Source organism: Canis lupus, chromosome 3 (genome assembly GCF_011100685.1).
Source record: "Canis lupus familiaris isolate Mischka breed German Shepherd chromosome 3, alternate assembly UU_Cfam_GSD_1.0, whole genome shotgun sequence".
Taxonomy (NCBI): domain Eukaryota; kingdom Metazoa; phylum Chordata; class Mammalia; order Carnivora; family Canidae; genus Canis; species Canis lupus.
The window spans coordinates 38545980-39699412 of NC_049224.1; the positions used below are offsets into that span (position 1 = coordinate 38545980).

The 1153433-nt window shown below is 41.8% G+C and overlaps 3 protein-coding genes, 4 long non-coding RNA genes and 3 pseudogenes across 15 annotated transcripts; 5 read left to right on the forward strand and 5 right to left on the reverse strand.

The window, feature by feature from the left end:
- Positions 1-67104: 67104 nt before the first annotated feature.
- On the forward strand, positions 67105-255104 carry APBA2 (amyloid beta precursor protein binding family A member 2). Of its 5 annotated transcripts, XM_038532620.1 has the most exons (14): positions 67164-67214; positions 141480-141533; positions 193288-194292; positions 215180-215260; positions 216312-216348; positions 230556-230701; positions 231717-231752; positions 234838-234924; positions 237319-237504; positions 240942-241121; positions 242071-242283; positions 243754-243873; positions 251265-251405; positions 253818-255104. In XM_038532620.1, exons 3-14 carry the CDS (start codon positions 193327-193329, stop codon positions 253887-253889), a joined length of 2265 nt encoding a protein of 754 aa, XP_038388548.1. In that variant the 5' UTR covers positions 67164-67214; positions 141480-141533; positions 193288-193326; the 3' UTR covers positions 253890-255104. The 5 variants fall into 5 exon arrangements, with proteins under 5 accessions (XP_038388547.1, XP_038388548.1, XP_038388544.1 ...); XM_038532619.1 differs by lacking the exon at positions 141480-141533 and having other exon boundaries at positions 67105-67214; XM_038532616.1 differs by lacking the exons at positions 67164-67214; positions 253818-255104 and adding an exon at positions 252936-253797 and having other exon boundaries at positions 141503-141533.
- Positions 152961-153256, reverse strand: LOC102155383 (annotated as a pseudogene).
- A 1071-nt stretch (positions 255105-256175) lies between the features above and the next one.
- Positions 256176-708711, reverse strand: FAM189A1 (family with sequence similarity 189 member A1). Of its 5 annotated transcripts, none has more exons than XM_038532623.1 (11): positions 708493-708711; positions 513868-513924; positions 386188-386298; positions 330091-330225; positions 286604-286711; positions 277622-277782; positions 276866-277001; positions 268917-268992; positions 262787-262993; positions 261047-261121; positions 256176-259621 (listed from the first exon to the last, which is right to left on the reverse strand). In XM_038532623.1, the coding sequence occupies exons 1-11, from the start codon at positions 708709-708711 to the stop codon at positions 259299-259301; spliced, it is 1608 nt and encodes a 535-aa protein (XP_038388551.1). In that variant the 3' UTR covers positions 256176-259298. The 5 variants fall into 5 exon arrangements, with proteins under 5 accessions (XP_038388551.1, XP_038388553.1, XP_038388552.1 ...); XM_038532625.1 differs by lacking the exons at positions 513868-513924; positions 708493-708711 and adding exons at positions 432656-432773; positions 454064-454164; XM_038532624.1 differs by lacking the exon at positions 330091-330225.
- LOC111095188 lies at positions 402038-405379 on the forward strand. The gene is made up of 2 exons (XR_005356911.1): positions 402038-402232; positions 405231-405379. It is a non-coding gene; the product is annotated as an uncharacterized LOC111095188 (long non-coding RNA).
- Positions 500504-506984, reverse strand: LOC111095189. The gene is made up of 3 exons (XR_005356912.1): positions 506809-506984; positions 500669-500738; positions 500504-500542 (listed from the first exon to the last, which is right to left on the reverse strand). It is a non-coding gene; the product is annotated as an uncharacterized LOC111095189 (long non-coding RNA).
- A 79992-nt stretch (positions 708712-788703) lies between the features above and the next one.
- Positions 788704-789475, forward strand: LOC100684846 (annotated as a pseudogene).
- An 8995-nt stretch (positions 789476-798470) lies between these two features.
- LOC111095358 lies at positions 798471-800504 on the forward strand. Its single transcript, XR_005356336.1, has 3 exons — positions 798471-798525; positions 798993-799177; positions 800010-800504. It is a non-coding gene; the product is annotated as an uncharacterized LOC111095358 (long non-coding RNA).
- A 17420-nt stretch (positions 800505-817924) lies between these two features.
- On the reverse strand, positions 817925-928186 carry TJP1 (tight junction protein 1). Its single transcript, NM_001003140.1, is given in 28 exon segments — positions 817925-819466; positions 822083-822226; positions 823983-824200; positions 825813-826290; positions 828544-828719; positions 833841-834068; positions 835976-836073; positions 836228-837100; positions 837754-837993; positions 838326-838676; positions 841880-841980; positions 842293-842503; positions 843059-843141; positions 846511-846606; positions 846710-846894; positions 847377-847596; positions 848525-848633; positions 854113-854263; positions 856908-857013; positions 857805-857944; positions 871334-871481; positions 872436-872604; positions 873193-873296; positions 876314-876587; positions 883270-883372; positions 884067-884191; positions 901534-901590; positions 928148-928186. Coding segments are annotated over 28 exon segments (5310 nt in total). The 5' UTR covers positions 928175-928186; the 3' UTR covers positions 817925-819371.
- A 251-nt stretch (positions 928187-928437) lies between these two features.
- LOC119871191 lies at positions 928438-929712 on the forward strand. The gene is made up of 2 exons (XR_005356913.1): positions 928438-928588; positions 928972-929712. It is a non-coding gene; the product is annotated as an uncharacterized LOC119871191 (long non-coding RNA).
- Positions 929713-1096350: 166638 nt separating this feature from the next.
- Positions 1096351-1097349, reverse strand: LOC100687263 (annotated as a pseudogene).
- Between the last annotated feature and the right edge of the window lie 56084 nt (positions 1097350-1153433).

Here is a 1153433-nt window from a genome sequence, read left to right on the forward strand (position 1 = left end):
GTGAGGTACTGTGGTCTTTGCTAGAAGAACATGGCCAGTTCATGGAGATCTGGAAGGAAAAGAGGTGGGGGAGATCCACCATCACCCATTTTACTTCCTCCAGTGTCCTGCCAGTATCTCCCATTGAGCAAGCCCACTGGAAGCTAGGAGACCAGGGACCCCATAGACACAGTCTACAGAGGTCAGGTTCCTGGGCATAGAGCAGGGGAGGAAGGGTAAGAGTGCATCTGGAGGGGCAAGCAAGGAGCTTTCCCATGCATCCCACTGTTTACCCTCCTGTACTTTGCCTGGATGAAGTTTCATCAGCCACATATGATTGTAGGATCATGTCAACTCAGTCACATGCTCAGTTAGAACCTAAAATGTTAACCAGTTTAGGTTCACTTGAGGAAGTGGGGTGGGGGGAAGAGGAAAGAAACAGCCAGATAGCAGAAAACATACCAGGTGCCAGGCACTATGTTTTGCACCAGTCAGGACACACATCTGGAATATTTCCAGACCACCTCTGGAATGGCAGCTGCAGTTGGGAGTCACCACCAGATTCAATTTATGGCAATCCCTTGTCATTTTCCAAGATCCATATGCCATTGACACAGGCTAAAGAGGCAAATCAGATGGGGCTGTGACAGACCTCTCACTCTGCCCCTTCCTGTCTCTGATGGTGATCATGATCTCTGCAGCTTCTCAGGATGCAATCCTACTTCTGCTTTGTTATCCCAGCAGGGAAGACTAGTTCTTTACCCCTTCCTCCTACAATGGCCCTCATCCCATGGGTCCAGGGAGCCGATCTGGGGACTCCATAAGGGGCCACGTCTGTCTATTCCAATGATCTATTCTGGACCGGGGGAATAACTATGTGGTAGGTCTACAAGCCTGTTAGGCCCACTCTGAGTCAGATTTGGGCCTGAACTCCATTTACCCGACCACCACGAGCCTCCACTTTAACTGGAAGAATACAGTGGCATTTTTGATTTTCTAAAAATTGTTGGGATGCCTGGGTGGCTCAGTGGTTGAGCATCTGCCTTTGGTTCAGGGCATGATCCTGGAGTTCCCACATTGGGGTCCCCACATGGAGCCTGCTTCTCCCTCTGCCTGTGTTTCTGCCTCTCTCTGTGTGTCTCATGAACAAATAAATAAAATCTTTAAAAAAATAAAAATAAAAATTGTTATACCGTGTCCTAAGAATTAATGTCACTTTAGAGCCAGTGTCCAGAAATCTCCAAAAGGTCCACATTTCCCTTTATCCACCATATACATGACCCTAGTAAACAGCCAAAAAGTCCAATAGGGAAGAATTTAAGAGAGATTTACAGCATGTATTTGTGCCAATGTTGCAGGGTCTCTTCTCTGGATGCTAGGTCTCCCCTTTAATGAAGGAGACTCTGGGTCTGCAAACTGGCTTCAGTCTGGAAATTTGGCTGCTAATAATTTCATTCTCTAGGGTTCCATTAGCCACTGTCAAAAGTCATGTGGGTCAAAGCATTCTGGTCACCTCTATCTTACTGCTCATTATAATAAACACTCTCTCTTGTCTTTGGTAGTTAAGTACTGCCATTGGTTTCTGCCACTGTGGAATCCCACCATTACCAAGGACACTGCATGGATCATCTCTACAGTGATATTTCCCACTGTCAGACCTGGTCTATAGGAGGCCAAGCACCAGGTCTTTAAGCAAGAGAAGGCAAGTCTCCTTAGACACAAGAGAGCAGGCCCGTTCCATGAGCTGGGAACAGACTCAGATTCAGACAGACTTATGGTTCACGATTCTCAGCTTCATCTGAATCTACTGATATATTGCATTCCAAACCTCAGGGCCATACTGCCTTCCATGCTCACTTGGGTACCTGTCAAGTCTTTGAATTCAACTGACATTGTGATTCTGCAATATTCACACAGTCTCTATCTGACTGTAGGCAAAGGTAACTCTATGGCTATAGCACAGAAAATGACAAAAGTTTCTGGTTTCCTGACTGTGACTTGAGCTGAAGTTTCAACCATAAGTTTGTCATATTCTTTCTGTAGGGTGTCTGGTGTAGTAAGAAGAGTAATCCAGTCCCACAGTCCTTGAAGCCATTCTTACTGCAGTTAAGGGCAGCAGTCACCTGGGCTCTGGCTTTAGTAGGGCTCCACTCAAAGCAACTGCAGGTAGGAATTTAGCTAATGGTGACGCCCAGGATGGCATAGATTGCTAGGACCATATTTTCCACTGTCAAGGAGCTTATCACTGTGCTCCAGGCCTGGGACATGACCAGATTAACCCCAGAATCTATCTTGGAGTGTCTGTTTCTGAAGAACATGCCTAGTACTGTATCAGGATCCAGGCTGGGAAATAAAACCCATGCTGGCTATTTTAAAAGAAAGATTTTAACATTTAGAATCATTTAAACAGGTATTGGAGGAGTCAATTAGCCACCTTAGCTGACTCTGATGTCACTTTGAACTACAACAGCCAAATCTTAGATGAAGTCTTCAGTGCTAGCACATTCTGCCTGGCCAAGCCTTGTGGTCCATCTTTCCCAGTCTGTAGCCTGAGCATCCGTGCCCATGCATGCTGCCCTGCTGTCTGCTCCCACTTATTATCAATGTGCCAGTGGCAGGGCTCAAACCAGTTTGCTATTGCTACAGTCCAGGCCCCAGGTCAGTGTGTGGCATGAGACTATTTTTAATATACATGATTAACAATTAACTAGATTCTCACAACAATTTTCTAAAGAAGAAACAATGACCCCATTTTTCAGTTGAGGAATCTCAGCCCTGCCTGGAACCCCATGAACCTGAAATTTCGGGTGGGACTTTAAAAAAAAAAATGTCAGGTAGGCAAAAGCCCATCCTAGGAGGATGTCTCTATTCTACCACAGTAATGATTATGATAATGACTGACATGAATTGGCACTTTTTACATGCTAGGCTCTAGGTTAAGAGATATACATGTGCCATCTATTTGAACTCTTACAAAAAACCCCTAAGGCAAATAATATTTCCCCCATTTTACAGCTGAGAAACCTGGAGCTGTATAGAAGAGAGACACTTACCCAGGGTCACAGCCCATGCTTAATCGTGGTTGCTTAAACATGATGCACACTGCTTCCTTTGTACAGACCTTTTGTGTTTTGTGCTGTGGTAGGAAAAACAATGCCCCCCCCAAAGATACCCACATCCTAATTTCTGGAACCTCTGAATATTTGCTTTACAGGAAAAAGAGATTTTGCTCATGTGGTTAAGGACCTCGAGATGGAAGGACACTTGGGTGGCTCAGGGGTTGAGTGTCTGCCTTCAGCTCAGGTCATGATCCCGGGGTCCTGGGATTGAGTCCTGCATTGGGCTCCCACAGGGAGCCTGCTTCTCCCTCTGTCTGTGCCTCTCCCTCTCTCTGTGCATCTTTCATGAATAAATAAATAAAATCTTAAAAAAAAAAAAAAGGACCTCGAGATGGGGAGATTATCCTGGATTACCTGGAGAGGCAGAAGCTAATCCCTTGATTCCCTAAAACTTGTGGTCAGTGGGAGACAAAAGCAGGACTAGAGAAATACGATTTTCTTGGTTGTGAAAATGGAAGAAGGAGGCTATGATTCTAGTGTGTGAGTGGTCTCTAGAAGCTGCAAAAGGCAAGGCATTTCCCCTGGAGCCTCCGGAAGGAAAGCCCTGTGAATACCTTGAATGTTAGCCTAGTGAGATCCATGAAGGACTTCTAACCTACAGATCTGTTAAAATACTCAGTTGTGTTGTTTTAAGCCACTAAGTGTGTGGTCATTTGTTACCACAGCAATACAAACTGATAGACACACCCTCTCCTGAAAGCAAGCAGATGACTCCAGGGAGCTTTGCTTCGACGGCTCCATAGGAATCTTGTCTTCCTCAGCTGCCACCTGCCCAGAAATGGCGCCCTGGGTACAAGTCTTGAGCAGCTTTTCTCTAGAAATGGCTCAGATCATTTCCCCAAATTAGCTCAGATGTTCTGCAACATACAACCATAGATGTCCAGTGATTAAGCAGAGAAGACACCCACCTTAAGCCAATTAATATTGTTGCTATTATTATGATTTTATTTTACCCTTGTATACAACAGTCATTGTCTTCAGGCTGTTCTGAGGGTCTATAAGTCCAGACATGCCCAGCTCTCCACCCACAGCAAGCTCAGTAGCCCAGGGGCAGATCTCTAGAGAGGTGTGGTGCCAGCTGCAGCCAGGAGCGCACGATGGCGAAAAGAGTCCTCATGACCCAACAGGAACTCCCACGGTGCCTCCTAAGCCCAGCCCTTGTATTTCTCAGGGCTGCTTGCTTCTCATAGTAAATTTACATAATCTTGTCCTGGCTTCTTCAGGAGCATGGTTGGTCACATTATCCAAGGGAGATCTTGCCAGGGAGGGTCAACGGGATGAGCTTCAGATCCATAGCTGTAGTTGGTCCTGAGGCCTAAAATGATATTCAATATCTCCCTCCATGTTATAGGCTGCATTGTGTTCCCCTCCCCCCAGCACCCTCATCCCCTGCTACAAATTCACATATTGTATCCTAGTCCTTAGTATCTCAGACTGTGACTGTGTTTGGAGACGGGGTCTTTACAGAGGTGCTCAAGCTAAAATGAAGCTGTTAGATTGGCCCTAACCCAATATGGCTGGTGTCGTTGTAAAAGGGGGCAACTTGGACAGAGGGACAGATGTGGGTAAGTGGAAGACGATGTGAAGACACAGACAGAAGACGGCCTTTGACAAGCTAAGGAGAGCAGCTTGGAACAGTTTCTCCCTCATGGCCCTCAGAAAGAGCCCACCCTACTTAAATCCCTTGAGTTTGGACTTCTGGCTTCCAGGGCTGTGAGACATTTTGGTGTTTAAGCTGTCCAGTCTGTGGTAGTTTGCTATGGGCTCCCCAGGAAACTATATATACTGCTACCATGTGTCCTAAACTCCCCTCACGCTTGGCCAGCACTGCTGGCTGGGTGGTGTGCCCAGTGGGATCACCTCCAGCTCTTGGGGGTTGAGCCCCTGGTTACCACACACTTACCAGGTTATGGCTGTAGTGCTGTCTAGTCAGGATTCAAATCGGGCATGGGAGCACCCCGAGGTGCCACAATGGGTCCCCAATTCAAGTATGGTTCTCGTGGTTCTTCTCTCTACATGGCAATTAGAGTCAATTTCCTTACAGAATGGTAACCCATTCTGGTGTCCATTGTCTCCTGGCACAAGGAACTCCAAATTACCAGGTAGCACCTGTTGCTGTAAGTCCAGCAGGACTCCTTCTGCGTCTCCAGTGGAAGATCTCTTCCCCTCTGGCAACGAGGCCCTCTAGACCCTCAGGAGACCCACAGAACCTAAAATTGTGGTGGTGGGAAGCACCAATCCCCTGTGCAGGTCACTAGGAACGATGATGAGCAGGGTCATTCCAGCAGCAGGGACTGCTGCTGGCTCCAAGGCTTGTGCATCCAGTCATTCTGCACCTCTGGTTGAAGGCCTGTGCCAGCAGGAAGAGCAGGGCCCAACCTTGTACAATGTATCCCTAAGCTGACAACTTAGCTGCAATTTCAGGAGGCTCTTTCCATATTCCCCAGGCCAAAAGCTTCCGGTTGGTGCAAAATCTTGGAGGAACATGGATCTGATGATCATGTGGTCATTGCTCTCTATACCTCCCTTGCTATTAAGTGGGCCTTTTGGTCCGAGGTAACGTTGTGCAGGATCCCGTGTCAGTAAATCAGATAACGTGAGTCCTCCAAGAGTGGGGCTGACAGGAAATGCTGAACCATCCCTGGAATATGTGACAGCCCCAGTCAGAATGAACTATTGGAATTTGCAGAACAGAAGGGGTAATCGATTTGCCACCAGGTAGTTGTTTGGGCTCTCGGAGGGGTGGTGGCATATCTGGGGCTCAGCATAGTCCATGTTGCTGGCAGGTGGGATGTTCAGCAATGGCAGTAGCTGGATCAGTCTCGGTGGGAAGAAGTCCAGGCTGTTGGGACATGCACAGCCTCCTTCTCTGCCACCATGGCTACTCTTCATGAGCCCCTTGTGCAAACCCTGCACTGGCTGAGGACAGACACTGGTGGACACCTCTTGGAGGAATCCCCTTGTCCACCTGCTTATGTCACACTTCCTCTGCACTGGGCACTGTGAGGTGGGCGTTAATGTGCAACACCAAGGTCCTCCTACAGTGTGCCTGCTCCCATGGGCCCATCCACATGTGGCCACCACAGCACAGAGCTCCCACTTCTGCTCCTCAGGCCCTGATCAGCCGGCCATGCCACTTACGACTGTGCGTCAAGATTTCCAACCTTAGGCCACTTCTCCCTCCAATCAAGGCAGGTGACCAGGTACGCTGCCTGCAGTCTGTCTAGGGGAGGATTTTCCCTCACCGCTGTCTCTCCGGGACCCTCTAGAATAGGGCTTCTCTCTTTTGCTAACAGGGATGTACCTCTGCTCCAGGAGAACTGCTGGAGGCTCTGCGTGCGGCCATCTCTGCAGTTCTGCTTCTCTGAAAGTGACCTGGGCCAAGCCGTCTCCAATGCAGGACAGGAGGATTTTTTTTTAATTTATTTTTTATTGGTGTTCAATTTACTAACATACAGAATAACCCCCAGTGCCCGTCACCCATTCACTCCCACCCCCCGCCCTCCTCCCCTTCTACCACCCCTAGTTCGTTTCCCAGAGTTAGGAGTCTTCACGTTCTGTCTCCCTTTCTGATATTTCCCACACATTTCTTCTCCCTTCCCTTATATTCCCTTTCACTATTATTTATATTCCCCAAATGAATGAGAACATATAATGTTAGGACAGGAGGATTTGCTCAAAGGCTGCCACATGCCCTGAAGTGGGCTGGGCTGATCGTCTTCCCTCCTTTTCCTCTTCCCTTCCATCACTGGGAGTTCTGCACAATCAGGGAAGCACCTTCCACTTGGCTTCCACTTTTTTTCAACACAGGACTGCACTGCCCCAGGAGTGGAGCTGGTGGGATGCTCGGCACTCCACTCACCTCTGCCTGGTGAGTCAGCTGTCTCCAGAGTCCCAGCCTCAGGGTCTGTCTCCTGAGGCCACTTCTATACCCTCGTTCTTTGGTCTGAGCCCTGAAAATGGGGGCTAAGATCAAGGTGCTTGTGGAGGTGGCTTGTAGGGAACTGCTCCCAGGAGAGCCCAGTGAGGGGGCTCTGGAAGAAGCTGAGGAAGGGTGCATTTTCAAGCTGAATTCCCAGATCAGCTGGATCCCATGTGGGGCTGGAGGAGTCAATTACCCCTCTAGGTTTGTCTCACTTAGAGGTAAGAGAGCTTCCATACTTCTGTACCAGGACCTTGCCCTGGAGGATGTTTTGTTTCTGGCAGTTCCAGCTCGCCGGTGGTGGTTCTCCAAGGAGAGCAGAGGGACCAGTGGAGGAGAGAACCGCATCAAGGCTGGAGAGGGGTGTACATGGGACCACATGGGCACAGCTGTTGTTGGCTGCAACATGCCGCGGAAGCATCCAAGTTTCGAAGAGGCATTGGTTCTCCGGGGCTGCTGTAAACAAGCCCAACGACCTGGGTGGCTTCCACAACAGGACTGTATTATCTTATGGTTCCAGAAGCTGGCAGTCCAAAATGCAGATGTTGGCAGGATTGGTTCCCTTTGAGGGCCACAAGGGAGAATCTGTTCCCGGCCTCTGTCTTGGCTGCTGGCGGCTTCAGGCGTTCCTTGGCTTGTAGATGATCTTCTTCCAGCGTCTGCGCCTCATCTTCCATCCATGTGTGACAATCTGTCCAGATCCCCCCTTTCTATATGGACATCCGTCATAGTGGATTAGGACCCACCCTACTGAACTCATCTGCACTAGATCATCTGCTAAGATCCTATTTCCAAATATGTCATGTTCACAGGTACTGGGGATTAGGACCTTAACACCTTTGGGGGGGGTCACAATTCAGCCCGTAACAACTGCTAACATGTAAAGTCCTAACGTTGATGTGCTACAGTGGCATGCCCTGGGTTCTCCTGAACTGAGTAGCCGCGGGCATGTATCTTTACCTACCTTGCTGTCCAAAAAGTGGCCTCCTAAACTCATGAAATATTCCCAAACATGATATAGCCCTGGGGTTATCCATTTGGCTGAAATGGCCACAGCTCGGGCACAGAAGTGGATTTGGAGCAGCCTTATGCATCAGTTGAATGTACAACCTCCAGTGTCAGAGAGAACTGCTAACTGAATGATCATGCAAATAAATAAAGACCTGCAAGCAGCAACCAAAGCCACGTAGGAAAATACAGGCTGGCCGAGCACCCAGCCCCCACAGGTTGGCTCTAGGGGGGTAGGAGACTCTCTGGGACAGCACAGGAAAGAGGCTCCAGGAAGCAGTGGCGTTGCCAGGGTCCCTGGCGGGAGGAAGGTAACTGAGAAAATGGACCAGTCGTCAGGCAGGGGTGTGGGGTGGCTCGCCTCTGCTGCCTGCCAGGCTCCAGCCTGTGGGACTTGGGATGGGATGCTGCCAGGCCCACTCGGGGACCCCTGCACTGCCCGGAAGGCTGGACTTTCTGCCTGGGGTCTCTATAACAAGAGCTTCCCTGACAATGCAACAAAGATCCCACTCCAGAGAGAAAGGAACCCTGCTGCAAGGGAACAATACCTCAAAGTCCTCTCTCTGGAAGCTATAAGGAGGCTTCCTGGGGTCAGTGCATTCAGTGTAAAGGGTTCTAGGACTATTTCCAAGACAGGCAGCCAGACCCAAGGAAATAGCTGGGATCCAGCCCAGCGATTGGTGCAGAGTGTGGGGGAGGATAGGGAGTTAGGGGGAAGGGCAGGGAGGGAAGAGGGGTGGCAAGGCAACCCCAAGGAGAAGGAGGGAAGGCTTGATGCACTCCTTCCAGGAAGCCCTGCCCACAGCACTTCTCCTTGCCAGGGAACCATCTATCTGTCACCTTGCCCCCTAAGGCAGGTGTCAAGGTTGTCATCAGGCCTTGCCTGACCAAGGCCCTGAGAACTCAACCAGCAGTGTTATGCTTGTGGATGGGGAGCCAGTGAACACACCTTGAGCCAGTCCCTCCCTCTGGTACAGGGCCTGCATTTGTACCTAGATGTGGGATGGGGGCTCTAAGCCTCTGCCTGGGGGTGAGGGACAGGGAACAGGTCATTTTTACATATTTACAAGATCTTTTTTTCATGTAAATAAATGGACACATTAGAAGATAATACAACAGAGTTTCTAGTCTCCGCACCATTGACAGCTGGGCTTGGGACAAATCAGTCATTCCTTCTGTAGGCAGCTGCCCTGTACATCTGTAGTCTGGTTAGCAGCATCCCTGGTCTGTATCCACCAGATGCCCGTAGCATCAGCCCCACCCGCGACAGCTCAAAATGTCTCGGGACACTGCCAGACGTTGCAAAGTCGCCTGGGTTAGGCTGCCAGTTCTGATGTAGGACGGGGAAATGTGGTTAATCTTGTATAAACCAAGTAGAGCAGGTTCCAAGACAAGGTGAATCCTGATCCTGGAGTGAGGTCATTCAGCCTAGGGTTCTGCCCCGGGAAAAGCCACATAGTACAGTCGTCCTTAGAGCCCATGCAAAGTTGAAGGTCCCTGCAGAGCCTAGCACTAATGATTATAAAGGCATTCCTTACAGCAACACTCCCACGGTTGACCCCATCGTGACCCAGCATGGCCTGAGCTTCTCCAGCTGACAGGCAGTCCAGCCACAGAGGCAGCTCTCTGAAACCCTCCCCAGAGCTCTCCTTCTGCAAGCTTTATGTATCCAGTTTTTAAAGTTCCCATTAAGAAGTGGTTCCAAGGTTCCAGAGGTGCTCAAATGAGATTGAAGATTGTTTTTGGAACTGTGACAATGAATGCTGCTGTTCTTTCTGGAATCTCGTGGCTCTGTTTCTTCCTAGTACTTACTGGTACTAGCTACAACAAATAGCCCTCATGATTCTCATTATATCAGACCAGACTCTTAAAGGTTACAGGGGACAGGAACTCAACTCAAACTGACTTTATATAACTGAAAAAGTCTAGTGGCAGGGAGATCAGGCATGGCTGGATCCAGTGTTTCCATGATGTCATTGTGGCCTACTGCCTCCTGCAGCCCGGCTTTCCTCTGTCTTAGTCTCAGTCTCCAGCAGGCCTCTTCAAAGGGGGGCCTGGCAGCTCTAGGCTTGCGTTATCCTCACTGCTTACAAACTCAGTGGAGAAGGTGTCTCTTTCACAGTATTTCCAGCAAAGGTCTTGAGACCAAATCTTAGGAACTTGCTTGGGTCACACATCCACCCCTGAGCTAAGTCCTAGAGTCAGGGGGATAGAATGTAGAGATTTGGCTTGGCCCAACTCATGTGCTCATCCCGTGGGAAGGGAAAGGGGGGCAGAGGGGCCCCTTCTCCTAAGAGGAGGATGAGGGAAGTATGGTTCCACAGAGGAACATCTGGGTGGCCATTAACAAGAAGGACAACTCAAAGCTACACCAAACATCTGATACCCTCTGTGCTCCGGGAAGAGCAGAAGGGTGAGCTCTGTGGTTCGGAGCCAAGGAAGGATATGCCGCCTTATCACACTACCCACCTCACAAATACCAGTCACAAATCTGGGTACTGCTGATTTGCCTTTTCTTGTTAATTGCTGGTGCTCAGTCTGCCTATCGGTATCCTGTTTAAAAGTATCCCTTGTGGAGAGGGTTCAGATCCCTCCCTTCCAAATGCTCAGCATCTCCAGAACAGATGCAGTCAAGCCTCAAAGGCAGAAGCTTCTTGATGTCAACAGTGAGCCTTCAAGATGGGTCCTGCAGGGGCTCTTGGCCCCTCTGGGCCCCTACCATGATGAAGTTCCACAGTGAGCTCTGCCCCCAGTCTGTGACTGTGCCTGGCCACTGGTCCCCAAACACATGCCCTCTGGACATGCCCAAAGCAGACCTTTCTAGAACTGTTACATGGGGTCCTGGATTACTGTCTGGATACCCCTCCAGGCTTTGATCTGGGTTACCCTATCCCTCTGTGGCTTCCTTCATGATGCATCTCAGAGAACAGCAGAGTTGGAGTCACAGTCCTTCCCCCTCAAGAGGGCTCACCTTCTTGTGAAGACTGAGCCACCTCTAGCACCCTGTCCCCTTGACCAAAATCATATAATAAAGGGTGTCAGAGTAGCCTTGTGCCCTCCACAATCCAGTCCATCCTCTCCACCCCACTGAGATTGTTGGTGCTGATGCATTCTATTCCTTGGGACTAGGCATGCTCAAGTGGCTGACTACACTGAACCATACTTCGCCCACTCTGCGCTCTTTGCTGCATTACCTACCTACCTACCATCTGTGTGATACAGACTATCTACTTCCATACCTCATGGTCTTTACTACCTCCCTGCCATTATCTACACTAGAGGGTCTCTAGGGTAAAGAAGGTCTGCCTTGTAGGTATCACCCGAAATGCAGTGGGTAACTTCTCTTGTGAAAACAACAGACCTCTGCTTTTCCCAGACCTATGTCAGCACCCACAGAAGGGGTCCCTCCTCAACGGTCCTACTTGAGGATAAAGGCTCTACCGCATGTTCCTGCAGACTCTTTTGTGTGGTTCCTGAGGCCAGAATCTGGAGGGTCAGGAGCCAGGGGTTTCATTATTTATAATCATCCATTTATTGCTATAAAGCCTGGATTTTATAGCAATAGAATCTGTGTCCTGAAATAAGTAAAAAAAAAAAAATCAATCATATTTACTTTTTAGGAAGGTACTTTGCTTCCATGGTTATTAAAGGCATTTTCATAATATGTGTCTCTGTATCTTTGAAAGTAAAACGTGGGGTCTTGAAAATCCAGAGTGTGACGCTGGTTGAAGTCAGAGTCTTCACACTGACTTAAATCCTGAACAAAGAGAATCAAGAGATTCTCATGGGGGTGGTTTAGATGACATTTCTTATCATACGCCCTGGACTTTGGGGATTTTGGAGGTCAGCTTTCTCATCTGAACAGAGGAGGAAACTCTACTACTATGGAGGCTTCAGGTGATCTACCTGAGGCCTTGTCCTGGCTGGTATCTTAGCTGGAGGAGACACCTGGCTCCCCAGTTCAAGGTACCCTGACTACACAAGGATGAAGGCGTGAAGAGGTAAGGAAGAAAAGCTCAAGTGCTTGGAATTAGTAAGAGACATGAGACCCAACGCGGCCCGGCGGTAACTTTATCGGAGATGAGTTGTTCTGCTATCCCCACAGACAGGGAACATGTCTTTGTGAGACAAATCCATTCATATACTAAGCTTAGGAATAAAAATTAATATTCCATCATGCAAGAGTTTTATAAAGGAATGTCTTCCGCAGCCAATAAGGCAGAGCGTTAATCTTCTGCCCTATATAAGGAAGGCGTGTGTTATTTTTAAAAACTAAGTTATGGTGAAAGCTGAAGAATTGGCAAGCTTTAGACTCCACTTATAAATGCCCTGTAAGAAATCTGTTCTGGTGGGGAGGGGAGCTCCTCTGGGCTAAACAGGATTGGCACCAAACCTGTAATTCATGAATACTACCACTAAGTGGTGGTAGGTCCCATGACCGTGTGGCCCCTCCTCCAGGTCATGGCAGTATTCATCTTAGTTTCTGGATCCGAGTGTCTATTGTTTTCTTCTCCTCCGGAGAAAGGAACAGAGATTTCAGAAGGTGTTATTCTGTATGTTGGCAAATTGAACACCAATAAAAAATAAATTTATTATTAAAATAAATAAATAAATAAATAAATAAAATAAACATATAAATAAAATAAAAAGGGGGAAAAAAGAAGTCTGTTACCCTTTAGAGGGTTAAGAACCAGGGTTATCTGTTACCCTTTAGAGGGTTAAGAACCAGGGTTATGAATGATAATTTAAAATTTTGTTTTGGGATAACTAATAATATTATATACTTCAAAAAAATAGGATCAGTGAAAAGTCATCCATCCTGTCACTCCCCCTCGAGCCACCAGTTTCCTTTCCACAGACGACCAACATTTATTTGTTTCTGATGATCCTTCAAGAGAGGCTTTATGATTGCCTGCAGGCATGTGTACACTCCCTCTTTCTCCTTGTCCTCTGTCTTACACACATTGGAACATTACACACACCTTTTTCTCTTCTTTCTTTTAACAGCGTGTCTTGAACATTCCATATAGTCCATCATTTTTCTTTCTTTTCTCCTTTTATGGCTGCACGTTACTTGAGTGGATATGCGCTTGTGTTTTTAATGGTCCGCTGTTCACGAGATACCAAGACCAAGGCTGTTTGTAGGCACCGACCACATAAATGACACAGAGGTAACTCTACTCATGGCTGCTTTGCAAGACTGTAGTATATTCGTATAAAAACCCCTAGAGGGGCACCTGGGTGGCTCAGTGGTTGAGCATCTGCCTTTGGTTCAGGGCATGATCCCGGGGTCCTGGGATCAAGTTCCGCATTGGTCCTCCCCGCAGGGAGCCTGCTTCTCCCTCTGCCTGTGCCTCTGCCTCTCTTTGTATCTCTCTCATGAAGGAATAAGTCTTTAATAGAAAAGGGAAAATCTCCTAGAAACTGAATTTTTAGGTCAAGTGGCTTGTGCATTTATAATTTCGATAGAAGTGATCTAATCTTCCTCAACAGGAGTTGTACCAATTTCCAATCCCACAAGCAGTGCAGGAGTCTGCAAGTGTCCCCTCACCCTTGGGACATAATGTGTTAATGCACTCCTGGGTCTCTGAGAGATAAAAACTGTGGTGTCTAAGTGTAGTTTCAACTTGCATTTCTTTTTTTTTTAATTTAATTTATTTATGATAGCCACACAGTGAGAGAGACAGAGACATAGGCAGAGGGAGAAGCAGGCTCCATGCACCGGGAGCCCGACATGGGATTTGATCCCGGGTCTCCAGGATCATGCCCTGGGCCAAAGGCAGGCGCCAAACCGCTGCGCCACCCAGGGATCCCTCAACTTGCATTTCTAATTATGAATAAGAAGCATATCTTTTCAGATGTTTAAAAGTCATTCGTGTTTCTTTCCAGGTGAACTGTTTGCTCCATATCTTGGTCTGCTTTTTTTTCTTTCTTTCTACTGAGTTGTTCTTTTTTCTTATTTATTTATTTATTTTTAAAATTTTTATTTATTTATGATAGTCACAGAGAGAGAGAGAGAGAGAGAGAGGCAGAGACACAGGCAGAGGGAGAAGCAGGCTCCATGCGCCGGGAGCCCAACGTGGGATTCGATCCCGGGTCTCCAGGATCGCGCCCCGGGCCAAAGGCAGGCGCCAAACCACTGCGCCACCCAGGGATCCCTATTTTTGATGGTATGTGTATATTAGGGAAATGAAGGGTTATTGGTCCTGAGTTTCAAATATTTCGTTCCTGATTTGTTATTGACTTTGCTTATGGTGAAGATTGGCATGCAGGAAGTTTTCTGAAATCAGATTTAGCAATCTTTTATGTTCTGGATTTTTAAGTTTCATGGAAGACTTATGTCTTTCTTGCTCCAACGCTCTTTCAAAATTCTCTGAACAGTGACAGTTGGCTAGAGCTCACCAGATTTAGGAGCCCCAAGTGAGGCAGAGGCAGGGCCTGTGCCTTTGACCCTGTGGACCGTGGGCATCAGCCACCACTGCTCCTATGTGCAGGGACAAGGTCTAAACCCAGTGGTTGGCCCAGAGCTGGCCCATGGGAAGAGCTCTAGGAGAATTGTTGGAGGGAACAGTGCAGAATTAGCTACCCACCCATATTCACAGACACACAGGGCTGTCTGGATCATCTCCAGGCATAGGTGTCTGCTTTCCTGAGGAATTTGACCACATTGGAACAAGGCAAGGTGAATGTACTTGGATTCATACTTGACATTTAAGGCTATGGAATTATTACTTCCCAATTGTTTCTATCCAGTCTTTGGCATTTGGGGGGAAAAGCTAGGCCCCTTGCAAGGCTAGATAAACAGAATGCTTAAGTAGGTGGAACACAAACAGTAGAGAGATAAGCTCATCTCAGAGGCAAGAGGGGCAAGAGGCAGGAGGTCAGGAATCCGCCCCTGGTTGGCTTTTGGACTCTGCCTTTGGCGCTTGGGCTATGAAGCTGCCCTACCAGGACCAGTTCCTCCCTGACTCCAGGCTCTGGCCCTCGGGGTATTGTGAGTGTTCACTGGGCTGGCAGAGGGGAGATGGGAATGGGAGGGAGATCAAGGCCCCAAGAAGTCCATACCAAGTCAGCAGCCTGTGCTAGCCTGGCTCAGGATTTAGCTTCCCCGCCCTTCTGCTTTTCCTCAGGGTCTCAGCTCTGGCCCTCAGAGTAGCTGCAGAAGGGGCTGCCCTCCCCCCAGCCAGGCCTTCTCTTCCTCCTGCGGCACTCCTCTTCAGAAATGCCCCCATCACATTGGCACCCTAATCCAGCCAAAGGACAGAAGAAAACAGAAAGCAAATAATCAGGATATGGGGGAGGAGGCACCTGAGCCCTTGTCCTGGACATCGAGGCACCCCGTGCATCTATCCCGGCAGAGCCCACAGGTTACTACATCTGCCCTAGGGCGGAATGAAAGGGCCAGAGGGGTCTAACGTGACAACAGCATCCTCGGGACAACCTTCGCGGGCTTTAAAGAGGCTCATTCACGCTGGAGGGGTGCATCGGCGACGCTCCGTGGGTGGGGTGCGTGGGCATCTGGACGCGGACCAGGTTAGGGTCGTCTCCATTCGGGACGACGAGGAGAGAGAGCTCGGGGAGGTCCCAGGTGGGGGAGGTCCGCAGAGGAGGGCTCAGGTAGCACAGGGAACGGGACGCCAGAGGCTGGAGAGGACCGGGAGGCAGCCCGCGACCGGGGGGCTGCGATCCCCGCGGGCTTCGCAGTCGGGGCCTCCGCCCGCAGCCCGCAGCCCGCAGCCCGCAGCCCGCAGCCGCGCGGGGCCCAGCAGGGCGCGGTCGCCGCGGCCCCTCCGCGCCGCACGCGCCCCCGAGCCCGCCAGGGGGCAGCGCGGCGCCCGGGGCAGAGTGCGGACCCTCGCGGTGGCGCTCGCCGTCGCCTGTTGCAGCCGCCGGAGGGCCGGGCCCCTGCGGCCGCCCACCCCGCAGGTCCGGGGCGCGCCTGGGCATCCGGACATCCCCGGGGCCCGGGCAGTCGGGGCAGCCGCGGCTGCAGAGCCCGGGCTTCGCTCCCGGGGCCCGAGCGCAGCCCCAGAGGCCCGGGCCCCAGGTGCGCCCCCGACCGTCCGGCGCCGGGCGGAGGGGACCGGGCCCCCGGCCTCCCTGCGCTCCGGGGCCGCCCGCCGCGCCGTCCCGTCCCGCCCGCGGGCGTGTCCGGGGCGGGGGCGGGGGCGGGGGCGGGGCGGCCGCCGCAGGCCGGTGCGGGGAGCCGGGCGGCCGCGCCGCGTGCGCCGGGCAGAGGCGGCCCTGCGTGCCGTACGCCGCGTCCGGGGCGCGCCCGCCGCTATTCAGCTTCCCGGGCTCATTAGCAGTCTCGGTGCGCGGCTCGGCGCGGGCTCACAAAGAGCTGCGGCGGCGGCCCGGCGCTCGGCCTCGCGGACGGAGCCGGCGGCGGCGGGGCGGGGGCGCCCGGGCCAGGTGAGCGGGGCCGGGGCGGGGGCGGGGCGGGGCGGGGGGCCCGGGGCGCGGAGGCTGCGGTCGGAGCGCTGCCCCCGGCCGGGCGGCGCGGCGGGGTCCGGGGCGGGGGGCGGGCGCGGCGAGGCCGAGCGCGAGGCTCGCGCATCCCCGGCGAGGGGCGGCCGTGCGCGACGGGGGCGCTGGCCGGGGGGGCTGCCCGCTCGGGTCCCGCGGGGCTGGCGGGGCGGCGGGTGCCTTCCGCGGCCCCCCGTCTCCGTGCGGGGCAAGCCCCGAGTTTGGGGTCGCTCCTGGGTTCCCTGCCTCCCGGGAAGGCGCGTCCCGGTCTTCGCCGCCTCCCACATCCGTTCATAATGAGACCCGGAGAGACCCGGTCCTCAATTAAAAATGCCAGCCCCGGCCCTCCTGGCGGCCCGCTCGGAGCTGGGGTGCGGGTGCGGCGACCCGCCACTCGCCTCGGCCCCTGCCCGCGGCCGGCGCCGCCTGGCCTGGCCTGGCCGGGGGCGGGGGGGCCCTGGGAGGTCGGGCCCGAGGATCCAGGCGCGCGCGAGCCCCAGCCCCCAGGCTGGGCGGCGGGCCTCGGGGTGCCGGGGCTGGGGGCCAGGCGAGGGTCCGGAGGGCGCCCAAGGGGGGCCGCCCTGGCTGAGCCTCGCCGCGGGTGCAGGCAGAGATGGAGCCTGCTTGTCTGAACTTAGTATTTACTTGCAGAAGGAGGACTTAATTTTTTTTCCGCAGATCTGTTGATTTACTGCCTGACCGGGGCCAGACTCCAGTCTGTGGTTAACAGCCCACAAATGGCCTTGCAGTTGGTGGAGGCCCCCAGATCGGGACTTCCATCCCAGCACCTCTTCCTGTGGGCTCAGTTGTCCCCGGCCTCGTCAACCTCTGTCTTTCTTCCTGGGGTTCCCCCTTCCCTCTTTGAGAAACAGCAGCCGTTTTAGAAATAATGACCTGAAAGCTTCGAGAGTAGAAGCAGCACTTTTCCTGAGGCGAACATTCGAGGTTCTCTGTGATGTGTTTCTCAGTCCAGAGCCGCCAGGACGTCCTGCCCTGTGTGGTCGCTCCAGGGTGGCCGTCTGTGCTGCTCGCATCTGCAGCCGGGGCCAGAGAGGGTCTCCCGAGTGAAGAACCACTGGGACCTGGAAGCCGCCGGGATTCTGGGTGGTGTCCAGGGAGTTAGCGGACTAGGTGGGGCTTGCTGCTGCTCATCCTGACGCGCCGGGAGCCTCTCCAGCGGATGCCAGCAGCCCTGGTGGGGAGCCCCTTGGAGTGGTCTCCCGAGCTGCGTTGGGTCTGGGGGGTGGCGCTAGCGATGGGGCCCTGCCAGGGTCTTCTGTGGGAGCAGGGGTCTCGAGACCCCTCCTCACTGGGTCATTGGTTAGGGATCAGTGGTCGTGCCCCTCCCCCCAACGGCCTGCCTTTCCATCTCCAGAGTACTGGCTTCTGTGCCTGGGAGAAGTGCGGGCTGAACCAGATGGTGTGTGTGTGCGCGTGGTGAGAGAGAGAGAGAGAGAGAGAGAGAGAGAGAGAGAGTAGGCGCTATCAAGAGAGTGAAGCAGGCAATGGTCAACTTGTTACCCTTTTCTGCTCCCCATGGGTCTTTCCTCTGGCACCCAAGGATGGCTCATTAACTTGTTTGCATAACTATCCCCTGAGTAGTTATAACTCCCTCCTTTGCCTTTTTAAAAATATAAAATATTAGTTTCACAGGAATAATTGGTGGGGATGGATTGTGAAATGGAGGTGCACAAATAATTCCATTTGCCAAGCAAGCTAAGAAATGCTGGATAAAAATAAAAGCTAATTGTAAAAGACACCAGTCACATCCCTGGAAGCTGAGAGGGAGCGCTAAAACACCTTGATTTTTCCTAGACTACAACTGAGGAACTCAGAGGAAAAACACATTGGACGGGGAGGTTAGCCTCCGGCTGGGCTTTGTTTGGATTGGGCGGCCATGTGCGCCTGTCTTGAGGGAGAGACACACGAGGCCTGGCTCCTTCTTGTCCTGGCTCCGCATGCTGGACCTGGTGACTCCACTGGTGAGGGCCTCTGGGGACAGCACAGGCTGAACTCTTGGGGAGACCTTTATTGTCACCGAAGTCAGAGAGGGCTAGGGGCAGCTGTGTACAGAGGCCCTGAACATCTATATCCCCAGCTGGCCTCAAGGGCCTTCTGGAACAAGGGGCAGAAACCAGCGTGCCTGCCTTGCAGCTTGGCCTTAGAGAGAAATGGAGAGAGTGAGAGAGAGAGCCTGGGGTGGTAGTAGGTCCCACCGTGCCCGGTGGCCGTGAGGAATGGAGATGTTTGGGTCCTGGCTGTCAAAGGGCTCAGTCCCCAGTATAGGTCCCATTTGATGATTGCTCACCAAAGGCAGCCCAGGTGTCTGTTGGTGTTTGGACCATGTGCCCACAGGGAGGATTCTGTGGCTCCATCCTCCCTCTGTGTCCCCCGCCCACCACCTGGGTTGGGTCCAGTTCAGGCCTCCGAGGAGGCTGCTGGCACAGGCTGAGTCAGCTGGCGTGGGCGGTCTTCCATCGCCTTTCCCAAACTCAGTTCATTCCCTCCCTGTCCTCTCTCGGGCACATGAGGGAGCCCAGGGAGGACAGTAACCACAAGGTCACAAGCCAGGCTCTCTCCATGGGGTTCACGGTTCCCCAGTGTGCTTGGGAGCGCTACATGTGGGTAGGGTACCATTGCTATGTGAATTGGGATTTTGTGCTGGCTGTGGGGTTTTGTAAGTTGGGCTGTGAGGTTGCCTCTTGGAAAGGTAGGGCCCAGGCCAGGTCTGGTGTTCCTTGCTTGAGCCCTCTGTGGCTTCCCAGTGCTCACTCCACACCCACATTCCTTGGTCTGGTTTTCTCAAGCTCCGTTCCTTGCGCCCAACCATGGTCCCTCCAGGCAGACAGGATCACTGCCCAGGCTTGCCATGGGTTGTTCCCATCCTGTCTCTGCCTGCCCCTTTGGCCTGGGGTGTCTTTGATGATCCCAGCTAAATATGGACTCTTTCCTTTTCATCAGCTGGTCCTCAGATTTGCCATGCGCATGTGTACCTCAGGGCCTTTGCACCTGCTGTTCCTGCTCCTTGGTGTGGCTTCCTCCAGATGTCCACCTGCCTCGCTCCCTCACTTTCTTCAGTTCTCTGGTTCTGTGCCAGCTTTTTGACGCCCCCCCCCCCAGCATAAATGAACATCACTTCCCTCTTTTTTGTTCACCCTGCTTTATGTTTATTCTTAGTACTTAATGTTCAATTTATTATTTATATACCTGTTTTTTTTTTTTTAATTTATTGACTCTTACCACTCCAGTGTAAAACCTCATTCTCCTCTGTATTCCTGACAGCTAGAGCAGTGCCAGGCACCTGCTAGACTAGACCCTCAGTGCTCCTCAGTGGATGCATGAATGAGTGAGACCCCAGGAGAGGCCTTCTTCCTTTCAGCCTGGCCCCCTAGCTCCTCCTTTTCCCAAGCCCCATGGCTGGAACTGAGCTGTATTCACATTTGTATTCACGGTTGGTTGGATCCTTCCTAGAAATCAGCACAGAACCTCGTGCACAGTGGGCAGACTGGAAGGAGCTGTGGGATTATACCGTGCAGGCGCATTTTCGTATAGGCTGGGAGACAGCAGGTTCGGGAAGGCAGTCCGGCCCAAAGAATGGGTGAATGCGGTTCTTCACAGAAGCTCCTTTTTGGATTTTTGGTTGTTTGGATAGTGGGCGGCCAGGCTGTCCCTGCTGCTGGGGCCAGTTCTGTGTTGTTTGCCTGGGACATTGAGGCGCCGGGAACGAGGCCCCCTCTCGCCCAGGTTCCCTTCTTCCTCCATCTGGATGTTTCTAAACTTGTCTTGTACCTTATGTCAGACCCGGCATCTCAAGGCTCCCAGCCGTTCTGCCCGCCCCGTGTTTGCCAGCCTTCCGCTCCTGAAGCCTCCTCCCACTGATTCTCTTGCCTGTGCTGTGCTCTTGCCCAGGGAAGGTGCACCCATGTTATTAGGACGAAGGCAGCGTGAGGTTGGGAAGGACTGTGGGGTTTGGAGTAATGAGAGCTCCATTCAAAGAACCTGGCTTTGCTACTCATCCCTGGGGCCTTGGCCAAGTCATTGGCCTTGGGAGTCTTTCTGCTTCTCTCATGCTTACCTTATATGTGTTGCCTGCAGTTGTCTTGGGGCACATTTGAATATATGTGTGTGTGTATATATATATATATATTTTTTTCTAGTATTGAAATAATGTGCACTATCGTTGCCATGCCTCAGGCTTTTTTGGGGAGGGGGCCTCTGTGGCTTCTGGGCCTGTTGTGGTTTTTGCCTTTGTACTGAGAGCCTGAGGGGTCAGGTTGGGTAGTTTCCACTCCAGTCGTGTAAGAGAATGCAGTGTGGGGGCTTCATACTCTCAGGAGCTGTTCTCATATCAGGTGCTACATCTGTTGTTTTGTGTCTGAAGAATCAAAATCCAGAAGGAAAAAAAAACATGTGGTTGAGTTTCTTGCATCTAATGACTGAGAAAATATTTTTATCCCATAGTGTTCTGAAAACCAAAGAGCCCAGCATTTGAAGATGTTTTTGATGGGGACACCAACCCAGTTAAACACACATTGGTGGGGGCTTTTGCTAGTTGAGTTCTGTTCCCCTGTGTTTGCCCTTTTAAATAATGTCCCGCTGATCCCGAGACTCAGATCTGTTTTCTCATCTTGGCAACAAGGAGGCTGTGTACCAGGCGGCTGTGACTTGTCCAGGAGCACATTACAGGGCAGTGCTGGGATTCCGGCCTGAGTCGGAGAGAGCCTGAGGCCTGTGTTCCGCACCCCCATCCCCATCCCACCTCGGCTTAGTTGGTATCATACTTATTTTTCACCTGGGTGGGCATGAGTAGGATTGGTGACCACCCAAGTGATCCACAGAGTGGTTAATTTTCAGCATATGTGAGGATCCCTGGGAGGCTCAGCGGTTTGGTGCCTGCCTTTGGCCCGGGGCACAATCCTGGAGTCCCAGGATCGAGTCCCATGTCAGGCTCCTGGCATGGAGCCTGCTTCTCCCTTCTCCTGTGTCTCTGCCTCTCTCTTTGTGTATCATAAATAAGTAAATAAATCTTTTTTTTTTTTTTTTAAAAAAAGGAATTTTCAACGTATGTGTCTAGAGAATCTGATAGCCGGTGACCAGTGGACTTGAGCACTGGTTGGAGAGTAATGGATATGTCACGGATGACCTGGGGGCCCTTCACGGGGACAGTGAGAGGGTTGGGAGCACACCACCCCGCAAAACAGCTAGTATTCTTGGTGGGTCTGTAAAGGGAAATACACTTGGAGCTGGCACTTGGAGCTACCATGGATTCTTTTCTCCTCCTGTCCCAGGCATCAACTGTGCAGAGAGACACTTGGGTGTGAAATGCTCAGGCCTTAGTTCTCAACAAATTTGAATACGTAGATCATCAGGGGAACAGTATTTGTATTTAGAATTCACCATTGGGTTGTATAATATATACCTATTTCTGTATGTATAGGTGTGTGTAATACATCTGTATCTGATTTTTTATTTGATTGGTTTTATATTCCTGGAGTTGATTCCCTAGCAAGGCAGCTCTAAATAGGAATTTTTCTGAATTGTTGTATGCATCGTTAATTTAATAAAAAATATATAGTGTATTGTTTTTCCCAGTTGGTTTGATTATCGCTTGTCTTGGAAAAATCCATTGTTTCAATAACAGGAGACCCATTAACTGAGCGAACGCATGCATTTAGGGATGATGGATTTCTCTGGTCCCTCTGGCAGCAAGTGTGTGCATTGTTCAAATAAAACACAGTTTACATTTCTCCGTCTTTTGGTGCAATAAGTGAGCCATGTGCTCTAACATCTGTCCATATTATCCAGAGCTGGTGACAGCTGTCCTGGGTGGGGTGGAGTAGGAGTAGGGCCTGTGTTAGGAATCCGAAGCTCTAGAAAGCCCGGCTCTGACTGCAAACAGCCAGTGAATGCCACTGCTCAGAGTTTGACTTAGATCTTCCTAAAAGGGCACACGCAGGTCTGTGTTTCCTTCCTCACCAGCCACTGAGTTACAGTGAGTTATGAAGATGAAGTGAGATAAGATGTGGGCGAGCATTTTGTTACAATAGAGTTCTCATTTAACCTGATCATCAGAGGAGGGGGTAGAGAGAGAGAGAGAGAGAGAGAGAGAGAGAGAATTAGTTTCTTCCCAGCTTGTCCCATGGGCCTCAGACACCAGGCACACCTTGGATCCCTAGCTGGTACTGCCTGGTAACCGTGAAGGCTGGAAGATGACTGATGGATAATTGATCTTGACCAGGGGTCCCAGTGCTACCCACTTGGCCTGACTGCTAGATCACGGGCCCCCGAGGCAGGCCTTGGTCGTGTCGAGGCTGTGTTCTCCAGGGAATGGTAGTGGGACAAGCCCGACCCTTGGCCGTTACTAGATGTGACTTTGTGTCCATGGACTGTGAAGATTCTGCTTGTGGCCTTTCTCTGTTCTTGGGGTGCTGGAGAGGTACATGCCAACGTATGGTGATGGATGTGCCATCTGCCTCTGGTTCTTGTGGGGATGTCCCTGAGCTGTTTCTTGGGTTGGAAGCTCTGAGAGCAGCAGCCCCTCCAGACCAAGAACTCCTGACTGTCTCTCCTTTGGGCTTTAATAGATTTCGGCTTCTAAATTAATTGCATTTCATTAAGTAATGGTTTTCCTCTTGATCCCGGGCTACTCTGTGCTTAAATCAGCAGTGGTGACTGGTGCTGCTAGACTTGATGTGCTGCCCCCAGAGGCAGAGGCACCTCTGACTCACATCGACTTCATGTGGGGAGCTGCCTTGGGGGCCCCTGGATGTGACAGCCTTCTCCCTGCCTGCTTGCTCTGGGAACCCCTGCCTTAACTCTGTATATGTTGCTCTTTTTATCTCTCATGTAGGGTGGATATGTACTACCACTTAAATAGCAGCCCCTTACTCTGCCTGTGTCATTCACCTCCTGGTCGCTTGATGAATGGGGCCTCTGTGGTATAGGCACTGCGGGCTGGCGCCTCCACTTTAGATACCCCAAGCCCTGGGGCACCTGGTGGCTCAGCGGTTGATTGTCTACCTTCAGCTCAGGTCGTGATCCCGGGGTCCTGGGATCGAGTTCCACATCGGGCTCCTTGCATGGAGCCTGCTTCTCCCTCTGCCTGCCTGTACCTGTGCCTCTCTCTCTGTGTCTCAGGAATAAATAAATAAAATCTTAAAAAAAAAAAAAAAAGGTACCCCCAGCCCTTTGTTGGGAGCTGTATCCATCCACCCATTCCTTCATCCGCTCCACAGATAATGTCTGAACGCCTCTGTTCTGCCTTTCCCCAGCCTTGTCTAGAGCCGGGTGAGGTCAGGAGAGAAGGAGCAGAGAGGGGCTGCTGTAGACTGTGGAATGTCGTCAGAGTCCCTGACTCTGGCTCTGGGGCCACCACCCTCCTAGAGAAGCACAGACTGGCAGGTGTGAGAGCCTCAGCATGGGTGGGGGTGGTCATGGAGCCCATCCTGGAGGAGTGGGCGGGTGTGCCCCCCCACCCCCCCCAATTCAGGCCAGAAGAAGCCTCCAGGCAGGAGGACCAGCCTGGAGTGGGGCATGCAGGGAGGCAGAGTGTGTGTTTGGCAGCAGATGCATGCCGTGTGCGGATCAGAGCCGGAGTTGGGGGAGGGGGTGTCCTGACTACCAGGGGCTTGGGCGGCCCTTGGGAGCCCTGGGGCGTCCTTGCTTGCGGTGGGCACACAAGGGGATTGGATACAAATGACGTGCACTTTGCTGAGAGATCTTTAGGGCAGTGTTTTCCATAGGCAGGCTTCACCACCAGTTGGAACATGAGAGGCCCATTGAGGGCTCACAGAGAGGCCAGGGGAGGGGTGTATGGGGAGGTATATGAGGGGGTGTGGGAGCCCATGCATGGCTGAAGAAGGGCAGGGCCCCGCCTTGCACCCCTCAGAGCCATGTGGCTCCAGGGACTTGATTCCCTCCCATCTCGTGTAGGAGGAGGCTGCCGCTGCCAAGACCCAGTCTTGCTGGCACGGATGTTTAATTTTACCCTTTAGAGATTTACAGGCTTTCTAGATTAAATTGCCACTGTTCTTCTACAAAAACGACAAAATCCATGACAAACCATAAATCACGTTATTAATTTGCTTACATGGAGTTAACCTCTGCAGCTATTCTGACTTACTGGAAGGACAGTTGTGCAAACAGAGAAGCCCTATTTCCAGTTGCCAGAGAGCCCTGAAAGATAAAGGGCCCACAGGTCACAGAGGCAGGTGCCACCTCAGCCTGGTTGCCCTGCCCACCCTGCCTTCCACATGGCCATCTTTGCACTGCCTGGGAGGCCTGGTGGTCCTTGCGAGGGCTCCTGGTGGTGTCTTTCTGGTCCTCTATATCGAGGGGGGCTGACTCCTCATGCAGAGGTAGAGGGAACAGGGACTGGGTGGGGAGCTGCAGCTGCTGGACAGATGTGCTGTGGCCAGGAAGCTGGGTTCCAGAGGCCTCTGCAGGCTGGTCAGCTCTGAAGAGATACTCAGATGCCTCCTGTCTGTGGCCCTGACTCCCCAGGGTGCCCACAACCCCATGTTCTCTCTTCCCCTTTCTAGGCTTGAATTGACTGCAGGGGCTGCTCATCCTCTGGGTTATGGTGGCTCAGAAACCATCTATTATGGAGTGCCTTCCTTTTCAGAGAGTGGTCAGCCTGTTTTCTGCTTTGGCCCAGGGTAGGGGTGAGGAGCATTCCCTCCCACGAGGAGGTCCTCGGCCTGGCCCTTGTCACCACCCGCTGGCCAGGCTTGGGTGTTGGCTGACGCTTCCTTTATCACTTACTGTCAAGTGCCTCGTCTGGCTTGCTAGTTAGTTGTTGGGCCAGTTAGGCACTGTGATTTGTTGAGAGACAGCTTCATCTGATGAGGGGGTGGTGTGTGCCCGCTGACCTCTGTCACGGGCCCCACAGCCAGGAGGCAGGAAGGAGTGGTGAGGCGGCATGGGCAGGGGGGTCTCAGGGCTCACTCTCCTGCTGGTTTGATCAAGCACCTAATTCCACACAGCAGTTCACTTCGATGGATTCCCAGAGCTGCTTTCTTCCTTCTCCATGATAGAGAAGTCAGCCGGTGGTGTATTTACTATCTGATGCTTCATAGCAGAAATCAAGTGGTTGTGTCGGTGGTGTGGCAGCCTGTCCATGCTCGTGCATGGTATCCTCAGTGAGGAGTAAATGAGTGCCTTGCTTGAGGGACTGGCTATCACTGCCTTCAGAGCCAGAAGAGAGCTGTAAAATCCACACTTAATTGTACAAGTACAAATAGGGTTTACTTTCTTAATGGCCATCCTTAAGGTGAAACTAGCTTTGGTTTCAGGGAAGTAAATGGAGACAATAAGTCATCAATTTGGTTTATTTTTTAAATCTCACCTACCCCAGTTCCGGACAGTGGTCCTCAGGCTCTCACGTGCATTCTTTATGGAACTGGCCACGCTGACAGAGACCTGGAGTCCACGATGAGTGTTCGTTGTCCAGAATTAATGTCAGCTGATCATTTGAACACAGCGAGACCTCACATCTCGGGCCCTGATGCTAAAAACTTTTTCCCCCTCCAAACACATGTGCTTAGCAAAGTATATTTTAACAAATTACTCATCTTAAAATAATGTGCTATGTTATTAATAAGAAAAAGGCAGGCAACTGAGTAGGGAAAGGGGACAAAAGATACTTCACCTGAAACAGGTCCAATAAACCTATGAAAAGATGCTTGACTCCATTAGTCATTAGGGAGATATGGAATAAATGATAAACGTGCGCATTAGTCAGGGTCCTCCAGAGAAACAGAATCAATAGGGTAGGGATGTGCGTGCGTGCGTGTGTGTGTGTGTGTATGTGTGTGTGTTTATTATGAAGAATTGGCTCATGTGATTGTGGAGGCTGAGAAGTCCCATGATCTGCAAGTCAGAGCCCCCAGTAAAGCTGGTGGTATAATCCAGTCTGAATCTAAAAGCCTGAGAACCAGGAGAGCCAGTGGTGTGAACCCCAGTCCAAGGGTGGGAAAGAAATGAGCTGTCCCAGGAGACAGGACTAAAGGAGTGAATTCCACCTTCCTCTATCTTTCATTTTTGTTCAGGCCCTCCATGGATTGGATGATGTCCACCCACGTTGGGGAAGACGGTCTGCTTTACTGAGTCCACTGACTCAGAGGCTGATCTCATCCAGAAACACCTCCCTCCCTCCCTGACCAACATATACACCTAGAGACACTGTTCGGTCTGGGCACCCTGTGGCCTTGTCAGTGTGACACATCAAGCTAACCATCATTATGTGATATCAGTACACACCTACCAGAATGGCTGAAGTTAACAATATAGCAGGTGTTGGGAGGATGTGGAGCAGCTGGAATTGTTGCTATTGATTGGGGCATAAGTTTGTACAGCAGGTTTGGGAAGCTGTTACCAACTGAAGCAAAAAATACATATATACCTCTGACCAGGAATGCCCCTCTGGATGCAGCTGCATGCAATGTATGTAGTGCACATGGCCACTGGGCTGATAGGTGGCTCCAAAAGAAATCAGGTCCTAATTGCTGGAACCCATGAATGTAACTTATATGGTAACCTCTCTGTGATTAAGGATTTTGAGATGAGATAATCCTGGGTCTTCTGGTGGGCCCTAATGCTGGCAGAAGGGTTGTTGTTGTTGTTGTTGTTGCTGCTGCTGCTGCTGTTGTTGTTGTTGTTGTTCTTCTCCTTCTTTTCTTCTTCTCCTTCTTCTTCTTCTTCTTCTTCTCCTTCTCCTTCTCCTTCTTCTTTCTTCTTCTTCAAGATTTTATTTATTTATTCATGAGAGACAGAGAGGCAGAGACACAGGCAGAGGGAGAAGCAGGCTCCCTGCATGGAGCCCAATGCGGGACTCAATCCCTGGACCCTGGGATCACGCCCTGAGCTGAAGGCAGATGTTCAGCCTCTAAGCCACCCAGGTGTCAAGGGTCCTTCTAAGAGAGAGGTAGGGGGAGGTTTGGGCAGAGGAGGAGGCTGTGGAACCATTGAGGCAGAAACTGGAGCAGTGTGGCCACGTGTCAAGGAATGCTGACAGCCCCCAAAAAGTGGGAGAGGAGAGGAATGAGTTTTCCCTTAGAGCCCCTGGAGGGAGCGCGGCCCTGCTAATGCCTTGAATTCAGCCCAGGGAAACTGCCTTCAGCCTTCAACCTTCAGCCTTCAGCCTACAACCATGAGGGAATAAATGTGTGTTTTAAGTCACCCAGTTTTGTAGTGATTTGTTATAGCGGCAGCAGGATGTTAATACAGCCATTATGAGGCATGCACAAGAGTGGTGGTCATTGCCAAACTGCAGACAGCCCACATACATCAACAGCAGACTCGCCCAGCAGGCTGGGGTTGCCATAGAGCAAGCTGAGAGCAGACCTTCTATGAGTGTGTGCAACTGTATGGATAAGTCTTGCCATATACTGTTGAGTGAAAAACACCCCGGGCCCTAGAGTCCGTTGATAGGAAGGTCAATAGGGAACTTTTATCTGCGGGACTGGAAGTCAGGTTGACCTTGGGAAGTGGTGATTGGAGAGAGCATAGTAGGGCCGGGCCAGGCTTTTGGAGGTGCTTAATCTGGGTGGTGGTTTGCATAGGTGAGTTCGAATTCCTGATACAAAACTTTTCAGTACATCTACTTCAATACAAGCTGAAAAAAAAAAAAGTAGTACATCATCTTGAAGTTTTCAAGGAGAACTTTCAATAGACTGACTCATGTCTTATTTTACTGCTGGAACAATAATATCAAAATCAAGATTGCATTTAATGTGACATAATGAAATTTTACCATTCCAACAAGTGCTTATTAATATTTAGACTCAAGCTGTATTTTTTTAAAGATTTTATTTATGTATTCATGAGAGGTGCAGAAAGAGGCAGAGACACTGGCAGAGAGAGAAGCAGACTCCATGCAGGGAGCCCCACGTGGGACTCAATAGCGGGTCTCCAGGATCATGCACCGGGCTAAAGCTAGGTGCCCAACTGCTCAGTCCACCCAGGCATCCCGAACATGTTGTCAAACCGTTATTTTCTAAATACGGTTTCATTTCTAAATGAAATGAAATCAGAGAACGTAAACCCAAGTGAGATGCTAAGATCTGTACACATGTAATTGATAATGGATAAGTTATCTAGATGAAGTGAGTTTTTATTCCTGCATGTGAAGGGAGCTGTGCTCTTAAAACTGGACACAAACAACCTGAGTATGTTGGGATCACATGCTATTTACTTTCAGGTGAGTGAGAGGGAAACCAAAGAGCTTTAGAAAGCAAGAGTGGAGGGAAAGGCTATGTATGAACTCTGGGTCAGCCCAGAAATCTGGGTGGAGGTCCCATGATGTTGTCTGTCCATACAACCCTCCAGGCCACCTTCCACATCACACAGAGGCTCCCAGAGATCTTAGTTTTGCATGTTGCATAGAGCTTTGCTCTATGTGCAACTCCCAGAGTCTTTGCACACATGTCTCCCTGGCCTGCTTTTCCTACCCCTTCCACCTGAGAGTTCTTTCTCATTCCTTCCAATACTATTTGGGCAGCCTCTCTGCTGTGCTGATGCTCACGTTGAGACAACTAGCCCTGTCTCAGTGGTCTTTTCCATGGTTGCTCTTTAGAGATACACGGGAGGCAGGTGGTGACACAAGGCAGGTGTAACTCTACAGCCCTGGAGGTTCCATGTGTGTCCCTGGCTTCATTCTGGTTAACTGTCAGCCTTGACCTGGTGCAGGAAAGGCATGGTGGCTTCTTCCACATGGTCTCAGGGCCAGAAGGGAGTCTGTGGGGACCCAAGCCCATTGGGAGCCAGCCTGGCACAGCTGTGAGAGCACATCTGCTTGTTGTGGGGGCATCACAGAGATTTTAGGAGCAGGTTCTGTGTATGTGGTGGTGTAGTTCAGAAGTCTAGAGGCTTGGATTCTCAGAGCCCCCAGCGAGCACTCTCTAGCTGTGTTTCCTTCATGCCGGGTGTGGAAGCTTTGTTTATGAAGCTGGTGAGGGAGCTGGGTGGCCCTGAACCCAGAACCTTCACCCCCTCATGTCCCCGTCCCCTCTCTCCTGGACTAGATGGAACTTCTTAACTATTTCTTCCTTTGCCTCAGTGCTGCAGCTGAGACATGTTCTCAGCAAAGAGGCCTCCCTAGTATCCCTGGCTAAAACGCATCTCCCCTGCTCCCCTCTTGGCATTCACCATCACCTGGCCTCATACTATGAGTTTGTCTGTTGTCCTGCTGCATGGAGACTCCCTAAAGATGGGGATGCTCCAGTGTGGGGGCAGTGTGGGGGTGGGGTGGATGGAGTTGGCGGTGGGCCTGGGCCAGCATCAGCTTTTGCCTTAGGCAGTTAGCTAGGGAGCTGGACTCTTGCCGGAAGCACGCCCTGCCTGTGTCGGCTTGCGGATGACTCTTGGTGGCCTAGCCACCCTGGGGACCTTGGCACAGCTCCGGGGTGAGCATTTATGTGTGCATTGTGCAAAGCATCATTCTGGGTCCTGGCACACACACACAAAGGAAACAGTGTGGTGAAGACCAGACCCTGCCCTCAGGGGGCTTTGGATTTGATGAGTTTGTTGGAAGGGGACAGGTCATCGTCAACGGATATAAGAATCTTTATTCTTATATAAAAGGGATCTCCTGCAGGGTGAGACAGCAGGGCAAAGATGCACGCCTGAATGAGGTGGTCATTCTGATGGTGGCTAATAAAAATCAGAGGGTGCTAAGGGGGCGTGTACGGCCTGGTCCCCAAGAGTAGACTATACTGGGAGATGTCCTTCCAGAGAGCACAGATGGAAAGGGAACAGTAACTTGGCAGTGGAGAAACCTGACAATCACTGCCTTGGCTAGGTGGTCAAGGTTAACACCAACAGTGATGAGTCATGTTGAGTGTCTGTGCCCTTGATAGGACGTGATGGAAACGGCACCTTACCTCTGTGGTCTGTCTCCCCCAAACCCATGACTTCAATCTAATCATAAGGAAAATGGTAAATTCCAGTACGTTCTATAAAATACCTGCCTGGCAGTCCTTAACGCTGATGAATCAATAGTCTCATAAAAAACGGAGACGCTCTCACAGCCAAGAGGAACCTAAGGAGGCATGATGACAAACTGTAGTGTGTTCAGGTTGGGATCCTGGAACAGAAGAAAGACATTAGAGAAAAGCTAAGGGAGTATCAGTAAAGTGTGGACTTTAGCAGCAGTGTGTTGATGCTGGTTCATTAACTGTAACAAATGTAGGACATTAACATTAGATGTTAATCTTACGTTAACAGGAAACGGGATGTAGGGGTCTATGGAAAATCTGCCTTCTGCTCAGATTTTCTGTGTGTCTCATACTGTTCTAGAAAGCGAAGTCTGAGCCTCGCTGTTGCTCCTCATCCAGCTCCAGACCCCCTTGGCTTTGTGATGCCTGGTGGCCCTCTTTCTTTACTATCTGCTGGAAAACTGGAGGAAAGTTCAGTTAAAAATCTGGAATATATATTTTTGTGTGCCTCACATTTCTGGGTGCTTGAAAATAACAAGTTTCTCAGGTGTGGTCTGCCCAGGTGCTGGGGACCACCCCCAGGTGAGCTGAGCCCAGCCAGGATACTCACGGGCTGGACAGCAGAGCTTCCTTCTCATGTGTGCAGAAAAAGAAAGCATTGACACCAAAGCTTCAATGTCCTGAGCTCCACATGGACTCCCCTGATCAGCCCCTGGGTCACTTACAGCTAGTGACCAGAGGCCGTTTTGTAGGGGTTAGCATTTGTCACAAAAGGCATCGCAGACCAAAGCTGATGTGTGTGCGATTGAGGGTTCATTGAGGAGGCACAAGGGAGCCAAGTGTCTGTGGGCTGAGCTGGTGCTAAGGCTTCATGGCCAACCCCGAGTAGGTGGTAGGAATGGCTTTGTTCCCATAGGAAGGGCTGGCTGGCTGCTGAACCCCTGGTTTTTGGGTAATTTTGTAGTCTTTATATAAGCACAACTTCCTATATTTTTTGGAGGAGGCACAGCAGAAAGCGAAAGGTGGAGCCCCACAAGGGAGGGAGAAACCTGATTAGGATCCCTGCTGCCCTGTAAATGGGTGCCCAGCAAGGGTGCCTGTGGTTTGTGCAGAACTGGAGAAGCCTGCCTGGGGCTCAGCCCACTTGCTGAAGCCCAGTGCAGCTTCCAGCTCCTCCACTTGTAGCCGGAGATGACACCTGCTTTGCAAGATGGCATGAGTCATGAATGAGAAGATGTGTGCCCCGAGTCACTGTGGGATCTGGCGCTTGAGTCCCTGCAGGATCAGGAGGCCCTTGGTGGGGGACTGGTGAGGCTTGGTGCTGTGGCTGGTGGTGGGAAGGGTACCTACACCGCTGGGGACCTCGCGTAAGTAATGGCCCCTCACAGGTCCCCCAGCCAGTTAGAGGAAATGATTCCCGCAGGTCTTACAACTCCTCTGGATTTTATGGCAAAATCAAGTTGAACCACATGAACCTGCTATTTTTGTTAAGTCAGAAGTGGCCAAATGCAGGCGGTTTCCTATGGTTCAGTTCAATAGTGCTAAAGCCATTTTTGGCAAGAGAGAATACTTTTTATCTTAAAAATGTTATTTTTAGTTATTCCGCACCTACAGATTCACTGTGTTAGAAAGTAGATAAGCAGACAGAAGAAACTGAAATGCCCAGGTCTCCCTGCCAGGGGACCATGGTTCAGGTGGGCATCTTCCTGGCTGGCTGCTTGGGCATGGTGCTCGGCTGCCCACACGCGTGCTCCTTTGTGTCAGGATCCCCTTCCCTGGCCGTTGTGCCTTTGCATGGCATCCGTTGATCTGGGCCCCCAGGCTTGGACATCAGAGTTGTTGAGAATGTTTTTCTGCTGTGAATGATGCTGTAATAAATATTCTTGCAGCTTCTTTTCCATTATTATTATTAGTATTTATTATTATTATTACTATATTATTATTATTATTATTATTATTATTATTATTATTTTGGCAGATACCATGTTTCTCTCCTTACAAGAATTTCTGGTAGAATTGCTGGACCACACATGAAAGCTTCACACTGACCACCAGAAAGTTCAGTGCCCACTGGCAGCGAGAAAGAGAGGGGGCTGCCTTCCCTCCCTCCCGTCTGCCCATCCTCTCCCCTTCCTATCTCCTTCTCATCCAGTCCTCCCCCCTCCCTCTCCCTCCCTCTCCTTCCTTCCTTCTCTCTCTCTTTCTCCCTCCTCCTCCTTTCCCTCCCCCCATTTGATGGCACCCCATAGCACAGCAGCCCTTCGGATAGGATAGCATTCTAGCTGCCCCCCACTCCCCAGTGTCTTACAACACACAGGCTCCCTGTGGCCCATCTTCCAGGGTTTGATTTCGGTGTTTTGAGAGGAAACCAATAACGTGTAGGGGAGCCTGTATGGAGACTTTCAGAGACTTCCCGGTGACATGCCCGTGGCCAGTCAGGGTGGGGTGATGGTTCAGGTGTGGTACCATTTCTTCCAGGGAGCCATCCCTTTCCTGATGGCCCCCAGCCCTGCACCATGCTGGCAGCACTAGGGTGCTGACCTCATGGGCCGGACCCCAACCCTGGGCTCACAAGCTATTATTATTTTTAAAGTATCTTATTTTTCTGGTGATCTGGCAAGTGGAGCGATACCAAGTCCTCTCTTCCTGAACTGTCCTGAGCTGCCCTGCTGCATGTCAGTCAGATGGCTGGTTGCCACTGTGGGACACTTGGCCTGGTGTCCTGTCCTGGAGCCATTGGCTGCCCTGAGAAGCCAAGGAAAGGCTGCTGAATCCTGGGGCCCCAGGAGGATCTTTGTCCTCCTTTTGCAGAAGCAATTGACTTGTGGATTCGCTCTGTTGAGCTGGAAGGAAGAATTTTTAAATTTCCTCTGGTTGAAGAACCTAAAATGGGGCAATCTGTATCAGTTTCCTCAAATTGGACTTTTAAGCAAGTTCTTAGGAAAATGGACTATTTTCTCCGTGTGGGAGCAAATTCTTTGGGAACCTTCCGTAATGAATTATAAGTACTTGTTTATTTCTCAAACACTGAGAATCTTGAAAACCAGGAGCTGCTGCATCAAGACCTGGGAGGCAGTACTCCCCCACCCCGAGGAGGGGCCGGCTGGAGAAGCCTCCCTTTCTCTGCCCCAGTTCCTGTCTCCCCAGGGCAGCAGCATTGTTGGCCACCAGGGGTAAACACTCCTTCTGCCACCTCCTGGAGATCCTAAAGACATCAAAAAGGGATGCAGTACTGGGGTGATCCTGAACTTTTTTGGGGGTCACATAGTGTCTGGTGGAATGCAGAATTTGCATGTAGTTTCATTAGCTAATGGCTAAAGAGCTAATAATTAAAATAAGTAGATATGACATCTCTGTTTTTAAGATAGTGCTTTCTAACAGTAATCTTGTATCTCTAGAGGAAGAGAGACATTCTTCTGGCAACAGAGGTTGGGGTTGAGATGGATCCTGGCCTCCTTTGCAAGGAAGGTGTCTGACATACTCTAGATCTGGGATTCCTTCCTTTGCCGTTGGTTTTGCCTGGGTACGTTTTTTTTTTTTTTTTACTTAATTTTAATTTCTGGTTATAAAGCTAATATGCATTCATTATAAAGATTCAAGCTTTAGAGAAATACGTAATGTAGAAAATAAAAGTCACCCCGCCTCCTCCTCCACCCCCTGCAAAGACAAATTCCTCCTTTTTTTTTTGTTTTTTTGTTGTTGTTGTTGTTGATTTGTTTAGAGAAATGTTTTACTTACATTTTACACAAGTACATGTATGTTTAATATTTTTCAGTAAACTGAGATTATATTATCAATATGATTTGTACTTAGATTTCTTCCCCCTAGCAATGCATTTTAGACATTGTGGCTTATCAGTTGTGCATAGTAACATTATTCTAACATTGTACAGTACTTGACTGTTTACTTATTTTTTAAAATATTTATTTATTTATTAGAGACAGAGTGTGTGCAGGGAGGAGCAGAGGGGAAGGGAGAGAGAACCTTTAGCCAACTCCTCGCTGAGCATGGAGCCTGATGTGGAGCTCGATCCCACAACCCTGAGATCATGACCTGAGCAGAAATCAGGAGTCGGACGCTTAACCAACTGAGCCACCCAGGGGCTCCTTGACTCTTTACTTATTGACGAACTTCTGGGTCGTTTCCATTGCCCATATATTGGTTACACTAGAACGTAGAATCTCACACATATATCCTTGTACATGCATGGGGATATCTTTGTAGTGCGGGTTCCAGAAGCAGACTTTCGGGGCCAGATGGTTTGAGCATTTCCAGCATGACTAGATATCACCAAGGTGCTCTCTGGAGCAGTCCTGGCCATTTTTTTTTAATTTAAATTTTTAATTTTTAAAATATTTTATTTGAGAGAGTGAAAGGCCATGGGTGGGGCCAAGTAGGGGGAGGGGGCAGAGGGGGGAGGGAGAAGCAGATCCCCTCCCTGAACAGGGAACTTGATGCGGAACTCAATCCCAGGACCCTTGGGATCATGACCTGAGCCAAAGGCAAACACTTAACTGACCAAGCCACCCAGGCGCCCCAGTCCTGAGCATTTTAAAGGATGCTAGTTGTGTGGGACAACTGTTTCCCCATGTCCTCATCAACAGATGAGGTCTTTTGTTTTGCTTGGTCATATGGGCATAAAGTTATCACTTATATAAACTTATGAACAAAAACAAGCTTTCCCTCAGGTGCTTCATGATAATCTGAATTGCTTCTCTTCATTTTCTTTTTTGCATCCTTGCCTGCACTTCTGTTGACTTTTCATTTTTTTCTTTCTGGATTTATAGGCATTCTTCCTACAGGAGGGTCATTTCCCCTTTGCTCTCTACATTTGCAATATTGTCTCCCCAGTGTCTTTTATTCTTCACCTTCATTTAAAGCATCCTTGATGGCACAAAAATGTGGAAATTTTATGTTGTCAAATCTATCAAGCTTTTCTGTGATAGCTCCCGAATTTCATTTTAGTTAGAGAATGGAGTTCTCCTCCCTAAGTGTATATACTTACCTCCTATGTAGATTTTCTTCCAATATTGATAGTTCAGATTTTTTGACATTTATATTTTATTCATCTGGAATTTATTTTTAGGTATGGAGTGAGGTGGAGATGGAAGTTTTTTCATATGCACATACAGTTTTCTGACGAGATCTATTAATAGACCATCGTCATCTCTGTTTTGGGATGCATGTTTGTCATGTGTGAAGTTGTTGCTGTGTCCTGGATATTGGGGCTGTCCCGTATCTCTGGATTGCCTGTTCTGATTTATTGGTGTATTCTTCTGCCGACAACTGTTTAAGTTACTGTGGCTGGGGTACCTGGGTGACTCAGTGGTTGAGCGTCTGCCTCTGGATCAGGTTGTGTCCCAGGGTCCTGGGATCGAGTCCCACATCATCTCCCCATGAGGAGCCTGCTTTTCCCTCTGCCTATGTTTCTGCCTCTCTGTGTTTCTCATGAATAAATACATTTTTTTTAATGGTTAAGTTCTATCTTTTTTTTTTTAATTTTTATTTATTTATGATAGTGAGAGAGAGAGGCAGAGACACAGGCAGAGGGAGAAGCAGGCTCCATGCACCGGGAGCCCGATGTGGGACTCGATCCCGGGTCTCCAGGATCGCGCCCTGGGCCAAAGGCAGGCGCCAAACCGCTGCACCACCCAGGGATCCCGAATAAATACATTTTTAAAGATACTAAAAAAAAAGTTACTGTGGCTTGTTGTTATGCTTTGTTGCCTTAAAGGGCTACTGCCTGTTCATTGATTCTCCTTTTTCCATGTTTTTCTAACCTTCCTTATACATTTCTTTGACTAGATAAGCTTTAGAATAAGCCAAGTTCATCCCAGAATCTGATGGGATTTTGATTGGGATTGCTCTAGATGTTTATTTGAGGGAGAAGAGATAGATGTCTTTGTATTTTCTTCTCATCTGGATATTTGGGTTTATTCAGAAGGCCTTTTATATCCTTTACTCGTGTTTCATTGCTTTGTTCCTATACATTTGATAAGTTTCCTGTTAGATGTATTCATAGGTATTTCCTGGCCCCTGTGGGCATGTCAGTGGGGTTATTCCCCACTCCCCTGGCCTCATTCCCCAGCTATTATGGCTGGTATACAGGAAAGCTGGCCTGTCTGCCCACCTGGTTTAATTCTGTCAGTTAGCTTACATAGTTGGTTGGTTCTTTCTCTTGGATTTTCTCATTGGGGGATCATTTGCCAATGTTGACCTCTCCTTCCGGATAGATGCCTTTTTATTACTGGCTCATTGTTGTGGGGGGCGGGGCTTGATTAGGCAGCTCTGTGAGCACCTGGGGTCTCATGACCCCCTCAGGACCACCGTCTGCTTCATGTTGTGGGGTCAGCCCTTTCACGGGGCCCACATGGGTTCGCAACCCCTCAGGCCACTTGCTCTGCCCTGAAGTGGGGGCAGGCTAATGGGCGATGTTGTGGGCTCCCATGCCAGCCTGGCATCTGCTCCCCTCCAGAATTGGTGGGGCCCCCCAGGCAATAGTGGTGGCCCTGTGTGTGCACAGGTTAAGGGGTTGGGAGGTGGGGTGGGAAGTGTAGGATACAGCCTGGGTTCTTGAAGCTCCCTTTTGCAGGTAGTGGGCCAGCATATGGGAGTCAGAGGCTGGGGGATCCCAGTGAGGTGGCTCCCAGCAGGGGAGCATGGGCACTGATCAAGCCTGAACCAAGGAATACCCTATCCCAGCTGTGCCAAGAGGTGGTGTCTATGTCACAGAATTCCCACACAGACCCTCAGGGAAGGCCCTGGAATTTGTGGTGATGGTCACTCAGTGTCATCCTTAGGAAGTGAGTCCAGGCGGTGGGGATCTGGGAGGATGGATACTGCGAGGGGGTAGAGGGGATGAGTTGACTGCAGGTTTCCCCTTGATCAAATCCCTTTGCTCAAGCCATTAAACAAAAACATTGCTTCCTCTTTTTTACACTGTAGCCTGGGCTCTGGGGCATCACATTGTCCATTTCTAGATGCTTCTTTCTGACAAATGGTAGAGAGCTGCTTTTGCAAGTTAAGATTCCTAGGTTTCTTGTGCACATCATGGAATTTTTGCATTATTTTACCCCATTTTCATGTAGAACGTTCCTTGAGGGTACCATAGCTATCAGTAGTTGTTCATGATATGTTTGGGATGTTATTTCCTCCTTCTCTGAGGTAAACCTACCTAGTGCCTCTAGGAGGTGGTGCTGGTGCTCTTTGCACTTTGCACTTTGGAGATTTGTGGGCACTGTGCCAGGTTAAGCCTGGAGGGGACTGAGCTGCAGGGTGCATGGGGTGACCCATGCTGCCCTCTGGTGGAGGGCCAGGGTGGTCTCTGAGACTCCCTGGATTGGGGGGGTGGGGTGGGTCCAGGCCCTCGAGGGCAGAAGTCTGAGAGGAGAGGTGGCCTGCTTGCATAGATGGGCTCCAAACTAGTGTTTTGTTTTATTACCGTCCCATCTGCCAGGAATCTGTTCCTCTTTCAGGCCCCTAGACACCCCATTTCCAGCCTCTTTCTGGCTCATTTCCTCCCCTCACAGGAGGATGCGCAGCAGGAGGAGGCTGCGTGGTTTTCCGTGCTGTCTTCAGAGCTGATGGAAGCAAAAGTAGGCCAGCCCTGTCACAACCCAATGGAAGAGCAGCTACCACTCTGCCTGTGGTATTGTAGAAAGTCTGGTTAGAGGGATGGCCAGCAGTAGGGATGGGAGGTCCACTGTGCACAGGAGGTAGCTCTTAGGATGTGCGATATGGAGACAGAGGAGAGAGGGCAAGTCCAAGGGCCCTGGGTGTGTGACATCTGACACAAGGGCTTGGTGAATCTCCATTATTTGGGAAGGATGCATTCCTTGCTTAGCCGGACATGAGTTCTCTTTTGTTTGAGTCCTTCCTTGAAGTTGTGGATGGGTTCTGGAATTTGTATTCTAAGTGATGGAAAATGGACAGGCAGCCTTTCTCGATGGTGGTATTAGCTTTGTCAGGTACCCCTAAACTGGAGAGGTGGTGGTGTTCTAATCCAGTAACTCAATCCATGCAATATTAGTTAGGGACTTAGGTACCTGATTATGTCTCGCTTGAAAGTTGGAAATCTGTAAGGTAACTTTTAGGATGGTGGGTGGAGGTCAGGAGCAGCAGTGTGTGTGGACGGGTTTAATATCTGCTTGTGTGCACCTCAAGTCCTGGGAATCACTGAGGAACAGCTCTTTGATTTTCGATTTTAAACCCAATCTCCCAACAGTTGGCCTTGTAGAGCAGAATGTTGAAATGGGCTGCAATCACGGTGTTCCTAATCAGGTGGGTTTTATTTAGAAAGCGTGGACTGTGACAGCATTTCACTGTGTTCACATGCCTGCTTGCAATAGCCCATTTTTTTTCTTTCTTTTAATGGAAAATGTGTAGCCAAGGCCTGCTTCACAGTTCTGTCCCCCATGGTGCCTTGGGCAGGTCCTGGCTCATCTCTGAGGCCACCTGCATGTGTGGTTGCATGGGCCAGCCTCAGCCAGGAGAGGCCCCAGATTCATCTCAAGGACCCATGTGGCTTTTATTTTGCTGCATCTTGTCTGGAAGCATTTGTATTTAGGGCAGAACTGTTTTGCTGTTGGCCTTCAGCAGGAGCAAGGCAGAGCAGTAGTACGTGGCCTTAGGTGATACCCGGGGACATTGGCCGGATGAAGAGGGGGCAGGAGCCCAGGTGAGATGGAAGGTCAGGTCCCTAGGAGCCTGGCAGGGCCTGGCCATTCTTCGCACCAAAACTGTTTGCTTTTGTAGACATTAGGTCATGTTCTAAAGAGTAGAGCTCCTTCCTTGTCATTCACTTAACTGCTCACTACCTCTCCCCATAGCTGCCTTTCAAATGATCTGGAGTGAGTGACTGACTGGGCTGCTCCTCCTGTTGCTTAAACCCTGCGAGGCTCTGTGACCCTTTAGGCCATAAAGTCTGCCTTTCCCTGGAGGAGCAGGTGCTGAGGATGTGTCTTCCATGTGAACCAACCCTGCCGAGGCCTGATGGAGTGTCAGAAAGGAAATCTCATTCTTGACATGTGTAGAGGGGAGCCCTTTCATTTCTAAAGTCTGTTGAAAACTTAATATTCTTTAAAAAAATTGACTTTGCCAGTGGTAAAACAAAACAAAACAACAAAAACCAAAAAAAACACAACCTCTTCTGGGGTTTGCAAACTATACCTCTGGCCTCTCTCATGGCTAAGCACGTGGCTGTGCTTGTTGTGTGGCTGGACAACCCCCCCCCCCCCCAACCCCCAATCTTCCGTATTTTCACTGGCCCAGTGTCTTGCCATGAACTGCCTGTGCTGTAGAAAAGGCAACTCTCCCCAGTTTTTTTTTAATTTTTATTTTTTTATGATAGTCACACACAGAGAGAGAGAGAGAGAGAGAGAGGCAGAGACATAGGCAGAGGGAGAAGCAGGCTCCATGCACCAGGAGCCCGATGTGGGATTCGATCCCGGGTCTCCAGGATTGCACCCTGGGCCAAAGGCAGGCGCTAAACCGCTGCACCACCCAGGGATCCACCTCTTCCCAGTTTTTTAATAAAGATTTAATCTATTTATTCATGAGAGACACACACAGAGAGAGGCAGAGACAGAGGCAGAGGGAGAAGCAGGCTCCGTGCAGACAGCCCAATGTGGGACCTGATCCCAGAACCCCGGGATCACACCCTGGGCCAAAGGCAGGCACTAAACCGCTGAGCCACCCAGGTGTCCCTCAATTTCCTGGATATTATAATATTTTTTCCTTTTTAGTTTTCTTATGGTAAAATATATGTGACAATATTTACCATTTGAACCATTTTTAACTCTATAGTTCAGTGACATTAAGGACATCCACATTGCTGTGCAACCATCACCACCATCCATCTCTAGAACATTTTCATCTCCCCAAACCGAAATTCTGTACCCATCAGACAGTAACTCTGCTTTCTCTTCCCTTCCCCACGAGTCCCTGACAACCACCATTCTACTGTCTCTACGAATGTGACAGCACTAGGAACCTCATGTAAGAGGAATCATACAGTGTTTGTTCTTTTGCGACTGGTTTGTTCACGTCACATAATGTCCTCATGGTTCATCTATGATGTAGCATGATGATGTGGCACGATTTCCTTCCTGTATTTTTCCAGCTTTATCAAAGTATGATTAATAAATAAAAATTCTGTATATTTGTGTTGCACAGTGTGATGTGTTTTTGACAGTGTACAACATGATGATTTAATATATGTATGTTGGGACACCGGGGTGCCTTAGCTGTTGAAGCTTGCCTTTGGCTCAGGTCATGATTCCAGGGCCTGGGATCGAGTCCCACATTGGGCTCCTTTTGGTTGTGAGAACACTTAAAGATCTACTGTCTTAGCAAATTTCAAATAAATAATATGGTATTATTAACTGTAGTCATAATGCTGCACCTGAGGTCCCTAGAATTTATTCATCTTTTTTTTTTTTTTTTTAAGAAAGAGGGTGGGGAGGGGAATGAGGGACAGAGAGAGAGTAAGAGAGAGAATCCCAAGCAGGCTTCATGCCCAGCATGGAGCCCGACATGGGGCTCAATCTCATGACCCTGAGAGCATGACCTGAGCCAACACCAAAAGTTGGATGCTTAGCTGACTCAGCCACCCAGGCACCCCCAGAATTTATTTATCTTATAACTAAAAGTCTGTTCCCTTTGACCACTATCTTTACCATTTCCTCATCCTCCACCACTGGTAACCACCGTTCTGTTCTCCGGTTCTGTTTCAACTTTTTTCAATTCTTTGTGTAAGATCACATAGTGTTTGTTTTTCTATGTCTGGCTTACTTCACTTAGCATAATATCCTCAAGATTCATCCAGGTTGTTGCAAATGGCAGGATTTTCTTCTTTTGTATGGCTGAATATTTCATCGTGTGTGTGTGTGTGTGTGTATGTGTATCCATTCATCCCTTGATAAACACTTAGGTTGTTGTTATGGATTGGCTGTTGTGAATAGTGCTGTAATGAACATATGAGTGTAGATATCTCTTTGAGATACAGATTTCATTTCCTTTGGTTGTATGCCTGGAAGTGGGACTGTTGGATCATATGGTAGTTCTATTTTAAATATTTTGAGGAACTTCTGTACAGTTTTCCATAGTGGCTGCACCAATTTACATTCCTACCAATAGTACACAAGTGTTCTCTTTTCATCACACCCTCACCAACACTTAGCTCTCATCTTTTTGGCATTAGCCATTCTAACAGGTATGAAGTGATAGCTCATTGTGGTTTTGATTTGCGTTTCCCTGATGATGAGTGATATTGAGCACCTTTTCGTGTGTCTGTTGGTCGTCTGGGTGTCTTCATTAGAAAAATGTCTGTCCAAGTCCTCTGCCCATTTTAAAATCAGTTTGTTTATTTTTTTGCTGGGTTTTATGGGTTTCTTATATATTTAGGATTGTATTCCTTTCTAAGGCTGAGTAATATTCCACTGTAAGTATGTATCATATTTTAAAATCCATTTATCCATCGGACATTGACAGTACCTCATGTAGTAGAAAGAACCAAAGCAACAAGCAAGGATTTGGTACTTGACTGGACTCAGCCACTCACAGAGTGTTACTAGGAGCTGGCTTGGCTGAAGTGGTACTTGCTCACTCCTGCATCAGGCAAACATGTGTCCCCATGGGCATCTGAGCCTGGTTCTGAGTGCAGAGGATGCAGATGCGAGCAGGAGACAATTCCTTTCTAAATGATTAGCAGAGACATACCAAATTAATGCCACCTCATATCTAGAGCTTTAAAATTCTTTCTTTCTTTAATTTTTTTTTTTTTTAAGAAAAGAGCCTATATTCATCTTGAAGGCTCCATGGTTATAGGCCATCTGAAGGATGCTTATCTGTTCCCAGAGTTGGGTGGGAACTTCTTGGAAGGATGTGTTTCTCCCAGAGCTCCTGCTGCAGATGGAAACTCCCATCATGTGTTCTGTGATCATAGTCAATTGTATAAGAGGCTGGGATGTCCTACAAATGTCACCTCTCATACAAGGATGTCAAATATTATCTGAAGTCAATAATATATTCAGAAATAGAGTTTATTTTTTTAAAGATTTTATTTATTTATTCGAGAGAGAGAGAGAGAGAGAGAGAGAGGCAGAGACATAGACAGAGGGAGAAGCAGGCTCCCTGAAGGAAGCCTGATGCAGGACTTGATCCCAGGACCTCAGGATCAAGACCTGAGCCAAAGAGAGATGCTCAACCACTGAGCCACCCAGGCGCCCCTAGAAACAGAGTTTAAAACTATTATTTAGATGGGTAGGAATAGCTACTGGAAGAATTAGAATAAGAGATGATGAAAAAGGTTGACAGTCGAGTGGGGAAGCTTGGATCAGGGAATGCAGCTTTTCAATAAGCCCTTTCTTCATTTAATTATTTAGTCTGAGTGAAAGAATTATGTCCTTTTTTTAGAGCCTTGCAGCAGCCAATGACCAAAACTCTCTGTCCACTTACCTGGTAAGGCTGAGACAGAGGTGTTTATCCTCAGGAAGGTAGGGCAGGGATGGCAGCCACAGCAGCCCGAGGCAGGAAACAAGAAGTGCTCAGTGATTGGTGGGGTCAAAGTCCTGGCGCAGTCATTCCTGATGAAATCTTAATAGTGAGCAATAGATTAAAGTGCTGTGCTAGCCAAATGTTACTGCCTCTTGACAGCAGCCTTCATTGTCTTGTGTCAAAGGCATGAGGATTGAGGCATTTCTAGTCTATAGACGGGGCTGCTGAAGGAGTTTTCAATCTGGGGCACCTGGACTTTGCTTAAAGCCTTCAGATCACAATGCTGGAATTAGTTGGAAAAGACAATTCCTACTATTTTCTTTGTTTTAATAGACCATTTGGGGAAGGGTTTCTAAGTTCCCAGCAAAACTGAGCAGAAGGTACAGAGATTTCCTATATACCTTCTGTTCCTGGCACCTGCACAGCCTCTCTCATTGTCAGCATCCCCACCAAAGTGGTGCATTAGTTAACAACTGGTGAACCTACATTGTCACATCATTATCTCCCACAGTCCAGAGTTCACATTAGGAGTCACTTGGTGTTGTCCATTCTGTAGGTTTGGATAAATATATAATGATGTGTGTCTACCATTAGAGTATCATACAGCCCAACAGAATTTATTTTGCCACCCTAAAAATCGGTGTTCCTATTCATTCATCCCCATACCTCTATGATTCGTGGCAACCCCTGATCTTTCTGCTGTCTCCATAATTTTGCCTTTTATACAATGTCTTGCAAGTGGAGTCATACATTATATAGCCTTTTCAGCTTGGCTTCTTTCACTTAGCAGTATGTATTGAAAGTTCTTCTCTGTCTTCGCATGGCTTGATAGCTCAGTTCTTTTTTGTGTTGAATAATACTCCATCACCAGTCTATCTGTTCACCTACTGAAGGACATCTTGGTTGCTTCCAAGTCTGGCTGTTGTGAAGAACACTGCTGTAAATATGCATGTGCAGGTTTTTGTGTAGTCATGAATTTCCAACTCCTTTGGGTAAAATACCAAAGAATGCAATTGCTAGACCACATGGTAAGAGTAGTCTGTTTATTTGTCTTAAGAAACTGTCAAAAAAGAAAAAGAAACTGTCACTCTGTCTTCCAAAGTGGCTTGTCCCATTTTGGAATCTCACCAGTAAATGAATGAGAGTTCCTTGTCTTGACATTCTTGTGAGCATTTGGCAGTGTTCCAGATTTTGGCCATTCAAATAGGTATGTAGTGGTATCTCATTGTTGTTTTAATTTGCATTTCTCTGGTGACATATGATGTGGAGGATCTTTTCATATGCTTATTGACCATCTGTATGTCTCCTTTGGTGAGGTGTCTGTTCACATGTTTGGCCCATTTTATAATTGGCTTGTTTGTTTTCTTATTGTTGAATTTTAAGAGTTCTTTTATATTTCGGATAACAGGCTTTTATCAGATATGTCTTTTGTAAATATTTTCTCTCAGTCTGTGGCTCGTCTTTTCATTCTCTTGACGGTGTCTTTCATACAGCAGAAACTTAATTGTAATGAAGTCCAGCTTATTTATTCTTTCTTTTGTGGATTTTGCCTTTGGTGTTAAATATTTTTAAAAAAGGTCATTGCCAAACACAAGGTCATCTAGATCTAGATTTTTCTCCCATGTTGACTTCTTAGGCTCTTATACTTTTGTGTTTGTCAGTTAGGTCTGTGAGACATTTTGAATTAGTTTTTTTTTCTTTTAAGATTTAATTTATTCATGAGAGACAGAGGGAGAGCGAGAGGCAGAGACACAGGCAGAGAGAGAAGTAGGCTCCATGTAGGGAGCCCGACATGGGACTCGATCCCTGGTCTCCAGGATCACTCTCTGGGTTGAAGGCGGTGCTAAATTGCTGAGCCACTTGGGCTGCCCTTGAATTAGTTTTTATGAAGGATGTGAAGTCTGTGTTTGGATTCACTTTTTTTGCAAGTGGATGTCCAGTTCTAGTGCCATTCATTGAAAAGACTCTATTATATTTGCCTTTGCTTTTTTGTCAAAAATCAATTGATAATTATTATGTGGGCCTATTTCTGGGCTCTCCAGTCTATTTCATTGATTTATTTGTCTATTCTTTTCACCAATACTGTACTGTCTTGATTACTATAGCTTTATAGTAAGTCATGAAGTCTGGTAGTGTCAATCCTCAAATTTTGTTCTTATTTCATACTATATATGTGCATCATTTTCTCATAACACTTATCCCATTGCACTACAGCGATTTGCTTTTATAGATGCCAAAACCATGGCTGGTTTGAGAATATCATCTTTGGAAATCCTATTAGCAATGAAGCAATTTTTCTCTCTTCATTTTTGTTATGTCACTGCATCTATTTGAAATTTTAGTTTTATATCAGTTCTGAGAGTGTATCTGCTTCAGAGATAGTTTGCATTCTATTAACTGGGCTTGATATGACATTATTTAAAAATTAGAATATTTAGAGCTTCAAGGATCGTAAGTCTTGATTCGGGGGAATATCCCAATTTCATAAATGTGGTGCTTTTCTAAAACAGGAGGATCACTATATGAATAACTTATATTTTCTGGTTTTCCAATAAGAAGCAGTGTTTCTGGTTATAAATGTTAAACATCTTCTAGGTTTTGCAGTAAGGCACACTGATTAACTGTGTTTAAAAAAAAAAACAACCATTAGATGTGATTTTTTAAAAGATTTTATTTATTTATTCATGAGAGGCACACAGAGAGAGCCAGAGACACAGGCAGAGGGAGGAGCAGGCTCCCTGCAAGGAGCCAGATGCAGGACTTGATCCTGGACCCCAGGATCACGCCCTGAGCTGAAGGCAGAGCCTCAATGGCTGAGCCACCCAGACATCCCCATAAGATGTGATTCTGATTCTGACTTCATATAAATATCTTCTGGAACAGAAGGTTCTCTGTTCATGGGTTCTACGTTTTTGATTTGGAAACTATGCACTGAGGTCTGATCTACAAGGGAAGAGCTTACGAGGGAGCAGTTTGAGTTCTGCTGGCTGTCTTCCCACTCTTTATCTAGGGAGACTGGATCCCAGAGAAGGACAATAGCAGTTAGGTCTTGTTGGGAAGAAAGAACACAGCCACCAGCACTGGACCATTTTGCTTCCCCTGAACAAATAAGATAATGTGCTGCTGGTGTTTGGGGCTTGCACAGGACTGTGTGGCTGCGGCTTGCCTCCTGGCCTGCTTGGTGGAGATAAGAGCTGGGGTCAGGGAGGGGGTTTAATTCAATGCACTGCCCTCCATTTCATTTACAGTTTTTGGGCTAATGATATTCACTTCTTCTGTCAGGAACCGTTTATGGATTCTTTCTCTTTCTTCAATTTAATAGAGCTTTTAAATCAACATACATCTTGCTCAGCCATCCAGACATGTTTCATGTTTAAAAAGACAGTTGCCATGATGCTTCCCCTACCCCTGCCCACCTCACCCACCCCACACCGTGGCCTTGTGGACAGTCCCCTAGACTGCTCTGAGCCCAGCTGAAAATGGTTTCTGATTCTCATTCAGAAAGGGAGCTGTAACAGTGCAGATTATGGATTCATGTTAGCTTTAGTGATGGAAGGGTGGTAAGAGATGCTTCCTTGTTATTGCCGTTCTAAGTACAATAATGAGGCTGCATATTTGCAGCTAGCTGCTGAAGCCAGACGTCACCAGAGTCATTTGGATTAGTAGGAGGTTGGAACATATTGTTTCAAATGAGATTTCAAGACCATCATCTCTGGATCCTATATAGCAATGAAGGGATTTTTTTCTTTTTTCAATTTTATGTAGCCGTTATCTGTTTGAATTTTTCATTACACATCCATTCTCTCAAATAGTGTATTTGCCTGAGCTATTTTGAATTGTATTAAATGGGCTTGATATTAAGTTTTTTTAAATACTTTTATTGCCATTCAGAAGACATGGAAGTATTTCTAGTGTTTGTATTTGGGTCATGGAGATGCCACTTTGCATCATTTTGTCACATGTAAGAGCCAGGCTATTTCAAGGAAGGGCCATAGACTTTCTATTTCTGAGAATATACTATAGATTAGGAAGCATGGGTTATTCAAAGATTTGTCCTTTTATGCTTTGAAATCTGAAACGGAGAAACTGGGGCTTCAGAAACACAGAGATTTGGAATTTATGATGGGGCTGGTTATGCTTTTGCCTTCATTCAGGACTGGCTTTTTTTCCTCCTGGAATCATATCCAGCCCTAGACAGTAGTGTTAAGAGGAAGATCACACTCTCTCGTCTCTCAAATAAATAAAATCTTAAAAAAAAAAAAAAAAACAAAAAAAGAGGTACCTGGGGGACTCAATTGGTTAGGTATCTGCCTTTGGCTCAGATCATGATCTCAGGGTCCTGGGTTCAAGCCTTGCATCTCATTGGGCTCTCTGTTCAGTGGGAAGTCTGCTTCTTTCTCTGCTTCCTACCCCTGCTTGTGTGGTTGCTTTCTCTCTCTCTCTCAAATTAAAAAAAAAAAAAAAAATGAAGACCTCATGCAAAGCCCTGAATTCCAAGCTGCTAGCCACTTAACTGGGCAAGAGTGGGGTGAAGTGGGGCCATGGCTGGTTGGTGGAAGGGCTTTTACTCTTTGCATTCCCTGGAGATGAGAGTAGAGCTGGCCTCATTTCTTCTAGGCACTCTCATCCAATTATCGGGAATTCCTCCCAAGCTTCGGGGATGTCAGAGGACAGGCCCCTGGTCTTAAAGCCTCCTGATTTTTATTCCTTTGTTCCCTGGCCATTTTACTTGAAGGTATCTTGTGTGTGTATTTTCTTTAAAAATACACATTAAATACTTGTAAGGCAATGATTTCAAAGACACATCACATCTGTCCATCTTTCCACTTATTCAGGATTTGGCAAGTACTTGCTGAAACCTCCTGCTAGGCATTGTGGTGGGCGAGCCAGGGGCTTCCTTGCTCCATGGAGTCTGTGTGCTAGTATTTAACACATTAGCACTGTCTGGGGCAGCGGCTACTGAGTTTTGTTGTGTATCAAGCAGATTGTATCTGCACCACAGTATGTGTGTGTTACATGGCCTGGATAGAAGAACTTCTGGACGGTCAGAGGTGGGCTTGGGTCAGCCTGCTCAATAACTGAATTTAAAGCATGAGGATTCACCCCTCCAAATACAGCCATCCCTGCTGTTTTTGTGTGATACCAGCACCTTCACATCTGTCAGCTGCTTTGTCTTCACAGTGACCCGACGGGGTGAGCAGAACAGCAGGTTGAGGCTGAGGCCTCAGCAGTGGCCCTTCCCATCATGGGCTGGGTCAGGTGATGGAGTTACGAAGCAGATAGCATGAGGCAGCTCCCACCATGAGGGGCTCCTAGTCTTTAGAATTTTAGCAGTTCTGAAAATTTTAGAAAAAATGCTACAAGTTGTGACATAAAGTCACTTAGCTTCCTTCAGTATGTTTTGAGGCTTTGGAACCATTTCTGCAGATTTTAGTCTGGGTGTGACATCCAGGTAAATGAGTGGCTGTGCCCATTAGCTTTGGCCTCTTTTGTGGGGAGCCTCCCCTGCCAGGCTTCAGTGAGGAGCTGCAGGACAAAGGGGTACACTTGGACCCTCCTAGAACACACATCTGTGTGCCCTTGTCTGCATAATTATGTCTGCATAATTAGCTACATAATATTCCTTCAGGTCCTTGAGGAGACACTTTAGGAGAAACTTTTGGTTTTTAGAATACATTTTAGGTTTCCATTGTGTCTAGTCTGTGAATTACATACAGGCTTTTTTTTTTTTTTTTTTTTAAGATTTTATTTGTTCATGAGAGAGGCAGAGAGAGAGGCAGAGATACAGGCAGAGGGAGAAGCAGGCTCCATGCAGGGAGCCCGATGTGGGACTCGATCCTGGGTCCCCAGGATCATGCCCTGGGCTGAAGGCAGATGCCCAACTGCTGAGCCACCCAGGTGTCCCAGGTACAGGTTTTTTAGTGATGTGAGAGTGCCTCCTATCACAGGGGTTGGAAGATAGCTTCCTTGCTTCCCTGCTGGGTAGCAGCATCTGACATCTTGCAGATGAGACACAAATGGGGCTGGTAGTCTGCATCGCTGCATCCAAGGCCTCTGTACTTGTTTCATTGTCCCACACCCCGTGAAGGCAGCTCACTACCATGCATGGTTTGTATGAGACTTTTATTTTTATTAAATTGCTTTAAAAGGGAAGCAGGCTTTGAAAGGTCTGTCACATGGGAAGATATGTATGTTTGCTTTTTTTATCTAGGAAGGATTTGACATTGTAGCTGAAGTTTTAAGCAGGTTGGGGTTTGGGGGGCCATCTTTCCGCAGAGTCTCTTTTTGGAGTGCTTTTTTTCTGTGGACTCCCATGGCCTACACGGCACCGGAGGATTCGATATTCTGCCCAGATTTCAGAAAGGTGGCTGTTTGGACAAGCTGCTTCTGTTCCCCAGGGCACTTTCACTCAGGGACTCTGCATGTCTGGCAGCTGCTCCCCCTCCTGGTACAGCGCCACTGCAGGGCTCTTGCTCTGAGCTTTTCCCCTTACCTCCCCCTCCCCAGGGAAGGGTAAAGAGAAAGATGTTCAGAGCACTTGGGGCCTGCCCTGACCCTTGCAAACCCCTTGGTGAGTGCTATTTTGGGAGGAGGAGCCGCCTAGAAACTTAGCACCCCACGATGCCTGAGAGGCCCAAGCTGCTGGGTGGGGGCTGCCTCTGAGTACCCCTTGCCAGGGCTGAATTGGTCCCTGCTGCATGTTCCAGACTGCCGGCCTGCCTGCCTTCCCTGGTCCTGCACACACAGACGAGCCACACTACCCACCACACATATCCACACACACATCACTTGTACACCACGTCCGTACACAAACATCCACACCACCCATGCACACTGCACATACCATTCACCACACTTACATCCACCCGGCGCATATGTTGGCACGTCCACCACACAGGGAATGGTGAATTCTCTGCTTCATCCCCCACCCCAGATTAATGCCCCATCATATCCCACTGTTTTGGCCTAGAACATCTTGGTCCCCGAGATCCCCGAGCCCCTGTGTTCTTTCTCTCTTGGACCTTGGCCCCCCCACTCCCTTGTGGTTTTGTTACCTACGGGCTTCCCTGTGCTGTGTGTGGATGTCCTGATCATCCGGGAGGTTTGCATCTTTGCTCCAGTGGCTGTTTCCCACAGAGACTCAGACTCTCCTCTGCTTTCCTGATGTTCAGGAGCAGGGGCTTCTGGGGGAAGTTCTGCCCCCAATCTTCCTACCCATCCTTTCCCATCCCCTTGCTCACTTCTCTTCCTGCAGACAGCTTCCTAAAGATAGCGTGAAACCATGGAAGGCACAGATTGAGGGTTTCATTATGGTGCTGGTGAATAATAAATGTATTTGGGTAAAAGACTCAACCCAGGACATATGTATTTAATAAATTAAAAGTGAGCACCCTCTCAGCCTCTCTCCCCCTGCTTGCACTCCCTTCCCCAGAGGAAACTGCTAACAAGCATTTGGCCCTTTTGGTCTGTTTTGCATTCCTTTGCATCCATACATGAACTTGCAGATATGTATATGTTTGCTAGCTAGCTTGATGGATCTGTAGCTGGGATCTGTACCCATACGCCCAGCCCTCTAGCTGTCTTCCCTCAACAAGAGGCCCTAAGATTTCTCTCTGTCCGTACATATTAGTTTACCTCTTTTAGAAAAAAATGCCTTGGAGTATTCCAGCGTGTGAACTCTGCCATCATTTATTTAATGGTTCTCCTATTTATGGGCACTTGGGTTGTTTCCAGTTTTTAAAAAGATGGCTGCAATGAAAAACCCTTCTAACAGACATCATTTCAGATCTATGTGAGGCCTCCTGGTAATGGCATTGTTGGATAAAAGGATATGCATATTTAAATTTTTGATAGGGAACGCTGAATTGCTTTTCTGAAAGGCTTCAGTGGGACTTGTCCTAAAGAAATACATTTTTTAAAAAAGAGAAATCCAGAAAAAAAAAAAAGAGAATTTACCACCAACAGCCAAATACAAGGAGAGAACACTCCCTCAGTCCTTGAACTGGGAAATGCAGCAGCCAGAAGAGGCCAAGGAAGCAGGCTAAGGTTGGCAGGTTTTCTGAGGTTCCTTTCCTGTACTCATACTCCCTGCCCACCATGTCTTCCCCTGCCCCCCTGCAAGGAAAAAAAAAAAAGCAATCAAGGGGGAAAGAAGGTGAACATTGGAAACCCTGAAAACATACTACCATTCCTCAGTTTGGAGGCTTTGGGGAAGATGCTCCTAGGGTCTAGTCCACTAAGTCAGGAGTGAGTTGGCCTCCTGCAGGGCTGCTTCCCAGGTCTGTTTGCTTTGCATTCTGGGGGAATCCTGAAGCTTTGTCTTCCACATTGCCCAGTAGCTCCTCAGTGGCATCCAGGCTTACATTTAGCCTTCTAAGTACCAACCATTATATTTGAAAAAAAAAAAAAAATCAACAGGCTTAATGCTTCTCAGCAGTTTCAGACTTACGGAAAAATCGAGCAAAAGTTCAGTTTCCATTTGACGCCCTCACTCCCAAACCCCGCTTCCCCCTGTTATTCCCATATAGTGGCAGTAGGTATGCTAGTTAGAATTGGTGAGCCAATACCGCTGTATTATTGTTAGTATTTACTATTACCTAAATTCAGGTAAGGCTCACTCTTCAGATTATGGATTCCCGGGATTTTGACAAATGTTTTGACTCAGCTACTTGTGTTCTTGTTAGCTTCCCCTTTCAAGACTGTCCTTTTGGGATCGCCTTTTGAAGCCTGGCTTCGTGTGGCATGAGGGAGGGCCTGGGTACAGAGGTGCTGGCTCGTCTCCAGAGACTGGCATCCCCTTGGTGGCCTGGTCCTCCCGGTGGCCCCATCCTGAGCCTGCTCTGGTCCCAGTATCCAAACTGCCCCTTGCACCCACTCCTCCCAGCACAGCTGCCCACTGCTTTGGGGCCACTGTGGGGCAAAGGGGCTGGCAGACTTCGCTGCCCTGATCCTCCACGCCCCATTACTCCGTCCAGGTAATAATCATAATCCCTGGGAGCCTCTGCGAGATTCCAACCTGGCAGTGAGGTGAGGCAGGGTGACCTCCCTGCCCGAAAGGAAGCCACCAGTTTCCTCCCCTCATACCCTCTTGGATTCTATGTTGCTTTTTAATGATCCTGCAAGATGTGGTGTCTTAAAGGAATACCTGGGTGGGGATGGGTGTGTGGCCTGGTGCGGGATCCAGGCTTTGCTAGCAGGAGGCAGGGAGGGCACTGCCTGGCCCCATTGGCCCTGTGAGGCTGGGGAGTGGGTGGCAGTGGGCGTTCCCTAGGGGCCAAGGCCATGGTGCAGTGGCAGGACACACGGGCCACTTTGCTGCCATGGCCTCCTGTGCACCCAGCAAAGGCAGCCTCCCTGTCTCCCCTGGCACATGGTGAGGACGTGAATAGCGAGGAAGGTGGGCAGGGACTTGAAGTCTCTTCCAGATGAGAACCAGCACCATTTTTGGCTGCAACAGGAAGTAGCCTGGATGTGGGTGTCTCAGTGGGAACAAACTGTTTCCCACAGCTCTACCAGGGAGGCTATCCTGATGGCCTTCTTCCAACTGTGGCCGTCCAGAAGGTAGAGCCCTTGCCCTCCTCTGTGTGTTTGGCCAGGATGTGACTGTCCTCCTCAGTGGGCTGGGCCCCCTGGGTCTTAGAGGCCCGTGTAGCTGGAGGCCTGGGTGGGGAAGGCCGTTTCCTCTCGACTCACAAATGGGAGTGGGGATTCCAGGGCCCACCACTCACCCCAGCCTATGCCCGGCACAGGGGAGGTATTGATGAGTGAGCTGGTCCCAAACATGGTGTGGGGCTGGTGGGGGAGCTGCAGCTGAAGTCCTCAGACCCGGCTTGATGGGACCCCTCTGCCCACCTGGCCATGGGTTTCCCTGAGCATCGGTCTGTGTGTGTGTCCTGGGGACAGTCCTGTCATGGAACCAACATTCAAGGGGTTGCCACTGGGTGTTGTTGTAGGTAGGGAACTATTTTATGGACCACAGCAGGTGGGAATTCTAGGGCTTCCACCCTAGTAGGTGTGGTGGATCATGATGGGCACAGGGCAGGATGGTGGATGGGGCCTCGGGGGGAGTGGGACACCATGGAGCTTGGGCCTGGCTTGTCCAAGGAACAGCAAAGAGCCTGTGAGGCAGGGGCAGAGCACATGACCGGGAGGGAGGCTAGAGGGCCTGGAGGCCAGGAGGGAGGCCAGAGCACTGGGAGGTGGAGAGTGGAGGCTTTTCCTGCCATTGAGAGAACTTTTACTCTGAATGGCAGTGAGCTGTTGGAGGAAGAGGTTGAGGAGAGGAGGACATGACTTAAAAAATTATGTAACAGCTTCACTGCCATAAAATTCACCCCTTTAAAGTGTACAATATAGGGGTTTTTAAACATGCTCACCATGTTATGCAACTGTCACCACCATGTAATCCCAGAACATTTCCATTACTCATACCCCTCAGTGGGCATCTCCCATTTCCCGTCTTCCCCTTCTTACCCCAGCCACTTTTATTTCTTTAAGCAAACATTTTATTGAGGTATAATCATTACACGGGCCTAGGCCCACATCCTGTATTAAATTTTTGTGTCTCCCCAAATTCATAGTTGAACTTATTGCCCTTATAAGACGAGGCCAGACAGCTCTGTGAGGGTGTCCACCACTTGATATAGTACAAATTGGCAGTCTGCAACCTAGAAAGGGGGGTCTCACTAGGACCTGAAAGCACTGGCAATGTGATCTTGGACTTCTCACCTCCAAAACAGAAATAAATTTCTGTGGAAGTGCCACCCAGTCCATGGTGGTTCCCAAGCTAACTGAGACTCTGAGTGTCTAGCTCTTCTGCATCGCATTGAGGACCCAACAGTGCAATTGCCGGGTCGTAGGACAGGTCTGTTTTTAACTCTTTGAGGAAACCTCCACACAGTTTTCCAGAGTGGCTGCACCAGTTCACATTTACACCAACAGTGCAAGAGGGTTCCCCTTTCTCCACATCCTCTCCAACATTTGTGGTTTCCTGCCTTGTTAATTTTCCCCATTCTCACTGGTGGGAGGTGGTATCTCATTGTGGTTTTGATTTGTATTTCCCTGATGGCCAGTGATGCAGAGCATTTTCTCATGTGCATGTTGGCCATGTCTATGTCTTCCTCTGTGAGATTTCTGTTCATGTCTTTTGCCCATTTCATGATTGGATTGTTTGTTTCTTTGGTGTTGAGTTTAAGAAGTTCTTTATAGATCTTGGAAACTAGCCCTTTATCTGATACGTCATTTGCAAATATCTTCTCCCATTCTGCAGGTTGTCTTTTAGTTTTGTTGACTGTATCCTTTGCTATGCAAAAGCTTCTTATCTTGATGAAGTCCCAATAGTTCATTTTTGCTTTTGTTTCTTTTGCCTTCGTGGATGTATCTTGCAAGAAGTTACTATGGCCGAGTTCAAAACGGGTGTTGCCTGTGTTCTCCTCTAGGATTTTGATGGAATCTTGTCTCACATTTAGATCTTTCATCCATTTTGAGTTTATTTTTGTGTATGGTGCAAGAGAATGGTCTAGTTTCATTCTTCTGCATGTGGATGTCCATTTTTCCCAGCACCATTGACTGAAGAGACTGTCTTTCTTCCAGTGGATAGTCTTTTCCTCCTTTATTGAATATTAGTTGACCATAAAGTTGAGGGTCCACTTCTGGATTCTCTATTCTGTTCCATTGATCTATGTGTCTGTTTTTGTGCAGTACCACACTGTCTGGATGACCACAGCTTTGTAGTACAACCTGAAATCTGGCATTGTGATGCCCCCAGCTATGGTTTTCTTTTTTAAAATTCCCCTGACTATTCGGGGTCTTTTCTGATTCCACACAGATCTTAAAATAATTTGTTCTAACTCTCTGAAGAAAGTCCATGGTATTTTGATAGGGATTGCATTAAACGTGTAAATTGCCCTGGGTAACATTGACATTTTCACAATATTAATTCTGCCAATCCATGAGCATGGAATATTTTTCCATCTCTTTGTGTCTTCCTCAATTTCTTTCAGAAGTGTTGTATAGTTTTTAGGGTATAAATCCTTTACCTCTTTGGTGAGTTTTATTCCTAGTTATCTTATGCTTTTGGGTGCAATTGTAAATGGGATTGACTCCTTAATTTCTCTTTCTTCAGTCTCATTGTTAGTGTATAGAAATGCCACTGACTTCTGGGCATTGATTTTGTATCCTGCCACGCTACCGAATTGCTGTATGAGTTCTAGCAATCTTGGGGTGGAGGCTTTTGGGTTTTCTATGTAGAGTATCATGTCATCGGCGAAGAGGGAGAGTTTGACATCTTCTTTGCCACTTTGAATGCCTTTAATGTCTTTTTGTTGTCTGATTGCTGAGGCTAGGACTTACAATACTATGTTGAATAGCAGTGGTGAGAGTGGACATCCCTGTCTTGTTCCTGATCTTAGGGGAAAGGCTCCCAGTGCTTCCCCATTGAGAATTATATTTGCTGTGGGCTTTTCGTAGATGGCTTTAGAGATGCTAAGGAATGTTCCCTCTGTCCCTACACTCTGAAGAGTTTTGATCAGGAATGGATGCTGTATTTTGTCAAATGCTTTCTCTGCATCTAATGAGAGGATCATATGGTTCTTGGTTTTCCTCTTGCTGATATGATGAATCACATTGATTGTTTTACGGGTGTTGAACCAGCCTTGTGTCCCGGGGATAAATCCTACTTGGTCATGGTGAATAATTTTCTTAATGTACTGTTGGATCCTATTGGCTATATCTTGTTGAGAATTTTTGCATCCATGTTCATTAGGGATATTGGTCTATAATTCTCCTTTTTGGTGGGGTCTTTGGTTTTGGAATTAAGGTGATGCTGGCCTCATAGAACAAATTTGGAAGTACTCCATCTCTTTCTATCTTTCCAAACAGCTTTAGTAGAATAGGTATGGTTTCTTCTTTAAACGTTTGATAGAATTCCCCTGGGAAGCCATCTGGCCCTGGACTTTTGTGTCTTGGGAGGTGTTTGATGACTGCTTCAATTCCTTCCCTGGTTATTGGCCTGTTCAGGTTTTCTATTTCTTCCTGTTCCAGTTTTGGTAGTTTGTGGCTTTCAGGGAATGCATCCATTTCTTCTAGATTGCCTAATTTATTGGCATATAGCTGTTCATAATGTTTTTAAAATCGTTTGTATTTCCTTGGTGTTGGTAGTGATCTCTCCTTTCTCATTCATGATTTTATTAATTTGAGTCTTCTCTCTCTTCTTTTTAATAAGGCTGGTTAATGATGTATCTATCTTATTAATTCTTTCAAAGAACCAACTCCTGGTTCTGTTGATCTGTTCCACAGTTCTTCTGGTCTCAATTTCATTGAGTTCTGCTCAAATCTTTATTAACTCTCTTCTTCTGCTGGGTGTAGGATCTATTTGCTGTTTTTTCTCTAGCTCCTTTAGGTGTAAGGTTAGCTTTGTATTTGAGTTCTTTCCAGTTTTTGAATAGATGCTTGTATTGCGATGTATTTCCCCCTTAGGACTGCTTTTGCTGCATCCCAAAGATTTTGAACTGTTGTATCTTCATTCTCATTAGTTTCCATGAATCTTTTTAATTCGTTCCTTAATTTCCTGGTTGACCCTTTCATCTTTTATTAGGATGGTCCTTAACCTCCACGTGTTTGAGGTCCTTCCAAACTTCTTGTTGTGATTTAGTTCTAATTTCAAGGCATTATGGTCTGAGAATATGCAGGGGACGATCCCAATCTTTTAGTATTGGTTCAGACCCGATTTGTGACCCAGTATGTGGTCTATTCTGGAGAAAGTTCCATGTGCACTTGAGAAGAATGTGTATTCAGTTGAGTTTAGATGTAAAGTTCTGTAGATATCTGTGAAATCCATCTGGTCCAGTGTATCATTTAAAGCTCTTGTTTTTTTGGATATGTTGTGTTTGGAAGACCTATCGAGTGTAGAAAGCGCTAGATTGAAGTCACCAAGTATAAGTGTATTATTCTCTAAGTATGTCTTAACTTTGGTTATTAATTGATTGATATATTTGGCAGCTCCCACATTCGGGGCACATATATTGAGGATTGTTAAGTCCTCTTGTTGGATAGATCCTTTAAGTATGATATAGTGTCCCTCTTCATCACTCAGTACAGTCTTCGGGGTAAATTTTAGTTTATCTGATATAAGGATGGCTACCCCTGCTTTCTTTTGAGGACCATTCGAATGGTAAATGGTTCTCCAACCTTTTATTTTCAGGTTGTAGTGTCCTTCGGTCTGAAATGAGTCTCTTGTAGACAGCAAATAGATGGGTCCTGCTTTTTTATCCAGTCTGAAACCCTGCGCCTTTTGATGGGGTCATTAAGCCCGTTCATGTTCAGAGTTACTATTGAAAGATATGAGTTTAGTGTCATCATGATACCTATTCAGTCCTTGTTTTTGTGGATTGTTCCACTGGACTTCTTCTTAAAGGGGAATTTTAAGAGTCCCCCTTAAAATTTCTGGCAGAGCTGGTTTGGAGGTCACATATTCTTTCAGTTCCTGCCTCTCTTGGAAGCTCTTTATCTCTCCTTCCATTCTGAATGCGAGCCTTGCTGGATAAAGTACTCTTGGTTGCATGTTTTTCTCATTTAGGACCCTGAATATATCCTGCCAGCCCTTTCTGGCCTGCCAGGTCTCTGTGGAGAGTTCTGCTGTTACCCTAATACTCCTCCCCATAAAAGTCAGGGATTTCTTGTCTCTTGCTGCTTTAAGGATCTTCTCTTTATCTTTGGAATTTGCTAGCTTAACTTTTAAATGTCGAGGTGTTGAGCGGTTTTTATTGATTTTAGGGGGGGGGGGGAATCTCTCTATCTCCTGGATCTGAATGCCTGTTTCCCTTCCCAGATTAGGAAAGTTCTCAGCTATGATTTGTTCAAATACATATTCTGGCCCTCTGTCCCTTTCGGCTCCCTCGGGAACCCCAATTAAACGTAGGTTTTTCTTCCTCAGGCTGTCATTTATTTCCCTTAATCTATCCTCATGGTCTTTTAATTGTCTGTCTCTTTTTTCCTCAGTTTCCCTCCTTGCCATCAACTTGTCTTCTATGTCACTCACTCGTTCTTCCACCTCGTTAACCCTCGTCGTTAGGACTTCTAGTTTGGATTGCATCTCATTCAATTGATTTTTAATTTCTGCCTGATTAGATCTAAATTCTGCAGTCATGAAGTCTCTTGAGTCCTTTATGCTAGAGCCACCAGTAGCTTTATAATAGTGCTTCTGAATTGGCTTTCTGACATTGAATTGTAATCCAAATCTTGTAACTCTGTAGGAGAGAGGACTGTTTCTGATTCTTTCTTTTGAGGTGAGGTTTTCCTTCTAGTCATTTTGCTCAGTGCAGAGTGGCCAAAAACAAGTTGTATTGGGAAAAGGAGAAACAGAAAGGAGAGAAAGAAGGAAAGAAAAGAGAAAAAGAAAAAAGAAAAAAGGAAGAAAAAAAAGAAAAAAAGAAGAAAAACAGAAAGGAAAAAAAAGCGTGGGGGATGCAAACAGAATTCAAAAAGCAAAAAAAAAAAAAAAAAACACACACACACAAAACAACAACAACAAAAAAAAAACACAAAAACACGGGGGAGTATCTTCTGATTCTGTGTACTTTAAGTCCCTTGACTTCCCCTGGAACTGGTCCGTCTAGCTGGTCTTCTGGGGGAGGGGCCTGTTGTGCTGATTTTCAGGTGTTAGCACTTGGGGGAGCTGCTCTGCCCCCTGCCTGGTGCAGGGCTCAGTGGGGGTTGTTTACCCCGTGAGGCCCCAGGAGGAACAACCGCAGTGGCGGGGCCAGCTCTGGAGCCCTGGAGTCAGCTCCCCCAGTAACTCCGGAGCTCTCCGTCTGCAGGGCCTGGAGGCTCCGGGGCGGGGCCGCTGATCTGCTCAGCTGGGGCAGGAGCGTCCTTGCTGTCCTGGGCCCTCCCGGCCTCTGCCTGTCCCGGGGGGAGGCCGGATCCTGGGCTGTGTCCCGGCGCCCAGTGCTCCCGGGCCTGCGCTGTTGGATTAGCGCTCCCGCCCCGCAGCCCCCTCCGCGGAGCTACTCGAGCCCCTCCGAGCTGCTCCCGGGTCCAGCCGTGAGGTCCAGCCGTGTGCGCTGCAGCCCTTAGGGAGCTCGGCGCACTCTCCCGGGGCGCAGGTGTCTGTTAGTGTCCCAGGGAGCCCGAGGGCATCCCCGCCCTCCTGGGTCCTGCTCTAACTCCCTGCGAGCCCCTTTCCACCCAGGAAGATTGGTGCAGCTCCTGCTCCTCCTGGACGGGGCTTTCCTGTCCTGGGGACACTCGCCCTGGCCTTAGCCCCTCCCCCTTGGATGCCTTTTGTTTCTTTATTTCTTTCTTCCCCGTCTTCCTACCTTGACAGAAGCTGAACTCTTCTCACTGTAGTGTTCCAGCTGTTCTCTCTTTAAATCTCAGGCCGAATTTGTAGATATTCAGGATGATTTGAAGGTTATCTAGGTAATTTGGTGGGGCAGGTGACTTGGGGACCCTACTCTTCCGCCATCTCGCCCCTCCTTCTGGAGCTGGATCTTTTGCAGGGAGAACTTGGCACTGCTTGGACATGCTGAGCTTGAGGTGCCCGTCAGACGTGCATTGGAGGTACTGAAAGGTGGGCAGGGAGTGTGGACTTCCATTGAGCTCAGAAAGAGTTACACTCTAGGGAGCAGTCAGCTTAGATGGATCCCAGTCCGTGGTCCTGTACTAGGTGTCTGGCACATCGAAGGATAGCCCACCCAGCCATAGCTGGAAGCTACTGAGACTATGATAGGCCTGGGGTGGGGTTTAGGGGCCTCTGCTTCCTGTGTGGGCATGGTGACCCTGCCAGAAGACAAGGGAGCATTTTGGGGGTTTAGTACCTATTTCTAGTATTCTCTTGTCTGAGGACCTAGTCAGATGCCAGATTCCTCCCAAATTTCCCCCAAATTTGTATCCATTAATTAAGAATACTTCACATAGTATGCAAAAATTTTAATCCATTTGGAGCATTTTTACATAATTAGTGGCGTTTCCATCATCATACCCCCTGCTCGATCATATGGAGGAAATTTTTGTGGTAGCTGAAGAGCAATGTCCTTTTGGCATAAAGCAAAATGGTAACACTCTAGAAGTTGGCAAAGTACAAAAATATACCTTAAAGTGCTTAAATGTGGCCCCATCATCACATCCTGCATTGGATGCTACACATGTCCAGTGTTCAGAGAGCAAGACAGTGGGCAGGAGAATAGGGAAGGGTTTCTGAATGTGCTCACCCCAGGGCGTGGGCCTTGGCTTCTGCTGGGACTCTGCTCTCCCTCCCTGAGCAAATAACCTGCCCTTCCTGAGCCTGTCTGCTGGGCTGGGAGGGCAGGATAACAATAGAATTCCCTCAGGCTGTTGTGCTAACTCCCCAGGGTCAGCATTCCCTCCTGCTGGGTGGAAGAGCCTGGTCATTCCTGGAGGGAGTGTCCTTCCAGGCTCTAGTTTGTAGGACAAGGACCGTCTACCCTGGGCCACTGGGTCGGATTTGTGCTGATCCCTCTGCCCTAAACCATTGTGTGCTCCTCTGCTCTCTCTGCTGGGGTCTGGGTGTTGCTTCCCCTCTGCCCCCCCCCCCCCCCCCAGCACCACTCTCTGAGGCACATGGAGCCTTGTGGTCACCATTTTGCTGCCTTTCACAGTTGATCTTGATATTTTTAATCCAGACACTTGACCAGGTGGCTCTGCTGCCTCCAGAGCCTGCAGAAGCACTTAATATGGCCTCTGTCACACACACCAGACCAGAGCACCTTCCCAGGGACAGAGGTTCTTGGAACACACCTCGATTCCCAGGACCATGTGAAAGAGGTGGGGCCATCGAGGTGGGGTGTGCCTGTGGGTTTGAGTTTTTGTGAAGGAGGTGGGTCCCCTTCTGCCTTTGTCTGGTCACAGACTCCACCTGAGAGCACAGCCACATGCCACGCCTCTACATCTGGTCTTGCAGAAGTGACCATCCTAGACTTTGCTTCAAGCCAGGGCCAACCATGGTCATCCAAAGCTAGGGAGTGCCCCTCTACCCATCAGCCGTCAGCTGGGGTGGGCTCCTTCCCTCAAGACTTGTTTCCTCATCTGTGCCCTGAGAGGCCCGGCTCTGCAGAGGATTGGACCATGAGGGCACAGGCTGGTGCTCATTTCTCAATGCACCTTGCCATTCCTGGGAAAAGCAGAAGAAAGAGGGGCCCGTCTTTGACTGGGTTTATCTTGGGTTCCATCAGGGAGCTGTAAGTGTTGCTTTAGAGGTGTCACAGTGCTTACTCATCCCTGGCTGGCCCCATTCTAGGCAGCTGGGTACATATTGGTGCTCCTTCTCCTCCCAGAAGCCTGTGGAGATTTCTGAGCCCCACCCCCCTCTGTGTTCTGGGCAGGACGGGAGAAGCCAGGGGACTTAAGTAGTTTGGTGGGGTTCTCAGGAAGCAAGCCCAGGCAGTCTGGCTCAAGATGGGCTCCTGACCACTGCACAATTGCCTCTGGGGATGCTTGTGGCCAGCCTTGGGTCCACACCCTGTACCCGCTGCTATTGGAGGTGTGGTCAAGGCTGCAGACTATGGCAAGGCCTGGGATGTGGTGTGGAGGGTCTGTGTGGCCCTCTGAGCTTGGCTCCTCACCCACAAGAGGAGAGGCTGGACCTGGTGCTTCCAGCTCTGGGCTCTCAGTAGCACTCTTTGGGGGCTTAATCGGAGGAGACACAAATTTAGACTCAAGAAAGGCTTCCTCTTCTTCCTTCTGGGCAGCTTGGAAATGCTGGAGTCTCATCATCATCGTTGTGTGAGGTGGAGAGCAGCGCTGTGTCACCCTCAGCTTCCTGGGCTGCTGGTGCTGGCTCTGTCATGCACATGTCCTGCTTTCCTCCCAGGTGGAGGATGACTCATTCATTCATTCCACACATTTTTGTTGAATATTGATTGAGAATCTCTGTTCTTATAGACCTTGCTTTCCTGTGAGGGAAGGCAGGAGATAACCAAGGTAAATAAAAGAAATATTTCACACATTATGTGGTGGCAATTGCTATGGAGAAGCATAAAGCAGGGGAGGAGGCCAAGAAGGGCCAGGTGAGTGGTATTATGCTTTTAAGTAGAGTGGTCAGGGAGGATGATGTATGAGCAGCAGCATGGAGGAGGGGAAGGAGGGTGCTATGTGGATGGCTAGGGGAATGGCTTATGCAAAGGGCCTGGGGTGACATCTGTCTGGTATGTTTGAGGAAGAGCAAGGTGGCCAGGGGGCTGGTGCTGAGGGAGGGAGGGCAGAGGTATAGAGGGAGGGGTTCTGAGAGGTGGTGGGAGAGATGCATGCCAGATTGTGTAGGGCCTCAGAGACTGTGGTGAGGACACCATTGGGAAGGATCATTTGGGCTGGTGCACCAAGACTAGATTGGAAGGGGCCAACATAGAGGTAATGAGCTGTTAGGAGCCATTGTGGTCATACAGGGGATGGAGTCTCAGCCCAGGCATCAGTGGTCATGGGAGACCAGAGCTGAAGTCTGTGTTAACTTCACAGATGGAGCCAGCATGATTTTCTGGTGAGTATGAGGATGGGGGAAGGAGAAGGGCCCAGGATGGCTCTGAGGCTTTGGCCTGAGCATCCTGAAGGAAGTAGCCATCCACTGAGATGGGAATGCTTTGGGGGACGATAAGAGCAAGTTCCCCATGTTCCATGGATCAGGAGATCAATGCTTGGCTTCCTAGGCAGACACTTAGAGCAGTTCCTGATTCTCTGGCCCTTGGAGGTAGAGGAAATACGAAGGGTTTTTTGGACACTGACTTTGCTGTTTCAGGAGACCTACCAGGGCCATGTGCCATTTTCTTGAATGCTGAGAGGATATGGCTGCCCCAGAGGCTGGACTGTGTCTGTGGGGTGAAGCCTCAAGGCAGGACCTTTTGGCCTACCTGTTTGGGGGCAGCCCCTGGTCTGTATGTTCTCATTTCTGTCTTCTCAAACCTAGGTTTTACCTTTTTGCCTTCTCAGATTCTTTTCCTTTTTTAAGCTGAGGTACAATTAACATATTATATTAGTTTTGGGTGTACAGAACAGTAATTTGTGTCTGTTGCAAAATGATCACCACATTAAGTGAAGTTACCAGCCATCACCCCATGTAATTAGAAAATTCTTTTTTTTTTTTGGAAAGATTTTATTTACTTATTCATGAGAGACACACAGAGAGAGGCAGAGACACAAGAGGCAGAGGCAGAGGGAGAAGCAGGCTTCATGCAGGGAGCCTGATACAGGACTTGATCCTGGGTTTCCAGGATCACGCCCTGGGCTGAAGGCAGATGCTCTACTGCTGAGCCACCCAGGTGCCCCAGAAAATTATTTTTCTTATGATGAGAGCTTTTAAGATCTACTCTTTTAGCAACTTTCAAATATGCAATACAGTGTTATTAACTGTGGTCACCATCCTGTTTATTCCATCTCCAGGACTTATTTTATAAAAGGGGATTTGTACCTTTTGATCTACTTCATGCATTTCACCCACTCCTGCACCCCCCACCTCTGGCATTCTGTTTTCTTCCAGTCTGTTTTCTGTATCTATGAGCTCAGGGTTTTTGTTTGCTTCTTTTTGTTTTTCTTAGATTCCATGTATAAGTAAGATCATATGGTTTTTGTCTTTCTCTGTTTGATTTATTTCACCTAACATGCCATTAGAGTCTACCCATGTTGTTATAAATGGCAGGATTTGTTTTTTTTTTATAGCTGAATAATATTCTACTGTGTATATATATGTGTGTTTTTTTTACCACATTTTCTTTATCCATTCATCTGTCAGTGGGCACTTGGGTGGTCTCCATATCTTGGCTATTGTAAATAATGCTACAATGACAGGGGAGTGCAATGACAGGGGAGTGCACGAACTTTTGGAGTTCGTGTTTCCATTTTTGTCAGATAAATACCCAGAAGTGGAATTGCCGGATTGAATGGTAGTTCTATTTTTAATTTTTTGAAGAACTCCCTCACTGTTTTCCACAGTGGCTGCACCACTGTACTTCCCACCAGCAGTACACAAGGGTTCTCTTTCTTCCACATCCTTGCCAACACTTGTTATTTCTTATATTTTGGATTCTAGCCCTTTTGACAGGTGTGAGGTGATACCTCATTGTGGTTCTGAGCTGTTTCCCTGATGATGAGGGCTGTTGAGCATTTCATGTACCTGTGGCCATCTGGATGTTTTTCGTCTAAGATACTTTAGGGACCAGGTAGAGAAAGGCCTCTATCACACTTGGAGCTCACTAGCGTTGAGCCTGGGTGAGCAGATGTGGTGGGATCTTCCCCTGACTGGAGAAGATAGGGCTGTGTGTGTGCTGGCCTGTGGGAGTGTGAGCAGGGGGCAGCGCAGGGCCAGACAGCACAGTCACAGCACACAGAGGGCCTCAGGCAAGAAGAGATGCCAGCAGGTTACAAAAGTTGGGGCTGCCTCTGACCCTGGGGACAGGCCTGACCCTGTGAGCTCTGCCTTTAGAACGTGGCCATATTTCTGCTGTGCAGGGGCCCAGTGTCCGTGCGGACCTGCTGGAGGTGGGTGTGACATTGCCAGCACCATGTCACCATGCCCCCCCAACAGGCCAGGCTGTCCTCTGGCAGTGTCTCTGTGCCAGCCCAGCCCTAGGTCATGTCTTCCTGCCACTCACCATTTGTTGTGAGGTGGACAAGGTGGCTAGTTATCAGGACCAGGCCATACCAGCATTGGCCTAGCATGCCAGTGCCCACCCCCATGCCTCCCCACATTCTTTCTGGGGTTGGCAATGAGTGGTGGTGGGCAGTTGCTGGGAGCTATGCGTTATTCCTGGTCAGTTCATGACTGTGGGGATTTATGGGCTGCTAGAGTGTTTACCATTTCCTTGTGAACCTTTCTGGGTGAGCCTTGTGAGTGGCTGAGGGCAGGGAAAGGGTGTGGGGAGGGACATAGTGTCACCTGCTTCCTGCTAGAGAGGGCCATGGCAGCAGATAGAGAGCTGAGGATCCGAGCCTGACACATGGTAGGTTGACTTTTGAATGGAGGGTGCCTGGTTCCCTGGCAGCCACACCTCTGCCCCTGTGGAAGGCCCCTGGGGGAGGTGTGTTGCCAAGAAACTGGCTGTGTTTTTAGCCTCAGGGATGCGCTGTATGTGGCAGCCTGTGGCCCGTAGCAGTTAGTGGGCAGATTGGTTCAAAGCAGTGTTGCAGAGTGATTATGCAGCTTTGGGGACTGGCAGGAGGCTTTCCATACAGAATGCAGAGCCAGGGGTCATGGGGAGTGGGGAGGAGCTAGGGAGGAGCTTTGCTATGCATCCTCTTCTGAATAGCTTCATCAATGTACCCTTTGGGGGGCTCAGTGAATGCCAGTGCCTCTTTCTTCTCCCTAAGGGGCTTAGCAAGTTGGACCCCTTTGACGACCTCTACATTCCTTCTGGGGGCTCCTGGATGAGCCCTGCCCCTCCTGGGCTGTCCTGCACCAAACCCATATGGTAACCCCTGTCCACAGTCAGAAACTTATGGTGGCCCTGTTTGCCTGTGAGGTCACAGTTGCCCCGGAGCCTGGCATTCAGGGCTCAGCATAGTTTTAGTAGTACATTTCATTACTTCCCTTCTGCTGTGGCTGGCGTCTATGGCCCCAACTCAGTGCTCCCATTCAGAGTTCTCTCCCAGTCTGTGTTTACCCTCTTTCTTTAAGGCTCTGTTTGAAGCCCGTGTTCTTGGTTTGCTGGCAGTGGTGGCATCTGTAGTCTGTGGAATGCTGCCTTCCAGAGGCCAGGTGGGCTCCCAGAGGGAGCAGGGGATACGGTTGGTAATTAAAATGGCAGAAACAGGACAGGCTGAGAAGACACTGAAGCTCAGGGATGTGTTTTCCGGTTGGGTTTTGAAGGATGAATAGGAGTTCATCAGTATGTTTCTGGAGGAACAAAAAAGGGAATGATTTGAACACTGGCATGAAAGGGGTGAGGCATGTGGGGCTTGGGGTGTGATGGCGGGGAGACTGAAGCAATGGGTAGAGCTCAGGCCTGGGTGCTCCACTGCTTTGCATACCGTGGTCCAGAGTTGGTGACCGTGTCATGTAATATCATGCGTCTGTGCCCCCCATTGGCGTCCTTGGCTGTAGGTGGGGGCAGGCACAGGTGTGGTTTGGCCTTCATGTTATCTGCACAGACAGTGATGCACTTGTCCATCGGTATCAGAGTGGGCCCATGGGAGGGGGCATAGGGCCCATGCTTGGATTTAGGAGGCCTTCAGCTGGGTGGCCTGTTTCGTGGACGGGGAGCAGGGCAGGAGCCATTGACATTAAACTCGAGGAACTTTCTAAGTCATGGTGTGGTGGGGGGGGTGGTCAGTGTCCTCCATTTGACCAAGGTGGGGATGGGGCCTGACACCCACTATCTCAGTGCTCCCATCCTCCTCTGAAGTAGGGAAACTGAAGCATGGGTAGGTTCCTTAGTCCTCCCAGGCTGTAAGGGGCAGAGTTAGGGTGTAAGCCAAGATGTCTCTCTGTAGTGCCAGCTCCGCACAAAGATCTCAGGTGACACTGCTGTGCAGGCCGCGGGTTGAACCCTAGGTCCCCATGTGTCAGGGAGGAAATGACGTCACTTGCACAGGGGTTGGCTTGCACTGTGCACCCACATGTGCGTATGGTTGCCCTTTCTTTGAAAAGGCTCAGTTTAGTCTATTTTGTAGAATTGCCCCCAACGTATGTCACACATGACATTAAGATGAATGACGCAGATGACACCAAGCTCTGTATCTTGTGTTGCATTTTGCGTCTTAGAAAACAAATTGGGAACAGAACCTTAAAAAACGTCCTTCTTTTCGGGTGAGAGTAAGTGAAACCTGCAAACGTGAATGCCACCGGCGTATCTTCCTTCCAAAAGGATCAGAGAAAATTACATTCCTGGCTCTCTTCAGCTGGGGCCTGGCTGCTGGTGGCCTCGAATTGTTAGCTCTCTGTGCTTGCTGACCTTGGGGAATGAATAGGAGGGATCACTTGAAAACTCGGAGAGACTCATGATCTACTTGCAACTCTTTGATTCTGAGAATGTTGGGCTGCTCTGCAGACCCCCAGAGTTCTGATCCCACAGTGTGAGCCGCTTTTAACGTTTTGGTGCAGAGAGCTGTTAGCCTCTTTTTTTTTTTTTTTTTTCTTTTTAATGATCGTTCTGTCACCGATCTAGAATACCCATGTGTTCCTAAATGAGAGGCCTGCCTGCAGCCCCTTGACGCCCTGTTTGTGTCTCTCTCGTTTCAGTCTCCGGAAGCCTCAAGCATTGCTGGAGTCCATCTGGGTGCATCCACTTCTGAGGCCACGACAATCCTGCGGATGGCCAAGAGTCCCCTGGGGCCTGGCGACTCTGAGTGAGTAGGACCTGTGGTTGTCACCATTTGTGTGGGCACCTCAGCTCATGTGCTGTGTGGGAGCTGAGACAACATGTCTCTCTCACTAAAGCTCCAGTGCAACACACTAAATGGTTTTCATTGTTTTCCTTTTACTTTTTTTTCAAATTTACCTTCATTTTGTGGAGAAAGATGGGAAGGAGGGCAGGACACCACTAGGGGACAGGTGGCCACACAGACTGTGTTTGCTGGGTTCCTGTCCACTTCCCTGTCAGGCCCGCCAGGTGCCTTTCTGCTGCCCTGGTGTTTTCAGTGGCTCTGTGTTGTCTCCCCAGGTAGCTCCCCTTCCTGTCAGCGTGCGGGTGCGTGGGGGGCATCCAGGTGAGTGGCTCTCTCTGGGAGTCCAGCGGTCAGCACTGGCAGAATGTGGGCAGGATCTCCCCTCCAGACCTATCAATAATAATTACTAAATTGTTCTGCACTCCAGGCCTTTGTTCTGACCCAGCTGGCTGGCCTGAGATGCTGCTCTTATGGGCCGGACCCTCCCCGGGTCAGCAGGTAGGGCAGGGCAGCCTGAGGCTTGGGGACCACTGAGGAAAGTCCTCCTTCCCATCCCTCCCTCTAGTGGATGGGCTGTGACTGAGGCATCATGTGAATCTGCGTCTGAGGGTATGTCACCTCTGCCATGTCACCCAGTAGAGAGAGTCACCAGGGCTGCTGTGGCAAAGTACCACAGCCGGGGTTGGGGGGGGGGGGGATTTACACACCAGAGGCTTATTCTCTCACAGTCTGGAGGCCGGAGTCCAAAGTCAAGGTGGCGGCAGGATGGGCTCCTCCTGGTGACCGTGAGGGGCTCTGTTCCAGGCCCTGATCCTGTGTCTTTGTCTCTGAATCCAAATTTCCCTTTTTGACAAGGACACTGGTCCTATTGGATGAGGGCCGCTGCCGATGACCCTATCTTAGGACTTGGAAGTTATCTGGGGGGCCATAATTCAACCCGTAGTAAGTCCCCTTCCAGGGCAGGGCCTGTCTCCCAGCTGCCTGTGGGGTCTGGTCAGCAGGAGCAGCCCAGCACTCTTGCCAAGGAGTGGGGGCATCGTCAACAGCCTTGTGATCATCCCACACGAGCCCTTTCCCTAGCGGATACCTGAGTGCAGCACACGGCAGGCCATGGCTGAGCTCCCTGCCCACGTCCAGTCCCTCAGTAGCCAGCCTGCCAGGCCTTCCAGCTCCCTGTTCTTATACAGCATCCCCCAAAACCCCCGTTGGCTCCCTCACTGCCCTCCCCCAGAAGCCTTGCTCTGACTAACTTCTCCACCTGATGGTCACTCATCCAGACCCTGTTCCCACTGAGCTGCTCGATGCCAACCCCACTTTATACTGTCTTTCAGGAAACATCGTGACCCACCCCATTCTGTCTCCCTCCTCCTGTCAACCCTGCAGTGCTGCAGCTTCTTCAAGTACTTGTTGAAAACTTAAAAGCCCAAAGAGAACCATTTATTCTGCACATACCTGGATGTGGCACCATGCTGGGGGAGTGGCACAGATCGACTCCCTGAATGAAGTTCTTACACGCACAGAGCTGGGAAGTGGCAAAGCTGGGGTTTAAAACCACTGGTGCTGCTCCAGAGCCTCAGCCACACCTCCATCACATGCCAGGCTCTGTCCTGGGTGCTGGAGAAACTGAGGCAGCTAGGACCCAGCCCTCTGCACAGGTGTGCTTACATAGCATTCTTGGCCAGGTCCTTTCTGGCTGTGACATGACATATACCACTGCCCTCAGCCCCCTTCACAGCCTTTGGTTCACTTTTTCTTTTTGTTCTTTTTGTTTTTAATTTTTATTTATTTATGATAGTCACACAGAGAGAGAGAGAGAGAGAGAGAGAGAGAGAGAGAGGCAGAGACACAGGCAGAGGGAGAAGCAGGCTCCATGCACCGGGAGCCCAACGTGAGACTCGATCCCGGGTCTCCAGGATTGCGCCCTAGGCCAAAGGCAGGCGCCAAACCGCTGCGCCACCCAGGGATCCCACTTTTTTTTTTAATTTTTTTTTATTTATGATAGTCACACACACACACACACACACACAGAGAGAGAGAGACAGAGTGGTTCACTTTTTCAAGTACTATGTTTATTTTATCAATATAAGTTATATACATATTTTGGGGCACCTGAGGTGGCTCAGTGGCTGAGCGTCTACCTTGGGCTCAGGTCGTGGTCCTGGGGTCCCAGGATCGAGTTCCTCATTAGGCTCCCTGCGAGGAGCCTGCTTCTCCCTCTGCTTGTGTCTCTGCCTCTCTGTCTGTGTCTTTCATGAATAAATAAATAAAACCTCAAAAAAAAGGCATATTTTTAAGAAGTCAGAAGTTCTATAAGTTTTATGAGAAAAATGGCAGACTCTTGGCTACCACCTTACTGACCTTGTGCAACTCTTGCCCTCTCCTGCTCCCCATAGACCACCACTTGCAGCTTTTAGGTGTTTCTTCTGGGATTTATTGCCATATTTGTAAAGGTTATGTATGTGCTGTTATTTCTGGATTTCCTATTGTGGTAAATATGATTTTACTCAGAGTTTTCATTCTGTAGGGCTGCTCTATTTAACCAGTATAGTTATTTCATAATTTTGATTTAAATCCTTATAAAATATGTATCAGTCAGGATAGACTAGATCAGGAGATAGTAACAAATATCCCTTAGATGTGAGAAAATTCAGTTTTCTAATTAGCAGGTATAATGTTTATTTGTGTTTCCTCTTCTTTTGTTTTTGAACAATTTCAGGAGAAGATGCAGAGGGGATCCTTGGGTGGCTCAGCGGTTTGGCACCTGCCTTCAGCCCAGGGTGTGATCCTGGGGTCCTGGGATGGAGTCCCACATCAGGCTCCCTGTATGGAGCCTACTTCTCCCTCTACCTATGTCTCTGCCTCTTTCTCTTTCTCTCTCTCTCTCTCTCTCTGTCTCTCATGAATAAAGTTTTTTATTTTTTTATTTTTTTAATTTTTTAAAGAGAAGATGCAGAAATGTGACCCTGTTTCCTAACAACTAGAAGTCAGCCTGGCAATTCTTCAGCTTACTCTGGCTGGCTTCCTACACTCTCTCCCACCAAGATGAGGTCCAGGTCGCCAACACCCAGTGTTGACAAATCCAACACATGATTTTTTGTCATCATCTTGAGTGCCCCACAGCATTTGGATGTTATTTCTCTCTCTTTCTCTCTCTGCCTCTCTCCCCCTCTCAATCTGAGGGGGAAAGCCTCCGGTTTTCACTATTAAGTATGATGTTATCTGCATTTTTAAAAATTGAGGTAAAATTCCCAGAACATGAAGTTAACCATTAATGGTTAATTAACCATTAACCATAAATTACATACTTTATCTTAAAGATGTCTTTACGATAAAGTATGCAATTTAGTAACATTTTTTACCTTCCCAGTGTCATGCATCCATCATTTCTATTGCATTCTGGGACATTTTTGTCATCCCAGAAGGCAACATTCATGCTCAGTAAGCAGTCTCTCCCCATTCCTTGTCATCCATCCCCCGACAGCCATCACTCTGCTTTTAGTCACTATGAGTTTACTTATAGTGAATGTTTCCTACAAAATTAGAAATCATACAATATGTGATCTTCTGTGTCACAGCCTAACTGTATGAAATAACTATCGTTTATAAGCCACACAGTCTGTGGTATTTGTTATAATAGCCCAAAGGACCTTTGATTTGGTATAATGTTTATGAGGCTCATCCAAGTTGTAGCAGGTATTAGAACATCATTCCTTTTTACGACTGAGTACTATTCCATCGCATATTTATATACCATATCACGTCTGTCCACTTGTCCATCTGTGGACGTTTAGGTTGTTTTAGTCATTTAGCTATTGTGAATAATGCTGTTTTAAATGTGTACATATAGATATTTGTCTGAATACTTGTTTCCAGTTATTTTGTGAATATACCTAGGAGTGGAATTGCTGGATCATGTGGTAATTTTTAAGGAACCACCAAACTGTTTTCCACAACTGCTATATTATTTTACATTCTCACAAGCAGTATTTGAGAGTTCCAGTATTTGAGGGGTCTGTGACCAGACCCCACAGGCAGCTCATCCTTACCAACATCTTATCTTTTCTTTTCTTTCTTTTCTTTTCTTTTCTTTTTTCTTTTTTCTTTTCTTTTCTTTTCCTTTCTTTTCTTTTTTCTTTTTCTCTTCTCTTCTTTCTTTCTTTCTTTTTCTTTCTTTCTCTTTTTTTAAAGTTATAGTCAACTATATGAGTGTGAAATGGTATCTTGTGGTTTTGATTTGCATTTCCCTTTGTTAAGCTAAGGATATTCTCCTTGATAACTAATTTGGTGAGTGTTTTTTAAAATTTTTTAAATTAAATTAAAATGTATTATTATTTTTTAAAGTCTTTAAAAATTTTTTCTTAATTCATGAGAAACACAGAGAGAGAGGCAGAGACATAGGCAGAGGGAGAAGCAGGCTCCCTGTGGGGACCCTGGTGTGGGACTTGATCCCAGGACTCTGGGATCATGCCCTGGGCCAAAGGCAGATGCTCAACCACTGAGTCACCCAGGCACCCAGTAGTTTTTTGTTTTTTTTGTTTTTTTAATCAGGAATTGGTGTTGGATTTTATCGGATGCTTTTTCTGCATCAATTAATATGATCATATGTTTTTTCTTCTTTAGTCTGTGTGTGAAGGCTTACAGTAATTGCTTTTTCTTATGTTGAACCAACATTGCATCCCTGGAAGACATCATTTCGTTGTGACATATAATTTTCATACGTTGTTGGATTCTGTTTCCTAATATTTTGCTGAGGATTTTTAAGTGTATGTTCATGAGAGATACTGGTCTTAGTTTTCTTGTAATTATCTGATTTTGGAATTAGGGTCATATTGGCTTCATAAAATAAGTTAGGAAATGTTCCTTTCCTTTCTTTTCCTTTTTTTTTTTCTTTTGAGAGAGAGAGACACAGAGCATGCACACATGTGCATGTGGAAGTGGGGGTGGGGGCAGAGGGAGAGGGAAGGAATCTGAAACAGACTCCTCACTCCAGCACGGAGCCTGATGTGGGGCTCGATCTTATGACCCTGAGATCGTGACCTGAGCCAAAATCAAGAGTTGGACACTAACTGATTGAGCCACCCAGGCACCCCATTCCTTCCTTTTTTAATTTCTGAAATAGATTATAGACAATTGGTATCCTGTCTTCCTTAAACATTTGATAGAATTCATGAGAGAAGTCATCTGGACCTGGTGATTTTTTGGGAAGGCTATTAAGCATTTCTTTTAATTTTAATTTCTTTTTAATTTCTTTTCTTTAAAAGATTTTATTTATTCATGAGATATACAGAGAGAGAGGCAGAGATACAGGTAGAGGGAAAAGCAGGCTCCCTACAGGGAGCCCAATGTGGGACTCGATCCCAGGACCCCAGGCTCACACCCTGAGCCGAAGGGAGATGCTTAACCACTGAGCCACCCAGGCATCCTGATTTATTTTCTTTACAACAGATATTCAGTTTGTTTTTCTCCTGTGTGAGCTTGGTAGTGTATATCTTTTAAGAAATTGGTACATTTTAGCTTAATTATTGAATTTGGGGGCATAGAGTTCTTGGTAGTATTCTTTTATTATCCCTTTAATGTCCATGGGATCAGTATTTTTTTAAAGGATTTTTTTTAAAGATTTTTATTTATTTATTCATGAGAGACAAACAGAGAGAGAGAGGCAGAGACACAGGTAGAGGGAGAAGCAGGCTCCAGGCAGGGAGCCCGACGTGGGACTCAATCCTGAGTCTCCAGGATCAAGCTCTGGGCTGAAGGCGGCGCTAAACTGCTGAGCCACCTGGGCTGCCCGGGATCAGTATTTTTTTATTTCTGCTATGAGTTAATTTGTGTCTTCTCTCCCCCTGCAAGTTCCTTTGTTGAAGTGCTGCCCCCCAAGGTGATGGTACTGGAGATGGGACCATTGGGAGGTGGTTAGAGCCCTCATGATGGTATTAGTACCCTTCTTAAAGGGGCCTCACAGAGATCTGCCACATGGGGGTACACCAAGAAGTCTGAGCCCCAGAAGGGGACCTGCCCTTGGCCTTGCTGGCATCCTGATCTTGGAGGTGCCCCTAGAACTGGGAGAAATAAAAGTCTGGTTTATGAGCCTGCTAGTTTGTGGCATTTTGTTACAGCTGCCCACAGACTGAGATACTTGGGTGAATGGTCCATGTGAGCTTGAGAAGACTGTGTGTTTTGCTGTAATTAGATAGAATATTCTATAAATGTCAATTAGATGCTGTTGATTGATAGTGCTGTTCAAGTGAACTATCCTTGTTAATTTTCTGCCTCCTTATTATATCGGTTATTGACCGATAACCATTTAGTTGGGAGGATGGTGTAGTCTCCAATTATAATGGTGGATTCATCTCTCTTTTCATTTCTATTGGTTTTTGCCTCCTGTGTTTGAATACTCTGTTATTAGGTACATAGCTGTTTAGGATTATAATACCTTCCTTGTAAAATTTAAATTCAAGTTAGTTAACACATAATGTGGTATTGGTTTTAGGAATAGAATTTAGTGATTCATCACTTACATATAACACTCAGTGCTCATCATAACAAGTGCCCTCCTTATCCCCATCACTAATCTGGTCCATCCCCCACCCACCCTCCTCCAGCAGTCCTCAGTTTGTTCTTTGTAGTTAAGAGTCTCTTATGTTTGCCTCCCTCTCTGTTTTTATCTTATTTTATTTTAGGATTGTAATATCTCCCTAAAGAATTGAATAAAATTATATATCATTATGTAATTGACCCCTCTCTATCCATGATGATTTTCCTTGTTCTAAAGTCTGCTGTGTCTGAAATTAGTATCAGTACTCCAGTTTTCTTTCGATTGGCAGTAGAATGGTGTATCTCTCTCCATTTCTTTACTTTTAATCTGGCAGAGTCTTTGTATTTAAAATGGGTTTCTTGTAGACAGCATTTAGTTGGGTCTGATGTTTTTATCTACTCTGACATAGTTTTTTTTTTTTAAATTTTTTTAAATTTATTTATGATAGTCACACACACAGAGAGAGAGAGGCAGAGACATAGGCAGAGGGAGAAGCAGGCTCCATGCACCAGGAGCCTGATGTGGGATTCGATCCTGGGTCTCCAGGATCACGCCCTGGGCCAAAGGCAGGCGCTTAACCGCTGCGCCACCCAGGGATCCCTCTGACATAGTTTCATGAGGAGTCTGCTGTTACTCTATACTCTTTTCCTCTTTATTTTATTTTTTTAAAATTTTTTATTTATTTATGATAGTCACACACAGAGAGAGAGAGAGGTAGAGACACAGGCAGAGGGAGAAGCAGGCTCCATGCACCGGGAGCCTGACGTGGGACTCGATCCCGGGTCTCCAGGATCGCGCCCTGGGCCAATCGCGCCAAGGCAGGCGCCAAACTGCTACGCTACCCAGGGATCCCTCTTTTCCTCTTTAGATAAAATATTTTCCCACCTCCTTCTTGTTTCCTTCATGATTTTCATTTTCTCTTTGGTTTTCTTCAGCTTGAGTAGATATTTTTTGGTTTTGTGTCAGTTTTTGTTCTCTTTGTTTTCTTTTCTTTTTTTTTTTTTTTTTAGTATTTATTCTGTTTGGTGTTTTTTGAGCCTCCTGGATCTCTGGTTTGCTGTTAGCAATTTTGGAAAAATTTTGGCCATTATTACCAGAAATATTTTTCCTTCTCCATTATTTATTTTGACTCCTTTTGATATTCCAATTACTTGTATATTACCTCACTTGATACTGTCCCACAATTTTTAGATGCTATACCCAACCCCCATTCTTTTTTTTTTCCTCTTTTGCATTTCAGTTGGTAAAGTTTCTTTCTTTCTTTCTTTCTTTCTTTCTTCTTTCTTTCTTTCTTTCTTTCTTTCTTTCTTTCTTTCTTCCTTTCTTTCTTTCTTTCTTTCTTTCTTTCTTTCTTTCTTTCTTTCTTTCTTTCTTTCTTTCTTCCTTTTTTAAGATTTATTTATTTATTTATTCATGAGAGACAGAGAGAGAGAGAGAGGCAGAGACACAGGCAGAGGCAGGCTCCATGCAGGGAGCCCGATGTGGGACTTGATCTCAGGACTCCAGGATCATGCCCTGGGCCGAAGGCAGGCTCTAAACTGCTAAGCCACCCAGGTGTCCCCAGTTGGTAAAGTTTCTAATGATCTATCTTCAAGCTCACCAGTTTGGTCCTCAGCTATTTTGAATCGAATATTCTTCATTTTCAAAGGCATTCTTCATTTCTATTACAGGTTCTTTTTTTTTTCTTTAAGATTTTATTCTAGGGAGAGAGGGAGTGTGAGAGTGAGAGCGAACCAGGGGGAGGAGGAGAGGGAGAAGGACAAGTAGACTACCAACTGAACAAGGAACCCAGTGTAAGGGCTTGATCTCAGGAATTCTGAGACCATGACCTGAGCCAAAACCAAGACACTCAACTGACTGAGCCACCCAGGCATTCCTATAGATTCTTTTTTTAAAGAAAATTTCTAGCATCAGGGTGCCTGGGTGGCTTAGTTGGTTAAGTGTCCAACTGTTGATTTTGGCTCACGTCATGACCTCAGGGTTGTGATATCAAGCCCCTCATCGGGCTCTGCTCTGGGCATGGAGCCTGCTTAAGATTCTCTTTCTCCTTTCTCCTTTCCCCTTCTCTCTCTCTCTCTCTTTCTCTTTTTCCCCCTCCCTCTTTTTTAGAAAAGAAATTCTGGCATCTCTTTTTGATTCTTAGACTTTCCATCCTTCTGTTTATATTACTTGTGTTTTTCTCTGTTGTCTATTTTTCCCATTAGAACCCTTAACATATTAATCATTATTATTTTAATTTCCCAGTGTGGTAATTCCAAAATCTGTGTTATATCTGAATCTAGCTATAATGCTTGATTTATCTTTTTTAAATGTGGGTTTTAAAATATATATATTTATATTTATTTATTTATTTAATCTTCAATATGCCTTATAATTTGTTGAAAGCCAGACATATCCTGTTGGAAAAATAACTGAGGTAACAAGCCTTTCATGTGAGGGTTTATGCAAACTTCATTAGGGGCTGGGCCTTATGTCATGTCTCCTGTAGCTGTAGGTGCTGGAGGTGTCAGAATCCTCCTTGGTTTTATCTCCCCATCCTTGACTTTGGTCTTCCCTTGGCACTTCTGGGCAGAGAATCTGCAGTTCTTTTAGCCATCACCCACTGGTGTCCTACTGGAATCTTGTGATGTGGTGGAGAGTGTCAGGTTTAATCCGGTTGGTGGTGAAATGAAATAGAGGGGTCAGGCAAAAGTTGGTTGAGGCAGGCTTTTAATGGACGCGCTCTTGGGCGAGGTTCCACAGCCCCATAAGGCAGTGAAGTGGGGAAGTTGTGCCCAAAGGGAGTACATGCGAGCTTTTTAAGGGGGGAAGGGTAAGGGGTTGTGTCTGTATGCGGTGGTAGGTATTAGGGCATATTACTGGTGGAATCGGTATGGGGCAATAACTGCTTACGTCCTTATATGGGGTTTGGATAAGGTGCGGTTCAGGTTTCCTGCATAGGCCCTGTCCCCCTGATGACGCGTCCTTGGGCCGGTCTGCTGGTGGCGGGAAAGTCCTAAGGCGAGGGTAACAAGACGGAGGGTCTGCCGCCGTTTTGTTGGTGCTTCCCGGCCCAACAGAGAGGTGTGGGGGCAGGGAGGCATTCTGTCATTCTAGGATGAAATTTCCATCTTTAGGTGGACCCATGCTCCCAGACCGTGGCCTTCACCAGAGTTTCTTCTCACTTCGCTCCTCTAGCCCCCTCAGGTGAAACAGGGAAGCCAGAGGGGCTGTAGTGAGTGGACTGCCCTTCCCAGGAGGCTCTGAGACAAGGTTCTGGCTAAGTCCTTCACCCTGGACACAAACCTTTGTTAGGGAGAAGGTTCTGGGTGTGTTTCACCATGGTTCTTTCCTCTTTCCTCTGCCAGAGCCAAGAGATATTCCTTTGTCCTTCAGGTTTCAGGGGAACAGTCTGCAAACTGAATTCACTGATGGGTCCAGGAAAAGTCATTCATGTTCAGTTTGTCCAGCTCTTTCTTATTCTAAGGATGCTAGGACAGCCTCCAAGCTCTGTACACGTTGGACCTGAAACCCAGCCCATCTCTGGCTTCAGTTTTCCTCATGATCTTGTCACTACCTGGAATTATAGACTTTATTTGATAGTTCACTAATCTTTTGCCTGTTTTCATTATTAGCATATAAAACCCGGAAGAGTAGAACTATGTCTGTCCTTTTCCCCTAATCCCCACACCTAAAAGAATGCCTGGCACAGTCTGAATGAATAAAAGTGATAAGTCATGCCACCAAGCCACCTGGTCACGGGTGGCTGATAATTTATACTTTCGTCTTGTGTGCTGCGGTTTTGGTAGATTTGAAGCACAGATGAATGAGACTGCATGGAGGAGGTGTCCAGATGTCCTCACTGGACAGAGGAAAAAGCCCGGTGTTACCACCTGAAATGCATGAGGATATTGCTTGCTGCTAACAGGTGCCGATGGTCTGTCCTTCCAGCAGTGCTCATGGTGGCGCTGGGAGCAGGGCTCGCTGGGCAGCAGGGTAGGCCCGGCCAGCACAGAAGCAGGTGGCTTTTCTGTGGCCACTTCTGAATGGCCAGCTGTTTTGCCCTCTTGCTGTGGGTGAATCTTGCATCCCACCCTTTCCCCCACATTCCCAATACTTTGTTTTGGGGATTGCAACTGCGAGCCTCCTGCACATCAAAAAAAACAAATTTGTCCCCGTTCTCCACATCTTGCTGATGATCGTGCCGCCAGCATCAGTTCTCATGAACAGATTTTTAAACCATTGCCATCTGTTCTGCTCTTTGTTATGAGTGTAAGAAATATTGTTTTCCTAATTCCATCGGGGAAGGGGGGAAAATATGTACTCCTGAAGACCGCGGATCTTGTAGAGGAAGTGTGGATCTGCCACCCACTCACTAGAGATAGGTTGCTTCTGCCCCCATTTGAGGCATTCACAGTAAAGTTAGCTTACTGAAAGGATAATATTGGCCTACTGACTAACATATAAAAGGAATTTAAGGGAAAGGTAGAGGTAGTCAAGTTGGTGCTGTTAAAAAACAAAAACCCAGCTGAATACCTTTGAAAATCTAATTGTATTCTTGAAATGATTCTTGAATCAGCTAGCATGCACCCACTCTGGCAAGTAGAGGGGAGCTCAGAGGAGTTGTATGAAATTCAAGGTTTTTATAGGAAGGAGGGGGGCAAGGAAGTTATTAGCAAAAGAAATGAAGGGATCATCTCAGGCCTGGTCACATTCCCTTTAGGTGAGGAGCAGGAGGCCTTACCATGCAGATCACCTCATTTTCTTTTGGGGGAAGGAGGGGGTCCTGTGACGGATGACCTCACTGATGCTGATCAGAACATTCCTCACTGACTGGGTAAGACTCCATTTCTAGGGGAGGTTGCAACCCTGGTTAGGTTCAATATGAAGACTCTGTTGGGTGACTTGGCCTAAGTGACGCCAGTTTGGGACTGTGATTTTCTTTATAACAATGCAGAGGCCCAAAGGCCATGTGCCTCCATACCTCTGAGGCCTCAGTCCCCTAGGGTGTTGGGTGGAAAGGGGCTGGCAGTGATACAGTGTGGTCCATGCTGTTGCCGGAGATGTTTCCAGAAGAGGGCCAAGTCTGGGGACTGTTTTCTGCCCTCAAAAGCTTATGAGGTTGGCCTAGACTGATGCCAAGCCAGGTAGGGCTCACCACCAAGCTGTGGGACTGGTTGGGCAGCTTCTGTGGTCGTGGCAGACCTGTGTATCCACCTCACATATGGATGTACGCAACATTTTCTGTGGTTCTAAATGAGGTTTGGGCCAAACACTTCAAACAAATGCACATGCATACAGCCCACGTTGAGTTTTGCATCTGGAGGACGACAGGAGAGTTTTATTGCAGAAGGGTCCATCAAGTCTCATACCCAGTGTGTGGTCATGCTGGTGTCCACTGGAGACACCAGAGCCTGATGCCACTTTACCCACTACATTGAATCACCTGTGTTGTATAAGAAACAAGTAAAAAAAAAAAAAGCTTTATTTTTACACCACTGTCCCTCCGAACCTCCCTGACTGAACATTCAGGGACATCCTGGAGCTTTCTGTTGTTGTAAGGCAAGAAAATGTTCTCATTTCAGTAATATGATAAGTAATCATAGACTCTCTGGAGCTTCTTCTGTGTGGCTGAAGCCTGACCAGTCTCCGAAGGCGGCAGTAGGTGGAGGGTTTTGTGTGTGTGTGTGTGTGTGTGTGTGTACTCTGCTCTCGTCCCTTGTCTCCATCTCTGCTTCCTGGCTTGGGCCATGAGACATGGAGTATCTGGGCAGTCTTACCTAAAAGGCGCTGCTTGGCATTTTCAGAGCCCAGCAGATGTTGACCTCTGAATGTCCTCTGGAGGGGCACTCTTGTGGGTTTCTCAGAGATGCTCCTGCTGGGAACTTGTAACTCATGCCCACCACCTGAGGGAAGCCTTGCTGGGCTGGTGCCTTGCAGCTGGTGACTGCTCCACTTGTCCCTTGCATTGGGCATCCTCTGGGGCTGGCTGTGCCCCACACCCAAGAGCAGCTGGCTGCTCCTCCCTGGGCAGCTCCTCTTGTGAATTTTCACAAGACCTGTGTGCCAGCCCCCAGATGCCAGGGACTCAGGTCACTCATCGCAGGGGTCTAGGTGCCCTGCTCCAGGGGTAGACAGAACCACCTGCCCCTCTTGATGAAGCACAGCCCTCCAGTAAAAGCCACCCCCCTTTCTCCTGGTTTCCTGTGGCCCAGAACATTGGAAGAATTGGCTTGGGGATGTGGTGAGGGGGCACATGTCAATGGTGGATGTCGGCGTGCTTACCACCTCTGCAGGCGCTAGCAGGGAACAGGAAGGATGACACAGCGTGCTCGCCCATAGCTGGTGGCCTCCCAGAACACACAGCCCCAAGGTGGTCACTCTGGAACTCCAGCACTTTGGAGGGGAGTCCCCCAGTGGAAGTTTATAGTGAGGACAGAGAACTAAAGGCGCCGTGACTCAGAAGGAGTCTCTTGCTTCCAGCCAGTAAAGCAGGAGTGATTGTGTCCTTGTCCCCTGCCCCTGAGGCCTGGTGCTGCAGCTGTGAGTCCGTGTCAGTGCTGTGCTTCCAACGGGGAGCACTACCTGCTCTCTTAGTAGGTAGCTGGAGAAATGCTCTCATTTTGCAAAGCTGACCGAATGACTGTTTCTAGAGTTGGTGGAGTGGCCTCCACGTGTGTCAGGAGCGGTTTGACTCTGTGAGGGGTCTGGAGTGGTGGTTTCCAGGAGTATAGTGGTGTCTAAGGGTTAATTGGGATGTTGTCTGCATTTGGCATGGAGATGGGAAAGCTTTATGTTTATTCAAATAGCAGTTAATTTAAAATTACAATTTTAGTCTTAATTGTATGTATTTGGGGATCCCATTTAAGTCTCTGGAAATAATTGCAGAGTAATATTTTGGGAAGTTATATTAAAATGCACAGATGTTTGAGGAAAGAAAGGTTCCTGTTGGGTGAGGCTCAGCCACGATGGAGAGCCCCTCCTCCTCCAATTTGGTGGCTATCAGGTTCCAGGAAACAAAGGCTGTACTCTCACCATGGCTCGGCCAGAACTGGTGTTGGTCAGTGTCTCTGCATCTGCTGAGGCATCCGTGGGAAGAGAAGGGAGCACCCAAGGCGAGGAGAGCAGGAGGGGTCAGAGGGCGAGGCAGACCCTTAAAACTCTGAGACAGTATGTGAAGCCAGGCTTCAGAGGCGGTGTTGGCAGAAGGACCATCAGGTTCACCGGGACCTTACCTAAACCCTGGAGCTCCCAGGTGGGCCTGGTTGTAGGCCTGCACAGGTCATAGCATGGGGTTACCGGCTCCTGGTGTTTAGGTGACCCCTTGTAGAGGGGTTTGAAATCTGGGGACAGCCTTCCCCAGAGGATCTCAGAGGAGCTCCGAGGACCTCTCCCCTGCTCTTGAGCAGGGTGTGGGTGCTTGCTGGCTGCTGGCAGTCAGGGGAGGGAGCCGGGCCCCTCCCGGTGTCGTTGATGATTTCCTGCGGTGGTCCCTGTGCTCCCCCTTCCCTCCTGCATTCCTGTAGGGCAGCTGGGTGGGGGCAGAATGGGAAAAGCGAGCCCCTCAGCACCCTCTCCAGATGACCTGCTGGGTACTTCTCGTGTCTTCCGTGTCCCCTCTTCTATGAGAGCTTTGGGCTTGACTTGCAGTGACACTGGCAAATGCTTGTTTGTGGCACTTCTTGGCATGGAGGATCTTACTCAGCACAGTAATAACCATACCCTGAGGTCCCGTTCAGAGCACGGCTGCTTGAAGCACACACGTTTCTCCAGCCCCGCAGGAGCTTCTAAGCCTGAGCCTGGGCTGGGCGAGGCCATGGTACCGGGGTTTTACCTGGCATGTGGAGCCCAGTGAGCCTAGCAGAGCGTGGGGATGAGCAGTGACCGCCTTCGGGCGGGAGGCTGCGCTTCTGCTGGCAAGGGCGTGGGGAGACCCAGCCTTCCTACCCAGCCTCCCTGCCTCCGGCCGGCCGTTGGGAGAGCAGGAAGCCCCTGTGATGGCAGAGAGCGGGTCTGTGAGGGGAGGCCAGGGGGTGGACCGTGCAGCCGGGAGGGAAGCCTGTCCGCACGCCATGTGGAGGGGCTTTGGGTCAGGGTGTGTTCTTCACATTTAGTCTGCCACTGTGACCACTAAGGTGCATGCTTGAATTTTACCACACGCTCGTTATCCGTCAGGGCGGTGAAAGAAATGCCTCGGCTTCTTGCAGGGGCCTCTGGCAGGATGACCAGGGCTTTCTGGCAGTGGAGATGGAGGGCCCCCTGAAGGGGGTCGGTCCTGTCTTGCCAGCAGAAGGGACCACCGCCTCAGTGGTCAGCCCACGAATTTCAGTACTGGGCAGATTAAAGCCAGGTCTCTCCCAGCCTGTGAAGGGAATGAAAACCAAGACCCTTCCAACCATTGTCCTGCCCCTTGAAAGAGACGTGGGGAGTGACTGGGGAGGCCCTGTCTGCTGGTTAACAGGCACTGAAGCAAGTGCAAGCCCTGAGTGCAACCTCAGATGTTAACAATCTTATTGTTGATGGAAAGCAAAGTCTGCAAGCCCACAGCTTACCTGTCTGAAGTCAGGGCCTGTTGTGGAGCCTGACAGGCTGTGTAGTCAGCCCATGGAGCCACTTCCCAGAGGACATAGCGTTGTCCTCTGTGCCGTGTGCCTGTTCGGCTCTGTGTGGAAGGGGGAATAGTGACAGACACAGGACCTGTGTCCTGCCCCCAAGGAGCCTACAGGCCGGGGTATGATCCTGGAGTCCACGGAAGGGCGGCCCATGGTGGCTAGAGCAAAGGGCACCAGGGAAGTTTCCAGAAAGATGCGGTTATTAGCTGAGGCTGGCAAGAGTAGATCAGCCCAGGAGAAAGAAAGATGGGGGCTGGCTTCCAGGCAGAGAGAGTTGCCCATATGTGCTGAGACACCTGTGCTGGGACAAGGCCAGGAGTGGGAGTGCAGGGCTGTTTACTACTGGTCTGTAAATTCAAGGAAAGATAGTCCTGGATAGAAGAGACTAGGGCAGAGGTGAGTGGAATAGGTAGGTAGCCAGACCCCTGCAGCCTTGGGAATGGCGTTAAGGAGTTTGGACTGCGTCCTGGGGCCGGGGGCCATTGCAAGGTTTTGAGCAGGGGTTGGAGGAGACCAGAAGGAGCTTGCCCTTTGTGATTCTGAGTGTGGGAATGGCCGTGGGGGTGGCAGGTGTCACTAGCGCTGTGCACACCTTTCCACAGGGGAGGACCAGAGATCACTAATTAGTCTTGATTGTGCAAAACAGGTGCCTGTCTGCTTGGTCCAGTCATCCCTGTCTGCTGTGTAGACCTTGTAGTTGAGGGTTGGCAGCTAAAATGCTAGTCTTTGTGAGATAACAAAGAGGGAAAAAGGTTGGAGGCAGAATAAAGGCTGACCAGTGACCGGTGAAGTCCCCCCGGCCCCAGTTGGGTATGGTTTCTTGATGGCTTACACTGATTCGGCCTTGACTGTGGGCCTCTTTATTGCTGGGGCTGCTGGTGGCTCAGGACTCTCACTTGCAGCCTCAGTGCTTTATCCTCAGAGGCATCCTCAGAGCCATGGATGTTCATAGTTCTGGAAAGACTATCTATGCTGCTACCTGGTAGCTCAGCTGCCCAGGGCTGTCGGGTAGGGCTTTACTGTCAGAGTGAGGCCAGAAAAAAGAAAAAGGAAAAAAAAAGCAACCCGATGTTTAAGCAAAGTCCACATGACTTTAACTGCAAAGCATCTTATGGTCCAAGGTGGTTGCAGGAGTTCCAGCCATCAGGTTTGTGTTCCAAGCAGCAGAAGGAGGAAGGGTGAGCAAAAGAGGTCCACCTCCAAGCTGAGTAAAGCTGCCTTTAAGAAGCTTTCCTGGGAGTCCCTGTTGCATTTGTTTATCTTTTTGGCCAGATGCTAGTTACATGGCCTCAACTAGCTAAATGGGAGGCTCTGCAGCTCAACTTAAAATCCGAGTTTTGTTCCAAAGGAAGAGAGTGGAGATGGCTGTTGAATAGACAGTTCCCACAGTCCCAGCCCCTCCCAGAAGCCTCTGCCCTATGACATTGTTCTGCTCTGAAGCCAGCCAGCCTGGCTTCCTTCTTTCTACCTTTCCTTTATTCACCTCCTGTTTCCCAAGTGTTTGCTGGTACCTGCCATGTGCTAGGCACTGGTGGTCAAAGAGGAACATGACAGAGAGGAATCAGCACCTTGTAGGCTCAGTTTTTGCCTGCCCTGCTGCCTGCCTGCTGCTGTGGTGGTTTCTGCATTGTGTTCCCAAAAGAAGAGCAGGTGGTAGGGCCCAAAGATCTGGGTGGAATCCACTCTAGAACTGACCAGCTGGATGCTCACAAAGTGAGGGCAAGATCCCCACAGGGCATGGTGAGCATCTAGTGGATCACAGTGAACTGCGTCCCACACCAGGTACCTGGCACACTTAATATAGCACACTTTTTTTCTAAAAGACAAAACAGGGATTTTCCATTTTTTTCACCCTGTAGGCTGACCTGGAAGTAGGAGAGGCAGTTCTCCTATACCATATTTCTTTGAAATTTTATTTGGTTGACACATCTCTAAATCACAGGTCTCTAGGCAGAGCAAGAGCCTTGCACAGTGGCATGAACCCTGCCTTGTCTTGAGGCCCTGCTGTCCCTCCTTTGCCTACCTGCTGAGGTTGAGGACAGAGTACAGCTCTGTCTGTTGGTTTTGTCTTGGCTAACCTGTGCAGGCAGGGTGGGAAGGGGGGAGTTGGAACCCACAGTGTAGGGTTCAGGGAAGTGGCTTTTAAAGCATCCCGGGATTCAAAGGCCAGCAGAGCTGAGGGCCACTGCATTAGCCCCTCTGGGCACAGGCAGAGGCCATTTGGGGGGTTAGTGGCAGAGGGTCAGCAGTGGGGGCTGAAGTCCAAGGTTGAAGTGCAGATCCTGGTAGGATGGAGCTCTGGCTGTGGTAGGATGGGAGGAGTCAGCTGGGCCTTTGCCTCAGCCTCTGAAGTCTGTCTGGCTCAGGATAGACATGGGGTGTGCATGAGGGCAGCCTGCAGAGCAGGACTCAGCTGGTCTCACTGAGTGCACCTGTTCCCAGTTAGGGACCTCTACTTACCCAACAGAAGACAAGGGCTGTTAATTTCCGTTTGGCTTAGTGTTGTGTTAGTTCACATTCTTTAACTGATGCAGAGCACATCCCTGTCAACCAGAACACGTGACCGAGCAGAACTGCTGTTCCCAAACCTGGATGCAAAACAGAGTGTGCATTCAGATGAGTTTCTGAGGTCCTGATTTTGTCTTGTTGCTTGTTGATTTGATTCCTTGTAGAGGAAGGAAGGTTTTTGGCCCACTGGAAATTTTTTCCTCCCAAGAGATGTTTCAGTCTGGTTGGAAATAGATACAGAATTTGGTTTTGCAGCGCTCCCGGCATCTCCAATAGCTGCACTGGTGGGTCTGTCAGAGGTGTTGGGAGCCTCCCTGTGTATGTGATGCTTGATCATTTTGCATTTGCTCCTCCAGCTTTGCCTCATGGCTCTCTTTCTGCCAGCCCTCTTTTACCCTGTAGTTTTTGAGGAGGATGTTTTGAGTGGAAGCTGTTGGGCTCCCAGGCTTTCTTCTGCTGTCCTGTGACCTCCCAAACCAGCTTCTGGGAGCTGTGAGCCCTCTGCCCACCCCAGGATGCAAAACCATTGCCATGAAATCAGCCTTGCAGAGCTGGGCATGGAGTGCCTGGGCCCCGATCATGTGTGGACCTGGTGAGTGGCCAGCTCTGTGCAGAAGGCCAGCTTATCCCCAGGAGTACTAACAGTTTGGGCACCTGATTTATCCTTCTTCCTCTCCACGGCCCAGCTCCCCCACAGAGGAGAGGGAGTGCTCAGAAAACAGGTTAGGAATGGTCAGAGTTCAGAGGGTCCCTGGATGGAGCCCCTGGCTCTCCCACGAGACTGTGGTCACCCAGGGATGGGCAGATGGACCGTGAGGAAAGCCAGAGGGAAACAGAGGGACCTAGATGGGGTGCATATCAGTGACCTGGTGAAGATGGGCAAGAGCAGACATGAGGGGATACAGAGGCCCCAAGGGAGCGGAGAGAGGTCAGTGGGGCCAGAGGCAGAGATAGGCCCTGACTCATCCTTTTGGTAACTATGGCACCTCCGGGGAGTCCCATACTTCTCTGAGCCTCAGTGTCCCCGTCTTCCAGCCTGTGAAATGAGTGCCATGGACGTCTGTTTAATGCAGAAAGAGAAAGCAGTTGACAAAAAGGCAAAGCACTATTCAGATCTTACTGGCTCTCCCTCCACAAGAGCATACCCCTGTTATTGCATGAGACACAGGGCTGCCCTGCCCAGGGGTGGGGTTGGGGGGGGCAGTTTCCTGCCAGAAAGGGTGGCAGAGACATTGTTGCAGTGAGGGACGTGGGTGTGGGCTGGGAGGCAGGGCATCTCCTGTCTCCTTCCCCATCTGCATGGGGTTGGGGGTGTCTAGGGACGTGCCGAGAAGGTCATGTTGAGGGGTGCCATCCTCCGTGGGAGGGCAGCCCTTCCTGGTGATTTTGCCGTGGCTGAAGTCACACATCACTGAATGTGTTTGGTGTGTGGCCGTGAGCACAGTTCGCAGGGTCAGATGGAGCATGACTGCTCTGGGAGGGCAGGGCCCAGAGGTCAGAGGCAGGGGTGAGGGTGGAGAGGGCCTCCCGGGTCCTGCTCCCTCTCCGCCCCTGCTTGGTCCTGGCAGTGTGAAATATCCTGTCACTGAATCCCTGTTGCCCCTTCCTACAGCACACACAGCTAACTGCTGTCATCTCTAGTACTTTCTTTCTTAGATCTTTTATTGTGAATTACCCAGAAATATGTTTGTTGTCTGTGGTTCTGTGCTTTACACAAGGTGTTTTGGATGTTATTTTTTTCTGTGATTTTTATTCCCTTTTCTTTCTTGTAAGGAGCTGTGTTAGGTCAGGTCCTCTGAGAAGTAGATGCCAAGGCAGGATTGAATATGTGTGGATTTTATGGGGGGAACTGCCTGTGGGAGCCTGGGAGGGCAGGGGGAACCATGAGACATTAAAGAGGCGTGGGTGGAAGCTTCTAGGCTTCCAAGGAAGGCAGAGCTACCTGTTTACTCTTTTCACCAAGAGTGATGATGTGGGTGTGCCTCCCAGGGCAGGGTCCCCATTAGCGTCCCCATGGTGCTCAGTCCCTGGGAGGAGGGGGGCCCTGTGCAGACATTCAGAGTGAGCCACTGAAATGCTGATTCTGATGGACAGCCATTCTGCTTTGCAGTCGAGTTTTACAAATACTTCCTGTGGGAGGTAGTGTGGTTGCAGTGGTGGTTAGGAGCGGGGCTCTGAAGCCACATGGCTGGGGTTGGAATCCAGGCAGTATACCCCCTACTGGCTGCGTGGCCCTCTCACAAGTAATGGGGCCTCAGTTTCTTCATCCATAAAATAGATGTGGGGCTGGGACCTGCTGTGCAGGATGGGGAGGAACACATGCCTAATCACACAGCACTGCAATGAGGTGAGTTCCAGAGCTGGGCCCAGCCTGCTGGCATCCTGGGGAGCCCAGGAGACCTTCATCTGAGGCTTTGGTTCTAATGCCTTTTGGCCTTCCTTACAAGGATTCATGGAGGGAGCATGGGTAAACTGGTATTTCCTGGGGTGGTACTCAGTGCAGGTTCTTGCCAGCCACCCTAGTCCTGGAGCCAGTCCAGGGTGTCCCACTGTCTTTGTCTATCTCTCTCCTGCACTTGGTCAGACCCTGTGACTTGTGTGGCTCCTCCTCCCATAAGTGACCTGTGAGGTATCCTCACCCGCAAGACTTGAGGGATCTTCTGTTGAACAGACACAGGTGTGCAGACCGGAAGGATACGTCTGGATGTGTGGCCACTCCCTCTTCCCACTGAGCTTTCCCTCCAAGGAGAGAGTGAATGCCAGGCTTGGGACCTCTCAGCCCAGCCTTCATCATACATGGAGCTGTCCTGGGGCAGCCCCTAAATGACCTCAGTGGCAACTGGGGCTTCGGTTGGAGCCTCTCTGTAATGTTTTCAACTGTCTAATTTGTAAATACTGTGACTCACCCAAAATTACAGAGCCAAACTAATATGGAATCAAGAATTTATAGATTGCATTTTCCCTCATGCAGTTTCTTTGAGTCTTGGGAAATCTCAGTTCGTAACGAGAGGGTCCTCTAACCAAGGCCTCGGGCGTGTCTGAGGCCTTGCCAATTTCTACCCGGTTGGGTGGGTGAACCCTTGGGGGCCTTATACTGAAGACCTATCTCCTGCCTCCGAGCCTCAGGTTCCAGGCCCGGAAGCCCCTCCATCCATCTTCTAGGTGGAGAGGGTCCAAGTGCCATGGTGGTGGGAGTGGTGGGCAAGCCTTCTGGGGCTTACTTGGCTCAGTCAGGAGAGACACAGGCCCCTCTGCTCACACTCGCTGGCAGAAACGGGCCTGACCTCAGGAGGTTTGGAAAGATGGGGCCACATGAACTACTTGATGGGCACAGCTATCCATGCCAGCCCTGTTGGTGCCTAGCACCTTCGGATTTCCAGAGAGCACTGGTCTTGCAGACCTTCACAGGTGAGACTTTCTTGGCACAATTGGTCTAGTTGGATGAGTTAGGAAGCTGAGGCTCAGAGCCAGGCTTTCAGTGCCACCTTGGGAAGTGAGAGCTCAGAGCTGCAAACATCCCAAGAGCGTCCATTGGGACAGGGGTCAGCTTGTCTCTTGGGATTCGTGTGAGACCTTCTCTGACCTGAGACTGACCTGGGGGTGGGGGCGCCTTCTCTGCAGGGTGCTCAGTTGACTGCCCTGTCTCCTTCCTCACCCCCCTTGGGTGGTGGCTCCACCCTGCACCCACCCCTCACTTCCCATTCTAGACCCAAACCCCCATAGGCCTTTTATGGATCTTAGATGGAACCCTTCTCCTGGCCTCACGTGCCTGCTTGGGGAGGCTGGGGTGGTCCCTCATGGTGTGCCTGCTGGCTCTGATGCATGCTCCCTTAGCTGCCTTGTCTGCAGCCAGGACTCCTCCTCCCCCAGCCTCCACTGCTTCTCCGGGACATCCAGGCCAGCCTCCTCTCCTAGCCTTTGCATGCCACCACCTCCGACCTACTCTCCACCCTGCAGCCAAGCTATCTTTTCAAGAAGCACAGCTGACTGGGGCTCTCAGGATCAAGTGCAAACCCTTTGTCAAGTGTGCAGAAGCCTGGCTCCCCTCTTTCCTCTCCCTCTTGTAAGCCTCTTCCCCCTAGACTTCAGCCACTGTGGAACATTTTCTCCGGTCCTCCTCAAATTTCCATGTAGGCATCTTGGCTATGCTGTGCCTTCTGCTTGAGATGCCTCCCCACATCCTTGTCACCTAATTGGTCTTCTGCATTCTTCTACTCCTCTTCTCCCTTGGAGGCCTTCCCAGGCTGGGTGAGGGTCACCCTGCGTACCACCCTTCCCACTGCTGGTCGCACACCTTCCAGGCCATCTGTTCCCTGCATTTGATGACAAATGCAGGGTGAAAACTCCTGGCAGGCAGGGCCAGGGCCTGCACCTCTTGTAACCTGGTGTAGTGTTTAGCATGTAGAAGGAGCTTAGTGTCTGAGCGATGACTGCAGAAGCTCTGATGTGTGTGGACATGTGCAGAGATGGGGCAGGAAAGAGCTGCTGCCTCCAGTCTCAGTTGTGAAAAAAGATGCTGGGGAAGAATATGGCAAGTGGTCATCAGAAGTCCCTTCTTGCTTTGGGATGGTGCTGTGGAGAAAGGTGTAGGCGGAGGCTGCAGCCCTGGCATGCTGGTTGCCCTGTGGGGGTTCTAAAGTCTTGGGGAGCCTGGAATAGCAGCTGGAAGGGAGGATGGCAGGATGATTGGAGTGTGCGGCCCCTGGGCTGGGGCAGAGAACCCTTCCTACCTCTCCTGGGGAAGCCATGGGCTTTGTCTCTTATTCATACTTTGCCCTGAAGAATGGAGCCTTGTTCTTAGAGGCATCTTGGGGAGCAGCAGCTTTCCAAGCACAGCACAGCCACACAGACAACATGCAGGCCCGCGTGGGTATCTTGCCATGGTGCGATTGTTGGGACTTCATTAAAAATGAAATCTTGTTCAGGATGGAGAGGGCCCAAGGTAAGGAGACTAGCAGAGCCTCAGTGTTTATCTCAATAATTAAGAAGTTAAAGTGGGAAGCAACGTAAGTAATAATGCAGAAGGTGACCTTGGGGTGATCGTGGTTGCTGACGATTAATGTTTTAACATCATATCGATTCTTGCAACTTCCCATGGTGCCGGAGACCTCCATGCTGGGTGGTGCTGTCGGGATCGCTTTGTCAGCATTGAGGATTTGGGGGTGCAATATGAAAATTTCACTTTGCAAAATAAAGAGGGTAATGAAACTCTTTCCATGTGTATTCAGGTCGCCAGTGGCTAGAAATTTTAAAGTAATGATCTGTACTCATTTATTTTTGTTGTGTTGCTTTCCCAAGAAGACTGGTGGAGGCAGCAAGTGTGCTCAACTTTATTTGCAGCCCGTTATAAATGGAGCTGTGAGAAAGAGAAGGATTCTGGGCCTTCAGTGTGAGAGGTTTTCACCTAACGTGGTCACACTTGGTGTGATTTGTTGAAGAAGGTGGATAATGAGCGGATCACTGTTAGGCAAATGAAGGACACAGTTTGCACTCTCCCTGCCTATTTCTGCCTATTGAACTTTGCTTGTTTAAAAAAAGCCACTGAGGATGGTTTTGTTGCAGATAGGATTCCAATTTGAAGGGAGTGTGCTGGTCCCCCAAAGATGTCTACACCTTGTCTGGGGAGCCCGCCTGGCCGTCAGATTACATGCAGAAGGGACTTTGCAGATGTGACTCTGTCATGGGAGGAGACGGGGAGATGTCCTGGCTTATTGGGGGAGGGGGGCTGGTGCAGTGCAGTCTTGGGGTCCTTATAAGAGAGACTAGAAGAGTCATAGGAGAGGTGACGGGATCACGGGATGATGGAAGCAGAGATTGCGGTGGTGGGGTTTGGAGATGAAAGGAGATAGAAGAAGGGGCGGCAAGCCAAGGAATGTGGTAGACAGCTTCTAGAAGCTGGAAAAGGCAAGGGAACAGATTCTCCCTCAGAGCTTCCAGAAGGGACCAACCCAGTTGACACCTGGGCTTTAAACTGGGGAGACCTGTGGGAAACCGTAGATTCGCCTTGCTTTAAGTCACTAAATTTGCGATACTTTGCTACAGCAGCCATGGGAAACTAAGACCTACTGGCTGAGCTTTAAAAGGGTATCAAGGTTGGCCAGTTGTTCTGTCCCTGCAGTGGGGATCTCATTTTGCTAAAGTCTTTGCAACGTTGTCCTGTCTTTTTCTTTTTTTTTTTTTTTTTTTTAAGATTTTATTTATTTATTCATGAGAGACATAGAGAAGCAGAGACACAAACGGAGGGAGAAGCTCACAGGGAGCCTGATGTGGGACTTGATCCCAGGACCCAGGATCATGCCCTGAGCCAAAGGCAGACTCTCAACCACTGAGCCACCCAGTCCTGCCTTTCATAAGTAGCAAGAGCATATTTGGGGTGCCAAATCTTCTTTACCTTGCCTAGCGTACTTGCACCTTTTGGGAGGTGAAAGTTCCGCCTGCTGCTCTTCTGGAATGATACATGCCGGGCTGTTAGTGGGAAACATCTGGTGAAATGAAAGGCAGCTCCCTGGGGGTGGTGATGAGCAAGGACCAATGGGGGCGTCCCTCAGAGCTGGCACCTGAGCTGTGCTCACCTCTGGGTATTTGAGGCTTGTGTATTGGTTGCATGCCAGCTGCGTTTACCTGTCCATGCTCGTGGGTGTGGCCAGGTACCTGTGCAGGTGGACACGGAGAACCAAACTGTTCTTGAGGGACAGTGCCTTCTCCCTGCTTATTCTGGAGCCAGAGCTGTCAGGAAGTGATCACTCTCCTGTCCTGCCACCAGCACTAGGTCCCTTGAGCTGCCTCTCAGCCTTGGGAATGAGGTGGCTGCCCTCAGCCTGGGCTCTGTAGGCCTCTTAATTTCTTCTGACCAGCTCCATAACCGTGGCTGGGGAGCGAGGGGCCTGGAAGCCTGGCCCCCGCTATCCAGGATGGAAAGGCTTGGCTGCACAGCTGCTGTGGGACCAGACCTCCTGTCCCGTGACATCATAAAACGAGCCTTAAAATCAGAGCTGCTTTAGCTGCCAAAATGCGCCTCCAGAGATTTAGAAAGCTCCGTGGTAAATACAGCTCAGAGCTAATGATGGATTTATTATTTAGTGCTGGGATCATACTCTGGTCTGTTTATGGGTTTTTCTTCTAAATTGCTGATGTTTGAAGTGGAAATGTTCGATGCTGATTAATGCTTCTGCTTCAAGATTTGCTTTCAGGCAACTTCTTTATAAATAACATAGCTTTTTTTTTTTTTAAAGATTTTATTTATTTATTCATCAGAGACGCACATAGAGAGAGGCAGAGACACAGGCAGAGGGAGAAGCAGGCTCCCTACAAGGAGCCCGATGTGGGACTCGATCCCGGATCCCCAGGATCACACCCCAGGCTGCAGGCGGAGCCAAACCGCTGCGCCACCGGGCTGCCCAATAACATAGCTTTAAACGCAAATTTAAAGGATAACTAGCATGATGAGATGGAGAGCCCAGTTCTCCATGCGGGGGCACGGAAATTTGGGTGCTTGCACCATTGGGAAAAGGTGTATTTGCATATGTGGATTCATTTGATTTTTCAGAACAGCCCATGAGGGATTCATGTGCACCAGAGGAGGAGTCCTAGGCTCGCAGAGTTCCGAGTTTGGCCTTGGGACCACGCTCAAAAGAGGGGGCGCTGGTACTTGTACAGGGGCTGGTCCTCCTTCTGTGTTCCCAGCTCTTCCAATATGTGTGTCCCACTTCTTTGCCATAGTGACTACTTCTCTTTCCTCTTGTCTCCCTGATCCCCCTGCTTCCTTTGACCCCTGAGGATTCTGAGAAGTTTTGAGAAAAGCATTAATGTTCTTGGACTCTGAGATTGAAGAAAAGTCTTCTCTCTTTCTTTTCTAAGAGTTTTGGTGTGGATTTGGAGCTTCCTGCCCTGTGTAACTTCAGAATTGAGCACATGGGGGGCATCTGTTTGAGAGCGGTGGAGGGGGGAAGGGGGTTCCTAGTTTTGTCTTTCCAGGCTCATAACTGCCAGCAGCCCTGCTTGTTCCTGTTTATCAGGGGCTGCTTCTGCCTATACCTGTGCCCAGTGGAAATGATTAACAGTTTCCCTTTTCTCCTTTTTGTGCCATGTCACTGTGCTATGGTCATATCGTGGCTGTTCTCTTATTAGTGGTAGGATGTTATAAAGGCGGAGACAAGGCATAACATGGAATCTTGGTTCTCAGGGGGGTTCACGGCACCTTTGGAGGATGCTCACTTCAAACTGCAGTGGATGGGACAATCGGGGGATGACCCAAGTTGTGTGGAGTATCTTGAGTTCCCTCTGTGTTGTGCAATACCAGGCACATAGTAGGTGCTTTGTGAATACTGCTCAGTGAGCAGCTGGATGGGTAGCCTTTGAAATTGGCAAGAGCTGGGGGTGATAAGATTCCAGGCTTCAGAGAGCAAGTGTCACCTGGGGGTAGCCAGCAAATCTTTTTTTTTTTTTTTTTTTTAAGATTTTATTTATTTACTCATGAGAGACACAGAGAGAGGCAGAGACACAGGCAGAGGGAGAAGCAGGCTCCCCATGGGGAGCTCGATGGGGGACTTGATCCCAGGACCCTGGGATCACGTCCTGAGCCGAGGGCAGATAGAGCCACCCAGGTCCCCCGAAGTCTGCTTTTAAGTCTCAGGGCCTCTACCTGAGAAATTTGGTTTTAGTCTGTTGGCTAGTTTGTTTGGTTTCTTGTTCAAGTGAAGAGAACAGAGGGAGAAGGGAGGACAGGGAGTGGAGGTTGAGCAACAGGTGGGGTAGTCAAGCTGCCGTGGTTTGCATGGCTGTGTACAGACTGCCATGTCCCGGACCCCTCAGGAGGGCTGCTGCACCCAGAAAGTAGCGTGGGCATGGCAGATGTGTGCCTATGTGTGCAGATGTGTGCATCAGGCGTGGAGGAGAGAGAAAGGAATGCATGAAGGCGTCAAGTTTCTAGAATACTAGAATTCAGTGGAGGCAGCAGGTCAGAGCCAGGGCAGCTTCAGGAAGCCTGTGAATTTCCACAGAAGTCTTGGAGGGTTTTGCACGGTGAGTGGAGAGGTGTATGTGTCAACCACAGTCCAGCTGGATTGTGCAGGGGAGGTGCCTGTCTTTCTTGTTGCTCTCTGGTGGTGTTAACAAGCTTTGGATTTTAGAATAGTTTTCGTTTTATAGAAACATTGCCCAGGTAGTATAGAGTGAACCCAAGTACCCCTTGCCTCACTTTCATTCTTTTATTTTATTTATAAGTTTATTTGTTTGGTTTTTTTTATTTGTTTGGTTTTTAAAAATGTTTTTAATTTTTAAAATTTAATTTCAATTAGCCAACATAGAGTGCATCACTAGTTTCAGACGTAGTATTCAAGAATTCCTCAGTTGCGTAGAATACCCAGTTTTGTTGTTGTTATTAAGTTAGTTCTGGGGCTTGAACTCTCAACTCTGAGATCAAGAGTCAAACACTCTACTGACTGAGCCGGCCATGTGCCCCACAGCTTCCCTTCTGGTTAATATCTTGCATCAATGTGATATATTTGGCACAACTAAGGAACTCACACTGGCACATCACTACTAACTCAACTGCATAGTTTATTCTGATTGCATTAGTTTTTTTTTTTAAGATTTTATTCATTTATTTGACAGAGAAAGAGAGAGAGGGAGAGAGAGACAGCAAGCACAAGGAAGGGGAGAAGCAGGGAGCCTGACGTGGGACTTGATCCTAGGACCCCAGGATCATGACCTGAGCCAAAGGTGGATGCTTAACCAACTGAGATGCCAGGCACTTCTGATTTCCTCATGTGCTGTTTGTTTGTTTTTACCTAATGTCTTCTTTTTATTCCAGGGTCCCATGCAGGATTCTACGTTATATTTAGTTAACATGTTTCTGTAGCCTCCTCTGATCTGTGGCAGTTTTTGGACAGTTTTAGGAAGTACTGGTCTGGCATTCTGTAGAATGTCTCAATTTGGGTTTATCTGATGTTTTTCTCATGGTTAGACTGCAATACGGGTTTTTGGAAGGAAGACCAGAGGTCAGGTGCCATTCTTAAGAAATCATCTCTGAGGTGCTTCTGTCAACATGATTTATCACGATTGATGTTGATTGACCTTGCTCACTGGTCTGAGTTGGTCTTTGCTGGGTTTCTCTGCTGTAAAGCACCCCCTCCCCCTTTCCATATTTCTCTTGGGAAGGACACCACCTTGCATAGGCCACATATACAGAGTGGGGAGTTAGGTTCCACCTCCTTGACAGGAGACTGTCTACATAAATTATTTGGAATTTTTCTGTGTCAGAAACTTATCTGTTTTGCCCCATTTATTTATTTAAATATTTCTTTATATCAGTATGGACTCCTGGGTTTTTATAATACAGTCCTACACTATTCCACCTTTGACCAGTGGTGGCTTTTCCACGTTGGCTCTTGTCTCTCTTTGACATGTCCCTAGCCTCTCATTTTATGAGTGCTTCTTTACTGTCTCAACAAGATGCTGCAGGCTCATCTTGAGGTTTCTATGCCCTGGCCCTAGAATCAGCTGTTTCTCCAAGGGTCCCTGGTTCCTTTAATTTGTTCCCTTTTTTAAAAGATTTTATTTATTTATTCATGAGAGACACACAGAGAGAGGCAGAGATATAGGCAGAGGGAGAAGTAGGCTCCCTGTGGGGAACCTGATGTGGGACTTGATCCTGGAACTCCGGGATCACACCCTGAGCTGAAGGCAGACGCTCAACCGCAGAGCCACCCAGGCATCCCTATTAGTTCCTTTTATTGGAGGATGGCTTTTATAAAACAAGGTCTGAGTGTTGAGAGAGCTTGTTGCTACCGAGGTGCCATTGCACCTACCTGTCTTATTGGACAGAGGTAGGAAATAGAGTGTGTATACTACCCCGTGTGGCCCTCTGTATCTCTGCTTGCTTTTTGAATGCATGGCCCTATCTGATAGCCAAGCCCTGGACACAGCATCCTGATTGCTCATGAGAGCCATTCCTACCTGTCCCAGAGGGGAAAGGAAATACCACACAGATGGCTGAATAGAACAGGAGCAAAAAGACTTGGAAGGCCACAAGAATACATTCAAGGTATATATAAAAAATACAGAGAATAATAAGAGGAACATCTGGATACTTTCCACCCTTTATTAAGAAATAAGGTATGTGCAGTTCATGATGCAATGGATGCCTTTCCTCAGTCACCCCCCTGAGAAATCTAAAATGAAGCTGCTGTTTAGTATTTTGGGGCACATGTTTATGTTTTTACTCTGTGTGTGCCTAAATGATATCTCTTATTGTTATGTAGGTTGTCAAACTCTATAAAGGTGATATTTTACTATATTCCTGCATCTTGAATTTTCATTAACTGAGACCTTTTATATGTATTTATCTTCTCAGCAGTCCTGGGAAACACAAGAGTATTTGTCTCTCCATGGTTCTGATAGAGAAATAGAACTTAGAGCAATGATACAATTTTTTTGCCAACTCCAAGCAGCTAATAAAAATGGGCTCAAATTTTTATCTTCAGAGGCCAAAAGTCTGTTCTTTGTCCTCTGTAAATGTTGAGGCTCATTGGGGAAGGGAAGATGAAACTCGTCTCTGTGGTCACTTGATGACCTAGTTGCTCCCTTTGGCCCAGAGGACCTAACATCTCCCTTTACTGGAATCCCAGCCTACCTCCAGGTTTTGCAGGCTCCAGAATTTCTGATGTAATGAGGATTTGAATGGTTGGTTCAGACCCCCACCCCCTCATCACATTCTTCCCTGCCAGCATCTGTGCCCATATCTTTTGCGCCCCTCCTGAGACTGGAAATAATGTATCCGGCTCAAAGCCACCCCCTCTTTATGTTAGCGCCAGATGCCGCCCCTGGAACTTCTCTCTGCCCCCCCAGCACCATTCCCTGCTCTCTATTGGATCCTTTCCTGTGCATTCACACATGCCACTTTTCTCTCCCATTTGAGAAAAGAGAAAAACATCTCTTGCTCTCACTTCCTCCTCCTGCTACTGTCCTATTTTTCTGCTTTGTTTGGCTGTAGAACTTCTGGAAAGAGTTGTCTCCACTGTCTTTCTGCAGTTCCTTCTCTCCCATTCTCTGTTAAACCTGCTCTGGTCAGATGTTTGCCCCTTCTGCTGATCCTTTTACCAGCCCTACCCAAAACTGTGCCCCATCAAGGTCACTAAGCACCTCCAAGTTGCCACGTCCGGTGGTCACTTTTCCGTCCTCCTTTTACTTGTCCTGTCACAGCATTTGTTCTCTCCCTTCCCCCAGGAAATGCTTCTTCCCTTGCTTTTCATGGTACCCTATGCCTGGGATTCTTCATCACTCAGTCCCTTTGCCGACCTCTGAGTTTTGGGTGTCCCCAGGACCAATCCAAGGACTCCTTCCCTGTTTGATCCATAGTCACACCCTGTTGGTCTCATCCAACCGTGTCACATTAAATTCACCCATATGCTGAAGAATTCCTAATTTATGTCTCAGTTCAGACTTCTCTCCTGAGCACCAGACTCATACCCAAGCCCACGCAGTGCTTCCTCCTGGAGGTCTAATGGGACATCCCAGCAGAACAGGTTCCATCTCTTCCCCCATCGTCCCTCCCAACACAAGTTTCCCATCTCAGTAAATGGCTTCTCCATCCTTCCAGATACTTGGACCCTCGACTCTGAGTCAACCTTGACTCCCATTTTCCTCTCAAGTGCTCCATCTAAGCTGTTCCAGAATCCCTTCCCCTGCCATCACCTGGACTGCCCCAGTAATCTTCTGGCTGGATGGTTTCCTGTTTCTACCCTTACGGCACATCTCCCTAGTGAGGTCTGCCTCCTTACCGCAGCTTTAAAACTTTAAATTGGGGTTATTGCTTTAAAACTGAGATCATGACCCTCCTCTATCCAGAAACCTCCAAATGCCTGGCCTCACTCAGAATGAAAGCTGGTGCCCGCCTCCCCCCCCCCCCGCCCCCGCAACTATTTCCTTTCTGACTTATTTTCTAAAACCTTTCCCTACGGAAATGTAGCTGGTTGGCTTTATCATCATCTTCACGTGCTGGGTCAATTGTTTTCTTCTCCATGAGACCTCTGCAGACCACCCTATATAGTCCTGGTCGCCCCCTCACCAGGCATGAGCACCTTCTGTGTTAACTCTGTAACTTATTGATTATTACCTGTACCCCCTCCAGAGTGGAAGTCTGGAAGCTCAGGACCTTGGCTGGCCTCGTTTCACCGTGGGTTCCCAGACCTGACACACGATGCAGGGAGGTACTCACTGGCAAGCTGCTACAGTGACAGTCTACACTCAAGAGCAAGAGTGCTTAATTTTATAGTCCGGGCCCCTCACTTGCCACACTCTAGTCCTGACCCTGCTTGGAGCAAAGTCAGGTAACTTCATGCCCCACCTGCCCCATCTGTCCTCAAAACCCCAGAACCAACTTGTCTTGGCTGCTTGGCCTTTGTGAGTATCTATCCAGGGAGGGCTCATCACCCTGTCCACCAGAGTAGCATCCATGTAGACACTGACCAATGGGCTTAGTTTCCTCTAGAGAGGGGCCAGGCCAGAGGCACAGTCACCTTACCCATCATGCCATCCATCCGTGGTGTGACTCCGTTCTTGGGCCTTCCCAACAATACTTCTCTGTGAGTATTTGTTGCACTGAACTAGAATTGTAGGTCTTTTCCAGACAATTTAATTTAATTTATTTATTTTTATTTTTATTTTTAAAGGTTTTATTATTTATTCATGAGAGAGAGGCACAGACACAGGCAGAGGGAGAAACAGGCTCCATGCAGGGAGCCCGACATGGGACTCAATCCCAGGTCTCCAGGATCATACCCTGGGCTGAAGGCAGCGCAAAAATGAGCTGAGCCACCCGGGCTGCCCTTAATTTTAAATCACAATAAAAAATACACTTTATTTCACCACCTAGAACATATACATTATAGATCTAAAACAAGTTTCAGGAAACAATCTTTTACGTTCATTAGAGGTGATGTATTCTATATAGTATTCTACTTTGTTTTGAAAATTCCAGTTACTGCCCAATAAATGGACTTTGTGATCTGCCTGTGGGTCCCCAGCAGTCAGTAAGCCATGGCTCTTTCCACCATGCTCATCATCTTACGGATGACATGTCTCCACCCTAAAGAGCTATAGGTCTACACATCCTTTCATTTGCCAAAGAGCCAAGACTAGAACCCCATTCTCAGATTCCCATCCTGTGACTTTTTTAAGCTCTTATAATTAATTTTAATGATTGTGCCATTGTGGCTTATTTAAATTACTCCAGGAGGAACATCAGTTCTATTAAAGAAATTTTACTGTAGCTGCCCACCTGCTCTATTCACGGAAATGGCATCTATTGTGGGATTTCTTCTGGGTAATTAAGAGAGTCTAAGAAGCTGGTTTTTATAGTCATTGATTTAACTGTAGATAACAATGAAGTTAAATAAGAAAGTTGGTTTCATCTACAGGAGCATATGAGTGATTTGAATTAGAAAGGGTATTCAACAAAGCTCTGCTCAGGTGCCTAGGGAGGCATGCTAGCCCTTCAGGACTCTGGACCAGCTCCCACATGGTGTCCTGGGGCAGGGCTGTGATGTTGGGTAGGAGTCATGGTCCCATTCCACTAGGTGTCCTTGGGACAGAAACTGTCCTGGTCCCTGATGATCAGCAATGTGGAGCTTTCTCTTACATGTTGGAGCACTGGGGGAACTTTGAGCAGTTCTGTGGTGGGGAAGTGTAGGGCAGGTGGCACTACCTCCTTGAGGATCCTTGCCCCTGTGGATCAAGCTTCCTACATGCTTTGGTGGCTTCTGTGGGAACATGGTGTGTCCAGGATGCTGTCCCCAAGCCATGAGGGAGCATTGTTTGTTTGTTTATCTATGTATTTATTTTAAAGATTTATTTATTTGAGAGAGAGAGAGCACTCAAGTAGGTGTGGAGAGGCAGAGGGAGAAAGAGAAGCTCAAGCAGAGTCCACGTTGAACATGGAACCTGATCTTGCCACCCTGAGATCATGCTGAAACCAAGAGTCAGACCCTAAGCGACTCTGCCATCCAGGCACTTCAGGAGCATTGTTTATTTTGACAGATGGCCTATCTGCACCAAACCCACTACGTCTGCCCCAGGACTGTGTTCTTATTATTCCTGGGATGAAGGCAGAGGAGCTGAGACACGTGGGGGAGGGAGCATTTGCAGTCCATATCCATTGCTGTGGGTGTCTTTGTGGGAGCAGTGGGTTTCAGTGCCCACTACCACCTAGTGTTTTTGCTCATCCTCCTCCTGAGTGCAGAGGAGGATTGTGCTTCTCCACTTCCTCAGAGTTAGACCTGACCATGTGACTTGCTTTGGCCAATGAAATTGGAGCAGAAGTGATGGGCAGGTAGGAACTTTAAGAGGCTTTCCATGCTCTCTCTCCCTCAATCTCTTCTGTGTTTTCTGCTGCTCAGCAAATTCAGAGCCAATTTAGATTTTAGGAGACAACCCCAAACTCTGTGGACCTCATTATATTTTCAAAGCAGGAGGGTCATTCTTTTTAGTAATATTCCTGACTGTTTTTGAAAATGGAAATGTCTTTTTAATATCAAAGCATTTCCTACACCTTTCCTACTTGGTCGTAGTCATGTTCTAGTACTATTTTGGTCATTCAGTAACTATTCATTGAATGAATCTTTTTAAGTTTAACTTTCCATTATAGGATTTTTCAAATATACACAATAGCAGAGAGAATTATATCATCAGGTCCTGTTATGAGATGAATTGTGTCTCCCTACCCTTCAAATTATATGTTGAAGCCTGGTACTCTGGTACAGAATATGACTGTATTTGGAGACAGGGTCTTTAAAGAAGTAAGTTAGCTACTATGAGGTTTTTTTTAAAAAAAATATTTTATTTATTTATTCATGAGAGATACAGAGAAAGAGAGAGAGAGAGAGAGGCAGAGACACAGGCAGAGGGAGAAGCAGGCTCCATGCAGGGAGCCTGATGTGGGACTCAATCCTGGGACTCCAGGATCGCACCCTGAGCCAAAGGCAGACACTCAACTGCTGAGCCACCCAGGTGTCCCTGTTACTATGAGGTTATTAGAGTGGGCCCCAATTAAATCTAACTGGTGTCCTTATAAGAAGAGGAGATAAAGATACAGACAGGCACAGAGAGAAGATGATAACAAGACACAGGGAGAAGGTGGCCATCCACAAACTGAAGAGAGAGGTCTCAGAAGAAACAAGCGTTGCGAACACCTTGATCTTAAACTTCTAGCCTCCAAAATTGTGAGAAAGTAAATTTCTGTTGTCTACGCCACCTAGACTGTGATACTTTGTTATGGCAGCCTTAGCTGACTGATACAGTCTCTATGTAACATCAGCATTTAAAAAAAATTTTTATTTATTTATGATAGTCACAGAGAGAGAGAGAGAGAGAGGCAGAGACACAGGCAGAGGGAGAAGCAGGCTCCATGCACCGGGAGCCCGACGTGGGATTCGATCCCGGGTCTCCAGGATCGCGCCCTGGGCCAAAGGCAGGCGCCAAACCACTGCGCCACCCAGGGATCCCAACATCAGCATTTTTTATATATAAATTATCTTCCTGGGCTACCTCTGATGAGACAGGAGTGTGGGGCATGCAGCAGAGAGTTTGAAATAGTGCCTGCTCCTGTGAAGCTTACCATCTCTATGAACTGGAAAAATTCACAAGGAAAAGTTGAAATTAAGAGCAGTTAGAATTTTCATAATTTTACAACATCTGTATACCTCAGAAACCATTGCCAGAACACAGAGTACAGCTAATCTTCTAGCAGTGCAGTCTAGCAGTGCAGGGGATGCAGATGAATTCTCAGAGCCCTTCAGAAGTTGCACACTCTGGGGGTCAACATTTAGGGACCAAGGCTTCAGATAGTAGATGGGTTTATGGTGTAAGTTGGGTGAAAATGGAGGAAGTATGGCCCAAACAGCTTTGCTCCCGTCAGTCCAAACCTGTCATATGGATGGGAACTCAGGCCACCTCCGGAGGTAAGCTGGCCCCTGAAGGAGCCAAGATGCCAACACCATTCTTATACAATAAAATGAGAGAAGGAGGAGTCACATTGAGAAGTGATTCATTTGCTTATGGATGGATTCATCCAGCATTCCTTTAAATACCAACTCCCCTTGTACATTTAAAAATACCCAAGTTCACTCAAAAACATTATGCTGAGTGAAAGATGCCAGACATAAAAGTCTATGTATTGCAGAGTTCCATTTATACAACGCTTCTAGAAAAGGCCTAATTATAGGAGAGAGAAAGATTGGTGGTTGCCTTGGCCAGGGGATGTAGGTGGGGATTGGCTGTAATCAGACATGGGGGTGACGGAAACATTCCAAAACTGCATTGTGGTGATAGTTGAGCAACTGAATACATTCAAAAATTATTACCACTTATAATAGGTAGGTTATGTGGTATATAAATGATACGCCCATGAAGCTGTAAGACATACTCAGTACAGCTCTGTAGAAAACCAAGGGGGTCTTCTCAGAGGAAATAGGCTCTGAGCTGGATGTGAAGAATTGAGTGTCTTTGGGTGAGAAAGGATGGCTGGAGGGGATTCCAGATGGAGGAAAACCATCCTGGGGGAGATGAGGCAGATGATTGGACTGGAAGGAAGGAGAAGCTTGTCACAGGTGAGAACATCAGGGAATTGAAGAGATACACAGAAATCTCAACTCTGGTTGCACATTCCAGCTATACTCCAGGCATCTGGAAAGCACAGATGCCTGGGCCCATTCCTGGGGATTTGGGTCTAATTGGTCTGGGATAGATCTTATATTTTTTTCTCCCAGATGTTAGTATCTAAAAAAATGTTTTTGAATGAAATAATATTCTAATTATATCATTTCTGTTTTACATGTTAGCCAGAATGATTCTGTAGACACTTCTCTCTCACCTCTGTGCTTACCCAGGGAGACAATTCATAGAGAAAAGGCAGGGTGAACACATGATTCTTTATCACTTCATTTACCAGTTTCAAAGATAATGGTGTTTCCCATAATCTTCCAAAGGTGATCAATTAGTTTTTTTAAAACTATCATTATGAACTCATGGACTTGAACATATTTGTAGGTTTCAAATCATTGCACTTATTAATCCTTATTGAAATTCAAATTGTTCTAACTTTGACCAATGGAACATCATCAACTTGGCCCTTGAGACCTTTTGATACAATCCCAATCCTCTTTGATAGCATCTTCGCCTTTTTAAACGAAGTAGTTTTATTTTTCCATCCTCTCCCACCAGCTTTTTTTTTATTATTATTATTCATGAGAGACACACACAGAGAATGAGAGAGAGAGAGAGAGAGAGAGAGAGAGAGGGGCAGGGAGAGACACAGGCAGAGGGAGAAGCAGGCTCCATGCAGGGAGCCTGACCTGGGACTCCATCCCTGGTCTCCAGGATCAGGCCCTGGGCTGAAGGTGGCGCTAAACCGCTGAGCCACCCGGGCTGCCCTCCCACCAGCTTCTTAGGTATGCATTTTTTTTAAATGTTTTTTTATTGATTGTCCTAGAGATTATGATGTGCAGCCTTACTTCTAGAATCTAGTGATTATGGAGTCTTCTTTAAATCAGTACTTTATTTCCTGGACAATACAAAAACTTTTCATACAGACATCAGTATTTTTTGAGAACTGTGCAGATCTCTGTGGCATCTGGGGTTAAATGAGTGGGGTATTAGAAGGTTAGTGGATATATTGAAGAAGTCAACAGCATGTAGGGATAGAGAAGAAGATAGGACCAAAAGTCTTTGGTGAATAAGTACGAGTGTGAATTTCATAGTTGGTTATCAGGTTCATATATTATGTAAGAAATGTTTTTCTATTTTGTTTGTTTGGTGTGGCCTGATATGATGATGTGGTATTGTCAATGTATAAATCCTTTTAGGGCTGAGAAAGAGGAATACCCTATTGTCAAGATGCTCCTGTCATTTGGGTGCTATAGGAAGTGAAATTAAAATTATATAATCCAGGGCTGGCAGGGGGATGCATTTAAGATTCTCAGCATGAGAGTTTGTTGAACAATCACAGGCACCAACTCTTCCCTAGATGAGGGACCTTCCCTGTGCCTGACACATTATTGAGGGCCTTACTGTGAGGTCAGTTAGTTCTTTTCAGATCTGACAGATGAGGATGTGGAGGCTTCACAAGAGCTTCCCAGACACTTACTCAGAGCCTCACAGCTGAGATGTGAACTTAGGTTTGTTCAACTTCTGTTTCCAGATGAAACGGGTAAGAAAGCCTGCTTCTACTTCCACGGGGCTGGTTGAGACCAAGTTCTCACTGACAGCACAATCCGACCAAATTAGGCTTCTTTTAGAATATAAATTGGAAGGAAGCATTGTCTTTACTGTTATATTTTTGGGGTAAATTGACATACTCTTTTAAATTTACTTTTTTGGGCAGTCCCGGTGGCGCAGCGGTTTAGCGCCGCCTGCAGCCCAGGGCGTGATCCTGGAGGCCCGGGATCGAGTCCCACATCAGGCTCTCTGTATGGTGCCTGCTTCTCCCTCTGCCTGTCTCTGCCTCTCTCTCTCTCTCTCTGTCTCTATGAATAAATAAATAAAATCTTTAAAAAAAATAAATTTCCTTTTTTATTTTGAAATAATTTTGGATTTATAGGAAGGCACAAAGAAGTGTTCAGGGAGGTCCCACACACTCTTCACCTTCATCTTCTCCAGTGTTAACATCTTGTATAACTTAGCACAATAATAATAAAACTAGGAAATTGACATTGGTCTAAGCAATAGAACTTACTGAGATTTCACCAGTTATCCAAGTGCAAATGTATGTATGTGTGCACCTGTGTAGTTTTTTTTTGTTTTTTTTTTTTAATATTTTATTTATTTATTCATGAGTGACACACACAGAGAGAGAGGCAGAGTCACAGGCCAAGGGAGAAGCAGTCTCCATGCAGGGAGCCTGATGTGGGACTTGATCCCGGGTCTCCAGGATCACGCCCGGGGCCGAAGGCCGCGCTAAACTGCTGAGCCACCCGGGCTGCCCGCACCTGTGTAGTTTGATGCACTCACATGTGTAGCTAATTTCTTGTGACTGCCACCACAAACAAGTTATTTAACTGCATCATCATTCAAGGACTCCATCCTGCAACCCCTTTGTAGCCATTAACATACCACACACACACTCTTGTATCAGTCATATCCCCTGGCAACTCCTCATCTGCTCTGTCCTTCCTATCTGTATTGTTTCATGAATGTCATACAAAAGGAGGCTTGAAGTATGTATATATTTTTGAGATTGACTTTTAGCCCTCAGCATAATTTCTTTGAGGTTTATCCTTTTTGTTGCATATGTCAATAGTTCATTCCTTTTTATTGCTGAGTAATGTTCTATGGTATGGATGTATCATAGTTTAACTGTTCATCCATCAAAGGACATTTGGGAAGTTGACTTTTTTTTTAATATGAGTTTTCCAATCGATGAGCATAGTATATCTCTCCAAGTATTTAGATCTTCCTTGATTTCTTTCACCAGTATTTTGTAATTTTCATCATACACATTGTATACATTTTAAAACATTTATTAATAGGTATCTCATTATTTCTGGAGCAATTGTAAATGATATTGCATTTAAAAATTTTGATTTCTATTTGTTTGTTGTCATTGTATAGATATGCAGTTGATTTTCATGTATTGATTCATCTTGCAGTCTTCTTAGTGAACTGTATGTTTTTCTCTGAGCAGTGTGAGCTGTGTCCCACAAATTTGGTATGTTGTGGGTTTTAAAAATCCATTTCTATGTATTTTAAGTTTTCCTTTGATATTTCCACTTGGGCCTGTGGATTATTTAGAAGTGTGTCATTTAGTTTCGAAGTATTTGGAAATTTTTCTGTAGTCTGATATTTTCTGTAGTCTGTAGTCTGCTACTGATTTCTGCTTAATTTCAGAGAAGATATTTTGCTTAATTTCAATTCTTTTGAATTAATTAAGGTTTATTTTGTGACCCAGGATATGGTCCATCTTAGTGCATGTTTCACAGCATTTGAAAAGAATGTGTTCCATACTGTTGTTGGGTTAAGTGGTCAATGTATGTCATTAAGACCCTAATGGTTGATGGTGTTCAGTTCTTCTGTGTCCTTGCTGATTTTCTGTCTAGTAGCTCTTTCAGTTTCTGAGAATTGGGATACTAAAGTTCCCAAATACCATCATAAATTTATCTTTTTTCCTTTTAGCTAGATCATTTTTTTTCCTGCATATATTTTGAGGCTCTGCTGTTTGGTCAGTATACACTTAGGATTGTTTTCTGTTCTTGATAGGTTGATAATTTTATAATTATCTTATATGCTTCTTTGTCTTTATTAATTTTCTTTACTCTGAAGTCTATTTTTGTGTATCCCCTCTTTTCATTCCTTTATTTCATTTTACTTACCTTCTTGTGGGTTGCTTAAACATATTTTAGCATTCCATTAGCCATATTTATAACATGTCTGAGTATACCACTTTTTATGTTTTCTTTGTGGTTGCTCTAGATATTTTCACAACATTCCACTATCAGAGTTTTACCATTTTGAGCAAAGTGGTGAAACGTTACTTTTTACTTCTGCTTAGGTCCCTTTACCCTCATGATTTTTTAATATAACTGTCTTAAGTATTTCCTCTGTATTCACTGTGTACCACATAAGATGAAGCTACGATCTTTGCTTCAGCTTTAAAATAAGACAAAAGAAACTCATTAGAGCTTGGGGATAGTTCTAGTGTTCTTCTGTTACCATTTTCTTTCTGTTCAGAGAGCTTCCATTAGCCATTCTTAAAAAGTCTAATAACGAATTCTCTTAGTTTTTATTTTTATTTTTTGAGTATGTCTTTATTTCCCCTTTATCCTTTTCTTGGGGGAGGAGGAATGGCTTTATGGAGATGTAATTCACATACCATGTAATTCATCCTTTTAAAATGTACAACTCATTGCTTTATAGTATATTCACAGAGTTGTGATCCATCACTTGCAATCTAATTTTAGAACATATAATAAATTTTTAAGTCTGAATTTTTGCATAGCATGAAGGGGGAGGAGAAGGAAAAGTAGTTTACATGATCTTATTTCTGAACTAAAAGTTAATATATCTTTTTAAGTCTTTTGTAAAAAGAAATTCCTCTCTTTATTTTTTTCTTTACTTTTTAATTTATTTTAATTAAAAAATTTAAAATTGTTGTAAAATATTGGTAACCTAAATTTATTATCTTAACCATTAAGTATATAGCTCAGTAGTGTTAAGTACATTCACATTGTTGTGCAACCAATTTCCAGAACTCTTCTCTTGTAAGACTGAAACTCTGTACCTGTTAAACAACAACTCCCTTGTCCCTGCCTCTGCAGCCTCTGGCAACCACTATTCTACTTTATGACTGCAAATTTGACTACTCCATGTACCTCATATAAGTAGAATCATTGTACTATTTGTCCTTTGGTAACTGGCTTATTTTCCTTGGCTTTATGTCTTTATAATGTTGTAGCAGTGTCAAAATTTCCTTTTTAAAGCTGAATAATATTTCATCCTATGGATACATCACTACCAGTAATGCTTTTGTTAATGGACATGTGGGTTATTTTCATCTTTGGGCTATAGTCAATACTGCTGCTATGAGCATGGGTGTACAAATATTTCTTTGAGACCCTACTTTCAATTCTCTTGGGTATATACTCAGGGGGAATTGCTGGATCATAGGGTAATTCTATTTTTAATATTTTGAGGAGCTGCCATATTATCTGCTCTTTTCTTTTCCTTATAAAATAATTGCTAAAGATTCTGGGATATTTGACCTATAGAATGTCCTGCAGTCTTATTTTGGATGGTTACACTCAGGCAATTCTCTATGTCCCTTCCTCTTCTTTCTTCCACACATTGGCATTGATTTAGTGCCTGTGTCAGACTTAGATTAACTCTTTGACAAAGTTAGAGGAAGCACATAATGTCTGTGAGTGTAGCAACTGTTGATGCCCAGCACCACTGTTATTGGTTGATTTATATCCCCCCAAAATCCATATGTTGAAGTCCTAACTCCCAGTTTCTCAGAATGTGTCCCTGTTTGGATGAACAGTCTTTACAGAGGTGATCAAGGGTGGGCTCAAATTTAATACAACCATATTCTTACGAGAAGAGGAAATTTGGATACATATATACACAGAAAGAAGATGATAGGAAGATATGAGAATGCCATATGAAGATGAAGATGGCCATATCCTAGCCAAGGAGAGAGGCCTGGAGCAGATCTTTCCCTCATGGCCTTCAGAGGGAACCAGCCCTGCCAGCATCTTGATCTCAGACTTTTAGCCTCCAGAACTATGAGGCCATACACTTCTGTGGCTTAAGCCACCTAGTTTTGATACTTTGTTATGGAAGCTCTAGCAATTGAGCTAGAGCTCAACCAATTTAGTAACTGGTTCTTTTTTTTTTTTTTTTAAGATTTTATTTATTTATTCATGAGAGACACAGAGAGAGAGGCAGAGACACAGGTAGAGGGAGGAGAAGCAGGCTCCTGCAAGGAGCCCGATGTGGGACTTGATCCTGGGACTCCAGGATCATGCCCTGGGCCAAAGGCAGGAGCTCAACCGCTGAGCCACTCAGGCCTCCCTAGTCAATGGTTCTTATGTCACTGCCTTGCTGGTCATTTTTGTTCTCTGATGCTTGCCTTCCAGTAGGTCAGGAAGACCTCGTGGGATGGAAATCCTCATGTCTTTGCATTTTGTTATCAGTTTGCTTATGCCCTTCACACTTAAAAGGCAGTTTTTCCTGGATAGTAGATTCTTGAGTGTCTTAAATATTCTGGAGTTAGTCATAGCTGTCAAAAAATCTGTTATCTAATTTTCTTTCTATTATGTGCCCTTTTTTATTTTTGTATGTTCAGTGTCTATTTTTTTCCATGCGTATGTATATGTATGTGTGTGTAGTAATTTTATTAGTATGTCTTGATGTTGGTGATGCTGGGTCACCATTCTCAAGTACATGGTGGGCTTTTTCAATATATAATTTCACCTTTTTTATTTTTTAAAGATTTTATTTATTCATAAGAGACATGGGTGGGGGGCACGGAGAGAGGCAGAGGGAGAAGCAGGCTCCATGCAGAGAGCCTAATGGCCTAATGTGGGACTCGATCCAAGGACCCCAGGATCACTCCCTGAGCCAAAGGCAGATGCTCAACTACTGAGCCATTCAGGCATCCTCACCTTGTTTTTAAAAGATATTTTTGTTATTTTATTTTATTTTATTTTATTTTTATAAATTTATTTTTTATTGGTGTTCAATTTGCCAACATATAGAATAACACCCAGTGCTCATCCCGTCAAGTGCCCTCCTCAGTGCCTGTCACCCAGTCACCCCCACCCTCCACCCTCCTCCCCTTCCCTCACCCCTAGTTCGTTTCCCAGAGTTAGGAGTCTTTCATGTTCTGTCTCCCTTTCTGATATTTCCCACTCATTTTTTCTCCTTTCCCCTTTATTCCCATTCACTATTTTTTATATTCCCCAAATGAATGAGACCATATAATGTTTGTCCTTCTCTGATTGACTTATTTCACTCGGCATAATACCCTCCAGTTCCATCCACGTCGAAGCAAATGGTGGGTATTTGTCGTTTCTAATGGCTGAGTAATATTCCATTGTATACATAAACCACATCTTCTTTATCCATTCATCTTTTGATGGACACCGAGGCTCCTTCCACAGTTTGGCTATTGTGGACATTGCTGCTAGAAACATTGGGGTGCAGGTGTCCCGGCGTTTCATTGCATCTGTATCTTTGGGGTAAATCCCCAGGAGTGCAATTGCTGGGTCGTAGGGCAGGTCTATTTTTAACTCTTTGAGGAACCTCCACACAGTTTTCCAGAGTGGCTGCACCAGTTCACATTCCCACCAACAGTGCGGGAGGGTTCCCCTTTCTCCACATCCTCTCCAACATTTGTGGTTTCCTACCTTGTTAATTTTCCCCATTCTCACTGGGGTGAGGTGGTATCTCATTGTGGTTTTGATTTGTGCTTCCCTGATGGCCAGTGATGCGGAGCATTTCCTCATGTGCTTGTTGGCCATGTCTATGTCTTCCTCTGTGAGATTTTTCCCATATATATGTCTTTTGCCCATTTCATGATTGGATTGTTTGTTTTTTTGCTGTTGAGTTTAATAAGTTCTTAGATCTTGGAAACTAGCCCTTTATCTGATATGTCATTTGCAAATATCTTCTCCCATTCTGTAGGTTGTCTTTTAGTTTTGTTGACTGTTTCTTTTGCTGTGCAAAAGCTTCTTATCTTGATGAAGTCCCAATAATTCATTTTTGCTTTTGTTTCTCTTGCCTTCATGGATGAATCTTGCAAGAAGTTACTGTGGCCAAGTTCAAAAATGGTGTTGCCTGTGTTCTTCTCTAGGATTTTGATGGAATCTTGTCTCACATTTAGATCTTTCATCCATTTTGAGTTTATCTTTGTGTATGGTGCAAGAGAATGGTCTAGTTTCATTCTTCTGCATGTGGATGTCCAATTTTCCCAGCACCATTTATTGAAGAGACTGTCTTTTTTCCAATGGATAGTCTTTCCTCCTTTGTCGAATATTAGTTGACCATAAAGTTGAGGGTCAACTTCTGGATTACTCAAGAACCATATGATCCTCTCAATAGATGCAGAGAAAGCATTTGACAAAATACAGCATCCATTCCTGATCCAAACTCTTCAGAGTGTAGGGACAGAGGGAACATTCCTCAACATCTTAAAAGCCATCTACGAAAAGCCCACAGCAAATATCCTTCTCAGTGGGGAAGCACTGGGAGCCTTTCCCCTAAGATAAGGAACATGACAGGGATGTCCACTCTCACCACTGCTATTCAACATAGTACTAGAAGTCCTAGCCTCAGCAATCAGACAACAAAAAGAAATAAAAGGCATTTAAGTTGGCAAAGAAGTCAAACTCCCTCTTCGCCGATGACATGATACTCTACATAGAAAACCCAAAAGACTCCACCCCAAGATTGCTAGAACTTATACAGCAATTTGGCAGTGTGGCAGGATACAAAATCAATGCCCAGAAGTCAGTGGCATTTCTATACACTAACAATGAGACTGAAGATATTTTTGTTTTTGAGAGAGATTACAGAACGAAAGAGAGCACAATCAGTGGGGAGGAGCAGAGGGAGAAGGAGAAGCAGTCTCCCTGCTGAGCTAGGAGCCCCACTTGGGGCTTGATCCCAGGACCCTGAGATCACGATCTGAGTCAAAGGCAGAGGCTTAATGAACTGAGCCACCCAGGTACCCCACATTTCTGTTTTAAATTTTAAGAAAGTTTCTTAAAGTTTTCAATATGTGTTTTTTCCCCCTTTCTTTCTTTTTCTTTTTTTTTTTTTTCCTGTATGAACTCTGGATTTTCTTTGCTCACCTTCAGTAGCTGTCATATGCTCTAGAATTCTTTCTTACTTCACTTTTGGCTTTCAACACGTTCCCTCTCTTCATCTTTTATTTTGTAATAGAATTTTCCATTCTGTTTATTTGCTCTGGCATCCCTTCTAGCTTAGTCTTAATTTCTGAAATAATTGCTTCCTTTTAACAAAAACATGTCTGATTCTTTCCTGAGCCCTGTCATCTGGTTTCTGAGTATTTCTAATTTGTATTCATATTGTTTCGTGTTTTCTCTTAATTTCTTTTAGTTCTTTTAGTCGTTCTTTTTAATGTGAAGTTAGTTTTCCTGAACTTTGGAAGGAGAAGTGGTTCAGGAGAGCTTTTCTATGCACATACAGCTTTGTCTCCTGTTATTTATATGCAGTGTTGCATAGAAGTATGACTTCCAGGGCACCTGGGTGTCTCAGTAAAATGTCTGCCTTCCCCTCAGTTCATGATCCTCAGGGTCCTGGGATCAAGGCCCATACAGGCTCCCAACTCAGTGGGGAGTCTGTTTCTCCCTCTCCCTCTGTGTACTCATTCACTTTCTCTTCAATCAGTCAATCAATCAACTTTTTGATTTATGGCTTCCTGAGATTCACTCTTTCCTTTCCCTACTTGTACCTGGACCTTCTCTTTCATTCATCTCTGCAGTCTCTGTCCTGTTCAGTTTTGATGCCACTCTTAGTGGGCATTCACAGTGTGGGTCCTGAATTAGAAGGGAGCCCTGATTTCCTTTTTGAGAACTTAAAGCACCTTGGTGGAACTACTGTGAACACTTTATCCATTATAGCACCCTTCCTGGATTGTCTGTTGGGTTTCCCTGTGAATGTCTGTTAGCTATTCTGGGGTTCCCCTGTTGTTAGGTTTCTTAGACACCCTGCTACTTCCCTGGTTTCTTCTGCTATGTCAAGACCCACACAGGTCTTGGATTGTTGGTAATCTGTTCCCACCTGCTTGTATTTTTGGGTCTGTGGGGAAACACCGTCACCTGGTTTTGTGTAAATGTTGTCTATGGTTTGGGGTTTTAATCTACAGTTGCTATATTTGTTTTGTGTGGGCATTATAGGAGATTTAAAAACCATGCCGCTGACAACACTGCCATCTCCCCGCGCCCTGCCTCTAGGTTTTGCTTATTGCCTATGTTGTTGATGTGATGCTGCTGAATATCTGAGCCCATGGAGCACATCTGTTCTTTTCTGTGTTTCTGCCAAGTCTCTAGTTCAGATCCAAACAGCATCAGAAGGTAGATTTGAAAGTGAAGGGTGGCCTCTTGTCAGTTGCTGGTGGGAGAACACCTTGTGTGTTGGGGTGGGGATGGGGGCAAGATCTTGCAACATTCCCTTATTTGTGTCACATAGAAATGTACTTTGTGCAAAAAATGAAAAGGGATGATGAGTATGCAACATTTATGTCTACACAGAATGTACTGTGCAGATGCCAAGTGGCCAGTTTAGACACCATAACAAAGAAGAGGCTGTGATGGGATGCTGAGGGACATAGGCCCTGGGTATCTGGTCTACCCTTGTTCTAGCCAAATCCATGAATTCCTAGAGGTTAACTGTGAGGAGTGGTGGTGTGGACTCCTCTGTCACCAGGCTCTGCCGTATGGCTCTGGGCAATGCTGAGTGTCTTCTTCAGCAGGTTGGTCGGGGATGAGGGGTGTGAATGACCCACCTGAGACCCCCACTGTCCTGGTGGTGGCCATCCTCAGGACTGTTATTTTCTGGTTGTGCCTTTTATTGTCTTTATCTCTAATAGGCTTCTTCATATATGAGACAGAAATAGATACAGAGAGCTGTAGAATGGCACCATATTAGTTTGCCAAGGCTGCTGGAACAAAGTACCATAGACTTGGGGGCTTAAGCCACAGAAATGTATTGTTGCACATTTCTGGAGGTAGACATCTAAGAGCCTCATCTAGAACACAGGGGAGGTCTGCACGGGATGGAGTTTGGTCAATGTGGGTGCTGTGGGGTGAACTCCTGGCAGTTCCTCACAGACCTCGGGGGTAATTATAATCCCTCATGAGTCATGAGTTAGACCAGGTATGAAGCATGAATGAAGAGTCGTCACTGGGACCAGGGAGTGTCTGCTGGTAGAGGAAGTGGGCAACTATCACCTGTGTGGGTCTGAGCCAAGCTGTGGGTGACTCCATGTTGGCCATGGAACACCAGTAGCCTCACATGGCAGTGACCAAGGATGAATGTGTATCTGTGTGCACGTGGATGCATGTATTCACACACACATGTCATGGTGAGAGGCAAAAGCAGTAAGCCAAGGTCATTTGAGGTTGGGTTCTGTCCTCCTGGAGAATGGGAAAACTCAGAAGGGTTGTGTGCCTGGGCCTCGTATGGTAAGATTGTTGTGGTATTCATATCAAATCTACTCAGGGTTTGATTAGTTCTGATGAGGCCTGCCTGGATAGATCATCCCGTGGTGCTCTATAGATGGTTCTGATTATACCACATCAGTCCTGACTGGCAAGCTGGACCAGACAGAAGTGAGGCAGGTTTTGGGGCAGAAAAGCAATTTTGACTTCACTTAAAAAATAAAAAGGAAATAACTGAATATTCTGTGTGGGCTCTGTGTGTAGAGACAGAAGGAAACCCAGAGTAGGGTTTGAAACACATACATCACAAATCAGCCTACATTCTGGCAAGCAAAATTCCAGTCATTAGTCTCCTGAGTCCTGGGTTGTCCTGGAAGAGATTTGAGGGGGGGCATCCAGAGAAGGAAGGTGACTCCTAGTTTACACGTCACCCAGTGAGTGGATTTCCCATGTGACTGAAATGAAAAGACTAAAAATGGAAAGGAATGAACAGAACCAAAGCTTACAAAATTCCAGGTGGGGATGGTGACGAACTCCTGTTTGAATCATTTTGTAGTTCCTGGAATGTTCCCACGTAGGTGTCTAAGCCAGAGTCGGAGGTTGCACAGCATTTCCTCACGAAGTCTTATCTGAGGTGCTGTCTGCCAAGGAAACACCAGCATCTCTCAAGTGAGACAGGAGTTGAGGAACCCCCTCACAGCCTGGCTTGCTTCATACATCTGTGTGTCTCAGGAATGCACGAGAGCTTTTTACTGCTTGTTCAAGTTGAAATGTGATTTTTGAGACTGAGTGATGACTTCTCATGTCTTCCTTCATGCTTCATACCTGGTCTAACTCCTCCTTCCTTCTGAATAATATTAAACCCTTCCCATTATTCTGCAAAAATCAAAATCATACAGCAGCGCACATTACTCAGCCTTGTGTGAAACAGCCGCGGACACACATGCCAGTGGTTTGGAGAGTAACCCACCGATTTCTCTTATTATTGGTACTACTACTATTTTTATGGGAATGTTTTGGAAGCACACTTCACTTTTTCTGTGTAGCAATGTCCAGGCCTCCCTCCCACTTGTCATCTTTGAGGTATTGTGTAAAATCCATCCTCATGGTTTGTAATCTTCAGTTGTGAGAAAGCTTACTTTCATACTTTCAGAAAACTTAACACAGGAGGAGGGAGAGAGAGGACACCCTACCCTCAGTGAGGAAATGCTGAGAGTGGGTCTGAGGTGAGGTAACTTGACTCTTGGCTGTTGAGGGAGTGCAAAAGAAAGGCTTGGGAAGTGCATGGGGCCTGAGGAAAGGGAACTACATCTTGGGAAGCAGAATAGCTCCCTGAGGTGTGGTGTAAAAGGAAGAAGGGATCAGCTGGAGGTTAAGGAATTTAGTGAAACAACAAAGCATCAAGGCAGAAGAAGGAGAAAGACCCAAAATCTGGGTAGGGAGGAGAGAAACATGGGGGAGAGGAGAGGGAGGGGAGGAAGGGGAGGAAAGGAAGAAGGAAAATTAGAGGGAGAAAGAGAAAGAGGAAAAGAGGGAGAGGAGGGGTGAAGAGAGGGGAGAAGAATGCAGGGGGAGAGGAGGGAGAGAAGGAAAATCTCTATTATTATTATTTTTTAATAAATTTATTTTTTATTGGTGTTCAATTTACCAACATACAGAATAACACCCAGTGCTCATCCCGTCAAGTGCCCCCCTCAGTGCCCGTCACCCATTCACCCCCACCCCCTGCCCTCCTCCCCTTCCACCACCCCTAGTTCGTTTCCCAGAGTTAGGAGTCTTTATGTTTTGTCTCCCTTTCTGATATTTCCCACACATTTCCCCTCCCTTCCCTTATATTCCCTTTCACTATTATTTATATTCCCCAAATGAATGAGAACATACAATGTTTGTCCCTCTCTGATTGACTTACTTCATTCAGCATAATACCCTCCAGTTCCATCCACGTTGAAGCAAATGGTGGGTATTTGTCATTTCTAATGGCTGAGTAATATTCCATTGTATACATAAACCACATCTTCTTTATCCATTCATCTTTCGATGGACACCGAGGCTCCTTCCACAGTTTGGCTCTTGTGGCCATTGCTGCTATAAACATCGGGGTGCAGGTGTCCCGGCGTTTCATTGCATCTGAATCTTTGGGGTAAATCCCCAGCAGTGCAATTGCTGGGTCGTAGGGCAGGTCTATTTTTAACTCTTTGAGGAACCTCCACACAGTTTTCCAGAGTGGCTGCACCAGTTCACATTCCCACCAACAGTGCGGGAGGGTTCCTCTTTCTCCACATCCTCTCCAACATTTGTGGTTTCCTGCCTTGTTAATTTTCCCCATTCTCCCTGGTGTGAGGTGGTATCTCATTGTGGTTTTGATTTGTATTTCCCTGATGGCAAGTGATGCAGAGCATTTTCTCATGTGCTTGTTGGCCATGTCTATATCTTCCTCTGTTAGATTTCTGTTCATGTCTTTTGCCCATTTCATGATTGGATTGTTTGTTTTATTAAAGAAACTATACATCAGAGTTGTAAGAAAGGAGAACATGAGTGTTCCAAGTTCGTTCGTTCTTTCCTTCCTTCCTTCCTTCCTTCCTTCCTTCCTTCCTTCCTTCCTTCCTTCCTTCCTTCCTTCCTTCCTTCCTTCCTTCCTTCCTTCCTTCCTTTCGACATAGAGAGAGAGCGAGAGGCAGAGTGTGTCATAGGCAGAGGGAGAAGCAGGCTCCATGCCAGGAGCCCGACGTGAGACTCGATCCCGGGTGTCCAGGATCGCGCCCTGGGCCAAAGGCAGGCGTTAAACCACTGCGCCACCCAGGGATCCCCGAGTGTTCCAAGTTCTGAAGCAAGTCACACACATCCCTCTTACCTCCTGCACTCCTCCCCACCATCTCCTGGTGTTCCTGGTCCAGGCAAACTGCAGAGTCTAACTAAAAGAAATATAAATTTAAATAAGCCTAGAATCCATACAGTGTTACTGTAAGAAGAACAAGGAAATGAGTCACAAAATATTTAGGCATTTGACGAGTCAAGAAATAAAGAAAAACAAATGCAGTGTAATTAAAAGCAATTGCAAATGTGAAGAAAACACTGTGATTCAAGAGATTAAAAAGTTGGACTGGAAATGGATAAAAACCAGGGGATATGAAATGGGAGTTTATTAAACTAAGGAAAGGAATTTTTTTTTTTAAGGAAAGGAATGGAAGAAAAAAATAAAATTATCTCTGAAATTAGTGGCAAATTATGAAGTGTCCAAGGGGATAGTAGTTGCCACTGAAAGCACACTAAGGATAGAGATGCATAAAATCAAGAAAATGAAACAGAAATAAGAGAGATGGAAAAGCCCCAAACATACTGACAGAAAAAGATCCAATGTACCTAGAGTTGGAGACCTTGAAGAAAATAAGAGAAGCAGTGGAACAGAACTAAAATTAAAACTGTAATTCAAGAAAAAATTCTTGAAACAAAATATCTGAATCTGTCTGGCAATACAGCTGGCCCTTGAATAGCATGGATTTGAACTGCATGAGCCTACTGCTTTGTGTGTGTTTTTTTTTTTTTTTTAGAGAAACACTGTACTATACATTTTCTTTCTTAATTTTTTTTAAGATTTTATCTATTTATTGATGAGAGACACAGAGAGAGGCAAAGACATAGGCAGAGGGAAAAGCAGGCTCCATGCAGGAATCCCGATGTGGGACTCGATCCCAGGACCTTGGGATCATGCCCTGAGCCAAAGGCAGATAGATGCTCAACCACTGAACCACCCAGGGGTCCCCTTAAAATTTTCTTAATAACATATTCTTTTCTCTAGCCTGCTTTATTGTAAGAATGCAGTTTATAATACATAGAGAATATGTGTCAATCTAAAATGTTTATGTTATCGGTAAGACTTCCAATCAGCAGTAGTCTGTTAGTAGTTTAATTTTGGGGGAGTCAGAAGTTACATGTGGATCTTTAGCTGTGTGGTGATCGGTACCCCTAATCTCTGCATTTTTCAGGTACCAACTCTAGTCCACTATCATCCTGGGAATGGTCAACTCAAAATTATGCTCTAAAGCTACTAGACTTTAAAAATAAATGTGCCATAAATTTACATAAAGATAAATGCACCATCAGAGGAAGGAAAACCAGGTAGGCATCAGACTTTGTGATAAAGATATCCAAAGAAAGACAACAGTGCTACAACATTTTCAAGAAACTCAAGAAAGTGTGAGCTAAGGATTTTATATCCAGTCAATTGTCTGTGAAGGGTCAAGATTTTAGAAAAACAGTTAAAAGATGTGAGGAGTAAAAGACCATTGTACCCACCAGCCCTATTTAAAGAGCTATCAGAATTTGTGGTGTGCTGGGGGCAGCAGAAATGGTCTGCCCTGGAAGTAGGCAATAAGGAATTGCTTCATCTACAGGTAATTGAAAAGCGGTGATAAACTGAGTAAAGGTGGGTCTGATTTGTATTATCACTTTGTTCCAGCACTGTTAAAGAATGTCAGTTGAGAAATGCCCCTCCTGAGAAAAATAATCTTTCTGGTCCAATTTCTAAGCAATTTTTCCTGTTACTGGCATTTTTGTGGTGTGTGCAGGCTTCACATGAGCACATCTGTATTACTTATGGTTTAATAAACATTGCTTTCTCCACAGCAGTGAATTTGGAAAACTCCCCATTAGTCATCCTCTGACATACGTAGACTCAGGTACACATGGGTATTTTGAGAGTTAAGGTCATACCCATTCAGAATCACTCAAGATCCTTTCATGTACTGGCTTCTTCTGTGGACTACATATTCCTGCATTTTGGCAGTAGACTTAGAAATAAACAATGCTAACACAGTAATTGTGAAGACAAAGAAACAGAGTATGAGTTTCTTCAGTACTGTCTTGTGTGACCACGTGGCATTTTTATATTTAAAGTTGAAACAGGAAAACAGCATAAACTGTGAGGTGTAATACTTTTGCTTGTTTTTTTTTTTTAAGATTTTATTTATTCATGAGAGACACACACACACACACAGGCAGAGACACAGGCAGAGGGAGAAGCAGGCTCCATGCAGGGAGCCTGATGTGGGACTCGATCCTGGGACTCCAGGATCAGGCCCTGGGCCGAAGGCAGGCACTAAACCACTGAGCCACCCAGGGATCCCTACTTTTGCTTGTTAACAAAATACTTAACACAGGCAATTCTGTACTGAATTTGAATTGTATCATTAAAATGGAATCTTCTTTTTAAAAAATTGTTATAGATCAAGTCAGGCAAATAATGACAATTACTAGTTATGATAACTACAGCAAATATTTTTGTCGTATAGAGGATGGAGGTGTTAAAAATGACCCCACTCTGGGTGTCAGATATATATATATGCCATGCAGTAGAGGACAAATTTTGAGTGAAAAGTTGGTCAGGGGAACTTTGGCAAAAGGACTGGTAATGAGTATTATATGGTTTTTAATTGCATATGTAAGGCCTAAAACAAAGGTAGGGGTAGATGTGGAAGAGTAGATATAAATGTATGCAAATTGACAAAACGGAAATAATAACAGTAATAAGTGGACTAGCGAGAAAGAAAAAGGAAAGTAGAATAAGCTCGTGGATTGCCCTGCAGGTAGGAAAATCAGGTCAAGGATAACTCTGAAAGCTAAAAGATCAAGTAGTAAGAAATATTGGTCAAAGAAATAATGCCCCAAACAAAAATGTACACCTTCCCAAATACCCAAAGTGGAGAAAAATCTACAGGAATGAAGAAAACAGACTACAAAGTGAAATACACATGGTAACTACAATACAAAAGAATGTGATTGAGCTGAAATCAAACACACCAATCACACTGAGAAATTGAAGGGGATTTATTTTTTATAATCTATTTAAAGAATATGTATTTATTTAGTTTTGTTTCTACTTATGAGTTTAGTAACATCTTTTTTTTAAGTTTTAATTTAAATTCCAGTTAGTTAACATACAGTGTAATATTAGTTTCAGGTGTGCAATATTCATCACAAGTGCCCTCCTTAATTCCCATCCCCTATTTCACACATGCCCCCACCCACCTACTATTTGGTAACTATAGTTTGTTTTCTGTAGTTAAGAGTCTCTTTTTTGATTTGCCTCTCTCTTTTTCCCTTTGTTCATATGTTTTGTTCTTTAAATTCCACATATGAGTGAAATCAGATGGTATCTGCCTTTATCTGACTTATTTCACTTAGCATAATACTCTAGCTCCATCCACATTGCAAATAGCAAGAGTTCATTCTTTTTTATGGCTAATATTCCATTATATATATATATATATGGCTCTTTCCATAATTTGGCTTTTGTTGATAATGCTGCTATAAACATTGGGGTGTATGTATCCTTTTAAATCAGTATTTTTGTATCTTTTGGATAAATACCTACTAGTGCAATTGCTGGATCATAGGGTAGTTCTATTTTTAGCTTTTTGAGGAACTGCCATGCTGTTTTACAGAGTGGCTGCACCAGTTTGCATTCCCACCAGCAGTACAAGAGGGTTCCCCTTTCTCCACATCCTTGTCAACACCTGTTATTTCTTGTGTTTTTTGTTTAGCCATTCTGACTTGTGTGAGGTGGTATCTCATTGTAGTTTTGATTGGCATTTCCCTGATGGTGCGTGATGATGTGCATCTTTTCGTGTGTCTGTTGGCCATCTGGATGTCTTCTTCGGAGAAATCTTTTCATGTCTGCTGCCCATTTTTTAACTGGATTATTATTAATATTATTATTTTACTATTTTATTATCTGTTGAGTTTTAGAAGTTCTTTATATATTTTGGATACTAACCCTTTATCAGATATGTCATTTGCAAATATCTTCATTCAGTAGGGTGCCTTTTATTTTTGTTGTTTCCTTTGCTGTGTAAATGGATTTAATCTGATTTAATCTGAATAGAAGACTTTCAGATTAGTTCATGCAGTGATACCCAACTCTGCTGTTTAAGAAAGTCATACCTAAAACAAAGTAATTATAAACACTTTATGTGTTTATATATATATATATAAGGATGGAAGAGTGTACAAAAATGAAGCCAACAGAAAGAAAAGAAATTAGGGGTTTTAATCCTGATTTCAACTGTGAAAATAAAGGAGACCTCATAAAAACAAAGTCAGGAAGCCCCGAAGGGAGAGATCTGATGCAGTACTGCCCAGACCCCTGCCAGAGAAGGCTTACTTTCCATTTCTCAGCAGGAGGAATGAAGAATTTCTCCTTGCACAACAATAGCCCAGCCAATGAGAAACTGCTACCCTTAGCCAATAAGAAGCTGTTGCCACCCAGAACTCTGTGAAACAGCCCCTTCCAACTTGCTTCTTTCCTTTAAAATGTAAGTCCCTCTCTGTTCTCTGGACTTGCCTATGGTTTGCCATAGTTTGCTTGTCTTGAATTGAAATTCCTCTGCTCTTCCTAAGTAAACTAATTTTGCTGGTAAAATGGTTGGCTTTTTGTTTTGTTTTGTTTTGTTTTGTTTTTGTTTCTGTTTGTTTTTGCTTTTAAGGTCAACCTTACCAAGGTAGACTTCATGCCAAAAACATGAAGTGAAATAAAGAGGGATACTGTATGACACAAAAGGCTGCAATTCACAGAGCAGATATTATAATTGTGGCTACAAATGCTGCGCTGAACATCAAGGAAACTCTATGAAGTAGAGATTACCTGTGGGGTGGGAGATGCGGAGAGAAGCATATTCATTCTGGAGACCATGGCAGCCACTCTCCATCCAAGATATGTGAAGAAGACAAGGGACCAAGCCCCCAATATACCAGACTTTGTACCATAATAAAGAATTCAACTTTGTTTCCAGAATAAGTGGGACATTTGTGAAAGTTGGCATCTATTAGGTTACAAAGAAAACTTCAATAAGTTCTTGTAACATAGAAATGATAAAATGTTTTCTGTCATCACAACACAGTAAAACTAGAAGTTAATCATTAGGTAAAAAAATCAAAAAGGCCTTTCATTGTGGAAAAACACAAGATCAAATTCTATAAATACATCAGTTTATAGGATGCACATAAATTTGTGCCTTAAAATAAAAAATGAATGAATTAAATGTCCAACTCAGAATGTTAGATAAAGCAACCAAATAAACCGAGTGAGAGCAGAATGGCAAATAAGAGTAAAGTTGGAAACTAATGAATTAGAACACAGAAAAACAAGTAATAACCAACAAAATGGTAATTTTTAGGGGAAAAAAATCAAGTGGACAAACCACTGTCTAACCTAATTATAGGAGTACAAAGACACAAAATAAGAAATGATGTTAGGGAAATTATCAACAAAATAGAGCATGCTAAAAAAATCATTAGAAGTTATTTTTTACAATACTGTGCAAATAAAATGAAGACCCTGATAAAAAGAGTACTTCTCTAGGAAAATGGAATTACCCAAATGAACTCCAGGAGACACATACCGTTTAAACAGATCAATTTTCATTGAAAAAAAAACAAAAAAAACTCCAAACCTATATAGCTTCACAGGAAATTGTATCAAATCTTCAAATAATGGATAATCTCAATGCTACTTAAATCATTCTAGAGCATAGAGCATGGAAAAAATGGAAACTTCAAGATTATTTGATAAAAGAAGCCAACATACCAATCTCACTTAGGAATATTGATGTACAAGTCCTAAATAAAATGTTAGCAGAGCAAACCTTTTTTAAAAAATGTTTTTGGGACGACTGGGTCACTGAGTGGGGAAAATTCAGTCTTTATTCCTGAGTAGGAAAAAAACCCGCCCTCCCTGCGCCCCCCACCCCCAGTGTGTCTCTTTTACACTTGCAACACTTCTGACACCAAATGTGTGGGGTTTTTCACACACAAAGCAATTCTCTGTAGCACCAGCTGTGTGTCCTACACTTTAACACAGTTCTGACACTGCCTTCCTAGAGATAGTGTCAGATCCCACAGGTTAAGAGCCCAGTCCCATGAGACTGTTCCCACTGCACTTTAGATGCCGGTTGCAAGTCCAGGTTGTCACCTGTGCTTCTGACCGATCGACTATAAATCTGAGGTTCTGCTGAACTCCTTTTTGGATTAATTCATTAATCAGTTTGCTAGAGCGGCTCACAGAACTCAGGGAAACACTTATGTTTACTAGTTTATTACAAAGTATGGTAAAGGATACAGATGAACAGCCAGATGAAGAGATACATAGGGCAAGGTCTGGCAGGGTCCTGAGTGCAGGAACTTACATCTCTGTGGAGTTGGGGTGCATCACCCTACTGGTGTAGATGTGTTTACTAACGTGGAGGCTCTCTGAACTGCATACTTTGGCGTATTTAACGAGGCTTCCTCTTGTGGACAGAATCCTTAACTTCATTTCTAGTCCCTCTCCCTTCTCAAGAGAATGAGAATCATGCCTTGTACTTTGTGGTGACCTGACCCCCTCCCCATCCAAGAACCATCCAGAAGCAGAAGCCTCCAAGAGTTCCCTCATTTGAGGGAAACAAAGACACTCCCATCACCCAGGAAATAATAAGTGTTTCAGGAGCCATGTTTCAGGAACTGAGGTCAGAGATCAAATGAGAACAATAGATGCTCCTAGTGTTCCGATCACTTAGGAAATGAGAAATTTTTAGGAGCCCCTGGGCCAGGAACAGGGGTGGAGACCAAAATATGTTTTCATTATCTAACAATAGCTATTTGGATAAAGATAAAAACTAAATTGACATCTTTTATCATCTACAACATATATTTCAAATGACTCTAGATAGATAGTTACCACAAGTACTGGAAGAAAATGCAGATAAATTCTTTTATACATGAGGGAGGTTATGAGGGAGATTATGATCCAAAATCCAAAACAACATAAAAAAAAGATTGATAAATTCAGTATCATTAGGGGAAAAAGTCCCTTTCCTGTGAGGAGGAGAAACATCATGAGCAAAGAATAAGAACCAAAGAATAAGCCAGGAAAAAATAATGGCAGCTTAGATCATATTAATTCCTAAAATTTAAGGAATTAATAAAAATTAAAAGGAGTAGACCAAAAATCCAAATAGAAAATAGGTAAAAGCATGTGAACAGATGGTTTACAGAGAAATAAATGCAAATGGCCTTTTCAGTGTATGAAAAGATATTCAACTTCCCATGTAAAGAGAAATGTAAATTGAAATTAGCCTGAGATACTATTTCTCACTGCTAAAATTGGCAAAAATCCAAGTTTGAGAGCATTCTCTGTTGGTGAGATTATGGAGAAGGACAAAGTACTCCAGCCCCAGAAGCGTTGGACAGCCTGGACCCCAGTGGATCTGCCTTGGTGCTGGCTCAGCAATCCCCTTTCATAAATTTACTTGGAAGACAACACTGCAAATGAAAATACATACTCATAGCATATGGAGACCCGATTTTAATAGGCCTTTTTTAATGTATTTCAGTAAATTAAGAGGTATTTTTCTATAAAGGTCTTGTATATTTACATCTGATTGCTTCCTAGGTATCTATTTTTGGCTACTGTCCAGGTGGCATCTCTTTGGAAATGACCTTTTGTGATAGTTGTTGAGTTGGTTTGTTGATCTGCTATTTAGCAACCTTGCAGAGTCGTTTGTAGACTCTTGGATTTTCTCTGAGGATGGCATCCCCCTCCACTCCCCCCAGAAATCATTCCAGGTGGTTCTCATCCAATCCATCCTCGTTCTTTGATTTTTTTCTCTTATTTTTTTGGTTAGGAGTGGCAGGACATTGTCAGGTTAGATGCAGTGAATTTTTAAAGAATTTTATTTGATACAGAGAGAGAGTGTGCATGAACAAGCAGGGAAGTGGCAGAGGGAGAAGCAAGATCCCTGCTGAGCAGGGAGCCCAAAGAGATGCGGGGCTTGATCCAGAACCATGGGATCATGACCTGAGCTGAAGTCAGATACTCAACCAGCTGAGCCACCCAGGTGCCCCCGGTGCTGTGAATTCTTGTCTTATTCCTTATTTACGTGGAGCCATATCTAGTGATCCACCTGTTAAATAGGGTGTTTACTGTGGGCTAGGTTCACAGTCTCTATTCAAGAACACCCCTTCTGCTCATTTGCTAAGAGCTTTTCTTTCCTCCTTAATTATGAATGCATATTGAATTTTATGAAATGGTTTTTCTGCATGACTGAGATGATCTTTTCATGTGATGACTTACGTGATTGCATTAACAGCCTTTCTAATATTACACCAACTTGGCATTCCTGGGATAAACCTGTATTTTATAATGATGTGTTTATTTGCTTAGCAATTGCTGGGTGCACTCAGCTAATGTTTCATTTCAGAGTTTTGCATCTATGTTTAGCCAAAATTTGCCATTCTTATTCTGTCTTCCTTTGGCAGTACAGAGGTTAGTACAGAGGTTATTCGGACTAATAATGTTCAGTTTTCTGGAAAGTGGTTCATGTAAGACAGCTGACCTATTCTTTGATGGTCTTGTTAAAGCTCGTCTGTAACACCTTGTAGCCCTGGTGGGTGACTAGTGGGTGGGTTTCTTTTTTTAATATATTTTGTTTATTTATTCATGAGAGACATAGGCAGAGGAAGAAGCAGGCTCCATGCAGGGAGCCCAATGTGGGACTTGATCCCAGGACCACAGCATCACGCCCTGAGCCAAAGGCAGATGCTTAACCACTGAGCCACTCAGGCATCCCGAGTTTCTGACTTTAATAAATATCCAGAATGCAGAAGTAAACCTCACCTCACTGGTCGGTTTCTTCTGACATTACTGTTTTTCTCTTTGTTAGTGTGTGAAATCACCCCAGGATTCTCTCTAACTGAATGAAGAGTCCTCTGCTCTGGCTCCCTGTGTTGGATGCTCAAACTGGGAGCTTCCTGATTCTATCCACTGGGGTCCAGCCTCCTGCTCTCCTGTGAAGGAGGGGAATGCCATGTGCAAGAGACAAGCATTTCATTAAGAAAACAAGTATAGGGCACGCTTGGCTACCAGCGTGTTGAGGGCTGCCTCCAACTTCTCTGGGTGACTTCTCTCCAGCACATCAGCCCCCTGGGCTGTTCTGGAACTGCGGAAAGTGAGGCATCTTCTAGATATGCTCATGTTTCAGCTTCCTTTTCTGCTCTTGTACATGTCAGGCACATACCCTTTCTAGAAGATAGATGCCTTGATGCCTCACACATAAGTGCTGAGCGGCACTCAGAAAGGAGAATATTACTGACTGGCTGCCACATGTCTCTCAAACAATAGAAAGTTGGGGTGGTTGGACCCACTTACCTGTCTTTCCCCATCCTTAGTCAAGAGGCAGTAAGAACAGCTCAGGCTGTGGTCTTAGGCAGACCTCAGTTCACATCCCAGCTCTTTCCTTTAGGGGCTAGGCTACTGGTCTGAGCTGCATGGTAAAAAACTGACACAAAAGGAAAACAAAACAAAACGGGTCTGTCTCAAAGGAATGTAGTGAGGCCAAGCTGTGGGGGCTTTTGTGAAGGGCTGGTGTGCCCTGGCTTGTGGGGTTAGCATTTCTCTCTCCCTGGGTCCCCTTCCCTCTCACTCAAGGTGAGAGCCCTGTCCCTCTTGAGTATTTGCCAAGAGAAAGTACAGATCTGCTACTGGCTTGCTCATGTCTCTGACCCAGCTTGTGTCTGCCATGCTGCAGTGTGGGAGCTGTAAGCAGCACTTACTTTCACTGTCACAAAGAAGAAGACATCTGTGGCTGCCTTTGTTCAGGCTGGCCCTGGATTCATTGCTCTGGAGTTTTCAGAAACACGGCTGAGTATCTGAACTGTGGGGAAGGGGTTGCCACTCAAAGTTCATAGGGCCAGGGACAGCTATGGGGCTTCCTGCACCCCCTGGGTGTGTGCTTGGAGTATTTTAGTGATGGGCCCCTCCAGTCCAGCTGTTGAGCCTTGAAGGCCATCCTGAGCCCACACAAGGGAGCCATGATTGCTAATGTTCTTTAATGGAGATTCTTTCTTCCCACCTCCCTTTAAATAATAAAAGCAATTTTGGCAGCTTGTGAGATGTACCAGCCTCAGCTGTGAGGATCTTTGTACTCCCTGTGTGAGGTTTGTATCACTTTGTGAGAGTCAGCAGGCCTGTCCCATGGAATGGAGAAGTCTGTGGTTTTCTTCTCTACAACCTGAAGTGCAGCAAGTGATCGAGAAGTTTCTGCTCCTAGCCAGAGTTAGATGGCATCTTCCCAAACACCTTGAGCCTCGAGCCTGAACTACCTAAGGGTCCAAAGCATTTGAGGAGAGCAAAGGGCTCTTTGCCAAATCAGGGGACAGGAAGATCTTAAAATCCTAAAGATCTGACCCCCTCCAGCCACTGTGACTTCACTGTTCCCTGGGGTGGCAGCAATGGATGCAGCCTGCTTACCTTTCCAGAAGTTTGAGAGCTCTGAGCCCCTGCCAGGGTGCCACACCTCTTTACTTCTTCTCAGATCCTCCTGACACCCCCTCCCTTCCCTGTGGACAGATGACTGTGTCAAGTGTAGGGCCTCCCTTGGCACTTTTGGGCACAATCTCGCCTTACCATGTGAGCCCTTCCCTGGATGTTAGTTCTGGGAGCAGGTCTTGTGTTGATCTATCCATTTATTCACCCAACACTAGTGGGTGGTCATATGCTCTGTGTGTTGGGGTGGCCGATCCCCGGTGCCCAGAGCCGTGCTGCCTGAGGACCACTGGGCCACAATTGAACAAAAGCAGTTGCTCTGCAGCCTTTGGTGTCTGGGAGGCGCCAGCTGGGCTCAGATGCTAACACAAGCAGGAGAGACTGTGGCAGGGCTCAGCTCTGCTTCTCAGGGTGCTGAGATGCTTGCTCTTCGTTTTGGGGGAACCACCCTCTGCTCTTCAGCAGCCAGCATCACCTTCTGACACAGCCAAGACAGAAAACAAGTGGCCTGTTTGTATCAGAAATAGGACCAGCATCCCCTAAGGCCTCACCAGGGAAAAGCTAGGACACGGAAGGGGGAGACATCCCTCTCCTTAAGCTCCTCAGCTCAGCATTTGGAGGAGCTAACGTGCTGCAGAGCCATGGGAGGGGTGACTGTACTGGGTGATGCAGGAGGGGTGCACTGACATCCAGGCAGGGGAGGGGTGAGGCTAAGGTGGCGGGGTAGGTGGGGAGGTGGCCAGAGGTGGGCCAGACCCCACCAGCCAGTTTGGACATGTGGGAGGGCTAGTGAGGTATGGGGGCAGAGAGCAGGAGGACAGGTAGACTCCAGAGACTTCTGGGCACAGCACCCTGGGATTGCTTGTGACTCTTGTGGGTTTCCAGAATCTACAGCATTGCTGCTGGTAGGCTTTTCCTTTGGGGCTACTGTGAAGCAGAAAACTCTTCTGGAGCACCTTCCTCTTCCCCTGGCATTGTACGTGGCCCCAGTGTGGGCTCCTCTCCATGCGGATGGCTGCCCCATGCAGGCCTGCAGGGGCTGTGGGCAGCTGGATGCTCCTGCTTCCCTGATGTCATCTGCGTCCTGGGCAGAGCCCAGACTTGCCTCTGGTCACCGGGCTTGGGTGAACACATGGTGTTCTCTGTGACCCAGTTTCTTGGGAGGTAGGCTCAGTGCAGGGTGAAATGAACCCTGGGTCCTCTGAACTTGTAGATTCAGCCCTGGGCTGTGACTCTGAGAAAGTCACCTACCTCTGGACTCTCAGGTCTAAAACACACAAACACTGGAATTAAGACATGATTTTGCTAGTCCTTCCTTGGGCCCTGGTATCAGGAAAAAAAGGGGGTGGGGTGGGGAGAGAGAGACAGAGACAAGAGAAAAGGAAGAAGAAAAAGGAAGGAAAAAGGCAAGCAAGCAAGCAAGCCAACACACCCTTAGCCAGGTGATCACCAGAGCAGTGCCTATTTATGAGGCTAGTTAAGAGAACATTTCTGTCTGAGAGCTGCCTTGAAGTTTTCTAAAGCACACAAGTGTGAGCCAGTCAGAGCTATCTTTGAGAGAGGGAGATGGTGCAGAAATGTTAGATGTAAATTGTACTGTTTATCTTGTATGTTGGGTACAGTCCCCACTGACCAATTAGGCTTGCCCTGTTGCTTTTGGAGAAACTCAAAAGATCTGGTTGAATTAAATGTAGTTTCTGCTAGATTTTGATTATGTACGGCTGGGATATCTGACCTGTCTTCACACAGGTAATGAATTAAGGATTTTATGTAAATCACAGTTGAACACAGCCTAGGATTTTGACACAAGGCAGGACTTAATGCAACATAACTGAGCTTTCATTCTGTTGTTCTTTGGGCTGGCAAAATCATGTTCCCTCCCTGGGCCTCAGTTTCCTCATCCATGAAGACACTTGATCTAACAGAAAACCTATCTCATGATACCATAAACTTTCTTGTGTAATGGAACACATGGTTTCAGGCAAGGCTTGATCTAGCTGCTTGACCTTGTCCAGTTTTTCTTTCTCTCAGCCCTCTCTTCTATTATATCAGCTTCATCTCAAGACAGGTTTAGTAAGAATATTCTGATTGTGTATATTTCTGCTTTGGCAGTAGAGGATTTATAGTTGATTCTCCCAGAACTCCTGTCTTATTTAAAGAATAGTCTTAGGAAAATAAATTGATAAGGTTGGACCTAAAAAAACAGCAGATGACTGTGATAAAGTGAGACTAGCAAGAGGCAATTGACAACCAGTACCATCTGAAGGACACATTGATGATATATTGAGAGTATGCTTCTCTACCGGCCACCTGGGAACATTGCATGTCTGCCTGTACAGCCAGCCTCCAACCTGCCTCATAGAATGAGAATGAGAGACCTCGGTAGTTGACCGGCCTCAGTGATGGGTCTAGGTTGCAGTAATCTTTAGGTAAAAATGAAATGGTAATGAAATGCATCATTAAACCAAAGGTGGCTTTGCATGTGGGTAAAGGTCCTGGCACCTAAAGGCCATGCGTTTTTGAAGTTGGTGGGAAGTTGGTGAAAATGGAAGTCACTGCATATTGCCTACTCATGTCCCCACCATGCAAGCTGACTGTGGGATTCCCTGGTATGGACCCTGGTATGGCCACACTGTTCCCTCTTCCAGTGGGCTTGGATTGCCTGCCGTAAGTCTGAGATTTGGTGGGTGTAAACATTTCTGCAGACATTTCCAGCCCAGCCACCATCTCCCTGTGTGCTTCCCTCAGCTCTTGTGCGCAGTGGAATACACGGGGTGATCCTTGCTTGAGGAGAGCCCTGTTTTGAAAGTGAAATTCATTGCCTTGCCTTTCTTTTCTAGATGAGAGGCTGTGTATTGGTGGTGTATGTGTGGTGAGTAATTGGTTTCAGTGTTGACATGGATGACAATGCTAAGGATCCTGTCTGAATAATTCAGTTTGATGACCATGCATGGCAATTTTATTTCTTTCAGCTTTTACTGATATATTATTTTCGAGAGTCTCTTCTAGCATACTTTAAAAACTCAACCTCAACTTTGACTTCTGTCATAGAGGCTGGTGTGTCATAGATGCAGAAGCCCCCTGGGTATGTGGTACCATGAACAGGTGACCTCCAGGAGGAGTGTCGCCTCATGGACTCCCTCCCCAGCAGCAGCATGTGAAGGAATGACCCAGATGGGTTGGAGGGTCCTGGCCTGGGGACAGCTCTGGGGCAGCTGCGCTCCTTTACCTACTAGATGGAGGACCCCCTCTAGTTCCTGCAACACAGAGTTCTGTCTTCTCAGAAACTCATTAGTGGGGAAGGTAGGGACCCAGGGAATGTGTAGGAGGAGGTTTCAGAGTAGTTTAGTGGGACTTTGTGATCCAAAGCACCCAGGCGACTCTGCAGCCGCCACCCCTGGGCCAGGGTCCTGCTGAGGTATAAGTGGTGCTGGGAGCCCCCTGACCTATCCCAGAATCTGCCTCCTTCTGGGTTAATGAACTTCCTTCTGAAAATGCCGCATCCCAAGAGGGCACCCGGGCTCTCAAGCTCTGGTGTGAGGTGAGCTGGTAGATTTAAGAGAATGTCTACTGAGGGCTGCAGAGGCAGCATTGGTGGGTGTTCTGGAATCAGGTCATGGGACCTTTCCTAGGTGCCAGATGCTGTGCTGGGTGCTGTGAATGCTGACTTGGGTATGGGGTCCTCCTTCTGAGAGACTTACTGTGGGCAGTAAACAAGTACCTGATGCCTTCCTTCTTGGGGTGCTGGGGCATGGGGAATGGATGGGAGAGAGAGTGGTCTGGCTCCAGGGCCACAGGAATTGGGTGGCTTTGTAATAAGAGGCAGCATGTATTTTTCACCAAGTACCTGCTGGTACCTCATGTGAGCTGCATGACAATCCTGTGATGTCAGTTTTTAGGAGACTCGGATTATCCCCATTTCACAGTGGAGGCCACTGAGACTTCTGATCACAGAGCTCCTGAGTCCTATGCCAGCACTAACCACCAGGCCCCCTGATTGGCCTGTCTTGCTTTCCTCCCAAGGAGGGCTGACTATTGTTCTGAAGGCCAAGGAGGGACCGAGGGAGCTTCAGGATCCTGTGAGGTGGAATCCCGAGGCTCCAAGGGGTGGGAGGAACATGCTGCGGTCACAGCTCGGAAGCAGAGGTGGGCGCTGATATTGGGCCTGGGACTCAGAAGCCTGGCCATCGCCCTGCCTCTTGCCATCTCTTAGGGGTGCAACACAGCTTGGGCTGCCAGGCTGCTCTGACGCCTTGGTAGTGGGGCTGCTAGGGCCTCAGGCCTGGGGATGGTGGTGGCAGGGAAGCTCAGGGGCATCACAATGTGGGGGTTTGTGTCTGAGCTGGGCCTCCACTGGCTGGGAGGTTGTCCTGAGTGGCCGAGCCTGGGCTGTCCAATCTGTGCCTGCTCTGCAAGGGGACAGCTGAGTGTCCCAGGCACGGGGACGACTTTCCTCTCTGGGGCCACCTCTGATGCTCTCCCCTGGGACTCCAACACTGCCCTGTTTCCCCTCACTCATCCTGGCTCTCCCCACGTCTTCTCCTTCCCTTTGTCCCCCGGGGCCAGCTACAGATGGTGAGGAAGGAGAGCAAGCACAGACAGGTCTGAACTCTCAGTGGCCCTTTCCCAACAAGTCAGCCTCAAAAAGACAGCCCTGAGAGCATAGCTTGGACTTTTCTGTTACCTCCACAGTGTTGTTCGTTTGCTTTTTAAAAGGAAAGCAAACATGGAGTATATTAAGCATTACTGTTGCTTCAGCTGCCACTTCCTAGGGAGAAAAGTGGTTGTTTCAATTAAAATGGGTTTTGGACACAGTTCTTTGAATGAGTAGATTGCACAACACAGCACCAATTATGAGATAGTGGATTTAGGCGCTTAGGGAGGATTTCAGATAAGTGGTCTGGAAGTTATGGTGGTTCTTTGAGATTAATATACACTGGGTCTGCCAGATTGAACTGGTTCTGACTGCTTTTACTGGATTGGTTGACTCTCTCCCTCTCAACTGCTTCTAAGAAATGTATGTTTGTTTTTTCTGGAATCGGAAGGAGAGAAGGAGACATATGCAGAGAGAGACATGTGATGGTGCCCAGATCCTGGCTTCTGGGCAACCTTGCCCTTCTCTGATGGCCTCAAGACCTTGGAGGAGCAGCTGAGGGTGGGCCACCCCAGCCACTGCCAGACATCCCCCTGTCCCTGCTGGCCTACCTCTCAGGCTCAGACACACACTCTCTTAGCCTAGAAAGACTCCTTATTTTAATATGTTAATGAAGCAAATCATTCTGCTTCCTCCTCCCCTGCCTGCAACTTCCCATGACTTTCCAGCTTAGATGGGGACTTTTCTGGGAGAAACCATTCCCTGATCACCTGGAATGATGAAGCGCCTGTCTCTCATGCTTCCCTGTCTTTTACTATCCACTCTTTCTGTTAATTCATGTTGCCCTAACTCAAGTCTTTTGGATTAAATTTTTATTTTTATTTATTTATTTTTAAAAATATTTTATTTATTCATGAGAGACACACAGAGAGAGGCAGAGACACAGGCAGAGGGAGAAGCAGGGTCCATGCAGGGAACCTGACGTGGGACTCGATCCCTGGTCTCCAGGATCACACTCTGGGCTGAAGGCAGCACTAAACTGCTGACCACCCTGGCTGCCCTGAATTAAATTTTTATTATAAGATATTTGACATACAAAAATATTTGACATATTTATTTTAAAGATTTTATTAATTTATTTGAGAGAAAGAGAGATCACAAGCAGGGGGAAGGGCAGAGGGAGAGGGAGAAGCAGGCTCCACACTGAGCAGGGAGCTTGACACAGGATGAGATCCCAGGACCCCAGGATCATGACCTCAGGTGAAGACAGATGCTTAAGCGACTGAACCACCCAGGTGCCCGACATATTTATTATAAAATATTTGACACACATAAAAAGAATTATGTGGTAAATACCTGTGTACCCACAACCCACTTAAAGTAGAGAATATTACTGTATCAGTTATCTACTTCCATGTAACTAATTATACCCAAACTCAGTGGCATAAAACAGTAAACATTACCTCACACGCAGAGTCTATGGGTCAGAATCTGGGAGCAGCCCGGTTGATGGCTGTGTCTCAGGGTCAAGATGTGGGCAAGGGCCATAGTAATCTGAAAGCTTGACTGGGGCTGGAGGACTCACTTCTGAGATTACTTGCTGTGGCTCTTGGTGAGAGCCTGAGTTCTTCCGCATGGGGCTTCTCCACAGCGCTGCTTGAGCATCCTTACAACATGGTAGGCAGTTTACTGCAGGAATGAGGTGATCCAAGAGTCTCGAGAACACAGCAGTGACTTTTCTGACCTAGTCTCCTTAGCCACATGTTGTCACCTCTCCTTTATTCTGTTCACTAGACAGACCCAAGTTACTAAACCCAGCCCACATTGAAGGAGAGGGGAATTAGGCTCCACCTTTTGAAGGGAGTGGAAAAGAATTAGTAGACACGGGGCTCTTGGGTGGCTCAGTTGGTTAAGCATCTGCCTTCAGCTCAGGTCATGATCCTGGGGTCCTGTGTTTAAGCCCCAAGTTGTGCCCCCTAGCGGGAAGCCTGCTCCTCCCTCTGCCATTCCCCACTGCTTGTGCTCTGTGGCTGTCACTCTCTGTCAAACAAACAAACAAATCTTAAAAAAAAGAAAAAAAACAAGAATTAGTGGACATGTTTTAAACTATCATAATTAACCAGTATAACTGGAGCCCCTCCCTGACTGTGTCTCCTTGTTTCTCACACAGAGGTAACTACTATTGGAGTTTGGAGTATGTTTTAATTTACTACATTAGTCATTATACCTAGGCCTATGATTTCTGTATGTCTTTAAGCCTTGTGCAAATGATATCTAATGATACGGTTTTTATTCCTGTAGCTTGCCTTTTCTTTAACTCACATTATAACTGCAAGTTTCATCCATGTGAAAACGTGCAGCTGTCCTTTATACCTTTCCGCTATGTGGCATTTCATTTGTAGGAATGTAATACACTGTGTTCCTCATTGGTGGATGTTTTTAGATGGTTTCCAGTTCCTTGCTGCTACAAACAAGGCTGTTTTGAATACTCATGTATGTCTCTATGTGACCATGAGCTAGATTTTGTTTAGAATACTTAGCAATTGGAATTGCTGCGGGATAAATGTATGAATCTTCACATTTTCCAGAAGTCATTTTCCCAAGTGGGTCTACTAATGAATGTTTCCACCAACAGCATGTAGGTTTCCCCTTCCCTTTTTCCCAGATACCACTTGGTATCATCGGATGTTTTTAAGTTCTGTTAGTCTGATGGGCAAAAGTGGTCTCTACAGAGAAGTCTTCATTTGCATTTCTCTGCCTGCCAGTGAGGTTGAATATCTTTTCATATATTTATTGTCATGTATTTATGTATATTTATTTCATGTATTGATTATTCTGTGAATTACTGGTTCATACCTTTGGCTTCTTTGAATTTTCTTATTGATCATTTAATCCTTCATTTGATTTTATATATTATAAACATCTTTTTCTCATTTCTTCCTACCAACAAAACAGGAGCTCAGAGCATGGATTTTTGGGCCACACTGCCAGGATTAAGTCCCAGCTCTAGAATTTTTTTTTAAAAGATTTTATTTATTTTTTAGAGAGAGAAAAGAGAGAGAGGGAGAACATGAGTGGGAGCAGGGAGGGGCAAAGGGAGAGGGAGAAACAGACTCCCTGCTGAGCAGGGAGCCGACCCAGGTCTTGAACCCAGGATCTGGGGATAGTGCCCTGAGCCGAAGGTAGATGCTTAATGGACTGAGCCACCTAGGTGCCCCTCAGCTCCAGAACTTCTTGTGTGGCTTTAGGCATGCCCTTACTAACTTTTGTGTGCCTCAGTTTACTCATCTGTAAAACAGGGGTGACAACAACCTTGCTACCTCATGGCAGTGCTCTAAGGATTCAGAGGTGCACATCGGTGCCTGTCGCAGTAAGTGTGACATGGGCCAGAGAAGCCGATGTGCCGTGCATGGTCATATCAGACGGTGTCCATGCATCATCACCTCGCCCAGAGCTTTCTTGAGCACCGTGTCCTCATTTGATAAGGTTGGCAGGCACTGCCTCGCTCTGGCTCTCAGCCTGCTGGATGACCCTCCCTTCAGCATCGCTGAGCTACCTGAAGAGAACACAAAATCCCAGCCTATCTCCAGGGGACCCATGGTGGTAGGGGGAAGGGGATGGGATTGGAAGGCATCAGATTCCTCAAGGCAAAAATACAAGCCTCATTTGCATGGGAGAGAATAATAATGAAGTGAGCCTGGCAGATGCAGGCTTGGAAGGCACCTCTGAACACTCCGCTCCATCCCTAGGGTCCACTCAGACCTGCCTGAGCCCACCCTGCCAGCCCTCCTTTTGCCCTTCACCCTCGCCTCTTAAGACACCACTTCTGGCTGCAAAGTAGACAGTCCTGGCACCGTTTTCTGATCTTCATACCTCAGGGTTGCACTGTCTTCTCTGTCCCCAGAGCCAGGTGAGAACTCCAAACACAAGCCTGATTTCATACTGAGAATCATCAGAGAAATATGTCAGGTATTACAGTGTAAACACTCTGCTAAGAAGAGCCCTGGGAGCAGTGTTTATGTCCACAGAGCATCACTGGCTGCTCAAGGACAGATTTATTGAGGACACCTTTAGTTTCAATCTCAACATTAATAAGTCAGCTCAACATGCTGTAAGGAGCTCTCAGGTTTATTTGGTAGAGTCTCAGATGAGTTTACATAAAAGCAGACACAGAAAATATTGGATATTGGACATTAGAGCCAGTTTGGGTTTAGAGCCAATTTTTAGATTTTGAACTGGATCAAAATGACCTGTGTCTTTTCCCCCATTCTGCCACCTGGGTGGCCTCACAGGCTCCATGGAGAGGAAACAATCACCTTGAAAGAACAGTCCCTGTTTGGGAAACTAATCACGGATAAAGAGTCTCTGTGTTGGAATCTGGTGCAGGGAGGAAAGAAAGATCTTTCGCAACCAAGAAATCTGGTGGCAGAATATGACACATCCCCCATGACCGGTCACTTTGAGACTTAAAAAGATAAGCTTGCTTCTAAGAATGGAGAGTTTTGACCATTTCATTGGTAGTGACTTGTGTGTTACTCCTAATAAATGTAGTATTTTTAATAGTGGTTTTTAGAAGTCCCCCTTCTCCAACAAAACAATTGTTTTTGAAACTTTGTGACCTTTGAAGATGATTTTTAAATCCATTTTACTCCCAAACATTTGCTCAAATGAGAGTCTTATGGTTTGAGCTCCTTATTCTGCAGATGCAGCTTCCTGCCCAGAGGAGACAAATAATGCATTCTAGTTTTTATAAGTAAAATTATTAGCATCTGAAGACTTTGCCTTGCAGCTGTCTAGGAGACTGAGTTATTTAGAATTTTAAGATTTTTAGTTGTGTAAAACAGCCCATTGGTGTCCACTCAAGCTGGAACATTCCCCAACTCTACCATCACTGCTCCCCCAGCTCCCAGCCCACCATAACCTGGGCTGCATCATTTCTGTTCATCTGGTTCTGAAGACCTAGAGCTGCTCTCTGAGCCCAGCCCCTGTTTCCCCACTAGAATCATCTGTGGCCAGTACTTGAAATGGTTCCTTAGGGACATTTTAACTTTCCCTTGGAGTGATCCTGCTGTGCCCAACTGAGCACTGTTCTGGTGAGTCCTTCCCATCAGGAAGCAACAGACCCCCTGCCTTAGACCCACAATAAACCGGAGGAGCATCCACATCCTCACAATATTCTGTCCTTCCAGCCATACCTGTGGGCTATGTGCATCCCCCGGGGGCAGCTTAGTGGAGCTGTAATGCTAGATCCCAGGAGGCCTCCTCATGCAACAGTTTCTCTGCCAGATGCTGACCTCTGCCGGTTGCCTATTCCCCTCTGGAGACAGTCCAGTGCAGATGAGCCCTGTGGTCACATGAGCTGACCCACTAAGGCCACATGCGTGTGAACTCCTATTCTAAGCTCTCCACCATGCAGGGGTGCTGAGAGTCCCATGGACACCTGGCTTTCGGTGCTGGCTGCAGCCAGCAGGCTGGTACTAGAAAGAACCACATCCATGCTGGCCATAGTGTGCAGCTGATGTGCCCTGCCTTCGACGCTCCCTGACCTTTCCCCCATCATTCTGGCCACAGTGCTCTGTGCAGACCCTTCCCAGCCCTGTCCCAGGGCCTCTGCTCAGTGTGACCAGAGTCTTCCATCAGCAAGGATTTCACTGAATCTGGGTTATTATTGCTTATCACATTCTTGTACTTGCTCTACAATCCAATGATAACGTACCAGTTGGCCCCAAACCCCTGTGCCCAGAGCCCTGCCTCTATAAAGCACAGGGTTGCCCATTTGGTTCCAGGAAATGTGCTTCCATGGTGCACGTCCCCAGCCACTTTGTAAGGCTGTAAGATCAGCCTCCTGGTCTCCAGGCAGACTTCCTGCCTCTGTGCTGGGCATTCTCCCAGGACAGGGTCCGAGTATGGGATTCCATCAAACTGTGAGTGGTGCCTTAACTTTGCCAAGAAGATGCCTATGAAGTTTGGTTGTGACACCCACTTGCCCCAGCACAGCATGGTCTGTTTCAGGGCTGGCTTGTATCTCTTGCTTTGGGTGGAAGCTTGCTTGAGCGGCTCTAGCTGGGCCCATTGAGGTATGAGGCTTCCCATCTCGGGAACCCCCTCCCCAACCATGTGGGCTGCAGCTGGGCCCTGAGGGTGGCTTGTGGATTTGGGGCCTCCCATTGCCTCCCCTGACCTAATATCAAAGGAAATCAGCACATTTATGAACCGTCTGCTTGAAGCCACGGTTAGGATTTATGTTTACCTCCCAAGTGTCTGGAAACGCGGCATTTCAAAGGCTGTGTTTGATCAGAGCTCCAATTGATTGCCAGAAATGTGCATGTCGAATAATAGAGAACCTACAATGGCAGTTGCAGTGGGCATCCTGTGAGAGAGTTAATTAATCCTGACACCAAATACCAACTGCCTCAGCAACAGTAGTCATAAGATACTGTTGGTTGTAATAACCTCGTGGTACTTGAAGTCAGGCAGCTGGAGGGCTGTTTATTGGAAGTATTCTCTGTGTTTGAATTCTGCTGTAGATTCAGTACCCCAGGCGAGGGCCTGCCTTTCCTTCTGGACTAGTTCCAAGAACGAGGGTCTCCAGACCTCAGAGAATCCAGTCAGCATGCAGACAGAAGGAGCCTTTGTGGAATCTTCCAGGCTCCTATGGCTTTGTATGTCACGCCTCCCCTGGGAAGCAGGAATACAAGATAAGCTACCCTCCCCCTCTCCCAAATAACTTGTGGGTAGGCCAACAATTGGATAAGTGAAGTGTTTTAAATCTTATGGGAAGGCCTGTGTGCTTCATTTCCAGCCTGGGGCTTGGTAAGGATTGGGAGATTATTCCAAAAATGATTGTATGTTGCCGGGAGGAGAGCAGGCTCTCAGATTTCTGTCTAATCACAAATGGCCAGGAAGACCAAGGGGAAGTGACCTGGCCCTTGGTGCTTCCAGAGAGGGTAGAAAGAGGCTGGGACATGTGTTTGGCAGAAGTAGGAACAGCCAGACCATACATGGCTGAGAAGAAAAGCCATGGCAGGTGTAGGTGACTCTGTGTTCATTCCAGCTGCTGGAATTGCTGGAATGGGAAAAGGCCCTCCCTGATTGTGTCTAGCCAGGTCGGGGGACTCAGAGCCAGCAGGGACCAGCTGACACCCCCCCCCCCCGCCCCCCGCCAGGGCCTTCCTGGGTCTCTGCACTCATGACTTTGTTGGTTTTTTTTAAAGGTGAGCTGTCTGTCTAGAGACACAGTTCATTGAAGATAACACAACCCCACTTTAGCCAATGCAAGCCAGGGAGCCCCAAGAGAGTGGGCACAAGAAAATTCATATTTTTCTTTTGAGGAGATGGGAAGTAATGCTCGGTCCAAGTGATAGGTGACCTTGCTGTTGAATTAAAATGTTGCTGGGGAATTTAGAGAAGACAAACATGAAAAGAATGCTAATGAAGAGTTGGGGACCAGAGCTCAGAGCCCCAATTCCTCTGCCATCCACAAGGGATACTTGTGTGATGCCTATAAATAGACACTTAAAAACCTGATTCTAAATTGAGTTAAGATGTGGGCCTGTTTCCTCCTATGGAAAAGCGTTATGTAAGGTGCAGAGCTCTGCCATTTTTCCAAGGCAGCCTGACAACTCTGTGCCTCTGTTGGGAATCTCTGTGGCACAGGCGGGGGCTGCTCAGGCGACAGATGAATGAGACTCTTGTCCTTTTGAGACTTGCAGACTAAGGGCAGGCAGAGGGAGAGCTGTGGCTCCTGCCTTCAGGTAGAGCAATAGGACAGGCTTCATCTCCAGGGCAGGGAAGCCCAGCTGAGCCTGCAGACTAGCTCTGAGTTTCCCCATGGTGCTTCTGGGCTGGGAGGAAGTGGGAGAGGCTGGATCCATGGGCACATGGTCATTTCCATAGGCCCACCATGGCTCTGGGCATTGTGGGTGGCTCTGGACCTGAGAGGGGAGGTGAGACATGGCAGACATGTGCGGAGAATTCTAGCCTCTGCTGGTAGACTAGAGCTTCTGGGCTCTTCCCTGTAGCCCTCTTGGTCAAAATGGCCCAGAGCTAGAGTAGGGGATTCTGGGAGAGGAGAGAGGTCTTTCTTGGTGAACTGCTTGAGTTCAAAGAGCCAACTTGTAACAGAGTGAGGAATTGAGGCCCTGTCTAATGACCTCCAGTGAAGTGCTCTTGCCTCTGGACATGGCATTTAGTATGTGCACTGACCCTGGCATCACTTCTTTTTTGGAGGTCCTGGGATGGTGAGGTTTGGGGGTAAAGAAGGAAATCTGTTTGATGCTAATGTGTTTCCAGGCAGTGTTTTGGGTGCTTTGTTGCATTCACCTTGCCAACCATCTTTAAGATCGATCTTACTGTCCATGCTTTACATGTGCTGAAATTGAGGCTGATGATGTAAAGGGTTTTGAAAGGCAATAGAAGGACCAGACCTTTGGAAAAAATTGAGCAACTCTGTGGATGTTAAGTTCCCCCTGAGCGGAGCAAGCAGATTACAGATATATACACGGCTTGGTCAGAATGGAAGCATCTTCAGCCTTCTAAGGGATAACCAATCCATTTTTTAAAAAATATCTGGACCAGAGGCATCTATGGGACAGTTTGGAGTGGCAGGGGCCTCCCCCAAATTCCCTGATTAAAATCCACTGCTAGAAATGTCTGTCTGGGGAAATGAGAGTGGCTGTCAGGTTTCATTAAAAAAAAAAAAGTCAACACAGGGTCCAGGTTTTAGACCTTTGTGAGAAAGTAGAATCCATGTCTGCCTGTGCCAATAGCAAGACCCTATTACCTCCCCCGCCCCAAGAATGGTGTCATCCCTAGTGACTTCTGAGCCCAGAACCAGACTGGAGGTGAACTATCCTACCAGCATAGTTATTCATGAAATGCTCTTAGACCTTCTGTTGCCAGCAGATGAGGCCCCACGGAGGAGGCTGCCATTGGTGTGGTTTTGAAAGGAACAAAGACTTTCCTTTATAATGCCCTGTCTTTAGCCAAATCAGAGGGAGAAGAGGAATTTTTTAAAAAAATTTAATTCGGGCAGCCCGGGTAGCTCAGTGGTTTAGCACCGCCATCAGCCCAGGGTGCAATCCTGGAGACCCGGGATCGAAGTCCCACATCAGGCTCCCTGCATGGAGCCTGCTTTTCCCTCTGCCTGTGTCTGTTCCTCTCTCTCTCTCTCTCTGTCTCCCATGAATAAATAAATAAAATTAAAAAAATATTTTTTAAAAAAGAGTTTTAATTCTAATATAGTTAACATACAGTTTTATATTGAGGAAAACAAAAAGAATTTGGATGTGATGTTTATGACCAACAAATCCCTCTCCTCTTTACTATTCCAGGTTTCTATTTCTCTGGCCATCTTCTGCCCCTCACCTTGAGTTCCTGATCCAAACCAGGGCCTCTCCTTGAGCCCCAGGAACATTGAACCTCTCAGACTTCTGCTTTCAAAGCTTTGCAAATCTCTCACTATCCAAGAGGAGTGTGAAACCTGATGGCCTCTTTTCTGTTCTCTTTAAGAAACCTCCTTGCCCAAGAGGAAGGGTGGGCTGTGGACTTGAGCAGAGGAAAGGAGCCGTGCCCTGCTTTTCTTTCTGTTGCTTTAATCTCTCTTCACTGCCCCCCTCCAGCCTCCACAGGCACACCTACCTCCCTCTGAAAGTGTCCCAGAATACCGGTTCTGCACACTAGTGGGGTCAGGCTTTGTTGTGGGGATATACATATTCATGAGCGCTTTGAGGAGCTTCATTAAAATGCAGATAGTCTCTCCTCCCAGAGTGATACACAAGCCATTGCTTTATTGGCCCAACTTGATGTCCTTAAGGGCAATAATTATGTGAGGAATGGCTAAAGAAACATTTAGATTATTTGTTTCTGGTAATTTGTGATCATCTTATTAGAATTATAATCAGTTCACTTTTATAGGTAATTCAAAACCTCTCACTCATTACAATGTCTATACTTCTTGAAGGGGCTCTATATGAACACCCATGTCTTTTCTGAAACCCAAGTAATTTCCTCTATTTCCTTCTGTTTTATTCCAGAAAGATTTCATCATCAGGAGGTTTTGGGGAACATTACCAAACCACTTGTTTTTGGTAAGAAATACGAGGTCACCTTGTGTGGAGTGAGGTTTTGTTTCTGACAGGTGTGAAATGGAATTGTTTTACTCAAGAGATGCTACATTTCAAGTGGAACTGGGCATTTGTCACAGTTCTTTATTTCCTGGGAGGCTGTGGATGTGTAACTCAGCGCTAGTCTGCACACAGGGAGTCTGAGGGTAGGGCTGGATGCAGCTAAGGAGCCCGTGAGCACTGGGCTCTCTGCGGGGCATTAATTGCTGCCTGGGATGGATGCCTCTCCCAGCCACCCCCAAGACAACAGCAACACACCTTCCTCCCCAACCCCTCCTCACTAGACTGGTATTTCTGAAAACCATAGTCCTCACCAGATTCAGTGACTTATTTCTGTAACTCCTTTTTTTTTTTTTTTTTAATTTTTATTATTATTATTTTTTTTATTTCTGTAACTCCTACCTTGATTCCTATCTATATCAAAAATAGATAGATATCACTAACAAACACCACGTACAGCCTTTCACTATCAAGTTTGGGCAATGTTGCTAGTCTAACTAGATGTGTACCACCATTCCATGGGAGTACACATCTAGGATGCTGGGAGGAAGAATCTAGCTTTAATCAGAAAGAGCCCTCCTAAGCTTCTCAGGGATGAAGAATGGCCCTGTGTTGTGTTGCCATGTGGGTGAAGCTGGGTTGTGGTCCAAACCCACTGACTCATGGTCGGCACTTGGCTTGCACTTGCCTGGTAGGACCTATAGTATCAGATTTGCCCAAGTGTTTGTAGACCAGGGGCCACCTGAGCGCCTGGTCCAGGGGGACACTTGCAGGAGATGTGTTCTGGCTAAAAATATGTAGGTGTTCTTTTTCCTAGGCCAGAGACCCCCAGTGGCTTGGTTGTGGGGGAGCTGGTGTAGGAGATGGGTATGTTTGGAGAGCGGGGTAGAAGGCAGACTGTTGTTGGAGGTGAGGAAGCCCACCCAGGAATGAGCTTTTTGTCTTGATGCCAGAGCAGGTCTGAGCTTCAGATGGATTCCATGGGTTCTCATGCATCCATGGGAGGGAGCATCGCAGGGTTGGGATTGGGCAATGCCAGTGGTTAGCAGTCCCAGGTGTCATTTATAGGGAAGTATAGTGGGTTGGGGACTTCTGAAGGAGAGGGAAAATTTGGAGTTTCCCAGTGGGGAAGATCTTTGCCAATTCTGAGGATAGAAATGAAGACCAGCAGGAGCAGGGTTGGGATACTGCAGAGCATCAAGACCTGGGTCTCAGACCACTGTTTGGCCTCTGGTGTAGTAGAAGGACACAGGGACTGCTGTTTAGAGCTACTGAAAGAGCTAGTTTCTGTCTAGTTTTTTTTGTAAATTAAGGCAGCTGCATTTATTTCAGTTTCTAATCCAGCCTCTGTTGTATGGTAGTCACCCAAGAGCCCTGTGCTCTACACAGGCAGGAACTTGCCTCCCATCGTACTAGGGGGTGTTCTGGTCACGGATGTCCTGGATGGATTCTGTGGTGGCTTTTGGGAGTACGGAGGGTAGCACATTCGTAAGATATCTTTTTTAAGATTTTATTTATTCATGAGAGGCACAGAGAGAGGCAGAGACATAGGCAGAGGGAGAAGCAGGCTCCATGTAGGGAGCCCGATGTAGAACTTGATCCCAGGACCCCAGGATCACGCCCTGAGCCAAAGCAGACGCTCAACCACTGAGCCACCCAGGGGTCCCCATTCATAAGATATTTAAGAATAATCAGCCCCTATCCAAAGGAATCAGAGAGTGAAACGTCAGAGGAGCTGTGTGACTTTTGATGTGTTTGGGCAGAAGAATAAATGAGCATTTTTCTGAACTTTTCCTCAGTTGTTGGTCTTTAAAGTTTACCAATTTACTTCTGTGCTCTCAACGAGGCTTTTTCCATCCTGTTTGATTTTAGACGCATTTGTCTAAACATTTGTCAGCCTCACATGTAGGAGGTGTGTCAGCCACCCTCAGCTGTGACAGTGTTGAAGCGTTTTGGGGGATTCTGGGAAGGAGGAGATTTTGTTTATAACTGGCAGCAAGGATAGCTTGTAAAGAGATGTTCTTATGGGGAAGGGGTCTCACAGACTGCAGTGAAATTCCGTTCTGGGAATCCCAGGTCAAACAGCCAGTACAGTGTGTTCATCCTGTGGAAACTGTCCTCTCTGAAATTGGCTTCTTCAAGTTTAACTAAATGAAATTGGGGTTGTCATTGCTTTCTGATGGAGCCTCAGAGCAATTCTGTTTGTGCCTCCAAGGGATAAGGTATTTTTTTCTTCTGAGCTCAAAAAAGACCTAGTGGGATCTTTATGTATCCTGAAATACTCTAATAGTATCAAAATCAGCTGCAGTAGACAAGTCGTCTCGCTCTCTCTCTGATCTCACTCACCCATCTGTGGTGTAATGGGACTGCCATTTAAGTGAATATACTCATCACAATTCTCTACAGCTTCCCTGCAGAAAAGTATATTTCTTCCATGAGAGAAAAGTGGCAATGAGATGGATATTTTTAAATGTCAATTATGCTAGAATGAATCGCTGTGAGGAGAGCTGCAGAGAAAAGGGACCCGGGTTTATTTATTTTTTTCTACTGCAAATGACCCATACTGTAACATCAGAATACTAATACGCAGAGTCTGTGCCTTACATCTCCTCGTAGAATAACTTGGTGAATATGCTTCTGCTTACAATAAAAGTTTGGGGCTGTGTTCTATTTTTTTTTAACCCTGGGAGAATTAAATCCTTGACCTCACTGTCCTCTGATATCAATCCTACAGACTGTTGATCTCTAGAATATATGTCTTGTAATTACAGTTAACCCTTGAACAATGTGGGGTTAGGGACACCCTTGTATTGTTGAAAATCTGCATATAACTTTTGACTCCCCAGAAATTTTAACTACTAATCACCTACTGTTGACTGGAAGCCTTACTGGTAACATAAACATTTGATTAACACGTATTTTTTGTTATATGTGCTATATACAGATCTTATAATAAGCTAGATAACAGAAAATGCTATTAAGAACATCATAAGGAAGAGAAAGTACATTTACAGTACGATAGAGTATTTATTAAAAAAAATCTGCATATAAGTGGACCCACACAGTTCAAACCCACGTTGTTTAAGGGCCAACTGCATATAAATTTAGTGATTTCCTGGAGGAATGGTGGGAGAATTAATAAGCTATGTTTAAATCATAAGCAGTCTCAGAGAATATGTTAAGTTAGAAGATGTTGCATTTGTGAAAATGATTCCCTGAAATGATGTCAGCATGCTCTTGCCAAAGTGTAAACACATAAAAGTGCTGTGTAAAATCTGACCAGGAATGATTTTAAAGTATAAGACTCGGGATCCCTGGGTGGCGCAGCGGTTTGGCGCCTGCCTTTGGCCTGGGGCACGATACTGGAGACCCGGGATTGAGTCCCACGTCGGGCTCCCGGTGCATGGAGCCTGCTTCTCCCTCTGCCTATGTCTCTGCCTCTCTCTCTCTCTCTCTCTCTCTCTCTCTCTCTCTCTCTGTGACTATCATAAATAAATAAAAAATAAATAAATAAAAAATAATTAAAGTATAAGACTCAATGAAATTCCCAGCTACTAGACCTTAAAAGAAAACACAAACCTAGAATGTTAAGGGGAAGCTGGCATAAGGGCGAGGCAGTGAGATTCCTGATGGAAAGTTACAGTTAAGATTGTGTGATGTTTGTATAGGGAGGACAGAGGGATGGCAAGACAGGATAGTGAGCCTAATAACAAACTCTCACACGCGCAGAAACTCAGGAAGTGGCAGAGATATGTTATTGATCAGGTGGGAAGTGATGCAGGCCAACTGGCTGTCCTCATGGGAAATGATAAAATGAGATCCCTACCTCATATCATACATACAAGTAAATACCAACAGAATTAATGGCAATGAAGCGCAAGATACTAAAATGTATAGAAGAGAGTTTCTTTCTTTATGCCCTTGAGGCAGAAAAGGGTAAGATGCACACACAGGCACAGAAAAGACTGATTAATTAAACACCAATATTAGCAACTTCTTTAAGAGCAGAGACACTATATAAAACTCAAGGAAACTGCCACCTGGAATAAATATCTGAGATGCATTTACTGGAAGGGATTAGCATACTGTCTGTATAGGAAATGCTTCCAAATCAATTAGAAAAAGACAATGTAATTGAAAAAATGAACAAGTAATATGAAAAAGGAGGAGGTGAGGATGGTAATGTTGGGGAAACCTGAACAGTGTATTCATGGATGTTTGTTACGTTGCTCTCTACCCTGATTCTGTGTATTTGAGAAAGTTGATAAGAGATGAGGTTCTATTACACACCTCAATGTATGCCCACACAAACATCTCTGCTCTTGTGTTGTGTTTCCTTCTCAGCAGGGGGATCTTGCTCCTATTTACTAGCTAATCCTCTAAACTCAACTGGAATTCTTAGCTTCCTAGGCTTACTTTTTTATAGGTAGTGCTGCATTCATCTCATCATTGAAATGGTTAGGATTTCTTTTTTATTTTCTTCCTAGCTTTATTGAGGTATAACTGGTAAACAAAAAAATTCACATAATGTGTATAGTTTGGGAGGTTTGGCCATATGCATACACTCATGTGACTATCACCATGATTCAGATAAAGAACTTATTCATCACCTCCAAAACTTCCCTTGTGTCCCTTTGTTTTTTGTTTTTTTTCATAGGAAGAACACCTAACACGAGATCTACCTTATTAAAATTTTTTAAGGTACTAACCTTCCTGTTAACTGTAGACATTATGGTTAATAGCAGTTCTCTAGAACTTAGTTGTCTTGCACAATTGAGACTTTATACCTATTCAGCAGCTCCCCATTTCCCATTCCCCTCCTGGCAACCATAATTCTACTGTCTACTTCTATACCTTTGAGGAGTTTAGAAATAAGACGAATCATCTAGTATTTGTCCTTTAGTGCTGCCTTATTTCACTTAGCATCATGTCCTCCACGTCCATCTCTGTGTTGCAAATGGCAGGACTTCCTTCATTTTATTTTATTTTATTTTATTTTATTTATTTTATTTTTTTTAATTTAATTTAATTTTATTTTATTTTATTTTATTTTTTAAATTTATGATAGTCACAGAGAGAGAGAGAGAGAGTCAGAGACACAGGCAGAGGGAGAAGCAGGCTCCATGCACTGGGAGCCCTGACGTGGGATTCGATCCCGGGTCTCCAGGATCACGCCCTGGGCCAAAGTCAGGCGCCAAACCGCTGCGCCACCCAGGGATCCCCGACTTCCTTCATTTTAAAGGCTGAAATAATATTTTGTTGTACATATATACCTCATTTTCTTTACCTGTTCATCTGTTGATGAACACATGAGTTGTTTCTGTATCTTGGCTGAATGAGCCCAGCTTTGCACACTCATTTGCCCTGTTGTGTCAACAGTAGTGTCTCCATGAGAACTTTTTTTTTTGGCCCTGTGTGGCTGATTCCTCTTCTGTGTGCTTCTCCCCATCTTGACAGACAGGACTCATGGGCCACCCTCTTGGGGCGCTGGTTGAACATTAAGTCCCGTGTGAGCCTGCTCTGTGCTTTCCTGCATCACCATTGATCTCTCTGTGGACTTACATGCCTGCTTATTCTGCATTGTTCCCAATGTCCAGCCTAGTGCCTTGTGTATAGTAGATGCTCCAGAAGGTCTGGAGCTCTAGTCTTTTAAACTTCCAGAAGCTCATTAACTTCCTCTGTAAATGGGGACTTGTGGTTTTAGGGGGTGGTTGTGATAATGAACCACATCATAAATGGAGAGGACATGGCATCTTATAGCTCCCCAGTATTATTGGTATCCTTCCTGGGAGGAGGCAAAGAGACAGTCTTGAGCTGGCCATTAAGATATGCTTTCAGGCTTGGTTTGTGTATTCTCAAATACCTGAAAATGCCTGCTCTGACACCTAACTTTTTTTTTTAAGTTGCACTTATTAAGAGAGAAAAAATTTCATCAACACCTTCTTTTTTAAAAGATGAAAAATGTGCTAAGAAAATAGCACGATGAGCTGCTACTAGGTTGAGCCCAACATAATTAGTGTGATTAAATTGAAGGAAGTTAACCATTACTGTATGTAACTTTTTATTAATAATATTCAGATCCAATTAATTACACCCAGTTCTCATTAATTACATGAGTGTGTCAGCTGGCATTCTCAAACGTTATTCTGTGGAGTCTCATGAGATGTTCCTGAAAATAGTAATTTGCATTCAGATCAGGCTGGGACACACTGTACCGCCCCCTCTTGGAGAATCCCAAAGCACCCTGTTAAAGGCCTTTTGCAATCCTGCAAGAAAATAACTTATTTAATTCTGTTTAACTCATCATCTTCCAAACTGATTTTGACAACGTGTACTTCTAGATACACAAGGAAGTGATAATTGAAGTCAGAACAATTTTTATACCACAGCCTGTGCTTGGACTAGTTGATAAACAACATATATGTTTATGGAAACATTTCTTAAGTCTTCCAGAGTAGCACGACTGGGCTTTCCTCTGTTGTAGCAGAGCATACTGCCACAGTTCTGCTTTCAGAGAGCCTGGAGCCACTACAGATTATACACCTTTCTTGGACAAGTCACTTAATTTCCTTTGGTCAGTCTGCAAGGGAAAATGGAGGTGGCCTGCCGGCCCTTCAGGGTGGCTGTCAAAGTGAAAGTACTTAGAAGTGCCCAGCTCTGCTCCTGGACTGTGGAAGGGCTCCTGTGGTTGTTACCAGCTTTGGCAGAGGCCCTCCTTTACAAGGAAGGCCATGTCATTGACCATATCCTGGCCTCAGGGGTCAGGGAGAGAGCACCACTCACCTCCTGGCAAGGTCTTTATAGGAGGTTTGAAAGTGAACAGCTGACCTCCACTTTATTAGCCAGTGTAGGAATTGTCAAGTGTTTTGGTGGTCATACATACTGTCAAGTGGATTTTGGGGAGAGGTAACTCATCAGTCCTGTAGGTTATGCAGAAGGAGTGAAGTTTAACCTTTCATCTTGAAGGGGGAGTATACCTTTCTGGGAGAGAGGGAGAGGAAGGCAGAGTGTTCCAGGTAAACAGAAATACGTGTATGACAAGTGTGGAGACATGAAGCGGCCTGGCGGTTCCTGGGGAATGCAGCTGACCTTTGAACAATGTGGGAGTTAGGAGTGCCAACCCCCCTTGCCCCATGAGGTTAAAAATTTGTGTATAACTTTTGACTCCCCCAAAACTTAACTACTAATAGCCTACTGTTGACTAGAAGCCTTACCAGTAACATAAACAGTTGATTAACACATATTCTGTAAATGTATTATATACTGTGTTCTTATAATAAAGGAGGCTAGAGAAAAGAAAATGCTGTTAAGAAAATCATAAAGAAGAGAAAGTACATTTACACTACTATACTGTATTTATTGGGGGGAAAAAAACTATGTATAAATGGACCCATTCAGTTCAAACCTGTGTTGTTCCAGGGCCAGCAGTAGCTTGACGTGGCTTGTCAGAGGAGCCAGAGGATGAGGCAGCAGAGGCCAGACTGTCCTGTTCAGATGGCCACAGAGAACCCTGACAGGGCTTCACCAGAGGGCTGACACCATAGGTGTCTGTGGAAGGCAGGCAGAAGGAACAAAGGCCCAGATACCAGAGGCTCCTCATATGGTTCCCGGGGAGAGACGGTATGTCTTGAGTAAAGGCTGGTAGGATGTGGAAGAAAAGTTGACAACCATGTGGAGGGAGCAGAAGGTGGGAACTCAGAGGGTGTAGAGACCATATTTGAGGTGGAAAAAGAATTGTTGAATTCCTGCTTCATGAAGGACACCATGGAGCTTTTGAGGGGGTAGGAGTGAGGCTGAGCAGTCAGGCCCTTAGCCAGGCTGGCTGAGACCATGGGTGGGGGTGATCTCCATGAGAGGTGGAGGACTGTATAGGGAAGCCAGGAGCCTGAAGAGAATGGTGGGAAAGTGGGCAGGAACCAGGAGGGAAGGAGGCTGAGGATTTTCAGTAAGCAGGTGGGAGTCGCTAGAATTAAAAGCTTTTTCAAAGGCAGAGAAAGTGGCTTGTGGGATTTTTCTTTTTCATGAACATGGACTAAGAATGGGAGAAGAGAAAGGGGTGGAAACAGAAGGGAACAAGGTATTTTTCTGTGGAGGTGGAAAATTAATTTTTTAACTGTAGTTTGCGGCTGAGGAGAGAACAGATGCAGTGTGTAACAGACACAATGAGGAGGGAAAGTAGGAGGCTGGGGCACAATGAAGAGAGCTGCTAGTTTTCTGGAGGGAGCGATGGAGGAGAAGATTCTGAGACCTTTCTGGCCATGACCTCTGTTCTCTCTGGGAGGTGGGAGTCAAGTCTGTGAAGAGCAGGAAAGAGTCACCAGGATGGAAGTACGTTCAGTCTCTGCATTAATCTTTCGTAAAAATGTCTCCAGGAGTGGCAGGTGTACTTTGGGAGGGTGGGTTTGACTCATCCTGATTCTCGAAGTAGTTCCCAGAGACGACCGACCTCTACCTCTCTTTTGAGCCTTCAAAACAGAGAATATCTATGTGGCCTCCCAGGTCGTGGCTGAGGAAGACGACCCTCACTGGGGTGTTTGTTTTTTTCATGCTAGGCCTTGACAGTCCCACTTTGATGTCCTGCAGCAGAGTGGGGACATCATTGTATGGCAGGAGCATTAGGATGTTATTCCAGGCCGAGAGACTTGTCAGTTGCTGAAGAAAATTAGCTCCTGCGTGTGACAAAGTGAGATTTCACTTGGGAAAAAAAATCAATCAGCTTTGGGGAGCCAGTAGCTCAGAGATAAATCATAGCTTCCTCCCTTTCCTCAGGCCCCTGTGGAGATGGGGTGGGGTGCAGACTGGAGTTCATAGTACCCTGGCTGTGCCCACGTTCATTGCTCTGTGGCTAACTTAATGAAACCAAGGATTCTTTTCAGCTCTGCAAGCACCCGGTTGCCTCTGTTTTTCCGTGAGGTCCTATATTTACACAGGGCAGCTCCCTGGGTGGAAGGTACCTTGCAGATGATTTCACTTCTTCTATCAGCATACTCCTCTCCCCTATACCTCAGATCCAGAGGCAACAGTAGCCTTTTGTTATGGAGCACAGTCTTGTGCCAGACATAGGTATAATCAGGCTTCATCAGAGCTCTTTCAGAGACAGAGAGAGAGAGGCAGAGACACAGGCAGAGAGAGAAGCAGGCTCCCTATAGGGAGCCCGATGCAGGACTCGATCCCAGGACCCCAGGATCATGACCTGAGCCAAAGGCAGACGCTCAACCACTGAGCCACCCAGGTGCCCCGCAGCCCTGCTTTGTTGGGAAGGTTGCTTTGGGACCTGATGCCTCTTTGTTTTCTCATCCAACAAAGGAATTGGGAGGGTTAAGGAGGGAGTTTAATGGGCAGAGAGTTTGGTTTTGCCAGAGTAAAGAGTTCTGGGGATGGCTAGTCTCACAGTCATGTGAATATGCTTAATGTCACTGAGCTGTACAGTGAAGAATGGTCTAGATGGCAAATTTTATGTTATGTTTATTTTACCACATCTCGAAAAACAGAAGGAACACAGCACCATATTCTTGAATGTTATTAAAAGCATGGGGCCAGTCTCAGGGACACTTAACACATGTAGGTTCTACCTACAATTATTCTTCACACCCCTGAGTTTCTGCCTTTCCATCATCCTGGGACTTGGTTTCCCTCTCTGCTCTCTCCTGTTACTCTGCTTCACATGTCATTGTGACTATGTCTCTGTCTTTCTTCCAGTCTGCTCCAGGTGGGAAACTGTTCTCTATGATGGTTTTATCAGGAGGGAGTGTGTGTGAGAGTGTGTGAGTGTATATGTGTCTCTGTGTGTATGTATATATGCGTCTTGTGTGTGTGTTTATGTGAATGAGTCCCTGTAAGTGTGTGTGTGTATGAGTCTGAGTATGTGTGTGTGTGAGCGTGTATGAGTCTTTGTGTTAATGTTTGTGTCTGTGCATAAGTGTCTATAAGTGTATGCATCTATATGTTTGAGAATGTGTGAGTCTGTGAATGTGAATCTCTTGTACATACAAGTCTCTGTGAGTGTGTGTGTTCAAGTAAATGAGACTAAGTATGTATAAGTGTGTATGAGTCTGATTATGTGTCTGTATGTGAGTGTGAGTCTCTGTGTGTATGTATGTGTGTGTGCACACATTCATGTGAGTGTGAGTCTCTGAGTGTGTGTGTGTGTGTGTGTGTGTGTACCAGTGTGTGTAGGGGAAGCAGGCTTGATCCTTCTTCCAAATGCTGGACTGTTGAAAGTGAGCCTCGCCCGGGTACTGTCCCCAGATGGCCTTAACCCAGAGCACTGGGGCATCATAGAAAGCCTGGCTCACAGAAATGAGGGCAGTGTTTATCGTGCCGTGACAGCAGACAGAGCCCTTGGCTCAGAATGGAATCTGAAGAAAACTTTTAAAACTGAGCCGCTGCCCATAATCTGGTGGCTTCTCCAGTCTCCTGTGAGTTGCATTCCCCTTCCTTCCCACTAACAGTCCACACCCCATCATGACCACTAGGACTTACTAACAACGTTGTGACCGGAAAAGCAAGAAGGCTCTGGAGACCCACCTGTTCAAAGCCTATGTTGTTAATTGCATAATGCGCAAGACCAGCACTGTAGACTACCATATTATTTTTTTCAAATAACTTTTTTTAAAAAAGATTTTATTTATTGGGCAGCCCGGGTGGCTCAGCGGTTTAGCGCAGCCTTCAGCCCAGGGTGTGATCCTGGAGACCCGGGATCGAGTCCTGTGTCGGGCTTCCTGCATGGAGCCTGCTTCTCCCTCTGCCTGTTTCTCCTTCTGCCTGTGTCTCTGCCTCTCTCTCTCTCATGAATAAATAAAAATAAAAAATCTTAAAAAAAAAGATTTTATTTATTTATTCATGAGAGACACACACAGAGAGAGAGGCAGAGACACAGGCAGAGGGAGAAGCAGGCTCCATGGGAGCCACCGGGGCTGCCTTCAAATAACTTTTTTAACTTGAAGTATAGCATGAACAGAAAAGCATAGAAATCCTAAGTGTTTGTTGCCATGAATTTTCTCAAAGTGAACACATCCATGAAACTATCACCCCATGAAGAAATAAAGTGTCTCTAGAACCCAAGAATCCCCCTCGCCTTCTCTCCCAGCTACATCCCCTCTTAACCCCAAAGGAACAAGAATCTTATCACCAAATACTTTTTTTGCTAATTTTCGGATTGATTGATTATTTATTTATTTATTTATTTATTTATTTATTTATTTATTTTTCCGGCATAGATGAACTATCTACTGATGATTAAAACCCTTTCCAGTCCTGCCTGGCTGCCCGCGTGTCTGTGCAGCGCCCCGCCCCCAGGCCCCTCCCGGCGAGCCCGGGCCAGCACAGGACCCCGAGCTTCCGAGAAGGCTTTATTATTGGGGGTGGGGGGGTGGGGGGGGGGGAGGGAGGTCAGTGTTTCTTGGCAGCCCCTTTCCGCATGGCGCCAGCACGTTGCTCAGCTCCTCTGTCTTCCTGTTGGCGCGGATGTGTGTCCGACCCGCTTCTTGATGAGCTGGAGGGCGCGCGTGCCCTCGGCCACCTGGAGCAGCTCCGGGGCTCCCGCTCGCGCACCTCCCGGATCCTGTCCCGCACCAACTTGGTGCGCTTGGCGAGGCGCCCGCGGCAGCTGGGCCTCGGCTTGCTGACGCTCTCCATCACCTTGTAGGCTCGTTGAGGCCCAGGGCCATGGGGTAGCGCAGGGCCATGGCTGCAGACGGCTGCTGCTGCCCGATGCTCCGGCGGCGGAAGGGCTAATTTTTGGATTTTTTTAAATGAATGAATCTATATAGCATGTACTCTTTTGTTGTAGCTTCTTTTACTCAATGAGAATCATTCATGGTGTTGCACTGGTTTTCAGTCAGGTAGTTGTGTATTGTGTAAATATACTAGAATTTACCCATTCTACTTTTGATGGAAGTTTGGATCTTCTCCAGTTTTTGGTCATTATTGCTGCTGTGAACGTTCTTATATGTGCACACACGATCACATTTCTATTGACTTACTTAGGGATGGAATGGGTGGATCGTAGGGGACGGGTATGTTTATATTTTAGTGAACACTACCAACCAGTTTTCTGAAGTGGTTATAACAAATTCCACCCCCACCTATAAGTGTAAGAGTTTTAGTTGTTCTGTATCCCAACAGGTTGCCAGTCATTTTGATTTGGGTGGATACAGAGTGGGATCCTGTGGTTCTGATTTGCATTTCACTGAAAACTGATCAGTGAGTTTCAGCCTTTTTGGGGCCCCTGGATGACTCAGTGGTTGAGCGGCCTTTGGCTCAGGAGGTGATCTCAGGGTCCTGGGATGGAGTCCCCCATCAGGCTCCCCTGAAGGAGCCTGCTTCTCTCTCTGCCTATGTCTGCCTCTCTCTCTCTCTCTCTCTGTTTCTCATGAATAAATAAGTAAAATCTTAAAAAAATAAAAATTAAATTAAAAAAGTATTTTCACTGCCCTTTTGGGTATCTTCTCTTGTGAAGTTCTTGTGTGAGTCTTTTGATCATTTTTCTGTTGGGCTTTCTTTCTCTTTGTGTGCTTTGTAGGATTTCTCTACACGTTCGGTACCTGATCACTTTGTTGGATGCCAGCATTCCACAAATTTTCTTATTCTTCCTTTCTCACTTTCAGTGGTATCTTTTGGTGAAGCAAAGCCTAGTTTATTAATCTTTCCCTTTAAGATAATTGCTTCTTGTGCCCTGTTTAGGAAATTTATAATACCCAATAATATGAGAACATTCTCCTCCTCCTCCTTCTAGAAGCTTTATTGTTTGAACTTTCACTTTTAGATCTATAATCCACTTGGAGTTGATTTGTTTATATGGCATGAGGTAGATTTCAAGATTCATTTTTCTTCCAGTGGGAATTTAGTTGAATCAGCACCATTTATTAGCCCCAGTGCTCTCTGTAATAAAGGTCTGATTCTATTTTTTGATGTTTGACTGCTGGCAGCTTTCAGACTCCACCTCCTGCTTTTCTTTCTGCCCTGTATCTGGAAAAGCTGTTAAGAAAGCCTGCATGTAGGATGCCTGGGTGGCTCAGTGTTTGAGCATCTGGCTTTGGCTCAGGGTAAGATCCTGGAGTCCTAGGATTGAGTCTCCTATTGGGCTCCCTGTGGGGAGACTGCTTCTCCCTTTACCTATGTCTCTGCCTCTCTCTGTATCCCTCATGAATAAATAAATAAAAATCTTTAAAAAAAAGAAAGCTCGCTTATAACCTAGAGAGGTGGTGGTGGTAAAGTTTAGACCTCATAAGCCCCAGCCACTGCTTGCACACTCCTCTGTGGCCCCACCCCCTAACCACCACGGCCTGGGTTTTGTGCCTGCCATGTTCCCCCAGAAAGACCAATATGTGAGTAGTTAATTTCTTCATACCCTTTTGATAATTGGTGTTACCAGTCTCAACATTCAAACCAGTTTTGTGTGGGGAGGTAGATAACCACCCTCTGTGACATGATCACAACACACTACAACATTAAAAGTACTGTACATGTATGAGTCTCTTCAGTTCTGCAGGTCTGCTATTCTTGATCCAGTACCACCAATATCACAATATCTTAATTACTGTGATTTTATAATAAGCATTTACTTCTGCTAGTTTTAAGTCCTTTCATTTTATTCTTTAAGATTATCTTGCTGTGTTTGGCCCTTTGCATTTCTGTATAAAATTTAGAATCATTCTCTCAATTTCTGTATAGAAATTTGCTTATAAAATCCTACTGAGATTTTGATGAGAGTCCTGTGAATTATAGATCCATTGAAAGGGAGCTGATATCTTTATAATACTGTCTTCCAATCCACGAACATGTAACTTCTTTCTTTTTGGGTTTAATTTTCTCGATACATTTTGTAGTTGTATATATAACATTTTCTATTAGATTTTTATTTTAAAGTATTTTCTTTGAAGATTTTATTTATTTGACAGAGAGAGTGAGAGAGTGAGAGAGAGCACCAGCAGGGGGAAGGGCAGAGTGAGAAGCAGACTCCTTGCTGAGCAGGGAGCCATACTCTGGGCTCAGTTCCAGTACCCTGGGATCATGATCTGAGCTGAAGGCAGATGCGTAACTGACTGAACCACCCAGGAGCCCCTGTATTAGATTTCTTCCAAGGTATTTGGGTATTGTTTTGTTTGCTGTTGTTATTGTTGCTGTGTGCTTTTTAAAATTCTGTATTATAGTTACTTTTATCTGGTATTTATAAATGTGACTGTTTCTTGTTTCCCTTGTGTTTAGCTACTTTGTTAAATTATTTTATTAGTTGTAATATTTTTTTTTGTTTTTTTGTTTTTGTTTTTGTTTTTTCCTTTTTGCACTGATGGCAAGCCCCAGTTCAATGAGTGCCCTCTTGAGGAAAAAAGGTTTCAGTATTTCACTTTGAATTAAGCTGGTTGCTCTCAGTTTTTTTTTTTTTTTTGAATAGTATTTATAAGAATAAGAAAGTTCCCTTTTATTTTAGTTTACTACAGATTTGTCATGAATGGAGGTTGAATTTTATCAAATACTTTTTGTGTACCTAATAAAATAATCATTGAATATTTTCCCTTTAATTAATGTGGTGAATTATATGATTGAGTTTGAATATTAAACCAACCTTGCATTTCTGGACTAAATCCAACTGATTTCTGATATGATATGATTTTTGTGTAACTCCTTTTGATTTAATAATTTTTAAAATTTTTTTGCAACTGTGTTTAACAATGATTTGCCTGTAATATTTTCATATAATGTCAAGGTCAGGTTTTGGAATCAAGGCAGCGATGACTTTATAAAACGTATGGGGCTGTGTTTCTTCTTTTTATGTTCCCTGGAAGATTTGGAGCAATGTTGCTATTTCTTTCCTCCTTCTTTCTCTTTTTTTCTTTTCTTTCTTTCTTTCTTTCTCTTTCTTTTTGGAAGATTTCAATTGGGAAGCCACTGGGTTTGGAAATTGTTTCAGAAGTTTAATTACAGATTCAATTTCTTTGGTGGATACAGGACCATTTGAATTTTTTGTTTCTTCAGTTGTCAGTTTTGCTAAGTTGTGTTTTGGGCAGCTGTGTATTTCATAAAAATTGTCACAATTATTTGTATTATTTATGTCCATCATTATATTTTACAAGTGATACCTTCCTTTTCATTTCCAATATTATGATTTGTACATGCTCCCTCTTCTACCTCCTACTTCTACTTTTATCAGTCTTGCTAGGTTTTTATAAATTGAAGATTCCCATGTGGTGCATGGGTGGTTCAGTTGGTTGAACATCCAACTCTTGGTCTCAGTTCAGGCTTTGATCTCAGGGTCATGATATCAAACCCCATGTCAGGCTCAACTCTCAGTGAGGAGACTTCTTGAGATTCTCTCTCTCTCCCTCATCCTCTGTCCCTCTCCCCACTCAGGCTTGCTCGGCTCTTAAATAAATAAATAAATAAATAAATAAATAAATAAATAAATAAATAAATAAATAAAACAAATACACAAATAAGTAAATGGGTATCTAAATTATTTATTTTTGTAGCCTTTTTCATTTTCTAATAAAGCAATTTAAAGTTATACATTTCCCTGTAAACCTGCTTTAGCTGTAATCTACTTTTAATTATTACGATTAAAAGCACATAACCTAGAATTTGTCATTTTTAAGTGTATAGTTCAGTAGTGTTAACAATGTTCACATTGTTGTGAAACATCCCCAGGGCTTTTTATATTCCCTCAAATCTGAAATTCTGTACCCATTAAACAGTAACTTCTCTTTTCCCCATTCCCCCAGCTCCTGGCAACTCCCCTTCTAATTTCTCTCTATATAAATTTGACTATTCCTAGATGCCCCATATAAGTGAAATCATACAGTATTTGTCTTTGTGACTGGCTTGTTTTAGCTTAGCATAACGTCTTCACGTTTCATTTATGCTGTAGCATATGTCAGAATTTCCTTCCACTTTAACACTGAATAATATTCCACTGTATCTATTTGCCACATTTTCTTTATCCACTCATCCATTGATGGACATTTGGGCTGCTTCCACCTTTTGGCTCTTGTGAATAGTGCAGCTGTGAATATGAGTATGTAACACTATTTTTTAATAGGTTGTATTTTTTAAAAAGATTTTATTTACTTATTCATGAGAGACAGAGAGAGAGAGAGGCAGAGATATAGGCAGAGGGAGAAGCAGGTTTCCTGTGGGAAGCCTGATGTGGGACTTGATCCCAGCACATCACGCCCTGAGCTGAAGACAGACGCTCAACCACTGAGCCACTGAGGGATCCCTGTTCAAATGTTTTTAATTTTTATAATGATTTTCTTCTTTGATATGTGAGTTCTTTCAAAGTGGTTGGTTTCCAAGTACCTGCATGTTTTCTAGTCACATTTTTATTGTTTATCTCTTGTTTAATTATAGTAGTCAGAAACACATTATTTATCTCTTGTTTAATTATAGTAGTCAGAAACACATTATTTATCTCTTGTTTAATTGTTGTAGTCAGAAACACATCCTTTGTGATTTTTAACATTTAAAAATTTATTGGAGTCATTTTAAGATTTGCTCACTATACGATTAATTTTGTAAAACTTTCCATGTGCACTCATATGTAGTTTCTTGGTGCAGTAATTTACATATATCAACAAGGAAAATTTTGGTAATTATGGTGTTCATATCTATTTCCATTCTGACTCTATTCTGCTTGTTATCATTTACTGAGAGAAGTGTGTTAAAGTGTCCCACTGTGATTTTAGATTTGTCTTTTTATAGTTCTGTCAACTTTCCCCTTTATGCATTTTGAGAGCATATGACATTTATATGTATAAATTTGAAATTTAGAATTTATTCCTAGTGGTTGTCCCTGTGTTTTATTATGAATTACTTCTTTTTTCCCCTTAGAAATGCCTCTTTTCCTAAAGTCTACTTTATCTATCACTATAGCTACACCAACTTTCTTTAGACGATTTTTTTTTTTTTTTTACTTTGGAGCAGTTTTAGATTTATAGAGAAGTTGAATAGATAGTAGAGCAGAGTTCATGTATTCTACATCCACTGTTCCCTATTATTAACATCCTACATTAGAATGGTACATTGCAAGTAATAAACCAGTATTAATACATTGTTATTAACTACAGTCTGTCCTTCATTCAAGTTTTCTTAGTTTTTACCTAATGTCCTTTTTCCCCCCTTTCTCTCTCCCCCTCTCTCTCCCTCTCTCTCCCTCTCTCTCTCTTGGTTCCAGCTATTCTATTTAGGATACCACATTGAATTTAATCTTTATGTCTCTTCAGGCACTTTTAGATTGGGATAGCTTCTTAGACTTTTCTTGTTTCTGATGACCTTGACAACATTAAGGAGTACTAGTGAGGTATTTTATAGAATATATTGCAGTTTAGGTGTGTCTGATACTTTTCTAATGGTTATAAAAGAGTTGTGGGCTCTTGATCCAAAGCCTGCCTAAGGAAAAATACCATTCTCATCATATCAAATCAAGGATACGTAACGTATCACTGTTGATATTAACCTTGATCACTTGGAAGTTATGTTTCATCTCCATGAGGGGACAGGAGCCAACCAATTATATGGAATTCTTGTACACAGATTTGTCTTCTCTCTCTTATCTATTGATATACTCATTCATATAATTTTATGTCTGTATGGACTTCTGGATATTTATTTTATACTTAGGGTTGTAAGCCAAATACTATGTTACTTATTTTCTTGTTCACATTCTTCCACCTTTCACTCTTTCCTATCCATATCCAAATATCAGACTCATTTTTCTTTTCCCTCTTCCTTCCAGGAGTTGATTTCTCAGGTTCTCACTGCTTTAGTAGCCCTAAACTACGATTTCTGGTATCCCCAACCTCGTAAGACTGCCAAAAGTTCTGTTTAGTACTGTCCCGTCTTAACTACCACTTTCTGCTTGTTTTTTAAGCCTCTTGGCTCCTACCAGTTATGAATCCACAAAAGCCCTGGAGAGAAAAGCTGCACAAAATGCTGAGCTTATTTCAGTTATATTTTCTTACTTGTCATGGGGCTCATTTAATTAAGCAGTTGACTCTTGATCTCAGCTCAGGGCTTGATCTCTCAGGACTGTGAGTTCAAGCCGCACATTGGATTCCACACTGGTCATGGATCCTATTTAAAAAAAAAAATTTTTTTTTTCTTTTCTTGCTTGTCAGGATTTTAGCCCCTCGAGTCCTAGTTGCATTGGCAGCTCTCTAATGTTTCCATAGAGATTCTTAAAAATGCCATTAAGAGTTTTTGGTTGTTCTTGGTGAGAGCATTAGTCTGGCACAAACTGGTACATCATAGCCAGAATTAGGACTTATCAAGCATAATGTTGTTTGTTTTCTCCACTATGTCATGGTTAATGGTGCCTCATAAAATTTGAAGACTTGGGGCTTTGCTTCCAGTCATCAGATATCCTAAGTAATACAGATTTTAGACATCATATAAGAAAACAGATCATTCTTTACACATCCTTTATTTATACTCTTAGTCACAAGGGCTATAAAGAATTGTCTACTGACTTCTCTTCGAGGTAAGGAAAAAAATAATGATCTTGGAAGAAGATAACCTTCATCATAAACACTTTTGATGGAAGGAACAGATGGGGAGTGCTACATGAACTGAGCTTTTCAGTCTTGGAGACCTAGAAATAGTGCAATTACTGATACAAATTTTTGGTTAGACCTTAAAGATATTAAGCTTCTCTATATGGTTAAGAATGGTTTTGTGAAAGGACATCACTTTAGGGATCGAGTTGGTGACTCACGTTAGGGTATCTGGCAGTGAAAGCATACCTTTACCTAGATGGAGCACAACATGTAGGATCTTCCATGTGAGCTCTTGCTAAACCTTGCCTCTGCTATCCCTGCACTTGGGCTGGATATCTTCCCACCCTAGTTTTTGTGTATTCTGTGGTTCTGAAGAGCAGCTGTCTTCTGTATTATTACTCATGATGGAACATGAGTTGTTGTTACAACACCCAAGTTGTTGTAAAAGTCCTCACAGATCGAGTTATCCACGAATTGATGCCATTTTAGTATGATCATTTAATCAGGCACTAATCGATCTCATTTTGTCACATCCAATTTAATGTATTTCAGTTTGACCTACAAAACTGTTGGGCGGGACCTGTCATGTATCTTGTTAAAATCCAGGTGCATTCTCTTTTCAGAGTCTCCTTTGTGTACCTCTCTACATATCCTATCAGAGAGAGAAATGGGAGTCATTTTCACAGGCAAGTGGTTAGCTGTCACAATGGCTATTTTTCTTAAAGGTGATGGTGTTGGTTTTTCTTAAACCAGCCCTTTCAAAAGTACAGTTTAGAACTTCTCTGTCCAGTATGGCAGCCACTAGCCACATGTGGCTATTCATATTTAATTTAAATTAATTAAAATTAAGCAAGTTAAAACATTAGTTTCTCGTTGAACTAGCCACCTTTCAAATGCTCAAACCCTACTGCTTTATTGGGCAATGCACCAATAAAACACTTGTATCATTGCAAAAATTTTTATTGAACAGTCATTCTAAAATCTTGATTCTAGAATCAGTTAAGCTCACCAGTCTGCAGATTGCCCTTTCATCGTTTACAGACATCTACATGGTGCTTTCCTATAGACAGTCTCTCTCACCTGTCTCTTTCCTACATTTTCTCCCAAATCACTATCAAAAGTGACTCTGCTCCTCTGTTGCTGAGAACAGTTTATAAGAAGGGTCTTGGATAGCTGTGGACTACCTTTTTAGCTTTGAAGGAAGTTGCATTAAAAAAATGAAACTGAGTCACATCTGGTATTTGAGGATTTGTGCCTGAAAAAGAGCAGTCTCTTGCTGGTGTTTATGTGACTGTCATTCCTATTAAGATCTACATGTTGCTTGTCCAGAATGCCTGTTTTTAAACAAAGAGAGAGGAAAGGCATGCTCTTGGAGAATCAGCCAAGTCGTCTTGGTCCTTAAGTAGATGTCATTGAGGGTAGTTACAGTGAGTGAGGACCCTGTAAAATGAGTGTCTGGGGTCCCTCATTTATTTCTCTCACAGCATCTTCAGTGGAAGAAATTTTCCTGCTTTAAAAGACAAAAATGTCCCCAGCTAGTCCTGGGGTGATGACCTCAGCTGCTAGTGGGTAGCACCTCTCCTGTCCAGTTCATGGCTGCCATACCAGGATCTGCACTCACCAGTCTAGTTTGCTGGTGGATGGTAAGGAGAGAGGGGTGGATAGAAATATTTTAGGACCTAGATTCTGGACAGCGCTGTTAGTGGTAGAGCTTATTATCATATCAGGAAGAAGAAAAAGAACTTTTTTAGTTGAGAGAATATATATATATTTTAAAGGAGTCATCAGGCAAGCTCAGGAAGATCCATCCACTATTTGGAATACTTGCTTGCTCGGCATGTTTGCACCCAAGTAGCAGATCGTGAGTCAAGGATGTGAGGGGACAAGGGTGTAGGAAGAACTGGAAGGACGAGCTCTGGGCTGGGAGGCAGAGACACCATGGTGTGACCTTAGGCAGGTCGTTGCAGTGCAGAGACTCAGTCTCCTTCCCTGCCCCTTCCACCTTCACAGACTTATTATGATGACCAGAAGCATTTATGTGTCAGGAGCTGTGTTAGACATTTTGTACGTATCTCTGATCCTCAGAGTACAGAGTCAGCTTGTATTAGCCTTCATTCTAGATGAGGCATCCAGAGCCTGAAGAGTATGACTGTCAGCATGGATGCTTAGTAAACATTCAGGCCTATTCTTTTTCATGGGGAGATCCCTTGGTTCTTAAGGAATCCAGACTTCTCCATAGGATCTTAGACAGGAAGGTCTCTTAGCCTGTAGCACCTCCTAGTGATGTGGGGATGGCAATACCAGCTTCTAACCTGAAGGCCCTGTGTGAGAATGTGCTGCCAGGGGCAGTGTGCCCTGCAAAGCACCGGTTGGATTATTATGATCGATGATTAAAGAAAAGTGTCAGTGGAAAATCAGGAACCACTGAAATGCATTTTAGAAGGCAGTGATCCTATGGTCACACTATAGCTCAGGTGATAGGCTTGGTGAGCAGAGAGGAGCAGCTCTTCTCTCTGTCCGTGGGGTGCCCATCCCTATGTGTGGTTGGATTTCAGGGTCTTTTCTTACTCTCTGAGATTCTCTTTCCTCCCTTTCCTCTTTGCCTGTTTCTCCTTGGTCTCTGCCTCAGTTTCTCTTTCCCTGCATTCCATCTCCTGTTCTTTCTCCCTTCTCCTTCACCCTTCAGACTTTAAACAGCTTCCTTCTTCCAGATCATGCTTATTAAATAAAGCCGGCGATCATTATGCTTAGGTTTCTTTCCAAGAAAACCAGTAAAAAGGATTATAAATTCTGAGTACAAGTAGACAATAATGATGCAAGACATACATCACTTTTGAGGAAGGAGGGTTGGGTCCTGGGGCAAATGGTTTCAGTGGTGAGTTTGCACAGCACAGTGCCTTGCCTGCATACAAATGAGAAACTTTGGAGTTTGATGTTCTGGCTCCCTGAGCTGGTGCATCTTGGTGGCCATGCTGGAAAGAGAATCAGAACTCAGAGCAGATTCACCTAGCACTCTGGCTCTGAGAAATTTCCTTTTATTTTCTCGTTGATGCTTTCCTTCTCTTTTCTCTCTTTCCAGAATTCCCATTTAGCTGATGTTGGACCTCCTAATTTCATCCTATACATCTTTCTTGTCTTTTATAGTTTTCTATCTCCTTTCTGTTCTGCTTTTGGGGATATTCCTGACTTTATCTTTAAATTCCTATAATGAGGTTTTTTATACTTTCTACTACTATTAATTTCTAAGAGCTCATTCTGTTCTGTCATCATTTCTTTTTTGGAGCACTCTGCTTTTTGTTTGGGGAGCAGTATCTTCTTCCATTTGTTGATGGCACTACTATTTTGTTGGGTTTTTTTTTTTCTTTTTTCTTTAGAGAAAAGTGGGGAGGAGAGGCAGAGGGAGAGAAGAATCTCAAGCAGACTCCCTGCTGAGCATGGAGCCTGAAGCGAGGCTCAATCTTATGACCCTGAGATCATGACCTGAGCTGAAATCAAGATATGGATGCTCCAACCGACTGTGCTACCCACGTACTCCTATTATGTATTTTTGGCAGTTTCTCCTGTTTCTTGCCTTATCAGTTTCATTTGGTTTCCTTGTACTCACTAATCTGGATTTTTCTTTTCTGTATGAGGCCTTCCTCCCAAATCTGTGATCCTTGATTGTTCATTCACATTGAGGAGTAAAGCCCCAAAAGTGGATTGGAATTTCTGTTTGCAGTTGTGGCTACACACTCATGACCCAGGGAGCATTAAAAAGTGCCAATCCTGGGTGTCTGTCCCAGGCCAATTGGATCAAGATTTCTTAGAGTGGGGTCTGGGTGTTGATAGATTGATAGATAGAGATATACAGATGGAGACATAGATTTTAATTCACCAGTGATTACAATGTTCAACCAGAGCTGAGAACCACTACTTAGCTGGGTACCATTTGGGGTGACAGTGCTCATTCTTTTGAGAGTTTGCATACTTACTGTGTGTTGAAACTGCTCTAGAGCTTTTCAATGCACCCAGATGCCTAGGAGACTCTGATAGCCTCCATCTGATTTTCCATCTTTCTGCACCTTTGGCAGATTGCAGAGTGGGACTGTTTAGTGCTTTAAGTTTTAGCAACCTATGGACAGGAAGGATAAGCTCACATCTCAGGGGGGCCAGGCAGTCCATCTGCCAAAGGCATCTGTACAGCTGCAATAGGAAATATGGGAAGAAGCAGGTCAGTCCAGCTGTGAAGAGGGGGATCCAGGAGGGATGATCTGAAGCAGACGTAGCCAGTGAGCAGCCTCTGGCTGGGAAATGAACTGGGATCTGTGAGGGAATCTTTGACTGAGGCCAGAGAGTTTGGCCTTTGGGCTCTGGTAAAGCCAATCCTCCCTTTCCTTACCACTGGGAGAAGAGTGGAGGCTGAGAATGGCAGGATATGGTGTATCAATGCCAATATATCTACACCAATAGTAAAAAGAAGCCATGGTTTGAGAGTGGAGAGACAGTGGGAAAGACTGGACAGCACAGGAATGGTGAGACAAGTGTCCAGGGTTTGGGCCACCATCCTTCACTGCTATGTGACCTTGTCTCAGCCACAGCTTCTCTTGGAGCCTTGGCTTCTTCAACTGGAAAAGGAGGATCATGACATCCCTGCCTAGCAAGAGAGTAAATGGGCTGGTGCATGTTGGGGACTAGGGCTGTGAAGGCAGGAGCACAAGAGGCCAGTTTGGTGTTTTTTGGTATTGTAGTGTTTATGGTATAACCTTCTCCCATGTAGTAGAGATCAAGTTTGCTCTTGAACTTGCAGACTGGATAAAGCATGACGATAGAGGGGAGAGGGAATAAGCAAAAGACCAGGGTACTATCCAGGCTGCCCTCTTACTCACAGTGAATTGGGCAGAAGGGTGCCAGGCTCTTGGCAGGAGGGCCCCAGGTTATCCCCCACCTTATCCTTATCTCTCCTTTTACTCATCCTATTCCCCTGGGGGTGGGGGCTGTGTCTAACAGTGTCAGTTCTCTAAGGAGGAAGCTGGCCTTCTGCACTCCCCTATGGCTCAGGACAGTTTATTTTTGGTTAAGGATATTATAGAAAGGCCAAAATTGTTTATATTTTCTTTGTAAAACATTTGAAGATCTGCACAACACAGATGTACATTCTCTAACAAAATTGAGATGTCACAGATAAAGCCTGGCGCTCCATTGATCACCAACTGTAGTGTTCTTCCTCTCCCTGGAGAGAACTACTCCTAAGGGTTTACAGTGTTTCCCTCTGGATCTGTTACTGCACTCTAACATAAGCATATGTGCATTTGTGTAAGTATGTGGCTGTATTTTGTTTTTACGCAAATGGAGGGTATCTCAGAGTCTATGCATTGTTCTGCTACTTGAATGTCCAACTGCACGATATTTCAGAGAATTCACATACAGTACTGCCTAGTACTGCTGCTTTGTTTTAACTTTGTCGGCTTCCAGTGACTACGTGTACTGTGTAGTGTTGCATGAACACTCTTCTGTAAAGAATGTTTGGGTTGTTTTCTGATGTTTGCTGTACAAGCAGTAATGTTCATGGGCTCATGTTTCTCTAGAGTACATAGCAAGAAGTGGGATTGCAGGGTAATAGGTATGATTAGGTTTCTTTCCAAAGTGGCTACAGAGTCCTTTAGTCCCTACAGGACAATTAGCTCTTGATATTGTAATTTTGCTGATATCATGGGAGGAAGATTATGGTATTACTTTGTATTTCCCTGATGATTTATAAGGGTAAGAATATTTGTATTGTCTCTTGGGTCAATTTCTATTAGTTATTTTTACTCTTTGTCTCGTACTGGCTTGTCTTTTTCCTATTGATATGTAGGATAAGTTTTGGTATTGGTGTGAATGTTTGGGTCTCTTGTGTACAAGCAAATGTTGTAACTCCTCCTATATGTGAATCCTTTGTCTTATATACTCTTCACTGTTTTCTTCCAGTCTGTTAATTTTTCTTCCTTTTCTAGGTGTTTTTTTTTTATGCAGGTTTAAAATTTTGATATAGGAAATTTATTAGATTTATTTATTCATTCATTCATTCATTCATTCATTCATTCATTCATGAGAGACACACAGAGAGAGGCAGAGATGTAGACAGAGGGAGAAGCAGACTCCCTATGGGGAGCCTGATGCAGGGCTCGATCCCAGGACCCCAGGATCACGACTTGAGCCAAAGGCAGATGCTCAACCACTGAGCCACCCAGGTGCCCCAGGAAATTTATTAGTCTTAATGATTTTTCTTTGTCTTATTTAAGAAAGTCTTTCCTACATAGACTGCTATTTTTTTTAAAGATTTTATTTATTTATGATAGACATAGAGAGAGAGAGAGAGGCAGAGACACAGAGGCAGAGGGAGAGGCAGGCTCCATGCCGGGAGCCTGATGCGGGACTCGATCCCCGGGCTCCAGGATCACACCCCGGGCCAAAGGCAGGCGCCAAACTGCTGAGCCACCCAAGGATCCCATAGACTGTCTACTGTTATAGAGTAATTTCCTTTATACTGAGATCATGAGTCCATCCAGAAGTTATTTTCAAAAGGGGTATGAGGCAGGGATATCTTTTTTTTTTTTAAAGATTTATTTATTTATGATAGACATAGAGAGAGAGAGGCAGAGACACAGGAGGAGGGAGAAGCAGGCTCCATGCCAGGAGCCTGATGTGGGACTCGATCCCAGGACTCCAGGATCACGCCCTGGGCCAAAGGCAGGCGCCAAACCACTGAGCCACCCAGGGATCCCTGAGGCAGGGATATCTTTTTTCCTAAATGGGTTGTAATAATTACAGCCCATTTTCCCCCCAGTGATTTTAAATATTGCCTTCATTGCATATTATATTATCATAGATGTTGGGCTGTTCCAGATACTCACCACTCTATTGGTTCATTTGTATATTCCTATATCAACAACAAAAAAATCATTTTTATTTTTATATCTTTTGTTGTTCTACAGTGTTTCTGCAGTTGCTTCCTCTGTCACCTGGATTTTGTTATTGTTACTGAGATTCTACTGGAATTGAGATTTTATAAATTGATTTGGACCAAATAAAAGTATTTGTAATAGTATTATAATGATTATATATTATTATATTATAATTTTGTGTATGCATATAGTTTTATACTTATATGTTTATACTATATATATAATTATATGTAATTATATTATGTTTACAATATTATCTGTTGTCTCCACAATGTATGTTTTTTGTTAAAGTTTTATATTTTTGTTACATTCTTTTCCTAGATGCTTCAGTTTTGTTGCTTTTTGTCTGAAATCTTTTTCATTATTATAATTTCTCAGCAGTAATTGCTAATGGTTAGGAAAGCCATTGAGTTTTATAGGTGGAACTTGTGCCTAGCCACCTCACTAAGCTTTCTTCTTACTTCTAGTAATTGGTCAGTTGATTCTCTTGCTTTTCTCCAGAGCTAACCAGCAAAAATGCCTCTTCTCAGCTTCCCACCTCGTAAGATTTTTCCTTGTGTTTGTAGCTCTGCCTGGGATTATTAGTATAAGATAGAATAGTGACAGTGATAATAGATATCCTAATCTTGTTCCTTAGGTGAAAGGGAATGCTTTTGTTGTTTTGTCATAAAATGTTTGCTGCTAAACATCCTTTATCAAGTTAAGGAAGTTTGCTTCTTGATCTGCTTCTTAAGGTGATTTTCAATCAAGAATTACTCATTGGATTTCATCAAGCTTTTTTTTTTTTTTTTTTTTTTTTGTCATGATCATATGGCATCATCTGGCATTGATGGATTTGGGGAAGAGGTGTCAGTAGTGGTGATAAGTTTTAGCTAACTGTCATGATACTTTTGTTTTCTGAGCTAAAGATTTTCTAATTCACAGGAAAAGAGAACATAATAAACAAGCATATCCATTGCCATATTTGCTTAGTTTCTGTTGTTGAGAATTTGTCACATTTGGTCTCTCTTCCTTTTTTGCTAAAGGTTATAAAGTACAGCCATCATTATTTGCTCATAAAAAGTCAGTCTGCACTTTAAAAGTAAGCAAATCTTCCTACATCTAGAATACCATTGTCATACTAACAAAGTCAGCATTAATTCATTAATATCACCTCATACCCTATCTATATTAAACATTTAGCCATCTCCAGAACATCTTCTACAGCTGATCTCTTTACCAGGACCCAGTCAAGAACCAGACAGTGCTTTGTTGTAGTCTCTTAAATCTTCTCTTTTTAACTAGGATACCCCCTCTTTTTTTCCCCCATTGCTTTTTTTCCCCCATTATATTTACTGATTGTAAAGACTGAACCGGACCAATTGTTGTGTATCAAGTCCAATTTTCAGCCTTTGATTGCTTTCTTGTAGTATCATTTTACTTTCTCTCCATCTCTTGTGGTTCTTATAAACTGGAATTTAGGTCCAATGACTTGTGTATTAGTCAGTTCATGCTGTATAAGACAGCAACAGAATCTGACACAATAATCAGCATTTCTCTTTATATTCACAGATTGTGGAGCAGTGAGGGCGGGTTTGTATAGGTTGCAGATCTGCTGAGATAGCTCTGTCTTTCACATGCTTATTCTGAAACCAGGGCTGGTCTGAAGCAGCCTGGTTATTCTGAGACCCAGCCCCAGGGGCTGTCTAGGGCATACATAGTTCATGGTGGATCGTAAGAATACAAGAGTAGTAAGTGGAAAGATGAGATGGCCCTCAAGGCATAGTCTTGGAACTTGAATATTGTCACTTTGTCCATATTCCATTGGCAAGTCACATCGCCAAACCCAATATAAATAGAGTGGGGGGGAAGGTATCCATGGAGGAAGGGATATATGTTGAGTGATAAATCTAATCTACCAAAGCATGTTTAGATTGAGATGAAAATTTCTTGGCAAGAATATTTTATAAGTTATGTTGTATGTTTCATATTGCAACATACCACAATTCACACATGGTATGTGGTTATCTCACTATTGCCATTTGATCTGACTAGTTATAATTAATCACTGGGTTAAGATAATGACAGCTTCATCATCTGTTGCAAGTTGTTTATTCCTCTTGGGACTTAGAAGTGATCTACAAATAGCTCCTTGGTACCATATATATTGGTTGCTCAGTTAACCTTGCATGATGCATGGATGATCCTGGCCTAAATCAGCTAACCTGCTAGTTGTTTTAAATTGGATTTCATATTTATCTCATATAATTTGCATTTATTACCTGGCATTGTTCTGTGAAAAATAGGCTTCTCCCATCAACTGGACCACCCTATAATATAATTTCTATTATTTTTATAATTTTTATTTTTTTTATTTAGAGAGAGAGCATGCATGCTAGCAGGGGAGAGGGGCAGAAGGAGAGAGAGAGAGAGAGAGAGAGAGAGAGAGAATCTTAAACAGGTTCCATGCCAGCATAGAGCCTGACACGGGTCTTGATCTCACGACCACAAGATCATAACATGAGCCCAAACCAAGAGTCAGTTGCTTAACTGACTGAGCCACCCAGGTGCCCCTAATTTTTATGGTTAAAATAGAATAAATGCTTATTTCCCTTTGATTATTAATTTTCAGAATAAGAAGTTGGTGTAATAGCCAATTTTAATCATATGGTAGATTTTCTGTGGTTGAACCATCTTCCCTTTTATGATATAAACCATTTTTGTTCATAGTATATTGGTCTTTTAATACTCATACTGAACCTATTTGTTAAACTTTATTTAGAGTTTTTCTGTCTCTGTTCATATTGGAGACTGGATTGGTTTTCATAAAACAAGTTGCTTTAGCTTTCTATCTTTTTCTGAGATATGACATGATGATCTGGTCCTTAAAAATTTAATAAATCTGGATAAACTTATCTGGATCTGGTGCCTTTTTAAAATTACACCTATTACTTATTTTTAAATATTTTCTATGGTTATTCACGTTTTGTACTTATTCAGATACTTGTAATTTTTGTTTTTAAGAAAATCTTCCTTTTCATTCAGTTAGATTTGTAAGTTTATCAATAAAAATTCCATTTTATATATTTATTTTTTAAGATTTTATTTATTTATTCATGAGACACACACACACACACACACACACACACACACACACATAGGCAGAGGTAGAAGCAGGCTCCATGCAAGGAACCTGATGCGGGACTTGATCCCGGGACTTCAGGGACATGACCTGAGCTAAAATGCTCAACTGCTGAGCAATCCAGGCATCCCTCAATATAAAATTCTAAAAACCATTTCCTTGTAATTTAAAAATTTTTAAAGGTGGCCATTTGTAATTATGGCCACCTTTTTCAATTATATTTATTCCTTTTTTTTTTTTTCTTGGTCATGTTTGCTTTAGTGTATATGTTCTTTTTATATTAAGCCAACTTAAAAAAATTTTAAAGAATTTATTTATTTATTCATGAGAGACAGAGAGAGAGAGAGAGGCAGAGATATAGGCAGAGGGAGAAGCAGTCTCCATGCAAGGAGCCTGATGTAGGACTCAATTCCTGAACTCCAGGATCATATCCTGGGCTGAAGGCAGGCGCTGAACTGTTGAGCCACCCAGGTTTCCCTATATTAAGCCAACTTTTGATGAACTTTGTCATTTAATTTTTTTTCTCATATTTTACTAATTTCTGCTTTGTATCTTAAATTTTCACTTTTCCTTTCTTTAGGCTTCTTTTATACTTTTGACCATCTTTTCTACTTAAAAAAAAAGCAACTCTCTAGGAAATGTATATATTTCCTAGAGAGTACTAATGTGGCCACATTCTTTAGTTGTGATATCCAATTTTTTGTTCATTTCTAAAAATTTATAATTTACATTTTGGATATGTTTTAAATCTAAGCCATAACAGTAGTTGTTTTTATTGTTTTTAACTGTCTTGCAGTAGCCTGAATCCATTCAGGAGATAAAATCATGGCATAGGTTAAATAGGGGGAGCTTACTATAAAGAATTATTAAGTCTTCTGAGGCGCCTGGGTGGGTCATTTGATTAAGTGTCTGCCTTTGGCTTGGGCCATGATCTCAGGGTCCTGGGATTGAGCCCCACTTGTGCTCTCCCTCTCACTCGCTCACTCTCTCTCTCTCTAATAAATAATAATTCTTTTTAAAGAAGAATTATTAAGTCTTTTAAAAGAGCAATTCTAAGATACGGGAAACCCTCTCTGGTACCCTAGGTATGAGGGAGAGTACGCACAGAAGAATAAACCTGGAAGAGATCCAAGGAAGGACATGCTCTTGTTGGAGAAGGTATAGATTAGCCACCAGGGAGCAAGGAAGTTTGTGTTGTAACAATAGGCCACCCTTGATGGAGGTGCAGGCAGGAGCAGGTGATCCGCAACTGGTGGTATGGGCCTGCAGTGTGAACTCAGATGCTGGCAAGGGCAGAAGACATGTGGGGCATGCAGAAGTGTAATGACTGTTTGGGGTGTGACCCTCCTGGCTACAGGTGGCTGTACACCGTCTGTTGGGGCTTGCCAGCAAAGCAGCCCTGAACACAACCTTCGTGATATGTGTGAATGATATATGTCACTCTATGTCGTGTGATGGACAACAGAATTCCACTTAATCCCCAAAGTGATGGTGGGGCATTTGGCAAGTGATTAAATCCTGAGGGTGGAGCCCTCATGAATGGGATTAGTGCCTTTAGAAAGGAGATGCCAGGGCTCCCTCACCCCATCCGCTAGGTGAGGACACAGTGAGAAAAGCACCTGGTTCACAGGTGGAGGGTTCTAATCAGATACCAGAGCTGCAGGTACCCTGATCTTCAACTTCCCAGCCTCCAGACCTGTAAGAAATAAATGTTTATTGTTTAAAAGCCACCAGGCTATTGTATTTATGTTATAGCAGCCTGAATGGATTAAGGCATCATAGTTGGATTTTCTAAGATTATCTGAAAAATCTATCTTTTTGAAACAGACTAAAAGAGTTCTTTATACTCTTCCCAGTTCCCAGTTTTATTATGACAGTTCCCAGGGCTGTCATAATAAAATACCATGGAAGTCCAAGATAAAGGGGCCGGCAGGGTTGAGTTTTTTTCTGAGAGCTCGCTCTTTGGTTTGTAGATGGCTGTCCCCTTCTGTCTTGTCATGTGGCTGTCCTTCTCTACCTGTGCTACCCTTGTGTCTTCTGTGTGTCCAGATTTATCTTATGAGGACACCAGTCACATTGGATCAGGGCCCACCCTAATAGCCCCATTTTGACTTAATTATTACCTCTTTAAATGCCTTATCTCCAAATAAGATCATATTCTAGGTGCTGAGGATTAGAACGTCAACATATGAATTTGGGGGGCACATGATTCACTCCATACAAGCACATAACTAAACTTTATGTTGCTTTTGTAGATTAATATGAAAATATTTTTTATTAGGTGAATTTAATCTGAGGATACTGACATGTTCGGACTATTCTTGACATTGTAGTTTGTTAATATTTTCCTGTTGCTTCTCTTTTGTTTCTTTTCTACTTTTGGTTGAGTGGATTGAGCTTTCTGAGTTCCCTTTGTTTTCCTCTAATGGTTTAGAAATTAGGCATTTTGTTCTTCTTAAAGATCAAAGAGAAACTTGCATTTTTGTGTTGTCATCCAGACTTAAGGAATATGTTCTCTTATAAAAATGATGTGGATGGAGCTAAGAGGGCATTACGCTAAATGAAATAAGTCAGTCAGAGAAAGGTAATTCTCATATAATTTCACTCATATGTGGAGTTTAAGAAACAAAACAGAGGAGAATAGAGGAAGGGAGGGAAAAATAAAATAAAATGGAATCAGAGAGGGGGACAAACCATAGGAGACATTTCATCATAGGATTGGAAACAAACTGAGGGTTGCTGGAGGGGAGGTGGGTGGGGGATGGGGTAACTGGGTGATGGGCATTAAGGAGGGCAGGTGATATGATGAACACTGGGTGTTATATGCAACTGATGAATCACTAAATTCTACATATGAAACTAATAATACACTATATGTTAATTAATTGAATTTACATAAAATAAATTTAAAAAATACATTGGCATCCTTCTACCTCCCTCTGCTTGCCCCCTGCCCTCTGCTCTTGTTGTGGATATAATTTATGATTTTAGTTCTAGAATACCAGATTACTGAACTATTTCACCGCCATCAGTTACGTATGATTAGTAATGCTTCACTGTCCTCCCTCCCCATCACTGTGGCTCCTCTTGTACTCTCTTTCCTCTTTGTGACAGTACTGTCAGGAATTCATGTTCTATTTGCATGGCTGGAAATGTCTACATCTTAACCTCTCACGTGAATGATAGTTTGGCTGGATATAAATTCTGACAATTTTCTGTTACACCTTTAGAGATAGTTTACCATTGTCTTCTTACATTCCGTGTTGCTGATGAAAAATCTGATATCAATCCCATAAGCTGGTTTTGGCTTTTTTTTTTTTTAATATAATCGCCACTGCTACCTTTCGAGGCCTTTAGGATTTCTTCTCCATGCTGCCCTGAAGGTTCACTATGATGTGGGCAGCAGAACTGCTGGTTGGTTCTTAACATCTTTTCCCCCCACCCTTTTCCTTCCTTGCTGACAAAACCCTAATACTATAAGGCTGCCTGGCTCTAGAGATGGAGGCATGGGTAGGGTTGACTACCAGTTGATCTTACTCTAGAAACTCCACCTAATCACCTGTTTGCTCAGGGCCCCTGCTACCCTGCAGTCTGCCACATCAGGGCAACTTTGCAGTCTTGTTCACTTTCCCCAGAACTTCCTCTTTTATGCATATATTTTAGCATGCATTTCTGCCTACTTCTGAGTTATTTTCAGAAAAAGTAGCTTTAGTTGCTATGGGAAGGTGGAGAACTCCAGAGGGCTTAGGATAGATAGAAAAGACCCAGAGATGTATGTCCAAAAGTCAAATTATGATACATACTACAATTTTCATTTTATGAGACCCAACTCCCAAATTATATAGAAGGTGGTCCTTTGGATTTTCTGGCGATTTAGTCCTAATGTATGGATGGCAAACATTTCTGAGTATACTTGAACATTTATTCCTCCTTCTTCTCCTCCTCCTCTTCTTCTTCTTCTTCTTCTTCTTCTTCTTCTTCTTCTTCTTCTTCTTCTTCTTCTTCTTCTTCTTCTTCTTCTTCTTTTTTAAGATTTCATTTATTTATTTGAGAGAGAGAGTGTATGCATGAGTGGGGTAGGGCACAGGGAGAAACAGTCTTCCCGCTAAGCAGGGAGTCCAACATGAGGCTTGATCCCAGGACCCCGGGATCATGACCTGAGCTGATGGCAGATGCTTAACTGATGGAGCCGCCCAGCACCCCATGGATGCTTCTTCCTTGAGAAAAGGAAGTAGCATTAACAGGAGGAGATCATGGGTAGGGGCCATAAGTATGTGCCAAACCAGAGTCTCCTTGGAAGGGCCATAGAGAGGAAGAATGTTCAATTCCTCCAAAACAGGAACAAGTGACACCTCCATGAGAAAAGGGACCTTGCCTTGTTTACTTCTGTTTCTCTAGTACCAGTGGCTGATGTGTTGAAGGAAGACTAATACTTGCGCAGTTGTGATAGTTAATTTTTTTTCAAAAAAGATTTTATCTGATGTGTCAACTTGGCGGGGCTATGGTGCTCAGTTGCTTGGTCAAACACCCATCTCTTGCGGTGAAAGTTTTTTGTTTTTTGTTTTTTCTTTTTTAACTTGTAATTAACATTTAAATCAGTAGCCTTTGGAGGCAGATTATTCTCCACCATGTGGGTGGGCCCCCTCCAATCAGTAGAAGGCCTTAAGGGAAAAGACTGACTTCCCCTGAAGAGGAGATAATTCTGCCTCCAAACTGCCTGCAGGCTCATGACTGCAGCAGCAACTCCTGTTTTTTTTTTGTTGTTGTTGTTTTTTAATTTATTTATTTATGATAGTCAGAGAGAGAGAGAGGCAGAGACACAGGCAGAGGGAGAAGCAGGCTCCATGTACCGGGAGCCCGATGTGGGATTCGATCCCGGATCTCCAGGATCGCGCCCTGGGCCAAAGGCAGGCGCCAAACCGCTGCGCCACCCAGGGATCCCTGCAGCAGCAACTCCTATCAGAATTTCCAGTCTGCTGGCCTGCCCTGTAAATCTCAGACTTACCAGAATTCTGTGAGCCAATTCCTTGAAATAAATTTCTCTCTCTCTTTCTCTCTCTATATATATCATATTGGTTCTCTTTTTCTGGAGAACCCTGACTGATGTAGTAGTCTTTTTCATCTGGGGATCCATCTGGCTCTCTCACTAACTTCTAACTCGGGACAACCTCAGAGTCAGAAACAAGCCATCTGTCTCTTGGACTCTTAATCCCTAGTGGTGATGCTGTATTGCCCGCCCCCCAATTCTGCATTCCAGTTAGTAGCACTGACTAGCCCTGTTCTGGCTTCTTTGCTCAGTTCATAGAGGACCAGGGTTCAGCACTTGACGTCATATGGTGCTGGGCAGTGTTCTATTTCATTTCTATGAATCTTCCCTCTGACACAGGATCCTGAGCCCTGAGATCAGGGAGCCTTTCTCCGTAGCCTGCTCCACCCTGCTGTGGGAATCACACAGAAGGTGGACAATACTTACAGACCAGTCAGAAAGACAGATGCGGTCTGGTCATAGTGTGGGCATCATCACTTTATGGGCTGCTAGGACAAGATGGGTCAGCAAGAAGTCTGGCCTTCTGGTTGGTCCACTGTGGATTGGGAGCCTTTTCCATCCTTATCTAAACTGTACCACTTGGGGCTGGTCCCTCCTCCGAGACCATGCTGTGGGTCCCACCCTAATCTCTCAGAGTCAGCAAAGCAGCACAATGCCCAGGTTTTTGGTGTGCTTTAAAGGTTGAGAAGCTCTGCACTGGACAACCTGCAGAAGGATGATCCATGAGGTGCATGGGTGGCTCAGTCAGTTAAGTGTCTGCCTTTGGCTCAGGTTATAATCCCAGAGTCCTGGGATCCAGCCCCACATCAGGCTCCCCACTCAGTGGGGAGTCTGCTTCTTCCTCGCCCCTGCTCGTGTTCTCTCTCTCTAATTAATTAATTAATTAATTTTAAAAAGGTTTTTTAGAAAGAGAAAAGGATGATCTATGTCCAAGGGCTTGACAAGACCTGCATCTGCTGTTTGGCTTTCTCCTGTTTCACCGCTTTCTTGACCTGATGTTGCTTCTTGATGCTCTCTTTCCTTGTTTTTTGTAGTAAGACCTCTCTCCCAGGATCAGGAATGGTCTTATCAGTCTTCTTCACCAACCACCTCTTTCCCTGCCCCTAAATCCATTTTTGTCAACCTGGATGAGCTTTAGATGATGTGGATGCTGGAACTTTCTAATAAATTGAAGTGTTTAGGGCCAGTGATATATATCCCAACTGGATATATGATCTCAGTGCCTAGCCATGATCCAGAACTGTCCTCCTCATTGTTGGTGTCATAGGCAAACCAGCTCAGCCTTCTTGCCTCTTGCTGCCTGTGTGGGTTCCCTGCAAAGTCTCATGCACTTTTTCTTTCAAGTGCCACCTCTTTGGGGAGGGCTCTCACGTCAGTAGTGCTGTGCCTGGGACACCTGTCTTTCTGGGAACATCAGTGCCCGTGGGGTTTGTTTCAGACCCATTACTGCCCATGGACCCCTCAGAGTGGGTGTTCCTAAGGGCAAGGACTCAATCTCCAGAGCAGTTGGTCTGGGTGCTTGGCTCAGGAAGTGCTGAAGCTGACTTAGCAAAAGAATCAGTGAATGGTTCAAGAAACCCTTTCCATCCTTGCTTTAGGAGGTTCATTTTGTCCTGATTACATAAATATTAGGGTTCTCCAGAGAAACAGCTACTAGGACACACACACACACACACACACACACACACACACACACACATGCTGACAAGTTCCGTGACCCTCCATCTGCAAGCTGGAGGCCCAGGAAGGCCAGTCGTGTAGCTGGAAGGTCTGAGAGCCAGAGACACGATAGTACAGATTCCAGCCCAAGTCTGAAGGTTTGAAGGCTTGAGAGTCAGGAGCACTGAGGGCAGAGAAAGATCAGTGTCCTGGTTCAGCTGTCAGGCAGAGTCAGTCTAACCTTCCTCTACTTTTTGTTTCTATTCAGACCTTCAATGAATTGACTGGTGGCCCACCCACACTGGGGAGAGCAGTTTACTCAATTCACCAGTTCAGATGCTAATCTCTTCTGGAAATATCCTCACAGACATACTCAGAGATAATGTGTAACCAGACATCCAGGGTCTCTTGGCCAGTTAAGTTGACACATAAAATTAACCATCACAGTGTATTTGTTGTCAAACATTTGGAAGATGCAGAAAAGCACAAAGGAAAGAATAGACTCAGTGATCATCCCAAGCTTCTTTGGAGAGAGGGTGGTGTGGAGATCCTGGAGGTGAGAGAGAGAGAGAGAAAGAGGAAACATATAAATATAGTGAAAACTATATATAGTGTTCCTCCATCTCCCCATCCTTTTTTTTCTAGTTGATATTTAAATCGGGTGCTCTGACTGTGGGGCCCTGGGTATCGGCCCATTTTAAAAATGGACCACTAACGTGTCCCTGGGGCTGAGATCATCTACCACTTTCAGTGGCTGCAGGTGATCCATTACATAGATATAATTGTTTACTGAACCAATTTGCAGATGTTCAGGGTTTTTGGATGTTGTGTTTTTGTTGCTTGTTTTGCCTTCTATCTACCTTTGTCCTATTCTGAGGCTAAGCTAGAAGCTACTTGGCCTTGGTCTAGCCTGAAGCCTGTTTCTGTTTTGTGCATGCTCTGCTTAAACAGGTTAACCAGGAGGAGCTGTTTTAACCAGCCAGCCCAGGCTAGCCACATCCTGTGCCCTCAGGTGCCCATGACCGCTCTCATGTCTTAGCAGTTGACCACCGTTTTGGAGAGTTCCCAGGACCACCGTTAGGTTTGGGAAGTTGCTAAAATGACTCCCACAACTCAGGAAAGCGCTGTGTTTAACAATGAGCATTTTTATTGTATTATAGCAAAAGGATACAAATCTAAAAGAACCAAGAGACACAGGGCAAAGTCTGGGAGGGTTCCAAAACAGGAAGCTTCTGTAGTCCTCAGGGACATGTTCTCCCACCATGGAAGTGTGGTAGTAATTGAATAGTACTGCCAACAGGGGAAGCTCACCTGATAAGACAGATGTTCCTATCACTTAGGAATCCTAAATGTTTACAGGCTGCTTCCCAGGAACCAGGGATGTGGGCCAGCCAGGTTCTTTATTACACAGCCACTGATTGCTGTCATGTTTAGCAGTTAATGAAGAATGGCTCAGGGTCCCTTTAGAGTTCAGGTCAGACCCAACCACCGTGATGAAGACTTTATGAAAAAAAAAAAAAAAAGTACTCGGAAGAATGTATAGAGACGCCTGGGTGGCTCAACAGTTGAGTGTCTGGCTTTGGCTTGGTGTGATTCCAGGTCCTGGGATCGAGTCCCACGTTGGGCTCCCTGCATGGAGCTTGCTTCTCCCTTTTCCTGTGTCTCTGCCTCTCTCTGTCTCTCTGCATCTCTCATGAATGAATAAATAAAAATCTTAAAAAAAAAAATGTATATATGTCATTTGTTTACCTTGAAGAGTGAAGCCTAATTGGAACCGATGCCACTTTTATAGGCCGCCCACAATCACAGGATTGAGGGGTGGTAGTTCTCAAACTTGAGGTTGCATCAGAATCCCCTGGAGGGCTTGTGAAGACACAGATTCTTGGGCCCCACCCTGAGTCTGTCTGGGGCCAAGAGTTTTCATCTCTGGCAAATTCCTAGGTGATGCCAACAGTGCTGGTCCAGGAGCCATGCTTAGAGAGCCACTGAGCCACTGAGGTGAACCCTCTGCTGGGTTTTCATTTTGGATCTTTGGGCATTGTTTTTTTTTTTTTTTTTTTAAATTGTATTTATTCTTTTGAGAGAGAGAGAGAGTAAAAGAGAACGTGAGAGAGCACAAGCCAGGGGGAGGAGCAGAGGGAGAGGGAGAAGCACCCTCTCCACTGAGCAGGGCGCCTGACACGGGGCTCGATCCTGGGATTGTGACCTGAGCCAAAGGCAGATGCTTAACTGACTGAGCCACCCAGGCGCCTGCCCCCTTGGCCATCATTTTTAAACTGCAGTGACAGAATGGACAGTTTGGCTGGAATAGAGATCACTATGCACGCAGGCTCCCAAGGAGGTTCTTCCTGCCCCAGCGCCTCTGCCCAGCTGTGCTCAATCATTGGCTTTTAGGACTGGGTTGACTGTAATGGAAATAGCTGGCCTCAGGAAGAAGTTCCTGTATGGACTGTGGCCTCAGATTGCTGGGGGCGGGTGGGGGGGGTAGTGAGTGTTCAGCTCTGGATGTGGGTGTCAGTAAAGCTTGGTCCTGGAGCCCCCGACTTCCAGGGGGCATCTGACCTCCATCCTGCTCTTAAAGCTTATTACGAGGCCACAGGCTGACGCAACTTGGTTGTTGGGCCTCGTCACCTGGGGACACTGGCCTTCCCTCATTGGTAGGAACCAGTGAGCCAGACAAGCAGAGCCTCGAGGACTTGCCAATGAACTAGCATTTTAATGTGTTGCAGTTGAGGACTAATTAGAATAATTGTAGTAAATAGGCATCAGTGTTGAAAAATAGGTTTATCAACAGCCTGGGAGAGTAGTTAGGTGTATTTGCCCAGATTTTGGCAGGAAAGGGTGAATCTGCTATTCTCTCCAGCAGGGGCTCCTTTGAGCTCTGGACTCTGCCCAGGCTAGTTAAATGAGTAAGTGTGGCTGTGAAATCCTGTTTTTCTTTTTCATGCTTAGTGAGGAAGGTGGGATGGGGGAGGTACCCCGAGGGGAGAGGCATACTGTGCATTAGCCTGTCTCAGATCTGGAACTTGTTATGCTGTTTTTTCCTGGAAGTAATCGTGGGATCTTTACTATTGATTCCAAAGAGGTGGCTGCTGGAGGGTTGGCAGGGGGCCTGACATCTCAGTAAATGTGGTGCCCCACACTTGGTCCTAGCGCAGCAGCGTCACCCTCACCTAGCACCTGCTAGAAATGCACATTCTTAGGCCTACTCCCAGGCCTCCTGAGTCAGAAGCATTAAGAGTGGGGCCTAGCACTCTGCATTTTAACAAACCCCACAGGTAACCCTAATGAGGCCCACTGTGTGAAGGGGCTGCTGGGAAGCAAAGCAGGCCAGAGATACCATAAGGAGACAAAAGATGCAGGGCTCTGGAGACCTCCAACCCATGGCAGCACTGGGTTGTTTGTCCCTAGCTGGAGGCCAGGGCCCAGAGGCTGCTGGTGGCAGGCAGCCTTCCCCTGCCCATTGGCTCGGGCCTAGGCTGGAGGAGTGCCGAGGGTCACCTACCCCTCACTACCAGGTACTGGCAGGTGAGCCTCTGCCCCCAGACTTCTGCATTCCCTGCCCACCACACATCTCTGCTTGGCCTCAGCCTCATGGCCACTAGATATAGTTTTTATTTTTGTCTTGAAAAGCCACAGCCAGGGCCCTAATTTGAGAGTACCCACTGTCTCTCCCCTTATCACCCTTTCCTTGGGGAAGAAAACCTTATTTAGGAGAAAAAGGCCATCCAGGTCTCCTGTCGTAAGGATCAAAATTGACGTGCAGACTTCAGCTAGGAGGGCAGATAATAGTTGAGCCCAGGGGTGGTGGGGGGCAGCTCTGGAGAAATCTAGTGGGCTGTCAGCAGACCCCAAGAACTGGGGTTTGGGATAGAGTTGCCTTTTCCCCAGCAAAAGGTGAGGGGCCTGCTCACTCTGAGAGAGCCTACTGCGGGGGTGGTTTGGGGGCATGGAGACCGCGCATCTTCTTTTACGACACCTTCCTGCTCCTGCCAAGTTCCCCAGGGAACCCAGAGTTCCCTGCTTCCCACAGTGGAAACATTTGTAGAAGAGTTACACATAAATAAATTTAAGTCATTTTAAACCACCCAGAAGAAGCTGGCTATTTAAGGAAATCCTGTGGGAGATCTTTTATTCAGAAGATAATTATTTGACAAAGTGATTGAATAGCCAACAATTTGTATCAATTTCTGGATCTTCATCTCTACAGCGGAGTTTCATTTACACTTTCAGCCAGTCTCATTGAGCCCCTTTTTCTGGGCACTGCAGGATCCCTAAACATGAGACCCATCCCCGCCTCCACTGGTTTATGAACCAGGCGTGTGTGTGTGTGTGTAGGCACCATCTGTAGAGAGTTAAAGAATGTTCCAGAAGACCAAGCAGATGGCTTGGGGTGACTTGCTGGAAGGATGAAGCAAATAAATGATTGTGTGAGATCACAGGTTGGCCATCACCGTGACCCAGTGGCTCCAGGGGGTTTGTTGGGACTAGGGTGGGAGCTTCAAAGGAGAGGAGTGTCTATAGGCATGTCCTGTGGGTGAGGAGGCCCCAAGCCAGGCAGGGAGAGGTACCTCTCTGGCCTGGTTATTTCCTGCCTGAGTTAGGAGAAATCAGAGCCAGAGTGAGTGGGACCCTTGATTCTCCCTGTTGGAGGGGCTGTCCTTCCAGAAGGATCCTGGGCTGCTATGTCCTGGGCCGGTCCATGCTCCAGCTGCCATCTCTGGGCCAGCCATTGAGACTCTGTGCTCTGGCCTGGGCTGCTGGCCCTGTGGTGGCTGGCTCTGTGCTGACAGCCTCTGCTCACTGCTTTCCTAATTCAAGGACCCCCTTCGTTTTGGTAGTGGTGAACCGTGGCTTCCCGCAGAGCTGTTCTTGCTCTGTTCCCGCAGAGCTGTTCTTGCACTGCCCTCCTCCGTAGCCCTGGGGAACAACCTTTTCCAGCTCCAAGTGACCAAAGCCTCAGAGGGATACTTGAAAACTAACAGGACCCCAGCTGTGGAGGAGTGCAGAGGTACAGAAATTTAAGCCATGGGGTCATCATCGGATCGTTAGCTTTGGAAAATGACCATGTCTCTCTGTGATACAGTTTGGTTTCATATGCTGTTTACACAAGGCTGAACCAGATCAGCCGATCTGGTTACTTTGCAAACTCTCAGTCCTGCTATTAGAGACCACAAGTCAGTACTAAAACATTATGTCAAATGCCCAGGGAAGGAAGCCCTGGACCCCCATCTGGACCCCCATCTGGACCTCCCTCCCGGCCCCTGTCTGTCTCCCTGTCTGTCTGCACTTCCTAGAAAGACCTGGAGATGATCATACAATTCTTGATCACGACAGAGGGAGGAGGCAGGGGCATGCCCAGTCTTAAAAGCGTCCTTTGAACGTATCACCTTATTTCAGCTTCATGCCAGGCTGTAAAAGAAGGGAAAGACACTCTGTGTGTGTTGGGGCCTGTGCTGAAGGGAAGCACTGCTTTCCTGAGACCCAAGGGGAAAATAGCTATGAAGGACCAGGATCTAGAGAGCCCTAGAGGTTTTATGTGTTACTAGAAAAAGACACCAAAGACATGTAATGCCTGCAGGGGTGGGTAGTGGAAGAGAGGCTGCTTGGCCAACCTTCAGCAATGCAATTGCCCCCTTTTCTCCTGGCCAGAGCTACTTATCTGGAGACTGTAAACCTTGGGGGATTATAGGGTCTTCCTTGACAAGTCATAAACCATATTTTCATTATACTCAATTCAGTGGCTTCCAGTCTTGCTGTATTTCAGAATCACTGGACTGTCCAAATGCTGGTATTAGGGCCCCACCCAGAAATGTTGACTTTATGGGACTGGGACCGGCTGACTGTAACATGCAGCCAGGACTGAGGACTCTGGGACTGGCAGAAATGTTCACTTTGCCTTCCAGCATAGCTTCTCTGCTGGTGCAATGGCTGCAGCTGATAGCAGAGTGAGCCAGAATCATCAATTGCAGTTACATGTGTTTGATGAATTGAAGAAAATAAAAATAACTAGGTTTTTCATTAATGTACCTTTCAAAATGTATGAACAGATCAATGGAGGACATTTAGTGCTGGCCAGGATTAAATAAGCCCCCTAGAGCCCCTCTCTCTCATTCATTAAAACTAAAAACTCTGGACAGATAAAATGCAACACCATTAGGAGGGAGGTCAAAGCTTGAGTGCCAAGTAATTTGACATAATTATGAACATAGAGGTAAAATAAAAGGCCTCAGTAATATATTAGCAAAGCAAATCCAGTAACACCTAAAGACAAGACATTATGGCCAAGTAGGGTTATCCCAGGAATACAAGGTTGCTTCAAAAGGCAAACAATGTATTACACAGCGTACAGAAGAAAAACCACATAGGGGTAGAAAAAGCATTTGGCGAAATTCAACATTCATTCATGACTTAAAAAGAACACTCAGCACACAGGAATAGAGACTATCTTCAGTCTGAAAGAGGATATCTACAAAATAGGTACAGCTAAGATTATATTGAAAAACTGAGTGTTTCGCACCTAAGATCAAGAGCAAGGCAAGGGCTGGTAGCTCTTGTCACTCCTATTCAGCATTATAGAGTACATCCTCAGCAGTGTGGTAAGGCATAGAAAAGAAAGGCATATAGATTGCAAAAGAGTACATAAAACCAACTCTTTTTAAAAAAGATTTATTTAAAAGAGAAAGAGGGTGAGCAGGGAGAGGCACAGAGGGAAAGGGAAAGAGAGAGAAGCAGACTGCCCACTGACCTTGAGATCATGACCTGAGCTGAAATCAAGAGTTGGACACTTAACCAACTGATCCACTCAGGTGCTCCTAAAACCAACTCTTATTTGCAGACTTCATCATTGTCTGCAAAATCCAATGGCATCTACAAAAAGCCCTAGCATTAATAAATGAATTTAGCAAGGTCACTATATAGCAGTTACATTTCTAGACTATATTAATTAAAGCAGTTGTCAGGAGAAAAGAACATTCCTTTTTTTTTTTTTTAAAGATTTTATTTATTTACTCATAAGACACACACACACACAGAGAGAGAGAGAGAGAGAGAGAGAGGCAGAGAAACACAGGCAGAGGGAGAAGCAGGCTCCATGTAGGGAGCCCAATGTGGGACTCGATCCCTGAACTCCAGGATCACTACCTGAGCCAAAGGCAGACGCTCAACCTCTGAGCCACCCAGGCATCCCAAAAAAGAACATTCCAAATGCACCAAAAAAAAGAGAGAAAAGAAATATATATAATTCTGACAAAGCATGTGCAAGATCTATACACTGAAAATTACAAGTACTCATAAGAGAAATCAAAGATGACCTAAATAAATGGAAAGATATATCATATTCATGCATTGGAAAATTCAGCATAGTTTAGATGTTAATTCTTCCTAAATTAACCTGTAGATTAGATGCACTCCCAAATTCTCAGCAAGATTTTTAAAAATAGGTATTGGTATTGACAAAGTGATTCTAAAATGTATAGGGGATGCCTGAGTGGCTCAGCGGTTGGGGTCTGCCTTTGGCTCAGGGTGTGATCCTCGTCCCAGGGATCGAGTCCCACAAGGGGCTCCTTGCAAGGAGACTACTTCTCCCTCTGCCTATGTCTCTGCCTCTCTCTGTGTGTCTCTCATGAATAAGTAAAATCTTTAAAAATAAGTAAAATAAAATGTGTAGGGCGGAAAGGCAAGGAAACTTATGAATAACTGACAAAATGGGCAGACTCAAGGTGGTAACACATCCCTGATTACATGCTGGAGAATTCTGCAGAAGATTAAAAAAAAAAAACACAAGATCTCCCTTGAGTAATGTACATATAATCCTTAGGATTGTATTAGTTTGCTAGGGCTGCTGTAGCGATGTAGCCCAAAGTGGGTGGCACAAACAACAGAAAAGTATTGTTTCAGGGGCACCTGGTGGTCGGTCAGGTAAGCATCTGTCTCTTGGTTTTGGTTCAGGTCATGATCTCAGGATTGTGAAATCTGTGCTCAGTGGGATGTCTGTTTCTGTCCCTCCCCTTCCCTCTCTGTCCCTCCCCCACTCACATGTGCTACCCCCCCTTTCTCTCAAATAAATAAATAAATCTTTAATTAAAAAAAAAGAACTGTATTGTATCATAGTTCTGGAGGCCAAAAGTCTGAGTTCGAGGTGTTAATAGGATGGGTTCCTTTTGGGGGCTGTGAGGGAGAATCTGTTCCATGCTTCTCTGGTAGCTCTTCATGCTCACCATTTTAGCATTCCATACCTTGTAGAGCCCTGCTTTCATCTCTCATCTTCACCACGTGGTGGTTTCCCTGTGTGTGTCTTCAAATTTCTTCTATATAAGGATATCAGTCATATTGAATAGGGCCCACCCTAATGACCTTATTTTAATTGATTACATCTGCAATGCCCATTTCCAAGCAAGGCCACATTCTGACCTACTGGGGTGAGGACATCAACATATAAATTTGAAGGGGGAGGGGACCCAATGCAGCCCATAATGGTTTATTTGATAGCTGGAGAGTAAGTGATACATTTCTTTGGAAGCGATTAAAAAAATATGGAAAAAGCTGGACCACCAGCATGAATGAATCTGTTTTTCCCTCTTGTCCTGTGGTTGCTTCCTCTGGGGTGACCAATTCCTTTGTCTCAGGGGATGGATTTGGTAAAGAATGTGTTTAGAATGTCCTTCCTGGCCCAAGGCCTTGGGAAATGCAGATGTTATACCTTTTTCTCAAGCGTGTTGAGAAAAAGGTCAGTGCTGATAATATTTGTGTTGTTTAATTGCCTTCTTACCTGGATCCTGGATTTCCTCCTGAAGGCAAGTAGGAACAGATGCAGACTTTAGTAAGCCCCCACTGGTTCCAGGAGTTCTTGCAGGAGAAAGTTCGTTTCTTACAGTTAGGGGTAGCTAGTAAGAATTGCAGGTGTCTACTGGCCCAAGGATACGATGTTGCCATTCATTACAGCATGAATGCTGGTTTCAGGTGTAGATGACGTTGTGGGATGCAGGTACCAGCTCCTGGGGACTTGCTTTTGGTGAGGGGCTGACGGCATTTTTAAATTGTATGTAAGGGTCAGATCATTCCCTTTTGTTCATTCTGAGATGAAGATGTGGTGGGGCAGATATGCTGGCGTATTGAAAGCCCAGATGGAACAAGTTGTGTCCCAGGATCCTTTCAGGGGATGCTGAGACCTACGTCCCTTCTGTGCAGCAGTGTCACCCGGCAGGTATGGCTGCAGCAGGCTTACCCTCTGCGGCATTTGTCTTTTTATATGTTATATGTCTATAGAAGTACCATACTCAGAAAGGAAGAAGGAAGGAAAGTAAATGCCATAATTGTCACTCAGAGGAAATCCTTGCTGGTGTTTTAATGTATTTCTTCACAGTTTACTGTGTTTATTTGGATGTGAAGACATTATAGCAATGCATTGTATGTGATAAACTCTTAGTAAATATTTTAATCGCTGTGTGATTGTCTTGTGGATGTGCTGACACTGGCATAAGTAAGATCCTGTTATTGAAGGTTTTTTTTTTTTAAAGATTTTATTTATTAAGGTTTGGAGTGTGCTCAACATTGTTGCCCTTTTGTTTTCTGCCATTTTTCAAAGAGAAGCATAGCTCTCGGTTGTGAACTAAGTTAGGTTGTAGTGTCTTGTGTGATCATGTTGGAACTCAGCCTGGTATCTGGAAGATTATTAATGTCCCTTCAGAGCTCATGGTTGTCTGATCTTGTAGCAAGATACTTAATGACTTTTGTCTGAGATGCTCGAGTGGAGTGTACAGGTGTACTCGAGGAGTGTGTAAGCCCAGGTTGTGTGCAGTCAAAGCACATAAGTTATATATGGGAGGGAAAAAAAAGAGTGTTATCTCTACAACATGTGAGACCAAACTGAGGAACAAGTTTGTGGGCAGCAGCAATTTGCTTGAGTACCCATCTCATTTGTATGATGATGTTTTTACCTAGCCTGCGCTATGGCCACAGAGTCTCTCTTTCCATCTTGGTAGGCTATATGACTAGTGCTTCTGAGAGCTGGCCAATGCTATTTTTCCATGTCAAAGAGAAATGTGGTTTAGAATAAGACTCTGGGACTTTTTATTGTTGACAATGAGCCTTTATTTCCGACATCTCATTAGGATGTTTCAGGAGGAGAGTGGTGAGCACCGAGTCAGGGGCTGCATTTTCTATTGATTTATGTGCTGTTCTAGAATTAATTGAGTCTGGACATAGGGCCTCATTTTCATTTTCTTGGATGCATAGCAGGTAATTGTGTTTCTTCTGTACATTTGAATTGCTTTCCAGATGGTCTGTTGTGAAGGATTTATCTTTAATATGATTAATCAGAAGCAGAGGACCTCAATATGTTTGCTTGCAGGCTCATATGCAAAGCCTCCCAGGGTGCAGGCAGGAGTGGTTAACTCTCTCCTGGCCACAGGCCTCCTGGGGCTTTTCTGAGCACCTGGACCTTGGATTGAAAGAAACTGTAGAGGGTACTGGATAAAAGCCCTGGAAGCAGGTAAAAGGCCTAGAGTAGGTCCTCAGGGAAGCACCAGAACAATTTTTTATCATACAAAAATAGGATACAATCCATGTGTCAATAGGGAACAGTTAGATTATGTCTTTTGGGCCAGGAAATGCTGTATAGCCATTAAAATCATAATTATAGAGAGTCCCTACTGCTTATGTTAAGAGAAGAGAGGAGAACATGGCACCGTGTTTATACAGTAAGACCTCTATCATACAAAAGAGATGTTTAGAAGATAAGGGAGAGAAACATACCACAAAATAACAGTAGCCATCTGTGGACAGAACAGCTATGAGGGGGTGTCTCTTCCTTTCTGTGTTCTCTGTTAAATACGCAGCAAAACAAATCGTAATCTGTATCCCTGGGAAGTACTGTGCCCTCAGAAGCAGTCACCTCCTGGGTACAAAAATCTGCCCACAGTTGCTTAACAAATGATGTGTTAAGATTAGTCATGTGTCCTGCCCTCTCCAAAGGCAGGGAGTGAAGCTCTTCACAGCCTCCTACAGGGCAGCTGTCCCCCTTGTAACAGCTGCACCTCCAGAAGGAGGATGCGCTGAAGTCATTGCAGATCTTCCCAGGAGATGCTGACTGTGAGCTTGCAGAGAGCCTTGCAGCCCAGGAAGGTGAGATTTGGCTGCTCTGTGGGACCTTCCTGCAGACACGAAGGGTGCTGAAAAAGCTGCTCGTAAGTGACGTATCCTAAGTGGAATCCTTGATCATCAAGCTGCAAGTGCCTCTGAAGCAAAGGCTATGTGTTAGGACTTTGTGCTTTCAGATGCACCTTTCTTGAGCCCCACTGGATATTATAAACTCAGAGCTCTTTCTTTGCAGGAACCACTTCGCTCCATCAGCGTTTCTTCCCACCTCTCCTTCTCCCTAGCCTTTGGCCTCACCACACCTTCCCGGTCTGGGAAGTGTCTGCTGTTCTTGAATAGCCCTTGTGTTGCCCAGGCCACCCACCTTTGTCCTGTTGGCAAGGAGTATAGGTGACCCAGGAGATGGATCTTGAAAAGGGTTAGGGAGAGAAGGCATGAAACATGATGGAGAATCTAGGGAAGAGTCTTATGTTTCTTGAGCAAGGATGTCACTTCCATTTTGTAGTTAGCGGGAAGCCCCCGGAGACCCCCAAGCATCTGTTTAGGGCAGGGTTTCAAGTAGAGTCCTAGAGCCTCTGACATCAGAATCACCTGCAGCTCTAAGCCTGGCTTTTGGCTCACCTCCTCAGCATCTCACTCCCGTGAACCTGCACACTCCGCAGGTAGGCCTTGTACCCATCAATATGAGTGAACCGCTGCTATGGGGGAACAACTCTTGGCTTTCCTCAAGACCACTCCCTTTACAGCAGTCCCACCTGGATGCACCTGTATCCCATCGCAGAGATGCACATTATGTCCCTGGCCAAGGTCACTGTCACCTGACAGTAGCGGTGCCCATCTACCTATGTTGGCAAGTTCCCATCCAAGGGAGCATAGGCTCTGCATCTAGGACATGCACCTAGTCAAGCATTCTCTGCCTTCAGATTTCATTTAAAAATTTCCTTGACTCCATGTATATAGTATAAAGAGACAACCATTACAGAGTTGAGGCCTGTGTGGGTTATTCTCCTATTTAACCCACGTCAAGCCCTGAAGGCAGGTGCTATCATTTCCAATTTACCAAGGGCAGAAGGTTAAATCCCTCTGTTAAATATCTTGCCCGAGGTCTGACTGTAAATGGAGGTCTGAATTTAAACAGGACCTTCTGTCTTCATCTTTAATAGGAGGTTTCTTTTTCTTATACCCAAGGTGAAATGTAATTCTGCAAACCTTCAAAGATACGGCTGCCTGCTGTCTAGGGTTCTGCCGTGGGTCCCTTTCCATCTGTATCTATGGAAAAGAGAACCAGATTAGAAGGTCCATACTACTAAGCTCTAGAAGAGCCAACAACTAGCATGGTATTTAATGGTGAAAACTTAAAACAAAACATCATTTACAATGTCCTGCCAGAGCCCTATGGGAAGCTGAGACAGAAAGAAAAATCAGTAATACTGATCTCATCTTTATTTAAAACTTCGATATTTTATTTATCATCTATTCTTACATTAATTTTTATTTTTAAAGTATTGCATTAAAATATTCACTGTGGGGGGCACCTGGGTGGCTCAGTCAGTTAAGTGTCTGACTCTTGCTTTTGTCTCAGGTCACGATCTTGGGGTCGTGAGATTGAGCCCCATGTTGGGCTCTGTGCTGGGCATGGAACCTGCTTAGGATTCTCTCTCTCCCTCTGCGTCTGCCCCTCCTGCTTCTCTCTTAAAAAAAAAATTCTCTGTTTTAATTCCTGAGGTTTTTGGTGCTCTATTAAATTGTGTGAGTGAGGTAAGTGCCATCCATGCTTCACCCTGGATCAGCCCTATTAAGAAGTAAAGAAGTTTTCATTGCAATTAGGAATAAGTCAAGGATGCCTGTTTCATCCCTTAGCTGTGTAGTGGAAGTCCAGAGCAGTGCAGCCAGACAAGGTGATCAAATGCTGGAAATGAGAAGAGTAAAATTTACCAACTGAAAATTATTAGAATTTAAAAATGGACTTTTACAATATCAGTATAGATTTTTTTCTATGTACTAACAATAGCCAGGTAAATATATACTGGGAGACACACAGCCACACACACAAAATATATATAATTTAAGAATAAACTAACTATGAAGAATACTGCAGTGCTGTTGAGAAATATTTAAGACTTGAATAAATGGGAAGATATTTCTTGGGTGAAAAGGCCCAGTGTTGTACATACAAAAATTTCTCATTTTAGGGGGCTAGAGGTACAGGGGGAGGATGATTTTTCTCGTGAGTTGGCAGTAATTAGGTTGACCATCTAGACCTTGTGGTTGACATGTGAGAAGGGAGACTCCTCTGAGATTTTCAAAGTCTGGACAAAAGTGGGCTGTCCTCTGCTGAATCTGCTGCTTCAAGGGAAGATGTCCACACCTTTTAAAGCCACAGGACACAAGTGCTTCCTCTGACCTGCCTTGTGTCTGTGAGCTGCACTCCCTCTCTGGCACCTTGATTTCTAGATTTCCCATAGGAGGGGCCATTTCCCCTTGAAGCCAGCAAACCTAGCCATCATCTGGAAACCTTGATTCTTTACATTTAAAAATTTACTCCATCTGAAAAGTATGTACCTATAACATAGGAAGCAGCATTGTTTTCTCTGAAATGGTTATCCCGGTGGGGTTCAAATTTTGCTACATGTTAAAAATCTTGATGCCAGGTCATACCTCATACCAATGAACTTGGAATGCCAGACATCAGCACTTGTAAAGATCTTCCAGGTGATTCCAACGTGCAGCAAAGTTTAAAAACCACCAAAGTTTGGGATGCCTGGGTGGCTCAGCAGTTGACCATATCTGCCTTTGGCTCAGGGTATGATCCCGGGGTCCTGGGATGGAGTCCTACATCAGGCTCCCCACAGGGAGCCTGCTTCTCCCTCTGCCTCTGTCTCTGCCTTTCTCTGTGTGTCTCTCATGAATAAATAAGATCTTAAAAAAAAATAAAATCACCAAAATTTAGAATCCCCATGCCTGCCACTGAATAGAATCTTTTTTCCCCACCTGCCTTAGGGTGACCACCTATTCTGGTTTTAGCACTGGAAGCTCTGTGTCTTGGGAAACTCCTCAGTCCCAGGCAAACTACATTTTATAGATAAAACTGTATAAATGTAGATCTGTTCCTGGGCTTTCTAGTCTATACCATTGCTGTTTGTCCAGTCATGATACCAGGCCATTTTAATTACTGTGACTTCAGAGTAATGTTCTTTTCATTACTCACATTTTTAGGTCTTTCTCAGCTATTTTCACATGTTTATTATTCCAAATGAACTTGAGAATTATCGAGTCAAAGTTTCCCCAGTATTCCACTGAGATTTTTGCCTGGGATTGCCTTACATGATAGCCTGCTTATTTAGAAGGTCAGGGACTGATCCATGTTATTGTCATCATGTTGTGACTGGCCATCTGATAAACCCAGTGTCATAGCAAAACGTGTCTTAGGCTCTACTACAAGCAAAATACTGTGTGGGTGCCCTGGGAAATACAGAATGCAAAGGGTCTTTAGTTTAGGACTTTTCTGGGAGGTAAAGTAGAAGAAAGAGAATGTATAGCCCAGCAAGCTCGAGCCTGAGCCAGAAGTGCTATGAGAGCCCCTGTCTCCATTCTTTACTCTCTATTCCTGCTGATTCCAGATCCCATTGCTTCTGCTGCCCAAATATTCCCTGAGTCATGTCTTCTCTCTCCTTTCCACTGGTTTAGTTTAAGCTCACATTTCTTAAAAAAAAAAAAAAAAAAAAAAAAAGTTTTAAAATGGTGATAAAAACTACATATCATGAAACTTACCATTGTAATCATTTTCATGGGTACAGGCTCTCATTTCTTCTCTCTGGACATGGGAAGAAATGAATCTTGAATAAATTTATTTATTTATTTATTTATTTATTTATTTATTTATTTATTTAAAAATATATGAACTGTGGGGTACCTGGTGGCTCAGTTGGTTAAGCATCAGCCTTTGGCTCAGGTCACGATATTGGGGTCCTGGGATTGGGCCCTGTGTTGGGCTCCCTACTCAGTGGGGGTAGGGAGGGGTGGTCTGCTTCTCCTTCTCTCTCTGCCCCTTCCCCCACTTGTGTGCACATGCTCTTTCTGTCAAATAAATAAATCTTAAAAAAATTTTTTTAAATGAACTATGATGCAAACAAAAACAAGGCATATGTAATGTAAAAGCACAATTTAAGGAATAAAGCAAACATCTTGAGAAGTACTCAGTTGAAGAAATAAAGCATTAACCATCTGTTTGAATATCCTCTGTGCCTTTCCCCTGATGTTAGCCCCTTGCTTGCCCTAGAGCATGGGAATCGACTTGTCAGTGGTCTCCCTTCCACAGCTTTCTCATCCCTAGTGTCTCTTCTATGCCAGGCTCAGAGAAGTGAGGCTAAAAGAGAAATCCCGCATGTCATGCACCTGCTGAAAGTTGCCTGATGACTCTGCAGGGTTCATGAGATGAAATGCAGAGTCCTGGGTGGTAGGACAAGGACCTCCTTGGTTTGGATACATAGGACCTTTGAGGCGCCCTGCAGTAACCATGACCCACCCTCGGCCCCCTCCTGTGGGTTCCCCTTCTCTCCGTGGCTGGGCAGTGCTGTCCTCCCTGCAGGGTCACCCTCTTCTGGGCTCTCCCCCTGCTGCTGCTACATGCATGAGGCCAGGGTTTGGGGTTCAGTGTCCCTGTGCAGTTGGCCTGGACAGTTCCCAGCACTTCTGGACACTGGGGGATGCTGTCTGAGCAGGAGGAGGAAGGAGAGGCCTCTGTGTGCCAAGGAGGGAATATGAGGGTACCTTTGAAGAACAGCAGATTTAGACTTGAGAGGTAGGATCCCTCCTCATCAGACCTCATCATGTCTTCCGAATGCAAGCTTCTCTTTTTCTTTTTGGGAGCAAATGACTTGATCTGATGACTCTGTGTCTTGTCACCTTGGCTACCTAAGCTGGGCGAGCAATTCTTTTTTAAAGATTTATTTATTCATTCATGAGAGACCCAGAGAGAGGCAGAGGCACAGGCAGAGGGAGAAGCAGGCTCCCTGCAGGGAGCCCGGTGCGAGACTCGATCCCGGGACCCTGGGAGCATGACCCGAGCGGAAGGCAGACGCGCAACCGCTGAGCACCCCGGCGGCCCACCGTGTGCATTTTTGGGAAGTCCTGAGTGAGCCGGTGGGATGCAGGGAGGGAGGCGCCCTCCCCTCCGGGTGAACGGCAGGTGCCTGGCCTCCGGCCCCTCGGCGCCCTTCCGCGTGACGTGGGCGCGGGGCTCTGGCCGGGAGTGCGCGGCAGCTGCCGTCTGCCCTGCTGCTAGGCTGTGCGAGGACGAGCGTGGTGGCCACAGCCCGCGGGCCGGGGCGGCTGTGCTCGGTGGGGTTCTGACTGTCCTCTCCCACGTTCCTCCCCACAGCGGCTGCCCGGGGGTGACGATGGCCGCGTGAGCATCGCCATGGCCAGCCGGAAGCGCCAGAGCACGGCGAGCGGCACGCTGGAGCACCGGGCGAGGCCGGGCCCTGCTCCCCACGGCCCCGAGCCCGGCGGCGGGGAGGCGGAGCTGCCCCCCGAGGAGTACGTGCCCGAGCGCCTGGAGCTGGCCGCCCTGCGGCCCGAGAGCCCCGCGCCCCCGGACCAGGGCTGTCACGACCACAGCCCCGATGGGGACTCCAGCTCCGACTACGTGAACAACACCTCCGAGGAGGAGGACTACGACGAGGGCCTCCCCGAGGAGGAGGAGGGCATCACCTACTACATCCGCTACTGCCCCGAGGATGACAGCTACCTGGAGGGCATGGACTGCAACGGGGAGGGCTACCTGGCCCACGGCCCCCGCCACCTGGAGACGGACGAGTGCCAGGAGGCGGTGGAGGAGTGGACAGACTCAGCGGGCCCCCACCCCCACGGCCCCGCCGACGGAGGCAGCCCAGACTACCGGGATGGCCACCTCCCCGTCCCGGAGGATGAGGCCTCCGCCCTAGAGGCCCAGGACCAGGAAGAAGGCGTCCACTACTGTCCCAGTGAAGAGGGCTACCAGGACTACTACCCCACGGAGGCCAACGGGAATGCGGGTGGTGCCTCCCCCTATCGCCCAAGGCGTGGGGACGGGGACCTGGAGGATCAGGAGGAGGACATCGACCAGATTGTGGCTGAGATCAAAATGAGCCTGAGCATGACCAGCATCACCAGTGCCGGTGAGGCCAGCCCTGAACACACATTGGTGCGGGGGCCTGAGCCGGGCCCCGGGGGCTCTACAGAAACCTGCCCACCCTGCGAGGCCAGCCATGGCCCTAGCAGACACGAGGGAAGGCCCAAGTCACTGAACCTCCCTCCTGAGGCCAAGCACTCCGGAGACCCCCAGAGAGGCTTCAAGACCAAGTCCAGGACTCCAGAGGAGAGGGCAAAGTGGCCCCAAGAGCAGGTAGGACTCTGGCTGTCCCCAGGGAAGAGGAGGTGGAGGGGTCCGGAGAGCAAAGGATGCTCTGGTGTCACCCACATGGATGCCAAAGCCCATAGTTGAAATGCTCATGTAGTTCCTCATTCGTTCAGTTAGTTACATAGCAGGTGTATGGATGTTCTAGTGCCATCCAGAAGACACCTCCCTCCCACCTAATAGAGATTTGGTTTCTAGCCCACTTGCCTGGGATCTGTTCCTGGTTTGGATGGTCTGTGCAAGTACCATCCCCCCACAAACTGGTCTCTTCAGGCCAACAGGACATTGGCAAGGATGTGGAATGGCTGGCTTGTGCAGTCTGCAGACAGTGGTTCGATGCCCCAGTGACAAGGGAGAGCGACTTAAGCACATTTCACAGGGGCCATTGTATCCTGGTGACACTTTTCTGAAAGCTTGGGGGCTTGGCATTCTGTGCAATTAGCTGTAAATAACTATTCTGAAAATAATTATTTGAAGGTTTGACAAAGTGTTGGAGAAAAATGCATGTTAATGAGGCCAATGGATTTAAGCATAACTATATAATATAAGTGAACATGTATTCTAATAGCTATATTTGAAAAGCTGCTTTTCAAAAGAAAAGAAAAGAAAAGAAAAGAATAACACCCCTCTGTGAATACATAAAGAAGATGTGATTGTTACACTTGTGTAAAGTAACTTCTATTTGGCCAATGCCATGGGCATGAGAACAAAATGCTTTTATATTTTTCAAAGCCTTAATTATTATCCCCCCCCCCACCGAGAAGAGGCCATGAGTTTAAAACAGATATACATATGCTAAGAACATGTCTTTGAGTTATAAGTCATATTTGCTTGCTGCTAGATTTCTAGCACTTGCATGTTGATGCCTTTTGTTCTTTTTAAAGGTTTTTAAATATAAGTTGACTTCACTTTCAGGGTGTTTCTGTCATTCAGGGCAGTTGTGCACACACCAGGGGTTTGAGGCTGTAGAGAGACTGCTGTTGAACCAGTGGACGTGGGGAGCTCCCCCGCCAAGGGCAGGTGGCTCTGGGCCTAAGGTCTGAGCTTTAGGCCAAAACACTGCTGGTCCACTTCACTCTGGTGGAGTTGAACTCATGGCCTAACAGTGGCTATGGCACCCCAGGGACAGGTGTGGGCTGCATAGGGCGGGTGCACATATTCTGCCTTGCACAAATGACTTCCCTGACAAAGTTCTTGTCAAGAGGACATTACCTTTAGAGCATGACAGGGAGTGGACAATGTCAGATGCTTTGCTGTTTTTGCACTTTCTTGGAACCTCTAGATGCTAATTTGAGAACAGATGCAGACTTTGGGTTGGAGAGACTAAAGGATGAATGCACGGGTGGTGGTGCTGGTTTCAAAGGGCTGTGGAGGTGGTGGAGGTGGGGTAGCCCAAGCCATGAAGACCCCACAGGGGCGCCCTTCCTCAGAGACGTGGCACTGATTGGAAGAGCAGGGTACTTCTCTTCCTAAATACAGTGTCTCCTTGAAGCTAACACTCTTATCCCAGACACTGGAAAAGCTCCTTCACACTGGTTAATCATCGCAGAGCTTTTTTTTGGTTTCCTCTCTCATTCATTCTCACAAATGAATTCCATCAAGGGGAAAGCCTGGTGGTTCCCAGCTCAGGGCCAATAAGGGTCGTGGATGAAAACGGGGCCCGAGGACTCCTGAGGTGCTGTGCCCTGTCTGAATGAATGTGACTTAGGTCTTTACATCTCAAAAATCCAAGTGACCCATTCTCCAGATGAGGAACCCTTTGAAATTGGACCAAAAGAGCCACTGTGATAGGATCATCTTTTTTTTTTTTTTAAGATTTTATTTATTTATTCATGAGAGACACAGAGAGAGAGAGAGAGAGAGAGAGGGAGGGAGAGAGACAGGCAGAGGGAGAAGCAGGCTCCATGCAGGGACCCCGATATGGGACTCGATCCCAGGACCCTGAGGATCACAACCTGAGGCAAAGGCCGACGCTCAACCACTGAGCCACCCAGGCGTCCCTCTGACACTCATTTTAAAGCTGGAGAAGTTACGTCATGGCCTCTTTGAACAGTATTGCCTAGCATTTTATTTTGTCCTTGCATGGACAACAGTATCACAATGGAATTAGAAATGGGAATATGGAGGAAGTATCCACCATGTCTCCTACCGCCCTAGCAGATGAGCTCTTGGTTTTTCTGTGTTCCTCTTCAGACTCTAGCATTGAACATGAATAATGTATGTGGCTGTCATTGAAGTCCAGATGTAATTTTGCCATCCACCTTTTAGAACATGACATATTGCAAATGTTTCTCTGTGTTGTCATGTAGTTTTTGGAATCATTTTTACTGACCTTTGAATGTTCCATTCAGGCCACGTGACATCTAATTCATTCATCCCCACATACCCTGACACTGAGCCTGCCGGTTGAAGGTGGCATTGTCTTTTACCAGTCAAACTGGCATAGACATCTCTTACAATTTTCCCTTCTTCTGGTTTATTATGTGAAAATAAATTCCCATAGTGGACATGAACGTTGAACATCTCCCCAAGTTTATGTTGCCTACTTGTTTCTCCTTTTCTATGAATTGCTTGATGTGTGCTGTTTATCTTGTGGTATCTGGATGCTTTTCTATTTCCTAGGAGCACTTTGTATGCTCCAGATGCTACTTAATTGCTACAGATGTTTCCTTTGGTGTGTCTCCTTTGGAAAAGGCTCCAGTTTGCAGGTGGACCTCTCACCTGTGTGATCCTGGTGAGACCAAGAGGTCTGCACTAGGAGGTGGAGGTGGGATGGGGAGGGCAGGATGTGAGAGAACCCAGAGGAGATAGGCTCAAGTTGTTTTCAAGACAGAATGGAATTGTGGGGAACAGAGATTTGTGTTGAGTGTTCCTAGAGAAGAAAGAACTATTTCAAAGCAGTGCAGGTTTGTTGAGGGGAATTTGGAAAGCAGAAGCAAAGAAAACCCCAAAATCTTGCTATGTGGCAGTGCCTGATTCTGTCACTGAATTTTCAAATCAAAGAGGCAAACTACCTGATAGCATTTCCCAAAGCATCCTGTTAGATGTGTTCTGTAAACACAGCCTGGCTGGTCCTAGTCATTCATGGATTCCATTATCTGTGAATCAGCGTACTCACTAACATTTATGGGTAAGCTTAAAATCAATACTTGTGGCACCTTTGCAAGCATTCGTGGGCCATGCACAGAGAGGCAGAAACACGTGCATGATCCCAGTTGAGTTTGAACAAGGAGACACTGCCTTCTTGTTGCAGCTCTCACACTGCAAACAGGTGTCCTTTTCATGATCTTTTTTGTGATCTTTTTTTTTTTTTTTGCATTTTTGTGCTTTTTTTGTGGGATGGTAAAATGACCCCCAAGTGCAGTGGTGGTGTGCTGTCTGATGTTTCTAAGCATGAGAAAGCTGTGATGTGCATTATGGATACGTTGTGTTAGATATTTTCTGTAGGTGTGAGTTATGGAGCTGTTGGCCATGAGTCAACAATATGGCACAGCCAGAAAGAGGAAGAGAGAATTTGCCAATCTGTACACAAGGTTGCTCTGCAAAGTGCTAAAGTAATATGTATAGTATATGAGGAAGCATTGGGAAAGGGGCTAACTTTGTGAATTCGTGAGATGACCCACTAATCAAAAGAGCATAAGGAAGGCACTGTGATGAGGCTGAGAGCAAAAGAAATTTATGGTCTCATTATCCAAGGTCAGGGAAATGTTAGACTCCTATCGACTTGTTTTATTATAAAGAAATACTAGATATGATTATTTGTGGGAATACACACTAAATAAGGTGTCTAAATAGAAACACATAAAACACGGTTATGTATTGATTGATCAACAAAAATGATGACCACAGATTTTACAGGAACCACATCCGGGTTCTTTCTCCTAGGAGGTGGGTCAGTACTCACACACGGGGAGTTCACAGAAGGCTTATGGAATATAACTCTCACAGACAAGGAGCATTAACTGCATCTGGTTGACGTTTGAGAAACTTTACTGCAGAGGTTTCCCATCTCAGAGATTTGCTCCTTGATTGTATGTGTGCTGTGCGAAGTCCCAGACTCAGTGCTAATCAAGATACCTCCAGCCCTGCTTGGCCAGTGTTTCCCAAAAAAACTTGATTATTAGACCCTTTTCTCTCCATGCAGAGCCTGTCAGAAAAATACTGACCATAGTTGCCCATCCTAGGGGACGGGGAGCCAGACTTCCCTAGATCTCTCCCTTCATGGCTCTATTCCAGGATGGTTCAACATCAACCCAAAATGCTGATGATAGAAAAGGTGTCACCTCTGTTGCCATAGGGACCCTTGGCTTCTGAGGAGTTCATGTTTCTTGCTTTGCTATTTGTGGGAAATCCCAGGTGATGATGGAGGTGAGGCTGCTGTTTGGTGGTTGCAAGCCAGCACTGTGCCCAGGGCTTCCTGTGTCCAATCTAAGTGAATCCTAGAACAGTTGGAAGAGATAGGAACTAGGATTATTCCCATTTTACAGATGAGACAGTTGAGGCTTACGTGGGAAAAGCACCACACCCATGGTCAAACAGCTCGAGGGGTAAACAGTCTGTGTTGCACCAAGATTCATGCCTCTCACCACTGCACCATGCAGCTCTTGAAGGGCTTCTTTCTAGAAGAGCTAATGCTGACTTCTGTGGCAGGGGTGTTTGAGTCCGCCTGCTGGTGAATGAGGCAGTGTGGATGAATTGGGCAGTATTCCTCCCCGACAGCAGTATCTCTCCCATTGTGTCCTTATTTACTGGGTAGCTGCAAGGCCTGATGTGCTCCATGGTTCATGATATGTGTGTCATGATACCAGTGAGGTACCCAGAGTCCTCAAAACCTTTGGTCTGTAAAATTGTCCTAACATCCTGGCTTCATGAGGTCTCAGGCTACAGATCAAAGTAGTCAAATAGAGATTATCTGTGAACTACTTTCCTTAATTTTATCCAGCTTTTTTAATCCAGGTTGATATGAAATATTGATATATTTATATATATTATAAAAAATATTTATATATATTATATATATAATTATGAAATAATGATTAAAGAATACGTGAGCTGCATCCAGCCTAGTTAGTATTGAATAACCAGACTGAATTGCCATTTCTGCACCTGTCTCTGTTGAGTAGAGGGAGGACTCTGGTCTCACAGCCCAGGAATGAGCTTTGGGAATTTGGCAAGGCATCCACACACTGCCTATGAAGAGGGGCTTGCTGATCAGTGCTCTCCTGGGGCTGCTCCTCCATGTTCCTATAAGAGCATATTTGGCACCAAAGATCATAGTTCCATAGATCTTCAGATCTATGGATCTTCAGATCTTCAAGCTGTGTGACCACGGGTGTGGTGCTTTTCCCACGTAAGCCTCAGCTGCCTCATTTGGAGCATTCCATCCAAACCTAATCTGAAGTGACGGGTTCTTGCAGTCTCTGGGTGATGCGTAGTGCATCTGGGTTTGATGAGGACTGGGTTCGATTTGGACTGATTCTTTTGGAATCCCATCTTTTTCATGTGTTACCTTGGGACATCTAGCTAGAGAAGAGGTACTCTGAAAATATCTGCTCTGTGCCTGAGACTCCCCCCTTAATAGACTTCCTCCTTTGGGCTCTGAGAGATGTCTTGAGCTGCACGCATTCCCTGTCCTGTTATGTGTCCTCTGTGGGCTGGGTGCACATCAGGACTTCAATGACCATCTAGTTCAAAGAGTTTGATTTCTGTGGCAACTGCCCAGAATTGCCTTGCATGCTGAGATTGCACTCTAAATGCATGTTTGGATTTTTGGGGATTTTCAAGATTTCTGTTTATCACTGGTCCAGCCAGCGCTTTCTGAAAAGAACCCTCTGACAATAGAAAAAAAAGGAAAATCAATACATCATAGCCAGCTTAATACAACAGTTAAATTGAGGCATGATGCAGAGCTTCGAGACCACATCAGATGTACAAGTGTTTATCATTGCTCCTGTGGGGATGGCTTTGCTGTGCTTTGGCATTCAGTTGAGGCTGGCTTTTTGAAGGACTTTTTGAATTGTGGTAGGAATGCTGGCACCAAATACAGAGGGAAGATGCTAAGTACATGGGTGACCTCAGCCTGCCTGGGGGTAGGGTGGACAGTGGTGCTGTGGGCACTTCCTCTGGGCTGGTGCTTCTCATGCGTGCCCTGTTCAGCGGCATAGGGCATAGGAAGTTGGTATGGGCACCTGTTTAGCAGTAAAGGGCACCATGCCCTGAGAGGCTTAAAGGGGTATCCCAGGATTATTGGCTCCCGGGTAACCTCTCTTGGCATGCTATGGGGCAGCAGGTGCTCAAAGGGATCTGGTGATTGCACTGTGCCCTGGAGGGAGCATTCCCTCCAAAGCTTGCCATAAGTGAAACAGAGCTGGAGAAAACCTGGGGGCAGGCTCTGAGGGCAGGAATTCTTGGGGAGACAAAGGCATGGCCCAGTCGGGGAAGGTCCTCCCCCACCCCCTGTGTTTCTATGTAGTGTAGGTGGCCTCTTTCTTCCCACAGCCCTGCCCCCCGATTCTGAAGGCACCCCTGCTCCTCTTCCCACCCATAGCATTGGGTCCTGTCTTTCTTGTGCACATGAGGAAGTGGCACGGGAGAGTCCTGGGGGCTCCTGTGCCCCTCTCCAGCCTCCTCTGCTCCTCTGGATGATGGGTAGCTGTGGCACCTGCCATAACTAGTTCCTGGGGCCACCCTGAGAAACAACAGGCTGGTATGGTCTTGGCGTTGATCTGCTTAGGTTTCCAAATTTGATATCTCTGGGCCTATTTGTTAAGTCAGCACAATGGCCTTATTTGATTTTTATGAAGCCTCTTGAGGACATGTGACCAGAGGTGGCTGTTGTTGTCACAGAGCAGCTTATTTATCAGGAATCTGGGATTGCTTAGGTGATTTTAAAATCTCATTAAAGCCAGGGTCTCTAAAATACTGTTTTATTGTCCAAGAAAATTGTGTAGAGCCCTTCCACTAGCAATAATCTAGAAAGAAATGTTCCCGCCTCTAGCCCTTGATGACAGAGTAAGGTGCAGTGGTAAAGAGAGTAGATGCCAGAGCCAGGAAGCCTGGACCTCATCCTGCTGCCCTAGCTTCCAGTTCTGGAACATTCTGGACGCATTACATGCACCAACTATGTATACCCTGGGGCTGCGGGGAGCAGAGTTGGTATGGATCAGAGTCTGCAGTGGATATGAGGGGTGTGGAGCACCCCCCTGGATGGTGATAGTGATAATTTCAAGTCCAGGGGAGCCTCTTTCAGGATGTGGTGGGAGGTAGTTGGGTGAGGCTCTGCAAACAGTTTGGGTCCAGGGCCAAGCTGTGCAGGACTGGGCACATCTCTAAGCAGGTGGGCATCACTGCCTTCTGGAGTGCCATCACAGGAGGGCTGAAGCCAACACTATGAGGCAAGGTGGGAGGAGGACCAGGACTGGCCAGGGATACCGCAGACAGGTGGGATATATATATGGTCAGGGTAATACCTGGCAGGACAGAGGTACCTGGCTGACAGAGGTGTCCTTGGGCTCTCCCCTCTCTGCAGGCCTTCCTCAGGTGGGCCCTGTCTTCTGCAGAGACGTCAGGAGTAGGCAGTTCTCACGTGCCCACCTGGGGACATCCTCAGTTTCTTTCTGCTCTGGAGTCTGATTTTGGGGAACAGAGTGACACCTACACATCTCCAAGGGTTGCCCTCATTTCCCCACACCACATTCCTAATAGGAAATTAACAGAGAACTCCACTTTCTGGGCAGATGAGCTGGGCTCTGGACCACCATCTCTCACTAATTCCAAGTGGCTGTCTGAGGCACTCTCCTTAACCTGGAGTATCTGCACATAAGTCCCGCTCTCCTTCAAAGCCAAGTGTCTCCACCAGGCTTCCCAGATTCCCTGGGCTGCTGGCATCTGCATTCCTTCCCCAGAAGCCCTTGCATATTGGCACCTGTGATGTGCTAGGTACTGGGGATGCAAAGATTAAAAGTGACATAAGCCCACATTGCAAGCCTTGTTCTAGAGGGAGATAGAGACTCCCCAGCCCAGATGGGGCCAGGTGGTTAGGAGAGGGACTGACTGCAGCAGAGGTGAGAAGCCAAGAAGCTGTGGGACTTCACGGAGGGCGGGGGGGGGGGGGGGAGACTTGGGAAGCAAACTAACCAGGTGATGCTGAAGGTGGAGGTGCGTGGGGGCTGGCATTGTGATGGGGGCTGGAAGAGGGAGGAACCTCTTAGGAGAGATCATGCTGGGGAGCCCCCTGCAACTCTGATGGATTATGAGGGCAGAGGTTCACATTTGGGAACCGAAGCCAGTAAATGAGCCGTGTCTATAAGGACAAGAAGGGAGGGGCCTGAGGAGGTGCCAGCAGGGAGAGGATGCCCAGCACGTGTGGATCTTGAATCGACCTGAGTAGCCTGCAGTGTGTATGTCTGGAGCAGGTCTGGGGAGTGGGAGGAGTGGGTGGGAAGGGGACTGAGGCAGGGAGTTGGCCCACAGGCAGCTCCCCGCCTCAGCCCCTGCAGCACCTCCCACAGTCCCTCACATATTCCAGGGGCTTGCAACTACACAGCCTGCTGACAAAACTGCTGAGTCACATGACAGTCCCTAGGAAGTGCAAGGCTCCATGGAATAATTTTTAGAAACATCTTCTGTTCAGGAAGAAAGGCCACTTTGCTGAACACAAGACTCAGAGATGTGTGATGTCACACATGGTGCCCTCTCCCAAGGTGTGACAGTGTGGGGGTGGCAGTCATGGAGTTGTCAACCCAAAGCATTTTGATTGCAGCCAAGGCTAATCCATTACTTAAAGCGTCATGGGACTGTGATAACAGGAGGCAAATAGAGAATACCTCCCAACCCTATATGGCTAACACCACAGACAATTCAGGAAGCCTGAGCACATCTTAGAAACTTCGAGAAAGGTGTGGGGCAGCATGGCGCCTCCAGGGATGTGGATGGACTCCCCAGACCCTGTCAGGTCCAGATCTGTTTGCTCATTCCACCATCAGCCTTCATAGCAGAGAAGCCGGCATCTCTCCAAGCCAAGGCCCAAACTGTTAGAGCTGAAGGATATTTGGAACTGTGCTTACAGAATCTCATTGTTTGGCTCCTCTGGTTTCAACAGGGAGCATGTGGTCCAGGCCTGCATCTGTCTGGTTCCCGTCTCCTTTTAAGATACATTGACTGAGATGGCCATGTAGTGTCTTGGGTGCTGATGCACTGCAGGATCTGTCCCCAGAGTTGGCCACCTTACCCTGCTGTGAGAGCACACAGGCCATACAGGTCAGTGAACCTGAACTTGACTCTGGATGAGGGTTGTTGCTCAGGAGAGAAGCTTGGGCATGTTATAAAGGTTGGAGGGGTGTTGCTGTTTGGGGAGGTTGCTCATTCATCCTCTCTGGTCAGCCCTCCTCTTCACTGGCCTGGACACTTGCAAGTGGCCTCTCATTCTGCCTCTGAGACCTGTTTGCCCACTCTGATTTCTGATGTAGCCTGACCCCTACCCTAACACTCCCCACCCAGCCTTTGAGGCTCTTGCTTCCCTTCAGATCAGCCCTTGGTGCCAGAGAGGAGACAGCTGTTCCTAACTTTCCTTCCCAGCACCCCTGGGTCTGCTGACTTTGACCATTATGCACACTGACACAGACTCAACTGCCCCACTGTCTTCAGCAGACAAGCTTAGACCTGGACTATGCCACACTCAGGCCAGGTGCCTGGGTGCTTCTGGGATCTTGGGACCACTCCTGCTGCTACTTTCTTTTTTCTCTCCTCTCCTCTCCTCTCCTCTCCTCTCCTCTCCTCTCCTCTCCTCTCCTCTCCTCTCCTCTCCTCTCCTCTCCTCTCCTCTCCTCTCCTCTCCTCTTCTCTTCTCTCTCAATTTATTTACCTTAGAGAAAGAAAGCTGGTGGGTACAGAGGGGCAGAGGAAGAGAGAGAATCCTAAGCATACTCTCCACAGAGCATGGAGCCTGATGTGGGGCTTAACTCACAAACCTGAGATCACGACCTGAGCCAAAATCAAGAGTTGGATGCTCAACTGACTGAACCACCCAGGTGCCCCTGCTTCCTCTTTTTCCTGGTCTATTGAAAATAGAAGCTCCTCCTTCTCATAATCTGTCCCCTCCCCCTCCCTCCCTCCCGTTCTCCCTCCCTTTCCTCCTTCCTTCCATCCCTTCTTGGAACCCAAGTATATAAAGGTAGCATATTAGTTACTTTGAGAAATAAGAATGTTAATCTTTAAGAGAAGAGGAGTGATCTAGCCACTCATCAGTCCTCAAAACCTGCTCCAGAAAACAAAACCAATGGCAGATCAGGGCTCTTTTTGCTGCATCAAATTTGCAATTATGGGAGATGTTGTGGCATGAAATTGCTGCCCAAGGTTTTTCTTGCCTAATATCTCATTAATATTTAATCCCCAACTCTTTTTTTATATGTATTTAGTGGGTTTCAATTGACTGGATTCATTATTCTTGTTTTTTTTTAAAGAAAAAATATTTATTTATTCATGAGAGAGAGAGAGAGAGAGGCAGAGACACAGGCAGAGGGACAAGCAGGCTCCATGTAGGGAGCCCAACGTAGAACTCGATCCCGGGTCCCCAGGATCAGGCCCTGAGCAGAAGGTGGCGCCAAACCGCTGAGCCACCCAGGCTACCCTCCAACTCTCTTTTAAATGCCAAGAAGAATGAAACATAATGAATTAACAACCCAAAGAACCATAGTTGTGATAAAGTACAAAAGAAAAGACTTAGGGCACCTGGTTGGCTCAGTTGGTTAAGCATCTGCCTTCAGCTCAGGTCATGATCCCAGGGTCTTAGAATTGAGCCCCACATCAGGCTTCCTGCTCAGTGGGGAAGTCTCCATCCCCCTCTGCCTCTGCCCCCTCCCTCCAACCCCCCCACTGTCTCTATCTCTCAAATAAATAAATGGAATCTTTTTATAAAGTTAAAAAAAAAAAGACCTTTATATGCAGTGGAATATTATTCAGCCAGAAAAGGGAAGGGAATCCTGCACCTGCTGCGACATGGACGGACCTTGAGGATACTACACTTAGTGAAATGAGCCAGTCACAAAAAAGACAAATCCTGTATGATTCCACGTATGTGAGGTTCCCAGAGTAATCAAATTCATAGAGACACAGAGTGGATGATGGCTCCCAGAGGCTGGAGAGGGGCAATGGGAAGTTCATGTTTAATGGGTGCAGAGTTTCTGTTAGAGAAGATGAAAAGTTCTGTGGATGGGTGGTGATAATGGTTGCACAACAGTGTCAGTGCATTTCATGCCACTTTAACTGTCCACTTAAAAATGACTGAAATGATAAATTTTATTTTATGTATATTTACCACAATAAAAAAATAAAGAAGGAAAGAAAAAAAAGAAAAGAAGGAAAGAAAAAGAAAGAAAGAAGAAAGAAAGAAAGAAAGAAAGAAAGAAAGAAAGAAAGAAAGAAAGAAAGAAAGAAAAGAAAAGAAAAAAGAAAAAAAAGGGAAGAAAGGCTCTTGGCTCATTTATTAGCTTGAGCCAATTTGAATCATCTAAAACTAAGTTGAGCCAATCTGAAACCATGTAACCAGTATCAGACAAACATACGTGCGCGCACACACACACACACACACACACACATTTTGGGCCAATTAAAACCAGTTTGGCGTAGTTGCAGTCAAGATGAACTGACCTCATTCATTTGGGCCTGTGGACAATGATATGTGTGGCCACAAGGCAGTGGGTCTGATCATTTTTAAGTAAGATAATTGAGGTCCTACTTTGTTGATATCATTCAAATAAATCATTAAAATAACAGCTAGTTCTGGGGCATCTGGGTGGCTCAGTGGATGAACATCTGACTCTTGATTTCAGCTCAGGTCACAATCTTGGGGTCTTGAGATCAAGCCCCGTGTCAGGCTCCTTGCTCAGTGAGGAGTCTGCTTGTCCCTCTGCCCTTCTCCCTACTTTTGCACAATCTCTCCTTCTCTCTCTCTCTCTCAAATAATAAACAAAAATCTTAAAAAGAATAACAGCTAGTTCTCTTCTCCCTCCTTATCCTCAGTGTTAGGAAAACCGAATATTCTATGTTGTATAATCACAGAAGTTGAGCAGGTAGATTTAGTAGAAGTTAACTGGGTGGGTCATTGGAATACTCTTTCCAAATTAGCTGGTTAAACTTATTTTTCAAATTATGAATCATAAGACTTTGTTTTAGTCTGTTTTAGTGTTTGCAGGCCTAGTCGTTTATTACTTAGGACTAATAATAATGACTGAAACATAGAAGTCCTGGTGTGAGAGGAACGTGGTCATGGCAGTTCCATGTAGGGAACAGTGGTGTGTTTAGATGAGTAGAAGTCCAATATAGAATTCCAACATTGACTTAGTATTGCTCATTTGATTTCCTTTTGACTTATGCACCTTTGTTTCCTTCCTCAGATGTCAAGCTAGCTTTTGCAGAATGGGAGCATGGGGCTCTTGACTGGGTATGGGAAGAAGCTTCAGTTTCCTGGGAGAATGCAAGCACCTGCCAGAAGGGCCAAGAGAACTATTCTTCTGTCCTGGAGGGCTGCTGTCATTAAACTGCTCACACAGGGCTTCCCACCTTTAAATTAGCAGGATGGGAAGATACACCAGTGTTTCCAGCCAGCTTGTAGAACCTATGGGAGAAGCAGCCCCCATGGCCCCCCAGCCACAGTTTTAGAAAGGGGTGGTGTAGGTTTTCTCCTTTGAGAATTGAATGAAACCAAATGGAAGGCTCCCAAGTTCCATAGCACACTTTGCGCCTTCCTTTCCACAAATGAGTCCAAATGTGACCCGGTATGTGAGGCAGGTGACCAGGAGAGATGAGTCTCTGTGACATCTGGACAGCTCACCTCCTTCTTTTGGCCTTCGTATCCAAGGAGAGAGTCAGTCCTGCACAAGCTGGTGGGTGACCTTCAGCTAAACTAAAGTGAATAACACAGTCAAGGGTGGTACATCTTTGATCCTTAAAGGGCTCTGGTTAGTTTTCCTTTCCACAATATTTAAAAATAATTTTTAAAGATTTAGAGAGAGAGAGAGTGAGCCAGGGGAAGGGCAAAGAAAGAGGGAGAGAAATCCCTAAGGAGACTCCCTGCTGAGTGCAAAGCCCAACACAGAGCTTGATCCCAGTACTCTGAGATCATTGACCCAAGCCAGAGTCAAGAGTCAGACACTTAACCCACTGAGCCACCCAGGAGCCCCATCCACATTATTTTTAAATTGTACTGATACACACATAAAATTTACTATTTTGATCATTTTAAAGGGTATGGTTTGGTGGCATTTAGTGCAGTGTTGTGCAATCACCACTATTTGGCCAGGACATTCTCATCACCCTAAAAGGAGAGCCCATACTTATGTCAGTCACTATGCATTTCCCCCTCACCACAGCCTCTGCCAATGATAAATCTACTTTCTCCATATATAGATTTGCCTGTTTCTAGACATTTCCATCTAAGTGGAATCATACAGTATGTGACCTTGTGTGTCTGGCTTCTTTCACTGAGCATGTTGTTTTCAGGGTTCCCTCATGTTATATAGCATATGTCAGGAACTCGTTCCTTTCTATGATTCAGTGATATTCCATTGAAGGGATATACCATATTTGTTTATCCATTCATTTGTGGACAGACATTCACGTTGTTTCTGCCTTCTGACTGTTGTGAGTAATGCTGCCATGAATATTTGGGTACGAGATTTTGTGTAGATCGCTGTTTTCTGCTCTTTTGGGAGTGAAATTCCTGGATCATATAGGCATTCAGTGTGCACCTTTCTGAGGATTCATACTGTTTTCTACAACAGCTCAACATTTTACGTTTCCACCAACAATGCACCAGGGTCCTGGTTGCACTCAAATGAAAAAGATTTAATAGCCCCTAAGGCTTTGATGGTTCAGCCTTTGGGCTCCCCCTTCAGCCTTTCAGGCCAGATCACACAGGAACTTTTGTTGTTTATTTGTGCATTTGTTCAATGTCTGGCTTGCCCCACAGAGGGTCTGTAGCTAGCAGGACTACTGAGCTGTGCCATGCTGGATGGGGAGCTACCCCAGGTCAAGATCTTCATTGCATTTGTCTTCTGATCCTCAATGTGAGGCACTCGGCACCATGCAGGATACCTAGCTGGTGCTTGCTTGGGACTGGCTCTATGGACATAGCCTTCGGACAGTGCTTCATGAAGGAGTAATTTGCTTCTACTTTGAAATGCTGGGCTAAGCACCCCAGGCACCAGTGAAGGACAGAGTCAAGGACATGCGAGGTGGTCCTGGTGGTCAGTAGAAGTTTTAGCAGACCAGGTATAGAGAACAAGACCAGGCCCTGAGTGTGCCAGGTGGGGGTTGGTGGAGGTGGCAGCCTGCCAGGCCCCAGGTAGGGCTGGCAGATCTAGTAAATAATCAGACACTCAGTTAAGCTTGAACATTGGACAGATGATGCATAATTTTTTTTAGTATAGGTATATTCCATAAAATATCTAGATAGGGGTGGGTGGAGGGCAAGTGGGGAGAGACTCTCATTCCTCCTCCTGTTCCCAGGTCCACTTGGAGATGTTAAAAGATAGACCCACTGGCTGGTTTTCCTAATGGACTTTGGCATAATTCTTTTAAGCTGCAGATTGGCTTCAAAAAGATATGATCACCCCCATGGGGCTGACTGTTATAAGAATAAGTACTCCATCCAGGCACTCATTCTTCTCTAGACAAATGTCATGGGAGTGATCAGAATCATAAGAGGAATGGAAGGAAAAGAACAATATTGTCATTTTTCTGAGCCACCTGCCTGTCAGGAGAAGGGCTCGTGAAATCTGTTCAGGTGCAAAGTCAGACCTTCATGTGGACCGTGGTGGCTGATGCTCTCAGATCAGCCACCTCTGAGCACCCGACATGCAGCAGGTCCTGGCTGACCCCTGCTGAATGGGACAGAGGAAGGCATCTTTGCTGGGTGGCCAGTGCCTTTGGAAACAGGGAGCATGAAGTGATTTCCAGAGAAGGCTGCCACCTCCTGAGTCATTCATAAGCTTGTTTTCTCTAACAAGGAGTCATGTGGGAGGGGAGACAGCACAGTTTTGTGGGAAGGTTGTGGCTTGCCTGGCTTTGAGCTGACACTCTGTCCCTCCATGTGTCACTAATATGCTTGTCATTCAGGAGACTGCTTGGGAATGTTTGGTTTTTATTATAGATGGCATGAGTGTGGGTATACTTGTTTGCTGTTGTTTCATGTCAAGCCATGTGGGTGACATTGCTGTATTTTCTGTTTAATCAAGCAGACAAAATCAGAATTGGCACTTGAAAAAAGTCCTAGTTTTAGTTGCACCAACTGGAGCCAAGATACTTATTAGAACAATTTATTCGAATTAATATATTTTTATTGCAGGCAAATCATCCCTGCCCTGAGCAGCTGTCTCTGGTCCTGGCATGTCATAACTTGTCTGTGCCACACATTCATGTTCTGTGCTCTCAGAGCTCTAGGGAGGGGGTCCCACCACATACCATATCGCCAGATTTTACTTCACATGTTTCACTTACCATCCTTCTCTCAGTGAATGGTTGGCAAGGCTTCTAGCCCATGGCAACAAGAACACCCCACTGCTCTCACCTGGTGAGGGACATGGCCCTGCTTCCCTGTTGGCCATGAAGAACTGAGGTGTCTCTGGCTGGCATCTCTTTTTTGAAGGCTGGCTAGCTGCTGTACTTTGGGGAGTGCACAAAAGGATTCATCTCAGATGCCGGGAGCCCCCCAAATCCACGTGGGCCTCTACGATGTTAATTTCAGATGCTGCACCCCATGCTGCCAAGCGCAACCCCCGCCTTGCCCTCAAGATGAAAATTAGAGCGCCAGATGGGCTCTCCCAGGCCACCTCTCTGAAAACAACCCTGGCAGTTTATTAGGAGATGTGGTTGTCATGGTGATGAGTGGAGAAAATGCTGACACAGAGGAAAGGTTTGGGCTTTGGGGGGGGGCAGGGAATTGCCATCATAAGTGAATCTGAGACCCTGTATTGCCCATGGTCACCACATGCTATAGCCCTGTGCCTGGTGTTCTAAGGACAGATGGGGAGGGGGGTGCAGCATCCAGCCTATGCTCCCCCGACCAAGCCCTAATCCCATGGGGGCTGTGCCCGCAGAGGGTCACCTCTTCCATTTGCCAAAGCCACCCAGTGTAAGACAAGCAGCAGTCCTGACATTGCCTTTTTCCATAATGGATCTGGCACCCTGACGACAGTCTGTTGCCCTATATCCATGGCAGAAAATTTAGATCCCATCCCAAGCTGTAATGTTTGTAGAAGCAGTGTTATCTTAGTCCGTTTGGGCTGCTATTACAAAAATACCATAGACTGGGTGGCTTATAAACAACAGACATTTATTTCTCACAGTTGTGGAGGCAAGCAGTCCAGATCAAGTCGCCAGCAGATCTGGTGTCTGGTGGGGGCCACTTCCTGGTTCATAGCCAGAGTCTTCTCGCTGTGTCCTCACATGGCGGAAGGGGTGAGGGAGCTCTCTGGGGTCTCTTTTGTAAGGACAGTAATCCTATTCATGAGGGCTGCATCCTTACAGGCTCATCTAATCCCAGTTATATCCCAAAGGCCCCATCTCCTTGGAGATTAAGTTTCAATATATGAAATTGATGGGGACATATTCAGTGTACACTAGGTGTGGTTGGCCTGTTTTCGCTTGTCAATTGTTTGTTTCGTTTCCTTAGGGGTTTTTGAAATGTCCGTTTAGCTTCTAGTAAGGCAATGCAGCGCCTTTAGGAAATGGAATCTGTGAACGCAGCCTAGGGAAAGTCACCAGGTTAGAGATCTTTCAAACAAAAGGGAAAACACAGATGTGCTATATTTCAAGTGGACCTTGAAATAGCTAGGGGTACAAGACAACAAAGTTTTCTGGGAGGATGTTGCAAATTTGAGTTTTACTTAAGGTGGATGGGAATAGCATTTCAGATGAGAGCTCCCACTGTACCCTTTGGGAGAGTTTGCCTGGCATACCTTGGCAACAAAGGGAGGTGCAGAACCAGTGAGGCAGAGGGAAGACCTAACTCTGACTTTGGGATACAAACCTGGCTCCAGTAGGAACCTGGAAAGAGTAGTATCAGGCTTGGCCCTATAGGAAGGGGTACTGTCAGCTTGGCTTGGTCAGCATGGGGTCTACTGAGGTGGAGACCCTGGGTGGATCACAGCTCTCTCATCTAGGGAAGGATGGGTTCAGCTCCCAGAAGAAGGGCTAGGAAGGGCAGAGGAGCATGCCAGTGATCTCAGACTTGCCCAAGCCCCAGAGCCCTACCTTAGGACGGTACTAGGGCAGCAGGGTGAAGCCAGGGCCCATGTGCATTATCTGAGAGCTCATGGGGCTTGGGGTAAGGATGGTTCTTTGGGCTTCCAGCAAAGGAAGCAAGGACCAACAAGATATATTTAATATCTTCTGGGCCCCAGCTGAACCTCTGCATTCCCTTCATTCTTGGAAAGCCTCGTTTCTTCCTGTAGCTTGAGTTCTGATTTCTTTCGGAATATGGTGATGCCCTACTTTCTTCCTCTGTGCAAAATCTTCCCCATGCTTGAAGTCCAGCCCCACTTTTCCCACCTCCCAACTGAGACATTCTTGTCCTCCCTACTGTCCCTGCCCCACTGCTGCTGAAACATAGTGGTGGGTCCTCAACTAGGAACCCTTGAGCTGCTTGGTGCCATCAGTGCCAGGAGGGTGAGCCCATGTCTCTTCATTTTTTTTTCTTTTTCTTTTTTACTTCTTCATTTTTCTTTAGCCCTCCCAGACAGATTGAATGATATTAAGGAACACAACAGTGACAGTCTAGACAGGGAAGAAGACCAACAGTGACATTGTGCTATGCCACCTAGACCTGTGGGCACCTAGCCCTTAGTGCCAACATGCACTCAGTAAGTGAGTGAGAACCTCAGTCTTGTCAATTGTAAAGCAAGCGTAGGAATAGTATAACATAGTTATTTTCTAAATAAGCATGAGTATAGTATATATTTATATTTATAATATAAATATAAATGTACTTATTTATAAGTATGACTTATTAATGTCATTGTATCATCATCATCATTATATTGTTAATGCTTGACAATTTATTTCCAGAAAGTTCTGGAACTTCACGTGATGGCTTACTAAAACCTTCCTTTGTGGTTTGGACAGTGATTTTGGTACGATGGATCTGGCCACTTATCTTCTGGATGGTACAAGGCACTAAATAGAGATACCTAAACTTTAAATTTTGTTAATTGAAATTCTGGTTGGATGCTCTCTTTAAGAGAAGACTTTTGACGTAGGCTTGGGGCATTTTGTTTTTTCTAGTAGTAGATTGATTACTTTGCAGTAATTAATGAATTTAGATTTTAGAGTTTAGAATTTGCATTAAATTAAGAATTTGGGTTTTTGAGAAGTATGATTTTAACTCTTGGACACTATTGTTGGGAATGTAAAATGGTATAGTTGCTATGGAAAACAATATGTGGTCTCCTAAAAAAATTAAAAATAAAATCACAGTGTAATCCTGCAATTTCACTTAAAGGTGTATACCCAGAGAACTTAAACAAGAACTCTAAGAGTTCTCGTACCCATGTTCAGAGCAGCATTATTCACAATAGCCAAAAAGAGGAAGCAACCCAGTGTCCATCGACAGATGAATGGATAAATAAAATGCGGTATATATAAATGGTGGAATATTATTCAGCCTTAAAAAGGCAGGAAATTATGACAAATGTTACAACATGAGGGAACCCCATGAAAACATGATGCTGAGTGAAATAAACAAGTCACTGAAAGAGAAATCCTGTAAGATTCCACCTAGAGTAGTTAAATTGATAGAGACCACCAGGGACTGGAGGGAGAGAGGGTAATGTGAGAATTTGTATTTAATGCATACATAGTTTCAGATATGCAAGATGAAAAGAATTCTGAAAATGGATGGTGGTGATACTTGCACAATGTTAATGCCCTTAATGCCACCGAACCATATACTTAAAGTGGGTAGGATGGCAAATTTAATGTTATGTGTATATTACCACAATTTTAATAAATAATAAAATTAGAAAACCTGATTCAAAATATGAGGAAGACAAAAACAAATAGAAAGGCATATCATGCTCATAGAATGGAAATTAACATTGTTAAAATGCCCATCCTACACAAAGCAATCTACAGATTCAGTGCAATCCCATTCAAAATACCAATAGCATTTTTCATAGAACTAGAACAGATAATCCTAAAATTTGTACATAAACACAAAAAACCCCAAATAGCCAAAGCAATGTTGAGAAAGAAGAATGAAGCTTAAAAGTATCACAATCCCAGGTTTCAAGATATACTACAAGGTGCCAGTAATCAAAACAGTATGGTACTGACACAGAAATAGACACAGCAGATCAATGAAGCAGAATAGAAAGTCAAGAAATAAACCCACACATATATGGTCAAATAACCTCAACATAGGAGGCAAGAATACACAGCGGGAGAAAGATGGTCTCCCAGTAATGGTGCTGGGAATCCTGGACAGCTGGCTACATGCCGATGAGTGAAACTGGAAATTTTCTTATACCATAAACAAACTCCAAATGAATTTAAGACCTAAATGTGAGATCTGAAACCATGAAAATCCTCAAAGAGATAACCAAGGCACTACTTTCTCTGGCATTGTCCATAGCAACATTTTTCTAGATATGTCTTCTGAGGCAAGGGAAACAAAAGCAAAATAAACTTGGGACTTCATTAAAATAAAAAGCTTTTGCATAGCAAAGAAACCATCAACAAAACAAGAGACAACCACTGAAGAGCAGAAGATGTTTACAAATGATATATCCAGTTAGGAGTTAATATTTATGCAACTCAATCCCAATACAAAAACCCATTAAAAAATGAGCAGAGACATGAATACTTTTTCAAAGAAGACATACAGACGACCAACACACCCATGAAAAGACGTTCAACATCACTCAGTGTCAGGGAAATGCAAATCAAAACTATAATGGGGTATCACCTCATATATGCCAGAATAGCTAAAATAAAAAAAAAGAAAAAATAGCAAGTATTAGTGAGGATGTGGAGAAAAGGAAATTATTTTGTACTGCTAGTGGAAATGTAAGTTGGAGCAACCACTGTGGAAGACAGTATGGAGGTTCCTCAAAAAATTAAAAATAGAACTACCCTACAATTCAGTAATTCCACTGCTGGTGGAATTTATCCAAAGAAAAGAAAAAAACTAATTCAAAACGATATATACACCCCCATGTTTATTGTAGCATTATTTACAATAGTCAAAATATGGAAGCAGCCCAAGTGCCCATCAATAGATAAATGGATAAAGAAGATGTGTATATAAATACAATGGAATATTGCTGAGCCATTAAAATGAATGAGATCTTGCCATTTATAACAACATGGATGGACCTGGAGGGTATTATGCTCAGTGAAATAAACCAGGTAGAGAAAGACAAATACCATATAGTTTCACTTATATGTGGAATCTGAAAGACTGGACAAACCAACAAAAAACAGAAACAGAGTCATAAGTACAGAGAACGAACTGGTGGTTTCCAGAGGGTAATGAGTTGGGGAATGGGCACAATAGGGGAAGGCTATTAAGGGGCACAAACATCCAGTTTTAAAATAAGTCACAGAGATGAAAAGTACAGCATAGATGTGTAGTCAATAATATTGTAATAATCCTGTGTGGTGACGGTAAAAAAAGAGAAAATATGATTCAAAACATTTTATAAATACAATAGAATACATGTTAATTGTAGAAAAGTTTAAACTGTATGTGTGCACACACATATATACACACACATACTTACATACACATACATTTCACAGAATTGTATTAGATTGTATCTTGGTTCACTTCTCTAACATATAAAAGCACCATCTTCATCTTTAACTTCTGGGTTTCTAGGTTTGCAATGGCTTGGAGCAGCCAAGGAAGCAGCAGCGCTCTGATCTCAATGGACCTGTGGACAATAACAACATCCCAGAGGTAATTGTTTCCAAGGATAAGAGTTGTGGTCTAAGTCCTAATATTGAAGCTACCCATGCCATCATGGTCTGCTCACCCTCTCTACCATGTACTTATCCCACCCAATGCCTTGGAAAAGGGGATTCAGTGCATTTAAGCAAAGTGGGTGTCCCTGTAGAAGAAAGGAAAGGTTCTTTCCTGCCAATTCAGGCTCACACCACTGTGTATTTATGTTTTCCAATGACCTGTGTGTGGGGGGCTGGGGTGGAGGGTTCATTTGTGCTCCATTCTTTGACAAGAACTCATTCTATCCCATTATCTGACAGCTGTGTTGGACCAGAACATTCTTTGTCATGAAGGACTGTCCTTTCTACTATAGGATTTTTAGAAGCATCTTTGACCTCTACCCACTAGATGCTAGTAGCACACAACCTCCTCCCCAAGCTGTGACATCCAAAAATGTCTACAGACATTGCCAAATGTCCCCTTGGGAACAAATATCATTCTGGTTGAGAACCATTGTTCTAAACCAACAGCAAGGTTTTAAAAAACAATCCTATACAAACTAATACTGCCTTGATGGATGTTGTTAAAATGAGGCCTTATGCAAGCAATTTCCCTTTTCTGGATGACATTGTTTAGATGAGATTTTCTAGCTTTGATGAAATAAGTCTGGCCATCCATAGAGTGGTGTCCAGTCTCCTTTATCTTGCTTTAAAATATGGGCCCTGGTAATTCTCATGCCCACCAGTTGAAGAACCATTGGCTATACGGTCTCTAGGCTCCCTTCTAGCAGTGACATGCTAATCTGAGAGTCCCTAAGTTTTAGATGATGGCCTTTAGTACCTCAGGTTTTCCCATGGAATGGATTCCATGTGTCCTGCCTAAACACCATGGTGCCTGAATGATGTTGGTTTGCTTTATGAAGCTGACTTTTTGGAAACATCAGATGCTCATTGGGGGTTAGCTTTTCATACATGGTACTCATCATAGCCTAGATCTTTCAGACCATCTACTTAGAACTGTCATGTGTTTCTTTTCTTTTCTTTCTTTTTTTCATATTTCCTAACAGACAAAGAAGGTGGCATCATTTCCAAGTTTTGTGGCTGGTAAGTGACCTTGAATTTTCTCTTAGAGAACAGTTGCATTTTTATCTCAAAGCAAATGGTATTTTTACTTTTGGTTTCCTCCTGTAAAAAAGCTTGTGTAGAAAGCACACCTTCAAGGTAAAAACAAGCAAAGGTGCTCAGGCATTTGGTTGTTTGTGCACTTTGTAAGCCCATATTTACAGGGGCGTGGTTCCATTGATTAGGGAACTGTAGGCCATCCCTAATGGCCTCCCCTGTGACACTGTTTGTTGAATTTAATAGATTGAAATGTGTCATGCAGCTCACTTTGAGCTGGTCATTATGATCTAATAATTTTGAATAGGTTGGATATAATTGCATCCAAATTCAGCCTGTTACTCCTTTATCAGACTCTTCATTTCCCTCCATTCTCCTGTCTTTTTTTGAGGGGGGTAATACTGGATTTAAGCATTCAGCGTTGAGTCAATTTTGGATTGTCTGGATGGCTTCAGAGAACCTTGGGCCACTCCTTTCTGAGGTCCTCCAACAACACCATAGGATCTTTCTTCAGCCAAAGGGTGTTTCCTGCTCTTGCTAGAGTTACAATAAAATGTGTGAATTTTATTAATTATTTCAGTAAGCTGGTAATTAATTTTTATGAATATTTATGGGAGTAAGGTAAATCAATCTTCAGAGATAAATAATTTTAAAACCTTTCCTACCCCTGATTTTCTTTTTTAATAAAGAAATGACATCTGGTAAACTAAGGCCCCCAAATTCCCTTTCAAGGGATTAGTTTGAACCAGGCTAACCCCATTCAAACTGGCTGAAAATGAATTGATTGGCTCAATCTCATTTCGGCGGGTTCAACATTATATTGGCTCAGTGTTGCTCAAACTGGATTAAAAACAGTTTCAAACTATTGGAATCATTGTTATACTGTTCATATAAACTTGATTCCATTTTAACCAACTCAAGTAGGCTCAAATGGGTTTTGCCCAGCTTTTGACATGTGGTGCTGGTTAAAACTGGATTACTGTTTTTTTTTCACATAGTGGACACTTATGATCTGATCTCTTAAAATGAACAGTTGGGGTGAACCTGTTCAGATGAGACTCCTAAACTGAAGGCCACTCACATCTCTTCCTCTTCAGCTTGTTAGAGGGGCCAGGCTCCTGAGGCACAGAGCAGGCACACCTGAAGGGACTGGTGGGCGTGGGTCTGGGTGCTTTTGGCAGGAGAACTGGAGTAAGTTAGATAAATGCTTGGGACTAGGGAGACCCAGAGCATTCTAAAGAGAGGTTATGAAAACCAAAATGACTTTCCCTTTTTTTTTTTTTTTTTTACAATGTTTGATCTTGTCCAAATGGAGTCGTGAATAGGGATTAGACAAATGTTAAAATAGAAACCTTTATTCAGTAGAGATTTGTTAAGATATTTCTGAACAGTGCTTAGAACAAGCCAGAGGCCATAATAATTAAAAATTTATTCTACCCTGGAAATCCTTTCTCTATCTGCACATCCCTGTACTTTTCACACTTTTCTCTCTGTATATCCCAGACCCCTAAGCCCTCTTCTACAATAGAAGCTACTCTTAAGTCTCTTATGAATCCTTCCAGAAATCTCTTGGACATATACAAAACTATAGATCCTCTTCTTAAGATAGGTATTACACTTAGACACGTGGGTGTGCACTTTGCTTTTTCATTTCTTGGTACCTCTTAGAGATAAGCTTACTATAGGACCACTGAATTATTAAGTGGCTCCCCAGGATTCAGGTTCATGGCCATATGATGGGTATTAGTGAGTCCCCTATGGACTACTTGATTGCTTCTAGTCAGTGCAGCAGTAAGGAGCCTCATGGATGTGTTTCCGTGTTCATGTGTGTGTGCCTTCACAGAAGCTGGTCCTAGATAGAGCAGGGTTACAGGCCAGCAACACACCGACTTGGATAGAAACAGCCCAAGAGGGAGACGGGTACGCCACCTTCAGTTGTGTGTGAGAGTGCTGCTTCACCAACACTGTATGCCATCCAACTGTTTGATCTTAGCTAGGCTCATGGATGGAAAGTGGTGTGTTGTTGATTTTACACACATATCTTCCATCAGAAGTGAAGCCAAATGCTGTTTCACATGTTTATAGGCATTTGTGTTTATTTTCCTATGCATTGTCTGTTTCCTTTGCCCACTCTTCTCTCGGAGTTTTGGTGTTTCTTATCGATTTGCACTGTTCTTTACATATAAAGGAAATTTGCCTTTTGATTTATATTGTAAAAGTTTTCTCCAAGCTACCGTCATCTTTTGACATTTTTGCATTTTTTACAGGTTTTAATTTAAACTCCAGTTAACATACAGTGTAATATTAATTTCAGGTGTACAGTATAGTGACTCAACACCTCCATACAATACCTGGTGCTTATCATAACATGTGCCCTCCCTGTCCCCATCACCTATTTTCCCTATCCCCCCACCCATTTCCCCTCTAGCAACCATCAGTTTGTTCTCTACAGTTTAGAATCTGTTTCTTGGTTTACCTCTCTTTTTCCCTTTGCTGAATCTGTTTTTTTTTTCTTAAATTCCACATATGAATGAAATCATATGGTATTTGCCTTTCTCTGATTTATTTCACTTAGCAATGTACTCTCTAGCTCCATCCATGTCATTGCAAATGGCAAGATTTCATTTTTTATGGCTGAATAATATTCAATTATATATATCATCTATATACACATACATAAATATACATCCACCTCTACTTTATCCCTTCATCTGTTGATGGACACTTGGGCTGCTTCCATAGTTAGGCTATTGTAGATAATGCTACTATAAACATTAGGGTATGTATATCCCATTGAATTAGTATTTTTGTATTCTTTCCATAAATACCTGGTACTGCAATCATTGGGTTGTAGACTGGTTCCATTTTTAACTTTTAAGGAGCCTCCATATTTTTATGTTTTTAAAAAATGCATGTTATTTTATTATTATTTTTTAGACAGAGAGTGCAAGAGTGGGCATGAGCAGGGAACGGGGAAGGGGCAGAAGGAGAGAGAGAAAGAGAGAGAGAGAAAGAATTTTAAGCAGGCTCCATGCTCAGCACGGATCCCCACAAGGATCTTGATCCCACAGCTCTGAGATCATGACCTGAGCTGAAATCAAGAGTCAGTTGCTCAGCCCAGTTGCTTTGAGCCACTCAGAAATCCCTCCATATTTTTACTTTGCTGAACATTTTATGGAATACACTATATTAATATTTTTCCTTTGAAATTACTAAGTTTTTGAGATTAGTATGACCTTGACACTCTTTTTAAAAAAGACTATTTATTTGGGACAGGGGGAGGAAGTGTGCATGGGAATGGAGGGAGGGGCAGAGGCAGAGAGAGAGCCAGTACTTCATAGTCTGTGCTGAGCATGGAGCTACACAGGACTTGATCCCACAACCTGAACCAAAATCAAGAGTCTGATGTTCAACAACTGAGCCACCCTGGCACCCCAGCACTCTTACCATTATGTTTTTCCTTCTAGAACTTTTATGAACTGCTGCATTTATCATATAACAAATTAGCATATATACCTAGGTTTGTTTCTGGATCTTCACTGAGGTTCCAGGACCAAGCGGCTTTATTTAACTGGGGATTTATAGTGCATTTTATTACCTGCAAGGCTAATTTCTGCCTTCTGTCACCATTATTTCTGTTCAGAACTTCCCCAGGTCCTCTTGTGTATTTATTTTTCCATAGAACATTTAGAATTAGTTTTTCTAGTTACACAGTAATAATTCCTACTGGAATTTTTATTTGGCACGCATTAAATTTACCTTTATGTTAGTATATGAAATATCAGAAGCCTCCATTTGAAACCCGGTTGGGAAATCTAGGTCCCATTGACCTCTCTTACTCTGGCTAACAGCCTCATCAGTGAACTTGGAAATGGAACCTCCCTTGTTCTAAATGGCTGCAGCCCTAGGAGAGCCCCCGAGCCAGAAACGTTCTGCCCACAGGAACTAAGATAGTAAATATTTGTTGTTTTAAGCTGTTAAGTTTTGGGATAATTTGCTATGCATGCACATAGGTAACTAATATCCTCTATGTTTTTAGGATAGACTGTGTCATGGTTCAAACTGATTTTAAGATAAAATGGATCAGAATTCATATTGTCGGGACCATAGGGTTTTTATTCCTATGCCCCAAATACCTGGTCTCAAGGACACCAACAGCATTCTGCATTTGTTTTATTTCATCAGTCATACAATAGTCTCAGAATAACAAGACCAACATCACCAAGGACATATGTTTATAGATACAATTCAAGATTCATTTGCATTGACTTTGGTCTTCAGAGAATAGTCCAGGAGGGATGTACTGTAAAATTACTGTCTTAAAATCTTTCAGAATAGTTCTCTTCATTACCATGTCACCACTGCATACACATTTAGATGCATTTTTTCCCCTTAGGAATTTGCTTTTTTCATTGAGTTTTGTTTTATAATTATAGAAAATACTCACATGATTCTAAAGTCAAGTGTACAGAACAAGGTGTATATCAAGGTGTCTAGTTTCCCACCCTATTACCCCACCTCCCAAATCCTTTCCTCCCTCTAGTGATAACCAGTTTTAACATTTTCCATACTTTTATTATCTTAGTTAAATCTTCCCCTTTCTTAGGTGAATGTTAATGAGTTAACACCCTTTTGTCCATCTTGCTTTTTACACTTCACACTAAACCCTGGAGATTGTGCCAGAGTTCCACGCAATGCAGGGCAGTACCTAGAGGTACTTTGTGATGTTTGGATGCCCATTGTGAGGATGGATGTCCCCTATGCGGGAACATTTGGGTGGTTGCCAGGGTTTGGGTCTTATAAATAGTGCTGCTGTGAGCAGCTTTATGCCTGTGCCTTTCCCTGTTTTGGGCCAGTTTTTATATTCATTCTGCTTTTACTGGGATGAAATTCTCCCAGGTACAAACTTATATTTAGGATCTGCCTTGGACACATCTGTCCACTGCAAGGAGCTTGACTTTGACCTTGCGTGACTCTTTCTCTTCCTCTTGGCAGCCAGTGACTTCATCTCGCTTGTTGGGTGTCTAATGTTCCACATGGTAGAACTTTCAGATCCTTTCCTTCAGTGATGACCCAACCTGTCCTGTAGCCCCAGGCAGGCCTTCTCCCTGGTGAATGTTCTAGGACTCTGGTTTCTAGACAGTGTCTTCTCCTTTGTATCAGCCTTTCTTATAGGATCACCTTTAACTTCTTGGAGGCTTCTTGGAGGTATAGCTCAGCTCACGGCAGTGTTGGGTGTCTGGCTCTGACACAGGCTGGTGCCGAGGTGGCAGGGATGGTATTCAGGGCAGGTGGAGCCATGCCAGAGCTGTGAGACCACACCCCAGGTCTGTGGGTAGAAGGTCTGATCTGAGGTCTAATTTCACAACTCTGAGATTCATCTCCTCCTGCCTCCTCACCCACTCTTGCCACACCTCCCCTGGGCCAGCTCTTGCGCTAATTTCGGTGGCTCGCCCGACACATGGCCTCGGCACTTGGCCTGCTCCTAGCACTTGCTCCCTGTCCTGTTCCCTCAGAGCTGTGAACCCTCCTTCCAGCTGAGACTAGGTCCCTCTCTGTGCTTTTGAACCTCACCTAATTTGATGTCTTCCACTCTCCCCTCTGCTGGCTTCTGAGTGCATCTGTGCCAGCCTGCATGTATCCATAGCCACTACTCTGCTTTCCTCTTCTTCTTTGGTAATGGTGGCATCATTCTGCACATCTCCCCTACACTCTGCAACCCTCTGGCTGGCTCCTGCCCTGCTGTGCTCTGAAGCTCCTCTCCGAGGTCACTGCTGGCTTCCTGGTCACTGTGCACCTCTGCAGAAGCACGAGGCCTCCTTTCTCCTCCTGCCAGCATAGGCACAGCATGCCCCCTAGGGAACAGAGTGCTGCCCCCTAGGGAACAGAGTGCTGGAGCTCGGCAGAGCTGGGTCCTGGTACCTCTCCCCACTCAGCCCCCTCTCTCCCTGCTGATTCTTCTGTGTCTGCAGCTTTACCTGGTAGTCACAGGAAGTTTATCAGGACCTCTGAGCCCACCTGCCTCCTGAGCTTCTTTGGATGACTCTCAGGTTCTTGCATCTAGACTCTCCCAGAATCCCCATCCCCAAGTCACCCAGGTGTCCCTCCAATAGACGTTTCAAATGGAGGCTTCCTCCAGGAGGAAGGAGGTTGGTGCACCCTGTTCTTCATGTCCAAACCATGCAGATTCATTCTGCATACACTTATGTTTGTATGATATATGTCACAACAAGAAAACAAAAAGGAGAAATCAGTCTCTTGGGGAGGTAGGATTGCCATTAAACTTCTCTTTCTTCTTTTATCGTTCTGTCTCCCTCTGGTGGTCTTGGCATAGGGTTAGTTCAAGGGTTGAGCCAAGTAAGAACAATTTATGCTGATATGTAGGGTGAGCTGCTTTTGTATTGTAATGAAGCTGTTTGATTTTTGGTTCTGCATTTCATGATTGGAGTTGAGAGCTTTGTCTGTGATACTTGCCTCCCCACACGGGCTACTCTTCTCTGCTTCATAATAAGTGTGCAAGTGGGAGTGGGTCTGACAGGCAGAATGCTGGAGGCACCGTTTTGTATTGTTTCCTTTTTGAAAAAAAGACCAAGGCAGAAATGACAAGAACCTCTGGCAGATGGGCAGCGGAGGTGGGTGTCTTTTGGAGTTGTAACAAAGACCTGAATCTTCCATTGGCCTCTTCCCAGGGAGCAGGTGTCCATGGGTGCTGGTGCTGGATCCCGCTGCCCAGGATGGGGTGGCCTTTGCACACAGGGGGTCTGTTCCCCCAGACTTGGTGGGGCTCACTCAAGGAGAGGGAGATGGAGCCAGCTTTTAATATATCAACTCAGGGATGGAAGCTGAAACAGGATATGAACTTTAGAAAGGTCTGGCAAGCTGTGCAAGGTCATCCTGGGAACTGGCAAGGGGAAAGTCAAAGGACAGTGGCCTCAGAGGTGGGAGTCTGTTCAAAAGGCAAGGCCTGACTCCTACTCTCAGGGATGGGTTCCACGGAATGCTGTTCGACTCCCAGCCTACACACAGGGCGTGAGGACCCTGGCCCCTGCCCTGGCCCTGGGTGCTGCTGTGGGTGTGGGCTGCTGGCACCACCCAGACTTCCCCGCAGAATGCAGTGCCACCATCTACTGGTCATTCACGGTCACTGCAGGCAAGACAGTGGCTTGGGTCCTGCTGTGGGGTGACCCTCAGTAATTGACAGGCACTTGGCACTACACTCCCTGGAGAGGATGAGGCCGGAGGAGAAGATCGCATAAGACAATAAAAATGGACATACTTTAGTAAGATGCCCTGAGGGGCAGGGAGGAGGGTGTGATTGGCAGTCCCCTTTTCCTCTGGGGCAGGGGGTGACACGGGCCTTTGCCTCGGTGACAAGTGCCATTGCATCTGCAGTGCACACACCAAGGCGGCTGATGGATGGACAGGGAGAGATTCCTCCTTCCACTCCCTTCCCCATTCTGCAGCCGTCCCCTGCCCCCCTCCTCTCCTTTGGTGATTCCAGCCCTGGCTAGCTGGAGGGGGTCCTACAGAGCAAGGACCAAGAGAGGAAGATGGAAGGAGCAGTCAGGTGCCTTGCCCTTGGCAAGACCTCTGACCTCTCAAAGGACTTTGCTTCTAAGATGGCAGGGAAGAGGGGAGTGCTTGTGTGCTAGAGATCAGGATATGAACTTTAGAAAGGTCTGGCGAGCTGTCCAAGGTGCTCAAGGTGAGCATCCAAAGGTGAGCATCCCTTCAGTGTGACCTGAGGGATGTGTGTAGTACACATTCCCAGACCCCACTCCAGGTCCATTGAGGCAGAATGACTCAGATGAGGTTGGGGACTCTGCAGGCTTCTCAGGCTCTGAACATGATTCCAGGAACAGAGGAGCTGCTTGGGATCTTCTTCTGTCACTCCTTCCATCCTCACATGACTTCGGCTTTGGATGTTTTAAATGACCTGCCACCTCCCACTACTCCTTTGGGTACAGGGTTTGGAAGAGGCTTGCACCACTTTGTACCTGCAGCCAGGGGGTTCCCCATGTTGATGATGGCGGAGGCCACCTAGAATTGGTCTGGTCCTACTTTGTCCCTTAATATCAGTGTGACCGTGGCATCCCTTTGTCCTCTGAGCCTCAGTGTGCTGTCATGCAGCATGCCCACAAGGCCATGTAAGCACATCTGCCAGCCTTGGACTCTGCCACTTGTCACTGCCACTGCCTCCCTCATCTGGTGCCTGAGGCCCTGCCTCCGTGAAGTGCTATGATGTGTCCTTTGAGTTAGGTGCAAATAAAAGCTAAGAATTCATTAACTTATGCCTTGTACTTTATATGCTTTTAGCATTTATGAACCTCATCCTTTTACTCTTACCTTTGCAAAACCCCTAAGAGGAGTTCCCCCTCATCCCATTTTGCTGGTGAGTAAATTGAGGCCAGAAAGAGAGAGACTGAGAGACTGAGAGAGAGAGAGGAAGAGAGAGAGAGACAGACAGACAGAGAGAGATGACTGTCCCAAGGGCACAAAGCCTTTTTGAGCAGGGCAGGTGGAAGGACTCAGACTTCGGCATGTGTCTGGATCCCTGGGCAGACTCTGTCTGACCCCGGAAGGCTGTTCCTGCCTCCCTTCATACATCTGGGACCCTGTGAGGCTGTTATTTTCACAGAACTCCCCAGAAAACACATTCCTTTTCAAGTATCTCTATCTTCCTTTGTGTCATTCGGGTCTCTGTTCACCTTGGCTTCCCCTTCCTCATCAGATCCGGACTGTGTCCCTGTCACCTCACACTGGGTTTTGCTTCCTGCCTCCTATTTCGCATTGTCTGAGAAGCCCTTGTTTTTTTTGTTTGCTTTGTTGACCCAACTCTCTGAGAGAGGGCACCCCCTTGCCTTAGTCCCCATCCTTGCCATGGCTGTTCCGGCCTTCAGGATGTGGCCTGGCCCTCCGCAGTGACAGGTGGAGGGGGAGGGGCAGGTGCCTTCCCTCTATAGAATTGGGAGGGACAGTTGGTTCCCCACTCCGCCCCGCACAGATCCCCCGAGTTCTTGTTGCAATATTGAAATACTCCTCATGGCAGCATGACTTGGTGAGCTCTGCTCTGTGCCTGGTCCCCTGCGAAGCCCTGACCCTGCCTTACTGCATCATGCATGGGCTCTGGAGCGAGTGGGCCTGGGGTCAGAGCCCTGGGGAGTTGCAGGCTCAGAAGTGGGGCCTTTCTCCTGGGTGGCACTTCTTGTCTTTGGTTCTGTGAGAGGCCTGCCTGCAGCGGTGGGCTCCCCTGTTGCTCCCCGCATGAGGGTGAAGAAGCTGGTCATAGGGCAGGGCCACACTCTGGGAATGTAGGGTGCCGGGCTACCTACTGCCGGGATCACCTTCCCCTCAGATCTCAACATTGTCTGCAGGACTCATCATTCTCTTGTATTTGGGCCTGTAGTAATATAGGTGCTTTATTACCTTGGCAATTTAAAGTGCCGGCCTGCAGAAGGCACCTCATTGTATGTTCAGGCCCTGGTGCCGTGGTGGGCACTTCATCTGGAATCCCCAGTAGGTGCATCAGTGCAGTTAGGAGGTGTGGCCCTGGGGGGTCACAGCCACAGCCACGGCCCCTGTGTGAGAAGTTTTGCAGACATCACGTGTGCATGCATGAGTGTGTGTGCTCGTGTATGGGTTCATGTGTGTGTGTTGGGGCAGCAGGGACGTGTTGACCCTTGATGGACTTTGGTGAGGTGGGAGAGCCTGGGAGGAGCCCTCAGAGGACCTTGGCCCTGAGGTCCCACTGCCCAGATACCTGCGGCAGGAGGGTTCTCCCACCAAAGCCAGAGGGGGTACCCCGAGAGGAATGTGGGTGGGCTGTGCTAGGAGAGAAGGCACGAGCCCATGTGGCTACTTGCCCTAATAATGGGATGAGAAATGCTTGATTTGAACATGTGTTGGGGGTTCTTGTGCTTTTCTTGGGTATCTCTTAAACACAGAAAGGGTGAGCCTATAAAGCTGCCAGGAAGCTAGGGTGCCCCATGGGCCCTCCAGTGTACCTTGCCCCAACCCCTGCCTCCCACCCCCCCACATCCCTCCCACCCCCAGCCCTCAGGCCCAAAGTTCGCTCCCCACTCAGGCCCTCAGACCCCCTTCTCGGATTCCTGTACCCAACCCTCCTTGACCTTTGCTGACTCCTAACCCTAGGCCATGGAGCACTTCATCTCTGCTATCACAGGCAACCTCCCCCAGGCCCAGCAATGTCAGCTGGGTGGGAAGAGCTTTCCCAGAGAAATGGATGCGGTGGGGAGACCATGGGGAGGGGCAGCTGTCCACTCCTCAGACACAGGCTCAATGTGGCTACCAAAGGAAAGGGGCCCTGCTTTCTCATGTCTCTCTGACCCAACCCACGGCTCTCGAAAGGACCCCTTCACTCACTTCTGTAGCAGGAGATGCTTCTTTCCTCCAGACACAGATATCGGAGTTGGGGCTGGGGGAGGGGCTTCAGGCTTGGGGAGAGGCTTTGCCAGCAGACTGTGGAGGTCACCAGGGTATCCATTGAGAGGGAATCAGTGGCTTCTGCAGACAGGGCTGGTATGCCGAGAGAGGAGGCCTGGGCCGTGGTTCCCTGAGGCTTTGGTAGAGGCTTCCAGAAGCATCATCCAAGATCCCTGGAGTAAATCACTGGAGCACCCAGGAGGAAGGGGTGCATCCTCTGAGTGCTGCTGGGGAGGCTGCCAGGGTCAGTGGGGAGAAAGGGAGGGCGTCTCCAGGGCAGCAGTTTCATGATGGGAGGCCCCCCACAGTTCTGTGGGGCAGGGCATGAGGCATCCTAAGTTGGGACCTGCCGGGGCCTGTTATTACTAACAGATTCCTTTCCAAAGTCAGAATATTTCGCCTTGTTCTAAAGCACTTTATAAAATTGGCTTTAGCGGGAGCTGTGGTGCAGGTGAGAAAGACACAGGAGTAGTTCCCCGTGCATGAGTCTGATGTGCGTGCCCCCGGGTACGGGTCTTGAGGCTGGCAGCTGAGGCCAGTGGCCACATACTAGGACCAGCTTTGGAGCTCTAACAGCAAGTCCACAGAGCTGGACTTGGTTGCGGTGAAAGCCTAATGCACAGGTTTCCTCTAGGCACCTCCCCTCATGCCATTTACTCCTGTGGCTTGAAGAGAACTAAGGTTTCAGAGAGCCATTTAGGAGGCTTGCCCTGAATCTAGTGTCATCGGCCTGGCATCAGGGAAGCTGCGGGGTCGCTTCTTGGGGTGACAGCCTGCTCACTGCAGGCCACTCACTAGGCTCCCAGTGCCCAAGCTGCCTGTGGGCCAGAGCCAGGGGCCCAGGCTTGGGGGGTCTGATGATGTGGGTGACAGAGACCAGCGAAACTTTCCTTGTGCCCTCACACACATACCACTGAACAGGGATGCTGTGTCCTGAGAGAATGAGAGGCCCCGTGAAGTTTGCAGCAGGGGAGGAAAAAAGATCAAATCTCCCATCTAGAAGGACCCTCTCATGGCAGCAGGGGGAGTGGTCTGTGGGTAGAAGATTCCCGTCTTAGTCCAGCCGCTATAACAAAGCACCAGAGACTGGGGAGTTGATAAACAACATACAGTTATTTCTCATACTTGTGGAGGACAGAGTCCCAGGCCGGGGCACCCACATGGTTGGATTCCGGTGACAGCCCCCCTCGGGGTTACAGACGGCCTTCTCTCTGTGTCCACATGTGGCAGGAAGCAGGCAGGGGGTGCCTGCTATAAGCAGGCAGAGGGTCCCTGCTGTAAGGGCACTGATCCCATTCCTGAGAGTCCCACCCTCCCGGCCTCCCAGATCACCTCCCAGAGGTCATACGTCTCATACCATCGCAGTGGAAGTTAGAGCTTTGACACAGGACTTTAGGAGGAACATGAACAGTCTGTTGCAGCTCACATGGGCCAATTGAAGGCTGTCCTCATGTCCAGGGTGGAGTGAGAGTGTGGTGGCTGAACCCGAGGAAGGTAGACACAGGATTGGTGTGGTAGCAAAGTGGACAGCACTTGGGGATGGGTTGGATTGGGGGGTGAAGACCTGTGTAGCTGGGAAGGTGGTGGTGTCTGAGATGAGGAGCCAGCTTCAGTGCCCAGATTGAGGTGGAGGAGGATCCAGGCTTTGCTTTGGGCTGTTGAGTATGTGGGTTTGGGGTTCAGAGAACTAAGTACCCATCACCAGCACCAAGTTCCCAGATTGTGAGCATTCAGTGGCCCCGTGGGGGAGGCCAAGCCTGCAGGGAACCAAGAAGGAACAGCCAGAGAGGGAGGAAGAGACCGAGTGACTGACCAGCTAGGAAGATGTATCTCAGGAAGGGGGGGCCATGGTGACCCGGTGACCACCAGGCGCCATGGACATGAGGGCACTGAGGTGATAACACATGGTGTTATCATTGGCGGCATGGGAGCAGGGAGCTAACAGCGAGGTGGGGATGTGCTGGGGAAGGGGTGACAGCCAAATAGGCAGTTCTTTCTGGACATTTGCCTTCTGGAAGGAGGAGGCAGGGGGCCCCACTGGAGTCAGGGATGTGGTGAAGGAGGGTTTTGAACCTGCCTGGAGATGCTGGAGGATATTTTAAAGCCATGGGAAGACCTAACTGATAGGACTTGGTCCAGAGAGGGATGGGATAGCAGGTGATCCTTGGTCCCTAGGGGGGACCCACCACTGCACAGAACAGTAGGATGGAGGCCTGCTCAGACAGACACCTGCCACATGGGGTGTGAAGGTGATGCTCTGCAGGTACAGCCAAGGGAGGGGCAGCTGGAAGTTCAAGAAAATGAGGAAAAATATGACATGGTGCTTGCACAGAGGGAGAGGGGGCACCTCTCAGAAGAACCTTTCAGGGTGGCCAACAAGTTTTGAGGACATCCTGGCCCATGAATTTGTAATGGAATCAACCTGCCTTGTTGGGTGACTCCAGCTCTTTCTAGCTGCAGGTACCTGGTAACAGGTGGTTGGTGTCGCACCACTTCCCTGGGGCTGACAGGTGGGGCATGGGGCAGGGAGTTGAGGGTGCTGGGCTCATGTTATGGAACTGGTAGACAGCAGCATCCAAGCTAGGCAAGTTGATGCTTTTAGAAGCAGAATGAGTCAGAGGTGAGAATATAGAACATCTGGCTGGGGGGAGGGATCAGGAGGGGACTGCTGGCCGTGGGGACCAGGGAGCCACAGGACCATTAGCCCTGTGGACACTGGACAGAGGAGGAGCCTGAGAGCCTGAGCCAAGGTCTCTCAGACGGAGGGTCTGGCCAGAGGTGGGCCGGGAGAGGGAAGAAGCAGTGACATGGTAGGGGGAGGTGGTGGGTCTCAGAGGAAGGCCGAGTGATGGTCCACAGGTTACAGATGATGGACCCTGGCCCAAATTCTCCAGCCACCCAGTTTCGTGTATAAAGTTTTACTGGAGCACAGTGGTGCCTACTCATAGAACAGATTGCTTGTGCCTGCTCTTGTCCTGTGGATGCAGAGGTGACTAATTGCACACAGACCCAAAGCCCAAGAGATTTTCCATCTAGCCCCTCGCAGAAAAGATTCGCTCATCTTCCCTACTGCTGCCTGCCCAGGCCAGGAGCCACTAGCCATGTGCGACTATTTCCATGTAGATTAATTTGATTTCATAAGATTTAAAAACTCATTTCCTCTTGCGAGAGCCACAGTTCAAGCACTCAAAAACCACATGTGGCTAGTGGTTCCCCTACTAAACGGCACCAAGATAGAACATTCTATATTCTGGCAGAGAGTCCCATCAACAGCACTGATCTAGAGGCAGCAGGTGGAGGTGTGTGGGATGGAGGGGGGACCCCACCTAGGTGTGTGATGGGGCCAGACCCCTGCAGCAGAGCAGTGGAGGAAGAGGCCCCAGAAGAACTGGAGTGTAGCGGGTCCTGAGTTTGGAGGGCTCTGGGGCGGCATGGGACTGGTGCCTAGTTTGGGAAAGTGCATCCCTGGGGTTGCAACACATGGTTGTCACCTTGGAGACTGAGGTGCCCCAAGTGACAGCTGCCCGAGGTCCAGGAGGTGTCCTCCTGAGCCATGCATGTGGACTTTTCTGGCCTGGATGTTGGTTTTGTGTAGGTACTTGCACCATGCACCGCTGTGCAGCAAGGAGGGAAGCAGACCGGCCTCCCTCTGCAGGCTGCAGGTGGGCGGTGGGTCAGCCCTCGTCTTACGTTCCCCTGAGGCCGTGTTCCTTTGTCCTCTGGGAAGATCCCAACTGTGCCCTCTTTAGTTCCAGGGCCCTGTGAACCAGAAGACCTCATTGATGGGATCATCTTTGCTGCCAACTATCTGGGGTCCACGCAGCTGCTCTCGGAACGTAACCCTTCCAAAAACATCAGAATGATGCAGGCACAGGAGGCCGTCAGCCGGGTCAAGGTACTGGTGGGCTCAGTGGAGCCCTGGTTCACTTTGTTGGGGGTGGCGGGATGCTGGAGTGGGAGAGAGGGACCCCAAAGCCCTCCACACAGAGCAGGAAGGCCTGGGGTGTCTGGCGAGGCCAAGGGCAGCATTGGCTTGTCTGGAAGAAATGCCGTGGCAGGGCTGGGGGGCAGATGCAGCTGGCTCCTTCATGAGGAAACACCACTCGGCCCCTGGAAACAGTTTTTAAAGGATGACTGTTCCACAGCATTCCACTCATAAAACATGTTGGGATGCATTCCCCAGGCACATTTTGATGATATGTGTATCGTTGGCACCACGGTGCTCTCAGAAAGTGGAAACAAAGAAATCTCATGTCATTTGAATTCATGACCTCGAGGAAAACTCTGCCATACATGCGGCTCTGGGTACATCCTGAGTCGCCTGGTTGTGAAAGGTGGGTGCATCTGGGCAGGGGGTGGATAAGGCCAAGTCAGCAAAACTAATGGGGTGGGGAGGGAAGGGCGTGGTGGTCCGAGGAGGTGCCCCCTCTGGGCAGGACGGGGTCTGTAGATGCTGCAAGCCCCCGTGGGGTGAGAAACCACATCAGGGGTCTCACCAGTGTCCTTACCATGCACTGACCTTCTTTATGGAGGTGCAGGGGCCTGGGCATGAGCCTATGGTGGACAGGGGAAGAGAAGTGCAGAGCCCTGGGCCCTCCTGCCCCAGACCCCAGTCCTGATCCTCTGCGGGCAGCGTCTTTTATCCCCGGTGATGCCCTCATAGATCTGGACGGTTGTTGGTGATGTGCAGCGCTCAGCGGACAGGTGCTGAGGCTTCTCGTGGCCAGCGTGAGCGCTCCCTGAAGTGACGACCACCCACCTGTCCTGCCTCTGGGCGGGGGAGCTTCCTCTAAGGGCCAGGCCATAGGACTGGGGTATTGGCAACAAGACCGAAATAATGTGGCTGCCCTACCTTCTTTTCCTTTCTTTCTTCTTTTATCTGTTTTTCTCTTCTCTTACATGCGGCTCAGAGGATGCAAAAGGCTGCTAAAATCAAGAAAAAAGCGGTGTGTGGGGCTGAGGGGTTTGCCTGTGTTTCTGTCCCGTGCAGTCTGGGGGATGGTCCTGTTGGTGGGAGCACACATCACGTGGCAAACAGCTTTTTCCTCTTCCGTTGGCAGATATATAGTAGGCTTTTGAACGAAACCGCAGATGCTTTTTTTTTTTTAAACTTTTAACCGCCCACTTACAGAAGAGCCTCATCATTGCCCTTTTTATAAGTCTCTTGGGTAGTCTCTCCTGTGCTAGAACGTGGTTAATGCCTCGATGTTAGTTTCATGCAGACGTTTCTACATGTGGCATTTGATACGACCATGTGACGCATTATTGCTTAGGCCTCCTGCACAAAGTTCATTAAATTGTTCTGATATTTAAAGACTTGTTAAGCTGATTTACTAAATCAGGATGAGAAGAAGGTCAGTTTGCCCATGGGATGCGTTCCCCACTGGGAAGAGTTGCTGCGGGGCATCTGGGTGGTGCATTTGGTTAGGCATCCGACTCTTGATTCCAGTTCGGGTCTTGATCTCAGGTTCCTAGTTCTGGCCTCAAATTGGGCTCCACGCCCAACGTGGAGTGTACTTAAAAAAAGGGGTGGGGGAAGAGTTTCTGGAGCAGGAACCAACTTAAAAAAAAAAAAAATCAAGTTGACCTCCAGTCATTTGTTTGTAAACCTGGTCATTTTGTAAATGCCAGGTCTTCCCGATACAGAAAACCTCAAATGGTTGGTGGTTGGAAGGGACTGATTTCGTGCAGGCTTGGTGCTTAAACAGCAAGAGATTTAATCTTCCATTCCTCTCCTAGAACACCATTTTCTGGCTGCGTGGCCAGAGAAGCCCATCTGGGCGCTCCCTTTCTCTTGCAGTGAGACTGCACTCCCTGTGACAGTTGCTCTTTGCCCAGTGCTTTCTCCTTGGATTCCTTGAGCTGGCGGAGACGGAGGAACTCACCCAACTCCCTCTACCCTAACGGCTTTCTGCTGGGTGCCTCCAGGCAGTGTAGATGGGCCTGGCTTTGCAGACCTGTAGTGAGGCTGTGCTTCCCTGTAAGGGAGAGGGCCCCCTTGCCTGCAGTTTGCCCAGCGTACCCCTGGGCTGCACAAGCTCTACGCAGCTATAGCAAGGCTCTGTCGTCCATGGCAGCCTGGTCCTCCAGGGTTGCCATCCAAAGAGCCCAAGGGGGCTGGGAGCAGGAGGATTCAGCTCAAAACAGCCTCTGCAGCCTGCTGAATCCCGCCACCTGCCAGTTATATCTGTAGAGAGTTATTCTTCCCTTCAGGCAGGGAAATGTCCAGGATCATTGCGGAGGGCCCCTTTCCTGGTCTGTTCACACTTGGCCAGGCGGGTCCTGATAGGACAGTGCTTCATGAGCCTGGGACCAGGAGTCAGCAGCATCCCCCGCATAGCTAACCCGCTGGTGGCTATGGGCTCATGGCCACCACCCCACCCCCCCGCATCCACAACATGCCCACCCTGTTGTCTGGTGGCCCTCTGTTGGATTCCTGCTATTGGCACTCTCACTTTCTTCCAGCAGAGAGGATGACGGGGCAAGCTTTGCTGTTTCCTGTTAATGACCAGGTTTTGGCTTCATCCATTCACCCTTGGTTTGAACTCGTTCAGCTCCACATTTGTCCCTCTTCTCCAAGCAAGTGTACAGCACTCAAATGTCCTCCAAAAATTGTCACTAAAACCAAGTCCACCTGCAACTAACTTCCTTCCTTCCTTCTCTTTTTTCTTTTCTCTTTTCTTTTCTTTTTTTTCTTTTCTCTTTCTCTTTTCTTTTCTTTTCTTTTCTTTTCTTTTCTTTTCTTTTCTTTTCTTTTCTTTCTTTTCTTTCTTTTCTTTCTCTTTTCTTTTTTGCTTCTGGCCCAATCTACTTTTTTCAGCAAGAGGGGTTTGAGGAACAGTCCCATAATATGTACCATTTAAAAGCATGTGGACATAGAATATAACCTGGTTTCTCAAATCAGAAAAAGTAGTTCTTCCACATCCCTGCGGAACTATTTTCAAGTGGATTGTTTGGAACTCTCTTCTCTTTAAGATCAGTTAAAGGCAGTGTCACCTCATGGTGGGCTGAAAGCCCAGAAGACCTTTTCCCCTGAACACTGGTCTAAAATCCAAATTTATCAATATTATACAATGGCTCTCTGCAACTCCCAGTTTCTTGAGGAGTTTTCAGCAGAGGGATTTTCGATTTTTTAGTGAGGAATTAAATCACAGTTTCTGCTCTTTTGAAGTGGAAGATATGCCTCTGTAGGCTCCCAGTGACCATAAAGAATTACTTACCCCAGTGGCTAAGCCGAAAGAATTTGTATTTCATTGCCATTGTGCAGTAGTAATTAGGATTCCCATTGATATAAAAACCAATGAAAGACTGTCCTGGTTTAGAGCAAACCCTGAATAAATAGTTCACTCAGCTTCTAGAACATTCCGTGTACACATAAGTAATGGCCATATGACAAACATACTCCAAGATCTGACAAAACAGGGGTGTTTGTGTCACAGCTTCTGGTTTCTCCTGCGTTGCTAGGAGGGCAGCACTGAGTCCAGTTGAGGTCTTGCTTCCCTTACCGGTTTTTGGAAGATCAGCATTAAGCCTGCTGGGGGTTGACATAACTGGGACTATTTAAATCAGAAGAGGATGCTGACAATCTAATCCAACTCCTTTGAAAATTTCTTCTGCATTTCCTGGGGATATTTGGAATCCCAAATCCGAGGAACGTATGTAGCCCGAGTACACAGACTGCCTTTGCCGAGTTTGATAAGGGTTGGCAGGCAGGCCTACTTTTTAGGGAATGGAGGGGGTGCGCTTTGGATGCTGGGACCCAAGACCCCAGGTGTCCAGCCCCCCTCCATGCTCAGGCTTCCGGAAGCTGTCTCCTCCCTCCTTCTTCACGCCCTGTGCAAACTGCCTTTAGAACTCACTTCGCTACAGATTGCGCTGGAAGACGGCATGCAATTTAGATTTCCCTTGGCTGCTCCAAGCTAGAGTAGCATTTCCCTCTAGGGGCACTCAGGGTCATTAGTAAAATTGTCAGGCCTTTGTTCAAATTAGTTTTTTTTTTTATTTGTGACAGTATCCACTGTCTTTTCTTAGAATTCAGAGGGGGATGCCCAGACCCTGACTGAGGTGGATCTCTTCATCTCCACCCAGAGGATCAAGGTCTTAAATGCGGACACACAGGTAAGTGTTTTAAAGACCATTGTTTAAAATCAGGTAATTCAACCCCTAGCTTCCCTCCTCGGGGACCAGAGGAGAACAAGGTCTGGCTGCAGGAGAACTTTCCCTCTGGGATGAGCTGAACGGCTATCCTCCCCAAGGATGGTTGCTCCGGACCCTGAGTCTTGGATGAGTTGAGCAAGCTGCAGGGAGCTGAGGAGCACCAGGCTGGGAAGAGACAAGGATGTGGTATAGGTCTGTTTCAGCTGAGATTAAGTAGGCAAAATGACAGGGAAAGAAAACAGGGAGTTAGAAGCTGTGTGTGTGCTCACCATCAGGATTCTAGGAGGGCCTTCCTGAAACCTCTGCATGCCAGGCCTGGGGGATGGAATGGGAGGGTGGAAATCCTGTGTGAGCTCTGGGCCCTCTGAGTGGGTGGTGCTCCAGCGGGGTGGCAGGGGATGCTGTCTTAAGATTTTCTACCTGTAAACCATGTGCCATGTGTCCAGCTTCTGCTCATTTCTCCTGGGCCTTAATCTGCTGCTGGTGGAGAAGACAGATTGTGAGGAGCAAGTGAACCATGCAAGATATAAAGGCCTGAAGCTGAGGAGAAAGAGGGCAGAGGTCAAGGGTACGGGGCAGATGGAAGGAGGAATTGGGAAGACCTCAGGCAGTGCCGTGTGCTGGAGGTTTGCTGAGTGAGAGAGAAGCCCCACTCACCCTGGGACTAGACCCCCCTATGGGCTGTTTGAGGGCCACCAGATGCCCGGGGAATGACCCCTTTGCTTCTTTGTCATCAGCCAGTCATTTTGTATGGTGACACTCCAGATGTGTGGATACCCTGTTCCCCAGCACCTGCTTTGCCTGCAGGTTTCAGCACCCAGTGAGTGTCTTGCTTGAGTTAGTTCCAGCATTGGAAGTGCAGAATGCTGATTTTCTACTTTGGCCACGCTCTCCACTTTTATGATCAGATCTTTCCCCACACAGAAGACCTTTTGTTTCTTTCTCTTTCTTTTCACTGTGGACTGGTAGATTTTTTTTAAGCTTGTGCTTTAATCATTATCCTCATTATTCTTTTTGATTCGGCCAGAGACCTTTAATCTGTGTCCTGTGTGATTTTGACATCTTCCCCTTAGTCTTTGATCATGTCCTTGCTTTCTGAAGTGGTGAGGTGTTCTGAGCTCTCCTTAGGCTGCTCCTGCCCCAGACCTCGAATTACCTGTTACTTCGAGGAGGCACACACAGTTCCCTTTAGTGGGGAATGGTATTACAGAAATAGACCTGGGTGCTGGCCATGCTCACTGTTGCAGGGGGTGGTCATAGGTCCTGGACCCTTGCAATGAAGAGAACTAGACAGCATATGTATTTTAAGAAGCCCAGAGTTCCTCCTTGTATCTGTGAGGAAGGTGGCTCTGCCCTGGTCATGTGGCCAGAAATCAGGAAATGCCGAAAAGCTGCCCTTGACAGTTCTCTTCCAAGTCCCCTTCCTGAAAAGTGGCTCTTGTGGTTGGAAACCACCCCCATAGCCTTGGCCAGAAAACAGATCAACTCCTGGAGGACAGACAAGGAATAATACCTGCTGTAAAAATGGATTCTGTGATAAAGAAAGGGGGCTTCAGAGGTTGCAGCAGCAGCCAATTTTCTTTTGTGGAAAAGGCACAAAGGCATAAAAGACCAGCTGATTAGTTTCTCAGAGCCTTTGTATGCAGCCTTGTTAGGTAGGGGTCATAGGCAAGACACTCAGTGGAGATTCCTGTCAGACAACAAAAGCCTTCAAGGGTAATGGACCTGCCAGGAGCCGAGGGAATTGAATAGCTCCAGAGGCCCATCGATCAGTCAGGGGAGCTGCCTCAGTGTCCCCTGACCAGGGCCCATGCTGCTTGGGATCCCAGAAGAACCCATCTGTGGAAACAGTTGGCCTCGAAGCCTTCCTCATCTGCTAGGGAGAAGCACATGCCTTGCAGGGAAGGGACCCTTCTCCAGAGCTACAGACTGTCTCTGATCAGGTGGGGACGGGTGTCACCACCTGCCAGTGTTCCTGTCTTCCTTCCACTCTGACATGTGCCTCTGAGAAGTGGGAGGGTGCTGTAGAGCAAAGTCAGATTTACCTTGGCACTGTTTGCTAGAGCACCAATTCTCAACTGGGATGATTTTGTCTCCCACGGGGACATTTGGCAAAAGCTAGAAATATTTCTGGCTGTCACAACTTAGGAAGGGGGCAATGCTACCCGCATCTAGTGGGTAGAGGCCAGAGCTGCTGCTAACCATCCTACAGAGTCCAGGACAGCCCTTCGCGATAAAGAATGACCCACCCCACACATCGTTATCGTCAAGGCTGAGGAATCCCAAACCTGAGAGTTTTTTACTAGTGGGTTCTTCCTAACATTTCCTAACATGGACCCGCCCCCCTCCTGACAGGAGACCATGATGGACCACGCCTTGCGCACCATCTCCTACATAGCAGACATTGGCAACATCGTGGTGCTGATGGCCAGGCGCCGCATGCCCCGGTCAGCCTCGCAGGACTGCATCGAGACCACCCCTGGGGCCCAAGAGGGGAAGAAGCAGTACAAGATGATCTGCCATGTGTTCGAGTCTGAGGACGTAAGTGACCACGCAGGCATGCCAGCTCTCCCATTGGCCCGACTTCCCAAGGGCTCTGGCATCCCCGGCTCTTTGGGAACCGTGTCTCAGGTAGAGAAGTCCTGTGCACCGTCAGTGATGTTTCCAGGGGAATCAGTGGGGTTGTTTTCTAACCCTCAAGAGTTTGCAGAGACAGTGAATGCACTTTCACTTCACTTTGTGAGGTAAGTTCCTTTAGGGCAGTTGATAAATTGAACTATAGTTAAATAGGCTTGGGGCGCTATCTGCAGAAATCCTTTAACACAGCCTTTTTTCTCCTAAAACAAAATACTCCCTGGCTTGTCTGTGGTTAGGTGCACATTTTCAGATGCCAGGCTTGTGTACGGGGAGGCGACATCTGTGCCCGAGGAGCAGTTCTGCTTTTGCTCATGGCTATTCCACATTGTAATTCTGGAGTTTATGATAATTCAGACTCACTAAAAGACCACGAAACCTTTGGCCCTTTCCTGCAGTGGGATAAGAGCATCTTTCCCAGCCCGGAATTGGGAGAAAGGGATCAGGGAGGGGGGTGGGGGCAAGAGGTGAACACTGGGGACAGCGGCCCAGGTCTCTCTCCTGCCCCCTGGCGGGCAGATCTTGTGGCTGTTGCCAAAGTATAATTTTTAAAAAGCAGTTTCTTCTGTGAATATTTAGAAAGGGGCATTCTTGTTCTAGGTGAACTTGCAGGTCAGGGACCTGAAGCAGAAGGAACTGACCCCCAGATTTTTATATTTGAAGACAGGGCTGAAGGGTGGAGGCAGTCCTCTTTTTGCTAAAAAGTTGAAGTCATCTAGAAGTGCTTTGAAGTGATGGTCTGTTGATTGGAGAAGAAATTTAAACGCAAGCCCACTGGTGCACACAGATTCTTTTCACCACAATGCAGAGATCTGTGGGCACCTGGATGGGGACATCTGTGTGATTCAGGGCCTAAGGATATCTTAGAGACCAGGTTGGGGGAGATGGGCCCTTGGAAGGGCTGTGAGTGAAGGGCAGGGTAAAGCCATTGGCACAGGGTGAGCAGAGAAGTCATAATGGGGAGGCATAATGGGGATCTGAGATGCCAGCCCCAGGGATGGCTGGGGGCCTTAGGTTAGAGTTGGGGGTGCTGTTGTCAGGGGTGCTGACCATGGTGCTGACCCTGGTGTTCTCAGTGCAGGGGGAAGATAAGGCTGAAGGCAGGACGAAGTGGGCGTGAGTGGGACTCTAAGTGGTCCTCAAAGGAGTGAGGGAAGGATCCACCCGGTGGAGTGTGGGGGGACACTCAGCATCTGCCCAGAGCATAGCATCTGGATGGTGGCTCCCTCCAGGGGGCTGTGGGGGACAAGTAAGGGATTTGAGGATCTGATGACAGCGGAGTGGAACACCTGGAAGGTGGCATTACAGATACCAAGGCTCTTTCTGAGACTCAGTTTCCCTCTATAAAATGGAGCTGAGGCACTGCAGGGATGAGGCCAGGGTAGATGAGCCACACAGGTAATAATAACACACAGGTGTGATAGCCTCCTCACCTCCTGCAGGAGGCCAACTCTGAGCACCAAGCTGCCAATGCCAGCTCCTCTCTGAGCCCCCTGCACTCCCACTTGTCTGCATAGGGGCTCCTGGCCTCACAGCATTGAGCACCCACAGGCCCTGGCTGTGACTTGGGGAGCAGGGAAGCCTTGCCTGCGGTGCTCCCCATGGGCTCCCCCAGACCAACTGGGAGGGACACCAGGACACAGGCGGCTGGGGAAATAGGAGACTGCCATCAGCAGTCAGTGGGGAGATGCCAAGGGCTCCTGGATTGCACCCAGAGGAACCCTGGCAGGGTGGGGCGCCCAGGCAGACCCCTAGACAGAGTCCCAGAATGTTGGACAGCGCTGCCAGGCTATCCATGCAGCGGTGGAGGGAGTGATACTCCCAGAACCCTTCCCTGCCAGGGGACCACAGTCCAGTGGGGACAGACCCGGAGACCTGGGAGCAGATGGCGGCAAGCCCTGGGATGTCCCAGGCTCCCATCCCCACCACACTCACCCTCTACCTTCTTTTGGCCTCTTCCCCAGGCCTGACTCCTAGCTTCAAACAGAGCCCTGGCTGCTGGTTCCCAGTGCACCATCTCTGGGCTCCCCACCCTCCACTCCACACCTGTCCAGGTCAGGGTGTCACCTGGCCATCTCTGGCCAGTCCACCCTGAGCAGTGCTGCCAAAATGCCAAGATACTGGTCTTGGGAGTGAGCAGGGCTTATTTCTGCCAAGTATATATCAGCCTGTCCCTCATGTAAACTGTTCCTGGGCCCAGTGTGGGAGGGCAGTTCAATCTAGAATCCATACCTATTTCAGGAAAGCCTTCCACGCTCTGGCTCTGGCTCTGCCTTTATTATCTGGCCCCGCCCGCTTTGTTACAGAGGCATGTTCATTTGTAGCACTTAAATATGCAGTACGTAGGAGGAAGGGATTTAGCATTTAGGTCAAATCCTTTGTTTTCACCATTTTCTGGTCCTTAGCTTTGCTGGAGGCAGCCATGCAGAAGGCCCATTTGGTGGCCAGTGGGAGGCAGGTGGAGGCTCCTGCGGTCAGGGCTGGGTGGGGGAAGGCATTGCTGGGGGCCAAGCCCCTGGGAGCCCCATTGTTCTTGCTGGCCACACTGTTGCCAGTGCTTGGTGTCCCTCCAGGAGCTCGGGGCCTTAGCTCTTGCCACCCTGCAGTCCCCTGTCTGCACACTGGCTGGTGATGGACGAAGCCTGGCAGTAACTTTTCCATGTCCAAGACTCTGCAGTGTCAGAAATTCGTTAATGTCCATGCAGACAGTTCCCTGCAGTAGAAAGAAGTACTCTGCTCTGTGGAGTCTGTGCTGGGGTCCCAGGTCTTGTACTTCTGACCTGTCTCAGCTGGGAACAGCCACAACTCCCCACAAGAACAGCTGGACACATACCTTGTCTCCCCCGTTGACATTGGGTTTTGTTGCTACAGAGACATAAATGTTGGGGAAGCAACTAAGAGTCTCTGTGACCCTCCTCAGAGAACACAACTCAGGTCGATTTTTGCAATAAGATGGGTGGAAAGGAAACCTGGTAAAGTCATTTAAAGCCACAAAAGGATATTTAGCAAATAATTTGTGATATTCCCCAACTTTATTTGGAATGGTGCTTTGTCCTGGGTGGTCCAGGATGTAAATGGCTCAGATGGGAACAGCCAGGACTGAGCCCTGATGGGGATGAGGCAGCAGAGAGGCTTGGCCCATGGCAGGTGACTAAACGGTGCAGGTAGTAAGACGTCTGTCACCGGATGAGAGCCTGTAGCTTCACTCTTGCTTGTTGAGCCCAGGCAAGGGCCCAGTCCAGGCTTATGTGTGTGCCCTGCAGCCAGCCCGCGGCCCCTCCTCTCCAGGCTGCGTGGTGCCTGTGCTTCTGTGCTGGTCTCTAGTGGCTTCTCCCTGCCTGCAGGCCCAGCTGATCGCACAGTCCATCGGCCAGGCCTTCAGTGTGGCTTACCAGGAGTTCCTGCGGGCCAACGGCATAAATCCCGAAGACCTGAGCCAGAAAGAGTACAGTGACATCATCAACACCCAGGAGATGTACAACGATGACCTCATCCACTTCTCCAACTCTGAGAACTGCAAGGAGGTGAGCCACATGCACCCTGGGTGGGCCATGGGGATGCCATGGGGATGCCACCATGCTGTAGTAGCCTCTGCCACCCATGCTGAGCTCCTGCAGAGCCAGAGCTGCCTGGTGATGCCCCAGAGCACTCTTGGTGAGAGCACTGGAGAGTGAGCCCTCCAAGGGCCCTCGCACACAAATCCACATCCTCACAGCAGAATGAAGGGCGGTACATTTGCTCCTGCCTTGAGAGCTGAGCACTTGTGTGTGAAATGAGGTGGTGTTGTAACAAAGGAACTGATTACGATCTGTCTTAATGACCTTGAAAATGTGCCTTTTAATGCTGCTATTATCATTTACTGGAGCTCAGCACCCAGGAGGTGTTTCTGAAAAGGATATGAGAAGCATCTTTAAGATCGGGGAGCTTGGGTGTGCTGCCCAGGGGAGTTTCAAAGCTGCCAGTGGTGGAGGCCCTCCCTCACATGGTTCAGTGTGTGCTGCTCAGGGATCTTTAGAAAGTCCTCTGTGTCCTAACATGGGAGCAGATACCCTGGGGACCACCCATACCCTGACTAGTTGTAAAGAAGTAAAGGAAGGAATGATCAGACTGCTTGTTGAATGAATGAATGAATGAATGAATGATCCTGGCTTCTTGCTGAATGAATGACAGGCAGCTTTCCGAGAGAGTGTCCCTTGGGGTGGACAGAAGGTAGACCTTTTCTAGATACGAGCAGGAGCTGGGGGCAGAATTGAGCCCTGGAATCTAACACTCTTCTCGCTTCCGTGGGTTGTGGGAGGTGAGCAGAGCAGGAGACAGGACGCGGGAGCCACGCTTGGGCCTGGGGGCATCCCTGCCAGGCATGGATGGGAGGGAGTTCGAGGGCTTGGAGCCAGAGCTGGGCGAGGCCGGGGGTAGGTGCGCAGGTGTCCAGGCCCCTATCACGGGCACCCTTCACTGCTCATTTCCTTGCAGCTGCAGCTGGAGAAGCACAAGGGCGAGATCCTGGGCGTGGTGGTGGTGGAGTCAGGCTGGGGTTCCATCCTGCCCACGGTGATCCTGGCGAACATGATGAATGGCGGCCCGGCGGCCCGCTCAGGGAAGCTGAGCATTGGGGACCAGATCATGTCCATCAACGGCACCAGCCTGGTGGGGCTGCCCCTCGCCACCTGCCAGGGCATCATCAAGGTACGCACGCAGGGCCCCTGCCTACTTTTATTCTTGCCGCATTGTCTTTTCCCCCTTGACACATGAGGAAACGGGTCCAGAGAGACCCAAAACTGTACTGTAGCACCGCAGTCAGAGAAGGCCCTGGGCTGCCCTTGGGGGTTTCACAAATGTTGGTTCCGAGTGACATAGATGCGCAGGTGCAGGGTGACCTGGTTCACATGGGACTTTCCCAGGTTAGCTCCCGAGGGTCCTACTTCTGGGCACACCAGGAGGGTTGGTCACCCTGCATGGGTCTGAGAGCAGGGAGGCTGCTCTGACGGTGTGACCCCTGAGCTTGCAGCTTTGGGAGATAACTGAGCTGCTGGTCCCTGCTGGGAGCGGGGTGGGGGGTCTTCACACCTGGTTGTTCCAGGTCTAGAAGAGCCTTAGGGCACTAAGATCAGAGACGCCATTCGGGAGGCCTAGCACAACAGTGCCTTTGCTCTGTCCAGGGTCTCCAGACAGCGTGCTCTGTCTGCTTGTGGATAGTCCTGAGGCCTTCTGTCTGCAATCTGTCCCCAGCCCTCTGTGGCTTGTTCCCTCCTCACCCAGTATGGTCTCGCTGCTAGAGGACACACTTGTGTCCTCCCTTGTCTGCTTGAGAAGTGAAAGGCATTCTTGGGGCCATAGCATCCCATGAGCCAGCTCTCAGCGCCAGCCCAGCAGAGCATCTGCCTGATGGGTGAGCACCTGGGCAGAGAGAGGGTAGAGGAGGCAAAGGCCTCAGCCTGTAGAACCAGAGGCTTGGTCTGCCAGGAGCCTCCCTCCGAGGGCTGAAGTGCCTAGGGCACTTGGTCACCCAGGCTCTGATGGGCCAGAGGAACAAGATGGAACTAGAGCCCCTTGCCCCCTCCTCCCCCGGAACCTAATCTCACAACCGTGGCCTGAGGCACCTGCTGACAGTCACAGCCTCCCCAGGGCCTGAGGTGGCCCTTGGCTCCAGCTGGCTAGTCTCTCTATGGACAATAGACCCTCCTGCTTACAGATTGTCACTGAACCCTTCACTCCCTGTCCCCACCCCTGCCATTGACATGTTTTGTTTTGAGGAGGGCTCCCCCACGGTCCTTCCAAACAAGGTGCTCCTCCTGCATTCAATGCAGGGATGACCCCTCCCATGACCCTGTGAGGGTGACCCTGCTGCCGTCCCATTGGTCATACACCATAGTGTGCTGGCTTGGCCCCTCTGGCTCTAGGAATAGCCTGTTTTCACCTGGGTCCGACAGCACACCAGAGCATAGTGGGCCATGGTGCTGGCTCCCACCTGCAGTAGCTGGCAATCTCTGGGTCACATGGAGGATTGTGGAAGCCGAGAGGCGGCTAACCTGCCAGACTCATTCCCCTGCACTCAGGGCCTCCACCCTGCCTGCTGGTGCAGCCTCGGACTGGGCCTATGAGAGCCTGCTCAAAGGTGGCATCTAAGGCTCCCGTGGCCCCTGCCCCATTCTGCAGGGTCTGAAGAACCAGACTCAGGTGAAGCTCAACATCGTCAGCTGTCCACCTGTCACCACAGTCCTCATCAAGCGGCCCGACCTCAAGTACCAACTGGGCTTCAGCGTACAGAACGGGATCGTGAGTCTGCCCTCTCCGCCTTGGCCACCTCCCCTGTGCATGCGTGGACCTGAATGCAGGGGGCTGGGGGTGGCAGCTCTCCACCCACCCTGCTCCCTAGGCCCCTTCTGTCTGTAGGCATGGGCCCCAGCTGGTGGGCACAGCTGCCAGTAGCCAGGCCACACCAGGCAGGAGCTTTTGGCAGCTCCTGGCGCAGGCCTGGGTAGGAGGGAGGGCTGGCATGCAGCCAGGGAATGTCCCTGTGATGTCTATTACTGGCAAACACCTGCCTTGGAGGAGAGGCAGGTTTTTCTAACTACTGCAATCTGGACACATCCAGCCAATGGCAACATCCGACTCTCTGTGTTCAACAAACATATATTCACTCATTCATTCACCCGTTCAGAGCCATGTGTGAAGTGCTTGCACTGTGTCAGGCACTGAGGAAGTGGGAGGGCTTCCAGGAGGAGGTGATTCTGGGCTTGAGTGAGCCTTGGTCTGCCCAGACATCTGTGCCTGTTCCTCAGGCCAAAGCTCTTCATTCAGAGTTCTTGCCTTTTCTTTGACTGAGTTTTTGGCTGGAATGAATGAATCTGTTTCTTGGTGTTTCCTTGTGCAAAGGTCCCAGCAGGCAAAAACATGGCCACAGATGAAGGACAGAAGAGGCGAGTCCAGTCATTTCCAGATTGCTTAGGCCAGCCTTGAGTAGTAAAGAACTGAGGAAGAGATTGTACAGTAGGTGGGAGTAGTGTTAGGTAAGGGGTGGGGATATGTATTAGCCTGCCCGTGAGAAGAGAGGAAACACAATGGGAGAACATTCTAGAAAGACAACTACAAATGAGTCAGAATTATCCCTGTTGCTCTCTGGTGCAGAAGTATAGAGAGGTACATGGAGCTGGGAGAGTCACAGGGCCATTTCCATCCTTCTCATGTTAGTGCCCCTTGCTGCTATAACAAATATTCTCCGAATCTCAGCATACAAAGAGTTGGTTTCTCATTCAGTGGGTTTTTCCCACTGTGGGAGGGGCCTTTGCTCCACAGGGCCACTCAGGGGCCCAGGCATGTCCTCAGCTGGGTTTTGGAGGCCCCCCACTGGCTGCTCTGTCTGGCTGGCAGCTGGAGAAAGATAGGGACATAGGTGTGACCCTTGCCATTTCTGGCCAAATCTCACTGGCCAGACAGAGCTCAGTCACATGCCCCACAAAACACAGGGCAGGCTGGGAAGATGGCCATCTGGTGCCCATGACAAAGAGGGAAGGGGTATGGGGGCATTTAGCCTGTGTGACCAGTTGGCCAAAGCTGTGTGACCCTGGGCTGGTCACTTAACCTCTCTGGACTCTCCTTAAAATGTGGTTATGAAGATAAACTAAGAAAATCCATAAAGTAAATCAAGACATTTAAAGAAGGCCCCCTGGGGCACAGATTCTGCAGAGGAGATAGGCCCCTTGGTACTTGCAGCCAGGCAAGGGGTCATCTGCATCGCCTTTGGGACTTCTGTCCAGGTCAGTACATCTGTCCCAGGAGGTGGATAGCTGGTGGTCTGGCCTGGCCCTGCCCTGCCAGGCCCTCTGTATATGTGGGTGCCCTGGGCACAAGAAGCTGCCCTAACAGCTCTGCAAAACCCCCCCAGGGTCTCTGCCTGCACCCGCTGTGAGCACTGTGTAGAGGCCCCTGCTCAGGGAGGGGCTGACAGAGGCCTCTGACCTGCCACTGACATGGCAAGCCCTCACACGGGGCCTGCCTGGGAGCCGTACTGCTCCAGAAGTGCCTCCCTCCCAGGCTCCTGGGTGGTGGCTAGGAGGACTGCCTGTTCTTGGGGACTGTGAGCCCAGGACAAGCCTGATGGCCGCCCCCTCCCCAAACACCTTCCTCTCTTCAGCTTGTGTAATTACGCGGGCACAAAGAGGAGCGTGGGTCCTGGTGAGGAGGCAGCTGCCACACAGAGAGATTTAGTAACTTGCCCCGGGTCACACAGCTAGCCAGGCCATCTGGGACTATAGGAGAGAAGGCAGGGGGCAGAGGGCTGGGGGCAAGAAGAGACAAGGAAGGGGCCGGGCTCTGGTTTGTGTTTGATTGGGGCTAAATCAAGGCAAATGGGAGAGGAAGCGGATGCAGTGGTGAGGACAGGTTGGGGGGTTTGAGGTGAAGCGTGAGCCTTCCTTCTCAGAGGTGGGGAGGGGAGGCAGCCGGGAAGAAGGCAGGGTGACTGGTGGGGGGGCTGTCCTGGGGAGGTGGAGGGGGTGGTCTCTGCAGGGGGAGGGGCACGCCACATCCATGTGGGTGGCTGGGAGGCCGAGGGCAGTGAGGAGGGCAGAGGGCTTCTCTGAGGTTTGGGAGGTGTGGGGCTAGAGGTAGCAGCAGATCTAGGCTTTGGGGGTCTTGGAGCTGGGGGGAAGATCACCCCCAGTGCTGAGGACAGCTTTGCCAGGGCCGCCCATCCCAGTCACAGATGCACAGACAAGAGTGCTGTCCTCTTCTTGCCACGTTGGCCACTGCTCCAGGGGCTGAGTCCAGGGTGTGTGTGAAGCTCGGTGCCTGGGGGCGACACTGAGGATGAGAAGCAGTGGGGTGGCTGATGCCAGAGAGGTGGGGGCTGTGGTGGCTCATGAGGACTTCCTTCCGAGTATGCGGCAGCTTGCCCTCAGAGTACCAGGGAGCGTTTTAGATAAAGCAAGTGAATCTGCGTGGTTGCTCCTGTCATGACCTGGGAAATGGGCTGCAGGCGGCTGTACAAATCAGCCCCACATCTCCTCCTGGCCTTGCAGCAGTGACCCTCAGGTCAGCAGTGCTTGCAGTGTCTTCCTGCACCTGCTCCATGAGTAGCACACCTATGCCATGGGCAGGTGTGGGTGTAGGAGCTGGCTGTCCAGGTTCAGCACCCCCTACCCCCACCCAGACACTCAGAGGCCCTTCTACTCAGACAGCTGCCACCACCAGCACTGCTCAGGCCATGTCCCATCATCCGTGGTGGTTGATGAATGCCACAGGCTCCCTTGCTCAGCTGAGGCCTTGTTGGAGGAGTATATTTGGGAGAACGTTCAGGAGGCCTGAGGATGCTGGCTCTTCCTGACCAAGAGCTTGCTCTGAGGACAGAAGAGTCAGGCTTTGCCTCTCACAGCATGATCAGATTGGACCTGGACTTCTAGCCCACCCTGCCTCTCCAGAGGGGCCTGGCCTGGTGACCGTCCCTTCCTCTGTGGTCTCCTGCTGCCTTGCAGTGGTGGAGCTCTCCCCAGGCTGGCACCTCTTTCATGACCTCTGGCCTCCTGGTCCCCAGTGCCAGCGAGGCCCTCAGAGGTCCCTTCTCCCCTCACCAAGCCCCACCTGGAGTCCCCCTACACCAAGCCCCTAGCTGGCCTGGGGCAGCCACAAGGCAGCCTGTGTCCTCCAAGCAAAATAGGCTGCAGTGCAGGAGCCCCTCCACCTCCACACCACCTGACCACAGCAGGGGTGGGTGGTGACGGGATGCCTGGCTAGGAAATGGCATTAGTTAGCTCCTGTGCACACCCACGGTGGTTTTCTGCGTGATTACTACAGAAGGCTTTGCTGTGGCGGGCGGCAGCTATTACTGTGCAGGATAAGTGCTTAGATGAGAGAAGTCCCAGCACCGGGGCGTTGAAGGAGATCGGGGTGCTGTCACATGAGAGGGAAGGGTCCTCTGCACACCTGTCAGAGTGTACATTCACGTCTGTGTGTACACATGGGTGTGTGCACAGGAAAGGTGCTAGCGCTGGTGCTGGCCTCCTCCTGGAGCTTGGCACAACCTGTCTTTTCTCCAAAATGAGAGGCCCCATGTGGCTAAGAAGCTGTATTATGTTCTGGAATCAGCCTTACCCACCCTCTTTTCTTTCAGCCCCAGCTCTCGACTCGGACATCTGTTTTTTCTTTTGTTTGTTTGAATTGTGGTAAAATCGATTAACATAACATTTACCATCTTACCCATTTTCAAGTGTTCAGTACGTTCACACTGTTGTGCAACCAGTCTCGAGAAGTCTCATGGTACAAAAGGGGAACTCTGTACTCATACAAACTGACTCCCCATTCCTCTCTCCTAAGCCCAGCTTCTGGCAGCCACCGTTGTACCTGCTGTCTCATGAACTTGACTTTTCTAGGTACCTTGTAGAGATAAGTAGAATCAGACAGTACCTGCCCTTTGGTGACTGGGTTAGTTAACTCCCAGCATGATGCCCTCAAGGCTTATCCACCTTGTAGCCTGTGCCAGAATTTCATTCCTTTTCAGGGCTAATACTCCCTTGTGTGACTAGACCACATTGCATGTATCTGTTCATCCATCAGTGGACATTGGGTTGCCTCCACCTCTTGATTATTGTGAATCCTGCTGCTGTGAATAGTCTGTCTAGTTTCATTATTGCACATGCTCTGAGGCCCCCTGGCCCATCTGTCTGGGGTGATCCATTCTAGGAACCAAGAAATGAAGGCCACCCCACGGGTAAGCTCTTCCCACAAACCTAGGGTATCCCTGTGCAGCTGGTGTCTGCCAGGCTGGTCCAGTTAGGGACCATGTTCTGTTACCATTTCATGGAGGACTAAGGAGCAGGGAGGTCACATAACTTGCCCCCAGGCTCCCAGCTGGGAAGGTGCAGAGCAGGGATTGATTGTGCCTGAGGCCAGCTGTCGTGAAGAGCATGCCCACACTCTCATTGCCCATCATCAGGTTGTTACCCTGGCCCTGTGTGCAGATGGGCGAGGGTGTGCATAGACTTGGCAGCATTTGTGAGCAGTGCAGAGGCCGAAAAGTCTGTATTTAGGGCTCAGAGCATTAGTAACTCCTGTAAGTGTACACGGGGCCCTGATCGTGGCTTTGGTGGTGAGCCTGCCAGTTTCTCTCCTCCCTAAGACTGCAGGGATTGCTGTGCCTACCAGTGAGGGTGTCCCACGTGACCAAGTTCCCCTGAATCCCCTGGAAAAGTTTGCTGGCATCTGAGTTTGTCTTGCACAACTGCTTTTTCCATTTTCAGCTTCATTACACCCAAAGCACAAGGCATTAGTTTGCAGCCAGGTCCCGGATGACCCAGTTAGCACTATTTCTAAATGGATCCTTCCTCTCTCTTTCCACAACACCATTCAAGAAATCAAGACGTCTTCCGCTGGGAGACACCAGCCTTCCCCCCGCAGAAATGTACCCCCTGAAATTGGAATACACCCTGGTTCCTGTGGGCATGCATCATTTGGGAAGGCCAGGGCCTGTGTGTGTGTGTGTGTGTACTCGTGTACACATGCACATGGCTTTCTCATCGGTATGTCCTGCTCCTCTTCTTTCCTCTTCGCCTGCCTGCCCCCTGGATTCCAGCTGGAGTCTCCTGCCAGGGTCCAGGTCCATGCTCCTGCCAATTCCCTCTAAAGGTGCAAAGCCATTGTCTCCCGTTCCCTCTTCACTTTCTTTCCCTGAATCTCCATTGCTAGGGAGGAAGGTGCCACCAGGGGTGTAACCAAGATTGCACCTTCTGTGGAGTGTGCCAGCTTCTGGCACTTACTTGGTCAGGCCAGGAAGTGAGCCAGGTCATCCTGAAGCACCTTCCTCAGGATCTTCACAGACCCAGTTACAACAGGCGCAAAAATGCCCTTACATCATCTGAGGGGAGATAAAAACTAGAAGTTACTCCTTAATTCATGTATGGAGAATTGGGGCCATCGTCTTCTCTTTCTCTGCCTACCTCCTGGTTGAGCCCTGTCCGACTCAAGGGATCACAGTCCTAAACTGTGATCAGCTCTGCCGGGGGAGTCCAGTTGGCTGGGCAGTAGTGGTGTGGAACCATGACATCAGTCTGTGTATATGTGTTCTACCAGAAAGACAGAGACCCTGAGGACTGGGAGGGACCCACATGGTTGGTTTAGAAAGGCCTGTGGCATCAGTGACAAGGCAAGATCCACAGAACACATGACAGATGGGATCCTGCATGTGGTGCCAAGGTCAGCCTATGGCCAGTGGCCTTCTAAGCCTGTCTCAGCCTTAAAAACTTGCCATGCCAGGATCTGAGGGAGAGAAGTGGGGTGGGGGCTGGGGGCAGGGCTGTCCCGTCTAAGGGGAGAGTCATCCCCCAGCAGCCTTGGAAATCAGAGGCCCCAGCTTAATGAGCAGGCCTGGCCATGGTGGGATCAGGGGTGGCTCTGACACAGGCAGGGGTCGCTGGGGTGAGGGCAGGAGGGTGTTCACCACAAGACAGAGTCCTGGATAATGTAGAGCCTTGCCATGGAATGAGAACAGTGAGGTGGGAGGAAGGGCTTGGCTGGTCCTGCGTGTTATTTCTACTTGTAGGTAGGCCAACCCTTGACCTCTTCAGGTGCTGATCAGAATAACCCTTCCTGGTTCTGTTGGGGTCCCCTGCCTTTTCAAGTGTGAAGATGCCTTAAAAAGTGACCAAATCCTCACTGAGACAAGAGCTGTATTGGTAATGTTTCTGGATTGAGGAAACCATAAGCACAGAGGCCCCCATGAATTCAGTGAGGCCTTTAGATGATGTGGGCTGGTTCCTGGGTGGGCCTTCTCCTGACTGGCTCTGGGCTGGGCCTTCCCTGCTCTCAAGCATGGCTGGTGGGGTGCAGCCTTCCAGGGCTGCTGAGCAGAGGCTGAGGAAGAGGCATCTGGGGTCAGGTGCCAGGGGAGTGGGGAGCAGACGGGAGAGACCTCCAGCAGTGGAGGCTGCAGGAACCACAGCCCAGGGGTCCCTGCTGTGGGACCTGCTTCCACCCTTGCACTGGGTCCTGGGCAGCAGTGTGGTGGGGAGGGACCCTGTGTCCCCTCTGCTCCCTCCACTGCCGCATCTCCAGGACTTCAGCGTTCCTCCTGCAGGGCCATCGGGGTACAGCTGGCCCACATCCTCCCCCTGAGCCAGCAGTTCTCAGCAATTCAAACCCCCTCTGGGGTTTGCCTCCATCTACCCGTGGTCTGGGCAGGTGGCCAGCTTTCTAAGGCTGTGATCTTTAGTGAATCCCACAAGGGGGCGGATATAAAAAACTTAGGCCTTCTTTGTCATTTCCCCAAACTCTTTGCATTGGTTGTCTCATGAATTCATATCTCTTTGTGAGATGGGAACAATGACTTTTTTACCTCTAAGAGGAGCAGAATGTAGCTGGTGGAGAATCTTCTAGGATGTGCTTCAACTGTGTCCACCACCAGCCCTCCACACTCCCCTGACACAGGAACAGAGGCTCTGAATGGCTGGGGGGTAGGAGGGGGGCAGATCCACCCAGGGCCCACAGGGTTCTCCCACTGGCCATGCTGTCGACTTGGGTTTTTTAACCTCTTACACATTATAAATGTCCCCGTCAGTCAGCAGATTGCATGTAGAAGCAGTTGTCCTGTGGGCTTCTCCTTCTGTGTGATTAACATCCCTGCCTTCCACCTGGGGTGAGGGGAGACCTGTGTGCTGACCTGACATGTGTCTGCTTAGATCTGCAGCCTCATGCGAGGGGGCATCGCAGAGCGAGGAGGCGTCCGAGTCGGCCACCGCATCATTGAGATCAACGGGCAGAGTGTGGTGGCCACAGCCCATGAGAAGATAGTGCAGGCTCTTTCTAACTCCGTTGGAGAGGTAAGGCCACACTCCGTTGTCCCCTTGCTGGAGTCAGAACTGGAGCCTAGGGCCATCTGGGCCCTACATTTCCAAGACCAATATCTAGGCTACTGAAGAGGGGGCGGTATATAAGGCTCTCGGGAAAGACACTGGTCCCCTTCCCAGAAAAACCTACCTTCTCAGGAGAGTCTGTCCTTGCTGGGACCTTGGAACATGCCTGTGCTGGTCATTGGGCTCCCACCTTGACCTCTGTGAGTCACTCCCTCTCCTAGAGGCCCTGGGCCTCAACTGAGCTGGCAAGGCTGTGGCTCCCGCCCCAGGGAGTGCCTGTGACAAGGATGAGCAGAGTCGCAGGCATTTGGCTGTTCATTCCAGCTCAGTGCAGCAGATAGGAGGGCAAAGGTGGTTGACTTGGTTTCTGGAACTGGGTCTTGCATGCTCAGTCAGGGAGCCCTGCCCTCCACAGGACCCACCTCACCAGGCACAAGCCTGTGGTCCAGGGTTTGCCCCTCTGCCTGCTTCCTGCCGTCTTCCTGCCCGCAGAGCAGGCCAGCTGTGGCTGCTGCATGCTTTCCTGCTTTGCTGCCTTGAAATTTCCTCCTTTTCTAGTTCTTTCTGGCACCAGTATGATGTCAGCTTGAGGTAGACAAGAATCGGAGGGGAGGGCACAGTTTTCCTCAAGGAGCTCACAAGTAAAGAGGGTAATTCGGGGTGAGAAGTATGGTGCTCAGAGTCTAAGAACCCAGTGTCCAGAAGGAAGCCTCACCCAGCACGAGTATGTCTGGGTGTCGTGGCCGTGTGCCCCCGGAGTCAGGACAAATGGGCTGAGGGTTTTCCTGGGAGAGGCTGAGACAGCTGCAGAGGTAGGTGTGTGTGTGGGGCCATTTGTAGAGGGCATAGGTGCTATGTGGGGGGTTCATACCCTGAAGGGTGGAGCAGGGCAGTGACAGGCTCAGGCTCTGTGGTAGCCACTGGAGGTGGAGCTTGGTGCCTAGGTGAGTGGGTAGGTGCTGTTTCAGAGGGGGCGTTTGACCGCATTTCCTGGGGGGCCTACACTCTATTTTGTGAAGCTCCCAGCTTGGGGGAGGAGGCCTGTTTTCCTGTAGGTGGGCGGTGGCAGATGGCTGGTTCTCAAGAGGAAGAGGGGTGCCAGGTAGGCAACATTTCGCCTCCTTTTACAAATGGCTTCAAAGAAAGGAAAATCCAATTTTCCTTAGTGGATGTTTGAAATGGCCACCCCGCTGGGGTGATCAGCCTCACATTTACGAGGAAACCAATCGGGTGGAGGAGAAACGTTTTCAACTCTTCAGACCTGAGATGAATTGGCATTCAAAGAGGCACAGAAGCAGCCGAGGTGTGGCTGGGGGATTGCAGTGTCTGCCTGCATTTTCCACCATCTCTGAGCACATTTGGAACATTAGTCCCTGATACCAAGACTTGAGGTTTTTTGGGTGGGTTTCAGATTGAGGAATTACACAGAATATTCTCCTGATGGAAAAAGCTATGCTGGGGGTGGTGGGAGCACTAAAATCTAAATCGATCAAACAGATCCTGGTAGTGGGGCTGGGCAAGGAGCCTGTAACACTGTGAGAACTATCTGCACAACCGACCTCTCTGGCTTGGTCAGACGACACCTGAGACCTGCTTGCCTGAGGAGGGGCAGCCACACCATGCCCCCCACCGCAACCGGCCACCTCTTACTGGGCACCAGGAGGGTGAGGCCATCCAGACCTCCTAGAGCCACAATGCTCAGTCCTGGCATCATCCTGGGAGGACACTAAGAAGAGATAAGTTGAAGCAGAGCCCACCTCCTCTGTGCTTTCACTGGTTTGATTCTTCCCAGAGCCTCCACAGGGGGTGGGCCCCACAAGGTCGGTCCCCCAGGGGCCCATCTTGCACCTTGCTTGTCGACCCAGGCCCTTTGCGCCACAGAGTGAGGCCAGGCTCCAAAGGCTCACATGCTAACTGAGCCCCAAAGGGTGAGGGGGCTGAGGTCCCTGGCCCTCAGTGAGCCAGTTCTTGGACCCCAGAACACTCACTTTCCCTGGCTTCACAGGAAGGGCTTCAGAGGCCTGGGCACCCCCAGCCTGCCCCCAGCTGAGTGGGCAAGCTGTAGTCACAACTAAAAGTCTGATCTTTCGCTCCTCTGCTGTCAGCTTGAGCAGAGGGGAAAGCTAGCCCTTGAACGTGTGTAAACCCTTAGGAGACCCAGATGGGGAGGCCAGATGAGAGTCAGGAAATGCTTCCTGAATCTCCAGTGAGGTGTGGTCATTCCTCCTCTACTTTGAAAGCTGGTGCTTTGCGCAGAAAACCTTCAGGGGGTTCCCAGAGCGACCTGGTTGCCCAGCGTTTGCTTCTGGTTGACAGTACCATGGGGACGGGAGAGGCCAGAGAGGGAGAGCCAGTTCAGCCCCTGTCTCTCGTTGACAGATCCACATGAAGACCATGCCTGCTGCCATGTTCAGGCTTCTCACGGGCCAGGAGACCCCGCTGTACATCTAGGCCCGCCCAGCCCGCACCACCCAGCCCACCTGGGTTCGCAGGAGCTGGAAAGGCCGGACCCAGGACCTGACCCCTGACCCCACGGCCCACCCAAGGACACTGGCTCCTCTGCAGGGCCTGCCCTCACCACCCACTTTTTTTTTTTTTTTTTTTGGTTTTTGGTTTTGTTTTTTGTTTTTTTGTTTTTTTGGATAAAAAGGGGTATGTCAAAGGAGAGTCACAGGAAGCAATCTCTGTAGAACAGTCCCGTGTTTTGCCCATTCTGACCCGTTTCCTCGTTGCGATGGACAAGGGTGTGTGTTTGTATCTGTGTGTGGCGTGGAGTGTATCTTTCCTCCCTGAGGCCTTGGGGAGCGGCCGTGAAGGGAGCCCGGCGAGGGCAGCAGGCTCGAGGGTGGGGGTGGGGGTGGTGGTGGCAGTGACTGTCCCCCTCTGCCCCTTTCCCTGGGGTGGGGGGGAGCCCTGGGGTGCTTCGGGGGAAAGGGCCGCTGGAGCTGCTGCAGCCCGGCTCCCAGGCTGTGACTTATATGTGAAGTCCGGGAACATGTGATTGTATTTAACCAGCAGGGAGACGCTCCTGAGTTAAATAAAAGATGATGGCTACAACATCAAAACTCCATATTTATTTAGATAACATCATGGTTTTGACTTTTGCTTTGACCAGCCCTTCTTGAGACTCTAGGGTTGTTGGATGACCTGCCACCACACCTGCTGCTCCTGTCCTCGCTGGAGGCTGGACTTCGTGGGCACCCCTCCAGCCGGCCACCGAGCCACCCCCCTTCCCAGGCTGGGGCCCACTGGCTCCCCCTCCCAGGGACAAGGGGCAGCGGCCCTCCGTCTCAGACCTCTGTCTGCACACACGCATCCACACACGAGCGCCCCCACCCCTGCCGCCCCCGGGCAGCCGGAGGAGAGCTCAGATCGCCGGCGAGCCGGGCGTCACGTCACCGCGAGCAGTATTAGAGTGTGTGTACATCAAGTGAAACGTAGTCTAGTTCAGCTCATTAGAGGTCATTGTTAACTGACGTCATGTTGTCTGGAAGTCTCTTTCTTTTGCCCAGGCCTTGAAGAATACACTGTGACTTAAGAAGCCTTACCATGCAGTAACTAAAGCTTTAGGATTACTGTATTCAAGGAGTGACCTGTGTTGCATGCAGCCGACCTTAGGAAGACTCGCTAATCTCACTAATAAACCTGAAGTCATGAGGAAAAGCTGTTTGTGTGGCTGGTTTGTTCACGGAGAAGTGGATGCCTGACTTCTCAACCTCAACGCCTCACAGCGTGGCTCTGCGGTGGTGCCGTGTGCTGATGGCAGCCCCTTCGGGTTTGGGGTCTGGGGCCTCAGGGGTGCTCCCCAGTGGGGTCGGAGAGGTGGGTGCTCGAGGCACCAGGGGTCAGGCTGGGCTGGCCATTGGGGGGCTGCAGGATTAGTGATGGAGACCGGTCACCAGGCCTGCCTCACCCACCCCATCCCGCGGAGGAGACAGGCTGCTGGTGGAATAAGGGACAGAAGGAGCCTTGCTGTTCTCCTGGTTTAAATTTCAGTTATCTCCAGGAGAGATGAGGGGTATGTGTGTGTGTGTGTGTGTGTGTGTGTGTGTGTAAAACAGAAACTTAGACAACCCATCCCAGTGGTGTTTGCTTACCTGTAGGGTTATTTGTGGCCTGTCACCTGGTATAGGGAAGTAGGGGTGAACATGGGCTTTGATCACAAGGCCTGGAGTGATGTGTCCCCCTGATGGTCTGGGAAGCTCGGCGCAGTGGGACCCACCTCTGGTCTCCCCACAGCAATCTGCACTCCATGCTGTGAGCTACTGATGAGAGGCCCTTCGCTGCTAGCCAGAGATAGCCCACGTCCTTGGGTGATGACAGGGAATGTCACATGGATAAAAGCTGGAGGGAACGGACCTTAGCCTAGGAGAGCCAAGAGGTAGGTCCCTGTATTGCCCAAGACAGGGCAGGTGAACAGGCTCCGGAGACAAAAGGCATGGCTAGCAAATGACATGAGGGTGGGGTATGGCGGGGGGTGTCCCACCAAATGATTCACATAAAAAATCCAAATTAAAGAATGTTCCGAGCCAGCTCTGGCAGGGCCTGCGTCGGGGGGTGGGGGCACCTTCCCGCCTCCTGGCCCCCACGCCCTGCCCTTTTCTGGAAAGATATTGGGAGTCACGGTTGGACAGCCGTGGGTGCCTCATGCTCCCTGACGCCGCTGGAGATCCTGGTCCTCAGAGGCCCACACGGGCTCTCGGCCTGTCGGTCCCAATTAGACCCAGAGACACAGAGGCCAGAAATAGTTTTTATTAAAACACTGATCATTATGAAAACACCTTGAGGTACATTAAATAAATACAACCTTCAAGTTGTACAAACAGGTCTCCTGTGGCTTGAAAACAATTGCCTATAAATTCTGCCTAATAGCAGCATCTGTGAATCAATACAGCTGGGGGCAGGGGCGGGCGGAGCAGGAAACATCCATTTGAAATGAGCTTTCTGTTACATGGTTTGTTACAAGCATTTAATTTGCATTGTTGTCACCAGCTGAAGAAGACCTTAGGTCCTTGTGACAGATGAGTCCCCCCTTGTTTGCCAGAGAGGTGGGGTCCGGAGCTCACCCACCACAACCTTCTTCCGTCCCCCAGGCAAATGGCAGTGTATGGACAGGCTCTGCACACACACACACACACACACACACCCCAACCCACCCCATTTGGGTTGTGGGGAAAAGGCCAGGAGAGCACTCAGGACCCAGGCCTGTGCAGTGGGGGGGGGGTCCCTGCAGGTAGGGGTCCCATGTTTTAGCTTCCTAGCACAGCGTGTCGGGCTCTGCTGATGTTCTACAGAGAGGAGAGGTGGGAGAGGGTGTACCAGCACAAGGAGGAAACCAGCTTCCCCACCGCGCTCCACCATGCGCCCACATGGTCAGGGCTGGGGGTGCCCGCTGCTGGGGCTCCTGGCTCCCAGATGCCACTGAGCAGAGCAGGGTCTCGGGTACTAGAACTGGCAGGTCCGCTCCCTGGCTTGTTCCTAGTGGCTCTGTCACTTCTCTCATCTGGAACCTTTCCAGAAAGCCAGGATCTGGGCCCTGCTAGAGCCCACATGGGCCACCTGGGGCACCTAGGAGATGGGCAGAAGGTTCTAGCTCAGTGGTATAAAATTGAGTACACTCTCCTCTACTGCAAGACAGAGTTGCTGAGAGCAAAAGCACAACTGAGCGTGGAAGGGTGTGTGAAGGGCAGAGCCCTTGAGAACATCTGGGACTCTGGGCTTTGGCTGGATCACCCGTTTGTACATGAGTGAAGGCCCAGGTGGCAGCAGGAGCCCCGGATGGCAGAAAACACACTGTACCGCTGCAGGGAGGAGAAGCAAAGGGCACAGAGCACCAGGGCAGCTCTTGGCGGCCGCTCCCCCTGGTGCACAGTAAAAATACTGATGCCTGAGCTCCACCCCACAGGTGTGAGGGAGGGCAAGGGGCTGCCTCAGTCAACTTGAAGCCAGGTTGGCTTAGCCCTGGGGCTCGGCCCAGGGCCACTGCTGTGTGGGCCCCAAGCCTGAAAGTGGGGCCCCAGCATGTGCAGACGAACATTCCTGCAGCTCGCTAAACTCCGCTTCCCACCCCAGTGACACTGAGAATGCCTGGATTCAGAGGCCATGAATGCCTTGTGGATGGGCTCAGGGGAGGCCACTTGGAAAAACTATTGGTTAAACGTACCTGGAAGGGATTTGCTTTGGGGGGTACTTCAGAAGCCCTCAGCTGAGAGAAATTAGGGATTTGCCATTTGATAGTCTGGATAAAGTGCTCATCTCTGGGATTCTCCAGTGGAAAAGTTCTGGTTGGCATCCAAAGGTCTGATGGGAATTTTTCCAGCTCTCTCACCTCTTCCAGAGGCAAAGGAGGCAGTGAACAAGGAACACGACTGAAGCAAAGTGCTCCAAGCTGACCGTCGCCGCAGGCTTCTTGAACTTCCGTTCCCAGGGAGGCTCCTGGCGTCTGGACTGCAGACTCTCCCTGTCACCCCCTTCCCAGCTTCCACCCAGCAGTTTGGCTACAGCGGGGCGCAGAGCAGAGGGGAGGACAGCACACAGAGCCTAGACTCTTGGACAGCGAGCAACAGTGGGTAACCATCGGGTCCTCCCCCCTGCACTCTCCGTGCCAGGCCTTGGGCTCTCTCAATCCTTGGGCTCTGGGTTGAGAAGCGTGAGTTCCTTGTTCGATGCAGGGCTGCAGTGCAGGTGCTGGTGACCGCTGCTGTGGATGGCACAGGGACAGACATTCCCATCGCTGCAGAAGGTTCTTGAGAACAGTGTTGCTCCAGGGCCGTTGTGGGGAAGTGGCTACTGTTAAGGTTGCCAGAACATGGGGGGTGGCGGTGGGGAGAAGTACCAAGAAAGTCAAAATGCCCAAGCTGCCCCCACAGAGAGGTTGGGCTGGCCTGCTTCCAAGTAGTCAATTCAGGGGGTTTTGGATGGAAAGAAACGATTTACAACCTGCATCCTCCAATGCAGACGTGGCTGCTGCCTGGCTGGGAAGGGAATGCTCTGGGGTCATCCGTGACATGCTCTGTGGGGAGGTGCACAGATCCTGGGATACAGGCCTCTACCCCCAAACCCCCACCCCCTCCAGGCCATCTTGGGGACACCAGACAGCGAGAAGCCCCACAGGGGCTCGCCAAAGGTGTCTGCAGAGTAGGAGACGGTAGACAGGGAAAGAGCTGGAGAGACAGTGTGAAGGGCACCCCATGGAGGGAGGGGGGCGACGGGAGGCCCAGGAGCCTGGGTGATGGGGGCAGATGGGGGTGGGGGTGTCAAGCAAAGCTCCCTGCCACACCAGCTTGCTTCCAGGCCACAGCCACAGCAAGGTCCCCTGTTGTGAGTTGTAAGCACAATAGCCCTGCACCCTGCAGGCAGGGAGCTGGGCCCAGGCTGCCATCCGTGCTAGAATTACCCATTTTCTTTCCACTCAGCAGACGATAAAAGGTAGATTACTGCGTGACACAAACCATATAAGAAAATGGTCTCATTACTGGATACCCTCCTCTAGCCACGGAACACTCAGCTCACTCAGAGGTGGGGGGAGAGAGAATCTTGCTTCTGGATGGCCCAGGTTTTGAAGCTACTTCACTGTCTCTAGTTCCACTGTCACCTGTCACTGTGTTCCCGTAACGCTGGTGGGGTGTGATGTGCCTGAAAAAACCAAGGAACTGACGATGGCCATTGAGAGTCATTTTTCTGTATTACTGGGATAGGCAGGAAGTGTCATCCCCAAGAAAACAAGGGACCAGATCCTCCTCCAGAGGAAGACAGGGGTTCCCCACCCGGGCCACCCAGGACACTCCTGGGCAGCAGGCCCGCCAGCAGGGACACTCTGGCCCGGGCCTGTCCATGTCCCCGTCGGGCCCTGCGGCCTGCTCACACCTGGTCCAGCACAGTGGCGCTGAGGACGGCCTCCTCCGTGTGGGGCTCATCAGGGGCAACCGTTGGGCGGAATGTGCCCACCACGTGCCGCACCTCAGGAGGCAGCGCACAGTTCGAGTGTTCCAAGAACTTCACCACCAAACCCCGGGGGTCTGTGTGGGCCTCGCTGTGCACTAACGAGTGAGGCCGCTCTTTGAAGACGGTGTGTAAGGCCTCTGGCTTTGCCCGTTGGTCCGTTCTCCAGGTGTCCAGGGGGCCAGGGGGCGAGCGCAGGTGCCGACATGCACAGGCCGCCGTGATGGAGTGTGATCGTGAAACTAGAAATCAAGGGAAAAGATAAAATCTGAAAACAACCAGAACAAAACAGATGGCCGCTGTTATAGAAGTTCTTGACAAGTGAACACAAGCCTACTGGGGACAAGCTTTCTGTTGGCATCTCCACGTTCCGGGGCCAGCAGCTATGGGACTGACCCTGCTTCCATGTCCTTTCGTCCCCTGGGTGGCCTGGCCCCTCTCAGCCCTGAATGGAGCTGGGGTTAACCCAGACGGGCCACAGCTTCACCCCACCTGGAGCTGGAGGACTGGAGACGGGAGGGCAAAATGCAAAGCAGGTAGGGAGAGAGGGCCAGGTACAGGTCGGGACCCCATTCCTTCTGTCTCTTCTGTGGGAAGTCCTGCACTCACAGGGGGCTGACCCTTCTCAGCTGTCCTTGGCTCAATGACCTTTGCCCCTGTGGGGCTGATGGCATCTTAAGACCACCTTAAGGTGGGGCTGATGGCATCTTAAGACCACCTTAAGGGCCACCTTAAGACCGGAACTGGGGGTGACAGAGGAGCAGTGAGAGCACCTGACTCCTCCTCCTGGCACCACCTCTCCCTGGCACCAGGGCTCAGGACACCAGGGTCTGGCTCCCAGTCCCCACCAGGCAAGGCCAGGGAAACAACACTAGTTCACAACAAGGCCCATGGCCACTCCGGACGAGCCAGGGAATGCACAACGGCCTGACAGTGCCTCCGGGGAGAGCCAGCCCTGGGCAGGCTCCTGTGACCATCTCCCAAGCGCTAGATTAGGCCTGACTTGCCCACGGCATGTTTCAAGTCACACAAAGGAAACACAGTCTGGGTGGTCTGGCATACTTTTGGTGGCAGTGGGGCAAGCCTGACAACTAAGCAAGAGAAACTGTTAAAAAAAAAAAAAAAAGAAACAAAAAAATCCTCACATGGGAGGCCAATCTCCCCTTAAAATAGCATCTCATAAATACAGGGAAACAAGCACCACGTGCATGCTAACTCAGTGATAGCCTCTCAGGTGTTCTCCTGAGGAGACAGAGGCAAGGGAAGGCCGTCCTTTCTTTTCTTTTCTAATTTTATTTATTCATGAGACACACAGAAAGAGTCAGAGACACAGGCAGAGGGAGGAGCAGGCTCCCTGCAGGGAGCCCGATGCGGGACTCGATCCCTGGACTTCCAGATCATGCCCTGAGCTGAAGGCAGATGCTCAACCACTGAGCCGCCCAGGTGCCCCAAGGCTGTCCTTTCAAAGCCCACAGAGCTGGAGAGCCCGTGCTCCTGGGGGACACCATGAGGCCCCGACTCTCTCTCTCTCTCTCTCTCTCTCTCTCTCACACACACACACACACACACACACGGGCAGCCAAGGACCACCAGACACTGCCCCCACCCCTGCCCACCTTCCCCCATTCACAGCAGGTCTCGAAGTGGTTTAGAAAAGGATGTCTCACCAGTCCCCAGAGCAGCCCTGGATGGTCCTGCTTCGAGGTCCCGGCTGCAGGAGGGGGTGTGTGAAGAGGCCTTGCCTTCATCAGAGAGAGTATTCAGTTAACACGTGGAAGGGAGAAAGGAGTTCCTGAGGACACTACAATCCCCCTCCCGTGGCTGAGAAGTACCCTCTAGATGCCAGACCAGCGGAGGGGGGCCTCCCGTACTGCCGCCAACCCGTGTGCAGATCCAATGGGAGCAGGCCCACTGCTGGCTCCCACAAGGCAGGGGCCGCCCCGGGCCTGTTACATCCTCAGCCCAGCAAAGGGCCAGGGCTGCAAGCAAACCCAGCACGCTCCATCGGAATGCCCATCTGCACCTGAGGGTCCCCAGAGATCCCGGGGACGCACATGCTTTTGCCAGTCCGAACACTACCTTGTTTGGCTGAGAAGAGGGTTGGTGTGGGGACGCAGAGAAGGCCCTGTGACAACCTGTCATCCAGCCACCTCTTCTCCTCATCCCCACCCCCAAAATGTCATGATCGGCCGAGCCCCAATTTCCCTAAATGGAGGATAGGCCCAAGGGAGCCATGAGAGGCCACAGAGCAGACACCCCAGGTATGTGGGATCCTACAGGTAACAGCCCTCACAGGAGCAGAGAGGGGCTGAGTCTGGAATCCCCCAGCACGGGGTGGGGGAGGGGCCTCAGGAGAAGCCTCTGATGGAGTCCCGTGTGGTGAGCTGGCACCTGAACCTGGGCAGAGACAGAGGAGCGCAGGCCCAGGAGCCTGGAGGGGCAAATCTGGCATTTCTACCTGGAGGGCCCTTGAGGGCAATGACCTGGGCAGGTTCCTGGTTCCTTCCAGGGACACAATTCTCCTGGGACACGGATCTCGTCTATCTGGGGTTCAGCTGGACTGGACCACTGAGGCCAGGCACCCAGTGGGCCTCTTCAGGCCTCGTTTGGTTCCAGGGTGGGAAGTCCACACTCCGACGGCCCTGCAGCCGTATAATTCCCACCCGTCCTTACCGGTGTAGACACTGCCATCCTCCCCACTCAAAACTAGCACCGTGGGAGGAAGTGGTGGTTCTCTAGTTCCAGGGCACACGGGACCCCTGGGGAGCTGCAGCCCAGGGAGGGCACCACCCCCTCAGAGTCACGAGGGGCGACTCTGACCCGGGCTCCAGGCCACACAGGGAGTGCTGCCAATGGTGCCTGTGTAGTGCCACTGGAGACACACCTGTGTATGCCTGTGGCGGCTCCGGCCAGAGGACACCCCACCAACCCAGCACTGCCATTGAGGCACAGCCCTGCCTTATGTGGCCCTGGGTCCCACCAGACCACTAACCAGGCAATGGCACGGCCCACAGGTGTGGAGCCCAGGCTAGTCCCGGGGAAGAGCCATCAAGGTCGGTTGATGGATACAGCCTTTGGTCGCCTGCCTGACCTGAGTCCCCACCTGAGCCCCAGAGCTAGTGCAGAACCAGCAGGATAAAGTCAGAGGCTAGCTGACCCCAGGTGAGCTCTCATCACCTTCCATCTCTCCTCCCCTTCCTCCCCAGCTAGAAAGTAGGAAGCCTGGTGGGTGTACAGCAGGGGCCCCTACCTGGCCACCACTCCCTAGGGCCCTCGGGCATTAAGGCTACATTCCCTGCACAGAGGTCCCAAGGCCTGGCCTTGACTCTCAGCTCACCAAGGCCTGCAGTGTCCAGGGGCAGAGCAGGGCACACGCCAGGGACACAGGGGCACTGGACCAGTCATACCTGCCACACTGGATGAGCACGAAGTGGGGTCGCTGGTGGAGCGGGCCACATGCCCAGGACCTGGCACCACCTGCGTGCCCTGGTCAGGGCCCTCTGGAGGCTCAAGGCTGGGTGGCAGGGGCTGCGAGGCACCCATGGGGTCTTCAGGGCTTAGGCCGGGTGCAGTGGCACCCTCGGATGCCAGGAGGCTCGAGCTATCCACAGGCTCTGCAAGGCAAGGGACAGTATTAGTTAGCAAGGACGCTGGGCTACCACAGAGCCACCCAACAGGCATGGGGCCTGTCCACACTCCTGTTGGAGCTGAGAGTGAAAATCTCTGCCTCCTGGAGCCCTCCCAGGGGGCCTGAGCAGGCTGCCCTTCAACACCAAATCTAGACAATCCTGTAATCCTGAGGGCATGGAAACACTGAGCAGGTTCACAAATGCTTGATGGCAGGAAGGTTTTGGTGGACACCAGATGACCTCCCAAAAATCATCCCAGGAGGGGTATAGGTGCAGGGCACTTACACTCTTCACATTCCACAAGGGACTGGAAGTCAGAAACCAGCCCCAACTCCCATCCAGGGCATGCCCAGGGCATCTGAAGTACAGGAAGGAGGCGGCACAGGAGGCTCCGTGGACACAGCCCATGCATAGCAAGGCGGGCCCGGGGGGCCGTCGGACACCCCAGCCAGGCCCTCCCAGGCCCGAGAAGCTGCCTGCCGCACACGGAGGAACGGCCCAGGGCCTGGACTGCTAGCCCGGGCCAGGCCGGTAGCATCAGCACCGCTGGGGCACGTGTCACATTTAGGTCCCCACATCGGAAACTCGGGGGTGGGCCCAGCCACTGGGGTTCGAACAAGCCCCCAGGTGATTCCGATGCCACCCCACCTCAAGTGTTCACCCCTGCCCTCTCTCCCTGTGATGCTGGCCAGCTCGGGCTCCTGTCCCTCACCACTCCAAGGCTGGCACCCGGGCCAGCGGGGGACTGGATCAGAATCTGTCTTAACAAGATCCCAGGGGCCTGTGTGCACATTATTAAGGTTTAGGAAGCATTGCTCCCTCTGCTCTCATCCCTCTACCAGACAACGTCAGAGCGGCTTCCATGAGGCTCCTCACCCATTGGGGCAGACATCTGAGGTCAGCGGCTCGCTGCGGGGAGCTTTGTAAGAATCACAGCCGCGTGAGCAACTCCTTCCATCCTTTTGCATGGGTCCTGTGGGAGGTCTGTTTCCAGTGCCCTCTACCTGCGAGCTTGCCCATGCCAAGGGGTTGGTGACCTCACGGCCCAGGCCAACACGCAGGACACACAGCTGAGGGGCCTCAGGGGAAGAGGGTCACGAGGCCATGGAACGGAGGAGGCCATTTCTAGAGTATTCTTGCTTCACCAGCCCTCCCCTGTCTACCCCTGCCTTCCACCATCTTCCTCTGCCCTCCCCTGTCTACCCCCTGCTCCCTTACTAGATGCTTTGAGACAATTAGCAGAAACAGAAAGAGGAACCAAACCTCAGAAATCATAGCAAAAAAAAATTTTTTTTAAGATGATTAATCTTTTTATTTCTTCTCTTCTCTTTTCTTTTTTTTGAGAAAGAGGGGAGGCAGGGGGCAGAGGGAGACAATCTTAGGCAGGCTCCACACTCAGTGCAGAGCCCAATGTGGGGATTAATCTCTCTACCCTGAGATCATGACCTGAGCCAAAACCAAGAGTCGGACATTCAACTGACTGGCCACTCAGATGCCCCAATCCTTTTCTTTTTTAAGGTACTAGAAGAATACTCATAGAAAATATAAGAGAATAAATCTACGAACTTGGAGTGAAGAAAGACTTTGTAAAAATGATAGACACCAGAAAGGAAAAGTTTGAAAAATCTGACAATAAGAAAAATTGTAAAAAAAAATTATAAAAATTGTATGGTAAATGACATCATTGATAGGGAGGAAGCCGGGGTGCCTGGGTGGCTCAGTTGGTTAAGCCTTTGCTTAGGTCACGATCTCAGGGTCCTGGGATTGAGTCCCACGTCAGGCTCCCTGCTCAGTGGGGAATCTTCTTCTCCCTTTGCCCCCTCCTCATGCTCTCTCTCTCTTATAAATAAATGAAATCTTTAAAAAAGAAATAGGAGGGAGAACACAAACTGGGAAAGCACCCCTGCAATGACTAGGAAAGGTGAGAAAATGTCTCTATTTAATAAATATTTTTCTTATAAATCCACCCCCCCAACAAAACACTGCAAAAAAATAAGTGGAAAACTGACCTACAAATAGGTAATAAACATGTAAAAAGGTGCTCAATCTTGCGTGCATATCACGTTCAGCTGCAGGGGTGACAGACATTATCAGGAATGATGATGTCTCAGGGTGTCATGAACATTGTTGGTAGATACATACACTAGCAATAAAACTTTTCCAGAGTGCAACATGGCCGACACATCAAAACCTAAAATACCCACTTCCTTGGACTCAGCAATCTCACTCATAGCGATTTATTCTAAGGGAATGACTGGGCAGGCACTCAAAGGTGAATGTATCGATGTAGAAAAGAAACACTTCTCTCTATGGTTAGAAAACTTCAAACCAGTAAGTGTAATTATTAACTGGATCAAAATTACACAGCAGCATATTAAAATTATTCTGAATAATATTCATTCCTGCTGCTGTCTTTTGATCTTCATTTTTTCTTTTTTTTTTACAGCTTTAACATATTATATAATTGATATACAAAAACCTGCCAATTTTTAATATGTACCATTTGATGAGATTGGACATAAGCATCTACCCTTGATCCCAATTTTCTTAATGTCAGCAATAATCCAATGGCTGAGTTCCTCCAGAAAATAGAGTCACAGAGAGAGAAATGTGACTTGGCTCTGAATAGCTGTAATTAATGGAAACTTAGAGAATGAGGATAACCTGATAGGGGAAGCTCATCGGCCAAGATTCTCTCACCTGCTTGTATTGTGAGCTCATTTACACAGGAGCAATAACCCTAGTGGACTTCCAGTTTTTCACCTAACAGATTACAAGCATTTTTTATGAATTAATGTATAATGACATATTTAGCATATGTAACATAGTTTCTTTGACTCTTACCAATAGACTTCATTGCCCCTGGAAGCTTTTACTCCTAAGAAAAATGCACGTTATCTTCATGCCTACGGTTCTCTTTCTTTTTTCTTTTTTCTTTTTTTTTTATGTTACTCTCCTAGGGCAGTTCCAGAAGCGTGATCACCACATCTAACGGCATAAACATTTTTATGGCTCTTTATCAAGATGCTTTGCCAAAGGGGTGGGTTGATTTACAAGCCTTCAGTCAGCGCTGGGTGTAGCAGCTTCCCTGGGCCCTTGCCAGCATCCATGTCCTCATCACTATTTTATTTCAATAAATGAGAAACAATACCACCAGCATCTACCCCATTCTGAGCAACCCCTCACCCCCACCAAAAAAAAAAAAAATTCTAGAGCTAATCCATGAGTCTGGCAAGGTTGCAGGATACCAGCTGAACACACAAGAACGAATCCCATCTGTACCATGGTCAGTCACAGGTACTAACAACGAGCATGCAGAAACCAACAGTAAAAACACAATACCACTTACAGTGGCTCCAAAGAAAATGAAACTCCCAACTATACACACAACAAAACATGGTCAGGATCTGTATTCTGAAAATGTGAATGAAAGAAATCAAAGAGGCTCCAAATCAGCGGAGAGACAGACGTGATGTGTGCCTGTACTAGAAGGCTCAGACGCCCAAATGTGCTGCAGGTTTAATGCTGTTCCTGCTACATTCCCAGCTAGAGTGTTTTGTGGACACAGGCAAGTGGATTCTAAACTGGATATGGAAACACATGGCCCTGGAGGATCTAGAACCATCTTGGTGAAGAAGAGCAAAGTAGAGGTGTGGCTGTGCTTGATACAAAGGCTTCCCACCGGGCGTCAGCCATCCTAGCAGAAAGACTGACACACAGATTAATGGAAGAGAATGCCGAGCCCAGAAATAGACCCATGCCGTTATGCCCAGCTGACTTTTAACAAGGCACCAAAGCTACAAATGAGCTGGAAGAGTTGGATATGCACAGGCCAAAACAGTGACATGGACCTCACCCTCAGCCTGTACAGCAAGTACCTGGTGGGAGGCATCTTTGCTAAAGTGAAACCTGCTTGGCCTGCTGTCCCATGAGTGTGTCTGTCAGCACCCTTCCATACATTCTTGCCCACTTCCAGGCTGGCCCCTCTGCCAGGAGTTGGTGTCCGAAGCAGCCCCAAGTTTCTTGGACAAGCTCGGTTAACCGCCCAAATGCTGCGCAGTAAGGAAGGCCCTGCCCAGATGCATTCCTGACTCCTCTGTCCACCTCTGTCTGCCCAGGGCTCCGGGAGCCACCAGGCTGCTTGGCTTTGCCAACCATGCTTTCCTCCAGAACTTATATTTTCAGAAGGGATGTGGCTGGAATGGGGAAAGGGGCCCTGTCAGTCCAAAGTCTAGAAAGAACTGGGCTGATTAGAAACAACAAATACCCACCATTTGCTTTGACATGGATGGAACTGGAGGGTATTATGCTGAGTGAAGTAAGTCAATCTGAGAAGGAAAAACATTATATGGTCTCATTCATTTGGGGAATATAAAAAATAGTGAAAGGGAATAAAGGGGAAGGGAGAAAAAATGAGTGGGAAACATTAGAAAGGGAGACAGAACATGAGAGACTCCTAACTCTGGGAAACGAACTAGGGGTGAAGGGAAGGGGAGGTGGGCGGGGGGGGGGGGTGACTGGGTGACGGGCACTGAGTGGGGGCACTTGATGGGATGAGCACTGGATGTTATTCTATATGTTGGCAAATTGAACACCAATAAAAAATAAAAAAATAAAAAATAAAAGAACTGGGCTGGTGTGGTCACCTGTGCTAGGAGACTGAGGCCCACGGTGCCCTGAAGGCGGTCACAATAGCTCTGGGCAGGTCACAGGGCACCACCTCTCAGACATGGCTTTTGAGGGTTGCTAGGAGCCACCAAGTGAAAGACAAGGTCACTTCCAAATCCTACAATTGCAGAGACAGGTCTCCTACAACCCAGCGGCATCCTTCTAGAAGGATGCTCCTTTCTCATTTCTTGGATGTTAACTCAGAATTGGGGTCAAGGGCAGACAGCCCTGGACTATAGCAGTGGTGCTTTCAGGGACTCTTAGTTATCTCATGTGTTAGCTGACTTCCATCTCTGAGTAACCTACCCACCAGAGCCCACCTGAGGACCCAGCCTCTGCCCACTTGTTCCCTCTGCTACCAGGGGTTCGTCTGCCTTCCTGACACCTCAGACTATCTCTCCACCTCTGGCTTTGTACTGCAGCTCCCACCTTATGTCTGATGCGAGACCTTGCACAACTTCCCGCCAGGACACAACTTCCAGCATCCTTACCCCAGCCTCTCTCGCCAAAGCGAGAGGGCCCAGGGGCCCAGGCATGGCTCCCTCCCATGGGAGGAGCTCAGTGGACATGAGCCTGGTATATAGTTTTAGCTCCAGAAAGGGTCCATCCCATAGAGAGGAAGACAAACCATGAGAGACTCCTAACTCTGGGACACAAAGTTTTGCAGAAGGGGAAGTGGACGGGGGGATGGGGTAACTGGGTGATAGGCACTAAGGAGGGCACATGGTGAGATGAACCCTGGGAGTTATACTATACGTTGGCAAATTGAATTTAAATAAAATATTTAAAAAATATAATAATAAAAAAATAACCTCTTATTCCCTAGTGGGACATAGTTTGGGTTACCACCTGACTCTGTGCTCCCCACCTGCAATTCTAAGACCTCAAATAAATGCTTTTGTTAAAAAAAGAAAAAGAAAAAGAAAAAGGTCCATCCCAGATCGAGTCAAGTGTCTCTTCAAACCCGTACCCCTCAAATGAAGGAGAAAGGGTTCTGGGGGCAAGTTTCCCCAAGAAAGCATGAGGCCTCAGGTGCACTGACTTACTACCGCATGCAGCTAAGGGAGGTACAGTGGAGAACTTCTATGGTATTTAACAGCAAAGGCTGGAGCAAATTCCATCCTCTTGAAGAGCAAGCCATGGAGGGAGTACAGGAGCAGGGAGGAAGAAAGAAGGAAAAAGAAGGAAAGAGGACATCCTTTGAAAAATAGAAACGTCTTATTCCAAATGCTAAGATTACCTTGTGTGCTGCAACCAGCCATGGCATCTGGGTCCCCGGGGCTGGACTCGGTCGCCTGTTGATCTACGCTCGGAAGCTGCAGCAAGAAACAAGGCATCAGGTAGGTCATCTGCAGTTTGGAGGGGACCTCACGACAGCCTCCAGAAATCAAGGCTGACTTGAGAGTGCATCTTCTAGGAAGATCTAAATGACATGTACGTACATTTCTGCTCTTCTCCCCGAAATTTATGGGGTCAATGAGGATGCCAAAGCCAAAGGACCACTGCCAGGGCCAAAGCCCATCTCTCTGCCCTCCTGAAAGCAGAGTGCTGAGCATTCCCTGGGAGCTCAGCAGGGCCAGGCGCCAGCCACCCTGACCCCACTCACCTTCTACTTCCAGGGGCACTGTTTGGGACAAAGGGCATACAGGACTCTCCAGAGTCACTCTAAGAGGCAGGATAGCCCCTGGCCTCACTTGTAACCCTCTCCTCTCAGCCATTCTCCTCTCCGCCTCCATACCAGGAAGAAAAAAGCCACAGGGGACAGCCATGAGACCTGTAATGCTTTGGGCCAGCACAGCTTGGACGCAGGTTGGACATTTAACAAACAATCTTAGTTTCGGTGAGCTCCCAGACTACGCCCGGAGTTGGCATTTGCTCCTCCTAACCTTTTGTTTTCAGCAGATGGAATCAAGGGGTTGCTTCCAAGGTTGCCCTCCCTGCCTGAGCTTGGGCTCCGAGTCCAGGTCCACTTGGGCCATGTGCTGCGTTGAATGTGGGCCCCATGGCTCAGGACACACTGTCCTGCTCTGAGGGAGTGGGTGGCTGTGCAGCTTGCATTGTGTTTGAGTCATCGTGCTCTTGCAGATTTCTTCTTGAATGGATCATTCTGCCCAGAGAGGCCTTCTCTGCAGGGCAGGGATGGGGCACCTCTGCTCTCCTGCCCATCCTCTGCTCACATCCTCAGTTCCCACCCTGGGTGACCACATCTGCTCCATTGCTACTGCTAGGGGGACAGTGGCCCCAAATAGACCATGTGCTTCAATGTTATGAACACTGTACACGTGTGTTCCTGTGCTACCTCAAAAAACGATTTCTGGATGCTTGTGTTATTTCACAATTGCTCTGGGGACCTACTTGCAAATAATGAGTTCTGGGGGAGGCCTGGGAAGGTGAGATGGGCCCCTGCAGCTTGGTCCAATTCCAGCTCATGTAATTACATTCCTGCCTCCCTTGTCTCCCGCCACTTCAATCAGATAGTGAACGGTTTTTCTCTCCTCTTTCAACCAGGCTGGAGCTGTGGCAGGTGCTGGGCTGCAGCCCCCTCACCAACACCAAGAAGGGGAAGCGTGCCCTGGACGGGGACCTGCAGCCAGGTTTGGCGGGCAAGAACTGCACCTGTGGTGAAGACCCATAGCCACCTAACTGTTCCCTTTGATCCCACTTATGTGTGATATTGCACACACCGTGTTCCCTCCTCAGCACGCCCATCCTGCTGGAGAGGGTGGGGGAAGTCGGGGGAGGAGGAATCACGTGGCTACCAGTGCACACCTGCTTTTTCACAGAAGTCGCTATATGCCTACAAATGATGTTGGACATCTCTGTTGAGAATATTCTAAATCACACAAAAAAAGAACAATGCCCTCAAGGTTCATTTCCTTCCAGGCTCCGTCCTGACTCTTAAATTTTTATTTATTTTTATTTTTTTTTATTTTGCAGGGATGGGTTGTCAGTTGGACACTCAAGGTCCAGAGAAGCGCTGCTGGTAATAAAGAAATATAAATAAAACAAGAAAAATAAAAGGCCCAGCAGGACAAGGTCGGGAGGAAATTGGATTCATTTCATATTTTGCAGAAGCGGCACTGGCTTCCCTCTGGCTCCTGGTCAAATCTGGTTTTGAGAGGAGATGGCTCCTGGCAGCATATCTATCATGTCTTGTAAGCGGGGTGTCAAGGGTTTAATTTGAATTTGGCCCTCCTCGATGGCCAAGGCCACCTTGCCACACGAAAGCCGCAGAGGTAATAGCTGTGCAGTTCACATGGCATTTTCCATTAAATATAAAGGCAGCGGAGAAGGGGGAGAAGAAATATATTTATAGCACAGAATTTTAGTTGAAATTTGAATTTAGCAACAAAGGCTTACAACATAGCTCTTGCAGGAGAGGGCCGCTGAGAGGTGAGGCTGTGCATGTGGCTTCACATGGGACACTCAGGGAGGCTGCATTTACTTATTCCCAGACACACTGTGTTGACCAGTTGTTGGAATTAAAAAAGTCAGTTTGGGGGGTGCCTGGGTGGATCAGTTGGTTAAGCATAAGACTCTTGATTTCACCTCAGGTCATGATCTCGGGGTCATGAGATCGAGCTCTGCTTTGGGCTCCATGCTGGGTGTGGAGCCTGCTGATGATTCTCTCTCTCTTCCTCTCTCTCTCTGCCTCTCCCCTCCAGCTCATCTCTTTCTCTCTCCCTCTCATAAATAAAAAATTAAAGTCAGTTGGAATTTTGGCAAATAAGCTAAGTCTCCTCACCTCCCTTTCTTTTAGGAAGCTCTATAGCTAAGACACTCGCATGCAAATTCTGCCTACTACTATTTCTGGAGTAAATTTCCCATTCCTGGGTTGGGTCAACCAGGTAGTGTCAGAGTTATAAAAAGCTGTTCTTTGGGGGCAACTGTCTGCAATCACAGAAAATGTGAATTAAGATTTTAGGCTAGTTTCTCAAGGCAATCTTCAGAGCAGCTTCGCTTTGCAGATGTTTAAGTGTAAAAATAATTGCATTCAAAACTATAAATTCTAACTTTTAGGACCTGTGGTTGGCTGTACCTTGGCCACCTCCAGTGCCTTTCTCACAATTTCTAGTCCCGCATCTCGGGTTTCCCTCCTGCCTGCCAGACGGCCACCAAATTAAAATTCCTAAAGCACCACTGGATCACGTCAACTCCAAATGCCAACGTCTTCAAAGGCACTGCTAGGGTCTGACATCCAAGGTCATAAAATCTGTACCCAAATCATTTCAGTGAACATCCTTCATTACCTTACGTTCCCCAACCAGGCTCCATGTTGACCCATCACCGTGTCTTTGCCGAGGCTGTACCGTGATGACCTTGCCTGTTATTCACACGCCCAATCCCGCTCCACCTGTCAAGGCTGGTTCTTCCCCTGAAGCCGGGAGAAGTTTCTTAGAGTTTGTCCCGTCATCATGCCAAACTGTTAGTTCCATGAGGAGGGGATCCTGTTCAGCTCATGGTTCTGTATCCCACAGATCACGGCACAGTCTTTCGTGATCCCTGGAATGCAAGTCCCATCATCCACGTAGGAATATCAAACTGGCAAAATCTCAGGAACTTTCCTGCTATAGAAAGGAAGGCACTTCGTTTCATCTTGTCCTGCAGTTGTAGTCTTAAGCCATGGGAAAGAAAAGGATATTGCAAATGAAGTCAGAATGCAACATGCATGTGGCCAATCCAGCAGAGCGAATGGGTCAAAAGCAATGTGCTGAGCCAAGGGGTGCTTTTCCTTCCTGCATAAAAAAATCCCTCCCAGATGCACGGCCTCCTGCCCCTCTACAAGGCCTGCATAATGCACATTCTGCTTTTCTGTCTTCCTCTCTTTATCCAGACCTGTACTGAGAGGCGATTTCCATGACATTTGTCCATAAGGGGAAGTAATTAACCCCCCCCCCCCGCGCCCCCTGGGAGAGAGGATGGTGCTGTAAAGGGGGGGAAGCTCCTTGCTGTCCTCAGATGGGAGGGCTGCCCCAGAGGAGGGGGCAGCTGGCCAGCGCAGCCTTCCCTCTGTGCACGGGAATGAGTTTCATTGACTTCCAGACTTCCAGAGGTGTCTGTGGAATTGAAAAGTGCTGCCAGACCACGGGGTCCAAGAGAATGGGCCTCCCCTGGAGGGGAGGATGGCAGTGGCCCCTGAATCACCAGATCCTCCCCCCTCCCCAGGAGGGCCAGCCCAGAGAAGGGCCATGCAGACACACATTGCTTCTGCAGATGGTGCTACACAAGGCGCTTGTAAGCTGGCGGTTTCTGAGTCAACGCACTAGGAGACAGGCCTTCCTCCTCCCTGATGATTTTATCATTAAAATGATGTGAAAGAAATCTCCATTTAAAGAGTTCTCAATAGTTCTGGAGAATGGTGTCATATGAGACCCAGTATTATCCTCCCACATACGAACGGTCCCCAACGTACGATGGTTCGACTTAGGATTTTTCAATTTTACGATGGTGCAAATGCGGTTAACACATTCATTACAAAGAAACTGTAGTTTGAATTTTGACTGTTAATTTTTTCCCCCAGGCTAGCAATCTGGGGCAAGATCCTTTCCTGTGATGCTGGGCAGAGGCAGGGGCCCCAGCTCCCTTTCAGCCACTCAGTCACCAGGGTAAACAACCACAGAACTCACAACTATTTTGTACCATAACCATCCTGTTCCTCACTTCCAGGACAGTGTTCAAGAAATTACATGAGATAGCCAACACTTTATTATAAAATAGGCTTTGTATGAGATGGTTGTGCTCAACTGTAGGCTAAAGTAAGTGTTCTGAGCACATGTCAGGAGGCCTGGGATAAGCTATGATGCTCGGTAGGTTAGGGGTATTAAGGATATCTTCAAATTATGTGGGTTTCTCAGGTTATAACCCCATCATAAGTCAAGGAAGAATTGTATTCTATGCTCCAGAGAAAAAAGAGTAAACCAGCGATAAAACACTCATCAATATCCTTCTGGTGTGAAACTGTGGGGTGGTGCATCAAACGTCACACCCAAATCCAGAGGCCACTTTCCAGGACCTGGGGTCCTTGACAGGATGGAGAAGGACGTTCCACAATCTCATCATTAGGACTGCTGTTGGGGGGTTCTCGCCATCAAGATCCAGAAGCAAAGGGCTCTGAGAAGTCCTGCTGCTCTCCAGAGAGTAGTGGGCACATAATCACTCATCCTTCCATGGCATTCTCTCTGCTGGAAATGGGAGTAACAACTCACAAAAGGGAGGATGGAGAGGCAGGCCCAGGTTGGCCCCCAGCATGGATCTGGAATTCTGATGGCCTCTAGCAGCAGGTGGAAGGGTGAGAGCAGAGCTCCTTCTTCTTCCCAAGGCAGCCGTGGAGAAGCACACCTCTGTGGGCTTGCTAGGGGTCTCCAGGCCTGTCTACTGCCCTGCCTGGTGCCCCTGCTGGTTACAGGGCAGAGCTGACCATCTGATGCTCCGTCAGCCTTCCCCTCCTACCTTCGATAGGCTTCCCTCCCTGACCCTGGCTCAGCTGGTCCCATCCTCTGGGCCCTTCCACATCTCCTTGGTAAGCCCTCATGCCCTAAGGCCAACGTCCTTCTAACTATCTCCTAACTTCTCTCCTCCTTGCCAAAGTGTCTCCCCAGAAGAGCAGCATAGCAGCAGAGCTGGGACTTGGTAGGAAGGCAAATTCTTTACAGGATTCTCCTTCCCAATCCTGACTCAGAAACTCTGGGGGTGGGCTCAGGCCATCTGCATTTGATTGACAAGCCTGGGAGGCCCTCTGGAGTCCAAAAACTACCAGCCCACACCCTTGCTACACCTCGTGGCCCACCCCCTCCTCTAGCCAGTGCCAGCACCTGCTCCACTGCCCCACTGCAGCTGCTCCTGCTGAAGCTGAAGGAATGCTGCTTTCACCGGCATTCTGTGGATGGTGAGCCAGAGGCACCCGGGTCAGCCCTCCACAGCCTCTGGGCACCACCTGACCCGTCCCTTCCTGAAGCGCTGTGTCTGTTAGTCCAGGCCCTCGAGGACCCCCTCTGTGCTCTATTGACTCTGCAGCCTGTCCTGTTCCTCGAGCACTCAAAGTATTGTCATTCTGTAGTGGTCTCCCACCCCTTCCTGGTTCCCCGGAATTCAGTGACCGCCTCTGTGGCCAACCCGGAGCTCTCCAAGGCCACAAGCTAGAGATCCAATTACCCTGTGGACACCTGCTTGAGAGGTCCTGATGACCCCTGAATCCAATGAGCTGCCTTGAGCAGGTCACCCTCTACCCAGATCACATTCATGTCAGACATCCTGAGCAGCTTTCTGTTTTGAGGACACGCATGCTGTGCTGCCCCTCTTTCTGAGCCTTGCCACCTGCCACAACCCGCTCGGCCTGAGCCCTCAGCTCACAGAGGCTCCCTGGACCCCCCAAATATGAATTGGATGCCCCTGCCCAGTGCCCTCCAGCAGGACAGAGGGCTCCCTCAGAGTCCTTATGACTCTCTTTACAGGACACAGTTTTCATTGGCAATACTGATTTGAAATACTTTTATCATTAAGAGGAAAATAAATCACTTCAGAATGGCAGAACTCTTCACTCAGCTTTTTACGAAATTCAAGAGAAATCCAATTACTGTGCGTTTGAAAACGAGATTTTGCAGGCATGCCTCTCGCTAATAAATCCCCCCAACCCCCGGACCGGCAGCTCCCATGCATCTGTTTCTACTGTGGGCAGAAAAAAGGTCAAGAGTCCCTGGCCGAGTCCCGCTCTGCTGTCTGCAGCCTAATGAGCTGGTCCAGGATGCTCCAGGGCAAGAGCAGGAGAGAAGGCCCTTGACTGTCGCCTGTGCAAGGGTGAGCAGTCCCGCCCAGGTGACCCTCAAGGACAATCCTTCTTGCAACAAATGTGTGGCCAACATCCCGCTGGGCCTAGAGGTAGGCACATCTTGCCTTCTCTTCCAGTCCCACAACTGTCCAGCCTGCAGAATGTCCTCTCCCTTGGGGATGCGATCATCTTCAGAGGCTTGCGGACGCTAAGTCTGATCAGTCATCATGCAAAAGTTTCTCCACCCACAGACGTCCCTGTGGGCCAGGAGCTCCGGAGTGGGTGGCTCGGGAAAGGATGGGCACGTCTCCTGGCCTTCTCACTCACCACGTGGGCCCAGGATGTCAGAGGACATTAGAAGGTCTACGCCAAGTCTGAGGCCTGCACCCCTTCCTGGCAGGTGGCTTAGGGTGCTGCTGAGAAGTCCCAAGGTATGTGGGTGCAGACGGGCTCCGGAGAGTGCTGTGATGCCCTTCAGTTGCTCCTGGTCCTGGTCTTGCCTACTCTCTCCTCTGCCCCGCGCTCAGATCTCAGAACTCGCTGCAGCCTTTGCCTTGGCAGGATTTCTCAGTTCCCTAAATGTGCCCCTTCTCTGCTTATCTGCTGTGCTCCTCACATGCGCCCCCAACCCTGTGGCCTTCCCGCAGCCAGTCCTGCACTCGGGTGCTGTGTGAACTTTTCAGTGTTGCCATCTCTCTGCCCTGGCTAGTGGCCTTCGATATGCCGGAGTGACAACTGTGATGATAACGGTCACGATGACAATGGTACCATAAAACGGGCAACTGACTTTTGGTAAAACCTGCTCTGTGTCAAGTGCTGTGCTGGATCCATTGCTATATGCTTGGTACTATTATGATCCCCATTTTACAGACGAGGAAACTGAGATCTGCCAACACATCCCCAGCACATGCCCACTGTGGGTCAGGAACCCCAAGGTGGTGGGAGGGCTTGGCTCCCCCGGCTCAGAGAAGGCCTACTACACCCACCTGGTGGCTCTGGCACCTCCCTGGCCTACAGCTGCCAGGCATCAGGCAGGACTAGGGATCCTGGACTGGTGTCTCACCTCCCCCGTGGACAATGACAGAGGCACGGAGCTGAAATAGGCCGGGGTGCCCTGGGTATGTGGTTCACGGCCTGAGCTCTATCCCCAGGGTCTCTGCTCCCAGGTTTCAACCTGCACCAGCTCCTTCTGCACTGTGTCCCCAGATATACCACCAGCCGGTGTGAGGCTCAGGTGCATCTGAAAGATGCTGCAGGGGAACAGCACAAATATTGGGTTGGCATCCTGAGGCCTGGGGTGGGATTTCTGCAGGTTCTACTCTCTGAGCCTGCTGCCTCCTGTCCACAAAACCACAGAGAGAAATACAAACGCAAAGAGTGGGCCTTATTATAGAGCAGTGGCTTGTCTGGGGCTGAGGTCTCACCTGGCTGGCGGTGGTCGGGCCCACCACGGCCTCGTAGGGCGGGGGGAGCTCGGCAGGATAGAGCAGGCCGGGGCTGTTGATGGCAACATCATACAAAGTGCTGAATGGAGAGGGAGCAAAGTCCAAGTGGAGGCCCCTGAAAAGGCAGAACCATGACACTGTCGCTCCCAGGAGAAGGAGCCTGAACTGCTGACATTTCTCTTAAAAGCAATCAGACCATCACTCGTCAGGGTTTTCCCTGGTCAAATACTCATTGTGTTTTTGAAATAAAAGGCTCATTCGCTAGGCAGTTTTACCTTTTGGCTTTTTTGTTTTGTTTTGTTTCTTCTTTTTTCCTGGAGAGATATTGACATTTTCAATAAACTCTCTGGCCCTGTCCATTAAAATTAAAATAATCATAGAGCCGATTAAATGTTTAATTAAATTTTACAGGTCATGTTAATGACCATAACTCAATGGCACTTTTGCATTTCAAGAGAACATAACAGAGCCGCTCTTGTCGGGCTAGTTTTGCTTTTTGTGTTTTTCTCACTGCAGTGAGAGCCAGAGAAACGCTCTCTCTCTAGGCCAGGGCTCTCTCGCCGGGCACCGTTCATGCTCTACTCTCTAATCAAATACGCCTTTCAGATGTCCCCTCTCCTCGGCTCAACTGCCCCAGTGCAAACAAGCACGGCTATCGCCAATTCCACATCCTGGACTGCTTCTACCTTCCTTGCGTCCCTGAGGGTCGCTGCCACCATCAGTGGCAAGACCCACCTGTGGGTCTCAGCGGTGGGCGTGCAGGTGTACTCTGGCGGGTAATAGGGCGGAGGTGGGAGCGGGGGGATGAACTCATCGAAATCCAGGGTCTGGTGGAGCACGGTGCCATGGGGGGTCACGCAGGCCGGGCTGGCGGAATGCGCCCTTTGTGGAAGGAACTAGAAAACAGAGAGATCCAGAGTTATTCGGGATATCTTGTGTGGCTTGTGTCTAATTAAGCTGATTACACATAAGCTTTAATGGTCTGTTCAGAACTTATGTAATTTAAACCATCGGGCTATGACAGCGAAACACACGCTTCAAAATGATGGCTCCATGAGGAATGCCTCGCCCCCAAACTCCTTCCTTAGGCTTTGTTTCTTGCACTGCTACACAGAATGCCTCCGTTCTCAGGAGAAATACAGTCTGGGGAGTCTTTAATTCTATTCCCACCCTGAAATCTTTCTCTTCAGATTATACTACTCAAAGCCTGTGGGTCAAAAGGGTGCCTGATATCCATAAATTCAGATAGCCCTTCCCAAAGTGCATTCGTGAGAAAACACCAGACCCTCCAGATGTTCATCTCCAACCCCTGTCAAATTCCTACAGTGAAAGAAATTTGGGAAATGCTACAGATCGTTCTCCCCTCTTGGAGCCCTATAACACATGTTAGTGTGTTAAAAGCCCTGAGAAGGTCTGTATTTAAAAAAAAATCTGTTTAACCCATTCACAGAACATTTCTCAAATATTTCATTATGGGTCCCTTTGGACACATAGGACGAATGAATACTTCTCGATCCTAGGATTCATAAACTTGGTAAAATACTTTTCCCTCAGGAAAAGAAACCATGAGCTCCAGAACATTCTGGGTGCAACCTTAAAGCCAAGATGCTGCTTGAGCAAACAGGTAAAATAGCTTAAACAAAAAGAACCCCACCTCTGCCTAGTTTTCCATTTCTGCCCATGGGAAGCACTGGCCAATAACTTCCCATCCTCTGGTCACTGTTCCCCAGAGGTTACCTGTGGCATGGAGATGTCTGAGCCATTCCTCTATTTCCAATTAATACCTCACTGTGGGTGCCTGCCGGTGCAGGAAGACTCTGTGCTACTCGAACGCTAGGACCTCCCACCGCATGGAGGGTGAGGGATGGGTGAGACAATCAACTATACATGGCCGAGCAAGGACAATTCCGCTAGTAAACAAGCTCTCCAAGCACTGTGCAGGGATCTGGAGTCGACAAAGGGTTAATAAAGATGACTCTTGAATGGTTCTGAAAATTGGTAGGATTTCAACAGGTGGGCTTACAAGAAGGTATGCCAGGCTCAAGAAGAACAGGTGAGCTGATGAAACGTGTTTAAGAAAAGCAAATTTATATAAGACTCTAGAAGTTAATTCTTAATTCTGGAGGCACTGGGGAGCCATGGAGGGTGCTAGAGCCAGGGAGTAGCACTATTAAAGCTGCATGGTAGGACGTGCCTTCTGGCAGCAGTGGGTAGGGTGGTCTGGACTTGATAAGAGTCTGGGTTGGTAGGACATTTTTGCACAAGCATGAGTGAGGTCATGATCATGAATGTGATCAAATGCCATGAATTTATCATGCTCTGGATTAACAGAGAAAGAATAGTGACCTGTCTACACACATAACACATCGGATTGAAATTGTCTCTTCTGGGCTTTCTTAGCACACAGAGCACGTTCCTTGCCTTTTCAGCAGGCCTGAGCCATGGCTTTGTTTAATTATGTGAAACAGAGGTGAGTCAGTGGTTATGAGCTGAATGTGTGTCTATCGTCCTCTGCCTGGGAAAGCTGTTGGCCCTGATGCTTATTGCCTAAAGCAGAGCAGTTAGGACAAGGCCAAATGTCCTTGAGATCTAATAGGGACATATTTTGAATTAGTCTCTATCAGAAATTAGAAAAATCAATAGCACACTCAAGCATGAAATGCAAAAGCCAAAATGCTTTCCTATTACACATACAATCCCACCAGGAATGGGAATAACAAGCATTTTCAAGGAGAGAGGTGTGGCGCTCCAGATGATCCTATTAGCAGGTTTAAATTTGTAGATGCTGCCACACACCAGAGGTTTTTTAAGGGCTAAATGACAGGTTTAACCACTTCTGCTCTAAACTCCAGATCACCTTTCCAGTGGTGTGTTGGCTCCATCTTTGGGGAAGCAACTCAAGACTCAGCTTGCTGCAAACTGTCCTATTCACCTAGGTTTCTCAGCCTTCCCAGGCAGAAGCCTGCAAGTGACACTTGACATACACCCCCCCGCCCCCCGCCATCAATATCTCTCTGATGAGGTGGGGTCTGTCTCTAAGCCCAAGGTCACTGCTCCGAATGGCTCTGAGATGCTAGGGCTGGAAGTCTGCAAACCACGTGGCTCAGACTCCCGGGTCAGTTGGTTCCCTGTTGGGCTCTGCCACCAGGGGGCGTTAGAGGGAGCCTGGAAGAAGAGAGCTCCTGTTCTCCACTCCTACCCCTGTGTTCCACCCTAAGGGGTGGAAGCTGCCTCCATGGATGTGCATCCTGTGTATGTTCTCTCTTCCTGGATGTTCCCCACCTCCCTTTCACCTGGCAACCTCCTAGTCATCCTTCAGGAGCTGGCAGGAATGCCCCCGGCCAGCCCACTCACCACACACTTCATGCTCTCACATCTGCAAAGGAGTGGCCAGGCGCAATAAGCCTGCATCGGGCTGTGGTGGGTGGAAAAGTGGCTCTGAATTGTCACTTCTTTCCCAGGTGGGTCACCTGCAACTGCCCCGGTTGTCCCCGTGGAGTGGAGTGGTGCTGGTACCTGGCTGAGGTGCCCACACACCTGATGCAAGCATCATGCTGCCCAGCGCTTGTCATCCACAATCGAGGAGTGCTTTAGCCCCTCCTCATCTGTCTACTCAGCAGAGGGAACCCCAACATGGATGTGCACTGTCCTTCCAGGTGCACTGGAACCAGGGTGGAGGGCTGGGGTACCACCTGGCCTAGGGCATCTTCCCAAGGCCCATCGACAGATACCCTTAAATTTGGTTCTATAAGAACAGCGGGTCTGCTGGGGGTGCGAGGAGGTGAGTGGGCTTGGGTGACCCTGGCTGACCACTGAGGGCCCATGAGACTGTGATCACATTTCTGGTCCCTTTGAGTCTCGATCCTCCTCCCTGACCCCACCTGGCCTGACAGGTCACACTGGGAAACACCACTTCTCAGTCAGAGACCCAGATGGCAGACTTGTGTGGCTTAAACAAAGGACCAGATCACTGGTATGAGCTCTGCAGCCCTAATGCCTCCATCTCCTGTCACAGGGGCTGGTGGGGGAGTAAGGGATGGAGGGCAGGACAAGGGGCTAGAATTTCCAGGAACTCTTTTGGGTTCTGGGCTGCCTTTTCTCCTCTGGGCAGGCCTGCCAGCCTCCTTTTACATCCCTCCCCAGGCTCCCGACCAGCCCCTCACACCCTCCGGCTTCCCTACCACACTCTAGCTACTGAATAATCACCCACATCTTTGAGATTTCCCATAAGGACTAAGAAATACAGGGCAATAGCCCTCTTCCTCTACCCTTCCCGAGACTTGGCAGAAATACTCTAATATTACTACAGGAGAAGTTTTCTTAATCGACTTTTCATCGCCAACCGACCGGATGAACTGGGTTTCCCCTCCCGGTACAGACCCTGCAGTCCTGCTTGTCCGAGGCACACTGCTGCTCTCTGGTCCTGCCAGGACACCAGGCATGCCAGGTGCCTTCCCTGTCTACCCGGGGCACAGGGGTGCATTTCTGAACAGCTAAAGGCCAGTTTAATTACTGCTGTAATTCATCATGACATGAATGCAGGCGAGAGAACTTGCTTGTTCTATGAGAACCCAGTAGAATGCTTTGGAAAGACTTGACAAAGGACAGCCACTGAGCAGAAAGTGCTGCCAAGCTGGGTCCTGGCCAGGCAGCTATAAGGGAGTGGACAAGAGTCATAAAACATCCAGGGGAGACCTGCATTCTGCTCACTTTGCAGGTCTCTCACTCCAATTTAAAGGAACTGAATCTGGAAATCACAGATGGTGCAACTTTTATGAAGTTTATACAAGAAATACAACTTGAAACACCAAGACATAGACCCACAATTGAACAGAAGATCTTGGCCCCAAATCAAAACCCTGGTGGACAGAGGCTCATCTGCATATTTAAAGTCAAAATGTTTGCAGCAAATTCGTTTCACTGTTAGGACTGTCTGCTGTAACTAGCCTTTAAGATATAGGGGGCGCCTGGGTGGATTGGTCAGTTAAGCATCTAACTCTTGATTTCGGCTCAGGGTGGTGAGATCCAGCCGTGAGTCAAGTTCCACATTCAGTGTGGGTCTGCTTGAGAGTCTCTCTCTCCTCCTCTCCCTCTGCCACCCCCCCAAAAATAAATAAATAAAATCTAAAAAAAAAAAAAGATTAATCTGATACTTAGTTCTAGTCTGATAGATAAATAGCACCTACTAGGCAGAGATGTTTCTGTTAAACCCAGACCTCAAGGAAGATCACTGTGGGTCCAAGGAGGGCCAGTCTCTGTGGGGCACTGGGGTGAGCTGGAGAGGTGAAAATACTGGTAAATCTGAGTGATTCTGGGAATTCCAGAAGGTGGTGTTACAACCACCCTTGACCCTTTGCTAGTTCCATGGGCAAAGACCACAGCAAGCATGTCTGGGAAAGGCGTGGCACTCTGCACTTTCTGGAGGCGTTCTGCTTTACAGGGCGTATGACTAGTGTTGAGAACATAAATGACAATAATAAAAGATGAAGTTCACAAGCAAGTGCCTAATGGAGGCACATGTAATAGCAAATGATGTCCCTTAAAGTGGCTGGCAATAAAGTTCATGAGGAAGAAAGAGCTACATGAAAAAATGGGAAAAATGAAATTACGCTCAAGGAATAAAACTAAAAATGTGAGATTAGAGACACAGAGGTAAAAGCTTTCTCCACGAAACTATTAATAAACTGAATTTTATAATCAGTCGCCTTTTGCCACTATTTCCCAAACATATTAGAGTACTTCAGCCTTATAAATTCTGATGCTAGACATCAAACTTTGCATCTCATGTATACATGCATTCATGAATAAGTTTCAAAAATGGTTAATTATCCCAAGATGTGAATCCCCAGAAGTAAGGAGGAATTATGGGTTCCCCTGGAGCCAGACTAAGGCCCTCACTGTGAGTCAGTCTGCTGTCTGGAGTGCCTCGTAGCCTTTGGTGCCTAAACGACAATAATGAGAATTATCTTGCTTCCTGTTTCTGTTTTTGGAGTAGAGCTGGAACTTAATGGTACTTGTGAAACAACATGTATGCAGACACCTCCTATATTTTTAAAAAGTTGTAACCCAACCCCTACTAATTGTCTCACTCACATCAAAATTGACAGCAATATATCTAGGGACCCTTTTTCACCAAATCTTCCCAAAGCACTTTTTTTTTTGGTTAAGCAATGATCTTTTTTGCATTCACATTTCATTGGCTTATGTAGCACTACAGTATGTACTCACAAGCCAAATACCACTGGCCTAGACTGGTTTGGGGACAGCTACAATTGTCCCTTGGAAAACTTGTGACCCAACTGCTGGGAGCAGAGCTGGCATGTGGGTGAACCCCAGAAGCAGCCAGTAGGTGGCTGTGCCATGAGGAGTGGGCAGGGCACATTACGGGTGGGATAGAGAACCGTGGCCACTGAGCCAGTGGGTTTAGCATAAGTAGACCAAGAGAGCTAGGACTGTATGTGCAAGGAGCTTCTGGTAGCACCATCTGCACAGGCCTAAACAAAACCAAAATCAAAACCCAGAAACGATTCAAGCACCCACACATAGAGAAGTGGCCAATTGATTGACATTACATCCATGGTACAGATCAATGTTGACATGAAGACATTTCTGTGTATATTGACATAGAGGACATCTGTGATAGTTTCAGGTTATAAAGTCAAGTTTCAGAGTGATATAAATGGCGTGATTCCATGTAGTTAAAAGGAAGACAACAAGGGGCAGCTGGGTGGCTCAGTCATTTAAGCATCTGCCTTTGGCTCAGATCATGATCCCGGGGTCCTGGGATGGAGCCCTGTGTTGGCTCCTAACTCAGCAGGGACTCTGCTTCTTCCTTCCCCCTTGCTTGTGCTCATGCTGTCTCTCCCAAATAAATTAATATTTAAAAACAAAAAAAGGAAGACATAAGGGAAGAATGGAGGGAAGGAGGGACAAGGAATATAGATTATTTGTTTATGTTAATATAAACCTAAGAAATCAAGAAAGAAATGGAAGGATTCGCTGTAAACTTTCCTCAGGAGTATGAGGTGGGAGAAGGTAGGTTATTAACTTTGTCTATGTATCTCTCTATTTTTCTTGTTTCAGTGATCATATATTACTTCTTTAATTAAGCAGTCTAATGAAGTGAAGTCAGAAAATTAAAGTCAAGTCAAATTAAAGCTGGAAAAAGAGGAGAAGACTTTTCTAAAAAATTAAAAAGAACTTGTGAGGCATGCTCATGAATAACTCAATTCCAGGTTCCATCCCTCGGGTCGAACCATAAGCCCCTGGGCCTCCCCTCTTCTCCTTTTTCCCAGATGCGGCCTGTGTGGCCAGCCTTGCCCAGCCTCTGACCCATGTGGTAAAAGCCAACCTCCTCCACGTGGCCAGCAGGGTTTTTCAAAGCCCATGCACATGTACTATCTGATTCCTCCCTCAGCGGCCCCATGAGGACAGCAAAGTATGAACAGTCTTACATAGAGCAGAGAAAACTGGGATAAATAGGCAGTGACATGCCCCAAGGTCACTCACTGGTCCCACAAGGCACCATGGTCATGTGCCACTAGTTCCCTTTTGACTCCCCGGAGATGCTGCAGGTCAGCGGCACAGCCAGGGACTCAGAAGGAGAGCAGAGCCTTGTCTGGTCCCGTAACCCCTGGTAGCAAAGGGAAAAGGACTCACCAGCAGGGATTTAACAAATTTCTACTTCCACGCTAGGGGCTAGAAGCAAAGTTACCCTTGAATACCCAGCAAGAGAAAAACCAGAGGTCCTGATGGTGGCTGTGTTCATTATGACAAGACCTCACTTCCCTATGGTGTTTTATAGTTGACAGTAGATCAAGGACCATGGCACTCATGGTCATGGCTGCAGGAGATTCCCAATAACAAACCAATACTCCCCCCGCATTTAAGAGTCAAATAGGTCACACTTCTTGAATGTTCACCAGGTATGCCATTAGGTCCTCTTTGGAGGTGAGGAAACCAAGGCTCCGGTAGGTGTGGTGACACATCTAGAGTCACTTGCTTCATATGCAGAAGAGGTGGAACTCTGACCCAGACGTAGCTGATTCCAGGACCACTCAGGTGCCGCATGGTGGAATGACAGCATGACCCTGCATCGATGTTATTGCTGTATATGCCATCACAGCCACCGTACACCTGATTTGGATTTAGTTGGTAATTTTCACTCTAATGCTTCAAACCAGGGAAGGCAAACTTTTACACTGATAGCCCTTTGGTTCTGTTAGTTTGGTCAAATTGGTGTGGTATTTACAAATCAATAGTAAAATGTGCGGAGGTGAGTAGAACCCCACAGTACTTAACCTTTCCTTTATACAACACACCAGAGAAAATCACCAACATGAGGCCTCGGTGAGCGAGGCCAAAAGTTCATCACAGCTGAATAACTGTTTAATTAGATCCCTTTCAGAAAACTGCCACCTCTCAGAAAGGTCAGCCTGGCTGTGACAGCTGTGTAGATATACACTGGGACAAAGAGGCGGACGTTGCATATGATTAGAGCCAATGAATTTTTAACATCTTGGTAATGATGCTCTCTGGCCCTGTAACTTGATGAACTGATGTATTGCCATGGGGTGGATAAGAAAGAGCAAATAAAACAGCCTACTACAAGAATAACTTGCTTTTTCTTTTATGAGATGCCTAAGACACTGAGAGGGAAGCAGGATAGGTCTTGAAGAAGCAAAAAGAGAGAGACAGAGACAGAGATGAAGACAGAGACAGACACACAGATGATTCTACCCTTAGCACCGGAGAACGTATCTTCCAGTTTCTGGTTTTTGTAATGTTTTTAGTGGTAATATACTGTACAGTGGGCTGCGTTTCATTCACATCCAAATAATGAAGAGCCTTCATTATTTATTAAGCGTGTACTTATAAATGTATATTAATAAGCGTGTGACCCTTGGTTCTATTCTCATTTCTCCCCCGTGGGAGCAGCGGTTCTTAGACTGTAAGACCCTGGTGGGGGGGCGGTGGGTAGTGTCAAATGATGGCCAGCTAGTGACTCCGCCACTAAATTATGAGCTCAGGGTTAATTAGCAAATCTAAAAAGCACAGATGAGCAGTTTTTCAATTTGAAAGGAACTCATTTTCTAAAAAACCCTCCTTTATTAAAAGAAAATTCTGAAGCTTGAGGAAGCACTTTGCTCTGGAGATTCTGGGCCCAGAGGGTGTCTAGGGCTATAGGATTGTTACTAAAATTACTCAAAGGCACACACAAGGAGCCATCCAGAGGACCAAGAGGGTGGCAGGACTCTATTAACATGCAACTCCAACAATGCCTAAAAGAAATACATTAGTGGCACCAAATGTACAGGTTCTCAGCATGAGGTGACTGCCAAGCACCATGGACTCTCAGGGCCCATTACCCTTGGGACTTCTGGTTGGAAGCTACAAGTGTCTACTCTCCATTGCTTGCTTTCTTTTTTCTTTCTTTCTTTCTTTCTTTCTTTCTTTCTTTCTTTCTTTCTTTCTTTCTTTCTTTCTTTCTTTCTTTCTTTCTTTCTTATTGTATTTACTCATGAGAGACACACAAAGAGAGAGGCAGACACAGGCAGAGGGAGAAACAGGCTCTCTGCAGAGACCCTGATGCTGGACTCAATCCCAAGAGCCCAGGATCATGACCTGAGCCAAAGGCAGATGATCAACCACTGAGCCACCCAAGTGCCCCCTCTCCATTGGTTTCAAAGTAGCTTGGGAAGGAAGGGGCCCACTCACCATCTGCAGGACATCGGAAGAGACCATCTGCATGCAGCACATGGCTGTGGCCAACGCGCACACGATGGTGGAGAGGACATTGAGGGCACACACGCTGAAGAGGAGATCCTGTGAGAGAAAAATGCAGCAGAATGTCAGTCTCATCTGACAACATGGCAGATCCTTAGCATTTCCATCAAGGTCTGGAATGAGTGTGGCCAAATGCCATCCACTCCACGTAGGTTTTTCTTTTGTAGACTTTTGTTCTTTTTTTTTTTTTTTTTAATAATCAAAACTGGCCTTTAACAGAGACACATTTGTTATCCTTCTACAGTGCTGATCAAATTATTCTTAGATACTAAATGATGTATTTCACACTTTCAATCACTACCAGGCACTCACTGTCTGAGAAAATCTTGAAATCATCAACATTTCAGTGGGTGGGCTATCTTTGGCAATTAAAATGTAACTCAAAATTTTGAAGAGTTTAGTAAAATGCCAAGCTTTTTAATTAAACTTTTAAAAAAAGATTTTATTTATTATTCATGAGAGAGACACAGAGAGAGGCAGAGACACAGGCAGAGGGAGAAGCAGGCTCCCTTTGGGGAGCCTGATGTGGGACTCGATCCCAGGACTCTGGGATCACGACCTGAGAGATGATCAGCCACTGAGCAACCCAGACATCCCTTAATTAAACTTTTTACCTTGAAGTACCAGTAGATTCACAGGCAGGTGTAAGAAATAATACAGAGAAGTCCTGCCTAGCCTTTGTTCAGTTTCCTCCATGGTAGCATCTTACAAAACTACAGTAAAATATCATGACCAGGACTGACAACTGATGTAGTCAAGATCTAGAACATTTCTATCACCACAAGGATCCCCACCCCACGATGACCTTTCAGAACACACGTACCTCTCTCCCCATCCTTCAGCTCCATCTCTCATTCCCAAACCCTATTAACCGTTAGTCTGGTCTCCATTTTTATAATTTTGTCCTTTCAAGAATGGTACACGAGTGGAATCGTACAGCACATAACCTTTCAAAACTGGCTTCTTTCACTCAGCATAATTCCATCAAGATTCATCCACTCTGTTCCATGTGATCATTCCTTTTTATTGTTGAGCAGTATTCCATTGTGGATATACCACAGTTTGCTTACTAGGGCATCATGTGAGAAATATCTGTGTTGTTTTCAGTTTGGGGCTGTTACAAATAAAGCTGACATGAATGTTTGTGGGCAGGTCTTTGTGTCAACCTAAGTTTTTACTTCCCTGGGAAAAATGTCCAACAGTACAATTGCTGGGTCAGATGGTAATTGAATGCTTAGTTTTGTAAGAAACTGCCAAATTGTTTTCCAGAGTGGCTGAATCATATTACTTTCCTACAGAAATGTATGAATGATCCAGTTTCTCTGTTTCCTTGCCCACATTTGGTATCACTATTTTTATTTTAGCCATTCTGATAAGTGTGCAATGATATACCATGATATACCATGTCTTTTTAATGGCTGAATAATATCCCATTGTGTATATATACACCACATCTTCTTTATCTATTCATCTGTCAGTGAAAATTGGGCTGCTTCCATAATTTGGCTATTGTAAACAATGCTGCTATAAACATAGGGATACATGTATCCCTCTGAATTAGTGTTTTACATTTTTTGGGTAAATACCCAGTAGTGCAATTACTGGATCATTGGGGTAGTTCTATTTTTAACTTTTTGAGACACCCCCATACTGCTTTCCAGAGTGGCTGTGCCAGTTGGCATTCCTACCAAAAGTGCAAGAGGGTTCCTTTCTCTCCACATCCTCACCAACATTTATTGTTTTTTTGTGTTTTTGATTTTAGCCATTCTGATATGTGTGGGGTGGTATCTCACTGCAGTTTTGATGTGCTTGAAATGTATTTCTTAAATAATAATACTTCAAAGTTAAAATCCTCCTTGATCTGAGGCTACAGAATGGATGTTGTATTGATAGGCCTGAAAACAACATTAATTTCATTGTATGTCCATCAGAATCAGTCTGTATTTTGAATCTTTGAAGCCAGGCATTGACTTTTCCTTTCCAGCTACAAACATCCTAGATGGATGGCATCTTCTTCCAAAATGAGGTTATTTTGCCGACATTGAAAATCTACTGTTGAGTGTAGCCACCTTCATTAACTTAGATCTTCTGGATAACTAGTTGCAGCTTCTACATCAGCACTTGCCATTTCACCTTGCACTTTGATGTTATGGAGATGGCTCTCTCCCTTAAACCTCAAGAAGTAACTGCTACTAGCTTCAAACTTTCCTTCTGAGCTTCCTCCCTCTCTCAGCCTTTGTAGAACTGAAGAGAGATAGGGCCTTGCTTTGGATTAGGCTTTTGTTTAAGGGAATATTGTGGCTGGCTTGATCCTCTTTCCAGACCACTACACTTTCTCCCCATCAACAATAAGATTCACTTTCTTAACATTCATGTGTTTACTGGAATAGCATTTTTAATTTCCTTCAAGAACTTTTCTTTTGTATTCACAAATTGGATAGCTGGTGCAAAAGGCCTAGCTTTTGGCCTATCAGAGCTTTCAACACGCCCTTTTCACTAAGCTTAATCATCGCTAGCTTTTAGGTTAAAGTGAGAGACATCCAATTTGTCCCTTCACTTGAACACTTAGAGGCTGTTGTAGGGTTATTAGTTGGCCTAATTTCAACATTGTTGTCTCTCAGGAAGCAAGGAGACTCAAGGACAGAGAGTGAGCTACAGAATGGCTAGCCAGTGGAGTGGTCAGAATACATATAATATTGATCAATTAAGTTCACCATCCTATACATGGGCATGGTCTGTGATGCCCCGAAACAATCATAATAGTAGTATCAGAGATCACTCCTCACTGGCCACCATAACAAATATAATAACAATGAAAGTTTGAAATACTATGAGAATTGCCAAAATATGAAAGAGATATGAAATGAGGAAATGTTGTTGGAAAAACGTTGCCAATAGATTTGCTCAAAGCAAACCTTCAATTTGTAAAAACGCAGTATCTGAGAAGTACAATAAAATGAAGCACAGTAAAACAAGGTATTCCTGTAATGATATCTCCTCCAATCTAATCTTATTCATACAAAAATGTACAAAATACTGTACATACTCAAAAAGCTATCAGGAAAAAAATGGATCTTTCACCTAAAAGACAATGGTATTAATGAGGCTAGTTTCAATGATCGAATCAAGGGGTTGACAAATCCTCAAGAGAAAATATACTCATTGTATTTCCTCATGGAATGCTTGATATATGCACTAGGTGTGTGTCCAAATGACCTTTTGGTCTGAGAGCATTCCCAGTGGTTTTACTCATATATACATGAAATGTATTCTTATCTATACCATCCTTTAAGAAAGTTCCCCAATCGCCTGTAAATTATTGTGATCACACCTTTGTGCAACCCCTTTCCCTGCTCATTTGCTCTCAAAGCTGCCTTGTAAAATAGCCAAAAGGAGGATGATAATGATAATATTATAGGGGACAAAATTAACATACCATGTTTAAACACATCCCCAATGTTAAATCATTCAATGACAATGTGAAGAGAGAGAACTGAATCTTGTTTGTAAGATTTGTTAGGCAGAAGAGAGAAGAGTTTGGTCTAGGGCTAAGTATTCCCCATTCCTGAGGTAAGAGTGTTCTGGGCCCTCTGAACAATGTGGGAACAGGTGCTACTCTCAGGCCTGCACCAATTTCTAAACCTTTTTCTGTGATTCTTTTTTACGATTCCAATAGTTTCTTCATATGCATGGGCTAATCAATATTCGATTGACTACTCCAGGGGGATCCTCTGAAAATCTCAAAATTCTCTTCCCTCCACTACTCTTGTCCTGGGAACTCTAGTCCCCAGGCCTTAGTCTCCCTAATTTTCTTAGCTCTATGTCTCCAACTCTGGGAGTCTGCAGGGATCCTCCTGAGATCCCCTATGACCTGGAGACTTCGAGGCTATAAGCTGGGGCCCCTTGAGGGCTTACCTCATTTGTTGACCATATTTCAGGATCACTATCCTTATTGCCTGGTGTGTCTTCACATTTTGTCTCTTTTGGTTTTTCTTGGCTGGGACCGTGGGGAGTCACTTCACAGGTGGGAGACTAAATCCAGTCCTTATAATTCCATCTTGGTCAGAAGCTCTTGGTGGCTTTTTTAGTATTCATTTCCTAAGTGGTTGCAGCAGGACTTAGACAGCTGCCTTAAGTTCTTGTGCAACATTACTATGGCCATCCCGAGTGTCCTCCCTGCCCCTGTAGCCACTAAGGATGGAGCAGGGTGGGAGCTCAGTTGTGGAAGAATACATGCACAGATGTGGTTGGAGAGAGGCTAAGGAGCTTGGATTTTATTCTCTAAGTGATGCGATACCTCTGAAGATGTGTTGATGTTGGGAAAGAGATAATACAAGCTATTTTCACAAATGATTGAGACACCTTTTGTAGGGCCAACTGCAGAAGCTGGGATGTAACAGGTGCTCAGTAAACATGTGTTGAAATGAGAGGGTGGAAACATGGGGGTGAGCACATTGCCACTGCAGCAGAAGGGTGAAACCAGAGCATGTGGAGGAAACATGGAGACTGGGAGTCTTAGAATGACTATGAAGCTGAAATCAACAGGGCATGGCCACTGGTTGGGGACAGACCAGCATGAGGGAGAAGAATGAGAGTAGGAGATGATTCTGAGGCATATATTGAGAATGGGAGCCTGATGCTAGCAGTGTGCCAGGGGCCTGTGGGAAAGAGGCAGTCTTTGAAGAATAACCAGTGTGATCTGGGACACATAAAGCTAGTTGCCAGGGACCTGCCCAGAGAGATGTTCATGATCAGTTAGAAAGGTGGGCCTGGAGCTCATGATGAAGATCAGGACAGGAGATGCAGGCTAGGTGTCATCCCTACAGAATCAATATGTGTCTTCCTCTGTGGGTACCCTTTGATATATCTGATGACCTGGGGTTTACTCATTCCCTCTTCCAGATCCACCAGACTGCAGGGCATTAGGGTGCTTCAGACTCCCCAGAGAAGAGGGCATTTCTGGATGAAATTGCCATTATCACCTTAAAGATACACCAGAGATAACCTGAGATAGTATGTAGAAATCTTATGTATATACATATATATATCATATATATATATGACCCCCTGATATATATATCAGGGGGTAATTTTAAAAACTAGAACCAATATAGTGACAGCTCATAATGTACCATAACCAAAAATATAATCAATGCCTTAATTTTGTCCTCAATCTAAAAATTTCAACTTTATTGACCATATATTCCACTGTTCTTAAAAGAAATGCCCTTCGGAAAAGAATATTAACTTTATATATACTCTCATTTGCAACCAAATAAAACCTCTCAAAAACCCCCCACAAATCACATCCTTTTTTTGAATATGCATCATGAGGCAAACACCGCTTTATGTCTCATGGAGTGTATTCATTTGAAACACACACCAAAAAAGACTTTTTTTCTTCTTCTTCCAGTTGTTAAAATGCTTGGCTCCCCGCCCCCCCCCCCCCCCCCCGATAATGGCACAACACCTGGAATTATGCTTATGTGTTTCTTTGGAATTCTCTTTCTGGCTTAAATAATACCTTTACTTCTGCCCTTTGACAGCTTTATCAGAGATTCCTCCACAAGCACTGAAATCCATGTTCTATAAAATATTTTTATAAGGTCATTCAAAATGGCAAGTGTGAAAACAAGGCATGTCTTCACTGTGGATGCTAAGTTTCGCTGCCAGCCACTGTGCATACTCATTCCAATAAAATTTGCCCAGAGGACAAATGGTCTTACGTTCATTTCTATTAGCTCCCTGACCATTTGTCCCCCTACATATTTCTTTTCTTTCTTTGAATTAAAAAAGAGATCCCATAGGAGACCATTATCAGCCACAGCATAAAAATTAAGTGAGGAGACCATAGCTAACAGTAATTTTATGTCTGTTATAATTAAGGGATGGGAGTTGGGCTATATCAGAATTATCCTATTGAAGCTTATTAATTACTCAATGCAGGGATGTCTATCTTAGAGGGTCTTTCATGGTAGGAATGGGACTCAAATGTGGAAAAACTGGATGTTAGAAAAGGTGGATGGAAGTGTAGGGCAGTATGACCAGAGAAACTATGCTATCCCCATCCTGCTCTGTGTTCCAGGTGGGTAGGGCCATGCTCGGTAACTTCCAGGGCTTAGAATCTCCTGTATGGAAGCATAAGGTACACTCGCAATTGGGTTGTTCTGCTCTGAGCATAAAGCAAATACATTAAGACTTCAAAACTCTGCACAAGTAGTTCTCATGTCACCAGCTTGAACGCAAGCATCCTCTGTGGGTCTTTTCCATCTGTCCCCTGCTCCCGAATCCCAGGCCTGTCCAGTTCAGGCCTTCATTCACACCTACATTCCTGGACAACCTACCCCAGCTTCCCAACTGCTCTCTACCTCTTCTGACCCACCCTACCCAGGTGGAGTATTCTCTAATTGCAGTCCTTTCTTATGTGACTTTGCCTCTTGAATCCACATGTGACTCCAGTTTCAAGGTCCAGGTTGAATCTCATTTCCCCCAGGGTCTTCTTCTCCAACAGCCGATATCCCAAAGAATTTTTCCTCCTTTGAAGCCCCAGGATGACCTGCACCATGTATTCTTCATTGCACTGTGATGTTAGACATTGGCCATGGACTGTTACCTGACATTGCATGCAGATCTGCATTGGGAGGAGCAATCTGCCAAGGACCCTGAGCATACCTGTAAACTCCTGCTGCGCTTGCCGAGAAGAGAAACCTAGACTGCTCATTACCCCACTCATTTCCCAGGGTTGGGTTTGCAAGAAGCAACCTTGAGGAAGGAGGTATCCTTAACCTTAGACAAAGTGTAGGCTTATTACAAATGCAGCAAATTCTCCAGGCTCAGGGCTTCTCTCCCATAATGCAGTCTCACTGCGTGTGCAGGCATTCATGATGGGCCCTTTGCAATTGTCCCAAGAGACTTGAGGGCCACAGGGAACTGACACAAACCAACATGAAGTTCTGGCAGTTGCTTTTGCCATGAGTAATAGAATCCTTTGTCTCTGAGTCAGGGGTCTCATGTCTTCTGCCTGAGAAGTGACAGTAAGTGCAATAGGCTACTTTGTTAGCTTGAGAGCAAGTACAATCTCAGACCCTGCATAGTTCCTGACAGTATATTTCCATTTTAATTTTGAGAGGACAGCAAGAACAGAGACCCAGTCTTCTGTTATTATTTATAATGGAATACCTCACTCAAAATAAGCGACTGGTAAACACTTGTTTGAAAATGTACAGGATGTTTCATTGTTCTTTTCTGAGTTTTAAGAGAAGACTGGAAGGAAATGAGATGCTGAATTTCTAAATTTCCAACCACACACACAGAAAAATTCACCATCACCCAAGTAAATTCATGGATAAGCAAAGACTCTGAATAAGAACTCTCATTGGTAGTATGATGTGTGTGTGTGTGTGTGTGTGTGTGTGTGTGTGTAAAATTTGTGACTTCTCTTTTCCATAAAATTTTTCAAGTGATGAGCACATCTTGGAATAGATCCCAGGCCATTTAATTTGTCTCTGTAGAAAGCAGTTCTTGCAGACAGCAGTCTTCGTGGCTGGCTTGAATACTGATCTTACAAATGGAGCTAAAATTAGGCTCATATAGAAAAGGTGAGTGATTTACGAAGGAACTTGTGAAAGTTATTTCCAGATGCAAACATTCTACTTAGGATCCCTACAAATTTAAGTGAAATTTGGTCTTGCTTTGGCCTCTTGAGCATCATCAATAACACAAATGCTACTAGAAGAGGACAGGTTTGCTTCTCATACAATATGTGCTGTTTGTTCAATCACACTTTTAACTTTGAGCAAGGACTCAGGGGAGATTTACACTCCCCACAATGGTGCAGAACTGCACCTTATTTGGTAATCCAAAACCTGTTCTTTGCCCCCTGAAGCATTAGCTTTTGGTTTCTAGTTGGTGGATATAAATTGCTTAGATAACTATATAAGTAACAGTAATTCACAGACTAATTATTTTCTTGTAATTCTATCAAGTTTTAACATCAAGAAAACAATTTGCCATGTTCCTGAAATTCAAGAAAGGGTAATCAGGTAAAAAATAAGCTCCTCTACCTGTGTGTGTATGAGTGCATGTGTGTGCACATATATGGATCTTTGTATATGTATATTAGTTTTTTCAAAATTTCCTTTTGATTTTCTCCTTGACACAGTGGTTGTTTAAGAGCATGTTAGTTTTCACATATTTGTGAATTTTCCAGTTTTCCTGCTGTTATGATTTCTAGTTTCACTTTATTGTGGATAGAAAAGATACTTGGTAGGATTTCAATCTTCTTAAGTTTATGTTAAGACTTGTTTTATGCCCTAACCTGTAATCTATCCTGGAGAATGTTCCGTGTATTCTTGTGGTGATGAATGAAATACTCTGTATGTATCTGTTAGGTCTATTTTGTTCAAGTTCACTGCTTCTTTATTGATTTTCTGTCTGGATGTTCTATTCATTATTGAAAGTGGCATACTGAAGTCTACCATTATTGTTTTGCTGATTTCTCCTTTCAAATATGTCAATATTAGTTTATCTATGTAGGTACTGTGATGTTGAGTGCATATTTATTTACAACTGCTATATCTTTCTGTTGAATTGACCTTTATCAATGACCTTCTTTGTCTATAAACAGTTTCTGACTTAAGGTTTACCTTCTCTCATATAAGCATAGCCACCCATTTTCTTTGGTTACCATTTACATGGAATATCCTTTTCCATCCCTTAGCTATTAGCCTATGTGTATCCTTGAATCTAAAGTGAGTTTCTTGTAGGCAGCACAGAGTTGGATTTTTCTTTAATCCATTCAGCCACTCTATATCTTTTTATTGGGGATTTAGTCCATTTAGATTTAACATAATTATTGACAGAGAAAGATTTACTAATGTCATTTTGTTAACTGTGTTCTGTTTGTCTGCTAGGCCTTTGTTCTTTTCTCCTTCTCATGTCATCTTCCTTTGTGTTCCAGTCTTCTGGTTCTTTTTTTTTTTTTTTTTTTTTTTGGTGATGATTCCTTTCTCTTTTGTTTAACTTTTATAGGTATTTTCTTTGTGATTACCCAGAGGCTTACATAAAATATACTTCTAATGGTCTGTATATATTTTACAAAATATATCTTTCCTATATATTCCTTTATAACATATATTTTTCCCATAAATCCAGAATTTTTAAAAACTCACTATGATTCTAACTAGCCTCTAGCCTTAAAACAGTGTCAAACAAAACATTACCATATATTTAGGAAAGAAAAAATAAACAAATGTGGTCAAGAAATCTTTGGAAAAGAAGAAGGGCTTTGCACACCTGAAAATGTGCCATACGTCTACAATCACAAAAGAGTGTGGCACTGATACAGGAATAGAAGAGTTATAGGTATATAACTATATAGATATATATATAGATATATAACTATATAGAAGAGAAGGTACAGATCCTTATCATAATAATGGCACATTATATTACTTGTGTTGGGATAATTAGCCATTTTTTAAAAAACAAATGAGACAAATCTAGATATGAAAAGAACAAGAGAGGAAAATTCTTCCTTGTGAACCTAAACACAAAAATGCTAAGCAAATTGCTAAAAAACTAAATCCAGTAGCATATTAAAAGATTCATTATAAGGGGCACCTGGGTAGGTCAGTAAGTTGAGTGTCCAATTCCTGATCTTAGCTCAGATCTTGATCTCAGAATTATGAGTTCAAGCCCATGGTGGGCGTGAAGCTTACTTTAAAAAAAAAGCATTATGACCAAGTTTGTTTTATTCCTCCATTATAAGGATGTTTTAACACAAGATGATCTATTAACGGAATTCACCCCATTAAATGAAAACCATATTAAATCTCAAAACCATAGTTAATCTCATACTTAAATTAAATTATTTCATATTTAAATTAAATTAAATTATTATATCTCATATTTAAATTAAAATTATTAATTAATTAAATTATTTAATATCATTTAAATTAAAACCATATTTAATCTCAATAGATACAAAATAGCGGTTGCAATTCCAACACTACTTTAAAAGCTCCTAATAAACTAAAAATACATGAATGGTCCTTTAAGTTAAGAAGCCCTACAGCAAATATCAGGTAGGAGATGGGGATGGCTACCATTATCACTTCTATTCAACACCATATAGCAGATCTCAACCATTGGAATGAAACACTAGAAAGAAGTAAATTACATATAATTAGAAAAGAAGAAAAGCTGCCATTGTTTCCATATGATATGATTACTTACATATAAAACCCAACAACATTTTCAAATATTTAAATTAAGATTAGTGGACAATGTTGCTGGATATAAGATCAATATGCAAAATTAATTGCATTATCATATACCAGCAACAAACAGGAAGAACAATTTTTTCTAAGATATGATTTTAGGGTGCCTGGATGGCTCAGTCAGTTGAGCATCTGACTCTTGATTTTAGCTCAGGTCATGGTCTCAGGGTTATGAGATTGAGCTCTGCATCGGTCTCTGAGCTTATGGGGCACCTGCTTGAAAGTCTCTCTGTTTCTTTCCCTCGGCCCCTCCACCTGCTCATCCTCTCTCTTGCTCTCTAAAAGAACAAAAAAGTCTTTAAAAAAGTATGATTTTATCACAGCAACAAAAATACACTTGAGAATATAGAAAAATGGATGAAATGATAAATAATATATTGAGAACTAATAAATAAGACAGACTGTAGTCATGAATAGGAAGACTCAATGTCATTAACATGTTAATTCTCTACAAATTAATTTATAAACCTAATTGAATTCCAGTAAATATGACAACAAGGTTCTGTGTATGTGTGTATAGACTGTCAGGATGACTCTAAAACCTAGAGAGCAGAGTATAAGGCCAAGAATTGCCATGGCAGACTTCCACTTCAGGTAGTAGGGTTGGCAGACTTCCTGAGATGGGGCCCTCCCCATCTGTAGAACAGATTCCAAATAATGTGTGGTTCTTGATGCATTGATGACATTGCAGAAATAGAGGAGATCTCCAAAGACCTCATTTCCACTCCTCCTTCCAAATTGGAGGACCAACTTATGAGCCAAAACTAGAACTGGATGATGTGAGCAGAGAGCAAGTCTAGGAACAGGATTGTCCAGAGGGTAACTGCTAACACCAGAACTGGAATTTGGTTCCTTGGGCTAGCAGTAAAAAGGGTCAGTGAATAAAGATTCCAGAATTCAGCTTAGACACTCAAAAGAAACTAAAAGTGTGCAACAGTTCCTGGCTTCTAGGAGAGGCAAAGATGAATTGTTTTTGGAGGAAGTAGTCCTCAATTAGGTCCACAGGATTCCTATACATTAGGATTAAGCAAATAGGAGTTCTCAATCAGAAATCATCCTGTATATGAGGACACGAGCCACCCACCAGTGGAAGGCATCAGAAAGAATAAAATGCAGATTTAGATTCTAAAGGACTTCAAATACCGGAATTGTTAGAGATACGGAGTACAGAACAGCTATGTATATGCTTAAGGAACTATTTTTAAATGGAAGCACAATGATAAATCATGAATAAAGATGACCGGAATGAACATCAGGTCTTTAAATTTATTTTATTTTATTTATCTTTTTTTTTGTTTTAATTTAGCAGCTGGAGATCAGCTCTTGGTTGCCTAAGCCATCTCTTCTGAATACCAGCTTTTATAAGGGTACGCCTGAAGTAAATTTGGATTTTATTTCTTTTGTCTCCTCTTGCATGGAACAAGAGCATAATTAAGCTATCATTGATTTGGAGTATGCTGATTCTTTATTAGTTTATTAAGAGTCATTATGCAGGATGCTATTGGCTTGTGAAATTTATACATCAAATCTGTATTAAGTAATTATGCAAAGACAAGAAAAGGAACTCTAAATTAGTAGATCTAAAAATTATTTAAAAGGTTCAACAAATCTGCTTAATTTTGATAGGTTATGGCAGAGGTGAGAGTTCAAAGATTTAACAGCTGGCACAACTTGAGCACCAGCCAACCAGGCAGAGCTCAGCAATGACAGGGTGCCCATAATGCCCCAGTGGCTGGATCCTGAAAGATCCTGGGTTCCAGAGAAAGGCTCAGGGCAGAGGAGTGTAGATATCAAATGTAAGGACTACATACTAACACTTATGGGAGGGAACAATAGTTTTACTTTGGGGTACATTTATAAGTTTAAATTCTTACCAGCTATCAAGACATCATGAAACTGCAGTCATGAAGACACTGTGGTACCAACAGAGGGGAAAAAGAAGATTCATTCATATAAACAAAAAAGTGAGTGTGGGAAAAGATGCAAATAAATATTAAAACAATACATGACAGATGATACAAAGAAGATTTTTATTAAGAGAATGAACTGGGATCCCTGGGTGGCGCAGCGGTTTGGCGCCTGCCTCTCCCTCTGCCTCTGTCTCTGCCTCTCTCGCTCTCTCTGTGTGACTATCATAAGTAAAAATTAAAAAAAAAAAGAGAATGAACTATTCAATAATCTATGTTAAAATAATTGGCTATCCATACATCATACTGATAAATCAATGCCATATAGATGAAGGACATAAATGTGAAAGGAAAAATTAAGTCAAATAAATACATAAGAGTAGCCTTCTGCCCTGAAATAGGGATGGGCTTCTAAAACAAGACAAAAAACAAACCTTATACAAATCAATTAAAAAGACAATCATTAGAAAAATAGGCAATAAATATGAAAGATAATTATCAAAAAAGGAAACAGAAATGATAACTATCTGAAAAGATGATCTATTTCAGTAGTAGCTGAGAAATCCAAATTGTGATCATACAATACCTTTTGTATGCCTGCTAGATTGGCAAAATATATTAAAAAATACTAAGTGCTGGTGATGTGGACCAATGAGGATGCTGACTGATGGGAGCAGAGACTGATACAGTTACTTGGCACCATCTTCTAAAGTTGAATATTTGCAACAATTGTATTCCTGAGACTATTGTCATAAGCAGCTCTTACCACATGGACCATAAGACGTATGCATAGGTATCCATTCAGACCAGTATTGTTACTAACAGCAAACAGGGACCCACTCAGTGTCCTTCCACAAGGGAAGTGATGAATACATTGTGTTATGCTCACAGCTGTGAGAATGAATGAATGAATTACAACTACACAAAACAACATGGATTAATTTTAAGAAAATAAGTAGTAAATGCTTATATACCACTTGTAAAGGTAAGGAAAAAGCACAAAACTAAATCATATTGTATACAGGCACATGTGCCTATGTGATTAAATTATAAAGAAACAATTAAGGAATAAAAGATATAAAATTCAAGATGGTAAAATACAAAATTCAAATTCTTTGCTGGAGAAGCACACAGGTAGATGCCAAGGACTGGTGATATTCCAGTGAGTCCCAGGTGTTCATTTTAGTATTCTGCATTATAATCTATATAATACTTATTCTATTGTTGTATCCATTATTGCATTAAGAGATACTAAATGGAAATTAAACAAAACAAGGTGAAAGAATCTGTATCCATCACATATCAAGAGCTATTATAAAAGTAGAGTGATAAAAAACAGAAAAATAGACTAACGGAGCAGAGGAGTTCACAGAAAGAACCACATGTATATGGAAAACTGACATATGACAAATCAGTAGGAAAAGGATAGTGATAAATGGTACTAGGATAATTGTTTATCCATACAAAATCATTACTAATTACACAACCATTAACAAATGGGAATTTAAAAAACCTAAACCTGAAAAACAGAACTCTACAACTATTAGAAGAGAATGGAAGAGACTATCTTTATAACTTTGGGGAAGGAAAGTATAGTCAATCCTCGTTATTTGTAAATTCCGTATCTGCAAATTCATGTACTTGCTAAAATCCATTTGCAACCCCAAAAATCACCCACAGTGCTTTCCTGGTCATTTGAGGACATGCATGTAGTGGGAAAAAATTCAAGTTGCCTGATGTGCATACTTCCAAGCTTAAGCTGACGAAGGATATGTTCTGCTTTCTTGTTTCAGCTCTCACACTGTAAACAAGTGTCCTTTTCATGGCCTATTCAGTGCCATATTTTTTGTGCTTTTTTGTTGTTGACTTTGCTATTTAAAATGCCCCCCAAATATCATTCTCAATGGGGAAGCACTGGGAGCCTTTCCCCTAAGATCAGGAAAAAGACAGGGATGTCCATCTCACCACTGCTATTCAACATAGTACTGGAAGTCCTAGCCTGCAATCAGACAACAAAAAGACATTGAAGGCACTCAAATTGGCAAAGAAGAAGTCAAACTCTCCCTCTTCACCGATGACATGATTCTCTACATAGAAAACCCAAAAGTCTCCACCCCAAGATTGCTAGAACTCATACAGCAATTTGGTAGCGTGGCAGGATACAAAATCAATGCCCAGAAATCAATGGCATTTCTATATACTAACAATGAGACTAAAGAAAGAGAAATTAAGGAGTCAATCCCATTTACAATTGCACCAAAAGCATAAGATACCTAGGAATAAACCTAACCAAAGATGTTAAGGATCTATACCCTAAAAACTATAGAACACTTCTGAAAGAAATTGAGGAAGACACAAAGGGATGGAAAAATATTCCATGCTCATGGATTGGCAGAATTAATATTGTGAAAATGTCAATGTTACCCAGGGTAATTTACACGTTTAATGCAATCCCTATCAAAATACCATGGACTTTCCTCAGAGAGTTAGAACAAATTATTTTAGGATTTGTGTGGAATCAGAAAAGACCCCGAATAGCCAGGGGAATTTTAAAAAAGAAAACCATAGCTGGGGGCATCACAATGCCAGATTTCAGGTTGTACTACAAAGCTGTAGTCATCAAGACAGTGTGGTACTGGCACAAAAACAGACACACAGATCAATGGAACAGAATAGAGAACCCAGAAGTGGACCCTGAACTTTATGGTCAACTAATATTCGATAAAGGAGGAAAGACGACAGTCTCTTCAATAAATGGTGCTGGGAAAATTGGACATCCACATGCAGAAGAATGAAACTAGACCATTCTCTTGCACCATACACAAAAATAAACTCAAAATGGATGAAAGATCTAAATGTGAGACAAGATTCCATCAAAATCCTAGAGGAGAACACAGGCAACACCCTTTTTGAACTCGGCCAAGCAACTTCTTGCAAGATACATCCATGAAGGCAAGAGAAACAAAAGCAAAAATGAACTATTGGGACTTCATCAAGATAAGAAGGTTTTGCACAGCAAAAGAAACAGTCAACAAAACTAAAAGACAACCTACAGAATGGGAGAAGATATTTGCAAATGACGTATCAGATAAAGGGCTAGTTTCCAAGATCTATAAAGAACTTCTTAAACTCAACAGCAAAGAAACAAACAATCCAGTAATGAAATGGGCAAAAGACATGAACAGAAATCTCACAGAGGAAGACATAGACATGGCCAACACGCACATGAGAAAACGCTCCGCATCACTTGTCATCAGGGAAATACAAATCAAAACCACAATGAGATACCACCTCACACCAGTGAGAATGGGGAAAATTCACAAGACAGGAAACAACAAATGTTGGAGAGGATGTGGAGAAAGGGGAACCCTCTTGCACTGTCGGTGGGAATGTGAACTGGTGCAGCCACTCTGGAAAACTGTGTGGAGGTTCCTCAAAGAGTTAAAAATAGATCTGCCCTATGACCCAGCAATTGCACTGTTGGGGATTTACCCCAAAGATACAGATGCAATGAAACGCAGGGACACCTGCACCCCAATGTTTATAGCAGCAATGTCCACTATAGCCAAACTGTGGAAGGAGCCTCGGTGTCCATCGAAAGATGAGTGGATAGAGAAGATGTGGTTTGTGTATACAATGGAGTATTACTCAGCCATTAGAAATGACAAATACCCATCATTTGCTTCAACATGGATGGAACTGGAGGGTATTATGCTGAGTGAAGTCAGTCAGAGAAGGACAAACATTATATGTTCTCATTCATTTGGGGAATATAAATAATAGTGAAAGGGAATATAAGGGAAGGGAGAAGAAATGTGTGGGAAATATCAGAAAGGGAGACAGAACGTAAAGACTGCTAACTCTGGGAAACGAACTAGGGGTGGTGGAAGGGGAGGAGGGCGGGGGGTGGGAGTGAATGGGTGACAGGTACTGGGGGTTATTCTGTATGTTGGTAAATTGAACACCAATAAAAAAAAATGAAAAAATTAAATAAATAAAATGCCCCCCAAGCATAGTGTTAAAGTGCTGTATTTCTAAAGTGCAGGAAGGGGGCGCCTGGGGGTCTCAGTCGGTTAAGTGTCTACTTGCAGCTCAGGTCCTGATCCTGGGGTCCTGGGATCCAGCCCTGCTCAGTGAGGGGAGTCTGTTTCTCCTTCTCCATCTGCCATTCCCCTCTTCTCGCACATGCTCTCTCTCACTCTCAAATAAATAAATAAAATCTTATAAAAAATAAAGTGCAGGAAGCCTGTAATGTGCCTTATGAGCTTCATTCAGGCATGATTTCTGGTGCTGTTGGCCTTGACTTCAAGTTAAGTGAACCCACAATATATATTAAATATATGTATTAAATAGGGTGTCTTTAAACAGAACGACACATACAACAAAGTTCTATTATTGATGGGTTGATGAAAATGTTGTGACCAGAGACTCACAGAAACCTAACCCTGTATTTCCTCTAGGAGCAATGGTTCAGGATTCATTCATTTAGTGTTTGCAATGACTTTATAGAACATCAGTACTATGAATAACGAGGATCAACTATATTTGCTAAACAAGACATAAAAGGAACAATCCAGAAGGAAAAGATTGATAAAATCAACTATATTGAAATGGTGAACCTTCTATATGACAAATGACATCATAAACAGACAGGTACACACACACATACACACACACAGAATGGGAGGATATGCTTACAATATGAACAACCAAGAAAGGATCAGGATTCAGAATATATAAGAAGCTTCTAAAAATGAAAAGACAACCTAATATAAAAAGCAACAAAAGATATGAAACAAGTATGGACAAGGCAACGGGATGGTTCTTAGCATGTGAATGTTTCACCTTCCTGTGGTCAGAAAAATGCACTTGGCACACATAATGAGATACTGTTCCTCTTCATGATGGCAAAAGTAGAAGGCTTGGCAAGGTCATAGATAAATGGGGATCATGAGAGAGCCCTGGTGGGAGTGCACACCAGCACAACCATTTTGGAGAATGACTCAGCAATGCCTAGAGAAGCAGAAGAGGCCTAAGGCCCAGGACCCAGCAAGACCATCCTGAGGAACATTTCCTAGAGAAATGCTCACACAGCAGCCCAGGGGCACATGCTCAAGAGTGTGTAGAGTAATACTATCTGTAATGAAAACATCTTTGAAAGATTCCAAATTTCCATCAATAAATGTTGCTGGATCCCTATAATAGAAGATAGTACAGCAGCAGAAACAGAGTCCTACACACCACCATGGATGACTTTCACAAATAATATTCTACGTAAGTGAAAGGCGGCTACAATGAGAATAGACACAATTTACGTGAATCTAAAAACAGAAACTGACACCGCTGTTTAGGGACACAAATATAGCCCCAACTATGATGAGCTTGAACACAGGGAAGAGGGGGAAATGAGATGCAATTGTGGAGAGGCACTTTTGTGGAACTAGTAACCTTTCTATTCTAACACATATGGCTGGCACATGGGAATTAACTGCATCATTTTCTAGACCATACTGTGTATCTTAACTATTTCCTAGTCAATAAAAATGTCAATAAGAAGCCTATACAGTGGAACCTTCTATGGGACTACAAAAAATGAGGTCCACCTGCACACATATCTGTGTACACAACCGTTTGTCTCTGTAAGTCACGCTCCTGGCAGTACATAGCTGACACACTTGAGTACTGAGTATTGAGATTGACTAGAGAAAATTTCATGAATAATCTCTGTGGACAGGGTTGAGCAAACAAACAAAGAATGGCAAATCATCCAGCAGCAAGAGGGAGTTGGTAGCACTCCATGCTTGAGGATACAAAGGAAGGGAGCCATGCTAGCAGGACCCAGCAAAAGTATAGCCAAGAGAGGAAGCCCCTCCAGAAAAGCTGGGGCTACAGGTAGAAACCCACAGTCTGTGAGAAGGGGAGGCTGAAAGTAGATGTCCTGACTTCTCTTCCCACCCTCCAATCTCCTGCTGGTGCCTCTCACTGGGAATACCCAAGTAGATGCCAGAGGGATGGAGTCTGAGGATTTGGATCACTCCAAATATAAGGACCAGCCTTGAGCTGATAATGGAGGGAGGGTCTGAGGTAAAGAGGAATAACCAATAATCAATAACTAGCATATCTATTATCTATTTATGTGATATATTAATTGGAAAAAACCAAAGTTCCTAATACTATTAACACAGCTTCTGCTCTGTGTTAAGATATATATATATATGACTTATTTATAAAATATAAATGAGTGTTGTGCAGAAAAATTATAGTATACAACATATCCATTTTAAAATTATCTACCTATCTAACAATCTATCAATCATCTATCTGTCTAGTTTGTAAAACATACACACTGGTCAAGTATTGCTTTTATAATGAGAAAATATTCAGTGAGGTTCTTTTTTGAATCAATAGAGTATTGAGGAAAAACCCTAAAATGTACTGTATAAAATTCCTCTCAGAATAATTTTGGGAAGGGGCGCCTGGGTGGCTCAATGGTTGAGCATCTGCCTTTGGCTCAGGGTGTGACTCCAGGGTCCTGGGATTGGGTCTCACATTGGGCTCCCCACACAGAGCCTACTTCTCCCTCTGCTTATATCTCTGCCTCTGCCTCTCTCTGTGTGTCTCTCATGAACAAATAAATAAAATCTTTTTTTAAAAAAGAATAATTTGGGGGAGTTGTCTTAACTCTCCACATTCAAGACACTATATCAAGTCAGTCCTAAAGCTTTAAATTTTCTTGAATAAATGCCAAAGTAATGTCAAAATAGTTGACAGGGAAAAGGAAAACCAAGAGGTGATAACTTTTTTAAACCAATCTTCGAGTCAAGAGAAGTTTTATCGGCAACGATCAGTTTTAGATGCTTCATCCGCCAGTGTAACAACTTCAAAACAAATGCTTTGATAAGATAAGTGGAGGCGCTGGTAGCAAATGGTTTGTCACTGGCTGCCCGGGGTGAAGCTGGGACGAGAGAGCCAATGCAGAGCAAACCCGTCTTCCTCTCAAACATGGTTCTTCAGGCTAGGCCAAAGTTTAAAAAATGTCCGTCAATTTTTTGTCAATCTGGTTGGTTGCTGGAAGTTTCACTTTTTCTTAAACGTAATGTTCAGTTCTAAAAAGATTCCATGGGCAACATGAAGGTGCTAAGCCAGTGCCCAGGGGGCCGGTGAATTCTTCTACACCAGGCAGGGATGCAGCCCCTCTGCAGGACACATCCTGGGTGCAGAATTCAGTGTCCTCCTGCCTCCTGGTAAGCCACAGAGCAAGGGGGGTGCAGTTGGGGGCATGGACTACTGCCAAAATGAGAGAAAGCCTGGCTGACCCTCGGAATATGGGAGAGGACAGGGTCAAATTGATGCCATGGGAAATCAACCACACCATCTACACAGAGGCCACCATGGAAGCCAAGGAATCAGTATGATGGAGGGCAGGCATGGCAGCCCCACCCCTGACATAAGACAAAGAGCAAGGCTCCTTCTCTCATCCCTTTACCTGCCAATGCCCTGGAGGGACTAGACCCCAGAAAGATGGGATGGAAGTGTCCCAGCTCTTACCCCACAGCTGCTAGCATGGAGAGAGTCAAGAGGGAGCCCAGAGAAGGGGCACCTGAACTGCAGGTGGAGTGAAGCTTTGGAGGAGACCAAATCTCATGTCAAGAGCTGGGAGTGACCAGAGGTTAGAGAAACTGCCCAAGCTTGTCATTTCAGAAAGGAGAGTCCACAGGGCACAGCTGGAGGCAGTGATGGATGGTGATGTCTGAGCAGTCAAGTCAGGTGAGGGAGCTCTGCAAGGCAGGAGACCCAGTGCCCAAAAGGACAGCCAGCACAAGGGGCACTCCAACTCAACCAGCCATTGGTTAAAACAACAATGTGCCTTAAGGTGTTGTCTTTGTTTTCATGCAGAATGATTTGCAAGGGAAATTTAAAAAAAAATTTAAAAGACAAAAAATTTCATTTATTTATTCATGAGAGACACACAGAGAGAGGCAGAGACATAGGCAGAGGGAGAAGCAGGCTCCATGCAGGAAGCCCGGTGTGGGACTCGATCCCAGGATCCCAGGATCATGATCTGAGCCAAAGGCAGAGGCTCAATAACCGAGCCACCCAGATGCTCCAAGATTGTAGCTTTAGACATTACATTGTGCACCTATTGGCAATCCATTTAGATTTTCCTCTTGTGTTAAACCACTCTTGTCATCCATAACCCTGACTGTGAAGGTCTAGAAGCCAATACTGACCAAGTGTACAAAAGGATCCTCATGCGGTGCTGCGGCATACATTTTGTCAGCCTTGATTGACTGCAAAGAGCAGTGGAGTGTTTTCACTCATGAAAGTACCCTTAATATATACCTCCTATGCTTCGGAACTGAAGACTTGATTACATTTGAGCCTTCTTAAAAGACACTCTTTCAGGAATCAATTAGTTGGCCCTATAAATCCACACAATCACAAGGCCAGAGACCAATCTGGACTTTAGGAATTAGATCAAAACAGCAAACTCTTACTCCATCATTATTTATTGATTTAGTGTTGATTATGAAGGACAGTAACTGATTGACTCATTTATCTGGGCAAGCGCCAGACTAACTAACTCAGCATCCGCTTGGTACCTTTCTTGGTAAATTCCATGGGGATTGGCTACACAGCCATCTGGAGGGGGTCTAGCTGAAAGGGGAGGTCAGCAAGTGAGGAGATTTGGACACGTAATGACCCAGACTCCAGTACTTGTACAGAAGTCCACACCCTTGAGGAAGGCAATGAGGCCACAACTGGTACAGGCCAATGGAGGAGGAGAGAGAAAACAAGTAGGCAGCCTATTACCATTACCAAGGCACGACAAGCAGAGTCCATGGGGGACAAAGGAAGATGGAGCATGGAGAACATGACAGCAACACAGGTCCCCTTGCCTTTCCACAATGTCTGTCATTCCTGCTTAACCAAAATGCCATCTGTACGGTTGGTAGAGCCCAAATTCTAGCATCATCCTTGAATCCACTTGTCCTGCACACCCCATGTCCAAACCTTCCATGGTGCTGTTGATACAGCCACCAAGGTCCCAGAAATATGTCCTCTGCCTATCTCCCAGCAAAGTCCTCATCCTCCCCTCAGAGTTGGGGTGGGGTGGGGGGCTCCCAGTTCCCCACGGTCCATTCCTGCCATCCGCAGTGCCCCCTCCAAGAACCTCCAGGGTACCTGCTTCCTGTCTCTCCCAGCTTAAAGTCCATGAAGGATGCCAGTAGCAGCGGAACAAAATCTACACTGCTTCCCTGGCCTGTCGTTCTCTCCATCAACCTTTCTGCCTCACGGCCATGGTAGCATCCTCCCATTCTCTCCATGGGCCGGCTCCTAGGTGGCCATGTGCAAAATAAGTAAGTTAGTCTGTAAAATTAGGAAGCATTTCCAGCTAATTAACACTTAAAATAATTACATGTATTCATGTTACTTTCTAATGTTAATTACATTTTAATTGCTTTAAATGCTTTAAAATGTTTTAGAATCTCTTATTTAGCAGGTACACAAGCAATTGATTATAACTATTTATAAGTGAAAACTCTATAGTTAAAATTAATCTCTTGACAGCTAAAATAAAGGAAGGGAGAGGAAGGGAGGAAGGAAGGAAGGAAGGAAGGAAGGAAGGAAGGAAGGAAGGAAGGAAGGAAGGAAGGAAGGAAGGAAGGAAGGATACTCCACTCACGTTAGGTGAATGGGGAAATACGTGGGATTCAGAAAATAGAGTAGACCTTGTTTCGGGCATTATTTTAAAAGGAAAGTAAGATAATCATAACCTTCAAAGAAAAATTTGCAAATGAGGGCTTGTTAAGATCGCCATTTCCTGAATAAAGACACCTGCAGATATGACTTGGTTACAGGCACTGCCCCTGAGCTTTAGGATGTGTCCTCATTCACTAGGAGGATCCCAAGCGTCACTTGTCACTTGTGCGTCAATGTTGACTTCGTGGAAGATGACATATCATTTTTCCCCATGTATCAAAATGACAATTCATTCCTTGCATGACAAGAGAATGGAACTGCAAGGGTACTTCACTGATATTTTATTTAGCTGGTAAGGAAGGGGCAAACTGCCCTCCCCAGGAGTCTGTCGAAACTAGAAACACCTCATACCAGGAGCCCTAAAGCTTTGCCTTGTAAACCAAGAACTTCTCTTCACAGAGGGCGGAATACACAACATGCCAAGGCTTTTCACCTGGATTGCTTGGTAAAAGGAACTTAGGCAACACAAAGTATTCTTTTTTTTTTTTTTTTAAGATTTTATTCATTTATTCATGAGAGACAGAGAGAGGCAGACACACAGGCAGAGGGAGAAGCAGGCTGCCTGCAGGGAGCCCCATGCGGGACTTGATCCCTGGACCCCAGGATCATGCCCTGAGTCCAAGGCAGATGCCCAACTGCTGAGCCACCCAGGTGTCCTGCAACACAAAACATTCTGTTCAAAGAGTATTATCACATATGTAAAACATTACTTTGTGGTTTATCAATTTTCACAGATTTTTTTTAAAGGCATTGAACACAAATTAGAGTGAGCACAGTTTAATTTTGGGTAATTTAGAAAGCAATCAGTTTCTGGGATGTCTGGGTGGCTCAGTTGGCTAAGCGTCCAACTCTTGATTTCGGCTCAGGTCATGATCTTAGGGTCGTGAGATCGAGCCCTGTGTCAGGCTTTGTGCTGGGCACAAAGCAAAAGCCTGACACAGGGTCAGCTTGAGAATCTCTCTCTCTGTCTCCCTCTGCCCCTCTGCCCTTCAAATAAATAAATCTTAAAAAAGAAAGCAATTGGTTTCTTGCTGAAGCTTATTCTGAGCATGTGTGTTCACTGTCCTCTGGCTAAGCCATGGTCCTGGGTAGTAGGTCTACTTGTTCCCTGCAGATGGCAGTGGGAGCTGGGCATTCAGAGTTGACTGGCCGGGACTCTTGTACCATCTGCATGACTGTGGGAAGTGTTTCATTTGGCTGTGCCTCAGTATCCTCATCTGTAAAATGGGAATAATGATACTCAAACCTCACAGGACTGTCACAAAGGTTAAATTCATTCATAAATGCAAAGTGCTGAGAGCAATGTCTGGCACACGGCAGGGTTTAATCAACACTGGCTATGATTATTATACATGGCTGGGGACCTGAGTGCCTCTGATTAAAAACACACATATAAACTCAACAGAGTATAAACTCAACAGAGGACTTTCAGGCCTTGTCCATGAAAGCTTCAAAAAATAGCACCAAAAAGTATTAGATGTCCATCCTAGAATACACTTTTGCCTTCTGAACTGATCTTATACTGTTGTTCTTTTTTGTTCAATTGAGGGGAAAGAATTCTGATGCTAGTCCACTTTTCATTGTTCTGCTATTTTTCTGTGTCCTAAAAGTTCTGTCCCATGGCTGCTTATTTTTGCTGCCCTGCCTCCCCTAGCCCTCAGCCTTGAGGTTATGTGTGAGAGAGAATAGTTTGATTAGAGCCCAGGCGGATCAAAATGAAGTTAAGAGGAATGGAGAAACTCATGGGAAATACTCAAGAACACGCAGCAGAAGTAATTTAAACGATCTCATTAACCTTCCCCTCTTGTGTACTTGGAGTTATTTATAACCAGAAGTACCATTTCTGATCTGTACTTAACTGATATGTGACATTTCTTTAAAGGTGTAGGCATGTCTCTTTTTGTATCTGACCAGACTAGACACTTTTCCTTAAATGCCAGAAGCATGTTTGGATTAGAGCCCAGAATCTTGACTCCATCAGGATGGGAATGACCATTGGGTACCTGGGTGCCTCAGTGGTTGAGGATCTGCGTTTGGCTCAGGTCATAATCCCAGGGTCCTGGGATTCAGTTCCATGTCGTGGAGCCCACTTCTCTCACTGCCTATGTCACTGCCTCTCATTCTGTGTGTCTATCATGAATAAATAAATAAAATCTTAAAAAATAGATGGGAATGACCAGAGAAGGGAAACCAAGAACAGCTAGAGGTATGAATGGACAAATCCACTGCTACAATGGAGTTTTTAACACACCTGTCTCAACATTCCCAGCAGACGATTAGTTAGGGAGGACAGATGAGAACCGGACATGCCAGATCTAATACACCTACCAGAACCCTGTGTCCAACATGATTATACAGGACTTTTTACAAAGATTCACCACAAACTTGGATACAAAGTAAAGTTCAGTGAACTAATACCAAAAACACCTGTGCATCGGTTGGTTACCTGACTACAGTGTAATTACATTTGCTTTTAATAAAAGAAGGGAAGCAAGGAATCCCTCCATATATCTGCACAATTCAAAATATACTGCTCAGTAACTCAGGGATTGAAAAATAAATTATAATGAAAATCAGAGAAGGTTGGAACTGAAAAACAAAAATGACATCAAAACTTGGGGTATGCAGGGAGAGACATTAAAATCTTATGTCCTTAGGGGATCCTTGCTTGGGTGGCTCAGTGGTTTAGCGCCTGCCTTCGGCCCACGGCCTGATCCTGGAGTCCCAGGATCGAGTCCCATGTCAGGCTACCTGCATGGAGCCCACTTCTCCCTCTGCCTGTGTCTCTGCCTCTCTCTCTCTCTCTCTCTCTCTCTGTGTCTCTCATGAATAAATAAATAAAATCTTTAAAAAAAAATCTTATGTCCTTATATGAGAAAAGAAGAAAGGCTGAAATTTATAACAAAGCACACACCCTGGGGAGGGAACAAAAGGGAGAGCAATTTGGAAGGAAGGATTCAATGGGGGATGAGAGCAGAAATTATGGATATGTGGAAAAAAAAAACAATAGGATCAATAAATCTGAAGCTTGTGCTTTGGAAAAAAAAAAAAACTAGTAAAACGGGCAAGGCTCTGGCAAGGCTGAATAACAAAAGAAAGAAAAGGGAAAAATTACAAACACCAGAAATTGAGACATAATTATAGGCACAGTACACATGTGTCAATGAATTGAAAACCTAAACAAAATGAACAATTCTTCCAGAAAAGTAAAATATACTAAGAATATCTCAAGAAGGAGGAGGAAGATGATATGAGTAATAATGAAAAATCCTTAATAAAACATAAGGAAAGTGGATCTTCATAATCATATGAAAACATGACTGAGTTTTATCCCAGAAATGCAAGAATGGTTCTACTTTAGAAATTCACTAGTGTAGGGGCACCTGGGTGGCTCAGTGGTTAAGCATTTGCCTTTGGCTCAGTTCGTGATTCCAGGGTCCTGGGGTCGAGTCCCACATCGACCTCTGCCTGTGTCTTTGCCTCTCTCTGTGTCTCTCATGAATAAATAAATAAAATCTTTAAAACAAAAAATTCACTAATGTAATTCACTATATCAACAGAATAAAATTATTTGTGTGAGTATATATAAATTCACATACATATGCATCTGATGCATTAAATATGTTAATATATTTAATTTTTAAAAAAGATTTTACTTATTTATTCATGAGAGACACAGAGAGAGAGGCAGAGACACAGGCAGAGGGAGAAGCAGGCTCCATGCAGGGAGCCCGACATGGGACTCGATCCCAGGTTTCCAGGATCACGCCCTGGGCTGAAGGTGGTGCTAAACCGCTGAGCCACCCAGGCTGCCCTAAATATGTTAATATATTTAATTACTACAATTTAGTTAACTATATAATTAATATAAAATAAATTATAATTCTATAATTAATTAAATTAATATATTAATACATATATCAGAGTTTTAAGTCTTAGCAAATAGCTGTGTCTGAGCATTATACCTTATTGAGATAAGTATGTACATATACATTTGTACATTCAAATGTATATGTATATGTAATATATAAAAACACATGCATACATACTGATCTCTAGAGATGTAGCATTTGCTAAATTCTAAAATTTTTGTGGTAAACTCTTAGCAAACTGGTAATCCCCTTAACATGGCAAATACTATTTGGTACAGAAATTTTCAACAAACATTATTGGATATATTCTTAATTACTGAACATATTTCATTTAAAATCAGGAAGAAGACAAGGCTACCTACTGCCTTAATCTCCACTCAAAAATGTACTAGAACATATCACATCAGTAGGAGAAAGGATAAAAACCATATGATAATTTCAATACATGCAGAAAAGAGCATTTGACAAAGTACAACATCTGTTCATGACAAAAGCCCTCAACAAAGTGGATACAGATGGAACATACTTCAACATAATAAAGGCCATATATAAAAAACCCACAGCCAACATCATCCTCAACGGGGAAAAAAACTGATAACTTTTCCTCTATGGTGAGGAACCAAGGATGTCCACTCTCACTACTTTTACTCAACATAGTACTGGGAGTTCCAACTGCAGTAATACGACAAGAAAAAGAAATAAAAGGCATCCATATCAAGGAAGGAGTAAAACTTTCACTATTTGCACATGACATGATACTCTGTATAGGGAACCCAAAAGATTCCACCAAAAAATTGCTATAACTGATTAAGAATTCAGTCAAGTTGCAGGATATAAAATCATTGTACAGAAATCTGTTGCATTTCTATACATTAATAATAAAGCAGCAGAAAGAGTAATTAAGAAAACAGTCTCATTTACAATTCCACCAAAAATAATAAGCTACTTAGGAATAAACCTAACCAAAGAGGTAAAAGGCCTGTATACTGAAAACTATAAAACACTCATGAAAGAAACTGAAGAGGACACAAAGAAATGGAAAGATTCCATGCTCATGGATTGAAAGAACAAATATTGTTAGAATTTCTTTTTATTTTGTATATTTTTTTATTGGAGTTCAACTTGCCAACATACAGTATAACAGCCAGTGCCCATCCCGTCAATGCCCACCTCAGTGCCCATCACCTAGTCACCCCAAACCTCTGCCACCTCCCCTTTGCTACCTCTTGTTTGTTTCCCAGAGTTAGGAGTCTCTCATGTTCTGTCACCCTCTCTGATATTTCCCACTCATTTTCACTCTTTTCCCTATAATCCCTTTCACTGTTTTTTATAATACCTGAATGAATGAAACCATATAATGTTTGTCCTCCAACTGACTTACTTCACTCAGCATAATACCTTCCAGTTCCATCCACGTCAAAGCAAATGGTGGGTATTCGTCCTTTCTAATGGCTGAGGAATATTCCATTGTATACATAGACCACATCTTCTTTATCCATTCATCTTTCGATGGACACCAAGGCTCCTTCCACAGTTTGCCTATTGTGGACATTGCTGCTATAAACATCGGGGTGCAGGTGTCCCGGCATTTCATTGCATCTGTATCTTTGGGGGTAAATCCCCAGCAGTGTAATTCCTGGGTTGAAGGGAAGATCTATTTTTAACTCTTTGAGGAACCTCCACACAGTTTTCCAGAGCGGCTGTACCAGTTCACATTCCCACCAACAGTGCAAGAGGGTTCCCCTTTCTCCGCATCCTCTCCAACATTTGTTGTTTCCTGTCTTGTGAATTTTCCCCATTCTCACTGGTGTGAGGTGGTATCTCATTGTGGTTCTGATTTGAATTTCCCTGATGGCCAGTGATGCGGAGCATTTTCTCATGTGCTTGTTGGCCATGTCTCTGTCTTCCTCTGTGAGATTTCTGTTCATGTCTTTTGCCCATTTCATGATTGGATTGTTTGTTTCTTTGCTGTAGAAATCTCACAGAGGAAGACATAGACATGGCCAACACGCACATGAGAAAATGCTCTGCATCACTTGCCATCAGGGAAATACAAATCAGAACCACAATGAGATACCACCTCACACCAGTGAGGAAGGTGAAAATTCACAAGACAGGAAACAACAAATGTTGGAGAGGATGCGGAGAAAAGGGAACCCTCTTACACTGTTGGTGAGAATGTGAAATGGTGCAGCCACTCTGGAAAGCTGTGTGGAGGTTCCTCAAAGAGTTAAAAATAGATCTGCCCTACGACTCAGCAATTACACTGTTGGGGATTTACACCAAAGACACAGATGCAATGAAACGCCGGGACACCTGCACCCCGATGTTTCTAGCAGCAATGTCCACAATAGGCAAACTGTGGAAGGAGCCTCGGTGTCCATCGAAAGATGAATGGATAAAGAAGATGTGGTCTATGTATACAATGGAATATTCCTCAGCCATTAGAAATGACAAATACCCACCATTTGCTTCGACGTGGATGGAACTGGAGGGTATTACGCTGAGTGAAATGAGTCACTCGGAGAAGGACAAACATTATATGTTCTCATTCATTTGGGGAATATAAATAATAGTGAAAGGGAATAGAAGGGAAGGGAGAAGAAATGGGTGGGAAATATCAGAAAGGGAGACAGAACATAAAGACTGCTAACTCTGGGAAACGAACTGGGGGTGGTGGAAGGGGAGGAGGGCGGGGGTGGGGGTGAATGGGTGACGGGCATTTGGGGGGAGTGCTTGACGGGATGAGCACTGGGTCTTATTCTGTATGTTGGCAAATTGAACACCAATAAAAAATAAATTTATTAATAAAAAAAGAGTTTAATAAGTTCTTTATAGATCTCGGATACTAGCCCTTTATCTGATAGGTCATTTGCAATTATCTTCTCATTCTGTAGTTGTCTTTTAGTTTTGTTGCCTATTTCTTTTGCTGTGCAGAAGCTTTTTTATCTTGATTAAGTCCCAAGAGTTTATTTTTGCTTTTCTTTCCCTTGCCTTCATAGATGTATCTTGCAAGAAGTTGCTGTGGCCAAGTTCAAAAAGGGTATTGCCTGTGTTCTCCTCTAGGATTTTGATGGATTCTTGTTTTTTTGTAAATATTTTTTATTGGAGTTTGATTTGTCAACATATAGCATATTTTGTGGATTCTTGTCTCACATTTAGATTTTTCATCCACTTTGAGTTTATCTTTGTATATGGTATAAGAGAATGTTCTAGTTTCATTCTTCTGCACGTGGTTGTCCAATTTTCCCAGCACCATTTATTGAGGAGACTGTCCTTTTTCCAGGGGATAGTCTTTCCTACTTTGTCGAATATTAGTTGACCATAAAGTTGAGGGCCCATTTCTGGATTCTCTATTCTGTTCTATTGATCTATGTGTCTGTTTTTGTGCCAGTGCCACACTGTCTTGATGATCACAGCTTTGTAGTACAACTTGAAATCTGGCATTGTGATGCCCCGGCTTGGGTTTTCTTTTTCAATATTCCCCTGGCTATTTGGGGTCTTTTCTGGTTCCACACAAATCTTAAGATTATTTCTATACTACCCAAAGCAATCTTTTTTTAAAAAAGATTTTATTTATTTATTCATGAGAGACACCGAGAGAGAGAGAGAGACGCAGAGGGAGAAGCAGGCTCCATGCAGGGAGCCTGATGTGGGATTTGATCCCGGGACTCCAGGATCACGCCCTGGGCCGAAGGCAGGCACTTAACCACTGAGCTACCCAGGGATCCCTACCCAAAGCAATCTATACATTTCATGTAATCCCTATCAAAATACCAACAGCATTTTTCACAAAACTAGAAAAAATTCTAAACTGTGTACAGAAGCACAAAAGATCCCAAAGAGTCAAAGCAATCTTGAAAGAGAAAAGCAAAGCTGGAGGCATGACAATTCTGGACTTCAAGTTATATTGCAAAGCTGTAGTCATTAAAACAGCAGAGTACTAGCACAAATACAGACACAAAAAGCAAAGAACACAATAGAAAACCCAGAAATAAATCCACAATTAATCTCAACAAAGCAGGAAAGAACATGCAGTGGGAAAAAAAAAGTCTCTTCAAGAAATACTGTTGGAAAAACTGGGCAGCCACATGCAAAAGAATGAAACTGTACCACTTTCTTATACCATATATATAAATAAGTTCAAAAGGGACTAAAGACCTAAATATGGGATCCCTGGGTGGCGCAGCGGTTTGGTGCCTGCCTTTGGCCCAGGGCGCGATCCTGGAGACCCGGGATCGGATCCCATGTCGGGCTCCCGGTGCATGGAGCCTGCTTCTCCTTCTGCCTGTGTCTCTGCCTCTCTCTCTCTCTCTCTCTCACTGTGTGCCTATCATAAATAAATTTAAAAAAATAAAAAAAACCCTAAATATGAGATCTAAAACCATAAAAAATCGTAGGCGAGCACAGACATTAATGTCTCTTACATCAGCCATAGCAACACTTTTCTACATACTTCTCCTGAGGCAAGGGAAACAAAAGCAAAAATAAATTATTGGGACTACATCAAAACAAAAAGCTTCTGCACAGCAAAGGAAACTATCAACAAAACTAAAAGAAAACCTACTGAATGGCAGAAGATATTTGCAAATGATATATCTGATAAGGGGTTAGTATCCAAAATATACAAAGAACTTATAAAGCTCAATACCCAATAAATAAATAAATAATCCAAACAAAAAATGGGAGGAATATATGAAGAGACATTTTTCCAAAGAAGATATCCAGATGGCCAAGATATATGAAAAGAAGCTCAACATCACTCATCATCAGGGAAATGCAAATCAAGACTACAATGAAATATCACTTCACACCTATCAGAATGGCTAAAATGAAAAAAACCAAGAAACAGCAGGTGTTGGTGAGGATGTGGACAAAAAGGAACCCTCTTGCACTATTGAAAAGAATATGGAGGTTCCTCAGAAAGTTAAAAATAGGCCCTATTATCCAGTAATTGCACTATGGAGTATTTACTCAAAGGATACAAAAACGATAATTCAAAGGAATACATGCATCCCTATGTTTATAGCAGTATTATCTACAATAGTCAAGATAAAGAAGCAGCCCAAATGTCCTTCAACCGATGAGTGGATACAGAAGATGTGGTGTGTGTACGTATGTATACACACACACACACACACACACACACACACACAATGGAATGTTGCTAAGCCATCAAAAAGAATGAAATCTTGCCATTTACAATGATATGGATAGAGCTAGACAGTATAATACTAAGTGAAATAAGTCAGACAAAGACAAATACCATAGGATTTCACCCATATGTGGAATTTAAGAAACAAAACAAATGAGCAAAAGGAGATGGAGAAAGAGAGGCAAACCAAGAAACAGATTCTTAACTGTAGAGAATAAACTGATGGTCACCAGAGGGGAGGTTGGTTGGAGGATGGACTAAATACATGATAGGCATTAAGGAGTCCACTTGTCATAATGAGTACAGGGTAATTAAAAACCTTAAAAAATGTACTAGACTAAAAAAATCTCCTAGCCAGTTCAGGAAGACAGGAAAAATTAATCAATAATAAATGTAAAAGTTGGAAAAGAAGAAGCAAGTTGTCATTATGCCCAAACAATGGAACTCTGTAAATAGAAAATCCCAAGCAATCTACAGTCATACTTCTGGGGTAAATGGAGTTAGAAGTAACTGGATGTGAGATCAATGAACAAATGAACATGGATTCTCTATATAAAAATGTAAACATCAGAAAATATAATTTTAAAAAGATCTACTTTTCCAACAGCAACAAAACATGACACCTGGAAACATCTAAGAAGAGATGATCAAGACCGTAGTCAAAATTTATATATTTTTTACTGAAATACATAACAGAAGGCTAAATAAATGGAGATATAAAAATGACCATTCTCACCACATTAATCTAAAAATGCAATGCAGTTATGAACAATGGTTGTGTGTGTGTGTGTGTGTGTGTGTGTGCGCACACACATGTGTGCAGGTAGGGGTGGAGGGTGAGGGGGAAGGGGAAAGGGAGGGAGGCAAACAAAGAACCAAAAAGAATCAAGACTATTTTGAAGAACAAAGTTCTGGCTTATCCTACCAAATACAAGACTAACACAGAAACAGCATTTAGGAATGGCTGGGTGGCTCACTGGTTGAGCATCTGCCTTCAGCTCAGGTTGTGATCCCAGGGTCCTGGGATTGAGACCACACAGGGCTCCCTACAGGGAGCCTGTTTCTCCCTCTGCCTATGTCTCTGCCTCTCTCTCTCTGTGTCTCTCATGAATAAATAAAAATCTTAAAAAGAAAAAGGAACAGCATTTAATACAATGTGGTATTGACAGAGTCAAGCCATATACCAATGAAAAAGAAAAACCTCAGAAATAGATGTCTTCAAATATAGAAACTTGATATATGGCTATACAAATAAATGGCCACAGACTGGTACTAACTGGTGATTATATGTAAATAATAAAATAAAATTAGATACATCTCATACCAAATGCATAATTAAACCCCAGGTGGATTAGTGAACTAAATGTGAAAAGCCAAAGTTTTCAAACTGACAGAAACAAATAGAGGACATTTACATGACCTCCAGAGAGGAAAAATATTTAAGTGCAAAAACAGGACACATCATTCTGGAAAAGAATTTGACTGTGTTAAAATGGAAAACTTCTCTCTGACAAATGCCATCCAAAACATAATGAAACGACAAGCCACAGACTGCATGCAAGATGTTTATGACTAATGGTATCATTTAGAACAAAGAACAAATTGCCCAACAGGCGAACAGACAAAACAGGCAGTTCACTGGTGAGAAACACAAACAGGCGATAATCATATGAAAAGTCTGAACCTCAAGAATTCTTGGCATCCACGTGGTTGGAGCAAGGCAACCCCTTCCTTGAGCAGTAAGAGCAGGTGGGTGCAATTTCTTTGTAGAGAAATAGGAAATGTCCTGTAAAAGTGCAGGTGCACACCCCTTATACCCTTACAGTCTGCATGCAGAGAAAACCTAGCACATGTGCTTATGTCGATGAGTGCATGGCTACCTATTATTGTTCTGATAGTACACAACTGAAAACACATGAATGTCCATTAACACGAGACAGATAAGTGAGATGAGTGAAGAACATTTGGATTTTACAAATCCTACACAGAAGTGTAAAAGGCAGAAGTAAGCTACACATATCCACGATCCACGTGGATAAACATCACGATGGTGGGTGAAGCTAAAAGACTGAGCTTCTGGTACTGATTGTGTCAAATTTTAAGTAAAATTTTAGCCAAGTATGGGAAAATGTATGAGGATGGCAAGACCTTGGGATAGTGACTACCCCTGGGCACCTTCTAATTTCAGACAGAGGGGGAGCCATGGCTAGGGAGTATCAGCTGGGTTTATAATAATATATTTCTTACTTTAAAAAAAGATTAGAAGCAAATATTATAAATCTAGCAGGATCGGGCCAAATTGGGCCAGTCTGGGTGGTATTTGCTACATTATTCTCAGACGTTTCGGTATGTTGAACTAGCTCCTAACTTCTGCAGGACAGAGGCGTCAACTCTCACATGTGCCTGCAGATGAACAGGGCAAGGGCCTGCCTGGGACATCGCTGTTTGGACAGAAATGACTACACGCCTGTCACTGCTCTGCCTCTGCTTCCTACTAAGCAGATCACGGTGGTGGTGGAGGAAACGCCAGATTTGACATTAAAGACAGAATCTGGATCCACCACCAGTTAGGAGACCACAGCTCAGCCCTGCACACTCTGGACCTATTTTCTCATCTCTGACAGGCAAATGACAAAGTCTGCGTCTCAGACCTCACGGGGGCTGGAATAATGGAGAACACAACGTGGTGGATCTGAACAGGCTGGCCAAGCAGTTCAGAGAGACGGCTACCCAGAAAAGCCCAACTGGGGCCACATGTAAAGGAACGCTATCACTGCACTCTTCCTCTGCTGAGTGGTTTCCTTAGCCATATGTTTTGCTCCTAAGCCAAATGTGCTCTGTCCGGGGACTCTTGTTCACTTCTCTTGCCCATCTCCACTATGGCTCAAAGCAATTTTGCTCAGCCCTGCCGTGATTACGTTACTCTAAATTTCTGCAACCAGTTGCCTGCTGATTTCTGGATCAAATCCAAACGTCCTAGACTCATGTTTGAATTCCTGTATCATCCCGACTCTAGCTTCTGTCTTTTAATTCCTTTCTCCTGCCACGAAGGATATTGAACAGATATTGAACAGATATTGAAGTGCAGTGGACATAGGATAAAACACACATATTTGAAACATACAATTTGATTTTTGACACATGTACACACCCAAGTAGCCAGAACCACAGTCGAGACAGTGAATTTATCTCCTGCCCTCAAAAGCTGCATCTGGCTCCTTTGTTATAAATGCTTTTGTGCTTTCATGTTCCCTTTTGCCATCTATTCCTTTGCATTCATTCAAATGGCTTCATTATTGAATTATATTGAAAAATTCCCATGCTGCATATTTTCCTCTTCATGCCCTCTTCCTCCCAGCAACCCTATTTTAATTTAGAGCCCTGAAAATAACTAAAGGCTTTAGAAATAAGCTCGCCTCTCCAGTGTGGTCCCCACGCTGTCTCCTCCGGTTCATTTGTATAAATCCTGAGTGTTTCCACCAGTCTGTTTGCCCCCAGACAAAGCAATGGCACTCCTCCTGGAATCCCTGATTTTGTTTGGGCACCAGAGTGGGACACTCTCAGGAATGAAAATGTTGTCTATTATTACTTATGCTGCAACTGTCCCAGAGAGACTGTTTGTCAGAACGCTCCCCATCAAGTGTTGAAATGCAGGCTGTGCTAACATTGCACAGATCCTGCAGCCTGAGGGAGGAAGGAATGCGGCCAATATCTCTTTGTGGTTCCTTATCTGAATATGCCAAAGACTGCGGGTCCCAGTGCGGAGGGTGCAGAGGTGTCTACCTGTGTGGTACAGGACCCTGGTCCGGAGTCTCTCTGAGAAGCTGTCTGTAGTTCTGCTTACAGCCAAAGGACTCTGGAGCTATCCCTTGGTGAGAGCTCCAGACTGTCTAGAAGGCTCCAGGATAGTAATCTAGGTGGAATTGGGGTGGGGAGCGGGCAGTGGAGTGGATCCTGAAGCTGTGTTTACAGAGCACATTGCATCAGACCTTAAAAATGTCTGCTATCCATTTCAAAGAATGGGAGTGCAGCCTATGGATGATGGGGGTCAAAAATACCCTTTGGCACCACAATGGATTCCACATCTGCACCTCCAACCACCTCACCTATTTGAGGAACAAGGGCTCTTCAAAACTGGGACACATTCCTAAGGTGGAGGATGGCTTCCAGTGACTTCCAAGAAGACCTCATGGAGATGAGTTGTGAGCCACACCCTTCTATCTGTCTTTGTTTTGGTCTTACACCAATAAATTCTGAAGCTTTCTAGAAAGGATAGGTTGATAGCCTTCCTTAATGTCCAATGTGTTGCAGGCTTTTCCATACTGTGATGGTTAATTTTATGTGCTGATTGGGCTAAGGGATGCTCAGAAGGCTGGTAAAACATTATTTCTGGGTGCATCTGGGGGGACGTCTCCAGAAGAGATAAGCATTTGAATCAGGAGACTGAGTAAAGATGATCATCCTCACTAATGTGGGCAGGCATCATCCAAGTCACTGAGAGCCTGACTAGAACAAAAATGGGGAGGAAGGAGGAATTCGCGCTCTCTGCTTTAACTGGGATGTCATCTCTTCCCCTCCCTTAACGTTGGTGTGTCTGCTTCTTGAGCTTTCAAACTCAAACCATGGCTCATGCCATCACCACCTCCAACCCCTACCCCCGCCAATTCTCAGGCCTCTGGACTTGGACTGAATTGCACCATGGGCTTTCCTGGCTCTCCCGCTTGTGGATGATAGACTGTGGGACTTCTTGGCTTCCACTTCCTGTAAGAGATCTCCATATATCTGTATTTATGCTTATACCTATATCTGTGTCTATCCTACTGGTTCTGTCTATCTGCAGAACTAATACAATCTATTATTATGGGTCTTCAGTCATTTCTGTTAGGATTAGATGGGGTATGTGTGTGGCCAAGCACCTATGCTGGCAGCATCACTGCATCTAGAGCTGTGTGTGTCTGGGATCATTTGGCAATAGAATCCAAAATGTTTGCCCTCTCTTCCTACTTCCTCAGTTTCTTACATGTCACCAATTCTAATTCACCAATTAATCCTTATAGCTAACCCATCCCCATCGCCTGTGTGTATCTAAAACTTTATCCATGACACCACTCAGCAAAATAATGGCCTCTCTTAGGACAGAGGGGAAGACTGAAAATTCTTTTATGATTTAATAGTTTTATTTCCTCTCACAGTGGAAATAATACAGTGCACTGAAATTGCTCCTCTGCTTGTGACTTCTCCATTAGACCTAGTGGGGAGGGTCTGTCTTTTATTTCTGTACATCCAGTGTCCAACTCAGGCACGAAACAAAAGTGCTCAAAAAACTTCCTGAATGAATGCATTAAAAATGCACCAATCTCAGAAATATTTAGAGTGTTGATCATGCGGTGCCTTTCCCTGGAAGTCCTAGTAAGCCAAAGATACCATTCTGCCTTTCCTGAGCTTACTGCCTAGAGGGGGAGCAGGAATTAATTAAAAAGTTACATAAAGGCAGAGTCACAATCTATGATAGCTATCACGTGAAGATCAAGTATAAGGAGTTACGAGAATTTAGCACAAGGGTGGCCTGGTCTGGTCTGAGGGGAAAGGCAAAAGCTGAAGAGTCGGGAGGAATAAGCTCACTGAAACGGGGAAGAGGAATGTTCTGGACACAGAGAGCATCATGTGCCAAGAGAATAGTGCAGAGACCCCTGTAGGGCATCCCAGAGGTTAAAGAAGACCAGTGTGACTGCAAGGAAGGGCAGACACAAGAATGTCACAAGCTGAGGCCAGAGAGGAGATAAGGACTCTAAAACACAATCAAGATTTAGGGTTTTGCCCTAAAAGCAAGTAGTGACCCAATCAGTTGTACAATTTTAGCATCAATATGTGGTGGTGTGATGCTGGGGACAGAAAATACACTGAGACCAATGTGGAGCAGGATGTGACAGTTAATTTTTTGTGTCAACTTGGTTCACATGGTGCTAGCAAATAGGGTCAAACATTTTGGATATTTCTATGACGGTGTTCTTGGATGAGACTAACATTTATCTCAGTGGACTCAGAGTAAAGTACATTGTCTTCCAAAATGTGGTGGGCCTCATCTAATCAGTTGAAGGCCAAGTAGAAACAAAAAAGACTGACCTGCCCAGAGCAAGAAGAAATTCTGCTAGCCTATGGCCTTCAAATTTGAACTGCAAAAACAGCCCTTCCCTGGGTCTCCAGCCTGCTGGATTACCCTGCAGATTTGGACTTGCCACCCTCCACAATCACATGAGCCAATTATTTAAGATCTGTCTCTGTTTATATGTGTATATACATAGCATATGTGTGCATGTATGTGTAAGTATGTGTATGCATTGCTACATACATCTTTCTGGTTCTGTTTCTTTGAAAAACCCTGACAAATACTGGAGAGATTACAGAGTTGAGGAATGAGATGACCAGAGGAGGAAGGTCTCAGAAGGAGTGCTGCGCACAGACTGCAGGGGAGGCTGGTGACCCCTGAGCATAAGGCATAAGCCACAGGCCTTGCAGCAAGGTCTGCTACTCTTGTTGGTCAGGGTGAGTCAGAGAGAGAGTGCACATCATCCAGCAAGTGTGTGCCAGCCAGCCAGAAAGGTACTAGGAAAAAGAGAGGGCAGGAGCTCTGGCACACTGGTCCCTGTGTCCTTGACGCGGTGGATATGGCTCACAGATAGGGAAAAGTGTGGTATCGCGCAGTAGAGTCCAGCTGAGATTGGACAGCAAGTCTAGTGGGAGTGAAAGCTGGACAAGCAAGGTAAAGGTGACAAGGCTGGACCGGAGAACTGGGGTGCCCTGCCAAGCCATCCTGGAGGTGACACAGCTCAGGGAAAAGACCAGGTTGTATGGTGACCTTGGAGCAGGGTAAGGGGCTGTTATGGAGAAGGTGGGGTTAAGAGAAGGGGTGTTAATATCATGAGATTCCAGGGCTTAGAATAAGGCATCTCCCTGGCATGCTATGTTTCTGGGGAAACCAGAAAGAGAAGGAGACTTAGAGAAAAAGCCATTAAAGGAAGGGACAAGGCAAAAAAAAAAAAAAAAAAAAAAAAAAGGAAGGGACAAGGCAAAGGATTGACACTGCAGAAAGTGCTCTGATCCTCAGCAGTGAGCAAGCCCTCCTGGGGCGTATATTCTCCACGCTTGGCCCTTCCTTCATCTCACTGCACAAGGAGGTATGGGCACACCTGCAGCCCATCCACTGGTCCTGGGCAAGGCCGGAAGTGCCACAAGACCTTGAGAGGGAACCAGACCAGTGAACCCACCTGCATGGGATGGGACTGTTATGAACATATCACTAAAAATACTTCCACCTCAATATCTGAGTATCCTGGACTCTGGTTCAACTCAGCAGGGGCAGATGAGTCACAGCACTCTTGGGTGGAACCTTTGATCTGTATGATTATTCCAGAGGCTGTTTCATTGAACTGATACTACGTAAGTCTGTGTAGATATCCACCAAACTCCGTATTACAACCAGGCTGTGGGAGTGATACCACTAGAACCAGAGGGTGGCAAGGCAGGCTTTCGGTGGTGTTGGAAACCAGGGGCAGATGTGCCATTCAGGGACAAGGGGGGTCCCCTTCTCCATCATGAGGGGGCAGCCCTGTCAGACATAAGTTGGGTTCAAGGGCCAGGAGAACTCATTATTTCCAGACATTCCCTTACATGGGGCCCATGGTTGCTGCTGGCATAAGTGGGATAGCATAGAGAATCATGCCTGGCCAGAGAGGATCCCATCTCTGTTCCCCTTAAGAATTCAGGGGTGGGAAGAAAGCTGTACAGGGATAGAAACATCTGCCTTACACTGTGCGGCTGCCCACTTCTGAAAATGTCAAGGTCACGTCTAGCAGGTGCATGTGTGTGTGTGCATGGTGCTGCATGCTGCCAGTCCAGGCCGGAAGTTTTGTCACAAAATGTTGACTATTCACTTATGCTCAGAATCATGTTTATTTATTTCTTAGCATGGTTAAGAACATACCAGAGAACCACAGTTAAATGATGAGTTCATTTTCCAAGTTCCTAAGTCTTTTAGGAAATGATCTTGCCTTTTTTTTTTTAAAGAAACAAAGATAAAACATCTATAAGATAAGACAAAAAAGCACAAAAACTCGATAACTGATTTCTGGGGAAACTTTTATCTCCTTATCCATTGATAATGTTTCTTTGGGTAATTTGGTTCCCTATGGCTCAATAAATTAAATCCAGATAGATGAAGCAAGAAATAGATTTTTAACTCTGTTCTGAATTAGAATTACATCATTATAATAAAACCATAAGGACATTCTGGGATCTTGCAAAGAATTAAAGTTGGGATGGATATCATATCAGCATATGATGAGGCATATTTCACCAGCTAATAATTCTGAGTTTTGTAACCTTTTAAAAATTCTGTTAATACTGATCAGAAAATATGTCCCAATCTTGTGTTGGGTTTGATTTGGCACAAGTGACCATTCAACTACCAAAACACCTTTTATCACAGATTATTCATAATGGGATGCCCACAGCCAGCTCCCACCATCAGGGAGCAGAAACTGGAATCTTGGAACACCAGATCCTTGGAAAACCAAAACCACCAGACTTGCTCAGGGACTGGCAAGGAGCCATCCGACCTCACTCTAGCTACACAACAGACTGCTGGATGTCAGGATGCTTCATCCCCTGGCTCTGCCATCCTGGGATCCTTCCATGGCACGATGGAGTCCTAGATCCCCTTTGAGCCCTCTGCCCTGTCCTCACCCCAGTGGTGAGGATGAAGCAGCACACTCTGGCAGGACATGATGCATTATGTTTAACTGGTAATCGATACCCTCGAGAGAGGCCTGTCTGCCCCCAGGTGTTCTCTGGCTGAAGTATAAGCAAATCCAGGAATGGAGGCTGTAGGGAAGGCCAGAAAAGAGACCAACAGGAGAGGGGGCTTCCAGGCCTCCAAGCCATTGAACATAATCTTACGGCTGAGTAAAACAGTGTCTGCATCGTCTTCTGGATTTCAAATATATTCTTCATTAGCCAGGAAAAAAGATTGGTTTCTGCTTGTTTTCCCTAATGGCTGACTGTGCATGTACAACCTTCTGGTATGGGTGGGTGGAGGGCGTAGCAGGGAGGAGGGTGGCATAATGGTAAATGAGTAGTTAGACCAATATCATTAAGTCACTATTAGTTAACTCAGACACAACTAAAGTCAAAGGAGTTCTGATTCCTTAGCCAGTTACGTGAGATTTCCCCGGCACAAACTAAGTTCATTAGATACAGAGTATGGATAATCCATAATTTAATATGGAAATTTAGGCATGGAGTATTACTAATCAGATAACTAGAGCTTCAAATCAGACTATTAAGAGACCAGTGAACCTGCCCTAATTTGCTGACCAAAAAAGAACGAGCAAGGGAAACTAATGACTCCCCCTTATGTCTCCTTTGACTAAGGGTTGAGAATATCTGCAAGCTACAGGAAGGGGCTCCCATGGAAATGTGCTTTGTCTGGCAAGAACGCATCCTCTTCCTACCACCCATGTGTGTTCTGAGAGGTTTTTTAAAAAAGATTTTATTTATTTATTTGAGAGAGAGAGAAAGAGAGAACAAAAGCAGGAGGAGGTGGTAGAGGGAGAAGCAAACTCCCCGCTGATCAGGAAGCTCTCACGAGGAGCTTGATCTCAAGACTCTGGGATCATGATCTGAGCTGCAGGCAGATGCTTAACCAACTGAGCCACCCAGGCGCCCCTGATCTGAGAGTTTTAATGCCCAGAAACACCATCAGGTCCCTGCTGCAGAGTATTTTACTGCGTGGATGTCATCAAGCACAGTGTAACTCAAATGACATCAAGAGTAATGACCACATTAAAAATAACTGCACCACTAATTATAAGAAAACTAAAGAATGTTAGACCTATATGAATCTCAGAGGAAGCAGTACATATCTTATGAGAAGGAAGTATAAAATCTTCATTATGCGAAAGCCTATTTAGATAGAGCACAACGCTTGATACAGGTTAGCTTTTGTGCTTTAAAGTATCCATATATGTCAGAAAAGATCTAAGAAAGATATGAATTACATTGAAAACTCCACTGTAATTAACCAGTTAGAGACATCTACGGTGACAATTGGGAACAAACAGAGGGTCGCTGTAACCCAAAGGCTTAAAGCAGAGACACAAGGGCTCAGGGAATAAGACACAGAGAAGCAGAGACTTGCAAAATGACCTGCCAAAGCTCAAGAACACATTGAAAGCAGAGCACAAAGATAATATTTCCTGCAGAAAATAAGATAGGAAGAGAGCCTTAAGAGAAACCGAGCAAAATAAGATGAAAGAGTTTAAACAATCAGAGGGGAAAAAAATGATAGTTATTAAAGATGGGTAAAAGTGGTTCAAGAAATGCAGTTACCCTAAAACAAAGAGAATAGGAAAAAATTCAGATTTCTAGTTCAAGGCCAAAATAAAGCAGGATGCAAACTCACTCTGCAAACATTTACCATTTGAAACTTAAAGGCTGACCAATATCAAGGTGTATCACAGTGAAGCAAATGGACTTTATAATTGAAAAATATTATTGACACCTGGGCCAAAAAAAACCATTGCCTTGCATAGACAGGATGGGTGAGATTATGCCATGGTAGCAAGTATCCCCCAAATATCAGTGGGTTAAGGCAACAAAAGTGTGTTTCTCACTCATGCTACAATGTCCAATGTTGGTAAATGTGGGTGAGTTATGGGGGCCCTACTCATTAGAGTTGCCCACACTGATGGTACAGCTCCCATCTACAACTTGCCAATTACCATGCCAGAAGGAAAGAGAGCTCTGGACAATCTCACACTACAGGGAATACTCGGGCTTGGAAGTGATCCACGTAAGTTTTGCTCACATGGCCCTAAACGACCACAAGGAGACTAGGCGGTATAATGTTACCACATGAAGGGAAGTTGGAGAGCTAGAACCAGAAAGGGTGTCCAGTTTGAGATGGTGACTTAGCAGTTGTCAGAAGGAGATCTCAGAGTGAGCACTGGCTGCCCACACCCCGACCCCATAGAAGCCCCCATGGCGGGCCTCAGGCACTGACCCTGCACAAGCCCTGTGACACAGTAAGAGAGAAACCATGGTTGTGCTCGATGTAAGGCAATAAGACACACCTTGTGCGTAAGAACCAGGCCCTTGAATGCTGCAGTCTGGGCTCCTCTGAGCCTGCTGGATCTGTCACTCTAGATGGATTGTTTAAACTCTTCCTTTTTCATCTGGGACCACGGAACTTGGCCCACTCCTCCCTGAGAAATGAGACAGGTCCCAGGGCACCAGACCCAGCCCCACCTTGTACTTTAGGTATATCTTGTATCTCTGTTTCATGGTGCCCTGGGAGCTCACCCAGACTGAGGAGTCATTCTTGCCAGCATCTGAAAGGACACTCAGGGAGGATGAATCCCAGGTACCCAGTTCCAGAGGGCAACAATTTCTCTGCTTCTCCCCAGATTCCAGGGTGGCTTTCTGGAGTCTCCAGTTTACTAGCTACTGTGTTCCCTATGCACATTCTCTAGAGCTCCCTACAACGTGTAAACACAGTTTTACCACTCACCAAGAATCCTTTGACCTTGCTCTCAACCTTTTTTTTTTTTTTAAGATTTTTAAAGATATATTTATTCATGACAGACACAGAGAGAGAGAGAGACAGACAGACAGACAGAGAGACACAGGCAGAGGGAAAAGCAGGCTCCATGCAGGGAGCCTAATGTGGGACTCGATCCCGGGTCTCCAGGATCACACCCTAGGCTCAAGGCAGCACTAAACCACTGAACCACCAGAGCTGCCCTGCTCTCAACCTTTTAAAAAATTTTAGCACACTTTTGTCCAGGGAAAAGAGAAGAACTGGGTTCATTGTTCATAGCTATTTTTAAGCAGCCAATTTTGGTTTCCAAGAGTAAAAAGAAACCCCAAAAAACAAAAAACAAACCAAAAACACTTGTAGGAAGAAAAAAAAGGAACAATATAAACAACTTTCCATGTCACTTAAAAAAAAATCAGATGCTGTACATGAGAACAGACTGCCATGGGAAATTGTAAAATGTCTTTCTCCAAATATCTTTAAAAAGGCAAAATAAATACCCATCTGTTCTCCGATGGCAGAACAGCAAAAAATGTTAGAAAAGCGGTAGAATGCTTCACATCCACATTTATAAAGACCCCTTTCAACCATTCAATATCCTCCTTCACATATGTCAGAGGCAGGAAAGTGGGATGATAAAAATGGAAAAGGAGATCCAGAAAGCAACACCTCTTAAAGTGAAAATCTATAATTCTGGAAAATGTTCTCTGCAAAGATATTCCCTCTTGTATTGAGACTGAGGTGGATTAAGAAGTGGAAGGAATATATACATGAATAAAGTCTCCCGAAAATGTCTGTAAATGCATGGGATGGAATGCATGAACAGGGAGTGCCCTTGGCCGTCACCTTCAACGTCAGCCTCACGGCGTTGCAGTCCTCCTGCAGTGGATTCAGCTTCAGCGTCTCCCCAAGGTTGCTGCAGCCCGACGACTGGTGCTGCCTTTCACAGCAGACACACACCTCGACACTGTCAAACTTAATCTAGACAGAGGAACACAGACAGATCTCACCATTAAAACGGCATTCTGCCCTGGTGGGTACACTTGAGCTACACAGTTAAGATTGTGTGAAAATGCACCCTGGTTCAGTTTTCTTTAAGTAATAAAGCCGAAATGATTTTTTATGGACCAAAGCTGGGGGAAAAACAAAAAACAAAGAAAACCACTAGTAGGAATAACTTCAAATTCCGATTTTAAAAGCGATTCATAAAAAAGAAGTAAATTTGTAGTGACCTAAGCTATGACGTTACAATTTCAGATGAGTCACAGAGATTAAAGTCAATGAACTGACAACTGCTCATGTCAAGCTATGCATGGAGATGTGTGACCATGGCTCTGTGCTTTGGCTTATGCTGCTCCCATGGTCAGCAGTTTCCTGACTCACTGCACGGTCCATCAAACTCCTACTCATGCGTCAAGACCCAACTCCAGCGTCATCCTGGTAGTCTTGTCTGGTTCCCCCGCCTCCCCCCACAAGCTGCTTGCCTCTCCCCTGGGCAACATATTCCCACCCCAGGTCCCGCTGGAGACTTATTCTATCTCTCTGCAGTTACTTGCGTCCTCCCTGTTCCCCTGAGGGCAGCCACTACATGTCACCACCATAGCACTCACAATGCAATGAGGTGCGGCATTTTAATAAATGCAGAATAAAAATATCTTGGAAAATTAAAAATCATGGAAAGAAAAAATAATGCAATACAAATGTTTTAAAAAGCCTAGGGCCCAGGAGATCCTCAGAGCATGCCAGCCGCCCCCCCCCCCCCCCCAACAGCCTGGTGTAGCACGCGTCAGCCAGACTGCAGAAATGAGAAATGACTGCATTTTGCCACTCACTCGGCCCTACCGGCTCACCCTCATTTCCTCCTTCCCATTCCCAGCTGAGCCTTTCACGCCTAATTGCTATCCCATACACACCCAACTGCTCACAAACACAGACTTCCAGAAAGACAAAGGGACAGCCACAGGTCAAGACTATTGCCCATGGGCCAAATTTTCATCTATTGCAAACCTCTGGATAGTTTGTTTATCCCCTATCTTTTTTTTTTTTCTGCTTTATTTATTTTTTATGATAGTCACATCAGAGAGAGAGAGAGGCAGAGACATAGGCAGAGGGAGAAGCAGGCTCCATGCACCGGGAGCCCGACATGGGATTCGATCCCGGGTCTCCAGGATCGCGCCCTGGGCCAAAGGCAGGCACCAAACCGCTGCGCCACCCAGGGATCCCTAGTTTATCCCTTATCTACTTTATGCTGCAGTGTTTGCTCTTTTAATTCAATCTTCTAAAGTAATGAGGGACGCCTGGGTGGTTCAGTGGTTGAGCATCTGCCATTGGCTCAGGGCTTGATCCCAGGGTCTTGGGATCAAGTTCTGCATCAGGCTCCCTACAAGGAGCCTGCTTCTCCCTCTGCCTGTGTCTCTGCCTCTCTCTGTGTGTCTCTCCTGAATGAATAGATAAAATCTTAAAAAAAATAATAAAGTAATGAGTGATAGGCTGGAGGAAAAGAGTTGAGGCTGGAAGCCAAGCAGCAGCAGCAGGAGGAGAGCTGTACCTGCGTAAACCACCTGCATAAACCACCACCCTGGCCCTTGGCCACCCACCCATGGGAACGGGGCTCTAAAATTCACCTTTGCCTTTCATGCTTTTACCAACGTCTCCAGTCTCCAGAGCTGAAGTCCACACTGAGCATTCAGCCTGGCTAAGGGGGCCCTCACAACACACCTGTGACACTTCCCAAGAGAAGGTGCAGCCGCCACCCACGCTGGGGTCTGCAGGGCCAGGCCACTCAGTACAAATCCCTCCCGTGGCTCCACTCCTTTGCACAGGGCAGCCTGTCCTTCTGATCCACAGAAGACACAGAACTCAGATCCCCAAGGGGGGACAGCGGGGATTGCGCCCCCTAATCCCACACATCCCATGTGTGCTCTGGACAAGGCCCCTTGCTGCCGGCTGGCCAGGGCTGTATTGTGTGCAGGGATACTGTTCCATAGCTGATCCCTTGGACTGCAGGTTTTTCTCTAAGTAGAGATGCCACGAAATGAAGAAGTATGGGAAAGTACAGCAGTCATTCCTCTTGCCCGGGAAACTGTTTTATGTTGGTTTCAGCCTTTTGGTAGTGATGTTATTGGCTAGGAATGCCTGGGGGGATTCACCTGGATCCATATTACCTGTGATGAGCCCCCAAAGACATTACCCGCCTGAGTTGGGCAACCTGTGGCTTTACCTTTACTGTGGTCGAGGGTGCGGTGCCTAGGCTTTCATAGGTTCACTCTTTATTGGCGAATTTAAACCACAAGAGCAGGAATTAGGGCACGGGAAGGGGGAAAAGCAGGGTCACTCAAGAGGTCATCTAGGGCTTTCTAAGAGGGAATCTTCATGGCTGAGGCATCCTGGTCCTCATCTAGTTCCATGGCTTATAATGGTGGGAAATGTGTTTATTCAAGACAGATGTCTTTGAAATGAATGCCTTGAGAATCAAAAGCTTGATGTCAGGGACTTATGTTCTAGAAACTTTTGCCCTAGAGCCCTTCCTCTGTTCTCTCCCTCCCTCAGCCCCACTCCTGATCCCCCTCACTCCCTTCTATTTTATCCTCTGCCCGCAGCATTTACCACCTTCTCACATGCCCTAGGACTGATTCCTTCTCTCCATCTTCTGTTCTGCCCAAGAGTATATAAGGAAGGGATCTGGGTCTGTCTTATTTGCAGATGCATGCCAGAACCTACAACAGTGCTGGCTGAGAATGGCTTTCCCTCCCAATCTCTCCACCGCCTGCCTGCCACCCCGGCTGGAACAACACGAGGGGTAACTAGCCTATTTGGCATCTTTGTGAAAAGATCCCTGGAAAGGGGTATCACACTGTCCACTAGCCACACTGGTCTAATCAGCTTATCACATCACCCTCTATTGTGGGGATAAAGTAGCCTAATGCTGGAAGAGGAAGGAAGAGATAACTGGGGGAATAGGCAGGTCTAGGTAAGTCTCCTTCAAGGGAGTAGAAAGACCTACACCAAGATTCTCAAGGTACACATGGCCAAGTCTGCATGTAAGTTGGAAATAATATCTTATGTTAGATACTTACTAAGTATGCCCACTCTGAATTCAAAACCACAGCCCAACACTTTCTACAGAGCACACACACATTTTTCCAACTGACGAATTAAGATTCCATAATCAGGGAGATCTATTTAAACTATATTAAGTACTTAGTACCTCAGGTTATGCTCAAGACCAATCATCACCCACACGAGTAAATGTACAGCCCAGCAATTTACTGTGACCAATACTGTTGAGGTGTGGCTGGCATTTAATTTAATGTAGTTTAATTTTAATTAAATTTAAATGTAAAAACAGAAAAGCAATCTTACACAATCTTTAGAGAAAACATTGGAGAAAATCATTAGGATCTAAGGCGAGGCAAAGAGCTCCTGAAGTGACACCAGATGTGTAAGAGCAAACATTGATTTCTGTGCTACACATGACCCGTTATAAGGATGAAAGACAAACTATAGACCATGAGAAAATGTTTGCAAACCACATAGTCAACAAAATCATGTAATATATGTGATTTTTTGGTTTTTTATTCTGAAGTTTTAACTTTTGTTTTATTGCTTGTTTAGTATCCTATGTGCCCTTCTCTAATGCACCTGCAATCTCTACAAGAGAACTGGAAATATCCTGAGTATGATCTTACTCATCAGATGCTCTGTCAGCTTCATTTTCTTCTTAAAGACCATTCCACTGAGCCTCTATCTCCTGCTTTAATGTGGACTGGTTGACTTCTGTTTTGTTCCATGTGTCTATTTCTCTCTCTCTCTCTCTCTCTCTCTGCCTTGATTACTATGGCTGTAAGTCTTAAAACCAAATAAACTGATTCTTCCCCTTCATCTTTTTTTCAAAATTGTTTCTTTGCCAGGGGCGCCAGGGTGGCTCAGTTGATTAATCATCTGACTCTTGATTTCAGGTCAGTTCATGATCTCAGGATCATGAGATTTAGCCCCAAATCAGGCTCTGTGCTGAGCATGTAGCCTGCTTAAGACTCCCTCTCTCCCTTGGCCCCTCCCCGACCACTCAAGTTCTCTTTCTCTCTCTCCAAAAGAAAAAATTTCTTTGCCTTTCCATATACATTTTAGTATAAGATTGTCTATGTCTACAAAAAAACTTTCTGGGGTTTTGATAGGAATTGCATTAAACCTGCACGTCAATTTGGGGAGAATTGATATCTTCATTATGTTGTATCTTCCAATTCATGAATGTAGTATGTCTCTCCATTTATTTAGAATTCTTTGACTTATTTTATCTTCATTATGTAGTTTTCTTTTTTTTAAAGATTTTATTTATTTATTCATGAGACACATACACACACACACACAGAGGCAGAGACACAGGCAGAGGGAGAAGCAGGCTCCATGAAGGGAGCCCAACGTTGGACTTGATCCCGGGGCTCCAGGATCCCAGGGCTGAAGGCAGGCGTTAAATGAGCCACCTAGGGATCCTGATTATGTAGTTTTCAATGTACAAGTCCAATAACTATTTTGATTTATACCTACATAGGTTTTTTTTTTTTTAAGATTGCTTTATTGCGATGCCTAGGTGGCTCAGCGGTTGAGCCTCTTCCTTTGGCTCAGGGTGTGGTCCTGGGGTCCGGGATCGAGTTGCACTTCGGGCTCCTTGAGGGGAGCCTGCTTCTCCTTCTGCCTGTGTCTCTGCCTCTCTCTTTGTGCCTCTCATGAATAAATAAATAAAGTCTTTTTTTAAAAAAAGATTGTTTTATTTCAGAGAGACAGAGAGAGGGAGGAGGAGGAGGAGGAGGAGGAGCAGAGTGAGAGGGAGAGAGAGAATCCCAAGTAGACTCCACACTTAGTGTGGAGCCTGATACAGGGAGCTTGATCTCACAATGCTGAGATCATAACCTGAGTCAAAATCAAGAGTTGGACGCTTAACCAATTGAGTCACACCTATGCATTTTTTGAGTGATTGTAAATAGGATCATATTTTTAATTTCAGTGTCCATATACAAATTACTAATATAGAGAAATACAATTGAATTTTGTATGTTTATCTTGTATCCTGTGACCTTGCTCAACTTGCTGATAAATTCTAAGGAATTGTTTCTAAAGGTTCCTTGGGATTTTGTCTATAGACACTCATGTGACTATAGACAAAATGTCATCTACATGACTCATGTCATCTACAAATAAGGTTAGTTTTATTTCTTCCTTTTTTAAAAATTTTTTTTTGAGAGAGAGAGAATGTGTGGGTGCATGAGATGACTCATGTTATCTACAAATAAGGTTAGTTTTATTTCTTCCTTTTAAAAAAATTTTTTTTGAGAGAGAGAGAATGTGTGGGTGCATGTGTGAGCGAGGTAGGGGGAGGGTCAGAGAAGAATTTTAAGCAGGATCCACAATGAGGGGCTCAATCCCACAACCCTGAGCTCATGATCCTGAGCCAAACCAAGAGTTGGATGCTTCACCAACTGAGCCACCAAGTTGTGCCTATTTCTTCCTTTCTGATTTGTATTCCTTTAATTTGCTTTTCCTACCTTGTTGCATTAGCTAGAACGTCTAGTACTATGTACTATGTTGAAAAATAGTGGTGAGAATGGCAAGAATGTTTCTGATCTTAGGGGGGAAAGCATTTAGTTTTTTACCATTAAGTATTATGTTAGCTCTAGGGTTTTTGTAGATGCTCTTTTTCAAGTTGAGGAAGTTATCCTCTAAGCCTATTTTTCTGAGGATTTTTTTTTCCCATGGAAGGGTATTCAATTTTGTTAAGTGCTTTTTTTGTATCAACTGATCTGACCATGTGATTTTCTTCTTTAGTCTATTCATAAAATGGATTACATTGATTGATTTTTGAATACTGAACCAGCCTTGCATCCCTGGCATAAACCCCTCTTGGTAATGCTGTACAATTTATATATGTACTCTTTATATATGCTGAATTCTATTTGCTTGTATTTTGTTAAGGATTTTTGCATCTATATTAATTTCTTTTGCTGTACTGTCTCTGGTTTTGGTAGACAATAATATTACACTCATAAAATCATATTGGAAGTATTTCCTTCTCCTCTATTTTCTCAAAAAGAGCATGTGAAAATGGAGTTAATTCTTCTTTAAATATCTGATAGAACTCTCAAGTGAAACTACCTGGCCCTGGAGATTTTATTTGGGGAGTTTTAAAATTAAAAATTTAATTTCCTTAGTACTTATAGGACAATTCAAAAGGTTTCATACTGTGTGTTATGGTAGTTTTGTGTTTTTTAAGGACTCGATCCATTTCATCTATATTGCTAAATTTATTTGTGCACTCATACGATTCCCTTATTACTTTTTTTTTTTTTGAGAGAGAGAGAGAACAGAGAGCAAATGAACGCATGTGCATAGGTGTGGGGGGGGGCAGAGGGACAGAGAGAGAGAGAGAATCTTAAGGAGGCTTTATGCCCAGTGTGGAGCCCGATATGGAGCTTGATCTCACAACCCTGACATCATAACCTGAGATGAAATCAAGAGTCAGATGCTTAATGGACTGAGCCACCCAGTTGCCCCTCCCTTTTTATCTTTTTGATGTCTCCAGAGTCTGAAGTTACATATTTCCTCATTTCATTTAAGACATTGATAATCTGTGTCTTCTATCTTTTTTACTGAGGAGAGGTTTGTCAATTTTATTGATCTCATCAGAGTATAAACTCCTTTTTTCATTGATTTTCTAAAATTGTCTTATTTTCAATCTCACTGAATTGTGCTCTTATCTCTTTTATTTTCTTCTTGCTTTTGGTTGATTTTGTCTTCCTTTTCTAGTTTCCTGAGGTAGGAAATTGGGTTACTGATTTGAGACTTCTTCTTATGTAAGCATCTAGTGCAACAAATTTCCCTCTCAGTATTACTTTAGCTTCATCCCACATATTTTAATATGCCATGCTTTATTTTCATTCCTTTCTAAATATATCTGAATTCCCCTTGAGGCTTCTTCTTTGATCCATGGATTATTTAGAGTGTGTTATTTAACTTCCACATGTTTAGAAATAGTCATCATAATAGTAAAGAAAACTTATAGTATGGCCAGAACTTCCATGTAAAAGATGAGTACGATGAAAAATTTAACATATGGCAACCACATAAATATCTTACACCAAGAAAAGGGATAGGGAATGAGCAAATAAAGAATCATAGCCTATAAACAGGACCCCTCACTATTATTTTATTTATTTTAGAAAACAGAGAATCTTTTCTTCCTAGTTATTTTTCCCCCTACAAGTAAATTATCATTTTTCTGTAGCTGATTCAAGATTTTTTGTCTTTAAGGTCATAAGTTTGACCATAATATGTCTTGGTGTGGATTTCTTTCAGAGTATCCTGTTTGGATTTGCTCAGCTTCTTGAGCAAATCCAAATTTGGTTAATGTCTTTTGCCAAATTTAGAGAGTGTCAGACATTATTTTTTCAAGTATTTTTGAACTTTGTTTTTTGGTCCTCTCTCTAACTTCAGTGACATGAATGTTAGATGATAGGTCACTGAGGCTCTGTTCATTTTTGTTTCCAGTCGATTTTCTCTTTCGTGGTCAATTTGGGTAATTTCTATTGTTCCATCTTCCTATTCACTGATTCTTTTCTCTTTCCCCTTCGTTCTGCCATTGAGCTAGATGAGCTTTTCATTTCATTCATTTTGAGCTTCTAAAACTTCTAAAACTTTGGTTCTTCTATATATCTTCTACCTCTTTGCTGAAGTTTTTTATTTATTCATTTATTTCAAGAATGTTCATAATTCTTCAGAGAGGTATTTTTATCATGGACTAGAGATGAACATATGAAAGTCAATACAGTAAAGCTGTGAGAAGAAAAGAAAGAATATCTTCATGTCCTTGGAGTAGGAAAACACTTCTTAAACATGGCTCAAAATGTGTTAATCATAAATAGATGACTGGTGTATCTATTTGAAATTAAGACTTCTTTTCATCAAACTACCCATATGAGAGTCAAAGCAGGAGAAGATTTTGCATCACACGTAGTATAAGTACAGAGGACTTAGATCCAAAATAAACAAACAGAAAAACCCTCTCAAAACATTAAGAAAAAGACAAACAATATAAAACATATGATAAGGAGCCCCTTCCGCAATAGTACTCTGAGAAACATAAATCAAAGTTATAATGAGATGTCAGTCACACCCTCACCAGAATGGCTAAAATTGAGAAATAATTACAATAGACAATACCAAGAGATATGAAGGAGGTAAAACAACAAGAACTCTTATATATTGCTGATGGGGTTGTGAAGTGGAACAACAAATTTGGAAAACAGCTTAGCATTACCTATTTACGTTAAAGGTTACTGCCCAATATAATGTAATAGCCAAAATATATTCTAGGAACACAGCCAAAAAATGTATGCAATGGTAACAAAAATCATGTGCTAGAAAGTTCATAGCAACATTATGCAAAATAGCCTCCCACAGAGAAGTGCTTGAGGTCCATCAACAGTGGAATGGATGAATGAATTATATTACACTCATACCATGCAATATTATAAAGCAGTGAATATGAGTGAACTATAGCTATATACCACATGAATAAGTTGCACAACATAAAGTTGAATGCAAGCAGTCACAAAAGAAGAAATAAGAAATATTTTTGTTCAGATGAAGTTCCAAAAGATAAGCAAAATTAAACTACAGTGTTCAGAGGTGCATGCATAGTTGGTACAACTATAAAGAAAATAAAAGATGTGAATATCCTAAAAATTAAGATGGTGATTATCCTCAGTGGGAATGGAAAGGCAGTGAATTGGGAGTGCATCAGGAGGACCTTGGGTTATTGGGGAAGCTCTATTTCTAGATTTTAGTGGAGGTCCCATGGATATTTGCCTCATGATAAAGAGCTGAGCTTTATATTTTTGTTCTGTACACTTTCTTAAATATCTTTTATATTCTTAATGGAATTAAAAACAAATGGCTTGCTTAAAAAGAAATAAAATGCAAAACTTAAATTAGGAAAAGAACAAAACCAAATTAACAGAAAATAGGAAAAAAAGAATTTAACATAAAAAAGTGAAACTAATGTAATAGAAATAAAGCTGTTAGGATAATAAAGCTGAAAGATGATTCCTGAATAGACAACACACACACACACACACGCGCGCGCGCACACGCACACACACACACACATACACACACAACAAAACAAAACAGAGAAAAGCTGGGTAGGATTAAAAATAAACAAACAAAAGCCAAAGCAAACAACATTAGAAACGAGAAAGGAGCTTTAACTATAGACATGATAGAGATTTAAAAAATATAGGCTTCCCCTCAGCTATCAATCCAAAAATCTAGAGGGCATGAATATTTCCTAGCAAAATATAAACTACTGCACTTAGTCCAAGAGATGCAGTAAACCCGAAATCCAATAATCAAAGAAGACATTGCAAAGTCCAAAATGGCATTTCAAGCTCAGTTTATTCCAGTCTTTAATGAAAAGATAATTCCTACATTTTAGCTACTGCATTAAGGTAAGAAAATATTATAAGCTGTGTAAATATTGAAAAAGACAGAATTGTCTTTCTTTCCAAATGATATGACTGAGTATCTAAAAAGACCTGAGAATATACTTAAAAAACAACTGGAATTAAGAGGATTTGTTACATTGAATATAATAAATATGATACTAGTAGCAACAAAATAAAAATGGCAGGGCACCTGGCTGGCTTAATCAGAGGAGCATGGGCTCTAGATCTCAGGGTTGTGAGTTTGAGCCCCATGTTGGGTGTACTAAAAAAATTAATAAATAAAACTTAAAAAAAATAAAAATGGCAACCATATTGTACCCAAAGTTAACAGTAACAAATACAAAATACCTAGAAATGCATTAATCATGAAAATTAAATAACCATTGTGAAGCTATGTATAAAATGTTCTTAAAATGCAAATACTCAGGTATAGTAAACCTGGGTCATTCTATATGGCCAGCCACCACCATTCAACCCTCTTCCTCAGTTTGGGAAACCCTCACCTTATGAGTTTCCACCTTCTCCAGAAATGCTTTCCAGACCTGCCTTGTTGAGAGGGAGCACTTGAGAGAGGGCTTCACCCATGAGACATGCCCGCATCAGACCTCAGGTGGGAACTTGGGACACAGACGTATGTACTGAACTGATTCCATTCTGAAATAGGGGGCAGTAGACACACACACACTTTCCAGAGGAGGCAGGCACTGAGGTTCTGGAAACAGTATCCAAAGCCTAGGATCATCAGGGTCAGTTGACACACTACTGGTGGGGTCACAGCCCAGTGATGATGGGGTCTTCCTCAAAGCAATTCCTTAGTATCACTTGGAGCATCATTCCTTTCCTGGCCCGATAGCCTCCAAACTTGGTTCTTGGCCATCCTGGAGACTCTGTGAGCTCTTGGGTTCCTTCTAGGTGAAAACTAGCTCGAGATGGTTTCTTCACAACTTAAAACCCTGACTGATGCATACTGTCTGAGTCAGTGGAGAGGCATAGGCCCCACTGGAAATGGAAGGATGTGATATCCTAAAAAATTGCTAATCCTCCCCAAGAAATGCACGCATGTGCTGGCATTCCAATCAGAACCCCAATGGAGTGGATAGAACTGAACAAAATTATTTTAAAGATTTATAGAATAATGAATATGAAAGAACCCCAAAAATTTTTTGGAAAGAAAAGTGATAATGGGAGGAGTGGATGTCTTAACAGATATTAGTGTTCTAATCAAAACACTAAGGTCATGGCTTAAAAAATAAAGAGTTCAACAGGTTAGAACAGTTTCAGAAATCAGAATGATAATCTATAGGAACTTAGTTTATGGAAAACATGGCATTTCAACTCATCAGGAAAAAGACAGTTTACTTAATAACGGGTGCCGGCATAATAAGTTATTCATCTATAATTGTCTCAAAACATAAAAATAAAATGTATTTGACTAAGAGTCTAAATTAAAACAATAAAGACCCAGAAAAATGTAAAAGAATGGTTTCATAAGCACAGAATGTACAGTCCTTTTAAAAGTAAACCAAAAATCTCAGAAAGCTCTAAAATTCTCAAAATAAAAGACCAGGACAAAGTCTCTGGCCAGCCAGTCCTGGAGTACAGCAATCACTACACACACACACATTTTCCACCAAGGCTGCTAACCTACTAGGTTATGGGTCTGGAGCTCTTGGATATGTTTTCAGGAGGTGAGCAGAGAGTTAATATCCCTAATAGTTTTCAGAATGAGGAAAGGAACATAAATGCAAATGCATAGGGCACTAAAAATGAGAAGAAAAGGCAAGTAATAACTTTGTGCCAGTAAATTTGAAAATCTAGAAAAAATGGATGATTTTCTATGAAAACATCAACTAATAAAATTGGCAATGTGAAAAACAAAACAAAAATGGAACAACCAGGTTTACCAAAAGAATGGACAAGACTACAAACCACAGAAGGAATCTTACAAGGCATGGGCACCTGAGGACATCTAAGGTGGCCTAAAATATGTGCCATCTTCTTTAGATGGACAGCGGGGATAATATCCCTCATCTCCCTCACCTATTGATGACTCAACTAAAGATTCCAAGTCCTGGAGATGAATTCCAGTTGGAACAGCTTGGTTCATAGGCCTGCCGCATGGCTGAGGGCTGGGCACCAAGAATGTCGATAATGGGAAAATGTGCTGCCCAAAAGAAAGCAGGACAAATGGCACTCCAAAAAGTATCATCTGGTTTAGAGTCTGATCAACTCACAAAAAGAAACTGTAAGAAATGTACCAAATGGTTGTTTTCCATTTCTTCTTCCCATAGAACTATAGTAATACACAGGAGTCATGTTACACTCTGGCAAGTTCTCCTCATGCCATGACCACTGGCTGGCAAGCACCAATGGGTATTCTCAGCCTTTGGATCTGGAAGCACTGTCTTTGGCTTTGGTGTATCCTTCTGCTCTAATCAACTGGACAAAGTGTCCAGAGCTCTCCTGATCTGGTTTGCTCTCTCACATCTCAAAACTATGCAAGGAATCATTTCACATGATCATGCCGCCACCTTGGCACAAAGACAGAAGGAGCTGATGTAAGTAAGTGGCAAGACTGCTCCCTGGGTGGAGGAGCAAGGGGGAGGAAAAGAGAGACTGGGCTTGGCTGGAAAGCAGAGTTTATCACATTAACTAACCCTTCCATGACCCCTGGGAATAGACATCCAAATAAATCTCCTCCATCAGTTGTTTCACCGAGTTTGTGATTAATTCTAAGAAAAATTCTGGAAACCTCCTGATGAGTTCTCTGACCTCAACATCTGGGGTGTGCAGAGGCTGACAGATTTATTTCGGGAGTGCCCCTCAGTGTTCGGGTCACTGGAATGACACAGCAGAGCTTTGCAAATGAAGCTGCTGTAATTTTTCATGAATCTCTTTGGAGCATGTAACAGTCAGCCTGCCCCCCTTATTTATGGCCCATCAGCTTGTCTGGGAGTAGAAAGGGCTCGTCCAACAGAAAAGAATGCCCCCTGTGATTCTTTTAAGAAGCACAAATGAGACAGATATGTGACCTTCAGACACTCCCAAAAGGAAAGCACCAGGGAAGGCTGAATCTGGGGACACTCACAGATCCCAGGGACACTCAGTGGGCTGACTGTCCTTGAGGGTGACAAGCCTGCTGAGACATGGGGTAAGCAAAGCATGGAGATTTCTGAGCTTCCTGTTCCTGGGGTAAAAGTGCAAAGCACAAAGATTGCTAGCAGTTGGTGCTATTCATTTTATCGCTGTAATTGGAGAATAGATTTGCAAAAAGTTGCCCCTAGTTTCGAATACTTCCAGCATTTTTGCCTTTTCACAGACATTCTCGTTAATCTGCTGACAACTGCCAAACTCAATAACTTGCCCCCCCCCCCAGTCCTGGCCCTGCTTATTCTGAGTGACCCCTCTGTCCTACAGCATCCCTGCTGATGGCACTGGAGGATTCCTAAAACACAGGCCCTATTGATGTGAGACTAGAGAACTCTCACGCTGGTGGATACATTGAGGACACTGAATGACACTGGTAAAATCCCAGAAATTCTAGTAAGCATGCTACAACATGACAAACCCTGAAAACATTATGCTGAGTGAAAGAAGTCAGACACAAAAGGCCACACAGTATAGGATTCCATTCATATGAAATGTCCAGTACAGGATGTTTCTCTCTATAGAGAGAAAGTAGATGGTCGTTAGTTAGTGGTTGTTTGGTGCTGGGGGTGGAGGTAGGAATAAGGGTGTAGGGAGGTGATAAGTAAAGGATATGGGCTTTCAGGGTTTTTTTGGATTTTTTTTTTTGAGGTGATGAGAATGTTCTAAAATTGACTGTAGTGGAGCACCTGGATGGCTCAGTGGGCTGAGTGTCCAGCTCTTGGTTTCAGTTCAGGTCATAATCTCAGGGTCATGAGATCAAGCCCTGCATCAGGCTCTGCACTCAACATGGAGTCTGCCTGAGATTCTCTCTCCCTCTGCTTCTGCCCCTCCCCTCACTCTCTCTCTCAGAATAAATAAACCAAATCCTTAAAAAAAATAAAATTGACTGTGGTAATTGTTACACATATTGGGGCTACACCAGAAACTACTGAATTATATACTTTAAATGAGTAAATAAAACAGTGTATGAATTATATCACGACAGGTACTTAAAACAAGAAACAATTGTCATCACTGAGTTAGCTTCAATGTTCTGCCAAAATGTTTAATATTCACAAGTGTTCCATGAACATAGAAAGTTTAAGACCAATGAACTCTACGTTCTCCATCACAGTTTCCCCAATGTGATGCTGCTGGGAGCTCAGCATTACCCAGACTCTCTGGGCTGATGACAGCAGACCACTCCCTTTCTTCCCAAGCATCTAAATCCATTTGCCACAGCAGCCCCTGAAGCCAGACCCTTTCCTGGTCTCTTAGGCTCTTCCCTGCTCTCGAAGAATTAAGAGACTAGGGTACCTATTCCTGCCAGAGAGGCAATGGGTTCCCACCAGGCTTGGAGATGCAGCCAGCCAGTCACAGGGAGGGCGGGGCACCCCAGATAACACAACTCCATGTCTGGCCTCTCCTGGCCTGGTTCTCCCCCAGAGGCCTACAGCCCCAGAAGGAATATTCTAGGCAAACTGTTCCTAGGAAGGGATGAGGGTAGAAGGGGTTGGGGAAGCCTCTCTTTCCAATCCTGTCTTGACTTGTGACTCTGACCTTGAAAATACAGAAATAGCTAAGTCTTAGCTGTATTTCTTAAAACTGAAATACATTTGACATATAACATTGTTTAAATCTAAGGTATACAACATCTCAGCAGTAGTTTTGATATATCCATGACTCTGCCTCAGGGAGTCACCCACCCTGGGAAAGAAAAAAGTAAGGGCTTCTGCAAAATGTCTCTTGCAGGGAGCACAGACAACAGCCCCACAACATGACACACTGTCCCATACAGAGAAGCTAGGAAGGACTCCAGGTCCAACCCACAGACCTGCGTACCATGGCTTGTCTGGCTTGTCTGGAAATTTAAAAACTCAGTTTCTTCAACTTTCATCCACTTGTAAGGATAAGGACTCAGAAAAAAACCCAAACAAACATCCTAATAATAACAAAATCTCTGAGACCATGAGCCAAGTAAACACTAATGGCCTAGAGAAGATGCCACAGAACACAGAATTGTGTCCCCCTCCACAGCCACCAAACCACATTCCAGCTTCATTTCTTTTTTAAGATTTTATTTATTTGAGAGAGACAGAGAGAATGAGTTGGGGGGGCAGAGGGAAAGGGAGAAGCTGACTCCCCACTGAGCAGGGAGCCCAACAGAGGGCTAGATCCCTGAGATCATGACCTGAGTTGAAGGCAGGCGCTCAACCACTAAGCAACCCAGGTGTCCTGGTTTCAGCTTTCTTACGATTTAGATTTCACATAGGTGGGTCTTGGCTAATATTTTCTCTTTTTTTTTTTTTCAAGAGAAAATGGTCCTCTTAAAATGTATCCATGTCATTTAACAATTGTTTTAGAATGTTTTTGCTGAGAGAACAGTAAGTAATGACAATAACTATTAATAATTAGTTACAGATTATCCTACCACTTTTTATTTCTTGGAAAGTGTTTGAGATTTTAAAAATTTCACAGTCTGAATCTTGAACACTTTAAAGGAAATATGTAAAAAAAAGTCAAATAAATAGGTAGAGACATATAGATGAATTGATTGTATCCTACCTTAAGAATGAAATGGGAAACACACCTTTTTCATTAGGGAAGTTAATTCTTAAACCAATTTAGATACTGCGATACATTGTAAAGATAGATTTATCCTTAGAAAAACTTTTCAAGTACATTTTTCAAATAATCTAAAAATACGATAAAGTTAAAAATTCCTAGATTCTTAAGAAATATCAAGTGAAGTTACCTGTATCCCTTACAGGCTTTAAAAAGAGAAAACACAGACCAAAAAGGATAGAAAAAAAATGACTTCTGTCCATCACTAAAATAAACATTATCCTAAGTGAAATTTTCCAATTTGTCATATCTGCCAATATAGACACATGTATATTTACATTTAACTATAAGTAGACATAAAACCACTCTGTTGTGATGAATAATTGGTACTGCTACTTGATGACCTGACAGTTACCCAAGTCTGTGAGCCAGACTGTGTTAAGAACTTTCCATCTCTATTATCTTTATAAATAAGGAAGCCAAGACTCAGAGAAGCTAAGTGACTCGCCAAGATCACTGAGCTTGCCCAAGTGTCAGAGCCAGAACTTGTATTCGGAAGTCTGTACCACTCTTTCTCCACCTTGCCTGTGTTTCAGAGATGTCAAATTGCTTACATCCCCAGGACAAGCTGAGACCTTTCCATGCTCATCTTTATTAATAGCGTTCCCTCCCTGGACTGCCCCCTTCAACCAACCCCTTCCAGGAATCACAATCCTCAAGGCCCAGATCAACTCCCCTCCTTTGTGTAAACTTTCCCGATCTCCACAGTGGTATTAAAAAAATATATATATATATATATATATTGCTAACAGTTGGTGTTATTCATTTTATCACTGTAATTGGAGAATAGATTTGCAAAAAGTTGCCCCTAGTTTCGAATACTTCCAGCATTTCGCCTTTTCACAGACATTCTCATTAATCTGCTGACAACTACCAAACTCAATAACTTGCCGCCCACCCCGCCCCCCGCCCGGCCTGGCCCTGCTTATTCTGAGTGACCCCTCTGTTCTACAGCATCCCTGCTGATGGCACTGGAGGATTCCTAAAACACAGGCCCTACTGATGTGAGACTGGAGAACTCTCATGCTGGTGGATACATTGAGGACACTGAATGACACTGGTAAAATTCCAGAAAACATGGGATATATACATTGGGCAATGGCAACAATATATATGTGTAATATATATATATATATATATATATATATATATATATATATTTCATTCATTCATTCCTGAGAGACAGAGAGAGAGAAGCAGAGACATAGGCAGAGGGAAAAGCAGGCTCCCTCTGGGGAGCCCTAAGTGGGACTTGATCCCTGGACCCCAGGATCAGGACCCGAGCCAAAGGCAGACTCTTAACCACTGAACCAGTCAGGTGTACCTCCCACAGTGATATTTAAAAACCTTTGTCCTCTCTTCTCCCATTTCTAAATGATAGCACTCAGTTTATTTTACTTTATGATGATATTTTATCATAAAGTTTTTTTTCCTTCCTAAAAAGCTATTGTAGAATTCTTGAGAATTGGGACTTACTTTTGTGTTCCCCATAGAAGAGATGGCAAACACAAGACACACATCCCTTCATGTCCCCCTTCTTTGTTTATGGTAAACACAGCTTCCATACATTTTTCCCAGGAAGTCCAGAGACCGTCAGATTCCTATTTAAGGCACTGCTCTCAGCACTTACTGCCAGATGACAGAGATTGGCATGCAAGATGAAACCTACTTGCCATGTGGCATGGCAGATTTGGTGACCAAAAACAGCAAAAACAACAACAACAAAAAAAAAACCCACTTCCGACTAAATGTACAGAAGGATACTGTAAAATGTTGATGTTCAACGAAAAGCGAATTAGCTTATTCCTTACACAGGTATGGTCTACTTGGAAATGATCAAGAAATGTTGGCATCATATCATATAAGGAGGCTCTCAAGTGTTCTCCTTGCCTCTGCCCAGCAGCTGGGAGAAACAATTCTCCCCTCAGTGCTTCTGCCCCAAGTTATACCCTGGGTTTGGGGGAGGCACCAGCACCCAATGGATGTCAGATTCTTAAGCAAATGGGAAGCATATGCATTCCTGGTGGAAATGAAGATTAGCTCAAACCACTCTGGAAAAGTGTTTGCCAACATCTATCAAAGCCAAACTCATGTGTACTCTAGGTCCCAGAAATTGCACTTCTACGTATCACCAACAGAATGGCTTAGGGATGTTCATCAGTAGATGTGCACTAGAATATTCATAGCACCACCAACCTCAAGGGCCTCTCTGGGAATAACCCAGCGTCTGTTGAGAGAAGAATGGAAAAATAAACTGTGGTGTGTCCATCCAGTGAGAAGCCAAAGTTACTTGCAATGGCATGACTGACTCCAACAGAGTAGAGTTGGATGAAAAAGGCAGAATAAAAACGAAGGAAACACTATTCTAATGTATGATTCTCTTTACAAAATGTTGAAAGCCAGGAAAGCTGATGGAGGTTAAGGTGGTGGCTGCTCATGGGGAGGGTGAACCCTGGGAAAAGGAAAGATGGGGACTCCTGGGGATACTGGCCATGTTATCTCTGGATCTGCAGCTTGTTCACAAGGTTTTTAAGAAGTCACTGAGCTGGACACTTGCAGTGTGTCAGGGGGGCACTTTTGAATGATGGTGGGAAACCAGAGAGGAGTTGTGTTTTGATTTTTGTTCCTCAGACACCGTTTCCTCTGCCGGGAATACACCCGGCTTGCACTGTTGCCATTACCCAATGTGAAGAATACAAGGAATGGATTGTGTTTTCCAAAACTTGGCTAAAGCATCCCCTACAGTGAGGAGTCTCTTCTGTCCTCCCCAGTGGGATCTAGTACTCTGAGGCTCGAGTTTGCTGAGTCCCACATGCGAGCATCTCTCAGGGTACAATGCACACCACCCACTTATACCCCAGCAGAGTGAAAACTGCCCCAGGACGAGCACTGCCTTCTCCACCCCAGCTGGGCAGGGCCTGCATAACCAACTCTGCCCTGAATGCAGGGATGAAGAGTTAGTACACAAAAAAGGTAGATGCAAAGTGTCGTTTAGGATAATTCAGTCAGATTTTAGAGGCTTCAAAGAGGTTTTGTATTAATTATGTTTTTTATGTGTTGCACTTTCTGATGCTCTGACATCTCGGGATCTTATAGGTCCTGGAGAGACAGCTGTTCCTGGGCTAGCTAAGATTTGAAGAGTAAACAACTTGCTGGCGAATCTGCCTTTCATATGCAAAGCAGCCACTCCCTGGAGCCCACACCCCCAACCACCTGGCATCTATAGCTCATATTCCAGGCCAGTATCCCTCCTTTTTTTTTTTTTTTTGTACATTTTTTTATTGGAGTTCGATTTGCCAACATATAGTATAACACCCAGTGCTCATCTCGTCAAGTGCCCCCCTCAGTGCCTATTACCCAGTCATCCCATGCTCCCGCCCACCTCCCCTTCCAATATCCCTCCTGCCTTAGATTATCCTAAGGACCACCCCCAAGGCCCAGAGCCTGCTGACAGGTCCCCAAGCTGGGGCTTGACTAGTTTTCATCTAGCACCATGAAGGTTCCCATTGGGCTTGTTCTGAGTGCCTCCAAGCTCATTAGAATTTAAATTTCCACCTTTACACTGAGAGAGCTTTTCTGGTCCCTACACTGCTTTCACTATGACATTTTACACCATCAAAGGACCTTGGCAGTTACAGACAGATCAATGTTTCCAAATTCCACTTTTCATATAATTGAAGTACATTAGAACAAAGACACGTGGTCCAGGAAAAGCACTCGTGCTGCTGCTGAAGGCAAAGAGCTGCAACATTCTTGGTTTTTAATTGTACTTTGGAACAAGCATCAAAGGGACAATGAAACAATATTAAAAAATATTATTTTAGATGGCTTTTAAGATGTTGAGGAATGTTCCCTCTATCCCTACACTCTGAAGAATTTTGATCAGGAATGGATGCTGTATTTTGTCAAATGCTTTCTCTGCATCTATTGAGAGGATCCTATGGTTCTTGGTTTTTCTCTTGCTAATATGATGAATCACAATGACTGCTTTACGAGTGTTGAACCAGCCTTGCATCCTGGGGATAAATCCTACTTGGTCATGGTGAATAATCTTCTTAATGTATTGTTGTATCCTATTGGCTAGTATCTTGTTGAGAATTTTTGCATCCATGTTCATCAGGGATATTGGTCTGTAATTCTCCTTTTTTGGTGGGGTCTTTGTCTGGTTTTGGAATTAAGGTGATGCTGGCCTCATAGAACAAGTTTGGAAGTATTCCATCTCTTTCTATCTTTGCGAACAGCTTTAGTAGAATAGGTATGGTTTCTTCTTTAAACGTTTGATAGAATTCTCCAGGGAAGCCATCTGGCCCTGGACTTTTGTGTCTTGGGAGGTTTTTGATGACTGCTTCAATTTCCTCCCTGGTTATTGGCCTATTCAGGTTTTCTATTTCTTCCAGTTCCAGTTTTGGTAGTTTGTGGTTTTCCAGAAATGCATCCATTTCTTCTAGATTGCCTAATTTATTGGCGTATAGCTGTTCATAATATGTTTTTAAAATCGTTTGTATTTCCTTGGTGTTGGTAGTGATCTCTCCTTTCTCATTCATGATTTTATTAATTTGAGTCTCCTCTCTCTTCTTTTTAACAAGGCTGGCTAATGGTTTGTCTATCTTATTAATTCTTTCAAAGAACCAACTCCTGGTTTTGTTTATCTGTTCCACAGTTCTTCTGGTCTCTATTTCATTGAGTTCTGCTCAAATCTTTATTAAGTCTCTTCTTCTGCTGGGTGTAGGATCTATTTGCTGTTTTTTTCTCTAGCTCCTTTTTCTCTAGCTCCTTAAAAAGATTAGCTTTTGTATTTGAGTTCTTTGCAGTTTTTGGATGGCTGCTTCTATTGCGATGTACTTCTCCCTCAGGACTCCTTTTCCTGTATCCCAAAGATTTTGAACGGTTGGTTGTATCTTCATTCTCATTGGTTTCCGTGAATCTTTTTAATTCTTCCTTAATTTCCTGGTTGACCCTTTCATCTTTTAGCAGGATGGTCCTTAACCTCCATGTGTTTGAAATCCTTCCAAACTTCTTCTTGTGATTTAGTTCTAATTTCAAAGCATTATGGTCTGAGAATACGCAGGGGACGATCCCAATCTTTTGGTATTGGTTAAGACCTGATTTGTGACCCAGTATGTGGTCTATTCTGGAGAAAGTTCCATGTGCACTTGAGGAGAATGTGTATTCAGTTGCATTTGGATGTAAAGTTCTGTAGATATCTGTGAAATCCATCTGGTCCAGTGTATCATTTAAAGCTCTCGTTTCTTTGGAATGTGCTTAGAATACCTATCGATTGTAGAAAGCGCTACATTGCAGTCACCAAGTATAAGTGTATTATTATTTAAGTATGTCTTAACTTTGGTTATTAATTGATTGATATATTTGGCAGCTCCCACATTCTCAATGGGGAAGCACTGGGAGCCTTTCCCCTAAGATCAGGAACAAGACAGGGATGTCCACTCTCACCACTGCTATTCAACATAGTTCTAGAAGTCCTAGCCTCAGCAATCAGGCAACAAAAAAGAAATAAAAGACATTCAAATCAGCAAAGAAGAAGTCAAACTCTCCCTCTTCGCCGATGACATGATACTCTACATAGAAAACCCAAAAGCCTCCACCCCAAGATTGCTAAAACTCACACAGCAATTTGGCAGTGTGGCAGGATACAAAATCAATGCCCAGAAGTCAGTGGCATTTCTATACACTAACAATGAGACTGAAGAAAGAGAAATTAAGGAGTCAATTCCATTTACAATTGCACCCAAAAGCATAAGATACCTAGGAATAAACCTAACCAAAGAGGTAAAGGATCAATACCCTAAAAACTACAGAACACTTCTGAAAGAAATTGAGGAAGACACAAAGAGATGGAAAAATATCCCATGCTCATGGATTGGAAGAATTAATATTGTGAAAATGTCAATGTTACCCAGGGCAATTGACACGTTTAATGCAATCCTTATCAAAATACCATGGACTTTTTTCAGAGAGTTGGAACAAATTATATTAAGATTTGTGTGGAATCAGAAAAGACCCCGAATAGCCAGGGGAATTTTAAAAAAGAAAACCATATCTGGGGGCATCACAATGCCAGATTTCAGGTTGTACTACAAAGCTATGCTCATCAAGATAGTGTGGTACTGGCACAAAAACAGATACATAGATCAGTGGAACAGAATAGAGAATCCAGAAGTGGACCCCCAACTTTATGGTCAACTAATATTCGACAAAGGAGGAAAGACTATCCACTGGAAGAAAGACAGTCTCTTCAATAAATGGTGCTGGGAAAATTGGACATCCACATGCAAAAGAATGAAACTAGACCACTCTCTTACACCAGACACAAAGATAAACTCAAAATGGATGAAAGATCTAAATGTGAGACAAGATTCCATCAAAATCCTAAAGGAGAACACAGGCAACATCCTTTTTGAACTTGGCCACAACAACTTCTTGCAAGATACATCCATGAAGGCAAGAGAAACAAAAGCAAAATGAACTATTGGGACTTCATCAAGATAATAAGGTTTTGCACAGCAAAAGAAACAGTCAACAAAACTAAAAGACAACCTATAGAATGGGAGAAGATATTTGCAAATGATGTATCAGATAAAGGGCTAGTTTCCAAGATCTATTAAGAACTTATTAAACTCAACAGCAAAGAAACAAACAATCCAATCATGAAATGGGCAAAAGACATATATATGGGAAAAACCTCACAGAGGAAGACATAGACATGGCCAACAAGCACATGAGAAAATGCTCTGCATCATTTGCCATCAGGGAAATACAAATCAAAACCACAATGAGATACCACCTCACACCAGTGAGAATGGGGAAAATTAACAAGGCAGGAAACCACAAATGTTGGAGAGGATGTGGAGAAAGGGGAACCCTCCTGCACTGTCGGTGGGAATGTGAACTGGTGCAGCCACTCTGGAAAACTGTGTGGAGGTTCCTCAAAGAGTTAGAAATAGACCTGCCCTATGACCCAGCAATTGCACTGCTGGGGATTTACCCCAGAGATACAGATGCAGTGAAATGCCGGGACACCTGCACCCCGATGTTTCTAGCAGCAATGCCCACAATAGACAAACTGTGGAAGGAGCCTCAGTGTCCACTGAAAGATGAATGGATAAAGAAGATGTGGTCTATGTCTACAATGGAATATTACTCAGCCATTAGAAATGACAAATACCCACCATTTGCTTTGACATGGATGGAACTGGAGGGTATTCTGCTGAGTGAAATAAGTCAATCGGAGAAGGACTAACATTATATGGTCTCATTCATTTGGGGAATATAAAAAATAGTGAAAGGGAATAAAGGGGAAAGGAGAAAAAAACGAGTGGGAAATATCAGAAAGGGAGACAGAACATGAGATACTCCTAACTGGGAAACGAACTAGGGGTGGTGGAAGGGGAGGTGGGCAGGGGGTGGGGGTGACTGGGTGACGGGCACTGAGGGGCGCACTTGATGGGATGAGCACTGGGTGTTATTCTATATGTTGGCAAATTCAACACCAATAAAATAAATTTATAAAAAAATATTCTTTTATAAACTCAAAGCTGATGAGAATCTAGGGTGGTTTTTTTATTTGAATGAGTGTGTTTGTGTGTATGCACATGTGTATATGTGTATAAAACATTTCAGGAAAAAATTATCTGATTCCAGAAGATAGGACCTTTATTGTAGCCTGCATCAGATTGTTAAAAGGAAAATCACAGACCCCAAGTGCCACTACTTAGATGAAAGCCCCAAGTCAGTACACCAGGGCTTCATAGCTAACCTAACTGCAGGTTCAACATCCCTGAGGAATGGAGTCTTACCCAGTCACTTGGGGAATTTTCTGGTTAGTATCAATGAGGTAATTGTCACAGGGCCCTCTCTATCTCCCAAAGGATGGAGGAGGTTGTGGAGGCCGAGAAAACAAGGGCCATTCCACCTCAAGTTCAATGTTAGCACAAGTACAGCCATCTCAGGCCCCTGTGAATAAGAGCTGAACTTTACCCTACTTCAGTTATGGGAAAAACTGCAAACTCCAGCATCATCCTGCCAGAGGAACTAGGACGACAAGTCCTATTCAAAATGCATCAGAGTGCTCATATGGGAACAAGGAAGATGGAAGACCTCATACGACATGCAAAGATCACTTTTAAAGACTCTTGAGCAAAGATCGAGCAGATTGTGGCAAGCTGCCACGCATGCCAATTAACTAATGCCACTGCCCAAGGATCTAACCCAGGTACCTGGCTCCAGAGGGACTGCCCAGGAGCCTACTGGGAAGTGGACTTCACTGAGGTAAAACCTGGAAAATATGGACACAGGTATTTAGTACTGTTTGTAGATATTTTTTCAGGGTGGACAGAGGCATTTCCCACCAAACATGAAACAGCACAGATCATGACCAGGAAACTGCTAGAAGACATCTTACCAAGGTATGGTTTTCCTGTTAAGATTGGATCAGACAAGAGGCCAGGATTTGTCTCTAAGGTAACACAGGGAGTGGCCCTAGTACTTGGGGCAGATTGGAAATTACATTGTGCATATAGGCCCCGGAGCTCAGAACAAGGTAGAGAGGATGAGCAGAACATTAAAGGAGACCTTAACTAAATTAGCCCTGGAGACTGGCGGGGACTGGGTGACTCTCTCCCCTTCGCCCTATATAGGGTGAGGAACTCCTCATATAAGATGGGTCTGACTCCCTACGAGATCATGTTCAGTCTTCCTCCACCTATTATCCCCAGTTTAAAACCTGAGGTGCTTGCTGAATTTGATGATCATCAACTCCTTTTCTCCTTCCAAATGTTACAATGAACCCATGAACAGGCATGGCCTAAGCTACCCCTGGACCCCCATTGATATCGGCCGGATGACTGGGTGTACGTGCGGAGATACCAACACCAGACACTTCAGCCTCACTGGACGGGACCCTACATCGTGATCCTGACCACTCCCACCGCTCTCAAGGTCGACGGGATTACTCCCTGGGTCCACTACACCCACGTCCAGCCAGCTGACCCACACACCGTTCTCAAGGACTTTGTTCCAGAACTCCCTAGTCTGAGGTTGTCCTTCAAAACAGAAGGGGATTAGACTTAGTCTTCTTACAACAAGGAGGGTTAGGTGCTGCCTTAAACGAGGAATGTTGATCTATGGCAAAAGTCAGAGAAGGTTTGGCTAGACGTAAATGGGAATGAGAACAGCAACAAGGTTGGTTCGAATCCTGGTTTAATCATTCCTCCCTGGCTCACACTGAGACCAACCTGGACCCTAGGTTCCTCTGAGAGGGGGAAATGTGGAGGCAGAGAAAATTAAGGCCATTCCACCTCAAGTTCAGCGTTAGCACAAGTACAGCCCTCTCAGGGCCCAGTGAATAAGAGCTGAACTTTACCCTACTTCAGTTACAGGAAAAACCGCAGAACGCCCTTCAAAGTCCCATATCAGAATGAGAACAGAGCTTAATGCCCTTGAAAGCCCCATATCGGAATAAAAACGGAGCTTAAGAAATCCCTCCATCCCTTCTGGAAATCCCCTAGTCCAGCCCATAAAAACCCAGCTGAAACCCACCTCGGGGTCCAAGTCCCTGCTCCGCTGTGTGGGGTACACTTGGACCCAAGCTCGAGCTTGTTAATAAACCCTCGTGTGCTTGCATCGGTGTCGGCTCCTCGGTGGTCTCTCGGATTCGCGATCTTGGGCACAACAGAGGTACTCTGCCCGATAAGAGCCCCTGCTTTTCCCCCTAAGAAAGGGAAAGTGGCCACCCCTCCAACAGTCCTTTCTTTTCTTATTAACTCCTTGCCCCACCCTCCTTCCTATAAAAACCTTTCCTTTAGTACAACTCAGGGCTCTTCCCCTCTACCTGCCTGATGACTCAAGAATCACGTAACAAAACCAATTAGATATTCAAATGTACTCAGTTGGATTTTGTTTGTTTTAACAATATAAATCATACAACTAAGCCTTATAACCTTTCCTGACCTTTCATGAGAAAAAAAATAAAACAAAACCTCTTTGTTATTTAAACATCAGCTCTGCTACCTTTATTTCAGTTTTTGTGTGGTTATATTCTGGATATTCAAATTTTTCATCACATGTTCCATCCTGATGAGAGACAGACTCTAAGGGAGTGTGAGAATTGGAAGGTGCCAACTGCAACTTTCCTACCAGGTAGCAGTTGTCAAATGAGAACACCAAGCCAGACTCACTGTCCTCTTTGAAGGTTATCTTCGTAGGACATGGCAACAATTTCTTCGGTCTTGCAGATTTTTATAAGACCTTTGTGTTCAAATGGCACTTTCAAGGATGGCGCAAGTTGGAAGGCTATGAATGTTTTGCATCGGCCCCGCTGGGAAGAGGAAAACAAAGACTGCTCTTCTTGAGACGGTCTCATCAGGTGAGTAGTGTGGAGCTAGTTGGACACAGAGATTCTTCTTCTGGAAGCCTTGGGTTAATTGCGCAGACTTGCCATTTTAGTCCAGACTCTGAGATTTCATTAGTTCACACTGTAATCAAAGCAGAGCTCCACGTGGCTGGCAGAAATGGTGAAAGGGCTGGAACAATTGTGCTGGCTAACAGGAAAATGAGGAGCATTTAGAGCTTTTCTTCCAGAGAGACCCAGACAAGAATGTTCGCAGCAGCCGTGTTTGGAATAACAGAGAAAATTACAAAGAGGCTAAATGAAGTTCTTTGGTCAAATGAACTCAGGAAATCATGTTTTAAAGAATTAAATGGGGCTCTCTCTATGCATAACTTCTCAGAGTTTTAATAATCAAAAGCGTGTACTATTCCGTTCCCAAGCAGAGAACTGCACACTGAGTTGACCACATCCCTCCCCTCCTTCTCTCCTCACCCCATTTCTTTACTTAGTCCTTCTTTTTAAAAGAACATCCATTCACATCTCAGTGACTCATGCTCCGGAGTGGCTGCGGGGGGACCTGTTTTCCCCTCCACACTCCACCCTTGCTTTAGGGGGGCAAGTACAAGGGCCACCAGCTCCTTCCTGCTCCTCCTATTTGGAATCACTGTTTACAGACACAGTCACCCTCTGGGCAATGGACAGTGATTTCTTTTTCTTTTTTCTTTTTTTTCTTTTTTTTTACTTTCTTTCATTCTTGTGGGAACTCACCTAGTGCTTAAGGGTAATGTTGTGGAACTTCACATAAAAATCTTATTTTCTAGCTTTTCTTGAGAAGTTCCCAGTTCCAGGCTCATTCAGTGTTTGGTGGGAGCTGGTCCCTCAAGATAAAGCTCCAGGCTTTAAAGCTCCAGTGAGTTTGCACCTGGCTTCACCCTCAGTAGCCCATGAGTCTCTCTTTTCTCCTCTCTGCCAAGTGAAGTCCCCTTCTCCACTTACCTTTTCTCTTCTACAATGTGGACTCCCCTTCCCACCATCATATCTGCCCCCACTTTGTCCTTTGTAAGTTTGTTCCTATTATAACCCTCTAGTGAAATATTAGTGGGGTTCTGGAAGAAGCAGACACAAGCCCACCAGCTGAATAAACTGTATGCAGTTGGATGCTCTGACTATGCCAGCTACCTTTTTTAAAAAAATTTATTTATTTATTTATTCATGAGAGACAGAGAGAGAGAGAGAGAGAGAGAGAGGCAGAGACACAGGCAGAGGGAGAAGCAGGCTCCATGCAGGGAGCCTGACGTGGGACTCGATCGCGGGTCTCCAGGATCACGCCCTGGGCCAAAGGTGGTGCTAAACCACTGAGCCACCTGGGCTGCCCCCAGCTACCTTGAGAAAGAGCTAGTTTTAATCACCATTTTTTTTCCCCTCTAGAGCCCACACTTCTAGTAGATATTAAAAGCCTGCAAAATATGACACTGGACCAGTAGGCCAGGAGGTGGAGGGGGTAGAAGGGTCCCCTGAGAAGCTGGACCTGCAGCTCCTGGACCTCCATCTCCATCCCTGGGCCCTGCCAGGTGGCCTCATTCATTCACACCCTGTACATCTCAGCAGAATGAAGACCCTTCTCCAGAGAAGGCACATCTGACAGAGGACCAGGGAGGGTAAAGAAGTACCAAAATGGATTAAGTAAAGTCTGAAGCTGCCCACTTGGGCTGCCTTCCTCAAACACAGACAGCCCTAACTGTAGGCTCAGAGAACAGAAAAGCCTGTGTCTGAGAAAAATCACTCACGTATGCTGACATGTCGGCATCTCCTAAGCAGCACTAGCTGTTATATCAGGGTCCACACTGTTAGGATAGACCATGGCCAACCTTCAATCCCTTGTTACATTTCCATGAACTGTGGGAGACAGGGCAGTTAACCAATCCCACCTACAGCTTACGTGGATCTAGGTACAAGGATGAGGAAATGTCACCTAACAGGTGGCAGGAGACTGGAGAGGCAGGAAAACAGTCACAAAGTACCCCAGCCACAAAGTTACAGAAGCAAAACCACTAGAGGACAGTATAGTGATCTTATTTAGAGGTAGGTATCAAGTCCAGTGGAGAGAAGTCTCAGGGTCTGAGCACTACAAGGGCCATGGGACACACAGCAGGGGGTACAGTGTAAGTTCAGGGAGTCTCTCTCCACTCATAGGATTCCCGTGGCATGGCCTCCTTCCTGCTCTTTAAACTCATCCCATTACCCTTAGGACCTCATCCCTGCTGCACCCACTCCTCAAACCTGTTCCTTAAACTCCTCCTCTGTTCCTCATAGGGCTTCCATGCATTGCTCAGGCCCCAGGTCATGTGTCACATGCTTGGAGTAGCACAGGGCTGCCTCCTCACACCTCCATTCCTGGTTTCCCTTATAGCACTTTCTGTTGTCAGAAACTTCCCTGTCCACTTCCTTCCAGCCCTTTGTTGATGTGTCATCCCCCTGTCCTCTTAGAAGGAATGCTGCACACGGGGAAGGTGCAGAGCCAGGACTCGTCCGTCTTGTCACTGATCCAACCTCAGCACCCAGAATGTGCCAGACACATGGCTCTGCCTCTGTAAAAACAAACTGATCCAATGACTGAAAGAGTCAGTGAATGTATGCAGGACAGGTAAATATTTGTATGGAACCACCGCTGGCATACTTTAAACATAACAATTTTTATTTTGCTGAGAATGGTTTCTTTGCTAGAAAACTTTGCAGTTTGGAATCAACTTTGAAACTGTTGCTTTAGCCAGGATAATGGTAAATGCACACGAAGACAAGTTAAAGCAGAATTATGTTGCTACAAGGGGAATGATTCTGTGTAATCATGACAAACCACAAAGAGCCATCAAGTGCTAAATTTCTTGTGAAGTGGAGAGAGGCCACGGCTACTCTTGACTCCTGATTAGCAGAATGAAAGCTGCATCTTTTGGCCACAGAGGAAACTGAAGGACCTGGGGACCAACAAGACCTCGAGAGTGGCTGTGGACTTTCAGCAAGTTTCCCTTCATCTTTAAAGCCAGCCATTTCCATGAGCCTCAGCCTCAGACCCAATCCTGTCGTAATTTATTATTCATCACGATGAAGCTAAATCAGGGTTGCCCTGGTTACTGAGGGGCTCTTCTGAGGGCTGTGGCTACATAATTGGCGTTGGCTTGGTTACTGGATGATTTCAATTTTGAGACTGGAGTGGTGGTAATAAATGCAGTTACGAGCCACAAGAAAAAACTCTAAAAGGCTCTGGAAAGCATGAGACCACCACAAAATTAAGGTCGTCATCCACAAAATGTGCCACTGAGGGTCTCATCCTGTGGTCCAGAGAAACCCACTGACAAAGCATAAAATAACTGGCTCATAAAAATTATAGATGACTTTTTAAAAACAGTAACAGACTGAATCATTAAACTATTCAGTTGATTATTTTGGCTAAGTGAACCAGCTATCACACACAGGAGGCGAGGTTTGCTGTGAAGATCCTGCTCAGACCAGCACTCAGCAAATGTTTCCTGAGCTCTTATCATGGCCTTGTGTTGGATCCCAAGAGAATAAAGAGTTCTGGGGAGTAGCAGTGTGGAGGACTGACTAGAGGGAAGGTAGACTGACAGAGTTTCCAAAAAGAAAGACAGTAATACCTTGACCAGCCAGGAAAAGGACTGGAAGGTCAGAATTCATGTGGGGTCCTTTCTCAGAAGCCCAGTACCTTCATATCTCTGATATCAGGCTGAGAATAAGGGAGAAGGGTTACTAGCCTGTAGAAATCCTGTGTTTGTGAGCATCTGGGGATCAGCCTCCTTTCTTGGAACTTGGTCTCTAAGATGGAGCTAACCTGGGGCAGATGCAAGGCAGTAGAAGTAAAGGAGTGGCATATTTAAGGTGAGAGAGTCTGAGATGTTGCCTCTCACACCTACACTCATAAGGGAGACCTGGGGCATGCCTGGGTGGCTCAGTTGGTTAAGCATCTTACTCTCGGTTTCAGCTCAGGTCATGATCTCAGGTCATGAGTCATGTGTCAAGCTCATGCTGAGCATGAAGACTGCTTGAGATTCTCTCTCTCCCTTTACTTCTTCCTCTGCCTCTCCACCCCTGCTCACACACTATAAATAATAAGTAAATAAAATCCTAAAAATAAAAAGAGACAAGTGGGGACATGAGGGATCCCAGAATTCCTTTGTGTCCCAAGTGGTCCTGAGAAGAGATGGGAGAATCCCAAGCAGGTAAGTCTTGAGCTGAGACCCTGGTAAGGACCTCGGACATCCTAGCAGATGCTAGCACAGACTTTTCAGCTGGATCTGCCATGGGTTATCATCTATGCACCAGCAAGAGCTCGGAGGACACAAAGGACAGGAACCACTATGTCCACCACTCCCACTTTTGTGATGCTAAATCTGCTCCCCCTATACCTGGACAGCACCAGGGACAAAAAAGGAGGAGATGAAGAGGGAAGAAGTGCTGAAGGGCTGAATGTCTTCTGGGAAGAGAGTTAATCTTGGAGGAGAGACTGTTTTAAACTGATAGAGACTAAATTACTTTGCAGTGAGATAAGAGTCTAATTTATTTTTCCAATCAGTAGATACATGCCAAGTCAAGATGCATTACAGAAAAGGAGGAAAACACTTTGCAGTTCTGAGGCATAATGAAAATTTAAATACACCACACACAATACAAGTCAATAGGAAGGAGACCAAAATGCTTTCATAAATACAAATAAATAGGCTAAACTTACAGATAAGGAAAAAAAAACTTGAAAATATTAAGCTAAGTGAAATAAGCCAGAAACAAAAAGACAAATATTGTATGATTTAATATGAGGTACCCAGAGTAGACAAAACTTCAGAGATAAAAAGTAGAATAAAATGGTAGCCAGATGCTGCTGGGAGGAGGGAACAGAGGTTAGTGTTTAATGAGCACAGAGTTTCTAGTCAGGAGGATGAAAAAATTCTGGAGATGGATGGTGGTGATGTTGCACAACAATGTGAATGCACGTAATGCCACTGAGTTACACAAGTAAAAGTAATTAAAATGGTAAATTTTATGCTATGTTTATTTTACCAAAATAGAAAAAAAAAAAAAAAAAAAAAGGATGGGCACCTGAGTAGCTCAGTGGTTAAGCATCTGCCTTTTGCTCAGGTCATGATCCCGAGATCCTGGGATCAAGTCCCACATGGGGCTCCCAGCAGGGAGTCTGCTTCTCCTCTGCCTATGTCTCTGCCTCTCTCTGTGTGTCTCTCATGAATAAATAAATAAAATCTTAATAAAAAAAGAAAAGAAAAAAGGAGAAAGAAGATTCTCACCTTTATAAGCAGATTAATTTAACATTTAGTTATTAACTCATAAGGGCAATGAACAAGAAAAGCAAGATGCCTAAATTAGCAACATCATGGGTAAAACTTTGCATATGGTGGAACAATAGATAAAAATATACAAAATGAAAAAAATATATGAAATGCTATAAATATTTATAAAAGAATATTATAAATTGTTTATATTCATGACTTAAAAAATGATTAAAAGCCCAAATAGATCACAAATATGAAAAAAATACAAAAATTGACAAATAACTATCCTTCAAGTATCACCACTCTCAGACAACTTGGGGAACGGTTATTTGGCAAGAGCAACAAAACTGCCAAATCTCTAACAAGGAAAAAGATAAAATACACATATTGACAATATCATAAATGAAAAGGGAGATATCACTACAGATCCTACATACATTAAAGTAATGATTGGGGAATAATATGAATTCTACATATATAAATTTAACAACAATCCAAATGAAAAGATTCAATTTCTTGAAAAACACAAACAACCACAACTCAACTGATATGAAATAGATAATCTTAATAGCTTTATTACTATTAAGGGAATTAAATTTATCATTTTAAATCTTCCCATAAAGAAGTCTCTAGGCCTAGACGGATTCACTGAAAAATTCTGTGAAACAATTTAAGAAAAATTAACAACAATTCTATACAATGTCTTCCAGAAAAGAGAAGGGAGAACTTTGCAACTCATTTTATGGGGTCATTATTACCCTGCTACCAAATCCAGACAACAAGAAAAACAAAACAGACCAATATTTCTCATGAACTTAAATGCAAAATATCCTCAATGAAACATTAGCAGACTAAATCCAAAAAATGTATGAGAATGATTATATACCATGTCCAAGAATATTTATTCTATGTATGTAAAACTGATTAGATTAGAAAATCAGTGAAATCCACCTTATCAATAGACTAAATAGAAAAATCACGTGATATTAATTAATAACAAAAAAACATTTAAAAAACCCAACACCTATTCATTTAAAAACCTGTCAGCAAAAAAAATAAAAAATAAAAAATAAAAAAATAAAAACCTGTCAGCAAAAAAAATAAAAAATAAAAAAATAAAAAAATAAAAATAAAAATAAAAACCTGTCAGCAGGCTAGGCATAGAAAGAAATGAACTCATTCTGAAACACACACACACACACACACACACACGAAAAAAATGTATACAAAAACCCTATAGCTAAAATCACATTACTGGTGGAAGGTTGAATGCTTTCCCCCTCTAAGGTTGTGAATGAAGCAAATATGTCCATCTTTACTACATTTATTCAATATAATACTAGAAAGTCAGGGCACCTGGGTGGCTCAGTGGTTGAGCATCTGCCTTTGGTCCAGGTCATGGTCCTGGGGTCCTGGGATTGAGTCCTGTGTCTCTTATAAATAAATAAATCTTTAAAAAAATACTAGAAATTCTAGCCAGTGCAAACAGGCAAGAAAGATAAAAGGCACACAAATTGGAAGCAAATACCAGGGAATCTATCAAAAAAATCTCCTAGAACTAAAAACATGAATTCAGCAAGGCCACAGAATACAAAATCAACACATAAAAATCAATCACATTCTTTAAAAAAAAGATTTTATTTATTTATTCATGAGAGAGACAGAGAGAGAGAGAGAGGCAGAGACATAGACAGAGGGAGAAGCAGCCTCCATCCAGGGAGCTTGATGTGGGACTCGATCCTGAGACTCCAGGATCATGCCCTGAGCCAAAGGCAGACGCTTAACCACTGAGCCACTCAGGCATCCCCAATCATATTCTATACAGTAACAATAAACATGCAGAACTTAAATTAAAAACCAATGTCAGATGCATTTACTATCAATCCAAAGAGAGCAAAATATTTAAATATACATTTAACAAATATGTAGAGGATCTGTATGCTGAAAATAATGAATGCTATCAGGAAAAAATTTTTTAAAAAGATGTAAATAAGTGGAGAGATATACCATGTTCACAGACTGGGAGACTCAACACAGAAATATGTCAATTCTCTCCAAACTACTATATAAAATTAATATAATTCCTACTAAAACCTCAGCAGTAATTTTTGGAGACAGAGACAAGCACATTCTAAAATTTACATGTAAATCACAGCTTTTGGAATAGCTAAAATAATCTTGACAAAAAAGAATAAGGTGGGAAGAATCACTCTACCGAATGTTAAAGCTGACTCTATAGCTACAGTAACCAAGACAATGTGGTAGTGGAGGACAGTGTGCCCAGTGACACATAGATCAATGAGACAGACAAAAAACACAGAAATAAACCCACACAAATATTCTCAACTAATTGTTTAAATAGGTGCAAAAGCAATTTGGTGGAGGAAGGATAGCTTTTTCAATAAATGGTCTGGAGCAATCAACAATCAATCACAGGAAAATAATAAACCTGATCTAAACTTCGTACTTTATACAAAAATTGATTCAAATGGGTCAATTTTAATTTTATTTTTAAAAATTTTTTTATTGGAGTTCAATTTGCCAACATATAGCGTAACACCCAGTGCTCATCCCATCAAGTGCTGCCCTCAGTGCCTGTCACCCAACACCCCCCCCCCACCTCCCCTTCCACCACCCCTAGTTCGTTTCCCAGTTAGGAGTCTCTCATGTTCTGTCTCCCTTTCTGATATTTCCCACTCATTTTTTCTCCTTTCCCCTTTATTCCCTTTCACTATTTTTTATATTCCCCAAATGAATGAGACCATATAATGTTTATCCTTCTCTGATTGACTTATTTCACTCAGTGTAATACCCTCCAGTTCCATCCACGTTGAAGCAAATGGTGGGTATTTGTCGTTTCTAATGGCTGAGTAATATTCCATTGTAGACATAGACCACATCTTCTTTATCCATTCATCTTTCGATGGACACTGAGCCTCCTTCCACAGTTTGGCTATTGTGGACATTGCTGCTATAAACATTGGGGTGCAAGTGTCCCGGTGTTTCACTGCATCTGTATCTCTGGGGTAAATCCCCAGCAGTGCAATTGCTGGGTCGTAGGGTAGCTCTATTTTTAACTCTTTGAGGAAGCTCCACACAGTTTTCCAGAGTGGCTGCACCAGTTCACATTCCCACCGACAGTGCAAGAGGGTTCCCCTTTCTCCACATCCTCTCCAACATTTGTTGTTTCCTGTCTTGTGAATTTTCTCCATTCTCACTGGTGTGAGGTGGTATCTCATAGTGGTTTTGATTTGTATTTCCCTGATGGCAAGTGATGCGGAGCATTTTCTCATGTGCTTGTTGGCCATGTCTATGTCTTCCTCTGTGAGATTTCTGTTCATGTCTTTTGCCCATTTCATTATTGGATTGTTTCTTTGCTGTTGAGTTTAATAAGTTCTTTATAGATCTTGGATACTAGCCCTTTATCTGATACATCATTTGCAAATATCTTCTCCCATTCTGTAGGTTGTCTTTTAGTTTTGTTGACTGTATCCTTTGCTGTGCAAAACCTTCTTATCTTGATGAAGTCCCAATAGTTCATTTTTGCTTTTGTTTCTCTTGCCTTCATGGATGTATCTTGCAAGAAGTTACTGTGGCCGAGTTCAAAAAGGATGTTGCCGGTGTTCTCCTTTAGGATTTTGATGGAATCTTGTCTCACATTTAGATCTTTCATCCATTTTGAGTTTATCTTTGTGTATGGTGCAAGAGAATGGTCTAGTTTCATTCTTCTGTATGTGGATGTCCAAGTTCCCAGCACCATTTATTGAAGAGACTGTCTTTTTTCCAGTGGATAGTCTTTCCTCCTTTGTTGAATATTAGTTGACCATAAAGTTCAGGGTCCACTTCTGGGTTCTCTATTCTGTTCCATTGATCTATGTGTCTGTTTTTGTGCCAGTACCACACTGTCTTGATGATCACAGCTTTGTAGTACAACCTGAAATCTGGCATTGTGATGCCCCCAGATATGGTTTTCTTTTTTAAAATTCCCCTGGCTATTCGGGGTCGTTTCTGATTCCACACAAATCTTAAGATGATTTGTTCCAACTCTGAAGAAAGTCCATGGTATTTTGATAGGGATTGCATTAAACGTGTCAATTGCCCTGGGTAACATTGACATTTTCACAATATTAATTCTTCCAATCCATGAGCATGGAATATTTTTCCATCTCTTTGTGACTTCCTCAATTTCTTTCAGAAGTGTTCTGTAGTTTTTAGGGTTTAAAGTGTAAAGCCACAGAACATTAAGGAAAGACATTGGGGAAAAGTGTTCATACTTGACACCAAAACCATCATTTCTGAAAGGAAAAGAATAACAAACTGGACCTCGTCAAAATTAAAAACTTTTGTTCTCTGAAGAGTTTGAAGAGCAAGGTTATAGACTGGGAGAAAACATTGGCAAGCTACATATTTGGCAAAGGACTAGTATCTACAGTATAGGAGGAAATTTCAAAATTCAATAGTAAAACACAAAGAAACCAATTAGAAAGTGGACAAAACACATGAATATTCATTTCACTAAACCACATATAGGGAGGTCAGTAAAGCCCATGAAAGATGTTCAACATCATTAACCATCAAGGCAATGAAAAATAAGATGACAACATATCACTATATACTTACAAAAATGACTAAAAGCAAAGACAATGTGGAGAAATTTGATCACTCATACATTTTTTATGGGAATATAAAATGATACAGCCACCCTGGAAAACAATTTGGTAGTTTCTTATAAAACTAAACATATAATTATCATATGGTACATCAATCACATCTTAGATATTCATCCCAGAGAAATGAAAATTTGTGATAGCACAAAAACTGGTACATGAATGTTCATTGCACCCTTATTCATAATAGCCAAAATCTGGAGTTAGCCCAGATGTCCTTCAACAGATAATGGTTCAACAGTCATATATATGTACTATGGAATACTACTGAACAGTTACAAGGAATAGACTACTGATACACAGTATAACATGGATGAATCTCCACAGAATTGTGCTGAATGAAAAAACCCAATTCCACAGAATTACATACTATCATTTCATTTATATAATATTTTGGAAATGACAACATTTTAGAAATAGTGGAAAGATTAGTGGCTACCAGGATGGGGTGGAAAGGAAGTAGGTATGGTTATAAAAAGACTAGCATGGGGAATACTATGGTGTTGAAATATGTGGTTCAGTATCTTGATTGTGTTGTGGATATACGAATGTACACGGGTGACAAAATTGCATAAAACTTAATATACATACTCTAATACTCATACAAACAGAAAAATGAATACAAGTAAAAATGGGGAAATCTGAATAAGATGAATTAATTGTATTAATATCAATATTGTGGTTGTGATATTGTTACCATTGGGGGAAATCAGAAGAAGTGTACAGACAATCTCTATTATTTCTAACAACTCCACATAAATCTACAAATTTCTTAGTAAAAATTTCAATGGAAAAAATCCTAACCTTCTTCTGTTTCTATTTAGAAATAGGGCATTTGTAGATGACATTAATATAAATGCTCACTGTGGAGTAGCATTAAATACAAAATAAGTCTTTGTACCCATTTTCACAGGGTTCTTGAGATTTTTCAGATCTAATAGCTATAGGGAGTAAAAACAAAGGATTTGTGGTTATTCTGTTTTATAGAAGTTATCTGATCAACACAGATAGACCTATTCTCCTTGCCCATTTCTAAAATGAGAGGATTAACATCGACAATGTCTAAATTTCATTACTTCTGTATAATTCTATGTGTTCATTCTACTCCAATTTCCAATTTACTCATTTACATGAAAAGTATTAATGTAGAAAAAAGAAACAAGGGGAAATTGCTTTGTAATTTGCTCCTTTCTCCACGCTAGCATGTATTATTTTGCTCTAAGTCTGAATGCATTTTTAAATCCTTAACAATCAGGTCTACACTTTAAACCAAAACATTTCATTTCTTTTCCTATCCCCCCCAAAACTGCTTTATAACAATTTATAAGATGACTGGGTCAGGGATGGAATGAAAATGTGGGTAACTGCATAACCCTTTTTGAAGTATAAACTTCTACAAAGACAGTGGATTGCAGATGTAATTATAAACTGTAAAAATGATTTGGTACCCAAAGAAAGTAAATTTGAGTCTGACCTATTGTATTGAATTAACCATTTCACTTCTTCCTCCTGTTAGCCATGAGCAATCAAGAGCTGAGAGATTAAACAGTTTAAATAAAGGTCTAGATGGTTTTTCTAAGTGCCTTAAAATACATAAGAAAGAATAACACAGAGGCAGATGCATATGCAAAGAAAGGCATAACCACTGTGACAATGCTCACATTGTCACATCAAATAGCATCAAATACAAAAATAGCATCAAATACAAAACATGTCTATGATACAACATCTCAGGGATAGCAGATGATTAAACTCTTGCTCCTGACTAGACATAATGTTGCAGTAAGGTGCAGTACACTTTGATATTTATTCATTGAAGAAAAGGTCTTCTTTGTTTTCATCACTAATTCATTAACTATTTTTTCCTCCCACTCTTCCCTCCTCAGGGTGGCTCCATTGGTTAAACATCTGCCTTCGGCTCAGGTTATGATCTCAAGGTCCTGGGATCGAGCTCCCACATTAAGCTTCCTGCTCAGTGGGGGAGTCTGCTTCTCCTCTCCCTCTGCCCCTCTCCCTCCAACTCATGCTCTCTCTCCCTTTCTCTCAAGTAAATAAGTAAAATCTTAAAAAGAAAAATCAGTAGTGAAACGATCTGCACCTGTGTGACTCTTGGTGGTAGTTTATGCTCTTCACTTGTTATCGGTCTATTCAGACTGTCTACTTCTTCTTAAGTCAATTTAGGTAGTTTGTTGTTTCTAAAATTTGTCCATTACACCTGTTAGCTGATTTGTTGATATATAATTGCTCATAGTATTCCTTTATAATTCTTATTATGTGATAAGCTTGGTAGTTCCCCCCACCCCTCTTTCATTTCTGATTCTTTTCTATTCCCCACCCCCCAGTCAAGTTATCTAAAAGTTTGCCAACTTTGTTCATCTTTTCAGAGAACAAACATTGGTTTTGTTGATCTCCCCTATAGTTTTTTTCTTTTTCTTTTAAGATTTTATTTATTTATTCATGAGAGACACAGAGAGAGAGAGGCAGAGACACAGGCAGAGGGAGAAGCAGGCTCCATGCAAGGAGCCAGATGTGGGACTCGATCCCGGGTTTCCAGGATCACACCCTGGGCCACAAGTGGCGCCAAACCACTGTGCCACTGGGGCTGCCCCCCCTATAGTTTTTTCAATCTCTTTTTCATAAATTTCTGCTCCTTACTTCAGCTCACTTTAGGTTTAGCTTTTCCTTCTTTTTCCAGTGTTTTAATATGTAAAATTAGGTGTATTGATTTGGTACCTTTCTTTCCAGTGTAAGCATTTAAAACTATAAATTTCTCTCTAAGCACTGCTTTAGCTGCACTAAGTTTTGGTAGGTTATTTATTAATTCCCATTCACCTCAAGGTATTTCTGATTTCCCTATTGATTTTTTTCTTGCACCCAATTATTAAGGAGTGTTACTTAATTTCCACATCTTTGTGAGTTTTCTTTTTGGACTATTGGTTTCTAATTTCATTCCATTTTAGTCAGAGAACATACTTTGTATTATTCTGTCCTTTTAAATTTATTTAGTTTATGGTCTAGTATATGGTCTATCCTGGAGAATGTTCCATGTGCAACTTAGAAGAATATAGAGTCCATTGTTGTCAGGTAGAGTGTTCTATAAATATCTGTAACGTCTATACTGTCATTTAAATTTTCTACTTCCTTATTGATCTTCAGTTTAGTTGTCCTATCCATCATTGAAAGGGTGTTATCGAAGCTTCCAACGGTTATTGTTAAATCGACTGTTTCTCCTTTCATTATGTCAGTTTATGCTTCATGTATTTCAGTTTTTTGTTATTTGGCACATATGTGTTTACAATTGTCATATTTTCCTTTTGTGTAGACATTTTAATCATTATAAATTCCCCCTCTTATCTATAGCAATTTTTGACTTGCTGTTTCTTGCAAAATTCATTATCCATTTTTATTATTCAAATAAATCAGTTTATGAATATGTGCTTGATTGGCATTTTTGTATAAATTAATCAGTATGGTGAAAGAGAAATAAAGGCTTTTGGAACTTTACCTGAAATGAGCAACTTCTTTGCTGAATCATATAATTATTTTTGGATAGGGGAAGAATATGTCCTCAACTTTTTGTGCTACATTCAATGTAGTGGCTATAGACACAACACATTTTTATATTTAATCTGCACCATTAACATTTTTTCCACTACTTTCTTAAATCTATATCCAGAGTTGGTGAACTATACTCCATGGGCCACATCCAGCCCACTGCCTGGTTTAATAAAGTTTTATCACAATATAGGCATGCCCAGTCGTTGACCTAAAGTCTATGACTGATGTGGTGCTACAGTGGTAGAGTTGAATAGTTGCAACAGACACGATCTGTTCCGCAAAGCCTGAAATATTTACTATTCGGCCTTTTACAGAAAAACAAAACAAAACAGAAACAAAAATTTAAAAACCTATACCTGATACAGAAAATCAGCAAACTAATAAATAAAGCCCTGATTCTTAGTCTTTGCTGATTTCCAAAATGTACCTTACTTAAATTAGCACTAAAGTGCTAAATAAAATTTGCAAGAACTGAGATGGACTGATAATCTTTCTGTATCTGATATATTATAATTATGACTTTAAAACTATAACAGAAAAAGTTAAAACACATGGATGTTTAACATTCTAAATAAAGGTTCCAAGAAAGAGAATTCAATGTTTTAGTGAAAGCAACATGATTTAAAATAATCTACTCCCACCATGGCCAGTTTCCAGCTACCAACAGGACATCAGTGAAAGCAGAATTGTGAGGAGAAGCACAATAGTACACATATGATGGTTAATTTTACACATCAACTTGAGGTGCCTGGATTATTTCTGGGTCTGTAAGGGTATTTCTGGATAGGATTAGCATGGGAATCAGTGATTCAGTAAACTGCCCTCCCCAAAGTTAGTGGACATCATCCAATCCACTGAAGGCCTAAATAGAACAAAAACTCTCTTTTTTCCTGCCTCATTGGTGTTGTTGTAATTGTTGTTTTTACAGATTTTATTTATTTGATAGAGACAGAAAATGTGTAAGCAGGGGGAGTAGCATAAGGAGAGGGAGAAGCAGGGTCCCCAATCCCAGGACCCCAGGACCATGACATGAGCCGAAGGACACTTAACCAACTGAGCCACCCAGGCGCCCCTTTCCTGCCTCATTGTTGAGCTGGGACATCTTACCTCATCTTCTCTGGTCCTTGGACTGGGGTTTATACTATAGGCTCCCTGTTTCTCAGGTCTTTGGAGTCCAGCATGCAGACAGTAGATCATGGGACTTCTCAGCCTCCACAACCATGTAAGCAATTCCTCATAACAAATCTCTTCATATATAATAAATTCCACATATGTGTTTTTATGTAGTGACTACAGACACTTTCTGTATGTGTATATATGTTGACTCTTTAACAATGCAGAGGTTACAGGTACCGATCATCCACATGGTTGGAAATCTGCATGTAACTTTAGATTCCCCAAAAACTTAACTACTAATAGCTTGCTATTGACTAAAACACTTACCAGTAACATGAACAGTCAATTTACACATATTATGTATGTTATGTGTGTTATATACTGTATTCTTATAATAAAGTAAGACAGAAAAAAGAAAAATGTTATCATGAAAGGTTTAAGGAAGAGAAAATGCATTTACAATATAGTACTGTATTGGGAAAAAAAATCCATGGAGTGCACCCATGCAGTTCAAACCTGTGCTCTCTGAGGGTCAGCTCTCTGTCTCTTACTGATTCTGTTTCTCTGGAGAAACTTGACTATTAATATAACACATAATACAGTATTTCTACCATAAGGATATAATAGATGTAAATAACCTCAAGATCATGGAAAGAAGAGTGTATTTGTTTTTTAAAAAGTAAGTGGTGAGTTAGAATATATATTATTTTTGGGTTTTTTTAAAGATTTTATTTGTTCATGAGAGACACAGAGAGAAGGCAGAGACATAGGCAGAGGGAGATGCAGACTCCTGGCAGGGAGCCCAGTGTGGGACTTGATCCTGGGACTCCAGGATCACACCCTGAGCCAAAGGCAGACACCCAACCGCTGAGCCACCCAGGCGTCCCTATTTTTGTTTTTAATAGAATGTATTTAATTGTAATTTATAGAAGTTAATTTTTAATAATGGCTATAACTAGATCACAAAATCTGATAATTTAATAAGCCATTCTCCCAAATCGATACAAGTCTGTTCCAGCACACCCTTTCATCAGTAGCTACTTCCGCACATAAATGAAGGTAACAGTTCCTAACAAAATCATAATCCCTTCTGCATCCCTTAAATGGACTTGGAAATAAAGGTAAGGCGGAAGTTTTAATTCCCAAGTACATCATGCCTTCCTCCTTTACTACCAAATGCTTTTCTTTCATCACCTGCTCTCCTGGGTACTTTGAAATATTCTTTGCTCATTACTTTTAGGAAAAGAGGCTGTACTCTGGCTTCACCTACCAGAAATCATGCATCATACCTAGGAGGCACTCATAGGGGAGAGGCTGAAATAAAGCTCTCCAAACAAAAATACAAACAAACAAGAAAAGAAGAAGGTAGTGATCTGCTTCCCATCAAAACACTTGCCCAGGTGTCATATCTCCTGAGGCCACTTTTTATTTTGTTCTTGCAGTTACAGGTACATAACAGAAAACCTGAGCAGACACTAGAGATGTCCAATTAGTGTGCAGATAACAGGCACAGCAGGATCAGGGACAGCCAGGCTCTCCAGCTGACAAGGATATATTCACACTGTCCCTGGAGTGTGATGAATCTAATTAAAAAGGACTTAGGGTCAGAAAAACAGTGATGTGATCATAGGTAAGCACAATATATTCATGTTACTGTTTACTTATAGGGAAGGATACTTTTCTCCCAGTTACATGCTTGATATAGCTGGAGAAGAACTCACATTTCTTACAAAACAACACATTGTTTTCACTTTTCTTTTCTGTGACATAGAAGTTATGATTTAGGATCCTTGAAATTATTCTCTATACAGGAAGCTACTTCCCATGTATTCAGTGATTGACTTTGATCAAGAATAAATGAGACAAAAAAAAAAAAAGAATAAATGAGACAGTGTCTTTACTTCCACTGCCTAATGCTTCTTATCCTCTCCTTTTTTAGCTGTTAGTATCATTCTAAAGTTAAAATATTACATAAACAGAACTGTAATGATTTGCCAGTGGTTGCGAATACAGGGTGACTAATGCCAGCACGTGCTAGCTCTCTGACTTAACTCCCAACACCTCAGTTTCTTTACCTGTAAAGATAAAATAGTACCTGTGCCCTATTGATAGTTGTCAGGAGTAAATGAATCAACATATATAATGTGCTCAAAGCAATACCTTCAACATAGCAAGTGCTCAAGAAACTCAGCAGGTCATCACATAACAATTAGTAGTAGTTTTGCATAAAACTATCAAAGAGCACATTTCAAGCTTCTATCTAAATATATATTAAAATGAGTTAAATATCTACCATTTATGAAATTTTTCCACCTAAGTTTCTAGTTCCTGTGGCAATACCGAGAAAGAAAAATATTTTAATCCACTCCATACTACAGTGACAGAGATTATGTTTGTTTTCTTCTTAATAAAATTTGTATCTGTGTTTAAATTTGCCAAAAACAAGGACAAAAATGAATGTTCAATATGGTCATGTCTGTGCCTCTCAGTATAGATAAATATGGTGTGCTAGGGGAAGTGCACACAATGGCCCTTTATTTTTATTTTAAGATTTTATTTATTTTGAGAGCAAGAGAGAGCAGGAGAGAGCACACGAGTTGGAGACGGAGAAGCAGGCTGCCCCATCCAGCAGGGAACCAACGGAGAAGCAGGCTGCCCATCCAGCAGGGAACCAATGTGAGATTGGATTCCAGGACCCTAGGATCATGACCTGAGCCAATAGTAGCTGCTTAACTGACTGAGCCACCCAGTTGCCCCCCAAAACTGCCTTTAAAAGAATGAGGGACTCCCTTCATATAGTTGATCAACTTGGGGGTTAGGATGCCAACATCCTCCACATAGTCCAAAATTCACATATAACTTATGATTTCCCTAAAACTTCACTGTTGACCAGAAGCCTTACCAATAATAACAGTTGATTAACACATATTTTATGTTATATGAATTATATATTCTATTCTTATAATAAAGTAAGCTAGAGAAAAGAAAATGTTATTAAATCATAAAGAAGAGTAAGTACATTTACAGTATCGTATCTATCTAAAAAAATCCACATAAAAACGAACCCATACTATTCAAGGGTCAATTGTATACTTCCACAGAAATGTCTGAAATAATATCATTGAGCAGGGAAAAATGTCTAAAATGATATCATTCTGTAGGGAAATGAGACAAAATTATTTAAGTCTATTAAAAAAAAACTATATGAGGGGTGCCTGGGTGGCTCAGTAGGTTAAGCAAGTGCCTTTGACTCAGGTCATGAACCCAGGGTCCTGGGATCAAGCCCTGCATTAGCAAGGATTCTGATTCCCCCTCTCCCTCTGCTCCTCCCCCTTGCTCATGATCTCTGTCTCTCAAATACATAAAGAATCTTTTAAAAAAAACTATGTGAAAAAATCTCTCTGTGCATATACATGTACACATAGATGTACATAAATATATATGTATACAGAGAGACTTGGATGCATCATAAAGTAATCGCACAGGATGGCAGGGAGTGGGAGGTAGAGAGTGGGAGGGAAACTTTCATTTTTATTCTAATTTATGTATTTCTTGTGTCTTCTATAATAAGAACTATTAATATTTTATTTCTTTTTTTAATAATAAATTTATTTTTTATTGGTGTTCAATTTGCCAACATACAGAATAACACCCAGTGCTCATCCCGTCAAGTGCCCCCCTCAGTGCCTGTCACCCATTCACCCCCACCCCCCGCCCTCCTCCCCTTCCACCACCCCTAGTTTGTTTCCCAGAGTTAGGAGTCTTCCATGTTCTGTCTCCCTTTCTGATATTTTATTTCACATTTAAAAAGGGAAACAGCATCTTTTCATTTGAGACAAATACTTATCAACACACATAATGCATCACATCATAATGATCTGCATTTGAAGAGCATTCTGTTATGCTATCATTTAAAAGCAATGTAAGAAATAACATACAGAATTGTCAATCACTATGCTGTACACTTGAAACTAATGTAACATTGTGTGGCAACCACACTTTGATATAAAATTACAGTTTTAAAAAAGCAAGAAAAGTGTGAACCAAAACCCAAAACTTTTGCAGAATGAACTGATAAAATAAAGCCACAGGAAAGGATTTTTAAACACAAGTTTGATGCTGTACTATTTCATTGCAGAAGCAGCTTCAAATGAAACAAAACGTGAAAAAAAAAAAAAGAAACAAAACGTGATGAGGCATTTTAAAAGTCTTTTGAAAACCAACAATGTTTTTTTGTTTGTTTGTTTGTTTGTTTTGTAATTAACCTAAAACAGCATGTTAACTTAAAATCCCTTTTTTGCTTTCCTCTGGGGCTCTTAGGAAAAGAGCAGCCAGGAGCCATTCACTGGTTGATTCACTCAAAGGCACTGTGGGTTGGGAAAGGCACCAGGCCCAGGGTATAACACAGAGGTGGTCTTTTCCCTTCTGCTGCTTTGCCAAGTAGGAAATGATGAGGGAGAGGCCAGTCTCTGGAGGAAAAGAATGCCCTAGGGGAAGAATATCACAGGTGGGGAGCCTCTGGGTTAGGGTGATTCAGGGATCATCTCTGAGGATGTACCACCTACTCTTGGAATCTAGAAGATGAGAAAGAACCTCCCACTGCTGGCCACCTGGGAGGATGAACACCACCCCAACCCACCCTCCCCATGCAGAGAGTGCAGCTTGTAGGAGCAGCTCAAGATGAGAAAGAGCCTGGAGCTCCCATGGCTGGGGACGGGGTGGGGTGGGGGGCCAGGGGCACCCCTGGAAAGGTGGGGAGAGGGGAAGGGAAAGCATGGGAAGTCTGGGGTGGAGGAAGCCATACTGGAGGAAGTCACACCAAGATAAGCTATAAGGAAGGGTGGGGGATGTTAAGGACCACCACCTGAAGCTGTAGGAGAATAGAAAAATGAGGAGGCCTGGAGGGTAAGTGGGAAGCTGGATGGAGGAGGAGTGGGGCAAAAGGACTCCACAGAAACAGGAAAGAGGAGGGACCTGAGGCACTTGTGTGGCTCAGTGGTTTGAGCGTTTGCCTTAGGCTCAGGCCGTGATTCCAGGGTCCTTTGATGGAGTCCCATGTTGGGCTCCCTGCTCAGTGGGGAGCCTGCTTCTCCCTCTGCCTGTCTCTGCCTCTCTCTGTGTCTCTCATGAATAAATAAATAAATAAATACTATCTTTAAAAAAAAAAAAAAAATATATATATATATATATAGGAGTGACCCAATCAAAGAACTCACAGGCCACAAGGAGTGCTCTCTGAACAGCATTCCAGGTGCAATGGAAAGCACTGGATTGAATTTATATTTTGAGAAGCTCTCCACACAAAAATCTGTGAATTAATTCTGAACCTAACACACTGAGAAAAGATATACATATATACACATATGTATTTAAAAGACACATGCTTTCATGTAATAGTATTAGAAATTAACAGTAAAAAGATTTAAAAAAAAAGAAACGAAAAAAAAAATCTAGGTACCTAGAAAGTTAAGCTGAAACAGGAAACAGGAAAACAGGAAATTATAAATTTCAGTAATGCTTAGATTAAACAGCAAAGCAACAATGAATTATCATCTCATTGTAATTCAATGAAACTCAGGGAGAGAGCCCTGTGTACCTCTGTCATTCCACTACAAAAGGTAGAAAGTGAACAAAATAGTCCTTGGGGAAGTAGAAAGGGTTAATAAAATAAAACATGGTCAACGAAACAACTCAAAGAGTAATCATGGTTAATAAAACTGGCAGCTGGTTCTTTGAGGGGAAAACGATTTTTTAGAAGGTAAGGGAGAGGAAGCATAATCTAGCATTAGAAAACTGAGAAGACATCAACCAAAAGGCTTTTAAAATTACAATAGCCTTATTGGGGTCCAAATCACATACAATTCACCTATTTAAAGTTTACAATTCATTGGTGTTTAGTATCTTGACAGAGTTATACAGGCACAGTCAATTTTAGGACATTTTTATCACTCCAAAAATAAACCATAAGCTCTGCCCAAACCCCCCATCTTCCCTCATGCCCTCCAGCCTTTCCTCATGCTTTCTATGTCTATAGATTTGCTAAACAGTCATTTTTTAATTATTAAAGAACATTACCTGTAGCCTTATAACAATACAAGAGATGAAGTACACAATTTTAGAAAGATACGTATAAACAAAAGTACACAAAACAACATAAATAACACAATGACCCTATGTAAAAATTTAAAAGCTGCCAAATCAACTCCCCAAAATGTAACAAACTGTAATAATTCCTGGGATCTTTAAATGGTTTCAGAACACAGATCAAACCACATGCTTCCACATTCATTCCATGAAAGCAGCATAATTCCAATATAAGAACTGCACAAGTCACAACTAAAGGTAAATTGTAGATTGGTCTCATGTATGAATTTAGGCATACAACTCTTAAATAAAATATTAGCAATTTGAATGTAGCATAATAGGTTGTGTCAGAAGCGCTTGGACCAAGGAGGACCTATTTCCATAACACAAAGCTGGTTCAGCATTAGGAAATCTATTAATGCAAATCACTACATTAATAAACTAAAAGAGGAATGTTGTATGGTCAGCTTCACAGATGTCGAAAGATGATGATAAAATTTACATGCATTCTTGATTAAAATTAAAATCTCCAAGAGCCAGGCCAGACGGAAGTGCTGTGAGTTATGAAGGGCACTTTTTCTCATAAGCTGACAGCAACCATTACGCTAAATGGTGACTCCTCAGGTCAACCCCTTTCATTTTGAACCCCCTGAAAGTCAGGAATGAAACATGGTATGAAAAAGGTCTCTTATGAACCAAACTTTTCCCTTGTGTATCCTCATGGTGAATAAGAGGTAACAGAAAGTTTGGGCTGATCCAGATGTACTTGGGAAAGTGACCTGGAAGTTCTGGCTTCTTATGTCACACTGCTTTCTTAGACACTACACAGCAGTGTGGGAATGCTCTGCCCGCCTCACTCGCCCTTCAGGAGTCCACCTTATCAGGAAAGCTGTGTGTTGGGAGGCAGGCCTTGGGCCTCTGAGACTCCCACATGTTATAAAAACTGTTGGAAAACAGGCCATGGCTCTTCTGAGTCAGGGTAGCCTGTGCATACTTGAACCTCTTCTGTGAGAGTGGTACACAGCTTTGTAGATAAGGGCAAGGGAAGTTGTTGGGCCACCTGATGATATGAAGGGGCTCTCCCTTCTTTATGCCCTGCCTCTTCCCTTGTGTCTTTCTATGAAGCTCAGTGGTTAGATTAAAAGCCTATTACACTGCAGGGTACTGAATGCCAACTTAAAACTCTATCAATGGGGAAACCTGGGTGACTTGGAGGTTAAGCATCTGCCTTTGGCTCAGGGCATGATCCTGGTCTGGGGATTGAGTCTCACATCGGGCTCCCTGTGAGGAGCCTCCTTCTCCCTCTGCCTATGTCTCTGCCTCTCCCTGTGTCTCTCAGGAATAAATAAATAAAATTTTTAAAAAACTTTATCAATGTAAAAAGCCAAGAGAAAATATACAAGCTATAAATTTGCATAATAGACAGGCAACACCCTTAAGTTCACAGGTATATGGCAGTCCACCTGGACATGAAAAGATATGTTGGAAAAACTTTTAGAATGAATAAAAAGAGTTCTAGAAAACAAACAAAAATCAATACCACTTCTACTTTTGTAAAGATAGAGATGTACCTTTTCCTACTCCTCTAAGTACAACTAAAAAAACCCTGGACATTAGGTATCAAATGTATATTAAAAGACTGGAAAGAAAAAAAAAAAAAAAAGACTGGAAAGTATAAAGACAGACCGGTTAGGGACCCAGGACCCAGGGAAGGGAACAGCAATGAGTTTCCTGGATTTTCTTTTTGCCTCATATATCCTGTAGTTGGAGGAAGACCTGAAGACAGATACCCCTTTCCCTAACACCCACAGTATTGAGAAGACCACAAGGAGAATTTGGGTTTCCACTGCACCCAGCAATAGGAGGTGCAATCCCTCCTCTTCCAGGTTAAATGAGCACCACACAGTGGTAATGAGACCACCTCCCAACCCCATGTTAGTATAAGCCACCTGGGGAGCAATAATGATGGATTCTCACCCTTCCTAGCAAGGCAGGTATCAGTGGAGGCCTATTGGGGAAAGGCAACTCTTGCCCCATCAAGGAGAAAATCATTCATAGGATCTAGGGGTAGGTAAAGAATGCTTATACTTAACACCCAAAGCATGATCCATAAAAGCAAAATTGATAAATTAGACTTTATCAAATTAAAGACTTTTGCTCTTTCAAAGATCCCATTAAGAGGATGAAAAGGCAAACTATAGACTGGGATAAACATTTGCAAAGCACATCTTCAACAAAGGACTAGTATCTAGAATATAAAGAACTCTCAAAACTCAACAGTATAAAGAAAATGGGCAAAAGATGTGAGATATGACCAGACACTACACCAAAGAGGATATATGGAACACAATGAAGCACAGCAAAAGCTGCTCACCATCACTATTCATCAGGAAAACCACCACAAGACATAACTCCATACCATGAGAATGGCTCAAGTTAAAAAAAAAAAGTGACAACCCCAAATGGTGGCAAGGATGCAGAGAAATGGGACCTCTTATACACTGTTGGTCGGAAGGTAAAATATGATTGACAATCTGGAAAACAGCTAGGCAGGGTCTCAAAAAAACCTAAACATGTGCCTGCCGTACAATCCAGCAATTGTGTTCCTGGGTATTTATCTAAAAGAAATGAAAAATTATGTTCATGCAAAAACCTTTATGTGAATGTTCATAGCAGCTTTATTTGTAATAGAAAGTGGAATTACTGCAGATGTCCCTCCCCAGGTAAATGGTTAAACCAACAGTGGTATATCCCTACAGTGGAATCTCACTCCATGGAGTAAACAGGAAGAAATTCCTGGTAGATGGCAGCTAACTGAATGAATTTCCAGAGGATTGTGCTGACTGAAAAGAGTCAATTCCAAAAGGTTACATACTGTATGATTCCACTTATGTAACATTTTGAAAATTAAAAAAATAACAGAAATGGAGTATTCTAGCAGATTAGTGGTTGCCAGGGGTTAAGGAGGGAGTGGAGGTGGAAGGGAAGTGATGATGGCTATAGAAAAGCAACATGAGGGGACCTGTATGGTGGTAGAAATGTTCTGCATCTTCACTGTATCAGTATAAAGTAGCCTAGTAAAATGTTAGTAATGTGGAAAACTGGGAAAAGTGACATAGGTCTTTCTCTATAATTTCTTCTTTAAAAAAAATTTATTTATTTATTTATTTGACAAAGAGAAAGAGCACAAGCAGGGGGAGCAGCAGAGGGAGAGGGAGAAGCAGACCTCTCTCACCCACCCCCCGCAGAGCAAGGAGCCCATGTGGGGTTCGATCCCAGGACCCCAGGATCATGACCTGAGCCGAAGGCAAACACTTAACTGACTGAGCCACCCAAGGGTCCCTCTCTGTATAATGTCTTGCAACTGTTTGCAAACCCATGATTATCTCAAAATGAAAAGGTTAATTTAAAAAAATCAATAGCTTTCCTATAGCATAGCAATAAGCAATTATAAAAAAAAATAATGAAGAAAAATACCCTTGATATTAGCATCAAAAACTGCAAACAAATGAGAAAAGTTAATATAAAATGTTTAACCACTTCATGAAGAAAGCTGTAAGACTTCCCTCATGACACAAAAGACCTGAAAACAGGAAAGAAATAATCCATTTTTGGATTTAAAAACTTGATCTTCATAGAACTCAATTCTTCCCAGTGTATCTATTCCTTCAATGCTGCTCCTATGGAAAAACAAAAAAAAGCAGCTCAACCTCCCTAGTGACCAGAGTATGCAAATTAAAATAATGAGATTTTATTCTTCATCCTTCAGAATCACAAACATTTTCAGCATTGGTAATATCTAATGCTGGCATGGAGTAGGACATACTCATTCCTACAGACTGCAGGTGGAAGTATGCATGAACATAATCCTTTCTGGAAAGCAGTATCTATCAAAACTTTTAATGCATTTAGCCTTTGGGCCATCATCAATCCAAATTTTAGGAACTATCCTACATAAATATACACAGGTTTGGCTACAGACTTATTTATAATAAGACTATGGGCTCCAGAGCAGCCAGGGTGGCTCAGCGGTTTAGCACCGCCTTCAGCCCAGGGCCTGATCCTGAAGACCTGGGATCCAGTCCCATGTCAGGCTCTGCCTGTGTCTCTGCCTCTCTCTCTCTGTGTCTCTCATGAATAAATAAATACAATCTTTTTTTTAAAAAAAGACTATGGGCTCCAGCATAATTTATGAAATTAGAAGTTTGAGACCATGTAAGCACCTTGCAGTGGGTGGCTTGTTACATAATGTGTACAAGTTGCATCCATAGAATCTAATGCAGGAATCAAAAACACAGACTAGATATGAGGCTATTTCTCAGTTTTACATATAGAAATTTCCATAAGGGTGCATGCCACCTGAGATAATAAGGGGTTTTCTTATACTTCTGTAGTTTTTAATTTTTCAATGGATACATTTCAAATAAACAAAATAGATATATTTCTGGAAAAATATAACAAGAAAGGAAGAGAAATAGAAAATATAAAGCAGTATGAATACAAATAAAAGGAGTAAGAACATAGATATTGACCAAAGACACTTTTAAGACAATTCAATGTATTACTTTCTATTAATAAATGTGGAAAGATCAATACATGTTAATAATACAGACATTGTCAAAAGCTTAGAAATAGAGGCAACTGGGTGGCTCAGTGGTTGAGCGTCTGCCTTTGGTTCAGGGAGTGATCCCAAAGTCCTGGGATTGAGTCCCACATCAGGCTCCCTGCAGGGAGTCTGCTTCTCCCTCTGCCTATGTCTCTGCCTCTCTCTGTGTGTCTCTCATGAAGAAATAAATAAAACTCTTAAAAAAAAAAAGTTTGGAAAGAAATAGAAAAAAGCTGGAGTAGAAAATGATGCCAAATAACTGTTTTATAAAATAGTGTTGGACCCAGAGAAATATATACTTGAGTGTCAATATCCATCAAGGAACAGTAAATTCCCCAGGTTTCATTTATTCAACTAATTTTTATGAAATTACTACAATCATGAAACAAAGTATGGAAGGGCAGGAGAAAACCAAAAACTATAAATTAACTGCATGAATTGAATGAAAAATATAAAACAAAAATCACGAATGAAAGTGAAATATAATACATAAAGTAAACTGACAGAATCCAATAATATTTTTAAAGACTATGGGGATTTCATTCCAATTATGCTCTATGTTGCTTAATTTGGAGAATCTATGAGTATAACCTGTCATACCAATGGATCAAAATAAAAAATATATAATTTTAACAGATGTCCAAAGAAAACTTGATAAAATTCAACCTCCATTTGATTTTTAAAGACTGTTAGTAAAATATGAATGGAAAATTATCACCCTCACGTTATAAAATGGCTATCTGAAACTATCGTTCAGCATCATGTTTGACAGTAAATCATTATACTCAGGAACAAAATGTAGACAACAAAATGTCATTAATATCTAATGTTATTTTGATAATTTTAGACAAAATAACTACATGGCATAACAAAACAAACACAAACACTGGAAAGCAGAGACAATATTATAATTAATTTCTCTGACAGACTATGGATCAAAGACTCAATTGTACATTCAATGGCACATACTATTAAATATAAATAATAAAAAATCACTAAAAATCTTATCTGCCATTAGGGGCGTCTTGCAATAAAAAAATAATAGTTTTTAGGGACACCTGGGTGGCTCAGCGGTTGAGTGTCTGTCTGCCTTTGGCTCAGGGCGTGATCGAGTCCCGCATCAGGCTTCCTGCGTGGAGCCCACTTCTCCTTCTATGTCTCTATCTCCCTCTCTCTGTGTCTTTTGTGAATAAATAAATAAAATCTTTAGAAAAAAAAATAATTTTTAAAAATGCACCCACCAGAGCAGCAAGTTATTTAAAATTTATAACACTAAACTTTAAAAGAAATACGGAAAGTCCACATGTGTATTTATTAAAACTATAAAAACATAATGATACTTATAGCAAACTACACGCAAGATCTATGAAATATATAAATATTAAAAAGTGAAACCCTAAGATTCTGGGAAGGAAACAGGAAAACTTTTATAATTTTGGATAGGGAAATGCTTTTCTAGACAAAACATATAAGCCAGAAATCATAAGGGTAGAAATATATAAACGAATAAAATCAATTTGAGTATGTGAAATTACCACATAAGAAAGAATACCAAAAAAAGTAAAAAAAAAAAAGAATAACAAACTATGAAAAAACATATATAACAAAAAAAACATATATAACAAAAACGCATATAACAATGGGCCGTTTCCTTAATATACGAAGTGCATTTACAAATCAATTGTGAATAGCAACATCCTCACAGAAAAATAGGCAACACAAATAAACTGGCAGTTAGCAAATAAAGAAATCACATCTAAATAAACATACAAGATGCTCAACTTTACTTTTAATTATTTTTTTTAAAGATTTCATTTATTTATGAGAGACAGAGAGAGACAGAGAAAGAGAGAGAAGGGCAGAGACACAGGCAGAGGGAGAAGCAGGCTCCATGCAGGGAGCCCGACTTGGACTCGATCCCGGGTCTCCAGGATCACAGCCTGGGCTGAAGGTGGCGCTAAACTGCTGAGCCTCCCCGGCTGCCCTACTTTTAATTAAAGAAATGCAAATTCCACATTAAGATCTTCCACTTTTGTCAGACTGGTAAGGACCAAAAAACATTCTGATGATACACAGAAGTTTGCATGCATCTGGGAAAACGGCCACAGTCATGTACTGTTGGCAAGAGTCTGGTGTCCCATCTTTGGAGGATAATACAGGAATAAAATTCTAAATTTAAAGTGCACTCTTAAGCTTTGACTGAAAGGACACGCTTAGTAATTTTTTCTCAAGATCTGCTCGCACATTCTACTCTGGTTGGCCACTGTACCTCTTACACTTAGGTCAGTTCCCACAGCAGCAGCACAGCCACTCTATTTGTGGAGTAATGAATGTGCACAAAGGGTAATCTTCTCTGCCATGTTTGTTTTAGCAGAACACTAGAAACATCCCTAACCTGTCCTTCATTAAGTGGCAGTTAAATAAATTATCCTGCATCCATCCATCCAGTGGAATTCTCTGCTGCTCTCTATTTAACAGCTGGGCAGATCTCCAAATGCTGTTATACAAATGTCGCCAAGCTACACGGCTGGCTGACAAAAGCAATGTGAATAATGATGTTTAGAATAGACTCCCCATGAGTGTAAAAATGATAATACATAAAATAAGCATACAAAATGTCTGACTACCAAAAACTTTCTAGAAGGGGATGAGGATTTGGAATATATATATATATAGTATATATACATACATATGCAGATTAAATGAGTTAATTTTTAATAATCCATAGGAAAAGGACAAACACACATATAGATACAGAAATGCACTAGGTGTCCTAAAGGAAAATAAGAACTGCACTGAAGGATTTATAAAAACAATTTGGAGAAACGAAAACACAAACAATGCTCCTGAATGGGAAAACACGGTATTGTTAACACATGAATTCTCTTCCAAGTCAATCTATAATTTTAATGTGATTCCAGTTCAACTCTCAAATCTATTCCTTTTGAGCCTTGACCCAAAAAATTTAAAACTCATCTGGAGGCTAACTTCTAAGAATATTTTTGAAAAGTTGATTAAAGTCTGGAATGGAGGAGCACCTGGGTGGCACAGCAGGTTAAGCATCCAATTCTTGGTTTCAGCTCAGGTCATGATCTCCCGGTTGTGAAATCAAGTCCTGTGCCGGGCTCTGGGTTCAGCATGGAGTCTGCTTCAGATTCTCTCTCCCTTTCCATTCCCCTCTCTCAAATCAATAAATAAACAAAATCTTTTTAAAAAAGTATCTGGAAAGAGAGTGGGATTAAGTTTAGGATTAAGGTTTAAAGTCAGAAAAATGTTGATGATTCCATGGTACTATATAAGCAAGATGTATGTGAAAGTGCACTTGTGTACATGATGTTCCTTTAATTTAATTAGGGGTTTCCTGAAGGCAGAAAGGAATAAAGGAAATTGAATCTACCTGCTTTATCTTTTCATGCTGCTGTGACATAGGAAAAGAGGGTCTGAGATAAGACCTAGAGGGATCAGTCTTTCTAGGCAGGGTACAATGTGGGCCTTCTGTTTGGTCTAGACCACTGTGCACTGTCACTTCTCATCACCCTAAACACTGTGTCCCACACACAAGGCCTTGCATTAAAAAATGGGGATCAGAGGAAAAAATGGCCAGCTCCTTGTCAGTTGCCAGATGTTATTATATTCACAGGACCTAGTATTTAGGAATAAAGGGGCTGACCCTAGCTATGGAGACAAGTTGGTAAGGTGGCGCTATACCACCTTGGTATATAAAAGTATGAATTACTTTCTGTATAAAGTATGAACTATGAAAGTATAAACTACTTTCTGATGGTGGTGGGGCTCCAGGTTTTATCAATTATTAGAAGTCATGAGCAATACTGCACCATACCAAGGATACTCAATATATCACATCGGGATAAAATCTGATCAGTGTGGTCTAGGCCACACTGAACAGAAAATAACAAGACAGAGTTCTCACAATGAGTTTTTTGGAGCTCAGTTAGGTGCTTCTGCATTGAAACTGTGCCAACTTACACTCATCCTTCTAGCTTTGATGGATAAAAACTGTAGAGAGCAGCAGGCTTCCCAACAGCTGCTCCTTTGAACTCAGACAGCATGGCCACAATAAAAGGAAGCATGGCTCTGCTACAAGAAAAGCAGCAGATAATTCAGGATGGCCCCTGACCTCTCAGAAATCACAGCTGCAGGCCCAGCAAATGCACAGGCAGCTGTGGAGGAGAATAGTTCTAAAAGGTAGCCCTGCGTCTCCAGGATAAATCAGGAAATGCAAGTGTCCACCTCTGGCAGCTGTGGTCATATTCCGGAGTTAAACTAACCCTTACTGAACTTGACTGTCCCACCCGGAAGCACATGTTACCATCTTGGGAGCTAAGTCACTATATGGAATGAAGCTTCTATCTGGCAAACTACGTACTGATCTCATACTATGTACATAGCACACTGTCTACCATTTTCCTAGATCTAAAAGATAATCTACTGTTTGAAAACAAAACAAAATGTGAACTAAATTATTTCAATGTACCCATTATCAAACTTATATGTATATGGCACTTAAAACTGACTTACAAAATTTATTTTTAAAAATTCAGTGCAGAGAAAAATCAATGCAACAAATGCCAAAATATAATCATTACTAAAAACATTTGCTCTCAAACAGTACTATACTGTGATCCTTAGAAATACACTATTAGCAACTGACTTACAAGTAGGACAAGGTTTAGTTTGAAATAATTTTTAGAAATGAATCAACTTAAATTCCTTCCAGTTGATAATGGAGTCGGTCAAAGATGTATCAATCTAAAAGGAAGGCAGGATGGATTTTTTATGTCAGTTTGGCTAGGCCATAAGCTCCCGGTTTTTCAATGTTGCTGTGAAGGTATTTTGTAGATGTCATTAAAGTCCATAATCATTTGACTTACAAAAAATTCATTATGCAATTATAAGACATCAGACTAAATCCAAGGATATAATCAAATTTATTTTTGAAATTACTTTCAGGCAAAATCAAAGCCTATGACCTTTTCTAAAAGGTTTGCATTTCATTACTCACCAACTGACAGCCTTCTAGGGAGTTGACTAGCTGAGCATTCTGACAGGAGAGAATTGAACCAGCCAAATTCAGCATTACACACACTGCAGAGAGCAGCATGAAAAAGGTTATCTGGAAACAAACCAAACAAAAATTTATTATTCACTTGGAGAAGTTTGAAGGAAAAGTGATTTGGCTTCAAAAAAGTTTTAAGCTGATCAAATAATTACATGAGTAATAGTTGCATTTTTTAAAGGATTGTATTATTTCTCAAAGTTTGATTTACACTGTAAAATTTTTTAAAGGCTAAACTTGAAAATACTCTACACGAGACAGTCTCATAATACTTTTATATCGTCTAAAAAATAACACTTTAGAATTTAGTAAAGAAAACCAACAGAAAGAAGTTTATTAGGAGGCCTTTAAATTTAATTTTTTTATGGAAAATTTCATACCTATGCAAAACCAGAGAAGATAGCTTAATGATGCCCCCCCATGTACCTATCATCCAGACTCAACCACTAACTCTAGATTATTTTGTAGTAAATATCAGACATGATATAATTTCATCCTTTCAGTGTATATTTCTAAAATAAGACTTTTTGAAAATATAACCAAATTAATGTCATCACCTCTAGAAAAATCATTCATTAACATCAAATGTTCAGAGTTCACATTTCTTTAATTGTCTCAATTTTTTAAAATAAGTTTACAAGGATACAAAGGAGCTCCATATAGTACAATTGGTTGTTCTGAATCTTGATCATTGTTTTTAATTTTTTTCAGTTGTTAGATACAACATATCATAACATCATACTGATGTTTTTGATTCAAATTTAGAACCACGGAGTTTTTACTTAATCACATCAAACTTATATCTCTATTTCCTTCCAACCATGCCAAAAATCTTATTTCTCATTGCAATTATCCATCCGATTCAATCTCATGATACCCACACAACAGTCCCAAAATAACAATACTAATACTAGCACTAAAAACATGATTATTGAAAAGTTTAAAATTTTTTTAAAAAATATTTTATTTATTTATTCATGAGAGACACATACAGAGAGAGGCAGAGACATAGGCAGAGAGAGAAGCAGGCTCCAGGCAGGGAGCCTGATCTGGAACTTGATTCCAGGACTCCAGGATCACGACCTGAGCTGAAGGCAGACTCTTAACTGCTGAGCCACCCAGGCGTCCCACATTTCAAGATTTGTATATTTCTTTCTATCCTTAGAGTACATTCTACCAAGAAAAAGTAGTCAAATTATGGTGTTTTAGAGTCACTAGAGTTCCTTGATGTGTGCTTATGCTACTGACTGAGAACACAGATTCATTTTTTTTATTGTTAGTTTTTTTGAATTTAGTTTTGTTTGGAACTGTATAAAAGGATTCTGAAGTCAAATACATAAGTTTCAAACAAGTCTAGTTTTTATTCTAATCTCCATTTTGTTCCCTTGCTTCTCCTATAGGTAGCCATTTATTTTTAAATCTTATCCTTCCATTATTTGGTTTTTAGTAAAGACAAATAAATATTAGCATACTATACATATTTTCCCCATCCACTTTTATTTGACCAAATATCGTGGAAAGCACTTAATAAGAGTACACAGAAATATTCCTTTTTTAGCTATATAGTACTTCATTGCTCAAATGTACCATAGTTTATTCAACCAGGTTCCTATTGATGGATATTTGGGTTGTTTTGGTCTTTTGTATTTTACGGTAAATAATGTTGCAACAAACAGCCATATTCATTTTTTATTTTTTAAGATTTACTTATTTATTTCAGAGAGAGAGCAGGAGGGAGGAGCGGAGGGAGAGAGAGTAAGCGAACTCCATACTGAGCAGTGAGCCCAATGCAAGGCTTCACCTCACAACCCTGAGGTCAGGACCTGAGCAGAAACGAAGAGTTGGTCGCTTAACAGTCTACGCCACCCAGGCACCCCTCCATACATCTTTTTAAATGATTGCCAATATGACTTTGGTATATATGCTTAGGAAGAGGATTGTTGGATCAAAAGATAAATATTTAATTTTGCTAGACACTGCCAAATTCCCTAACATAGAAGTAATATCATTTTTTTTCATTCCTACCAGCAATGTATTAAAAGTAAGAAGGTCTTAATTTTTATTAATACCTAAAATGTTTTGAAAAAAATACCTAAAATGTTTTGGCTAAATTAAGTATAGGAAAAAAATCAGTATTATCATTTATTACCCATAAATGTATCTCCACCAAATATAGCAAAATTTCTTTTTCCTTTAAAATACACACACAGGGTAGAAAACAAAAGAGGATATTTTGTTAATTTAGGAAATATTTCAAGTTCATGTTAGTAATATTTTAGTAATGATTCTAGTAGCTGTAGATTTTTACAGCATCCTGTGTAAGAGGTGCACAGAGGTGAGCATTAATTTTCTACATTAGATGTCACAACAGTACCATATTATCAATCAAATAATATAGAAATGAACTAGTCCACAAAGTTTCAAAATGGTGCTCAGAAATAATTGTTAAAAACATTGGGACAGCAATCTACACAGAAGCCAAGAAAAGAGACTATTGTGAGACACAGGTGGTATTCAACAATATAGAAAGTTGAGGAACGCTAGAAAGTTGAGGAACAAAAGGGATAAGATTTTTTTTCATGTTTACTCTTGAAAATAATGTGGTAAAATACAAAACAAAAAATTTACCATGTTTTAAATTATGTATTTATTGTGATTGTACATAACATGGAACGGACCACTTTAATGGTTTTTGTGTGTACAGTTCAGTGGCATTAAGTACATTCACATTGTCATTCAGCCACCATCACCGTCCGTCTCTAGAACTTTTTCATCTTCACAGACTGAAACTCCATGCTCATTAAACACTAACTCCTCACTCACTGTTCCCTTCAAATCCTGGAAACCAGTAGTCTACAGTCTTTCTTTATGAATTTGACCACTCTTGGGATTTCATATAAGTGAAACCATACAGAATTTGTCCTTTTGTATCTTTTTTTACTTAGCATAACATGTTCAAGATTCATCCATATTGTACTATATGTCAGGATTTCCTTCTGTTTTAAGGCTAAGCACTAAAAGTATAAAACTCTTAGAAGAAAACATAGAAAGCTTTATGGCATTGGATTTGGCAATGATTTCTTAGATATGGCAGGCAGCAAAAGAAAAAACTAGGTCTTTGATCCATTGTGAATTATTTTTTTGCATATGGTATAAGGTAAGAATCCAACTTCATTCTCTGCATGTAGAAATACAGTTTTCCAACACCATTTGTTGAAGATTGTCTTTTTCCCATTGAACGATCTTGGCACCCTTGCCAAAAATCATTTGACTGTATTTGTGAGGGTTTATTTCGTGGCTCTCTATTCTATTCCATTGGCCTATATGTCTGTCATTAACACCAGTAGCATGCAGTTTTGAGTACTGTTTTACAAAAAGTTTTGAAATCAGAAGTGTGAGTCCTCCAACTTCGTTCTTTTTTGAGGATGCTTTGGTCATTGGGGGGTTGCTTAAAATCTCATATGAATATTAGGATTGGTTTTTCTCTTTCTGAAGACAAATGTTGGGATGTTGATAGGGATTGCATGGATCTGCAGGTCACCTTTGGCGCCTTTCAGCCTATTAAAATATTAAGTCTTCTAATCCATGAGCATGGAATGTCTTTCCATGCATTTATGCATTCTTTAATTTCTTTCAGCAATATTTGATCATTTTCAGTGTCTTTCACCTATTTGGTTAAGTATTTAATTCTTACCATGTTATTGCAAATGAAATTATTTCCTAACTCCTTTTTCAGATTGTTCATTGCTAGTCTATAAAAATGCAACTGATTGTTGTACTTTGATTTTATATCTTGCAACTGTGCTGAATTCATTTATTAATTCCAAGAGTTCTTTTAATGGAACCTTTAGAGATCTACCTGTAAAATCATGTCATCTGTAGCAGAGATGATTTTACTTCTTCCTTCCCAGTGTGGATATATTTTATTTCATTTTCTTGCCTAACTGGATTTTCAATACTACGTTCAACAGTAGTGGTGAATGTGGGCATCCTTGTCTTGTTACTCATCTTAGAGGAAAAGCTTTCAGTGTCTCATCATTAAGTGTTAGGTCACCTGTGGGTTTTTTTATATAGTGCCTTTACTATGTGAAGGAAATCTTCTGTTTCTTGCTTGTTGAGTGCTTTTACCACAAAAGGGAATTTTTTCAAATCCTTTTTCTACATCAACTAAGATGATCAATCTTTTTAAAAAAATTAATTCTGTCAATGTGGCATATTACACTGATTTTCATGTATTTAATCACCTTGCATTTCGGGAATAAATCCCACTTGGTCATAGTGAAAAAATAAGATTTTAATTTTTTTATGTAAACAAGGTCATGACATTTATTTTGAGACCATACACCTTGACTCTATTCTGGTGTTCTACCTTTCCCGTTATCCTTCTAGGGCACATATACTATAGGCATTGATTCACAAAAGGTGGGGACCTAAGGTTGTTTTAAACCTCAGATAGTCACAGTCTTTGCATGCTCACGCCAGGGCTTTTTTAACAGGTCAGATCTTTAAAAACAATTTGATTTTTTTTTGGGGGGGGGGCATATGCCAATAGCCACATCTATACTTGTTTTCTAGGTATACATCTTAGATTTGCTATATATATCCTATCATGTTCCTCTTTCTCTCTCTACTTGATTGTGTACTTTCGGTCTTCATGTATTTGATGGACAGACTACATTTAAACTCTTTCTCTCATCTTGTCCTTTAAAAAATATGAGACATCCAACTCCTAGTTAAGCCTAAACCGCTTTAATACATTCATGTGTATTGACAATGGGAGTGACAACTATACCATAGATTTGATTTTTGCCCCAAGAATGTGGTTTAATTTGCTTTTGTAGCTCAGTTTTATTTTTCATTGGTTGGTGATTCAGAAGCACTTGCATATCCATACACTTCTGGATTCTCTGTATTCTATTCATCCCTGAACATATACCAGCCAAGTGTCTTCCAATTTCGTCTCTTTCTTAAAAATTTTGCTAGATGCAGCCACAGGCACCAACATTCATGCTACTACTGCTGTTTTCTAACTTTAGAATTACAGGTTCATTAGGTGTATAATCTGCTTCTTCAAGTTATCACAAAAGTCGCTTTTACCAAATAGTTTTCCATTATACAACATGTATGGTCATCTTTCCAACCTCCTCTGAATCAGGGTAAGATTTCTGGATCAATTTCTGGACCAATCAGGATAGGATAGGTTAAAAATAACTCTAAAATCTCAGTGGCCTAACACAATGGAAGTGTATTTTTAAATTTTTGTTATATAGGAAACAGGTCAAGTGGTTTTTGCCCCAGGTTCACTTAGCCAATCAAGCCAGTGAAGGCTTTACTTTAGCGATGCTCCTACAATCATTTCAGCCATGGAACTTAAAGTTCCTGCCTGGAGATGTCACATGCAATAGCTGTTCACATTTCATTGGCCAAAGAAGCCACATGACCACGCTCTACATCCAAAGGATGGGGAAGTACAGTCCTACCATATGCTCTGAAAAGAAAGAACTGGATGATTTGTGAACATCCCTAATAACCACAACATCCATATACTGCTCTTATACTGTAAATTCCCTCTGTGTTATCTAATCTAAGAACATGAAGTATGGCTCCATTTATGTTGATGACTCTTATTTTTGTCTTTCTCCCAGCCCTATCCTACCATTATATGAACAACTGTCTGCTCAACATTTCCACCTGGATATACCAGAGCTTTCTCATAATCACTTAGCACAGAAAATCAAAATCAGGAAAATCCTCCTGAAATGTTGCCCAACTATCGGCATCACCAGTCTCCTTAATTTCCCACATTATAGGTGTGAGATGTCTTTCACTCACCCTTCCTTATTTTGACTGCACCCAATAAATCAGCAAGTCCTATTAATTCTACATAAGAAATCTTGCCATCTCCACTAGTGCTATAATTTCAATGATCATCATCTTCTCCATGGTGGCTTTTCTTTGTTCTTCTTGCCTCTGGTCTTGAATCCCTGGACTCTGGAACCAGAATTATCTTATTAAAATACGAATGGATTATCAAAAGCAGAGTCCTCTGTTTTATTCACTGATGACCTCAAGACCATAGCCAAGCATTTGATCTATATCTGTTGAATGAGTGAATGAATGAATGAATGAATGATGTCACTCCTGTGCTCAAAATCCTTCAGTAGTATCTCTCTGCCTTAATAAAACTCCTTGGCTTGGATTTCCAAGACCCAATACACCTTGTAAATGGCTGACCTGGCCTTTTCCTATTTCCTCAGCCTGTCCCCAGCTTTTCCTGCCACACCCTCTACCATCTAGCCATAGTATCTCTTAATTCCTGAAAATCTTCAAGTTTCTGTTCACGTTATTTTCTTTTCCCAAAACTGCATGCTGCTTTGCCTGATTCTTACTCTTCTCTAAGCCATTATCTGATATTGACCTCTTCTGAGAAGCCTTCATCGACCCCTGTAGATGAGGCTGGATTCTCTACTATAGAAGCAGAGATCATGTGTATCTTGCCCACAGCTGCATTCTCAGCTACTAGTTCACAGCAGGTGTTGAGAAATGTTTACTGAATGAATACAAGGTTGTAGGGAGAAATCCATAGGCAGCAGCTGCACAATGATCAAAATGGAAATGAGTATCTGCAAGAAGCAAGGCAGGGAGGAAACAATGTCACTGAAGATCAGCTTGACAGTTCATCAAACACTTATTGCATATATGCCAAGCAGAGGGCAAGATGACTAAATGTCAGCTCTTATTAATATGACTATGCAAGAAGGGATTAATGGACCATTCATTAACTCCTTCAGCATATTTTGAGCCTCTATCAGGAGCCAGATGCTGTAAAAAGTGGTGTGGATGCCAAAACAGATAGATGCAGACTCCCCTCTCTGGTCAAGGTCCAATAAAATCACCCAGACTCTAATCTGACTATCCACAGTCTGGTATATTTTAGGGAATGATTTTGACCTGGGAAAGGTCCTTTGTCTTTACATCGTCAGAGATCAGTACTGCTGCAATGGCTCTCCTAGACTCAATTTCAAGTGTTACTACAAAACCAAATTAATTTGTGGACATGGACATCAAGATATGGTTTTAGTCCATAGAAAACTCTTCTACTTAGATTTTCAAAACTTTCAGTTCAATCCCAAGCAAGCAATGAACACACATTTTGGTAACTACAGAGCTACTGATAATCTGTAGCAGAATAAATTCCATTTGGAGTCCATTAACTTTTTGGCCGTAGAATAGGGAAAAACTATTTTGAACATCTGAGACCAAGACAAAAAAAAAATAAGTTATTAACCATGGATCTAAATATTTAGGCAGATTATTAGTCTAACAATGAAAAAAATTTTAAACCATAAAAGCTAATTAGTCCTTTAAAACATATCTTATGAAACAAAATACACTGGGATATTAGTAAAGGAGATAGGAAAAGGGGTCTGAGCATATAATGGGCTAGATGTAAATGCAGGGCAACACAAGGGGAAAAAAATCCAACAAATGATGGCTAGAGTTGTCATAAACTCAGTAATTTCTCATAGGAATTGGATCCTCCGAATCCATGTTTGCTGCCTTCACAAATGCCAAAACACAACTGATAACATTTAACTATAACATCTCTCATATAAGGGCAAGAAACAATGACTCATTCTTTCCTTAAAAAAAAAAAAAAAAAGTGCCTAGGGGCACCTGGGTAGGCTCAGGGGTTGAGCATCTGCCTCCAGCTCAGGGCATGATCCCAGGGTCCTGGGATTGAGTCCCCTTGAGTCCCTGCATCAGGCTCCCTCCTGGGAGCCTGCTTCTCCCTCTGCCTATGTCTCTGCCTCTCACTCTGTGTCTCTCATGAATAAATAAATAAAACCTTAAAAAAAAAGTGCCTAAAATGAAAATCTAAATTGCCAAATAAGGAAAAGGCATTTTTAAGTTTTAGAGGGTACTTGTGTAGGCCTGCTATTTCCCAGTGAGAAAAAAAGGAAAGCTCACAAAAGGTACAAAACGAGATAACTACCATGAAAAGACTCACCAGTAAACACAGTGATTGTGTTGCTCTGTTATCATAAAAGGTCAGCTCTTTCCTTTAAGTTTACCTTCCAGTTCATCTTTAGAAATCAGCATGTTTTGCAGTCTTCAAGCTGTCATTACACTAATTCTATATGGCTTGTATGTTCTTTCTTCATATGGCCTAACATTTAAACCTTCTCAAATCTCTTCTTCCCATATAAAACAAAACAAATAAAACAGATTTGCAAATGTGTATGGAAGCTCACTGTATTCCCTCATCTGCCCTTAGGGCTAGACAATTTATAACCAGAGAACAGGATTTGATATTCAGAAACTCTGGAGTATCCCAAGGCTGGGCTAACTACAACAGAGCTCTGAAATGGCCAACTTAGTACTTGTTCTGTTAAATAAATGGGAAGGAAATAATGAAAAATCCTATTTTTCTCATCATGTACTCATAATAGGATCTTTCCAACAGTGACAATTCTCTATACAGTTATGCAACAGGATGACAAGGTTTTATTTACATGCTCAAAGTAAAGCTATATGCCGATATAAACCAAGAATTCGTATTATATTTAAAACACTAGAGTTTGCATGAAACTCAAGAAGCCCTGAATAACCAAAACTCCTGGCCAAAACTGGCGCTTGGAGTATAACCAAAAAAAAAGAGTGAAAGCAAAAATAATGTTGAGACTGCAAAAGCGGATATAAATGAAGATGCTAAAGAACTATTTTTAAATCAAAGGAAAATACTAAGAAAACTTTGTTAATATATCAGAAAATAGATGAAAACATTTTCTAGAAAATAAAGTGACCAAAAGTAATTTGAAGAGAAAACCTGAACATCCCATTAATGAAATAAAATCAGTAGTTCAAAATCTACCCACCAAAAACTCCAGGCCTAGAGCCTCTTACAGATGGGTTTCTTCAAAACCTTCAAAAACATGCAATCCTTCTCTAATATGGCAAAAGAAAAGCAGCCCAACCATTTATGAGAATGGAACAATGTTTTTTATTTCCTGGGCAATTCAGTGCTAAAGGCATGAAGTAGAACAGAGCAAGATACACATGGGAGGGGAATGAAAGGCAAGGAGCCCAAGGAACTGGAGCCCAAGCATTGAGGTGGGTGTAAGCCCAAGAGGGCAGCTCCTGTGGGATGTCAGCTCAGCACTAGGGAGTAAAGGGCTCCCCACGTGGGAGGGTGGGGCAGTCACAACAGGAGACTGGTTATATATAGGGGGATTAATCAAATACACAGTATAAGGATAATGGGATCTGAGTTACTCATTATCGGAGAGAAGATAGGTACAAATAGAGGGGGGAAAACCAGAAGAACACTGGTATTAGAATAGGAATGACGTTATCAATATAATCTGAGTTTTCAGTAGATAATAGATCCAGAAAGTAAGGAAGTGCTCACAACGGGGGCATGCTGAAGACCTACAAGTCAGCTTTAAAAGGTTTCCACTGGCCAAATCAGAGATGATTTGAGTATCAAAATAAAAGTTTATAACCCATCAGTCTACAGAGATAAAAACAGACAATGAATAAATTAAAAATTTGGTGCAGAATATTTACAAAGTCTCAACAACAGGAGAAATTGAAATCTTGTGCCACTGATAGGATCCAAAAAGACGCATCACTTCCTGATAGAGATGCGTAACTTGAATCTGATCATGAAACAATAGCAGACAAACCCCAACTGCAGAGGTTCTATAAAATAACACCTGTAGTCCTCAGGCATCAACATATCTTTTTTTTTTAATTTTTTTTCTTTATTTATGATAGTCACACAGAGAGAGAGAGAGAGAGAGAGAGGCAGAGACACAGGCAGAGGGAGAAGCAGGCTCCATGCACCGGGAGCCCGACGTGGGATTCGATCCTGGGTCTCCAGGATCGCGCCCTGGGCCAAAGGCAGGCGCCAAACCGCTGCGCCACCCAGGGATCCCTCCTCAGGCATCAAGATCATAAAAATCAAGGACTAAGGAACTGTTTGCAGATTGAAGGAGACTAAAGAAACATCATAACGAATGCACTCAAATAGCTTGGAGGGATAAAATTCCTTGCACTGTAATTCCTTACAACTTTTTTAGGTATTAAATAAAAAATAAATAAGTAAATAAAATAAAATAAGTAAGTGCAATCTCAAAGCCAGTAATGCAATGCAATATAGGAAAAAATTTTTTTTTAAAGATTTCTTTCTTTCTTTCTGATAGACATAGAGAGAGAGAGAGGCAGGGACACAGGAGGAGGGAGAAGCAGGCTCCATGCCAGGAGCCCGACGTGGGACTCGATCCTGAGACTCCAGGATCACATCCTGGGCCAAAGGCAGGCACCAAACTGCTGAGCCACCCAGGGATTCCCGCAATATAGGAAAATTATAGGCTAATTCCCCTTATGACTAAAGACATAAAATTTATAAATTTTTAGCAAATAAAAAAATTGTTTTAAAATGTATCATTCACAAGAAGAATTTGTCCCAGGATTGTTAGATATCAGAAAAACCTATCAGTGTTACTACCCTAAACTATATCAAAAAGTATACTGAACTTACAGAGTAAAAATAAAAATTGAATCACATTAGATTAATAAAGAGCAGGATACAAATTTAAAAAGCTACTCATAATTTGTCAATACTACTAAGCAAGCTAGGAATGGGGGGAAATTTAAAAATACAAGTAAACATATTTATGGGGAAAACAACTAAAAGCAAACATAGTTGGTGCAGAACTTTACAAATGATTCTCTTTAAAAATCAGGAACAAGGAATCAGGAACATCCTTGAAACCTGTTACCATTTCATTTCATGGGACACCTGGGTGGCTCAGTGGTTGAGTGTCAGCCTTCAACTCAGGGTGTGATCCCGGGTCCTTGGATAGAGTCCTGCATCGGGCTCCCTACGGGGAGCCTGCTTCTCCCTCTGCTTATGTTTCTACCTCCCTATGTTTATGAATAAATAAACCTTTAAAAAGTTTTTTAAAAATCCTACTTCTTTTCAGTAATGTATTGCAGTTCCAGCCAATGCAAAAAAGACAAGACTAAAATAAAAGGTATAAGAATTGGAAAAGAGAAAAAAACCCTTACATTATGATGCTATAGAATTATAATAGCATGATATTGGCAAAGGGATAGCAAATAAATCAGTTTAGTCCTAGCCAAAATTTATTAATATTGGATATATTAGAGAACATATTATAAATCAGTATGGATAAACCATGAAAAGTTGGTGCTAGGCAATCCATATAGGACAAACATGAAAATTACACCCATACCTCATATCATATACAAAAATAGATTAAAAGCATTAAATGTGAAAGTCAAAATTTTTAACACTTATTAGGATTATGGAGATTTTTTAAAAGCACTACACAAAAAACATAGCCTTTAAAAATAAAACAGCAATGATTTTGACACATTAAAATTAAATCATCTGTAGGACCAAAAAAAAAAAAAAAAAGGAACAAATAGTGAAATGTGACAAGCTATTTGCACTAGATATAATAGATAATGGATTAATATGCAGAACATATAAGGAAATCTTACAAATAAAAAATAGAAAAAGCAGAACACAAAATAAGGCAAAAAAAAAAAAAAACCCACACAACAGAAGAAAAAATACTTAACGACACTAGTAAATAAGACAAGCAAGTTAATATTACAATAAATTATCACTGCATACCCACAGTAGAAGTGTGGTGATTTGGAAGAACCGAAGTTTCATAAGGGGTGATAGGGTGGGTCAGTAAAAAGGAACTCTAAAATGTTGGCGGATTGTAACTTAATACAAGCTCAAGAGCAATCTGGCAGGCCCCTGGATTGCTCTTAGTTATTTCTGGCTAGAGAAACTCAAGCATGTGCTTAAGGAAGCACTATACACTGTGGGCAAATAGCTAAAAACTGGAAAGAACCTCTCCAATCATCAGGAAACGGATAAACTGTTACTTTTTTCTACAGTAAAGAACAACTACAATGAATACATCAGATCTTTGTGGGTAAATGTGAAAAACAAGGTGAGTTAAAAGAGCAAGTTGCAAAACAGTACAGTATAATACCCCCTATATAAGTCATAACATAAAAGCTCACAAAATACTACTATACATTGTTCACCTATATATATAGTAAAAGTGTTAAACCCAACAATGGAATGATATCCACAAACTTTAACACCTCTGAGAAGGGTAAAAAGACTTAAGGGCTTCATCTGGCCTGTAATGTTTTACATTTTAAAATCCGAGGGCGGGATCCCTGGGTGGCGCAGAGGTTTGGCGCCTGCCTTTGGCCCAGGGCGCGATCCTGGAGACCCGGGATCGAATCCCACGTCAGGCTCCCGGTGCATGGAGCCTGCTTCTCCCTCTGCCTGTGTCTCTGCCTCTCTCTCTCTCTCTCTCTCTCTCTGTGACTATCATAAATAAATAAAAATTTAAAAAATAAAAAAATAAAAGATTTTTAAAAAATAAATAAATAAAATAAAATAAAATAAAATCCGAGGGCGCCTGGCTGGCTCGGTAGGAGGAACATGTGACTCTTGATCTCAGCGTGGTGAGTGCTGGCTGGCCCAAGTTGGGTGTAGAGATTGCTTAAAAGAAATAAATAAAAATTCAAAAAAATAAAGAATAAAATCTGAAACAAAATGGTAATTCATTATAGGTAAGTTATTAACATCTCTATGGAAAAGCATGAGAGAAGAGATGTGCCTCAGACATAACTGATAGTGGGTTCTGAGTAATGATAGTTTTCACCATACAGAGGAAGACACCAGTGTTAAAACACTCCAGAAGGAAAAGCAGTCTGTGAGGTAAGGGACCAGTAAGCAGGATGTTCAATGACAAAGTAATTTATACAATGAAATAAAATTCAAGCCAAGAAGAAATACCTTCAAGGACCAATTACATTCCATTGATGAAATAAATGCAAATTCCATTTCAACAGAATGAAATAAAACTCACTAATCTATCACATTCTTCCATTCCACTGCACCATAGACTCTTCTAGATGGCATTTAGTCCAGGGTTGATCAAATCCACCAATTTTTTTTAAGCTAAAGTATTTATTTCAAGCTCATTTGAGGGTTAATTTGTAGTACCTTCGCAAACAATTACACTTATTTACCTGCTGAATAATTATTTGTTGAGTCCCTGAATATAAACAGCATTTTGCCAGAGGCTATCGAAGGAAACCAATGGGAAGAAACTAGGAGATCTTTCCTTTGGACTCCTTTAATCCATGTAACGTACTATGATATAGCTACTGTTTTTTTCCATTTTACAGATAAATTGAGACAGAGAGAATTTAAAATCTACCCCAAATCACCATGCTGACATAGCATGAGCCCTAATTCAAGTCCCACTTGTCAGACAACCTCAAAACCCACACCCTTTCACTATAGTTAGCTCTCAAGCCCAGGGGAGATCTTATGTCTCACTGTCCGGCTCTACTTTATGTGGGCTATACTGACTATATACCATGAGTTATGTTTTTCCATGGCACCACACAATAGGCTAGAATACTGACATAATTTTGAACTAATAACTCCTACTCTGTGATTTAGAAGATAATGAGAAAACCTGGAAAAAACACATTTAACTGCTCCAGACCAAGATTAAAAAACAAATTTAAAAAATTAAGGAACAAGTTAACAACTAAAGTCCTCCACACCAGGCACTGCACCAAGAACTTTATATATACTTCCAATATCTAATTACTACATTATCACACATAGCATGAGCATCATCAGCATATTTTACAGGTGAGGAAACATCTGTATACAAGTACAGTAACCTGCCTAAAAGTCATAGAGCTAGTTATGTGAAGCCAGGAGCTGAACCCAGGTAGTCTGATTCCCAATTAGGCAAGGTTAATCACAAACAGTTTTGTCAACTTTTTTGAACCCAGTGAGAAATGTATTTTCTATTTTAGATCGTTATCCAATATGCACACACATATAAAGGACCAATCTCTACAAAACACCATTTGGCTTAATAATATGTAGCAAGGAAAAAAATTTTTAAGATGTTAGTTCTGAGTCACGAAATTAATATCTCATGAACCATGATGGAAAAATGCACAATATTTAACTGCTTCAGAGATATACAATATTTATTACAATTATAGCAGCAAAAAAGGGGGAGGGACAAAAAACTAAATAGAACTAAATGGTCAGCCACAGAACTGAGTGATAATCACGAGTACCAAAAAAGTGCTATTCAGAGAAAATACAACATGTACGTTGCTTACATCATGCATAATACTTATATATGGGAAATATACAAATATTTCTTCAGGTGAAAAAGGATGTAGACAATTACAGTTCTATTTTAATTTATACAGGCTTTTATTTTAACTTACAAACTGGGTTAGTTAGGAGACCAAATAATAGCCACCTCGCTTTTATTTTCTTGGCGCCAAAGCAATTTACTGATGTGTTCCTTTTTTTAAACACCTGTCCCAGATCATAGGACAAAGTCTTCCAATCAGCTGCATAAAGCTACCAAAATCTTTATGCCAAAACATACAGGTCAAACAAATCAAAACAAAAATCCTCTCCTGATTGTTTTTAAAAGTGGGTCCAAATAACTTACAACATTAAAAGAGAACAGACGTTTTGCAAACACGTCCTAAAGCCACACACATTTAAGCGTTACAGAAACAGGCTCCCTCCCACCCCTACCCCTACCCCTTCGCCCAGAGCCTTGGACCCTCTCCAGGGGTCCCTCTGAAAGCCTGGAACTTCAAGAGGAGGGGGCTGGGCCACCTGTCTCAGGTCTGGCTCTGGCCTCCTCATCTGCCAAAGCCTCACAGTACTGTGCTGGCCAGTCCTTGGGGTCCTGATTATGGACTTTGGCCACAAACTTAAGGACTTTCATCTTGCTGGTTTCCAGGTTGGTTCGGGGCCCCCACTGGAACTCATAGTCTACAGGATCGGTGTGGGGTATCCGCCGGTACTCCAGGTAACGCTGCCGCACAAACTCTTCGGTAATAAGTTTCTTTGGGTCCCCGAAAACCAAGTGCTTCTTTGTGGGGTACACCCCTAGGCGACGCAGGAAGTCCCAGACCTCCGTTTCCTTGATGGTGTTGCCCTTCATGAAGATGAGACCCAAAACAATCATGAGGAGGCCGGTGGTGGGCGTGCCCTGGTCGCCTCTCACCTCGGCATCCTCCTCCACCGGCTCCAGGGTGTTGATGAGGATGTAAGTATTGCTCTTGGGTTCCAGCTCCACCAGCCTGTACCCGAAGACGTACTCGAGGCGCTCGGCAGCCAGTCTCAGCAGGTCGGGGAAGATGTCCTTGTAGTCCCCAATGACGTGCTTCAGGATGTCGGTGCGCTTGATCGGGATCTTCTTCTGGTCCTTAATCAGCAAGAACTGCACCAGCTCGGCCACCTTCAGCTCCAGCTGCTGCTGGGACCGGGGCCCCACCTCGGGGGAGGCCCCGGCCCGGCGGGCGCTCTGCGACGCCGCGCCCCGGGCCTCCTGGGAGCCGCCCGCCCCGCGGGAGGTGCTCGGGGCCTCCTCGGCGGCGCCGCGGCCCCAGTCCTTGTCCCTGTCCGCCTGGGAGCTAGGGCGGCCCCGGCTCCTCGGCTTCTGCAACATGTCCCCGGCGGCGGGAGCCGTAACGGGCAGCACAAGCCGCGGCAGCTGGGAAGCGGGGCAGCGGGGAGGCCGGGGGGCCGGGAAGCCGAACGCGGCGGGAATTGTGGGTCGGCGCGCAGCGCGTCCCGGCGGCCGTGGGCGGGGCCAGAGCGGCGCGAGCGGCGGCGCGGAGACCGCGCTTGCGTCGGAGGAGACTGCGTGCCGCGTCACGATGGCTGCGCGCTGCGTCAGGGGCGTCTGCGCGGCCGGCGCGTCGGCGGAAAGCAGCGGCGTCCCGGCGGGGGCTGTGGTCCCGGCGTCCCGGGCCGTCCTCGCCAGACCCCCCAGATAGACACTAGGAACCAAGGCTCGTAGGCAGGTGTGCGCAGCCAAGCTCAGGACCACACCGGCTCGGGCAAGTACTGCAGAGAGTGAGTACGAAGAGTTTGAAAATCGCGAGTATTTTTAGGTAGAGCGTACTTAAAAGTCCGAATGTGGGGGGAAAGGTAAGGCGAGGGGAGGAGGAGGAGAGCGTGCGTGGAAGCGAAGGAAAAGCATTTCCTTCCACACGAAACTACGCAGAAAGGATAAAAGACCCAGCTGACTCCTCACCTGGCTTGCCCTGGCCACGCCTTTCCCTCGGCTGCGGTCCAGACCCTCCAGAACCTTTACCACCAGTTACTTTCTGTCCGGCCCTTAAGAGTTTATTAAACACGAATGTTTGGTAGAAGCCGGCTTGCCTTGCAAGCAGGATTTCTAAGCACGTTTTCACTCTTTGAGTATTATTATTCTTTTAAGGATTTTATTTATTCATTCATTCATTCATTCATTCATTCATGAGAGACACAGGCAGAGGGAGGAGCAGGCTCCGTGCGCGGAGCCCGATGCGGGACCTGAGCTGAAGGCAGATGCTCAACCACTGAGCCACCCAGGTGTCCCTTTTTCAGTATTTATGGTCTCTGCATTCAGCTGCCTCCTGTGGGACAACCAGGACGAAACCACACAAAGCATGTGCCAGTGAAGTCTTGGCTTACGTCTTTTGGAAAGCACTTGCTCCTGTAAAAAAAACTGCCTTGAGCCCAGCATCACCATTTGCACAGAAACGGCCAAGAAGAATGCTACAAACAGAAACGTGCTGTCTCAAGAGATTCCCATTTTAATTTGGGGCATCACTGATCAAGAACTGGAATAATGTGAATCTCTTAAATGTCTTGATTTTTAATATCTTAGCCTGAAGGCTCCGTGAGAAAGAAAGGAGAACCCAGGGGTATCATTCCTTATAATCTGTGATGTCTGCACTTTGTCTATATATTTTTAATTGTGCAGCTCTAATAGCCAACAGGAGTCATTTCATTAACTCAGACCATCTGCAGCCTGCTGCCATCACTTCTACAGATCTTAGCAAATGTGTTCCTTTTCGATTTACAGACTTGCAGAGAAGAAACAGTTTCCTACTTTGTCTTTTTAAAGCTGCCCAGAAAGTGGGAACACTCTTCAAAGAACCAGATCATATTGAGTTCCTCTTTAATGCAATATATTCAAAGGAAAGCAATTCAAAACACATTATTTGAATAATAGCACCAAAACACAGCCTTATTAAAATTTCATTAAGTGTTAGTAACATAAAATTTTTGTTTGTAATTCAATATGAAAATGCAATCTGATAATGGCAGTGGGACTGTGAATCTAAATGTAAAATGATATTCTGTGTTGTGATGCGAGTATGCAAATCTGGCAAACTATGAGTAATAACTTTCTGTTCTACACAAGATCTAACAATATATCCTCAAGCATCCATCTTAATGACAGAAGCCTACTAAGAAAAACAAATACATCAAGGCATTCATTTTTTTTTATACAATGAGAAAATTCATCTTCATTTTCCTTACAAATGTGGACTTCTGTTAAATCTCCTGCAATTAAGAATTCTGCAGAATTCTCCAAAAGGATCATTTGTACCCTGAGTTAAAAAAAAAAAAAATCAACCAACAGATAATAGAGAAATGAAAAATGAGATGAAAACCATTGTTAACAATTAGGCTGCATTTTCAGTGTAAATGTGCAGTATCCTTCAGCAGCATTTTTACTCAGCAGATTGTCATACTCAAAATAGGTCAGAAAAGATAACAGTTAAAACTACCTCTTTACACTGTGCCCAGAAGAATGCAGGTGATAAAATACAGACATCTAATAGTATTAGAATGAAGTTTAAGCATCACATGGAGAAGTTACCCAGCCACCCTCCATTTCAGATTGACATGGAAAGCCATGGATGTTTAGGGAAAAACTGTTATGATGATGGTAGTAACAACACTAATAATAATACATGTAAACAGCAGCTGATGATTATTACAAAGGTAACTGTGGGTCAGACTCTGTTCTAAGTCGTCTACATGTATTACTCCATTTAATTACCACAACAGCCCTATGAGGCCTGTGTGTTGACTATGTTTCTCTTCTCACAAAGGAAGAAACTGAGGCACAGAGGGAAATATTAACTGTTTTGGGGTCTTATAGCAAATAGGTGGTTCTGGTGGTGGATCTGGTTTTGAATTAAGACAGTGTGCCTGCCTCCAGGGACACTTGGGTGGCTCAGTGGTTGAGCGTCTGCCTTCAGCTCAGGTCATGCTCCCGGGGTCCTGGGATTGGGTCCCCAATCAGACTCCCCTGCAGGGAGCCTGCTTCTCCCTCAGCCTATGTTTCTGCCTCTCTGTGTCTCTCATGAATAAATTAAAATAAGACAGTGTACCTCCAGACACACTGCTTTTAACCATATGTTGAAGCAGAGAACATAATATGAGGTCCTTGAGAAAGCAAAGGTCAGATGGACCTACAATTAGAAACCTGTGTGACTTTGGGGGAGCTACTGATGTTCCTTTCTGTTTCCAAAGTAACAAGATGAGATAGTAGTCTCCGTATCCAGAGGGAATACCTTCCAAGACCCTCAATGCATGCTTAAAACTGCAGACAGCAATGAATCCTATATGTACTATGCATACATATGTACTTAGGATAAAATTTATCGGCACAGTAAGGGATTAAAATCAAAAACCAATAATAAAATAGCACAATTCTAACAGTATATCTAATTAAAGTTATGTAAATATGTGTCAAAATGTCACCCCTCTTATGATGTGAGATGATGAAATGCCTATGTGATGGGATGAAGTGGGGTGAATGACACAGACACTGATGTAGCCATTAGGCTATTATTGACCTTCTGAGAATATGTTAGAAGGAGTATCATCTGCTTGCAGACCACAGCTAATCAAGAGTAACTGAAAGAGTGAAAAGCGAAACCACAGGTGGGGGGGCGGGGGGAGCTTACTATAATAGCCCAGGCATCAGGGAACTAATGAGATACGTTTGCCAAGTACCTAGCACAAGGTTGGAACAGGGTAGTTGATAACAGTTTGCTTCTTTCCACAGGATTTATGTTAAGGAAAATATCTCAGGACTCTACGAAGCTGTATGTAGAAAGATGTTTACTGCAGTGTAATACTTCTACACACAAAAATGAGAGAAAGGTCTGGAAAGAAACAAAGTGCTATTAAAGTTATTTTCTTTTAAAAATGAAACTCATTGTTGATTGTCTTGCTTAAGAGATAAATGAGAAATATATTCTCAATGATTTTAACTTCACATTGACACCATGCTATAGCAGTTACACACATTCAAATTTTCAGTAAATTTAGTGTGACTTGAATATGACATTTGTGATTTTGTTCAGCCAGTGAAGTAACAAAGACAGGTAGTTTAAAAAAAAAAAAAAAAAACATTTTCAGCTTATGTTAATGACCTAAACACTTTTATTACTAGACTGAAAAGGGAAAAAAAGAAAAATTCTTGAGGCAAAAATTAAGCTAGCTAAGATTTCAAATGTATTGAACAAAAATGCTTCCCAGTTACCACTTGCTCTTTAGATGTCTCTGAGTAATTAGTTGCTTTATTTCATCTCCTTGGTAGCAAATGACTGCCAACAAGCTCTAATCATCTTTATTATCTACTGGATTCTCCTCTTCATTCATTGGTATTTTTTGCAAAACCAAAGAAAGGTTTTAAATTTTCTGTCAGCAGCCTAGTGCAAAAAGCAGGTAAGGGCTTTCTGGGTAGAAAAGCAATGATAAAAGGATGCAGCCACCGTATATGAGCAGCTTCACTGCCTTTTCCAGTGAAAGAAAGTGGGACGGTGTGCTGCATGTGAGCAAAGGAGTTGGAGCAGGGGAGGCAGATCCTGTTGTGGTGAGTAGATAGGAAAAGGATTCCGTATACTTTAATGGTTGCAATAAAATCCCTTGTGTCCACTCATTTGTAACAAAGATATATACAAGTTAAATCACACAATAGGACTACTTGATAACACTTTGTCCTTCAAGCAAGAATACTTTACGTGGCGATACAGCTGTCCTTGGCTGGTGGAAGGGGGTGAAGAGGTATAGCTTGATGAGATAGCTCCTTTCAAGCACTGCAGCCATTTGGCCCAGAAATACCTTAGACTCTCTTTTCAAGAAATACAAATCTTCCAGTTACCGAGGGTAACTTTTTACTTAAGGAAATCATTAAGGTCTATTAGGTTATAAAATTACACATAAGGTCTCAATAGTGGCCAATAAGTTTCTTCTTGTTTGCTTGGTTTTGCCTCTTGTTCTGCATCTTTTCCCTTTACAAACTGCTTCTTCCCATCTCTAAGAGACCTTGGTAAGGCTCTACCTGAGTGCATGTGATTCAGGCCAGACACAGTGACTGGTTTAGCAGTCCAGTCAGCATCCTCCAAAGGTTCACATAAGTTCTCTTTTCTCCAAGCTAACAAGCTCAGTGGTAATGTAAACCTAGCCACCTTTGCCTGGGTGTAGCCTGCTTCATGGTGAAGCCAACTCAGAGATCTAAGAGATGAAGAAACAGTCTTAATGCTACCATCCGAATTCCTGGATCCTGAGTTCAAGGTCAGACTCCTGGGTAACTATTTACTGAAGCAAGTCAGATCTTTTGCTTTATCTGCTTCCAGTTGATTCTCCTCACTTGAAACTGGAAATATTCTGGCTAAACAGTTCCAAGCCCAATTAAGCAGGAGAAACGAAGGTACTAAGGAAAGAGACTTGGTTTCAAGAGAATGGAGCTAAACAAAGTTATTACCTATAAAGTTGCTGAAAGTAATGAGAGGCACTCTGAATATAATTTGATATTTTTATTGTTTCTTGCCACGTTCTGTGGTTGAAGAATGCACTTAATGATTTTAATTGCTGGCAATAAAGCCAAAGTAGAAATCATGAAAGACTTTTTCCATATAAGAATGTACATATGAGCTAATCTGGTGATTTACCTCTGCAGAAAAAAGTTTCAGACAATCTGGAACATATTTTAAAGCATTTGTTACTCTAGTTGTTTCTCCATATGTAACAAAGTATTTTCCCACAGGCCACACCATTCAAGGTGACAGAAGCCTCATTCTTCTAGGTTTCATTTTAGAACAGAGGTATACTCACATGGCAAGGGTACCAAAGAGGAGAATGGACAAGGCTAATACTCCCAAGAGAGTTGTTTTGAGAAAACTGAACAAATTGAAATGGATTAAGAATAAAAGATGAATGAGAAAGAAATATGAAAATATGAGGGCAGACAAGATACATCTCACATGTATGTATAACTGGTGCTCCTGAAGGAGACAACAGTCATAAATAGAAAACCAGAAATAATACTCAGAGGTACTCTAGAGATGGCTGTAGGAGTCCTGGCGAGATGGTAGGTAGACACAGATACCATCTCTGATCCCCTCTCTTTCCTTGTTCCCCTCCTTGAACTAAATCAACAACTAAAACAGGTATGCATTCAAGTCTGGAGAATACACAAAGGCCATGGGTTCTCTAAAATCTGCAAAGGAGAGAGGACAAGGCTTCTTCCTCCTTGAGTTGCAAATGAGAGCTTAGGTACCTGCTAAGGAGAAGGCCTGCACACTCCCAAGGCCTGGGAAGACCCAGGATCTTGTGGTACTTTGGATATTCAGCTAGCAGAAACCCATGTCTCCCTTCTGAGAAAGCCTACTGCTGCCATCTTTCTGAGAGTAGTCCAAGTGCTTGCCCAGGCTGCTAACTGCCCTTAGAGGAAGCCTTACAGACAGGTCAAAATGCTATCAGGCCTTGAGGCTGGGAGAGGCCTTGAGGAGTTTCAAACATTTTGAGTCTGGACTCCAAGAGGCTGCTTCACGGTACCTCAGGAGACCCATAAACAGTGTGTTCTTTGATTCACGGTGGTTCATAGAAGCAAAACCTGTTGTGCCAGAAACTTCTGAGCCTCTCACCACTTGCCAGCCTACTTACCAGCAACTCCAGCAGCATGATCTGTAGAGGAAAGAGAAGTACAGAACCTGGCACAGGTGAAATAAAACAGCTCATTAGATATCCAAGAATTCAAAGAAGCAGTAAGAGTGACAAAAAGCTACACTGACCAAGAAAGAACACCCAGATATAAAATCTGGAATGGAGGGGATATTACTACCAACCTTGAAAAAAATTAGAATGCTGTGAGCACTAAACAGCTATATACCAACAAATCAGATAAATCTGGTGAAATGGAAGAGTTCCTAGAAAGACACAGATTTCAAGAAGAAATAGGAACTATAAATAAACCTACAACAAAGGAAGACTGAATTAGTAGTTTAAAAACCTCCCACAAAGAAAATTGGTGGTTTCATTGGTGAATTCTACCAAAATTCTTTTAAAAAGAATTAAGACCAACTCTTTACAAACTCTCCCAGAGAACTGAAGAACCAATTCCCAGCTCATTCTGAGTCCAGTATTATCTTGATACAAAATCAGACAATGGCATTACAAGAAACTACAAAGCAACATTCCTTTTGTTTTTTTCCCCCAACATTCCTTTTGAATACAGATGCAGAAATCCTTATCAAAATAGTAACAGACAAAATCTAACAATATATAAAACAGATTGAAGACAATTCCTAACAAAATCCCAGCTGCATTTTTTATAGAAATTGAAATGCTGATCCTAAAATTCATCAGGAAATTCAAGGGACCCAGAAAAGCCAAAACACTTAAGAACAAAGTTGGAGGACTCACACTTCTACAATATGTCCAAACTTACAACACCATGGTAATCAAAGCTGTATGGTACTGGCACAAGCACAGACATATTGTTATGAGCTAAATTGTGTTTCCCTCCTCCTCCTCAAATGCATAAGTTGAAGCCCCAATTACTAGTACCTCAGAATGTGACTGAATTTGGAAGTAAGGTCTTTAAATGGATTAAGTTAAAATGAGGCCATTAGAGTGGGCTGCTAATCCAATAACACTGATGCCCTCAGAAGGACACCATACTTCTTCATCCCCGGAAGAAATACCAGGGATGTGTGCACACAGAAGGCCATGCAAGGACACAGTGAAAAGGCAGCTGTCTGCAAGTCAAGAAGAGAGGCTCAAGAGAAAACCACACTTACCAACAGTTTGATCTTGGACTTCTAGCCTCCAGATTGTTAGAAAATAAATTTTCTGTTGTTTAAGCCACCCAAGCCATGGTATTTGTTATGGCAGCCCTGGTAAACTGATACACATATAGAGCAATGGAGCAGAAGTGAGAGTGCAAAAGCAAATCTGTACATCTATGGTCAACAGATTTTTTTTTTTTTTAAAGGGGACCAAGGTAATTCAATGGGAGTAACAACAAATGGTCCTGGGGTGACGGATATCCACATGCAAAAGAATTAACTGGACCCTGACCTCACACCACATACAAAATTATAAAGTGGATCATGGACCTAAATGTAAGAAATAAAACTTACAAAACTCATTTTAGAATGAAACATAGCAAATTTTCATGACATGGGGTTTATCAAAGACCTCTTAGATAAGAGACTAAAAGCAGAGGTGTTAAATTAGAAGACTGATAAATTACACTTCATCAAAGTTAAAAACTTTTCTGTGTCCAAGGATACTCAAGAAAGTGAAAAGGCAATCTACACAGTCTGGGGGAAATTATTTGCAAATCATGTATCTAATAAGGGAATGATATGTAGAACATATAAACAACTCTTGGAACTTGCAAAAATCCATTTGTAAAACTAGGCAAACGATTTGAATAGACATGTCTCTAAAGATGTAAGCATGGCTAATCACATGAAAAGATGTTCAGCATAATTAGTCATTAGGGAAATGCAAATCAAAACCATAATGATATACTACTTCACACTCCAGAATGGCTATAAACAAAAAAGGCAGATAATATCAAGTGTTAGCAAGGAGGCAGAGAGATTGGAAACCTCAGGTATTGCCGTTGGGAATGTAAATGGTACAGCTTCTGTGGAACACAGTTTTATTGTGAATGGGGAGTGACTGCTAAAGGATATGAGATTTCTTTTGGGGGTGATTGAAAATGTGATAAAATTAGATAATGATGGTTGCATAACTCTGAAGTATGCTAAAAAACACTGTATACTTTAAAAAGTGAATTTTATGATATGTTAATTATGTCTTAAACCTATTTTAAAAAGGACCTGAAGAAGGCCAAGCTGAAGAATCTTTAATAAGTTGCTCCTTCTGAAGTGTAATGAGATGAAACAGAAGAAGTCTAAGAAAACAGTAATGAGAACCATCAAATGATGTAGTTAGGGCACCTAGACTTTCTGAATCAATAGCAACAGAAAGAAATTTTAATTAAAAAGTTACACTAAAATGGAGCAGAGTCTACTGTTGAAATGATTTCTGCTATTATCACAAAGATGTTTGTATTTTAGGCAACAAATGAACATCTTTCTGCTACATGGTTTAATGGAACACAGTTTCATCCTTACCCTGCCACCAATTTTCTCTGGGTCCTGGAAGGCCTCTCATAGTTAGATCTCAGCCTCTTCACCAGCAGAAAGGCAGGGCTGACTTAAGCAAACTTTTTCAGCTGTAAAATCCCATTAATATATGAAAGAAATAGGGGCTCCTGGGTGGCTCAGTTGGTTAGGCATCTGACTCTTGATTTCGGCTCTAGTCATGATCTCAGGTTTGTGAGATCATACCCTTTGTCAGGCTCTGCACTGGGTGTGGTACCTGCTTGATTCTCTGCCTCCCCACCTCTAATTAAAAAAAAAATATATATATATATATATACACACACACACTCACACATGTGTGTGTGTTTATATCATATAAAACATATAAACAATTCTAAATATAAAGAATTATATATGATATATACATTAATATATGTAAAGAATTCCTTTATATTCCTTTCCTTGCATGTGCATGAGATGTGGATGCTGTGTGTAGCTTTCAGAAGCCTTGAACAGAAAGAATGACACTCCAGGCAATAAACAAGTTTGATCTTAACTGGACAAAAGGAGACACAAATAAGGCTTGGGGAAGAAAGAAACAGAAAGGGTAAGACAACACACCTTTTGACATCAGGGAAAAATGGCAACCTTATAAATACACATCAGTGCTGTGGTTGAGAAAGTGATTTAAGGAAGAGATAAAACCCCACACATAAGTGAAAATCACATCCATCTGTGAAGGAAGAAAGAGCAGAGGGTAACCTGCTGCCTACCTGCTGTGTCTGACCCAGCTGACTTGGCTGCAATGTTGTTTCCAGCAACCAGGAAGCCACCGTGTGGCAAGCACAGCTGTAAATGCATGAGAGGCAGAGGAGCTTGGTTTTCTGAAAGATTGCAGCCTCTTGAAGCTGGCAACAACCCATAATCTGGCTGGACAAACCAAGGCATCTTTCTTGAAAAGGATGACATTTTTTTAAATTCAGATTTTATTAATCCCATAATTTTGAGAGAGGTGGTGTGGGAAAAGAAAATGTTAGCTAATTAACCACTTCCTATGATCCAATCAGTCATTAAAAATGTGCTTACGAAATTTTCTTGAACTGCACAATTGATTATAATTATCCAAGTGGTTCATACTACTCATGCATGTTTTCTTTTCCTTTCACATTTATGTCTAAGCAAATCACCTAATTCAGTGTGGTTATTACTCTACACACTTAAAAACTGTATATTGGGAAATTTCACACAGTAATTAATGTGGCTATATCTGTTATGTTTAATCCTTTGTGCCCAGGTGTGATTATTAGGTGCAGATTACAGAAATTCAGCCCAACTCAATTGCCACTTTTTTTTTTTTCTTTTTTTTTTCTTTTTTTTTTTTTTCTTTTTTTTTTTTTCAATTGCCACTTAATATTAACATCCATTCACATGTTCATTTGATTAATCTTACTCAAGGGTGATATTTTCTAAATATATAAATAAGCTATACAACCAACATAACAAGTGACTGGTTTATGAGTGGACTTGTGACCCCTGAGACTCTATGCTATATACTTGGTCTCCAGTTTTCTTGGAAAGAGAAGACAGGAAGTTATAACCTCAGGCTCTGGAGGTTTTGGGGAGTTCCAATCTATCCTTACCACCTGGACTCATGCAGCACCCTCAAGTCTAGCCTTGTTTCCTACCTGTAACTGTTCCTAATATGACAACGACCAGGAGACAGCTATGCTCTGAGAGCCCCAGGCCAGCCAGCCAGCAAATGTTCTCCTGCATCCTGTGGCTACTGATGATGCCTAGGGTAGGAGTGTGTCCAGAGGCTGACCCACTATTGTTCCCCATGGCCTTTGATAAAAGTGCACACTTAGCACAGAGAGCCAGAAATCAGTAAGACTTTATAGACCAAAGGTCAGGTAATATGGAGAAAAGCTGAATCTGTGGAAGAGCTCAGAGTGAGAAGCAGCCATCCTAACCCAGAGTAGGATAACCCAGGGGACTTCTGAGCAGCAGAGAGGGACCCAGTATGGCTGAGGTGTTACCCAGCTGTCTCCATTGAAGGAGAAGTTGCAAGGTAGGCCTGGAGACAATCTAGCTCTATTTGATTCTGAAAATGGACACTATCCCTATCCCCACACCTCCTCCGGCCATATCTAAAGTGAGACAGTGGAGTTTGCCAGCCCAACTGCCCCTTCCCCACAGAGGGAAAAGCAGTCTCACCCTTCTTCATCTCTAAGGGATCCTGTCACAGACACCAGCTGAGCCCAAACCAACATTGGGGAAACTCCCAGCAACATGATCAGGCAAAGCAAACTCACATGCATATCTCAGAAGCACAGTGGTTTGAAGGAAAAAGACAGCCTAATTCCAGAACAGATGGCTACTATGGAGCAGAACTAATAGAAGAAACAGAAATAGACTATCAAATAAAAATATAATGAGAACATATAATGAACTATTATTAGAGTACAATAAAATGCTTCTAGAACAAAATAATTCTTGGTTTTTAAATTTAAAATTCTAGTAGAAGTACTATAAGAGAATGGTCCCTGCTAAAAACGAAATCACAATTTTAGAAGGTTCAAGTGAGAGATGTGTTACACAATACAGGACAAGAGTTATTGGAATAAAAATCACAAGTGAAATATCAAGATATGAAGGGCAGAGCAGGAGACATAATAAATCACAGACATTTAGGGGAACAACCTAAGACAGAATATGCAAACTATATCAAGGGAAAATCAACTCAAGTCTTCTTATTTGAAAGGGCTCTGGAAAAAGAATTTAGACCCATCCTACTAAAATTTCTGAATTTCAAGAATAGAAAAATCATATAAGCTTCCAGACAAGAGTTAAATTGCTTCTAGAAACAATCTAATATCACATTTCTCAGTTTTAATTAAAAAATTCTCTACCCATGCAAACTATTATGTGAGTATAAAGGAGCAGATTATGCGATTTGCTGAGTGGGAAGCAGGTGTCCCAGGTGTCCTCTTTGAGAATACTCCAAAATACTCTCACCAAAGTATCATATCAAACAAGGAACCATGGGATGTGAAAACAGAGTTTAGTAAGCAGAACAAATCTTGTAATATTTATTTTAAAATCTTAATGGACAATGATAATGTGAATGTAAATTGTTCTACAGTTGATCATAATTTCTGAAGTAGAAGAATAAGATTTTGGTAAGATCCTGGACCCAAACAATCTCAGCATACCCCAGGAATAAGGAGAAGAGGTGGGGGATGTAAAGAAAAATAATTCTAAGGGTCTCTTCCAGAAGTGAAGAGGACACTGAAGCTATTTCAGTGGGAGGGTGTGCTGCTTATTAAGCTCTGATCTTTCTGTTCCAAGTCCTCTGCTCACTTATGCTGGGGTTGGGTGTCTGTAAACCATAGATGGCCTCCTGTTGGTTTCTGTTGGTAGGCCTTGCTTCTCGTTTTCTTGCTCTTCCAGTCAGTAAGGTCCTAGAAATACCCCTGTCCTGGCAGCAGCAACTGGTTTCAACCTCCACTCCCAGAACCAGCCTCATTGTGCTGTCACACAGGTGGCAAATTACATCCCTATATATATTAGAAGGATAAGGGAATATTAATTACAATGTTCACATATTTGAAATAGATGAAATGGACAAATTCCTAGAAAAATATAAACAAAACTTATATAAGAAAAATACACAAAGTTTTAATAGTCCTAGGAACTACTGTTTCTGTAATTCTAAATCTTTCCTCAAAAAACCCCCAAAAAACTCAATCCAGAAGACTTCACTAGTGAAATCTACCAAGCACTTAAATGAGAGATAACACCAGCCTTAAATAAATGCTTCCAGAAAAGAAAAAGAGGAACTATTCCCATTGTGTTTTATAAAGAAATCATAACCTTAGTATAGAAATCTGACATTTTGAAAAATGAAGATAAAAGGCCAATATCCCTCACAAATATATAATCAAAAGCCCCGAACAAAACAGAGAACATCAAGAGATTCAGCATTGAGAAAGCTGAGTTCAATCTAGGAAGGCAAATTGGCTGAGCATTCAAAAGTCAATCAAGGTGATTCACCACATTAACAGAATAAAGAAGATCTTTCATATGGTCATCTCAAAAAAGTCAAGGGAGAAAATTCAATATCCATCTTAAAAAATATTAACGAAACAAGAAACTCAAATCTTGAAATAGAAGGGGAAGTTAACTGATCACTACAATCCGCATTAAACATCATTCTTTATTATGAAATACTGAAAATGTTCCTCTGCGATAAATAAAAGTTACAAAGATTGGGAAAAAAACAAAGTTGTCTTTTCTTTTTCAAATGACATGATTCTAGATGTAGAAAATTCAAAAAACTATACAGATAAACCATTAGAATTAGTAAATTATCAAAGTAGGTGAAGACAATGTCATTAGGCACAAATCCGTTTCATTTCCACTTTTCAATGACAAAGAAAATGCAATTAAAATATATGCCATATGTGACACATTTTCCCAAAGATGGATCCTACATGCCCTTTTGTACTATAATGTGGGTGGCTGCTTTTCCCATCAAGAGGCAGATAATTTTTTCACCCCCTCACACATGGACTAACTTTGTGGCTTGCTTTGAACAATAAAGTGTGGTAGAAGTTACATGATGTGAATTTTGGAGCATATGCCTGAACACACCTGCATCGGCTGCTTTTGTCCTATTGGGATATTCCCTTTTATAGTGCTCTCTTTACTGTGGACAGATGCCCTACCTAGACTAATGAATGATGACGAGAGGCCCAACTTCAGCAGCATCAAAGTTCTGAATATTCAAGTGGGGCCATTGGGACTGCCAAGCATAATCTGAGTACCATCACAGGAGGGACTTCAGGCAAGACCAGCACAGTACCCACAGAATCATCGTTCAGGGATAATAAACTGTAGAGATCTAAGCCATGACATTTTGAGGTGGCTTGTGGCACAGCAATCGATAACTGATCACTATGCACAACACTGCCAAAAAAATTAAAGATAGGTAAGTAGATATAGGACTTATAGCTAATGAAAAACATGTAATGCCTCTACTCAGATATTTATAAAAATATTGAAAGAAACTAAAGATGATCCAAATAAATACTCATAGGATGGAAAATATACTGTGGTAAAGATGTCAACTGTCTCCATAATGATTTACAGATCCACTATAATCCCATAAAAAATTCTAGCAGGGTTTCTTTGTAGAATTTGACAAGCTGACTACAAAATTTATACAAGAATGCAAAGGGCCATGAATAGACAAACAATCTTAAAGAACAAAGTGTCTACTTTATTGCATACCAAGATTTACTTAAAAGTTATGGTTATTTAAGACAATATATAATATAGACAAAAAGACCAAAATATCAAATAGAGAATCCAGGAAGTGACCCATGGATAGAACAGTTCCACATCACATGGATGATATTTGCACAGCAATGAGGAAAGGACTGTCTTTTGAGTGGATCTAGGTCAACTAGATATTCATGTCGAAAAATGAAACTATAGGGATGCCTGGGTGGCTCAGTGGTAGAGCATCTGCCTTTAGCTCAGTGTGATCTCAGAGTCCTGGGATGGAGTCATGCATCAGGTTCCTTGCTGGGAGCCTGCTTCTCCTTCTGCCTATGTCTCTGCGCCTCTCTCTCTCTCTCTCTCTCAGTCTCTCATGAATAAATAAAATCTTTTAAAAAAATGAAACTATATTATAAAAAAATTAAATGCAATTATAGTTCTGGATGCAAAAAGGGAAATAATACTATTTTTAAAGATGTTTAAAGATAACAGGAAAAAATCCTTATGACCTTGAGATAGGAAAACCTTATTTTAATCAAGACACCAAAAAGATGGTTTTGAGATAAAAAGCCTCTGAATGCAAGAATATATATATATATATATATATATATATATCTGTGATTGTGTGTGTGTATATATATATCCATCTGACAAATACAAATAACTTGACAAAGGGCTTCTTTCTAGAATATATAAAGAACTCTTTAAAACAAATAAGTACTTACAACACAATGGAAAATGGGCAAGAGCTTTTATAGGTACTTCACAAACAAGGGTACCTAAATGTCTAATAAACATATGAAAAGGTGTTCAGCCTCATTAGTAATTAAGGATATGCATAAAAATAAAAGCTACAAATAAAATAAAACAAAACTATAGTAAGATACCATGATTCACCCACCATATGCCTCAAAGGAAAATCTCTGGCAACACCAGGTACCGGTGATAATGGAGAAAAACGGAACCCTCATACTCTGCTAGAAATAATGTAAACTGGAACAATCACTGTGGAGAAATATGTGGCATTATCTACTGAAGCTAAACCCACACACCCCAGAATTTCAGTTCTAGGTAGTGCACAAAAAAGATATTTAAGTGAACATTCATAGCAGCATTATTTGCCAATAGTTACCAAATTGAAGTAATCAAACTGACTATCCACAATAAAACATGTAAATATAAAATGTGGGACATATAGTAGAACACAATACAGCAATGAGAATTAAGGAACCCCATCTAAATGCACCAACATGAATGAATCTCATTCCTCATTCATTGCTTTTGTGGATTCTGCCCTGACCTCCTGGAATACAGGTATCAGAGGGACCCTTTTCAAAGCCCTTCCTCTGCTCACTATTACAGAGCTCCCTTACTTAGGGTAAAAGACAAAGTCCTTTAAATCATCCACTAGTCTCCACACAAGGTAGCCCCTGTTGGACCTCTAATTTCAATGCCTTTTACCCCTCACACAGTCCCTTCCAGCATACCTCTCCTTGTCTCTTGAGTGTGTCCAGCATACTTCCACCTGAGGGCCTCTGTACTAGCTAGTCCCTTTCCGGGGAAGTTCTCCAACCCAGCCCTCTCCCAGGCCATGATCACATAGCTCACTCTCACCTCCTCCAGGTCTCCAGCAACAGGAGAGTATCTCTCATCACTCTATTAAAATAGCCTCATACCTTATATTCCTTATGTGCTTCCTGTTTTCCACTTATCTGCATGTTACATATGATTTACTACCTGTTTTTCCATCTCCTTGAACTAGAATAAAGCTTCATGAGAATGGAAATTTTGTTTATTTTTTTCGTGGCTATATCCCCAGCATCCGGAACATCTCCTGGCATACAGAAGGTGCTCAATAAAATCCTGTTGAAGAGCAACGACATAAAAGGTGCTAAAATGTTGACTGAAGCTCTCTATGCTCAAGAGGAACTTGTCTACCAGTGGGCCTCACTGATGAGTTCCCCTATCTCCCCAGAACTGTGATTTTTTTTTCTCCCCTTGGACAATGGATTTCTACAGAAAGGAATCTTCATGCTTCAGCCTAAGGATGGTTGGGACTAGCAGTCAGTGCTCTGGGAGTTACAAAGAGGGAGGCTGAGATGGCAGATGGAGGCATGGCCTCACTATTCCCCCCCAGAACCTCATTTAATCTTATGTGTCCCCAGAACATCCATGTGTGCCATAGGGGGTCCAGTCTCCCTCACAGATGGGATGGGTCATGGGGCTAAGTCTGGAGCAGCAGGATTGTGTCACCTCTAGTCCGAGGCACTTAGCAGTGAGGGGGACACCCCTTTCTTCTCCCTAGGCAGCTATGTGGGGACCACAGATAAGATGGTAGAGCCACAAACAGAAGTGGTCTCAATACCTCCCATGGCCCCAAAGAGTTGCCTAGCCAATATAAGACATTTTGTGAGCAAGAAACAAACCTTTGCTATGTTGAGCCATTGAAATTTCAAAGTCTTTTTGTTTGTTACTGAAGCATAGACTAGCTCATCCTGACTTTCCCATAAGGCATCACACTTCTGCCTTAGTTGTACCTGTCATCTCTCCAACTCCCCTTAATCCTAATGTCTCTTTGACTCAACCCTTGTCTACTCTTGGAGAAGGACAATTTCAAAGCTGTACAGTCTCAGCTTGGGACTCAGGGGAGGGGACAGGTTTAACTGCTTACCATACAGATTAAACCAAACCTCTAGTTTTTGCCCCATCCATATCCTTGCCTTCAGAAATCTCCAATGCCTCCAATTCCTGAAACTTTTCAGGGCCATTAGGCACAAATGAACTTGTTTCCTCCTGGCTCTACCCTGCACCCCCAGCACTCAGCAGAATGGAGAAAAGCAGACACCTAAGCTGCTCACCATGCAACTATGTTTTTCATCCTTGCAAAACTCTGCTGGCATTTCCCATCTGTTCATTTATTCTTTATGAGTTTTTAAAATTATTTTTAAAAATATTTTTAAAATTTATTTTAGAGAGGGAGCAAGCAAAAGACAGAGCATGGGGAGGGTAGAAGGATAGGGAGAAATAGGCTCCCCACTAAGCAGGGAACCCAATGCAGTGTTGGATCCCAGACCCTGGGATCATGACCCATGCCAAAGACAGGTGCTTAACTGACTGAGCCACCCAGATGCCCCAATTCCTTTATTTCCATTTTATTGGTATTTCAGGAGAAATGCTGATAAACAATATTTATTGAATCTTTACTTTGAATGTTTATTACAGTTATTATTAATAATAACAAAACATTTAGGTTCACATAGTTTTTTCTTCTAAGAAGTTCGAAGTTCATTTTAAATGTCAGCTAAAACAAAAGGAAATGTGACTATTATTTTTTGAAAACTAGATAGAGTACAGCCCTGTGAAGTCTTAGAAACTGTCCATGACTTAAATGCTGGAATACAATCTAAGCTCCCATCTCATGGTTTTCTGATTTTCTACTACCACACTGCTTTAATTTATATGCCATTTCCCCACTTTAAAGAAAAAGCTCATCTGTATCAAAGAATACCTAGCTGAAGCCTGACTGTAATTTTGCCAATACTTTGAGGACCTTAACAAGTTATTTCACTAATATATGAATACAGTCATCACAGGCTTTGGTTCATAATTTCATATATGACTTTTAACATGGTTATGTCACAAAACACAAAAAGGTATAATAACATAATGGAGAGAAATATTTTGGGATTGGAAAATGCAGAGGTTCACCATTGTATAGTTGGACATCTTGTTTTAAAAAGTAACAGAGTGGGGGAGGATAATGCTTCTTTTATTTCTCAATTCTTCTCCATTCTTATGTATTCTCTAGAATGCATGATTATTAAAAAAAAAATGCCAGATGCAGGTCAAATACATTTGCCACAGGAAACAAGATAAAAAGCAAAGTTTTCTGCTTCTCAATACTACTTAGTATTAAAACACAATGAGGGATCCCTGGGTGGCGCAGCAGTTTGGCGCTTGCCCTTGGCCCAGGGCGCGATCCTGGAAACCCGGGATCGAATCCCACATCGGGCTCCCGGTGCATGGAGCCTGCTTCTCCCTCTGCCTGTGTCTCTGCCTCTCTCTCTCTGTGTGACTATCATAAACAAATAATTTAAAAAAGAGTTTAAAACACAATGATAATGCTTTCTCTACTGCAGTGATGCACACAGATTCTGTCTGAGAGGCCATGTATCAATGATGCTGTCACAAAAACACACCAGCAGGCTGGATCTATATGATTCACAGCACAACAACCATTGCTTATCATGAGGCCTTTTCTCAATTAAGATCCTTATGAGAGGCAAACATTAATGAAGAGGATAGAAAACAGAGGTGAACCTATGTATTAAGTAGACAGATCTTTGGTTTGTAAGTGACAGAAACCCATCTCTCTGTCCTTGGATTTACACTCTCCCTGGAGCATGGCTTTCAACACACATTGAGAAGCACGAAAGTGGGCAGTGCTGAGCAGCATCTTTCAAACTTTGCCACTGGAGACAGATTAAGTCCAGATACTCTGAGGAGTGGGATTCTCCAGCCTACCAGGGACTAATCGCCACATCCAAATCAATACCTCATGCTGTCCTGACAGAGTGCTCTTGCAGTAAGCGCAGGACAGGAAATTGATACTGGGTGGGTGATCTCACCATTCCCTACAGCCTAACCTCCACTCCCTGTCCTCTTTCATATGGTCACCAGGGAGGCCTGGAGGCAGCAGTGGATACCTCCTAGCCACAGCATCCCCTCGTGGGAGAAACGAAAGCTGATGGTGAGGTCCACCGTGTAAGAGGAAGGGCCAGCGCCAGAAATAATCTGAGCTTAAAAATATAAGATACATATATCCAAAGGAAACAAAGTCACTATCTTGGTAAGATACATGTACTCTCATATTCGCTGGAGTATTATTCTAAATAGCCAAGATATGTGAACAACCCAGGTGTCCACTGAGGAATGAATGGATAAAGAAATTGCATATGTATCTAGGAAGGTGTCTATGTATGTATATATAATATACATATGCAGATATAATGGAGTAATATTGAGGCATAGAAAAGAAGGAAACTCAAGGGGGGCCTTGGTGACTCAGTCGGTTAAGTGTTTGCCTTGGGCTCAGGTCATAATCGCAGGGTCCTGGGATCAAGCCCCTGGTTGGGCTCCCTGCTCAGCGGGGAGCCTTGCTTTTCCCTCTCCCTCTGCCCCTCCTCCCTCTGGTGCACTCATTCTCTCTCTCTCTTCTCTCAAATAAATAAATAAAAACCTTTAAAGAAAGGGGAACTCTGCCATTTGGAACAACATGGATAGACTTTCAGGGCATTATGCTAAGTAAAATAAATCAGAAAAAAAATTCACTTATATGTGGAATCTAAAAAACTCCAAATTCTACACACAGAAAACATATTGATGGTTATCAGAGGCAGGAATGAGGTGAGCAAGATGGGTAAAGATGGTCAAAAGACACCAACTTCCAATGTTGAGAGAAGTCAGTCCTGGGGATTTAATGTACAGCATGGTGACTCTAGTTAATAATACCATGACATATATTTGAAAGATGCTAAGAAAGTAAGTCTTAAAAGTTCTCATCATAAGAAAAAAAAAACTTTTTAACTGTGTGAGGTGATGGATGTTAAGTAAACTTGTGGTGATCATCTCACAATGTATACATACATCAAATTATTACGTTGTACACCTAAAACTAACACAATGTTATATGTCAATTATATCAATAAAACTGGGGGAATGTTTTCAAATTAAGAACTACACTCTTTAAGAAGATTTTCATGGTGCAATATGTACTCAAGTCAAGAGGTTCTGAATATAAGAAAATATCATGAGGGACGCCTGGGTGGGTCAGTGGTTGAGCATCTGCCTTCAGCCCAGGGCGTGATCCCGGAGTCCTAGGATCGAGTCCCACATCGGGCTTCCTGTATGGAGCCTGCTTCTCCTTCTGCCTATGTCTCTGCCTCTCTCTCTCTCTCTCTCTCTCTCTCTCTCTCATGAATAAATAAATAAAATCTTAAAAAGAAAAGAAAAGAAAAGAAATATCATGAGAAGGGGCATATGAGTGACTCAGTGGTTGAGTCTGCCTTTGGTTCAGGTCATGATCCCGGGGACTTGGGATCAAGTCTGCATTGGGCTCCCTGCAGGGAGTCTGCTTTTCCCTCTGCCTATGTCTCTTCCTCTCTTTGTCTCTCTCATGAATAAATAAATAAAATCTTAAAAAAAAAAAAGAAAATATGAGAAGAATCTCTATCTATCTATCTAAAGGATACACTGTTTATCATACAGTAACAAATAAGCCAACGAATAAGTCTAAAGCTGGAGCTCATTCTGGGTTTTTTGCAACAGAAATCTGTTTTTATTAAAATTATACTTCAAAATTTGTTGCCGTAATGTATGTAATTATACTTGGTCAGAAAACAAAACAAAAGACAAATACTATTATTTGTTCCAGGTTGTACATAATCATTCTTCTACATGATACCATAATTCATATTGTCCAGTTTCCTTGACTTGATCACCATGCTAAGAAATCATTACTTTCTTAAAAGGAATTTAATATTCAAAACATAAAATTTATCTCCTCTCTGTGTTCTGTCCAGGAATCCCAGCCTCTGCCCTGCCCATTCTCACTTTGTACTCTTATGGTTAGTTAGTTACAATTGTTTTTTTTTTCTTAAATGTAGTTCATTTTCTTTTTAAAAATTAATTATAGGGGCACCTGGGTGGCTCACTTGGTTAAGCATCTGCCTTTAGCTCAGGTCATGATCCTGGGTTCCTGGGATCGAGTCCTGCATTGGGCTCCCTGCTCAGTGGGGAGTCTGCTTCTCCCTCTGCCCTTCCCTATTCATGCTCTGTCTCTCTCTCTCTCTCTCAAACAAATAAATAAAATATTTTAAAAAATTAATTCTAATTTTATTAATTCAACCCTCTTTTTAAAGCTATGTCCATTTAGACATATTTTCTTAATTTAAGAATGCCCAAGATTCACCTAAAAAAACTCTCTGAGGCTCTAGAGTAAATATAAAAATCTGCTTTGGGTGTACATTAAGCATTTCCATGCACTTGGATTCACTGACTAGAAACCAAAACCAAAAACCATAACTTGTTCAGAACATATAATACAAATCTAAAAATGGAAATAACTACACACAACTATAAACCGAATGAGGAGCAATAATACTAAAACATTTTAACATTAAAAAAATGGACCCTTTCTGTCTCCTTTTCAGTGTCTTCCCCAGAGACTGAGAAGAGTCAGGTGCGAAGAGCCCATATCCCAAAAGGTGGGCAAGAGGGTGCAGCTTCTAGGAAGAGGGCTGGGTGGGTTCAGGAGTCTCTCAGAGCTTTAGTGTGGAATGTGGGCAAGATGGGTCTAAGTAGAATCGAGTCCTCCCTCTGTCCTTCCAAGCCAGGTCAGACAGGTGTTTTCCTCCCCAGGCTAACCCAGAATTGGATCAGCTAGGGTGACTGGGATCAGCCTCCGCTGGGAAAACAAATCCAGGATCCTCAGCAGACAGTTAAGCACAGTAAGAAGCAACTCCTAATGTGATGCCAGACTTTCATAATTATGGAATTTGGAAATAAATGCTGTGTAATTGACCTGGAAGATAAATGATATGTAAACAAATAAACATAAAAATAGGAAACATTCCAAGCAGAGTGTTTCAATTGACAAGACTTACAAGTTGCTCAAAAATTCCCAAAACCTTTCTTCTTTCTTATAGGAAATACCCAATTTGTACCAACTCCCTCTTCCCATTTTCTGTGAAAGACATTAATATGGTTGGCAGGAAAAAAATGGGAGTAATTATTTTTGGCAAGCAGGATAAGGTTATAAATATGCCCATTCTGAAGCTATTGTAAGAGCTCTTCATTAATTTTTCATTCATTTGAAAATCTAATATAAAGTAGTCTGGCTGCTGATGGACTTAAACTTTATCAAGTTCCAGTAGAATTAATTCCTATTTGCCTTGAGTGCAAGTGAGCTGCACAGGCCCATTAAAACACTAACCTCTGCACTTCTCTAAGCCAGCATCACCATACTTAAAATAGTTGGTAAATGGGGACTTTATATTTCACATTCTAAGATGAAAAGAGAGATGAAAAGCTCATCATGATAAATGAAATATTTGTGTGTGTCTTGCTAATCAAATATATTCTTAAAATGGCTTTTCTCAATTTTCCAAAAAAAAAGATTTTTGTTTTTTCATTCTCCTCTTGGGATTTTACTGGATAAGAAGCCTCCAGCAAATGCTATATTATATCAGATATTTGTAGTGTAAGGATGAAGAGTGGGATCATGTACAAAGTGAACAAGCATCAAAAGTGAAAAAGCACAGAGAAAATGGACACTGGTTTATAGATTAACTATACAAAGCTGGACAAAGATCCCAGGGCTTCCAAAGTCCTGCCCTCCTGGAGAGCTCCAGGGAGCCACAGTTTAATTGATAACCGTGGCATCATTGAGTCAAAGGCAACACACAGAGTCACAGACTCAGACAGAAAACTCAGTATAAAAATTTTAAAACTTTGCCCATTTGCTAAAAGCCTGTCAATCTACTGTGGATTTCAGTAACAATACAGGAAAGCAGACAGCTAGGGAACAAAGCACTCTGAGGAGCTGAAGTTTTTGTTGATGAATACCTTAAGGACATAAGTAAAAGTTTTCTTCTGCCTTTCCTGCAAACAGGAAATCCTGAATGCCATCTAATCTTTATTTGATGCACCAACACCTCTCCATACTTCAAGGAAGTCCCTAAAGATAAGCAATGCTTTTCATGAATTTTGTTAAATGAAATTCCCTTTCTTAAAAAAAATTATAGCAATTATTTATTATTTTAGCAATGAGCACTGCAAAGAAAAACTTCACAAAACCCCTTCTAATGTTTTGAAGCAAAAATATGAATAACATGATTAGAACATTCAAATTGTACAGAAAAAGTACTAAATAAGAAGGTTAAGATCTTCATTGTCATCTAAGTTCTAGGCCCTCTCTCTGATGCTTCCATTATGAATAGCATCTTTTGACTCCTTCCAGAAAACACTGATGATTGTTCTATACATATTCATCTATCCAGAAATTATTTTTTAGATGGATAGAAACAGGGCATACTAAACTGTGTCCTGTACCTTGCTTCTTTCTCATAGTAAGTCTGAGTAAGTTTTACAACAAGACATGGAGTTTTAACTCATTCTTCCCAATAGTCAAGGCATAATATCTCACGCCCTTTTTACCTGGTGATTCCCCACCATTGTGATTCCATGCCTCATCTTAATCCATCCATCCATCCGTCCATCCATCCACCCATCCATCCATCCTTGCATGTGGTCAACAGATATTTTTTGAATGCCTTATAGGCCAGATGGTAATCTAGACTCAGAGAACAGAGCAGTAAACAAAACAGAAAATATATCTACCCTCATGAAGCTTACATTCTGGTGAGAAAGGATGAAAAAGAATAAAAGTATAGTTAAGTAAATTAATTATTATCAGAAGGTGATAAGCAAAGTTACAAAGGTAGCTAGTATCAGAAGGTACTAGAGGGGGATTCTCACTTTACAGAGTCCAGGGAAAGCCTCAAAGAGAAGGCAACTGACAAATGTGAGTGTCCTAACCTGGTGGATATCTGAGTGAAGAGGGCTCTGGCAGAAGTGTAAAGCCTGTGAGGCAGGAGCCTGCCTGGTGTGTTGAAGGAACAGCCAAGAAGCCAGGGGCTGCAGCACAATGGTACTGGAGATGAGTGGTAGGAGGTGATGCTGAAGAGGTAGCACAGCCCTCTAGCTATTGATTCTTCCCAGGAGAGGCCTAGACATCACAAAGCAGAGACAAGCTAACCCCACTCTGTGCCCTGAGGATTCTTGACCCACAGAACCCATAAGCAGAGGCAAGTGGTTTTCCTGTTAAGGCTGGAAGAGTTTATGTGTACCAGTAAGTAGTAGCCAAGACACCTCTACCAAATATGCTAACTTTTATCATGAATATTTGCTGAAGCTCATCACATAATTTCCTTCATCTTTTAAGGAATAAAAAAAAATTTCTTCAATCTGTCCTGGGTGTAAATCAAGTTTGCAGTCCTGCATCCAACATTTCATGATCACAATGTGCCATCCTTTTTATGTATCTCTAAGAATTTGTTTCCATGGTTATTTCTTCTCCTTTGATTTTTCCCCTTGATTGCAGAGACATGTTTATTAAAATTTTTAAAGGATTTTTGCATCTATATTCAAGAGGGAAATGGTTCTGTAATTTTCCTTTATCATAAAGCCTTTGTTAGGTTTGGTACTAAGGTCATGCTACCTTCATAAATGGGAAATAATCTTCTTTTCTATTCTCTGGAAGAGTCTGTGTACAACTGACCCAATTTCATCCTTGTGTGTTCAGCAGGATTCACCAGTAAAGTCATCTGGGCCTTAAGTTTTCTTCCAGGTAAGGTATTTAATTATGGATTCAGTTTTTTAAACAGTTAATTCAAATTGTGTATTTCTTCTCGTGTCAGTGTTGGTAGGTTGTATTTTTCTTTTTTTAGGTTGTATTTTTCTAAGCATTCCTCATTTTTTCTAAATTTTCAAATGTATTGTGATAAATTTGTTGACAATATCCTCTCATTGTCTTTATAATGTCTGTAGGATCATAAGTGATATCTCCTTTTCTTTTTAAAGGTTTTATTTATTTATTCATGAGAGACACACACAGAGAGAGGCAGAGACACCCACACAGGCAGAGGGAGAAGCAGGCTCCATGCAGGGAGCCTGACGTGGGACTCGATCCCGAATCTCCAAAATCAGGCCCTGAGCCGAAGGCGGTGCTAAACGGCTGAGCCACCGGGGCTGCCCGATATCTCCTTTTCATTTCTTTTTATTTCTTTTTTTTTTTAATTTTTATTTATTTATGATAGTCACAGAGAGAGAGGCAGAGACATAGGCAGAGGGAGAAGCAGGCTCCATGCACCAGGAGCCCGACGTGGGATTCGATCCCGGGTCTCCAGGATCGCGCCCTGGGCCAAAGGCAGGCGCCAAACCGGCAGGCGCCAAACCGCTGCGCCACCCAGGGATCCCTCCTTTTCATTTCTGATATTAAGGATTTATGCCTTTGGTTTGCTTCTTTATCAGTCTTGCCACATATCTACCAACTTTATGGGTGAGCAATAAATCCTCTTTGGCCTTTATTCATACTTTTTTTTTAAGATTTTATTTATTTATTCATGAGAAACAGAGAGACAGAGAAGTACAGACAAAGGCAGAGGGAGAAGCAGGCTCCGTGCAGGGAGCCTGACGTGGGACTCGATCCTGGGTCTCTAAAATCAGGCCCTGGGCTGAAGGCGGCGCTAAACCGCTGAGCCACCAGGCTGTCCCTATACTTTTTATTGTATGTTGAAATTTTATTTTGTTCCCTTCTATGCTTATAATTACTATTTCTTCCTTACTAAATTTCCATTTAATTTGCAGTTGTTTTTCTAAATTCTTGAGAGGAATACTTAGGTCATTATTTGTAGCTCTGCTTCTTCTCAAATATATGCTTCCAAAGCTATATATTCCCTCTAAACACAGCATTACCTCTATCTCCTTAGTTCTGCTTGGCCATTCAGTTCAAAATATTTCCAAACACTGATTATGATTTCTTCTTTGATCCATAGGCTATTCAGAAGTATAGTACTTAATTTCCAAACATACACATCTTTTCTACTTATCTTTTTCATATATAGTTCTAGCTCAATTATACTATTCTCAGAGACCATGTTCTTGGTGTTTCTAACCTTTGATACATGGTAAAGCTTGCTTTATTGCCCTGTGTATGGCTGATTTTTATAAATATTCTACATGTTCAGGAACCGTGTATACTCTGCTGCTGCATTCTTTTATTGTTTCAACACTGAATGTGAATACTAAGACACTACAGTTTAGTCTGTTCATTTTAAAGACTGTTATGTCTTTATTTTTGGGTTAATTCATTTATGCATCAATAGTAAAAAGGATAGGACAATGCATTGGGGGAGGGGTCACGAAAGATTTCCAAGAGATGGCAAATGGGCAGTGATTTGTTCACCATCAATGACATTATAGCAAATGTCCTTCTCTGTATCGCTTTTCCAACCTCTTTGACACACTCTGTTCAACCTCACCTCTCTACCTCTCTACCCTCCTGTCCTTATTCTTCTTCCCCTCCAATTTCCGTTTCCTTCCTTCCTTCCTTCCTTCCTTCCTTCCTTCCTTCCTTCCTTCCTTCCTTCCTTCCTTCCTTCCTTCTTCTTTTCTTTTCTTTCTTTCTTTCTTTCTTTCTTTCTTTCTTTCTTTCTTTCTTTCTTTCTTTTCTTTCTTTCTTTTCTTTCTCTCTTTCTCTCTTTCTCTCTCTCTCTCTCTCTCTCTCTCTCTCTCTCCTTTTCTCTTCCCAATCAGATACCAATGAGAACTGCATAAACCACTCTGGATCTTTTGTAAGAAGGAAACACCTTTGATGACTACATATTACCTTCTCTAAGAAATATTCACTTCCATAGTGCAGATTTATATGTGATATACAGATCCTCCCTCCCTCCTCCCAATCCTCCTAAAATGTATACTCATTTGGGGCCCATTGTGGATGGGCACCCCAGGATTTCAAATGAACTCTTTAGGAAATAGCTATTTTATTTATAGCTTAGGAAATATTTAAAATAAACTACAATATAAAAACAGTGATTCTAAATAGTCTAATTGATATACTTGGTTTTTACTGATGAACAGAACTAAAAGAATGGATCCACAGCCCTTAGAGTCTTTTGCCGAGAAGAAAATTTGCTAACAGAAACAGGTTGAACAGCTGAAAAGTAAAGCCTATTTGTCCAACTTTTTTAAAAAGATTTTATTTATTTATTTGAGAGAGAGAGAGATCACAAGCAGGGTGGAAGGGCAGAGGGAGAAGCACCCTTCCCACTGAGCAGGGAGCCTGAACATGGCACTTGATCCCAGGACCCTGGGATCATGACCTGAGCCAAAGGCAGATGCTTAACTGACTGAGCCACCAGATGCCCCATATTTGTCCCATTTTTCAGAAATTTTGCATTTTGAGATTTTGGTAAAATTGTTTATAGAATTTTCCATTCTACTTAGAACTCTTTTGGCCTCAGTTCTTCATCAAGTAGGCCTCTCCATGGGCTGTTTGGGTGTCCTCATGACATAGCAGCAGGATTCATCTGGAGGACTCTCCCACCAAGAGAGCAATAGTTATAAAAGACAGGATGTAGTTTAAGTGATAATCACATTTTCAATTTGTTTATTTACTCCTACCACTCATATAAATAAAGCATTTTAATTGCCAAAAAATACCTATTATGTCTTCTTGTCTCTTTTAATTTCAGTCTTCCCTCTTCCTTACATGTTATGTGTTGAAGGACCCTAGGCATTTCCCCTGTAGTACCTGTATGCATTTACTAATTATCTACTTCTGGTGAAGTTCAAAATGTTCACTTCTCACATGTATGTCTTGTAAATAAGTGACAACAACAAAAAGTAAGCAATAGGATTTAGAGGTTTGATTGGACTCAGGTTCTTTCTTTTTGGTAAGATGATAGGTCATACTGTGTTCATTCACAACATGGCATGCCAAGTCTAGGTGCCAATGCCTGGATGCATTACTACAGTGGATGTTGCAAAGTGACGATATTCTAATTATATTATTTCTTCCTCATTTATAAGTCTGAATTCTTTCATATGGAGAGGGAACCACTTCTCTACTATGATTAAATCCTTCCCTTTATTTAGTCTTCAAAAAAATAGCATCCTCTGGGAGTAGCAAGTCGTTTTTTTGGTAAAGATCATTATGAACTTATAGACCAAAACATATTTAATGTGTTTCACTCCTCTGCAATTTTATTCTTTTTGATGTACATATTGTCCTTATTTGGGCCAGTAAAAACTTTCTGGTTGTCTTTTGTCAATGTCTTGGGTCATTTTGGTTGTCTGAAACTTATTCTCTAATGAATTAATCTAGTAATTTTTGATTGTATGCTAGAAATTGTGAATGTGACACTGTCAAGAATCTGGATTTTAGTTTCCTTTTTCAGAGAGTGCTGAATTTTGTTCTAGTCAATAGTTGATTTATTGGTGGATCAGCTCAATCCTTCTGAGCTTGTTTTTAAGATTTATTATGATGGATCTAGAGCAGAAATTGGCAAACTTTTCTTCTATAGTAAATATTTTACACATGTATGTTCTCTGTTGTATATATTTCTTCATTGTTATTTTAAACACTATAATACTTTACAAATGTGAAAATCATTCTTAGCTCATGGGCTGTATAAAAGGGCAAAAGACCATATTTGGCTCATGAACCAGAGATTGCCAACCCATGGTCTGGAGTAGCCCTTTCTCTAGAGCTTTGGTAGATCTACTCTGAAGTCATGGCCTTTCTAGGCTGTGAGCTCAGTGCCGATGCTGTTCAACGATGTTTGTCCATGGTTGAAACTCCTTGCTTTCTCATGCAACTTCTAGAATCTGTTTAGCTCATAGCCCTCCAACAGTTCTTCTCTGGCAGGCCTTGCAGAATCTCATCTTGCATACGCACAGCTTAATTATTTGGCTAAGTAACTGGGGAACTCTTATGAAGACTTCTGGAGCTCCTTCTCTGTACAGCTCCCTTCTCTCCAATATGCTGCCCTCCAAACTCAGGTTAGTAGCTCTACTCTATGTCCCCCAAACTCAGTGAGACAACTGTGTTCTGCTTAGGCTCCATCTCCTTACATTGTGGTATGGAAAGTGGTATCTGGAGCAGAAAACTAGGATGACTATAGAACTCATTTATAAGTTTCTCCTTTCTGAAGAATTGTAATTTTGTAGTACTTATTATCTAATATCAGAAAACAGTTGCCTCATTTTTTTTTTTTTTTTTTTTTGTCCATTGTTGTAATTATTTGTAGTGGGAGGGCTAATTCAGTACTGGCTATGCTGTCATGATGGGAAGCAGAATTCTCTGAGTAGACTTTTCAAATAATGAGCTCTTTAAATTTTTGATAGTCTTATTTGTGAGAAATATACAGGTAGATGATAAAAAAAATTTAAAAACAATATTTTCCATACAACTTTACAAATGAAATTATACTTAAAAAATTGAATACTGCTTTTTTTCTTGATAAATGTAATACAGAAATGTCTCTTAATAATGCAAATGGATTTTAAATCTTTTCAGAATTATTCATATTTCCACATGATCATGGTACTGTAATTTGCAGAATGTGCTTGCCCTGTGGGAATATTTCCCCTATGGTTAGTGTAGATAGCACTGAAAGGACACATAAGCTCAAATAGCCAGAAGTATCTGATATAGATGAAGACATAATTTTGATGCTACCAACTATAGCTACTACCTCCATCCAGGAGCTCAGCCTTCCTGCAACCTATCCACCTACAACCTTGGGATAGCTAGAACATAAACTCTTCCATTACTTCCATGAGTCTAGGGCCTTCAATGAACAGCACTGGTGCAGAGTATTGTGATGGTAGATGGAATGCTAGATATTGTTCCCTGAAGAGACCACATAGCATGCACTTTTAGAACCAGCTTCTTTGGGGGGCACCTTCAAGTAACCTAAGATATGGGAATGCCACCTCACCACCTGAAGACACCTGCAACCCATTTATGGGTCATCAGTGTTCCAAAGCATACTAACTGAAAAATTTGATCTGATCAATTTTCTACTAATAGGTGTTTTTTGGTTTAAGCCACCCAGTTTGTGGTAATTTGATTCAGCAGCCCTAGGAAACTAATACATGCCCCAATCTAGTTATTTTAATTGGTATTAATCACATTTATATGTTATTCTAGATCTAGAAAATTAAAATTCTCTAGAAATTGAGATCTATTATTGAGTATCTGTCAATTATTTCAGTTTTTAAAAATCATGTTTTATGATTTTCTGTAGAGTTTCAGTGTTTTTATTTGCCTATAGGTTCATAATATTTCTTGTTAATTTTAGGACTAAGTATTTTACAGTTTTGTAAATATTTTTAAAGAAGATCTCTTTTCCCAATATATGTTCTAAGGAGTTTGTTTTTTAAATTAAGTATCACTCTGCTTTCTATAGCATTCTCACATTTGTCATTCTGTTGAAATTGTACAGAACCTCTGAGTCACCTTTAACCTTTCTTTTTTTCTTAATCCCATATGCAAACTTTCAGGAGGTTATGCAAATCACCTTAAATCTAATTATTTATCATTAGCCCTACTACTATCCCCACCTGATTCAATCCACCATCATTTCTGTTTTTTCTTTTTTCTTTTCTTTTTTTTTTTTTTTGTATACTTTTTTACTGGAGTTCGATTTGCCAACATATAACACCCAGTGCTCATCCCGTCAAGTGCCCCACCCCCCTCAGTGCCCGTCATTTCTTATCTGGGTTACACAGAGTTCCCCAGAGAAACTGAACCAACAGGATGTGTGTGTTTGTATATATATTCAGGGGGGAGGGGCGCATATGTATATATACACACACACACACACACACACACAAACACAGAGTGAAGAACAGGGGAGATTGTTTTACAGAACTGGCTCAAACGATTGTGGAGGCTTGGCAAATGCAAAATCTGTTGGGGATAGAGCAGCAAGCTGGAGACTGGAGAAAGAGTTGCAGATCAAGTCCAAAGGCAGTCTGCTAACAGAATTTTTTCCTGCTCAGGGGAGATCGGTCTTTGTTCTATTAAGGCCTTCAACTCATTGGATGAGGTCCACCACATTATGGAGGGAAATTTGCTTTACTCAAAATCTACCAATTTAAATGTTAGTCTCTCCTAAAAAACACTTTCACAGAAACATCCAGAAAAATGTTTGATCAAATATCTGGGTACCTTTGGCCCAACCAAGTTGACACATAAATTAGCCATCACACTGTTATAGCCTCTTCACTGCTCTTCTTTCTTCCATGCCTCCCCTGCAGCTCATCCCTCCTCAGCAGCCAGAATGATCCTTTAAAAAGTTAAATCAGACCATGTCACTATCTGCTTAACACATTCTAGTGGCTCCCCATTTCACACAGAGTCCTTCAACTTACTTAAAGGACCTATACCTTATTTTCTGCTCTTTTCCTCTGACCTCATCTTCTACTCCTCCTCCCTCCCTTGCTCACTTCCCTCTAGTCACAGTGGCCCCCTGGCTGTTGTTAGAACCTGTTACTCCCACTCAGGGCCTTTGCACTAACTATTCCTTCTGCCCCAGATATGGCTAACTCCTTCACTTCCTCATTCCCTCACTTGGCCCAAGTATCATCTGCTCAATGAGTCCTGCTGTTGCCATATTAAAATAGCAACCTCTTGGCACCTGAGTGACTCCGTTGGTTAAACTCTTGATTTCAGCTCAAGTCATGATCTCAGGGTCCTGAGACTGAGCCCCACATTGGGCTCTGTGCTGGGCACGGCTCCCGCTTAAGATTTTTTCTCTCCCTCTGCCCCTATCCCTACCCCTCTGTCTCAAAAAATAAAAATAAATAAAATAGTAACCTCTTCCTTTATCACTCTCTCAGTCCTCTGCACTACAGTCTACCTATTCCTTTTTCCCTGGCACATATCTTCTAACATACAGCATTACCCTTTGAATTTTATTACTTGACACTTTCATTAGGATATCAGCTTTCTATATAATTTATTCACTGATGTAACTCACATGCTCAGAACAGTGCTAGTAGTTAGAAGGTAAAAAGTAGTTGAATGAATAGATGAATGACTTATAAATGCAAAGACACATTTTTAATTAAAATTCTCTATCAGAGCTTTTGGTTCTAGTTAAGATGGGACAACACATTCCACCTTCACTCTCCAACTGATTACAACTCAAAACCCTGTGCAGAATATACAAAGCAACTATCTTAGGACTCTGAGAACTTAATAAGAGCAGGTTAACTGGGTAAGAAACAGAAATTCAAAGAACCATATGGTGATGGTTGCATTTAGTTTTAATTTCTAGCCCTGTTTTTTGGTTTGCACTTAGTTTTAATTTCTAGCCCCCACTGTCCCCTGGCTTAGATTCTACTATGTAGAGACATAAAAGTTCCAAGAAAACACTCACTCTACCTTATCAGAGTCCCTTGGAAAGGGGCAAGGAGGGGTGACTGTTAGACAAAGTTATTTTGATTCTCCTGACCCCTCCTGAGGACAGCCTTAGTGTGGAAGCTGCAGTAAGAAAGCAGATGCTGGGGTAGTGGGCAGTGGGGAAGGTGGCAATGCTGGCACCCTTGCAGATTCTTCCTTCTAATCACTTTGCTCTGAGGCAAGCGCAGAAATGGGAAGTACATGAAGATGTGGGAAGGCAAAGGCCTACATTTTATAGTCAGATCACTGAAAAAAGGTGCCCCCAGAAACAAGAGTAAGCTCAAATAGCTGAAACACTTTTGAGAAAAAACAACCTTATAGAGCTCACACAACATGATCTAAAGTCTCACCATAAAGCTACAGTGATCGATACAGTGTGGGACTGCCAAAGGGTAGACACACAGATCAATTGAACAGAACAGAGAGCTCAAACATCCTTTTACACGAATGTGGCCAACTTGTACTCTGACAAAGGTACAGTGGCAATTCAATGGAGATGGGTAGTCTTTTCCAAAGATGGTGCTGGGAAAATTGGATACCTGAATGTCAAAAGATATAAACTTCAAGGTACATTTCCCATCATACACAAAAACTAACTCAAAATGGATCATACACTTAAATGTAATATATAAAACTAAAAAAAAAAAAAAAACTAAAAAAAAAAAAATAAAAAAAGGAAGAAATCTTCAGAACATTGGGTTAGGTAAAGATCCTTAGATACAATACCAAAAGCATGATCCCTGAAGGAAAAAATACTGATCAACTGGAAGAGAAATAACCAATAAACTTTTACTCTGGGGAAGGCACTGTTAACATGAAAAGAGAAGCCATAGATTTGAAGGAAACACTTTCAAATAACCTAACTGACAAATGATTTACATCCAGAATATGTAATGAACCTCCAAACACCTTCATATAAAAATTTAAGAAGTTCAGACAGTCATTTCCATGTGAAAAGATATACAGATGACAAATAAGTACATGATAAGATGCTGGACATCACTGGTTATTAGGGAAAATGCAAATGAAAACTGCAATAATATATTACTACATGCACAGTTATTAGAATGGCAGAACAAAGTAAATGGACTAGGCAAGTGTTAGTAAGGATGCAGAGTACCTGGACTGTCCCATATGCTAGAGGGAATGCAAAATGGTACAACCACCCAGAGAAAATAGTTTAGCCATGGCTTACAAAGTTGGGCTTACCTCTGCATATGACCCAGGAATCCTACTCCATGTATTTCATTGGAAGATAACCAAAATGTATGTCCATACAAAAACTATAAACAAATGTTTATGGAAGCTTCATTCACTATCACCAAAAAGTAGAAATAATGCAGTGTTTCATTGGGCCACAGGATAAAGCAACTGTGTTACATCCACATGAATAAACAGTGCACAACAATAAAAAGGAACAAAATTATTTATATGTACAACAGCATGGATGAGTCTTAAATGTAAATGAAGCCAGTCTCATGAAAGCACATATTGCATGACTCCACTTAGATGATATTCCGGAAGCAGAAAAGCTATATGGATGGAGAACAGATCATTTGTTTCCGAGGATTAATAGTAGAGTTAAAAATGAACTATAAAGGGGCATCATAAGAGAATATTATTGTGGTGGTGGTGGTTATATTAACCTGTATATATGTTGAAACTCATGGAACTGTACGTCAGAAAAAGGTGGAATTTACTGTAGGTAAATTTTAAAAATATTTTAAATTCTCTGCCATAAATATGAAAATACCTGATAACCCTGAGAAACTTACTCAGGACCCACAATATCTAATAAGCAATCCAGAGCTGTAAATTATTTGGATAGCACAGTAAGAATACCAATATAACAATATTTTTTCTACTTGTTATATAGCCAGAAGGAAAAAAGTATCTAAATTTCTAGTATTTTAGCTTTTAAAACTAAGCTTTATGATTTTAGCTGTCCTCAAGTATTATGGAAGAGGCATAAACCATCTCAAGGAACTGGCTTGTTGTTCAAGAAAATCAGTGGTTTTATCTAGTGTTCACAATAGAAAACCTCAGGAGTCCCTCTCTCCCAAATTCTCATCTTCAATTCCACTCATCAACTCTACTCATTTTGGAAGAAGGAAGCAAAGGAGAATGAGGACCAGATTTTGTTGCATTAAATAATCTGGGCACGGGGAGTATTTTAGGTAGCATGGTCAGTGATGGCCTTTGTGTAGAGCTGTCACTTGAGCAATAGCCTAAGAGAAGAGAAGGAGAAAGCCATGGTAAGATCTTGTGGAAAAGCATGGCAGGGGGAAAACAGCAAGCACACAGATCCTAAGGAAGGAAGGCATGTGGGTGTACAAGGAAGAGCAGGAAGGTGAGTGTGGCTTGTGGAGGAGGGTCCAGGAGGTGGGCAAGGGACAAATCATACATGGTCTTGTAGAGCATGATGAGGAGTTGAGATTAATATTCTGAGTGAGACTAGTAGCTGCGAAAGAACTGTGAACTGAGGAGTGATGTGATGTGACTTAGGGTTTTATATGTTCACCAAGGCACCTGTGTGGCTTTACAGACTTAGAAGCCAGAATGGAATTAGGTAGATAGTATTATGGCTGTGTTGGTCTAACAAAGGGTTATAGTGGCTTTGACTAGGGAAGTCATGGTAGAGGTGATGAGAAGGAATGGGATTCTGGGTATATCATGAAGTGAGAGCTAAAACGTCTTGCTGATGGAATTGTAGAGAGAGAAAGAACAGTCAAAGAGGGTTGTTAAATGCTTGGTCTGGGCAAGAGGGTAAATGGCAGTATCAGTTACTAATGTGGAAAAGAGCTGAAAGAAACAGACGTGAGTGGAAAATGAAGACTCTGCTTTGGACATATTCGATTTGGGATGCCTATCAGACATTAATATAAAGATGGTGACTGGGCAGCTGGATACATGAGTCTGCAGGAGCCCAAGAAAGAGGTTGGACTAGAGGTAGTATTTAAGGCCATGAGTCTAGCTGAAGTCACAGCAGTGAGAGAACATGGACAGAGAGTAAGACTCAGGACTCTCCCTTTTTCACCCTTCAGGAGAAAAAGTCAGCAGAGAGGCTGAGAGGGGGTAGCCAGTGAAGTAGGGGAGACCTGTGAGACTCAACTGATCTATAAGCCACATGGAAAGGAAGATGAGCCAACGATGACTATTGAATTTGCATTGTGATGATCAAAGGAATCCAGGAACAGTTCCAGAACTGCCAGTGTGGCAGGTACCCCCTAGGTTGCTGTCATAACATGTGTCAGTTCCTTTGAGATTGGGGAGCAGTGCCCAGCCTGGGGCAGGTGGAGTGGGTACAGGCCAGTCATGAGAGACCCAGTATTCAGGATCTTAGCATTCAGCAGGCTGGAAAACCAGAGTCTGTGTGACCAGGAAAATCTCCAAGACCAAGCACAACCATCTTTAGGGAAAGAGGAGAGGGACAGAACATGCTGGGTTTCCCAAATACAGGGCACCGGGATGTAAACAGGTTCACTTGAATATTAAAGGAGATGGTGATCCCCTCTGGCTAGAAGATTTAAGACACCAGGACAGTTACATTTACAGAGAAGAAAGAAATATCTTTTTTTTTTTTAAGGGAAAAGCTAAATATAAGAAGTTTAGAATACCACGTGACAATGTCTTAGTTTTAATTAACTTTCAGAATTCAGCACATTTCTAAAAAGATAGACTTTCCTTTCTAATCACACTGAGCCAGTTTTTTATACTTGTCTCATATTTTTTTCCCCAAGAGCAAGTTATATCAAGGCACCTACGACCCACAGGGAAAATTGGCAATATTCTTTTTTAAGTTCTTTTGCCAAGAACCCAACTGTTTAAAGCAGCAGTTCTCTCTAGTTTTCTGTAACTAAATGAGAACATTAAATTCTGAATGTATCTCTCTACAAAAGCCATACAGAGCACCCTCTCCTTTCTCTTATATAAAAAATACACGATGATTACTTGATCCCATAGAATGAACATCTGAAGAGCCACCTGTGAAGGGAGATTCAAAATGAAATAACACTGTTAAGAGAGTCACTCAAAATAGAGTAGAAAAGAAGTTGAGGAAATAGAGCCTATGCACCTCTTCTGTTTCAATTTCCGGAACACCATGAACTTTTTACTTTAATCAGCTACAACTCCACCACTTCTTGGAACACATCCTTCTACTTTGGACTGAACTAAAGATAATCTAACACCTGTTAGTTTAAACCCTGCCAGCACCATCTTAATCCTTTCAAAACAAGTTATGTAACTTGGGGGAGTTTGCCTTTATAAACCTGAACTTCTGCTAGCAATTTGGAGGACACTTTTGATTTCAGTGGACTTTGTGTCTCCAGGATTGTAATCCCCAAAACTCCAAATACCTACTTTGGTTTCTTTACAGCCTCTTTTTCATTGACATGCCTTTTAAAAGTTGACTTAACATTATTCTTCAGCTACCATATAAAATACTCAAAGTCTACTAGAATTTTTAAATAATCTAAGCATACTGATCACTCTCATTACCTTCTATAATAATTACCACTTACAGTAAAAAATTAATAATGTGCTGAGTGGTTTGTAGATCAGCTAGAAACAGATCCTTCTGACTGGTGTTTAGAATTCAGCTGCAAAATTGAATGAAATATAAATACAGCAAAAATACATAAAAAGGAGAAATGAGATTTTAAAAAAACAAAAACAACTTCCCTATTGCTAAATATTGAATTGTGTTCTCCCAAAATTCATATGTTGAAGTTCTAACCCCACAATGTGACTGAATCTGGAGATAGGCTTTTAGGAGATCATTAAGGTTAGATAAGTCATAAGGGCAGGGTCTAACCTGATAGGGCTGGTGGCCATTATAGGAAAGAGAGAGAGAGATCACTCTTTCTCCATTTGCATACACCAAAGAATGGCCATGTAGGGACATAGCAAGAAGCCAGCCATCTACAAGTCAGGAAGCAGAGCCTAACCAGGACTTAGAAAAAATAAATTTCTGTTATTAAGCCACCAAGTCTATGGTATTTTGTTATGGCAGCCCGAACTAAGATACCTATTAAGAAGATTTGACTTTTATTTTTTTACATTTTATGTAAAAATGCGGAGTTAAATACTAACTAATAAGTAGTAAAAATGTTTTCACATACTTCTATTATTTTTTCTGGGAAACAAACAGTTGTAAATTAAGTAAATTTCTTCCCCCAAGATTTCCTGGCTATAGATCACTTCTTTCATATACTGTGACCCCAACAATTTCCCCTAACAGTAATATAGACCCTTCTGATGCTTGTTTAAAAGTGTAAGGACTTGCTGAGGTGCCTGGGTAGCACAGCTGGTTAAGTGTCTGACTCCTGGTGTCAGCTGAGATAGTGATCTAAGGGTTGTGAGATGGAGGCCCACTTGGGTTCCATGCTCAGCACAGATCTGCTTGAGATTCCCTCTCTCTCACACCCTCTCCCCTTCCCACTTGTGCACACTCTCATAAATAAATAAATAAATAAATAAATCTTTTTTTTTTTTTTTTTTTTTTAAAGTGTGGGGACTTGTCTTGGCACATGCATTAAAGATGGTAAATACTGGTCACAGGCAAAGCAGAGAGCTCTTCAAAACTCAGTATCAAAAGCTCAATCAACCCCAGGCAGCAGAGCAAATTCAAAGAGCATAGCCTCAGGGGCCATGTGGATCTGAATGTGAATCCAGCTACTGCCCCTCACTAGCTGGGTGACCCTGTGCAATCACCCCATTTCTCTCTGACCGCCTCTTTCTTCAAAGATCAGAGCCCCTTGCAGGTCAGTGGGAAGGGTGAGAGACCAACATTCATAAGCACCCAGAGCAGTTCCTGGCACCTAATAGGAAGCTATTTCTACAGCGATTGAATGACAGTAGAAGAAATACCCTCAGAAGTCATTAATTTGAGAGTGGTTAACAGTGACAGTGCCCAGAGTAATTTCTTGAAAAAAATATTCTCAGTTCATATAACATGGTTGCCTGCTCACATGCTGTGGAATTGCCTACACCGTCACAGTAACTGGTTTCCATGCCCTGAGATTCCCTCCTGTATTTTCACACAGAGGCAGCATCGTGCAAAAAAACTTCAGGCTCTGGACTAGGACTCTCCTGGTACAAATTAAGTAAATGTTGCTTGGCTTCTCTGTGCCTCAGTGTCCTTGTCTATAGACATGTTCATACTAATGCCTATCACAAAGGACAACTACAAAGATTAAAACATGATACATGTTGCCCTCAGCGGCCCTCCATAAATGTCTACTGGCTTTGGTGGGTGGCAGAGTGCAAGGAGGAAATGCAGAGCCCTGGAACTCACCTAAATACCCATGTGAGGCAACACCACAGGCCCCTCTTTCGGTTCCTCATGAAAGGCACAGGACAAATGTTTTAAGAAATTCACCAGCACAATCAAAAAAAGGGAAGAGACAGCCCGGGTGGCTCAGCGGTTTAGCACCACCTTCGGCCCAGGGCATGGTCCTGGAGACCCGGGATGGGGTCCCGCATCAGGCTTCCTGCATGGAGCCTGCTTCTCCCTCTGCCTGTGTCTCTGCCCCTGTGTGTGTGTGTGTGTGTGTGTGTGTGTTCTCATGAATAAATAAATAAAATCCTTAAAAAACGGGGGGGGGGGGGGAGAAGAAGGTACTACATTATATTTGAGTAGGAAAGGGACCTTGAAGATTGAAACATGAGAAGAAATAGGAGATGCCAGAAGGATCTGATCCCTGCCCCCTCATGGCCTTCAAAAGTCTGCATGAGCACAGAAGGTAAATCGAGTCCTGAGCATTCTCAGCAACACCTGCAAGTCTGAAGTGACACCAAGAGCACATGAAGCCATCTGAGGTGTGCACATGCTTCAAGCTTAGGCACTCCTTGCTTGCTGACTGAAGTTCCCTGGTCTGTCACAGAATTAACTAGCTTTCCCAGGGACTTGGAGACTGCTGGCTTTAAGGAGCAAAGGACTAGACCTCCCCATAAGATAAGACCTGACCACATTCAGAAATAGCTCCTGCTGATGCCAGCGGGTCTGGTCAGGTCATGTGGACATACAACTCTCTGCCTGGGCAATTGCTTCTCCTGCACACAGCTCCCCCTCCCTTCCCCATGTCCTCCCTCGGAACACCCTCCAGCTTCCCCTACACAGGGAAGACAGCCTTTGTGACATCAGTCCACCGTCTCCCCATGTTGTTGGCTGCCTGAATATAGCAACCTTTCCTTTCCCACCAATACTTGTCTTTCCAGCATTGACTTTCAAGTGGGGAGCAGCTGAACCTGAGTTCAGAATTGTTTCTCTGCCTGGTAACAATGTGAACTGAGTTGGGGGTAGGTGGCTCTAGGAAATATGGTTTGTTTTTTGTTTTGGGTTTTTTTTTTTACTTTTTTAAAAATATTTTATTTATTTATTCATGAGAGGCACACAGAGAGAGGCAGAGACATAGGCAGAGGGAAAAGCAGGCTTCCTGTGGGGAGCCTGACATAAGACTTGATCCCAGGACTCTGGGATCATGACCTGAGCCAAACGCAGATGCTCAACCACTGAACCACCCAGGTGCCCCAGAGATACGGTTTTAAAATCCCTTTGGAAAAGCAGCTCACATGTTGTATGTACCTCATGGCTCCAGAAAGGAAGACAGGGCCAAGACTGAGGGGCCGGGCTGATGCTCACAGTAGTGGGACTCACCCAGGCCTCAGCCAAGGAGTCATTTCATGGGGTTTCAGAAGGAAAAGCAGGACTCCAGGGCCTTGGCAAGGGCAGCGCTCAGCCTGCATGGGCCCTCCCCATCATCTCCTAGACGCTTACAAAAAGGCTAGCAGGCAACATCTGTCTCTGACAGGGGACAATAGACTGGGATGAAGGTGATGGGACAGGAGTCACACACATGGGAGCCAAAGAACACAGATATGGAGGCAATGGCATCGCACATGAGCGAGACAGAGTGTTGGCAGATGCACGTACTAACATCTACTGCTAAGACAGGCAAGTCAACAAACAGAGGCAGAAGGATTGCGAAAACAGAGCCAGACAACCAGGAAGAAAACATAAACCAAGAAATAGAAGCTCCCTGCAAGTACTTCGTGGAACTCAAGATCCTAATAAGAATATAAATCCAACACCAGAAGCACTCGAGGTGATAAACGGTTGGAGTATGATTATAGGACACTGGTGACAGAACTAAGGAAACCAATTACAAAGTGAGAATTAAACCCTCACCACGGCACATCCAATAAATAATGTGAAAACAGCAACAGACAGAGTAGACATGAGCGAAAATCACGGTACTGGTATGGGGGAAGGCATGAGATCGCCACAGTAACTTCGTGGAGGCAAGTGATATGGGATTAATTACAACGAAGGGGATCTGAATGGTGGCTGGGAGTTTTTTCCCTTAATTCTAGAAACGAAGGTGTCTTACCATGAAGGAGCACAGGGCTGAAGTTTAGAATTAACTTTAATTTTGCTTCAGTGCGTTTTCTATTAATTTCAAATAAAAACAGTTGTTTGAAACACACAGAGTGTTATTTCCTTGTAGCTCGCATCTTCTATCGCTATATGCATGGAGAGATTTCTGAATTTATGGCCACCTAATATAAAAAATAGATCATTTCTGGATGGTAGAATTCTGTTAATTTATTGCTTTTGCTGTTAAACTTTTCTATATTGCTTAGTTTCTTAGAAATATGCATTATTTTAAAAATATAATTATTTTATTTATTTTTTTTAAAAGATTTTATTTATTTATTCCTGAGAGACACAGAGAGAGGGGCAGAGACATAGGCAGAGGGAGAGGCAGGCTCCATGCAGGGAGCTTGACGTGGGACTTGATCCCAGGACCCCAGGATCACAACCTGAGCCAAAGGCAGACACTCAACCACTGAGCCACCCAGGGAACATAATCATTACTTTAAAAGGAAGAAAATCCACTAAACATTCCTTAGATAAACATATATACATATGCATACATATATATACATACATACATAATATATGTGTGTGTGTGAGTATATATGTATATATATATTGTTTTAGGCATTGAAGATACAAGTCAGACCAAGACTTTGTCCAGCTACAGGGAAAATCAGGGAAGACTGTAGATTCAGGAAGACAAAGATTAATCCAAATGCAGCTCATTCCAGAAATGCAAGAGTGATTTCACAGTAGGAAATACAATTCCTTGTGTTAATAGAGCCAAGGAGAAAAATCATATGATAATCTCTAGGATACTACAAAGATATGTAAACAACTCAACATCTGTACATATGAAAAACACTCAAAAAACCAAGAACTGAGGGAGATGATAAAGTCACATCCTACATAATAGAAAACATACAATGTACAACATAATCTCACCTCAAAAGCTAGCCTATGAATATACAGAAGATACTAGTTTTTCTGCTAAAGTCTGCAACAAGAAAAGGGTACCTGCCATGCCCACTACTTTTTAACCTTGAGTTCAAGGGATTAGCCATTAATCAGACAAGAAAAATAAACTGGAGCCATAAAGTTTGGGAAAGAAGAGGTTAAAATATCTTTACTTGCAGAACATGTGATTATATATGTGGAAAACCAAAAGAATTCATGTAAAACAAGCACACAGAAAAAGAAAACTGTGTAAAAAACAAAAACAAAACAGGTACTAAGATAAATACACAAAAATCAATAATGTTCATTCATACCAAAGACAAGAGTCAAAAAATATAATACAGGAAAAGACCACATTTACAACAGTAAAATAGATAAAGAAATACCATCACTGTCAACTTGATAAGAAATGCCTAAAACTTACATAAAGAAAATTGTAAAACATTCATAAAAGAAAAAAAATGCACCAGGTTCTTGGATAAGAAGAGTCAACAGCAGAGATGTCAGTTTTCCCATGGTTAACCTATAAATTTAAAATCATATCAATAAAAACATCTCACCATTGCTTCTTAGAAGCCGGGCATATTGGTTATATAGTTCATTTGGAAGAACAACCAAGCAAGAATCTCAAAAGAAACCTTAGAAATAAATCAATGAAGAAGGCTAACCTACCATATATTAAAATATGTTATAAAGCCTCTATTATCAAAACAACATAGTACTGGTTTATGAATTAACAGACCAATGGAATGGAACTAAAATATCCAGAAATAGTCCTGTTTATGGGAATCTAGGGTATAATAAAGGTGTCCTTTCAAACCACTGAGGGTAAAATAGATTTTCTAATAAGTAGTATTGATATAACCAGATAGTCATATGGAAAAGGAAAAATATATATCTGTTTCACACAAATCAGATCAGGATTAATTCTAAATTGAACAGACATTTAAGTAGAAAAGTAAAGACGGGTTGGGGGGAAAGGAGAGAGAGCTTCCATCTAAGTATTAGACGAAAACAGGGAGTTTCTCTACAAGCTACAACTTGAGAAATACTCCCTATTACTCAAAATCCAAAGCAGTAAAGGAAAAGCATATGAAATTTAACTATGTAGAAATTACAATCTTTACATATAAAAAACCCACCAGAAGTAAATAAAAAAGACAAATGATAAATTAGTATCATAGACAAGGGTTGACATCCCTCACATTAGCAGCTGCAGTATCATGCAGCTGTAAAAAGCATGAGAAATTATCTCTGTACGATGCTATAGACTTATCCCCAAGATATATCATTAAGTTACAAACCAAGAGCTAAGACGGTGTTTCTAGTATGCAAATATACATGCAGGATGTGTAGAGTACACATACATGCTTATAATTTTTAGATGAAAGTATAAGGCAAAAGTCCCTAAGACTGGTTGCCATGGGGCTGGAGGTGAAGTGGTGGGGGATTGGAGAGGAAAGAAATAGAAACTGCATAAAGGGGACAGGATGACAACTAAAATTCTCCAAAAATCCTTATATAATATGCTTTGACTTTGTAACGGTAAATGTTCTATATGATCATGACACAAAATTAAATCAAAATGTAAAAAATAAATCCCTAAAAACAAAAGCAAAATGAAATAAATCAGCATATTGGATTGGTGGGTAAGCAATTTCTCTGTGTCTCTCTAGTCGTATATATTAACAGATAACAAGGGCTATATGGGCTCTAGCAGCCCCCTCATCTGGTCCAGCAAAAAAATAAAAAAGAGACTTTTTCTTTTTTTTTTTTTAAAGAGAAAGAGACTTAAGAGACACAGACAGATACAGTGTGAGAAGTCTGAACATGGGATATTTTATTATAAAACAAATTACTACTATTTATTAGGTGTGGTAATGGCTTTGCAACTTTATCATTTTGTAAAAGGAACCTTTTCCCTTTACAGATACATATTTCAGTATTTTGAAATGAAACAATATGATGTCTCATATTTGCTTTAATAATCCAGAGGACCAATGGTGGAAGGTATCAGTAAAACAAGAATGGCCAAGGGGTTGCTGTAGCTGACTGATGGGTGCATCAAGTCCAATACCTGGGTTTGGCTCAGGTCATGATCCTGGGGTCCTGAGATTGAGTTCTACATGGAGCCTGCTTCTCCCTCTGCCTGTGTCTCTACCTCTCTTTCGGTGTCTCTCATGAATAAATAAAATCTTTAAAAATTTTTGATACATTATTTTCTTTACCTTTGCATATATTTGAAATTATCCACAATTAAAAATAAAAAAAAAAAAGGAAGAAAAAGATGTAGGATCTGAACCTAAGCTCTAAGTCATGTAGCCGGATTTTAAAATCTTCCTATGTTTGGGAAAACTCAGTTCCTTCTTTTCTTTTTGGTTCATTCATTTTTAAATGAAGGACACATAAACCTAAGTCACAAGGCAAATTAATGGTATAACAAAGGTCAGTCATGTAGCAGGATTGAACAAAGGGCTGGTTATTTTTTATACTTACATAAATATAAAACAAATCAATATGTGAGTATAACTGACAAATAACCAAAGCATTTTATTAAACACAAAATTAAAGTAATATTGCAAGAGAATATTTCAAAGACAAATAAAGAATTAAACTATTTCAGTTTGATAATTATACAAAACAGCCTCTTTTTTGTCTGTTTTTTTTTTCTAGAATAGAATTAAATTGATGCCCAGTGTATACTCAATATTGCTAAACTGAAATCCCAGGTACATACAATAACATATAACTAGTCCAAAGAAACAAGATACAGATACAAGAAATCCCAGGTACATACAATAACATATAACTAGTCCAAAGAAACAAGATACAGCTATTGCCATAAATAATATTTAGTATGTGGCACCACAGATGCTCAGCCTGCTGTTCTTAAAACTTCACTAACATATTTTTGCCTATTGTCCGATAAAAAAACCCACAGTAATCAGATTAGGTTAATTACAAAGCCACAGGCAAAATATTGCTCCTTTTAAAATAATCTGGTAAATAATTTAAAATGAGGAAATATTTTATTTTATTTTTTTAATTTTTATTTATTTATGATAGTCACAGAGAGAGAGAGAGAGAGAGAGAGAGAGAGAGAGGCAGAGACACAGGCAGAGGGAGAAGCAGGCTCCATGCACCGGGAGCCCGACGTGGGATTCGATCCCGGGTCTCCAGGATCGCATCCTGGGCCAAAGGCAGGTGCCAAACCGCTGTGCCACCCAGGGATCCCAAGGAAATATTTTAATAAAAATAGGCAGGGACAGACCTCAAAGCATTAAGGCACTAGATCTGTACACTCCAGGGATTTATATTCAAAGACTCCATCAAATTTAAATTCATCACTTATGCAAAATAGAACACGAATCTCCCATTAAAATTATCATAACTGCTGGTTTGTTAAAAATGCTCAAATGCATTAGCTAGACCAGAGGAAAATTCAATATTTTATAATTCCAAAAATGCTTCAATTCTAACCTAGAAAACATGGGGTTTGACCATAAAGCAATGAGAGATGCGACAGACCCATACAAAATTTGTCTTACTGCTTTAGAGACCAACTCACTCAGAGAGATGGAAAGTGTCCCAGCAGCAAAGTCCAAAAAAGTCACACATGGGCCCAGAAAAGACATCCATGGGATGGAGGCAAACTTGTAAAGATTAGGTGGAAACCAAAGTCTTTAATGGAATGCTCTCTTTCGCCAGGAACATCTACAGTCACATAGTGCTTTCCTCTAGAAAGTGGTTACCTAAGAGAAGCCAACTTGCTAAAAACCACATGTAAAACTAAATCCTAAAATTTAACTGTATGTCCACCTGAAGCACCTATTGCATTTTTTTTAATGCTATGGGAAGTAAGAATATTTCATTTCTACACCTGTGCTACATTCTCAAACTGAATGAGAGCTCTGCAAGGAGGTGCCAGAAAGCATCATGTTGTTCCTGTGGACACTGAAGACACTTGAAAATAACAACCACCTACCTGTTCTTTCATTTCATCTGAATGGAAATGGGAGGTTGTGTGAGGTTTTTTCCAATTCTCAGAGACCAATAGGGTGTCTAAGAATTCAAGTCCATTCTGACACTAACCATGGTACAGGCCCTACAGGTTAAGGGCTCATTTCTATACCACTGCCCCCACTTCAGAAGCTAGTCACCAGTCCTGGGGCCACCTGTACTTCTGGCCAGCTGGCTATAAATCAGAGGTTCCCATAATCCCCTCCTCAGGTTCAAGAATTTGCCAGATGCCTCACAGAACCAGGGAGACACTAGTTATGTTTACTGCTTCGAGATAAAGGAGAAAACCCAGAACAGCTAAATTGAAGAAATATATAGGGCAAAGTTGGGGAGGGTGCTGGCAGGAGGAACGGAGTGAGGAGCTTCCATGCCCTCTGCAGAATACCACCTTCCCAGCACTGCCACAGGTTCATCAAGCCAGGAGCTTTCCAAATCCCATTATTTAGGGGTTTTAAATGAAGGAACAATTGATTCAGTCATTGGTCACTGGTGATTGAACTCAATCTCCACCCCCTCTGCAGCTCCAGGAGGTTGGGAGTTGGGAGTCAAAGTTCCAATCCCCTAATAACAACCTGGCCTTTCTGGAGACCAGTCCCCACTCCTGAAGCTAATCTAAAGGCCCCCAGACAAGAGTCATCCTATCAGCATACAAAAGATACTCTTAAAAAAAAAACAAACAACAACAACAAAAAAAAACAAAAGATACTCTTGTCACTCAGGGGATTAGAAAGGTTTTAGATATTCTGTACCAGGAGTCAGAAACAAAAAAGAAATGCATATATTTATTATACTCCACAGATCTTCTAGGTTCGATTAACACACAGGTTTTTTCCTTACAGACTAGTAAAAAGGAATCTGGGAAAGCCTGAGCCAGACCCCTAATTTAAAGACTAACTAGTTATTTTGTTTTGTTTTGTTTTTTTATAAATTTATTTTTTATTGGTGTTCAATTTGCCAACATATAGAATAACACCCAGTGCGCATCCCGTCAAGTGCCCCCCTCAGTGCCTGTCACCCAGTCACCCCCACCCCCTGCCCACCTCCCCTTCCCCCACCCCTAGTTCGTTTCCCAGAATTAGGAGTCTTTCATGTTCTGGCTCCCTTTCTGATATTTCCCACTCATTAACTAGTTATTTTGAACGAGAAGCTCAGACAGCCCTATTTTCCTCTGCGGTAACACAAGGACGTTTAGACTGAATGAATTGTAAGATTGCTGATTGTTGAACAACTCTCTTATCCCCAACTATTCAAACTAATTACTGCTATCCATTAGACAGTGGGACATGAGTTCTCCTGCACTAATTCACTGGTAGCCACAAACAAGCCCCTGGTAAGGAAGTCATATGGAGTAACAAAGTTCTCTAATTATCCAAACAGAGATGTCCAATTTCAGCGCTGATATGTAAAGAGCTTGAAAGTCACCACTCCCATCCTTACAACCAGGGAAAAAAAAACATACTGAATCAAAGATCAATGACTTTTCTTAGGCCCCTTGGGAAGCTAAGGTTTCAGGACAAACTGCAACCCGGAAATCTGAAAGGTAGAGTTGGAACCAGACAGTCACAGAGATTTGCTCACCTCAGAAGCTCCTGGAGCCATAGATGGGTAACCAAAAAAACGTCAATTATGACAAATTATTGGAGACTGAGTATAGACTAGCTTGAACATGGTGCCACAGTCTTTGTTCCCCTATTTTTGTGTGTTTTACCTCTAAGCACACCACCAGTTCCTCATGGTGAAGAGCCTAAAAAGATCCCTTGATGGCAATGACAGGGGGAGGGAGAAACCACACTGTGAGATGTGAACAGAACCTTCTCTATAAGAAAGGCCTATTCTCAGGGGTACAAAGATTTTACCAGTCTTGTTCCACCTGTGGGAAGCATGCCTCCATGCCCCTCTAGCATCCTGTTTCACCTAAAGGATGATTTAAAGTCTAAGAAACACTTAGGAAGGCCATAGCACATGGACACTGGCCCACTTGGACACTGAAATGATTGAGTGTTTCCCCTACATAAACCTTCCCACCATACAAACAGGGCTCTAGGCTAATCACAATGGATTATAGCAAAAAGAGCTGCAAGACACAAAGAGCAGTTTTTAGAAAAGTCCAAAGAAAACAGATGAAACTGGGATCCCTGGGTGGCGCAGCGGTTTAGCACCTGCCTTTGGTCCAGGGCGTGATCCTGGAGACCCGGGATCGAGTCCCACATCGGGCTCCCGGGGCATGGAGCCTGCTTCTCCCTCTGCCTGTGTCTCTGCCTCTCTCTCTCTCTCTGTGTGTGACTATCATAAATAAATAAAAATTTTAAAAAAGATTTAAAAAAAAAAAAAGAAAACAGATGAAACTAACAAAGGAGAGTAGATGACTTTAGGGCCCTGAGGACCTCTGGAGAAAGCAAACATTAAACAGGATCCAAATGCCAGCCATAGGAAGATAAAACCTCACACTCAAGGTCTACTTACCTCACTTCTTACTGCCCAATATGATATACTGAGCTTTCAACAAAAAATTACACAGCATGTTAAAAGGCAAGAAACACCCAGTCTGAAGAGACAGAGAAAATAATAGAACTAGATTCCGAAATGGAAGAAATTCTGGAATTATCAGATGGGCTATTGAAAATAACTTATGTTTAATATGCTAAGGACTCCAATGGAAAAAGTGGACAAGATGCCAGAACAGATGGGTAATGTAAGCAGAGAGATGGAAACTCTGAGAAATAATCAAAGGAAATACTAGAAACCAAAAACACTGTAACAGGAAAGGAGAATGCCTTCGATGGACTTGTTAGTGGTCTGGACACAGCTAAGGAAAGAATTAGTGAGCCTGAAGATAGGTCAATAGAAATGTCCCCAACTGATGTGAAAAAATAAAACAATTCCTTGTCCTTCCCCCAAAACAATGATAACAAACCCCTTCAAAAAACCAGAAAATCCAACAACCACAGGACAATTTCAAGAGGTATACTATACGCAGAATACCAAAAGGTGAAGAAAGAAACATAAAAAATCATCTAAAGTAATAATGGTGACAACTTTCAAATTTAATGATAGACTCCAAACCATAAATAAAGTTCAGAGAACACCAAGCAGGATAAATACCAAAAAGTCTATACTTAGGCATAGCACAGTGAAATTGCTGAAAACCAAAAAACAGAGGAAAATTGGAAAGAATCCAGAGAAAAAATAACACTGTACATAAAGAGGAACAAAGGTGATAATAACAGTGCACTTCCCTTTAGGAAAGCAAGCACGAACAGAATGAACCTTTAAAGTGGTAAAACAAAACCATACAAAATAAATAAAAATACCATCCTAGAATTCTACATCCAGCAAAATTCTTCAAAATTGAAGAAAAAATAAAGACTTTCTCTGAGAAACAAAAATGGAGATAATTTTCACCAGCAGACATCCCCTAAAAAAATGTTTAAAAAGTTCTTTAGAGAGAAGGAAAATGAAATAGGTCAGCAACTCAGATTTACATAAAGAACAGAAGAACTCTGAAAAAGGAATAAATGAAGATAAAACAAATGCTTTTGTTTTTCATTTTCTTAATTGATCAAAAAAATAACTCCTTATAACAGTAACAGGGATGGCTGGGTGGCTCTGCAGATGGGCGTCTGCCTTCGGCCCAGGGCAGGATTCTGGAGTCCTGGGATCATGTCCCACATCGGGCTCCCTGCAGGGAGCCTGCTTCTCCCTCTGCCTATGTCTCTGCCTCTCTCTCTCTCTGTGTGTGTTTCTCATGCATAAATAAATACAAATTAAAAAAATAACAGTAACAATGTAGTAGGTGATTACAGCACTTGGATAGATGCAATGTCCTGATAGCAGTGTCCTACCTAAAGGATGGGACAAAGACATTGGGAACACTGTTAATAAGATAGCTGTGCTACATGTGAATCAGTATAGTATTATTTGCTTATGCTAGATTGAACTTTAGCAAAATTTAAAACGTCTGCTCTGCAAAAGACACTGTTAAGAGAAGGAAAAGATAAGCCACAGACAGAAAGAAAATATTTGCAAAACACATGTCTCATAAAGGGCTTGTATCCAAAACGCATAAAGAAATTTAAAATGCAACAATGATGCAATGAAACGCTGGGACACCTGCACCCCGATGTTTATAGCAGCAATGGCCACAATAGCCAAACTGTGGAAGGAGCCTCGGTGTCCATCGAAAGATGAGTGGATAAAGAAGATGTGGTCTATGTATACAATGGAATATTCCTCAGCCATTAGAAAAGACAAATACCCACCATTTGCTTCAATGTGGTTGGAACTGGAGGGTATTACGCTGAGTGAAATAAGTCAATCAGAGAAGGACAAACATTATATGGTCTCACTCATTTGGGGAATATAAAAAATAGTGACAGGAAATAAAGGGGAAAGGAGAAAAAATGAGTGGGAAATATCAGAAAGGGAGACAGAACATAAAGACTCCTAACTCTGGGAAACGAACTAGGGGTGGTGGAAGGGGAGGAGGGCAGGGGGTGGGGGTGAATGGGTGGCGGGTACTGAGCAGGGCGTTTGACGGGATGAGCCCTGGGTGTTATTCTGTATGTTGGTAAATTGAACACCAATAAAAAATAGATTTACAAAAATAAAATAAAATAAAATAAAATAAAATGCAACAATGAGAAAAGAAATAAAAAAGACCCTGAGTTTTAAAAATGGGCAAATATCTGAATACATTAACAAAGAAGACATAGAAACAGCAGATCATCATACGAAATAATTCTTAACATCAGTTGTCATTAGGGAATTGCAAATTAAAATAATAGTAAAATAGCATTGCATACCTATAACAATAGTTAAAATCCCCAAACCAACAGTACAAATTACTGCTGAAAATGCAGAGTAAGAGGAGCTCTCACACATTGCTGGCTGGAATGCAAAATGGTACAGCTACTTGGGAGGAGAGGCAGTTTAGAAGTTTTTTATAAAACCAGACATAGTCCTACTATATGATCCAGCAATCACACTCACAGATACATGCCCAAGTCATTTGAAAATTCCTACACATGGATGAATTAGCAACTTTATTCATAATTGCCCCAAACTGGCAGCCACCAAGATATCCTTCAATAGGTGAACAGATAAACAAACTATGGTTACATCTACACAGTAGTATATTACTTGACAATAAAATAAATGAACCATCAAGGGTCAAAAGAGATACAGGTAAATCTTAAACACATATTGCTAAGTGAAAAAAGACAGTCTGAAAAAGCTATTTACTATATCTATGGTCTGAATGTGTTTCAAATTCATGTGTTGAAATCCTAACGCCCAAAGGTGATGGTATTAGTGGGTGGGGCCTTTGGGAGGAGTTTATATCATGAGAGTGGAGACTCATGATGGGATCAGTATCTCACAGACAAGGCTTCTGACAAGTTCCCGGCCCTTCAGCCATGTGAGAATTTGTCCTATCTGTGACCTAGAAGAGCGTCTTCACCAGTCCCTGCACCAGGATTTGACTTCCAGCATCTAGACTGTGAGAAATAAATTTTTGTTGTTGGGGCACCTGCGTGGCTCAGTGGTTGAGCAGCTGCCTTTGGCTCAGGTTATGATCCCAGGATCCTGGGACTGAGTCCTGCATTGGGCTCCCCACGGGGAGCCTGCTTCTCCCTCTATCTATGTCTCTGCCTCTTTCTGTGTCTCTTATGAATAAATAAAATCTTTTAATTAATTAATCAATCAATTAATTGCTGTTGGTATAAGCTCTGCACTGTAGTATTTTGTTATAGCAGCCTGAAAAGACTAAGACACTATATGATTCCAATAGCATGGCATTCTGGAAAAGGTAAAACTGTAGCAACAGTGAGATGAGTTACCAGGAGTTCAGAAAGAGCAGAGAGGATTGCAACGAAGCACGGGGAATGGCTTGGCGAAGCTATTCTCATGACACTATACTTGTGAATACTACACTACATATTTGCCAAAGTCCACTGACTGGTACAGCACAGAGAGCAAACCTTGATGTATGCAATTTTAAAAGAAGTATTTAGGAGGTTGGAAGATCCAACGGATGGAATGCAGAATGTAGCAAAACAATCTGTTTTGCAAAAATATGAAACAATCTCACTGAAACGAGTGGGTGGAAAGGGGGCTAACCTAACTAACTCTGGAAATGCGTGGGATCTGTAAAACTGGAAGGCAAAAGAAACTGTATGTCAGCACAGAACTTTAGTTGACAGAACTGTTTCTTGTGGGGGTCCTGGTTGTCTGATACCACCATACAAGCATACTGGAACTGAGCAATTAAGTAAATACATGGTAGGTGGTGAGTGCCAGGTTTCTCACTGCTGGCGTGAGGGCAGAAGGAGGAGACCAGAAGTGAAACGAACATATTACCTTAACAAAGGCTTGACTGTTGTGCCCTCAGAAAACTGCTGACCTGACTTATGTATAAGCCTGTTTTGCAAAAGTGGACCAACCACGCCTAAGACCAGCTAAGACTGGAGCAAACTGGGAAGAATTCTTGCAGTTCACACGAAAGTACCAAATGTGAATAAAAGTTAAGCTCTTGGATGGCACACCTTGAGACCTACCCCTCTCCCCTGTGTTCATCATGCTAGCGCTGCCAATTTTTTTGTACATATGACATATGTATGTCACTGGCTGGTGCCTGCCCAGAAACAGTGATTCCTTTCTTCTCACTTCACTTTTTTTTCCAACCTCCAGTCACTTACATCCACCCTCAAGAATCACCCCTCCATGGTAAAATCCCGTAAGTGCTCAGCTTCCCTTTTCCTTGGGGCGGGGAGGAGGGGGGGGCGGGATTCGAGACATTTCCTCCTGCTCCTTACTTGGCATTCTGCAATAAAAACCATTTTCTCTACAAAAGACGGTGTCAATGTTAAACTCACGGCACATTGGGTAACGAACTTTTGTCTAGTAACAGAAGGATCCATGTGGTAATGGATTACAGTTGGAGACCTCACTATGCCTCATGTTTAGCTTAATATACACACCAATGGTTACATATTGTGACATAATACTATATGTTTGATCTTCATCCCAGTTCCTGGCACAGAGCTCCTAAAACTCTTGTAATTTCCTAAGTGATTAGAGTGACAGGGCATCTTTTGTTGTCACATTTGGTTTCTGTCCCTAGTTCCTGAAATAGCTATATAGCATAAAGGTGAATGTGGTGGAGCCTGGGTGGCTCAGTCAATTAAGCTTCTGACTCTTGGTTTCAGGTCTTGATCTCGGAGTTGTGGGATCAAGCCCCACTGGGCTTCACACTCAACGCAGTCTGCTTTAGATTCTCCCTTCTTCTCCCTCTACCCCTCCTACTGTGTTCTCCCTAAAATAAATTAATTAATTAAAAAAAAAAGATGAATGAGGTAGTTCAATCCACTTTCAACACATCTGAGTTTTTTTGTCAATGAGGTGAATTTTGGGAGGCCCCTAAGAATGGGGGCTGGTTGTCAGGGGAACCAACCATGTGATTAAAAGGTTGGACCTTTCAGCCTGCCCCCTGACCTCCAGGAAGGGAGAGGGGCCTGGAGGTCTAATTAATCACTAATGTCCAATGATTTAACCAATCATGCTTAAGTAATGAAGCCTCCATTAAAAAGTTTCAACCAAAAGGATTTGGAGGGCTTCCAAGTTGCTAAATATATAGAATTGCTGGGAGGGTGGTGTGCCTGGAGAGGGCACAGAAGCTCTGTGCCTCTTACCCCTTGCCCTATGCATCTCTTCCATCTGGTTGTTCCTGAGTTATATATCCTTTTATAATAAACTGGTAATCTAGTAGGTAAACTATTTTCCTGAGTTCTGGGAGTTGTTCTAGCAAATTATCAAACCTCAAGAGGGGGTCATTGAAGCCCTGATACGTAGCCAATAAGACATAATTTGTGAGGAACCCGAGGACTCATTACTTGCAATTGGTATCTGAAGCAAGAGGGGGTAATGGAGGCAACCTTGTAGGTCCAGGTTCTTAACATGTGAAGTCTGCACTAGCCTCAGATAATTGTAGAATTGAACTGAGGTATAGGACACCGAGTGGTGTCTGGACTGCTGGAGACTTGGTTGGTGTGGGAAAATCCCACACACGTTTAGTGACCAGAAGTCAAGTACTGAGAGTAGAGTGAAGAGAAATAAAAGAATATTCCTTTCACATATAGAAATATTTATAGTATGAATATACACAGGTATTAGTATATATCTCTATATTTCTGGCTGACAGAACTTAGACACAAAGACTGTCCAGGAGCAGTGAGCACACCTTACACCCTAATTTTGGTTTCTAAGACCATCCTCCAATTAAAAGGAGCCAGGGCTCCTTGGAAAAATGGCTGATTCTAGGAGTGGGGCAAGAAACATATAAGATTCTGAGCCTAGATCATTTTGTAGTGCCCATGTATTACTTCTTTCTTACTTCCTGACACTAATAATAATTTATATAATTATATATAAAATAATAAACTATATATATAATAATAACTGTACAATGATGTGGGTATGACAGCAGTACACAGGAACCAACTGCAACAATTTTAGCAACATAGTAAATTACTATTGGTCTATAACCCAAAGCATAAAATAAATATCTATGAGTTCATGCTGATATAAGTAAAAAAAAAACAAGTAAATAAATATATAGGAGAAAATAGACAAATCTCCTATGTAGAAGAATTCCAAATAATTTATGGGAACAGTCCATCCTCAGGGGGAAGGAATATAACTACCCTCTCCTCAAGTGTGGGCTGTGCATGGTGATGTTCTACCAAAGGGGACAGTACAAAAATGGAGAAAGAAAAGGAAAATTTTATAGTGGAGAAACTGGACAATCATTCCCTCAGCCAGGTGATCAAGGTCAACACCAATAGTGATGATGTTGCCAGTGTGTCCCCTTGATGGGATGTACTGAGAACAGCATTTTCCCTCTGTGGACTTCCTCCCATAAGCCATAACCCCAGTCTAACTGTGAGAAAAAAACATCAGAAAAATCCCAATGGAGGGTCATCCTACAAAATAACTGACCCATATGCCTCCAAACTGTCAAGGTCATTAGAACCCAGGCAACCCTGAGAAACTGTCACAGCCAAGAAGTACCTAAGCAGACAAGATGACTAAATGTTATGTGGTATCCTGAATGAGATCCTGGAGAAGAAAAAGGACATTTAGATTAAAAAAGGGAAGAAATCTGAATGAACTGTGGACTTTCATAATAACCTGTCAATATTGGCTCATTATCATTAAAAATGTGCACTACCAATGTCAGATGTTACTAATAGGAAACTATGGGAATTCTTTATACAACTTTTGCAATTTTTCTCTAACTCTAAAACTGTCCTAAAAGATGAAGTTTATTTAAAGAATCCAAGCAGCAATCATGCAGCACAAAGATCTTAGTCAGCCATATCCCACTACATTGCAGGTTGCTTTTGCAAACAAATGCTGGTTGCTCCAGAATCCCCAAGGCTGGGCGTAGGGACTGTGTCCTCACAAACACATGGCAGGCCAGTGAGCTGTCTTCCCCGGATTCAATTACTGAATCAAATTAATTTACAAGTGGTGTGAGCTTCAGACTGTGGAAAGGGGGTTTAACGCTTGCTTATTGGGGGCACCGGAGTGGCTCAGTCAGTCAAGTGGCTGCCTTCAGCTCAGGTCATGATCTCTAAGTCCTGGGATAGAGCCCCGTGTTGGGCTCCCTGCTCAGCAAGGAGTCTGCTTGTCCCTCCCCCTCTGTCCCTAGCCCCAGCTTGTGCTCTCTCTCTCTCAAATGAATAAATAAAATCTTTTTAAAAAAGAAAAGAAACTAAACAAAAAACACTTGCTTGTTTGCTGTAGGGATGAATAATCTTAGAGCATGATTTTCAGAAGGGCCAGAGAGAGCTATTCAATTGGTAGCAGGTAGCCTGATGATTACTAGCCTGCTCCTGTGTGCAGACAATGGGAACTCCAGGAGAGAAAAGCATATGGATACACAGGAGAGAGACCTATGAGGACTACCAGATGGACTGATAAGATCCCTCATGCTGCCTTGTCATGAAGGCCACAGAGTAATACAATAGGAGCCAGGGATGTGAGTCAGAAAAGCCACCTGAGTTCCTGTCACAAGTCTCTAGGAAGCACAGGTGTCACTGGTGCTAGTGCTCAAGACACTCAAGAGCGAGCCTCTGCACCATTTCATTTATACTTCAGGAAGTAGATTATCCAAATACAGCTTAAAAAGGGAGAGTCTCGTCTCCCTACCTATGACTGACATAATCAAAGGGTTCCTTTATGACATTTCAACATGTCCCATGAATTAAACATGCTTAATGTAAACATGGGTGCACATACATTCAATGACAGCATGACTGTTAATGGCAAGAGTGCAGGCTGAGCTGCCAGACAAGCCACTTAGCATTATAGACTCCATCTTCTCACACAAGCAAAGAAAATAAAAGCATGAGAGCTTTGAGATCTTCCCTTCCCATGGCTGACAGTTCAGGCTCCTCAGAGGAAAGGTAGGGACCAGCCAAGAATCTGGCTTTCCCAGCCATCATAGCTGCAGCATTCATTTACCTGTGCTGTGGAAGTCTTTGCACTGAGGAAAGTCTGAGGGTAGAGACTCTGTAATAACCACCCACTACCACAGTCAAATGTTCTCAAAGAACTCCTCCGGTACTATCATTTCTATTCTGTAATGATTAAGTAAATATAAAAATCCAAATTGCATTTTGTACAAATCTACTATAAAATAAATACATATCATTCATATCTAATCACTAAAGTGTCAATCATATATGTCAATAATTTAGACATACAAGGAAGGAGATACAGTGTACTGCTAATGAAAGCAAAACTTCCAACCAAAACAAAAATGTAACTTAATAAAATTTACACAAAAACCAGCTAATGTTAGAGGTCAAAGGAAACCGCCAGCTTTCTCATGCCATCCTCAAAGGAATAACTGGAAATAAACAGGAAATTGTAAAAGGTAGGTGGTATAAAAGTTCAGAAAATGAAATATGAAATCATGACTCCAGTGTAATTCTACAGCCATAATTTTACATGTAAACACTAAATTTAAAATGCAAAATCTGTGGTAGCCTCTAGATCACTGACATTCAATTATTTATACTGGTTATTTATGGGCAGCTTCTAATGGAAGTCAATATTGAATGTTTTTAAATAGAAAAAAAAAAAACATGGAATAAATTTTCATTTCGTTGAAGAGCTTTGAGAGAGTTTTTCCTGAAGGGAGGACAGTGGGCTAGGTGGTGTCTCGAGTTCCTTTCAGCCTGTAATGTGGGGATAAATGAATAGCAGTGGTAAGGAGCAAGGCTGAGGGCAGCCAAAGCTCATACAATAATGTTACACTTACCTAAAAACTTAATGCTACAAGTCTTTGCAAAATGCATTCTAATAATGCACACTGCTAGAAATGGGGGAGTTCCAAACTGCCCCCTCTTAGAAAATGATCCCAATAAGCAATCAGCCTGATGAGACTTTTCAGGGGGCCCATTACAGTGAACTGCCTCCTTAAAGGACATCTGACTCCATATACAAGTGAAATCCAATGGTATTTGTCTTTCTTCACCTGACTTACTTTCACAAAGAATAATATCCACTAGGAACTCCGTGGAATCTAAAAACAAAACAAAACAAAACAAAGAAAGATTGAAATAGATCAACAGATATAGAGAACAACCTGTGGTTGCCAGAGGAGAGGGAGATGGGTGGAAGAGGTGAAGGGCATTAAGAGGTACAACCTTCCAGTCAAAAGTATAGTGCAAGGAACACAGTCAATAATATTGTACTAACACTGTACGGTGACAGATGGTGACTACACTTGTTGTGGTGAGCACTGAGTAATATACAGAATTATCAAATCAGTATGTTGTACACCTTAAACTAGTATAACACTATATGTCAACTATATTTCATCACGTGGACATGCAGGGCCCCTATCCCGAGGAGGCAGTAGGGGGGACAAGGCAGCCAACAGGCACTCATGTTCCACTCCTTCTAGCAGTGATGTCCCTCTTTCCTGATTTCTATTACTTTTTAGTAATAACATTTTCTCCAAAGCTTTATCAATTCCTTTATTCCCAAGGACATATAATCAAAATTATGTTTCTGAGGCTGTCCTATGCTATGGTTTGAATTGTGTCTCCTTAAAATTCTTATTGACATCCTAACCCCCAATTTTTCAGAATGTGACCTTGCCTGAAAACAGGGTCATTTCAGACATTGTGAACTCATATGAGTGACACAAAAGTAGGATGGACCCTAATACAACATAACTGGTGTCCTAATGAGAAGCAGAAATTTGGACATGGAGACACAGGGACAATGTTGTGTGAACAACCAGCCAGATATTGGAGTGATGTGTCTGCAAACCAAGGAATACTCTTACTAACAAGCTCAGAGATGTACACTGCCCACTGCAGATAAAATATGCTCTATCTTGAAAGTGCATCGGAGTTTCTCAAAATGGTAAGGATTGTATAGCAGTTTCCTCTCTCACATCAATCACAGAGTCTCTGCTATTATCCTAAGCATTTGGACAAAATATTAGATATTAAACTAGGACTTTAGGTTGAATTTCATCTTAATTAAAACAATGTTGAATCTTCAATGTTGAAATCTAGATGGCTCCTTCTTCCATTGAGAAGTGGAGTGTAATTCTAGTGCCCTTGCATATGGGTTAGACCTGATGACTTCTTTGATCAAGAAATGTGACAGACGTGATACTCTGGGAATAAGAGCTTGAGTCATAAGAAGTCTGGCAGCTTGTACCTGAATCTCCTAGAAAGCTCCCTGTGGGAAAAGCCAGCTACCAGGTAATCAGTACAACCACCATGAGATCATCATGCTTTAAGGAAGCTCAAGTAGCCACATGGACCACATGAAGAGACAGGGGTGTCAGGCCAGCACCCCCCTGCTCCGGCCATCCCTGCCCAGGTGCTATGCATGCATGTGAGTGAAAGAGCCTTTTGAATAGTCCAGTTCCAGCAGACAAGACATGAAAATGAACCAGGGAACCCAGCTGATAGCCAGAACCTAGTTCCCAGACATACAGCCCTACGATGGACATCCCAGCCATGTCCAGCCATGGTAAGGCTCCAGTTGCTGGTAAGACAGCTCTGCTGTGCCCTGCCTAAATTCCTCACTCATAAAATCATGAATGTAATACAAGGTTGGTTATTTAATGCTGCTAAACTTCAAGGTCGTCTATCATGTAGCAATATTGATAACTGGGACACCATTTCTGTGAAGTTTTTTTTTTTCTTTCCAGCCTCAAACTGAGTTAGGTATCTGTCTAGAGGCTATAATATAACTGAAATTCCATTAAAGGCGCTTTCTAACAAACAAGCGAGACTAATATGTCTCCTAATATAGAGGACTGCGTGGTCTTTGTCAAACCACATCTTACGCTGTGAACTTCCCCAGAAAAACATGTATCTCATGTTTATGCTCCCTAACAGCCACTTGACTAAAATGGAGACTAAAACAGTATATAAGAAGAATGTTATGGGAATGCTTATAAGCAAAGTTGTGATTCAACTCCAACATAATAGAAATTTCAATAAAAGTGAACTTGAGGTCACTTAGGGACTTCACAGCTCTCATTTCAAGAAGGCATCAGACACATCAAAGACAGTGTGGCTGAAGATCACAGAAACATGGGCCACAGGTCACTCACCCAGGTCGCCTCCAGACACGACAGCCCTATATGACCTGAGACATGTCTCCCCCATCGTGTCTCTTCAGAGACACAGCTCCAACCCCTTTCTGCTGGTTGCCTGCCCCAGTTTTAGAGGCAAAACATTTTGCTCAGGTCTTAAAAAAAAATACTCCTTACTGGTACAATGTAAACCCTTTTCCTATTGCCATGTTCATCTAAACTTGGACTTTGCAACTAATGATAACTGGAAGTGTAGTATCTGCTTTACAGATAACCTGCACCGCATGGTTTTCCAATGAACAATAAAAACTAACACTGTTTTAAAATCAAACGTAAACAGTCTACTGGCAACCACAATCTGCCTGAACTTTGAGGAATACTCTCCTAAACACACAGCTACACGGTGTCCTCAGAGCCTCAGGTCAAGCCTATGTCAGCCCCATTCCCAGAGATGTTCTGCAACTCTCCCAGGTTCCACAGATGGTTCCTAGTGGAACCATTACTCAGGATGGAGAGTACAAATAAGAGACATAGAGGCAGGGCAGCAAGTGCCTGTTTGTGTAGCTTCTTCAGGAAACTAGCCCTTCCATCTGATTAGCCATCCATGAAACATGGCTGACTCACAGCCCAGCATTCTGCTGAGCATTTGGCCCAAATGCTCCAGCTAATGATGCTAATATCTGTTCAACACTTACGCAGAATGAGAGTAAACGACTTGTCTTTTAATAAAAATTGTTATGCCCTCTTCTATAATTGTCAAATAAGGTTTTTTAAAATATCATTTTCCAAATAAAACAACTATAAGAGGCATAGTTAAATGGTTAAAATTTAGATCATAAAATGAATTACTGATTCCCAGCAACCAATGGTCTCCCACTCAGATTCAAATCATTAGCTAACTCTAACTGGGCCTCAGAGCCTGTCTCCAGCCCCACCTTCCACATTTGGGACTGCAGGAACAGTTGGCCCAGGCAGGTCTTTACGTTAGCATTCTGTGTCCCCAAGGATACTGCCAACCTCAGCAGAACTGGGCCAATTCCTAATTCAGCAGCTTTAGTGTGAATCTAGTACCTGTAGAAATCTCAGTGACCAGGGCTGCATTTCTGAATAATTTCAATGATGTTCAAGGCCTGTACTAGATGAGGCCCCTGGCAGCTGCTTGTTGTGCCCCCTCTTCAATCCAGCTCCAAGGCAGATGACAGGGAGCTAGTGAGTGAGTATTGAGACCCCTGGAACCAGGCTTTCTGAGATGTTATAAGCCTGAGGATGAAGGAGGAAAGTAAAGGGAAAACCAGAAGTAAAAATAAGAATAGGTTCTAACATCCAGGGAGGTAGAGATGAAACAAGTAAACAGGACTTAACAGGGACAGACAGGGAGTGACAGGAGAGAGGTGCTGCATGGGAACAGGCCTGCTTGCTGCTCTGTGATGTGGGGTCATCTTTGAAGTAAAGGCATAATAAAGGGAATTTGCAATCTGTAACATGCTCAGCCCTTCCCCTACCATATGTTGTAATAATATTTCAATCATTAGATCTGAACTAAATACAGATTTAATTTACCAAATAATGTTTTAATGGCAACAGCGGCAGCACCCAGCCGTGCTCCAATTTATGCATAACTTCAAGATAAATTATATCTTTTGATTTGCAGAGAAAGATGCCTAATTAGGAGGATTTTCAAATATAAAGAACTGTCACTGTAAGGCATGTAATCTCATCACTCCAAAGTCATTCATTAACATATGAAAATGTTACCAGTTAATAAACTGTCTATGCAAAACATGGTCTGGGTGTTCCCCTCCAAGCAGAACACGACAGCAAGGTGCTGACAAAATGTCTGGCTCAGTCCTCTCCCAATGTCATTGGCCACGGCCAGCCCTTACTTTTAGATGTAGCCACATGATGAGTTTGTCATAAAAGATTCTTTTTTACTTTGTGTTATTATATCCTGATTTTCTTGCTGGGTATAGGTCTGAATTTGAATTTGTATTAAGGTAAGACATTTAAGAGATTCTCTTTAAGCACTGGTGTTTAATAGTTTTCCTTAAGGGTTGCTTCAAAATTCTTGCAAGATGAAATTAAGAAGTCTGCCAATCAGATGCAATCATGGTGGCCAGAGAAAGACTGTAAAATAGCCATAATTTGGGGCACCTGGGTGGCTCAGTCAGTTAGGCATCTGTCTTTGGCTCAGGTTATGATCCTGGGGTCCTGGGATCAAGCTCTGCATCAGGATCCCTGCTCAGCGGGAGTCTGCTCCTCCCTCTGCCCTTCCCCCGCCCCTTGCTCATGATCTCTCACTCACTCACTCTCTCAAATAAATAAAATCTTTAAAAAAAATAGCCATAATTCTTCAATTTTGCCCCAAATGAAGGCAGAATTATGATGCATCCAATTTAGTACATATGCCAGGTTTTGTGGTGGCATGAAGAAAATATTTCATAAAGTCAGGCTGGAGGATCAGGAACGATGTTGGATGAATAGTTTGCCAACTGCACTAACTCCAGGAAAGCATTTTGGGAAGAGGTTAGCATGGGCATGCGTGAAACCTTGAGACAAAAACACCACAAGAGGGTACTGCAGACTGGTCAGGTGTCTGCACTTTCCTCTACAGACAGTGGGGTTGGGGCACAGAAGGGCATTGAGCAGGGTAGCCAAGTGACCAGACCTACAACAGTGAGGAGGATGGATCTGGAGCCAGGCAGGGGTGGTGCTCAGAAGGCCAGTGATGGGGAGAGACATGGAGAAGAATGCAATGTTTTCTGACCAAGTGTGTTTGCAGCCTCACTGGGAAAGTGCACTCAGCTCACCCAAAACTAACTGAGACAAAAGCCATTCTAATAAAGCTAAGCTAAGTAGGACTATGAAGGCAACAACCACACAGAGAGAGCTGTGCGATTTCTGATGGTTCTAAAGCTCGTTGTTTTGTTTTTGTTTTAACAGAAAACCAGTATTATCCTGGGAAGCTGCTACCATCTCCCACCCTATGTTTGTTAACTAGAACATTGCTAGTTTGATTTTTAAAATAGAAATATAAAAAAGCCAGGATGACAACCTGGCAGTGTGGCTGAGGAAATCACATGTGTGAGAGATCAGCTGATGGACAAGTCCAAAACCCCTGCAAGGATCATCAGCCCCATTTCAAGATTTCCACAGCATCAGAGTCACAGACTGTCTACTTCTGTTTCTCTACATGCCCCTGACTTTTCTTTCTACTCTATTTTTCCCTTTCCAATTTAATGCTTCATTTATTCATTACTCAAACATGCCAGGCACCGTGCTGGTAGGAGCAGGTATGCAGCAATGAGCCAGCCAGAACCAGCTTCCACACCTAGAGCTGACGTTCCCATGGAGCAGTGAGCACCCACACATCTGGTTAGCAAGCAGTTGGGGGAACTCTCCCAAGGAGAGGTCAAGGTGCCTTTCGCAGCCCAAGTAGTAAACACATCTCGCCCAAGCACACCTTCCCCAGTGGTAGCAAAGCTGCAGCTGAAATCCCAGATTCCTCATTTCTAGCCTAGCCCTTTTTCTACCACATTCTCTCTGCTCACTCATTGTTTGGTTTCTTTGCTCATTCATCTGTCTGCATGTTGGTTCCCTCGTCCATTTCTTCTTTCAATGTTCAGCCAGTTATCTGTCCATCAAACATACAAATGGCAGGCACTGAAGATGCGGGCCTCCTGTCCAGCTGAGTGGCAACGTGCTGAGAGGCATGAGGCACTAGAGTAGGCTGATGGGTGCTGCACTCAGTTCAAAGCGGGCACCTCGGGTGCATCTGCTGGTGAGCCTGGAGAGCTCAGCGAAGGCTCCATAGGAGTGGCCCCTACCAGACCAGGGAATGAGCAGGAGTTGTCCATCGCAATACACGATGCAGGCTGACACAGGCCAGGCACTACACGGGCCCTGTACCTGCCCTCTCCGAAGTCACAGTCAGGAGGAGGAGAGGCAGGAAGCAAAGACACTGCATCTTGTGACAAGTGCTCTGGAGGAAATAAACAGGCTACATGATGGGCAGTCATGGGGACCCTCTGTGGGGGAGGTGGTGGCACCCGTGCCCAGGGCCCTCATGAAAGGAGATGGAGGAAGAGCATTCCAAACATAAAGAAAAACCTGGGGCATTCCAGAACCTGTCAGGAGGCCAGAAGGGCTGGTGCACAGGACACCTCTGGATTCAGTCAGCAGCTTGGGCAAAGTATTGCAGGCCAACAGGGAAAGTCTGGGGTTTTTTTTCTACATATGATGAGAAGCCACTGAAAGGTTTTAGAGGACTCACTGACAGGTTCCCATGTATATATTTAAAGAAGTGGACTGGGGGTACGTGGGTGGCTTAGTGGTTAGCATTTGCCTTTGGCTCAGGTTGCGATCCCCTGGGTCCTGGGATCGAGTCCCACACCCCAAGCTACCCTCAGCAAGTCTGCTTCTGCCTCTTTCTCTGTGTTTTTCATGAATATACAAATAAAATTGAAAGAGAAAGAAAAAGAAAGAAAGAAAGAAAGAAAGAAAGAAAGAAAGAAAGAAAGAAAGAAAAGAAAGAAAAGAAAGAAAGAAAGAAAGAAAGAAAGAAAGAAAGAAAGAAAGAAAGAAAGAAAGAAAGAAAGAAAGAAAGAAGAAGGAAGGAAGGAAGTCAGGAGGAGGAGGGTACGGGTCTTTCTTGCCTACGACCTTCCTTGCTGGCACGTTCCCCCGGAGGGAAGGCGTTTCGATGTGAAGTACGAGCGCAAACAAACAACAACTGGTTCAGGCCCCCAAGTCCATAGGGGGGTTTTCCAAATAGAAATGGCTGCCTCTCCCGCTCAATGATGCAGCAGATTCTAGCCTTCACCTTGCAGCCAGGGCCGGTAGTGCTGGGAAGAAGGTTCCCTGATTCTGGCTGCTGCATGGCTTAGGGGATGGTGACAGGTAACAGCAGCCTGAACACAAGAGGTGGCTATAGAGATCAAGATGAAAGAATGCACTCCTGGTAATTTTTGAAGGAAAACCTGGTAGGACTGGATGTGCATTCATGTGGGACAGTGAAGGAAATGATTATTCCTCGCATCTTAGTTATATGTTATTTTTGAGGCCCTACTGAAAGCTTTTAGTGCTACAGAAATGCTTCAAAACTGCAGGTTTTTCATGGTGCATGTGCCATAGTTTATCAACCTGTTCCTCTATGGATGGACTCTTGGTTGTGTTCATTCGGTCTTTTGTGTGGCATACAAGTCGCCCTGAGGCATCACCTTAGGAATGCACAGGTCACCCGCAAGATCAAATCCCAGATCAGGGATTCCTGTTGAGAATAGCGAATTCACCTCTGGTCAGTTTAACACTGCTAAGTAATCTTTCTCTGGGCTGTACCACTTTACATTCCTATTAGCACGGCATGAGAGGACCAGGTTCCCCACAGCCTCGTCAAAAGATCCTGTTGTCCAGATCGCGGGTCTCTGCCCAACCTGAGGGATGAAACATGCCTCTCAGTGTTGTTTTAATTAGACTTCCTTTGGGCATCAGTGACATTCACAGTATTTCCATGGGAGCAAGGCCACTTGATTCTCTTCTTTTTATGAACTCTCTCTCTATGTCCATTTTTCTCTTGGAGATGTCTCTTATCAGTTTCCACAAAGCAGGAACTATTTGTGATCTGAGTTGGAAATATTTCTCTCAGTTTGATATTTTGCTTTTGAATGTATTTGCTGTTTTATTACTTTTTTAAGATTTTATTTATTTATTCATGAGAGAGAGAGAGACAGGCAGAGACAGGCAGAGAGAGAATCAGGCTCCACGCAGGGAGTCCGATATGGGACTCAATCCCGGGTCTCCAGGATCACGCCCTGGGCTGAAGTCGGCACTAAACCACTGAGCCACCCAGGCTGCCCAAGTTTTTATTATTATTTATTTTTAATATAGTTGATGAACAATGTTACATTAGTTTCAGGTGTACAACTCAGGGATTTGATAAGCTGATATGTGATGCTGCATTCACCACAAGTGTAGACACCATTTGTCCTGTGACATCCCTATTATAATATTGTTGACTGTACTCCTTATGCCCTGCCTTTTATTTCAATGACTTACTCATTCCATAGCTGGAAGCCCATATCTCCTTCTCTCCTTCACTCATTTTCCTCAATCCCCTATACCTCTCCCCTCTGGCAACCATCAGTTTGTTCCTGTATTTAAGTCTGTATTTAAGTCTGATTCTGTTCTTTATTTGACTTTTTTGGTTTTCACTTATGAATGGAATCATATAGTATTTATCTTTCTCAGTCTGACTTTTTTCCTTAGCATAATATCCTCCAGGTCACCCATGTTGTCTCAAATGGCATGATCTCGTTCTTTTTTTGGCTTCAACATCCTGGCTATTGTAAACAATGTGGCAAAAAACACAGGGGTACATATATCTTTTTAAGCCAGTATTTTTGTTTTTGCTGGGTGAATAATAGTGAAATTAGTGGGTCATATGGTATTTCTATTTTTAATTTTTTGAGGAACTTCTATGTTGTTTTTCAACAGCTGCACCAATTTCTGTTCCCACCTACAGTGCCCAAGGGTTTTTCCCCACATCCTCGCCAGCACTCACAGTTTCTTGTCTTCTTGATTTCCATCATTCTAACAGATTTGACTTGATACCTCATTGTGATTTTGATTTGCATCTTCCTGGTGACTAGTGATGGTGAGCATCTCTTCTGTATCTGTCGGCCAACTATACATCTACGAATAAACTAAGTCAAAGAAGTGAAAGGTCTATACCCTGAAAACTATAAAACATTAATGAAAGAAATTGAAGATGACATAAACAAATGGAAAGATATTCAAGGCTCACAGGGTGGAAGAACAAATACTGTTCAAATGTCTATACTACCCAGAGCAATTCACACATTTAGTGGAGTTCCATTAAAATACCAACAGAATTTGTTACATAACTAGAACAAATAATCCTAAAATTTGTATGGAACTATAAAAGACTCCAAATAGCCAAAGCAATCCTGAGAAAGAAGAACAAACCTGAGAGTATGACAGTTCCGGACCTCAAGATACATTACAAAACTGCAATGATCAAAATAGTATGGTGCTGACACAAAAATAGATACATAGATCAATGGAACAGAATAGAGAGCCCAGTAATAAAACCACAATAATGTGGTCAATTAATCTTTGACAAAGGAGGTAAGAATATGCAAATGGAAAAAAGATAGTCTTTCAATTAATAGTGTTGGGAAAACTGCACATGCAAAAGATTGAAACTAGACTGCCTTCTAATACCATACACAAAAATAAATTGAAAATGGATTAAAGGGCAGCCCCAGTGGCTCAGCAGTTTGGTACCGCCTTAAGCCCAGGGCGTGATCCTGGGGACCCGTGGAGCCTGCTTCTCCCTCTGCCTGTGTCTCTGCCTCTCTCTCTCTCTCTCTGTGTCTCTCATGAATAAATAAAATCTTTAAAAAAATGGATTAAAGATCTAAATGTGAGATCTGAAATCATAAAAATCCTAGAAGACAACACAGGCAGTAATTTCTCTGACATCAGCCATAAAAACATCTTTCTAGATATGTCTCCTAAGGCAAGGGAAGCAAAAGCAAAAATAATTAGGACTACATATAAAAAAAGCCTCTGCACAGCAAAGAAAACCATCAAAAAACCAACAAAACAAAACATAAACAAAAAAACCCCAACAAAACCAAAAAGACAACCTACCGAATGGCAGAAGATATTTGCAAATGAGTTATCTCATAAAGGGTTTGTGTCCAAAATATATAAGAAACTTACACAAACAATCTGTTTGAAAAATGGGCAGAAAAAAAAAAAAAAAAGAAAAATGGGCAGAGAATCTGAATAGACATTTTTCCAAAGAAGATGTATTTGCTTTTTTGATTCATTAATTATTTTGCCATGCAAAAGCTTTGTACTTCAAGGATGGTCACATTTACATTTTAAATTTACAACATTCACATTTACAACATTTTATAGCTGCATACAACACTGAGCTGGTAAAAAAGGAACAGGGAAGCTATTTGGTCTAGATTTAGAAAGATCTAAATGTAATGTTAATCTAAATGTAATGTTTGGTGGGAATTGAATGGGTATAGAGTATGTTTCTTTTTTTGCAAGAAAGAAGGGAAGGTGGGAATCTATGTTCCTATTTGCTTATGTTTTCACACAGGAATTTTGCAGTTAATTTTTGTCAGTTTGGTTAGGCTATGGTGCCCCACTATTTGGCGAAACACTGGTCGAAATGTTGTTGTGAAGGTATTATTTAGATGTGACTAACATTTAAATCAATAAGCTGTAAGTAAAGCTGATTACCCACCATAATGTGGGTGGGCCACATCCAATTAGCTGAAGGCCTTCAAAGCAAAGACTTAGGTTCCCTGAAATAATTCTTCTCAAGACTGTAACATAGAAAACCCTGCCTCAGTTTCTAGCCTGGTACCCAATGCAATTTGGTGTCAAGACTGCAACACCAATGCTTAGCTTATCTCCAGCCTGCTGGTTTGTTTTAGGGTTTTCAGATTTGCCAGCCCCTATAATTGCATAAGCCAACTTCTTAAAATAAATATCTCTCCCTTTCTCTCCCTCCCTCCCTATAAATATATACATACATACATATGTATACATGCATATGTGTGTACACACACAGACACACACATACGATGGGCTCTGTTTCTCCAGGGAACCCTGATTCATAAAGAAACACTAGCAGGTTTCCACAAGAAATGAGTAAAATAATTGGGCTTGGAGGGATGGGGTAGGGTGGACTGGAACAGGATGGAAATAGGTTTTCTCAACTTAGACTTTGTTATACTCAGAAATTCTAAACTATATAAATACATTACCTATTCAAAATAGAAAATGAAGTTTAGGACACAAGCAACTTTTGTATATAGACTAAAACAAATGCCATGTAAATTAAGAGATAAATGTTATTTGCTTTGTATACACTTAAGACACAAAAAGGGAATTCCCCAGTTACACAGAAAATGAATTCCTGATGAAGAAGGCACTTTTTAAAAACACTGAGATATAATTCTTTTAAACATAATGCTATCTATCATATTTTAAAATGCATGGTATTGTAATACCTTAGAGAAGAACATGAGGTTGAGAAAAAAATTGCACTTGGGGTGGGGCAGACAGGGTTGCCCAAGGACTGACAGCAGGCCACCTCAGGTCACCACCATGTGTCTCTGCTTTGTGCAGTAGGGTCCCCTCTACTCCGGAAGCAGTAGATATAAGTGAGTCAATGCTCTCGGGCATAACACTCAGTGGCATCAGTTCTGGGGTCATTCTGGGCAACTGGGGCCCAACTCCCCACAGTGACAAATTCACTACGCTCTGTTGAGGATTCTTCCTCCTGTCCCATTCATTCTCCCAACCCTTTGGCCTGCTCCCTTGTGTTGGGTTCTGCTTTAGGGTAATCTAAAATACAACTCCAACATGGAGAGTTCTTTGCAATCCAAGAAGATACCAAGGACCTGAGGTCCCTACTCATCTATATTCCCAGGCATGCATGCTTATTACGTCCATCTTCTGTCCAAATCCTTCAGTTGAGGCCACTGCCCGTTAAACATATTCCCCAGTGAGGCAAAATAAAGTGACAACTGATTTTGATTACTTGCCAGCCATTGATCCAAGCACCTTATTAACCATTTTAATTCTCAAATGGGGAAATGGAGGCACAGAGAAAGTAACTCAGTTTCCATGGTTATCCAGCTCAACAGCAGCAGAGTCCAGGTTTGAATTAGGACAGGCAAGCTCCAGAGTTTAGGCAGAAGCTGTATCACATGAGGAATACCAAGATGAAAGCTCTGGATGACATAGGCACATAGAAATCAAGAAGGAAAAGAAGAGCCAGCAAAGGTAAAGAAGAAGCCAATAGCAGAGAATGAAACCAGGCAAAAGACAAGCAAAGGAGCCAGCAGTAAACAGAGCATAGTCAGCAATTCCTGATGAAACACTTTGAGTGAGAAAATCTCAGAAATGTCACCTGCTGGGCCCTTGTGAGGGTCTAGGAAAGTGCATGGAGCTGATGTCCAGGCTGAGCTCTGCAACCCCTGCCAGGAGCCCTGGCTTTTTCTTCACTCTTCTGCGCCTCACTGAGCAGAGAGAGGGACAGAGGTCAATGGGTGAGGTCTTTGGAGGTCATTTTCTCCAAAAATTAATCCTATTAAAGTCAAATAATTACATTAACTAAATTCTTTGTTATTTTATAGAGAAGTTCCATAAAAGGCATTTTTTTTTAGCTTCAAAGAGTACTTTCCAGCTGACTTCCAAATTCATTATTTCACTTTCCTATTATCTTTGGTGAAAACCTATCATCTTCTGTGCAAATCAAGATTTATGTTGCTATTATTTAGTTACTGTTGTTCCCCCCTCCCCAAAAAGATGATGTAAACTTCAGAAAATGCTCCACTTTACGGTTTTCATGTTAAGGATTCTTGGCTACAAATGAAAGCTAAGGCCAAACTCCAAAAGGGACCAGTCACATCTTAAAGGCAAGTTCTGGGGAGGCCTGGGTGGTGCAGTCATCTGAGCGTCTGACTCTTGGTTTTGGCTCAGGTCATGATCTCAGAGTCATGAGCTCGAGCCCCATGTCAGGCTCTGTGTTCAGTGCAGAGTCTACTGGAGATTCTCTCTCCCTCTGCCCCTTTCCTGTTAATGCATACTGTCTCTGTCAAATAAAGAAATAAACCTTTTTAAAAAATAGTAATAAAGGCAAGTTCTTTATTTAATAAATTTCTTTTTTATTGGTGTTCAATTTGCCAACATACAGAATAACACCCAGTGCTCATCCCGTCAAGTAGCCCCCTCAGTGCCCATCACCCATTCACCTCCAACCCCCGCCCTCCTCCCCTTCCCCCACCCCTAGTTCGTTTCCCAGAGTTAGGAGTCTTCATGTTCTGTCTCCCTTTCTGATATTTCCCACACATTTCTTCTCCCTTCCCTTCTATTCCCTTTCACTATTATTTATATTCCCCAAATGAATGAGAACACCGAGGCTCCTTCCACAGTTTGGCTATTGTGGACATTGCTGCTAGAAACATCGGGGTGCAGGTGTCCCGGCGTTTCATTGCATCTGTATCTTTGGTAAATGCCCAGCAGTGCAATGGCTGGGTCATAGAGCAGATCTATTTTTAACTCTTTGAGGAAGCTCCACACAGTTTTCCAGAGTGGCTGCACCATTTCACATTCCCACCAACAGTGTAAGAGGGTTCCCTTTTCTCCGCATCCTCTCCAATATTTGTGGTTTCCTGCCTTGTTAATTTTCCCCATTCTCACTGGTGTGAGGTGGTATCTCATAGTGGTTTTGATTTGTATTTCCCTGATGGCAAGTGATGCGGAGCATTTTCTCATGGCATGTTGGCCATGTCTATGTCTTCCTCTGTGAGATTTCTCTTCATGTCTTTTGCCCATTTCATGATTGGATTGTTTGTTTGTTTTTTTGCTGTTGAGTTTAATAAGTTCTTTATAGATCTTGGAAACTAGCCCTTTACCTGATACATCATTTGCAAATATGTTCTCCCATTCTGTAGTTTCTTTTAGTTTTGACTGTATCCTTTGCTGTGCAAAACCTTCTTATCTTGATGAAGTCCCAATAGTTCATTTTTGCTTTTGTTTCTTTTGCCTTCATGGATATATCTTGCAAGAAGTTACTGTGGCTGAGTTCAAAAAGGGTGTTGCCTGTGTTCTCCTCTAGGATTTTGATTGGAATCTTGTCTCACATTTAGATCTTTCATCCATTTTGAGTTTGTCTTTGTGTATGGTGCAAGAGAGTGGTCTAGTTTCATTCTTCTGCATGTGGATGTCCAGTTTTCCCAGCACCATTTATTGAAGAGACTGTCTTTCTTCCAGTGGATAGTTTTTCCCCCTTTATTGAATATTAGTTGACCATAAAGTTGAGGGTCCACTTCTGGATTCTCTATTCTGTTCCATTGATCTATGTGTCTGTTTTTGTGCCAGTACCACACTGTCTTGATGACCACAGCTTTGTAGTACACCCTGAAATCTGGCATTGTGATGCCCCCAGATATGGTTTTCTTTTTTAAAATTCCCCTGGCTATTCGGGGTCTTTTCTGATTCCACACAAATCTTAAAATAATTTGTTCTCTCTGAAGAAAGCCCATGGTATTCTGATAGGGATTGCATTAAACGTGTAAATTGCCCTGGGTAATATTGACATTTTCACAATATTAATTCTGCCAATCCGTGAGCATGGAATATTTTTCCATCTCTTTGTGTCTTCCTCAATTTCTTTCAGAAGTGTTCTGTAGTTTTTAGGGTATAGATCCTTTACCTCTTTGGTTAGGTTTATTCCTAGGTATCTTATGCTTTTGGGTGCGATTGTAAATGGGACTGACTCCTCAATTTCTCTTTTTTCCGTCTCATTGTTAGTGTATAGAAATGCCACTGACTTCTGGGCATTGATTTTTTATCCTGCCACGCTGCCAAATTTCTGTATGAGTTCTAGCAATCTTGGGGTGGAGGCTTTTGGGTTTTCTATGTAAAGTATCATGTCATCGGCAAAGAGGGAGAGTTTGACTTCTTCTTTGCCAATTTGAATGCCTTTAATGTCTTTTTGTTGCCTGATTGCTGAGGCTAGGACTTCCAGTACTATGTTGAATAGCAGTGGAGAGAGTGGACATCCCTGTCTTGTTCCTGATCTTAGGGGAAAGGCTCCCAGTGCTTCCCCATTGAGAATGATATTTGCTGTGGGCTTTTCGTAGATGGCTTTTAAGATGTTGAGGAATGTTCCCTCCATCCCTACACTCTGAAGAGTTTTGATCAGGAATGGATGCTGTATTTTGTCAAATGCTTTCTCTGCATCTAATGAGAGGATCATATGGTTCTTGGTTTTTCTCTTGCTGATATGATGAATCACATTGATTGTTTTACGAGTGTTGAACCAGCCTTGTGTCCCGGGAATAAATCCTACTTGGTCATGGGGAATAATTTTCTTAATATACTGTTGTATCCTATTGGCTAGTATCTTGTTGAGAATTTTTGCATCCATGTTCATCAGGGATATTGGTCTATAATTCTCCAGAGGCCAAGAATTAAAAACAGTTTCTGATTTGCTGCCCATTTGATCCGTTGTTATTTATAGTTATTTATAGTCCACAGAAAAGTCTGGATTCACTTCAGAATGGCCTATCACACAGCACTATCTGAAATGCTCTTGAAATGCTCTGTTTACATACAACCTGGAATGGATCTTCCTCTGTTCTCAGACTCCTAAAAGAAGGAATCATTTTTCATCTTACATACAGGTTCTTAATTCTGAAATTTAGATCTTTTTTACTTTTTTTCTACAGATGGCATTATTTTATTTTACACACATATGAGGAAACACAAAGAGACTCAGGACTTCATCTCAAACTGAATGAGAAAAACAAACACCTCTGCTATAATAGAATACTTTTTATCTGAAAAGTGGAGAAAAGAAAGCACCTGAAGATGGACAAGTATCTCAGTGACTGAAGAAAATGTTAAAGGGCTAACTGGAACAAAGCTTCCATGTAAAGTTGGTCAGCGCCTAGAGGGGCTCATAAGCAGTCAATGCTGGTTGATGAGGAACAGCCTGACTGCATGATGTACATACAGTTCTTTCACTGATAGGACCGAGGCAATGCAGACAGAACATCTGGGTGGCAAAAATCAGCTGGATTTTGCATTTCTCTCTTGCAGAACAGAGCCTTGACCAAAGAATTCTAGCTAGAAGGGCACCTGGGTGGCTCAGTCAGTTGAGCATCTGCCTTCAGCTCAGGTCATGATCCCAAGGGTCCTGGGATGGAGCTCCATATCGGGTTCCCTGCTCGGCGGGGAGTCTGCTTCTCCCTCTCCCTCTGCTCCTCTCCCTCACTCTTGCTCTCTTTCTCTCTCTCAAATAAATCGATAAAATATTTTTTAAAAATTCTATCAGGAGGCCAACCTTCCTGTTCACCAACACCAGTGTCACTGGGAGGCATGGAGAGTCCAGTTTAACACATTTACAGAGAACACAACCTGAGACAAATGGAGAGGATCATTATGTTACTGAATTAGGGTTTGAGAGGTTGATCGGCTTAGTGAGAAGCAATTTTATATGTGATAAATAGCCCATTTTGCACATGCGTTCCAAAAAAGTCAACTTTAAGTTCCTGAATTCTGAATTCACTGATTCAGTTCAAAAATACTGTCATGTGTCTTCACCATGCGAGACGCTGTTTTCAGCATGGAGATGCAGCAGTGAATAAAACCAAAGAGTAAACATCATGGACTGAGAGGACAAGGAACGTGATAAACCATATAGGGCATGAAGAGGGGGGATTAGGGTGGGCCTCTCTAGTCCCCATCAGAGCCTTCCCCCAACTCACATGGTTCACATTATTTTTAAATCCAAGGCCGGGAGAGATGAATCCAAAAAGCAATATTATTCATCACATGCCAAAAACGGGATAGAGAGAAGGAGTGGCAGGCCTAGGCCCCTCCGATTGTCTCTTGGGGGTTACCCCTCAGCCCACCTCAGTATGGTGCTGGGTAGTGGGGGTACCTGGGTTCTAACCTCTAAATAGGGGAGACCCCAGCCTCTAGACAGAGGCCCTTTTATTTTTTATTCTGATTAGCCATTTTAAACCAACAAGGAATAAAAAGAAATCCTGATCTAACCAAAAAAAAAAAAAAAAGTGAGGGGGGAACAGAGCCAGGGCAGGGGTAAAAGGTGGAGCAGCAATTTTAAATGGGGCTGGCCTCCCTGAAATGCTGAAATCTGTGCAGACCTGCAGTGCTGCTGCTATCCAGGGCTAGAATGTTCTAGACTCAGGACACAGTGAAGAAGAGTGTGGCCAGAGCTGAGTGAGCAAGAGGAGTCCAGAAGAGGGCCTCAGGAGTGGGAGAGAAAGGTAGTCACAAACTTGGGTAGCTCTGACTCCTATTCTGTGGAAATAGGGGATCTCAGGAGAGTTTCCAATATGGAGAGTGACAAGCTTGACAGGAATTTTGAAAGAATCCTTGTAGCTCACAGGAGTAGGTCAGTGGAAAAGCTCAGTAGCTTCTGTGGCTTCCTTAACATGAAGTGAACCAGGACTTTACACAACCTTAATTAAAATCCAGCCCCAATAGAAAAACAGCCACAGGCCATACAGTGTCCACACAAGAAGAATTCACACACCTATCAGAAGCTAGGGGAGAGGCAAGGAAGGAAGGATCCTCCCGCCTCTGGACGGGCCTCTGGACGGGCCTCTGGACGGGCCTCTGGACGGGCCTCTGGACGGACCCAGTCCTGCTCTCTTGGACTTCTGGCCTCTACAACTAGGAGAGAATAAATTTCTGTTGTTTTAGCCACCATCTGTGGTAATTGTTACAGCTATCTTGGGAAACAAATATAGCTTTTGTGTGGAAAAAGCAGTCTCCTGCATTATGGTTTTCCTTCCACATTAAATCTGATTTCAGGCTCTGCTATCTGACCCAAACTTTGCAGCTAGGAAGATGCAGGCATCCTAGGCTCCGACTCCCCACTGCTACACAGTCTCTCATCTGTCTGTAAAGAGGAAGATTTTGTTAAAAAAAAAAAAAAATGTTTCCCTGAGAGTTTCACAGAAAAAAAAAGCAGCCATAGTGCCATAGTAATTCTCTAGGGGCCCAGACATGCTTCTAGAAGGAGGGAGAACCAGGTAACACCACAGCCTCTGGCCTGGAGAGAGTGGCATGGGGTGAGGACAGGTATAAAGAAAAGAGACAAAAAAAGAAGAAAGAAAGAAAGGAAAGAAAGAAAGAGACAACGAGCCATGAGGTCGAGCCAGTAGGTACAGAGGTCAGATGGCAGAGGAGATGTTAGTCACAACGGGGATAAAATTTTGGGAAAGAGGAGAGACTCAAACTGGATTTTTATGTACTTCTTAGGTGATGGGCTGTGTGACCCCTCCCACTCCCCATCCCAGAGACTGCCACTTTAAGGAGACTCACATTTGTGATCTAATTCTGTACTTTTCACCACGGTTCCAGCAGGAACAACCCCAAGTCTGGGCCACAAGAGGCCCCAGTCATGACAGAGTGGCATTTGGGAAGCTATTACCTAGAAGTGTAGGAACCTCAGTCTAAAACCATCTGAGCAAAGGTCTGAGCAAGGAGTACATTTTCACAAGCCCACCTAACTAATTGATGTTGCAAAAGAGTGACAGCCCTAAAAACTCAAGCCATCCTGGTTCTTATAACAAAACTGCAAAGTCAAAGAGACAGCATGGGAAACACATCAATTTTGCAACTGTTTATTGGATATTTTCACGGGGATAATGAGGTTTTCATGGCACTCTATAGGAACGGTTAGTTGAGGACATCCACAATGGCCCTTGCGAAGTTGCAAACTAGAGTTATTTTTATGCTGACCTGCACAGAAACCCATTTTGCTTGTAATTTACGACTTCTGATTAGAATTATAATTTGTCTGTCTGATCCTTGCTAATAGACTATAAGCTGCTTGATGCTGGGACTTAACTTAACCCAAGCAGTAAGTAACAAGGGCTGGGATGGTGACCCCCAGCTGCCATGGGTACCTGCCGCCCTATCAGTGGATTGACGCTAAGGTTACAGACCAGGAACAGAAATAGGAGGATTAAGCACTGGGAATCAGAGTAATAGAAAAAGAGGTCTGAAACCCAGAACATCAGGAAGAAGTGCTATTAACAAAGGGGTAGCAGAACCAGGGAACTGAGCCGAGATCTGGGGCCAGCAGGAAGGAGAGGTTGGGGGTGGTAGTAACACTAAGTTCTATTTGTGACCTGGAACAGTTGAGGGCAGAGAGCAGCCAGGAAAGTGCACAGATGCACCTTTTGCAGTTCTTTAAAACACAGCCAGCTGTTGTCCTCTCGCCTGTTTTGCCTCTGCCCCTGGGCATTCTGTGATGTCACGATGCCCCACTTGGCCGCCTCTGAGCACTCTTGATGCCTGGAATTATTCACTGTTGGCATTCTTGTTTCCCGGCTGACTTTCCCAGCAGAGCACTTGCTCCAGACTCCCATTTGTCCTTGCATCCTTAGCACCTGAGTCTCGTTCAAAAGCACCTCCAATTGTAAACACCAGTTGGGGGACTAAACAAACGTGTGATCCATTTCACAGGCAAACACGCCTGCAGGGCTACCCTGTCTCACCTGATACGTAAACCCACTTCCCACTGATACTGAGTGGAACTGGGCAGGGAAAATAATACAATTATATATAAACCTAAAGATGACCTGGGGGGGAAAAGATGCCTCCTGAAATTTAAATGGTGTAAGTGAAAATGGCCCATCTTTTTCCGTACAATTGTGAACTAAAGTCTGAATTCTAATCAGATATTTTAACGTTACCAAGATCATTCAGAATCTCAGACACAACCTGAAAGCTTCAGCTCAAATATCTTATCAATTGCAGTTGCAATGAGCAAAAACGAGTAACAGAGCCCATGTGATGGGACAATGCGCCGCAGATCTGGCTGCTCAGAGTTCCTCCCACTTGTCACATGCACACCTGTTCCCCCACTGAAGCCAGGCAGATTGGCTGGGGCTGCTATCCCGACTGGACTGCACTGTCTGCTTTTTTCCAGACCCTTCAGAATATTCATCAGGCTTTCACATTTGGTCAACACTACTCCCTCTGCCCTGCAAAACCTGCTTCCTCCAGGAAATGCCACAGGGTATGCTCCTTCTCAAGAGGTCCACAAACAAACAAACAAACAAAAAACCAAAAAACAAACAAACAAAAAACAATCCTAACATATATCCTCATAGCAAAATTAAGTCAACTCACTTTTAAGTCCACACAATTGTAAAGACAAAACGCAAGTCAGACTGTGAAATCCAGATTAACATAACCATTGAAAACACACAGAACAGTTTAATCAGGAAAGTATACAAGCTTCTACTGCAGACAAATTGGCATCAATCATGAGTACGTGAATTTTGGCTTTTCACGTTTCCTGCATGGGACTTATTTACATGCACGCTGGCAAACCAGAATGTAAACTAACAATACAAAAGATAACACAAATTAGAAACATCCCAAGCTGCCGGATACAGGAAGAAGGCAGTGTTTTTAGCTTCCTACACTATGAAAACCTTACAGTGATAACATAATTAATTCGCAGCAAGGCAAGGGGGGTGGAAATAGCACACTAACCTAGAATAAATTACTATGAACTGTTTCCATTTTCCCCAGACACTCAGATGCATCTTATTTCTTACCAAGGACATCTCTGTTGAACCCCTCCCTCACATTTGGGGGTACAAACACTGCCAACCAAGCAATAAATTATCATTTTACACAGTTTTTCAAATTAAGAGACCAAACTAATTCACTCATTTTACAATATTAGTTGTGAACATGTAATGTCTGCAGTTGATGGATTAATAACTTGAGATTTAAGGATCATATTCATGTTATGAAGGTAACCAACAGTGAAAGTACAGACAGCATACGGCTGCATTAGAAGACAGTCTATCATCTAGCAAACAGAAAGTCAAGGATAAATGAACAAGAGGACGAATCAAGAAATGGCAATACAGTCCTATTACTTGGTGACATGGATGTAACCACCAGAAAAATTAAAATCAAGTTAAGATGTCAGCCTCTGAGGAATGGAGGTTAGAAGAAGCAGGGAAGGGGCAGAAGAAAGTGACCTTGCTGTTAGCTCCCATCTACCAGATTCTTTGCCTATTCTCTTGCTGAATACTTTGCCTATTTAACATCCTGTAACCATTCATAATATTCTGTACGCCAACCCTTGCTTGATCATACATTTCGTACACATCTTTACCCAACCAGTGGCTCATCTTTTACTTTTATGGTATTTTGCTGATGCACAGAAATTTTTAGTCTTAATATTTTCCTTAATGTTCTAATATTTTCTTTATGTTTTTTTGTCATTCTACTTTTCAAATTTAAGTCTCTAGTCTATATGGAATTTATTCAGACCTTGTACAAGGCAGGGTCTCATACTGTTCATCTTTTTTCACATGGATGCCCAGTGGTACATGTGGCTTTTACTGAATAGACAACTATTCAATAAAATTATGATTTAAATAACATTTCTGTGATACATCAAATTCCAAAATTCATGGATCTGTTTCTGGGCTTATTATTCTGTTCCACTGATCTATTAGATTATCTCTATGCTAAAACCACATCACTTTAATTATTATGATTTTATAATAAATCTCAATAGCTGATAGAGTGAATCCCACTTGCCAGATCTACTTCAAAATTGGCTTGGCTATTTGGGAATCTTTGCTGCTCGGTATCAATTATGGGAGCAGCTTATTTAGTTTCACAAAAAAGCTCTCTGAGATTTTGATAGGAACTGCACCTAATTTTAGAAAGTATGCCTTCTTTATGACACCAAACTGGCTGTAACATGCTCTTTCGTCATTTAATCAGAGATCTATGTCCCTTAAGAAAAGTCTTCTGTATCTTTTGTTAAATTTAATCATAGCATTTACATTTTTGAATTATAATTTTCATATTGGTTTATGCTATAATATACAAATACTGCTTATTTCTGTAATTTGATCATATCTTACCTTTTTATTGGTTCTAACAGTTTGTAGATTTTCTATACAGACAATCAAGCAGTCTGAATAAAGGTAATTATGTTTTTTTCTTTCTTATTCCTATACCAAGTATACCAAGTATACTCGTATACTTGTGATTCATTCTTTTCTTGTCTAATTGCATTGGCTAGAACTGCCAGGACAAAACTGAATAAGTGTGACAGTAGGCTTCCTGTCCTGCTCCCAACTTAATTTCAAACATTTAAAAAATTTAACATGGCATATACTATAGATTATACAGCATATATATCGATATATGCTTCATTAGGGTAAAAGAATTCTTCTCTATCCTACTTTTCTGGATTTAAATTTTTTTTAAAGATTTTATTTATTTGAGAGAGAGAGAGAGAAAGCACAAGTGGGAGGAGGGGCAGAGGGAGAGGGACAAGTGGACTCCCTGCTCAGCAGGGAGTTCCACACAGGGCTTGATCCCAGAACCCTGAGATCAGGACCCGAGCTGAAGACAGACACTTAACCGACTGAGCCACCAGTTTTATGTTTTTATATTAAGATTTTGGTTAAATGTTTTTGCAACTTTTATTGAGAAAAATCATATGGCTTGTCATCCTTAATTTTTAAAATTAAGAAATTGGCAGATTTTAAAAGTTAATCCAATCTTTCTTCCCTAAAGTAAACTGTTTAAGTTATATTGTATTTTGATATAAATTCCTAGAAGCAATTTGTTATGGTTTTTTTTTCTTTCATTTTTGCTCAGTAGTGAAACTGGCTTATAATTTTCCTTTCCTCTACTTGTTTTTAACCATATTAATAAAGTAAGTTGAACGGTTTTCCCTCCTTTTTCTACTATTGTTTTTTTGTTTGTTTGTTTGTTTTTTTACAAGTTTGCTGAAATTTACCATCTAAGTCTGGTGTCCATCAGGGAAAAGGGAGATTTTGGATTCCAATTCAAGTTCTGGGGGATCCCTGGGTGGCTTAGAGGTTTAGCGCCTGCCTTCGGCCCAGGGCGTGATCCTGGAGTCCCAGGATTGAGTCCCACGGCAGGCTCCCTGCATGGAGCCTGCTTTCTCCCTCTGCCTGTCTCTGCCTCTCTCTCAATCTCTGTGTGTGTCATGAATGAATGAATGAATGAATGAATACATACATACATACATACATCTTAAAAAGTTCAAGTTCTTTAATGGTTATCACTCTATTTTGGTTTTTTATTCTTCTTACATTAATTTCCATTCTTTATATTATTTATTAAGGTCAGCTATTTAGTTTATATTTTCAAATATATGTGTGTAAGGTTGGTAATTATGTGAAGTCTAAAATCCCTTCTTCATATTGCTATGTTCCTTTATTGGTTCTATAGGTTTCTTCTCTGTTTTTATCTTAATCTCTAATAACAGATTTGTGTAGTTATAATGCTTTTCAAAGAATTTTGAGTTTTTTGACTGTCTCTATTGTCTCTTGGACTTCAATTTCATTACTTTTCTTTTGATCTTACTTCAGCTATTCTTTTTGTGAATTTATGCATTTACTTTAATAATTACAAGCAGGAATTTAAATTTATCTCTGGTATTTATTAAGTTTGAAAACTAAACTCTGAAAAAAAAAAAACCCTAGAAGCCTCTCTTCCTCAAAAAATAGTTTGTAATACTTATTAATATTCAGTAAGAGATAAGGCAACTCATCACCATTTTATTTTTTTGACAAATGTGGGAATCTTTAGGGAGATCCATATGCTAAATTAGGCAGTGAGGATATGTCAGATGAAAGTTTACACTTCAAAGAGGAAACAAATAAAAAATGAATAGTAGTAATAACAATATTAATAATATTGACAGCAAGAGTAGTTTTTTCATTACTTATTATGTGCAAGGTACTGTTCTAAGTATTTCATATGAAATCAATCCTCAAATGACCCTATACAAAAGGATACTGTACTATTATTCCTATTTTACAGATGAAAATCCCCAGGAATGGATAGGGTAACAACTAGTGAGTGATAGGTATGTAACACAAATGATCATTAACAGCCATGAGCACACTACATGGAATCTTAGCGTCTTCAGTGAAAATTCTGCTATGTTTTTAACAGTCATCAAAAGAGATCAGGGACATGATTAAATGCATGACTTTTTCCTGCTTATGATATTACATGTAAAAGTCATTTGGTTTTAGAAATGCAGACTTTTTACCTTCCCTTCCCATCTCTGCTGACTGCCTTTTTCACGTGGCCTCTCCTCTGTCATCTGTCCAATGTGTACTGTCAGCTCATTCATCATCTGACAGATTTACTAACTCACTCATCATTTTGCCATTTACGAGCCTGTCCTTTGGTGCATTCATCCTCTACACCCTGGCTGCCGCTCATTCTGACATGCTGACTGCCTGTCACTTTTCACCAGTCAAACCAGTACTTTTCCTTGTAACTTCTATTATTTCATTTGTCAGATTATTTTATTCCTTTTTCATAATAACTTGACTTTGAGTATTTCCTAGATATTTTTCTTCCTGTTCTTCCGGGCCAATCATTTGGTTATATTTGCTTATTATCATATGAGAAGATCCATCTCTTGTCACTTGACAACTTTTTAGATTCCATTACCCCAGATACATAACCATTTAAAGTTCCATGTGGGGGATCCCTGGGTGGCGCAGCGGTTTGGCGCCTGCCTTTGGCCCAGGGCGCGATCCTGGAGACCCGGGATCGAATCCCACATCGGGCTCCCGGTGCATGGAGCCTGCTTCTCCTTCTGCCTATGTCTCTGCCTCTCTCTCTCTCTCTGTGTGACTATCATAAATAAATAAAAATTTAAAAAATGTTTAAAAAAAAATAAAGTTCCATGTGGAACTCTGCGCTAAGATGCCCAGGACCTAGATGCAATATCTCATTTTGGTCATTCCAACAACCCTTGTAGTCTAAATACCAATGGCCACACATATTCACTGGTTACTGTGTGCCTTGATGCTCACCACGAGGCAGGTTCTATCATTTTCCCCATTTGCACAATTGAGTGAGCTGAGTCTGCATGGAGATAGAGTCATTCAACCCAGATAGGAAATCCTACTATTCCAATGGTATCAGTGGGGAGACTGAAACATAGAGGTTTAGTAACTTGGTGAAGGTCATACAGTGAATAAGAAATGGAACCATGTAATACTCTTAACCATGTAATACTGCTTCCCAGTAAAGAAAGATCACTTTCCTTTCAAGAATGTATAAAAAGATACACGTATGTATATGTACACACATCTACAACTTAAATAAGGCTTTCCTATCAGAAGAGAATGAGGGCATGTTCCAAGATACCAGGGGGGGAAAGGCTAATTCTTAAATAAATAGTTCAATAAAACCAGAGAAATTCTTGGAAATTTTCTATAAATTTCCCAACAATAAAGAGATATTGCCTCCATGAAACATGAGCAGGTTGCACTGACAAAAAAGGAAGAGATGAGAATAGCTGGTGACCAAAATGAAATAAACCAAGACAAGAAGAAGCTGCTCTCTCTCGCTCTCTCTCTCTCTCTCTCTCTCTCTCACACACACACACACACACACACGAAAGAATGAAAAAAAAGAGAGAGACATGCCAATTTAAACTCTGCACGGAAACAGAAAAGAACAGGATACTGGAAAAAAATGAAGTTGCTAAAAATATCTGCCATACAGTAGCATTTAATTTTTCCCCCAATTTTGCTAGATTTTTCTGCTTGCCTCCAGATCCACTGCACACTCTGTACTGCTACCTGAAGGCTGACCTTGAAGGACTACATGAGCTGGGCTCCCCTATTCTCCCAAGAGTTCAGCTATGTGAGGCACTAAGACTTTGGTGAGGAGGGAAGAAATGCTGGGGTATTTAGTCGCTCTTTGCCAGACCACTGTATCAGTGCCTGCATTCTTCTACTAAAGGCCACATCTCTTCCCAGGTGGTCCTTTCCATGAATTTGCTCTTTCTAGGCTCTAGAGCTACTCCTTCCCTCTGCTCTTCAGTCCTAGGGGCAGCTATAAAGCTCTCAGCATCCTCTGCTGGTTTTCTTTAGCTCTCTTTCATCTTTGTAAATAGTCTCTCATTAAACTCTACATTACCTAATTTGACTATATCATTTGTTTCCTGAAGGACCCTAAAGGATACTGAGTATGCAGAGCTCCAGGCATCCCCCAAGACAGCCCTTTATCTCTTTTATAAAGTTCGGTTCTAGACAATAAATTGAGTTTTTAAGCATTCTAATTGCTTTTATAAAAAGCAGTTTGAAAACAACTGGTGAAAATAAACTTGAGAAACACTCATAAGAATGCTAAAAAAGAAACAGGGAGATAAAAATGAGAAAAATCCCTCACTTGGAGGATATTAAAATGACCAATAATATAAAACGCCAGAGAAGAGCCCAAAATATATAATTATGTTCTCACTATAGAATGAAAGTTACATTGGCTTCATAACTTTCCTCAAATTACTAGTGCCAGAAAAAATGATTACTTGAGACTTCTGAAACTAGCCCAACTTCTCTTGTGTTGAAAGTAACAGATGGCTACTTTCATTTATACATGGCTTGGGAAAAATATATTCTCATGTACCCAATCCAAAGAGATAACAAAAAATCAGAGTACAAGAGTGCTTAGGTCTGTCATTAGACAGCCGACATGGGAGTGAATCACTAGGTTAAATAAAGGGGTTCCCTTTATAATAAAGAATGCTTTATAATCTGAGATCTAAGTATAAAATGAAAATGCAAAGGGGTTTTAGATTCACAAAATAAAAAATGCTAACATACATTTTCCAGAGGAGAAGATTTTAAAATACAACTTCTTTGGGGGTAGAATTCCTGTACAATGAAATGTTCTCTAGCTTAACAATGGTGATGGTCACCTAGGAGTTTACTTTACTTGATATGCAATGAACTTTATGCTTAAAACAATACAAACTACTCTATATCAAGAAGAGATTTCATCTTTGATTTTGGTAATTTGGTAAAGGTTAGGGTTGAGGACCCTTTCACAAAATCAAAAACTGATCTAGAAATGTAAAAGTGAAATGCATTTTTTGAATGATAAAATTTACCTAGACATTGAAAAAATTAAGTGACCAAGTATAAGTGCATCAAAAGATATCAAAGTCCTCTATGGAGAAAAATCGCAAAACCCAGTTCAAAATACTTTGTAGAAGACCTGAAAAAAATGGAATGACATAGTATTTCATGGTCAGGACTACTCCGTATCATAAAGATGTTCATTCTGTCTAAAATGATATACAGACATAATAAAATTCCAATAAAAATCCCAAAAAAGACCTTCATGAAATTTCACAGGCTGATTCTAAAGTCTCCATGAAAGAACAAAGGGCCAAGAATGGTCAAGATATTTCTGGAGAAAAGAAGAAGGTAGAATATCACTCATTCTCAAAGGTACATTATAATAGAGAAACAAACAAAATGAACCAAAGGAATAGAATGGACTGCCCAGAAACAGACAGAGAGAGGGAGAGGGAGAGAGAAAAAGAGAAAGAGATGGAAACATTTATGACAAAGTGGGCATTGTAGCTCCCTGGGTAAAGAACAGGCTATGATGCTGATATAGTTAGTTATCCACATTAAAAAGAGAAAGGAAAGAGAATTCCTACCTCAAAGCATACACAAAATTCAATTCCAAGTGGAATAAATGCTTGAATGTGAAAAGCAAAACTTCAGATTTTGAAGGAAAAAAAAAGAATATTTATATGACCTCAAAAGTAGGAAAGGGTTTTTCTTTTGTCTACCAACTTTATTGAGTTACAATTTACATAACATTGTGTAAGTTTAAGGTATGCAACATGATGATTTAATACCCATATATACTGCAAAATGACTGACACAATAAGGTCAGGTAACAATCCCACATAATTACTTTTTTGTATGTGTATGGTAAGGACATTTAAGATCTAATCTCTTAGCAACATTCAAATACACAATACAGCATTGTTGACTATGGTAATGATGCTGTACACCAATTCCCCAAAACTTATTCATCTTATAACTGAAAGTTAGTATCAAAGCGTACTACAACATCTTTTCATTTCCCCCACATCCAGCCCTTGGTAACCATCAACCTATGCTCTGTTTCTATAATTTCGGCTTTTGTAGATTCCACATATAAGTGAGTTCATGCAGTATGTGTCTGTTTTTGTGACTTATTTCACTTACCACAATGCCCTCAAGATTCAGCCATGTTGCTACAAATGACAGGGTTTGCTTCTTCTTCTTTTTTTTTTTAAGATTGTATTTATTCATGAGAGACAGAGAGAGAGAGAGGAAGAGACACAGGCAGATGTAGAAGCAGGCTCCATGCAGGGAGCCCGATGTGGGACTCAATCCCAGGACCCCAGGATCACGCCCTGGGCCAAAGGCAGGCGCTAAACCGCTGAGCCACCCAGGGATCCCCCTGCTTCTTTTTTTATGGCTGAATGATATTCCAGTGTGTTTGTGTGTGTGTGTGTATGTACGCACATGTGTGCATGCTATCTCTATGATATCACCCATTTGTGCACACTTAGACTATCTACACATCTTGGTTATTATGTATAATGCTGTAGTGAAACTGGAAATACAGATACCTCTTCAAGAAAGTGATTTCATCTCCTTTGGATATATACCCAGAAGAGGGATTGCTGAATCATATGGTAGTTCCATTTTTAACTTTTTGAGGAACTTTCATACAGTTTTCCATAGTGGCTGCACCAATTTGCATCCTCACCAATAGTACACAAGGGTTCCCTTTTCTCCACACCCTGACCAATACTTATCTCTTGTCTTTTTGATAATAGCCATTCTAACAGGTGTGAGGTGATATCTCATTATAGTTTTGGTTTGCATTTGCCTGATGATAAGGACTATTGAAAACATTTTCATGTTCCTGTTGGCCCTTTTCTTTGGAAAATGTCTGTTTGGGTCCTTTGTCCATTTTAATTATATCATCTGTTTTGATATTGAGTTATATGGGTTTCCTCTATATTTTTAATATTAACTCCTTATAAGATATATGGTTTGCTAATGTTCCCCCACCCCCATTCCATAGGCTGTCTTTTCATTTTTTAAATTTTTTAACTGTTCATAAGCTTCTTGTTAGATGCTGCCACTTGTTTTTTATTTATTTATTTTTATTTTGCTGCTTGTGCTTTTGGTGTCATATCCAAAAACTCATTGCCAAGACCCATGATCTTTCTTCATAACTATTCTGCCAGGAGTTTTAATGTTTCAGGTCTTACATTTAAGTCTTTAATCCATTTTGAGTTATTTTTCTTTTTTATTGAAATATAATTAACATACAGTGTTATATTAGTTGCAAGTGTACAATATAATGATTCAACAATTCTATATATTACTCAGTGCTCATCAAAATATGTGTACTCTTAATCCCCTTTATTTTACCCATAAACCCACATATCTCCCCTCTGGCAACCACCAGCTTTTCTCTGTGTAAGAGTCTGGATTTTTGTCTCTTTTTTGTTGTTCATTTGTTTTATTTCTTAAATTCCAAATGAGTGAAATCATATGGTATTTGTCTTTCTTAATCTGACTTATTTCACTTAGCATTTTACCTTCTAGGTCCATCCATGTTGTTGCAAATGGCAAGATGTCATTTGGTTTTATGGCTGAGTAATATTCATTTGTATGCATATATCACATCTTTGTCCATTCTGCTATTGATGGATACTTGAGATGCTTTCATATCTTGGTTATTGTAAATAATGTTGCAATAAACATAGGGTACATGTATCTTTTTGAGTTAGTGTTTTTGTTTTCTCTGGGTAAATACCCAGTAAAGAAATTACTGGATCATATGGTAATTTTATTTTTAATTTTTTGAGAAACCTTCATACTGTTTTCCACAGTGGCTACACCAATTTGCATTCCCACCAACAATGCATGAGAGTTCCTTTTTCTCTACATCTTTACCAATACTTACTATAGCTTGTTTTTAATTCTAGCCATTCTGACAGGTGTAAGATGATATCTTACTGTGGCTCTGATTTGCATCACCCTGATGATTAGTGATGTTGAGTATCTTTTCATGTATCTATTGGTACATGATCTATAGGTACATGTATCATGTACCTATCTTTGAAGAAATATCTGTTAGGGTCCTCTGCCTATCCTATCTTCTAATCAAATTATTTGTTTTTTTGGTGTTGACATTTTGAGTTAATTTTCTGAGTGGTATAAGATAAAGGTCCAATTATTTATTTTGCATATAAATATCTAGTTCTCCCAAACCATTTATTAAATAGATTGTCCTTTCCTCATTGAATATTCTTGATTCCTCTGTCAAATATTAGTTGACCATATATTCATGGGTTGATTTCTTGGCTCTTAATTTTGTTCTGTTGGTCCATGTGTCTATTTTTATGTCAATGGCCATACTGTTCTGATGATTATAATTTTGTAATACAGTTTGAAATCCGGATGTGTGAGGCCTCCAGCTTTGTTCTTTCTCAGGATTGCTTTGGTTACTCAGGGTCTTTTGTGGTTCTGTGCAAATTTTAGGATTGACTTTCTATCTGTGAAAAAAAGCCATTTCCATAGGGATCTCAATGAATGGCTACATGACTTTGGGTAGTATAGCTACTTTAATGATATTTATTCTTATAGTGAACATGGAATGTCTTTCTAAATCTTCAATTTTTTAAATCAATATCTTCTAGTTTTCAGCATACAGATCCTTCACCTCCTTAAATATATTCCTAAATATTTTATTATTTTTTATGTTACTGTAAATGAGATTGTCTTCTTTACCTCTTTTACAAATAGGTCATAATTAGTTGTACATATGCAACTGATTTTTATATGTTGATTTTGTCTACTGAAACTGTACTGGATTCATTTTTTAGTTCTAACAGTATTTCGGTAGAGCCATTTGAACTTCTGTAAGATCATGTCATCTGCAAACAGATGAAGAGTGGGTACTCCTGCCTCGTTCCTGATCATAGAGTTAAAGTTTCTAAACTTTTACCATGGAGTATGATGTTAGCTGTGGCCTTGTCACATATGGCGTTTATTATGTTGAGATACATTTCTTCTAAACCCAATTTGTGGGATCCCTGGGTGGCGCAGCAGTTTAGCGACTGCCTTTGGCCCAGGGCGTGATCCTGGAGACTCGGGATCGAATCCCACGTCGGGCTCCTGGTGCATGGAGCCTGCTTCTCCCTCTGCCTATGTCTCTGCTTCTCTCTCTGTGACTATCATAAAAAAAAAAATTAAAACCCAATTTGTTGTGTTTTATCATGAAAGGATATTGAATTTTGTTAAATATATTTTCTGCATCTATTGGGGTGATTACATGATATTCATCCTGAATTCTGTTAGTTTGGTGTATCACATTTATTGATTGGCTTATGTTGAATCATCCCTGTATTCCAGAGATAAATCCCACTTGATCATTGCATATGATCTATTTAATATACTGTTGAATTTGGTTTGCTAGATTTTGTTGAGAACTTTTACATCCATATTGATCAGAAACAGTGACATGTAATTTTTTCTTACAGTGTCCTTACGTTACTTTAGTATCAGGGTAATGTTGGTCTTGCAGAATCAGTCTGGGAGTGTTCCCTCCTCTCCAATCTTTTGGAAAGAGCTTGGGAAGGATCAGCATTACTCCTTCTTAAATGTTTGGTAGGATTCACCAGAGAAACCATCTAGCGCTGGGCTTTTCTTTGTTGAGAAGTTTTTGATAACTGATTAAATCTCCTTACTTGCTAATATTCTGTTCAGATTTTGTTATTTCTTCATGACGCAATCTGGTAGGTTGTATGTTTCTAAAAATTTATCCATTTCTTCTAAGTTATTCAATTTGCTGACAGAAAATTTTTCATAGTAGTCTCTTAAAATCCTTTGTATTTCTGTGGTATCAGTTATAAAGTCTCCTTAGTCATTTCTGATTTCATTTATTCTCACTTTTTCTGTTTGTCTAGCTAATGATTTGTCAATTTTATCTTTTCAAAAAAAGCTGTTAGCTTTATTGATCTTTTCTAATGTTTTCTTATATCTATTTCATTTACTTCTGCTCCAATCTTTCTTATTTCCTTCCTTCTGAAAACTTCGGGTTTAGTTTGTTCTTTTTTTAGTTCCATATGGTATAAAGTTAGGTTGTTTATTTGAGAGATTTCCCTTTTTTCAAGTAGGCTATTATTATTATAAATTTATATCTTAGAACTGCTTTTTTAAATTTTCTTAAGTTTTTAAATGTTGTGTTTCCATTTTCATTTATTTCAAGACTTTTTGATATCCTGTGTGAATTTTCCTTTGACTGACTAATTTTTCAGGAATGTGTTGTTTAATTTCCACGTATTTGTGAAATTTTCATAAATAGCATAAATAGCCATTTTCTTCCTGCTATTAATTTCTAGTTTCACATCATGATGATCAGAAAAGATATACGGTATAATCTCAATCTTCTGAAATTTGCTAAGACTTGTTTTGTGACCTTACATATGGTCTATCTTGGAGAATGTTTAGGATGCACTTAAGCAGAATGTGAATTCTGTTGCTGTTGGATGAAATATTCTGTACATGTCTGTTAGGTCCATTTGGTCTAAAGCATAGTTCAAGTCCAGCACTTCCTTATTGATTTTCTGTCTGGATGATCTATCCATTGTTGAAACTGAAGTACTAAAATCCCCCGCTAGATCTGTATTATTGTCTATTGCTTCCTTTAGGGCTGTAGACTTAGCATTTGCTTTATATATATGCTCTAAGGATGGGTACATATATATTTACAACTTACATCACCTTGATGAGTTGATGCCTTTCTTTATATAATGACCTTCTTTGTCTCTTGTGACATTTTTTTACTTAAACTGTACTTTGTCTGTTATAAGTATACCTACCTCTGCTCTCTTTTGGTTTCCAGCTGCCTGGAATATCACTTTCCACACCTCCACTTTCAGCCTGTGTGTATTTTTAATCCTAAAACAAGTTTCTTACAGGCAGCCTAAAGTTGAGTTTTGCTTTTTTTTTTTTTATCCATTCATCCACTCAATGCCTTTTAATTAAAGAATTTAATGTATATACATTTAAAATAATTATTCCTAGATAAGAACTAACTAATTCCATCTTATTGTTTTCTGGCTGTTTTATAGTTCCTTGTTCCTTTCTTCCTATCTTGTTGTGTTTTGTGAACTGATGATTTTCCATAGTGGTATGGAAAATTGTGGTATTGATCCCCACAATCAAGATTGTGGCCTGAGCCAAAATCAAGAGTCAGACACTTAACTGACTGAGCCACCCAGGTGCCCCTGATTCCCTTCTCTTTACCTTTTTTTGTACCTGTAGGTTTTTGCTTGTGGTTACCATGAGGCTTAACAAAACACCTTATAGATAACATTCTACCATTTTACTCCCCCTCACATTGTTTTTGATGTCTGTTTTTATTTTTTTTAAGATTTTTATTTATTTATTCATGAGAGAGACACACACACACAAAGAGAGAGAGAGAGAGAGAGGCAGAGACATAGGCAGAGGGAGAAGCAGGCTCCATGCAGGAGCCTGATGTGGGACTTGATCCCCGGTCTCCAGGATCACGCCCTGGGCTGCAGGCGGTGCTAAACTGCTGCGCCACCAGGGCTGGCCGATGTCTTTGTTTTTTAAATATAACTTTTAATATTGTGTACATATGAACAAATTGTACCTGTAGTTATTTTTATTTGGTAGGCTTATTTAATAACCTATAGTTATTTTATTATTATTTTTTATCCTTTAGCCTTTATACTAGAGTTAAGTCTGAGGTATTATAAATTTGACAATTTAACTACTTTTGTCAGTGTGTTTTATACTTTCCTATGTTTTTATGTTGCTAATTATTGTCCTTTCATTTCAGATGGAATAACCTCTTTCAGCATTTCATGTAAGGCAGGTCCAGTGGGAAGGAATTTCCACAGCTTTTGTTGGTCTGAGAAAGTCTTTCACCATTTCTGAGGCAAAACTTTACCCGGTAAAGTCTTCTTAGTTGGCAGGTCTCACTTTGAATATATCGTCCCACTCTCTCCTGGCCTGCAAGAGGTTTCTGTTAAGAAATCCACTGATAAAGCCTGATAGAGGTTTCCTTATATACGAGGAATTTTTTTCTCACTGCTTTTTTTAAGTTGTCTTTAATTTTAGAGTTTTATTACAATATGTCTCCGTGAATTTTTCTTTGGATTCAAACTGTTTGGGGATGTATAGGTTTCATAAACTTGAATGTTTAAATATGTCCCCATATTTGGGAAGTTCTTAGCCATTATTTCTTTTTAAAAGAAATTATTTCTTTTTAAAAGCTTTCTGCCTCTTTCTCCCTCTATTTTTCTCCTGGAACCCCAAAATACATAGTTTCTTTGAATGGTATTCTAGAATTTAAGTAGGTTTTCTCCACATTTTTTCATCCCTTTTTCTTTGTTGTCCTCTGGGTAATTACAAATGACCCATCTTCAGTTTTATAGACTCTTCCTTCTGTATTATCAAGTCTGATGTTCAGGATCTCTACCATATTTTCCCCTCATTTCATCCATTCTATCCTTCAGCACTAGTATCTCGGTTTCTTTTAAAAATTATTTGTATCTGGGGCTCCTGGGTGGCTCAGCGGTTGAACGTTTGTCTTTGGTTCAGGTCATAATCCTGGGATCCTGGGATGGAGTCCCTCCCACATCAGGCTCCCCACAGGGAGCCTGCTTCTCCCTCTCCCTATGTCTCTGCCTCTTTCTCTCTATCTCTCATGAATAGATAAATAAAATATTGAAAAAGAATTATTTATATCTGTTAAATTTCTCATTTTTTCATATTGTTTTCCTGATTCTGTTAAAATATTTTTCTGTATTTTCTTGTAGCTCACTGAACTTCTTAAAACAACTATTTTGGATTCTTCATCGGGCAAATCAGATCTCCATTTCTTTATGGTCAGCTACTATAAAACTGTCATGTTCCTTTGGTGGTGGAATGTTTCCTTGATTTTGCATATTCTTTAAAGTCTTGAATTGCTGTCTTCATATTTGAAGAAGCAGTCACATCCTCTCGTCTTTACTGGCTGGCTTCAGAAGAAAAATACCTTGTCATCCTACAGAGATTCTGAGGCTTCCTCAGACTCCCTCTATGGATACACCTGTTTCAGACTTCTTGTTCCCTCTTGGAGTGGGGAAAGGTAGAATTCTTGAGACTGCTCTCTCTCAATCTCATCAAGCCAGTCCAAGTGAAAGCCTCCCGTTTGTTTTCCCTAGAGCAGTGCTAAATCATAAGTTTATGTGCTTTCTCTGGATCCTGGAGAGCGGGGCTGGATTTCTGCATGTACTCACTAGCTGTCTGCAAAGGCTTGTACTCACCACCATGGAGGCACAAAAAGGAAGCCATCCACAAGATGAGGGAGTTGGTGGGTGAGGCATGCAGAGTAGCGGGGGTGCCTGTTAGTCAGATGGGTGGGCTAGTTGGGGGAATCACAGGCAAGGCATCCCTTGTGGTTTGTGGGCAGGCTGAGTCCATGACACGGTTAGTATGATACATGTCCCATTGATGCCCTCTGAGAGCCCTGGCTGCTGTTCCCCCAGCCCCTTCTACCCTCCAGTCATTAGCACACCTCAGTATTCTGACTGGGCTAGAAACAAATGGGGCTCTGGAAGCATCTCACACAGCTGAGGATGACAGAAACATTCACTTGCACGCAATCTCACTTTTCTCCTTGGGAGAAATCACAGGCTAAGACAATTCTCTTGGTGCTGAGCTGTGCTGCCTTTGAGGAGGGGTGAAGCAGTTAACTTGTAACTGTTCCGGTTACCCTCTATATCAAATCTAATCTTGGAGAGTGTTTGCTCCAATAGTTTGCTGGAACTTCTCTGCTGGAGTCCCGGACTTCCACAAAGGCATGCCCACCTGTAGCTGATCCTCATAATCAGTGTTCTTTGTGGGAGAAGATGGTAGAAAACTCCTCTTCTTCCATATTAATTATATCACTCCAGGATGGATTTCTTAACAAAAATTCTTACATACATGCACAAAAATTAACCACAGAGAAAGAGACTGATAAATAGAGAAAACCACAAAGAAAGTGGAAATCATAAGTCAAAACCAAAACAGAGACAGTTTCATATGTTTAACAAAGAAATAGCCTCCAGAAGATATAAATAACTTCCAGAAATAAGAGAAAGATAAACAAAAATGAGTGAAGCACAAACCCACCTATTATAGAAGGGGAAACAACAGTGGCTAATAAAAACATAAAAGCTGGCCAATTTCATCAGAAATAAAATAAATGCAATCTGACACCAAGAGATACTGTTACATGTACCAGACTGGCAAAGTTTTCAAATCAAGCCCTATGAAGTTCTAAAAAAAAAAAAAAAAAAAAAAAAAAGGTGGGACACTACTAGGTGTCTGTTGGCTTCAGGAAAACCATGTGACATTATTCCATGAAAGTGAAGATATGCATTCCCCATGACCCAATGATTCCATATCTGGGTGCATATACCAGAGGAACCCTCCTGTATGTGAAGAGATGGGTATTATAATAGAGCAGCTCAGTTAATAGTAGCAAAAAATGGTTACATAAATAGCCCACTTGTTCCACTCCAGGAGAATAGACAAATACATTGCTATTGTATTGTATTGCTGCAATACCAGCAATAAAAGTAACCCACCTAGGGCAGCCCCCGTGGCGCAGCGGTTTGGTGCCGCGTGCAGCCCAGGGCGTGATCCTGGGCACCCTGGATCGAGTCCCACGTCAGGCTCTCTGTATGATGCCTGCTTCTCCCTCTGCCTGTGTCTCTGCCTCTCTCTCTCTCTGTCTCTATGAATTAATAAATACAATCTTAAAAAAAATAAAAGTAACCCACCTAGAGCTATACACACAAACATGGATGAATCCACTAATGCTACACTGAAATGAAAAAAAAAAGTAAGTCATAAAAGAATAGATTGTGATTCCGTTTATATCAAGTTCAAAAACAATAAAAGTATTGTATTAGGGAAATATACATTATGTTGTAAATAAATGGCGACCCTCAAACCTCCCCTTTGAATAAGAGAAGGAGACAAGATGGAGAGGGGTGAATAAGCAGGCCCCAGGGTGAGTAATTTACATCCCTTATGCTGGCTGGTGGGGCTCTCCATTGTTTGCTTCAAGGTTATGCTTCACATATGGAATTTATAACATTCCATCCTAGGTGTCATATATTTTGTTTTACTAATAAATATTTCACAATTTAAAATGGAAAAGATGAACTATATTCTAAAACGTACCTGCCCAGCAGCATAAGAAACTGGCTGCTTACCTTTTAAATGTTGGCAGAGTAAAGCACACTGAATGAAACGTGTTTAGAAAGAACAATAAAAATCAAAAGTACCAATGAAAAACACATAAAAGCAGAAAGAAAGACAGAAAGAATAACTTGAAATCATTCACACTCACTGAGATTTTACAAGAAACAGTCACCCTGTTTTAAGCAAATTTATTTGTATTAAAAGACATACTGAAATAAAATATCACAGGGCAGTAACATAAAAAATAAAGGATACGCAAAGATAGCAGGCAAATCTGAACAAGAGAAATGAGGGTGGTGCTCTAATTTTAGACAAAGCAGAATTCAAAGGCAATAAACACTCAATTGGGCAATTTTATTATATATTATATAATAAATTATATTTTCTATTACTAAGTGACATGATCCACAAATAATGAACACTAATATACTTAAGAACATAAAATTCAAATAGAGCAAAGAGTGGTGGAAGTGAGAAATTGGCAAAAACAGCTTCAGTGCAAGAACCTAATATGGATCATGGAGCAAATGTCTGTTTGTAGGAAAAGACAAAATGAGGCTAATAGTGGCTATGAGCAGAAGTAGAACTCTACAGGTGTCTGCTCAGTTATGCCTCTGCATTTTCCAGGTGTTCTAGAATATAGCTAATAGTATGCAGAAAAAAACTTCATCAAGACCTGTGTTTGGGGGACGCCTGGGCAGCTTAGTCGATTGAGTGTCTGACTCTTGATGTTAGCTTAGGGCATGATCTCAGGGTCCTGGGATTAAGCCCTGTGTAGGGCTCTGTGCTCAACATGGAGACAACCTGGGGTTCTCCCTCCCCGATCCCTTTGCTCCTCCCCTCACTTGTGCTCTTTATCGCTCTCTAAAATAATTAAATAAAATCTTAAAAAAAAAAAAAAAAGATCTGTGTTTGGTAATACCACACATATAAGAAAGGCAGGTAATATCATTCTTCCTCCTAACGTCAATCTGCAAATAATCAGCATGAATGATTTTAAAAACTTTTGTCAGTCATTAGATAATATTGCCTATCTACAGTGTTACTTTAAATCAATTTCAATCAATTTTTTTCTATCAATAGTTGAACCACACAAAGTGAAGAGCAGAACAATCAAATCTGAAATCTTTTCATTGCTAATCAGAATTTTTGTATTTTATTAAAAATTGGAACCTACAGAAATTTGACTTCAATGCACATAAAAATCAGGGTAAAATATGAATGTTCCAAAGTTACCATTACTTATTGTACAGCAAAAAAAAATTATTCAGGAATCAAAGATAAGGTCCATGAGTAATATTCTTCATTAAAAAGGTTGGACATCTGAAAGAAAATCTGATAACTAATAGCCTATAAGTTACAATTTTTTTAGAGCTGGATAAGTAGAGACAGTTCCTCTGAACTGCATATTAAATTCACTTTCAATTAATATGGTTCAGCATTTTAGTCTTATGATTTGTATGCTTGGTAATACTTTTAAAATTAACTGTGCCACAGACAGACATACCACATACTTCTCAGCTGCAATAATTTTTCTAATGCTGTATCTTTATAACAGTAATTGCCTTTTTTTTCTGAAAGAATATGCAGTTTGAATCTAGTGACACTTCATTTATTACTTTTCTTATATTACAGCTACCTCAGCATATTAGACTTTTTTTCCTTAACGACTTTTTTCTATTAAAGACCATGAAGAAATGTGTGGGAAATATCAGAAAGGGAGACAGAACGTAAAGACTGCTAACTCTGGGAAACGAACTAGGGGTGGTAGAAGGGGAGGAGGGCGGGGGGTGGGAGTGAATGGGTGACGGGCACTGGGTGTTATTCTGTATGTTAGTAAATTGAACACCAATAAAAAAAAAAAAAAAAAAAAAAAAAAAAAAAAAAATAAAGACCATGAAGACCCCAGGGCAAAGGAAGTGCATTAGGAAAGAAAGGCATTTTAGAGGCGGCAGGAATTTCTAAGGTGGACATCAGACAATTCTTATCAAAAACAGACTGCACGTTTCCTTTAACTATAGATGCTTTTGAAAAATGTCTATATGGGATACCTGGGTGGCTCAGCAGTTTAGCGCCTGCCTTAAACCCAGGGTGTGATCCTGGAGTCCTGGGATCGAGTCCCACATCAGGCTCCCTGCATAGAGCCTGCTTCTCCCTCTGCCTGTGTCTCTGCCTCTCTCTCTGTGTTTGTGTGTCTATCATGAATAAATAAAATCTTTAATAAAAAAAGAAAAATGTCTATAAACAAAAGACTATGAAATTTGCAAGACTCATCTTTGCCAGCACAGCAAAAACACATACTAAGTATGTCACTGGCTATGCCACTGCCACTTTCAGGTGAGGTGTCACCCTGCACCTCCTCCCTGGTCAGCTATGACCCACCAGAACACCCTGCTTAAACCACTTGGATCAAAAGACAGAGCTTCTCTTGCCCTGACAACAGGCTCTGTCTTTTCCAGACCATAAGCATCAGGTGATTAGGTCAATGTTGAACCAAAACGGGTCCATATGGCCCCATAAGGTCAAGAGCCAGTTACTACAATATCACCAGGAAGCACTTTAAAGAAACTACTCCATGGATTGGCAGGTTTGGGCAGTCCCCTAACTCCTGATGCTAGAAGTGCTCAACCAAAGGTTGAAGACAACTTGGAAAGCTAGAGAGAAGATTCAGGAACCAGTCGGTGACTCAGCCAATGTCATCCCTCTCTCCCAAAAGTTTCTACAGTTGAGTTTCTCCTGGACCTTTGGATCTTGTGCTCTTCTTGCTTCTTGGATTTTGTGGATGTTGTTCTGCTTGCTGGCAAGGATTCTACTCTCCAATCCACGTGCACAAATTCTACCCATCTAATATACAGGTTGAATCCCACTCTTCCTAGAAGATGCTGTCTGAATCAATCTTTCCCCACTTCAACCCAGGTGGAGGCAGCAGGACATAATGAAAAGAGCAGACCCTTTAGAAGCAGATGGACCTAGACTTTTCTATCCAAACTTTGACAATTACCACTCATGTGACCTTGGCCAATTACATGTTACTTTTGGAAAGAATTCATTTTTCACTGGGAACAGTGAATACTTGTCTTGGAGGGCTGCTATGAGCTACTACATGAAAAGTACCTGCAAAGCATCATCTCCTTTCATCTTTCAAAATAAAAATTATGGGTAATTCTTCTCTTAAGTTCTAACTTGCAACTATTTCCTATTATCTTCTATTACTTTTTGAATGCTTTGATTGCTGTTTATATTTTTCCAACTCATATCATCTCCTCATCTAGATTCTAAACATTTGAAGGCAAGACCGTATCTTATGCTCCTTTGTTCCCAACTCATCTCTCAGCTCAGGTACTGGCACAGTGTATTATGTGATCTGGAGGACTCCTTGGCATCACAGACTCTGAGCTTCATTACATGACAGTTCTGAGCGTTACGGCTTGCTGACCATGTTTTCTATGCATCCAGGACACACACAATAAAGACCTGGCTCTAAGACAGAATCTGCCCAGGGTTATACACACTAAGGTCATCTACTGAAGCATACCAGGAAACATGTATTGAAGCCTCAGTAGCCACCAGTAAAACCTTCTCTTCTGGAAACATCCTACACTTTGCTGATGCCCACAACTGGGAATACTAGATACTGGGTTTATCATAATGAAGAAATCGATCAGGGTCTGGGGATTCAGCTACATGCAACTCATCTGTTAATCAATGGACATGGATTACAAGTAAACCACTCATGCCATCAATAGATACATAGAAAGAGTCCAGGACTCCAAGCAGATACACATACTGGATATCTGCAACATGAAGGTATGCATGCTCCATGAGACTCTTGAGCTCCCAAAGACCACTGACAGTCATCAGTGCTATTTGTATGGACCTTATTGCTCTCTGGACTCTGCGCTCTTTGAGAGAGCAAAATTCCCCAGACTGGCCTCTGGAAATAATTCCATCTCTCTAAAAAGATTCTCAACAGCCAGTCAAAAGCAGCAACCAGGGGAAAACCTATTACAGTCATTTCCAGCTGCAATTCAAAGTGATGCCTTTAATTCATTACGCTTTTAGGTGCATGACCACCTTATTAGATATCTTTGTCTACCTTGTTTTTAATTTTCTTGTCCAAGCTCATTGTCTCTCGTAGAAAGTAAGTTTTATTACATTTTCAATTAAAAATGTGCCTGATGGATCAAAACAAAAGAATTTACACTGAGAAGTAAAAGACTCAAGCAAATATTTTTTTAAAAATCACACTGTCGTGTTTTAATAAAAATGGGTATTTTACCAATGACCATTGTTAATTTCACTTGGCCTTGAGTGCTTTTCTTATACTCTACTTCAATTAGTCTGTGTCAGTCTTGGTTTTCTGGGAAGACTACCTATCCCTAATGAAATTTAATAATGTTAGTAGTAAGTTTAAAGATGAGCATATTAGTCTATCTTTATAAACAAGATAAAGGGTTTTAGCTACTTAGGCTGCTTTATCAACAGAGTAAGAGTCAGCATTGTTTCAAGGACCTGTACAAATTTCTGCACATCTTCCTTCCTTCCTTCGAATCCTCTTCAGCACTCAAGGAATGAAGGCTTCATCTTTAATGTAATCAAGCAAAATACATTCTCTCGAAGAGAGGTCATGATCTTGACTGTAAGAAATCCCCAAAGTGGATTTATAATGAATTTTCTGAATAAATAATGACTCCAAATACATTTACATTAAATATATTAACCTTTAACTCACCTATATTTTTAAATAGCATATTAAAGTTATATTTGAGCTCAATTCATGAGCTTGAAAGAAAGCCCTACAGGCTTTCTATAACTCATATTAAAGGTTAAAGAAATTCAAAGACTTTTTTTCCACAAAATATCACCAAACATATGCATCTATAGTGAAACCAAAACTGAACTTCTGATGGGCACAGCAGGAAACATTTCTGTTAATACAAAAATTCACAGACACTTTTTAAAAAGAAGCTAATATATGTAGTGTAAGATTTTAAGTTTTCTTATATTGGGAAATGATTGCCGTAGCAATGAAAAGAGAGGGGAAAAAAACCCACCCTAATCCAGGTTGAAGTCCATTCATCATACTATTTCCAATTCCTTGGCACTTGTATGTTTCACTAAATACTGCAGTGAGAAAAAACAATAAAAAACAGAATTCAAGCTGAATTGAAGAACAATGAAAGCTGTTTCTTTCATCATTTGTCTGTAGGTTTCCAATAAAATTGGCACTATAAGAATCAGCCATTTATACTTGGTAGAGATATAGAGGGCTGGTTGGTCTCAACTTGGGAGTAATTATTTTTTTATTTTTTTAAAAAACACTATTCATTTTTTAAAGATTTATTTGCTTATGGGGGAAGGGGCAGAGAGCGAGGAAGAGACCGAATCTCCAGCAGACTCCCTGCTGAACCTGGGGGGCCCTGCATGGGGCTTGATCCCATGATCCCCGAGATCATGACCTGGGCAGAAATCCAGAGTGGGATGCTCAATTACCTGAGCCACCCAGGCGCCCCGACATTTGGGAGTAATTAGTAAACACCTATTAGTACCACTCCTGGGGCAGCTCCAATGAATTAAGCTCCAAAAGACTGGTGATGTTCTGGCCAGTGCCAAGCACAGTGGGAGAGCTCATCACAGCTCTTGGTACCACGTACCTGGGTTTATCACGGCTGGAATGGTCCCGGCAGCTAAAAACCACCCCAACACCTGCTGGAATGAATGCAAGACCATGGAAGCTGCCTTTTTTGAGAAAAGAAAAGAAAAAAGAAAAAAATCTTCCTCTTTCTGGCAGCTTCTAATGAAAAGGAAATCATGAAATAATGAATTGGACATAAAAGCATTTTATTTAGTCTGATGCTGTGCTGCAGTAAGGCTTAGCCTGACGTGCTAAGGAAGCTGAATTTATGCTTCAGTAAGCTAAAGAAATTTGTTGCTGCTAAATTTAAAGATCTCAATGAAGGCAGCGTGGCACAGTGATTAGGAGCACAGACCCCATCAGTCCGAGCTGGAGTCTAGCCTATTGTTTACTGCCCCCCTCTCCACTCCTGTCCTGTGCCTCAGTTCCTCCTTTGGGTTGGATGGTATCAGAAGTGCCCCACTGGGGTGTCACGAGAACAAAGCAGTGAGAATACTTGAAAAGGGCCTGGCACATAGTGTATTTTACAACCACACTCATTAGTACAGAAGCTAAATGGAAAGGATGCCCCAGGTCTGGACTAGTATTTTTTTTTAAATGCCTCAGGTGGGTCTGATGTACAGGTAAGAGACTGGCCTAGAGGTTAAGAGCAAGGGCATATTACCTGGGTTTAAACCTGAGCTCTGCTACTCACAAGCTGTAAAACTTTGGGCACAACTAAACCCTGTTGGACTCACTTCATAGGATGGTCCTTAGGAGAGTATTTGGAACGTGGAGAATAATTGATAAATGTTAATAATTGCTTTGTCACCATCATCATCATCAGCCCAGGGCAAGCATGGCTCGAGGTACCTCAGAACCTTCACAATGGACACTAAAGTTGGAAAATCCAGGTCTGCCTGGTGGAAAATAAGTTTGAGCGATCCTCCCTGAACTGGCCGCCTCTCCCAGGAGGCCTGACATAGATCCTCCAGTCCACACAGACCTTCTGCTCTCACAGATCCCAAAGATGGTCTTTCCATCCTGGGGCAGGTCTACACAGGTGGGGGTGGCAGGAAATATGAACAGCCGCATGCCACCTCAGACAAGGAAACACAAGACACCAGGCAAGCAACCATACCAGCCACCTACCCACATCAACACAGTCCTTCCTTTGTAAATATAAACAGGTTAATCAAGGATGGCTTGACATACTGAGTAAAACAAATTTTCTGAAAAGCTAGATGAGTAAAGAGACCAACTGACCTATGGGGGAGGTAAGAATACAGAGGAATGAGGAAACCTGATAAATAAAATTCTAATTAATACCCCTGAAGGAGACAGCATCCATACAATGAGTGCTTCACAAACTGTGAACATATTGCTATGAAAAAGAAGCAATTAGAGAACAAGAGAGTTCTCTGAAAATAACATGCTGTCAAAATGAAACATTCAGCAGAAGGGTCAGATAGTAGAAGAAAGGTGGCTGAAGCCCAAATTAGTTATCCAGAAAATACAACAGAAGAAATATCCCAGGCAGTAAGGAAGAAAAAGGAAAATATATATATTTTTAAGTGTTAAGAATTATTTGGCATCAACTTAGCATGTAGAGTATCCTTCTACCTACTCCAATTAGGATAAATTCTAGAAGGCAGAAAAATAGGAGAAGAGATAGAATCAAAAACTTAATGGAAGAAATTTGCCCAGAAAACTTCTCTTGAAATATCTAACAGACATTTAGTCAAATCCACCACAACAGGTCACTATGTTGTGTTGTAGCCAGATAAAACATCAACGCACAATATCCTTCCAGAAATTATAACAGAAAATGTATTCCCATCTCTCAGTAATGAAGATATCATTTGTCCAGAAGTTAATATATAAAATCAAGGTAGCCACAACAAATCAAATTATTATCAATGTAAAACATTACAAAGTGATTCAAAAATTTCCCGAAAATAAACACAAGTAGCAAAATTTATGAAAAAAATAAGAGTGACTTATTTATCATAAGGCTAGACTAACTGAAATGTCATTGTATTCACTTAAAAAGGGACCAATAGACTCATGAAACAGAAGAGATGAATAAACAGACCCATGTCCATAGTAGTGGGGAGGAGGAGGATACTTCACATGTGAGGGGAAATACTGAACATTCAAAAATTGCTGCTGAAGAAATGATTATTCATTTGGAAAAAATAAAGTTAGATTTTTATGCTTCATACCCTACTTAAAAGTACATTTGGGATCAATTACCTAAACATAAAAAAGTAAACCTATAAATGTTTTAGAAAAACACAGGAAAATAATTTCAGAATTGTGGGGCCAGAGCAATCTTTTAAAGAAACCCTAGACACCACATAAGAAAACAAAACAACAGAGTTTACAAGATAAAAAGCCAACAATTCTGCATTTTTTAAAAAGAGAAAATAAAATGACAGCCCCGGTGGCTTAGCGGTTTAGCGCCGCCTTCGACCCAGGACATGATCCTGGGGACCCGGAATCAAGTCCCACGTCAGGCTCCCTGCATTGAGCCTGCTTCCCTCTCTGCCTGTGTCTCTGCCTCTCTCTCTCTCTCTCTCTCTCTCTCTCTGTCTGTCTCTAATAAATAAATAAATAAAAATATTTTTAAAAAATAAAAAAAAATAAAAAGACACTCATTAAAACTAAAAAAGCAAAGACAACCAACAGACTGGAATAAAATATTAGCCATTCAAAGCAGAAAAGAATTACTATATGAAGAAATCCCACAAACCAAGGAACCAGTCTTATAGAAAATAGACAAAACAAATGAACAAGAAATTCAAATAAGAAATTGAAAGGAGTCATAAAAGCTTGCTATTTGTTTTCTTTATGTTGCATCTATTCTCTGTTCCCCTTTTCTTTCTTTTCTCTGCCTTCTTTTGGATAATTAGGTGCTTTGCATGACTTTTTATTTCGTTTGTTAGCTTATTAACCAACTCTTTTATTTTAGTGGTTGCTTTAGTGTTTATAGTATACAGTTTAGCTTACAGCAATTTGCCTTCAAGACACATACTTTTTCACATATCTTTAAGAGCTTTGCATTGTATACCTCCCTCCTCACCTTTATACTATTTTTTTCACACATATGTAAAAGTCCCACAAAATGCTTGTGTGTTTTTCTACATATTTCCTATCCTGTGTGTACTAAGCTTCTCGGATCTGTGGGTTTACAGTTTCGACCCAATTTTGAAAAAAAAAAATTAAAAACTGGCTATTAGTTCTTTTTCTTTGAACTGAGATTCAACTGACATATAGCATTGCATATATTTTTAAAGACTTATTTATTTCAGAGAGAGAAGAATGAGAGAGAGTTCACAAGGGTGGGAGGAGGAGCAGAGGGAGAAAGAAACCCAAGCAGACTCCACGGTGAGCACAGAGCCCCATTTCATGATTCATGAGATCACAACCTGAGCTGAAACCAAGAATCAGACACTTAACCAAATGCACCATCCAGGTGCCCCAACAAATAATACTACATTAGTTTCAGATGTATAATATAATGATCTGGGATATATATATGCATTATAAACTGATTGCCACAATAAGTCTACTTAATGTCCACCATCAGACCTTGTCACAAAATATTTTTTCTTGTGATAAGAACTTTTAAGATCTACTCTCTATTTTTGAATATTTTTTCTATTCATCCCCACTCCTTTAGGGACCCCAATTCCGCATATATTAGGCTTCTTGAACTTCTCCCCTATAGCTCACTAATGCTTCTTTTGTTTTTCAAAAATTCTTTTTTCTCCATGTTCTACATTTGGATAACTTCTATTGCAATGCCTTGAGTTCACTAATCTTTTCTTCTCTTATTGATTGATTGATTGATTGATTTGGGGGGGGGGGCAGAGGAAGAGGAAGAGAATCTTAAGTAAAATCTCAACTGAGCACGAAGTGTGATATAGAGCTCAATCCCATGACCCTGAGCCAAAATCAAGTGTCAGACACTTAACCAACCAAAGCATTAAGGAAACCCTCTTCTCTCTTATTGAATCTGCCATTAATCTCATTCAGTGAATCTTTTCTCTCTTGTATTGAATTTTTCATCACTCAGAATTCAAATAGGTATTTTTTTATATCTTCCTGTCTCTAGTTAACTTTTTGAACATGTGGAATACAGTTACAACTGTTTTAATGTCCCTGTCTGCTATTTCTAACATGTGGGTAAGTTCTGTATCAGTTTAAATTGGCTTATTTTTCCTCCTCATTTCAGGGTGTATTTTCTTGTTTCTTGGCTTGCCTAGTAATCTTTGACTGGATGCCAGACATTGTGATTATTATCTTACTTGGTGCTGTATATTTTTGTACTCCTATGAACATTTTTGAACTTTATCCTGGAACACAAATTAGTTGGAAATAGTTTGATTCTTTTGGATCTGGCTTTTAAGATTTGTCACAAAGGCATTTTTTGGGATGCCTAGGTGGCTCAGCAGTTGAGCATCTACCTTTGACTCAGGGCGTGATCCTGGAGACCTGGGATCGAGTCCCCTGTTGGGCTCCCTGCATGGAGCCTGCTTCTCCCTCTGCCTGTGTCTCTGCCTATGTGTGTGTGTGTGTGTGTGTGTGTGTGTGTGTGTGTCTCAGGAATAAAGAAAGAAAATCTATATATAAAAAAAAGATTTGTCACAAAGGACTGGAGTGACATGTACTCTGGGGTTAAGTATTCCCCATTACTGAGGAGAGATTCTTCTAAAAGTATTCTACTCACTGCTTGAGTGAATCATGAGATTTTCCAGCCTGGGTGGTAGAACGTCCTGTTTTTATGCCTTCACTGTTCCTTCTAATCCACTAAGATGATTCTTTCTTTGCCTTAGGCAGTTTCCTCATATGAAAAAGCTGATCAAAATCAGCTGAATATTCACAAGGGATCCTCTGCAGACCTCCAGACTTCTGTTTGTGGAAGTCTCTCCTCTCTGGCACTTTATCCTGTGAATTCTAGCCACCTTGAAATCCCCAGACCTTCACCTTCTTCTCCTTAACTCAGTTAGTGTGCCAGGCTCTTCCGACATTTCCCCTACCTGTGCCTAGAAACTGTCTCGTAGTTGGAGGCTGGGGACCATCTTAGAACTTACTGTTAATGGTGGAGGAGCAAGGTAGAAGGAATACACAGTAGAATCAGGCCAGATTTATTGCTATCAGCTAAGCAGAGATCCTGGCATTCCATGTTTAGCTGGCATAGTTAAGGAAAGCTCAATTTGGAGCACCTGGGTGACTCAGTGGGTAAACATCTGCCTTTGGCTCAGGTCATGATCCCAGGGTCCTGGAATTGAGTCTCACACCATGCTCCTCAGGGAGCCTGCTTGTCCCTCTGTCTATGTCTCTGCCTCTCTCTCTCTGTGTCTCTCACAAATAAAGTCTTTAAAAATGAAAAGAAGAGAGAGAAGAGCAGAGTTCAGTTTGTTTGGTTTGTTAACATATGAATCCAAAGGTGGATCCAACTTCAACTAAATGAAGTTGTAACTCCTGACTTCCTTGGTATACCATAAGAGGAAGATATCTAAAGGCTTAGGGAGACAGGAATAAGAATGCGCTGATCCTTTAAGATTTGCTTACCTGCCCTGGAGGATCCAGAGAACACACTTTTCACCACAACTATAAGAAATCTGTGAGAGGAACTCTGGCATCCTTGAAGAGCTTTGTGGTAACTCTTCTCTGTAGGTCAGAAATTAGAGTGGGAAGGGTCTGCACTACCATCAGGCTAGGTTTCCTAAATGCAATAAGGATTATGGGACTCCAGGGTGGCAGGGACCAAGTGACAGCACTTAATCACCAAAGATCAGGTGGGTGTGGTTACTGTAGTGGAAAATGGGGCCAAGCATTACTCAGAAGAATCTGACCCACAGAGATGCTTGGTGTTGGCTCCTTGAGGTTCTATTTCTTTGATTAAACCTTCACTGATACACATCCCCATCTTGGCTGATAAAATTTCACAATAAAAGCAAACCACTCTCAAAAACTTCGAACAGTATAATATAAAATGCTAACAGTACTAAATTATCATGGGATCAATATGATACTCATATTCCTACAAATTAATGCTTTTAAAAATAGATTTACTTTGCTTAAAAACTGTATAAAATAAACTGTGAAAATCTTTTGTTTACAAAAATTAACTATAAAAAATGTTTTTAACCTCATGCTTATTACTCTCCTAGCAGTATTGTTACAAATAATCTAATGGCCACTACTTCGCTCAAATTTTTTAAAAAATTATACTACCTGTGATTATGTGTGAGACTAGTTTCATTACTGATATATAAGCATTCACAAGATGTTTCACTGAATCTTCAAAAATTCTTTAAATCAGAGCTATATAATCTCATTCTTAATTGCAATCCAGCATAATGTTGAACCTTTTATAGTTTTTTTTTTTAAATATTTTATTTATCTATTCTTCAGAGATGGGGGTGGTGGAGGTAGAGAAAGAAGGAGAAACAGGCTCCCCGTGCAGGAGGGAGCCCAATGTAGGACTTGATCCAAGGACCCTGGGATCATGAGATCATGACCTGAGCCAAAGGCAGGTCATGTTAAAGGCACGTTAAAAACTCTCACCAAAGTAGGTTTAAAAGGAATATACCTCAACATAATAAAGGCCTTATGTAAAAAACCCACAGCTAACATCATACTCAATGGTGAAAAACTGAGATCTTTCCCTCTAATATCAGGAACAAGACAAGATGTCTGCTCTCACCATTTTTATTCAGCATAGTACTTTTACGCAATAATCAGACAAAAAGAAATAAATGGAATCTAAATTAGTAAGGAAGAAGTAAAACTCACCATTTGCAGGTGACATAATACTTTATATAAAAAAACCCTAAAGACTCCACCAAAAAACTACTAAAGTGGTAAATGAATTCAGTAAAGTTGTAGAATACAAATTCAATATGCAGAATTCTGTTGCATTTCTATATACCTATAATGAAGTAGCAAAAAGAGAAATTAAGAAAACAAGCACATCTAAAACTGCACCAAAAACAAAAACAAACCCTAACCAAAGAGGTGAGACCTGCATTCTGAAAACTATAAAACACTGATGAAAGAAATTGAAGATAACACAAATGGAAAGATATTCCATGCTCATAGGTTAGCAAAAACAATGTTGGGCCACCTGGCTGGCTCAGTGGTTGAACGTCTGCCTTCGGCCCAGAGTGTGATCCTGGGAACCTGGGATCAAGTCCCACATCGGGCTACCTGCAGGGAGCCTTCTTCTCCTTCTGCCTATGTCTCTGCCTCTCTGTCTCTCTGTCTCTCTCTCTCTCTCTCTCTCTCTCTCATGAATAAATAAATCTTAAAAAAAAAAAAAAGTTTTTCAACTGTCAAAATGTCCATACTACCCAAAGCAATCTACAGATTTAATGCAATCGCTATCAGAATACCAACAACATTTTCACAGAGCTAGAACAAATAATCCTAAAATTTGTATAGAACCACAAAAGACCCCAAATAGCCAAAGGAATCCTGAGAAAGAAGAACAAAGCTGAGGTATCACAATCCCAGATTTCAAGATATACTACAAAGCTGTAGTGATCAAAAGTAAAGAATAGTATGGGATAAAAATAGACACGCAGATCAATGTAACGAAACAGAGGCCAGAAATAAGTCTATGATGATATGGTCAATTAATTTATGACAAAGGAGGCAAGAACATGCAATGGGGAAAAGGTAGTCCCTTCACCAAATAATGCTAGGAAAACTGCACAGCTATATGCAAAAGAATGAAACTGGGTCACTTTCTTATCCATATACAAAAATAAACTCAAAATGGATTAAAGACCTAAATGTGAGACCTGGAACCATAAAATTCCTTCCTAGAAGAAATCATAGATAGTAATTTCTTTGCCATCAGCCACAAAACATTTTTCTAAATACGTGTCCTCAGGCCATGGAAACAAAAGCAAAATTAAACTACTGGGACTACATCAAAATGAAAAGCTTTTACATACTGAAGGAAATCATCAACAAAATGACAAGGCAACCTATTGAATGAGAGAAGATATTTGCAAATGATATATCAGATAAGAGGTTAATATTCAAAATATATAAAGAACTTATACATGCAATACAAAAAAAGAAATAATCTGATTTAAAAATGGGCAGAGGACCTGAACAGAATTCTTCCAAAGAAGATAAACAGATGACCAGCAGACATGTGAAAAGATGCTCAACATCACTAATCATCAGGGAAATGCAAATCAAAATCACAATGAGGTATCACCTTACACCCAGCAGGATGGCTAGAACCAAAAAGACCGGAGATAACAAGTGTTGGTGAGGATGTACAGAAAAAGGAATCCTTTGCCCTGTTGATAGGAATGTAAATTGGTTCAGCCATTGTGGAAAACAGTATGGATGTTCCTTAAAAAATTAAAAACAGAATTACCATATGATCTGGTAATTCCACTACTGGGTATTTACCCAAAGGAAATGAAAGCACTAATTTGAAAAGACATATGCACCCTTATGTTTACTGCAGCATTATTTACCAGAGCTAAGATATGGAAGCAACCCAAGTGTCAGTCCATAGACGAACAGATAAAGTGGTACACACACACACACACACACACACACACACACACACACACACGACTATTACTTGGCCATAAAAAGGGATGAGATCAGGGGGATCCCTGGGTGGCTCAGCGGTTTTGCGCCTGCCTTTGGCCCAGGGCGCGATACTGGAGTCCCGGGATTGGGTCCCGCGTCGGGCTCCCGGCATGGGGCCCGCTTCTCCCTCTCCTCTGCCTGTGTCTCTGCCTCTCTCTCTCTCTCTATGTCTATCATGAATAAATAAAAATAAATTTAAAAAAAAAAGGATGAGATCTTGCCATTTGCAACAACATGGATGGCCTTAGAACATATAATGCTAAGTGCAGTAAGTCAGACTAAGAAAGACAAAACCATATGATTTCACTCATATATGGAATTTAAGAAACAAATGAGTAAATAGAAAAAGAGAGATAAAAAATTAGACTCTTAAAATAAGAGAACCAACCAAAAAATAAAATAAAATAAATAAATAAAATAAAATAAAATAAAATAAAATAAATAAAATAAAATAAAATAAAATAAAATAAAATAAAATAAATAAAATAAGAGAACAGGTGGTTGCGGATGGGTGGTGGGTGGGGGATGGGTGAACTAGGTAATGGGGACTAAGTACACTTATTATGATGAGTACTGAGTAATGTACAGAACTGGTGAATCACTATTCAATACATCTGAAACTAATATTGTATTATATGATAATTATAAACTAATACAACAACATAACCTGAACTATATAACTAACTAACATAAGCATATGGTAATTACACTTCAATAAAAAAAAATAAAGAAAAAGAACCATAATGATGCAAAAATACATATTCTCTACTGAGATAGCTATTAAGTTTCAGCATTATGAAAGGCTCCTTTAAAATAGCAGTGCAAAAAAATAAAAATAATAAAAAATAATAAAATACCAGCGCAAGGGATGCCTGGGTGGGTGGGTGATTAAGCATCTGCCTTTGGCTCAGGTCATGATCCCACATGGGGCTCCCTGCATGGAGCCTGCTTCTCCCTCTGCCTATGTCTCTGCGTCTCTCTCTGTGTGTCTCATGAATAAATAAAATATTTTAAAAAATAAAATAAATAAAATAAAATAAAAATAAAATAAAATAAAATAAAATAAAATAAAATAAAATAAAATAAAATAAAATACCAGCCCAAGAAAGTCACAATATTTTTCTTGTCCTCCTCCTTCTGGCATCACATCCACCAGCCTGGAAGGGGCATTCTCCCTCCCCATCCTCTAGGACAGCCTGCTGACCCCTCTCCACTTCCTATCAGTCACTCGGTGAAAAGTACACCCTTTCTCACCCCATTCCATCTTATAAAATTGGAGCAATGAAAAGAAAGGAGAGGCAGAGATTAGGACAGGCCCACAGGCACTAGCCACTTAGGGGAAAGGTATTACCAACAGACCAGTGACAACACCCTGTTGTCAGCATGCCCACGCATTGCTGTCCTCACCCATCCAGCCCTTGCAGGGCACCGGGCATGGCTGTGCAGGTCTGGTTCAGCAGAGTCCAACACTGCCTCTTGCAACCACCCCAAAGGACAGATAGCCTTCTTCACTCCAGGGGGGTCCTTGGTGGGGGCAGGGGGCAGTGTGTCCCCTGGAAATGAACCAGAATAGTCCTAGGGGCTCTGTCAGTTTTATACCTCCAGGAAGAAGGAAACACTACCTTTAGGATAGAGGACAGGACAGAAGCAGGAACTGGGGATAAAAGAATGATTTAAATCCAGACTTCACGCCCTTCTGGTTGAGTCTGGACAGTGAGTTTTTACTAATGAATCAAAAGACTGTATTGTCCTGGTCAACACAGAATAATGTTCTTACAGTAGAGAGAAACACCGGTCTACCAGAATTCTTGCCCTCCTCTTCACAGTATGGAGCTGCTGCTGGGAAGTGCTGTGTCCAGAAAGGGACTACTTTGTCCAGTCTCCTTTCCAGCCAAATGGGTCCATGTGACAGGCTCTCCCAAAAGGTGTGACATGAGAGTGATGAAGGTAACCTTCAGACTCTCTCCCATTGCCATTCCTCTTTCACTGAAATGCAGTGGACTCGACATGGCCCAGGAAGGAAGCAACCACAGTCTCAGGATCCCCTGTGTGGGGGAGTGGCCCACTGCCTGGAATAGCCACTCTCAAAGAAGCATGTCCTTTGGCTGTGCTTTTGGGTTCTTAATTCACATTGTGTTAAGCCACTGGAAGTCTGGGGTTTGTTATAGCACCTACTGTTATCCAAGCCCATCCCCTTACCTCCCTGTTAGGAAAGTGGTCAACTGAGCTGAGGGAACCCCTTCTCTTCTACTTGGGGGTTGGGCAGAAATAAATCAAGGGGAGGAAATGCTCACGGTGGCCCAGAGGGTGACTGGTTCTACCCCAATGGACAGGGACTAGTGAGCAGGCACTTTGAATGTTCTGCTGTAGCAGCTTCAGCTGGTACTTTATCCCTCTTTCTAGGGTGAGGCCCTGGCATCCCATCCTACTGCTCTGGCTTCCCCCAGGAAACACCTGAGCCATGTCCACATGGGGTCCTGACTCCTTTTCAGCTACAAGCTGCATAGTATCCTTCACAGTACAATGCCCAGCCCTGCAAGAATCTCCATCCTGGGGCCAGGACTGGGGCGGGCATGAGGAGTGGCTGTGTGATCACGGACACCATTCCTCTCATCTTTTTGCCCGCACACCCACCAAAAGGAGTTGTAGTTTTTCTTCATTTGGCAGCCATTATCAGAGGCCTTCCTCAGCCTGTACCATAAGGGCTGGTGAGGAGGAATAGAACAAGCTGGCTCCATGTCCACAAAAGGAACCCAAAAGCACAGCCCAAGAACATCAGGCCCCCACGCTGGCATGCCCACCACCACTTCCCTCTGCACAAAGGAGTCAGCTTCTTGACACACTGGTTGTGATGTACTTTAAAATGCTTCAGCAAGGGGCTTGGAGGAATCAAAACAGGCCAAATGTTGGTGTCTGTAGAAGACAGATGGGGGGTACATAGGGATTCATTATACTAGCTTCTCTCTCTACTCATGTGCATGTTTGAAACTTTCTACATAAAAAAGACACATTTTTTCTGCAAAGGAAATCTCTCAACAAGTCATGGGAGAAGAGGCTCACTGAATTAATGCCACTCTCTTCCCAGTGCCTCTTCAGGATGCTGTAGTTATTCTCATGAGGAGGAGGTGTTTCCAACAAGCAGATTTGTGGGGTTTTTTTCTATTCCCATTAATATTTAGTACATGTCATTATCTCCAAACCTAATCACTTAAAGAAGAGATTTTAAATAATTGATTACTACAAAAGAGAAAAAAGCCACACCATGTTTTTTTTTTTTTTCATTATCCATCAAAACCCAGAAAACCTCTTCGTCTGGCCCTGATACGGACACATAAATATATTAATGCACATGCTGAGAAAAACATGCATACAAATCATACAAATCAATAAACATGAATTTGCTCGGGGTTACTTTCCCCAATGGAAAAGCCATCATCTCCTTTCCATCTCCCATGCAGCCTGCTCCTCCCCGGCACAGGGTCACAGCCATGGCATAGGGAATGCCAGCAGCACCCCTCTGATCTTCTATTTAAATAAACATCCTCCTCTGAAACTCAAAGTTTCAGTCCCCAGAACACACATGCAGCTAACATTTCTTGAACTCTGGTGAAGTATGCACGGCTTGTGTGCTCGTATGCACACATATGTATATATATGCACAAACAACACGCCTAGAGGAAATGCTTTCATCTACACTTACTAAGACGTCTTTGATCCCAGCCTGTCCTCAGATGAGGGCACCCAAACAGAACAAAGGCAGAGAATGGCATGTGAGCATCTCAGACAGGCACCTGATGGGTATTCTCAGAAGTAGAGAGGGTAAGATGCGCAGTGGTTGTTACCAATGAGCCCCTCTGCATTGAGAGGTTCCAGTTCTATAAGGTCTGTATCCTGCTTTCTGCAAAGAAAGCCAAAATGTTCTTTGCTGTCACCTGTAAAGCACTCACACCCCGGCGAGGAGGGCCCCGCTCCAAGGCTGCCCATGGAAACCAGGTGCCGACTTACCACAAGGGACAGTGGCCTCTTCCAGGAGACAACGCCAATGAGTCCTGAGAGCAGCACCTGGAAAGACAAACAGTGCAGGGAGGTAAGACCCTCTAGAGACCTTTAACAGACAATCAAAGCAGGACTGGTCACTTGGGCTTGGGAAAGGACTGTTTCTAGAAGGCGGCCCTCACACGTGAGGGAGCTCTCCCCCCTGACGCTCACAGCCTGCAGGCCCTGTGGGCGACACAAAGGCCTCTGAGACAGCTGCGAGCTCCTGACAGGTCGCTCATGCTGTGCGTTGACGGGCCCAAGGACAAACGCACCTTCTGAGAGCCTCCATCCAGACTGGGTACTTTCTCCACTCTGGTCCTGTGAGTTAGTTGGCCGTGTGACTTAAAACTCACAGAGAGGATTCGAAACACTACCTTGGGGGAAAGGCGGAGATCCCCCCTGTGTGTCACCCAGCTACCTGCCCTCTGTGTCTGGGTACTAGGCATGGCAGACCCAGCGGCCCCCCCTCTCCTTTCACACACCTGGTCCCCCAGTCAGCTTCCCACCTCACCAGGAGGCAGTGCCACCAGCAGGCCCCCAGCTTCCCACACATGACACTGAGCTGCTGGCTCCTTTCCTGGGCCGCCCCCGGCCTCTTACTGCCCACTGAGTGTGTTCCCCCCAGGACCTTCTAGAAGTACCCCCATCCCAGCTCCTCCCTGTCACCCTAACCACAGAAGCACCCTTGTGTCTTCTTTCTCAAGAGAACCACCCTTCCACTCCTGGTTCACAATCCCTGAGGCACACACTTCTCACTGATTCCCAGTGTCCATGGGTCCAGGCACGGTGGACAGATCAGGACAGATCACCAAAACACGGGTGTTTCCCCCACCCTGCCCCACTCAATCCAGCTTCAGCCCTCACCACCCACACACACACTTCCCAAGGTCACCTGCGGGGTTGCTAAGTGTAGGGCACAGTGCATGGATTAGCTTATACACCTGAGGTTAACCATATCCTCCCAGGCTTTGTGTCACTCTCTTAACACCCTTCTCTGCTCCAGGTCCCCCCCCCCTTTCCTTTCCCACTTCCCAAGACCTCTCTTCAGACCTATTTCTCCTTCACCCTCTGGTTCACTGGAGATCCATCTATCATTCAGGATCCTCTAACACCATCTGTCAACACCTCCTGCAGATGCTTCCCTGACCACTGAGTCATGCTGCCCACTGCTCCCGGTGTCACACTCTGCCTCAACGTGTCTAAAAACAAAAACCTGCAATCTCTACCTCCCTAACCCAGTCTTTCTCTTGTCACTCCTGCTTCCTACAATGGCACCCCCCCGCTCCTGATCACTCCTATCCAAATGCCAGAGATGGTCCCAACTCCCTCACCCCCATCATCTGCCAGAGCAATATTCTGGGAGGCCCCACTATAAGTAAGGTATTTTCATATGAGGTCTGTTGTAATGACAGATCACCCCAACTTTCCACTGTGGGCATGGGCCAGGTAGATGGGCTCTGGGGTGGAGGGCTTTGGCTACATTTCCTCTATTCCAGAAGGACTGACCCAGGCCTAGGAGGAGAGTATCCTACTGAACAGATCCCCAAGTTCCCTTGGCAACTGACTCCAGTTAACTCTCAAACACTTCTGCAGTGGGCGGGGCCAAGTCTCAGGCCCAACAGTCTCTATCAATCCCCTTATCATGCTAGTCTCAGGTGGATTTCCAAACACATCTGGACCAGAGGTTCATACAAAAGACTTTTGAATCTTATGCACATACACAAACATAAAGCAAACAAACCAACAAAATGAACCAAAGAGAACTCAACAGGGCTCTGCTCCCAAGCATGTCACATATATATTCTTTCTTCAAAGCCTGCATCTTGCAAACATAGTCAATCTAGACAAATAGTATTTGCGAACACTTTCTCATCTCCCAAATCTCTCTTCATGATGCCACTCAGCTGCAACTTGTATAAAAATCCCTGAGTACTGTTCTGTGTCTGAGCCCAGTCCCTTGCTCTTCTTCCACAATGCCTACCATCTCTCTTCCCTCCTATACCCAACCCACTCTCCCTATTGTCATCCCTCCTCCCAGAATGGCACCCCTCCTCCTGGTCACTCAAACCCAACTCCTAGACGTGGCCCCAACACAGCTGGCTTGGACCCTGCCATCTCCTTAGGATATGACTTCAAAAGAGTGTCCTCTGTTTTCCCTTCACACCAACACCAGCCTGACCCAGACAAACACTGGATAGGGGATGGGAAGGTACACCTCCCAGAAAACATCCACTTATACTCTGTCTTCTACTTCCTACTCATACTGTAGAAAATTTTACCTATTCAGGACATGGCCCAGTGCCTCCTCACACAGAAAGGGCCTGTGAATTCATGAGTACATGGGGTCCCATTAAATCTCTAAACTACCAGACCTCTCAAGGCATATTTAATAAGCTCAGATAGAACTCCCTGATCTCTTCTAAGCTGAAGTTCATAAAACTATCAGATGTCTACAGTGACCAAGTTGCTTATAACAGAATTATTATTGGAAACCCACAACCCTCCAGAGAGCAGGCATTTATAAACACAAAGGAAGTTAGTTAATATCACTTAACTTAGGCTACAGTAAAAATTCTTGACTTTCCTTGCCTATAGTTATCATTCCATGAATTCCCTTCAAGTAATTCTACTACCAACAAATACGGACAGTTTGCTTTATTGAAGAAAATGATACATTTCTAAGTATCACTAATACCTGTAATTGGGGATGGAGCCAATTCCCCCATACCAAAATAAATAAATAAATAACATCAAACTCAATGTGGCACACACATCCTAAAATGATTCCTGATGACCTATGGGCTTGTCTAAAAGTCCTGCCCTTAGTGATCAACACAATGTGCTGTCATCACTCTTATGATCCTACTCAGTGACCTGTAAGATGTTGTCTCAGCAACACTTTGCAGCCTTGTAAGACCTTGGCCAGTTGACTCACCCAGGCCATGTCAAGACTCCTGACCTAAAAAAACTCTAATGGTGTTGTGTTAAACTGTAAAGTTGGCGGTACTTTGCTACCCAGTAATAGAAAACTATTTATTATGGAGTAGATGTTTGTGTCTTCCCCAAACCCATATATTGAAGTCCTAATCCCCAGTGCAATAGCATTTGGAGGTAAGATCTTCAGGAAGTCATTAGGGTTAGACTAGGTGTAAGGGTAGGGCCTTCATGATGAGATGGTGGCCTTCAGGATAAGAAAGAGCTCTCTTCCTTTCTCTATCTTTCTCTACATGCACAACCATGGAAAGGCCATGTGAGGACACAGTGAGGTTCTGACAGCCTGCAAGGCAGGAAAGGGTTCTGCACCAGAACCCTTTCTCTGACTTTCACCCTCCAGAAGTGTGAGAAAATCAATTCCTGTTGGCTAAGCCACCTAGTCGATGGGATTTTATTATGGCCACCCATGCTTATTAATACACGAATATTAATAATTAAGAGTGGGATACTGCATTCTTGCTTTCAAATGTCAACTTTTCCTCCACGCTCCCCCAGAAGAAGCAGACTTCCCTGCCCACTCCCCCATCTAGAACCATTCACACCAATTCTAACAATGGGTGGCATCTTGGAGGAGGCTCTTCAAAGCCCAGTTTCTAGAATGCCTTCTCTCCTTCTCTCTGGTCCACTGGGCAACAGAGAAATAAAGGAGCATGTCCCTGCTCAGAAATGACTGGATCTCAGTTTGAACTGGTTTTTGCTCAATTCCAGCTACCGGTGAGAATTATATTGTCTGTTCTGCCACCTTGGTAATTCTGCAGGTTTATTTTGTACCACTTTGGTCAGGAACGGGGTCATGGAGCTAGTTAGCTGTGAAATTGCTGCATCTTGTGAAACCTTTGTCCCATTTCATTTGCCAATATCGTTATTCAAAGTCCCCAGTTTACACAGAATATGAAGAAACTGAAGAAGGTCAGAGAAAAGTAACACATAATTAAGTGGCTGTGAAAGAAAAGCCAAAAAGAAGGTGATAGGCATGATATTGCTCAGAGAGAGAGGCTTAACTTTTCAAGCACCTGCAGGTTGTTAAAAGGATACCAACTCATTTTTTTTTTCCTCCACTTCCCACCCAGCCTAAATAGAGGTAAGAGATAATATTAAAAGTGAGACAGAATTTCCTGCTGTTGAGGGTGATGAAAGGGAATTATTGACTGCCAGGAAGTAATGGCATCTTTAGAGCTAAAGGCCTTCCTGTTTGATTGGTACTACTGCCTGAACACCGAGGCCTGGGAGAAATTAGCTCTTTAAATCCTTTCCTCGATGATCAAAAAGTTCTTTCTTGGCCCCAAATCAAGAATTTTCCTGGGAGCTTCATTTCTGGTTCAAAGGCAAATGGTAATGCAACACTTTAGGTTGGGAAGTAAGTCCTTCTAGAACATAGGCTTGAAAGCCAATTAAATTATTTCACAAAACATATGCAGGTATGTCTAATAGCTACAGTGGTACCAACTCACCACTAAGAAGCCAGGGTTCACAACTGGTGAACAAAATGTTATTATAAAAATGGAGCAAATAATACTCTGAGCTTCCCAAAATGAGAAAAAGTCTATTGAACCCATCTCTCAAAGCTTTTAGACTTCAGACCTGCACTATGCAAAATTCTTCCTTATGCTTCATGGAGTAGCTGAATCTCCTACTTTATCCTACTTACGTTTTCTTTTCTTTCTGAGTGGTTTCCTGTGTCTGGGTCTCCCTGGGACCACCTGGCAGCGCTCACTCTGTAATGCAAACCTTCAGCCTTCTGTGTCCATCTCAGCTCCATTCTGGGAAACATACATGTCTTCACATCCATCCCAATCCATGGCTTTGGCCTCCTTTTCTCAGAACAATTCCCAACCCATCATTCTCTCCTCCAACCATTCACTCCCACCTGCAGCTCTGACTTTCTCCACCACTTCCCACTGGAGGCTTCCATACATCAAAATCAAGATGTCCACAAAGAAAGCCATTCTCCTCCTCAACCTACCTTCTCCACAATAGAAAAGAGTTCGATATCTTTCATTCCCTCATTGTATAAGAGCAAAATGAGACACTGATTGGAAAGATAGCCCCATGAAAAAAAAAAAAAAGAAGGAAAAAGTCAAATGTTTTAAGATATTCCAAATAACCCATGAGTCAAAAGAAAATCCAAGAAAAAAACAACATAGTCTGTTCTGCAGTGAATATTTCTTTGATGAAAATTACTTCACACGTGCTTGGTACCAAACTCATTTGTCCTGGCTCTGCCTTGTGCGATGAAGCCTTCCTTCCATCAGGGTGTTCACGCTGAAGGTAGGGTAGTGACTAGACCCACAGGTGGATTTTATTATTTAATGAGTTAATAAAATAGCATGTGTAACATTATAACACATTTGTAAAATATTTTGATTTTAAAACATTTCAAAATAATTGGTTTCCTTTGTAATCGTATTTCATTTTCTGCATTCAAAAGTCTTACTCTGAGATGGACTCCGCAGGCTTTCCTAGACTGCTAGGCCACAAGGTATAAACCCTTAACTTAGAAGTTCCTTTAGTGCAGGGGCACCTGCCTGGGTTGCTCAGTCAGTTAAGCATCTGCCTTCAGCCTAGGTCATGATCCCAGGGTCCTGGGATCAAGACCCACAGAGGGCTCCCTGCTCAGTAGGGAGTCTGTTTCTCCCTCTCCCTCTCCCTCTGCCTCTCCCTGCCACTTGTACTCTTGCTTGCATTTTCTCTCTCAAATGAATAATATAGCTTTTTTTTAAAAAAAAAAAAAAAAGCTCCTTTAGTGCAGATCTTTTAGTGGTAAACTCCAATTTTTTGTTTCCCTGGAAATGTCTTACTTAGCCTTCATGCTTGAAAAGTAGTTTTGCTGGGTACACAGTTCTAGGTTGATGGTTTCTCCTCTCAAAAGGTTGAAGTTACTATTCCATAGTCATCTGGATTCCACTGTTGCCATCAGGAAGTTAGCTGTCTTCTAACTGCTGCTCCTTGAGGTGCAAAGCTGTTCTTACTCTTTAAAGACTTTTAAGATGGGCTCCTTGGCTTTAGTGTTCTGAGGTTTTTATGTGATATGCCTAGGCATGGATTTCTTTTTACATATCCTTGTTGGTATGCCCTGTGCTTCTGATGTGATGAATTTATGTTTTTCAGAATTAATATTCTGGAAATGAGACAGCCAAGATCACTTCAAATATTGCCTCTCCAACATTTTCTCCATCAGGGACTCCAGCAGCTGCATGCTGACCCTTCATATACCATCCTCCAAATCTCTTAGTTCTGCTTTTACATATTCCATATCTGTGTCATTCAGTGTTTTATTCTGAATAATTTCCTTAGGCTCACCTTCCAGGTGACTAATTTTCCCTGAGTTACATTTAATCAGCTGTTGACCATTTGCACTTATTTAGAGAATTTTAATGGTTATATTTTAGATATTTACAAGTTCTGCTTTTGTCTTTCCCCAAATATGACTATTTGTTTCAGACAGTTTCTTTTTGTGTGCTCATCTGTATGATTCTGTCCAAAGTTGCTTAAAATATTCCATATGCAGAGGTTCTACAGTCCAAGATGTGGAGTGAAAAGAAGGTTACCTAAGTCTATATCTCTTGTTGTTTCTGTTGATGCTCACGTTTTGCAGCTTGCTTTCTTTGATGTTTGTAAACTCAGAAGTCTTTTGTTGTGAACACATTACCTGCCCTTAATCAGTGAGGTTCTGTGGATGCAAAAATGGAGAAATTTTCCCCAAGGTAGGTATATTTCTGCAAGTAACCAGGAAGCACTCAAGATCCAGAAACACTGTGATCTCCAAGGGGCTCAGCTCATGGCTCAACATGGAAATCTTCATTCAAGCCCTCCTCATCCCACCTCACTGCTCAGTGGACATTCATAGGCATCTGCCCACTCCAGCCACACACTGTTCTGACCTTGCTCCGTGCCGCTCAGGCTCCAGCCACTGGCTGCTCTATCCTGTGGTCATTGTGTGGTATTTGTCTGAGGATGGGGTGGTGAACCCCAGAGACCTATAATGCTTCTAGGAGCATGATCAGGGTGCTAGCAAATTCAGTGTCTGGTAAAGGCTCGCTTCCTGAATCATAGAAGGCCATCTTTTCATATATCCTCACATAGTGGAATGGGCAAGAGAGTTCTCTGCAGTCTTTCTTATAAGGGCAATAATCCCATTCATGAGGGTGCCACTCTTGTGACCTAATCACCTCCCACTGGCACCACCTCCAAACACCATCACACTAAGGATAAGGATTTGACATGTGAATTCTAGGGAGACACAAACATTAAGTCTATAATAACCATGATATCATAGATGATATTCTAGGAAAATATAAGTTTAGTAACTTATATTTTGGAGTTGCCTCAAAGTCAAAAAATTCAAATGTGCCCATAAACACCAAGAAATTAGGAAAGTGGTCAAACAGCCATAGGCAAATTCTTCAACAGCTTCAAATTATAGAAATTTCCAACATAATTTTTTTCTGAGCAGAGGGGGAAAAAAACAAGGAAACTTTCCAAATTCTTCTTACAAAGGTCAGCATAACAGTTACAACCCTGTAAAATGCCACAAGAATAGAAAACAGACCAATTTTACTTATAAACAGAAGTATACAATTTTAAAATAAAATGTTAGACTTCAGTACATTTATTTTATTTTTATTTTTTTATTGGAGTTCAATTTGCCAACATATAACACCCAGTGCTCATCCCATCAAGTGCCCCACTCAGTGCCCATCACCCAGTCACCCCAACCCCCCGCCCACCTCCCTTTCCACCACCCCTTGTTTGTTTCCCAGAGTTAGGTGTCCCTCATGTTCTGTCACCCTTACTGCTATTTCCACTCATTTTCTCTCCTTTCACCTTTAATCCTGTTTGCTCTTTTTTTATATTCCCCAAATGAATGAGACCATATAATGTTTGTCCTTCTCCGAATGACTTACTTCACTCAGCATAATACCCTCCAGATCCATCCACATCGAAGCAAATGGTGGGTAATTTGTCGTTTCTAATGGCTGAGTAATATTCCACTGTATACAGAGACCACATCTTCTTTATCCGTTCATCTGTCGATGGGCACAGGCAGATGCTCAACCACTGAGCCACCCAGGCATCCAGGGCCTCGGTGTTCTTATCTCTACAGGGAACAAGTGACAATGAGAGTATTTACCTCACAGGACCTTAACACAAGTCTTGGCACATGGAAGGCACTAAAAAAAAAAAATTTAAAGAAACAATTTGCCTTTTGTTTTGTTTTGTTTTAACCCAGAGAAGGTTCTCTGAGTTAATATTCACTGCTGAATATTAATACTTTTCTGTATCTGTTTACAATCTACAATTCTAAAGAGGGGCCTCTGGGGGAAACCAGCTTTTGTTTGAAGATGAAAAGTTGTCAAATCCTACAGAGACTTGGTTGGTGGAAGGTAAAACAAATGTTTATTTCAATTTGGTGAGTTATAACTTATTAAAACGGCTTGTGGAAAAAAATGGCTCCTTCCACAGTTTGGCTATGGTGGACATTGCTGCTATAAACATCAGGGTGCAGGTGTCTAGCTGTTTCACTGCATCTGTATCTTTGGGGTAAATCGCCAGCAGTGCAGCTGCTGGGTCATAGGGCAGGTCTATTTTTAACTCTTTGAGGAAACTCCACACAGTTTTCCAGAGTGACTGCACCATTTCACATTCCCACCAACAGTGCAAGAGGGTTCCCTTTTCTCCGCATCCTCTCGAACATTTGTGGTTTCCTGCCTTGTTAATTTTCCCCATTCTCACTGGTGTGAGGTGGGATCTCATTGTGGTTTTGATTTGTATTTCCCTGATGGCAAGTGATGCAGAGCATTTTTTCATGTGCGTGTTGGCCATGTCTATGTCTTCCTCTGTGAGATTTCTGTTCATGTCTTTTGCCCATTTCATGATTGGATTGTTTGTTTCTTTGCTGTTGAGTTTAGTAAGTTCTTTATAGATCTTGGAAACTAGCCCTTTATCTGATACGTCATTTGCAAATATCTTCTCCCATTCTGTAGGTTGTCTTGTAGTTTTGTTGACTGTATCCTTTGCTGTGCAAAAGCTTCTTATCTTGATGAAGTCCCAATAGTTCATTTTTGCTTTTGTTTCTCTTGCCTTCATGGATGTATCTTGCAAGAAGTTGCTTGGCCGAGTTCAAAAAGGGTGTTGCCTGTGTTCTCCTCTAGGATTTTGATGGAATCTTGTCTCACATTTAGATCTTTCATCCATTTTGAGTTTATCTTTGTGTATGGTGTAAGAGAATGCTGTAGTTTCATTTTTCTGCACGTGGCTGTCCAATTTTCCCAGAACCATTTATTGAAGAGACTGTCCTTTTTCCAGTGAGTAGTCTTTCCTGCTTTGTCAAATATTAGTTGACTATAGAGTTGAGGAGCCATTTCTGGATTCTCTATTCTGTTCCATTGATCTATGTGTCTATTTTTGTGCCAGTACCACACTGTCTTGATGATCACAGCTTTGTAGTACAACCTGAAATCTGGCATTGTGATGCCCCCAGATATGGCTTTCTTTTTTAATATTCCCCTGGCTATTCGGGGTCTTTTCTGACTCCACACAAATCTTAAGATGATTGTTCCAACTCTCTGAAGAAAGTCCATGGTATTTTGATAGGGATTGCATTAAATGTGTCAATTGCCCTGGGTAACATTGACATCTTCACAATATTATTCTTCTAATCCATGAGCATGGAATATTTTTCCATCTCTTTGTGTCTTCCTCAATTTCTTTCAGGAGTGTTCTGTAGTTTTTAGGGTATAGATCCTTTACCTCTTTGGTTAGGTTTATTCCTAGATATCTTATGCTTTTGGGTGCATTTGTAAATGGGATTGACTCCTCAATTTCTCTTTCTTCAGTCTCATTGTCAGTGTATAGAAATGCCACTGACTTCTGGGCATTGATTTTGTATCCTGCCACACTGCCGAATCGCTGTATGAGTTCTAACAACCTTGGGGTGGAGTCTTTTGGGTTTTCTATGTACAGTATCAAGTCATCTGCGAAGAGGGAGAGTTTGACTTCTTCTTTGCCAATTTGAATGCCTTTTATTTCTTTTTGTTGCCTGATTGCTGAGGTTAGGACTTATAGTACTCTGTTGAATAGCAGTGGTGAGAGGGACATCCTTGTCATGTTCCTGACCTTAGGGGAAAGGCTCCCAGTGTTTCCCCATTGAGAATGACATTTGCTGTGGGCTTTTCATAGGTGGCTTTTAAGATGCTGAGGAATGTTCCCTCTATCCCTACACTCTGAAGAGTTTTGATCAGGAATGGATGCTGTACTTTGTCAAATGCTTTCTCCAGCAGTACATTTAGAAGAATAAACAGCAAGGCAGGTGGTTCATGTAAGGAATGAAAAGATGGCTCAGTAAGAGGAAGCACAGTAATAAAATTAATTATATGAATATGACAAAAATGAAAATACCATTCAGAAGATGTATAAAAAACACTTGCTAAAATTCAATCACTATTTTTTATGAAAAAAAAATCTTGGTTTAATAGGACAAAATAAAGATGCCCCAAATTGCCACCTATATTTAAAATTAATCTGAAAATACCAGTGTGGTGTGCAGAATTATGTGACAGTCCCTAGTAACCCACCTCTTGGTGCACACCTCCTATAGAATCCCCTCTTCTTGAGTGTGGATGGGATTACAAATATGATGAATTTTAGTCCTGTGATAAAGTTACATTATATGACAAAGGTGGAAGAATTTTGCAGTATACTCAGGTCCCAAATAAGTTTGGTTTTTCATTCATCAAAAGGAAGATTCTCTAGGGTAGGCCTGAGCTCATTAGGCAAACCCTTTGAGTCTGGGCCCTTTGTAAAGTCAAAGATTTGAAGCACAGGGAGATTCGGCTGCTGCCTGAGGAAGTATGCTTCTGTGTCATGAGAGGGGCTCTAAGAGCTGGATCCTCTCCAGCTGACACCAGGCAAGAAGATAGGGACCTCAGTCATACAACCATAAAAATGAATCCTGCCAATAACCTGAGGGACTATGGAAATAGATCTTTCCCTCCTCAAGCCTCTGGATGAAAATGTATCTGGCCTCACTTTGATTTCAGCCTTCAAATGCTGAGCAGATAGCCCAAATGTTCTAGATTCCAGACGCAATGGAAACTGCAAGAGAATAAGTCTGTTCTGTTTTAAGCCACTGCGCTTGTGGTAATTTGTTATATACAACTAGCTAATAATACAAAACAAGAAAGAAACATAATAAATTTGGAAAGAGGGGGCAAAATGATTACTACTTGAAAATGATATGATTACCTAACTAGAACACTGATGGGAAATTGATCAAAAGTAATAAGAAACCAATCAGAAGAATTTGGTAAATCAAATGGTTAGAAAATTATACATTTTAAAAGTATGATACTATTTATATTTAGTGAACACTGACTGCATGACATATATCTACTACGGCTTTATACTTTAAGCTCTTTGACAACTGTAAGAAGCAAGTGTGATTTTTTGCGCCCCACTGCACAGATGACAAAGTTAAAGCCCTTGCCCACATTACAGTATTAGGATATAAGCTCCTAAACTACAGAAAAAATAGCTTTCTTATATACATGCAAGCATAGACTGGTAAGAAAAAAGAATAAAATGACATATTCCATTTATAACAATTCCTTTTATAACCAAAAAATTCCATTTATGACAAAAAGGCAGAATGACTTAGAACACAAAGACTAATCAGAAATGAGCAAGAACAATATCAAGAAAATCTTAAAACATCTACTAAAAATATAAAAGTCCTCAGATGTAAAAACCCCACTTTTTTTTTTAAAGAGAAGGACCAGAGAATGCATGAATTCCATGAAATTCTAATTAAATATTATAAAGGGAAAAAGAAAATCAATTCAATAAAAAGCATTAGGACAACTAACCACTTGGAAAGAAACAAAATTTATTTTCTACCTTACTGTTTATACCAAAAAAATTCCAGAGTAACCGAAGAGTGTGAATCATAAATTAAAACCCGAAAGTCCTAGAGGAACTTGGAGCATTTCTTAAAACCATCTTGAAAGAAATTCAGTGTTTTGAGGCATGATGCAGAATCCTAATAGAAAGGATTAATAAATTCTAAATGTTTTTGTTTTAAAAAATTATATATGATGGACTGGATCTCTGCTCTTAATTCCAGAGCCTCTCCATATTAGAAGTACAAATCCATGCTTCTGACGGGTTACATGGAAGCCTCCAGAGAGAGCACATAGAGTACCCATCCTCACCAATATTGGACTTGGCATAAGACTTGCTCGGCCACACTGGGTGGAGGTGGCCCTCATCCCCAAGACCTCTAGGGCATCTCATGGTGCCACCCAATATCTCATGCTGCCTGTTGTCCTCTGTGCTCTTGCTCCTGGATACAAGAGGGACACAGCCCAGAAAGCCACTGCCCCTTCAGCCTGGGCCCCAGAATGGACACATGGCACAGACCTAAACCCAACCAAGCCTTCAGCCCAAGGTGGGGATCCCAGCTGACTTGCAAACCAGAGCAGAAAAAAAAGACTGGCTACTGCCAACCACTGAGTTTTGGGGTGCTTCTTTAATGCAGCTTTACCACAGCAAAAGCCAACAAAATATTTGTGGTCTAAAAAGAACATAAAATAGAAGATCAATTCTAAAGGGGAAAAATAAAATACATACGACAGACAAAAGGCTGATTGCCTTAACTTACAAAGAGTTCATATCAATAAGGGAACCACTCAATAGAAAAAAATGGCCAAAGAAGTTCACATTTTTTATGGATGATAAACATATAAAGGGATGCTTCAACCTACTCTAGTTTTTTCTTTTTAAAGATTTTACTTACTTATTTGACACAACCAGGGGGAGCAGCTGGCAAAGGGAGAGGGAGGGGGAGAAGCAGGCTCCCCGCTGAGCTGGGAGCCTGATGTGGGACTCAATCCCAGGACCCTGGGATCATGATCTGAGCTGAAGGCAGATGCTTCACCAACTGAGCCACCCAGGTTCCCCCATTCCAGTTTTTTAAAAGCAAGCCAAAACAACACAACAAATATTCCCAGGCTGCCAACTTTTGGGTGAAGTTTGATTTAAAAAAAAAAAAAAAACAGTGCTGGTAAGGACAGAGGAGAAAGAAGTTCATCTTTTAACATGATTGGTGTTGGTGTAAAATGATGTAACCTTCTTTGGGTCCTCTCAAAATAGGAAAGGCACATATTTTTGCTGAATGATTTCACTACTGGAAACAGAGCCTATGGAAACAGTACCAGAGGTACGCCAAGTCACTTACACGAGGATATTTACTGCAAAAACCTGTAACAAGTGGCTAACAATAAAGGGCTGGTTAAATCAACTTTGATATATATAACATGAACTTCGAGGTATATCTGTTTATGCTGGTGTGAAACAACCTCAAACAAACAACTGACAAACAAAACATAGCCCAACAAGCAGAGAATGATCCCATTTGTGTGAAGAGACAAATGGATGGGTGCTGGTACATATGTAAAAGTGTTTTTCCCTGGAAGGATACCCAAGAAACCTGACAATGGGAAACCAGACGAGGGAGGCAGGGAAGGGATACTTGCTATTAAATCTGTAACTCTCTGAAATGCCAGCCTTTAATCTGTGCATGTACTATGTCATGAATATTTTAAACTATGCATACCATTGGAACCAGTAATTCCACTTCTAAGAATTCCAGGTACTAATCAAAGGGTTCTTTATAATTTTGCAAATGGGAAATGACCTGAGTGTTTTGCAAGAGAGAACAGCTTATATTTATTGGGTCTTTCCCAGTCGCTGCCATTAAATCATGTTGTGCTAGGATATTTAGTTCTGTGTGGAAATATTCATGCTGCATAAAAGAAAAGCAGAAGAAAAGAAAAGCAGGCTACAAGAATGGTTTGGAGGGAAGGAGGATAGTTTCTCTTGTATTAAGTAAATAAATCCAAATGCCAACACAAAAAATACATAAGGAAACTTGCACCAAATCCCAAAGACAGCCATGGATCATCTCTGGAGAGGGGGACTTGGGCTTCCACCTTGTACTCTTCCCCATGTTTTATGGGTAAGACAGAAAACATTTTATTGAAGCACAAGCTAATGACAGCTGGTTCTGCCTCCTAAGGGAGGTGGACGTACCCTTCAGGGAAGGAGGACATAACTCCTAACGCTCCCTTCCAAAGGTGGGACAGGTGAATGAGGCTAAATTCCAAATTCACACTGAAAGGCCCTTGGCTTAGGAACAGATGTCAAGGGTCTCTGGAGACTTATGGATTGAGGTTTGAGTAAAGAAGGCAGGAAATCAGAATCCTAAGGACTGTAATGAAGGTGAGGAAGGTGGTAGGGGTTCAAGGTATCTGTGGAGAGGGCCTGGTCTGCCAGGAAAGGTGCCAGCCAGGTGGCCATGAGCAATTCTGCTATTCTTTGACAGAGAATAATAAGAACTTAAGATATAAATGCAAATTTCAAAGATGAATTCCAACAAGCACCCAAATGGGTGTAAGAGGCTCCTGCCCCTCTCCTACCTTCATCGAACATGAGGAAGAAAATACACAGTGGGCAGGTATACTGCCCGTCTGGAAAAGAATATTATGTAAACCTAGGTACAAATCATTTTGACTCTCTTCTTTTCAAAGTCTCCTCTTTGCATAATAAAAACAATGTATTTGTTGATACAGAACATTAATTCCATTAAAATCACATTACATGTAATGAAAAGCTATCAGAGTATAATTATGCAAGCGAATTCACAGACCCACATCAACTTTTAAGTCTACCGGAATTACAATCGGAAGTGAACCTGCCTGGTAGACAAATTGCCCCCTTCATTTCCAAGTGATTATGAATAAAGGTCCATTGTACTAATGGTAGAAGCTACACACTACTTCAGCAAACTCCAAAATCTAGCACTGTTCCTTACAGGTGCCTTTGCCTGGGTTTCCCCTGTTCTCGGGCCGAAAGGCATATACTCCTGAACCGTAAGTCTTCTGAGTTAATCTTACCCTGAAGCATACTCTTTTCTCAGAATTCGTGGCCCTCAAGCCAGTGGCCTGGACCCTTCAGGGTCCCCTAAAGTCCTATATATTCATAGTTACCTCTTGGAGTATCCTCTGTAGTCCAGACTGGGGCTGGATGCTACCCCCCAGGTACCCCTCTGTCCTAGCACAACCCCTGGTCCTCCTCAGCCATCTGGGCCAAACACAGAGACTTGGGTACAGAGTGAGTCTTCTTCTTTTTTTTTTTTTAATTTATGATAGTCACAGTGAGAGAGAGAGAGAGAGAGAGAGAGGCAGAGACACAGACAGAGGGAGAAGCAGGCTCCATGCAGGGAGCCTGACATGGGACTCGATCCGGGGACTCCAGGATCATGCCCTGGGCCAAAGGCGATGCTAAACCAGAACAAGTCTTCTATCTGGAACTTAGCGAGGTGCCCTGAAAAGGCAGAGGGTTGGGAGAACAGGGGAGGCAGGGAGACTGGATTCCTGTGAGAGGGTACCAGGAGCACTTCTGCACTTCTGACCATCCCATGGGAGTGAGGACCATTCCTGCTATGACCATCCAGTTGAAGCGGCTCACTCAGGGACAATGGGATTCCACCTCGGCCCCTGTCCTTCACTCATGATCTATACCCACCCACAGGTCTAGATCCTACTAGGATCCGCAAACAGAAAATGGGGAACCTGGACGACTATGTCGTGCTTGCAGCATGCAGGGAATCTCCCCCAAGTGGCTCTGGATGGATGCAGTGGTGTTCCCAAGAGCAGGGCAGCAAGGGCCAGCACCCCTGTAACTCATGGCTGGCCTCTATTCACCAGTCCTGTTCCCCTTTTCTTGCAACTGGTCCCTGCATCCACCCCTCCCTTAGAACACCCCCCACCCATCTCTTCATCCTTTCTCCTCTCCTCCACATGTGAACAGTCCCGGGAGATCTCTTTCCTGATGCTGCTCTATCCTGAGGAAGGGTCTAAACCCTCCTTCCAGCCTTTTTTGCCTTCTAGGCCCTTTGTACCCATACAGGCCTCGTGGAAACCTGCTGGATGCCTCATCAGCAGGTCTGACTCAACAGTGCCAACCTTGCCATCACAGCTCCACCCCAGCTGAGACATTCCCTACCCCTGTCTGGGGCCTGCCATTCACACAGGTACGCCCGTCAGAAATCTTGCTATCCAACTTCCTTCCTTGACACCCCTTCATGCTCAAACGCCATCCAAAGCAGGGACCTCCCACCATCCAGCTCACACTGGATGCGCCCCCCCGCCCATCCCTCCACCCATACCTGGCTACCTGGCTGTCACCTCGCCCCCATAACTATAGCAAGAGTTCAACAACAGGTCTCCCTGGCCCTCACCCCTGACTGCACCCCTAACCTATTCTCCAGGCTGCAGAATCATCATGCTACAGTACAGATACAACCATGGCCCTCTCCCCTTCTTTTGCCTTCAGGGTAAGTTCCAAATCTTTGGGCCCACAGAGTCCCTGCCCACCTGTTCTGCCTCATCTAGGCCCTTCCACCTCAATGAACCACTTGGGCCTTCCCCTTCCCACACAGCTAATCACCGGAATGTGCAGCGCCCCTCCCCCCACCAGGAAAGAGCTATGAGACCATGGCCCTAGGGTACCATGGCCCACACTCCCATCCATGTGCCTATCCTCCTGCCAAGCAGCAAGTCCTCAGGGCAGAAGGGCACACCTTTAATATGCAGGCAGTCCCTATACTGAGCAAGTGGCCTGGGTACAAGTGATGCTCCTGAAGGCTCCTGGTGTGCAGACAGCCTCCCAGGACAACCATCCTCCTCACTTGCACGCCTGTCCACTTCTGCAATCACACTGACGTAGCACAGTCCCAAGGAGCAAGCAGTGTTCTCACTGTTACCCTTTTTCTTAATAACAAAAGCAATGTAAGTTCAATATATAAAAATAAACAGGGCTTTCAGGAAAGCCCTACAAGCTAAAGGAAGAAAAGGAAAGCATCTATCTCTCACCACTTCTATAACTTCTATTGTAGATTGGACTCTACTGGCTTCTATTTAGATTTTTAAAAATTGGATCACAGTGGTGTCAATCATCTTCCCTCATCACCATATAATGTATCATGGCTATGACATCACACCCTGTAAGTATTCATTTGCATCACCTCAATGCCTGAAGGATATTCCACTGCATGAAATATCATCACTTACTTAAAGTGATCTCCCATTAGTCTATGAATACTTTAAATCAAATCACAAACATAAGTAAAATATTTTTGAACAAGTGTATATAGCTAAGAACACTTATTTAATTTTTTTTCATCTAAGTGATTCTTTTACATGATTTGAAAAATCAAACTGTTCCCTAAAGAGACTGCCACTTACAATTGTTTTTTCCTGTTTCTTCTAGTATCCACATTCAAATTTCTCAGCATGATGCTTTGGTTGCCTTCTAACTAGAAAGGTTGAGGATTTTAACTTTCTCAGCAATCCACACAGTCCCCAGGCATAGCCAAATCCACTCTCTCTCACCCATGCCCAATTCCAGTAGAACAATAGCCCATTTGTCTGGGTATTTCAGCCTGAAGTATGAACATCATTATGACATATAAGTATTATCTATAACTGGGCTACCAGAAGTACTAGAATTACAGTGTCTTTTCATTTTTATTATTTTTAAAAGGTTTTATTTACTTATTCACGAGAGAGAGAGAGAAGCAGAGACATAGGTAGAGGGAGAAGCAGGCTCCCTACGGGAAGCCTGATGCAGGACTCAATCCCAGGACCCTGGGATCACGACCTGAGCTGAAGGTAGATACTTAACCACCAGGCCAACCAGGCGTCCCTACAGTTTCTTTCTAAAATCACATGACAATCTTTGAGGCTAATTGTCCCATTTTACACCTCAGTCTTCTGTATATCTAGCATAAATTCACCCCCAGTCCTCTACAGACTTGATAGTCTCCTCTCATTCTGAACATGTTAGGTGTTCCTTCTGCTTTGGTTTTCTTGGATATGTCCCTCTTGTGATCAGGTCCTTCCTCCCCTGCTCCTCCTCATCCACCTGTCCCCTTGGTGTGGTACATGACTCCCAGGGACTTCCTTTCATCTCTGTCCTGTGGGGGAGCCACTGTTTCCTTGATCCAATGTCTTCTATTCTCTCCTTTTTTTTTTTTTAACAAGATAAGTTTTACTCCATTTACAATTTATCAAGATCACTGAAATATTTGGATTTGTTTTTTTAATTATTTACCCCACTTTTTCTATGCTTTTCACCTCCCTCTTGCTTTTAATTTAAAACTTTTTTCTCACTACATTTTTTTCTATTAATTAAGAACATAGAGTCTCTTTCTTTCTTTCTTTCTTTCTTTCTTTCTTTCTTTCTTTCTTTCTTTCGTGATTTCATCCTGAGATTATACCAACTCATACGTATTTAACAGGTTCTAAAATTTAACAACAAATTAATCACTTCCTCCAGTTTCTGGAAACCATGTTTTTTTTCCAGATTACTGAAAATACCAACTTCCAAACTCTCAATGGATGGCTCCACTAAGTGTCTTGGGTCTTCTAGATGCTGTTCCCTCTCTCCCTCTTCTGCAATATATTCATAGACCACACTTTTCATATTTATTAATAAGATAAAAGGTGAATTGAATTTATGAATCCATTGACCTTGGTCCTGCTTTTTGTTTACTTGTCTGGTAGTTATATCCCCTTCTTCTATTATTTCAATATAGGTTTATGTCCATAAATCTCAGCTAATTCAGCTTCTCAAAGGTATCTCTCTTGTGTAGCAGATTATTTTTTCAAACGCTATCTCTCTCCCATCCCAGTGTCTATTTCTATGGATTTTTAATCCAAAGTACTACTCAAGAATTTGAAATACAATTTCCAAAATACAGTGCTATCAGGGTTCACCAATCACAGCCCCTACATATGACAATGTGCTCATGACCCATCTCTTCCCTTCTTCCAACCAAACTTTGTTACAGCTTTTAAAACTTTGCCTACACTGCCTAAAATGGTGGCCCAGGGAAATGTGGAAGGGTAGAGAGATGGAGAGCATTTGGTTAGCTTCAAAGAGTAGAACCTAAGAACCAACTCTTAATGAAGACTTTCACAAAGGGTACCTCACTAAGCATCAACTCTGAGTGGCTCACTGTCTCCCTTCTTACAAAGAAACCAAGCCTCCAACACGTGAAATAACTTGTTCAAGGAAACATATCTTGTAAATTGGAAAGTCAACAGTGAGAATCCCAACTAATTCCATGAAAGAGCCAATACTTGTGAACAGCAAAAAATATACCAGAGAAGCAATTCCACATGTAAGAAAGACTGTTTTAAGTCTCCAGTCCCATGTGCAATAATCTAAGGACAAAAAGAAACTTTCATGTCGCAAAATATGTAAGTAGCATGTATTATCTTGCAAATATAATTCACGTTATTTCCACATAAATCCTCTCAAATCAAGATTTGATTTTCTATAATAGCTCTAGTCTGAAAAGAATAGTTATGAACAGGAGTGAAAAGACACATGCATTCACTGCTTCTTTTACTGCATTTTCTGCAAAACTCTGCAACACTATTTTTAATATCTGATTACACCATCAATAGAGCTATATTCCACAAAAGCAATTATGTTTTACCCAGCAAAAAAATCAGAATGGCATAATATGTAGCATACTAACAACTGTGAGAAAGAATAGAAGCAATTTAGAACACTTGAGAATAATGACTGGGATCATTTATTTAGAATTTACAGCAAACATGTTTTGTAGATGAGCTATCATGAAGTCTACTGCAAAGTTTAAGTTATGCATTACACAATGAAAAATACACAGGGAGCCCAACATTTTATCAAAACATTAATAACAGCACTCTAAGAACCAAAGCTTTTATCAAACACTTCCTGCTCACCAGCTCTCTCTAGTGTAAAAGCAGCATTTAACTTAATATGCTTTTGTTTTCTTTAAGAGCTTTGTCCAAATGTCTGTCAAGGACTGAAGTGGACTCTTTTAACAGGAAAGGCAAACAGGGGGCAACCCCATCCCATGATTGACAGGGATGACGCTAATCTATCACAGCACCACTTTTCACCAAGTACAGAAGGGACACAGAATTCCAGGTACCATTACTTAACATTTGTGTTGCTATGTCATATGTTATTTACGTAAAGGTGCTACTGAACAGGGCAGGGCAGTAGAGGGATGCTACTAGTTATGCATAAGAGAAGCTTGATTTATGCTTCTAAAAGGCACTTCATAATTGGTTCAGGTCTTCCACTTTCAGACAGGCTGGAGTAGTTACCATTCCATCAGCGTTCCCATCAAGAACAACAGAAAAAGCTAGAAAGAATATGGAAGTCAACTCTTTGAAAACAACTGAGAGCAAAGAAATTCAGAGCAGCAGCAATGAGGAGGAAGCCTTTCTCCTGGATGGGAGATAAACTTTGCAACTCCCTTTATCCTAGAGGCACTTGCCAATTTGTGACACAATCAGAAGCCTGAACACTGGCTTGCCTTTAGGGAGAGACTTGGGATCCAAGCACATGGTTGGCTTACTCCTTGGGACATTTTTCAAATTCTGAGGGTAAGACACATAAATCTTAACAAAAAGCCACTGAAGGGGCACCTGGGTGGCTCAGTGGGTAAGTGTCTGCCATCAGCTCAGGTCATGATCACAGGGTCCTGGGGTTGAGCCCTGCATCAGAGTCCCTGCCTAGTGGGGAGTCTGCTTCTCCCTCTCCCTCTGTTCCTCTCCCCTGCTCTCTCTCTCTCTCTTAATTAATTAATTAATTATTTTAAAGAAGACACTGAAAAGAAGGGTGAAGATAAAGATTATCATTCAGAAATGCAAGAGGGCAGGTCTATGAAAAATACAAAGGAGTCTCATTTGAAAACCCTATAAGGCCAGAGAAAACCAGAACAAGACTGCAGCTCACCTGGGCTGCAAATCAGCTCCAGCATGGCAGTCCCAGATGGCATAAGGGCATGGCTACCAGATAATCCAAATAATGAAGTTAGCTGACCAACTTCAGAATGATTATATCCAAGAGAACAAAACAAAGGCTGAACAAATCAAATGAAAAGAAGAATTTCACCAAGATAATTAAAAGCTTTAATAATAATCAAAGACTAAAAGTATAGAACTAAAAAAAAATCCCTAAACTTTATAATTCAATGGATGGACTTAACAGCAAATTAGACAAGCAGCAAGCAGGACTGGTAAACTAGAAGACAGGTCAATTAAGTACCTAACAAAAAAGATAAAAAGTCAAAAATAATATTAGAGAAGTATAAGATGTAATGAAAAGGCCTGACATGTAATTCAAGTCCAAGAGAGAGAAAAGAGAAGAGGATGGAAGACATATAGCCAAGAATTTTCCAAAACAAAATATCAAACCACAAATTATTCCACAAGTCCTACAAAGCCAAGCTGGCTAGTTAAAAAAGAGAGAGAGAATCACAGAAAAGGGAAAATCTTAAAAGCTGTAAAGGGATGGGATTGGACACACACAAATTATCTTCAAAGAAGTAACTAAAAAACTGAAGGTCAATTTCTAACAGGAATCATGGTAACCACCTATAACATCGTGAAAGAAAATAACTGGCAACCTAAAATTCTATAACCAAGAAAACACCCTTCAAAAAATAAAAGTGAAATAAAGACTTTTTCAGATAATCCAAGCAGAACTTGTTACCAGCAAAGTTGCATTAAGAAGAGCAAAAGGAAAATGACCCAGAGAAAAGCCCAGATAAACAGGAAGGAATAAAGGCTGATGGAAGGTATAAATAAATATTGACTGCAAACAAACGTTGGCAGCTATGAAAAAGATAGACAGGTGGCACTGATTTGGCAGAATTGAATAAGATGCTTTCCAAAGCAGCAGCAAACAAAACAAAACAGTATATACCTCAGAATTTCCAGAAGGTTCAGGCACATGCCTCACTGGACATCCCTGGTACCAGAGCTGAATTAATGTAAGTCTGAAGGATTTGAGGGTTGGTCAAGGAAAAAGATAGGTCAAGGAAGGCAGTAACCCCAGTTGGTGCCCAGTTGCATAAGAGGACAAGCCCTTATAACACGACACTGTCCGGGGGCCTAAGGCCAGGCTGCCACTTACCCAGAAGGGAAGGAGAACAAGGGCACACCCAGAGTAGAGGTAGAGGGATCAGAGAGGGGCTTATGTGTCTAGGTGATGTCACTCAACAGCACAATGAGAAGTCTCTGGGTCAGAGAGCTTGAGGAGCAGCAGCAGCAGCAGCTTACAACTGTTAACTACAAGGCTTGATCTTACCAACAGCTAACATGCTGAGGGAGGTCTTCCAGAGTATGCAAAAAAGAAGGCTCTAAATGCTAAATAAATAAATACATTTTTTAAATTCATGCTCTTCTTTAAAATGATTGGGTGTGTAAACCTTCAAGTTTGGCACCAGCAAGCTTTTGAACTAACAAGTGGTGAAGAAATAAACAACCTGGGGGACAGTACACAAGAGAGTGAGACCACTGTTTGCAATTTATATAACAATTGAGAAGGAGAAACTAAAATAAGGAAAAAGAATTGGGAAGGCTGATTGAAAAAGATCCCTAAATTCTCCTCCATTTACCCTAGCAGAATTCTGCAGGTGTATTCCCTGAAAAGATGAAAGCAAAAGGTCTGTGATGTAGGCATTGACCAGCACTAGTCCACACTGCAGCAGTGTGAGCCAAGAGAAGGTATGTTGAAGCCATGCAGCATCTTTTTAGATGGAACTAATGTAGGATGTGCTCCACCAAAACAAGAGAACAAAGCCAAAATGAGGAAAACCTAAGATCCAGAAAATAGGTAAGCAGTATTCCAAAAAATGAAAGCAAAGGGATATTCCAGGATTCCAGATATACAGCAGTCCTAGAGAGCCATCGACCCAAGATAAGCAACTAAAATATCCAAAAAGAAAAAGGAAATAGAAAGATTACTTGCTGGACCTGACTTTGTATAAATCTGTATTGAAGGGTTACAGCAAGGGGAAATATTGAATGATTAACCAAAAAAAAAAAAAAAAAAAGGCAAGTGTCAACTTGAGGAAAACCAAAGGTAAGTTAGGCAACAATCATAATTCACCACATGGCTCTGCATGAATAATATTTGCATTTGCATGGTAATGTAAACCCAAATACTGACTTAACTAAACTTATAATACATCTACTCTGGAGGGTAAGAAAAGGAAAGTAGAAGGGACAGAAGGTTAAAAAGCTAAATCCTCAATGCCATAATAAGAAACCTAAAATGAGTCCTAAAACTGATTAATCAAAGAAAGCAGGAACTTTGTCCTACTCAGAAATGTGGAAATGCTGTGAGTGCTTGGAAAAAAATAAAGAATCAAAAGTAATTGCCTCTGAACAAGTTAGGGCAGAGAACTATTAGGTATTCCTATTTGCTATTTGACTTTTTAAACTATGTCCTTATTTTATTAGATGACATAAAAATTAATTCTAAAAAGAGGTAACATGAATATTTCTCTATTTAGTAACATAAAATTTGAAATGTTCAAGACACCTAAGTAACAGCAGCATCTATAATACCTGTGAAAAAAACAACTGACCATTTTACATTTAAATGTTTTAAATTCAAAAGAATTAAAACTCTCCTAAGTTATACCAAAGTTCCCAAATTGCCCCATTTTTCATGGTACCATGGGGAAAAATAAATCTGGCGTTTCTTCCCACAAAGTGCCAAAATGATTAAGATGAGTTAATTTCTTCAATTATTATTTCATGAGCAATGGGCCCTAAGTACTGGACAGCAGCCAGCATCATTCCAGATGCCGAAGATGGCATGGTAGAGCCCTGAAAAAGAACTCAAGAAGACATGCCAGCTGAATGGCATTGAGCAACTGACTTCTCATCTAGGATAAAAAACCCCATAGACCCATTATCTGCTCTCCTGCCTCTTGGTAAGTTTTAACAAACCTATAAGAGTTTCAGAGAGGCTACTTGGGCTGAGTAAAAAGTCCTTGAATCATAGTGGGGAAGGAAATGTTTGATTCTTATATTTGAAGAGACAACAGGGTAAACTCTAGGATTTTGGAGAAGTACACTAAATGAGAGAAGAATAGAGAAAGATCCTTGGTGGCTGTTAAGGCCAAAGAACTCCGGCTATCTGCAAATAATGAAAGTTGTTGGCACTCAGCTGTGCAAGGGAAATCTCCCACCTCCTACCAGCTCCCCTACAAAATCACCCATAATTTTTTTTTAAAGATATTTCAGAAAAGATGCCTTTGTATGGATAGACCAGGGTGAAGGGAAGGTTACAAAAACTCACACAGGTTTTTTTGACTGTCAAATTTGGATAAGACAGGGTAGTGCAGAAATAATCCCTGAGCATGGAGATTCCAGGAAATGGAGCACATAATCCGTGAGAGTTATAAGGAAGTATGGGGACTGCTTGGGACATCCTGACCAAAGTAATTAGGCATGTCCCAGCCAATTACACCAGATCTCGAAGGGCAAAGGAGGAGTCTGCACGGAATCTGAGATCCATGATCAAATGAATAATTGTGGGATAAATGAGTGTGTTTTTAGAGTATTTCCCACAGAATACTCTTCAAAAGGAATGCATATTTAAAAAGGTTCCATAGTCAGTGAGGTCTGAAAACATGATATAGTATATATATCGTTCATGAAGAGTGACAATGCACAACAGAATAACAAACACTGTAAAACAAAACAAAACAAAACGAAAAAACTTCCAAAGATCTCATTTATTTGAGAGAAAGAGAGTGCATTAGTGAGGAGAGAGGCAGAAGGAAAAGCAGAATCCCCACTGAACAGGGAGTCCAATGCAGGGCTTGATCCCAGGACCCCAGGATCGTGACCTGAGCCAAAGGCAGATGCTTAACCAACTGAGCCACCCAGGTGCCCCTGGAAGTTTTAAAATGTAGCTCAGAAAAAAAAAAATGTCAACCCTGAACAACTAGGCCTTCCCTAAATGTGACCTTAGAATCTTTTATTTAAAATACATATTTAACATCTTGCATAAGCAATCCTTCACTGCACTGTTACAGGAAATGCTGGCATAGGAAATTATAGTGGGAATTAGAGAGAGGTAAGGTAGGGTACCTTTTTCTCAAAATGGAAATAGCTTTTTCTGACTACATAAATAATACATACTCACAATGCTAAATTTAGAGAATTTGAAAAATTATATAGAAGAAAGTAAAATTTACCCATGTTACCATATGCAGAGATAAACCAATGGCAATGTTTGAGTGTATTTATATCTAGCTTTTTCTATTAAGTTCATTTCATACTTTTCATAAAAGCTAGGCCCACAGTACAGGTTTTCATTTAAAAATGTGTTGTAGGGGCACCTGCGCAGCTCAGTTAAGTGTCTGACTCTTGATTTCAGCTCAGGCCATGATCTCAGGGTCATGAGAGTGGCGAGTCTGCTTGATATTATCTCTCTCCCACTGCCCCTCCCTCTGCTTGCTCTCTTTCTCTCAAATAAATAAATGAATCTTTATCAAACTGTATTGTGGACATCAGTGGACGCCAATCCTCTAATAATGGACACTTAGACTGTCTTGAGATTTTATTTATTTAAATAAATAAATTTTATTTTAAATAAATTTTATTATTTTAAAATAATTTAAAATTTAAATAAATTTTATTTTTATTAATTAATAAATTATTATAAATATAAGCAAATTAGTGTTTTAATAATAAAATTTATTTTATATCTACATATATTTAATAATAAATAATCAAACATTTATTTAAATAAATGAATCTTTTAAAAAATGTACTGTGGACATATGTGGACACCAATCCTCCAATAATGTACACTTAGACCATCTCAAGATTTCCTGTTATGAAAAAGGATAAGGTTAATGTCATCGTTGACCCTCTTCTAACATTTCTAGTCAGGCTCTACTGTCTCGGGTAAAGGGAATGAAAGAGAGGCAGTAGGCAGCCTGCACCACTTGTAACCAAAGATGAGAACACTGATAGCAGTGAGAAGAAGTAAGGACAGTGGTTCTGTGAACTCTGGTTTTCTTTATTCTGGTCTTAATCTTGACGCAGAAATAACAGGCAGTACCCCACCCCCAGGCATTCTCAAGCTCACAGTCTCAATACATGTCTTGATTTCACAGAAATCACTTATAACTTATAACTTATACTCATATACTCAAGCCTTATACTCATATAAGTATACTTATAGCTTTTACTTATAACTCAAGCCTTTCTGAAAGCAGTGCTCTGGAACAATTCCTACCACATCCCTTCCAGTACTTTCCTCACTGGTAGTCACCAAAACGTCACGTTTTTATCATGACTGTGTCTACTTGTGACTTGATCTTGTCATCCATGTCATGTTCCATTAATTCCACTGACTTACTAGTACATTCTATTTCTGTCATCAAAACCCATAAGACAATGTGTTTTCAAATATCTCTGATGATGATTGTACTTGATTAATAATTTTAAAGCCTCTTTACTCTGTTTTTTTAAAAAAAGATTTCATTTATTTATTCATGAGAGACAGAGACAGAGAAAGGCAGAGATGCAGTCAAAGAGAGAAGCAGGCTCCATGCAGGAAGCCTGAGGTGGGACTCAATGCTGGGACTCCAGGATCATGCCCTGGGCCAAAGACAGACAGACGCTCAACCGCTGAGCCACCCAGGCATCCCACCTCTTTACTCTGTTTACAGTTACTTTACTATTACATTCTATTTGATCTTACACCAGTAGTCCCACTCTTTTTTTGGTCCTTGCCAGATACCTCTTTGCATATGCCCTGGGTCTTTTATTTTAAGTACATTTTTTGGTCAATACCATCTATTGGATTTTTGTTTTTTGTCCCAATCCAAAGCACTGTCTTTTAATAGGGGAATTTAAGCAACTTATATTTATTGTGATAGCGACATACTTGATTTTTCCCCCTGCTCTTATGTTTATGCTTATTAGATTTTCTTATCTTTTATTTTCTAACTTTTCCCATCTTTTACTGTTCTGAGCAACTTTTCTATTTGTTTTCTTTTTTTAGTCACTTGGAAATTACACACCATTTTTCTATTTAAATTTTGATACCTATTTAAAATTACAAATCTAACATGTATACATCAATAGCATGTGTACCAAGAGTCCCTAGGCAAGAAGGCAAGATTTTCTACTCCACCCTACCTTCCCAGATTTTATTGAAACAACCACATTAGCATCAACCAATCACACTTTGCATTTTATTGGTTTAGCTGCTTACTGCTGAATCATTTATACCAATGCTTCTCATTTTCTGCCTTTATTCATACATTTTTTCATTTGGCTTACATCAACTAATTCTTCAGAAATGGGCAGAGACTGAATCCATTGTATTTCTGAAAATAACTATTATTTTCCCATTTACATGAATAAGCTTAGAAATCTTGCATATAGAAAGCCTATAAAAATCTTGCTTAATAACCTTATTCCTTCTGAAACATATAAATGTTGCTGTATTATCTTCTAGCATTTGCTTCTGAGGAGGAAAATCTAGTAACAGTCAAGTTCTCTTTCCTTTGAAAGTAGCCTGTTTTTATTTAATGCTCATTGTTGATTTTTTTTAACTGCTGAAATTCAGAAAATTTTCCTATATATGTCAAACATATATATAACATATATGTGTGTGCATTACATGCAGAAGTAAAAACGAATTGTGCAATCAAGATTAAACATGGGGGCTTTGGGACATCTGGGTGGCTCAGTGGTTGAGTGTCTGCCTTCGGCTCGTCATGATTCTGGGGTCCTGGGATCAAGTCCCACATAAGGTTCCCTGCAAGAACCCTGCTTCTCCCTCTGCCTATGTCTCTGCCTGTATCTGTGTCTCTCATGAATAAACAAAATCTTAAAAAAACATTTTTTTTAATAAACATGGGGGCTTTGACTTATTCACTGTGTCTTAAAATAAGTGATGAAGGAAGACCAAAGAAACCTGCAGGTGTGTGGGTTTCAAAGACAGATGGCAGAACAGACTCATAACTCAGAAGTGCTTTCTTTTTTTCTTTAACCCTAGGTGATTTGATTATATTTAAAGCACACTAGAAATTTCTGTTGTATAAGCATCTATATGTCTTTATAAACACAATGTCTACTATTGTTCTTATGCTTCTATTATCAAAGCTTTACCAGGCCTAAATCATTACTCTGCAGCTACTTTCAAATAAATGTGAGTTAATGACTTCCCCTACTCCACAATTCATCAGAATCTTACAGTGTGTGTTTGCAGGGGTGGGGAGACAAAGAGGCAAATCATGGAGTCTCTATTCCCAGACCATCCAACTTGGGATGTAGCCCAGTCTATTCGTTTTCTATGGCTGATGTAACCAATTACTACAAACTTAGTAGCTTAAAACACATGAATCTATTATCTTCAGGAAGCTTGAAGACCAAAATGGGTTGGTAGAGCTGCATTCCTTCTGGCTCCAAGGAAAGAATCTGCTCTCTTGCCTCTTCCAGCTTCTAGAGGCTCTTGGCCTGTGGTCCAGCATTACTCTGAGCTCTGCTCCCATCCTCACACCTCTTTCTCTGACTCCCTTGTCTCCCCTCTTTCCCTTCTGAGGACCTCTGTGATGACATTGGGCCCCCTCCCAGATAATCTAGGATAATCTCATTTCAAAATCCTTAATCACATCTGCAAAGTCCCTTTTGCCATATAAAGTAACATATTTACATGTTCGGGGCAATTAGGACATGGACATCTCAGAGGCAGAGGCACTATTCTGTTTACATACTCAGGAATTTGTACTTTCAACCAGAACCAACAGAATACACACTGAGAACACCAAAGTAGAGGTCATCACATGGTCATTGGATTTAGGGCATTCTCTAAGTCCTCTTTACTTTAAAAGTGCAAAACTGACACAGAGATTAACAAATTGATCATAATATAAATAGAACACACCCTGGCTATTTATTAAGATAAAATATTGTGACATGTATCCAGCCCACTCATCATAAGAATTAATTTTTCAATAGAATATCAAATGAGACAATAGACAGGTTTAAGAATCAGTACAGTAAAATAACAGTCAAACCAGAAACCTCAAGGGTGCCTGTGTGGCTCAGTCAGTTAAGCATCCAACTCTTGATTTCAGCTCAGGTCATGATCTCAGGGTCATGAGATTAAGCCCCACATCAGCTCCATGCTGAGCATGGAGCCTGTTTAAGATTCTCTCTCTTCCTCTCCCCTTTGCCCCTCTCCCTGGCTCATGCAAGCACACCCTCTCTCTCTCAAAAAAAACAAAACAAAACAAAATACAAAAAACAATAAAAACAAAACAAAATACACACAACCAAGAACCTGGGATGTAAGGTTCATGGAATCACAGAAGTCTGCTTTCCACAACTAAATCAAGAACAGCCCCTTGGTTAGCCTTATAAATTCCTTATCAGTTCTTTCACACTAAGCTTTTGGACAGCTAGACTCTCATACACTCAAAAAATACATTATCATTTTTAAAGCTTCACTTTTCCAATTTTTCTTTAGCTGTTTTACCAAAAGAAAAAAAAATAAAATTTCTGAGTTGTTTAAATACATTATTATGAAACAGAATTTAAAATGACCAGTGTTCTTAGTACATGCCCACCCATATTTCCAAATGTGTCACTATTTATATTATAAATAGCACCCAAAATTGACAGATTTTATAATGTGGGAGTTTCCTGAGCTGCCATTTACCAGCTGATATAAAAGTTAGTATAATGAAAATGTCAAGAAATAGCATCACATTTAGAAACCATGAAATACAAAAATGGAGCTATCACTCATTCCTAATGCTTGCCAAATAAAAAGTTTTAAATATAGCCATGGGTCATCAGAATTATAAGCAAGAACTTTCGCTGCACAGAGATGCACCAGGATTATTAAAAGAATCTAAGGTTTGCCAGATAGCTGATCACACTGGCTCGCACTGAACTCGCTCTTAATGGAGACACCAGATCTGTTTTCACATTAACTGCCAAAATAATAGGTCTTCTCGACCTTACACTGGCACTGTTAATAGTTACTTTGTTGAATTTGGATAGCCCATGTTAAAACTCAGATTTTATATTTATATGTATACTCTAAATCACACTGAACCCATTAAAAATGTCACCTTCTTTGTTGGTTTCAGGCCTTTCTCCCCTCTGTCCTGATTCTGACAAGATCTGGTGGGGGGACAAATCAAATTGTGATTGAAACTACAGAGAGCAATGATCTGAAACTGGGATTTCCCATGATTCTCAGAGAAATAACCAGGTAATCAGCTTTAGAATGCCAACAGGACTAATCAATACCCAATCCCAGCCAGAGTGAGGATACCACTCCATGGTTGGAGGTGACAGGTGAAGGAGAAGCTCCAATTAAAGGAGCTAACCGGATAGGTCACCCCAACCAGAGAGGCTGCTTTAGTCATCCATTCCTGATGTAAGGCCATGAACCCCTACCTGCACAAGAGGAGCTGGACACACACTTTTCAATCCTTTTCAACCTGTACTTTCTCTGACTCACAGAAACTGGTGTTAAAGACCACAACCACCATGGATACACCGTCTCTAAAGAAAAATCAATTCTGAGGAAAAGGACTGGGAAATGCAAGAAGTGCAAACTTCTGCTGACGACTCCACCCAACCCCAAGCCTGCTGAGAAGTTGGCAAGGAGCCCATGGAAGGTCACATAGATGGATGTGTTATCCCAGGCCAAGGTGGGAGCATACAAGGTCAAGGACAGGCAACATTGCCCTGTCAGCCCTAGATCCAAGTGATAAGGAGGCAAAACAAACAACAATGTAGAATTAAACTTACAGATTATTTCAACAACACAAGGAGTAGGGAGAGGCAGGAAGTTTGTTTTGAAAGAGAAGTTAGAGATAATGGCTGCCTCTCCCCATTAATAGAAGGCTCTCCCCTTGGCTGGCTCCATCCATCATGCAGGTCTCAGTTCAAATGTCACCTGCTCAGAAAGAAGCCTTCACTGAGTTCCCCCACCCACTGCATTGTAGTTTTATTTCTTTTTCAACACATATCTCCATATGAAATGGTTTACTTATTTACTGCCTGTCCCCTTGCTCCAGGATGTAAGTTCATTAGGCAAAGGCCTAGTCCATCCTATCCACTACTGTATCTCCAGCTCTTAGCATGGGACCTGGCACACAGCAGATACTTATGGATGGATGGATGGATGGATGGATGGATGGATGGATGGATGGATGTGTGGGTGGGTTGGTGAATGGATATATGTATCTGTGGATGTGTGGATAGTGGATGGATGAATGGATAGATGGATAGAGAGTAGGTGGATGGCTGGATGACTAGATGAATGGGCAGATGGAAGAGAGAGGGAGAGAGGGGGGAAAAAGGAGGGAGTGAAGGAGGAAAGAAGCAAGGAGAGAAGGATCATCCTGCACAAGGACTAATCTAATCCAGCTTTAATTTTCCTAGAGACCACCACCTCCTTCAAAATAGCCAAGGACCCATTCTGAATCTTGGGTGAACTGAAAAAAGGACATAAGAAAAAACAAAATGGCAGTGTCTGATGAAACTGACCTAGACATCATCAGGGTTGCCCCATTCTTGGTCTCACGGACACTGCTCTATGAGCTCCCATTCTCCCCAGTGACCTTCCGCTAATCTCCTTTGGGCTTGTGAGACATAACTGGCTTCTGCTGCTTGCCCGAAGTACACTCCAGCTCCAAAGTGTAAATTATAGCTAAGGGTTACTGATGCATGCCACGTGCCAAAACTGTTCTTCACACTTCATGTGCACCTCTATGTCCACACACTCTACTTGTTTAATACTCACAAGGGTCTGAAGAGGGAGGTACTGTTAAGATCTGATATTCTAAAGAAGAAAAACAGATCAGAGTAGCCAAGACACCCACGTGAGGCCACAGTGGTGGTAATGGGGGCTAGGCTGAGCCCAGGGCATCCAGCTCTAGCACCTATGTTCCGGACCACCCGGTACAGTTTACCCTTGAACGACACAAGTCTGAACTGCAGGGCCCACTTATATGCAGACTTTTTCCATAACTAGAGTATAAGTCCTGTAAATGTAGTTTTTCTTCCTTATGATTTTCTTCGTAACATTTTTTCTGCAGCTGACTTGATTGTATGAATGCACTATATAGTATATAACATAGAAAATACATGTTAACAGACTATTTATGTTATGCGTAAAGCTTCCAGTCAACAGTAGGCTACTAGTAGTTAAGTTTTTGTTAAGTAGTTAATTTTCAAACATTATACATGGATTTTCAGCGGGTTGGTCCCCCTAACCACTGTGTTGTTCAAGTGTCAACTCTATTTCTTCCTGCTGTGCCACCCCGCCCCTGCAAGGTATGGTTTTATTGTGATGAACTAATGTTCTATACATAAAGAATTCCACACCACTTATCTTTTTAATGAATCTAAATGTTTATGAAATAGGTCTACGAAAGGGGGGGTGGGCAGGGTCCACCTATATGTCATTCCAAATCTTTTACAACTGCTAGATGATGCTTGGAATCATTCTCCTGACAATATCATTTTAGAACTTGCCCCCAGAGTACAGGTATGCTTTCAACGAAAATAGAACCTACAAAGTAAAATTTATCTTGTGGAAGCCTCTCCCCAAATTTATATCATATATACAACCATTTCTGTTAAGGTTATTTTTAGACCCAAGCAGTGGTAAACTCATTAGCCTGATTGTAATCTTATAATCCCTGGCATCTCCAGGCACAGAACATATAGAGCAAAGCCTGGGAAAAATCAGTAAATAAATTAAAAAGTAAAATAAATCTCATAAGTCTATTTTCCCATAAAAAATTTTTTTAATTGCAATTTTTATGAGGACAAGGGGTGGGAGATTGAAGCAATAAGATCAATCTACTTTCCTCTCACTCCAGGTCTAAAAATCCTCATTTTCTATTCTTCAAGTTAATGAAATGAACACAGACCACTCTGATTAGGAAGTCTGAAAATAATGGAAGTGCCAACACATTTGCATTTTCTTTCAATGTGAACAGGCTATTTTGATAGTCAGAAAAACCATGACAAATTGCAGAAGATTTCATCCTTTGTTGCTCAAAAATGGCTCTCTGGCCATAATATGCCATATCATTGCAAAACGCACTTACCTTCAAATGAGGAGGCAAAGTGGATCGTGTTAAATATGAAAAATTAGTGACATGTTTTCTCAACACATCCACTCTCATTCTAAATTAAATGACTTTCAAAAGCTCAAGGTAACTCCGGCACATTCCTGTTTATAACCTCAGTTGGAATGTTTTGCAGTTAGAATAAAACCTGCCTCCTAGGGGGCTTCCGTTCTCCCCACCACTGCCCCGCCATGCACTGGGCCCCGCCACCCCAGTCCTCTGTCTGTCCCATCAGCACACCAATCATACCAGAGGTCCTGCATGTTTTGGGGCTGTACTTAGGTTTGCTTATCTGTCCTGTTTAGAATGCTCTTCACTGCTCTGGTCTCCACTCAAATGTCACCTTCTCCAGGCAGTCCTCCCTGAAGAACCACTCCAGTGTCACTGTCTTCGCATACGTGCTATGTTACACTATCTTCCTCACACATTTATGAGGTGTCTCCAGTTGGCCCATCTCCCTGCCACTGTAACATCCATTGGGGCCAGGACTCTGAGTCCCCAGCACACACAGCAAGCCTCCAGGGATGGCTAATGTCCAAGATGGTGGGGTCACACACAGAATAGCACCCCTGAAAATGGACTGGAATCAGCACAGCAGCTCACACCTACAGAGGCCTGGTGGGCCCTTTCCCCCCTCCCAGCTTCATTCTCAGACCCTGGCATCCACACTGCTGGCAGAAGCCCTCGCCATCCCTGCAGGCCTGAAATCAGGTCAACTCGACTGCTGGCCCAGCAAGCACTGACCTCCTGCATCACCTCTGTCCCGCCCCCATCCTCCCAGGGTAACCCAGATGTATTCCCCTGCCCTCCACCTATTCATTGCGCCCCCAGGCAGGCCTCCATCATGGTATGAAAACATCTGCATCCTTCAGCAGTGACTGATGCTCTGTGAGCACAGAGATCACGTCTCATTTATGACTGAATCCCCAGTGTAAATGAAGCTCAGTCATGCCCACAGCTCACCTCCCCACCCATGCCTGGTCCTCTCAGAACCTGAGGTGGCCACGTGGGTCCTCTCGGATTCTCCTTCCTCAGGGTCCTGGCACTCTGTGCACCAGAACCATCAGAAGCACCCCCAGCACCAGCATCTGTGATGGTACCCTCCTCTCACATCATTTGGGTGGGTCCGGCCCAGGATGGTAGGTTCCAACCTACCCCAGTGAGCTGGGCCTTCAGGTTGCATGCTCATTACAGTGCCTAACCAGAATCCAGTTATGACATTAAAAGCTGTGCCCTGCCTCAAAAGGATCACAGATGCCTCCTTCCTTTCTGATGTGCCTTTCTTTTTTGAACTAATGGTCAAACATCTCCTCAGCCCTTAGAAATCCTAAACTCCAGTGGCAATTTACCTACATTTTTTTTCTTAAGGCTGCTGATACTAACTCACATATCCACAAGGGAAAGACCAATTTATTTAATGGTATAAATCTTACTTCTCATCATATAACATAGCTAGTTAAAAATGGCTTCTTTTGAATCAAGATAAAATGACTCCCAGAAAGTTCCTACTCTTTGGGTTTGGCTCTGGATGAACCCAAGAGAGAATCCCAATGCTCCAGCCCCCATCGCAGGCCTCAGAGGCTGGTCTCACAGCCCACTCTGGCAGATGGTGGTGATTTCCAGGAGGGAAGCCTGTCCCTGTGCCCTTGTCTCCTACTGTCTGTCTCTCAGACAGAAGACCTCAAAGATGTCAAAGGAAGTTCTTAACAAGCGAATCGGGGGCGGGGGGGGGGGGGGACCTACACAGAAGCTACAGCTACCTTTTGACCCTAATGTCCCTAGATCTTTCTTACCTAACCTGAACCACCCTCACCTTTTCATAAACAATACATAGGCAATCCATTTACCTAATGACTGGGAGCCACCAACCTGTTGCTCAAACCCCACATCCTGCCTTCTTTGTCATCATACTTATTACGACCAGGCTTTATATTGGAGATTTGTCTGTTTACTCTGTCTCTGCTAGAGCCTGTGAGCTTTGTACATCTGTATCTAGAAACAGATGACCAATAAAATTTACTGAATGAGCCAATGATCATATAGCTGCTGTAGCTCTGGCACATATCTTGATTTTCAGGCATTCAAGAATTCCCTGCAATCCTTCAAAGAAGTCATTTGGGCTTCCATGATTGCAGAATTTGGTAATCCACGAGTGAAGATCTGTGTACTTCACAGTTTCCACTTTGGAGGAGACTGGTGATCTCTGATAGGTCTGGTATTCACAAAGGCTTTTAAAAAAGATGTTTCCCCAGTGCAGAGGTCCCCGCAGAGGTCCCCACTGGGTATTATTTCCTGGGCCTCCCCAAACAAGATGCACCTGGGAAGTTTTATGATTACTGGATATTTGCATGATTAAAACCACATTCTTTCCTTTCCCCAACATCCCTTCACCTGTGTCTCATGCTAATCCAGGTGTACAATGGAGCGTTAGGTAAGATTCGATGTCACTGAACGGATCGTGTGCTACAAATTACACAATACCCAAATGCACTCAAAATATATCCATACATGGCCAAGCAAGGGCCTTAAAAGACAAGAGTCTTGCTCCAGTAGGTTCAGCCTGAAGCATAAGTAACCGTACTTCCATAGGAAGGAAACATCACAACTCATCCTGTGATTGTCAAGCTGGGGTCTGAAGACATCCCACTGGTAGCAAAGCAAGTCCTGACATTTGAGAAATGACAACTCACACAGTGAAAAGGGCTTGTGCTGCCAATGGACATTTCAAAGCAGAATTCTGGTAAAAGAATCAGCAAGAGAGCACAGCAGACACAGGCCAAGTGTTATGTGACTCCAACACTGTGTTTCTCAAATGGGAATTTGTGGCTCCCAGGGAATCTCAGATGTGAGCAAGTTTGAGAAATTGCTCTCAGTTCAGTAATGCTTATCCTGCAGCCCTTTGGTTATGGCCTATATCAAGGGGACTGAATGGCTTTGGTGTATGCTTCCCAATTTTCCCCCTCTTCCAGCCACCCTCCAAGAGCACCTCCCCTACCCCCCACACCCCCCACGCCCGCTTTGCTCTGCCCTACTTGACAAACGTGTGTTTCCTTGCAGTGATTTCCCTCATTTTCCTTTCTGGGGAATCTGTCTTCTGTTTGGCATTTGCATTATGTTTATTTATTTGTTTGTTTTAATGTATACTTATCTGCAATCTCACTTGTAAGTATGCACCCTCAATAAATGGGAACATAATCACAGAAAAATGTATACACTATAGTATACAGTGGCAACTCCATAGTCCCCCAAAAGCAGCCTGGAAGAACCCAAATGTCCTTTGATGCACAAGTGGACAAAATGTGATACATTCATACAAAGGAATACCACCCAGCAAATGAAAAGAAAGGAACTATTAATGCAGTAACAATTTGGATGTATCTCCTAGGCATTAATTATGCTGAGCAAAAGAATCCAATCTCAAAAGGTTACATGCTGTATGATTCCATTCACATGACTATCTGTAAAAGACAAAATTATAATGATGGAAAGCAGATCAGTGGTTGCCAGCACTTAGGGGTGGAGGTGAGAGTAAGTTTGTCCATAAAGAGCTAGCTCCAGGGAGTTTTCTGGAATGATGGAACAATTCAATAGTCTGAAATGTATAAGATGTACATGTGTTAAAATTCACAGAATGGTGCACCCAAACCAGCAATTTTACTTTATAGTAATTTTAAAAATAAAAGTAACTTAAAAATCAAAGATTTTTCCCTTCTTCAGGGAAAAAAGATCTCTTAATACAACCTTTAAAAAAAAAGAGGCCATGGAATCAAATTAAGCAAGAAGACATAATCCCATTAGCATCTGTGTTAATAAGCCAGCAAAACGTGAGCTCAGAGATCCATAGCTTCTCAAATTGTTCCAAGGTAGAAATGGACTTGCCAGTCGCCAAAGAGAAAGAAATAATGCCAATTTCAGAGGAGGAGAGCCTCCAGCTCTTTAACGACTTGCAGATGAAGCCAGACCCAGATTTAGGTACATGTACATGGTACTCCCAGGAACAAGCAAATATTTTACCAAGATAATACATCCTGGATGGTGCTTGGGACAAGTTTTCAGTACTGCATATTTAATTTTTAACATTCATTAATATTAACTTTCTCTTTACTGGATGATAAAAATGACCCAAATCAGGCAGCCTGGGTGGCTCAGTGGTTTAGCACCGCCTTCGGCCCAGGGCCTGATCCTGGAGACCTGGGATCAAGTCCCACATCAGGCTCCCTGCATGGAGCCTGCTTCTCCCTCTGCCTGTGTCTCTGCCTCTCTCTCTTTCTCTCTCTCTCTCTCTCTGTGTGTGTGTGTGTGTCTCATAAATAAATGAAATCTTTAAAAAAAAAATAAAAAAAGTGACCCGAATCTTCAAAGCATATTTGTGGTATAATTTTTAAAACTGTCCTTTAGTTCTGGTCAAGTTGCCTTACTGGGAAAAAAGGGAAGAGCAGACATAAAAATAAGAGTGGGCTATAAAAATAAAGCTCTCAGTTTCTTTCAAAATAATGTTGCCAAAAGAAAATACAAAAATGTAAATGTCACTACAAAAATGTTGTGTCCCAGTTTGCCTGGCACTTCCTGGATTTCCACACCGGAAGTCCTGTATCCTGGGAACCTCTTCAGTTTGGCCAGCCTAATTATAACCAACATGACAGCATAGCATATGCACTGGGAGAACCATAAAACCCTTTGCTATTGACAAGGCAACCAATGTACTAGACAGGCCAGTGGTGACAAAGCTACATATGGGATCTGGGCTAGGAAGGACCCGTGTGCCTGTGGAGCCAGCCCAGCTAGTGATGTCACTCACAGGGTGAGAGTACGTGAAACTCCCACCATTCAATCCAGCAGGAGTTCAGATATCTTGAATTTTGCCATTTGTCATTTTCTGTTCATGCACAGGAATTATATTGTAAAACACCTGACGTTCCACCTAGAGAGAAAAATGTACTTGATTCTTTTGCAACATACTCAAATTATCTTTTATACATCAGCAATATTCCACAGGTCTTGTCTAAGTGCATTTAAATGTAAAAGAGCCATGGATTTTATTTCTGAGGAATTCTGGGGGACATGGACTTTGGGTCAACGGTTTTTAAACTTTAAGAAAACTTTTATTCCCCAAAGAAATTCCTAAATCAACAGACAAAAGTGATGTTTTGTTATCAGAGATTTATATTAGAAGTTCAAATTTAAAATATTTATTACAGATTCAATTTAAAAAAAGTTGGAAATTGGGAGGATACAGGACAGCCGAAGTCACAGCAGTTCCTACAAATATGATTTACTTCTAAATTTAATTTTGGTTGCCCAGTATTGAGAAAATTTTGAATACAGATGAATTTGATTTTATAATTTTAGTAGACTCTTAAATTAAATGAATCCAGAAGCTTCAAGCAAAATACAAGGGAATGGATGACTTCAATGTTCAATCATTAAGATGAGCTAATGTTTGACTTATCCACCAGTTTAAACATTAATTACTCATTAGAAAGTATTTTTCAAATATATCTGTGACATTATGAGATTTCCAACAATGTTATATTTTAAAATATGCTACTCTGGTACATATATAATCTTTAGACAAAATTTCAATTAAATGTACTTTGTTTTCCCTGCTGACTACAAACCTCCTTTCCAGGGACTCATAAGGTTCAAAGGAAACTAACAGGAAGTGGGGCCAGGCAAACAAAAATGTCAATAAACCAAATTTGACTTCTGCTAAGTATCCAAAACTGAAGCCCAAGATCCCCAGCTTATCATAACTGCAACTTCCCAGCACCTCTGACCCATCAGGCCAATGGAAAATCAGCTATTTAAAAAGAATTAGTGGTTCTTTCCAGTACATAATGATTTTTCAAAGTCTAAAATCTGTGGTAGACCATAAAGCTGGCTTTATGGAGTTCGTGAGTCAAAAGTTCTATATTTAAAGAAAAAACTCTGTTTTTGTAGCTAACTGTAAAATATGAAAATTAAGTAAATGTTTAAATTACTAACTTCAGCTGATTATTTGGATTCTAAGAGGAGATTAGTATACAGTTCTAAGTACAGAAATAAATAAATGCCACAGGATGAACGTAAAAACACAGTCTTCTGTATCAAGTGGCCTGTTTTCAAAGTACTGAACATTTTATATAATATTCCAGCTCTAATTTCTATTATTATTCACAGTTCTGAAACTAGATTTAGAGTTTGGATAATTAATAACATCACCCTTCCACTCACTCTTGATTATAATTCATCAGGGTCATGTTTGCACTTCTCTTGCCAATTGTAATCATTTATTTGAACCAGTGTCTCTGTGGTTCATCAGCTCTTCATTAGTGCCTGTAGGTTGGATAAAATGTGCTCACATTTCCAAAGTAAATGCAAATCACATTGGTATTTTCAGCAAAGATGTGAATTCCCTTGAAAATATTCAAGGAAGGCAGTTCCCCTGAAGATGCTGGCTCTTTAGTGGGAAAAAAAGCAATGTCCTCTTGAATGGCAGCAAACTCACACTCCCATCCACACCTGAACATCCATCCGAAGAGCCCTTCAGTGATCCCAACATCAGGGTCCATCTTAGAGCTGGCCTCAACATAAAGGAAAATGTGTTGTTAAGTAGGAATAAGGAGTAAAAGTCCAAAGAATTCAATACAAATTTTAAAAGCCAAAGAATCGCCTAGCCAGCAAAGTAAAAATACAGTTGCCAGAGCTCCATCCAGGAGAGCCAAATTTCCCAGCCTTGGGAGCAGAGCTGGGCACTAGAATCAGCACAGTCTTGAACACAACAGACCTGGATCCAAATCCTGGCTCTGGCCCTGGGCAGCTGCGTAGACTTGTACATCACAAGCTAAGTTTGGTGTTTTCATCTTCACAAGAAGACAGTAACCCACAGTTCTTCAGAGGGCAGTGGAAATTACAGATATAATAAAGAAGTGCCTCACACAGTCCCTAAAACAAAGAACGCCTCCAGCAATGGCCACTCTTTCAAAGATCAGGGGGGCAATTTCCCTAGCAAGGCAAAGTGGGATTGGAGGATTGAAATGCATGCCATTAGATAGAAGAACAGGTCAGACAGCACCATGAGGAGGCAACAGGATGCACCCAGAATGTGAGACATTCTACAGGACAACTGACCTCTTCAAGGAGTCATGATCACCAAAATAAAACTTGGGAGATTTTACTTGATTAAAAGAGATTTAATGAAGCCAGAGAAGAAAGTTATAATAAGCAAGGGGGATAGCACTGAATCCTATGGTCCTGGGTTAGAGTTGGAAATACCACCACACTCATGGTTATTAGCTTGAGTGAAAGAGAGATAAACACAGAAATGCAGGTATGTGTGTAGACCCGGCTTCATATACATACAGACCATCCTCATTACTCACAGCTTCCATATTTGCAAATTCATATACTAACTAAAATGTATGTGTAACCCCAGAATCAATGCTCCTGGTACTTTTGCAGTCATTTGCAGACCTACACCTGTGCAGAAGGCAAATAATTGAGGTACATGTTCCCAGGTGAGGTTTCCAGCTGAAATAAAACAAGGCAGTCCTCTGTCTTCTTGTTTCAACCCTCATACTATAAACAAGTGTAGTTTTAATAGTCTATTTAGTGCCACATTTTTCATATAATTCAGTCCATAATACCATATGATGCTGTATAAATAAGATTTTTTATCATTGCATAAGCTAACCACATAAGTGATACATATATACACACATATACGTATACTCATACACATATATATGCATATATACCCATATACACTCATATACATGTACATACACACATATACATATGTGTGTACACGTATATATACATAAAACACCTTTTCCCACCTCACCTCAGAAAGTGACTTCCAAGGCTCTGTTCGATGTCATGTATTACTAACCCTGAAGTCAGGAGATTTCCAGAGAATTTTTGCTTTGCAAACAGTTTAGGTTTTGTGACTACAACATCTTTTAAACATCATTATTCTCATTTCTGTTGGTGTATCTCAATCCCCAGAATGTACCATAACACTACGTGATTACTTTATGCCACATTTTTTTTTCACTGCAGTAAAACGTACATAGAGTGAAATCCATAGGCTATAAACATGCAGTTCTAACGCGTACACTTTATCTAACATCCCAATCAAAATATGGAACATTTCCTGTACCTTCTTCTCCTGTACCTTCTTCTCCTGATCCCCACCCTCCATAGGCAACCACAGTTATTAGAATTTCCATCATCATTGATGAGTTTGGCCTGTTTTTGAACTTCCTATAAATGGAATCATAAAACTCTAGAGTTCTTAAAAAAATGATTTCTGAACAAAGCCCCCCCCCCACTGAGTCAAGTAATTATTACAGCAGTGACCTAATTTCATTTTCTTTTTTAAATACCTAGTGCCAGCTAATGCGCATGTCACTTTGCATAGAACACCATATGTAGAGGATTCATTTTTATTCTGCCTATAATAGAGTATTATGCATTAATTATAAAATTTTCTACAGTACCCTTGAGTTAATGTCACATTTGTAAAATTACAACCTCTACTCATTTCCAACATTAACAACTGAGAAAAATTCACCCCCAAGATTCCAAGTCTTCCTGGAGAAAAACAGAAACACGGATGTTGCTAAAAGTATCCAGTTTTCAATGTCACCTAGGCTGCCATTTTGCAAGTCCCTGCTCCTCAGCCCCGGGGCTCAGCCAAGCCTGCTGCCATGCTTCGCACTCTGGGGGCAGGCCAGCCCTGGGTGACAAACAGCTCTCCCTGCCGCCTCCCGCCCACCCTCCTCTTCCGCAGAACCAGCATCATGGCTCTCCCCTTCTCTCAAATCCCACACCATTCTTCCTCCAGGCTCTGCTCCATAAGTTGTGCCTTCAAGTCTCTACACTGAGAGACGCCTGGGTGGCTCAGTGATTGAGCATCTGCCTTTGGCTCACGTCGTGATCCCCGGGGTCCTAGGATAGAGTTCCACCTCAGGCTCCCTGCAGGGAGCCTGCTTCTCCCTCTGTCTCTCTGCCTCTGTCTCTCATGAATAAATAAAATCATCAAAAGAATTTTTTAAAAGTCTCTACACTGAGTCCTTCTACCATCAGCCAACATAATCCTGTTTTGCCCCACTAAAAATTGGCCTCCCTTTGTTCTTCAAAAAATAAAACACAATTACCCTAGGACCCAGCAATTATTCTACTCCTGGGTATATACCCCAAAAAAAACAGAAAGCACAGACTTGAACAAATATTTCTGCACCCATGTTCACAGCAGCATCATTCATGATAGCCACCAGGTGGAAGTGACCCAAGTGTCTGCTGACATGAATGGATAAACAAAATGTGCTCTATCCATACAATGGACTATTAATCAGCCTTAAGATGGAAGGAAATCCTGACACCTGCTATGACATGGATAAATCTGGAGGACATTTCTAAGTAAAATAAGCCAATTGTAAAAGGACAAGTACTGTATGATTCCATTTATATGAGGTCCCCAGACCAGTCAAATTCAAAGCCACAGACAGAAACATAGTTGCCAGCTGCTGCAAGGAGGGAGAACCAAGAGTTTGTGTTTAATGTGTACAGAGCTTCAGTTCGGGAAGATGGCAAAAAAGTTCCATGGATAGATGGTGGTGGACTCTATACTAAAGTGACTCATAACCACCCCTATCCCCACCCCCGCGGCCAATCGCCTAATCCAGTGGGCCAACTGTGAGGGCACTCCAACCCACCCCTTTAAGGGCTGACTTGCCTCAAGTTTATGCACACCTTGCTTGCTGAGCTAAACCCTAAAGTTTATAGCAGAATTAACCTACTTCCCTTGAGATCCCACAGACTACCAGTCTTGACTTTCTGGACCAGACTTTCTGGAAGATAAAGCCCAACTACACTGGAAAAGAGCTGCCACTGACCATGGTGTCCTCAATAAGAGCCGCCCAGGAGCCTTGCTTCCTGGTACAGGAGTCCAGACTACCTTGCCCAGATGCAGCTTGTTGCACTGCATGGGTAGCCTTCACTGATAGATACCTGGAACCTTGATCATTGTCAGAGCAGAGGAATCTGGAAGCCCTGTGAGGGTAGATGATTAACTGCTGAGCACCAGCTTCTCCTGCACTTAGCCTCCCTCACCATTTCCTGCATCTTCCTCTTTAAAAACCTCCTACATCGCCTGGAAGGGGGAAGACGGCTTTTGGGGGCATTAATCCTCCATCCTCCCAGGCTGCCTCTTCCTGAATGAAGCAATCTCTCCTTTCCCACCAATGTTTGTCTCTTAAGCATTGGCTTTCAAGCAGCAAGCAGCTGAACCCCAGTTCTGAACCGGTCCTTTTTCTCAGTAACTGGTAAATATTCTCAGAAATCTATAGGATTTGATGCTGCTAACCAAGTTCTACAGCTATAAACCCACTGCTTTCCTGGATCTTACCTGCATTCACTGAGGGTCAGTTGTATGTGGGATGGGAAGGAGGGAGAGAGAGTGGTCGGTGTGGATGTGAATCTGTATTATAAATAATGCTGGATATGCATTTATGTACACATATGCATGAATCCTGTTTGTATAGTTCCATTTATTGAACATTTACTATTCCTGCCAGGTACCATGCAGGTGTTTACATGTATCATTTCATATAACTCCCTCGAATTATCCTATGTTGCTTCTTGAGTCTCCACCAACACTTACAATGACTCCTACTTGGTTCCTTTTCTGGTACTCTCATATGCTGAATTCTTTGGGATTCTGTTCCTTGTCATGTGAGCAGGGGAGCTTGTACACTCTGGCAGCTCACTGCCTGGTTCCATAGCAATGGCTCTTCTCCAGACCAGGCCTCTCTGCTGATCCTGACATTCACACCATATGCTCACCCAACATCTGCATCTTGACATGCACGAGCCTCTCAAACTCCACAAAGCCTGCACCAGCCCTATCCTCTCAGATCCACTCCAATTTCCATGGTTCCTTGTTTTGGAAACCTCTATTGTCTCATGGTTGTTTATTTGACTCAGTCACGAATGACCCCCAAATCATAGCAGTTTATAATAATTACACTTTACTTCCCATCCATCTGATCAGCCCACGGGGGTCTGTTGTGGCTCAGGTCATGTTACCTCCCTTCTAGAACTAAGCTGATGGAGTAGCAGCCACTCCTGCAATGTCACTGATCATGAAGCAAAAGGCAAGAGAGGGTGAGCCAGGTGACAGCTCTCAGGGCTTCTTCTCAGAAATGATGTAATTTGTCTTTGGAGACCCAGCCCACCCCTGCCCTCCTTGGGAGTCATAGCCCAGCCCCTCCAAGCATAAGGTGTTCCACATTTTGCCCACAGTAAAGCTTCCTTGTTTATCTATAGGAAAACCTCACTGGTGCTGTATAAAGACAGGGCCACCACCAGGAATCTCTCAAGCTGATTATGTTGGCCTCAAATTCCATTAATTCATGCATGCATGCATGCATATTTATTGAGACTCAGCCAAGCAGTGCTCCAGAGGCTTGGAACACATGAATGGAAATGACAAAACTCCCTGCCCGTATAGAGCTTACACCTAAGCAAGAAGAGACAATGCAATAAATGTAATAAACTATAAGATATATTAGAAGGTAACAGGTGCTACAGGAAAAAAAAAAGGGTAAATCAGAAAGGTGAAAGGAATCAGAACACCTGCGGCATGAGGGCAGGGGCATTATTTTTTTTTTAAAGATTTATTTATTTATGAGAGACACACACACACACACAGAGAGAGAGAGAGAGGCGCAGAGGGAGCAGCAGGCTCCATGCAGGGAGCCCAACGTGGGACTCGATCCCAGGACTCCAGGATCACGCCCTGGGCTGAAGGCAGACGCTCATCCGCTGAGCCACCCAGGGATCCCGAGGGCAGGGGCATTATTAACAGTCAGCCAGAGTAAGCCTCCACAAGGAGGTAGCAAACGAGCAAAGGCTTGGAGGCCATGGAGGGGAAGCCAGGTGGCTGGTGTTAAAAAGAAAATTGCAGGCCCTGAGTGGAGTCACTTCTGTTAAGGCCCCACATCAACAAACCAAGACTTACCTAACATAATCATAGTTTCAAACCCCCCCCCCACCCCGCCAAGGCATATAACCTTTAACCAGTCACCATGGAATTTCCTGGTGGGCATTAAGAAATTTACTGGTAGACTTCTTTTCCCCTTAGGAGGGTGACCTGGGCTAAAACAATGGATTCCTTGCTAATAATTTTCTTTTTTTCCACTCCTGTCCACCCTTCTTTTCTTTTCTATAGCTCAATGCAGTTCCTTTCTATGTGCTAGGTGGATACTGCCTAATTCATGAATTGTTTAAAAGAGCCAATTTGATCTTCAAATTTACTCACATGAATTTTGTTGTTGAACAGATTTGGTGGCAGTGATGGAATCCACACTGAACTTCCAGTGGCATCTGGGGACAAGAAACACAGGTGTGTACCCCTCTCAGTTCACTTTCTTGACATTTCCATGGGCTAAAGATAAGTTCCTTTCAATCCCGAACTCTGCTGTCTTTGCATGGATCTCCCAATCTGTCTTTGCACAGTTCCCTATTTGAGTGGAAAACCCCAATCCTTTCCTAAGTCCCCAGATTGCACATGAGGAACTTTGGTAGTTACTGACCAAAGCTGGACCAAGTTTGACTTAAAAAGGAGACTCTGTCCAGAATCGGATTGGGTCTAGGATTGGACTATTCCAATTTAAGCTGGACTGGGTCACCTGCGAAGCCTCTGGTGAACAAAATTTGGTTTTAAGTCCAGGCCAGTGCTGGATACCTGGGTGGCTCAGTGGTTGAGCATCTGCCTTTGGCTCAGGGTCCTGCGATTGAATCCTGCATTAGGCTCCCCACAGGGAGCCCTCTTCTCCCTCTGTCTGTGTCTCTGCCTCTTTCTGTGTCTCTCATGAATAAGTACATAAGATCTTTAAAAATAAATAAATGAAGGCCAGTGCTAATGGGAATCTCAAAAGTTAAAACAAAACAAAAGGCCATAAACACCAGTGGGCATAGGTCAAGCATTTAAAGTTTGTTAGAGAGCTCACCACCTGAAAGCTCCCATGATAAAATATATTGGTCAGAGAATGGGTTAGATTGACACTAGGTCACCCACCAACCTCAAGAAAATTTCCTTGCCATGGGGCATACTAGAAAACATCCCACAATTCCCAAACCCCATGGCACAACCCGCCCCCCTCAGATCTTCGGTTCTGAGAGACCCAAAGACCTAGTAGCTAAAAGAAATGGGATCCTCTAAATTCAGAGTTGAGCATACCACCTTCCAGCACACCTGCTTGTTTTATGTCTAAAAACTGTAATCCTGGGAGGTACAGATACCTAGCAAAGATAGCAGAATCTTACTAAGCTTGCTTTGTGTCCTGAAGAACTGGATTTGGTAATCATCATTTTGGGGACCGCAAAAGAAGGCCAGACAGAAATCTGAGTTGCACCCCATATGTGGCTAGAGGTGGTGACTAGATGTGGATTCAGATCCATTGGTGCCTGGGGTCCTACCAAATCATGGCCAGCCCTCAGGAGAATTACAACCTAGATTTACAGTGGCCATTAGGAGGAATGTTCCAATTAGATAAGACTAGTTAAGAAGTGCACTCAAAAGCAGAGGCCTCAGGATTCCAAAAATAGCTTCATTTAAAGTCTTGTTGCCAAAAGCCAATAAAAAATTTAAAAGACACAAGAGGTACCTAAGACAAAAACTATAAGAATGACATAATTATTACTACTTCCCTATGTCCTCTTTTATGTGAATACTCATTCTAGTTACCCTCTACCTGAACTGCCTATGCATGATGTGCAACAAAGTCCACCAAGTTCATGACCTTACAGATACCCCCTATATCTACCTTCAAGGAAAGGCCCCCTATGGGTCCCTCCGGGAATTAACAAGACTCTCAGGGATTTTCTGATAAGCTTCTACCTTATGCCTCTAAATAGCCAAGGGAAAACTTAAAAAAGAAAAAATTAATTCCAACATAGCCGGGTAGATCCATCAGTTCTTTAACATCCAGGCTGCAACCCAATTCTTTGAAAAATTAAAAGCAACTGTCCTTATCTTACAAATCTTGACAAAACTGGAAATGTAGCTCTAGAGGCAACTCAAAGTTCACCTATTCTTTTGCAGCACTTCTAAAACCTTCCCTGATTATCTCAAAAGGTTTGTAAAATCATGGGACTGAAGAAACCAAAATTCTTCTTAGAGAGACTTGTATTCTTTCCCTGTACCTTCAACATGGAAATATTAAGAGAGGTAATTTTTACCAGCAGTGGAACAAAAAGGAGGAATTAATCATTTGAAATTGAGAAATGAAAAATCTTAAATATCTTCTCCATAAATATCAGAGGAAATGTTTAGCTGAACGAGCTTAAGTTATTCTATGAAAACATTTGCATCCAACTGTTCTTTTACAAACTAGTGAATTTTGCATTATCATACTTATCTCCTGGCTGGAAAATTTAAAACAATAGCTCTAAGGTCTCAGTTTATATGTTTGTGTCTGTTGAAGATGGGTGATATTTCTTACCTCTAGATGGTATTGCTAAAATTAATTTGTAAAGAACTCTATTGAATTGACTTAAAAATATGCATTTATAAATCAAGCATTTCTAAATCTCAGATATATATATAATAGAAACAAGCCCAAATGTTTTAGAGATTCATGTGATCTGGGAGGATACTCAGTATTAAAATTTAAGCTTGTTGGTTTAATTAAAACATACCTGTCGTTAGAGTGGTCAATATTAAGTATATTTTTTATTCTATCTAGGTTTACCAATCAAATAAGTTCATGCTTTATCTCTTACAAAATTCATCCACAAGACAAGTGATGGCTGGTTTTGCCTGATGTCTCATGAAGTTTTGATGAGTAATCTAAACATAATTGTTGGGAGCAAATGATTTAGAATAAATCTGAGGGATGTTTTTAGGCAGACATTTTTGCAAAAATTATGTTTTATGATATGTGTACTAAAAAATAAGTTTCCAAAACCTTTTTGGTTAACCTGAAACTTTAAGAGAGTTTTGCTAAGTTGCATTAAATAATGAGTTCAGTTAAAAATCACTGAATACCCAGAACATTTCCAAATTAAGATAAAATATTGAAACATTCATTGCTACACTGTTTACCTACTTTTGTCTTCTTATTACAGTGAAACTAAAGATGTTTGGGTCTGTTAGTAAATGTGTTTTATGCCACATTGAGAAATTTTCTATGAAAAAAAAACATATATTTCAAGGAATCATAAAAAGTATAAGTTTGCCAACTGACAGAATGCTAATGTAAAAGACAGTTCACATCTAAGAGCTAAGTTAACATCTTAGTCAAGGTTCCTAAGGGTTAAGAATTCTAATTAATACATATGGTTAAAGCTACTAGAAATGACAAGGGAAACTTCTCCACATGCCAAAAAAAAAAAAAAAAAAGAAGAGTCTGTATTTTTGGTAAAAGAAGGTATGAAGAACAGAAATGTATTTCTGTAAAAGGAAAAATAACTTTGTCCTAATGTGAGACCAGTTATTTAAAGAGGAAAAATATAGGACAAAGTCTGAATGTAAAAAAAGAAAGTTGTAGAAAGTCTGTGGAAAAGACATCTGGCTAAGATTAAAATGAATTTCTTTAAAAATGAGTTTTAATATAAAAAGTTCACTGGTACAAAATTAGAGTTTAGTTTTTCTCTCTGTGAAAAAGACAAAGGTTTCTCAGATTATTGGTCTGCCCTTTTTAAGAAATCGTAGACAAAGGTTTTTCTTTAACTTTAATGTAATCTTAGAAAAACAGATTCTCTATTCTATTTTTATCAGATTATTTAAGTAAACCTACTCTTAGTAACAGAAGAGCTAAATTTTGCCTAGAACTAGATTATTTTCTATATTTGCCCAAGAAAGCTTTAATATGACTTTGGTTAAATATCTAACAGAATTGCTTCACAGTGATCTATGATCCTATTTGACCAAGGGTCCAAACCTTTCAATATATTTGACAAACTTCCCCAAAATCAAATTCTAAATGCAATTTTTTTTTTATCTTGACCAACTTTGAAATGTTCCAGAGGCATCCTGGGATATCTCAAAGGATTTGTTCTCTCTCCTTATGAAAAGAGAGATGCTAGACTAATAGGCTTATTTACCATGTCAAATTACATAGGAAGCATTATCAAGTAAAAAGTAATATTAAGCCTTCTTTATGTTGTATGGGTATATAAGTGTTCCAGAAATTACATGAAATTTCTGGAAATCTGATTTAGGCCTGGTATGATGTTATCAGCCAAAATTCCAGTTACTATCTTAAAATGTTGTACGTCACAAAAATAACCAAATTTCATTGTCAATTGCATTGTAATGAACTCAAATCAGACCTTTAACTATGCCATTTTAAGTTTTGTCATTTACAGACAGTTATTGTTTTACTCAGATGCTTTTACAGAAGCTTCCCGCAAATTCATGAAAAGAAATCTGACAAGTACTCTAAGATATGGGTTTCTGACAGCTTCCAGGTCATACATCTTGACTGGGTAAGAATTTCGGAAACTAACAGCAAATATGGATTCAAGAAGAACAAGAATCAGTAACAGGAATAAATGAACTTTGGGAAGGATGATTACATTTATGACTCTTGTTTAAAACATTACTGGTTCTCTCATGTTCAGCTTTTTCAGATTTTAGGAAACCTTTTTGTCTTAAGCTATTAACAATTTGGTAAGATATACCTTTGTGAACAAAGTTAAAATGTATTTTTTTTCTTCCTACCTGATCCTTCAAAATTCAGAAACTCAAGTATTCTTTTCATGGCAAAATAGTTACTTACCTAACCTAAGTTCAATGAGAATCTGTTCTTGTAACAGGACACAACTGTAAATGCTGGCCATATTACTGAGGCTTTGACTGGACTGTCATGTTTGAGAGAGATCTAAAAATAGACTTGGTAACTTGTTTGCAAAGTTTCAGCAAAGCACTCTTTAAAAGAGCTCACTAAAAATAAATAAATAAATAAATAAATAAATAAATAAATAAATAAATAAATAAATAATAAGTAAAAGAGCTCACTATTCTTGCTATATGTCCATAAATAATCAGGCAAAGTGTGATGAATTTTACTATATAAAATGGGGGTACATAGTAGAGAGAAAAATTATGTTGAGAGCTTTCTCTATAGTTGATTCTAATCCTGTCCATTGTCTTTATGTCCCTTTTATATACCCATAAATCAAACCGAGTCCTGAATTCTTCTGGTTTCTTCAAAATCTGGCTATGGATCTCCAAACTAATGTTTCCAGTTCTCTGTTCCCCTTCTGATTTGGTATCTGGAGAAAGAGACTTCCCTTGAATCTCCTTGCAAGGGACTAAACCAGGTCCTGTTACTGCCCAGATGACAGCCAAACTTCAGGGACTTGAGTCTAAAGAAGGCTCCAGCTGATATCTGATCCCCTATGAATGCCAGAAACCTCCAAATCATGTTGCCAAGGAAGAGAAGTAGCCAACATTGAGATGGACTGCTTCCAGATCAAAGCTCCAGATCAAGACTTCATACTTTAAACATGAAACCCTCTCTTCTTCCTTTTCTTTCCTTCATTCCAGCATTGGTCAGGAAAAATAATGCCATCATCCCTATCTCCCAAGCCATTGCTGGGTGGAAGGAGGAGAAGGTGGAGGTAAGCTTTGCTTTTCAGATGGCTGGATTTGTCATCAAAAACTCCTGTCTGTCCATTAACAGTGCCATATAACTAGGTCATGCCTCCTCAGTTACCCTCATGTGCCCCTAACTGTTGCACCTCACTGGTTGACTCCCTCCTGGATTTACATCACTGAGCTAGAAAGGAATTACCAAGAGGCATTCATGACTCAGGATTCACTTCCTGGGACAGAGCCATACTCTCCCAGTTAAGAGTCAACATAAATAAGAATATGATCAGAAACCTCTCCTTAACTCTTGAAGATAGTATGGAATCTGTTGCTAAAACAATAGATGCCCAACAAAGATTCTCATGCCCTCTAGCCAGAGCTGTCCTTGATCACCGGACAGCCCCTGATTATCTTTTAGCTGAGCAAAGAGGTGTCTGTGCTGCAGCCAATGCCAGTTGTGACACCTGGATTAACATTTCTGGGGAAGCTAAAACTCAATTACCTAAAATCACTGTGCAAGCCACTCGGCTTCAAAAGGTGACTCCTTCAGCAGAATCTTTCTTTGACTTCTTTGATGAGAGGTTTGGGTCTTGGGGACCTTGGCTCTGAAATGCATTCCAAATATCGGGAATTGTCCTGCTTTATAAAAATCATAATAATCTCCCTGATGTATTATATTCTCTCAAAAGCTTTGAACGTGTGTTCTTAGCTGCTAACCACCAAACAAACGATCTCCTGAAGACTGCAAGATCAGAAAGGGAACAAAGACTATGACCAACTTAAAAGCTGAGAACATGAGATGGTAACTCATGAATGTCATGAAGATGAAGCAAAAACATCATGACCTGTAAATACCATATGGAAGACCAACAGAGACTGTGAGAACAACCAAGCCATACCTGAAAGTGGCACTGAAGCCTGGAATTTTGATCACATCTTTCCATTAAGTTGAAAGTTCAACCAAAAGGAGGGAATTGTTTAAAAAAACAAAAACAAACCCCAAAAACCACAAGTCCAAAATGGAGTCACTTGTATTAAGAGCCCCACATCAGCACACCAGAGGCTTAATATCTAAACTAACTAACAACCCCCAAAGGTAGCTTCTAACCAGTCAACATGGAATTTCCTAGTCAGCACCAGGGAATTTACTGCTAGGCCCCTTCCACTTTCCTTAGGAGGCAACCTTGCCAAAACAATGGATTCTCTGCTAATAGTTTCCTTTTTTTTTTTTTTTTTTTCATTTCTTCTCTACCTTGAAAAGCCTTTCCCAAACACCAGAAATCCAGGGGAAAGGCTAATCCTGGGGAAGGTGTGAGTTAGGAAGAACAAGTAGCAGGATTAACTACTGATACGTTAGCCCGTCAAAACCTACTGGGGCAATGACTAAGCTGAAAACAATGTGATGACCACAACTCTGACGGGTGTTGTACAGGCTGGATAACCAGTCCTGAACATATCATCTAATGGGCACATTCTCAGGTAAAGATGGCTGGAAAGGCAAGAGTTTCTGAAAAGGGAACTCATGTGGTTGTCCACTGACCACTCTGAGACTAACTCTAGATAAGGGAAAAAGTGTAGGTATGGACAAGGCTGAAGCATGGATGATACATCAGACTTTAGACAAAGGTTGCAAAGGTCAGAGTTGTGGATCAGTGCTGACATTCTCCATCTTCACAGAAGAATCCATCTGCTGGGGTGCCATTGTGCCCAACTAACATTGCCTTGTCAGACCGCCTTTGCTTAGGAGGATCCATGTGACCCAATTCTGGCTAACAAGATGTCTGTGGAAGTCTCCTTGGGAGTTCTTAGAGGACTTTCTCTTTCCCAAAACAGCTGCCATGCTTTTCTGTTTCCAGTTCTGACTGTCTAGAAGACACACATGTTATAGGGAGAGGCAGCAGCCCTATGGTAACCCTGAGACAAGAAACATGGAGCAGAGCCAACATGCTGAAGATGGCAAGCAGCAAGGAAAAGGAGCCTGGATCCCCAGTAGCACCACAGGGTGGGGAATGGGACAGGATTGGCTTTTTCTTTATAGTTCATAGTGTTTTGCTTCTGCATTTGTTTTCTGTGGCTGTTGTAACAAATTGACACAAAAGTTAGCAGCTTGACACAACACAAATCTGTCATCTTGAAGTCCTGTAGAAATCCAATACAGCTCTTACAAGACTAAAATCAAGGTGTTGGTAGGGCTACATTCCTTTCTGGAGGCTCTGGGGGGTGTGAATCCACTTATCTGCCTTTTCTAGCTTCTGGAGGCCACACATGCTCCATTCTTCCATAGCCCTTACACTTATAAGGACCCTGGGCTCAGCCAAATAATCCAGGATAATCTTCCCTTTCCAGGCCAGCATATTAGCAACTTTACCTCCTTCCTCCACACCCCCTCTGCCATGTAACCTAGCAGGTTCCCTGCCTGGATTAAGATGTGGACATCTTTGGGGAACCAGTACCCAGCCAATCACAAATTCTTACAACAGGCATAAACTCTTTTTGTAATTTGAAACATAAATCATTTTTAATTTAAATATTAAAAATTGGGATTATATGGGGTGCCTGGGTGGCTCAGTCGATTAAGCAGCTTCCTTCAGCTCAGGTCATGATCTCAGGTCCTGGGATGGAGCCTGGAGTCAGGCTCCCTGCTCAGCAGAGAGTGTGCTTCTCTCTCTCTCCCTCTTCCCCACTCATGCTCACTCTCTCTCTCTCCCTAATAAATAAACAAAACCTTTTTTTAAAAAAATGGGACTAAGATCTAATAAAGTGAAAAAAAATCAACCCTTTGAAGCACAGTGATCAAGAATACCCTTGAAGATTTCCATGGAAAAAAGAAGCAGTTCTAGGATTCGATTAGATTAAATCACTTCTAACCAGCTCTGCTATCCAGTGGAAGTGTTTTAAACTCACTGAACGAAGAGGAAAGGGAAGTTTTACATAGCACACCCCTTCACAGTCTTTATTGGGCTAGGGCCCCTTGCTCTCTACCACCTGTGTCTCTGTCTAAGCACCAGCTTCACATCCCATCCAAAAAAAATCCAGGTTCTTGAATATTTTTTAGTTTTAGTTAAAAATAAGTCGTAGGGAACATCCAATTATTTAAGTGTTTAACAAAACCAATGAGATCCTTCTCCTTTCTAATTAAAGCTACCAGATGTGCTTCTAAAAAACAAACAACAACAACAACAACAAAAAACACAGAAAAATACTGGCATACAGATGGATCATCTTTCTTTTGGGATATGTCTTCCTTGAACCAGCAAGAGAATGATATCCTTCATGGATAGTGGGGTTTTGTGGATTGAAAGGAAAACATATAGATGTTCAAGATTCCCTATGGCTGGCATTTGGCCATGATTCAGCCCTCACGATACTTTCTCAACATAGACGTCTACTTCTGGAACTTGAGGATGGGTACACAGGCACTGAGCAGGACAGCTCTGCCTGCTTGCTCTGTGAAATTTCACCCAGGTCACAAAATCCACTCCGTACTGGTATCCTAAATGCGTTAATGACTCATTCCTCCATTATCCTGGCACTGAGTGTTGACACCAACCTATGTGAATGTACATGTGATGCTCATAGTTTAAGAGCCATCAACAGAAGATGGCTGAAGAGTAGGGTCTCCAAATCACCTGTCTCCACCAAATTACCTAGAAAACCTTCCAATCATCCTGAAAATCTATGAATTCGGCCTGAGAATTAAAGAGAGACCAGCTGGAATGCAACAGTGAGAAGAGTTCGCGCTTCTATCAAGGTAGGAAGACGGGGAAAAAGAAGTAAAGAAACAAAGGCCTCCAAGGGGGAGGGGCCCCGCGAGGAGCCGGGCTGAGGCCGGGGCGAGTGTCCCCAGGACAGGAGAGCCCCGTCCCGGAGGAGCAGGAGCTGCACCGACCTTCCCGGGTGGAAAGGGGCTCGCGGGGAGGTGGAACAGGACCCAGGAGGGCGGGGATGCCCTCGGGCTCCCGGGGACACAAACAGACACCTGCGCCCCGGGAGAGTGCGCCGAGCTCCCTAAGGGTTGCAGCGCACAGGGCGGGACCCGGAGCAGCTCGGGGGGTGGGCTCGGGCGGCGGCTCCGCGGAGGGGGCTGCGCGGCCCCGGGAGCAGCTCGGAGGGGCTCGGGCAGAGGAAGAGGCTCCGTGCGGAGGGGGCTGCGCGGTTCCAGAAGCAGCTCGGAGGGGCTCGGGCGGCAGCTCCGCGGAGGCGGTTGCGCGGCCCGGGAGTGCGAATCCACCAGCGCAGGCTCCGGAGCACAGGGCGCCGGGACACAGCCCAGGATCCCGCCTCCCCCGGGACAGGCAGAGGCCGGGAGGGCCCAGGACAGCGAGGACGCTCCTGCCCCAGCTGAGCACATCAGCGGCCCCGCCCCGGAGCCTCCAGGCCCTGCAGACGGAGTTCCTGCCGGAGCTGAATCCAGGTTTCCAGAGCTGCCTCGCCACTGGGGCTGTTCCTCCTGCGGCCTCACGGGGTCAACAACCCCCACTGAGCCCTGCACCAGGCAGGGGCACAGCAGCTCCCCAACTGCTAACACCTGAAAATCAGCACAACAGGCCCCTCCCCCAGAACACCAGCTAGACTGACAGCTTCCAGGAGAAGCCAAGGGACTTAAAGAACACAGAATCAGAAGATACTCCCCGGTGGTTCTTTTTTTTGTTTTGTTTTGTTTTGTTTTGCTTTTTGATTTGTTTCCTTCCCCCACCCCCTTTTTTTTCTCCTTTCTTTTTCTTTCTCTTTTTCTTCTTTTTTTTTTCCGTTTTTTTTCTTCCCTTTTTTTTCTCTTTCTCTTTTCTTTCCTTCTTTCTCTCCTCTCTTTTTCTCTTTTTCCCAATACAACTTGCTTTTGGCCACTCTGCACTGAGCAAAATGACTAGAAGGAAAACCTCACCTCAAAAGAAAGAATCAGAAACAGTCCTCTCTCCCACAGAGTTACAAAATCTGGATTACAATTCAATGTCAGAAAGCCAATTCAGAAGCACTATTATACAGCTACTGGTGGCTCTAGAAAAAAGTATAAAGGACTCAAGAGACTTCATGACTGCAGAATTTAGAGCTAATCAGGCAGAAATTAAAAATCAATTGAATGAGATGCAATCCAAACTAGAAGTCCTAACCACGAGGGTTAACGAGGTGGAAGAACGAGTGAGTGACATAGAAGACAAGTTGATAGCAAAGAGGGAAACTGAGGAAAAAAGAGACAAACAATTAAAAGACCATGAAGATAGATTAAGGGAAATAAACGACAGCCTGAGAAAGAAAAACCTACGTTTAACTGGGGTTCCCGAGGGCGCCAAAAGGGACAGAGGGCCAGAATATGTATTTGAACAAATTCTAGCTGAAAACTTTCCTAATCTGGGAAGGGAAACAGGCATTCAGATCCAGGAAATAGAGAGATCCCCCCCTAAAATCAATAAAAACCGTTCAACACCTCGACATTTAATAGTGAAGCTTGCAAATTCCAAAGATAAAGAGAAGATCCTTAAAGCAGCAAGAGACAAGAAATCCCTGACTTTTATGGGGAGGAGTATTAGGGTAACAGCAGACCTCTCCACAGAGACCTGGCAGGCCAGAAAGGGCTGGCAGGATATATTCAGGGTCCTAAATGAGAAGAACATGCAACCAAGAATACTTTATCCAGCAAGGCTCTCATTCAAAATGGAAGGAGAGATAAAGAGCTTCCAAGACAGGCAGCAACTAAAAGAATATGTGACCTCCAAACCAGCTCTGCAAGAAATTTTAAGGGGGACTCTTAAAATTCCCCTTTAAGAAGAAGTTCAGTGGAACAGTCCACAAAAACAAGGACTGAATAGATATCATGATGACGCTAAACTCATATCTCTCAATAGTAACTCTGAACGTGAACGGGCTTAATGACCCCATCAAAAGGCGCAGGGTTTCAGACTGGATAAAAAAGCAGGACCCATCTATTTGCTGTCTACAAGAGACTCATTTTAGACAGAAGGACACCTACAGCCTGAAAATAAAAGGTTGGAGAACCATTTACCATTCGAATGGTCCTCAAAAGAAAGCAGGGGTAGCCATCCTTATATCAGATAAACTAAAATTTACCCCAAAGACTGTAGTGAGAGATGAAGAGGGACACTATATCATACTTAAAGGATCTATTCAACAAGAGGACTTAACAATCCTCAATATATATGCCCCGAATATGGGAGCTGCCAAATATATCAATCAATTATTAACCAAAGTGAAGAAATACTTAGATAATAATACACTTATACTTGGTGACTTCAATCTAGCTCTTTCTATACTCGATAGGTCTTCTAAGCACAACATCTCCAAAGAAACGAGAGCTTTAAATGATACACTGGACCAGATGGATTTCACAGATATCTACAGAACTTTACATCCAAACTCAACTGAATACACATTCTTCTCAAGCGCACATGGAACTTTCTCCAGAATAGACCACATATTGGGTCACAAATCGGGTCTGAACCGATACCAAAAGATTGGGATTGTCCCCTGCATATTCTCAGACCATAATGCCTTGAAATTAGAACTAAATCACAACAAGAAGTTTGGAAGGACCTCAAACACGTGGAGGTTAAGGACCATCCTGCTAAAAGATAAAAGGGTCAACCAGGAAATTAAGGAAGAATTAAAAAGATTCATGGAAACTAATGAGAATGAAGATACAACCGTTCAAAATCTTTGGGATGCTGCAAAAGCAGTCCTAAGGGGGAAATACATCGCAATACAAGCATCCATTCAAAAACTGGAAAGAACTCAAATACAAAAGCTAACCTTACACATAAAGGAGCTAGAGAAAAAACAGCAAATAGATCCTACACCCAAGAGAAGAAGGGAGTTAATAAAGATTCGAGCAGAACTCAACGAAATCGAGACCAGAAGAACTGTGGAACAGATCAACAAAACCAGGAGTTGGTTCTTTGAAAGAATTAATAAGATAGATAAACCATTAACCAGCCTTATTAAAAAGAAGAGAGAGAAGACTCAAATTAAGAAAATCATGAATGAGAAAGGAGAGATCACTACCAACACCAAGGAAATACAAACAATTTTAAAAACATATTATGAACAGCTATACGCCAATAAATTAGGCAATCTAGAAGAAATGGACGCATTCCTGGAAAGCCACAAACTACCAAAACTGGAACAGGAAGAAATAGAAAACCTGAACAGGCCAATAACCAGGGAGGAAATTGAAGCAGTCATCAAAAACCTCCCAAGACACAAGAGTCCAGGGCCAGATGGCTTCCCAGGGGAGTTTTATCAAACGTTTAAAGAAGAAACCATACCTATTCTCCTAAAGCTGTTTGGAAAGATAGAAAGAGATGGAGTACTTCCAAATTCATTCTATGAGGCCAGCATCACCTTAATTCCAAAACCAGACAAAGACCCCACCAAAAAGGAGAATTACAGACCAATATCCCTGATGAACATAGATGCAAAAATTCTCAACAAGATACTGGCCAATAGGATCCAACAAAACATTAAAAAAATTATTCACCATGACCAAGTAGGATTTATCCCTGGGACACAAGGCTGGTTCAACACCCGTAAAACAATCAATGTGATTCATCATATCAGCAAGAGAAAAACCAAGAACCATATGATCCTCTCATTGGATGCAGAGAAAGCATTTGACAAAATACAGCATCCATTCCTGATCAAAACTCTTCAGAGTGTAGGGATAGAGGGAACATTCCTCGACATCTTAAAAGCCATCTATGAAAAGCCCACAGCAAATATCATTCTCAATGGGGAAGCACTGGGAGCCTTTTCCCTAAGATCAGGAACAAGACAGGGATGTCCACTCTCACCACTGTTGTTCAACATAATACTGGAAGTCCTAGCCTCAGCAATCAGACAACAAAAAGACATTAAAGGCATTCAAATTGGCAAAGAAGAAGTCAAACTCTCCCTCTTCGCTGATGACATGATACTCTACATAGAAAACCCAAAAGTCTCCACCCCAAGATTGCTAGAACTCATACAGCAATTCGGTAGCGTGGCAGGATACAAAATCAATGCCCAGAAGTCAGTGGCATTTCTATACACTAACAATGAGACTGAAGAAAGAGAAATTAAGGAGTCAATCCCATTTACAATTGCACCCAAAAGCATAAGATACCTAGGAATAAACCTAACCAAAGATGTAAAGGATCTATACCCTCAAAACTATAGAACACTTCTGAAAGAAATTGAGGAAGACACAAAGAGATGGAAAAATATTCCATGCTCATGGATTGGCAGAATTAATATTGTGAAAATGTCAATGTTACCCAGGGCAATTGACACGTTTAATGCAATCCCTATCAAAATACCATGGACTTTCTTCAGAGAGTTAGAACAAATTATTTTAAGATTTGTGTGGAATCAGAAAAGACCCCGAATAGGCAGGGGAATTTTAAAAAAGAAAACCATATCTGGGGGCATCACAATGCCAGATTTCAGGTTGCACTACAAAGCTGTGGTCATCAAGACAGTGTGGTACTGGCACAAAAACAGACACATAGATCAATGGAACAGAACAGAGAATCCAGAAGTGGACCCTGAACTTTATGGGCAACTAATATTCGATAAAGGAGGAAAGACTATCCATTGGAAGAAAGACAGTCTCTTCAATAAATGGTGCTGGGAAAATTGGACATCCACATGCAGAAGAATGAAACTAGACCACTCTCTTTCACCATACACAAAGATAAACTCAAAATGGATGAAAGATCTAAATGTGAGACAAGATTCCATCAAAATCATAGAGTAGAACACAGGCAACACCCTTTTTGAACTCGGCCATAGTAACTTCTTGCAAGATACATCCACGAAGGCAAAAGAAACAAAAGCAAAAATGAACTATTGGGACTTCATCAAGATAAGAAGCTTTTGCACAGCAAAGGATACAGTCAACAAAACTCAAAGACAATCTACAGAATGGGAGAAGATATTTGCAAATGACATAGCAGATAAAGGGCTAGTTTCCAAGATCTATAAAGAACTTATCAAACTCAACACCAAAGAAACAAACAATCCAATCATGAAATGGGCAAAAGACATGAAGAGAAATCTCACAGAGGAAGACATAGACATGGCCAACATGCACATGAGAAAATGCTCCGCATCACTTGCCATCAGGGAAATACAAATCAAAACCACAATGAGATACCACCTCACACCAGTGAGAATGGGGAAAATTAACAAGGCAGGAAACCACAAATGTTGGAGAGGATGCAGAGAAAAGGGAACCCTATTACACTGTTGGTGGGAATGTGAACTGGTGCAGCCACTCTGGAAAACTGTGTGGAGGTTCCTCAAAGAGTTAAAAATATACCTGCCCTACGACCCAGCAATTGCACTGTTGGGGATTTACCCCAAAGATACAAATGCAATGAAACGCCGGGACACCTGCACCCCGATGTTTATAGCAGCAATGTCCACAATAGCCAAACTGTGGAAGGAGCCTCGGTGTCCAACGAAAGATGAATGGATAAAGAAGATGTGGTTTATGTATACAATGGAATATTACTCAGCTATTAGAAATGACAAATATCCACCATTTGCTTCAACGTGGATGGAACTGGAGGGTATTATGCTGAGTGAAGTAAGCCAGTCAGAGAAGGACAAACATTATATGTTCTCATTCATTTGGGGAATATAAATAATAGTGAAAGGGAATATAAGGGAAGGGGGAAGAAATGTGTGGGAAATATCAGAAAGGGAGACAGAACGTAAAGACTCCTAACTCTGGGAAACGAACTAGGGGTGGTAGAAGGGGAGGAGGCCGGGGGGTGGGAGTGAATGGGTGACGGGCACTGGGGGTTATTCTGTATGTTAGTAAATTGAACACCAATAAAAAATAAATTTTAAAAAAAAGGAAAAAAAAAAAGAAACCATCAACAAATGATGATGTTCATGTCAAGAACAAATCAGAACCAACAAAGACCACAGAGGCTTATTTTTGTTCATCAGTAATAATATAGTTCACATGCAAACTTCTGTAAACCCTTCCACATGAGAAGTGCTGCATTACATCAGTAGAGATGAAAACAAGACTGTTCAACCAGGTGATCCAAATTTATTCTAGTTTTTTCCATCCTGTGTTCCAGGTATCTTGCCGTACTCCAAATCAGCTTTGGAAAAAGAAATGTGAAAACAATTCTGAAAATATAAAATACACAAATACAATCTGAGTTTTCCAAAGCAGATGGTCTAGGGACACGTAACTCAGTGAACACTATTCTCCTGATGCTCTTCCCTGCCCCGGTAGTCCTCGAGGGCCCCCAGCAGCCCACATGCTTCCTCTTAGCCACTAAAGGAGAGGCTGCAAGGACACAGGCTGCCCCCACTCTCTGCACTGCCACTGAAATGTACCCATTTGGTCTTCGATTTTAAAAAGCACTAGACCAGTTGAACAAGACTTGCTGGAAATCTGAGGAAAGTTCTCCTTTGTGAAAAACACTCTGCGTGTATGAAACGGTTCAAGAGAGAAGACAGGATATTGTGATCACTGCAGAATGAACCAGAAGAAAAAGAGCACCGGCCATGACAAGCGTTAATTGCCAAACTGGGCATTTCCCTTTATCTAGAAAACCAGCCTCTGAGAACCAGAGGGGTCAGGTTGAAGAGGAGCAAGAAGTCGCTCCCAGATGGAATAAAGGAGGGCAGCCTTCGCAGACCCCTGAGGTCACAGGGAGGCCATCTGAGTCAGGGCTGGTGAGAGGGGCAGCCAGAGTCAGGAGCAGCGGTGGTGCAATGATGGGGACACCCAGAAAGGGGAGGACCTTCTCAGGATAATGGAGGGCTCTATCATGGATTGAGCAGGGGAGAGGGGAGAGGAAGGAGCTTGGCAGAGGAAATGTAAACACAAATAACCATCGTTCTCTACATCTCTAATGTGCTAGAAGTGAATAATTACCCTTTATTTATTCTGTAGGACAGGAACTCGACAGAATAAATCAGTCATGCCCAAGTACCACACGAAAGCAGAGAAGCCTACACGCAGTTAAAATAAAAAGTGACAAATTTTATTAAAGAAGTAAATGGATCTTTTAATACCAATAGTTACACTTCAAACCTACCCCCAAAACAATGTGCTGACTTAAGGCTCAAGGCTTTTATTATGTTTGCCATCCTCCAAGACCCTAGATCACTTTATGGTTTTAATTAGCCAAGCATTTTGTAAAGTATTAGTATTACAAATATGGGAGGTGATTCTTTCCTTTAAGTATACTTTCAATGATGGTGAAATCTTTCGTAGTAAGGAGTGTTAATGGCTCTGAATAAACGAGAGAAACTAAGCCAAGCCTAGCCCCAATGCTCACTACCTGGAGCCATTCTCACTAAGCCCCAGTGGTCCTGTTCCCATCCCCATGGGATGTGGAAAGAGCACAATGGTCTCCCAGACACAGGGCTCAGGTGCACATGATACGCAGATTGCAGCTTCCCTTCATACTCCGAAACTCTCTGCCCTGGTAGGGACGGGATTTAGCCACATTCCCCCTGGCCCCTTTATTCTTTCCCCAGACAGTTCAAAGAACCACCCCAGCAGCTGGCTGTTTATTAACAGCTGAGCCTCCTACAAACAGCATAGACTCAGGGTGAGTCACCAGGAGACCTCAATCACAGGAAGCTGGTGCAGGGGGTCGTGGGGGACCAAGCAGAGCTGGTAAAGCCCAGGCATGTCCAAACAAAGAGGAAAAGAAGGGGCCAAGGCTGCTGTGGACGATTCAGGGTATAAATAAGTAGATTTTGTTCTTTTTAAGATTTTATTTATTTATTTGAGAGAGAGCACAGGCAGGTGGGAGGAAGGCAGAGGAAGAAGGAGAAGCAGGCTCCCCACTGAGCAGGGACCCCAGTGCAGGGCTGGATCCCAGGATCATGACCTGAGCCAAAGGCAGATACTTAACCAACTGAGCCACCCAGGTGTCCCCAGAGTATAACTCAGTAGAAAGGATGGTTTAAGAACAACCCAACAACAACAACAACAAAAAATAAGGACAACCCAACAGATCCCCCCCTGCCCACAGTAGGAGGGTCCTCACCATCTGACTGCTGGCTGGTAGAGACTCTTTCCCACCTGGACTTTGTGGGGTTCCCTAGAGGGACCACCATCCTGCCCATCTTGGTGTCTTGCTGAGACCCTGCTCACCTGGAAGTCCTGCTCACTGGCAATACTGGCTCGGAGGCAGCGCTCAAAAGGGCAACTATAAAGCTCAGTCTTCACTTAAGAGTTTCAAAAAATGCTTCCTGAAGTGAAAAGTTCAAATATGAAAGGCCTACTTTCTATATTGTTACCTCAGCTCCTTTAAAATGCATACTTTCTAGTTTATCTTGCTGATTTTCTATACAGACAACTCTCAATTAATCCCCTAAATCCAAACTAGCAATGTTTCACACACGCTTCATTCACACTGAGGCATAAATGACTAGTGGCCTACCCAGCTGTTTGCTTTTAGCAGCACTCAAAGTCAGAAGCTGACAAACCCACACACCCACACGCCCTGCTGAGCTCCCACCTCCGTACAGGCAAGTATGGAGGAGTTGATAATGGGAATCCCAGGGAGCAGGGATTTTGAACAAGTAATCAGAGAAAGTAACCCAAGGTCCTTACCCACCAGAAGCCTCAGAAATACCAAAGAGAGGTCCACCTGCCACACTGTGTGGAACAGGGCTCAACTAACTTTTTTGGCTAATAAGAACATAGCCCCAGAACACCGGTGACTATTATGCGTTACCTGCTTCATGCTCCTAAGTACTACCTGGCATATCAGAGATACTTATCCTGCACCATCCTAATAGTCCTACCTGCCTCTGACTTCAGAGAGCAGATTTTAAAGAGGAATGTCCCTGTCCCTTCAGACTTTAGGGACCTTCCCAAAAGAAATCCAAGTATCGTAATCTGTTCAATATCCTGCCTCAGGAAAATATCTTTAAAATAGAGACTGTATTTCTTAGATTTGAAGGAACATCTTTGATGGGTATCTCCACATAACACTCAAAAGCAAACCCCTAAAGCATGAGCAAGAATGGAAAGGAAGGGGCAATCACATCCCAGGGGAAGCAGGGGCAGGAGGAAGGATGGAGAAGGAAACGAAGCCAGAATTCTGGCCAGGTTGGAGGGGCAGCAGGAAGCTCAGGAAAGGTGCCCAGAAATGAATGGAAAAAGCAGAGAAGGGCCGAGAGTATATTAAACTGGAGGAGTAAGAAGCAAATAATGAGACAACATGAAAGGAAATGCCACCCTGCTTCCTGCCCCTTCTAAAATAATCACATGGGGGTACTGACCATACATGGCCTTTTATGATGACAAAACGATCTCAATTTTTTTTTATTTTTAAAAAGATTTTAGTTAGTTATTTGAGAGAGAGAGAGAGAGAGAGAGAGAGAGAGAGAGAGAAGGGGGAGGGAGCAGAGGGAAAAAGAAAGAATCCCAAGCAGACTCTGCACTGAGTGAGGAGCCACACATGGGGCTCGATCTCATGACTCTGAGAGCATGACATGAGCTGAAATCAACAGTCAGACACTTGGGATGCCTGGGTGGCTCAGCAGTTGAGCATCTGCCTTCGGCTCAGGTCGTGATCCTAGGGTCCTGGGATCGAGTCCTGCATCGGGCTCCCACAGGGAGTCTGCTTCTGCCTTTGCCAAGGTCTCTGCCTCTCTCTGTCTCTCTCTCATGAGTAAATAAAGAAATCTTAAAAAAAAAAAAAAAAAAGACTTAGATGCTTAACCGGCTGAGCCACCTAGGCACCCCAGGATCCTGATTTTTCAATGACTTATCAACATTCTACCAAGCCATCCCTGGACACATCAGTGTAGGGAGAGAAAAGGGAACATCTTCCCCAAAAGGCAGAGATTGTGGTGTTTTAGTCTCTAGACAATTTCATAACCATGTCCTCCTAGGCCAGGGGAGAATGTTATTCAACAAGCTAATTTACCAACCTCATCTTTTGGGGGAGGGATTAAAAACACACAGTTACCTAGCTGAAATGTGACCCATGGCTTTTGGTCTCGATTTTAAAATACAGGAAATCGTCACTGCTGGGCACAATCTTTGCAGAGATGTGAGAATGACCAGGGAGGGGACTGGCTGGCTTTATCCCTAGGGAACACAGAGAGGGACACACCTGCTGGCCTGCGAGCCCCTGAGGCCTAGTCTGGATGCTTCGAGCTGCCTCAAAGAACACGGTAAAGAATAAAGGAAATAATACACATAACCACCTAGTGATAACCACTATTCATACTGTGGCCTGTTTCTATCAGTATTTTTTTAATCCTGTACATGTATCGTACAAAATTGGAATTCTACTGTACAGCAGGCATCTCACTGTGTCCACTTAATATGACATGAGGATTTCTGCAGGACACTGAATATTCTTTGAAAATGCAGTTTTAATGACCACATAATCTAAGAATGGCACAATGTAACCATCCTGCCATTGCTTGAGATTCAGGAGGCTTCCAATTTCCAACTGAGATAAACAAAGCCACAGTGAGGATCTTCACACATAAATTTTTTTGATATCTCTAATTTTAGTATAAACCCTTCACAGTAAGATGAGTCAAAGGATATAAACATTTGTTTTATATAACATAGCATGTCCCACGGACATTTCCCCCAGTGGGGTATAAGAGTATTTGACTATCCCCCTATATGATCACCCCACCAAGAACTAATATTTAAGACTCTCTACCAGTTTGGTGGACCAAAAAAGAAAAGAGAGAGAGAGAGAGAAGAATTATTTTAATTTTCATTTCTCGGGATCCCTGGGTGGCTCAGCAGTTGAGCATCTGCCTTCAGCCCAGGGCATGATCCAGGAGTCCCGGGATCGAGTCCCACATCGGGCTCCCTAGATGGAGTCTGCTTCTCCCTCTGCCTGTGTCTCTGGCTCTCTCTCTGTGTGTCTCTCATGAATAAATAAATAAAGTCTTTAAAAAATTTTTTTTCATTTCTCTGATTAGTAGTGAGGTTCAGCAACTGTTTATTTGCTTTTCATATTTCTTCAGTGACTTGCCAATAAAAGTCCGTGGCAGACTTTTTCCATCTGATGTTACTGTTTTCCTATTGATTTATGACTGCTTTTAGTATAATAGGGATGGAGTGGCAGGCAGACAGTGTTATGCCCTGACTTGCCAATTCTGTGATGGCGCTTGACACACATAGGACACTAATGGATTTGTGGTCAATTGTATCAATCTTGCCCCCTTATTATACCTTCCACTGCAAATAGAGTGTCATGGTCCTTCAGCCTGGGATCCAATCCCAGCTTCTCCACTTGCTACCTGGGTGATCTCTTTGCCTTGATTTCCTTGATTGAAAATGAAGGATAATGGAGTGCATTTACCACATGAGGATAGGATGCAGCAGATGGCCTCCCAGCTGGCCCCCAGTGACCTCACCTCCTGGTGTCCGCATGGAACCCCCTCAGGCCCAGCCAGCAAGGACCAGGGAGCTGCCTACAGCCACCGATTAAGCTGAGAATACAATCCTCTCCACTGACACCTTTACTGCAGCTTTATAAAGCCCTGATCAGGGGACCCAAACAAGCTGTGCCAAGACTCCTGGCCCATGGAAACTGTCAAGTATAAGCTTTTGCTGTTTTAAACTGCTAAGTTTAGGGGTGCTTTGTTATGCAACAGGAGATAACTAATACGTAATATATGTAAAACACTTCAAATAGTGCCTATGGTAGATTGCAAAAAATAGTCTAATACTTTGCCATTCCTCCAATGAAAAGCTGGGAGTCATCCCCTGACTATGCTTGACTCTGTGACTTAATTTGACCAAAAGAACAGAGGCAATTAGAAGGCGAAACCTACACGCTGGTGCCTTCCCTCTTGCAATTCTTGGAACTGTGCCACCACCATATGAGGAAGCCATAGTCTGCTGGAGCGGCTGTACCTGCTATTCCTATTGCACCCTAGTGTATAGCCAGCAACTACAGACGTGTGAGTGAGCCCAGCTAAAAGAACCACTGGCCATGCCCACCCTAAATTTCCAACACAACTCATATGCAGAATAAGTGGGTATAGGGAAGTTCTAGGGTGGTTTGTAAGGCAGCATGTGATAGCTGAAACGGCTGCCATCTTATTACTACTATCATTATTATCTTGGGATCAATTAAATACTCAAACATATTTCATAATAGTGTATTTATATTTTTACTATTTACATTTAACCACTCTACTAAAAACTTATTTGGCACATGTTGTTTTTGCATATTAGAATCTACAGGGGCACCGAGGTGGCTCAGTCAATTAAGCGTCTGCCTTTGGCTCAGGTCATGATCTCAGGGTCCTGGGATAGAGCCCCACATCAGGCTCACTGCTCAGGAAGGATTCTGCTTCTCCCTCTCCCTCTGCCCCTACCCACCACTTGTGTTCTCTGTCAAATAAATTAATTAAATCTTTGGGGGAAAAAAAAAAAAAAGATGTCCCTGTCCCTCATTTATTCTTGGTAGAGAGCAGGCATGAACATTAAGAAAATGATTTTTTTTAATAAAGATTTTATTTATTTGAGAGAGAGAGAGAGAGACATACAATTGGGAAAGAGGAGCAGGGAAGGGAGAAGCAGACTCCTTGCTGAGTGGGGAGCCTGATGTAAGGCCCAGTCCCAGGACCCTGAGATCACAACCTGAGCCAAAGGCAGACGCTTAAGTGACTGGGCCACCCAGGTGCCTTTTTGTTTAAATTGTACTGAATATCAACTTTGATCCTAAAAGCTTAGAAATGAGAATGAGAATGAATGGAGCCCTGAACTATGGGACCCACTCATGGCTGTGAGGTCAGCAGGGGCACAAACCAGTCCTTGGTCACTGGCAGACATCATACAGTGGGAAGCAGTGGGCACACACGGCAGAGACTCAACAGAGGTCACAGTGAGCCCAGGGCCTGGACTTGTCCGTCCTGCTGGTGCTAATTCCTGCTGCCATGTGCCTCACTGCAGAAGCTCCTAGATACTCCCCTGGCTATGTTCATGAAAGCCTCTTTCACAGCATAGGTTGTTCTGGCCAAGGCCTCCTTCTTCCCTCTTCAGGTCCTCACGGACCCTTGGTCACTCCTCCCCAATCAGCATGAGGCTACTGGGTGTTTCCTCTATTGGTCAGACAAAAGTGTCACATGGGACACCTGGGTGGTTCAGTGGTTGAGTGTCTGCCTTCAGCTCAGGGTGTGATCCCAGGTCCTGGGATCTAGTCTCACACTGGGCTCCCCACAGGGAGCCTGCTTCTCCTTCTGCCTGTCTCTGCCTCTCTCTGTGTCTCTCATGATTAAATAAAATCTTTTTTAAAAATTGTCACATTTAAGAGTCACACTTAAGAATTGCTTCAGCTGGTGCCCAGACCTGCAATTTGTTTTCCAGCAGCATGGACCATATACGCCCCAAATTCTGTGTAGCTGAGGTTGTAGACAGGTGATCACCTGTCACCTGCAAAGGAGGTTGGCTTCCCCACACCTGAAGGAAGAGGATATCGGGTGTCAGTCTCAAAGCCCAGGCCTGAGCCTGGAGTCGGGAGCCTTGGTTACCATGGAAAAGGAGAGCAATCAGGAACCCCCCCTCGATCCCCTGCCCAGCCACAGAAGTGTTCCATGAGACGAGCCAAAGTCATGGTCATGCCTCCCCTGGATGCCAAGTCTGTCCAACTTCTCCCACTACCATCATGTTCCAACAACCATAGCTAGAAATACATTTTACTCTAAAAAAGGGAAAATTCTCTATTGAGAGTAAAAAACTGCTTAATACAAGTTGTTTCTGGTCATACTCTTATTCACTTTCAGAGGAATATCTCTCCTCTGATTCCTCAGGAAAATATTTCCTTTCTTTCATACAGTAGTATTTTCTTTTTCAGAGAATCAGTAGTGCTTTTCCTCAAATGAAGAAGACTGATCCAGCCCCTGGGCTTGCTAACAGAAGGGATATGTGGATTTCAAAGGAGTCTGGTACTTACTCTCACATTTTCCCAGGTGCAGAGCTAGTGGGCCCAATCCCAAAGCTAAAGGACCTTCCCAGCATGAGGCAGCCTTCCCCCCAACAAGTGCCATGCAGGGCTGAGATGGGATTTTTCTATACCCATTGCCTCTCTCTCTCTGATATAGTCAATCAACAGCACTCCCAAGAAACTAGGATTCCCCTCTTGCACTGCCATAGAGCTTGGTCAACCTTTCCATGGCCAAAAAGAAAAAGGAAAAAATTATATATTTTATATATATAATTATATTATATATGTATTATACATATAAAAATCTCAGCCCTTGTCCTTCTGGTCAACCCAGCCATTTTCTAAGAATTTAGTTTCAAAGCTGATTAGAATGTTGGGATGGGAAGGACAAGTTGAAAGGCCTATAAAACTGTTAGTGTAACATTCCCTGGGAGAGGACAGTGAGTCCCATCATTTTCCCTGAAGCCAGGCACCCTGTTCTAGGAGGTGAAGGGAGTTGGGCCAGTTCTACCAGCTTTATAAGATTTTTTCACTGTTACTGTAAGATAGCCTCATTTCTTGAGGTTTCTAGGTACAATATTTTAATCAAACTGGAAAGCCATCCACTAGGTTATGTGAGGATTACCATGAAGACCAAGGAGTTACCATCCCTAGCCCATAAGGGACTGGCACACAGACTCAGGCAAGGCCTGAGGTAGTGACCCCGGGGGCTCCAGGAAGACCTGGCTTTCTCCAGTGAGCCACCCATGCAGCAAGGCCCTGGGCCCAAGAAGTTTATTGCCCCTCTGCCCACACTCTGTGCTGGGGAATCCAACCTTTGTGCAGTGACTCTCCCCTCAACACTACTTGACTGGATAAATCAGTTTCCTCTGTTAGTATAAATACCATTAACTACAGCTACAATATGACCACATTTCATTAAAAGTTGCAAAGTGATCAGAGCCCCTGGGTGGCTCAGTTGGCTAAGTGTCCAACTCTTGATTTTAGCTCAGGTCATGATCTCAGGGTTGTGGGACTGAGCCCCAAGTCCAGCTCAACACTCAGCCTGGAGGCTTCTTGAGATTCTCTCTCTCCTTCTGCCCCTCCCCCTGCTCACCCTTGCTAGTTCTCTCAATCTCTCTCTCAAAATAAAATAATAATAATTTTTAAAAGCTGCAAAGTGATCTTTCTAATCTTAAGTATAAACACCTAAAGACAACATTTTCAGAATAAACATTTAATTCCAAAAACAGGAAACAATCCGTGTCAGCTACAAGTCTTAAATTTCATGTTGAACTAGGCTTAACATATTCAAGCAATTTAGCAATTGTGAAAGATTACGAGGATCCTTCTAAGCTAACAACTCTAGATACCTCTAGATACTCACAGAAAATCTAAAGACTCTGGCTGACACCACTAATCCAAGTCACTGTCCCCTCTTTTCCAATTAATACACAGTTGGTGGTGAATAAAACCTAGAAGTCAGTCTTGTATGAGCTCTGAATTGACAAGTAAAAAAGCTACCCAGCTTTTCAGTTACTTTCTGATCTCTTTCTAGTTTTCATTTAATGGAAAACTTGTCAAGTTACAACTTTTTTTATGTGCCTCGCTACAGAGCATTTATTGTCTACAAATGAGATTTTCTCAAGACAGTAACTATCCTGACAAGACTAGGCTGATTGCAAGAAATCTATTTTTACCTATTTTCATGGGTGTTGGACATGCCTGACACTACCCTCTTTTGTAAATTTATTGCCTTGTTCTGTGTGATCTTTGTAATAAATGTACTTGTCACAGAGAACCCCGCTGACTATCCTTTATTTCCCTTCATTTATAAATGCCAAGTTTACTTAATGCCTACTGTCACATAAGTTTATCAGCCAAATATAATAGTTACGACTGTGTTCTCAACCAAGGCATATACTAATATCAATAAATCAGAAAACATGAGTTGGTTCTCAACCATTTTTTTGATGATCCAAAAGTATCACAATGTTTTATCTCCAAAGGGGCTAATTATTCATTTGGTATACTTTTAAGATCGTGGTTAAATACGTATGATATAAAATTTACCCATTTTTTTATATACATGTCAATAGTGTTAACTATGTTCACATTGTTATACAACCCATCTCCAGAACCTTTTTCATCTTGCAAATGGGGACTGGAACAGATATTTGTACATCCATGTTCAGAGCAGCATTGTTCACAAAAGCTGAAAGCTAGAAATGTCCATTATCAACTGATGAATGGATAACCAAAATGTGGTCTAGACACACAATGGAATATTATTCAGCCTGACAAAGCAAGGCAATTCTGATACTTCCTACAACATGGGTGATCTTATGTGAAGTGAAAGAAACAAGTCACCGGAGTGCCTGAGTGGCTCAGTCAATTAAGCATCTGCCTTCAGCTCAAGTCATGATCCTGGGGACCTGGGATTGAGTCCCACACCAGGCTCCCTGCTCCACGGGGAGCCTGCTTCTCCCTCTGCCCCTCCCCCTGCTTGTACTCTCTTGCTCTCTGTCAAATAAATAAATAAAATCTTTAAAAAGGAAGCAAGTCACCAAAGGGCCAATACTGTATGATCCTACTAGAATGAGGTTCCTGTAGTTGTAAAACTCCCAGAGACAAGAAGTAGAATGTGGTTCCCAGAGGTGGGGAGGGGAGGAGGGGAGAATAAGAGTCAGTGTTTGATGGGCACAGAGTGTCAGTTCTGCAAGATGAGAAAGTCCTGGAAATGATGCTGGTGGTGATGCATGCACCACAGCACGGATGTACCTACCGCCATGGAACTATACGCAGAAAAATGGTTAAGATGGTAAATGTTACATTATGGGCATTTTTACCAAAATAAACAAAATTAGTAAATAATGTCGTTTTTCACCAAAAAAGAAAAAGAATAAATGTGAACAAGGCAAGCTAAGGGACCCAAGAGTGGCTATCCCAGGGCTGAGGCTGGGTGTCTGTGTGCAGGGAGGAGCACGGACAGCTATTCCGATTACTAGTTTCTCCACACTACTGGACTTTCACTCTGTTGTGCTCTTGTTGGGTTCTTTTAATATTAATTTTAATCTATAATGGGGTGCAGCAGAGGTGCACAGTAAAGCAAATGGAGGAAGGTCACACCAATAAGCCCAATGTCTATCCTGGACCAGACGGAGGAGGGATTATGTGAGCAGAAGGCTCGTTAGTACTCAGGAAGGAAGTGCTAGGCCAAATTCACCTCATTTTCTCTTTTAATAAGGTTATGAGATTGGCATATTAGAGGAATGCTAAGCAGATGAGGACCTTTATTTCAGCAGAATGTTAACACACTGGGGCCAGCGCGGCCACCCACTGCCTGGCCTTGAGAAACAAAGGCTGGGGTCTTGGGCACAGTACCCTGGCCTGGCCTGGATGAAAAACAGGTACCGGCTTAACACCACAGAGTTTACAACATCCAGCTCATGTCCTCGGACATGTGGCACCAAATTGAGATCAGATCATCTCAACAGGCTGGATGGAACGCTAACTTGCAAAGCAAACAGATGAACTTATCAGTGTTAAAACGTTTCACATTCTAGTACCAGAATCTTCATAAAATGCCCTGAGTAGCAGACCATGAGGAGAAAAGGAGGAAAGGGGGTGTTAGTAACCACCCCTGTGACCTAAGACAGCAGGCCATGCATCCAGAAGCTGCCCAGATCACAGTGGAAACAGTCCACCTCTTGTTCACCCCCCAACTCCACTCAGTGCTTGTCCAGAAGGACAAGACGCCTAGAAACCATCAGATGAATGCCAGATGGCAAGCCTTAGTGTGAGAGGAACAAAAAGCTATGCAAGCAACAGGGTGCAGTTAGGGTCTCCCACTTGAAGGGCTTCAGTGTGGGAAGGGGAGGAAGGAGTTTTCCTAACTCTGCAGGAAGAACTGGAGAAGTAGTAATCAGTGTACAAAATTAGATTCAGCTCCAGCTACTTCTTCCTGATGATGGAGCCTGTGACTTGCGGGAGCTCCTCATCACTGGCCCCAGGAGACCAAGTACCTGTGAATCAGAAATACCACTGAAGAAAGCCTACCTTCTGCAGAGGGGTGATTTAAAACAAACTCCAAACACCTTCTGATACTGTATCCTGTAAGAACGACAGACAGCAGAACTGGAAAGACCATCTGACATTTAACTAAGTCTTTATCATAGCTGGGTGCTGCTACGGGTTCTTTAAATGCATCTCTAATCTGCAAGTCTGTGATTCCTGGACTTTATGGTCATAATCAGCAAACCAAAAAATAAATAAATAAATAAATAAACAAACAAACAAACAAACAAACAAAGATAGTTGATATAAATCAAGAGCTCTGTAGGATGACAGTCATATCTTTTTTTAATTTAAATGATTTTTTAATATTTTATTTACATTCAATTTGCCAACATATAGTATACTACCCAGTGCTCATCCCATCAAGTGCCTTCCTTAGTCCTGTCACGCAGTCACCCTATCCCCTCATTCATCCCCCCTTCTGCAACCCTTTGTTTCCCAGAGTTAGGTGTTTCTCATGTTCTGTCACCCTCTCTGATATTTCCCACTCATTTTCGCTCCTTTCCCATTTAATCCCTTTCACTATTTCTTATATTCCCTGTATGAGTGAAACCATATGATGATTGTCCTTCTCCGACTGACTTACTTCACTCAGCATAATACCCTCCAGTTCCATCCATGTCGAAGCAAATGGTGGGTATTTGTCATTTCTAATGGCTGAGGAATATTCCATTGTATACATAGACCACATCTTCTTTATCCATTCATCTGTCGATGGACACCGAGGCTCCTTCCACAGTTTGGCTATTGTGGACATTGCTGCTATAAACATTGGGTGCAGGTGTCCCAGCGTTTCACTGCATCTGTATCTTTGGGGTAAATCCCCAGCAGTGCAATTGCTGGGTCGTAGGGCAGTTCTATTTTTAATTCTTTGAGGAACCTCCACACAGTTTTCCAGAGTGGTTGCACCAGTTCACATTCCTACCAACAGTGCAAGAGGGTTCCCCTTTCTCCACATCCTCTCCAACATTTGTTGTTTCCTGTCTTGTGAATTTTCCCCATTCTCACTGGTGTGAGGTGGTATCTCATTGTGGTTTTGATTTGTATTTCCCTGATGGCAAGTGATGCAGAGCATTTTCTCAGTGCTTACTGGCCATGTGTAGGTTTTCTTCAGAGAAATGGATGCCAGCCATATATAAATGATTTTCAAAATTCTTTAAATTTAAAGGGAGAATTTTAACAGTGTAAAAGAAAAACAAACTGCCTAACACCTAGTTAATATGAATACTGATTGAGTTTCTTCTTTCAGAGACATCAGTGATATACCTAACAATTTTCAGAGTCAGTAGGTCCCTGCAGAAGTAGATATTTCCTTGGTTTGTGCCATGGGATCTTGGATCATCGAAGCTAGATGATGCCAGGCCTTGCTCGGCCCAATACTAATGACCTGCTGGGTTCGTTCATTTATTCTACAAATATTTACTGAGTGCCAGTTAAGTGCCAGGCATTGTTCTATGTGTGGCGAGTCAGCTGTAAATAAGACAGATGCCGCGTGGGTGCCAAGAAACTAAGAGAAACAGGTACTGAACAATACAGGAGGGAACAGACAGGACAGATCACAGAATGACAAATGGAACACGGGGGGTGGTAGCTGAGGGCTCCTTTAGGCTGTGTGTGCAGGAAGGAGAGCTCTGAGAAGGAACAAGGGTGGGGTGGGGGGAACCACCAGAGGGATGCACCCATTGGCTGTGGAGACGCTGGAGTTGGAGAAGGCATTGACTTCTGGAGGAAGGAAAACCTGGTTTGAGGATCAGGAAAAACAACATGAGAGCTGGCCCTCCTATGGAAGACACAGGAGGACCAGCTCCATCCAGGTGGAAAGAAAAAGGGAGGAGAGAAAAATGGAGAGAAAGCGCTGAGAGTCTACACAGGGGACTGATGAGGTCTGATTTATATTTTTGTAGTGATGACTCTGTCTGCTGGATAGAGATGGTCAGTGGACAGGCAAGAATGACAGTGAAGGGAGCAGAGGGGAAGATGTGATGACCCCTAGGTGAGCCACAGAGGCAGGGCTCCAGTAAGCCACAGATGAGCCCCTAGGTAAGAAGCAGGGGCTCTGCCCAGAGGAGCAGCAGCAGGATAGGGAGAAGGAAGCAGACTTGGGTGTGTCCTACGGACAGGGGTGAGGGGCAAGGGTGAAGGAAGGGGAGTCTCAAGATACCTCTCAGGTTTCTGACATGAGTGACGGACAAGTGGAGAAGCCGCGTTTTGGGGGATGCACGCACACAGTGTCCCAGCCAAAGCAGCTGCCAAAACAGTAACCACCAGACCTGTGGTCTGTGCATCTCCCGCTAACCAAGGATGGATAATGGCAGAGCATCACTCACCCGCGGAGACCAAGTGTCCAGAATAAAGTATGATCCCACGTGCAGGGAGGCAGTCCCGCTTGGATGCTAAGAAAAAAAACCACATGAGCATTCAGTGGGGGCACAGGGTGACATGCAGGTTAACCAGGATGCTTCTGAGGGCTGTGGCGCTTTTGTGGCTGGGCTGTCCTAGTTACAGGCACTTCCTGAGGCTGCGTCAGAGGGATTACATGTGGGCACGACACAGTGAAATGGCCAGTGTCCTGCTATCATAACATCACTCCTTATGGGACCACAGACATAACCTTCAAGATTTGAAGTTGAACATCCGAAGCCTGGATTATGACCACCCACAGCCAAGCGCTAAATGAACTGTCCAGCCCTGCTCTTCCTCCGGACAACCCATACTGCAGCGTGACTCAGTAGCCTTCAAATACACTCTGCCTGTTTCTGCCTGAAGTTGGGGTACCCAAACCCCACTGCACAAACCCCACCTGCCTACCATTCCTTGGTCCAGCTCTCCTCCTCCCTGAAGCCTCTTCTGATTGCTCCTGCATCCAGATGCTAATCGAATCACTGCCCAGAGACCCTAGAGACTTGACTGCGCCTTCTCTTGAGAACAGACAGCACGCGCTGGACAGGATGCAAGTGGTTTAAAAACAGAGACCAGCAGTGCATTGTTTTTACCACCTCCAAAGAACTCAAAACAGTGCTTCTAGTATGGGGCACACCCTGCACCCCACATCCACACATACTTATACTGGTTATCTGGTGAAGGTTTACAAAGCACAAAGGCCATTTGAGCAATCCAGTGTGGCCAAACATTAAGAGATATTTCTCCCCCTGCACTCGGGGTGAGTGAGGGAAGAGTGCCTACGTCGGCCACCTGCACCCCTGACACATCCTACTGCAACAGTCTCCTTTCCAGAAATTCTTTTTTTTTTTAATATTTTATTTATTTATTCATGAGAGACACACAGAGAGGCAGAGACACAGGCAGAGGGAGAAGCAGGCTCCATGCAGGGAGCCTGATGTGGGACCCAATCCCAGGACTCCAGGATCACGCCCTGGGCCAAAGGCAGGCACCAAACTGCTGAGCCACCCAGGTGCCCCTCCCTTCCAGAAATTCTGACACCTGCTACAACATGGACAAACCTTGAGGACATCATGCTAAGTGAAATAAGTCAGTCAAAAAATGGCAAATGCTGCATGATTCCACTTATATGAGGTTCTAAGAGTCGTGAGATTTTTGGAGACAGAAGGCAGGATGGTTGGTGGCCAGGGGCTGGGGAAGGGAAACTGAGGAGTTAGTGTTTAATGATGGCAGAGTTCAGTTTGTGAAAAATGAAGAGTTCTAGAAATGGATGGCGGCAAGTGTTGCAATGTGAATGTACTTAATGCCACTAAACTGTCCACTTAAAAATGGTATGTCGATTTTACAATTGAAGTGTTTTAAAAATTAAAAAGGGGGTCTCACCAGGGCACCTTGGTGGCTCAGTGGCTGAGTGTCTGCCTTCAGCTCAGGGCATGATCCCGGGGTCCTGGGATCAGATTGAGTCCCACGTCAGGCTCCCTACATGGAGCCTCCTTCTCCCCCTGCCTATGTCTCTGCCTCTCTCTGTGTGTCTCTCATGAATAAATGAATAAAATCTTTTTAAAAAGTAATAATAAAATAAAATAAAATAAAATAAAAAAAATAAAAAGTAATAATAATAATAAGGGGGTCTCCCGTCCAACCCCAAAGGCCGTGTTCATATATACCTCCCGGAAGGAAGCCAGCCAGGCCCTTCCTGAGACTCCAGTCTTAGTCAGGAATTCTCGTGGAAAACCTGGCGCCTCCGTATCTCCTGCTACAGTTGAATTCCCTTTACCACCATAGATACACTTGTTCTCCTTTTCCAAAATCAATGCCCATAGGTACTCAGAAGTAAGAGCTAAAACCACAGATTTCCTGTAAGCAGCAGGGATTTGATATTATGTATGTTCAACACAGCTTTAAAAACCAGAGAATGGATTTCTTTAAATCACTGAGAAGAGCCTAAGACAAGATCAAAGAATGGATGCTGAATTAAATAAACATGCAGCAGAAAATTACAAGGTGCCCCTAAACTCTGGCAGAATAGGGTGGGGCTGGGGGTCGCCAGGGGACCATTGCAATTGTTGTTTGCTCCTTCCCTGCATACTGCATTCACAGTGGGCACTGCCTGTCTTGGGATCTGTGTGTCTTTTCCTCAGGCTGCACTTCACTCACGAGCAGATGAGTGTGTTCTCAGGACACCTGCCAACCAGCAACTTTGCACACTTCATCTCAACTCACTGCCACTCCCTCCTCCTACAGGTCAACCCAGGGGTATCAAAGACTTATCACTAAGAGCATACAACACTCCCTTAGCCATGGCTGGCACTGCCAATAGGCCATCTGGAAGCCCAGATGTACCTCGAAATTCTTCTCTATTCTTCCAGAAACTGCTGGAAGCTGCAATCAAGTGATGAGCATTGGCAGACAAGGTGACTGATGCTGAAAAATTTCTTCCTTTGAACCTCTTTTTAGATTAATTCATTGCTTGATTGCTAGTTAGTGTTCATTTCTTGATGCCAAATTGCCATTAAAAATTGTTCTAGCCCATACGGTCATTTGACAATCATCATACCTTGTTTTACATTAGCAACAACTGTCGGGTGCTTTCTTAGACTGTCCTAAAATACTGGCTGCTGTTCTTTGGCCCCCAGTGAGTGCCTGCTGAAAGCAAGCCAAGCAGGGATTGCGGAATTACTCTACATTTTCCTGCTGACTCCTCAATTTCACAGGCAGAGCTCAGCCCAATGCGGTGGATCTCAACAGGCAATGTGCAGAGCCCAAGAGGATCTAGAAGGGGGCTCGAGGTCCTCCTAGGCAAGGGTGTTGCCAAGTAAAGAAAGCATGAGCCCCATGGCTTCGACCCTGATCCCGATTAACTACCTATGCACATTTCACAAATGCATATTTTTTAATTTCATGGGAAGAAAAGGCTCCTCTGTCAACAAGGGAAGATCTTTTCCCAACTGTTGGGTAGAGCATTGTACACAGAGGGCACACAGTGATGTGAAAAGCTCCAGCAAGCATTGCTCCTGACGGCCCAGCAGCCTCTGCAGCTGCAGGAGCAACCAGAAGGATCCACTGTGTGCTGCTCGGATCCCAGGGTAGGAGCTGTGCTGAGGAGCCAGTCTTCTGCTGAAGGAAGGACCCACCACCCATGAATGGGAGTACATTTGGAAAAGATCAGTGATGGGATGATACACCAGGCAGGGGAGACAAGAAGGAGAGAGGGGGCAGAGGCAGACAGGAAGCAAAGGCTTAGGCTGCTGAGAGCGTGTGCGCCAGAGAGCCGAGACACACAGGGAGCAAAGAAGCAGAAGCTTCAGGGAAACAGCTAGAAGAACTGGCAGTTTGCTAGTAACAAAGGAAGGACCAGACCTTTACTGGCTGGTGCCTGCACGCCCAGCAAATCCTCCATAGCAGCAAGGTGGCCAAGGGTCCCCAGGGTCAGCATAGACACAAGAAAGCAAAACAGGCTTCCCACCTTGGGTACAATGGCCCCGTGCACAGTTTCCGTGAACACAAGTCACATTCATCTACAGCACAGTGCTTCTGCCCAATGCCCCCCTCTGAAAAAGGAGTTCCTACTCATCTGCACACACACTTGCACTTGCATCAGCACATGCAGAGTCAGGTGCACTGCTCCAGGCAGCAAAGTGAGAAACGGAGGGCCCAGGCCATGGCACGACTGGTTGGGAGCAATTCTGATGGTCCGTCACTGAGGTTGAGAAGCCCGAGAGAGGCCACTTTTCAAAGCAGGGACAGAACAGATAGAGCACAAAGGGCAGCACAGAGCAGCACGAGATGGGAGTCCTGGAGGGCTGGGACGGGGGAAGATGCTCAGAAGGCAGAAAAAATGAGGCATCGGTGACCACAGGGGCAAGGAGGACCCCATAACCAAAGCAGGCCCTCAGAATGATGGTGAGTGAAGCTGGAGCAGAGTGGAGCGGTCATTTTAATCCTGCTCTATCTTTTCCTCAGAGAACTGCAAAACAGGGATCATTGCGAGGAACCCTGACGTTTACGTTTTATAGAACAATGCTCCTGTGGTGGCATCAGATGCATTACTTCGTCCTCATCTCTGGGGACAGCTCAATGGCTGGTAATCTAATTCTTTTAGTGTCAGCGGTGACAATTCAGCAGAGGATGTGAGACTAGGAGACAACCACCTCTGGAAGGCAGGTGTTGAATACCCAAACCCACCTTGAAAATGTCACCAAATGACAACTGCTTTTGACAAGGCAGCTCTGGCTTCAGAGTATATATACACACAGACATTTACACACATATACATACATGCAAATACATACCCACATACATACATATATCCACATACACACACATATACACATGTGCATACACACACCCATATCCAGAAATACACACATACACAATACAAATACATAGATACATACACCTACAAATACATATATACCAAATATACACACAAATACATAGATACACCTACACACATGTATATACACACATACAGGCATACATATATACACACATATATATACACAAATATACCCATATATACATGTACAAGGACACACATATACTCGTATACATATATATACACATACATAAAAATCCCCTTTTCTCTATTTTTGGAGATTCCAGAGTGAAGCTCACAAGCACTTACATGTGATTACTTGAAAGGGAATAAAAATGCATTATAAATATCGGTTGAAGGATGACAAGCCATTACGGGCAGGTCAGTACCCTTGATCCCTAAGAGGCCAGGCAGGTAGGGGGTTCAGCAAGCACGCAGGGGTGGATGCTGGTGCAGGAGGAGGTAGGAGCATCTCACAACACCCACCCCTGCCTTCCATGCCCAGCACTGGGCAACTGGCTTTCTTGTCCTGTCCATCACACAGGTTTTGCGCCTCACTCCCACCTGGGGGCCAGCCTGCAGTCCCCTTCCCCTCTTTGGCTTCAGCTGTGACTGACTCAGGCAGGGCAGCCTGCCCTCTTCCACAGCTGAATGTCAGCATCTCTTTCCCTGGAAAATCCGTAATGCTTCAAGCAAAATAAGAAAGCCCATGTCATCAGACTGGGAGGCATTCCTTTCAGTAAAACTCTGAAATTCTGTGCTGCTCGGCACATTCTGCTCCTTGCTCCCTGCCACCTGCTACAGAAGGGCATTGAACCCATGGCTGTGCCTGCATAGTAGACAGCACACAGACTGAAAGGACATGGCAGTCTCAGACAAGAGGTTCCAAAGCCGTCACCTGGTAGGACAAAAAAGTGCCCTTCAAAGCCAAGGCCACCAAGGGGGCCCATGGCCACCAGAAAGCTTCCCCCAGGGGCAGCCCTGGTGGCTCAGCGGTTTAGCGCTGCCTTCGGCCCAGGGCATGATCCTGGAGACCCAGGATCAAGTCTCATGTCAGGCTCCCCACATGGAGCCTGCTTCTCCCTCTGCCTGTGTCTCTGACACACACACACACTCTCTCTCTCTCTCCCTCTCTCTCTCATAAATAAATAAAATATAAAAAAAAAAGCTTCCCCCACATGAAGGCTCTGGCCACCCCCCCACTCAGCTGTCCTGTGGGAATCCACCCTCAAGGAGGCCAGATCTTCCAATTCTGCAAAAGAATTCAAAATCTATATTTTACTGCAAACTCTCCCAAGGTTTTTTCTCTCTTTATTTTTATTTTATTTAAATTCAATTTGCCAACATATATTATAACACCCTGTACTCATCACACCAAGTTTTAAGTGTTGGGAGATAATTAAACATTTTTTAAACACTGCGTGAGTTAAATAAAGCACATCTGGGGGTGGCAGATGGCCACCTGTAGGCCTTGGTTTGATGAACCAGAAGATATCCTTCTGTGTTTAGGGTGAATAGGAAAAAGGAAAGGGGAGGGGAGGGGAGGGGAGGGAGGGAGAGAGAGAGAGAGAAAAGAAGAAAGAGAAGAAAGAGAAGAAAGAGAAGAAAGAGAAGAAAGAGAAGGAAGGAAGGAAGGAAGGAAGGAAGGAAGGAAGGAAGGAAGGAAGGAAGGAAGAAAGAAAGAAAGAAAGAAAGAAAGAAAGAAAGAAAGAAAGAAAGAAAGAAAGAAAGAAAGAAAGAAAGAAAGAAAGAAAGAAAAAGAAGGAGGGAGGGAGGGAGGGAGGGAGGGAAAACTAATTGTCAGAAAGACTTCTATATTGATTTATGCTATGTTAGTACTAGGCAAAGGACCAGGGGTTGGTGGGCACTGGATGGAAAGAGCAGTTCAGAGCAGAAAATATAAGTGCCCACCTGAGGCTCACAGCCAACTGACCTCAGGGTGGCAGGCCAGCCCCCAGCTCTCATCTCCCTGGCTGAGTGCTAGTCCTCTAGCATTCATTCAGGACAATCAGAAAATCTCAAGGCCAAGGAGTGCCCCCACAGGCTCTGGGAAGCCCTAAGAGTGGTGACAGGGTCACAGCTTCCAACCACTTCTGATAGGGACCCCAGACCTTGAGAGGGCTAAGTGCTACTGCCCTCATCCAACACACAGATGAGAAAACCCGAGGTCACCCAGCACACAGGGTGGTCAGGACCAAACAGGGGGCTCCCATGTCAATGCTGGGTCTCTTGGATGATAGTACGGACAACCTTTAAACATCCACCTGGAGGGTGGGCACCTGGTCAAGTCCGCAAAAGCTCATGTCTTTCCCACCTGCCCTAATTAAGGGCATGCTCCAGCTATTGCAGAAATCAGGGCAAAAGCCCACATCACATAAAGACCAGTCCTGGGACACCTGGGTGACTCAATGGTTGAGCCTCTGCCCTTGGCTCAGGGAGTGATTGAGTCCAAAATTGGGCTCCCCGCAGGGAATCTGCTTCTCCCTCTATCTACATCTCTGCTTCTCTCTGTGTGTCTCTCATGAATAAACAAATAAATAATTAAAAAAAAAAAAAGACCAGTCCTCACCCCACACCTCACTGAAACTCTCAGGGCAAGTCCAAATCACCAAGCTGGTGGGTAGGCGAGGAGGTTACCAATGACTCCGGGAAGCTGGCAAGGACAATCCGTCTACACTTGTTTCCCCTAGTGGCTGCAGATCCTGGGAACGTGCCCAACTGCCAGTGCTGCCCCCCTGCCCAGAGGCAGATGGCCCAGCCATGGATCTAGATCCACCACTTTTCTCCATCTCCTTGTAATATATTCACTCCTTCCCTTCAACCTGGCTTCTGCCCACCAACTTATCAAGACTTCCCCCTACCCAAGGGGCTGTCACCAAGTCCCCAAGCTGCCCCTTTCTACACAGTCACCACTTCCTGCTGGCTCTTCCTTCAAAATTCCACAAAAGGCTGATTCATCAGCCAGTACCCCAACCAGCGGGTTAGCAGGGGAGGAGACGTGCCCAGCAGCAGCGTGGCCACTCAGCACCATTCAACACAACGCTGCAGGAAAAAGCGCTTGGAAAGGTCACCAAGAGGCTGCCTGGAAAGCACAGGATTGGGCACCTGAACAAGCCAGGCCAACCTAATGATGCCAGCTCTGGCCTGGCAAGTGTAGTGCTCTGTCATCCAGAAGGGCTACGGGGCACCAGAAATAGACCACAGACATTAATTAGCCCTTCAGAAAACACAAACTTTCTCTCCATCAAATGGTTACATCTCAGCTTCGTGGTTACATCCAATCTTTCGGATCATCCCCACTCCCGACAATTTATACGTCCCAGTCACCAAATTGGGACTTGGGTGTCCTAAAACCTCCTTGTACAGTTCAAAGTCCTCTTTCTGGGGGATGATTTCTGCAGATGCCTGGTCCCATCCATTACCTGCTGATTTTCTCTCATTTTACTTCAGAAGGAAACCCCTTTTCCCACTGCAGAGGGACCTCCCTGTTACTATCCTGCAGAATCCTGTGGGACCTGTATAATCTAGGATAGTATCTGACCCCACATGGGCAGCCTGGGTGGCTCAGCAGTTTAGTGCTGCCTTCAGCCCAGGGCGTGATCCTGGAGACCCGGGATCGAGTCCCACGTCAGGCTTCCTGCATGAAGCCTGCCTCTCTCTCTGCCTCTCTCTCTCTCTCTCTCTCTCATGAATAAATAAAACCTTAAAAAAAAAAGAATCTGACCCCACAAAGAGCACAGGTTCCTGTCGAAATACACCTAAAACTTTACACGCAGCATTTAACAGAGGCAGTATGGGGGTGGGGGGTGACAAATCTGGTCTGGGGGCCAGTCTGTGCCTGCAGTCCTCAGGTGAATGATGCCAATAAGAACTACTGCTTCCAAGGACTGTGCTATGGGCTGATGAGGCCCTCAGGTCAGCACAAGGCTCACGGCGGGCAAACTCTACGTAGTCCTGTTATTACCACTGAGCTGAGCAGGAAAGCCCAGCCCACCCTGGCTCTCCTGCACAGGGCTGCTGGAAAATGTGCCATGCTCCACTCGGCTCCCATGGCAAGCACCAGTAGTGCCAAACTTGGACCAGGACTCAGAGGGCCTGTCCACTCCCAGGTCTGCAGAACACAATTAACTTTAAAGAGGTCTGAAGCTGACCATCACTAAGGCAGATAGAAAGCACAGTCGGGGCAGAGAGAGGGGACTCCAAGGCCATCTGATGCAACTCTAGGTGTTCAGAGAGAAAATGAAGAGAAGGTGGTGACCTCCTCAAAGGATCCCCACCATTCCCCAGAGACAAAGCTATCCTGGAACAGAATGAGAGTCCTAAGACACTAGTGAGCACTCTGGATGCCTTCTCCTCATTTCTACTCATCCTCACCAATCATTCAACCTCTACCAGCAGGTCTTCCAGTCTCCAGGAAAAGCAGATGTAACAGAAAACACAGACTGACCCATGTTGACAGGTCTCCTACTTCACTTCTCAATGATGTCCCTGCCCAATGATAGGCATCTATATCCTGCTCACATTAATTTCCATCCATGAGATAACAGTTTATTATGAAATACTCACAGGCAAGATAATCATATTTAGGGAAAATGGGACAGATCTGCAAATGAAAATAAATACGAATTTACAAAATGTCAAGGGACAACTGTCTGAAATCTAGAGACATAATACTTATATATAAATTTTAGACAGCAAATTATACTGTTTAAAATGAAACTTTAGCTCTATAATTTTTATGACTAAAACCTACAACTCTTTCATTTCTAAAAATAATGTTTTAAAATGAAACCAGTTATTTACCTAATGGGCTAATATTTTGAAAAAGCATTTTGTGTATTTTAGCATTTGCTTACAGTTGTAAAGCATTTGCTTACCATTGTAAAGTTCACCTCCCCCAAAAGGAAAAAAGTCTATGTTCACATCTGTTAGGATTCACAGAGGAGCAGTTAGAGGACCCTTCCTCATTTTCAGAAGGCTTTCTGAGCTAAAACACCCAAAGAAAATGACATTAGAACCTCATTCACTAAATAGCTATTGAGTGTCTGCTGTCTCAAGGCACCAAGGAAGTCAGCATGAGGTCTACAAAAAGGAATGACATGCCTGGCCTCATGGTTTGGCCACTACAGCCATCCAGGCAAGGCTACTGGACATGTGTCCCTACTCTCATACCCCTGCCCCTGACCACCTTCCAATTCCACAGCCAGATTCTGGGTCTTGGCTTCTTTAAGCAGAAACCACAGGGCACTTGCTTCTGACCTGGGCTACCACCAGCCCTGCCTCAGGCCTGTCCTTCTGCATGTCCACCCTGAGCTTGGATGCTTGCAGCCTCCCCCACCTCCCCCACTTCCAGGAACAGGCCTGAAAGCCCCCTCAGATCCAGCCACCTGGGGTCCTCGAGGCCAATGCCCCTGGTGCACCAGGGGTACAGGCTGCCTCTGCTTCTTCATTTAATTTCACAGTTATACATGTTCACTGTAGAAAATAGAGAAAATGCCAATAAGAAAAACAACCCATCATCACACCAGTCACAGACCACACTGTTAATTTCTTGATGTACACTCTCAGAGACTTTGTCCACATGCCTACCCAAATTCATATGGACCAAAAAGGGGGTCATCCTGAATTTATTTATTTATTTACTTATTTATTTACTTACTTACTTACTAATGTGAGAGAAAGAGAGAGAGATAGTGCCGGGGAAGGAGCAGAGGGAGAAAGACACTGAGCGTGGAGCCCAATGCAGGGCTTGATCCCACAATTCATGAGATCATGACCTGAGCCAAAATCAAAAGCCAGATGCCCAACTGACTGAACCACCCAGACACCCTTCCTGTATATACTTTTTCATGAACTTTTGTGAATTGTTCATTGCATTCAATGTGTCATAAACACTTTTCACATCAACAAATGTGCCTTTACAAAATAATACGCATGTATGATTTCACAGCATAGGGAGAGAAGGTCCTTCAGGTGTCAGCTGGTTGTTACAGGACCAGGAAGTGTTACTGGTACAGAGGGGATGGGCCTAGGCAAGGGGACCACCTTGCCATGCACAGCCCTCGTGTGCACACACTGGCCCAAAATGCTAACAGCAGCCTCTGTGGGAATACTGACTTAGCTAATCCCCTTGAGGAGGACAATTATGTTCCCATTTATATTGCTATTACATGCGTATTTTTGCATTAATAAAGGGCCGTTCTCTCAAGATAAATTTCAAGAAATGGAACTTCTTTGTCAAATAGGCACATTCTTTAAGGCTTGGGAATCACACTGCCAGTGACCCTCAAAGACTTGCCAGCATTCACTGCAACTCAACCAGAAAAAAATACTTTGTGACAAGCCAGGTGCTGTGCTAGGTCCTGGGGATGTGACAATAAACAGGCCAGACACGGGCCCTGATCTCTGAGAGCATGTCCAGGGTAAGGGAACAGTATATGAGAGCCCATTTCTTCATATCTTCACCACCAATGGGTTTTACCATTCTTCAAATCTTTTTTTAGTTATTGATGTTAACATACCAATAATAACAGTAACACGGGCAGGAGAGCTACTATTTATGAACTGCTTATCATGGTCCAGGCATAGTAAGATTAAAAAGTTTTGCATAGGGACACCTGGGTGTCTGCCTTGGGCTCAGGGCATGATTCTTGGGGTCCTGGGATCTAGTCCCACATTAGGCTCCCTGCAGGGAGCCTGCTTCTCCCTCTGCCTATGTCTCTGCCTCTCTCTCTGTGTCTCTCATGAATAAATAAATAAAATATTTTTTAAAAAAGTTTTGCATAAATTATCCCACTTAACCTTTACAACAATCCAAAGATTCAAGAATCACATGCTCCACCGACCAAGCCAGTCAGGGGTCCCTATTATGCCTACTTTATAGGTGAGAAAACGGAGGCATTAAAGCAGCAGGCCCTTAATTACAGATGAAGACTGCCAGGGAGGATGCAAGCCTGAGTGTCAAAGTCCAAAGTCTATGTTCCCCGCAAAACAAAAGCATCATCCTGTCAGCAATCCCACTGAGTGAGGTTTATCAGGACTCCAACCATGCTCCTTATGTTAACTGGCCATTTATATGCTGTTGTTTTTTAAACTTCGCTTTCATTTTCTTGGTACTGATTTTCTCCTCAAATATTCCTTTATTCTCTTATTGATCTGTTAGATTTGACACGTCAAATATTTTAATACATTTCCTACCACAGGCAAACTTTTTTTCTGAGCTTTCTCTTTGCATTTCATTTTAATTGAATTACCAGTAATAACGTTTAATAGCTAGCTGGAAACATCTCCTCCCATTCCTATTCCTTTATAAAAATTTCCTTGAATATTGTTTTTTCTTCCTTGGACACCAGCCCATTTGGGGTTTTGCTTCTTCTTGAGAAAATGTGATGGTATCTTTTCCTAGATGAACATTTATTTCAATAAAGTTTTCAAATACATTAGAGTTGCACAAACACTATGTTTAAATGCTTATCTCTGCATTACATGCTCATTTTATTCAATACATTTTCTTTGTTTTTCTGCTTTGGGAAGATTATTCTTATCACGTGATCTGATTATCTTATTGCGCTTTTCCAAGAATGAGCTCTTAGATTTATTCATCAATTCTACTGTTTTTCTGTTTCTTAATTTTTCATCTCCAAATGTATCATTATTCCTTTCTCCTAGTTTTACTTGGATGTGGATGATTGTGGAGTTTTTTTTCCAGTCTATTCAAGTGGTGCATTCATTTTTTAAAAATTCTTCTTTCTTAACAATAAAAGCACTGAAACTATAAATTTTCCTGTGCAAACATGTACAGAAGTTTCACTGAAAGTATTGTTGTTTTTTAAATTTTCATTCAGCACTTGGTGTCATTTCTGTGCGTTTTAGACTTACAATGCAAATGAAGCCTCCCTAAAATGATATTGTTTTGTGTATCTTAAAACTTTATATAATGGTATACTATTTGGGCCTTTTTTTTAAAGAGCCTGACATTTCAGTTTTGATTTCTCCTTTGAATCAAAGGTTATGGACCTAGTGGCTGTGTTTATTTATTTACCTTTATTTATTTACCTTTATTTACTTACCTTTTTGAAAATGACAACTGGTTATCTATGTCTTTATTAATTTCTAAATTATAACATGGTGGCCATAGATATAGATTTCCGTTTTGGGATAAGCTAATGTTTTCCTTGAGATCTAGAATAAAATCAATTTTTAAATGGTTCATCAATATTTGAATTAAATGGTTTTCTGCTGGAAGAAAAGAATATTGGTAGAGAGCTACTAAATTGTCCTTTTATATCATTATATTGTTTTGTATCTTTATTCATTTTATCTTATCCATCAAAGAAATCAGCAACTTATAGACTACAACTATAATTTTTGTCAATTTCTCACTGCATTTTTAATAGTTTTTATTTTATGTATTTTGAGAGTATATTTCCCACATACAAAAGATCAGAACAATTTCAACTCAACTGCAGAATCTATTTTTTAACCATAATATAACCTCACTCATTCTTTTGATGCCTTCTGCTTTGATTTAATATCACTTCTTTTCATCTGTACCTGTCTTGTGTATCTTTGTCCATTATTTTTAACCGGTCTCGGTTTACCTATGCGGCTTTTTAGAAACATATAACTAAATTTTATTCTCTGACCACATCTTTTTTAATGAGGGCTTTATGCTATTAACTGTAAGGACACATATATATATATATATATATATATATATATATATATATATATATATACACATATTGCATATATCTGTCTTCCTTCTCTCATCTTGCATATCTAATTTTTTTATTTCCCTAGATGTGCCATTTGCAACATATTACTGCCCTTCCTGTATTTACCTCTCTCTGACTCACCGCAGTGTGAGTGTATACTGAGTATGATAGTCCTGAGAGCTGGTGTATCATCCCTGCCACACTCAATGGGCAAGGCATAGGCCTGTGACCTAGGCCTGGCCACAGGGACTCTCTCTGGACTTCCAATCTCAAGCTAAGTGGCATGAGGATGGAGAGAGTAGGAGGGCTCCATGTATCCCACTTGCAGCACTCTGACACAGTCAAGCTGTGCCTGGGTCCTGTCCAGGCTCCGTGCCTGCATTTCCAGCCTAGGTGGTCAGGTGGGGTGGAGGGCAGTGAGAATCCCTCTCTTTGGAACTGGGAAGCTAGAGGCATAATAAGTATTGCCCTGTCCCCTGTTTTATTCTGGGGCTCACTCACCCACAAGCTTACGAGGCTGCAACATTAGGACACATGATAGGACAGGGACACCTGGGTGGCTCATTTGGTTAAGCATCTGCCTTCAGCTCAGGTCATAATTCCAGGGTACTGGGATTGAGCCCCAAATCGGGCTCCCTGCTCAGCGGGGAGTCTGCTTCTCCCTCTGCCCTGCACCCCACTTGTGCTCTCTCACTCTCTCAAGTTTAAACAAAATCTTTAAACAAACAAAAAGGACACGATAGGCTAAAATCTGCATGTTGGCCTTCATGAGCTACATTCTGTAACCCTCAAGGCATTTCAGGGTGAAACTGGACTATCAGCATGAGGAGGTAATAGAGAAAAGAGCCTGGCAGAGAAAGGCCCATTCAGCCTGGAGCCTGAAATCCAATGTGCTTAAGAATCCAGCAATCTGAAATTCCTAAAGCTGGATAATCTGACTGCTCACCCTGACCTAAAATTAGCACAAACCGTGGCAGTGAAGGAGACCCAGAGCTTGGGCCACAAGGAGGAAGATGATGCCTGAAGCTCCTCCCAAGCAGACCCAGTTACTCAGCCCCTGCCTGCATGGAGACCCTTATGGCAAGGATGGTAGAAATGACCCCCAGGGGCAAAGAGCAAGTGAGCCTCTCATTCTTCCCTGGTGCAGAAGACACGCAAGGACTGCTACAATGAAGGCCATGAAATGCCAGCAAGAAGCACCTGGAAGTCTCGGCCACCACTGGAGGGAGTGGACACCAGGACGACATCCTGGAAAGCTGGATTAAGTACCACAGTGGCACATATGTGCACACCGTACCCAGCATATGGGTACACACACTCACCCCGATGCGGCATGTGTTCACCAAAGACCACACACAGGAATGCATCTGGCAGCAGTGACCCTACCAGTCCAAACTGGAAGCCACCCAAATCTACATCAATAGCAGAACTGGTAAATAAATAGGATATATTCACTCACTACAGCACTCCACAGCAGTTAACACAAATGAGTCACAACTCCACTCAGCAGTATCATGGCATTTCATCAACACTTCTGAGGGCAAGAAATCAGACACTAAATAACACCTACTGTATGATTCCATTTATATGAAGTTCAAATAACAAGCGAAATTTTTTCTAAATATTTTACTTATTTGACACACACAGGGAGAAAGCAGGAACAGGGGGAGGTGTAAAGGGAGAGGGAGAAGCAGACTCCTCACTAAGCAGGGAACCCGACACGGGGCTGGATCCCAGAACCCTGAGATCATGATCTGAGCCAAAGGCAGGTACTTAACCACCTGAGCCACCCAGGTGCCCCAGTAATAGGCAAAATTAATACATAAGGCTAAAAATCAGAATTAGCGTTAGCCTTAGGGGACTTGCAACTAGAAGGGGCACAACAGGATTCCTGGGGTACAGGCAAGGTTCTGCATTTTGATCTGGGTGCTGGTTATGCAGAGATATTCATTTTGTAAAACAAAACAAAACAAAAAAACATTGAGCTGTATGCTCAACAATTTGTGCAATTCTCTGCATGTGTGTTAGACTTCAACAAAAAGTTCAAAAAAATAAATAAATAAGGGTTGGGAAGAAAACCTGTTGCTAGGAGACAAAGAAACCAGAATCCTGGCTTTGGTTATTAGCCCTTAGAGCTCAGAGAATACACACTAAAGCCTATGAAATGTTTCAGGGAATTTTAGTACCAGAGGAACACCAAGCCTGGCCAGCCCCTGCCAATGCCAGCACCTGGGCCACAGGATGTGGCAGTCAAAGAGCCACAGCCCCACCAGAGGTACCCTGCCCCTCTCAGACACAGGTGGGGGGCAGTGGTCCAGGGTGATCTTGCAGACTGTACCAAGGTGCCTGTGAATCATGCCCAGGCTCTGAGCTGGGCAAGATTCGAGGCTGCATGCTCTTGTGGAGGTGAATGCACCTAAGGGCATTCTTTTTTTTTTTTTCCTTTTCTTATTGAAATATAATTAACATGATATTATATGAGTTGCAGGTGTACAATATAGATATTCAACAGTACTATACATTTCTCAGTGTTCATCATGATAAGTGTACTCTTCATCCCTTTTTGTTTCCCCCACCTTTTCTTCCCCTCCCCTCTGGAAACCACCAGTTTGTTCTGTGTTTAAGAGTCTGTTTTTAATGTTTGTCTTTTTTCCTTTGTTCATTTCTTTCTTATTTTCCACATCAGAGTGAAATCCTATGGTATTTCACTGACTGACTTAGCTCACGTAGCATAATACCTTCTCTAGATCCATCCATGTTGTTGCAAATGGCAAGATCTCATTCTTTTTTATGGCTGAATAATATTTTATTGTGTATTGGTATGTGTCTGTGTGTATGTATGATATACCCCACATCTTTATCCATTCATCTATGAATAGACACTTAGGTTTTTTCCATATCTTGTCTATTACAAATAATGCTGCAACAAGCATAGGGGTGCATACGTATTCTCAAATTAGTTTTCATTTTATCTGTGAAAAATAGTATGGAGGTTCCTCAAAAAAAAAATTAGAATTACCATATAATCCAGTAATTCTACTTAAAGGTACTCTTAAGTTACACATCCAGAAGGAGGGACTGTGAAGACCTCAGGTGGCTGAAAGGTATGAACTGTTGTAAACACTGTTTCTACTACACTGGACAATTACAATTACTCTTCTGTGGATCATGCTCTGCTTGCTTCCAGGCAGCACTGTTCAATAGAAACATACTCCAAGTCCTAGGTGAAATTTTAAATCCCGTAGTAGCCCCATTTAAAAAGAGAGACACAGAGAGAAGGCAAAGGCATAGGCAGAGGGAGAGGGAGAAGCAGGCTCCATGCAGGGAGCCCAATGTGGGACTCGATCCGGAACTCCAGGATCACACTTGAGACAAAGGCAAAAGCTCAACCACTGAGCCACCCAGGAGTCCCTATATAGCACATCTCAATCTGCACTGGCTACAATCTCACTTTGAAGAGTTCATACCAAGGAAATCACCAGACAAGTATCCAAAAATGTATATGAAAAAATGTTCACTATGGGGCACCTAGGGGGTTCAGTCAGTTAAGCATCTGCCTTTGGCTCAGGTTGTGATCCCAGAGTCCTGGGATCAAGCCCCAAGTCAGGCTCCCTCCTCAGCAGAGAGTCTGCTTCTCCCTCTCCCTCCACCCCTCACCCTAGTCATGCTCTTTCTGTCTCTCTGTCAAATAAATAAATAAAATGTTTTTAAAAAATGTTTACTACAATTAAAAAGGCAAAAACATAAACATACACCAAGAAGTAGCTGGGTGTCCAGCCCTAAAGGGATCATCAGGACACCTGCTCACGGAATTCTTTCCTCTCACAGTGGCCAGCCCATTGCTGGGGCAGGGAGACCACAAGCTGGCTGGGCTACAATCAGAGGGCGGCATGAGGCAGAGAAGGGGGCCTCGTGGATGGGGGAGTAGAGAGTATGCAGAGAAGACTTCGAGAAAAGAAAAGGATCCCAGTCTCCCATCTCCTAGCAGAAGGGAGGTGTGCCCAGGAAGGAAAGGACCTGAGGGCAGAGCCACAGCAACCTGGACTGGACCTGGCAGAGCAAACCTGGCGGGCAGGGGGAGACCCCCATGTTCCACTTCATAGGCCACTCTAACTTCCCAAGGAGGGTGAAGGGGGACCCAGAAAATTCCACAGCCACAATTGAGGTGTGAGGTGGCGGCTAAGAGACTTGGACGGGAGACTAAGAACCGGGCCCACATGGCAAAATGAGGGGACACTAAAGGCATGATGGGAACATGTCAAATGCTCAGGGGTCCCATGAGGAATCAGGAGGTCCCATGAGTCAGTGCGGGAAGGCCCCCACACCATACCCAGGTACAAGAAACCAGAGGACACTGCATGACAACAGCGAGCAGGTAGAGAAGAGATGCCGTCTCGGGGGCCACAGCACCAAAGAACTCCAAACCCAGGATCTCTGCTCCTAGTCTCCAGGAGGTCAGAGAGCCATAGCGTCCCTAGAGCCTGCTGCCATTCTGGAAAGGAGCCCGCAGGGAGGCAGCAGGACCGGAAACTCGGAGATGTTCGGCAGAACCTATAGGGTGCTTTTCAAACTGAACAGTGCACAGGAATCCCCTGGGGACATTGATCAACTGCAAGCCCTGATGCAGCACACCTGGGGTGGGGACTGGGGTCCTAAATTTCTAGTAGGTTCCCACAAAGGGCAGACATTCCCAAGTCTCTGGGTCACCCTTAAAATGGTAAGGGTTTATGAAATCTGTTTGAATGAAACAGAATTAATTAACTTAAAAACACTAATAAGGCATAAAGATTAAAATGCTTAATATGCCCTGACTTGCAAGCTGATGCAAGACCAGTTACACAAAGACAAGGAAGCCACATGTTCCCTTCACCTGAGCTTACTGTGGATAAATTTAGCAACTTCACCATACCTACTTATAATCTAATGAAAATTCTGGAGCAAACACTTATACAGCATAAAGACAAAAAATATTAAATTATGTGCCTAACACATCCTGGTTCAGCACATGCTGGGGATTCTCCCCGGCAAGGAGAAGCCCATAAATAAAGGAGCAGCACCTTAATCTTCCTTTATAAATCACAGAGCTTGGCCCTCGACATTTTTCTTGTTAGGAATGCTCCCGCTCACCACTGACTTGATGAATGAGCAAGTCCTGCCTTCTGGTCCCATACACTGCTGAACACGGCACTTTAAAATTTCAGGTCATTAGTCGACTTTGCTATTTAGAGGAGTTTGGGTTCACAGCAAAAACCGAGCAGAAAGTACAAAGTTCCCACACTTCCCCTCCCCCCCACACCCTCGGTCTCCCCCATCATCAATGTCCCCACCAGAGTGACACACTGTTACAATGGATGAACCTGGGGCACCTGGGTGGCTCAGTTAGTTAAGTATCTGCCTTTGGCGCAGGTCATGATCCTGGGGTCCTGAGATCAAGCCCCACATCAGGCTCCCTGCCTGGCAAGGAGTCTGCGTCTCCTTCTCCCTCTGCCCATCCTCCTGCTTGTCCTCTCTCCCTCTCAAATAAATAAATAAAATCTAAAAAAAAAAAAAAAAAAAAAAGGATGAACCTACATTGACATATCACTATCATCACTCAAAGCCCACAGTTCACATCATGGCTCCCTCAAGGTGTTCTACATTCTATGAGTCTCAACAAATAAATACTGATGTGTATCCACCAATATAGTATCATACAGAGTAGTTTCCCTGCTCTAAAAGCCCCCTGTGCCCCACCCATTCTTCCCTCCCTCCCTTCAAGTCCCTGGCAACCACGGATCTTTTTATTGTCTCTATGTTTTTGCTTTTTCAGGAATGTCATATCTCTGGGATCATGGGGTATAGAGCTTTTCATGTGACCTTCCTCCATTTATTTAAACATGTATTTAAAGTAACATGTATTTAAAGTTCCCCTTAAGGTTCTAAGTAACATGTATTTAAAGTTCTCCTTAAGGATAAGTCTTCTCCTGACCTGATAGCTTATTTCTTTCTAGTGCTAAAGAATATTCCATTGTCTGGCTGTAGCACAATTGTGTATCCATTCACCTACTGAGGGACACCTCGGTTGCCTTCAGGTTTTTGGTAATTATGAGTAAAGCTGTTAAGAACATTTGTGTGCAGGTTTTTGGGTGAACAAACATTTTCAGTTCATTTAGTTAATAGCAAGTTAATAATAGCATGGTTGCTGGATCATATGGTAAGAGAATGCTAGGTCATGTAAAAGACTGCCAAACTGTCTTCCAAAGAGGCTGTACCATCTTGCATTCCCACCAGTAATGAACGAGAGTTCCTGTTGCTCTGCATGCTTGTCAGCATTTGGTGTTGTCACTATTTTGAACATTCTGATAGGTGTGTAACAGTGTATCACTGTTGTTTCAATTTGAAATTCCTTAGTGACATATGATGTTGACACATCTTTTCATATTCTTACTTGCCATCTGTATATCTTCTTTGGCAAAGTGTCTGTTCAGATAGTTTGCCCATGTTTTAATCAGGTTGTTCATTTTCTTAGAGTTAAGAGTTCTTTGTGTATTTTGGATAACAGTCCTTTATCAGATATGACATTTGCAAATATTTTCTCCCTGTCTGTGGCTCATCTTTTTGAAAATGTCTTTTGTAGAACAGAAATTGTTAATTTTAATGTCAATTCTTTCATTGCTTTGGTGTTGTATCTAAATACAACAGGGTCATAGTCAACCCAAGGTCATAGATTTTCTCCTATGTTATCTACTACAAATTCTATAATTTTAGGTCTTACATTACATTTAGGTTCATAATCCATCTTTGGTTAATTTTTGTGAAGAGTCTGCGGATATCTGGTTGTTCCTACATCATTTTGCTGAAAACACTACTATCCTTTCTCCACTGAATTGGCTTTGTTCCATTGTCAAAGATCAGCTGACCATATTTGTGTGAGTCTATTTCTGGATTTCCACTCTATTCCAGTGATATATTAGTATATCATCTTTCCTCTACCACAAAATCTTAATTACTAGAGCTTTGTAGTAAGTCTTGAACTTGGGTAGCACCGGTCTTCCAACTTGGTTGTTCTTCATTATTATGTCAGCGACTCTAGGTCTTTTGCCTCACCATATAAACTTTAGAGTAAGTTTATTAATATCCACAAAATAACTTTCTGGTATTGCTGATCATAATATGCTTTTCAAGTAATTACAAAATAAGTGATTTCATAAATTAATTTAAAATTAGATATATAGCTAAATCCTAAATTTCAGCTGTCATAAAATCTGTGATTCCTTCTATGATTATTTCATTGCTAATTAGCCACCTTATGGTCCTGAAGTTCCTACAGGACATACAAGGCATATGCAGGTATACACACAGAACCTGGAAGGGCAGTCAAGAGCTCTCCCAGGATGCCAAAACTCAGAAGAAACAAACATAAGGTTTTCAAGATGTTTTTAATGTGTTAATTTGCTACAGTACAGGTTGACAGCCAGAATGCTCCTTTGTGAACTAGAATAACTTGAGCTTCACACCTACTAATAAAAATGTTTAGTTAAAATAGAAAGTTACCCCATGGCCCTCACTATTCACAACACCCACCTGTGTGGATGGATTACATGTGGATTTGGAGGCCCCTTTCAGGATTTCACACAGATAACCAAAATTGCTCAAAAGGCAGCCCACGGCTCCAAAGATCAGCTGACTATATTTGTGTGCATCTATTTTGGCCAGCATGATAAATCTCTGCTCACACCACCAATACCACAGGTTCAGGAGACCCAGAAGCATTACTGCATGAAGGTTAAAATTTTGTGCCTTTTAAGTATCAAATCACAAACTATTAAGGGTAAGAACATACACTGTAACAAACACAGACAGGACCAACAGAAAATAATCATTTATATATCACACACACCCCCACCATGTTTATTTGCTTACCTTTTGTTAAGAAAAAGGCTTACCATACATGCAAATAAATCTAAGTTTTTAAGTGGTCACATTAAAAGAAACACCAATAACTCAGACAGAGAAAGACAAACACCATATGATTTCACCTATACGTGAAATCTAAAACAGAAAACAAAAGAACAGACTCCTAAATACAGAGAACAAATGGGTGGTTTCCACACTAGATGGATGGGGATGAAGGGGGAAACAGGTGAAGGGATTAAGAGGTACAAACTTCCAGTTATCAAATAAAGAAGTCATGGAGAGATGAAAAGTATAACATAGGGAATATAGTCAATAATATTGTAATAATATTGCACAGTGATTACACTCCTTATGGTGAGTACTGAGTAATGTATAGAAGTATCAAATCACTCTGTTGTACACTTGAAACTAACATAACATTATATGTTAACTATTCTTCGATGATAATTTTTTTAAATGACCAAGGAAAAAAAAGAAATACTCACCTAAGATGCTATCCCATTGATTTATAAATGCATTGTTTCCCAGGGGCCTGCCACAGCTTTCACATTGTTTACTGGATGAAATGTGAAATTAATAAAGTATCTATTGCTTACAATATGAAAGAAAAATTCTCTTAAAAGAATGTATCATTACATCTAAAGTTACAAAATAAGCTAAAGGCTATAGCAGGGAAAAACCATAAAGTTATGAATCAGAATTTTTACTGTTCTATTTCTTTAATCACTTAGTCTAAGGCCTTAAAGCTTTAACCTGAGGCCTTACTCTGCAGGGCCAAAATATATCTTGTTGCCAATAACTAAACATTTCTGGCTTCTGGCCCAGGCTATTAGCAAAAAGGCAGAGTAAGAAGTTCCAAGGCCCATCCCTCCACAGAAACATTGAAAAATCAAGCAAAAATAGAAGCAACTTTGTCAGATTTCTGGAAAGCAGTAAAAGGTTCAAGAACACTGAAACAAGAAAAAGGTAATACAAAAAATGGAAAGAAAACCCTGTGTATTTTTATTTGCCCCTGCTTTGCCCTCCTCTCCAGCTTAATAGTGTAGCAGGTCTTAAAGATACAGACCATGTTCCCAAGGCTAGGACCCTGGTCCTTGGTTCCAGAAGGAGGTTAAGTAGACTCTATTCATAAAGAATTGTGTTGTCCACTCTAACCTGTCTAGAGGTTGCCTGAAAAACTGGCACAAGGGGCTCATCTCTGTTTCACCTAACTTGGAACTTTCTCAGGATAGAAGATCAGAAAGCACTCCTTAAAAACGTCAGGCAAATGAACTCCTTACAGCAGTCTGAGACAGGTGATTATAACTGAGGCATACTATAGAGTACCAAAAGCCTGAAAAGAGAAGTTGGAGAGGGAGTTTCTTTGGTAATTTGAGTATTCAGAAACACCCAAGTATACTGGGAAATTTGGAGAGCTAGATGTATATCCGGGGCAATGCATGCTCAGTAAAGACCTGAGAAGACACTACTCTTTCATCTCTGGATTATCTTCACAGCAAATGAAGGCTAGAGCAGAGCTGTAAACAGCCTGGCTAGGTAGTGAAGAAGCACCCCAACACAGTCATTCTGCAAAGACTAGGAGAGGTGTTGCTGCTCCATTCTCTCTCTCTCGTTCTGGCACTCAAGGAAATCTCTGTGACAGCACTAGCTGAACCAAGATTTAACAAAACCTTCAGAGACTACTTGTGGCAGACCTCACAAAATAGCTTTATTTTTTCTTAAGATTTTATATATTTATTTGAGATAGAGCATGAGCATGGGGCAGAGGGAGAGGAAGAAGCAGGCTCCCTGCTGAGCAGGTAGCCTGACACAGGGCTCGATCCCAGGACCCTGGAATTACGATCTAAGCCGAAGGCAGATACTTAATTGACTGAGCCACCCAGGCATCCCCACAAAATAGTTTTAAATAGTCACTAGAAAAAATAAATAATCACTAGACAAACAGAGCTGAGAGCAAGCAACAACAAACCCTGAGGAGAGAGAATCACCTGACCTCTGGAGTTAACTACTATATAATGTTCAAAATGTCTCATTTTCAAAAAAGAATTATGAAACACATAAAGAAAGAAGAAAGTACGGCCCATTCACAGAAATTAACAGAAATTGTTCCTGAACTTCCTAACAATTCAATAAAATGTTTCCCCTGCTTCCCTGACAACGTACTTCAACTGAGAACCTTGCAAATCCTGATGCAAGCAGTATACTTAATGCTGAATATTTGAAAGCATTCCCAAGGAATTTTCTTTAAAAAGAGAGAAACAGGGATCCCTGGGTGGCTCAGCGGTTGAGTACCTGCCTTCGGCCCAGGGCGTGATCCTGGAGTCCCGGGATTGAGTCCCACATCGGGCTCCCTGCATGGAGCCTGCTTCTCCCTCTGCCTGTGTCTCCGCTTCTCTCTCTCTCTCTCTCTCTCATGAATAAATAAAATCTTTTAAAAAATAAATAATTAATAAATAAATAAATAAAAAGAAACAATAAGAAAGACAAATAAGGATTAGAAAGAGATATTATCATTACTTACTAACAGAATGATTATCTACATATAACATTCAAAGATTATACAAACCAGTAAGAGTTCCACAAGTAGCTGAAGTGGATAAACTCAATCACCTAAACCTACCATAATCAAACTGGCAAAAAAACAAAGAAGGCATCTTGAAAGCAGCAAGAGAGAAGCAACTCATCATGTACAATGAATCCTCAACAAGGCTAAAGGCTAATATCTCATCAGAAACCATGGAGACCATGGTTTCTCTAAGGCAATGGAATGACACAAAGTGCCGAAATTAAGAAGAAAAGAACAGCTGTCAAGGAATAATTCTCTATGTAGCAAAAACTGTCCCTCAAAAATGAAGAAGACACTAACTAAGACTCTTCTAGATAAACAAAAACAGGGCTCATAGTTGCCCTACAAGAAATGCCAAAAGGAGTTCTTCAGGCAGAAGTGATAGGACACTAACTAGTAACCTGAACCATGCAAAGAAATAGAGAACACCACTAAAGGTACTACATGGCTAAATATAAAACACAATACAAATGCATTTTTGTTTGTAACTCTTCTATCTGATTTAAAACACATCTGCAGAAGTGATGATTATAGGTCTATGCTGAGGACAAACACCATATAAAGATACACTTTGTGATACTAATAGCAGAAAGAGAGAGGAGAATGGACCAAAGTTTTCTATACAAATGAAATTAGGTTGGCATGAATAATAACCATTTTGTTACAACTTAAAAGGTTAATTGAAATCTCCAGGGCAACCACTAAATAAATAACTCAAAATATACAGCAAAGAAAACAAAGGAATGAAAATAGCATACTATATTTACTTAACACAAAAGTAACTGAGGAAATGAGAAACAAAAAAGACATAAAATGTATAGAAAACGAACAGCAAAATGGCAGAAGTAAGTTCTTCCTTATTTTTAATTACATACAATGAAAATGAATTAAATGTAACAACAACAACAAACAAGGATTGGCAGAATGGATTTGAAAACATGATCAAACTATATCCTGCCTACAACAGACTCACTTTGGATTAAAAGACAGAAATCGAAAGTAAAAGGACAGAAGTAGATATTCCACACAAACAAGAATCAAAAGAGAGCTGGAGTATCAGACCAAATAGACTTTAAGACAAAAATTGCTACTACAGACAAAGAAGAACATTATATAATAATACAAATGCTAATCCATGATGAAGATGTAACAGCTATAAATACAACAACAACAGAGCCCTAAAAATATATGAAGCAAAAACTGACAGAATCAAAGAAAGAAATAACTCCACAACAATCGTTGGCAACTTCAATATCTCGGTTTCAATAACAGAACAACTAGAGAGAATATCAGTAAGGAAAGAGAATATTTGAACAACACCATAAACCAACTAGATTTAACTATGTAATATCCAACCCCAAAACAGCAAAATATACATTTTTCTCAAGCACATATAGAACATTCTCCACGACAGAATATATGTTAAGCTACAAAACAATCTCTCTCAAAAAAAAAAACTCTCTAAATTTTAAAATATTCAAATTACATGAACTATGTTCTTTAATCATAATAAGTTAAAAAAATAGAAGGAAATTTGGAAAAATCCAAAATATGTGCAAATTAAACAACATAGTACTATATAAACAATGGGTCAAAGAAATTGCAGGGAAAATTAGAAAGTACTTTGAGACAAATAAAAAATAAACACTGCATATCACAATTTAATCATCATAAGAGTTTACTCCTTCTAAGTGAAAGTAATGTTCAGAAATTTTTACCTGAAAACTCCTATGCTAAAAAAGAAAAAAAAATCTCAAATCAATAATCTTCTTCTAGTCTTTTACCATAAAAAGCTAGGGAAAAAAAAGAGTAAACTAAACCTAAATCAAACAGAAGAAAAAGATAACAATGGAAAAAATGAAAGAGAGAAGAAAAAAATAAAGAAAATCAATAAAATCAAAAGTTGGTTATTTGAAAAGATCAACAAAAGTGATAAACTTTAGCTAGACTGACCAAAAGAAAAATAGCTGGGAAAATCAATACAAAATTTACCAAAAAAAAAAAAAAAATAGGATTCTAGGGAAATACTGTGAAAAACTTAAGTCAAAAAAAAAAAAATCACATAAGCCAAATGAAATACACTAATTCTCAGAAACATACAAGCTATCAAAACTGACTCAAGAAGAAACAGAAAACATGAACAGACTAGTAACAAAGAGAATAGGTCAGTGCTATGACTGAATGTGTCTCCTCCAAATTCATATACTGAAGCTACAATCCCAGTGTGATGGTATGAAGAGGTGGGGACAGGGTGTGAGAGTAGAGCCCACATGAATGAGATTAGTGCCTTTATAATAAGGGACATGAAAGAGACTCTCTCTCTCCCTCAGCCATGTGAGGATAACAGTAAAAAGGCAGTCATCTGCAAGAAACCAAAGCACTTACCAGAAACCAAAGCAGCTAGCACTTTGATTTTGGACTTCCCAGCCTCCAGAACTCTGACAAGTAAATGTCTGTTGTGTAAGCCACCCAGACTATGGTATTTGTTACAGCAGCCCCAACTGGCTAGGAGAGTCACGAATGGAAAAACTTCCAACAAGAAAAGTCCAGAATCAGATAGATGGCTTCCCTGGTAAATTCTACAAAACCTTCAAAGAAGTACTATCAATAATCTTTCTCAAACTCCTCCAAAAAGAGGAGTGAACACTTCCTAATTCATTCTATGAGGCCAGTATAACTCTGATACCTAAACCAGACAAAGACATCAGAAGAAAACTTCAGACTAACATCCCTTGTAAATATACATGCAAAAATCCTCAACAATATGTTAGCAGATTGCATCCAACAGCAGATAGAAAGGGTTATTCACCATAACCAAGTGGGATGTGTCCCAGAAATATGAGGTTGGTTTAATGTATGAAAATCAATCGAAATAATATACTGTAGTAATAGTATATTATATGCTATATATATATGCTTTATAAAGCATAAAACCTACATTATCAATAGATGCAGAAAAAGCATTTGCTAAATTCCAACATCCTTTCATGATAAAAAAAACTCAACAAACAATAAATAGAAAGGAATTTCCTCAATATGATAAATGGTACCTATGAAAAACTGACAGCTAACATCATACTCTTTCATTATTGAAATACAGTTGACATACAATGTTATATTCATTTCAAGTGTACAGCATAGAGAATCCACAATTCTTTATGTTCTGCAATCTATGCTCACCATTTAAGTGTAGTTACCATCTGTCACCATACAATGTTATTACATAGTATTGACAATATTTCCCATGCTATAATTTTTATCTCCGTGACATTGATTTGATAACTGGTAGTTTGTACCTTTTCATCTCCTTCATTTGTCCATCCCTCTCCCCTTCTCCCCTCTGGCAACCGCCAGTTTATTCTCTGTATTTATGAGTCCACTTCTTTTTCTATTTGTTTCTTTGTTTGTTCATTTGTTTTTTTACATTCCAAATGGTGTTTGTCTTTCTCTGTCTGACTGATTTCACTTACCATGATACCCTCTAGGCCCACCCATGTTGTTGCAAATAACAAGATTTCAACATTTTTTTACTAATATTCCATTGTATATATGGCTCATGTCTTTTTTTATCCATTCATCTACAGATGGGCACTTAGACTGTTTCCATGTCATGGCTATTGTAATAGTGCTGCAATAAACACAGGGATACATGTATCTTTTCAAATTAGTGTTTTTATTTTTTTTAAGATTTTATTTATTTATTTGAGAGAGAGTGAGTGAGAGAACACAAGCAGGGGAAACAGCAGAGGGATAAGAACGTTCCCCAAAGAACAGAGAGCCTGATGCATTAGATCCTGGGACCCTGGAATCATGACCTGAGCCAAAGGCAGGCACTTAACCAACTGAGTCACCCAGGCACCCCATGTTTTTATTTTCTTTGGATAAATACTCAGCAGTGGAATTACTGGATTGTATCTTATTTCTATTTTTAATTTTTTGAGGAACCTCAATATTGTTTTCCAGGGTGGCACCAGTTTGCTTTCCCACTAACAGTGCATGAGGGTTCTCTTTTCTCCACATTCTTGCCAAAATGTATTATTTCTCTTCTTATTATCATTTTACTGTGACTGGTGTGAGGTGATCTCATTGTGGTTTTGATTGCAATTCTCTGATGATGAGTTATGTTGGACATCTTTTCATGTGTCTCTTGACCATCTGTATGCCTTTGGAAAAATGTCCATTCAGTCCCTCTTCACTAACATCACACTTAATGAGGGAAGAGTGAAAGCTTGTCCTTATGATTAAGGAAGAAGACAAGGATGTCCACTTCTATTCAACATCACACTGGGGATTCTAACCTAGGCAAGGAAGCGGTAAAAAATAAAATTATATAAAACACATGCAATTTGGAAAAAAGAAGCATAATTATCTTTGTTGTCATATGACATGATTTTACATATTGAAAACCTTAAGGAATACACACACACACACACACACACACACACAACTATTAAAGCTAAAAAACAAGTTCAGCAAGGTGACAGGACACAGGTTCAACATACAAAAATCAGTTGTATTTCTATACTAGCAATGAACAATTTGAAGTGATATCAATAAAACAACTCCATTAACAAGAGTAGCAAAAAGAACAAATTTAACAAAAGATGTGCAAGACTGGTAGAATGCAAACTATAAAAAATTTTATTTTTAAATAATATTTAAAAATATATTTTAAATAAAATTTAAGAAGACTTCAATATATGGGAAGACAGCCCGTGTTCACTAATGGATCAATGCAATCTGTATCTAAATCCCAAGTAGATATTTTGCAAAAATTGACAAACTAGGGCAGCCCCGGTGGTGCAGTGGTTTAGCGCCGCCTGTAGCCCAGGGCATGATCCTGGAGACCCGGGATCGAGTCCCATGTCAGGCTCCCTACATGGAGCCTGCTTCTCCCTCTGCCTCTGTGTGTGTGTGTGTGTGTGTGTGTGTATGAGTAAATAAATTAAAAAAAAAAAAACTCTCTTTCTCTCTCTGTCCCTATCCCAACTCTTGTGAGCATACATGTGCATGGTGCGTGCTCTCTCTTAAATAAATAAATCTTAAAAAAAAAAAAAATTGACAAACTAATCCTACAATTGATATGCAAATGGTAGAGGCCCAAACTAGCAAAAGCAATCTTGAAAAAGAACTACAAAGTTGGAAGATATACACTTTCTGATTTCAAAATTTCCTAAGATGCCACAAGGATCAAGAGAATGTAGTACTGCATGGAATAGAATTGAGAGTTTAGAAATAAACCCATAGATCTATGGCACACTGGAATTCAACAAGGGTGCTAAGGCCATTCAAGGGGAAAAAGAATCCTCTTTTCCAAAAATGGTACTAGGACAACTAGATATCTACATGCAAAGGAATGTAGTTGGGCCCTTATCTTACACCATTCATAAAAATTAATTCCAAATGGATAAAAAGCCTTAATGTAAGAGCTAGAACTCTGAAACTCCTAGAAGAAAACAGAGGTATAAATCTTAGTGACTCTGAATTAAACAACAGTTTCTTGGATAAGATACCAAAAGCACACAGATGCAAAGAAAAAATAAGTAAACTGGACCTCATCAAAATTTAGAACTTTGGTGGCATCTGGTTAGTTCAGTCAGTTAAGTATCTGCCTTTGGCTCAGATCATGATCCCAGGATCCTGGGATGGAGCCCTGTGTCAGGCTCTCTGCACACCAGGGGTCTGTTTCTCCCCCTCCATCTGCCCCTCCACCTGCTCATACTCTCTCTCTCTCAAATGAATAAATAAAACCTTTAAAAAATTGTTTTAACTTTTGTGCATCAAAGTATAATATTTAGAAAGTAAAAGACAATAAATTGAATTAAAGGTATTTATAATATTTGTGAACTATATACTTAATAAAGGTATAATATTGATAATATATAAAAAGCTGCTATAACTCAACAATAAGAAGACAAATATCCCAATTAGAAAATGAGCAAAGAATTTAACTAGAAATTTCTCCAAAGAAGATATACAAGTGGACAGTAAGCACCTGAAATGAGGCTCACCATCATCAATCACTGGGGAAATACATATCAAAACTATTAGATACCAATTCACATAAACAAAAAAACAAAGGAAAATAACAAGTGTTGGAAAGGCTACAGAGAAACTAGAACTGCCATAACTTTCTGGTGGGAATGCAAAATGGTGCAGCTTCTTTGAAAAAAAGTCTGGCAGTTCCTCAATATGTTAAACACAGAATTATTATTTAACTCAGCAAATCTCCTCCTAGGTATATACCTAAGATAATGGAAAAGATATATTCACTCAAAATCTTATACACCCATGTTCATAGCAGCATTATTCATAATAGGCAAAAAGTGAACACAACTAAATGTCCGTCAACTGATACATGGTTAAACAAAATGTAGTATATCCATATAATGGAAATCATTTGCTATTAAAATGAAGGAAGTACTGTTTCATACTATATAACATGAATGAACCTCAAAAACATTATGCAAAGTAACAGAAGCCAGACACAGAAGGTACATATTGTATGATTCCTATTATATGAAGTGTCCAGAAAAGGCAAATCCGTAGAAACAGAAAGTCAACTAGTGGTCATCAGTGGCTGAGAATTAGAGGAAATTAGAGTTGACTGCTAATAAGTACAGAATTTCTTTGGGGGGTCATGGAAATGGTCTGGAATTAAAAGTGGTTCATGACTGCACAACCCTGGAGTATACTGAAAATTACTAAATTGTACACTTTAGAATGGTGACTTTTGTTATGTGACTATCTCAATAATAAAACACAAAAATAACAGAATCATTTTAATCAGCCATGCTAGTGAAAAACAACTAAACAATAATTTGAGAATCTAGAGAAAAGGAAATTACAAAATCACTGCCATATGAATAGGCAATCAAAGAGTATGTGGCAACATAACACAGAAAGAAGAGCATTGTGCCATGCAATTCTTAAATTTTTCAAATGTTATTTTTCTGGATTGTGTGACATATTTGGTACATCTCAAAGCAGTTTTTGAATTTATAACTTGTGATTTATTTTCTCATTCTAATTAAATACCTGCTTTCATGACTAAATTTGTATTTATAATGTTGTTTTCTTTCCATTAAAAGAACTCTAAAAGTAGGGTCCCTCCAAACCTGCAGAGAAAATAGAACCGTAACTCTTCCTGGCCTCTAGTGGGAGTACAAATTGATTTAAACGATTGGAAGAGAAATATGGTACTTCTAGGGATGTTAAGATGCTCACTCCCCATGACGCAGAAATTCCACTTCTAGGTATGGGCTTTGCCAATATGTTGGTCCTGCTGCACGGGGGACATATGAGAGGACATGCCCATTAGCCTGCTTGTCAAGGCAAGACACCAGAAACAAGCTGAATGGTCATCATAGCACAGTGCAGATGACTGGGATATATTCTCACAAAGGAATTCTAAACAGGTGGTAAATGAAGCCATAAAATTTGGATGGATATAGAAAATGATACAAAATGCTACAAATAACTTTCAGAATGATACATGCAGTTAATACCACTTGTGTGATTTTTTTTAAAGCACATGTGCAGGTACTACATGTTTGTTCTGCAGTCAGAAACGAAATTTTAAAAGGAATGTTCTCTTTGGTTTTGAAAGGAACAGACAGGCTGGGGGAGGATACAAAAGAGATTATAACCGGATCTGTGATGTTTTCATTCTTTAAAAATATTGTGAAGAGCTGACGCAAATATTTCAAAGTTTTGGCATCTACATTCTGCATTGTGCATACATGCTTATACTTAGGATCTCTCTCTGACCTTTTTTTCTCTGAAGCTAGGCTAAGAACATTTACCTGAGTGGAAGAAATACTTGAATGTTAAAAAGAAAAACAAAACAAAACATATTCGCCAACAAAGAAGGTAAAAATAGTTATAAGCAAATCAGGAAAGGCTAGTAACAATGTGTTAATAGCTTTCATCTCCTGAATTGGAGGCTTTGGCATCTCCCCACCCCCACAGAGCAGTACCCAGGCTGACAAAGATTCAGTGACAGCCACACTGTCACAATTTGCCCTTAAGAAGCCTCAAAAACATCTATCTCCCTTGGCTGGAATAATTCTCATCTGGCAATTTATCCTAATGAGATTTTCTTGAAGTTGTGCAGATTCTGATGCAAAGATATACGATGCCAAGTCACCTTGTAGATAAAAAGGAAACAACCAGAACATCCAACAACTGTTGGGTAAGTGGGGATTTGTTAAATAAGCCATGACTCTGCAGTAGACACTCAGACCTTCAAGGGGGTAGCTGGCTGACTCAGTCAGAAGAGCATGCACAACTCTTGATCTCATGCTCATGAGTTCAAGCCCCACGTAGGGTGTAGCGATCACATAAAAAAAAAAAAATTCACACATATCAAGTGGGCTTCCTGAAGAAGCAGGGAGATGGGCTCATTTTGTCATGGGGGCTCTACATCAGCCTCCCCAGACTGTCACAGATTTTTCAAATTTCTCCCAAGTACCTGGCCATGGTCCCCCAGCCTGGAACCTCGCAGGCCTCTCACAGATGAACCCACCTGTGCTGGCAAATCACCAAGCATAAGCATGCTGCTAATGTCTGACAGTTTCACTCAATCCCCTAATATCCTCATGAGGTAAAACGCTCTAATCACAGGACAGAAGGAGTTTAGAGGGCATCCACCCAGGGGCACATACCGGATGCAGCAGGGCATCCCACTCTGTCACTCTGCACCGCTGATTCTTGTCCTCCCCATCACCTCCAACCTGGAGGGATGTTCACAGAGTATAGTATCCATGGGATGAGAAACCCTTATCCCAACACATCTAAGATGCCAACGTGACACAAGTCATGCCACTGGAGAAAAGACACGATGCAGGAAAATGCTGACACACTATGTATTGTGAAGAGCCATCCAGGCTCTGGAAATGTTGAAATGTGAAAATCTGCACATCCTTGAATCAAAATACCTTATGCATAGTAAGATATAAACAGCGATCATCTGAGAGTTATGAAATTAGGGCAGATTTTCTGGCCTACCTGTATTTTCTACAATCAATCGTATTACTGCTAAGATTAGCAAAAATGACAAATAAATATTATTTTAAAAGAAAAAAGAGACAATTGGATTTACTGTGAAACTAAGTAAGTTTAAGCTTTGGGGCCTTCTACACAGCAAGCTGGAAGAGGCCCTAGTGCGTTTGTGTCTGTGGTTTTGTATTATTTAGGATAAAAAGGTCCCCAAAATGTACATTCTTCAGGACCCATAAAACTGTCATCTGCCTTATAACCAGCACATATGGAGTATAACAAGTCTGTGCTTACTCTTTAAAAGAAGAGATGGGGCACCCGGGTGGCTCAGTGGTTGAGCATCTGCCTTTGGCTCAGGGCGTGATCCCAGGGTCCTAGGATTGAGTCTCTCATCAGGCTACCCACAGGGAGCCTGCTTCTCCCTCTGCTTATGTCTCTGCCTCTCTCTCTCTACATCTCTCATGAATAAATAAATAAAATCTTTAAAAATAAAAACAAAAGAAGAGAGATGGAAACATTTTCAACTTAGGTGAGGACAAACGCAAGGCGAGATCATCACACCCAGGCAATAAAATGAGCATTCTCCCTCTCCTTTTCATAACTATCAAAGCTGATGCTCCACCCACAAAATTGAAACAGTGAAGCCCTAAGCCTGTGATGTCATAGTATTGGGAGAAGGGGTCTTTGGGAGGAGAAGAGGACTAGATGAGATCATGAGGGGAGAGCCTCTATGATGGGATTCATGTTTTTATAAGAGGAAGAGAGAATGTTTTCTCTCTACCAAGTGAGCACCAAGCAAGAAGGTGAAGCCAGGAAGCAGGAAGAGAATCTCACCAGGAAATGACTCTACTAGCACCCTGACCCTAGACTTTCAGCCTCCAGAAATATATGGTATTTTGTTATGGCCACCCAAGTGAATAATACACCTGTCACCCTTCTAATGATCATACCTGGTCATTCACTCACCCAACTGATGAACTTAGCAACTTAAGCCATTGCCTGTCTCCGTACTGCTAAAGTTTTATACATAAATGGTGAGCTCCAGGGTTTTATAAATGCTACAGGAATATGCACCCAAGGATTCTCTTTTCTCTGGAATCTGTCAGGTTCTTTAGAGTCAGCCTCTTTTCATCTGCAATGAGATTTTCTTCTTAAATCCTTCTTTAAACATTTCCTTTTGCGTAATGTCTTAGCTTTAAGTACTGAACCTTAAAGAAAAGTTGTTTTCCATTCATTGCCTTGTTTTAGATATGCACTCCTTGCCCTTTGAAAATGCCAAAAGAAAAGATCTCAGGACCACCCGCTTTGAAGTACCCAGCAGAAGAGAGGCTAACTGACAAACCCAGTTAGAATCCTGGCCCTGAGGACCTTAAAGCCGTATGCAACAGAGCTCTCTGCCAAATAAACCATTAAGTTGAACATCAAAATGTAAAGCCACTAAAAGCTAAAGTGCTCTCTGAAAAGGAATAACAAAACCCTAAGGTTTTCCAAACCTAGTTTGAAAACCATTGATCTGCATTACCATAGAGCAAGAAGCAAAGAAAATACAGGATTTTTTCCCTTCTGCAAAAGCCAGGTCTCCTCTATCTTGTCCACAAGAGGAGGGAGAAATACTCCTGGTGCAGTGCATATACCCTGCCATACTACCAGGAAACTGCATGACACACAGCTTGGGGTATGTGGGATGAACAGGCAATTGTCATTTAGCAAGACCTTTACAACAGTCATTCAGAAACGGTGAATATTTGCTCCAGTTTAAAAACACACAGTATACCTTCTAACCCTGCCTGTCTGTTCCTATTTCACTAGGAGCATTTCTACCCAAGCACAAATCCTCCCCTTAATAGGCACACACTCATCACCAGGAGCACTCCCGAGTCCATGTCTTAGTCTCTGACATTTGGCTGTGCCGAGATTTAGGGCACATTCTCATAATTGATACATATTTATGAAGTGCCTGATCAGTGCCTGGATTTTGTCTTAGACCTCAGTGAATAAAACAAATAACAATCTCACCTTTGTGGGGTTTATATTCTCAAGGGAAGACATCCTAAGTAAATTAAGTACATAAGAGAATAATAAGTGCTCAGAGGGGGGTGGGCACTCAATGGGGGAACAGGGAGTGACAGAGTAGGCCTAGTTTTTTTATTTCTGCTTTTTTATAGTGGTAAAGAACACATGCTATAAAATTTGTCATCTTAAACATTTTTAAGGGTACAACTCAGCAGCATTAGCTCATGCATTGTTGTACAACAGAAACTCTACCCACTAAACCACCACACACTGCCCCTCCCCCCAGCCCTAGGTATCTCCTGTAAGTGTAATCATAGAGCATCTGCCATTTTCTTTTTTTTCTTTTCTTTTCTTTTATTTATGAGAGACACAGACTGAGAGGCAGAGACATGGGCTGAGGGAGAAGCAGGCTCCTTCTGGGGAACTGGATGTGGGACTCAATCCCACGACCCCAGGATCATGACCTGAGCTGAAGGCAGATGCTCAATCACTGAGCCACCCAGGTACCCCCAAGCATCTGCCCTTTAGTGACTGCTTATTTTACTCAGTATATCCCCACGGTTCATCCACATTGTAGCATATGACGGGATTGCCTTCCTTTTTAAGGCTGAATAGTATTCCATGGTATGGGCATACCACAGTTCTTTATCTCCATCAGCCAACTTAGGTTGCTTCTGCATCCTGGCTATTGTTAATAATGCAGTTAATGTGAGAGCACCAGCAACTCTTCAAGATCCTCTTATCAGGGAAGGCCTAGTTTTAAACAGAATGGTCAAGATGCTTCTCATTGAGAAGCTGGCATCTGAGGAAAATTGAAGGTGATGAGAGAGAGGGAGCCATGAGAACATCTGGGGGTGAGGGGAGTGGGACAGGCCAGGGCCAAGGTGCTGAGCTGGGAGCATCCTGGTGTAGCAGGAAGATCAGCAGGAGGCCTGAGAGGCTCCGGGGCAGGGGGAGCAAGCCCAAGAGTATCAGGGGAAGGGGTGACCTGAGGTCCAAGGGGGCAGATCAGGCAAAGGAAAACAGGGCAGGGAGCTCCGAGGATATAGAGCAGAGGCATGCCATGCCCACCTCCATGTTAAAGGAGCTGAGTGGGGAGGAGGTACTGCAGTCATCAGAAGAAGATGACAGGGACACCTGGGTGGCTCAGTGGTTGAGCACCTGCCTTCGGCTCACGGAGAGATCCCACGGTCCTGGGATCAAGTCCTGTATCAGGCTCCCCACAGAGTGCCTGCTTCTCCCTCTGCTTATGTCTCTGTCTCTCTCTCTCTCTCTGAATAAATAAATAAAATATTTAAAAAGAAGCAGCAGCAGAAGAAAACAACGACAGTGGTTTGCACCTGCAATGGCAGTGGAAGACAGAGGCAAGAGGTCCCAGTCTGATGGATTTTATACTCTCGTTAAAGGGGCCAGTGGGGGGTATGGACACAGAGTTAAAGATTACTTCATGTGTGCAGCCTGAGCAGAGTGGTATTGCCATCAGCAGGAACGTGAAGGTTTCAGGGGGAGCAGGTCGGGGTGGACACTACAGAGCCTGAGATGCCCAATGATGTGCACCTCACAAACCCTCCTTCCCTCCTGCCTCCATGCATGATCCTCTATCCTCTGCATGATCTCCACCTCTGTGCAGGCAAAAATTCCCAGTTTTTTTGTTTTAAGATTTTATGTATTTATTCATGAGAGACACAGAGAGAGAGTCAGAGACGTAGGCAGAGGGAGAAGCAGGCTCCCTGTGAGGAGCCCAATGCAAAACTCAATCCCAGGACCCCAGGATCACAACCTGAGCCGAAGGCAGATGCTCAACCACTGAGCCACCCAGATGCCTCAAAATTCCCAGCTGTTTTATTTTTAATTCCCAGTTTTAATCTAATTCCTGTCATTCTTTTACCAGTAGCTACACAATGCATACCTGCCTGTTTGGAACAACCCCCAGAGATTTCTGGGAACTCAAAATCACCTATTCTCTGAAGATGGTTTTCTTCAAAGCACAGGGCTGTTTGGACCAAAGTGCATTAAAAGAGTAAAGCACGGAGAATGAAAAAAAAGCTTATAGACACAAGCACCTGGCTCACCATTTTCACAGGCACTTGTCAGTTCCCCCCTCCCAATATTCTCTCATCATTTCCATCAACAAGGCCAAATGGACAGCACAATGTCACCTGTGACCTCAACAAAGGCCACACTATCCTCATTTCCTACAAAAGAACGACCCCTCAATAGAATTGTAGGGTCATGGGGGGCGCCTGAGTGGCTCAGTCAGTGCAGCATCCAAGTCTTGGTTTTGGCTCTGGTCACCATCTCGCGGTGGCGAGACACAGTCCTATGTAGGGCTGTGTGCTCAGCAGGGGGTCTTCTTGAAGATTTTCACCCTCTCCCTCAGGCCCCTCCCCCTGTCCACTCTTAAATAAATAAATAGAATTGTAGGGTCAGATGGACCACTCTCTTTAAAGGCTTCCTTCAGAATGTTGAAAAGTTCTGACACCTGACTAGGAACCCTAAGAATTCACCATTAAGAAAGGATTTCCTGAAGTCTTGAATTATTCAGACACAACCCATTCAACCATCCCACAAATACTGACTGAGCAGCAGGACACCCAAGCCACACAGGGAGCAGGGAGCACAGTCAGGATGGGTCACATCTAGGTGCTGACTGGCACCCAATACTTCTAGCAGTAAACAAGAGATCCTGTCTAAGACTTGCTGTGGGGTACACGTATCACGAATTTTAACAGCGAATGCTTAAAACTGTGTATAGCACTATACTCAGCAGCAGCAGCAACTTTGAAACACGTAGTAGACAATAGCAGTGGAGAGGAGTAATTAGCCTTACAGCAAAGAAGACACTGAATCTTATGTGACTGATGCTCAAGTCATGGGAAAGAGAGATGTGATGTGTGTGTTCACGGCCCTGAGAAGAGCAGCAAAGCTGAGAAAGGATACCCCGTGATTTCACAGAAGGCTCACACCCCGCAGGAGAGGTTTGCACAGGTGGGCATGAGAGCACAGGGAGACATCATAGAGTGACACAGGGTCATCACTCCACCAAAAAGCAAACCTGACCTGGTTCTACCAACCAGTGACTTACAAAATCTATTACGAATGAAAAAAAATTGGCAGCAGAGAGGCCTGGGCCAGCTTCTTGGGCATATGAAAAAGCTGTGAAAATAAAACACCTGCACGCTCATAGCTACACCAGTGCCCCACTGATTAGTATGGATGCCCGTCTGGCAGCTCCTACAGCCCCTCCTTTGGTTGGTAAGGGCTCCCACAGAAAGAAGCAAGTGGAATGAGTCAGCTGTCTGATCTGTGAAGGTGCCTGGGTAAAACCTGAAGTCAGTAAACCCGTTGAGGGTTTCAAATTCCAGAAGACCTCTTTCCTAAGGGTGTCATTTCAAAAGTTTCGTATATATATTTTATTTGACTCTATTAAAATTTACCTTGAAGGCAACTTTCTTGAAGGGCTCCATCAAAAGAGAGTCTGACTCTCCTCTTCCCCCTCCCCTCCCCTCTGCCTATGAAGGGAGGGGACACCCAGGGTGGCCTGTAGCTACCCCTACCTGCTCCCCCTACAGAACAGAGATTTGGTGGGGCAGGGAAGTGAGTGTGTTCAAGGGTGGGAAATGGTTAAAAATCTAGGACATCAAGCTATGGGCTCCAGGACCCTTGGCTTCCCAGTTGGCATTATTACTGACTGGCATTCAAGCTACTTTTATATATTGTACCAGCACCTGAGAAGGAGAACAACAAAATACCTGGTTTAACTTAGTGGATATATTAATTGGAGAAATTTAATCATTCGTTATTAATAAGCATATATCATAATAGTCAATATGTTTCCCATTGCACACGTCAGATTAACTCTGAAAAGGTTCTATTTCAGCATTGCATCTCCTCTCACATAGGTCCTCCTTTCCTCACAATCAATTTACTGAGCACCTTCTATGTGCCAACCACTGTTCTAAGCACTGGAGATACAGCACTAAACAAAGCAGACAAGAATCCCTGTCTTTGGAGAGGACAGGTAGTCAACAAAGAAAGAACAAGAACGGCAGCCCCGGTGGCTCAGTGGTTTAGCGCCACCTTCAGCCCAGGGCATGATCCTAGGGACCCAGGATCGAGTCCCACGTCGGGCTCCCTGCGTGGAGCCTGCTTCTCCCTCTGCCTGTGTCTCTGCCCCTCTCTCTCTCTCTCTCTCTCTCTCTGTGTGTGTGTGGTGTGTGTCTCTCATGAATAAATAAAATCTACTAAAAATATTTTAAAAAAGAAAGAACAAAAACAACAAACAATAACCACGACAAACAAGTGACCAAGGTGACCATTCCAGTATGCTAGAGACGGATGAGCTTTGGGAGGGATGAGCAGGCTGTGGGGATAAGGAGTAGGGAGGAATATTTAAATGGAGTGGTCAAGGTAGGCCTCATTGAGAAGGTCACTTCTAAGGAAAGATCTGAACAAGGGGAGGCAGTGAGCAATGCCAATATCTGGGGGGAAAACATTCACAGCAGAGGGAACAGCCCCTGCAAGGGCCCTGAGGCAGGAGCTTGCATGGTGAGCTCCAGTCAGTGTGGCTGCAGAAAGCAAGGAGGCAGGAAGAAGATGAGTCACAGGGTCAGGAGGTGGCTGGATGGCTGGATAGATCATCTGTGGCCCTAGATGCCACTGTGGGGCACTGGGCTTAGACATGGAAAAAAGTGGGGAGCCCCTGAAAGATCTTAAGCAGGGAGAGATATGATCCTACTTATGCTTTGATGAGGATCTCATGCTGAGAACAGTATGTTGGGGGAGCAAGGTGGAAGCAGGAGACCTGCAGAAAGGCTGCCCTGATGACCCCTCCAGAGACAGTGGTGGCTGGAATCAGGGGGACAGTAGGGACAGTGCACAGACATAGCTGCATCCTGGATATATTTTAAAAGTAGAGTCAACAGTGTTTGCCAATGGAATAGTCAGAGAGAGAAAAAAGGGAAACCAAGCATATCTCCCAGCTCTCTGGCCTGATGGTCTGGAAGAACAGAGTTGCCACGAGCTGCAGTGGTGGGGACAGTGGGAGGAGCAGGTATGGGGAGACCAGAGTTCATGCTGAGGATGTTGAGTTTACAATGTCAACGAGACAGCCAATCACACTGGTTGGGTAGGCGGCCAGATACCCAAGGCTGGAAGCTCAGGGGAGGGACCTGAGCTGGAGCCAGCATTTGGGAGATAGCAATTAAACCTTTATATAACATGCCATTCACCATAAAGTTAAAAAAAAAAAAATCAGGAAGATTCCTGTTTCACAAAGCAGGCCAGATAACAGCCTCTCCTACACTCCTCTAAAGTATCAGTGAAGAAGACAGAGAAAAAGATGACCACCAGAGTACCACACTCAATGTCCGACTCAGGGAAGCAGTTAACTAACTGATCATGAGGCATGTGGCCCTGGGCTGATCAGCACCCAGCCAGACTGCGCTCTGGAAAATGGCAGGAAGGAGCTGTGCTCTTGTCCTGTCAGTCCTAGATGCTTCTCTGTGATGCTGGCCCACAGCAGCCTCAGCACCATCCCGTCTCTCTCCCCACCTGCACTTCCACCCCCACCTCTACCATTTTCCTACTTCCCAGACAGCACAGCCACTCCCCAAAGACTGGGAGGAAACCCTAGCCCTGTCATGGACTACCATTTGAGAGGTGTGGCTCCACCTCCAACTGGGCAGGTGGGAACAGGATCCTGATGTCAATACCCAGGGTAATTGTGTTTTATTCATTCTCCACCATCCATCAGATTTGGGCCTCTGGGCCACCTCTGAAAGAGAGCTTGCCAGAAGCTGGGAATTCACACCAAAGCCAAGCCACTATTCACTGCTGAGGTGACAGCACGAAGGCCCACGTAAGCACTCTTGGGTCCTACTTCTAGTCTAGCCTGAGCTCACACCTGGTTCAGAGGGAAAGAGAGAGCAAGAGAGATAAAGATGGTGATGACAGGATCATTTGTACCCAATGCCCAGCCCCAAACTCCACCCAAAACAGAAGAGTGAGATACAGAGGAGTGCAGGGTCAGGACACAAGGTACTGAGCAGGCCCACAACATATGAGGCAGCATCTCTCCAAGCATGGGAGCTGCTGGGGAAGATATGTCCCCTCTTCTTGAACTGCTATCAGGTCCTTGGGAGAACGGGGTGGGGGGTGGGGCCTAGCACAGGGCTGAGAGTCAGGGAGACCCAGATGTCAGCTCATCTGGGAGGAGGAGGTAGAGAAGGACAGATGATGTCAGCTAGCACTTGAAACTCGCCCTGAGCCAAGAGTCTGGCCCAGGTGGGGTCGGGGGGTAGGGTTGGGGTGAAGAGGTACAGAGAAGGTTGAAGGCCCAAGATGGTGGAGCTCAGAGACAGAGACCTTAGAACCCACAATGGTAAGACAGATCCACATGCCACATGCGAATGGCAGCCATGCCTTCCCAGGACAGGCCCACCCCACCCAGGAGGAAACTGGCCTATTCAAAGGAAAACAACCAGCAAGGAATGGAAGCATGGAAGTGTCCATGAGGCAGATGATGCATCCCAGGTAGATTCGTTTGCTAGAGCTGCTGAAGAACCACAGATTCATGGCTTCAACAACCAAGTTTATTGTTTCACAGTTCTGGAGACCAGAAGTCCAAGACCAAGGTATCTCTGGGGGTAGTTCCTCTTGAGGACTGTGAGGGAGAATCTGTTCCATGTCTCTCTCTGTGCCTTACAGATAGCCACCTTCTCCCCATGCCTTCACATCAATGTTCCTACGTCCATGTCTGGGTCCACATTGCTTTTATTTTTTTTTTATTTTTTGAAATTTTTATTTTTTCTCTATACTTTTTTTTATTTTTAAATTTTATTTAAATTCAATTAGCCGACATATAGTATAACAGCCAGCGCTCATCCCATCAAGTGCCTTCCTTAGTGCCCGTCACCCAGTCACCCCAATCCCCCATGCACCTCCTCTTCTACAACCCTTTGTTTTTTCCCAGAGTTGGAAGTCTCTCGTGGTTTGTCTCCCTAATTTTTCCCCACTCAGTTTCCCTCCTTTCCCTTATGGTTCCTTTCACTATTTCTTATATTACACATATGAGTGAAACCATATGATAATTGTCTTTCTCCAACTGACTTACTTCACTCAGCATAATACCCTCCAGTTCCATCCATGTCAGTGTAAATGGTAGATATTCGTCCTTTCTGATAGCTGAGTAATATTCCATTGTATATATAGACCACATCTTCTTTATCCATTCATCTGTCAAAGGACATCATGGCTCCTTCCACAGTTTGGCTATTGTGGACACTGCTGCTATGAATATTGGGGTGTAGGTGTCCTGGTATTTTACTACATCTGTATCTTTGGGATAAATACCCAATAGTACAATTGCTAGGTTGTAGGGTAGCTCTATTTTTAACATCATGGGGAACCTCCACACCACATTCCCCCTTTTACTTAGATGCCAATCAAATTGGATTAGGGCCCACTCTAAAGATCTCACTTTACCTCATCACCTCTTTACAGACCCTGTCTCCGAGTAAGGCCACAGTATGAAGTATTGAGGGCTTAGGACTTCAACATATACATTGGGAATGTGTCAGAGTGGGGAAATGCAATTCAACCATAGCAAGAGGAAACAAAAATTACCCTAAGACTAAAGTACTCAGACAACTGTGGATAACCCAGCAGTTTAAAAGCCTGTACGGAGGATGGACCCCACCCAGCAGTAGGTGGGGATGCACCCACAGGTGCAAGCCAATCACACGGTCTCTTCTGCTGAGCCAGAGTGACCCATGGAGGATGGGTACACTCTAGGGCCTAAGCAAAGGTGGGTACAGGGCAGTTGTTGGCCTCAGTGATGGGTCAAGGAGTAGGCCATGGCCTAAGCTGGTCCATTTAGCAGAAAGACCAAAACACTCAGGGCGGTATGTGAGCTATGGCCATTTTCCTACTGTGGGGCCCAAGCTGAGCCACAGAAAAGGATGGAGAACCAAGAGAATAGCAGGAAAAAAAGGAATCTAACCTAATCTCTAATTCCTAGAGCCACCTGAAGCTCATTCTAAGTGCAGCGATTCACAAATCCAGTGAGACTGCAATGCCAAGAAAATTGGACATAGAACAATTAGTGCAAAACATGGCCTGGTAAACTTAACCATCTTTAAGAATGGAGAACTTATCGCTTTCACTAGTAATCAAGGGTATCTCTGTCTACCCATATTGGCAAAAATGTCAAAGAGTAATAATACTAAGTGGTTGTGAGCATATGGATAAAAAGGAAGTCTCAAATGCTTGAGAGGACATGTAAATTGGGATGGTCTCTAGAAAAATGCCCCTCTATCACATCTGCCCCCCTCCATCCCCTGCCTCCCCTGCAGATGCCTACACCCGAATGCCCTGTGAATATGCCAAAGAGAGTTCTGGTAAGTGACAGAGGCTAAGGATCTTGAGATGGGACTATCACCCTGGGTTATGTAGGTGGGTGGGTCAGTGTAATCACATGATCTGCCTAAGTCCTTAGGAGCAGAGAACCTTTCCCCATTGTGCTAAGAAAGGAGGCAGAAGAGATCCAAGAAGGGCTCTGGCCACTGTTGCTGGCTTTGGAGATGGAGTTGGGGCCTCCAGCTAAGGCATCAGGTGGCTTCCAGAGGCTGCCAATGACTCTCTCTAACAGCCACAGCAGGGAGAAAAGGATCTCAGTCCTACAGACACAAGAAACTGAATTCTGCTAAAAAATCAGAAGCGCAAGGAAATGGATTCTCCCCAGGAGCCTCCAAGGAGTGCAGCCTGACCAGACGTTGACTATAATCCAGTGAGACCTGCATTGGACTGCTGAACTGTTAGGACAATAAATCTCTGCTGTTTTAAGGCACTAATAAATGTGTGGCAATTTGTTATAGTAGCAGTAAAAAACAAAGACAGCTGATTTAAAAAGTAGCACAGCCATAGCTCGTACAGCCAACAAGGCATGTGTCCCCAGTCCATAAATGTCCACACAGGTATCTATACCCTAGAAAGAACAGTGCTGTCCAACAGAGCTCTCTGCAGCAGTGGGAATGTCCTCCATCTGTGCTGTCTACTACACTAGCCACTAGCCACTTGAGGCTTTTAGGCACTTGACAGGTGGCTAAGGCAAGTAAGAAATTACACTTAAAAAAAAAAAGATTTTATTTATTTATTCATGAGAGACACAGAGAGAGGCAGAGACAAAGGCAGAGGGAAAAGCAGGCTCCACACAGGGAGCCCGATGTGGGACTTGATCCCGGTACTCCGGGATCATGACCTGAGCCAAAGGCAGACGCTCAACCACTGAGCCACCCAGGTGCCCTGGAACTGTACTTTTCATATCTTTGATCCTAATTAACTTAAGTTGGAATAGTCCCATGTGATCTGTGGACCCAATACTAGATGGCATTGTCTAAAGCAGAGGTTGTCAAACACTGCTGCAAGTTAGAATTTTCCTGGAGAGGTTTTTAAAACGCTGATGCTCAGACCAATTAAATCAGAATACCTGGCACTGGGACATAGACATGCTTTTTTTTTTTTTTTTTTTTTTTTTTTTTTTTTTACCTCTCCGGGGGATTTCTTTTATTTATTTATTCATTCAGAGAGAGGCAGAGACACAGGCAGAGGGAGAAGCGGGCTCCATGCAGGGAGCCCGAAGTGGGACTCGATCCAGGGTCTCCAGGATCACGCCCTGGGCTGCAGGCGGTGCTAAACCGCTGCGTCACTGGGGCTGCCTCCCCAGGGGATTTCAAGTGTGCTGGCAAGTTTGAAACCCAGTGCCCCAGGGAAGTAAGTGGTCACACAAAAGCATACACAGGCAGATACACGAATGGTAGCTGAATCCCCTGCTTGTAACACTAAGCAATGGAAAACTCTGAGGTTTTCATTCATGCAACAAAATATTACATATGCAACTAAAAGAAATGGCAAGGTCTACACACATCAACATATGTAGGTATAAAAAGGGCAGCGCTGAGTAAAAGAATACAACACTGATGATTGACAACACAATACCATTTACATAAAGTTTAAAATACACCAAACAGGAGCGCCTGGGTGGCTCAGTTGGTTAAGCATCTGCCTTTGGCTCAGGTCATGGTTCCAGGTTCCTGGGATTGAGTTTCATATCAGGCTCCCGGCTCAGTGGAGAGTCTGCTTCTCCCTCTCCCTCTGCCCCTCCTCCCACTCATGCACTCTCTCTCTCTCTCTCAAAATAAATAAATAAAATCTTAAAAAAAAAAAAATACACCCAACAATGCTCTGTGTTGATTACAGACACATATAGTAGGAAGTATAAAAGTGTGGGCAAAAAGAACACACGTGGACCACAAGATGGTGTCAACCTGCTAAAAAGGGAATAAAGAGGATGCAGTGGGGGTCGGGGGGTGGGGTGGGGGCAGGAAGGCGCTGGGGGCTGTGTCCAAGAGGCTTCGACTATACATAGCAATTTCTTTCATTAACAAAGAACCGAAGTAATTATGGCAAAATGCTAGTGCCTTTTATATGTGGATGCTATGACCCAAGCATACATTATATATATTTTTTCTCTATACTTTTCCTGGGTGCATTCAGTTTTTCATCATAACAAAGGAGATCAAATCAGATTCAACATCTGAATCTCCAGGGAGAATGAGGAGACCCACAAGGGGCAGCACAGAGGAGGGTGTCTCTTGAGGAATTGGCTGGACCATATTGTCTTGAGTGAAGGAAACTTATTCCTAGATAGGTTTTCCTTCAAGTGAGGAGCCTATTCTCTTCAGGAATTTAAGGAATGGAGTTGGCTCAGTCAGTAGACTGTGCGTCTCTTGATCTCAGGATCATGAGTTTGAGCCTCACATTGAATGTAGAGGTTACTTAAGGAAAAAAAGAATGACTTTAAGGGATAAACCAACTACGTTCCCTACTTAAAAAAAAAAAAAAAAAAACCAACGAACCACCAACAACAACAACAAACAACTACTGGACAATAAAATCTGGCCACAAATGAATCAACCAAAATGAGGAGGTTAGGTATCCCCTTAGCAAAGGAAGCACCTTAGGAAGAATATGTGGTGCTGGGGCTATTGATGCACACCAAACACACCTAAATATGGGGCAATGGTGAAATACTGCAGGAAGTAGAGCAGCAGAGAATACAAATGCTACTAACCCTGCCCTGTGAACTTAACAGTTTAACTAGAAAAAAAGTAGAAAAAAGTAGAGAGGGAAAATAATATTAATATGCCAGATAATGCCCTAAGTGCCTTAAATTATAAATTATAATAACTCACTCAATGTTCATGACATCCCTGTGAAAGAGATACTATTATTGCTTCTATCATATCAAGGAGGGAAGCTGAATCACAGTGAGGCTCCATGATTTGCCCAAGGTCAAGTGGCAGAGGTGGGATTTGAACCCAGGCTGTCTAAGTGCCAGGTGGTAACCCCTATGCTATATTGTTCTGTGAAATTAAGCATGTGTCTGCCAATTTCCTCTGCACTTGTAACAGGCGTTTAAGAGACACTGTAAAACTGAACTAGTTTTTGGAAAAAATAACTCTGGTCAACCACTTAAAAACTTTTACAACGTTTTTCAACTGGACTGTGAAGCATACTTGTATTGTCTCTTGTTAAATCATAACAAAAAATAAAATTTAGTACTAATTCTTACAGTAAAATGCATATGAAACTCCTTATCCACATACTCTCTATTTATATCCATAATCAGAGGGATGTCTGAAATGCTGTTCACCAGATGGCATATTGATGGGTATTTGTTGGAGGTGGCATTTTGTATATGTGGTTTTTCTCCTTTATTTTTTATACCTATCTATATTGCTTGAATGTAATAGGTATTCATTATTTTTCACAATAAAGTAATCCTAAACAAAATGTCCATGTAATGATATTCTGATAATGATAAATAAGAAAGAAAATGCCAATCAAAGTACCTCACATAGAAATATAGGGAAAAGGAGGAGCATATGGACATTAAGAGGGAGAACATATCTGTAAAAATGATGTGTAGGACCAGAAAGGTCTTTTGAAGATGCATCCTGGGCGGACTGCAGGCAGACAGAGCCTCCCTGAGCCAAGGGCAGAGAGCCCAGGAGAGAGCAGGCTGTGCTCAGAAGGGACAGGATGAAAGGCAACGCATTTGGAGCGAGAAGGAATGCCACGGAGATTAAAAAATATGAGTACAGAAGAAGAGTTCATACTGAAGGAAGTAAAGATCAGAACTTATACCCCGGAAAACCAAACTAGTGATCGAGGGAAAAGCTTCGGAAATTCTATCAGAATGCAAAAACATAAAAGAACACCATTTGACAAAGTACACTAGAGTGAGACAAAAGAGGAGAGGTCACAGAATATGAGGACAACATACAGAGATAAAAGATGTTTCAAGATGAACTAGTAACAATTTTCCAAAGAAATACATGCACCGCTGTGGTACAAAAGCAGACATTTATTTTACTGAATAAAATCTCCCTCCACCAGTAAGTACTCCAAATACTGCCTGAAATGTTCCTTGAGCTGTACATAGTAAAAGGACCAATTTGTCTTACCATGTCAAAAAAACAAAGCCTGTTTATTTATTTGGAGCACTAAATTCTCTAGTATTCTAAGATAATATACACTCCCCACTATCTGTCTGTCTCTCTCTCACACACACCTACTCTCACACTCAGTAGATAAGAAGTTCCTTTAAGCTAAATTAAACAGCTAAAGTAAAATTTGAAGAGTATCAATAAATATAATTATGTCACATAAACAAAAACTAGTATCTTTAAAAGAAACAATGATGGAGTAATGCCAGAAAGACGGTAAAATAGTTTTCTACTGTCATCTGTCACAGAACACGAATTTTGACCATCACCCCTGGACAAGAGTATTTTTGTGGAAGTTCAGGAGTCCAGCAGAGAAGTTTCAACACAGTGTTGTAGCAAAAAATCCCAGAGCAGAGACACTGAAGAGAGTAAGAGAAAGTTTCACTCAGCCTGCAGCAGCCCTCCCACAAGGCAGCACAACTCAGTGCCAAAAGAGACCCCTTAGCCTGTGACATCTCCTGTGGGGAAAATGAAAACATAGAAGAGGTTTGCCCAAGTTCCCTAGCTGAGTGAGAGACTACCCAAAAGACCTACTTCTTTCTTACTCCACCTAGAATAATGAGGGGATCTACACAGCTCTCAGTACCTGCCCTGGCTTTTTATGGGCTTGAGAAAAAGCTTACAATCTTAAGAACTACCCCTCCAAGAAAAAAACAAAAAAGTAGGCAGCAAGCACAACCATAAAAGGTCTGAGAAAGCCTCAGAATCCCTAGCTGGACTGACTATTGAAGGTATTTCTCTCCAAAGACAGTAAAGACTAGAGGAGATGACTGCTTCTTCAAATGCAAGAACAAAAAAACAGCCCACTCTCACCACTTTTATTCAACATAGTTCTAGAAAGAGCAATTAGGCAAGAAAAGATGTAAAAGGCATTCATATCAAAAAAAGAAATAAAACTATTTGCAGATGATATGATCTTACATATAAAAATTCTGAAGATTCCACAAAAAAAAGTTGGAACTAATAAATTCAATGAAGTTGCAGAATACAAAATCAACATGCAAAAATCAGTTGTGTTTCTATACACTAACAGTGAATTATCTCAAAGAGAAATTTAAAAAACAATCATATTTATAATAGCATCAAGGAATGCCTGGATGACTCAGTCAGTTGAGGATCGGACTCTTGATTTTGGCTCAGATCAACTCAGGGTCATGAGATTGAGCTCCACATTGGGGTCCACAATCAGTGGGGAATCTGCTTGAGATTCTCTCTCTGCCCCTCCCCCCACCTGCTTGCTAGTGTGTATTCACTCTCTTTCAAAAATAAATAAATAAATAAATCTTTAAAAAATAGCATCAAAATCAATATAATATTTGGGGATAAATTTAACCAATGGTGAAAGACTTGCACAATGAAAATTAACACTGATGAAAGCAACTGAAGATGGCACACATAAATTCAAAGATATCCCATGTTTATGGGATAAAATATCCATAAAATAAAAATATCCATACTGCCCAAAGTGATTTACAAATTCAATGCAATCCTTATGAAAACACCAATGGCATTTTTCACAAAAATAGATAAAACAATCCTAAAATTTGTGTGGAACCACCCTGAATAGCCAAATAAATCCTAAGAAAGGACAAAGCTGGCTGGAGATATTACAATTCCTGATTTCAAACACTATTACAAAGTTACAGTAATCAAAAGAGTCTGGTAGAAGCATAAAAACAGACACACAGACCAACAGAACAAACTCAAGAACCCAGAAACAAACCCACATACATGTGGTCAAAGTAACAAGATGCCAAGAACACAAGAGGGAGACGGAGCAGTCTTTTCAATCAATGGTGCTAAGAAAACTGAATGCAGGTAAAAGAATGAAACTAGATCCTTATCTTACACCACTCACAAAAATTAACTTGAAACGGATTAAAGATGTAAGTATTAGACCTGAAAATACAGGAAAAAAACTCCTTGACACTAGTCTTGGCAATTATTTTTTTAGTAATGACACGAAAAGTACTGGAAGCAAAAGCAAAAGTAGACAAGTAGAATTATATCAAACTAAAAAGCTTCTATACAAAAAAAATTAACAAAATGAAAAAGCAAACTATGGAACAGGAGAAAACATTTGCAAACCACATATCATATAAGGGACTAATATCTAAAATATATGGAAATGATCGAATAGACATTTTCCTAAAGAAGACATACAAATGGCCAACAAGTTCATGAAAAAGTGCTGAACATCACTACTCATCAGGGAAATTCAAATCAAAAACACAATGAGATATCACCTCACACCTTTTAGAATGGTTTTCATCAAGAGGACAAGAGATAATGAGTATTAGCAAGGATGTGGGGAAAAGAGAACCCTTGTAGATTATTGGAAAATGTAAATTAAGATAGCCACCATGGAAAACAGTATAGAGGTTCCTCAAAAAATTAAAACAACTTTATATGGTATCATTCATTTGGGGAATACAAAAAATAGTGAAAGGGAATAAAGGGGAAAGGAGAACAAATGAGTGGGAAATATCAGAAAGGGAGACAGAACATTAGAGACTTCTAACTCTGGGAAACGAACAAGGGGTAGTAGAAAGGGAGGTGGGCAGGAGTTGGGGGTGACTGAGTGACGGGCACTGAGGGGGGCACTTGATGGGATGAGCACTGGATGTTATTCTATATGTTGGCAAATTGAACACCAATAAAAAATAAATTTAAAAATAAATTAATTAATTAATTTTTTTAAAAAAGAAAAAAATTAAAACAACTACAACTACCATATGATCCAGCAATCCCACTTCTAGGTATTTATCTAAAGGAAACAAAATTAGTATCTCAAATTAGTACACCCATGTTCACTGCAGTATTACTCACAATAGCCATGATATGGAAATAACCCATGTGTCCACAGACAAATGAATAAAGAAAATATATGTGTGTGTATGTGTGCACATAGATACACACACATGCATATGCACAGAAATATTACTCAGCCATAAAAAAGAAGAAAATACTGTCATTACAACAACACAGATAAACCTGTGGGACATTATACTAAGTGAAATAAGCCACATATAGAAAGAAAACTACTGTATGATCTTACTCAGATGATGTGCAATCTAATGTTTTTAAAAAGTTGTTCATAGAAAAAGCAAAATGGTAATTGTGTGGGGCTAGAAGATGGAAAAGAGAAGATGCTGGTCAAAGTGTATAAACTTTCTGTTATAAGGTACATAATGTCTGGAGATCTAATGTACAACATGGTGACTACAGCTAATAATACTGTATGTATACTTTAAATTTACTAAGGGAGTAAATCTTGAGCATTCTCACCACAAAAAGGTAACCATGTAAGGTGATGGTTTGTTTGTTACTGTTTTTTAATATTTTATTTATTTATTCATGAAAGAGAGAGAGAGAGAGAGAGGCAGAGACACAGAGGGAGAAGCAGGCTTCCTGCAAGAACCCCAAAGTGGGACTTGATCCTAGATCTGGGATCACTCCCTGAGCCGAAGGCAGACACTAAACCGCTGAGCCACCCAGGTGTCCCAGGTGATGGTCCAAAACCTATAAAATGATGAAAAATTCTGAAGTACTACTAAAGACTACTACATGGACTTTTTTCAGTATAATACTGCAAATACATTTTCTCTTCCTTATGATTTTCTTAATATTTCCTTTTCCCTAGTTTAAGAATAGAGCATATAACACATATAACATATAAAATATGTATTAATTGACTGTTTTGATTATCTGTAAGGCTTCCCATCAACAGTAGGCTATTAGTAGTTAAGTTTTTGAGGAGTCAAAAGTAATACATGGGTTTTCAACTGTATGGGGTGTTGGTATATCAAACACAAAATTCTGGCTTCCTCTGAAGTACTACTAAAGAATTTTAAAAATCTCAAAAAAGCATAGCAAACGGATATGCACTTTACAAATATCAATTAAAAGAGATGAAAGGTCAACAGTCTTTTATTTGGGTGATCAGAGAGCAAAATGACCATCAAACATTCATTTAACTCTGTGACATGAATTCACTTTCCACCTTCATCCTTCTAGAATTATTTAAATTACTCACTATCAATACTATAATATCCCTACATTCATTGCAGCATTATTTACAATAGGCTAGATATGAAAACAATGTAAGTGTCCATCAAGAGATGAATGGACATATACATATGATGGAATATTGCTTGGCCATAAAAAAGAACGAGATATTGCAATTTACATGGCAACATGGATGGATCAAGAGGGTATTATGCTAAGTGCAGTAAGTCACAGAAAGACAAATACTATATGATTTCACCTATATATGGACTCTAAAAATAAACCAATAAAACAAAACAGAAAAGATTCATACAAACAAAGTGGTGGTTGTCACAGAGTATGAGGGAATATGGGTTGGGCAAAATAGGTGAAGCAGATTAAGAGATACAAACTCCCAGTTATAAATAAGTCACAAAGATATAAAGTACAGCGTAAGGAACATAGTCAATAATATAATAATTTTGCATGGTGACAGATGGTAGCTAGACTTATTGTGGTGATCATTTTGTAATGTTTATAAACATCAAATCACTATGTTGTACACCTGAAAGCAGTATAATATTGTATTTCAACTATACTTCAATTTTAAAAATACTATAGCAGTCACAAAAAAAAAAAAGAAAGTAAAAGGAATTCCACATATGGCAACCTGATTCTATGTACCCACCAATTCTACACAATACCTCCCATGTTTCCCATGAAAAAATCAATTAGAAAAATAAAGGATTTAAACCTCAAAACAGCACTGAAATAAAAAAAAATCGTAAAGTCCTTAGCAAAAACCTCCAAGAATTAATGTATGAGTTTAGCAGTGCTGCAGAATACAATATTGATAACCAACTGAATTTCTAGACACTAGTAACAAGTAATTAGAAACTTAACTTTTAAGCAATATCATTTATAATAGCATTAAACATGAAAAAAAAACATGAAATAAATAAGGGTAAGTCTGACAAAATATGTGTAAGACCTATACACTGGAAATGAAAAAGAAAAAAAAACACTGCTGAAAGAAATTAAAGACCTAAATACATGGAAAAGTATAATATGTTCATAGGGCATAAAACATATTGTTACATCAATTCTCTCCAAATTGATGTACATTAGTCAATCAAGGGTGACTTTGTTCCCCCAGGAGATGTTTGCAATGTCTGAAAGCATTAACAGTTGTTGAAACTTGTGAGCAGGAATCATTCTGCTGTCCAGTGGCTAAAGACCAGGAGTGATACTGAACATCCTACAATGCAGAGAACAGCCGCCCCTATAACATAGGATTATCCAGCCCAAAATGTCAATAGTGCCAGTGTCAAGGTCGAGAAATACTGACCCATAGATTTAATACAATTCCAATAAAAATCCCAGCAGGCTTCATTGTAAAAGTGAAACATTAATTCTAAAATTCACATGAAAATTCAAAGGAGACAGAATAGCCAAGACAACTTTGACAAATAAGAGCAAAGTTAGAGGATGAACACAACCTGATTGAAGGTTTAATATAAAAGCTACAGCATGTTGAGAGAGAATTCTCCGTGAATGTCTGTGTAGTCTGGACTTCCTGAGTAAGCAGCACTGGAATACATAGTTACAGGATGATTTGAATGCCTTGAAAGGTAGAATGAATGTATCACTCTGGAGAGATATAGAGACTTAATCTTCCATATAGTCATTTTCTTATATTCTAGAGTAATGAACCTAGTAAACTTTACTTTCCTTTAAGGGGATTTGTTTACACTGCAGCGTAAGGGTGTCTCTCTCTCTCTCTCTCTCTCTCCTCTTGCCTTAGAAGACAAAGGCCAGAAATGTCAACCATCCTTTTTGAATTCACAGTTCCTCCTCAAGGAGGCAATGCCACTGTACCCACAGGTGAACAACTAGCAGCCACCATGCTTCCCTTAACAGAACTGATACAAGATGCACTGTGAGGAGTAAGATGTTTGTTCTCTGATACAGAGATCTCACTCCCTGTCAGAACACACACAGGTGTTTTTAGCATATTAACCAAGATAGTGTGTTACTAGCATCAAGATACACAAATAGACCAACAGAGCACTGCATAATTAGCCCCACATATATAGGCACACAAAAACTTTTGACAAATGTACAAGGGAAATTCCACAAAGAAAGGAGAGTCTTTTCAACAAATGCTGCTGTAAAAACTAGATATTCATATGGACAAAATGAGATTAACTTTAATCCATATCTCAAACTACATATAAGAGTTAATTTCAAGTGAATCACAGACCTAAATATAAAACAGAAAATTGTAAAATTTTGCAGGGAAAAAAGAAAAATCTTTGTGACCTTGGATCTGGCAAAGATTTCTTAGATAAAATACCAAAAGCACAATCTATGAAATAAAATGTAAAAATTGAAAGACTGGACTTCATAAAAATTTTACACCTTTATCTTTTTAAAAATACTAAGACATCACTGAAAGAATGAAAAGACAAGCAACATAATGGGAGAAGACATTTGCAAAGCATATATTTTATATAGGATTTGTACGTAGAATATATAAAGAACCCTCCCAAATTTAATAAAAAGAGTGATGTCAGAAAAAAAAAAAAGTCAGAGTAAGGACCAACGAATATTCTCTCTTCATTCTCTCTCTGAGAGAATGAGAAAGAAAGAGATGAGAAAATTGGCCCAAAAAAGTCAGAATAGACTTTTTCAGAACCCTAGAAATAAACTAAAGGCTTACAGCAATCTAAGAGGGTTTATTAACTAAAAATGTCTGTATCTCAGTAAGAACAGAGAGCTTTGTGGCATTTTAGTTCATCCTATTCCATCGCCACATCCCATTTTGTGCTACAGCCTTGAAACCCAACAGCCCACAATCATGATGCATACCAGCAGCCTGATAAAACAGAGTTGAAGTTTCTTCAAAGTCCCATTCCCACAGAACCACCATTATTTGACCTGTTTGGTGGTTCTCTGAAAGAGTTCACTCAGAAGACTGGCTTTACTTGACCTCATTCGGAATTTGCTCAGTAGAAGTCTTTTTCCTGGGGATATTTGTGAACAACGATTAACAACTGATAACAATCACAGCTGCTAGAAGCAATGGATAACAAAGGGACAAAAAATAGGCTGGTCAAAAAGCTTAAAGGAAAAAGCCAGGAAATATGAGATATCTATAGGGCCTTTGAAAAGCTCCAATATGGGCAGCCCGGGTGGCTCAACGGTTTAGCACCTGCCTTCAGCCCAAGGCCTGATCCTGAAGACCTGGGATTGAGTCCCACGTCAGGCTCCCTGCATGGAGCCTGCTCCTCTCTCTCTCTCTCTCTCTCTCTCTCTCTCTCTCTCTCATAAAGTCTTTAAAAAAAAAAAAAAAAAAAAAAAAAGCTCCATTCTGAAAATCCAGAAGGTCATGAGCAGGCAAAAGGCTATGCATATGCCAAGGACTGTGTGCATGTTCAAGGTCTGAGAAAGTCCTACACTCTCATCTCTGACTGACCTTGAGATTCTGTGCCAGCAGAAAATGAAGGTTAAGGTGGAACTGTAAACTAACTTGCTGAGTGTTAAGAGCATGCCCCCAAAATGCACACACAACCCTTCCATAAAGACTTCTGAAAGTCTAATTGATTCTAGGCATTTAGGAAATTTCTGTCTGATCATTAAGCTTAACTGTGCAGAGAATTCAGTAGCCACACATGACAAAAAATACAAACTTTATTATAAGAGGCATTTAAAAAGCTACAACAAATAGCAATAATAACAAACAATGGGGAAAGGGAACAATCAAATTTCCAGAGTGGCCACATTATATTATTTGAAATATCCAATTTTCAACAAAAGATTATGAGGCACCAAGGACACAAGAAAATATGGCCCATATACAGAGGGGAAAGAAAGCTATCAATAGCAGCTCCCTGAGGAAGCTTAGATGTTGGACATTCTAGATAAAGACTTCAAGTAAGATATTTCAAATATGCCCAAAGAATGTTGTCTCATCAATCAGGGGGTCAAAGAAAGAGATAGAAATTATTTTTGTTAATGAAGTGAAAATTCTGTAGTTCAAAAAAGTATAGTAACTAAAATAAAACACTTACATAGGAGCTTGACTGCAGATCTAGGCAGAGAGAAGAAAGAATTAGTGAACCTACACATAAATTAAGATTATGCAGTCTGAGGAACAGAAGAAAAAAGAATGAAAAATATAAAGAGAGCCTCAGCCTCAGAAATCTGTGGGACTCACCAAGCATACCAAGATACATATAATGAAAGCCTCAGAAAGAAAGGAGAAAGAGAAAGAGACAGAAAGAATATTTGAAAACCTAATGGTGAAAACTTCCATGAAAAACACTAAATATGAGGTGTAGCATATAAGAAATTCAACAAACTCCAATTATGATGAACTCAAATATATGTACACCCAGACAAAGCAGAAAAAATTGCTGATAGACAAAGAGAATCTTGAAAGCAGCAAAAGAGAAGCAATTCAACATGTACAAGGGATCCTCAATAAGACTAACAGTTGATATGCCATCAGAAGGCAGTGGAAATAAATATTCACAGTGCTGAAAAACTCTGAACCAAGACTTTGATATATAAAAAATTATCCTTTTGAAAGGATAAATTAAGATGCTCCCATCTTAAACTAAAACTGCACTTGACGGGATGAGCACTGGGTGTTATTCTGTATGTTGGCAAATTGAACACCAATAAAAAATAAATTTATTATTTAAAAAATAAAAAAATAAAAAAATAAAACTGAGATAATCTATCACTGGCAGACTTGCCCTGCAAGATACACTGAAAGGACTCCCTTAGGCTGAGATGAAAGAACACTAGGTAAGTGAAGTCCACAGGAAGAAAAACAAGAACACCATGAAGGTAAATATAAAAGCTTATACAAATGTATTTTTTGTCTGGAATTCTTCTCTGATTTAAAAGACATCTACAAAAAAAATTAAATATCTATTTTGATCAAGAGCACAATACTTAAAGATGTAATTTATATGATAATAACAGCACAAATGATGGGTAAGGAAAGGAGACACATATAAGCAAAATTTTTGTATACTGTTGTAATTAGTTGGTTTTATTCCAAAGTATTTCTTATAAATTAACACATTAATTTTAATCTCCAGGGCAACCACTGTACAATAACTCAAAAATGTAGTGAAAGAAAAGACAAGGGAATAAAATGACATACTGGAAAATATGTACTTAACACAAAAAGAAGGCAGCAATGCATGAATAGAGGAAGATGGCATAAAACATACAGAAAACAAATGGAAAAATGGCAGATAAAAATCCTACCTCACTGGTAATTATATTAAATGTCAATGGGCTGAATAAACATGGACATCATACAGTGTTTACTCAAATTTTAAAAGGCAGACATTTACAGAATAGATTTTTTTAAAAAATGATCTGACTATATGCTCTCTACAAGGCAAACACTTTATATTCAAACACACATGTAGACTCAGAGTAAAAGAATGCGGAAAAAATACGCTATGCAAACAGTAACCAAAAGAGCTGAAGTAGCTATACTAATAGAGAAAATAGACTTTGAGATAAAAAATATTGCTTGAACCCCAATGTTTATAGCAGCAATGTCCACAACAGCCAAACTATGGAAGGAGTCTGGTGTCCATCAAAAGATGAATGGATAAAGAAGCATTGGTGTATACAATGGAATATTACTCAGCCATTAGAAACGACAAATACCCACCATTTGCTTCAACATGGATGGAACTGGAGGGTATTATGCTGAGTGAAATAAGTCAATTGGAAAAGGACAAACATGATATGGTCTCATTCATTTGGGGAATATAAAAATTAGTGAAAGGGAATAAAGGGGAAAGGAGACAAAATGATTGTAAGTATCAGTGAGGGGGACAAAACATGAGAGATACCTAACTCTGGGAAATGAACAAGGGGTAGTGGAAAGGGAGGTGGGTGGGGGGTTGGGGTGACTGGGTGATGGGCACTGAGGGGGGCACTTGGTGGGATGAGCACTGGGTGTTATTCTATATGTTGGCAAATTGAACTCCAATAAAAAAATTTTTTTTAATTTAAAAAATATTGCTGGAGACCAAGAAGATTTAATAATGATAAATAACCACTCTAACTAGAAAATAAAACAATTATAAATATATGCACATGTAACAACAGAGCCCCAAATACATGAAGCAAAAGCAGGAAGAATTTAATACAGAAATAGACAATTCAACAATAATAGTTCCAGAGTTCAACCACCCACTTTCAAAATGGATAGAATATCTAGACAAAAGATCCATAAGGAAATATAAAACTTTAACAATGCTATAAACCAATCAATCTAACAGAACACTCTGCTCACTGACAGCAGAATACTTATTCTTCTGAAGGGGCACATGGAACATTCTCAGTATAGATCATATGCCAAGCCATAAGACAATAAAAAAATTGAAACAACTGAAACCAGAGTATGTTCTCTGACCAGAATGAAATGAAATTAAAAAACAATAAGGGGAGGAAATCTGTAAAATTCAAAAACATGTGGATATTAAATGGTCCACTACAAAATAACCACTGTGTCAAATAAGAAATCACAAAAGAAATTGGAAAATACTTTGATATGGATGAAAACAAAAACACAACATACCAAAATTTAAGAGATGTAGCAAAAGCACTGCTTTGAGGAAAATGTATAATTGTAAGTGCCTATACTTAAAGAGGAGAAAGATCTCAAATCTACTTTAAAAAACTAGAAAAAGAGGATCAAACTAAAGCAACTGAACAAAATAAATAGTAAAGATTAGAGTGGAAATAAACAAAATAGAGAAATTCTTTAAATAGAGAAAATCAATAAAGTCAAAAGTTGGTTCTTTAAAAATAACAAATTTTAAAACTGACAAACCTTTAGCTAACAGGGAGGACGAGGGAGGGAGAAGGGGGAGGCAAGGGACAGATAGAAAAAGAGAAAAGGAAGAAGACGGAGGACTCAAATTACTAATATCAGAAATGAAAGTGAGGATATTACTACCAATATTACAGAAATGAGAGAATTACAAGGGAATAGTACAACTATATGCCAACAAACTAAACAACATAGATGAAATGGACAAATTTCTATGAAGAAAAATAGAGACTTTGAATAGATCCATAATAAGACAAGAGGTTGAGTTAGTAATTTAAAAAAAAAAAAAAAAAAAGGCCCCGGTACCAGATGGCTTCACTGGAGACTTCTACTAAACAATAAAGAGGAATTAATATCTATTTGACAAACTTCCAAAAACAGGAGAAGGAATGGTTTCCAACTCACTCTGTAAAAGTAGTATTACTCTGATAGCAAAATCCACAAAAACACCACAAGAAAGCCACAAAACAATATAAATAAGACTGAAGAACTCTTAATGAAATATTGTCACACCAAATCCAGAAACATATAAAAAGGATTGCACAGCATGATCATCTGGAATTTATCCCAGGAATGCAAAGTTGATTTAGCATACAAAAATCAGTCAATAGAATAGAAAATATCAATAAAAGGAGAGGCGGAGCAAACCATATGATCATCTCAGTAGGTACAGTAAAAGTATTTACTCCAACACCCCTTCATGATTAAAAACAAAAACTTAAAATAAAAAGGAGCAGAAAAACCACTCAGAAATAAAAAGAAACTTCTTCAATCTAATAAAGGGCACCTACAAAGAACATACAACTTACTGAAAGCTTTCTGCCTTAGGATCAAGAACAAAACAAGGGTATCTGTTCTCACTTATTTCTTTTTCTTCAACATTATAGTGGCACCTAGCCAGGGCAATTAGGTAGGAAAACAAAATAAAAGGCATCCAGATTAATAAATTAATAAAAGAATAATTAAAACCCTATTTTCAGATGACAGGATCTTCTAGATATAAAATCCTAAAGAATACACAAAAATACTATTAGAGCTAACAAATGAGGTCAGCCAGGCTTCAAGACACAAAATTGACATTAAAAATTGATAATATTTCTATAAATGTACAATAAACAATTCAAAAATAAGTTTAAGAAAATTCTGTTTAAAATAGCATAAAAATAGGAACAAATTTAATAAAAAAGATATAAGACTTTTATGCTGAAAACTATAAAACATGTTTGAAAATTTGAGGAATTTAATTAAATTTGGGGAATTTATCTACAAATTCAACATAATCTCAACTAGATTTTCTGTGGACAACGTGGATTCTACAACATACAGAAATGCTAGGGATCAGAATAGCAAGATTCACATTGTCTGATTTCAAAACTTACTATAAAGTGACAGTAATCAACAGGGTGGTTCTGGCATAAGAGCAGATATACTGATCAATGGAAAAGAACTACAAGTCCAAAACCAAACCCATATTTATGGTCAATTGATTTCCAACAGGAGTGCCAAGAAAATTTAATTTGGAAAAAAATAGTCTTTTCAACAAACAATGCTGGGATAACTTCATGATCTTGGATTAAGAGCAATGGTTTCTTAGACTTAACACCAAAAATAATAATAAACCAGATACACCAGATCTCAACAAAATCAAAAATGTTTGTTCTTCAATAGATGCCATCAAGAAAGTGAAAAGACAACACACAGGATTAGAGAAAAGATTTGCAAAGCATATATCTAATAAGGATCTAGTATCCAGAATAAAAGCTAACTCTTATGATGCAGTAATAAAAAGATAAGGGGCACCTAGATGGCTCAGTCAGTTATGCGCCTGCCTTCAGTTCAGGTTATCATCTCAGGGTCCTGGAATTGAACCCCATGTCTGGCTCCCTGCTCAGTAGAGAGTCTGCTTCTCTCTCCCCCTCTGCCTCTCCCTCTTCTAGCAGTCTCTCTCTCTCTCAAATAAGTAAATAAAATCTTAAAAAAAAAAAAAGACAAATAGCCCAATTGAAAAATGAGTGAAGCATTTGAATAGACACTTCCCCAAAGAAGATATTCAGTTAAGTAATGAGAACACAAAAACATTCTCAGAATCTTTAGTCATTGAGGAAAAGCAAATCAAAACCACAATGAGCTATCACTTCACAACCACTAGTATAGCTATAATAAAAAAAAAAAAAACCTGAAAACAATAAGTGCTGGTAAGGATGTGGAGAAACTGAAGCCCAAAATACTGCTGGCAGAACGTAGAACAACGCAACCACTTTGGGAAGCAGTGTGGCAGTTCCTCAAAATATTAAACAGAATTACACATGACCCAGTAATTCCACACCTAGGTTCATACACAAGAGAATCGAAAACGTATGTTCATTCTAAAACTTGTACATGAATGGTCACAGCAGCATTAGTCATAGTAGCCAAAAAGTGGAAACCCAAATGTCTACCAAGTGATGAATGGATACACAAGTGTAGTGTATCTATATAATGGAATATCATGCAGCCATAAAGTGGAATGAGGTATTGACACATGCTACAACCTAAGTGTAAGGGGCCAGACACAAAAGGCCAAAACTAAGATGTTCTTTAATAAGTAAATAAATAACAAACTGTGGTGAATACATACAATGGAATACCCCTGGCAATCACTGAAATAGATCAAGAACTGACACATGCAACAATATGGATGAATCTCAAAGGCACCACACTGGGTAAAAGAAGTTAGTCTCAAAAGATTACTGTGGGACCCAGGAAATTTAACAAAAACCTCTACCCCTGGACAAGCAGAGCAGGACTGACTCTATTTTGGGCTGCACCCACCTTGTGCTGACCTGCTTATTGCTTAGGGCACTGGCCCGCCCTAGTCAAAGCCCAGGGCACACCCTAACCGGAAATCCGGCTCAATGATAGGCCAGTTCAAATGGATACTGTAGGGTAAAATGTAATTAAATCAGCCACCTGCGAGTGGACCAGCATGACTGTGCAACTTTCCACGTATTCCATTGTCCACTGACCCCTATAAAGTTGCTTAGCCTCTTAGCCTCGGGGTGGAAGTCCCTGCTCTGCTGTGTCGGGTATACTTGGACCCAAGCTTGAGCTTGTAAATAAACCCTCATGTGTTTGCATCAGTGTCGGCTCCTCGTGGTTTCTAGGATTCGCGATCTTGGGCACAACATTTAGGGGCTCGTCCGGGATCCAAGAAACCTCGAGGACCCCGTCCAGAGGGTTTCACGCGTGGTGCGTGCACTCAACTTTTTCCACCTTTGGCGCGCATATTCTCTGAGAGCTCTGAACTGTACTGTGCCTGTAGGAATTCCAAGCTGTATTGGGTCGGCATTGGCTTAGGCGGACGCGCTGGCGGGCCGGCGACCGGGGGTCTTGAGGAGACATCCCTTGCCCCTGCCTGGAGGACGGGGTCCTCGTCTGTAAGGAGGACGGGGTCCTCATCTGTAAGGAGGGCCGGCTGCCAGCCCTTCAGGTTACTTTCTGTTTTGTCTCCGCGGCCGCACAGAACGTCTGTTACCGTGTTCTTGTTAACTGCACGTTTGTCTGTGTTACTATGTCCTGTTACCTGTTTGTTCATTTGTCTGTGTTGTTGGGTCCTTGTTAATCGTCTTTACTATCTGTGTCTTGGTGTGGATTGGGAACATAATGGGGGAGACGGAAACCACTCCCCTGTCTCTTATGCTCTCTCACTTCTCGGATGTTAGGAAAAGAGCTCGTATTCTGAGCATAGACATATGGAGAACGAAATTCCAAATTTATTGTATATCAGAATGGCCAACCTTTGACGTGGGATGGCCCCAGGAAGGAACTTTTCACCTACCTATTATCTTACAGGTTAAGACCGTGATCTTCAGGGACAAACCAGATGGCCACTCTGACCAGGTGCCCTACATCCTGATCTGGCAGGACATGATCGAGAATCCTCCTCCTTGGCTAAAACCATTTTTACCCCCCAAAGCAGGACCCACGGAGATTCTAGCCATGCGGAAAGCCGAGAAGGAGACCGACTCTATGCCCGAGGCACCCCTCCGCATAGACCCTTCGCCCGGTCTTTCAGGATTCCTCCCCGGAGGACCTGATTCTCCCGCCGCCAGACTGGGCATCCCCCCCCCCACCCCCGCTTCCGCCCCTCCATTGTAGGCATCGGGGGGCTGCAGAAGGGGCGCCACCCCTCCCTGATGAGGGAGTCCCTGTGCACGGGCCAGCAGCGGGGACACGCGGTCGGACCCACCGGATGGCCCCACCTCCGAATGCCAGGCCGGCCGACTCCACCGCCCTTCCTCTCCGTGCCATGGGGCCCCCCAATGAGACTGGTGAACAGCTAATGTTATATTGGCCATTCTCCACCAGTGATTTATATAATTGGAAAACCCAAAATGCAAAGTTCTCTGATAATCCAAGAGATCTAATCGGGCTTTTAGAAACTGTTCTCTTTACCCACCAGCCTACTTGGGATGACTGCCAACAGCTCTTGCGGTTCTCTTCACCATCGAGGAAAGAGAACGAATTCAGGTGGAAGCCTGGAAGTCTGTCCTGGGAGAGGACAGACAGCCGACTCAAAACCCAGACCTCATAAATGCTGCCTTCCCTTTATCCCGCCCCACCTGGGACTACAACTCAGCTGAAGGTAAGGAGAGACTCCGGGTCTACCGCCAGACTCTAATGGCAGGTCTCAAGCCTACCAATCTGGCCAAGGTCTATGATGTGAGGCAGGGTAAGGATGAGAGTCCAGCAGCCTTCTTAGAGAGGGTCATAGAGGCTTTTAGGCAGTACACCCCTATGAACCCAGAAGCCCCGGAAACAAAGGCCGCAATTATCATGGCCTTTGTTAACCAGGCCGCTCCAGATATTAAAAAAAAATTGCAAAGAGTAGAGAGACTGAGAGAGAAGAGCTTGCAGGACTTAGTAATAGTGGCAGAACAAGTCTATAATAGTAGAAAAATTCCGGAAGAACAACAAACCAAACTAAGTGACCAGCAGACCCGAAACCTGGCCAAGATCCTGCTGGCCACAACCATGGACGACCCACAGGAAAGACGGAGGCACCTCAAGAAGCTGGCTTTAGGGACAGGTAAGGAGGATGGCCCTGGTCCCCGTCAGGAGCGCCCTAAGCTGAACAAAAACCAATGCGCTTATTGCAAAGAGGAGGGCCATTGGGTGAAAAGCTGCCCTGACAAAAGATCTAAGGCCCCTGCCAAGATCTTAAAAATGGAGGACCTGGACAATTAGGGGAGTCGGGGTTCGGCACCCCTCCCCGAGCCCAGGGTAACTCTTAAAGTGAAGGGACAACCTGTTGAATTCCTAGTGGACACTGGGGCACAACATTCGGTTTTATTACAACCCCAAGGGAAATTGGCAAACAAGACTTCATGGGTGCAAGGGGCCACGGGCACCAAACAGTACTCATGGACTACCCGAAGAACTGTGGATCTTGGCACGGGCTGGGTATCCCACTCCTTCCTGGTCATCCTTGAGTGTCCCTACCCGTTGTTAGGTCAGGATTTGCTCACCAAGATGGGGGCGCAAATTTGCTTCCACCTCGAAGGGGCAAAGTCCTAAACAAGAAGGGGCACCCGATTCAGGTGCTTGTCCTGAGTTTAGAAGACAAATATCATCTCCACCAAATGCCCTCACCCCCAGTGACTGACATTGACCGTTGGCTGCGGGAATTTCCCCAAGCATGGGCAGAAACTGGGGAAATCGGGCTGGCCCAGCATCGACCAGCCATATACATAGAACTAAAGCCGGGGGCAGACCCTGTCAGGGTCCACCAATACCCCATGCCTCTAGTAGCACGAAAGGGAATCACACCCCACATATGGCGACTACTGGACTCGGGCATGTTAAGGCCCTGCCGGTTGGCATGGAACACTCCCTTGATGCCGGTTTAGAAACCGCACTCTAACGATTACAGGCCAGTCTAGGACTTGAGGGAAGTCAACCGGCGAATAGAGAATATGCACCCTACAGTCCCAAACCCATACATCCTCCTCTCCATCCCACCTCCAGACAAAACTTGGTATACGGTATTAGATTTAAAAGATGCCTTTTTCAGCCTGCCTTTAGCGCCCAGGAGCCAAGACCTCTTCGCCTTTGAATGGACGGACCCTGAGAAAGGCATCAATGGCCAGCTCACCTGGACTCGACTACCACAAGGATTCAAAAATTCACCGACCATCTTTGATGAGGCCTTACACGAAGACTCGGGTGAGTTCCGTTCCAAGCACCCTCATTTGACTTTATTACAATATGTAGATGATATCCTGTTGGCGGCGGAGGACCAGGACACATGCCTGAGAGACACCAGGGACTTGCTCTAGACCATAGCGGCCCTAGGATACCGGGCCTCAGCTAAAGAAGCCCAGATGTGCAGAACAGAGGTGAGCTACCTTGGGTACAAATTAAAAGATGAACAAAGATGGTTGACGGATGCACGGAAAGAAACCATCTTAAGAATCCCACAGCCGCAAACCGTCCGCCAGGTACGCGAATTCCTGGGGTCAGCAGGGTTCTGTCGCTTATGGATTCCAGGTTTTGCCGAGATGGCCAGACCCCTCTATGAGGCCACCAGGCACCAGCAAAATTTTGAATGGACATAGGCCATGAAAAGAGCCTTTAATGACCTTAAAAAGGCCTTGCTGTCTGTCCCAGCCCTTGGGTTGCCCGATCTAGCCAAGCCCTTCTACCTGTATATGGACGAGAAAGACGGGGTGGCAAAAGGGGTCCTTGTCCAGTACTTAGGTCCCTGGAAGAGACCCATACATAGCCTATCTCTCCAAAAAGCTGAACACGGTGGCTGCTGAATGGCCCCCATGCTTAAAAATTATTGCTGCAGTGGCCACTATGGTCAAGGACGCAGACAAACTGGCCATGGGGCAAGAACTGCATGTTACTACCCCACATGCTATTGAAGGGGCACTCAAACAGCCCCCAGACTGCTGGATCAGCAATGCCCATCTGACCCATTATCAGAGCCTACTGCTAAACCTTACCAGAATTTTATTTAAGCCACCAACAACCCTGAATCCGGCAAGGCTACTCCCTAACCCAGACTGGGAACCCCTCTGCATGACTGTTAAGAAATTTTGGCACAGGTGCACGGAATCAGAGCTGACCTCCAGGACCAGCCATTGCTGAATGCGGACGTCACCTGGTACATGGACGGCAGCAGTTTTGTCCAAGAAGGACTCAGATATGCGGGGGCAGCCGTAACCACGGAGACGGAGACTGTCTGGGCAGAGCCACTGGCAGCCGGAACGTTGGCTCAACGGGCAGAACTGACCGCACTGGCCAAGGCGCTGACCATGGGGGAAGGTAAACAAATAAACATCTACACCGACAGCAGGTACGCCTTCGCCACCGCTCACATCCACGGAGCCCTTTACAGGGAGAGAGGGCTTCTGACAGCAGAGGGAAAGACTGTTAAAAACAAAACGGAGATTCTTGAACTCCTAAAGGCCCTCTGGCTGCCCAAGGCCCTAGCCATCATCCACTGTCCAGGGCACCAAAAGGCAGACACGCCAGTAGCCAGGGGAAACCGGCGAGCCGATTTAAAAGCAAAGGAGGCAGCCCTTCTGGTGACCCAGGTCTTAGCTACCACGCTACCTGATCCGGGGGCACCGACCCTGCCTGACACCCCCAACTATACTGATGCTGACTTACACTGGATCAAATGCTTGCCTATGACCCAGTGCTTGTGTGGCTGGTGGAGGGCCGCGGACTCCAGCATCATCTTGCCAGAGGAACTAGGACGGCGAGTCCTATCCAAAATGCATCAGAGTACTCACATGGGAACAAGGAAGATGGAAGACCTCATACGACGTGCAAAGATCACTATTAAAGACTCTCAAGCAAAGATCCAACAGATTGTGGCATGCTGCCGTGCATGCCAATTAACAAATGCCTCTGCCCACGGATCTAACCCGGGCACCCGGCTCCGAGGGGGCCGCCCAGGAGCCTACTGGGAAGTGGACTTCACTGAGGTAAAACCTGGAAAATACGGGTATAGGTATTTACTAGTGTTTGTAGATACTTTTTCAGGATGGACAGAGGCATTTCCCACCAAACATAAAATGGCACAGATCGTGACCAAGAAACTACTGGAAGACATCGTACCGAGGTATGGTTTCCCGTTAGAATTGGGTCAGACAACAGCCCAGGATTCGTCTCTAAGGTAACACAGGGAGTGGCACTAGTACTTGGGGCAGATTGGAAATTACATTGTGCACATAGGCCCCAGAGCTCAGGACAGGTAGAGAGGATGAACAGAACATTAAAGGAGACCTTAACTAAATTAGCCCTGGAGACTGGCGGGGACTGGGTGACTCTCCTCCCCTTCGCCCTATATAGGGTGAGGAACTCCCCATATAAGATGGGACTGACTCCCTACAAAATCATGTTCAGTCTTCCTCCACCTATTATCCCCAATTTAAAACCTGAGGTGCTTGCTGAATTTGATGATCACCAACTTCTTTTCTCCCTCCAAATGTTACAATGAACCCATGAGCAGGTGTGGCCTAAACTGAGGGCCCTCTACGAGACTGGGCCACCCCCGGACCCCCATAGATATCGGCCAGGTGACTGGGTATATGTGCGGAGATACCAACACCAGACACTTCAACCTCGCTGGAAGGGACCCTACTTCCTGATCCTGACCACTCCCACCGCTCTCAAGGTCGACGGGATTACTCCCTGGGTCCACTACACACACGTCCGGCCAGCTGACCCACACGCCATTCTCAAGGACTTTGTTAGAGAATGGAAAAGCCAACCAGACAAGGACAATCCCCTAAAGCTAAGACTGTACCGTTCTCACTTATTTCCCACCTCCAAGACTCCCTAGTCCGAGGTTGTCCTTCAAAATAAAAAAAAATTAAAATTAGTCTTCTTACAACAAAGGGGGGGGGGGTTATGTGCTGCCTTAAATGTAAATGAGAGCAAGAAAAGCAACAAGGTTGGTTACAATCCTGGTTTAATCATTCCCCCTGGCTCACTCTGAGAGCAACCTGGACCCATGATTGGGTCCTGCATAGGATCCTCTGAAAAAGGGGGAATGTGGGACCCAGGAAATTTAACAAAATCCCCTACCCCTAGACAAGCAGAGCAGGACTGACTCTCTTTTGTGCTGCACCCGCCTTGTGCTGACCTGCTTATTGCTTAGGGCACTGCCCCGCCCTAGTCAAAGACCAGGGCACACCCTAACCGGAAATCCGGCTCAATGATAGGCCAGTTCAAATGGATACTGTAGGGTAAAATGTAATTAAATCAGCCACCTGCAAGTGGACCAGCATGACTGTGCAACTTTCCACGTATCCCATTGTCCACTGGCCCCTATAAAGTTGCTAAGTCTCGGGGTCCAAGTCCCTGCTCCGCTGTGTCGGGTATACTTGGACCCAAGCTTGAGCTTGTAAATAAACCCTCGTGTGTTTTCATTGGTGTCGGCTCCTCGGTGGTTTCTCGGATTCGCGATCTTGGGCACAACAATTACATACTGTATGATTCTGTTTACAGGACATTCTCAAAAAAAACAAAACTATAGTGATGGAAAACAGATCAGTAGTTGGCAGGAGTTGGGGGTACAAAGGAGTAGCACGTAATAAGGGAATTTTTTTTAAGGTAATGGAACTGTTCTCTACATGATTTTGGTGGTGGTTACAGGAATCTATGTACATTCATAGGACTATATACCCAGAAAACAGAAACAAAAAAACTAACCACAAACAGAAGGTGAAGAAACAAAAATAAGTCTCTCCTCTCCTAATATGTACATTTTTTAGTAATTAGAAAAACTTAGCAACTCAAAAAAAGAACTTAACTGAGACTTATTTCCAAAATGAGCTAATTGATTCTGTATTTATTAAATCCAAATGCTTCCAATGGGAATACTTAATATGCTATACCAAGGAGAGGTGCATTCTATAGACTGGAGTACAAGAATTAATTGTTTAAGCTTGGATGCAAAAAGTAAAATTAAAATTCCATGTTTATGATATAATGTCAAGCTTGGAGGGAAAAAGCATTCCTGTAAGATTGAATTGTAAGGTCCTTGCAAACATTTCAATCACCTGATGAAAGGAAAAATGAAAGAGAAAATAGGGTCACAATTTCATTCTATCACAAGGAAAGTGTCTCTCTTTCAAAAACTAAATGCTCCCCTCAAGCTTCCAGAAAATGGTGTTTTTATCTTAGAGAGACCCTCAGAATCATTCCCGCAACCCCCACTGACAAATTCCTGGCTTCAAGACGAGCCCCAGCCTGCTACCTCTTAACAGCCTGCTGAACAGAAACTTGACAACAGCCAGTTAGCAAGCAGCCGCTCCCTCCCGGATGTTCCAGCATGTGAGCCCCACACTCTTCCAGTGCCTCCCCATTTTTCTATCCTTGACAGCCTAACACCTCTAGAAAACCATGTCTGCTCCCACATTTCCACTCTCGCCTCCCATCTGACTTTGTCACCTCTCTTCCACAAAACCTGTCCCGCAATGGTCACCAGCAACCTCCATGTTGTGGCATCCAAAGGATGCAATTCTGCTCTTCTGCTCAGCTTCTAAGATGTCATCAACCCAGTTGAACACATGCTCCTTCTGGTCATATTTTCCACTCTCAAACTCCTTTAACAACACATTCTCCTGGTTTCCCCTAATCTGGCCACACTGTTGGTTTTGGTTTTTGGCTCCACTTGCTCTCCTGGGCTTCTAAATAGAATTGCTCAGGGTCTGAGGTGAAACCCCTAATTTCTCCATGCTCTCCCCCCTCTTGTTGCACACTTCTATTCCCAATGCCATTTATGCACCTTCTCACCTTGTATCATCAATTCAATCTCTTTTAGGTTTCAGGGTACTTTCTAATTGGTCAATGATATCTGAGTTAACATTGCACTAAAAAAGGGTTCTGCAGGAAGACAAGCTTGAGAAACATGAGCCTGTCCTCAACTTATGAGTAGAAAGACAAGTATGTCTAAAACATACTTAGAAGAAAATAAACCGATCAATTCATTCTCTTCCCTATTTTTACCCCAGTTATTTAACAAGATTTGTATGACCTTTGCGCTTCCTCACATACTGACATGTAGCCCTAGGTGATATGAAACACAGACTACTGCTTTACTCCTAGGTAATCTCCAAGAACGCCTGTCTCATTTCCTTACCAGTGTAGAATCAAAGAAGCAACAACAGAAAGGGTCTGCAGGAGACCCACTAGTCTTGCAACCTCATTTCTTCAGGGGCCCTGGAGATACTGATGAAAGACAATCTCCTCCTCAGAAAAATGAACTCCTACACAAGACCCAAGCTTCTGTGTAAAATTTCACGGGTCCATCCCCTCAAGCTCATTCCCTAGCCCATGGACTCAAGCTAAGTCCCTTCTACTGATTCTTGGTGGAGGAGGGGAGCAGAATCCTCCTGACTCAACAGAGACCTCCATTCTCTCAGACTTCCCTGTTTGCCTCTAGGATTACAACAAAGTAGGCCCAGTGAGAATGACAGTGCATGCCATAATTGAGACCGCTAGCCCATGGATCAGCCCTGCAGAAACCACAGACTCATTCAATGAACAAATGTTTCCTGAATTCATCCTACTTTCTAGGTGCTGTTGTACTTGAAGAAGACAGACTCAATGATACGTCCCTCAGGAAGCAGATATCCTAGGGAAGGGATATTGTTGATACTAGGTGACCGACAGTAACATTTTACAGCATTTGGAAACTCCACTCCATAAAAATACCATCAAGGTTTATAAAGCACCTCTACATCCTTTGAAATTAGAAGCTACAGTCTCAATGTGAGGGCTGACCAAAAAAAAAGAAAAAGAAAAAAAAAGATGAAGAAGAAGGATGAGTTGAAAGAACAGCCACATGTTCTTCTAAACGAATGAAAGGATGCTCATCCTCTTGGCTCATCACTCCCAGGAGAAATCTAGCCTCTATTACCCAAGTGAGAGTCACACATTCCTGCCCAGCATGCCTATAGTCACAGCCATCTGGCACAATGGCCTTGTGCCCACTCAAAAGATAACAAGCCGGTTTCAAATGGTGAAGAAACCCAAAAATAAAGATGTAAAAACAGAGCCCCTAAAATGAGCCAAATTATACTTCCTTGGAAAACTCATCCTCTGATGGTAAATCAAGTCCAAAAGTCTCATTACAAAGAATTATAATTCTAGATAGTAGGAGGATTAGTTCCACGGTAAAAGTCTATATGCCAAAGTTGTTTTGTAATTCACTTAATTACAGATCTCTACACATGAAAATTACATTTCTGTGTTTCAAATAGAAAAAAAAGTTAAGGAGCTGTCTAAGCTCTATCAAAAGGAAAATGGTTACATGGATTATGTTCATAAAACAGAGTAATATGCAGCCATTAAAAATAACTGGATAAAACTATATTACTCAAGTGATATGTGTTGTTTTATCTGCCTAAAATTCCATTTTTCTTATAAATTCTCCTTCATCCATGTGATTCTACTCAGAACTGCCATTATATAATAATCAAAAAAAAAAAAAAAAAAAGGAACTTCCAATCATACTCTTTCTACATGGCCCCCCAGCTCCAGCCACTATGATTTTTTCCCAGGGATAGGAACCGTAACATGAAATAAATTAGAGTCTCCTCTGGGAGTTTCCAATATAGAAAGCAAAGCCTTTCACATGTCCAGTTAAGAGGCTGTGAGCACATTAGCTCCCAAGAGTTTCAGATAGCAAAAGTCCATATAAAGGTTTTTTGGGGGGGGAGGTACATGTGTGTGCATGCACATGCACATGCACCCTTGGTGATCTCAGTATAGACATAGGAAGGCTATAGCTCACACAGTTTATAATATGGTGGAAGGCAAAGAGAGAGGAAATTCTACTTTATGAAATTCAGAGGAATTTTTAGAATTACTGGTGATATTTTTCTTTCTTTTTAGTATGTTTCAAATTAAAGGAAAGGTACCACAGTTTATCACTGATAATACCCCAAGTTGCATTCCATAATTTTGCTTATGAGTCAGTTATTTGGAACTAGGAACATATTTTTCCAAAGAAACCATGCTATAAACAGCTGAGGTTAGATCCCAAGCCAAACCCATAAATACTTATTTAAACCCTAATTTGCTTTTGGGAAACTACATTTTTTAAAAGTCCTTCCTATGTGCCAGACATGTCTTCCAAAAGCATTAACTCATTTATTTCTCAAAACAATCTCTGATGGGGTTTTATTTTCTGAAATAGGCAGCTGTAGGCTTGTGATAACCTGCCACCTAGAGTTTCAGGAAGGTCTTCATTTGGTTTCTCCCACCACCATAAACTTACCTACAGCTATGACATTCCCAACTTAAGAGACCCAAGAAGGAGAGAAAGCAGAGCTCCCTTCCAGTGGAGATAAATCTCTCAATGTATATTCTGGATCCTTGATTCTCTACTGGTTTCTTCATTACCCCCCACCCTCAACTATCTGAACCTACACGAAACCATTAAACCCGGTCAGGCCTCTCCCTCAGGCCAGCCTCCATTCCCACCTGCCTGACCCCTACCTTCCCACCCCTCTCCACCTCTTAATTCTGCTTTACATCATCCAGCTTCTGCCCCCCACTGTTCTTAACAATTTGCCCTTGATCCTCTCCTTACCAAACCTAATTAGGACACATGCTTCTGTGCAGTGCAGAGCATTGCTGGCCACGCCCTCCCCTGGCTCCTGTGATACTTCTCTCGCGTCTCGTTGTCCTTCCACTTCTTGGACCATTCCTCCGTCTCTTGTTTTCATTTTCTCTTCCAGTTTTCCATAAGACCCCATAGTTCTCCGGAGTTCTGTCCTCAAGCCGTGAGTACCTCTCATCATACATGCTTTTCATGGGTAACTGTGTCTACTTCTGTAGCCTGAGCCACCATCACTTAGCAAAGATTCCCAAGAGAACCTACCAAGAGAGACCCATGTGTTCACCTCAGGAGCCTGAGAATGCCTCAGTCCTAATGATCCCAAAATAAATTTGAGATCCATTCTCAACTTTTCTCCTGAATCTGTTCCCAGCCCACTTTAGAAAGGCCACAGGATTGTCATCACACCAGTCTTCAGACTTCAAGTGCTCCCCTGTGCATTCTTCTCTTTATCCTCACTGAAAACCTCTGGACAGGCATGAACAGGCACCATGTTTTAAGAGGACCCAGAATTTCTTTTGATCAGGTACAGTTAGACATGCAGACATAAAATCCCCAGAGAAGGAAGAGGTTTTGCTCACAGTTGCCCAGAGACAGAAGGCACAGCACACCACAGAGCCACATGAGGAAGCACCAGGGTCAGTCAGGGGGCAGAGAGAGGGGAACACATGGGCGAGAGCCTCTGTTGTGGTTTCCATGGGAAGGATCAGGTGAGGCAGAGTAAACAGACTTAGGAATAGCTATACCCAGCTCTGGGCATAGGGGCTGTCCCTAGTTGTCTGGTAACTGACCCCAGAGTGGGTAAAGCAGGTGGACAGGTAAAGTGGCCCATAGTGTAGAGCTCAATAGAGCAGGTGCTTGGGGATATGCATGCTGGAATGACTGGTTTGCACTTGAGAGGCATACTTGTAGACAAGTCATTTGTTAACTCTAGCAGTTAGCGAGCACTGGGAAGGGCATCTCTCTAGGCTCAACCAGGTCCCAAAATGTCAAAGTATTAAAATATAGAACATAGAAAGACGTGACTAATACACATTGACTCCCTGTCTTACACAGAATGACATCCAGAGACGTCTGCTGATTTGACTAAGTTCCAATGGGCTAATAGGAATTCTACCTTGGGGTTTACACAGCATTTACATACATCACCTCATTTCGGATCTCACAGGAACTCTGAAGCATAAAGGCTTCATGCCCATTCTGCATCTGAGGAAAATGGAAGCTCAGAGACGCTAAGGAGTTCTATTTAAGTCACCTGACTAAAAGAGAGGCAGAGCTAGAAGTAAGCCAAACCCCCCTGCCAGCCTTTGCCTGAGTGCTTTAACACACTCTGTAGACCTTGGTCTCCACTGGAAAAGTTGATGTGACTAAGAGGCCCCTGGGTACAGTAGGACCCTTTCAGTTATAGGAGTCCTGGCTGGGGCTGCCCTTCCTGCTCACATCCCCCACACTCAGATATGCTGAAGGCACCTCAGTGGGGAGGAGGTGCTCCAGAACATACATTCTTATTCCAGAACAAGGCTTCAGGTTCTGTCTTGAGCAGTCTTTTCACACCAAGGGACAGGACCTAACAAGTTCCCTGAGCCCAGCTCTATAGCAGTAACCCTCCAGGCTCTTGTGGGTACTCTGGGTTATCATAGGACTGTATCACTCCTGGCATGAGGGGAATGATGGCCAGGCCAGAAATAGTAGCCATCTTCAATACAAGAGGTGCTAACCTTGAAATGCTAATGTGACTGCAACACCTGTTTATTTTTTTAAAGATTTTATTTATTCATGAGAGACACAGAGAGAGGTAGAGATGTAGGCAGAGAGAAAAGCAGGCTCCCTGTGGGGAGCCTGATGCAGGACTTGATCCCAGGATCCCAAGATCATGCCCTGAGCTGAAGGCAGACACTCAACCACTGAGCCACCCAGGCACCCCATCATTATATAATAACCTCAGCCTGAAATTCTCTTCCATGCTTAAACACAAGTTTCTCCATTGTTCTGATATATACTACAACCAGGACTACAACCACCAGGACTACAACCACCAGGTCAATTGAGGGAACTGTAGGGTGTCCAGACCTTTACACTGAGCTGGTCAGCATTTCAGAGAATCATGCCACTGATGACAAGGCCACTCCAGCACCATATCCCATCCCAGCCTCAGGGGCAGCTGTCATGTCCATGGTGATGGTGGGCAGAGGTGCAAGTATCTGCTCATTCATTACATATCTTAGTGGGAGACCTGCCTAAGCATCAAACTACATATTATTTATTGAAAATTACTTTCATTTATTTTTTAGACTACATTTAGGGCTTTATAATGCTATCTAAAATTCTAACTGAAAGTACATTGGACTTTGTAGGGCTCTTTTTTTTTTTCTAAAGATTCCATTTAGGGATCCCTGGGTGGTGCAGCAGTTTGGCGCCTGCCTTTGGCCCAGGGCGCGATCCTGGAGACCCGGGATCGAATCCCACGTCGGGCTCCCAGTGCATGGAGCCTGCTTCTCCCTCTGCCTGTGTCTCTGCCTCTCTCTCTCTCTCTCTCTCTCTGTGTGTGTGTGTGACTATCATAAATAAATAAAAATGTATTTAAAAAAAAGATTCCATTTATTTATTCATGAGAGACACAGAGACAGAGAGAGGCACAGACACAGGCAGAGGGAGAAGCAGGCTGGATGCAGGAAGCCTGATGTGGGACTCGATCCCAGGTCTCCAGGATCACACCCTGGGTTGAAGGCAGCACTAAACCACTGAGCCACCCGGGCTGCCCTTTCTATGGCTTTCATTTTGGGATACAATAAAAATATTATTGGGGCACCTGGGTGGCTCAGTCAGTTAAATGTCTGCCTTCAGCTCAGGTCATGATCCCAGAGTCATGGCTCTTCCTCTTATGGCTCTTTATCACAGTTGTCTTTGCAAACTCTTTACATGTGGCTCTCCTTGAGAAGGGGAGTTAGTAGGGGAAGGGAGCAGGCAAATCTGTCTACCAAAGATTCATTCAACAAACATACTTTAAATGTCTCCTATCTTTTTCACCAGGACTCCTCACAGACATTCCAAACTTTGAAACTAACCATGAAATTTTAAATAATTCAGAATTTCACATTAAAAGAGTTTACTACTTGGAAAATAGGCCATTTTAGGGGTAAAGAGCATCTTCTACCTTGACGAGAGCCAAGGATATCAAACAGACTCCTGACTCACAGATCTGGAACCTGAAAGAAAAAAATCAGGGCCCACCTGAGGAGAGCCAAACATGGGGGTAGGGAGGACCAGGGGATCAAAAGTTTGTCTGAAATGTTCCATTTCTAATGTTTATCCCACATTACAAATAGCAAACTTAAATTTATTTCACTATACTGTGATAAAGAGGAAATATTTTATTCAGAAAACATCACTGATAAACAAAAAGCTCAAGAAGTGATCTATGTTTTACTAAAACTTTCAAGTACATTTTAATATATTCTACAAGGATAAAATGTAATTATGCAAGAAGGAGACAGTGGTTACTAACTTGTGGTATTCAAATTCTCTTGATGATTTAGGCATCTATTCAGAATCGTAGGCAGAAAACATGGTCATACCTTCCTGCTGGCAGATACACAAAACTGATGCATCCCACACACTTGTTTTAGTAGCTCCAACACCGGCTGTTCTAGCAACTTCTGAGAGAAGCTGCAATCACAGACTGACTATTGGTCACTGATGTGCCAAACAGCATCATCTTCTAACCTAAAGCTAAAATCTCACTTTCACAAATGGGCTGACCAGACTAAGCCAAACCAATGCTCAAGCCCGAGTTTTCACTGTGAAAACTTTCCATATATACTGTAATAGCAAATAAGGATTTATGTTGTTTTAACAAAACAGGAGAGACTGCCCAAAGGATTTATCCCGACTAGATTTAAAAACTCACAAAATCCAATATCTTCCCAAGAATTAAAAGCAATTCTCGGACTACAAAATACATAAATTCCACTAGCATTTCACACATGCACAAAAAGAATAAAAGGCATTAAATAGAAGGACCAAGATTACAGCCAAAATTCTCAACTATCCAAATGAAACTTGGTGACATATTTACCATCCAAAGACAGCAGACCCTTCCATGCTACTCTGACCTCTGTAGGAGTAAGGGGAGATAACACGCACTGGGTACATGTTCTATGTACTGCATACAGACTAGCTCAGTTAATTCTCTCTGACTGGATTTCTCACAGATAGGCTCCTTATCACCGCTCCACAGTTGCAGAAATAGAGGCTCAGCGACTCACCCAAGGCTGCATAGGCAGGTCTAAAAAGGCCTCCACTCTCTTTGGATGTATCACATCTATCTGCTCCCAAGTCCACAGCACAACAAACTTCAACTCTCCAAAAAAGTTTCTACCAAGCCATGTTTTTCTTATATCATGAAAATTATACATTTTGGTTGCAGTAAGCAGTGTTCACTTTAAACATATCAGACATCAGGACCATAAGGAGGTGCTCTGGACTGTTGATGTAGTGGTAACCGGGCGGGGGTGGGGGGAGGAGAAGCAGTAGCTGGAGAAGTGACTAGGGACATAGACACTAGGATAGACTCAGACAAGAAATACCTCTCTAAGTTTTTCTAAGTGATATACTTCTAAGGTTCCTCTGTCCCCCCTGGAAAGAAATTCAATTTCATCATGTAGTATTAGAATCTCAAGTAGTTTATGCAGCCCAGAAAATCTGGGGAAAGGTCACTCGTGGTCACCTTTGAGCCTCTTGTATTCCAGGTCCAGTTGGTCCATTGTAAAGGGACTGTGGCAGGGATTCTGTCTTCCGACATCTATGGCCATCTTCACCACAGAATCCCCCCTTCTCAAATGAGCTGGTCTGACACCCCAGTAAAAAAACAACAGGCTGACATTTCTCCCCTAAAGCAAGGGAACCTCACACTCGGGCAGACCACAGCTCAGTTCTCTCTTTGGGGAGAGAAAGAAAGGAAACACCACACCTGCTTCAGCAGTGAGCCACCAGCAGACCACAGTGGGCCCAAGCAATGAGAAACAGGTCCAAATTTGGGTCTGTTTTTTTAAAAATATATATATTTTAAATAACACAGCAACTTAATTAACCCTTCATAATCCATTTTGACAACAGTACATAGCAACTCGGGTAATCAAAGCTAATAATCCTAAAAAGACAACCTACTTGTAAATAATTGGGAAGTGAATACACATCTAATGATTAAAGTAAATATATTGCTTGTTCATCAAAAAAAAAAAAAAATGGAGGGTCTATTTTCTATCTCTTCAGTTGTGCAATGCCATGGCCCCAGGACTCTCCATGCACGATTTGGGAACTTAAAAACAGATGCATTAGGTTGGACTGTACGCTACTGACCAAATTAGACCATATGCAACCCACAAATGTGGTTATTTAGACCATGTAGCATGGTCTTGTGTTTTGTACCAGTCATATATAGCTAGGCAGATTCACGCATGAAGTAAGCAAAGAGTAGGATCCAGTGGGTTTGGAGTTTTGCCAAAAGAGTACAATGAAGAAAGAGAAGAGCAAGGGAGGTAAAGGGGCAAACAATGGAGGTAAGATAATGATTGACCTCAGAAAGTAAGTTAGAAGAAATTAGATTGGGTAAGGAAGGAGGTGAGGATGTGAGGGAACAAAGGACCTGGAAAGATAAAGAATCAATGGATTACAGATCAGTGTGGGATTTAAGCTCTTTTTGGAGGAAGTCCACCCACATTGATAAATTTGGCATAGTCTAAAATTATGCCCATCCCTCCTTGGTTTAGCACCCTTGGATTCTAATCATGCATACATTAGCCAAATTTGCATCTATGTAAATCAGCAAAATCCAAGTTCAATTGGTATGCTAGCTTTCTCCTAGTGGACTTTGTAATAGCAGCTACACTAACCTGCCCTGCTAGGGTCTGACTCAAGTCTGGATATGATAAGGGGTGGTGGGATAGAAGCATGAGTAAACTGGCCTCCCAGATGAGGTGTTCAAGTGAGGCAGACCAGAACCTGCTTTGGTTGGCAAAGATAGCTGAGCAGGGACTGACCGTGGGGTTTGTCTTCCAAATCTTCCTCCACATTCCATCATGATCTTCCTCAAACAAGAGGCAGGCAAGGATGCAAACATATCTGCTGGTGTGATCAGCAATCATAAGGGTCACACTTTGAATCTCCCAGCAATTCTCTTTTAGTGTACACATGCACATACACTCCATTTGTTTCAGTGCAATCATAGAAAATCCTTCATGATCAGGCCATGGTGAAAGCAGAAAGTTGAAGACCTTGGGCTCATCTTCCCTGTTCTCCAACCTGACAAACCATTAGAAGCAACCAGCTCTTCTCCAGTCTTCCTCAGTCCTTGACTTCCTTAGACACCTCTCCCTCTTCCATCTCCCAAGGTCACCTTCTGTGCCTTCAGGTTCACCTCTTGCTTTAGGATGATCGATGTAATAATCTGAAAACTGGCACCCCTACACCTGTCACAGACTGTCAGAAACCTATCGCTTCATCTTGGTTGAACTGCCCAGCCTTCTGCCCTAACCTGGGTGAATTCCTCAGACCCAGGTGGCCTGCAACCACTGTCCAGATTTTGGACAGCCTGAGTCCACTTCTTCCAGCATGGTATTATTCTGCACTTTTGTGTGCAAGCAAGAGAACACAGGTGGGCTGACCAAAGTGGAAAATGTAACTTGCCTAGAGAATATTGGATGACACGCACAATCCCTAGGGAGGCAAAAGGAAATCCTGAGGGCAACAAAGCCAAGCACCAGGCCCCTAATCCCACCCAGAGAATGAGGGGATTCAGTGCTAGCACTGAGCAGCAGACAGCTCAGATGGCACTCCCAGGGCTAGATGTAGGCACACCCTTGTGCCACTGCAATACTGCCTGGGAAGCCCACCATGCTGCAGTTGCTTGCTGCCGACACTGCTGTCACTTTGCCCTTAGTCACTGGCTCCCAAGACAAAGTCTAAGCAAGTGTGGCCAGTGTGGGCCAGTTGCTCAAGTGTACCCTGGCCTCAAGGGGACTTCTTGGTCTGAGTCACACCTGACAGCTGAAGCCCATGGCCTATTCGTTCCCCACACCCCACTCTTCTGACACCCCAGCTTTTCTGGGAGCCATACCAAGAGTCTTCCAGTTTCAATGAAAGAAAAAAGACCTCAGAGTCCTAAGGAAAGCATTCAAATGCAAACCTGTCAACTCTATTTTCACCCACCATGACTCCATGAAATTGTTTCTAGGCACCAGCCAAGAAAAAGGGGAAACATCATGATCCCAGGGGGAAACCAAGCCAAGACAGTTAGATATGTGTCTACTTTTATAGTAATATGGTCATCTTAAAAGAATACATCAAGAGTTACATGTCAAGAGAGAAAGTCCTAAGACTTTGCTTGTCTCCTTGACATGATAAAAGTAATCACCAACTCTCTTGCTCTTAAGCATTTAAGATGCCATTTGTAAAGTGATGTAACCCTACAAACTGCACATGTAATCTCCCTTAAACAGTGTGATCGAGGAATTGCTAAAGCCAACTAGGGCTCATAAAGATAGACGATACCACTGGAATTTTTAACAGTTTTCTCTGAACGTTAAGAATAAAAAAGCAATCCATAAAATAAGTGAAAGGTAGGCAACAAAGTAGTCCTACAGCCTTGAATTGTTGGTCCTAATGATATTCTAGAGACCACTGGACTAGACATAGAATCTGTCTGAGGATGTGAGGAAAATCTTTTTTAAAATAACAAAGCCCATTAAAAAGAATCAACTTGGCATCCCAAGATGACAAAGCCAGAGCAATCCTTAGGTATCAACAGGACTCCTGGCCTGATGATCACAAACCACCAAGTATTCACAGACCTATATTGACTGTAAAAGGCATCACAAACTGATAAAGACCCACTGATCTACCTCTGGAAGCTAGACAGTGGATGCAGAGTTAGTATGTCTGCAGGAATCAAAGCCCATTTCATCTATTCATTGGCTTATTCTGTAAATCCCTACTGAGCACCTGCCATGAGCCAAGCCTGGTCCTCGAGGCAGGTGGATACACCTTCCTGAAAGACCCCTGCCTCAGGGAGCCTATGCTCTGGGGGGTGGGGGTGGGGGAGAAAACAAACAATCAGTGGAAGTGAATTTTGATAGTAAAAGGAGTTGAAAAGACAAAGCAAGGAGAGAGGACAGCGTAGGAGAGGAGGCCTGGGTGGGCCAAGGAATGGAGTGGGGTGAGGGCTGGGGTTCTCATAGCAAAAGGAGGAGTCAGGGCCAAGCAGAGCCCTCTCTGAAAGCAACTAAAAGGTAAGACATGAAGCATAAAAAGGAGTTCTGAGAGCTTGGAGTCCAGCTTCAGTAAAGAGTTATACACCTCAGACTTGGTAAAGAGGTTTTCTAGACCAAGGGAAGAAGAGGCACAAATATCCTGTAACTGGAGGGAACAGGCAGGGTTTGAGGGGTCTGGGTATGGAAAGCACACAGGAGCTGCACAGGACAGTCTGAGGAGTGGGCTGCTGAACTAGACCAGAGGCGTCTCGAAAGCCAGCTAGAAAGTAGCTACTTTATCCAGGACCAGCCAGAAATGAGAGAAGTGCGTGTTACATTGCTGACCAGGGCTGACACGATGAGAATTATTACACATGTGTGAAAGCAAAAATAGGCCTTTAAAAAAACTCATCTTTTATTTTTTTAGTTTCCTGAATTCAATGGTTCTGCTTTGGGTTTGTTTTTTTAAAGATTGTATTTATTTGACAGAGACAGAGAGAGAGAGAGAGAGGACAAGCAAGGGGAGCAAAAGACGGAGAGGGAGAAGCAGGCTCCCTGAGGAACAGGATGCCCGATGTGAGGCTCAATCCCAGGACCCTGCAATCACCTGAGCCAAAGGCAGATAGATGTTTAACGAACTAAGCCACCCATGCTCCCCCTGCTTTTGATTTTAAATGAAGTGCACTGTATTTTTATCTCATTCAAATAACAGTCCCTAATTTCTTGGGGTTTTTTCCAATTATTAATTTTTTTAATTTAAAAAAATGTTTTTTAATTTTAAGCATATAGTTGTGTCATTAAGTACATTGACACCGTTTTACAAACCATCACCATCATCCATCCATCCACAGAACTTGTTTCATCTTGCAAAACTGATGCTCTGAACTCTTCAGATGCTAAATGCCCCAGTTCCCCTCCTCCTATGCCCCCAACTTTCTGCCTTATGAATCTGACAATTTAGGAACCTCATGTAAGTGGAATCATACAGTATTTGTCCTTTTGTAACGGGCTTCTTTCACCCGTTCATAATGTCCTCCAGGTTCATCCATGTTGTAGCAAGTGTCAGAATTTCCTTCCATTTTAAGACTGAATAATATTCCATTGTATGGATAGACCACATTTTGTTAGCCATTCATCTATCAGTGGACACTTGGGGTATTTCTACCTTTTGTTATGTCTATTTTACCACAATTTTTCAATTTCTTTTCAAATTGAAAAATATACACTGTTTTTTAAATAACTAATGGTAGTCAGGACTGGCCACTGGTCAGCAGAAGAAGACTGCTGTAGTTGGCCTGAGTTAAGGAAAACAAAACCTTCCCTATTATATCATTATGAGTATAATTCCCCAGGAAAATCAGCAAGAGAGATCTTTACTGGAGTAAGGTGTTATGTCTGCTTCAGAGTAGAGGGGGTACTGAATTTCCCTAAGTTTTACCCCAGTGTTTCTTCACCTGATGTTGAGGTGCCTCATCCCATTTCTGGAAAGAAATCTGCTACCTGGCAAGCCTGGGTGGCTCAGTGGTTTGGCGCTGCCTTCGGTCCAGGGTGTGATCCTGGAGACCGAGGATAGAGTCCCGCATCGGGCTCCCTGCATGGAGCCTGCTTCTCTCTCTGCCTGTGTCTCTGTCCCTCTCTTTCTCTCTGTGTCTCTCATGAATAAATAAATAAGATCTTTTATAAAAAAATCTGCTACCTGCAGTGAGGGTATAAGCTGACTAGCAGCTCTAATGGCCTGTGTTGGTATAAACTTACCAAGGCATAAGAGGTATCAGTGCATGTATCTGCACTGGTGGTACCAGGTGGTTGAATATGATCTGAAACTTGAAGGCCTACTGTCTCAAGAAACATCTTCAAAAAGATTATACAATGACACAGAACTAAAACTAACCATTATCGTGGGGACAGAAAGTTGCCTTTCATGTGGCTAAGCTGTCCAATTAAAATAAGCAACAACTGCCGAATCTTTTGGATACATCATAAAATGCTCAAAGTCAGGACAAGTTGGTGGGACTGGCTGATGCACTGTGACATTTCTCTGTCCAAAGTTCCAGCTGACTTTGCCAGAGCAGCTGTTTAATTATCACAGCCGCACAATGCAGTTATGGAGAAAGCAAAATTCAAGGCTTAATCAAAGAAGAAATGTAGGCATCTGGTAATCTTCAATATGCCTTGAAATTGTGCTATCCATCCCAAAAGGGTAGAAGAGGTCATGAACATGAGCACAGAAGAAGCAAGCATCTTGATAAAGGCTGCCAATACAAGCCATCAACGACCAAAGAGATAAAAAATTATCCTGTGAATGAGAAGAGAGCTTACATAACTCAAACTCTGTGATGTTACAGATGCAACAGTATGATATTGGGGATAAATGTAGCTACCAATGGTTAGATACCCTATGGAAGCTACATTTATTATAGTGTTTCTTTTTCTATAAAGATGCTGCTTAATAAAGAGTGGCCTTTGTAACATAAGGTATATCCCAGGTTTTATGCTACAGTAATTTATTACGTGATGAACCAAGTCATTTTTGCCACAATGAAGGTACTTGCCAAAGTCCACCTTGTCTTGCACAGTTTATTATTAACCTATTGCAAATTCTTCTGGTGGAGGTAGAATAACAGATTTTTTAAGTCACATATGAGTACTGTAAATTCAACCTCCTACTATTAACAAGTGAAAATAGCTTCCAATATTAATCCTAATTATATCCAAACATTGTTTAACATGTTTAAGATTTGTGTCCTTGACTGTGCTCACCTGAAAAGAAAACACATTTAACCTTGGGGAACACTGAAAATATCTGTAATAATGCTGCATCATTACCAGTCAGTGAAGTTTCACTGAATCAACACTTGATGAGACTACTGCTGCTTTTATCACAAACCCATGCTATCTCAAAAATGAAATTTTAGATACTTCTGACATGACAAACTGTGGGATCACTTGATGTTGGAAATTTAAATTGGAAAGCCTGTAATGGCACCCAAATTAACAACCCAGTATCCAAGGAAAAGCCCCAGCCTGTGACACTGAGAAAATAAAGGAAGGAAAAAAAATAAAATAAAGTAAAAAATAAAAATAAATAAAAAATAAAAAATAAAGGAAGGATCTTAAGATCAAAGTAATGTAATGTGTAAGGTAGTGGAGAAAAAGCCATAAAACATTTGAAGACCCTGGAAACCAGAAAACTCCAAAATCACCAACAGATAATAAACTGGTAAGTGTCCACGGCCAGCATAAGAACAATAATGACACTGTAGGGGCTCTTCAGACTCCAATTTGCAAGACAAAATTACTGGGAGTAGAAACCAAATTATAAGTATGAATAATAGGGGCAAAGGAAGGAGAAGGACCACATACAAGTGGTAGATCAGAAAAGAGAAGGCAAATTTCACCAAATACATGGCCCAAGTGTTTGTCGCTTTGTGAAAACCACAGAAGGAACACCAGAGTGATAAAACTAGAAACCTATCCTATCTATAAACACAGGGTAATAATAAAACTAGGAAAAGAGGAAAATTTAACAATAAAAAGGAACTGAAAAAAGAGATAAAGAACATTCAACAGAAAGCCATAGAGAAGGTGGGCAAAGAGAGTCCAACATAAGTATATAATAGGAGTCCTAGGAGGGGGCAGGGGGAACAGAACAGCTACCAAAAACTATAATCCATGCAGACATTCCCAAAGGTCAAAAAAGAAAATACTTAAAACTATATATTGACTCAGTTTTTAAAATAAGTAAAGGGGGACACCTGGATGGCTCAGCAGTTGAGCATCTGCCTTCAGCTCTGGTCCTTACCCTGCAATCCGGGATCAAATCCCACACTGGGCTCCTTGCAGGGCACCTGCTTCTCCCTCTCCCTGTGTCTCTGCCTCTGTGTGTGTGTGATGAATAAATAAATAAAATTTTAAAATAAATAAATAAATAAAATAAGCCAAGGACTTGAATAGATGTTTCTCCAAAAAGATCTACAAACTGCCAACAAGCACAAAAAAAGATGGTCAACAGTCCCAATCATCAAAGAAATACAAACTGAATCCACAATGAAGTACCATCTCACAGCCATCAGAATGACTACCATCAATCAATCAATCAATCAACAAGTGCTGGCAAGAACATGGAGACCTGTGCTCTGCTAGTGGGAAAGTAAGATGGTGCAGCCATTGTGGAAAACACTAGGCTGTTCCTTAAAACAATTAAAACTAGAAATGACATATGACCCAGCAATTTCACTTTGGAGTATATACACAAAAGAAGTAAAAACAGAACTCAAACATACCTGTATTTTCATGTTCACAGCAGCATTATTCTCAACAGCCAAAGGGTGGAAACAACCCAAGTGGCCATCAATGGATGAATGAATAAACAAAATGTGATACAGCCAACAATGGAATATTATTCAGGCTTAGAGATGAAGGAAAGTCTGACACATGCTCAACATGGACCAACCCTGAGGATGTTATGCTAAGGGATAAACATCACTCACAAAAAGATAAACATGTATGATTCCACTTATATGAGGCACTTAGTCAAATTCAGAGACAAAAAGTAGAATGGTGGCTGCCAGAGACTGAGGGGTGAGGAGAATAGGAAGTTGTATGAAGCTATACAGCAAAAATGGTTAAAATGTTAACTTTTATGTTATGGGCATTTAATCACAATTTTTTTAAATAAATTAAATTAACTACTATATTGAAAGGGCACACTATCTCTGGGAAAAGGGAAAAAAAATGTGTGTGTGTCACACCAAGACACATTCTGACAAAATTATTGAAAGAGAAAGGATAAGAGCAGTATGTACCTCCCTCAACTTACAGTGGTGTTATGTCCCAATAAACCCATTATAACTTGGAAATATTGTAAGTCAAAATGCACTTAAATAATCTAGTCCAACCAAACATCATAGCTTAGCCTAGCCCACATTAAATGTGCTCAGAACATTCACATTAGCCTACAGTGGGGCAAAATCATCCAACACAAAGGCCATTTTCTAATGAAGTGTTGAACATCTCATGTAATTACTGACTATTGTACTGAAAGTGAAGAACAGAATGGTTGTACAGGTGCAGAATGGTGGTTAAGTGTGCCCGCTGTTTACACTCAGGATCACCTGGCTGACTGGGAGCTGTGGCTCGCTGCCACTCCCAGAGGATCATACTACATACTGCTAATCGGGGAAAAAATCAAAATTCAAAGTAAAGTTTCTGTTAAATGCATATCACTTTTGCATCGTCGTAAAGCTGCAACATTGTAAGTCAACCAATCATAAGTTGGAGAGTGTACAGAAGGATCAGAAGATACTTCCAACACTATTTGCTGTGCTTTCGTTCTCTTGGGAAAGGAACTGTACTTTGATACAAGTAAAAAAGAGTTATACTTTTCATTATAAAAGATGGGAATTTGTTGTATTACCCTCTTGTCTACATGCTTGAAATATTCAATCACACATTCACACATAAAAAACCTACTGCCTCTCATAACTGAAGAGTTCAGAGACTACTGCTGTCTTCAGGGCATGCTTGAACCAGGAGCTCAACTGTCACTAGAGTCCCAAGTCTTTTCTACCTTATTCCTCTGCTTCTGTGGCATCAGCATCATCCTTGGGATTTACACAGAAATCCTCAGGGTTTCCTATTACCAGGATTAAATATCTGTAGTGATTTCCAGTCTCTTAACTTCATATTAGGGGAAGCAAGACTCTTTTTCTGGAAACTTCCATTTAGGTCCTGGAATTCACTTTTTCACACTGACTGAAATTGACTGTTCATTCCTTTAACACATTGTATGGCAAGTTAATGGGATAACACAATTATCCAGGATTCATTCATGGAGTTAGAAGTAGAGTCAATCCTAAGAACAGAGAAGGGAAATAGGGGGTAACAAAGGAGAAATGGGTTCTGTGAGGCACCTACAGCAGAGACCACAGTCCTATGATTGCTTCTCAGCCTCATGGACAGTATCCCTCTGCTAACCTGCACGGAACCATCAGATACATCTAGATTTTCTATGAAGACATATCTAGATAGACTCTTCCTCTGCTACATATACTTAACATCTTTTATGTAAAAATCACAAGGTCCTTTAGATATGGGACAATTTTTATAATACCCACCTGAGGAAGACAACAAGTTAGAAATAATCTTCCCTCACTTTCTCCCACTCTTAACCAAGAAAAACAAAATTAAGGGAAAGCCAGCACATAATTAAAATTGAGCTGACACTCAATGAGCAAATTCTACCAAAGATGATGGAGAAGCTAAATTCCTCTGGGTACTCACTCAATAAATACCATTTATTCCATCTACTGCAAAAGCAAGTATTATAAATAATTTAACTCACTTAGGAAAGGATCTTTCCCATTATTTTATATGGATGCTATCATATCTTAAAGTCTGACAGCTACCAAAGCAAATAAAAATTCTAATGTTCTAAATGCTAAGATAATCATTAATAATTCATTTTCATTGAAGCTTTCTCGATAACTTTTTGCTTCCCTGTTCTTACCATAAATCAACTTTTTTTAAAAAAAGAAAAGCTCAAATGTGAAGAATTTCCAGGACTTTCAAATCACACTGATTTAAAACAAAATTCATAACCAAAAGTTAACCCATCTAATCCCAATGTCTCTTTGTGCTCATTTGTCTTTCTCCATGGCCATCTGATAAGTCCCATTCATGCATGCATGCATGCAGCAAAGATTTACAAAGGGTCTTACACATGCTGGAAGGGATGCAAGACATCACACTTCCTGAGCCCTTTTTAACAGATGAGGAACTTGAGGTCAAAGAGAGCAAATTTTCTGCCCACAGCCACAGAACTAATAAATATAAGACACCATGGAAGCAGTGGAAGTTCCTCAACTCCAGCCTGATGCACTCTCCTTCCTGGCATGCTCCCTCCCCTGTGACTACACACAACACTATCATAGTAGTAGTTTGTGTTAAATTTATGGCACCTAGCATCATCTAAACACCCTTCCTACATCTGGAGAATGTCCCCAAGGTAGAAGAGGTCATCCAGCCTTGCCAGGCATCAAGGGCTCAAGCTCGTGACTTGGCTTTGCTGACAGGTGAGCAGCATGAGACAGTGGGCACAAGCAGAGGAGGGAGGGAGACAGTAGTTGCAAAGCTGCTGGCACTCAATCTGAGCAAGCTGGGGTGTCTGTGCTGTGTGGTGGTTGCAAAGCTGTCTTCACTTGTCCTAGCCTGGTGCTTGGGTCTTGGCACTGGTCCTTGCTACATGGAGTTCTCTGGCACTGGTTAAAATGGACTCTACTTCTTGCAATGAAGAATCCTGAGTCATATCCCACCTATGTGCTTTATTATTCACATGCTGAGCAGACAGGCCTAGGAGCTATATTCAGAGTAAAGCAACCTTCTGCTTGAAGCTTCACTATGAATTGCTTCTTGGCCTTTTGGGCTAAGATCAAATGAAACTCCACTGTGAGTCACAGGATACAGTTCTTATCTATCTATTAAAGTCTTTTTCTTTTTATCTAAGTGGTTATTTTCTATTAAAAAGACAATGATGGGAGTATTGCACTTAAAGCAGTATGTACTGAATTGTCAAATACCTCTTTATAGAAAAAAAAAAAAAAAGAGGAAGATGGCACAGTGAAAAGCAATACGGGAGGAGGGGCAAGATGGCGGAAGAGTAGGGTCCCCAAATCACCTGTCCCCACCAAATTACCTAGATAACCTTCAAATTATCCTGAAAATCTACGAATTCGGCCTGAGATTTAAAGAGAGAACAGCTGGAATGCTACAGTGAGAAGAATTCACGCTTCTATCAAGGTAGGAAGACAGGGGGGGTGGGGGGGGGGGGAAAGAAATGAAGAAACAAAAGGCCTCCAAGGGGGAGGGGCCCCGCGAGGAGCCGGGCTGAGGCCGGGGCGAGTGTCCCCAGGACAGGAGAGCCCCGTCCCGGAGACGCAGGACCTGCACCGACCTTCCCGAGCGGAAAGGGGCTCGCAGGGAGTTAGAGCAGGACCCAGGAGGGCGGGGATGCCCTCGGGCTCCCTGGGACACTAACAGACACCTGCGCCACGGGGAGAGCACGCCGAGCTCCCTAAGGGCTGCAGCGAGCGCAGCGGGACCCGGAGCAGCTCGGAGGAGCTCGGGCGGCGGCTCCGCGGAGGGGGCTGCGCGCCCGGGAGCGCGAATCAACAGCGCAGGCCTCGGAGCACAGGGCACAGGGGACACAGCCCAGGATCCCGCCTCCCCCGGGACAGGCAGAGGCCGGGAGGGCCCAGGACAGCAAGGACGCTCCTGCCCCGAGCTGAGCAGATCAGCGGCCCCGCCCCGGAGCCTCCAGGCCCTGCAGACTGAGAGCTCCAGAGTTACTGCGGGGGCTGACTCCAGGGCTCCAGAGCCGGCCGCCGCCACTGGGGCTTCACAGGGTAAACAACCCCACTGAGCCCTGCACCAGGCAGGGGGCAGAGCAGCTCCCCCAAGTGCTAACACCTGAAAATCAGCACAACAGGCCCCTCCCCCAGAAGACCAGCTACACGGACAGTTCCAGGGGAAGTCAAGGGACTTAAAGTATACAGAATCAGAAGATACTCCGCCGTGTTTGTTTTTTGCTTTTTGTTTTTTTGCTTTTTGATTTGTTTGCTTCCCCCACCTCTTTTTTTCCTTTATTTCTTTTTCTTTCTCTTTTCCTTCTTTTTTTCTGTTTTTCTTCCTTTTTTCTTTTTTCTTTTTCTCTTTTCTTTCCTTCTTTCTCTCCTCTCTTTTTCTCCTTTTCCCAATACAACTTGTTTTTGGCCACTCTGCACTGAACAAAATGACTAGAAGGAAAACCTCACCTCAAAAGAAAGAATCAGAAACAGTCCTCTCTCCCAAAGAGTTACAAAATCTGGATTACAATTCAATATCAGAAAGCCAATTCAGAAGCACTATTATACAGCTACTGGTGGCTCTAGAAAAAAAGCATAAAGGACTCAAGAGACTTCATGACTGCAGAATTTAGATCCAATCAGGCAGAAATTAAAAATCAACTGAATGAGATGCAATCCAAACTAGAAGTCCTAAGGACGAGAGTTAACAAGGTGGAAGAACAAGTGAGTGACATAGAAGACAAGTTGATGGCAAAGAGGGAAACTGAGGAAAAAATAGACAAACAATTAAAAGACCATGAAGTTAGATTAAGGGAAATAAATGACAGCCGAGGAAGAAAAACCTACGTTTAATTGGGGTTCCCGAGGGTGCCAAAAGGGACAGAGGGCCAGAATATGTATTTGAACAAATCATAGCTGAAAACTTTCCTAATCACGAGAGTTAAAAAGGTGGAAGAACGAGTGAGTGACATAGAAGACAAGTTGATGGCAAAGAGGGAAACTGAGGAAAAAAGAGACAAACAATTAAAAGACCATGAAGATAGATTAAGGGAAATAAATGACAGCCTGAAGAAGAAAAACCTACATGTAATTGGGGTTCCCAAGGGTGCCAAAAGGGACAGAGGGCCAGAATATGTATTTGAACAAATCATAGCTGAAAACTTTCCTAATCTGGGAAGGGAAACAGGCATTCAGATCCAGGAAATAGAAAGATCCCCCCCTAAAATCAATAAAAACCATTCAACACCTCGACAGTTAATAGTTAAGCTTGCAAACTCCAAAGATAAACAGAAGATCCTTAAAGGAGCAAGAGACAAGAAATCCCTGACTTTTATGGGGAGGAGTATTAGGGTAACAGCAGACCTCTCCACAGAGACCTGGCAGGCCAGAAAGGGCTGGCAGGGTATATTCAGGGTCCTAAATGAGAAGAACATGCAACCAAGAATACTTAATCCAGCAAGGCTCTCATTCAGAATGGAAGGAGAGATAAAGAGCTTCCAAGATAGGCAGGAACTGAAAGAATATGTGACCTCCAAACCAGCTCTGCAAGAAATTTTAAGGGGGACTCTTAAAATTCCCCTTTAAGAAGAAGTTCAATGGAACAATCCACAAAAACAAGGACTGAATAGATATCATGATGACACTAAACTCATACCTTTCAATAGTAAGTCTGAACGTGAACAGGCTTAATGACCCCATCAAAAGGCGCAGGGTTTCAGAATGGATAAAAAAGCAGGACCCATCTACTTGCTGTCTACAAGAGACCCATTTTAGACAGAAGGACACCTACAGCCTGAAAATAAAAGGTTGGAGAACCATGTACCATTCAATGGTCCTCAAAAGAGAGCAGGGGTAGCCATCCTTATATCAGATAAACTAAAATTTACCCCGAAGACTGTAGTGAGAGATGAAGAGGGACACTATATCATACTTAAAGGATCTATCCAACAAGAGGACTTAACAATCCTCAATATATATGCCCCGAATGTGGGAGCTGCCAAATATATCAATTAATAACCAAAGTGAAGAAATACTTAGATAATAATACACTTATCCTTGGTAACTTCAATCTAGCTCTTCCTATACTCGATAGGTCTTCTAAGCACAACATCTCTAAAGAAACAAGAGCTTTAAATGATAGATTGGACCAGATGGATTTCACAGATATCTACAGAACTTTACATCCAAACTCAACTGAATACACATTCTTCTCAAGTGCACATGGAACTTTCTCCAGAATAGACCACATACTGGGTCACAAATCGGGTCTGAACTGATACCAAAAGATTGGGATTGTCCTCTGCATATTCTCAGACCATAATGCCTTGAAATTAGAACTAAATCACAACAAGAAGTTTGGAAGGACCTCAAACACGTGGAGGTTAAGGACCATCCTGCTAAAAGATAAAAGGGTCAACCAGGAAATTAGAGAAGAATTAAAAAGATTCATGGAAACTAATGAGAATGTAGATACAACCATTCAAAATCTTTGGGATGCAGCAAAAGCAGTCCTAGGGAGGAAATACATCGCAATACAAGCATCCATTCAAAAACTGGAAAGAACTCAAATACAAAAGCTAACCTTACACATAAAGGAGCTAGAGAAAAAACAGCAAATAGATCCTACACCCAGGAGAAGAAGGGAGTTAATAAAGATTCGAGCAGAACTCAACGAAATGAAGACCAGAAGAACTGTGGAACAGATCAACAGAACCAGGAGTTGGTTCTTTGAAAGAATTAATAAGACAGATAAACCATTAGCCAGCCTTATTAAAAAGAAGAGAGAGAAGACTCAAATTAATAAAATCATGAATGAGAAAGGAGAGATCACTACCAACACCAAGGAAATACAAACGATTTTTAAAACATATTATGAACAGCTATACACCAATAAATTAGGCAATCTGGAAGAAATGGACGCATTCCTGGAAAGCCACAAACTACCAAAACTGGAACAGGAAGAAATAGAAAACCTGAACAGGCCAATAACCAGGGAGGAAATTGAAGCAGTCATCAAAAACCTCCAAGACACAAAAGTCCAGGGCCAGATGGCTTCCCAGGGGAATTCTATCAAACGTTTAAAGAAGAAACCATACCTATTCTACTAAAGCTGTTTGGAAAGATAGAAAGAGATGGAGTACTTCCAAATTTGTTCTATGAGGCCAGCATCACCTTAATTCCAAAACCAGACAAAGACCCCACCAAAAAGAATTACAGACCAATATCCCTGATGAACATGGATGCAAAAATTCTCAACAAGATACTAGCCAATAGGATCCAACAGTACATTAAGAAAATTATTCACCATAACCAAGTAGGATTTATCCCCAGGACACAAGGCTGGTTCAACACTCGTAAAACAATCAACGTGATTCATCATATCAGCAAGAGAAAAACCAAGAACCTATGATCCTCTCATTAGATGCAGAGAAAGCATTTGACAAAATACAGCATCCATTCCTGATCAAAACTCTTCAGCGTGTAGAGATAGAGGGAACATTCCTCAACATCTTAAAAGCCATCTACAAAAAGCCCACAGATAATATAATTCTCAATGGGGAAGCACTGGGAGCCTTTAACCTAAGGTCAGGAACAAGACAGGGATGTCCACTCTCACCACTGCTATTCAACATAGTACTGGAAGTGAAGTCCTAGCCTCAGCAATCAGACAACAAAAAGACATTAAAGGCATTCAAATTGGCAAAGAAGAAGTCAAACTCTCCCTCTTCCCAGATGACGTGATACTCTCTACATAGAAAACCCAAAAGCCTCCACCCCAAGATTGTTAGAACTCATACAGCAATTTGGCAGCGTGGCAGGATACAAAATCAACGCCCAGAATTCAGTGGCATTTCTATACACTAACAATGAGACTGAAGAAAGAGAAATTAAGGAGTCAATCCCATTTACAATTGCACCCAAAAGCATAAGATACCTAGGAATAAACCTAACCAAAGAGGTAAAGGATCTATATCCTGAAAACTATAGAACACTTCTGAAAGAAATTGAGGAAGACACAAAGAGATGGAAAATATTCAATGCTCATGGATTGGCAGAATTAATATTGTGAAAATGTCAATGTTACCCAGGGCAATTGACACGTTTAATGCAATCCCTATCAAAATACCATGGACTTTCTTCAGAGAGTTAGAACAAATTATTTGAAGACTTGTGTGGAATCAGAAAAGACCCCGAAGGCCAGGGGAATTTTAAAAAAGAAAACCATAGCTAGGGGCATCACAATGCCACATTTCAGGTTGTACTACAAAGCTGTGGTCATCAAGACAGTGTGGTACTGGCACAAAAACAGACACATAGATCAATGGAACAGAACAGAGAAACCAGAAGTGGACCCTTAACTTTATGGTCAACTAATATTCGATAAAGGAGGAAAGACTATCCATTGGAAGAAAGACAGTCTCTTCAATAAATGGTGCTGGGAAAACTGGACATCCACATGCAGAAGAATGAAACTAGGCCACTCTCTTGCACCATACACAAAGATAAACTCAAAATGGACGAAAGATCTAAATGTGAGACAAGATTCCATCAAAATCCTAGAGGAGAACACAGGCAACACCCTTTTTGAACTCAGCCACAGTAACTTCTTGCAAGATACATGCACGAAGGCAAAAGAAACAAAAGCAAAAATGAACTATTGGGACTTCATCAAGATAAGAAGCTTTTGCACAGCAAAGGATACAGTCAACAAAAACTAAAAGACAACCTACAGAATGGGAGAAGATATTTGCAAGTGACGTATCAGATAAAAGGCTAGTTTCCAAGATCTATAAAGAACTTATTAAACTCAACAGCAAAGAAACAATCCAATCATGAAATGGGCAAAAGACACGAAGAGAAATCTCACAGAGGAAGACACAGACATGGCCAACATGCACATGAGAAAATGCTCTGCATCACTTGCCATCAGGGAAATACAAATCAGAACCACAATGAGATACCACCTCACACCAGTGAGAATGGGGAAAATTAACAAGGCAGGAAACCACAAATGTTGGAGAGGATGCAGAGAAAAGGGAACCCTCTTACACTGTTGGTGGGAATGTGAACTGGTGCAGCCAATCTGGAAAACTGTGTGGAGGTTCCTCAAAGAGTTAAAAATAGACCTGCCCTACAACCCAGCAATTGCACTGTTGGGGATTTACCCAAAAGATACAGATGCAATGAAACATCAGGACACCTGCACCCCAGTGTGTATAGCAACAATGTCCACAATAGCCAAACTGTGGAAGGAGCCTCGGTGTCCATCGAAAGATGAATGGATAAAGAAGATGTGGTTTATGTATACAATGGAATATTACTCAGCCTTTAGAAACGACAAATACCCACCATTTGCTTCAACATGGATGGAACTGGAGGGTATTATGCCGAGTGAAGTAAGTCAATCGGAGAAGGACAAACATTATATGTTCTCATTCATTTGGGGAATATAAATAATAGTGAAAGGGAATAGAAGGGAAGGGAGAAGAAATGGGTAGGAAATATCAGAAAGGGAGACAGTACATAAAGACTCCTAACTCTGGGATATGAACTAGGGGTGGTGGAAGGGGAGGAGGGCGGGGGGTGGGGGTGAATGTGTGATGGGCACTGAGGGGGGCACTTGACAGGATGAGCACTGGGTGTTATTCTATATGTTGGTAAATTGAACACCAATAAAAAATAAATTTATTTAAAAAAAAAAAAGAAAAGCAATACCAAAATATCCTTTCCCAAAAATCTAACAACAGAGCAAAGCTGCTGCCAAGCCTCTGTACTACACAGCAGGTCCTCAGAGCCTCCAGCCCCACCCAACTTGGAAGCAGGAAGCAAGAGAGCATCAAGTAAATAAAATCCCCAACAATCTCACTAACGGCCACTAACTCAGAAAGGAGGCAGAAAGGAAACAGCTGAAGGTAACTTCCAGAGACTAAAAAGAATTTTCCCTAACACCTCCATGTCATCCCAGAGATTAAAAAAAAAAAAAATGGTATGACTCCTGCAGAGAGGAAAGTAAGAAACTCTTTCCTATGGTTACAGATGGTAAATGTTTAAACATGACAATGTAAAAGGAACTGTCTTTTGAATTGGACAGGATGGAGTGGAAAATGGGAAGATGGATAAATGCACTCGTTTCCTCATGTGTCTCACAGTTACTAAGAGAGGGCCTAGCATTGGTAAACCTAGAAAGAGAGTTTTCAGGTTGCTCTGTGAAAGTAAAATGTAACCAAAAAACAAAACAAAACAAAAAACCTAAAAGTATGCATATGAGATACAAAACTCAGGAGGTAGAAGGGAAAATGTGGGTGTTTTATTCCACTTTCATGACAAGAAAACAGTAGATACAATTTAAGAATTGCTAAGCTAAGAAATAGAACGTCATATATAGCAAATACATAGGTTTGGATGAATAGCCACTAGAAAAACTAAACGTGGACTCTAAACAATTCAACGTACAAGAAGGGAAACACCACACAGACACACCCAGATTAACAAAATAAATAAATAAGTAAATAAAAAGATAAACAGGAAAAATGCACTTAAAAAGATAAACCATGGGCAGCCCCGGTGGCCCAGTGGTTTAGCACCGTCTTTGGCCGAGGGTGTGATCCTAAAGACTTGGGATGGAGTCCCACTTCAGATTCCCAGCATGGAGCCTGCTTCTCCCTCTGCCTATGTCTCTGCCCCCCCCCCTCTCTCTCTCTCTCTCTCTGTCATGAATAAATAAATAATCTTTAAAAAAAAAGATAAACCATCTGGGGTGATAAAATTAGGACCCAATATATCTGTGATATCAACAAGTGCAGATGACACAAAATTTGTGTTATTGGCAAATGACAGGACATACCCAGAAAGTACAAGAGCATCCAATTTTAAAAACTATTAGAAATATTTAGCAAGTTGGCAACTTACAAAATTTAAAAGTATCTTCTCTTCCTATAAACAAAAACAGAAAACACCAACTGAAAAGAGCACATTCGCAATAACACCGGGAAAGAATGGGGCAGTGGGGAATTGACATAAGCAGATGTGGGCTGAACCTCTATGAAAAGAACATGACAGGGACACCTGTGTGGCTCAGTGGTTGAGCACCTGCCTTCGGCCCAGGGCATGATCCTGGAGTCCCAGGATCGAGACCCACATCAGGCTCCCTTGCAGGGAGCCTGCTTCTCCCTGTGCCTGTGTCTCTGCCTCTCTCTGTGTGTATCTCATGAATAAATAAATAAAACCCACCCCCACCCCCAAAAAAGAAAAGAACATGACAGCTCTCCCACAGGACACACACAAAAAAAGTAAAATTATACCATGTCCTTGTATAGGAAGATCCAATACCGTAAAGTTTTTAATTCTCCCTAAATTAATTTATAAATCCTCTGCAAACCTATTTAAAATACCAAGAAGGGGCACCTGGATGGTTCAGTTGGTTAAGCACTAGACTCTTGGTTTCAGCTCAGGTCATGACCTCAGGATCCTGAGATTAAGCTCCACATCAGGCTCTGTGCTCAGTGTGGAGTCCACTTGAGATTCTCTCTTTCCCTCTCCCTCTGCCCCTCCCACTTGTGCATGCATTCTCTCTCTCTCAAATAAATAAATCTTTTAAAATAATGGAATGGAATGGAATGGAATGAAATATGAAGCATGTGGGACTTGTTCTGGCACTTGACAAAATGATACCAATAGTAAATCTGAAAAAAAACAAACATGTGACAGTTACTAGGTGTGGCAGTTTATGTTTTCTGATGACAACCCCTATAATATCGCCCATCCCATATGCTTTTTATAGTGTGACGTGCCCTCCCCTCTCATCGAAACTCAGGATTTATGTCCCTCCCCCCTTGAATGCAGCAGGTTCATGACTGCTTCAACCTACAGAGTGGAGCGAGAATGATATCATGGAATTTCTGAGACTAGGCTAGAAAAAGCCACCAGCTTCCACCTGGTGCTCTTGGGACACTTATTCTGAAGGGAGTAGCCATAATGTAGGAAGTGCAACCACCCCGAGACCATGAGGCTGAAAAGGCCACAGGTAGGCCCCGTGGCTGAGCTACTAGCTGCCAGCCAGGAATAACTGCCAGCACGTGAGTAAGCACATTCAGCCCACTAGAGCCTTCAGATGACTCCAGCCCCCGCTGACATTTGACAGAATTGCATGTGCTAAGAATCACCCTGCAGAGCCTGTCCAACTTCCACACTGAAAAACTCATGAGCAAAATAAAATACCTCAGGCAGCCCTGGTGGCGCTGCGATTTAGCGCCACCTGCAGCCCAGGGTATGATCCCGGAGACCCCGGATGGAGTCCCATGTCAGGCTCCCTGCATGGAGCCTGCTTCTCCCTCTGCCTGTGTCTCGGCCTCTCTCTCTCTGTGTCTCTCATGAATAAATAAATAAAATCTTTAAAAAAATAAAATACCTCTCTTCGGCTGCTTTGAGGATCACTTATTATGCAGTAAGAGTATGCAAGTAAATTTTGTGAAAAGGAAAAAAAAAGGATGAAGAGGAAGCAGCCCTTTCACATTTTAAAAGATAACAAATCAAAGCCCATTCATTAATTAATTTAATAAGTGTAAAATGAATGCCTACAGGTCCATTGCAGGCCAGGCTTTACAGATACCAAAACTCTTATCTTTAAGGAGTTCAGATTTTAGTGAGACAGACAACAAATTTAATTTCAGGTCATATTGGGTGCTTTGAAGGAAAACAAAAATTGAGATAACAGAGTAGGAAAACTCTCTTAAAATAGGGTGGTCAGCACAGACCTCTCCAAGAACATAATGATGGAACAGAGCCCACTAACGGGTTTGAGGCTTTCTCACTTACTGATGCCAGGTTTGCAAACCGTGCTGCCTATTTTGGGGCAATTCACAAAATCTACGTCAACATAAAATGCAGGCATCCTTCGACCTAGAAATTTGTTGGCAGGTAATAGCCTATGAAGATTCTTCCTCAAACCAGGTTATATTATCAAGTATGTTTTCACAGAAATAAAATTATCACGGTGTGGGATCAATAGGAGCCTATTAAATAAATTAGGTTGTACTCATTCAATAGAGCACGGTGAAAATTTTAGAAAAAGCAGAGGAGCCGTATACACAAAGAGCCACAAGATACAGGACAATAATCAGAATCAGAACAGTACACACAGCATCTCTCCTTCTGACTCACCCTGGGTCTGAAAGAAATACTCTTTGCTCAGGGATACCTCTGGGGATAGCAGGAAGACTGTGACTTCTCCTTTTGTAGCTTTCTGAATCACTTTTTCCAACAAGCTCCTATACAAGTTTCCTTTTTGTCTGATAAACGCCCACAGGGGTTCTCTGGGCTGTGACAGGTCCGCTCCAAAGAAAGAATCAAGGTTGCCAGGAAGGGGTGTTTTCTCTTTTGGTAGTCTCTGTATTTTCAAAAACTAACCCCATGGTTTTTAAATTAAAAAAAAAAAAATTGGGGGATGCCTGGGCCACTCAGTGGTCGAGCATCTGCCTTTGGCTCAGGTTGTGATCCCAGGGTCCTGGGATTGAGTCCCGCATCAGATTCCCCACAGGGAGCTTGCTTCTCCCTCTGCCTCTCTCTCTCTGTGTCTCTCATGAATAAATAAATAAAATCTTTTAAAAAAATAAATAAAAAAATAAAATAAAATAAAATAAAATAAAATAAAATAAAATAAAATAAAATAAAATAAAATAAAATAAAAATAAAAGCCCAGAGCAACATACAAGCTTATCTACCCCACTCCCAGCAACCAGCTTCATAGTCAAGGGTCACAAGGAGCAGAACATCAATGCAGACACACAATTCCCACCACCGGCCCCTCTCCCATTGCCCCAAAGGCACCCCCATGCCTGCATCTAGGTAATTAAGAGAGCTCATTCAAGAGACTTTGGGTGGAATAAAGCTGCCCCTCAGAATCCAGGGTCTCCATATGATATACAGAACAGGAAAGGCTGGCAGGACTACATTACATCCACAACCACTTAACGTTCACCTTGACAGACAGTGGGTAGCACTCACTGGGGGCTCAAAGGGATTAAATCACAATTCAATTACAGGATCTGCGATGTAAATATACATGTAGTAACCTAGTTCCTAGTGCTTGGACCATGAGAACAGCCCATTTCCTCCTCAACTCCAACCTGAACCACCAAATTCCTACTGCATCCCCCTTACCTGAGAACCCAGAAATCATGGCCCAGCCCTGATGCCTAGAAACCTGTGCCCATTGCTTTTGTTTATTTTAGAATGTTGAATGTTATGCTATTATACACTGGGATCGTTTGAATGCGTAAAATAACGACTTTCTGTATTTTCCCTTGTCCATAGCATTGTCCAATTTGAAACAGAACTCAGATTTGAGCCCCACTTTCCAGAAATGATAAAAATTAAGTCCCAGAGAGGTCACCACTAATGTTTCTTGAACACCCACTTGTGCCAGGTGATGACAGGCCCGAGTGAAACTCCCCCATCCCCGAAAGGTGGAGGTGGGTGCCGAGGCTTCTTGCAAGAGGAGTGAAGGAGAGGGAAGAGGGATTGTAGGGAGTGTGCAGAGCACAGCAGGTGTGATTACCGTTCTCTCTGCTCAGCAGCCTGCTAAAGCCACCCCACAAGAATGGCTCTGCTCTTTCCCATGCCTGGCATCTGCTGCTCCCACCCAGACATCCGGATCCTCCAGGGAGAATGGGTGAAGCAACATGGATCTCCAGACACACTCAATCCATGCCAACTTGTGACCATGCCATGGGAGATAATACAGGTAGGCCCATGGGACCAGCACCAACTCCCCAGGACCCAGGCTTGCTACTTGCCCTTTCCCGTCCAGTACAAGACCAACCTCTCCAACCACCCCCATTTCCATCTTCTGCACACATCCCACCCAACCTTACCCCCAGGTGGAGCTTCTTAGGGCATCTCCAATCTGCAAAAGGGGAAAAGAGCATTTACTCCTCAGTAATTGCTGCAAGGTGAGATTGCTGCAAGGTGGAAATGAGCTAACGTGTAAAACCTATAGGATAGCATCTGGCAAAAAAAAAAAAAAAAAAAAGGCAAGTGTTCAACAGGTTAGCTCTTGAGACTGTTCCAAGTACAGTTTAGATGGTGCAGGCACAGCAGGACCCGTTCTACCAGCACTCATCTGAGAAGGGGTCCTCAGAACTAGAAACTGGCACCTATTCCATTCTACTGAACAGACCTGTATTCCATCTGGCTGGAGCCCGGCTTTCTGTGCAGCTCCTCATCCTCACATCATCAGAAGGTAAACAACCTTCATTTCTTTGTTTCTCCAGCTACTCCCATCCCCTCCAGACTTCTCCACTGTATTCACTTCCTGCTGCTATTGTAACAAGTTCCCACAAACTCAGTGGCTGACAGCCAACACAAGTGTCTGATCTTGCAGATCTGGAGGTCAGAAATGCAAAATCACTCTCACTGAGCTAAGTCAAGGGGTCGGCTGTCCTTGTTCCTTCTGGAGGCTTGAGAAGAGACTCCATTTCCTCCCCTTTTCCAGCTTTCAGAGGCTGCTGGCATTCCTTGGCTTGTGGCCGTCATGTCATCTCCCACATGATCACTCCAATGACTTGCTTCCAGCATCACATCTCTTCACACTGACTCAGACTTCCTTCTTCCCCTGGTAAGGATCTCTGCGATTACATTAGGTCCATCCAGATGATCCAGGAGAAAGTCCTCATCTCAAGCCCCTTATCTTAATCACACCTACAAAGCCTCTTTTACCACGTCAGGCACACATTCATAAGCTCCAGAGATTGGGACATGGACATCTTTGGGGGACCATCTGTTGGCCATCCACAATGGCCTCACACATTTGACATATTTAGCTTTTCTCATTGTGAATAGTTGGATTGGTCCAAATTGCCTAATCCACCATCCTGGAACTCAATATGACATTACAGATTCGCACTTTTAAAGATAACTCTGGCCAATGTGTGAAGGAGACACCAGGGGAAACCAAAGTACAAGTGGAGAAGCCGGTTAGGGTGCTACAGAAATATTCTGGGTAAGAGATACATATAGTGGGATCCCTGGGTGGCGCAGCGGTTTGGCACCTGCCTTTGGCCCAGGGCGTGATCCTGGAGACCCGGGATCGAATCCCACGTCGGGCTCCCAGTGCATGGAGCCTGCTTCTCCCTCTGCCTGTGTCTCTGCCTCTCTCTCTCTCTCTCTGTGTGACTATCATAAATTTAAAAAAATTTTTTTAAAAAAAGAGATACATATAGTAAGCAGAAAAATCAACAGGACTCTGACCACCAAGATGCTTGGTTAACTGGTTTGAGGAAATGGGTGAGAAGAGAGGAGAAGAAACATATGTGCAGAAGACAAGGAATTTGGGGTTGGGACATCCTGAATTTGAAGTGCTTATGACATGTCCAAGTGCAGACAGAAACTAATCTTAGCTTCTCTGGGGTGGGGTGTTTGGGAAGGAGGGAGGTGACTATCTCAAATGTGAAGAACTGTGAGTTACAGGAGTACCCACTGGTGTGGCGAGAAAGGAGTCTGAGCCAAGGAATGACCCCCCTGTGAAAGAATTCATTGTGCCCCTGCCCCATCCTTTGGTGTCAGCTCTGCCCTCGGTGTGTCCCCTGCAGAGGTGTACCTCACACAGCAATGTGATGTGATCACTCCCAGGGAGCATGACATTGTCCTTCACTTCCTCTGCCCCCACCTCACCTTAGTTTTGGGTGATGCTGAGGGTCCTGGTACTGGGCTTCACAGGCCTCAGCCAAGGATGGTCTATCCTACAGCTTCAACTAAAAGAGTATCTTTGCCAACACCATCAAGGCACCCTGACTCTCTCTCCTAGCTCCATTCAACATCTCTCACTCACATCTACACGGAAACTTCCAGACATCTTTATTCCACACACAAGTTGTGGGAAATCTCAGGCCTAACTCTCTAGACCAGAGGTCAGAAAACTATGGCCCTTGGGCCACATCTGGTCTGCTTTGTTTCTGTGATCAAATTTTTGTTAGAACACAGCTATGCCCATTCACTTATGAATTGTCTAGGGCTGCTTTCATGGTATAATGGCAGAGTTGAATAGGTGCAACATAGACCATCTGCCCCACAAATCCCTGATGTAGGCATTTCCTTTCCTCTTTCTCATAAGTGCTACCTATGGTTCCTGCACCAGGCTAGAGGATACGGAGGGTAAGAGGACCACTAGCCTGAGTGGTCACGTTCTCACTCACCCATCTGGCTTCTACCAAGTGGAATGGGGTGCTATCATGTCATGGCCCTTCTCAGGGACCCAAGAAGCTTCTCCTTGGGAACTCCAACTCCTGCAAGCTCTTCCTTCCAGCCCCAGAGGGCTTTCTACCTCCTCTTCCTTCCTGCTTCCTACTGGATGGGAACTTCCCTTCCATTATGCCCTCTGTCCACCAACATGGAGCATGAAGGTCAAAGAATTTCCTCACCTTTAAATTTTGTTCTCAGTGTAAAAAAGAAGGTTACTGAAATTTAGAGCAACTCTTCACTTGGAACAAAGTGTGGTTTTTACAACCATAACCTCTCTAGAGATTCATGAAAGTGTTGAGACTCAAAGTTGAGTAATGCAGTGCTTTGTTCTAGGGAGGGTGCCTGTTACACCCCCAAAGCAATTGGATGTCCTTGAATTAATGCATGGAAGAGCTGTAGGGTAACATGATTTACAGGAAATTAAAAAAACGGGGGGGGGGGGCAATTTAAATTCTCAAAACCATCATTCTTGCAATAACTCAAGTGAAGTCCAGAAAGTTTATACCAAGTGGTAGGAAGAGAGGTATGGAACACACCTTGGAAAATTGGGGCAGGACTCAAGGAGAGCCAGCAGGACTTTGACTCCACTATCCAGTCTCAGACTATGTGAACTGCTCCTCTGGGGTTCTCCTGCCAATGTGCTTAGTTTGGGTGGAAGAGGAGAGAAAGAAGACCATTAAAAGTAATGGGAAGAGAAGCTAAGATTAGTTACTGTCAGAGGAACCAGAGGAAGGGTCTCAGATCCATGGATCCAGGACAGAAGGCTTCAGAGAGAGAAGCTAATCTGTATCGATGAGCCCCCAGAACACAGGTCCCAAGAGGAAAAACAAGAAATGCTATCTAAAGCAGGTAACTAAAGACTGCTGCAAAACTGCAGATGGATGTCACGCCCTCAGACCCCCTTGCCCTCACCCCAGCACTTACAGCTGGGGTATGTTGACAGGTGGAAACCAAAAGAATGCTATATGAGGAAAACATGCCAAGCACCTCTTTAATCAACTTGCATGTTCCTTTATAACATGAACACCAAAGGACAGCCAGGAACCACCACACCAATAAGGAAAATCCAATGCACAACAGGCAGATTTACAAAGAATAACAGACTAATGTAACCCTAGAGCAAAGAGAACTCAAGGATAAGAAGAAAACTTATTTTACTTGATTCCAATGAGTACCCTCAGGTAGAAATGAAAAGGTAATGCAAGCGGAAAGGAAGACAAATGCTAAGAAGAATCAGCTGAAAATACGAAAGAGCTCATCACAGTTTTAATAACGATTGCCAGGTAGGTACAGAGTCTCACCCAGTCGGTTGCAAGCTAGGCTAGTCTCCAGAGACTTGGGACCACAGGTGCAGGCAGTTAGCCAAACCGGAAGGAAATGTACCAACTAGCAATTAACACTGACCTCTGCTGGGTCCGAAACTGACCCGGGCAACCGCTCCAACTCATCAGATGTTTACAGAACATGTTCAGATGGAGGGATAGTTTGCCTTTGGCTTCTCTAGATATTTCTCTTTTGAATCTGGCTGTGTAGCCTGGCTTTGGCTACATGACCAGAAAGGGTAGAAAAGGTGCACTTTGGGCTAAGACTGTCAAATATCGTGACAGTTCACAATTCAGGCAAAGCTCGCATCCTGTGCCACAGAGGAAGGATCCTGGCTGGGAGCTGCCCCCAGGGTGGCCCAGGGCTCTCTGATACATGCTTGTGTTTTTTCTCCTGCTGCCATGTATTCTCCCTCATTAAAGCCTTACCCAAGTACACCCGGCGGTCTCTGGGACCCTTTAAATTGTCCAGCCCCGTGTCATGGCTGCAATTACTTTTGAAAATTTCCATAGATGATCCAGACGCTAAAGCTGAAGAAATCGCCCAGATGACAAAGCAAAAGGCAAAGGCATCTAAAATAGGGAAGCCAAGCTGAGGAGCCTGTAAGATCAACACAGGTCAAACAGCCAGTGAACAGGAGTTCCCTAAAAGCAGCACAGAAAAATACATACATACATACATACATAAACAAACAAACTCACTCCAAGATGCAGAAATAATCAAAGAACAGGATTTCCAGCATTAAAGAAGGGACACCTTGAATGGCTAAGACCCTTCACTAAATACCGCAGGCTATCAGAACACCCAAGAACAGAGACCCTAGAATGTCCCAGAAGGGGAAAAACTGGCTAAGCTGCCAATCAAAGAAAATGAGCATCAGACCTCTCTTCAGGGACTTTGGATAGGAAGACAACGGTGTACCTGCCCCCAAAGAAATAACAAAAGAAAGACTGAGAATATTTAACTTTGAGGAATGGGGAATGCAGGAGCTGTGGGATGGATTTTTTGCATTTCAGTCTGTATCCTTCCATGCTATCTGAATTTTAATTTCTACAATATTAAACAGCTACTACTTTTGACATCACCATCATAATCACCAGCACCACCATATAACATAGCTATGTCTAAACACTGGCCAGCCCCTGCTTTCAAGAGAACATGCACTGCCAGGGCTGTTTCTCCACCCAGAAACATTGTTTCTCTTTCCCCTAAACTCTGACTCCATTCCCCTCACCTGACAGTTGCCATCTGGAATACAAGTGACTGCCTCTGGTATGACTCTTCCAGTCCCTAGGCAGTGCCTTGCTCAAGGGGTTCCTGGCTCTTTGTTGTGTGTGTGTGTGTGTTTTTTTTAATTATTCATTATATAACAAAAATAAAATATCATGGACTATATACATATACGTGTGTGTGTGTACATATTTCTATACCCTCTTTTTTCAAAAAAGAAAATCAATCTTGGAAGAAGCTATCTACCACCAGGTACACAGACCTAAAGCTCCATTAATCCACTAACACTTCCTAGGTGCTATTTCCTTTTAAGAAAAAAGAGTGGGCACTGAGCCTCACCCCCTTCTCATGGCACCAAAAGGCAGTGGCAGGCACGGAGAGAGGACACTGGGATACTGATGCTGAATCTGACAACTTGACAAGTGAAAAGCAGATGCTGTGTTTCTTTGTCTTTCTCTGCGACTGGCTCTAACACTAGTTTCTAAAAAGGTAGTGAGTATCCATCCCTTTGTGAATACTTGCAAAGAACTCTGTGTGGGGTATAAATGGGGGAGAATAAAAAGTATTTTTTTTCTTAAATCAGGTGATTCTGATGAGCATATGCTCTTTGTGGCTAAGTAGCTTATTAACATGTTAAGTAGGTGTCATTATCATAGTCCTTTCAAATTTTGCTGAGGGTTGCAAATCTCTATTTTAAAATCACCATCCTTGGGCAGCCCAGGTGGCTCAGCGGTTTTAGCACCTGCCTTCAGCCCAGGGCATGATCCTGGAGACCTGGAATCGAGTCCCGCGTCCGGCTTCCGGGATTTAGCCTGCTTCTCCCTCTGCCTGTGTCTCTGCCTCTCTCTCTGTCTCTCATGAGTAAATAAATAAAATCTTTAAAAAATAAAATAAAATCACCATCCAAGTTCACTATCAAAGGCATTATCTATAATTTCTCATCATGGAGGAGAAGCCAATACCACTTATAATTAGATAACTTCAATATTTTTCAAAAAAAATTTACCTTTTCATGAATTTCAACTGTTCTCTACTTTCTCTGTAAAAGAATGTGCTTAGATCTTAAGGACTTATTTTAGAACAATTAAACTGCCTCAGTGGTAGATAATTCAGTCACAAGCTCTAGTAGCTGCTGATACAAAAGAAGTCACTTGTTGACATTTGCCATGCCCTGAATACCTGACTGAACAACCCCCTCCCCCAAAATGCCAGTATCCTCAATTCCTGTAGGCTCCTTAAATCACCATCCACTTCACTATGCTGCACCCATTAAATAAAATACAATGTTTTCATCAACAGATGTAGAGGAGATAAAAGCAGACCATGATTATAAATTGAAACTATAATTCCAAAACATGATATCAATATCAAGTCTGTTAAAATGCCTAAATGCAGAAATAGAATTTGGATTGCCTGAACCGAGGCATGGTGGGGATGGTGGGATGGGGGTAGACAGCTAAAAATCAGGCCTTCACTAAAAATCATAGCTGGTGTCTCAAAGCAAGGGCCCAGGGCTACCCCAGGCAGGCACACAGACAGGCACTCCTACAGAGCCTCCAGAAAAGCTAACAGGAGCCATTACACATACATAAGAAAGGCAAAATGCTTTCTCCAAGGACTGAGGGGGTCCTCCCTTCACTAGGCAATGTTCTCAGTAGCAGGTGCCTGTGGAGAACCAAGGAGGGCAGGGTGCTGGAGGCCGAGAGGAAGCCCTGTGTAGCTTTCGTTGTGTCTATCAACATCTCTCCTTCTAAAAAAATTTAAAAAATAAAAAATAAATTTTAAAAAAATCTCTCCTTCTGTTGCTGTCACCCTACCACCCAGCTCTGTGAGGGCCAAGTACCTCACACACACGATTTGAACTCATCAACAAATATGGCAACAATATCAAGTAGTCTAAGAAATCATAGTGGGCTTTATTACATTTTCTTTACTCTTCAATAAAACCATAGAATACAGTTATTTGTTGACCTTTTCAAGATTCAAATTCAAAATTCCCCAATAAAAGACTGAAGTATGAAGCAAAAAACTATTCTCCCTCACAAAGAGTATATGTACTATATAATGTCCAAAATCCATTTCCTTTTGAACTAGCCTTCCAAATTGAACCAGAGACAGAGAAAGGTTCCAGAGATTTTTCCTGAGGGGCTACTGGGCAGGAGGTAGGAGCTGGTGGAACAGAGGGGTGGGAAGGGGTGAAAAACCATTTGGCTTGAATGAAAAGGATAGTGATTGCATCAATCATTTTATTTGGTGCACTATTAGAAAATTCACATTGGGGGCACCTAGGTGGCACAGTTGGTGAAGCAGCCAACTCTCGGTTTCAGGTCAAGTCATGATCTCATGGTCGTGAGATCAAGGCCCACATCAGGCTTAATGCTCAGCAGGGACTCTGAGTTTCTCTCTCCCTCTCACTCTGCTCCACCCCACCCCTCTCTCTCTAAAATAAATAAACCAATCTTTTAAAAACATTCAGATTGATGGGCACTTGGTTGGCTCAGTCAGTAGAGCATGTGACTCTTGATCTCAAGGTTATGAGTTTGAGCTCCACACTGGGTGTAGATATTACTTAAATAAATTAATTAAATATTTTTAAAAAGAAAGGAAAGGAAAAGGCATCTGGGTGGCTCAACTGGTTAAACATCTGATTCTTGGTTTCTGCTCAGGTCATGAGCTCATGGTTGTGAGATGGAACCCCACATCAGGCTCCATGCTCAGTGGGGAGTCTGCTTAAGATTTTCTCTCTCCCTCTTCCTCTGCCCCTCCCCCAATGCTCCCTCTCTCTCCCTCTCTCTAAAATAAATAAATCTTTAAGAAAAAGAAAGAAAATTCAAATTGAAACAGATTGTCCAAAATGAAATAGAGAAGAAAGTGGAGAATGGAATAAAAATCAACTTAAGAACAGATATTTATACAGCCACGTACACGGCATTATTCCATAGCCAAGAAGTGGAAGTAACCCAGGTGTCCACTGAAGGGTGAATTGATAAACAGAATGTAGTACATACATACAATGAAATATTATGCAGCCTTAAAAGAAAGTAAATTCTGTCACATGGATAAGCCTTATAGACATCATGCTGAGTAGAATAAGCCAGTCAGAAAAAAGACAAGTATCACATGATTCCACTTACATGAGGCACCTAGAATAGCCAAATTCATGGAGACAGAAAAGCAGAAAGGTGGTTGCCAGGGGCTGGGGGAGCATTTAATGAATGCAGAGTTTCAGTTGAGCAAAAGCTCTGAAGAATAGTGATAATCATTGCACCATAATGTGAATTTTCTTAACGTCACAGAAGAATATACTTAAAAATGGCTAAGATGGTAAATTTTATGTTATGTATATTTTATGATTTCCAAAAAGAAATATTTTTATGGGGCGTCTGGGTGGCTTAGTTGGTTAACCATCCAACTCTTGATTTCTGCTCAAGTCATGATCTCAGGGCCTTGGAATGGAGCCTCATATCAGGCTCCACATGGGCTCAGCAGGGAGTATGTTTAAGGATTCTCTCTCCGCCTGCCCCTCCCCTCACTCTTGTTTTCTCTCTCTCTCTCTCTCTCTCTCTCTAATAAACAAGTCTTTTTTAAAAAGAAATATTTTTTAAAAATCAACTTGATCGGGCCAGCAAAAGGAAGAGGAAAAACAGAAAATGACAATATATAGTAATAATAAATTAAATCAAAAGAATTAAAACTAAATCTATCACCTATCTCAATACATGGGAATGCTGTGAATTCCCTGTATCAAACCTGTAAGGATTTACAGGTCGGATTCAAAATCAAAGTCCAGCTACATCCCATTTGCAAGTGACACATAAAACAAGTTTTAAAGAGACTGGCTTCCTAAAAAGTAAAAATAAAAAATAAATTAATTAATTAAAAAAAAAAGAGAGAGAGAGAGAGAGACTGGCTTCCAATTCAAGCAAGATAGCAGCCTCAACTGACACAAAGACTTTCCCAGCTCAGACAGCAAGAAGGACTGAACAGACAACAACAAAATGTTCCCTATTGAGAGCAACTGAGGTAGAGGTTGGGGAGTGGCAGCTATGATGGCCAGGGGCTTAGCTAGTGTCCAAGCTGGAAGGAAAATCAGGATCTCTGGTCCACAGAGGTAAGCAGAGACAGAACAGAAATCAAAGCATAAAGCAACCACCTTCAAAGAATGAACATTCAATAAGTTTCTGGCATGCATATTATGTGGAAACTCTCAAGCAAATAAATTAACAGAAAATTTGGTCCCAGATGGTGATATCTGGCACCTAACAAAAGTTTTGCACACACACAAAAAAAAAAACTTTTGCAAAGCCTCTCCCAAGCAATGAACGCTCATTTGACTACATGAGGATTCCACAGCAGAAGGCCACTAAAGATGTGTTCAACCCCTCTCCTCACTAAAATACCCTAATACAAAATATACAGGGAAACCAGATCACCCACCCATGAGCAGACAACATGCAGGAGTAGTACAAAGAACTTCCAGTAAGGGAAACACCAAATGTCAAGGTCTATAAACCATTTTTGCTTTTATTTCTTAAAGACATAAAAGAGAGAATCAAGACCTCAAGAAAAGGATAAAGTACTATGATAGAAGAAAAGGCAGATTTAGAAAATGGAACCTTTAAAAATAAAAAATACTGTCACCAAGATCAGAAACTCCACAGGACAGGTTCAATAACTGAAAAGAAACAGCTCATGAAATGGAAGAAACATAAGGACGTTATTCAGACTGTGGCACACAAAGACAGAGTTAGAAGATCTGAACAAGAGGAAATAAGACCAGCAGGATAGTAGGAAGTCTAAGATACATATGGGAAGACATGATCAATCCTTTGACTCAAATGGGTTAACTCCCAAACAGGACTCATGCCATAAATCCACATTTGCTGAAAGTGCAGACCACCAAGTCAGGAAGATAACTTAAAAAAAAAAAAAAAAAGATTTTACTTATTTATTCATGAGAGACACAGAGAAAGAGGCAGAAACATAGGCAGAGAGAGAAGCAGGCTTCCTGTGAGGAGCCCAATGCAGGACTTGATCCCAGGACCCCGGGATCACCATCTGAGCCAAAGGCAGACACTCAACTGCTGAGCCACCCATAGTATCCCAAGAAGATAACTTTTTTTTTTTTTTTTTTGACCAAGAAGATAACTTTTAAAGCAACCAGGAAAAGGCAGATTTCTTACAAGCAGGCTAAGAGCAGATTTTCTACAAAACCAAAGGCCAGAAGATATCCTCAAAATATTGAGGAAAAATAACCATCAACTTAGAATTCTACACCCAGATCAACAATCTTTGAAGAGACAGAGTGAAACAGAATTTTTTCAGACAAATAGGCATTTGCAAACCCTTACTGAAAGAATGATAAAGACATCTTTGACTACAGAAGAAATTTAAGAGGCGCCTGGGTGGCTCAGTCGGTTAAGCATCTGCCTTGGGCTTGGGTTATGATCTCGGGGTCCTGGGATTGAGTCTTGTCCCATGTCAGGCTCTCTGCTCAACAGGGAGTCTGTGTCTGCCCCTCCCTTTGCTTGTACTCTCTCTCTTTGTCTGTCAAATAAATAAAAAGTCTTAAAAAAAAGAAAGAAAGAAAGAAATTTAAACCACAAGGAAGTGACAGGATATACGAAGCAACGATAAGCAAAGAAACTGATAATTATGTGCCTCAATTGAGAAAAGGTTACAAGGACAATGAAAATCTACAAAAATTACAAGGACAATGAAAATCTCTAAGGTTGCTGTAAATTTTTTTTAAAAGGCAGGCGTGGTGATACTAATATCAGATAAAGTGGAATCCAATACCTAAAGTTCAGAACAGAACAAAGATGTATACTATATTATGACAAAAGATATCATCAATAAATAAGGCACAGTCATAAACACACATAGAATACCATAAAGGTAAAAAACATAAACAGAGTGCTAGAAATACAAAAATGTAAAACATAAAACAGGAGGGATGACTTAAACATACCTGTCAAACACTGTAACATCTCTCTCTCTCTCACACACACAAACACGATTTAACTCTGAAAAAATTAACAATGTACTACTAATGATTTTAAAAACTGCTAAGTTACAAATGGAAACTTTGCAAGCTACATTGACTCTCATTAGGTAAAATAAGAAATCAGTAACAATGACACCCAAACTCCACCTCTCAAAAAGACTATCTACTAATTAAGAAAAATTCTTTCACAGCATCCCAGGATCAAAGAAAAAAATAAAACTAAAATTATAAACATCTACAAATCAATGTAAGTGGGAGAACTCTGTATTGAAATCGATGTGCTACAAATATACCTATACTCAACAAAATTTTAACTGTGATTGCTTTTATTATTTAAAAAAAATGCATATGTCAAGTATGCATTTGTCAGTACAAGTCTACCATACTAAGAAAATAAAACAAAACAGGGAAGGAATGTATAAGTGGAAGTAATGTAAAAGTGGAAATTAATAACTAGGAATGATTATAATACGTAGCAAGTGACAATTTTTAAGTAGAAAAAAATAAATAAAAACAAAAGCCAAAATTTGCTGAAGAAGACAACTTGAACAGACTAATATGTAAGATAATTAATGGTCATTAAGAATCTACTTCTTAGAAAAAAAGAATAAATTACTTAAAATAGGCACTTTCTAGACTTTATAGATGAGCTGACTTATAAAGAATAGATTTTTCTCATACTAATCCACAGAAACATATGGAAAGCTCACCAAGTTATTTTACAAAGTCAGCACAACTTAAGAAAACTAAATATAGTGTATGCTACTGTATATGCATGAACTCTAGGCCAACTTTATATATGATTACAGAAACAAACATCTTAATATGTCAGCACATGTATTCCAACACTATGTTAACAGAATAAGTGATAAGGTTTATTCCAGAAATCCAAGGATAATTCAATGTTAGAAAATCTATCAACATACCTCAGTGTATCAATCAATCATTAAAGGAGAAAAACCAAGGGATTGTATGAATATACAACTGAAAACATCTGAAAAATTCAGCAGTCATCCTTTATAAGAATTCTAAACAGAAATAAACTACTTAAGTATGACTTTTAATTCCTAACTTGAATACTAGACTGGAGAGCAGGCAGGGAGGAATATTTATATGGAACATTTTGGGGACAATTGGCAAAATCCGAATATGGACCATAGATAACAGTGTTGTGTTGATGTTAATTTCCTGACTTTTATTACTGCCCCATGTTTATGTCACGCCCTTACAAGGAAATATACACTGAAGTATATAGGGGCAAAGGGACACAAGGTCTGCAATGTACTTGGCAAAGTGATTCAGAAAACAATATGTAGCTAGATGCATTACTGACAGATCAGTGGGTCAACTGGAAGTTTGGGGGTCTGGAAACGATAAAGCTAATGAGGAAAAAAAAAGTTAATTATTGGTCAGTTATTGACACACCCTTGCATAAGGGTATGGGAATCTTTGGACCTTTCTTGTAACTTCTCCACGTCTGAAATTGCAGCAAAATCTAAGTAATCAAAATTACCTATCTACTAAGAAATAAAGGCAAACACTGGCTCGAAGTAATGAAATTAAAGCCATTCCCACTAAAATCAAAAAAAAGACATGAATGTTTCCTTTCACACTATCCTTTGACATTATTAAGGTTTCAATCATGTAGTATGTAAAAGAAATAAGCTATAGAAAATACTGAAACATGAAGAATACTGAATGTAAAGAAACAAAATTATTTATAGGTGAAATGAATAGACATGGAAAGCTCAAAGTTACTTAAAAAGAAGGTAAAAAAATTTCTAAATAAGAGAAATAAGTAGTTTCTCCATAGAGGAGTAGTAAGAACTATTAAAATGTTAATCAGGGGGGCAGCCCCAGTGGCGCAGCAGTTTAGTGGGGCCTGCAGCCCAGGGCGTGATCCTGGAGACCCCGGATTGAGTCCCACATCGGGCTCTCTGTATGGTGCCTGCTTCTCCCCCTGCCTGTGTCTCTGCCTCTCTCTCTCTTTCTCTCTCTGTCTCTATGAATAAATAAATAAAATCTTTATAAAAAAAATGTTAATCAGGGGATCCCTGGGTGGCTCAGAGGTTTGGTGCCACCTTCCGCCCAGGGTGTAATCCTGGAGTCCCTAGATCGAGTCCCATATCGGACTCCCTGCATGGAGCCTACTTCTCCCTCTGCCTGTGTCTCTGTCTCTGTCTCTGTCTCTCTCTCTCTCTGTGTGTGTCTCTCATGAATAAATAAATAAAATATTTTTTTAAAAAATGTTAATCAGGAGAAGCAAATAATGAAGACAGCATTTTATTATATCATGAACAAGCAGCAATATATGAATTCCATCTCGTCCATCCACCTGCTTTCTCTTTATTTGAAGTTGCCTGGTATATCTTTTCCAGTCTTTTTTATTTTTAGCCTTTCCAGCTTTTTTTATTTTTAGGCCTATCTCTGGATCTTGCTTTGTTAGTAAACCTGAAAAAGTTTTTTAACTAGGCTAATTAAGATCCTTTACGTATATTAATACAGTCTATACATATTTGGCATCAGCTCTGGCAGATTTTTAACCTTACGCTTAAAACACCTACACTCATACACAAAGTCTTTTATCTTTTAGTATGTGGGCTGCAGTCTCTGCTTCCTTGCTCTCTCTCTCTGCATTTCTTTAGGTATGCAGGAAGGATCTGGATTCTAGTTACTACTTTTCTATGAGTACCTTGTAAAACCCCCTTGGTAACCTTTTGGGTATTATCACCTCACTACTATGAGAAATAATGCAAGTAGCTAGTAAATGCTTCTTCTTCCCTCTCTTGCTCTTCTTGAACCATCAATCTAAGTCCCTAGTATTAGTTTGGTATTAATCTTTATAGTCTTAAATAATCTTAACTTCCCCATTGCTTTGTCAGCTTCAAGAGACACTTTTTATTCCTAGCTAATTTAACCAATGTGCCAAGGAGTTCATTCTACTTTCCCCTTACTCTCTCCTCATCTCCTGCCATTTATTTTTTTTAGCTGTATAATTCTATATAATCAGAGTGCATAACATTTATGTATTAATTTGTCCTCCTATTGTCACATTTTTGTTTTATAGTTAAATACAGTCAGGGTTCATCCCTAGAATTTATTAAAATCTTCAATCATTTTATAGTCTTCTGAAGCTCATTTTCTACTAAACTCATAGGTACAATATTCTCAGAGTTGTTGCAAGTTCAAAACTACATGTCTGTGGACTTATATTTAAAGGCCAACTCTCTGATTATTGGATGTTTGACTCACATATTGAGTATATTAAAAATAAAAACATTGTGGTTCCAGTTCCAGGTAAAGGAAGCAAGCATACATTACCCTGTGTCTCCCACTGATTGCAGCTATGACCTAATAGAAGGCACAGAATAAACAGCTTGAAAACTCTGAAAAGTAAATCAGCAGTTAGACTGAGGAAGAACAATATAATTCAAAGTACCACCAAATTGGCAGTAGTTTTATCATTTTTCTCTCTACAGTGTCCCCCAGCCAAAACTCAACACAGCTTAAGACCCAAAATTGAGCATGGATGCAGACAAAAAGAGTCCAGAAGCACTCTAGTTCTGGCTTAAGGATTTGGAAATAGGCTTCCCAGTGCCAAAGAGAGTAAGGCAATCCCCATCGTTTTTCTCGTTGGATGTCTTTCTCTTCTTTCTCTCAAACCTCAGCCCCAAGCAATACCAGAGCCCCGACAGGAACAGACAAGGGTTAGTCCTCTCTGATTGCAGAAGCTTGGTCCCAAGAAGGCCGGGCAGAGTGCTGTCGCTGACTCTCCATCTGTTCTCGTCCTGCATGGGCCCTACCCAAATGGCCACACAGGAAGTATGTAGCAAAGCAAGGTAAAGCCCTAGCCCTCTTAGAGGACTAGATAAGGGAAGCTCCAGGGAAACAAACCAACCAAGTCCCAGAGAGGGAGGAGCCAGGGAAAGAGATTCCTAAAATTAATTTATGGATTCATGGCTCATCCCCAAGGTGCACATGTATACATACTACCAACCCTAAACAGAAAACACAAACTTTGGGAACAGACCCACAGGATAGATCACCAAGAGCCAGATTGGTCATTGGGTGGCACATGTACAAGACAACTCTGATTAGGATTATAGAGACTTTGGAAACTGAACTGACATCAGAACCACCATCCACAGTAGGCTGGTCAGAAGTTGTGATCTAAACTCAAGAGGACTGATAGCCTACTAAGACAGAAACATCAACATTCTCCTCAGGATTCAAAATAGTATCCAGAGACTCACAACGTAATATTCAATATGTCTAAAAGACAACCCCAAATTATTCAGCATGCAAAGACTCAGGAAAATGTCAACTTCCAGGGGAAAACAATTATAGTTTCTGGAATTCTCCAACAAAAAGCCTGTAAAGGAATGATAATAAAAATGTTCCAGTAAGTAAAGGTTACTATTTTGGAATTAAAGGAAAAACTACAAAAAGCAAGGGGGGGGCGGGGGGAAATAGGAGATACGAAGAAGAACCAAATGGGATCCTTTTAAGTGAAAAGACAGTAAATATATTAACTCACCGGATAAGTCTAATGGCAGAAGGGAGAGGACAGGAGAAAATGTACACCACCTCCTATGACAATAACAATTGAAATCACTGTGGATTTCTATCAGGAAACATGAAGGATGGCTGGAATTGGAATATTTTTCAAGGCTGAAAGGAAAGCACTGCCAACCCAGAATTCTGTATCTAGTGAAAATGCTCTTCAGGAACAGATGTGAAATAATGACATCCTAAGGTAAAGAACAAGTAGATAAAGATATTTTAAAGTTCATATGGAAGAGCAGCCAAGGCACTTGGGAAAAAGCAGAGCGCGGAGAGGTGTGCCTTACCAGATAATGAACCTCACCATGAGATTACGAGAATCAAAATAATTTGGTCTTGGCTCCGCCATAGACAATTAAGAGAGTAAAACTGAAGAGAGGCCCAAAACAGAACCACACAGGAAATTTGTCCGAAAGCAAATAAAGTTAGGGCCTTTTTCCATAGCAAAAGAAAAATCAATTCTGGATAAAATAAAATTTGAATATTAAAAGATAAAATGAAAACATTAGAAGGAAGTTTAAAAGAATATTTGTGTGATGTCTGTAATGAGGACACCCCACACACACGAAACTCTGAGAAAAGAACCCAGAAACTGTAAAAGAGAAAAAGAACAGATTTGACTACATAAGAAGTCCTTAAATTCTCTACATGGCAAAAGACACCAAAAATTTAAGGCAAATGAGAAGTGAAGATATTGCAGGAAAATATTTGCAACATATAATAAAGTAACCAGGGAAATGCAGATCAAATGAAAACAAGGAAATATCTTATTTCTCCCATCCAGTGAATAAAAACGTTAAGGATTGCTAACATCCTGTGCTGGTAAGAAGGTGGCAAAAGGGCACACTGATGAAATGCTTCTGTGGATGGGCATGACTACAATCTTCTGAGGAAATCAATCTAGCAATATCCGACAAAATTCTAAATTTGAATACCCTCTGACCAGCAATTCCACTTCAGGGAATTTATGCTCAAAAAAAAAAAAAAAAAAAATCAAAACAAAACAAAAAAAGTCCTGGCACCTAAGATTAGATAAGCAGCAATATTTGTAAAGGCAGAGAACTGATAAAATCAGAATATTCCCAACAGGAGAATAACTGAATAAATTATAATAATTCATACTATGGACTCTAATGTAGTCATTACAAATAATGGGAATCATAAATAATGGGTTATGGCTGGGAATATTTATTAGATACTAAACTTAAAAAGTCACAGAGCATGGGATGTGGCATAATCTTTTTGTAAATTTTTTTAAAAGAAACATATTCCACACATATGCATAAATTCTAATGTTTTTGTGATTGTAAAGGAAAGCATAAAAGGATCCCATTACCCAACACTGGTAATACAGGCTCCCTGGTGGCCCAGAATTGGGATAGAAGGAGGCATTGTTATCATTTTTCCTTTGTTACACTTCTATGTTTCAGTTATTGCAAAAAGTATATATTGCTTTCAAAGTATGAAAAAAAATTCAACAGCATTGCTTTCACAGAAAAACAAAATACACATACATACATACATACATACATAACAGCCACACAGTTGGCTCCCAATGACTCCATCCTTATCAATGTGTGTCACTGATAAAGTAGAGAATTCACAATGTGAATTTGTCTCTGATGTCCTGGGCCTTACAAAATTTTCAAAGAAACATAATGAAGCTGCTCTGCTGAAGGACAGCTATTCAAGACCTAGCTCCATGAGTCTCCTAAACTGTTCGCGCCGATCATCATCTCTCTAAATGGGCCAGGCATTCAACCACAGAGGGAGATGACCCACCTCCCAACACCCAGCTGGGTGGCAAGGACCTGGGGCAGGAACACCATTTGAAGGTGGTCCGTAGATGGCTGAAATAGCAACATCTGCTCCCTCTTGCCAGACCTGCTGCCCACCCCACCCCCACCTGTCTCCAACTTTGCCAAGATACTTCCCTGAACCTCACATAGCCTTTCTGAATGCAAAGCCTCTCCAAATTTTTCTGGAATCTTCACCTTTGCAGGCATGGACGCAGTGAAGTGGACACATTAATCTCATATATCCACTTTCTATATCTTATATATCCACTTGATTGGACTAGAGGATGCCCAGATAGCTGTTAAAACATGGTTTCTGGGGGTGTCTGGGGTGGTTTCTCTGGAAGAGATTAGCATTTGAATCAGTAAGCTGAGTAAAGAAGGCTGCCCTCACCAAGGAGGGCTTGCATCACCCAATCCTTTGAGGGCCTGAATAAAATATGAGGGCAAGGAGGCAGGGTGAATTCACACCTTCTCAGTGAGCTGGGACATCTGTCTTCTCCTGCCTCTAGATACCAGGACTCCTGGTTCTCAGACTTTCAGACTCCCACCGAGAATTACGCCACTGGCCCCCTGGTTCCTGGCCTTTTGCCTTCAGACTGAATCACACCACCAATTTCCTTGGTCTTCCAGCTCACAGATGGCAAGATCATGGGATTTCTCGGCTTCCACATCGGCCTGTTCCTCAAGGGAATGAGGACTGGATGAATGAGCAAGCTACTGGTTCTTTCTCTGGAAAACCCTAAATACAGCAGGTTAGTTACTCCCTCTCCATCTCAGTGTATCCTGCAGAAGCAGCCAAGACTTCTTAGGGCTTAGGCCCAGCCCTGAGACTGCCTCTGTCGTCAGGACTCTATTGGCTAAGGCAAGTCGTTGGAAGCCCCGTCCAAATTCAAGTGGAAGGATCTGCACAAGAGTGTGAACACCAATGACCACAGATGAAATGTGCTATCACACCATATCAAACACTCAGCTTAATGTCTGGCACACAGTCCGTGCTCAAAAAATGTGAGCTCTTTTTTGTATGTACTATTTTCTCTTAAATAGAGGCAAGTCATTTTTACAGGGATTCTTCCCCATGTACAAACCACAGAGAAGGCATGGAAATCTAGAGATTGCTACAGAGCCCTCACATTTCATTCCAGAAGATGCAGAGGAGCTAGAGTGCTACCCCACAGGGCAGACTTCAGAATAAAGCCAGACACCCTAGTCACTATCCTTAAATGAAAAATATCCTTGCAGGGCAGTTTCCGGGCCTCAAAGGACAGGCATATATAGGGTAAGGGGCCAATGTTACCACTCACAGCCAGGCTAACATGCACACCTGTCCCAACTGGAAACAGCCACTATTTCTGCCAACAGCAGAGACAAGATGTGAAATTTGGCATATACCGTATTAAGAGAACTTTAAAGGTGCGTGTGGCAGATTAAGTTTGAAGAAAGAAAACAAGGCGGTGAGAAAGTGGATGTAAAGGGGTAGAGTAGGAGATAGAGAAGTTACCTTAAAATCTAAAAAAAAGTAAGCAGAGCTTGCTGTGTTCATTGCTGTCCCCGGAGCGTAGAAGAATGCCCGCACAGAGCAGACATTTGCAGAATTACTCTGAATCGGGGAAAGGTAAAACGAATAGGTTATACCTGTCGAAAGGAATAACACTGGAAACGAACGCAGAATTATTGTATTACAATTTACCCCTTCAAACTAAAATGGAGTGAATGCACACTTTTCACATAGTTTTTCTACCATGTCCAGGTCATGTTTTCCCTTTTAGGTTTATTATTAAAAGGCAGCTGTTTTTCAATGCCCTCTGGGAGTACCAAAATCATAGCTAAGTCTAAATGGGACAAAGGGAGGCTCAGGGAGGAGCCAGGAAGTGAGGCTAATTTACCAGTCTGCCACCTGTAGGCTGGTTCCAGCAGACATAAACATCAGTGCCCACAAAACAGACGACGTGAAAATAACGCATATTAAATAATGCTAAAAACTGAGCAACAGATGTGTGAAAACTATATATAGTGGTCCATTTGAATCATGGCTCCCCGGTTTCTGCCTCCAACGTCCTCTCTCGGATTTAAACACCCTGAGCTGTGGCCACACACACACTGTGGTTCCTAATCAGCTCTCCAAGCCTCACCCGAGGTCTGAAACAAGCTTTGAAAATGAACACCCCTATCCGGGTGAAGGACCGCACCTGTAAGGATCAAAGTCGGTTTCACTCCGATCTCATTTCAAAAGCCTTGCAATGGGCTTGAAGCACAGAGGCCGTTATAAAGGAACTGCAACGCGAACCAGCAACGCTGGGCAGAATTGTTAAATTTCAACATCCGAGAGCAAACAGCAAACATGCATTACAAAGGCTTAGTTTGGATTTCTGGAGATGGAATTAAAACATACTGAGTTTACAGTTTAAGCCCATAAGATGTACTTCGGCACCGCAAACCAAATGTAGTTACAGATGTCAAGAGTTCTCAGAACAAGCGCTTCTCTTTATAAATGTGTCCTCTGCGTGTATTTTTTTCCGTTTCCATATGTCCACTCTCTATCAATATAAGGAAAACACAACTTTCATCAGAAGGATATAAAGAGGCCTCCACGCACCGCCGCCCGGCCATTCCCTCTCGGGGACGGTCGGTTCCTTAGGGCGGAGACCTCGCGGTGGCGTCTCCTGCGGGGTCCGTGAGTCCCTGGTCTCTCTAGGGAGGGGTCGCACCCGAGTGTGGACGGGGCCCCGGCTCGCCCGCCCGCGCCCGCCGCCCACAGGGCTCCGCGTCCCAGACGCGCGCGGGAAACGCCAAGTCCGCCGCCGGCCGCAGGGGGCTGGAGGGTCTCGCCGGCGGGTCTCGCTCCCGCCCCCGCGCCCGCGCCCGCGCCCGCGCCCCCGCCCCTCGGGCCGGCCTCCGCCGAGGCGAGACGCGCGCACCCTCCCTCCCTCCCTCCCCCGGGCCGGGGCCGCCCCGAAGTCCAGCCGCGGAGAGCGGCGGGTCCCCAGGGCGCACGCTCCACCCCGCACGCGCGCCCGCCGCGCGCCCTTCACCGCGGGGTCCCTCCGGCGGCTGCCGGCTCGGCCGAGGGCTGCGCCCGGGCTGCGGTTCCCTCCAAGAAAAGTCGAGTCGGGGATCGGCGCCGCAGGAAAGGGAATGCGCTGCCCCGGGAGCGGTGAGTCAGGTCCCCGGAGTTACCCAGCGCGGAGTTTCCGAACTGCACCCCGCGCCGCCGCAGCTCGGCCCCGGGCGTCCGCGCCCCGAACTTGGCGCCCCCGGGCCGGCCCCGCCGGGCCGCAGACACTCACCGAGAAGCCGGCCCAGAAGGGGCAGGAGTGGCGGACGCGGGCCGAGGTGGTGAGCGCCAGCGCCGCGAAGCTGACGGCCACGATGAGGCATCCGAGCGCCATCTGCGTGGCCCCGAGCGCCAGCACGACGCGGGAGCGGCCCGGGCACTCGCGCAGGCGGGACAGGCTGCGGGGCAGCGCGGCGGGGCGCGGCGCGCGGGGACCGCCGGCCCGAGGCATCGCGCAGGGCGCCCGCACGCCTCCCGCTCCCGCCGGCCGGGCCCGGCGCGCGCCCCCGCCAGCCGCCGCCGCCGCCCCCGCCAGCCGCCCCCGCCGCCCCCGCCCCCGCCGCCGCCGCCGCCGCCGCCTCTCCTCACCGAGCGTCCGAGGCAAGTTGCGCCGGGCCAGGGGACCGCCTTCCCGCGGGCCGCGGGGGCTGCGGCGGCCGCGCGCCGGGAGCGGGCCGGGCCGGGCGGGGAGCCGGGCGCCCGCTGGCCCTGCCCGTGCCCGCGCCCATGCCGCCGCCGCCGCCGCCGCCGCCGCTCCGCAGGGCCGCCCGCCGCCCGCCGGCCGCGCCGCGCTGCGCCCTCTCCCGCCCGCCCCGCGCGTTCCCCGCCCGAGCGCGGGCGCGAGCTGCCGCGTGCCGGGGGCGAGCCGCCGCCGTGCCCGAGCGCCAGCCCCGCCGCCGCGCGCGGGGCCGGGGCGCCGGGCGGGGGCCGGGGCGCGGGGCGGGGGCGGGGGCCGGGGCGCGGGGGCGGTCCCCGAGGCCGGACCTCGGCGCTCTAGGGCCCCGCGCGGGTCGGGAGCGGGGCCCGCAGGCGCGTCAAGGTCGAGGGCTGCAGCCTCGGCGGCCGAACCCTCCGTCGGCGCGAGCCCAGGGCCGCGCCGCAGGGACCCGCCGCCCGCCGAGCCTGGGCCCGGCCGCCGAAGGGCGCTCCCCCGGCGGCGGGGGGCGCGGAATCCCAGGGCGCTGCCCCAGGTGTGGCGCGCGGCAGCCTCTACCGCATGCGGAATTCCAAGATCCAAGATGCCGCTTTCCTGCAGTTCCGCAGTTTCCCCAGCCGTCTGCTGAGAACTGAGCCCGGGAGGACTGGGCATTTAAGACATTCCCGGTTCACAAACGGATGTCTCTTACTCACTCACCTTTAGTTTGCAGGGCTTTGGATACAAGTGAAAAGTTTGGGCTTAAAGCAAACCGCTCAGGGACGCCCGGGTGGCTCAGTGGTCGAACGTCCGTCTGCCTTTGGCTCAGGAGTTGATCCCGGGTCCTGGGATCGAGTTCCACAGTAGGTTTCCTGCGAGGAGCCTGCTTCTCCATCTATGTCTCTGCCTCTCTCTCTCTCTCTCTCTCTCTCTCTCTCTGTCTGGAATAAATCAATAAAATCTATTTTTTTTAAAATCGCACAAAACGAATTTAAATGAACCATGTCATTAACTACTTATTAAATCTCCCCCACTCCCTTTAGCCAGTATAAGGTTTTCAATTGATTTTCGGCCCCCTTGAGGTACCCAGAAAACTTGGAAGTTTTGGTTGTCAATTTTCTTTGTGGCCTGTTGATGTGACAACTTTCAGACCACCGGTGTTGAAAAACACTGTGTTATTAAGAGACCCACCAGTGTTGGGAAGTCTAAAGGGATCAGGCATAAAAAGGCAAAGTTCATAGTAATAAAGGGCAAGGGTAGGTCATTCCCCCAGGCCATTCTTCCACAGTCGTGCAGTGGAACTGAAGGTGTCCCCTGCTGGATCCAAAACACTGGAGAGTCTCGCCCCAGAACATCTCAGTTGCTGGTGCTTGAAATTTCACCGTTAGAGATATTGATTCCTTTGGGGCTTGACGGGCCTCTATTAAAATGCAAATTCCTCTTGAAGGGGCCAATAGCTCAAGCCTTTATCAGCCATCCCCGTAGCAGGGATGGGATTTATTTTCCAATTTAAAGGGATGGCCAAGGGATGAACCAGAGGTGGGGAATTCTACAGATAAAGTAACTGACCTCAAAATGTTGGCCTGTGGCCAAACTCTGCCTTTCCTCCAGTTTTTATCTACAGCGTGGCTGAGCCTCAGGCTGGCATCATTTAGAGTGCTGGAGTACAAATTCTAATTTCCCAGAGACACTCTCTATCTAAAAACTCTCAGGCCCCACTTTTTAAGGGCTTGGAGCAATACCAAAGCAAGATTCTGGACAGGCAGAGGTTAGGTTCTCAAAGGAGTCACCTGCCTTGTTCATTCATTTATCTATTTCCACCCATCCAACAGTTTTACATTTTAGGAAGGAATCTCTAAGCACCAGGCACTCCTAGGCTCTTAGAGTAAGTACATAAGTGAACAAAACAAATAAGACCCAAGGAGAGAAACAATACAATAAGCAGAACAAATAAGTAAATTACAAAGAGTTTGTTGACATTATGCAGCATTCAAAAAATATGTTAAGCCCCCAATGTGTGCCAGACAATGAAGATGTAAGATTAGCAAAAGCAAATAAGCTAGAGAATGTTCAGTCTAGTGGTTAGATTGACAACACACAGATAATTGCTCCAAGGCCAATTGCATCTAGGTTCAATGTGTGGAGAATTCTGCATGGTGCCAAAAAACTGATAATAAGGAGCTTTGGAAAGAGCTTTCTGACCACAATGTAGAAAATGTGTCTAAATGGCCTATCTGTCCCATTAGTAGGGAGCCCCCAAATGTGGGGCAACAATCGGGTAGGAGCTGAAAGAATTCATCTGAAGCAGAATGAAGGAGGTAGATGTTTATTGAATACGGTGCAAGCAGAGGAGAGGCTGTCTGCAAAGAGGTAGGAGGAGGAGGCTGCTTTTAAGGAGGGAAGGTAAGGAGGTTTGGCAATTTATGGAATTGTCCCCTTTTTTGGTCACTGTGCCTAGTTGTAAGTAGCCTATTGATCAGTCAGAGCCTATGGATATTTTGACATGGGTCTCCTGATGGGCCTGTATGGATTCAAGCCAGGGGGTCCCTGTGTCCTTTTCCACTGCCCAAACCTGTTTATCTAAAAGAAACCTCTACAGAAAATGGATTGAGGGATGCCCACGAGAATGCAGGCCTCACATGTTATTGCTTTCGTCTAGGCAAGAAATGACAGTGTTTTAGATTAAGATAGAGATGGTGGAGATACCCAGAACTGGAAGGATTTGAGATACTTGGGAGGTGTCAGCAATGAATTAAATGTGGACTAAATATAGGGTGATGCCAGTTGGTGTATCCTGGGGAGAGGACCGAATGGTAGAAACCTCCAATGTACTCCCATTTATGTATTAGATGTGCTTCCAAAATATATGTGAATCAGGGCAGCCCCGGTGGCGCAGCGGTTTAGCACCGCCTGCAGCCCAGGGCATGATCTGGAGACCCTGGATTGGGTCCCTCGTTGGGCTCTCACATGGAGCCTGCTTGTCTCTGCCTCTCTCTCTCTCTCCCTGCATCTCTATGAATAAATGAATAAAATCTTTAAAAAAAACAACAACAACAAAAACAAAACAAAACAAAACAAAATATATGTGAATCAATTCCTTCTACTTATAAATGGCATGGAAAGAGAGCTCCAGGCAGCAAAGCAGAGGATTTTGGTGTAGGTGGGTCTACTCTCTCTGTAAATTTGAGAGAGGATGAACACTTTCTGTGAAATCTGATTTGGGGGCAGAGGGAAAGACAGATCCAGAAATTACAATCACTTTGCCATTTTAAAAATCATTTCTGTATTATAGAGAACTTTAAAACTCTGTTGTATTGATTGTAATAGCCAACATTCTTTTGATAAACAATTGTAATTTGGAGATGTTAATAAAGTGAATCAGTTTCACAGACATGAATCAGGAAAGAAGGGTGGGGAGCTGATTTAACCCTAGCTCTGATCCTATAATTCATTGACCCTCCTTGCTCCTCAGTGTTTTTCTCTTATAATAAGGCTGCAAAAGGGATGCCTGGGTGGTTCATTCGGCTGAGTATCTAACTCTTGATTCAGCTCAGGTTGTGATCGAGTTGTGGGATCAAACCCCACATCCAGCTCTCTGCTCACTGGGGAGTCTGCTTGGGGGTCTCTCTCCCTCTTCTCATCAATAAGTAGGTAGATCTCTCTTAAAAATTAAAATTAAAAATAAATAAAAAGCTGCTATAATACATGATCCTAGTATTATGAGAGATTCTTGTAGACCCCTGGGACCAACTTATACCAACTTTTCCTTCTTCCTAGATCAGATGACACTAATGGACTGAGACAATTGTTCTTAAGCATAGCATGACAAGGTGGCTCAGCTTTTACTGAAAGGTAAGCTACATGACTGCTTGCACCAACAGGAAGATGAGAACACAGATGTCTCACAGTGCCCTTGTTCAGATTCTTGCTCTTTTCAACATACCTGTCCATAGATGGATAAAAAATAAATTTGTCCCTTCGAACTATAAGGCAGAAGAAAATTGTACTTGCATTTCACAATATCCACCTCTGGAAGAGTAATAATCAACAAAGAACCACCATTTCCAGGGACAGCAGGCTTGCAGATTCTCCTGCTGAAGACAACTGAGAAGTCAGATGACATTTTTTTGTTAAATATCTTCCTAAAAGTATTAAAGAGTTATAGAGATAATGGAGAAACACTAGATCAAGTTTCAAGAGGAAAAGAATCCAGAGAGGTATGTATTCACCAGGTCGGAATCCTCTGCCCTGGGCACTTGCATTTCTGGCTTTGGCAGAAAAATAGAGTTAAAAAGATAAGTTTTGAGTCCAGTCCCTCAAGAATCAGGGATATACCAGTATACCAGTCCCCTGCTTTGTGATAGAACCCCAAAAGGCTGCACCCAGGGAGTAAGGAATAAGCCAGCCTATCCTCTAATTGCAGATCAGAAATCCCAAACCCTGAGCTGGCAAAAAGCAATAACAAATCACCTCTGAAGAATGATAATCTAATCCCAGCCCTCAAATTATTTCTACAAATGGCATCTTAAAAATTCACTTTAACCTCCTCAATATGACAAAGGGCATTTATGAAAAACCCACAGCTAACACCATACTCAGTGATGAAAGAATGAAAGCTTTCCCCCAAGATCAGGAATGACATAAGGATGTCTACATTAAACATTGCTCTTTGACACTGAACTAGAAATTCTAGCCAGAGAAATTATATAAGAAAAAGAAATAAAACGCATCCAAACTGGAAGAGAAGAATTGAAACTATCTCTGTTTACAGAATGATATGATCCTATATTTATAGAAAATCTCAAAGAATCCACAAGAAAGCTACTAGCAGTAATAAATTCAGCAAAGTTGTAGGATATAAGATCAACATACTAAAATCAGTGGTGTTTCTATAGACCACCAATGAACAGTCTAAAAAAGAATAAAGCAATTCTCTTAATTGTAAATAAAATTGAATTGTGAAAGCTTAAAAAAAAAAAAAAAAGAATAAAGCAATTCCATTTACAACAGCATCTGAAACACCTGGAAAACACCTGGAAAATTCAAGGATGTGAAAGACTTGTATACTGAAAAACACAAAACATTACTGAAAGAAATTAAAGACCTAAATAAATGGAAAAATACTCTGTTTGTGGATAAGGAGACTTTCTATTAAGATGTCAATACCCAAAAAAAAAAAAAAAAAAAAATGTCAATACCCAAAGTGTTCTATGGATTCAATGTAATCCATATCAAAACTCCTCAGATTATTTTTTCAGAAATGGAAAAGCCAATCCTCAAATCCATATGAAATTGCAATGGCCCCAAATAGCCACTCTTGAAAAAGAAGAAACAGTTGGAAAGACTCACACTTCCAGATTTAAAAACTTACTACAAAGCTATAGTAATCAAAACATCATGGTACTTACAAGTAGATAGACCATTAGAATAAAATTGAGAGCCCAGAAATAAATCCATCTCAGATCAATTGAGTTTTCACAAGGGTGCCAAGTGGTAGAGTAATCTCTTTAACAGATGGGGCTGGGACAACTGGATTTTTCACATGCAAAAAGAAACCTCACATTACATACAAAAATTAACTCAAAATGAATCAAAGATCTTGAAATGAGGACAAAAACCATAAAGCTTTTAGAAGAAGACAAAGGTGTATATCTTCATGACTCTGGATTTGACTCTAGAGTCTTAGATATACCAAAACCATGGGCAACAAAGAAAGAATAGACAACTTGTACTTCATCAAAATTAAAATTTTCTGTGCATCAAAGAATGCTATCAAGTAAGTAAAAAGAAAAACTATTGAATGGGAAGAAATATTTGCAAATTATATATCTGACAAGGATTCAATATCCAGAATATATAAAGAACTCCCACAAACTGAAAAACAAAGAGACAACCCAATTTAACTTGGACAAATGACTTGAGTGGACATTTCTCCAAAGAAGATATACACATGGCCCATAAGCATGTGAAATGTTGCTCATCACTGCTGATTAAGGAAATGTAAATGAAAATCACAATGTGATACCACTTGCCATCCATTAGGATGGCTATTATAAAAATTAATTAATTCGAACACCTGGGTGACTCAGGCCATTAAATGTCGAACTCTTGGTTTCAGCTCAGGTCATAACCCCATATCAGATCAAGTCCCACGTTGGGCTTCATGCTCAGTGGGAAGTCTGCTTGAGGGTTCTCTCTGCCTCTCCTGGCACTTGTGCATGCTCTCTCGCTCTCTCTCTCTCTAAACAAATAAATATTTTTTAAATTAAAATTAAAATTAATCAGGTTATTAATTTTGAAAAAAAAGAAAATAGCAAGTGTTGGCAGGAATATGGAGAAATTGGAACTGTCGCACAGTGCCGGTGAGAATGTAAAATGATGCAACCATTATGGAAAACAGCATGGAAGTGCCTCAAAAAATTAAACACGGAATTACCATTTAATCCAGCAATTCTGCTTCTGAGTGTATATCCAAAAAGGTTGAAAGGATTTAAAGAGATATCTGCATTCCCATGGTTATAACAACATTATTCACAATAGCCAAAGACAGAAACAACTCAAGTGTCCATCAATGGACAGATGGTTGAGCAAAATGTGGTACATATCTACAATGAAGTGTCATTCAGTCTTAAAAAGGAAGGAAATTCTGATAGATGCCACAACATAGATGAATCTTGAGGACATTGTGTTGAGTGAAATAAGCCAGTTACAAAAAGACAAACAAAATTATAAGTATATTATATACTGATCTATACTGATAACAGAATTTCCTTCCTTTTTACATTATATATGTCTTACCACAATAGAAAAAAATACAATAAAATACCACCTCACAGATGACTATAGTAGTAATAAAAAAATCCTGCAAATAATAAATGCTGGAAAGGATGTAGAGAAATTGGAATCCTTGTTCATTGCTAGTGGAAATGTAAAGTGTGCAGATGGAAAACAGTCTGGCAGTTCCTTAAAGCTAAACATAGAATTATCACATTACCAGTAATTCCAATTCTAGGTATAGAATTGAAAATCAGTACCTTGAACTTGTTCCCCCATGTCCTCTAGTCATCACCAGCTCTGGAGCAGATTTCTTTAGATGTTTATAACTGCAGAGTTAGAGGTCAGTGTAGGCAGCTCTGGACTTTAACAAAGAATAATACACGTATGAAACCTTTGACTTGTCTCTGTTCATTGGGTTATAAAATGTCTATCTAATTGCTATCTAAGAATAAATTTAAACACAGGTGAAAGATTGGTACACTGAAAATTCTACAAACATTTCAGCACAGAACATTGCTGAAAGAAATCAAAGAACGTCTAAATATATGGAAAGGCACTGTGTTCATGGATAAGAAGTCAACATGAGGATGTCAATATCCAAAGTGTTCTACACTTAATAAACTAATTAAAGGACAATATAGTGCAAGGAGGAAAGAGATCTAATTTTGACAGGACTTGAAATACTTATGATACCTCATAGGCTCTGTGATGAGATATAAATTAGATCATCAATATATAAAAGTATTTTGCAAACATTAAAGCACTTTATGAATGCTGGGTGACATTATTCCGTTAGTCATGAGTTCCTTACAGACAGAAACACAGTTTCAGTCATGCTTGCAATCCCCTAACGCACCTGGCATAGTCTTAGGCAGATAGTGGTATTCAATTACATTTATTCAATTGAATTCTACTACACTCTGTGTTAAAATTGAAGTTGTTAATACATTTAAGCTACTGACTAGAATTTTGTGAGAAACCACTGAGAAATAAATGATGCTGGATTAGTCAGGGAGTACAATGAGGTTAAGTAAGTTCCATTTAAATTAACTCAACTAGCGCTATTAAATAAGGTTATTAGAACATATATTGTAATGATTTCATGACAATAAGCAGTTACTCATATTCATACACACTGACTCAAAATTACACATGAAAGTAATGTTTTGTCTTTAAGGAAAACATATCATCAAAATTATGAATCAAGCCACATGAAACTCAAGAATTCTCATCCATCAACTGAACAGGAAATAATGAATTAAAATTTATCATTTGGTTTTGAAGAATGAAAGTCACCTTCAACCAGAACTACTTGAATAGCTTTTTGTTTTTAAGTAGCAAACAAAAATGAAACACTTTACTCACAGATAAGTGAGAAGTCTTTGGGAAGATAAACATTAGGACTCACTAATCTTTGGTGTCATTTCCATGATTGGCCCCACTTTTCACAGCAACATTATATTTTTTATAAAAGCTTTTATTAATTGAGGGGGCGGGGCGAGATGGCAGAAGAGTAGGGTCCCCAGGTCACCTGGCCCCACCAACTTACCTAGATAACTTTCAAATCATCCTGAAAACCTATGAATTCGGCCTGAGATTTAAAGAGAGAACAGCTGGAACGCTACAGAGAGAAGAGTTGGTGCTTCTAACAAGGTAGGAAGACAGAAAAAAATATATAAATATAAAGCAATCCAGTGGAAGACGGGCCGCGAGGAGCCGGGCTAAGGCCAAGCAGTGAGAGCCCCCAGGACAGGGAAGCCGGGTCCCGAAGAAGCAGGAAATTTAACAAACTTCCTGGATGGAAAGGCATTTGCAGGGAACTGGGGCAGGACCCCAGGAGGGCGGGGATGCCCTCAGGCTCCCTTGGACACTAACAGACACCTGCGCCCCGGGGAGAGCGCCACACCCTGCAGCCGAGCTCCCTAAAGGGCTGCAGCGCATATGGCTGGACCTGGGAGCAGCTCGGAGGGGCTCGGGCGGAGGCTCGGCGCGGAGGGGGCTGCTGGGCCGGGAGCGCGATTCCAGCGGTGCAGGCCCCAGAGCCCAGGGCGTGGGGGACACAGCCCAGGATCCGGGGCTCCCCCCAGGACAGGCAGAGGCTGGGAGGGCACAGGACAGCAAGGACGCTCCTGCCGCCAGGCGGCCCCGAGCTGTACAGATCGGCGCCCCCCCCACCCCAGGAGCATCCAGTCCCCTACAGACTGGGAGCTGCAGTAGTTACTGCGGGAGCTGACTCCAGGGCTGGAGAGCTGGCCTCTGCCACTGTTGCCATTCCTCCTGGTATCATCCTGTGCCTGAGATGGAGCGGGGCTGCGAGGGGTCATGGGCCTCACAGGGTCAACAGCTCCCACTGAGCCGTGCACCGGACAGGGGGCGGGGCAGCTCCCCCAGGTGCACACACCTGAGAATCAGCACAGCAGGCCCCTCCCCAGAAGACCAGCTGGAAGGACAGGGGAAGAGCAAGTTCTTGGCCGAGCAGAGCTGGAGAGCTCCAGGGAAAGTCGAGGTATTTACAGTATATAGAAACAGAGGATACCCCTCCTTGTTTTGTTTTGTTTTGTTTTGTTTTTTGTTTTTTCCCTTTTTTTCTTCCTTTATCCAGTAAAACTTGTTTTTAGCCACTCTGCACTGAGCAAAATGACTAGAAAGAACTCACCACAAAAGAAAGAATCAGAAACAATACTCTCTCCCACAGTTAGAGAATTTGGATTGCAATTCCATGTCAGAAAGCCAATTCAGAAGCACAGTTATAAAGCTACTCGTGACTCTGAAGAAAAGCATAAAGGATTCAAGAGACTTAATGACTGCAGAATTAAGATCCAATCAAGCTGAAATTAAAAATCAATCGAATGAGATGCAATCCAAACTGGAGGTCCTAACAATGAGAGTTAATGAGGTAGAAGAAAGAGTGAGTGACATAGAAGATAAGTTCATGGCAAGGAAGGAAGCTGAGGAAAAAAAGAGAAAAACAATTAAAAGACCATGAGGAAAGGTTAAGGGAAATAAATACAGCCCTCAGAAGGAAAAAAATCTGTGTTTAATTGGGGTTCCAGAGAGCGCCAAAAGGGACAGAGCACCAGAAAGTGTATTTGAGCAAATCATAGCTGAGAACTTCCCTAACTTGGAGATGGAAACAGGCATTCATATCCAGGAGATAGAGAGATCCCCCCTAAAATCAATAAAAACCATTCAACACCTGATATTTAATAGTGAAACTTGCAAATTCCAAAGATGAAGATCCTTAAAACAGCCAGAGACAAGAGATCCCTAACTTATATAGGGAGAACTATTAGATTAACAGCAGACCTCTCCACAGAGACCTGGCAGGCCAGAAAGGGCTGACAGGATATATTCAGGGTCCTAAATGAGAACAACATGCAGCCAAGGATACTTTATCCAGCAAGGCTCTCATTCAGAATAGAAGAAGAGATAAAGAGCTTCCAAGATAGGCAGGAACTGAAAGAATATGTGACCACCAAACCAGCTCTGCAAGAAATATTAAGGGGGATTCTGTAAAAGAAAGAGGAAGTCCAAAGAAATAATGCACAAAGACAGGGACTGAACAGGTATCATGATGACACTAAATTCATATCTTTCAATAGTAACTCTGAAAGTGAATGGACTTAATGACCCCATCAAAAGACGCAGGGTTTCAAACTGGATAAAAATGCAAGACCCATCTATTTGCTGTCTACAAGAGACCCATTTTAGACCTAAGGATACCTACAGCCTGAAAATAAAAGGATGGAGAACCATTTACCATTCAAATGGTCCTCAAAAGAAAGCAGGGGTAGCCATCCTCATATCAGATACATTAAAGTTTATCCCAAAGACTGTAGTAAGACATGAAGAGGGACACTATATCAAACTTAAAGGATCGATCCAACAAGAGGATCTACCAATCATGAATATTTATGCCCCTAATGTGGGCATAAATTGAAGCAGTCATCAAAAACCTCCCAAGACACAAAAGTGCAGGGCCAGATGGCTTCCCAGGGAAATTCTATCAAGCATTTAAAGAGGACACAATACCTGTTCTACTAAAGCTGTTCCAAAAGATTTAAAGGGATGGAATACTCCCAAACTCTTTCTATGAGGCCAGCATCACCTTAATTCCAAAATCAGACAAAGATCCCACCAAAAAGGAGAATTATAGACCAATATCCCTGATGAACACACATACAAAAATTCTCAACAAGATACTAGGCAGTAGGATCCAAGAGTACATTAGGAATGTTATTCACCATGACCAAGTAGGATTTATCCCTGGAATGCAAGGCTGGTTCAACACTAGTAAAGGAATCAATGTGATAGATCATATCAATAAGAGAAAAAACAGGAACCATATGATCCTCTCAAGAGATGCAGAGATGATACTCTACATAGAAAACCCAAAAGACTCCACCCCAAGATTGCTAGAACTCATACAGCAATTCGGCAGTGTGGCAGGATACAAAATCAATGCCGTGAAATCAGTGGCATTTCTCTACACTAATACTGAGACTGAATAAAGAGAAATTTAGGAGTCAATCCCATTTATAATTGCACCCAAAAGCATAATATATCCAGGAATAAACCTAACCAAAGAGGTAAAGGATCTATATGCTAAAAACTACAGAACACTCCTGAAAGAAATTGAGGAAGACACAAAGAGATGGAAAAATATTCCATGCTACGGATTGGAAAAATTAATATTGTGAAAATGTCAATGTTACCCAGGGCAATTTACACATGTAATGCAATCCCCATCAAAATACCATGGCCTTTCTTCAGAGAGTTGGAACAAATCATCTAAAGATTTGTGTGGAATCAGAAAAGACCCCAAAGAACCATGGGAATATTAAAAAAGAAAACCAGACCCGGGGGCATCACAATGCTATATTTCATGTAGTACTACCTGTGGTCATGAAGACAGTGTGGTACTGGCACAGAAACAGACACATAGATCAACGGAACAGAATGGAGAATCCAGAAATGGAACCTCAACTCAATGGTCGACTAATATTCGACAAAGCAGGAAAGAGTATCCCCTGGAAAAAGGACAGTCTCTTCAACAAATGGAGCTGGAAAAATTGGACAGCCTCATGCAGAAGAATGAAACTGGACCATTCTCTTACACCATAAACAAAGACAAACTCAAAATGGATGAAATATATAAATGTGAGACAATAATCTATCAAAATCCTAGAGGAGAACACAGCCAACACCCTTTTAGAACTTGGCCACAGCAACCTCTTGTAAGATACATCTATGAGGGCAAGGGAAACAAAAGCAAAAATGAATTACTGGGACTTAAGATAAAAAGCTTCTGCACAGCAAAAGAAACAGTCAACAAAACTAAAAGACAACCTACAGAATGGGAGAAGATATTTGCAAATGACGTATCAGATAAAGGGCTAGTTTCCAAGATCATAAAGAACTTATTAAACTCAACAGCAAAAAAACAAACAACCAGTCATGTAATGGGCAAAAAATATGAACAAAAGACATGAAATTTCACAGAGGAAGACATAGACATGGCCAACAAGCACATGAGAAAATGCTCCGCATCACTGGCCATCAGGGAAATACAAATCAGAACCACAATGAGATACCACCTAACACCAGTAAGAATGGGGAAAATTCACAAGACAGGAAACAACAAATGTTGGAGAGGATGTGGAGAAAGGGCAACCCTCTTGTACTGTTGGTGGGAATGTGAACTGGTGCAGCCACTCTGGAAAACTGTGTGGAGGTTCCTCAAGGAGTTAAAAATAGACCTGCCCTACGACCCAGCAATTGCACTGCTGGGGATTTACCCCAAAGATTTGGATGCAGTGAAACAGCAGGACACCTGCATCCCGATGTTTATAGCAGCAATGTCTACAATAGCCAAACTGTGGAAGGAGCCTCAGTGTCCATTGACAGATGACTGGATAAAGAAGATGTGGTCTATGTATACAATGGAATATTACTCAGCCATTAGAAACGACAAATACCCACCATTTGCTTCGATGTGGATGGATCTGGAGGGTATTATGCTGAGTGAAGTAAGTCAATCGGAGAAGGACAAATATTATATGGTCTCATTTATTTGGGGAATATAAAAAAATAGTGAAAGGGATTAAATGGGAAAGGAGCGAAAATGAGTGGGAAATATCAGAGAGGGTGACAGAACATGAGAAACACCTTACTCTGGGAAACGAACAAGGGGTGGTGGAAAGGGAGGTGGGCGGGGTGGTTGGGGTGACTGGGTGATGGGCACTGAATCGGGCACTTGACAGGATGAGCACTGGGTAGTGTGCTATATGTAGGCAAATTTAACTCCAATAAAAAAATAATTTTAAAAAAAGTTAAAAAAAAATTTATTCATTTATTCACGAAAGACACAGAGAGAGGCAGAGACATAGAGTGAGAAGTCTCCCCACAAGAAGCCCAATGGTAAACTCGATCCCAGCCCCCGGGATCATGCCCTGAGCCTAAGGCAGATGCTCAACCGCTGAGCCACCCAGGCATCCCCACAGCAATAGTACATTGCTGAGATGTAATTCTTCAGGGATATGTTGACCTTTTTCATGCAACTAAGTAGTATGCTGTGTTCAAGTAGTCTTAGTCACGACCCAGACCATCCAGCAAACCCAACTTCTCTCTCTGCCCAACGTGCCCACCACGTTTCCCTAGCCTTCTGCTGCAGAAGAACACTGGGCTTTCCTTCTTTACCTTCTGGACATTAGTAAGCCATTCCTGCTGAGACTGCCCTACTTTATCATCTATGCAAAGTTTCTCTCTTCTCTAGGCCTTTTCTCACATCTCAAAGGCAAGCCAGCGGAGTAGTCAGTGTGCAAATGCAGGTGTCATACTGTCTGGGTTCAGACCCCAGCTCCACCACTTTCTACTGAAGGTGGTAATAATCCCTGCCTTATAAACTCCTTTGTAAGGATTAAATGATTAACTTTCTCTAGAGTGCTTTGAACAGCACCAGCCTACAGCAAATGCTAAGTGCTCATTATTTTTCTATTAGTGTGACAATACTGCTATATGAAGGCACTCCTGTTAGGTTCAGCCCTCCATGGAGTACCAGTTAGGTTAGAAAAGACCAAAGAGCAGGTTAAACAGACCCTGAATCTAGAAGGTGAAGACAGATTAGGACTCAAGATGCCAAGCCAAACCAAATCAAAATAGGAGGAAGGGTGAGCTTTGACACCATTGGTAGACAAAGAGCAAATTATAGTTGTCCAGCAAAGATGACCTGCAGAAGCCATCTTCCATGCCACCATAGGGAAAAGCAAACAAAGCTATTTATTCAAATGTACCATAACTTTAAGGGAAGACTTTGGATTTCTTACAGTGCTCAGTAAAGTGCTGTATTAGTACAAAAGATACAGTAAATATTTTTCATTCGATAAAGTTTTCTTAAAGAATTTTTTTTCTTTTTCTTCCTGCCTTTATCCATCAATTCTATAAATATCTATTGAGTGATACTATGTGCAAGGCATTACCCTAAACATGTAAAGATCAATTCAGACCCTATGCCAGAATCTATATCTTCTATAGATTAATTCCCATCTATAATTCAAAAGACATTATGGTAAGGCCTTTATTAGTTCTACTCTTCCAATTATATAATTATTTCAATAGCCTTTGAATGGGTGGAATAAGAAACGAAACCAGAAATCATTTAGTGATTTACATATGGAGTCTAGTCCAAAACCACTCTGTAGATGGTTCCAGACTTGATTATAATAATCCCTAACCTGGAAAAAATGTGGCAGTCTCTTTCCTACTCTTTTCTCATAGGGATGAAGAAGAATTAGATTCTTTTTTTTTTTTTAATTTTTTATTTATTTATGATAGTAACAGAGGGAGAGAGAGAGAGGCAGAGACACAGGCAGAGGGAGAAGCAGGCTCCATGCACCGAGAGCCCGACATGGGATTCGATCCGGGGTCTCCAGGATCGCGCCTTGGGCCAAAGGCAGGCGCCAAACCGCGGCGCCACCCAGGGATCCCAAGAATTAGATTCTTAAAGAGGATATTTAAAAAAAGAGAATAAGGAGCAGTATAGCATCCCTATACATGGTAACAGCATACCAGAAAGATATAACTACAAAATAGATTAAAATAGTAACTTACTATTTGAAAATAAGGTGATAGACATTTTTATTATTATTATTATTATTATTATTATTATTATTATTATTATTATTTTGGTGATAGACATTTAAAAACAATGCAAGAAAAACATAAGTCAAATCATAAAATATAAAAAGGAAGGAACAGATCCCAGAAAAGATGGAAATAAAAAAGAAAACTCTACTCGATAAGACCATCTACAAAAAACCCTAAAGGTTAACATCATAGTTAATCATGAAAGACAGTGTTTTCCCTTAAAGATCAGGAATAAAAGGATATCCATTCTCACTTTATTCAAGATGATTTTCAGGAAGTTCTGGCCGCTGCAATATGGCAAGGAAAAGAAATAAAAGGCATTTAACCTAGGAATAAATAAATAAAATTGTTCCTATTTGCAGATTATATGATTGCCAATGTAGAAAATCCTAAGTAATTTACTCCAAAATCATAGCAAGTTCAGCAAGTCCACAAGCTGCAAGACCAACACATGGAAATCAATTTCATTTCTATAACCAGTAATGAACACATAGAAACTAAAATTAAAAATAGAATACACAATACCATTTACAATAACTACAAAGAAAATGAAGTATTTAGGTATACATTTAACAAAAAAGGTAAAAGATCTGAAACTAATGCAACACCATGTATTAATTATACTTACAAAAAGATTTAAAAAGATGTATGCTGAAAATTAAAAAATGATGATTATTATATAAATCATAGTTTCTCCAGAGAAAAGGAGCTAATAGGATGTATACAAAGAGAGAGGGGGGATTTATTTTAAACATTTGTCTCCACACTGTGGAGGATTGGTAAGTCCAAAATCTAATAGGTTGGCTAACAGGCTGGAGACCCAGGGAAGGGTTGTAATTTGAGTCCAAAGGCTATCTGCTGGCAGAATTTCTTCTTTCTCAGGAAAGTCAGCCTTAGTTCTACCAAGACCTTCAACTGATTGGATAAGGCCCATACATATTATGAAGAGTAATCTGCTTTACTCAAAGTCCACTGATTTAAATATTAATATCATTCATTTCTGCACTCTATGTTCTGTTCCAATGATCTATGTGTCTGTTTTGACTACTACAGCTTTGTAGCACATCTTGAAATCACTCTAGGAGGCCAGCATTACCTTGATTCCAAAACCAGACAAAGACCCCACTAAAAAGGAGAATTACAGACCAATATCCCTGATGAACATGGATGCAAAAATTCCCAACAACATACTAGCTAATTGAATGCAGTAGTACATTAAAAGGATTATTCACCATGCCAAGTGGGATTTATCCCTGGACTGAAGGGGTGGTTCGATATCTGCAAATCAATCAACATGACAAACCACATTAATAAAAAAGAAAAGATAAGGACCATCTTATCTTCTCAACAGATGCAGTAAAAGCATTTGACAAAATACAACATCCGTTCTAGATAAAAACCCCTAAGAAAGTAGGGATACAAGGAACATACCTCAACATCATAAAGGCCATATACAGAATACCCACAGCTAATATCATCCTCAATGGGGAAAAACTGAGAGCTTTTCCCCTAAGGTCAGGAACACAACAAAGATGTTCACTCTCACTGCAATCGCTCAACATAGTACTGGAAGTCCTAGCCTCAGCAATAAGACAACAAAAAGAAATAAGGCATCCAAATCAGCAAGGATTCACTCTTTACAGACAACATGACACTCTATGTAGAAAACCCAAAGACTCCACAAAAAATTGCTAGAGCTGATATAGGAATTCAGCAAAGTTGGAGGATATAAAATCAACACATGGAAATCCGTTGCATTTCTATACACCAATAATGAAGCAGCAAAAAGAGAAATCAAAGCATTGATCCCATTTACAACTGCACCAAAAACCATAAGATACCTAAGAATAAAGCTAAACCAAGAAGTGAAAGATATGTACTCCAAAACTATAAAACACTTATGAAAGAAATGGAGGAAGACACAAAGAAATGGAAAAACATTCTATGCTCATGAATTGGAAGAACAAATATTGTTAAAATCCCTCTACTGTCCAAAACAATCTACACATTTGATGCAATCTCTATCAAAATACCACTGGCATTTTTCACAGAACTAAAATAAACAATCCTAAAATTTGTGTGGAACCAGAAAAGACCTCAACTAGCCAAAGTAATGTTGAAAAAGAAAAATCAAAGCTGGAAACATTGGAAGTCCAGATTTTAAGCTGTATTACAAAGCTCTAATCATCAAAACAGTATGGTACTGGTAAGAAAACAGACACATAGATCAATGAAAACAGAATCAACAAAGCAGGAAGGATTATCCAATGGAAAAAAGACAGTCTCTTCAACAAATAGTGTGGGGAAAATTGGACAGCCACATGCAGAAGAATGAAACTGGACCACTTTATTACACTATACATGAAGATAAACTCAAAATGGATGAGAGACATAGATGAGAGACAGGAACCCATCAAAATCCTAGAGGACAACACAGGCAGCAAGCTCTTTGACCTCAGTGGTAGCAACTTCTTACTAGATACATCTGTGGAGACGAGGAAAACAAAAGCAAAAATGGACTATTGGAACTTTATCAAGATAAAAACCTTCTTCACAGTAAAGGAAACAATCAATAAAGCTAAAAGCCAACCTATGGCATGGGAGAAGATATTTGCAAATGACATATCAGATAAAGGGCTAATATCTAAAATCTATAAAGAACCTATCAAACTCAAAACACCCAGAAAATAAATAACCTAGTTACAAAAGGGCAGGAGACATGAGCAGACATTTCTCCAAAGAAGACATACAGATGGCTGACACATGAAAAGATACTCAACATCATTCATTATTAGGGAAATACAAATCAAAACCACAATGAGATACCACCTTACACTGGTCAGAATGGCTAAAATTAACAACTCAGGAAACAACAGATGTTGGCAAGAATGTGGAGAAAGGGGATCCCCCCTACACTGTTGGTGGGAATGCAAACTGGTGCAGCCACACTAGAAAACAGTATGGAGTTTCCTCAAAAATTTAAAAATATAGCTTACCTATGACCTAGCCATTGCACTACAAGGTATTTATCAAAAGAATACAAAAATACTGATTCAAAGGGGCACATGCATCCCAATGCTTATAGCAGCACTATCAGCGATAGCCAAATTATGGAAAGAGCCCAAATGTCTATCAACTAATGATTGGGGAAAAAAGCTGTGGTACATATATACAATGGAATATTACAGATGAACATAGGCGAAAGGAAGGGGGAAAAAAGGTAAAAACAGAAAGGGAGGCCAAGCATAAGAGACTCTTAATTATAGAAAACAAACTAAGGGTTGCTGGAGAAGAGTTGGGTGGGGGAATAGTCTAAATGGATGATGGACATTAAGGAGGGCACTTGACATAGTGAGACCTGGGTGTTGTTATATGTAAGTGATGAATCACTAAATTCTACTCCTGAAACTAATACTACACTATATGTTCACTAATTTGAATTTAAATAAAGTCATAGAAGAAAAAAATGATATTGTGGTTGTGGCAGAGGGATAAGCACATAAATTAGTGGAACCAAATAGAGAACTTAGAATAGACTGCAAAAATATGTGCAACTGATTTTTGAGAAAGACACACAAGGAATTCAATGAAGAAGGAAGGACAGCCTTTTCAATACATGGTATTGGAGTGATTGGACATCTATAAGCAAAGGAAAAAAAGATGGACTTCAACTTTATGCAAAAATTAACTAAAAGTGGATTATGGACTTAAATGTAAAGCAGAAGGAAGAAAGGATTTCAGTAATAGAGGCTAAACCAGAAGTTACAAAAGTGAAATACAATTGATAATAAGCTAGGAGTGATAAACATAATTGATAATAAGCTAAGAGTCATAAAAATGAAAAGGAAATATATTTTTAAATTATATGTAAAAGTTTAAAAAGATTTATGAATAGTAGCATATATTGAGGAGTATTAAAGAAGATCCAACATATGGCTGAAAGGAGTTCCTGCAAAAAGGAAACTAAAGCAAGGGAACAAAACAAATATTAAAAACTATCATTCAATAAAATAATCCTGAAAAAAATCTAAAGGCTTAAAATTGCATGTTGAAGGAGCATATCCTTTATAATACAGGAGAATGTCACACCAGAATGGTTATGACCAAGATAAACTGTATTAAAATCACTGAACTCCTAAGATAAAGAAGCTATCCTTTGGGTATTAAAGTCAAAAGAACAAGTAGCTCATAAGGGAAATAAAATATTTGGCAATAATTCATTGCCCCAGGAAAATAATAGAAGCAATTTTAAGATAACAAAAAAAAAAAGGAAATGGAAACCAAAAAAAGGAAACCCAAATATTTTAGATCTAATAAAAATGAATTTCAAGTATAAAGGTAAAAAACTCTTGTCAGTGTACAAGAACTCGGGGAATAACATTTCCATGAGCCCTTCCTGAATAATCTTAGTAAGTCATGAACCTCAAACAACCAAAATAATGAGAGAGACACTGACATAAGTACAGGTGATGAACATTAAATATATATTTCCTATTAGAACTAAGACTAAATGAAGACCGTATCTCATACCATATGTAAAACTTAACTCAAAAATTCATCAAATGGGGGCACCTGGGTGGCTCATTCCAACTTTAGCCTTCAGTCATGATCCCAGGGTCCTGGGATTGAGCCTCACATTGGGCTCCTTATTCAGTGGGGAGCCTGCTTCTCTCTCTCCCTTTGCCACTCCCTCTGCTTTTGCTCATTTGTGCACGCTCTCTCTCTCTTCCTAATAAAGAAATAAAATCTTAAAAAAAAAAAAAGGCATCACAAGGGGACACCTGGGTGGCTCAGTGGTTGGGTGTCTGCCTTTGGCTCAGGTAGTGATTCTGGGGTCCTGGGATCGAGTCCCGCATTAGGCTTCCTGCAGGGAGCCTGCTTCTCCTCTGCCAGTGTCTCTACCTCTCTCTGTGTGTCTCTCATGAATAAATAGATAAAATCTTTTTTTAAAAAATGCATCACGGGGCACCAGTTTGCATTCCCACTGTTAGTGCATTAAGATTCCTTCTTTTCCATGTCCTTACCAACATTTGTGGAAAACAGTATGGAGGTTCCTCAAAAAATTAAAAATAGAACTACTATATTATTCAGTAATTGCACTAATGGGTATTTACCCAAAGAATATAAAAACACTAATTCAAAAGATATATGCATCCCTATGTCTACTGAAGTATTATTTACAATAGCCGAATTACAGAAGAAGCTCGTGTCCATAGATAGATGAATGGATAAAGATGTGGTATATATGTACAGTGGAATATTATTCAGCCATAAAGAGAGTGAAATCTTGCCACTTGCAACAGCATGGATGGAGCTAAAGAGTATAGTGCTAAGTGAAATTGGCCAGAGAAGGATGAATGCCACATGATTTCACTCATGTATGGAATTTTTTTAAAAAAACAAAGAAAAGGAAAAAAGGGAAAAACCAAGAAACAAACTCAACATAGAGAACAGAGAGTTAGTAGAGGAGAGGTGGGTCAGCGGTGGCTGAAATAGAGGATGGGAATTAAGATTACACTTACCATGATGAGCACTGAGTAATATATAGAAATTGTTGAATCCCGTTTTGTACACCTGAAGTGTAACACTGCATATTAAAAAATAAAAATTAAAAATAAAGTTCTCTAGCTGTGAAAAAATGCATCAAAGACCTAAATATAAGAACTAAAACTATGAAACACTTTGAAGAAAATATAGCTCTATATCACACATGACCTTAAATAAAACAGTGGTTTCTTAGCAATGATGTCAAAAGCACAAGCACCAAAGAAAGAATAGGGGATCTCTGGGTGGCTCAGTGGTTTAGCTCCTGCCTTTGGCCCAGGGTGCGATCCTGGGGTCCTGGGATCAAGTCCGCATCAGGCTCCCAGCATGGAGCCTGCTTCTCCCTCTGCCTGTGTCTCTGCCTCTCTCTCTCTCTCTCTCTTTCTCTGTCTATTATGAATAAATAAATAAATAAATAAATAAATAAATAAATAAATAAATCTTTAAAAACAAAACCAAAACAAAAAAAAAAAAAGAAAGAATAGATACATTGGATGTCATCAAAATTAAAAGTTGTTCAAAAGACAGATCAAGAAAATGAAAAGACAACTCACAGAGAGAGGAGAAAGATTTATAAATCATATATTTGATGAGTCTAATACATATATGTCTTTAAAACTCTTGCAACTCAACAATAACAAAACAACCCAAATGAAAAATGGGCAAAAGATCTGAAATGAAATTTCTACAAATATATTCTACAAAGAATATATAGAGGTGGCCAATAAATGCATGAAAAGACATCCAACATCATCCATAGTTAGGGAAATGCAAATGAAAGCCACAATGAGATACCACTTTGTTGCCAATAAAAAGGCTGTTATCAAACTGGCAGATAATAACAACTTTTAGCAAGGCTATGGAGAAAATGGAAGCATTGTCCTTGCAGGCAGGAATGTAAATGGTGCAGCCACTCTGGGAAACTGGTTACCAGTTTCTCAACATGTTCTGCTTTACCATATGACTCAGCAATTCTACTCACAAGGATTTACCCCAAGAGAAACTGAAAACATGTTTTTTACACAGAAATGTGTACATGAACCTTTATAGCAGTGTTGTTATGCACAGTAACCAAAAAAAAAAAAAAAAATTGTAACAACCTAGAAAGCCCCATCTGATGACCACACAAACAAAATGTGGTATATCCCAACAATGATATCATTTTCAGCCATGAAAAGGAATGTCATACTGATAATGCTACAATAGAGATGAACTTTGAAAACATTATGCTATGTGAAACAAACCGATCACAAAATATCACATATTGTATCATTCTTCTGATAGGAAATGTCCAAAAGAAGCAAATCCATTGAAACAGAAAGTAACTTAGTGTTTGCCAAGAGCTGGGGAAAAGAGAAATGAGAGTTTCTGCTAATGGGTACAGGTTTCTTTTTCAGGTGATGAAAAGGTACTAAAATTAGTGGTGGTTGCACATTAAAAACTACAGAATTGAGGCACCTGGGTGGCTTAGTTGGTTGTCTACCCTTGGCTCAGGTCATGATCTCAGGGCCCTGGCATAGAGCGCTGCCACATTGGCTCCCTGCTCAGCAGAGAGCTGCTTCTTCCTCTCCTTCTGCAGCTCCCCCTGCTTGTGCTCTCCCTCTCTCTGTCAAATAAATGAATAAAATATTTAAAAAATAAAAAATAAAAACTACTGAATTGCATTAAACACATTAAAAACTACTGACTTGTATACTTTAAAAGGGTACCTTTTGTGGTTGTATGAATTATGTTTCAATTAAGCTGTTATATTTTAAAAGACCAAGTGAGTGTTAAGAAGAGTATTGATTTTATGCTGTTATAGATTGAATGTTTGTAACCCTCCAAAAATCATATTGTTGAAAACTAATCTCCAATGTGGTGATATTTGGAGATGAGGGCTTTGGGAAGACTCTGCCCTCATTAACACCTTTATAAGAGAGACCCCAGAAAGCTCCCTTGCCCCTTCTGCTATGTGAGGACATAGCAAGAAGATGGCCATCTAGGAACTAGATAGTCCTCCTCAGGCACTGATCTGCTGGTGCCTTGATCTAGGACTTCCAGCCTCCAGAACTGTGAGAAATAAATTTCTGTTGTTTATAAGGCACTCAGTCTAGAGTATTCTGTTACAGCAGCCTAAACAAATGAAGACATGACAATGTGGATATAAAATACAGCTATTTTTTAAAACTGTTTTTTTTTGGGGGGGGGGGATCCTTGGGTGGTGCAGTGGTTTGGCGCCTGCCTTTGGCCCAGGGCGTGATCCTGGAGACCCAGGATCGAATCCCACCTCGGGCTTCCGGCATGGAGCCTGCTTCTCCCTCTGCCTGTGTCTCTGCCTCTCTCTGTGACTATCATAAATAAATAAAAATTTATTTTTTAAAAAAACTGTTTTTTTTCTATTATTTATTTATTTACTTTGTATATTTTTTATTGGAGTTCAATTTGCCAACATATAGTATAACACCCAGTTCTCATCCCATCACCCAGTCACCCCATCCCCACACTCACCTCCCTTTCCACTACCCCCTGTTTGTTTCCCAGAGTTAGGAGTCTCTCAGAGTTTGTCACCCTCTCTGACTTTTTCCACTCATTTTTTCTCCTTTCCCCTTTAATTCCTTTCACTATTTTTTATTTATATTCCCCATATGAGTGAAACCATATAATATTTGTCCTTCTCCGATTGACTTACTTCACTCAGCATAATACCCTTCAGTTCCATCCACGTCGAAGCAAATGGTGGGTATTTGTCGTTTCTAATGGCTGAGTAATATTCCATTGTATACATAAACCACATCTTCTTTATCCATTCATCTTTCGATGGACACCGAGGCTCCTTCACAGTTTGGCTATTGTGGACATTGCTGCTATAAACATTGGGTGCAGGAGTCCCGGCGTTTCACTGCATCTGTATCTTTGGGGTAACTCCCCAGGAGTGCAATTGCTGGGTCGTAGGGCAGGTCTATTTTTAACTCTTTGAGGAAGCTCCACACAGTTTTCCAGAGTGGCTGCACCAGTTCACATTCCCACCAACAGTGCAAGAGGGTTGCCCTTTCTCCACATCCTCTCCAACATTTGTTGTTTCCTGTCTTGTAAATTTTCCCCATTCTCACTGGTGTGAGGTGGTTCTGATTTGTATTTCCCTGATGGCCAGTGATGCGGAGCATTTTCTCATGGGCTTGTTGGCCAAGTGTATGTCTTCTTTGGAGAAATTTCTGTTCATGTCTTCTGCCCATTTCATGATTGGATTTTTTGTTTCTTGGGTGTTGAGTTTAATGAATTCGTTATAGATCTTGAGTACTAGCCCTTTATCTGATATGTCATTTGCAAATATCTTCTCCCATTCTGTAGGTTGTCTTTTAGTTTTATTGACCGTTTCTTTTACTGTGCAGAAGCTTTTTATCTTGATGAAGTCCCAATAGTCCATTTTTGCTTTTGTTTCCCTTGCCTTCGTAGATGTATCTTGCCAGAAGTTGCTGTGGCCAACACCTCAGAAAGGGTGTTGCCTGTGTAAAACTGGGTTTGAATGAGAAGGGCAAATGCAAAAATTTTAACTGCTCTCAGTAATCAATTGGTCATGGTAGTATTCACATCAATATTATGAGTCTCCTTGCTGCATAATTCTACATTAAGCAAATGAAGAATTATAGGTTATTCTAGTCATACCATCCCTTGTGTCCTTTCCTAGAGGAAAGAAGTTGGAGATATAACATAGGCTAAGTTATGTAAAACTCCTGTAGTCCTGAATCTGAATGGGAAATAGCAGTATGAATTCATGAGATATGTTGTATATCTGTATATCTGTGTGTGAGTTCCTTAACTCTGTCCACTAAAAATCCTAGAAATAACGACCAACCCAGTAGCAAATAAACATCCCTAGGGCTTTGATTATTGTCCTGAAATACCACTTCTCAATCAAAAAAGTGGTTGATCCCAGGCTTGGGATCACATCAGATAGCAAAAATGCCAGGAAATGCTAGTAGAGTAGTGCCAGAAGGATTCAGGAGTTGATTTTAGATGTTCCTACTTGGTAAAGATGGGGAAATTTGAATGTCAATAAGGATAGTCACTGAAATGAATTCAAAAGTGTCAAATATGTTAAAATCCACAAGGTCATAATGATACTTTAAAAACAACTCCTTGGTTGTTAGAGATAAAAGGGAAACAACTCATTCTCTTAAAATCTGGCAAATAACAAGAAAATAATCAGGCATTTGTTCCTCCTTTCCTATTTGAAATGTCCTGCTGGACAATCAGGTAATAGATGAGGAGAAATGATATTTTATAATATCCTAACCAGTAGATGAAAAAGAAATATTGGATTAAATATCACCATTTTGCAACTCAAGATATACACAGTGAGCACCAACAGCTGCTGGCATCAAAAAAGAGTGAAAACCAGACATGACATGCCTTCTGATGAAAGAATACATCAATTGTGTCCTGAGAAAGGGTTGAGCGTGATTCCAAGCCAGTCTCTGGATCCACTTGCCAATTTGCAGAAAACTCAGAAGGCAGAGTACAGTAACATGGTCGAATTGCACCACAAGAATGCACTCAACAAAACCTGAACTGCCAGACAGCCTGGGTTCTTCAACAAATAAATTGTAGAGAAAGGAAAAAGATGGAAGAGAAACCTAGAGGTTAAAAAGAGATTTGACAGACATACTAAATTTTCTTAAATGGGCAAGAATAAACTGTAGTGTCTGGGGATAGATGCTTGCTTGGAGGAGAAAGAAGAGGCCTCCATCGTGTAGGGCTCATGGATGGAATTCTGCAAGAACCGGCAGTTTAATTGCTTGACCTGGGGAGGTGGTACAAAGCCACTCACCTTAAAATAATTTAACTAGTCTCTCCACTTGATTTGTGTGGATTTCTATATCTGTTTTACTGTGCAGTAAAAAGGTTTTTAAGCTCTTCTCCCCAGAAGCATATTTATTTCCAAGATGAAAACCTCATATTCTTGGCTTGTCCAACTTCATTACGACTTTCCCATTCCATGACTTTTGTGCCTGTATTTGAGAATAAGTTTTTAAATAACTCAATTTTGTGTCTGACATCACAGAACAAAGATGTATGTCCTGTTCTGGAATATGCCTCTGTGCATCTTCATTCATCTTGGATAAGTGGCTGCGCATCATCTTCCAGATGGTGCTTGACAAGCAAACCCCTTATATAATGAAAGGAAACTGTGGCAATGAACACCTCATTTAGCTTTCTCTCCACCACCACTGCAACTTTTAGATGCTGGCACAGACTGTCTGCCCCACTGCGGATTTATAGCTATTTGGATGTCAACTCTTTATTCCTCTCAGGCTTAATCTGCAACAGATTACTCAAAACAGGCAGCTGTGATACAGAGAGTGGAAAAAACAGCAGGCTTGGAATCAAAACACCTGGCTAAACCAGCGACTTTTTGTAGCTATGTGATCAGGGGCAGGCCACTTGATATTCCTGCACCTGTTGCTTCATCTGGAAAGTGGGGAGGATCCAAGGACTATTAGGAGGCTTCAGTGAGATGTTGGCTACAGAATTTGTGGATTCTACAACTCTATGGTATCTTCATCACTCGTACACAGCTCACTTGCAATTAATTTCTTTCTCTCTGTCATCACCTATGACCTATCATGGGTCACATTATGACTCTGCCCATCAGATACAAAATAATGACCAAAAGAGCTCAGTTCCCTGTGAATGCCTTTATGGCAGAGCCACTAGGAAGCCAAGAATTGGAGACATAGGGTCTAGGAACATGAAGGCCTCAGGGGGTCCCAGAGCCATCTGCCCCTAAGTGGCATGTTGTGTCCCTTCTAAGGAGCCCCAGGGTTCCATGGCCAACTTCAATGGCTGCCTTAGGGCCATTGGAGGAGGCTGTTGGAGAAAGAGAAGCCCACAAGACTCTGAATGCCACTGCTATTTCCTTCTGAGCAGTTCTGCATCATCAAATCTATCTCTTGGTGCTCTAGGTAAGAGTTCATTTTACAGGCTCTGAAAAACAAGAAAACAACAACAGAAATGTATCTGTTCTAATTCTCCTTTTGCAGGTAAGAATAAAGACCTAGAAAAGGTAAGAGACTTGTTCAGCATCCTTCTTTTTTTTAACTTTTTATGTTAATTACAGTTAGTTAACATATTGTGTTATATTAGTTTCAGGTGAACAATATAGTGATTCAATAATTCAATGTATCATCCTGTGGTCATCACAAGTGCACTCATTATCCCCATCACTTATTTAACCCATGACCTTACCCCTCTATTCTCTGGTAACTATCAGTTTGTTCCCTATAGTTTTTTTTTTCTTTCAGTTTTTTTTATTTTTTTATTTTTTATTTATTTTAATAAATTTATTTTTTATTGGTGTTCAATTTACCAACATACAGAGTAACACCCAGTGCTCATCCCATCAAGTGCCCCCCTCAGTACCCGTCACCCATTCACCCCCACCCCCTGCCCTCCTCCCCTTCCACCACCCCTAGTTCGTTTCCCAGACTTAGGAGTCTTTATGTTCTGTCTCCCTTTCTGATATTTCCCACACATTTCTTCTCCCTTCCCTTATATTTCCTTTCACTATTATTTATATTCCCCAAATGAATGAGAACATATAATGTTTGTCCTTCTCCAAGTGACTCATTTCACTCAGCATAATACCCTCCAGTTCCATCCACATTGAAGCAAATAGGTGGGTATTTGTCATTTCTAATGGCTGAGTGATATTCCATTGTATACATAAACCACATCTTCTTTATCCATTCATCTTACGATGGACACCGAGGCTCCTTCCACAATTTGGCTATTGTGGACATTGCTGCTATGAACATCGGGGTGCAGTTGTCCCGGTGTTTCATTGCATCTGTATCTTTGGGTTAAATCCCCAGCAGTGCAATTGCTGGGTCGTAGGGCAGATCTATTTTTAACTCTTTGAGGAACCTCCACACAGTTTTCCAGAGTGGCTGCACCAGTTCACATTCCCACCAACAGTGCAAGAGGGTTGCCTTTTCTTCACATCCTCTCCAACATTTGTGGTTTCCTGCCTTGTTAATTTTCCCCATTCTCACTGGTGTGAGGTGGTATCTCATTGTGGTTTTGATTTGTATTTCCCTGATGGCAAGTGATGCAGAGCATTTTCTCATGTGCATCCTATAGTTAAGAGTCTATTTCTTGGTTTGCCTCCCTTTCTCTCTCTTTTATTTTTTTAAAAATTAATGCATTTATTTGAGAGAAAGTGCTCATATACATGAACAGGGGGAGGGACAGAGGGAGAGAAACTCACGCAGACTCTGTGATGTGTGATGACTCTGTGATAACTCCCCATCCCACCACCCTGAGATCGTGACCTGAGCTGAAATCAAGAGTTGGCCACTTAACTGACTGAGCCTCCCAGGCAGCACCCCCTTTCTTTTTTATTTCCCTTTGCTCATTTGTTTTGTTTCTTAAATTTCACATTTGGGTGAAATCATGATATCTGTCTTTCTCTGACTGACTTCACTTAATATTATGCTCTCTTAACATTGTACTCTCTTAACTTTATACTCTCCATTCGTGTGGTTGCAAATAGCAATATTTCATTCTTTTTCATGACTAAGCAATATTCCATTGTATATATATACACCACATCTTCTTTATCCACTCTTCAATCAATGGACACTTGGGCAGTTACAATATCTTGGCTACTATAAATAAACCCTATAAACATAAGGGTGCGTGTATCACTTTCAATTAGTTTTTTGTTTTCTTTGGCTAAGTAACCAATAGTGTGACACTGAATTGTAGGGTAGCCCTATTTTTAACTTTCTGAGGAACCTCCATGCTGTTTACTATAGTAGCTGTACCAGTTTACATTCCCACCAGCAGTGCACAAGTGTTCCTTTTTCTCCGTATCCTCACCAACACTTGTTGTTTCTTGTGTTGCTGATTTTAGCCATTCTGACAGGTGTGAAGTGATATCTCATTGTAGTTTTGATTTGCATTTCCCTGATGATGAGTGATGATGAACAGATTTTCATGTATATTGGCCATTAGACATTTGGAGAAATGTCTAATCATGTTTCTGCCCATTTTTAATTGGATTATTTGTTTCTTGGGTGTTGAGTTTTATAAGTTCTTTAAAAGTATTTCTTAAAAGATTGTATTTATTTGAGTGAAAGAAAGTGAGAGAGAGTACAAACTGGAGGAGTGGCAGGAAAAGGGAGAGAGAGAAGCAGATTCCCTGCTAAGCAGGGAACCCAATGCAGGGCTCAATCCCAGGACCCCTGGGAACATGACCTGAGCTGAAGGGAGATGCTTAACCAACTGAGTGACTGGGACACCCTGACTTTCAAAAGTTCTTTATATGTTTTGGATACTAATCCTTTATCAGATATGTCATTTACAAATATCTTCTCCCATTCTGTAGGTTGCCTTTTAGTTTTGTTGATTATTTCCTTCACTGTGCAGAAGCTTTTTATTTTGATATAGTCCCAGTAGTTTATTTTTGCTTTTGTTTCCATTGCCTCAGGAGACATACCTAGAAAAAGTTGCTATGCCCAATGTCAAAGAATTTAATGCCTGGGTTGTTTTCTAGGATTTTTATGATTTCAGGTCTCACTTTTAGGTCTTTAATCCATTGTAAATTTATTTTTGTGTATGGTATACGAAAATGGCCCAGTTTCATTCTTTTGCATGTTGCTTGTCCAGTTTTCCCAACACCTTTGGTTGAAGAGACTGTCTTTTTTCCATTGGATATTCTTTCCTGCTTTGTCAAAGATAAATTGGCCATAGAGTCCTGAATTTACTTCCTATTCTGTCGCATTGATCTACGTGTATATTTTTGTGCCAGCACCATACTGTTTTGATTACTACAGCTTTGTACTCTGGAATACACCCTAAAGTCTGGAATTACCATGTCTCCAGCTTTGCTTTTCTTTTTCAAGATTGCTTTTGCTATTTGGGGTCTTTTGCAATTCCATACAAATTTTAGGATTGTTTGTTCTATTTCTGTGAAAAATTTTGATAGGGAATCCATCAGATTTGTAGGATGCTTTGGGTAGTACAGATATTTTAACAATATTTGTTCTTCCAATCCATGAGCATGGAATGTTTTTCTATTTCTTTGTGTCATTTTCAATTTCTTCCACCAGGATTTTATAGTTTTCACAGTATAGGTCTTTCTTGGGTTAGATTTATATCTAGTTATCTTATTATTTTTGTTATAATTATAAGTGGGATTGTTTTCATAATTTCTCTTTCTGTTGCTTCATTATTGATGCATAGAAATGCAAGACATTTATATATGTTGATTTTATATCCTAAGACTTTCCTGAATTTGTTTATTATAGTTCTAGCAGTTTTTTGATGAGGTCTTTGAGTTTTCTATATATAGTATCATATCATCTGTAATAGTGAAAGTTTAACTTCTTCCTTACTGATCTGGATGCCCTTTATTTCTTTTTGTTGTCTGCTGTGGTTAGGACTTCCAGTACTTTGTTAAATAAAAGTAGTGAGTGGATATCATTGTCTCGTTCCTGACCTTTGGGGAAAAGCTCTATTTTTCCCCATTGAGGGTGATTATCTGTAGGTCTTTCACATATGGTCTTTATTATGTTGAGGTATGCTCTCTCTAAACCTATTTTGTTGAGGGTTTTTATCGTGAATGGATGTTGTGCTTTGTCAAATGCTTTTTCTGCATCTATTGAAATTATCATATGGTTCTTATCCCCTTATTGATGTGATGCATCACATTGATTGATGTGTGAATATTGAAGCACCCTGGCAACCCAGGAATAAATCCTACTTGATTGTGATGAATGACTTTTTTCCATGTATTGTTGGATTCAGTTTCCTATATTTTGTTGAGAATTTTTGCATCTATGTTCATCAGAGATATTGGCCTGTAGTTCTCTTTTTTAGTGGTATCTTTATCTGGTTTTGGTATAAGGTAATGCTGACCTCATAGAATGAATTTGCAACTTTTTCATTCTTCCATCTTTGGAATAGTTTGAGAAGTATAGGTATTAAATCTTCTTTAAATATTTGGTAGAGGGCAGCCCGGGTGGCTCAGCGGTTTAGCATCTGCCTTCAGCCCAGGGAGTGATCCCGGAGACCTGGATCGAGTCCCATGTCGGGCTCCCTGCATGGAGCCTGCTTCTCCCTCTGCCTGTGTCTCTGCCTTTCTCTCTATGTCTCTCATGAATAAATAAATAAAATCTTTTTTTTTAATTTTTATTTATTTATGATAGTCACAGAGAGAAAGAGAGAGGCAGGTATTCTATGTTGGTAGAAATCATCTGTGAAGCCATCTGGTCCTGGACTTTTGTTTGATGGGAGATTTTTGATTACGGATTCAGTATCTTTGTTGGTTATTGGTATATTCAAATTTTCTATTCCTTCCTCTTTCTGTTTGATAGTTTATATGTTTCTAGCAATTTATCCATTTCCTCTAAGTTGTCCAATTTATTGTCATATAGTTTTTCATAATATTCTCTTATAATCGTATTTTTGTGTTGCTGGTTATTAGTCTTCTCTTATTTGTAATTTTATTTGAGTCCTCTCTCTTTTTCTTCTTGATAAGTCTGGCTAGACATTTATCAATTTTATTGATTTTTTTCAGTGAACCAGCTCCTGGTTTCATTTATTTGTTCTATTGTTTTTTGTTTTATTTTCGATACCATTTATTTCTGCTCCAATCTTTATTATTTCCTTCCTTCTGCTGGTTTTAGGTTTTGTTTGTTGTTCTTTTCTAGCTCCTTTAGGCATAAGGTAAGTGGTTTATTGGAGATTTTTCTTGCTCCTTAAAGTAGGCTGGTATTGCTATAAACTTCCTTCTTAGAACAGTTTTGCTGCATCTCATAGGTTTTGGACCACTGTGTTTTGATTTTCATTTGTTTCTATGTACTTTTTAAATTTCTTTTTTTATTTCCTGGTTGACTCATTCATTGTTCAGTAGCATATTATTTAACTTCCATGTATTCGTGGTCTTTTGAGATTTTTTCATGTGATTGACTCCTAGTTTCATGGCATTGTGATCAGAAAAGATGCATGGTATGTGTTTGATCTTCTTGAATTTGTTGAGGATTGTTCTGTGGCCTAACATGTGATCTGTTCTGGAGAATGTTCCATGGGTACTTGAAAAGTGTGTATTCCATGTATATTCTGCTGTTTTCAGATGGACTGTTCAGAATATAACTGTTAGAGCCATCTGGTCCAATGTGTCATTCAAAACTATTGTTTCCTTGTTGATTTGCTGTTTAGATCATCTGTCCATGAATTTAAATGGGATGTTAAAGTCTCCTACTATTATATTATTATCTATTAGTTCTTTTATGTTTGTTATTAACTGTTTTATGGAATTTATGTGTGCCTATGCTAGGCACATAAATATTCACAATTATTTTATCTTCTTGTTGGATTTTCCCTCTTATTATTATATAGTGTCCTTTTTTGTTTCTTGCTACAATCTTTGTTTTAAAGTATATTTTGTCTGACATAAGTATTGCTACCCTGGATTTCTTTTCTTTTTAAGATTTTATTTTTTTATTTGAGTGAGCAGGAATGAGGGGAAGTTGGAAAAACAGACTCCCACTAAGCAGAGAACCTGACATCAGGCTTGATCCCAGGAACCCAGGATCATGACCCAAGCCAAAGAAGATGCTTAACCAACTGAGCCACCCATGTGCCCATACCCTGTCTTTCTTTTCTTTTCTTTTTTTTAAGATTTTATTTATTTATTCATAGACACACACAGAGAGAGAGAGAGAGAGAGAGACAGGCAGAGACACAGACAGAGGGAGAAGCAGGTTCCATGCAGGGAGCCCGATGTGGGACTTGATCCTGGGTCTCCAGGATCACACCCCAGGCTGCAGGCGGCACCAAACCGCTGCGCCACCGGGGCTGCCCTTTCTTTTGACATCCATTTGCATGATAGATGTTTTTCCATTCCCTCACTTTCAATCTGCCAGTGTCTTTTGGTCTAAAGGGAGTCTCTTGTAGGCAGCATATAGATGAATCTTATCTTTTTTATCCCTTCTGTCACCCAATGTCTTTTGATTGGAACATTCAGTCCATTCGCATTCAAAGTAATTATTGATGGATATGGGAATGCCTGAGTAGCTCTGTTGGTTAAATGTCCAGTCTTGTTTTCATGATCTCAAGGTCCTGGATCAAGCCCTGCATTGGGCTCCTAGCTCAGTGAGTAGTCTCCTTAAGATTCTCTCTCTCTCGGGGATCCCTGGGTGGCTCGGCGGTTTGGCGCCTGCCTTTGGCCCAGGGCGCAATCCTGGAGTCCCAGAATCGAGTCCTGTGTCGGGCTCCTGGCATGGAGCCTGCTTCTCCCTCTGCCTGTGTCTCTGCCTCTCTCTCTCTCCATCATGAATTAAAAAAAAAAAAAAAAAAGATTCTCTCTCTCTCTCTCTCCCCTCTCTCCACTCGTATGTTCTCTCTCTCTCTCTCTCTCTCTCTCTTTCAAATGATTGGACAAATCTTTTTTTTTTTAAGTACTTAGGTATGTATTTATTATCATTTTATTATTTTTGTGGCTGTTTCTGAAGATTTTCTCTGATCCTTTCCTATCTTTTTGACTCTTTAGTAGTTTGCTGATTTTCTTTAGTGATATATTTGGATTTCTTTCTCTTTATTCTTTGCATATTTATTAGTGGTTTTGATATACAGTTACTTTTAGGTTTGTGTATAACACAACCTGCATATAGCAGTCTGTATTAAATTGATGGTTGTTTAAGTTTGAACCATCTATTACTCCTCTCTTCCCATGTTTTAGATACATGTTGTCATATTTTACATCCTTTTATTTTGTGAATTCTTGGACTGTTTTTTTTACAGAAATATTCATTTTTACTGCTTTTCATTTTATTGCTTTTCTCTTTTCTACCTTCACACTGCCACCTTAGTTTCTCCTTCTCACCCAGAGAGTCACTTTTAATATTTCTTGTAGGGCTAGTTTAGTAGTTATGAATTCCTTTAGTTTTTGTTTGCCTGGGAAGCTCTTTAACTCTCCTTCTATTCTGAATGATAGCCTTTCTGGATAGGATATCATTGGCTGCAGATTTTCCTCATTCAGTACTTGAATATATCATGCCATTCTCTTCTGGCTTATAAAGTTTCTGCTGAAAAATCCCCTACTAGCCTTAGAGGGTTCCCTTATATGTTACTGTCTTCTTTTGTCTTGCTGATTTTATTTATTTATTTGTTTGTTTGTTTGTTTGTTTGTTTACTTATTTATTTATTGTTTATCACTATATTTTGACAAATCAATTGCAACATGTCTCAGTGTGGATCTACTTTTGTTGATTTTACTGGGGACTCTCTGTACTTCCTGGATCTGGATATCTTTTTCCTTTCCCAGATTAGGGAAATTTGCAGCTATTATTTCATCAAATAAAATTTCTGCGCCCCCTTTCTCTCTCTCTCGTCTTCTCCTGGAACTCCTATAATACGAATGTTATTACCTTTGATGAGGTAACTGAGTTCCCTAAGTCTATTCTTATACTGTATAATTCTTCTTATTCTCTTTTATTCAGCTTCATTACTCTCCATTACTCTATCTTCTAGGTCATTCATTCATTCCTCTGCTTCTTCCACCCTGCTGTTTATTCCATCCAACATGTTTCTCATTTCATTCATTGAGCCCTTTATCTGTGCTGTTATTCCTTAGCTCTGTGTTAAAAGCCTCACTCATGTCTTCCACCCTTTTCTTTAGTGCAATAAGTATCTATGATCACTGCTTTAAATAATCCATCAGGCATGTTACTTATGTCAGTTTTGCTTAGATCTCTGGCTGTGGCCAGATCCTGTTCTTTCATTTGGGATAAATCTCTCTGTCTTCTCATTTTGTCTAAGTCTCTGTAACTGTTTCTGTGTGTTAGGGAAATCAGATATATCTTCTATTCTTCAGGGTAATGGCCGTATGAAGAAGAGGTCCTTAGAGGTCCATAGAGGTCCATAGAGTGCCCTCTATGCAAAACTTCTGAGTTTCAGCTCTTTCAACCAGTGACAGGCAGAACTGTGGCCAGAATGCAGTTCTTCTGGTTTCTACATCAGCATCCATTCCTCCAAGTTTCTCTCTGTAGTGCCTCCAGGCTCCATCTTGGCCTTATGGATAAGAAATGGAACTAGCAGCTGGGCAACCAGGTATGGTTGTGCCTTGCACAAGGATGGCCCATCTAGGCTGAGTACCCTGGCCTGGTGCTTGTTCCTTTGGTATTTCTGCTTGGTATGACTGTGCTATGTGAGCTGGCTTTAGCTGTAGCCAACAGTATGACCAACTTCATGTTCATCCCAAGGCTTTCCTGCTTCTCTCCTCTGACTCCTTTCTAGGTGTCCTCCCAATTCAATCTCATCTCAGCTCTGCTGTGAACAGTGCCAACAGTGAATTTTTGATGAAGCACATCCATAGAATTGTGTAGCTTGATAGTTTTTCCAATAGTCTGTGTCCTCAAAGTTAGATAGGACTGGAAACTGTAATTGCTTGTCCAGGCCACTAGGGTACCATTTAGGAAATTACTTCCTCAGTAAAATTTAGTAAATTACAGTTGCAATTTAGTAAAACTAGGCTACTCTTTGGTAAATTAGAGTTTCAGGGCAGGTGGAATCATTTACTGCCAGAACTTTGTGAATGGTATTCCAGTGACCTAAAATCCTTAATGCCCCTTCTAGGTGGGCCTACACAAAGCTTCTGTGTTGGGGCGGGGGGGGGGGGGGGGATCCAGTTTAATTATAATTCGTGGAGAAGAGAGAGACCAAGGGTCCTTAGGAGGTCAAAGAGTCCTCCCTGCATTTGTTAAGGAAGATTTCTCCAACAGCACATGTAAATAGCTCCTGAATGGATGCAAGATTCAGAGCATTTCACAGCCTTCCAACTTTCAGGAAAAATAAATTTGAAAGGAGAAAAAAAAGGAAAAAAAAAATTTTGCATGATTGATGGAATGGGATGTTTAAAGATGCAACCAAAAGGTTTTTAATGGATCCAAATATTCATAAACACATGGTAAGAATGACAGTACTTTATAAATGCTCTAACATAAATTCTTGATAATATGCAAATAATGCCCCAGGGAACCTGTAATGTGCTTCTCCTCAGAAACTCAACAAACTGCTGTGTAAATTATTAGCTATTAATACTTTCTACATTGATCTTATACATTAATTCAATCTTCAAACATTACTGTCAGGGCAGCCCGGGTGGCTCAACGGTTTAGCGCTTGTCTTCAGCCCAGGGTGTGATCGTGGAGACCAGGGATTGAGTCTTATGTCGGGCTCCTGGCATGGAGCCTGCTTCTCCCTCCTCCTATGTCTCTGCCTCTCTCTGTCTCTCTCATAAATAAATAAAATAAATAAATCTTAAAAAAAAAAAAAAAGGAAGGACATGAAAATTCTGGGTTCTGGGCAGCCTGGGTGGCTCAGCGGTTTAGTGCTTGTCTTCAGCCCAGGTGTGATCCTGGAGAGCCAGGATTGAGTCCCACGTTGGGCTCCCTGCATGGAGCCTGCTTCTCCCTCTACCTATGTCTCTGCCCCCCCTCTCTCTCTCTCTATCTCTCTCTGTCTCTCAAGAATAAATAAATAAAATCTCTAAAAAAAAAAAAGAAAAGAAAAGAAAATTCTGGGTTCTTTCATTTCCCTGTTTTCAAGATAAAGAGTTGGTGCCCTCACATCTTCTGAAGATGATTCATTCTTTTTGTTTTAATGTTGTTATTAATTCATGGATTTAACTTATTCAGTGGATTTCAACACATTTCAATTGTTATCTTTAGTGAAATTCAAATTGTTCAATTTGGTCAATAACAGCCTCTTCAAATTGGCTCTTGGGTCCTTTGGATCTGACTCTAGTGGTCCTTAATAGCTTCTTTGACATCTGGTATGACAAGATGTTCCAGGCTCATCTTGTACATTTCCTGCTCCAGGCCTCATATCAATCATTTTGAAGCCCTTATTTCTCTTGCAAAGAAGTGGTATTTCAGTGCTACTGAGTGGATTGTTGTTTCTAGGCCTTTTTGGTGGACCAAGCTAGAAAAAGAAACAAAAAACCCCAAACAGGGGAACCCTGGGTGGCGCAGCGGTTTGGCGCCTGCCTTTGGCCCAGGGCGCGATTCTGGAGACCCGGGATCGAGTCCCACGTCGGGCTCCCGGTGCATGGAGCCTGCTTCTCCCTCTGCCTGTGTCTCTCTCTCTCTCTCTCTCTCTCTCTGTGACTATCATAAATAAATAAAATTAAAAAAAAAAAAAAAAAAAAACCCCAAACATACAAAATATACAAATGAAATACCTCCTGGGTTTATATTTCTTTTAGTCAGGGCTCTCCAAAGAAACAGATCCAATAGGAGAGAGAGAGATAGAGGTAGAAATAGAGATAGAGATGGAGAAGGAAAGAGAGAGATATGATATAGATGGATAGATCATAGATGATAGATAGATAGATAGATAGATAGATAGATAATAGACTGATGGACAGACAGATGGACAGATTGAAATGTAGATAAAATGTTTGTGGGTATGTAGATAGATAAATATATAGTTAACAAGGAATTGGTTCACTTTATTATGAAGGCTGAGAAGTTCTAAGCTCTGCAGTCACCATGCTGAAGACCCAGGAGAGATGATGCTGTAGTTCTAGCCTGAATCCAAAAGCCAGAGAAGCAGAAGAACTGATGGTATAAGTTCTAGCTAGAGTCTGGAAGCAGAAAACCCAGCCTAAAGACAGGCAGAGAGAGCAAATTCTCCTTTACTACTCCATTTTGTTCTATTCAGGCTTTCCGCTGATTGGATGAGATGCCCACATATTAAAGAGGACAATCTACTTTACTGAGACTACCAATTCAAATGTTAATCTCAACCAGAAACACCTTCACAGACATATCCAGAATAATATTTAATCAGATATCTGGGCCCCCCATGGCCCAGTCAAGTTGGTGATTAATATTAACCATCACAATATTGATGTTTCCAATTTAAATTTGAGACCACAAGACTTTCACAAAACTTTCTCTCTCTTATGTCTGTATGTTTTTCCTTTCATCTAGAAAATTTTAATTCTTGGGGCACCAGGAATGGCTCAGTGGTTGAGCACCTGCCTTTGGCTCAGATCATAATCCTGGGCTCCTGGGATCGAGTCCTGCATCAAGTTCCTCAAAGGGATCCTGCTTCTCCCTCTGTCTGTGTCTCTGCCTCTTTGTGTCTCTCATGAATAAATAAATAAAATCTTAAAAAAAAAAAAAACGAAAAGAAAAAGAAAACTTTCATTCTCGAGGACACAAGTGATAGTAGATTTAAAATGTCCCAAAGTCATTTGTTGTATCTCACATAACACACATGACATACTCAGAATAATAGGATAACAATACCAATAATATGATTAACTGAAAATATCAAAGAATGTTGCTCACACGCTTTCCTCATTCTCACTTCATTTTATAATGGTTGTATTATGTCCTCATTATCAGAGCATATGGCTATTGCTTTCTATTCTTTACTTTTAAGCCTTCCTTTACTCCTGGTTCTACAGGTCCCATAGATTTTTTAAGATTTATTTATTTATTTCAGAGAGAGAGAGAGAGAGAGAGAGAGCATGGGGGGGGGCGGATAAAGGAGGGGGTGAGAGAGAATCCTCAAGCAGACTCCCGGCTGAGTACAGAGCCTGAGATAGGGCTCAATCCTAGGACCCTGAGATCATGACCTGAGCCAAAATCAAGAATTGGCAGCTTACCTGACTGAGCCACCGAGGTGCCCTTGGGTCCTATGTATTTAATACTCACCTCTAGTCCTCATGCTGATGCCTCTCTGACCCTTTTGGTTTCTGAGGCTTGTTCTTTAGAAGATTCCTCAGGAAGGGAAAATGGGAACAATATTCCATGAGTTCCTTCATGTTAGTAAAAGTTTGCTGAGTCCTTTATAGCTGAAGGTCAGTTTTCCTGGGTATAAAACCCTGAGCTCATACTTGTCTTTTCTTGATCATGGATTAAGTATGTTAATTCATTCTCTTTTGGCATAAAGTGTTACTGTCAAAAAAACAAACAAACAAAAAAACTGGTCATGCTCTATTTTTCTTTTTCTTATAAGTTACATTCTCTCTTTTTCTAGATGCCCAGAAGATTTTTTTTTTCTTTTTCTTTAAACTGTAGTCATTTTATAAGACTATGTCTTGATGTTGGTCATTCTGGGCCAATATTGTCAGGTATGCATTGTACTAGTTAAATACGTAGTTTTAAATCTTTTATTTTAGAGAATTTTTCTTGGATTAAGGCTCTTAGTGTTTGTTCTTGCATTGGTTTTCTTCTTGAAGAAGATCTCTTCTCCTGTGTTCCATATACTTTGGTGTTCAGTACTTTCTCTTAAATCCTTATCTCCTTATTTCATCTTTGGTTCTTTTTTCTCTTTTTTTCACTTTGTATTTCTCCTTCTTTTAGGATTTTATTTGTTTATTCATGAGAGACACAGGGAGAGACATAGGTAGAGGGAGAAGTGGGTTCCCTGTGGGGAGCCCAATGTGGGACTCGATTCCAGGACCCCGGGATCACAACCTGAGCCAAAGGCAAATATTCAACCACTGAGCCACCCAGGTTCCCCCACTTTGTATTTTTCTTGAGACAATATCTGTCGTGTTTATTTGCTCTCATATTCCTTGTAGGTTAAGCTTCCTTCCTGGGTGAATTTTTCTCTTAGTTCTATTTTTTCCCCAAGTTCTGTCACTTCATTTCTGAGTTTTTCTAATTCTGATTGATGTTCTTTTATGTCTATCATTTGCTTAATGTTTATTTTTTGCTGGAAATAAAAAACTGAAGCTTGATGTTTTATGACTACATCTCTCTAGTGCAACTTTATTGTTGGTTGCAGTTGCTTGGCGCTTCTTTTTTTTTCCAATAACTTTGTATAACATTGACCTTGATGCTATTTTGTTGCTTGTTTTTTCATGTGAAATCTGTTTTCCTGAACTTTTAGAAAGACGTAGTTTTAGGAAAGCTCTTCAAATTTCCCAGGGCACCTATTTCTGGGTAAAAAAAAATATGGCCACCCTCTTTCCAGGACATCCTAGCTGCTCCCTTCCCCTAGTTCAGAGTGAAATTTCTTTTTCCTTCTTTTTCCTCATCCTGTTCAATTTTGATTCCTCTCCCAGCACTTCTTCCCAAGCATGAGGTTCTGTCTTGGTCAGCTTAAGCATTCCTCAGGGCCCAACTGCTCCAAGCTGCTCTAACCTTCTTACAGTGAGCCCTTAACACTACTCTGTGCTGGAGAGTCCACTGTTCTGATGTCTGAGCTTCCTAGATTGGCTTCCAATGCTCTCCAGTGAATACCTAGGCTATTTGGGGGTTCTTCTGTTCTCAGGTCCCTCACTTACAACCTTGCCTTTCTTCCTAACTTCTTTCAACCCTTCATTATTGGTACCATACAGGTCTTGAGGCTATTGGTGACTTATATATGTTGGGGGTTAGTGGGGATCATTTGACACCTGGTTTTGTTGTAAATATTGTCTGTGGGTTTTAGATTTCACTGTGTATTTTCTCTGTATCTTTGTGGGGATTGGGAGAAAAAATTTTTTAAAGATTTTTTTATTTATTTTTTATTCATGATAGAGAAAGAGAGAGAGAGAGAGAGGCAGAGACACAGGCAGAGGGAGAAGCAGGCTCCATGCGGGAGCCCGACACGGGACTCAATCCCGGGACTCCAGGATCGCGCCCTGGGCCAAAGGCAGGTGCCAAACCACCGAGCCACCCAGGGATCCCCGGATTGGGAGAAATTGAAAAATTATGCCCCTTGTATAAGATCTGCTTGCATCATTCTCTGTAACAGGGCACTTTATTTAGGCAATCTTCCACTGATGGACATGTACAGTGTTTTTGAATTTGACTATCACAGTCAATACACCCTTTGCACACATTTGATGCACAAGTACGGGCATATCTGTAGGATTAATTTCTAGAGGAGGAACAGTTAAATCAAAGGAGCAAACACAATAGGTGCTCAAAAGATTTGTTGATTGAATACATTTATTGAAATATATTCACCACAATATTAAAAAAAAAACGTGTCTGAGTCTATAGCTCAGGTAGATTCTTATTGTGAGGGATCCCTGGGTGGCGCAGAGGTTTGGCGCCTGCCTTTGGCCCAGGGCGCGATCCTGGAGACCCGGGATCGAATCCCACGTCGGGCTCCCAGTGCATGGAGCCTGCTTCTCCCTCTGCCTGTGTCTCTGCCTCTCTCTCTCTCTCTCTCTCTCTCTCTCTCACTGTGTGCCTATCATAAAGTAAACAAAAAATAAAAAAAAATATAAAAAAGATTCTTATTGTGAGAAATATACTTAAAAACAGGCTACTAAGTACAATTCTGGGACTCGAAGAAAGAGAGAAGCAGGAAAGACATTGATTCATTCTTCCAGTTAGCAATTATGTATTGGCTGTTAGCAATTATGTATTGACCGCATATGCACTAGACTGTGATGGGGCCTGGGGATATAGCCGAGGCCTCTGCCCTGGCAGAGCTCACTGTTCAGAGGAAGATCCATTCCTTGTTTCAGCACAACTTTGATAGCTAAATGAAGACTATCCCTCATACTCACAGCCAGGCAACACTGCATAAAATACATTATCCCAGCCTTTATCTGAACTTAGAAAACTGCAGAGTTAACCCCAGTAGAGAAAGAAAAGGAGAAAAGCTATCCATCCACTGTCTATTTGGTCATGTTATTTCAAGGAATCAATAAACAACTCCTTTTTAAATTATTTAGGGACACCTGGGTGGGTCAGCAGTTGGGCACCTGCCTTTGGCTCAGGTTGTGATCCCAGGATCTGCATCGAGTCCTGCATCGGGCTCCCTGCGTGGAGCCTGCTTCTCTCTCTGCCTGTGTCTCTGCCTCTCTCTCTCAGTCTGTGTCTCTCATGAATAAATAAATAAATCTTAAAAAAATTATTTAAAAATATTTAATTTTTTAGAGCAGTTTAGATACACAGCAAAATTAAAAGGAAGGTACACAGAGTTTCCATTTACCCCTGCCCACACACATGCACAGCCTTCTCCAATATTAACATCCTCCACCACATAGCACATTTGTTACAATAAGTAAACCTATATTGACACATCATTATCACCCAAAGTACACAGTTTACCTTGGAGTTCACTCTTGGTGTTGCACATTTTATGGGTTTGGGACACATGTATAATAACGTATATCCACCACTAATATATTACACAGAATAATTTCACCATCCTAAAACTTCTAATATTCTATATTCTACCATACATCCCTCCTTCCCCTCTTCTACCTTCTGGAACCTACTAATTTTTATACTGTCTTCATAGACAGTATAAAATATTTTTCCAGAATATTATATAGTTGGACTCATGTAGTATGTAACCCTTTTAGGTTGGCTTCTTTCACTTAGTAATACACATTTAAGATTCCTCCATGTCTTTTCATGGCTTAATACCTCATTTGTTTTTTGCATTGAGTAATATTGCATTGTCAAGATGTACCAGTTTATTAATTCATATACCTACTGAGGGACATCTTGATTGCTTCTAAGTTTTGGCAGTTATGAATAAGGCTTCTATAAACATCCATGCAGGTTTTGTGTAGACATACATTTTCAATTCCTCTGGGTAAATACCAAGGAGCATGATTGCTGGATTGTATGGGCAGAGTACATTTAGTCTTGTAAGCATATGACTTCCCCTTTGGAGGCACCCAAAATTTTTTGTAAGTAGATGAGCCTGCTTCAAGGAGACACTGTGATGCTTAGGTCCCTGATAGCACTAGGGTATGAATGTGGTAACTTTAAAATGCATTGGCTAAAGCTAGAAATGTAAAATAGTAAAAACAGCAGGCTTTGCTTGAGCTTCGTCCAAGCTCATTCTCCTTCCCGAAATACCAGCTTCCATGTTGATGCCCTTAATGTTGTCAATGATGCCAACCTTCCTCAAGTCTAGGGTCAAAATATGCAGTGCAAGCTCCTCAGCTCATGCACACCTCTCCACTCACCACTTGCACTCTTTCCCCACTTGGTCTTGCCATCTTTCTCAACATTGTACTCTAGGCAACCTCTGTAGATTGATAGGAGAAGCCATCCAAGTTGAATCTTCTTTCCCATCCCCTATGAGACTACATCACACTGAAATCTTGGGCTCTTCATTCAGACTCCTCTGCAGGGAATCAATCCCCAAGCTCCATTCTATTGCCACCATTCCTTGATCATCTCTACACTTCCTCTACTCTTTCTGATCATCTCCCATAAATTCTGCTTCCAGATCAATCAGTCACCCCTTTGAAGCTTGATTCATATGGGCTGCTCTCAGACTAATGTCATGTTCCAAGAAATGCAGTCCAGCAAACACCTGTAATTTTCAAAATCACTTAGCCTCTTTATTTGTGCTTCCTCGGCACCATGAAGGGGGTACTATCCCCACAGAAACATTTCTCCAAATCCTTACTTGTCTATCCCCCACTCTTGTCACTTCCTGGAGCTTATACTGTGCTCTTTCACCTCCAAACTTCCCCTGGCCCCCAGCCTTGGACTCTGAGACTCTTCCACATCTTTCCTTTCTCTGAATTTTGCAACACAAAAAACCAAAGAATAAACATGGAAATGACCCAACCCCCCTTGAAGACCTGGGGAGGAGAAGAAACCCAGTGGGGGAGCCCCCTTTATCAGGTAGACAAAGATACCTTAGAACTCATAAAATAAAAAATCTTGTAAAAAAGAACACCAGTTTTTTTTTTTTCCTGCTCCTTGATGTAGATTTCCCCATAATTCCATAGTATCAAGTGGCTAGAGTTCATACCCTTGGGCCTAGGAATGAAGACAACTCCAAGTGTGGCCTCAGTCGACATCTCAAGCTTATCTTCTGACTCTTATTGTACCCTTCCCAGCCACTTTCTCTGCAGTTCTTGAGCAAGCCACCAACATGCCAGCATGCTGGCTCCTCTCCACTTGTCCATTTCTTGCTTTTTCTTCTGTGTTCAGCTCCAGTGTCCTGGTCCCAGTGCCTTGACACTCTTTGCTCCTTTCAAACCCCAAGATTTCACACTGTTCATAAATGTTTGTTGAATGGGTAAAAAGTTGAATCTCTTCATGCTTGTTGTTCTCTGGCATGGAAATCTCATTATTCAGGAAACATCTTTAAGAAACTCCAAACATTTCCTTCGCTTATTTTATTTCCTTTAAAACAAGGATGCCATTTCTGTCACCATCATGCACCTCCACACTTTCAAGCTTATATTCATGAGCTCTGTTCTCTAATTTTATTTGGACAATTAAATTCCCAAAATATATGTAAAAGAGAAGATTGCATTCGAATTTTGCAAACATGGCTGCTCTATGGAATTTTTAAACAGATGCCAGATTTTCTTCACATCTGTGATTTTTCTTTTCCTTAAGAGTCATTTGACATGGTCTTTTACTTCATGTCATTGACCATGGTCCTTGACTTCTGACATTTTTTGCCATCCACTTAACATGCAGTTCACACTCATAATACTTTATATTCTCAATTTTTATTACATGAGGCTCTGTATATGAATTTTTTGTGGGTTTATCAGCTCTAATAAAATTCTAAGCAAGTTCCTTGAAGCTCATTACCACCAGGGAGAAGCTGCTCAGATGGGTCTATGCAAAGGAATAGCATGGGTTTAGTTCTAAGCTTGCATTTCTTGTTTCAACATTCCAGTGTGCAGAAAACTATAAGACCTTGATGAAAGATATTGAGAAAAACACAAACAAATGGAAAGGAAGTATCTTCATGGATTGGAAGAATAAATATTGTTAAAATGTCCATGCTACCCAAAGTGATCGACAGATTCAGTGCAATCCCTATCAAGATTGCATTGTTATTTCTCACAGAAATAGAAAAAAAATCAATCCTAAAATTCATATGGAACTGCAAAAGCAAAAGCAATTTGAGAAAGAACAAAGCTGCAGTGTGATCATTTCTTGATTTGGAACTATACAAATACTATACTATTACAAAGCTGTAGTAATCAAAACAGCATGGTACTAACATAAAGACAGACACACAGACCAATGAAATAGAGAAACAAACTTATGCATATACAGTCAACAAAACTTTGATAAGGGCACCAAGGACACACAATGGGAAAAAAGTAGAGTCTCCAATAAATGATATTGGAAAGACTGGGTATCCACCAGCAAAAGAATGTTCAGCATTACTAATAATCAGGGAAATGCAAATCAAAACCACAATATCACCCCACACCTGTTATGATGATGACTTTTGTCAAAAAGAAAAGTGATAATAAGTATTGGCAAAGATGTAGACAAAGGGAACCCTAGTATGCTGTTGGTAAGAATGTAAATTGGTACAGTCACTATGGAAAACATTATAGCATTCCCTCAAAAAATTAAAAATAGAATTACCATGTGACCCAGCAACCTCACGCCTGCGTATGTGTGTAAATTTGTACATGTGTGTGTGTGTAATGAAATCAGTGTTTCAGGGATATCTATACTTCCATACATTTCATGGCTTTCAATAGCCAAGCTAAGTGTCTGTTAATAGATGAATGGATAAAGAAGATCATATACATATACATATATATAATATATATTATACTGTGTGTATGTATATATATATATACACACACACGATATATGTACACACAGACACGCACAATGAAATATTATTCAGCCATGAGAAAGATGAAAATCCTTCCATTTGCAATAACATGAATGCACCTTGAGGATATCATGCTAAGCGAAATAAGATAAATCCTATACAATCTCATTTATATGTAAAATCTAAAAAGAAAAAAAGCTGAACACATAGAAACATGGTAGAATGGTGGTTACCAGGGTTAGGGTTTGGGGGGAAGATATTGGTCAAGGAGTACAAGACTTCAGTTTTTTGTTTTGTTTTGTTTTGTTTGCAAGACTTCAGTTCTAAGATGATTAAGTTCTAGGGCTCTGATGTGCAGCGTGGTGACTGTAGTTAGTAATACTGTATTGCATACTTGAAATTTACTAAGAGAGTAGATCTTAAGCATTCTCACCACACAAAAAACAAGGTAGCAGTGTAAGGTGATAGATTGTGAATTAACTTGATTTTGGTAATCGCTTCATAAAGCATAGCTATACCAAATCATCTTGTTGTACACTTTAAATATATACAATTTTATTTGTCAGTTATATCTCAATAAAGCTGGTGGGGAAAAAACATTCCAGTGTGCAAAGATTGTTCTTCTTATCTATCCTACTGGTGTGACACAGGGAAGCAGAGTTCACTACTGCCTTTGTTAATGGCTCAGAAGCCTGAAGAACAGGTGCCCAAAGAGTTCGCCCTGTCATCTGAGCACGGGAGTTGGAAGGCAGCTTCTACCACAGGCCCCAGAGCAACTGCCATCAGACAGGCTTCCTCGGACCCCACAGGCTGCAGCATCTGTTGGAGGATTACACGTATTTTGTTACAAGATAATGTATTTGAACAACAGAAATAAACAGCAGTTCTGCAACCTGGAGAGCAGGCAAGTCATTTTTAATAATGCTTATCCCTTGGTTTGGAAGAAATTCTTTGTGAATCAGAGCATTCCCTTAATTATTCACAAAAAGATCCTTTTTAAGGAATATCTTTGGACAAACTAACAGAGAGTAGCATGCCTAGATCAGCCTTTCTTCTACTAGTACATGGGAGAAGTTAGCCTGCTGTGTGAGAAGATAAAGGCTCTGCCACCAGATGAAGAGGCTATGATGGACCAACATCTCTGTACTGAGACCCAAGATTCTTTTCTTCATACCCCTGCTCGGTGAGGCAGTCATACTGTCAAATTAAAAAACAAATAAACAAACAAACAGATGGAAACTTTTTAAAATTTGCTTGACAAAATGTTAATCTGGTTACATTTATTATTTTTTCTCTTTATCTATATGCTTTTTATTCATTTAATAAATATTATGTGAGAGCCTACCATGTACCTGGAATTATTCTAAAGAATTTCTGTCATGTGGAATATTGTATCATAAAGAAGCCAACACAACTCTTGATACATAGTTATTCATGTTTGGTAAATGCACAGACACTAAATATTTTAGGACCAGAGTGGCAATATGTAGAAACACTGGGGTCATTGTTTATGGTGCTATTATGTACAGGACATTGAGAATGCCCTTTAGCCAAAAGTAGAACATCTATTTTTTTTTACTACAAGTCTACAATTAATAGTTCATTTTTTTGACATTCAATTAACTTCTTGAGAGCAAAGACCATGACATTCATGATTGTATTCCTAGAATCAAGCCAGAGGCTGGAAAGAAGGATATTTGTATTGAGTGGAATGGAGTGGACATTGCCAAAGGGAAATGGTGGATAAGAATGCAGGCTGTTCATTTGTAACATTGGCTACTTGAGGAATCATAAATAAATCTCAGAAAACTACCAGGCATAAAGAAAAAAATTATAATGTTACCGAAAAATAAAAAATAAAAAAGACACAGAGCTTACCTATAAGAGTTTAGAGCATGGTTCTAGTAGAATAGATTAAATGTAACTGATCTTCCAATAAGAAACTTCATTTGGGCACAACTAGAACATGAATCCATTTTCTATTTAAAGAATAAATTCTTCAGGAGTCCTTTTTATGGAGATAGAAATTCCTTCCTGTGATATTTAAAGCACAGCCCCCCATTCGCTCACATATGAGTTGCCATTACTCTATAGTTTAGGGAGGAAATCATGAAATGTTTACTGAGATAAAATCTTAAATTTTTTTTCTTCAGAAATGAAAAAGGATGGGGCACCTGGGTAGCTCAGTGGTTCAGTGTCTGCCTAAGGCTCAGGTCATGATCCCAGGGTCCTGGGATAGAGTCCTGCATCAGGCACCCTGCAGGGAGCCTGCTTCTCCTTCTGCTTATGTCTCTGCCTCTCTCTCTCAGTGTCTTTCATGAATAAATAAATAAAATCTTTTTTAAAAAAAAAAGAAAAATAGGGACACCTGGGTGGGTGAATGGCTGAGTGTCTGGCTTTGGCTCAGAGTGTGATCCAGGGTCTGGGGATCAAGTCCCACATTGGGCTCGCCGCAGGGAGCCTGCTTCTCCGTCTGCTATGTCTCTGCCTCTCTCATGAATAAATGCTATGTCTCATGAATAAATAAAAAATCTTTAAAAAATTAAAATTAAAAAATTAAGATTAAAAAATAAAATTAAAAAATTCAAAACAATTTTTAAATGAAAAAGGATGGACGTATAATGTTCCTGAGCCTGCTTAAAAGCTCATCCTCAGTGAACAAAACTCACACTTTCTTTGGGAAGTATCATCATCATCTATTGAATAGGGCTGGTCCAATCCCAGGTAACCATTTCCTTCATATGTTATGCATAGATTAAGAATCCATTCAGTTAATAAGTCCTACTTATATTCCATCACCAAACATGTCCTTTTTCGTCAGTCTCCTCACAGATGCCATGTTTTGAAAGATTTTAGACATCAAAATACCTTTATTATTATCATTATTTATTGTTCTTTTGAGTGAATCAGAGACCTTTCAGTAAGAGCTCCAGGAGCTGAAATAACCATGTTATCATCCCAAGTTGCTGTTAGCCCTGGGCAATGCAACAAATGTTAATGTGGTAGTCTAGGCAAACTTGGAAAACATAAATGAAATTGTTAATATTATTATCATAATAAAAATAAACCACAATTTTCACTGCTATCCTACCCTAGAAAGCACTAAGATTTCAGGAACCCCACCAAACTTTATCACAATGTAAATTATTTCCATAATTATAACTTATCCTTTTGTTTATCTCTTTTTAAAAACTTTTTTTTCTATTTTTGCAGAGCCAGGGAGCCAGAGTTCAAAGGTATAAATCCATCACAACACATACACTTACTTCATTGTACTGGATATGCCTGAGATAGATTCTTTTTTTTTTTTCATGTTTATTGAAATATAATTGACATATAACATTATATGTTTCAGGTGTTCAGAGTGTTGATCTGATACATTCCTGTGTTGCAATATGATTATCCACATAGCATTAGCTAACACTTTTATCATGTCACATAATTAATTATCCTTTTTTTGGGGGGGTGAGAACATTTAAAGTCTGGTATCTTAATATCTTTGAAGTATATACAGTATAGTTGACTATAATCCCAATGCTGTGCATTAGATCTCCAGAATTTATCCATCTGCTAACTACAATTTTGTACCCTTTGACATTTTTGTCATTTTTACAAGTAATTCATTTTTATTGAAATATAATTAATATACAGTATTAATTAGTTTTGGGTGTACAATGTAATAATAATTCAACAATTCTATACCTTAGTAAGTGCACATCAAGACAGGTATACTCTTTTTTTTAATATTTATTTATTTATTTATTTATTTATTTATTTATTTATTTATTTATTTTAATTATTTTTTTATTGCAGTTCGATTTGGCAACATATAGCATAAACGCCAGTGCTCATTCTGTCAGTGCCCCCCTCAAGCCCATCACCCAGTCACCCCATTCTCCGGCCCAACTCCCTTTCCACCACCCCTTGTTCATTTCTGAGAGTTAGGAGTCTCTCATGTTCTGTCTCCCTCTCTGATATTTCCCACTCATTTTCTCTCCTTTCCCTTTCTCTCCTTTATTTCCTTTCACTATTTTTTATATTCCCCAAATGAATGGGAACATATAATGTTTGTCCTTTTCCAACTGACTTACTTCACTCAGCATAACACCCTCCAGTTCCATCCACATCGAAGCAAATGGTGGGTATTTGTCGTTTCTAATGGCTGAGTAATATTCCATTGTATACATAGACCACATCTTCTTTATCCATTCATCTTTCGATGGACACCGAGACTCCTTCCACAGTTTGGCTATTGTGGACATTGCTGCTAGAAACATCGGGGTGCAGGTGTCCCGGCGTTTCATTGCATCTGAATCTTTGGTATAAATCCCCAGCAGTGCAATTGCTGGGTCGTAGGGCAGATCTATTTTTAACTCTTTGAGGAACCTCCACACAGTTTTCCAGAGTGGCTGCACCAGTTCACATTCCCACCAACAGTGTAAGAGGGTTCCCCTTTCTCCGCATCCTCTCCAACATTTGTGGTTTCCTGCCTTGTGAATTTTCCCCATTCTCACTGGTGCGAGGTGGTATCTCATTGTGGTTTTGATTTGTATTTCCCTGATGGCAAGTGATGCGGACCATTTTCTCATGGGCGTGTTGGCCAGGTCTATGTCTTCCTCTGTGAGATTTCTGTTCATGTCTTTTGCCCATTTCATGATTGGATTGTTTGTTTCTTTGCTGTTGAGTTTAATAAGTTCTTTATAGATCTTGGAAACTAGCCTTTTATCTGATACGTCATTTGCAAATATCTTCTCCCATTCTGTAGGTTGTCTTTGAGTTTTGTTGACTGTTTCTTTTGCTGTGCGGAAGCTTTTTATCTTAAGTCCCAATAGTTCATTTTTGCTTTTGTTTCCCTTGCCTTCATAGATGTATCTTGCAAGAGGTTGCTGTGGCCAAGTTCTAAAAGGGTGTTGGCTGTGTTCTCCTCTAGGATTTTGATGGATTCTTGTCTCACATTTAGATCTTTCATCCATTTTGAGTTTATCTTTGTGTCTGGTGTAAGAGAATGGTCCAGTTTCATTCTTCTGCATGTGGCTGTCCAATTTTCCCAGCACCATTTATTGAAGAGACTGTCCTTTTTCCAGTGGATAGTCTTTCCTGCTTTGTTGAATATTAGTTGACTATAGAGTTGAGGGCCCATTTCTGGGTTCTCTATTCATTCCATTGATCTATGTGTCTGTTTCTGTGCCAGTACCACACTGTCTTCATGATCACAGCTTTGTAGTACAATCTGAATTCTGGCATTGTGATGCCCCCGGGTCTGGTTTTCTTTTTTAATATTCCCTGGCTATTCCGGGTCTTTTCCGAATTCCACACAAATCTTAAGATGATTTGTTCCAACTCTCTGAAGAAAGGCCATGGTATCTTGATGGGGATTGCATTAAATGTGTAAATTGCCCTGGGTAACATTGACATCTTCACAATATTATTTTTTCCAATCCATGAGCCTGGAATATTTTCCATCTCTTTGTGTCTTCCTCAATTTCTTTCAGGAGTGCTCTGTAGTTTTTAGGGTATAGATCCTTTACCTCTTTGGTTAGGTTTATTCCTAGATATCTTATGCTTTTGGGTGCAATTATAAATAGGATTGTCTCCTAAATTTCTCTTTTTTAAGTCTCAGTGTATAGAAATGCCACTGATTTCTGGGCATTGATTTTGTATCCTGCCACACTGCTGAATTGCTGTATGAGTTCTAGCAATCTTGGGGTGGAGTCTTTTGGGTTTTCTATGTACAGTATCATGTCATCTGGGAAGAGGGAGAGTTTGACTTCTTCTCTGCCAATTTGAATGCCTTTTATTTCTTTTTGTTGCCTGATTGCTGAGGCTAGGACTTCTAATACTATGTTGGATAGCAGTGGTGAGAGTGGATATTCCTGTCATGTTCCTGATCTTAGGGGAAAGGCTCCCAGTGTTTCCCCACTGAGAATGATATTTGCTGTGGGCTTTTCATAGATGGCTTTTAAGATGCTGAGGAATTTTCCCTCTATCCATACACTCTGAAGAGTTTTGATCAGGAATGGATGCTATATTTTGTCAAATGCTTTCTCTGCATCTCTTGAAAGGATCATATGGTTCCTGTTTTTTCTCTTGTTGATATGATCTATCACGTTGATAGCTTTACAAGTGTTGAACCAGCCTTGCATCCCGGGGATAAATCCTACTTGGTCATGGTGAATAATCTTCTTAATGTATTGTTGGATCCCATTGGTTAGTATCTTGTTGAGAATTTTGCATCTGTGTTCATCAGGGATATTGGTCTACAATTCTCCTTTTTTTAAAATTTTTATTTATTTATGATAGTCACACACACACACACACAGAGAGAGGGGGGGGGGCAGAGACATAGGCAGAAGGAGAAGCGGGCTCCATGCACCAGGAGCCCGATGTGGGATTCGATCCCGGGTCTCCAGGATCGCGCCCTGGGCCAAAGACAGGCGCTAAACCGCTGCGCCACCCAGGGATTCTTACAATTCTCCTTTTTTGGTGGGATCTTTGGTTTTGGAATTAAGGTGATGCTGGCCTCATAGAAAGAGTTTGGAAGTACTCCATCCCTTTCTATCTTTTGGAACAGCTTTAGTAGAACAGGTATGGTTTCTTCTTTAAAGGTTTGATAGAATTCCCCTGGGAAGCATCTGGCCCTGGACTTTTGTGTCTTGAGAGGTTTTTGATGACTGCTTCAATTTCCTCCCTGGTTATTGGCCTGTTCAGGTTTTCTATTTCTTCCTGTTCCAGTTTTGGTAGTTTGTGGTTTTCCAGAAATGCATCCATTTCTCCTAGATTGCCTAATTTTTTGGTGTATAGCTGTTCATAATTTGTTTTTAAAATCATTTGTATTTCCTTGGTTTTGGTGGTGATCTCTCCTTTTTCATTTGTGATTTTATTAATTTGAGTGTTTTCTCTTCTGTTTTTAATAAGACTGGCTAATGGTTTATCTATCTTATTGATTCTTTCAAAGAACCAACTCCTGGTTTTGTTGATCTGTTCTACAGTTCTTCTGGTCTCTATTTCATTGAGTTCTGCTCAAATCTTTAACTCTCTTCTTCTGCTGGGTGTAGGTTTTATTTGCTGTTCTTTCTCCAGTTCCTTCAGGTGCAAGGTTAGCTTGTGTATTTGAGTTTTTTCCAGTTTTTTGAGGGATGCTTGTATTGTGATATATTTCCCTCTCAGGACTGCTTTCGCTGTATCCCAAAGATTTAGAACCGTTGTATCTTCCTTCTCATTAGTTTCCATGAATCTTTTTAATTCTTCTCTAATTTCCTGGTTGACCTCTTCACCTATAGCAGGATGGTCTTTTATCTCCACGTGTTTGAAGTTCTTCCAAATTTCTTCTTGTGATTGAGGTCTAGTTTCAAAGAATTATGGTCTGAAAATATGCAGGGGACAATCCCAATCTTTTGGTATCGGTTAACACCTGATTTGTGACCCAGTATGTGGTCTATTCTGGAGAAAGTTCCATGTGCACTTGAGAAGAATGTGTATTCAGTTGAGTTTGGGTGTAAAGTTCTATAAATATCTATGAAATTCAACTGGTCCAGTGTATCATTTAAAGCTCTTGCTTCTTTGGAGATGTTGTGCTTAGAAGATCTGTCATTTGCAGAAAGCGCCGTGTTAAAGTCTCCCAGTATAAGTGTATTATTATCTAAGTATGTCTTAACTTTGGCTATTAATTGATTGATATACTTGACAGCTCCCACATTAGGGGCATAAATATTCATGATTGGTAGGTCCTCTTGTTGGATTGATCCTTTAAGTATGATATAGTGTCCCTCTTCATCTCTTGCTACAGTCTTTGGGATAAACTTTAATTTATCTGATATGAGGATGGCTACCCCTGCTTTCTTTTGAGGACCAGTTTAATGGTAAATGGTTCTCCATCCTTTTATTTTCAGGCTGTAGGTCTAAAATGGGTCTCTTGTAGACAGCAAATAGATGGGTCTTGCGTTTTTCTCCAGTCTGAAACCCTGAGTCTTTTGATAGGGTCATTAAGCCCATTCACTTTCAGAGTTACTATTGAAAGATATGAATTTAGTGTCATCATGATACCTGTTCAGTCCCTGTCTTTGTGCATTATTTCTTTGGACCTCCTCTTTCTTTTACAGAATCCCCCTTAATATTTCTTGCTGAGCTGGTTTGGTGGTCACATATTCTTTCAGTTCCTGCCTATCTTGGAAGCTCTTTATCTCTTCTTCTATTCTGAATGAGAGCCTTGCTGGATAAAGTATTCTTGGCTGCATGTTGTTCTCATTTCAGGACCCTGAATATATCCTGTCAGCCCTTTCTGGCCTGCCAGGTCTCTGTGGAAATGTCTGCTGTTAATCTAATAGTTCTCCCCATATAAGTTAGGGATCTCTTGTCCCTTGGTGCTTTAAGGATTTTCTCTTTATCTTTGGAAGTTGCAAGTTTCACTATTAAATGTCAGGTGTTGAAGGGTTTTTATTGATTTTGGTGGGGGGGGGGGGGGATCTCTCTATTTCCTGGATATGAATGCCTGTTTCCGTCTCCAAGTTAGGGAAGTTCTCAGCTATGATTTGCTCAAATACACTTTCTGGTGCTCTGTCCCTTTCGGCGCCCTCTGGAACCCTATTAAATGTAGATTTTTTCCTTCTGAGCTGTCATTAATTTCCCTTAACCTTTCCTCATGATCTTTTAGTTGCTTTTCTCTTTTTTCATCAGCTTCCTTCCTGGCCATCAGCTTGTCTTCTATGTCACTCACTTGTTCTTCTACCTCATTAACCCTCATTGTTAGGACCTCCAGTTTGGATTGCATCTCATTTAATTTAATTTTAATTTCAGCCTGATTAGATGTAAATTTCGCAGTCATGAAGTCTCTTGAATCCTTTATGCTTTTCTCTAGAGCCACCAGTAGTTTTATAATTGTGCTTCTGAATTGGCTTTCTGTCGTGGAATTGTAATCCAAATTTTTAACTCTGTGGGAGAGAGTACTATTTCTGATTCTTTCTTTTATGGTGAGTTCTTCTTTCTAGTCATTTTGCCCAGTGCAGAGTGGCTAAAAACAAGCTGTACTGGAAAAAGGAAGGGGGAAAAGAAAGAGAAAAAAAGGGAAACAAAAACAAAAACAAACAAAAACAGAAACAAAAAAACAAGCAGGGTATCCTCTGGCTTTATATACTGTAAATCCCTCGACTTCCCCTGGAGCTTTCCAGCGCTGCTCGGCCACAACTTGTTCTTCCCGTGTCCTTCCAGCTGGTCTTCTGAGGGAGGGGCCTGCTGTGCTGATTCTCAGGTGTGTGCACCTGGGGGAGCTGCACCACCCCCTGCCAGGTACACAGCTCACTGGGAGCTATTTACCCCATGAGGTCCCTGTCCCTTGGTAGCCTCACTCTGTCCCTAGCACAGGGTGACACCAGGAGGAATAGCAACACTGGCGGCGGCCAGGTCCCCAGCCCTGCATATAGCTCCTGCAGTAACCACGGCAGCTCTCAGTCCATAGGGGCCTGGATGCTCTGGGGACAGGGGGCACCAATCTGCACAGCTGGGGGCTGCCCGGTGGCAGAAGCATCCTCGCTGTCTTGTGTCCTCCCAGCCTCCGCCTGTCCTGGGGAGAGCGCAAGAGCCTGGGCTGTGTCCCTCGCGTCCTGGGCTCTGGGGCCTGCGCTGCTGGAATCGCGCTCCCGGGGCCGCGCAGCCTCCTCCGCGGGGAGCCTCTGCCCAAGCCGCCCCCTGAGCTGCTCCAGCCCTTTAGGGAGCTCGGCCGCCGGGTGTGGCGCTCTCCCTGGGCACGCAGGTGTCTGTTAGTGTCCCAGGGAGCCCGAGGGCATCCCCGCCCTCCTGGGTCCTGCTCCAACTCCCTGTGAGCCCCTTTCCGCCCGGGGAAGGTTGGTGCAGCTCCTGCTTCTCCGGGACGGGGCTCTCCTGTCCTGGGGACACTCGCCCCGGCCTCAGCCCGGCTTCTCGCGGGGCCCTCCCCATTGGATGCTTTTATATTTATTTATTTTCCGTCTTCCTACCTTGTTAGAAGGGCCAACTCTTCTCTCTGTAGCATTCCAGCTGTTCTCTCTTTAAATCTCAAGTCAAAGTCGTAGGTTTTCAGGATGATTTGAAAGTTATCTAGGTAAGTTGGTGGGGACTGGTGACCTGGGGACCCTAGTCCTCTGCCATCTCGCCCCGCCCCCGAGAGATACTCTTGATTCTCTTTATCTGTTTCACCCATTTCCCCAGCTACCTCCCCTCTGGCAACCATCCCGTTTGTTCACTGTAACTAAGAGTCTGTTTTCCTTTTTTTTTTTTTTGTTTCTTGAATTCCACCTATGAGTAAAATCATATGGTACTTGTCTTTCTTTGATTGACTTATTTTGCTTAGCATTATACTCTCTAGGTCCAAACACATTGTTGCAAATGGCAAGACCGCATTCTTTTTTGTGGCTGAGTGATATTCCATCACATATATATATGCCACTTCTTCATCCAGTCATCTATGGATAGACACTTAGGTTGCTTCCATATCTTGGCTATTGTAAATAATGCTGCAATAAACATAAGGGTGCATATATCTTTTTAAATTCAAGTTTTTGTTCTCTTTGGATAAATACTCAGCATTGAGATTACCAGATCATGTGGTAATTCTATTTTTAATTTTTTGACAAACTTCCATTCTGTTTTCCACAGTGGCCACATCAGTTTGCATTCCCACCAACAGTGTATGAATGGTTCTTTTTTCTCCACACTCTCACCAACACTAGTCATGTCTTGTGTTTTTTATTTTAGACATTCTGACAGATGGAAGGTGATATCTCACTGTGGTTGTGATTTATATTTTTCTGATGATTAGTGATGAGCATCTTTTCATCTGTCTGTTGACCATCTGTATATATTCTTTGGAAAACTGTCTATTCAGATTCTCTGCCCATTGTAATCTGATTATGGGGTTGTGGTGCTCATGGATAAGTTCTTTATATATTTTGGATATTGACCTCTTATCAGATTTATCATTTGCAAATATCTTCTCCCATTCGCTAGGTTACCGTTTTGTTTTTCTGATGTTTTCCTTCACTGTGCAAACGTTTCTTATTTTGGTTTAGTCCCAATAGTTTAATTTTCTTTTTTCTTTTTTCTTGCCTTAGAAGTAATATTTAGAGAAATGTTGCCACGGCAGATGTCAGAGCAATTACTGCCTTTATATTTTTCTAGTTTTTTTATTTCAGGCCTTACATTTTGGTCTTTGATCCATTTTGTGTTTATTTTTGTGTATGGTGTAAGAAAATGGTCCAGTTTCATTCTTTTGCATATAGTTGTCATTTTTCCCAACAACTTTTATAGAAAAATTTGTCTTTTCTTCATTGTATATTCTTTCCTCCTTTGTTGTAGATTAATTGACCATATAAGGTCAATTTATTTCTGGATTTTCTATTCTGTTTCGTTGATCTATGTGTTTATTTTTGTGCCAATATCACACCATTTTTTATTACTACAGCCTTGTAGTGTATCTTGAAATCTGGGAATGTGATATGTGATACCTCAGCAGCCTTTCAAATGCTTTTTCTGCATCTATTGAGACGATCATATGGTTTTATCCTTTCTCTTGCTAACGTGACATATTATATTGATCGATTTGCAAATATCCACCACCCTTCCATTCCTGGAATAAATTCCACTTAATTGTGGTGAATGATTTTTTTAATGTACTGTTGGATTCAGCTTGCTAATATTTTGTTGAGAGTTTTTGCATATATGTTCATCAGAGATATATTGGCCTGTAGTTTTCATTTTTTTTTGTACTGTCTTTATTCAGTTTTTGTATCAGAATAATGCTGTCTTCATAGAATGAATTTGGAAGCTTTCCTTTCTCTTCTAGTTTATGGAATAATTTGAAAATATAGAAGAGAGGCCTGAGATAGGTTCTTACATTTGCTCCCCTATGTCTGTATGTTTGTGAAATAGAAAAAGGTATTGTTTCAGATTCACAAGTGATTCAACTTAGCTAATGCAATTATACTATACTAATGGGTGTGTTGATATGGTAGCACCTAAAAGCAAACCAAGTTCTGAGTACAACTCATTAGGAACAACAGATGGCATCCATTTTATAAGATTATTATCCATTATAGATAATATCCATTATCTGTATTTTTGTGCTGCCACATAATTTATCTGATAATAACCAGTTTAGACCTCTGTGCTCATTTGTGAACTTTCCTTTCTTTTCAGATTTTCTAATCTTATTGTAATAAGAACACTTAATATAAGATGCATCGTCTTAACAATTTTTTTTATTAAATAGGCTCCAGGCCCAGTGCGGAGAGCCCAGCATAGGGCCTGAATCCATGACCCTGAGATCAAGACCTGAGCTGAGATCAAGAGCAGATGCTCAACCAAATAAGCCTCCCAGGCATTCCTCCTCTTAATGAATTTTTTAAGTGTAAAATATATTATTGCTGGCTGTAGATACGATGTTGTGCAGCAGATCTTTAGAGTTTCTTTATTTGGCTTGTCTGAAACTATATGCCCAACAATTAGTAGCTCCGCACTTTGCCCTGTACCCAGCCCCTGGTAACCACCATTTCCCTCTTGATTATATGAATTTGACTATTTTTGTCACTGCATATAAGTGGAATCATGTGGAATCTGCCTTCCTATAACTGATTTGTTTCACTTAGCATAATGTTCTCAAGTTTCATCTGTGTGTTGCATTTTGGAGCATTTCCTTTTTAAGGACTGAATAAATATTCCATTGTGTATATACATCATATTTTCTTTATCCATTCATCCACTGATGGGCACTTGGGTTATTTAGATATTTTTTTTTAATTTTTATTTATTTATGATAGTCACACACACAGAGAGAGAGAGAGAGAGAGGCAGAGACACAGGCAGAGGGAGAAGCAGGCTCCATGCCCCGGGAGCCCTACGTGGGATTCGATCCCGGGTCTCCAGGATCGCGCCCTGGGCTGAAGGCAGGAGCCAAACCGCTGCGCTACCCAGGGATCCCTAGATATTTTGGCTATTGGATAGTCTCAATACATGCTGAAATGAACATAAGAGTGATAATGTCTGATTAGGATCCTGATTTCAATTCTTTTGGATTACCCATTAGTGGACTGATGAGACAGATATAGTTTTGGGGCGGCCCCAGAGAAGTTAGGGCATGGAATATATAGATCTACTCTTTCCCTCTCTGCGGGGCGGGGGGCAAGGAGAGATGAGAACTGAGAGTTTTCATCAGTTCAATCTGTGCTAAGCAGGAGGGAGAATCAGTGGAGTCTACCATCCTGAACTGACACCTCTGCTCCCCCAGGTGTCAGGATTGTGCTGGTCCCATCAGAGTTCCAAGACCTGCAAGACAGAATCCAGTTCTTTGGGGAGCCCTCCTAAAAAGTTGAGGTATTAGATTCATGAACCAAACCCTTCTTTCAACTGAGTGAACCTGGAAGTTGAGTCTCTTCCTGATTATTGGCACTGTGCCAAGGAAAGGGTCTCTGGAGACAAGGTGTCCCAAATCTCACTGCCATATTCAATAAACCTGATTTTATGTTCTCCAAGGATGCAGGATCCTTTCAATTAATTTATTTCTCACAAAGAAAATTGGACCTGAACCAAAGGCAGATGCTCAACCACTGAGCCACCCAAGTGCTCCCCATTTGAATTTTAAAGCTGAATCACATTTTCTGTGCACTTACTACATGTCAGGCATGTGCTGAGTGTTTGACATTAAACATTCACAACAAGCTCGTGATGTAGATATCTTTATCTACAGATGGGGAAACTGAGGCACAGAGGGTTAAGCAGCTTCTGAAGATCCTACTTCTGGTCATGGTGTAGCTGGGAAACACACAAACCTGGAATTTGTCAATTCCAGGACCCACACGCTTACCCCATCAAGCCTACTGCCCCCTGAGGGACAAGGACACAATATTGAATAGTGCCTACAAAGGGCAAACTGTCACCTGTCTCATTGCAATAGTGACAAGGGAAGCTCTGATTGCTTAGGAAAGAAGAGGTTGGTTCTCTCTGAACTTCTGTTGACCATCACAGGGCAGACACCAAGATTCCCTGATTCCCACTCTCTTGGCTTTTCCCCCACCTCACACTCATCCCTTTGCCGGGCTTGTCTTCCTCCTGGTCGTATACTGGGAGGCCCACCCTTCTCTGTTCCAGGTGGCTTTTCTGATCCCTGACCATCTCCTGTGGCTTCCTCTGTCCTCCCACGATGCGCAGTTTATTTCTGCAGTGCAAAGATCCCCAAGAAACTCAAATCCTCAGACTGTAGCTGGAAGACTGATCCTGGCTTCCTTCATATCCTCAGTCCTAATGAGTGGGTCTGTGTCCAGGGTTCCACCAAGGAAGCAGAACCATAAGGTATGATACAGAATGTAGGATTTACTGTAAGGATTCGACTTCACACATCTATGTGAAGTGGTTAAAGGCTTCATGTAGAGCTGTTGCTTCTGTTAGGTGCTGAACCTAAAGTCTGTTCCTGGGCTAGCCATTAAAATGGACAGAGGGACATGAAACGAGAACAGAGAACCCAAGTAGAACCTTCAAAGATGACCTTGGGACCCCTTCTTGGCTTCTCTCCATCTCCAAACCTCCACCTGCAGAAACCATCACTGGGGACATGAACAAACTCCTGGCCCACTGGTCAAGGAGGCTAGAGCAGGGGAATTGTCAGGAGCTGACTACTGCAGGCCTGGCTGCTGTCCTGTGCCAACGAGGTGATACAGGGCATCAGGGACAGTGTTCCTGGGCTGCAAAGCTCCTGCACCAAGCATAAAAACGATGCAACTGGTGCTTCCCTTGCATTTGCAGATATTGACAATGGGTCTGCTCTACTCTTGTCCACAGTGACTGATGAGATCCAAAGACCTAGGTTGGAGGAGTCCTTGGAACCTGACCAGCTGTCTCTGGGATACTTCCCTCCCCACACTTTCCTTTTGTTCTTCCTTTTCTTCCTCCTCCTCTCCTTTCTTTCCTTCCTTCCCTCCCTTCCTCCTTCCATCTTTTTTCCTCCTTCCTCCTTCCTTCCTTCTGCATTTCTGTATTTCTTTCCTTCTTATTTTCACCCATAGTTAAAATTGTTATTTTTGTACCAGTTATAAGCCATGAAATATGCAGAATAGGAGTTCCCTTTGCCTGTCAGCACTTACACTTATTATCCACCTTTTGATGAGTTTTCAGTGTCTTCTTAGTCCACATGCCACAGTGCAGTTCTTCAAAGATTCGCATGATATCCATTCTCTCATTTCTCATTGCCAAATACAATTTTAACCATTTCTATCTTTGCTATAATAGAAAAGACACAAGAATTTCTCTCTTCTATTTCTCAGTACAGGGTGCACATGTGCACACATATATAGACAATGTAGTATATAGAAAACACTCTAACTCAAGTTTCTGGCCATAAATCAAATGTGTGGGTGGTGTAACCATACATTTTCTTGGCCTTGGACTATGTGTAAGGCAACACGTCTCCACCTGATCAGGGTTGTGTTCCCACAAAATGTTAGATTTGTGTAAACGCTGTTCTGTCTCCAACCAGAACAGCACAGACTTTGCTATAGCTTAGTGATGTTATTTTGGAGAACTGAGTGAGATCTAACTATAGAATCTAAGAAAATCTGTATTAAAGGGGTAAAAAACAAGCATCAATGCTGGTTGCTTTTTTAATTGTTTATTTGGGAATAATTGTAGACTCACAAGAAGTTGTAAAAATAGTTCATAGAGGTACTTTGAGCCCTCCAATGGTGTCCTTAGTATGATCTTAAAACCAATAAATTAACATTTGACACACACTACTAACTAGACTATAGACCTTATTCAGTTTTACCTTTTTCTAACATTTGTGTGTATGTGTGTCTGTGTATAAGTGTATGTGTGTGTGTGTGCTGGGGAGGAGTTTGCAGTTTTCCTCTGTGTACAGATTCATGCAACACCATGCTCAGGACACAGAATTGTTCCATCATCACTGATAAACTTTCTACCATCTCTTAGTAACCTCACCCATCTGGCCAACTCTTGGCTCAGTTCATGACAACCCCTAATCTGTTTCCCAACTTTATAGTTTTTTCATTTTGAAAGGTGCTTTAAATTGACTCACCACATGTAACCATTTCAGATTGGCTTTTATCACTAAGCATCCTGCCCTTAAGATCTACCAAGCTGTTGCGTAGGTCAAAAGTTTGTTCTTTTTATTGCTGTTATTCCATTTTATAGATGAACCAGAGTCTTTTCAACCTTACACCCTTTGAAGGACATTTGGGTTGTTTCCACTTTTTGACTAGCATGAATAAAGCTGCTATGAACATTCATATACACATTTTTGTGTGAATGTAACTTTTTATCACACTGCAAGATCATATGGTTAATGCACGTTTAGTTTTCTAAGAAACAAACTACTTTCAAGAGTGACCATATAATTTTTACATTTCTACCAATAACGTACAAGAGTTTCAGTTTCTTTGACAGCCTTGCCATATTTGGTGTTATCCCTATTATTATTTTACTCATTCTAATGAGCATGTGGTGATATCTCATTGTGGTTTAAATTTACATTTCCCTAATAGCTAATGATATTGCATGCCTTCTTATGTACTTATGTGCCCTCTGCATCTCTTTTTGGTGAAATGCTTTTTGTTCATGTATTTTGCCCATTTGTCTGATTGAGCTTTTTTTGTGTGATTTTGTTTTTATTATTGTCATTATTGTTTTTACTTTTGTATTTTGAGTGTTCTTTATGTGTTCTATATACAAAGTCCTTTGCTATGTATGTGGTTTACAAATATTTTCTCTTCTCTCATAGCTTGTCTTTTCATCATCTTACAAGGATCTTTGACAAGCAAAAAGTTTTTGTTTTGATGAAGTCCAATGCATTACTTTTTAATTTATGGATTGTGGTTTGGGAGTGAAGTCTAAGAGCTCTGCTTAGCCCTACATCCCAAAGATTCCCTCCTCTGTTTTCTTCTAAAAGTTTTATAGTTTTATTTTACAACTAAAGCTCTGAGCCATTTTGAGTTAATTTTTTAATAAGGTGTGAGGTTTAAGTTGTGATTCTCTTTTTTCCCTATAGATATTCAATTGCTCTAACATATTTTTTAAAAGATTATCTGTCCTACATAGAGTTGCTTTTACACGTTTGTTAAAAGTTGGTTGAGCATATTTGTGTGAGTTGATTTCTGGGTTTTCTGTTCTGTTCCAGGGATCTATGTCTCTCCCTCTGCCAATCACTATCTTGATTACAGTAGCTCTAAAGTAAGACTTTATCTCCAAGGGTGATTCTTCACACTTTATTCTTCTTTCTTAAGCTATGCCTTTACATGTAAATTTTAAAATAGGCTTATCTATGTCAAAAAGACTTGCTGGAAATTTGATATGTGCTGCATTAAGATAATGGAATATTTGGGAGTAAATTATTGTTAAGTCTTCTTATTCATGAACACAGAATATCTCCATATGTTTAGACTTCAGATTTTATTCATCAGTATTTTACATTTTTGGCACACAGATTCTGGACATGTTCTGGTAGATTTTATACTAAATATTTCTCTTCCTTCAAATAATTGCAAATAGTATTATATTTCTACATTTTGGCTTCTGTATGTTATTGCTTATAAAAATACAATGTATTTTTGTGTATTGATCTTATATCCCACAACCTTACTATACTCATGTATTAGTTCTAAGACTTTTTTTCTAGGTATCTTGGGATTGTCTACATAGAGAATCATGTCATCTGCAGACAGGAACAGTTTTATTTCTTCCTTTTTGTTTTGTATGTTTTTTAATTTTATTCTTGCCTTTTGGAGCTAAGAATTTCAGTACTATGCTGAGTAGGAGTGGTGAAAGCGCATCTTATCTTGCTCGAGATCTTAGAGGAAAGAAATTTATCTTTCACCAGTGAGTATTCTGTTAGTAGTAGGATGTTTGTAGATGCTCTTACTCAAGTTTAGGAAGTTTTCTTCTATTTCAGGTTTGCTGAGAATTGTTCATAAAATGATGTTGAGTTTTGTTCATAACCATATCAATTTTGATCATATCAAAAATAATAATCTCCAATAACCAAATCGTCTTCTTCCTCCGTTCTTGAGTAAGAACAAAGGTGGAGGTATCGCAATCCTAGATTTCAATCAAAACAATATAGTACTGGCACAAAATGGATACATAGGTCAATGGAATAAAATACAGATCCCAGAAATAAACCCATCCTTATATGGTCTATTAATCCATCACAAAAGAAGCAAGAATCAACAATGAAGAGAAGACAGTCTTTTCAATAAATTGTGCTGGGAAAATTGGACAGCTACTTGCAAAAGAATAAACTGGACCGTTTTCTTACACCGTACACAAAAATAAACTCAAACTGGATTAAAGACCTAGATGTGGGACCTGAAACCATAAGACTTCTAAAAGAAAACATAGGCAATAATCTCTTGGACATCACCTTTAGCAACATATTTATGGATATATCTCCTTAGGCACGGGAAACAAAGGTAAAATTAAACTATTGGGACTACATTAAAATAAAAAGACTTTGCATAGCAAAAGAAGCCATCAACAAAACCTACTGAATGGGGGAATATATTTGCAAATGATGTATCCACTAAGGGGTTAATGTCCAAACTACATACAGAATTTATATAACTCCACACCAAAAACCAATCTGATTTAAAAATGGTCAATCTATTCAGACATTTTCCCAAGAAGACATACAGATGGCCAACAGACACATGAAAAGATGCTCAACATCGCTAATCATCAGGGAAATGCAAATCAAAACCACAATGATTTATCACCTCACACCTGTCAGGGTGACTACAATCAAAAAGACAAGAAATGACAAGTGTTGGCGAGGACATAGAGAAAAAAAGAACACTTGCGCACTCTTGGTGGGAATATAAATTGGTGCAGCCACTGTGGAAAACAGTATGGAGGTGCCTCAAAAAATTAAAAGTGAAAATACCATGCAATCAAGTCATTCCACTACTGGGTATTCACCCAAAGGAAATGAGAACACTAATTTGAAAAAGATACATGCATCCAATATTTATTGCAACATTATTTATAATAACCAAGATATGGAAGCAATGTAAGTGTTTATCCACAGATGAATGGCTAAAGAATTATCTCCAGGGCTTTTAGTTATCTTAGCAGAAAGGACCTGAGAGAACTAAATCTCCACAAGCTTGTCTAGAACCAGAGCTGTTTTTTTATCCTAGAGGTTTTTCCCTCTTACTTTGTAGTTAGAAATTCCTGGATTTTTTTTTAGAAATAAAAATTTTTTTATTGAAATAAATCAATGTGGCTTTTTCCAAACATATAAATGTCTTATAACATGCCTATTAAAATGTGATCAAGTACAACATAGGGAATATATTCGATAATACTGTAATAACTTTGCATGGTGACATGGTAACTATAGTTATCATGGCAAGCATTTCATAATGTGTATAAATGTCAAATTACTATGTTGTACAACTTGAAACTAATATAATATTGTATGAAGTAAAATATTGTATTATACTTCAGTTAAAATTGTTAAAAGTACACAGTTTGTTTTGATCAACATAGTATGTATTAATATATATATATATATAGTTCTTTTAGCAACTTTGTGTGAGCACTTTGTACAAAGCAAACTTTTTACTGCACTCTCCTTTTTAATATCAACTTGTTTCCTTTCATTATGCCTAAATAATCATGAATTGGAGTCTTAAAAAAAATTGACGTAGAATTAGGTTACCAGAGAAAATTTTATGTTAGCTGAAAGTATATTGTGATTTCTGTGCCAAGGAAATACATGCATTTGTTTGTTAAGTGATAGAGTCATTGAAGGAAGGATTTCTTTGGTTTGTTTCTTAACTTTTTGCGATATTGAAAAGAGAGGTTGGGCTCTTCTGCAGACAAACGTCTCCCTGGGCACTACCACCCTGAATCAAGACTTGTCTTACTCTCCCTTAACTATGATCAGTGACACTGCCGCAGAGCACCCCAAGTGTTTGCTATGACAGACCACTTGCTCCCCATGCACCACCCTCACAGAGGAGCAGGCCCCAGATGGTCCCACAAAAGTGGCTGGAAGGAATTGGGCCAGAGGAACAGAAAATCCCATGGCTAAATTCATGCCCTGTCTTTCCATAATCATCTCCAATATAAATATGATGCATTTGCCATTTGCCAATAGTTATCCAAGAGTCCAGCCCAATCATTTCTTTGCTCATCCTGTGTACAAGAGCTCTGTGCTCCCTGAGATGTGACTTACATGCCTCACTTTCAGAAGGCCCATGGCCCTCTGACCCTGTCCATGTGGATTGAGCATGGGCCTAGCACCTTTTACATCAGCAACCTCTGTCCACAGCCTCTTGCAGCCATGGTTACTGTGGACAGGCCTCAAGAGCAAGCTGCAAATGTGGCTGGGCATTTGCTTCCTGGGCACCTGGATTGCCCTGTGCCGTTTCTATCTGTCACTTCTACCTCTGCTTCCCTGCCTGATTTCTGCTTTTTCCACCTGTCCTTCAGGATTGACCTCTTTGGCACCCATGACACTCAGGTGGGAGATGCTCCTGGGAAGCCTAGTCTTCCAGGGGACACAGGTGACTTGGGGGTGTCACAGAAAGACTAGCCATTCTGCCTTCAGCCCACCTGGCTGTCAGGAGGTCAGCTACAAGGGGATGAAACCTGTCATTCCTGGCCTGCTTTACTTGGGGCTCCTGATTCAGGGACAGTGTCAAGAATAAAACAAACATTGGCATTAGGGTTGCATACGATGTGAATGAATTCTGATTGCTGAACAAGTAAACTACCAGTTGTGATCTTCCAGTTGCAACTACAAACTCCCATGAGAGTAAGTTCTCCAGAAAATTGCCTTCTGGGAACCCTAGGATTCTGTGACTGTGCAGAGACTAGAGTCACCAAGTGTCAGCATTTCTCTGGGTCTGGATGACAGTGCATTTCAAGCGCCACTGGAGAGCCCAGCAGGCTGACTAATTACAAGTACCAGCTTTCCAAGGGCCTATAGCTTGAGGAGGGATTGGGAGGGGAAGAGTATTGATTCCAACTTTTGGAAGAAAGCACAGGATCTGCATTAATTTTAGTTAAATGTCTCTAAGATGTATTTTTCATGTCAAATAGTCAATTATAATTCCACTGACACATGGTGAGATAAAAATTGCATTTGATATTGGAGGTGGGACATTTTGGTGTGTTTGGTATGATGGGGTGGGGGTGGGGGAGCTTCAGTGTTTTAAAAAAGAACCCAAGCAAACCAGGAAAGCAGAACGTAAAGATACATGGATGGGGAAGGAAAAGCACAACCTCAAGAAGCTAATGCAAGGGACCCCTGGGTGGCTCAATGGTCGAGCATCTGCTTTTGACTCAGGGCGTGATCCCGAGGTCCTGGGATAAAGTCAAACACTGGGCTCCCCACAGAAAATCTGCTTATCTCTTTATGTCTCTGCCTCTCTCTGTGTGTCCCTAATGAATAACTAAATAAAATCTTAAAAAAAAAAGAAGCTTATGCAAAATTCTGCAGTAAGAAATTTCATAAGGCAGCCATTATCATGTCTGTTTTGTTAAGTGGGGTAGGCATTCCATTATGGGCTCAGTGCTCAGAGTCTGACCTGGGTCTTCCCAGTTGCATGAATGGTACTTTCTGCCCCTTGGCTGACTCAGCACCCCTGGTGCTATGAGTGGTGATGCCCCAAGAATGTCTCAAGGTCTCCAGATGCCCCATCATGTGCAATAGATTTAAGTGCCCACCACAGAGTAGGGAGGAGGCCTCCAGGACCAGCTTGGAAAAGGCTTGGCCAGTTTGCCAAACAGGTGGGAGCTCAGCTCTCCCTGGAAGGTTAAAATAACTATCAGAACTGCCGCCATTCAGTGCTGGCTGTGACATCTGGGATAAGGCCGGGACTCCATTCTATTTATCCCTGAGCAGGCCAGGACCCCTTCTGTTGGTGCTGGGGCCAAAACCTACAACTCATAGCCAGCTCTGCCCACCTCTTCCCACTAACGCCCTCCCCATGCAGGTCTGTGAGTCTGGGACACCCAGTCTCACTCATATGTGTGTTCAGGAGTCTTGTGCTCTATAGACTGCAGGGCGGGATGTGTGTGGAACAGAAACACAGATTACATGGAGATGCTTGGAAGTGCCACGGGGCTGTACTGTGTTCACATAGCCACCTGGCACTGGGGAATAGCAAGAGAGGAGGCTATGCTGGGAGGTGAAGCCAAAATCACAACCTGGTGGGGTCTGCACGATAGAGCATTATGGGGGAGGGACCTCCTTCTGTGTGTTCAGGGTCACACTGCACTGCCCCCTTGTGAATCAGGTCACATGAGACTGACTTATCAAGTCTTAGCTGAGCCCTTTTGATGAGCCCACAATGCATTGAAGAATCAAAAAAGAGAAGTCAGCTCCAGGCAAGTGTGATTTATGGGCATTAATTGCAACCTTGCTCATTTCCTATAAAGTTGGGATGAAGCTGCCATTGCTGATGCAAGGAAAAGATGTGTCTGAAATATTGGCTGGTGTCATCAATAATGGGAGCTCTTGGGCCAGGTCCCTTCTGCATTCTGATGAGGTAAGGCTATTTGGGAAGGAAAATGCCTCCAGAGCATAAATCTATCTGACACCAAATGTCTACTTCCCATGGTGGCTAGGCCCTACTATGAAGGAGACCAGAGATGCAGACATGGGAAAAGTGGAGCTGGTCCCTACTTCAAGGACAGAAAGGACCAAAAACTGCACTGGGTGAAGGCTGACCTTTCACTGGAGGTCTTTACAAGCTCAAACCCTGGCCCCACATCTCTCATCAAAACTATAGTTCTTAACAGCAATGTGAAGGCAATATTGTCATCTGTGGTCATTTGGATTATGAGCAAAGACAAAGGCTTTGAATGAGCTTGTGTAGTTTGGCTCAGCCGACGGGCTCTGGCCATTGAACATGAGAAGAATATGTTCCAGGCACTGCTGGTCAGAAGATAAGAGGCCCTTGGAGCACCTCAGAGCCCAGTGTAGCCCCACCTAGATCAGCCGAGCCCAGTGGACCCTGAGAGCCATGCATTAAGAGTGAATGCTTTTGTTTTTGTTTTTGTTTTTTAATTTTTATTTATTTATGATAGTCACAGAGAGAGAGAGAGAGAGGCAGAGACACAGGCAGAGGGAGAAGCAGGCTCCATGCATCGGGAGCCCGATGTGGGATTCGATCCTGGGTCTCCAGGATCGCGCCCTGGGCCAAAGGCAGGCACCAAACCGCTGCACCACCCAGGGATCCCAAGAGTGAATGCTTTTGCTACAAGCCACTGAAACTTTGAAATTGTTTATTCCACAGCATTATTGTGTCCATCATCAAAACCAAGACTTTAGAAAAGACAATGATATAATGCTTCTGCTACTGTCTCAGAATTATTTTCTAAACAACCCTAACACCAGCATAGTTTTATTTCTCTCATGTCTTCAAATATTGCATTACTCCCCAGTCTGCATCAGGGGAGTATTTTATTCTTGAAGTTCACTAACCTCCTCAGTATATATAATTTGGCCCTAATTTTGTAAACTATGAATATATACAATCTCCAGAGATGAGATCAAAGTGCTCAGGATGGTGTCAGTGGTATTTCTGGGTTGAGGGAACTATAGTGACTTATGTACTACCTTAAAATTTTCTAGGTAAATTTAAATATAAATTTTTATCAAATTTAAGTATGTAAATATATAAATTTTTCTATATAAAATTTTCTACTACAAATAATTATTTTAGAATCAGATCCTTATGCCTGATTTTTAGACAGATAAAGTTCAACATAAACATAGTTTAAACATGAAGCTTACTTCCTTGGAAACTTTGTGCTGGCTGTCAAAAGGATAAGCCAGAAGGACGAGTAAATGAGTAAATCCTAACACACTGCAGAAAAAGGTTCTTCTCATTTTCTTTTCAAAAAGAGGAAACTGACCAGAAATCTAAACAAAAAGATTTTCAGGTGTGGTTGGACTCTTATGCTTAGGATTTGATGGAAAAAATAATTGTCCTTGAGATCAGATCTTGATTAAATATGTTTATGCTCTGATGCAATGCCAGTAAATCATTGCAAAAACCCCATGGGGACATTTAGAGTGAGCAGGGGGTGGGGTGGGGGGGGGGAGTGAGCAAAACTTCCTAGATCCACTTCTCAGAAATATATGACATAGCCTACTTTCTCTCCAAAAATTGAAAGTAAAATCAGATTTCTCAAAAAGTCACCTTTTCTATGAATGTGCCCAAATGGATATGTGAGGTTATGAATGATGCCTTTCTATTTTAGAACCTGCCCAAATCAGAGTGATGGTCCTTCCTGGATTAGACCAGACTCTCTCTGAAGTGCAATAAAAGATGGAAATATCGTAACACCAAGGACAGAGAACACTGTCCAGTGCAAGACTGAGGAATATTCCTATTCATCCTTTAGGCTTTGTCAGAAGGAGAACTACTGGGATGACGATCTATTATGGGAACCAGACCTTACTGGCTATTGGAGGAGCCAGATAAGTGAAGGTCTGAGAGGGGAAGTTGGAGAATCAGGGCTGACCAACAAGGCATCCTGAGAAGTCAAATACATCCCATCATCAACATCTCCAAGGGGAGAAGTCTACAGGAAGCTCTTACTTGTGTGGACTTTCAGCCAAACATCTGGAGGTGGTCTGGGGCTGCTATTTGCCAGCAGGCAGGAAGAAATGAATGTGGGGCAGAGGCAAGCAAGGATGAGCAGGATCCTGTTGGGCAACTCCGTGTGTATCTGTTCCCATATTTAACCATCTTGACCTTCAGAGAGTAATGGTGGCTGCCCATTGGGTCAGAACTGGTTCAGTCTGCGACATAATGAAAGATAGGAAACTGAAAGGAAATCTGGCTCAGTCAACAAAGAAGAGTAGCTGTTAGGCAGCCAAGAGTGCCTGTGAAAGAACCAGATAATTTAATTAATTCAAATAATTCATGGATGTGGGGGACTGACACAGGTTAGTTAGCACCATCCCTGGCCTCTCCCCACAAGATGCGAATAGCATGCCCCTTCTCCCAGTGGTGACAATCAAAATGTGTCCAGACATTGCCAAATGTCCCTGCGGTGGTGACAGGCAAAGTCATTCCAGTTGAGAAACCTATGCATCACAAAGTATTGAACAAAGACTTTAGAAAGTAATGATGCTTATTCAGTCGTTATCAGTCCCGCTACAAACAACAAAACAATTTGGTTTTTAATAATTTTTAGTGAGAGTGTTTCTGTACAATTAATAAACAATAAAGAGACTTTTAAAAAGATTTTATTTGATCTTCATTTGACCTTTAAAAAAACATTTATTGGGGATCCCTGGGTGGTTCAGCGGTTTGGCACCTGCCTTTGGCCCAGGGTGTGATCCTGGAGTCCCGGAATCGAGTCCCACATCGGGCTCCCTTCATGGAGCCTGCTTCTCCCTCTGCCTGTGTCTCTGCCTCTCTCTCTCTCTGTCTCTCATGAATAAATAAATAAAATCTTTTAAAAAATAAAATAAAATAACTTTTTTTGAAATAAAGCAGTCCTCAGATCAAAGAGTCATCTCTTAGAGGACACTCAAGTTAAAACTATGCTTTTATAGTAGGATTTGCCTCAAATGTGTCAAAATGGAAAGCTGTATTTCAACCCCAAATGATTCAAACCAGCTAACGTTGATAAATATCTAGAATCCCTAAAGTGTGAGATTATAAGTGGACCTCTCCAGGTCCAGGACTTTTTCCTGACCAATGACAAGAGGGATCTGTGTTTTAAGCTTTGTATGGACCGACTTATGGACTTATGCCACCAGGTCCATGGTACAACCTTTAATTCTTGAGTATAGTATAATCATGATGAACTGATTTTTTAGAGAAAACAAACAAAACAAAACAAAACTAACATTTTCCTTCAAGGAGCCACTCAGTGGCTATCTCCATGGGTGAGTTTACTATTGTTTTGGAAGTAGACAAATCCAAGATTCTATTTTCTCAGTCACTGAGGAATTCTTTAACAATCCTGAAGGTTCTACCAAGATTGCATTGTAGATTCTGCTCCTCTGGAGCAGCAGACAGCCCAATGTAGGGAGTGTGCCCATAGTTAGGGAATCTGCTGCTTCTGATGGTGAGTCACTCAACAGCAGTAACATCTTTCTTTCTTAGTCATCATTGGAATCCTGGTCAGCATTGGAATATTCATCACATGACACATGGTATGACATTATTTTGTAATGCTAACTATCTGCTGGAAGAAGTGTTCATCACCAGGCCTGAGAACAAGATGTTAATTGAGCTTCTGAACATCCAGGCCAAACTCTATCTGCAGAGTCTTCATAGATCTAAATCTTGTGATTCTAATTATCGATTGTATCTTCTCATTCAAATACACATCAACTCATAAAAACGAGTGCTGGCCAGAATACTGAACTCCTTTTGACTCAGAAAGTCTGTGTCATTTGCTACACTTATGGCAGTTGTCTGTGGTTTGTCTCTCTGAGTGTTGTTCTAAAAATTCTGCAGAAAGTTTGTGGTTGGGCTGTGCCTTACTCCACACCCATTAAGGGTCTGGTGGTTACCAAAATGCTGAACTTAAATTGACCATTCAGTTGAGAAAGCACCATGTTATACACTTCAACATTTAAACATCCTGTTTTCTGACTAGAAAAGGAATTCCTTCTGTGTGTTTCTTTGTTAAACACTGGTACTAGGAACTGAAAATAAATAGCACTTCCTCCTGGGGGCGGTCTCTGAATTATTTTTTTTTAATAATAAGTTTATTTTTTATTGGTGTTCAATTTGCCAACATACAGAATAACACCCAGTGCTCATCCCGTCAAGTGTCCCCCTCAGTGCCCGCCACCCAGTCACCCCCACCCTCGCCCTCCTCCCCTTCCACCACCCCTAGTTCGTTTCCCAGAGTTAGGAGTCTTCCATGTTCTGTCTCCCTTTCTGATATTTCCTACCCATTTCTTCTCCCTTCCCCTCTATTCCCTTTCACTATTATTTATATTCCCCAAATGAATGTGGTCTCTGAATTCTTACATGTATACTCATGATAATACTAATTCTTTCATTTACTTGGCAAAGTGGAAGTCTTTTGCCAAGGATAATTAGTGATATAATGATCGCTATGAGGGATTTTTGATTTTGTAAGATTTCATATCCATGAGGAGCACTGGAAATAACAGGATGAGATTCCAAATATTCAACAGCCATTTTTTAAGGTATTCAAACATTTATAAATGCTGAAATGATCGATATTGGACTTTTTGTAAGGTCCTTTAGCAGGATTAAGGAGAAAGTTGATCAGGAACATCTCTGATCCCCCACATACTTCCGGAGCTCTCCAAAATCATGGAGATTTCTGTTACCCTCAATTTCTCCACACTTCACTTCTTTGCCTCCTATTCCCCCAAAACCTTTTGTGAGGAAGATATGCTTATGCCATACCAAATCCCTTATTCTGTAGATAGGTGAAGGGGAGCTCTCCAATATGACTCAAACTCTGAGAAATCTTATCCTCTTCTCCTGGCAGCCATACATGCTGTCACATGAAATCATGACTCAGTTTCCCTTTAAGTCCTTATTGCACCTGGCTAGCAGCATTTATGCAGTAGTATTTAAACCTTGGATGAGAGTATAATTGATAGCTATAACAAATGAGTTCCCAAATCCCACTGAGGATAGGAAAAACAGTTACCAAATAATTTATTTTTTTAAGATTTTACTTATTTACTTAAGAGAAAGTGCACACGCATGCTAGAAAGAGAGAAAGAGAGAGAGAGAATGAGCAAGCAGAGAGGGAGGGAGAAGCTGGCTCCCCACTGAGCAGGAAGCCCAAAGCTGACTCAATCCAGGACCCTGAGATCATGACCTGAGATAAAGGCAGACATTTAACCAACTGAGCCACCCAGGCACCCCAACAATTTAGAGATCTATTAGATATCTGTACTCTAGGCCTTGCCTTCACCAATTGATTAACCTAATCTTTCATGACTTTGGAATGAAAATCACAGTTAGAAAAGGCAAGATATAATCCTAAGGATTATATGCCTTTGGTAGTTAGAAAGCCTAAAGAATGCTAAAGAAATAGGAAACTGCTCAGGGGTATACATGAAGTTATCTTGGTTAAAATAGATTGGATCCAAATTTCAACTCATTCATAAAATATTGGAGAAGTAAGATATAGATTAACTGAAACATTTATGCAAGAGTCAGGTATAACACTTAACATGATTAAAAGACAAATATTATGTATACTACACTACAATAATAAATAAATAAAATTCAAGCTGCATAAACTAAAAGAAAATCAGGCATATACTTACTTATAAGGTGCAACTGAATCAGTGCTTAGAGAGAAATTTAAAATTATAAACATCTATGTTAGAAAAGAAAAAAAAATCTCAAATCAATAATCCTAACTTTCCACCTGAAGACACTAGAAAAGAAGAGCAAAATAACCCAAAGCAAGCAGAAGGAAGGAAAGAATAAGAATTGGAGAGGAATTTGATAAAATAGAGAACAGAAAAACTATAGAGAAAATCAATACTACCAAAAGTGAGTTCTTTGAAAAGATCAACAAAATTGACCAACCTTTAGCTAGATTGTCCCAGAATAAAAGAGAATAGAATTACTAAAATCAAAAATGAAATCAGAAACACAGAAATAAAAAATAATCTTGTACAGAAATAAAAAATAGTCATGAGGGAATACTATGAAAAACTTGTGTGCCAACAACTTAGATAACTTAGATGAAATGGAAAAAATTCCTAGAAAGACCCATACTACTAAAACTGACTCAAGAAAAAAAATAAAATAAAATCTAAATATGCATATATGAAGAAAAGAGATTGAATAAATAATTGAGAAAAACAAATACTTCTCACAGAGAGCATCTAAAGTAATAAAAAATAATTAAGAATCCATTCAACTAAAAAATGCATAACTTGCACTCTGGAAACTATAAAACATTGTTGAAAGAAATGAAAGAAGACCTAGAAAAATGGAAAGACTTCTCATGTTTGTGGATTGAATGACTTAATATTAATATGACAATATTCCCTGGATTGATTTGTAGAATCTATGCAATCCCTAGCAAAAACTCAGCTGACTTATTTTCAGAAATTGACAAGCTGATTCTAAATTTTTTTTTAGATTTTATTAATTTTTTTATAAGAGACACAGGGAGAGAGAGAGGCAGAGATATAGGCAGAGGGAGAAGCAAGCTTCCCAAGAGGAGCCTGATGAGGGACTCGATCTCAGGATACTGGGATCAGAACCTGAGCCAGAGGCAGAGGCTCAACCACTGAGTCACCCAGGTGCCCTGATTTTCTTAAGGAAATTCATGAGACCTAAAATAGCCAAAAATTATTGAAAAAAGAACGGAGTTGTAAGATTCACAATTTCCAGTTTCATAACTTCACACACTACTGGTATGAATATAAGATAGTACAGCCACTTTGGAGAACAGTCTGGCAATTCCTTAAGTACCATATGATCCAGTAATTCCACTCCTAGGTGTATACTCAAGAGCAATAAAAATATATGTCTACACAAATACTTGTAAACTGATATTCATAGCAGCAGCATCCACAATAGCCAAAAAGTGAAAACAACTTAAATGTCTGCCAATTGTTGAATGAACCAATGAAATGTGGTATATGCAGGGGAATATTTTTTGGCAAGAAGAATAAATGAAGTAGTAATATGTGCTACAACATGGATGAACCTTAACAACGTTATGCCAAGTGAAAGAAGCCAGTCACAAAGGGCCATAGCTAGATCATCCACATTGGATTGGTCCACATGGTATGATTTTATTTATATGAAGTGTCCAGAATACACAAATCTTTATAGGTGGAAGGTAGGTTAGTGGTTGCTGAAGGCTGAGGGGGATAATGGTTAAGGGGTACAGTTTCTTTTGGGACAATGGAAATATATGAAAATGGATTGTGGTGATGATGGATGCACTACTCTGGGAATATTCTAACACACATTTAATTGTGCGCTTTAAATGGACAGATTGTCTGGTATATGAATTACATTTCACTAAAGTTACTTACAAAGAGTAAGATATAGACAGGGAAGCAAACCACCAAAGGGCTCTGTCTGAATAAGTCATCATACATTGAGTCCCCAAGTTCCTAAATCAATACGAAGAAATTGGGCACATTGCAATCTTAGAGGACCTGCAAAATAGAGCAGGATGTTATCAGAGAACACTTAGGGATGAAGAATACAGAAAAGGAAAGAAATCCATGGCCCTCCAATTTAATGATCTCAACACCAAACCTGAACCCCAGGGATAAGACATGTGAGAATTCTGGTTCTCAGTTAACCTAGAATAAAGTCTAAAATGGAGAAAAGATAGAGAGAGATAGTGCCAACAGCAGAGACTTTGAAAAAAAAAAAATGTGTCCAGTATCAAGGGAAGACTCAGGGGCAAAAGTGTTTGGGAAAGAAAAGACCAAGTTGATGGGCAAAGAACAAGGGAGTCAGACTTCAGAAGCATTTACTCATTTATTTAAAGCATAAATGTTTAAAAGAACAACAACCACACACATACACACAATTCTTGCAATATTGCCAAGGCTGTCACATATCCAATAGTGTGTTCCTAGTGAGAAGCCAGTAATTTGCTCACGTTTCTCATTGGTTGTCATATTCATAAGCATCCAATGGTTTTGTGGGAAACGCTTGATATTTTATTTGAGAGGACTAGAGTAAGATGTGAAGACCCTGCTGTTTGTTTGTTTGTTTGTTTTTGTTTATCTCGGAGTGAGTCATGTGGGATTTTTCCTGACTGTGGCACATCCTCGTGGAGGCGGGTCAAATACCTGGTTTATGCTTCCACACCAGACTTGTCTCGAAAGCAAAATGTTAATTGTAGCCAAAAGAGCTCCAGGGACTTAATTCCAAAGGCCATAAAAGTGCTCAGCTATGCTCCCTCTTTCCTCTTTCGGAAAAAGAGAAATTATTGCATTAATTTCCTTTTGATGCCTAACAAACTTAACGGCTTACAACAACACCCATTTATTATTCTACAGCTCTGTCAGTCAGAAGGCAGTGGGCTCAGCTGGGCTCTCTGCCCAGGGTCTCCCAAGGCTGAAAACAAGGGGATGGCCAGGTTGGGTTTTTAGCTGAAGGCTCAGGGGAAGCATCCACTTCGGAGCTTATTCGGGAAGCCGACAGAATTCAGTTCTGTGGTGAGAACTGAGCTCCTGGTTTCCTCTCTGGTTGTTGGCCAGGCTGGGGGCCAGGGGCTGCCACGTTTCTTCACATGTGGCCTCTCTTGCCCACCAACAATGGCACCTGGGATTCCTTCTCATTCCTGGAATTTCTCTGACTTCCCTTTTTAGAAGAAAAATCCTCTGCTTTTAAGGACTCATAATTAGGTGAGTTGTGCACAGAGAGAGAATCTCTGAATCCTAATGTCGCCTGATGTAGAAATTTAATTACAACTACAAAATCCCTCCTTGGCGGCACCTAGATTAATGCTTGATTGAATAACCAGTGACAGGACTCCTGGGGCATGAGGGCATTATGAGGACCCTGCCCACCACATCTGTGAACAGAAAGAGACAAGGAGGCCAATTCCTGGTTGACACAAGAGCTACTCTTTCTATCCTGAGCCCCACTGCAATAAAACAACCAGTCACTCCGGGAAATTGTTTTACAGAAGGTATTCCAAGCCTGCTTCCTTTTCTACACCCATTGAGCCTTTGACTACCGTATCAGCCCCAACAGAACAGCACTGATCACTCCTCGGGCTGCCATGCCTGCCGGCCACCTGGCAGAAGCACTTCACATAAATGTGGCCGTCAGATTAAGTGCTCACCGGAAAGATTGTTCTCAGAAAATAAAGAACCACTAGAAACACAATTTCACAGCGTATTATTTCTGCACTTGACTTTCTTAAACTGGCCTAGACAATGACTCTTGGAACTTTATTCTTTTTTTAGATTTTATTTATTCATGAGACAGAGAGAGACAGAGGTGTAAGCAGAGGGAGAAGCAGGCTCCCTGCGGGGAGCCTGATGCAGGACTCAATCCCAAGACCCCGGGATATCAACCTGAGCCAAAGGCAGACGCTCAACCACTGAGCCACCCAGGTGCCCTGACTCTTGGAATTTGAGCTTCCTTAATCCAACTGGCACATGACAATTTATGAACAAAAGCTCTATTGATGGAAGGAATATGATGGGAACAGACCTCATAAGGATATGGGTAGTCCTTCTCAGTCATTGCTGAAGCTATTTTAATATCCTTTGAAATCAGAAGTTATTCAAGGAATAAACCAGTCATAGATCCTCAGAGCAACAACAAAACATTCCTTGTGCAAGTTAAGCATGCTCTTCTTACAAACCTAGGGGAAAGTGATATTAATTTGTGCAAGACTTAAGAGCCATTCATGGAGTTATTCCTAGGTTTCCAGAAGTGTGTAATGTTAATGTTCTTCTCTTTCTAGTTCCACTTACTGGTAAATAGTTCATGATAGTGGCCTCACGTTCATTAGCATTTCTATAAATAAAGACAGTTGATAGGTTTTCCTTTATTCGGAATGACTAATAACATATTTGGTCAGTAATGCCTCAGGGGTTCACACAAGCAACTTTATATTCCTTCCAGCCTTTAAGTAATCATTTAAAAAAGGTAACACTCCTAAAAGGTTAAGATTTCATTAAATATAGAAGATCTTACTTCATATTTATCTCTCCTGGAAAACAAGGATTCAACCTATCTCTTGGAAGAGCAAGGGGCTTAATATGGTAAAGCCTGAAGGAAAAGTTACAATTTTGTCAGAGGTAGTTCAGTATTTAGGAGGTGAGCTCTCTACCTAAGAAGACACTCTACCCCCACATTGGATTAAATGGATCCAGCAATACCCAAACTTAACAACTACATGGGAATTGACAGGATTTGCGTAATTTAAGAGGTATGATAGGCAACTATCATACCTTCAAAAACTTATCAAAAACAGGTAACCAGAATTGACTTGAGAAGCTGCAACTGACTTGTCTCTTTGAAATCTAAATTATAGGTGATTCTAATTCCAAGTCTACTGGAATACAAAACAAAAATCATCTTGGGGCACCTGGGTAGTTCAGCGGTTGAGCGTCTGCCTTCAGCTCAGGGCATGATCCTGGGGTGTTGGGATTGAGTCCCCTATCGGGCTCCCCACGGGGAGCCTGCTTCTCCCTCTGCCTATGTCTCTGCCTCTCTCTCTGTGTCTCTCAACAATAAATAAATAAACTCTTTTAAAAAATCATCTTATGTCCTTTCAGTACATTTCCTTGTGCAGAAGCAAAAAAAAAAGGGGGGGGTGCGCGGGGAGGGTGGCAGGAGGGTACCAATGGTAGAGGCTTTGGCTCAACAACATGGGAAACACCACTTCCTATTCAAGTACTTCTCTAGATTCAACGAGTAGTGTCTTCCTCCCTGTTATGTGCCATGATCGTGGTTGTAAAACTGGTAGATGCTTCTGTGGATGTTACCCTTGCCACACCACAAATTGCATAGGTTCCACATGCTGTTCAATCCTAACTAGTAGCTAGCAACATCAAGCATGGCTCAGGATGAAATTAACGACTACTATTGCTGGACTCTTGCATGACCATTTGTCACTGTAATCATCTCAACCCCACAGTCTTGCTTCCACCACTTGATGAAGGAGAGCCTCGTGACTCTATAAGAGCAACTGTAAAACTGAGTGTCCAAGAGAAAGATCGAGTTGATGTTTCCCTAGAGAATGTGGAACAAATGTTCTTCTTAAATGATCAAGGTCGATACCATTAAGGTTAGGCAGAGACTATATAAAACTGTATAAGAGCATAATCTTCCACCCAAAGCTGGGTCAGACCAAGTGATGGAACTAATAGCCACAAAAGAGTAATGATAAAGAAGATGAAAGTAATACATTGGTAGATCATTAAAATAAGTGGCCCTTTTGTCCTTGCTGATAGGACTGATTTATGATGAGACAAATATAAGAAAATGAATATATTTATACATAAAATTTGTTTCAGACATGGGGTATTCAGCCTCAGGTTCAGAAAAAAAGAAACATTCGCTAAAACCAAATTGTTCTGTTAATTTTAATGATTCCTAATGCAGTTAAGATGGCCATTTGGTTGCACCCTTAAAATGAGGTAAATGTTAGCCAAAATGTAGTCACTCTGTTTCCACCACAAATAAGAGTTTATGGGGAAATTTCTCCATGGGAGCTAGAGATATGAAGGACTTATGCTTAATCTGTACCACCATAACCCAGAAAAAAACCAGAACTGTGAAGGTGGGATACATATGGGTCTGAACCATGTCCCAGGGGAGTTTTAAATATTTAAAGAAGGGCTTTGTTCATTCATCCAAGTCATAAGGTTATGAACCTGTGATCAAGATCACTTATAAATTTTCTGGGTGATAAAGACTTCTCAGGCAGAAACACCACTGCAAGAACTGCAATATCTACACAAATTGTTAGACAATATTTTGTCCCACCTGGGGGATACTATCCCTACTCCTCCTTAGTGTTAAAGGTACTGGGACAGTCATAAAGGAACTTGGTAAAATATTCTCATTTAATCAAAATCTTATTGCCCCTACTCACTATGATTTGCAGGAAAAGTAGAGGTACCAGTGGGACTCTCAAAAACTTTATTTTTTATTTATTTATTTTTTTGGAACTCTCAAAAACTTTAAACTGGGGCAGTAGGAGCAGGAACAGTACAGTGGTACTACTTCTTTGTGGCAGTTTGGCCTTTTTTTTTGTTTTTTTTTTTTCCATTTCAGCCATGATGGCTTAAAAGCTGAAGGAATCTGGAAAAGATCTGCTAGCTCTCTTTCTCCTGATTTTGTGGCTCTGAGATCTAAGATGGGCAGTGTGCTCTGTTTGAGGGGGCTCCCACAGTGCAGGGCAGTGACCCAATTAATGGCCCAGAAGGGCTACTGATTGGCCATCATCCTCAGAAGTCTGCAAGTGGCCAAAGCCACTGGTGCTGGTGACTGTGGTGGAGATCATTTGGCATTTAGCTATGATGCTGCCAAAAGACATAAGGCTCAAAATACATTTGAAGAGATGGAGAAAAATTTAGGTCGACTTTATCTCTTAGTAAATGCAGCTGGAATTAATAAGGATAGCCTTTTAGTAAGAACAAAAGCTGAAGATAAGATATCTTGGCACAGACTAACCTGATGGTTCTGTGCTGACTTGGAAAGCTGCCAGAAAGGCTATGATTCAACACCAAAGAGGATCTATTGTTACTAGAGGACATACTGGTTTCAAAGGCAATTCTGGCCAATCTTTGTATAGCGTCAGTAAAGGAAGATGCATTAAATTTGCATATACTTTTGCTAAAGAAGTTACAAGAAAGAAAATTGCAGTGAATGTAGTTGTACCAGTATTTGTCCACACGGATAGGACGAAAGACTTGAACATGTAAAGAAAAATACCTCTCTTGGGAGGTTTGGAGAACCTATCGATGTGCACATTTTTCCTTTGAGAATCGCCATATACGGCACCTGCCTGGCTCATGATCTGAGCATCTGACTCAGAGCATCTGACTGTTGATCTCAGGGTCATGAGTTAGAATCACCATACAGGGCATATTCTAGTAGTGGATGGGAGATTACAACTCATGATATAATATACAGATTATTAAGTTATAATAATGATTAGAATCAAGGGTACATGTTGTTTGATTCTTGATTTACAGTCATACCTACGTGGGTGACATTTGCTACAAATGTTCATTTTCTATTTTTATATGAATATGCCTGAAAAGAACAATGTGTGACCAATTGTGTTTTCTAAAAGGTATGTACCTTATAGTCGGTAGCAATTTTAGTAGACAGACATTTTGCAAGTGATATGAATAAGTATTATCTTCTTAATTTATATATTTTCTCTCAAAATTATATAGTCTAGTTGTTTTGAGTTATTTCATTGTGTCAAGCTAAATTCTCTAGAAGTTAACCTTGTGGGCCATTGCCAAAATAAAAATATTTATAGGGCACTGGTTAATTGTCAATACTTTAGCAACCCTGCTAAAGTTAAGTACTGGATTCCCTTTCCATATGCCTAGAAGATCAACTGTTACACAGGTTGAAAAAAAGTATCAGGGATCCCTGGGTGGCGCAGCGGTTTGACACCTGCCTTTGGCCGGGGGCGCAATCCTGGAGACCTGGGATCGAATCCTGTGTTGGGCTCCCGGTGCATGGAGCCTGCTTCTCCCTCTGCCTATGTCTCTGCCTCTCTCTCTCTCTCTCTCTCTGTGTGACTATCATAAATAAATAAAAATTTTAAAAAAGTATCAGTATTAATTAGATATGGACATGAAGTTAGAGTCTGGTTTCTATGAGTGGCTTAGTCTTGGCTGAACAGCTGGGCAAAATAATCTGCAATGTAAGGGTGGTACAACTGACCTCTATAACAATTCTCAATGATGATGTGGATTAACCCTTAAGGTTTTAATATCTTGTACAATCATGAGCTACATAGATCTCTTCAACTTAGGAAATAGAAGTGTTTTTTGTTTTTTTTTCTTTTAATCCACACAACACTCAGGAGGGCAAACTACTTAAAAACAGTATGAGGGGTGCCTGGACGGATCAGTCAGTTGAGCATCCAACTCTTGTTTTTTGGCCTGGGCAGTGATCTCAGGGTCATAGAATTGAGCCCCTCATCAGGCCTGTGCTCAGTGGGGTGTCTGATTCCCCTCTCCCTCTGCTGCCTGCCCCCTGCTCACCTCACACACTCTCTCTCTCAAATAAATACATAAATCTTTAAAAAAAATCAGTATGAGACATAATGATATTTTAAAACTTAAGAGTATTTTGCATTAATAATTTCTCTAACCTAAAATTTTAGAAAGATAATAGCCGATTACTTATGATCAGTCATAAATTATAATGTAAATAAATATGCAATAACAATGAATTAAATGTCTTTACAAGGAATAGTTAAAGCATTGGTCTTAAAAGAAAATATCTGCCTGAAAATAAATGATGAAGACACAAACTGCATGTAAAGTATCAGGCAACATCTATTTTGCATTGAACTCTTTTGGGGTGAGTAGTGTGATATTTAAATGTCATTGGATTCATGTTGATTTTTATTATTTATCATTTAATTTTTTCCCCAAATTTGTATTTAAATTCTAGTTAACAAATTTGTATTTAAATTCTAATCTACATGTCCCATAATACTGGTTTCAGGAGTACAATGTAATGATTCACCATTTACATACAATACTCAGTGCTCATCACAATAAGTGTACTCATTAATCCCCATCACCCATTTAGCCCATCTTCCACCCACCTCCCCTCAAGCCACCCTTAGTTTCTCTATTAAGTGTCTCTTAAGGTTTGCTTCTCTCTCTCTCTCTCCTCTCTCTCTCTTGCTATTCCCTATTTCATCTGTTTCGTTTCTTAAATTTTACATGTGAATGAAATTCTATAGTATCCGTCTTTCTCTCACTTATTTTGCTTAGCGTAATACACTCTAGCTCCACCCATTATTAGAGTGTGATAACGACCCCAATTCTTCATGCCACTCTGTGTCCTTAGCCTCTTCCATATGCCATCTCTCTCTGAGGCATGGAACCATAGGAAAAACGTAAAGCTGAGAATAGAACAGGAGCATGAGAAAAACTCTGTCAGCATAGCTCCAATCTATGCACAAGATATTTTGGATTGGATTTTGAAGCCAGTGGTGCACTGAGAGTAACCATAGCAAAAGATAACCCAAATCCAACTCAACTACTGCTTATATTGACTAAACTTCCCACCCTAAAAGCCTAGCAGAAGATGTTCCCTTTCCCATTTCAATGCAAAATACCACTTACTTAGCCTTTACTGAGCAACATGCCATATCTGGCTTTCTTTCTTTTTTTAAGATTTTATTTATTTATTCATGAGACACACACACACAGAGAAGCAGAGACACAGGCAAAGGGAGAAGTAGGCTCCATGCTGGGAGCCCGATGCAGGGCTCGATCCCAGGTCTCCAGGATCAGGCCCTGGACTGCAGGTGGTGCTAAACTGCTGAGCCACACAGGCTGCCCCATATCTGGCTTTCAACAAGAAATTACAAGGCATACAAAAAGAACAAACTCTTTTCAAGAGACAGAGCAATGAACAGAAACATATTCAGATATGACTCAACGTCAGAAGTACAGATAGGAAATTTTAAATGACTACAATTAATATGTTAAAGATTAATGGAAGATTTGACAATACACGTGAAAAGATGAGGAATTTCAGCAAATAAATAAATACTATAAGGAAGCATCAAATGGAATGCCAGAATAAAGCAAACTTGGGGGATCCCTGGGTGGCGCAGCGGTTTGGCACCTGCCTTTGGCCCAGGGCATGATCCTGGAGACCCAGGATTGAATCCCACATCAGGCTCCCAGTGCATGGAGCCTGCTTCTCCCTCTGCCTATGTCTCTGCCTCTCTCTCTCTCTCTCTCTCTCTCTCTGTGACTATCATAAATAAATAAAAATTTTAAAAAAATAAAGCAAACTTGGTCAAAACAAATGATAAATGCCTGAGTGGGTCATTAAAACTTGACACCACAGAGGAAAGGATCAGTCAACTGGAAGAGAGGTCAATATAAATTATCCAAACCAAGATACAAATAAGAAAAAAAAGAGGCGAATCCAAAAGATGTGAGACAGTATCGAATAGTCTAATATTGTGTCATATGAATCTCAGAAGGAGAAGAGAGTAAGAAAAGGATAGAAAAAATATTTGAAGAGATCATGACTGAGATTTTTACAGAGAATAAGAGAAATAAACCAGAGATGCAAGAAGCTTAGTGAATACTAAGCAAGAGAAATACTGCCCTACTTCATAATCATTTACCTAAACACATTATATTCAAATAGTCAAATACAAAAAGAGCAAATGAGAGAAAGAGAGAGAGAATCTTGGAGGCCAAAAGGAAAAAATACAAAAGATTAAGAGGAAGATGGGTAAGAATTACAGTAGATTCTCATCAGAAACTATGCAAGCCAAGGGGCAATGGAAACTTTTAAAGTCTGGAAAGAAGAGAACTCTCACCGCTGAATGCTATACCCATTGAAAATATCTTGCTTAAATTGAGGAGAAATAGACTTTTTTAGACAAACAAAAACTGAGGGAGTTCATTACTAGCAGATCTACAATGTAAGAAATATTATAGGAAGTTTTTAAGGTGGAAGAATTCTGATAGCAGACAGATACTTGGATTAATGCAAAGAAATAGGAAGGATGCTCAACATTATCATTGGAAAAAATAAAAACCACAATGAGATACTACTACACACCTATTAGAATAGCTAAAATTTGAAGAATTGAACAATAACAACAGTGAGGATCCAGAGCAACAGTTACTCTCATATATTGCTAATGGCAAAGAAAATGGTGCAGACCCTTTTGGAAAGAGTTTATCACTTACTTACTAAATCAGCCAATAATCTTACTCCTAGGTATTACCCAAATGAAATAAAAGTTTATCTTTATACAAAAATCTGTATGCAAATGATTAAAGCTACTTTATTCATAATCACCAAACACTGGAAATATCCTAATTGTCCATTGACCAGGGTGGGTTGATAACCACATTGCAGTACAGTGACATAATGGAATACAACTCAACTATTGGGGATGAATCTCAGATGCCTTATGCTGTATGAAAGAAGCCAGATTCAAAAGGCATATGCCATTCTAAAACAGGCAAAATTGAAGGGAAATAAGACAAATCATGGGTTGCCAAAAAACTGGGAATTAGGAATGGAGTGATATTTAGGGGTGAAGGAATCTTAAGTATACTTAAGATACTTATGATTAAGTATCTTAATCATATGTGTAATGGTAGCACTGGTTACACAACTACATGTTTGTCAAATCTTAGAGAACTGTAAGGATGCCTGGGTGGCTCAGCAGTTGAGCAGCTGAGCCCTACACCGGGCTCCCTACAGGAAGCCTGCTTCTCCCTCTGCCTATGTCTCTGCCTCTCTCTCTCTCTCTCTCTCTGTGTCTCATGAATAAATAAATAAAATCTTTAAAAAATTGTTTTTCAGAGAACTGCATACTAATAACAGAGATTTGTCCTGGGTATGCATTACACTTCATTAAATATAAAATAAATAAATAAAAAACAAAAAAATCTACTTGATGCAGCACTCAAAGCTGATCTGAAACCCAGATCTGAAAGCTTGGTAATTGTCTTATCTTTTGCATTCAACCTTTCATCCCTAAGACAGGGCCACAAGAAAGTGCTGTGGAAGAACAATTTTACAATCATTGCAACACTTTCCTGGCACTTATCAAATCCGAATCCTGTTCTAACCAGCCAAAGCTGATAAATGACTTTGATAAATAAGCTCATAAGTAAACTTTGAGCAGCCTACTAGTGAAGCTGATAAACGACCAAGAGTGTGAACAACCCCGGTTAGGGTCACCAGACCTAAGTGAAAACTCCTTCCCAGCTACAGAAGGAGACAGGCTTTGCATGACCATGTGTGTCGACGAGGACTCCTGCCTGATCTGCAGTACAAGCTGCAATCCTTAATTGGCAAAACCACATGAACGTCTCTTTTTCTAACACAAGAAATCCATGATTTTTTCCCCTTTCCCTTTCCCATTCATCAAAACATATAAATGCAGCGCTCACATTTTCATTCATGGAGTAGCCCTTCTTCTTTTAACAACATAGCCAGATAACCACCACCCAGGTCAGGAAATGGAACATAGCTAGCACCCTAGAAGTGATGCTTTTTCCCCCAAACTATCCTGTTTCTCCTCCCCAAAGGTAACCACTATCATACTTCTAACACCATGGATTAGTTTTGCCTTGTTTGGAACTTGACAGAAATGGAAGCATACCAAATCATCCAGATAATTTTATGCCTGGCTTCTTTCCCTCTGCACCGTGCTTGCAGAAATCCACATTGCTGCGTGAGTAAATAGTTGTTCATTTTTATTGCTGTACGATATTCCACTGCATGAATATATCACACTGCAATTATTTATGTACTATTGTTTGACATTTGGATTGTCTCTGGTTTTAGGTATTATAAATAATGCCATAGGAGCATTCCATTATATACCTTTTAGATACATATCTTTTGGATTTTGAATAACAGAGCATATTCCTCATTTAAAATTAAAATATGAAGTAACAAACAAATATAATCAGTATTTCTTCAGATTTCTTCTTGACAAATAGTACAAATACATGCTTCATGTAAAAGTTGTTTTTTTTTTTTTTTGAGGGCAAGTGAGAGAGAGAGAGAGAGAGAGGGTGGGAATGGGGGCACAGAGGGAAAGGAAAAGAATATTAAGTAGGCTCTATGCTCAGTGCAAGCTCAGTCACAGAGGCTCGATCTTACAACCCTGAGATCATGACCTGAGCCGAAATCAAGAATTGGATGCTTAACAAACTGAACCAGGTGCCCATGTGTAAAAAATTTTAATGTTTGTTTATGTCTGTCCTTTGTGATTAGAATCCAGTTATTAAAACTATTTTGAAAAATAAATAAGTAAAATAAAACTATTTTGAAACATTAATGATATTTAGATGAATTAAGAATGTGGTTGTAACTGTAGCATTTTTTTCTTTTGTTTTGCTGATTTGTAAGGACACTTTTTTAAACATAAATTACAAACAAAGCCAAAAATGTTCTTTTGTTTTTTAATTGAGAAAGGAAATTAAAATTCCATTCGGAAGAATGCAGAGAATTATATCCTTTGAGAAGAAGAAACTTTATATAATAGAATTCAGACACCCTCCCTGTGAGTTAATTTAGCTGACCTGATTTATCTCTGAGATTATACTTTAAAACCTGAGTATAAACAAGGGCCACATAATATTAGGTGAATATTATAATTCAGTAGAACATTTAATGAGCTATACACACATACACAAATTTACAAGTATCCTTGGCTGTAACACACAGAAGTCATAAAACCATTAATGGCTTACGGTCTCCTTTTCACTATTAATGGTTACTCTCAGTGCCATTATTAAACTAGTGTAAAAAGTATTGCCCCTGGAATAACTGTTCTTGTCCATTTGAATATAAATGTGAGCAGTGACACACTCATTAATCTTTAAAACACAGATATTTTTTCCATGTCCACATCTACTTATGAGATCAGAACACTATTTACCTAAAGAAAATATAAATGTCTGATTAAATGCCCACAAAGCTACTCCACTTTGGTTTACTATGGGAATATGGAGCCTCTAGAAGAACCAGTAGATGAGTTGAAAAGACAATTGAGGGGGATCCCTGGGTGGCTCAGCGGTTTGGTGCCTGCCTTTGGCCCAGGGTGCGATCCGGAGTGCTCGGATCAAGTCCTGCATCAGGCTCCCGGCATGGAGCCTGCTTCTCCCTCTGTTTGTGTGTCTCTCTCTCTATCATGAATAGATAAATAAATTTTAAAAATCTTAAAAAAAAAAAAAAGAAAAGACAATTGAGTCATAGTTTTGGTTTTGCTGCTGTCTTATTATGCATACTTTTTTAAAAATCGGGTTTGTGAGGATTTTTCCTGAAATAAAAACAACATTTTTTTAATATAGCAGGGTAATATATGTCCAGCATAGTGATATTCATGGGCCATCTTCTTCATGGCGTTGTCTGGGCTTTGTAACATTTGTGACAGGTCCACTGTTACTGGCTTAGGCCCTGCTGCCTGTCCTGGAAGAGGGGAAGGAATGTCGCTTCTTCTCATGGGGGGCACCCAACCCCAGCCTGCGGGCACATTTCTCTCTGCCCACCCTCTGCTGCCTACTCCATCCACGAGATGGAGTCTCTCTTCCATGCCCATCTCAGTCGAGCCCTGAAACCCCACTGGGTGTGTGAGTCCCAACTGCTCTGAGCCTCAGCCTCTCCATCTGTCACACACATGTTTGTACATCTGTGTGCTCCACAGGGCAACAGCAAGAATGAGAGGGAGTCATTTCTAAGAATCATTTTTAGCAACAGCACTGGTTGCAGGGTGTAGCCTTACATTTTGTCGATTGATGTCTACTATCATAAAATATGTCATCAAAGTATATTAAAATCTGAAGAATTCTTAAATGTGAATTCATTTATGCTATAAAAGTCAAGTGCCATGTCTTCTCAATGCTGTTTTTTTTAATTGTACATCTACAATTTCCCAGCATCCCTTGCAGCTAGAAGAGGTCATGCTGCTGCCACTTTTGTCTGACCCATCGAAAATTGCTCTAGCACAGTACTTGCTGTTCTTTCTCTGTGCTCGGGCTGGGGGCTGTGAGTACCCCACTGACCTGGCCCCACACTGGGCTGTGAGACCTAGTGTTTAGTGTTAACTTACTAAAATATGGGCATTTAGATGATTATAACAGCCTACACTAACTAGTTCCTCAACCAATCTTGTAGTCTCCCCTCCAACATTTGGAACTCCCTTATCCCTTTATCTTTTTATACTTATCTGGAAACACCTGGCCTACATGGACCAGTGTCCTGCCTCTTTTGTTTACGTGCTGTTGCTGTGGGGCACAACCAGACAGAAATCTCAGTCAGGCATTTCCTCAGTGGGGGGTGCCACATGCCTGGCAATCCTGGTATATCCCCAAGTCGGCTCTGTCTACCATCTTCTATGGTGGTAGATTTTTAGAGTCTTTGGTTTTCTGAAGCCCTTGATTCTCTTGCTCCCTTCCTACTTCAAAGAGGAAGTTGCAATCATTGATTAGGAACTTGCCACAAGCCCTGGCCTTCTTGCACACCTTTCTGAATTCTCTTTGGACGTGGCCATGAGTCCTTCCTGGTGGGTCATGGTCAGCCTTTCCCAGAGCGCTGGATCCTGGCCTCTGACCTCTGCAAGGACACTCATGCTCTCTCTCTCTCCTGCATCTTCCACTCTCTTAGCACCTGTTTTGGTGCATGTGGGCTCCATATGAAGAATTCTCTATAAGCAGAGCCTCGTTCAATAGCAAAAACATACCTAGCAGCTTTAATGCCTCAAACACCACTTAAGAAGCAGTTGCCGGGGACTTTCAGTCTAACCAAAATGCAAATATGCTTGACTACCCTGGTTTCTCTCTCTCTCTCTCTAACTAACCATCGTACTCCCCCTAGATAAAAAGAGTAGTTCTTTCTAAACGAGTGGCACAGATCATTCACTGTGGAGAGCACAAAACATCATTTGCCACCACTTGCTTTCTTGCTGGTGATAATGGAAACTCTCCAGGGAATACTTGCATCTCTCCAATTTCCTCCTCATGGGAGGAAACTGGGTTGTGCTAGAAAACCTGCTGTTAAAGGCGGAGGGTATTTGGAAAAGTGCACAGACAAGCTGTAGGAGTGTGTGGCCCGATGAACCAGCTCAATTCTATCTTCCCAAGCAGCATGCCACCTGCCAGCAGCCGTTTGTGACGCCGACATCCTCCTTGCCTTTGACTAACATGACAGCTAAGTGGATAGAGAGGACCTGTTTTGAACATCTGAATGTTCAAGAGATGACCCATCTGCATTATGCAAAGTATAGGTGTGTGCATTTAAGAAATGCAGGGAATGTGTTTAAATCCCCTTTTGAGAGAAAACAGAGTTGTTTATACACTTGGACATCTAATTAGCATCTCAAATTTCACGTGTTTAAAACAAAATTCTCATCCTCCTTCCTCCCCAGGTATCTCCATCTCCCCGGGGGTGTCAGTGGCGCAGGTGGAAATCTAGCAATGAGGTTTGACTCCTCTGGTTCTCACTTACCCAACATCCTGCCTGTGCACAATATTGTTGACTTGACAGTCTGGTTATGCCTGCAGTGCTGCTGCCTGCCTGCCCCCACCCTGGCTCAGAGGGCCACCATCTTTACTGGACAGTTGCAATGGCCTCCATGGGTCATCTTGTTCCCACTCTTGTCTCATCATGCTGTTCTCCATAAAAAAGCTAGATAGAGGGGCAGCTGGGTGGCTCAGTCAGTAGAGTGTCCAACTCTTGGTTTGGGCTCAGGTCCTTATCTCAGTGTGGTGGGATCGAGCCCCACATTAGGCTCCATGCTTAGCATGGGGTCTGCCTCAGATTCTCTCTCCCTTTCCCTCTGCCCCTCCTGTTCATGCTCTCTCTCTCAAAAAGAAGAGCTAGACAGTTTCCATCATGACAATCTGATTGTACCATTCCGGGCTGAAAACGGCCTTCTACCCCTTACAGAATCAGACGTGAAGTCCTTGAGGTGCCTCTGACCGCCACGTGAGTCCCCCAGTCTGCTGTCCCGCGTGCTGACTGCCTCCAGACTCTCTGCGCCTTGCTGCACCCCTCCCCCGGCTTTACTGTGAGGTCATTAACATACAACATTGTGCAGATTCACAGTGTACAACATGAAGTTTTTGATTCAGGTATATATCGAGAAACGATGGCCACAGTAAGGTTAGTTATATATCACCTCATATTCCTTGCTGCTTCTTGAACCTGCTGGGCATACTCCCATCTCATAATTTTTGCACTTGCTTTGCCCTAAGCTGGGAAAGCTCTTCCCTGGGATAAGCCCTTAGAGTGGCCTTCCTTGACATCTATATTAGTTTTCCAGGGCTGCTAGAACCATGAACTGGGTGGTTTAAAACTGTGTCGTTCTGTGAAAGAAATGGATGCTCTCAAAGTTCTGGAGACAGAAGTCCAAAATCAAGAGGTCAAACCAGGCCTTGGCTCAAGGGAAGGATCTGTTCTACACTTTCCCTTAGCTTTTGGGGGTTTCTGAAAATCCTTGATGTCCCTTGGCTTGTAGATGGGTCCTCCTAATCTCTGCCTCCATTGTCACCTAGAGTAACCCCTATATGTCTGTGTGTCTTCTCTTCTTTTTTTAAAAGAATTTATTTATTTATTCATGAGACATAGAGAGTGAGGCAGAGACATAGGCAGAGGGAGAAGGAGGCTCCCTGCAGGGAGCTCAATGTGGGACTCAATCCCAGAACCCCGGGATCATGACGTGTGCCAAAGGCAGACGCTCAACCCCTGAGCCACCCAGGCACCCTCTTCTTCTCTTCTTATAAGGACACCAGTCACGTTGGATTAGAGCCCCCCTAATTCAATATGACCTGATCTTAACTTGACTACATCTACCAAACCCTATTTCTAAATAAAGTCATATTCATGGGCACTGGGAGTTAGGATTTCAATACATATCTTTTTAAGGGACAAAATTTAATTCATAACTACCTCCTGTCTGTACAGAATCCTGGTTTGCTCCATCATCTCTGCCTGCTTTTTTCCCTATGGCATTTTCCGCTATCCAAAAATATGCTTTTGGCTACCCCAAAGGATGATGGCAGCTGTTGAAATTAGATTCTCTCCACTCATGTTCCTAAAAATTGTACAGAAGAGCAAGGAGAGAAAACCAAAACATCCATTGCTCATGCCTACAGCACACCTAAGAGGCAGAGAGAGAAGAAAACAGCTACAAGTAAGGGTCCGGTCCAAGAGAGATTACACCATACTGAAATATGGCAGAAGAAAGAGGCGTCATTTATCAAATAAGTGCCCTTTACTCTGACAATAGAAGAGGGATCAATTGATCCGCAAAACTGGGTAGACTGTGCAGACCGTGTCCTGTCTCCATCCCCTCTTGCCAGTCCAGGAAAATGCAACATAAATAATCAAGAAAAAAAGTAAAAGGAACCTGACAACCATACAGAGTTACAATAAAAATAAAACCAAAAATGAGAACCCAAACTCTTTGGCCACTTTGGAAAACAGTTTGGCAGTTCCTTAAAAAATTAAACATAGAATTACCACCTGACCCATCAATTCTGCCTCTAGGTATACAAGAGAAACGAATACATAGGTCCCAAAAACTTGTACACGAATGTTCACAGCAGTATTATTTTGCAATCCCCCCAAAGTGGAAACTATTTTAATGCCCATCAAGTGATGAGTGGATAAACAACACAGAGCAGATCCACAAACAAGACTGGCAGTAAGTAGGAAAGAAATACTGATTCATATTTCAACATCGAGGGACCAGAAAACCTTGTGCTAGGTGAGAAAAGCCAGTCACAAAGGGCCACATATTGTACGACTCCATGTACAGGAAATCTCTAGAAGAGGCAACTCCAAGAGATGGAAAGCCCAGTAGTGGTTGCCAGGGGCTGGGCCAGAGGGGAATGGGTAGCATCTGCTGCTGGGTGGAGGCTGATTTTGAGGGTGAAGAAAGCGTTCTGGAATCAGATAGTGGTGAAGTTACCTGTTTCACTCACATTTTATCCTTTACATTTCCAGGAACCAAAATTCTTAAATGGTTGTATTTTTGCCCCAGTAATTTAATTTCTAGGAATTTATCTCAAGAATGTACAGGAGACACTTGTTAAAACTGAAAAAATGGGGGCACCTGGGTGGCTCAGTCAATGAAAAGTCAGCTTTCAGCTCAGGCCATGATCCCAGGGTCCTGGGATTGAGTTCCACATCCAGCTCCCTGCTCAGCGGGGAGTCTGCTTGAGATTCTTGCTCTCTGCCCCTCCCATGCTTGAGCTCTCTCGTGCTCTCTCTGTCAAATAGATAAATAAACTCTTTTTTTAAAACCTGGAAAAATGTACTCAATTAATTCGTTGAGTCATGACTTACCCATGTGAAGGAATCCTGTGCTGAACTCTGGTTTAGCAGCATATTTACTATCAGGGGAAGCTCTTGAAGTCACAAAGTGGGGGGATGGGGGTTAGGTAACAGTATAATTACTATGTTTCCATGTCATAAAAATGGACATTAAAAAACTCAATGAAAATAAATCAAAATATTAACGGTGTTATCTGAGGATAGGGAAGTAGATTTGTACACTGTGATTTTCCTTGTTTATACTTTTATTCAAAGTGTAACCTTCTGAATAAGAAAAATAAGTTGATTTTTTCTTTTTTAAGACAAAAAAAAAATTGTCAGGCTACCAGGGTGGCTCAATCAGTTGATTTCAGCTCAGGTCATGATCTCAGAGTCATGAGATTGAGCCTCACATCAGGCTCCACACTCAGTGCAGTCTCCTTTTTTTTTTTTTTTTTAATATTTATTTATTTATTTATTTATTTATTTATTTATTTATTTATTTATTTATTTATTTATGATAGACATAGAGAGAGAGAGAGAGACAGAGACACAGGAGGAGGGAGGGAGAAGCAGGCTCCATGCCAGGAGCCTGACGTGGAACTCGATCCCGGGACTCCAGGATCAGGCCCTGGGCTGAAGGCAGGTGCTAAACCGCTGAGCCACCCCGGGATCCCCTCAGTGCAGTCTTCTTAAGATTCTCTCTCACTCTGCCCCTCCTGCTGGTGCTCTCTCTCTCTCAAATAAATAAATAAGTCTTTAAAAAGAAAAAAAAACATGTTGCCCTGTATACTTGGGTGGATTTCAGGATGAAGTTGCTGGAATCAGGATGTCAGGGGCTAGCCCACTTGGCATGCAGGGTGGCTGCCAAGATGGGCTCCAGGGAGTGGAGGCACCAGCCCCTGGGGGCCTGTGTATGCTGCTGCTTCCCCCTCCTGTCCCGTGAACTGGCCCAGGGCAGTGGCCTTGGGGCCCAGGGGTCAGGCTCCCACCTCTCCAATTAATGCAACACACACACCCATGCTCACATTCAAGTCTCACTCCTGCAGGAGGACACCCATAGCTTTTTCATGCAGGCCTGAAGCAGAAGCAAGTTAAGGTGACTTCGAACAAACAGGCACTGAGGCTCGAGGGGACTTTTCACAGAACTACTTCTTGAGGAAAATTTGCTGCTTTTTTTTTTTTTTTTTAAGATTTTATTTACTTATCCATGAGAGACACAGAGAGGGAGGCAGAGACACAGGCAGAGGGAGAAGCAGGCTCCCTATGGGGAGCCTGATGTGGGACTTGATCCCAGGACCCCAGGATCACGACCTGAGCCAAAGGCAGACGCTGAACCGCTGAGCCACCCAGGTGCCCCAGAAAATTTGCCTCTTCAGGACTTGCTCATTGCACGTGAGGTTGGCCCAGAGGCAATGCTTGTCTGGTTCCTCTGTGGCCCCTGTGGAGGGGATGCACTCTCTCACTGCCCTGCTCAGCGGACGAAGACCAGGGACCAGGCCTGTTGCGGGTCCTCAGGCATCTCCCTCTCATAGAAGGGCCTCAGGGGCAGAGACGGGGTCACTTCCCCACGTGAGTCTCATTGTAATGATGTGCCGATTGTGGTGATCCTCCTCATCCATCCCTGAACCCCATCACTACAAGTAAGGAGGTGCTACTGTCCATGGAGACTGCTGCCTGCAGAGGTTAGGAGCTGGTCCCTGCAGGGCCTTGACCATGAGGCATGTTGGCTCGGCTCCCGGGTGACACTCTGCCCATCCCAGGGTTCACTGCACCCTCTCACCACATCAAGTCAGAGCTTCCAGATGCCACTCACTGCAAAGCCACGTCAGCTCTGCTGTCAAGATAAAGGAGTTGATTGCATCTCTTATTTGAGACAAACTTGAGTGACATGCAGATTTTGAATATCTTATTTTGCAGCAATTTAAATCTGGGTTAAATGCAACCTGTCAAATTTACCTTCGAGATGGAACCACAGGTGGGGGCTGGGTGTTGGGGGCTGGCGAGAGGACAGGCAGGGCAGGGGGGTGCAAGTGCCAGGGAAAGGGTGCTGAGCTCTGGACAGTGCACCCAGAGCCAGACTTGCTCTGCTCAAAGCCCAGTGGCCCTGCAGTAGGCCGAGTGAAGACTCTAGTCGGGGGCGGGGGGGGGGAGGGGAACTGCGGGTGGCACACAGAACAGGGGTCCCAGTGTCCATTCCCAGCCACCAGCTTTTGGGGGAGTCAAGGCACTGGAGGATTTGGGTCTTCAGGGACTAGATATCTGTGGAGATGGGCTGGCCATTTGAGGCTGCCTATGGCCCTGGGCCACACCACTACCCCTTATGAAGTTGCTGGACTGGATTTACTTGATCAAGGCTCTGTGGTGACTTCTGTGACAATAAAAACCAAACTGAATCGCTCTACTTTCTGAAGAATATTTGTGGGGCTCAGAGTTTATGGGACTCGGGAGCACTTTTAAAGAAAAAGTATGAAGCGATGGCACAAAATTGCCAGGGCCCCTCTCAGTGGCCCAGGGAAGGGGTCTGTGAGGCAAGGGCCTTGGTACTCCCAGTGGACACTCAGTGGCCCAAGGCCTCATGCCCGAGGAGGGCTAAGATGGGAAGCTGTTCTCCATGTATTGGCAAGGCAGCTTTTGTTTGATTTGCTGTTCTAACATTTTATTTTTCAACTGGTGGAAAGATACACCTTGGAACATAAAGACTGGTTCCAGATACAGTCCCCTTGTTCACCCTGGGGTCCTCATGGGCTCTCTGTTTGGACAGGTGATGCCAACGAGCCTCCCAGCTTCTGAGGCCGTGAGGCTGTGGCCCCCCTCAGAGGCAACACCTGGTGTCTCAGAGGAGCCCCATCGTCCTTGAATGCCCCCCCGGGGTGGACACAGCACACCCATGATGGCTTCGTGAGGTTGGGAGGTGCCTCCCCACAGTGGCATGCTCAGGATTCTCCTTTAAGGTCCTGTTTTTCTGAAGGAGTCGGTCATAAGCTTTTCAAAGGGGCCCTTTGAACCACCCTACAAGGTTCAAAGACTTCCAAGTGAAAATTTAAGAGAAACACCGCTGCATCCTTCCCCCATCCCTTGGCCCTCAGAGGTGGTGCCCTGGGCTAAGCTGCCTGCAGGGCGGCTCTGGGCCAAAAGCATGGAGGTTGGAGAAGAAACCAGTGCTAGTGGGCCTGTGCCTGTGACACGGGGGGAGACCGAGGCAGCCGGGAAAACCTTCTCCTCACCCACCTGCCCCCACTCTGGAGTCACCAAATGCTTCCCTGTCCTCCCGGCTGGCCTGAGCAGAGTTCTTTTGCTTTGCTATAGATTAATTTATTTGAGAGAGAGAGTGTGTGAGCGAGCAGGGGGAGGGGCGGGGGGAGACTCTCCAACAGCCTCCGGGGAGCACAGACCCTGACGGCCCGACCTGAGCCCAAATCCGGAGTCAGACGCTTCACCAACTGAGCCACGCAGGCGCCCTGGCCTGAGGAGAGCTTGAATCAGATTTTTCCTTCTTCTAAGACCCCACGAGATAGACTGCTTTGAGGGATTAACACTTTGGAGGGATGGAAGGAAGAACAGGTGAAGAAAGTTTTTCCTCTCAGCACAGTAACATATGTGAGTATTTCAAAAGAAAAACAGGAATCGGGCAAAGAGGCCTGGGGAGCAGGAGGGTCCCCGTCCCTGGATCTGCTTGTCTTGCCCGCACCTGCTGCCCCTCCTTTGCCCCTCGCTGAGCCCCGGGGACACGCTCCCCCCCCCCCACCCGCCCCCGCGGCCCCAGGCCTCCAGGTCACTGCAAAGCCCCCGTCCGCCCTGCCAGCCCCGCCGGGCCCCGCCCCCCGGCTCCACTCCAGCAGGGCCTCATCCCTGGCCGCCCCCAGCGGCCCCTGCCCCGGCCCGGGTGTCGGGCCGTGGGCGGCTCTGAGCCCGGCTCCCCGTGGGAGAGCTTTCTCCACCCCGCTGGCAGGGGTGCCCCTGGCCCGCCCCCCCGCCACTGACCGGCTGGGGGCTCTTCTCCCTGGAAGGCAGCTTACCCCTCCCACCCACCCCCCCCAACAGATAATAAGTTGTTGGTTTCTAGCTCCAGCAGGTGAAGATTGTGAGGCTGGTGGCAAAAGTCAAACCCCTGGTGACAGAGCTGCTCGTGTCAGGACATGTCCTGCCCCTTCGTGTAGGTGTTCTGGCCGCCGAGCCACAGGCCAGGTGACACAGTGTTGGGGGAATGGGTGCTCTTTCATGGTGAAATTCAGGGGGCTGAGGGAAGACAGGGACAAACGGGGGTGAAGAAGGGGGGAGGGAATCAGGCTGCAGGCACCTTGCAGACAGCCTGGAATATCAGTCAATTGGGTCCAGAAAGGGCTGGCTCTAGCTTTGTCCTGAGCTGTTCCAAGGAAAGATCTTTTTGGGGGGGGGGGGCGGAGCTGGAGAAAAGGAGGACGAGGCGAAAGGGGAGGGAAGAGCTGTTCCTGCCCTCCAGCCTCCTGCAGCCCCCTGCAGCCCCCACCCTGGGCAAGGGGGTCAGAGGATAAGAGGTGAGGCCCCAGGTGCAGCAGGGCAGCTGGGAAAGACTGGATCCAGCCCAGGAAAAGGAGCACCTCACAGAACAGCGGGGAGCACAGTGTCCAGAGAACGTTCCACCTGTGGCAGGAGACCCAGGACTGGTAAGCACACAGTGGCTGTAGCCTGCGGTGGCGGAGTGGGGTTGGGGGAGATGCACTGGTGACAGGGAAAACAGTGGGTGGGAATGACAGGAAGGGAGGTCGAGGAAGAGTGGCCTTGAGAGGCACAGTGTACTGGCAGCCCCAGAGCTCAGGCCCTCCACCAGGTCAGGGTTTTCAGCCTGTGGGGGGCGGTGATGCCGCCATAAGGGAAACACTCCCAGCTTAAAATGAAATATCCGCTATGGTTTAGGAGCAAATGCATGCCCAGGGGTGAGTACTGATGCCCTTACCTAAGCTGGTGACTCCCGGGTGGTGAACCCTCAGGGAGAAGGGAAAACTAAAGCTTACTGCATAAATGACAAGTCACCGATAAACCTTGTGTATGTCCCGATATCAGAACCCTTAAGATGGAGACTGGGGAACAGAGTTAATTCCCAAGCCCAGAGTTTTGAGTGGCCTTTCAGTTTCATGTCCACTTGCTTGGAATTCAGTGATAGACATCCAACCCCTAAAGAGGAAAGTGCTGTCCTACATAACAAAGACATTCAAGGGATGCTTCAGGCACAGCTGGACCTAGGTGTTCAAATTGTGTTATCAGAGCTCTGCTTCCCTGTTTACCTTATATTGGCTTTGTTTTTAGATGAAGATGGGCCCCAGCATAATCACATCTACCCATCATTGTTCTCCATGTGGTTCAGCAGTGCAGTTGGGGCTTGGGTGGGGACCAGGGGAGGCATTTGTCACATCCTTCTCTCCTTCTTCAGGGACCTATCCCTTTCCCGCATCTCCAAACTGTTAACTAAGAAACAACCACTCAAAAAAGATACCAGAACTTATTAAGTCAGTGAACATTTCCCCACGGGCTGAGGGAACTGTTCACTAAGTGGTTGGGGTGAAAAGCTAAAGAAATCTATAAGCCCAGTTGTGGTGTGAGAACAAAAGTCATGTTTGCGCTTTTAGAAGGAGAAACGAGGAATCAGAAACATGGAGCTTCTCCTTTGAGACCAAAAGCCGGCTTTCACCAGTAAATTGGTACACTGGCTAGATGCGTTCAACAAACACAAGAACCATTTTTAATTGTGAGGAAATACATTCCTCCTTCTCAGCATTGAACTTACTGTTTTGTAACTTGCTTTTACACAGGAGGGCAAAAATCTCTCCTTGTTCCTGAAAATGGTGGGTTCCTAGATCTCCTCTCGGCTGTGACAGAGTGAAGACGGTAAGTCCTGCTCTCGGGAAGCAAGGCTGTGGTGTACCACAGGCACGAGAAGCCTCCCCTTCCAGTAAGGGGACCCCCTGTGCCGGAGTCCTTGAAGCCCGGGAACTAGAGCTGCTAATGTGCAGACTTGCTTCACGGAGAATTTCAGGGGGCAACATCAAAGCGACAGGTTTCACCCAGGGAAAACCTATCTCTTGGGCTGTTGGGGCCTGGGTGCTGCCGGGTTCCAGATTGCTGCTCCTCCTGACGCCTGGCCCTGGGTGCTGGGTGACTGCTGCCTGAGCCTCTTGTGTGAATATTGTGAGACACAGGCCAGCAGACAGGCACCGCTGTGACACAGGGTCCCCATGCAGCATGACCACTGAGATGCCAGTGAGGTCTTTGGTGGAGATGGGGGTCATGGGTTGCAAGTATGTGTCCCCCCTGAATTTATATGGAGAAGCTCATGAGCCCCAGTCAGATGGAACTAGGAGGTGGGGTTTGGGGGAGGTGATGAGGCCATGAGGGTAGAGCCCTCATGATTGGGATTAGGGTCCTTACAGGAGGCCCCAGGGAGCCCCCTTGCCCTCCACTGTGTGAGGATGCAACTTACAGCAGGAAGCAGGCTCTCATCACAACTCGACCATACTGGTGCCCTGTTCTTGGAGTTCCAGCCTCTAGAACGGCGAGAAATGCATTTCTGTGGTTTAAAGCACTCTGCCCCCACCACCAAGCCTATGATAATTTGTTAAAACAGCCCAAGTAAGACAGCCAGGGTTACTCCTTCCTATTTCTATCCTTCCTCCCAATTATAAAAATAAACCATCCCTGTTAGGAAAAAATGTAGAACTTACAGGCCTTTGTTAAGAGCCCCCATCACACCTGCCTCCTGTCTAGCCGCAGATATGAGCTCTGGTAACACTGGACACATAGTCCTCAAGAATTTTTTCTGCGTGCATACAAACGCGTTGTAGATAGACTTGGCTGTTTTGCAATCTGGACTTGAGGATGGTAAATTTATTTTTTTTTATTTTTTTAAAGATTTTATTTATTTATTTGTTTATTTATTTATTATTTTTTATTTATTTACTTATTTGAGACAGAGTGAGATTCAGAGAGATCACAGAGGGAGAGGCAGAGGGGAGATGTGGACTGCAGGGTTGGGTGCTGGTGAGGGCTCCCTTTGGGCTGCTGACAGCCGCCTTCTCCCAAGTGCTCACATGACCTCTCCTTTCTGGCTGCACACCGGGCGACCGGAGGGGAGAGAGCTCACAACAGCCTGAACACAACCCTGCTGTGTCCCTCCTCGTGGAGGCACTGGACCCATCATGCGGGCCCCAGGCCTGGTGACCCTCCTCTACCCCTAATCACCTCCCGTGGGGGTGAGGGTAGCATGATATGAATTCAGGGGAGGACACAGCCAGCACAGAGCAGGTTCCATGCTGTCACCAGTCCTGTCGTGGAGATGGGGAAGTAGAGGCACAGGGAGGGGAGGTGTCCTGGAAAGGTCCTGGGATGTACAAAGGAGCCGGACTCAGCTGGGAACCCAGCCTTGAGGAGCACTGTGCCTGCGAGCGGTTTCCGTCTCCACCTAACTTTCAGCTCCTGCAGCCCCTCTGTGTCACCACGGGTTCATCTGCACCATGTCGCTGTGACTATACCTCAGTGAGCCTGGGTTTCCAGCCTTTGTCCCTTTCACCATAAGTCATGGAGAGCGGATCATTTCTAGCTTCTCCTGCATCGTAGAGTGCCATAGCCAACATCCTTGTGAATCTGACTTTGCACACTTGCTTGTTTTGCTGTGAGATACGTTTTAGCGCAGAATTGTTGGGTCCGAGGGTTTGGGAGTTTTAAGTTCCAGGTCTCTGGCTCTGTCATGCTGGGAGAAGGCAGAGCCAATGCTGTGAGAGCGTGTGCTTCCTGAGGCCCAGCTCTGTACCCAGTGTCTTCACTAAGGTGATGGGACCCAAGGGGAGACTGAGACCTTGGTGTTTTCTGTGACGTTTCTCAAGTGGTGCCCAAAGTGGAGCGTGTTGTCACGTTTCTAGGCCATTAGACTTCCAGGAACTGCCAGTTACTGAGCTTTGCTCTTGAATTTGTCTTATTTTTAAAACTGAGCTGCGAGATCTCTTTGCATGTGAAGCACCTTTGCTAATGTGCTGTGAATATTTTCTCCTGCCTCAATAGGAAAGATTTATAAACTGTGCTGTTCAGAATGGTAGCCCCTGACCATGCGGGATGGACTATAAAGCATTTGAATTGTGGCTAGAATAAATGCACTGAATATTTTATTAATTGTATTTAGTTGAAGTTTAAATAGTCACGTGACCAAGCAAAAATTTTGACTTCTGGTCTGCTGTCCATAGTTATTCTTTTAAAGTCAGCTCATGAGGTATACTTTAGATGTTTGTGTTTATGTTGTCATATTTTTCTCTTTTCCTTCATGACTTTTGAGTTTTGTGGCATATTTTAAAAAGCCTTTCAGGAGGCACCTGGGTGGCTCAGTTGGTTAAGCATCTGACTTTTTAAAAAGATTCCATTTATCAATAAAAACAAATAAAAAATAAATTTAAAAAAAGGACTCCATTTATTTATTCATGAGAGACAGACAGGCAGAGACACAGGCAGAGGGAGAAGCAGGCTCCACACAGGGAGCAAATGTGGGACTAAATCCTAGGACTAAATCCTAGGACCCTGGGATCACACACAGAGCCAAAGGCAGATGCTCAACCACTGAGCCACCCATGTGCCCAGCATCTGATTTTGGGCTCAGGTCATGATCTCAGGGTCATGGGATCGAGTCCTGTGTTGGGCTCTGCACTGGGCAAGGAGTCGGCTTGAAATTGTCTCCCTCTGCTCCTCCCCATACTTGCACATGCATACATGCACTCTCTCTCAAATCCTTAAAAAGGATTCCTTGTCTCAAAATTATTAAAATGCTCACCCATATTCTCCTCTAGTACTTATGTGATTTCATTTTTTCAGATGAAAACTTTTGTTTTATCTAGAATTTATTTCAGCCAAAATTGCAGTGGGGCACAACTCCCCACCAAGGGGCTGGCCAGCTGTCCCAGTATCATTTATTAAAGATTCCATCAAATGCCACCTTTATCATGATGTCTGCAACTTAATCTCCGATAGAGCAGCCAACATATTTATTGTGTGTGTGCAGATTGAGATAAAGCAAACATGGAGAGTAGTTAGCACAGCAATTGTTGAACCAAGACAGTCTATAGATTATGACCCTATTCTGACTTTTCTGTATTGCTTATTCATAATAAAATTGTTTAAAATATGTAAAAGAAGCCACATATAAGTGCAATGGTATGATATGTCTTTATCTTATTTCACTCAGCACGATATCCTCTAGATCCATCCGTGTTGTTGTGAATGGCAAGATCTCATTCTTTTCTTATGGCTAATATTCCAGTGTGTGTGTACACATCCATCCATTCATTTATGCCATCCATTCATTTATGGATGGGCATCTCTTGATGGTTACTTCCATTATCTCAGCTGTTGTAAAGAGTGCTGAGAAGCATAGCATAGGGAACATAATCATATCATAATACTGTTGTGTTGATGGTGACTACATTTCTCCAGGTGAATACTGAGTAATGCCTAAACTCGTCAAATTGCTGTGTTGTACACCTGAAACCAATGTAACATTGTCCACTGTATTTCAATTAAAAAAGAAAATCTAAGAGATATGAGAATGGAGGACTTCAAATGGACTCCATTTGAAGTCCCCACTTTCAAATGGATGGCTGAGCAAAGTTAGTAGCTTCCTGCAGATGAGCCAGGGTACAGCAGGAGGAAGGAAGTGGAGACAAGATGGGCAGGGGAACACAAGGGAGTAGGACTCAGACATGGACACGGATGAGGAGGAAGGCCGGGCCTGCAGGGGAGACAGATGCTCTGGCTGGTGTGGCACACAGAGGGGAGACGCTGGGCTTGATCCCACGCGGCAGGAAGAGCATGCCTGGGTGTGCAGAGCCGTGGGGATTGGGGCTGGAGCTGTGGCCTCAGGGTTGGTGGTGGTCATGCAAGGAGAGACTGGCTGTCGAAGAGGGGGTGTTTGTGGACATGGCCCCCCTCTCCCTGGCAGAGCAGGGGCCACGGGTTGCTGGCCTTGGCCTCTCCCATCAGGCCACAAGGCCATGAGGCCACGAGGCCACACAAGGGCTTCAGGCTTCAACTGAAGCAGATGAAGGAGAGGAAGAAGGAAGAGATGAAGGAAGAGAGGCCCAGACTCTGATGTGGAAAGTCAGAGAGGCCCTGCCTCGGCCAGGACTGCAGGGGGGTGGCGCGGCTCTGTTCTTAATAGGGCCTGTTCCCTCTGCAGCATGAGTGGTAACCCCTTTTTCTTGCCAGTGCATTTCAGATTTGGCAATTGTTCAGTAGGTACCAAGTCTGGGGTTTTTATCATTTTCTTCCTAATTGCAAGGCTCATGAGAACAGTAGCAGGTGCCATCTGTACTGTATTCATCATCCTGCCGCAATGGGGGAAAATGAGTAATTTTAGCATAAAATGTATAACTGCCATGAAATTCAAATTGCAGTAAGTCGACAAGAATTACAATGTTTGCGGAAAAGCTCATGGAGGAGGCTAAAGTCATCAGCTCTGGCACCTGAGAGAGCTGCAGCGTCGGCTGAGTGGACAGGACCTGGACACCTGTAGGGTGACCCTGCTGCCCCCGTGGACCCGACTGGGGCTGCTTCCCGGTCTTTCCTGCACCTCTTACTCTTAAACATAAAATAAGATGGAGAAAATAAGGAGGTGGGCAGTGACCCTGCAAACAAGAGCCTTACGTTTCCACTGATGATCCGCTGAGCAAGCAGAAAGCCTGCCAATTCTGTTACGCATCATTGTGGGTGTTTCTCTTGCCTTCTGGAAACAGGACTGTTTTTCGAAAGGGGTCGCCAGTAACAGCCCCAGTCATTCCACAAACAACTAGCCTGGCCTTCAGCCCATGATCCAGTCACAGATCCAGGGACATAGATGTCCTGGCAGGAGGAAAGAACATTCCCGCGGATCCCAGTTGTTCACATCAGAGCGAAGGCCCATGGGAAGTGGGACTGCCCGTCTGCAACCTGACAACAACCCTACACGCTCATTCTGGCTCTGGTAACTTGTAAGCCACTTCTCGCTCTTGAAAGTAAAAACCATTTAGGCTCTAAGTTCTTTGTGCAAAGGCTGAGCACATGCAGATCTTTCATGCTGTCCTCTCCACGTGGCAGAGGGTCCAGATGCTCCCATCCATCACAGCCACCCCAATTAACACCTCCTATGCTCTGTGGTCCCAGCAGCACCTGAATTCAACACGTGGTCAGTCTCACCAAGGCTGGCTGGTCCCGCATAACTCTCCCCCAGATATTGAGGTGCAGCTGGAACGTAACTTAAGAGTCGCCTTTGCACTTGGATGCTCCAGATCCTTCCATAATTCCTGTGGCCCAACTCACTGCAAATATGTAGAAGCCAGGCTCCTGGGTGTCCTTTCCCTCTGCAGCCAGGCAGGAGTGGCTTAGGCTGGGCGAGCCACTGATTCCTCAAGTTACAGTATCAGTGTGGCCAAGGGTCACCAGGAAACGGGTGCTGGCATTTCCAACCTGCCCTTGATAAGGCCAGAGTGTGGGGTGGGACTGGCAGGTAGGTTTTCCTGGGATGAGTGGTGACTAGTTTGTTGCCATTTCTCGATGACAGGGCACGTGCCATACATGCCTTCCTGTGCTGTGCTGATCCTCGGTGGCGTTCCAGGCTGTTCCCCAGAGCGGGACCTGCACGAAGACTCCCATTTGGGGAAATTTGCATCAGGACAGACTTGCCCCTGCAGCAAGCAGTCTCACTAGGCCGCAGTTACTGCTCTGTCCCAGGCGGGGAGTGTGGTCAGGAAAAGGAGGGCACTGCAGGAGGCTTTCTCCCCGCTGGGCTGGGCACATGGCACAGTCAGGGTGGCAAAGGTGACTGAGACCAAGAGAGGAGGATGGTGTCTGGCTGGGCGCCAGGGCTCTGGGAGATTGGCATTCTCCACCACACCGCGAACTGCTAACCCTGGGTAATTTCTTTCAAGGTGAAGAACAAGGCAGAGCTGGAACCTTCCACAACTATCACCCACACTTACTGATGCTAGCTCGAATGTTCCTGGGGATCTGAGTGTTCTCTCCTGAAACACATTGCAGTTTGTACTTCCTCTAAACTCCAATCAAAATGATTTAGAAGAAATCTGTGCATAATAAACAAGAGTGCACCTGAAAGAGGAGCTAAGCGCAATGGTGGGTAGGGAGATGGGGGGGTGGTTCCTGCAGGCAAGTGGGTGGCTCAGTTTCTGGCAATTTTCAAGATAATGGGCATATCCTCTCATTAACCCTGTTCGCCCCAGGGCAGGAAAACATCTCCATCGTTGCTGTCAACTTCTGACTCTGTAGGTCATGGCCTTGAACTTCTGCTCTTGCTTCTTGTGAGAGACATTCCTAAAAACTCTTAAAGGGGTGCTGTTTCTGGAGCTTGAGGCTGGCTTGGGAGGAAGGCTGGTCTGACCTTGCTGGTTTCAATTTGCCCTCAGTACCGCCCTGTGTCCCCACAGTGTCGGCACGAGCCAGGGGAGGAAGGCTCAGACATCCGTGGTGTGTGAGGGGTAGGACCGGATCACGCGTGCCTACCCAGATGCTTCCCTATGTTATGATATGCTGTCACAAATGGGGGATGTTAACACTTGCAACAGTTGAGTGGGGCGGGCAGGAGCCCAAGGCCTGATAGAACACTTCAGCCTGTTTACTTGAATATTCAGAACTGAAGGGAAAAAGAAAAACTTGTCCCCTCAGAGAAGAGACATGAAAGCACAGGTAGGAGGCCCCGCTCCATGGTACACTAGTCCCATTGGGGAGCCTCCACGTGCACCTCCACCCTTCTCTCCAGATCTGAGAGGAACTCAATGAAAACCTGGGACAGTTGCATTACACTCAAAACCAAGTTTACTAAGAAAGCCAATTTTGCCTTAAGTTGCTTGGCTTCAAGGACTTCTGAAACCCTATAGCTCTCCATCATGACTCCAGTTCTTCCCAGTGGACACCAAGGCCCAGGCCCTTTAGGCCTCAAGCTTTGCCTTCCAGTGGACTGGACTTCCCCTCACCTTACACAACATGGAAGGGACTCCTTACAGACGTTCTGGGAAACCCCATGTCCTGAAAGTACCCTCCAAGAAGCCCTGACACCTGGGCTCGACCAAACTCTCTCCCCTCTGATTTGAGGCTCATTTCTGCCACTAGCCAGTTGCCAAGCACTGAAGGATTTTAAGTGTGAATACTATGCTTTTCTCCCCAACATTTAGACATTAGCAAATTGGTTCCATGTCTGTTTTCACATTTTCCTTATATCTCAGGTTCTAGTAAAAAAAAATAAATCTGTGGACAAAATTTTATTTTTCTCAAAAAAAAAAAAAAAAGACTGAGGGGCGCCTGGGTGGCTCAGTCTGTTCAGTATCTGCCTTCAGCTCAGGTCATGACGTTGGGGTCCTAGGATCAGGCCCTGTATCAGACTCCCTGCTGGGCGGGAAGTCTGCTCCCCCCACCCCCACCTTGTGTTTTCTCTCAAATAAAATCTTAAAAAATGTAATTGTGACCTCAAGCTAGCACAAATACACCAGCATCCAAGCCTCTGCCTCCATGTGTGGTTTTCCCACACATAGCACAGGGCAGGGCAACTTGATGCAGGGCTCTTCTGCATTCTCTCAGTGGCACTTGTCAGGTGCCCCAAATGACAGCTGGTTTACACACTCCCTGCCATGCATCCTGCCAGTAGGGAACACACTGTGTTAACAGAATTAATTTTGAGTCTTCATAAGTATGTGGTTTCTCAGACAACTGGAAACAGCCTACCCTGCGAAGGGGGAGGGAGACAGAGGGCTCCTGCCAGCTGCACATCTCTCCGTGAGAACCTTCTGTGCCACCTTCCAGCTGACCTGAGTGCTCGTTGTGACCTGGAGGAAATAAGCTCTGGCAGGTGCTGTTTGCAGAGCCACGATTTCCTACAAGATAGGACGGGAACAAGTTTATACACCTTCTTTGAGAATTCTGAAAACCCTAGATTTTCTACACCTTGGGTAACTGTCTCTTCACTGTCCAGTGGTTTGAAAGGAAAGCACAATGAGGAGTTAGAGATGCTGTTAACTGTGCTTTTACCAAGACCGGATTTACTGACGTGACAACATGGTTCTGCTACTCTGCACAAGACAGTGGTTTCCCAGCGCTCTATCCGGGGTAACTCGACTATGGAGCCTGAGGAGTCCTCTTCAATGACCCAGCTTGGGACACCTCCGTGCCCAGTCATTTCTGCAAAAACAGGTGCCAGCTTCCTAGCTGGCCAGCTATTTTCAAACTGCCAGTCAAGGCCAAAGGCAAACAACTTGCTCCCAGTTTGTCTGGGTCTGCTGCCACATCCCTTCCTGGTCAAGTGCATCCCCATCTAGGCTGGAGAGCCACTGCGTGCAGAACTGTGTTCCTTCACCCGGATCTCCAGTGGCGTGATGCCTGGTGTGTGCTGCACCAAGTGAAAACGTGCGAAGTCAAGGAGGAGGAAGAACGGACTCAAGTACCACTAGGGGACATTCACAAGGTTTCCTAGTATGAGAAAGTCATATGGCAAAGGGTAAAAAAAAACCCTTCTGAACCAGAACGTGACTGTGAGTCACTTCAGTGTACCATGCTCAGTGCTACAGGAAGATGGTCTGAGGGAACAAAATGCCCTTATTCCTATAAACATTAAAAAGCACCAGGTATATAAACCTTGCCTGGCATTCATGCAGTAAAAGCCAGGCAGGTCAGTACAACCAACAGACCTGCAGAGGTATGTTCCTTCCACTGATACATACGGAAACCTGGAGTCTAGTTGAGGCTCTGTGTATATGGGTCTGCGTTCAGGATAAGCACACATTTAAAACACGACAGACTAGTGTACCTAAAGAGCTAAGGTAACATTATGGGCCACCTACCAATAAGATAAATAGACTAAGTGGAACGCAACAAATATCTCACACTAGTATAAAATGAACTCAAAATAGATCAGAGACATAAATATAAAACCTAAAGCTATAACACTTTTGAAACAAATCTTTCTGCTTTGGTTTAGGTAAAGATTTATCAGACAGGACACGAAAAGCACGATCTATAAAAAATGAATGAGCTGGACTCTGTCAAAATTAATAACTTATGCACTTCAAAAGACACTATTAAGAAAACGAAGAGACCTCTGAGAGAAAGTATTCACAAATCACACATCTGATAATGAACCTGCATTCAGATGATATGAAGAACTCCTGAAACAGTAAACAATGCAATTTGCAAAAATGAGAAAAGATCTGAACAGATACTGCAGCAAAGAATGCATGGCAGATAAATGAAAAGACACTCAATATCATGAGCCAATACAATAGGGAGATGCAAATCAAACCCACCCAGAGACAGCCCGTTAGAAAGGCTAAAATAAAACTATCACAAACAGCAACTGCTGGTGAGGGCCTGGGGCCACTGGGTGCTCTGAGACAGGTGGCAGGATGCAGGACAGGATGGCATGCTGGCAGGCAGGGTGGCAGTTTCTTACAAAGTTCAGTTTATACCTGCAATACATTTGTAGCATTTTTATGTACTTTATTCATCATCTCCAAACCTGCGCCTGGGGCTGGATAAACAGAGGTAGGTGCATTCACATGGTGGAACCTGGTCCACAGTAAGAAAGAACCACTCATACTTGCAACTTCCTAAGTGCATCTCAAATGCTTCATGCTGAGTCAAAGAAGCCACACTCAAGGCTGCATACCGCAGGATCCTATGGACAGGACACCCTTGAGGAGGACAAACTACAGGGATAGTAGGCGGGGGGGCAGGGGAGAGCATGAACTTTGGGAGATGATGAAACTGATGACTACTGTTAATAAATGGTAACAGGGAGGGCGCCTGGTTGGCTCAGTCGGTTAAGTGTCTGCCTTTGGCTTAGATTGTGATCCCGAGGTTCTGGGCTCCCTGCTCAGCAGTGGGGAGTCTGCCTTTCCCTCTCCCTCTGCCCCTCCTCCCACCCTGGCTCATACTCTCAGATAAATACAATCTTAAAAAAAATAGTAATGGTTTTAAAACTGTATGTCTGTCAAAATCTGGAAAATTATTCACTAAAATGGATACTTTTACTGTACATACATTTTAACCATGATAAAAAAAGATGAAGCAAATAGGCTAAATCTACATAAATGTAGTAAAAATCTACATAAATGTAGATTTAGCAACAACGTAAATGTCAATACAACGGTGGTTAAATAAGTATGGCAATCATGGTGGAATATTTATAGCCATTAAAAATCATTTTCTACTCCTAAATATAACAACATAGGAAAATGCCCATGCTATGTTTTTGGGAAAAAGCAGGATACAAACTACATATGAACTGTTTGTAAGGAACACAAATGCATACTAACTGTATGTATATTTACAAATGCAGTGGGAACACTGCCCAGGATTCTGCAGTCAGCCTCCTTTGACTCTCGCTCTGCCTCAAGGTCTCAGGGACCAGCACTGCTCGTCCATCACAGTGCATCGGCTGTGGCAGGTGCCCCACCAGGCCTGAGGTGACAGGGTAAACAGGTGATGAGGGCCAATGTGCGGGATTTTAAACAGGGTAATATAATAAAGCTGCACAAAATTAGAAACAATGGGCAAAGAGACTAAACCAGCAATTTATTTTAAAAAGTTTTATTCCGCAGATTTAGAAATTTGAGATTTTTTAATAACTGCAAAAGAAATTCAGTCACACCTAATGATTGATTAACAGAATGTAGTGGTGTATTATCTAAACAGAAATCGTGCTGATGTGCCATAATAAATTGTCTATTAGTAAAAAAATACACTTTAGGGCACAGCATGGTATCACAAATTACAGTCAGGATACTTTGCAAGAATTTAATCAAACTAGAGAATTCTGAGTAACTGTATCTTTTAAATGCAGCACTTAAAAATGTAACAACTCTGTGCATTCTTTTTCTTTAAAAAATGACCTTGTATGTGTCATAGAAATGCTGCTTTATTGCTGCAGAGGTCAAAGTTCAAGGCTCAAGAGGTACAGGAGAGAAATACAAAGGTAGCCTTAAGAAACTCGGTTTTGTTTATGTATAAAAAAGGTAAAGTTTATAAAAGTTAATTTACAAACCAAGAACAAAAGTGGTATGCACGCATTATGTACAAGCATCCTTAAAATGTCAAAATTTTCAAATGCATAGCCAAAAGAACAGAAAAACCACCACTGCCCCTTGGTGGGGGTGGTGGGTGGGGAATCCCCAAATCACACCATTATTTTCTCTGGGTGATTATACATTTCTGAAACCACCAAATCCACAATTTACTCAATCTTTTTCATGATACAGTAACTAGATGTGCACAAAAGCCATATAAACTTAGTAATACACAGAGAGAATGATCTAAGAATTAAAAATATGAGGGTAAGGCATTCCTGCTGGTTAGTATGTCTGTGGTGATATGGTTAATTTATAGATCCAAAGAGGCCACAGAACCAGTCTCACATGCTTTGGTGTCCTTCCCTAAAAAAATGTGTTTCCATATACAATAAGTAATTGTCTTCACTTGACTTCCCTACCATCCCCCCCACCCCCCCAAAGCTACAAATTCCCCTTGCTGTACATTTCTGTTAAATCTACTACACTGGTTTATATGCTCCAGGTATATTTTTTAAATGTGTGCATATTACCTCATGCATAATAAAATAAAATGTGTATGCCAAGCCAGGGCCATAATCAAGTTTGAAACAGTGTACTTTGGAAAGAATAAAACTCAAATGCACCCCATTTACTGGCTGGTATTTTAACGGAAATCAGTGAAGTAAGCAGTGACTGTAAAAAAGTACAAAAATCATTACAAAGCAAACCATCTCTGACCCTCCAGCCAATACTGACGGTTTTTCCATCACAAACACGCAGTCTGCAGCATGTTTTCTGACCACGGTGCAGGGGCATGCTCACTAATCTTCATCTGTTCAGACAAAATGCTTAATACTAAGAACTGCAGTATCAATTCTAAGGAAAGTATAATACTTGATAGAGTGCTTCCATTTAGATTTAGTAAGTTTAACCCAGTTTCACATTATTTAATCAAGTTCCTATATTTTAAGAATTAAAAGTGGTCAATCAGGACAGAAACACAGTTTGCTCCAACAAGGTAATTTGGATCTCCAGGAAGACACTTGTTTTGCCAGGTTTTAGGATCACCTAGGAGATAAAAAGAAGTGCTTGTCATTTGCAGTTGGTAAAATCGCTAGCTGTGATACTGTGTAATCATGGGGCAAACATGAATATATATCCTCAGATACAATTTTCTCCTATCTCTTCAGCATATGCACTTGGATCAAAATGCTAAGTGCTGTATTTCAATGAAGACCCACTGGAATCTAAGGATTCAAAGCAGCTTCAGATTTCTCTTTTATTGTGTTTTCAAGTTTATGCCTTTTCAAACAATGAACAGAAGTTGGGGTGACCATACATGCCTGACGTAGTTCTGGTGCCTAGGTCCACATAATTATTAACAGCACTTTTGAAAGTTGGGACAAGAATTAACTGAGTACGAGAACCTATTTTTCACACTCAACTATAGACTAACAAATGAACGCCTGAAAGTTCTACAGAATCTGGTTCCTAAAGACCCTTCCTTCCCCTTTACCTCCCCCCAAATCACTTTACGTCTGGACCAAGAACTTCTCAACCCTGATATCTTGGCTGTACAACAAAATCATTCATGGAGCTCTGAAAACCCATCAACTGTTAAATCTGAAGCAGGGCTTGAGTATCTGAATTTAATAAGCTCTTGGTGATTTGAGATCAATAGCTAGAATTAAGAAGCCCGGGGTAGTGGACACCAAGTGTCAAGGCAGATGTCTCTATGGCATCCAAGGTAAGTATACAAAAGTTACTGACTTTTGCCTTCCTTCCAGCAACAGTTCTTAACCAAGAGTTGTTCTGCACCCCCATGGGACAATGTCTGGGGAAGGTTTTACCTGTCACAACTGACACCTAGCGAGTAGAGGCCAGGGATGCTGCTGCTAAAAGTTCTACAATGCACAAGACAGTTCCGACAACAAAGCATTATCATCTGGCCATAATGTCAACAAGTGCTAAGGTTGAGAGACCCTGCCCACACTGAGCTGTACATCACCTGATGGTGTCTGACTCACGACAGGCACAGCAGTTTAAAACATAGTAATTAAACAGAGGCTAAATCACTTCACAAACTTATTTGGGCTTATGCCATACTGCAGATAACAACAGTTTGTTTAGGCAATGAAGCAGAGCTTCAACTCTTGAAAGTAAATTAAAAAATCTTAACTTCTGGCTCGAGTTTCTTTCTAGTATACTAACTTTTGTTGGGATTAAGTCAGTCATTATCAAAAATCTACCCTTGACTTTCTGAAAAGAAATTTATAGTAGCAAAGCATTCTAAAGCCACAGAAGATCACACAAACATATTTCTGTTCTAGGTGAATGTACTCAAATTTAACACAGGAAAAAGTTGTTTCAATCTAACAAAATAATGTATGTTCTGTAGCTTAAAATATGGGAATAACAAACAGAGAAATCACTTATGCTTCATATAATATCTGGGGAAAAATATTTAAAGATTCTTATATTGGTTTAGAAAATAATCAGAGCTCATGTTGCAATCTTTCAGAATATATGCTTAAAATGCAGCTTCATTAATATTAATTCATTAATTCAAACTAGGCTAATAAAATGCTTCTCAGTGGAGTCCCTGAGGAAATAGCTCTACTATCTATTGTATTAAAATTAATTTATGGGCAGCCGGGTGGCTCAGAGGTTTAGCGCCTCCTTCAGCTCAGGGCATGATCCTGGAGTCCCAGGATAGAGTCCCATGTCGGGCTCCTTGCATGGGGCTTGTTTCTCCCTCTGCCTGTGTCTCTGCCTCTCTCTCTCTCTGTCTCATGAATAAATAAAATCTTTAAATAAATAAATAAATAAATATAAATAGAATTAATTTATTAGCTCTACTTATAGGTATCAGGAAATATAGATTTATATATAATTTCTAATCTTGGGTACTAATAGAGCATGTTCCTATTATCTCTATACCTGAAAGCTCTATTTCATATTCAAACTGCAATAATACTTACCTGGTGTACTAAAATTCAAAAGCAAAACTTTAAATTCTTATTTTTCTATAGGAGGTTCAATTACAGTGATCTATACCATAAATATAGAATGTTTCAACTGGTAACTGATGTAGTCACCCAAGGAAGTGAGAAATGTGAAAATGCAATGGAAGCTTTGAAGCTATGACCTTAAGAGCAAAAAGCCATTTAAAAGTAGTGTGTATAATAGAAGATACTTAAGAGTTTTACACTGGGAAACCATGGCCAAGTATGATCACAGTGGAGGTATTTTTTGTATTTCAAGTTTCTCTGGTGTATTATACTTTGTAGGTTGAGAAATTAAAGAATGGTAACCAAAAATAAAAATTATGTAATAAAGGAATCAAATCATTTTAATAAGATGAAAATGCCTATATATACAGGGCAGTAACAATTCTCTCACTGCATCTTAATAATTTTGACAGAACAAATAATTTTCGTAAACTTCAAGAAACAGTTAACCTTTAGCCAAATCATCAATGTTTAGAAGGCAGAAACTTCTGAGCCTTTCCATATTCATTTATGCATGCACCACAAGGAAATTTTAAAGCACTGGTGATGCCTACAAGGCCACAGGAACAGAGGTAGAGATTTGCTCACAAACAGCATGGGTAGCTCCAACAGCCCAGGGATTAATCAATGACAGTACCCAAAGCCCCCAAAGGACAGAGTGAAGACAGCATACCCGACGAGGAGTCGGATGATTTTAGAGCAAAAGACCAACCGTCAGGAGTCATGGACGCACAGTGTGGCAAGCGCAGCTCCACGGGCTTCAGGAACTTGAGGCCATGGGGCCCACACATCACTAAGGGGCTCAGCAGTGTCTCACCTGCAGTTGGAGAGGGAGTGGGAGTGACAGGTTAGATGGCCTCTTCCTTCCAGACCACAGTTCTCCTCACACCCCCATGTTCTTATGATATGCTTTAAAGCCAAATGCAGTTAATTCTCTACAGCTCCAGTGACCAATAAAAATACAATGAAGACACATGGGATCTTAAATTTTAAAATTTAAAATTTTCTAGTAGCCACACTGAAATAAAAAACAGGTGAAATAAACTTAATATTCATGTAACCCAATATATCAAAAATATATTTATTTCAACATATAATCAATATAGTAAATCTCTGAAATCAGGGTGTATTTTGCACTTCTAGCACATTCCAACTAAAAATAATCACAGATAATTTAAGAAACAAAATGGATGAACATCGGGGAAGGGAAGGAAAATAAGACAAAAACAGAGAGGGAGGCAAAACAGAAGTACAGAGAACAAACTGAGAGTTTCTGGAAGGGAAGTGGTGCGCTAGATGGGTGTTGGGGATAAAAGAGGACACTTAGGTTGTGATGAGCATTGGGTTTGTATGTGAATGATGAGTCACTAAAATCTACTCCTGTAACTAATACTTAGTTAACTTGAATTTAAGTAAAACCTTGAAGGGAAAAATTAGAAAAAAATATTACATGAAAACTTCTTGCAGAAAAATTAATCTGGGAATCAAATTTATGACAAAGTAGAGAATATGCATATTTCTAACATAAACAGGAACTTTGCCTCACCCTAGTAATGTTATAGTCATTTCTATGATTTTTAAAATAATCTGTAATTTCCTTACCATCACAACAAAGGATAATGTTAGCCCATTAGAAGTTCATTTCAAAACCGTTTATGTCTATCACTTCTCCTTTTTAAGTTTTTGGTGAAATAGTATTCTATTTTGTATCCTTTGTTTTCAATAAAATTTTCAACAAAGGATATAAACAAAAATAGCCACAGGTAGCTGGTGGTAACTGCATTCGATTATGGAGTTTTTGTAAAATATATTCAAATGTACTTCCTATAAATGTTACTTTTATCTGATGTTTTAAATGTTGTATTTGCTGCAGATGTGGTTTAAGGGACCTATGTTATGTTCGTGTTCCACAAAATGTAAGAAACTGAGCTAAAATGATGTATGTAAGGAAGTAAAGCAACTGCTACAAGATTTCAAAAGAAGTTGACACACAGTTCATCACATTGTCCTGATGGATACAGAAAAATTATGAAAAATAACAGCTTTCCTAGATTCCTTCGGAAGTTCAGAAACAGGCATGGTAATATCTGATAGGGATTCTTTACTTACTCTGTTGAGCCCTTACCAGTGCTAGGATTGGGTGATGAGCACCTGCCCCAGGATGCTTCTTTTTACACTCACGAGACAAGCAGGGAGCAAAGGGTTTCTGACTGGGTGTTACCCAGACCCATCTCCAGAGAGGCAAGGGGTGAAGCACACAAAGACAGACTTGGTGAGGTCAGCTAAGACCACCCAGCAGATAGGTGGAGGAAGGCCTGAAGGCCTATCACCTATCATCACAGTCACTTTCGCATCAAAAGTAACGTCCACTGTGTGGACAAGTCCAGTGTGCTCACCTCTCCCCTCGCCTTACTGCAGGGCACCTCCCTTCCCCAGTGGGAGGAACATGCTGGGGTTGCAAAGTAGCAAAGGGGTCCAGATTATCTTCTCAACTGAGTGCTACATACAAGCTTTGAAGAGCACAGAGGGCAACTCTAGTTAGTGTAACTACACAGAAAAATAAGCACACTCACCTTTCTCCTTATCTAAAGGGGGGAGGATGCTGTTGTCTCGGCAGACCTTGAAGTAGATTTCCTGTTCGACTCCCTCCGGAATGGCTCCTTGGGGGATGATGATACTGACGCCAGTTTCTATGGAACTCAACACCCCACCATTGTTGTTAAAGACGCCTCGGGCTGTGGCCACCACAGTATGGCCATCCTCATCTTCATCTTCTTCCACAGCTGACGGGCTGAGAGGTCAGAAACAACCGATGAGTAAACCTCAATGATACACAGGCATCTCCACTACAATTCTAACAGTTGGTTTCATTTTAGTTGATTTCTCTGTATCATCAAGAAGTTTTCAGTGACCCATTTTACTCAAGAAAATAATAAGTCATATTCTTCCTGGAGAAATCAATTTCATTTCTGAAGATAAGTAATCAATTTCCCTTCATTACTGATTTCTGCAACCAGGATGTACAAAGCCTGACTACTTTGCTCGCCCAACTACTATAGTTCATTGGTTTTAAGAAACACCTCTTAACATCCATGAACTTTGTGTTTTAAAACTAGCAGTCATGGTTTAATTGGTAGCACTTTTTTTTTTTTCCTTCTTAGGGATACATAAGACAACGGTGCATCTTAGAACTGAAAGCATCTAAGACCTGATAAGTATTAATTAGAGTCCCCACCTCCCTAGGATTTTGAGCCTGCATACTTATGGCCTTTTCTCAGCACTCCCTGAGTATCAAACAGCCCCTGCTATCAATGGCTTCTACAGCACAATGAGGTAATACTTTGGTCTGGGTACACGTCAAGCACCCATGAAAAACACAGTATATTCACTTAGTACACAGAGAATACCAAAGGCCAAGGGGATGTAGTCCCAATGACTGCTTCAATAATGTAGGCTATCAAGACTTCTTGGAGTGAAATTTTGAGTCCCAACCTAAAGGTGAGCAGAAAGCTGGAATGCCAAAGTATGTGAAGGGAAGCTGTAGCTTCATTCCCACACGACCAGAGCACCACGGACAATGTTGCTGTGTGTGAGAGAGAACAGGTTTCCCGGCCTCCGCTACTGGAAAGATTCACAAGGAGGCAGTACGTTTTCAGGACCATTCTTGCTCTTGGGAAGCTGACTGCAGGTGGCCCTCCTGGCCCTGCTGTTTCAACAGGTGGCTTGACAATATAAGTGGATTTGGGAAGCTGAGGCTGAGATGAGCTTCTGTGTGGCCAGAATGGGTCTGGTTAGTCACCACATCAGGACAAGAGGGAAACGAGCATATGGGTTTAGATCCAGGGAAGCTCGCTTTGTCTCATTTGCTCAGATAGCTTACTCATTAAAACTTAAAAAGAGCTACTGATTTTTTAACAACCATTTTGAGGTTGTTACCTTTTTATTTCTAACGTCACTGTTGAACAGAGTGGACAAGGAACACAGATGCTTATGATGATTTTCAGATATTCTCCAAGCGTATCTCACCAGCCCAAGGTTAGAGGTTATGGGAAGCTATGGTTGGTTGGTTAAGAGTCTGGGCTCTGAGGTCAGATGTGGAATGTAAGCTCCTCTCATCCTAGCTGTGGGACTCTGCTCAAACTGCAGTGTCACTCAACCTCATTTCCTAGTAAAATATGGATAATGACAACACCTACTGACCACACTTGGTTGTGAGTTTTATTATTTTATTATCTTGTACCCCTTGTGAGTACATAACGACATTCATCACAACAACGTTTTGGACAACACTGTTCAGCTTAAAGTTGAAGTTAAAATGTTCATTTTAAGTCCCAAATCACATAAACTATGCCACACTCACATTAGACAAATCACAAGGCTAAGAAACAGGCAAAATATCTTACCTCACAGGAATAGCTTTAGGCACTGTGCTGAGATTGTTCATTTGATATTTAGGTTTATCTGCATGGATGGAGAAAGTTTCAACTCCACTGTCAAACTCAGGAGGCTGTGCTGCACTATGTGCTTTTGCAAGAGTCTTGGGAGAAGCAGGGGCTTTTGAAGACAAGTCAGGTTTATGTGCTGTTTCACTTGGCAGGAGATTGTGGTTGAATTTAGGACTTTCAAACTTGCGTTCAAATGGCCGGGCAGAACTTGTGTATGGTTTTGGTGTGAATCGATTATATGCTGGAGTGACCGTTTTCTGAGTCTGTTCAGCTCCATTAACTGGAGCTTTATCTGGGAAACTTTTCTGTGGATAGAAAGTAGACTGAACAGTATCTTCTCGGTTTGGTGGTCTGAAAGTTGCTGGCTTATTCTGTGATGGAGGTGGGTCTGGTTTGGACACTAAAGAATTCTGAAAGTCCAGTGATATTGAATTACCTGAAAGAATAAACATATATAAGCATTTTTAAAACCTCTTCAGAGGTTTCAACAGCCCCTCTGAGATCTCTCCCATAATAATTTGTCCCAGTGCTGGAGTCACGGCCCAGATCAGGGTCCACACTGTCAGAAGGTGGCTCTTGAGCCCTGGTGACTGTCTGTGATACTGACAGATCAGGAGGGGCATGGACACATGTAGTGCTCTAGCGTATCCTGCTGCCTTGGAGTCAGGGTCAGGCTGCTAAGAGTCTAGGCCTCCCGAGACTAGTGTCTCGGTATCCTCTCTCCAACATCTGTAACAAATTATAAACAGAATGACAATACCACTATGTTAAAAACGAACAAAACACCACCACCTAACTAAAACCAAAAGGAAAGCCACAGATTGGGAGAAGCTATTTACAACTATTTAACTGCACAGGATTAGGATCTGAAACCTCTGAAGAACCCCTATACACCCAAAGGAAAAAATTTTACCAAATGGAAGATGGGCAAAGCTCCACAGAGGCAACAATGGAAGTGAAGGCCGGAATGCTCAGTTTACCATACAAGGTACTCAACCCCACTACTTGTAATCCCAAATGCCTCAAATACCATTTCACACCCATTCGATTGGCAACACTTCGGTTTGGTAATGTCAAGAGTTGGCAAAGATGCGGGACAAGAATTTCCATGTACCACTGGTGGCAGTATCAAGTAGTATCAACTGAATTCTAGCAACTTATTCATGAAAAAATAACATCAATGCTAAAACAAAGTCTTTCAGAAAAAAAGAGAAAGAGGGAACATGTCCTAGGCTCTTTTTTATGAAACTAGCACAACAATGATAGCAAACCAGACAAGGATACTGTATTAAAAAAAAAAAAAAAAAAGAACCCAAATTTCTGTGAACACAGCAATATACTTCATATTAACAGAATAAAGAAGAAAAATGTCATGATCATCTTAATGCATGTGACCAGGTGCTTTCAGCAAACTGGAAGGTAATAAGGGAACATCCAAAACATAATAGAGTAGCTATGAGAAAAACCTATAGCTAACGTGGTATGGGTGAAATAATAAATCTTTTCTCCCTAAGATGGGGAAGCAAAGATGTCTGCTCCCATCATTTCCACTCAACATTTTACTCAAAGTCCTTGCCAGAGCAAAAAGGTAAGAAAAAGAAATAAAAGGGCACTTAAGGATTGGCAAGAATTAAAACTTTATCTGCACAGTGTGGAAAGAAATTCCTAACATGAGGTAATAAGCTCAATCTGCCACTAAGACTCTACAGCTCATCTGGTTAAAGACTTGTCCTAGAATTTGACTCCTACGTAAATAATAGAGAAATATCTGTAGTAGCAAAAAGACAACAGGATAATTGATAAATTGTAGTATATTTTTAGGGTACAATAGACCATCCTTTTTTTGAAAGGGCAAATAAGACAAGCAGCATTTGGAGGTAAAGACAGTAGGCCCTCTTGGGGGGGTGGAGGGGAGTCTGATGGAAGGCAAAGAGACACAGTTTGAGGAGGTAGCAGGGACAGAACAAGGTGCTCTAACAATGGACTAGTTGAGTGCACATGTCTAAGGGCAGAGGGAAAAGGAAAGATGATGCAAGCAGGATGCAGGAGAGGAGCCAGGCCCAGGGCCAGCGATCACATGGGTCAGGGGAAACAGTGACCACTCAGAGAGCTGTGAAGGAGAGAGTGCGGGCAGAAACGCAGGGCACAGCTGTTAAGATGAACCAACGAGAGAGCTGTTGGCCACCTTGCTGGGATTCCGCCACAGTACCTAACTGCAAGGTGCTAAGGGACACAAGCTATATGGAACCTCAAAGCTTTCCTATATCTACGAGTGAGGAAGGAGCATAACCGTAATTTTACAAACTACCATTCAAATATTTAGATTCAGACATACTGGCAAACAAATACTTCCAGAAACTGAGCTGTGCTAGTAAAATATGAAAATCTATAGATTAAATCTATTTAGTCTAATAGAAAAAAATCTAGTATTAAATCTAATTAAATCTATTAAGTCTATTCTAATCTAATAGATTAAAATCTGTTTAGCTAAAAGGCTGGTCTGATACATTGGTCATAGTCATAAAAACAGGAGATGTACTTTTATTTACCAAAACCCTTAGTTTTCACTGTTCTCAGCCTAAAAGTTTCATGTATGCATTTTTTAATGAAAAACCCTTTTGCTTACAGACTGCAAGAATTCAATTTTCTAAGTATCACTCTATTACAACAGGAATGCTAACTCTCCTACCTTCACCATGTGCCCCCTTGGCATGCGTGTGGAGGGCAAGAGAGGAGCTGGTACCGGGCTGAGAAGGCTGGGCATACTGGGAGGGCAATGGGGGAGGAGGGGGAGTGGCCTGGACTGGCTCATAGCGCTTCTCACCAAATGATCTATCAGGGGCATCAGCTTCAGGAGACTTTCCCCTGTGAAAAAAATGAAGAGAATGCCAACATATGAAAATAGATTCACATTTACAAAATAAGTTCTCATCCTCTAAGTATCCTTGAGTTAAAGAAAAATCTAGAATTTCACAAAAATATTCTTATGAGTATAAATGGCTAACTCTACCCAAATGTACAAACAAATTCAACCATTTATCAGCACAAGAAATGTAAAGACAGCACAGATACTTAAAGAATATTAGTAAAACATCCAGAAGATGGCAACCAAAAGGCAGATGAAATTTTGGGTATACTTGTAATATTAATTGTGTTGCTTACAAAAAACAGTAATGATTGAGAAGTTTGAGAAAGTCTTCCAAATATTTTGAAAAAAATATTTATTGGCCCAAATCTTCCTTAGATTCACTTCTGATTTGGTATCTAAGGTATAAAACGCCTTGGCTTCTGGCACAGAGCGCTACAAAAAAAAAAAAAAAAAAAATGGTTTTATAGACCAGAGGTTGGCAATTAAAAAAAAATTTTTTTTAATAGTAAAGAGCTGGACAGTAAATGTTGTTGGTGTTTTGGGCCAGTCTCTCTCACAACTATTCAAACTCTGCCCCAAAACAGCCATCATATATAAATGAAATGGGTGTGGCTGTGTTCCAGTGACACTAAAAACACTGGACACCTTTCACTTGGAAATTGACCTTTATTTACTAGATGCATTTTTCATTTAACAACTGCTAGAGTAGCAGATATGCTTAATTTTACAAGGCTCATTTAAGTTAAATTGTGCCATGCATGCTTATTTTTTTCAGATTGCCAATTGTTAATATGTAGCACATAAAATTCAAACAGAAGAAATCTTTAAAATAGACCCATAATTACAACACTGCCATCTAAACCTTTGCAGAGAGCCAAAGCTGCACTGGCTTTATGTGCACAAACAAAACAGACATTTGGAATGTACTTTCATAGAAAATTTCACTGAAGAAGTCTAGTCTTGTATTGGCTTTATTAAAACTACACTGTTACATTGCTTTCAGGCACTTATGCTAAACATTTGAAGAGGACTTTAAAATCTGAAAGTGCACATAATGCCAGTGATGCAGTGAGGGACACCTTATGTAACAGCCTCACATCAATGCCAGTCTTACCACTTGGTGCTCCTTTTCAAGTAGTCATAGCTAGTGTAAGAGCCAAGAAATCTAGGTGATGGCAAAGCAAGCGCAATAGAAAAATGAAAGAAAATGGTCAATCTAACTAAGTACATTTGTAGCAAACGGAACTCAAATGTCATTTTAAAATATCAACCAAAACAATTAACATCCACCATTTCAGAATAATTTGATCTGTAAAAGAAACCACCACTAACTCCCATTAAAGCTAGGAAAATCACCAATAAATTAAAATATAGTAACATTGGTAGGTCCTGCGACTGTCCGCCTACCCGCCCTCTACATATTTTAACTGTGGAGCTAGTGAGGAACAAGGTGCTTGATCTCTCTTCTACCTCTGCCCTCGGGCTTCACTTGCTAGTGGTGAGCAAAGAAATGAACTAAATTAAGGAGCAGGACTAAGAATAATCAGCAGGCTCTGGATAAGAATGAAGTGCTCCACTAAAAGAAAAAAGGCTGAGCAAAAGAAATCCTCTAAGTGAAAACACACGAAGCAGTGGTATAACACACCTGGCTGCGCTGATGCCCAGCAAGGTAATGAGGAATGGGCCAATGAATATATGCCTGCCTTTGAAACTCATTTTCTAAGATTTTATTTATTTATTCATAAGAGACAGAAAGAGAGAGAGAGAGAGAGAGAGAGAGAGAGAGAGAGAGAAGCAGAGACACAGGCAGAGAGAGAAGCAGGCTCCATGTAAGGAGCCTGATTCGGGACTGGCTCCCTGAACCCCGGGATCACACCCTGAACCGAAGGCAGACGCTCAACCACTGAGCCACCCAGGTGTCCCTGAAACATGACTGATTAACCTGTACTCTTTCCTAGCAAGACCTTGCCCATCCCCAGTCCCAGAGCGAAGTCCTGGGATGGGTGGAGCCTGTCTGGAAAGCTGCCAAGCTTGAAACACACAGCTTCTCTCACCGAATGTCACACACAAAGAGACACAACCTAACGTCAGTCTTACTCAGTTCTTAAAAAGCTGAAACCCGCTAACATTTATTTTGAGACCTGGAAGTCTCAAAATAAGTGGATTCTTGAGAGAGAGATTCTAGTGACAATAAACTCCCTAGATGCCTCAAAGAAGCTGAGTCTCTGGGCTGGGAGAGCTGCATAGATGCAGAAGGGGACTGCTCTTCCAGCCCTGTTGTAGAGTCCTGGGAACTCTTCCCTGGCTGTGAAGATGAATGTCTGAGCCACATTTCCTAACCTCCCCACTTCCAAGCCAGCTCTCTGGAACTATAAGACAGGTGACAGCCACTCACTTTCTGGGGTGTCTGTCCTGTGCTAGTAGACTTCTCCCCTAACTGCCACTATTTATTTCTGAGGGGTATTTTTACATGGCATGTTGGCGTATGTTACCGGGAAGAAGACAACTTTGCTATTTCTATATTTTACTTCAGAAAATAAAGGCCTGTAGGCAGTGTACGGGAGACCGAGAAAACAGTAAACGGTTTTGAAATACAGGACAAAGAGGATCATATACTTTAAATGATTTTCCAGTTGTTAAAATTGTCTTCAATGGGCACAAGGAGTATAACAGCATGAGAAGGAGACAGCAGAGAAACACCTTTTCTCTTGGTCATCCTTATCTTTCCCCTCACTCCCCTTTCCCAACACTCTGCCCACCGGATACCCATATGGGGAAACACAGCACAACCAGAGTTTTTACTTTGTGCCAACAAAGGAAGGAAATGTGTACTAGTGTCCATCTCAAGTCACACTTCCCTGCTCCCGTAACACAACAGGAAATGGCAAAGCCAAACACTCAAGAGTCCTGGGCATATTCACAAACACAAAGGTTATCTATTTCTGTCAAAAGCAATATATCCTTGAGAAACCTCTGACCAGCTAAGACTTGTTCCTCCCAGGGTTGCATTAATGGAAAGGGGGCACAGCTGACACCCCTAGTACACTGTGTCCTGTGCTACGGAGTCCCCACCCCCCACAGACCAGGCAGCGTTCTAGACCCTGTCTGAAAATTACACAGCACAAATAGGTCATTAAGCTTTCTTTGTAGAAAACCCCATTAAGTCAAACCCAAAAATGCTTGGTCAGTTCATTCTCTGAAAAGACTTACTTACATTTTAGGCCTAAATGTATTCCTAAATTTAAGGTTGGACTCTGTTTACCAAGTACATAAATAAAATAAAGACAAATCAACAAATCAAATTTAATCAAATCTCTCTCCTTACACTACACCCTTGGACCTGCTTCTAACAGGAATGAATGTGTTTAATGATTTAAGTAAAAGTGAGCTCACTAAGTCTCACCTCACTGTCTGAGTCTGGACACTCTCTCCAGATATACTGGGCACCTCCCTATTGTCATGGTAGGGTAGACTACTGGTCTAAGACCCTGTTTGCATTTAATGAGACCCACTGCAGTACTCAAAGTTTGCATTTATGGTTGTCATAAACAGCTTTCTTCTCTAGACAAAGATTTAAATGGGTAACAGTGGAAAAAAAGGTTTTAAATCTTCACTCAAATGATGTCTAAGAGAAGAGTGGTAATTAAAATTAGGTTCTTAATATTAGAAGTTTTAAAAAATATTCTAAAAAAATGTCCACTCAATAGTAAGTGACAAATGATAGTTAAGTTCAGACAATCCCAAGCATCGAATTCACTGAAAATCTGAGTGCTTTTGAATTTGGAAGCAAGAGTGATTTGTGATGGCTTTTTGTCAACTTTGGTAGGCCAAACAATAGTACCCATCATTTGCTCAAGCACTACTGTAGGTGCTGCTGTGACAGGGATTTACAGATGTAATGCCCCTAATCACTTGAGTTCTGTTAATCAAAAGGGAGATCTGGATGGACCCTTTTACAGAGAACTTACTTCACTGAACTCAGAGACTCTCAAACAGCTTTGGATCTTCTCTTCTTGTCTGAATTCACAACTTGCTTATCAGTAGGGTCTCATAATGGTGTAAATGAATGCTTGGTATAAATGAATGCTTGGGATTGTCTGAACTTAACTATCATTTGTCATTTACTATTGAGTGGACATTTTTTTTAGAATATTCTTTAAAACTTCTAATATTAAGAACCTAATTTTATGAATCCACCACCTGTGCCTATGTGAGTTTATAACCCAATCTCAGTTGGGTCTGTACAGCAAAAAAGCCCCAAGAAAGAAAGACAAATCAACAAGACCCCCAAAAGACAAGTCAACAGAAGGGAGGAGCACAGAATAGGGAAAAGACAACTACAAGTCAAAAACTTGGGTGCTCGATCCTCTCTACCTTGTCACGTCACCTCACTGGACCTTGGTTTCCTCACGCATAAAACTGGACCAGATATCCTTAAAGTCCCCTCAATTCCAACAATAAAAAATGATAAGCTCTTTCTCATCTTGAAAAAAACCTCTCTATTGTTCTCCCTCAAATGATGTCACTCCCTGTCCTGAGGCTTTCATATTTAAAAAGCAAAATCAGGAAAGAAGGAAAGAACCAGCATTAAGTGTTTTGTGCAGAGGGGTGACTTATGATTCACCTAACACTCAGGGTCTTCACAGTTTATTCCCTTACCTCAAAACATTTTAACATCTTTCATAAGGGAAAAGTTTTGTGTATGTGCTATCAGAGTTTAAAGACAAAACACACACACAAACGAGAGCTAGAAACTATGCACAACGCTGAACCACTGGAGCGACAGGAATCATCTATTTTTTTTAAAAAAATATTTTATTTATTTATTCATGAGAGACAGAGAGAGAGAGAGAGAGGCCGAGACACAGGCCGAGGGAGAAGCAGGCCCCATGCAGGGAGCCTGACGTGGGACTCGATCCTGGGTCTCCAGGATCACACCCCAGGCTGAAGGTGACGCTAAACCTCTAAGCCACCCAGGCTGCCCGGAATCATCTATTTTGGACCTAACTGCATTCCTCCCAAACATACTGAATTTCACGTGATTAACTTCTACTTTATGCAACTGAACCTTTATCTATCCTTTTTTAAAATGTTAAGTCTTAAGTGAAATAACTTACTTCGAAGAATAACTAGAAAAGTTTGTTTGATTCTGAGAATGAACTGGCTTGGCAGGCTCTGAGAGATGGCCAGCAGGAATGTGTGTAGAAGGCTTGTTTTCAAAACTTCTTCGGTCAAAGTAGGAGAGCTGCTTTCGATAATATTCTTCATCCTCTTCGGGATCATAATGATTAGACCGAACAATATCTTCGGGTGGCTTCATCTGAGGTTTTTGAGGTTCTGGGATCCTGACAATGAGTAACAAATGGAACAACTTTCTTAGATATTACTTTTACAAAGAAAATGGAATATATAAATATTTTATCATGACCTTTCACTGCTATGGTTATTCAGGATTGTACTGAGCAGTCCAACAGTCAAAATGGGCATTCCAAATCCCATGCCTTCATACATTATACTCGGAAGGCAGCCCTCTTCTGGCTTTTGAGGCCTTTAACACAATCTAAAAAGCTTGATGATAATGATCTGGTTATAGAGCCTTACAGCAGGTTAGAAGCAGTTAATTAGAAAGAGAAAAGGGAATGTAAGGAAGACAGTGGAGAACTTATCCAAGTACATACACCAATGTTAGCAACAAGTAATAACAGAGAATTTAAGAACTTTAATCCAGGATTGATAAATGACTCTTATATAAGGAAATAACTCTATCTAGTCCAAAGTTCTAGAGGGCACAGGAAGCAGTGGGAAAAAAAGTTACTAAGCAAGTTAATACAAATCTTCCTCAACTTACAAAGGGGTTACATCCTGACAAATCCATAAGGTAAAAATACCCTAAGTCAAAAATGCATTTAATATACCTAATTTACCAAACACCATAGCTTACCCTAACCTACCTTAAATGTGTTCAGGACACATACTTTAGCCTATAGTTGGCTAAAATCATGTAACATGAAGCTTATTTTATAATAAAATGAGTATCTCATATAATTTATTGAATACTATACAGAAAATGAAAAACAAAATGGCTGTATGGCTACAGAATGGTTTTCAGTGTACTAACTCTTTAATTGTCTAAACAGCCCCTGATCCTGTGGCTGACTGGGAGTTGTCCCCAGCCCAGCATCAGCAGAGAGTACTGTATCAGACATGGGGGGGGGGGGGGGGGGGGGAAATCAAGATTCAAAATTTGAAGTACAATTTCTACTGCATGCATAATTGCTTTCACACAATTGTAAAGTTGAAAATTCCTAAGTCAAAAACCATTGGAAATTGGTACATTGTTATGTATCCTCTACTTAGTGAATTTTAGAAACTTTGCCTCAAAAATAAATAGGTCTCACACCCCAAAAGGAGTGGGGGGGACCTAAGCTTTCAGTAATTACAAATTTATTTTATGTAAAATAGTTCATTTGCTAATGATACTGGCTACCTACAGTAACCCTACAGTAGTTTATGTTTTCATAAAAAGTACTAGACATTACTAAAAGGAAAATGTATATGCTAGACAGTAGCATAAGTATACTTGGGTATAGTCCTAATATAGTCTATATATAGAACTTTATATATATATATAGAACTCTCTCTATATATAGAACTCTATATATAGACTATATATAGGACTGTCTATATATAGACTATATATAGGACTATACCCAAGTCCTATAAGCTGCTCAATCCCTCTCTGCCCCAGTACCTTCCTTTTAAATGGGGAAAAAGATAGTCTACCCACACTGCACTGAAGTACTTCGAGCAATGGCAAGAATATGGCACATGTTCACTAATCATTTCACTAAATGATTAATTTTTGTTATTTTAGCCAACCTGAGTCTGTTTCTTTACCCCTAAAAACTGAAAGTTTGTGTGTCTGAAAACACTTACAAAACTAAAGAATATAATACAAATGTAGGGCTTTGAAAGTTTTATTTTTAATCGCTGGCGAGAAAAATAATCTTTTTGGAAGACCTGATACTAAAAGCATTAACAAAGGTCTGTTACAGAAGGCATAATCAAGATCTTTTTCTTTCTAAGGCCACCAATTAATTAGAAAGGCTGGTAGTTTTCATTTAAAGACAAACAAGAACATCTCCCTCTTCCTCTCCTCTCCTCTCCTCACAGAGTAAAAGGCTTCTTCACTGACTGAAAGTGTCAGATTCCCAGTCAGGTGTAGGCCACAAACACCATAAAGCATACCCACCTGTACAGTGTTTTGTCATGTTCACTGAACTGATTCTGAGGAGTGGGTTTAGGACCAATGATGGGAGCACCTGGAGGTTTAGAAGCTACCTCTGGAGGCTGCAAAACAGAACACAAACATGCCCCAAGAACAGATAATTGCAAAAGAGGCTTCATTTAAGCAGGGGAGGGAGAGTGACAAAGCATTCTGAATTGTTCCTTCACCAAATGTGCCCAGGAGTCCAAGGCAGAAAAGGCATGGTTACATGCTTACCTTAAAACCAGCGGTGTGGTTTTCATCCTTCTTGTTCTCCAATGATGCAGATCTTTTGTTTTCAAACATTTTTACTCTAGTGAGTACAGACTGGGGTTTCATTGCTGGATCTTCCTCCTCTTCAGTCAGAGTTGGGGGTGGAGGCAGAGGTTTGGTATTTGAAGGCAGAACTTCTGGCTTATGTTGAGATGCGGGTATTAGAGGAGGGACAACCGCAGCACCATGGAGAGGCTCATAGTGGCCGGCTTTCGAGGAAAATCCCTGTGATGGTACTTGCTCGTAACTTCGTGGGTACTGGTCAAAATACTGCTTCGGTTCAGATGCCTTAGGGCCTGCTGAAGAATAGGACTGCGCTTCTGGTCTGTATCTGTTATGCATGTCATATCCAGGAGTTGGTTGCTCTTCGTGTCGTAGGGTAGAGGTTCTAGGTGGCTGGTCATAGCGTGGTCTGCTGTCATAGGACAGAGGGGCTGGCTCTTCAAAACGTGGGTAATACCCTCTTTCTGAGGACTCTTCTGGATGCTGTCTGGAGTCAAGGTCCCGAGGGTGCTGATTATCAAGAGAAGGCCGAGGCTGGTAGGGCTGTTTGTCATCGTAATATGACCACTGCTCTTCATATGTGGGAATGCGCTCTTCATAGCGGAGACGATGATCATAGTTTCGAGAAAACTGGTCTGTATAGCTTGAGGAGTCGTATCTGTATGTGGGCTGCTCGAGGTCTCTGTTGGCCTGTTTTTCTACATATGGGGGTTGGGATTCATAGCTCAGATTAGGCTCTTTGTCTGGCCTCTGCCCTGGGTGACCAACAGCTGGCTGTTTCAAAACATGGTTCTGTCTCATCATTTCCTCAGGATAGGGATCTTTTCTATACACCTGTGTAAAAAATTCACGGTTCAGTACAAAGGCTTGTTTTCAATTCTAGTCTATTTTAATAGACAAAAATAGAAGAATTTGATATATGAAAATGGCACGTTCTACCATTTATTCCCAAGACAAGAAAGAGATTAGTAAGAAAGCTAGTTGAAGTGAAAGCTCAAAATTTAATAATGCAGGTAGGGGGGCTTTTATGTTTTAGCATGTTCTAAATGAAAAGTGAGTTAAAGATAATTATTAAATTTAGTACAAAAGCAATACACTGACTACTGATTCCACTTGATTTGGACACCAAAAATAAAAATCATAAAGAAAATTTATAGACACCATAATTTACAAAACACAAAAATGTTTATGGTAAGTCACAACTACATACTATAAGGAATTCTGGAAAATACTGAAAGCCAAAAAATAAAAGTAATACAAACATTAAGCACAAATCCCAATTAAAAGGCCTATTTTCAAATGATCATTATACCACCAGAAGCCATGCAAACTACAAAACTGAAATGATTCATAATTGATTCAAAAGCACTATGGTGTGTAAGCCCACAGTAAAAAAGCAAAAGGAACACTCAAAGGGCAAAGCAAAAATGATTGTGTGCTAGACTGATGGAGAGCGACAAATGAAGGCAACACTGCAGCACAGGTACCTTTGCTGGCTCTACATGCGACGGCAATGATGGCTCTTGATCTCTTAGCATTATGTGAGCTGCCTCAGTGCTTGGTGTTCTTAAAGAATCAGCTTGTGGTGAGTAAGAAGTAGAAGGAGCTGGGGTAGGCCCCTCCAGTCTGACATTAGTTAAAGTTACATTATGGTTAACAGCAGAGGTTGATGATGCTGGGTTTGTTTCAGGCGAAAGGTAAGGGACTGGAGATGAGGCTTCTGCTTTCTGTGAAGTGTTTAAAATATTTTAAATATAGTGCTTCTCTTTATTGCTAACTTCCCACTTCCATTTATAGGGGCTGGTAGACATACATTTTAGTGTGCTGAATAACAAAACTATAACCTCACATCCTTATTTAAAAAAAATATTCAGTATACTGCTGTGTAAGACGAACACACAAAGTTTAGAATTAAGTCCTCGGTATTCTCAAATTGAAATTAAAGATTAATTCTTAATCTGAAGAAAGGACAAAATAATATATTCTTCAACTCAATCACCACATTCTAAAACTTAATAATGCACCTCTAACTACAAAACGTTGAATGCTTGCTGCTTACCTGTTGAGAAGCTGTTTTAAATCCAGGGGAGTCTATTCTATGAATTGGTTGTGGCTGCGCTTGTGGTGAATAAGGAGGATATGTTTGGTTTTCATGATGCATTCCAGAGGAGTCCTCTCTTACAGGCTCAGAGGACCGTGTAATGGCAGACTCCGGTGGAGTCCCAACCTCATCATTAAGAGTTTCATCTAGTTCTTGATCAGTGTAGGCCCCGCCTTCTGTATCTGTGTCTTCATAGTCAGAAGTGTGTCTACTGTCCGTGCTATACATTGAGTATTCACTACCTGGGGCTGACAGGTAGGAGAGACGATCATCATGCAAATCAAGGTCATCACTTGTAGCACCATCCGCCTGGGTCAAATAAAAGTAAATTAAAAATTTTATTCAGTAGTTCTTTAAGAGATGGCCTTTATTTTACAAGGGAGATTGAAAAGGATATTTTTCTTTGGAGAAATCACATCTATTTCTCAAAACTTCTGGTGAGGAAAGGTCAAGAAGATTGTACAAGCACACATGCAGACACACAGAGCATCCTTTGAGATCTGAAGGGCTTGGAAGAATGAAATGTTGGCTGGTTAGCCATGACAAAGCTGGACTCTGAGGCTCAGCCCCAGAAGTCAACGAAGGAACCCTGACACCACTCAGGTTTACAAAACCTAATCAGTCACTAGTTTATCAGCCCAAAGCAAGGTGAAGAGGGAGAATCCGGCTAAACCAAACTCACAGAAACAAGGACACACTGACAAAACAGCTCATGTAAGAGTAACTATGAAAATAAATGCCACAGTTCAAGTTGCATAAGACCTTACAAATACATATAAATATATATATTAAGAAAATGACTTTTTAAAGTTGGTATTTGACCTTCAAGTTTTTGTAAAACACAATGGAAAAGCATCATCTAAGTACTGGTTGCCTGATTAAATTAAGAATTATTGTCTTTATTATTTTTCACAGATGTAGTATCCAGTGGATGGTGAGGGAGAAATGCAATAATGTTTCTCTTTTCTAAGTAATTAAGAGCAGAGTTGGTTTTTATTAGTCTACATTATCTTCTGAGTAGACTAGAAAGAAAATGAGAAGCATTCCAGGGAAAAGAATCTAAAGAGTTGCATCAACAGGCTGTCATTTAGATACTAGTTTGAAACTAGTACCTGGATTAATTAGTACAGTCCCTGAAGATCTTGCCTGGTGGACACTGTGCCCAGCTGGGCATGAGCGCTGAAGGATCTGGAATCCAGAATTCAGATAATCCTTCTTCCATTTTAGCACAGGCTGAAGGACAAACATAAGGCTTGAGTAGCCTGAATGGAACATTCCACACAGTCTTATACCTGGCTCTCTCAAAAGCTTGACACTGAGTATTGCTCTCCAGATATGAAAGACTAAGGTATGTCAGACACCCCAGGGGCTCTGGTTTTCAACAGAGAACCTGCTGGGCTCAGGGAGTGAGAATTCCAGGGCTGTAAGTTATAGCAGAGTCTCTCTCATTGAAATCTCAATGGGTTCTCAATTCTATAATGGCCGCTGCAGAAGAGAAGTCTTTTTGCTATCTACTGTAACCTTTAACTTGCCAGGGTTCTGGAAGACTATAACCCAGCAGCCAGCCAAGGAAATATTTAAGTCCTTAGGGAAGAACTGACTTGGAATTCACCAACCTACATAGCTTTTGCAGTGGTATGAAATGCACAAGTGAGCAAGAACCATGGGTTGCTTTGAACCAAGAAATGACATATGCCTACATGTTAAGAAAGTCTCAGGATGACTTTTCTTGGTTTAGTAGGGTATAAGACTGTGTCAGATCTTGCAAAAAAGAATTCTTCCTAGCAATTAGACCAGAGTAGTTTGCTCAGGAAAGTCAATGTGAAATGATGTGGTTTTAGTTTAAGAATCTATTATTATTATACTTGAATAGAAGGGGCAGGAGATCTATCAAGTTTGATTTAAAGTGTAACAAGCTATTCTGATTTACAAAATGCATCAATCTAATAATAAATGATCTGTTTTTCCTCACATAAAAAGTTGGGGTGAGTTAGACCTATATTTTTAAATCCAAGCAAAGACAGGAAGCACACAATAATATCACAAAAAGAAATCACAGAAAATTAAGATTTGTGGATTAAAAAAAACCCTCAGATAGGCAGACAGCATACTTTGTGCATTTATAAACTAATTTCATTTCAGGTTTATAAAACCTAATCAGTCACTAGTTATTATCAACCATCCTACCTGACAAAAGCTGCTAAAAGAATTGTGTTTTTACAGATTAGTATGGAAAGGACTGTGATCCTTTGTATAAAATGCCACATGAGTAAAAATAATAGTGTGTTTCTGTAAAGTGATGCAGTGGGTTTTTTCTACCTCCATTTGTCAAGTGTCCTAGCTGATATGCTAGTTATTCAGAGTGGTCTAATTAACTATACAGAGTGCATCCCCCAAAGTGGTACTGATGAGAAAAACCACAATTCTGACACAATAATAATACCGGGTTGGGAACAGCAGACCAGATACGACCTCTAGATGCAAACATTTAGCATCTCTTCTTGCAGAGGTTGTGTTTTCTGGATAAAGGGTGTGGTGGTCCTAAGCATGCAGCATGCATTGCCAGAGCATCTGTAGCCATAGCCAGGCAGAGGAAAGTAGGGGCCATGCAGGGGCAAAACACAACAAAAAACAAGCCAACAAGGAAATATAAAAAATTGAAACAAAAAATCAGAGATATTTTCAATCTTCTCTAGCAACTAAAACATATTAATATTACACCGAAGGTAAAAGATATTAAAAACAAAAGTTTCTCTCAGCTGTATTAATTTGCCCAAAAAAATGAACACACCTTTCCCATCAAAGACTGCAATAAAACCAGAAAGACTGGGAATAGAAAGGAGTTATTTTAAAGATGGCCATTTGAATGTATATAAAAATCTGAATTTGTATCTAAAAAGGAGATTACTGCTCTGTCCAACATTTCTTAGTATGCTATAACAATATGAACAAGTGCTAAGCAGGAAAAAGATTCCCAAGGTAAACAAAGTAATAAAATATGTTCTTTACTCACTTCTCAAAGCCCTTCCTATGCTGGTGGATACAGTGCTGCCCCTCTGTAGAGTATTTCCCAGCCATTACTTGCCTTTAGAATGCCTTGTTCTTTCAGACCAAGTGCTGAATCTTGTGTGCAGAGACAGCACTCTAGGAAACAAGGACCTAGCTCACTCAACTCTCCTCATTTTCAGAGGAGGAAACTGAAGCCAGGGTCTAAGTCATTCCTCAGTCAGACAAGGAGGGACAGAGCCAGAACTCAACCTTACTCTTTTATTAGCATTGGAAAACTCTGAGAGAGCACACCTGAAGTGGTAATTAAATAGGTGGGGAAATTTCAGAATCTTTTACTATCAAAAACAACTTTCACAATCCCTACAAATTATAAAAATTTAAAAGTAAACTCTCCCCAAAGTACTCTAATATGTTGATCTAGTTAGAAAACAATGGTAACTCAAAGGCATCTCAGATTGGTCATATCATCTATTAAAAGCATTAAATAACAGGAAGTTTCTTACCTTTCCCTCAGAAACCCATACCAACTGGTTCTGTTGCTGCTGAATTGCTTCTTTCAATGCACCATACCAACCATCATTCATTGAATTTAAGTTAATTGTAGCTGAAAATAAATTAACAGCATTGTTTTACGATTAGAACATGGTCAAAGCCAGAATTCAGTCGATCCAGCATGCATCAGCTCAACCATCATTTCTTAGTTATTTGAAAGATAATGTCTGAAGACACACACCTTTGAAATTTCTATTTTGGCACTGTACATTTTCTTCCACGCAAACAGCAGTGGTCAACATAATAGGAGGTTTTCCAAGGCAAAGGTTATAAATAGCTTTTGGCATTTGAACACCACAGTATTTTTGTCTACATATTGTTGCCCAGGCATTTTAAACTAAATGAAGGCCTTTAATATACTCACTTGTAAAAAGATGGTGATTATTTTTACGAAGTTTATGAGACCGTTCATATAATTTCCTGGCACTTTTTCGAGATTCTGGGCATAGCCTCATCCTCATAGTTTTCACACCTTGCTTAGAATCAGGGTTAAGGAATACTACAATTGGATACCACTGGGCATAATTCAGACGATCAACTGCATTTGGTGTTACATCTAATAAAGCATGTTTGTCCTGGAGACACAGAGAAAAAAATAAACAAGGACACAAGATAACAATTAAGAATCATCACCTTCCAAGAAAGTCACAGCCTAGACTACGTTCCAATGGTAATGGACCTCTAATTGGGCTCCAAAACATCTCAAGAGTACATGTTAGAAAAACTTGTAACCAGAAGCTAATTCAATACAATTTCTAGCCCAATTAAAAACAAAACAAAACAAAAAGCTTCATTAGCTCACTTTAAGATAGCCCCAATACTTGCAAGTTGACAGCATTATCTGTGTTCTGTAAAGTGAAAAAGAGCATACGAATTTAATGTTCCTGATATGATCTTGTAGAGTAACAACATATTCCCTATCAATGTAAATGTCCTTTAATGCATGTAATATTGTTTCCTTGAAAGTTGTTATTGCAATGCCCTTCAATAGGGGCTTTATCTTCTTATGGTAGACGAGTAATAATTTTAGAAATGCTACTTCTCTAATTCTAAATTAACTGAAGTCCATCGCACTCAAAAACACAACATTCACAGTTTATAATGAAATAGGTCAATTTTTAATAACTTACCTGATCTATTATTTGTTTTATTGTATGAAGACGAATAATACCAGAGCTACGTTGATCAGTTCCAGCATCTCGTGGTTCACTTTCTATTCATGGTATCAGGACAAAAACAAAACATCAAATTTCCATTGGTTAGACCACAGTTTCTCAACCACTGGGCACTACTGACACGTTGGGCTCTGTAACAGTTATAGGATCTATCCTGTGCACTATGGCCTGTTCAGCAGCATTTCTAGCCTCCTCCTGCTACATGCCTTTTGTCCACATTGTGCCCAATAAAAATGTCTCCAGGACTGGCTAGTACCCTGGATGGGGTAGAACTACCCCTGGCTGAGTGCCCCTGGGTTAGATTAAGGATGCCCCACAATTCTGGGATTAGAGAAGGCAAATGAGATGCTCACTTCAGGAGCAGTATTCAGTGGGGTGCCAAAAATACTCAGCAGTCAAGTAATACTTTGCTACATTATGTTTGAAAGATCAAAATTAATAATCTACAATAAAAAAAATACCAAGATTTTAAATAGAATCAGTAAGTGAAGAGTAAAAATTATTTAAGACTGTCACTTGGTCAAGAAAAATTGTTAAATATGGCAATTCTTTCAAATGAAAATGAGATTTTAAAAAGAAGATTTAGAAATAATACTGATAAGCTTGCTTTCATTAAAGGAAAATAAAATTATAAATTCTATTTTGGTATAAATATTTAAACTTGCAATAATGTAAGTTTTAATACACATTTTTTTTATATTCTCTTCTAACTACTTCAATGTTCTAGAAAAAGACATTAAAAAAGATGTAAAAAGATATATGTGTGGACATTTTTTGTTTTGCCTAATGTTCTAGTATGGTTTGGCATGGCACTATTTCCAAATGTTTTGCACATGATGACACACAACAAAAATGGCATTACTTGTACAGATAATAGAGATAAACTGAGGAGGCCTCTTCTGAGTTCTGTCCCATTCAGCCACTGGGGACTGATGAAATCAATACCTGGGCAGGTCCACAGTCCATCAGCAACAATGCTCTAGCAGCCTGGCTGGGGAGTTCTAAGTTAGAGGCCTTTTTTTATAGCAATACAAAGGGGAACCTGGGAGCAGAGAAGGCTGTCAATTTGTAACAGACAGCCTGTGGTTTCATACTGGCAACCTGTCCCTGCCTACTGGTGTATAATATGCCAAATGCAGCTTGAGCTAGTTACTAAACCAAAAATCTCAGAGGTCCAATTTACATGAAGTTCTTCACTAAAAAGGCACATCACTATTTCTGACTCTGGTCACAAGGAAAGCTTGAAAGACAAAGAGGGGCTCTGGTGTTTCTGATCAGACAAAATCAGAGATTTGGAAGAACAAAGGTTACACTGCAGGACAAGCTGAATGACTCTAGAGAACGAGACTATCATAAGATAAAGCTCCACGAGCAAACATGGCAGAATTTCAAATCTGGTGAACAGAGAATTAGAGAGAGGGATTAACCAGGAGTTCTGGTTGGAGAAAATACTACTAATTCTTTAACAAAAAAGACTCTCAATCGAACTTCAATAAAAAAAAATACAAAAAAAAAAAAAAAAAGACTCTCGTTGGACTCAGAAAGGGTACATAACTAACCTATCTGAATCCTCTTTTTAAAAGCCTGGCTTGGGATCCCTGGGTGGCGCAGAGGTTTGGCGCCTGCCTTTGGCCCAGGGCGCGATCCTAGAGACCCGGGATCGAATCCCACATCGGGCTCCCGGTGCGTGGAGCCTGCTTCTCTCTGCCTATGTCTCTGCCTCTCTCTATCATAAATAAATTAAAAAAAAAAAAGAAAAAAAAAAAAAAAGAAAAAAGGAAACCAAGTTGGATTCCTTAAAAAAAATAAATAAATAAATAAATAAAATAAAATAAAATAAAATAAAATAAATAAATACCTGGCTTAAACATAGAATAAACCCAATTAAAGCAATCAATTACTCCCTCAGGCAGAGCTTTACAAATCTTCACACTTATTTTTCCTAAATTTAAAAATCCTAAGTTTGGTTATGGGTGGGGTTACCAGCAACTTCTTCAGGCCAAATGTTACCTACAAATGATGACCCAAAAAACCTCTTCTGAAAAAAATAAACTGAATGAGGAATCAGAAATAAACATTTTCTAAACTTGCTTAAATTTTACTATCATTTGTCTGCAGATTTTCTCAGTTTCATGAAATAAATATCCTCATTCAACTTTACCAACAACCTAAAGCAATATAATAAAAAGGTAATGTTCTGATTTTTTAAATTAAAACTTATGTTAATGAGGGTCTCATCTAGTGACAGTAGGAACGACAGCTATGAAGGCACAACCCTTCAGAAAGCACGAGCGATCACACATAGCAGTAATCAGAAAATGCTCATGTCCTATGGTTCATTCCTGCCTATATTTGGGAATTCTAAAAAAATTACCATAAATACAGGAAAAGCTATATTCCTAAGGATTTAAATACTTTGAGAAACAAAGCATAGCAGAAACAAGCAAATAAATAGATTTCTGCATCCTTTATGAAAATATAAAACTGAAACGACCTATGTAAACAGAGGCTAATCATCCAAAATCTGGTTGCAGAATGGGTAATAAAAAAAATAAGGTATTATCTATTAAGAAGGAAAACAATAAATAAAGCTCCACACAAAAGTTTGCTTACAAAGGGTGGTAGGGTGGAAGAAAATACGACAGGATAAAATTAGGATGACAATGATAATATATGTCAAAATTAATTTTCTAAGCTTTCCAAATAGACACTATTTCTATAATTGTGGGGGAGAGTGTAAGTTTTTACATATAGCTTAAAGCAAACCAAAGTGGTCATAACTAAGTCTGTATATTTAAACTACCACAACAGCTAAGTTAAATAAATAATAAAAGAATCTGCAAGCAAAATCTCTTAGGCATTTACGGCACTACATCTTCAATATTTATATTTAACACTAACTTACTGTAAATGCCTAAATAATAACTGATGGCATGAATCATGCTTTTATTATCCTTTTTATACACTTGAGTATTTCTGTCAGCTCAGTGACTGAAAGCACTGGATTGGAGTCAGTAAGGGATGGGTTCATATTGGAGTTTTGGGACTCATTAGCTGGGTGTCATAAGGAAAGTTTAAAGAGGTTGGTTGGTGACGGTCCTGACCACCTAAGACTCAAGCTGCTCAGCATCAATACTCTACTACTTACAGCATGGTGATATTGTCACAGGATTTATTAAACAAGATCATGTGCAATTTTCATATGAAGCCCAGAGCTTTGTAAATGGTAATAATTTTAACTATTAAAGGGAACTAGGACACAATCACTCAAACTGGATAAACTGCAAATTTTCACTTATAGAAAGTTTTATTTCTATTAAGTGAATGGATCAGACCCATCTTTTGGAGGAGTACCTAATAAGGTTAACACCCTCAACTTCATCTAAGTTAGTCTTAAGGCTACTTACTTGCAATCTGATAAATATCTGGTTCTTCTCTTGCCAGCTTTTCTCTGGCAACATCAGCTATGGGTCCAAAGATAGTTACAGGCCTCAGAAATCCAGCTGGGGAGAAATTCAAAGAAAAAATAACATAGTTTATACGTTTTCTTTCCTAAGCATATTGACATTAAAGTGTATGAAGATTAATCTGTAAAAAATAAACTACCTTCTCGAAGAACAACTCTTTCATAGGCTGGAAACTTTGTTTGAACTGGCTGAGCTGACAAATCCTCTCTACTCTTTCGAAGATTTCTCTTGGAGCTGCGAAGACCCCGGAATCTCCAGAAGTCAGCACGGTCTCCCCCAGCTGTTTTTGGAAGTGTGTACTGTACACTGGCTAACTGCTCAGCCCTGGACAAGGAAGGATAAAATAGAGAATAGAAGATGGATAAATATATTTAAAATATATTAAAAAAAATAAAATGGAAAAAGACCCATAGATGAAACAAAATGTCAAAATACTGGACAGAACTTCACATGCAGATTAAATCTTAATGGCTAAACTAAAATAAAGAAGTTTCGCAGCATCTGGGGGACTCAATCATCCGTCTCTTGATCTCGGTTTAGGTCATGATCTCCAGGTCGTGAGCTCAAGCCCCAAGTTGGTCTCCACATGGAGCTCCACATGGAGCCCACTTCAAGTAAATAAATAAATACAGAAATAATAAAATATAATGAATTAAATTAAAGGAGTTTATACAACTAAGTCAGTCATAGATATGGTGACTACAATGAAAACTAATTCTTTACATTGCCAAAATTTCCCAGGGGGATTCAAGTCTTCCATCATCATTTACTTAACTTGTTCTATAGAAGTATCCAAATATTCATACCTGTTCTTATTAGGGATGATGCCTCGTTCTACTTCTTTATGATTTTTGCCAATTCGAATAGCGAGCCAAGAGCCTAGTTTCCCATTGTACAAGGTATCCACAACACGAAACACCTCTCCTTTGTTAAAACTAAGTCCGTAGGGAGATTCCTTTTCATATTCAAAGTGGGTTCTAATATAGAAAGAATCTCCCACATCTGATTCTACAATGCGACGATAAACTAAAAGGAATCAAAACAAAAACATTATCAATAGCTAATAAGATAAGAAATTAATCTGAAGAGATTATGTGAAGATGCTGTGGTAATAGCAAAACCAATGGTATTCAATGTATGTTGAATCCTTCCTCTATGTGAAGTAATGCATTAGGCATTCTATCTCATATACAGCACCATTACCTCAAAACAGGAATGCTTAGCACCTCCATTTTGCAGATGAGGAAAGTACTGCAGAAACAGATCAAGCAACTTGTTCAAAACCATTCATGGTGGTATTTATATCATCTTAGTTTTGCTGCAAATACTACAGATATTCCCATTTTCTATAAGTGGTTCTCAAACGAGGGTAATTTTGCTCACCAAGGGACATTTGGCACTATCTGGAGACATATACCAATATCTGGTATATATACTACTGGCATCTAGTGGGTAGAGGCCAGGGATGTTTCTAATCACCCTGACAATACATGGGTCAGCCCTACAAAAAATTATTTGGCTCAAAACGACAACAGTACTGACGGTGAGAAACCGTGTTCTAAATGAAAAGCTTATCAGCCTAATCAAAGAAAATTAGGCATTTTCTTTAATGCTAACAAAAATATATTCTTTAGACAACATCAGTAAAAACTTTGGAAGCTAACCATATACTTTTGTATGGTTCTGATAACTAATAACTAGGATCTTTCTATGCCTTGTGAGGGCTGGATGGCATTCCTCTTAAACTAAAATGCTATAAAGATTGGTTCTATTATCGCGCTTTCTAATAAGCCATGTGTAAGACTGTGCCTCTAAGTGATTTAAACTCCCTCTGAGATGAACAAATTCATTTATTACTCAACTTTGAATGATTTAGTAAAAATTGGAAATTAAAATCGCTATTTAAGTTCTCAGAATTCTACAGATTTTCTCCATTCTACTGACAGTATCTCACCATCTTTCTTCTTCTGAGCCAATATGGTCACTTCTTCTCCTTTAGGGAGGTCGAGTAGGAAAAGGACGGCTTCTTCTCTTATGATGTTTGTGAAATCTACATTGTTTACCTGTTAAAATATATTTCACAAATTGCTCTTGGCCATATTTTAAGATGATGAAATTACTTATCTAACACAGAAAACAAAGACTCTCAGACTTTACCTAATCTGAAAATATCACATCTTTAAGAGGGAAAAAATGAACTTTCCTTTGGAGAAAAATAATATACTCTAATTTAAAATAAGTAGAAACCAAATAAATTGAGTGATGGTATAAATTTAAGAGTAGCCACAATGCATCCTGACATTTAAGATCACCTACTGCACAATCTAACCCATTTAAACCAAAAAAGACAATCCCTAATTCCAAATATTTGTTATTATAAATGGTCTGGCTTTAAATTTTGAAAATTATAAATCCCACAAATATAACTTTAAAGTAATAATATTGTATACCAATATACTTCAATTAGAAAAAAGATTTTATATTCTACTAGTCTCTGAAAAAGGAATCAGAAGGAAATGAGATAAAAAGAAAAAAAAAAAGTAGGGCAGCCCCGGTGGCACAGCAGTTTGGTGCCGCCTGCAGCCTGCGGTGTGATCCTGGAGACCCGGGATCGAGTCTCATATCGGGCTCCCTGCATGAAGCCTGCTTCTCCCTCTGCCTCTCTCTCTCTGTGTCTATGAATAAAAAAAATAAAAAAGTATATGCATTGTCCCATCTCTGTAAGATCATCTGTTTGATGTAGGCTCAACGTCTGCCAAGTCAGGATATACTTATATCAGAAGCTCTTAAAGGCCAAAGGAAACTTAAAATGTTACTGATGACTATAAACAGGATTACAGATAGAACTGTTTAGCTTTCAAAAATTTTCCACATTAAAAAAATTAACATGCACTACTTTTATGATACAAAACAAAAGCAAATTATTAAGAAACAATTTTTAAATGATGTACATAAGGGATGCCTGCCTGGCTCAATTGATAAGAGCAAGTGACTTTTGATCTCAGGGTTGTGAGTCTGAATCCCATTGTTGGGAGTAGCACTTTACTTAAAAAAGAAAATAAGAGCTTTTAAAAAAATAAAATCAAATGTATGTATGCCCTAATTACTTCAAGTAGCATATGAGGTGGGTAAGAGATAGGTCGGTTTCATTTCTTTACTACAATGAACATCATTCTCCATGTTGTGTCTGAGAACAATATAACATCACTGGGAGGAATCAAAGTAGTGCCAGATGGAATCCAGTAAGGCAAAGATGACGCCTTGACTTTTACAGGAGGTCTAAAAGGAAAGGACAGTAGGAGGGAAACGCCCACAGGCAGCTGAAAAGCAGGAGGGGGCTCAAGACAGGACCTCCAAATGAAGTTTCTGATGGTGGGCTACTGACAGGAGCCCTCAAAGCCAAGATGAAGACTATACAGCAAGAGAGAAGCAGGGGGCTGCTGACATTATCCAAGCCTTAGATGAACCATTAAGGGAAGGCTGGAAAAGAATGTAAAAGACTAAAGGAGTACCAGAATGACAGTGTTATAGAATCCAAGGAAGAAAGCACTTCAAGAAAGATTACTTAAGACAGTCAAAACACAGCTAAGGAAGAAAGGAAAATGAGGGCTGAAGGTCCCATTAGGTCAGTGATAGCTTATGAAACGTCAGATTCAGTAGTGGTTACGGTAGAAGTCAGACTATAAAACTTTATGATGGTGATGACTGAAAAGGAGTAAGGGAAGGGACTCCACCATACTGACAACAATTTCAACAGCAAAAGGAAAGAAAGAAAACAGTGGAGGATTGCTGTATGAGTGCTAGCAATCTTGGGGTGGAGTCTTTTGGGTTTTCTATGTACAGTATCAAGTCATCTGCGAAGAGGGAGAGTTTGACTACTTCTTTGCCAATTTGAATGCCTTTTATTTCTTTTTGTTGCCTGATTGCTGAGGCTAGGATTTCTAGTACTATGTTGGATAGAAGTGGTAAGAGTGGACATCTCTGTCGTGTTCCTGACCTTCGGGGAAAGGCTCCCAGTGTTTCCCCACTGAGAATGATATTTGCTGTGGGCTTTTCATAGATGGCTTTTAAGATGCTGAGGAATGTTCCCTCTATCCCTACACTCTGAATCAGAGTTTTGATCAGGAATGGATGCTGTATTTTGTCAAATGCTTTCTCTGCATCTATTGAGAGGATCATATGGTTCTTGTTTTTTCTCTTGTTGATATGATCTATCACATTGATTGCTTTGTTGAACCAGCCTTGCATCCCAGGGATAAATCCCACTTGGTCATGGTGAATAATCTTTTTAATGTACTATTGGATCCTATTGGCTAGTATCTTGTTGAGAATTTTTGCATCTGTGTTCATCAGGGATATTGGTCTATAATTCACCTTTTTTGGTAGGATCTTTGTCTGGTTTTGGAATTAAGGTGATGCTGGCCTCATAGAGTTTAGAAGTATTCCATCCCTTTCTATCTTTCGGAACAGCTTTAGTAGAATAGGTGTTGTTTCTTCTTTAAACATTTGATAGAATCTTCCCCTGGGAAGCCATCTGGCCCTGTACTTTTGTGTCTTAGGAGGTTTTTGATGACTGCTTCAATTTCCTCCCTGGTTATCGGCCTGTTTAGGTTTTCTATTTCTTCCTGTTCCAGTTTCGGTAGTTTGTGGTTTTCCAGAAATGCGTCCATTTCTTCTAGATTGCCTAATTTATTGGTATATGTAGCTGCTCATAATATGTTTTTAAAATCGTCTGTATTTCCTTGGTATTGGTGGGGATCCCAGAAATCAGTGGCATTTCTACACACTAACTATGAGACTGAAGAAAGAGAAATTAAGGAGTTAATCCCATTTACAATTGCACCCAAAAGAATAAGATACCTAGGAATAAACCTAACCAAAGAGGTAAAGGATCTATACCCTAAAAACTGCACCCTAAAAACTACAGAACACTTCTGAAAAAAATGGAGGAAGACACAAGCAAATGGAAAACATTCCATTCTCGTGGATTGGAAGAATTAATATTGCGAAGATGTCAATGTTACTACCCAGGGAAATTTACACATTTAGTGCAATCCCTATCAAAATACCATGGATTCTCTTCAGAGAGTCGTAACAAATCATCTTAAGATTTGTGTGGAATCAGAAAAGATCCTGAATAGCCAGGGGAATATTAAAAAAGAAAACCAGAGCTGGTGACATCACAATGCCAGATTTCAGGTTGTACTACAAAGCTGTGATCATCAAGACAGTGTGGTACTGGCACAGAAACAGACACATAGATCAATGGAACAGAATAGAGAATCCAGAAATGGACCCTCAACTCTATGGTCCACTAATACTCAACAAAGCAGGAAAGACTATTCACTGGAAAAAAAGACAGTCTCTTCAATATATGGTGCTGGGAAAATTGGACAGCCACGTGCAGAAAAGAATGAAACTAGACCATTCTCTTACACTATACACAAACATAAACTCAAAATGGATGAAAGGTCTAAATGTGAGACAAGAATCCATCAAAATCCTAGAGGAGAACACAGCCAACACCCTTTTTGAACTTGGCCACAACTTCTTGCAAGATACATCTATGAAGGCAAGGGAAAGAAAAGCAAAAATGAATTACTGGGACTTCATCAAGATAAAAAGCTTCTCACAGCAAAAGAAACAGTCAACAAAACTAAAAGACAACCTACAGAATGGGAGAAGATATTTGCAAATGACATATCACATAAAGGGCTAATATCCAAGATCTATAAAGAACTTCTTAAACTCAACACCAAAGAAACAAACAATCCAATCATGAAATGGGCAAAAGACATGAACAGAAATTTCACAGAGAAAGACATAGACATTACCCAACAAGCACATGAGAAAAAGCTCCGCATCACTTGCCATCAGGGAAATACAAATCAGAACCACAATGAGATACCACCTCATACCAGTGAGAAAGGTGAAAATTCACAAGACAGGAAACAAATGTTGGAGAGGATGTGGAGAAAGGGGAACCCTCTTGCACTGTTGGTGGGAATGTGAACTGGTGGTACAGCCACTCTGGAAAACTGTGTGGAGGTTCCTCAAAGAGTTAAAAATAAAACTGCCCTACGACCCAGCAATTGCACTGCTGGAGATTTACCCTAAAGATATAGATGCAGTGAAACAGCTGGACACCTGCACCCCAATGTTTATAGCAGCAATGTCCACAATAGCCAAACTGTGGAACGAGCCTCAGTGTCCATTGACAGATGAATGGATAAAGAAGATGTGGTCTGTGTATACAATGGAATATTACTCAGTGATTAGAAATGACAAATACTCACCATTTGCTTTGACGTGGATGGAACTGGAAGGTATTATGCTGAGTGAAATTAGTCCATCAGAGAAGGACAAACATTATTTGGTCTCATTCATTTGGGGAATATAAAAAATAGTGAAAGGGAATAAAGGGGAAAAGAGAGAAATTGTGTGGAAATATCAGTAAGGGTGACAGAACAAGAGAGACTCCGAACTCTAGGAAACAAACAAGGGGTAGTGGAAAAGGAGGTGAGCGGGGGTTTGGGGTGACTGGGTGACAGGCACTGAGGGGGGCACTTGACGGGATGAGAGCACTGGGTGATATGTTATATGTTGGCAAATTGAACTCCAATAAAAATAAGTAAAAATAAAATGAAATAAAATAAAAAATAAAACAGTGGAGGACAAATGAAGAGCCAGAGGAAAGGGAAAGAGAAAAACATGAACAGAACAACAAGATTCTGAGCAGGAGACTGAATCCAGGACATGGAGCAGGAGTTACCAAATGCAGGAAGACCAGACTAGAGGTGACAATGACAGTCTGAGCTGGAGAGGTGGAGCAAATAGGAACTCACATTTAATACATGTGATCTTCTGGTTAAAATGGGACATAGTTTATCTGCCAAAAGGTTTGGATGTTTTAAGGAGACAGATAAAGATGGCACTATATGAGTAGACAGCATCGTTTATGGCATAGACAGAAAAACAACAGCAAAAGAAAAGAGACCACACCTAAGCTGGACTTCCTGACTCCTGTAACTGGTCCTACCTCTTGTGGGGTATGAAGCTTTGGAGCCAAGGCAGCTGACACATTTGCCTGATGGACACCCCAATTCCTTGCACGTGAGCCATCCCTAGGGCTATGTGAACTGCTGCAAGGACCACTCCCCTGGGATGGCAAGCTGTGGCCCATGACAGTCTTGTCAGCCTGAATGTCTAGTTGAACTTAAAAAGACTACTTGGTCGATATTATAATATCTAAGACTTTTTTTTTTATTAAGTTCTATGAACACCAGAGATTAAAATGAAATCAGAGGATCACACTCCGTAGTAACACATAATCACAGCAGTAAATGAGAGCAAATGCAGAAATGTGAAGGGACAAGGCTAGTATAATAAAGACTGGATGGATTCCTCATCTGAATGGTTATTTGGTTCAAGAGACTGTGACCTAAGATTATATTTGAATTATAATATTAGGTTTGCTGTGTTTGATGTCTTTCTCTAAAGATCTAAGTACTTTCAAACCGCATCTCTGATATACTGACATACCCTGAGAATTTGATCACCCTCTTCTAAGCCTTCTTTGGCTGCAGGGCTATCTTCTAGAACACCAGCTACAAATATTCCAACATCATTTCCACCAGCCAGGCGCAGGCCCACACTATCTCCTTTTCTGAATTTTACCAATTTCATGCTGGGCCTGTTAAAACAAATATTTCATTTGAAATGGTTAAGAGAAGCTTGAAGTTAATAGTAAACTGCTACAATGAAAACCACACTCAGAATGAAACAAAGGACCATCATCTCAGAAATTCCCCTCATACCACTAATTTACTGAATACAATTTCATATTACACAATTCCAAATCAGCTTTACTGGTACTTTCTTTTATTACTGCTTTACAACTAATTTATAAAACTACTTTATGAAAACATTCTTTTCCCAACTCTTAGCGTTTTAGATGCATTCGGGGCATTTGCAATGGTTAAAAACATCTTCCATTTTTTCCATCCCAATTCATACCATATCATCTCAATGGAATAACTGAGACGTACTATTTTACATGGGTAGAAATTGAAGCATAAACTGACAAATTTTCCTGATACCAGGGAATTAAAATGAGGCTCTAAGCATTGTGATCCAAGAGACAGTTGGTTTTGTTTTGTTTTTTGTTTTATTTTTTTGAGATAGTCATTTTTAAACTTGGCGGTTGGTGCACTCTGACACAAGTCACTTACTTTGCAGCCCCCTTGAATTTTAAATAAAAAACTTATCAGCATTCAGCCTTTCTGGATTAGTCCCACATTCAATCTCTGCCCTTCTTTTACTAGAGAGAGAATAGGAAGGAATTAATATATGCACATTCTTTTATAATCATTGTAGTGCTAAAACCTTGTGCTAGTCTTGACATAAAAACTAAAGGGCATCTTGGAAGAATGGGTAGGCAGAAACGGATCATAATTACAAACTACCCTTTATGGTAATTAATTACAAATTACCTACATGATTACAAATTACCCATCTAGATTTCTAGAACTCTCCCATTTTTCTAGTCTAGAAGACACACAATTCTATTACCTATTCTGACATGCAGTGCAGAAAAAGTCCCCTTCCTCTTAATTCACTAAGTAACAATGAAAAATGATTAGAAGACAAAAGAAAGCATAAAACACAAATCAAATGAATAAATGAGTTGAGGAAAGGGGGGAGTCTAATTCTTTTAAATCAACTAAAGACCACCTTAAGTTTTTAGATCTTATAAGGTATTCACACTTGTCCCATTTCCGTCCCTGGAGCGAACATTTACTAGATGTAAGCATAAGAGCCTGTAGGTTAAATGAGGTCACTCACTGCCAGGGTTGGTGGCACCCTTGGTCCTTCCATGAAAGTATGGGCCAGTGTTATCATGGAATATGTGAATTGCTTAGCTGTGGCAGTGTCCTACTTTTCTAGGTAAGTCCAGAGCCTGCTCACAGACTCCTCTCTCAAACCAGTTAGTACGGAGAGCTTTTTGAAATACTTCCTCAAAGTCCTTGAGACTCCAGGTTCCTGATAGTTCTTTCATAACATGGGCTGATCTAGTGTATCTCAAAAAGTAAAAATCGTTGATTGTAGTCTATATCCCTTAGTAAACTCTGTCTTTTTGAAAGACAGCTTTAGGTTCAATCACAGTATCATGTATCCAAGGATGACTGACATTTTCTACTCTGTGTTACATCAACTACTTGCAATAACTAAAAGTAAACCCATTAACCACTTCTGCCCCAAATCCAGCCAGTGGATTTGAATGAGTAACTGAAGGTTTCTTGGCTCAGGTACAATCCTACCCACAACCTCAATCCTCTTTGGTATCTGTTCCTCAGGGCTCTCTTGGGAAACAGGTCTCCGGAATTAATCATTACAGTTTTCTTAAACCTTAAAGAGTTATAAAAGCTTTCAAGCAATTCTGAAGAAAGAAAAAGAAGGAAACTAATTCCTTCATAATTTATTAAAATGTTGAATTATCAGTTATCTGATATTAACAATATACAATTTTAATACTGTGTCCTACCCTTCTATTTCAGGAGTTCTTTCTATCTAGCTAGGTCTTGCAGTAACAACCCAATTTTCTTTAGCAAAGAAAACAGGTAAGAGCAGGGGTCTAGATCAAACTCACTTGAGTTTGGTTATTTTTCAATTACTCACATCCTGTTCCTTTCACCACAGAGGCAACAAAGACTAAATTGATTATCATGATGGTTTGAAATCTGGTTTAAAAATTTACATCTCAATCTCATCATGTATAGAACAGAGCAATAAAAGGTGTGGAATATAAAAAACTTACTTTTGAGTTGCTAATTAACCTACAACAGGTTCTCAAACAAGGATGATTTTGTCCCCAAGAACATTTGGCAGGGTCTAGAGACATTTTTGGTTGTCGTAACTGGGAGGTGTTACTAGCAGCTAGTGGTCAGGGATGTGGCTCAACAATCCACAATGTGAAGGGCAGTCCACCACAATCAACAAGCACCTGACCCAAAATGTCAATAGTGTGAAAATGGAGAAACACTGGTGTTTCCTGTTTTTTCAAATGCCAGGGCATTAGAAAACTCGTGAAAATTCTGATATCTAAGCAAGCAGAAAACAACTTTTAATTTTTGTAATTCCCGATCTGAAAACTAGGTAGGTGACTGTGGTAAGAAAGTCAACATCCAAAAAGTTTCTTTTTTTGTTCTCTAATCTCTATCACATAAATAATGTGAAATAAAACCTTAATCGTAGCATTAAGCGGTATATGCTTTTAAAAAGGATATACAATATACAATATGGACAAAGAAGACAACACAAGTCTAAAATCACATTACCGGAGAATCCCATCTTCATGAGTTGAATTAGGTAGGACGCCATCAGATGGACTGACAGGTAAATCCACATCTGGTTGTCCAACTTGAGCATACACAGGCTTTGGTTCTATGAGAAAGAAAAATTTAAAAACTGTACAGGAATCACTTTATTAAAAACTGGAATAATAATGTAAACAACTAGGAAAATAACCAAACAATAAAAAGTCCACAAAATATATATAAAATTCATCAGCAAAAATATAAGCTCAGAGAATCTGATAAGGAACATGTGTTATGTATTTTAAAGTTACAAATTCTAATATATATCCCTATAGTGAGGAACAGAGGGAAGGAGGGAGAATCCCTACATTTCTCTAAGACAATCAAAGCAGACCTCTTCACTGTGATAAAATTTGTTTTTAAATATCCACATTCTTGCCACTAAACAAGCAGAGCAAAAAGATTTGATAGAAGGAACTAAGACATTAGAATCCAAATCTCCTGGCCTTTCAAGCAAATGGATCTTGGAGACTTGCAGATTCTTAGGTCTGGTATATACATCTCTATGGTGTATAACAGTGTTTATGAAAACACTTTCAATAGGAAAAATAACTTAAAATTTCTTAAGCCAATCTAATATATCTCCTAAATGAGCAGTGCTGGAGAACAATTTTACTCACTATGAATAGCTGTTAACTATGAATAATTATCTATCCAGAAAAAATTTTTTTTTAAAAATTCATGAAAGCTACTCATCCATGTCAATCTCATACCCATAAGGAATATGCTAGAAGCCAAGTACAAAAAAAAAAAAATCATAATCATTAAAGGATCTTCAAGTTGTCTGTAAATTCTGACAATTATTTTATTTAATCTGATTGCAAATGTTTTCCCAACATAGTATTTTGCTTGGCTTACCTGGAAGACTGGGTGCTTGTTTCTCATTTCTCTCAACTACAACTTCTTCTACTGTTTTATGTGTATGATCATCTGCATGCTTTACAGGAGTTGAGACAGCCCCAGGTTTAGAAATTCTCTCTTCCTCTCTGCTCCGGAGACTACACATTATTAAAATTTAAAAAATTATGAGCATAGAGATGAATGTGAAAACCATTTGTAAGAAAACAGTCTAAGAATAATCAAGCAAACCTTGAAAAATGATGACAAGGGTTTGCTCTAACAGCTATCAAAATATTATAAAAACCAAGTACTTAAAACTTAAGTGGTATTGCCAAAGAAACAGAAAAACAGATCAAAGTATCAAAATAGAAAATGGATTAATCTATCCACAGTAGCAAAATTTATTATGGAAGTGGCAGTTCAAAACTGTCAAAAAAGAATATGCTATTTATTTAATAAATGATGTTAGGACAAATGTTCACAAATTGAGAAAGATTAGATAGATCTCTATGCATATTAATGACAAAAAACAATTTCAGATGGAATTAAGTTCAAATCGTAATATATTTTTAAAAAATTTGTATCATCAAAAATAGAGGACTATTGGGCAGCCTGGGTGGCTCAGCAGTTTTGTACCGCCTTCAGCACAGGGAGTGATCCTGGAGACCTGGGATTGAGTCTCACATCAGGCTCCCTGCATGAAGCCTGCTTCTCCCTCTGCCTGTGTCTCTGACTTTTTCTCTCTTTCCGCGTCTCTCATGCATAAATAAATAAAATCTTAAAAAAAAAAAAAATAGAGGGCTATTAAAGTAAGACTCAAGGCACAAAATCCCTCATACGCCAACAGTGATTCCATAAAAATTTACAAAACATGCAATTAAAAAAATCTATGTTGTTTTTGGTTAAACCAAATGAAATGGAGTTTTTTAGGTCAAACAGCTGAATATGAGCAATTTCATATAATTTGACCTAACATATATAGTGAGTTTAATACCTTAATATTTATATATTGACCAATTTATATGTTGGCTTAACAACACATACAAGAATTTGATATTGAGAGCATATAGGGAACTATAAAAGAGTTTAAAAGAGACAACTCAAGAGAAAAATGAGTATTAGGAAGAGACAATTCAATTCACCAAAAATATACAAGTAACAATAAACAGGAAATATGTTCACCCTCCCTAATAACTAGGAAAACGCACAATAAAATAACTTCAAATTACCTCATCATTCATGAGAACTCAAACACGATAACATCAACCACAGGGAAGGACATGGAGAAACAGACACTCGTACAGGGAGGGTAAAATAAGTGTAAATAAGCACAACTACTTGAGGGCAAAATGGGAGTTACTTACTGAAACAAAAAAGGCAAACATGAATAAAACCTATCCATTTCTAGGCTTATCCTAGAGAAATAAATACATGTTCAAGAATGCATTTTCTTAAAAAAAAAAAAAAAAAGAATGCATTTTCTTTCAAACCTTTTGTTATGGAAAATTCCAAACACATAGTAATACATAGTAATAGTATCACAAAAATCTCATGTATTTCAAAAAGTTTTCAAATGCTCTATCAGCAATTCAATCTGAGGCTAACAGTACCTTAACACTAAAAACTTTGACAATGATAGAACAAACAGAGAAAACAAATATTTTAAACTATAAATGAAGGAAGAAATTCTAAATAAAATGCTAGCTAAAGGAATACAGTAATGTATTAAAAATTTATTATACAATGAGCACAGCAGGGTTATTTTACAAGCATATGGCTGGCTTAACATTAGGAAGCTATTCACATAATTCATTATTACACCCAAATATAAGAAAAAAATATCAAACAGGCATGTGAAAAAAAAAATTCAACAGCCATTCCTAATAAAAATCACAAATAAACCAAAAATATATAGGAGACTATTTTTCAAAACCAAGAGCTAACATCATATTAAACAGGGAAGTTCTGACTGTATTTACTCTAATATCAGTAACAACATAGTGATACTTGCCAATACTACAGTTATTTACCATTATTTTGAAGACTCAGATGGTATAATCATAAGATAATATGCTTGAAATACTGGGAGAATTTTAGTGAGCATAAAAGAATACTAAAATTATATAAAGAAAATTATAACTACATTTTAAAAAAATCAACTGATTTTCCTCAATGTCCTCTATAATCAAAAGAAAATGAAAAGGGAAAAAAATGCCAGCAACAAGAGTATCAGAAACTATAAAATGCCTGGAGAGAATCTGTACAATCTTGCATTGGGGGCGATATCTCCAAATAAGATAAATATCCAGAAGCCATAAAGATGAATATATTTCACTCTTAAAAATGTTTAATTACATAGGAAAAGATATTATAAAGTCTTATATTTGCAGCACACTCCCCAAAAGAGCTACTACTGACTGATGAAATGAAGAACAACATAACAGAAAAATGATCAACAGAAATGAATCTGGTAATTCACTGAGGAAGCAATACTATGGTCAATAATCTCATAAAAAGATGCTCAGCTCCACTAGTAATCAGGAAACCATCAGTTGAAAATAAGGAGTTATCAATTTGCAATCATCAGACTGGTAAACACAGAATTCTGAGAAACAAGTGTAGTCTCAAATGTTACTTTTAGAAAATACGGCATTATCTGCGAAAATTTTAAATAATACCAATATACTCTTTAATGACTTCAGAAATAACAAGAGTCATTATATGAACTTATGGACAAAGATAATTACACAACACTGATTGCACAGGCAAAGACTTAGAAACAGAATTTCCATAATATGTAAAGTTTCTCATCAAAGGAACAAGCCAGAAGGATGTTCACCTTGTACTAAGTAAAATTAGCTAGCTGAAAAATGTGCAGAGTCTGACCTTTACAGTTACTAAAAACACACACAAACTCTATACGTGATGCCACATAAAAATGTGCGTAAGTATGGAGAAAGGCTTAATTCAAGAGGAGTGGGAGATGGGGTAAGGTGGAGTTGACCTATTTTACTTGTTCTAATAAGCGTATCTTGCTTTTATAATTGAAAATAAAAATTAACATTAAAATAAGTTACAATGAAAGGGAGCTATATGTAGAAACACAAGAACAACTGAAACAAAATGTGAAGCACAAACTGCAGGATGTATATGGTGTGACAGGATGAGGTGTCTCCATAGCTCTACAAATACACGTACGTGCACATGCATACATGGAGGAAGAGCTAGATGGGTGTAACCAATCAGGCACCAGTGTTCCCCCCCCGCCCAGGGGAGAAGTAGACAAAATTGTACCCAAGTGGAATAGATTTATCTCTACTATTTCAATTTTTACAACAAAAAATACGTATACATTACTTACTGAGTAAAGATTGAAATGTTTTAAAATATTTTAAAACAATGTTCATTGCAAAATAATGTCTATTGTTTTTAAATGGAATTAAGTCTAACTTTAAACAAAGAATTTGGTTTGATTAATGCATACAAGTCTCTTATCAAGAAAAAGTTTCTTCTGTTACTCTCCTGAAAGGATAAAACATAAGTACTTTTCGTAGTTTCTATTTTCATATTCACTTAACTATTCAATGGGGATGTACTCCTGTTTTAAGTTATATAAATATTAATATGAGCTGCATGTATATAAAATATTCTTTTAGGAAGAACTAAAAGCCGAAGTTTTTTCTGAATCAAATCAGAATGAACTATTTTTAAATCATAAAAACATAAAATGTTTAGCCATTGCTTATGTAATATAATCTCAGGTACAATTAGCTCAAGAATAAATAAATACAATTAAGCTTTATCCCCAAACTGTTCTAGGCACCTCAAGTACAAAAGGCAGTACAAAATAGAAGATCTCCTTACATTTTTTGCATTAAAAATTGCAAATGATATATTATAAATATGAACATTTCAAAGAAAGAGAATAAGATTGAAGAATGTGTAACTTTAATAGTTCTAGAGATCTATTGCTCTGCAACAAACTTTAAAAAGATCTTAAGACAAATATTTGCAATTGATTTTCTTTCTTATAACTTAAACGTTCTAGATTTAAAATGACTGACATTAATGATAACTACCATCTTGTAACTTAGAATCAATACAATAATGTAAACATCCTCCATAATGATAACCAATGGGTCAATTGTTGTGTAATACGGCTCCTGCTCCATCACATAAAACTGCTAGTATTTTCACCATTGGTTAATTTTCGTATTGTATTGCCAAATATTCTTAATTGTTATGACTTAACACTTCAGGTGAATGGAACTCATATCATTCTACGAAATTTTTCATACAACTAATATTTGGAGTATCACTGCTCTTTTTAGTGCATTTCTGCTATCTACCAAAAGATGGAGGCATTATTCAAAAATACATGTAAATTGGGAGCAGTGCTGTTATAAAGGATTATGAAGCAAGTCATCTATGTAACTGTAAACTTTCTAGAATATGTATTAAATGAAATGAGGTAAAAATCAGTGAATACATTTTATTTAACCTATTACATTCAAAATATTATTTCATTAGGTAAACTATAAATTATTAATGAGGTTAATTTACATCTTTTTTGGTGTGCTCAGTCATCAAAATTCAATGTGTTATTTCACACTTAAAATACATCTCAATTTGGACTGGCCACATTTCAAACACTTGGTAGCCACAAATGGCTGGTAGCAACGATGTTGGGCGATATAGATCTACAGTTAACTCCATTAAGAGCAAATGTGACCATTATGTCTATTGCAAGACAACAACTGAATTTGGACATAGGAAATCAGTCTACAATCAGTGGCACTTATTGAAAAAAACTGGCAAGGCTATGACAATGAAAAGAAAACATACTCTCCTCAACTCTTCTGTATATGATCTACTTGACTGCCTCTGAAATAATATCTAAGTTTAACAAACAAACAAAAAGTAATTTTTGCTGTAAGACGAAGGCTTACTTTTATACAAAAACCACTTCTATTCTGAGTCAAGACTCATGTTTATCTACATTCTCTGGCTCTGAGTAGTGGTGACAGACATTTCAACATTCTCAAGGACCTCAAGATCCTCTTAAGGTCATCTGTTTTTCTCCTGGAGGGCAGAAGACAGGGTTTATTTTCCGGATTTTTCATTTATATATCAATCTAATGGCAGTGATCCATTTACCTAAAAACTCTCATCTGGTTAAAAACTCTATTGAAGACAGTTGTTAAAGAAGGGGTAAAAAGTCTCTGCAGAGTTTTTACAATTCACATAAATGAACTCATTGTAAACAGCCTTCTTTAAGTCTTATCCAATCAACTGTATAAATTGGGTAACAGCAATATAAACATACACTCATCAAATCAGTAAGGAGTAACAAATTGTTTTAAGTGACAAATTTTAGGTGTAATTAAAATCCTGAGTGTTTCTGGGCCTATATGCAGAGGGCAGGCAGCTTGGTCAGGGAGTCTCTGAGTTCTGGTGTGTGCTCCCTCAGCAGGCCCCTTGCAGCACACTACAGGCAGTTAGCAGTTTTCCCTGGTTACTCCCTAGGACAGTTTTGTAGTACAAGGTCTCCAACAAGACACTTGTCCAGGAAACTCCTTTACTAAGCACTTTATTTTTTTAAAACTTACTTACTTACTTACTTACTTATTTTAGAGACCGAGACAGAGACACAGGCAGAGGGACAAGCAGGCTCCATGCCAGGAGCCCGATGCGGGACTTGATCCCGGGACTCCAGGATTGCGCCCTGGGCCAAAGGCAGGCGCCAAACCGCTCAGCCACCCAGGGATCCCCTACTAAGCACCTTAGAGGAAATATTTCTTCTGGCAACACACCACAGCTGAATTCTCTGCCATTCAGTGAGCCATGGGGATTGGAAAAGTCCAACAAGGCTGGCTCTGAGCCCTAGCTAGGGATGGGTGGGGGAGCCTCTTCCTTTGGCATCCCCTCTCAGCATCAGGGGGAGTGGCTGCTCCTTATATTCTTTAGAGTTCCCTTTACTTCTTACTAGTGAAATCTTTGTTACTCCAATCCTGTTAAATTTAATCTCTTTACATTAAACGTGCTAGGCTCACTCCTCACTCAGCTTCCTGTCTTGACTGGACCTTGTCTGACAAAACATGCCAGACTGCCCATTTATGAAGCATTCTCTCATGCTTCTGGCTCCCAAACACCTTCTCAAGTGACTGGTCGGTCATGCCTTATTTTAAAAATATCCTTAATATAGAAAATAAACTTGAGGCTGAACATTCACTCCAGTAAAACATTCTTTTATAAAACCAACTTCAAATTCCTAATTACATACCAAATGTCTTATCCTAAAAAACAGATTTATACTTTCTTTTCAGAAACTCATTTATTGCATAAAGGGAGGCAAGATCTACAGAACGTAGGATGCAACCAAAAACTAGATACTAATTCCTTTAAAGATTATTGGGCTATCACAGCATAATGAACAATAAAGATATGTTTAGAAATTAACTTAACCATACTCCACCAACAGGAGAGTTCAGCCAGGAGAGCTAGAAAATATGAGAAAGAAAAACTAAAGGCACACTCAAATCTGGCTATTAAGAATGTTGCGACCAGAGCACCTGGCTCAGTGGTTGAGCATCTGCCTTTGGCTCAGGTCGTGACCCTGGGGTCCTGGGACTGAGTCCCGCATCAGGCTACCCATAGGGAGCCTGCTTTTCCCTCTGCATATGTCTTTGCCTCTCTCTCATGAATAAATAAATAAAATCTTAAATAAATAAATAAGGAATGTTGCAACCACTGCTAAATCTTCTAAATCTTATATGGAAACAAAGATATTTATACATTGTAGTTCCTCCTTAATAGCAATAAAAAAAAATTAACAATCTGCATGACACAAACAAAATTCTAGGGATGACAAAGGCAGACATGCAAAGATTCTAAGCTGGTATGTGGACACAGAAGTGAAGTGTGGTATGCTGAGAAGGCAAGGAATAATTGTACTTATTTTGCGAATTTACAAGCTAAATTCCTACAGTTTAAGCTTATTCTTTACACATTGTAACCTACTTTCTAGAAATACACACACGTGTGTGTGTATGCTTTTGAAAAAATTTGAGTATCTTAGACTGCTCATTTTGGCAAATGTCTTTCAGGCAATAATAACACAGATACAAACTTTTATGAAGTTTATCATTTTGTACAAAGCTTCTCATCTCACATGCTTATTTATGATAGTGATGACTAACCTAGTCCATCTGATTTAGAAGGAAAACAGATCTCTTGTTCAAACTATGATTTTTGTAGGAATGCATAATTTTCAATAATGGGAAGCACTGAGGAAGACCTTTTTTAATTTGAGGATAGCATACTTAAGCCTTCATTGGTGGTGCAATGATTACCAGGTACTTAGATTAATACCTGGAGGAAAATCAATTTTTTTTTTAAAGATTTGAGAGAAAGAGACAGAGACAGAGAGAGAGAGAGAGAACACATATGTGAGTAGGGGAGAAAGAGAGGAGGAAAGAGAGAGAACCCAATTCCCCACAGAGCACAGAGCCAGACTCAGGGATCCATCCTGTGACCCTGAAATCATGATCCAAGCTAAAACCAAGAGTCAGATGCTCAATGGAATGATCCACCCAGGCACCCCTAGAGTAAAACAACCTTTTGACTGAGTGGTATGTTTGGTTGATTTTACAAGAGACCAATGTTGCAACACTCCCCTCATTTTTTAAAAGGTTCTCAAAAAGACAAGAGAAGACTGTTCTATGTTATTTAAATCTGGAAATAAGAGTTTTCATACATTTACTATTCTTAACACGTTACCAAGTGGATAGTCCACTTTTAAATATATTTTATCTATTGTACCTGTATAAAAGCTAATGAATTAAATAAAATTCATACTTTTACTGTTTAAATTGTGGCTATAAAGTAGAATATTTAAGTTTGTTTTTCTGCCATTAGATCCACTGTCTTCCCTTAGAAGTTAAGACTGATAGCACTCGATGAACACACATATTATTACACTTGGGTTTCAAGTTAATTAGTAGAGAAGTGCACCAACTACAGTGTTCCCTCAGCCTGGCTCCTTAGAAAGCATATCAAAAACAAAGCCTCAGCTTAGAATTTTAACCTGGTAACCTAAAATTACCAAGGACTGAAAACAAGTTGGCTCTCATCTAAGTAACAAAAGTTCAGGATGGGTCATTAATATTCTACTCCTTTTGAAATGTTAGACAAAGAATCTAACAACAACAAAAAAAATCCCAATTAAAGTAATAAACAACTTTTTTCCCCCAAAGATTTTATTTATTTATTCATGAGAGACACAGAGAGCGAGACAAAGACGGCAGAGGAAGAAGTAGGCTCCATGTAGGGAGCCTGACATGGGACTCGATCCCAGGACTCCAGGGTCATACCCTGAGCCAAAAGCAGACACTCAACCGCTGAGCCACCCGGGTGTCCCAATAAACAACTTAAAAAAAAAAAAAAAAAAAAAAAAACCTTCCACATTTTTCCTAAAGAAACAATTTTTTCCAAAACAGAAGAAAATACTTCTTAGAACTCTAATCATTCTCTCCTTTGCTCTTGTGATGCTGCTACATAGGTTATCTTGGTGTTATTTCAACAAGTTGAGAAATGGTGCATGCTAGATCTTATTCTGTAATTATCTTCACCTAGAGAGCTCTTTCTTACTCATTTGAAGAAGTCACTCTAGAGAATCCTTCTTCTCTGATCAGGTTATCTAATATTGTCCCCTTGGCCTTCACTATCATACTACCCTGATTTTCTTTATAGTACTTATCACTAAAGGAAATTACTTTTGCATATTTCAAATTTACCTGTTTTCTTCACCTGGATATAAGCCTCAAAGTTCTATGGCAGCAGGAATCTTGCCTAGATTGTTCAGGACGTGATGTATAACACATATATGACATCAATAAATATTTAGTAAGAATTAGCAGGATAGGGCAGCCTGGGTGGCTCAGCGGTTTAGCGCCGCCTTAAGCCCAGCACATGATCCTGGAGTCCCGGGATCGAGTACCATATCGGGCTCCCTATGTGGAGCCTTCTTCTCCCTCTGCCTCTCTCTCTCTCTGTATCTCTCATGAATGAATAAATAAAATCTTAAAAAAAAAAAAAATTAGCAGGATACTGTCAATATTACTGGTTTTTAAAAAAAATCTTTGAACCTTCACTGTGCTGCATCAACTCACCACTTACTGCCTTAGTCTGACTAAAAGACATATGAGCCATGGGGAAGAATTCATTAATCCATTAATGATTCCATTGAGACACTTCAAAAATTATATTTTTCTATCTGGCTCTTTCTTTCACTGATGAAGAAGAAACCAAAAACAACCTGAGGGACTTCATAGCATGAAAAAAGAAAATGTAGCAGTATATACCTACACCAAATTAATTACCAACATTATCACATGTAAATCTTGTTCTGAATAAGGCATCTATCTATTAAATTGGAAGTAATAAAACTTTTTTTTAAGATAAAGAACTAAAACCAAAATCAGAAAACAGAATTTGAAATTCGTCAGAAGATAGGCACTTCTCCTTATTTATTTATTTATTTACTTACTTACTTATTTATTTATTTATGAGACAGAGAGAGAGAGAGAGAGAGAGAGAGAGAGAGAGAGAGAGAGGCAGAGACACAGGCAGAGGGAGAGGCAGGCCCCATGCAGGGAGCTCGATGTAGGACTCGATTGTGGGACTCCAGGATTATACCCTGGGCCGAAGGCAGACGTCAAACCACTCAGCCACCCAGGGACCCCACACATTTTAAAATAGTAAAAGAAATGTACAACTGATACATATAAACATCTCAAATTTTTAGCCTATTGGCAAAGTTCCAGCAAGAACCAAGCAGTATCTGACAGAAACTACGTATACTAGAAGTAAAGAATATTTGTTTCTCTAATACCTAAGAAAACAATTATGGAAGGTAAAAGAAAATGAAAAGCATGTAAATTAAAAAAATGTTCTTTAATCTAAAAGCCAAGACTTCTCTAAGCCATTTAAGCGGATACATAATACGCCCTATATGCCATAGGTATTGGGATTTATCTAGTACTCTTAGAGAACAAGATCATGAGCTAAATTCAATCTTGTATAGTAAAATACTGATAGTAAAAAGTGGACCATATAGGTAAAAGGTTTGATCTCAAATATATCAGCTTAAATGGGCTCAACTGTTGGATGTAGTCTAGAAATTTCTCATTTGTAAAATTTAATTTTATTATTATGCATTTGCTATATCATAAACCACATCAATACTGATAACACTAACTTCAGAATTTAATAGAAGCATCCTCTCTCAGGAGAAACAATGACTAAGAGAATATTTAAAAATTTTACAAAGTTTCCATCTTCTTAAAACATTGCTTTTAAGTACTTCAAAAGCAACCATTTTTATTAAACAGATATGCTAAATATAAATTAAACCTTTTCTATTTGTTAATATCCATTCCTTAATGACTTCAGACAACAACTTAGGCCTTAAGTAAACTTTGTCAGTTTATGGAATAACTGAGTATAAGTAATGCAAAGCATAATTTTTATAATCCAAATTCATCTGAGCTCCATCTGAGCTTTCACTGCAATAGAATATTTTTCTCTACATCTGCTTATGATAATCAGTAGCATCACAGTCACCTTTATATAACAGTTTATAAGACAGAACAAAAAAGGTAAACATATGCTGTCACTCTAGGGGGAGAAGCCATAAAACAGATATGTTAAATTAAATGCTAAGTAGTAGGGAGAGTAAACTGTAACTAAGCAAAAGTTTAGAACATAGCCTGAAAATCAAATACTCTCTAGATATGCAGGGATCACAGTGCAATCAGTGAAAGAATCTTCTCAGTGAAAGCTACTTGGTAATCATCATGAAGCAGTGCCACCAGCTGTAGACTCCCTCAGCATCCCTAGCTCCTAGAGCACAAGTCTTGGCCCAAAGTGGGCTTGAAACACCCTGAATAAAATACTATACAAACCTGGCAACGAGTATCAGATATAAGAAAATCACTGTAATAATTATCTCTATACATGTATTATTTTTTAGGTTTTTTAAAAATATATTTATTTATTCACCAGAGGCACACACACACACACAGAGAAAAGCAGAGACACAGGCAGAGGGAGGAGAAACAAGACTCCATGCAGGGACCCTGATGCAGGACTCCGGGATTACACCCTGGGCTGAAGGCAGACTATTGAGCCACCCAGGCATACCTGTTTTTTATTTTAAAAACAGATTATTTTAGCATTCTCGACCAGGAACTGGCTAACATTTTCCTGATGTGGCTCTGTGACCATATATATTCTGTTGCAATCACTCAAATACACCATTACAGGATGGGTTCCAATAAAACTTTATTTGCAAAATCAGGCAACAGGCTTATTTGGTCCATACGTTGTATAGTCTGCCAACTCCTGTTCTAGAAAACAGTGAGGATACATTGCTCACCTAGTTATAATGAATTAACAGGCTAATATGTTTTTCTCAAGAGGTCTGTCCATGTAACATTTACTCTCTCAGAAAAGAACGTCATGTAGAAGAATTAAGTAGGTTGTATTGATGATGGAATGCTGTGTAGGACCCATAGTGTTTTTTAATACTAGGATTTTACGCTCAAAGAACATCTAAATTACTTCTAAAAACAAGATAATCTGTACAACTCCATAGTTACTTTTAACATGAACTTTAGGGGAAGAAACGAAACCTTTAAGAACTGGTACTCTGTATATCTTGCCTATGGGCAGGTCTCAGAGTACTCAGGAATTAAACTCTCAGCACAAAAATTTGGAAATAATCTTAATACTTTGGGTCTTCTGTAGTCGAAGCATTATTTTTTCTTTAGTATATGCTACATGTTCTAACCAAAAGTTCCTAAATCTGGTGGTGCATGGAAGAGAATGATACCAGGAATTTAAAAACAACAATAAAAAAACCAGTATTCCTCTACCTAAGAACAGGGTCCAGAATTCTGTATTTTTAAAAGATCTCATGATAACTGGCGTTACCCATGAGAATACCTGAGGTTCCCAATTAAAACACCCCAAATGTAATATAAAAAAATCTTTTCTTAAAAAACAAAACAAAAAACCCCCACAACTTGTAAGTTACAGATGCTAAGTGTAAATGAAATCTAAGTAGGGAAAGAAAAAAAGGACATCAAAAAAACTTTCTAAAATTTCAAATTTGCTCACAATAAAAACTAATGGCCAATATCTGGATGATTCTTTTTTTTTTTTTTTTTTTTTTTAAGATATCATGTCCAAATTGTTTGATACCAGTACCATTTGTAGGTGAGAGAAATGTGTTAAAATTATAGTTGCTCCCATGAATCACCCAAGGGTGTTAGTTATACCACTGTGTATGTGTTGTGGTAGCAGTCCTTTTCTTCCAGGTAACATCCCTGCTGTGTCAGGAAAATTTTAAGAACTAATATATTAACTTGCAGCAGTTAAAAATAATAATCAGTTATAAGATAAACCAGGATGGCATGTAACATTAATATACCTTTTTAAAAAATCATTACAATCTTAAAATAAAGATCAGAGTTAATATAATTTATAAATCTAATATTTGAAATTTATAAAGAATCAGCTTCAAAAATATCTAAAACCAGCTGGCTTTTAACATCTTTTAAAAAGCTTTCTTCTGGCTAGATACTCCTCCTTTTTCTGCTTATGTCTTGCTTCCTCACAGAATGTATTTCCCACGGTCCAGTTCTTGGCCTCTCCACGTTTGTCTTTCTTAGCAAATTTAGCAACTTATATGGCTTGAGCTAACACCTCCATGCAAATAAATCCCAAATCACCATCTCTAATCCTAAACTGTTCTCAAATTTTCAAGTGCCTCCTCAAGATCTCCATATGGATTATTGTTAAAAATCATAGATCAATTGGTGGCCTAGAGCCCTAAGGATGTCCACAAATTTGTTGTAAAATGATACATGTATATGTACATGTGTACTTTCCTAGGGATAAGGGTCATAGTTTTCAGTTTCTCAAAAGTATTTGCAACCCCAAAGATCATATAAACTCACGTAAATCATATACTACTAGTATACCAGAATCTTTGGCATAAATACCATAAAGTGTATTTTTAAAAGGGAAAACAAAGTCCAGGTAACACTGTCTAGGAAAGTATTGATAGAGTAGTTAACTTTCCCAAGCAACAGACTCTATAAGCTGGGTAGCATCTTCTAATGCAGTGAATCAGCAAACTGCAGCTTAAGGCCAACTGTTTTTATAAAAAGTTTCATTGGAATACCACTCTCTGCCTGTTCTCATACCGTCTACAGTTATACTTCTGTGCTACAGAGTAGTGACAAGAAGCTATGTAGCTTGCGTATATAAGATACTTACTTTTTTGCTCTTTAAGAAGTTTCACTGACCTGTTTTTAGATAATCCCTAAATTGATTAAAAAAAAAAAAAAACAACAGAAACACACACACACACAAACCCTGACCTAAACTTGATAACCAAAACAAAATCTATCTTCTAGTTTTATTTGTAACCAATATTATGTATCAAGCACATACTATATTAACAATAGAGTAGAATTTACCTGCCACTGCTGGGCTGCTGTGGAGAGTGTCTGGAATGATCAGAAGGCTCTGATCGTTGGTCAGGTGACCGTGACCGGCTGTGGCGGGGAGGTCTATCATGTGATCGACCAGAATGATCTGATGCCAGTGACTGAATTTCTGAAATATCTGTTAAGTAACAGGGTGCTATTTATTTTCCCATGAAATGACTATAGTAAAATGTAAGGTATTCCAATGATAATGTATATATGCTACTAAATATAATTTCATATAAAATTGCTGATTTAAGCATTAACTTCATCAACCACTGATAAATGATGGTGAGCTGTCTATAGAAAAAAAAAAAATAGTGACAACATCACCTCAATAGACTTTAAAGGCATATGCTAATTGAAATAAGTCAGAGAAAGACAAAACAAAACAACCAACCGCAAAAAATAAAACCCCACACAACCACCAAACTCACAGAAAAAGATACCAGATTTGTGGTTACCAGGAAGGGCCCAGGGAGGGGAAAAGGAAGGAGAATTAGAGGAAGGTGCAAACTTTCAGTTACAAAATACCAGGGATGTAATATACAACACAATGACTATAGTTAACAGTACTGTAAGAGACTATATCCTAAGAATTCTTATCACAAGGAGAACTTTTTTCTTTTTATCTATAGGAGAAGATCATGGACATTAACCAACATACTATGGTAATCATTTCACAATATATGTGAATCGAACCATCATGCTATGCACCTTAAACTTCCACACTGATGTATGTCAATTTTTTTCTCAATAAAACTAGAAAAAATTGTAATTAAAAGTAAATCCTCCACTATATATATATATATGTGTATATATATATATACACATATATATACACATATATATGTGTATATATATACACACACATATATATACACATATATATGTGTATATATATATACACATATATATACACACATATATATGTATATATATATACATACACACATATATATATATGTAATTCTTAGATTCTTAGATTTTGATGGTATCTGGTTTGTAGAAAGTGATTTCACTCAAACATATCAAACCTTCCTACTACTTTAATAGGAAACTAAAGGGACTTTCCAAACAAAATTATACTTACCATCTCTCTCAGAAGCATTAGCAGAGTGGATACTGTCAGAAAGATCAGGGACATTCAATAGGGTAGCCCGTTCATCCCTTTGAACTACCATTTTTAACTTGCCTTTAGATCTTTCTATCAAAGTCTTTGCATCTGTCAGTGACATATTTTCTGTCACAGTACCATTTATCTGCAACAGAAAAGAAACTAGGTTGAACATAAATGACAAAATTACAAATATTGTTATGAAACAGGAATATTTAAATTACTCCTCAGCTTGCTTTAAGAACCAAAATATTCCCTTTACACCTTCCTGTATTATTAAAGTAGTCTTTTTTACTGAAATAATAAAATCTTTACCATATTATTGCTTTGTCAGAAAACCCAAATTAGTATCCCCAAGCCTATCTCCAAAAGCCTGTCACTTTCTAGGACTTACAAGCAAACTAACAAACATTTCAATAATACTTAGAGCAGTTATCAAAACCACTTATTGTATAAGACTAGACATACTACCTACAAAGTAGCTCCTACCAGGGAATGCTATTCATTTGTAGTGATTAGTTCGCTGAGGATGACTCCATGCCTAAAGAAAAACATCAGTGTTGACATGTAATAATGGACAAACCATTTTTGTCCATTATAAATGGCAAACCATCCAGTGCCCCAGTGATTTTTAATTTTTTGGTAAAATTGTTTTGAACATGAGAAAGCTGTATAGTTACACTAGAATTTGTTTTCTATTTCAGTTCATTAAAATGTAAGAATAGGACTATACCTTTAATACAACATCGCCTTCTTGAATATTGCCATCTCTTGCTGCCAAACTATCTTGTGAAATTTCCTTTACAAATATATGGCTGGCCAATCGAAGACCATATTCTGAAATAATATATTTAAATATCTTTAGTGTAGAATGCTATGACACTTAAATGGAGTTTTAAGAATATAAAAAATAACCACATTTTTTGAAGTACAATCAATAACAAGTAATTATTCTTGGTTACCCTGCAAAAATGCCATTTCCTCTAATCATCAAAAAAAGTGTGCATGTCAATGTGAAAGCAAAGGAATCTGTGGGTGAGGAAATGGTTAGAGTTGAAGAAGGCACTGGAAGAGTCCAGAAAACTGTCCAGGGACCTGCAAAACTATAGAATTTTGCCTATTTGTATATTAGAACAATGATGACAACGTGACGTCAAGAGGAAAAGCACTGATCGCTCCCTGGGTCTGTCAGGACAGAGAAAAGAACTGTGCCTTTCTGCATTAAAGAAGAAAAACCCAAGACGTGGTTTTTTGTTTTTAATATGGGATGGGTAGCAGATCTAACTCAAGCTTCTAAAAATTGTATCAGAGTTGCAGCTTAACTTAAGGCAAATACACAAAGAGGGCTCACAAGCGGGAAAAATAGGGTAAAAAAATGACTTTTTAGGGGATCTAGGCAGTCAAGTATATGTACTTTAAGAAATGGTTGTTATATCACAGAAAAAACATCAATAGATGACAAGCCTTTCCTTATTTAAGATCAAAAAGCTGAAAAATGACCAATACAGAAATGACCTCAAAATAATCCTCATATATTCAATTACTCCAAGTGTTTCCTTAGGTAAGTATTAACTATGCACCAGGCACTATGGATAAATAGCAGCAAATGAGAGGTAGTCCCTGCACTCCAACAACTCACACACACAGCAGGGGCAAATATAAACATGAGACGAGGCAATACAGGGTTCCGTGTCCAGTGTGGAGTCAGAGGAGGCCTCCCTGAAGAAGAAATACTGAAGTAGAAACACTACTCAACTAGAAGGATGAGGGTACATGTATGTATGTGTATGTGAGATTGGGGGTGGGTGGGTAGAGACACAATGGTTAAAAACAAATGCATCAATATGTATAAAGACCTGGCAGGTTCGCTGAAGCTGTAACAGTAGGGCAGCGGGGACTGAGAACTAAGAAGCAAAAAAATAACACAGAGAAACGTCCAGAGGATCCTCTAACCCTGTGAAGGTGGCTCCAGAACTAACAGGAAGGGATCCAGAAACCAGTTTTCGAGATTCATTAGGTCCGGGTGGCTCAGAGGTTTGGTGCCGCCTTCGGGCCCAGGGCGTGATCCTGGGGATCCAGGATCAAGTACCACATCAGGCTCCCTGCATGGAGCCTGCTTCTCCCTCTGCCTGTGTCTCTGCCTTTCTCTCTCTCTCTCTCTCTGTGTCTCTCATGAATAAATAAATTAAAAAAAAAGAGGTGATAGTTGCTCACCAGACCCCCCCCGAAAGTAACTATTAGAGGATGTGAGGTAACTAAGGTATCATATAAATGATGACTGTGATAAATCTGTTTATGACCATTTTATAATATATATATGTATATCAAGCCATCATGTTTACACCTTAAATGTATGAGAGAAATTAGCGATAAACACGTCATCCATAACTGGCATGAGAAACTGGTAGATGAGAATATATCTAATGAGTGACTTTGTAAGAAACAAAATTTTAAGAGGAAGATGTCAGTTTCATCTGAGATGTGTTGAGTTTGAGGGAGCTACGGGGAACACCACAGTTAATATGCCTAGTGGTTACCCAGCACCCAAGAGACACAGGCACAGACTGGAGAAGCAAGTTTTGCCATCAGCAGCAGATAACTGAAGTGATGAGTTAAATCAGACTGCCTAAAGAGGTTATGTTGAAGAAAAAAAAAAAGAGATTCTGGAACAGAAATCTACCTAATAAGAGTAGGATGAGGAGAAGAACTTGCAAAGGATACAGAAAGGGGATGGGGGACCCCAGAAGGACACAGTATTACCATTCTCTTGTAGTCAAGAGAAGACATTATTTCAAAATATAGGAAGTGGTTAATGCTATGCAAAATGGTACTAAAAAGGCAAGTAAAATAGAGACTAAAAACTTTTACTGGATTTAATGTGAACGGTTTGGAGAACAAGGTGGAAAGATACTAGGCCAGAGAGGATTGAAGAATGAGTAGTAAAATGAAGTAGAAATAGCAATGGTAGACAGTTTGAGAAGTCTACTACAGAGTAGAGTGGGGAACAAGAACTAGAAAAAGGTCTTTCAGATGCTGGTAGAGTAGACCAAAGTGAGACTGCATAATATTCTTAATATAACACCTTCGTACCAAAATGACCAGTCATAGAAGCTTTCTTGCATTTGAGAGACATGTCCACTGCAAGAGGATGCCATACTTACAAATATGATTAAGTGAGGGGAGGCAGCTTCAGTTTCAAAAATTTTAAAGATGTCCTACATTATAAGGGCACGTGGGTGGCTCAGGTGGTTAAACAACTGCCTTCCGCTCAGGTCATGATCTCAGGGTCCTGGGATCAAGCCCTGCATTGGGCTCCCTCCTCAGCAAGGAGTCTGCTTCTCCTTCTGCCCTTCCCACTCTGCTGATGCTCTCTCTCTCTCTCAGATAAATAAATAAAATCTTAAGTTAAAAAAAATGTCCTGCCTTATAAAGAGATGCATGCCCTATTAGGAGCTCCTTCCCCTTAATCTCTTCATTTAAAAAGTATTCTGCCCAACCTCGACCCCCAAGCCCAAGATTTCTTCCCATGGCTATGCTACTACTGATCCTAACAGCTAGGTAAAAACACTAAATTTCAGCTTGGTGATGGTATGACATTTGTTAGCGTAATTTGTATTTGGTTACTCTAATCACAATAAGAAATCCAAAATCCAACTACTGGACAATTTACTTGAAGGATTATCTGCTATAACAAATAATTCAAGAGAAGAAAGATGATCCCTGCAAACAGGACATAACATTGACGATAAAACAAGAGACAACAAAGCAAAGATAGGAAGGGATGGCAATTTTACTTATCACAATTAGTGTTAATATTTTCATGTGAAAATGATAAATGAGTTGGAAGAAAATACCTTCATTTTTCCGGGATTTCACCAATGTGACTTTGGTAGGTTTGGGAGGTTGACTGGAGGCCACAGATCGCCTATCAGACCGTGGAGACAAACTCCTCTCTCTGCTTGCACTCCTGTCCCTTGCCCAACTCTTCTCACTCCTTCTACTGACCAGACCACCACGGCTGCTTCTTGGGTCATGGACTTCCTCATCATAACTATCTTCATTCTCAGACACTGGTTCAGGATCAGGACGACTAACTGGTATCTGAACTTTCTTCTTTCTCCGAATGGTCTACAAATAAAGATTATACAAAAAAGCTTACTGATTTTCATATGTATACTTTCAGTTCCTAAGAGGAAGGAAAATTATGATTTTCTGGTCTCATATCAATTAACTAATTATGAATCAGAGAGACATAATACACAAAAATTTATAACAAATTACTAGGGAATACATTCCATAATGGTTGTGTTTTCTGCTCCCTTGACAGACATCTGGTTAAGAACCACGTTTGGAATAGTGAGCCTAATGAAGTCCTTAGTTACTTAATTTGAAAGATTTTCTAAGAGTAATAATCACAAGCTTAAAGAAAAAGTAGTAATTGCTGGTGGCTGGAATAAAGGATGGGGCACTGTACTCTAATCAAATATACTGTAGTTGCTACCAAGCAAACTTGCAAGCCCAATTTGACTCCTGGATATTTTCAAGAATCCATCACAGTATCAAGGTCCACAATTGTCCTACTGAAATTCTTAACAGCTAAATTTACTGTACTTGCACACTAACATTCAACTTAGTAAGCTAGGGCTAGTAACTCTGTTATACTTCACCAGAACAAACTGCTTTCGGTTTCTGTAGTTCTCTAATCTGTAATTTCTCATCTTGGTAAAAATCCTTCTTCTGGCTTTCTCTCCTCAATGACTCTGATAAGTGGTTCTATTTTCCCTGTTCATTTATTTCTTTCAGCTTTCTATAGGTTCAAGATCTGTAAGCATTACCTTCTGATTGAGTGGCCTCTTAATCCCTGGACTGCATGCACCTTGCCTTCTCACCTGATATACTCTCCATCTCATTAGAGATCTGTAAGATCTTCTTGGGTAACACTCCTTGTCTTCTACTTTTGACATTTTGATCTACTGAAACTTTCCTATCTATGCCCATCTTCTTTCCGATTCCTCCATTCTCTTCTATTCTCTCAGTCCATCAATTCCTTCCTGGTTTAACATGCCTTGCTCCCAAGCATGAGATAACATGCTGTGATATTTAAATCATCTTCTCTCTCTTTTGTTAAGATCTTATTTATTTATTTATTTATTTATTTATTTATTCATTCATTCATTCATTCATTCATTCATTCATTCATTCATTCATGAAAGACGGGGCGGGGTGTGGGGACAGAGGGAGAAGCAGGCTCCATGCAGGGAGCCCAATGCAGGACTCAATCCCAGGTCTCCAGGATCAGGCCCTGGGCCAAAGGCGGCACTAAACCACTGAGCCACCCGGGCTGCCCTAAATCATCTTCTCCTGACACCTCAATCACCTGCCACAACAAACTCCAGTCCTGTATTATCTTTACCTTCAGATGGCTACATTTCCACACATGCTGAGTAGGTCCTCCATAAATTCATTTTACTTGTTCAGTAATCCTTTCCTGTACCTCCTGCCTCTCTAAGGAATTTGCTAACACAGGTATTCCAAAACCATTCTCCAAGATCCCAATCACTGAGCCAGACTCACAGAGATCAATGCCACTTTACTTTCCCTATACTCCTACATTTTTTCAGTATCTCATTTATTTAGTTTTCCTTCCTTCAGGGCTCAAAGACCAAGTTGATCTTCTTCTTGTATGAATGGAATCCTCCCATATGACCTCCAAGACCCTCTTCATCAATAATACCCCTCAAGGTACTTAAAACTTTAATCTCTCCCCCAAATTAGTCTTCTGCCTATTACTAATCTGCTAATTAATCTTCTATTCCTCTGTCTTGCTACTCATTTCCAAGTTATCCTATATCCTCCCTTCGTGACTAATTTTCTTCAAATGGCTGCTCCACATTCAATACTGCTTGCTGTTTGCTTCTACAAGAGTGATCACAGAAGTCCTTTCCTAGGAAACAACACTTGAAGCTGAGGAAGAAGCAAGACATCAACATATGAAAAGGACAGCCAGCTAATGCCCTGTTATGAACTGAGAGAAGACTGCCTATCTTTCTACCCTCTGTGCCCCACAGCTCAGGCCCTTACAAGTAACATTTATTGTAAAGCATTCTTAATGGACTCTGCATTTTAGTCACCTCTATTTCAACCTCCTGCATACTGCACTGCAATATGTTTGCAGTATTACTTTAAATCTTTAATTCCTCCCTAGCAATATACAAACAAAAAGAAAGTGACTAGATGAGGACTGGGAGCTTTCCATGTCTTCTGCAAGAGTACCTGCCATCTCTTTGGAAATTTACTGTACTTAAAAATTACTTTCAATCTCAGATGTGCACTATGGTTATGACTGTGTATACTCATCTATCCTATTAAGATTCAAGATCCTTGGAGAAGATCCTTGCCATGCATTTAATTATACTCAATATAATGAAATATTTGCAACCAGTAAGTGTTTAACTTATTGAAAAATATTCAATCCTATTATAATTCTCTATGTGTATTATAGTTAATGGCTATAAACCTACAAGAAGATATTTAGCATGTTTGACAATTATGCTTGATTTTAACACTGAAAATTTTGGAAGAGAAATTTGGGGGGGAATGCCAACTTCAAATCTTAGATGAATTAAAGATTCAAATAAAATAAAACAACAAAATACTATGACAAATATTAGAATAAAATATAGGATATATGCTTTTATAACTCTGATAAGGTAAAGACTTTTGTAAGCCTGACACCAAAGGCAGAACCAATCGAGTGAACATCTGACAGACATAACATAAAAAATGAAAGCATTTCAATGTTAAAATCATACAAAAACAACCTTCCTCAATCACCATAAACAACTTACACTCACAAAGCAAACAGACAAAATATGTAGTATATATGACAGAAGGCTAACAATCCTAATACATACAATACTCTAATACAATAATCATCAACACAGAAATGCAAAGGAATAAGCAAAAAAGAAACATAAATAGGCAATATATACACTATGAGATGATCAAACTCATATTGTAAAATATTTCATTTGAAATACTATGTTCAGTCTGTTTGGCAAAGATTTAAACATCGTTGATAAAATTGGACTCTCAATACCCTACTGGCTTTCCGAAGAGCAGTGGCAATATATATATAAAGTCATTAATGCCTTCTAACTAAAAAGCCACTAAGAAGTTATTCCTAAACAGTAACTGAATAAATAGAAACACAATAATCTTCAACACAGTAATTTTTTTTTTATTATTTGTGGAAACTGGAACTGAAATGCCCATCAATAAATGGGCTAGGTAAGCATGACAATAAAAGGCCATGTGGAGATACACTGAAGTGCTCACAGATGTCATTTCTAAGAAGAGTTTCTGCCAAATCATTTACTTCATAATACTTTTTTAGGATATTCAGGATTTCAGTAAAAATTTACTAATATTTTTAGTAAAAATTTACATGCTCGCTGTGTCATAAACTATTTCTAACTTCCCTTCACTTGTTGTTAAAGCAAATTTAAGCCTACTTGTGGTAGTTATACTATTAAAAGAGTTCTAACATTTAAGTTCAACAAAAAAGAAATAATTTATTTGCTTACTACCCAACAAGCTCTTAGCTTATGGAAAGATAATCATATAAACAACCGAATACCCCAACATAAGAGCATAGGGAAGAAAAGAGACTGGTAGATTGGGAATGGGAGGAAGAGGAGCTACTTATTCAGAACTGAAAGAAAAAAAAAAAAACTAAACTAAACAAGCAAAAACAATGTATATAATGACCTTGAGGTTCTGGTTATGGCTAGGGATGAATTAAGAGTTAAAAGATACCTTGAAGACCACAGTCTAAGACACTGGAGTTTTATTCTAGAAGTCATATGGCAATGATAAACTTGACCATGATCCAGTCACTTCAAATGTAGAAATGAACAGCTCTTTGCTGATTAAAACACTCTTCTACCTAATCCCCCTCTAGCCTCTCCCTATAGGGCAAAAATACTTGCTCAATCTTCCTGAGTTCCACCTTTCCAACTCATGTAGCTCTAAGTATGGTCAGAGCAAAATCCATCCTTGAGCTGCCCTAAATCCTTCTTCTATTTCAAATACATTACAGGTTTTGGACCTACTTATAAAATAATTTCTAGGGCAGCCTCGGTGGCGCAGCAGTTTGGCACCACCTGCACCCTGGGGTGTGATCCTGGAGACCCGGGATCGAGTCCCACATCGGGCTCCCTGCATGGAGCCTGCTTCTCCCTCTGCCTGTGTCTCTGCCTCTCTCTCTGTGTCTATGAATAAATAAATAAAATCTTTAAAATAAAATAAAATAAAATAATTTCTATGGAGAGAAGTCTAGGGTGTTGGAATACATCTTTCTTAGATGAATTTTCAATGTGGTGTATGTATGCTGAATATTTTGCATGGCAAACAAAACAGCTCAACATTTCAGCTTAAAAAGTTGGGGTTAGAGGCAAAGCTCACAATCTCAGAACAGGGAGAAAAAACTCAATTTACCTAAGATGCTCACTTTGAAATGAGCAACTGAAAGACACTGAATAATAATAACAATGCTCAGGATCAGCAGCTAAGGTACTAATGCTAAAACTTACTCAATTTTAAGATCGGCAATTATAAAAATCAGCAATTTGCTTCCATTAACACTACAATCTCATGCTCTAAAAATTGTTTAAAAACTCTACCACCCACTAGCCAGCATGTGTATGAACTGTGATTTAAAAATAACATGAGGGGATCCCTGGGTGGCGCAGCGGTTTGGCGCCTGCCTTTGGCCCAGGGCGCGATCCTGGAGACCCAGGATCGAATCCCACATCGGGCTCCCGGTGCATGGAGCCTGCTTCTCCCTCTGCCTGTGTCTCTGCCTCTCTCTCTCTCTCTCTCTCTGTGACTATCATAAATAAATAAAAATTTTAAAAAAATAAAAATAACATGATAGGGGATCCCTGGGTGGCTCAGCGGTTTAGCGCCTGCCTTTGGCCCAGTGCGTAATCCTGGAGTCCCAGGATTGGGTCCCGCATCGGACTCCCTGCATGGAGCCTGCTTCTCCCTCTGCCTGTGTCTCTGCCTCTCTCTCTCTCTGTCTCTCATGAATAAATAAATAATTTTTTAAAAAAATTAAAAAATAAAAATAACATTATAGTTGTAAAAATATGGTTATAATGAAGTTGTGAAAATATATACTCAAAAGAAAATGTTGGAGCACCTGGGTGGTGGTTCCAATGAACCACCATTGGTTAAGCACCTGTCTTCAGCTCAGGTCATGATCCCAGAGTCCTGGGATCAAGTCTCAGGTTGGGCTCCCTGCTCAGCAAGGAGTCTGTCTGCTTCTCCCTCACTCCCACCGTTCCCCCTGCTTGGGCTTTGTGTGTGTGTGTGTGTGTGTGTGTGTGTGTGTGTCTCAAATAAATAAAGATTTTATTTAAAATCTTTATTAATTTTTTAAAATAAAATTAAAAAGAAAAAGATGTTGGTCATCTGGAATGCAATAACTCAACACAGACCTACCGCAATCTGAAAGAGCTCTCACCCACCAGCAAGAACACTGGTGTAGAAATAAACCATATGGCAAGCAGCCTACACAAGGGAAAAGGACCTCGCAACTGTGGGGCGCAAAATCTCAGGGAATACACCTACTAGCTCTCACCCAACCACCAAGGTCAAAACACAATGCAGGCTCCTCCCCTCACTCCAGCCCCTCTCCCTCCCTCTCCATTGTGTCCACCGTGGTTCTGAGTGTCTGCTAGAAAGTAGAAAAGTTCTCAATAGACAAGGCAGGGCAAAGGACCTAGCTGCCTATGCAGCCTCTTGTTCCTGCTCTTTATATCTGAATTAAGGCCACAAAGCAGTGTCTTAATCAGTCCTTTCAGAGGCTAGAGGGGCAGAAAGGAGGGGTGCGGGGGGGATAAAGTGGGTTAAGAAGTAGCAGACATGTTCCCAAATGTGGACATAATTTTACATAGGACTTTTACATTAAATCCATTCTGTGCCATATTTGTTTATTTTTTTAAGATTTTATTTATTTTAAAAAAATATTTTATTTATTTACTCATGAGAGACAGAGAGGCAGAGATACAGGGAGAGGGAGAAGCAGGCTCCCCAGAGGGAGCCCAATGCAGACCCAATCCTGGAACCCCAGGATCATGCCCTGAGCCAAAGACAGACACTCAACTGCTGAGCCACCCAGGCATCCCTGTGCCACATTTGTTTAGTTTTACTTGTGATTTGAGGCCAGTTATCAAGAGTTAACTGAATTTCTTTCCCTTTACTTATTAAAAAAAATAGACTTCTTAAGAGAAATAATGAAATAGAGGACAGATTTCAGCTATGTACTAAAACAGTAACATTAAAATGCACCCCAAACAACCCTATAAAGAAAATCTTACCACTTTCTCCTCAAACTGTATCACAGTAACAAGGAAAGTGGTTATTGATGTATATGTTTAAGGGACAATGTAAAACTTGCCCACTAAACAAACCCTGTAACAGAAAACAGGGCTAATAAATACTTCAAATGGACTACATGCCAAGTTTCAGTCTAATAAGTACTTAAAAGAAAAGGAAACATTAAGTCATAAAGAGGTGACCATTTAATCACCCTTCCTTTCCCCTTCAAAAAAATAAAATAAATCCTCGTATCTAAACTTTGAGAAAATATATACACAGTGATAAAACATACCACCTGTAAGCTAACTTTAGAACTACTGATCCAGTTTTCATTTTCTTAAAGCGTTAAGATGAATTCAAAAACCAGAAACATATCAACCATAAGGTTGATAGTTTTATTAAATTAAAGGTAAAAGATACTTACAATTTTTGCATTCTTCCCACTTTTCCTTAGTTGCTGAACAGCAAACGCATGTTCAACATTATCCATTGAAACTCCATTAACCATTGCAACTCGGTCATTTTCCCTAAGTAAAAAAAGGTCACCAAAATAAGTTAGAAAAAACATACAAACAAGTTTGTGAATATATTTTCACAATGAGTACTTCCATAAAAGTATTTTAATTATACACTAGTTAATCTATTTGTTTTCAGAACAATGATACAATAATGTCAAACAATTTACTTTCCGATCTCCTATGTTTAGTAACTGACCACAGGCCATTAATATTTTTATATCATTAATACAATGTTCTTACAAAAGAGTGAACAGGTACCACAATACAAAAAATGATTTTTGGTGGTACAATTAGAGGGCATTAAATGATATTATATTACATGGCTGGAAAAAATTACTCCCTTTTTAAAAGATAAAGCATTTCTCCTTCCAGTTTTCTTTCAATGCCTCTAACTATACACTCACTTTTTTGCTAGCTAGTATACATTTTGCCTCTATCTTGCTTACCTTAACTGAACAATAAGGACAAGATTAAGGGTGAGAGGTTTCTGAAGGCTAAATTCCATCTTAAACTGAACAAGTTTTCTCTTCACTATCTTTATTTTTACAGTGACCACCTACTTAAGGTAAGGGATACTAGGCTTTTCATTTATGATAAACAGAAGTATAAATGTACGTTGAAGAAGTCACTAAACAGTATGCCAGTGACTGAGGATAGGAATAGTGCTCGTAACACAGGCACCCAAAAGAAGAAATGTGCTTACTGTAGCTGTCCTTCAGCAGGTCCCCCTTTCAGCACATCTGAAATTACTATGGAAGTTTCTCCACTCTGAAAATGAGGGTTATCTCTTCCACCAGATATTGCAATTCCAAATCCAAATCCAGGTGCCTAAAGTAATAATTACAGAAAAACACTGCTATTACAAAAAATAATTGTTCATTATATCGTACTCTACAATCTAAAAAAGCTTAAATATAAAAATTACAATCTTATTACATCTGTGATCCAAACACTTGCTTGTGTGGATACATACTGAAATGATCTATCCTAGTATGGGAATGAATGCTCTAATAAATTAAATGCAGGACATACAAAAATATTAAAAATTGCTAACTACATGAATGCTTTTTAAGTACTAAAATATATTTAAAAATTCTGAACACTGAAATTCTGCATTTATTTTTGATTATCAGAAGGGCTCCTGAAGGTACTGGCAGTGCATTAGTGTGATCATCACAAACAGTGACAACTAATTTATAGAATGAACACTTAAACATCTAGTGCCATAAACATCTGGTGCCGTTTTGTATAATAAAATATCAATAGCTACTAAAATCAAATATGTTATTTCAACTACCTTCAATTATGATAAAAGTCTCTTTAGAAGTAGTACATTATAATAATGTCTTATATGCACAACGCATATAACAGAAAGCAGAACCATATCAAAACTTTTAAAATACATTAATTAAATAAAATAACAAACAATATACCTCTAAATGAGCTGAAAATCTTAATCACGATGACAAAGGGCAGACCAATACAAGAAAAATGCAAAATATTTCCAAGTTATTAAAAAATGACCTAATCTCAAAAAAATCTACACCATTCCCTTGAAAGGAAATGAAGTATAGTATTCAGAGTAGTCTAAAGAAACATAAAATATTTTCCTAGTGTTCCAGAATCACTAAAGCAGACAAGTGTGTTTTCATATAAATTGTATTATACTACGCACTACTATCCAAACCATCTGATGATATAGTCTGTCCAGTCCACAACAGAGGAGATCACATTCACCGCAGACTAGGTAAATGTCATGACCTCCCCTCCTACCCTGAAGCCTACTAAAGTAGCAAAAGAAAATAGAAAAACTTCTTAAAAATAAACACCAGTAATTCTTCTTGTAGGTATATACACCCCTCAAAATGAAAACATATGTCCACACAAAGACTTAAACCCAAATGTGCATCATTTATAATAGCCAAGAAAGGGAAAACAACCCAAATGTCCATCAACTGATGAATGGAAAAACAAAAATGTGGTATATCTATACAATGGAATATTATTTGCAATAAAAAGAAATGAAACAGCACTAACACATGCTACAAGAGAAGCCAATCACAAAAGACCACATATAGTGGTCTTATAGAATATAAATATTCTATTTATAAGCAATGTTCAGAAAAGACAAATTTATAAAGACAGGCAAATCTATAAAGTGGCAGTTGTCTAAAGCAAGGAGTGGAAAAGGATGGAGAGACTAGGATGGAGAGACTAGGGAGTAATAGCTTATGGTACAGTATTTCTTTTTAGGGTAATGAAAATATTTATGACTGGTGATGGTCATACAAGTATGTAAATATACTAAGAACCACTGAATTGTATGCTTTAAAGGGCAAATTGCATGGTATATGAATTATATTGCAATAAAGTCCATGTAAACAAAAGGTTATGTTGAAAAAAATAGGAAAACATCTGAGTAGCCAAAAACAATGGCATCTGTATGAATCTACCTTTATATCCTCCCAAAATAATACTTCAAGAATAAATCACTACACAAAATCATTCCCTTAATATAACTCAAAGACAGACAATACCCATTTCAAAAATTAGGAAGAGGCCTAAAACTAAAAAAATAAATGATGAAAAAGAACCAAATGTTAGCAAATCAACAGGAAATACAAGAAACTACGTAACAAGTTTAAATACATTTGAAAACCTAGAACTAGGTAATTTCCCTAGGGAAATACTGACTCTATCAGAAATTAAAAACACAATTTAAACAAAGCAATTTCTGGACATGAAATAGAGAAAAACATCCCACAAAAAAAGCACCAGCCACAGATGATTTCATAGGAGAATTCTACCAAATCATCATTGCCCAGGTAGCCTCAAAGCTCCATAAATTGCTCCAGATGCTAAAAATGAAGGAAAGTTTGTAAAGTTTTTATAAAACAATTATATTATTGACATCTAAATGATAGTGACTGTCCATAAAGACAGAGTTCCACTCCAAATATTAAAGCCCAAAATGATTTAAATATCTCTATACAAAAAGTATTAAAGCAAAAAAAGGAGCAGAGGGCAACTTCCTGCAAATACTCATGATAAAGGGATTTATTACAGGAATGCAAGGAAATTCACTGGTATCCTATTATTAAATCTAAAGGAAAAAAATTCTATGATTCTATCCACAGACCTTAAAAAGGCATTTGACAAAATTCAATAGTCACTAGTAAATAAAGTTCAAGAAGGTATGTTCAATCTCTTAAAATAGCTGCTTTTTATTAAAGTACATGAAGAAAATCCAGCTTCACACACATATGCAGTTAAAAAAGGGAAGTTATTTTAGTAGCCCTTTTAGGTGATTATGGATATCCAAATTTCATTTACACCAAAACTTGGTGTGAGTTTCTTAACAGTTGCAATGTATAATCTAAGATGTATCAATGGACTTTGGTATTGTTACATAAATATCCATTGGCCAGCTTTGCACTTTCAATGGATATTCTGTCTATCATGGTTTTATAACAGCATGCCTTAATCATTCGAAAAATACTTAGGCAAATCGTTCCAATGGTGACACATTTCACTGTATATATATTTTTTAATTGTATATTGGGGTGCTTAGGTGGCTCAGTCAAATGTCTAACTTTGGCTCAGGTCATGATCTCAGGGTCCTGGAACTGAACCCCCCATCAGGCTCTAAGCTCGGCACAGTGTCTGCTTGTCCCTCTGCCCCTATCCCTGCTCATGCTTGAGTACTCTCTTTCAAATAAATGAAATGAAATAAAAATAAAATAAGATAAAAATAATATATTAATATCACCAATCTCATCAAAATCTGCTAAGTACTGAAAAGCTACTGGCTCATGGTAGTAGGTAAAAGCTGTCCAAGGGTTTAGTTTTTGTTTTAAATTCAATTTTCTTTATTGGCAAATAATGAAATACATCAGAATTGTTTTCTGAAGCATCAGGTACTCATTCGAGAAAAATGTCTGTCAAATATTCAAGTCTGGATAATCATACATTCCTTCAAGTAAAAGTATGTTGTATACACAGACATACACACAAATTGTTTCCAATTCAAACAATCACACAACTACTTCAGTATTAAGTACCTTATGCATATTTCCCATTTCAGTGCATAATTTTAAAACTATACTCAGGGATCCCTGGGTGGCGCAGCGGTCTGGCGCCTGCCTTTGGCCCAGGGCGCGATCCTGGAGTCCCGGGATCGAATCCCACATCAGGCTCCCGGTGCATGGAGCCTGCTTCTCCCTCTGCCTGTGTCTCTGCCTCTCTCTCTCTCTGTGACTATCATAAATAAATAAAAATTTAAAAAAATATAAATAAATAAATAAAACTATACTCAAAAGCTGAGATGCCATAAAACTAAAACTAATCATTTTACTGCTTCAAATCATTCTGAAACAAACACAGAATTGTTCTTTAAACTCTTGAGTGTGTGGCACTATTAGTAAGGTTTGGTGCCACTGCCTTGATTTGGGCTGTGGTGGCCAATTTTATCCACTGCTGCTTCTGGATCTTTATTGCAAATATCAATATAGTGAGAAAGACAAGATTTTCATACCGTTATAAAAATAATTTTCCCTAGAGCCTAAAAGGATTTCAGAGACCTTTTAGGGTCCTCAGACCATCTTTTGAAAACACTGATATTAGAAGCTACTAAAAAATAGGTAAGAGAGGGAAGAAAGCACAAAAACAATAATAACAAAAAACAATGAAATACATCATTTGCAAAAAATATATTAAGATGTTAAAACTCAAGTAATGAGAACTACAAACTAACACCATGCAGTGAATGGTAAAACAAAGTATGACAACTATTTTGTTGAGAAGGCTGTAGAGAAACACAATGCTGATGGATATGTAAACTCTATAATATTCTTCAGGAATTTCTTAATACTTGAAAAAAATCACAAAAAAACTAATCTTTTTTTTTTTTTTTTAAAGATTTTATTTATTTACTCATGAGAGACACAGAGAGAGGCAGACACACAGGCAGAAGAAGAAAGTTCCACGCAGGGAGCCCGACATGGGACTCCATCCCGGGTCTCCAGGATCACGCCCTGGGCTGAAGGCGGCGCTAAACCGCTGCCCACAAAAAAATAATCTTTTGACAGAGCAAACCAGATTCTAAGAATGTTCCCTGAAGATACATATACATCTCCAACAATATGAAAATACATACACAGCTATTCCTTGAAGACTGTTTGTTGATTGCAAATACTGGGAAAAATCTAATGCCCAAGGAATACCTATGGGGGGGGGGGGTGAGTGGTGTTAAGAGGGGGGATTATTCTTTTGCTTTTTTCCTTCCTTCGTTGGAGGAGACGCAGACTAATCTTTTATTCTATATACTTTTATGTTGTTCATTTGCATCTTGCTTGGTAATTCTTTTATTTAAAAATTTTAAAATAACACAAAAATATAAAGAAATGCTGAAAATGTCAGGAACTTTCAATAAGAAAGAGATAAGATATTTTCCTCAAGATTTACTTGTGAAAAAATCTAAGTGTAGTTTTTGGCTACAGTGAGTCAGGGTCGAAAATCTGGCTTGGACCACTGCTTCTATGCAGCTCTGGCACTTAATAAGGCATGTAAATCCTGGATCAGTGCTTGCTACAGTTCATTTAATGACTACCCAGAAGTCTGTGATTCCCCCAAATCAAGCTGGGGATGAGAATCACTTGGGAAGTTTCAAACGTGCTTGCTGATGTATAACCCCCACCTCATACCAATTAAATAAAACTGGGAGAGGGGAGATAGATAGTAGGCACTTTTTAAAAAGTGATTCTAATGAGCAGCAGGTGCTGACCACCTCAGCCTTAAATGGTTTGTGAACTGGGTGGCAATAAAAAATTTCAAAGGTTTCAACTATTCTACACTTCCCTTTCCTTCTACCTTCACCATTATCGTATTTGGCCTTCTCAATAGATTTCTTACCTCCACCAGGTTACAATTTACCCTCCCTCCAATGTTTGAAAGGTTATCATTCTAAAACAAACCTGATTACCTGATCCTGTCGTTCCACTGCCCATAGGTCCAAATTTCTTAGAATGAAGCATCGTGAAATACAAAGACAACTTGCTTCCCAGCACTCTAGTATTTGCTCTAAACACGCTGATACGGATCCCTGCTTAAGCATGCCAAGCATTAGCAAATGCTATGCTTTTGCATCTCCTCTCTACATTCTTTAGAACCTCATCAGTCTTGCAAGCTTCAGCTCATTCTTCAAAATCCAAGTTTAATGTCATCTCATTCATAAAACCACTCTACTTTTCCACTGTAGAAGAGGTACACACTTCTGCTCCCTAACACATGGCACTGTAAGTAACCCGGGTATCAAGGCCCAACTTTTTTTTTTTTTTTTTTTTAATTCACAAGACATACAGAGAGAGAGAGAGAGAGGCAGACATAGGCAGAGGGAGAAGCAGGCTCCCCGCGGCTCTGGGATCACACCTTGAGCCAAAGGTGGATGCTCAACCATTGAGCCACCCAGGTGTCCCAATCAAGGAGGAATGCACATACTCATACATATTCCAGCTAAGTATAACTCTGCAAGAGCCTAACACAGAGTGGTTTGTTAACAATAGTTAAGTTCCCATTTATAGAAAGTTGTTTTTTTGTTTGTTTGTTTGTTTTTTTTTTTTAAACAAGCACTAACTTGAGCACTAGAAGCTCAGATTTCTGGAAAAATTAACGCCCATGGTAGTACCACAGATTTTGAACCTTCCAAAATTCTCAAGTAAAAACAAGCAGGGCAACTACACAATAAACAAAACACCCATGGACTTTAAAACAAATCCCAGTAACCAATGTATCCCCTCACAGTACAAAACACAAGCAGTCAGGGAGGAGCAACTATGAGACTTGGGTGTCCCCAACACTTCTATGGAAGAAAAGCCATACATACAGCGTCCAAGATCTGAGGAACCCCCAAGTAACCGATAGGTATTCACTGGAAAGAATGGCAGGTCAATTTGAGAGCAGCAGCTGAAATTGGGGGGCATTTCGCCTGCTTCCAATAGTGGGTGAGAGCAAGGAGCCTGGCAGTAGAGCCTTAACCAGCTGGAGCAGAGTAACCCATAGGAATTCTCAACACTGATCTTTCAAGGCCTTTCTAGGATAGGGCCACACAATATGGAGAAATTGTTGGCAGTGGAAATCAAAATTTGGTGGGACAGGAACAACAGAGACAAAAGAGAAGGTCCAGATAAAAGTGTGCAAAAAGCAAATGTCCGAACGCAGCAGTTATGTTTTTTGGCAGACATACACGCATGTACGTGTACATACACACACACACACACACACAGGAAAATGAAGCCAATTTCTAAAAAACTCACTAATTTTACATAAAATGAGCAAAGAAAATAACAGGATAAAATCCCTTACAAAATTACTATAAATATAGTGAGTAGCAAAATAATATTCCTATAGAAAATGGAAGCATGCCAGAATGAGTGCTCAAAGAAAAAAAAAGGATCAAAACTATTATTACAAAACAAACTAGAAGGCATAAGAAAATATGTAAGACATGAAAGAACATAAATAAGAATTAGAAAAACTCAAAAATGAGTTGACAGAGTTCAAGAGCTAATCATAAATTTTAAAAGGTCATTTTTGACAGGATCATAAGACTAATAAATAATACTATAAAAGAAAGTGAAAGGAGAAATCTTTTTAAAAACGAAGAAATGATACCTAGGGTTTTTTTTTAAAAGATGTCAGAGAAAAATTACAAATATTGGGAGACAGGAAATAGAGATACAACATATATATAGCAAGAGTCTCTAAAAAACTAAAACAAGGGGAAAGAACAGTAAAAACTGTAAAAAAAACCAAAAATGAAAACAAAACTTTATTATTTTTTAATTGAAACTACACACCCAAAGGATACATATCACTATAGATATGAGTTATCTGAGAGTATCAATTCAGAGACACCAACACCAAAATTGGCTCCAATAAAATGACTAGATTTAAGGAAAAAGGTTCTTTGGTATCTAGGTAAAAAGATCTCAAAACTTACAAAGAAACTTAGATTACCATCACACTTGGGATAGCAACATGTTATGCAAAAAATAAAATAGTTAAAATACTCAAAACAGTAAGCCAAGGATTTTATATCCAGTAGAAGAGACCTTCAAGTATAAAAGGCAAAGATAAGCCAATAAACATGCAAAACCAGAGAATATTATTTTCATGATCTCTTCTTAAAGAGTCTAATGGAGAATGACTTTCTGACAATCAAAATGACAAGAAACACAGGACTGGTGATAAACACTAAATATGTACTTACTTATAATACTAAGATTAAATTAGGTTAAAGAGTGAAAGGATCAAATTATATGATACCAATATGATTTAGATAGAGTAAAAAAACCATGCTTCAAAATGTGGAGAGGAGGCTCAGCGGTTTAGCACCACCTTCAGCCCACGGCATGATCCTGGGGACCCAGGGATGGAGTCCCACATCAGGCTCCCTGTGTGGAGCCTTGCTTCTCCCTCTGCCTGTGTCTCTGCCTTTCTCTCTCTGTGTCTCATGAATACATAAATAAAAATTTTTTTTAATGGGGAGAGGAGCAGTATAGCATGCATAAAAATTTTTAGTATTGTTTCCAGCAATTAAAATTGATAGTGGCAGAATTATTACTATTCTAGACAACTGGTATGATCAGTACTAGACTTACTAAAAAGACTAACATGGTTGCCTTCCTGAGGTACTTTCTAAAGAAATGTAAATTAAACATTGGTAAGTGTTCCAAAAGACAGTTGACTTTTATATATATACATGAGAAAATGTCCAAGATAATGGGTTTTTAAAAAAAAATTTATGATGGTGGAGGAGGTGATTTAAAGCAGTATAATATGGTCTCATTTATTTGTATGTGCACACACATATGTGGTTATAGCTTTTGAGTGGAAGAGCATCAAAGAATCTTACTTTCACCATATTTTATCCTTTTGAGACCATGAATAGCCACGAGCAGCAAGAACTTAAATGTTTATGTCTTTGCCTGGTAGGGAAACAGAATTTATGGCCTGAGATCTGTCCAGTTATTTGTCCAGTTTTACTGGACACTAGCCACGGCCATTCCTTTACATACCATTATGACAAATTAATTTTAAATTTAAAAAATGTTTAAAACCTCTTATTAACAATAAAAAGGCAAATAATTCAATTGAAAATGAATTACTCAATTGCCTTGAGTAATTGCAACATAGATAAGGAGACCCTATCTATGTCCCATAAAGCTGAACCAATTTACTATCTGATCCTTTATAGAAAAGTTTGCCCATTCCTGTGTTTGCCCACTCCATGTGTTAAAGCATTTCTGATTCCTTAAAAAAAAAAAAAAAAAAAGGAAAAAAGTCATTCCTAAAAGTTGATTCAGTTGCAGAAATATCTGGATAACCTCTTTTCCAAACATTCTTCTCTATTCTTTCAAAGATGCTCAATTCTCTACTTACAGATTTTCCCTAGTTGCCTTCTATTTTTTCTCCTGATTGCCTTCTATTTTTAATCCTGGTTTTCCATATGCAACATTTTTACAAATCAGCCACCTTAATCCTAACTTTTTTCACCAATCATAATTTTCCTCTTCATTTAATTCCTCCTATCAACACTCAACATCCTATGGTACTTATTCCAGCTGTTTGTTTTTGCAATGGACCCTGGGATCACTGAATTTTAAAACCAAATGGATCCTCAGCAATCATCTGATTCAACTTCCTTTTTACAAATGAAAGCAGAGGCCTAGGATCCTATGTGTGCCTCTACCACTTTCAAATTATGACTTATGTTGGACCTCTGTGGACTTGAGTTCCCTGACTTGAATAAACAATATTAGGATTTTATTAACTCTGATACACTTGCCTATTCAAAATTAGTGGTAAACCCAAACTAGATCAGAAGTCACAAGACCCCTACAATTTTTCTACATTATCTTGGTAGTTTCCCAGAACATTATTCAAATTATCTTGAATGTCAGACTGGTTCCTTTTTATCTCTGTATCCTTAAACAGTCTGCTGGCTATTCAAATTGTATATGTGTCCCCACTTATTCTTACACTCTGCCTTACTTACAGTTCTGATTGCTAATTTGTAGCTTGCATTTCTAATTCCTATTCTATTTTCTTTTTCCCAGCTTCTTATAGGACACCACCAATTGCTATTCTCCAAAACTGTCACTTTCTCCACAAAACTGACCTCACTACCTATGTTCTACAATGGGGGGGGGGGGGGGGGGGGACAAGACCCAAACTTTGGCTCCTTCCTTACCAAACTTACCAATTTTGTTTATTGCATGTGAAGGAAGTTTATGTAATATAATTATATAAGTTCTGAATTTCAGAAATTATATTCCATAAACATTTTTTAAATTTAAAATTAATTTGACATACAAATGGAAAAAGCATTATATGCAGAGTCCAACGACCTGGGTTCAAGTTATAGCTCTTTTGCAGTATTTGAGTAGATAGACCTGACACTCATTCTGTGTGGTTATTAACATTTACTTCACAGAACATTAAATAGTTCAAAACATTCATAGTGCACTCTATCAAGATAAACAATGGTTTCCAACCATCTAAAACAAGCCTACCTTAGCTTACATGCTTACTTCAGTGTAAATGCTTACATTATATCTTATACCAGTTTGGTACTACTCAACAGATATGTAGGGGGTTCCCCCTCCCCTTCTTGGAACAGGTTGAATGAGATATAATTCACATATCATAAAATTCACTCTTTAAACTGTACAATTAAATGTTTTTGTACATTCACAGATGTACAACCATCACCATAAACAATTTAGTAGTATTTTCATCACCCTAAAAAGAAATCCCTTGCTCTTCAGCCATCATCTCTTAATGACCCCCAACCCTAAGTGACCACTAGTCTACTTTCTGTCTATTCACCTGTTCTAACTATTTCATATACATGGAATCATACAACATATGGTCCTCTGACTGGCTTCAAATGTTAGTAAATGTTAGTGAAATGTTTTAAACATTTATCCATATTGTAGTACATTTCTTTTTATTACTAAATAATATTCTCTTCTATGGATATACTCCATATTTTGCCTATTCATTATTCATCAGGTGGTGGACAATTAGAGCTTATTTCTACTTCCTATTATGAGTAATGCTGCTATGAACACTCATGTAAAAGTTATTGTGTGAAAATTTTTTTCCATTTCTGTTAGGTGTATACCTAGCAGTGGAATTGTTGGGTCACATGGTAAGTCTATACTTAACTTTTGAGGAACTCCTTGTTTCCCATCATGGCTACCCCATTTTACATTTCTACCAGCCAATATCCACATCCTTGCTAACACTTGTTACAGTCTGCCAGTGATAACAGCCATTCTAGTGGGTTGCTAGGGTATCTCACTGTGACTTTTAACATGTATTTCCCTGATGGCTAATGATATTAAGCATCTTTTCATGAATTAATTGGATATTTCTGTATCTTCTTTAGAGAAATGTCAACTCAAATCCTTTGTCCATTTTCAATTGAATTATTTGCCTTTTTATTGTTGTTAATAAGAGGTTTTAAATATTCTGGATAGAAGTCCCTTATCAGATATATATTTGCAAATATTTTCTTCCATTCTGTGGGTTATCCTTTCACTTTCTTTAGGGTGTCCTTTGGAATACAAGCTTTTCACTATGATGTGGTCCAATTTATCTGTTTTCTTTCTCTTTTGTTGTTTGTGTTAACATCATATCTAAGAAACCACTGCCTAAGTCAAGGTCACAAAGATTTACTTCAAGAATTTTCTTCTAAGAATTTTATAGTTTTAACCCTTAAACATTTAAGTCTATGCTCCATTTTAAGTTAATTTTGCACCTGATGTGAAGTAGAAATCCAAATTCACTCTTTTGCTGGGTGATGTTCCAGCAACATTACTTACAAAGACTACCTTCCCCTACTTTATTGTCTTGGCACCTTCTTCCAAGTTTACTTCTTATTCCATCACCTCCCTAGCTGAAACATTTGACTGTTCACCCTCAGACTATCTCCTAACTAGGTTCCTTGCATTCAACTTTCACCCTTTAATTGTGTAGTATATACTCATTTAATCTTTTTTACAATGCTTTTTCAGAAAATAAAAAAAATATGACCAACTCATTCTTTTAAATTCCTGAGAATTTACTTCATTTCTCAAAGGATTATAAAAATGTATATTCACTTTCTAAGAAAGCATATCTGAAACTAAAGAAAGTGGGATTGTGTCACAGTGGCAAGAAGGATGGAACATAGGACCTTCTGAACTATCATCTCAAGCTACAGACCTGCACCTGCCAATATGATAGCCATTAGACACATGATGACTGAGCACTTAAAATGTGGCTAGTATTAACTGAAATATGCTGAAATTATAAAAGGTACATTGGTTTTGTAAGACTCAGTATGAAAAAATATATCAATTTTTGAATATTGAGTACATACAGAGAACGGTATTTTAAACATATTAAGTTAAATAAGATTATAAAATTAGCTTCACCTGTATTATATATTTTTTAATGTAAAGACTAAAAAATTTTACATTACATATGTGGTTTGCTTTTGTATTGTACTGGTATTGGACAATGCTGCTATGACAGACCTCCTAAGAGTGACCTTGCTGAATAGACTGGCCTTCTACATAATTATATTTTATTGGGCATAACCAAGTACTAAACATCAAGGGGATATAAAATTAAGATTTCCTATCCTTAGGAAAATTATAATGCAGTAGAAGGTGGGGTAGACAACAACCTGAGGAATATATTCATCTGTCACTGAGGACCAATAGGGAGACCAGAATCCATGAAGAAAAGAGTTCTGGCTGTTTTTATTCTCTAATTCCAAGGACTACAATAGTGCTTATCATACCGTGGAGCACCAAAAAATTACTTAGCCTTGAGGAATAATAGGATTTCAATGGCTTCTAGTATTCTCAAGTGAAGAAAGCTTCCTCTGAGAATGCAAATAGAAGAATGAGGCAATTCAAAAGCATACCATATTATTCTTGACAATAAACAGGAGAAAAATGTTAGTTTTAATCTACAGGAATTTTCTTCTTTTAAAAGAAGCTACTTCTATCCTTTTTTATCACTGACTACCAGATGTCAAAGACTATGATTTGGCTTTTATTTGGCAATACTCCAAGGTTCTGCCAAAAGAATATAGCCTCAAATTATCACCTTTACTTTTTACTACTGCCAAAAGCCCACCAGCTCACCCCAAGGAGAATGACTTTCTCCATTCTTCTGTCAATGTTTCTTAAAAACGTGATGCCAGAGGCCATGGCCCTCTATTTCAAACTAGAACATTTTAAAATCCCATATTAGGGGCCCCATTCCAAACCAAATGAATCAGAATCTCTGTTAGTTGGGGGATGACTTACTTGATTTCTCTTTACAATAAGCCCAGGGAGCCACTGCTCTAGATTCGCGGTCAGCAAACTATGGCCTTCAAGCCAAATAAGTAAAGTTTTAGTGGAACACAGTCATACCTATCTGTCTACCTATTGTCTGTGGTAGCTTCTGCAATACAACTGCAGAGTTGAGTAGTTGTGACAAATTTATGATCTGCAAGATGTAAAATGTTTATCATCCGCTTGTCACAGCAAATTTTTCTGATAATGCTCTTAATAGTCTAAATTTTATTCTGGATCAACTTGGAACACCAAAAGACTGATATATTTGAAAGTACTTTTCTGCAGCCTCAGAGAATGAAGTCAACTGAATTATGCTTTGGCATACGTCTCTCAACTTGTACTGACAGTGCTATTTTTAAAAACCTTCAAAAAAAAAAAAAACAATTCCTGAAAAACAACAACAACAACAACAACAACAACAACAATTCCTAGAGGGATGGTCATTGAGAACTTCTATTCTGTCACAGTCTCTTTGATGAGGCCCAGAAGCAACACAGGTCTATGTTCCCAGCACAACAGTTAACATGTTTAATAACCAAAGATTTATGAATTATATACTCATCTCTATGTATCTTCTGATGACATTTTCCTAAGCTGGTACCTTTCCATGAAAAAAGAAAACTAAAGCACAAGAAGCCAGCTACAGAACAAAACTTACACTAATCTTCTAAATAGAAAACTCAGAGTTGCCTATTACATCTACCATGAGTTGGTAGGACACTTCTTGCACATTCAGAAAATTGGACTGTTTTCTCAATATTCAAGATCTTTCCCAACTTTACCTAAGCTAATGAGATAACGATAATTAGCAAAAGCACTTAGCACTGCCCTATGCTTAAAATCCTAACAAAAGCAAGCAAAATAGTAGAAAAGAGAAACAAACTCTAGTTAATTTAAGTGTCTTCTTTTGGGGTGCCTAGGTGGCTCAGTTAAGTGTCTGCCTTTGGCTCAGGTCATGATGCCAGGGTCCCGAGACTGAGTCTAGCATCAAGCCCTGCACTGGGCTCCCTGCTCTTCGGGAAGCCTGCTTTTCTCTCCCGCTCTGCTCGTGCATACGTGCTCTCTCTCTCTCTCTCTCTCTCTCTCTCATTCTCTCTCTCTCTCATAAATAAATAAATAGGAATAAGGAAAGGATGTCTGCTCACCATTCCTATTCAACAACACAGCAGGTGCAATAAGGCACGAGAAAGAAATGAACTGTATATAGATCAAAAAGAAGAAATAAAACTACAAAACAGTACTAAGAAAATAAAAGAAGAGGAAGACACATCACATTCAAAGTTTGATTCAATATTGCTGTCAATTCTCCCTGAATTACTCTGTAGATGCAATCCCAATAAAAACCTCAGATTTTATTTGATAAACCTATTCTAAAATTTATGTAGAAACACAAGAGAACTAAAATGGTCAAAACAATTAAAAAAAAAAAAAGAAATCTGGAGGATTCACACTACCTGATTTCTCTTTTAAAATAAAACTGCAGTAACAAAGACAGAAATAACTGGCAGAAGGGACACTTAAAGCAACAAAACAGACTAGGGAAAGACCTATTTTTGACCAAAGTAGAAAACATTTAATGAAGAAAGGATAATCCTTTTACTAATGGTTGCTCAAAATTTTGTAGACATCCATATTAAAAAAAAAAATTTTTCTGTCCCCACAACTCATAACATATACACAATTTAACTCAAATAAAACATCCAGAAAAAAACCTGAGACCTCGGGCTTGGCAAAGACATCTCAAAAGCATGATTGATAAAAGGAAAAACTAACAAAGTGGACTTTATCAAAATTTGACACTTCTCCGCAAAAGACACTCTCAAGAGAAGGAAAAAAGCAAGCTCCAGGCAGGGGAAAATATTTGTAAAGCAATACCTGATAAAGAATCTGTATCTTGAATATATAAAGAATTCTCAAACACAGTAACAATGATTGTGCACCAAAGGACACAATCAACAGAATGAAAAGGCCATCCACAAAATGACAAAAAATATTTACAAGTCATATATCTGCTAAGTGGTCAATATTCAGAACATATAAAGAATCCCTAAAACTCAATAATTAAAAACAACCCAATTTAAAAAATGGCAAAGGACTTGAACAGATAGTAATTTCATATGTATTTTACCACAACTTAAAAAAAAAAAAAAACAACAACAAACCTCAATAAAAAGAAAACCAACAACACAATTAAAAGTGGGCAAAAGATTTAAATATATTTTACCAAAGAAGATACATGGATGAAAAGCACACAGGTATACATTATCATCAGCCTTCAAAGAATTGCAAAGCAAAATCACAATGACTACACACCTATTAGAATGGCTAAAATTAGGGCAGGAACCCTCCCCCCCGATAATTTCAGTGTTGATAAGGATACCAAAGCAAAAGAGTCTTATACACTATTAATGGAGATGCAAAATGGTATGGACAGTTTGGCGGTTTCTTACAAAGTTAAACATTAACTTACCCTAAGACCCAGACCAAGTCCACTCCTAAGTATTTAACCAGGAGAAATGAAAAGTTAAGTTCATGCAAAAATCTATACACTAGAGAATTATTTATAATCACCAAAAACTGCAAACAACCCAAATTATTCTACATTCATACAATGGAATGGTACTCAAGCAATAAGAAGGACCTAAAAATAACAGCAACATAAACTACTGATGCAAGCAACATCCTAGAGAAATCTTAAATAGCTAAGAGTAAAGAAGCCAATCTAAAAAGGCTACATATATACACATATAGTGCATGCATGTGGGGGGGGGGTTGTATAAATACACACACACACACTATATGAGTTCACTTATATGACCCTATGAAAAAGGTAAAGTAGAGAACATAAAACACATCAGTGACTTCCAAGTGCTAGAGTGAGGGAACGAAGTTGACTACAAATGGGTACAAGAGAAAATTTCAGGTGATAGGACAGTTCGATATTTTGGTTGTGCTGGTGGTTACAAGACTATGTCAATTTATCAAACTCAGAACTGTACACTAAGGACAAATTTCCTATATGCAAATTATACCAACAAAAGCAATAAAGGTATTAAAATAAATGTAATGTGGTGACATACACAATACCAAATTACATCACAACAATCTAATAATTACAAGGTATGAAGCTATTTTACAACATGTTTAATCTGATTTAAATATTTTGCTATCTATTAGCACATTTCAGAATTGTCCATATTTTAGCCTTAAAAATTAAAAGTTAAGGACATTATTACTTAATGATTTCTTTTACCATTTAGGGAGGCATAAAAAAGTCAACTATCTGAAATCACTGTGTTTTTTTATTTTTTTAAAGAGTTGATTTGTTTATTCATGAGAGAGAGAGAGAGAGCAAGCACACGCTAGTGTCAGAGACACAGGCAGAGGGAGAAGCAGGCTCCATGCAGGGAACCTGATGTGAGACTCAATCCCGGGACTCCGAGATCACACCCTGGGACGAAGGCAGGCACTAAACTGCTGAGCCACTCAGAGATCCTTGAAATCACTGTTTTTTAATAATTAATTTACCCATTATCTATTATGTGCAGCAGATTCAAACATTCACAAAATAATCAGGGGCAGAGTTCAGGAATATGATTTACCTACACCTTGCCATTTTCCTAACAATGGACACAGTTGGTAGAAACAGTACTATGAAGTATTTAATCTCTGATCTTGGGGCACCTGGTGGGGCTCAGTTGGTTAAGCAGCTGACTCCTGATTTGGCTCAGGTCACAATCTCAGGGTTGTGGGATGGAGCCCTGTGCCCGGCTCTGCACTAAGTATGGATCCTACTTAAGATTCTCTGTCTCCTGAGGTGCCTGGGTGGCTCAGTTGTGCCTTCAGCTCAGGTTGTGATCTCTGGGTCCTGGGACTAAGCCCCACGTTGGGCTCCCTGTTCAGTGGGGAGCATGCGAGTTCTCCCCTTCCCACTGTGCCTATTCTCTCTCTTTTTCACTCTCTCAAATAAATAAAAAAAATCTTAAAAAAGATTCTCTCTCTCCTTCTCCCTTTGCCTCCCCCCCCCCCAAATTATCTAATTTCCTCTATTCATTCTTTAAGGGCAAGAGTAATCAGAAGAGTTAGCTCTCTTCAAAGGCAGAATAGGGGAGAGTTATGGGAGGTGCTCACTTCAGGTTAAGCATGAAGAGCTGCCATTAGTCCCATTTTAAGTCTGTAAAAACCCAGGCTTTAGCATAGGGTTAGATCACTTGCCCATTTCTAAAGGAAAGGAGGCAGCACTAGAATTCATATTCAGGACAGTCTCACTTCAGAGAGAGCTCTTACTCTTATTGCTTACTGTTATTTGCTCTCTGTCCACCTGTAATTGCATAAGCAATAGCTTGGGTCTACGTATTTCAAATCAAGAATATCTTTTAGGATTTTATTACTCACACGACTTGGTTTGATTTTAAACCCCAAGCCTACAATACAAGCACACCTAATCAGAAAGGCTGAAGCAGTTTATAATTTATACCATCATACAATGTCTTTTATCTGATGGCTCAAATTTTTAAAAATTTTTGTAATTTCTTACATCAGGAATAAAAAGAAAAAGCTAACCACCACCAAAAGGACATACGAAAAAGTAATCATGTTCACTTTTAACCTTAATAAAGAATTTATTGCAACTCTAATTTTAAACAAAGGAATATAGAAAAGTTTTTTCCCTTTCTTCTGACTTCCTGACATCTGGCTTTTCTCTATTGTTTTCAAAAGCTGCCAGTATCCTGAGTTATACACAGATTATTTACTGCAACAGAAGCTTACCCTGTGAAGCGTCACTGTGTGTTGTTCCCATATAGCTGTTTCCTCCATTGCTGTGTTCTGATAAAGGAAAAGAAAAACAAATTATCTTTTAAGAAAATGTCATTAATAAATTGAGAACATCCAGCAATTTGCACACTGGAATCTCAACATACATACTATTAGTATTTGATATTCTGAAATAATTATGGAAGGCTTTTTTGTTTCTTTTATTTTTGTTGTAATAGACAGGAAACTACACGCAGGAACTTCCTTTGTTTTTAACTTAATCTGCACAAATGCTGCTCTATATTCATTCATGGCAGCTAATTCTGTAACTTTATACTTAACATCAGATAGAAAAAGAATGAAAGTTGAAATAGTACTATTTTAAAATATCTGATGACACACAAAACATTTTAAAAAGCATTCCTTATGTTGTACAAAGGAAGGAAAAGTCAAATACCTCTGAACTCCGTAATTGTAAATATACATGTTACAGGAAACCAGATAAGACCATTACATAGATTTGGACATTGGTGCTTTAAAAATCACACAATTAAACACTACTGCTCCACTTAGTTTCAGTTTTGCTACAAACTATCTTCTCAAGCTTTGTTTATAACCCTAAGGAAAAAAAGTTTTTCTAATTTATGTATCATGCACACACATGCAAAACAAACAAATAAACAAAAAACAGCAGGGGAGGTGGGTGGGAGAATGGGGTAACCTAGTGATGGGCATTAAGGAGGGAAAGTGATATGATGAGCACTGGGTGTTATACTGTATGCTGGAAAACTGAATTTAAATTAAAAAAATGACTTAATGCTAATGTAAAAAAAGAAAAAAGAAAGAAAGAAAAAGAAAAACAAGCAACTACAAAATACCCCAAGAATCATCATAGAGTTGAAACATCAGCTCCAATTCAGGGATTACTCAAACCACTGTGTAGTTCAGGTTTGCCTCCTGTCAAGAACGTCTTATGAGAGAGGGAAGTAAGTTACTATCCTATCTAAGGCACTGACACTAAAAAATTCAGAAAAAAATTTCTTAGAAATTGGGTTAATTGCTCTTGGAGGCCTAAGTAATTCAGTCTCTTTTACTATTATCATTTCATGGAACTGGCGCTATTAAAAATATATTTACAAACAAAAAAAATTTTTTTAAGGCCTTTCCAGAATTAACAAAAGGCAGGGTAGAAGGGGAGAATGCTGAATATAATATTCTCAGAACATCACGGATTACCCACTGTTATAAATGCCAATTTCACAAGTGAGATCCGTTTTCTATTACACTGTCATTAGCATTGTGAGAATATTCCCATCAAGGTGTCATGGACCCATTTCTCCTTTCCCACAGCATCTTTAATCAAAGATTAATACCACTTTAGAAAATGAATCCCTATAAAGAAAGTCTGCTTCCCTAAATTCAAAGCAACTAGATTAACTTTCCTGCCAGATGAATAGGACAGGGAGAGAAAGGATCTCTCTGTTCACTCCCATAGATAAAAACTACCAACCTTACCAAGGTTTTGTTTCAATTTTCCAATCAAATGCAGCAAAACCTCCCTTTAATGGGACTTCTGCTAGAAACAAAGCTGTTCTGTTTTTTCACAGAAACTGACCAGGATTTAGAGTATTAAAAAAAAGAAAATTCCTCCATTAATGTAAAGCAATGATGATACGAGTAATTCTGCTAAACATTGAGAGTCCTACTGAAATATACGTGATAAAAATATCTGCAATAATTGCCAGTTTGTCCAATCTTAGCTGACTTATTAAAAATGAGAACTGCTTGCATAGCTCTAAGCTCATCTTTTCTTGATCCACTTTAACCAGTAGCATTGCTCCACTGCCTTTTTAATCTCTTTCCTATCAGTGCAAAGGAAAAGTAATCTGACAACAAGCAAGTACTGTGATAACACTTTCTTTGGTATGAAGCAGTTTATCATCCTCCATATGATTTTAATGACCTCAGAGTTTTCTATTTTGTAAAACAATGTTAATCAAACAAGGAGATTAACGTTAAGGAGGAAAAAACAGGTTATGAAACAGCTTATATATTGTTATCCTAATTATGCTTAAACATGAGTAGTAACAGGAAGGCTAAAAGGAGACAAAATGTTAACAATGATCATCTTCAGAGAGAAGGGATTAGGAGTTACATTTTTTCATTAGGTATTTTATCTCTTTGTTTTCCTTTCTTCACTCCTAATCAGAATAAACTGCTAAGGTATTTCAAACCACATTCACCAAATCTCCTTTGAAACTTCAAATATCTATTATTAACTTTGTTTTAGGGAAACAAACAGTATTTAAGAAGATTATTTTGTTTTACAGTTAATTATAAAAAATGTTTATTCTACTGTTGGTAAGTGATCTAATACATTAAGGTCTTAATATACAAGCTTCAAGAGAAGTACAAAAAGAGAAATTTATTTTCTTTGGATAAGGGAAAAACTAAAAATGCTAAAACAACTGTTCTAGGCATTCCAATCAAAATGAGTATGTTTCTTTACTGGAAGATTAGAAAGCACACATCTCAACTAATTCAATGCCTTCCCAAGAAACGGCAATATAATAGCTCACTTCTCTGTTAAAGCCAAACAGCCTTATTAGTCTGATTTATCACAAGGGAGACCTATGCAGTACAAGAAGACAACAGAGAATGAGACATTAAAAAGGTGATTAGTTAGGCTCTTGACCAGCATATTAAATCGATTTAATCTATATTATTATGCCTTGCCAATCCTATCAACTTAAACCACAAAACAAAACAAAAATGTAGTCGCAGGTTAAATCATGAAGCATGTCCTCTCTCTCCACTCTATAGCTTTTGTTTTCCTTCAGTGGCAAAAGCAGCAAAATTCTGTCTCATGGCTGTTTATATGATACTAGGCAGACCTTATGAGGAATTCTGAATGAAGAGAGAAGTGAACAGATGAACAAACAGATCTGTGACAATGCAAATATAATAAAATATAATGGTAGACTCTTATTTATCAGTATTCAAGTATCCATTGTAAAACTCTTTCAACTTTGCAATGTTTGAAAATCATCATCTCTCTCTCAAATCTTAAAAAAAAAGTGATCACAATAAATTACTCAGAAATTGAAGACTAAAACTGATATAAAAGTTTTTGTACTAGTAAATTAAACACTATTTTCATAAGCACTACAAACAAAAAATGTTCAGGAATGAGAATTTTGACACTTTAGAAAAAGGGGGGCAGAGGCTTTCCTTTGGAAGAATATCTAAGAATACCTTACATCTTCACTCTGACTCCCCTTTTGTAGTGTTTATCAATTCATCTATTACCTATTCAAATAAAGGACTGTTAAAACTCAACATCCTTATTTTAAAATTGCTTCTCATTTCTTATTAAAAGAAAAATAATACATAATTGCATAAATTGGACAAGGATCTTCTGGTAAATCTATAATCTCTCTCCCAGAGCATTTAAGTTTCTGGGAGACCCAGGAAAAAGCGTTAGTCCTTTAAAGCATGATTCCAGCACTATTAGTCCCTAGTAATCTGGAAAGATGCTATTAAAAACAGAAAATGAACTAAACCAGAAATACAGAGATCAGAGCCCAAATGTGTCATACTAGATAGATTACCTTAGTTTTCCTCACCTGTAATATTAAAGAACTGGATCAAATTATCTCAAGTAAAAGGTCCTTTCTAGCTCCAGAATTCTATTAGATTGTATCTCTAATTGTAGTCCGATTATAATTCCAATTTCAAACAGGTCACATATTCAATAGTTAGTGAAGTACTGCAAGGCATCAAGAATGACTGCAATTCATGACTACTGGATTCTCAGTTCTACATACATTTCTAAATCAGCATCAACTGACTAGAATCACAATTTCTGGAGAAGCAAAAAACTGCATTTCAGAATCTGCCAAGAGTTTGTTTGGTTTCTTTGTTCTAAGCTCCAGCTGGCAAAGACACTACTCAGATCACCAACTCTAAAAGGATTCCTGCCAAAACTTCAGATCCCAATTCTAGGCAGTTTTGCTGTCCTTTAGGGCTGATTATAGATCAAATGTGGGAAAGACAGGAGGACACAAGAACTGACAAAACAAGATGAACCTGTAATTGGAATAAAACCAACTCCAAAACAGAATAAAATAAGGCAACTGTTCTACAAATGAAGGAAAATCTTAGCCCCTAAACATTATCTAGATATAAATCAAGAGTTAAAAGCTAGTTAAATTTTATGATCTTACGGCTATAATTTTAAAAGCAACCCATTCACTTATTTACTCATTCACTCAACAAACATTTACCAGATATCCTAAGTATTGTGGAGGCCAAATATAGATCCCTCTTCCTCCTAAAGGGCCCAAGGAGAAAGTGTATAACACTACATAAATGGTGTAGAACAGGAGGATTCTGTCTGCTGTGAGGATCAGAGACAGAGTCCCTATGAAAGCAATGTTTGAGTTCAAGCTTGGAGACTGACCAGTTAAAAAAACTGTGGAGAGAAGTTTCAGAGGAAACGTCACATCAGCAAGGTTGTTGATGTTGCACATAAAACATAAATGGCTTTGAGATGGCTGAGTTGTACAATTTGTGGAAGAGGAAAGGGTAAAAAGAGAAGCTACAAAAGGGTCATTACAACAGACCTTGTAATATAATGCTAAGGACTTGAAACTCAATGGGAAAACACTAAGGAATTTCAGGCAATCACATGACAGAGCCCGACCTCATTCTGAAGGCTGTTACACGGAAGACGGATTTGAGGCAGGGAGACCAGTTAGAAAGTTAAAGTGAAAAGGGGGGAAAGTTAAAGATGGCTGATAGGTTTCTGAATCAGGCAGCTAGAAAAAGCAGGACGAAGGAAAGATTACAAATTTAGTTTTAGACATCCAAAATTGAAGGTGCCTATGAAGTTACTGAAGCAGACACACAGGCAGTAAGGAGCTGCATATAGGGCTGAAGATCAAGATTGAGATCTGGAGTGGATAAGGATCTAGAAGTAATCAACAAAGTAGTATTGAACCCAAGAGAAAAGATCCAATTACCCAAGGACTAAGATGACCCTTATTTTAGGAGGAAAAAGGAAAACAGGAACAAAGGAATCTGAAAAGGAACAGCCAGTGAGCACCCAGGAAAACCAGTTAATACAAAATATTTATTGTTCGGAGTATACACCAAAATAAAATATAAAAATGGAAAATATCACAAAAGGGTAAGATTTCCGTATATTTTTTTTAAGTTGTTGAACCTTTAAATATTAAATATATACCTAGACTGGCTTAGTCAGTACTACCTCTTAAATGAGGCAGCTGAACACTCTTGGTAACTTGCAGTCCTCCATTGTGAAAAATCAAGTGATGGTCTCTCTGGGATCCTTCTGTGAGTAGAGCTACTACACTGAATTATTTCTGAATTCTTCTGCTCTCCACAGTGTCTTTGTTTTGTCTTGAGCTATTTTCCACACAAAATAAAATGCAAGATAATCTACTGAGATCAAGTTGAGCCAGGAACTTAAGAAGTACAACGTAAGTAAGTTTCAGTGAATAAAACAGATGACCCCTGCCCTCCTTGACCTTTCTTTAAAAAAAAAAAAAAAAAAAAAAAACTTTATTTATTTATTCATGAGAGATACAGAGAGAGAGGCAGGTTCCCTGTGGGGAGCCCAATGAGGGACTCGATGGATCACAGGATACCGGGATCACACCCTGAGCCAAAAGCAGATGCTCAACCACTGAACCACCCAGGTACCCCCCTCCTTAACGTTTCAAGTATTTAATTTCAATTGTGATCACTGCTATAGAAATGAAGTACAAAGAAAAAGACTAGCGTATATGCTAAAAGGTACAAAATATACATTTGGATTGATCTAGAAAACAAGGGTGTCATGTAAACTCTCAAAATAGAAATGTCCAGGGATCCCTGGGTGGCGCAGCGGTTTGGCACCTGCCTTTGGCCCAGGGCGCGATCCTGGAGACCCGGGATCGAATCCCACATCAGGCTCCCGGTGCATGGAGCCTGCTTCTCCCTCTGCCTGTGTCTCTGCCTCTCTCTCTCTCTGTGACTATCATAAATAAATAAAAATTAAAAAAAAAAGTCACATAACTTAAGTTATCTGAAAACGGTTTAAAAAAAAATAGAAATGTCCAACAGGTAGTAAAAAAGATAAACCTAAAGTCAAATGAAGAGAGGTCTTGGAGACTCAGAGATTCAACAAACTTCTCAAATATAACTGAAGAAGTCACTAAACTTAAGAATTCAATTGATGGGGATCCCTGGGTGGCTCGGCAGTTTGGCGCCTGCCTTTGGCCCAGGGTGTGATCCTGGAGTCCCGGGATCAGGTCCCACGTCGGGCTCCTGGCATGGAGCCTACTTCTCCCTCCTCCTGTGTCTCTGCCTCTCTCTCTCTCTGTCTATCATAAGTAAATAAGTAAATATTAAAAAAATTCAATTGGTGATCAAAATAAAGTACAGCAACTGCAGGATGACCGTCTCAATAAAAAATAAGTAAATTTAGTATCTAACACCCTACTACATTCAATGTAGGTTATATTTTCAAATGCTTTATTCTGTCTACTCCTTGGTTAGCAATTTAGGAGCCAAATGATGATGAAATGATTAGAAAACATTAAGAGTTAGAAAACATAAATGTAACTGGAATTTTTTGGTCAAAGTTGGAGGTCTGCTTAAAATACAACTTTACAAATAAATCACCGTATTTGCCACTGCCTAAGATCAATGTGAAAGAATATCAGCTTAACTAAGTTACCATTATTTGCACATTAAACACTGATCAATTCTTATCAGGGACAGTTACAGACACTCTAGAAAACTTTGAGTGCTTTCCAGTTATCAAAAACAAAACTGTATTTAGGTTGACATTTTCTTTCTTCTTCTGTTTTTTTGTTATTTTTTTAGGTTGACATTTTCAAATTCTTTCCAGGTAGAAAAGGAAAACAGATCGGGGTGGCAGGCACTGACAATAGAGTTATTTCTGAATGCATCTTTTTGTAGCTCTGACTCTCAGAACCACAATATTGTTTCCTGATATATATATCCTTTTCATATCAAAAAACCAAAACCAGCAATGCCTGGGTGGCTTAGTGGTTGAGTGTCTGCCTTTGGCTCAGGGCATGATCCCAGAGTTCTGGGATTAAGTCCCACATTAGGCTTCCTGCATAGAGCCTGCTTTTCCCTCTGCCTATGTCTCTGCTCCTCTGTGTGTCTCTCATGAATAAATAAATTTAAAAATCTAAAAAACAAAAAACAAAACAAAAAATACATTAAAACAAAGGTATGGTGGTAGGGGAGAGTTATCTAAAATGGAATACAAACAGTAACAAACTTAACTCTGTTACAAATGAATAACGTGACCACATGAAAAAGGCAGAAGAGAACAGAACCTAAATAGGTAACAGAGGAAAACAGTATCTTGACTGAACGTTGTAAAGCCAAAGACAAAAAGAACTATATAGAAATTCTATACCCTAGTTAGAAAGTCTTTCTACTGGAAGAATGGGTAGAAGTTTAAAATTATTTTCTAGGTAAATTATAAGTGAACCAAGAAGTAAATACACTACAGATAATGAGAGCTGGGCTTCTACTGTTAAAAGGAAAAAATTATAAATAAGAAAAGAAGGGAGATCTGGGTGGCTCAGTGGTTGAGCATCTACTTTCAGCTCAGCTTGTGATCCTGGGATCGAGTCCCGTATCAGGCTCCCTTCAGGAAGCCTGCTTCTCCCTCTATGTCTCTGCCCCATCTCTGTGTCTCTCACGAATGAATAAAATCTTAAAAAGAAAATGAAAAAGGAGAAAGAAAAGAAAAGAAAAGAAAAGAAAAGAAAAGAAAAGAGAAAAAAGAGGAAGCCTAAAATGAATTCTATGAGACTGGAATCTGAGTAGCATAAACCCATGGTTTTAGCCATAAATACAGAGAGAAAGAGTCATGTAGATGTGTACAGATTATTATACATATGTCTATTTCCTAGCTCAATCTGCTGAAACAGCCTGGAAGCAAGCAAGCAAACAAACCCAACTGCAATGAGCACAACCATCATGGAGATCTAAATTTCTAAATACTATCCACTAATAAACAAGGATTCCCTGGAGAAGAGGTGGGTTTCAGGATGAAAATATATGATGAACCTAGAACATCATGTGATACCAGAAATTAAGGGACTGCACAAAATAAGTAAGTAAATATTTTTAAAAAGGGATGTAAGGATATTTGTCAAAAGAACACAGGAACCAACCTGAGGGAACTTCTAACGGCCAAAGTGGAATAACTTAAAGAACAAACCAAATAGGTAATATTCAAATTTAACTCATGGAATAAAATGGATATTCGTGAGTCCATACCAGTATAATAAAAAAAAAAATGAGAAAGGGACAGCACTCCTGACAGTGGAGTTTCAATTAGCAAACGTGGAAGGAAAAAGGGAAACAAAATTATCATCAGGCAAACCCCACAAGTAAGATGGGGTTACAGATGAGATCCACCAATGGATGCTAAAATTAGTGGGTGGAAGTTTGAAGAGTACCATGATTAACAGTCTCAAATTATCTCCTCCAAAATATTTATCAATTATAAAAATATAGTAACTTTACAGTGGAGAAATACCTTAAACAAATGTTCAAAGTAAACATCACCAATAATACAAATCAACATCACGAATCCCTTGAAATGATGCACCAAGGATACATTGTGATTTTTATAGTTTTTTTGCCAAAAATGCATCATCTCATTCTAAAATCATTAGACAGTATCAGACAAAACAAATTGAGGGGCATTCTACAAAATAACAGATTAATTCTCTTCAAAATATAAAGGTCATATACCACAGGGAAGACTGAGAGTCTGTTACACATTCAAAGGCACCAATAAGAAACAACCAAATACAATGTGGAATCCTGAAACAGAAGAAAAACTGGCAATATTTGAATACAGTCTATAATTTGGTGAATATTATTTTATCAGTGTTAATTTCTTATCCTTGATAATTCTATGCTTATGTAAAATATTAAAGTGAGTGGGATGAGGGACATTAAGGAAGGTACTGTTTTAAAAACTTTAACATTAGTTCAAAATAAAAAAGTTTAAAAAAATCCTTTCAATTTCTAAATAATCTAAGTAAGATACATGAAAAACCCACGATACCCACAGAACAAAGCACTCAATGGACAATAGACCAAATTTACAGACTCAATAGGTCACATTTCTTTAAAATCAGCCTTCCTATCTTAAACCCTATTTTATTTTTTTAAAGATTTATTTATTTGAGAAAGAAAGAGTAAGAGAGACTGCGAGGGCATGGCAGGAGGCAAGGGGAGGTGGTGTGGCAGAGGGAGAGAATCTTCAAGCAGAGTCCCCACTGAGTGCAAACCCCACGCAGGAGTAGATCTCACCATAATGAGATCATGCCTTGAGCTGAAACCAAGAGTTGGGACACTTAACCAACTGGGCTTAAACGACCAAGTGCCCCCCCAAAACTATTTCAAACAAATCACAAAACATCTAAGGTAAAAAAGGTGACAAGCTTTGTTTTAACTGGTAAGACTTTCTTAGACACACTGTTCAGGGAGCTTCCTCCTGCTTCTAAGATCAGGCATCTTGAAGCTGAAAATCTTACCATTAAGGTGGCAACAGTAATTGATCAAGATTCAAAGGAAGGGAGTTTTAATGCAAGTCATTTAGGTAAATTTATTTTTTTACCTCATCATTTATTTTCATGTAAAACTAGGTTTTTAAAGTAATGCTAATTACAGATACATAAGAGTTTAAAAATTTGGTATGTTGTCAAAAATAAAAAATAACCTAATATATACATATCCAACATAGTATTCATGTCCAGAATACACAAAGTATTCCTATCAATAAAGACAGCTTAATAGGAAAGATGCGCTAAGGGCTTGAGGAAGAAACTTCACAAAAGAAGATATCAAAATGGCCAATAAGCATGTGGGAAAAGTGCTATATTTCATTAATCAACAGGAGAATACAAATTAAAAACATAATGAAATGCTACCCAGACATTCAAACACAATGAGCTAATATGAAAAAGAAAACATGAAGTGTTAGTGAACAATCTAATCAGAACTCACTACAACTGGGGGTGTAAACTCATATAACTTCTTTGAAATCTGCCAGTATGCATAAGCTATGGTCACTATGGAATAAAAACGTGTACACTCACTACAAGAATATTCACAATAGTACTATTCCAAATAACCAAAAGACAAAAACAATCTAAATGCCCATCAGCAATAAAATAGAAAACTATAACAACATTTACTCAAAGTATTACACATTATGAAATGAATAAACCACAACTACACAAACCAATATGGATGAATCTCACAACGTTGTTCAATGTTGAACATAAGAAGCCAGGCATTAAGAAAACATACTATAGGTTTGCATTTGAGTATAATAACAATTTTTTTTAAAAACTACCCACTAAAATAGAAAAACTCCCAGAGGGAACTAGCCTTATCAGTTAAAGTCCTCTTAATTAAGACATACTATAAGGATTCTATAATTAGAAGTGTGATACTAGTGCATGATTAGACAAATAGACCAGTGGAACAGAATGGAAAATCCAGAAATAGATTACCAAAATAAATGGCAAATTAGGATGCAAGAAAGGTAACATCTCAAATTGCTGGTGAAAAGGATATGCTTGTTAATAAAATGGTGCTGGAACAACTAGTCAGTCACTTGAAAAAAACATAAAATTAGATCTATATTCTCCACCATTTAGGAGAATAAACTCCTAAAGAAATACAGTTCTAAATGTAAAAAATAAAACCATATAAATACTAGAAGAAAACCCAAGTGAATTTCTCTTTAATGTTGGTGTAGGAAAAGGCTTTCTAACCATAACTCACTTAGGAAATAAATCCGGTACACAAAAAAAAATTAAAAATGTCCAAATGACCAAAATGCAAACGTATACACACACACCATAAACATTCTTAAGCAGAAACCTAGGTGAATACATTTGCAAAATATACCACAAATGGCCAATATCTCTAATATGTAAAGAAATAAACCTACAGAAAAACAGAAAAGTCTAAAAAGAAAAAAGACAAATACTTCACATAAAAACAATTAAAATGGTCCTTAAATATTTGAAAAAAATGTTCAAACTCACTCACAAGAGAAATGGAAATTAAAATAACCCCAAGATGCCATCTTTTACCTATCGAAATGGCAAAAAATAAAAAGTACAACAACACAGTCTGTTTGCAAAACTGTGAGGATACAATTCCTCTCATAACTTTCTAATGGGAATACAAATTAGTACTGACTTTCTGGAGGGAATTTGGCAATACCTAACAGAACTAAACAACACGTAGAAGTAGAAGAGATTCTACTTCTAAGATACATATCCAACAATGTGAATATACATATGGAGAAAGTCATACACTGCAGCAATGTTTGTAATTTCAAGTTCATCTTGGCAACAACCTAAATGACCATATATGGGATAGTGAATGAAAAAACTATGGTATATCAGTACAATGGGAGTATTATGCAGCTATTAAAAATGATGATCTCTATGAACTGATATGGACCAATTTCAAGGACATACCTTTAAGTGAATAAATCTATCTATAGTATGCTACTCTTCCCTTGAAAGAAAGGAATATAAAATTATACATATATACCTATTCATTCCTCCGTGCAGAAGAAATACAGAAATGATAAATGAGAAACTAAAAAATTACAAGGTAAGCAGGAAATAGAAAGGAAAAGAAAATGGATTGGGGGTGTTGGGAATGAGGAAGAATTAACACTTCTGAGCATATATTTTTGTATATGCTTTGAACTACAGTAATGTTCCACATACCCCAAAATAATAAATAAATGAATATCAACCAGGATGAGATAGGTGGTGGTGGTGATCTTGGAGGTGGGACCCCAAACAGAATACACTTAACAAATAAACTATTTCAAAGGAATACCACAACTGAAGAGGATAGGGAAAACATTAACCTATGTGCCTGTCTAGCTGTGACTGCTGGAAGGGCCTGGGAACATCACCATCACAGTACCAATGGGCACACAGATCCTGGTTTCTAAATTCCACTCTCCAATAAAAGGATCAGGTCTCCTTGGCTAAGTGAGTGAATCCAGGGTTAGGGCAGGGAAAATGAACCTTAAACACTTGTACCAAAAAAATAAAAAGTGCTCTAAGTAGGATTTCAATAGCCAAAGCTGTAACAATGTGAGCAACAAAATAAATAATAATACTAACAGACTGTAATCCATGGAATAAATTATCTGTGAATGCATACTGATATAAATAATCAAATAAATAAGTAAAGAAGGGTTAGCTCTTCCTTACAGATAAATTCCAATTAACAAATGGAGAATCATCATCATGTCATCATCTCCTGACATGATGCACTGAGAAAGACAAGCCATTATGTCTGTGGTAGTCTTATCAAAAATGCATAATGTCAATCAAATCATGAAACATCACACAAACCCAAATTGGAACATTCTAAAAAACAACTGACCGGTGTTCACTCAAAGTGTCAAGGTTGTGAAAGACAAGGAAATAGAGAAACTAAAGTGTCATAGTTAACTGCCATAGTTAAAATGGTAGTATTTTTGGTATATGCACTATATAAAAATGTTAAAATTAACTTGTTTAATTTTAACTTCTTGATGTAGCTAATAAACATTCTAAGTTACATGTGCGACTCACATATTTCTATCAGAAGTGCTTTGGCTCTAATGACCAAAGAAGAGTAAATACAGAGAGAGGGCAGAGAAACATAGTAACCACCATGGGAAAGCAAGCATCCAAACATTACAAGGACAAACAACCCTGTTCCTCACCAATAAAACTACAGGGAGACAGGATAAAAAAGAGAGATGGAGGAACCTTATAGTATTTTTGTTTAAGATTTTATTTTTTAAAAAAGATTTTATTTATTTATTCATGAGAGACGCAGAGACACAGGGAGAGGGAGAAGCAGGCTCCATGCAGAGAGCCCGATGTGGGACTCAACCCCGGGTCTCCAGGATCACACCCTGGGCGAAAGGCGGCGCTAAATTGCTGGGCCACCGGGGCTGCCCAAGATTTTATTTTTAAGCAATCTCTACACCCAATGTGGGACTCGAACTCACAATCCTAACATCAAATGTTGCATGCTCCACCAACCGAGCAAGCCAGGTGCCCTGGGAGAACCTTATAGTCTAAGAGAATTAGGAGATACCAAACAACCAAAACAGAACTTTAAATCCTGATTCTTAAAAACTACATTTAAAAATAAAAGTTCATATTTAAGACAACTGGAAACTTTACATTGACTAAACACTGGATTTTGAATTTGGAAGTTATTTTTAAATTGTAATAATGGTCATCTCATTCTTTTTTAAAGAATTCTTATCTTTTAGAGATATATACTCAAATACTGACAGATAAAAAACACAAGTCTGGTACTTGCTTCAAAATAGTGGGGGAGAGAAGATACAATACATTGAGAAGTATCAATGAAACTGGCCATAATTTGATAACTGTACCTGGTGATGGTAATATGGGGACTTTCTATATTGTTCACCTACTTTTGTATGGGTATGAAATTCTACCACTTAAAAAAATAAAAAAGAAAGGTAACTTGAGGGGACTAGAAAATTTTTCAGAGTTTTTATTTAAATTCCAATACAGTTAACATGCTGTGTAATATTAGCTTCAGGTGTACAATATAGTGATTTAACACTTCCATACAACACCCAGTGCTCATCACTCATTCCCCATCACCACCGACCTTCTCCTCTGGTAACCATCAGTTTGTTCTCTATAGTTAAGAGTCTGTCTCTTTCTTTGTTTCTGTCCTCTCCCCACATCTGCTTGTTTGTTTTGTTTCTTAAATTCCACGAGTTGAAATCAGGTATTTGTCTTTTTCTGACTGGTTTATTTCACTTAGCATTCTACGCTAGTTCCATCCATGTCATTGCAAATGGCAAGATTGAATTATTTTTGATGGCTGAATAATATTCCATATTTTATATATATGTGATACACACACACACACACACACACACACACAAACACCACATCTTTATCCGTTCAGTTGATAGACACTTGGGCTGTTTCCATAATTTGGCTATTGTTGATAATGCTGCTATAAACAATGGGGTGCAGGTATCCCTATGAATTATTATTTTTGTATCGAGTAAAGAACTAGTAGTGCAATTGCTGGATCTTAGGGTAGTTCTATTTTTCACTTTCTGAGGAACCTCCATACTGTTTTCTAGAGTGGCTGCACCACTTTGCATTCCCACCAACAGTACAAGAGGGTTCTCCTTTCTTCACATCCTCGCCAGCACTTGATTCTTGTGTTCTTGATTTTAGCCATTCTGACAGGTCTGAGGTAATATCTCATTGTGGTTTTGACTTGCATTTCCCTGATTAATGATGTTGAGTATCTTTTCATGCATCTGTTGGTCAGCTGTATGTCTTCTTTGTTGTTTTTTTTTAACTGTTTAAAAAAGATTTTATTCATTTATTCATGAGAGACACACAGAGAGAGAGAGGCAGAGACACAGGCAGAGGGAGAAGCAGGCTCCATGTAAGGAGCCCGACGTGGGACTTGATCCCGGGACTCCAGGATCACACCCTAGGCAGAAGGCAGGCGCCAAACCGCTGAGCCACCCAGGGATCTCCCTGGTTTTTAAATTTTTATGTAAATTCCAGTTAGTTAACATACATTGTAGTATCAGTTTCAGATGTACAACACAGTGACTCAACGCTTCATACAACACCCAGTGCTCATCCAACAAGTTCACTCCTTAATGAGAGGGCCAGAAATTAATTACTGATCTAGGGAAGACTCAAATCAAGAATGCTGCTACAAAGATGCCAGGCCAGTAAATAAATTTCCCATAGGATGGCTACTTCAACAGCTCTCTCTCTTCAGAAAAGAAAAATGCAGCTAGGTCTAGAGATGTGTTAGCACCTTCTAGGAGTTTCTAGGCTGACTTTAACCTAGTCTATTACAAGTGAGTAACAGAGTATTAAAAAGGCCACTCTAAGTTTAGGAAAGACATCAGATATTAATCAAATAACCAGAAGACAAGTAAACACAAACTGCTGTATGTTACAAAGAAAAAAGTATACAGATCTTTTTTTTTTTTATTTTTTTTTTTAAGATTTTGTTTATTCATGAAAGACAGAGAGACAGAGACAGAGAGAGAGAAGCAGAGACACAGGCAGAGGGAGATACAGGCTCCATGCAGGGAGCCTGACGTGGGACTTGATCCCGGGTCTCCAGGATCACGCCCTGGACTGAAGGCAATGCTAAACCTCTGAGCCACAGGGGCTGCCCATATAGAGATCTTAAAGGAGAGTTCTGACCTATTTTTTGGGCTCAGGACATGTGATTCTTGAGACAGGTGCTTGGTGAATAAAGGGTAAAGGTAGGGAAGCTCTCCAGGTAGAAAAACAGTACACGCAAGAACCCCCTAGAGCAGGAAAGTCCTTTCACTCATTCAAATAATATTTGAGAGTTTACTCTATGCCAGACACCGTGTTAAGTTCTGTGACTAGGACACCATCAGTACTGATCTTTCTTCACATGGAGCTTACAATCTAGAAGAAGAAAAAAAAATTCACAACTAAATATATAATCACAGGCTTAAATGAGTACTTCAAAGAAAGAAAAACAGTGCTACGAGAGGAGAAACTTGGCAGGAAGTGTAACAGCCACAAGGAACCAAAAAGAGGACAGCATAGTTTGAGAACACAGAGCAAGGAGGAGAAAGATGCAAAATGAGGCCAGAGCGATAGGCAGGAGTCAAATAATCCAGAAGGAGCTTACTGACCATAGTATGGATTTTGGTCTTCTAAAGGCAGTAAGTCTAGGAGTTTTAGGAAGAGGGTGGGAAGCTAGTAAAACTTGAGTCTAGGAGTTTTAGGAAGAGGGTGGGAAGCTAGTAAAACTTGGATTTTGAAAAGAGTAAGGAAAAAGAAGGGGTATATTATACTTAGGCAGCTATTACAGGAATCCAGAGAGACTATAACATATATGTATGTATACATGTGTTGGGGCAGAGGGAAAGTATAGGGGATGCTACAAAGTACAGATGGAACAAGCAGAAACTACTACTAAGTGCTCAGGAGTTAAAAAGTGACAGAATTTGCTAATCAATCATTCACCTTACTGGATAGATATTCCAGCTGTGTGTTGGATTTGGAATAGTATTCTCTAATCCATCAGAATAAAGATGTAATAATTTTTTTCAAAAATATCTCGGAGAAAATAAAAATATCTCAGAGCCGGGATCCCTGGGTGGCTTGGTGGTGTAGTGCCTGCCTTTGGCCCAGGACATGATCCTGGGGGTCCCGGGATCGAGTCCCACGTCAGGCTCCTTGCGTGGAGCCTGCTTCTCCTTCTGCCTATGTCTCTGCTTCTCTTGCTCTCCCCTCTGTGTCTCACGAATAAATGAGCAAAATCTTAAAAAAAAAAAAAAAAAAAAATCTCAGAGCCCAAAGATTTCTCTGAAACCATAGCACATCTTGCTGGGCTCTTAACCTACAGGCCAACCTTTGTGCAGTATCAAATAAGCAAATGTATACATACATAAACACATAAATTAAATGTTCATACTAGGATGCACACACGCAAAAGAAACCTAATTCCTAGGTGCCTCTTCTCTAACATTAAAACAAACTTCACTTAAAATGTTTTTAGAAGATATAGCTTAACATAACAGCTCACAATGTGCTGAACGCTGTGCTGAGTGCACAACCACCCTGAGGTGGGTACTGTCAATATTATCTGTGTTTCACGGATGAGAGAACAGCTATTAAGTGGCTGTATGTTACAAAGAAAAAAGATTCAAGATTCAGATTCCATAATCTAAATTCATATAGTAAAGCAATTAAAACTTAGGGCTATTCAATGATAACCTTTCCAGTCCTTAGTTTACTTGATCTCTCTCTGTGCAGGATCTGGCCAGCTGAGAGGTCTCTCTTGAAACTCTTTTTTTCGCTGGCCTTTCCCTGTGCCACTACCCTCAAACCACATTCCAATCAAGAGCTGCCATTCATGAAAAGACCATTAAAATGAGTACCACCATGCTGGAAAACATATCTAAAATACATAAAATCAACTGGGTTTTATCCAAAAAATGTAAAGCACATCAATAAGAAAAGAAAGTCCCACAAAAAAGCAGGCAAAAAACTTGGGCAGGCTATATACATGAAAAGTTGCTCAACCTCATCTAGTCAAAGAAATGTAAATTAAGACTACAAAGAAATCGTACTAAAAGACCCATCAGAAGGGCTAAAATTGAAGTGTCTAATAACACCAAGTACTGGTGAAAATGCAGAGCAAAAGAAACTCTCATTCACTGATGATGAAGACTGCAAACTGGTACAACCTCTTTGGAAAACACATTATTCAATCACTATTTCAATTACAAAAATTGAAAATACACTAAACAATCCAGGAGCAACTCCATCCCCAAATACATATCTTAAGAGAAATATGGGTGTGCACCAAAAGAAATGTACAAGTGTTTATGGAAGCATTACTCTTAACAGACCAAATTACGATATAACCCAAATGTCCATCAACAGCAGATTGAATAAACTGTAGAATATTCATGGAATAGAACACTATACAGATGAATGAACTCATACACAACATACAAATCTTAAAAACATAAAGTCACCACACTGCCTTAGGGGAGTAAAGGTGTCATCTAGGAAGGTCACAACATATGGATCTTATGGTCAAGACTGAGGCTACCTAACTAGGGTAGTATTATTAGGAACAAGCAAGGCAAAAAGCTTCTGAGAAGCTGGCAATATTTTATTTCTTGACTTGGGTGGTGTTTATTTGGGTGTTGATTTTATAAATAATTTACATCTTCTTTAAGTACTTTTATACAGGTATTGTATTTCACAATAAAAAGGCACAAAAAGGACAATGTGTAAGTCATCTGACAATGTGTAAGTCAAGATAATTTACATAAAAATCCAGATTTACAACCTGTTTGAAAAACCGGAAGATCTGGCCTGCCTTCCTCCAAGCCAACAATCAGCTGGAGCTGAGCAACAGCTACTTCCTTCAGATCAGCTGTGCTCCCTGACTGCCACAGCACCGTGTGTTTCCCAGCTTCCAGGATTCATGCTACTTATGTGATCTAAAAGTCACCTAACACCATTCCACACTCATCTCCATGACACTCCTTTAGAACTCATGAATGTATAAGCATGTGCATGTACGAACTATAAAGCATACAAACAGGTGTGCAATTAGCTACAGCAAGTAAATTCAACCCCACATTTAAAATACAGGTAACACTAGTACATAACAGAGCTGTTATATACAGAGCTGTTAAGATTAAATAAAATAATGCACACAAAATACATACCTTAGTACTTGTCACAGAATCAATGCTCAGTATTAGGGGGCTATTTATTATCAACACGCTTTTCTCGTACTTACAACACATGTAAATCTACTTGCCACGGCCACTGTTTTCTGATTTTATAGACAATAGAGCAGAAAAATATGGGTTGGTATACATTTGATCAGATACTTCAACACATAACACTTAAAATCAACAACCAGTATATAAATCTTCCAAAGTTTCTTTACATGACACCACGAGAAAGATTTCCTACATTATACTTTGAAACACAGGCCTGTTTTTACTTGCTTTGTCCAAAGCATGTACTTTCTTGATTGTGGCTTTTATTGGTCTGATCAGAGTCAGGTAAATGGGTACTTACTAAAATATACTTTAAGATGATGAATTTTTAAGACCCTAGTCATAAAATATCCTCAAAACTAAACACTTCAGTTTTGACTTTTGAAGGTAGACATCATATGAACACCAAAAGCAGCTTACTTTATTTCACAGAGCTGTTATACTCCAATGACTAGCTAATAGGCTTATCTAATTCTTGCCCCTTAGAGGAATACAATACAAAGGAGAATTGAGGAATACAATTTTTTTCTCACAAAAAAACAAAAACAAAACCCACAAAAGTCTACTTCAAACTGTTTTTTTTTTTTCCAAAGTGGATTTGGCAGTGAAGTCCTCATACAATGGATTACTATGAATTTGATCCATGAATACAATGAAAACTAATGAACTAGTTACCCACATCTCACAAAAGCAATGCTGAGCAAAAGCAACCATACATAACAGAATCCACACTGGAAGATTCCGTGTGTGTAAATCTCACAGGCAAAACTACTGTGTTTGCGGAATGCATAATTAAGTGGTAAAATTATAAAGAAAAGCTAGAAAATGAGTACCACAGAAGACAAGACAGTTGTAATCTTTGGGAGAAGGAGGTTATGATCCAGAAATGGCATGTTAGGAATTCTAGAACTTATCATCATGTACAGTATTTTATTTGTTGTTGTCTGCTCACTGTTAAAATGCTCCATGTGTATAGAGATGTTCACTGTTCCATCTCTAGCATCTACAACAGGGCCTGGCACATGCTAGGTTCCCAATAAGTATCTGTTGAATGTAAAGTAAAATTTCAAAAACTCAAATTATTCCGTATTTCACAGCTTGTCAGATCCTAAATATAATAGTAACAGCTAGCATATTGTGCATTTTCCATGTTAGTATTCTCAAGGAGTTTTAAGTATGTAAATAAATTCTAATTAATTCTTAACCTTTTTCTTAACATTTTTCTCCTTTTGAGATACTTTCACCAAACACATGCACACAATTACATGGCTGTGTCCAGATTCAATTCAACATTTTTTAAAAATTAACAAAGAAAAATACTGAAACTCATGTGTTAGAGCAAGCCTAGGCTCTAGATAAGACTCTACCACCTTCCCCAAACAAAAAAGGCACATAAGATGCTGTATTACTATAAAATGACTGTAAGTGGGCTCATATTTTTTATGAGTAAATAATGTAAAATTGAAATGTAAAACACGTATCACAACTGATTATTACAGTATAAAGCGGCTGGAAACTATAAGCTTCTAGAGGACAGAGATCCAAAACAAAATGTGCTCAATGAATGTTTCTTGGGTTAACAACAACAACAAAAAATTAATTACCAAAATCTTCCTGGATTTTATAATTATGAACCTGAGAGGTAATTAAGTTTAATTCAGTCGTCAGAAACTGTACAAACCCCAAAGATTACCAATGACAATTTCAAAAGTGAAAATTCCTAAGATTGGGGATCCCTGGGTGGCTCAGCGGTTTAGTGCCTGCCTTTGGCCCAGGGCATGATCCTGGAGTCCCAGGATCGAGCCCCACATCGGGCTCCCTGCGTGGAGCCTGCTTCTCCTTCTGCCTGTATCTGTTTCTCTCTCTGTGTCTCTCATGAATGAATAAATAAAATCTTAAAAAAAAAAAAATTCCTAAGATTAAAAAAAAAAGAAGAAGAAGAAGAAAAAAAAAGAACTTTCACTCCTTGGGAATATATGCTATTTAAAAAAAAAAAAATTGGCAAATAAAAAAAAATTTTAATTAGAAGAGGCATATGCTAACCTTATGTTCCTAATTAGTATCCATATAAAGTAATATTAGCTCCTGTTTTCACATCCCTTCTGGGCACAATAAACTAGAATGACTGAGGTCATTTATCAGTCAACTTCCCAGAATTTCACTAGCACGAAAGAGTTTGGTGGTTCTGATATATACCTGCAACACGAATAGAAATTTATCTTTTGATCTATCCCAAAGTTAAGGGCCATCTGAGACTCAATATTTAACATTACATATGTAACAGTCACGGTTTTGTTATTAAGTCTCAAATGCTATGTTTTATGGTTCAAATTTTGGCAACACAGGTTTTCTCTTGTTCTGAAGCAGTGTTTTTGTGACATAGTCGATCACTCAAGAGTCTATTCTTTTCATTCATTTTTAAGTTATAAAATGAAACTCCCTACTCATATACTCACAGCATACTTCTCATTATTAAGAATTTATCTGTTTCAGAAGGAATGGAAATAAAGCACCTGGCTAACCCATAAAGGAGCAACCTGAAGCTACTCTTCTCTACAATAAATAAATAAAGAAGCACTCTAGGTCAGAGATACCAAAAGGGCTATATTTATTACTGCCTTGCACTGGAAATACAGTTCTGAAGCCTATCAATTTTGGATGAAATTTGAAACTCAGTAAACTGTAAAAACAAAACAAAATAAAAAAAAAATACAACTAAAAAACCCTCAGTAAACTATCCTAATGTCGCTCTCTTCCTACCAGATTAAAAGCTGTTAAACTCAAAAGGTTTCTCAAGACTGCCTTACAAAATCCAAAGATGCAAAGCAAGTTCCAGTCCAGTACTTCAGAAATATCATACTAGTCATCAACAATTATATCTTAATCTTATTTAACATTTGACCAGAAACTCTCCTAATAAAAAATACCTGCTCATTTCATTAGGCTGCCTTCAGCCACAATGCTCAGTTAGGACCAGATACCAAGCGCACATGTGTGCACAGGAGCCTGAAAAGAGGTATGACTGAGCAGTCAGGGATGGGTGGTCCCACACACGAATTTATAGCTGGGCTAATGGTCTTTCAATAGACTGAACCATGTCATGGTTTTTTTTTTTTTTTTTTTTTTTTTTTTTCTGTCATGGTTTTGTTGAGAAACAGGACTACATTCCCAAATTTTCACCAAAATTATTTTTTAAGACCTTTTTCTTAACAGCATGGTGATATGATGTTCTTATTTATACTGTTTTATTCTTAGAACTGTACAGAGTTTACATTTGGTCTCTAAATAGAAAAAAGATTAAAGAGCAAGTAAAAGTCAGAGCCAGTACATTGTTTCCAGGATTGAAAAAATGAGTGAACTACTGTAATCTGTTTCCTTCAAACCAAACAGGGAACAGTACTATCTACACAGCATTACAGCCCTCAAAGCCACAGATTGGTCTCAAATTCATTATTTGTTGGTTGTGGATGGCTGACTCCTCTATCACTCACTGACAGTAATCAATGGGCATCACGAGTCTTTGGTGGGGTTGTTGTTGTTTTTTTTTTTTTTAGAGTTTATTTATTTTAGAGGAAAAGAGGAGTAATGGAAGGGGTAGAGAGACACTCTCAAATGGACTCCCTTCTGAGCACGACCCTGAAATCACGACCTAAGCCGAAATGAAGAGTCAGATGCTCCACTGCCTGAGCCACCCAGGTGCCCCAGCATGAGTCCTTCTTAAATATAAAACGAAGGTTGTAAGATCCTAACATGAAAACATCTGTATCTTAAAAAAAAAAAAAAGGGGGGGGGGGAGGGTGTGTCTTTCCTAACAGTGTAGTGGAATTTGTGCCATTACACAACCTGAGAAAAAAGCCACAGTATGATTGGAAAAGTCACTGTCGTACAGGGGCGTCCGAAAATGAACTTGAGTCATAAATATAGTCAAGACGATCAACAAAGAACATGAATTAGTTTTAACCATAAATTAAATGCTAACATAAATAAAAGCCTTTTGCCTTAAATACTATTAAAATATTTCCAGTGAAAAATAAGTAATGTATAAACTTGGCATATCTAGAAAAATATTACTACAGTGAAGCTCATTAAAAGTTGGCAGACATAATCAACTGAATTCTCATAAAGTTCGGTGAGTTTCTCCTTTACTTTTAAAGTAATATGCAGCAAATATGCATTGATCAGTAAGTACCAAAATTAAAACTACATCGTACCAGCTGCTCAGAACACAATTCCTACCTGTAAAGACTAATTTTCTACAGTTCCTAACTTTCAAATGTTCACTATTAAGAAAATTCCAGGGGCACCTGGCTGACTTAGTCAATTGAGTGTCCAACTGTTGATTTCAGCTCAGGTTACAATCTCAGGGTTGTGAGTTCAAGCCCTGAAATTCAAGTTCATGCCCAGCCTTTCTGAATGAAGGAATGAAGGAATGAATAAATAAATAAGAAAAGTCCACTGTGCCTTACTTGATACAATAAATCAATTAAGTGATGTAAATGATTTTTATACATTATAATTTTAGAGATAAAACCACAAGAAAAAAAACGCTGTCCCTTAAACATAATGGAAACGTTTAAGCACCAAAATGTAATAAACATAAATGATAGTGCAACCTTAAATTTTATTGCTTCCTCCAAAGTGAAACAGCTTGAAAATCCACAAGCCACTGTAACTTCCTTCAGCCACTTTCTGTGAGTCAACCAATAGGAAACCCTCCTCCTAATAATTATTCACACCATTTTCTTACATAATTAACTCCTTGGTGAGACAGAGAACCACCCTCAAATCCTTATTTTCAACTTTAGAATAATTTTATTATCAGGCGCTCTAGTAATTATGCTTGCAATTCAGATGTATACTACATGTATAAAAACCTTTTCCTTTATTATTTAACATCACGTACAAAGAAGCCCTTTCTAGCTCAGGTGTACTTTTTAATGATCTATTTTATTTGCTCTTACTCAAACATGTCATCTGGATTTGGGGGGAGCCTATGGTTTAAAGCAGAAAACTACCATTTAAAAAAAAAAAAAAAAAAGGATAACCAGCAGTCCCAGCATTACCTACTGAATAAATAACCCATCCTTTCCCCAGTAATCTACAATATTCTTGTAGTATAGTAACTCTATGAAATAAGCATTATTTCATTATGCTCTTGCTGGCTAAGTGAATTTGGGCAAATTACTTTATCTCTGTTTCAATTTCCTCAATCATAAAGTGGGGATAATAGTAATGCTCATTTCATAGAGTTACTGTAAGAATTAAATCAGTTAATTCATGTTACGCACTTAGGACAATACCTGACGCACTTAATGCTGCTGATAATCACCAAAAGCTCATAAATACAAAACTGTTCCTGGATTCTGTGGTTCCACTGTCTATTCCTGAGCTGACAGAAGCTTTAAATTACTCCAAATTTATAACACATTAGGTTTCCTAGTAGGGCCTTCTTTGTCCAAAATTTCATGGCTTTCATTCATTCATTTTATCAGATAAACTTTCTCATTAATATGTCAAGTTTTCTATAATGCCACTGAAATTCTATTTGGAATTTTATTACATTTATACATAAATCGACTTGGGGTAATCAGTATATTCTATAATACTGACTCTCCCCAATTCCCTCACATCTAATTCACTCAGGTTTTATGTCCTTTAAAATTTACCAACAAGTGTTGCATTTATTCCCTAGGCATGTTCTTCTCTGAGAAAAATTTAGTAGGATTTACCAGATTTTTAAAAGCACATACCCTTGGACCCAGAAATTCCATTTTTAAGAACTTAACACAATAGTACACAGATATAAATATAAAGCTACTTATTACAACAGCAAAATCCTGAACACAAGTTAAATGTCTGTCAATAAGGTAATGATGATCTGCGGCATATTCTCAGGATAGCAGACTATTCAGCTATTACAAAAAGATACAGAACCACAGGCACTGGCTTAGAGAAGAGTTCTACAAACTACTCTGCTAAAACAAAAAAGCAGGGGATCCCTGGGTGGCGCAGCGGTTTGGCGCCTGCCTTTGGCCCAGGGCGCGATCCTGGAGACCCGGGATCGAATCCCACGTCCGGCTCCCGGTGCATGAAGCCTGCTTCTCCCTCTGCCTATGTCTCTGCCCCTCTCTCTCTCTCTCTCTCTCTCTCTCTCTCGATCTGTGTGACTATCATAAATAAATAAAAATTAAAACAAAAATTAAAACAAAAAAGCCAGCTGCAAAATTAAGGTCTTCTTTTTGTTTTTTAAACTGAGGGTTAGAGTAGGGGAACAAAAGTATCACGTGTATAGTATTAAGTACACAGTCTGACTTGTAGTAAGCATTTTTAGTCACCTCGAGAAATTAAATGCGATTTAGGGAAATGGCTGAATATTCTTTCATTTCGCCTATTTTTTACAGCCTACCTGCCTTGTTCTACAAAAGGTTTTGTGGTAGGCTCATAATACAGCATTTAAAATAAATAAGCTTTCAGCTTACACTTTACTCACAAATATTTAAAAACACACATGTTCCCACAATGTAATATTCAACTAGTGATGCTTTTCAACATGCTATAAAAATCTCAACCCCATAATTCAGGAGGAAAAGGACTGTTCCTTCTAAATCATTTTACTGTAACAAGCCATTGAAAACTTCTTTCTCTCCATACTTGAAAAAAACCTTTTTAAAGTGTGTTGTCTGGTGAGGTAGCATTTTCCTCATGTAGCGCTGCCTGAATTGAAATACGGTAATAAATACTTACTAGGTTTTTATATATATAGTACATACAATATGCTAAATATAGTATATATACATAGTATTTATATATATATATATAAACATAGTAATCTTTTAAAAATGAAGTGTGTCGTCTTGGATATCAAGTATCAGAGATCCCACCTCAGGAACAAAGTGACATTATGTGTAATATGAAAACAGAGCCCTTCCACCTAGGAAAGGAAACCCCTAAAGGGTGAACAATATAAACATTTTAAAATCTAAGCAAAATGTCGTTTTTTATTCCAAGTCATTGGCTCAAGTTTCATCTTTAGGTTGTTCTTCATCAACATAAGGTCAAAAAGGTGCAAATTAAAGTTTCTTAAAGAAAGAATATACATATATATATATATATTCACTACTAAATGTAACCGCTGACTTCTGCCTCCCAGAAAAAATCCTGAGTTCAGAAACTTCCATTCCAGATGCTATGAATAAACATTTCCAAAAGAAAAAATAAACACACAAACCACTACCTTAAGTACTTCGATACTATCTGAAGTAACGAACTGATTTTCAGAGAGATTTACAATTCACATTTCTGTATGTCTGCGACTGCTAGAAAGAGCAGGCACTACTACTGTAGGAGAAAGATTAAAATGTGCAAACAGGAAGGGCGGATTTTGAGTTTACGAACTTGAGCTTTTCGACGTAACGCAGAAGTTGGTTCCACCGCACTGAGAAAAAATGCCTGAATACTGCAAAGCACATGAAAAATGACAGGAAAAAAGAAACGTTATTTTTTCTGCTGCACCCACAAGTCCTTCCTGATGCTATTTTTTAGACCTCACCTCCTTGTCCATTTGTAGCATTTTATGCTACCTGCTCCTGAGGGTCCGTTTCAAATCGAACTATTAAAAAGTGTGAAGCGGTTACTTTCTCAATGCCGTGCCTTAGGCAGACTACACGGTGCGGGAGGGGCAATGCCGACCTACTACACAGAGCAGCGCCTGGCTGCCTCAATGCCTCCTCGCCGGCGCGCGCATACCACGGGGAGTGACATCAGATCGAAACTACACGGTTTCGCCGTGACCAACCAGCCCTCTCGGGACTGCGCTACCGGCGGGGGGAGGCGCACCCCAACCCCGACCTCCCGCCCGCCCCGCAGGACCCGCTCCCGAAGCCGAGTCCGCCGGGCGGACCTGTTGCGCGTCCCCGCCCGCAGCGAGCCGGGGCCCGGCACCGACGCCGGCGGCGCTGCACCTGCCCCTGGCCCGGGCCGCACCTCCGCGCGCCCGCCGCCCCGCCCGGGCCCCCGCCCCGCCCCCGCCCCCGCCCGCGGGGCTCCGAGCCGCAGCCCGCCGGGCCCGCAGCAGCCCGCGGGGAGGACGGCACCGCGGGGAGGACGGCGGGGAGGACGGCGGGGCGGGGCGGGGCCCGACGCCCGCAGGCGGCCGCGCTCGCTCGGGATCGGCCCGGCGGCCGCGGAGGCGCTCACCTTGGCGGCCGCGGCTCTGGCGGACATCTTGTCTCTCTCCAGCGCCGCGCGAGGCTCCTCGGACCCGAAACTCCGCGCCACCCGCCCGCCGGCTGCTCACGCCACGGACCAGATAAACATCTCCCGGGAGCGAGCGGGGCTGGGGGCGGGGGCGGGGGCGGCCGCGCAGGCCCGGCCCCCGGGGAGGGGACTCAACTCGGACAAAAGTCCGGGAAGCGCCCGCCCGCCCCGCCCGGGTCCTCTCCGCGGGGCGCGCCCGGCCGGCGCCTCCCTCCGAGTGCGGCCACTCGCTCGGCCTCGCCGAGCTCCCCCAGCCCGGACGCAGCGGCCCCGCCCGCTCCCCGCTGGGCAGCCCCGGGGGCCTCCGGCCGCCCCGCAGCCCGCCCGCTGGCCCCTCAGACGCCGGCTTCCGCACCTAACTTCCCTGGAACCGGGCGCGGGGTAGGGAACCCAGCGTCCGCAGCCTGAGCCGGCGCCGGCAACTGCGGGAGGCCACGCAAACCTGCCGGCCCGGCCCGGCCCGGCCCACTGAGCATGCCCGGCGGGGCGGGGGCGGGGGCGGGGCCACGGCGGGGCGGGGCGGGGCCACGGCGGGGGCGGGGCCTCCGCGGGCGGGGCGGGGCCTCCGCGGGGCGGGCGGGGCCTCTGCGGGGCGGGCGGGCGGGGCCTCTGCGGGGCGGGCGGCCCCGGGCCCGCTTCCTCCCGAGGTCCGACCCCAGGCGCCGAAGGAAAAGCCCGGTCCCGAAGTACTCGGTGGGCAGTTTCCGCTGGCATGCGAGTCTTCCTGTTTGTTTTTGTTTTGTTTTGTTTTGTTTTAATCAAAGGTCCGGCAGAAATCGCCCCCCGAGGAGGAAGCCCCTCTGTTCCCAAGCTTTCTCGACTTCCAGCAGAGACTTGTCCGCTGGTTCCTCGGCAAGCCACGGCGGCTCAGCCCCACGCGGAAGGGCGGCTGGAAAGGCGGGCCGAGCGAACACCCGACAGTAGTTTCCTTCACGTGGCGAACACCCACGGCCACGGCCGTCACCCCATGCCCGGGCCTTGCCGCCCCACTGAAAGCAGAGTGAGTCATTTCATCCTTAAGACGCTCCGAACCCGGCCAAAATGATTGCTCTCATTCTTGACGGACCGCGGTCTTGGGCACTCCTGGGTGAGCAGACTGAGAAATACCCACGAGGACTGCGAGGTCCTGGCCCACCCACGTGAGGCCTCGAGACACAGCCAAAGTCTCTCCCACCCCAGTAGGCAGGGATCTCCGAAGTCTTTTTCGGCAACCAGGATGCCTAGATTCGCAGAGGGGAGCAAAGGGCTCAGGTTGCCCTGGACCTCTAAGGGCAGTTCTCCAGCTCTCCTCTGAGCAGACAAGGTTAAAGACCTGCAACCCACGGTCCGGCGTTAATCAGCCTCCGCATACCCTTCCCACAAGGCTGATCACCTTGCTAAACACCAGAGTACGTAAGAAACTATTGCCGGCCTCATTATTCTACACTTGGTAAAACAGAAAGCTCTTCACAAATGTCAGAAATTCTAAGTAACAATAAATAACATTCACTTTTGTGTTAAACTTACGGTGTAATTTTTTGTTGTTGTTGTTTTTGGTCAAAGTATTATTTATTCTTTTAAGAATTGTAATTAAAATGTCCTTAGGAGCAAGCACTGTTTTTAAAGTGATGAAAGTTTTTACAGTAATAAAAGACCTTTCATATATTTATTACTTTTGCCATTTTATTAAGATGTGCAATCAGCATGACCTGCCTAGAACTAGGCATCATGTCTTTAATAGCACCTAAACCTAGAGACATACCTAAAAATGCACAGAAATTTTTTTTTCTCGTTTGTCACTTTTCATCAAGTCTTCCATACATCATTTAAATGCTAGATTACAACAATGATTTGTCAAAGATCTAATATACCTGATTACAACTTTATTTTACTTTAGCCATGGTTTAAACATAATGAAATCAAGCAAAGTTTACCTTGAGAATACCTTACTTTAAAAATTACATTTGCAAAAATATCTCAGTAATAGTACCCTTTAAAATTTTTTAATGGTATTTGTAATATCTGAAGTAAACTGGATATGTTTAACGTATTTCCTTTTCTCTAAAGAAACGAGAAAGTTTTTGTCATTTGTAAAAATAAGGGTAAAATATTTGTCAAGTCTTAAAAACATATCTCCATTCCAATGGTTTATTTTTGGGGCAGTGCTTTGATAAGAAGTGGAAAGCATAGAGCATAATCTCAGATAGTTGCCCCTGTAACAATGAAGAGTTCAGTTCATCTACTGAACAACAAAATTTATACCACAACTTTAATGCTCAGCTATGAACTGAGCATGGAGGTGGTTACACCTCCTCTAGACTCATTCATCACATGGGAAGAAATACAAGCAAATTTGAGATTCTCAGAGTAACAAATTTTAACCAAGAATCTCTTTCGATTGCACAGATTGTCTTATGTCTAATCATCTAGTGCAAAGTGAACAGGAAATGAAAAACCACAACACTCACAAAGAGAACTTCCTGTGGGGTTTTTGGTGTCTGCGGCTCAGAATGAAAAAAAAAAGAAGAAGAAGAAGAAGAAGAAAGAACTGTGCAAAATCTTTCTAAATCTTAGATAGAAAAAAAAAATCTTAGATAGGACCATTTATTAAAACAGCCTTGACCAAGTGAATGGCTATACCCATGGCCATTCACTTTTTTTTTATCTAGATATATTTTGTTTCCATTACAACAAACTTTATCCTTAGAAAGGCCTATTTGTTATTCTGGTATGAGCTGTGAGTTTACATATGAAGCGCAAAGGGGAACTATTACGGCACTGTGGTAGAACATGAGACAACCTTGATAATGCCACAAAAGAGTATATACAAAATCCTAGAATTAGAATTTTATCAAAGCATTGTAACCACAACCACAACAACAAAAGTAATCCTAACCTCACTCCTATGCCATGTCTTTTAAAATTCTAAAAATTGCTTCAGAGTTTTCCTCTGCCAATAAAGTCATAGAACAAGATTAAATGAGGAACAGCTTGCTAAGGCTCATGAAATTTCCAGACTTCACAGACCAGTAAAATTTTAAAACATAACACTTCAGGGGTGCAGTATATGATTACCAACTTTTTCACTTATTTTATTTTGCAAAGTAATGGCTTTGCAAACAAAGTCAAATTTGCAAATTTAAAAACACTAATATACTTAAAGATGTAAAGTGGTAGGTTTTATATTATGTACATTTTGCCACAATAAAAAACTTACCAAAAGAATGTTACTATCACCAACATTTCATTTTTAAAAGGACATATAAACACTAAAAAATCATATTTTATTCAGGTCAGAATAAAGAACAGTCCTTCCTAAAAGAAGAGGCAAGGTGGAGCTTTCTCTTTGCAAGGTCCTGAATGTCATACAACCAGGCAGATTGTTAGCTCCATAATTCCACGGAATCCACGACTCCGGCCGGACTGGCCAGCCAAGGCTCTAACTCATCTCTGAGTAGTTTGCCTCCCCTTCTCTCCAGCCCATTTCCCATCTTCTGTACTCTCCAAATGATCAGTCAAAGACCTCCTCCCCAGCCCAAGCAGTGATTCATAGAGAAAATAGAAATTAAGGAATGGAAACTCCCTTTCCATCCAGCCAAACAATGATATTCCTACCCTGGGCACCTGCTTTTCTTCTGTCTTCTGCTATCCCTATGCTGTGAATCCCATCTCCTATTAGCTGTGTTCTGTCTCACCATCATCTTCATGCTCTCTCAGCCAAAAGGATTCTACATCTCAGAATTCAAGCTTCCTGTCAGGTCTTCCGCTTAAAAATGGGAGGTGGGAGTGAGGGTCAAGGGGACAACTCTTGACTCCACCCAGGCTGCCTTCACAAGTATGCAGTCAGCACAGCTGTACAGAACCAGGTACTCAGAAGGGCCCCACACTGGATTTAATGCTCTGCAGCATTGTCTTGAATCTTAACAATTTTTGCTTTGGATTTGTGTTTTGTAAGTGAAGGTAATGGGACAATGGGGCATGCCCTGCTGACCTCAGCTCACAAACAGTGGTCCTGTTTGTTTTGGCCTCCCTGGAGGGGTTCTCAGCTATCTGCTCCCACTACTCCCGAAGGACCTGCACTCTCCCTCCCTGCTCTGCCACCCTCTGTTCCTCACAAAGATTTGGGAGAGGGTTGGGGTCAGGCCTGTGTGCCCTTAGCACATGGGCTGTGCAAGAGCCCCAGAATGACAGGAGGCCATATCTTAGTGGAAGTGAGCCTAGTCCCCATTGGGGTACCAAGCTGTCAGGGTGGAGGTTTAAAGATCCTTAGTAGTTCCCGTCTGCTATGTATGGGTTGGAGCAGCAGTCCTATAGCCTGACTTCCCCAGGCCCTGTCCTCAGCTTGGGCACTTAGATCAGTTGGCTTGTGTGTGGCAGGGGGGCGGGGGGTGTCCCAGTAGGCCCAGGAGGCAAGTAGGACCCCCAGGGCCTATGAGGGTCTATGCTAGCTATAATTTTACCAGGCCCAGGGGTGCTCCCCTAAGGAATGGGGTCCTCTCTCCTCCCTACCTTTCCGAGTCTGTCTGTGCCTGTCTCTTCTGGCCAGCTTATGGGACAAACTCCAAATTGTGTAACTGAAGTGATTGCTCATACAAGTTAAATATTCTGATCTTTGCTCTAAAACTGGCACTGGGATCCCCGGGTGGCTCAGCGGTTTGGCGCCTGTCTTTGGCCCGAGGCGTGATCCTGGAGTCCCAGGATCGAGTCCCGCATCAGGCTCCGTGCATGGAGCCTGCTTCTCCCTCTGCCTGTGTCTTTGCCTCTGTGTGTGTGTGTGTGTGTGTGTGTGTGTGTGTGTGTGTATGTGTGTCTCATGAATAAAAAAACAAAATCTTGGGCAGCCCTGGTGGCCCAGCGGTTTGGTGCCACCCACAGCCTGGGGTGTAATCCTGGAGACCCCGGGATCGAGTCCCATGTCGGGCTCCCTGCATGGAGCCTGCTTCTCCCTCTCCCTGTGTCTCTGCCTCTCTCTCTGTGTCTATGAATAAATAAATAAAATCTTTAAAAAAAATCTTTTTAAAAAATTAAAAAATAAAAAATAAAACTGGCACTGCTCAGTACAAAAATAAATGGTATAATTATATGTACCTTTAATGGTACTTTCTTCTGCTTTTTGAACAAAGGGTCCCCACACTTTCATTTTTCACTGGGCCCCATAAATTATATAGGCAGCAGCTCTGAGACCACCTCTCCCTCTAGATCACATTCTATGAGTTTGTGACAAGCTTCTCAGAAGTTCTCTTTCACCTCTAGGTCTCTCTGTTGTCAAGGCATCCCAAATCCTTTGGCACTCTTTTTTTTTCACCTTAATTTCACAACTCATGCAGGCATACATTCCTTCTATGAAAGAAGCAATAGATACTTTTAAAAGTCCAACTGGACCACATGCCACCATTCCCATTCCTATTACCCAGATATAATAGTATTTAAACAGAACCAGAGTATGTATTTCCAGACCATGTTTTGTGTATTTATTTACACATATATATGAAAACAAAGAGAAAGAAAGGAAGGGGTGTGTAGATATACAGGAATATATAGGGTGTTTTTTTTTAAAAAACAAATGATAAACAATATTTACTTTTGCACTTTTTTCCCCACTTAATATTTTTGTCTTGGAGATTATGTCAAACAATGAAAATCTACATCATCATTTTAAAATGGCTGTCTAGTAGTCCATAATATGGGTATACTATAATTTATCTAATTTAAGATGGTTTTGATATTATAATGCTTCAGTGAAAATCTTTATTTATGCCTTCTTGTGCACATGTGAAGTATTTCTCTAGGTAAGACATCCAAAAGGGGATTTTTCTGGGCTGAACCATATGCTTTTTTTAAAATAATTTTTTTAAACTGATACTATCTACCACCCCTCCAATAATACCAGATCAACCTATCCTCTTCCCCCCACCCATATGAACCCTTGATAATACTTATCTTTTAGATTTACTTATCTTTTAGATTTTAGATTTTTTTTTTCGGGGCGTGACCCTGGGGTCCCAGGATCGAGTCCCACATCGGGCTTCCTGCCAATGGGAGCCCGCTTCTCCCTCTGACTGTGTCTCTGCCTCTCTCTCTGTGTGTCTCTCATGAATAAATAAATAAAATCTTAAAAGATAAAAGAAACATTTTTCTCCATAACCCCCCATTTTACTGGTGCTCAGTGCACACACATGGAGAAAAGTGCCCGGCTGTGCACGTGGAGCTGGAGGACCGCCTGTGAGCACCCTGCACGCTCCTCTGCCCTCATCCTGGTCCTCGGAAGCTTCCACCTGTTGTGGGCGAGTGTGCGGCCAGGAGCCGGGCTGTGCGCTGTTTTCTGCAGGCGCCCATCTGGGGAGGGGGGGGGAATTTGTGAGTGCACAGCATGGGGGTGAGGGGTGGTGACTAATAACAAGGTAGAAGTTGTAATGATACAGTGTAACATCTGGTAGACAAAAATGGTGTATTACTTGCCTGTTTATTTCATTTACTCCCCCCCCCTTTTTTTTGGTTAGGTTATTTCTGTTATTGATTTGTTGAAGCTCTTTAAGTATACTTTTTTATTCAATGCAGCTGCTTGTGTGTGTGTGTGTGTGTTAAATAGAATTTATTTTGGAATAATTTTAGCTGTTGCAAAGATAGTACAGATTTTATCCACCTTCCCTTAATGTTAACATCTTAAATAACTATGGTAGATTTGTTAAAAGTTAAAAAATTAACATTGTTACAACATTATTAACTGAATCAAATTCTGCTAATTTTAACTCTTTAATTTCTCTGATAATCTTCCAATTCTGCTGATTCCTTCTCCTTTGCAAATCTTACGGAAATTATTTTAGACCTGTTCATTTTGAGCCTCTAGACTCTTCTTAAGTTTAGGTTTGTGGACATGACTATGAATGAGGCAGAGTATAAACCAAAATGTTACAGTGGACAACATAAAGTGTACACTTGGAGCTTCACAGTTCTTATTATGTTCAGGAACATTTTTTTCTCAGACTCATGTTTGTAAAACAATTGCTGTGGGATATTTTTTCAGCTTCAAACAATAAGTGGAGATTGGAAGAAATCTCCTGACTCCACTTTAGTTTGGAGTGTGTCTTCCCTAGATGGCAGGAAGTACCAAATTCACTGGATTAAAAAAAAAGAGAGAGAGATTCCTTAAAAGAATCTGAATGACCCAATCCCCCAAAGTATGTTTGGATTCTCTTTACAATGTGTGTGTTTGAGTGCGTGATAAACCTTTATAATAATACTCTTTTAAAACAAACATAAAACGTAGAAAAGTGAAACTCCAGTAAAAAAAAAAAAAAAGGTAAATATATTTTTATATTTAAAATAATCTTTAAGGGCACCTGGGTGGCTCAGTCAGTTAAGCATCCAACTCGATTTCAGCTTAGATCATGATCTCAAAGTTTGTGAAGTTGAACCACACATCTGGCTCCATGCTGGGTGTGGAGCCTGTTTGGGATTCTCTCTCTCTTCTTCTGACCCTGCCCCCCGCACCCCGCCACCTGAGCACATGCTGTCTAAAAAATAAAATAAAATAATTTTTCAAAGGGAATAAAATAGGGCAGCCCTGGTGGCTCAGTGGTTTAGTGCCACCTTCAGCCCAGGGTGTAATCCTGGAGACCCTGGATCGAGTCCCGCATCCGGCTCCCTGCATGGAGCTGGCTTCTCCCTCTGCCTGTGTCTCTGCTTCTCTCTCTGTCTCTCATAAATAAATAAAATCTTAAAAAAAAAAAAAACAAAGGGAATAAAATAGATGTATATACCTGCAAAAGAAACACTGGAAGGAAAACTAAGAATAAATATAGTTACCTTTGGAGAAGGAGAAGACATCAATAATAACTTCTACATATGCTCTTTCACATAGTTTCAGTTTTAAAAACATAAAAAATATTTTACATATTTAAAAAAATGAAATCAAGAAGAAAAAGTATCTGTAAAAACTGAAAATGGACTGAAGCAAGAAAACATACATTAAGTTGGTAACCTAACCACACAGAGAAAAGAATTATTTCCAATGCCTCTTGCACAAAGTGCTTTGATTGTAGATACTTTGTATAATACAGTTTAAGGAAAACAGCACTGCAAAGAAATCTTAAATTTCATTCAATAGTCAGCATTATTACTTTGAAACTGTTAATACGTGTATGCATTAACTAATATTAAACTGTTACATATTCATTAGCATATTAACATATATAATGATTAGCTATTATTTATATATGTGTAATTAACAAATATATTAGTATATTTAATATATTAGCATTATTAACATAACATTTTGTAATATTAGCATATTATATATGATAGTTTCAAAGTTACATATAAATATATACCAATTTCAAAGTAATAATGCTGATAATATGTTAGTGTCTGCTAATAATGCTAATACTATGGTGTATGCTTTTGTACCGGTTATATTATTAGTTAATACATCAATATATATTAGGACATATTAACATTCTTATGAGCCAAGATTTTTTGCTTAAAAGAGAAGAGAAAAAAAATACAAAAATCAAAGAAGTTAAATAAAAATTCTACAATTCTAATTTGTTTTTTAAAAAATCAGTATAATTTAATGTTTTAAAGTATCATATATATATGATATACATGTATGTATTTAGGTAGGTATGTATGTATGTATGTATATATACAGAGATTTCCTAACTCTTGACAATGAAAGACTAGAAAGGATGAAAACCCAAAAGCAATGAGCACAGCTAGTGCCCAAATTGTAATCTCCAGCCAGGAATGACTGATTACAGATCTGGAGCAAGAAATATACAAGATAATCTTGGGATACTTTGTGCCAGAAAGCAAGGAAGTTCTCAAAGAATAATGGATCAAAGGGATACAGAAGCCAACTACCAGCAGTTCCCATTGGCCAATGATGAAACAATTTGAGCCCCAACCAAAAAAAAAAAAAAAAAAAAAAGGCAATTAACTGAAACACAATGAATATCTAAAACCCATGAATTCAAATAACAACAAAGAAGAAAGTAAGTGAGAGAGCCCTCAACTACTTATCGAAACAGACCTGGATATAACTGGGGTACTAACTTCTTATTCTGTAAACTGTCAATTTAAAAGAAAGAATATATTTTGTGTGAGCTCTATTTCAGATAACCAAATAACTCTAATTGACGAAAAGATGTTCCTTATAAAATAACTCCAGCTAACAAATCTGGAATGATACAATGAGGAAACCATCATCTTGTAACACCTGAAACAATAGACCTAGGCAACTAGTCATCAAAACAATCAACGTTAGTATCATTCAAAGCTAAGACAAGCAAACACTGATGCCTCCATGTGACACAACTGGAAGCAAACAGTACTACTATCTACAGAGAATGCTGTCCCCAAATTCAGCTTGTAGGGCTAATTTTCATAAACAAAAATACAGGAGATAAAGATGCAAGTTGAATGACTCCACCAGAAAGCAAACAGATGACTACAGAATGTAGGAGGTCCTACACAGGAGAATGGACCCAGTTTTCAAAACAAGATAGTAGAAAAAAAGAAAAGAAAAGCAAGTTGGAACTGCTATGGACTTTCTGTGGATGGATTCTTTTTCATACCCACCTATTGTAAAAATACATTTTTGAGACATTTGGGGAAATTTCATTATGGACTGAGTGTTCAGTGATACCAAAACGTGGTAATGGTATTATAGTAGCATAGGAAGGTATCCCTTTTTAAAAGATGCATATATATAGCTGAAATAGCACAGTGTTTGGGATTTGCTTTAAAACACTTCAGCAAGGGCACACCTGGATGGCTCAGTGGTTGAGCATCTGCCTTTGGCTCAGGTTGTGATCCTAGGGTCCTGGGATCAAGTCCTGCATCAGGCTCCCCACAGGGAGTCTGCTTCTCCCTCTATGTCTCTGCCTCTCTCTCTGTGTCTCTCATGAATAAATAAAGTCTTTAAACACACACACACACACACACACACACACCACTTTAGGAAGGAGAAAAGTTAAATAGAGGCAGCCAATATAGCAAATACTGAAAATTGGTGAATCCAGGTGATGGGCATATGGGAAGTTTATTGTGTTATTCTTTCTATTTTGGAGTTTGTTTCAAATGTTGCTGTACATTTGAAATTTTCTGTCATGAAAAATCAACAAAAACAATAAAAATAAATATTCCTCTCAGCAAAGACAGGTGGATTAGAAGTAATTGTCAGCCATTCCAGCCATCCCTCTTTGTATACCCCATTGCAACACGACGTTGAAGTTCTTCTCATCCAGGGGTGAAACATTTCTTATCCCATCCCTTGAATCTGGGCAGCAGTGTGACCTGTTTTAGTTAAAAGGCATATGTGACAGAAGCAGAAGCTTGAAAAGCACTTGGGTATGAGGGTGCGCTTTCTCTTGCTGCTGAGAACCCTGAGACCACCATGGGGAGAAGCCCAGAGTAGCCTGCTGGGGAAGTCACATGGAAGAGGAATGAGATGCCCTGGAGGACAGTGGGCCAACCTCCAGACATTTGAGTGAGGGAATTCTAGACCATCTGGTCTCAGCCAAGCCACAAACGACTGCATCTGCATGACTCAGCCCAGGCAAGTCTAGCAAAAGAACCACTCGGATCTGAGCCCAAATTGCCAGCCCACAGAATCATGAATGTTTTTTAAGATGCTAGGTATTGGGTGATTTGTTACGCAGCAGAACAAACTGATTATGTATGGCTAAATCAACACAAGCACTACACAAACATACACAAAAGATCAGCTTCCTAGAACTGTGGGGGCACATGGCATGTATTCCGTCAAGGTATCTGAGTAAGAATGCCAGGTCACTAGATCTAATGGTACATTTGGAAATTGCACTAAAGGCAATGGAGGCTCTGGTAGAACACCTCTTCTTGTATGTACAGTGAGGGCTATCAAACCAAGTGGTTACTCCACTGATATGACCGATGGACTACAAAGAACTCTTTTTTGAGGACTGGAAAGGTCTGGCTTTGCCTCCAGTCACCAATTCCAGACAAAACAGAGTCTTTGGGATTGCTGGCAGAAGGCCCTGCCTTTCTTCCCTGACTCAAATTCCACAACCCAAGTAGCCAGTACAGAAGGAAGGCACACATCTATGCGAGTGTGGCTGACCCTCCTGCCCCTAAAGGCCACAGCTGGGGCTACCCTAGCACCCATGAACACATCTGTGACACTCTCCACCAGGCCAGGTTTCACCCTACATACTGTAAGAACAGATCGTGTTTCCTCTTTACCACAGACGTTCACCTGCAAATGCCGGGCCCAGGTATAAGGATTGATTAGAGAGCGTTTAAAGTGCCCCAGAGGGGTGCTTGGGTGGCTCAGTGGTTGAATGTCTGCCTTTGGCTCAGGGCGTGATCCCGGGATCCTAGGATCGAGTCCCACATCAGGCTCCTCGCGGAGAGCCTGCTTCTCCTCTGCCTGTGTCTCTGCCTCTCTCCGGGTCTCTCATGAACAAATTTAAAAAATAAAATAAAATGAAGTGCCCCAGAAAACATGATGCAGAAGTCACTGAGGTGCATATGGACATTTTAGCCAAGATACTCTTTTACTAAGAGAAAATATTGGAGGATTCTAAATTATGACTAATTAATCTAGCTAAATCACATTAACTTTAAAATAATCCTCCTAAGGATTATATAGCTCATCTTAGTATCATCAGAAAACTTCTAAAAGAAAAATTTGAGAGGGTTAAATATTTCTCCATAATAATAGATATTTATTTGGAACTATTTAAAGTTAATTTGATACTTTAATTTGTGATGAATATGGCTATTTTCAGTACATTAGAATTACTGTTCACACAAATGCCACCCACATTTACATGCTAATTTTTCCAACTTCTTCATTTATATTTTTAAAGGTGCAATATAATTTTTGCAAGTACATTTTTTAAGCACAAGAATCATTTTAAATAAATGGCTACATATTATACTCTTGAATTAGCAAACTCTTATTTAGTAAATGTTGCAACTGCCTTTTTCAGACTATGGGTTTGGAATTAACATTATCTAACAAAATCTAACGACAGGAAAAGATCATTAAATATGGGGTTTGTAAAGACTGGACTCTAAAAGCTAAGAAAAATTGGTGGCAGCTTCATTATTTGTGGAACTAAACATGAAGTGGACAAAGGAAAAACCTGCAGCTGAGCTGAAAGTTGGTGCAGAAGCCAGGACCCCAGACAGACCCCTCACTTGGGGCAGCACTTGGATCTCCTGCTTCTGATGGTCCTGCCTTCCTCCTTCTGAAAGCACAACACAAAGAGCTGAGGAAAATCCATTAGATTCATTATCATTCTACCTAATACTAAAATAAATGTTCTCTTCTGTTAACAAAGTGTGGACACATGTGGTGAAAGCATCGGAAAGAACATGATGGAAATGATTTGGGAAAGGTCTCCTGGGACTGAAGTTTCCTTCTCTGTACAACAGAGGGGAGAGACATGGAGAGATTGGGAGGGGAAGAGGGGACTGGATTAATTGTAAGACCTTCCTTAGAAGGCCATAACTTTCAGTGATCGAAAGAGTCAAAAGCTTTTCATCCTGACACTATATCAGGCTAGTGTTGGATGTGGTTATTTGTAGGTTTTCCAAGTTTTGGAAAGGTACAGATGATAAAACAATAGACTCTGTTTCTAGGAAAAGTTCTCATTTTAAATGTGTTCAATTTTTAAATGTGATTACTATTTCCATGTGAGAGCACATAGTATGTGAAAGTGACAATTTTATAAAAGCTGGACAAACTAGAAAACACGCAAAATTCCAGCTAAGCTCGAATCTGTGTGTGAGAGTATGTTTTGAAAGGGTGTGGCTTCCTGACTCTGGATTGTTTGGAAATATTCAGACAAAGCCAAATTCATTTCTCTGATATCCTGAACACAGCAAGGACTGGTGCCTAAAATAGCATAAAACATGATATTCCTATACATATAATCAACTTAAGTCAGCTAAAATATGTGATAAACACCCAAAAGATTTTTTTTTTCTTTTTTAAGTAGGCTCCAAACCCAGAGTGGAGCCCAACATGAGGCTTGAACTCACAACCCTGAGATCAAGACCTGAGTTGAGACCAAGAGGCAGGCGCTCAACTGACTGAGCCACAGGTCCTCCAACACCCCAAAGATTTTTAATCTGTATTCTCATCATTCCTTCTCTAGGCATAGTCAATCCCAGGACCCTGAGATCACAACCCAAGCCCAAAGCAGAATGTTTAACACACTGAGCCACCCGGGCGCCCCACTTAGATTGTGGTGCTCAAAGCAGAATGCTCTCTTAGGGAAAAGCACAATCCACATAGGTCAATACTTCACAGTGTGGTGTCAGGAGGAGCAAATAAATCGATGAATACTTTGGTATTCTCTCCCATCCCCACACCTCAAGAGAAATACAGGTCTGGCTGGACTTATTTTTGCTCCTAGCACTGTTGTAAAGAGAAGTTTATTCCTAGGGTGATCAACTTTTATAGAGTGAATCCAGGACAGAAGTAATAGGCAAAAAGACTTCATAATATAATATATAGTAAGTAATTATACACATGTGTTATTGCTTTAACATAAAAAAATAGGTGTGGATGGAGATTATATATTATTCTGTATTATTTCCCTCTCTGTTATATAAATGTTAAACACAACAACCATAAAACTAGTTAGTAGTGGCAATCAGTAGTAATTAATAGTAGTACTATTTAAACAATGAGAAAAATGTATCAAGATTTTAAAATGCTTCTTTCTGTCCTCTGATACAGCAGTTGAACCCTTTAAAAATTATTGGGTATTTAAATTTTGTAGGCCTTCTACTGTGTATTTTTGAGATATATAAATGTAAGACTTCTTAAAAATATAAATACACCAGGGCTAAACAGATACTACTTATATTTAATCACCATCCGCACACAATCATAATGTCCTGACTCTTTCAACTCCAGGATACAATAGGATATTTTTATTCTGTTTTCTTTCCTAATAACACTTTTCTGCCTGCAGCAGTTTAGACATCCCTCCATGCTTTCTTTGGTGGCAAAACTGAATACAGTCATACATAAAATTCACTTTGACTTGCTCTGTTCAGCTCTAACCCACATGACACAGATCCCAGGTGTCAGTCTGATCTGATGACATTAAGCTAAATATCCTCTCAACAAAATCATGTGAGTGTGGAATGCTTATGATTCTCTTTACTAGCAAGGATAAATTTTTAGACTTGTAGGAATTCATTCTCACCTGTCCCAAAAACGTCCATCCCCTTTGCATCTAAAGGCTTGTTAACCAGGTTGTTTGTATCTATAAATTCATCATATAGGCTATCACTATCCAAGACACCTCTTCTTTTTATAAAACTTCTCATTTTAAAATAACTGTAGTGTCACAAGAAGATGCAGAGAAATGTACAGGGAAACTCCATGCTTCCTTCACCCAGCTTCCCCTGATGTTAGCATCTTGCACTACTCTAGTACAATACAGAAACCAAGAAACTGACAGTGGTACATTCTAAAGACTGTTCAGATTTCCAGCTATGCAAGCACTCCTGTTGTGCATCTGTATGTGTAACTCTCTGCAACTTGATTATACTGTCGTCTTGTATGACCACAACCACCACCACCAAGACACTCAACTGTCATTTCACCATTTCATTTCATCTCTTATGTTACCCCTCTCCCCGCAATCTCTAACCCCTGGTAACTAATAATCTGTTCCCCATCACTATATTATATTTCTTCATGAATATTACATAAATGGAGTCATATAATATGCAACCTTTTGGGGTCTGCTTTGTTCACTCAGCATGTTTTCCTTAAGGTTTATACAAGTTGTTGCATGTACCAATAATTCTTTCCTTTGTTTTGCTAAGTAGTATTCCACTCATTCTCAACTTAATTTGCATTTCTCTACTGGCTAATGAGAAATTCACCCATATATCTCCTTCAGGGAAATGTCTATTTCTTTTGTCCATTTTCTAACAGGATTTTTTTTTTCCACTATTGAGTTTTGAGAGTTCTTTATATGGTCTACATACAAGGACTTTGTTGAATATGTACTTTGCAAATATTTTTTTCTAATCTACAGCTTATCTTTTCACCCTTCCAGCAGGCTCTCTCCTGGATTAAAGGTTGTTAATTTTGATCAGTTTCAATATTGGGTAATTTAAAAAATATTTTATTTATTTGAGAGAGAGAGAGCACAAGCAGGAGGAGGGGCAGAGGGAGAAGCAGGCTCCCTACTGAGCAGGGAGCCCAATACAGGGCTCAATCTCAGGACCCTGAGATCACAACCTGAGCGGAAGGCAGATGCTTAACAAACTGAGTCACTCAGGCATCCCCAATTTTGATGAGTTCAGTTCTAAGTCCCAAAGATTTTTCTCTTATGTTCTTTTCTAGAAGTTCTGTTTTACGTTTTAAGTTTGTCTGCCATTTTTGAATAATCCAAATAATAATAATCCAATAAGTTAAACCTCTCTTTCTCCAGGAAAATAGTTTTGAAGCAAAGCTGTAATTTTAACTTCTAAGATCAAAGCTTAAGTTTCACTGAGAAAATTCTATTTAACTTGACCCTTTTTGAGGTTTTTTTCCCTTTTCTGATAATTTTCTTTAAAAAATTTGAAAGCCATTTCCAAAAAGGACTCATTTTTATCACTATATGAGAGTTCTTGCAACAACCTAAACATAACATCAAATGACTCAGATACAGGCACTTTATCCTTCTCTAGGCTTATTCTGGCCTCATTCACTCAAATATCACTAAAGAGTTTTGAAGAGCATAGAAGTGTCTGTTTTACTTTACTTTTTTTCCTCCATTTCATTCTCCATGTATTTCCAAATTACAGAGGGACATTCCTTTTGTTCCACATTTGAAAATATGATTTTATGCCAGACCAACACGACAATCATCCTACAGGCAATGCTGAGAAGGCTATCTCCTTGCATTTCTATAAATTCAAACATCTCATTAAATGCTTCTGCATATTTTGAGGAAATGGAAAAGTGACCTAAAACTTGCATTGTGAAAGCCTCAATATCACAGATAAACAATCCATGCTTCTTTGAAAGAGTGTGTATGAGGCATGTAGGTATTTAATAGGTAACATCATTTCAGTTTCTTTGTTGAGAAGTTTATATTTTGAATGGAATTTCCAAAATTTACATTTGAACTATCTGTTGGATATGCAAATATTAAGTAGAACAAGATACCAACAATCTTTGTGCTTTTTCCTTTTCTTAGATTTCATTAAAATCTTCACAAAAATCAAGAAGATGAATCAAAAGCTCAATTTTAAATCAGAATGCCTAATAGCTGGGCAGAACATTTGATCTGATATTCTACAGACTGCAGCGTGGTTGAAAAGACATGACAGCATCAGCTCTACAACAAAAGAGGCAAACAAACCTGGTATTCAGGTTTCCTTGTTTGCCCACAGGGCACATTACTGTGTCCTCTGAATCAAAAAATGTCAGTTTCATACAGCAATAGGGAAATGAAACCATAATGCATATTCAATGGTGTGGTATGCCAAAGATTATTCAGCAGCAGCTATTTTCTAAAAAGATTTATTTATTTGAAGGAGAAGGAGTCGGAGGGGCAGAGAGAGAGGGAGACTCTCCAGCAGGCTCCACATTGACCACAGAGCTGGATACGGGGCTCAATCCCAGGACCCTGAGATCACGACCTGAGCCGAAACCAAGAGTCAGACACTTAACTGAGCAACCTAGGTGCCCCACAGCAATTTGTAATTGCTTATTGGCATCTTTTGGGGAGACAAGGAAATTTTTGAATTAAAAGTACTCGCCTATCTCAGCCCAAATTAGTGGGATTCAGCCTCCATATGTCCTTTCACACCACCTTCTCTATGCCCAGTTCCAATGTCTGTTCTGTATATTGTGTACTATACTCTGCTTTGGTCACTTAGCTCCCAAATCCAGTTGTATGCATCCTTCTATCTGTCATTAAAATATCACAATTAGCCTTCTTTTCCGATGAGATTTGGGCCGTGCTGGCATTGCTATTGTAATAGTTTTAATTATGTGAATTCTTAGAAGACATGATCAGAATTACTCACCATGGGGCAGCCCAGTGGCTCAGCAGTTTAGCGCCGCCTTTGGCCCAGGGCCTGATCCTGGAGACCCAGGATCGAGCCCCGCATCAAGCTCCCTACATGGAGCCTGCTTCTCCCTCTGCCTGTGTCTCTGCCTCTCTCTCTCTCTCTCTGTTTCTCGTGAATAAATAAATAAAATATTTTTTTAAAAAAGAGAATTACAATGTTAACATTTTAATAAGCATTATCTTCTTTTTTTTTTTTTTTTAGGATTTTATTTATTTATTCACAAGAGACACAGAGAGAAAGAGAGAGAGGCAGAGACACAGGCAGAGGGAGAAGCAGGCTCCATGCAGGTAGCCCGACGTGGGACTCGATCCCAGGTCTCCAGGAACACGCTGTGGGCCGAAGGCAGCGTTAAACCACTGAGCCACCCGGGCTGTCCAACAAGCATAATCTTGATAAAAGCACAACAGTTAATCAACAGGCCAAGTCAAAGTCAGATTCTTAACGCTCATGGTTACAACACCGTTAATTACACACTTCCATCTCCTTGCTCGGAGTGATGTAACAATGGATGATCCATTACCATGAACTGTAAATCACAGATGCCATTGGTTTCAGGGAAAAAGTGGTGACAGCAACTACAGAAGGTAAATCATCTATGCAGTACCCATCTGGCATTAAAGCGCCACTGCTGTCAGCCCCTATTTTGGAGACCACTTAATGAGTTTTATACTTTTCCTCCAACCTTCAGTACCCATCACCAAAAGCCAGGGCTTCTTGTATCCCAGGGAGTGGTTTCCTATGACAAAGGATTTTCAGTGTCAGAATCAGGGTACTGGGCAATGGAAGACATCCAGTCACCTTTAGTGAGGTATGTAAAACAGCCTTTCTAGAAAGCCCTTAGAGTTGGATGGGCCCTCTTTAGTGGCTCTAGTCATACCTTGACCTGATTGTGTTTGTTCCAGAGGACTGGAGAGGAAAGTTTCAAGGAGAAGATATATGGGCTGGTCTCCTTCTCTTCCTCCTTCTCTGCCACTTCCCATTTCATTCTTAGTTCACAAATTAAAACTATATATAGTCTCCTCACTTTCCCCTTGTCCAGGAAAAAAAGAGACAGAAGTTGAGGGGCAAAGTCTACAGTAGGAAGGTTGCAGAGGGAATACTTCCAAATTTCTCCACTTTTTATACTCCAATGCCATGGAATAAAGCTGCACATAGTAGCACCCTGCTGTTGAATACAAGGCATTCTTCTCCATCATCCCTAAATTGTTTCCTTAGTAGATGTCACTCACCATGCTAGGTGTTTGGAATACAGGAAAGACTAAGGAGTGGAGTGGGGGTTGCTTTGGTTAAGCGTCCAATTCTTGGTTTTGGCTTGGGTCATGATCTCAAGGTCATGGGATGGAGCCCCGTGTCAGGCTCTGTGCTGGGCATGGAGCCTGCTTAAGATTCTCTCTCTTTCCCTCTGCATCTCCCCAACCCTGCTCACACTCGCACTCTCTCTTTCTCTCGAAAGAGAGAGAGAGAGAGAAAGAAAGAAAGAAAAAGGGAAGGTCTCTGTCTTCAAAGAATCTGCCTGTAGTCTAGAGGAGAGATCAAATAGGAGATGAGCACCAGTAGAACAAGGGCTAAAAACACAGTGAGGGAACTAGGGATACAGAGGGATGGGAGTTCTGGGGGAAGGTGTCCCTAGAAGAGAACATGGTGGAAGTGTAACCATCTGAAATAGAAAAACACTGACCTCAGAATAAGAGTTCCTATGTTTCAGCCTTGAAGTATATTTCAAAGGGTGCCACCAGTTTGAGGGCTGCTCCTCTAAAAACAGGGCATTGGCATTTCCCATGAGGAACAAGAAGAACCCACAAAGGGGGAATGTGACTACATAGAGTTGACAAGAGGAAGAAGGCTGATCCCTTCTCCACTTGCCTAGAAGACTGGGCCTTAAATGTGGTGGTAGGACACTGAGCCAGGGTGCCAGTGTAGTCTGGGCCAGGCTGAAAGTTGAGTCGGGCTAGTCCGAGGTAAAAAGCTTACCAAGCAGAAAGGCAGGGAGAAAATCTTTCAGCAAAAATATTTAACCCACTGAAAATAATTTATACTTGTGTACAAACAACCTGATGATTAAAAATGATTCTTAACTACTCATTAAAAGGAGGCCCACCCTTCAGGACCTATACTTTGCAACACTTAGGTACTATTTAATGGGAGTTATAGTAGAAGCAAAATATTAAAAGGCTGCATTTTTTTACATGCTATAATTTTACTTTTGACTAATTCAAACTTTCTCTGTGCTCAATTAGTCTGACTTAGTGAAGTTTTGTCTTGTATAAGCTGGGAAGCCCTGACTTGTCTCTCAACGTGCCATCAAGAAGTAGCAGCTTTAGTAAATTCTCAAGATTTTTAAAAGGTCAAAACTGTGGCCCTTCTTTTTATTTACTAATTTTAAATGGGAAAATAATACTTATCAACAAAAATGCAATCCATATCCTTCTTGACCATAGCTGATTTGATTGAAAATCAAATTTGAGTTTGTGGTGTCTTTCTTCTGATTTCTTACAGTGTGACACATAACAAAGTGCATTCAACACCATAACTGGGATTTCAAAGCCTGGAGACCCATTAAGAATTCCCATAACTGAGGATGTTTCCAGTGGTGGTGGGATAGAGAGAGGTGTTTTGACCTTCTGGTAAACTTTTAACTAGAAAGCCCAAGATAAATTCTTTTATTTTAAGAGAGGGGTGAAAATTTGGGAAAGTGAGAGCTTCCAGATATAAGTATAAAGGAAGAATCAATATATGACTAGAAATGGAAATCTCTGATGAAGAAATATGTAAGAATCCTTTGCAGTTCCCTTAATATGGACTACCCAAGCAATAAGAATGGTAAGTGTTCTTAAATTACAAGTTTCTTCTCTATATGTGAGAAGAAAGCTTCACTTCTAAAATGCTAAACTAACCTGTAGCTTTGGACAAGCAAAGTTTCATCATGGTGCTTGCTTTACCAGATGTAACTGATTACATATAAGCAATCTAACTTCTCAAAGTCTCCGTTTTCTTATCAATAAAAATGAAAATCACTGCTTTTTACAAACTTGGCTCAATGAGGATTAAATGGGCTCACATGTGAGATAGTAGGTAAGCACTCAATAGCCGCTCATTGTTTTGCTGAATTATTCTTTATTTCTTTTTAGTTTTAACCTATTTGATATTTACTTATTTATTTTTATATCAATGTAAAGTCAAAAGTGTTGGGATGCCTGGTTGGCTCAGTGGTTGAGTGTCTGCCTTCGGCTAAGGGAATGATCTGGGGGTCCTGGGAATAGAATCCTGCATGGGGTTCCCTGCAAGCAGCCTGCTTCTCCCTCTGCTTATGTCTCTGCCTCTTTCTCTCTGGATGTCTCTCGTGAATAAATAAATCTTTTAAAAATAATAATAAAGTCAAAAATGTTAAGCAACCATTCTAATGATAAAAGTTCTTTTTTTTTTAAAGATTTAATTAATTAATTAATTTTCGAGGTAGGGAGAGAGAAAGAGAAAGAGAACATGTGTGCACATGAGTGGGAGAAGGAGCAGAGGGAGCTGGAGAAGCAGACTCAGTGCTGAGTGCAGAGCCCAACACAGGGCTCGATCCCCCAATCCCGAGATCATGACCTGAGCTGAAATCAAGAGTTGGACGCTTAGCTGATTGACCCCTACCCAGGCACCCCAACAAAAGTTATTTTCTAGTCCAGATTCAATGACTATCTATCATGTTCTATATGCTGGGGACTCAGCAATTAAGAGCAGACAAAAATCCCACACATAGCTTCCATTATAGTGGAGAAAGGCAGAACCAAGTAAAATAAATAAATAAGAAAAAATATGCAAAATGTTACATGGTAATAAGTGCTAGGGAGAAAAATCAAGCAAAGAAAGAAAGGAAATCCGAGAGGCAAAGCAGTGGACTGTTCATTTTGCGGATTCAAGAAGATCTTAATAGGAAGGTGACAAGGGAGAGAGCCCAGGGAGTGAGCCACATGCATATGGGAGGAAGACCTTCTAGGCAGAAGGGAGAGTATCTGCAGGGTCTCTGAGATGGGAGAGGCCTTTGTTTGAGGGAAAGCAAGGAGGTCAGTGGGTTTCAGCCAAGACAAAGGGAATCATGTCAAGGAAGTTACGAACTATGGCAGAGTGGGCAGGTCACACTGGGCCTGAGAGGCTTTTTCCTATGTGAGATGGAGAGCCACTGGAGTAATGTGAACAGGAAGTGACAATGGAGGAACTGTTTTCACAGAAGCCACTCTGCTGCTATGCGGAGAGTGAAGTGGGAGAACAAGGAGGGAAGGAGGGAGGCCAGTGAGGAGGCACCTAATGTAGCTTACAGAGGAGGTCATGGTGGCTGGGCCTGGCTCTGAGGCCAGGCTGGAGGTGCTGTCTGTGAATTCCAGATGCAGTCTGAAGGTAGAGCTGACAGAATGTGCTGGCAGATTGGATACAGAGTATGGAAAAAAAGAGGAGTTAACGTTAATGCGAAGACTTTTGATCTGAGCAACTGGAAGGACGGAAATAACATCAAATAAAATCATACAGCCTGGAAAAAAAATGTTTTGGAGCTGATCAGGAGCTGGTCTTGGACATGTTATATCTGAGGCCCATGTTAGACATCTATGTAAAAATGTTGGGTAGGCAGTTGGAGATGTGAAAGTGGACTTTAGGGAAGAAGTTCAGGTTGGATGCACTGATCCTCAATTTAAGATGCCTTAAACCATAGGTGCATAAGCTCACAGAGAGTAGGTGTAAATGCAGAGAAAGACCCCAAACCATACTTGGCAGCCTACCAATGTTGCGAGGTCAGGGAGAAGGAGAAAAGGCAACTGAGAATAAGTGGCCAATAAGATAGAGGATGGTGTCTTAGAAGTCAGGTGAAGAAGACATTTCAAGAAGGGACTGATTAATTGTGAACTGTGTCAAATGCTGTTATGAGGAAGATAACTGAGTACTGACCAAAATGGATACTCCAAAAAAGTATGTAAAGCCAGTCTTTAACTTAAAACTTTTCTTATTCAGTTTGCAATATTTTAATAAGGCCTTAAATTAAACATGAGTGTTTGTCCATGTGTTTATCTCTTCTCCTAAATCTCACTAAAATGACACTAGAGATAAGAAAGCTGTAACATACAAGGACAAAGAGACATTATAGGTCAGGATGTACCTCCTTCCCCTCTCACTCCCCTAAACTCTAAACATATCCTGGAAAAAAAAAAAGAAAAAAAAAAAAGAAAAAAAACAATATCCTGGGATCTATTCAAAGATGGATTTTCCAGCTATGGCTAATTGATCTTCCTAGGAATTCCAGAAGAACGGAAGCCCCGGAGACAGCAAAGGAAACAAAGAAACCTCCCAGGGCTACAGCAGATTTGTGAGGGGATTACAATCTAGGTGAGTGACAAGAATAAATATATAAAAAGTGAAGCAAAAATAAAGACAAAGCACTATATTTAAATGGCAAACTTCAAAGTAAAAAGTACTCATAATCTGCTTTCATTATTATAAAACAGCAGAGAATGTCAGTTCATAGACTTCTGCTCAATGGTCTCCTGTGACCAGGCAGGACGTCGACATTCACCACTGGCTTCTCAAGCCCCGACTTTGCTTATCTCCACAACCTTTTAGCTATACATATCCAGGGGCACACACTGGGCTTTCCCATCACCCCAACTGCCTTCTCTCCAAAATCACAACATTCAAACATCCCAATCTCAGATACAAGATTAGTCATGTCAAGGTAAATGGGAACAATGGGGATCTGAAAGAGCCAGGAATCAACAAGGTCAGACCAGAAAGAGGTTCAAGGAGGAACAAAAGGGTTAGGGTTACAGAAAGTGTCGGAAAACATATAAACGCCTGATTCAAATAAGTGCCTTTTGAAAAAATGAGTAAATATATTTTGAGCACATACTATATATGTAAAGCAACATGCTACAAAATGGTATGTGTCTTAGTTATCTGTTGCTCATAATATGACCTAGTGACTTAAGAGAACAAACATTTATTATTTCACACAGTTTGTGAAAGTCAGGAATCTAGGAGCAGTTCAGCTGAGTAATTCTGGCTCAGAGGCTCACATGAAGTTGCCATCAAGATGTTGGCCAAGGATGTAGTCATATGCTTAACTGGGCTGGAGAATTCGCCTACAAGGCAGCTCACTCACATGGCTGTTGTCTACAGACCTCAATTCCTCACCACATAGAACTTTCCATACGGCTACTTGGATGCCCTCATGACAGGGCAGCTGGCTTTTCTCAGAATGGCTGATTCAGGAGAGAACAATGAGAAAGCCACAATGGTGTGTATGGCCGAGTCCACAGTACACACCATCATTTCTGTCTTATTTTATCATTAGAAGCCAGTCACTAAGCCCACCCCATATTCAAGATGAGAGACTTAAGCTCCACTTCCTGAAGGGAAGATCATCAAAGATCTTGTGGATATATTTTAAAACCATCACACTGTATATCTAGTTCCATAGAAATGATAATATAGTATACTATTAAACAAACACACATGTAAATATAACACAAATTGGAATGTGGCAAATATAAGAAAGATAGAAGTGTCATAAGTAACTTTCACAAAGAAAATTATAATTTAGCTAAGGATCAAATCTACCAGGTGTTCCACAAAACCTACTCAAGACCTTAAATCTAAGAAACTCAGGACACCTGGGTGGCTCAGTGGTTAAGTGTCTGCCTTTGACTCGGTGGCGTGATCCCGGAGTGCCGGGATCGAGTCCCACATCGGGCTCCCTTCATGGAGCCTGCTTCTCCCCCTGCCTGTTTCTGCCTCTCTCACTCTGCGTCTCTCATCATTAAATAAATAAAATCTTTTAAAAAATCTAAGAGACTCCATTTGATTAAATTTAAAATTTCATTCTGAGGGTGCCTGGGTGGCTCAGTGGCTGAGTGTCTGCCTTTCTCTCAGGGCATGATCCTGGGGTCCTGGGATGGAGTCCTGCATCAGACTTCCCAAAGGAAGCCTGCTTCTCCCTCTGCCTATGCCTCTGCCTCTGCCTCTCTCTCTGTCTCTCATGAATAAATAAATAAAATCTTTAAAAAATTTTTTTTCAATCTTGATCTATTTTTTTAACTTATGTATAGGATCACAGTCCACAATTATTACGGTATTATTTAGAACTCTCATTTACTGATGATATAAGTCAACAAGTTTTTAAAATAATTATAATCATATATTCTATTCACTATTATATTTAAAAAGGTGTTACAATAATAAGGCATCACCAGTTGTCTACATATAAGAAAACTGTTAAAGGCAATCTTTTAGAATAATAATTGCTACATTATCTGTACAAGGAAATTCTGTTTCTAAATTTGTCTCTAGTGTACTGCAAAGGTAGTTTAAATAGATAATTAATAATAGCTAGGACTTGAGTTCTTAACATCTTAAGATATGCTTAACATAATTTAAACTTAAGTATCAATGTTAGTATGCACCAAACAATACAGCCTCAAAATGCATGAAGCAAAAGCTGACAAAGCTGACAAGGGAAACAGATAAGCCCTCATTTATAGTTGGGGACTATAGCCCTCCTCTCCAAAACTAGATTTTAATTGACTTCTCAATTAAAAAAATCAGCAGGGATAGAGAAGATCTGAGCAACACAATCTAACAGGATCTTATTGACATATGCAGAACACAAACCCAACCTCAGCAAAACATAAGTTATTTCTAAGCATTTATGGAACACTCATCAGAAGAGACCATATACTGCTTGGGCCATAAACCATGCCACAAAAGATTTAAAGTTAACTGTAATTATGCAGGTGTGTTGGCTGCTATAGTGAAATCAAATGAAAAAACAATAACTATGTGGAAATAAAACATTTCTAAAGAATCAATGTGTCAAAAAGGATACCTCAAAGGAAATTTAAAAATACACAGAATTAAATGAAAATGAAAACACAATATATCATGGAGGCCTGGGTGGCTCAGCAGTTGAGCATCTGCCTTCAGCTCAGATCCTGACCTTGGGATCCGGGATTGAGTCCTGCATCAGGCTCCTGTGAAGAGCCTGCTTCTCCCTCTGCTTGTGTCTCTGCCTCTCTATCTCTCTGTCTCTCATGAATAAATAAATAAATCTTTAAACACACACACACACAATATATCAAAATACATGGGATGCAGCTAAAGCAGTAGCTAAGAGGAAAATTTATAGCGTTAAAAATGCTTATTTTAAGAATGCAAAAAGAACTCAAATCAGTAACCCAACTTCCCATCACAAGAAACTAGGGGGAAAAAAAAGAGGAGCAAAAATCAGCCCAAAGCAAGCAAAAGGAAGTAATAAAGATTAAAAGCAGAAATTAATAAAACTGAAAATATAAAAACAAAGGAGGAAAGCAAAAAAAACCCAAAAGTCTGGTGTAGGGTGGGGGGGCTGGGAGGAAGTTTCAATAAAATTGATAAACTTTAGCAACCCAGACAAAAATAAAAATGAAAACAAAAAAAATGATCAGAAATGAAATAAGTGGGCAGCCCCGGTGGCTCAGCGGTTTAGTGCCACCTTCAGCCCAGGGCATGATCCAGGAGTCCCGGGATTGAGTCCCACGTTGGGCTCCCTGCATGGAGCCTGCTTCTCCCTCTGCCTGTGTCTCTGCCTCTCTCTCTCTCTCTCTCATGAATAAATAAAATCTTTAATAAAAAAAAAGAAAAAAAGAAATGAAATAAGTAGTATCACTAAAGATCCCATAGTCATTAATAAGATAATAAAGGAATACAATGAATAACTTTATACTCAGAAATTTGATAACTCAAAGAAATGGACCAATACCTACAAAATTATAAGTTTTCAAAACTCGTGAAGTGAAACAGTCAATCTGAATCGTCGTATCACTGTTCTTAAAAACTGAACATCTAATTTAAAAGCTTCTGAAAGATAAATTTCCAGGGCCAGCAGGATTCACTGCAGAATTCTACCAAACATCTAAGGAAGAATTACCACCAATCAAAATTCCTGCAAGGTATTTGTGTATATAAACAAAATTATTCTAAAGTACATACGAAAAGGTAAAGGAGGGCAGCCCAGTGGCTCAGCAGTTTAGCGCCGCCTTCGGCCCAGGGCGTGATCCTGGAGACCAGGGATCGAGTCCCATGTCAGGCTCCCTGCATGGAGCCTGCTTCTCCCTCTGCCGGTGTCTCTGCCTCTCTCTGTGTGTCTCTCATGAATAAATAAATAAAATCTTTAAAAAAAAAAAAAAGGTAAAGGAAAAAAAAGAAAAGGTAAAGGAATTAAAATAGTTATATCAACTCTGGAAAAAAAAAGAATAAGATGGGAGAAATCATTCTATGAAATTTTTTTTTAAGATTTTATTTATTTATTCATGAGAGACACAGAGAGAGAGGCAGAGACACAAGCAGAGGGAGAAGCAGACTCCATGCAGGGAGCCCGAGGTGGGACTTGAACCCAGGTCTCCAGAATCACGCCCTGGGCCAAAGGCAGCGCTAAACCACTGAGCCACCCGGCTGCCCTGAAATTTCAAGACCTATTACACAGCTACAGTAATCAAGACTGTGGTATTAGCAAAGATCAGTGGAATCTAGAATTAGAGCTACACAAGTATGCCCAACTCACTTTTGACAAAGGAGCAAAGGGACTTCAAAGAAAGGATAGTCTTTTGAACAAATGGTGCTGGAGCAACTGGATATCCATCAGCAAAAAACGAACCTGGACCTAAACCACACACCCTATACAAAAATTAATTGAAGATAGATCAGACACTTAGTGTAAAACTATAAAATGTTTAGAGGAAAAAAAAGAAAATCTTCAGAACCCAGGGGTAGGTATGTATTTCTTAGACTTGATACCAGAAGAACAAATTCGGCAAAGGAATTACTGATAAATTGGACATCATCAAAATTAAAAACTTTTGCTCTGACGAAAACCTCACTAAGAGGATGAGAAGACATGCTACAGACTGCAAGAAAATATCTGCAAACTACATATCTAACAAAAGGCTAGAATATATAATGTACTCTTAAAGCTCAACAGCAAAAAAAATAATCCAAGTTAAAAATTGGCAAAAACCAGATATTTCACCGAAGATGATATTCAGATGGCTAATAAGCACATGAAAAGATGTTCAACATCATTAGACTTCAGGGAAATGCAAATTAAAACTACAATGAGATATCACTGCCTATCTATCAGGTTTATACCCATTTGGTAACAATACCAAATGTTAGAAAGGATGTGGGAAAACTGGATCACTCATACATTGCTGCTGGAAATGTGATATGGTAGAGACACTAACTAAAAAACAGTTTGGCAGTTTTTTTATAAAACTAAATATGCAATTACCATACCCAGCAATTATACTCCTGGGCATTTGTCCCAGAGAAATGAAAATCCATATTTGCACAAAAACCTGTATATGAATGTTCATAGAAGTTTTATTAAAATATCCCCAGAACTAGAATCAGCACAAAGTTTCCTCAATAGGTGAATTAAAAACCCTGTGATCTACCCATATCATGGAATATTATTCAGTAATAAAAAGGAACAAACAATTGATATTAAGCAACAATTTGAATGGTTCTCCAGGAAACTAGGTTGAGTGAAATAAGCCAATCCCAAAAGGTTTATTCTGTACTGAATGCTTGATTCTGTTTATATTACATTTTGAAATGATGAAATTTTAGAAATAGAGGATAAATTAGCTGAGTGTGTCAGGGGGAGGGAGAAAACCATAAGGTTACTGAAAGGCAACATGAGAGATTCTTGGGGTATTGGAAATACTCAGTATCCTGACTGTAGTGGTAGGTACATATGTAGGTACACAGGTGATAAAATTGTAGAAAACTTAATACACTCACATACATATACACACAGCAATAAAACAGGAAATCTGAATAAGAACAGCAGATTGTATCGATGTCAATGTCCTGGTAGTGACATTATACTGCATTTCCATAAAATGTTACCACTGGGGAAATTGGAAAAGGATACAGAGGATTTCTCTGTATTGATTCTTACAACTCCATATGAAAACTACAATTATCTCAATAATATTTTTAATTAAAAATACATGAAGGTTAGATAAGGAGAAATATACACTTTAATGTGGCTCTATTATTTTCCGACAACCTTCATATTGAATGCAATGGCCATGCTATGAAAACTGAGCAAGAGGAACTGATGCCCTGTGGTTACTTATCAATATATCAAAACTAAAATAAATACAAATGCATTCTAAAAAAATTCAAAGCTCTATAAAATATAATTTTAAAAAGTCACTAAATATGTTTATTTTCAGGATCATGAAAGCAATTTCCTTATACCAAAACCCAGACCTTCTGAAATGAAAATCTTTTGTTGAGAATGACTTACATAATGCTATTCTGTATTACATAATAATGAAATGATAGGCTGTCTTTTTTCCACAGGAGAGATGCACAACACATGAAGGGAGCAACATTACATCTGCATTTCTAGCAGATGGTTGCTGTACCTTCACCACATCACCACTAGATTTCTATGAATCATGTTTAAGAAAATGAGTATGTCACAGCACTTTTACTCAGTTTTATATATAATACATGGAAAAATGACGAGACTATTCTCTTGCTGCGGTATTTTCAAAGGAAATCACATAATTACTTGGAAGATATACATTTTTACCAAACTAATTCTGTGTGCAAGACGTAACATTTTATATACCATATAGAATATATAGAAAGAATAGAAAGATATGTGTGTGTGTGTATATATATGTGTGTGTGTGTATGTATATATATATATATATATATATATATATATATATACTAAAAACAAGGGAGAGAATCTAGTGTTTCTAGTAGCAATTACACAATGACTTCTGTAGTAGACTATATGGTGGCCCCAACAAAATATGGCCACAAATTAATCACCAGAATTTGTGAATATAACCTTATTTGGAAACTGTCTTTACAGATGTAAATTAAGGACTGAGACCGAGACCATCCTAGATTATCCCAGTGGACCCTGAATCCAATGACAATGTCCTTTTAAGAGTGAGGCACAGGGAGATTTGACAGAGACACAAGAGGAGAAGGGGAGGTGAAGACAAAGGCACAGATTGGAGAGTAGAGGCCACTAGCCAAGAATGCCCAAGAATGCTGGGCAGCCACTGAAAGCTGGAAGAGACAGTGGTCAGATTCTCCCCTAGATCTCTGGGAGGGAGTGCGCATAGATTTTAGTCTTCCTCTCCCCCCCCCCTTTTTTTTTTGAAGTAGGTTCCACACTCATATGGAGCCCAACATGGGGCTTGAAATTAGCACTGTGAGATTATGACCTGTGCTCAGGGATGCCTGGGTGGCTCAGCGGTTGAGCCTCTGCCTTTGGCATGGGGCATGAACCCAGTTCGAGGACGGCTCCCTCTGGGGAGCCTGCTTCCCCCTCTGCCTGTGTCTCTGCCTCTCTCTGTGTCTCTCATGAATAAATAAATAAAATCTTTAAGAAAAAAAAAAAGGGCAGCCCCCGTGGCTCAGCAGTTTAGCGTTGCCTTCAGCCCGGGGTAGGATTATGGAGACCCGAGATTGAGTCCCATGTTAGGCTCCCTGCATGGAGCCTGCTTCTCCCTCTGCCTGTGTCTTTGCCTCTCTCTCTCTCTCTCTATGTCTCTCATGAATAAATAAATAAAATCTTTAAAAAAAAAAAAAAAGAAAGAAAGAAAAAAGAAAGACCTGAGCTCAGATCAAGTCAGACACTTAACCAACTGAGCCATCCAAGTGCCCCAGATTTTGGTCTTTAGTTCTCCAGAACTGTATGGTAATTCGTAATAAGAACCACAGAAAACTAGTACACTCCCTTTATCAGAGAATACAATTCACACACTTGTCAATCAAAGCAAAGTATGAGAATCACTACCTTTTAAACTGAAGATAAAATAGGTCTCAGGACGCCTGGGTGGCTCAGCAGTTTAGCTCCTGCCTTTGGCTTAGGGCGTGATCCTGGAATCCCTGGATCGAGTTCCATGTCAGGCTCCCTGAATGGAGCCTGCTTCTCCCTCTGCCTCTGTCTCTGCCTCTCTCTGTGTGTGTCCCTCATGAATAAATAAATAAAATCTTAAAAAAAAGTAAAATAAAAAAATAAAAATAATAAAAATTAAAAAATAGGTCTCAAAAATAATTTAAGACTCTAACTAGCCAAAATCTAGCTTATGTAAGCATGAGACCTCCAAACTGACTTTGCACCCAGAATGAGAAACAACGGAACAAAAAGGTATTATGAGGGGGAAAAAAAAGGTTTAGAAACAATTTTTAATTCTATTCAAAGGGAAGCAATACTACCAAAATAAATAAATAAATAAATAAAATAAATGATTCCTTGAATTAATAAGCATCTTGCAAAGAATGAGCACAAAATTGATAAACAGGAGTTAAATTGATATCTTTACACTAGAAACACTAGTTTAAAATAGAACTTATGAACATTGCGTTCACAGAAATATGAAAATATGAAACACAGTATCAAGGAATAACTTTAACCAACCATGCATGGCTCTATATATAAACAAAAAAACAAAAAATATATTATTTTATTATTATTTATTAATTTTTTTGTTTACTCAAGAAGACTTGAGTAAGTGGGACATGCCCAGTTGCTAAGTGCAAAACTAAATACTTGAAGACAAAAGTCAGTCTCAAGTTTGTTGACAGGTTTGATACAATGCAATATACATTTTTTGAGGGAACCTAAAAGACTCCAACATACCCATGGTGTAAAACTCTAGTGAGAAAGAAAGATTTATAAACTAATGGGTATGAAGATGACCACATCTGCTACATACTAAAACATGACATAAAGGTATAATTATTAAAACAAGGAAGAAGCTAAGTAAAGCAGAATAGATAACAGAGAAATAAACCTTATGATAGAAGATAATTAATAAAAGATAAAGCCAGCAGCAGGACAGAGAATATGGCATCAACGAACTTTATAATAACAGTGGATTAGCCTCTAGGTGAAGTGATGGTAGGGAAGCAATCAAGTCTTTGTATCACACCTCATATGAAAATAAACTACAAATGAGCTGAAGACTTAAGTGTTTAAAATTAAACAACAAATAAGCCAGAGGAATATAAAAGAGAAAACTGACCAGATCTGGAGGCAAGGGTGGCGGGAGGGGGAGTGAGGAAAAAAAAAGAGCTTGTAAATGCAAAAAAATCAACCAAAAAGAGAACGATTGATAAATCTTACTATGCCAAATTTTTTACGCTAAAAAAAAAAAAAAAAAAAAGATGAATGAGTTGGAAAAAATATTTACAATAAATAAGAAAAAGGATTAATATCCTCAACAAAATTCACTCAGAGTAAAAAGGGCACCAGAAAAAAAGAGAAAACAGAAAAAAGATACTAATAAATAAGATAAATAAATCTTATAATTCAAATAAAAGACAAAAAAACTCAATTTAAAAAGGGGCAAAGGGACGCCTGGGTGGCTCAGTGGTTGAGTGTCTGCTTTATTATTATCCTGGCGTCCTGGGATCAAGTTCCGCATCGGGTTCCCCATAGGGAACCTGCTCTCCCTCAGCCTGTGTCTCTCATGAATAAATAAAATCTTTAAAAAATAAAATAAAAAATAAAAAGGGGCAAAGGAGGGTAGGGCACAAAAATAAAATAAAGGGGCAAAGAATTGGAGTAGACATTTCTCCAAAGATGTACAAATAGCCAATGTGCCCATGAAAAGATGCTCGACATTATTAGTCACCAGTAATTCCACACCCAAGAGGAACTGAAAACATATATCCTTACAAAAATTTGTAAACATTCATAGTAGCATTATTTCATGATGGCCAAAGAGTAGAAACCACCCAAATGTCCATCAGCTAAATGGATACATGGATAAATGAACAAAAGGAAGTATATTCATACAACAGAATATTGTTCAGCCATAAAAAGGAATGAAATGCTGACACATGCTACAACATTTATAAGCCCTGAAAATACCATATTAAGTGAAAGAAGCCAAACATGAAAGGCCATTCATTGCCTTATTCCATTTATGTGAAATGTTCAGAACAGGCAAATCCTTTGAGACAGAAAGTGGATTGGTGGCTGCCAGACTTGCAGGAAGGGAAAATGGGGAGTGACTACTAATTAGCATGAGACTCTTTTGAGGTGATAAAAAGTCCTGGAATTTCTATGAAGTTGTAGTTGCTTTATATCATGTCATGAAAATAACTTTAGTTGGATTAAAGATTTTAAAATAGAACATAAAGCCATGAAATTATTCTGAGAAAATACAGAAAAAATATTTCTATAACCTTTAATGGGAAAGTCCACTTTTAGGTATGGCATGGATTAAAGAAATCAGAAAAGATGGGTGCACTTGAGTATATAAAATTTACAAACTCAGACAATGCAAGAGACTTCCTAAATGGATACTGCTAGATTAAAAACAACAGAAGTTTCTGTTCACATATCTTAAAAGGCCAATGTAGGAGACAACCATGAGATAGCCCCCAAATCTATCATTCTGCCTCTTACATCACATGGATCCATCCTTGGCCTTGGTCTGTTTTCTGACACATGGACAAGAAAAGCAGAGAAGCCCTTTCTGTAGGCAAACAAAAAGAATAAAATATATATGCAGAGAGAAAAGACATAAATTATGCAGAACTGAGTATTAATGTCATTCAAGATCTCTGTTCTAGGCTTTTTTCCTTTTTTTTTTTTTTTTTTTTTGTTCTAGGCTTTTTTCAAGGTTGTGAGAGATGCATTCCTGCCTCTGGGAATCGGGAGATGCTCTGGTACTCAAACTGTTCTTCATTAATAACAAAATATGTCTAAATGAATACATTTTCTTAAAGATATTTCCATTGCTTTGACACAGTAATTCTGATTTTCTGATCTTAAAGATAAAAACAGCTACAGGAAGAAATATTAATCCAAAGAATGCACATGGAGTCTCTACTATATGTGATGCAGTTTAAGGCAATGTAAATACATTGCTTCCTAAGGACAGATGGTTGCTGAAGTATGATTCATAATAGCAGAAACACTAAGATTGATGTCCAATAACCAGGGATTGATTGTGGACTATTTATTCAACATTGCTTACAATAATATTACTTAATCATTAAAATGCTATTTGTAAGAACAATGAAAAGTATATTGTTCCATTAAGTGAAAAAAATCCTAAGAACACATGTTGTAATCACAACTATATAAGATCATTTTAAACCTATATATATAGAACAAAAGATCAGAAGGATCAAAGTGTTGACAGTCACTATCTTTGAATGGTGTGGCTATGGTAGTATTTGAAATACTATCATATTGGAAATTCTCTTTGGGGAGTGAAATAAAACAAAGAGCTTTAAGAAAACTGAATCAGGAGGCAAGGTAGCAGAGGTATGTTATCTGATTACAAAACGTCTGCAGGCTCTCATCCTACACAGTCCACCAGAAACTCTAAGCAAGAGACAGTCCCTCGGGTCGCATGAATAACGAAGCACTGGGAAGGACAGGGAAGGACACAGAGGGTGACAACCAACGTGGAGGCTCCTCCCCAGCCCTCCTTCCAGGAAGTCACTTTGCATCTGTGTTCCTCAGAGCCCTCAGTGTTCTTTGGAGGTCCTCTGGGTTGCACAGGGGAGACCTGGATCCAGCTTCCTGCACTTTCTCAGCCTAATCCTCTTTATCAGAGCAGCTTGAAGGCTCTTTCGCCTTTCTCTTCCCTCTGGAGCCTCTCCCATTTTACATTCGGAGATTTCATTTAAGGAAAGAGTCTCAGTTACTAAACTATCTGCAAATCACTGAGCTGATTCAGGAGTTACTAATGAATGTTCGTTATGGTTCTTTCCGGTCAAGTGAGAGGAAGAGCATCAGGAAAGGAAATTCTTCAAAGGGCAGGAAAAATTCTCAGGGAGAAGCTGTTTTTATTTTACACTCAGAGCTTGTGGAAAGTGACCTGGGAACCAGTCAGATTTCCCTCTAGTCTAAGGGAATAGGTCACAGGTAAAAGATGATGGATGGGGCATGTTCACTTCTGAGAGCTGTGAGAAAGGTGTCCCTCATCTGCCCCCCCAACTCAGGGAAGAGGTGTTCACAATGCTGTCTCACATCAAAAGTCTAGTTGCACAAAGCACATTGCTTCTCAAAGAGGCCAAGGAAGCACTGGATACATTTAATAACAATGTGAATTCATAAACTGAAAAACTTAAGTTCAGTGGTTGGCTGTTCACAAATCTATTCCTGATGACTTTGAATGACCAAGATTTTATGTGTAAGTAATCTATATATAATGAGAGTATTTAGATAGTTCTTTTATTTTTTTTTAAGTTCTCTTTTAAATATTCCTTATTCTCATGGACTTTTGAAGCTTGAAAGGAATCTAGAAGTTGTAGAGTCCAAGTCCCTGACTGTACAAATAAAAATCAGAGGAAGTAGAGGTTAAATGACTCACCCAAGGTCACAATGGTAACGGCAAGACTATGTATAACGCAGCATCTGGGCTATGCCAGATGGGCTATGCCATATTTTACCCATGTGGGGTCTGGATCCTAGCAGACAATAGGCTTAAACTCTGAGCATCAGTTTCCTTATTGAAAAATGGAACCAGGGATGCCTGGGTGGCTCAGAGAGTTAAGTGTCTGCCTTGGGCTCAGGTCATAATCTCCAGGTCCTGGGATGGAGCCCCACATCAGCTTCCTGGCTCAGTGGGGAATCTGCTTCTCCCTCTCCCTCTCCGCTACTCATGCACACACATGCTCTCTGTCTCTCTCTGTCTCAAATAAATAAGTAAAATCTTTAAAAAAGAAAAGAAAAAAAAATGAAACCAGAACTATCTACCATTTAAGGCTATTTGGAAGGTTAGAAATAACACAGCCTCCTGGCACAAACCTTGGCACGTATGTAAGGGATGATTAATAAATGCTGGTTATCATGCTGCCACACTGCTCCAAAGGCATTCTTTATACCCAGATACACTGAAGATAGCTCAGTTCAATCCACCCCATCAGTTATTAAAATATGTGTCCTTCACTGTAAATATATCACCCTGTCAGACCTAGCCTACTTTGCTCAATTTGGCTATAATCCTCATTATATAATATTTTACTTATATCATTGTAAAATATACAAATCAGTTTTAAAAATCTAGCATGACGAGGTGCCTGGATGGCTCAGTCAGTTGAGCATCCAGCTCTTGGTTTCTGCTTAGGTCATGATCTCAGGGTCTTGAGATCAAGCCCCATGTCAGGCTCTACACTCAGTGCAGAGTCTGTCTGAGAGATTCTCTCTCTCCCTCTCACTTCCCCTCTGCCCCTTCCCCCACTCATGCTCTCTCTCGATCTAAACTAAATGAATAAATAAAATATTTACAAAAATCTAACATGATAAAAATCTATGCTAATATCAGATAAAAAAAACTGCAATCATTTTACAGACAGGGCTATTAGGCAAAGCTGCCTTAGGAAGTTTCAAAGTGCTATAGCCACAAAGCACAGGATAAATGTTATCATTTAAAGACACCTACTTACACCACTCAGGTGGATGTTCTGCTGGGGAAGGGCACAAGATGATGAATATGACTTGTCTACTCTTACTACACAAATTAAACTATAATATGCTACCTTTCACTTAGGGGCTCTTCTTAAACATTGCTTCATTGCCAAGATTATTATTATTAAAAACTGTTCTGTTAATAACAATTGCTTTATTTTTTTTAATCTCCAAACCAACAATGTTCATGCCTTTGGGTTTTGTGGGTTTTTTTGCTCCATGTCTCTGTATTAGCATTCCAATTTTAACATTTCAGGCGGAAGCCAACATAATGCAAGTAGTAGCCCACCTAGTTTACATAAAAACTGTTTAAAAGATTCTGAAAGTGTGGTGAAAAAAAAAACAGCTTTAAAGTATAGGAGATACACTCAAGGCGGAGACACTGGCAGAGTTCATGCAATGACAAAATAGGATGGCCAATAAAAAGACCCGCTTCATAGTCAATGTGATTTTTCAATTTTCACCCTCAAATTTTAGGTTTTATTTATAGCAACATCACAGTCCGCCTAAAATGTGGAAGAAAAGAAAATGCAGTACAGCCTGAGTAGCTATGAGGTGAAATGTTCGATTTTTAAGGTAAAAATGAGAAGAGGTGTCATTTTTCTAAAGCCCTACCATTACAGTCAGCTCCAAAAGGACTATCAGACAGCTATTACAATGATCTTGCTTACGGGTCTGTGCTGACCATCTAATTTAGAAAGCAAACTCTTTTTCATACTGTCTCTCCCTATGCTGGGAATTGAATGAATTTTATGGTCAGTTTTTATTTTTACATTTATGCCCAATGAGTTTATGTTTCAAAAGAAAATATCTTAGGAGGGAAAAAATCGATCACAGGACTTCTCCAAAGATATTTTGGCCACTGACCAAATGAAGCTACACGCTTCATATATGCCTAGCAGGTGGACCCTCTGTCTCATCCTGCTCTGCCTAACCCAGAACCCTATGTCAGATACCATGTGAAGGTGACAATGGTACCTGTTCTCTGTATCACAGTCCTTGCCTTGGCACCAGCTCTAGACCTGACCACAGCCTACATACACTCTGACCTCAGAAGAGAGTACTCCTTTCCCTTACTCTCTCTGGGGAGTCCTGGTTAACTCTTTGGTCTTAGGTGCCTCCCTTTCCTCTTTCTTAATTAAAATTTTTAAATTTTGTTTATTTTACTTTATTTTTTACTTTTTAGAGATGGGAACAGGGGAAGGGACAGAAGGAAGGGGGAATCTTAAGCAGGCTCCAATGCCCCATGCAGAGCATAAGGTGGGGCTGGATCTCACATCCCTGAGATCATGACCTGAGCCAAAATCAAGAGTCAGATGCCTAATGGACTGAGCTACCCAGGCACCCCTCTCATTGTGGTTTTGATTTGCACTTCTCTGATGACTAATGATGCTGAGCATCTTTTCATGTGCTTATTGGCCATATTCAAATGAAGATCTTCTTTTGAGAATTGTCTATTGCCATTTTTAAATTGGGTTTCCTTTAATCATTGACTTGTAAGACTTCTTATATATTCTGGATACTAGGCCCTTATTAGATATGATTTGGAAGAACTTTCTCCCATTTTGTGAGTTGTCTTCTCACTTTATTAAAGGTGTCCTTTGAAGTACAAATATTTATAATATTCATGAGGTCCAGTTTGTTTTTTCTTTTGTCACTAGTGCTTTTGGTGCCATTATCTAAGAAACCATTGTTTATTCCAATGCCTTGAAGATTTACTTCTGTGTTCTCTTCTGAGTTTAGCTTTTACATTTAGATCGATAATCCATTTTGAGTTTTGTTTATTGTGTGAGGTAGGGGTCCAACTTCATTTCTTTGCATGTAAATGTCTAGTCGTCCCAGTACCATTTGCTGAACTCCAAGTGATTTTGAGAACCTCTAATTAAGAACACCTCTAGTTAAGAACAACTGAATTCCAATCTAACACCTCAAACATCTTTGTTTTACAGATAGATAGTTTAGGCCCAGAAAGATTAGGTTAAAATTGCTCTGCATTCAGAATAAAGGAAGTTAAGGAAAAAAGAAACCTTGATTCCTACTTCTTAGAATCTTGAAGTCTAGTGAAGGAGGCATTTATTCCAATGCAGGATGTTCAGGAATAAGAGCAGAAACATATAAAGTAGTGTGAGATCACAGAGAAGGAACTGATTAAGCAACTGTCTGGTGATTTAAACCAAGTTTCACAGGGAAGGTCATTCCAGGCAGAGAAAAAAAAGCTCAATTACAAAAGCCTTTAGACTGAAATATTGTAGAAAGCATACAGAGTCACTACTTAGGTGAGATCTTAAATTGGGGGCAAAAAAAATTAAAAGGGCGGGAGGAGTGACAGAACAGGTCAAAGTGCAAAGGCGTGAGGACTAGGCTAAGTTTGCCCTTGTCAGGTGGGCAATGGGGAGTCATCCCAGGGTTTTAGCAGAGAAATGCCACCACCAGGTCTGTGCTTTAGAAATTCACTGCTGGCAACATGGATGATGGGTCATGAGAAGCAGAGCCTGGAGGAAAGCTTTAGGAGACTCTGGAACAATTCATGACCAGGTCCAAAGTAGAGTCCTCTGCCTACAATCAGTCTTCAGATGCAGGTGGCAGATGTGTGTTGCTTGGCCAGAAGAATGTTTTTAAAACATCTTGAACTTGACTACTTGATCAGGGAGGAGGGAAAGGGAAGCTCTCTTTGGGGTCCCACAACCCCAACACTCCCTCTTTAGGCTTCTCTGGGTTGGAGCACCTGTTTATGTTACTAACTAGACCCTGTGAGCATTTGATTTTGCAACCTGGGCCCAAGCGAAGGTGGTGACAATGGAGAGAGAGAGAGAGAACACAAACTCCCAGAATAATTAGAAAGCAGGCTGCTGTTGGCTCTTTGGTGGTAAAAGAACACAGAAAGAGGTTAATCTCTGGACTTCCATGTGCCTAACCCACACCCTATTCTCCCAGAATGGTGACAAAACTTTTGCTGAACCTGCTGCTCTAAATAGCTTGCACTGCTGGTCGCTGGCCTCTCATGGCAATAATAAAAAATCGTGAAATCTTTAAAAATGTCTTGTCTGTGTTTTGTTGTTGTTGTTTTGTTTTGTTTTTTTTTTTAATACTGAAGGTTTAAGGCAGAAAGCTGCGGCACATGGACCTGGCAGTCCCTTGGAAAGCAAAGGTTCTTTTAAACTACAGGCTTCCAAAGTTGTCTGGAGATTCTGGCGCTAGTCACTGGGGTGGTATTTCCTTTTGTCTTAAATTGGTATCTCTCAGAAGATTTCTCTCTCTCCAGATTAAAAGATACACCCTAGTTCCAAGATAATTCTTTTGTTTTCTTCTAAAATTCATTTATCCCAGTCCTTGTCTCAGAGTGTAAGTTCCCTGAGGGTAGGGACTATACATTTCATTTGGTTTAGTCGCACAAGAGCTTAATGAGGTTCCTGGCCCATAGGAGGTGGTTATTACTGAGAATTGTACAGTTTTCCTGCCAGGACTATTATCTATAAACTCTTGTCAGCTCTAGTTACCTGCAGGCCTCTGGGCCAGGTTTAATTCCACAAGGTCTTCATCCAAATTAGACGAATAAACTCAAGGAACCCAAAATCTGGCCTTGAGGGTTTCCAGATCTTTTTTGTGGTGCTGGCATTATGCCTCTGAGTTCCTGTCTGTCTTGTTTTTATCTCCACATTTCTTATCAGTTAGCCATGTGGGGTGCTTTCTCTCCTACAGATCTTTTTTACTTGGCAGCTTTTTTTCTTTGCTTTACTGAGTACTGAGTGGTAAACATTTGTATGCTGTTTTTTTTTTTTTTATTCCTTTTAATTTTCCGCTTTACAAACACCTGTACTGTGTTTGTAAATCTCTTTTCTAAAATTAACCCAAAAGTCATACAATAAAAAAGCAAACATTAACCTAAATTTAGAAGGTTTAAAATAACCGATTTTTTCTCCTTCTCCAGGAGTGACACAACAAGAGAGCCCTTCCAACTGCGATCTGAAGGTTCAGGAAACCATGAACTCTCATGTGAGCCAAGATCTTCATAATGTGCTTGAGTTGGAATCTACAAGTGAATTTTAACAGGATAAGCAATATGTAACAAGACTAGGAAATTATTCAAGGACAAGATTAGATGGCTGTTTTTCTTGGTTTTAGCTACACAAATCAACACCAATCCCTATGATAGGGTAAGAACTGCTCTTTCAGCAATTACTGACACCAGCGAGTGCCAGGAAGATATTTACAAAGAGCATGGATTTAAAGCCTAAGGGCATGGGGAATGAGGCCTGTGATTTTTACAAATGTTAATGTAAACTGCATAGTTAATTCCACTTCATATTGTTGAAAATTTTACTCTACCAGGTTCCAGTGCACCTCCAAATGCTGTTTTCCTAAGAAAATGGGCTGCAACTTCCTTCAACCTCAGAGGACCTTTTCCATGGAAAGGAAGTGGCAGTATCTGCAAAGATCTTGGAACATCACCATGTTCAGAAGGGCATTTTTTTCTGTTTGTGAAACTTGTTTTGGTAAACGTTTGTCTAACAAATGAACAAACGAACGTGCACTAATATGTGAAGCATCTGAAAACCTCTCACTTGCACCCAGAGGAAGAGGAATGGGTGGAGGAGCCTTGGCTGCAAGGAGGATTAGTGAAGGCGCACTGCATCCGCCAATGTCTCGAGCCTCCTCAGAGCTAGGTGCCGTCAGCAGTACCCAACCATCAGTGCAGCTTGCCCTCCAGGGCCTCAAAAGCTTGTGGAGGACCAAAAAAAAAAAAGAAGTGAGGGAGTCAACAGGGGGCAGGCAGAATAGCTAAAGACAGAGAAGCAGAGCACTCAAGAGAAGCTTACGTCCAGTCTGTTCAGATCAATTCAGTCACCGGGCTCTGTGCTATGAATGGGAGTGACACAAGGAGAGAAGCTGTCTGCCCTTGATTGGTAAGGAGACAGAAAGAAATCTGCAAAGAGCAACTGCAAAAAGCAACCTTTCATCACCAGCAGTTGGAAGAAAGGAAACACAGAGCTGACATAAACTTTGATGTAAACACAGCTTTCGGCCTTTTTTCTTTTTCTTTCGGTGATCTGACACCTTCTCCTTTTCAAAAATAGCAGCATATTATAATTCCCTGTTAACTCTTCTCTTTGCAATGTGTGTTTATGTCTGGCATGACTTTATCCCCGTGTCACCTGTCCTGCCCCCCCCACATTCCTGTTCTTTCTGGCAACACCCACCTAAATTTCGGCACATTTTTCTCTCACAAATTTGGCATTAGCTTAAGTCATTAACTATATTTAGAGCTTGCCTTCACCCTTACTAAAATATAAAGGATCGCTGCAATAACGTGTTTTGTTTATGAAGAAAAAGTGTCCATTTTTAATCAGTATGTTTAAGTCCATCATTTCTGTATTTGAACACAGGCTTTGACAGATGTAGGATAGGATGAAAACTCCACACTGGTCAGAAAACAAACAGTCAGCATTCTTCATTTTATTATGTGAACTCCCCACACAGTATGTCATGTGGAATTTGTGTGGGATCTTATTTACTATATTATAAAAGCTGTCCTCAGTGTATATTTTATGCAGGAAACAAACAGGCTGCTTTCATGTAAGTCAAATGTCACATCAGAAAATAGTGCTCTGGAATGTTTGGAAAGCATTCCAATGCTTCTGATCCATTGAAGAATATCATTTGCCTTTCACAACAACAAATTAACTGAAGGTGTACAGTATGCTTAATAAAAATAAAGAAGCCTTTGGGGAGTTCTAGGGGGCTCATGAATGTCCAACACTTTTTTTTTAAGTTTTTATTTATTTATTCATGAGAGACACAAAGAGAAAAGAAGCAGAGACACAGGCAGAGGGAGAAGGAGGCTCCCGATATGAGACTCAATCCCCGATCCCGGGATCACCCCCCGAGCCACAGGCAGACACTCAACCGCTGAGCTACCCAGGCATCCTGTGAATGTCCAACTCTTGATTCCAGCTCAGGTCATGATCTCAGGGTTGTGGGATGGATCACGTGTTGGACTCATGATCAGTGTGGAGCCTGCATGGGATGCTCTGTCTCCCTCCTCCAAAAAAGAAAATGAGCCTTCTAGTTGGAACTGAACTATCAAGGAGCCGGTATAAGGAAACAAGACCTTCCCTGGGCTTTCTCCAGTAGCTGCCCTAACCTGAGACAGCAGGGGCCTCAGGTGCACAGGGATCTACAGGGAGCCACCATCAGTAGTCCTGGGCCTTCTGAGGGAAAGAATAGTCAACCAAGCCTGAATACGTCATCCTTTGGTTTCTGTTTCATTAGTGCAGATGCTCAAAGGTGCTCTGCTTCTTGATGCTTCTTTGTTCCCTCTATGGTCCTGCCAAAATCCACTGAACTGGACTTACAACACGTATCAAGAACAAAGATGACCAAAAAAAAAAGATGACCAAGTGTGTATTGCATCAAATGTAAACAGTGGAAACAGCAATTTCTGACTGGCACTGGAACTCTCCTGGACATAAGAAATTTCCAACCCATTAAAGTTGAGCAATGCCCAGGTCAGATGTGTTGTCTGTGGCCAATAGTAGAACTGAGTCGTTTTAACTATAAAAGCAAATAGCAACTTGTGAGGAAGATCATCTACGTGATAGCCATCACAAGGGCAGAACTGTAAACCTGTATTCAAATGTTACAGCAGGCACCCCCGGAAGAAGGTAACTTGTTTAACTCTCACATACCCCAACAGAGCCTATGTCTGTTCAGGTCAGGGGAGAAACACTTTTTTCCCTTGCCACCTGGTGGGAATTTTGAATATAGTTCTCCAGTCTCTTTCCACAGGCTCCATGGGTGTGTATCTCTCTCAAAAACTGTCTCAGTGGGGATCCCTGAGTGGCTCAGCGGTTTGCCTTTGGCCCGGGTGTGATCCTGGAGTCCTGGGATCTAGTCCCACATCGGGCTCCCAGAATGGAGCCTGCTTCTCCCTCTGCCTGTGTCTCTTTCTCTATGTCTATCATGAATAAATAAATAAATAAATAAAAAAGAAAAGAAAAATCTTAAAAAAAAAACTGTCTCAGTGTATAAAAAAATTGTTTTAAAAGCATTTTTAAGAATTAGCAGAGGATTAAACAGCTCCTAATTCCCTCTTTGTAATTTTCCAGGAATTAAAAATAACTGGTCAGTTGTATGGTTGCCAATTCTGGCCAGTGGTTGTTTTGCAAAGGTTTAGGATAAAATGTAGAAAAAAAAACTGCTGAGGAGGCTTCTTTCCGTTCTTCCCTTTTGGGCGGTCTGACTTCTTATGAAATCTGTATAAACTCTAATCTGCATGCAGCTCATTCACAAGGACAGGGCTAGGCTTGCTGCGCTATCAATGAATCAGGGAATAGCTGGCTTTCCTCTTGATCTCCCAGCCAAGCACAGTGGCCAGCATGTAGCAACCAACGTGTAATATAAAGGTTGATGGAAAGGAAGAAAAGAAAGAAGAAACAAATCAGGAGAATATAACAACTAATCATGTCTGACACTGGCATACTCCATATTCCCAATATTTGTTGAGAAGATGAACCTTCTATGCAAAATAGCCCAAATTTAAGTTCTTTTAAAAATTTTTTTTAAATTTTTATTATTTATTTATTTATTTTTAAAAAAAAATTTTTTTTTTAATTTTTATTTATTTATGATAGTCACAGAGAGAGAGAGAGGGGCGCAGAGACACTGGCAGAGGGAGAAGCAGGCTCCATGCACCGGGAGCCCGACGTGGGATTCGATCCCGGGTCTCCAGGATCACGCCCTGGGCCAAAGGCAGGCGCCAAACCGCTGTGCCACCCAGGGTTCCCCCCCAAATTTAAGTTCTTTTAAACCTCCTTTAAAGACTGGTTGTGAGGACATAAGAGGCAGATTTTGCGGATGTAAATAAACTGTAAAATTTTGAAAAGAAAGGTTTTTATCATGGAGAAAAAAAAAAAAAAAAACCCTGAAAAAAAAAAGACTAATGGCTGGAAACTAGTCCCAGCAGATAGCTGAACATATTTATGAAGCTTTAGTATCAGTGTACCTGGGTGGCTCAGCAGTTGAGCATCTGCCTTTGGCTCAGTCATGATCCCGGGGTCCTGCAATTGAGTCCTGCATGAGGCTCCCTGCAGGAAGCCTGCTTCTCCCTCTGTCTATGTCTCTGCCTCTCTCTGTGTCTCTCATGAATAAATAAATAAAATCTTTTTTAAAAAAATGAAGCTTTAGTATCAGAACAGTTTGGAATTAGAGAAGGAATAAACAAGAAAGATCAGTGGATCACAATAAAAGATTAAAATGCATAAGAAAATTTAATTCACTGTAAGTTGGGCATATGGTAAAAGTATATTATATACTATAAAGGTAGCATATCAAGAAAAAATGAGTGATTCATCAGTGTTTCATGCAATTAGGTAGCTATCCAGAAACAATAAAGCCAGATTATTTTCACACCTTATACTAAAAATAATTTCAGATGAATCAAAGTTTCTAAGTATAAAAATGAAGCTATAAGAGAAGGTGTCAATGAACAGAGAATCACAAAAATGGACAGGACGGTTTCTTCTAACAGGCCATAACACAAAAATACAAATAGAGAAAACATTTGCAACACAGATAAAATGGCTAACTTCATTAATTTAGAATGTGTTCATACTGGGACACCTGGGTGGCTCAGTAGTTGAGCATCTCCTTTTGGCTCAGGTCGGGATCCCAGGGTGCTGGGAATGAGTCCCACATCGGGATCCCCGCAGGGAGCCTGCATCTCCTTCTGCCTGTGTCTCTGCTTCTTTTTGTCTCTCATGAATAAATAAATAAATAAAAATCTTTTTAACAAGTGCTTATACAAACAAAAAGAAACTTACAGAATAATGAAGCACACAGAAAATTTGCAGGAGGAGAAATACAAATCTCAAACACAAAACAAAAATCATAAAAAATGTTCAACTTCACACATATTTAAAGAGGTAAAATAACAGATGATTTCACTCATGTGGAATTTAAGAAACAAAATAGATGAACATAGGAGAGAAGGAAAAATAAAATAAGACAAAATCAGAGAGGGAGACAAACCCTAAGAGACTCTTAATCATGGGATGCCTGGATGGCTCAGTCCATTAAGCATCTGCCTTCAGCTCACGTCACGATCTCAGGGTCCTGGGATCAAATCCTACAACAGGCTTCCTACTCAGTGGGGAATCTGCTTCTCTGCTCCCCTCTGCTCATACTCTCTCATATGTGCTCTTTCTCAAATAAATAAATACAATCTTAAAAACTATAGGAAAGAAACTGACAGTTGCTGGAGGGGAGGTGGGTCGGGGGATGGGGTAACTGAGTTATGGGCATTAAGGAGGGCACTTGATGTAATGAGCACCGGGTGTTACATGTCACTGATGAATCACTAATTTCTACCTCTGAAATTAGTAATACACTATTGTTAATTAAATTGAATTTAAATAGAAAAATTTTAAAAAGAGGTAAAATGAATAAACAATGAGATACTATTTATTTTACCCATCATACTGCAAAACTCTGGGGAGGGTGTGGTCACTGACATACTGTTAAGAGGAGAGTATACATTAGATGCAACATTTCTGGGGAATTTGGCAAGGTTTATCAAAGCTCAGAAAACATGAATCTCAGCAATCCCCAGATCAAAATGAATTTACCCTATAAATATTACTCCCATGATCGGAGGTTCTGCTCTCAGGTCAAGGTTGCAGAAGGAGCAGTGCTATTTCCAGGTCATCATCACACTGTAATCAGGTTCAACCCCATGACCCACACACACTGCTCATTACACTCACCAATGATACCCCTTGATGCGAAATCAAATGAGCACTGTACTGACACCAAATGATTATGAAGCTCACTGCCTGGCCCTACTGACCTGTACATCCAGCAATTTGAAGGCAGGATGATGTCCTACCATCCTTCTTATATAACATTTATATAGCCCACACAGGTATGCAAATTAACATTTACTGAATAGATGAACGAATGAATGTGTAAAATAAGCTAAGGTAGCTAACTGGAAATACCAGTGGGCAGGACTGAAACACAGGTGAAAGGTTAAAAAAAGACATAACACTAAAAAATAGTTCTGTAATAAATATATCATGGGTCTCGTATATAGAAACCAATTATACATTAAGTATGCAAAATTATCTTAAAATACATAGGGCAACATGAGTGGACAGTAATGAATCTCACAAATTTAGCAGGTTGGGTTCAGTCTGATGAAACCAAAGACTCTTAAGCTTTGGAGACTAGCTTGTTAAATAACCACGTTCCTGTAAACAGGCAGGCTCAATTTATTGTGCCCCTGGGAAATTCTCTGGAATGAACACAGAAAATGCTTCTGTTGATTAGCCCTTTTAGCTCGCGGCTGAATGTTGACCCAAAAGGGAAAGGCTTGCCTTCCAGATTTTACATAACGTGCCCTTATCAATTCCCGTTAGGGGAAGCGCCCCTCACAGGGATGTGGGGAGGACTAACGATTCTGCCCCAGGAAAACATTGTGTGTGCTGCCAAACAGAAGCTGGTCTCCTCCACTTACTTGAAGACTAAAGAGAGAAATTTTACATTAAGGACAAAGACAAGGAGGAGAAAGGAAAGGAGGCAGGAATTTAAAAACTTAACAAGTTTATTGACTGATCTATTCAGACAAAAGAGGAACTCAAGGCTGTGCCTGTGTGATAACCTGCCAGAGTCTCAAGGGAACTCACTCATGGTGAGGCCAGGAGCACCAAGGGATCTCCTCCTCCCGCTGGGCCTTGTCCAGCCACCTCCTCAGATGCTAGCATGGGCGGCGGGGAGGAGGCAACTTCAAGAGGCACATTCTGAATACTCGGCAGTGTTTTACCACCCAAAGGAAAGGACAGACACTCCTCTCTACAGGAGACACTGAACACTCATTGAAAGCTGGTCACTGGGCAGCCCCGGTGGCTCAGCAGTTGGGCACCGCCTTCAGTCCAGGGCATGATCCTGGAGACCCGGGATCGAGTCCCACGTCGGGCTCCCTGCATGGAGCCTGCTTCTCCCTCTGCCTATGTCTCTGCGCCTCTCTCTCTCTCTCTCTCTTTCTCTCTCATGAATAAATAAATAAAATCTCAAGAAAGAAAGAAAGAGAGAGAGAGAGAGAGAGAGAAGAAAGAAAGAAAGAAAGAACGAGCAAGCTGGTCACTGAAGTCTGCCTACAACGTAAGTTCACTTAGCCAACTCTTGGGTCATTTCCCATCCAGTTCTAAAGAAGGACGCAAAGCAGTAACTGGGGTCAGAGAGAGATAGATACCTCAACTACTGTGACAGTAACAATAAAATGAGAAGATTTTAATAAATGTACAAAACATTATAAAATGTGGGAATATATATAGTTGGTTTTCTGGCTGTAGTGGCTAATCTTCAAAAATGACACCCCCAACTTCTACCATCCTGAGAGCAAAACCTTCCATACTTAGCCCCTGCAGCCCTTTCCTCTAGAATGCGTTAGAAGCAAAGTTACAGTGACTTGTGTGACTTGGTTCCTAAGAATCTGTGAGGTTTCCACCTGAGCCTCCTGGAAGGCTTGCTGTGGGAGAAGCCCAAGTGCCCTGTTTCTCATGAGAAAATGCACACTGCCCACGGGGGAAAGCAGCCTGAAGACAGGGGCCAGTTGGCTCCCCGCTGGCCTAGCCACTGACACTGAGGCACCAGACACACAGGAAATCGCCATCCTGGATGTGCAGACCAAGTGAGCCTTCACAGGAGTCCAGCTCAGATACCACCTGACTGCAATTCCATGAGAGACCCCTAGTGAGAATTAACTCACAGAACTTATTCGGGAATAGATGATTGAAACATTAGCTAGCCAAACTGTGAAAAAAATATTCGAATGGATTTCTTGCTATGAGACATGAGGAATGGAAACAAGAAAGGCTCATAATGACTGAGCTCTTGTGTTGCTTCTCTGAATGGAAAGCCTTAGAACTGCTTCCCTGTTTTCTGGGGTTACTCTGAAGGAGAGCACATCTGAATGGACAGCAGCTCCCGGCTGTGGAGAGGACATCAGGTGGTTAACAGGGTCTGCTGTGGGAAAGCAAAATTTGTGGGCAGGGAAGAGGACAATAATGACCACAGAGGGGTCCTGGAGGCTGTCAGCTGAAAGACTCCACAAGAGCACTTAGCTTTCAAGGTGAAACAAGTTCAGCCCTGCTGGTTCTTTCACTCATAAACTCCAGAATGCTTTAGGGTTATAGAGGTATTTATATGGTGAGCATAAATGTGGAATTACTTGTACTATCCTAGATTATGAGGCAGCATCTTTTCATTTTTTATTTTCTCTAGAATTAAAATTTTTAAGATTTAAATCTTAAAATATTTCTTTTTTCCCCCAAAGATTTTATTAATTTATTTATTCATGAGAGACACAGAGAGGTAGGCAGAGACAGCAAGGAAGAAGCAGGCTCCCTGCAGGGAGCCTGATGCAGGACTCAATCCCAGGACCCCAGGATCACGACCTGAGCCAAAGGTAGACGGTCAAACGCTGAGCCACCCAGGTGCCCCTAAATCTTACTATATTTCAATCAGAGATGATTATGGAGTACCTTGAACTCAAATCCAAATTGAAAATATAAAACAAAGATGAAAGTGCAGGCCAGAAGAGAAAATAAAAAACAAAACACAATTCAGGGATAGTATAACAAAAACATATGTCAGATACAGAGAGAGCTGGTACTTTGCAATAGGAGACTGAGTCTCATGGATTTATCATTCTTAACAAGCAGATGTATACACCAGTCATTTCAACAATGTCATTTCTTAGGTTCAAAGCTGCATCTGAAATGGACCTTGCATGGGATCCCTGGGTGGCTAAGCAGTTTGGCGCCTGCCTTCGACCCAGGGCATGCGTGATCCTGGAGTCCTAGGATTGAGTCCCACATTGGGCTCCCTGTGTGGATGGAGCCTGCTTCTCCCTCTGCCTGTGTCTCTGCCTCTCTCTTTCTGTCTCTCATGAATAAATAAATAAAATCCTTGAAAGAAAGAAAGAAAGAAAGAAAGAAAGAAAGAAAGAAAGAAAGAAAGAAAGAAAGAAAGAAAGAAAGAAAGAAAGAAAGAAAGAAAGAAAGAAAGAAAGAAAGAAAGAAAGAAAGAAAGAAAGAAAGAAAGAAAGAAAGAAAGAAGAAAGAAAGAAAGAAAGAAAGAAAGAAAGAAATGGAAGTCATGGGAAACCATACAGGGGCTGTGTCGGTCTAGGAGTACACACACCCAGGGCCACCTTGGGGTGAAGGGTGAGACTCTTTCCTGAGAGTAGGGTGAACTTGGGGAACTTCAAGCAGCTCTGAGCGTTACTTTTAATGTCTATTTGGAAAACAAAAAACAAAAAGAACAAAACAAAAAAAACATATAATCCTGTAATTCTACTATTGGGTATTTATCCAAAGAATGCAAGAACATTAATTCGAAAACATATTTGCACCCTATGTTTACTGCAGCATTATTTACAAGAACCAAGATATGAAAGCAATCCAAGTGTCCATGAACAGATGAATGGATAAAGAAGATGTGGTGTGTACATACAATGGAGTATTACTCAGCCATAACAAAAGAATGAAATCTTGCCATTTGCAACATGGATGGATCCAAAGGGTATAATGCTAAGTGAAACAAATCAGACAAAGAAACACAAATACCACATGATTTCATTTATATGGGGAATCAACAAATGAACATGGAGACTCATAAATACAGAAAACAAACTGGTGGTTGCCTGAGGGTGGGTGGGGAGGAGATGGACAATATAGGTGAAGGCAATTAAGGAGTCCAAACCTCCAGTTATAAGTCATGGTGATACATAAGTACACCAAAGTACAGCATAAAGACTATAGTCGATAATTCTGTAATAATGGTGTATGGTGACAGAGGATAAGACTTACAGTGACAAGTAATAAGGACAGAATTGTCAAAATCACTATGTTGTACACCTGAAAGTAATACAACACTGTGTATCAATGCTACTGCAGTAATAAATAAAATAATTCTGGATATTAGTTGTTCCCAAATTTGAGGGTGATATCCTTCATAGCCCTAACCTAATCCAGGCGTTGGAAAACACATTGGGGAAGAAGACCAACAAGACCCTACTGCAGGAACTCACTCCTTGGGACCTTGCTCCCCAGACTCCTGGGAGGCCTGCCACAATTCCAGGTCTAAGAGCAAACTGATCCTTGTCATGAATATTTCTTTTTTTTTTTTTTAAGATTTTATTTATTTATTTGAGAGAGAGTGAGAGAGAGCACAAGCAGGGGGAGTGGGTAGAGGGAGAAGCAGACTCTCTGCTGAGCAGGGAATCGGACTTAGGGCTCTATTCTGGACCCAGGATCATGACCTGAGCTGAAGACAGATGCTTAACCGGCCGAGCCACCCAGGCGCCCCATGAGTCAGTTTCTTTTTTGAATCAAATCAGAAGTATAAATAAATAAATAAATAAATAAATAAATAAATAAATAAATATAAAAGAAATAATAAAAAACAAATCAGAAGTATAAAGAAAACATAGAGGATCATTCACTTATGATCATGGCAATATTTTCTATACTTGATATTCCTCCTCACTTTCAAGTTTTAATATTCTCATCTGGTAGATTTCAAGCACCAGCCCTCAAAAAGAAAAACTTTCAGCTAGGGTTTGAAGTTGACTCCACTTGCCTAGATGAGGCACCGGGCTTTATGGCCTTGGCGGACTTCTTAGGGGTTGTACCAAATAGTTATTTCTTACCAGATAAATCTAGAAATATTTCTGGTGTAGAACGGCAGATCATAGCTTTATATTTTCCTGAGAACAAGAAAAACGTGATGTTGCACAAAGTATAGCATTAGACATAGCTCCTAATAGGATAAAAAATCAGAATTAAAACAAAACAAAGGGACAGAAAGAAAAGCAGTTTTCTTCTCTCCCACCTCCTCCACTCCCCCCAAATGTACAGCCCACAGGGAGTTTCTCAATCACACAGTTTAGTGTTTAGATAAAGAGGATATTGCATTTTCTCTTTCAGATTTCCCACTTATGCCTGTCACCATCATTGCACCAAACTAATAGTAGTGGGAGAGATGGTTGCCTTAATAAAAAAAAAAAAAAAAGAGGCTCTGTTCTGCGGCAGTATGGGTCATTCCTCTCTGAGAAGGAGGGTGACAGTGAGAGAGGCCTGCAGGGTGACAGCAGGGAGCATGGCAGGGCTGGGGTTGCAGAGAGCCTCATGAAGGCCCCACTGTGCGCTGTCAGAATCAATCAAGCACTTGGCTCACTGCAACTTGGTCCACACAGCAGTGCGGGGGAGGAGGGCCAACCTCACAAACAGCGTATTTCAGTCACAGGGCACGATCAGGACCAGCATCACCAACCATGAGGCAAGCATGCGACAGACAGCAGTCAGAGGGACAATGCCCCGGGTGAAAAAGGAATCCGCCCTATTATGAAATAAGAGAAACCTCAGCGAATCGTTGTCTATGTTCTTTCTGGGTTGATGCAATGGCATTACTCAAAAATCCATGTTAATGACATTCTCTAAATCAAGCACAAACTAGCAAAACCATAGTTTTAAACCAAGTAGAATTTAAAGTTTTTGTCTGCAAATTTGGCTGTGAGTTGTTGAGACAAAAAGTCTAGTTCCTTACTCAATGAGTAATGCCTTTTAAACACCACAACTTAATGCATAGTGGTATCAATATTGTAACTGTTACTGTATTTAATGCTTCTAATCTCACACACACACACACACATCATATGAAGAGGGCTGCCTGTTTGATTTTCACACACATAAACATAAAGCAGGACCAATCAGGTAAAGACAGAGTTCATGATTACAAGAAACAAATAATACCAATTAGTATGATTATTTTAAAATTTTATTTATTAGAGACAGAGAGAGAGAGAAAGAGAAGAAGGCTCCATGCAGGGATCGCAACATGGGACTCAATCCTGGGTCTCCAGGATCATGCCCTGGGCTGAAATAGGCGCTAAACCGCTAAGCCACCAGGGCTGCCCCCCATTAGTATGATTTTTAAAAGTCATTCGTTTTCCCTTCTCTTCCTCAGTGGAAAGTCACATTTATCACATATGTACATGTTTCTCGGGCTGTAATATGCAAAACCTCACCTGACTGGATGATGAGGTCTGGTATATAAGGATTTCTTCTTTTAAATATAGACCCACTCCCCTTGTGCCCATATTGTTCAGTTATCTAGCAGCTCCTGATAAGGAGTGTTAAATCTAAGCTGAGCCACTCACTGGGGACTTCATGCCCACCTTCTACTCCACCCCAGTAAGTGTACCACCCCAGGAGGCAATGTGACCACCTGTGGACCCAGAGGAAAGCAAACCGCTAGCCAGTACTTTCTGCCAATACCCGGCAGATTTTTTTTTTTTTTTTAAGATTTTATTTATTTACCCATGAGAGACACAGAGAGAGGCAGAGAGAGGCAGACTCCATGCAGGAAGCCCAACATGGGACTCGATCTGGGGGTCTCCAGGATCATGCCCTGGGCCGAAGGCGGCACTAAACCACTGAGCCACCTGGGCTGCAACCCACCCCCCTCCCCGGCAGATTTTTAAAGAGGAATTTCAACCTCATTTTTATTGGTTTGATTTTTATTTTCTTCAAGTACCTTGTTGCATTTGAAAACTGCAGCTGACCTTATTATCCTAACTTCAATGAGTCCTCCTTTCCATCTGCTGTGGGAATTCCTCAAGCAAATCTATTTGTGTAAGTATCTAAAAACTAAATTTTTCTGGAGCTGCTGTGTACAACTCCATAAATTCTGCCCCCGGTACAGGATGTGGGTTTTGGTTCTGCCATTATGAGGCAAATGTTAGCATCTTCCCTGTGGGCTATACTTCCAATGGCAAAAGGCAGCTGTTACTTCAGCCAAAATTCTATTTTTTTAAAGATTTTATTATTTGACGAGCCCATGCAGGGAGAACGATCAGAAACTCCTGACCTGGAGCTTCTGGAGAAGCTCCATCCCAGGACCCTAGGATCATGACGTGAGCAGAAGGTAGACGTTCAACTCACTGAGCCACCCAGGCACCTGTGGCCAAAACCCTACCTGCGCTGTCCAACATGGCAGCCACGAGCCCCAGTTGGCTGTTTAAACTAATTAAAATGACATAAAGTTAGAAATCCTGTTCCTCAGACACACTTAGGTCACATTTCAAGAGACTTAGAATTGCGTGTTACTCGTGGCCACAAAGTTCTACTGGGCAGTGCACAAAGTTCTATTGGGCAGCACTGCTCTACAAGATGAAAGGTCAGTCTGTCCACAATCCTGGTTAAGACGGAATGCTTGTACCACAACACACACAGCTGACAACACTGAAATGACTAGAGACTACATGCTACAGCCCTTCATTCCTCCGAAGAATTCAAGGGCAGTGTAATACCTAGCAGTGCTGTGAATACAAATCTGAAAAAACAGCATCCTGGGGTCTGAAGCCTGAAATCATCCCAAACTTTTTCCTGTGACAGGTCAATACCACCTCCCAAGTGCTTACATCACACATTTATGAGAACACGGTGAAGCCTTGATTTAAGTAACTAGAATGCTTAGGTAACAAAATGGAAGTATTTCAGTTCATTTAAATTTGAAGTCCATTCAGTTTCTACCACTTTTGTGACAATTTTCTGTGTAACAGCAGTTTACTTTGCTGCTCTGCTATGGCAGCATTCTATGACACCAAATTCTTACCAATTCAGATCTGAGTCACTGTGTTTATAATTTCATGAAAAACAATAACAGATGCAAAAGATTTTAGAAAATTTGCCTTAATATTTGACTCAAGGACATTAAGTGCATGATTATTTCTTTAGAAGCTTAATATTTAAACTTTTTACATTGAAATTGGCCTGTTTTCCCTTAAAGTATAGTTTAAGTCTTTATTTAAATTCCATTTAATTATAAATTACATATATGTAATATTAGTTTCAGGCGTACAATATAGTAATTCAACACCTGGTGCTCATCACAAGTGCACTCCTTTATCCCCATCACCAATTTCATCCATCCCTCCACCCTCCCCCTCTGCTAACCATCTGTTTGTTCTCTATAGTTAAGTATAATTTTTTAAAAGCTGGTTAACTGTTACTAGTCAAGTGCCGTTTAAACTAACTTGATCTCTGTCAACAGCCCCTGGATTTTGCCCAGAACCATTAAGAATTCCTTGGAAGAAATGGATATATTTTCAAATAAATATTTTTGTTAAGTCAGATCATTCAGAAATAATCTCATTTTAGAAAAACAGACCATAGTTCACTATCTGTCCTTAGAATCTGTCCTTAGAAATCTGCAAAAAAGCCCCCCCCCCCCAAAAAAAAAAGAAATCTGCAAAAAAGGGAAGTCTCTAGAGGCATTCTTTGAAAGCCTATCCCTACAATTTTAGAGTTCCATAGCTCTGTATAATTTCTAATCATGCATGTAAACAGCTAAGATGAAAACTTATTTCCCTTTTGATGTATTTGTTTCCAAATTTGCTTGTATAATATTCCCATTCTGCCGGGACCAACAGGGAAGCTGCTGTGGGAGGCAGGGCAGGCCTGGATTAGTATGGGAGAAAAAGTGACCTGATGTTCATAATGGCCACGCTACAGCCAGTGCTCATCTCCCTCACATACATTCATAAACAAATGGTTAACATGGGATAAAGAGATTATCAAATACTGTGTCGGGGGGAAGAAACTTTTAAGAAAGGCAGCAGACTGTCTTGAGGCTGGGAAGACACTGATAATAAGAAGTCTCAAGATTTGTCTGCTCCAGTTTTGTTCTCTGGCATCCATGTGCAGCGCTACCTCCATCTTACTTGCTAGCTGTCTCCATGGTGCACTGCCCAGGACCTCCCCAGAGCCAGGGCCAGATTCTCTGGTGGTCTTCTTTTTTTCTTGAATATTTTCTTAGATTTCTACTTCTAATGTTATTAATGATTTAACCAGTTCAATTTTTACAATGGTTTAAAAAGCTCAGTCTGGGGGTGGAAGGATGGTTGAAATAGGTGATGGGGATGATGGAGGGCACTTGTGATGAGCACTGGGTGTTGTATGGAAATGCTGAATCACTATATTGCACACCAGAAACTAATATATACTGAATGTTACTAACTGGAATTTAAATAAAAACTGTTTTTTTTAAGATTTTATTTATTCACTCATGAGAGACAAAGAGAGATAGAAGAGAGGCAGAGGGAGAAGCAGGCTCCATGCAGAGAGCCCGAAGTGGGACTTGATCCCGGGCCCCCAGGATCACACCCTGGACTGAAGGCGGCGCTAAACCGCTGAGCCACCGGGGCTTCCCTAAATAAAAACTTTTTTAAAAAAGCTCAGTCTGGGTATCCTAGGAAATGTCTTTCTCGGAGATGGCAATCTTGTCATCATCATCATCACCATCAATCCCACTCTTCTGCAGCCATACTTCAGTAATTAAAATAATAAATGTGATTAAATTAAAAATAATGAGCAAAAGACCTGAATAGACATTTTCCCAAAGTAAACATTCAAATGACCAACAGGTATATGCAAAGGTGGTCAACATCATCAATCATCAGGGAAATCTAAGTCAAAAAAGAAAAAGGAAAAAGGAACTCTCACTCCTCTGACCCACTAACTTTAGCAATAGCATTTCAATGTCAGATGTGCATTCTTCCACATGTGGTTTGGATCAAATGATAATATTAATGAATGTATTCAAACGGCAGTGAAAATTATCTTCATCTTGTTAGCTACTCCGAAATACATTGAGTATTGCCTTAAGAAAACAATTGTTTCTCATGAATATAAAGTAAATTTCAAAATTACACAAGCTTTTACTATATTTATTGCTTTCCTTCTACCATATCTTAAATAATTTTCTTCTTGGTGCAATGTATTGCAACAATTTATTTCAACATTTCTCTGTGTATGTACACTCAGATTTTTTTTGTTTTTTTGCTTTGTTTCTAAAAACACAGCCATAATAATAATAATAAACATCCTTGTGCATGGTCTGATGTGTCCTTTGGAAGCAGGTAGTCCAGTGTAGTGGGTAAGCAGAAGAAGCTTAGAGCTTTATTACCTGAGTTCAAATCCTTTGGATCTCATTTTTTAACATTGGGCAAGTAATTCACTCTTTCTAGCTGGTTTCCTTCTCTGCTAATCTGGGATAATACTAATTTAAAGAGATAAAACCCCACCTATTAATTAAGACCTTATCCAACTGATGTTCATCAGCTGTTATACCAATAGATTCAAAATAGATTTGACCCACACTTTGGATAGAAACTTTCCACCTCTACCTAGGAAGCTGTGTGGATATTTAGTAGTAATTCCCAGATACTCAAGTACATAAGTTGAATATGAAGTACGATGTCTTCCCATCAGCCCAAGCTAACCTTACACTGTCCCAGTACATGGACCAAAGAGACCAAGTAAGCCCCTCATTACCACAATCTCCCCACTATCAAGCACTGGGCAGAATTTTTACTATATGTTTTGCTTGTTTGTATTTTGGTTTGAGGGAAGAGGAGAAGAGATGTCAGTAGGCTCAATGCTGTACTACAAGGCAGATCAAAAATATGAAATGATTCTCATGTCCTCATTACCAAGATCAATGATAAAAGACTCCCTGGGAGCACATGGAGATTTTAGAGACATTAATAACCTTTCTAAAAATGATTTTGTGACATTCATTCTAAATTGTTAAGCAAACAACTCACTCAATAGACCGCAGAGAATGGGCCACAAAATGACCAGCAGGCACATGATATCATGCACAGAAGAGGGAACAGGACCAAAATTAAATCTGTAACTGGGTTTAAGTGCCAAATTCCCAAGAGACCAAGTTGGCTGGATTAAACATGCTGGGCCAGATGAAAAGCAACTATGTTTACATTTATAGCACACATTATTACCTTTCCCAAATTCAGAGGCATTAGTCCAATTCAGCTTGAGAGACTAAGCAGGTTATTAATAAAGGTTAAAAAAAAACAACCTAAGTAAATACATAAATAACCCCCAAATCCTATTGGATACATTTTGTGGAAGGTGATTTTGAGAGTAACCAGACAAGTTAAATTAGACCCAAGATTTGACCAGTTGGCTGTTTACCCACTTGGCCTTGGTGATGACTCCATTACTCTGTAATACCTTCTGTCTTGTCTTTGCTTTCTTTTTGCCCCCTCTTTTGATTCTGCCACTCCAATGACTTCCAGGTGGAAGGAATACAAAAATGCCTAAAGCAGTTAAATTCTTTTAAAACAGTTCTTTGGGGGCTGGGTGCTCAGTGGTTGAGCATCTGCCTTTGGCTCAGGGCGTGATCCTGGGGTCCTAGGATCGAGTCCCATATCGGGCTCTTCACAGGGAGCCTGCTTCTCCCTCTGCCTATATCTCTGCCTCTCTCTCAAATAAACAAATAAAATCATTAAAAAAACAAATAAACAAAAAATTAAATGGTTCTTTGAACTAACCCTAAATGGAATCCTCTGGAGAGTTCTCTCAACTGTAGGATACCAGGCACATACCCTACCCTCATCCTGGCCCTACCCCTAACCCTGGTTATAGCTAACCCTTAAACCTACATCAAGGAAGAAAAGAAAGAAAAGAGTTGAGATATATATACAATGGAATATTACTCAGCTGTAAAAAAAAAAAAAAGAAAGAAAGAAATCTTGCCATTAGCAACCACATGAATGGAGCCAGAGAGTAGTACGATAACTGAAATAAGTCTGAGAAAGACAAATACCATGTATAATTCACTAACATGTGGGACTGAACAAACAAAACAAATGAACAAAGGGGAAAAAAAAGAAAGGCTGACCAAGAAATGGACCCTTAACTATGGAGAACACACTGATGGTTACCAGAGGGGAGGCGGGGAGGCAGGTAACAAGTAATGGGAACTTAGGAATACCTGTGCGAGGAGCACCAGGTGTTGTATAATAGTGATGCATCATTAAATTCTACACCTGAAACTAAGATTAAATTTATGGTAACTAACTGGAATTTAAATAAAAACTTTAAAAATAAAATAAGATGGTTGTTTGAAAGAATTGATCTAGTTAATGAAAAGAAACATACACATCCACTTGAGTTTCAGAACTGTTGTTCCTGCTAGAAAAGAACATCTAGCAAATACTCATTCTATGCTAAACTGTGGAGACCTCTGATTGCATACTGCTTGAAGCCTACTGGGAATCTGTCTGCTTCCTCCATCTCTTGTCAAAGAAATTTAATTTGGAATCTAATAAAGTAAAAGATTTCCTCCAAGCTCTAGGCTTGCCTTGGGACTTAGGGTTATGCGAGGTCCATTTCCTGCAGCCTTGAAAGCTGGTGAGGGAGGTGCTCAAGGAAGGGCTTGATGGCAGTCCTGTGCAAAACGCTCAGGGAATGCAGGGAATGCAGAGTGTTCTGTGTTCTTTTTTACTGAGTTACTTACACTTGCTTAAATAACCTATATTTGCCGCTCAGTTGGAGATTAACTTTTGTATCACGGCTCAGCCATAAAATTATAAAATCAATATAATCTCATCCATTCCTTGCAGTGACTAACTCCTTACCGCACTCCACGCACACATTTTTAGCGGTGAATGGTACTTTTCCCCCTTTTGGACCCTGAGATCATTTATTCTATCACTGCCATTTACTGGTGATCAAATGACAAAGAAAAAGAGGTGTCTTCAGGAAGGGTTTCCTTTTTCACTTCTGACTTTAATTATGAAGATAGGCTGCCTCCTCATCTGTCTTCTTTTAAAGAGGCAGTCTCCCATGATAAAAGAACTGCATTTCAATGAATGGTAAGATTTTATGAATCTTTTAGAATGTGTGGATACATTCTACTCACAAATTATTTACAGTTAAAATGTATGAAGGAATAGACAAATTATACATGGAGCTCGACAGCTTCCTGTGTTTGGTGGTGACATGTCACAACCATGCTCCAGCACTACAAAGCTACTAACAAAGTCAACATGTGTTAAATATGGAAATTCCTAAAAGATAAAAATTTCTGGAAAAAAGTCTTTAGGCCCAAAGCTGTCCAAGAGCATCCCTATTAAAACAAGGACAGCCTGCTGACTATTCTCTCCTTATAGAGAATTTGAAGGCACCCCTTTTCTACTAAATTGTATTATCTGGCGCATGCTCATTATCTGTACTTGCTGCTGCACTGAACTCACAATAGGAGAAATAAACTAAACATCTTTTGAAAGAAAGTAACTACAGATAGATGTCTATCATGGTTTAAGTATTCTTTTAAAATAGTACTGGAGAGGTGCTCCTGGATGGCTCAGTTGCATCTATCTGGTTGGCTCAGTCGGCTGAGCACTGGACTCCTGCCTTCAGCTCAGGTCATGATCTCAGGGTCAAGATCAAGATCATGAGATGGATCCCTGCCATTGGGCTCCTCACTTGGTGCCAAGTCTGCTGGGGAATTCTCTTTCTCCCCCTCCCCATGCCTGTGCTATTTCTCAAATAAAGAAATCTTTAAAATAAAATAAAATAAAATAAAATAGAGCTGGAGGAACCATACAGATCACCTTGTTTGTTGGTTCTCAACAGATCCTGGGGGTTGGATTTAACAGTCAGGCTCTCAGCCCTTTCCCAGGCCTGGCAAATCTCAGAGGACAGAGCCTAACCATCTACTTTTTTTTTTTTTTTTAAGATTTTATTTGTAAGTAATTTCTGCAACCAACATAGGGCTAAAACTCACAACCCTGAGACCAAGAGTTGCACGCTCTTCTGACTGAGCCAGCCGGCTGCCCCAAGACATCCACAGTTTTAATTAGCACCTTATTTCATTCTTCTGTCCACTAAATTCTGAGAACCTCTGTTATCCTATCTCTACCCTTTTCAAGTACAGAAACTTGAACCCAGGTTGTCCAAGAGTTGAGTAGCAGAGCTGGTTCGAACTTAATCCATAATCAAACTATCATACTATTGTAACATTTACTAAAAACTAAACTGTAGAAAGGCAGAATGAACACTTATATTTTTTGCAACTATCTTATAGTAATATCTTAGGTTTTTCTCATTCATTTATTCAACAAATCTGTATAGAATGCCCACTACAGGGGATCCCTGGGTGGCTCAGAGGTTTGGCACCTGCCTTTGGCCCAGGGCACGATCCTGGAGTCCCAGGATCGAGTCCCACGTCGGGCTCCCGGCATGGAGCCTGCTTCTCTCTCCTCCTGAGTCTCTGCCTCTCTCTCTCTATCATAAATAAATCTTAAAAAAAAAAAAAAAAAAGAATGCCCACTACATAATGCATCACTGTCCTAGCAGCAGGGGCTACAGAAGTGCCCTCAGGTAGTTTACAAGTGAGCAGAGATGATACATTTACAAAGGGGTGCAATTCAAGATAGCCTTCCATAAACACCACAGCAGTATATTAACCAAAGAGATCCAAGAGATGCAAGTAGCTAGCCCTCGCTTCTGGTTCAGATGATGAAGAGACTTCATATATAGGAAGACAGATCAGGCCAGGCAGGAAGGAGGGCAGGGCTAGGGACTGAGGGCTAAAGGCAAGGTAGACACGCATCTTACCATCTCATTCACTACCAAGTGTACACACCAAAGGCTTCCGTCAGACTGGGGCTGCAGCCTCAAAAGTACTGCTTTGTACCGAAGTGCTTCTAGTGAACTGACAGGGATAGGTGACAGCAAACAAGATCCCTCCCTCTGGGCACAGTGTCTCCCTCGCCTCCAGGGCTGCTGGGCTGGCCCTGCTGGGACTGTTTTCCTGACTCCTCACTCCATAGACTCAGCTCCTTTGCAGGCTCTGTTGTAGAGCTGGATCCTGCACATACCCCTAGTTTTGATAGACAACCCCAACATTCACAATGTCTTATAGGTTAACGATTTACAGATGGGAATAGAGGTTTCCCTGAGGTCAGAAAGTAAGTGAGTGGCAGCTACCAGGCTTGAATCTAGATATCTTGACTTCCAGGCCAGGGCTTGATTCATTACAAGGTTCCCTTTAGGCATCTGGCTGTCAATGAGCTCCCGGAGGTAGTACCAGGGAGGATAAATGGAAATCCACACAAAGCAGCATTTCTGAAAGCTGTGGGGAGGAGCTTCAGCCAGAGAGGCTTTGTCCCCTCTTCCTACTTCTTTATCAGTAAACGCCCCCAGTGAGGCCTAGGACTGTGGGCCCAAGACGCCCAGGGTTTTCAACCTTTAAAACAAGAACAAAAAAACCTGATAAACCATCAGCTTTTTTTTCAGCCTTGGGCCAGTAAATTAAAGAAAGAAGTGGGGAGAGAGTAAAGCAGAAAACTAGGGGGCGGGGGGAGAGTAAAGCAGAAAACTGACCTAGAATTGACAACCTTTTATTTTGGTATCTCAGAATATTTGAGGGGGAAATAGAAGCATAATGTACATCTATACACAAAATAGGAAAAAGCATTATTTCAATAAAGAGCAGTTTTTAGGGGATCCCTGGGTGGTTCAGCGGTTTGGCACCTACCTTTGCCCCAGGGCCTGATCCTGGGGACCGGGAATCGAATCCCGAGTCAGGCTCCCTGCATGCAGCCTGTTTCTCCCTCTGCCTGTATATCTCTGCCTCTGTGTGTGTGTGTGTGTGTATCTCATGAATAAATAAATAAAATCTTAGAAAAAAAAGAGTAGTTTTTAAAGTAGCAAAAATTCAGATTATAAAAAACATATTTTACCTATTTTTCTTGGGTTTTGCACGGACTAGTAAAAATTGCATCACGTGGCCCAGTCTGCAGTACTCAGAAACTACTACAGGTTGAGAAACGTAAACCACATAGCTCAGAGATGCAAAGAAGTTTTGCAAAAGCATCTGTAGTTTAAGACACAACAATATGTGTTAAGTTCCACTGGCCAGTTTCAGATTTGAAAACCTCTCATCAACCGTAATCCAGGCTCTGCCTGTTCCCTCAGACAAGAGATCACGCTGGATGAGATGCCAACTTAAAAATACTGTGTGCTCTAAATAAATGTGAACATCAGCAGTGTAGGAAGACCAGGACATGCCCAAACGCATTGTTTAATAAAGGTTAAAAGTCTCTGTAAGACTTAAAGCATATCATGCCACTGTCACCATTCCTCAATACATTTTTTTTAAGATTTTATTTATTTATTCATGAGAGACATGGGGGGGGGCGGAGAGAGAGAGAGAGAGAGAGAGAGAGAGAAAAGCAGGCCTCATGCAGGTAGCCAGACGTGGAACTCGATCCTAGGTCTCCAGGGTCACGCCCTGGGCTGAAGGTGGTGCTAAACCGCTGAGCCACCCGGGCTGCCCTCCTCAATACATTTTTACTAATTTAAAGTCTTACTGTTTCATCATTTGCAAATTTTTGTTATTTTAGAAATTTCAAAGAAACTCAAGCCAATGCTAAAAGACATGAAACAAATGCCAAAACTTATATGTTAAAAAGGAAGATAATAAAATGTTTATTTTCGGGTGATGTAGAATCACATGGGAAGCTACTAGATTTAATTTTAAAGTGAATGAATATTAAAAAAAAAAAAAGTGAATGAATACAAGATATACAAAATCAAAATACCAGGTACCCTCAGTCTGAAAATATGATGAAAAAAGAGATGAACATACAAACTACAAAATAAGTAGTAATAACCATAATGAGAAATGTGTGACCTATTTCAAGAAAACTGGAAAATTCTATGAGAAATACAAAAAATAAGATTTGAGTCAATACACAGGCCATGCCATGTGTTTGACTCAGATAATCAAACATTTTTAAATGGCCAATTCTTCCCAAAATAATTTGGAAATTCAACATCAGTATTCACAAATTAATCTGAAAGGACAAACAGGCAAGAATTACAAAAGAATATTTGCAGAAGAATCCTGAAGGAGGTTAGGATACTGTGTTATTTAAACGGTGTGACAGGGGCAGAAACATCCATGAGTAAGTAGAACAAGCAACTAGCGTGGACAACCCAGAAATAAAACCTACACATATTAAGAAACCACAAACTGACCAAAGAAAATTGGGGAAGGATTATGCCAATTGGGTAGCAATTCAGGCAGGAAAAAAGGGCCCCCTAATCCAATTCCATATACTGAGATAAACGCCCATGAAAAAAAGAGCATAACAACAAAAATTCTTTTAAGATAGAAAAACATACTGGATATTTAAGATACTTCTGTAAAAGCAAACCAAACAGGAAAAAATTATTTGTTGTTAAAAATGATCATCAAGGGACACCTGGGTGGCTCAGCATTTGAGAGTCTGCCTTTGGCTCAGGGCATGATCCAGGGGTCCGGGAAGTCCCCTATCGGGCTCCTTGTGGGGAGCTTGCTTCTCCCTCTGCTGTCTCTGCCTCTCTTTCTGTGTCTCTCATGAATAAATAAATAAATAAAATAAAATCTTCTTTAAAAAATGATCATCAAAAAAGACTTTCCAATAAACAAAGATATAACATTTGTATTAGATTTGCTAGTAGCCTAGTAAATGAGTACAAACTTTTGGGAAGGCAATTCAGCAATATATGTAACTGGAATCTTAAATATATTCCTATCCATTGACTCAATAATTCCACTTCTGGAAATCTGGCCTAAGGAAATAATCGCGTATAATAAATACTCTCTGTGCACAAAGATACTCATCACAGTGAAAAAAAGTGGAGACAATCTAAAAACGCATTAAAGAGCAGTTAAATAAACTATGCAGTCTTTTAAAATGATGCTTAGAAATGATGTGTAATAACATTTACATTTTATTATGTAATGTTAAAATATCTAGATACTCATTGTGAGAAATATAACTTTATTTTGAAACCTAGACTTACGTATAAAACATTAAAATAGTTAATTAAAATGGATATATATGCCCATCACTGTGTGTGTACATATATATGTATATATTTACATTTACGTTATATATTTTAATAAATATATATATACACACATCACCTAATACCTTTAATTTGTTCAAAAAAACAGGATGTAAAGCCAAAAGTCATTAATGTAGCATTACCATCCATTTCAAAAGTAAAATTATAATTAATTCCCAGAGTATCCTAAACTCCCAATATTTTTTCACCACAATCATAAAAAAAAAAAAAAAACAAAAAAACAAACAAAAAAAACATTGGGACGCCTGAGTGACTCAGTGGTTGAGTGTCTGCCTTCAGCTCAGGGCATGTTCCCGGAGTTCTGGGGATCAAGTCCCACGTCGGGCTCCCTGCTCCCCGCGTCGGAGCCTGCTTCTCACTCTGCCTATGTCTCTGCCTCTCTCTCTCTCTCTCTCTCTCTCATGAATAAATAATCTTAAAAAAATAAATAATAAAAAACCCATTATGAATTAAGCACATATTAAATAATACTTATATTTAAAACAACAAATCATTTAAGCTCAAGTATAACTGGTTTTCTAAAATGGGGGATAAATAAAACAGTCTGCATAAGAGTACTTTATTGTTTCTGCCCCCCCCCCCCCCCCAGGTGTACATCTGAAAAGGACATTCTTTGCCTACATGAGGAATGGCTCTGGCTCAGGTTCCCAAAGCTCCAGTGCCACCTCCAAGTGTTGTCACTCCCGTCATCTGAGTAACACCATGACAGAAGCATGACAGGAATGCTGAATGCTATGGGATGTTATTAAAAGGACTATGGAATGGGGCTGAAGACCCAGCAAGAATAATAGGTAGGGCAGGGCAGGGCCGGAGGAGGCAGCAGGAACAGACTGGATCTCATCAAGTGCTCAAAAATGCACAGAAAATGTGCTCAGCACAAGGCCAAGGACTCCTGCTCCCCAAGACCTAGAGATGGTCAATCTGTTCCCTTAGCTAGATAACCCATCCTGGGAAGTAAATAGGAGGAGAGGCCTCAAAGTAAATCAAATACACAGCATATATGTATGTGCATTGTGTCAGTGTTAAATATAAGGATATTTTTGAGTGACTGTCATTTAAACTGTTTATAATATCTCAGGAAACCCGTCAAAACTGTCTTGACATCTGTAAACTGCAAGGCGTATCACAAATGTATTGTTTGGGCAGCCCCGGTGGCACAGCGGTTTGGCGCCGCCTGCAGCCTGGGGTGTGAGCCTGGAGGCCCGGGATCGAGTCCCGCGTCAGGCTCCCTGCATGGAGCCTGCTTCTCCCTCTCCCTCTGCCTGTGTCTCTACCTCTCTCTCTCTGTGTCTATGAATAAATAAATAAAATCTTAAAAAAAAAGAAATGTATTGTTTGTAAATATCGTCATGTTTGAGATAACCTGTTATTATTTTTTTTTTACAGACATAACGAGAGAGAGAGAGAGAGAGAGTGAGAGAGAGTATGTGAGTGGGAAGAGGTAGGAGAAAGAAGAGAATCTCTAGCAGGCTCCCCGCTGAGCATGAAGCTCAACATGGGGCTAGATCTCATGATGCTGAGATCATGACCTGCACCGAAATCAAGAGTAGGATGCTCAACGAACTGAGCTACCCAGGCACACCATGTTTGAGATAACTTGATTACTGTACTTAGAAGTTTAATTTATTAGGGACTTTTTTCCCACAGGGATTTGTAAATCTCAGACATTGTTTTTTATACTTTATTTTTTTAGATCTATTTACTCTTTCATTCTTTTTGCAGTTTCTATTTTTTGGTAAGTATTTTATAGTTTGTCCAATATATTTGTATGGTGGCATATGCATATAATTAATACATAAATAAACATATATATTGGTTAGATTGCATGAACTTTGTTTTTCCTGGTGGGAGGGTGAGAGTCCTCCATGGCTGAGAGGCGCTGAGCCAGATCAACATTGTCTCAGGAGGGAGCCTGACCTGGGCCTGGGGCTGAGGGCAGGGAGGAGTGGGGAGGGCAGATACACCGAAAGTTCTGGACTTATCAGAAGTGTAGGCTGCAGTGAGGGATGGCAGGGCCAGGGGGTGGTGCTGGGTGGGGGTGGGGAGACTTTGGGAAGTGCCCAAGTTGCTGCCCACAGGCTGGTCCATGCCTTAGGGGATCCCCCCTCCAGGCTGAGCCAGCTCCAAAGGCCCAGACAACACCTCCTCCTGCCTTATTCTCCTGTGCAGCTGCCTCTCAGGCATTTTCAATGCTTAAAAATAAAACATACTAACCCTATAAATGTAGTTTAAAATGTTTGGGAGAAATCCAATTAACAAAACTTAACAGTCTTTTTGTTTACCAAATAATTATATCCATTAATGGAATAATTAAGCTTTGTAAATTGAAAAGGAAAACTAGCTTTAAAAAAAGCATAACTTCTGTAAACTGGATATTATTTTTATTTATTTATTTTTTATTTTTTTTTTATTGGTGTTCAATTTACTAACATACAGAATAACACCCAGTGCCCGTCACCCATTCACTCCCACCCCCCGCCCTCCTCCCCTTCTACCACCCCTAGTTCGTTTCCCAGAGTTAGCAGTCTTTACGTTCTGTCTCCCTTTCTGATATTTCCCACACATTTCTTCTCCCTTCCCTTATTTTCCCTTTCACTATTATTTATATTCCCCAAATGAATGAGAACATATAATGTTTGTCCTTCTCCGACTGACTTACTTCACTCAGCATAATACCCTCCAGTTCCATCCACGTTGAAGCAAATGGTGGGTATTTGTCATTTCTAATAGCTGAGTAATATTCCATTGTATACATAAACCACATCTTCTTTATCCATTCATCTTTCGTTGGACACCGAGGCTCCTTCCACAGTTTGGCTATAGTGGCCATTGCTGCTAGAAACATCGGGGTGCAGGTGTCCCGGCGTTTCATTGCATTTGTATCTTTGGGGTAAATCCCCAACAGTGCAATTGCTGGGTCGTAGGGCAGGTATATTTTTAACTGTTTGAGGAACCTCCACACAGTTTTCCAGAGTGGCTGCACCAGTTGGATATTATTTTTAAACACAAGTAACTACAATAGTTCTTTGTAAGGGCTGTAGGCCCTCTTGGACATTAGGACCGACTATTTACTCATTCCCCAGCCTCATTCCCCAGCCTCTCGCACAGCCACGCCCGTGGGATTCTTTTCAGTGAAGAAGGGCAGGGCAGGCCATGCCCCTCCTCAGCCCTCTCCCACTGTGAAGTCACACTTAGTAATTCATCCAGTCCTCCAGAGAGAGCCAATGCCACGAGGGGTTAGCAAGTCATAGTCCTGTTACTAAAGATTTTGTGAGGAAATTGTAGCAGGTGCATGCATTCTTTTTCATAGACCACAGAGGAAAAAAAAAGTTTTTAATTTCTTTCATTAAATATCTCCTCTCTTCTGTGCAAAACTTCTCTTTCTGCCAGCTTCATTAATCTCTCTTTTCTTCTCTCACCACTGCTTCTGTTCAGATACAGCTCTCATCCTCAGCTGCATGACCCACTCAGAAAAACAGTTCTGCCATGACCCAGACATTGGCCAAGCACTCCCCCCACCCCAAGTCTGCCACTCTTGAGTGAAAATGCCCGACAAACCACGTCTGCTGGGAGCATCCCGCTGCCAAGGAAATGAGATTCTTTTCCTATTATTTAAAATGAAGCAATTGTTAGAAGTCATCTGAAGCAAAATGAGAATTAAGGGGAAACAGGCTAAGAAAATAGAAGCTGGGCCACTTCACCATTTTGCTTAATTTGTAACACCTCAGTAAGATCCTCAACTAGCAAAGCTGAAGGTAAGGAAGGGCATTTTTAACAACTTCAAAGCCCAAGTGCAATGAGAAGCAATGACGGATGTTTCTGGGGAGCCACTGCTGGTTTGGTTCCTAAAGTGAACAAATGGGACAGCTGACAGGACATGGAAACCAGAGGAATATGTGCCCCGTTGTCAGAAAAGAGCAAGAAGCGACAAACTGGCAAATATGGCATCAATCTCTGACAAAATTCTAGGACAGACCGTTAGGCAAATGTTCTGTTGTGAAAGGCATAATAGACACAGTATGGCCAATACAAAATATGTTGAAAATTATTAGGCCCCTCTAAGTCCCTCACAGAGAATTTGATGTGATAGTAAATCTCTACACAACTGCTAACAGAGGAAAGAGAATCCTCTTTTACTATTTTCTCATCGGCAGTCAAAAAAGGAGAATCACGAGAAAATCAATGCCACAGAAGAGTATAAAAACTCTTAATAAGAACAGATCCTGCCAGGGAAAATGTCTACTTGTTCTAGGGTAGCACCAATGAAGCCTGCACTCCACACCCGGACCAATGTGTACTTGGCACAGAGGTACCAAGTTGGGGGCTAAGACTGAGAGTGTGCTGGTCTTGGACCCAAGCTCCACCTCCACATTCCTGCTTTGGAACCATGTCAATGTCATCCTAGGGGGCAGCATCTTTTCCCATGATGCTTTGCGGCCCCCACACACATCTGAAATCCAGAGCCTGCACTTCAAACCCCATGTCTTCTACTCATCAAATTTAAACCCTCCTTGGGATTCAGTCCTCCTATGAATGGGTGTGAATCACCCTCCAGACTGATGGTGAGGGCCAAATGCCAAATGGGATGAGGAGCACTGAACACAGTACTAGGTGCCATCTTGGGAAAATACCGGAAGGGATTAGAGATCTTTATGGTTCTAATCTCAAATTCTGAGATTCTGTGACCAGAATGTGAAATCAGAAACTGTTGATTCAGATCCTTCTTGGCATCACCTTTTCATTGCACTTAAAATTTACAATGTGCACTACTGAGAAAAGAGGATTCTCTGAACAGTATTTTAGTTTCCTGTTCTCCACATTTTATAAACTGTACAATAAAAACAAAAGCTTCTGAAGTAACAGATTTATAATACTTATTCCCTTGTAAAAGTCAAAGTCATATTCTGCACTGCCCCCCATCCATTTTCATCTCATTTTAAACAGATTCTATGAAGCAGTATTTATATAACAGGTAGATTTTTGCAAAAAGGCAAAGAGGGGGAAGGAGTCTTATTGGACCATGCCGTGGGAAGCAAGTTTTTCCCTGGTGGCTTCATTAACTCTGTGTCTTTGCTAGATGAAAAATGTGATGTCACTAGTGCAACACATAATGAAAGGTGTACTCTGTCCATACACTTCATGGATGGTTGATTAGAAAAGATTCTAAATTTATAGAAGTATGTATGTAACATGAAGGAATCTGAACACAAGAAGCAGCTATACAGAACCCCTTCAGATATTTTTTACAAGCAAAACTTTCTTTAATTTCAACGTTTCAGATAAAATCTATCAGAAAAAAGAAATACAGCATGTTTGTTACACAATGCTAATATAATCTCAAACAAGTAATTCCCACCCCAAAGTCTCTTGAAATGAGAAAATGATAAATAGTTGACATGGTTATTAAACATGAAAATATGTAGGTAACAATCACTGATAGACTAAAATATACTTGAACTCCTTGGTTCATTTTGATTAGATTTCAGCTAGAATAATTAGTTGAAGTATGCACAGAAACAATAAGGACAAAGGTAAGTATTGGTGTTGGTTTCTGGGATGGGAATGTAAAGCATTACTGCAATGATATGGATAATCTTATCAGGCCCCTATGTGTTATTTTGTACATGCAATCAGCAGCCCTGAAAACATGAAGCCAACGTCTCATGAGGCAGAAAGTGACCTGACGAAAGGAGTTCCAAAAACCATGATGCTCCTAACCCAACCGTTAGGTAAAAACGGACCTCTACTAGCATGAGGAAGTGACTCTCTTCTGTTTTTAATTACATATGGACAGAAAAGTCTCAAATCCTTATTTTACATCTTCTACTTACTTTTTTTTTTTTTTAAGATTTTATTTATTCATGAGAGACACACACAGAGAGAGAGAGAGAGAGAGAGAGAGAGAGAGAGAGGCAGAGACACAGGCAGAGGGAGAAGCAGGCTCCTCGCAAGAAGCCTGACATGGCACTTGATCCCAGGACTCCAGGATCATGCCCTGGGCTGAAGGCGGCACTAAACCGCTGAGCCACCCAGGCTGCCCATAAGTAAGATCTGGTGGCCCATATGATTATCTTTGCTTTCATGAACACCAATGTTTCTACTGACTGTAAAGATTGATTGATTGATTGGTTTGAGACAGAGAGAGAGAGAGAGAGAGAGAGAGAGACAGGCAGAGGAAGAAGCAGGCTCCACGCAGGAAGCCTGACATGGGACTCGATCCCGGGTCTCCAGGATCAGGCCCTGGGCCAAAGGCAGGCACTAAACCGCTGAGCCACCCCGGCTGCCCCCTCTTTTAATTACAACCTATGCCTGTTCCCAATTACTAAGACAATTTGATATTTTTCCCTTCAATCATAATGCTGAGTGACTCTCTAATCTAGCTTCTTACTTCATTTGCTTCCTCCCTATTGTCTTTGGGAACTTCTGCTAGTGCTCCTTACACTACCAGCTATGAGGGGAGCCCCTGGAATAGGCAGTAGGGAAAGGGACACTGATGTGCTGGAGGCCACCAGACAGGGAATCAATGCCTGTCTGACCAGATGTGTAATGGGCAATTCTATGGACATCCTCTGAACCCCAACCTCTTTTTGAGTAAAATGGAAATAATCATGCCTACATTACCACAGGTTTGTTGTGAGCTTTAAAGCCACTCGAAGGCTCATTAAGAGTGTACACATACATAGAGCTAGGAGGATCCCACCAAAAACCCCAACAAATAACCATCTACTAGCAGGAAACTGGATGAGCTGATTCATTTATTCAAAATATATTTATTAACTTTCTACTCTGTGCCAGACACTGTTATAGGTAATTGAGGATACAGCAGTTTAACAGGCAACAATTCCTGTTCTTCTGAATTTTATATTCTAGTAGGGAAAACATGATCAAAAATAGGTAAAATGGGGCAGCCCTGGTGGCTCAGTGGTTTGGCGCCTGCCTTCAGCCCTGGGCCTGATCCTGGAGACCCAGGATCAAGTCCCACGTTGGGCTCCCAACATGGAGCCTGCTTCTCCCTCTGCCTGTGTCTTGCCTCTCTCTCTCTCTCTCTCTCTCTCTCTGTGTGTCTCTCATGAATAAATAAATAAAATCTTTAAAAAATAGATAAAATGTATTTTTAATGGTGGTAGGCACTGTAAGGAAAAAATAGGGAAGTGAGGGAATTTAGAAGGGATGAGAAATGCAATTTTAACAGTTTCAGACAAAAGTGACATTAAAATAAGACTCCAGGAGCACCTGGGTGGCTCAGTGGTTGAGCATCTGCCTTCGGCTCAGGTTGTGATCCCGGGGTCTTGGGATCGAGTCCCGCATCAGGCTCCTTGGAGGGAGCCTGCTTCTCCCTCTGCCTATGTCTCTGCCTCTCTCTGTGTGTCTCTCATGTGTGTCTCTCTCTGTGTCTTAAAATAAAATAAAATCTTAAATAAATAAAATCTTAAAAAATAAAAATAAAAAAATAAAACAAGACTCCAAGTAGTGGGAGAGGAGCCATTTGTCCAGACAAATGGAGGAACTTGCACAAGTGAGTCAGGACAGCCAGTGTAGGTACAGCAGTTACTGGGGTGAGAGAAATAAATGATAGGAAAAGACAGGTAAGGGGCTTTCTAGGTCATGGTAAGGAGTTTGGCTTTCCCTCTGAATGATATGGGAACCCTTGCAGAGTTCTGAGCAGAGGAGTGACATAATAGAGCTTAACTTTCAACATGACCTTTCAGGTTCTTCGAAGAGAGTGCTGGGAACACGTGGTAAGAGGGGCAAGAGTGAAAGCAAGAAGCTACTAAGAAGTTAGTGCAACAATTCAGGAAAAAGATAATGACAGTTTAGATTAGGGTGGTAAATGTAGGTGGTGAGAAGCAGTCACATACTGGATCCATTCCAAAGGTGTAGCCAAGGTTAAGATTTGCTGATGGGCTGGGTACAAGTAGAGCATGAGAGGAAGCAGTCAAGGATGATCCCAAGGCTTTTCACCTGACCAAGTAAAGGATGACGTTACCATCAATGAAGACTGGGGTATCAGAACAGATGAAAGGGTATGATGTTCACAATCAAGGCAGAGGTCTATATTAGAGATGTGAATCTGAGAGTCAACAGCATTTAGATGTTATTTGGTAGGCCTTGAGTTTGGATAAAGTCAACGAAGGAGTATAGATAGAAAAAGGAAGCTCTAGGGACGCCTGGGTAGCTCAGTGGTTCAGCATCCACCTTTGGCTCAGGGTGTGATCCTGGAGTCCCAGGATCGAGTCCCATGTCGGGCTCCCTGCATGGAGCCTGCTTCTCTCTCTGTATCTCTCATGAATAAGTACAATCTTAAGAAGAAAAGAAAAGAAAGAAGAAGAAAAAAAGAAAGAAAAGAAAAGAAAAAAAGAAAAGAAAGAAAAGAAAAGAAAAGAAAAGAAAAAAAAAGAAAAGAAAAAAGAAAAGAAAAGAAAGAAAAGAAAAGAAAAGAAAGAAAAGAAAGAAAAGAAAAGAAAAGAAAAGAAAAGAAAAGAAAAGAAAAAGGAAGCCTTAGACCCAATATTAAGGTGTTGGAAGATGAAAAAGGAGCCACAGTGGGACAGAAGGGGAATCAGAGGAGTATGGGGTCCTAGGAGTATGTTTCAGGAAAAGGGAGTTGTGTCTGTGCTGATGAAGATCATTCAGATGGTCAAGGAAGATGATTATTATGACCAATATGACTGTGAATCTGGTAACATGAAGGTCACTGGTGACTTCCAGGACAGTGGCTTCAGTGAAGGGGTGCAGGTAGGAGCATGATTTAGGTGAACTGAAAAGAGAATGGGAAGATTCAGCTGATTCCTCTGGACTGCAGTCCATCTTCTTCTTAACCATGGAGCACTGAAACTCCAGAGTCTCCCTTGATCTTAATTCTCAGAAAGAACTTACTTATTTTCAACTAAACTCCATTTCCTTGTATTTTGTCCTTTAAGAACTAGGGGGAAAAATCTGTATCTAACAGATACAAAAATCTGTAATACTTTATACCCTTAAAAATAGTAGTCAATAAGAAAACGATCATATTTATTATAGCCTCAAAAATATAAAATACTTAGAAATAATTTTAACAAAGCAAGTGCAAGACCTGTACCCTGAAAACAACAAAACATCAAGGAAAGAAATTAAAGAATACTTAGTAAAAGGAAAATTATCCCATGTTAAAGGACTGAAAGACTTAATATTGTTAAATTGGTAACACTCTGTAAATTGATGTACATATTCAACACAATCCCTATCAAAATCCTGATACCCTGCAAGTCTTCAGTCATATTATTATCTTATAGGCCCTATCATTTAATAAGATGGTATGGTAGTAGAGTCAGATGGGATTCAAATTCTACTTACTAACTGCCTAACCTGCATGTGGGACTTGACTTCTGCCTCTGAGGATCAGGTAAGTAATGATTATATGTAAGCACACAGCCCAGTGCCTGGTACAAGAGCCCTCAAGTTTATTTGCTTTCAAAGCAACACACCTTATTCCATGTCTTTTTATCTGGCTCTGACTCTGTTAGGTCTAGAGCTACAAATAGGGTAAAATGTGGAAGCCACCCTGCAGGAGTTCACAACCCAGTGAAAGAAAGAAATATTCCTCTTTATTTCCAGGTTCAATAGCAGTCAAAAGAATGCACATAAGGTATGAAAGTCACAGGGACGGTGTGATGGACTCTGATGGCTTCCCAGAGTAGGTGACAGAAAAGCGGCCTTCACGAGAGGAGAACCCATGAGAACTGGAACGGGGGGGGGGGGGGGGGGGGGGGGGAGGCTACAGAGGACAGGAAGTCAAAGGAACGTTGGCCCCACACTGAATAATGACCATCTACTATTGAGAACAGAGACACTGTCTCCTCTGTGTGTCACAACACCGAGAGGCAGGTCACTAAGACTGCGATGCCTTTGAATTCCTTCCAAATGTTCCTTGACTACATAGTTATGTGGTTTGACCATTCTTACTCTCACAATTCTAACTTGGTGCAGTCTATGCTGATCAGCAGCGAAACTTTGCATTTTAGGCCTCCAAAGCAAAATTCTACAGAAACATACAGCTGCCTGATCCTCAAGTCATGCCCGTGGGCTTACTCTTTCCACAGATTCCAAGAACCACAGAACCCTCCGGTGTACTCTAATCCTCTGCAGTGAATAAGTATCACTTTTAACATTACTGAATTGGTGACATGTTTGCTTAGTCAGTCATGAGTCAGGTCTTTTTACATTATACACATATTTAGTACCAGCCTATAATTCTGTATTTCATGTGATTTTTCTTAGTAAGATGGAAATTTAAAACCTATAAAAATCTTTTTCTTTTTTTTAAAGATTCTATTTATTTATTCATAAGAGACACAGACAGAGGCAGAGACACAGGCAGAGGGAGAAACAGGCTCCATGCAGAGAGCCCTATGTGGGACTCGATCCCACGACTGTGGGTTCACAACCCGAGCCGAAGGCAGATGCTCAACCCCTGAGCCACCCAGGCCTCCCAAAACCTACAAAAATCTTAAATAATATGAGAAAATAAGCCACTAATTTCTGTTAACCTTCTATCTAGTTCACATCAATTCTGATCACAGCTCTATTTCCAAAAAGTTAGAAGATAAATAGTAAAAAAAAATCCAGATATTAAATGAAATTACTGACAGTGTCATGTTTGGTTCTTTAATTTGAATCACAGAGATATCTGAAGTTTTACTTTGTAAGAAAATTGGAAAATGTAAAACAAATAAACAGTCCATAAGGAAATGCAATGTTTAAAACCTTTCCACTGAAAGAAATGCAACATGTATTTCTCTGCTTGCTGATTATTTCAAAGTTACAGATTCTACCACTTGAGAAAATGCAAGCTCACAGTGTCATTAGTCTGTATTTTATTCTAACTACAGTACACACAGAGGAAGAAACCTTTAGTGAACTAACGATACAGTAAACTCAGTTAACTATATGGAAAACAATCAAAGACCAGGCTTAATTTTTAAAAGAAACTTTCTATGCAGTTGAAACAGTGACTTAGGTTTGGGGGAATAGAGTCCTACTCCTATCTACAAACACCTTTAAGAAATGATCAGGAACATAGCAACTCTTCTTTATTATTGTTCCCTTTTTGACATGAACCAGTTAAGACAGAATTCCTTTACTTAATCAACTGCACTGAAGTACCATTTGCCCTGCCCTCAAGGGAGAAGTTTGAGCCAAAGGAAACTGATAAGAAGCAGAGAATGTAGAAACCAACAATTTAGCAAGTTAACATCTTAGTTGTTATGTGCTATTCACTTCTAAGGAAAGAACAACACAACTGTGAACCCCATTTATGAAAAGTATCTTTTCTATCTAACAGGCCAAGTTTTGACCTAAGTGATTTTCAGGTAAGCCCAATGTCTGTAAACAAGGCCAGGCTACTCACAAACACACCTGCCAGGCCCCCTTCATCCCATTCCCACTCATCTTCCATCTCCATACAAGGGTGAGGCTGAATGAAGCAAAACTTTCTAACTGATCTATATAAAGCTCAAGATGAATATTTTACAATGGCACAAACCTGCATGCCATAAATGCGATATTTAGTTTTATTCCAGTATCAAATATACTTCTAATGGCATGATAAGTATTTTAATCTAGAAGGATCTCCTTGCCATTTGGTAAAACAGCAGATAAAATTACTCTACTCACTGAAAAATTATTAATCATTCAATGTTATGTGTTTAACCTTACCAAGTTTTCAAAATATTTTTAAAAATCAGAAAATCTCCCTTTCCAAGTCTTTGAGATATCTGCCCTTCCTCCTACAGAAATCAGAGTAGAACTTTTTTGAAAAGCAGCAACCTAAGTGGATCAGAGCAATGGGAAATTCTGTCAGGGGAACCAAATAAACACATGTATTCATAGTAGGTAACCTGAAGACAAAATCCCATGCTCACACAAAATGAGCTACAGAGTTGGAAAAGAGGTGCCTGGGGGCAGCTCCATTATCATATCTTTGACCTCCTATTGCCAGGTGTGAGGCCTAAAATAACTAGAGCAGATTTCAGCAAAGCTGAATTCCTTGGAGGCTTCAGTGCCCTAAGTCCTGGAACAGTAGAATGTCTGGATAAACAAGAGGGAAGGGAAGCTGGCGGTTAGTGGCAGGAAAGGACAAGGAGGAAGCTGCATCACCAGGGACCTGTGGGCCACGAGGAGGCTCCTCGGGCCTTTGTTCCCAGGGTGCACAGAAGCCAGTGAAGGGTACTGAGCAGAGGAGGGACAGGATCTGATTTACATTTGAAAAGGATTGTTCTGGCTGCGGTGTTGAGAGCAGACTGGGTGGAGTCAGGGAAACTACACTAGGATCCTACAGTGATTCCTGTGAGAAAACAAGAGGGACCCAGACCTCGCAGGCGGTAGAGGCACACAGAGAAGTGATTACATCTGGCACACAATTAGAGAGGCTGCCAGATGTGAGAGGAAGACATCTCTAACCTCTTTCTGTAAATAAAAATAAACAACAGATAGTCTGAGGAGTTAGGATAAACCATTCAAATGAAAAACAGGCGAGGGCTACAATTTACAAAACAAGAAATATGTGCAAATGACCCTATCAAAAGATTTCAACCTCACTAGTAATTACAGAAATGGAAATTAAAACACAAACGGGACGGCCCCGCCTCCACTCTGTCAGAAAAAAAAATTTTTTAAAGATCATTGTAGCGCATTGAATTGTATCCCCACAAAACTCGTGTCCACCAGCAACTTCAGAATGCGACTTACTTGGAAACAGGCTCTTTGAACATGTAATTAAGACGAGGTCATGCTGGATTAAAGTGGCCTCAAATCCAATGACTGGTGTCCTCACAAAAGGACAGAGCACACAAAGATACACATATAGGTAAGAAGGCCATATGACGACAAAGGCCAGATGGGACCTGTTGCAGCTGTAAGTCAAGGAACATGGAAGACTGCCAGGAACTACCAGGAGCTAAGAAAAAGCAAGGAAGAATCCTTCCCCGGAGTCTTTGGTAGGAACCCAGGCCTGCTGACACCTGACTCCAGATTTCCAATCTCCATTAATTGTGAGAGAATACATATGTAATTTTAAGCCACAGAGGCTGTGGTTGTTACAGCAGCTTTGGGAAACTAATACAGTAATATAGGGTGTTAGCAAGAGTGTGGGAAGTAGTCACTCGCAAACCCTCCTGGCAGACACATAAGCTAGTATAGAACCTTTAGAAAAGATGATTTCAGAAGGCTTACCAAACACAAGTTTAAAATATCATATTTAAAAAAAACTTTTTTAAAGATTTTATTTATTTATTCATGAGAGATAGAGAGAGGCAGAGACATAGGCAGAGGGAGAAGCAGGCTCCTCGCAGAGTGCCTGATGTGGGACTGGATCCCAGAATCCAGGATCACATCCTGAGCTGACGCTCAACCACTGAGCCACCCAGGCGTCCCAGCACACACATGTTTTAACAGCTTTTTTCATAACTACCCAATCTAGGAAGCACCATATCCTTCAACAGGTGAATGGGTAAATAAACAGTGGTTCAGCCATACAACAGTATTGTTCAGTGATAAAAAGAAAGGAACTGTAAGGCCACAGAAAGCATGGAGGAAACTTTAATGTGTGTGACTAACAGAAAGAAACCAATATGAAAAAGGCTATATATTGTATGATTCTAACTACATGACATTCTGGATAAGGCAAAACTATAGAGACAGTAATAACACCAATGGTTGCCAGCAGTTCAAGGGGACGTGAAAAAGGATTAACAGCTAAAGTGCAAGACATTTTAGAGTGGTGAACGATTCTGTCTTGTACTATTACGGCTGATATATGTCATTGTACATTTGTCCAAACCCACAGAATATACAGTTCCAAGAGGGAATCCTAATATAAACTATGGACTTTGAGGATGCCTGGATGGCTCAGTGGTTGAGTGTCTGCCTTTGGCTCTGGGTCCTGGGATGGAGTGCCATGTTAGGCTCCCTGCAGGGAGCCTCCTTCTCCCTCTGCCTGTGTCTCTGCCTCTGTGTCTCTCACGAGTAAATAAAAAAAATCTTTAAAATAAATAAATAAACTATGGATTTTAGGTGATAATGATGTGTCAGTTTCGGTTTATCAGTTGTAACTAATGTACTACCCAGGGACAGCGTCTGATAGAGGCTATGGGGGTGGAATGTGGGAAGACACAGGCTAGGTGGGAACTCCCTGTACTTTCTGCTTAACTTTGCTGTGACTCTAAAAAATAAAGTCTATTAATTTAAAAAGAATTCAAAGGAATATAATGATCTCAAAAAGATATTTCATGTGAAAAATACTCAAGATATGTGATGTACTGTTAATGGGGAAAAGGCGCAGTATGAAACAATCTATAGTATGATTCTTATTTTGTTTTTAAAAAGTATAAAGGGATGCCTGGGTGGCTCAGTGGTTGAGCGTCTACCTTTGGCTCAGGGCGTGATCCCGGGGTCCTGGGATTGAGTCCCACATCAGGGTTCCCTGTGAGAAGTCTCCTTCTCCCTCTGCCTATGTCTCTGCCTCTCTCTCTGTGTTTCTCATGAATAAATATAATCTTTAAAAAAATAAAAATGAAAAGTATATAGAAAGATACAGCATATTCATATATTATTAAGTATGCCACTGAAAACACTAAAATATTAATAACAGTTATCTCTGAGTGGTGGGATTATACACAATTTTTATGTTTTTCTTTCCTTCCTTCCTCCCTTCCTTCTTTCTTTTTTTATTTTTATTTTTTGTTTTTTTTAAGATTTTATTTTTTCATGAGAGATACACAGAGAGAGGCAGAGATATAGGCAGAGGGAAAAGGAGGCTCCCTGCAGGGAGCCTGATGTGGGACCCAATCCTAGACCCCGGGATCATGACTTGAGTCACAGGCAGAGGCTCAACCACTGACCAACCCAGGTGTCCCCCTTACTTCTTTCTTTCAAGTAGGCTCCATGCCCAGCATGGGAGCCCAACACAGGACTTGAACTCACGACACTGAGAGCAAGATCTCACCTGAAATCAAGAGTCAGACACTTGACTGAGCCACCCAGGTGCCCCTTTTTGTGATTTCTTATATTCTCCAAGATTTCTACAACAAATATATATTACTTTTGTAATCAAGAATGAAGAGTTAATGTCATTTAAAAGTACTAACAAACACAGGGGTCTGACAAACCTAAGAACATCAATTTGAGACAAATAACAAACTGCTTTAATGAAGCTCTCAATGCTATCTGTTTTGTGGTCTTAACTTATCCATCACTTTCCTGTTCGTGGCCTTTGTTACAGTCCTCCCAAGCTCCCCAGAGGTTCCTCCTACCTCCTTTTCTTTTACTAAGCAACCTGCCTACCTATTCAAGGGATGCTGAAATTCATTTCACATGAACCACCTCTAATTCCTCTGCTTGTAGAACGAAGTTTCCTGGAATTTCCACCCATCACATCACATCACCTATTCCTCTTGTCATTTATTGCTCTTTAAAAAGCCCTAGAACAAAAGTGCTCTTGAAAACTAAAAATAAGGGAGAAAGGGGGAAAAAATAAATGGAAATTTGGAAGATAAAATTGAGAATTTATCTCATATCACAAGAAAAAATAAAAGGATAAAGAGTTGGGAAATAGAAGATTAAAAGAAAAAGAAATAGGGGCGCCTGCCATGGCTCGGCTGGTTACACGGCTGCCTTCATGGTCTCAGGGTCCTGGGATTGGCCAGGCCTGTGTGGGCTCCCTGCTCAGGGGGGAAGTGGTGTGTTGGCTTCTCCCTCTCCCTCTGCACTCTCCCCCACTCTTGCACTCTCTCTTTCAAATAAATAAATAAAATTTTTATTTATAAAAAAAGGAAATTAAAAGATCAGTCTAAGGGGCCCAACGAGAAGAAGAAAATGCCACTAAACAATTTCCCCAAAGTTGGAAGACATCTTCTAGTTCTAAGTGCCAAGCACAATGAATTAAAAAAGAAAAAAAAAAAAAAAAAAAAAAGATGTCACAGCACATCAGAACATCAAGGATAAAGAAAGCTTCCTAAATTTTTCCAAAGTGAAGAGAAGAACAAGAGCATATAAAGGACTGGAGATCAGAATGCCACTGGATTCAGGTGACAATACTGGAAACTAGAAGATAATTAAGTGATGCCTGCAAAATCAGCAGAAACTAATTTCCCACCTAGAATACTAGACTCAACAAAACTATCAAGTGGGCAAGTGATATAAAAATGTTCTCAGACATTGACTCTGCTGCACCACAGCAGCCACTGTTAATAGCCAACCCAGCAGCTACTCCTCTTCTCTCTTGCTGAAAAACCCAAATTTTATTCATATATTAAGTGGTTTTGAAGGAGGTGGGGTATCAGCCCCAGGAGGGTGAGTCCCTTATTAGATGTGAAGTGAAAGTGGCTAGGAAGTTTTCAAAAAAGGATTCAAATGAGGCTCACCAGAGAAAATGGCTCATTTTTCACTCCCAGATAACTGCTTTCTGTATAGGACACCTGCAGTTGGCACCCACCCTGCAACTAGCCCACAAGGCCAAATCCACATACCAAGGCTCAAAGAATTCAAAGTTTGAAAAGACCTGATGTCAGGAGTTAGTCAGGGCCAGGATCCCTGACATGAAAATATGGAGTCAGGACAGCTAAAAGAAAATAGCACTGACATCCTGTTTTGCAGCTTAGACAGGACCTTACAGACATTTTGCTTTGCAGGCTTTGCAGGAATGACTTCTGTAAAACATCCTAAAATAAGACAAATAGCCACAAAAGCATTTGTCCGTATCAGGGGCAAAGGGCAGTTATGACATAAGCTCCGATGTCAGCAAAAAAAGACCATCAGCAGAGAGATATTCACCTATCAGGTAGACAGACACATGACCAAAGCCCTGATGGCTTAAGTTCTACAAGAGAGCTCATAAAAATCCCTAAATTTAGAAACCCTGAAGGCAGTTAAACTATTGTTCAATAAACTTTGCTTTGCTGCCTACCACTTTTCATAAGCTCTCCTTCTTCATTCTTTGAAGCAGTGTGACCAAGAACCACGGGCACGAAGGGCATAAAAATCCTATTAACACTAAGTTTCAAAATACCACTAGCCTACCCTGTACCATCCTAACTCCAGACTTACCTGATATAAGAAATGTCCTGTTTAAGTCACTTTTGGTTGGCTGTCACTATAGCAGAAAACATCATAATCTGATATATACCCTTTCTCAGAAAATTAATGGAGGTGGCCTCTCTGGAGCCATGAAACGGAAGAGGTGGAGGAAATGTCCAGGATGACAGTGTAAGTGACAAGTGAGGAACAGGGCTGTGCCACAGCCTGCAAAACAACACATCCAGACCCTGGCTAGAGTGTGGGGTGGCTCAAGAAAAGCCCCCCAGGGAAAAGTGACAAAAGCTTTGTGACTACCTGATAAAGAACCTTAAGAAGAAGCATTCTGTAGGCTCCTCCATTTAAGAAGACATAATAGATGCAGAGAAAATTCAGCGAACTAAAAAAATAAGGCAATTTTAAGTTCAAGAAAAATGAAAATCTGTGCAAGAAAGGAAAATACTATTAATATACTACTTGGCTGAGCAGTGAATGGTATTGTAGTTATAATACATGAACTCAGAATTGAGGGAGGAGGGCAAGTGTCAGGGAGGGAGAACACACAGGGTGAAAGGGCTACTTCTCCATATTCCAAACAGAAAGTCAATGGATAACAAATCGGCAGACAAATCAAGAGAAATCAGAGTATGCATGTCATGCAGCAATGTGGAAGTAAGTTTCAAAGAAAAAGTTAAAAGTTGAAGGTATTTATATCCTGTAGTGCTATCCGACTCAGTTAACTATATGAATACATTACTGTAATGTAAAAAATAATTTGCCTGAGGTTTCCAGCACAGAGCTTCTAAAACACTTAGAATGTCAGAAGTCCTAGGAGTGTCTTTGTTATGCTCATGAGGGGACTCAGGGTGGCCCCTGCAGAGCTTCAGGATGGGGCTGGGCACCTGGAAGACTAACCTTGTGATCAGAAGGTTGGGAATTTTAGCCACCCCATCTCCAGGAAAGCGGATGCTGGAGATTGAAGTCAATCATGTGGCCAATGACTTCATCAATCTTACCTGTGTAACGAAGCCCCAGTAAAAACATTGGACACTGAAACTCAGCAGAGCTTCTTAGTTGGTGAACACATGAATGTGCCATGATGCTCACACACCCTGACTCAACATGGAGAGGGCACAGAAGCTCTGCATTCCTTCCCATACCTCGCCCCATATGTCTCTTCATTTGGCCGGTCCTCCTGATTCAGACCTTTTATAATAAAACTTTAATCCTAAGTACAGTGCTTTCCTGAGTTCTGTGTGTTGCTCGTTAGTTAGGAAACCCGAGGGGGTCATGCGAACCTCTAAATTTAGAGCCATTTGGTTGGAAGTGCAAGTGGCCTGAGACTTCCACAGTGCAGCTGGCATCTGAAATAAGGGCTGGTCTTGTTGGGAAGCAGGCCCTCTAACTTGTGGGGTCTGCACTAATTTGAGGTGGTTAGCGCCAGAATGGAACTGCAGTATGCCCAGCTAGAATTGGTACAGTATAGTTACTAATTTTTTAAAGGAAAAAGGGGCAAATCTCATTATTTTAATCACTCAAGGATTCTGTAGCATGTCCAAAGGCCCACCCCATGCATGACAGCACTGGCGATGGTTAGAGCAGACTCAGCATGGAGCACGTCCCTGGGATGCAGGTGCCAAGGCCTTACTTCTGCCTAAGGATACAGAAAGGGAGATTTCTTGGGATTTTTCTACAAAAATGTTATCCCAGAGCAGGAAGATTTCAGTCAGGAAAGACTGTTGACTTGGATAATCATTTAATTCCACATTCTTCAAAACAAATGTCTTACAGTTTCCTTATGGTTGGAGTTGGTCAAAGGTAAAGTGAGAAAAGTGAAGTTTATCTTTAGTGTCCTTTGTCGTTCAAGTTTTCTTCTCTCTACCCTGGAGGCATCTCAGCACCCATCTGAGCCAAACCCACTGGGCTGGCCCTCTCCAGGCTGCCTCCCTCAGCTCTAAACTCACTGACATCCTGCTCACCTCTAAACCTCAGAGATCTGGTTTCAGCTATCTGGTAGCAGGAAAGTGATTCATTAATTCACAAATAAAAATAAGTGATTGCTGGGGTGCCAGGGTAGCACAGTCTGTTAAGCGTCTCACTCTTGGTTTTGACTCAGATCATGATCTCAAGGTGGTGAGATCAAGCCCAGCATCAGCATTGGCGTCAGGCTCATTCTCTCCCTCCCTCTCTTCCTCTGCCCCTCCCCACCCTGCACACATCTCTTGCTCTTGCTTTCTCTCACTAAAATAAATAAACAAATCTTTTTTAAAAAGCACAAGTGATTGCTTTATGGAGGTGTTAACCTTTTCAAAGAAAAGATAATTTTTTAAATGGTATTTCAATATAATAATGCAAAGAGAAGAGGATCCTGATGCACTTACACCGATTTCTGTACAAAATGCTTAGGAGTCAGAAACATTTACCCTTCATAGTGCCTACATCCTCAATGGCCTTGGGTACAAGACTGGTCTCCTATCATGTGAAGACCCACTGCTGCTCTCACGATATGGGCCCCGGCAACTCCCACTTGCACAGCATGCTGACACAAAGTTCTGAGGGGAGCTGTCCACCTGTCCCTCCAAATGTGACGTCTCTGTACTATGGCACCAAACTGGAGTCTGTAGATTAGAACCCAGGCCCCCAAGGAGTAGGGTGGCTAACCCTTCCCAGGGTCAGCTGTGGGCTTAACCTGGAACCCATCCATGGGTTAAGCTGTAGCAGGCAGTAGTGGGAAGCTAACTTAGCTCCTCGAGTAATTTTTAAGTCATCATTTATCTCCGTAAAGCAGAGTTTCTATAATGATCCAGATTCATGTTCCTTTTAAAGAAGGGCTGGGGGATCCCTGGGTGGCTCAGGGGTTTAGCGCTTGCCTTTGGCCCAGGGCATGATCCTAGAGTCCCGGGATCAAGTCCCATGTCAGGCTCTCTGCATGGAGCCTGCTTCTCCCTCTGCCTGTGTCTCTGCCTCTCTCTCTCTCTCTGTGTCTCTCATGAATAAATAAATAAAATCTTAAAAAAATAAAAAAAAATAAAAAAAATAAAGAAGGGCTGGGATATCTGCACTGAAATCGGAAAACACCCTAAAAAGCAACGTGATATTTGTTTATTTGTACTACTACAAACCACTGGGGAAAACACCTTATCTGGAAAAACAATTTGAACTGTTACTCACCTCCCCAAATCTGAATTGACATCTAACAGCCTACTTTCCTTGCAAAACAATAACAGGCAGTGGAGACAGAGACTTTTATACTACGAAATGTTATAATGTCACAGAAACTCGAGAAGAAATAAACACAGTACTTATTTTCTATGTACACTTTCTTCTTTAACATCAAAGCCCACTTATATTTTTAAATACTAAAGTGGAAAGAGTGACTTGACTATGCTCACTCCACCCAACTTCATTGCTACAATACCTGAATCTTTGCCAAAGTGTTTGGGCTATCGCTAGGAAGTCCTAAACACAGGCCTGTTTTGAACACTTTCACCACTCCCTTAACCTTTCCATGTCTAAAATATGTTCTGATATCATATTTGCTGTACATTTTAAACACTGTTTATATGAAAAAAGTATTTTAATGAAATCACACAATGGAGATTATGCTTATTACCTGCATGTAGATAATTCTGTAATATTTTATTAAAGTTAAAAGTATTTATCCTGCGCTATAGCTAGTTACCTATAAATTGTGCTAATACTAGTTACCTATAAAAATGGTCCTATAAATCAGTTTTTGTGATGACTGAGAGGCGTAATGGCTAACATCAACCCCAGTTTGAGAGCTCTAAGGATAGGAGAGTTATGACCAAAAAACTAAAACCATCTCCTCTCCCCAAAAGAATATACTCTAGGTACAGGGAGGCCCCAACTAAAACAGATTACAGATCTTCGATTATGTGAAATGGGATAAATTGAAAGAGAGTAAGAGATTACCAGAGGTGGTATCAAATGTGCCATGTTCACTGAAAGACAGGGAAAGGCAGGCACACATGTACACAGTAATGGAGACATTTCAGATCAAAGGGTGTCTGATAACTGGTCACTAGCTGGCACTTTCAGCTCCAGATAGCTCTGTTGCTTTCAGAGCCTGGGAGGCAAGTAAGTTGTGCATGATGATTTTGAGAGAATAGAGACAAATAAAGAGTGTGGTGATGATGAAGTTCTATTCTCCTTGAGTACATCTACATGCAGTGGTGTCTCTCCTGAAGGGTCCTCACATGTCAGCAAGCCAGCAGCTGCCTAATGCCACTGAGAGGTAATTTAAATGCCTTGGGCTCAGAGTCACCAGGAAGCACATCAGATCTTGAAAGATGTCAACTACCTCCACTGATTAAGTGCTTTCCAGCTTATCTCCTAACTCAAGTAAAAAAGACCCTGGGGCAAAGCATCTCTTGAGGGGAACCCAAATGACCCCTCAACAACAAGCAATAAGAACTGCCCAGAGCCAGCAACACCCTGCCCATGATTGACCCCAGGACAATGATGATTTGACCTTCACTGCCCACCTGAATCATCTACTGACCTGTGTCCTACAATCTCCTTACATAAACCTGGAAGTATTTTTACCACTTTGGAGACAGTCTTTGAGACATTAATCTACCCTCTTCCTGGTGTTGGCCTCACTGAAATAAATTCCTTTCTTGTATCATTGTTAGGAGTTAGCTGGACAGTTAGATAGTCAGGACCAGGCTCCCCAACAAGAAAATATGGAGTCAGGATGGCTAAAAGAAAATAGCACTGACATCCTGTTTTGCAGCTTAGACAGGACCGCATAGACATCTTGCTTTGCAGGCTTTGCAGAAATGACTTCTGTAAAACATCCTAAAATAAGACAAATAACCACAAAATCATTTGTCCATATCAGGGGCAAAAGGCAGTTAAGACATAAGCCCCCAGGGATCCCTGGGTGGCGCAGCGGTTTAGCGCCTGCCTTTGGCCCAGGGCGCGATCCTGGAGACCCGGGATCGAATCCCACGTCGGGCTCCCGGTGCATGGAGCCTGCTTCTCCCTCTGCCTGTGTCTCTGCCTCTCTCTCTCTCTGATGTGACTATCATAAATTAAAAAAAAAAAAGTTAAAAAAAAAAGACATAAGCCCCCAGATGTCAGCAAAAAAAGACCATTAGCAGAGAGACATTCACCTATCAGGTCACGTGATCAAAGCCCTGATGGCTTAAGAAAGTTCTGCAAAAGAACTCATAAAAGTCCCTAAATTTAGAAATTCCGAAGACAACCCACTTGGGCCCCCTTCCCTCTCTGGGAGCTTTCTACTATTGCTCAATAAACTTTGCTGCCCACCACTCTTCATCTGGTCTACCTCTTCATTCTTTGAAGCAGTGTGACCAAGACGCAGGTACTAAATGGACAAAAATCCTGTAATATTACTGCCACTTGTCTTCCTGCCTTTAGCTTTTATCAGCTGCAGGTGACAGAACCTGGTCCATCTGGGTCCCCTGGAGCCAGATGTTCTTGCACCTGAGCACCAGCTACAATCATAACTTCATTCCAAAATCTGGAGACTGAAGGAGTCAAGGATATGGTTTCTGTCATGACTGACTCAAGAGCTGGGCAGGGCATGATGGAATCCATTAGCAGATTCAGCTGAAGAAGAAAAAGGCAGGAAAATGAGGAGGAGGGAAGTTCACTGTCGTAATTAAAGCAACCCTCCCAATTATTTGTGTTAACCACGCATTCATGTGTTGACTCAGGCCCTGGGAACTTAAAATGCACTAGGCATTTTTAGGAACTATGGGAAAACAACCATGGCTTGGATTTTTGGATTCTTGAAAAGCTTACAATCTCATGAGAAATATAAGCAGATAACCATTGTGTTTTGGATTAAGTATTAAAAATTACATTAAAAAGACTGAACACTCCAGATGGGTATCATGAAAGAATATTCTGGGGGCCAAGTGGTGGAAATGTTCTGTATCTTGACTGCAGTGATGGTTACAGAAGCTAATGCATTTGTTAAAACTCTCAATACTGTGCACCAAAGAGAGTGAATTCTACTGTATGTAAATTCAAGAATAACGTGTTAAAAGCAGCTAATTATCAGCAATTTCATATAGTTCAACTTAACAGATGCTCTAGTACGGGTAGATGGTTTTGTAGGGACACAGGAAGCAGAGGTGGGCAGATTCACAAGGGAGTTACAGATGATCTCATTAACAGCAATCATTGCATCAGAGCCTTGAAAAAGATATTTCTGAAAGATGAAGAAGAGAGTGAGGATGTAAGCATTCTAGGTACAAGAGCAGCAGGCGCAGGCAAAAAGTTATACAAACCCATGGCATATATTTGGAGAACAATAATTCAGGTGGTAGGAAGCTGGTGAAAGCAGGGAAGCCAAATGAAGGAGAATTAGATTATGGAGTTCCCTGGTCCTTAAAGATGATGCTTAACAGACTAGATCTTATTCTACAAAGACAAGTCAGTAAAACCTCAAGCAGATAGTGACATAATTAAATCTATTTCAGGAAGATAAATGGTAAAAAATATGAAGAATGTATTTGTTGCAGGAGATATTATAGGCAAGAAAATGGCTCTGTGAAAGTTTCTTAAGCAGGGTCTGTGGATCTCTTGAGATGACTGCAAAATTGTATGTGTGTGTGTATGTGTACACATGTGAGTACACGCATCTCCTCCTCCAGAAGAGGGTCTGTGGATACTCATGGGGTCCATTAGCCTCAGAAAGATTAAGAAGGAGAAAGGTAATGTTCAAGTGCACAGAGGACAGAATAAATTATGACACTTCATAAGGATTGCCATTTCTGGACTTGCCATTAAGTAGGGAGTGAGGAGGAGGATCTAAAGATGAAAAGAAAGCTTCTATCCTTGGTGACTGGGAAGGGTGGGGAGGAAAGAGTGAGCAAAGGGACAGAACAGGGTATCATTACACAAAGAAGAAATATAAATGTTTTCACATAAAAGAACTGAATACTTAGCCTTTTCACCTGTGTCACTCTGAGCCAGAGATTCCCCCCCGCCCAATTTTTATGAGCCAAAGTATTTCTGGCTAAAGACAGAGATAAGATGAACTACAGAGGACCCTGTTTGCATATAAAAATAAAAAGCAGATGAGAAAACAATCTTCAAAGTCCTTCTTGGAGCTCTCTGCTGGAGGCCTGCTCTCCTATTCTCATGGCATTGGGAAACATCAGGAAGATGGCATTCGCCTCAATCACATAAGCCAATGAATTTAGCATATATGAGAGAAGTAAACTGAAGATAGCAATCCAGACAGTGATAATTTTTTCAAATGTTCAAAACATTTCCTATGACTTGATGTTTTTACAAATTAGGAATTTGAGTCCCTAGCATGGATTACCCCTTAAACGAATATAGCTTCGTCTCTTGTGTTTTTACACACATACCCTGTATCGAGGAACAAATTTACATCTTTAGTGGTGAAACATTTGCCAAGTGGAGACTCGAAGTTCTTTTTGGTGTGTTTCCTTCTCCCTCTCCAAAGTTAAAATAATGATGACACACACAGGCACTCAAAGTTGGGTCTGGAACAGTATAATTGCTGCTCACTTCTAGCATTTCAGTTTCTAAGTAAAACAAAAATTTCTGTGGTTAAAATACAATTTTCAAGATATTTTCTTTTGTTATCTAAATAATGTGTGACAGAAGTCTAAATTATAAGTAAATCACTGTTATCAGCACGTGTTTCATTACAGAGGCGAGCACAGCAGTCCAACAGCCATGGGACAAAATGTCCTAGCGTCACACCAACCAGGAAAAGTTCATTAAAATTGGGGGAGCAGGGACACCTGGGTGGCTCAGCAGTTGAGTGTCTGCCTTTGGCTCAGGGCATGATCCTGGAGTCCCAGGATCGAGTCCCACACTGGGCTTCCTGCATAGAGCCTGCTTTTCTCCCTCTGCTTATGTCTCTGCCTCTGTGTGTCTCTCATAAATAAATAAATAAATAAATCTTAAAAAACTGGGGGAGCAGAGGCCTCATTCACTCTGTTTCTCACATTCTTGCCTGAATAAACATCCCCCAGAACGTGAGCCTCACCCCCAGAGTTTTGGATTCAGCAGGTGTGGCATGGGCTGGAGATCCTGCATTTCCAAGTTCCTGATGCTGCTGACTACTGGTCCAGGGCCAGTGCTCTGAGAACCACCAGGCCACATTATCATCTCTGCTGCAGTCTCCTCTCTACCACCAAACAGCTTGTTTAGCAGGCAGTTTCTTGGCACATGCTATAGGAAAATGTAGATCCAGAGCCAAAAAACCACTTCAGCCCTGAGTGGTAAAGAAGTCAGTAAGGGTCAAGGCAGCATTGCCCAGACATAATTTTCAAGCAGAAGAGAAGGGAGGAAAGGATAAGCAGAGTGGGTTGAAGATGGGTAAGAACAGGACATTATTAGGAGCTGCTTCCTTTTACCCCTACTGTCTTACAGTTCTCTGAAATTTGACAAAAGGCTGTGGATCTGGGAGTATTTTTTTCCTTCTAACAATGCATAGTTTTCACCACATTATCCAGGGTCTGAGCCCCCAGAAGGGTTTTTGCTCTTCTGCTTTGAGCCAACCTTCCCCCAGCAAAGGGCAAAAGTAAGTGGCAGATCTGGCTAGCTGGACACCCCCTCTGTTCCTGCCCTGGGTAAATCAGAATGCCCCAACCCAGAGGATGGAGGTCTTCCAGAGATCCAAAGCTGCTGGCCCCTTGTGGGCCCTGGCCATCACCACTTTTAAAAGTCCCCTACCCCAGTCCAATCTCCTCAGATTCTCCTGCAGCCTGAGTTGAGAGAGATGCTCTATACACTGCTTCTCCAACTGCTCCATTTGCTCTGTCTGACCCACCTCCAGGGGACCTAAAATCCAAAGAGCTGCAAATTAGCCTCAGGAAGCCTGGAGAAAGCCAAATGACAGAAGGCCAGTGAGACTGTTCATCAGACAGGTATCAAGAGCCAGATGCTATGACAGTGTCAGAAGAAAGAAAGATATGAGGGGGTCTGAGTGCATAGAGTCAAGCTCAGCCACGTGGGAGCAGCCTTATGGAGGTATAAAGTGACTGCCTGGGAGGCCAAAGGTGCTAGCTCCAGAGAGTAGGATGGCTGCCACGTGGAGATGAGTGTGACCAAGAAAAGGGCCTTTATTTTTAATTTTTTAAAAGATTTTATTTATTTGTTCATGAGAGACACACAGAGAGAGAGGCAGAGACGTAGGCAGAGGGAGAAGCAGGCTCCATGCAAGGAGCCTCATGTGGGACTCGATCCCAGGGCTCCAGGATCACGCCCTGGGCCGAAGGCAGGCACTCAACCACTGAGCCACCTAGGTGTCCCTAGAAAAGGGCCTTTAACAAAAGCAGCCAAGGCTTCCTAAATGCTCCTATCTACCCAGCAAGGTGCTCTTATCTGAACTCTACTCACGCAGCTTTGTCAGATCCACTACTGCTCTTCATCATCTCAGTGAAACATTCACAGCCACTGAGGACTAGCACCAATCCTGGGGCCCCGTGGGCTTCCCCAATCCCACCACACACATGGGCAAGCACAAGCATGGTTGCACAGACGCGCACTTGCACCCATAGTCAGACAGACCAGGCACATACACCACACACACACGCACACACTTCTCTCTCCAACTGAGCTCCATGCACAATACAATCTTAGCCAACTGTACTATTTCATTTGTGCTTTTTAGTGTAACTGACGAGTGGGGTACCAAAGAAATCATTCAATGAATGAATGCCCTGGAAGCATCTGATGACAGCAAATTTTGGTTTTACTAAAAACCCAACATTCTGTCAAATTAGCCATGGAAGAAATCAACTCTAAAAAGGAGGAAGGGAAATTACTAAAAGTCATAAAGAATCTTCCACCTGAACTATCCAGTTCTTTCTACTTTAAAGAAACCTCAACTGCACCATGGCTGTGTGGTTAATGGAAGAAAAGGCCTGGGATCTACATCAAAACACTGGTAGAAGAATGTGTATTTATATGTATTTAATTAATATAAAGTGTTTAAGGGATATGAGGATTTTTTTTTTATGATTCTCTAATTTACTGTTTCGGAATTTACTGGCCAGGAGTTAACCAAAAATGTAGCAATTCTCCCATTCCTCTCCTACATAAATTTAACTGGAATAGTTATCACAACCACAGTCACCCACCTTCAATAACCCATGACCAGATGCACTCCCTTTCAACTGGAAAATCCCTGGCTCTGTTAGAGGACTTTATCAACAATGATTCACACACCATACACCATACAAGCTCATTTACTGTGATTTGCATTTGGCTTCACTTGATAAAAAGAATTTCACATTAAGACTTAATATGAATATTAATACTTAACCACTGCCAAATCTGGCTAATAGGATTTCATATAACTTAGACAAGAACATGTAAGTGGAGTAACTATATGAGGTACTCTGTCAAAGCAGTATTTCTTAGTGCCTGTTATCATTTGTATTCTAGATGCAGAATTCTTAATATTAAAGATCACCTAGAAAATCTTAAAATTAATTTTTGAATGTAAAATATGCAGTTCCTTTGTTTTAGCACATTACAATTTGACAAACTGTACAGTAACAAAAACATTCAAGTTGTAGCTACTGAAATCAAATTTGACACAAATTCTGTCCTTTTATTGAATAATTGCCTTGTTTATGTTTTTAAAAAGTTTATTCAGTGGGAGAATCTGTCCTTTAGAAACTCATGCTTTGCAACTCTTGATCTCAGGGTTGTGAGTTCAAGCTCCATGTGGGGTGTAGAGATTACTTGAATAAATAAAACTGTAAAAAGATAATAAAGAGGGGATCCCTGGGTGGCTCAGCAGTTTGGCACCTGCCTTTGGCCCAGGGCCTGATCCTGGGGACCCAGGATTGAGTCCTGCGTCAGGCTCCCTGCATGGAGCCTGCTTCTCCCTCTGCCTGTGTCTCTGCCTCTCTCTCTCTCTCATGAATAAATAAATAAAATCTTAAAAAGATAAGATAATAAAGAAAAATAAAACGGATGCTTTAAAATCCATGTTATCAAAGGAGCAATGGGATCTCTTACATTTAATCCACTGGAGGCCAACTAACTTCACCTTCAACTAAAAAAATTTTAAAACTGGTACTACTAAAGTGACATTTACTTTGTCTGATAGTTAGCTAAGATGGAAATTATTAGAACTTTGTGAACTTTACACCTACACAAGTGTTGTCCTCAGTGTCTCGCTTACAGTTAACAGCCAGCTCTTGAGGTTCTGCTTCCATATGTTTGTTGTCAATTCAAGGACGGAGTTCTACCTATGGATCACACTGAATAGGGCAGATGTACCTAGATGATTATACGTGGACATCAGATGTTATGTTTAAAAGCATCACATGTTATGTTTAAATTAGCAACTCACTAATTCATTTTAGTGCATCATTCTATAGGGTAATGAAGGAACTGGGATAAACCATTTAAAAATCATTAACAAGAGGCACCTGGGTGGCTTAGTGGTTGAGTGTCTGCCTTCGGCTCAGGTCATGATCCCAGGGTCCTGGGATCAAGTCTGCTTCGGGCTCCCCACAGGGACCCTGCTTCTCCCTCTGCCTGTCTCTGCCTCTCTCTTTGTGTATGTGTCTCTCATGAATAAATAAAATCTTTTAAAAAAATCATCAACAATACAGTAAGGTGTGACATCATGTGACATTTTCTTTCAAGCTCTATCCTTAATCCACCTTCCAAATGCCACACATACACACACAGAAAACCCACACAGACACACACACACAAAGACACACACACACAAATACACAGACACACCAGTGTTTCAGGGCATATATTTATGGTTTAAATTTAGCCAAATTAATGTTAATTTCTTTTGACAACTTTGAAAGTATTTTTCAACCCTCTTTAAATAATTGACCAAAAGAAATAAGACATTCAGGATTTAACTTTATAAAGGTTTCATTACTGTAGAGTTTTCTGTTTTATGCAATGCCTCATCCTATGAGGCCACACAACCATGCCACCTCAGCTATAAATGAATGGACACTACTTTGAAAGGACTTGTTGCTCACTGCAGCCTGGGTTTAGAAGATGACTCCACATCTTGATCATAGCTCCCAGGTGATGGCGGTACCAATGTAGATAATTAGAGCAAGTGAATAGCTGGCTGAAATAAGCACTTTGAATTTTCATTTGCATGTGAGTAGATTAAAAAGACTAAAGTGGCATATCCATAATTACATGATTAGAACTATTAAACCTATGCAAACTTCTAATTAAAAAGGTGGATAATACACATATGCTATCTCCTCTCCCTCCTGAATCACTGACCAAAAAAATTAAAAAATAAATAAAAAATAAAGCCACAAGGTAAAAAGATCCCAGTGAATGGGAGATGGCAACCCATTTTGGAAGAGGGGTAGTGAGGAGGAGTTACTAACTTACTAACAAGAAAAAGCAAAGACTGCAGCCTCATGCTAGCAGATGGTCTACGACACAGAAACCAATGTGCTCTGAGTCCCAGGAAAGGCTCCAGGCTCAGGGGCACTGGAACTGACCACAAAGGGCAGGGCAGGGTGTTGTAGAGCTGAAAACAGGGGGAGTCAGTGAATGCCGGTCTACCGAACACTTGGATCCCCAGGACTGCTCCCCTACCCCCTACCCTGCATAAAGACTTTCTCTCAGTAAGAGTCAGCTTGCTCAAGGGCTTCCAATTGCTCGTTAGCAACTTACACACATATATAAAGTGATAACTAAGGATGAGAAAACATTTCAGGAAAACTTTCCAACATTAAAGACAGAAACCAAAAATAATGAGAAAGGTGTCTGAAAAATGTTTAAATAGCATCAATAAATTTTTTTTGGAAGAGTTGTATAAAGAGAGAGATCAGGGGCGCCTCTGTGGCTCAGTGGTTGAGCACCTGCCTTTAGCTCAGGGCGTGATCCTGGGGTCCTGGGATTGAGTCCCACATCGGGGTCCCTGTGAGGAGCCTCTTTTCTGTCTGCCTAAGTCTCTGCCTCTCTCTGTCTCTCATGAATAAATAAATAAAATGTTTAAAAGAGAGAGAGAGCGAGAGATCAAATGTTGCAGGACAATACAATGGCCCAACATCGAATTAACAGGATTCCCAGAAAGAAGAGACCAAAGGTTGTTGATTGAAGAAACAACAGAGGATATTTTCTCAAAATTAGAAAATACTGGTGTTCACATTCAAAGGACTTTCCCAGTGTGTGGCAAAGATGAAAATATAGGGCAAATCATGGTGAAATGTTACCAGGAATAAAGACAAGCTGCTAAAAGCTTTCAGAGAAAAATGCAGGTTATATGAATGCTTAAAAAATAGAATAGTGTCAGAGGTCTCGATAGCAACACTCATAGGTAGACTGCAGAATGTGTTTTTCAAATTCAGAGAAAAATACTTTTCAAGCTAGAATCCTATACCTAAGTAAACCACTAACTGGGCAAGAGGCAAAAAGGGTCTCCATCAGAGAAGGGAAGAGAAGTCAACTGGTCAGAACAAGGCACAGGGTGGGAAGTAGGGGTTTCTCTGGCCTTGCCTTGTGCTGTGTTTTTGTGGCTTTATTTCTGACTCATTCACTCTCTCAACATCTTTACTGAGCGCCTACTATGTGCTAGGCACTACTCTGTTCCAGGTGCTGGGAACACAGGGTGGATAAGATAAAGCTCTTGTCCTCACGGAGTTTTCATTTTCATTCTAAGCAGGGGAGGGACAACAAAGAAACAAGTCCAGTCCTGTTGGGTAAATACTGAGGAAAATCAGCAATGTAAGAGACAGAGTGTGACCCAGTGGACTGGGTTGGGAGAGAATGGAGGTGATCTTGGGGACCCAACTGCAGAGTGGCAAATACTCCAGGACCTCCCCACTGGCCCTCACTCAGCCTACCAGAGCTCTTGGCAAGCGTTCTCCAAGAACAAGGTTTTCCATTCACTCCCAGCCATCTCATCTCTTCCAGATGCTCTGGGAAGTGATCCTGCCTGGAGCCTGGCAGCAGGGCTAAGCAGCCCCAGCTACCATGCAGCTGGGGCCCTGTCACACTCATCCTCTTTCTCTCCCTTCCCCAGTGGGGACCTTGCAAAGGAGATGAGACTCCAGACAGAAAAGACCCATGCCGTTGAGTGCAAAAGTGCAAAGTCTGTTCCCCCAATTGGTCAAGGCAGACAGTCCACCTTATACTTGCTACTCTTTAATGTGTGTCTTTTTCAAAAACCAACCAGAGAGGGGCAGACAAGGTGTTATCAACTTCATTTACAGACACAGAAATTGAGGCACTGCCAGGTACAAAATGTGCCCAGGGGTCAGAGATTACATTAGTTACACAGCCCAAACTGTAACGTGGGCCTATTTCAGAGACCAGTCAACAGGACACAAAAATGTTTTTACTGTTACTTTTTGCTTTCTCCATGCAAGTGGACATAAAGCTCAAGTTGGTTCAGGAGAATAAAAGATCTTTCAGCATTTAATATAATGTAAGTCTAGTCATCCTGGAACTTTTTGAGTTGTAATTTTCTAGCTACCCATGGTAAGAGACAAGTACCAGGACTAGCCCAGTCATATTCTCCCTCAGATTAGAAACAACTACAATTACAGGAAAGAAATGCACATAAAAGATGTAAAAAAAAAATCAACCCGCAAGAAGGAGGATGTTTCAATGACTGGGTTACTGACATCACTGCTAGGTCTTTTCTGGAATATGCCACCTTAGTCTTCCACTGCAAACACTGCACTTGCCTTCCTTTACCTGCCTTTGGGTTGCTGATCTCCTGAGAGCAGAAAAGTGTCTGCATCCGTAGGCAAGGGTGTGCGAGGTGCAGGATGGGAGGAGTGGCTGCTGTGTGCCAACATGTGGAGTCAGCAACTACGGGCCCAATGTCCTGCTGAGCAAGGAAATGTAGGGGTGGCCCTGTCTCCATCTGGGTCTGGCTCAGCTCCAGAGTTGACTCAAGAACTTAGTCATCATTTGCAACCTGAAGTCAGGCAACTTCTTCTCTTAGTCAGATTTAAAATACTGTGTATTTCTATAGTATCTAACAATTTAAGGGATACTCTCACATTTAATCCTCAAAGCTCCTGCAGAAGAGAGGCACACACATGTCCACAATGTACTTGCAATGAGTCAAAAGTGTAAAATGGATGGATGGATACAGAGATGGACAGATATGTGATAAAATAAGCAAAGCAAAATGATCAAAGTCGAATCCAGGTACTGGATAGATGAGTATTCACTGTAACATTCTTGCAGCTTGGTTGTAGTTTTGAAAACTTTCATAATGAATTCTTGGGGCTTTCCCACCATCTTGGATAATTTCAATATCCATGGAATGATGCAGCCTCAGGCTTCCTGACCCTCAATACCTATGGGGGTCCCCTCATATCTCGGACCTTTGCCTCACAACAGTGCTGCCTGTGAAAAAGTTTGTTTCTTCCAATCAAATTCCTTGCCATCCAGTTAACTGAGCTCCCCAGTGCTTCCACTTCAGAAAGATGTTGAGTGCCTGAGTCCCCCTTCCAAGATAGGCTAGTTTACTCTTATTGGGATGGCACTTGTCTTTCAACAGTTTAAAAGAACTATATATGAACCCATCCCGCCAACTCCATGGTGTCGAGATTTGCTTCACTAATTCTACTTTTCTTTTTTCTTTTCCTTCTTTGCTGAACTATTTCATTTAATTTACAAGTAATCTCTACACCCAACGTGGGGCTTGAACTCACAACCCTCAGATCAAGAGTCGCACACTAGGGATCCCTGGGTGGCGCAGCGGTTTGGCGCCTGCCTTGGGCCCAGGGCGCGATCCTGGAGACCTGGGATCGAATCCCACGTCGGGCTCCCGGTGCATGGAGCCTGCTTCTCCCTCTGCCTGTGTCTCTGCCTCTCTCTCTCTCTGTGTGACTATCATAAATAAATAAAAAATTAAAAAAAAAAAAGAGTCGCACACTTTACTGAGCCAACCAGGTGCCCCTGCTGAAGTATTTTATTATTTTTTTTAAGATTACTTATTTATTCATGAGAGACACACAGAGAGAGGCAGAGACATAGGCAGAGGGAGAAGCAGGCTTCCTGCAGGATCATGACCTCGGCCAAAGGTCTGAAAAATGTCTTTTTACCCAAACAGGTTTTAATTGAGATTCAGAGCTCACATATGTATTACCTGTGATTGTATACCTTTGTTCTAGGAGTCCTCCCACCCTCACCTTTATTAATCTAATGCCATTCATTTTTGTTCCAGTCATCTCACACTTTGGATTTGTCTGCTGTTTCCTCACAGTGTCATCTGCCTTATTTCTTCCTCTCTCATATCTCCTTGCAAATAGAGGTAGCTCTAAAAGCAGGATAAAATTCAGGTCTCACTATTTGGCAGAAACAGTTCATAGGTAGTGCTGGGTGCTTCCTGCTGCCATCACATTGGGGGCCCACAGTGTCTCCCGGCCCCTCTTTAAGCAATCCATAGTGGACTGAGGTGCTGACAGCCTGAAGTCTGCATCAAACAGTCCCCACCCCCCGCGCCCCACCTTCCATCTAGTGATTTCACTTACTAATAACCATTGCCGTAATCTACTACTTCATCAAGGGTTGTAAAATGATTATTTTCTAATTTGACCATTCTTTCCACAGCTATGAGCTGACATTCTTTTATAAAGAACAACTTTTCCTTATGAGTTAGTTACTTGTCTACCTGTATTACAGATGATACACAAAGGCAGGATAAGTGTGTAATTCTTTCCTTTTAATTGCTAAGTTTCTAAGTCAGACTAGGACCCTAATTCTGGATTCATCCAATAGGCTGCAATGAGTTTTCAGACTTCCTCTATTAAAGTGCTCTTAGAAAGTAATAGGTTTCTACACATTCTTTCTGTTTCAATTAATTGCATTTTTACACGTAATTTCCTAATCTTCCCAACTTTGGCCAATGACTGCCTCTTAGTGTTGACTCCTGTGTCTCTTAATATGGTCCCAATACTCTCTAATAACTTCTTTGCTTTCCAGGACAATAAAATGTTCCAAGCACATCTTGAATATTTACTGCCCTAAATCTAGAACTAGCCATTCTTTCAAGGAGTCCTGATTAGACATTATAGTCAGAGTGCTAGATATGTTATAGTTACCACTCCTAGGACTGTTCCGTGGACAGAGCCAGGAAATACGTTTTCCTTTTTAAATAAAAAATCAGTTCATGCTGTTATTTCCAATTAAGATTTAACATCACAGGTTTTTTTTTGTTTTGTTTTTTGTTTTTGTTGTTGTTTTTTTAAGTAAAGATTTTATTTGAGAGTGAGAGAGAGGAGAGAAGCAGACTCCCTGCTGAGCAGGGAGCCAGATGCCAGGCTCGGCTGGATCCCAGGACCCTGGGATCACAATCTGAGCCAAAGGCAGACACTCAACCACTGAGCCACCCAGGTGTCCCCAAACAGATTTTTAACACTTTCTAAATTGTATGCCTCTCATGTTCCTGATTATAGAGGGAAGGCCTCTAGATTTTTTTCCCACATCACTTTGGAATATGTGTATACACATGTGAGAATGTCTAGTCATGTTAAGATACTTTGCACTTAAGTCTTATTTTATTGAGCATTTTTTAAGGAATGAGTGTTGGATGTTGCTAAACGACTTCTTTGGCTCTAGGAAGATGACTATATAATTAATTTTTCTCCAGAGATCCACTGACCTAATACAAAATGCCATACAAATGGATTAAAAAGTCACATTTGAATTCCTGGAATAAATTCTACTTGATTGTCATGTATCTTCTTTATGTACCATCAGATTATATTTGTTTTACTTAAACTTTTTACACTGATATTGATAAGCAATACTGTTCCTCAGTTTCCATTTTTTTGTAAAGCCATTATCGGATTTTAGTATTGTTAATTTACTTCATTAACAACATTTGGAAATTTTCCTTCTTTTTCTGTGCTCTGGAACAGTTTTAAAAGTATTGTGATTATCTGAGCTTTGAAGATTTGGAATAATTTCCCTATTAGATCATCTGGGCATTGTGCTTAACCCAAACTCTTTTGCAATTTTTCCTACTTCATGTATTGTTGGGCCCTTTAAGATTTTCTGTCTCCACTGGGCTCAGTTTTAGTAAATTATATTTTCATAAAAGGTGGTCTGTTTCTTTTTTTTATTTTTTAAAGATTTTATTTATTTATTCATAGAAACAGAGAAAGAGAGGGGCACAGGCAGAAGCAGGCTCCATGCAGGGAGCCTGACACGGGACTCGATCCAGGGTCCCCAGGATCACACACCAGGCTGCAGGCGGCACTAAACCACTGCACCACCAGGGCTGCCCAAAAGGTGGTCTGTTTCATCCGGGTTTTCAAATATATCTGCATAGAGTTGTGCAAAGTAGTCTCTTGTTTTATTTTAAATTTCCTCTGTTTTTACAGTTATTTCCTCCTTGCCATATCTTATTTGGGTATGTATTATTTTCTTCCCATGTTTTAAAAATTAGGTGGACTAGTAATTTTTCTCTTTTCTTGATCTTTAGCTCAAGAATGAAGTTATTGATTTATTAATTTTTCTTGGTGTTTACTAAGAGTTAATTTCAGTTTTTATATTATGAATGCTTTATTTCTATCTTTAGTTCACTGTTATTTTCCCAGTGCTTTGAGTTTGGTGCTTGGTTCATTTTTTAAAGTTTTTTGTTTTGATTTTTATTTATAAAGATCTGAATCTTCCTAAGCATTGTTTCAACTATATTGTTGGGACTCTCATATGGCATGTTTTTAACATTGTCTTCTCAGAATTCTGTAGTTTTGTTCATATTTTCCTTTTGTTCCAACAACTGTTAGTAGAGTTTTGTTTTATTTAATTAAAAAATATTTTATTTTGAGAGAGAGAGAGAGAGTGAAATCATGAGGGGGAAGGGCAGAGGGAGAGGGAGAAGCAGGTTAGCAGGCTGCCTGAGGAGCAGAGCCCGAGGGACACGGGACTTGATCACAGGACCCCAGCGTCATGACCTGAGCTAAAGGTAGAGGCTTAACTGACTAAGCCACTCACGCACCCCCAGTAGAGTTCTAACTGTACCGGAGTGAGTTTCATTTTTAATGAATAAAATAACCTTGAAGACTTTGCACAGGGGCATTCCACTCTAAAAATTTCCACATTGTACGGAAGTTTTATTTTTTATTTTTATTTCTATTTGCTTTATTGTTTTCTGTGTATGTTGTTAACCCTCTCTGTTTGGTGCTGTTAATTTTACTCTGCTTCTGATATACGCTCCTGATACAGAACAAAGTTGAATTCTGGCTTTAGCACTAATCAGCTGTTAAGACTTTCAGGGAAGCAGTTCACCTTTCTGGGTTTCAATACCCTCATCTGTTTAAGTAGGGCGTTGACTCCAAGGTTTGTTTTAGGTCTAAATTCTATCCTATAGCTGCAACTGTAAGTGATAATTACTTCTGTTTTCTATTTAGAATAAATTGGCACTCAAGTAAAAATGCTACTCCTCACCTGTTCTTGAATTTAAAGCAGAGAAATCTGGAGTCTTGTGACCACTTTTTGCATTTCTCTTTGATGTCCATATTAGTATTGTCTTTAAATGTTAATGAAAATCATGAATTCGTGTTGACTGATTATTACAAGGTCACTTCAAGGAACTATTTTAACGACGAAAACTCTGAAGAAAGAACATAGTAATTAGTAATTATTATTTTTTAAAGATTTTAGTTGAGAGGGCGCACATGCGCCCGAGAGCACAAGCAAGGGAGAGGGGCAGAGGCAGGGTCTCCACGGAACAGGGAGCCCGATGCGGGGCTCAAACCCAGGACTCATGAGATCACAACCTGAGCCAAAGGCAGATGCCACACAGGTGCCCTCATAGTTATTTTTTAAAAACATGAATTTACTAGGTATTTTACATAAATTCTAAATAAATCTTCATTCTAAAGGAGGTAATATTATACACCTGAAAATCAGGGAAGCGAATTTTAAAGGTGATTGCTTTGCTTATACATCAAGCCCATGGAAGAAATCATGTGATTTGAACCAGATCATTATGGTGGCAAAATCAGCTCCATTCTGCACCAGTTATCTACTAAAGGTCGACCACATATTCTCTCTGGTTTCACCAGGTAGTTGGGGTTTCTGTTGTAAAAAGAAAGGTAAAATACACATAAAATTTGCCATTTTAATCAGTTTTCAGCATACAGTTCAGTAATATTATGTATATTTATACCGTGTATAACCAACCTTTTGTTTCTATTAATTTCTAGTTTTATTCAGAAAATTTTGATTCCTGTTTTTCAAAATTATTTGAAGTTGTTTATAGTTAGTATGTGACAACTTTGTATGGTGACGAATGGCAGCTGGATTTATCACAGTGGTCACTTCATGATGTGTATAAAAGTTGAATAACTATGCTGTACACCTGAAACTAATGTATGTATGTCAACTACACTTCAATAAAAAAGTCTTACAATTTTTTCATTTGTATCTCAATATAGCTGAAAAAATAAAAGAAAAAATTTAAATGGTAAAATTGCTATGCAACATGAACAAGTTCTAGAGACTTGCTGTACAACATTGTTAAGTGGGTAGGTATATGAGGTGTTCTTACCACAATAAAAAAATGTCAAGTTTTTCAACCCTGAAAAAGATTATTATTATATTATTGTATTGTATTATTCCCTATTACTGCGGTACACAGTTCAATACAGAGCTTCAGATCCCCTTAGTATTTATTTAGGCCATCTATACACCTACTAATTTTTTGCACTTGATCTGTATAAATCAGAGAGCAGTATGTTAAATACCTCTATTTATTAGTGCCTGCCTATTTCTCCTTTTATCTCCTATAGTTTCTGCTTTAGGAAAGTTGCTTGTGTGTGTCAGATATGAAAAACTATCATTTCCTCAGTAAATTATAGTGATACTTCTATATGATATTCTCAGTCATCTCTTTATTCAGCTATTACCTGTTGTCTTCACAATCCAAATACTCCATATTTATCACTCAGAGCTAGAGTTACCTCTGATTCCAAAGACAGGCTCTCTTCTTCAGGACTACTCATGATAAAGTAATGCATTTTGAAATAAAAAGGAAGATTTTCTAGGGAGAATAAAAAGAATGCAACTTTCCCTTCTTTCCAAAGAATGGAAAAGAGAGAAATTAGGGAAAATGAAGAGAGGAATTGAGGAAGTCAAAGGAACTGTACAAAAGTAAGGAAATTAATGCAAAGGTCGGCAAAGGTTGCAGTCTATGAATTTGACATTTAGTTTGTAAATTAACAGATTAACCCATAGGCTGCACATAAACATTACATTTGTAAAGGGCAATGCTTTTTTATGTTTCTAAGAAAACATTCAGTTAGCAGTTGAGAGTCTTCTAAAATTAGTTAAAGTAAAAAGAAATAATTGGTGTGAAAATGCAAGGGTTAGCTGTGTGGGAAAATGTCTAATTGAGGGTTGTAAGTTTCTTGTAACTCGAGAAGAATAAATATTTTGAGGAGTAACACTGAAGGTGGCATTTTTAAAAGAAATTAAATGGTTATTAAAAGCCACAGGAAATGTAGTGGAAAGGAATGGTAATAGAACAAAGGATAATAGAATAATAAACAGGTTAACAGAATAATGATAATTAACAGTAATAAAAAGATATTAAAGAAAATATTTAGAAGATTTTACAATTTTGGGGATCCCTGGGTGGCTCAGTGGTTTGGCGTCTGCCTTTGGCCGGGGGCACGATCCTGGAGTCCCGGTATTGAGTCCTGTGTCGGGCTCCCGGCATGGAGCCTGCTTCTCCCTCTGCCTGTGTCTCTGCCTCTCTCTCTCTCTTTCTCTCTATGTCTATCATGAATAAATAAATAAATCTTGTTTTTTAAATAAATAAATCTTTAAAAAAAAGATTTTACAATTTTAATTAAACTTAAAGCAATGGAAGAAATACTGAAATATTGAAAAACCTGACTATGAAATTTTAAATTTCTACTTATAAACTTCTAACCTTATACTTTTAAAAAGAAAAACATAAATGGCAAAATAACCACCAAAAAAACTCCAAAAAAACAACTGTTCAACCTGAATAGTTCCAAGAAATGTAAACAAGGACTCTAACGACTCTATTTTTCACTCATCAGATCACTACAAATTAAGACTACTTCAGTGTGTTGAAGATACAGGGAAATGAATGCTTTCCTGTTCCATTGGTTAATGCATAAACACCCTTTGCCTTTCAGGAAGGCAAGCAGCCCTCTGTTCAAAATGTAAAGTGACCATACCCTTTTGGTCACCAAACCTACTCCTAGGAGACAATCTACTTCTAGAAGACGAGAAATGCTCGAAGACCTATCCAGCAGATTGCCCACTGAAGCAGCATACAAAACAGTGAAAGCCATGAAAAACTCAAACATCCACTAACAATGGGTAAGGTAAGTAAACTGTGACACATCCATAAAAAGGGCTACTGCTATTGCCATTAAAAACACAAAGACAATGGAGAAAGTCACATAACAAAGGAATTTAGTGCCGCTGTAAATTCATGATCATTGCTCCCAAGTGGGCCCTCTGCTTCTCTAACTACAGACTTAGAGGCCCTTCTGCTGATACGACCAAAGCTTGCTCTTTTTTAAATGCTTCTTTATTGCCAATTATTCCTTAAACTTCTCATTTCTTAAATTGGTATGTTCTCTCAGTTTTTCTTTTCTTTTCTTTTTTTTAAGATTTTATTTATTTATTCATGAGAGACACACAAAGAGAGGCAGAGACAGAGGGAGAAGCAGACTTCTCTCAGGGAGCTGGATGCAGAACTCGATCCCAGGACCCCAGGATCACTACTTGAGCCAAAGGCAGATGCTCAACCACTGAGTCACCCAGATGTCCCTAAAGCTCTCATAATTAGCAGCAAAAAGGTTCAATGAAGTACTGACACATGCTATAGCATGGATGAGCCTTGAAAACTTCATGCTAATAGAAACAGAAAGCAAGATTACAGGTTGCATAGACCTGGCGGGAGGGTTGGAATGGGAGGATGGGGGACTGACGGTAAAGGGAGTGGGGTTTTGGAGGGTAATGTAAATATTCTAAAATTAGTTGTGATGATGGATGCACAATCTGTAAATATACTATAAGCCGCTGAATTCTACATTTTAAATGGGTGAACTGTACAGGGTATATAAATTATACCCCAATAAAGGCATTAAAAAGCAAAAAGCTCTCCTAATATCTACATGTCCTTTTGCCACCTTGGTAGTCTCATCCTTAAAGCTAAATATACCTTATTTGTTTTTTCTATTGTGTGCATGAGTTTCACTATCTGTATACAACAAGCCTTCTCTACACTCATCTGTTACTCTACCTTTCTAGAAAACCATCTGACAATACATACCATACCAACAGCTAAAATAACAACTCCTGTCCACTGATTCAGATATTACCTTTTTAAAATCTATTATAAGAAAATATACATTTAGAAAATTATTTTCAAAGCAATTATTTTTTAACTAGGAAAAAAGCAATCTCAACATTTAACAAAACAACTGAAAAATCAATAAACTATAAAATGCCCAATAAGGAGCAGTGAGAAGTCATTCAAATGTCTTCAATGATTATAGAATATAAAGAAAAAGTATTCATGATCTCTATGTGAAAAAAAAGCAGAACACAAAGTGTATGTAACAGTGTGATCCCTCTTATGCACTTTATACATGTCTATAACACGGATATGGGGGACATCCACTGCTTTTTCTAAATACCAACCCCTTGAGAACCTTGAGAACCACTATGCTAGTGTAATATGACCACACTGTCTAGCCACAAGGGATGACTGATCTGGAGATGCGGTGGACAATCATAGCCACTTCCTTAGAAATGTGCGACTGAAACTATGAGATTCAAACTGGCTGCTCTCCTGAGCTGAAGAGATAATCTCAGACCCAGTTTGCACGTGTGTGCAGATTGCAGAATGCTGCTAGGATCTAGGCCCACTAGGGCAGCTCTGACTTCTAGCTGCACCTAAATCCCATCGTTCATAACTGGCTGGAATGCAGAAGCAGGAATTCTCCCAGCACATGCTGGTTGTAAACAGCAAAGCTAATCCCATGGGAGCACTGCTGGCTGGTATCCACCTGTGCCAGCAGTTCCCTGGAGCATCTTCTCGTTTAACTTGCTCCACACACAGTAAATAATCTAAGAGCGGATCCTGCTACACATATAGGCCAGTCTAGAATTGCTAATTGCTGTCTAAAGCATGGTTTGTAGGTCTAGCCACGAATTCTAGTCATCATTACTGCTACCTTTCCTGTGGACTGAGAGAATCAGGCACTCCCTGACCCAGAGGCTGGCCTCTAAGTATTTCAGGGCTGCACCCCAGTCTGCTCAGCTGCCTTCTATCCTAGCATACAGACGACACCACTGCGGAAATGACAAGCAACACCACAAAATGTGAAGCTCAGTCTTCTCAGGATCCTCTGAGCTGAGCACCTTTCTCCAATAACAGCGAAATCCTTTGAGGACAGAGGAGCACCTAACAACTCTGACATATCTTCCTGAGGCACAGAGAGAGGGAAAGAGGGTAGATGCTCAGGCCCATTAAACCAGGCTCTCCTCCTCCCTTGTTCCTGGTTACTAAAGCAAGTTACTCAACACCTCCATGCCCACATTTTCTCCTCTGCAATGTGGACTCATCACAACATTCACCTCACTGAAGGCATTTATCAAATAGCACTCTGGTCTCTCTTCTGTGCTATACTTCCTTTGCTATTAAAAAAATTTAGGGCTGCCTGGATGGCTCAGTTGGTGAAGCATCTGCCTTTGGCTCAGGTCATGATCCCAGGGTCCTGGGATCGAGCTCCACACTGGGTTCTCTGCTCAGCGGGGAACCTGCTTCTCCCTCTCCCTCTGCCTCTAACATTCTCTCTCTCTCTCTCAAATAAATAAATAAAATCTTTTTAAAAATTAAAAACAAGAAAAATATGTCAATTTTCTGCTGTGGACACAATAATTAGAACCTGTAAACCATGGCATTCACCAAGAGTCCATAAAATCATTCCTATATAGACATCTATACACACACTTTTCTTCCTGTATATAACATACTCAATCCATGACACAGAATGAGCAGGCTTCTGGAATCCGTGAGCAGGTCAGCAATTTCTGACACATTCTCCTTTAACTCTTCCGACAGGCTGATCTTCCTTTTTTTTTTAGCTTTATTGAGGTATATTTCACATACCATTAAATTCACCTATTTAAGAGGTAAAGTTCAGTGGTTTCTATTATTGACAGGCAGATGTTGACCAGCATAAAGAAGAAAATAAAAAATAATTTGGTATCCTCTCTTCAAAGATACATTTTCATTTTCCCTTCTTCTATCATGTTTTCTTGGGCACCCCACTTAGCCAAGGCCACCTTTGGCCTCTCGGCAGCACTTCCTGATGACCGGTAAATCTGGGAGGGAGCCACAAGCTAGGGCAGCAGGCTTAGTTTACTATGCCATAACCCCAACACTCTCCCCGGGGGAACAAGCTCTAGGTTCAGAAAATATAATCCTTATTGAAAACCAAAGAAATAAAGACAAAAAGGAAGAGAAAAAAACACATATCTATATACTTTTAAAGTAGAGATAGCAGGTTGAGTGTTTATAAGCAAAGCTGAGAACTTTTTTTTGGCTGAGAACTTTTTTTAAAAAGAGCTTTCTTACATAATCTTTTCCCTGATTCCCACAATCAAAAGCCCAGAAATAACCATATGGACCCATCAAATAGTAAATAATTATTTGAGACAAGAAAAAAATCCCTATGTGTGATGGACAATGAAAGACCCAAAGAAATAAAAATTCTGGAAAAGTAGGATAAACACAATACATAGAAAAATGGCATAGAAACATATCTACATATATCATAAATCTGATTATAAATAAATGAAATGTGTCAGCTTAATTAGATAAAAATTTAGATTTGTAAAATGGAAAACCCCACAAAATCCACAGAGACACATACACATAGAGATTAAGAATAAAAATAAGAAAAATGTATCTATGGGAGGGATTTAGATTATGGGAAAGATGGGCTAGGTAATTTAGACTAAGCCTCTCTCTGAACATAACTAGAAAAATATAAAGGACATTTTCATTTTTTAAAAATAATTTTACCGTATTTTTTAAAAGATTTTATTTATTTATTCATGAAAGACACAGAGAGAGAGAGGGGCAGAGACACAGGCAGAGGGAGAAGCATGCTTCATGCAAGGAGCCTGATGTGGGACTTGATCCCAGGACTCCAGGAGCATGCCCTGGGCCGAAGGCAGGTGCTAAACTGCTGAGCCACCCAGGGATCCCCTAAAGGACATTTTCTTGATGGCATCACAGAATCAACAAAGAACTGCCAAGGCAAATCCTGGGAAGATGAAGGTTCAAATAGTGAGACAAGCATACTTGGGGCCACCTTCCCTTTTGGGCGTCCTCTGACTCTAGAGAGTCTGGCTCAACAGCACTGTGACTCCATCCAGGAATTAAGGGAAAGAAACTGGAGTAGTGAAATTCAAGAAACTTGAATTCTTGTGTTCAGAAACTTGAGTTTTAGAAACTTTGAGTCCAAGGCCCACCAAATTCAGGGAGCCTGGTGAATCCTCCTTAATTTGGATTGGAATTCTCAAGGAGTGCTCCCTACAAATAAAGATGAGCCAGAAATCAGCAGGTCTTTGTAGGTACTAAAGCTTAGTTCTGAATCATCTCAGTCCTGGAAACTAGACTGAGATGATCCCAGATCACTATGGTTGATAAGTACCTAGCAAAACTACTTTGGAGAAAGACTACATTTCTCTAGACCTTGATTTATTTTTAATTTTTTTTCTTTTCTCTGATGCTCAAAAATAACCAGACCTCAAAAGACTATAAAAAAACAAAAAAAGAAACTATAAGCAACAGAATACTCATAATCACTCTAGATATTAGAGAGTGAGACATAAAATAATTTTGCATACTATGTCAACAAAATAAAAGACTGTTTTGGCAGAGTATTGGAAACTATAAAGCAGAATCAATAAATATATGAAAAGAGGCTCAACCTAACTAGTAATCAAAGAAATGCATACTGAAACCACAATGGTATTATGTTAACTTGATGGCTAAATTTGTTTTAAACATACATCAAGTGTTGCTAAAAATAGAGTAACAGGAACTCTCATGCACCACTGGTAAGAGTATAAAAATTGTTTAAACCACTTTAGAAAACTGTTTAGTATTCTCTAACAGAACAAATACCTAACGTAAGACACAGTAATTCTACAGCAAGGTTATATAACCAACAGAAACTCATGCACATGTACATCATGAGACACAAACAAGAAAACTTCTAAAAGTAAAAATTACTAGAAGGAAAAATGGGTAATACCACTATTAAGGTAGATTTTTTTTAATGATTTATTTATTTTTGAGAGAGAGAGTGCACACACACATGAGCAGGAGAGGGAGAGAGAAAATTTCAAGCAGACTCCTCGCTGAGCATGGAGCCTGATGGTGGGCTCAATCCAGAACCCTGAGATCCTGACCTGAAACCTAGAGTTTGGCCACTCAACTGACTGAGCTACCCAGGTGCCCCAGTAGCTGATTTTAAAACACTCATTTCAGTAAATTAATTGATCAAATACAGAAAATCTGAATAACAACTAACAAGCCTAAGGGAAACATAAGATCATACTACAGAACCTATTATTTTAAATCCTATAGATGACATTTAAAAAAAACCAACTCTATGAGGCAATAATGTAAATTTCAACAATTACCAAAGAATCATTATCATTCAGACTTTCTTATGTCACCATGGTATGATCAGAAATCAAGGCGGTAGAAGTAACCAATCTGTCTATCTTCCTGTAAATTTATGAACAGAGTTCTAAATAACTGTTAGGTCAGAGGGAAAAACCATAAAGGATATTAGAAAGCACTTAAATCTTTAGTGACAATGAAAACACTAAATATTAAAATACATGAGATTCAGCTAAGTCACTACTTAGAGAAAAATGTGGTGTTTAGGAGTATATCTGAAAAGAAGAAAGACTGGGGGTGCCTCGCTGGCTCAGTTGGAAGAGCATGTGACTCTTGTTCTTGAGGTCATGAACTCAAGACCCATGTTGGATGTAAAGATTACTTAAAAAAACGGGGTGGGCACCTGGGTGGCATAGTCAGTTGAGCCTCCAACTCTTGCTATTGGCTCAGGTCATGATCCCAGGGTTGTGAGATTGGACCCTGTGTCAGGCTCCATGCTGGGCATGGAGTCTGCTTGAAATTCTCTCTCTCCCCCCTCCTACTTGTTCTCTCTCTCTCTCTAAAATAAATAAATAAATCCTTAAGAAAACTAAAAAAAGAAGACTAAAAACCTATGATCTAAATGTACAAATCAAAAAATTAGAGGAAGATATAAGGATATGAGCAGAACAATGAACTAAAAACAAAAAATAAAAGCAATAATCCATTAGTATAATTTTTTAATTTACCACATTGACATGCACATACTAATTAAGACTAAAGGAGGAAAAAAATGCATTATCTCAACAGGTGTAGAAAAGGTACTTTTACTTTTTATTTTTTTAAAAAAGATTATTTATTTATTTATTTATTCATAGAGACACAGAGAGAGAGGGGCAGAGACACAGGCAGAGGGAGAAGCAGGCACCATGCAAAGAGCCTGACGTGGGACTCGATACAGGGTCTCCAGGATCACACCCTAGGCTGCAGGCGGCGCTAAACCGCTGCACGCCACCGGGGCTGCCCAGAAAGGGTACTTTTAAAAACTGACTACTCACTGATGATATAAGCTCTTAGCAAACTAAGACCAGAAGAGAATTTTTCTAACTGGATAAAGGTGACCTACAAAAATATACAACAAACACCATACTGAATGATGAAATATTAGAAATAGATGTTTCTGGGTCACCAGGGTGGCTCAGTGGTTGAGCATCTGCCTTTGGCTAGGTTGTGATCCCAGGGTCCTGGGATCAAGTTCCGAATTGGGCTCCTTGCAGGAAGCCCGTTAACGCTCTGCCTATGTCTCTGCCTCTGTATCTCTCATGAACAAAAAAAGAAAAAGGAAATGGATGTTTCTAATGTTTCATGAAATGTATGCTCACTATCACTACCCTATCAAGACTACTGTAATGTCCAACACGGAAGTAGGACAAATAGGACTGGCATAAGGATTGAAAAACAAGATAAATTTGTTTTTGTACCATGGAGAGACTAATAAAGCATATAGAATAACCCAAGAAATCTTAAATTATTAGAATTAAAATGACAGAATGCTGGTTATCACATGAAAACACAAAAGTCAATTACATATCTATGTATTAGCATAGTTAGAAAATGAGAATAAAATATAAGCCACTTACAATGGCCCAAAACTATATTGTATAACCAATCTAATAAGTCATACAAGATAAAACTTTATTTAAAGTAATTTTAGAATAGAGATATATGTTCTATCCAAGCCTAATGAATCAAAATTATGAAGATATTAATTCTCCCCCATTCTAATTTTATACTTCAATGTAATTCCAATCAAACTTCTGATGAGGTGTTTTGTCTGGAATCTGACAGATTTATTATAAAAAATATAAAGAAGATCAAAGAGCCAAGCATAGGCCAAGGCAACTTAAATAACCAGGGTGGAGAGAGAAGATACCTGCCTTACCAGTTTTTAAAATTTGTTATTAAGTTCTAGTAATTAAGAGAGTTTAGTCACAACACAGGAATGGGTAAACAGAGCAATGGAAAAGAAAAGAGAAACACATCCACACATGTAAGGAAGCTTTACTTTTTACAAAGTATTACAGATTAATATGAAGAGATTGAAACATTTAATATACAGTCCTGAGACAACTGATTATCCATCTTGAAAATAATAAAGCAATCTTTACCTCTCACCACACCCAAAAATAAATTTCAAGATTTCACCACATGTGAAAAGTAAACCTTAAAATATTTCTTAAAATATAAGGGGGACCATCGTTATGACCTGAAGAAAGGTGGGTTGTTGTTTTTTTTTTTAAGATTTTATTATTTATTTATTTATTTAATTTATTTGTTGACAGAACAAGCAGCGGGGAATGGCAGACAGAGGGAAAGGGAGTAGCAGATGCCCTGCTGAACAGGAGCCCGATGTGGGGCTGGATCCCAGGACCCTGGGATCATGACCCGAGGCCCAAGGCAGATGCTTAGCTTATTGAGTCACTCAAGTGCCCTAGAAAGGGTTTTTTAAACAAGACATTAAAAGAGTAAAAATCATAAAGGAAAAGACTACCAACATGACTACATTCAAATTGAGATAGAAAGTAAAAGATAAACCACAAGGGTAAAATTTTTGCAATGCATCTTACCATCAAAGAACTAATAATTAAAATATACAAAAAACTCCTACAAATCTATAATCAATCTTCTCTCTAGATAACTTAGGTATATGTGAAAAATGTGAAGTCATCATTTTTCGATTCCATTTTGAAAAATAAATATTTAGCTTCTCTGAGAATATATTTTCCCTTTTTGTTATATATTTTTTAAGATTTTATTTATTTATGAGAGACAGAGAGAGGGGGGGGGCGGGCAGAGACACAAGCAGAGGGAGAAGCAGGCTCCATGCAGGGAGCCAGACGTGGGACTCAATCGTGGGTCTCCAGGATCAGGCCCTGGGCTGAAGGCGGCGCTACACCGCTGAGCCACCCAAGCTGCCCTTCCTTTTTTGTTATTTGAAACAAAGAATTCTAAAGCTGATTTGAACAGTATTAGAACTACTGAAAAATATTTTCAAACTAATATATTTTAATAGTTTTATGATTACATAAAATAACTAGAAATTTTGTAAAGGTATTAAAATATACATTTGAAATATTAAATAATTTTTCTATTGTTACAAAGATTTTACTTATTTATGAGAAATAAATAGAGGCACAGAGACATAGGCAGAGGGAGAAGCAGGCTCCCTGTAGGAAGCCTGATGAGGGACTTGATCCCAGGACCCCAGGATCACCACCTGAGCCAAAGGCAGATGCTCAACTACTGAGCCACCCAGGTGCCATGAAATATTAAATAATTAAAGTGTTAAAATTAAAAAGAAACAAATATAGAGAAACAGGAAAATCATAAATAATCCTTTATGCATGCAAACATCCTTGTTAATATTTTAAATTTTTTCTATGCTTTGTTTCCATTATTATACAGAGATGTACATGTACACTATAATATGTACCTTAATATATACATATGTACATATGCATGGAAAGTTGGATCTAAAATGAGGGCGGGTCATTCAAGTGACATCCATCGATTTGGAGCTGTAAGCAAACACTTAAGAAGGTAAGGTCTGGGAATGCTGACTGGCAAGATCATTCCTTGGGCAATAAATGGATCACCTTTGAAGGAAGAGACTAGGAGGAAAAGAAGAGTGAAAACTAAATATTTGAATAGAGACTACACTGAGATGCTGGATTAAAGGACTCTAAAAAAGAAAAGGCACAATCAGAGAGGTAGGAGGAGAATCCAGATATTGCAGAATTTCAAGGAGAGAATACTACTCCACTGCTGAATTATAAAAAGGAGAGCACTTAAAGAGAATAAATGCTAAGAAAAGACAATAGGGCTGTGATGAAAATATCAGACTGCTGGAGTGCAAAGAAAGTGGGAGTAGAGGCGTGTGTATGGACCACATAGTCAACAAACGTGGTAGGAAAGAGAAGGTGACAAATCAGTGGAAATGTTTTTCAAGATGGCAGAAATCAGATTTAGCTCTACGGAGTGAGCATCATATCCTCGATTCCATTATGACCAGATAATACACCTATTATGAAAAAATTTCCTGATACACCCCAAGACTGAAGATGCTGGAAGACAGAAGAAAACAAGGACACAGAAACCTGAAGACAGTGGGAGACAATGAAGTTCGAAAACAGGAAACATGATTCATGGTCTGATGCTGTAGAAAAGAATTGGTGTTCTTTTTTTAAAAAAATTTTTTTTTAATTTATTCATGAGAGAGAGAAAGGCAGAGACATAGGCAGAGGGAGAAGCAGGCTTTCTGCAGGGAGCCTGATGCGGGATTCGATCCCAGAACCCGGGATCCTGACCTGAGTCGAAGGCAGACACTCAACCACTGAGCTACCCAGGTGCCCCAAAAATTGGTGTTTCAAGCTGATCATGACCAGGGGAACCTCCGGGAGGTAGACCTGGTAATTGAGTACTGAAATCTGGCATGGTACAGAATTCTATTTGGATTAAAAAGCATCTGCAAAGCTGTATCTGAGAGTTTACTAGAAATAAAAAACCAAATCCCTCATTATGTCTTTGCTTCAAGTCATTCATGGCATGAGAACCAAGACAAGTATTTGAGTGATGCTAAGGGGAATTTTTAGGACAACCTAACCAGTGACCCAAGTGACTGACAGGCTCGTTTCCTTAAAAGAAGGAAAACCTTGTTTATTTTAACATCATTCTTTGATATACAAGTGTCTATCCACACTCCTGGAGAATGCTGCGAGTAATGAATGTTTCTGTGTGCCATGCTCAACTGAGCAACTGCTAGTTGAACCTACAGAATTAAAAGCAAAACAATTCAAGGTGAAATAACCCAACTCATGTGTTCCTAAACATCTGTGATTAAACAAGAAATGTGATGATTCATGGTACTGGTATTAAGTTAAACTGAGGTTGTACCTCGGTCTTGGAGAAGTAGGGCTGGGCTGTCACTGTGATTTTCTCAATTTCTTCAACATCCAAGCTCCACGCTCTCCTCACCTCTTAAAAGTCAGCCCCACCTTGAGTGACGCCAAGATAAAACCTGCATGTAGACTCCTTTGTGCCACAAACCCAACAAACTGGAGAAACAAGAACGCTTACTGACCTCTTTAATTATTCCCTAAAAAGAGATCTAAAATTTGAGTAATACATTTTTTAAAAGGTTATGTTCTAAGTATGTGCAGAAATAAAGCCTACAACTGAAATATGTGGAACCTCTGAAGTAGTTTTCAACTTCAAATACAAACATTTGTTGGAGGCAAAGCTATAATTAGCTTTGTTATAAGCGGTGGGTGAAGAGTTAATGGTGATTAGAGGAAGTAAAGCTGGCAAAGATTTTTCATTTGACTGTGGATTTACAAAATGTTCCAACAATTCCACTTTCTGAAATAGCTTTTATCTTCCTGTAGGCTAAATAAATTAGTAAGTTAAGTGTGGAAGTCTTTGAGGTAATATCAAAGCAATGCCATTAGAGGGAAACTGAATTATTACTCTCAGAAGTATTTGGAAAATGATTGTCAGAAATGAAGTCACAGAGAAATTATTATACCCACATTCTTCCACATTCCACGGATGTTTCTTCTATTTGCTTAGATGAACCATTTGCTGCTCTTTGGCACACTCCCAGCATCACTTGTAGATCTCCTAGGTGTTTTTAATATTTAGCATTTGACTCTCCAATTAGTTCAAACTGCCTCCACAAAGCATTTCTTTTCTCATTTCTCAAATGTTCCTTATTCTCAAATTTCTCCTCAAATTTCACTTAATTTTAAATTCTTTATCTTTTTTTTTAATTTTTTTATTTATTTATGATAGTCACAGAGAGAGAGAGAGAGAGAGAGAGAGAGAGGCAGAGGGAGAAGCAGGCTCCATGCACCGGGAGCCCGACGTGGGATTCGATCCCGGGTCTCCAGGATCGCGCCCTGGGCCAAAGGCAGGCGCCAAACCGCTGCGCCACCCAGGGATCCCTAAATTCTTTATCTTTACCTTCTAAACTCTGTATTCCCTTCCTCTGTTCCAGTCATCAGTAACAACTCGACTCTCTAAGTCCCTATCTCTTCCAGCAGTGACTGGCCCGTGTTTTCTTAAAATCCTTGTGTCTCCCATAAGGTACTATGGGTTCACCAGGGCCTGCTAGAGCAGCACACTAATGACCAGGAGGGGACAGTAGGGAATCATAAACACCCCAAGGCCTGCTTCTTCACAGATGGCCAGGGTCATTCCAAATGACATCAAATTCCCAGCTTTACCAGTCCTGGAATAACCCCGCCCCTGCCCCTCCGTTCATCAGTCCACGCCCAAAGCCAGCACTATTCCCGACAAGTTAAGCATGTCCGTCCAGCATTCAGGTCAAAGCTCCTGTTTTCTGCATGAAAGCCCTGGTGTCCCCAGTCCCTTCATTTCACTTCCTTACATCATCAGTCCAGTCCCCCTGGGCCATCACTTCAGTCAGCCTCCCCTCTTTCAATTCCAGCCTCTCTTCCTCTCTTGTCTCACTGCCCACACCCTTCACTTCCAGCTAGGCCAGCTCTCACTGCTGTCCTAGGATGAGTCACAGTCTCTGATCTCTGCTGGCCCCTCAACCATGCCTGGCAGTCATTTCCTCTCCTTTGCCCTCAGTAGCAATTCTACTTTGTCACCTCTTCCTCAAGTGGCAATCTCTGCCCACTCAGAAAATGAAACTGCCTCCCAACCTGGAATTTATCTCTATATGCAACTATGCAGTTCTTCCTCTGGGGAGTGGAGAGCTCCACACTTGGGTGCCTTGACTTTTATCCTTCCCTCCTTACCTCCGGAGCCTGCATCCACCTCTTTCTTCCTATGGTATCTTCAAAGGCTCCCCTAGGCATATAAAGATGCTTAATACACTCCCATGCTTTAAAAATTACAAAATTTTAAAAACACTCTACTGCATACTAAATATAGCAGTCTGCTAAGTTTTCATTATATTACTTTACGTTGTCAGCATCTGCCTTCCTTGGTCCACGTTATTGTAGACACTGATGTTCTTTCCTGTTGCTTCAGCTCCAGCAAGTTCTAAGCCATCAAGACCAAGCCTCTGGCCTTCCTATGTCTGGGTCTAGAGGGCCACCCACTGGTTCTCCAAGATGAGGCTTTCCTTCTCACATCTGCCACTCTGATCATCCAGCTCCTGGCTTAGTTTCTGTTTGTATACCAGGTATCTGTACTCTGGGGACTACAGTATACACGCAAGGAACACTGGCTGCTCCAGTGGAGTCCAGCTGGAGAGCAGGTCAGTTACCTTTAGCCTCAGTCCTTTGTTTATAGTTTCCTCTCATTTTCTACTAATCTCCAATCATCCTCTCATCAAATCTACGGACAAACATGCATGCAGTAACAGGTGGTTCATTTCATTTACTACTTATTTTAAGTTGGTGTAAATGTTAAAAACAAATTCTGAAATTTATGCAGCTCTTTCGGTAATTAGCAAACAATACTGTTATAGACTATAATCTTTCATAATTATAGATTATATATGACATGAATGCTACAGAATTTATGCTCAGAGAAGATCACACTTTAAGAGTAAACTATTTCTGAAACTCTTCAATCAGTCAAAAACCAGGAAGAAAAAGTTAGTATCAGGTGGTAATATGCTGGAAAATCAAATCTTCAACAAAGATTTGGGGATCCTGAGGCTTCAAATTGTGCTGGTTTCTACCGGGGAAGTTTTAGATTTTCTCATTTCATATCATCCAAAAAAAGGCACTGATTCCATGTTTTAAAAAATGATACAAAACAAATCTGAGAAAACATACAAAAAATAGCAGTACGTTTGTATGTTGTATCTTCTGAAATGAAAACTAAGAAACAATGGCATACTAAAACCAGCAGGTACTAAAGTATTTCCTCAGGAATGCAAGACATAGAAGTATTTAATAACTTTGAAAAGCACAGGTGCCTGGGTGGCTCAGTCAGTTGAGCGTCAGAATCTTGGTTTTGGATAAGATCATGATCTTAGGGTCATGAGACGGAGCCTTATATTGGGCTCCTCCGCATGGAGTCTGTTTGAAACTCTCTCTCACTCTGCCCCCACCCCAAAAAATAAATAAATAAATCTTAAAAAAAATAACTTTGAAAAGTAGTTATCAGATACCATCTGCACACAATGTGCAAAGATAATAACAAGTACAGATCTTCCTTGACTTACACTAGGGTTATATCCCAATAAAGACATCGTAGATTAGAAAGATCCTAAGTCAAAATGCACTTAATGCACCTAACTGATCAAATATCATTGCTTAGCCTAGCCCACCTTAAATGTGTTCAGAACACTTACATTAGCCTACGGTTGTGCAAAATAATCTAACACAAAGCCTATTTTATAATAAAGTGCTGAATATCTCATGTAATTTATTGAGTGCTATACAGAAAGTGAAGAACAGAATGGATGTATAGGGACAGAATGGTTGTAAGGGTGCTGGTTGTTTACTTCTGTGATTGTGGCTGACCAGGCACAGTGTCTCACTGCCACTACCCAGCATCATGAGAGAATACTGTCCCATCTATCGCCAGCCTGGGTAAAGATCAAAATTCAAAATACGAAGTATGGTTTCTACTGAAAGGCACGTCACTTTTGTACCACTATAAAGGTGAAAATTTATTAAGTTGAACCATCATTAAGTTGGGGACCATCGGTATACAACCTAACACAGACAACACTGACCCAGTCCAAGATAAAAAATGACATACAGAGACATACTTAACACAATCATCATCTGGAGAATAAGTCAAGAAGGGCAAACCCTGACTCTGGAATCCTTTCCTAAATGACACTTTTGATAATGCAGTAGCTCCAATTAGGTTATTCTTTTGTCCTGTTCCAAAATACACCTAGATATGAAAAAGTACAATGGAAAACATCTCTCTTTACCAGAAAAAAGATCTAATTATTAGATGGTAAATCTAGTGTTACACTAAAACAAAGCTTAGATGAATTAAAATATGGCCCTACCTCAAAACATCAGCATGTCTTTCCAATCTTACTGTATCTTGTTAACATTTTCAAGGGAGAAAAAATAAACATTTATAAGTCATTTAAAACTAAATAGTCCATTTTAAACTTTCTGCTGAGAACATGGAACATACACTGGAAGCCAAAGGTGAAACAGGTTTTTAAAATATAAGTAGTAGCAACAATAATATATTGAATCATATAATTTCCAAAATGTTGAAAATGAATTTTCATGCCGAAATAGGAAAATGCCAGAGATTCTGAGTTATCTACATAAAATGCAGTAACCCAAAGTATACAGTTGGATCAGAAGGAAAAAAAATATGTTAAAGGCTAGTTTAAAGTTTTTATTCTCTAATTATAATAAATCTTTCAAAATTTAGTAAACAACAGAGAATGGAGAAACAAAGTTAATAAATGCTTACCAAGGTTATAACAAACACGGAAATGAATACCAAAACATAATTTTAAAAAGATCACAAACTAAAATCATGTTTGGGATACAGGATGTAGATAGTTCTAAAGAGTTTCAACTAGGTCACTTAAAAACAACAACAAAAAAAGCTTCACTTCATTCTGGTCACACAGAAGTCCTTACAGAAGGGTAGAAACACTTTTGTTTTTCATCCCAAAGAATAAAGCAAAGCCTCGACTGTCAGATACTCTCCAATCATCAAAGCTCTTGAGATATAAATCACCTTCCAACAAGCACAGAGTGGCTCACTCAGAAGTCCACTCTGCCCTAGGCTGAACCTCTCCAAGTAACAATTGCTTTCAGAAATTCAAACTTCTGTATGTTGGTAAATTGAACACCAATAAAAATTATTTTATTAAATAAAAATAAATTAAAAAAAAAGAAATTCAAACATCTGAAATAACTTCAAATTGTAACAAATATTCCACTTTCATTTCCACATGGAAGTCCATGGACCACAAATTTAAGTAGAGCTATGACAGGTGACAAGTAGGGAGCGTGAAATCTTTAGTCCAGAAGGACCCCAACTGGACAGCCTTGCTCTGGCTGCCAGAGTGCACTTGCTAGAAAGCCCTGCCCCCATGTGGCTGGCCAAACTGTGTGTAGCCAGGCCACCTGCCTTGGGGCACAAGGGGAAGATTCCAGTCAAAAATAATACTGTGAAGTGCCCACCTACCTCTGACTGTTAAAATATTTCAGGATAAAGCCTCCTAAGCAGAAACTAAACCCTTTCCAGGCTTGGTGGCTTGGACAATGGGAACATGCCACAATTAACTGCTGTATCTGCCTGGGCCTTACTGAGATTCTCCCCAGGGACTTCTGCAAACAGGGACATTCACATTCTGTGACGATACTGAGGCCCAGTTTAAATGACATCTTCCCTAGTCACAACTACATTTTGCTGGTAATACTTCACCACAGAGGATCTTTTAGTTGATATTAAAATTGTATATAAAGGTCACATGCAATGTTCTTTGGTCCTGGGGCAAACGGGGTATCTCAGTACTTTGGGCTCTTGGTATTCCTTCTGTGTCTGGAACCCCTTCCTTCCCAGCCCTGGCTGCCTGAGGTCTGTTCTGGAATGCTCCGATCATCTCTGCTTTCCACCCATAGCACCTCCCCAGGCAGGGCTGTCAAGCTCTGCCCGCCAAGGCTCACTTCAAGTCTGTGCCGCCTCTCAGTGCCTCTGAAGGGGAGAGCTAGCTCCAATAATCTGGAAATAATGCTGGTGTCCAAACAGTCTGGAACAAACAGGCCACAAAGATATCCAGGGACGACTGGGTCTTATGATAGCACCCAAAGCAGGCTCTGAGGAAGGAGTCCTCCTGCAAGCTATGAAGTCATCACTGAAGATAAATCAATATTTCATGCCCCCATTCACTGCAGGAATGAAAACTATAAAGCGCAAAGGCAATGGAAGGATTCCTTTCCTCCTAGTTTATTTTCTCAGGTTCTCCTGAGCCAGTGTGAAAAAGCAGGTACTCTCATTGTGTGTGGCCCTCACTCAGCCTCTCCATCAGGCATAGTCAGTACCCACTAAATGTTAGCTACAACATGGGCAGCTTCCCCAAAATAGAACTCGTTACAGGGATGGCAAACAACACATTCTGAGACTTCCCCTTCTCTGCTCTGAAGTCACGGAATAACCAGATGAATTAACATGCTCTCATCCAGGAACACAATGATGTCTGTTTCAAAGAGAAATGTGACCAGTTTTCTCCACAATGGAAACAATGCGTGCATGCACATGCACACACAAACACACTGCATTATTACATTCTTCAGAGGTTATTTATTCTGTTCAATAACAAATGTGGAAATCAAATGATTCCATTCACTGAATGAAAAATAGTGAAATAATAGATCATCTCTGAGAACCTGAAGCAGATCCATTTTAGATAAAGGATCATTTCCATACATTTACACTTTCAGCACCCATGAAAATATTCTTTTTATTTCTATTATTATCAACCTCTCCAGCCTGCTGGCCTTCCCCACTGCCCTTGGCTAATGTGGCCAACCACCTCCAAATGTCCCCTGCCACCCTCGTGCCCGGTCACCACCAACAGCACAGCACCCGGAGGGTGAGTTCTAACATCGTGTGCCCCATTCATAGATTTGAGGGCGAGGGGGCTGTAACTGTCAGAAATGTGACATAACTGTCAGGGTCCATGACATCAGCTCTGTAGATTTCAAAGTGCTGATGGCTCTCTCTGTTCTGTGTCTTTATGAAAAATTACATTATTTCTCCTCTCAAGATAAAAAACAAAGGAAAATATAAACTCTAGTTCTCACTCCTCGAATGACCTTCTCTGACCACTGGCAGGTCCTAGTTGCTTTGCCCTCCCCCCTCCCCACCCCAGCTTTGAGGCCACACGTATCTGTGGATTACCCACTCCCTTCCGGAAACTGCCTTCCTCAGCTTCTCTAACATCTATCCATGAACTTCTCTGGCTTACTCCTCTCCTTCTGACTGTCCTTGAACTAGCACTCTCTGGTTCTAGCATTAGCTCTCTTAGTTTACAAAACCGTCCCAGGGGAGAATCTTTTTTTTTCCCAGCTGTGTGTCCCTCCTACCTTCCAGCAGAACAGATCAAAGCGGAGTTACTTCTGCTGAAGAGGAAGATGAGGGCTCAAGATCCACCCAGCCCAGCCCCGGGCATCTCTGTAAAGCTCTGGGGTTCAAAACAAACTATAGTATCTTTCCATACCCCTAGTAGTTCTTAGCTCTGTCTCCACTCCCTGCTCTGCTCCTTCAATCAATGACCTCCTCCCTACTTTTCCCCCAAATAAAGTCAGATGCATTCCCAGATACAGTTGAAGGGCCACCTTCTTGTGATTCTTTTGCCGTACCAGGCTGAGATGAGTACTCCATATTCCCTGGAGGTACCCTGGACTGCCTCCACTATTGTTCATAGTGCAACATGTCTGTTTACTTTTCTGCTTGCTCTACTAGATCTGACCATTCTAACAGCAGACAAGATGATGATGGAGGCGGTGGTGGTGGTGGTGTGTGTGAAAGATATGAAGGAGAGGGGTCCCAGATGAGCCAAAAATGAAGCCTGGACATATTCTGGCTGTGGGGCTGGCATCTTGATCTGCATGAAGAGGGTGAAGGCTGTGGCTGGAGACAGGGAAAGGACAGTAGCTGGCTACTCTCCAGCCCAACCACCAAGGATGGAATGTAAGCCCTAGAAAGAGAGGCAAAATCAAAGAACTGCTTTCAAAACAGACTATGAAATATATATTAAGGTAGAATACTGAAGACCTCATATTCTCTTTTTAGAAATAATATTTCTCTATTGTTTTCTTTAAGATCTAAATTTCTAAAAGGCCCATCTGTAGTTTTCTATTCAGTTTTGATAAATAAAAATCTCGCCTAAAATCAGAGCCAACAAACTTCTCAAAAAGCATTTGCTAGTGAAAAGAAACTAAAGAGGGAGTCGCTGACATAAGTGGAAGACAAAATTCTGACCTGTGGACCCAATCCCAAAAGCCTGTTAGATAAAGGTAGAAGCTGACAGTATTCAGAGGAATAGACAGCCTGTTTCCAAAAAGACAAGAGTCCTTGCAAGGCTGTCTGTGAGAGTCCCTTAGATATGCAGTTTAATGAAAGTAACCATTAAGGGCAAACTGTCTACTATTAATTGGTTGTTAATTGACAAACTGGACTTAGATTGGCCTCTGGAAGTCCCAAACATATATAACAGCCAGATTCCTTTGTTCTGCACAAGAGCCTCAAAACTCTACTTGATTTCTCCCACTCTGGAAAATTAATGAGGGTGATAATTCTGGAAGACTCCTGTACCCCACAGCAATGCATATCCTCAGGGAGGTTTGGGAGTGGGCCACAGCACACTCCTGTGTCTAGTTCACAGACACTGAAGCCAGCAAGGAGGCCAGGTGCTTGGTGTACTGGGACTAGTGAGGGCAGGTCCTCTGTTCCTGCCAAGAACACATGACCTGAATCTAGTCATGAGAAACACTGAACAGCTCCAGGTTGAGGATTCTTTAAAACTGTCAAGGAGGAAACATGACATCTCTAACCAATGCCTGTTCCTGGATGGGATCCTGCACCAGAAAGGAAAGAGAGATACCACTGGGAAAGTGGTGAATTTTGGATGGGAATTGTAGATTGAACACTATTACTGTGTCAGTGTTGATTTGTTGATTTGTTACATGGTGGCAAAGTGGAGAATGACCCTGCTTGGGGGACCTATGTATTCAAAATGTAGAGATTGTGAGACATTATATGTACAGTTTGCTCTCAAAAGTTTCAAAGAAAGACTAATAACAATGGGTGTGTATACTTCTATCTCCACCCCCATCACCACCTCTACCTTCATCACCAATACCATCACCTCCACCTCCAATACCTCTAAATGGCATCACAACGTCTACTTTGCTCCCCCCTTATTTCTTGGTATTCAGGGGTGTTTCCCATAAATAAGTCAACAGATTAAGCTGGTTACTTTACCTAACTCCATATCAAATGAATTACATCATTTTACATCATCTCTTACTTCTTAATGCCTACTATGGGAACATTTAATGGTCTCTAAGTTTTTCTCTACTGAGCTGCCACAGCTAACGAAACAATCAATTAACCAACAACCAACCAATAGATACTTAATGAGCATAAAATCTGTCATGTGTAGCATTCAGGGGAATATAAAAGACATGCTCCCGGTCTCTGAGGAGGTGAAGCCCTTGATACAATCAGGAATAAAACATGCACTAAGAGTTGAGGGCACAGTGAGGAGATCTGCTGGTGGTCGTGGGCCAACACCTACAATGATGCAGATTTGTAAAAGTGAACAGAAAGATGCCCATATCACTAAAGGTCAGGGGGGAAAGCTGTGCACCCAGAGTAAAAGGGGCCCCCAATGCTCCCTGCTGTTTCTTCTAGGTTCTCATACTGACTGGTGAGATGGGCAGTGGTGATCAGATGGGAGCAAGAAAGGGGAGAAGTGGCTGGCCCCCTCCCAACAGAATGGGAGGCAGGGTAAGTTGGTATTCAGTGTGCCTTCACATATCCACCTTCCATCTTCTCACCTTGGGGTGCCCAGCTCCTCATTCACCAGTCAGGTACCCAATCATGCCAAGAAGAAAGCAAGCTTGATAGGTATTAAAAGTCAGATATTTAGTTTTAAAACAGTGTTCTTGACTCTCTCAAGTGTCCCACAGAGCTCACAGAGGAGGTCTTAAAGGGTAGAGGGAGAAGGAGAAAATTTCTATCACTGATATCTCCATAGGTTACACTTATTTTCTATCAGCCTACATAGAGACTCCTCTTTATCAGGAGAAAAAAGTTACCTTTTCAAATATGAAAAATTGCTGATCATTAAAAAAAAAAAAAAAAAGAATTACCTTAACAACCAGGCAGCAATGAAATGTGACTTATTAGCCCAGAAATGCATATAAAAGTAATATACTCCAAATAGTATCTTATTATCACATATTTTTCCTCTAATGACAAAAACTCCTCTGAAGATTTTGAGACCTATCATTTTTGCCTAATGGTTCTTGGTGACGACTGCAACTGTCTAATCCAAAGCTAAGGGAACACAGCCATAAACTATTAATTGGTTCACTGTTTTCTCTTTATTGTACATGAAACTTTTTAGAGTATTTGTCTGTTGGCAGAAAGAGAAAATTAGCAATCTAGATTTACACCCACAAAGCAGGAAATAAATTGTGTAAGTCTATATTCAGAAGAGCCTCCCCCCACTGAATGAATCCTACTCAACTGGCTCCATTTTCCTGTTTTAGGGAGGATGTATGATCAAGGAAGCTGTAAAATTTCAAGCAGTCTGTTGAATTTTTAAATTATCACTAAAAATGTTTTGACTATACACTTAGAATCTGAGAAGCAGGGAGGGATAAGGCAACCTGATCACTCTAAACAGGCCATGGCCCAGAGCGAAACGGAATAGCTCAGCATATCAACATCATTAACTGCGTCTAAAGACAAAATAGTCACTTTTCTTCTTCCGATCGTCAATACATCACTCCATCACCTCGAGGGGCGGTGAGAACTTGTCACGTGGTTTTATAGCATTTTACCCATTAGAGTGTTGAACAAAGGCTCAGGTTTTCCAGGCAAGACAGGTGTTCATAACAGACTTGTCCAGTGCAGGCCTTGCCCAACAAAATTTTACCAAGGATCTCTGGGACACTGTCTCATGGAAGCAGTGAGACTGGATGGATTCCAGTCTCCTCCAGTGAACTCGGAAGTCAGTCATTTATGCTGTAGGATTTGCCAAATGAACTAGGATGCCCATCCCATTTAATCCCCACAGAGAAAGCTGAAACAATCACCTCTCCCCAGGAGTGAAATGGCATCAATCTGACGCCTGGACCAAAGCCAGCCAACTCAGCTGGAATCCGAGGTTTCTCAGCCAGAAACTGGGACCTTGAATGCATAGCAAGTGGACCTCTTCTTACTCTATTTGCTCTGTTTTTCCAAAAGCAATAAAAATTGTATTTTTTCTTAGGCAAAATTGAAAGTAAAATGTAAAAATAAAAACATACACGTTATTCTGTTGGTCATGCAAATTTGATATTTGCACATAACCAGAGATAATGAACTAAGTTTGTCTTTCTACTTTAAGGTTTGCTCATTGCTCTGGCAGTCAAAGGAAGCCATACATCTAATAAAAATTTTTACAGATTTTAAAAAGATCATATGACAAAATTTTCATTATTTTTTGAACAGAGACACCTATGGTGGCTAAACTATTTCCTAAAGGGGATGAGAAGTATCTATTCCTGTATAATTGGCCATCATTTACCAAGTAATTACCCTTTGGACATTGTGGCTGAAGCTTTTGAAACGTGGTTTTCTATGATTACATTAGAGTCAACTGTGTAAGAGAACCAGATCTGAATCCCATTCTCCTCCTCTGAGACTCTTTTCTAATCTAGCTTTCAAGAGTAGCACTTCTTTCTTTCAAAAAGAAGACAGATTTGAAGAAGTGGAGGGGAAAACAACCTTCCTATCCTTGTGCTAAAGATGCTATATGCCCCTATGTATTTTGGATATTACAACACCAATTGCCACAGCTTATGGTAGATGGTGGCAGTAGCCAGGCTGTTAGGCTCTTTTTAAAAATTTCTCTATTGTTTGGAAAATCAGTTTATTGCTTTCCTAAAAACGGAACATGCACATTATAAAGATTTCTAAGAATCTAAAAATCTTCAAACATTGCTGTCCTACCACCCATCACTGCGAAACCTGAGAAACAAAACGAACTCAAACTGCAAAAAAGTCTAATTGATTGCAGTACTGTTGACCCTCGAACAGTACAGGTTTGAAAACTGATAGGTCTAGATATGAGTAGATTTTTTACAACACGGTGCTATAAATGTGTTTTCTCTTCCTTATGATGTTTTTTCTTTTTAAAAAGATTTTATTTATTTATTCATGAGAGACACAGAGAGAGAGAGAGGCAGAGACATAGGCAGAGAGAGAAGCAGACTCCATGCAGGGACTTGATCCCAGGACTCCGGAATCACACCCTGGGCCGAAGGCAAGCACTCAAACGCTGAGCCACCCAGGCTTCCCACAGTTTTCTTAATAACACTTTTTCTCTAGTTCAGCTTATTGTAAGAATGAAGTGTATAATACATAGAACACGTAAAATACATGTTAATGGACTATTTATGTTATTGCTAAGGCTTCTGGTCATCAGTAGGCTATTAGTAGTTAAGTTTTTGGGGAGTCAGCTTACAAGTGGATTTTTGACTGCATGGAGGCTTGATGCCTCTAACCCCTGCAATCTTCAAGGGTGAACCCTAATTACATTTCATTAATACATTCTCATTACTGAAAGAGATTAAATGTCAGTGTACCAAAGTCCATGGCCTCTCAATGTATTCTCCAGAAAGCAGAAAACCACGTCGTCCTTGAACACATACATACTCCTCCCTGGAATGGGACCTTCCATCAATCTCAACTTTACCTCTCTCTCTCTTAACCTCAGTGTCAAATGTCTTCCCTCTGGGGATAACTAAGACATTTCACTTTTGAGATAAAGTCAAATTGGAGAGATTTCAAAAAGAAATAAATTAATTCTGCAGATAGTGTTATTTTTTCCTTGCTTGAACTGTGTACTCACTTGAGCCAGATCAACTCTTGCATGGCACAAGGCAGGGGATGAATTATCAATAATTTTAAAACATATTCATCATGATAAAAGATAGCTCTATCTGCTAACTTTTCCTCACAGCTAAAATAATCTATTTCTATTGTTGGGAGGCTGAAAGCAATAGTATATGAAGTAAAGCTTTTTTTTTCCTGTCATAGTCTACTGATATATTTACCTCTTCCCCAACCACAGAGACCATAATTAAGCAAACAAACGTATTTTATGACATGCCAGATTTATTAGTTATTGGACTACCTTCAGTAATGACAATGTTTAATACTATAAAAAAGAACCTGATAAAATTCCAATTTCCATTTTTTATATTCCAAAAAGTAACTCAAAACTGCTTCTCAGGGATCCCTGGGTGGCTCAGCGGTTTGGCGCCTCCCTTTGGCCCAGGGCACGATCCTGGAGTCCCGGGATCGAGTCCTGCATCAGGCTCCCAGCATGGAGCCTGCTTCTCCCTCTGCCTGTGTCTCTGCCTCTCTCTCTCTCTCTCTTTCTCTGTCTATCATGAATAAATAAATAAATAAATCTTAAAAAAAAAAACTGCTTCTCAATTCAGTGTTTGACTTTTGCAAAGCAATTCTCTTTATATTAAACCATATTTATATTTTCTTTAGTCATATTATTAGCTTTGCTTAGCAAAACCTTACTGTCTTTTCTCAGTTATTGCTTAAATGTCTTTTTCACAAGAAGGTCACATTTCACCTTCTGCTGTCTTGTGTCATAAAATGGTCAAGTACACTTTTAGGCAAAATTGAGTATAATTATTTTAACAAGAATAGTTACTAAAATAAAAATTAAGAATATCCACATTTACTGAACTTTTGGTTTCATTAACTATTGATAAAAGATTGCATAAGTCATACCCTCAAAAAAGAAAGTCTTTGTTACCACTGTTTGAAACAGGTATGGTCAATGGTACTTCTATTTATTGATTGATTTTTAAAGAGTTTATTTATTTGATAGAGAGTGCACAAGCAGGGGAAGCAGCAGGCAGAGGGAAAGGGAGAAGCAGCCTCCTCACTAAGCAGGGAGCCCCATGTGGGGCTTGATCCCAGGATCACGACCTGAGCCAAAGGTAGACACTTAACTGACTGAGCCAAGCCACCCAGGCATCCTTCAATGGTACTTTTATAATTCAGAAATTTTCAGAGCTCAAAGGGGAGAAGTGAACACATCTGGTCTGCTAAACATCCTAAATATCCATTAATTTGAACCCTACATAAATTTGAATAAAATCTTCTTAAAGCAAAGAAAATTCTACTATGTCCTTTATAGCACTACATTATCTCTTATGAGCTAAACAACATAATTAATAGCAAAGGACAGTGGGGACTGAAAGTGCCAGTGTTCGTCTAAAACATGCATGAACGTATCACATACTCACATGAAAGCCTGTCACTTGGCCTGGGGGAAAAAAAAGAATATGACCACTAATGTTAATCACTTCGAACAGATAGAAAGGACTAGCATTAGCTGAATCAGGATCTGTCCTAATCATATCAGAGTAACTCTATTTTCTGGCGCTGCCAGGAAGGTGGATATTTGGGATTAATCAAACACTTAGATCCCTACTTACATTAACATGCAGATTTGTAATTTTCTAAGAAACTTACATTAATACTCCACTGAACTTAATTCAATTTTTGTTGCAGAGTTCAGGAAGCATTTCTTTATTTTGGTCTTCGAATCAGAATCATTTATTATAGATGTTTCATACAGATACCAGTTAACAAAGCATTCTGGTTGGTAACCTGTTGGATAAACCCGTTTTTATTGCCAAAAAAAAAATGTGCACAAAATACAACTGTTGCATTTTTATGCAAATAAAAATAATGAAATAAAAATGTTCACATTCTTTGAAAAATTAAAAAAAATACTGCACAGTCCACTTACAGTGAGTTCACAGAAATCGATGCTGTCAAGGCTTTTGCTTCTGTGCAGTCTCCCTTTTATTCGTCTTAAAGAAGGTTTTCCTTGGCTGACGCTAGAAGTAGCACCATTTGGATTTTCAGAGGATGGCGTTACCCTGCAAGAAGGGAAAAAAACTTAAAAGGTTTGTAGGTAGATAGGTTTCTCAAGCATGAAATAAGGACTTACTGGAGAATAGCTCTAGAAATCTCGTGCTCTTTTTCAAACAAGAAGGAACCACAGTGGAGCTACCTCTGATCAGATATTCATTCATTCTTTCTTTCTTTCTTTCTTTCTCTTTCTTTCCTTTCTTTTCTTTCCTTTTCTTTCCTTTTCTTTCTTTGTCTTTCCTTTCTTTCCTCTTTCTTTCTTCTTTCTTTTTCTTTCTTTCTTTTAAAGATTTTATTTATTTACTCATGAGAGACACACAGAGAGAGAGAGAGGCAGAGACACAGGCAGAGGGAGAAGCAGGCTCTATGCAGGGAGCCTGACATGGGACTCGATCCTGGGTCTCCAGGATCACACCCCTGGCTGAAGGCGGCGCTAAACTGCTGGGCCACAGGGGCTGCCCCAGATACCCTTTCTAAGTATTTCTTAGCAGCTTGCTGGCTTAGAAATTTTTCTTGATGGGGTTCAAACATTTCTACATTAAGACTCACTAAAAGTCAACTCTGTGACCATCAAAGAAGCAATGAAGGCCAGACTGAAGTTTCCTAGGTAACTGGGAGGCATCTGCTCCCCACTAGGTGATTCTTTATCAAGCGCTCAGCCCAGAGCCCAGCACACCTGGAGCAAGTTGGCTATCACTTTGTACAACCACAAATACTGTTCAGCATGCTTTTTCAAGCATGAAAATAACTTCAAAAATTTAAACATGACAGCCAACACTTAATTTTAACATGATTACAGAACCAAGTAAATACAGATAAAAAGAAATGGTAAATAATCTAATCTAATCTATGCACATTGGGATACACGTAAACACACACTCAAAGTCCACCATGTGTTCAATCGCTTCTGTGCCACTAATGCTGGCAGCCTTAGAAGGTGCCCTGGGAACCGGGGAGGAAACTACTTAGTGGATTATCATCTTAGGGATGACAAAGGTTTAAGGAGTAAGACTGATTTGTTAAGTGTGGCTTATGAAAATCAGTTTCCTTATTTTATGATCAGATTTCCTGCTTGTATACATTCCATGTTCATGTACTTTTCAACTTTCCCGACCTAATTAATATTTTATACTTGAAATGCTGTCTGAAAGGGATAGGTCTCTAATGGGGCGCCTGGGTGGCTCAGTCAGGCGTCCAACTCTTCATTTCGGCTCAGGTCATGATCTCAGGGTACTGAGATTGAGCCCCATGGTGAGCATGGAACCTGTTTAAGATTTTTTCTCTCTCCCTCTGTCCCTCCTCTCTGTGAGCGTGCACTCTCTCTCTCTCTCTGTCTAAAAAAAATAGGTCTTCTCTCATTGCTTGAAAAGGACACACTGGATGGACTATTAGCAAAGTAAATTTGACTTATATAATAATAAGATGGTAATGAATATCATAAACTAGACTAGATTAGGTATGCCTGCAGTTTAAAAGTACTACTTCCCTATAGTTAGAATATTTAAAGAGTATGAAAAGATGCAAAATTGAAAAGTAAAGCTTCCTTCTCCCCCCCATCCCAAATCCCCATTCCTTTTTCTAAGGACAACCACCACTAACAGTTCTTTGTATAAACTCCAAACAAATGCCCATGCTTATCCATGTATGTGTGAATCTTCTTTGAGACTTTTTAGCAGTGATCAAATTGCCCTGCACCCTACTTTTTCACTTAGTAATATATCTTGAAGATTTTCCCAGAATAACCAGATCTATTTCAATTTTTAAAAGATTTTATTTTCAATTAGTCTCTACACCCAATGTGGGGCTTGAATTTACAACCCTGAGATTAAGAGTTGCATGCTCTATCTACTAAACTAGCCAGGCATCTCCCCTCCCCACACATTTTTTTTTAAAGATTTTATTTTTAGGTAGTCTCTACATCCAACATGGGGCTTGAACTTACATATTTCATTTATTTTAATGGCTAAACAGTATTTCATTATATAGGTGTACCACAATTTATTCAACCACTCTTCTAACCAATGGGCATTTAGCTTTCAAATGTTTGTTATCAAACTATAAAGCAATGAACATAGTTAACATCTTTGCGCACATAGTATTTACTTAGGAAAGATTACTAGAAGTAAAATGCAGGGTCAGAGGTTTCTAGATGTTGCTAGGTACCACCTTTCAAAAAGGCTTTACCAACTTATACCTCCATCAACAAGATTTAAGAAAGTATGTTCATGTGAGGGTGGGAGTATCCTCAAGTGGAAGAGTGACTTTATCATTTTATAACAACTTCTCTGTATCCTTAATTACACTTACCTTGTTGAAGGGCTGATTTCTATTAAAAAAGACTATTTTGGAGTTTTCCAACATGAATATGGATTTGAAACTGATCTTTATATATTAGTTTTTCCTTTACATATTTCAAGTCTGTTGTATTAGATGCTTTAATGTTTATAACTCATATCTTTCTGGGATTTAACCTTTCATCATATTAAAAGTCTCTGTTCCAGTTAAAGACTTTACCTTAAATGCTATTTTGTCTATTAATTTCCCCATCTACATTTATATATTATCTTTTTTCTTGACTTATCTTTTTCTGTGCTTGTCTTTTCCAAGCCCCTGCTGTCTCCCCCTGCCCTTCTTTTAGCTATACCCTTAATCTTGTTAACTCTTTAGCAGCATGTAACCAGATTATTTTTTCTCTTTTCTTCTTTTAAAAATATTTTATTTATTCATGAGAAAGAGAGAGAGAGAGAGAGAGAGAGAGGCAGAGACACAGGCAGAGGGAGAAGCAGGCTCCATGCAGGGAGCACGACTTGGGACTCGATCACGGGTCTCCAGGATCAGGCCCCGAGGATGAAGGCGGCGCTAAACCACTGAGCCACCCAGGCTGCCTTATTGTTTTCTTTTTTATCCAATTTGGGAATCTGTATCTTTTGAGAGAAACTTAATCCATTCAAATTTGTTGTGTTTACTAATATATTTAGGTTTATTCCTGCCACATTGTTTTATAGTTTATATTTTTCTAGTTTAAATGCTTTCTTTTTCTTTTCCCACCTTTTTAATATGATTGAGTTTTCTATGTCTCCACCCACCCCTGGACTCTCTCCTTTCCAACTCGTAGTTCAAAGTTACACATCTAAAAACAAAACAAAACAAAACAAAACAAAAACAAAAAACAAAGTTACACATCTTATTAGGGCAACTCTTAACTCTAGCTAACTATATACACACACATATTTATATATTTATATGTGCATAGGTAAATATATGCATACATATATACATACTTCTATATTTCCAGAATACATTTGTACACACATATATATTTAAACTGAAATATTTCTATCAACATCTACAGTTCAGTGGTATTCCTATCTGCTGTTCCACAAGAAACAACATTAAACCCACCTCCGTTTCCCTTCTTTTCCAACACCAGGACAACCCTACCAAAAGCTCCACCCTTTCTTGGAAATAGTTTCAAGGTCTCTTAACTTCTCTTTCATACTTTTGATCCCTTTATTCTTTAGTGGTTCTTTAGCTTACTCCTCTAGATTGCTAACTTGCTTTTCAGTTTTATCCGATCAGCCATTCTCTTTCAGTTTAATAAGCAAAGGTTAAATTTCTGAAGTGTCTCATACAGTGTTTTATTAATATTCTCTTGCATCTTTCTGAAAATAACCATTTAAATCGATGGTTTTTCTATTTTCTCAGGACTTAGTTCTTTTGTTTGTTAAGTACAGTAATTCTCTTAATACTGGCTTTCTCCAACTGTTTGGTAATTTTTAATGTCTACTTATACTTGTATTAGAGAACATCTGTTTCTGCATTGTCCAGATTATTGTGGCCTGCCTTTGGCAACTCTGGCAGGGAGATGGGACAGGCTGTTATGAAGTAACTTCTCTTCTGGGTCACGGCTCAGTAGCTATCTCAGCTACAGCCCTGTGTCTCTGACCCAAGAGCTTGCATTCACTGCTTTGGTAAGTGAGAAAGCAACACTGTTGTCCACAACTTGTCACAAACTAGGGAGGCAAGGAGTCAACTGAGCATCGAATCTGTTTAATTCCCCAAATGTCCTCTGCTCCTTCCATCCCTGGAATGCTGCTGCACGCTATCAACCTCTCTTTGTGCAGAAATGTTCTGCTCATTTTGTGGACAGTGGTTCCTACAAGGCTTTTCTCTCAGTAGATCCATCCAATCTAGTATGTACATTTCAGAGATTCTGCAAAAATGTTGGTCCATTGATGGCATTTGGTGTTGTTTACTCAAACTGTTAGTATTTTTGTTGTGGCTTTAAAAAAAAAAAAAAAGTAGTACATCGTACAGTGTTGCTCTCTTCTCTGCAGAATAAAAGCTTCCGTGAAAATAATGAAGAATTTCATTTAAGAGAAGAAGGCATATAGGAAAGAAAAACAGATTTGCAAAACAATATGTAAGTCTTAAGTTCTGTTTCTTTTCTCTCTTTGATAGCATTGATTATGTGATATAATCATAAGAAATTAATGTAAACTTTTTTTAAATTTTTTTTAAATTTTTATTTATTTATCATAGTCACAGAGAGAGAGAGAGAGGCAGAGACATAGGCAGAGGGAGAAGCAGGCTCCATCACTGGGAGCCCGATGTGGGATTCGATCCCAGGTCTCCAGGATCGCGCCCTGGGCCAAAGGCAGGCGCCAAACCGCTGCACCACCCAGGGATCCCTAATATAAACTTTTTGACAAAGATATTTTTCACAAGTTTTTCTCTCATTTGACTTGAAAAGTATCACTATTTACCTTTTTACCAAACCTAAAATCTGAAGTCTGTGATTTTATATACACCAAATGTATACATGACTGACAGCCAAGAAATTTATTAGACTTAACTCAATGTAATATCAAGTCTAGTGATGAAATCAGGAAAAAAAAATCCTATCTAAATATAACTAAAACTCCTAAATATAATACTTTTCTGCTGGAACCTCGTTAAGAATAGAGAGGAATATTTACAATTCAGTTAAGACGAGCTGTACTTGGATACAAAAAGCCCAGGAAGGACAGTTCTTTCTGACGTCTCCACATGGAGATGTGGAGGAAAAAAAAAAAGGAGTATTTTGTTGTTGTTGTTCTAGTTTTTTGGTTTTTGGTTTGTTTTTGTTTTGGTTTATTTATTTATTTATTTGAGAGAGAGAAAGAGAGAGAGACAATATAAGTGGAGTGAGTATAGAGAGACAGAATCTTAAGCAGGCCCCACACCCAGCATGGAGCCTGATGTGGGGCTTGATCTCACAATCCTGAGATCATGACCTGGGCCGAAATCAAGTCTTGGACACTTAACGGACTGAGCCACCCAGATGCCCCAGGCATATTTTTAATCCCAAGGTCCCACTCTCCTGATGGTGTGGTCTGAACTGAATTAACTCAGACTCTGGGCTTTATTTCCCAAATATTTAGGAGAATGGCCCTTGATGACAGGGAAAATAAAGTTAGTAACTGAGATGTAAGCATTTTGGGTATTTTCCCTTGAATTCTGGGGAAATCGATATTTAGCTTACAATGAAGTTTTTTTCCTAATTCTTAATTCCATTTATTCATCTCTAGGGGATGACTGGGGAGAAAATTTCTGCTTCTCTCCACTCTGTTCATAACCTCTGTAATACAACCATGTTTTTTCTTGTGGTCAGGGCTGGCATGCTTGACAGGCAGAAACCCTCTCATTTGGTTTCTTTTTTTTTTTTTTTTTCCTCATTTGGTTTCTAATGCAGAAGTTTGGGCTCACAACAATTTCTGACCACGGTTCACTTGGAATGAACAACTCCTAAGCTTGCCTACCTCATCCATCTCTAATTTCTAGTGGAAAAGATCTCAGTATTAACAAAGAATTGGGCAAAAATAATCAAAATGGTAGAAATTAAGCAGTTACACAAGAACAAAGTACCAATAGAAATAACACCTAACAATCTTTCTACATGATATTAATTTTAAAATATCAGGAATTAGGGATGCCTGGGTGGCTCAAGGGTTGAGCGTCTGCCTTTAGCTCAGGTGGTGATCCTGGGGATCTAGGATCGAGTCCTGTACCGGGCGCCCCACAGGGAGCCTGCCCCTCTCTCTCATGAATAAATAAATAAATAAATAAAGCCTTAAAAAATATATCAGGAACTGATAACCACAACCTACTCAAGAAGAATACTGATGGGTGATAGCAGAGCATCTTTCCCCCAGACAATGGGAAGTACAAACAAGGGTGTAAGAACAGAGGCCTCGAGATACTGCTAAGCACAGCAAGGCAGCTGACTTTAGAAGGATACTGAATTCTTGTGAAGGATGCTTCCATTAATGCTGGTAAAATGCTAATTTTTGTCTTTAAGTATCAGACTTCAGAAGCCTTAAAATGTTTATATACATGGCTGGCCCTTAGTTGTACATATAAATAAGAATGTGTATAACTGGCTACAATTTGCGCATTAAAGAAACTAAGAAAGGGATGGATGCTAACTAGACTTACTGTACTGATCATTTTGCTATATAGATAAATACTGAATCATTATATTGTACCCCTGAAAGAAATATGTTGTATGTCAGCTATACCTCAATAAAGAAAAAAAAGAAAGAAACCAAGAAAGGATGTGGATATTAGAGCCATTCCTGTCCCATCACAGGAACCTCTGTGACCCATGAGGGGGCTATGGGCCACCCTTGGAGAAACAACATTCTATAAGGCACTTTCCAGTTGTTTTGTACCTGTTTTCGGTTGTTCTTCCTTTCTAGACTGTCACGTCCCTGCTCAAATGTGTTTTTAACCCCAACAACTGGCATAAAACCTGATGTGTGACTCTGGGCAAGTCAATGACCTCATTTGTAAAACTGGGAGGAAAACAGCAGCTACCTCATAGTGGTGCTGCAGGTTATATGAGGATGTTTGGAAAGCACTTCTACTGGGCCCATTAGGTAATAAACTCAAGGAATGGCAGCTCTTTTTTTTTTTTTTTTTTACAGAATCTGCCTACTGGACAACTACTTGAATGAGTGCACTGATGCCACACCACCTTCAATAGTTACTCAATCAAATAGCGGGGAGAAATGTCTTTAGAGGCATGAAGAAAATGAGGTGACATTCTCTTTTCCCCCTAAGATCAGTGTAAATGATACTAAGGGCACTCCATGCAAAAATCTGGATGAATAACAATAAAACTATTATGAAAATATTTTTCACATTTCACATAAAATCGACAGGAATAACAATTGTTTGGGCTTCACACCTATTGAAAAGCAGAGAGTTGGCCTCAGTACCTGTACTTGATTGGTTGGTGCTCCCTCTCCATTTTTCCTAACCCCAGGAATCTGTGAATGGGACTCTCATTTAGAAAAAGGGTCTCTGCAGAAATAATGAAGGGTCCTGAGATGAGATCATCCTGGATTATCCAGGTGGACTCTAAATCCAATGACAAATGTCCTTATAAGAGACAGAAGTGGAGAAGACACAAAGACCATGTGAAGAGGTAGAGAAATATGGGAGTGAGTCAGCCACAAGGAATGCCTGGAACCACCTGGAATGGGGAGAGGGCAGGAAGGATTCCCACCTAGAGCCTTCCCGGAAGCCTGGTTCTGTAGACACCTTGATTTCAGACTTCTGGCTTCCAAAACTGAGGGAGAATACACTTCTGCTGTTTTAAGCTACTGAATCAGTGGTAATCTGTTACAGCAGCTCTAGGAAAAACAGTGCCCTGCTGCCTCTTTTCAGAAGCAGCAAATATAGAAGATACCCACTGGCTGCAAGCTGCACAAACTCACACCTACTTTGGGTAGAGGTCACAGGCCTTAGTTCTATGTTCTTAAACACTAATGATTCAAAACCAAACAGTCCTACTTCCTAAATTTCTTGGAGAAGGAGACAAGGAGAAGACAAAGTTCTTGCAGGCTCCAGTGATGCAGATCTGGCTGTTTGTCTGCTTTACTTTCCACCAAAAATGGTGTACAAATCTATTATTCCTTATAGGAATTGCAGAGCCAATCAGAAAGATGAAAAGATGGTGCACAGAAGAAAGCTAATGAGCACAAGTGGTCAAACTAGATAGAAGTGTGGGGCCAGAGCCCTGGACCAGGCAACCCTATCCTTTATTTCCATCCGCATAAGCTTTGCAGGCATGCCATCGTTCCACACAGACTGCAAGAATTTAGAGAGAGAGGAACACAGACAGCATGCACTTTCGCGTAAGCACATTCATATAAATCTTCATATGTGCCACAACCAATTATCATAGTATCCTTCACATCTTCTAAATGGGTATAGTGCATCCCAAGGTCCGACAATCCATGCTGATGTCTGCTATTGGTTCCTACCTACCATGCTGGAGTCAGAACCCATATCCACACATCTTCTTGCTATGTAATAGTGCCTGTCTTAATTCCCCATATGCCGTTGGCTCTAATACTGGCAAAATGAAATGTTATCTAGAAAATCAATTCCAGAGGATGTAAGAGAGAGATGAGTCAGGCAGCACAATATTCTTCACAATATTCTTCAACTTAAAGAAAGGACTATATATATATACGTTTGAAGTACCATCCACTCTAGAGTTTCCATCATGTATGCTCTTCACTTTGCCATTATAGAAATTATATTAGCATTTGCAAATTCACTTAACATTGAGCAGAAATTCTGGAATGCTCATTTAAAATTGTGGATAAGTTAAACAAAATCCCCTGGCTTTTTCCAGGCTCTCTCTTCATTAGATGGTTTTTAAGTACAGCCCTGGTTCCCTGCCTGCCTGCCTGCCTGAAACATGAATCTCTAGAGCACAAAAGTTACCTGGATTTTATTTCTTTGTGTCCTCTCTTCACACACTGTATTGGGGAATGTATTCTCAGAAGCAGCACTCCACTGAAAAAGAATAAACCTAGTATCCTGACTTGGTGGCCCAGTGATGCTAATTAATATTCATGCCCAACAGTTCCTCAAACAATATTCCCACATCTTAGTTTTTAAATTTAACATCAAGAAAATTTCCTTCCCGGTTATGCATTATTAAGAACTGGGTAATGGGCATTAAGGAGGGCACATGATATGATGAGCACGTGTCATACGCAACTGATGAATTATTAAAAACTATATCTGAAACTAATGATGTACTATATGTCGGCTAATTGAATTTGAATTTAAAAAAAGAATAAATCTATTCAACATGTATCTTTTCAGAAACTATTTTGTACCAGATACCAGTTATAGGGGACTTAGTAATGAACCAAACAGACAAAAAGGCCTGCCCCCATGCAACTTACATTCCAGTGGCACGGCTGTGTGTGTGTGGGGGGGTAGTATGCATGGCAATTAAGTAAAATATGTAGTGCCTTATATATTGTAAGTGCTCAGGAGAAAAAGCAGAGCTGGTGCTGACCTCTTTTTTTCTTCTTTCTTTCCTTTATCAACCTGAAAAGCCATCTTCCAATGTTACTGCTTCTTGCTTCATAATAGCGACAGTCTTCATATATTTGCTAAAAATCTTCTTCCGTGGACATTTCTTAATTACTGCCAACTATTACCAGTCTAGTCCTTGATGTGTTATCCCTTGCTATTCATCAAATTAAAATACTGTTTGCAGAATACATCTCTCTCTTTTTAAAAATGTTTATTTGATTGAGAGAGGAAAGGTGGGGGAAGGGGGCAGAGAAGGAGGGAGAAACTCAAGTGGCCTCTTCACTGAGGGTGCAGCCAGATATAGGGCTGGATCTCAGGACCTCCAGGTCAGGACCCCAGCTGAAACAGAGTTGGAGGCAGTGCCACCAAGGTACCCCTAAATTTCTTTCTTTAAATAAATTATTAGAGGGAGGGCGGTGAGGAAGACACTAATAGTCACTAAGCACCCATTATTCAGCCAGACCTAGTGGCAGATGCTTTGTATTCATTATCTCAGTTGATCTGGGTTATGACCCCAGGAGGTAGATAACATCATTCTCACCATACAGACCAAGAAACAGATACTCCAGTAACTTGCTTAAGGTCACAGAGTAAGTGGCACAGCTGAATTTGAACTCTGCTGCCCATATTTTTTGGTCTTACCTCCAAAATTCTTCATTATGGGGCATTCTTTTTTTTTTTTTTTTTCTTTTAAGCTTTTTTTTTTTTTTTTTTTTAGTTGCTCCATCTTTATATTCCTTGGATCACTCATTTAGTCTTAGATGGCACAAACTACTTTTCTCAAATGCCTACCAGCGGCCTCACTTCCTTTTCCCTATAACCTTGAAATTCAATTCAATTAAAATCGAACTGTGTCCATCTCCACAGAACCTCGCCGACCACAAAATTTAAAATCAAAATAGCCACTGAAGAGCAAGGTTGCTGACATATTCTTTTGACAGTCCCCATCCCTTCGCTGGACTATCTGGTGACAGAGCCTCACGCTGAAGCCTCGAGGCGGCGGAACGCCCGGGCAGCCCCGGGGACGCCACATGCCCCCCTTGAACGCTCACGGAAACGCGACGCAACCCGAAAGATCATCAGCTGTGGCCGCCAGACCTGCAAAACTTCGGACATTTTTTCTTTTAAGGGCGATCTTTTCCCGTTACCCCCAATAACGGTTTCCAGGTCAGAGGAACTGGAACGCGTGCAGACAAAATGCAGCCCGCCTCGTGCCACTAGCGCCTCGGCACTTGCTCCCTCGCGGCGGGGCGAGCGGCGGGGCGAAACCCCGAGCGACCGCCTCGGCGGGGACCGGCTGGCAAGGACAGCCCCGGGCGGCAGCCGCCGGGCCCCCGCCTTCCCTCCGGGCGCCGTCTGCGTGTGGCGGCCGCACCTGCCCGCGGGGCGCGGGCCCCCCCACGGGCTCCGAAATGGCTGCTGCGCTCGGCGCTCCCCGCGCCCTCGGGCCCGCCCGCCCGGCCTCGCCGCCCGCCCGGCCCCGGCCCGCGCCCGCCGCGCCCTCACCACAGCCTCCTCTTGAGCGGCAGGAGGCTGCCGCGGTTGGAGGGGGTGACGCCGATGGCCATCTGCAGCACCGTCAGGTATTTCTGGTACTTCATCTTGTCCCCGCTGCGCTCGCGGGCAGGGCCCCGCCGCCGCCGCCGCCGCCGCAGACACAGCCCCTCCAGGCGCCGCATAGATCAGCTCTGGGCCATCCGCCGCCGCCGCCACAGCTCCCGCCGCCACAGCTCCCGCCGCTCCCGCCGCTCCCGCCGCCGCCGCCGTGCGCGCCCGGCTCCCGCGGCTCCCGCGGCTCCCGCGGCTCCGGCTCCCGCTCCCGCTCCGGCTCCCGCCGCCCTCGCCGCCGCGGCCGCGCGTGGCCGGAGCTCCCGCCGCCGCCGCCGCCGTAGCCGTAGCCGTGCGTGCCCGGCCGCTCCCGCCGCCGCCGCCGTGCGTGGCCCGCCGCTGCCGCCGCCCGCACCGCCCCCTCCGCCCGGCCCGCGCGGCCCCCGCGGGCGCCCCGGGCGGCGGGCCCGGCTCCACTCCTCCTGCCCGAGCGGCCGGAGCTGCCGGGCCGCCGCCCCCGCCCCCGCCTCCCTGGCCCCGCGCCGCGTGTGCCTCGGTCTCCTCGGAGGCTGCCGTCAGAGCCTTTGCAACCGTGTGGAGTCCAGGAGAACCCCCTGACAACTCCCAGAAGACAGAGAGAAAAAAAAAAATGGTTTTAGTCTATGATTCTCGGTTAATGGTTTGCAATCATCATGTATGTGTTCTAGCCTAAAGTGTTTGAAGATTTTATGTTTACATAAAAATGCATCTATGCAAAGTGCATGTATGTGTATGATGGTGTATATACGATACATGACGTATGCACCATATATGTGTACGTATCTGTGTTTGTGTGTGGCATATATGTATATGTGTGTATTTTTACATAAAAATGCACCTATACAAAATGCATGTACGTGTATACACATACATGCTATATATAATACGGACGGTGTATATACTATATACACGATGTATGTAGCATGTATATGTGTGTATATATGTATGTGTGTATTTTTACATAAAATGCATCCATGCAAAATGCATGTATGTGTATACACGGACATACTATATATATATAATACAGAAGGTGTATATACTATATACATGATCTATGTGGCATATGTATGCATCCATATATGTGTGTGCATATATATATATATATATGTATACAGTCCTTTCTTGCACAGTACTTTGGAACTGTACCAATGACTGTGAACCATGCAAAATTGTTTTATTTATTTATTTATTTTGCAAAATTGTTTTAATGATCAATTGGGAAAATTAAGATTGTTCCATGACCTTTAAAATTTTTGTCAAAACAGTCCAAACTCTCTTCATGAGTGGTTGTAAATTTATAAGGAAATGAAAAAAAAAGTAAAACTAATCATTCAATGCACTGTAGTTTGAAATATCACAGACATTGAGAATTAAGCTGTAAGTGTATTAAGTGAATGGAAAAAAAAGTAAGACTAATCATTTAGTACACTGTAGTTTGAAATATTACAGACATTGAGAATTAAGCTGTTTGATAAGAGAAACTTATCAAAGGTAACTCGAATAGTGCTCGTCTTCTCCTGGTAGAATTGTCATATAGAGCATCTTTTCTGAGCCTTGGTGATGCATCATGTTTGGATGACTTTCAAAATTTTATCCTCTGAGCTTTCAATGTGAAATATGTCAGAATTCCTTTAATGTGACATTGTCTGGGACATCCTCATCCTTTTCATCACAACCAGTCTCCTCATCCTAGTTCATATTCAGTAAGTTCCTCTGGCTGCAAATCTAGACTCTCTGGAAAGACGGCAGTGTCAGTATCTTCACAGTTGCCTGTTTCTTCTATAACACGATTTATATTCCATTCAAATTTCCCTTCACTTCCGTCTATCATTTTTCTCTTTGCTGCACTATCATCTTTGTTTAGCAATTCTCTCTGAAAGTTTCCCATTTTCATACAATACTGTGTGGGTTTACCACTGGGAGATACTAGATTATCAACTGCACACTTTACTGTCATTACCTGAACTATTGCAGATGTGCAGTTACCAATTACTGACAGACTTTGAAAGAATGGCTATGATTGCTCACTGATCATGATACGTATGTTAATTACATGGTGATTTGTAGAGCTACCATGGAACTTTATGCATTTTTCTCACAGTTAATAGGCTATGATAACTGAAATGTGAACCATATTGTTGAGCTACTGGTGTTATTTAACTAAGTCATAGTAGCTCACATCAGGCATATCTGAACCTGCAAAGCAAGGACTGCTTCTCTGTGTGTGTGTGTGTGTGTATATAATATGTATATACGAACAGTACAGATAAGGTAACTTGTACACCCATCAGACAGAATTACCAAATGTTAACATCCTCCCTCCACAGTACATCTCTCTTGTACCTCTATTTAAACACTGCATTTTCAAGTTAATTAGCATGTAAAATTAGAACAAACAAAAAACAAAAAATAAAATAAAACAAAGATCTTCTAGTAGGCTCCCAACATGATTTCACAGTAACTTTGGTAAGAAAGCTCATCTTAATCCACTTCACTTTTCTTTATCCAAATGTTTTAGCTCTCACAAAGAATGAAGAATTGGCAGATCTTTGACATTTCAAATGTTTATCCACACACGGGTCAGCACCTTGGAGCAGTACTTTGAAAAGGCATCAGAGCCTATACTTACATCTTCATCCTCTTTTTATGGCCTTTTATATCACCTTCTCATATTTCTTGTAAGATATTTAATGAAAATACTGTGCTATACTCAAGGATTAGACAACTGAAGGCTGAGGGATCAATTCAGGATAATGAAAGATAAAAATAAACCTGGTAGAAGCACTTCCAGAATGGCAGAAAATCTGCTTCTCCATAAAAAGGGAATACTGGCTAAAATTGTCAAAATCAACCTTCTCAGAACTTCAGAAATTAACCAAAGACTTGCAACAAACCAAAGAGTGTGTATACAAGAGAAAGTACTGAATCTTGGTTGGAACAGTGAGCTTTATAGCATCTGACTTGTCCAATTCACATCTCTCCAGCTCTGTGGTAGTCTTGTAAACCAACAGCCTTATAATTAAACAGTGGTTTTGAAAACCAGTATGCTAGCAGCCACTGGAGGCAGCAGAATGGGTTCAGAGGTCCCCAAAAGCCTTATCCCCAGAGAACTGTCATTATTTGACTTGAGAAGCTCCATCCATAGGGATTGTCTTTATTTGACGTGGCTTAGAACTCACTTTGTGCAGATAGCCTTATTCCTATTCCTAGGACATTTGTCAGAAACAATCAGAAGCAATTGTTTAACATCACAGCTACCTGAGGTAGTGAAACTAGTTGGGGCTAGTTTCACCAAAAAATTTAAAGGACAGATGGAGAATGAGATTCCATAATATCAAGGACTATGCACATGTTCAGGAAATGCCTGATAAGGCCCTAATCTCTCATGTCTGGCTGACCTTAAAGTTCAGTGGCAAGCAGAAAGGGAAGGCTAGGGAAGAGTTGTAAACTACTTATCAGAATGTTGAAGGTGTACACACACACACACACACACACACACAGCTTCTCATCAAAGACTGGGACACTTACTGGTTGGAAAACATTTAGGGAAATTTCTGTCCGATAATTGGCTGATACTAAACACCTGAGAAGAAATTTTGGTAGCCAAACATGACAAAGAATACAGACTTTACAGAATTAGCTCAGCAAAGTCAATGAACAAACAAAACAACAACGAACCACCAGTAACAACCCCTGGAGTGAGATGGGAAGGATATCATTTCTAGAGTTGCCACATTCTATTATTCAAAATGTCCAGATTCCAACAGAAAATTATAGGACTTGGAAAGCAACAGAAAAAAAAAAATGGCCAAGATAAGGGGGAAACGCTGTTAATAGAAACTTTGAGGAATCCCAGGCATTGGATTTATTGGACAAAGACTTTAGATCATCTGTTATAAATATGTTCACTAAAGGAAATCATATCTAAAGAATTAAAGGGAATAAAGGGGAAAGGAGAAAAATGAGTGGGAAATATCAGAAAGGGAGACAGAACATGAGAGACTCCTAACTCTGGGAAATGAACTAGGGGTGGTTGAAGGGGAGGTGGGCAGGGGGTGGAGGTGACTGGGTGACAGGCACTAGCGGGGGCACTTGATGGGATGAGCACTGGGTGTTATTCTATATGTTGGCAAATTGAACACCAATAAAAAATAAATTTATAAAAAAATTTAAAAAAATAAAGAAAGGGAAATCTGAGAACAACGTCTCACCAAATACATAATTTAAAAGAAGATTGAGAGGATCCCTGGGTGGCTTGGCAGTTTAGTGCCTGCCTTCAGCCCAGGGCGTGATCCTGGAGTCCCGGGATGGAGTCCCACATTGGGCTCCCTGCATGGAGCCTGCTTCTCCCTCCACCTGTGTCTCTGCCTCTGTGTGTGTGTGTGTGTGTGTGTGTGTGTGTGTGATGGGTAAATAAATAGAATCTTTAAAAACTTTTTAAAAAAGATTTAAATTTTAAAAATAGAAATTTTGGAGTTGAAAAATACAATGAAGTAAAGTATTCATTAGAAGAACTCAACAACAAGTTTGAAATAGCAGAAGTAAGAGTCAGTGAATTTGAAAATAAGTCAATTGAGATTATCCAGTGTGCTGAACAGAAAGACAAAACAATAAGGAAAAATGAACAGAGCCTCAGAGAACTATGAAGAACCATTAAGCATACCAACATATGCACAAAGTCTCAGAAGGAAGGGATAGATAAAGAGACACAAAGAGTATTTGAATAAATAACTGAAAAATTCTCAGATTTTACAAAATTATATTAATCTGCACATCCAAGTTGGATATACTCAAGGTAGTCCAAACCCAGGCATATATAGTCAAATTATTGAAAGCCAAAGACAATGAGAATCTTGAAAGCAGCAAGAAAAAAGCAACTCATCACATACGAGGGATTTTCTATAAGATTAATATCTGATTTCTCAACAGAAATCATGGAGATCAGAAGGGAAGACATTTAAAGTACTGAAAGAAAAAGATTACAAATGAAGAATTCTGTATCTATCAACATTATCCTTCAAAAATGAAGGAGAAATTAAGGTATTTCCAAATAAACAGAAACTGGCAAATCATCACCAGCATACATGCATTCTAAGAAATACCAAAAGAGTCCTTCACACTAAAATTAGAGGATAGCAGACAGTAACTTGAATCCACACACAGAATTAAAGAGCACTAGTAAAGAACACTGCAGAGCTGAATATAAAAGAGAATATAAGATATTTAATTTTTTAATTTTTAAAATCTTTTAATCAAAATATTTGCAGTTGGAACTTCTTTTTACTATCCAACTTAAAAGGTAACTTAAATGAGATATTCATTTATAATGTATAAATATGTAATTTGTATGGCAATAATAGCACAAAAGAGGTAGGAGAGAATGGAGCTATATTGGAGCATAGTTTTGGTGTATGATTAAAATTAAGTTGGTACTAATTCTACTTAGATTATTTCAAGTTAAGAAGTTAATTGTAGGGTGCCTGGGAGGCTCAATCGATTAAAGTATCTGCTTTTGGCTCAGGTCATGATTCTGGAGTTCTAGAACCAAGCCCCACATTGGACTCCCTGCCCATTGGGATTGGGGAGTCTGTTTCTCCCTTTCCCTCTGTGCCTCCCCTCACTCCTGCTCTCTCACTGTCTCTCATACTCTCTCTCAAGTAAATAAAATATTTTTTAAAAAGTTAATTGTAATTGTAAAAAAAGGACTACCATTAACTTTAGAATATAGAAAAAGAGGCAAGAAGAAAATTAAAATGGTACATTCTAATATATACAGCACAAAAGAAAGCAGTAATAGAGAAATGGAAGAAGAAAAAGACACAAGACATGTAAAAAACAAATAGCAAAATGACAGCTGTAAATCTTACCTTAATAGTTACTTTATTTTATTTTTTTGGGGGGGGGGGAGTAGTTACTTTAAATGTGAATTACTAAACATTCCAATCAAAAGGCAAAAGATTGGCAGAATGGATATAAAAACATGATCTAGGGGCACCTGGGTGGCTCAGTCGGTTAAGCATATGACTTTTGATTTTGGCTCAGTTCATGATCTCAGGGTGGTGGGATCAAGCCCTGTGTTAGGCTCCACAATGCGTATGGAGCTTGCTTGAGGTTCTCTTTCTTCCTCTCCCTCTGCTCCTCTCTCTCTCTTTCCCTCTCCAAAACAAAACCAAAACCAACCAAACAAAACATGATCCAATTGGATGCTATCTACAAGAGACAACTTTAAAGACACAAATGTGTTAAAGTGAAAGAATAGAAAGTACCATGTAAAAAGTAAAAAAAAAAAAAGGAGTGGCCATACTAATATCAAGCAGAATAGACTTTGGAATAAATTGTTACTAAACACAAAGAACATTTAGACTGATGAAAGGGTCCATCTCTTAAGAAAACATAACAATTAGACACATATATTCACATAACATCTGAGCACCAAAATAGCAAAAATTAATATTATCAAAGGGAAAAAATAGAGAACTCAACAATAGTAATTGAAGATTTCAACACCTCCACTTTCTATGATGGCTAGAGCAAGGCAGAAGTTCAGCAGGAAGTGGAAGACTTGAACAGCACCATAAACCAAATAGACCCAACACATCTGTATCACACCCAACAACAGGAAAATACACATTCTTCTTAAATGCATGAACATTCTTTAGGATAGATTCCACATTCAGCAGCAAAACAAGCCCTCAACAAATTTAAAAGTGTTGAAATCATACAAAGTATGTTCTGCAACAAGAATGGAATTAAATTCAAAACCAGTAACAAGAAAATTTGGGAAATTCACAAATATATGGAAATTAAATGGAACACTCCTAAATAACCAATGAAATGAAGAAATCATGCAAGAAATTAGAAAAAACTTTTGATGAAAGAAAAAAGGCATAACATAAAATTTAGATGCAGCTAAGGAAGTGCTTAGAAAGAAATTTATAGTTGTGAACACAGTATTGGAAAAGATAATAAAGCTCCTATTTATAGCTCACTCTTCCACCTTAACAAATTGGAAAAGAAGAGCAGTTTAAACCCAAAACAAGCAAAAGGAAGGAAATGATAAAGATTAGAGAATAAATAAATGAAATAGAGACCAGAAAAATGATGCAGAAAATCAATAAAACCAAAAGTTGGTTTCTGGAAGAGATCAATAAAATTTTAGACAAGCCTTTAGCTAAACTGGTCAAAGCAAATAAAAAGAGAAGATTTAGGGGATCCCTGGGTGGCTCAGTGGTTTGGCACCTGCCTTAGGTTCAGGTCGTGATACTGGGGTCCTGGGATCGAGTACCGTATTGGGCTCCCTGTATGGAGCCTGCTTCTCCCTCTGCCTGTGTCTCTGCCTGTGTCTCTGCATGTCTCATGAATAAATAAATAAATCTTAAAAAAAAGAGAGAAGATTTAAATTACTAAAATTTGGGATGAAGGATTACTACCAATCTTGCAGAAATAAAAAAACTTTATAAGGGAATACTATGAGTGATTGTATACCAACAAGTTAAATAACCTAGGTGAAATGGAAAAATTCCTAGAAAGACCAGACTACTAACACTAACTCAAGAACATACAGAAAATATGAGAACTATAACAAAGAGATTGAATAAAAAACCTTCCCACCAAAATAAGCCCAAGTCCAGAGGAGAGAAGTTATGTCAGTGTTGTTCACTGCTGTATCTCTGGTACCCAGAATAGTGCCTGGGATGTAGTAGGCACTCAGTAAATATTTGTTGAAGTTGAATGAGGGCACAAGTGCAAAGTAAAAGACTTCATGACTTTTCATAAAGCATAACATTTTCTTTAAGAACAGACCAGCTACTCGCAGAGTTTTCTGTAGCTGGAAAGCTGACATTGTATTACAAGGCCAAGGAAATAAAAATTGTCTGTTAGTTTTCAGAGGATAGCCAATGCTTTGAAGGAAAATGAGAGAATTGCTATTTTGATACTATGCAAGGTCCTTTATTTTTTTTTAATTTATTTATTTATTCATGAAAAACACAGAGAAGCAGAGGGAGAAACAGGCTCCCTGCAGGGGATCCTGATGCGGGACTCGATCCCCAGACCCCAGGATCATGACCTGAGCCAAAGGCAGATGCTCAACCACTGAGCCACCCAGGCATCCCTAGGAGAGACCTCCTAACAAGCAAATTACCAAGGATTACAGCGCCTGAAACTGTGATCCATCTTCCTTTAAAATGGGGTCTTCCAAAATTTTTAAATTACCACCCCCCAGTCAGAAGCACATTTTAAATAGTGACCAGCGTGCACATACATGTATGGATGTCCTAGCACCTGTGTGTGCAAACACAGACACACAGACACACACACCCCTGAAGCAAAAGTTTCTAGAAACAATATTTTACCTTACTACCTGGATTGAACCCTTCCATTCTCCTCTATTCATTTTTAAAAATGTGAATCACAGCCTACCCAATTTATTTTTCACCTAATAGATAGCAGCTGTGGCTTGTGTAGCACTGCTCTAAGGGATGCCTGTGTCTAATGCCATCATGCCTCACATCCTTGTTTACCTCAGCAGCCAACAAAAGTCCAAGCCCCTCCAGTCAGCCAGTAGCATCCAGATTTATGGCTTCATTCATCTTAGATTCTGGTAATCCAATTATGCTCTCTGGAATGCCCTATCTGTGAGCAAGCCCCCCTGTGCTCTTAGCATGTGATTGGAACATTCTCTTTAGCTCCTATCCTTGCTTGATGTCCAGCTATCCCCTGAGTCGGTGCTTCTTCCTGCAGTCCTCTACAGCAGAAGGTGTTTTTATCTCTTGTACACCATATGCCTCAAGAAAGGCCAGAAGGTGGGGTATGTTTCCTTCTGGCCAATACTGCCTCTTTTAAGCCATTTCTTGATTCTTCTCTTATCAAAAACAAAATTAACAAGAAAAACCTAAAAACTGACCCTTTGAAGTTTATGCTTTTAATCTCTACCACCTTTTCCCCCTCTCTTCATTGTCATATACTGACTCCCTCTCTTTTTCTATTCTGGCATACTTTTTCATGACTTCAACATCCATGTGGATGGACCGTCAAACACTTTGGCCTCTCAGTTCCTTGGCCTTATCACTCCCAATGACTTTTTTTCCCTGTTCCACCTCAGCTGCCCACTCCTGTGGTTTTACCTTAGAGAACTGGGTTCACAAACTCAAAATCCAATAGGGGAAGGCATTTAAAACAGTAAAGCAGGCCAGTTGTTAGTCACCAGGGATTGGTGGAATCTGTGATCTGCCTACCCTTTTAGAAAGGAGCAGCCACTATCCAGTACCTGCCAGTTGTTGTGGAATACTAGACCAGTATTTCCACTCCTTCAAGTTGACATTAGTACAGATTTTCATGTGCTATCTCTTAAATCTTAAATCTTAGCAACAATACGGACTTTTAGTTTTAAGGCAGTGACATTAAAAACATTCCCTCCCTTTCTTCTCTTAAAAGTAAATTCAAAAGAACAAGCCCAAGAAAGAGAAATAAAATACCATCTTCACTGAAACATGGAAGTATTGGAAAACCTATTTCAGAAGTTGGAAAGCAGTGGAGAAATAGTAAATGTTTTAGCAGTAGTGAGAGGACTACCTAGGCTACCTAGGGCAATGCCATAGAGAAGCAAGCTCATTCTCACCACAGAACTGCAGTGATGCTAAGTATTAAAATGGAGTGACCAGGTTCCACAGAAGATGGATGTAAGTTAAGGGAGAGGGGAAGTACTGAGAATAGGAGGTTTACTTGAGAACTGGAACAGAAACTGTCAGCTTTCTCTTATATCCTCTCCTACCTCTTTAGTTAGACAACTACCTTTCCCCTATCCTGCAGAAATAGAGGTATATTCTCTGGGGAGGAACTAGAGAGTAGAATCAGAACAATAGGGTAGACTGCTAGACTGAAAATGAGGTGGTATGGGAGAGACTATGTATTGAGCGGTGAGACATTAAACTCTCATCTTTCACCTAGCTCCAGAATGTTTGCAACTTCAGGCAAGAGATTTATTTATCCTCCCATGTGGATCATCAACATATTTGGTTAAATCCATGAATTTGCTTATTGTGACTATTTAAAAATAGTTTAGGGCAGCCCGGGTAGCCCAGCGGTTTAGGCGCCGCCTTCAGCCCAGGGTGTGATCCTGGAATCCCGGGATCGAGTCCCATGTCAGGCTCCCTGCATGGAGCCTACTTCTCCCTCTGCCTGTGTCTCTGCCTCTGTGTGTGTGTGTGTGTGTCTGTCATGAATAAATCAATAAAATCTTAAAAAAAAAAACATAAAAATAGTTTAGTACTGACCCTAGTATTTTTTCCATCATTTTATTTCCTTCTTATGCAATTTTAAATTTTTTCTGGAGTTAATAAATTGCCATGTTTTTAACTTGTTTAATTTTCCTAGAACCCATGACTAAGTGTTCTCACATCTGCAACAGTAATATGAAATGAAATACAGTAAAATGAAATACATTTTCCCATACACTCAGACTAGACCAAATAATTTCATTATTTCCTGGACCTAGCATCTTGGAGCCCTCCATCTTGCTGCTGCAGTCTGTAAAGATTTGCTCTCTAGACTTCTGCCCAACTGTTATCATGAGTATCTTCTTTGTTTCTCTCCTTTGCTGGGTCCCCTGTATTCTGGACGTCACATCTTGGTTTACTTCCTTGTTTTGATGGATAATCTCTTCTAATAACTTCCAAAAGAGTAGATGAGACCTGGAAGCCTATGTAGCTCAGTGGTTGAGCGTCTGCCTTAGGCTCAGGTCATGATATTGGGGTCCTGGGATCGAGTTCTGCATTGGGCTCCCCACAGGGAGCCTGCTTCTCCCTCTGCCTATGTCTCTGCCTCTCTCTCTCTGTCTCTCATGAATAAATAAATAAAATCTTAAAAAAAAAGAATATATGAGACCTAGATATTTTGAGATGATGCTCATCTGAAAAGTTGATTTTACCACCACTTTATTTTTTTGGCTGAATATAGAACTCTAGACTGTGAGTAATTTAACTCAAAATTTTGGTCATTGGTGCATTGTACTGTAGTTTCCAATGTTACTCTTGAGAAACCTAGTGTACTTTGTGTCCTGACTACATTGCTTGCTTGTTTTCCCACACTTTGGAAGTTTTCAAATCTTCTCTTCATTTCACTGTCCTAACATTTCATGATGACATTCCTTGGAGAGATCTCTCTCTCTCTCTCTCTCTCTCTCTGTGACTATCATAAATAAATAAAAATTTAAAAAAAAAGAAAACAACACAAATAGGAGAATATCCCATGCTAATGAATTGGAAGAGTAAATATTGTTAAAAATGTCCATATTTTTTTTTAAGATTTTATTTATTTATTCATGAGAGACACACAGAGAGAGAGGCAGAGACACAGGCAGAGGGAGAAGCAGGCTCCATGCAGGGAGCCCGACGCGGGACTCGATCCCAGGTCTCCAGGATCACACTCCAGGCTGCAGGTGGCACTAAACCGCTGCGCCACAGGGGCTGCCCTAAAAATGTCCATATTAAAAAAAAAAAAAAGTCACTTGACGGGATGAGCATTGGGTGTTATTCTGTATGTTGGCAAATTGAACACCAATAAAAAATAAATTTATTATAAAAAAAAGTCCGTATTACCCAAAGCAGTCTACAGATTCAATGCAATCCTATCAAAATACCAAAATAGAGTATTTTCACAGAACTAGAGCATATAATATTAAAATTTGTATAAAACCACAAAAATCTCCATAGCCAAAGCAATCTTTAGAAAGAAGAACAAAACAGAAAGCATAACAATCCCAGATTTTAAGATATACTACAAAACTGTAATAATCAAAACAATGTGGTACTGGCACAAAAATAGACACATAGACCAATAGAACAGGTTAGGGAACCCAGAAATAAACCCGTGTTTAAACAATCAATTGATCTTCAACAAGGAAGGCAAATAGGGGAAATATATATGCAATGGGGGGAAAGAGTCTCTAAAATAAGCAGTGCTGGAAAAACTGGAGAGCTACATGTAAAAGTTTGAAACTGGACCACTTTCTTATACTATATACAAAAATAAACTCAAAATGGATCAAAAACCTAAGTGTGAGACCTGAAACACAAAAATCCTAGAAGAAGGCTCAGGCAGGAATCTCTTTGACATTAGCCTTAGCAATGTAATTATGAATGTGTCTCCTCAGGCAAAGGAAAGAAAAGCAAAAGTAAACTACTGGGACTACATAAAAAAATAAAGCTTTTGCACAGCAAAGGAGACCATTAACAAAATGAAAAAGCAACCTACTGAATGGGAGAAGATATTTTCAAATGATATATCCAATAACGGGTTAATATCGAAATATTTAAGAGCTTATACAACTCAATACTAAAACTGCCCAAATAATCTGATTAAAAATGAGCAGAGGACCTGAATACACATTTTTTAAAAGATTTTATTTATTTATTCATGAGACACAGAGAAAGATAGAGAGGCAGAGACATGGGCAAAGGGAGAAGCAAGTTCCCTGCAGGAAGCCTGATGTGGGACTCGATCCCAGGACTCTGGGATCACACCCTGAGCCAAAGGCAGACGCTCAACCACTGAGCTACCCAGGCATCCCCACATTTTTCCAAAGAAGACATATATATGACAGACACATGAAAAGATGGTCAACATCACTAATCATCAGGAAAATGCAAATCAAAACCACAATAATATATCACCTTACATCTGTCCAAATGGCCAGTAACAAAAAGAAAAAAAATAACAAGTGTTAGCAAGGATGTAGAGAAACAGGAACCCTCATAACTGTTGATGGAAATGTAAACTGGTGTAACCATTACAGAAAAGAGTATGGAGTTTCCTCAAAAAATTATAAGTAGAAATACCATATGATCCAGTAATTTCCACTTCAGGACATTTACCCAAAGAAAATGAAATCACCAACCCAAAAATCAATATATGCACCCCTATTTTTATTGCAGCATTGTTTATAATAGCCAAAGAGACAAACTAAGTGTCCAACAATAAATGAATAGATAGAAAAAATGTGATTTTACACACACACACACACACACACACACACATACACACACGGGAATACTACTCAGCCGCAAAGAAAAAATAGATCTTGCCATATGTGACCTAAAGGGTATTATGCTAAGTGAAATAAGCCAGACAGAGAAAGACAAATACCATATGATCTCACTTAGATGTAAAATCTAAACAAAAAAAGCAGAAACAGATCTGTAAATACAGAGAACAAACCAGTGGTTGCCAGAAAGGAAGGGGTAGGAGGATGGACAAAATCGGGAAGGGAAATGGTAGGTACAAGCTTCTATTTATGGAATGGATAAGTCATGGGGATGAAAGGTGCAGCATAGAAAATATGGTCAATAGTATTGTAATAGTGTTGTGTAATGACAGATGGTAGCTACACTTGTAGTGAGCGTGGCTTAACAATAGAGTTATAGAATCACTGTTGTATATCTGAAACTAATGTAACATTGTATGTCAACTATACTTCACTAAAAGAATGGTTTCTTAAAGTAATATTAAAAAAATAAAACAGGGGTAGTCCCGGTGGCGCAGCGGTTTGGCACCGCCTGCCGCCCAGGGCGTGATCCTGGAGACCCGGGATCGAGTCCCACATCGGGCTCCTTGCGTGGAGCCTGCTTCTCTCTCTGCCTGTGTCTCTGCCTCTCTCTCTTTCTGTTTCTCATGAATAAATAAATAAATAAATCTTTAATAAATAAATAAATAAATAAATAAATAAATAAATAAATAAATAAATAAAACAGTTACATGCAAAAAAATCAGATCATGTTACTCCTGTACATAAATACTTTCCAATATCTTTCTATTACGCTTAGAATACAATCCACATGGGATCCCTGGGTGGCGCAGCGGTTTGGCGCCTGCCTTTGGCCCAGGGCGCGATCCTGGAGACCCGGGATCGAATCCCACATCAGGCTCCCGGTGCATGGGGCCTGCTTCTCCCTCTGCCTGTGTCTCTGCCTCTCTCTCTCTCTCTGTGACTATCATAAATAAATAAAAAAAAAATTAAAAAAAAAAAAAGAATACAATCCACACTCTTGCCTATGGCCTAGGAGGACCTGCATGATCTGGCTACTGCCCACTTTGATCTCATCTCCTGTCACTCTCCCTTTCACTGACTATAGTTTCTGTTTGATTGGCTCCTTCTTATCATCAAATATCATCTTATAGATGCCTTCTGATTACCCTATTTGTTTTATTTATTTTATTTTAAAGATTTTATTTATTTATTCATGAGAGACACAGAGGGTGAGGCAGAGACACAGGCAGAGGGAGAAACAGGCTCCCTGTGGAGAGCCTGATGTAGGACTCAATCCTAGGACCTCAGTATTACAACGTGAGGCGAAGGCAGACGCTCAACCACTGAGCCCCCTAGGTACCCTATTTAAATGAGTTCCTGAGTACCTATTTAAATGTCACCTTTTCTTTATATTCTAATAGGGAAGCCCATCTATTTCCTTCTTTTTTTTTTATTTTTTTTTAATTTATTTTTTTATTGGTGTTCAATTTACTAACATACAGAATAACACCCAGTGCCCGTCTTTTATTTATTTATTTATTCATGAGAGACAGAGAGTTAAAAAAAAAATAAGTCATAGTCTGCCAGTCTGGTGTTGGAAAAGTGGTTCCATAAAGTCATGAGAGACCAAGGAGCTTTTAAATTTCTGCTCTGCATTCTTTCCATCTTCAAGGTCACAAAATAGCTACTAGAACTCCTATCAACATGTCTGCATTTTAGGAGAATAGAAAGGGACAAACAGACTCTTCTTTCCCTTTAAAGAGTTTTAGACAACACCAACCAAAGATTTCTACTTAAATTTCATTGAATACCGACTCAATTGTAAAGGAGCCTGGGAAGTAAAGTTTTTTGGATTGGTGCACTGGCCCTCTAAACAAAATCTGAGTTATGAGAAGCATGAGAGAGAAGATATTTGGTTAAGCACCTGCAATCTTTGTCATTAAAGGCTCTAATTATTTGTCAGCATGTATTAACAATTTTTTTCACAAATGTTAACTGTTTCTTGAAGATTTAAAAAATTCTCTTCAAAATCCATAGGTAAATTACTGAAATTTATTCAGACCCCAGCATTCATTTCCAGGACTTTAATGCAATACAATCCACTCAAGACCCTCCCCTCATCAAATGAGCTTTGTTTCCTCTGTCTCTAAGTAGGTATGACACCATCTGGTGTTTTCAGCTTTTGACTCAGAGCCATGGCTGGCATCATCACACTAATCAAGAGGTAGGAGGGGATGGGCCAGGAAGAGTTAGCGACACAAATCATTTGGTAATTAAATTCTTATTGTTATAACATTTGTTCCTTGCACAATAAAATATCCATTGAAGAATTTTAATAAAATTCTGTTGTTAATCATCAGCAATTGGAAGCTCAGAGTGTGAGTCTAATTGACAGATTGATGCTATGGCTGATATAAAATATTAAGTTTCAAAAAGACAACCATGGGATGCCTGAGTGCCTCAACGGTTGAGCCTCTGTCTTCGGCTCAGGGTGTGATCCTGGAGTCCCAGGATTGAGTCTCATATCAGGCTCTCTGCATGGAGCCTGCTCCTCCCTCTGCCTATGTCTCTGCCTCTCTGTGTGTTTCTTGTGAATTAATAAGTAAAATATTTTTTTTTAAATGAAGACAACCAAAGGGGCAATTAAGGAAACAATGATTGTGTGCTCATTTTAGCCGACTTTTTCTATATATGTTAAATTCCTCCAAGATAATAATACATAATAAATAACAAAAAAATTCTCTGAATAATTTGGATGACTGAGGTACGAGTAATGAAAGATAATAATTGATCTATTTAATCATCTATTCTATTCAATCAATAATTGTTGAACATGGGATGCCTGGGTGGCTCAGCTGTTAAGCATCTGCCTTCGGCTTAGGGCGTGATCCCGGTCCCGGGATCGAGTCCTGCATTGGGCTCCCAGGGGGAGCCTGCTTTTCCCTTTGCCTGTGTCTCTGCCTTTCTCTCTGTCTTTCATGAATAAATAAATAAAACTTTAAAAAAATTGTTGAATGTATATTATCTTCTAGGCACTATGCTAGCTGTTAGAGGACTAAATAAGAGTTTTTAAAATGTAAGCATGTCAGAGGTAAAAAGATAGGTTGAAAGTCTAAAATGGACAGCAGGGAACTAAGATGGGTAATCTGAAATTAGCTTCCATATGCTAGTAATTCCAGAAAATTAGCAGCAGAAACTAAGGTTGGACATTTTGCAATTCTCTTCCAGCCACATGAAATTAATTTATAAATTCTGAGAAGATTCAGGTATAGGTTTTTAATATGAGATTTTGATATGTGGAAATTAGACAATCTTAATGAATAAAGAAAAGAAATAGAGTGACTCACTTACATGGAATAATATAGAAATGAGGTATTCTAGAAGTCAACTAATCTGTAATCTGCTGGATAAGAAGGTTTAATAGGTTACATCTGAGTATGTGGTTCAATGTTCTAATAGAATATCGTTAGGAACTTACATGAGATCTACAGAGGATTAAATTTAAAAACAAGATCTGGGAAGGACTCATTAATTTAAAGGTAGGCTTCTTTTTTAAATCACTAGATTGCAGAAATTGAAGTTGGTTAATTGTAATTGACTAACATTTTGCAATTGGTCAAATCTCAGCTGAAATTTATGAATACAGGACACTGTCGATGCTATGGTAGACAAAACTTGCTTATAAAAAGACATCCAGCCCAGAGGTATGGGGGTCTTCTGCCCCATGGATCTCTCATGTGGTTCAGTTGGAGCTCAAGCCACTGTCCTAAGCTATTGACCTTGGAACATCAGCTGGTCTGACACACTTATTTTGTTCCCCTTTGTTGGATGAATTATTTATAATCTCTAAAACTCAGTGTACTCTTACATAAGTTGTGTTTAAATATAACCATTATGATGTCCTGTAAACACTCTGTTAATTTTTTAAATGATTTTGAAAGGCTTAAAAGGATTTTGTCTACAAAATTTATAAGGATGATAATTTAGTAGATTGTCAAGTGTGGTTTAAATGCTTAGGAAGCTTTTGTTTTTTACATTTGTCATCTTCCCTTGGTGTATTTGAAATATTTGAGAGAACAAATTATATTAAAATTGTACTTTGAAATAGCCAAGGCAATGTGATTAAATATGTAAATATATTAAATGTATGAGTTAACTCAAAAAGGACAAGTGAAAAAAAACTGTTCTTATTTTGATTAAAATCATAAAAATTTGTAAATAAAGTAAGATTATAAGTTAAGCCTAAATGTTTATGGTAAAACTTTTTACCTTTGTAACTATAATAATATAATATTGATTAAAATAAATAATTATAAGGATTTCTTTTTATGCACAAAATCCCAACTAGGACAGTAAAAGCTCAGCTCAGAACTAATCAATAACAAAAGTGGGAGTGTGGACTGTGAATCAATCACTAGGATGCTTTAAGAAAGATCTGCATTCCTAGCTAGGGTCAGTGGGACTCCACACACACCCTGCCTCCCCATTTATGCACAGCAAGCAAATTGGCAGAAGAAGAATGTCAGAGGACTGCTCCTTGTAGAAAGACAATCTGTGTGAAAAGGGAATCCAGGTGTGAGGTCTGGAACCAGAGCAAGAGTCCAAGCAAGGCTTCAGATAACTCAAAAAATGTTTGCATCAGACATTAAAGTAGAAAAGAAAGAGTGAGACCACGAAAGTACTTCATCTCCAGAGTAAAAACCTCCTGACTTTGACTTGTGGAGTTTCCAGGTTGCCTACCTTCATCATACCCACTACCCTCAAAGGTTTTACCTTTGCCACCAGCACAGAGGCCACATTTAGGCCTCCTGGTGATAGGGAGGACTTTGGGAAGCTGCAGCTCCCTTTACTAATCATTCTGATCATTTATGCATAATGAAGAACTGACCCAAGAATTACTAGACACTGGAAAAAAACCCAGCAGCATTAAAAAGACCAGAGTGATGAAAACATTTTGTTAAGTGAAGTAAGCCAAACAAATGAATATTGTACGATTTCAGTTATATGAGGCTCCTAGAGTGGTGAGTACTCCACCTGATATTGCAGAATTGAGAGAAGTTCATATAAGCCTAAGAATTCTGCCACAAGAGAGAGCAAGAAGTGTGGAACTGGTTGTGTCCATAGAAGATCTGAGAAAACCTGAGCATCCCCACCATATGGAAGGTGTTTCCCAAAGTCAGTCAGTAAAGACTGAAGGAGGTGATTCCTACTTCAAATACTAAAACAGCAAAACAAGACTTCAGGGAATGTGAAAAATCAGGGAAATATTACACCACTGAAAGATCACAATAATTTTCCTGTTACCTACCCCAAAGACATGGAGATCTGCAATTTACTTGCTAAAAATGTCAAAATAGCTGTTCTGAGGAAGCTGAATGAGCTACAAGGAAACACAGACAATTCAAAGAAGTCAGGAAACAATACACATAATGAGAACTTTAACAAATAGTTATAAATCATAAAAAAGAACCAAATGGAAATTGTGGAGTTGAAAAAATAATGTAATGAAACATGTAGTAGAGAACATTAAAAAAATGGATCAAACAGAAGAAAGAATCTGTGGATTAGAAGACAGGACCTTTGAAATTATCCACTAAGAGGAGAACAAAGAACAAAGAATGAAAGAAGGGAAAGAAAGCCATGATTTGCATGATACCATCAGAAGAAACAATCTGTGAATTATTGGAGTCTTAGGAGAAAAGAGGGAGAAGGGTCAGCAAACTTATTTAAAGAAATAATGGCAGAAAGTAGGATTTATTCCCGGGACACAAGGCTGGTTCAAGACTCATAAAACAATCAATGTGATTCATCATATCAGCAAGAGAAAAACCAAGAACCATATGATCCTCTCATTAGATATAGAGAAAGCATTTGACAAAATACAGCATCCATTCCTGATCGAAACTCTTCAGAGTGTAGGGATAGAGGGAACATTCCTCAACATCTTAAAAGCCATCTATGAAAAGCCCACAGCAAATATAATTCTCCCCTAAGATCAGGAACAGGACAAGGATGTCCACTCTCACCATCTGCTATTCAACATAGTACTGGAAGTCCTAGCCTCAGCAATTAGACAACAAAAAAAATTAAAGGCATTCGAATTGGCAAAGAAGAAGTCAAACACTCCCTCTTCCCAGATGACATGATACTCTACATAGAAAACCCAAAAGACTCCACCCCAAGATTGCTAGAACTCATACAGCAATTTGGCAGTGTGGCAGGATACAAAATCAATGCCCAGAAGTCAGTGGCATTTCTATACACTAACAATGGGACTGAAGAAAGAGAAATTAAGGAGTCAATCCATTTACAATTGCACCCAAAAGCATAAGATACCTAGGAATAAACCTAACCAAAGAGGTAAAGGATCTATACCCTAAAAACTATAGAACACTTCTGAAAGAAATTGAGGAAGACACAAAGAGATGGAAAATATTCCATGCTCATGGATTGGCAGAATTAATATTGTGAAAATGTCCATGTTACCCAGGGCAATTTACACGTTTAATGCAATCCCTATCAAAATACCATGGACTCTCTTCAGAGAGTTAGAACAAAATATTTTAAGATTTGTGTGGAATCAGAAAAGACCCCGAAGAGCCAGGGGGATTTTAAAAAAGAAAACCATAGCTGGGGGCATCACAATGCCAGATTTCAGGTTATACTACAAAGCTGTGGTCATCAATACAGTGTGGTACTGGCACAAAAATAGACACATAGATCAATGGAACAGAATAGAGAACCCAGAAGTGGACCCTCAACTTTATGGTCAACTAATACTCGATAAAGGAGGAAAGACTATCCATTGGAAGAAAGACAGTCTCTTCAATAAATGGTGCTGGGAAAATTGGACATCCACATGTAGAAGAATGAAACTAGGCCACTCTCTTTCACCATACACAAAGATAAACTCAAAATGGATGAAGGATCTAAATGTGAGACAAGATTCCATCAACCTCCTAGAGGAGAACACAGGCAACACCCTTTTTGAACTCGGCCACAGTAACTTCTTGCAAGATACATTCACGAAGGCAAAAGAAGCAAAAGCAAAAATGAACTATTGGGACTTCATCAAGATAAGAAGCTATTGCACAGAAGAGGATCCAGTCAACAAAACTAAAAGACAACCTACAGAATGGGAGAAGATATTTGCAAATGACGTATCAGATAAAGGGCTAGTTTCCAAGATCTATAAAGAACTTATTAAACTCAACACCAAAGAAACAAATAATCCAATCATGAAATGGGCAAAAGACATGAACAGAAATCTCACAGAGGAAGACATAGACATGGTCAACACGCACATGAGAAAGTGCTCCACATCACTTGTCATCAGGGAAATACAAATCAAAACCACAATGAGATACCACCTCACACCAGTGAGAATGGGGAAAATTAACAAGGCAGGAAACCACAAATGTTGGAGAGGATGCGGAGAAAGGGGAACCCTCTTACACTGTTGGTGGGAATGTGAAATGGTGCAGCCACTCTGGAAAACTGTGTGGAGGTTCCTCAAAGAGTTAAAAATAGACCTGCCCTATGACCCAGCAATTGCACTGTTGGGGATTTACCCCAAAGATACAGATGCAATGAAACGCCGGGACACCTGCACCCCGATGTTTCTAGCAGCAATGTCCACGATAGCCAAACCGTGGAAGGAGCCTCGGTGTCCATCGAAAGATGAATGGATGAAGGAAATGTGGTTTATGTATACAATGGAATATTACTCAGCCATTAGAAACGACAAATACCCACCATTTGCTTCAACGTGGATGGAACTGGAGGGTATTAGGCTGAGTGAAATGAGTCAATCAGAGAAGAACAAACATATGTTTTCATTCATTTGGGGAATATAAATAATAGTGAAAGGGAATAGAAGGGAAGGGAGAAGAAATGGGTAGGAAATATCAGAAAGGGAGACAGAACATAAAGACTCCTAACTCTGGGAAACGAACTAGGGGTGGTGGAAAGGGAGGACGGGTGGGGGGTGGGGGTGAATGGGTGATGGGCACTGAGGGGGCTACTTGATGGGATGAGCACTGGGTGTTATTCTGTATGTTGGCAGATTGAACACCAATAAAAAATAAATGTATTATTAAAAAAAAGAAATAATGGCAGAGAATTTCCCAAATCTGGTAAGTGATTTGATATCTAAGTTCATAAAACTCAAAGGTCCCCAAACAACCTCAATGTAGAGATCTTTTGCAAGATAAATTACAAAGACTGTCAAAAATCGAAGACAAGGAGAATCTTAAAAGAAGCTCATAACTTACAAGGGCTCTCCCATAAGGCTATCAGCACATTTCTCAGCAGAAACTTTATGGGCTAGGAGAAAGTAGGTGTTATATTCAAAATGCTAAAAAAGAAAACCTATCAAGAATACTCTATTCAACAAAATTGTTCTTCATAAATGAGGAGAGATACTTCCCAGACAAACCAAAGATGAGGGAGTTCATCATGAGCAGACCTCACTTTTAAGAATTGCTAAAAGGGTGCAAATTAGTAACATGTGAAAATATACATTACACTGGTAAAGGTAAGTATATAGCCAAATTCAAAATATTCTAATATTGTGATATGGTGGTATGTTAAACACTGCACTCTGGTACAAAAGTCAAAGACAAAAGCATTAAAAAGAAGGATATATACGGGGACATCTGGGTGGCTCAGCAGTTGAGCGCCTGCCTTCAGCCCAGGGTGTGATCTTGGAGTCCTGGGATCGAATCCTGTATCAGGCTCCCTGCATGATGCGTGCTTCTCTCTCTGCCTATGTTTCTGCCTCTCTTTCTGTGTCTCTCATGAATAAATAAATAAAATATTTTAAAAAAGAAGTATATGTACAATAATTTGTTAAGGAATACACAATATTAATTAAGGTTAACTATGACATCAAAAACATAAAAGATGGGGGACTAAAAAAGTAGAGTTTTTGTAAGTGATCAAGGTTAAGTTGCTACCAGTGTAAGATAGGCTGTTATATCTATAAGATGTTCTATGTACCATTTGCTGGCAATCACAAAGCAAAAACCTACACTAGATGCACCAAAAATAAGGACAAGGCAATCAAAGCATACCACTATGGAAAACTGTCAATTCACACAGAAAGATGGCATGAGAGGATGAAAGGAACAAGGGAACTATAAAACAGCCAACAAATAATTAATAAGATGGCATTAGTAAGTCTTTACCTAACAATAATTACTGTAAATGCAAATGGATTGAATTCTCCCAACAAAATGTATACAAGGGGCTGGATGAATTTTTTTTTTGAAAGATCCAACTATATGCTGTCTACAAAAGATTCATTTCAGCTTTAAGGACATGCATAGGCTCAACTTGAAAGTTGGATAATGATATTCCATGCAAATGGAAACTAAAAGCGACCAGGAGCAGCTATGCATATATCAGACAAAGTAGACTTTAACTCAAAAGCTTTAACGAGAGACAAAGAAGTTCATTGTATAATGATAAAGGAGGATAATGATAAATGCATCAAAGACAATATAAAAATTGTAAATATATATGCACCCAACATCAGAGTAGAGGTATCTCCTTCTTTCTGAAAGTTTGCATTAAGCCACATTGCTTTTGCAAAAGACCTATATTAGTACCTGTTTTGCTAACCGAAAGATAGCCAAAGAAGATTTTCACTTTTGCATAGAAAGATAAAAAGCAAAAATAGTGTTCAGTGTTTGTTTTGCAGTGAGCCATGATAAAGAGCCCACCCTGAGCAGTGAGAGTGGGGCCACAAATCTACCTCCCTGGGAACTGCACTTAGCATCTCAGCATCAAGCCTTGATAGCTTTGAACTGTGTCTGTGAGCATCTGTGCTTTATCCAGATTTGTTTTGTGCTTTCATTAACGAGATGTGTCCTAAGGTATCAGAAAAAACTAAGAAAAGCCATTTTTTGGATAGTGAGAATGCTCTAAAGTTTTCCATATAAATTAAAGGCAATTGCTTTTTTGATTTATACCATTTCTGCTCATGAAAGTTTTCATAGAAATGCTCTACTTTCAAATAGTGGGAGATGTCTCTACCTAAATAAATTAAGCAAATACTAAAATCTGAAGGAGAAATACACTAAAATACAGTAATAGGGGAATTCAATACCCCACTTTCAATAATAGATTATTCAGACAAAAGAGTAATAAGCAAATGTTGGACTTGACCTATATTTTAGATCAAATGAACCCAACACACATTTACAGAATACTTCACCCAATAGCGGAGGAATACACATTATGTTAAGCATATACGGGACATTCTTCAGGATAGATAATACAAGGAGGTCACAAAAAAAATCTTAGCAAGTTTGAGACTGAAATCACACCAGGGATCTTTTTTAAAATTTTTTTTAGTTTTTTAAAATTTGTTTTAAGTTCAATTTGCCAAAATATAGCGTAACACCCAGTGCTCATCCCATCAAGTGCCCTCCGCAGTGCATTACCCAGTTATGCCAATCCCCCACCCACCTCCCTTTCCACAACTTTTTGTTTCCCAGAGTTAGGAGTCTCTCATGGTTTGTCTCCCTAATTTTTCCCACTCAGTTCCCCTCCTTTCCCTTATAATCCCTTCACTATTTCTTATATTCCCCATATGAGTGAAACCATATGATGATTGTCCTTCTCTGGTTGACTTATTTCACTCACCATAACACACTCTAGTTCCATTCACATCGAAGCAAATGGTGGGTATTCGTCCTTTCTGATGGCTGAGTAATATTCCATTGTATACATAAACCACATCTTCTTTATCCATTCATCTGTCAAAGGACATCGAGGGTCCTTCCACATGTCTGGCTATTGTGGACATTGCTGCTATGAACATTGGGGGGCAGGTGCCTCGGCTTTTCACTACATCTGTATCTTGGAGTAAATCCCCAGTAGTGCAATTGCTGGTTTGTAGGGTAGCTGTATTTTTAACTCTTTGAAGAACCTCCAACAGTTTTCCAGAGTGGCTGTACCAGTTCACATTCCCACCAACAGTGCAAGAGTGTTCCCCTTTCTCCACATCCTCTCCAACATTTGTTGTTTTCTGTCTTGTGAATTTTCCCCATTCTCACTGGTGTGAGGTGGTATCTCATTGTGGTTTGGATTTGTATTTCCCTGATGACAAGTGATGTGGAGCATTTCCTCATGTGCTTGTTGGCCATGTCTATGTCTTCTTTGGAGAAATTTTTGTCCATGTCTTCTGCCCATTTCATGATTGGATTTTTTGTTTCTTGGGTGTTGAGTTTAATGAGTTTGTTATAGATCTTGGAGACTAGCCCTTTATCTGATATGTCATTTGCAAATATCTTCTCCCATTCTGTAGGTTGTCTTTTGGTTTTGTTGGCTGTTTCTTTTGCTGTGCAGAAGCTTTTTTATCTTGATGAAGCCCCAATAGTTTATTTTTGCTTTTGTTTCCCTTGCCTTCATGGATGTATCTTGCAAGAAGTTGCTGTGACCAAGTTCAAAGGGTGTTGCCTGTGTTCTCCTCTAGGATTTTGATGGATTATTGTCTCACATTTAGATATTTCATCCAATTTGAGTTTATCTTTGTGTCTGGTGTAAGAGAATGGTCTAGTTTCATTCTTCTGCATGTGGATGTTCAACTTTCCCAGCAGCATTTATTGAAGATACTGTCCATTTTCCATAGTCTTTCCTGCTTTGTCGAATATTAGTTGACCATAGAGTTGAGGGCCCATTTCTGAGTTCTCTATTCTGTTCCATTGATCTATGTGTCTGTTTTTGTGCCAGTACCACACTGTCTTGTTGATCACAGCTTTGTAATACAGCTTGATATCTGGCCTTGTAATGCCCCGGGGATTGGCTTTCTTTCTCAATATTCCTCTGGCCATTCGGGGTCTTTTCTGATTCCACACAAATCTTTAGATTATTTGTTCCAACTCTCTGAAGAAAGTCCATGGTATTTTTTTTTAATTTTTAAAATTTATTTATGATAGTCACAGAGAGAGAGAGAGAGAGGCAGAGACATAGGCAGAGGGAGAAGCAGGCTCCATGCACCGGGAGCCCGACGTGGGACTCGATCCCGGGTCTCCAGGATCGCGCCCTGGGCCAAAGGCAGGCGCTAAACCACTGCGCCACACTGGGATCCCAGTCCATGGTATTTTGATAGGGATTGCATTGAACGTATAAATTGCCCTGGGTAGCATAGACATTTTCACAATATTAATTCTTCCAATCCCACGAGAATGGAATGTTTTCCATTTGCTTGTGTCTTCCTCCATTTTTTTTCAGAAGTGTTCTGTAGTTTTTAGGGTAGAGATCCTTTACCTCTTTGGTTAGGTTTATTCCTAGGTATCTTATGCTTTTGGGTGCAATTGTAAATGGATTGATTCTTTAATGTCTTTTTCTTCAGTCTCATTGTTAGTGTATAGAAATGCCACTGATTTCTGGCATTGGTTTTGTATCCTGCCACACTGCCAAATTGCTGTATGAGTTCTAGCAATCTTGGGGTGGAGTCTTTTGGGTTTTCTATGTAGAGTATCACGTCATCTGGGAAGAGGGAGAGTTTGACTTCTTCTCTGCCAATTTGAATGCCTTTTATTTCGTTTTGTTGCCTGATTGCTGAGGCTAGGACTTCTAGTACTCTGTTGAATAGCATGGTGAGAGTGGATATCCCTGTCATGTTCCTGATCTTAGGGGAAAGGCTCTCAGTTTTTCCCCATTAAGAATGATATTCACTATGTACTTTTCATAAATGGCTTTTAAGATATTGAGGAATGTTCCCTCTGCCCCCACACTTTGAAGAGTTTTGATCAAGAATAGATGCTGTATTTTGTCAAATGCTTTCTCTGCAACTATTAAGAGGATCATATGATTCTTGTCTTTTCTCTCTCTCTTTTTTTAAAAAAAATTGTTTATTTATTTATTCATGAGAAACACAGAGAGAGAGAGGGAAGCAGAGACACAGGCAGAGGGAGAAGCAGGCTCCATGCTGGGAGCCTGACGTGGGACTTGATCCCAGGTCTCCAGGATCACACCCTGGGCTGCAGGCGGCGCTAAACCGCTGAGCCACCGTGGCTGCCCTCTTGTGTTTTCTCTTGTTGATATGATGTATCACGTCGATTGTTTTATGAGTATTGAACCATCCTTGCATCCCGGAGATAAATCCCACTTGGTCATGGTGAATAATCTTTTTAAGGTACTGTTGGATCCTATTGGCTAATTTCTTGGTGAGAATTTTTGAATCTGTATTCATCAGGGATATTGATCTATAATTCACCTTTTTTGTGGTTTCTTTGTCTGGTTTTGGAATCAAGGTAATGCTGGCCTCATAAAACAGGTTTTAAGTATTCCCTCCCTTTCTATCCTTTGAAACAGTTTTAGTGGAATAAGTATTTTGTCTTCTTTAAACATTTGGTAGAATTCCACTAGGAAGCCATCTGGCCCTGGGAGGTTTATGATGACTGTTTCAATTTCCTCCCTAGTTATTGTTCTGCTAAGGTTTTCTATTTCTTCTTGTTCCAGTTTTGGTAATTTGTGGTTTTCCAAAAATACATCCATTTCTTCTAGATTGCCTAATTTGTTGGCATATAGCTGCTCATAATATGTTTTTTAAATCATTTGTATTTCCTTGGTATTGGTTGTGATCTCTCCTCTTTCATTCATGATTTTTTTCATTTGAGTCTTTTATCTTTTCTTTTTAATAAAGCTGACTAGGGATTATTTATCTTATTAATTCTTTCAAAGAAGCAACTCCTGGTTTTGTTGATCCATCCTACAGTTCTTCTGGTCTCAATTTCATTGAGTTCTGCTTGAGTCTTTATTATCTCTCTTCTGCTGCTTGGTGTAGGCCTTACTTGCTGCTCTTTCTCCAATTCTTTCAGATGCAAGGTTATCTTGTGTATTTGAGTTTTTTCCAATTTGGGGGGGGGAGGCTTGTATTGCAATGTATTTCCCTCTTAGGACTGCTTTTGCAGTATCCTGAAGATTTTGAATGGGTGCATCTTCATTTTCATTAGTTTCCATGAATCTTTTTAATTCTATAATTTCCTGGTTGACCCATTCATCTCTTAGTAGGATGGTCTTTAACCTCCATGTGTTTGAGTTTCTTCCCCATTTCTTCTTGTGACTGAGTTCTAGTTTCAAAGCATTGTAGTCTGAAAATATGCAGGGGACAATTCCTATCTTTTGGTATTGGTTGAGACCTGATTTGTGACCCAGCATGTTGTTCATGTGCACTTGAGAAGAATGTGTATTCAGTTGCATTCAGATGGAAAATTCTATATATATCTGTGAAATCTATTTGGTCCAGTGTATCATTTAAGACCCTTGTCTCTTTGGTGATGTTCTGCTTAGAAGATCTGTCATTTGCTAAAAGTGCCGTATTGAAGTCTCCTACTATTCATGTATTATTATTTAAGTATCTCTTTACTTTGGTTATTAATTGATATACTTGGCAGCTCCCACATTGGGGGCATAAATATTCATTATTGTTAGGTCTTCTTGTTGGATAGACCCTTTAAGGTGATACAGTGTCCCTCTTCTTCTCCTATTACCGTCTTTGGTATAAACTCTAATTTATCTGATATGAGGATTGCTACCCCAGCTTTCTTTTGAGGACCATCTGAATGGTAAATGGTTCTCCACCCCTTCCTTTTCAGATGGGAGGTGTCCTTAGGTCTAAAATGAGTCTCTTAGGGGATCCCTGGGTGGCTCAGTGATTTAGCACCTGCCTGTGGCCCAAGGCGTGATCCTTGAGTCCTGGGATCGAGTCCTGCATCAGGCTCCCGGCATGGAGCCTGCTTCTCCCTCTGCCTGTCTCTCTCTCTCTCTCTCTCTCTCTGTCTATCATGAATAAATAAATAAAATCTTTAAAAAAATAAATAAAATAAAATGAGTCTATTATAGACAGCATATAGATGGGTCTTGCTTTTTTATCCAGTCTGATACTCTGCATCTTTTAATGGGATCATTTAGCCCATTCATGTTCAGAGTAACTATTGAAGGATATGAATTCAAGTGTCATCGTGTTACCTATTTGGTCCATGTTTTTGTGGATTGTTTCCTTGGACTTCCTCTTTCTTTTACAGGGTCGCCCTTAATATTTCTTACAAGCTGGTTTGGTGGGTCACATATTCTCTCAGTTTCTGCCTATCCTGGAAGATCTTTATCTCTCCTTCTATTCTGAATGAGAGCCTTGCTGGATAAAGTATTCTTGGCTGCATGTTCTTCTCACGTAGTGCCCTGAATATATCATGCTAGCCCTTTCTGGCCTGCCAGTCTCTGTGGAGAAGTCTGCTGTTAATCTGGTATTTTTCCCCATAATAAGTTATGAATCTCTTATCTTGAGCTGCTTTAAGAATTTTCTCTTTATCTTTGAAATTTGCAAGTTTCACTATTACATGTCAAGGTGTTGAATGGTTTTTATTGATTTTTTAAAAAATTTTTCATTTATTTATTTATGAGACACACACACAGAGAGAGGTAGAGACACAGGCAGAGGGAGAAGCAGGCTCCATGCAGGGAGCCCGATGTGGGACTCGACCCCAGGTCTCCAGGATCACGCCCTTGGCAGAAGGCAGCACTAAACTGCTGAACCACCCGGGCTGCCCTATTGATTTTTTCATGGGGGTCCTATCTCTTGGATTTGAATACCTGTTTCCTTCCCCAGTTTAGGGAAGTTCTCAGCTATGATTTGTTCAAATATACTTTGTGGTCCTCTCTCTCAGTTTCTTCTGGAATCCCAATTAGACATATATTCTTCCTTCTCAAGCTATCATTTATTTCCCTAAGCTTTTCCTCGTGGGATCTTGATTGTTTTTCTCTTTTTTTCCTCAGCTTCCTTCCCTACCATCAACTTGTCTTCTATGTCAGTCACTCTCTCTTCCACCTCATTAACCCTAGCAGTTAGAGCAACCAGTTTGGATTGCACCTCCTTTAATCTATTTTTAATTTTGGCCTGATTAGATCTCAATTCTGCAATAACAAAATCTCTAGAGTCCTTTCCACTTTTTTCCAGAGCCACCAGTAACTTTATAATTGTACTTCTGAATTGAATTTCTGACATTGTATTGAAATTCAAATTCTGTAACTCTGTGGCAGAGAGCATTGTTTCTGGTTCTTTCTTTTGTGGTGAATTTTTCCTTCTTTTCATATCATCTAGTGCAGAGTGGCTATATGAGCAAGCTGAGTCAAAAATATCAACCACAACCTAAGTAAAATACACTCTAGATGATTCTGAAGAGGTCAGAGACCAGAAAATAAGAGAAAAAGAAGAACTGAACAAAATAAAACAAAAGGAGCACTAAAGTGAAAAACAAATTTTAAAACAAAACAGTAAAATTTTCCTTGGAACTGGGCTATGATGAGAAGTGCCTGCCAGGAATATCATCACCTTTTCCTTGATCACTCTCTTCAGTTTCTGAAGATATAGTCAAAGATAATCTTTGAAGATACAGATAACAACTCAAAAAGACAAACACATGCCTCCAATGCATTGTGCTTGCAGATATTCTGGATTTAATTCCACTGCCGAATGAGCTGATTGATGCATTTACTCCATAGCCAGGTCAGCCCACCTCCTTGAAGAAGCCTACTCTATTCCTGGGAGCAGGAGGGGCTGCGGAGATATGGAAAGGATGTAAGAACTCAGAGATTGTTTGGAAATTCTTCCTAGGAAAGGCAATTTCCATGAATGAGGTCTTCCAAGAAAATAACACCATACTTCCCCAGGTGCTCCTCAATCACTGTACTGTCTGTCAAAGGGATGGTTTTATTTATCTTTTAATTAATTTATTTCTTTACTTATTTAAAATAAAAATTTACTTTGTTATTAAATAAAATATTTATTTATTTTAAAATTTATTTAAAATTTATTTATTTATTTAGGCTATCTTAAAAATAAAAACTCATTGGGGGCCTTGAACTCAGGACCCTGCCATCAAGACCTGAGCTGAGATCAAGAGTCAGAACTTTAATGGACTGATGAGCCACCCAGGTGCCCCAGGATGGTTTTATTCTTGACCTTGGCTTGTCCTTGTTTCAAGATGAGTTCCTGGACAGACTTCAGATTTGGAAATCCCCAGGTTACATAAGGTTCATTTCTATATGCACGGTGTTTATATGGTCTGGGGGTGGGAGGGATCATTCTGGCAAAGTCACCACTGAAAATCCTTAGGTGAAGCCCTGCAATGGTCCTCTGCACCAGTGAATTCACTCTATTAATCCTTTGGATGCAATACAACAAAGGCCAAGGAATGTTTATGTGGCACTTCCAAACCATGAGGTTTCACTTCTAGACGTCTGAGGTGCACCCTGTCACGTTGCTGCCACCAGGAATCAATCATGTAGGAGCCATTCCAGTCGGTTAAACTTGAGCTCTTTTATTTTCTCCTGCTCCTTCTTGTCCGAAAGTACCAACTTTGCTTGAGTGGCTTTCAGGGCCTGATAAGCCTTCCTCTTTTTCAGGAGATTTTCTGAAACCACAGCTATCTTTTTTCTTTGCTTTTTCTCTGCCATGTTTTCAAAGCCCTAAGTGTGTGTTTTGATAGGTAGAAGTTTTATATTTTCATGTAGTTCAATCTATTAACCCTCCCCCTTTATAGTTCGTGCTTAGTTTTTGGAATATCAAGAACCATTCTGGCAATATTTCAACAGCTTGGCCTATACAACACAATGCATTTTATATACATACATACAAATACGGCAAAATAATAAATATGACTAAATTATACAGCTGTAACTAGCTTTAAATATTGTAATTAAACTTGTACAATTAAAATAAGCATGCCAGCCAATGGTTTAAAAAAAGTTTCATTTTGGTATTTATTTAGCTTTTGAGCTACTGAAATCAATGACCAGAGTAAAGCAATTATCTGATGTTTGTGGGTGGCAACCTTGGAGAATCTCATCCTCTTCCTCCATCCCACCCTATTTTTGTCCTTCATAGCAGATATTTATCTCAATTTTGAGATTATATTATTTTCTTTATAATCATAATCTTAAAAAGCTTAAAATAGTACTAAATTTCATGTGGAATAAAACTTCATATTCGCAGCATCTAATCTTTTTTTTCTTAAAGATTTTATGTATTTATTCATGAGAGACACAGAGACAGAGGCAGAGACACAGGCAGAAGGAGAGCCTGCAGGGAGCCCAATACGGGACTCGATCCCAGGACCCCAGGATCATGACCTGAGCTGAAGGCAGATGTTCAACCACTGAGCCACCCAGGTGCCCCACATCTTATCGTTCTTAGTGATTTCTACTTTAGCCTTAAATATAATTATGTCAACTCTTATCTAAACCATTGTTTTTACTTAGTGCTATCTAAAAGTAATGGAAAAGGAGAAATAGGAAGCCCAAATTAACCATAACTATCGCTGCTTTCCGCAGAAGGCAGCATAATTCATATTAGCAAAGAAAGAAATCTCCTTATGGCTTTTTTTTTTCTCTTAACATACGCTAGTGGAAGAGGGAGAAGTGTTCGAGAGATTCCAGTCTAGCAGAACCTTTGGATATCCAAATGGAGCCCCAGAGCCAAGTTCTCCAGAGGAAGGGGCAAAGATTTGGGGGTGGAGGACAGAGAAGAATAAAGAGGGGAAGAGAGGGCTAGATAGTTTCACAGAAGGCTGGAGCCTGTGCTGGTAAATATGTTCAAGGAAATTTCTAAGGAAAAAGATCGGAGATTCAAGATGACTCTGCTCTCACTTTTAACTCAGGTCTTTGTTATAGCCTGTTTCACAAACACATGCCTTGTGTGGACAATGCTTGAAGCAAAGGAAATCTGTTTGATGTGATACAAGGTGTAACAGGGAGAGCATGTGTGGGATAGTGAGACTATTCCTCTATTGAACCAATTCAGCTATGAAAGATGATAAGCCCAAATAGGAATTGAGGGGCTTTGTGTGTGTGTTCCTCAAAGACATTATTCTTAATGTATGACTTCAATAACCCTCAACAAGGGGCTTTAGGCAATTTCGGGGGGTAGGGGTGGTGGCGGCAGCTCAGGCAATTTTATTAGGAATATCCTGTCATCTGAGTTATATAAACTCAGAAAAAGAATAGGAAGCATATAGTGATCATTTTGTCCTTTGCAATTATGAAGCCCAGCCAGGCACATATCTATAGAGGGCAACAAATTTTACCTAATTACAGTCCATTTCTGCTCCCTGGAAGTGGTTGCCTGGTTATTATTTGTTTGGAGCTCTTTAATTTATCCTCGGTGATCTTGGCTCTACCTCTTTATCTTTTCTTTTCATTAGAAGATATTTTTCTTAACCTGCTTCCTGCCCATAAAAAAATGGGGGCCTAGAGAGCTCTATTCATTTTGAACTGTCTCTATACCTGTTATTTAAAGTTTATGGTAATAAATAAATAAATAAATAAATAAATAAATAAATAAATAAAGTTTATGGTACTTTAGTAAATATTTGTCTTTAAAATGTTCTGGGTTCCCTCTGAATGTTATTAGGTATCACACCATGGCAAAAACAAACAACAACAACAAAAACCCTATATCCATATTTTTTTCTAAAATGGGCTTCTCTTTGGGCCACATGCAAGGCTGTTGTGGAAAAATATGCCCTTATTCTCTCTATGTGTCTCATGAGTAAATAAATAAAATCTTAAAACAAAACAAAACAAAAACCGCCTTTAAAAAAGAAAAGAAATATATGCCCTTACTATTCTTAGAAATCTAGATGTCTAGGTGGGAGGGTTTATAGATGCTGCCTTAAGTCTTACAGAGTTTTTTTTTTTTTTTTTTTTAGATTTTATTTATTTATTCATGAGAGACACACAGAGAAAGGCAGAGACATAGACAGAGGGAAAAGCAGGCTCCCTCTGGGGAGCCTGATATGGGACTCAATCCCAGGACCTTGTGATCACGCCTTGAGCTGAAGGCAAATGCTCAACCACTGAGCCACCCAGGCGTCCCTAGAGGTTTTAACCAGGGATTTTACAGCCAAATCCTTGATTTAATCCTCAGTCTCAGGCCATTTCTTACATTGATAATGTTTTTCTGGCCAGAGAGTCTGTCCTGGGTTTTCTATATTTCTTCTTTATCCTACCTAAAAACAAAATAGTTCCTTGTTTAGTTAATTTCCCTCTTTCTATATTTTATCAGTGTGGCTAAGAGAGGCCAATTGTACTTTCAATATTTTGCCTGGAAATCTCCTTGTCCTGATCAGCAAATTCAGAGCCATTGATTGGAGGCCTAGGAGGTGAGAAAGAGTGATGAAGCCGAACAGTTCTGGAACTAAGGCAATATATATCAACCAGACAGCTGATACTCTCATTTCCTCAAATCAGTGAGTTCATTAGCTGCATCTTCTAGCTTCCATGATTCCACGGGTGATATCATGGACAAAAATTTTACCACTCTGTAGCATAGCTTACTTTTTGTTTTTGAGCCTCCAATGGCAATTTTCTCACTATTATTTCCAGGATGACCTAACTGTTTCCTCACTGAACTTTCTCTTGCTACCCAGTATCAAAACCAATGAGATGTGTTTTAGGTTTTTGTTATAGCAGCAACCCACTTCCAGATACAAATTCTGTTTCAGGTATCTGTTATGATTGCTGTGTAATGAACCAGCCTGGCATTTAGTAGCTTAAATCGGTGTCCATTTCTCTTGATCACAATTCCTTGGGTCAGGAATTTGGGCCAGGGTTGGTGTGAACAACTCATCTCAACTTTTGTGGGTTCAGCTGGGGCAGATAAGTTTGACAACTCCATGTTGTTTGCCAGTTGGTGCTGGCTGTCAGTGGGCACCTTGGTTCTCCTCTGTCCAGCCTCATTATCTGGGCCTACCTCTTTCCAGGTAGGCCCAGATGATGGACCTCCAACAGGATAGCCTGGATTTGACTACATAAGAGTTGGCTTCCAAAAGGGCAGAGACAGAAACTGCAAGACCTCATAAGACCAAGAAATCACAGTGTCATCTGCACTGCATTCTATTGGTCAGGGAAAGTCACAGGATGCGTCCAGGTTCAAAGTAAGAGGAAAGAGACTTTATCCTTTTGTTGGCAAAGCTGCATTGCAGAAGGGCATATGGGATGGAATGGATTGGTGTGACCATCTTTGAAAACAACCTACCTCACAGAAGGAAACCAAACGATCATGAATCCAAATACTCTCTGAGGCCGCTGTATTTCATAATCCATCAATAAACCTGATGTTCAAGGTACCCTCAACAACCTGGCTCATTAAGCCAAGTAAGGCCAGAAGGGAGTTAAGGCATTAAGTAGCCGACACAGACTACTTTTACAATATTCCTATATGTACTTGTTTTAAAGTTTTAAGAGACCAACCTGTTCTCTTGTTGAATGGCTTTAAATTCGAGGGAAGCTGAAGCTACCTTTCTGGACTCACCCCGTCATCAGATATCTGCTCCCTGGAGTCACTTATAGGAAACCTACCCACTTTCAAGTAGATGGCCATATGCATATTGAGATACTTTAAGATTTTAGAGTTAGACATTTTAAGATAGTTTTCTTGCCTCAACATCTACCAACTTCTTTACTTGCCTTTCTCAAATTGTGGTTTCCAGAAACATGTGTTTATGTGTATCACATATACCTCCCAGAATGAATTTTGCCCAGTGTGATGTGTTTAAGCAGAGCATGTAGGAGATTACAGAAAGTTTTAAAATATCTGACGATGCCAGTAAATTAACTGTTTACTGAAAGTGCACTTTGCCTGTGCACTTTGATCTAAGGGAAACCCAGTGCTTGAAATCTGTCTTGTCACAATTTTTTCATAATTTATTTGCTGTTTACCAAAATAATTATCTAAACGTGGCATTGCTGGTATTCAGACGGTGCAAGTGGCTGAGCAGTGATACACAGATTCTAAGAAAAGCTGAAGGTGGGACGCCTCAGTGGCTTAATGGCTGAGCATCTGCCTTTGGCTCCTGTGGTCCTGGGATTGAGTCCCACATTGGGCTCCCTGCATGAAGCCTGCTTCTCCCTCTGCCCACCTCTCTGCCTCTCTCTCTGTGTCTCTAATGAATAAATAAATACAATCTTAAAAAAAAAAAAAAAGGAAAAGCTGAAGGCAAAGTTTGCTGTTATAACTGATGAAAAACCTGTCCAGATACAACAAAGTTGGTCCAATGCCTTGTGTCCCAAAGTGAAAAATAGAGAGCAAGCATGTATGACTGGCTGAACAATCACTTCTCTCTGTGGATGATGTTTATGTAAGAAGGTGCCTCGGGATCCCTGGGTGGCCCAGCGGTTTAGCGCCTGCCTTTGGCCCGGGGCGCGATCCTGGAGTCCCGGGATCGAGTCCCACGTCGGGCTCCCGGCATGGAGCCTGCTTCTCCCTCCTCCTGTGTCTCTGCCTCTCTCTCTCTCTCTGTCTATGATAAATAAATAAATCTTTAAAAAAGAAAAAAAAAAAAAAAAAAAAAAAAAAGAAGGTGCCTCAGACCCAAAATGAGGATGAAGCTTTCACTAGTCAAGGCAGGTGGCTATAAAAAGATAAGAATAATGAAAAGCTACAACCAAGTAAAATGGGAACTTAATCATAGCCTTGTCGACCCACAACAAGGGGTCATGTCTGATGTGCCTTAGGCATGTCTTATCTTACTAAGACGACAACCCCAAATTTTCCTGACAACAGTTTTTTTGTGTGCCTATATATATATATATATATATTTTTTTTTTTTGCTTCTGAGTACCAGCCCCCTAATAAAATCAGAAAGCTTTCAAATGTGTGGGTATGTCATTTTTATAAATAGAAATATATTTGGGGATATATGAGAGGAGCAAAGTATCTCACCACACAGTAAAGGGTTTTAAAAATATTCATTGTTGTATAATGTTTTTTAAAGCATTAAAGTAAGTGGGACAGTTGCTTTGAATTTATGAAAACTAACATATATAATTAATGACCTTCCCCTTCTATTTGTATTGTACTTGGTTAGGTTTGTTCAGACTTAGTAAAAGGCTATATATAGGAAAAAACAATGTGTATAAATAATAATAAAGATATAAAGGAGACTAATAGAGAAGCAAAAATAGTTCTGTACATATAATTAGTTTGAAGACAGTGCCAGATATTTCTCTACATCTACCTACCTTTCATAATTAATGCATAAGTGATGTGAGAAGATCTTTAAATTGGATAAACCAAACGTGTCCTGGTCAAGCACAAAAAAAGTGAGAAAATGTAATTTTCCTAAGTATATAAGAGAGGATATAGAAGATTGTCAGAATTACAGAAGTCTTTTAGAAAACTGAACTGGAAAAACAGTTGTGATGGTTGTATGACAATGTGAATGTACTAAAAGCCTCTGAATTGTTTAAAATAGTTAAAATGTTAAGTTTTGTTTTATGTATTTTACCATAATTTTTAAATGCCCCTTCAAAATAAAACCCATAATACATCTAAATATGCCGAAAAATCTATTGGGTAGGATGCTAAAATCTAGCAGATTTTAGACAGAAAGGAAAAAGGATAATCTCAAACTGAATTTGCTTGGATTGCCCATCCTTTCCTTTGTTGACAACCTGCAAAATGTTTGCTGACTTCTGGGCAAGTGTGAGTTTAGTTGGCCCAAGCAACAAAGAGGTGATGTGCACTTGAGCCCAAACAGACTTGTTCTCAGGATATCTTTGGAAATTTAATTGGTCTGAGTTCACTGTTGAACCAGTTGCAGACAGGAGCAGGCAAGTTCAAGAGCTACTGATGCTCAGAGTGTCCAGAGAATCAGTTGATTGTAAACGGGACTGGTACAAGTGTCCCTTTATGTGAGTCCCTGCTGGTTACACAGAAGCACAATCCCCCATTCATTTGTTCCTTTGGATGTTTGTGGTCTTGGGGCCTTTTGGATTTTTGTTGCTGCGGATGACAGAAAATATGAGTGGGAGAGTCTAATAGTGAGATTTTCTTTAGATGAGGAAAAAGTTCGAGTTAAAAATAAAATAACAACAGCAGCAAATGGGAAAGGTAGACAACACCAGGCAGTGTACAGCCTGAGCAAAGAATTCCAGCTTTTATGTGAAAATATAGGCTGACCCAGCACAACTCCAGGCCTAGTGACAGACTATATTAGACTATCATGGACTGTAATAGGAATAATTAAGATCACCTGATATTCTGGCTTTCTCATAATTACCAGACAGCTCAGTTGATGTGGTTGGAACCCAGACTGGGGAGGAACATGACAGTTCTTTGGTAGAGAAGTTTCTACATTCACCACAATGGGAAGTGCAAGTCAGAAAGGTTTATGTCACTGGGGGTTGGGGTGCAAATCAGTTGTGCCACTAGGGGTGAAAGTTTAATTATGAGAAGCTGTCACAAGATTATCCAGGGTATTCTCTAAAGTACTGTGTCTCAAACTTTAATGTACATATGGATTAAGTGAGGATCCTGTCAAAATATAGGTTTTGATTCCAAAGATTGTACATTCCAGCAAGCTTCCAGGTGATGCTCATGCTGTTGGTTTGAGGATCACACTTCATGTAGAAAGACTCTAAAAACCATAGGGGCAACTAGGGGGAAGACTAGTTGGATCTAGTCTTCCAGTTGGATCATGATTCCTGTTGGATCTAGTATTTCTACTAATTGAAAGTTTAAGAATCTAACTTTTGATCTAAAGAATTGATTACAAATATGAAATTCCAACTTTAACAAAGTGCTCTGAAATCATTCATTTATACTTCTTAGGCTAGAGCTACTAGATCTCAGTTGAAAGAAGTATGACTTCCAACAGGGCATTCAGAAACATTTAGAGGGTGTTGTTGGTTGCCATGATAATGTAGAAACGCTACTGTTATTTGGTGCCTGGAGGCCCAGGACTCTCATTGTCTGATAATGTATGGGAGGATTCTGAACATAAAGCCATTCCATCCAAAATGCCAAGAAAACCCCCGTTAAGATATCTGACCAACACTAGTGGAAACAAATGCTGCACCCATACCTGGAACCTCAGCCAATTAGTTCTTTGAACATATTTTAAGATGTATAGCTTGGAACAGTACACCCTACTCATGGGCTTTAGCTCATCTTTTTAGAATTTTGGCTACCTTTGGAATTTTCCAGTGGGAATAAAGGCCTTTCTGTCTAGTGTTTCACATGCAATACCATAGCTTGATAAAGTCATGGCCATTCTCACAGCAGAGAATGAGCTCAACATGAAAGACTTCAGAGAGTCCTGCAGAGTCTGGATTCATCAACATTCTGCATGAAAAATCAGAAAAGGGAACTTCCAGGGTCCCACTTGAGGTAATGACCCTCTGCTGCTGATGGTGCTTACCTTCCTCCAAATGTGGGGCCATGACCAGTGTGCCTAATTCCAAACACAAATGCCACCAAGGCTACCAGGTCTATCAAATTCCCTCCCAATTCTTCCACCAGAGGTAGAGTCCCACAGTTCTAGATTTGTTGGCCATAGAAAGCTTTCCTAAGGTCAAGCAGATTCTGACCTCTGATCCCAACAGATACTACTGAACATTACCATGAGTGTATTAGAAGTTCTTGTGGTAACTTAGTTATGGCAAAAAAAAAAAAAAAAAAAAAAAAAAAAAAGATATGAGAAATAAAATAGGGAAACAAAGAAGTGACCTTGGGCAATGTTCAAGAAAGTTGACTTTTTAAAAGAAGGAAAGCCTAAATCAATTTAGCATGGTATAAAAGAGGCCTTCTCAACTGTTATTTCAGAGACTAATTTTAAAAAGAATGAAAAATAGATATTACGATAAGCATATTTAATACAACATAAGGAAAAATTGTATAGCTTTTTGAGCTTCCATATTAAGTTCAAGAGATAGGGGACTTCTATTTTTTTTTAAAGACTTTATTTATTCGTGAGAGACACAGATTGAAAGAGAGGCAGGGACACAGGCAGAGGGAGAAGCAGGCTCCATGCAGGGAGCCTGATGCGGGACTTGATCCCGGGACTCTGGGATTACACCCTGGGCTGAAGGCAGGCCCTAAACTGCTGAGCCACCCAGGGATCCTCAAAGTTGGGTGACTTCTGAAAGGATTTGGCAGCGTCAGTCCGATTCTGTCAGGAAGAGCTTTCTTCATCCTGGCTTGATCTTGGGTATTGCTAGATAGATGGGAAATGTGTCTGGCACCACAGCAGAGCAGTTTCTGTGCCCAGATTCCAAGTCTCCCCTGACCAAGCTGCAACCACCTGAAGGAGATACTCTGTCACTGATCACTACATTCCAAAAACTCTAATATGGATAAATATTGATCTGATAAAAAAATTAGTTACCTAAGTAAAATAATGTGCACATAAACCCATAATCATCTGTATACATGAAAATGTTCACTCTTTCAAGTGTCATTAAACAACAACTACAATTCTTATGAGGTGCCTGGATGGCTCAGTTGGTTAAGTGTCCAACTCTTGATCAAGTTTAAGTCTTGATCTCAGGGTTGTGGGTTCAAGCCCCGGACTGGGTTCCACCCTGGATGCAGAGCCTACTTTTTAAAAATTCCCCAAAAAAAAAAAATAAAAAATAAAAAAATAAAAAATAAAAATAAAAATAAATAAAAAATAAAAATTCCCTAACACAGGCTCCTTGGAATGCTGGAAAGCTGACTGATTTTCAGGGCCCTGGACCCTGGCCCTGGATGAGAACTGACTGCACTGATACCAATTTAGTTTCAAGAACTAGGAGCTCTTCATGTTGGTGAATGTTCTCTTAAAATAGTTGGTGGAAGTTCTTCTGAAATGGTGCCATAAACCCCACTGCACAAGACTTAATGAGAATCTGGCAGATCTTCATTTGCAGGAAAAGCTTTTCCCCAGCAGCTATGAGCCCTGGAAGGAACTTTGGGGCAGGAGAGAGCCATGCAGAGAAGGCTGTGTCTGCTTTGCTCTGCTTCGAATTCACTTCTGTTAAGTTCTGTACGTGGGCTGCAGCAGGTGTGTGTGTGTGTGTGTGTGTGTGTGTGTGAGTGTGCGAGAGAGAGAGAGAGAGAGAGAGAGAGTGTACACACATGCACACACACATCTGTGCTATTCCTGTCAATCTGTAAGCTACCTGCAATGATACAGGCCACAGTTTGGATGTGCAGAGAGCATGTCATTTCTTATTTTGTTTACATAGTTTTTTGCCTTCTTTAAATGCTTCCTATTTCTAACAGGGAAACAAAGCAAACAAACCAACAGAAGCCTATCAAGTTTAAACCTTGGATGCACACAATACTTTTAACTGCCCTATGGGTACTGCTCAGCCTCCCAGTTTCCTTCTGACCAGGTATTCCCGTCCACTACAGTCTTCCTCTAGATCCTGGTGATACCTTTGGCTGCCTGGTTGCTGGACTTCCCTACTGGCTTCTGAGCTGAGACCTGGGGCTGGTAGGTTTGTGGGGGGACCAGCAAGCTCAGGAGGCTTTCCAATGGGGTATGGCCCCGGAGGTTCTGCTTCTCCTCCATCTCACTGAGGCCTCTCTAGAAGCCCATAGTGATCTCCATTCCACCCCTTTGGGCCCTTTGCAGCCTAGCCTCAAACTACCACCATTGACTCAGGGCCAGCCCAGTGGATCTCAGTTCAGGGCCAAGCTGGGATTGGAAAACTCTCTGCCTGACCACTCTGCTCAGGGCTCTTAAGCAGGCTGGGGCACCTCATGTTGGTTCAAGGGACCTCACTCAGCTGCTCCTTGCAGAGCCCATGAATTCTGCATCATGCTGGAACTTCATGCTGGAACTTCATGAAGCATGCTTAGCACCTACATTGGATTGAACCCTTTGCCAGAACTTTCTTACTTTCTTTTACTACCATCCTTCAGAGGGAAGGTGGTAGGCTTTCTTTTACATCTCTCCAAGAGCTTTTTTTCTGCCAGACTAAACAAAGCTCCAAGGCCCAGCAGTGACACATGGTGGGACTCTCTCTTCACTTTAGGAGATGGTATAAGCTACAAGTCAGGTATAGGCAATTTGAATGTCAGGCAAAAAAAAAAAAAAAAAAAAAAAAAAAAAATCCACAAAACCTGAATTTCAATCCTAGTATCTTGCTTAAGAGGGCATATACCAGGCAATGAGACTTTTGGTTCTCCTTCAAAATGTGAAGGTTCAAATGGAATATGGCTTAAGGATAAAATGCATTGGTTTTATATTTGTAGAATACTGTGTTTCATTATAATTGTTTTATAGGGTCTTAGAGGAGAAAACAAGACCAAGCAACAAAGAAATATATAATTCAGTAGCTATAATGGACAAAGAGAACAATTTACTTAAGAATAGGCTTTCCAGGGCAGCCAGGGTGGCTCAGAGGATTAGCACCGCCTTCAGTCTGGGGCCTGATCCTGGGACCCCAGGATCAAGTCCCACATTGGGCTCCCTGCATGGAGCCTACTTCTCCCTCTGCCTGTGTCTCTGCCTCTCTCTCTCTGTGTGTGTGTGTGTTTCTCATGAATAAATGGATAAAATCTTTAAAAAAAAAAAAAAAGAATAGGCTTTCCATCACAAATTAGGTAGTCACCATATTTTGCATATTATCTATATGTTTGACTACACCTGCACAATTAGAATGTTGGTTGCCACTTGTACATGCATTTGAATTTGCCAGTAATTCTCCTGTCCTCTTTTCAATCTCCCACTACTAATTTATGTTGACCCTCAAAAAAGAAAATGAGGACTCGAATGTCAGAGCATGTGACTTGCATTCTAGGACATATTGTAACTTCCAGAGCACTGACTCAGCAATCTAATGGTTTAGGCTTCATACTCCTGACAGCTGTTTATTTCTTTCAATGTAATTTCAGAGAAAAACATCCAGAAGGGATTTGCTGCCCTAGATCTATCAGAAAACATATTTAAGATATTCTGTAGTTTTATAATACAAAAATTGAACACTAAATAATCACTTCATAAAAGGGTTATAATTTCAGTAGCAATTTATCTGAAATCAGGCAGAAAGGTGTTTAAAGCATGTACCTTGATACTTTGCAGAGATTTAATAAGATAGTACATGGGAACAGTAGAAGCTAAGAAATATTTCAATATTATTTTAAGACAAGCAGGGAATGATAGAATCTGAAAGAAACTTCAAGATTATCTGATTCAGATCTCCACTTTTTGCACCTAGAAAAGTTTACTTATTGACTTCTAGTTGAATGAATAGGGCTGCTCAAAGGTCAGAAAGTCTTGGGATCACAGTCAGTGGCTACAAAAGGAAACTATCTATATATATATGTGTGTGTATGTATATGTATATATAAAATGGAATATTATGCAACCATAAAAAAGAATGAAAGTTTGCCATTTGCAACAACATGGATGGATTTTTTTTTCCAGTTCACCTCTTTTAATCAGCCAGGCAGCTTGCTAGCAACAAGGGTTAGTTTCTGTTGAGGAAGGTCCTGTGCAGTGAATGTAGTCACCAGTGACCTCTGTCTTATTCTCAGTTGCAGTAGAAAGTTGCTTATTCATTCTTACTTTAGCCATGTTGCAATTTCCAGAATCAAAATAGTTTTTCCCATTCTACGAATGTCTCCTTAAGAAATCTGAACCTCCAGGCTTTTGTCCCAAATGAGGGTTTTGCTTTTGATTTCGCTCTTTAGCTTTCTCTGGACCAGTCACTTTATCTTCTATTTCCTTCTGCTCCTCTACAGAGACTGCCTCAGGGACTTCTGTGGACTTACTTCTCCCTCTTACTCCACTTCTCTGGCTCTGCCAACATGGATAGATCTTGAAGGCTTTATGCTAAATAGATTAGGCAAATAAAGATGAATATTGTATGATGTCACTTGTATTTGGAATCTAAAATAAAGCAAATCGAAAACAAAAATGTAAAAGCAAACTACTAGATGCACAGAACAGATTGGAGGTTAACAGAATTGGATGGTGTGGGTTGAGTGAAAGGGATGAAGGTGGTCAAAAGGTGCAAACTTCCTCTCATAACATAAGGAATGGGGGTGTGATGTACAGCATGGTGACTACAGTTAATAACACCGTAGTGCATATTTGAAACTTGCTGATAGAGTGAATCTTAAAAGTCCTCATCATGAAAAAATGAGTTATTTGTAACTCTGTGTGGTAATGGATGTTAACTAGACATATTGTGGTGATCATTTTGCAGTATGTGCAAATATTGAATTATTACATTACACCTGAAATGAATATAATGTTATATGTCAATTATATCTCAATTAAAATAAATCCTAGTTCTTAATTACTAGTATATAGGAAAGGAACTGACCCAAAAGTCATGTATTAAGCTTATGCCCTGTAAGCTTCCTACAATCACCAGTTTGTTCTAGGGGTTTGTTTTGTTGTTGTTAATTAATTGAGACTTTTTCTACATAAATAATCATGCCATCTGTAAACAAAGACAATTTTATTTCTTCCTTTCCAACCTGTATACTTTCTATTTTTCTTTTTCATCTTATTACATTAGCAAGGGCTTCCAATATGATGCTGAATAGGACTGAAAAGAGGGGACATGGGGACATTTATGTTTTTTTTTTTCCTATCTTAGTGGAAAAGCATCTAGTTTCTCACCATTGAGTATTGTGTAGAATTTTTGTAGACATTCTTTATCAGTTTGATGAAGTTCCCTTTATTCCTAGTTTGCTGAGAATTGTTATCTTGAATGGATATTGGGTTTTGTCAGATGCTTTTCTGCATCTGCTGATATGATCATGTTGTTTTCTTCTTTAGCCTGTTGATGTGATAGATTACATGAACTGATTTTCAAATACTGAACCAGTATTGCATTCTTGAATAGATCCCAGTTGGTCATTGTGTATAATTCTTTCTATACATTGTTGAATTTGACTCACTCATATTTTTTAGTATTTTTGCATGTATGTTCATGAGGGATGTTGATCTATAACTTTAAATCCTTATAATGTCTTTGTCTAGTTTGGATTTGTGTTATGCTGGCTTCCTAGAATGCATTAGGAAGTGTTCTCTTTGTTTTGATCTTCTGAAATACACTGTAGAGAATTGATATCACTCTTACTTAAATGGTTAATTGGCTTCACCCATGAAACCATCTGAATTGGATGCTTCCTGTTTTGAAGGTTATTAATTATGAATTCAATTTCTCTAATAGATGTAGATCTTTTCAGATATCTGTTTCTCATTGTATGAGTTTTGGTAGATTGTGTCCTTTTTTTTTTTTGTGTGTGTGTCTTTCAAGGAGTTGGTCCATTTCATTTAAGTTGTCAAACATGTGAGCATAAAGTTGTTCATGATATTCTTCTTATTCAAGTAAATTAAAGTACAATGCTAAATTAGTTTCAGGTGTACAATATAATGATTCAACAATTCTTTTTTTTTAATTTTTATTTTTTTATGATAGTCACACACAGATAGAGAGAGAGAGGCAGAGACACAGGCAGAGGGAGAAGCAGGCTCCATGCACCGGGAGCCCGACGTGGGATTCGATCCCGCGTCTCCGGGATCGCGCCCTGGGCCAAAGGCAGGCGCCAGACCGCTGAGCCACCCAGGGATCCCTGATTCAACAATTCTATGCATGTTCATGAAGATAGGTGTACTCTTAATCCCTTTATCCATTTCACATCCCTCTACTCACCTCCCTTTTGGCAACCACCAGTTTGTTCTCTATATTGAAGAGCCTATATTTTTTTTGTCTTTTTTTGTCCAATAAATGGATAAAGAAGATGTGTGTATATATCCATTCATTTATCAATGGGCACTTGGGTTACTTCCATATTTTGGCTATTGTAAAACATAGGGGTGCATGTATCTTTTTGAATTAGTCTTTTCATTTTCTTTGGGTAAATACCCAATAGTGGAATTACTGGATCATATGGTAATTCTATTTAAAATTTTTAAGGACCCTCCACACTGTTTTCCACAGCGGCTGCACCAATTTACATTCCCATCAATAGTACATGAGGGTTCCTTTTCTTCACATCACCACCTAATACCTGTTATTTCCTGTCTTTTTGATCCTGGCCATTTTAACAGGTGTAAGGTGATATTTCATTGTAGTTTTGATTTGTATTTTCCTGATAATAGTGATATTCAGTGTTTTTTCATGTATCTGTTGGGTATCTGTATGTCTCCTTTGGCCAAATGTCCATTCAGATCCTTTGCCCAGTTTGGTTGCATCATTTGTTTTTTTTAGTGTTATGTAAGGTGCACAGGTTCTTCATATATTTTAGATATTAACCCCTTATCAGATATGCCATTTGCAAATATCAGCCAGGTTGCCTTTCCTTCTTATCTACTTTAAAGTGTATGGTTCAGCAGTATTAAGTATATTCAACTGTGGTGAAACAGTTGAAATTCAGAAATTTTCATTTTGCCAATCTGAATCCTTTGATGCACAAAGTTTGAAGTTTGATGTGGTCCCATTTGTCTATTTCTGTTTTGGCTGTCTGTGCTTTTGTTGCTGTATCCAAGAAATCACCCAAACCCCAGTGTCATGAAGTTTTCCCTATGTTTTCTTCTAGATATACTATAGTTTTATGTCTTACATTTAGGTCTTTAACAGATTTTGAGTTAACTTTTGTATATGGTGTAATTATGATTTATAATAAATTTATAATTGGTTTTCATCCCCTTTCCAGATAGCAAGCTACTAATATCCTTGGAATTTCCTAAGTGGTAAGAGTGATAAAGGTGAAAGATGCACTTTTTGTTTTTTATAAAAAGCCCTTTCAACCACACCTGAGCTTCTGTTAATGACATGGCTTTTGGAAAGCCTCTAAGGATGGGAAGAATAATGATTGCCAGGGGAACCAAACATATGATCAGAGGTTTAGAACTGCCAGCCCTGTCTCTTGACCTCTGAGGAAGAGAAAGAGGCTAGAGATTGACTTAATCAACAATTGTCCAATGATTTAATCAATCATACCTATGTAATAAAGCCTCCATAAAAATTCTAATGAAGGGGTTTGGAGAGCTTCCATATTGGGGAGCACACAGAGGTACTAGAAGTGTAGTGTGCCTAGAGAGGGTATGGAAGCTCCACAACCCTTCCCACATACTAGTCCTGTGCATCTATTTTAACTGGCTGTTTCTGAGTTGTATCCCTTATAATAAACAGGTAAATGTAAGCAAATATTTCCTTGAGTTCTATGAGATACTCTAGTCAATTATTGAACCTGAGAAGGGGATTGTGGGAAACTCCAATTTACAGCCAGTTAGTCAAAAGCACAGGTGACACCTTGAGGTTGTGATTAGTGTATGTGTTGTGAGACTGAGCCCTTAACTTGTGGGATCTGTGCCAAATACAGGCAGTTAGGGTCAGAACTGAATTAAGTTGCAGGACACCAATCAATTAGCATCTACTGAGAACTAGAGAATTGGCTGGTGTGGAAAAACCAATACATTGGGTGGCTGGCCAGAAGTGTTGAGGGTGAGAGTAGTTGAAAAGAAAAAACAAAATTTGTTCGTTTTAATGGATGTTTTCATGGTGTAAAATAAGGGCTCATTATTTTGCATATGGATATCCAGGTTGCCAGCACCATTTGTTGAAGAGATTATCCTTTCCCCATGAAGTGGTCTTGGCACTCTTATTGAAAATCTTGAACATATACATAAAGGTATATTTCTGAGATTTCTATTCTATTTTAGTGGTCTATTTGTCTTTAGGCCAATATCACACTGTTTTGGTTACTATACTTTCCTTTGTACTACATTTGGAAATCAGGAAGCGAGAATCCTCCAACTTCGTTCTTCTATTTTCAAAATTGTTTCGGCTCTTCAGGGTCCCTTGAGATTCCATATGAATTTAAAATAACATTTTCTATTTCTGAAAAACAAAATGCCAAAGGGATTTTGATAAGGGCTGCATTGAATCTGTAGATCATTTTGGATAGTAGGGACATCTTAACAATATTAAGTCCTCTAACCCATGAACATAGGATGACTTTCTGTTTATGTCTGTTTCATTTTGTGTCTTCTTTAACTTTTTCAGCACTGATTTATAATCTTCAGTGTATAAGTCTTTTGCCTCAGGTTTATTCCTAAATATTTTATTCTTTTCAATGCTGTTGTAATAAAATTGTTGAATCCATTTATTAGTTCCAACAGGTTTATTTTTTTTTGTTTTTTGGCGGAGTCTAGGGTTTTCTACATATAATCATCTCATCTCTAAACATAGATAATTTTCTTCTCTTCCCATTTGAATGCCTTTGATTTTTCCTCTTGCCTCATTGCTCTAGTCAGGATTTTCAATACTGTGTTCAATAGATGTGACAAGAGTAGAGATCTTTGCTTTTCATAGATGAAGAGCTTTCCATCTTTCACCATTGATTATGAGGTTAGCTATAGTATTTCATAAATGGCCTTTATTATATTGAGGAAGTTTCTAATCTTCATTTATTGAGTATTTTTTATCACGAAAGGGTGTTGAATTGTGTCAAATGCTTTTTCTGTATCAATTGAAATGATCACGGGCTTTCTGTCTTTCTTTCTGTTAATGAGTATTACATTGATTTTCATACATTGAACCATCCTTGCATTTCAGGAATAAACCCATTTGGTTATTGTGTATAATCCTCTTAATATGCTGGTGAATTTGGTTTGCTAGTATTTTTAATGAATATTTTTGGGTCAATATTCACCAGGGATATTGCTTTGTAGCTTTCTTGTAGAGCCTTTATCTGCCTTTGGTGTAGGGCAATGCAAGCCTCATAGAATGAGTTACAAAGTGTTCTCTCCTTTTCAATTTCTTGGAAGAGTTTCAGGAGGATTGGCATTAATTCTTTCTTAACTGTTTGGTAGAATTCTTCAGTGAACTTATCTGGTTAAGGGCTTTTTTTGTTGTGCAGATTTTGGTTACTGACCTAACTCCTAAACAGAAACTATTCAAATTTCCTATTTCTTCATGATTCATTATTTCTGTGAACTATGTGATTTTAGGAATTATCCAATAGTTGAATTTTTCATAGTATTCTTTTATAATCCTTTGACTTTCTGTGACATCAGGTTTCATGTCTCTTCTTTCATTTCTGATTTGAAGTTTTTCCTTCTTAGTTAATCTAGTGAGGATTTATCACTTTTGTTGATTAAAAAACCACTCTTAGTTTCATTGATGTTTTTGCTATTGTTTTTCTGTTCTCTATTTTGTTTTATCTCTGCTCTGATCTTTTCTACTGCTACCGTTGGGCTTAATTTGTCCTTTTTATAGTTATTTTGGGTTATTTATCTAAGGTCTTTCTTCTTTTTTATTTTTATTTTATTTTTTTATTTTTGAGAGAGAGAGAGTGAGCATGTGCAAATTGGAGGTGGCAGAGAGAGAGGGAGAGGATCTTAAACAGGCTCCACGTGCAGTGGGGAGCCTAGCAGGGCTCAATCTCATGACCCTGAGATCATGACCAGAGCCAAAAGTAAGAGTTAGATGCTTAACCAAACTGAGATACCCAGGTACCCTGCTTCTTCTTTTTTAATATAGACATTTTTAGCTACCCACTTCCCTCTTTGTATTGCTTTTGCTACATCTCTTAAGTTTTAGTATTTGTATTTTCATTTCTATTTTGTCTCAAGATATTTTCTAATTTCTCTTGCAACTTTTTCTTTAACCCATTAGTTGTTTAAGAGTGTACTGTTTAATTTCCACATATTTGTGGATTTTCCAGTTTCCCCTATGCCATTGGCTTCCAGTTTCATTCCATTATGACTGGAAAAGATACTTGGTATGATTTCAGTCTTCTTGAATTTGTTAGGACTTGTTTTGAGGCCCAACCTCATATTAGTATACCCAGCCCTGCTCTCTTTTAGTTATCACATTTCACATATTTTGATGCTTTCTTTTTGGTACATCTATATTAAGAATTGTTATGTCTTTTGGGTAACTGACCCCTTTATAATTTTGATACTTTTTACCCCTGAAAAATTTCCTTGCTGTCTAGTCTGCTTTGTGCAAAACTAATGTGGCTACTTATACTTTCTTAGTGTTAGCATGGTATGGTTTTCTCCATTCTTTTACTTACATATTTTATTATTATGGCAAAATATGCATAATATAAAATTTACAATTTTAACCATTTTAAATATACAATTCAGTGGCAGTACATACATTCACAATGTGCAACCATTACCACTGTTTCCAGAAATATTCCATTACAGAAGCATTGATCACAGAAGCTCTGTACCCATCAAACAATAACTTCTCATTATTCTTTCCCATCAACCCCTAATAATTGTTACTATACTTTCTGTCTTTGTGAATTTGCCTATTTGGGGTATCTCAATGTTATGGATTCAATTTTTTAAGATTTTATTTATTTATTCATGAGAGAAATAGAGAGAGAGAGGCTGAGACACAGGCAGAGGTAGAATCAGGCTCAAAGAGCCCGATGTGGGACTAGATCCCAGGACCCCAGGATCATGCCCTGAGCCAAAGGCAGATGCTCAACCACTGAGCCACGCATCTGCCCCATGGATTCAGTTTGTATGTTCCTTCAAAATTTCTATCTCAAATTTTACCTCCCAGTGTGATGTATTGGAAGGTGGCGATTTGGAGACATAATTAGGATTAGATGCAGTCATATAGGTGAAGCCCACATGAATGAGATTAGTGCCCTTATAAGAGTCATGAGAGAGCTTGCTTACCCTTCTCTGCTCTCTACCACATGAAGATACAATGAGAAGTCAGAAGTCTATAAGCTGGAAGATGGCTCTCACCAGCAACCAATCATGCTGGCACCCTGACCTCAGACTTTCCAGTCTCCAAAACTGAAAAATATATTTCTGTTGTTTATAAGCCACCTAGTTTATGGTATTTTGTTATAGCAGCCAAACCTAACTAAGACACTTATATAAGTGAAATCATACAATATTTGTCCCCTTCTGTCTAACTTACTTCACTTAGGAAATTTTGCGTGTTGTGCCGTGTTTCAGAATTTCATTCCTTTTTAAGGCTGAATAATATTCCATTGTATGTGTTTATTTTAAAAATCCATTTATCTGTTGATAGACATTTAGGTTGTTTCTACCTTTTGGCTACTGAGAATAATGCTATGAATATTGGTATACAAATATCTGTTTGAGTCCCTGCTTTCAATTCTTCTAGGTATATATCTATAAATGGAATTGCGGAATCAAATGGTAATTATATACTTAGTTTTTTGAGGAACACCATACTGTTTTTCATAGTGGCAGCATCATTGAACATTTCTACCAACAATGCACAAGAGTTCTAATTTCTCCACACCTCCTCCTGAGTTTTGTTTTCTTTTGTTTTATAATAGCCATTCTATTGGGTATTAAATGGTATCTTATTGTGGGTTTTTTTTTTTCTTATTGTGGTTTTGATTTACATTCCTTCAGTGACTAGTGATTTGAGCATCTTTTCCATGGTAATTGACCATTTGTATATCTTTCTTGGAGAGAAGTCTATTTAAATTCTTTGCCCACTTTTATTTTTTATTTTTTCCATCTCTTGTTTCTTTTTTAAAAAATTTATTTAAATTAAATTTGCCAGCATATAAGATAACACCCAGTGCTCATCCCATCAGGTGCCCTCCTTACTGCCTGTCACCCAATTACCCCATCCTCCCACCCACCTCCCTTTCTGCAACCATTTGTTTCCCAGAGTTAGGAATCTCTCATGGTTTGTCTCCCTCTCTAATTTTTTTTTAAAGATTTTATCTATTTATTTATGAGAGGCACAGAGAAAGAGAGAGAGGCAGAGATGGGGGAGAGGGAGAAGCAGGCTCCCAATGTGGGGCTTGATCCTGGACCGTGGGATCATGCCCTGAGCTGAAGGCAGACACTTAAACGCTGAGCCACCCAGGCACCTCCCTCTCTAATTTTTCCCACTCAGTTCCCCTCCTTTCCCTTATAATCCCTTTCACTATTATATTCCTCAATGAGTGAAACCATATGATGATTGTCCTTCTCTGATTGACTTATTTCACTCCACATCACTTACCATCAGGAAAATACAAATCCTTTGCCCACTTTTAAATTGGATTATTTGTTGTTGAGTTTTAGGAGCTGTCCATATATTCTGGATATAATAATAAGTGATTTGCAAATATTTTCTCCCATTCTGAGTGTTGTCTTTCCAGTCTCCTGATAGCATCATTTGATGCATAAAGTCTTATATCTGATGTAGTCTAATTTATTTAATTTCTTTTGTTGCTATATCCAAGAAATCTTTGTCAAATTCAATTTCATGAAGCTTTTCTTCTATGTTTTCTTCTAAGAGTTTTACAGTTTTAGCCCTCTGATCCTTTTAAGTTGATTTTTGTGGATAGTGTAAGGTAAGGGTTCCACTTCAATGTTTTTGCATGTGGATTAACAGTTTTTCAGCACCATTTGTTGATCTATCTTTTTTATTTTAATCCATCTGTATCTTTATATTTAAAATGGTTTTCTTATAGACAATATATAGTCTAAAAAAACATATAGTCTAATAAAACAAAAGTGTTTTCTTTTATTACCTACTGTAATACTCTGTTTTTTAATTGTTATATTTAGATCATTCACATTTAAAGTAATTATTGATTAGTGTCCTCACTCTATTAAATTCTAGGGCATTGCTTGTTCCAGGATATCATAACTTTCCACATAGTTTCCTTTATTTTCAGGTATTTCTCAAAAATGGAACCACTGACATTTTTTTTTTAAAGCAGTGTTCACTCACAACTCTGAGATCAAGACCTGAGTGGAGATCAAGAATTGGACCCTTATCCAACTGAGTCACCTAGGCACCTCAACATTTTGGGAGTGATAATTCTTTGTTGGGAGCTGTCCTGTACATTTAAGAATGTATAACAGTATTCTTGTCCTCTCCCCACTAAATACACATAGCACACCCAAGTTCTGAAACCAAGGATGTCTTCACATATTGCCAAAGGTCCCTTTGTGGGGGGGTGGGTGTGAAATCACCATGGGTTTCTTTAGAGGCTGAGAATGGTAGAGGGGGGCATGTCGTCCCTTGCATAATCATGAAAAGGATTCTCTCCATCAGAGATGGAGACTACAGTTCAAATTTTGAAGCATTAGGAAAAGATTTCCCTTCCTAAGTGTGAACTCAGACTGCATTCCTCTGAAAATTAATATTCACTGTGAGTGTGTGTGTGTAATTATTTGACCCAAGAGTTAACCACTGGGCTCTTAGATGAATAAGTAAGTATAGCTTCTACTGAATCTGTAGCTAAGTCCTTGAAAGTGTCCAGAAAGTGCCTATGTCTCATCATACTTCCATCCTTCTGAAAGTCCATTTTTATTTTAATTTTTTAATTCATCAATTTTTGGAATCTGCTGTATAACACATAGTTGAAAATTTAAAAGTATAAATAAGTGTCGAGTGAAAAGTTTTTTCCCCATCCCTGTCTCTGGACACCTTTGTCCTTCCCATGAGGTAGCCATATGAACAGTTTCTTATTTATCCTTCCAAATGTATTTTATGCATACACAAATATGTATTTCTCCCTCTCTCTCTCTCTCTCTCTCTCTCTTTTTTATAAAAAAATAACCACATACTGGATATACTGTTCTGCATTTTCATCCAGACTCTTCTATGCATGTACAGCATACATTCACCATTCCCTCCTTCCTAATAGAGCTCTGGCTTGTGCAGTTCTTCCCAAACCTCTACCCACGGAACTCCTATGTGCCTTAAGAGAAGTGGATTCCAACCCCAGACTTGAGGTTGGTCAAGGGGTGACCCATTCTCCTTGCCCTAAATCAGTTCACAAATGGGTATAAGATCTAATTCAGGCTAGTGAACAGGCTGAGAAATTTGTTAGGCAATCCAGGAAAGATATTTTTCTTTTGAGAAAGCTGTGGAAGGGAATCTTTCTCACTTCCTCTGGACATTGCTGCATAGGGAAGTGTAGATGAGGCAGATGTTTGAGGCATGGCACTGGAGGAACTGGAGTCCCTGGATTAAGCCAATCTTTCTGATCTACAGCTGTCCATCCAGGCATAGAATGGAGAGGTGATGACACTTTTAGCAGTCTAGGGTGGGTCAAGCGGCAGTATAATTTAAAATGTGAAGCCATTTCAAATCCATGTCTGGTGTGGCTGGTGGGCTTTGGGTTTACAACAAAAAAATTCCTCTCTTGGATGTATAGTGTGTTACAGTTTAAAGAGACATTCAGGTCTCATTTGAGAGTAACCATGCAAGGCAAGGCTTATGCCCCCACTGCAAAAATGAGGAAGGAAAAACACAGTGGGGCAAAATGCTTGTCCAAGGCCACATGATTTATAAGACTCAGATCTGGAATCTGACCCAACTTTGTTTCCCTATCAGGGCTACTTTTCCTGATTTTCCTGAAAACTCCAGGATGCTGTGGCTCATGGTATCTGTTCTCACAAACACATACTATCCTCTAGAGCAGCAGGACCAGGAAGCTCTGGAAGGTGAATAAGTAGGAAGGAAGTAAAAAAAAGTCCTGATGTGATATAGCTGCGGTCACTGAAGCTGCTGCCACCAGGACAATATGACCTCTGAGCTCTGACCCTGCCCAGTTCCCTGCATCATGACACTCAAGATTTGTGTCCCAGGAGTCAATGTGCCAGCCTCCAGGCTACACTGGGGCAGGAGAGTGCCCCCCATCTGATGGAAGATTCCCATGGACATTGAGGTGTTATGCTAGAAAGACCCCAATGATAGGTGTTCCTATTGACTCTAAGGCTCCTGCCATCTCCAAAACTCTGGTGACAAGTAAAATAAGTATCCTTTAGTGACCTTCTCTTGATGACAAACTTTCTTTTTTATTCTTATAATCTTTCAATTAATCTCAAAGAATCCAATCCCAAGGGTGAGAGTACAGTGGATGATGGGTCAGAGAGCTGACCTCAATCAAAAGTGGGGAAAAAAACATGTGTGAGCAATAACGCTCCTGCTCTCAAATGTAGTCACAGAGCTTCAGCTGGGTTTATGAATGTGTCATTTGGGCACATGCTAGGCATTGCACACACCCTTTTGTTCGGGCACGAGCCCAGGTATGCCACAGTGGTGTGGCTGCATTTTGTTTTTAATCCTAGGTTTATTTTTAGATCTTAAAACACCAAACGGAATTCAGGAAGTGTGAACTTACTTGAACCAAACTGAAAAAAGGTTTTCTCAGCCTCTGCAAAATGAAGCTGCCGCATTCACAACAGTTTTAATTATAACACACTAAATAAATACAATAAGCTGCTCTTTGCTCTGAGGTTGAAGTCTCTATTCTCTATTTTTATCTCCAAGCAAATAAGATACCAGAAGGGAAAGTTACTACATTATGAGTGGATGATTGAACCTAAGCATCAACAAATTCTTTGATATTATTTTGTACTGTCTGCTAAAGAACATCATTTCTCAGAAGACATACTGTAAACCACCTGAACAAAAATTTTAGGATTTTGGAGAAAAACATTTTCTCTGAACAGGCAAAGGAAAATTGAGCATATTAAAGACACTGCTCTGCATATTTGTGGTCTGTGAACACAATGGTATATTTTTCAGTCTTAAAAAGGAAAAAAATTCTGACACCTGCTACATACAATGTGGATGAACCTTACGGTTCCTGGAGGACATTGTGTTAAGTGAAATAGGCCAGTCATAAAAAAACCAAATACTGTATGATGCCATTTAAATAAGTTTTCTAAGAGGAGTCAAATGTATAGAAAGTAGAATGGTGCTGCCAGGGGCTAAGAGAAGAGAGGAATGGGGAGTTAGTGTTTCATGGGTGCAGACGTTTGGTTTTGCGAGACAAAGTTCTGAATGTGGATGGTGGTGATGGCTACATATCATGAGTGTATTTAGCCCCACTGAACTGTACACTGAAAAATGGTTAAGATGGTAAATTCTATGATATATGTATTTTACCACAATAAACAAAACAAAACAAAACAAAAAACATGCTGCTCTGAAATAACTTCAAGGCATAATTCTCATTTTGTAATTCTGTAGAGCTGTTGAAAGAGGGATAAAACTCTTTCTCATCTTCCATAGTCTCCAGGGCCTCAGAGCTCAGGCCATGAAAACTGAGATCACTCCAGTTACAGCTACAGCTGAGCTCTGGAGGAAACTGGGGCTCTAGGAACAGAACACCCAGGAAGTAGTCGGCTGAGGCCTTGGTGGGCTGAAATCTTAAAAAAAAAAAAAAAAAAAAGAAAGAAAGAAAGAAATCAAATTTGAAACAAAAAGAGCTACTATACTGAAAGAATATTAATTAAAAAAAAAAAAAGAAAGGGCTGGCAAGTGGATCGAAATCCCTTCCAAAGAGAAGAAAACAGACATGGATATTTCCATTTATTTCCTTTTCGAAGCAACCCATACTACAGATGAGAAAATTGAGATTCATGGAAGTTAAGAGGCTTGAAGCCCACACTTCACTGAATGGCTGAAGCCAATTTTATTCCAGCGTTGTCTATCTCAAAGTTTGTTTTTTAAGATTTTATTTATTTATTCATGAGAGACACAGAGAGAGAGGCAGAGACATAGGCAGAGGGAGAAGCAGGTTCCCTGCAGGGAGCCGGATGTGGGACTTGATCCCAGGACCCTGGGATCACCACCCGAGCCAAGGGCAGATGCTCAACCACTTAGCCACCCAGGCATCCCTGACTCAAAGCTTTAAATGACACCAAGATCATTTTTTAAAAAGATTTATTTATTCATATGAGAGAGAGAGAGAGTGGGGCAGGGGCAGAAGGAGAGGGGAAGAGAAACTCCAGCCAACTCTGTGCTGACCATAGAGTCTGAGGTATGGCTTGCTCCCAGGACCCAAAGATCATGACCTGTGCTGAAACCAAGAGTTGGTCGCTCAACTGACTGAGCCACCCAGGTGCCTCCAAGATCATTTCTAAATCAAAGATTCAATCCTTACAGTTACAGAAAAATTAATAAGCTGCCCAATCAACTGTTTGGGAAGTTCAGTGGTATAACTGCACAAGAAGTTTTATAGAGAGGCAGTGTTATTTTGAACACTTGCACCATTTGAACACTTACACCATTTTTCTGGTGTTTCAGAACCAAACAGAACATTTCTTTATGATATATTTTTTTAACGACGCAGATGCTGAGCTTTAATTTTGAAATCACCCAGTATATTTGTCTTGTTTTTCCCCCAATTTTTCTTATACATTTTTAATGAAAGAAAACATAACCATTATCATTCATCATAAAATATAAAACAGAGGAGATTTTGTAGCCAATCAAACCTGAGTTTAGTATTGGGCGCCCCTGCACTTTATAACACACTTGGGCCAAATGGCCCCCTCCTGCAGGCTTCCCCACACCCCTGAGCACCCATGACCACCAGAGGGCACTGCCTGCATGCTCCCATAGCCTCTTTACTTACTCTAAAGATTCATCAATTCAACAAAAATATGTTTAAGCCACTATGCTTGGCTTGGAGCCCTGAAGACCAATGGCGTCTATTGTCAGGATAGTCATTGGGCTTTTGTACTTCTTTTTATTTTCGTGTGTGTGTGTGTGTGTGTGTGTGTGTGTGACGGTGCCAATGCCTGAGGGCTGTGTGTGCAGTATAGCTCACTCCATGTTGTTAAATATCTCTGCAGACTCTTGGCTGTTCTTGCCTCTCCATTCACACCCTTTGGGATCTGAAGTTTGTCTGTCCTGTTCATCCCTGAAATTGGAACATGTGCTTTCTCCTCTTATCTCTCAGGGGGGTTCAGATGCTTTTTCTGGTTGAGAGCTGAAAGGTTGCACCATCTTAAGTAGTCATTTTTGTCCTGGGTACAGGACAATTTCATATCCTTCATCTTACTACCTCTGGCATGGTAAACTACCTGCTTTTGTGACTAATACGGGGAACAAATAGTTCCTCCCTCAAAGTGTTTTGCCGGGCAGAACGATGTTATTTTTATTTATATTTCCTCTTCATGACATTATCTGCACAGCCATATGGCTTCAATGCCATTTCCCCGGCATGCAGGACTAAATTACCCCTGCCTTCCCACGGAGAACCCCTCATCTGCAATGTATGTGACTAGTCCCCTTTCTTTCGGTCACTCTACCAGGATTATCTGTCTCTAAGGGTATGACGATAAGAGTAATCCAAAATATCCTTCTGTTCAGTTTAAGTAGTAAATTATACTTTCTTCTATTTTCTCTTTGGCTGAAAGCTTTACAAGAAGTTCAAATTTCTTCTTACATATGTAAACAGCAAAAAGAATGTAACATGCGTGTTGTTTTTTTGGGTGTTGGGTTGTATCAGTTCTTTATATAGCTTGGATACTAACCCTTTATCAGATATGTTATTTGCAAGTATCTTCTTCCATTCTGTAGGTTGTCTTTGAGTTTTGTTGACTGTTTCACTTCCTGTGCAGAAACTTTTAATTTTGATGCAGTTCCAATAGTTTATTTTTGCTATTATTTCCCTTGCCTCACGAGACATATTGAGAAAAATGCTGCTATGGTCAGTGTTAGAGAAATTACTGCCTGTACTCTTTTCAGGGATTTTTGTGGTTTCAGGTCTCACATTTAGGTCTTTCATGCATTTTAAGTTTTTTTCTGTGTATAGAGATCACACTACTATAATGTAATAGCACTGCTAGGTGTTTACCCCCAAATACAAAAACACTGATTCAAAGGGATACACACAGCCCTGTGTTTATTGCGATATTATCTACAGTAGCCAAACTATGGAAGCAGCCCAAGCGTCCATCAATGGATAAATGGATAAAGAGGTGATAATTCCATTAAATGGAATTAAATTGGAATAATGGAATGGAATGGAATATATTGCTCAGCCATAAAATGGAATATATTGCTCAGTCATAAAAAAGAATGAAATCTTGCCATTTGCAACAGCATGAATGGAGCTGGACAGTATAATGTTAAGTAAAATAAGTCAGTCATAGAAAGACAAATACCATATGATTTCATTCATAAATGGAATTTAAGAAACAAAACAAGAGAGCAAAGGGGAGAGAGAGAGAGAAGCCAAGAAACAAACTCTTAAGTCTAGAGAACAAACTGATGGTGATCAGAGGGGAGGTGGGTGGGAGAATGAGTCAAATAGATGATGGGGATTAAAGAATACACTTATTAAAAGAATGTAACATGTACCCTGTTAGCTGGTTTGGAGTTGGAAATAGCACTGGGCTCTTTATCTACAGTCTCAGATTCTCATCAAGCAGTTGATAAATCTATTTCTTATTTATTTATTTATTTATTTATTTATTTATTTATTTATTCATGAGAGACACAGCGGAGAGGCAGAGACACAGACAGAGGGAGAAGGAGGCTCCATGCAGGGAGCCCCCATGTGGGACTCGATCCCGGGTCTCCAGGATCACACCCCAGGCTGAGGGTGGTGCTAAACCGCTGAGCCACCTGGGCTGTTATTTTTTTAAGATTTTATTTATTTATTCATGTGAGACACAGAGAGAGAGAGAGGCAGAGAAATAAATAGGCAGAAGGAGAAGCGGGCTCCCCACAGGGAGCCTAATGCAGGACTCAATCCCAGGACTCCAAGATCACAACCTGAGTCAAAGGCAGATGTTCAACCAATGAGCCACCCAGGTGCCCTATTTCTTCTTTAAAATGAACTTGAAAAAATAAATAAAAAATAAATAAAATGAACTTGAATATACAAGTTCCCACAAAGCCAGGGCCCATGCACATCACATGAGAATGTGGAGAAGAATCAAGGTAAAGAGTTTAGGTATGAAGTATCTTTTCTCCCCCACTCATTTTTTGAGTTTTCTGTCTTATTGATTTGTAGAGTTCTTTGTACATGCTAGATCTGTGCCATCCAATAGGATAGCCACTAGTCCCATGCTGCTATTAGAATTACAATTAATTATATAGGTAAGTAAAATTAAGAATTCAGGGGCTCAGTTACACTAGTCAGTTACACTCATCACATTTCATGTGCTCAGTAGCCACAAGTAGCTAATGACCTGGCACATTTTCATCATTGCAGCAGACTCTCCCAGGCAGAACAATCCCTTGTCAGTTTTATTCATTTCAAATGTCCTCTCCTAGATTATTGTTTTCTGCTAACTTTGACAAAGATGGCTTCACTGAACAGAAATGTTTAGTGTTTATGTGGTCTTATCCATCATATTTTGCCCTTTCATTTGTGCATTTAAGATCTTGTTTAAAGGGGCACCTGGCTGGCTCAGTTGGAAGACCATGTGACTCGTGTGAGTTTGAGTCTCACTTTGGGTGTAGAGATTGCTTAAATAAGTAAAACTTAAAAAACAAAACAAAACAAAAAGATCTTGCTTAAATAATCTCCTCCCTGAGGTCTCCAAGACATTTTCTGTCACTTTTTTGTAAAGTTTTATGATTTTACTTTTCATATTTAGGTATTAAACCCAATAGGACCTTGCCTTTTTTGTATAGTGTGAGGTAGGGATCCAACTCTTTGCTGTCCATTTATTGAGGTGGTTTTCCTAATCATTGCTGCTAACACATTGATCTTTCCTCTCTGGTTTGGAGTGTCACTGCTCTCTTGTGCCTGTCCTGGGCCTGCATGTGGTAGTTTGTAGGCTCACCTGCAGGCTGCATTTATCTCCTCTGCCAGAACCAAATTTCCTACTGCTCCAACATTGTAATATGACTTCACTTAGGGGGAATACTCTACAACCCCTGGCTCTTCTTTAGACAAATTGTCACAGTTATTTGTGGACCTTATGCATCTAGACACATTTTAAAATCCATTTTTTGAGTTCCTCAAAAAAATACATGTAGAAAATTAGCAATCAGTCACTAATGAAGTACTGTCCTTTAATTTAAAAATAGTGTATGTGTGGGGCAAGTTCTGTGATCTACTTCCGAACCTAAGAATGAAGCTCCAAGTATTAACAGTGATTTAAAATCCATTCCCTAGAGTTTCGATTAGTCTGGGTATCTTTAAATGCTCATTTCCAAAGTGCTTTGCCTTTGGAGGCTACTAATGCATGCAGTGTGTTGCCATGGTAACGGTTACTTTTAGTTAGTACTTTTTATAGATTAAAGTGTTACACCCTGGAGTCTTTTCATGTAAATGAAGAAATCTTAAGACTGTATGATACTTCATTTAATGTAGATATTTAATGGCACAGAGTCAGACTTAACCTACCGGAAATGGAACATTTTCAGCCTTTATATTTAACATGGACGTGCACTGTTACCAGAACTGTAACAGTTTCATGAACATTTCTGTTCTTCTTTTTTTTTCCTCACAAAATACAAGTTAACCACTTTATCCATTGGAATTTATCAGCATTTAATAATTGGTGGCAAAAATGTGTGTGTCTGTCAGGAGTTTGCACATATCACTTTTCTTTTCTATCTGGGGCAAAATCCCAGTTATAGTGGAAAGTCAAAAGACTCAGAATGCAGTGTCTCACAATCTAACAGGGGAGATATCACAGGGCACCCGGGGTAGAAGGAGCACATGGGCGTGGGTGTGGGTATTGGCCCTGACCTTCACAGTGTAGCATTGAGCTTCAATTTCCTCAATCATAAAATGGGATTATTATATTTACTTTGCTGAGCAATTGTGTTGATTTTTTTAAAAGATTTTATTTATTTATTTGAGAATGAGAGAAAAGAGAGAGAGAGAGAGCACAAGCAGGAGGAGGCAGAGGGAGAAGCAGACTCCCGCTGAGCAGGGGAACCCAATGCAGGACTCGAACCCAGGACCTTGAGATGATAACCTGAGCTGAAGGCAGACACCCAATCGATTGAGCCACCCGTTCGCCCCACAATTGTGTTGATTAAATGTATCTTTGGTTAGTGACAACTATGATTTTTAAAAATGACCAGATTGATTTCAAGTCAATATTTAAGACAGAGAGAGGGATGCAATATATCTAGCATGAAAGTATTGAGGAAAGTTGAGAGTGAGCAGTCATGGGCAACCATCAGAGAATAGACCCACGTCTTCTGCTTCCATGCACAGAGGGAGAAGGAGGACAGGGGCAAGACCTCAGTAGAGCTATGGGTCTGGGAAGAAGGGCCATAGGGCTGGTGGGGTGATCAGCCAATGAGGAACAGTGTCATGGTGACAGGAGGCCCGTAGTGTGGGCTGAGAGCTCTGTGCCTCACACAGAGAGTGATGTGGTGTTAAGAGGTATGTCAGAAAGATCTGACAAAAGTAAGTGGCACATGGAGATAAGTGTGAAGGCTATGTCCTTGGCCTGCGAAGAGAAAGGCCTGAACTCAGGCATCAGGAGAGTGAGATGAAGGTACAGATCTCAAAGTCATAAAGAAGAGGCCTCCTCTTGAGATGTAGGCATTACCCACCCTGGGAAGAGAAGGAGTAGAAGAAGCCAAAATGAATCTTAAAAACTTTGAGCTTTTCCAATAAACAGGTTTTTGAAGCAAGAGCAATGAGAGGTGTCTGGCTGGCTCAGTTGGAAGAGAATGCAACCCTTGATTCTGGGTCCTGAGTTCAAGCCCCACACTGGGTGTTGAGATTACTTAAATGAATTTTAAATACTTAAAAAAAATTAAAGCAACAGCCACGATAATAGCAATATGTGGTTTGAATATCCACATATTTGTGTTTTTCAAAATGCATTTATGAACATTATTGCATTTGGCTCCCACAAGAGCTTTGAGATAGAACAGGCAGATGTTACATCCTTGTCTAAAATAGGAAGAGACCATTTCTAGAAAAGTAACAACAGCAATCAAGGCAGAACAATTTTTAGGCCTTATTCGGTCTCAAAAAAAAAAAATAAAACAAAACAAAACAAAACAAAACAACAAACCAACATCTAAGTGACTTCTTTTGCCTGTGTGGTTCAATACCATGGCCAAGGTCAGTTTCATCAGTCAGTTGTCTGAGAATCAGGAGGAAGTTGATGAAAAATACCTATCCCCTGGAGGGGTTCTTTAGAGTTCTCAAGGACAGACCTGATTGTTCAGAGACCAGACAGTTTATTGTGCAGATGTGTGCAATGGAATTAAGCATACCAGTCCTGCACATGGTCGAAATGGGATGCCTCCTAATTTAGGTCCCCACTTTGCCTTCTTGCTTGAGCTCTTCATGGCTCAAATGGCAGTGGGTTGTGGTTCTGGATGCTGCACCATTACTCACACTCTCTGGGAATACAACTCAGCTCATCATCTGAGTCCCTGAATGACCCCCATCCTGACTATCTTGCTGTGGTCCATGGTATTTCTCCTCCAGTCCCTCAGTGGTGGGTAGCTTCCCACAGGGCTCTCAATGATTCCCACCTCCCGGTATTCATACCCTGTAGTTTCCTTCCCTCGTGTATATGAGCTGAACCCAGTGACTTGATTGTAATGAATAAAATACAGCAAAGGTGATGGGATGCCAATTTTGTGATTAGGTTATATGAGACCGGGCAGCCCGGTGGCTCAGTGGTTTAGCGCTGCCTTCAGCCCAGGGCCAGATCCTGGAGACCCAGGATTGAGTCCCGTGTCGGACTCCCTGAATGGAGCCTGCTTCTCTCTCTGCCTGTGCCTCTCCCTCTCTCTCTGTGGATCTATCATGATTAAATAAATAAAATCTTTTTAAAAAAAAAGTTATATGAGACCAATTTCCATCTTTTTTGTACACTGTTTCATTCTGACCCCTTTTGCACGTTTGCTGATAAAGCAAGCTGGTGAAGCTCATCTGGCAAAAAACTGAGGGCAAACTCTGACCACCTACCAGTGAGAAATCAAGACCCTCATTCTACTGTCTCACAAGGAATCCTTGTGAGACATGTGCACGACCTTGGAAGTAGATCCTTCTCCCATTGACTCTTCAGATGAGACCACAGCCTTGCCTGACAGCTTGATTGCAACCTTATAGGAAACCCTGAATGGATAACTCAATTAAACTGTGTCCAGATTCCTGACTCACACATACTGAGAAAATAAATGTGTTTTTTAAGCCACTAAGTTTTGGGGGTAACTTGTTATACAGCAGTAGACAGCTAATTCTTGGAGTTGTCTTTGATGCTATAGATTCCAATAAGGCACCCAGATGTTCTCCTGACCTTTCTAAGAGCCCTAAGTTGCTTCTTTGGAATTTGATGGAAGGTGATGTGCTTCTTAGGTCGGAAGAGATCACTCAGTATATGGCACCTCTAAATATTTTTTCTTCTGTTGGACAACTGTTTCTCTAGTCGAATCCTTCCCCAGAGTTTCACTGGGGGATTTAAAAAAACCACTCTCCTTACTTTTCTTCCTTGGATATTCTATGTTCAAACATGTGACTTGGAGTGAGATTATAATTATCTGCATCCCTCACCAATTCCACAGCCCGATTGCTGTGTTTCTGAGCCTGACTTGGTCAGCAGATCTTTTATTACTGCAGCATTTGGTGGTTGGTTTCTGGTGTTCCTGACCTTGTATTGCACCCATACAAATCAAAACCACCTTGGCAGCTCTGCAGGAGGGTTCAATTCCCTCCCCCAACAATATAAGGCCGGGTCCCAAGTTACCAAATTAGGACCCTGACTAGCTTCCAGTGCTCAGCCCTGGTCCATAGCCCCCTGAATGCCCCTCTCAAGCTTTTTGTAACCCTGACCTTTCCAGCTCCACCACCTTAAAGAGGCATGAACAAAGGCTTGAGCCAAGTTCCGAGCTGGCTCTTGCTATCTTTCCAGGGGAGTGGGATGGGACTTGTGAATGTGCCAACTCTTCAGCCCCACATAGAGTTTGGCAACAGGCACTGCCACTCAGTGGCACAGCGTTGACTCATGAAAGCAGGGGGCGGTGAAATGTGGCAGCAGAGAATCAGCTCCTGGCCCCTCTCAGAAATTATGAAACAGGCTGTTGACTTGGAGCCAGGAAAATAGAGTAAAAGTTCCTTTTCCTGGCTTTCAAGGACTGTCTGCCATAGGCTGGCTGATGCCAACCTGTTTGCCTATTCTGTTCTTCCTCATGAGCCCTCTGCTTCCACCACTTTCTAAACCAGAATGCTTTGCTTTAAGAGATATTTACTAAATGGATGAACCGCACGAGACCTCATGTGAAGCATATGAACTGCTTACATTACTTCCTTCCAGAAAGTCATCTCTCTTTGTGCTGGCTCAAGAAGACTTTCTTTCTTTTTTTTTTTTTCAAGAAGACTTTCTTTTATCTGACCCCATAGCATGGCTGATTCTCAATCTGCTATCTTCTAGTTTTTTTTGTTTTTTTTTTTTTAAAGATTTTATTCATTTATTCATGAGACAGAGAGAGAAGCAGGGACACAGGCAGAGGGAGAAGCAGGCTCCACGCAGGGAGCCCGATGCAGGACCTGATCCCAGGACCCAGGATCATGCTCTGGGCCAAAGGCAGGTGCTAAACCGCTGAGCCACCCAGGGATCCCCCATGCTATCTTCTAGTTATATGGGGCCTTGGACTGTCTTAAGTTGTTTTAAATTTGTGTTTGATTTCTTCAATGAGAATGTGTGGATATGTGCTCTTGAGGGTAGGATCCATCTTTTACTTCTTTGCATTCCTCATAACACTTAGAACTATGGTGCTTAGTAGACAATTATTCAGATTCTTATTTAGAAAATAATGGACTATTTTCTTACTAAAAATTGAATGTCTTCTTTATCTCTTCCATACACCACACACACACACACACACACACGATCTCATGAGTCTCAATGTTTGTGTTCCTTTTTTTTTTTTAAGATTTATTTATTTATTCATTTATTTATTCATGAGAGACACAGATTGAGAGGAGAGGCAGAGACATAGGCAGAGGGAGAAGCAGGCTCCTCACAGGGAGCCCGATGCGGGACTCGATCCAGGATCCAGGGATCACGACCTGAGCCAAAGGCAGGTGCCCAACCTCTGAGCCACCCAGGCGTCCCAATGTTTGTGTTCCTTTCAAGTCATATGTTGAAATCCTAACTCCCAATGTGAGCCTATTTAGAAGTGGGACTTTTGGAGGTGATTAGAGCATGAGGGTCGGTGGAACCCTCATGAACAAGATTAGCATCCTTATAAAAGAGACCTCAGGGCGGCCCGGTGGCGCAGCGGTTTAGCACGGTCTGCAGTTCTGGGTGTGATCCTGGAGACCGGGGATCGAGTCCCATGTCGGGCTCCCTGCATGGAGCCTGCTTGTGTCTCTGCCTCTCTCTCTCTCTCTCTGTCTCTCATGAATAAATAAATAAAATCTTAAAAAAAAAAAAAAAGAGACCTCAGAGAGCTCCTTCTGCTATGTGAAGAGACAGAGAGAAGATGGCTGCCTATGAGCTAGGAAGCCCTCACCAGACATCACACCTGTGGACACCATGATCTTGGACTTCTTAGCCTCTGGGACTGTGAGAAATAAATGTTTATTGTTATAAGCCACCAGCCACCTGCATTTTGTTATAGCAACTCAAATGGAATAAAACATATTTTTATATTTATAAATATGCCAAGAATTTTTTCTCAAGGTACTGAACTAAAAGACTGTTACTGGGATATGTTCTTTCATGAAGGAAATATAAACATAAGTATAAATATAAATACAAATTTCTAGTTATTTAATTTTGGTATTTGCCAAGTCAATGTTATTTCCTATTTAACAGATTTCTATCTATATTATTTTTGTTATCTGACCTCATGCATATCATTCTAGTGCTGAGTTGGTTGTAGGGGAAACATTTGTTCTGTGTGTGTGTTTGGTAACATTGGTTCTAATGGAGTTACTGGGAGTTAAACTGAACTGACTCAGGCCTTGGAGAATGGAATAATTCTTTTTTTTAAGATTTTATTTTTAAGTAATCTCTATACCCAACTTGGGGTTCAAACCTACAACCCTGAGATCAAGAGTTGCACACTCCAACGACTGAGCCAGCCGGGTACCCTGAGAATGGAATCATTCTTACCAGTTGACCACAAATGAAAGAGGAACTATATCTACATTTTACAAATCAGCACCGGAGTGAGCTTCATGCATAAATGGTGTAGAATTCTTTTTTCCAATGAATAATGGAAACATTCAGCAGCACAGAATAAAGTTGGCAAATGCTGTCTGGAGTGAAACCATTGTATTCTCTTGGGGGACTGAGTCCACTAGGAATGTCCATCAGAGAAGATGCCGGAAACAGCAAAGCTTTGATTAAATTGGGTACTAACCAGAGCCTGATTGCTTGAACCACACTGATAAAGACAAAATTCACTGTATCTATCAGAAACAATCTTTCCATGCAAGACTTAACAACGAAAATAAACAAAAGCTTCAGCTTGTCAACTACATATATCATGAAGATTGGTGAAGTTTTGTTTGTTATTAATGCTACTTTGGTTTTTCTGCTTAGTTGGTTATAAAAACTATTATTTGCATTCTTTTACAATATTGTTTAGAGCTTGAAAGTAAATGTGAAAGAACACAGGGAATTGATATCACTTCTCAGAAACCCTTATTTTATTTAACCCAAAGAACTTTTATGTAAGATATTTTGTTATGACTCAAAGGTGTCAATTCCTTCACCATGGGATGATTTAACAAATTAAAGTTAGGAGAGGAGTAGATAGAGCTAATGTGAGTGACAAAGATGCCTTCAGAATGATTTATTCCTTGAAGAGAAAAACCGCTGTCAACACCAAGTTCAAGCAAGGTGGAATTTAATTCCTACTTTATAGTACCACCTAGTGGTGACATATGTCCATCCTCAGGTTAAATGAGGATTGTAGTTTATCCTAGCCTGAAACTAGCAACTCCAGGTCTATAGTCAATTACACAATCTGTGACTATAAACTATTAAAAGTGTGCAAGGAAAAAGGTGTCTTTTATCAGCAGAATGTGTTTAAGAGGATAAAGTGAACTAATATAGAGTAAACAAAGTATGTAAAGATGTTGTGAGGTGCCTGGCTGGCTCAGGTGGAAGAGCATGTGACTCTTAATCTTGGAGTCATGAGTGTGAGCCCTGTTTGGGGGTAGAGATTATAAGAAAATAAAAATTAAAAAAAATTTTTAAGTACATTTAAAAATGTTCCTAACAGGGCACGTGGGTGGCTCAGTCTGTTAAGTCATGACCTGGGTACTGGGATCGAGCCCTGCGTGGGGCTCCCTGTTCTGTGGGAAGTCTGCTTCTCCCTCTCCCTCTGCTGCTCCCCCTGCTCATGCTCTCTCTCTCTCTCTCTCTCTCTGTCAAATAAATAAATAAATAGAAATTTTAAAAATATGTTCCTAGGGACGCCTGGGTGGCTCAGGGGTTGAGCATCTGCCTTCAGCCCAGGGCATGATCCCGGAATCCTGGGATCGAGTCCTGCATCAGGCTCCCCGCAGGGAGCCTGCTTCTCCCTCTGCCTGTCTCTGCCTGTCTCTGTGTGTCTCTCATGAATGAATAAATAAAATCTTTTAAAAAAAGGTTCGTAGATCTCAAGTGTGTTCTATATGGATTCTCAATAAATTCTGTCTTAGGAACAAGTACTGTGGTTACTTTTTTTGACAATAATTAGGGCAATTTGTTTTGGGATTACACGATAGAGTACTAAATAGTGCTTTGTTTTTTCTTACTCTGAACAACTGTATTTTGTGCATTTCTTCTGGCAAATATGATCTGGAAAACACACTTTTGATATGGCAAGTGTTGTTGGAACACAGTTATCTTTATTTAGTGAGATTTATAGAGGGTAGAGAAAATAACTTTTTTAAAGGGACACTTCCTCTTACAAGGACCTGAAATCATCATGAATACTGCTACAGGTAATTTGGGAATTTTTAAATCAAATTCAAATATAAAAAGGCACTTGTACTTGGTTTACCAATATTCATAATCATAAGCCCATTTTCAGACTCCTGGTCTTATTCTAGTTTAAACACAGACAAGATACAGGGTGAGTCTATCATTTTTTCTTACTTCAAGTGTTGCTTTATTAAAGTGGCATTGATTTGTTTGGCATGAGTAAAGTGAACAATTTAATCTGTTAGCTGTTGTATCTCAACAACAAAGGGCCTGAAGAAAGAATGTTAATGTCTAGGCCCAGAATTATTTTTTACAATTCATATAATATGTCTATTCTATTTTGCTTACTGAATTAAAAATTGTGTGAGGAACACCTTCATATGTATGATGGTGATATGAGTATGTCATATATGTGTTTTGTTAAATGTGAGAGAAATTGAATGTGAGAATTTTACATTAATTGTAACTTCCTTAAAAAGATGAAGAAATGTTACAGTATCTAAATAGTAAGTGCTTTTATAAAAAAGCAGCAAGATCAAGGTAAAAATACTTCTGCAGAGGCACCTTGGCTTGGCTGGCTCAGCTGTAGAGCATGGGACTCTTGGTCTTGGGGTCATGAGTTCAAGCCCCATGTTGGGTGTAGAGATTACTTAAGAATAAAATATTAAAATATATATATATTTCTGCAGTTTAGCCTCATGTTTAACGCAGACAAAATACCTTTGTTTGAACTCACAATCAACCTTATAAATGCCTTTTTCTCATTATAAAACTAATGGATATCAATTGAAGAAAATTTTAAAAACTGGAAATCAGAAAGAAAGTAAGAAACTTCACTTGGGGGCACCTGGGTGGCTCATTCAGTTAAGTGTCTGATTCATTTTCTTTTTAATTTATTTATTCATGAGAGACACAGAGAGAAAGGGAGGCAGAGACACAGGCAGAGGGAGAAACAGGCCCTTCGCAGGGAGCCCAATGCCAGGTCTCCAGGGTCATGCCCTGGGCTGAAGGCGGCGCTAAACCGCTCAGCCATCCAGGCTGCCCTAGTGACTGTTTCTTGATTTCAGCTCAGGTCATGATCTTGGGGTTGTGAGACTGAGCCCTGTGTCTGGCTCTGCACTGAACTTGGAGCCTGCTTAAGATTCCGTTTCTTCCTTTTCCTCTGTGTCTCCCACCCCACTTGCATGCACTCTCTCTCTAAAAAAAAGAAAAAGAAAAAGAAACTTCATTTGAAATCTCAACACTCTGAAAACTACTTAAAATATTTCCCCCTTTTAAAAAAACTAGTAAATTTGTTTGCCACCTGACCTCTTTCACCTAATAATAAATTTTGAGTAACTTTTCATGCCAGAAATACATTTTTTATGAAATTATTTAAAATCACTTAGCTTTCCTTTGTACAGGTGTATAACAATTTTTTCATTTAGCTTGGCAACGTTGAACTCAAGCTGCAATGTTTCTATCTATAATAAACTTTTGGAAACATCTATGTTTATTTCCTTGGGCTAAGAAAATAAAAAATTTCCATTTAAGTGAAAAAATATTTAAATAATGAACGCTTTTGTAAAAGAATAGCAACATCAAGACAAGGTAGTTTTAATTCTGAAAACTGCCCAGCTCCTAAGCCCCACTGCATGCAAGGAAATTAGCTAAAAATAATGATGTAGTCCTTGCAGAGACTAGAGTATAGAAGCAGAGGCAATACCTAGTAGGTGATGCTAAATAAAATTTCCCCAACAAGACTTAAATTTCTTTGAGGACAAGGCTCATTTCTTCTGTTTTTGTTGTTTTCTGGTCTCAGTCTAAATTTTTTCTTTTCTTCTTTCTTTCTTTCTTTTTTTTTTTCTTTTTTTTTTTTTTTTTTTGGTTACAAGTGGCAGAAAATCAGAACCTAACTAGCTAAAAGCACAAAGGAAAGTTATTGGCTTGTGTGACTCAATTCTCTAAGAACAGGTACAGCTTCAGGCAGAGCTGGATACAAGCTGTTTACCCATGTCACCTGGTCCTGGCACCACTCTGCTTCTTGGCTATGTCTTCTCTGCTTGTTTCTCCTCTGGTAGATCTTCCCTCAAGGAGGCAAAGCAGTAGCTCTAGGCTACATACATTTTCAGTTAAAAAGCCCAGCAGCTACTCTCCTGGAATGTTCACCATCTTCCTGACAATGCCCTTTGACTCAATATGGATTAGAATCTTTGTTTCCTTATCCTATGTTACTGTCTTCCTTGGTTCATCCTTCATTTTGGTGGAGCATCCCCTCTAGCAGCTTCTGGAAAGAAGATATCTCAGAATTAAATGTTCTATTCTGAGATTTCGTTTGACCAGAATATTTATTTAGTTTACCTTCATACTTGATTAGTAGTTTTGCTGGAATGAGAGAGACTCCCAATATTATCCATACTGTCCTCCTCTCTTTTCCTGGGTATACAGGGGATGACTCTTCTAGAGCCTTTGCAGTTAGGTGATGTTGTGATGAATTCAGGTAGTGAAATGTGATGGAAGAAGTATATCACTTCCAGGCCCAGGGAATTGTGAGCTTGGGTGCCTCTCCATGTTGTTTCCCCTGCCACGGTAACTCTGGAGGACATATTTTTATTTTTTTTTTAATTTTTTTAATTTTATTTTTTTTATTTTTATTTTTTTTTGGAGGACATATTTTTAAAAGCATCCCTCAGGAGGCACCTGGGTGGCTCAGCGGTTGAGTGTCTACCTTCAGCTTAGGTCTTGACCTCAGGGTCCTAGGATCGAGTCCTATATCGGGCTCCCCCAAGGGAGTCTGCTTCTCCCTCTGCCTATGTCTCTGCCTGTCTCTCTGCGTCTCTCAATAAATAAATAAAATCTTTGAAAAAAAAAAAAAAAGCACCCCTCAGGATAGGAAAGCCTGGATGCCTGAATCACAGGATGGAGGACCACCTGCCAACCTGCTTTTACAAGAGCAGGAAATAAACATTGTTGTGCTAATCTAAGATATAGGGGTTTTTCTTTTTCTTTTTAAAATGCAACAGTCCTCAGTGGAATAAACATTTCCTAGGTACACAATTCTTATGAAGAAAAATTTAGAACACTTCTGAGGAACACAAGGAAAACTCAAACAAATGGAGATCTTTACTCCTGAAAAAGAAGATTCATGGGCATAACAGTACCAGTAGTGGAAAGTGTATTAATTATGAAGATGATGTCATACCAATAAATATACCAACAGCATATTATTTTTTGAGAGGGAAACAATACAATCTCATGCTAAAGTTAATAGGGAAAGGAAAATTCTGAAGAAAAAGAAAGTTAAATTCAGATCTTGCACATGACTCCAGGATAAATTCTATTTGATTGAATAATTAAATGAAGACATGATACCATAAAATTAGAAGAAATAATAGTAATTGGTTATTTATTTTTTTAAAAAAGATTTTATTTATTTATTCATGAGAGACACAGAGAGAGAGGCAGAGACACAGGCAGAGGGAGAAAAGCAGGCTCCATGCAGGGAGCCCGATGTGGGACAGGATCCCGGCACTCCCGAGATCACGCCCTAGGCCAAAGGCAGGTGCTAAACTGCTGAGACACCCAGGGATCCCCTAGTAATTGTTTAGAAGCAAATAATGGGAAGGCCTTTTCTAGATATGACATAAAAACTCATAGCAATCAAAGAAAATATTGGTAGATTCCATTATTTAAAGGTAAAGGGGAAAAATCTGTATCTGAAAACCCCCCATAAGCAAAGTCAGAAGACAAATAATAATTTGGGAACGTATTTCCAAGTCAATTCCTGTCTAAAGAATAATTTCCCTGGGGTTGCCTGAGTGGCTCAGTTGGTTAAGCTTCAGATTCTTGATTTTGGCTCAGGTCATGATCTCAGGGTTGTGAGATAGAGCACAGCATCAGGCTTTATGCTGGGCATCGAGCCTGCTTAAGATTTTCTTTTCCCTCTCCCTCTGCCTTTCCCCACCCTGGTCTCTCTCTCTTTCTTAGATGAGGAAGAAAAAGAAAAGAAGAAGAAGAAATATTTCCCTAATATATGAAATGCTCCCACAAATCTGTAAGAGAAAGACCAATTAACTTAGCAAAAAAAATGTGCAAATGATATGAACTAAGATAGAAGGAAACATACATGGATCTTAAAAGATGACATGATGCTCAATCTCATTCATAGTAAGTCATTTCACATTGAAACTACAAAGGGACATCATTTTTCACCTACCAGATACTGGCAAAGATCCCAGAGTTTGATAGCATGCTGTATTAGTGAGGACTCAGGAAATGAGCACAGTCATAAATTACCGGTGGGTGTGTTAATTACTACAGTCCTTATAGAGCACAATTTGACAGCGTCTATGCAAATACCCTTTGAACCAGCAGTCCCTCTTTTAGGAATTCCTCCGTATCTGCAGATAGGTGAAAAGATAATAGTGCAGTCTGGCAACGTTGTTTGTAACAGTAGAGACAAGAGATGAGCTAAGTGTCAGTGTAGGGGCCAAAGGTAGCCAGCCCCGAGATGGTCACTTGGGCATGAATACTCTTTTGAGTTCAAAGTAATCAAAACTCAGCAGTTGGAGGTAAAGGTCTTTTCCTGATCCTCAATGCCTAATTTACTTTGGGAAGGAGAGCCAGTGCCAAGAAAAGACCTATTGACAGAGATTCCCCTTTACCTAAGAAACCCATCTGCATTACAGTGCAACCTTTGTTTTTCAAAACACCTCCTTTCCCCTTCCTGTTGATGGCCTTCCTCTGCTTCATTTCCTCTGCTTCTAATCCTCTCCTTAGCTCATATAAGCTTCATGTTGCCTCATTGTCCTTTGGAATTTCCATGTTTATGTGCATTCCCCATAGGTATGCTATAAAATTTAATTTTCTCCTGTTGGGCAACCCGGGTGGCTCAGCGGTTTGGCGCCTGCCTTCAGCCCAGGGTGTGATCCTGGAAACCCAGGATCGAGTCCCACATCGGGCTTCCTGCGTGGAGCCTGCTTCTCCCTCTGCCTGTGTCTGTGCCTCTGTCTCTCTCTGTGTGTCTCTTTCATGAATAAATAAAGAAAATCTTTAAAATAATAATAATAATAATAATTTTCTCCTGTTAATTTGTGTCATGTCAATTTGATTCTGAGTCCAACTAGAAGGACCTCGAAGGGTAGAGGAAGATCTTCCTCCTTGACATCGGCCAACAGGGGATTGCTTAAACAATCAGTAGAAGCAGTACAGCCACACAATAAAATATTCCATAACTGTAGCAAAGAAAAAAGAGGCTCAAGAATAGATTTGAGTTTATCTCTCACACATATGATTGGGTGAAAAAGGCAAGTTGCAGAACATGTGTGCAGTATACTGTACAAATTATGTGGGCTTTTTTTTTTTTAAGAAAAATGTATATAGCTTTTATATGCAGAAAATATCTTTGGAATGAAGTATAAAAATCTGGTCATTGTGGCTGTTCATGGGAAGGGAACTGGATGGGGGTTGGATGGAGGGAGAAGTTTTACAATGTATCACTTTAAATTCCTTGAATTTTGAACCAAGTGAATGTATCTGTGTAAAAAATAAAAATAGTTAAAATTGAGGAAGAAGATTTGAAGGAAAGAGTTTGGGCACTTGCAATCTACCTTTCAGCATCAATGACCATGACCATTTAACCCCATCATTGACAAGCATCTCACCTGGAGCTGAGTCAGCTCATAGCTCACATATGTGTAAGGGACTCCATCTGTAGTCTGATCTCTTTTGGAGGTTTTCAGGACACCATTTGTAACTGTGGGCAAGTGTTACAGCCCTGTCTACCATATGACAAGAGTGTGGGTTTTGGCTTCCTACACTGATATAGTCCAGAGGAATGGCAGGTAAACAAAGCAATTCACTTTTAATATCTTTGATAACAACACCTCTAACTAGTGAGCAATGAGAATGGAAAGATTTCCAGTTGAAGATGACCCACCAAACATATGAATTTACTCTTCCTCCCTCTGAAAGTCCTATTACAATGACCAAAGAAACCTAAAAGACAAAGTCCATAGTAGTGTTGGAAATCTGGGAAGGATGCTTTTAAGAGATCAGAAGACGCACAAAAATATTCCCTAAGATATAAAGCAAATGGAGTAAGGTTGGTGGTGGTTCTAGAATTTGTCTTAGAGATTTATCTTCTAATGGGACTCCTGAATAAAAGAAGAAATTGTGCTACAGGTGGTGTTCAGAGTGGATATTGGGATGGGAATAAAGGGTCAGTGCCCTGGGTTCTCAGCTGCTTGGAGAGACAAAAAGAATCCACCCTAAGAAGTCAAGTGATCCTTGGAACCTAAATATCAGCCTGTCTAGGCACACGGCCTGCTAAAAATCAACAAGTTGCTATGTCCAAAAGGTAATCAGTTCTGGAAAATTAGAAATAAGTTCTTAAGTGAAAAATGGAGCAGATGTGCTTCATCCATAATGGGCTTGACTCAATCAAGGTCTAAGCAGGGAGCTGAAAGCCTCAGCAGACAAATTCTCCCAGAATGCAGTGCGAAACAAGATGTCAAGGATAAAACTGAAGGCAAGTATGATGAACACCATTCATGTGTAGTGGCTCACATAGTACCTGGGTTCAAATCCTGCCCAATCCTTTATTAGCTCTCTGATCTTGAGTAAGTCACATCACAGCTCACGTCCCCAGTTTCTCCAGCTGTGAACAGGAAAACTGGAGGAACCACCGGATAGGGTAGGTCTAGTATTATATAAAATAACAGGTAAAGTGCTCAAAAAGTGCCTGAACGGGGTAAGATTCAGATCTCCTTAGCTCAGCTTCTATCATTATTAATATTAACAGACCATCAGATATGTTAAAAATAAATATGCTACTACATTCCATGTATGAAGCTATGTCTAAAATAAAATGATGCAGAAATCTTCAAAAATGACGATGACAAAGGCAGTCGCACACTTCCAAAACCAACAGAAGACAAGAAAGTGAAATCAGAAAGAATTCTAAGCCAAAAACTATTAAATAAGATACACTTTATATTTATTTATTTTTAAAGATTTCTTTCTTTATTTATTTGACAGAGAAAGAAAGAGCATGAGCAGAGGAAGCGGCAGAGGAAAAGGCATATGCAGGCCTCCTCCTTGAGCAGGGACCCCAAGGTGGGGCTCAATCTCAGGACCCTGAGATCATGACCTATGCTGAAGGCAGGCGCTTGAGGGCCTGAGCCATGCAGGTGCCCCATGACACATTTTATATTTATATAAAAACTATGAAAACCATGACAATGAGCCTTTATGCCTGAACAACATGAACTCAAATAACACGGAATCAAAACATATAAAGAAAAATGAAGAGAGTCAAAATGAGAATAGATAGGTTTTTTTTGAGAATAAATAGTTAAAATGAGAGAATTTAACAAATTTCTAAGATGACTAAATAAACAGACAAAGATAAATAACATAGCGTTTTAAATATTGAAATCACAAGCTTGATTCAATAGTAACATACAGGATTTTGAAACCAGTAAAGAACACACATTCTTTGTAAGTACACATGAATATCTACACAAAATGATATAGTTTGAAACAAAAAGTCTCAATAAACGTCAAAAAGTGAAAGACACTCAGGCTAATTTTCTAATGACAATGCTATAAAACCAAAGATTAGAAATAATACGAAATGTATGGAGGTGTTGAATCACTAAATTGTACTGGAAACTAATAGCACACTGTGTGTTAATTAACTACAATTTAAATTAAAACACAAAAAAAGAAACACGGAAAAGGATACCCCAACTAGAAAAAGAAGAAAAAGGTGTATGCCCTTGGAGATTCAAAGCAAAATAGAGTGGCGTTCTGTTACTCTTGGGTAAAGCAAAAAGTCACGGTTGGCACTGCCAGCAGTATGTACCCAGACTCGAGGATTTGCTTACTACTCTATGGTAAAGTCACTGAGAAGATAAGGGGAAAGAAAATCAACTCTGAAAGCCAGCAAATGCCTCAAAATGCAAATAAACAGATAAAAACAGAAATTCATGAAACACAGCAAACAATGAACTTTGTAAGATCAAAATTGAGTTCTTTGAAAATAACTAGTACTAATAACTAATACAATGGAGAGCCATTAGCAGCCTTGACCCAAAAAAAGAATGAGAATAATCACTACCAAAGGAGGAAAGACTTTCAAAATTGTAATCAACTTTATAAATTTGAAAATCTGAATGAAATGAATATTTTTTAGGAAAGTATAAATTACCAAAATTAACTACAGGATCAGAAGACCTAAATCCCTGATGGTTTCATTGAAAATATTGCAAAGGTAGTCAGTAGTAGTCAGAGATCTGGTCCTAAAACTGCCCCCAGACTTAGGCAGTGTTTGTGGGGAATTCTTGTGACCTTGCAAGAAACACATGGTTCTTATTCAAATGGTTTCAGAGCACAGGAACAGATGGAACATTTCCCTTCTCATTCTAAAAGTCTAGCAAAACCCTAATATCAAAACTCACTTGCATCATTGTATAGAGGTTTGCATGTACATGCACACAAGTGATCTAGAAGGAATCCAGATCCTAGCAGGCTTCCTCTTGGAAAGGGCTGGGACCAGGACTGAAGGTGGCTTTCACTTCCTAGCTTAGGCATTTCTGCAGTTTGATTTTTCTTAATAAATACACACTGATGGATTAACAATGTGATATTATGAATAATATCACATTATTACTCACCAATGTTTATATTAATATTTTTATAGTTTCTGCTTTATTTATATATAAATTTTATTTATATCAAAAGTTATATTTTGCTATTACATAATCATTGTTAATTATTAAATCAATGCTATAACATAATATGTAAACATATCAATACTTATATATTAATATGATAATAGTAATAAAAATGTAATAAATTTTAATGCATTCATTATTTAATTTATTATTACTTTAACATAGGTAAGTAGGAAGTATCATCTTATCAGAAGTTGACAAACTTTTTTTTTGCGCGGGGCTAGAGAATGAATACTTTAGCCTTTCAGGACCCTCCAGTCTTTGTCACAACTGTTCAATTTTGGTGGCCAGCACAAAAGCAACCACTAACTATATGTAAATGAATGGAGGTGGCCATGTCCTAATAAAATTTTATTCACAAGAAAAGGCTGTAAGTTGGATCTGGTCCTCATCTCTGTCAGGAATGGGGAAATTGGTATTTTGATGCATCTTATTAAACCTCTGTCCGATATGGCATTCATCTAACAAATATTTATTGAGCACCTACTGTGTTCCAGGCACTGCTCTCAGGACGAGGGATACAGTAGTGAAACGAACAAAGTCACTATCCTTTGGGAGATTGTGTCCTACTGAGAGAAAATGGACAATGTGCAAATAAAAAAATAAAATATGTCAGGGATTAATAATTAGGATGAAGAGAATAGAGATAGATGATACCAGAGGTGGAGATGGCACCGTTTTATTAATTTATTTATTAAAAAATATATTATTTATTTATTCCTGAGAGACACACGGAGAGAGGCAGAGACACAGGCAGAGGGAGAAGCAGGCTCCCTGCGGGGACCCCAGGACCCCAGGATCACGCCCTGGGCCAAAGGCAGAAGCTCAGCCCCTGAGCCACGGCATTCCGACCCTGCGTCAGAAAGGGTGGTAAGGAAGGCCTCCCTGAGGGGCGCCTGTGACCTCCAGAAAGGCGCTGAGGCTGTGCTGTGCGTGGGGAGGAGCGAGCCGCTGTCCAGGGAAGACGGCGCGCGGGAGCCCCAGCCAGGACCCAGAACCAGCAAAGGGCCGATGCGCCCACAGCAGCGGGGTCAAGGGCAGGGGCGGAGCATCCAGGATCCAGGGCCTGGGTCTGCGGGCCCATTTGAAGGACCATGGGCTTTACCACAGTGCGATGATGGAGGCCCCTGGTGGCGATGAGGGCACGTGCACCATCCCTCTCCGCTGTGGCCACAAAGCCTGGAGGTCACAGGCAAACCAGGGGGCAGGGGGGAGCCCCCGCAGCCATCCACGTGAGCCACAGCGGGGACTCCGTTGGGCCTGAGAGCCCAGGATGGGTCAGCTCCACGGAGACGGTTTGAAGGTGGAGCTGGCAGGACTGCTGGGATGCGGGATGTAGGGTGAGGAGAAGGGCAGAGAGGAGGGTGTGATCTAAGGTTTGGGTCAGGGCTTGGCGGGGAGGTTCTGCACACCTAGTCTGATCGCCTGTTAGATTGCCAGCAGCCTCCAGCCAGCCGGCCGTACTCGGAGGGTCTGGGCTTTAGGGAGGAGATGCAAATTTTGGAGCAATGAGAGGAGGGATGGGGCGGAGAGAGGGCCATGAGGTTTGGTCAACTGAGGAGCTTGGATCCCACAAGTGCTGTCAGCAAGATGACCACATCTTGGGGGCTGAGTCAGGCCAGCAGAGGTTCAGCCCTTTCTAATCCACAGTGGAGGCATGGTGGGCAAGGGTGGGCAGGAGACCTAAGTTTATTTCCATCCGATAACGTTAGGAACCACACTGGCCGCATCCTCAGCTTTGTGTCTGTAAATGAGGAAACCGGGTCCCTGGAGGCAGCAGGCCTCCAGAAAGGGCATAGAATGCGTGGCTGTCACAGTTTCTATACCTGTGAGTTGAGGTCATTCACGCTTTGCGGCACCACAGAGGTGATTTAAGATGACATGTGGAAACTGCTTGTGAATCCTAGGATTGTGAGTGTGACGAGAATTTTCTTCTCACTCCGTGGAAGCACCAGGCTCATTGAGAATTTTAAACAGACAGTTGAGGGAGGGTCATGCTCCATGAGTGAAAAATTTTCACTATTAAAAAAAGACTTTACAGTATTAATACAGAATACAGTACAGTATTTCTTTACACTTGTCCAACATTGTTCCTTTTCCAATACATTTAATGTGTGTAAGTAGAAACACGATCTTGGCTTGACTTCTCCCTGCATCCTATAGTCTTGTCTTCATGCAGCCGGATGCCTGTGTCCCCAGCTGCCACCTTCCTGTCCTCAGGACCACCACTGCTGACTTCTCGTTGGCGGATCATAGGTCCTGGACACGGTTGCCGTGGTGAATGTGCAACATTGTGCGTGGGTAGGGGCAGAAGCTTCTCTGATTTATCCTCTGCTCTTAAGAGTTGAGGTCATCCCCAGATGAAGCTTAAAATACATGATGCTTTCCCTCTCCGCTGTTTTATTTTTCTTCAATTTATGCTTCTGTGAGCCAGTAATGGGTTTTTATTGACAGCTGAATGAACAGAAAAATGAGGAAAAGCAAATGCCTTCTGTGTCCCATAGGTTTCCCTCTCCAGTCCTTCCTGGAGTAGAGAGATAAACATTACAAAGCAGGCACGGTAATTCTTCTGAAATCATCTCTCAAGGCTAAGTGGGAGTGGTCCACCTGGAGGGCTTTCATTCCAGCCCCTTAGGTGGGAGAGATCGGATTCCCTTCTGCTGTGTCCTCCATTGATGAGTGCAAGGATGAGAGGAAAGCAGGTGCTCCCATGGGGCACAGAGCAGGGCTTTCACAATGGCAGCCCTGCAGCGAACATTTGTGCAGTGGAAATGTCTTCTAGCAGTTGGTGGAATCAAAGTGGGTTCGGGCACGAGTGTGACAAACCCCATTCAGGAGAGAAGCTTTTCTCACCTCCTGGTAAAACCCATGGTGCATCCCTAACCTATTCGCTAACTCAGGGTACCTAAATATAAGTTATTTTTGGCATTATCTATATTACTGCTCTCCTCCAGAGATAGGTTTAAAAACTGAACATATAGGTACTAAATAAAACCATACTGTTGTTCCTGGTGTGATGAAATACACGAATGAGGTGAATTTTTCACAGGCCTACATTTTTAACATGAGTATGAGATGATTCATGATCATTTCAGACCAATGCTTCACTGATGCAGAACATCTACATGTTACAGGTTGTTTTTATGAACACAATCGGGTTTACATCATGCACCTTGTAGGTTAACATAACAGACTTAACTACTGTCCTAGAATTTATCCAATACATAAGGCAGTATAGCATGATACAGTTGGGAGTGTCCAGGGAAGTATGCAGAAAATCTTAGCCATAAACAGTGAGCTCGGGCAGCCCGGGTGGCTCAACGGTTTAGCGCCGCCTTCAGCCCAGGGCCTGATCCTGGAGGCCAGGGATCGAGTCCCACGTCAGGCTCCCTGCATGGAGCCTGCTTCTCCCTCTGCCTCTGTGTGTGTGTCTCTCATTAAAATGAATAAATAAATAATTAATTAATTAATTCATTAAATAAATAATAAAAAACAGTGAGCTCAGAGGGAGTGGAAATGTAAGGATAAGCCAACACAGGTAGAATGTCCAGTGATGGCCCCAGCATGGAAGGTTCTCCACCTGTTCTCCAGCAGAGTTGTGGGTATCCTGTTCAGGATTTTAGGCTAGAAAAGAACAGTGAAGTCAGAGTGAAGAGAAGCATGAGCTGTGGGGGAAGAAGGGGTCAGAGAAGCTGCTGAGAGTGTAGGTGGTTGCCATGGAGACAAAGGCCAACCTGGGGACATGGGTAGGGTTGGCTGTAACTTTTCCTTGGGAAATGAAAGTGCAAGAATATCATCAGCCTAGTCTTACACTCAGAAGGGCTTGAGGCTGGGGGCAGGAGGCAAGAGGAGGTGGGTCTCTACTCTTAGGCCACTTTAGTGTAGGTCTTACCCCCATGTGTAGAATCTGGAGGAAGGGTTGGTGGCAGATGTGGACCATGGGAATGGAGAAAAAGAAGGTGTTGTTCTCCCTAGGAATCAAGAAAACCAAATGCCCTAGAAACTCAAAGAAAGCAAACAACAGCAGGGTGGCTACTTTGGGAACCCAGACTTCCCACTCTCTTGGGATCTAACTCAGAGTTATGATCTCAGGATTATTCTTTCCATCTTTACATTATCCCTGGAAAGGGGAAGAAAAAGGAAAGGGAGAGAGGAAAGAAGGATCTAGGACTTGGGGAAACGTAGGACGGGCCAAGAAATAATAACCTAGATACTATGTTTGCACATGAGACAGAAAGTCAAAATCCAGGATGATCTGCTGTACTTAGTAATGAAGCAAGTGTACCACAGGTACTCGTGGGGCTGGTGTGTGGCCAGATCCAGGGAAAGAGAGGGAGAAAAAGTGGTGGGATGAGCTTGGTCAGCAGGTCCAGTGTGCAGGGACTAGCCGCACAGAGAAAATGCTGGTAGCCTGGGACTTAATTGTATAGAAGAGCCAAGCCAGAAAATACAGTGTGCAGACTGCTTGGTCAACAACTATTTAGCAGCATTGAGTGCCAGCTGTATGCCAGGCACAGAGTAGTCTGGGGCCCAGAAATGGAAGACTAGTTCAGGGGAGGCTGCTTTACACATTTTTGTGCATTTAATTCCCACAACGACTATTCATTATCCTCATTTTCCACAAGAGAAATGCAGGGATAGAGGTTAACAGATTGTCCAAGGATACACATCCCCTGTGATGCTTGTTTATATGTGTGAACTTGACTGGGCTATGGTGCCCATTTGTATGCTCAAACACCAGTCCAGATGCTGCTATGAAGGTATTTGGGGATGAGGTTAACATCTGAACCAGCAGAGATTGAGTAAAGCAAATTATGCTCCAAAATGTGGGTGCACCACACCCAATCACTTAATGTCCTTGAGAGTAAAGACTGAGGTTTCTCAAAATAGAAGGAATTGTCCTCAAGACTGCACCATAGAAACCTGCCAAAGTTTCCAGCTTGCTGCCCTGTGGAATTCAAACTCAAGACTGCAACATCAACTCTTTTTTTTTTTTTAAGTTTTTTTTTTTTTTTTAAGTTTTTGTTTGTTTGTTTCAAGTTTTTATTTTTTCAGCAATATTGATTTCAGGAGTAGAACTGAGTGACTCATCACTTATATATAACACTTGGTGCTCATCACAACAAGTGCCCTCCTTAATCCCCAACCCCCATTTATCCCATCCCCTGCCCACCTCCCCTCCAGCAATCCTCAGTTTGTTTTCTGCAGTTAAGAGTCTCTTATGGTTTGCCTTCCTCTCTCTTTTTTTTTTCTTCCTTCCCCTATGTCTATTTGTTTTGTTTCTTAAAATCCACACATGAGTAAAATCACATGGTATTTATCTTTCTCTAACTTATTTCACATAGTATAATACCTTCTAGCTGCTCCATGTTGTTGCAAATGGCAAGATTTCAGTCTTTTTGATGGCTGAGTAGTATTCCATTGTTTGTCTATATCACATCTAAAGTACATAATTATCTGGGACGCTGAGAAATAAACAACAGCAGCCTGGTTTGGGATCCAACAAAGAACAGAAAGTAAGAACAGTCAGGCGCACACTTGAGCAGCATCACACCAACTGCCTGAAATCAAAGGGTGCTTTTCAAATACCATTCCTTATATACCGCAGAGTAAGCCAAGGAGTGACACAATGGTCTGGACGTGTCCCAGAAAATACAGGCATTGGCAAAACAATTTGTAAGTGGCCAGAGGACACAGTAGAAAGGAAAGGAGAGGAAGAAAACGAAAAGCAAGAAGATAGGACTTTTTAAAGGTTAAAAACACACAGAGAGTGTTAACATACTTGTTAAATAATTGAAGACTTTGTTCTTGATCTTCAGTCTCAAGGGCATTGCTAAGTTCGGACTGAGTTCCAACCCCTGCTTTTTCTTCTGCAGTGGATGAATCTTGTAAGGTCCTATGAGTTTGTTCTGCATTATAACATAAACAGGAATCATACCTCTGGCAAGAAGTCACCACTTCCTGCTGCCTTTCTTTTTTTCCTCCAAAGTTATATATTGCTGGGGATTTGGCTATTCCAAATTGTATGTAAAAAGATACTTAATCAGTTCATATTTCACGTTTTTCTAAACGAACACCCCTTAGTCCATTCATTTAGAAAATGATTCATTGCAACTCATTCAAAATAAATAATTGCTTGTTTTGGTTAGGAATAGAGTGGACATTTTTAAAAAGTGCATCTTGGTATTTTTCCAGTCATGGGGGTTGCAGTAAGTACCACCCTTCTTTGCAATATATAAAAATGGGTTTCATAGAAAGAGTGAAAGAAGGAAAAGGAAGAAGCAGAATCCCTTTCAAATACAGCTTCTTCCTCAACTACTGGCCAGTGACTTCCCAACCTCAGGTTTGGATTTTGTTTCTCTTGGGCTTGGGAACCAGAGTCACAGGGAGTTTCTACTGATTTTTAACACTCATCAGTAAATCTTATTTTGTTCCTCTCCAAGACTCAACATGATATTTGCCTTGGTTTGGGGCAGCTCCTTCTCCACACACATGATTCTGAACCTCTGAGACTTTGTTCCCTGTGAGTCTCTTCACTCCAACTTGCAACACTCACCAGAGGTGATGTTCCCTGGCAAAAGGCTGATGGCACCCCAGTAGAAACCTTCTGGAGGTCCTTTTAGCATCCAAACCCATCCCATCAACCTCTTGGCCCATCCCTGCCTTGCCCTGTCCTCCACCCTCATGTATACATACCTCCCCTGTCATGTCCCTTTCCTCCTTGAGCTCCTAGAAGGCAGCCCCTATTCTGTCCATATGTGCCCAGTGCTGGGTCCTGAAACTGTAAGGTACAGACATGTCATGATCTGTGCTGTCATATTGAATCACATTATAGTGGAAAGGCTCATCCCAAGAGACAGACTATGGAAAAGAATGCCATTGGCATGGCTCTTCCTGAGGTCTGTTTGTATACTCCACACTTACATTGTCCGTCCAACTCTAGATCTTGCCTCTTCCCAATGGGACAAGGGTGGGAACAAGAGAAATGCAGTGGTCACCTTACAGGGTGGGAATTGCTGTAGAGCTGAGCCTCTGCCCTAGTGTGGTGGCTTCTCCTGTGTAGTCAGGGATGTTGGGCATTCTTTTCATTCCTGATGACACAAGTAACTTGTTGTAACAGCCCATGTTTTCCATGAACAATATTAAAATGTGGACATAAAACTTGAAACACTACAGTGCTCCTGGGCCCTGTGATCTGGTAATATGGAGTGAAATGCATTAACCTCTTGCTTGTACCTTTATACTGATTAGATCATTTTGCCTTTCCAGAGTGCTCCAAAGTATAACTGTTAATTTGGAGCCTTTCCAACTAAGTCACTCTGGGATACATGTATTTAATGGGACGTATTTCTAGTGATGGCAGCTGGCTCTTTTCGTATTGTTACTGTAAGGCCTCCTTGGTGTTTATACAAGCTGATCTACCTCCACACAGTGAGAGGAAATGGATTTCCTGCTGAAGGTGGACGTCATTATAGCTCATCATAAAGCAGTCCCTTCTGGAGCACCCACAAAGAAGGAGCCCCACGGAGAGCAGATGGATCACCCAATATTAGAGGAAACAAGCCTTTACTTAAAAGCCTGGAATTATTACCTAGGGAATCATCTACAAAGGTCAATCTAAAACTATAAATGCTGCCCATGGAGCTGATGTTTAAGTGGCAAAGGAACTGGAATATTTTAGAATTGATTTAAAAAATAATCTCTTGGGCAGCCCAGGTGGCTCAGCGGTTTAGCGCGGCCTTCAGCCCAGGGCGTGAGCCTGGAGACTTGGGATCGAGTCCCGCATCGGGCTCCCCATGAGGAGCCTGCTTCTCCCTCTGCCTGTGTCTCTGCCTCTCTTTCTCTCTGTGTTTCTCATGAATAAATAAATAAAATCTTTAAAAAAATAAAAATAATCTCTCTAGCTATATTTTGACAATGCTATTGCTGTATGCATATATATATATATATATATATTTACAACTTTTATTTTTTTAATCTAGATTTTATTTTTAAGTAATCTCTACACCTAGCGTGGGGCTGGAACTCACAATCCCAAGATCAAGAGTCACATGCTCTACCAACTGAACCAGCCAGGTACCTCTACAATTTTTTATTTTTAAGTAGTTTGAGGCTCATATAAAGTTGTAAAAGTTGTACAGAAAGTTCCCATGTACGCTTCATCAGTTTCCACCTACAGATAAACATGTTACATAACCCTAGTACATTAATCAAAACCAGGAAATTGCTATTGGTGTAATACTAAAATTCAGATTGATTTAGACTGTACTAGTTTTTACCTGCATTCATTTTTTGTGGGTTTGCGTGTGTGTGTGTGTGTGTGTGTGTGTGGCTGCTGTATAGTTCCATAACCTTTTATCATTGGTATAGATTTGTGCAACCACCACCACAATCAGATGATGTCTTTTTCATGTTAAACATTTCTATTTTATTTTTACTTATAAATATTTTCAAATATTCAGAAAAGTATAAAAAATAATGGATATCCATGCTTCTAACTCTGGACTTAACAGGTGCTAACATTTTTACAAATACACTTCAGAATGTGTTAAAGAATTAAAATATTAAAGGTACACATAAATGCCACCGGATATCCCTGCCCTCTCCTTCTCTCTTCTCAACCAAGGATTTCTTTCTTTCTTTTTTTTTTTTTTTAAGATGTTTCTTTACAAGCAAAGTTAACTGGCAAATCCAGGAACCTCACTTTGTAATTGTCCCTTACCTAGAAAAGTGAAATGATTACTACAATAGATATTCAGGCTATTTTTGACTTACCAGAATTTTAAGTTACATTGTGAAAAAATATTCATCAAAGTTTTAAAAAATGTTTTATAGATATTTAATAGAAATAAAGAATTTGGCGATAAAAAATGAAGTTCTGCCATAATCTTGTCATAGTATTCTATAATGTTGTATTGGATTAATAAATGCATAGATGATACTTCTCTGGTAAACATATTACATTAAGGCTATAAGCATTAATTAGACAACATCTGAATATAGTGTATAAATAAAAGGCCATGTATAAATATTCATTTTCATCAACTTGACTTTTTCAGTCGATGAACCATTTTACTGAAAATTATGGGGGCTGTGGTAGGGGTGATGTTACAGTATAGAGGTGAGGTTACAATAAGACTATGATTCACAACAACTATCTTAATAACCAAGGATAATTTTTCCATTAAGACAAATCTTAAAATCCATGTAATACATGTCCAGTTGGGACCCTGATGGTTCAGTCTGGAGGAAGTGTTACAGGATAAATAGAGACCAATAACCAAACACCGCTTCAAAACAGCTCAAATCCTGCCCTGCAATTCTCAAAGGCTTGAGTGAGTACCCCCACACACAGGCCATAGCATCATAGAGAGGGATTCCTTTTTTAGCCTCTGTGCCCATGACTCCTACCACTGCTCAGAACACCTGCTGCCCCTGCATCCCCCAAACCCTCCTCTTGCATCCAGCTTTGCTCTACTTTTCTCACCCACACTCACTTTCTCCCTTTTCCACTCTTCATTCCTTTTATATGGCCCAACCCAAACCTCTCAGCAGGAAAGGGTCCCTCCTCTTTTAAAGTTAGGAGGTAGGGAAATTGAGATAGGCAATTATTGGGCTCTCTTTGGAAAGCTAAGAGAAGAGAAACGGCTAAGAAGACTGCTGTGCTAGGTTGTTGTTTTTTTTTTTTTTAAAAAAAACAGCTTTATTTAGACAGTGCACATATAAAATTTACCTTCTAAAGTAATACAATTTGGTGATTTTTAGTGTTTTCATAGACGTGCTCAACTACTAATTTTGCAACATTTTCACTTGCTCCCCTAAAAACAATACCCCATACCCACTAGCAGTCACTGTGCATTCCCCCTGCTTCCAACCCCTGGAAACCACTCATCTACTCCCTGTCTCTATGGATTTATCTATTCTAGATATTTCAATGTAAGGAATTATGCAGTATATGGTTTTGTGACTGGCTTTTTTATCTTAACACAAGGTTTTCAAGGTTCATCCATGTTGTATTGTAGCATGTGTCAGGTCTTTATCCTTTTTTAAAGGAGACTGATATTCCATTAGGGATATACCACAGTCTATTTATACATTCATCAGTTGATGGACATTTGGTTGTTTCCACTTTTGGGCTAATGCTGTTATGAACATTCTTACATGGGCTTTTGTGTGGGTATATGTTTTCATTTCTCTTGGGTTTACACCTAGGGGTTGAATTGCTGGGTCATATGACAACATTTGGAGGAAACACCATCATTTCTGTGTCTTCATAGATAGAATGAAAGGTCAGTCCAGCTTCCTTAACTTACTAATATTTTAGGCTTGACTTCAAAGTCCTCATTTTTTTAAAAATTTTTTATTTATTTATATAGTCACAGAGAGAGAGAGAGAGAGAGAGAGGCAGAGACACAAGCAGAGGGAGAAGCAGGCTCCATGCACCGGGAGCCCGACGTGGGATTCG

Excerpts from the sequence above, each read along its gene's own strand:
- APBA2 (XM_038532619.1), top strand. The coding sequence starts at position 193,327 with ATGGCCAGCCGGAAGCGCCAGAGCACGGCGAGCGGCACGCTGGAGCAC. Across the intron at positions 215,261-216,311 it reads ACAATAACAACATCCCAGAG|ACAAAGAAGGTGGCATCATT; the intron begins GTAATTGTTTCC and ends ATTTCCTAACAG. Across the intron at positions 231,753-234,837 it reads CTAAAATCAAGAAAAAAGCG|AATTCAGAGGGGGATGCCCA; the intron begins GTGTGTGGGGCT and ends GTCTTTTCTTAG.
- FAM189A1 (XM_038532621.1), bottom strand. The coding sequence starts at position 401,822 with ATGTTGCAGAAGCCGAGGAGCCGGGGCCGCCCTAGCTCCCAGGCGGAC. Across the intron at positions 286,712-330,090 it reads CCGTGAGGCTGACGTTGAAG|GATCTCCTCTTCAGCGTGTG; the intron begins GTGACGGCCAAG and ends TTTCTCTCACAG. Across the intron at positions 268,993-276,865 it reads GCCCGACCACCGCCAGCCAG|CTTCCGAGCGTAGATCAACA; the intron begins GTGAGACCTCAG and ends TTCTTGCTGCAG.